Source organism: Aquarana catesbeiana, linkage group LG09 (assembly GCF_042186555.1).
Source record: "Aquarana catesbeiana isolate 2022-GZ linkage group LG09, ASM4218655v1, whole genome shotgun sequence".
Lineage (NCBI taxonomy): Eukaryota > Metazoa > Chordata > Amphibia > Anura > Ranidae > Aquarana > Aquarana catesbeiana.
In genome coordinates, this window is record NC_133332.1 from 235,415,251 (window position 1) to 236,568,683 (window position 1,153,433).

Here is a 1,153,433-nt window from a genome sequence, read left to right on the forward strand (position 1 = left end):
GGAAACAATACAAGTTATTGTAATCTCAATTAAAGCCATTTTTGATGTTAAGTGCTAATTTTTACATTCCTGCTGTGCCTTGTTTTTCATGATGAAGTCATACATGCAGATTGTGGAATCTCCTCCTTTCCGGAGGTATCTGAATGACAGGCAGTGTGTCAGCATCCCTGCTGAACAGCTGCAAAAATAAAGTCAGTGTTTCATTTTACACCTTGAGATGGATTCTTTTTTTGCTGTGTTCATAAACATCCCCAATGGTGGCTGCAAAGCTTAAACTGACAAAGTCCACTTGGGACCATCAAGAGTGGTGTTATCCTTTTTGAACTCTTACCCCTTTCCTTTCCCTTCCACCTTAAGAGGAGGTGGGAGTTTTCTTGCATTACTTTAATATGAAGTGGAAGTTGGGTGAATAACCAGTCTTTGCTCTGAGGAAGGGGGCCAGTTCCCCGAAACGCATCAGCTGGTTCGGTCATCCGGTTGGACCTATGAGGTTGGAGGGCTGATTTCTTCTGGTTTTTGAATTTATGACATGCTACTTTCCCATTTTGGCTTGTGTGTATAATTTGTATCTTTTACCTTTTTAATAAAGTGTTGTGGATAATGCACTAGTTGCTTGCGCTTGTTGTTTGGATAGTTTTAGATTTCCCTATCTGAGGAGGGCGGCATCACCACAATCATCCAGTCGCAGTGCACAGTGGTCATTTCATTTGCATATCCCATGGCAAGCTTCTCTGTGACTTCTTAGCGCTGAGGTGTCAAGTTTCTACTGTTCCTTGCTAAACCAAAGTAGAAGAGCCAAAAGCCTAGTACACGCGGGCTGACTATCGGGTGGAATCGGCCAGTTCAATAGATACCAGCTGACATCTGGTCCGTGTGTACTGCAGCCGGTCCGACAGAAAGTGGCTGGTTTCTGTCGTGGGGGCATGACCGAAAAAGGTCTGCTGAGCTGTGATGTCACCCATAGGCTCCCATGGTCCAGCCATTGTTGATGCTTTCTCCTCTCCCCTGCAGCAGCTCAGAAGCTGCTTCAGATACAGGGGAGCCTGCGAGCCTGGAGCTGCGAGATCACATGACCAGACCTTTTTAAAAAAAAAAAAAACTTTTTTTTCTTCATAAAACAGTTACAAATAACTTACATTTACTATCTATTTCTCTAAATGCCTTCCTCTGCCACTGTTCAAATTGTCACCTGGCTGTATTGACACACTCCCCGTTCTATCGCTCTGCCATGTCCCATATGAGTCTCCTTTATGTGCAATTTCTCACTCTGTACTACAACTCTAAAGCTAGCGGTAGATGGAACGCACTTAGGCCAGTTCAGCAGGGACTGACCACATTTCGATCTACCTATGGCAGAGAGTCAGAGAGAGAGAGTGAGTGTCAGAGAAAGAGAGTCCAACCTAACAATTGGCTTTTCTCAAACGGGATTGTTGGAAAATTTCCACTTGATCAGCTCATGCAGGTAATAGGCTGCAGCTCTGATCAGTGTATTCTAACAGCAGAGGAATTCCCACTGTCAGGATAGAATTACACAGCGGGGAGGATTCCCTTTATCTTTCTGAAATGTGTAGATGGGGGGGGATCCATCTATGGCCAGCTTAAGTGCAGCCATTATGAGCGCAGCACACACAGGCGTCACAAGAGGCATGTAGAGCCTCTGTCAATCACTGCTGGGGGAAGGAGGTGAGGTGTAGATTGTTTGCTCTGTGCTCCTGATGTCCTTGGTGTTCCTGGTGAATCGTCCAAAATGTGCTATGTTGGTGGTTTTCTCACCAACATCTTTCAATTGAAAAATCATAATAGGCAGTTTGAAAATTGTCAGTCCAGTAGCGGCTACATCCAATTAGATGCAACCACTGTTCAGGTATTCTGACAGCTGGTTGCTAGATGTCAGAATACAATAGCTATAGTGGGAGATTCATCATTCTTCTGCATAGCATTAACAGGAATGCTTTCATTCAGCCTGCATGCGATACGAAAGAAATCTAATCATATGGCCAGCTTTACCATGGCTGCCTGGCAACAGAAAAGCACCCAGTCGTCAGCAGATAAACAAACAACAAATTTAGTATACCGTACAATAACATTTTACTTTTTAAACTTTCATTTCCCCTTACTGTGATTTAAAATAACATGTCCCCTTTTCTGATGAAGTGACAGATCAACAGCAAAGAATAGAGGGCAGAGATGATTTTGCAAGAGCCATACAAACAGGAACTGAAATTGGTTTGGCAGCAAATATTAGAACGGTGTTTAACCAAGGACACTTGCTATATTTATATATATTTCCTTGTGCTATACCCTCTGAAGTCATCTGACTTCTGGTTCTTTTTGCTGAGTTCCTAAACCAGCTCAGGGTCAGATTGGGGATGTACATAGAGCAGCAGGAAAGGTACAGGAAGAGAAGTTAGAAGCAGGATGGACCACAGTCTCAAATGGCATTTTGATAACTGTATGCAGTGAATACATGTAATAGTATTTCGGTGTATATAAATACATTAATAATCATAGGTGTGTGCAGGGGGCGTGCCAGGTGTGCCTGGGTACATCCTAATCACTGTGTGTGATGCTGATTCCCCCTACTATCCCTGTGTTCCCCCCACCGCGCAGTGCTGCTGGCTTCCCTTCTCTCCCCCAGACTCCTGCAGGGGATGTTTTAGAATGGAGAGTGGGGGAAGGGGCTAGTAGATATGTTGTTTACCGGCCCCTTCGTTTTCTAAATGAACACAGTAAAAAGACTCGCTCACTGTGTTCATTCATAACGTAGGCATAGTGGGATGTGTTTACTATGCCTCAGTCTGTGAATGAACAGGAAGCCACGCAGCACAGAGCACTATCCCATTCATTCCCTGTCCAGTGTTTTTGAGCTTTGGGGTGTACACTCTAATGCAATAGGCGGAACACACCTATGATGATATGTTTTATTTATTATTAATTTATGTGTTCATTTTATTTCAGATGCCTTTATTTGTATGGTTTCTCCCACACTGACATGCATGCTGACCTGCCTAGCAAAAGTGATGGTCACAGTGGTTGGAATAAACCATAGCACTGTCAAGGGAACTGAGCAGTAGCAGCACCAGTTGTTTAACCACTTCAATACAAGGCACTTACACCCCCTTCCTGACCAGACCAATTTTCAGCTTTCAGCTTCCTTTTTTTCACACAAATAGAGCTTTCTTTTGGTGGTATTTAATCACTAGTGGGTTTTTTATTTTTTGTACTATAAATTAAAAAGACTGTACATTTTGTGAAAAAAAATGCCTTTTTCTTTGTTTCTGTCATAAAATTTTGCTAATTAGTAATTTTTTCTTCATAAATTTTGGCCAAAATTTATACTGCTACAAATTTTTGGTAAAAATAACCCCAATTAGTGTATATTATTTGGTCTTTGTGAAAGTTATGGCCCGTACACACGATCTGAAAATCATACGAAAACGGTCCTCCGAGGAAGGATCGTATGATATTCGGATCGTGTGTACACTACTTTCGGCAGCCGATCACGACCGTTCATCTGATATTATTCGATTGGACATACACGAAAATTTACCTCATACGATTCCAGATCGTACGATTTTCGTTTAGTCAGTATAGTTGTTGTCCGAAAATACAATACAAATACATTACAACACATGACATCACTTCCGATTATTTTTTTTTTTTTTTTGTCTGTCGTACGAGAATTTTCGTGACTTTATTTAGCTATTCAATTTCTACTTGCGACTATTAAGCAAGAACAGTCGTACGATCGGTCGTACGATATTCAGATCATGTCTACGGGCCATTAGAGTCTACAAACTATGGTGCCAATCACTGAAAATTGCTCATATCTGATCAGGCCTTCAGAACATCAGGTGAATCTCATTTCACAAGTCAGGAAAGTACAAATACTCCCCAAATGACCCCTTTTTAGAAAGTAGACATTCCAAGGTATTAAGTAAGTAGCATGGTGAGCTTTTTTAAGTTGTAATTTGTTTCCCACAATTCTTTGCAAAATGAAGATATATATATATATATATAATAATTTTTTTTTTTTTTTTTTTTACAAAATTGTCAAATTATCAGGTTATTTCTCACACACAGCGTATGCATACATCAAATTACACCCCAAAATACATTCTGCTACTCTTCCCGAGTATTGTGATACCACATGTGTGAGACTTTTGCACAGTCTGGCCACATACAAAGGCACAACATTGAAGTAGCACCTTCAGGCGTTCTACGAGCATAAATGACACATCTCATTTCTCAACCACCTATTACACTTTTGAAGGCCCTGGAGCACCAGGACAATGGAATTGCCCACAAAATGACCCCATTTTGAAAAGCAAACACCTCAACATATAATCTATGAGGCATAATGAGTCTTTTGAATGGTTCATTTTTTTTTTTTTTTTTTTTTCCAGAAGTTTTTGGAAAATGTGGGAAAAAAAATAAACGCTTTTTTTTTTTCCATTACACAAAGTTGTCAATTTATAAGATATTTCTAACACCTAGCATGTATATAGCAAAAATTGCACCCCAAAATACATTCTGCTACTCTTCCTGAGTATGGCGATACCACATGTGTGAGACTTTTACACAGCCTGGTCACATACAGAGACTCAAGATTGAAGAAATACCTTCAGGTGTTCTAGGAGCATAAATTACAAATCTCATCTCATTTAATTCCTACCTATCACACTTTTGAAGGTCCTTGAGCACCAGGACAGTGGAAATTCCCACAAAATGACTTGATTTTGGAAAGCAAACACCCCAATGTATATTCTATAAGGCATGGGTTGCAAATGGGTACTCGGGTACTCTGATGAGCTGGTGACAGGTACTCGGGTACTCTGATGGGCTGGTGACAGGTACTCGGGTACTCTGATGGGCTGGTGACAGGTACTCGGGTACTCTGATGGGCTGGTGACAGGTACTCGGGTACTCTGATGGGCTGGTGACAGGTACTCGGGTACTCTGATGGGCTGGTGACAGGTACTCGGGTACTCTGATGGGCTGGTGACAGGTACTCGGGTACTCTGATGGGCTGGTGACAGGTACTCGGGTACTCTGATGGGCTGGTGACAGGTACACGGGTACTCTGATGGGCTGGTGACAGGTACTCGGTTACTCTGATGGGCTGGTGACAGATACTCTGATGGGCTGGTGACAGATACTCTGATGGGCTGGTGACTGGTATTCGGGTACTCTGAAGGGCGGTGACTGTTACTCAGGTACTCGGTACTCATATGGACTGTGACAGGTACTCTGGTACTCATATGGACTGTGACAGGTACTCTGGTACTCATATGGACTGTGACAGGTACTCTGGTACTCATATGGACTGACAGATATCAGATGAACTGTGACAGGTACATTGATGGGTGGTGACAGGTCCTGTTTATTGTGGGGGAGGCAATCAGTGTGTGATTGGTATGTACTGTAAGCGGTAACGAGATGTTACCGCAATCTCCTTCTCACACACGATCAGTGTGTGAGGTGGAGAACCCGGTAACCTCTCGTTACCGCGGTTTGTTGACATTTAGTGATCAGTTGTGAAAGGATCACAGCCGATCACATGGTAAACAGCGCCGGCCAATGGCTATTTACCAGCGTCGGTGACGAGCAGTGTTCCCGGCCACCGACGTGTTCGCGCACGTGCGCTGTGCAAAGTGAGGCGGTACCACCTGTGATCGGCCGTGACTTCATCACGGTCGATCACGTGGTAAACAGCCATGACCAATGGCTGTTCACCCCCCTTGGTGGCGAGCGTTGTCTCCGTGACACGCCGCCACCGAAGGAACAGGGATGCGTGCACAAAATCGCACGCATTCCCTGTTTAAATGGAGAGACGTCATATGACGCCCTCCCAGAACGAGAGCCGCGCCGCCTGGCCGTCATATGACAGCCGGCGGGCGGTAAGCGGTTAAAGAGACCCTGTCACTAACCAAAAATTCCAGAAAAGAGTACAGAAAAATCAATTACTTTAAATGCTCGCTTGCAGTGTTTTTTCCTTTCCATAAACAAGTTTTTAATTACTTGCAATGGACTTTTGTACTTGCTAGCGAAATTGACTACTTTAGAAGCAATCACCAGCAAAGCCCCCATTTTTCTTGCAGCTCATAGCCCTCTTCTCTACTGGGAGTAATGTAATTACTGTCTGCGCTGACGCAACACCTCTACCTCTCCCTTCACCAGATTACTTCACCTTTGTAATAGCCAGAAATGTAGCAAAGGTCAATACTATAGTGTCACTTGAATGATAGCCCTGACACCACAGACAAGATGGCGCTGCTCAGCAGCAGTCTTGGGGCTTTTAGATGTATATAAAAGGAAGGCTTTTACAGGTTAATAACACATGTATAAAATATGTTAAATGCTCATGTACTCCTAAAGCCCCATGCACACCAGGCGTCTTACACCAGTGCATTAGACTCCAACGGGTAGAAGGCACAGGTGCACTGTCCAGCCCCTCTGCCTGCAACTTGAAAAATTCTATGACATGCTGAAAGCTGCTGCAGCTGGACGGTGCACCAAGTGGTACGAACAAGTAGGGCAGTATGTGCCAGGGGATGAATGCCCAGAACACAAGATGTTTGCACTCTGGAAACTCGTTCCTGGGCACATATTGCCCTAAATGTTAGTACCACTCAGTGCACCGTCTGGCTGCAGCAGCTTCCAGCCCCTCATACAATTTTACAAGTTGCCGGTAGAGGGGCTGGATGGTGCGCCTGTGCCTTCCACCTACACCTAAAATCCGGAGTCTCTCGCAACAGAGATAATTGCCCAGTGTGGATTAGGCATAAGGTAAGATTGTTATTGATGTTAATGGTCTGGTGACAGGGTCTCTTTAAAAGCTGCACTGGGAGTGTCGTTCGTCCCAACACTTGTCACTGTCACGTTTTCTGGACAGTTTGGGCTGCATGTAAATATGAAAGGAATGGGACATAAAAAAGGAGATAATATACTGAATGCTATCCTTAAATATATTATTACAGTGGCAAGAAAAAGTATGTGAGCCCCTTGGAATTAACTGGCTTTCTGCAGAAACTGGTGATTAAATGTGATGTAATCTCATCTAAGTTACAACAATAGACAAACACAATATTCTTAAAGTGTTACTAAAGGAATAAAAAAAAAAAACAAAACAAACATGTTATACTCCTGCTCTGTGCACAGAGCAGCCCCAATCCTCCTCTTCTCAGGTCTCCCACTGCCACTCTGGGCTCCTCCCCTCTACTGAATGCCCCCATAGCAAGCTTTTGGGGGCTCTGGATCAGACCTGCACAACGTTCAGGAGGAATTTTTGACCATTCCACTTTGTAAAACTGCTTCAGGTCAGGCATATTTTGAACAGCTCTCTATAGGTCATTTCACAGCATCTCTATGGGGTTAAGGTGTGGGCTCTGACTGGGCCACTCCAAAAGGCAATTTCTTTTTTCTGAAGCCAGTCTGCAGAGGATTTACCTCGATGCTTAGGGTCCTTGTCATGACTCATCACCCAACTTCTAGTAAGCTTCAGATGGCGGCAAACACCATGGCATTGTCTTGTAGGATAGATTGGTAAACTTAGGAATTCATTTTCATGATGACGGCAAGGTGTCAAGTCCCTGAAGCAGTGAAGCAAGCCCAACTCGTGATGTTCCCTCAACCATACTTCACCGTTGGGATGATGATTTAATGTGGGTTAGCCATGCCTTTATTTTATATTTTTTTTTTTTTATTTTTTTGCTATACATAGTGCTGAGTATTCTTCCTGAACAATGCAATTGTTTTGTTTCATCAGTCCACAAAACATTTTCCCAGTAGCGTTGTGGTTTGCCAAGGTGCTCTTTGGCAAACCTCAGGCATGCCACAATGGTTTTTTTTTTTTTTTTTTTTTTTTTTTTTTTTTTTTTGAGAGAATGCTCTTCCTTTGTGGTAGTCTGCCATGGATGCCCTGCATTTTCATAGGCATACATATGGTAGACTCATGAACAGGGATGTCAGTTCCAGTGATGCCTTCAAGCCTTTAGCTGTTACTCAAGGGTTCTTCTTTACCTCATTGAAAACTCTGCATTGTGCCTCATCTTGGCTAGGCACCCACCTCAAGGAAAAGTAGCCATGGTACAAAAATGTCTCCATTTATAGACAATTTGTCTGGCGGTCGTCTGATGGATGCCTAAACACTATGGGGAGATTTACGAAAACTGGTTCACACAGAATCTGGTGCATCTGTGCATAGTAACCAATCAGCCTAAAAATTTAGCTTGGTCAGTTGAGCTTTAACAATAAAACCTAGAAGCCGATTGGTTACTATGCACAGCTGCACCAAATTCTGTGTTCTCCAGTTTTAGTAAATACCCCCCCCCATGAGACAAAGCATTGTATCTCTTTCCAGCCTTATGCAGATCAACTACTCCTGATTGTATGTCTTCAGAGAGCTTCTTTATGCAAGGCATAGTTCACAACAGCTGATGCTTCTTATGAACAGCAGTCATAAAATGTTTGAGTAGCTTTTGTCAATCAAAATAGCTCTAATGCCGCGTACACATGGGCAGACTTTTGTGGACTTTTCGACGGACTTTCGAATGAACGGACTTGCCTACACATGATCAACCAAAGTCCGACGGATTTGTATGTGATGACGTACGACCGGACTAAAATAAGGAAGTTCACAGCTAATAGCTGCCCTAGCGTCGGTTTTTGTCTGTCGGACTAGCATACAGATGAGATTCAACCGGACTCGAGACGGTTGGAAAGATTTGAAACCTGTTTCATTTCTAGGTCCGTCGAACTTTTGGGGAAAAAAAGTCCGCTGGAGTCCACACACGATCGAATTAGTCCGGTTCGTCAGACCAAGTCTGCCGTAAAGTCCGCTCATGTGTACGCGGCATAAACCACACCTCCAAACTCATATCACTAATTGGAATCTAGATGTTTAAGCTAATAAATCCAATTAGCTTTCGTTGACATAATTAGTCTATGGGTTCACTTTTTTCCTTCAGCACTGTGAATGTTAATGGGTGTGGTCAATAAAGACACAAGAAATTAGAATTGTTTGAGTGTCATCAGCTTAAAGGAGAAGTCCAGCCTGAGCTCGTTAGGCTGGGCTTCTCCTAAGGGTCACAGAAGTGCAATTCATTTTGCACTCCTGTGACCCATTTTCAAGTAGAGCAGTCTGAAGTCTGCTGACATCACCAAGATCAATCAAGGCACCGCGTCATCACTAATCTGGGAGTCTGGATCCGCCAGGTGCCTGGACTGATGGGCATCTCAGAGCCTCTCAGTGGCCACTCCTTGCCCCTCCACAGCTCAGAGCTCCAATGAGTGTGGAAGAGCAGAGCAGGAGACTGCTGACTGACAGGCAGCGGCTCTCTGCTCGGGGAGGTAAGAGAACTGATGCCATCTGCGGTGTTCAGTGGCTCGGTTCTCAGTGAAGAGGCGGCGGGGGGACAGATGCAGCATCAGAGCGATGCTGCATCCACCTAGGTAAGTATGATTATGGGATAAAAAAAAATCCCATACTTCTCTTTTAAGCACATTATGTTGGTCTATTGTAACTTAGATGAGGATCAGGTCACATTTTATGGCAAATTACTGCAGAAAACCAATGAATTGCAAGGGGTTCACATACTTTTTGTTTCCACTGTATATGCAGTTATCAGAATGAAGCCCAGAAGCTGTCAGTAGTCTTTAAAGGGTCACTTCAATTAAAATTGATTTCCATTGTAGGTTGTGTCTGGTCAGTGATGTCTCCTGACAGCTTCATATATCGCTTAGTAACTCTATTGACTACCTGCCCTCCTTGGAGTTTTGGATGTTTCTTGCTGCCTTTGGGGTGTTTTAGTTTTTCCTATTATTATTATTATTATTATATCCTCTATCACAGGGTTAGGCAACCCCCCCCCCCCACTGGTGCCGCAAGTGGCACGCGAAGCCTCTTTTGCCGGCACCCGACTCCCTCCCCATCAGCAGAGCAGGGCAGGGAAATGTCAGTGAGACACTAATGCATTCAAATTTAAGAATTCCCCACGCCACACATGCACTGAGGAGGAGGCACTGCACCCCCACACATTGTAAAAGATGGGAAACATTGATTGGTTCTCTAACTTTGCTGTAGCTGCGATCGTCAGCTTTTGTGATGGGGAAGAGATTGGGTGCAGTTCTGCTGGGGGGGGGGGGGGGTGCCTGTTTCCAGGAGGAGGACTGTCATTGGCCACTGCTAACGCCAATCGCAGTCATGCTAGCCCTGTCCACCATCTGGAGGAAGATGACTCCCTTGGTTGCCACTACCAATCTAAGAAAGAAGGGATTTCACTGTGATTGAGAAAACCACAATCGGGTGACAGTTTGTGGAATTACTGTTGAGCTTCTGGGAACTTTGTTGAAATTATTCCTGTACATTGGTGGAGCAGATGAGAAAGTGGGACAGTGGTGGAGCAGCTGGGTTCAGTGTTAGGACAGGTGAGAAGGTGATTAAGTAGTGAGACAGAAGAGCATGGGGATACGGAGGTGGAGCAGATGTGCAGGGAGGTACATTGATGGGGCAGATGAGCAGGGGGGTTACTGTGGTGGGACAAGAGCAAGGGAGTACAGTGGTAGGGCCATGTACAGGAGGTACAGTGGTGGGAGGAATGAGAAGGGGGTTCAGCAGTGGGACAGAAAAGCAGCGGGGTACAGTGGTGGGACATATTTGCAGGGAGGACAGTGATCTGAGACGTGAGAGTGCAGGATGTTAATTTCTCACTACTAAAGTAGTTTACAGCATTTACTTTATAAAAAATCCTTTTCGTGATTGAGAGTGAAGTGAATTTTTTGTGGATTTTGTTATAAATCGGCATGCTCAATTTCTTTGAAAACATTTTTCGCCACACTGTTTAAAAGGTTGCCTACCCCTGGTATATCATATGAAATGCCAACAGGAAAGATGTTTCAATGGGCACCTTGCTAACAAGTGGGTCTCAATGGGGAGCCTTCTCTAGCTATAATTACCACTACATATTGTCCTTAAGAGGTCTCAGGAGCACTGGAAGTAACTGAATATCTGAAGAAATGTGCTGATAGTTTGGCCCTCATTACCACCACGGATATCACCAGACTACAGTTATGATGTGAGTAAACATGCAGTAATCTCTTGATGAGCAGCAAACACTTACCCATCTGCTGTAAATATTTGCCATCTGTACCCACCAACAAGATATAAAACACATGGATCTGTTGAGTGAATTACTAATGGTATTTGATGCATCGGGGAAGAATGGGTGCAGTGGAGGCTTTGAGGTTGACCAGAAGGTCGGTACAATCAACAGTCAACCGATTAGTGTAATCCTTGGCCTGTGTCATTGGTCCTAAGTCTAAACATAATGTGTTGTCTCTATGGCTAGAGAAAGCTTTGTGGTCGTTGGTCAATAGTCCTAAATTTGAACGACCAAGGAAAACAAGATATATGAAACCTTTGTACTTCCATCCACAACTCCATCTCAAAATAGGAGGTGGTATCAAAAAGTTTTGTGACTAGTTTTGTAATGCCAACAAATGGCAGCATAAGGCTGCACGCACAGTCACAGGGAGCACCGACCTTCAGAAGTCAGCGTGCCAAAAGACCTCGTCCTGTGTACATTGAAAGCTGTGTAACTGATGTTGTTCTGACCAGGTGCGTTACTATGTCTGCTAAACTGGCCAAATCTGCCACAGAGACGTTTGACATGATTTTACAAGTTTACAGCGATGATACAATGAGTTATTCGTGTTTTGAGTGGCACGCATGCTTCAAGAGGGGAAGAACATTACTGGAACGAGAGATTAGGAAGACCTTCAAAATGTCAAAACTATTCGGCAACTTTTGCATGAAGATCGTCGATGAACAATTGCGAGTTGCACTCAAAACACCTCAAACGGCTCATTGCAGCATCGCTGTAAACTTGCCGAATCATGTCAAAAGTCTCTTTTCCAGATTTGCCCAAATTCTCGCAGAATTTCACGTTTGCTCTTTGTTCTATCTTGCTGTCCATGATGACCTAGCAGACATGGTAACACACGTTGTCAGAATAGCACCAGATGCACAGCTCCCAATGTACACAGGAAGATGTCTTTTAGTACACTGATTTATGAAAGTTGGTGCTCCCTGTGAATGTGCGTGCTGCCATTTCTTTGGTGTGTTACAAAACTAGCCTCTAAACTTTTTGATACCACCCAAACTATCCTCTGCACTTCTCTCAAGACCATCTGCTCTCTAGCCCCCTCGTCACCTTCTCCCTTGCTCCTTTCCAGGACTTCTCCCGAGCCTTTCCTATCCCCTGAAACTCTCTATCCCAATCTGTCTGGCTATCATCTACTCTGCCTTTAATCCCTGAAAAACTCATCTCTTCAGGGAAGCTTACCCCCACCTCTACAACGAATGCACTTAAACTTTCACCCACTAACTTCTCCTTCAGGGTTGGGTCACACTAGCTTGCATGGCAAACGCAGCATTTTACTGTACGGGAGGCTGTCATTCTAAGCCCCAGCAGGGAGCAAGGCAATGTGGGTTCCTATGCCTCCACACGATTTATTTATTTTCTTTACTATGTAGCGCTGGTAGATTTCTAATCTACCGCTGATAGGTAAATTTAGTGGGTTACTTGTTAGGTGAAGCTCTGCCTCTGTTCCAGCTTGGCTGAGTTGTGTGTAATTTCACACTGTGCCGGTGGGTGTCGTCACCATGGGCCAGTGTTGGAAAGGCAACGCGCTGAAGCGTATGAGTGCTCCTCTGTACCGGAGACAACACGGTGGAGGTGGTCCTCCGAGCTGCATTCTGGGAGGGGGGTATTTATGGGACAGACGCCATGTTTGCGGTTCGTTTTCAGCCACCTGCTGGCCCTCCTGGCCGACAGGTATGCGTTAGGAGTACCACCACGGGGTCCTCCGATCCGGAGGTCCACGCGACTGCAGCGTGTGGGTGGGCCCAGAAACCTGTCTGGGGCCTACCACAGCGGCAGAGGAATGGTCCTGGGCTGTCTATCCCGAGTGAAGAATCTGGACAACTGAGGAGATCCCAGGGGAGGACCCATCATGGAAGGATCATGCAGAGTACTGGTCTGGAGAGGGGCCTGGTGACTCAGTTGGAGGATGTATCCTGAAGTAATCTTACTGCATAGTACTGCCGGGTCGGCTTAAAGGTTCAAGTGCTGTGTCTGATATTCACCGTAAACCAATACATCCCATACATAAGGGTTTACAGCCACTTCAACTTTTGATCCAGTTGTCTGGCATCCTTTGTAACTTTTTATTGGACCACTTAGATACAAGATTATCAAGTCTAAAAAATATATAATCCTATGTGATAGTTGGCTTGTGTATGGGCCCCCTTTAAAAAGAACCCAACAGAAATATGGAAGATGTCATAATAGGGGCTGTCATCCTAATCCTTCTTTCATTCGTTTTGAGAGTCATCTAACATCTGAAAATAAAAAACAACTCAGCAATGGCAGCTTCCATATTTCTCTTGATATGTCCCCCCCCTTAAAAAACCTTCCATAGAAGAAAAACATGGCCTAACATTGCTCACCTTCTTCTTTTAGAACTGTATCACAGACCAGCAGCAAGTATGCAGTCAGTGAAGGCAGATGTGCTGAGCTGCATTTTCTTCCATGATAGGGTGGCTGCCAGGCAACTTTTTTCAGAAGGGGGGGGGGGGGGGGATCCGCAATAGAAGCTTACATTTTTCTCTTATGACAGGTGCTCTATATGATGTCACCAGGTCATGTGATCGATACATAGTGCCATCGCCGCAGAAAACACTGTTGGGTATTACCTTGGTTCCAGGAGGAAGTGGGACTTCGCTGCTCTTCACCAAACTCAGAATTAGCGCAATTACCACCGATATTACTGAGGCCACCAGCAACACCAACAGCGCCACCTGCTTGGAGTCTAGACCCATTATGTTCACTATATTGGATGAGAGAATATCAGAAGTACTTGGGTTAATAAAATAAATAATGCACAAACAATCCTGTATTATTATATAGGTGCTTTACACTGGAACTCTGGCTGACCTTTTTGTTCTGCGCTAAACATCTAGCACCAGGTCATGAAATATATATTTACTTAGGGCTACAGAGAGAAGAGGCAAAAAGATAGGAAGTATGTCAATCACATGGCCCCCTTTCTTTCTGGCTTTGGTGGGGAATGTAGCCACTCCAATTTCCATCCTGCAATAGCAATGGCTTGATGTTCTAAGAACAAGAGTCCCTCTGCACATACTACAGAAAACCTCAATTAGCAGCAGCCAGCAATTCAACAAAATCACTTCATCCTCAAAGTTCACAGCAGAAGCACTGCAGTTATTGAAGTTGATCTCTCCTACCTCACCCTGCTGTTTTATTTATATTAGAGAGTAGAAGGTAGGAAGGTCATTACTGGGAGGGGGGAGAAGAGATAGCTGAGAGATGAGGACAAAAACAACTTAAATGCTTCTGCTATGACATTTCAGGATGAATTGTTCTATAGTACTTGCAGCTACAGTGGTCAGTGAGGCAGGGGCGTACCTACAGGGGTCACGGGGGTCGCAGTTGTTATCTGGCCCCATGATGCAGCCCTCCTGAAGCCTGGATAGGAAGAGTGGCATGAGCGGCTGCATATAGCGGGACCAATCTCTCCATTTTCCTCCTGCAGCTGCTGAATGCCTGTGGGAGGGAGAGAAGGAGAAGCGTGCCTTCAGTGGCTGCAGGAGGAAAATAGAGAGATTGGTTCCTCTATATGTAGCTGCCCCTGCTGAATCCTAATTCTTTCTACTGCACCCTGTATGCTCTCCAGATCTCCTGTGCTCCTTCCTGACCCCCTCATCCTCCATTTGTCAGGATGGAAAGTAGGGAAGAGGCTGGTAAACGTGTGTTCCTTTTCTGGATTGAGAGTCTGTGATCCGTATCGATCACTGACTCTGTCCATTTATAACTGAAACATAGTAAACTGTGTTTACTATGCTTCCGTTTGAACGAGAAGCTTTGTACAGAGCTATTCATGTTCATTCATTCAGCACAGCTGAGGCTGCAGAGCAGAATATTGAGGGCTGTGTCCTCCATGTCTTTTCTCTGTTTTAAAGGTGAAACATCAGAAGTCTGTTTAGACCAGTGTTTCTTAATCTTTTTTTTTCAGTCGAGGCACCCTTTAAATTTATGGACAATCTTGAGGCACCCTCCAAAGTAATGGACAGTCCATTCTAAATGGCACCCCATTCTAAAATGTAAAAACTATTCTAATAGTTTTTACATAATGCAGCAACATCAATACACATAGGACACCCAATGTTAGAGGTGGTTTATTCTTCCAAAGCAAATACACTTGCAACTAGTGCGACTAGTATTTCAGTGTTTCTCTTCTCCCTCAGTTTTTCCTCATCAGCTAACGTGACCCTAAAGCTGATGTAGAAACGCAGGGGAGGGTCAAACAAGGATGATATGCAAGCAGCTGACATCCTCCTTATCAACTGATGATGTCATTGGTTGTTAGGTTGGCAGCTAGAAGGTTGTATTGGTGTACAATGAAAATCTGTGGCTTGGTGTAACTAAAAAGGCAGGCTTCATCCACCCGCCGGCTTGAATACAATTTTGGGGCAATTTTTAGGCATTTTGCCAAGGCACCCTTGAAGAAACCTCAAGGCACCCTGGTTGAAAAAGGCTGGATTGGGCCCCTGATATTTTATCAAAGCCCCCCAACAAGGGCTCCTAAAAAAAAAAAAAAAAAAAAAAAAAAAAAAAAAAAGATAAGCAAATGGTAAAAAAAAAACCCATAAAAATAAAAAAATATATAAAACTACTGACACCAGCGGCGGAACTACCGGGGGGGGGGGGTCACAAAGGTCGCATTTGCGACTAGCCCTGGCTTTCCGCCACCAGGCTTAGGGGGAAGAGCCCCAGCTGGGGGTCAGGGAGGCCCTTCATGGTTTCTTGCACCTGAGCCTTGAAGGTTTTAGTTATACCACTGCAGTGAGAGCTAGTTTTTAAAATTCAATTGTTGCTTGTTTGGAACATGTAAATACTTAAATGTCCACAGTCTGGCTACAGGGTCACTTGAAAATAAACCTAAAGTCCGGTTTATCATGTAGCTAACAGTGGGGGAGTTTAGCCCTAAAGTCAGATTATATGAGACCAGGGGCGTCTTTAATATTGATTGAACCCTGGAAAAAAAAAAGGAATGTGGGCCCCCCCATGCTGTTTCACTCTCCACCTGCTCTGAGACATACAATAAATAGCAGCGAGACTCAAAATCGGTTTATTGAATCAGATCAGGCAGCAATTGTGATTGGTTGCCAGAGGTTACAGTGTCTCATTACCGTTTACTGACTGGTTGCTAGAGGTTACAGCACATGGTTTCTTCTTGTTTGGTTGCTAGAAATTACTGTACATCAATACTGCTCACTAATTGGTTGCTAGAGGTTACTGCACATCATTACTGCTTACTCTTTGGTTGCTAGAGGTTACAGTACATCATCCCCTCACTGCCTGCACACCATGGACTGGGGAGTTGAGGGGACCCATTAATAGACAGAAAATGCCTAAGGAATCCTAGGACTCCCGGGATCAGTGGCAATTCTAGGGGGAGGGGAGGGTGTGATCAGTGGCAATGCTTATTTTTTTTACTGGCTACCAATATAGAGGCGTTTCAGCTCTGGCCACCAATTTAATAGGGGTTACGCTGACCACTAATATAATATAAGCATTCACAGTACTACCAATGTAAGGAGGGATTGACACTGACCACCAATGTAAGGGGGATATTCACACTGGCCACTAGTGTGACTGAAAGGATTGTACACCAAGCCCCAATGTAATGAGCAGATTTACACTGACCACCAATGTAACTGAGACGTTTAGCCTGTGTTCACATTTGTGTGTGTGTGTTCTGGGAACGCATGCAAAATCACTTTCCTGGCACCACAGAAACGCGCTACCCTTTAGCAGATACACAGCAGTGCCATTAATTGTTAATGACACCCTCAGGCATCTGCTGACATGAGCCTTGGCACCGTGTGATTTTGAAAAAGGGTTTGGGACTTTCTTCCACATTTGTAGCACATAGAGCAGCCCATTGAAATGAATGGGCTGCCCTACACATGACCTACTATCTTTATCCACCCTGTCAGTACACCTTTGCATCCTAAAACCCATGCTAACCTCTGCACCCCAAACCACCCCCAACCTCTTCACTCCAATCTCCCTCCCCTTTAACTCTACCTGCCTCCTCTGCTCATCTTTGTACCCATCTTCCTTAATTCTATACATCCCCTTCTTGCGCACCTGTGCACCCCAAACTGTAATTCCCTCTCTGCCTACCTCTGCACACTATCCTCCCCCCACCCCACTAATTTTGCTTACCTTTGCAAAATAGGCTGAGATGGTAGGCTTAATAACCACAGTTGTAGGCAGGACTTTCAATCATGCCCCTTTGTCTCCCCAGTGTGCAGCATTCAGTATAGGCTATGGTGGATATGACCTCATGGGGGCATAATATACATATGAATGCTGCCGGTCTGATGCTATTTACATATGAATGCAGCTGCTATTTACATGTCAATGCTGGTATTTACATGTAAACACAGGGTTTGCAGGTGAGTCATCTGTACACAACAATAGGGCAGAGCTGGGCAGCATTAGTAACAGAACTTCACACTGAGATATCAGGACACAGCACAGGACTAAAACCTTAAGGGACGAGGGAATTTAAACTGGAATAATTGGCAAGTATGAGGCAGCTGATTTGGGCCCCACAAAAATGACGGGGCCCAGGGCAGCTGTCCCTTTTGCCCTGCCTTAAAGATGGCCCTGTGTGAGACTATATCAGAGAAGCATTTTTGCATAATGAAAGCAGGCAAAATGTGGTGCCTGCTGTTAGGAATGCAAATTGACATTTATAAAATGTCAAAATTTGTGCCCCATTACATTCAAAATGTAATGGGGCACAAATTTACTTCAAATGGAATAAAAATGTAATGTAAAGGAGGATTCCTGGTAATTACATATTGCTTAGTTTTAAATATGACTTTTTTTCAGTTGGAATTTTTCCTTAATCGAAGGAAAATTTAATACCATTGATCTCACCACAGAATTTTTCATGCATGTCACTGGAAAGTAATTGTGACGCGAAGAAAGGGATTGGGTTTCCTGTATAGTGAATGCAGTAATCATGCGCACCTAGCGCTAAATGACTCCATCTTCTCAGCGATGTCTGGTCAACATTAAAATAGGGTGGATTGAAAGGCTAAAAGCTTCTATAAGAGACTGTGCAATCTACCAGTCATTAAATTCCAGCTGTTTATAATAGGCTGAGATACTGTCTGACTTGGGTCCCTAAGATTTTACTTTTTTAAGTGCCCATATGGGAACAATTCTCATATCAAGCAACCTACAACAATATGGTAACTTCCAAACACAACCTTAAACTCAATGTCACTCTTCTGTTGTCACATCCACAGCATGAAAATTCCCACCAACCATGAATCAAAAGCATGCATGCCATCACAAAAAATAACCTCCTTTTTACATGAATAGGCTACTTAATCCTTTAAGATTCACATACTGTAAAGACGGCCATAGATTGGGGTTGCAGGAAAGAAAATCGCTCAATTCCCCCATCCACACAGTCAGTGTGGATGGTGTGTGTGTGTGTGGGGGGGGGATCCCTTCCATGGAGCTATTATGTTTTCCCAGTGGGGATGGGAGGGGGGGACATCCCAGCCGGGAGAACACACAGTAATTATTACTAGTGGCTATAGACATTGGTAATAATCGCATGGAAAAATCCACCAGGCTGCAATTTACCTGCTCATGCATGGTTCGTATCTTGGGCGGTCCCTTTAAATCTTCTGGGATTTGAACCCACTATGGCCAGCTTAAGTCGATTGCTAGTAGTGACAATCTATTTGGGAGACAGTTGCATGTTTTGTTCTATTTCTGACCTGTGAAGACAATCCTGGCTGACTGATCTTGGGGAAACTGTTAATTAGCCAGGCTGGACTTTCTCAGCCATTTGTGATTGTGCATTTGGGATAAGGCCAGTGCCATAGAGGTCTACACAGGACATAAGCAAGTAAAATCTGCCAGTATGGGTTTGTGGGTTTACAGAATGATCCTTCCGCAGAATAACTATACAGAGACTACAATCTTGACATATCACTAAGGGCACCATTTAAAGTAGACTGCCATACTTCAGATTTCTGTTCCTGATCACCTGGAGTCTTTGGGTGTCCCTGCCCATCTGTGTGTTCTGGCTTCTCCTATTATCTTTCTGTAATATTAAAACAATATAAATGCAACAGAAAGAGTGGTAACCCCTCATAATGACCACAGTGGTTAAATTGGGGAACTCTGCACGAGATTGCACTGATAAAGTCCTCAAAAGATAGAAGGAACTGTCAGGTGCTTTTAAAGCGGAACTGTACCCTTCGATTCAAGGGTTTCAAAAAGCAGTTACATTCCTGGCATGCCGGCAATGTTAACTGTAACATTTGCTGGTACTCTCAACCAAACTGTCAGACCATCAAAAAGCTGGAAATATAACTGATCACATGTGCAGCACCATGGCAGTTTCAGATCAAACAGAAACTAAAATGGCAGCTACCATCGCTGAAAAGGATAGGAGGATTTTGTTCCGCTTTAATCACTTGACGTCCAGAAGGTTTAACCCCAGGGGTCTTAAACTGTCGACCCTCCAGCTGTTGCGAAACTCTGCCTGTGGGAGTCATGCTTGTAACTGTCACCCTTGCAATGCCTCATAGGACTTGTAGTTTCCCAATAGCTGGAGGGCCGCCAGTTTGAGACCCCTGTTTTACCTTCTTGACGACTTAACATTTTTTGCTATTCAATACTGTGCTATTCTAACTGGCAATTGCTCGGTCATGCAACTCTGTATGCAAATTACATTTTATATCATATGTTTTCACACAAATAGAGCTTTCTTTGGGCAGTGTTTTTTTTTTTTTTTTTTTTTTTTTTTTTTTTAATCTCCATTTTCTACTTTGTTATAAAACATATATAAAAAAAAATCAAATTTCTTTTTAAATTTAGGGCCAAAATGTATTCTGTTATGCCTTTGGTAAAAAAAAAAAAAAAAAACCCAATAAGTGTATACTAATCGGTTTGTGTGACGGTTATAGCATCTACAAACTATAGTGTGTGTGTATATATACTGGAATGTATGCAGCTAGAACACTATACTAGTTATGTCAGTGATCAGCGACTTCTAGCGGGACTTTACTAATTCGTTTTAAAAGTCTAGCTTTAGCAGGATGTGGTGGGACATTTGACACACTTGACCTTTTATAATTTCACTCACAACTGTAAGTTATGCAAACTAATGACTAGAACTTCATAACTATGACTTCTCAATTTACGGAATACCTAAAATTGTTCCAACCAGTGTAACTTAAAGCAGTATTAAACTTGGAACCAAAAATGTATCCTATTCCAGCTCATCAATCCTTAGATGTTGTGACTGCATTCGTTTTTCTTTTTTATGCTTTTTCCACCTCTCACTGGTGATTTGGCCATTAACACACTCCCTGACTTGGGGTACTTAAAGTCTGAAAAAGGGAGCAACAGAGACACCTCTGGACAGCAGCATTATCAGTCCGGGGAGGGGGGGGTGTTAGATGCATTAGCAGATTTAGATGCACTAAGGCCCCTTTCACACTGGGGGCGGTTTGCAGGCGCTATTGCGCTAATAGCGCCTGCAAACCGACCCGAAACAGCCGCTGCTGTGTCTCCAGTGTGAAAGCCCCGAGGGCTTTCACACTGGAGTGGTGCACTAGCAGGACGGGAAAAAAAGTCCTGCTAGCAGCATCTTCGGAGCGGTGTATACACCGCTCCTTCACTGCTCCTGCCCACTGAAATCAATGGGACAGCGCGGCTATACCGCTGGCAAAGCGCCTCTGCAGAGGCACTTTGCAGTGGTTTTTAACCCTTTCTCGGCCGCTAGCGGGGGGTAAAACCGCCCCGCTAGTGGCCGAATACCGACAGTAAAGCACCACTAACAACCGCCCCCGCCCCAGTGTGAAAGGGGCCTAACAAATTGAAACCAAACTCCAGCTCACACTTTTTAAGCAATTACAGTGTTTGGTTTTTTTTTTTTTTTTCTTTTCTTTTGAGATGAAGGTTTTACAAAAATAAGTAAAAGCTGTTCATTGTAAGCACCTCTGTCAGTGTTTAAATTGTTTGTCTTAACTCTCTAATTGCTACATCTGGAGGACAGATTCTTCTGTTGAAAAACAACAGACTTACTGGCCAGATCAGCAGACGAAAATAAAGGAACGAAAGCCTTAAGAAAAAAAAATGAATGCAGCCAACACATCTAGGAAATGTTAAAGTGGTTGTAAAGGCTCAAAATGTTTTACCTTCATGCATTGCATGCATGTAAGTTAAAAACCTTCTGTGTTCAACAGTGCCCGCAGCCCCCACTAATACTTACCTGAGCCCCATCCCGATCAAGCGATGTGCACGAGAGCCTCAGCTCTCCTGGGTCTCTCTCTCCTCATTGGTTAAGACAGCAGAGGTAGCCATTGTCTCCTGCTACTGTCAATCGCAGCCAGTGAGCCAATGAGGAAATGAGCGAGGGTTGGGCTGAGCCACACTTCGTGTGTGAATGGACACACCGAACACTGGTTCGGGAGGGAGCCTGCTCGGGTGCCCCCATAGCAGGCTACTTGCTGTGGGGGCACTCAGCAGGAGGGGGGGAGCTAGGAGAGCCGGCAGGGGACCAGAGAAGAGGAGGATCGGGGCTGCTCTGTGCAAAACCACTACATAGAGCAGGTAAGTATGACTTGTTAAAAAAAAAAAAAACCTTTAATATCACTTTAAGATACTGAATAATGATTGCTTTCGGGTTTATTTAATACTGCTTTTAACTCTAAAGAAGAAACCGCTCCAGCCCACAATGTGGTCTTCATTTTTCAGTCTCTTAGACATCGAAAAGGTAGTTTGTACCCCCTCCCCTCCCCAGAAAGTGGGACTTTAAATTGGCAAAGACACTAATAAATTGGTTAAAAAATAATAGATTTATTAAACAAAAAAGACAGACTATGCTAAAAAATCATCTTCACATGATGATTGATAAAACAAACACTGACAATAGCCCAATTACACATAAAATGATATCTTGCAAATGAAATATAACGGTACACATACAAAGTAGTTTCACTCCAATGTCTGATAGTACTTTCCGGTGTCCAACATTGGGGATAAGTCCTAGCGGTACCCAACGCGTTTCAGGTTCAAAATCCTTTCATCAGGGGTTATTATATAGGAGGATTTATAGTCTAAACGAGGTGAACCGTAATTAAAACAAAAAATAGTAATATTGCAGCAAGAGTAAAAAATGGCGTTGTCAGTGGGTGGTGTGTATGGAGGTTTTAATTCAACCTGCACACCTGGAGTTTTTTTTTGGCCCAGCGGAGGAAGATCAAACAACCTGGTCCTTCCGATGGAAGTTTTAAATAGGTATAGACACAAAGCTTGCAGTCTCAAAACGAGGGGTCTCACAGTACAAATAAATTGAGGATTATAGTCAGAATCCTGCATTGGTAATAAAGCTATGTTAGGGGGGTCCGTGAGGGAGTGCCACAATCGACTTGTGTAGTTCGATAGATCGACTTGGGTACAATGAGCCTGCCCATAGATGGTTAGAATCTCGGCTGATCCCTGCTAAATCGGCCGAGATTTAAACAATCTATGATCAGCTTACGTCTTGTTCTGGCTGACAATATCATGCCAATATATTTTAATGTAGCACCCTGATGTTTAGGCAGGGTTGCTCCTAAATTTACATGCCAGGTATAGTTGCCTTGGACAATTTGTGAGGGATCAGTTGAGTTCACCCTAAGTCTGCAGTTGCTGCACTTCTTTCTTCTGTCACTAGGTGGCCGGGTGCTTGGTGACATAAGATAAGGGCAATGTAAGAACAGATTAGGAGTATATGGGGTATCTCAGCCAATGGGCAGGGGTTTTCTTAAATCCCTTGGCCTGTTGGGAGAGCCTATATATTCGGGTGGAGTCAGGTGATTGGTGTTCTGTGCCACCTGGACAGTTGTCTGGGTGGACGTGTGTTGTGCTGCCCCGGGCTGCTAGGCCAGAGTCTGAGGCCTATCCCGGGGACATCTGGCTGCTAGGCTGTCTGAGGGCCTATCCAGGAGCAAGAGAGCAGCGTAAGGTTGGGACTGCGGCTTGCAGTCCAACCAGAAGTGACGGTTCTGCCGGCCAGAGAACCTGTCGTGGTCAGAGGTAGAAGGGAACCTGTTGCCAGTAAGGGACCCACAACCTTATTACCAGGGACCACAGTGAGTAGCTGAAGCAAGTATCGAAGCAGTATTCTCACCAACCGGGGACGGTGAAGAATTGGATAACTTCAGCAGGTGTCAAGCCAGGGACCCAGCCAGCAGAGGTGCCGCTTGCAGAGCAGCCTTGTGTGCCAAGCCAGGGACCGAGTAGGCCAGTAGGGTGACTCTTGAGGAGTATCTGTGAGTGTCAAGCTAGGGACCCAGCAGGGAAGCAGGGGTTACGCTTGAGGAAGATACTCAGTGAGAAGGTTGGAAGAGCTCAGGAGATTCAGTGGCGATTGGATCTGTAAGTCTAGTGAAAGACTGGGAGCTCCGTGAGTAAAAGTCTACAGTGAGAGACTGTAGTGTAAAAGCAGAACTATTCTGTGTTGCCAATAGTTAAATACAACTTCCGTTAGGGACTGTTACAAGATTGTTGTATTGGAGACAGAGGTCCTACCTATACAGAAGTGGTATCCGGCTGGAGACCTTCCCCTGTATAGCTGTCTACCTATAGAAGTCTCGGATTCTACCAAGTATCATTGCATTTACTCAAGGGTGTCCTGGCCCAACCCTCTCTCCCACCATTCTATTAATCTCTTTTGCATTTAAAAAGTGTCTGGCGCCCATCACTCCATCTCGCATCGCACCCACCAACACTGGTAACCCACTCTACAAAGACGGATGTCAGCTATCCCTGACTCTGGTGGTCACCATTAGGCCTTTTGGAGGTCAGGGACCTTGCTACATATTGGTAACTAAAGTTTTCTTATGTCTCTCCACGACTCTAGTAATTATATATTTGTCCTAGCCTAGGATGTCCAACACTCTTGTGAAAAGAATCCCGGTGTTCTGCCGAGAAAGTTGCCCTCGGCGGATAAGGACCCCTCTCTACTGCACAGGCGCTGCGCCTGCGCAGTAGGAGCCGGCGGAAATAGCCGAAGCCGAATAGTTGGAAATCAGCTGTACACGGCGCTTGTAAGAGCGCCCCTCGCGGGCACGCTTCGCTCGCCACGCTTCGGGCACGGCCTCGCTGCGCTCGCCACTTTTATATTCTCCCTCTAGGTCCACTTGGATGGCGGGGCTTGAACGTGGACCTAGGGCGCAGGCGCTGGGTACAGCTGATTGAAGATTTTCAGCTTCGGCTATCTTTGGCGGCTCCTAGTAGTTCGTACTGTGCAAGCGCTGCGCCTGCGCAGTACAGCGGGGTTCTTATCCGCCGGGGGATCTTTCTCGGCAAGACACCGGCATCCTGACAATTTTCTAGGAGTAAAGTGATGACCAAATCAACCAGTAAAGTTTTAGCTGCCTCCTCTCCTTGAAACTGGACACCTACTCTGATTGACTGCTATGAGCAAAAAAGCATGTCTCTTTACAAACTGTCTCATTTATAAAGTTTGCTCACAGTACAATCCAAGATCTAATAAAAAAAAAAAAAAACAGAATGTTATTCCATGACATAGTAAGATCATGGACATGAGAGAAGAAAGAACTGCACAAAGTGAAATGTATTTAGTGACTGTGATGATTTCACTGTGTGTGTGTACAGTTCAATGTGTGTACAGCTCTGAGGAGGTAAACCAAACAGATCATGGAACCAAAAATAGGAGATCTACCCTCTCTCTTCTACAATTAGTATAAGGTCAGAGTATTGCAGTGCTGCTGGGAGACAAGACAAAGCATCATTTCATCCTTTTGGTGCTCAAACAATTATTATTGTCATTTATTGGAATGACAAATGTCAGCATGACAGTTCATTGGATAATGGGTATGATGATAGGTTCAGTGTACGGTTAGGGAGTTGGCTTACATTTAGGGGTGTATAAAAATTACAGGTTACATATAGGGTTAAGCTGGCCATACACTATACAATTTTCTTATTCAATTTTCTTTAGATTTACCTTCAACTATGTAGTGCAAGGGCCTGCCTGATTGCATACACATTGAAAGTGTTTAGGTTTGACCTCGTATTAAATGGTTTTGGTAAATCTAAAGGAAAGTTGTACAAGAAAATTGTATAATGTATGGCCATCCTTGGGATAGAAGTAATTTTTTTCAAATTCACTTTTTTTTTTTTTTTTTTTCAGGTGAGCTAAATACATGTTTGCGGGTGATAAATATTGGTGTCTGAAAAAATGACTACGTTTTTTTTGTTTTGCCAAAAATGAATGTACTGCTCTAGGTAATGTATATTGCATGAAGACAAAGTAAAGTTGTCACTAAATGGCAATCAAACTTTATCTTTACTTCCCTCCCCCTCTATTTCCTTTCTTTGATCTTTACTTTTTTAGTAATCCCTCCTTCTCTGCTCCCTTCCTACATTCTTTCCTCCTCTTCCCCTCCTCCCCCTTCTCCTCTCCACCTTTTTTTTTTTTTTTTTTTTTTTTCCTCTTCCCCTTTTTTTCCTTTCCTCTTCCCTTTTTTCTTTTCTTTTCCTTTCCTCCTCTCCTCCTTTTCCTCCCTTTCCTCTTCCCTTTTTTTTCCTTTCCTCTTCCCTTTTTTTTTCCTTTTCTCTTCCCTTTTTTCTTTTCTTTTCCTTTCCTCCTCTCCTCCTTTTCCTCTTCTTCTTCTTTTCCCTTCCTCTCTTTTTTTCACCCCTCTCTCTTCTTTTTCTCGCCTCTCTTCCTTTCCTCTTCTCCCTTGCTTTCCTTTTTATTTTTATTATTATTATTTTTTTTTTTCCTCTACCTTCATCCTCCAAGGATACTGCAGGATTTCAGTGCACTTACTATAACCAGAGTGATAGGAAGTCAGCCCCTTGCATATGACAGATCAGATGAATTGTGCTCTATATAGGTATGATGCAATAATCAATGTGAGAGAGCTGCCATCACCATCCACCTGCTGCAATGTTCAGTACGAAGCCCGCAGGGTGGAATTTATTCCTAGAAGATAGCTTGGTTACATAACTTTCAAAAATGATTTTAGGATCAGAGCCTATTTTTAATTTCAAGCTGCATTGTATGCTATTACCTAGACAGCAGTGTGCAGATTTCAAATCTATCTGCAAACATACACACAGTTGGGACCTCTGCTTTTATTTTGGCTTTAGAAGCGAATATGACGTTTTGGATTTTTTTTTTTTTTTTTTTTTTTACTAGCTAAAGCAAGAACTAAAGAATTTAACTATAAACCTTAAGGAATCCCAAATGCAACAATGTTCAGCCTTTCTTAACCTTTTCAACAGAGAGGAACCCTTGAAATAACTTTCCGGTCTCAGGGAACCCCTGCTAGAAATTCCTTTATCTACAGCTCATACATTAGTGTGATGGTCAGTGAGAAGAATGCTCCTTACATTTCTGGATGTTGGGAACAATTCCCCCCTTGCAAATAGCTAAAAGGGTCAATGGTGTCAATGGAAACTTATCTGAGAGGTAGAAATTGCTCATTGCTGAAGAAACTCCTAGCAACCTCTGGAGGAACCCTAGGGTTCCATGTAACCCTAGTTGAGAAACCCTGATCTAAATGAAGACCCTGGATAAGTAAACACTTACATTTTAGATTCCTGTTTGCTCTATAATTTTATGCTTCTCTTCATCTTCCCACTGCTGTGAAATGACAGTAGATTACACACTCCGAAGACTGTACTTTGACAGCAATGACAAGCAGTTTGCAGTTGTGTAGAACATATCTAAATTTTACTGTCCAAAAGAATTCCAAAAGATTAAAATCTTACGTATCTGATTTTTTTTTTTTTTGGTAACTACCACACAGGTATAATACAACAGTTTTAAATTTTTTTTTTTTTTTTATATATTTTGTGGCATATAGAAAATAAAAAATGAAATCTCACCCACAGCAACACTGTCATTCAGTACGTCAGTAAATCAGAACCATAAAATAAAATTAACGATCGTTTTTTATAGGGGGCGTTATTTTAACCGTTGCTCTTTGTTCATTAGAAAACAAAAAGGCACAATGCAAGTTCTTAAAAACCACATATTGTCCAATCAGATTCACAACCCAGGGTGCTGTATTATGCAAATTACAACCACAGCGAGCTTGCATAGTTGAAGTCTCGCAGACCTACTGCACCGTTCTAATAACCTAAGACATAAGGACCCAGTGTGATCATAGGAATGCCAGGGGCCAGAATATAATATTAATATGTAGGCACAGCACACCATGTTTTGGCATTTTAAGGGTGCCATAATAATCAGCAATCCTCTTTCACACAACTATTTTTAATAAACTAAATTCTGAGCTGGTATCAGGATATTCCATTCTTTTATGTTCAGATCCCCAGAAAACTAACAAGACCAGTTTTCAGATTTCCTTACAACATACCTGTATCTTGGCACTGGCTGCTGTGATCTGCTCCTCCTGCGATGCTGAGCAGGCCAGGACAAAAGTGAAAGGCTGCTTCGCCTAAACTCAATTTAAAATCTCTCTTCCCCTCCCACTGACTGTGTACAGAGAGCTCAAACCCTCCTTTACTGCAGCCATACCTAATGCATGCTTCTGGAATCTCACTTAAAGGCTGTTAACCTCTTATTTGCCGCCTATGCCATGATTTATTATGGGCACAAGTAACTGAATATAAGTGCACACCCTTCCCCTTCATAGAGACAGCCTTTCCCAATGATTTTTACAATGCGATCCCCCTTGAAATAACTTTCATGTCTGAGGAAACACCTGCTAATTACTATAATCTATAACTCGTGGTACATTAACGTGATGGACAATGGGAAGAATGTTCCTTACATTGGTGGTCAGTGGGAAGAATGCTCCTTACTTTGGTGGTTAGTGGGAAGAATGCTCCTTACATTTGGTGGTCAGTCCAAAGAATGATCCTTTATATTGGTGGTTAGTGGGAAGAATGGTCCTTACATTGGTGGTCAGTCCAAAGAATGCCCTGTACATTGGTGGTCACTGAGAGGAATTCTTTATACATTGGTGGTCACTAGAAAGAATGCTCCTTACATTGGTGGCCAGTGGGAAGAATTTTCCGTACATTGGTGGTCTCTGGAAAAAATTCTCCATACAATGATGGCCACTGGGAAGATTGCTCCTTGCATTGGTGGCCACTGGGAAGAATGCTCCTTGCATTGGCGGCCACTGGGAAGAATGCTCCTTGCATTGGCGGCCACTGGGAAGAATGCTCCTTGCATTGGCGGCCACTGGGAAGAATGCTCCTTGCATTGGCGGCCACTGGGAAGAATGCTCCTTGCATGGGCGGCCACTGGGAAGAATGTTTCTTATATTGGAGGTCAGTGGAAAGAATTTAAGGCATTGTATGAAAGGGGGCAGTCTTGAGCGAGGGACTTCTTGTGAGTTAATGTGCAGAGGGGAAACTGATTCCCTAGAACCTGAACAGGCCACCTGATCATCACGTCTTTTGTATGTACAGTGCCTTGCAAAAGTATTCACCCCCTTGGCTTTTACCTATTTTGTTACATTATGGCTTTTAGTTCAATGTTTTTTTTTTTTAATCTGAATTATATGTGATGGATCAGAACACAATAGTCTAAGTTGGTGAAGTCAAATTAGAAAAATATATACATAAAACAATTTTTCAGAAATAAAAAACTGATAATTGGCATGTGCATATGTATTCACCCCCTTTGTTATGAAGCCTATAAAAAGCTCTGGTGCAACCAGTTACCTTCAGAAGTCACATAATTAGTGAAATGATGTTCACCTTGTGCAATCTAAGTGTTGCATGATCTGTCATTACATATACACACCTTTTTGAAAGGCCCCAGAGGCTGCAACACCTAAGCAAAAGGCACCAATAACCAAACACTGCAATGAAGACCAAGGAACTCTCCAAACAAGTTAGGGACAATGTTGTTGAGAAGTACAAGTCAGAGTTGGGTTATAAAAAAAAAAAAAAATATCCAAATCTTTGATGATCCCTAGGAGCACCATCAAATCTATCATAACCAAATAGAAAGAACATGGCACAACAGCAAACCTGCCAAGAGACGGCCACACACCAAGACTCGCGAACCGGGCAAGGAGGGCATTAATCAGAGAGGCAGCACAGAGAACTAAGGTAACCCTGGTGGAACTGCAGAGTTCCACAGCAGAGACTGGAGTATCTGTACATAGGACGACAATAAGCCGTATGCTCCATAGAGTTGGGCTTTATGGCAGAGTGGCCAGAAGAAAGCCATTATTTTCAGCAAAAAAACAAAATGGCACGTTTTGAGTTTGCGAAAAGGCACATGGGAGACTCCCAAAATGTATGGAGGAAGGTGCTCTGGTCTGATGAGACTAAAATTGAACTTTTTGGCCATCGAAGAAAACGCTATGTCTGGCACAAACCCAACACATCACATCATCCAAAGAACACCATCCCCACAGTGAAACATGGTGGTGGCAGCATCATGCTGTGGGGATGTTTTTCAGCAGTCTGGACTGGGAAACTGGTCAGCATTGAGGGAAAGATGGATGGTGCTAAATACAGGGATATTCTTGAGCAAAACCTATACTACTCTGTGTGTGATTTGAGGCTAGGACGGAGGTTCACCTTCCAGCAGGACAATGACCCCAAACACACTACTAAAGCAACACTTGAGTGGTTTAAGGGGAAACCTGTAAATGTGTCGGAATGGCCTAGTCAAAGCCCAGACTTCAATCCAATAGAAAATCTGTGGTCAGACTTAAAGATTGTTGTTCACAAGCGCAAACCATCCAACTTGAAGGAGCTGGAGCAGTTTTGCAAGGAGGAATGGGCAAAAATCCCAGTGGTAAGATGTGGCAAGCTCATAGAGACTTATCCAAAGCGACCTGGAGCTGTGATAGCCGCAGAAGGTGGCTCTACCAAGTATTGACTTTAGGGGGTGAATAGTTATGCACATTGACTTTTTCTGTTATTTTGTCCTATTTATTGTTTGCTTCACAATACAAAAATAAAAAAATCTCTTCAAAGTTGTGGGCATGTTCTGTAAATTTAATGATGCAAATCCTCAAACAATCCATGTTAATTCCAGGTTGTGAGGTAACAAAACACGAAAAATGCCAAGGGGGTGAATACTTTTGCAAGGCACTGTACTGTGCAGTGTGGCATTGTGTCAAGCTGGACCCAGTGTCAGTATACAATACAGATCATAAATGGAGGTCCGCTTTAATTTTTGTTCATGTGAATTACACATATCCAGCCCACAGTGCCAACAGAAGGGATACATCTCACTGAGGGACAGCGATTGTCATAAAAACAGTCAGGCTTTAACACTTCCCTACTCTATCCAAAATAGAAATAATTTTGGGATTAGATACACTTAAAGCAGTATTAAAACCAAAAGCAAATATATATATTGTATTGCAGCTTACCAATTCTTAGATGTGATGGCTGTATTAGTTTTCTTTTTTTTTAGGCCTTCTTTCATCGGTGATCCAGCCAGCAAGTTGTTTTATTGTTGTTTTTTCAAAAGCAAAAGCTCTCCAATGTATCAGTTTACATGGATGAGACAAACTACCTACACTGGTGGGTGATTAAAATGGTCAGCTTTTATTTATTCATGCCAAACCTTTTTCCCACAAGGGGAAAAAAAACAGTTTGCTGTAACTGATTATAAACTGTGAGATAAAGTTTGGCTTCAATTTGTTAGGGAATTTAAATCTGCTAAAACATTTAACACTCCCCCTAGACTGACAATGCTGCTATCTACTGTGCCTCCTGTGCTCATTCATCAGGAGTGGTGTTTCACTAACACTGGAGGTGCGTTACTGGCCAGATCACCAGGGGGGAAAAAGCCAAAGAAAGAAAAACAAATGCAGCCACCACATCTAATGATTGGTAAGCTGCAATATAATGCATTTTTGGTTTTGGGTTTAATACTGCTTTTAGTTGCACTAAAGGATCATTTTATATGTGTTAGCTGACTTTTATTATTTTTAAGATGCATATTATACTCTATAGCATGAGTAATGGAAATAAAAAAAAAAAAAAACGCCAAATGCCCTTCACAGAGCATTAGTATGTGGGTACTGACACTTTCTTTCCTGTGTGTCTGTTGTGGTTAACCAGTTTTTCTATGAAATGGCAAGAGCCAATAGTCAATAACAGCTGCACCTCTGTTAACAATGTCATAAAAAAAAAAGGACAAGTGACATTTGGTGCGCCTCCCCCACCACCAACCCACCCACTTCCTGAGCATTTTTATGCATCTTCTTTTATATACCGAACTATTTTTCATCTCTACAGACCACAAAATCAGAGACCGCAACTGAAAAGCTACAAAGAGTCTTCTGACTCCTCTCAACATCGCCTGCATCTACTTTTCTACAGTTCTTTTGCTGACCTCAGCCATAAATGTCCAGAAGATAGAATCAAAATAAGGACAAATCTATCACATTTTGTGTATTTTGAGACTTGGTGCTGCTGCCCTAGGCCCTACCATAGAACTCTATGTAGAGCTTGTCTACTTATTGACCTAGACTAGCAAGGCTTTTGGAACTTGTGGTTCACCAAAAAAAAAACGGTGAACGGTACAGCGTGGCACATTCTGGAATTTTACAATGAAGTCTTCTCCAAGTTCATGTCTTGGAATGTGAGCTCTGCGTGTTATCGCACGTAAAATCCAGCTCATTACTTCTGGCGAGGGGAGCCCCTGACCTCTAACATAATCAGCAGATTCCATACATATATAAATATGCTGTACGATATGGGATTTCTTAGTCAGCCTATTTATTACACTGCTGAAACCATATCATGGCCTGCACTTTGTGAGATGTGACATACAAACAGGATCTTATAATTAATTTCATCAATTTAGTTAGCATTATTACCTACTGTGATGCTAGCTAAAAACGTATTGGAGCTTGAAGCTCCAAAATGCACAACATCCAAAATCCCATGGTCTTCAATTATCCTTCTGCACACCTGAGCGTAGGGTCGCTTGTAACCTCAAAAATTATATGGGCTACAAGCTTCAATTGCTTTTGGCCCCAATAGATGCACATTTTCACTCCCCAGTCACTTTCCATTGGCAAGATTTAATTAAAAAAATAAACATTCAAGCCTCAGATGCTTGCAAAAACACCTGTACAAACGCTCATAAAATAAAAAAAAAACCTATAAAACCACTAGGGACACTTCGCTCAACTGTGAATGCAGCCTAAAGCTGCCCATACATGAACTGAAATTACTGCTGCTGAACCAGCAAAATTTAGATCCATGTGTGGCCACGGCGGTTGAACAGAAGTCAATTTACTAAAGGACTTCTGTTCAACCACCTTAGCAGATAAAAGATGCTCAATCAGCGCTGCAGGCAATAGCCTGCAGCTCTGATCTGTGTATTCTGACAGTGAAGGAGTTGAATGTGTGGATGGGGAATCGGTTCAGCTTTTTTCATTTAGCCCGCTGGCAAAAAGAGAAAAAATGGAACCATGTTTGACAAGATTATTGGTAACCTGCTTAGGTACTTAAATCAGTATTAAACCGAAAAGCGCAAATTATTTTACAGCTTAACAATCATTAGGTGTGGCTGCATTTGTTTTCTTTTCTTTGGCTTTCTTCCTTCTGTTGTCCCCTGGTGATCTGGCCAGTAACACACCTCCTGTATTAGTGAAACACAGGTCAGGATGAATGAGCACAGCAGTCAAGTCAGTTTGGGGCAGGGACGTACAGTCAGGGGAGGTAGGTGAAGCAAAGACTGAGAGATGAGTTCACAGTGCCTCTCACCTCTTGTCAGAGGCACTGAGCTCAATGGACAGCTTGGAGCTTTGGACCGATGGTAAAGCACCATTGGTGCAAGCTGTCCAATAAAAATGCTGCAGTGGCAACACACTGGGTGGCAGGTAGAGCACCTGCATCGCAGAGCTCATGTAATTTAAGCGTTCTACCAATATATCAGTAATGGTTACTGTCCTGCCTTTTTATTTTAGTTAAATTGTGTTGGGGGGGGGCACATAGCGGACCCAACCTGCGAGTTGGGTCTTTGTTGAACTTTATTTAGCTCCACCTATGTTTACCGGTTTATCTGTCACAATTGGAGCAAGCAAGGATTGTTTACTACTCTACCAACTGTTCTTTAATGTTTTACTAAAACAATAAAAACTATTGAAACAGAAAAATGCTGCAGTGGAGGCTGTCCTCTCACTGCTATGTCATAGAAGGGGGCATGCATCTAAAATACACATTCTCCCTTCCGGCCCAGCCCTCTTAACTGGAAGGAAAAAACATGGGTTTATAAGTATTAGATTTAATCATAATCCCATGGTTTTTCTCTCGCAGTTAAGAGGGAGAATGAGAATCTGCTGCTGAAAAGGTACTGTTTTTATCAAGCAAAATCATATATTATTATGCTATATGTTATAACATAATTTACTGTGAAATTACTGGTTTGAAGTTATAACTTCAAACTTCAGTAATTTGTTCGTTAAGCCACCTGCTTGAGTACAGTTTTTGAAAATATAGTAAATTACCTTAAAAACGATATATAATAATTATTTGTATATTGCTTGTGGCAATTTAACCCCTTGCCACCCAGGCCAATTCTGACACTTCATTCCTTCATGTAAAAATCATAATTTTTTGCTAGAAAATTACTCAGAACGCCCAAACATTATATACAGTATCTCACAAAAGTGAGTACACCTCTCATATTTTTGTAATTATTTTATTATATCTTTTCATGTGACAACATTCAAGAAATTACACTTTGCTACAATGTAAAGTGGGGAGTGTACAGCTTTTGTATAACAGTGTAAATTTGCTGTCCCCTCGAAATTACTCAACACACAGCCATTAATGTACAAACCGCTGGCAACAAAAGTGAGTACACCCCTATGTGAAAATGTCCCAATTGGGCCAAATTAGTCATTTTCCCTCCCCGGTGTCATGTGACTTGTTAGTGTTACAAGGTTTCAGGTGTGAATGGGGAGCAGGTTGTTAAATTTGGTGTTCTCACTCTCTCATGCTGGTCATTGGCAGTTCAACATCCTCATGGCAAAGAACTCTCTGAGAATCTGAAAAAAAGAATTGTTGCTCTACATAAAGATGACCTAGGTTATAAGAAGATTGCCAAGACCCTGAAACTGAGCTGCAGCACGGTGTCCAAGACCATACAACAGTTTAAGAGGACAGGTTCCACTCAGAACCGGCTTTGCCATGATCGACCAAAGAATTAGAGTGCATGTGCTCAGCGTCATATCCAGAGGTTATCTTTGGGAAATAGACACATGAGTGCTGCCAGCATTGCTCCAGAGGTTGAAGGGGTGGGGAGTCAGCCTGTCTGTGCTCAGAACATACGCCGCACACTGCATCAAATTGGTCTGCATGGTTGTCGTCCCAGAAGGAAGCCCCTTCTAATGATGATGCACAAGAAAGCCCCCAAACAGTTTGTTGAAGACAAGCAGACTAAGGACATGGATTACTAGAACCATGTCCTGTGGTCTGATGAGACCAAGATAAACTTATTTGGTTCAGATGGCGTCAAGCGGGTGTGAGGTGAAAAATGTAAGGAGAGTGAATACCGCGCTAGAGGTCTAAAATACAGCTGCAAACAAAAACCATCAAATATCTCCTATGGTGAACAACAATACTAAAAAACATATAAGTTGCGCTTGTAACTATAAACACTCGAAGAAATGTCAATTATAGACGTGACGAAGAAAGTTTATTGAGTGATGAAAAATGGAGTCCATACACAAATAAATACAAAAACACTGATAAAAGAAAAATAAGTCCAGAGAAAAGACAAAAATACAGGATTCGTCCACCTTCACAGAAGAAAAAAGGAGGAGAGAAGAGATGTGAAGAAAGTCCCCAGTTACAGCCCTCTGCAGGGACAGATGGATCTCCTGTGTCTCTGGGATCTCCGTATTGGATTCAGACCTCTATGGTGCCCAGAAGGAGGGGAACTGGAACGCCAATCTAATGAATCACTCTTTAGCTCGAAGCCCGTGAGTGTAAAAAATGAAGAATTCCAATAGTGTAATAAAGTCACTAAAAAAACCCTTTTTATTGCTTTGAATTTAGCAAGCGGAAAAAAAACGCAAAATACATTTAAAATTAGCCAGCAAGCTTAAAAACAAACAAACGAACGTCCATGTACCGGGGTCATGTGGGGCATAATGGCGTCAGTTCGTAGCACTGCCCTACATGTTTCATCATACATGATGTCTTCCTGGGGCACGGGTGACACACTGAACCATCACCTTTTATACCGCAGGGCGGCAACCAGACCCCGCTTTCATCTGTGCACCACCAATAACTAAGAAAACAATGCGTAGGAGAACACCAAACCTTGAGCTGATGGATGTAACGCATACAGGGCGCTATAGAGAAGGAAGAAGTCAAACAGATCTGGATGTGTGTGGGGTTACACCACAATACAGACACCCATGTGAATACACAAAAATAAAAATAAAAACTTAAAAAAAATTGGATATATATGGAGAAAAAAGGAATAGTACATATACCAGAAAATTAACCTAAGGTGTCTAAAATACATTTACAAAAAATATAACTATGATTAATTATAAAATCCAATAAAAAACCATATTAATGGCATAAATGATGGAAATTATGTTAGATGACTAACATCATATCTTGGTGGTCTCCAACAACAAGCCAGAAAAAAATAATATGATAAACAGTTAAAACAATAGCACAATTATGCGTTGTCAATAAAAGCATTAATTTCTATATCGACATTCAACCCAAGGGGCCTAAGACATCTGATTTTATAAATCCAGCCCATCTCTAACTTGGAGATGGCATGTCGCTTAGGTCCCCCTCTCCAAGGTAATTTCAGTCTATCAATACCCACAAAAGAAGTACCTTTGGGGTCCTGTTTGTGTGCTTCTAAGTAGTGTCTTGAAACTGGATGCCCTTTGAAGCCTCTCCTGATATTCCCTATGTGTTCATTTAATCTGACCTGTAAAGGTCGAACAGTACGTCCCACGTACTGGAGACCGCAAGGACAGGTCAGCAGGTAAACAACACCGGGAGTGGAACAGGTGAAAAATGACTTTATTGCAAACTCACAAGAGGTGCTAAGGGAAGTGAAGTGTGTGATCTTCTTGTCCTTAATTGCATTATTAGAACATACCACGCAATTTTTACATCTATAGTAGCCCACTAGGTTTTGAAAAAACATTGGTCTATTGACAGGAGGGTCACAGACACTAGAGGCCACAAGTGACTTAATTGAAGGAACCCCTCTAAGGACTACTTGAGGTCTGTCTGGAAGGACTGGTCCAAGCACCCAGTCATTTTTAACAATGTGCCAGTGTTTACGCAACAGTTTTTTAATTGAAAAATGTTGGTGGGAATACCCTGTTATAAAAGGACAGGAGGAAAGACTGTTCTCACGTCCATCTACCTTGATTCTATCAACAAGCAAATGTTCCCGATCCAACTGTTGTACCTCCTCAAGTTTCTGATTCAGGAAAAGGGCATTGTACCCCTTCTCTATAAGTCTATCCGTGAGGATTGTAGATTGAGCCTTGAAATTGTCAATTCTCGAGCAGTTACGTCTCATTCTTATGTATTGACTTTTGGGTACTGAATCAAGTCATGACTTGTGATTACAGCTGTCACGGAGTATAAATGAATTGCAATCTATGGTCTTAAAGTAGGTGGAGGTGAATAAGGAATCGCCTTCACTCCAGGTTTTAAGATCCAAAAAATTGACAGTATGTTGGCTGGCTTCATATTTAAGTTCAATACCCCTGTCGTTGTTGTTCAGGTTCTCAATGAATATATGCAGGGATTCACGGGTACCATTCCATAGGAGGAGGATGTCCTCTATATATCTTGCCCACAAGACCAAATCGGGTCTTGGCTGGGCATGGATGACGTCCTCCTCCCATTTCCCCATGAATAAGTTGGCCAGACTGGGGGCAAATTTTGCCCCCATAGCCACACCCTTCATTTGTAGAAAGAACGGATTACTATGCCAAAAGAAATTGTGGGTGGTGGCATATTCAAGGAGCTGCATAATAAACTTCTTCTGCTTATTTGGTAGAGTGGAGTCTTTATTAAGAAAATATTTGACTGATGCGATTCCCCATTGGTGAGGGATTATAGTACAGGGAGGTCACATCAGCTGTTACCAGCCAGTAACCCTCCCTGTATGCACAATCCTTAAGCAGATTGATCGTATGCCTGCTATCCTTGATATATGCTGGTAAGGATTTCACCAGGGGTTGAAGGAAACCATCAATATACTTCCTTGCCCGAGAAGTAATGAAGTCTATTCCACTAATTATTGGACTACCCGGTGGACGGACCAGATCCTTGTGGATCTTGGGCAGGTAGTATAAGACGGTAATCCGTGAGGATACTGGTACAAGGAACATTTTTCTCTTTTTTATTGATTATACCAGACTCAAAACCATAGTTGACAATATGTTCCAATTCTTTCCTATATCCAAAGCATGGATCGGACTTAAGGGGGCTATAAGTATCACAATCCCCAACGATGTTATTGAGTTCTTGGAGGTAGTCAGCTTTATCGAGAATGACAATACCCCCCCCCCCCCCCCCCCCCGTCAGCTGGCCTAATTACAAGGTCCTTCTGATTGCAGATCTGATCTAATCCCAATTGTAGGTCCTTGAACATTTTAACATTTTTTAATTTTCAAACGGTCAAGGTCTATGAGAATGACATCCCTGAAGACTTTAATCGAGGCCGCCAAACCCCCAGGGGGATTGAATAAGGAGGCATTGGCCAGACCTGAGTGTCTAATGTTAGTGGAATTCGTTCCATCAATGCTTATGGGGTTCAACAGCATATATTTAGCTTTCTCGTATACTTATGGATGTCCATATAGGTCTGGAATTTATTGAGAGATCTTGGAGGAGCAAATTTGAAGCCCTTGACCAAAATGGAGGTCTCAGCCTGTGTAATGATAATTTTACTCCGGTTGAAAATTCTCTCTTTTTCTCTCTTTTTCTCTCTTTTTCTCTCTTTTTCTCTCTTTTTCTCTCTTTTTCTCTTTTCTCTCTTTCCCCTTGGTCTTTGGAGGTTTTGTTCTCCCCTGAGAAAACCCCAATGTTGTGATTGGTGGTGTTCTTCCCATTGTGGATATTGGGAAGTAATTTATATTGGGTGTGTGGTGGCAACCAGGTGAGGAGTACAAAGACAAGTGTGTCTTGCCTACAGTCAAGCATGGGAGTGTCATGGTCTGGGGCCGCATGAGTGCTGTCGGCTGCAGTTCATGAGGGAACCATAAATGCCAACATGTACTGTTACATACTGAAGCAGAGCTACTTTACAGTGTAGCAAAGTGTCATTTCTTCAGTGTTGTCACATGAAAAGATAGAATAACATTTTTACAAAAAATATGAGGGGTGTACTCGCTTTTGTGAGATATATAGATATATATATATATATATATATATATATATATATATATATATATATATGAGTACACCCCTCACATTTTTGTAAAAATTTTACTCTTTTCATGTGACAACACTGAAGAAATGACACTTTGCTACAATGGGCATGGAGTTCACCAGAGGTTCACAGGTTGCCACTGGAGTCCTCTTCCACTCCTCCTTTACAACATCATGGAGCTGATGGATGTTAGAGACCACCTTCCGTTTGAGGATGCCCCACAGATGCTCAATAGGGTTTAGGTCTGGAGACACGCTTGACCAGTCCATCGCCTTTACCCTCAGCTTCTTTAGCAAGGCAGTGGTCATCTTGGAGGTGTGTTTGGGGTCGTTATCGTGTTGGTACACTCCCCTGAGGCCCAGTCTCCAAAGGAAGGGGATCATGCTCTGCTTAAGTTTGTCACAGTACGTTTTGGCATTCATGGTTCGCTCAATGAACTGTAGCTCCCCAGTGCTGGCAGCACTCATGCAGCCCCAGACCATGACACTCCTACCACCATGCTTGACTGTAGGCAAGACAAACTCGTCTTTGTACTCCTCACCTGGTTGCCGCCACACACACTTGACACAATCTGAACCAAATAAGTTTATCTTGGTCTCATCAGCCTACAGGGCATGATTCCAGTAATCCATGTCCTTAGTCTACTTGTCTTCAGCAAACTGTTTACGGGCTTTCTTGTGCGTGATCTTTAGAAGAAGCTTCCTTCTGAGACGACAGCCATGCAATTTGATACAGTGTGTGGTGTATGGTCTGAGCACTGACAGTCTGACCCCACCCCTTCAACCTCTGCAGCAATGCTGGCAGTATTGATACGTCTTTTCCCAAAAGACAACCTCTGGATATGACGCTGAGCACGTGCACTCAACTTCTTTGGTTGACCATGGCCAGGCCTGTTCTGAGTGGAATCTGTCCTGTTAAACCTCTGTATGGTCTTGGCCACAGTGCTGCAGCTCAGTTTCAGGGTCTTGGCAATCTTCTGATAGCCTAGGCCATCTTTATGTAGAGCAACAATTCTTTTTTTCAGATCCTTAGGGAGTTCTTTGCCATGAGGTGCCATGTTGAACTTCCAGTGACCTGCTCCCCATTCACAAAAATTGCGCCCAATTTTGACATTTTCACTTAGGGGTGTACTCTTGTTGCCAGTGGTTTAGACATCAATGGCCGCATGTTGTTATTTTGAGGGGACTACAAATGTACACTGTTCTACAAGCTGTACACTCACTACTTTATATTGTAGCAAAGTGTAATTTCTTCAGTGTTGTCACATGAAAAGTTTTAATAAAATATCTACAAAAAATGTGAGGGGTGTACTCACTTTTGTGTGTGTGTGTATGTATATATATATATGTGTGTATGTATGTGTGTATATGTATGTATGTATGTATGTATGTATGTGTGTGTGTGTGTGTATATATATATATATATATATATATATATATATATATATATATATATATATATATATATATATATATATATATATATATATATATATATATATATATATATATATATATATATTTATATTATACACCCTAGTGAATAAAATGGTGGTCGTTGCAACTTTTTATGCTACATGGTATTTGCGCAGCAATTTTTCAAATGCGTTTTTTTTTTGGGGGGGGGGGGGACTGTTTCATGAACATAAAAAAAAAAAAAAAAAAACACACAAAAGTTGGCCTGATTTTTAATTTTTTTTTTTTGTATACTATAAAAGATGATATTACGCCGAGTAAATAGATACTGAACATGTCACGCTTTAAAATTGTGCACATTCGTGGTATGGCACCAAACTTCAGTACTTAAAAGTCTCCATAGGCGATGCTTTAAATTTTTTTACAGGTTACATAGAGTTACAAAGGAGGTCTAGTGCTAGAATTATTGCTCTCGCTCTAACGTTTGTGGTGTATGTAACCTGTGTGTATCTGGCTCTGATACTAGCCAGTGCCTCACCAGCCACTGACCTCGCTGCACGTCCCTGGTCCGGGGGGGGGGGGGGGGGGGTAAAATGTATTAGCAGATTTAGATACACTAATAAACTGAAGCCCAGCTCACACTTTATAATCAGTTACAGCAAACTTTTTTTCTTTTTGGGATAAAGGTTTTACACAAATAAAAGCTGATTCTTTTAATCACCCCTGCCACTGTTGGGTAGTTTGTCTCATCCATGCAAACTGATATATTCTGCTGGAGAGCTTATGCTTTTGAAAAACAACAGACTTGATTGACGGATGACCAGATGATAACAGAAGAAAGAAAGCCAAAAAAGGAAAGATGGATAGAATTTCTAACAAAACTTCTTAGGAAAAGGCCTATAAAAATTCTCAGAAATTTTAAATGCCGTTCAAAAGATTTTGTTTGCTTTTTTTTTCAGCAAGGAAACACGGGGGGGGGGGGGGCTGGCCCTGTCTGACTTGCTGTAGCTACTAAGCTCACAGTGTGCAGGAAAATTAGAGTAAAGCCGGGTACACACGGGCCGAATGTCGGTCTGTCCGACATAAGCTTGCCGTTTGGCTGGCTTTTGTCAGACAAGCATGCTGGAAAATCAGCATCCGACCATCTCCTAATCAGCACACTCAGCCAATGACGAAGAACGCGGATCGGAGTCTTTTGGCGGGAGCTGGAAAAATAACGAATAGTGTGTACCCGGTTTAAGCACAGGGAGCAGACTGTATGGCTGTAGAAGTCTGAAGGGAAGGCAAAATGAAAGCTGAAGACCGATTTAAAAAGGGAGATGAAATGATTATCCAACTTGTGGGGAAATGAGTGCCTATTAACATTTCCTGAACATTACTGTAATCAAGGCAAAAAAGAGCAGAATAATTGCAAGATATCAACTGCTGTTCAAAGTGCAAAGACGTCAAATGACGGGCGAGTGTATATATATGTGTGTGTGTGTGTGTGTTCTATTTATCTATATCATATATATATATATATATATATATATATATATATATATATATTATTATTATTATATTATATATATTTTTTTTTATTTCAAATAGGAATATAGCATATGAATATTTTTGTATTTTATAAGAAGTCAGCAGGTGGAGTTATAGACGAGCTTTTCAAGCAACCTTAGCCTCCTTTACTGAAAAAATCATGTTATTTACCCAGCTTAAAGTGGTTGTAAAATCTTACATACAGTGCATTGAAAAAGTATCCATACCCCTTGGAATTTTCCATATTTTGTCATGTTACAACAAAAAACATAAATGTATTTTATGGAGAGCATTAATCAGAGAAGCACCCAAAAGGCCCATGGTAACTGGAGAATCTGCAGAGATCCACAGCCTTATGTGGGAGAATCTGTCCACAGGACAACTATTAAACCCCATACACACTCTTATGCCCCGTAGACACAAGCGGAAATTCCACCAGCAAAAGTCCGATGACAGCTTTTGGTGGGAAATTGCGACCATGTGTATGCTCCATCGGACTTTTGCTGGCAGAATTCCAGCCGGCAAAAGATTGTGAGCAGGTTCTCTATTTTTCAGTCGGAAAAAGTTCCTATCCAAAATGCATTTGTCTGTATGCAATTCGGACGTACAAAAAATCACGCATGCTCGAAAACAATTAGACGCATGCTCAGAAGCATTGACCTTCATTTTCTTGGCTCGTCGTAGTGTTGTACATCACCGCGTTCTTGACGGTCGAAAGTTCAGAGAACTTTTGTGTGACCGTGTGTAATGCAAGCTAAGCTTGAGCGGAATTCCGTTTTGGAAAAACCATCCAAGATTTTTCTGACGGAAATTCCGCTCATGTGTACGGGGCATTAGATCTTCTGCAGATTTTTGTCTTCAGATTTTCAAAAAGGTGTGTATACAGTGGGGACAGAAAGTATTCAGACCCCCTTACATTTTTCACTCTGTTATATTGCAGCCATTTGCTAAAATCATTTAAGTTCATTTTTTTTCCTCATTAATGCACACACAGCACCCCATATTGACAGAAAAACACAGAATTGTTGACATTTTTGCAGATTTATTAAAAAAGTAAAAACTGAAATATCACATGGTCCTAAGAAGAGCCCCCTTTGATGTGACACTCCTATATTTAACTCAGGTGCTGTCCATTTCTTCTGATCATCCTTGAAATGGTTCTTCACCTTCATTTGAGTCCAGCTGTGTTTGATTATACTGATTGGACTTAATTAGGAAAGCCACAAACCTGTCTATATAAGACATTACAGCTCACAGTGCATGTCAGAGCAAATGAGATTCACGAGGTCAAAGGAACTGCCTGAAGAGCTCAGAGACAGAATTGTGGCAAGGCACAGATCTGGCCAAGGTTACAAAAAAATGTATGCTGCACTTAAGGTTCCTAAGAGCACAGTGGCCTCCATAATCCTTAAACGGAAGACATTTGGGACGACCAGAACCCTTCCTAGAGCTGGCCGTCCAAACTGAGCTATTGGGGGAGAAGAACCCAAAGATCACTGTGGCTGAGCTCCAGAGATGCAGTCGGGAGATGGGAGAAAGTTGTAGAAAGTCAACCATCACTGCAGCCCTCCACCAGTCAGGGCTTTATGGCAGAGTGGCCCGATGGAAACCTCTCCTCAGTGCAAGACACATGAAAACCCGCATGGAGTTTTCTAAAAAACACCTGAAGGACTCCAAGATGGTGAGAAATAAGATTCTCTGGTCTGATGAGACCAAGATAGAACTTTTTGGCCTTAATTCTAAGCGGTATGTGTGGAGAAAACCAGGCACTGCTCATCACCTGTCCAATACAGTCCCAACAGTGAAGCATGGTGGTGGCAGCATCATGCTGTGGGGGTGTTTTTCAGCTGCAGGGACAGGACAACTGGTTGTAATCGAGGGAAAGATGAATGCAGCCAAGTATAGGGATATTCTGGATGAAAACCTTCTCCAGAGTGCTCAGGACCTCAGACTGGGCCGAAGGTTTACCTTCCAACAAGACAATGACCCTAAGCACACAGCTAAAATAACGAAGGAGTGGCTTCACAACAACTCCGTGACTGTTCTTGAATGGCCCAGCCAGAGCCGTGACTTAAACCCAATTGAGCATCTCTGGAAAGACCTAAAAATGGCTGTCCACAAACGTTTACCATCCAACCTGACAGAACTGGAGAGGATCTGCAAGGAGGAATAGCAGAGGATCCCCAAATCCAGGTGTGAAAAACTTGTTGCATCTTTCCCAAAAAGACTCGTGGCTGTATTAGATCAAAAGGGTGCTTCTACTAAATACTGAGCAAAGGGTCTGAATACTTAGGACCATGTGATATTTCAGTTTTTCTTTTTTAATAAATCTGCAAAAATGTCAACAATAATGTGTTTTTCTGTCAATATGGGGTGCTGTGTGTACATTAATGAGGAAAAAAAATGAACTTAAATGATTTTAGCAAATGGCTGCAATATAACAAAGAGTGAAAAATTTAAGGGGGTCTGAATACTTTCCGTCCCCACTGTAATAGGAGGTCAAACCTTAAGAGTTTCAATTTGTATGCAATCAGGAAGGACCTTACACTACATGGTTTTTGGTGGTGGTAGCATCATGTTGTGGGGATGCTTTTCTTCAGCAGGGACAGGGAAGCTGGTCAGAGTTTTTGGAAAGATGGATGGAGCCAAATACAGGGCAATCTTAGAAGAAAACCTGTTCGAGTCTGCAAGAGACTTGAGCCTGGGGCGGAGGTTCACCTTCCAGCAGAACAACCACCCTAAACATGCAGCCAGAGCTACAATGGAATGGTTTAGATTAAAGCATATTCATGTGTTAGAATGGCCCAGTCAAAGTCCAGACCTAAATCCAATTGAGAATCTGTGGAAAGACTTGAAAATTACTGTTAACAGACACTCCCCATCCAATCTGACAGAGCTTGAGTTATTTTGCAAAGAAGAATGGACAAAAATGACACTCTCTAGATGTGCAAAGCTGGTTGAGACATCCCCAAAAGGTGGTTCTACAAAGTATTGACTCAGAGGGGATGAATAAAAAAGCACGCCAAGCTTTTCAGATATTTATTTGTAAAAACATTTTGAAAACCATTTATCATTTTCCTTCCACTACACAATTATGTGCCACTTTGTGTTGGTCTATCACATAAAATCCCATTAAAAAAACATTTACCGGTAGGTTTTTGGTTGTAACATGACCACATTTAGAAAATTTCAAGGGGATGAATATTTTTTTAAGGCACTGTATACCCAGTGAAGTGACTGTTTCTTAAGTGATACACAGATGAAACAAATAATTCCAACACAAGTTGTACCTTTTTATCTGCAGTCTTCTTTTCTCTACATCCGTTCAAAGTGCAGAATTTACAAAGCTTCTCTGAGCTGTCAGAAAGCAGGGGCTGAAATGACACACTGCAGAGGAGATTTATTGGAAGGAAGGGACACCCCCCTCCACACAGCACACAGGAACAGAGATGAGGCTGTCAATCAGCTGGAGATCCCTCCCCTGCCACCATTTTTCTCTTGCTGTCAGTAAAACTTGTAAGAAGGGTTTCATGCCGATGGCAGAGGAACGAAGCAGCAGAGAGAAATGACACTCAGTGCTCCTTTTTGAGACAAGTACACACTATAGAGGAATATGCATTGTTCATACTTCATGTCTGAGGTTTACAACCACTTTAAGGCCTCACATACAGTTTGAGGTTTAAATAATGCTCTAGCACAAAGCCCTGATGTTTTCCCCACCTGGAGAGCCGCAGGTGGCATACAGCTGGCATGAATGAACAAAGCCATCCACACCTTAGCCTCCAGCTTCATCACTAGCCCAGTCTCAAAATACCAACCTAATTTGTTCTCTTTGTTCCTCTCAAGACCTCCTGCTCTCTAGCTCCCTCGTCACCTCCTCCCATGCTCGCCTTCAGGACTTTTCCAGAGCCTTTCCAATCCTATGGAACTCCTTACCCAAATCTGTCCAATTTATCTCCTACTCTTTTAGCTTTTAGGAGATTCCTGAAAACCCTTCTCTTCAGAGAAGCCTATCCTACCCACACCTAACAGCTGTATTTTAATTTTCTCAGCTCATCCCTAACAGTTACTACCTTTTTGTTTCACTTGACCCTCCCTTCTAGATTGTAAGCTCTAACTAGCAGGGTCCTCTGATTCCTCCTGTATTGAATTGTATTGTAAGTGTACTGCCTGCCCCCATGTTGTAAAGAGCTGCGCAAACTGTTGGCGCTATATAAATCCTGTATAATAATAATATGGCTGTAATCGGGTATACAACAATGCTTTTTTGCATCTGTGTAAAAACCCACATACATGTCTGATGTATTCCCTAAACATGGAAATTCTGCGTTTAGGGAATATGTCATGTAGTTGGTATGCATGAGAGCATCATGTATACCGGAGTATTGCTGCGTACAGCCATTCACTTCTATGGCTGTCTGTGTGCATGAGGCTTAATAGCTTAAGTGCCATTTTACGCCAGCTCGATGTGGAAACCAGCGCGATTCCAGTGCCTGTTCCCGCATCGCATAGAACTCACAGGCAGTCACACTGCGATCCGATTCCAGTGCGGACCAAAAAAAGGGTCCTGCACCATTTTGGTGCGAATGCAATGCAAATTCAGCCATACAATATGTATAGCTGGCTGAATTTGCATCGCACAGACATTGCATGTGATTTGCACAGCAGTGCGGTGCGAATCACATGCGATGTCTAATGATGCGCCAGTGTGAACCCAGCCTAAATTGAAATATACACACACCAGTAAAGGAGGCATTGCACTGACTTCTTTCCCTCTCTTGAGATGGCTGAGCATAGAGATTCAATCAGAGAGAGAGAACATCTGAAAGGTAAACACTTATGTGCTCTATTTTTGTAGATAACTCTGAGAATCCTGCGTTATGGCTGCATTAAATGTGTATTAATAAAATATAAATAGTAGAAAAAATACTAAAAAACAGTTTAAAAAATATAAACTTAATTAAAAGAATGAAACCCCAAACCTAGTTTTTTTTTTTTTTAATACAGTAAACCAAATAATGTTGTTGCCTTTCTTCTTTTTCCCGCATGTGCATTTCATATTTTAGGAATCGCTTCCTTCTTCATTAATTTAATAGAAAGGAAAAGCACAGTCATAGGGAGCATATGAGAACAATGTCAGTGCCGGAGAACACAAGTGTAATTACAAACCACAACACAGCACAAAATATTCCCATTCATCCATCTTAATTAAGTTCTGTCAGGGAAACAATTCCATTCCTGTGTTCTTTGCTTGTACAGATCTTCTAGGTCAGGAACCAGCCAGATGCAGGGAATAAGGTTTCACGGCATGTTGAAATAAAACTGTAGCCAGAAAGGCCATTGCAGCGGTACATGGCCAACTTTTTTTTTTTTTTGTTAATTATTAAGTAAGCAGGCGTAGAAAATCAGCAGTTTTGGTGCCTATGCTGAGCAAAACAGCAGGTTCTCCAAAAGCTGAACTCTGCGTCAAGGTGACTATCCATTTCCCAGCAACAGTCCCCATTATGAGGGGTCTGTAACTGGAAAACGGGTGTAGCGGTACCCCCGTAGGGGCTGCAGAATGTAGTAGTTCCACCTGTCACCCTGCACAGCCCGGCATTCACTTCCAGACACTCCAAGACAATGAACAAGTCCATCATCTTTGTTGTTGTATTTTTATTATGGGATTAGAACTTGTTTGTGTAAAGGAATAAATGGGATGCCCAGAAAATTATTCTTGCATGGTATGGGACAATTCAGATATTCTCCTTCTGCACAACACTTTCTGCAGACTATCGCTCCTACTCCCTCCAGCACAATTCTTCTGGCTCAGCTAGCACATGGTTAGGCCCAACTCCTGGTTTCAGCCAGGCCTTAGCAAAGTTCCTTATTACAGGCAGGGGCCGCGGGCCCCTTTTTAGTGTAGCGACAAAATAGGAAAAGTCTTTAGTGCTAGCTGACCTTGTTGGTGTGGACTACTGATCCCAGTCAGCCCTTTGCAGACCCTGACAACTCTTCCAGCTGCAGCTGCCGGACTTTGCCAGTAACATATTTTTTTTCCCCGCTGGCTCTACATCCATCTCTGACTACATACTCCCAGTTCTCTCTGGCATGTCTCTCCTAGCTCTCCCGATTTTGCCTGCCACTCATCGACACCTGATGGATCCCTCCTGGAGAATTGCCCGGCAGTATTCCTGCTCTTGTTCAGGACACCCCTTAGGTTGTGTAGTGTTCCTTTACAGATCCGAGCCCCTTGCGCCCCCCCCCCCCAAGACTGGGGGGATTCCTCCAAGGCCCTGACAGCCTAATACTTCATCTCCAGTTCTTCCACCCGAACAACCTCTCTCCAGCTGGGCTGACTCTGGGTATTTAAGGAGGCCTGCCCCCTGCCAATCCAGATTGGGGATTGGTCAGGGCTCCTCAGAACACCCCAGACAGCTCCACCTTTCTTACACTCCTTCCTTCTAGAAGCAGAAGGGAGGTAACCGAATAATGAAACTAGCTGTGAGTCACCAGCCTACTCTAAACCACTCCCAGCCACATCTCAACTCTAGCACCTACCTAAGTAGAGGGGGCTACACGAGCATCCCTAGATTTGTTCCTGGGAGCCAAGCAACATAAACTTTAAGCTTGTAGAAACAGGGCCCTTCTAACCCTCCTTGTTTTTAATTGTACTGTTGGTGTATTGTGTCCCTTTTTATATTGTAAAGGGCTGTGCAAACTGTTGGTGCTATATAAATCCTGCATAATAATAATACAATGTACTCATCACTAGGGATGAGCTTCGAGTTCGAGTCGAACTCATGTTCGACTCGAACATTGGCTGTTCGCAAGTTTGCAGAACAGCGAACAATTTGGGGTGTTTGCGGCAAATTCGATGGCCGCGGAACACCCTTTAAAAGTCTACGGGAGAAATCAAAAGTGCTAATTTTAAAGGCTTATATGCAAGTTATTGTCATAAAAAGTGTTTGGGGACCTGGGTCCTGCCCCAGGGGACATGGATCAATGCAAAAAAAAGTTTTAAAAACGGCCGTTTTTTCAGGAGCAGTGATTTTAATAATGCTTAAAGTCAAACAATAAAAGTGTAATATCCCTTTAAATTTTGTAGCTGGGGGGTGTCTATAGTATGCCTGTAAAGGGGCGCATGTTTCCCGTGTTTAGAACAGTCTGACAGCAAAATGACATTTCAAAGGAAAAAACCCATTTAAAACTACTCGCGGCTATTGCATTGCTGACAATACACATAGAAGTTCATTGATAAAAATGGCATTGGAATTCCCCACAGGGGAACCCCGAACCAAAATTAAAAAAAAAAAAGACGTGGGAGTCACCCTAAATTCCATACCAGACCCTTCAGGTCTGGTATGGATTTTAAGGGGAACCCTGCGCCCAAAAAAAAAAAAAAACGGCGTGGGGTCCCCCCAAAAATCCATACCAGACCCTTATCCGAGCACGCAACCTGGCAGGCCGCAGGAAAAGAGGGGGGGACGAGAGTGCGCCCCCCCTCCTGAACCGTACCAGGCCACATGCCCTCAACATTGGGAGGGTGCTTTGGGGTAGCCCCCCAAAACACCTTGTCCCCATGTTGATGAGGACAAGGGCCTCATCCCCACAACCCTGGCCGGTGGTTGTGGGGGTCTGTGGGCGGGGGGCCCCCGCCCCCTCTGACGCACGGGACATGACGGGACTTCCCTGTGGCATTCTCCGTGACGTCACAGGGAAGTCCCGTCAAGTCAACGTGCGTCAGAGGGGGGCGGGGTCACCGGGTGGCCCAGCCCCCCGTTATTTAAGAACCGTCAGACGAGGAGACGCCGTCACACAGCGGGAGCCTCCCTTCATGCCAGCATGGATGCAGAGCGGCCCGGAGAAGAAGAGAAGAAGATGAAGAGAAGAGCGGGAGCCTCCCCCCATGCCATGGGTGCGGAGTGGCCCGAGGAGAAGAGGATAGAAGACGCCGCAGAGGAGATGCTGGATGAGAACGCCGGAGGAAGAACCAGAAGAGCCAGAAGAACCAGAAGAAGAAGATGAAGGAAGATAGAAGAAAGAAGAAGCATTTAAATAAAGGAATTGTCAAAAACTGTCTCTTGTCATTTTTGACAGTTTTTTTAGTGAAATGGTAGGGGTAAGTACCCCCTTACCATTTCACACGGGGGGGGGGCGGGATCTGGTGGTCCCCTTGTTAAAGGGGGCTTCTAGATTCCGATAAGCCCCCCGCCCGCAGACCCCCACAACCACCGGCCAGGGTTGTGGGGATGAGGCCCTTGTCCTCATCAACATGGGGACAAGGTGTTTTGGGGGGCTACCCCAAAGCACCCTCCCAATGTTGAGGGCATGTGGCCTGGTATGGTTCAGGGGGGGCCGCACTCTCGTCCCCCCCCTCTTTTCCTGCGGCCTGCCAGGTTGCGTGCTCGGATAAGGGTCTGGTATGGATTTTTGGGGGGACCCCACGCCGTTTTTTTTTTAAATTTTGGCCGGGGTTCCCCTTAATATCCATACCAGACCTGAGGGGCCTGGTATGGAATTTAGGGGGACTCCCACGTCATTTTTTTTTAAAATTTTGGCCAGGGTTCCCCTTAATATCCATACCAGACCTGAGGGGCCTGGTATGGAATTTAGGGGGACTCCCACGTCTTTTTTTTTTTTTTATTTTGGTTCGGGGTTCCCCTGTGGGGAATTCCCGTGCCGTTTTTATCAACGAACTTCTATGTGTATTGTCGGCAATGCAATAGCCGCGAGTAGTTTTAAATGGGTTTTTTCCTTCGAAATGTCATTTTGCTGTCAGACTGTTCTAAACACGGGAAACATGCGCCCCTTTACAGGCATACTATAGACACCCCCCAGCTACGAAATTTAAAGGGATATTACACTTTTATTGTTTGACTTTAAGCATTAATAAAATCACTACTCCTGAAAAAACGTCAGTTTTTAAAACTTTTTTTTGCATTGATCCATGTCCCCTGGGGCAGGACCCAGGTCCCCAAACACTTTTTATGACAATAACTTGCATATAAGCCTTTAAAATTAGCACTTTTGATTGTTCATGTCCCATAGACTTTAACAGTGTTCGCGTGTTCGAACAAACTTTTTTCCTGTTCGCATGTTCTGGTGCGAACCGAACAGGGGGGTGTTCGGCTCATCCCTACTCATCACATTACACAAGTGTGAGCCATGCTCATTACTCTGCTGCTCTTCCTTTCACTGTCCGGTCACAGGCTATACATACATACAATACATAACTACAATACAATACTTATGTAAAGTAACAATTAATTTGTCCAACAAAACATATCCACCACTTACAAGTAAGGTGAATTCAATATTTAAGAAAGATGATAATAGAATGATGGAATTAAAGGAACTAGTGAAAGATTAACATTGATATTTTGGTATTTTCATTAAGGTTTCTAAAACATTGTCCTTTTTTCCCACAAATAGAGCTTTCTTTTGGTGGTATTTGATCACCTCTGTTTGTTTTTTTGTTTTGTTTTGTTTTTTTGTGCTATAAACAAAAAAAGACAGACAATTTTGAAAAACTTTCTGCTATAAAACATATATGTAAAAAAAAAAAATCAAATTTCTTCATCAACTTAGGCCAATATATATTCTGCTACATGTTTTGGTAAAAAAAAAAATCCCAATAAGCGTATGATTGGTTTGTACAAAAGTTATCACGTCTACAAACTATGGCAAGGATTTATGGACTTTATTTTCTTTAGATTTTTTACTAGTAATGGCAGCAATTAACGATTTTTAGTGGGACTGCAACATTGCAGCAGACAAGTCTGACACTAAGTGATACTTTTTTGGGGACCAGTGACACCAATACAGCGATCAGTGCTAAAAAAAAAAAATGCACTGTCACTGTATAAATGACACTGACAGGGAAGGGGTTAACATCAGGGGTGATCAAAGACTTAAATAGGTGCCTAGGGGTGCTTGCTAACTGTGTGGGGGGTGTTTGACTGGAGGAAGAGAGAGATCCATGTTCATGCTTATCAGAAACACAAGATCTCCCTCTTCCCCACTGACAGAACGGCGATCTGCCTTGTTTACATATGCAGACCGCAGTTCTGCCTCTATATGAACTCCGGACACAGCAGTAACGAGTCGCCGGGGGCACGCGTGCGCGCCTCAGACTCGGAAGAGGCAAACAATGTACAGGATTTGCAAGACCATAGGTTAATTAGGTGGTTGACTAGTTCCCGAGTTATTGGAAAAGGCAGGAAATAGTAACAATTCAGTACTGTCCATTTATACTTTTTTAATTTGCACTAACATCCAATTTTTCAGGACAAGCTTTCGGGGTGTACCCCCTTCTTCAAAGTCCAAGCAGTACTAGTACACAAAGTTTTAGGCAGGCCATAGACGGTGTGAATTTCTTTCTTGCGACCACAGGTTGCAGGAAAGAAATTTGCACAATTTCCCCATCAACACAGACAGTGCTGACAAGAAAATCCCTCCTGCCAAGACATTGTATTCTCCTGGCATGGGTGGTGGGGTTGAGGTGGGATAGAAGACAGCGATTATTGGTAGTGGCTTTAATAGCCGCTAGCGACAATTGCAAGTAAAGGCCGGCTGGTTGTACCCAAGTTGATAGATCGATCAACTTGGTACATTCAAGCAGTAGTAAACCGCTGACCCTGCAAGGCAATAGCATCATGTGCTAGTATGCATTGCATCGCCAACGGGGGCTGACATGTTCCCTCTGCGTTTTCTTCCAGGTACACAGACTCCGGCGCTGTGAGTGGCCGGAGCCGCAATGATGTCACTCCCGTGCCAAACCAAGGGCCACATTTAGTCTATTATCTTTTGTGTCAAATAGAATTATTATTATTATTATAATACAGGATTTATATAGTGCCAACAGTTTACGCAGCGCTTTACAACATGAGGGCAGACAGTACACTTACAATACAAATCAATACAGGAGGGATCAGAGGGCCCTGCTTGTTAGAGCTTACAATCTAGAAGGGAGGGTCAAGTGGAAACAAAAGGTAATCACTGTGGGGGGTGAGCTGATGGAGAAAATGAAAAAACAGTTGTTCTTAGGTGTGGGTAGAAGAGAAGGGTTTTCAGGGATCGTCTAAAAGCTAATAGAGTAGGAGATAAGCGGACAGATTGGGGTAGGGCATTCCATAGGATTGGAGAGGCTTTGGAAAAGTCCTGGAGGCGAGCATGGGAGGAGGTGATGAGAGAGCTAGGGAGCAGAAGGTCTTGAGAGGAACGAATAGAACGAGTAAGTTGGTATTTAGAGACTAGGCTACAGTAGGTGACTGTGATATTGTCTCAATCTCGCCGCTGTTATTGGCGAGATTTGACACCTGCAAGCCCCGTCTCCGGAGCCAGCGCCGAGCTGGCTCGCTCATCGGGAAAGGAAAAATGTGCTTTTTCCTTTCCTGATGAGCGACAAGCATTGCTGACAGGTGTTTGGTATGAAACGTGAGGGGGAACTCCACGCCAAATTTTAAATAAAAAACCAGCATGGGTTCCCCTCCAAGGGCATACCAGGCCCTTAGGCCTAGTATGGAATTGAAGGGGAACCCCCTACGCTGAAAAAATGGCGTGGGGGTCCCCCCAAAATCAATACCAGACCCTTATCCGAGCACGCAGCCCGGTCGGTCAGGAAGGGGGGTGGGGACGAGCGAGTGCCCCCCCCTCCTGAACCATACCAGGCCGCATGCCCTCAACATGGGGGAGGTGGGTGCTTTGGGGAAGGGGTGCGCCCTGTGGCCTCCCCACCCCAAAGAACCTTGTCCTCATGTTGATGAGGACAAGGCCTCTTCCCGACAACCCTGGCCGTTGGTTGTCGGGGTTTGCGGGCAGACGCCTTATCGGAATCCGGGAGCTCCCTTTGATAAGGGGGCCCCCGGATCCCGGCCCCCCCACCCTAAGTGAATGAGTACGAGGTACATCGTACCCCTACCCATTCACCTGGGGGAAAAAAAGTGTCAATAAAAAAACACACTAGACAGGCTTTTACAGTAATTTATTAGGCAGCTCCGGGGGTCTCTTCCAACTTCTCCGCTCTCTCCGGCTTCTTCTCCCGGTGTCCGGTTCTTCTCCTGCTCTCCGGCCTCTTCTCCAGGTCTCCGGTTCTTCTCTTGCTCTCCGGTTCTTCTGCCGGGCTCCTCTGCTATGTTCTGCTCTTTTGACGCTCTTTTTGCAAGCAGTGGCCCTGTCTTCTCCGTCGTCTTGTTCCCTCTTCTCTTCTTCCGATGTTGACACGACACGCTCTCTCCCACTGTAATGCCGTGTGCGAGGTGCGCAAAGACTTATATGGGGTAGGCATGGGGTAGGCATAAGGGGCGGGGTCACCAGGTGATGTCACCCGGTGACTCCGCCTCTTATGACGTCACAGTCCCATCATGCCCCTGGTCTAAATCATTTGGTGGAGGGGGGATTATGGTGTGGGGTTGTTTTTCAGGGGTTGGGCTTGGCCCCTTAGTTCCAGTGAAGAAAACTCTTAAGGCATCTGCAAAGCAAGACATTTTAGACAATTTCATGCTCCCAACTTTGTGGGAACAGTTTGCGGATGGCCGCTTCCTGTTCCAACAGGACTGTGCACCAGTGCACAAAGCAAGATCCATAAAGACGTGGATGAGCAAGTTTGGGGTGGAAGAACTTGACTGGCCTGCACAGAGTCCTGACCTCAACCCGATAGAACACCTTTGGGGTGAATTTGAGTGGAGTCTGCGAGCCAGGCCTTCGTGTCCAACATCAGTGCCTGACCTCACAAATGCGCTTCTGGAAGAAAGGGCAAACATTCCCATAGACGCACTCCTAAACCTTGTGGACAGCCTTCCCATAAGAGTTGAAGCTGTTATAGCTGCAAAGGGTAGACCAACTGAATATTGAACCCTACGGACTAAGACTGGGATGCAATAAAAGCTCATGTGGGTGTAAAGGCAGGCGTCCCAATACTTTTGGTAATATAGTGTAAATGCACCCTAAAACTTAAAGTATGCAGCACTAATAGTAATATTTTTACATTAAGTGCCAAGAATATGTGATATTTCAAAACGGTCCAAAATAAATTTTGTGCATTCGTGATAATGGTTCCGGTCATAGAAACATTAGTGATTCAATTCCACCACGTGATCCATCACCAATGTAAGATGGACTCTTACCAGAGTTGAGGGAGTCAAATGCGCATAGTATAGCCAATTGACGACTGCTTCACGACAATATACGTCGGCAGAATGGCACAACTGCCTAAATGGGTGTACCCGTACGTCCCTCTGTCATCGCAGGCTAGCGGGTCCCACGGACTCTATGTCCGCCGGTGGCCCATGATCGTGTCAAGAAGAGGCAGAACGGGGAGATGCCTATGTAAACAAGGCATTTCCCTGTTCTGCCTAGTGACATGACAGAGATCTACTGCTCCCAGTAATCTCTGTCATCTTCTAGTGAGCCCATCCCCCCTACAGTTAGAACACTTAACCCCTTGATCGCCCCTAGTGTTTAACCCCTTCCCTGCCAGTGACATTTATATTGTAATCAGTGACTATTTTTAGCTCTGATCGCTGTATAAATGTCAATAGTCCCAAAATAGTGTCAAAAGTGTCCGATCTGTCCGCCGAAGTGTCGCAGTTACAATAAAAATCGCAGATCGCCGCCATTACTAATAAAAAAAAAAACAATTGTAATAAAAATGCCATAGATCTATCCCCTATTTTGTAGACGCTATAACTTTTACGCAAACCAATCCATATACGCTTATTGCAAATTATTTTTTTTTCTACAAAAAATATGTAGAATACATATCGGCCTAAACTGAGGAAGAAATCTGTTTTGTTTTTTTTGGGGGGTGGGGGATATTTATTATAGCAAAAAATATAATTTATTTTTTTCAAAATTGTCAGTCTTTCTTTGTTTATAGCGCAAAAAAGAAAAACCGCAGAGGTGATCAAATGCCACCAAAAAAAAGCTCTATTTGTGGGGAAAAAAGAATGTCAATTTTGTTTGGGTGCAATGTTGCACGACCGTGCAATTGTCAGTTAAAGCGACGCAGTGCCGTATCGCAAAAAATGCTCTGGTCATAAAGGGGTAAATTCTTCCGGGGCTGAAGTGGATAGTGTATCCACATATATCAAGAATATAGGAATCGCATGTCATCCAGGAACATCTCAATGATTGATGCCTACGTTGGGCGGAGCTAACGTACATGCCGTCACTACGCCTGTCCTGCTGTTTAGACGATCAGTTTTTTTCCATGCATGGTTTGTGTCCCTTGGATTGATCTATCACGTTTATTGTTTCACTTACTATGTGAGTATTTTTATTCCCTCTACTTAAATAAAGCTCTTTTATGGTTTTAGGGCCCTTTCACATGGTCGGACCGTTCAGGTCCGCCTGTCAGGTTTGACGGCGGACCTGAACGGGCGCTCCATGCTAGTCTATGGAGTGACGGATGTCAGTGGTGACCTGTCCGCTGACATCCAACCCGGTCCGATCCGCTAAAAGCAGACGGATGCCTCTACGTTCAGATCCGTCGCTGGCGGATCAGATCGGGTGAGATGCTGTCCGTTTTCGTCCGATCTCTCCATAGATACCAGCGGCGCTCGACAAGCCCCTCCCTGCTCAGTGAGCAGAGAGGGACCTGTCATCCGACGGCTCAGCGGAGATCAACGGAGAGATCTCCCACTGAGCCGGCGGACTCCGTGGAAGCGCATCCGCCTCATGAGAATGAGGCCTTACACTGTGTGGAGGTCTTCTCTGTTTCATATCCACGATAACCCATTTCATCATACCTACTGAGATGCATAGCTCCCAACTGTCCCTGATTTCGAGGGACTGTCCCTGATTTGAAGCAATGTCCCTCTGTCCCTCATTCCTCCTCATTTGTCCCTCATTTTGGTCTGATCTAAATAGTTGTATATAAAATGCACTTTTTATCTTTTAAAAAGTGTTTATCAGCGCTAAACCTTTCATCTGATTTCTAAATTGCTGCATTTGTAAATTCCAAAAGCCAATATAAAGGAATAATAGTGGTAAAAAAAAGCACTTGTGGGTTTAACCAATCTTGTAATCAGTTGATTTGTGGGTTCAATGAACAGGCTCCTGCAAACTCTTCCTCCATGTCTGTACTGAGTTACAGACTTTCAGTTATGGGGAAGTGTCAGTGGACTAGAAGTGTGATAATCACTGCACTTATGTTCCTTGATAACCTACAAGATCTCTGAAGTAATGACATGTGCAGGTGGAGCCGCACACAGCCGCATAAAATATAAAAAGTGACAGGAGATGCCAGGAAAAAGAACAATGCAATCCTGTAGGGGGGGGGGGAACTGTTTAGGGGTGGGCAGGGGGCAGCTTGGCACCATGCAAAATATAGATGCATCATTTAAGTTGGTATAAAAGATGGACTTGGCCTTTAAGGGGGCTGTATAAGAAGACAGATCCCATCTTGAAGACATTAAACGCTGGCAATGTCGTTCCAGGAGTTTCTGGACAATTTCTTGTCTGATTAGATTTTCTGTTCATTTACACATAACAAGATGTTTTATTGGCCATTGTGTAGCCTAACAACACTGAGAGTATGTTCAGAGGTAATCGGAATCCAGCTCTGGCACCATTCCCTAACTACAAGCCAATAGTAATCTCATTTTTGTTCCATTCCACAGAGTGTGACACTTCCGTATAGTAACACATTGTCCAGCAAAACACATTGGTTACCCATAGAGAAGGGAGACGCTTAGAATTATACACCAGATACTTTCATTCTACCAAATACCAGATCTGTTCAACCAATACGTCCATGCAGTTTTCTCAAGGTGGTCCTATCATTAGATATACAGTATATTTTCATGCTAAGTAATGTGAAGCTTTTAGGTGTCTTACCTGTCAATGCCTTCACCTGCTTTTCTTTCCAGTAGGATTGCACCATCATTGTTTTGCAACATACACCATTTACTTTCTGGACTAAGATGCTGCCTCAAAGGTGACACAATCATGTAAATCCTTTTTCTTGTGCAGTTTTGGCAATGTTCACAAATGTTGGACACATTAGTTTCAGATGCAAGCTCTCACCTTGACTAGTTTTACAATGTTACACTTTGATCACTGAAAGGAGACTGAGAAAATGCTCCTTCCTGCCCGCAGCAGACTGATGACATAATCTAAACTTAGTCAAAGTTACTGAACTGGAGTTTAGGGATTAATTTAAAATGCAAAAAAAAAAAAAAATACATAAATACATTTTTTTTTTTGTTAGCAATTTATGTAGACTTGTAAAATTCAATTTGATTAGGGCAACTGTGTAATATTTGTCGAACAAGTAATTGAGTAAACTTTTCCTAATAGACAACAAAAATTTAGATCATACACGTACCTTGGAATACCTTGCAGGTTTTAAACCTACATGTATAGGACCGCACAGTGGATAACCATATATTCTACCTCTGCCAGGATAGCCCCCCCATATGAAAATTTTTGAAAAAAATCTTATGCAGTTTGTTAGATCTTTGTTAGATCAGGTTAGATCAACCGTTGTTTGCGTTAGATCTCACACAGAAAAAGCAATATTAACAGTTATTTGCTGGGGGGGCTAACCCGTCATCAGCCCCCCCTTATCAAAAAATTGACCAAAAAGTTAGCTATTTTGGAAGCAATTTGTTAGATCCGGTAAGATCAAGTGGTTTTAACGTTAGATCTCACATAATTAGAGACTTATTAAGTGATTAATGAGGGGGGGGGGGGCTGCCCCCCCCCCTTATCAAATTTTCTGGCCAAAAATCATTCAGGCTAATAGATATTCGTTAGATCCGGTAAGATCAAGTGTTTTTACCGTTAGATCTCACATAATTTCAGAGATATTCCACATCAAAATAGAGATATAAGGTGGTACATATGGACGGGCTGGCCCCCCCTTATCAAATTTTCGGGCCAAAAATTATTCAGGCTAATAGATTTTCGTTAGATCCGGTAAGATCAAGTGGTTTTAACGTTAGATCTCACATCATTTCAGAGGTATTCCGCATCATAATAGAGATATTAGGTAGTACATATGGACGGGTTAGCCCCCCCTTATCAAATTTTCTGGCCAAAAATCATTCAGGCTAATAGATTTTCGCTAGATCCGGTAAGATCAAGTGGTTTTAATGTTACATCTCACATCATTTCAGAGATATTCCATAAAAAATAGAGATATTAGGTGGTACAGAAGGTACATCCATCTTCAACCGTCTCTGGAACCTTCTTTGCATGGTTCTTCAGCGGATGTCTGTAGTCTCTCCTCACACCTCCGTTCACCTCCCTGCCTCATGGTGATCTCTCCTCAGACCAACAAGCTTAAGTCTTTAGCTATCCCCCCCTTCTTGCAAAGCAGGCTGGGCTTGGTAGTTCCACCCCCTGTAGAAATCAATGGGGCTGTATTGTGGGCCGTGGTCCTCTGCTGCTGCTTGATTGGCTCCCTCTCCCTGCCAATAGGGACACAGTAAGAGGAGAGCGAGGGGGAGAAATCCCCCACAGGGACTGACAGGCGTGCTCTCCCTCAGTGAGTGCCTGTGTCAGTGTCTATTCAGTCCGGCAGGCGCTGGCAGTAATGGCGGGAGGTGCGGGACCATGGGTGATAGAGTAGCCCCCGCTACACACTCCCCACACCAAAGAACCTTTGGTCCGCCAAAGGAGGTAAAGAGTCTATGACCTGTTACATGCTTTTGATATACACACGGAAAAAAAAACAGGTTAGTGTGCACAGGAAACCATACAATTTACATCTGCATAAAACCCTGGCAGAGGAACATCCCACCAATTAGCATAGGAGGGGAGGTTAACTGGAATGGCCCAGCTAGATGTGCCAGGGGCTGAGTGTCAGAAACCAAGAAATCAGGCCAAGACAGAAGTACAGTTAAATCACACTTGTTTAATAATAAAAGTAAAAAACAAACGTAGTCAAAACATAGCCAAAGTTCAGTAACTGGAACGGATAGTCAGCCAAGCCAGAAGTCAGGGATCAATGTAGTGGAACAGCAAGCAGGATCTGGAGCCAGAAGGGATGTCAGCAAAGCAAGTCTTAAACAGGATCGCAGGAGATTGTTTCTGTGATGTTGACCAAGGCGAAGGCAGAGATCCTCTGGACTGGACGGCTTAAGTAGGCAGGACTGAAGAGCAGGATATCATCAACAGCTGAGTAACTGTGGAGAGATAGGAGCTGGCAATTATCCGACAGCTGAGTGGCCAGCTCAGAGAAGGAAGGGCTGAGCCCAGCCCTGACAGTGAGTTGGGATTGTCCACCACCAAATCTGCGGTGGAAGGGTCAGTTTCTTCAAGAGTCCTTTTTGCAATGAGAACGACCTCCTCAGAGCTTTCACCCAAAGTATCATATGTTAGTCTTTTGGGGGCGGGTGAATAACCCTTCACTCTTGCTGTTCTTTAGGTTCTGGGGTTACAGGCACACTGGTCTCTTCTTCTTCCTGCATATCAGCTTCAGCTTCCTCAGTGAAGGATGGAAAGTCTTAGGAGTCTCTTGTCAGCAGGGAAGATTGAGGGTCTTCCAACTCTTCAAAAGGTGGACTTTGAGGTACAAACTCAGGAGCCTCTGGCCTGAGAGTCACCTCAGTCACCTTGGGAGGAGAAGAAAGAGGGTGGGGGTGGGTGGCAGGCCCTGGCATTTGAGATGGCCACAGACAATCTTTCTCTTCATCCTCGCTGTTTTCATCTTCAGCAGAGTGAGAGTGGTACAGAGTGAGATCTAGTCACTGGCCGGGATCTTTGAGAGGCCGTGGGTGTGGACTGTAAATCTGGCTGTGGTGGCACATGAACTGCTTCTGACAGAGGCAACAGATGATTGTGATGCTAAGTCTTCAGCAGGCCTGTGCTTCCCTCTGGCCGCATTTGATATATTGGGTGTCTGGGCAGATGCTTGCAAATGACATAGGGCTGTGACTTTCAGCGGTTAGCCAACTTGTGCTTTCCAGGGACACCCAGGTTTCTCAGCAGTACCTTGTCATCCGGCTATAGGTCCTGCACTCGTACCCTAAGGTCAAACTTTATTTTGTTTCTCTGTCCCCTGGCATATGAGGCAGCTTGAGCCTTATCAAAGGTGGTTTTCAGACGTCTCTGCAGGCAATCCACATACCCTCTGTGGAAAGTTGCTAAGGTACGGTCGAGGGATGTGCCGAAGGCAGCCGGGCCTACGGTCCGAACATCAAACTATAGGGAGAGTAACCTGTGGCATCATTGGTGGTGCTGTTATAACCATGCACAATAGCCACTATATGCTTGCTCCAGTGCTGCTTTTGTTCTGAACTTAGAGTTCCAAGTATATCCAGGAGGGTTCAGTTGAATCTCTCTGATTGAGGATTTCCTTGAGAATGATATGGGGTGGTTTTAGACTTCCTGATGCCCAACAGGCCTGAAAGTCTCTTGATGAGACTACTCTTGAAATCTCTCAGAGTGGATGCGTTGGGACAGACCGTAGTGCACAAAGAATTTCTCCGCGAAGATCTTGGCCACCATGGATGCTTGTTGGTCCCTCGTGAAAAACGCCTGGGCATACTGAGTGAAATGGTCAGTCACTACCAGGATATTTCCCTGCCCACTCAGATCAGGCTCCAAGCACAGAATGTCAATGCACACCAGCTCCATGGGTCCTTCACTCTGAAGATGGTCCATTGGGGCAACTCATGAGGCAAAGTCTTCCTTTGGATACATCTGATGCAGGAGTGGCAATAGTCCTCAACATCAGCCTGCATGCAGGGCCAGTAGAACCGGTCCCTCACCAGGAGAAAAGTCCTCTTGGGCCCTAGCTGGCCATGGTTGTCATGTAGGTATCAGGGCTGGGCTCAGCCCTTCCTTCTCTGAGCTGGCCGCTCAGCTGTCAGCTAATTGCCAGCTCCCATTTCTCTCCGCAGTTACCCAGCAAGTCGTCCAGCTCACTTGTCCTCTGCCTTCACCTTTGTCAACATCACAGAGTCTTTCTCCTGCGTTCCTGTTGAAGACTTGCTAGGCTGACGTTCCTTCTGGCTCCTGATCCTGCTTCCTGTACTACTACGTTTATCTCTGGCTCTCTGACATTTGCTTGGCTGACTACCTGATCTGGTTACTGAACTCTGGCTTGTTTTGACTACGCTTACTCTGTTTACCTTATTATTATTATTATTATTATTATTATTATTATTATTATTAAACAAGTGTGATTTAACTATACTTCTGTCTCGGTCTGATTCATGGTTCCTGACAGTAGGGCAGTTAATACTGTCTCCGTATGTTTTTAAGGTTGGAAAAGCTGCCATTTTTCTTCAGAATCGTCAGAGGGGCCCCTTCGATAGACCAACCCTCTGTGCACCTGAAACTGATCCCACTCTCGGTGCAGCAGATGGGTTTCCTTCGGGGAGTCAGTGAGGAGCAAGTCAGGGCATTGGCGCTCCAAGGCCTTCAATGCCAAGTTACAGGGAGGGTCCTCCAACTGGTCCCTCCGCAGGTCTTTGACAGCTTGGGCAGACCTTCATCCCCGACTTGGGCAACATTGCAATAACATCTGGGGACACCAATGGCTGACACTCCAACCTCTTCGGTCCTGGATCCTACTCAAGGTTGATGTTCTGCTCCTTGACATAAGGCTCGTACCCTTCAGGTGTCAGTTGGGCCTATTCTTCTGGAGGGTCTCTGGAACAATGGGGCCTTGACAAAGCATCAGCGTCTTGTTTCCTGACCCCAGTCGATACTTCAGGCTGAAAATAAACCCTGATAGAGCAGCCAACCATCTGTGACCAGTGGCGTCCAAGTTGGTGGAAGTGAGGATGTAGGTGAGAGCATTGTTGTAGGTCTTGATCACGAACTCCGCTCCATACAGTTAATCCCTCAGCTTATCCACCCACTTCAAGGCCAGGAACTCAAGTTTGTGCATGGGATAGTTCTTCTCGGCGGGGGCCAAGTTCCTACTCACGTAGGCAACAGGCCGTAGATGGCAGTCATGCTCTTGATATAGCACTCCACCTAACCCATCTCGACTGGCGTCAAAGTGTAGCTCGTATGGCTTGGTTGGATCTTCATAGGCCAAGACTGGAGCGGTTGTGAGGCTTCACTTCAGCTGCCTAAAACCTCTTCACACTTCAGAGTCAGTTGTTCCTGAATGAACTCTCTGGGTTTTCTGGGCCCTCCAGCTGGTCTGACAGGCTTTGCCAGATCAGGGTCAGCGTCTTGGCGAATCCCTTGACAAATCTTCTGTAATAAGAGCAGAATCCCAGAAATGACCTAAGCTCAGTCACGTTGGTAGGCCTCGGCCAGGAGGTCAGTGGCCACTTCATCAGCAGACACAATGTGACAAAGGTAGTTGACCGATAGTTGATAAAACTGGCACTTTTCCAGGGACAGCTTCAACCCCCTCACCATGGAGTCTATTAAGGACCTTCTGCAGAAACTCTTCATGCTCTTCCAGGGTCTTGCTGAAAACGATGATGTCGTCTAAGTACACCAACACCTCGATCAGTTTCATGTCACCCACGGTCTTCTCCGTTAGCCTTTGGAAGGTGGCTGGGGCACCAGACAGGCCTTGATGCATACGGTCAAATCCAAACATCCCCTGCGGGGTAATGAAAATGGTCTTCTCCCGATCCTCAGGGTGCATGGGGATTTGGTAATACCCACTCTTCAAATCCAGCATGCTGAACCACTTCGCTCCTGACAGGCTCTGCAAGGCATCTTATATCCTTGGGGTGGTATACTGGTCGGGAATGGTCCTTCAGTTCAGCGCCGGTAGTCAATACCCAGCCTCAGTGACCCATTCTTCTTCCGTACCACCACTATTGGGGAAGCGTATAGACTCTGGGACTCTCGGATGATACCTGCCCTCTTTAACTCTGCCAGTTGTTCATGCAGATCCTCCAAGTCCCTTAAAGGAATCCATCAAACTCTTTCCCTGAACGGCTTATGCACTCGAAGAGATGGATCTGGTATTAGGCACTTTTTGTACACCCCACATCAAATTCACTCTTGGAGAATGCAGCCTGCCATCTCAGGAGCTGAGTCTTGGCCCTTTCCTTCCATTCAGGCAAAAGGGGAGTATTTTTCGGAAAGAGCTCTTATACAGAGATCCCATCCTTTGCTCCCCCCACCAAATCAGATGGCGGTGACTTCTTTGCAACCCTTTGATTGAAACCACCTCGGGAATTATCTCCACTCCCATGTCATCTGCTTGCTTCCAATTTAGCTTGACAGATGCTCGTAAATAGGCCACTTTACCAGGCTGTAACACTTTCTCACACTTGTCCAAGCGCCAGATCTTTCCCTTCTGTTTTTGTACCAGGTGTACCAGGTGCTGGTAGGCTTGTCTCAACATGGGGTGCAAACTTGTAGTTGAAGTGCCCGGCTCCAGAACAAGAGGTGTCCAACAGCCTTCTGACAAGAACAGTATTGGTCCCTATGAGGAGAGAACTCTTACTGGCCCCTGGTGGGCGAGGACAGACCACTGCCTGATTTTCAAAAGTCTTGGCTTTCCCAGCCATGGAGGGATCGAAGGTCAGCTTGACCGGTAGATAGCCATCATAGGGGAAGTTCTGAGTCACAATGCCCCATATCTGCAACTCACTTAAGGGTCACTTAAGCTCCAGTATCCAGAAGGGCCTTGATGTAGACTCCCTTTACTTGGATGGGAACAACAGGAGAAGGTCCCACCAGCTTGTCAGGGAGCATGGAGGAAGTGGTGGCCCTGGCCTGTTCAGTGGTTTGTATCCGCGCTCCTCTCTGCGAGGTTCTGATTGGGCTTAAGTCTGCGCTAAGTTCTGGGAGTCTGGTGTGCATTGACTCTCCGACACCAGGCAGCATTTGTCAAAAGAAACAGGACACTGGGTTGCTTGGAGGCAACAACGGGGGACCCTCTGCAAAGTTTTGGACTTTCCCTGCTGTCTCTTCGTGTCATTGGTTTTGAGCCAGCTACCGTAGATGGGCACCCAGTTGGCTCCTTCACCAGAGCCCTCCGAAGTTTCCCTCTGGCTTCTGGCACTGTGCTTCAGGCTTCACTGGGCTTGGACACACCTGTTGATAAATGTCCCACATAATTTCAGCATACCTCCGTATGCTCAATGGCACTCTTCACTGGTACACATGAAAATGCTTATCACCGCCTCCAATATAGACACTAGTATGGATATACGTGCATCGCTACCAAATATCCATAATATCCCTGTAATTATGGATAATCAAACATTAAAATCACTTGATCTTATCGGATCTAATGAATATCAATTAGCTGGGGTGATTTTTTGGCCAGAAAATTTGATAAGGAGGGGCCAGCCCATCCATATGTACCACCTAATATCTATTTTGATGTAGAATATCTCTGAAATGATGTGAGATCTAACGTTAAAACCACTTGATCTTACCGGATCTAACGAATATCTATTGGTCTGAATGATTTTTGGCCAGAAAATTTGATAAGGGGGGGCCAGCCCCCCCTCATTAATCACTTAATAAGTCTCTAATTATGTGAGATCTAACGTTAAAACCGCTTGATCTTACCGGATCTAACAAATATCTATTAGCCTGAATGATTTTTGACCAGATAATTTGATAAGGGGGGGGCCAGCCCGTCCATATGTACCACCTAATATCTCTATTTTGATGTGGAATAGCTCTGAAATGATGTGAGATCTAACGTTAAAACCACTTGATCTTACCGGATCTAATGAAAATCTATTAGCTTGAATGATTTTTGGCCAGAAAATTTGATAAGGGGGGGGGCCAGCCCCCCCCTCATTAATCACTTAATAAGTCTTTGTAATTATGTGAGATCTAACGTTAAAACCACTTGATTTTACCAGGTCTAACAAATTGCTTCCAAAATAGCTAACTTTTTGGTCAATTTTTTCATAAGGGGGGGCTGATGATGGGTTAGGCCCCCCAGCAAATAACTGTTAATATTGCTTCTTCTGTGTGAGATCTAACGCAAACAACTGTTGATCTAACCTGATCTAACAAACTGCATAAGATTTTTTCAAAAATTTTGATATGGGGGGGCTAACCCGGCAGAGGTATATATTCTTGGTAATCTTGGATTAAAAATAACTAGGTGACAACACAGAGCATAGGGGCTTTTCTGCAGATAAATCTACAAAAATGTTCTAGTGTATAATAAAGAAACTTGTCTGCATATAAAACTGGTAAACTTCCCTTTGCAATATCCATTATCTGATGCAATTCTTTAGAAAATGTAGTCTTGGTCATCTGTCTCTGCCACAATACTTCCTCTCTTTTTACCCATTCCACCACTTGATATTCTTGAAGCAATCTTCTTTGCTCTTGTAATGGAACACACAGGATGTCCTCTTTTACATCCTCTTTTAAATGTTCATCAGCTTTAATGGTGTTAAATATCTTGGTAAGGTTGAATAAAGACAATAGTCCATCCAGTTCAACCTATTTTGGTGTGTGTTTGTGTAGATACTGTATTTATTGGCATATAACATAAAATTGGGTGCAAATAGTGTGTGCTTGTTATACGCCGATACTGTGATTTGGGCAGCCTAGGAGGGAATGGGGGGGCGGGACGAGCGCCGTCAGATTGCATACAGCGAGAAGCTCTTGTTTACTTGCCTCTGTAATAGAAAGTCCCGTCTCTGGGACAGCATTGGACCAGTGCTCTGTCTATCATAGAAGCCGGTCCAGGAGGTGGAACTTTGTATTAAACAGGCCACCAGGGAAAAAGGAATTTCTCGCTGTATGCATGTCGTCCCGCCCCCCTCCCTGTTACCTCCGAGGCAGCAGTAATCTGAGGTGAGGCTGCAGATGGGCATTGATCAGGCTGCATTGATGGGTAATTGTGAGGCTGCAGATGGGCATTAATCAAGCTGCATTGATAGGCAATTGTAAGGCCGCAGATGGCATTGATCAGGCCGCAGATGGGCAATAGTGAGGCTGCAGATGGGTAATGGTGAGGCTACAGATGGGCAGGGCAATGGTGAGGCTGCATTGATGGGCACTGACCCTTATTTTGTTTCAAAGTTCTTTATTTAAAATTAATTTTTTTTTTTTCCCCCGAAACCTCCCTCTTAAAATGAAGGTGCGTGTTATACGTCTGTGCGTGTTTATATGCCGATAAATATAATTATTTCCCATATCCTTATATAATGTGCTCGATAAGATGCACGTTCAAGAGTCTTTTGAAACTATCAATACTTCCTGTTGACACCACTGATTGTGGAAGAGAATTCCACATCCTTAATGCCCTGACAGTGAAAAACCCCTGCACAGCTTAAGGTTAAACCGCTTCTCTTCCAGTCTCATTGTGTGGCCCTGTGTCCTCTTACACTCCCTAAGACTGAATAGTTTGCTACCTACACAGGGTTTACAATTGAGATATTTGTATATCGCTATCCTATCTCCTCTCAAGCAGGGGTGGCCCATCCATTAAGGGCGCATGGGCGCCACCCCCCCTGTCCATGGCCGCCCCCATAATCAATGCGTCCAGCCCCTTTCAGGACACCGGGCGCATGGATTCCAATGCGGGGTGGGTGGTTGGTTGTTTTTTTTTTTTTTTGTTTTTTTTTTTAAGCACCTGATTAGAGCCATGGCTCGAATAGGCTTCAAAATAGGGTGGGCTTGGGGAGCATAGAATGTGAACGGAGCCTACTCAGGTGTGTTACAAAAGCGAATGAATATTCGCTGTTGTAACACTGATCCTCCTCCTGGCCAATCAAGAATTTTGAGACCTGTCACCCGATTTGGCTGAAAGGATAGGCGATCCTATTGGATGTGTAGGAAGAGGGGAGAAGAAGCACGGCCTCTGAGATGGAGGAGATGCCCGATCCTGTTGCCGATGCCCACTGGCCGATACCTGCCACCTAGATGATTGAGGTGCCGCCAGGCCTTGGGGGGGGGGGGGGTGTCTGTTTGCCTACCCCCCCAAAAAAAAACCCCAGCCGCCACTGCTCTTAAGCGTCTCTTTTCCAGGGAGAATAAATTTAGCGCTTGTAGTCGTTCCTCATATTTGAGGTCCTCCAGGCCCCTTATTATTTTTTTGACCTTCTCTGAACTCTCTCCAGTTCCAGCACATCCTTTCTGAGGATTGGTGACCAGAACTGGACGGAATACTCCAGATGTGGCCGAACCAGAGTTTTATAAAGGGGTAGAATTATCAGATTTTTTTTTTCTCTGGAGTAAATCCCTTTTTTAATGCATGCCAATATTCTGCTAGCTTTTCTTGTTGCAACTTTGACAATGCATGCTATTGCTAAGTTTGTAATTTATTAGGCCCCCCAGATCCTTCTCCATCCTGGAATCCCCCAGAGCTTCACCCCCTAGTAAGTAACATGCCTTTATATTTTTAACCCCCAAGTGCATTACTTTCCATTTTTCAATGTTAAGGCGCCTTTCACACAGACGGTTGTTCTGCCGCAGTTAAAAGCATATAATATGTTTTGTGAAATTCAAGACTCCAGACACTGCGATCAGCTGCATTTGTACAATGAGATTACCTGCGTTTACGTGCGTTTACATGCGGCTGCGTTTAGTTGTGTTTGGAACATTCTTGCCATTTCTGTTGTGCTTCCTGTTGCTTTTCTTTCCTTGTTGCCGCTGCTATCCGCAGGAGAAATAGTTACACTGCGATTACTTGCAGTTATGTGCAGATAGCTGAGCTAAATCGCTCCTGGATGCAGTCAATTCTATTTTTTCTATCCGCACGGAACCGCATGTAACGAAATCGCAGCTAAACGCAGTGTATGAATGGGGCCATAGGAAAGCATTGTGTGCTTTTAGCTGCGGTAGAAAACTAGAAAATCCGCAGCTAAAAGCACCATTCTATCCGTCCGTGTGAAAGGGGCCTAAACCTCATTTGCCATCTAGTTGTCCACTCCATTATATTGAGGTCTTTTTGTAAGGTTTATACATCCTGCTGTGATGTTATTGCCCTACTCATTTTTGTGTCGTCAGCAAACACAGAGAATGAGCAATTTATTTAATTTTCATATCATTTATAAATAAATTAAACAGAATTGGTCCCAGGACAGAGCCTTGGGGTACCTCAATTGCCACTCTAGACCATTCTGAGCACTTCTTATTTAACACCACCCTTTGGACACGCCCCTGTCGCCAGTTTTCTATCCAAGAGCAAACCCCATGGTCCATGCCTACAGACCTCAGTTTGTAGATTAAGTGTTTGTGGGGCACTGTATTGAATGCTTTTGCAAAATTCAGATACACCACATCCACAGACCTACCTTTGTCCAGGTGGCAGCTCACTTCCTCATAGAAGGTTAACAGGTTGGTTTGGCAAGAACAACCTTTTGTAAACCCATGATGATTATTACCAACGGTGTTCTTAGGGTTATAGTCAGCATTATTCTTCCTCCAAACAATGCGAGTCCCCCTCTTCAAGAAGGCACATGTACAGTCATGCCAATGAACATCTAAATGATTCATAGAAGGATTGGGAGAAAGTCCTGTGGTCAGATGAGACCTAAATTGAGCTCTTTGGCATTAACTTGACTCTCTGTGTTTGGAGGAAGAAAAATGCTGACTATGACCCTAAGAACACCATCCCTACAGTCAAGCACGGAGGTGGAAACATGATGCTTTAGGGCTGTTTCTCTGCCAAAGATACAGCCCCGACTTTGCCGCATTGAGGGGCCGTGTATTGTAAAATCTTGGATGAGAACCTTCTTCCCAAATCCAGAACACTTAAGATGGGGCGTGGATGGATCTTTCAGACTTACAATGACCCAAAACATACCGCCGAGGCAACAAAGGAATGTGTCAAGAAAGAAGCACGTTAAGGTCATGGAGTGGCCTAGTAAGTCTCCACACCTTAATTTTATAGAAAATTTATGGAGGGAGCTGAAACTTTGAGTTGTCAAGCAACAGCCAAGAAACCTTAAGGATTTCTAGAAAAACTGTAACGAAGAGTGGGCTAAAAGCCCTCCTGAGATGTGTGTAAACCTGGTCTCCAACTACAAGAAACATCTTACCTCTGTGCTTGACAACATGGGTTTCTCCACTAAAGTACTAAATCATGTTTTGCTTGGGGATCAAATACTTATTTTACACACTGAACTGCAACTTAATTTATGGCATTTGTGTCATGTGTTCTTTATGGATTTTTAGTTGATATTCTGTCTCTATCATTTAAAATACACTTATGATAAAAATGATAGACCCTTTATTTCTTTGCAAGTGGGCAAACTTACAAAATCTGCAGGGGATCAAATAAAAGTTGTCCCCACTGTGTTTGATTACCGCTTACACGACAAAAATCATTAAACATTTTAATAGAAGTATAAAATTGTATACAGTTGTGCTCATAAGTTTACATACCCTGGCAGAATTTATGATTTCTTGGCCATTTTTCAGAGAGTATGAATAACACAAAAACATTTCTTTCATTCATGGTTAGTGTTTGGCTGAAGCCATTTATTATTAATCAACTGTGTTTACCTCTTTTAAATTATAATCACAACAGAAACTACCCAAATGACCCTGATCAAAAGTTTACATACCCTGGTGATTTTGGCCTGATATCATGCACATAAATGTCTAAAAAGGATTGCCGCGCTATCTAAATAACACTGTTTAAACAGCAGTGGATGAATAAAGTGTCAATAGTGGAATATAATACTATAGTGTATAGATTACTCACATGCAAAATCACATAATTCATAAATTTTATATGAACACTGCTTATACAGCAGTGGATAAATAAATTTGACAATAGTGCTATATAATACTCTAGTGTATAAATTACTCAAATGCAAAATCGCATAATTCAAACTGACATCATTGAGATAATCAAAATGCAAACTGACAGGATTAAATCAAAAATTAATTATAGTGAATCCTGAGTAATATAAAGTGACAAATTGTGAAAGTAAAGTGCTATAGTGCAAAAAACGTGATACACTGACCATATGTCTCATGGGTCAGTGCAACATATATATATCATAAAGTCCTTATCAAACCTAAAATAGATCCTTTGTTAAGGTGATCCAAACGTGTTGAAGTGTCCACACTCTGGTGCTCTCCCTCTTAGGTAATAACCGCTCACCTCTGAACGTGTGACCTCACATTTAAGTTCGGTCAAACCACGCATGTGAGCCACCTCTAGGTTCTGTAATGTGAGATCCTAGGCTGCCCAATAGCATTGTCTCCTCATACACTTATAGTATGAAAGTAGGCTAGATAGTGTTATAGCGTTTCTAAAACCACAAATTTATTGAACAAAAAAGCCCCAATGCAGGGTACTCACATGGACCTGGTGCTTCAGTGCACCAGTCTATCAGAAGCATAAACGCTGAAATTGTACTGAGGTCGTAGGTCCCTCCGCTCTGAGACAGACAAGCCTTCTTTCTCACTATATGTGTATGAGGATGATCTATTTTATGTTTGATAAGGACTTTATGATATTTATGTTACACTGACCCATGAGACATATGGTCAGTGTATCACTTTTTTTGCACTATAGCACTTTACTTTCACAATTTGTCACTTTATATTACTTGCTATTCACTTTAATTAATTTTATGATTTAATCCTGTCAGCTTGCATTTTGATAATTCAAACTGACATCATTGAGATAATATGATTTTTGCATTTGAGTAATTTATACACTAGAGTATTATATAGCACTATTGTCAATTTATTTATCCACTGCTGTATAAGCAATGTTCATACCATTTATGAATGATGTGATTTTGCAAGTGAGTAATCTATACACATAGTATTATATTGCACTATTGACACTTTATTCATCCACTGCTGTTTAAACAGTGTTTATATCATTTAGATAGAGCGGCAATCCTTTTTTAGACATGTATGCACTATACACACATGTGTATATGGGACGTGATTATTGCCAGCAGCTGCCCGTATAGTTTTATGTACAAGTGGTAGCTCGCAAGATTTTCTCTAATTTTGATTAACATGCACACAAGTTGACACAAAGGGGTTTGAATGGCTATTAAATGTATCTATCCTCATCTGTGACCTGTTTGCTTCTAATTAGTTAGTGTGTGTGTGTGTGTGTGTATAAAAGGTCAATGAGTTTCTGGACTCCTGACAGACCGTTGCATCTTTTGTCCAGTGCTGCACTGATGTTTCTGGTTTCTGAGTCATGGGGAAAGCAAAAGGATTGTCAAAGGATCTGCGGGAAAAGATAGTTGAACTGTATAAAACAGGAAAGGGATAGGAAAAAATATCCAAGGAATTGAGAATGCCAATCAGCAGTCTTCAAATGCTAATCAAGAAGTGGAAAATGAGGGAGTTCTGTTGAAACCAAACCACGGTCAGGTAGACCAGCTAAAATTTCAGCCACAACTGCCTGGAAAATTGTTTGGGATACAAAGAAAAACCCACAAATAACTTGAGGTGAAATACAGGACTCTCTGAAAACATGTGGTGTGGCTGTTTCAAGATGCACAATAAGGAGGCACTTGAAGAAAGATGGGCTGCATGGTCGAGTCGCCAGAAGAAAGCCATTACTACACAAATGCCACAAAGTATCCCGCTTACAATACGCCCAACAGTACAGAGGCAAGCCTCAAACCTTCTGGCACAAAGTCATTTGGAGTGATGAGACCAAGATTGAGCTTTTTGGCCACAACTATAAAAGCTACATTTGGAGAGTCAACAATGCCTATGATAAATGGTACACCATTCCTACTGTGAGACACGGATGTGGATCGCTGATGTTTTGGGAATGTGTGAGCTACAAAGGCACAGGAAATTTGGTCGAAATTAATGGCAAGGTAAATGCAGGATGTTCTAAAGAAATACTGGAGGAACATTTGCATTCATCAGCCAGGAAGCTGCGCATGGGACGTACTTGGACATTCCAACATGAAAATGATCCAAAACACAAGGCCAAGTTGACCTGTTATTGGCTACAGCAGAATAAAGTGAAGGTTCTGGAGTGGCCATCTCAGTCTCCTGACCTCAATATCATTGAGCCACTCTGGGGAGATCTCAAACCTGCAGTTCATGCAAGACAGCCTAAGAATTTACAGGAACTGGAGGCTTTTTGCCAAGAGGAATGGGCAGCATTACTATCTGAGAAGATAAAGAGCCTCATCCACAAATGCCACAAAAGACTTCAAGCTGTCATTAATGCTAAAGGCGAAAAACATGGTATTAAGAACTGAGGTATGTAAACTTTTGATCAGGGTCATTTGGGGTAGTTTCTGTTGCCATTATGATTTAAAAAGAGTAAACACAGTTGATTGATATTAAATGGCTTCAGCCAAACACTAACCATGAGTGAAAAAAAAGTTTTTGTGTTATCATTCATTATCTCTAAAAAATGGGCAAGAAATCATAAATTCTGCCAGGGTATGTGAACTTATGAGCACAACTGTATAAATCATTAAACATGAGGCTGCTGCATGCCCCATAAAGTGGTTTCACTCCAGCCCTCAGTAAATAATGCAGCAAAAGGTGCTGTGAAACCCACAAACCTTCACTGTACATTAATAATAAAATCCAAAACATATAGTCCAAAGTAGTAAGATCCTCCACAAAATTATCCATGTGTCCCAATAATTCCGTGGAACCAATATCTTCTACGACTGATCACCAGTGCTACTTATGCATACACCTCCCATAAACCATATACGCTCACCTCCAGACTAGACCCTGATGGCTAAACAAAGGTCACATGCGCTTTTGCCTCCTTCCTGCAAATTCACTCCATCACAGATGGCTCCCACTGTTCCATGGATCCTCCGCTCACATAAGAAGCATTATTTCATTCATGAAAGAAGAATAGGGACTGATGGTACTCTCCATACAGTAAAAATATTTATTCAATATTTATTTTCAATAATTTTTATTCAGTTTTTTTGACAGTACAGAATAAAGACCTCGGCATTATTGCAATACAGTGTACAGTTTTTATAGTCCGTCTAACCTATAGTATAGGTAAGAGCAATTACCTCTTACTATCTCAAGGCCATGTATCAATGGTTCTATTATCAACGTTGCCTTATCTGCATTGTTTACATTGATTAATAGCAGACTATACGGTGGATCCTCCACCTTACTCATTAGACCATACTCTGTATCCCTACATCAATTTCTCATGATAGGGCTCAGAGTGCGTCCTCCCCTTCAGGAGACATCCGCCTCTCAACTAACTTCGGGGAGGCCATCCCCCATATCATGGAGGGGCGCAACTCTGACCCCTCTACACCAGGGTCTCAGAGAAGAGAAAAGGACAGTGTGAAAAGAGTAAAGGAAAAGAGGATCAGTGGGACTAGATGGCAAGACTGGGGAGGATGACAGGGGGAGAGAGGACTCCACGCTCCTAATTATGGCACTCAGGAAAGGGCTTGGTTAGTGATTGTCCTGGGATCGTTGGTTAAGTATCTGATCCAAGGATTCCATACTTTATTAAACAGTTTCACTTTATCTTGCACGATTGCTGTTTAATCTTTTGTTTAGCATAAGCCAAGACAGTTTGTGTTTAAGTTGGTCAAATGGTAAAAGTGTACACAAAGTTGTAGACCCTAATCCAAAACCTCCGTACCTTGGGACAAAGCCACCAGATATGGTACGCTGATCCTACCTGGCCACAGTCCCGAAAGCACTCCGGAGTAGCACCGGGCACAAATGTGGCCAGTCTACCCAGTACCATATACCACCTTAATAAAACTTTATAATTTTCTTCAATAATTGAGGTGTTGATAAGAGATTTAGAGGCTGCCATTGCTATTGAGTGCCATTCCTCGAGGTCCAGAGTTTCCTGTAGATCATATTCCCATTGTGTCATGTAGGTCAGTTTTACTGAGACATATGTTAAAATAGTATAGATTGCTGATATGTGACCCCTAAGTTTATCGTATTGTCGACACGTGTTCCATGGGAGTCATTGTCACAAGGTCACCCTTACGTGATAAAGTTTGCAAAAAATTATGTATTTGGGTGAATCTATAAAGTTCAGAACTCGGTAGTTGGTATTTTTCTATCAGCGATCTTTTGGATAGCATGTCTTTTAGGTCACAAAGATCTGCAATCCGTAGAAAGCCTATGTTGGACCACCATTCAAAAGCGGGAGGGGTGAGGCCCAGGGTGAACTGTTTCTCAAGAGGGGTACTAGCGGGTTGTGGGGTGATTTAAATTTGTGAGTCCTCATGAGTCTGTCCCAAATGTCTAGCGAGAAGTAAAGGGGCATAAGATAGTTGGCCTCTCTTTTTTGTTGGTAGCCGCATGATATGCGAGATTGGATTGGGATGACAGGAATACAATTCCATGGTTATCCATAGTGCCTAAGGTTGTTGGGAGTGGAATTTAGTAAATTGGGCCGCATAAAAATATTTCTGTAGATCAGGTAGCCCTAGCCCTCCCTTCTGTTTTAGTGTAAATAGAGTGCGTTTGTTCACCCTGGGCCTCTTGTTTCCCCAAATTTGAAAATCTTTTTCTGAAATGATATCAGGTCAGATCTGACTAATGCCACTGGAAAGGTGCGAAACAAGTATAATATTCTTGGAAGAATATTAATTTTTATCGTGTGAAGTCAAGTGAAGTCTGCCGAACCATGATGGAGGATGGATTTGCTACCTAGCTAGGTCTCTTGACAGGCGTCTGTATAGAGCCAGGTAATTGTGTGCGTATAGGGTGTGTAGGGACGGGGTCAATCGTATTCCTAGGTAAGGTAGGACTTCTGATTCTCATTTAAATTGGTGTGATTGTTTGAGAGCTTCCTGTGTAGAGCTCAGCAATGGGATATTTAGTGCCCTTCATTTGTCGTGGTTAATTTTAAGGCCCGAGATTTCTGAAAATGGTTTTAGTATTGCATATAGTTTGGGGCGGGAGTTGATAGACGAGGACAATGCCAGCAAGAGGTCATCCGCAAATAGTAAGAACTTGTTACACACTCAATACCCCTAACATCTGGACAGGAACGAATCCTTATCACCAGTGGTTCCATTGCTAGAATGAATAGCAGTGGGGTTAAGGGCCATCCCTGCATAGTTTCTCTCCTAATGTCCAGGGAGCGGGAGGCGTACCCCCTAAGCATCAAATATGCCATTGGTGTATTATATAGTGTTCGAAGGAGTGCCAAAAAGCGTCCACCAAAGCAGGATAAAATGTCCAGTAAGTAGTCCCATGATAGGGTATCAAACGCCTTCTGGATGTCTAACAAAAGCAACATGTCCTGTCTAGGTCCCTTGTGGTCCCAGTCTGACTGAATGGCTGAGATAAGATTTATGATTCTGCGGGTCTGATCTGATGCCTGGCAGTTAGGGACAAAGCCCGCCTGGTCCAGATGAATGTATTGAGAAAGAAAAGAGTTTAATCTATATGCGAGTATTTTTGTCATTATTTTTAGATCCACATTAATCAGGGAAATTGGGCGGTAATTGGTGCAATCTCCATGATCTTTCCCCGGTTTTGGTATGACATGTATGTAAGCTGAGTTTTCGTGTCTAGGGATGATGTTTTCCCGTCTCAGGTCATTAAAGTAGGAGCACAGGTGGGGTACTAGGATGTCCTGAAATTTTCTATAATAGTGACTCGAGAAGCCATCCAGGCCCGGGGCCTTAGAGGGATGTGTAGTTTTATGGCCATTCTTATCTCCGATTCTGTGAATTCTTTATCCATAAGTTCTGCATGGGCATGTGAGAGCTGGGGTAGATGGATATCATGAAAGATTTGGCTTTTGTATGAGAGAATTTGTCTGGCGTGTTGTACAGTTTGGCTTAAAATTTGTGGAATTCCTGAATTATCAGTTTGGGGTTCAGTGTGGGGTGTCCCGATGGTAATCGCAATTTGAGCAAAGTGGGCGTGTGTATTTGGGGTACCAGTTTTCTAGCTAGCATTGTGGTTGGTTTGTCTCCCATCGTGTAATACCTATGTTTCGACCATCAAATACTTTTTTCCGCTAGGGTGGTCAGGCTTACATTTAAGTGCCAATCTAGCCTCGTCTATCTTGTGTCTAATATCGACCTAGGAAGACATGCACTGTTCTATCATAAGTTTATCTAGGTCCGCTTCTACATCTTTGATCGTTTGTTCCCTGACTCTCTTGGCCCTGGCTGCTATTTGTATAAGTGTACCCCGTATAGTGGCCTTGTGAGCTGCCCAGTTTATCATGGGGGACGTGGCCAATGATGAGTTGACCCGAAAATAGTTCTGTAACTCTTTTTCGATTTTGGTGCATATTATGGGGTCATTCAGTAGGCCTACATTAAATCTCACCATGAGGAAGGGTGTGTTTTAGTCCAGAGACCCGATAAGGAAAGTTTTATTGGGGAATGGTCTGACCAGGGGGTGGACAGATTGTTTACTGACGTTATGTACGAGAGTAAGGAAGTATGGACCCGAAAATGATCTATACGCGAGTAAGTGTGATGTACCTGTGAAAAAATGTGTATAGTCCCTTGTGGAAGGATTTGTCTCCCGCCAGCCGTTAATCAAGTCGTACAAGTGTAGTAAGCATGCTATTTTATTGCTGCCACTGGGTGGTTGTTTGAGTAGCGTTTTTAGTGGGGTCAGATTTGTCCATTATCAGATCTAACGGAATATTCCTATCACCACCCATGATTGCCTATCCCTGTACTTTGGGCATCAATATTTCTAGCATCTTACCAAAGAACTCTACCTGTCCAGTGTTAAGGGCATAATATGATATAAATGAGACCAGTTGGTCATGGAGGCATCCAACCGTCATGATGTATCGGCCATTTTTGTCCTTGACTATGGTGATGGGTGTGAAGGGTGTTCGCTTAGAGAAGCAGGCTGCCACTCCCCCTTTTTTTTTCTGGACCCGAGGATAGGTAAAATTGCGGGTATTTGGTGTTCAGGTATCTAGGTGCCAAGGTTTTAGAAAAATGCGTTTCCTGTAATAGGAGGACATCGGCTCTCTGTGCGTGATAAAATTGGAAAGCTTTGGTTCTTTTGGTTGGGGAATTAAAGCCGTGTACATTGTGGGTTACTATGTAATAATTAGTGGAATATACCTTAGCCATCATGGTAGGGCAGAGCACTCTTACCTTGCATAATGTAGTATGATGGTGGAGCTTCTGAGTCAAGTCGTGAGATCAGAGCGTGGAGTCCGGACCAGGGGTGGGGGGAGGGAAGGGGGAAGACGGGGAAGAAAAAAGAAAAAGTAAGTAAATGAAAGTAGAACTTTTGGCCTTAGGCCCATGGTAACTCATATAATATACATTATATAGGTATTGTTAATTCGGGTGGAAACCCCAACCGGAAACAATGTCCCGGCACGTATGCGCAAGGGTACCTTCATCGGTAGAGGGAGGTAGTCTCAATAGTGGGGGCATGTATGTCCACCCCGACTCAAAAGTCATAAAAATAGAAAAACAAATAAGAAAAAAATAAACAGATGTATGAACAGGAATTATGCTTTAAGTACTTAAACCTTGTGGAACAACAATTTTTTGAACATATCCCCTGTTCCCATGGCCCAGAGGCCCCGAGCAGGCCAGTGCCATCGCCTGGCATGCTGTGGGCCCGGGGGGGGGGGTCCTATGACCGTGCCCCCAGGAGACAGGCACCATACATTACTGCAGTACAGCAGTGCTAACACTTAAATGCCGTAATCAATCAATAAATCAAACATAACGTTAAACTGTGCGGCTAACGTGCAGCAGGGACAACTGCGATGAATCAACTGTCAGAGACAGGTATCCTCCAGTCCAACTGGGGGGAAACTTTGTCAACCCCTTATGAGGAGAGAGTAGAGTTCAGCTGGATTCAGGCGATTTGGGAGGACGGTCTGGCCGATGTTTTACGATCTTGCCACAATGGGGAGAAAGGGCGATTCACTTGGTGGGAGGGGGAGGCAGTGTGGGAGTCCTGTGTAATGTTCCCCAATTCTACCAATAAATCTTTGCCGTCTTGGAACGTAGAAAAGGAGTGGGATCTGCCCTTGTATGAAAATGATAATTTAAATGGGAATGCCCACCTATAATTTATTTGTCTGTTCATGAGCTGTTGCAGTAAGGGCTTCATATTACTCCGTTTTTGCACTGTGGAAGGGGCTAAGGCCCCTTTCACACTTATACAACTTCAAAGTCGCGCGATTTTACAGCGATTTCGCGGCTGCTATTTTACCGCGATTTTGGAGGAGTACTACTAAATAAAAAAATTGGGTGGGTTCCCCCCAGGAGCATACAAAGCCCTTAGGTCTGGTATGGATTGTAAGGGGAACCCCCCTACGCCGAACAATCAGCGTGGGGGTCCCCCCAAAATCCATACCAGACCCTTATCCGAGCACACAGCCCGGCCGGTCAGAAAAGGGGGGTGGGGACGAGCGAGCGCCCCCCCTCCTGAACCGTACCAGGCCGCATGCCCTCAACATGGGGGGTGGGTGCTTTGGGGTTGGTTGTTGGGGTCTGCGGGCGGGGGGCTTATTGGAATCCGGGAGCCCGCTTTAATAAGTCTTCTTCCGACTTCGGGGGTCTTCTTCTGACTTCTCCGCTCTCTCCGGCCTCATCTTCCAGTGTTCGGCTTCTCCCGGTGTTCGGCCTCTTCTCCCGGTGTCCAGTTCTTCTGCCGCTCTTTTGCTAGCGGTGGCCCGGTCTTCTGCGCTGTCTTGTCTCCGCTTCTCTTCCGATGTTGACGCGACGCTCTCTCCAGCTGGAATACTCTCTGAGCGCTCCGCAATGGACTTATATAGGCGGTGACCCCGCCCCCTTATGAGGTCAAAGTCACTGGGCATGCTGGGACTGTGCCGTCATAAGGGGGCGTGGTCATCGGGTGATGTTGACCACGCCCCTTTATGACGGCACAGTCCCAGCATGCCCCGGGACTGTGACGGCAAAAGGGGGCGGGGTCACCACCTATATAAGTCCATTACGGAGCGCTCAGAGAGCATTCCAGCTGGAGAGAGCGTCGTGTCAACATCGGAAGAAGAGAAGAGGGGACAAGACAGCGCAGAAGACCGGGCCCCCGGTAGCAAAAGAGCGGGAGAAGATAGCAGAGGAGCCGTCAGATCAGGACACCGGGAGGAGACGCCGGAGAGACCCCCGAAGTCGGAAGAAGACCCCCCCGGAGCTGCCTAATAAATTACTTTAAAAACCTGTGTACTGTGTTTTTTCATTGACACTTTTTTCCCTAGGTGAATGGGTAGGGGTACAATGTACCCCATACTCATTCACAAAGGAAGGAGGGCCGGGATCTGGGGGCCCCCTTATTAATGGGGGCTCCCGGATTCCAATAAGCCCCCTGCCCGCAGACCCCGACAACCAATGGCCAGGCTTGTCGGGAAGAGGCCCTTGTCCTCATCAACATGGGGACAAGGTGCTTTGGGGTCACCCCCCTGCCCCAAAGCACCCACCCCCCCCATGTTGAGGACATGCGGCCTGGTACGGTTCAGGAGGGGGGTGCTCGCTCGTCCCCACCCCCTTTCCTGACCGGTCGGGCTGCATGCTCGGATAAGGGTCTGGTATGGATTTTGGGGGGGACCCCCACGCAGATTTTTCGGCGTAGGGGGTTCCCCTTAATATGCATACCAGACCTAAGGGCCTGGTATGCCCCTGGGTGGGAACCCACGGCCTTTTTTTTCATTTAAAACTTGGCGCGGCATTCCCCCTCATGATTCATACCAGACAGCTGTCAGCACTGCCTGTCGCTCATCACGAAAGGAAAAAAAGTTTTCCTTTCCCAATCAGCGAGCCAGCACGACATGCACAGTACCCTGTCGGCGAGAAACACAATCTCGCGGTCAGGTACTGTACATGGCGTGAGGGTTGTGCTTACAAAGTCGTACTGAAATCGTGTCTATATTATTCAGGTACGATTTGCATACTACTTGAGGGCTTAACATTGAGGTCTATGGAGTACAACTCGCATAGAAGTAAGACCAAAGTAGTGCAGGGACTACTTTCAAGTCGGCACGACTTAAAGTTGTGCCAATATGAATGGTAGTCATTGAGAATCATGGAGAATGACTTGTCATATGATTTTGCAGTACAAAATCGTGGGACAAGTCGTATAAGTGTGAAAGGGGCCTAAGTTTGTGAAAAGCTGGATAGGTGCTCCAAGTAGGGATAAATCTGGTCTACTGCGGGCAGCTGACATCAGCTTCTCTTTTATGCAGTAATAGTGTGGTTTTACGATTTATATTGTGTGGTAGGCCATCTGATCTAGGGGCTGTGAGTGCACGATGGATTCTATCGATCTCCATTTGGTGTGCATTTATGTCAGGAATCAGATCCGTCATCATCAGCTCCCTCATGGCTCCTTCTACATCAGTTTGAATTTCAGGAAGTCCCCTTTTGCGCACATTGTATCTGCGGGACCAATTTTCTAAATCCTACGCCTCATCTAATTTGTCCTGGAGATTGGTAATCATATTCGAAATTCTGGTTGACCTTAGTAACAGTGCTGTCCATCTTAGACTCAATCATCTCAACCTGCTCTCCTAGTCCCTGGGTGTCACGTTTAAGGTCTGTGGTGATAATAGAGCAGGCTTTGGATAATTCTTGCTGTAGCATAGCAGAGAGAAATGTGCCAGCAGCACAGCATCCCCAGCATAGTGTGTTGGTTGGGGTGTGGGCAGCTTCCTATCAGGGCTGGGTTGGCTGAGGATTAGGTCATGCAATTCTGCCATGTTTCTGTCCATGGATGACATAGGGGAGTCAACAGGCTCTTGCATGTTCCATCTTAGGTGGAGGTTTCTGACCGGGGGAGGGCCCCGCCGCTCTGTTCTGGTGCTGTTGTTTATACGGCTTTCTTTTGGGCTGTCCCGTTGCCTGCCACTGTATCAGCGGCTCGGGGTGTGAGCCGGTGAGTCTCCGGTGCTCATTCCCGCGGATGGCGCTGTTTATAGTTGCTTTTTGGGCCGGTGGTGTGCGGAGCTCACTCGGACATGTCCGCTCCCGAGTTCCCGCACATGCGCACTTTTATTCAATATTTAAAATGAAACTCACAAGTCAGTGCACAGACAGTGTCTCACCACCTCCACTGCCAACATCAAGATGGACACCGACTGACCCCGCTCCACGCCTATATGAGTTATGCCCAATCAACTGGCTTCCTCAGTAGATATCAGAGTTTACCACCGCTTTAAAGCTCATAGAAGGGCCTCTTTTCAAACCTCTTTAGACAGGCATATCCTGTAATTGGTTACTACCCAAGAAGAGTACATACAGTACATATGACATTGTGTGCACTGTAATGATCACCATACTTCGACTAACAAGGGCTACTCCATTATCCTGATACTTGATCTACTGTCTCTATACTGCCCAAGCAAATTGTTATATTGAGCAGAGATCTTCCTGCCGCACAAAATTTACAATTACGCCAGGTGTAGATGGAGAGAATTTCTTTCCTGCAACCATGAATCCCTCCAACCAGTGGTGGCCTGCCCATAGAGGGCGCAGGGGCGCCGCCCCCCCAACCTACTTTTTTTTTTTTTTAATGAAAAAATAAGTAAATAAAAAAATATTGACACTTTAAGTGTATGTGGGATGCCAGACTCACAGGTGTGTGGGAAGCATGACGTTCTGTAATCATTGAAAAAATAATGGCCCTTTAAGTGTGTGCAGGGCTCGGACACACAGCTGCTATGGGAAGAATGACATGTTTGCAATCACGTGATTGCAAACAAGAAGCTCTATTGGCTTCCTTCAGAAAGTCCTCAGGACGCTGAGCTCTGTGCCCAGAACACTCTCTCTAGTCTATAGCATTGTTCCCTGCTGTGGTGTGTAATTTGGGGGTCCTGTGCCTTCACTTCCAGTTTCTCTAACTCACCCCAGCTGGTCCGAAGGGGGATGGATATGTGTGAGAGCTGTGAGTACGAGGGGGGGGGACATCTAATGTAAAGGAGGACTCTGATGGGGACATCTAATGTAAATGGGGACTGAGTCTGATGGGGACATCTAATGTAAAGGGGGACTCTGATGGGGACATCTAATGTAAAGGAGGACTCTGGTGGAGAGATCTGATGGTGACATATAATGTAAAGGAGGACTCTGATGGGGATATCTGATGTAAAGGAGGACTCTGATGGGGACACATGTTGTAAAGATTACCCTTTGGTGAAGTCACGTGTTCAGTGACCCTACGTGTCAGGGAGGAGCCGGGTGTTGTCACTTCCGGTCGCGGCTGAGACTGGAAGTCCCTTTGTTTGCACGCTGTAACGAGTGTTCTTAAACTGTGAGTTACTACCAGTTTTATAAATACATTTTATTGAATTACTACACTATGGAGCCCCCTTCTTTATTGCATGTATAACTGCACTGGATGAACCCGCAAATTTCCCTTCTTATCGGCATTGGTGTGGATACCTTCGGGAGTTGATCGTTGAGGATACATCTCTCTATCCATACAAGGGCTTGATTTGACCTTTAGGGGTCTTCCTATGAGGTGAGAGGCTGGGGCAAATGAGTGGCGCACAGCGGATGGTGGAATCATTTGGATAAAACTGATTTTCCCGCTGTTTGCACATGCACTTTTTTCTATGAACTGTCTATTTGGATGTCTTTTTAATTGGACACTACTATTGCACTGTTACCACTTTGGAGCATCTGTGCACTTTTTATTTTTGAAGATTTTCTGCACTTTGAAAGATATTATTAGGATGTGATTGCTATTATCCTTTGCACATATTGATGAAATGTTTTTTCTGAATATTGCACTTTATTATTCGTTTATTATAGTTAGCACTGTTACTGAGGTATTTTTTTGAAGTCTGATTATTGTTCTTTCGGATTTATTATTGTTATTGATAGATTTTTTGTTCTTTATTTTTGTTTGAGTTAGCGCCACATTACTATATACCGCGTTGTAAAGAGGGACTCTGATTGGGACACCTGCTGTAAAGGGGGACTCTGGGACATCTGATGTATAGGGGGACTCTGATGAGGACACCTGATGTATAGGGGGATGCTGATTGGGGCACCTGCTGTGACTGATTCCCGCATCTGATGTAAAAAGGGGGCTCTGATGAGGACACCTTATGTTAAGTGGTTTTATTTTATTTTACTTGAAATGTGTATGTGATTGGCCTACTGTGACGGGCGCAGTGAGGCTGCAATTAATGGGCACACTGAGGCTGCAATTGATGGGCACAGTGAGGCTGCATATGAGGGGCACAGTTTAATCAGACAGTAATGATACATAATCACGTAATAAATTTCTATCTACAGTCCTGCATTACTAACCGTTTAATTTTTAAGTTTGTTTGCGCCCCCCAAAAAATTTTGAGCACCAGCCGCCACTGCTTCCAACTGAGCTATTGTGTGGGGGAGCGGTCACACAGTGATTATTGCTAGCGACTATAGCTGCTGGCAATGATCGCATTAAAAAATTCAACAGGCTGGTTGTACCCAAGTTGACTGAACAATCAACTTGGGTACAATCAGCTTGCCCATATACAAGTATGGTTTGAATCTCGGCCGGTCCTTGCTGAACTGGCTGAGATTCAAACCATCTATGACTGGCTTTAGTGCATGATTTGATCAGAACAGCTCAAATTGCCCCAAATTTCCCCTATGTTACCAGGGTTTCACCACTCGGCAACATAATACTGAACTTTACACAAAATAAAGTGCGATCAGTTCTGAAGCCAGTGTGTCTGAAATTTGAAACACCTGTCCCTAATCTATTAGAGAAGCAGGAGTTAAAAAAGAAGTATGGGAATCTTCTTTTTTTTTTTTTAAATCATACTTACCTAGGTGGATGTAGGATCGCTCCAATGCTGCATCAGTCCCCTGATGGCACTAACACTGAGAACCGAGTGATCTAACACCGCTTATTGCTCTGTTCTCAGGGCTCCCTGAGCAGGGAGTTGCTGACTATCAGTCAGCAGCTCTCTGCTCTGCCCCCCCACCCAGCACACTGGAGCCCTGGGCTGTGGAGGGGGCGGGAGCTACCAGCTCAGGCTCTCAGCGGCTCGTCAGAGGCTGAGCCAATTGCCGGTCCTGGCATGTGGGCGGATCCCGACTTCTTTTTTGCAATTTCGCCGGAGCCTAGACTGGCTCTGTGATATCAGCAGAGAGCGGACTTCAGCCCGCTGTCACCTGAAAATGGGTCACAGGAGTGCAAAACAATTCAGCTTTGGCTGTACTTCTCCATTAACCACTTGCCGACTGCCTCACGACGATATATGACGATATATGTCGGCAGAATGGCACGGGCAGGCAAAGTAACGTACAGGTTACCCCCCCCCCCCCCCGGTGCCCGAGGCGGTCGGCATTTCTCCCCCAGCGATCGGAGGTTAGGGGGAGGCCATCCATTCGTGGCCCCCCCCTCCCGATCGCTCCCGGCCAATGAAATCATTCCTCTGCTGCTGTATAGTAAACAGCAGCAGAAGAAATGATGTCATCTCTCCTCGGCTCGGTATTTTCCATTCCGGCGCCGAGGAGAGAAGACATCAATGTGAGTGCACAACACACACACACAGTAGAACATGCCAGGCACACATTACACCCCCATCACCCCCTAATCACCCCCCCCCCCCCGTCACACTGACACCAAGCAGTTTTTTTTTTTTTCTGATTACTGCATTGGTGTCAGTTTGTGACAGTGTGGTAGGGCAGTTAGTGTTAGCCCCCTTTAGGTCTAGGGTACCCCCCTAACCCCCCCTAATAAAGTTTTAACCCCTTGATCACCCCCCCGTCGCCAGTGTCACTAAGCAATCATTTTTCTGATTGCTGTATTATTGTCACTGGTGACACTAGTTAGGGAGGTAAATATATAGGTTCGCCGTCAGCGTTTTATAGCGTCAGGGACCCCCATATACTACCTAATAACCCCTTGATTGCCCCCTAGTTAACCCTTTCACCAGTGATCACCATATAACTGTTATGGGTGACGCTGATTAGTTTATTTTTTATAGTGTCAGGGCACCCGCCGTTTATTACCGAATAAAGGTTTTGCCCCCTGATCGCCCGGCGGTGATATGCGTCGCCCCAGGCAGCGTCAGGTTAGCGCTAGTACCACTAACACCCACACACGCACCATACGCCTCCCTTAGTATAGTATCTGAACGGATCAAAATCTGATCCGATCAGATCTATACTAGCGTCCCCCGCAGTTTAGGGTTCCCAAAAATGCAGTGTTAGCGGGATCAGCCCAGATACCTGCTAGCACCTGCGTTTTGCCCCTCCGCCCGGCCCATCCCACCCAAGTGCAGTATCGATCGATCACTGTCACTTACAAAACACTAAACACATAAATGCAGCGTTCGCAGAGTCAGGCCTGATCCCCACGATCGCTACCAGTTTTTGACCCCGGTCATAGTCAAAACAGCACTGCAGTAACACTTGGTGACGTGGCAAGTCCCATAAGTGCAGTTCAAGCTGGTGAGGTGGCAAGCACAAGTAGTGTCCCGCTGCCACCAAGAAGAAGACAAGCACAGGCCCGTCGTGCCCATAAAGCCCTTCCTGCTGCATTCGCCAATCCTAATAATTGGCCCACCACTTCTGCAGCGCCCATACTTCCCCCATTCACATCCCCACCCAAATGCAGTCGATTGTATGAGAGGCATTTTCTTTATGTCCTCCCGAGTACCCCTACCCAACGAACCCCCCCAAAAAAGATGTTGTGTCTGCAGCAAGCGCGGATATAGGCGTGACACCCACTATTATTGTCTCTCCTGTCCTGACCATCCTGGTCTTTGCATTGGTGAATGTTTTGAACGCTACCATACACTAGTTGAGTATTAGCGTAGCGTACAGCATTGCACAGACTAGGCACACTAAACAGGGTCTCCCAAGATGCCATCGTATTTTGAGAGACCCGAACCTGGAACTGGTTACAGTTATATAAGTTACAGTTACAAAAAAAGTGTAAAAAAAAAAAAAAAACACAAAAAAATATATAAAATAAAAACAATAGTTGTTGTTTTATTGTTCTCTCTCTCTATTCTCTCTCTACTGTTCTGCTCTTTTTTACTGTATTCTATTTTGCAATGTTTTATTGTTATTATGTTTTAACATGTTTGCTTTTCAGGTATGCAATTTTTTATACTTTACCGTTTACTGTGTTTTATTGTTAACCATTTTTTTGTCTTCAGGTACGCCATTCACGACTTTGAGTGGTTATACCAGAATGATGCCTGCAGGTTTAGGTATCATCTTGGTATCATTCTTTTCAGCCTGCGGTTGGCTTTCATGTAAAAGCAATCCTAGTGGCTAGTTAGCCTCTAGACTGCTTTTACAAGCAGTGGGAAGGAATGCCCCCCCACCGTCTTCCGTGTTTTTCTCTGGCTCTCCTGTCTCAACAGGGAACCTGAGAATGCAGCCGGTGATTCAGCCAGCTGACCATAGAGCTGATCAGAGACCAGAGTGGCTCCAAACATCTCTATGGCCTAAGAAACCAGAAGCTACGAGCATTTCATGACTTAGATTTCGCCGGATGGAAACAGCGCCATTGGGAAATTGGGAAAGCATTTTATCACACCGATCTTGGTGTGGTCAGATACTTTGAGGGCAGAGGAGAGATCTAGGGTCTAATAGACCCCAATTTTTTCAAAAAAGAGTACCTGTCACTACCTATTGCTATCATAGGGGATATTTACATTCCCTGGGATAACAATAAAAATGATGAAAAAAAAAAAATTAAAGGAACAGTTTAAAAATAAGATAAAAAAAGCAAAAAAAAAAAAAAGAAAAAAAAAAAAAGCACCCCTGTCCCCCCCTGCTCTCGCGCTAAGGCGAACGCAAGCGTCGGTCTGGCGTCAAATGTAAACAGCAATTGCACCATGCATGTGAGGTATCACCGCGAAGGTCAGATCGAGGGCAGTAATTTTAGCAGTAGACCTCCTCTGTAAATCTAAAGTGGTAACCTGTAAAGGCTATTAAAAATGTACTTAGTTTGTCGCCACTGCACGTTTGTGCGCAATTTTAAAGCATGTCATGTTTGGTATCCATGTACTCGGCCTAAGATCATCTTTTTTATTTTATCAAACATTTGGGCAATATAGTGTGTTTTGGTGCATTAAAATTTTAAGTGTGTTTTTTCCCAAAAAAATGCGTTTGAAAAATCGCTGCGCAAATACTGTGTGAAAAAAAAAAAAATGAAACCCCACCATTTTAATCTGTAGGGCATTTGCTTTAAAAAAATATATAATGTTTGGGGGTGCAAAGTAATTTTCTTGCAAAAAAAAAAATTTTTTTTCATGTAAACAAAAAGTGTCAGAAAGGGCTTTGTCTTCAAGTGGTTAGAAGAGTGGGTGATGTGTGACATAAGCTTCTAAATGTTGTGCATAAAATGCCAGGACAGTTCAAAACCCCCCCAAATGACCCCATTTTGTAAAGTAGACACCTCAAGCTATTTGCTGAGAGTCATGTCGAGTCCATGGAATATTTTATATTGTGACACAAGTTGCGGGAAAAAGACACATTTTTTTTTTTTTTTTTGCACAAAGTTGTCACTAAATGATATATTGCTCAAATGTGCCATGGGAATATATGAAATTACACCATAAAATACATTCTGTTGCTTCTCCTGAGTATGGGGATACCACATGTGTTTGACTTTTTGGGAGCCTAGCCACGTACGGGACCCCAAAAACCAAGCACTGCCTTCAGGCTTACTAAGGGCGTAAAATTTACGCCCTTTTATTTCACTCTTCACTGCCTATCACAGTTTCGGAGGCCATGAAATGCCCAGGTGGCACAAACCCCCCCCCCCCCCCCAAATGACCCTATTTTGGAAAGTAGACACCCCAAGCTATTTGCTGAGAGGTATAGTGAGTATTTTGCAGACCTCACATTTTGTCACAAAGTTTTGAAGATTGAACAAAGAAAAAAAAATGTTTTTTTCTTATTTTTCTTCATTTTCAAAAACAAATGAGAGCTGCAAAATACTCACCATGCCTCTCAGCAAATAGCTTGGGGTGTCTACTTTCCAAAATGGGGTCATTTGGGGGGGGATTGTGCCACTTGGGCATTCCATGGCCTCCGAAACTGTGATAGGCAGTGAAGAGTGAAATCAAAAATTTACGCCCTTAGAAATCCTGAAGGCGGTGATTGGTTTTCGGGGCCCCGTACACGGCTAGGCTCCCAAAAAGTCCCACACATGTGGTATCCCCATACTCAGGAGAAGCAGCTAAATGTATTTTGGGGTGCAATTCCACATATGCCCATGGCCTGTGTGAGCAATATATCATTTAGTGACAACTTTGTGCAAAAAAAAAAAATGTGTCACTTTCCCGCAACTTGTGTCAGAATATAAAATATTCCATGGACTCAACATGCCTCTCAGCAAATAGCTTGGGATGTCTACTTTCCAAAATGGGGCCATTTGGGGGGGGGGGGGGGGGGGTTGTGCCATCTGTGCATTTTATGACCTTCAAAACTGTGATAGATAGTGAGGAGTGAAATCAAAAATTTACGCCCTTAGAAATCCTGAAGGCAGTGATTGGTTTTCGGGGCCCCGTACACGGCTAGGCTCCCAAAAAGTCCCACACATGTGGTATCCCCGTACTCAGGAGAAGCAGCTGAATGTATTTTGGGGTGCAATTCCACATATGCCCATGGCCTGTGTGAGCAATATATCATTTAGTGACAACTTTTTGTAATTTTTTTTTTTTTTTTGTCATTATTCAATCACTTGGGACAAAAAAAATAATATTCAATGAGCTCAACATGCCTCTCAGCAATTTCCTTGGGGTGTCTACTTTCCAAAATGGGGTCATTTGGGGGGTTTTGTACTGCCCTGCCATTTTAGCACCTCAAGAAATGACATAAGCAGTCATAAACTAAAAGCTGTGTAAATTCCAGAAAATGTACCCTAGTTTGTAGATGCTATAACTTTTGCGCAAATCAATAAATATACGCTTACTGACATTCTTTTTTACCAAAGACATGTGGATGAATACATTTTGGCCTAAATGTATGACTAAAATTGAGTTTATTGGATTTTTTTTTTTATAACAAAAAGTAGGAAATATCATTTTTTTTTCAAAATTTTCGGTCTTTTTCCATTTATAGCGCAAAAAATAAAAACCACAGAGGTGATCAAATACCATCAAAAGACAGCTCTATTTGTGGGAAGAAAAGGACGCAAATTTCGTTTGGGTACAGCATTGCATGACCGCGCAATTAGCAGTTAAAGAGACGCAGTGCCAAATTGTAAAAAGTGCTCTGGTCAGGAAGGGGGTAAATCCTTCCGGGGCTGAAGTGGTTAAGAAAAAGAATAGAACAAGATACGTTTGAAAAAAATTGTTGCATCTGAATGGGTATCTACTATCGTGGGAACAATGAAGAAAACAGGGTACGGATACATACGCCCTGTGTGAACAAGGCCGAATACTTAAATGTTATAGGTGGGGGCAGTGACTTACCTTTTTGTACTAATACTTAACTGTCCTGCTGTCTGCACCACCTTTCCATTCTGTATTCATGAAATACTGCTGGCTGAGAAATCTTCAGAATTTGACACTTGCGGAGGTGTCCACACATGGTTCAACTTTTCCCTGCTGATCCCACTACACTAGAGAACAAAAAAATAACAAAGGAGTAGAAAATCAATAGTAGACCAGGCATCCAACACTCCTGGAAATGGAAGATTCTACAGCAAGCAGTATCCTGTGAATACAGAAGAGGTCGGTGGTGCAGGCAACGGGACAGGTTAGTTTTTAAAAACAACTTTACTATACAGCATCATTTGTTATGTTTTTCCAACTTGAGAGGGTCACTTTAAGGAAAATATATAGTTTTTATGCTGCTCAGGGCTAAAAAAAATTTAAATGTTAAAAAATATTGTTAAATAATAGCGCTACCCCAGTAGGAGCCACTAAGTAGTTTTTCTGGATCCTTTTCCCAGTAGTTCCTTTGCAGAGTTGACTGCTCCCCCCTGGCCGGTTCAGAAATGTTCTTTGAATTAGTGGGCAGGAAGAGTCTAATCAGCAGCTGAATATGCATACAGCTTTGGCCAGTCCCTGGGGAGAGGTGCCCAGATGGTGACTGGGAGTCTGTATAAATACCATGGTAACCATGGGAGCATTTTGGTTGGTTTGGTGCATCCAAGGAAAGGGTGTCTTTCCTCAAACGGGACATGGCTATATGGTCCTTCTACACACTCAATAGAGGTAACAGAAGCCATTGGCTTTGCATTAGCTGGTAAAGACATTCATGCAGGGTGTGGGGCACATAGTTCATCCTTTACTGTATGTAAACTTTTTGCTTCATGGGACTTGAACCTAGTGTTGTCAGATCTCCAACATACTTCTTTTGAACCCATGAGTAGCATCTCTCTACCCGATTTTACCAGGAAGGTGATCCATTACTTTGGCCCAATTAGAACTGGCAGAATGTTCCTAAGGTTCTTTTTGTAAGTTTAGTTACATAATCTATTGTAAATGCAATTATCGTTCCCTCTGCCTAAATGATTAATTAAGAAGGATGTTGTTGTGCTTCCCCCTTGGGTGACATTTTTGAAGGGGATCAACCTATTGCTATACAGTATATAAGGGATAATTTTGTATGTGTGTTTTCTTTTTTTTTTAGACCTATATTACCACTAGCTTAATCGTCACACCTAGCATGACTTTGCCCTATTTGGGGTTTATATTCTATCCATGTTACCACTCCGTGGCAGCTGGTGCTTAATATTTTGGGGGGAGACAGACATAAAGCCAACAATCATCAGCACCATCAACCAACCAATCCCCCCCACCCACCCAGTGGGAGAACGGAATGGACAGACATGAAGGCAGCGATCACCAGCACCACCAACCCTCCCTCCGACTGGAGACGGGCGGACAGGAAGGGGGAGGGCCTCCTTACCTTAGGAGGCAGATGACGAGTCCACCCGGGGTGACATGGTAATTTCCCCTCCTCCTCCCTCCACTGTCTGAGCCGGAGTGCTGGATGTGGCTGCGGGTGAGCCGTCCATAGAGACCTTGCTCTGGGGCCAAACAATTTTTTTATCATTTTGTTCCCACAAATAGAGCTTTCTTTTGGTGGTATTTGATCACCTCTGCATTTTTTATTTTTTGCGCAACAAATAAAAAAAGACCGAAAATTTTGAAAAAAAACAAGTTTTTCTTTGTTTCTGTTAAAAATTTTGTAAATAAGTACGTTTTCTTCTTCAATGACGGGCACTGATATGGCTGCACTGATGGGCACTGATACGGCGGCACTGATGGGCACTGATGATGGGCACTGATAGGCGGCAATGATAGATGGCACTGATAGGTGGCACTGGTATGCAGCACTGATGGGCACTCATAGGTGGCACCGATGGGCACTCATAGGCGGCACTGATGGGCATTCATAGGTGGCATTGATGGGTACTTATGGGTGGCACTGTTAGGTGGCATGGATGGGCACTGATAGGTGGGCACTGGGCAAGGATGGGCACTGACAGGTGGCACCAATGGACACTGATGGGTGGCACTGATGACACTGATGCCCCTAAGGTTGGCATTGCTGGGCATCACTGCTATATAATGGTGCCCATTTGTGGACACTGGCACAGATTGGGCACAAGCCCCGGACCTTTTGGCTGCCTAAAGACCAGAGGACTTTTTACAATTTGGCACTGCGCTGCTTTAACTGGTAATTGCGCGGTCATGCAATGTTGTACCCAAACCAAATTTGCGTCCTTTTTATCCCACAAATAGAGCTTTCTTTTGATGGTATTTGATTGCCTCTGCAATTTTTAATTTTTGCGATATAAATGGAAAAAGACTGAAAATTTTGAAAAAAAATGATATTTTCCACTTTTTGTTATAAGAAAAATCCAATAAACTCAATTGTAGTCATACATTTAGGCCAAAATGTATTCAGCCACATGTCTTTGGTAAAAAAAAAAGTCAATAAACATATATTTATTGGTTTGCGCAAAAGTTATAGCGTCTATAAACTAGGGTACATTTTCTGGAATTTACACAGCTTTTAGTTTATGACTGCCTATCTCACTTCTTGAGGTGCTAAAATGGCAGGGCAGTACAACCCCCCCCAAAAAAAAGACCCCATTTTGGAAAGTAGAAAGGAAATTGCTGAGAGGAATGGTTAGCCCATTGAATATTTAAGAAAATTACTTTGAACCCCCAAACATTATATATTTTTTTAAAAAGCAAAGGCCCTACAGATTAAAATGGTGGGTGTTTCATATTTTTTTTTACATTTTTTTGTATTTGCGCAGCGATTTTTCAAACGCATTTTTTGGGGAAAAAAACACAGTTTTTAATTTTAATGCACTAAAACACACTATATTGCCCAAATGTTTGATGAAATAAAAAAGATGATCTTATGCCGAATACGTGGATACCAAACACGACATGCTTTAAAATTGCGCACAAACATGCAGTGGCGACAAACTACATACATTTTTAAAAGCCCTTACAGGTTACCACTTTAGATTTACAGAGGAGTTCCACTGCTAAAATTACTGCCCTTGATCTGACCTTCGCGGTGATACCTCACATGCACGGTGCAATTGCTGTTTACATTTGACGCCAGACTGACGCTTGCGTTTGCCTTTGCGCGAGAGCAAGGGGGGGTGGGGGGACAGAGGTGCTTTTTTTTTTTTTTTTTTTTTATTGTTATCTCAGGGAATGTGAATATCCCCTATGATAGCAATAGAAAGTGACAGGTACTCTTTTTTGAAAAAATTGGGGTCTATTAGACCCTAGATCTCTCCTCTGCCCTCAAAGCATCTGACCACACCAAGATCAGTGTGATCAAATGCTTTCCCAATTTCCCAATGGCGCTGTTTACATCCAGTCATGAAATGCTCGTAGCTTCCAGTTTCTTAGGCCATAGAGATGATTGGAGCCATTCTGATCAGCTCTATGGTCAGCTGGTGGAACCACCAGCTGCATTCTCAGGTTCTCCTGTTGGGACAGGAGAGCCAGAGAAAACCATGAAAGACGGTGGGAGGGGGTCATTCCCTCCCACTGCTTGTAAAAGCAGTCTAGAGGCTAATTAGCTGCTAGGATTGCTTTTACATGAAAGCCGACCGCTGGCTGTAAAGAATGATACCAAGATGATACCTAAACCCGCAGGCATCATTCTGGTATAACCACTCAAAGTCCAGCAACATGCCAGTACGTTGCTGGTCCTTGTTGGGCATATATTGTATTTTTTTTTTTTTTTTTTTTCCATGCAGCCTGTGGGCTGAACGAAAAAAAGAGAGATTGATCGATGGGTATGCCCACCATTAGAATACCTCCCTTCATCCACCCACTTCTAATGATGGGCATACATGCACCATTTTGTTTTTAACTGTGGTGGTGAAATCACCTTCTAAGGTGCTGGAGTCACGGCTTTATGTATCATGGGAGCAAACGCTGTTGCTGTCAAGATAAATAAATCCGCGCTGCAGCTGAATGGCGTACCTGAAAACAAAAAAATGGTTAACAATAAAACACAGTAAAACAGTAAAGTATAAAAAAATTACATACCTGAAAAGCAAACATGATAAAACATAATAACAATAAAATATTGCAGAATAGAATACAGTAAAAAAGAGCAGAACAATAGAGAGAATAGAGAGAGAGAGAGAGAACAATAAAACGAAAACTATTTTTGTTTATTTTATTTTTTTTTGTGTTTTTTTTTTTTTTTTTATAACTGTAACTGTTGTAACTGTAACGGTTCCAGGTTTGGGTCTCTCAAAATGCGATGGCATCTTTGGAGACCCTGTGAAAGTGTGTCCTAGTCTGTGCAGTTCTGTACCCTACGCTAATACTCAACTAGTGTATGGTAGCGTTCAAAACATTCACCAATGCAAAGACCAGGATTGTCAGGACAGGAGGGACAATAATAGCGGGTGTCACGCCTGTATCCACGCTTGCTGCAGACACGACATCTTCTTTGGGGGGCTCGTTGGGTAGGGGTATTCGGGAGGACATAAGGAAAATGCCTCTCATGCAGCCGGCTTACTGCATTTAGATTGGGAAGGTGAGGTTGAGCACCGTCTGGAAACAGAAGGGCTCTGACGATCTCTTCCTAGAATTTAAGAAAGGATCCAGTCAGTCCTGAAGCTCTGTATAGCACATGAGTGTTCAGCAAAGCCAATTGAAATACATAAACAGACACTTTCTTATACCAGCATCTGGCCTTACGGGGAACTAGGTACGGTGCCAACAACTGGTCGTTGAGGTCCACCCCTCCCATATTTTGGTTATATTCGTGGACACAGAGGGGTTTCTTTACAACACTAGTCGCCGTAGGAATTTGGACCGTCGTGTCTGCATGACTTGGTTAAATTGATGATGGGCAACTCCTATCCTCATATTGATTAGTGGTTCCAAATTAATAATAACTACTGCAGTAGGGAACAGACACAAAAGATACGCTCAGCATCTTTCCAAATAACTGTTCTGCTTTAATATGACGCAATTTAAGGTTTTTATACACATGATTACGTAGGTATCACTTTAATATTACAATTGTACGTTTATGGTAACAAGGGGCGTTACATAGGCAGGCTAATTCTAATCAGGACTCAAAAGAATGTAAACATGTACTGAAAACATTATCAGTGCCATGTGTACAGTGAGGGCAGTGTGCGATACATACAAAATAGAATACAATTATATACAGAACTTACAAAATTCCATTACAGTCTCCCCTCTTTTGATCACTATTTTGATCACTAACCATACCTGCTATCACCTTTAACCTGGAACCTCCAACACGCTTAGGTGGAGGTAGTCCTGGCCAAAGAGGCAAAAACTCCATTGAAGAGAAAATAATAGCTGAGCAGCTTTTTTTCATTAATAAATTACTTTTCATTGTGAAAAACAAATGATTGATAAGACATATTTCCAGAGTACTGGCTGTACACTCCTGTGGAAATAATGGCCTTCTAGCTGAATTGTTGGCATGCTGACTTATCAGCACATGTAAACACAGACAATTCTACATATAATGGAAGACGTACAAAAGACAAGTATGACTTCAACATGGCTAAACTACTTTTCATATATATATATCTATATCTATATATATATATATATCTATATCTTACAATTAAAGTAATTGAATCAAAAAGTACCCTAGACTGTGATCGCAAGAGGGAAATAAATCAAACACAGAGATTTCTTTAATTTAGTCATTTTTGCAGTGTCTGATGTGGATCCAGGTGACTTTTCCTTCAAGTTTTGCAAAACTACATAAAATGGATGCTGTAGAGTCTCCAAATATTTCCTTATATATAAATGTTTTTTAATAATCCACAAGTCACCTGGCTTTAGTTTTAGATCCTTCCAAACTTTTAGGATCTAGAATTGGGGAGAAAACACATAAATGAGTTTGTCAAAAACCTTAAAAGATCAGCAACATTCTCTGTGAGATCCGAATGGAGGACTTCAGCTGCTGAGACAAAATATAAGCAAGTGAGTAACACACTCCCAAACCAAATCCCATAGGGAGAGTGTCCAACATCCCCCTTAGGGGCTTGATAAAATATAAGTAAACATTCAGGCAAAAGTTTTCTAGTTTCTTACTCTACTTTGTCCGCTACATTGTAGACAGTAGGGAGTGTAAAAATAAAACCTCAAAACTTCTAGTAAGGACTCTTCTATAAAAATGATTTCCTCTGTTACTCTCTGTACTTTCTGGCACTCTGTACTTACAAACTACTTCTGATAACACTTTTTTACTGTGGCCTTTGCAGTAGCATTTGCCACTGGATATTCAGAAAACATGTCTATACAGACAAAATGCATACTCGTAACATCCTGACTTGGGCATCTGGATATATATATTTTTTGTAATCTCTGGAAGGGATGTTCAGCTTTTGGTAACATCTTTGGTAACAGGTAAAACAAGAAGTGGTATGTTATAAAAACAACTGTGGAGAACCCTGGCTCTATCCCATGCTCATTTACTAAGGCAGCCATAACTGCTTGTGACTGATGACACGGTCCATGTGTCAAGCTGGAGGGAAAAGAGTGGCTGGCAGACATAAATAATCACCTTTTCCAAAGTCCTGTTTCATAAGAAGTTTCCCCCTGTGGACCACTTGTTCTTGTTCTGGGGTCCTTAAAGTTGAATTATTAATCCCAGCTATACTGGGCCAGAACTTGGGTGGAATCTGTGAGCTGCACAGACCCATCAAGTGTCCGGGGCTGTAAATGCATCCTTAGTCGCTTGGTCTGCTTCCATGTGTGAGTTTTAATGTTAGGATTACTACCTCAGCAAGAACCTGGAAGCCTGAAAACAGCCAATCAAATTAACTTGGCATGCTTTATTCTTTACCTGTCGAAGTACAAACAAACTTCTGGCACTTCAAATGGAACCAAAAGCACTCGATATCTCGACTATCTATATAAATAAACATTCTTTTTATAGCTCACAGGCTTTGCTAAAACATGGAGCTCTGCTTCTTAAGCTGGGGAAAAAGGATCCAATGACTTTGAATACAGAGTATCCTTCTGGGTGATAAACTGCATACTTAGTATAAAACCGGGAATAACTCTACAAAAAATGAAATATCTGGGTCTTCAGGGAGTGTGTCCTGCACTGGGCTCACAGCAGCTGATTCCTTCATCATCAATTTAACACATATGTCTTCCTTTGTCTCCAGCCTCCTCCAATAGAGGCAATAAGGTGGCCGGATTCAAATGTACACATTTTTCATTGTTAGATTTGTACATAAACAAACTCATATTTTAAACATTTCATTAGACAAACATTTAGTTAGCTGTATATTTGCTGCGCAGAATGTGGGACCATTAAAAATTAAATATTTGATCAAAATAATGTCTGTAACTTTGTCTAATAGCACCTTTGCATAAAGCTACAGCTCTGATATATCGGGATGAAACCTTCATTACTGGGTCCAGCTTGCATAAATATATTACAATGGCTTGTTTTCTATCGCGCTGTTTGTGTAATAACTCCAGTTTCATGTTTCAAAAGACAACTTTTTCCTGGCAATATTGTAATAAATGATAACAATACCCTGCTCTCATGGAGAGATGCCCATAAAACCAAAATATTCTTCTGCTTATACCACTGTACTTACAAGGAAAAGGGGCACATCATTTCACAATCCACACATTCTGCTTTGGATTTCAAAAATAAAAATAAATAAAAACAAAAGGACCAACAATCTGTATGATGGACCAGAAAGCATCAAAAACTAAAAAACAACTGGCTGCAGGTGGCATCTATCCTAACAGGGTGTGTGGACTTGATGTGATGGGTCTGTTATATTTAAATTTTATTTATTATAACTCTCACATCATGGACCACACATCAAGCTATTATCAAAAACCTTAAAATTTCATTTTTGTAGAAAAACTTCTTATGTATCCCATCCATCTTGGCTTTGTTAAATATTATGGCAGCTGTATTCCAAATAACAACCTATTCTTAATCTTTTTTTTCTCTCAATAAAGGCTTATTGTATAAATGTAAAATTACAAAATTGTTATCTTAAGCTAAACTAATCCCATTCCTTACAAATTTCCCCATTAACCTGGATTTCATTTCCAACCAAAGGTTGTCTAAACCAGTTTCAATATATCTATATTATTAATTGTTAAACTCATATTAGAAATTAATACTCATTATTACTTAATTTTACCTAATTTCCCTTTTTTAAATGCACTGTTTCCACTATCAAAAGATATTCAATTTGTGTAATACACGGTTAAATGTAACCTTCATTTTACCATGTTTGCAAAACAGATTAAAAAATAATTGTGATCACATTGTTTATCATTAGATTCATTAACCCGGCACATTTTGTTATAAATGTTTTGTCTAAAAAACTGGAATTGGCATGGTGTCCTTCCAGCTTATCACTGACCTCTCATCCCAGCCACATTCTTTCATGAGAGCACAAAGGAGGGGGTCACATCTGCGTACATGACACACACAAGGGATAGAACTAAAGGTTCCAGCATGCACACGGATATCTCTCTAAAATCGCTTACATTATTTTGTTCAGATAACCTTTATATCTAGCTTCTATGATCAGACGGGCAGCCAGAGTGCTCATCCCATCTTCCCTCTCTGACAACATATAAAGTATTCTGTTTAAATTCTCATTTCTTTGTTTCTGACTTTACTAGCTGTAGTGCCTAACCCAAATTCATCCCACAACTTAACATGAAAATGTCCCTTTCTGTCTAGTGTTAATGTCACCCTTGATCCATCCTGCTCACATAGATAGCTGTTTCTCTAGCTGTTTACTCTGCATGATTCTTAGTCCCTGTGGACCTTGGTAACCCAGTTACCCAATGTGGATTCCTGTCCACTTTAACCATTAATCTAGGGGCTCAGTATAGGTGGAACCGCACCTTTGGTTCATATATAGCGCTCCTCTTGTGCTGGGCATTTTTGAGGGTCTCTTACCCTTCATTCCCTTACTTAATTTAATGTCCATAATGACTGGCCAGTCTTCTCTACATGTGCCTATACCCTCTTGCCTCTAAACTACTTTATATAGCAGATGTACTACATATACCTGTGAACAGCACTATTCTTCTCTTTCTTATCTATAACACTCTGATGGACAGTAGACAGTGACAACATAACATATAAACACCAATCAATACAGTTCGATTAAGGGGAGTAAAATAGGTACCCTTTGTCCCCAAAAATGCCTTACCGATCAAGGAAGTCTGATAAGCAAAAGGCTTACCTCAGCCGTCTTATCAGAAATTCCCAGATCGTCTCAAGCTCCTCGTTTCAGATACTCAGGGTCACCTGGAAACCCCTCCTAAGGCAAAGCTCGCCACATGACTTGGTTAAATTGATGATGGGCAACTCCTATCCTATCCTATATTGATTAGTGGTTCCAAATTAATAACTACTGCAGTAGGGAACAGACACAAAGGATATGCTCAGCATCTTTCCAAATAACTGTTCTGCTTTAATATGATGCAATTGAAGGTTTTTATACACATGATTACGTAGGTATCATGTTAATATTACAATTGTACGTTTATGGTAACAAGGGGCGTTACATAGGCAGGCTAATTCTAATCAGGACTCGAAAGAATGTAAACATGTACTGAAAACATTATTAGTGCCGTGCGCACAGTGAGGGCAGTGTGCAATACATACAAAATAGAATACAATTATATACAGAACTTACAAAATTCCATTACAGGAGGTAAGAACAAAAACATTCTTATTATCCCTCCACTTCACAGTGAGCAAATTATTACACTTGAAGCAGGCTCTCTCCCCCAGCCTAAGTCTGGAATCTACAAGCCGCTGGAGAAAGCCCCGGCGATTAGGTCACACGGTGCCACATGCTCCAATCTGATGATCAAACAAGTGACTAAAAAGTGGCAATAATTATCCACATACGAAAGGTACCCCTTTCCGAATAAGGGTAACACCAAGTCCCACACAATCTTGTCAGCGCTCCTTATGTAATCTGGGCAGTTCTTCGGCTCTACATGGCTATCAAACTCACAAACCATAATGATGGGGAGTAAACAAGTCTGCAAAACGTTGGTTAAAGTTGTTTTCGAGGGGCCGAATTTTGTAGAGGCGATCGTATCCAGGGTCCCCACGAGGACGACAGAGTTCATTGTTGTTGAAATGCATGAACCGCAAGATCTGCTCGTATTGTGCCCTGGCCATGGAGGCAGAGAACACGGGCATATGGTAAATTGGGTCAGTGGACCGCAACATACTCATTTTAACTATGCCCATGTCGAGGGATAGGCCCAGAAAGATCTTAAATTCGGAAACCGTAATTGGTTTCCAATCTCTGGCAAGGGAGGACTGGGGATTAGCAGTGATGTATTGAACAGTATACAAATTACTTTGGTCCACAATAGATCTATAGAGATCTTCGGTGAAAAACAGCGAATAAAAATCAAGTGACGTAAAATCCACTGTTTCCACCTGAATGCCAGGTTGGCCAGTGAATGGAGGAAGTACGGGTGGTGGGTTCCCAATTAGGATTGGCGAATGCAGCAGGAAGGGCACTATGGGCTCGATGGGCCTGTCTCTGTCGTCTTGGTGGCAGCGGGACACTACTTGTGCTTGCCACCTCACCAGCTTGAACTGCACTTATGGGACTTGCCATGTCACCACGTGTTACTGCAGTGCTGGTTTGACTATGACCAGGGTGTACTAGGCCGCTGGTGCTTGCCAGTTCACCAGAAGGATGAGCGGCACTAGTACTTCTCTGCTCTTTACAAGAGCCCTGTGGTTCTTGCACCTCAACAGCAGAAGATCGGGGTCTGGTACGCCTGACCTGGGCAAGGACCACAACAGGTTCGTATTCTGAGCCTGAATCTGACAGATGAGTAACTTCCTCTTCACTATCTGTCATGCTCAGAAATGTATAGGCCTCTTCACTAGTGTACCTTTGATTTGCCATTTTGGGCTCTAAATTTAGTGGTACACTAGTGAGACTCACAGGTAAAAAAGCTCCTGACTGTTAGCGACTGATTCAAACGCTACCAAAAAAACTGTTAGCGATCGCAGGGATCGGGCCTGACTCTGCAAACGCTGCAGTTATGTGTGTTGTGTTTTGAAAGTGACAGTGATCGATTGATACTGCACTTGGGTGGGCTGGGCTAGGCGGAGGTGCAAAACGCAGGTGCTAGCAGGTATCTGGGCTGATCCCGCTAACACTGCATTTTTGCGTACCCTAAACTGCTGGGGATGCTAGTATAGACCTGATCAGATCAGATATCGATCCGTTCAGATACTATACCAGGGAGGTAGTGAGGGAGGTGTATGCTGCGTGCGTGGGTGTTAGCGGTACTGGTACTAACCTGACGCTGCCTGGGGCGACGCAGACCCTATCTGACCCTAAAACCTAACTGATGTCACCTGCCAGGTGATCAGGGGGTTAAACCTTTATTAGGTAATAAATGGCGGGTGCCCTGACACTATAAAAAACAAACTAACCAGTGTCACCCGTAACAGTTATACGGTGATCACTGGTGAAAGGGTTAACTAGGGGAAAATCAGGAGGTTAAAACCTTTATTAGGTAGTGTATGGGGGTACCTGACACTATAAAAAGCTGACGGTGAACCTAAATACTTACCTGTCTACACAGCATCACCTGTGACACTAATACGGCGATCAGAAAAAAGATCGCTTAGTGACACTGGTGACAGGGGTTAACTGGGGGGGTGATCAAGGGGTTAAACCTTTATTGGGGGGGTTAGGGGGGTTCCCTAGACCTAAAGGGACCTACCGCTAACTGCCCTACAACTTATAACAGTCACAAATGACACCAATGCAGTAATCAGTAAAAAAAAAAAAAAAAACTGCTATTGGTGTCACTGTGCCAGGGGTTGCCAGAGGGTGCAGGGGGGGTGATCGGGGGGGTTTTATGTGCCTATGTGTGCTAGTGCCAGTGTAGTGTTGGTGCAGACTCACAGTAAAAGCCGGAACGAAAAGGCTTTACGAGGAGCGATGACATCACTTCCTCTGCTTCTGCTTACATTACAGAAGCAGAGGAAGCTTCTCATTTGCCAGGAGCGATCGCGAGGGGGTGGCCATGAATCAGTGGCCTCCCACTCAGCACAGATCTCTCCTGGAACCATGCCGACCGACCTCCCATGGGAGGGGAGTAACGTACCCATACATTGCTCTGCCTGCCCGTGCCATTCTGCCGCAGTATATCTGCGTGAGACAGTTGGCAAGTGGTTAAACTTGCTCACAGCTGTAATGCATTACCGGCTCCCGGCAATATAGATGAAAAATCTATGAAAAAAATCGGCGTGGGTTCCCCCCCTAGTCCATATCAGGCTCTTCAGGTCTGGTATGGATTTTAAGGGGAACTCCATGCCAAAATTTAAAAATAAATTGGCGTGGGGTCCCCCCAAAATCTATACCAGACCCTTATTCGAGTAAGCAGCCTGGCTGCAGATGTTGTCCTGGGGATTGCTGAAAGGGTGCTCCGCAGCAGCCTTTGCAACTGTGATGCCAGGTCCATATCCCTGCTGGGACGTCTGAAGTCTGCTATCCCGACCTTGGATCCTGGTGGTGGTTTTGACATGTTCACTCAGGAAGCACAATCCCACCGCTGCCACCAATGTAACGGACCCCCGTACTCAAGAAAAGTCTGTATGCCGTATAAGCTTCCTTTGCCCGGTACCAACACGATCCAAGGTCCCTTAGCCCACCCAGTCACCTGTCGAGACAGCAGTGTAGGGCAAAGAAACATAAGACTGTTTATTCAAACACAGGTACAAAGAGATATACACTCAAGGGACAACCCCCCTTCTTTGCATAATGACACAGGGTGGGGAAAACTTTACTTCCTACAGTAATATGACACACAGGTGTATTCAACTTTCTCATCAGTAGACCAGGAACATCGGGACCATCCCTACTTATCAGCATGGAGGGCTGTTGGAGGAATTCCCCCCCTCCCTCCACCCTGCCCCCGGTCTTCATGCTAGGAACACATATACATCCCATAATAGGTTGCTCCAAAGGCAGATACAAACAATAGAAGAATGGGATACAGCTACACCTCAAATGATTTTAGTAAAGAGTCTACAACAGTTTGAGACCAAGCTCATATAATATTCCAGCAGTTGGAAAGGTGGAATTTATCTTCATATTTTCTTAAAGCATATTGTTCAGCACTATTACTGTCCCAAGTGAAAGAGCCCCTTCATTCTTTCAACACAAACCACACATATAGAACCCAGGATAACAGGGGTAAAAGGAAATGCTGAGTCCGGTGTGGTTGTACGGTAAGTCGGGTTAGTGCAGACCCGAGTGTGGTTCTCGGTCACCCTGTGCCCCTAATAGACACAGGGTTACTTACAGATAGGAGGGGCTGGGGGAGCTGGACAAGGAGTTTCCAGAGCTCTCTAAGGTAAGCTGAGTTCCACAAGCCCCCTGCCCAAAGTGACTTCCGTCACAATATCTCCCAAAAGTGAGTACACCCATCACATTTTTGTAAATATTTTATTATATCTTTTCATGTGACAACACTGAAGAAATTACACTTTGCCACAATGTAAAGTAGTGATTGTACAGCCTGTATAACAGTGTAAATTTGCTGTCCTCTCAAAATAACTCAACACACAGCCATTAATGTCTAAACCACTGGCAACAAAAGTGAGTACACCCCTAAGTGAAAATGTCCAAATTGGGCCCAAAGTATTAATATTTTTTGGGCCACCATTCTTTTCCAGCACTGCCTTAACCCTCTTGGGTAAGGAGTTCACCAGAGCTTCACAGGTTGCCACTGGAGTCCTCTTCCACTCTTCCATGTCGACATCACAGAGCTGGTGGATGTTAGAGCCCTTGTGCTCCTCCACCTTCCGTTTAAGGATGCCCCACAGATGAATAGGGTTTAGGTCTGGAGGCATGCTTGGCTAGTCTATCACCTTTACCCTCAGCTTCTTTAGCAAGGCAGTGGTCATCTTGGAGTTGTGTTTGGGGTTGTTATCATGTTGATATACTGCCCTGCTGCCCAGTCTCCGAAGGAAGGGGATCATGCTCTGCTTCAGTATGTCACAGTACATGTTAGCATTCATGAGTCCCTCGATGAACTGTAGCTCCCCAGTGCCAGCAGCACTCATGCAGCCATGACACTCCCACCACCATGCTTGACTGTAGGCAAGACATACTTGTCTTTGTACTCCTCACCTGGTTACCGCCACGCATGCTTGACACCATCTGTTAAAAATAAGGTTATCTTGGTCTCATCAGACCACAATACATGGTTCCAGTAATCCATGTCCTTAGTCTTTTTGTCTTCAGTAAACTGTTTGTGGGCTTTCTTGTGCATGATCTTTAGAAGAGCCTTCCTTCTGGGATGACAGCCATGCAGACCAATTTGATGCAGTGTGTGGCGCATGGTCTAAGCACTGACAGGTTGACCCCCCACCCCTTCAACCGCTGCAGCAATGCTGGCAGCACTCATACACCTATTTCCCAAAGACAACCTCTGGATATGATGCTGAGCATGTGCACTCAACTTCTTTGGTCGACCATGGCAAGGCCTGTTCTGAGTGGAACCTGTCCTGGTTAACCCTGTATGGTTTTGGCCACCGTGCTGAAGCTCAGTTTCAGGGTCTTGGCAATATTCTTATAGCCTAGGCCATCTTTATGTAGAGCAACAATTTTTTTTTCAGTTCCTCAGAGTTCTTTGCCATGAGGTGCCATGTTACATGAAAAGATATAAATAAAATATTTACAAAAATGTGAGGGGTGTACTCACTTTTATGAGATACTGTATACCCATATCTCACAGATTTCTGTGAAGCAGGTGCTGCTCTCTGTGTGGCTTCCTCTTAGTTTCCTGTCTCTCCAGGTGGTGCCCATAGTTGTTTGGTTGCAAACAGGTTATCCTATACTCCTTTTGTAAGTGACAACTAGAAGTAAACAATATTTGCAACATATATGCTGATGATAGACTGGGGATCTTCTCCATGCGCCTGCATCAATTCTGTGAACGGGAGAACTACAACAACCGATACCCTTTGGGTCTGCTGGCTTGCAGTTCTCAATGAACTACCAGGACGCTCTAGGTAGTTCATTGATGCTCCCTGTCATTGTGCAACTGCCTGCCTGTACAAGTTACGAACAGACAGCTTACACACACACATTCTGCCGGAATCCCATGATCACCTGCAAAAAGATTAAAAATGTGTTTATTTATTTATTTTTTTTGTTGAAGAGGTGAATTTCCACTTTAAATGTCTTAAATAATAAGTGTAGTAGGTGTGTGTGTGTGTGTGTGTGTTTGTGCATATATATATATATATATATATATATATATATATATATATATATATATATATATATATATATATATCCTTCTGAATATGGTGGGTTGTGAGGCACAGTGAGTGCAAGGTAGTTTATTAATTGGCAGACTCGAGACTTCAATGGGAGGTCAGCCATGCAGGGAAAGGCATCCAGCGAGAAGCCACTTCTGCGTGTGCAGGAATGGTGTCTGCTATGGCAACAGTCTTTAACAGCTCCTAACACAAAGTGCAACAGTTCTTTCACTTCCACTACAATCACTCCTTTGTAGTTTTTCAGCCCACTGAGCTCCCGGTCTCTCACCAGAACCGCTGACTCGATGGACCAAATCCCTTGAGCTCCTCCAATCTTAACGGTGGTATCTTCCTCAAGCGTCACCCCCACCTCTCTGCTGGGTCCCTAGCTTAGCACTCAAGATACCTCTCAAGATTCACCCACTCTGGTCTGCTCGGTCCCTAGCTTGACACACAAGGCTGCTCTGCAATCGTCGCCTCCGCTGGCTGGGTCCCTGGCTTGATACCCACTGAAGTTTCCCGATTCTTCACTGTCCACAGTTAGTGAGAATGCTACTCCTGTACTTGCTTCAGTTACTCACTGTGGTCCCTGGTAACAAGGTAGTTGGTCCCTTATTGGCGACAGCTTCCCTTCTACCTCCGACCACGACAGGTTCTCTGGCCGACAGAACCGTCACTTTTAGTTGGAATGCAAGCCGCAGTCCCAACCCTGCACTGTTCTCTCGCTTCTGGATAGGCCCTCAGACAGCCTAGCAGCCAGATGTGCCCAGGATAGGCCCAATCTCTGGCTTAGCAGCCGTCCAGGTGGCACAGAACCCCGATCACCTGTCTCCACCCAAATATATAGGTTCTCCCAGCAGGCCAAGGGGTTTAAGAAAACCCCGGCCCATTGGCTGGGATACCCCAGATACCCATGATCTGACCTTGTATTGCCCGTCTCATATCTAATGCCACCAGTAAGGATGAGCTTTGGCGTGTTCGCACACTCCACATGCCGAGCCTGCCAGGAAGTCAGCACGGCGTTGCACTAATCGCAGGCAGTGAGACCTTTCCCGATCTCTGCAGCCACACATCGGGAAATGTCTCACTGCCTGTGATTAGCGCAGCGCCGTGCCAACTTCCTGACGTTCTCAGCACGAGGAGTGTGCGAACACGCCGGAGCTCATCCTTGGCCACCCGGTACCCGGCCACCTAGCGGCAAAAGAGAGACGTGCAGCAATTACATACTTAGAGTGAAATCAATTGATCCTCAACAATTGGCCAAGATAGCTATACCTGGTAGGTAAATTTAGGAGCAACCCTGCCTAAACACCAGGGTGCTACATCAGTATGTCCATTCATATTTCATTTTTCAAATCATAATATTTCTGACATAACATTTGAATGTGCTATGATAGCAAAGGCTAAAGACAGTTACTTAGCGGCCATTTTTTATAATTTGAGCATGTGTGCTGAAGTGGATTTGCTCAGTGTCTACAAAACAGAAGCAGGTACTAATTTGTAATAAGTTTGTTAAAAATCTTTACAATTTGTATATAATTGACTTGGATGGCATGTATTTTTCCCTAACGAACCTGGACTGTCAGTTTTGGGTAGGGCATAATTAGATTAGGTTACATACTGTTCTGATGAGCATGTGGCTTGTTATTTGTTTCCTGCCACCTGTGGGACTTCTTTCTGTCACTGCAAATACATGCAGTTGTATTCACAAGTGAAGGTTCTTTTTAGACTGAAAGCTGTAACAGAAGGAAGATTTTTGGGTGGTTGAAGTGTGTTAAAAAAAGCGATGAGAAATGTTACTTTTATTTATGGTACCCTCTAGGGATGTACCGATCCCGGTATCGGTGCCGATGCCGAGTATTTTCTTAAGTATTCGTAATCATGAAAATGCTCCCGATACCGGAAACCAATACTTTGCAGTGCAATTTTCGTCTATACAAAATGAATGGGCGCAAATCGCACTGCATAGAATCGCATAGAATGTGGTGCGATTTCTCCCACCGCTCCTGCGTGTGTGTGCATAGAAAGGGAAGCACCATCTAGAGGGCAGTTTACTAAAAATATTTTAACTCACATTAAAGCCCTGTACACACTATAAGAAAATTGGAAGAATAATTTTGCACGAGGCATGATCGTTTAATTTTCGTATAGTGTGTACACAACTTTCGACATCTGATTCCAACTTTGCAAACAAAATTTTCCCAAGGAACAAACTCCAAAATGTATCTTGTACGTAAACAGAACTAATACATTTTGTTTAATGTGTATCGCTTTCGTACGAGAAATATCAGATATGCAAGACTGTGCATGATCAGAAACCACAAATAACAAACAAAAAGCCTTTGCCATACAAGCATTTTCGTACATTATTTCTATCCTCTGTTCCGACTTGTTGTGAAACAAGGACGAAAACCAACCGATCATTTGATTTTCTTATAGTGTGTACTTAAAGGGGTTGTAAACCCTCAGGGGGTTTTTGTGCTGCAGCACCCCCCCCAGAGCACCCCTTTTTCTTACCTGAGCCCGATCATTCCAGTGATGGGGACGAGCACAGCAGCTCCAGCCACTGTCTCTGGTCCTCCTTGGATAGACCGATAGCAGTGGGAGCCATTGGCTCCCGCTGCTGTCAATCAAATCCAGTGAGCCGCGGCGGGGCCAAGTCCTGCTATCTGTGTCATTGGATGCAGCAGCAGGACTCGGGAGCACAGCCACACGAGTGCCCCCTTGGAAAGTGGCTCTCCAAGGGGGCACTCGAGTAGGAGCCAGGAGTGCCAAGGAGGGACCCTAGAAAAGGAGGATCGGGGCCGCTCTGTGCAAAACCCTTGCACAGAGGAGGTAAGTAAGTATAACATGTTTGTTATTTAAAAAAAACAAAGAAAAAAAACAAACCTTTACAATCACTTTAAGTACATATCTGGTCAAAGGCAAAATCTGCATAGTGTTTCCGATAAAATTGTGGCCACCGGAGGTGCTCACAGGGCTGGAGGAAAAGTTCTGGGACCCCTGTGGGTATAGCGCGGAAGTGATGTCAGCTTGGGGGCAGACCACCTATGCATCTCCTTCAGCCCCGTGAGCACCTCCAGCGGCTGTGATTTTATTACATCAGGACACTATGCAGATTTGGCATTTGCCCAGATATGTTTTCAAAGCGGAGTTCCACCGATATAAAAGTCAGCAGCTACAAAAAGTGTAGCTGCTGACTTTTAATAATCGGACACTTGCCTGTCCCAAGGTCCAGAGATGCGGGCGAACAAAGCCCCGCTCCTCTCCCCCTTCTCTCCTCGGTGCCGGCATTGTTACTGTGGGCGCCCGGCTGTGGCTTCACAGCTGGGCACGCACTTTGCATGCACTAGTTGCACTGCGCTCTGTGATTGGCCGGGCAGTCTTCTGGGACCTGTCACGTGTCCCATAAGATTGCACGGAGGGAGGGGGGAGAAGTGAACTTCCTTCCGGCTCTGCCGAGCCCCGTGAGGAAGTGGGAGCTGGATGCCCCTAAAAAGAGGGTATGCGCTCCTCCCCCCACCAAAAAAAGACATGCCAAATGTGGCATGTCAGGGGGTCACCTTCACTTAAAGCGGAAGTTCCATTTTAGATTGAAATCCTGCTTTAATTTGAGTTATAACATTTTTGATAAACTGCAGTGCCCACTAGATGGCACTTCTCTACACACACACACACACACACACACACACACACCTAATGAAAATGTGCCTATGGCAGGCACTGAAACCTCTGTCAAAACATTTGAAACCCAACTTTCAGATAACCTTAACAAAAAAAAAAAAAAACGCCAACAAAACTACAAATCAAGCTCTTTAATCTTTCAATTAACAAATTATGGATTGCAACTGATTAGTGCCCATCAGTGCTGCCTATCAGTGCAGCTCATTTGCGGCATTTATGGGCACTGATGAGGCAGCACTAACACTGATAGGCGGCACCGATGAGCTGCACTGATGGGCACTAATAGGTGACACTGGCACTGATAGGTGGCACCGATGAGCTGCACTGATAGGTGGCACTGACAGGTGGCACCGATGAGCTTCACTGAAGGAATAGAATTCCGAATTTTCATCAGTGAAACTTTGTTTTTTATTTCTTTGTACATTATTGCACCAAAACTGAAAAAAAATGGGGACTTTCTAGGAAGGCACCAATGGATATAAAGTCAACACATACAGTAGATACACTATATTGTCAAAGGTATTGGGACGCCTGCCTTTACATGCACATGATCTTTAATGGCGTCCCAGTCTTGGTCCGTAGGGTTCAATATTGAGTTGGTCCACCCTTTGCAGCTATAACAGCTTCAACTCTTCTGGGAAGGTTGTCAACAAGGTTTGGGAGTGTGTCTATGGGAATGTTTGACCATTCTTCAAGAAGTGCATTTGTGAGGTTAAGGCACTAATATTGGACGAGAAGGCCTGGCTCACATTCTCTGCTCTAATTCATCCCAAAGGTGTTCTATCAGGTTGAGGTCAGGACTCTGCAGGCCAGTCAAGTTCATTTACCCCAAATTTGCTCATCAATGTCTTTATGGACCTTGCTTTGTGCACAGGTGCACAGTCAAGTTGGAACAGGAAGGGGCCATCCCCAAACTGTTCCCACAAAGTTGCAAGCATGAAATTGTCTAAAATGTCTTGGTATGCTGACACCTTAAGAGTTCCCTTCACTGGAACTAAGGGGCCAACCCCAGCCCCTGAAAAACAACACACCACAATCCCCCTCCACCAAATGATTTGGAGGGGTGGCCCAATACTTTTGGCAATATAGTGTGGATGAGAGAATTTGGGGTGGAGAAACTTGACTCGCCTGCACAGAGTCCTGACCTCAACCCGATAGAACACCTTTGGGATGAATTAGACACACTTCTAAACCTTGTGGACAGCCTTTCCAGAAGAGTTGAAGCTGTTATAGCTGCAAAGGGTGGGCCAACTCAATATTGAACCCTACAGACTAAGACTGGGACACCAATAAAGCTCGTGTGCATGTAAAAAAATTCTACTATGCCTCCTGAGTATGGGGATACCACATGTTTTCACAGTCTAGATACAGCATAGAAGGGCCCAAAATCCAAGGAGGGCCTTTGGTCTTTAAGGAGCATAAATTACACATATATTAAGCACCTAATTTCCTGACAACCTAGCACATTTTTGGAGGCCCTGAAGCACCAGGACCGTGGAAATGCCCACAAAATTACCTCCTTTTGAAAAGCAAACACTGCAAGGTATTTTTTAAGAAGCATATTGAGTTTTAAAAATGTGATTTTTATTTATTTTTTGCCACATGTTTTTGGAAAATACAGGAAAATTTTAATTTTATTTGATATTTTTACATAAAGTTGTCAGTTAAAAACACACATCTTAGGCATACTTAAAATGACACCCCACATTCTGCTACTCCTCCCAAGAATAAAGAGATACCACATGTGTGAGACTTTCACAGCCTAGGTACGCAGAGGGGCCTAAAATCCAAGCGCCTTTAGGCTTTCCAGGGGCATCTAACTTCCTGACTACCTATCACATTTTTGGAGGCTTACCAAATTACGGAAATCAAACACCCCAAGGTATTTTTGAAAAAGCATAGTGAGTCTTTTTAGGACTTCATTTTTTTGCCACAAGTTTTTAGAAAATGCGGAATGAAACTAAAAATACCACAAAACACATTCTGCTACTCCTTCAGAGTATGGTGATACCACATGTGTGAGACTTTTTCAATGTTTGGACTGATTATATACCAGACTTTGTATCTTTGTGTATCATACAAATCAACCTATTGTATCAAACTCAATGTACTTGAATGGTCACCTCTAATCGGGTGGTCAGGGAATATAGCTTCGTATAGCACCACCTATAGCAGTCCCTGTTCCTATAAACCAATCAAGACTAGCTCGCTGGTACATGGCTGCCCCCAGGAATGCCATGTTCACTGGCCTGGAAGTACAGGAGGCTTAAAGAGGGAGTCCACCTAAAAAAAAAAAATATTAAAAGCCAGCAGCTACAAATACTGCAGCTGCTGACTCTTAATACATGGCCACTTACCTGTCCCAGGGTCCAGCGATGTCGGCAGCCGACGTCGATAAATCGCTCGACTCTCGGCAGCTGCCGCTGCCATCCTAGGTGAGGGTATCAGGAAGTGAAGCGTTGCGGCTTCACTTCCCGGTTCCCTACTGCGCATGCGCGAGTCGCGCTGCGCGTCGTAACTGGTCCCCGCTATCTCCTGGGACCTGTGTGTTTCCCAGGAGACAGCGCGGTGGGACAGGAATAGGCATAGACTCCCGTGGGAGTCTATGCCGGAAGTGGGTGCAAATACCTGTCTTAGACAGGTATCTGCACCCCCTCCCCCCTGAAAGGTGCCAAATGTGACACCGGAGGGGGGGAGGGTTCCGAAAAGTGGAAGTTCCATTTTTGTGTGGAACTCCGCTTTAAGAGAGGAAGAACAAAAGATTTCCCTTCGTTCCAGGAGTGCAGTTGTCCGCAGGGGATGGCTGGGACTGATGTTTTGCAGGAACGTAGTCAGATGGATCATTTCAGGAACAGACAGAGACATAGTCAGCAAACAAGCAAAAGGATGGGTCCAGGCAACAGGCAGAGACATGTTTAGCAAACAAGCAAAATGATTGGTCCAGGCAACAGGCAGAAATGCTGTTGAAAGGAAATCTACACCCTGTACTCAGGCTGATTGTGATCCAAGGGGTTAAAGAAGTTAGTGAGGAGCCAATACAATGCCTCCTCACTGCCTGTCAAATGCTCTCTGAAAAGAGAGCACTGCACAAGTCCTTCTGGTGATACGTTGACTGCTTTGGCGCGCCGTGATCAGGGACACTGTGATTGCTGTAGTGGTGATCAGAGACACTGTTACTGGTGTTGCGGTGATTAAAGTGGTTGTAAACCCTTTACAACCACTTTATACTACAGGCAAGCCTATAATTAGGCTCGCCTGTAGCTACACTGGATATCTCCTAAACCTGCATGATTTAGGAAATATCCCTGTATTTGCATGTGCCGATGTCATTGGCACATGCGCACTTAAGCAAACTGAAGTACGTGCCGTTGCTTCAGTTGTACTATGCCGTTACCGGCGTGACGTCGGTAAGTGACGTCATCACGGCTCCGGCCAATCACATCGCCGGAGCCACGATACCCCGAAGTAACCCCACGGGGAGACGTCGGCTGCTGGAGCGGTGAACGAGGACCGCTGCAGGGGCTTCGATCTCAGGTAAGTAAGCAATCAGGTTTTTTTTTTTTTCAGTGTGATTGCTTGTTAGTGATGATCACTGTAACAGCAATGATTTTAACTGTCATGAAAGGCTTTCATTCATGACTCTTGCTTTACTCTTGTTTACTATTCTGTTATTATACAGTGGAACCTTGGATTACGAGCACAATCCGTTCCAGGAGAATGCTTGTAATCCAAAGCACTCGCATATCAAAGCGAGTTTCCCCATAGAAGTCAAAGGAAACTAAGATAATTTGTTCCACATTGACTTCTATTGCATGCAATACTGCATGTGGCCAGAGGTGGGGGGGGGGGTTGCCGAAGAGACTCGGAAATACTCATGAACCGCTCAGGTGCACTCGGAAAGGCTTGAAAACACTCGGGAATGGAGTATTTCTGAGTGTTTGCGGGATAGCAAATGATAAAATGAATAAATTACTTCTGTGTACTAAGCTAGGACTCATATCTCTGGAGAGGTTGTTGTATTTTAGTACCTAAGTACTCGGTCTAAGTACGTGCCAATCGGTATGCAATTGCACTGCGTGTTGGCAGATTGCATGATAGTTAGCTATGAGTAAGCACTTGTCGTAAGTGTGAAACGCGTCAGTTGATCTCTCTACACTCCTGCTGTAGTGTCTTGTGCATTCCATGTTCCAGTTTTTATCAATAAAGGCACTTGTATCTTGTCCGGTGTGCGGCCATCCGGTGTGTGGCCATCCAGATTACTTAGCCTACCTTTGCTCGTCTCAGCTTTAGCCAGCACATGGGGCTCTTTTCCTTGGAGGATTTGAATTTGCTCACTCGTTTATCAGCCTAGTCCTGCCTGAGTGGTGGAGTTTTCTTCGAACCAGTGCTAACTATCAGTGCCCATAAGTGCGGCATATCAGTGCCGCCTCATCAGTGCCCATAAGTGCCACCTCATCAGCGCCCATCAGGGAAGGAGAAAAATTGCTTATTTACAAAATTTACTGATAGAAACTAAGAAAAACGCATTTTTTTTTTTCAAAATTTTCAGTCTTATTTTATCCTTAAAAAAAAAATAAAAAAAACGCAGAAGTGATTAAATACCACCAAAAGAAAGCTCTATTTGTGTAACGAAAATGCTAAAAAATTTCACATGGTTACAGTGTAGCACGACCGCGCAATTGTCATTCAAAGTGTGACAGCACTGAAAGCTGAAAAATAGCCTGGGCAGGAAGGGGGGTGTAAGTGCCCTGTATTGAAGTAGTTAAGTAATTAAGTTTCAGCTGGTGTATAACTAAATGCAAACATACCGTACATTTTTGTTTGGTACATTCACTAATAATACGCTTTATAACAGGGGCGGGCTGATGGGATAACCATGTGTTTTTTTTATTACTGGTCACTACAAGCGGCATTCATGCATGAGTATTTTTATGAGATTTCTCCAACTGCATTTACTTCCTCATCCAGTCGGTATCTGTTTCCTATTAGATGGACAGTGGAAAGAAATTTTTCATGACTTGTCTATCCAGGATTTATAGAAAGAGACAGACATGTGACCTTTGTCTTCTGTTAATTAAATGTGTAAGTGACCTCAGGTGTCCCTGGAGAAAGCTGGAATGTGGAGCCCATTACTCTCATGGACAGATTTCTGCACATTCTATATTTCAGGAGTCCTGGGCCCTTTAACTGACTTAGGGACAGTTCACACTGGTGCACTGTCAGAGATTGGATGTGATTCGCACGGCACTGCAGTTAAAAATCACATGCGATCTCTGTGCAATGCGATTTTAGCCATAAAGATCGTATGGCTGAATTCGCATCAAACTCGCACAGGACCCTTTTTTTTGTCCGCGGCAGAATCGGATCGCATGGGTGACTAGAACCAGGTCGGTGCTCCCAGGTACACCCAACTGCAGTGAGGCTGCAATGGTGGGCACAGTGAGGCTGCAATGGTGGGCACAGTGAGGCTGCAATGGTGGGCACAGTGAGGCTGCAATGGTGGGCACAGTGAGGCTGCATTCACAGGCACAGTAAAGCTGCATTTGATGGGCAATTGTGCGTGATTGTGTAGACAGGGCCCCAGTGCACTGTATTGCCCAGGGGCCTATAATTCTTTTAAAATGGTACTGCAGAAAAGCATGTAGGCAGGCTCTGTTATTTCTGCCTTAGCTAGTTAGAGGCTGACCTAGGCTGGAGGGAAAGAGTTAAGTATGTGTGTGCTCAGTTCCCAGGCTTTTTGATCCCAAGTCCCAACCAACCTGTCTGAGATATAAAAAGGGGGAAGGCTGAGGTCCAGGGCTCTCAGCTCGACTTGTGGTCTTGGTCCATGCTGTGAAGGGGGACTGCTGCACCTTGCAGTTCATCAGAGGCACTAGGGCTCTGGAGACCATCCAAGACATGGAGAACACTAGCATGGACAACAACCTCACAGAGTTATACCTGGGCAGCCGCACAGCTATAGTTAGGGGTTGAGGATTGGACGTTGTTCATGTTGGAATCTCTTTTTAGTAAAGTTGTATCAACTGTTCTGAGCCTAGTCTGAAGTTATTAAAGGGGTGCATGTTGGTTCTGGCACATCTAAAGAACCAGGGTATGTAAAGCACAAAGACGTATAAGGTAACACCACTACAAAAGGATTAACTTGGCAAGACAAGGAAAAGGAATGTAGTTGCTATAGGTAACCAAGCACTAGTTCAAGACACAAAGCAACCAGTGGTTAGGTGTGGTCCCGGGTAAAGTTGGAAGGTCCTCTAGTAGTGAATGGGTTATGTTCTGGCTCCCTCCCCAATGGTCGGTTTCCAGTAGCAAATGTAACCGAACCCGTGTTTTAAGGAGCTCCATGACCTGATCACATAGGTACAGAAGTGAAAGAGTTAACAACTAGGGATGAGCCAAACACCCCCCGGTTCGGACCAGAACATACCGAACAGGCAAAAAATTTGGAAGAACACACGAACAACATTAAAGTCTATGGGACACGAACATGAAAAATCAAAAGTGCTAATTTTAAAGGCTTCATATGCAAGCTATTGTCATAAAAAGTGTTTGGGGACCCGGGTCCTGCCCCAGGGGACATGTATCAATGCAAACTTTAAATATTGTACCGGGGGGGGGGGTGTCTATATTATGCCTGTAAAGTGGCGCATTCTTCCCGTGTTTAGAACAATACCACAGCAAAATGGCATTTCTAAAGGAAAAATTGTCATTTAAAACTGATTGCGGCTGTAATGAATTGTCGGGTCTCGGCAATATAGATAAAACTCAATGAAAAAAAGGGCGTGAGTTCCACACCCCCCCCCCCCCCCCCAGTCCATTACCAGGCCCTTTGGGTCTGGTATGAATATTAAGGGGAACCCCGAACTAAAATTAAAAAAAAAAATTGTGTGGGAGTTCCCCTAAAAGCCATACCAGGCCCTTCAGGTCTGATATGAAAATTAAGGGCAACCTTGCGCCAAATTTAAAAAAAAATAGCCTAGAGGTCCCCCCAAAAATCCATACCAGACGTCTGGGATTTTAAGGGGAACCCTGCACCAAAAATTTACAAAAATGGCGTAGGGGTCCCCCCCAAAATCCATACCAGACCCTTATCCGAGCACGCAACCTGGCAGGCCACAGGAAAAGGGCGGGGTGAGAGTGGCCCCCGTCCTAAACCGTACCAGGCCACATGCCCTCAACATGGGGAGGGTGCTTTGGAGTAGCCCCCCAAAGCACGTTGTCCCCATGTTAATGGGGACAAGTGCATCATCCCCACAACCCTTGCCTAGTGGTTGTGGGGGTATGTGGGCAGGGGGATTATCGGAATCTGGAAGCCCCCTTTAACAAGGGGACCCCCAGATCCCAGCATCCCCCCTGTGTGAATTGGTAATGGGGTAAAAGACAAGAGAAAGCTTGGGACAAGTCCTTTATTAAAAAATAAAAAAATAAAAATGTCCAGCAATAATTCACTCCACTGACGGACCGAAAAAAAATAAACTCAACTGTTCCTCCTCCATGGGAGGCTCCCGCCGACTGACGCTTCTTCTGGGTGACAGTCCTTATATAGCTAATGGCGGGACCACCAGGTGACATAAACAGGTGACCCCGCCCCCCTCTGACGCCAGAGGGAAGTCCCCGTGGCGTCAGAGGGTGGTGGGGTCACCCGTTTACGTCACATATAAAAAGCCATAAGATATGCTTATCATATATTCTTTTCTTAACTGGAAATGTGAAAGTCCAACTAGGTAGTTGGACTTAAAGAAGCCAGTGTGATGCACGATGAGGCATTCTAAAAAAATTTTTAGGAGAGTGGGTGGTGCCATACTTATTTGTTCCTATGGGTCCACCTTGCTATAAACTTTTATTGTTACCAGGACCTTATGCTACAGTAGTAGTAGTTTCCAACCCTGTTCCTCAAGTACCCCCCCCCCCAACTGGTCAGGTTTTTAGGTTCTCTTTCATCTTGCACAGGTACTTTTAAATAAATGTCAATGGCTATGACCGCTATTTTAGAAGAGGGAATTTCACAAAACATGGCCTGTTGGGGGTATTTGAGGAATGAGGTTGGGAAACCGTGCACTAAAGTAAACATTGCTTACATGGACTGCACTGATGATGACCCACAATCCTAAATTGTATGTAATCTGGAATCAATTACGTATCTGTAATTTTGGGCTCTATTAGTGCTGTCAAACAGGGGATCTGAATACACAGATGGCCCAGGGGTACACAGGGATCAATTGTACGGTTCTGTGTACTTCCTTAAAATAAATCCCTTATTTAGATTTGTGCTAAAAATTAGACCAGCAGATATTTTTTTTTTTTAAAAAGATTTGACTGTGCCTTGCACATGAGAGTTTGTAGCAGTGAGGTTTTAATTAACCACTGATATGCCGTTCATAGCTAACCCAGTGTATCCTTTGCTGTTAAAGCCAGCATTACATATTTGACAATTGGATTTTGTTTGATTGCCAAGGATTGGGAGATGAGTCATATAGGCTAATGATGCTCAGATCAAATAATGGGTACTTGGTATATTTAAAATAAATGTGAGATATCCCATAGAAACGAATTAGAATTTAACGTAAACTTGTACATAGTCCAGGAGTAACCTTATACCTTATTGACCTATCTTCCTTTCCCCCGATCCATTGCCAAAAAACCCCAAGGCGTCCGTGTAGGTTTCGACTTTTGGTGCTAAATTTCAACTCTGCATTCAACCACAGTTGAATCAATAAATACACTTAAGTAGTCATAAATCACATTGCTTTCTTTAAATATGTTTGTAGCACACTACTCCCTTGGGAGCTGCTGTGTTGTTCATTACCTTTATGTCAATAAATCCCAATCTTCCTTCCCATGCAACTTTAAAACACCAGACAGTCTTTGTACTTTAATAAAACTGTAACTTTATTCTCGAACTCCAATTGAGATAACAAATAAATAGAGGATATGAGACGCCTCCATAAATTCTGGTTCCTGATCTTGTGTACTTCCCATTTATGAACTGACCAGCATTACTCTGAATAACGCCGTGGATAAACGATTACAAAGTCCCAGGCCTCCACCGCCTAATTCTGGACTCTTGTAATCAATCCATGTTAGTTCTGGAAAGTGTCCCTTGCTAGGTCCTTGGACATATAGCAAGTTCACAGATAAGCACTACTGGGTTGTACTCCCTTTGCTCACTCCCAATCAACAGTCCATGTTACTCACAGAAAGTCGATTCCCAGTTTCATCCGTCCCCTTTGCTCCTACTTCTTCCTCCTCATGATGGACCTCTCCTTCTGCTATCCAGCACTGGGGTCTCTGAACCACCCAGGCCTTCAAGCCTCCTCCTGACTCCCGAACTCCTCCTGCCATCCAGCACTGGGGTCTCTGAACCATCCAGACACTCAGGCCTCCTCCTGCTGCACTACATGCTTACAGCTTCTGAATCTCCTTGTACTCTCAGATCCTTCTAGGAAGCATGTGACCCCAGCTTATATGCAAGTCCTGCCCCTGCCAATACAATTTAATGATCGGTCCAGAGTTCTCCATACAAGCTGCCTGCCACTCAAGTCCCAAATCCTGCTTCTTTTCCAGAACAATCCCGCTGGAAGAATGGGGGGACATCCTTGAGCCAGAGTGTAGGTGGCCACACCCCCCTCTATTCTAACACTCACACCCACAAATAAACAATCGGGCCCAAGGAAAAAATGCAAAGCCTTGGCCAAATTTACCTATCACTAATTACAGTAACACACTAAGCACCCACCTGAATGGGGTGAGCGCTACATGTTATTTTAATTAATTACAGATTCTATTAAAAAAAGCACCATATTGACAAGTTTTTAAATAATTGTAGCACTAACTCACGGTGGAGTTGCTGATTTAAAGCGGGCTGTTACCATCACCTTTTTTTACCTGTAATTTCACCAACACCGAACTTAGAGTCCACATTGAACTTATTATCAGACAATGTAGGCACCAGTCACTTGAGTACTTTTCCAATGCTTTAATGGGAGATAACTGGAAGAAGTAGCAGGAAAGAGGTAGAAGGAGAGTTGCAGGGAAGTTCAAATACCTTTTCTTGGTGTAGCACTAAGGAATTGAAATCTCAAGGGTGAATATATCCTCCGTTCAGGATTAAATCTTTGCCCGCCCGGATAGGTCTCTCTCACTAACCTAACAGAACGCAGCACGAACAAAAAGTCTCTGCCACAGACTTGAGTGAAACAAAACTGTACGATCCTCTGCCACAGGATGTAGTAGTTTTCGATGAACAGCAAACATAGTACCAGAACCTTTAAGCCAACCCGGCAGTACTTGTGTGGTAGATTCGTTTAAGATGCGTCCTCCAATCGAGTCACCAGGCCCTTCTTAAGACCAACCTTTCATGGTCCCTTCCAAGATGGGTCCTCCCCTGGATCTTCCCAATTGTCCGGCTTCTTCCCGCAGGACAGACAGCACAGGACCATCCCAGCGATAGCAGGCCCCAGACAGGCTTCTGGGCCTACCCACTGGACTGCCGCAACGCAACCCTCCAGACCGGAGGGCCATGAGGTAGAACTCACTAACACATACCTTTAGGCCAGGAGGGCCACGAGGTAAAGCTCCTAGAAACATGGCGTCTGTCCCATAAATACTCTCTTCCAGAATGCAACCCGGAGGACCACCTCCGGCGAGTTGTCTACGGGACAGAAGAGCACCCATATACTTCAGCTTGTTGCTTTCCAACACCGACCCATGGTGACAACAACACCCACAGGCAGAATGTGGAACTGCACACAACACAGCCAAACTGGAACAGAGGTTAATCTAACAGTAAATTGAATCTGAACTATGTACAGCACAGATGACCCACTAAATTTACATATAAGCGGTAGATTGGAAAATCTACCAGCGCTACATAATTTTTGCATAAATATAACTGAATACAGAAATGGAAAGAAAAGTGTGATTGAATGTAATGCTATACAAAACACAAAAACAATAATGTATTTGACCCCTGTCAAAGGAAGGAGAATTCAAATTTTTACTTTGTCACCAGAACAGAACTGTGAATATTCTACAATAGTGTTACAAAAGCATTCCAGGTTGGTCCACCCTTGCTGCACTACTCCTGGGTGCACGTCCAGCTCATTGCTGAGATGCAGGCTCAAAGGGGTTGTAAAGGCTCGTGTTTTGTTTACCTTCATGCATCCTATGCATGAAGGTGAAAAAACACCTTGCAGTGACCGGCCCCCTAGCCCCCCCGTTTTACTTACCTGAGCCCCAAATTTCCATCAGCGCGTCTAGCCGTCCCTCTCTCCACAGGTTCCCGGCTCTTGATTTGATAGATTGATAGCAGCGCAGCCATTGGCTCCCGCTGCTGTCAATCAAATCCAATGACGTGGGCGTCACGGGGCGGGGCCGAGTCCTGCATTCGGCCTCTATGGACGCCGAATGCTGGACTCGGGAGCACGCCCGCACGGTAACCCCTTCAGGAGCGCGCTTCTCCAAGAGGGTTATCTAATGTGGGGAGGAGCCGCAAGAGCCGCTGAGGGACCCCAGAAATGGATGTTTGGGGCCACTCTGTGTAAAACAAGCTGCACAGTGGAGGTATGACATGTTTGTTATTTTAAAAAAAACAAAAACAAAAACGATCCTTTAGTATCACTTTAAAATAGAACTATAGGCAAAACTTTCTTTTTTTTCCATTTTGGATAGAGTAACCCCTGTCAAATTTTTTTTTTTCTCTGTGTCCCATTGCGAAGATTTCCCTTCACTTCCTGTCCTATAGCCAAAGTGAGTGGAAATCCCTGCAAATTAAGGGAATCCCTTGGGGACCCCCAGGTCATCAGAACTAGTGTCCCCATTTGGAAGATTTTCCCTGTATTACTTTTCTGGGGACAACCCAAAATGTGGGTAATTTATTTTACTTTCACTTTCTGTTTCAATAGTTTTAAAATAGTTTTTTTTATTCAGTTTTCAAAAAGTGGTTATTATGCAAAAGTCCTGCCCACACAGGGGCTAGCATTGAAGTTGGAACAGGTATTAGCTCATAATAAGGGCAAAAAAAAAAAGCGACACAAACAGAAAAAATGAGAGCTAACGCAACAATAGTAAATTTAAGTTTGAATGATGCCGTCAGAATCCAGGGATCTCAGAAGGACTCCCCATAACTACAGGGCACCCCCTAGGCCCATTGAAACCCAAAAGGTGGTGCAAGGTACAGCCAAAACTGAACTAACAAGAATAGAGGAGCAAAAAACAAGAAAATTGGGCAGAAAGGTGAAGCTATAGAGAGGGAGGTCGCTCACCTACCGAGTAGGGAGCTAGAGAAGGGATAGGGGAGTCTAGGAAAGAAAGAGCGGCCAAGAGATGAAGAAAAGGGAAGGGCTCAGGAACATCTGGACCGTCCGTCATATATGACAGCCATGGTTCCCAAATTTTAAGGAACTTGGCATGAGTGTCACCACGGATGCTCGACATCTGTTCATTAAAGGGTAACTCCACTTTCGTGGAGGAAAAAAATGGCAAATAAAAAAAAAAATAATATAGCGTGTACAATTGCGATACAAGTCCTATTGTAATAGAATTTTATTAGAAATGACCTTTCCATTTTAATCTTCAGCCACTGTAATTTTTTTTATAAATGCAATGCAATATGGCTACATGGAGTTGTTCTGTACACAGAATGTATACTGACCACTCCCCAGAAGCAAATTTCGTGCTCACATTTTTTCGTGGCTCACCATTTTTCCCCGAAGTCTGCCTAAGATACAAGTCAGATTTCAGGCATCCCCTGCAACAAAATCTCATTTTTGGTGAGATACTCCCAATAGGAACACGTCTAAAGGGATGCAGGCCCAGCAAATTTCCCCATTAGTGCTCTGCAGGTGAACAGCTGATAGAGAATTATGAAACCACTCCCATTAGACCTCCCTTGCACAGAGGCACAAACACACATGGATTTCTTCAAAATAACAAAAGATAGGAATCTGCAAACAAAGTTTGTTATAATCTTTGCAATGTATATAAATCACCCAGAGGGGAAAGTTTTTTGTTTTTTTTTTACAATAAAAGTGGAGTTACACCTTAAGTATCAACGCGGTCATGCGATCTTTTACCCCCTGAATTTTTCCTTTCACTGTCAATGATAATGGTAAACAGGACATATAGAGAGGATGGGCACAGACCGCAATAAAAATTGACAGGGGGTCTAATACCTCTCCACTGCATCCAAAATTTTTTTTTTTTAAAGTTTTGCCTTTTTAAAAAAGTGTATGACCGCAGTTCCAGTAAATTTTAAAAATACTCCTTTATTTATACAAATCCATAATCAATCCAAATCTATTTCACTCAAAGAAGGCAGAGACCCCTAGTGCAATTTACCCTAAAAAAAAAAAAAAATCTTACTCTTAAAGATGCTGTGAATATCCTCCTGTGACGGATCCCGTCCCACACTCTGAGTGCTTCCGTCAGTACACTGCTTTCTCCAATCTGGACCTTCAGATATCAAATTTTACAGCCGTATATTGTAACCAAGAACCAGACGAGACTAGTTCAGTTACAAAGCTGGAACATGAACCGTTTATTTGAACACAGGTACATAGAGATACACTCAGGGGACAAGCCCCCCTCCTTTGCATAAATAAACAGGGCAGGGTAGACTTTACCTCCACCAGTAACATGACACAGGTGGATTCAAACTTCTCATCAGTAGACGGTCGTTGGGAGGGGTTTCAGGAGAAATCCCTCCCCCCTCTCACCGCTAATCCGCAGAGACATATACATCCCATAATAGGTTCCTCCCAAGGCAGACAGATAGAATAGAACAATGGAATACAGCCGCACCCCAAACGACCCAACACCTAGCACACCATAGTATGAGACAATATATAATATATATACTGTGTGTGTGTGTGATTTTTTTATATATATATATATATATATATATATATATATATATATATAATATACACACACACACACCATTCCACCATTCCAGTGTGGTTGTACAGTGAGTCCAATTAGTACAGATCAGATTGGGGTTCTCTGTCACCCAGTGCCCCAATAGACACAGGGTGACTTAGACATGGGAGGTGCATGGGGAGCTGAAACGAGGGTTTCCCAACCTCCCCAGGGGATTCTGGGTTCCACAGGCCCCCCGCCCAAAGTGACTCCTGTCACACCTCCGATAGGGACACCTATTCTGGTGACGTCTTTTTACAGGTTTGATTTTCACTCCCTTCCTTTAGGTCTATGGACGAGGAAATGAAGGGAATCTCCCCATAGTGACATGAGGAGCAATTAAAACCTCCAGAGGTTCCGAGAATTCTATTTATCTAAAACAAAGATCTATTGGCTGGAGTGCTACTTTAATTATGAACCATATGGATTCTAATTACCGTATATCCATAAACAGCCGTACTTCCTCCGTAGCATTGCCCCAGAGTACAGTAAAAGAGGAAATGGGAATGGATAGAAATGCTTGAATTTCATTCTTTTGTGAAGTGAGATGTATTTGTAGTTGGTGAATTCTTTGCCATGCATATAGTTTAGAAGGTTATATAAACCTAATGGCCCAGGCCCAAATATCACGTCATTGTTTTTCCAGAAGAAGATTATGAAGTGAAAATTCAATATCTGCATACCACACGCACCCTGCCTGGAGTCAAAATATTTGACTACAAATATACTATATGCATGAACACTGCTTGCATGGCACGCTGACCTACTCTCTAGAGTTGCAGCCAATAGATTGTAAATTCTTCTTCCAGCATTTTTGCTTTGGAATGTCACCATTGTCTGTGTTGTATGGGCGTGAAATAAATCTTGGCAAATGTAACAAAATCCCTTTAGTCTATTAATCTGTAAAATTCATGAAGCTCTGTAATCCTTTAAAAAAAATGGCCAGTATGTTATTGTATATCAAGGCCACGTTGTTATTATAAGCATAGAGCTATAAGGTGGTCAGTGATCTGTCATTTTACTATAGATATTGTTGCTTGCTAAATACTTACCTTTTCTTTTTTCATTTGTTGTATTTTATGTACATTATATACAGATTACTTAAAGCGGAGTTCCACCCAAAAGGGGAAGCTCCGCTTGTCTCCCTCCTCCCTTCCCCCCGCCCCCGCTGCCACATTTGGCACCTTTTTGGGGGAGCGGGTAGCTGGTTTTGACAGGTAGCCGCTCCCACTTCTGGCTCAGTTCACCACAGCAAAGTGAGCCAGAAGTTTTTCCCCCACCTCCTTCCCCTGCAGCTGGCCATTCTCAAAGCGCAGCGCAATTCACGCACGCGCAGTAGCAAACCGGCTGTGAAGCCGCAAGGCTTCACTGCCAATTTCCCTTAGCCAAGATGAAGGCCCAAATTCTAGAATCTGCTAGGGTGGGAAAACCGCTGGATGCCTGGACGGGTAACTGCCCTAATAGTAAAAGTCAGCAGCTACAGTGTTTGTAGCTAATGACTTTTAACTCATAATTTTTTTTTATTTTGGGGGGGGGACTTAAAGTGTGACTGGGTTTTCTTCCTTTTATTTTCACCTGTTGATTCTTCCAGTAAGACAATTCCTGTCCTAGGATGACAACAAGATATGACTACAGAAGCCCTCCTCTCTAGGGGAAAAGTTCTGTAGTCCTCAGAGGTAGCTAAGAAATTTCTAAGAGATTTCTGGCAAGATTAACAGATTTATTTGGATATAACAAAAAAGATTTCCACTGGTATTATCTAACAGACCAAAAGGGACCAAATGGGAAAAGTTCATTTTTAGGGTTTACATTCATCCAAAGTGAAACGCTGCAAGACAAAGCAACAAGTTACCTTAAAGTGTGCCTCTTCCCACATCTATAAAACTAGAACAAGCCCTCATTCACCTCTGTAGACATTGTAGAGAAATTCATCTCCACAGTTCACAACAGAGGCACTGAAATCCTAGCTATTTGCTTTGGAGAGCAGAATCTTGGCAGCCCGACAGCTTTTCACTATATGCATTAGGTGCTTGTAAACTGTTAGAAATCAACTGACAGCTTATTTCAGTCTTATTGTTATCTTAAATGATCTTTAACCAGTTCCCTACCGCCGTATAGTAAAATGACGGTGGCAGGAACCCTTCCTCCCTCCGGGTGGGCGTCATATGACGTCCTCGGCTTCCCGGCATTGTGGAGAGCGCGGCGGCGCTCGTGCGTTTACCGCATCACTGGGGACCCGATGCGCATGCCACGATGTCCGCCGGGCACCCACGATTGCTCAACAAAGAACAGTCCTGTCAGGGGCGTGGAGAACAGATGTTCCTTGTACGTCGCATGACCGCACAATTCTCCTTCAAAGTGTGACAGCGCTGAAAGCTGAAAATTGGCCTGGGCAGGAAGGGGGTGAAAATGCCCGGTATTGAAGTAGTTAAGAAGTCTTTACATGAACTGCTGTAGGGGGAAGTTTTGAGAGTGAGGGGGCAAATTACCGTGGATCCCAGCCATCCGTTCAGCTGCCTTCTGGACAGGGTTTTGACAGAAACTCAGGGATACTCTCTAAACGGCATTTAAAATGGTTCATAAGTCAGAAGGTTTTTTTTTTATCTTAATGCATTCTGTGCATTAAGATATAAAACCTTGTGCGTGCAGCAGCCCCCCTCAGCCCCCCTTAATACTTATCTGAGCCCCCCCACGATCCAGCGATGCTGCATGAAAGCCTCGGCTGTCCGGGACTCACTGTAACAAAACCCCGTCGCACTCCACTTGAATGCTTTCGTCAGCGCACAGCCTCCTCTAGTCTGAACATCAGATATCAGATATTACAGATCATTTATTGTAACTAAGAACCAGGTGAGACTAGCTCAGTTACACAGCTTGAACATGGAATGATTTATTGGACAAGTATACAGCCTTTTTATACACTTGAAAAGTATGTCAGTCCCTACATACACAATAACCCAATTATTTACCCAAAACATCACAGAATGGTTTAGCTAACGAAGTAGGGCTGACCCATGGCTAATCCCTTCCACCATGGGTGACTCAGATGTCATATTGCAGACCAGCCTTGCTGACTTGAAGCTAACTGCAGACAATACACATTATCATAAGCATAAATACAGCTAACCTTCAAACAATAGCAGAAGACCTATTTACAATTAACGATACAAACCGTGATCTCCCCCCACCTCAGCCTAGTTGGCAACAGACTATAGCAGGAGTAGACAGTTTGGCTCCTACACAGTTCTAGAGGCCTGTGATCAGCTCTCTCAATTAACATGTTGAGTTCAGAATCAAATAAACCAGGAATAGTCTATCTATATCTATATCTATATATATATATATATATATATATATATATATATATATATATATCTCTATCTATCTATATATATATATATATATATATCTCTCTATCTATCTACATATATATCTCTATCTATATATATATATATATATATATATATATATATATATATATATATATATATATATATATATATATATATAATCTATATCCTGGGAGATATTGTGGATAAATATTACAGTTCCATTTTAAGTGACCACTTTCTCATTGTCCATTAAACAGCTGTCCATTTTTCTCAGTCACCCTGTGCCCCAATAGACACAGGTTGACTTAGACATGGCAGGTGCATGAGGAGCTGAAACAAGGGTTTCCAACCTCTCCAGAAGATTCTGAGTTCCACGGGCCCCCCGCCCAAAGTCTCTCCTCTTTCAGGAGCAGACTAACACAGGAGGAGACCCCAGGCGGGCTTACTCTGAAGTTAGTCTGTAGTTCATGTCCCCAAATGCCTGTACCCCAAACAAATTGTTCCAAACCAAGCTTTTTTTTTTTTTTTTTTTTTTTTTTTTTTTTGAAAAGCCCATGGTGTGTGAAACACACCCAAAAACTCCACCCGGTGCCAAAAAAAGTGCACACACATAAAGAATGAACACAAAAATGTGCAACGGGTGCTACATGGTCCTCCCTAGGAAGGACCTTGCCCTGATCCCCCGGGGCATTAGGCTCCAGACGGGGACTGAGGTACTTCACTTGGGTCCATCTGGCCGAAACCAGACAGACCCCCTTTCTCTGGAACTCGGTGGGACTCCGCCCAAGGGAGACCCCATGAGAGAGGGCGAACCAAGCCAAAAGGCCTATGTCCACCCCTTCCCAAGACTTTCTGGGCAGGCCCAAGGACCCACACCCTACTCATCACACAGTGACAAACATGCAACACTTCAACAAAAAAATACAAAAAAGTGACAAACATGGGGATAAAATAAATGGGAAAGTGGGGAGAAGGAAGTGGGAGAAGTGAAAGAGTGATCATTGTGCAATACAATGGCCAAGCCCTTCGGCCAGGAATAAAAATTTCCCCTGGTCCTAGCCAAAAGGCTCGGCCCTAGAGGCAGGTGTGAAAAAAAGTGTGTTAGTGAAGCGACCATGGTGCCAGAAATCAGACCCTCACTCACAGTGATTATATGGCACCCCTGAACTGCCACTTTAGGGGCACATTCACCACAGCCTTTTCGTCAGAACCCTGACCAACAGCCCAGTCAGTGCAGCCCCCCACCCCAGCCAGGAAGGCCTGAAGTTCGAGGGGGAGAGCCCTTGACCAGAAGGCTCAACCGTCGCTCCCGTCACTCCTACCTAATTACATTCAGGAGATACTAACTGTCACAAATTCTACACGCCCATGGCGACTAGCTAACCGCGACGTGCGTTCCGTGATTGGGGTATATGAGGAACTAAGGGAATAAGGGGGAACTTATACTGCGCATGTAAGACTGGCTGTGGTACTTTCACAGCCTGCACTACCTTTGGCCACCACTAGAGGAAGACTCCACCCCAATCCAGCTAGCTGACCACACACAGGCAGATACGAATCTTGCATACAATCTGGTGCACTCTAAGGGTTGGGGAGCCATCTAGCAATAACTACACACTTCTAGGGTTCCTCCAGCTATCCTGCAAGCTTGAACCCCGGTGTTAATCACTTTTCCCACTGTCCCCACACCCACACACCAGACACACAATAAACGATAGCCTGCCACCACCCAACAGTTTGTCTGCAGACTGGTCTGCTGAGCCACCAAACACACAGATCTCTGTCTGGCAGATCTGTTAGCTTACAATCTGCATGCAATCTGCCAACACACAGTGCAATTGCATACCGATTGGCACGTAACTTAGACCGAGTACTTAGGCACTAAAATACAACAACCTCTCCAGAAGTATGAGTCCTAGCTTAGTACACAAAAGTCACTTATTAATTTTTATCATTTAATATCCTGAAAGTGGGCAGTGCATATAAGATATACAAAGAAAAAGAAGTTATCAAAAAAGATTAAAAAAAAGTACAGAAAGACACACAATTTGGCAGTTTGCTATGAAAATAAAAAGGGATAAAAACAGAAATAAACTTTACTGAAGTCTATCCGTTAGAAGCATACTGGAACATGTGGGAACTCCCCAGTTTCGAACTGGCTTCGTGGAAGAACAATGTCCATATCTCAGGCTACCCAATTTATTGAAATATGGATGTGGGCTGGACTTTAGCATCAGTCCAATCGCAACAGTACCAATCACTGCCTGCCTGCTGCAATCAGGTGCCATATAACGGTTTTGTGTGGTTCTCTAGGATTCCACCTGCTAAACATACAGACTTACATGTACACGTAACCCATCAGGTGTACGATCAAAAGGAATTATTTTCATCTCTCTGACGCTAATATTTTAGCTTTAATGAGAGATAAACTAGGTTCCTTAGATCTGTTGGTATTAATCAAAGTTTACAGACTGTCCAGTGCCTTGCGAATGCCCCCTGCGGATCAATGTAGCCAAAATGACTAGCAGTTTTCTTTGAAGCCTCAGGATGGTGGCAGTTTGTTTACTCTAATGGAAACTTTTATTGGCATCTAGGTGTCGCTTCGATCCTAGAAAAAACTGTCTCTGTCCTTTTCAAATGCTAATGAAAGAACATATGTGCATGACTGACATTGAATATTATATTTTTAATAACCCAGAATTAAACTACATCTACAATTACACTACTTCTACAGATCACACCACATCTTGTTAAGGCAAAACTATCCTATGCTTACATTTTCGTCACACTAACTGCTCCTCCCCCCTGTTAAGGAGGAGCCGGTATTCTCTCCCAAAGATGGGCTTTTTAGTAATTTTGTGTTTTTGTCATTTTGTTTTTTTTAAAATAATTTACAATGTTGCATATTTTTATTTTGGGGAGGAATTAGAAGAAGGGGTGTTGAAGGATGGCTGAAGCTCAGTCTGTTATGATTTTGAAATCCATACAATATCTATATTTATCTTGTGATCAGTGGCTGCCTGTCCATTAGGGGCACCGCCCTCCTAATCCATGCGTCCGGCCCCTAAACTACATGCAGGGCACCGGATGCATGGATTTCAATGTTTTTTTTTTTGAAGCACATGATTAAAGCCAGAGCCCACCCAGTTGTGTGACAATAGCAAATTAATCTTCGCTATTCTCTTACTGCTTCTCCTCCCGGCCAATCAGGAAGCAGGTCGTAAGACCCAAGAGGAGACGCAGGGGATGCAGGTGGCGCTGAGCGGGGATCCTGGCAGCCTTGTATCCCAATTTTTTCCTGGAGCCGTCCTTTCCCTGAACTTCGGGTCCGGGAGGAGGGATCTCCATGTGCAGATCGGGAAGGGACTCCCCCCAGAGTGAGCAGAGGAGGACATCCAGAGGGCTTCAGCCTCCATTGCCATGGGTGGGGACCCGGGGGTGAGAAGCTCCGCTGCCAGTCTTATGAGGGAGCCTACAGTCAGCCCTCTGAGCCTTGCTCAGTACAAATACACTAGATGTGAACCCAACCACTAAAATCTCAAAAAAGCTTCAATATTAAAGTGGTTGTAAACCCTTACATATACCAACTGAAGTGACAAGAGATGAAACAAAGCTTCCTAAGTTGTGCCTGTTTATCTGTGGCCCTCGCTCCTCTACATCCTTCTAAAGCACATGTTATACACAGCATTTCTGAATGCCAGAAGGCAGGGAGCGGGAATCTGATGGAGGGAATCTACATGCAGGGCATTTCAGAGGGAAACATGCACAGCTGAGACTGTCATTTACCTGCTGTGTGCTGGAAAAGGGGGGGGGGGACATCATGCTGGAGTGATTTGTGTAATCATAGACTGGTATAAGTGACTCATGCAAAGGTTGAAGTCAGCAGACAGAAATCACACTGCTTTGGTTTGAGGCAAGTACACACTATAGAAGGATATACTTTTTTGCATTTTTCTTTTCTGAGGTTTACAACCACTTTAATGCCATTTCCCAAGTAAACAGTTCTAAATCAGCAGCTTTCGTTAAATATCACTTAGTGATCCTGCCATGAAGGTCTTCATTCAGGCACCTTCTGTTATAGGGAGACAGCGCTCGGTCCCAGGGGCGTAACTACCACCATAGCGACCCATGCGGGCGCTATGGGGCCCGCAGCCGAGTGGGGCCCAGTGAGGATACGAGCACCGCTGGCACAGTCTCCCAGCCAGGGGAAGAGAGAGGAAAGGAAGAGGCGAGCTGTCTGTATCAGCAGAGAGCTGAATTGCCCGATGTAAGAGCTTTCATTTAGAACTTCCAGTGTTCCCGGGGCTCATGTCACATAGCTCCACCTTTTGGCCCGGTACCTTTGATAGACAGAACGCCGATCCAATGCGGGACATGTGACGTCATCAAAGGCGTTGGGCCAAGAGGTGGGGCTATGTGACGATGAGCCCTGAGAAGACAGGAAATTCAAATGAAAGCTAATACAGCGGGCAATCCCGATCTCTGCTGATCCGGGCGGCTTGCCTCTTCCTCTGCATAGGTGGGGCTGTATGGGGCACAGGCAGACCAGGCTGTATTGGGCACAGGTCACGCTGTATTGGGCACAGGTCACGCTGCATTGGGCACAGGTCACGCTGTATGTGGCACAGGTCACGCTGCATTGACACTAGGGCAGCTGTGGGGGGGGGGCTGTTTGCAGGGGGGCCCCATACGACATTTTGCTATGGGGCCCTGCTATTTCTAGTTACGCCCCTGCTCGGTCCCCATCTCCCAGTTGTGCTACTACTTTGTCACCCTGTTACACAAGCTTCTGACAGAGACCATAGCATACTCCACTGTTGTCACCATCTGGAAACCCTCCCTTAGAAATGGCATACCGTTTTTACTGGAGTACATGCATGTAGACAGGTTAGGAAAGAGGCTGCAGGAGATCAGCTTCACTGAGATGCAACAAAGGATGGGAAAAAGTAAACATAAAGCTGATCATACATGGCTCAAATTTCACAGGAATTGGCTACAATTTTAGCCATGGGTGGCCCTACTTTGACACTATCAGGCCTCACAGACTATGATTAAAAACAAAGGTTCTGGGTGAAAAAAGGTCGCTAACAATTATGACGAAACACGGATATCTGACCCTGCCCTTCTCACCAATTTGTGACAAAGGAATGGCCAGTCTCACACAGCAATGACACTAATGTAACAATGCCACTCTCAGCTGCACCCTGCACAAAGATTTTCCAGCTCGTGGGACCACAGTGTAGGTGTCAGCAGCTTGAGAGCAATTGTAACTCGGTTAAGTTAATCAAGCAATTATCCCTTTAACTGCCACGACTGACTTTTACAGACGAGTCAGAACTTCCACAAGATTAGCAATACCAGCTATTATTTTAGAATAAACGTCTTTAACATACACTGTCACCACAGACTGGTATGTTCAGAGTTGTCCCAATATCACTTCCACTTAAGGACCGGGCCTCTTTTTTAGATTTGTTGTTTACAAGCTAAAAACTGTTTTTTTGCTAGAAAATTACTTAGAACCCCCAAACATTATACATTTTTTTCTAACACCCTAGAGAATAAAATGGCGGTCATTGAAATACTTTCTGTCACACCGTATACAGCGGTCTTACAAGCTCATTTTTTTTGGATAAAATACACTTTTTTGAATTAAAAAATAAGACAATAAGTTAGCCCAATTTTTTTTATATTGTGAAAGATAATGTTACTCCAAGTAAATCGATACCCAACATGTCACGCTTCAAAATCGTGCCTGCTCCTGGAATGGTGACTGTGACAGACCTAGCCAGGACAGAGGCTTTTGGAGGGAACTGAAAGCAAGCCTCTTGCCCACTGATTATGGGCCCTGGCATTTGGGGGAATGGTGCTCTCTGTGAGCTGTATGCCTGGGGACCCTGGGGTTGGTGTTACTTTGGATTCAGATCCATGTCCCCCCGAGACACACAGACTCTGGGAACCCTTTATATGCCGTATTAGAATAGTGACTGATTCATACCAATGGGACTCCTACTGTTAGATGCTAATGTCATCAATTCCAGCTACCTGTCTGTTGTCTGTTGTCTGCTATAATGTGTTTATTGTAAATAAGTCTAGTGTGGCTCTAAGAGTCTTTTCACCCATTGTTGTTTGTGTTAATTAACTCTGTTACTGTGTGAAGCTGGGTGACCACAAGTCTGGCCAAAAGGTCATATCTTAGTCACCTAGGCTGTATAAAGGTAATTATAGATATATAAATAGATAATTAGCTCATGTTAATTAGGTTAGGTTTTAGTCATCCTACTGTATATATTTGTGTGAGATCTCAAATAAAAGATTATTCCTGATGTACTCCAAGACTGGTGTTGTCTGGTTCTTGGGGTTACTATAGCCAGATCCATTGGACTCATGTTCCAGGACTTAGGAAGCGGTATACTGACGGAAGCACTCAAGGGGAGTGTGCAATGTTCCGTTACAGCGACAAACTTTTACCCTTAAAAATCTCCATAGGCGACGTTTAAAAAATAATACAGGTTGCATGTTTTGAGTTGCAGAGAAGATCTAGGGCTAGAATTATTTCTCACGCTCTACCGATCATGGTGATGCCTCACGTGTGGTTTGAACACAGTTTTCATATGCGGGCAACACTCACGTATGCGTTTGCTTCTGCACACGAGCTCGGCGGGACGGGACGCTTTTAAAATTCTTTTTTTTTTCTTATTTATTTTACCTTTTATTTTTACACTGTTTTAAAAAAAAATAAAAATTGTGCCACTTTTATTCCTATTACAAGAAATGTAAACATCCCTTGTGATAGAAAAAAAGCATGACAGGACCTCTTAAATATGAGATCTGAGGTCAAAAAGACCTCAGATCTCATATTTACACTAAAATGCAATAAAAAAAAATATCATTTAAAAAAATGGCCCTTTAAGAGCTATGAGCGGAAGTGATGTTTTGACGTCCCTTCTGCCCTGCAGTGTCACGGAGACGGGTGGGGGCCATCTTCCCCTCACTCGTCTGCATGCACAGCCACAGGAAGGATCTGATTGCCTCCGCTGCTGCCGACGGCTCCGGTAAGCGGCTGAGGGCACCTGGATTGCGGCGGGAGGAGGGGCCCCTCTCCTGATGCTGATAAAAGAGATCTCGCGGTTAATCCACCGCAAAAAACACTTTTATCTTGTAGCCGACCACCGGCCGAACACGGGGATACCGGGGGTTATGGCAGCTAGCTGCTGCCATAACAACGATATCCGTCCTCAAAGTGAGGACATACATAGTCGTGCGGCGGTCGGCAAGTGGTTAAGACTGAGTACAAGTACCAATACTTTTTTTTTTTTTTTTTTAGAGTACTTACCGATACCAATTACCGATACTTTTTTAATGTCATGTGACAGTGGCACTAAAATGCAGCACTGATGACGCATGGACTGTGTCTGTCAGTAGTTTTTTTTACAATTTTTAAATTTTTATTATTTTTTACAATTTTATTTATTTTACAGTGCTTTCTTTTATTTGGGGGGGGGGGGGGGGGGCGACGGTGTCAGTGTTTTATTTTTATTTTTATTATTGTTACAATTTAACCTTTTCAATAATTATTTATTTTTTCTTTTTTTTTATTAGCTCTATTTGGGGGGGGGGGGTGGCTTTGGTGAGATATCAGGGGTCTTAACAGCCCCCTGACATCTCCCTTTTGAGACAGGTAAAGGGACTGAGGACAGATTCCCTAGTCCCTTTCTCTGCAGCCTCAGCTGCACTGAAGATGAATGGAGAGGAGACAGAGGCTCCTCTCCATTCATAAACTGAAGCATTGTAAACACAGTTTACATCTGCCTGCTACAGATGTTCACACACAGGCTGCCACCTGTAGCCCTAGACTCTGAGACCTCCTGTCTTTCTCCTGGAGCCATCTCCTACTGGGACACTCCCAACCTCCTACGCCAGACTTCCTTTCTGCCGGGTGGAGCTGTCTATATTTCTGAGCTCAGAACCTTGGTCTGATAATTATTTAAGGACCAGAACACAGCTGAACCATTAGTGGACTGGCTGTTTTTTAGAGCTGGACCCTGGCAGGGTACCGCCCTGCTACACTTGGTTGATGGTACACGAGAACTGTCACACTGTCCTGGCACCCCTCTTTTCTGTGGGATCAGAGGGGTGTTGACAGAGGCCATCTGACCAATTAAGCGTCTGAGGAGTGACCAACGTGTTTATGACTGTATCATGGCCCTCCCTTAAACACAGTTTTATACTAATATTAATATCTTCCAATATGTGCAGGTTGCATTCTAGAAACCAGTAGATTATTGTTCAGCATTTAATTTTATGTCCAGTGATACCAAACAGTGTACATCAGTTGGGCCTGTCACCCAGGAGGTATCTGACTGCTACGTCACCCTCTGTATGTGCTAGCTTAGTCATGTATGACCTTGATTTGTTTGGGATGATATTCTCCATTCAAATAAATACTTAATATTAATGTGTCTTGGTCCCGTTTGATTTTATAAATTGTGTGTGGATTTTGTTAAGTTGTGATTTGGGCAGAGAACTCAGAGGTCGCCCCCACACCTGACTGCTTCCTAGGTAGGCATTTTATTGCATGCTATGTGTTCCTAGTGCTGTAAATGCCCTACAAACCATGGGTGACAGAACTTAAGGATTTTGTTATAGTTTTACGATCAGTCAGAGGGAGGTGATAATCTGTCGATTTTATTTATTTATTTATTTATTTATTTATTTATGGTCAGCAGAAATTAACAGACATCCTACCATAACTCAATTAGCTGTTTACAGCTCTGCAAAGACCTGTGTGCTGGTGTCTGCTGTTCCTAAGTTGAGATAGCAGGCTCCTTTGAAATGTGAGCTAAATTAAAAAGCTATGGAGGTACATTCCTAAGTATGGAGGTGTGCTTCTTCCTAACCAACCACACCACAAAGCTTCTAATCCACTCCCTGGTAATCTCTCGTCTTGACTACTGCATCTACCTCCTCAGTGGCTTACCTTTAAATAGGCTACCCCCCCTTCAGTCCATCATGAACAATGCTGCCAGGCTCATCCACCTTACAAATCGTTCAGCGTCTGCTACCCCTCTTTGCCAATCCCTCCATTGGCTGCAACTCAACCAAAGATAAAATTCAAGATACTAATCATAACTTACAAAGCTATCCATAACTTGGCCCCCAGCTACAACACTAACCTTGTATCACAATAACAAATTGTTCTCTTAGTTCCTCTCAAATATATATTTTATTATTTTTCAAATAGAAAAAAAAGGGGGCAGAGCCCACAACATATCACAGTGGTATATAACAGAGGGGGTCGCAGCCTCCCGACATTGCATTATAGTAGTACATATAAAACATCAAGGTATGTAGCATATATCTCTGCATTATCGTATCTTTAAATATATATATGGGTATCCTTGTTTCTCTGAATTAGAGTCCCAGTATCTCTTAGTTCCTCTCAAGACCACCTGCTCTCTAGCTCCTTTGTCACCTCATCTCATCCCCGCCTCCAGGACTTCTCCCGAGCCTCTCCCATCTTCTGGAATGCTATACCCCAATCTGTCCGACTATCTCCTACCTTGTCTACTTTCAGACAATCCCTGAAAATACATCTCTTCAGAGAAGCCTATTTGGCCCCCACCTAACAACTGTTCATTTATTTTCTCCATCAGCACATCCCCCACAGTTATTACCTCTTGTATCTCTTGTATCTCTTGTATCTCTTGACCTTCCTTATTAGATTGTAAGCTCTAACGAGCAGAGCTCTTTGATTCCTACTGTTTTAAAGTGTATTGTAGATGTACTGTTTACCCTCCAGTTTACCTGCTCCGTAAACTGTTGGTGCTATGTAAATCCTGTATAATAATAATAAAAGTATTTGCTGCTGCAATATGTAACTGTTCTACAAAACTGTCATGTCCAACCTATGATTCCTGAACAACATGGATGTCGGCTTCAACTTTTCTTGGGCTCAATGTGCACCACCATTACGACAATGACTGCACCCAATAAGCTGCAAATCAGTGTTTGGGTATTCTGACAGCTGTGAATGCTGGCCCTCAGAATACAATAGCTGGCAGTGGAAGATGAGGCCACACTGTTTAGATGGGGTAGTCTGTGGAGAAATCCATTTCATGTATGGCCAACTTAAGTATATTTTAATGGCAATTGTTTATGATACACAGTACACAGAGCAAACCAAATGCCGTTCATATTTTTTTTTACATCTCCTTTAAATCCTCAGAGAACCGAAATCACAATTTTTGCAAAGATAAATCATGCATGGTAGTGCAAACTCTATATTAGCCATGCTTTAGTGAACTGAACCTCATGGCTTTCTTTGGCTAAGTCTGCATGAAAAAAACATTTAGCAAAGACGAGTGATGATGCATCATAGCACGGCACCTCTGCTGGCCACAAGTGGTATTGCATAAGCTGTCCAAGCCTCTGTTTATTCTGAACACCTGGAATATGTTATTTCTTAACAGGTGTTCTGTTCCCTGGTGCACAGCCAAAATATTTAATCTTCTTATATATTTACTTTGGAGAAAGCCGCATACTTCATAGATATGTAGATATCGTAGAAATGCAGTTCAGTGGCTGAAGGCCAAAGCAATTACACAACCTTTCAGAGAAATTAAGGGGAACTCTGGGTGAATGGTAAGGCAGGACACTGCTTACAAATCAGAATCATTTAAAATCCTAAATAAGTCATTTTTTTCTTCCCCCTGCTTGAAATGGGTAAGAAACAAATAACAAATAACATGAAAAGTGTCTGCCCTGCCCTTCTTCCTCTAATATATTTTACTGATTGTCAGCACATTACACAAAGGACATTAAGAGAACTTTGTAGGCCAAATTCATATTTTTGAATCATGTTACTGCAATCACAGTGCTGTGCATTATGTCACTCCTTAACGCCGAACTAAACTGCATCTGAGCATCACAAACCTAAAATGCTTCTCATTTCAATTTGAATATTCGGAGCAAATGCACTAGGTAAGAAATCACTTTTAAAAACACACCCTACCAAGGGCAGATGATTCATGCAGCATTTGCTTCATGGAGTCCATCTGTTCTTAGCTCAGGTATGCATGCGGGAGGGTGTGCTCAGCTGAGAAAGCCCCTCCTGAAAACTGTTGGAATGTGTGACATAATAAGTTTCGCTTTAATCCCTTCCCACCGAACGCACACACATCTCTAGCCTCACAGAAGTGGGCTTTTTTCCGTGGGGCCACATACACTATATTACCAAAAGTATTGTGATGCCTGCCTATACACACATGAACTTTAATGGTATCACAGTCTTATGCCCCGTACACACGGTCAGATTTTCCGACGGAAAATGTGCGATCGGAGCGTGTTGTTAGACATTCCGACTGTGTGTGGGCTCCATCGGACATTTTCCATCGGATTTTCCAACACACAAAGTTTGAGAGCAGGCTATAAAATTTTCTGACAACAAAATCCGATCACGTCAATTCCGACTGTGTGTGGCCAGTTCCGATGCACAAAGTGCCATGCATGCTCAGAAGAAATTCCAAGACGGAACAGCTCGGTCTCGTAAAATGAGCGTTCGGAATGGATACAGCACTTTCGTCACGCTGCAATGTTTTAAATAGTTTAATACAGCGCACTCTGTTCATCTTTATAATGTGAGAAGAATGAAGTAGTTTTGCTGCTCATATTCACACAGACTTCTCACAAACTTATATCTTTATTATTTATCGGGATTCCCTCAATATATTTTGATTTGTCACATCTGACCAATTTTTTTTTTGGTTGTTTTTAATTTTTTAATTTTTTTTTTCAAGACTGTTTATTTTTTTGGGGGGGTTTGTATTTTTTTCAAGGCTGTTTGTTTTTTTTTTTTCTTTTTTTGTTTTTTACTCCAGAATATTTTTGTGCGTGTTTTGTGTGTCAAGTTACCACAACACCATTGATATCTTGTATTATTTAATCTCAATGATATTGTTTGGTGTTGGTGTCCCTTGTTAATTTCACATTGTATTTTGAAATGTACCTGCCTCCTCACCAACAAACTGTTTTTTTTTTTTAAGGAAAACACACATAGGCGAGTATAATTGAAACAAAAATTCCTTTATTAAGGGCTCACAACCAAAGAGGGAGGCAACGCTGGACAAACAGCAGAAATTGGTGAAGCCTTTGGTTCCCAGGGCACACATCAATTATTTTACAGCAAAATTGGTGGCCTGAGGAGTCTACATGTAAGGGAGTACAGTCTGGTCCAGAAGTCCAAGAGATCCTGAAAGCAGAAGATGACATCTGTGTCCCCAGGCTGTGGTCATACAAGAGACTGCATCTTTAGGCAGACCAGACTGAACCCAGGCCATTACTCTGGTCTTCCTTCCACGCTTCCTTCCACGCTGTGGCTGTGGTGGTGGAGTTGTGGTAGCAGGAGGAGGAGCAGGAGGAGGATGGTCCAACTCAATCACATCGGTATTGGGTCACCACTCACCCCCTTAGTTAGGACTTTATAAAGAAGTTTCTCACACATGAGGTGTTGACCCTCCTGCATGCCCTTCAGTTTGGTGGCAGCCATGCAGGCAAAGGCCTCTTCAGGAGTGGGTAAGGCTCTGAGGGACGCAGAAGCCTCCTGAATGAGCCTGAGCGCTGAATCCTGGACGTGACTCCCCTTCCTGGGTCTTTGGTATGGAAGGCAGAGGGGAGGAACCTACGATTCGGTCAGGCTCCGACTGGTCCCAGGCTTGTTACTCTTTATACACACTGCGCATGCGTGTAACTCCGCCTGCCCCTGACGTTTTTTCTAGTCTATTCCCCGCCCCTTTTCGTTCGGCGCAGTGGGGGAAGAGCACATGGCGGAGACACAGCAGGTGCGTGCTAATTACAACGAGCAGCAACGAGGAGGAGGGGGAGGAAAGCCCGGAGCCTGAAGCACCTGGATCCAGAAGGAGACGATTTAAGGCATCAAATATGTCCTTTGGGGAGATGTTGGAGATGGTGGACATCCTGAAGAAGGCCGACTATGACGGGATGTATGGACCTTACCCCAACCCCAATGTCAGAAAGGCCAAGATCATGGCGAAAGTGGTCAAGAGTCTGCACCGGAATTTCGGGGCACGACGATCGAAAGATCAGCTCAGGAAACGGTGGTTGGACCTCAAATTAAGAGAGCATGAGCAGTACAGAAAGATCCGGAGAGTGCTGCAGAAAAGTAAATAGTTGTCCTGTGTTCCGATTCTTTTTATGTTTATTACGTTCGTGCTGCTCCATGTGCTTTTATTAACTGTTATCCATTTCTAAATGTGAACTTTCATGTTCATGGGCACATTATTCGTTCGTATCAAAATTTTTCGTGCGGCCTAGAAAACACCATTGTTTTGGCCATATGCATTTGCCCACATTTTTTAGGGCCTACTTGTCTAAAACTAATTTGGTTTTGTAGATGTGTTTGTTACTAGAATGAAATGCAAAATAGATTCTGTGTAAGGAGAGGACACTCAGCAGCTGGTTACACATCTGGACGCTAGAACACTAGTGCGGGACACAAGAACACCCTTTTTATTAGAGGTCCCACACAGGTGCTCCAGTGGATACTATAGGGGTGTCTCCATCTGTGAAGCTTGTACAAAACAGGTAAAGTATTGAATCTTGACAAAGGACAAAAAAAATGCTGCATCTTGGAACTCTGCCAAAACAGACAATTGTACCCCACTTCCAAGCAGCGTTTCATATTTATAGTTCTGCCATCAAATATCTGTGTGCTAAGTATACCATTTTTTTTTTTACATAGGGGAGAAAAGACTTGGAGGACACCCCTCATCCGAGGAGACCAGAGACCCCCCACCTCTGGAAGAAGGGGAAATCCACTCAAGCAATGCAGAGCAGGAGGAGGAAGACATGGTGGAAATTGGCACCACAACACGTGAGTGTCTGCGACCACAGGCTCGGGTAAGAGATGGATGCCAGCATATTTATAATACATGTTTTTTTTTTGGTTTCTATCTTTTTAGGTGATCGTGATGTTGTGGATCCAGATCCTTTCACCTCGGAAAGTGCACAGATCCTGATCGGGGAGATCATGGGGTGTAATAGGGACTTGGAAAACATTAAGAAAAACATCAATGATGTTATTCAAAAAAATAAGAACATCATTGATGTTTTGGGGAGAGTTTAAAACCCCTCCAAATCCCTTTGTTTTTTGGTGTGCTAAAAACTTTTTGTGTCAAATTGTAGAAAAGCCAAATTTTGAAGAGGCACACAGTGTGTCAACATGTGCTATCTGCCATCACGGGAGATCAATGGACGCATTTTGGGGGTGCAACCCCTTCCTCAATAATAAAGTAGCTGAGAGGAAGGGGTTGCACCCCCAAAACACATCCCTTGATCCCCCCCGTGATGGCAGGTAGCAAATGTTGACATTCGGCTATTTGTGTGCATCTTCAAAATTTGGCTTTTCCGGGGGTGACTTCACCCCATCTGAACGCAATATCAAACACAGTTTCTAAATACTCATGTCTGATATTGCCTTCAAGTTCTACCAAATGTGAACTTTGTAAGTTCAAGATTTGTGTCTTTCTTGTTGGTTTTAAACATGCCTGTTTTATCTTAAATGGACATTTCTACTTTTTCTAATGTGACCCCAAAAATTGTTATACAACAAACATGTTGGTTTGTTTTAAAAACCTTTTCTAAATGCACATGTGATCGTGCAGGTATTAAAAAGATTGATAATCAAAAATGTGTGGATTGTCTCAACGCTCCAACACTTTTGTGGTGCTCTAATTGGTGTTTTCTGTGACAATGGGTGTTATTTCCTAAGGGCAAATCCACTTTGCACTACAAGTGCAGTTTCAAGTGTACTTGTAGTGCAAAGTGTCTTTGCCTTTAGTAAATAACACCCAACAGTGCTTCGTAAGGTTACACAATCACGCCATTTTCAGGACTCGCCACATTTCTGTCAGGGTCAGCTAAAACAAACACAAGCAGTAAATGTCAAAGATTTGCTTATTTTTTTTTTTTTTAATTTGAAAAAGGTTTTACACATTGTCTGGCATATTGATAGCCCCCCTACCCGCAAAGTATTCAAGGTATCTTAGCCGGACATCACGGGCACTCGGGGGGGCAAGCCAGGACGGCCACTTTCAAGCGCCATCAGGGTTGGTTCATTTTGAATTCCGGCCTCAGGCCCAACTGAGCTAGCATAGTTGGCAGAATGTTGCCGTAAAAAGTTGTGTAGAGCACCGCACGCCAGGATAATGTGATTCAGTTTGTACTCGGCCATATGTATGGGTGTAAGAAATAGGCGGAACTGGCTGGCCATGATTCCAAACGTGTTCTCCACCACTCTTCTGGCTCTGGCCAACCGGTAATTAAAAACCCTCTGGTCCGGGTTGAGGGTCCTCATCGGGAATGGGCGCATAAGATGGTCCCCCAGCGCAAAAGCTTCATCCGCAACGAAGACGAATGGGAGTCCTTCCACATTGTCTTCTGGAGGTGACAAGTCCAAGCATTCTGGAGACGCCTGTAGAACACCATCTGGGTGATGACTCCACCATCGGACATCCGGCCATTCTTCCCCACGTCCACATACAGAAATTCATAAGTAGCCGACACCACCGCCAACATCACAATACTATTGAACCCCTTATAATTATAATAGTACGACCCCGAGTTGGGTGGTGGGATGATGTGGACGTGTTTCCCATCAATTGCCCCTCCGCAGTTAGGAAAGTCCCACCGCTGGGCAAAGTGAGAGGCCACAGTCTGCCATTCCTGTGGCGTGGAAGGAAACTGTGGAGTAAAAAAACAAAAAAAAAACAAATTTAGTCTTTTTGCACATAAACATGGAAAGCAGATTAGACACAAACATTCTTGGCCAACATCAAGATACCATTTATTTATGGGAATTTTTAAAGACCAAAGTATAAGGTACACCTATCAGATTCCCCCCCCCCCCCCCTTATGGGCCATTTCTAACATTATAGGGGGGGGAGAACTCTTGGACAGGTAACCCTCTCCACTTCATTGAGAGATTAATGCCTATATAATGTGTATTACTTTGAACAGACCCTCCTTAGTTACACTATTGGCAGCCCACTGGACAGGTAAGAAGTGTCATAATACAAAGATATAAATACACACTGTACACATTTGAGCACATTTGGACATTCTGCTATTACCTAACAAGATAATAATAGGATACCAAAACTTTAAACAGTACCATTTGAAAGTATACAGGCAGGCCCTTGCACTACATGCTTTGGGGAATTCATCCATAAATCTGACCACAAAAGAGGTGGGTATAGTGTGTATGGGTTTGGCAAAGTCAGCAGATAGATGATTGAGGATAGATAGAGAATTGTTATCAGCTAACTTAGCAGTTGGGGGGAGGGAGGGTTCAAAATAATTTGGGGACACCCAAAAAAAGCCTCTGGCCTGAATTTGAAGCACCAATCACATTTCAAAACATTTTAGGGGTGTTTGGGGTAAAGCACTACTATGGAGCTGATAAAATACATTGTTAAGTGACTACATGAGGTGAATATAGGGCAGGAGACCATGCTGGGGAGGTAAGTGAAGGCAAATATGTATGAAGGACAAAAAAAAATAATTACATACAAATCCAGCATGAATGAGGACAAAGGGGACATTCACAGCATATTCCAATCATGGTAATTAGGGAATGAGGAAAGAAATACAATATATTATCAAACATTAAATACAATAAAATGTGATATTAAAGGATAAAAATCTTACCTTCATATACTCCTTCTGCAGGACCTGGATGATGGCAGAACAGGTCTCTGGGATAATGATCCCCAGAGCCTGGGGGGAGATGCTTGTCGAGAACTTCAAGTCCTGCAGACTTCTCCCTGTCGCCAAATACCGCAGGGTGGCGACGAGCCTCTGCTCCGGAGTGATGGCTTGCCTCATGCAAGTATCCTGCCTGCTGATATAAGGGGTCAGCAAAGCCAATAAACGGTGAAATACGGGGTCCGTCATCCGGAGAAAGTTCCTGAAATCATCAGGATTATTCTTACGGATCTCACGGAGCAAAGGCATATGACAGAACTGGTCACGCTGAAGCAACCAATTCTTGGTCCATGAACTCCTCCCCACCCTGTTCATGGACTGGACTTGTGTCAAGGTCAGGACCCCAACACCAAGCCCCTGCACAGCACGAACTCCACGAGGAGTACGTATACGCAACATGGCTAGAAAACGGTCGGCTGCTCAGAACGAAGTAACAGAATGCACTGAAGAACAGCAAGGCCTGTGAAGAGCGACCTGAAAAACAGTAACGAACAAACAAGAACAGAATGACAAGAGTCACGCGTCACTTGCTGCACGCACTGAAGAGCAGATACAAACCCTCAAGCACAAACTGAACAGCAGAAAACGATCTGAAAACCACGAGTCTGAAAAAGCGCGAATCGTCTCTCGCCAAACTTTTACTAACACGAGCTTAGCAAAAGGAGCCCAAAGGGTGCCGCGCTTGGTTCTGAACTGGCCTTTTCTAGTCTCGTCATACGTGGTGTACGTCACTGCGTTCTTGGCGATCGGAAATTCCGACAACTTTGTGCGACCGTGTGTACGCAAAACAAGTTTGAGCCAACATCCGTCGGAAAAAATCCATGGATTTTGTTGTCGGAATGTCCGATCAATGTCCGATCGTGTGTACGGGGCATTAGTCCGTAGGGTTCCTTATTGAGTTGGCCCATCCTTTGCAGCTATAACAGCTTCAACTCTTCTGGGAAGGCTGTCCACAAGGTTTAGGAGTGTGTCTATGGGAATGTTTGACCATTCTTCCAGAAGTGCATTTGTGAGGTCAGGCACTGATGTTGGACGAGAAGGCCTGGCTCGCAGTCTCCGCTCGAATTCATCACAAAGGTGTTCTATCAGTTTGTGGTCAGGACTCTGTGCAGGCCAGTCAAGTTTCTCCACCCCAAACTTGCGCATCCATGTCTTTATGGACCCTGTTTGTGCACTGGTGCGCAATCGGGACCCAAGACTTTTGGTTCCGGTGATCGCTGTGATAGCCTCTGATTGGCAATCACAGTGATCAGTCACTGTGAGCCCATCTCTGGGTTTGCTTCCTCTTCTGAATAAAGAGAAAGATACATTGTTAAAAATAAAAAATAAAGAATAAAAAACAAAGAAAGAAAAGAATAACAAGATCAAGGTTTGTCAGAGTTAGGGTCAATGTCAAAGGTCAAGGTCAGGGTCAGCATATTTTGGGTAGAATTTAAAAAATGTATTTTTTTTAAAATTAGTATCCAAGTCAGTGTCAGAGTCTGTGTTTTTATGCAGGATAAATAAAAAAAAAAAGCAAAATGTGCACTAATGTTTCTGCGCTGTACTACGGGTACAAACAACAACTTACATACACATACAGTGCTGTGAAAAAGTATTTGCACCCTTCCTGATTTTTTTTTTTTTGCATATTTCTCACACTTAAATAATTCAGATCATCAAACTAATTTTAATATCACACAAAGATAACCTGAATAAATCCAAGATGCAGTTTTTAAATTATTTAATTTATTAAGGGAAAAAAGCTGTTCAAACCTGCCTGGCCCTATGTGTTAAAGTAATTGCCCCCTCCCATGCTGAATCATGAATGAACTGTGATTAACCACAGTTTTTTGGAAAGCTGAGTTAAATTTCACTTGCCACACCCAGGCCTGATTACTGCCAGACCTGTTAAAGCGGAGTTCCACACAAAAATTGAACTTTCGCTTTTCGGAACCCTCCCCCCCTCCGGTGTCACATTTGGCACCTTTCAGGGGGGAGGGGGGTGCAGATACCTGTCTAAGACAGGTATTTGCACCCACTTCCAGCATAGACTCCCATGGGAGTCTACGCCTCTTCCCGTCCCCACCGCGCTGTCTCCTGGGAACACACAGCTCCCAGGAGAGAGCGGGGACCACTTGGGACGCGCAGCGCGACTCACGCATGCGCAGTAGGGAACCGGGAAGTGAAGCCGCAACGCTTCACTTCCTGATTCCCTCACCTAGGATGGCGGCGGCAGCTGCCGAGAACCGAGCGGGTTCTCGGCGTCCCCTGCCGACATCGCTGGACCCTGGGACAGGTAAGTGGCCATGTATTAAAAGTCAGCAGCTGCAGTATTTGTAGCTGCTGGCTTTTAATATTTTTTTTTTTTTTTTTGGCGGTGTGGGTGAACCCCCGCTTTAAATCAAGAAATCACATAAATTAGAAGCTGTCTGACAAAGTGAAGCACGCTAACAGATCACAAAAAGCCACATCATGCCACAATCTAAAATAAAAAATCAAGAACAGATTAGAAACAAAGTAATGTTCATGTATCGATCCAGGAAGTGTTTCAAAGCACTTGCTTTGGAACTCCAGTGAACTACGGGAAGAGCCATTATCCACAATATGATTCACCAATAAGAGACTGGGCAAAAATGGCATCCATGGGAGAGTCCCAAGGCCAAAGACACTGCTGACCAAAAAGAACACAAAGGCTCATCTCACATTTACCAAAAATATTCTGTGGACTGATAAGACAAAAATGTAACATTTTGGAAGGTGTGCGTTTAATAAATGAAACCATCATTTAAAAACTGCATTTTGTATTTACTCGGGGTATCTTTGTGTAATAATAAAATTTGTTTGATGATCTGAGTCATTTAAGTCTGACAAATATTCAAAAAAATTTAAAATCATAAAGTGGGCAAATACTTTTTCACAGCATTGTATGTGGTATCACTGCAATCTGGAGCAGGAGAATTTATTTTGGGTTGCTCTTTGGTGGTAAATGATGATAACAGCAAGAAATTCATACAGCTAAATTTAAAAAAAAATATTTTTTTTTTTTACTATTTTGGGCCAGTTTTCCTTTTGATGAAAAAAAAAAAAATCAGGAGATATCCGTTACTATTTACCACCAAAGCCCAATTTGTCCATATCAAAGTTGCAAAATTGTGCTTACCGTATTTTCTGGTGTATACAGTAAAAAAAAAACAGGCAAAAAGCGTGGGTTGTCTTATACGCCAGGTATAAAGCTGGGGTTGTCATATGCCAGCCGCCCGCTGGATGTTAAGCCCTCCGGATGCTCACTGAGTGTGCGGTACATACAGTATACACCACTGACCCAATCCCGGCTAGCGATGTATTCTATTAATGAATACAGTAGCCTGCTCAGATTGGCTGTGAGAGTCTGAAGTGCGGGCTGATGATGTTACAGCCTCTGCCAATACGAGCAGGCATTGTATTCAATAATAGAATGCATAGCTTGCCGTGATTGGCTCAGGGCGGTATACTGTATGTATACTGTGAGACAGCATGTTACCCGGTACCAACGTAGTTTCTGAACATACGGTATTACCGCACAAGGGGGTCGTCTTATACAGTGAGTATAGCACAAAGCAAATGTTTCAAAATGAAAATTAGGGGGTCGTCTTATATGCTCAGGCGCCTTATACGCCGGCAAATACGGTAGGCATTTACATTTGTTTTACCCTTAGGCGTGAAGGGCTTAACCACTTCAATACAGGGCACTTAGACACCTTCCTGCCCAGGCCAATTTACAGCTTTCAGCGCTGTCGCAATTTGAATGACAATTGTGCGGTCATACAACACTGTACCCAAACAAATTTTTTTTATCATTTTGTTCCCACAAATAGAGCTTTATTTTGGTGGTATTTGATCACCTCTGTGGTTTTTATTTTTTGCGCAACAAATAAAAAAAGACCAAAAATTTTGAAAAAAAAAACCCAAGCTTTTCTTTGTTTCTGTTAATTTTTGTAAATAAGTACGTTTTCTTCTTCAATGATGGGCACTGATATGGCTGCACTGATGGGCACTGATAAGGCGGCACTGATGGGCACCGATGAGGTGGCACTGATGATGGCCACTCATAGGCGGCACTGATGGGCACTCGTAGGTGGCATTGTTGGGTACTTATGGGTGGCACTGATGGGTACTGATAGGTGGGCACGGATGGGCACTGACAGGTGGCACCGATGGACACTGGGTGGCACTGATGACACTGATGAGTGGCATTGCTGGGCATCACTGATATATAATGGTGCCAGTCAGTGCCCATTTGTATAGTGGTATAGTGATGAGCACTCCTGTCTTGCAGCACTGGGGTCTTTAATTTTAATCCTGACTGGAATGTTGTCTGGAGTTTGCATGTTCTCCCTGTGATTGCATGGGTTTTCTCCCACACTCCAAGGACATGTTGGTAAGTTAATGGGCTCTGGTCTAAACTGGGCCTGTTATGTTTATGTATGTGTGTGAGAGAGGGACCTTTGGCCCCCATTCTCTCCTCAGCATTTTTTTCATGATTCCCGATGTGTGAAAACACTCAAGATAAAGAATTCCATTGCTCTCAAGGACCTGTTCATACCTAAGCATTGCATCACTTGTCACCTATTGAAGTTCAAAAAACAAAGTTTGCTTCTTTGAGACAAAATCGGGTGTTTGTGATTCCATAGACTATGAAAGTATATTGGGCCGAAAATTAGCAATTCTGCTCCTGTACCACAAATCACGTGTAAAAACTAGGGATGCCCCGATACCTTTTTTTTTTTCTTTTTACGATACCGAAACTATTTTTTTTTTTTTTTTTTTTTTTTTTTTTTAGTAATCGCCGATACCTACCGCAACTGTTTTGTGTACACTTCAGCTGTCAGCAATGGTACAAAGCATTGAAAAGTTATTTACAATTAAAATAATTGTTTTTTAAATTGTGCGCTTTTTCAATGGGAAACGTGTACAAATATGTTGAAGGTGTAAAATATTAGTGAACAAAGCAAACAAAAAACAGTTTTAATTATTATTTAAAATAGAAGCAAACAAAAAAAATCGTCAGGAAAATAATGATTAAATGGAGAAGGAGAATAAGGCGTTAACCACTTAAGGACTGGAAGATTTGCCCCCTTAATGACCAGGCCATTTTTGTGATACGGCACTGCGTCACTTTAACTGACAATTGCGCGGTTGTGCAATGCTGTACCCAAACAAAATTGACATCCTTTTTTTTCCCCACAAATAGAGCTTTCTTTTGGTGGTATTTGATCAACTCTGCTGTTTTTACTTTTTGCGCTATAAACAAAAAAAGAGGGACAATTTAGAAAATAAAACTTTTTGCTATAATAAATATCCCCCCCCCCCCAAAAAAAATTTTTTTTCTTCATTAGGCCAATATGTATTCTACATATTTTTGGTAAAATAACTGCAATAAGTGTATATTGATTGGTTTGCGCAAACGTTTTATAGCGTCTACAAAATAGGGGATATATTAATGGTATTTTTATTATTATTATTTTTTTAATAGTAATGTCGGTGATCAGCAATTTTTAGCGGCACTGCCACATTGCGGCGGACAGATCGGACACTTTTTTGGGACCATTGACTTTTATACAGCGATCAGTGCTAAAAATAGCCACTGATTACTGTATAAATGTCACTGGCAGGGAAGGGGTTAACACTAGGGGGCGATCAAGGGGTTAAGTGTTCCCTAGTGATGTGTTTCTAACTGGGGGGGTAGTGGACTGCCTGGGAATAGAGAGATCGCTGTTCCTGATAACTAGGGACAGATGATCTCTCTCTACTTTCCTGACAGAAAGGGGATCTGTCTGTTTACATTGACAGATCCCCATTCTGGCCGGCTGTTGGCCACGTGCATCAGCTCCGGCGTTGCGCCGCCTAGAACCCTTAAAGCGGCCGCCGTACAGCTATGGCGATTTGCACAGGGAAGCCAACCTGCCTCAGTATAACGATGGCGGCTGGTTGGCAAATAGTTAATTAAGGTAGATTAGCGTAAATTAAGGGTTAATAAGGGGTTAAACAGAGGAACATTTAATAATAAATATACATATATGTGTGTGTGTGTATGTGTGTGTGTGTATGTGTGTATATATATATATATATATATATATATATATATGTGTGTGTGTGTGTGTGTGTGTGTGTGTGTGTGTGTGTGTATATATTATAATTATATATAATTTTTTTTACTTGACTAAACTCATTTCATCTGCAGATCAAAGTTTGTCTCTTTGATCTGTAGATGTATAAACAAATGAAACAATGTTCCTTTTTATCTGTTTCAGCGGCTGAGCAATGTAATTGATAAACATTGAGTGAGATATGTAGGGGGCACTCATAGGGTACAATATAATGTGCAATAGTATTTACATATTCGTATAAAGCAATACATCTACTGTATATTCATTTTAAAGTGCAATGTGCCATAAAATAATAGATATAATCCATATACATAATAATTGTGAGCCAAATAGTGAAAAATTATTAATAAGTTGAGCATAATACACCCAATGTACTCCATATGTGGGTAAGCAGAACCCACATATGGAGCACATTGGGTATATTCCAGTTGGTGATGGACTGTTCACTAATGATCCCACTTAGAAAATAATCAGCACAGAAGAATCTTTTTTTGCTAGGACTTTTTTGCTATCAACTTTTTAGCATTTTTTCACTATTTTATTCACAATATCTATTTTTTATGGCACATTGCACTTTAATATGAATATAGAAATATTGCTTTATAGGAATACATCAATACTATTGCACATTATATTATTATTATTATTATTATTATTATTCAGGATTTATATAGCGCCAACAGTTTACGCAGCACTTTACAATATAAAAGGGAGACAATACAGTTATAATACAATAAAATACAAGAGGATTAGGAGGGCCCTGCTCAGAAGAGCTTACAATCTAATAGAATATTGCACCCTATGAGCGCCCCCTCACATCTCACTCACTATTATCTAAAGTAGATCCACCTACCTCAGCTAGGGGAGCAGCTGTTAATTTATTCTAACTTACTTTGTTATTTTTTTGGCGTGAGGTACCAACTTTCCAATATTGAAAAACATTGCCTGGCTGCTTTTCTCCTTTTTTTTTTTTTTTGACCACTCAAATTGCCGGGACTTTGTTTGCACTTCAGCTGTCAACTGGGGAAACCCACTTACAGCTAAAAGAACTGAGCCTGAAAGTATGGGTTTCAGGTTTTGGAGCATTTGCACGAGTACCGATACTTGTGCAAATGCTTAGTAGCGGCACCGATACTGGTGCAACCCTAGTTAAAACATAGTAAAAGTGTGCGCATACGATTGCACAAAAAAGCCTATAAATTGCCTGGCTAAGCTCAAGTGTGAATGGGGGCTAAGATTGTAATCTTTTTGAGGGCAGTAACTGATGTGAATGTACATGTGAAGTGCTGTGTAAATTGTCAGCATTATATCATATTGTGTAACAGTACCAGGCTCTGCAGGACTGTTGCATAATTTAGTAAAGCCCCAGTGTCCCTCAGATCTAGGCTGTGTCCTTTTTACAATTGTACCCATGCAAAGAAGGTGCATGTTGCTCAGGCAGTGGAACGGACACCTAAGCCTCAGGATGACCAATACCAGAGGCAGCTGCTGACAGAACCCCTGAGGACCCCTGAGAGGAAGCTCAGTGCTTCAAACTGATGGGAGACAGCAGACTCTACTGCTGCATCAACACTTGTAAAGCTTAGGTGTTGTACAGGATGCCAGATATGTTTCCCCATTATTCCCCAATTTTCAGTTTTCTCTTGATTGGTGAGTCCTCATTAGAGACCCAGAAGTTCAAAGAGATTTGGGAGGGAAGAACCTCCAAACCCTGATAACAGGGGCTTTGATCTGGAAGGGGTTTACCCAGGTGCATCAGAGTCCAGCAATGGAAGAAGAAACAGTCAGCACCTGTCTGTCAGGGATAGATCAGAACACATCTGAGTGAGCAATGTGGGCTAGCTTATGGCTGAGACATGGTTGCTGAACTGTGGTAACCTTCTCTTGGACCCCTGGGGCAGATGGGAGCTGGCAAACACCTTGTAAGGGACGAGTGTGACCGGCAGTGATCTGGCTCTTTATTTTTTGCACCAGAAATTGATGGACTATATTTGTTTGTTTGCTAAAGACGAGCTGTTTTTCTGTTTGCCTGTTTTTGTTTTTCTAAAAAGGACTGTTTGCATTTGCCAGTGCGCTTGGCTGATGATCTTGGCCTCCTCAAGGTCACATTATGTGTGTTAGCATGTGTATGGTTAGTGTTTGTGAGTGTACATGTGGTTAGTTAAAGTGAAAAGAATAGTCAGTAAAATAAAAGTGCGCAGTTCTATTGGGGGCATTCAGTTACTCCCTACCGACACTCTCCTGGTGGTATGCCTCTTTAAAATAGCCTGCGCCAAATTCAAAAATAACTGCAGCCCTTTTTGGCAAGTTCATCAACACATTTGGCAGATTTAAATAGTTCTTAATAGCGCTACTTTTACAAGTTACTTTTACTGTTAACCTCTTCTCACCAGCTGTATGCATATATGCAGCCCTATGTAAAATTCTTTCTGTGATGCCCTGCATGCTCCCAACGTAGAGACAGGCGGCTACCAGAAAGCTCCCGATGCATATTTGCATCATACTTGCATTGGATCATGTGACCGCTGGGACAGCCAAGCACAGCGGTCATGTTATTGGAATGCTCCCGGCATTTAGAACCTCTTAAAAGGCCAGAAGGCAGCAGTGGGAATGGGTTAATGCACCAAACTAAAAAAAAAGGTATTTGTGGAACAAACTGGTGTGGCCAGTGGTGGGGGATAGTTTTTCTTTCCAGCTTTCAATCAGATTCCTTAGACAGGACATGCTCTAGTGGTCTCAGGGTTGGCGGCCACCACTGTCTCTCTGTAACACTTTCAGGAGGTAATGGCGCAAGTTGTGTCAGGGTAATGTACCATTTCAAGGACTTTTCCTCTTTATCAAGGCTGAACAGTGGCGGAAATGCTATAATATACAATGCTTTGAAAAAGTATTTGCCCCTTTTCTGATTTTTCTGATTGCACATTTGTCACACTTAAATGACTCAGATCATGAAACAATTTTTTTATTACACAAAGATAACCTAAGTAACTACAAAACGCAGTTTTTAAATGATGGCAAAAAAGCTATCCAAACCTGCCTGGCTTTATGTGAAAAAGTAATTGCCCCCTAAACCTAATAACTGGTTGTGCCACCCTTGGCGGCAACAACTGCAATCAAGCGTTTGCAATAACTGGCAATAAGTCTTTCACATTGCTGTGGAGCAATTTTGGCCCACTCTTCTTTGCAGAATTGTTTTATTTCAGCCACATTGGAGGGTTTACCAGCATGAACGGCCTGTGTAAGGTTATGATACAGCATCTCAATTGAATTTATGTCTGGGCTTTGACTTGGCCACTCCAAAACTGAGATTTTGCTTTGTTTCCAGCATTTGGCGGTGGACTTGCTGTTGTGTTTCGAATCATTGTCCTGCTGCATAACCCAAGTACACTTCAGCTTGAGGTCACGAACTGATGGCCAGACATTCTCCTTTAGGATTTTCTATTAGAGCTCAGAATTCATGGTTCCATCAATTATGGTAAGTCGTCCAGGTCCTGAAGCTGCAAAGCAGCCCCAGACCATCACGCTACCATCACAATGTCTGACTGTTAGTATGATGTTCTTGTTATGAAATGCTGTTTTAGTTTTATGCCAGATGTAACGGGAAGCACACCTTCCAAAAAGTTACATTTTTGTCTCATCAGTCCAAAGAATATTTGTCTAAAAGTCTTGGGGATAATCAAGATGTTTTTTGGTAAATGTGAGATGAGCCTTTGTGTTCTTTTTGGTCAGCAGTGGCTTTGACCTTGGAATGCTCCCATGGATGCCATTTTTGCCCAGTCTTTCTTATTGTTGAATCATGACCACTGATCTTACCTGAGGCAAGTGAGGCCTGCAGTTCTGTAAATGTTGTTCTGGGTTCTTTTATGACCTCCTGGATGAGTCGTCGTCATGCTCTTGGAGTAATTTTTGTAGACCGGCCACTCCTGGGAAGGTTCACCACTGTTCCAAGCTATCTCCATTTGTGGACAATGGCTCTCCCCGTAGTTCACTGGAGTTCCAAAGCCTTAGAAATTGCTTTGAAACCCTTCCTAGACCGATACATGCACATTACTTTGTTTCTAATCTGTTCTTGATTTTTTTTAGATTGTGGCATGATGTGTGGCTTTTTGTGATCTGTTAGCGTGCTTCACTTTGTCACAGCTTTTATTTGTGTGATTTCTTGATTCAACAGGTCTGGCAGGAATCAGGCCTGGACGTGGCAAGTGAAATTTAACTCCGCTTTCCAAAAAAATGTGGTTAATCACAGTTCATTCATGATTCAGCATGGGAGGGGGCAATTACTTTTTTACGTACGGCCAGGCAGGTTTGAACAGCTTTTTTCTCTTAATAAATGAAATAATAATTTAAAAACTGCATCTTGGATTTACTCAGGTTATCTTTGTGTAATATTAAAATTAGTTTGATGATCTGAATCATTTAAGTGTGAGAAATTTGCATTAAAAAAATAAAAATCAGGAAGGGGGCAAATACTTTTTCACAGTATTGTATATAGCGCTGCCTCAGGAAAAAGGACGGAAAGAGACTGGGGAAAGTTGGTTACTATATTGAATTATAAAATCTGTTTATCCCTTTGCATCAATCTAACTATATACATTCTAGTCACGGTCATTATACTTCTTCCTTCTAACTGCTTAAAAATTGTTGCAATGTTTGCACTCATAGTGATAGTGCCACCACCCAGCTCTCAGCACTACTATAGTTGCCTCTTTTTGATTGGCTGAACCAGGAAAGCACTGATGCAAATGGCTGTTAGGGGTTCACTTCACCACAACACAGTGTGCAGGCACCAGAACTACCAGTCTGGGGAATTCTGATTTTCTTACCCTTGACCCCTGCATTCTGTCTTATACACTCCTGACCTCTGAACTATTCATTACATGCTACTGACCTGTGCAGTCTGTAGCTCCTTACCTGAGCACTTCTTGACCAAAACATATAATCTTTTGACTGGTCTAACCCAGCCCAGCCAGCCAGACAGCTTACTTCTCCAGACATGAGAAAAATGTTAATGAAAGTTAATGCCAAGTTTTTTACTGTAGCTAAAAATGTAAAATTTTATATTTTTATAGTGACATTTTTATTATAATATTTTTTTCTTTAATCTCTTCCATGTTGTTTAGGTAGATCTCCAACTTTCCAGGATTGCCTATGTCAACAGTTGATCATTGCTGTGCTGTGTAGTTTGCAACTAATAAAGTTCATCTTTAAGGTAGGCCCATAGACAGTGCTGTCTCTCTTTGTGTATACCGTGTTTCCCCCGAAAATAAGCCCGGGTCTTATATTCATTTTGCAAGAAAAGACCCAGTAGGGCTTATTTTCGGAGTAGGGCTTGTCATGTGCCATCTTCTATCCCCATCTCCCTCCCTGCCTATCAGAAATCCCCAGTGGCCAGTGGAACTGAGTTAAAAGTGCCTGTAAAATCCTAAAATGCACTGCATTACAGTCCTATACAATGTAAACTGTGCATGTATCTGCAATCCCCCTGTGACAAACGCCGCACCTTCCTACAGCGCCGCTCGGCTCTTCCGGGACCTGCCTGATCAGTCTTCCTAGCACTGCAGAGGGAGGGGGGCCTGAGATCCCTCACTGAAAGCTGGCAGAAGAGGAGGAGAGGGGGTCAGCTGAGTGCTGCTCGGCACTTCCCATTACCCGCCTAATCGTTCTATCCCGCTCTGAGCACTGCGGGGGGGGGGGCTGAGATCGCCCACTGACAGCTGGGAGAAGAGGAGAAGATAAGTGGGGGGTCAGCTGAACGCCGAACAACACCACAGCAAAGGTATTCACCTCAAACAGACCACAGAAACAATACACAGTCTAGACCACACAACACTGTAATAAAGGGCATTTTAGGACTTTACAACCCTTTCAAACTGGGACTTATTTTCGGGGTAGGGCTTATATTGCAGCCCTCCCTGAAAATCACAGTAGGGCTTATTTTCGGGGAAAACTGGTGTATACAGTCAGGGCCATAAATATTGGGACATTGACACAGTTCTAATCTTTTTGGCTCTATACACCACTACAATGTATTTGAAATGAAACAAACAAGATGTGCTATAACTGCAGACTTTCAACTTTAATTTGAGGGTATTTACATCCAAGTCAGGTGAACGGTGTAGGAATTACAACAGTTTGTATATGTCCCTCCCACTTTTTAAGGAACCAAAAGTAATGGAACTATTGGCTGCTCAGCTGTTCCATGGCCAGGTGTGTGTTATTCCCCCATTATCCCATTTACAAGGAGCAGATAAAAGGTCTAGAGTTCATTTTGTGTGCTATTGCTATTTGCATTTGGAATCTGTTGCTGTCAACTCTCAATATGAGATCTAAAGAGCTGTCACTATCGGTGAAGCAAACCATGATTAGGCTGAAAAAACAAAACAAACCCATCAGAGAGATAGCAAAAACATTAGGTCTGGCCAAATCAACTGTTTGGAACATCCTTAAAAAGGAAGAATGCACCGGTGAGCTCAGCAACACCAAAAGACCCGGAAGACCATGGAAAACAACTGTGGTGGATGACCGAAGAATTCTTTCCCTGGTGAAGAAAACACCCTTCACAACAGTTGGTCAGATCAAGAACACTCTGCAGGAGGTAGGTGTATGTGTGTCAAAGTCAACAATCAAGAGAAGACTTCACCAGAGTGAATACAGAGGGTTCACCACAAGATGTAAACCACTGGTGAGCCTCAAAAACAGGAAGGCCAGATTAGAGTTTGCCAAACAACATCCTATGGACAGATGAGACTAAGATCAACTTGTACCAGAGTGATGGGAAGAGAAGAGTATGGAGAAGGAAAGGAACTGCTCATGATCCAAAGCATACCACCTCATCAGTGAAGCATGGTGGTGGAAGTGTCATGGCATGGGCATGTATGGCTGCCCATAGAACTGGTTCTCTTGTATTTATTGATGATGTGACTGCTGACAAAAGCAGCAGGATGAATTCTGAAGTGTTTCGGGCAATATTATCTGCTCATATTCAGCAAAATGCTTCAGAACTTCACGGCGCTTCGCAGTGCAGATGGACAATGACCCGAAGCATACTGCGAAAGCAACCAAAGAGTTTTTTAAGGGAAAGAAGTGGAATGTTATGCAATGGCCAAGTCAATCACCTGACCTGAATCCAATTGAGCATGCATTTTACTTGATGAAGACAAAACTGAAGGGAAAATGCCCCAAGAACAAGCAGGAACTGAAGACAGTTGCAGTAGAGGCCTGGCAGAGCATCACCAGGGATGAAACCCAGCGTCTGGTTATGTCTATGCGTTCCAGACTTCCGGCTGTAATTGACTGCAAAGGATTTGCAACCAAGTATTAAAAAGTGAAAGTTTGATGGATGATCGTAATCTGTCCCATTACTTTTGGTCCCTTAAAAAGTGGGAGGCAAATATACAAACTGTTGTAATTCCTACACCGTTCACCTGATTTGGATGTAAATACCCTCAAATTAAAGCTGAAAGTCTGCAGTTAAAGCGCATCTCGTTTCATTTCAAATCCATTGTGATGGTTTATAGAGCCAAAAAGATTAGATATTTATGGACCTGACTGTATATATACTTTTTGTTCCTTTTAGGTTTGTGTAGGCTCTCACTCATAGCACAGTAATTATGGAGTATTTTGTGGGTACGATGACAATGGCCTGTGTACAGTGTATACAATATGTAGGCGCAGACTCTAACCATGATCCTGTAAGCGACGCTTAATATTCAGTGCAATTAGCCCATGCCCATTTTTGACCCATTTTTATCCCCTCAACTACTGCAAAGTGCCCCTTATTTCCAAATTCCAAAGTTGGGAGGTAAGACTATATAAATAACCTATAAATAATAAATACAACTAAAATGTCACATTTGTGTAGAAAGTGACTCATGACTCGTTCTCTTTAATTTGTCTTATATTTGTATGCACTATCCATAAATGTCTATTAAAACCCTTCTGGACTCCGGGGGTTGCTGTGTGACCTGTGTACTTGCTAACATGTTGTATGGATATGGTGTTTACAAGCACTCCCTAAATAAATAAAGGTGTGTGCCAAGTGAGCTCATTCATAAGTTAGGATTGTGGTTTCCCGGTTTCTCGTAATACAGAACAATTGCTTGGCTGTGTTTTACACTAACGTTCCCTGATACATATTATTGATGTTGGACGTTCGTTATGCCCTTGAGGCTCAAGATGTTCTGTTGGAAACTATGTAGAGGGAATCCCAGATTGTGATTAACAGAAGTAAACACAAAGCAAGTCTAAATGATTTAACTGTGTGTGAATGGCTAATAGATAACACACTGCACTTACAGTGGGGAAAATAATTATTTGAACCCCTGCAGATTTTGTAAGTTTACACACTTACAAAGAAATGAAGGGTCTATAGTTGTTATCATAGGTGTATTTTAAATGATAGAGACGCAATATCAACCAAAAATCCAGAAAAAAACCCACATAAAACAAATGCTATAAATTAAGTTGCAGTTCAGTGAGTATAATAAGTATTTGATCCCCAAGCAAAACATGACTTAGTATTGGTGGAGAAACCCGTGTTGGCAAGCATAGAGGTAAGATGTTTCTTGTAGTTTGTGACCAGGTTTGCACACATCTCAGGAGGGATTTTGGTCCACTCCTCTTTACAGATCTTCTCTAAATCTTTAAAGTTTCTTGGCAACTTGAAGTTGCAGCTCCCTCCATACATTTTCTGTAGGATTAAGGTCTAGAGGCTGACTAGACCTTAATATGTTTCTGCTTGAGCCACTCCTTTGTTGCTTTGGTGGCATGTTTTGGGTCATTTTCATTGGGAAGACCTATCCACGACCCATCTTCAATGTTCTGGCTGAGGGAAGAACGTTCTCATCCATGATTTTACAATACATGGACCCATCCATTGGCCCCTCAATGCAACAAAGTCGGACTGTACCTTTAGCAGAGAAACAGCCCCAAAGCATCATGTTTTCACCTCCATGCTTGACTGTAGGGATGGTGTTCTTAGGGTCATAGTCAGCATTTTTCTTCTTCTAAACACGGCAAGTCAAGTTAATGCCAAAGAGCATTTTGGTCTCACCTGACCACAGCACTTTCTCCCAATCCTTCTCTGAATCATTTAGATGTTCACTGGCATGATTGAAAAATGCTGACTATGACCCTATGAACATCATGCCTACAGTCAAGCACGGAGGTGGAAACATTATGCTTTGGAGCTGTTTCTCTGCTAAAGGTACAGACTAACTTTGCTGCCAATGGGGCCAATGGATGGGGCCATGTATTGTAAAATCTTGGATGAGAACCTTCTTCTCTCAGCCAGACCATAAAAGATGGGTCATGGGTGGGTCTTTCAGCAAGACAATGACCCAAAATATACTGCCAAGGCATCAAAGGAATGGCTCAAGAAGAAGCACATTAAGGTCATGAAGTGGTCTATAACCAGTCTTTAGAAAATTTATGCAGGGAGCTGAAACTTTGATTTGCCAAGCAACAGCAAAAAACCTTAAGGATTTAGAGAGGATCTGTAAAAAGAGCGGACCAAAATCCCTCCTGAGATATGTGCAAACCTGGCCACTGACTACAAGAAACGTCTTACCTCTGTGCTTGCCAACAAGGGTTTCTCCACCAAGTACTGTTTTGCTTGGGGAGCAAATGCTTGTTTTACTCACTGAACTGCAACTCAATTTATAAAATTTGTATCCTGTTTTTTCTGGTTGATAGTCAGTCTCTATCATTTAAAATACACCTATAATAAAAATTATAGACCCTTCATTTCTTTGTACTTGGGCAAACTTACAAAATCTGCAAGGGATCAAATAACTATTTTCCCCACTGAATGTATCTACTTGAAGACTGCCAGTAAAAGCAAAGTTCAGTGAGTGAGAACATATTTTGAATTGTTATTACAGCATGTATCTTTTTTTTTTTTTATGTAAATGTAACGTTTTTATAAAATCACTTTTACAAAATCACTTTTACATTTTTGTTGTATTAAGAGCTGGTTCACACCAGGAATTGCACAGGAACATACCCCAGGCTATGTTCACACTGATCCAACATGAAAGTCGTATGACTTACGATCCAACTTTGCCCTGCGACTTCATGTCTGACTTCCATGCGACTTTAATGAACAGGATCCGACTTTGATCCTACCATACAAGGCCCTTTGAGTCCAGTATGAACCTTGAGGGGGGAACCCCACGCGAAAAAAAAAAAAAAAAGATTGCGGGACCCCCCAAAAACCATACCAGATCCTTATCCAAGCATGCAGCCCGGCAGGTCAGGTAAGGGGGGATGAGTGAGCGCCCACCCCCCCATCCTCCTGGACCATACCAGGCCACATGTCCTCAACATGTTGATTGGGACAAGGGCCTCTTCCTGGCAACCCTGGGTGGTGGTTGTGGGGGTCTTCAGGCAGGGGGCTTATCGGAATCTGGAAGCCCCCTTTAACAAGGGGGCCCCAAGATCCTGGCCTCCCCTCATGGGAATAAGTATGGGGTGCATTGTACCCTTACCCATTCACCCCTAAAAAAAAGCAATGTAGTGTAAATAAAAACAAGGACAGTTTTTGACAAGCCCTTTATTAAAAATGAAGAATGTCCCTTGTCGTAGCTCCAACAGCTCTTCTTTCTCCGGTCCTGCCACTGATGTGATCTTCTTCCGGTCTTCTCCCTCCGCTGCTGTCTTCTACCTCTGGTGATGTGTTCTTCCTCCAGTCTTCTCCTGCTGCTGTCTTCTCCGCCGCCGACCCGGTTTTCCACCCACATGCCTGGACTGACACCCAGCTCAGCCTCTCGCCAATCTGCTGTGAGGCTGAGACAGCTGCTTCCACCCCCTCCACAGCCCAGTGCTCCAGTGAGCAACGGGAGGGGCAGAACCTTGCATTCTGGGATTCTTTTCCCAAATACATTGTACACTAGCACACCTGTGCTATTAGATGAGAACTGAGTGGCCCTCTTTTTACATGTTGGTCAGTTTCATGGGCTACTTACTAGCTACAGGTGAAAGATTGTTTCTCGAAACTCTATGAAAAAAGCGAATATTACTTTTGGGTGGGTAATGCTTAAAGTCGAGGAATAAACCTACATATAAGAAGCTTGCTACAGAAGTTGTTTACTTTGCCTGATAATTGATCTATCGGCTGTCAACGTTCAAAACCGAGTTATACAATTCATAGAAGAGTAAACAGACCAAATGATGTAATATATACTGCATATATTAATCATGTTTTCATTCTTTTCTGCTACATTATAACCCCATTGAATTCTTCTCATACACAGGAATAACTTTGCCCTAGGGAGGACCTTTTTGTCATTCTTTCAGTAGACACTTCAATGGGTGTTGCACAACCCCAACCCATACTTAGAACTCCCTGACTCGGTGACAATTTCTGTCACTATGTGATCTAGTCTGCCTGTTTACTTTTGTGACCTGATGATTGATCAGCAGAGCAGTGTAGAACGCTAATATATCATTCAAAAGCATGTTGATTCTGAAGACTGAAAATTATCACTAACTTCTAAATGTACATTCCTTGATTTCTTCTAATCAATTGCTTACAGTTATGCTGGCTCTAATTCATTTATTTTTTTATATAATCTTTGTTTTAGTTAAAAAAAAAAAACATGAAAAGAACATTACATGGAAACCGTGCCATTATTGCCTGGTCAGGAGTCGCATATATCTCAACAACCCCATGTATGCAATCACAAATCTGGTATACAGAAAAGAAGGGGGTGTTATATTCCACATGGCAAAAAGGGAAACTTAGAAAACAAACAAAAAAAAATGGCTCCTAAGAAGCAATTCTAATCATGTAGGGGGAGAGCAGATGTGGGACTTTATACAAGGCACATGGGAGCAGAGGCATGAGTTGGGTAAAAAATGCAATTTATTAATAAGGGAGAATAATTTTACAAAATTCATACAATACATAATTAAACCTGAAAAATACATAAATAGTTTTACAAAAGTTCATACAATACATAATTAGGCTCTTAGCTCTGCATATGTTGGCACTCAGCTCTAAGGTAAAGGTTAAGGTTTTTATTCCATTCACTTCACACTTACTATCCATGTTTATTTTGTTACACAGACACCCAGTGCCTATCCTCCCTCATCAAGGGACCACCCCCCATCTAGACGTCTGTCCTCACACTTTGACCCCACCTGGGGGGTTCGTTGGGTCGGTCTCGCCTGCCGGACTATGCCCCCTCAGCTTCGGGCCCGGGCAGCTATGGTTGGCGTGGCACCTTGGGCCGCGTCGCCTCTGCGCAGACATTACTGTGAGTTCAGAGTTACAATCAACATCATGATATTTATTACTTTTATTTTACCCCTTTTGCATATTCACACCATTCATCACTGCTATTTCCCCAACTCATAGGCACCTCGGTATCGTAACGACGTAGAGCTTCTATCTACCGTTAGGTGTACACTATATGAACCCATATGTATATAACGTTCCTATTTACATGTATTTACTTGTTTATATTTGTCCCTTTTTAATGCGTTAATTTTGATTACTTTTTTGATTACATCTTTAATATTTCATACCTTAGAGCTGAGTGCCAACATATGCAGAGCCAAGTGCCTAATTATGTATTGTATGAACTTTTGTAAAACTATTTATGTATTTTTCAGGTTTAATTATGTATTGTATGAATTTTGTAAAATTATTCTCCCTTATTAATAAATTGCATTTTTTACCCAACTCATGCCTCTGCTCCCATGTGCCTTGTATAAAGTCCCACATCTGCTCTCCCCCTACTCAATTATTCAATAGGGATGGAGGAGGGGTTTTGAACGGCCCCTATATCCTCATGTAAAGTCCCACCCTGTTGCTCAAATTTTCAATTCTAATCATGTTTACTGGCATTACAGGTTCCCTAGCACCAAGGGTGTGGCTTTTATGTACCCTCAATTGAGTGATACTATCTCATACAAAGACAGTGCAACCTCCGCTCAGGCTGTGGATGTGGCAGCAGGGCTGCCCCCCCCCCCCCCGTAGTGACTGGCCATTAAATGTGCCCGCTTGAAAATAGGGAGTCCTTTTCCCAAGGACTGACATTCTTGCAGTTTGGTTGGATGATGTAAGTGTAATGTACCCGCGAGAGAGCTGCTGTATTTTAACTGGTTCTTTTCCAAGTGTGGTGCCGATCGGTGTCTATGCTGCCCTCGGGTTATAAAAAGTGACGAATTTCGCTCCATAAAGAATGGTAGATTTTTTAAAATCCAGAGCTTTATAAATTGCAACACTAGGATTTGATCACTTGTAAAATTTGTGCAATCCAGCATGTGGGTCGCACAACTACGGGACGTGGCTACGGGATCGCCTACATGATCATGTCTATGACATAGAGAAGGAACACTGCACTAATGTTGCTAGACACTTCAATAAATTTTATGGAGGTGACACCACCCTATTACAAATACAGGGAATTGAAAAAGTTGTCACCCCTGGGAGAGGTGGAGATAGCATTAGAATTCTCTGTAAAAGGGAAGTCTTTTGGATATTTTCCCTTCAAACAAGGATTTCAGGAGGTTTAAATTTTGAGTGGGACGTGACTCCCTTTTATGATTAGGATATTTCATGTTTCATTTTTTTCATTTTTTTTATACTATATATATGAACCTGCGGTGACTTTTGCCTTTCCTCCTCTTTTCTTGTGTTTTTTAAGACAGTGAAGTAAAATGGTAATGTAGAGGTTATTGTATACAGTGGGGCAAAAAAGTATTTAGTCAGCCACCAATTGTGTTCCCACTTAAGTTCTCCCACTTAAAAAGATGAGAGAGGCCTTTAATTGTCATCATATACTTCATACCAGGTATACTCAGGTATACCTCAACTATGAGAGACAGAATGTGGAAACAAATCCAGACAACCACATTGTATGATTTTTGAAAGAATTTATTTGCAAATTATGGTGGAAAATAAATAAGTATTTTGTCAATATCAAAAGTTCATCTCAATACTTTGTTATATATGCTTTGTTGGCAACGACAGAGGTCAAACATTTTCTGTAAGTCTTAACAAGGTTGTCACACACTGTTGCTGGTATGTTGGTCCATTCCTCCATGCAGATCTCCTCTAGAGCAGTGATGTTTTGGGGCTGTCGCTGGGCAACACAGACTTTCAACTCTCTCCAAAGGTTTTCTATGGGGTTGAGATCTGGAGACTGCCTAGGCCACTCCAGGACCTTGAAATGCTTCTTACAAAGCCACTCCTTCGTTGCCCGGGCAGTGTGTTTGGGATTATTGTCATGCTGAAAGACCCAGCCACGTTTCATCTTCAATGCCCTTGCTGATGGGAGGAGGTTTGCACTCAAAATCTCACGATACATGGCCCCATTCATTCTTTCATGTACATGGATCGTTCGTCCTGTTCCCTTTGCAGAGAAACAGCCCCAAAGCATGATGTTGCCACCCCCATTCTTCACAAAAGGTATGGTGTTCTTTGGTTGCAACTCAGCATTCTCTCTCCTCCAAACACAACGAGATGACCATATGACATTCTCCCAATCCTCTTCTGGATCATCCAAATGCTCTCTAGCAAACCTCACATGGGCCCGGACATGTACTGGCTTAAGCAGGGGGACACGTCTGGCACTGCAGGATCTAAGTCCCTGGCGGCGTAGTGTGTTACTGATGGTAGCCTTTCTTACGTTGGTCCCAGCTCTCTGCGGGTCATTCACTAGCTCCCCCCGTGTGGTTCTGGGATTTTTGCTCACCGTTCTTATGATCATTTTGACCCCACGGGGTGAGATCTTGCGTGGAGCCCCAGATCAAGGGAGATTATCAGTGGTCTTGTATGTCAAGCTGTATGCCTATTGCAGATTCAGTCTTCTCAGCGTGGTGCAGGTCTACAATTTTGTTTCTGGTGTCCTTCGACAGCTCTTTGGTCTTCACCATAGTGGAGTTTGGAGTGTGACTGTTTGAGGTTGTGGACATGTGTCTTTTATACTGATAAGAAGTTCAAACAGGTGCCATTAATACAGGTAATAAGTGGAGGACAGAGGAGCCTCTTAAAGAAGAAGATACAGATCTGTGAGAGCCAGAAATCTTGCTTGTTTGTAGGTGACCAAATACTTATTTTCCACCATAATTTGCAAATAAATTCTTTCAAAAATCAGACAATGTGATTGTCTGGATTTGTTTCCACATTTTGTCTCTCATAGTTGAGGTATACCTATGATGGCAATTACAGGTCTCTCATCTTTTTAAGTGGCTGACTAAATACTTTTTTGCCCCACTGTATCTTAGGCAGACTTCGGGGAAAATTGGTGAGCCAATCACACAAGCAGGAAATTATGCTTCTGGGGAGTGGTCAGTACACATTCTGTGTACAGAACAACTCCATGTAGCCATATTGCATTGCATTTATAGAAAATTACAGGGGCTGCAGATTGAAATGGAAAGGTAATTTTTAATAAAATTCAATTACAATATGACTTGTATCGCAATTGTACATGCTATATTATTATTTTTTTTAATTTGCTATTTTTTTTCCCCCACGAAAGTGGAGTTACCCTTTAATGAACAGATGTCGAGCATCCATGGTGACACTCATGCCAAGTTCCTCAAAATTTGGGAACCATGGCTGTCATATATGACAGACAGTCCAGATGTTTCTGAGCCCTTCCCTTTTCTCCATCTCTTGGCCTCTCTTTCTTTCCTAGACTCCCCTATCCCTTCTCTAGCTCCCTACTCAGTAGGTGAGCGACCTCCCTCTCTTTAGCTTCACCTTTCTGCCTAATTTTCTTCCGTTTTCTGCTCCTCTATTCTTGTGATTGTCTGGATTTGTTTCCACATTTTGTCTCTCATAGTTGAGGTATATCTATGATGACAATTACAGGCCTCTCTCATCTTTTTAAGTGGGAGAACTTGCACAATTGGTGGCTGACTAAATACTTTTTTGCCCCACGGTATATACTTAACATAGGGATTTTTATTATATATACTTGCATATTGTATATACTTGCATACATTTTTTCGCTGTATTGAATACATAGGGGGCATTGTCTTTATCATCATTTGCTTTGGTGGTGTGTAGGTTCCCAGAGGTGAGACACAATTGTGTTTCTTACCTTTTATTTTGTTTTTTATTTATGTTTGTAAGAACAACAAAATCTTTTATATCTTTTATACATTTTTTGTTTTTGTTTTTTCCCAGATTTTTCTGTTTGTTTATTTCATGGAGGAATGGATTTACTAGAAATGATTTGCTTGTTACTTTCAAATGGGAACAACTGATTGATGTCACTGGACATCACCGCCTCATTATTGACACCAGTGTGATCATGTGATATTTTGTATATATGTGTGTATGGTGGTTGTGTTCGGTATGGTTTTGACAAAGCACGCATTACCCTTTTTTTTCCCCTGCCAACATGCTTTTTGTGGCTGTTTTTATTGATGTTTTTTCCAATAAATAAGCTTTATTTGCATCGCATGGGTGTGCAGCCATCCAAATCTTTTTACTCTATGCCTGCAGCAGTGATAGGGCCTGCACCACATGCAAAAGCTTGATTTCAGACACCACACTAGCGGGTTCACCTGTAGCAGCAGGATTGCTTTTGGTTCTTTCCCAAGTTTAGTGGAGAGGCAGCCAGGCACACAGCAACAGTTCACTCACTCTGGCTCAATAATCAGTCTAGGGGATGTCTTTTTAGGAATTTTATTGCTAAAGAATTTGGATGGGGTGTGGGATGATATGGGATACTCCAGATTCACTGAATATTTGCAGGACCATCAGTGCTGTTTAGACTGGAGGGAATACTTGCCTTGGAGAGAGACTGTCACTGTGGCTCAGGAAGGGAAGTGTTGTGTCAGTGAGGTCTCATCATCATCTGTGCAGCTGCACACTGCTGTCAGTGTCACTGTGAGAGTCAGTTTTATGTGTGTGTGCACCCATTCTAATTTGTTGAGTCCTGTCCCTGAGCTACTTACTTACTATATCGAAAATAAAACAAGAAATATGTTTTCTGCATATTGTATTTGTTTGTAGCCTAAATACTCTACTCTAATTTGCACTTAAAACTGTATTTTTTTTATTTTTGGAAACAGCAGTAAAAACTTGTGCCAGTAAATTTTGGGTGTTGTGTCAGTAAATTTCAAACTGGTAGGTTGGTAACACTGCCCCCTGCAAAGTGCTGCCCTAGGCCTGGGCCTTGTTGGCCTAGGCCAGGATACAGCGTTGATGACAACAGTTACTGGCAATAGCTGGGGTTAGTAATGCCCTTTACATTCAGCAGATACAAGTAAGTTCTGATTCATTCCTGTCAACTTCTTTGGAACTCTTCATATGGGTGTGAAAATGACTTCTGTCAGTTCTGATGACTAAACACTGCTGCGTAATGAAAGGAGAATGCTTTATTTTTTGTATGATTGTTCTGTAGGAAATGTATTTGTTGCTGGTCTTAAGAACACGGGGTGTAAGAGCTACAATAACTGTTGAAAGACAAGCTGTAGCTCTGAGATCATTATTACAGCTGTGGAAAAAAGATTATAGTCTGAAAAAATAAACACATGAACAAGCTGGAAACCACAGCCTGGTAACACTTATCCAGGATCCTTAGAACGGGTCATTTATCTTTTAGCCTAGGATCACACTGACAGTGGGAATGAAATGGTTCAGCTGAACTACCTGCATGTCCGTCCGACTTCGGGAATGATTTCAGAGACATCTGTGCGGGTTCCTGCACAGATGTCTATACAAATCACACCCAAAGTCACCAAAAGTAGTACAGAAACTACTTTTGGGAATCGGTGCGGCACCGCACAGTCTGTGTCGCACCAATTCGGACAGTGCCATTGCTGGCAATAGTTGCGATTTGGCATGCAATTTGACATGTCAAATTACATGCCTAATTGCTTGTAAACTTAGGCTCACTCTGCTATATCCTTCAACCGATATTTAAATATCTGAGAACACATATGTCAGAGACCCATTGTACATGTGTGGCATCTAATAACATGCAAGACTGTGTAATTTTTTTTTTAAAACAATCTTCTTTTTCTTTCTTTTTTTTAATATATATATATTTTATATATATTTTCTATAAAAAGTATTTTTTTTTAAACTATTGGAAAACAGAATCGCTGAGTTGGAAAAAGGATCCACCCCCTCCTAAAAATGACTTTTAAACTCAAATCAGATGAAGCTTATTACCTTCTCAATTGTATACAAAGCCATTTGACTTTCAATTGTGATCAGCTGTGGTCATTTTAATTATCTCAGCATTAAAAGAGCTTTCCTGGAGCATTTCAGTCCTTGTAAAATGCAACTGAAGCAAACAATCAACTATGGTTGGTAAGGCACTGTCAAAAGATCTTCATGATAATGTTGTGGACAGGCACAAGTCCAGAGACTGATACAAAAAAAATCAAAGGTTTTATCAATGCCTAGGCCTAGGACAGTGAAGTCTATTATTAAGAAGTGGAATGTATTTGGTATAACACAGACCCTCTCTGGATCAGGGCGTCACTCCAATCTGGATGAAAGAGCCAGGAGAAAGCTGGTCAGAGAGGCTACCAGGAGGCCTACAGCAACTCTGAAGCAGTTGCAGGAATTTATGACAAAGGGTGGTCATTGTATGCATGTGACCACAATATCACAAATTCTCCACAAATGTAGCTTGTATGGGAGGGTTGCAAGAAAAAAAACACTCTTTAAGGCTGGATTCACACCTATGCAGTTTTAGTGCTTTTTGCATTTTGCAGATTTGCACTACAGTCCATTTAACATGGTTTCCTATGGAACAAGTTCTGTAGTGCAAATCTGCAAAATGCAAAAAGCACTAAAAATGCCTAGGTGTGAATCAGGCCTAACAAAGACCACATGCAGTCATGACTGAGCTTTGCCAAAATGCACCTTGAAGATTCTGAGACCACATGGAAAAAGGTGTTGTGGTCAGATGAGACTAACATTGAATTATTTGGCCTCAACACCAAATGATATGTCTGGCAGAAGTCCAGTACAGTAAAGCATGGAGGTAGTAATATCCTGTTATAGGGAGTGTTTCTCTGCAGCACGGACTAGAGCACCATCACATTTATAAAGAGAAATCTGCTGCTCTCTGCCAGAAAGTTGTCAATGGAAAGAAGGTTTACCGGAGCGAGTTTGTGGTGGAGGAACTTGACTGGCCTGTACAGAGTCCTGACCTCAGTCCGATAGAACACCCTTGGGATGAATTAGAGTGGAGACTGCGAGCCAGGCCTTCTCGTCCACATCAGTGTCTGACCTCACAAATGCGCTTCTGGAAGAATGGTCAAACATTCCCATAGAATGACGGAGAATCAAGTCTCCTGGTACTGTTGGACCTCAGCGCAGCATTTGATACAGTGGACCACAATACTTTACTTGTCCGCCTCTCAGAAGTGGCAGGAGCCACAGGTCCTGCTCTAAAATGGCTTGCATCCTTCCTAGAGAATCGCTCTCAGATAGTGAAACTAGGAACATTCACCTCGGAAACCCGGGCAATCTCCTGCGGAGTTCCTCAGGGCTCACCCCTGTCACCAGTGCTATTTAACAACTACATCCGCCCACTTCTCAATATCATCAGGAAAACGGACCTCTGTTTCCACTCATACGCTGATGACACCCAACTCTACTTTCGCATCACTGGACAAAAAAACCATCATCAACAATTAGAGGAATGCCTCAGTTTAATTGATGACTGGATGACCATCAGCTCCCTCAAACTTAACGGTTCAAAAACAGAACTTCTTCTCCTACACGCCAACAAAAATTCCAAAATTAAGACCCCGTGGACACCTCCCACCATCCTCGGATAGACCATCGTTCCAAGCATCAAAGCCAAGAGTCTCGGAGTCATCTTTGACTCAGGAATGACAATGGATGCACAAATAGGATCAGTGGTGAGCGGATCCCACCATCTCCTCCGCATCCTACATAGACTCATCCCCTTCATCCCAGAAGAAGACAAAGCGGCAGTTGTGGGAACAATCATCAATTCCCGACTCGACTACGCAAATTCGCTCTACATAGGACTACTCCAATATCAGCTTGCGCGCTTACAACTCATTCAAAACACGGCGGCAAGACTGTTAACAGGAAAAAAAACCCTGGGAATCTATTTCACCATCCCTAAAATGCCTACACTGGCTAACCGTAAAGAATCGGATCAAATTCAAGACCCTCTGCCTCACCCACAAATGCATACAAGGAAACGCTCCGCTATATCTCCAGGAGAAATTAAAACACTACACACCCAATCGCAGCCTTCGATCAGCTAACCAAAACCTCCTCATCATTCCCAAATATCGCTACAAAGCAAAGGGAGAAAGAAGATTCGCAGTCCAAGGACCTCGACTATGGAACGCTCTTCCGACCCACATCCGCATGGAAGAAAACCATCAGGCTTTCAGGAAAAAAACTAAAGACCTTCCTTTTCTAAGAAGCTGGCAACAGAGAACGCATTCTAGCGCCTTGAGGCAATTAAGTTCGCATTTGCAGCGCTCTACAAATCCTTCATTCATTCATTCATAGACACACTCCTAAACCTTGTGGACAGCTTTCCCAGAAGAGTTGAAGCTGTTATAGCTGCATAGGGGGGGCAAACTCAATATTGCACCCTACGGACTAAGACTGGGATGCCATTAAAATTCATGTGCCTGTAAAAGCAGGTGTCCCAATACTTTTAACAATATAATGTATGTGGACTCTAAACTCTGGGTCCTTTCCCTGTTTTGTGGCGTGCTGCTGAACTGGAGGCAGTGTGCCCAGTGGCCGTTTCAGTGACTCTTAGTAAATCTGAATCCAGCTCCCCATTTGTTCTTGTATTGAGAAACAGGAGGTTCATATGGTACATATGGTTACTTTTGGTATGCCAGTACTTAAAAATTTTCTTTCGAACATCGTAACTAAGAATTTTTGTTCAAATTTTGCACCATTAGTGGGCCGCAGCAACAACCGATTTTTATGTATTATTTTTAGGTGATTATTCTATATATTTTTTTAATATATTTTTTTTTATGTATTTGCATTTCCATGTTTTTGTTTGTCATGTGTCTTGTCTTACACCTGGGAACCAGATGTAGAGATCAACAACCAGACAGCAGTTTGAAGGAAATAAACTAATAATTTTTGAATACAGCTGTCATTGGTTGGGGGGCTTGTGTTGAGGTCTTGCATAGGGGAGCAGTTGCCTACAGCTGTCAAGTCAATTCAGACCAATGGAGTAATACTTCCAAAATTGCTCTATTCCCGCTTTGCTTCAGTTTTTTTTTTTTTTTTTTTTTTTTTAGAAAACAAAGCTACTGTTCGCTTTAGTCAATGGTTCCATATGTGATGGCCTGCTGTGGGCACCAACGTTTAGGCTGGGCTCACACTAGTGCAAATTGCCATCCAATTTGCATGACAGTATGGAGCCAGTTTACTCACATATCTCCGTGGCGGCTGCAGAGCAGCTTGCACAGGAGTTCTGTACGTCTTTGGCTCCATTTCAGGGCCGAATTCAAGCAAACATTTGGCCCTTATTCCTCCCTGAAATGGGGAACAGGGACGCACTGGACCCCTGCTGCAAGGCCGCATCCGTCTTAGATGTGAACCCAGTCTTAGGGTTACTGCTCGGTTTTTCTCTCCTAAATCAGCATTTGCACAAGAAATCGGCTTATGTGTGTTTTGGTAAACACCTAGGAATTATTTAGGATACTGAAGTTGAAGGGATTGTAAAATGAGTCATGGATGTTTTAAAATACATTTAAACAGTCTATATTAATATAGCTGAGTTATTAATAAAAACCTGACAATTATTACTGTACGATGATAATTAGTGATACAAGAAGTGCTATTTTTAGGGCTCTCAAGGTACAGTAGATTCCAACTCTGTATGACAACTATGCAATAATGTGCGCCTTATGTACCAGATCTTAATCTCCAGAAAATGCATCATACAGAGCACACCTGGCTTTGGTTAACCCTTTCCATTCTGCGGGAGCCTGACGCGTCCCAGTTAAGGAATTCATAATTATTTATGAGCATCAGTCAAAATGTAAACTTGGTCAAAGGAACAACATGCGCATCAAAGTCCTTTTTTCTGGGATGTCCTGAAAGTTGGGTTTCTCACTTAAGAGTGTTGTTGGGGAGAGAAAAGAGAACAAGATATTAAAGGAAACCCATATCAAGAGAAAGCGGCGGCCGGTGCTCATAACTCCCAACTAGCCTTCATTTGAAGGGACTGTCCCTGTTTCTGGAACCAAATCCCTCTTTCCTCATCAGTATGATCTGACGTACAGACCAGTGGTGGCCTGTCTATCAGGGGCGCACTGGCGCCGCCCCCCATCCATCCAAGCATGGATTCCAATGGGGTCTTTTTTTTTCTGAAGCACATAATTAGAACCAGAGGCTCTAATTGCCTTCAAAAAAGGGTGGGCTCTGCAGAGCTCTGCGCCCTGAGCCCACCCATTTGTGTGACAATAGCGAATGAATATTCGCTATTGTCACACTGATTCTCCTCTCGGCCAATCAGGAAGCAGGTCCTGAGACCCGTCACCTGATTGGCTGAAAACAAGTGATCCTATTGGCCGCCTAGGAGGAGGGAGGAGGAGGTAGGAGATGCACGGCCACCGTGAGGAGACGCATGAGAAGCTGTCGCCAGGAGGAAGCACTGCCCGCTTGATGGGGTAAGTGCGGGGCTGACCGGCCGACGGGGGGGCTGTGGGTGCATTGTTTGCCACCCCCCAAAAGTGTTAAACAACATAAATCTTTTCAAGTCAGTATAAAGGAAAAGTAAGTGGTAAACTTTCTGCTTACCAGAAAGGTGTTATCGATAGTAACACTTGGAAATTTTTGAACGTTAAAGACCCTAAAATACCAACTTTTTACGCTCTACCAAAATTGCATAAATCTCTTGAATCGCCGCCCCATTGTATCCGGGTGCCAATGCCTTACCGAAAATGCTAGTGCATTTGTAGATAAATATCTTAGTCCGCATGTTACATCACTCCCCTCGTATGTCAAGGACATGATACATCTCCTTCGTATTCTCGAAGATTTGCAATAGCTTCACAATGTTTGGTTGGTTGCTCTTGACGTAGAGAGCCTTTATAACGCCATTCCCCACAACAAAGGCATTGAGGTGGTCTCTAATTTACTGCAAGAAAGAGGTCCCAAATTTGAAGCATATGGCCAATTTGTTACTGATCTCCTACGGTTTATTTAAACACGAAACCATGTTTTGTTTGGCTCCTCCCACTTCCTCCAGGTACAGGGTGTGGCTATGGGCACTAAATGTGCTCCATCTTACGCCAACCTGTACCTGGGGGGGTGGGAAAGGGATCTGTTTGCCAATCCTGATCTAAGCCATCTACTGTGCCATGTGGTGTCCTGGCACAGATACATAGACGATGTGCTTTTTTTCTGGTCTGGCACTCGGGAACAACTATCCCTATTTGTTGACCTCTTAGCTAGTAACACTTATAACCTGAAATTTACTATGGAATGCAGCCAAACCAAAATTACATTTTTAGATCTGGAGATCCATGTGGATTCCAATGGAAAACTTTTTTCAGCACTTTACCGAAAGGAATCATCTGGAAACCCCATTCTTCATGCAGGTAGTGCACATCCGAAACCATTACTAAACAGCATTCCTTTCAGTCAGTACCTTCGTATCAAACAAAACTGTTCACATGAGACTGATTTTTTCAAAGCCTCCCACGATTTGTATCATAGACTCAAAAACAGAGGATACAGCCATACTTTGCTAAAGCGTGCCTTTAATAGGGTTAAAAAACTTGACAGGAAAAAACTCATCTTTTCCACTAAAAATCGAGATACTGTTCAACCAGTTCGCCTTATTACCCAATTTTCTCAACATCACAACCAAGTGAAAAGTATCCTTAATAGATTTTGGCCATTACTTACGACAGATACCACGATTAAAAAATATATCAAATCTTACCCAGACATAACTTATCGCCGATCATCGTCACTGAGAGATCGTCTAACAACTAGTCACCATTCTCCGAAATCTGTGTCTGCTTTGACTACTTTCGGCACGTTTCCATGTGGAAACTGTGACGTATGTGAATTCATATACGATTCGCGAGAAATTCCGCTTCCTAATGGCCATATCTACAAAATTAAACATACAATCACGTGCCAAACTGTAGGAGTAGTGTATCTAGCCACCTGCCGTTGCGGATGCTTTTATGTCGGAAAAACTAAACGACCGTTTTTTATACACATTAGAGATCATATGAAACCACTCTACAAACAGACTACATCCACCTCCATTAATAGACATGTGGCATTGAAACATAACTACAATCCTCAGGTTATTGACTTCACTGCTCTTGAACATGTCCCCCTACATGTCGGGGGGGGTGACATTGATCAAAAACTACTCCAACTCGAAACCAAGTGGATACACACCCTGGAGGCTACAAAATTTCCAGGGTTAAACGAGTACATCAGCTTTAAATCTTTCCTTTAAATAGCTATCGGGAGATTTTAGAGTAATTATAATTCTCATTCATTTACTTTCTTCATCTCCCATATGCCCCCTCCCCCACTATAGGGTCTTATCATGGATCCGCGGACCTACTGCTTCTCCGCTTTCTTTTTCCTCCTCCTTTTCTCATTCATATTTAAAAAAAAAACTTTTTTCTATGCATCATTGTGTACATGTCTGCAATGTATATATGAACTATCTTTATTACATTCTTGTTATGTTTTCCATATTCTGACAAATTTACATTGTACTGGTATGTGGCTGTCAGACTTGGACTACCGCAGGATTACGACAGGGACTTGGCCCCTGTTTCCCCAAATGGTGTGTGGGGGAATGGTGGTCATGCGTCCCTTGAGTATTCCTGGTTTCTTCTTCCCACATTGCTGGACTACTGGCCTCCTTTACAACTAATTTCCATCCCCTTGTTCCCCTCTGCCGTCCCGAGGTTAACCCCTTTGGCCGTTGACACTCACCCCCTTGGGACACTGGGGGTATGCGTCTGTTAGATCCCTGTTATGGTGATCCTTGGCATTCACTGACACTTTGGCTGCATGGACACCCAAGGGCGGTGCTGCCTACGGCCAGTATCTGCCCGCCCCCAGCCACTGCCTAGAGAGGGTCCTTTTAACATCATTACATCCTCCGGTGGTCTGCGGCTCCGTCACTTTGACAGGCTCCGCAGTCCACTGTGCTCTCCGCTGCGTGTATTACACACGCAGCGTCAGACTCTCCCGCTTAATCCCCTGGACCTTGCAGGCTTACGAGGTTTCTGTCGGGCGCATGCGCAGTGGCGCCTTCTGTCCGCTCACACGTCATGGCGACGTCAGACGCCTGACGTGTGTGCGGGGCATAAGAGGCCAGCGGTCCCGGCCATTCCTTCGCCGGCGTCTCCAGGGCACCCACGCTTATGCTGCACAAATCAAGGTATGCTCATAACTCTGTTGCTATCCGATTCTTCTAGGCTCCTTCACTGTCCACATTTACATTTATTTTATGTCTCTCCTGCAGAGTGATTTCCCAGAGCCAGTTATACCGCTCTCACCAACTTTTATCCTATTAGCTTCTACTACTCCAATAGCATTACCGGAACTACTGGTGAGTTCATCTACTTCCCGGTATACACTTTTGCTTTTATTTTATACTTTTTATTCATTTCGAACCCCTTTACATTGTTTTCTCCAATACACCCTTGCATTTACATGGGTCTTAATTATACCCTCATCCTTCTAATTTTCCAATTTTTCAGTCATCACCCACCTACTACTTCTGCTCAGATTCAAGTCAGCATACTGGGTGCCCTGTTCTTTCTTTTCCCTTTTCTGTTAACTGCACAACTTGTAAGTATCATTGAGGCTATGTTAGCCCTACTTTTTGTTGGTCTGCACACCCAGATTTTTTCTGGGATTTGCCAAAACTTTATTATTTATATCAGACTTTTTCCTTTTCCCAGGTCCTCTTGTTTGCCCCCTGCAGCCTCCTACTGTGCTTTTAGGCCTTGAATTCACCTCGGGGTCTCCTACGCCTGCCCCTTGGGACCCATTGGTAGGTACTTTACCATCGTACATCACTGGGGTTCCTGGGGTACCTGCCGGGTGGAGAGGGTGGTTTTTGGGTGTTGTTGGTTGGCTAGGCCCATGCTCCAGCAACTACTATGTGGGACGATCTGTGGCTATATCTGACGACCACATAACATTTCATCATCACCATGTAAATCTGTAATAATAGTGGGTGTCATTATACTGTTATTTCTTGTCTGATTGTCATTTTTTTGTTATAGAATTTCAAGATAATAATACAGGTATAACCAACTGTCCCTGAGGAAGCCATTTTAGGCGAAACATGTAGGACTTCAAATACCTGTTTACAGTACTTGCCATCACGCCAGAGGCTGGGTTCTGTGAAACTATTGCTTAGTTGGCTTTTTATTATTCCTATTTTTTTGTACTGCTCACACCCCTGATATTATGTTTATACATTTCTTTTAATCATTTGTGAATAAAATATTGCTATTTTACTCCACGTACTTCAATTACTGTCTGGCACCGTGATAATCCCTTGATCTCTCCTTGACCATTGTTATTAATGTTATTGGGATGAGGTACCGTATTGTTACGAAGACTATCCAGTCATCTAACCCCTTAAGTGGTAAACAATAAAATTGCTCTTTTTGGTTTAACCAATTTTTTTTACTTATTAATTCATCATGGTCTGCATAAGGGGGCATGGCAGGGGCGTAACCAATGCCTACCTATGTTCTGCTAAATGGTGTCCCATATTCCATCTACAAAATTGGGAAGTATGCCATTGCTGACCTCCTGAACATGTTGGTCAGGCCCAGACTGGGACAAAAAAATAGGCCTGGGCATTTTAGATTGATCAGCCCATGACATACATTGACAGAGAGAGCATGGGGGAGGGGGCGTAGAGCACAGGGGGAACTCGGAAATCACAGGGGGGGCGTAGAGCACGTGGGGGAACTCAGAAAGCACAGGGGTGGCCAGAGAGCACGGGGGGGGGGGGGGTTGGAGAACACTGGGGGGCTCAATGAGCAGCTCGGCTGCCTGCGACCCCTGTCCACCGGGCAAGAGCCCGGTGTGCCCTATGGCCAGTCCGGGGCCTGATATCAGTCACCTGACTGCCTCTGTCCTCATTTAAGCTATTTACGAAGAATAAGTATTCAGATCAGGAAAGTCATATTGAAGTAAAGCCAGCCATACATGGATTGAAGTTCGGCTGAACTACAACCACCTTGTCGTTTTTTTTCCCCGAATGACAGGGTCGCTGATTATAGCTGGCAACACTGACCATTGTGTTCTGATAATGAGGAAGACTCTCTGTTAGCACAATACCATAGCGGGAGTGATTCCCCCACCAAATGTGTGGATGGGGGAATTGGCACTTTTTTTTTTTCGGCCTTTTTTCTTTAAAGAACTTGGCCAATCACAGATTTGCAGTTTCTCAATTATGATTTGTATTGTATACCAGGAAAAAAAGCTCCTTTTATCACAATCAATTTCTGATTGGTGATCATACTGGGGATCCCAGGTGAGTCCAGGACACAGGAATAGGTGAGCAGACTCAGACAGTACAATAAGTTTTCTTGTCTGTGCCTGTTGAGCCTTAGTGGTTAGAAAACTACCCCTTTGGCTCCATCTAGTGGTGAAAGATGTGAAAAAGAAGGCTAATAAAGTGGAACTTCTGCTTATCTGTCTCCCCCCCCCCCCCCCCCCCTTCCGGTGCCATATTTGGCACCCTTCGGGGGGAGGGGGGAACAGATACCTGTTTTTGACAGGAACCTTGCCCCGTCTCCTGGAAATGCGGCCCCCTCCTCCTACCTCCACCGCCAATTAGAAAATGCAGCATGCTTCGTGCATGTGCAGTAGGGGACTGGCTATGAAGCCGAAAGGCTTCACTGCCATGTTTCCTTAACAGGAACAGTGGCGGCTGTACACGACAGATGATCCGAAGATCGGCTGGGGTGCCGACATCGCGGGCTCCCTGGACAGGTAAGTGTCCTAATATTAAAAGTCAGCAGCTACGGTATTTGTAGCTGCTCACTTGTAATTTTTCCTGGGGAGACTGGAACTTCTCTTTATCTTACTCTGCATCAAGTTTTTGATTCTGACTTTCCGAATCTAAACCCAAAAGCAAAAATTGAACATATCACATCTTACCAATTCATAGATGCGGTTGCTGCATTCGTTTTTTTTTCTTAACCTTTATTTTCACCTGGTGATCTGGCCAGTAAATCTGCTAATTTTCAACTTCCTTTGACACCAAGGTGTCCAGCAAAAATGTCAGAGGGTTGAGACACACTATTTACCACTGACAGGGGTGCGTACAATGGTCCGTTTTCATTTTATGAAAAACCTTTATCCCAAAAGGAAAACTGTAATTACTTATAAAGTGTTACAAAAAACAATGTATTTGTATAATGCATAATGTATAATGCATAATCACTAGCCCCTTTAGCTTTAGGCACATGCTTTCAGTGTATATTAGTATTTTTTATGTGTGTTGTTTCTTACACACATAGTGATAAATACACTGACAGCTGTGCCTCTTTTGTGTGCACGTGTATACACACTTTACATGTGTGGGTGCGATTGTTTACAAGTGTACGGATGTATTTTGTACAAGGAATAAGAATACCCCCCAAGGAAGGTTAATGGAACTTTAACGGCAAGTAATAAAAGAACAATTTTATTAGATACAAATGGAACAATACAAAACAACAAAATTGGTATGTACATAAAAGCAGAAAAGTATATAACAATAGAACGCTAAAATCACTGGTATGCAATGGTAGTGATACTTGTGAAGTCTTCCACGCGGACCTACGCATTTCGAGACTGTGCAAAACGTCCCTTCATCAGGGGAAACTTGTGGAGAAGGATCACACTAGACATATCAGTATTGGAGTCTCATTGCCAAAGTCCTGGCAGCGACGGTGTCAGAAAACCACCCCAAGATCCGAAAGGGGAAGCCGAGGTGTGTGGCTGGCCCCACCTTGTCCACACTGGTCCACCTGAGCGGCACCAATCCAGCAGAGCTCACCCGAAAGGATAATACCCCAGATGAAGGCCAGGATGTGTGTCTCAATCGTAGTGATTACAAAGATAACAAGGGGGAAAGGGGGAGGGGAAGAGAGAGGACGAGGGTGTGTGGCACAGTATAACAATAGTGTGCTTCAAATGTTTTCCTTCACACAGAGAGACTATAGTAGTCCAGGGCTAGTTCCCATATAGTACCGTCCAAACACAACGATCGTCCACTCATCCAGCCATCCGCCGTCTGGAGATGTATTTTGTACCATTCTGTGTTTATATTAACACCCCTTTAGGTCAGTAGTCCTTTCTCTCCTTTCCCTTTCTCTTGATTTCTATGCTTATATGTTTTTTTTCACTTTATTTTCTTTCATTTCTATTCACCATTCATTTTCTATTTTATTGGAGTGGTTGTTCTTCCCCTGTGAGCCTGGTCAGTTGTCTGCCTTTTGTCCTCTATAGTACACCTTCAGTAATATGGCGGAAGGCATCTATCCCTGCTGACTTAGATTCAGCATGACCGCGGGTGCACAGGAAATGACATCAAGTCTCTACTTCCGCTTTCTGGACCGCAAAAAGTAATAACAAACATGGCGTGCGTTCCATCTATAGGTGCTACAGCGCTCCTTTAAGGTAAGGCATCCTACGATGATGCACAGTTTGTTTTGTGATTTTGGGGGATGGGACTCGCTCCCTCAGATGGCTGATCTGATGTGGCTTTTGCTGGGTTGGTGTGGATGCCGGTGTGGGTGCCCTTGCTGTTGGTTGATCTGGTTTGCTTCCTGGTGCCTTCCGTGTGCAGGCCGTTGTGCGTGATCTTTGCACACATTTTGCTTGTGCATGTGGCTGTGTATGTGGGGCGTGGGACTGGGGCCTGTCTGGTGGTCCGTGGTCTTTGGTGTGTCGCATTGTGTGTGGATCTGCTGGTGCGTGTATTATTGTTGCTGTGCTTGTGAGCTGGTTTGGCTGCAGGGGCTTTTTTGGATTGGCTCTTTTGGGTGCATGCGTGTACTTGTGTGGTGTGCACGGGTGCCCTCCACACATTCATATATGTGGGTGTGTATATATGTGTATGCATATACAGATGGTTTCCAAGGTGATGAGCCAAGGTCCGCCTACCTACATGGGAGGGGCACCAGGGTCAGTCTGATTTGTGCCTCCTTGATGAGCACATATATCTAAGTAGCTGTAAGAGATGTACACTGTTGGGCTCTGAAGAAGGTGTAACCTTCGAAATGCGTAAGCCAGCAGCAGTTTGTACGTCCTCTTGCTAGGATCTGGAGACTGCTATCAGTGGACAGACTGTCACAAGTCAAAGACTTTTTTAAGCGTGATTTTTCATCTACATTTGTGAGTAGTTTTATTACGTGTTCTTTTATATAAATTTGTTAAAGGAATAATGCACAAGGCCGGTGCGCCCTCTTTTCTGTTTTCTTGTTTGATTGCTAGGATATCCCTATCCTGGAGGGCAGCAAGGCCAAAAGCTATCGTCCATCCTGAACTTTGAACTGTCGGGCTAACACATTTATGCGCAAGAGTATTTGTTTTGTTGTATTGCATACTCTTTCTCAGAGTCTAATCATCTAAGGGACATTGATTAGGTTTTTAGGCATGTAAGACTTAATTTGCTTAAACCCTGTCTCAAAGGCTAGGCTCATACTATTGAGGGTGCATTTGCACAGTCACAGCAGCCAATTCAGCCAAGGTATTTAGTAAGAGGCATGACAGGTTTTTTGAAGTTGTAATTTTTTGTCAGAATCGCCTGAGAACCATGTCTCTTTCTAGCCCGAGAACCAGGCCCCTTCTTCACCCGAGAACCGGGCCCCTTCTTCACCCGAGAACCGGGCCCCTTCTTCACCCGAGAACCGGGCCCCTTCTTCACCCGAGAACCGGGCCCCTTCTTCACCCGAGAACCGGGCCCCTTCTTCACCCGAGAACCGGGCCCCTTTTTTACCCGAGAACCGGGCCCCTTCTTTACCCGAGAACCGGGCCCCTTCTTTACCCGAGAACCGGGCCCCTTCTTTACCCGAGAACCGGGCCCCTTCTTTACCCGAGAACCGGGCCCCTTCTTCACCCGAGAACCGGGCCCCTTTTTTACCCGAGAACCGGGCCCCTTTTTTACCCGAGAACCGGGCCCCTTTTTTACCCGAGAACCGGGCCCCTTCTTTACCCGAGAACCGGGCCCCTTCTTTATCCGAGAACCGGGCCCCTTCTTTACCCGAGAACCGGGCCCCTTCTTTACCCGAGAACCGGGCCCCTTCTTTACCCGAGAACCGGGCCCCTTCTTTACCCGAGAACCGGGCCCCTTCTTTACCCGAGAACCGGGCCCCTTCTTTACCCGAGAACCGGGCCCCTTCTTTACCCGAGAACTGGGCCCCTTCTTTACCCGAGAACTGGGCCCCTTCTTTACCCGAGAACCGGGCCCCTTCTTCACCCGAGAACCAGGACCCTTCCTCATCCAAGAACCAAGCCCCTTCGTTGCTCCAGATCCGGACCCTTCTTCGCTCGCAGAACTGGGCCCCCTCATCACCCCAGAACCAGGCCCCTTCATGGCTCGAGAGCCGGGCCCCTTCATCGCTCCAGATCCAGACCCTTCTTCACTCCCAGAACTGGCCCATTTGTTGCCACTGAACCAGGCCCCTTCATCTCCCAAGAACTGGGCCCCTTCGTTGCCCCAGATCCGGACCCTTCTTCACTCCCAGACCCGGACCCTTCTTCACTCCCAGACCCAGCCTATTCATCACCTCCAGAACAGAGCCCTTTTATCACCCAAAAACGGGGCAACTCATCACCTGGGAACCGAGCCCCTTGGTTGCCCCAGAACTGTGCCCCTTGGTTGCCCCAGAACCGTGCCCCTTGGTCGGCCCAGAACCGGGCCCCTTGGTCGCCCCGGAGATGGGCCCCTTGGTCGCCCCAGAATCGGCCCCTTGGTCGCCCCAGAACCGGGCCCCTTGGTCGCCCCAGAACCGGGCCCCTTGGTCGCCCCAGAACCGGGCCCCTTGGTCGCCCCAGAACCGGGCCCCTTGGGCGCCCCAGAACCGGGCCCCTTAGTCGCCCCAGAACCGGAACTGGACCCCTTAGTCACCCCAGAACTGGGCACCTTAGTCACCCTAGAACCGGCCCCCTTCATCACCACTGAACAGGGCCCTTTCCTTGCCCCAGAACCAAGGCCCTTCATTGCCCCAGAACTGGGCCCACCTGATCATATATAAAAACAAACAAAAACCCTTATTAGAATCAGGCCCCTTCGTTGCCTAAGACCCAGACCCTGCTTCACCCCTAGAGAAGGACCCCTTCTTCCTCCACGCAGGACTAGGCCCCTTCCTCCCCCCAAGAACCAGGCCCCTTCCTCCCCCCAAGGACCAGGCCCCTTCCTCCCCCCAAGGACCGGGCCCCTTCCTCCCCCCAAGGACCGGGCCCCTTCCTCCCCCCAAGGACCGGGCCCCTTCCTCCCCCCAAGGACCGGGCCCCTTCCTCCCCCCAAGGACCGGGCCCCTTCCTCCCCCCAAGGACCGGGCCCCTTCCTCCACCCAGAACCGGGCTCCTTCCTGGCCTTAGAGCCAGGTCCATTCCTCATAAACAGACATGGGCCGTGCCAGCAGGAGCAGGTGGAAGATGGAGTGCTGAGGAGGCTGTCGGTAGCCCTCAGGGATACCCCGTAGTCTGGGGGGTGGACTTGGGCCAGGGCTTGGGTGCTGGAAGGATTATACCAAAATACACAGAGGAAGCCCTTCCTGGAGGCACGGGAGCAAGGAGAGAGGACAGCAGGAGCAGGTCAACACTACTGGGAAGAACTCCTGAGAGTCAGCCAGGTTTCAAGGAAACATGTATGTTTCCTCGAAAGATCAGAAGAACCAAATGCCCTCCTTACAGACTCCATAGCATCCTGATGCTTTATAATAGTGTACAGCAAACTTAAGTCCACTGTCACTAAAAAACATGGACCAAGGTTAGAAATATGTCCCAAGGTTACAAATATCTCCCAGGATTTGCATTAAATGCTTGGCATCCTTCAAATGTGCCTCCGCAGAGCTGACTACTGGCTGCAATTAAATATCAATATATTGACCAAAGCGTGATGCAAGGGAGTCCACCCCATTTACTATGGGTCTCCCTGGGGGTTTAGTAGAATTCTTATGAATTGTTGGTAAGAAGTAAATCTTGTAAAATATTTTTGTATTCAGCACAATCCCCTCTCCCCTGTCAGATGTTCTTATCTCTTTCTTTTTTCTAATGCCTGAATACCTTTTCTAATAAAAGAAAAAATATTTTTAAAACCTGTAAAAAAAAAAAAAAATATATATTTTTACATACTGTCACCAGTCGGTGTCCCTGGTCACCGCCACACCGGTTATATGATGACACTGTACTGCACTGGTGACCGTATGTAAAAAAAAAAAAAAAAAAGGTAAGGAAAAAAAAATAACATTCCCCTGATTTTCCAAAAAATTGTGACAAAAAAATTACAACTTCAAAAAATGCAAATTCTCTCTTACTAAATACCTCAGACTGTCTAAGTTCCAAAGAGGTCATTTTGTGGGTATTTGTACTGTCCTGGTGTTTTTCAAGTTACAAGAAATTAGATAGACCGTCAGTACATCAGGATTGATAGATTTTCAGATATATAGTATTATATACCATAGTTTGTGGACTCTAACTTTCTTACAGAGTAAATAATATACACTAATTTGGGTTATTTTTACCAGTGAAATGTAGAAGAATACATTTTGGCCTAAATTTATGAAGAAAGATTATTTACTTGAAAAATGTTATAACCGAAACAAAGAATGATAAAAATTTCATATGGGTACAGTGTTGCATGACCGCGCAATTGTCACTCAAAGTGTGACAGAGCTGAAATCTAAAAATTGCTATAGGCAGAAAGGGGTAAAAGTGCCCGGTATTGAAGTGGTTAAGGGACCGCTCCAAGTAGATCAATGGAAATGAGCCTCTCCCCAGAGTTGAAGCAGCAGGTGCTGGCAATGCATATAGCAATAAGGATGAGAGAAGATTCTGGACAGCCGCACTCCAAAAAAATAGCCTTTATTCATAAAAAATTATGATATCAAAAATACATGCCACAGCAGAACACAGGACAGAAGATCTGACGCGTTTCACACTATCAAACAGTGCTTAACCACTTGCCGACCGCCGCACGACTATATACGTCGGCAGAATGGCACGGGCAGGCAAAAGGACGTACAGGTACGTCCTTGCCTGCCCGCGGGTGGGGGGTCCGGTCGGACCCCCCCCCGGTGCCTGCGGCGGTCGGCAAATCTCCCACGGCGATCGGTGGTGAGGGGGAGGCCATCCATTCGTGGCCCCCCCTCGCGATCGCTCCCAGCCAATGGGATCATTTCCCTGCCTCTGTATTGTACACAGAGGCAGAGGAAATGATGTCATCTCTCCTCGGCTCGGCATTTTCCGTTCCGGGCCGAGGAGAGAAGACTGCAATGTGAGTGCACCAACACACTACACACACAGTAGAACATGCCAGGCACACAAAACACCCCGATGCCCCCCGATCCCCCCCCAATCACCCCCCCCCCCCTGTCACAAACTGACACCAAGCTGTTTTTTTTTTTTTTCTGATTACTGTATTGGTGTCAGTTTGTGACAGTTACAGTGTTAGGGCAGTGAGTGTTAGGCCCCCTTTAGGTCTAGGATACCCCCCTAACCCCCCCTAATAAAGTTTTAACCCCTTGATCACCCCCTGTCACCAGTGTCGCTAAGCGATCATTTTTCTGATCGCTGTATTAGTGTCGCTGGTGACGCTAGTTAGTGAGGTAAATATTTAGGTTCGCCGTCAGCGTTTTATAGCGACAGGGACCCCCATATACTACCGAATAAATGTTTTAACCCCTTGATTGCCCCCTAGTTAACCCTTTCACCACTGATCACTGTATAACCATTACGGGTGACGCTGGTTAGTTTGTTTATTTTTTATAGTGTCAGGGCACCCGCCGTTTATTACCGAATAAAGATTTAGCCCCCTGATCGCCCGGCGGTGATATGCGTCGCCCCAGGCAGCGTCAGATTAGCGCCAGTACCGCTAACACCCACGCACGCAGCATACGCCTCCCTTAGTGGTATAGTATCTGTACAGATCAATATCTGATCCGATCAGATCTATACTAGCGTCCCCAGCAGTTTAGGGTTCCCAAAAACGCAGTGTTAGCGGGATCAGCCCAGATACCTGCTAGCACCTGCATTTTGCCCCTCCGCCCGGCTCGGCCCAGCCCACCCAAGTGCAGTATCGATCGATCACTGTCACTTACAAAACACTAAACGCATAACTGCAGCGTTCGCAGAGTCAGGCCTGATCCCTGCGATCGCTAACAGTTTTTTGGTAGCGTTTTGGTGAAATGGCAAGCACCAGCCCCAGGCAGCGTCAGGTTAGTGCCAGTAGCGCTAACACCCACGCACCGTACACCTCCCTTAGTGGTATAGTATCTGAACGCATCAATATCTGATCCGATCAGATCTATACTAGCGTCCCCAGCAGTTTAGGATTCCCAAAAACGCAGTGTTAGCGGGATAAGCCCAGATACCTGCTAGCACCTGCGTTTTGCCCCTCCGCCCGGCCCAGCCCAGCCCACCCAAGTGCAGTATCGATCGATCACTGTCACTTACAAAACACTAAACGCATAACTGCAGCGTTCGCAGAGTCAGGCCTGATCCCTGCAATCGCTAACAGTTTTTTTGGTAGCGTTTTGGTGAACTGGCAAGCACCAGCCCCAGGCAGCGTCAGGTTAGTGCCAGTAGCGCTAACACCCACGCACGCACCGTACACCTCCCTTAGTGGTATAGTATCTGAACTGATCAATATCTGATCTGATCCTATCAGATCTATACTAGCGTCCCCAGCAGTTTAGGATTCCCAAAAACGCAGTGTTAGTGGGATCAGCCCAGATACCTGCTAGCACCTGCGTTTTGCCCCTCCGCCCGGCCCAGCCCAGCCCACCCAAGTGCAGTATCGATCGATCACTGTCACTTACAAAACACTAAACGCATAACTGCAGCGTTCGCAGAGTCAGGCCTGATCCCTGCGATCGCTAACAGTTTTTTTGGTAGCGTTTTGGTGAACTGGCAAGCGCCAGCGGCCTAGTACACCCCGGTCGTAGTCAAACCAGCACTGCAGTAACACTTGGTGACGTGGCGAGTCCCATAAGTGCAGTTCAAGCTGGTGAGGTGGCAAGCACAAATAGTGTCCCGCTGCCACCAAGAAGACAAACACAGGCCCGTCGTGCCCATAATGCCCTTCCTGCTGCATTCGCCAATCCTAATTGGGAACCCACCACTTCTGCAGCGCCCGTACTTCCCCCATTCACATCCCCAACCAAATGCAGTCGGCTGCACGAGAGGCATTTTTATGTCCTCCCGAGTACCCCTACCCAACGAACCCCCCCCAAAAAAGATGTTGTGTCTGCAGCAAGCGCGGATATAGGCGTGACACCCGCTATTATTGTCCCTCCTGTCCTGACAATCCTGGTCTTTGCATTGGTGAATGTTTTGAACGCTACCATTCACTAGTTGAGTATTAGCGTAGGGTACAGCATTGCACAGACTAGGCACACTTTCACAGGGTCTCCCAAGATGCCATCGCATTTTGAGAGACCCGAACCTGGAACCGGTTACAGTTATAAAAGTTACAGTTACAAAAAAAGTGTAAAAAAAAAAAAAAAAAACACAAACAAAAATATAAAATAAAAAATAATAGTTGTCGTTTTATTGTTCTCTCTCTATTCTCTCTCTCTCTCTATTCTTCTGCTCTTTTTTACTGTATTCTATTCTGCAATGTTTTATTGTTATTATGTTTTATCATGTTTGCTTTTCAGGTATGCAATTTTTTATACTTTACCGTTTACTGTGCTTTATTGTTAACCATTTTTTTGTCTTCAGGTACAGCATTCACGACTTTGAGTGGTTATACCAGAATGATGCTTGCAGGTTTAGGTATCATCTTGGTATCATTCTTTTCAGCCAGCGGTCGGCTTTCATGTAAAAGCAATCCTAGCGGCTAATTAGCCTCTAGACTGCTTTTACAAGCAGTGGGAGAGAATGCCCCCCCCCCACCGTCTTCCGTGTTTTTCTCTGGCTCTCCTGTCTCAACAGGGAACCTGAGAATGCAGCCGGTGATTCAGCCAGCTGACCATAGAGCTGATCAGAGACCAGAGTGGCTCCAAACATCTCTATGGCCTAAGAAACCGGAAGCTACGAGCATTTTATGACTTAGATTTCGCCGGATGTAAACAGCGCCATTGGGAAATTGGGGAAGCATTTTATCACACCGATCTTGGTGTGGTCAGATGCTTTGAGGGCAGAGGAGAAATCTAGGGTCTAATAGACCCCAATTTTTTCAAAAAAGAGTACCTGTCACTACCTATTGCTATCATAGGGGATATTTACATTCCCTGAGATAACAATAAAAATGATTAACCACTTGCCGACCGCCGCACGACTATATACGTCGACAGAGCGGCACGGGCAGGCAAAAGGACGTATATGTACGTCCTTGCCTGCCCGCGGGTGGGGGGTCCGATCGGACCCCCCCCCGGTGCCTGCGGCGGTCGGCAAATCTCCCCCGGCGATCGGAGGTGAGGGGGAGGCCATCCATTCGTGGCCCCCCCCTCGCGATCGCTCTCAGCCAATGGGATCATTTCCCTGCCTCTGTATTGTACACAGAAGCAGAGGAAATGATGTCATCTCTCCTCGGCTCGGTATTTTCCGTTCCGGGCCGAGGAGAGAAGACTGCAATGTAAGTGCACCAACACACCACACACAGTAGAACATGCCAGGCACACTAAACACCCCGATCCCCCCCCCGATCGCCCCCCGATCCCCCCCCAATCACCCCCCCCCCCCCTGTCACAAACTGACACCAGCAGGTTTTTTTTTTTTTTTTTTTTTTTTTCTGATTACTGTATTGGTGTCAGTTTGTGACAGTTACAGTGTCAGGGCAGTGAGTGTTAGGCCCCCTGTAGGTCTAGGGTACCCCCCTAACCCCCCCTAATAAAGTTTTAACCCCTTGATCACCCCCTGTCACCAGTGTCGCTAAGCGATCATTTTTCTGATCGCTGTATTAGTGTCGCTGGTGATGCTAGTTAGGGACGTAAATATTTAGGTTCGCCGTCAGAGTTTTATAGCGACAGGGACCCCCATATACTATCTAATAAATGTTTTAACCCCTTGATTGCCCCCTAGTTAACCCTTTCACCACTGATCACTGTATAACCGTTACGGGTGACGCTGGTTAGTTTGTTTATTTTTTATAGTGTCAGGGAACCCGCCGTTTATTACCGAATAAAGATTTAGCCCCCTGATCGCCCGGCGGTGATATGCGTCGCCCCAGGCAGGGTCAGATTAGCGCCAGTACCGCTAACACCCACGCACGCAGCATACGCCTCCCTTAGTGGTATAGTATCTGATCGCATCAATATCTGATCCGATCAGATCTATACTGGCGTCCCCAGCAGTTTAGGGTTCCCAAAAACACAGTGTTAGCGGGATCAGCCCAGATACCTGCTAGCACCTGCGTTTTGCCCCTCCGCCCAGCTCGGCCCAGCCCACCCAAGTGCAGTATCGATCGATCACTGTCACTTACAAAACACTAAACGCATAACTGCAGCGTTCGCTGAGTCAGGCCTGATCCCTGCGATCGCTAACAGTTTTTTTGGTAGCATTTTGGTGAAATGGCAAGCACCAGCCCCAGGCAGCGTCAGGTTAGTGCCAGTAGCGCTAACACCCACGCACGCACTGTACACCTCCCTTAGTGGTATAGTATCTGAACTGATCAATATCTGATCCGATCAGATCTATACTGGCGTCCCCAGCAGTTTAGGGTTCCCAAAAACGCAGTGTTAGCGGGATCAGCCCAGATACCTGCTAGCACCTGTGTTTTGCCCCTCCGCCCGGCCCAGCCCAGCCCACCCAAGTGCAGTATCGATCGATCACTGTCACTTACAAAACACTAAACGCATAACTGCAGCGTTCGCAGAGTCAGGCCTGATCCCTGCGATCGTTAACAGTTTTTTTGGTAGCGTTTTGGTGAACTGGCAAGCGCCAGCGGCCTAGTACACCCCGGTCGTAGTCAAACCAGCACTGCAGTAACACTTGGTGACGTGGCGAGTCCCATAAGTGCAGTTCAAGCTGGTGAGGTGGCAAGCACAAGTAGTGTCCCGCTGCCACCAAAAAGACAAACACAGGCCCATCGTGCCCATAATGCCCTTCCTGCTGCATTCGCCAATCCTAATTGGGAACCCACCACTTCTGCAGCGCCCGTACTTCCCCCATTCACATCCCCAACCAAATGCAGTCGGCTGCATGAGAGGCATTTTTATGTCCTCCCGAGTACCCCTACCCAGCGAACCCCCCCAAAAAAGATGTTGTGTCTGCAGCAAGCGCGGATATAGGCGTGACACCCGCTATTATTGTCCCTCCTGTCCTGACAATCCTGGTCTTTGCATTGGTGAATGTTTTGAACGCTACCATTCACTAGCTGAGTATTAGCGTAGGGTACAGCATTGCACAGACTAGGACACACTTTCACAGGGTCTCCCAAGATGCCATCGCATTTTGAGAGACCCGAACCTGGAACCGGTTACAGTTATAAAAGTTACAGTTACAAAAAAAGTGAAAAAAAAAAAAAAAAAAAAACACAAACAAAAATATAAAATAAAAAATAATAGTTGTCGTTTTATTGTTCTCTCTCTATTCTCTCTCTCTCTATTCTCTCTATTGTTCTGCTCTTTTTTACTGTATTCTATTCTGCAATGTTTTATTGTTATTATGTTTTATCATGTTTGCTTTTCAGGTCTGCAATTTTTTATACTTTACCGTTTACTGTGCTTTATTGTTAACCATATTTTTGTCTGAGTACAGCATTCACGACTTTGAGTGGTTATACCAGAATGATGCTTGCAGGTTTAGGTATCATCTTGGTATCATTCTTTTCAGCCAGCGGTCGGCTTTCATGTAGAAGCAATCCTAGCGGCTAATTAGCCTCTAGACTGCTTTTACAAGCAGTGGGAGAGAATGCCCCCCCCCCCCCACCGTCTTCCGTGTTTTTCTCTGGCTCTCCTGTCTCAACAGGGAACCTGAGAATGCAGCCGGTGATTCAGCCAGCTGACCATAGACCTGATCAGAGACCAGAGTGGCTCCAAACATCTCTATGGCCTAAGAAACCGGAAGCTACGAGCATTTTATGACTTAGATTTCGCCGGATGTAAATAGCGCCATTGGGAAATTGGGGAAGCATTTTATCACACCGATCTTGGTGTGGTCAGATGCTTTGAGGGCAGAGGAGAAATCTAGGGTCTAATAGACCCCAATTTTTTCAAAAAAGAGTACCTGTCACTACCTATTGCTATCATAGGGGATATTTACATTCCCTGAGATAACAATAAAAATGATTAAAAAAAAAAAAAAATGAAAGGAACAGTTTTAAAATAAGATAAAAAAGCAAAAAAATAATAAAGAAAAAAAAAAAAAAAAAAAAAAAAGCACCCCTGTCCCCCCTGCTCTCGTGCTAAGGCGAACGCAAGCGTCGGTCTGGCGTCAAATGTAAACAGCAATTGCACCATGCATGTGAGGTATCACCGCGACGGTCAGATCGAGGGCAGTAATTTTAGCAGTAGACCTCCTCTGTAAATCTAAAGTGGTAACCTGTAAAGGCTTTTAAAGGCTTTTAAAAATGTATTTATTTTGTTGTCACTGCACGTTTGTGCACAGTTGTAAAGCATGTCATGTTTGGTATCCATGTACTCGGCCTAAGATCATCTTTTTTATTTCATCAAACATTTGGGCAATATAGTGTGTTTTAGTGCATTAAAATGTAAAAAAGTGTGTTTTTTCCCCAAAAAATGCGTTTGAAAAATCGCTGCGCAAATACTGTGTGAAAAAAAAAAATTAAACACCCACCATTTTAATCTGTAGGGCATTTGCTTTAAAAAAATATATAATGTGTGGGGGTTCAAAGTAATTTTCTTGCAAAAAAAAATAATTTTTTCATGTAATCAAAAAGTGTCAGAAAGGGCTTTGTCTTCAAGTGGTTAGAAGAGTGGGTGATGTGTGACATAAGCTTCTAAATGTTGTGCATAAAATGCCAGGACAGTTCAAACCCCCCCAAATGACCCCATTTTGGAAAGTAGACACCCCAAGCTATTTGCTGAGAGGCATGTCGAGTCCATGGAATATTTTATATTGTGACACAAGTTGCGGGAAAGAGACAAATTATTATTATTTTTTTTTTTTTTTGCACAAAGTTGTCACTAAATGATATATTGCTCAAACATGCCATGGGAATATGTGAAATTACACCCCAAAATACATTCTGTTGCTTCTCCTGAGTACGGGGATACCACATGTGTGAGACTTTTTGGGAGCCTAGCCACGTATGGGACCCCGAAAACCAAGCACCGCCTTCAGGCTTTCTAAGGGCGTAAATTTTTGATTTCACTCTTCACTGCCTATCACAGTCTCGGAGGCCATGGAATGCCCAGGTGGCACAAACCCCCCCCCAAATGACCCCATTTTGGAAAGTAGACACCCCAAGCTATTTGCTGAGAGGTATAGTGAGTATTTTGCAGACCTCACTTTTTGTCACAAAGTTTTGAAAATTAAAAAAAGAAAAAAAAAATTTTTTTTTTTGTCTTTCTTCATTTTCAAAAACAAATGAGAGCTGCAAAATACTCACCATGCCTCTCAGCAAATAGCTTGGGGTGTCTACTTTCCAAAATGGGGTCATTTGGGGGGGTTTTGTGCCACCTGGGCATTCCATGGCCTCCGAAACTGTGATAGGCAGTGAAGAGTGAAATCAAAAATGTACACCCTTAGAAATCCTGAAGGCGGTGATTGGTTTTCGGGGTCCCGTACGCGGCTAGGCTCCCAAAAAGTCCCACACATGTGGTATCCCCATACTCAGGAGAAGCAGCTAAATGTATTTTGGGGTCCAATTCCACATATGCCCATGACCTGTGTGAGCAATATATCATTTAGTGACAACTTTGTGCAAAAAAAAAAAAAAAATAAAAATAAATTGTCACTTTCCCGCAACTTGTGTCAAAATATAAAATATTCCATGGACTCAACATGCCTCTCAGCAAATAGCTTGGGGTGTCTACTTTCCAAAATGGGGTCATTTGGGGGGGGTTTGTGCCATCTGGGCATTTTATGGCCTTCAAAACTGTGATAGGTAGTGAGGAGTAAAATCAAAAATGTACGCCCTTAGAAATCCTGAAGGCAGTGATTGGTTTTCGGGGCCCCGTATGCGGCTAGGCTCCCAAAAAGTCCCACACATGTGGTATCCCCATACTCAGGAGAAGCAGCTAAATGTATTTTGGGGTGCAATTCCACATAGGCCCATGGCCTGTGTGAGCAATATATCATTTAGTGACAACTTTTTGTAATTTTGTTTTTTTTTTTTTTTTTTTTTCATTATTCAATCACTTGGGACAAAAAAAATGAATATTCAATGGGCTCAACATGCCTCTCAGCAATTTCCTTGGGGTGTCTACTTTCCAAAATGGGGTCATTTGTGGGGGTTTTGTACTGCCCTGTCATTTTAGCACCTCAAGAAATGACATAGGCAGTCATAAATTAAAGACTGTGTAAATTCCAGAAAATGTACCCTAGTTTGTAGGCGCTATAACTTTTGCGCAAACCAATAAATATACACTTATTGACATTTTTTTTACCAAAGACATGTGGCCAAATACATTTTGGCCTAAATGTATGACTAAAATTGAGTTTATTGGATTTTTTTTAGAACAAAAAGTAGAAAATATCATTTTTTTTCAAAATTTTCGGTCTTTTTCCGTGTATAGCGCAAAAAATAAAAACGGCAGAGGTGATCAAATACCATCAAAAGAAAGCTCTATTTGTGGGAAGAAAAGGACGCAAATTTCGTTTGGTTACAGCATTGCATGACCGCGCAATTAGCAGTTAAAGCGACGCAGTGCCAAATTGTAAAAAGTGCTCTGGTCAGGAAGGGGGTAAATCCTTCCGGGGCTGAAGTGGTTAAAAAAAAAAAAAAATGAAAGGAACAGTTTTAAAATAAGATAAAAAAGCAAAAAAATAATAAAGAAAAAAAAAAAAAAGCACCCCTGTCCCCCCTGCTCTCGCGCTAAGGGGAACGCAAGCGTCGGTCTGGCGTCAAATGTAAACAGCAATTGCACCATGCATGTGAGGTATCACCGCGACGGTCAGATCGAGGGCAGTAATTTTAGCAGTAGACCTCCTCTGTAAATCTAAAGTGGTAACCTGTAAAGGCTTTTAAAGGCTTTTAAAAATGTATTTATTTTGGTGCCACTGCACGTTTGTGCGCAATTGTAAAGCATGTCATGTACTCGGCCTAAGATCATCTTTTTTATTTCATCAAACATTTGGGCAATATAGTGTGTTTTAGTGCATTAAAATGTAAAAAAGTGTGTTTTTTCCCCAAAAAATGCGTTTGAAAAATCGCTGCGCAAATACTGTGTGAAAAAAAAAAATTAAACACCCACCATTTTAATCTGTAGGGCATTTGCTTTAAAAATATATATAATGTGTGGGGGTTCAAAGTAATTTTCTTGCAAAAAAAATAATTTTTTCATGTAATCAAAAAGTGTCAGAAAGGGCTTTGTCTTCAAGTGGTTAGAAGAGTGGGTGATGTGTGACATAAGCTTCTAAATGTTGTGCATAAAATGCCAGGACAGTTCAACCCCCCCCCAAATGACCCCATTTTGGAAAGTAGACACCCCAAGCTATTTGCTGAGAGGCATGTCGAGTCCATGGAATATTTTATATTGTGACACAAGTTGCGGGAAAGAGACAAATTTTTTTTTTTTTTTTGCACAAAGTTGTCACTAAATGATATATTGCTCAAACATGCCATGGGAATATGTGAAATTACACCCCAAAATACATTCTGTTGCTTCTCCTGAGTACGGGGATACCACATGTGTGAGACTTTTTGGGAGCCTAGCCGCGTATGGGACCCCGAAAACCAAGCACCGCCTTCAGGCTTTCTAAGGGCGTAAATTTTTGATTTCACTCTTCACTGCCTATCACAGTCTCGGAGGCCATGGAATGCCCAGGTGGCACAAAACCCCCCCAAATGACCCCATTTTGGAAAGTAGACACCCAAAGCTATTTGCTGAGCGGTATAGTGAGTATTTTGCAGACCTCACTTTTTGTCACAAAGTTTTGAAAATTAAAAAAAGAAAAAAAAAATTTTTTTTTTTGTCTTTCTTCATTTTCAAAAACAAATGAGAGCTGCAAAATACTCACCATGCCTCTCAGCAAATAGCTTGGGGTGTCTACTTTCCAAAATGGGGTCATTTGGGGGGGGTTTGTGCCACCTGGGCATTCCATGACCTCCGAAACTGTGATAGGCAGTGAAGAGTGAAATCAAAAATGTACACCCTTAGAAATCCTGAAGGCGGTGATTGGTTTTCGGGGTCCCGTACGTGGCTAGGCTCCTAAAAAGTCCCACACATGTGGTATCCCCGTACTCAAGAGAAGCAGCAGAATGTATTTTGGGGTGCAATTCCACATATGCCCATGACCTGTGTGAGCAATATATCATTTAGTGACAACTTTGTGCAAAAAAAAAAAAAAATAAAAAATAAATTGTCACTTTCCCGCAACTTGTGTCAAAATATAAAATATTCCATGGACTCAACATGCCTCTCAGCAAATAGCTTGGAGTGTCTACTTTCCAAAATAAGGTCATTTGGGGGGGGTTTGTGCCATCTGGGCATTTTATGGCCTTCAAAACTGTGATAGGTAGTGAGGAGTAAAATCAAAAATGTACGCCCTTAGAAATCCTGAAGGCAGTGATTGGTTTTCGGGGCCCCGTATGCGGCTAGGCTCCCAAAAAGTCCCACACATGTGGTATCCCCATACTCAGGAGAAGCAGCTAAATGTATTTTGGGGTGCAATTCCACATATGCCCATGGCCTGTGTGAGCAATATATCATTTAGTGACAACTTTTTGTAATTTTTTTTTTTTTTTGTCATTATTCAATCACTTGGGACAAAAAAAATGAATATTCAATGGGCTCAAAATGCCTCTCAGCAATTTCCTTGGGGTGTCTACTTTCCAAAATGGGGTCATTTGTGGGGGTTTTGTACTGCCCTGCCATTTTAGCACCTCAAGAAACGACATAGGCAGTCATAAATTAAAAGCTGTGTAAATTCCAGAAAATGTACCCTAGTTTGTAGGCGCTATAACTTTTGCGCAAACCAATAAATATACACTTATTGACATTTTTTTTACCAAAGACATGTGGCCAAATACATTTTGGCCTAAATGTATGACTAAAATTGAGTTTATTGGATTTTTTTTAGAACAAAAAGTAGAAAATATCATTTTTTTTCAAAATTTTCGGTCTTTTTCCGTGTATAGCGCAAAAAATAAAAACGGCAGAGGTGATCAAATACCATCAAAAGAAAGCTCTATTTGTGGGAAGAAAAGGACGCAAATTTCGTTTGGTTACAGCATTGCATGACCGCGCAATTAGCAGTTAAAGCGTCGCAGTGCCAAATTGTAAAAAGTGCTCTGGTCAGGAAGGGGGTAAATCCTTCCGGGGCTGAAGTGGTTAATCATAGCTCACTGGTAGTGTGAAACGCGTCAGTTTTCTGTTCTATGTTCTGCTGTGGCATGTATTTTTGATATCATGATATTTTTATGAATAAAGGCTAATTTTTTGGAGTGCGGCTGTCCAGAATCTTCTCTCATTCTTATTGAAGTGGTTAAATAAGTATGGCGTCCCTCATTTACTGAGACTTAACTATTAGGTTTGACTGTATTTTTTTTTTACATTTAATAATAATAAACTTCTGAATGTTGCCATAAATCTCAAATTAAAGTGATTTCTTGATCATACATCACAGGACACAGAGTATTCATTACATAGTGGGTTAGATAGGCACCATCGGTGATTAGACACTGGTTAACCCCAATTAAGGAGAATTCCTCCCCTATATAACCCCTCCTATACGGGGAGGACCTCAGTTTTTTCACCAGTGTCTAAGGTGGTTGTTCACGTAAAAAACATGTGCTGTGAAGAAAGCTCCAGTTTGGTCCCTGCGGGGGCTTAAAGGGCTATGCTGACCGGATCCATATCTCGGGCCGATATTTTGACTCCCAAAATGGTATGGTACCCGGGCCTCGTCATCCGAAGAAGCAAGTTTGGCCTGTAAGTCTCTCTTTGGAGGACTGGGCTCTGAGAAAACCAGGCTTGGTGTACTATTAAAACAGTGGCACGAAAGTTTCTGGCAGAGTCTTTTACAGGTCCAGGTAAGAGGTTTCTGAATAGGAACCCAAAAAACTCTGAAGGTTGGCACAATGCTACCCACCGTGATGGGTGAAGGCTGGAAACTGTCTGTTCTCAGCAGTTCCTGCGGCGGGGACAGGTAAGAGAAGTTAATCCTATATATATATTTATATTACAAATGGATTTTCTTGAATGAGTAGTTGCATGTCTTACCTGATTTCCACCACTAGAGGGAGTAAGGAGCAAACTTACGTGTCTTTCAGATACACACTCAGTGAAGCTGGTGTCCAATCCACTCACTTCCTCCACTGCAGGTGTGCAGACGCAGGTGGCTAATTTAAAAGCCCAGAGCGTTCAGAGCTCTGTAAACAGATGGACACAGAGTGTGGGCAGTGAGCATCCTAAAGTGGTCGGATCCAGGCTAAACCTAAGACACCTACTCAGCATCAGGTTGTGCAGTATTAAGCATATATGTATATTGTGAGACTTTTAGCACAACAGTGATTGCATATGTACTAGTACCTCTGCTTTGTAGCTTGGGACTATGTCTCCTCGTAAGAGGGTCTCGGAGGAGGTAACAAAGGCACAAGAAAGTCACCCCTGTGTCTAGGGGTCCTAAAGATGCCTGCAGATTACCATCCCCCCTGCAAGACTGGAGCCAGCCTCACAGGATGGGTCAGTGCCCCTGTCAGGTTTTGCAGCCTCTCCTAATGTTACAGCCTCAGCGTATGTCACAGAGGATTCCCTTAGGGCTACATTGGAGGGTTTTGAGGGAAGAATTATGAATTTTATTTCAGCTTCCTTAAAAGATAGCAGAAAAAGGAATAGATCCTCTCCCTCTGCTGCACTTTCTCTTTCAGATGATTCTTCTGACAATGAGGAGAGATCCCTATCCAGAGATAGGGATAAAGAGCAGTCTGAGGATTCATAGGAAGAGGGAGAGAGCTTCTTCCTCTCAGGCACTCAAGAAGCAGGTCCAGTAATATACTGAACTAGTGCGTTCCACATTTAAAATGCCCTCTGCTGAGGCCGCTACATCCTCTGTTTCTTCCCTGGGGGTCAGAAGGAACTCACAGACTGCCTTTTCCTTTCCAATTCATCCTTTAATGGATAAATTGTTGTATGAGGACTGGGGACATCCCGATAAACTGTTTACTCCTCCTAAAAGGTTTTCTATGCTTTATTCTCTGGAGGAAAGCTTCACCAAGAAGTGGGAGGTCCCATCCGTGGATGCGGCTGTCTCTTGTGTGAATAAAAACCTGACCTGTCCCTTGGACAATGCTCAGGTGTTTAAAGATCCAACTGATAAAAACCTGGAAACTTTATTAAAAGCCTCCTTCTCCATGGCTGGTGCTGTAGTCCAACCTACAGTCGCAACTGTGGGTTTGTGCCAATTCCTCAAGGAACAGGTTAAGCAGATGCTTGGCCTCCTTCCCAGTGAGGAAGAGGGAACTATGCAGACCTTCCACAGGTGCTGTGTTTTATGATTGATGCCATTCTGGTTTCTGCCCAGCAAGCATCTCGTTTGTCTCTCCTGTTGGTACACATGCGCAGGTCCCTTTGGCTTAAAAGTTGGGCAGCAGAGCTTTCATGCAAAAGATATTTAGCTGGCTTCCCATTCAAAGGGCAACGCCTATTTGGGGATGACCTAGATAATTTTATCCAAAAAATTACAGGTGGTAAATCTACACTTCTACCAGTTAAGAGGTCTCTTTCCCCTTCCCCTGGAACATCAGGCTCTAAGCAGTGGCGACGGCCTTCCCAATCTACTTTCAGAGGAAAGGCCCAGGGTCACACCCATGGGCAGAAAAAGGCTTGGGGACGAAAGCCTTCCAAGCAGAGCCCCAAAAAAACCCTGTGAAGGGGCGCCCCCACTCGGCCGAGTGGGGGGAAGGCTCCTACAGTTTTCAGGAGCCTGGTGGGAAGAGGTTTAAGACAAAATGGGTGGTCTCTTCAGTATCTCTAGGTTACAAAATAGAGTTCCTTAGAGCTTCCACCAGCTCGTTTGCTAAGGTCAAGAGTTCCCAAAGATCCAGTAAAGTGAGAACTGCTACTACTTGCCTTAGATCGCTTACTCTCCCAGGGAGTGATAGTAGAAATGAACCCAAAAGATCAGGGTTCAGGGTTCTACTCGAATCTCTTCATCGTTCCAAAGCCAAATGGAGATGTCAGACCCATCCTAGATCTAAAGGATCTGAATCAGTTTCTACACATTCAATCCTTCCGAATGCAGTCAATTCGTTCAGTGGTCTTCATCCTGCAGGGGGGAGAATTTATGGCATCAATAGATATCAAGGATGCATATCTTCATGTGCCGATTTTTCCCGCTCACCAAAGATATCTAAGGTTCGCGGGAAAGACCAGCGCCATTTCCAGTTTGTGGCCCTTCCTTTTGGTCTTGCTACAGCTCCTCAAATTTTTACAAAAATTCTAGACCCTCTCTTAGCAAATCTAAGAGCTCAGGGCATAACTGTGGTAGCTTATCTAGACGATTTGCTACTCATAGAGCAATCGGCGGCACACCTGAACTGTCTTCAAGACAGTAAGACATTTGGAAAGGCTAGGCTGGATAATCAACCTAGAAAAGTCTTCTTTGCAACCTTCAACAAGGTTGGAGTATCTAAGCATGATCATAGACACCGCTCAAGGCAGGGTGTTTCTACCAGAGCCAAAGGTCAAGGCCGTAAGAGCTCTAGTCCGCTTAGTATTAAGCAAAAAGAGTCCATCCATTCGGCTATGTATGAGACTGTTAGGAAAGATGGTTGCCACTTTCGAGGCTGTTCCATTTGGCCAGTTTCACTCGAGGCCCCTGCAGAGAAGCATTCTTGCAGCTTGGAACAAAAAGACTCATGCCTTGGATCTTCCGATGTGCCTATCCCCAAGGCTACGCAAAAGCCTCAATTGGTGGTTACGAACCAAAAATCTTTTGAAAGGCAAAGCCTTTCTTCCACTACAATGGAAGATCGTAACCACAGATGCCAGTCTGACAGGCTGGGGAGCAGTTCTGGAAGAAACATGCACGCAGGGAAGATGGTCTGCAACCGAGAGACGCTTGCCGATCAATATTCTAGAAATTCGGGCAATTTACTTGGCCCTTATGGACTGGTCTTACAGGCTACAGGGTCATCCTATTCGGATACAATCCGACAATGCCACGGCTGTGGCTTACATCAATCACCAAGGAGGCTTCAGAAGTCTGGATGCCCAAAGGGAGGTGAATCGCATTCTTGCATTGGCAGAAAGCCATGTTCCCTGCCTGTCTGCGGTATTCATCCCAGGAGTGGAAAATGGGCAAGCGGATTTCTTAAGCCGCCGGCAATTATGCCCAGGAGAATGGTCCCTACACTCCGACATATTCCAAACCATATGTCAAAGGTGGGGAACACCAGATGTGGATCTATTCGCGTCCAGATTCAACAGGAAGCTGGACAAATTTGTGTCCAGAACAAGGGATGTACTTGCTCAGGGGTCAGATGCTCTGACAATCCCATGGGATCAGTACAATCTAATGTATGCCTTCCCTTCGAATCCACTTCTTCCGCTGTTCCTGGGAAGGGTCAAAAGGGAAGCAAAGTCGGTGCTTTTAGTAGCCCCGGCTTGGCCCAGATGACCTTGGTATGCAGAGATCGTAAAGATGGCAGTGGGCAGGCCTTTGGGTCCTCCCATTCCGGTCAGATCTGCTCACACAGGGTCCGATTTGTCACCCTGCTTTACGAAGTCTAAATTTGACGGCTTGCCTGCTGAAACTCACATTTTAAAAGACTGTGGGCTTTCAGAGTCAGTCCTTTCCACTCTGGTCAATGCCAGAAAGCCGGCCTCCAGGCTTATTTACTACAAAATCTGGAAGGCATATGTTTCCTGGTGTGAACCCAGGGGATGGCATCCTAGAATGTATATGATTAGCAGAATCTTGACCTTTCTTCAGTCAGGCCTAGAAATGAGATTGGCTTTGAGCACTATCAAAGTCCAAATTTGGGCATTGTCTGTATTTTTTCAGAAGCCAATTGCTTCACATTCCCTTGTCCGGGCCTTTATTCAGGGGGCACTGTGGTTGAATCCGCCAGTCAAACCTCCAGTATGCCCTTGGGATTTGAATTTGGTGTTGTCGGCTTTACAGGGACAACCCTTTGAGCCACTGCACCTGGCTCCTTTAGCGCTTTTGACTAAAAGATTAGTCTTCTTGATAGCCATATCCTCTGCTAGGAGAGTATCAGAATTGGCAGCTTTTTCTTGTAAAGAGCCATATTTAATTATTCACAAGGACAGGATTGTTATGCGTCCTAATCGTTCCTTCTTACCTAAGGTGGTTTCAGGATTCCATTTGAATCAAGATGTAATCCTACCATCCTTTTTTCCAGATCCGGAGGAAGAATCTTTGCACACTCTTGATGTGGTTAGAGCAGTCAGTGTCTATCTGCAGGCAATCAGATACAGAAAACCGATTGTTTAATCTGCCAGCTGGCCATAAGAAAGGCCAAGCAGCGTCAAAATCCACTCTTTCTAGATGGATTAGACAGGTTATTTTTCAGGCTTTTTTTTTTTTAAATTTATTTATTGCCACATCAGCGCGGTATTTTTCCGGGAGTCATCTTTCAATTATTTAAAATTCATATTCATCCCTTCATTTTGTCACATCATAGTGGCAATTTTAATCTGCGTTTTTACAAGACAAGTATAAGACAAACAGATATTTATTACACATGTTTCCCGCTTTAAACCCAGCCCGAGATGTCCTCCCACCCCCCCCCAATCCCTCGACCATACCTCGCTTGTTCCCCCCCCCCCCCCCACACCAGCCTCCTCTTGTCTACGCCAGTATCTGCTCCCCTGACCCCTTTTTCACCACAAAACGAAGACCAGGTCTCTAAGCTAAATAGCCCATATCTCAGCGGCACTTAGTGAGTCCTTAAACTCCACCCATGCCCTCCACTTCGTTTCAAAGGCCGCCATTTTCGTCCCTTCACTGAACCTTAGGTATTCTAGGCTGTGAATATCATTGATTTTGTCCCTCATCGTGGGTCTTCCTTTCTTTTGCCAATACCTAGGTATGAAAATTTTTCAGGCTTATGATATAAAAAGGAGGACTCCTCCTTTTCATGTGAAAGCGCACTCAACTAGGGCTGTTAGTGCTTCTTGGGCAGTGCATCACCAGGCCTCCATGGCTCAGATCTGTAAGGCTGCGACTTGGTCTTCAGTCCATACATTCACCAGATTCTATCAGGTGGATGTAAGAGGGCAAGAGGATACCGCCTTCGGGCGCAGTGTACTGCAGGCTGCAGTTTAGTTCCTCTGGTCCGTTTGCGGTCTATATTTTATGATCTGTGTCTCCCTCCCCTCAAATGAGCATTGCTTTGGGACATCCTAATATGTAATGAATACTCTGTGTCCCGTGATGTATGATCAAGAAAATATGATTTTTAAATACAGCTTACCTGTAAAATCCTTTTCTTGAGAGTACATCACGGGACATAGAGCTCCCACCCTTCTATGGGTTTTACGTGGTTACCTATTGCTTTGCTACAAAACTGAGGTCCTCCCCGTATGGGAGGGGTTATATAGGGGAGGGGTTAACCAGTGTCCAATCACAGATGGTGCCTATCTAACCCACTATGTAATGAATACTCTGTGTCCCGTGATGTACTCTCAAGAAAAGGATTTTACAGGTAAGCTGTATTTAAAAATCCTATTTTTACAGCTTTGTTTAAAAAAAAAAAAAACATAACAAACATGTTATACTTACCTGCTCTGTGCAAGGGTTTTGCACAGAGGGGCCCTGATCCTCCTTTTCTGAGGTCCCCCGGCGACGCTCCCAGTTCCTGCTCTTCTCGAGTACCCCCATGGAGAGCCACTTTCCATGTGGGCACTCATGCGGGCGTGCTTCCGAGTCCTGCTGCTGCGTCCATTGACACCGACAGCAGGACTCTGCCCTGCCCCGGCTCCCGTGTCACTGGATTTGATTGACAGCAGCGGAAGCCAATGGCTACTGCTGCTAGAAATCTATCCAATGGGGACCGAGACAGTGGCTCGAGGGGAGGGGGGTCCTACCTAGATTATGAATGCCCTCTCCTCTTTTTTTGTAACCTCTTCCTTGCTCTTCCCCCTCTCCTCCTCTTCTTCTTTGTGCCCCAATTCTGTTTCCAATGTATCCTCCTCCTGCTCTGCTCTTCCCCTCACTGGGGTTCTTCTCCCTGTTCCTAAAAAATCTTCACTTCATACATCTTCAGTGGTATTTTAGCACCCTCTAGTGTGCTAGAAGCATAGTGCATGTTTTTTAAGAGTAGGTACATTTCCAGTCTTGACTGGCAGCCAAGCCTGGGTGTGTTTTGATCTGGGTTGGGAGTGACTCAGAGTAGAGCTGGATGACTCACAGGCAGCATCACCAAGACCTCCCACTTCTTTCCAGAATGTTCTGTTGTTTTCTGGAAAGAGAGGTGGAGAGGGGAGGTGGAGCTGCTTGAGGTGTTCTTGAAGAGCCTGAGGAGTTGATCGGGTGGAAGATGGAGATAGAAGTGTTAGGCTGTCTAGCCCTTTTGAGGGAGCTCCCCAGTCTGGGGAGGGGTGACCTTGGTCCTGGGCTTGGGTGCAGTCGGAACCCTCCTACAACCCACAGAGGTATTCTTGACCAGGAGGCACAGGAGGAGCAACAGAGGACAGCAGGAGAACACTGCCAGGCAAATCTCCAGCAGTTCCACAGAGGCAGCCAAGAGGGCTGGTGAGTGTTCACACAGTCGGGAGGACTGAGAGACATGCCTGAGAGGACTGGGATGAGCAGTCTGGGATGGGTGCAGAGCCAGTCAGGAGGATTGTGGTGGCACGGGCAGTGGAGAGAGGCAGTTGCAGCCAGGAGGGCTGGCAGTGCCTGAAGAGGTGGTACTGGGAGCAGTAGCCACATGGACAGCTAGCACTAAGGACTACCATATTGTTACACTATAGGGGCCCGCGGTTCCTGCCTGCAAAGGGTATCTGCTTTGGGTCTGGCTGAACTAGTGTTAGGCTTACAAATCAGTGCTAGCTGGTCCAGAGAAGTGCAAGCAAGTGATGTGCTGGAGGTGTTGAGGAGTGATGGTCTGCAAGCAGGTAAAGTGCTGGAGTGATGTGTTGTAGATGTACAGTGCCTTGCAAAAGTATTCACCACCCTTGGCATTTTTTGTGTTTTATTGCCTTTACAACCTGGAATTAACATGGATTCTTTGAGGATTTGCATCATTTAATTTACAGAACATGCCCACAACTTTGAAGATTTTTTTATTGTGAAGCAAACAACAAATAGGACAAAATAACAAAAAAAGTAAATGTGCATAACTATTCACCCCCCTAAAGTCAATACTTTGTAGAGCCACCTTTTGCGGCTATCACAGCTCCAAGTCGCTTTGGCTAAGTCTCTATGAGCTTGCCACATCTTACCACTGGGAGTTTTGCCCATTCCTCCTTGCAAAACTGCTCCAGCTCCTTCAAGATGGATGGTTTGTGCTTGTGAACAGCAATCTTCAAGTCTGACCACAGATTTTCTATTGGATTGAAGTCTGGGCTTTGACTAGGCCATTCCAACACATTTACAGGTTTCCCCTTAAACCACTCAAGTGTTGCTTTAGCAGTGTGTTTGGGGTCATTGTCCTGCTGGAAGGTGAACCTCCGTCCTAGCCTCAAATCACACACAGAGTGGTACAGGTTTAGCTCAAGAATATCCCTGTATTTAGCACTATCCATTTTTCCCTCTGACCAGTTTCCCAGTCTCGACTGCTGAAAAACATTGCCACAGCATGATGCTGCCACCAACATGTTTCACTGTGGGGATGGTGTTCTTTGGGTGATGTGATGTGTTAGGTTTGTGCCAGACATAGCATTTTCTTTGGCCAAAAAGTTCAATTTTAGTCTCATCAGACCAGAGCACCTTCCTCCATACATTTTGGGAGTCTCGCACATGCCTTTTCGCAAACTCAAAACGTGCCACTTTGTTTTTTGCTGAAAGTAATGGCTTTCTTCTGGCCACTCTGCCATAAAGCCCAACTCTATGGAGCGTACGGCTTATTGTCGTCCTATGTACAGATACTCCAGTCTCTGCTGTGGAACTCTGCAGCTCCTCCAGGGTTACCTTAGGTCTCTGTGCTGCCTTTCTGATTAATGCCCTCCTTGCCCGCTCCGTGAGTTTTGGTGTATGGTCGTCTCTTGGCAGGTTTGCTGTTGTGCCATGTTCTTTCCATTTGGTTATCATAGATTTGATGGTGTTCCTAGGGATCATCAAAGATTTGGATATTTTTTTATAACCTAACCCTGACTTGTATTTCTCAACAACATTGTCCCTTACTTGTTTGGAGAGTTCCTTGGTCTTCATGGCAGTGTTTGGTTAGGGGTGCCTCTTGCTTAGGTGTTGCAGCTTCTGGGGCCTTTCAAAAAGGTGTGTATACAGTGGGGACAGAAAGTATTCAGACCGCTTTAAATTTTTCAATCTTTGTTATATTGCAGCCATTTGCTAAGATCATTTAAGTTCATTTTTTTTTTTAACTTAAATGATTTCAGCAAATGGCTGCAATATAACAAAGAGTGAAAAATTTAAGGGGGTCTGAATACTTTCCGTCCCCACTGTATGTAATGACAGATCATTTGACACTTAGATTGGACATCATGTCACTAATTATGTGACTTCTGAAGGTAATTGGTTGCACCAGAGCTTTTTCTGGGCTTTATAACAAAGGGGGTGAATACATACGCACATGCCAATTATCAGTTTTTTATTTCTGAAAAATAGTTTTATGCATATATTTTTCTAATTTACTTCACCAACTTAGACTATTGTGTTCTGGTCATCACATATAATTCAGATTATTATAACATTGAACTAAAGGCTGTAATGTAACAAAATAGGAAAAAGCCAAGGGGGTGAATACTTTTGCAAGGCACTGTATATACCGGAGGTGTATATAATTTGTCCGATGTATTTTTCTGCAATCAGTTTGGCATCTCATAAATATCCCATCCAAATCCAAGTTTATTCCCCTCAATAAAAACACAAAACAAAGTTCAAAGACTGGTTTTCTGCCTGAGGGTTAATGAGAACTGTGTGCCTGGCTGGGCAGGGTGATGGATAGAGCACAGCACTGAGCAACCCTTACGAGTGTACCACTACAGTATCATCCATTCCAAAGGGCACCTGTTGTAAACTGGGATATCTGGCTTGTGCCAATTGTCCCTCTGCTGATGCCTGCATTTGAGAAGAGAGTAAAAAGTGACTTCTGACCCATTTATGAGGTCTTATAAAGAAGTGAGTAAGGTTTATACCTATGACATGAGATGAAGAGTGAAGTTTTTTGAGTTACTATCTACATCGTAAATACTTTGGCCACCTAATGCGAAGAGAGGACTCATTGGAAAAGACCCTGATGCTGGGAAACCTGTTAGGAAAAGAGAAGAGAACGACAGAAAACAAGATGGATAGATAGCATCATTGAAAAACAATAAACATGAAGTTAAGCGAAGAGGCAGTGGAGGACAGAAAAGTCTGGCGCGCTATGATCCATTAAGGTTATGAAGAGTTGGACACTACTAAATGACTGAACAACAATTTAAACCGTGGTGTTTCAGTTGTGTCGCAGTTATTTGGGACTGAATTGACTCTTTGAGTTATGTGGAACTGAATTCATATTTTTAGTGATTCAATAATTGTTTACATTGATGTAGCACCCTGATGGCTAGGCAGGGTTGCTCCTAAATTTATCTGCCAGGTATCATTGTCTTGGCCAATTGTGAGGGATCAATTGATTTCACCCTAAGTCTGGAATTGCTGCATTTCTCTCTTCTGCCACTAGATGGCCAGGTATTTGGTGAAATTAGATAAGACAAGGGCATTTCAAGGACAGATTAAGAATAGACAGGGTATCTCAGCCAATGGGCAGGGATTTTCTTGGGTCCCATGGCCTGCTGGGAGAGCCTATTTATTTGGGTGAGGTCAGGTGATCAGGGTTCTGTGCCACCTGGACAGTTGTCTGGGTGGACTGTGTTGTGCTGCCCGGGCTTCAAGGCCGGAGTTTGAGTCTATCCTGGGCACATCTGGCTGCTAGGCTGTCTGAGGGCCTATCCAGAAGCAAGAGAGCAGCGTAGGGTTGGGATTGCAGCTTGCAGTCCAACCAGAAGCAGCGGTTCTGCCAGCTGGAAAATCCTGTCGTAGTCGGAGGTAGAAGGGAAGCTATCGCCACTAAGGGACCAACCACCTTATTACCAGGGACCACAGTGAGTAGCTGAAGCAGGTACCGGAGCAGTATTCTCACCAACCGGGGACGCTGAAGAATCGGGAAATTTCAGCAGGGACCCAGCCAGTGGGGTGAAGCTTGGGGAGTATCTGCAGTGCCAAGCCAGGGACCCAGCAGAGAAGCGGGTGTGACGCTTGAGGAAGATACTAAAGTAAGAATATTAGAAGAGCTCACGGGATTCATTGGCAGTGAACCAGCAAGTCTAGTGAGAGAGACTGGGAGCTCAGTGGGCTGAGTGTACAAGAGGTGACTGTATAAAAGTAAAGTAGTTCATTACAATCTGTGTTAGGAACTGTTCTAAGACTGTTGCCATAGGAGACAGCGCTCCTACACAAGCAGATGTGGTGTCTTGCTGGATGCCTTTCCCTGCATGGCTGTCTACCTGTAGAAGTCTCAGAGTCTGCTAATTGACATTGCAACTTCCTAAGGGTGTCTTGGCCCTAGCCCTCTCTCCCACTGTTCTGTTCAAGAGAATAAATCTCTTTGCATTCAACAAGTGCTTGGCGCCCATGAATCTACCTTGCATTACACCCACTATGCCTTGCAACCCACTCTATACAGAAGGATGTCAGCTGTCCTGGCTCTGGAGGGTCTCATTAGACTAAAGGAGGCCTGGGACCTTGCTACATTAGTATATGTGCACTATATAAATTATGTATAAGATGTATTGTTGCGCTACAATATTTTTTGGTATATTGCAAAGGAGTGTCAGGGTACCTCATCCCCAATATTGTTCCAGGGCGGCAACTCGGAGAGCATTAAAACCAAAGTTGGGGAACATGCATTCTTTAATGCCACAATGATGGCCTCCATTATCCTTCCAGGACATTCTTCCCATAATGAACTCTTCCTTAGACCTTCTATGCTTTATTTCACTTTGCGCTTGAGTAGCTCAGAAAATGTTTTCTTGCAACTTTATCAGGCTTAGATGTAAAATTTGTTTTTCATAAAACAAATATACATTTAAATCTAGTTCATAAGGGGGAATTTGTAGTCTCCAATATGCGACAACATTTCTCAGTAGAATTATTGCAATGCTTTCCCTAAGCTGAAATTTTTATTGAGCATACCTACTCTACAGGGTCACTCTGCTGCCACCAAGTGTCCAAAGAAGAGGCTGCAGAATGTCTGTAATTTCAGATTTATTCAGCAACCTTGTGCCAGATACTTGATGCTCTTTATTACAACATCAAACTCGTAAAGTCCAGTGTTACTCAAAACCTTTTTTTCTGTTTTGGTGTAGTCTATGGCACCTATTGAAGAAATTGTGTGGGCAGCACAAAGGCTTAATCTTTAGCATTTCTGCCTTGTAACACTAGGTTACCCTAAACGGGTCATATCTGCATGGAGTTTACATGTTCTTCCTGTGCTTGTGTGGGTTCCCTAGACCTAGAGGAGGAAAATTGGGCCATTCGATATGGCGTATACTACCAACGTAACACTGGTGTACACAGAAAGTGTGCATAGTAACCAATTCATTTCTAACTTCAGCATGTTTAGTTAAGCTTTAACAATAAAAACTAGATGCTGAATAGTTACTTTGCACACAGCTGCACCAGTTTTAGTAAATATACCTCACTGTGTTGCACAGTAGTAAGATTGAAAGGCTCTAAGCAATTGAGATGTAGTAAATTTGTTGACTAGATCCAGAGGCGTAACTAGAACATTCAGGGCCCCGGTGCAAGAAACCATGAAGGGCCCCCCTGACCTCTGGCCAGGGCCCTTTCCACTGATCCCAGGGACAGCAGGACCTGGATATGTGGGGCAGTGGGGGCGGCATATGGTGGAACAAATTCCCTCAATTTTCCCCCTGCAGCCACTGAATGCCTATGGGAGGGAGAGAAGGAGAAGCAGGCTTTTAGTGGCTGCAGGAGAAAAATGGAGGGGATTTGTTCCTCTATATGCCCCCCATCCATGTGTACAGGGGCAACATGTGTGCCATTGCAATTGTGACCCCTGTAGTTACGCCCCTGGGATGAGTGGCAGCGGTGGTGGTGGGGGATGGGGATCAGTGGCAGCAGTGGTGGTTAGGTGGGGATGGGATGAGTGGCAGCGGTGAGGGAGAGATGGGATGAGTGGCAGCGGTGGGGGGGTGACAGGATCAGTGGCAGCAGTGGTGGTTGGGGGGGATGGGATCAGTGTCAGTGGTGGGGAGATTGAATAAGTGGCAGTGGTGAGGGGGGATGGGATCAGTGGCAAGGGTGGTGGTTGGGGGGGTGGGATCAGTAGTAGGAGGGATTAAATGGGATGAGTGGCAGAGGTGGCGGGGAGAATGGGATCAGTGGCAAGGGTGGTGGTTGGGGGGAGGGGATGGGATAAGATGAGTGGTAGCGGTGGGGGGGCATTGGATGAAATGAGTGGCAGTGGTGGTGGGAGGATGGGATCAGTGGTGAGGGTGGTGGTTGGGGAGGATGGGATGGGATGAGTGGTAGTGGAAGGGGGGATTAGATGGGATGAGTGGCAGTGGTGGGGGGGTGGGATCAGTGGCAGGGATGGTGGTTGCGGGATGGGATCAGTGGCAGCAGTGGTCGTGGTGGTGTGGGGGGGTGGATCAGTGGCAGCAGTGGTCATGGTGGTGTGGGGGGTGGATCAGTGGCAGCAGTGGTGGTGGTGGTCTGGGGGGTATCAGTGGTTAGGGTGATGGGGGGGTTATCAGTGGCACTAGTGGTGGTGTGAGGGAGAGTCTATCAGTCACACTAGTGGTGGTATGGGGGGATTAGTGGCAGTAGTGGTGGTGATGGGGGTATCAGTGGCAGTAGTGGGGTGGGGGATATCAGTGGCAGTAGTGGGGTGGGGGATATCAGTGGCAGTAGTGGGGTGGGGGGGAATCAGTGGCAGTAGTGGTGGTGTGGGGAGGAATCAGTAGCAGTGTTGATATTGAGGGATGAGATCAGTGCCACTCACTTGCAGATCACTCGCAGATTACTTTGTTCCCCCTCTATGCTAGGTATTGCTTGGGCAAGCAGAGAGGATGGACGGGGCCTGCGAGTACCCCTGAGTGCGGGCGGAGAGGATGGGCAGAGCGGGGGGGACTGTGCAGTGTGCCCGTGAGTGCGGGCGGGGAGGATGGGAGGAGCGGGCGGAGAGGATGGGCAGAGCGGGCGGGGACTTGCAGTGCGCCTGTGAGTGCGGGCAGGGAGGATAGGCAGAGCAGGCGGAGAGGATGGGCGGAGTGGGTGGGGACTGTGCCCGTGAATGAGGACGGAGAGGATGGGCGGAGCCTGTGCAATGTGCCTGTCAGTGTGGGCTGAGAGGATGGGTGGAGCGGGGCGGGGACTGTGTGCCCCTGAATGACCAGTGTACTATCTCCCGGGCGGCGGCAGGCCCCCCTACAGTGGCGGAACTCAAGGGCCCAGTCACAAGTGCGACTGCTGCGACCCTGGTAATTCCGCCACTGACTAGATCTGTCTCCCGTTTCAGAAAGGTTACTGTTTTGTTCAATAGGAATTTATGTTGGAATAAGTTATAGATGCCCTTCTTGGTTGGAAAAAAAGAAGTATAGAACTGCAATGCTTTAGGGTGCATACACACACCGTGTGTAGAGAGTAAATGAGTGATTCAACTGAATGTAAGGTATTCAGTATGTAGCAGCCCATATTCCTCCATTAGTTCTTCTAGGCTTTTTGGTGCATGTCCAGACATTATATCATCAACCATTGTAATACCATAGCGGGTCCAAGTTTTAAACAAAAGTTGTGTGATAATAGACTTGAACACATAACACAGGTATTTGGATATCGCTGATAGGTGAACCTTGAAGTGAGTGACAATGGAGAGCTCTCCATGCTAGTAGCGATGCCTGGGTTGGTAAGGACAAATTTCCTGGCTCCAATGGTTTCCACAAATCTGCTAATAGTGTATGCAGATCTGAGGCAGACATCAAAGCAGATTCTACACCTATCCACAGAACAGTATCTGAAGGCCTAATCCACTGTTTGAGCTCATCCAGTTGGGTTGCCAAGTAGTGGTCCTTACTGTCCACAAATCCTATACCCCCAACCCTCCTATGTTTGACCAGTTGAGCATAAGAGCACCTGATCCTTTTGTTTTACCATATATATTTTTTTACTAAAGAGGTCAAGGAGCAATGGTGGTGGGGATTAAGAGGGACGAGTACAACTGTTATCTCATGTTAATTTGGCACCTGAAAGCAACGCTGTCACTTCCAGGTTTGTCAGATGACTAGATCCCCATTGTGTGTGCTGTAATGATGTAGCTGCCAGCAGTTGGAAATGCAGAATAGAGTGGGGGAACAGGCTTTTATGTTTAATTTGTCATTATATATGTAGGTGCTGGCAGCCATTTTTGGTAATTATACATGCAGGCTTCACTTTTCTGCTTGGTAGTCCTGGATTGTGGCTCTGCTTTGCTGCTTCTTGCTCTCAGTAAAGGTTGGGGTCTGACTTGTCTTTGAAAACAAGATTTTATAGGGCAGAGTTTACGTTAGTCTTTAAATTTAATTGTGCTTATATGCCAGAATTGAGCTATCCTGTTATCCTCTGCAGAGCAGCACTCAGACTGGGAGAAGCACAAGGATTCAATCAGGCTTTGCTGCATGCACATATAGTGAAGAGTAAACATGCTGACGGGAGGGGAGAGCAGAGTCAGTGACTTACAAACATGGTGCTTCATTGTCCAATCAGCAGGTGGGGATGTGTTCTTACCAAAGCATTGCTGTTGCAGTGGCGTTCAAGGGGCTGTATGTGCTGTCTGGCAGGGATGCCAACATGCTTAGCAGAACTACAAATCCTTTGGCAAGTAATACGGTTCCCATACATGTGTTTTTTTTTTTTTTGTTTTTTTTTTTAATTATATTGAGTTCAGCTTTAATGGAAATTGCTGAGTAATAGATAAAAGATTATTAATTGTAATAATATTGTGTGTGTACTGCAGCAGAAGAAACAGGAGCAACAGTAAGAGGGAGAAAAGTTTTTATTACAAAATGACAGTGGGAATACACATCACACTGCCCTGCCATCCCAAAAAAATCCACATGGCTATTTTGCACTTAGGAAAGGTTAAAAACATTTTTTAAAAGGTTTGTTACACTCTACAGAAAGTCCAGGCCTGTTATATTATAAACCTACAGATCGTACCAGTTATCATATATGGTATCAAAATGAAGCAGATTTAACATGGTAATGCAGGAGTTTCAAGATGATATACAGAGTAGTAGCAGAGAAGAGACCTCTAAATTGGCATTAGGCCGGGATGCCAACATTTCCTTTACTATCTCACCATAAATTAGATCCACTCTGAAATATTATTCATGTGATATTCCATGGAGCCCAACACCTGTGTGAGAAGAAAAAGCTGCTACTCCCTAAGGCCCCGTTCACACTTGTCTAGTTGAAACTGCACACAGGTTCTGTGTGCTTTTTGTTATAATTCCACTTGTATTTTTCCTGCACATTTCATTTCTCTTTTTTTAAAAACAAAGCTTGGATATTTCCATTGTTTAGAATATACTAAGATAGGGAAAAGAGCAGGGTTTTTTTTGTTAAAGGGACACTGTCACCTTACTCATTCAAGTGAACAAAATTAAAAGGGCGCCAGTAAACTAGCCCAAACCCTGATGAAGGGGAATGCTTTGGCCCTTGAAACGCGTTGCTTATACTGTCAAGAATAAAGAGATATGGACTCTTGAGAAAATCGTTCGACACTCTGTTCCTTCTATTCACCCAAAACTTTTCAAGTTGGGAGATGATCATCCCCCCCACCTTGTGTTGAGTGGCTAAGGCCTAGTTGGCAAAAGCACCAACTTGCATATGAAGCCATTTTTGGGTCCAGCACCCCTTTTTGTCTGAGTTTGCCACCTTTGGCATGCAGGGCAAAGTGACAGTGTCTCTACAAAGTCCCGCCCATACCTACCTTACCAATTCCTCTTCCTCTGCACATAAATAATGGGTGTCAGTGACCAGAGCGGGAAGTGACATTGCCTCCTTGGTCTTGTGACATTGCTTGGAATTGCTGATTGCTGATAGACCCCAGTGCTGTCACAGGGGAAGAGGTCACATGCTCCACCACACCAGAATGTGCTGGGTATTGTAACCAGCTATAGAGGAAGGAGCACCCATGGAGTGCTGACAAGGAGAGTATAAGGGGTGTGATCAGGTGTGTGATGTGCAGACACCATCACTTTGCCCTGCATAGGCAAAAAGTGACAATGTCTCTTTAAAGTAGAATTCTAGCCAAATATTTTTATTTTAAGACTGTGTGGAAAGGTTGGATTCTCTGCTAAGTTTTTATTACTTTGCCCATTACTGATGATTTTCCTTCCTTTCACTAGAAGAGGAAGTAAGGACCCATTTCCCCAGTGAACAGACAACAGAAAAAGAGTTTGTAACCTTTCCCTGCGCTATTAATTAAAAATGGGATGGAGTTCCACTTTAAATAACCAACAGACTGTTTTAACTAAACTCATCATAAGAGACAAAATGGAGCCCACCATTGATTAGCTAACCCTCTAAAAATGCCAGTTGCCCGGCTGCCTGTCTGACTTTTCTGACTCGCATGTTTGTTCCAGGTCAGCGATTCTAAAAGGTACTAAATCAAGAGGGTTTGGCATAACACTCAGACAACAAGTATTTTCACATATAGGTCAGCAATGACCGATCTAATTGAGAAACGCTGTTATAACATTTTACCGTTTCTGCTAAAAATATTATTACTAATAGTTAGGAAATTATTCATCCACATATCCTGTTTAAAATCCATAGTGACCTACCCTATATGCAAATGGAGCAATCATGTACAAATACTGGTTCATTTGCCTCCTAACAGTCATGCACTTCTGCTTACTGAGCAATATATTCATTTTAAACATTGTTCAACTTTAATCTGTACAAAGGTTCCAGTTAACTTGTCCTGTACAGTTCTTTACATTTCTATACATGTCACTTGCTTCTGTACAGAAAATCCCTTTATTGCAGAATATCTATTACTATCAAATCTTCATTCAGAATATTGTAGATTAAATACCTTATAACATCCACAGGTTAATGACAGAACTTTTCTCAGATTACTTAAGAAGATATAGTTTTCAAAAGCAGCAGTAGAAATCAATAATCAAGTAAGGCCCCTGTCACACCAGTGCCCATTGTCTGCAGTTTGAATGCCCGTGTTTGATACATACAGAATATAAGATAATTTGAACTATAGAATACATTTAGATTAATATTTTCTGCCCCAAGCTATATGTCACGTGCAACCCCCTACTTCTAGCTCAATTTGAACAGCTAGCCTTCATATTACATTAAACAGTCAGTCCACTTAAAATTAAGGTTTTGGTATATGCTGGAAGGGTAGGCAAACTTCGTCCTTCCACAAGTTCTGTGAGGAGTTCTGTGAGACTCTGATAGCCCAGAAGCATTTGCATGATGGAACTTGTGGTTCTGAAACAGCTGAGGGGCCAACATTTGCCTATGCTTGTGTTAGAGAGTTAAACCACCTTATACCGCTAGGGGACGCTATAAGTAAGATTTCTGTACTGAATTCCTGGCTTTGCACACCTGCTGTGCTCAAAATAGGGGTTCCAACCAACCCTGCTGGATTTTGAATTATTTTGTATTATGGAGACTATAACAGGAGGAGCTTGAACACATGAAGGTGGGCAAGGACATCCAAAACTCCCAGGTGGGCAGGAATAGAGTCAGGAATTATGGCAGTTAGGCACCACTGTTAACATACGAGGTGTGTCTATTAAATAACGAGACTGATTAAATAACTCACTTTTATTTATATGTACTACAAATGTAATGCTTGTCTCCTTCAATATATTCGCCATTTGCACTAATACATTGCTGCAGTCTTGTTTTCCACTGGTCGAAGGCATGGAGAAAATCATTTTCTGTTAGCTGTTTCAACACATACGCTGTTTTCGTCTTTACAGCATCAACTTACTCAAAATGTCTCCCTTTAAGCACGGATTTAACTTTTGGGAATTCATTCTCGCATCCCTCTCTGACTCTTTTGTGCCACTCAAACACACGTGCACGAGACAGGCCATCATTCCCATAAGCTGTAGTAAGCATTTGAAAACATTCTGTTGGTGTTTTGTGCAATTTTACTAAAATATTCAAATTGACGCGTTGTTCAACTTTTAAACTTAGCATTATTTTAGCACACTACAGAAAACACAACCAAACTAAACGACGACTCACAATCAACTGAACGTCATAGTGTTGCTGCTTGTTATGCAGGTTCAGACATGTTCAAGGTCACCACGCATGCAGTTATAACCGGTTCTGACTGCTTTGTTTACTAGGTGGGAGCACAGTCTTGTTGTTTAATAGACACACCTAATACAAGAAGCCAAGGGTGGCTCAGCCCACCAGGCTCCACTTGTAACTAAAGTATCCCTCTTGGGTGGAATGACCCTTTAACAAAATCAGATGCCTTAGTCATACAAGACACACCAGGGTTGAGGGTGAAGGACAGTTTGCCCTGGGTGGCTACTTCTAGACCTTTTGCCGTACTTTGCTAGCAGTTTCAAGTCTATTAATCAAGAGCATGGGGAACTGAAAGTATGCAGGACACCACTATGAGAATACACAGGCTGCAAAAAGAATGGGTTAGTGGCTGTGAGCAGCAAAATACGTTGGTGCCTTTGGGCCACCTTAGGTCTCAGCTCATGGGGCATCTGGCCCTGGTCACCCCCCTGGGGTCATTTCAGATAAAAAGAAAAAATAGCACTTAGCAGAGTTACATATTATATATGTGTTACAGATTATTCAAAATAAGTATATACACTGTATCACATGTAATACTTGCTACACCAAACCGACTCCTATATTTGCTTTACATTTCCTCATACAATTCAAAAGTGCCACTCATATATTAACAGTACCTGTAGAAATATGTTTTAGTTATAACCTATAAATACAGAGATGCTTATATGTTTATGTATGGTTTTCTAGTTTATGAAGTGACTACAAAATATTGACTAGGTATAATGGAATGCGTACATGGGGGTGGGATGAATAATGCATTATTGCTTAAATAATACAGAGTCGAATGCAATGTGAGTAGGAATTTTTTTACATAAAAAATCTTAAGGCTCTATTACATAGATGTTCTTTTTCCAGTGTGCATGACCAACTGGAAATTGATGCCACTCTCCTGCAACAAAATCATTTAATTTTACTCTTCCTCAAGCATAATGATATTATGAAACATAAAATGTTAAGTGCAAAAAAATGTGCCTTTTGCGGTAATAAATATTTGCGCACTACCAGCTTACACCCAGTCACATGACCAACGCCTCAGCAGATCCTGGAAGGCCTGACATTCAATGGTATATGTAGACAAATTTGTAATTTTTCAATACAGTAGGTTTGTTTTGCCATCTGTGGCCATTTGGGAGATTTTCTCTTACTTGGTGATGTCACTGTGGGGATACAACTACTTTATATTAAAGTGTACTTTATACTTTATATAGAAAGTGTAAAAAACTTAATAGAGGGGACATCTTCCTATGGGGATACTAGTTCTGGTGACCTGGGGGGGGATTCCCTTCATTTGCAGTTTGGCCATGGGACAGGAAGTGAAGGTAATATTTACCCTATGGGACATCGATGACTAAAAAAAAAACCAAAACTGAGAAAATACCGTACCCTATCCAAAGTGAAAAAAGAAAATGTTTTGCCCATAGTTCTACTTTAATAAGGTGGGGGAAGTTGGGGGTGAAAAAGAAACCACCTAGTGGCTAAAAGATCCCCTCTGCCAGGGAGCTTCAGTTAGTAACAAACAATACAAGAATAGAATATTACAACAAAATAATACTAAGCATGTACTCTCCTATCCTTTACAGCCAAGGAAGCTGCTGTCTTAGCCTCTGTTTGATTTGCAGATTCCATGGTTCTGCACATGTGATCAGATATGACACCAGTTTGATGGCTTGATGGTTGAATTGGGAGCAATAGCAACTGTGACAGTTATCATTCATAGCATCCCTTCAATGTAACTGTTTTGGGAAACCATTAAATCGATGGGTTTAGTTCCATTTAAATCCAAAAATACAGCCAAATTGAAACTAAATCCATCGATTTTAGAGGTTGCTGTAAATGATAACTTGTACTCCCAACTGTCAAGCCATCAAATGGCTGGTGTCACAGCTGATCAAATGTGCAGCACCATTGCAACTGTAGATCAAACAGAGGCTAAAATGTCATCTCCCTTGGCTGTAAAGGAGAAGGTTTAGTTCCCCTTTAATCCATACAGATGCATTATGTTGATTATAGATGCTTAGTAATTAATAACAAAAAAGCTAATTTCTATTGGTCCTGTTGCTTCCCGTTGGAAAATTCTGTTGCTTCTATCACGGTTTGTTACTAACTAAATCTCTCTGGCAGAGGTTGGCTTTTATCTACTAGGTGGTCTGTGTTTTTTTTTTTTTTTTTTTTTTTTTTTTTTTTTTTTTTTTTTTATTGCACCTAGTTTCCTCCTCCTGTAAGTGGTGACTTAAAGCGGTATTAAATCCAAAAACAAAAATTTAGTATATTGCAGCTTAACCGCTTGCGGACCAGCCGCCATCTTTGTACTGCGGCAGGTCTGCACATTCCGACTAACCGCCGTAGCTGTACGTCGGTCCCTTTAAGCAGGGATATGTAGAAGAATACATATCGGCCTAAACTGAGTAAAAAAATTAGCTTTTTTTTAAAAAAATTGGGGATATTTATTATAGCAAAAAGTACAAAACATTGGGTTTTTTTCAAAATTGTCGCTCTTTTTTTGTTATAATAAAAACCGCAGAGATGATCAAATACCACCAAAAGAAAGCTCTATTTGTGGGGAATAAACCCAATTTTGTTTGCATACAGCGTCGCACGACCACGCAATTGTCCGTTAAAGTGATGCAGTGCAAAAAATGGCCTGGTCATTGAGCACCCAAATCTTCCAGGGCTGAAGTGGTTAAAGTGTTTGTAAAGTGAGGTTTTTTATCCTAATGCATTCAATGAAAAAACCTTCTGTGTGAAGCAGCCGCCCTCCAGCATCCCCCAGTACTTACCTGAGCCCCATCTTCCTCCAGTGATGTCCACGAGTTCCTCAGCCGTCTGGGAAGCCAATCAGAGAGAGGGGACAGAAACGGGGCTCCATGTCTGAATGGACACAGGGAGCTGTGACTCGGCTTGGGTGCCCCCATAGCAAGCTACTTGTTGTGGGGGCACTCAACAGGAGGGAGGGGCCAGGAGAGCCAAAGAGGGACCCAAAGAGGATCTTGGCTTTTCTGTGCAAAACCAACTGCACAGAGCAGGTAAGTATAACATGTTTATTATTTTAAGAGAAAAAAACGAGACTTTACAATCACTTTAATTATCAATCATTGGATGTGATGGCTGCATTCGTTTTCTTTGGCTTTTTTCCCTCTGTTTTCACCTGGTGATCTGGTCAGTAACATACCTCCTGTATTAGTGAGACACCACTGTGGATGAATGATCACAGAAGGCACAGCAGACAACAGCACCGTCAGTCTGGGGGGAGGGTAGTGTTAAATGTATTTAGTAGATTTTTTACACTAACAAACTCAAGCAAAATTCCAGCTCATACTTCATAATCAGTTTCAGCAAACAGTTTTTATTTTGGGATAAAGGTTTTACATGAATAAATAAAAGCTGATCATTTAAGCACCTCGGTCAGTGTTAAGTGGTTTGTCTCATCCATATAGACTGATACATTCTGCTGGAGCGGTTGTGCTTTTGAAAAACAAACATGCTGGCTGGATCACCAGAAAATAGAAGAAAGAAAGACGTAAAAATAAAACGAATGTAGCCATCTAAGAATTGGTAAGATGCAATATAATACATGTTTGCTTTTTGGTTTAACCACTTCCCGACGAGCTGCCGCAGTATGGCAGGATGGCACAGCTGCACGAGCCGTCGTAGCTGTTTGTCGGCTCTTTAAGACGCGGTAGCAGGCGCAATGACTGCCGGGCATCCATGACGGAGCGAGAACCGGGATCTGTGCGTGTAAACACACAAATCCCGTTTCTGTCAGGGGAGAGGAGACAGATCGTGTGTTCCTACTAAGTGGGAACAACGATCTCTCTCCTCCTCTAGTCAGCCACATTCCCCCCCAGTTAGAAACACTCATAGTTAACCCCTTGATTGCTCCCTAGTGTTAATCCCTTCGCTGCCAGTGACATTTATACAGTAATTGGTGGCTATTTTTAGCTCTGATCACTGTATAAATGTCACTGGTCTCAAAAAAAGTGTCTGATGTGTCTGTCGCAATGTTGCAGTCCCAATAAAAATTGCAGATCACCGCCATTACTAGTAAAAAAAAAAAATAATACTAAAAATGTCATAAATCTATCCCCTATTTTGTAGACGCTATAACTTTTGCGCTAACCAATCGCTTATTGTGATTTTTTTTTTTTTTTTTCCTTTACCAAAAATCTGTAGAAGAATACATATCGGCCTAAACTGATGGAGATTTTTTTTTTTAATTTCTTTTTTGGACATTTATTATAGCAAAAAGTACAAAATATTGTTTTGTTTTTTTTTCAAAATTGTCGCTCTTTTTTTTTTTTATAGCGCAAAAAATAAAAACCGCCGAGATGATCAAATACCACCAAAAGAAAGCTCTATTTGTGGGAAAAAAAAGGACATCAATTTTGTTTGGGTACAACATCGCATGACTGCGCAATTGTCAGTTAAAGCGACAAAGTGCCGTATCACAAAAAAATGGCCTGGTCAGGAAGGGGGCTAATCCTTCTGGGGCTTAAGTGGTTAATACAGCTTTAAATCCCTATGGCTAATGACTAAAACTGTGTCCCTTAATACAGAAGAAAATGTGTTTATGGTAAAAGAAGAGCATTTTATACAACCCTACTACACCATAAGGGCATTTGAATGTCCAGAATAACACAAGGGGAGATACTGCAGTCAATGTCATAGAATTTAAAAAAATTGCATAAACACAAATTATGGCATCTTAATAATTAATTGATCCCCAGCAGAAATGGAGCCATCAGCATATCAATGTGCTCCTCTCCACTTCCCCCTTCCCCTGGCCCGGTGTTCCTGTAGGCACTGAAATGCATCAAACATTGCGTGCCACAAACATCCCACGGGTCATTAGTCCGGAGACAGAGATATTTTTCATGTGCAGTAATGCAATGCTCCGTTTTATGGAAATGTCATGTTTATCAGTGATAATGAATTTGTACATGATCATCTTTGCCTACAGGTTGGCTTCAGGCAAGACAATATCTGCAACTCAGAAGTCTGTAGATTTAAAAAGGCAGTATATGTTAGTAGGAATTCTCCCCAAGGACAAAGATAGCAAAAAAAAATTAAACTAAGTTTTAACTATTCCCTACTATCCAAAAAACAAAACAAAAAAGGCTTTAGATACAGTAAAAAATGTTATATTACTTATTGAATTTCCTGACATTTTGGAGTCAACCTAGAAGAATAATGGATAAATCTAACCATTTTTTTTGAAAATTCAAATAAGTGTTAAGTGAAATTTGATTTGTCAACTGAAGGATGGTTAAAGGCTGTATTAATAAAAAAAGGTTTAATTTTACTAAATTTGACCTTTCAAAAAGCAAATTATTAATTTGACTAATTTATAAAGTCTCAGTATCACTTGTAGAGCCAGACAGAACAAATGACCTCTAGCTCTGCACCAGAGGAGCTTACAATTAAATTTCTCCACTGCGGCACACAAAAAGCCTACCAATATATATGTATTCCAATGGAGATAGATATAGTGCTTAAGTGTTTAAAGAAATGACAGCTTTTTTGAAAAAGTGGTAAGTTCTACCCTAAGAAAATTGTTTGAAACAGAGTTAAATCTATTTTTTCTTACATTTTCAATTATATTTCTATATACGTTTAGCTCTAATTTGCAGACACAAATGGCAAGGGCATTTAAGTGATCACAATTTAAAGGTTTAAAAGTTTAATCAAGAATCACTCATGCTTTGTTTTCTAATATTTTCTAACAAAAAAATAAAATAATTAAAAAAAAAGTTGGATATGTACACGTATGTCATACTTGCCAAACTTTAAAGTGTGATCAATGCTCTGTTCCTTTTAGACTCATTTTTTTTCCACTTGTATAAAAACACTGGTTAAGGGCATTTTATATCCATAACCAAATTCTAGTCCTTTTTATTCTACATTTACAATAAATTGAACAACCCCACCAGCACTATATTAAAGGCATCAGGTTGGCAGGTAAACATGTTGTGACATTTTATCGTCAAAAACAAGAGAAGCATGTGTTATGTCAAAGACATTTGCATTTAAATTACAATTGCAACGCCCCCCACTGGAGAAATGCAATAACACAAAATGCTCAATATTCAGGGTTTACCTAAAAGCATGAAGAAGCTTATTGATAAAAAGCAACTATCGTTGTCCTGGTTTATGAATCCCTGGCAAACTGTGAAAAAAATCAAGAGAATGTCTTGTGTCAAATTTGGAAAAAACTGGGGGAAAACATAACTGCATACCTCCTTACATTGTTCTAAAAGGTGTCACAGCTTTTCATTCTTTAATAAAAATAGCAATTATGCTGGTGGAGAACAGACTGGACTTTTTATCTCCAAACAAACACAATAATCATGAAGATCTGCTAACAAATCTAGGTAAAATGCACAAAAAAAAGAGAAAAGAAAAAAAAATAGAAAAATAATGCTTAAATAGTTATAAACACACCCTTCCCCAAAAAAGAGAAAAAATCATTATTGAAGCTTTAGGCTCCAGAGTTTTAAGAGATTAATATAAACCACATGCATCTCCAAAATACAGCAAAATAAATATAAGGGTGCGTCTTTTTTATTGCATTGTCACTAGGGAACTCATGGGAGACCCCTGCAATTTATAGCCTAACATTTAGTAAAAATATATTTTCCTTGACTATATGAGATATTTAGAAACCTTTAAAATGCTTTAAATCAACAGAGACATGTCTTATAATATCCTTCATAATTAAGAAAAGCATATTTACAGTATGATGGGGTGTATCATAAAATACAGATTCACTTGCAATATGATTCACTTGCAATGAGTCTAGTTCAAATTAAATCTAGGTTGTAAAGCAGCTGGGTCGTCAATGTGACTTTAACCAATGGAATCACATGTTCTCTGGAGCCTAAACAGTGCCTGCTGGCTCCTAGTTTTTACAATTTATACATTATGTTTTGCTTGCCTGGTTTAGACTACTGATTACCAACATCTGGTCCCAAAGTGTATGGTTGACTGGCCGTTTAAATGAATTGGGTCTCAATATGTCAGGAGGAAAATTTAAATCCAATAAGTATGGTAAGATGTGCAATGCTGATGACATGAATGTGAAATGCAGGTATGTGCTAGCTGATGTCTTTTGATTTTATGACTTGGCCTCTTTCTAACCCAAAATCAAGCAAAGAACTGTGGTCAGAAAGATTTGACTGTTTGAGACAACAAAAAAAAATCTGAACATCTCAGTAATACAATCTTGAAAAAGCAATTATCACCCACCCCACAACATGATTATTCTATAGATACAACAGCCAAAGGTTGCCCCGTGTTCAGGCTGCATCAATACACACACTATATAAAACCAGGCCTCGCCTCTGCAAAAAAAAAAAAACATCCTTCATGGATGCAGACGACCCATACCCCTGGCTTACAGAATGCACTGTTACACAACGAAAAACATACCAAACCTGAGGGTCCCATCAAGAGAAGAGAAAAACCTGACACTCTTCAAAGATGGGCTATACCATCGTTATGGCTAGTCGCCTATAAATGAATTATATATGTAAATATATACCATTTTCCGCTAAGTGTACTGTACATCTAATTCTACTGAAGCCTACTATGTTCGCATTATAATATCAATATATTGCAAGGTGCTAGATGGATGCAGAAGTGTGCAGGGCACAGCGTCCAACAGTAGGGTGGGGTTGCTTGGCGACACTGGCACTATTCAAGACACAATTGGTAACACGAAGCACAGTGTGTGGGACGGGAACTACCGTTGGGTAGGAGAGCAGGGGAACAACACATGATTGCTGGTGATCTAGGTGACTACAAAAGACTGTGTTCTACTGTGTATAGAGTGTCCCGCTCCGTCACAAAACACACTGTGCAGGGTAGCTAAACAACCTCTGCACGTTTATTTATAACAATTAAATACGCTAATTGTTTAAAAAAAAAAAAAAAAAAATTGCACTTGTATCCTAAGTCACCCCACATAAAATTACTATAAACCTCCTAATAAGATATATGTATATATTATATAGATATATCTATATCCATAAATGTATTAATTCTAAATTAGTCCAGCCTTCCTGCTTCTAACGCCAGCTGCACAGCATTTGTGGCGCTTGTTCTTGGCGTTCTTGGTCATCCTCCGCCTGAAGGAAATAAAGGTCACCTGGGTTTGCTACAAAAAAAGTTTGCTGTGGTTTTTGAAGGCTAATCGGGGTCCTTGCTCTCTAGTGCAAGAGTAGTTATTTTTCATAATAAAACCTGAGCTGAAGTCTTACAAGGACCTTTAGGTTAGCGGACCCGATGATTCTTTGTTTTGTTTGTTTTTGCCCTGAATTAATGAAACTCAGTATGAAGACACATTCTCCTCTTTCTCTCCATGCTCTTGTCTTCTGACTTGTCAAGCTTCGGGCCAACACCCGTCCAAGGTAAAACAACCGCTAAAATCGCCAGCGGACTGTGCCTTTCATTTCCATCTTCGCACTCTGGTCCCTGGCTCTCTATAGCGGGAGGTCCCAGCAGACTGACAGCCCCCTGGCAAGCAGCAAAAAAGTTATCCTAAAATTGCTTTTTACTGGGCTCATAAGATGTCGTCGTAATCCAGCAACTTGGAGTGCTGGCGGGTTTTCCAAAGACGATATAATCGAAAGTCAAAATAGGTTTCGATCAATTGCTTTCCTAAAAGAAAGAAAAAAAGGTATACATAAAATTGATAATATTTTAATTTACCGTAAAAGAAGAACATAAAGTAGTCCAACTCTTATGACAATGTTTATATTTTGCGCTCTGTGCCCTCCTATCCCAGTAATAAACCTTCTCCCCATTTATCGTATTTGTGTGAGGATGTGAGGTAAAATCTTGCCAAAGTTGTCACAAACAGAAATAAAAAGCGAAGAAATTTTGCTTAACTCTTTTCCTGGGCTTAATAATTAGGGGTTGATTTACTAAAACTGAGGAGTGCAAAATCTGGCGCAGCTGTGCATGGTAGCCAATCAGGTTCTAAATTCAGCTTGTTCAATGAAAGTGATACTAAAACTAAAAGCATTTTTTACCTTAATGCATTTCTTGCATTAAGGTAAAAAACTTTTCCCATTTCTCTGTTAACCCCCTCCCAGCCAGTGGCATTGATACAGTGACAGTGCATATTTTTTTAGCACTGATTACTATATTAGCGTCACTGGTTTCCAAAAAAGTGTCAAAAGTGTCAGTTCGTGTCCGATTTGTCCGCTGAAATTTTACTATCAATTTCGCTGATCTCCACCATTACTAGTAAAAAAAAAAAATAACAGAAAAAAAACTCCATAAAAATATCACATAGGTTGTAGACGCTATAACCTTTGTGCAAACCAATCAATATATGCTTATTGGGATTTTTTTTTTGCTATAAATGTGTAGCAGAATACATATTGGCCTAAACTGATGAAGAAATTAAATTTTTTTTGTTAGATACTGTATGTTTTATAGCAAAAAGTAAAAAAAAAATAGTATTCTTTTGTTTATAGCACAAAAAATAAAAGCGCAGAGGTGATCAAATGCCACCAAAAAAAAGCTCTATTTGTGGGGGGGGGAAAGGACATACATTTTATTTGGGTACAGTGTTGCACAACCGCGCAATTGTCAGTTAAATTAACGTAGTGCCATATCATAAAAAATGGTCTGGTCATGAAGTGGGGTAAATGTTCCAGAGCTGAAGTGGTTAAGATTTGACAAAAAAACTGGAAGCTGATTGGTTGCTATGCAGAGCTGCACCAGATTTTGCACTCTCCAGTTTTAGTAAATCAACCCCTATGCAGTGGCGGCCCGTTCCATAGGGGGCGCATGGGCGCTGCCCCCCCTCCCCCCTCCAGGCAGCCACAAAAAAAAAATGTAAAAAAAAAAAACAATTTTTTTTATACTGGCCCTTTAAAAAAAACAAACAAACAAAAAAAAAGACACAGCGCGACGCCGGACACAGTGCACTTAGTGGAAGCGCCACGTCTATGCAATCACGAGATTGCAGACGTGGCGCTGCATTTGCGGGCGTTTATCCCGCCTTGTGGCGTTTTCTGAAGCGCCGAGTAGCTTCTGCCCGGCCATAGTAATATACACTACAGGCGCCAGGCGGAAGCTACTCGGCGCTTCAGATTTGATTGACATCTGACCTGAGTTAGATGTCACTTCCTGTTTCTTTCTCCCATTGCGCCCGAGAGAGGAAACAGGAAGTATGTCGCTCCATCGCCGCTGCCAGTGGAAGGAGACGCCGCAGGAGAGGACAACAGCAAGGTAAGTACCGCTGTGCGGAGAACGGGGTGGGGGGGGTTGAAGTGACAGAGGCTGCATGTAATGGGACACAGGCATGCTGCTTTTGGGTTAACAGGCTGCATTTGGGGGGGACAGGGGCTGCATTTGGGGGGGGGAACAGAGGCTGCATTTGGGGGGGGGACAGAGGCTGCATTTGGGGGAACAGAGGCTGCATTTGGGGGGGGGACAGAGGCTGCATTTGGGGGGGGGACAGAGGCTGCATTTTATGTGACAAAGGCTGCATTTGATGTGACACAGTCTGCATGTAAGTAGGGACTCTGCTGGGGGCACCTGATGTAAGGACGGACTCTGCTGGGGGCACCTGATGGCATCTGGTTTTAGGCGACGTGGCTAGTGACACTCAGGGCTCCCACTGATTCTGCATTATGGTGAGTTGAATGATTTAATTTTATATTACAATGTAATAATAGAAATAATGCGCTTCAATCATCCTGACACCATAACAACCATGGTGCCGGGATGATTGAAGTGATAACACCAGGTGTTTGGAGTATCTTTATCTGCTGATTGTTAAACTTTCTAGAATACACATATTTCTATTGTGTAGGATCTGGGGCTGCTTTCCCTCTCCCTCCATCCCTCGTTCATCTCAGACGCTAACCACACATTAGAGCCACTCCCACTATTTTGCTGAAACCACGCCCATTTTTACCAAGTGGGAGGGGTCAAAAAGGAAGGGCGGGGACTGGCGCCCCCCCATCCTAAAACTTCATGAGCCGCCACTGCCCCTATGTCTATTGAACGTACTTTTGGCCAAGCATGAAATACATCAACTCGTAAAAACAGCAATATATTCTATTTTTGTTCTTAGGTTTAGCTTTTTTTTTTTAATGTAAAACATAACTGGACTAAAGGCTGTTTTAATACTTGCATGAAGCTGTATATTAATGATCAAGAATATCAAGAATATGAAATCCCCAGTTTCAACCAATCACATTTTAGTTTTAATCAAGTTATCACATTTTGAACAACAGAAAAAAATATCTTCATTTGGTTGATTTGGGTAAGTGCCCTTTGCATTAAATAATCAAAGGCTGGGAAGACTGTTAATAAGGGAGCAGCTGTGACTTATACTTCCCAAGCCAGGAAGATTGGCTCTTCCACAAATGCTTTTTCTATGACGTCATCTCTTGGTGGGAGGTCAGCAATTACAAGCTAATGCTGCTAAGTTCTGGAATATGTCCAACACCCCATCTTGCAAACAAGATCAGAGTAGAATCTGCCAAGATGGTGACAAACATGGACAGTGTGGCTGATCTAAATTACTCAAGGGAGATTTAATCAAGTCTGTCTAATTATATGAGTGGAAAATTAAAACTCTGAGCAGATGCTCTCCTCAACCCCCGAGATATTACGCCCGTCATGAGACGTGCTGCTTTGGCTTGCATCGGGCATGGAGAGAAGTAATTAATATGCCAGTCATTGCAGCCATGTTGGCAAAGGATTTATGGATATCCTCACAGGCAATGTTCTAAGAACAGGTCAATAAGCCCTTACCTTGTGCAGACAGTTCCAGAGGAGACTTGAAATCAATCCGGTGTGGACTCATTAGATTTTTCAAATTCTGGAAAAGCTTAAAAAGATAGATATTCAAATCAACCCAACTGGAAAAATGAATCAAATGGAAAAGAGATAAAAATACTAAATAAAATATTAGATTTAAAAATCAAGACCACCCAAAACTGATATTTAATACAAATTACAAAAGAAGAACCACAATGGAGAATAAACTCAATTTTTTGTTGCCAACATCCCAATATTTTGTATAGTTAAAAGAAGAGATTACCCCCCGGGGGGGTACCCTCTTCTTTTGGATATTTAAACCAAGAACCTTTCTTTGTCTCTTGGACCTTGTTGGTGAGATATTGGCTCATCTGCTGTAGCCATTATGAGGGGCGCTTGGCATCCATCCCTGCTAAAAAATTTCTAATATTCAAAATGTAACAGGACATCCAGGAATACACAAATCTGGGCATGAAAGGGAAAAACTCCCAGGTAAACAGGAAGTCTAAAATTCAGACAGGGAAGTCTTCATTCATAACTAGAAAGAACTTCTGAGTAAACTAACCTTTTAAAATAACACTCAAGTTTTGTAGAGAACTTAATGAAGATGATGCTTATACTGTGAAGGAAATATTACAAGACCACTTAAAGTGTAAGTAAACCCCCTCATCGTTTTCAGCCATGGAAGCTGCCATCTTTGCCTCTGTTTATTCTACAAATGCTATGATTCTGCACATGTGATCAGTTATGACACCAGCCATTGGAAGTTTTGGCAGTTTGGTTGAGAGCACAACCAATGGGAGTGTTTCATTTCTGGCACGTGCCGGAAATGAAACTGTTTTATGGATGGGTTTACTTCCGCTTTAAGGCAGAAAGACTATTCAAATTTTTTCAGAATTTTAAATAATCACTCATAGAAGCTACTTTCATAAATTTAACAGTATTAAAAAGCCTCTTGTCACATTAGTGCTGTGCAAGCCTTCTTTAACCACTTGCCGACCACCTACCACAGATATACTGCGGCAGGTCAGCTCTATTGTGCGAAACGACGTACCTGTACCTCATTTCGTGCAATAGACACTGGAGGAGGAGACGTGCTGATTGGACAAAGCGAGAGCCAATCAGCGGGTCCGGCGGACCCGATGCCTGCTGGCCTCCCGCGATCGCTCCCCAGAGAGACAGAATGGCGATCTGCCTATATAAACAAGGCAGATCGCCGTTCTGACAGGGAAGAAGATAGAGATCTTGTGTTCATGCTAAGCAGGAACACGGATCTCTGTCTTCATCCAGTCAGACCATCCCCTACACAGTTAGCAAGCACCAACTAGGGACACACTTAACCCTTTGATCGCCCCTGATGTTAATCCCCTCCCTGCCATTGTCATTAGTACAGTAACAGTGCATATTTTTAGCACTGATCACTATAATAATGTCACTGGTTCCCAAAAAAGCATCTGTTAGGTGTCCGATTTGTCCGCCGCCATCCCGCTAAAAATCGCATATCACCGCCATTACTAGTAAAAAAAAAAAAAATGCCATAAAAATATCCTATAGTTTGTAGACTCGATAACTTTTGTGCAAACCGGGTTTATATTTACCAAGAATATGTAGTAGAATACATTTCGGCCTAAATTGATGAAGAAATTCAATTTTTGACACTGGATATGTTTTATAGCAAATCTTTGAATTTTGAAAAAAAAAAATCTCTTTTGTCGCTATTTTGTTTATAGCGCTAAAAAAATAAAAACCAGAAAGATGATCAAATGGCACCAAAAGAAATCTCTATTTGTGGGAAAAAAGGACTTAAATTTTATTTGGGTACAGCGTCGCAGGACCGCGCAATTGTCAGTTAAAGTAACGCAGTGCTGTATAGCAAAAAATAGCCTGGACATTAAAGTGTAAGTAAACCTCCCTATCGTTTTCAGCCAAGGAAGCTGCACATGTAATCATTTATGACACCAACCATTGGATGGTTTGACCCTTTGGTTAAGAGCACAACCAATGGGAGGGTTACATTTCCGGCACGTGACAGAAATTAAACTGTTTTATGGATGGGTTTACTTCTACTTTAAGGGGAGTAAAACCTTCCAGGGCTGAAGTGGTTAAAGCTGAACTCCAGGAATTCAGCCACATTCTAAAATTTGCTGGCTTACTATGGGTTAAGTCCAATGAGGCGCATGCCACCTTGTTGACTTCTCTAAATTTCCAACTAACAATTTTACTGAGCGCTGAGAGTACAGCAATACCTATACTCCCAAAGTTCTGATAGCGGAGACGCAGATTTCTCACATGCCAGCCCGCCCCTGCACGATGCTGCATATTCACAGAAGTCTTTGTATTTTGTGAATAGGTTGACATAATACAACGTACTGTGTGATTGGGTAGAAGGAGGGGAGGGGCGGGCAGAGCTTTTGCATGAGACTCTGCAGCTCCAGGAGCTGAGACCAGAAGGTCCGGCGTTGGAGTACTGAAAGTAGAGTGACAGCTGTACTCCTGTAAATTTTAGAGATAAATACACATGGTGGTAAGCACCTCATTGAATCAAACTCCTAGTAAGCAAGCACATTTTAGAAAGTAGCTAAATTCCTGCTTTAATGCCATGCTGTATAGGAGCAGGACTGTTGTAGACTAAGAAGGGGTAGAGCAAGGAATATGCTAGCTTTCTTTTTTTTTTTTTTTTTTTTTTGCTCAGTCAAATTTAGGATTATTTAGATTCTTCTTATTATACATTTAGGAGTACTCTGTTTAGTATTAATACCTATACCTTAGGTAAGTGCTAGAGTAGTGTTTTTGTGTGTACTACCAGTGCAGGTAAATTTAGGCAGGCCTAGCTGTGCGCTAGGCCTGTTTGTTTTTGATCTGGGGGCAGGGGAGTGGTTTAGTGTAGCAGCAGGTGACTGACATGTGCTTCAGCTCTCTGGTGCCTCCTTTGTTTCCAGTGAGAAGGTTCTGGAAAAGAGGTAGGGCGGAGGGCTGGAGTGACATGGGGTGTATTTGGGAGCCCTGACCAATCCCCAACTAGGATTGACAGGGGGCAGGCCTCCTAGATATACCCATGATCAGCCTGTTGTGGGAGGAGTTGTCGGGTGGAAGAACTGAGATGACAGTGTTAGACTGTCACGGCCTTTGAGGGAATGCCCTTTCTGGTGGGGGTGAACTAATGCCTGTAGCTCAGGAGCTAGGAGGGAGCCTTTCTTTACACGATCATTGAGAGATGTCCTGGAACAGGAGCAGGAGGAGGACAGTTGGGAGCACTGCCGGGAAAGTCATTCAGGAGGGATCCATGCTGGGGTCAGTGAGTGAGAAGCACAGGGAGACATGGCAGGATTGGATGTGGAGCCAGAGGGAGAGACGGTGGTGTTGTTGAAGTCGAGTCACTGCAGCCAGGAGGGTTGGCAGGATTTGCAACAGACTTGCTGGGATCAGTAGTCCACCAAGTAACAGTCAGCACAACTATCTTTTTCATCTAAAATGGTTGCTACCACAGAGGGGACTGCAGACCCCCGCCTGCAAATGGCTACTAGGAAAATGTTAGGACTTATTCAGAGTGAGGCCTAGCCATGTGCTAATGGTGACAGAAATCTAGAATTGGACAGTAGAGGAAAGCAAGTGATCTCAAGTAGCGTGTTGGAGGAAATGTGAAGTAGCAGAGACTGTCAGTTTAGATTCAACTACCTTTATTTCTACTAAGAAAGAATTTGGGCATCCCATGTCCTTTTTCCCCATCCAAGTTTAATCCCCTAATAAAAACAACAAAAACAAGCAAGTGACTGACTGTTCATTGACTGGAGGAAGTGTGCCTAAAATGGATGTCTGACCGAGCAGGGTGATGTGTGGACCTAGAAGACGCAGCGACCCCACGGGGCCACCGCTACATTAGTATGTTTATTATGCCATACCTTTTCACCATTAGGGTTTCCTAAGACGTAGCACCCCATGATATGGATTATATTGGGTTCTGGGTTGGTTTTACTCATCAACCTGCTAAGCTTTCTCCAGAACCTATGAAAGAAAACAAAATTAAATTAGCTATCATTAATAGGATCTGTACTTACATGAAAAGTACGGCATACTTCCAATGATTGCATATTTTAAGTCATTATTGCTGTTTACCTTAATGTGGCTTTCACATAATTAAATGCTTGCTCTTTCATCTAATTGTTTTTTTTTTTTTTATAAAAAATACAAAGATTTGTTGATTTCTCACTTGAGGAAGCAAACACTCAATTCGGAATCACTCTACTTCCCTTTACGGATTGTGGAATAATATATCAGCAACACAGGGAATACATGTACACCGTTTTAATTATATATGTGTGTATATATATTATATACACACACACACACACACACACACACACACACACACACACACACACACACATATATATATATATATATATATATATATATATATATATATATATATATATATATATATATATATATATATATATATATATATATATACAGGGCCTTTTTTTCTTGGAGAATAGGAACTCCCCCCGTCTGAGTCACCCCTTGTCTCTGCCCCTACCCACCTCTGACCACCGTCCCTTGATTCCACCCCCTACCCACCTACCAATACTGCCCCTTTTAGAGAATACAGAACCAAGTATCATTTTGTGGTGCTAAATCATTTGTATGGAACATGTTAATCATAAAAAGAAAAGCGGTAAAATAGATCCCCTGCAGCCAGCAACAACAGAATCCCAGCAATAGACTCCCCCAGCAACAATGGACTCCACCCCAACAACAATAGATTCCCTGCAGCAACAGTGAACCACCCACAACAAAATATCACACCCGGTAACAAAATATCCACTCAAGCAACATTAGACACAAAATCAGATCCCCACCAGTGACAATAGATCCCCAGCAGTCAATATCAATACACCCTTCAGCACACCCCACATCCCATGATATTACATACATTTAGTGCTGGAGGTGCCGGAACTGCGTTCCTCCACGTTCCCGCTGAAAAAAAGCCCTGTGTGTATATATATATATATATATATATATATATATATATATATATATATATATATATATATATATATATATATATATATAATTTTTTTATATATATACACACACAATGGGGACGGAAAGTATTCAGACCCCCTTAAATTTTTCTCTTTGTTATATTGCAGCCATTTGCTAAAATCATTTAAGTTCATTTTTTTTTCCTCATGAACCTCTTCAGATCTGGGCCATTGCAAATGATGGCAACAGCGCGGATCTAAATTGCCGGGACGACGTCTATTGACGTCGTCCCGTGCACGAGCAGCCTGTGCGCCCCCTACAGGGCACGCTCGGTGATCAGCGAGTCTATAAGACTCGCCTGATCACAGATCAGAGTAATGGGTCAGTCCCGACCCCTTACCACATGATCAGCTGTCAGCCAATGACAGCTGATCATGTGATGTAAACAGAGCCGGTAATCGGCTATTTTTCCTCGTGCTGACAGCGTGAGGAGGAAAAAAAACCCTGATCACCGGCGGCCATGATCGGGACATTAGTCCCGATCACGGCGATCATCTATCACATAGCAATAGGCAGCAGTGCCGCCTACCAGTGCCCGCCAGCGTCACCCATCAGTGCCATCCATCAGTGCCCACACTGCCACCCATCAGCGCCCACAACAGTGCTGCACATCAGTGCCACCTACCAGTGCCCATTAGTGTCACCTACCAGTGCCCATAAGTGCCCATCGGTGCCGCCCATCACTGCCCATCAGTGCCCCCCATCAGTGGTACCTATCAGTGCCCATCAGTCCCACCTATCCGTGCCACCCATCAGCGCCCATCAGTGGCCATCAGTGCCGCCTTATCTGTGCCCATCAATGCTGCCTTAACTGTGCCTATCAGTTCCACCTTAACTGTGAATATCAGTGCCGCCTTATCTGTGCCTATCCGTGCCCATCAGTGCAGCCTATCAGTGCCCACCAGTGCCGCCTCATCAGCGCATATCAATGAAGGAGAAAAATTAACTGTTTGCAAAATTTTATAACAAACTATTAAACATGATTTTTTTTTTTTCAAAAATTTCCATCTTTTTTTTTTGTTTACAAAAAAATAAAAATCCCAGCTGTGATTAAATACCACCAAAAGAAAGCTCTATTTGTGGGAAAAAAAATGATAAAAATTTCATTTGGGTACAGTGTTGTATGACCGCGCAATTGTCATTCAAAGTGCGTCAGCGCTGAAAGCTGAAAATTGGTCTGGGCAGTAGGGGGGTTTAAGTGCCCAGTAAGCAAGTGGTTAATGTACACACAGCACCCCATATTGACAGAAAAACACAGAATTGTTGATATTTTTGCCGATTTATTAAAAAAGAAAAACTGAAATATCACATGGTCATAAGTATTAAGACCCTTTGCTGTGACACTCATATATTTAACTCAGGTGCTGTCCATTTCTTCTGATCAACCTTGAGATGGTTCTACACCTTCATTTGAGTCCAGCTGTGTTTGATTATACTGATTGGACTTGATTAGGAAAGTCACACACCTGTCTATATAAGACCTTACAGCTCACAGTGCATGTCAGAGCAAATGAGAATCATGAGGTCAAAGGAACTGAAGAGCTCAGAGACAGAATTGTGGCAAGGCACAGATCTGGCCAAGATTACAAAAAAATTCTGCTGCACTTAGGGTTCCTAAGAGCACAGTGGCCTCCATAATCCTTAAATGGAAGACGTTTGGGACGACCAGAACCCTTCCTAGAGCTGGCCGTCCAAACTGAGCTATCGGGGGAGAAGAGCCTTGGTGAGAGAGGTAAAGAAGAACCCAAAGATCACTGTGGCTGAGCTCCAGAGATGCAGTCGGGAGATGGGAGAAAGTTGTAGAAAGTCAACCATCACTGCAGCCCTCCACCAGTCGGGGCTTTATGGCAGAGTGGCCTGACAGAAGCCTCTCCTTAGTGCAAGACACATGAAAGCCTGCATGGAGTTTGCTAAAAAAAAAACACCCGAAGGACTCCAAGATGGTGAGAAATAAGATTCTTTGGTCTGATGAGACCAAGATAGAACTTTTTGGCCTTAATTCTAAGCGGTATGTGTGGAGAAAACTAGGCACTGGTCATCACCTATCCAATAAAGTCCCAACAGTGAAGCATGGTGGTGGCAGCATCATGCTGTGGGGGTGTTTTTCAGCTGCAGGGACAGGACGACTGGTTGCAATCGAGGGAAGATGAATGCGGCCAAGTGCAGGGATATCCTGCACGAAAACCTTCTCCAGAGTGCTCAGGACCTCAGACTGGGCCAAAGGTTTACCTTCCAACAAGACAACGACCCTAAGCACACAGCTAAAATAACGAAGGAGTAGCTTCACAACAACTCCGTGACTGTTCTTGAATGGCCCAGCCAGAGCCCTGACTTAAACCCAATTGAGCATCTCTGGAAAGACCTAAAAATGGCTGTCCACCAACGTTTACCATCCAACCTGACAGAACTGGAGAGGATCTGCAAGGAGGAATGGCAGAGGATCCCCAAATCCAGGTGTGAAAAACTTGTTGCATCTTTCCCAAAAAGACTCATGGCTGTATTAGATCAAAAGGGTGCTTCTACTAAATACTGAGCAAAGGGTCTGAATACTTAGGACCATGTGATATTTCAGTTTTTCTTTTTTAATAAATCTGCAAAAATGTCAACAATTCTGTGTTTTTCTGTCAATATGGGGTGCTGTGTGTACATTAATGAGGAAAAAAAATGAACTTAAATGATTTTAGCAAATGGCTGCAATATAACAAAGAGTGAAACATTTAAGGGGGTCTGAATACTTTCTGTCCCCACTGTATTTTTTAATGGCAGCTATAGATGCAGGGCGTCATGCCTAAAGGTGGACCCCACTGTATGCTTTGTTTTCCTGAGCATATTTATTTAGTAAATACAGGAACAAGCAGAAAGCTCCCAACACCTGCTTATCATTGGAGCAATAACAAGTGGCTCTATTTTATGGGCACAAGTGGCTGCATTTTATGGGCACAAGTGGCTGCATTTTATGGGCACAAGTGGCTGCATTTGACGAGCACAATGAGGATGCAATTGATGGGGGGGTTCAGTATTTTTCATTTTTTTTGCGCCCCCCCAAAAAAATTTGAGCACCAGCCGCCACTGGTAGCCGACAAGCCTTTGTAATAATGAAAATAAAATTCCTCTGCATTTAAACCCCCCCCCCCACCCGCTGAGTAACATTTAAATCGTCAGACAGATTTCACAGTCTGCTCTTCATACATCAAAGGGTCAGGGTGAGCACAAACCCTTCCGTTCCCTACGTCATTAACCTGCAAACATTTACTCCTGGCTGAGACCACAGCAAGGAGAAAATTAATGAGAAGTGAGAATGCGGAAAGAACTAATTATCCACGGTCCTATTTCATGTGCAAACACTTGGCTGCGCCCGTGCTGTAATAAACCCGTCTGTATACAGACAGACAATATTGGCATATAATGGAACGTTGTACAGGGAAACTTAATTGGGCTTTTGTGGCATTCTGAAGTCATTGGAATACATAAGAAAGGGTATTTCCATAGGGATAGCAGGCAGTGTAATGGGGGTAGGAATATTCAACTTACTGAATAAGATCCTCCTCCTTCTCCACTTTGGCAAAAGTAGCGACTTTATTTTTTAACAGGTAGAGGTAGCCAGGTCCCCCCTGGAAGAAGAGCAGAGGGGGTGAGGAAAGAAACATATAAAAGGGGTATACTTTTTTTTAAATTGGCTTACACAACTCTCCCACAGATTTAACTAAATTAATGTATATTTCTTTTACACTGTGACCTTTGTTGCTGATGTATTGCATACTGCAGCAGTAGAATTTATTATCATCTGTGCCTCTATACTGAGAAATCCTTTAAAGTGGATGTAAACCCAATGTCATCCTTTCTAAACTACTGCCATAGTGGTTATCTATAAGGATATATATGCCTCCTGCATGTATCTTTACCTGTCAAATGTCTCCCCTCTGTCTGTTATTAGACCGGAAAAACTGCATATTCTGTGGGTGGGTCTGTTGTCTGGAGCTCAGTGGGTGGAGTCGTGATGTCAGTAGACTCCCCGCCCACCTCTACACTCCCCTTGTCAATATGCATTTTCTCCTGTGTATTTCTTACACTGAACTTCTGCTATGATCTCTAACATCCAGTGAAAAGACAGGAAAATAACCACATGACTTCAGCATGCCAAATCATGCTGAGGTGTGGAACATCCAATCCTTGCAGAGCTGCTGAAGAAAGGAGTGGGGGAGGGAATTAAAAAATAATGCATGTCTTAGGCTAGTGCACGAGATGTAAATCACCTGTCACTCACAGCAAGGGGGAGGATTTGACATAGTTTTTCTCTGTTTGTCAAGTTTTATCTCACTGAACAATAAAAGAGGATTGCTCAGAGCTGGATTACCTCTTTGTGGCAAGACTGGGCTCAAATGATAGGAAATCGTATACTCTACATTATGACAAAAAAGAAAAAATTTTTTTTTTAAATTTCGGGTTTACATCCACTTTAAATCCTAGGAAATTGGATGAGGGCAGAGAGGAGATTACTGGAGGAACATCTCTAAGCAGAAAATAGTAAATGGAAGAGATGCACAACTCCATCAGACAATATACAGTTTAAAGCTGACGTTTAATCTGATTATATTTTGCCTTTCCCTGGTCCCCCCTTTCCCTGTCATCGAATCTTTTGAATACCTTATTTTAGACCCAGTGATATCATTACTAGATTTCTGTGCTTTTCTATGCAATGCAGGCAGATCATGGCAGATGGGAGGGGCTGGCAGGGTGTTGCACATAGCTTCCTGAAAACATCACAGCATCCACCTCACTACTCCTCTCATAAACCCTCAGCCTTGATGGGTAAGTGTCAGTCGGGAGGAGTGGCTGTTCTCTGGGCAGGCTGTATTTGCATGTAGAGCACCCCAGGTAACACCCACATGCTGAGACTCTATGACTGAAAGAACTGAAACTTGGATACTTTTTTTTTTTTTTTTTTTTACTTCCTAAGAATGAAAAATACAGTAAGGCTGGGGAGGAAAGAGCTAGATAATGCTGGACATCTTCCAGCCTGAAAATGATCTGGGCTCTATCTGACTTGCTGCAGTCTAATGAACACTATGAGAAGAATAATATCTATGCGTACAAGTATAATTCACAATAATAGGTTTTTACAGATTTCTGTGTAATACATAACTTGATCAGATACCTGGCAGAAAATGAGCATCTCTCGGATTTTGCACCCTTTTCTGTATACATTCAGCTTCTTCTCAATCTCCTCTGTGGGGGAAAAAAATTAAAACTGTGAGCCTGTTTTGTGGTCACAGGAAGATAAATGGTGTGACACTTCTGCTTAAAGTGGAACTTCACCCTCCTCTACCACGTTTGGCACATTTATCTTTTTTTCTTCTTGGAAGTGGATACTTATTTTTTTTTTCAGGTACCCACTTCCGCCGGAAGCACCTAGACCAGTGATGGCGATCCTTGGCACCCCAGATGTTTTGGAACTACATTTCCCATGATGGTCAACTACACTGCAGAGTGCATGAGCATCATGGGAAATGTAGTTCCAAAACATCTGGGACGCCAAGGTTCACCATCACTGGCCTAGGTGATTCCACCGCAAGTTCTCCCCAACAACACCCTCACAGGAACCAGGAGGCTGTGGGACCGTTCGACATGCGCAGTGGGAAGCCGGCTGTGAAGCTGCAAGCAGTAACAGCCGCCTTCCCACAGTTAACGCGCCGGGGACCTAAGACGAGCGAAGGACTGGCCCGGGTATGGACCGCACTGGATCCTTTGACAAGTAAGTGTCCTTTTTATTATTAGTCAGCAGCTACAGTATTTGAAGCTGCTAATTATTTTTTTTTTTTTTCAAACAGAATTGAAGATCCGCTAAAACCAACACTTTATGTTAATGGTAGGCCATACACTTTAGGTAATATCCAGTGAATAGGGGTAGCCAATGCTGAAGAAATTAACTATCCAGCAGGTTGAGCTCACTAGACCAGCCACCACTCAAGTATATAGAACGGTTCTAAACATTTGACTGTCTCCCAATAACTGTAGAAATGTTAGAAAAGTGTGTTGAGAACAAAACTAAGAGGATTCTACAGTTTATCAGAACACATTTGAGATATATTAGATTTAGGCATACCTATGTAAAAATGGCAAATATCAATTCAGATATGTAACAAATAGATTCCAATAAACGTCAGAATCATCTTCAAAGTCAAGAGTCCTTCTCAGGCTTTGTTCACACTAGAGTACAGAGCGGCTCACTGTAGGGGTCTGGTTTGTCTCCATTCACCACTTAAGGTCTGATTTCAGCTCATATTTTTTACTGAATTCGGACCTGAAGCGGACCAAAAGATGCACAGGATCCCCGTGCAATTAGCACCAGAGCCGGTCTCTGGAAATGTGTGAACTGGCTCCATAGAGAGCGGGGCACAATCTCCTGCTATGCAAATTGGAAGCAGAGAAAGCCGCATCCAATTCGCAATAGTGTGAACCCAGCCTCACTCGCTTATTATATATTTGGCTTAAAGGATAAGTTCACCTTTTGGAACATGTTATATGTTCCACCTATATTTAGGGTGGAACATGTAACATGTTCCAACAGCCTCTCCCTCTCTCCCCTCCTTCCTAGTGACAGCAGGGAGGCATCTTCTCTGGGCGCCCGCTGTCACTGACAATAACGTGGCTGTTGCAGCTGTCAGCTTGTCGTTTCAATGAACTACCATGACGCTATTCAGCACTCTCGTAGTTCATCGTGTTTTTCTGTCAGTGTGTATCTGCCTGCCCATATGAGATATGAGCAGACTGATACACTAATGCCCTGTACACACGACCGGTTTTCCCGTCGGAATAAACTCTGGAGGTTTTTCCGTCGAAGTTCCGACGGAATTCCGCTCAAGCTGTCTTGCATACACACGGTCACACGAAATTCTGACAGCCCAGAACGCGGTGACGTACAACACCTAGGACGGGACTAGAAAATGGAAGTTTAATAGGCAGTAGCCAATAGCTTCCGTCTCGTACTTGCTTCAGAGCATGCGTCGTTTTTGGTCCGTCGGAACAGCATACAGATGAGCGGTTTTCCCGATAGGAATTGGTTCCTTCGGAAAAATTTAGAACATGTTCTCTTTCTAGGTCCGTCAGAATTTTCGACGTACAAAGTCCAATGGGGCTCACACACGATCGAAATATACGATGAAATGCTCCTGTCAGACTTTTTCTGTCGGACATTCCGCTCGTGTGTACACGGCATAAGAAGTCCTGCATGGCACCCGCGATCTGATCACGGGTGCAATGCTTTCTTGGCTCCAAGTAAAAAAATAATAAATGCACATTTTTACTACCTGCAAAAACATGTGCATTTATGTTTAAATTTTTTTAAAGGGGAACTTATGCTTTAATTCTGACAACATTTCCCTAGGAGACAAATACGTGTTGTTATATCAGAATATTGAAATACAAAAACTCTACTGATGACTAATAGAGTTAATAATCAGAACAAAGCAAAAAAAAAGGCACCCGAGAATACCCAATGCAAAAACAGAAAATAAACCAGATGCAAGGAGGCTGAAGCCACTTACCCAAGATGTCATCAAATGTTGCATGCTCATGGTCCTAAACCGCAAAAGACAATAATAAGGGTGAATAATGATCAGAACACAAACGCTAAAGCAAACTTTGTACAAGGAAGAGAGTGCAGTTTGAGGTGTACAGAAATAGCCACTAGAATGCCATAAAAAAGTGTCTACTAGCAGTACAACTGTTTTCAAGCAAACGTGTCCTGAGACATGTACAATGACTAAAGTCCACCTAAAAGTGTCACCAATCGGGCAGCTTTTGGCTTCAATACTTCCACTGCAAATCAGCCAGGGCTCCTGATCCACATACTTACACCGAATCTGTCATTCACAAAGTACTGAAGCTGTCAGATTGGCTCTAAAGCCAAGCAAATATCAACTTCAGAGGCAGATTATTGACATTATTGATAATTCTTATGACAGAGAAAATCTGAGAAACATGGAGGCTGCCATTGTTGTAATCTTCTTTTAAAAATGCCAAATACCTGACTGTTATGTTGATTCACAAGCTTCAGTAATTTCTGAGTCACTGACCTGAAGCAGGTATCAGGAGTGCTTCATTTCCTCTGATTTAACAATTTGCTTGTTCAGAAATGGTGCAGTATATTTCGCCCATGACAGATTCCCTTTATGGAAAGTGATCTCAAATCATAAAACCCAGTTGTTGAATAAATGTCTGTTTTCTGCCTATTTAAGTACAACATAATGGTGCCTACACTTTTCAATCTGACCATCTTAGGCTTCTTTCACAGGGTGATCTGATCAGGTCCGCATGTCAGTTTTTAGGGGGACCTGATTGGATGGTCCATGTACCCTATGAACCGGCGAGTGTATATGTACTTGTCTGTTTTACAACTGCCTATCTCCAATTTGATCCGTTAAAAAAAAAAAAAAAAAAGGAAGGGGATCTTGTCCCCTCCATCTAGGCAGATCAAAGAGCAGTCAGGTGTAAACAGTAAAGCGGCGGGTCCATTTACACCTAATTGTCTATAGTGCAGAGAGGGCTGTGTCTTGTGTCCACTCTGCATAAACTGAGTGGCTAGGGACATATCATCTGCCTGCTCTGCTTAGCTTAGCAGGGATTCAGTGGTCATTTTTAAAGATTAAATTGAAGAGGGAACAACCAGACGGGCTGAAAACTTTCTGACCGAAACTTTTCTGACCAAATTGTCCACTCTGCATCTCCCAAGACATCTTGTTCTCTAGTTACCTTATTACCTCCTCCCATGCTTGCCTTCATGACTTCTCCAGAACCTCTCCCATCCTCTGGAAATCTACCCCAGTATGTCCTGTTAGCTCTTGCCCTGTTTGTGTTTAGGCCATCATTGAAAACTAATTTATTCACGCAAGCCTACATCACCTCCACCTAAAAACTGTACTTCAGCCACCTCCATCAGACCATTCCCTGCAGCTATTGTCTTTTGTAGCACCTCCACCCCCCCCCCCCCCCTTTTAAATTGTAAGCTCCATGAGCAGGTCCCTCCTATTACTTCTGTATTGTAATTGTATGCTCTGCCTTTATATTGTAAAGCGCTATGCAAACTGTTGGCCCAATATAAATCCTGTATAATAATAATTATTAAACGACACAGAAACCATACACCAGCCAGAAAAAATATATAAGCTATATACAGTCGAATATTCAGATAGTCTTTAAAAGAATCTTTGTAAAATTGATGTGAATGGTCAATGCTGTTGCTCAATCTGCAGTTAATTCAAAGGACTGGTCAAGGGCACATTTAAAAAATTTGTTGACAAGAATTAACCACCCAATCACCTGCTGCCCATGGCATTGAATCCCTTTCCATTATCTAGCCAGCAGTAGAAGTATTGGTGACTAGACTTGCTTTGGGTAATGCTTAACTCTCAGGCAAATATGTATTATAAAACAAGTGGTGTGTTGTGCAAATAGCCCATATACTACAACAGCGATCCAATAAAAACACAAAAATATATACAGTACACATAAATGGGGCTCTATGCAAATATCAATACGAAGTAAAGAATTCTTACATAGAGAATGGGGATGATGGAAGTGTCATCTCTTCGTATTATAGTGGGAATATATTCTGCTTTGGGAACTTTGGATGATATAAGCTGCGGGGAGAATACATGATTGATTATTTTTTGTACTTCCAAGTCTCCAAACATGAAATGCATTTTGTAGAAATACGGTCAGAAAACAAAGGTGATACATACTATGCTACAGCACTTTCAGTTACTTTAGGTGAGTGATATACCTGAATATGTATGTATATATGTGCCTGGAATTAGAATTGATTACCTTTTAAGCATTATGGCCGCCAATAGATAGCAACACTGCAGCATTTTATTCAGAATACTTTGTGCCACTGCCCCACCTCCTGCCTGCTCTCCACACCATCACTAAACATCACTGGTGATACCCACTTCTCTTCCTCTATAAGGACCTCCTCCTGTTGCCCATTAATTGCCAATGTAGGCACTCCCACAGCAAGCCTGATTTCAACCCTTAAGCTGGATACACACTATACAACTTTTGTTGTTTGATTTCCTTTATATTTACCAAAACCATGTAGTGCAAGGGTCTGCCTAACTGCATACAAATTGAAACTGTTAAGGTTTGACCTCATATTATATGGTTTTGGTGAACCTAAAGGAAAGACATCTAAAAAAATTGTATAGTGTGTATCCATTTAGCATACAAGTGCCAACACATTAGAAATACATAAAAAATTAAGTGTGCCTTTGATATAGCTTCATAATGTTCTCCTTATTGAACTTCTCAGCAGTTTGAGAAGGAACCCCATGAAGGGCTATAACTCATTAAAATTACACCCCACCACAACCTATTTTTTAGTTTTGGTTAGCGTATGGAAGAGCTAGAACTTTTTGTTGCTGTAGGTGTCCCCAATGGGGAGATTTCTCCTCACTTTATGGCCCATTTCTCTCTTCCCAAAAGCCTTCTCCAAATATTCCTTGGAAAAATTCACTATGGACTGAGCTACACTATTTATCGCCTTCCTCTGGATCAACTGTGGGTGAAGGATTGTGTATATGGGATTGTATTTATTTATTTTTGGTTGAACTAGATGGACTTGTGTCTTTTTTTCAACCTTTGTAACTATAGTCACAAATGTTTTTCCAGTTTAATTCCCACTAGTAGCACAAACGTTTTTATGTCTGTGTGTTGGCAACGGGTGTAATTTTAATGGTAAGAAGGACCAATTAAGGGGCTAAAATTGTACTTGCCATGATTTTGGGTGGAATAAAATCTTCTCCTTCACAAGACATAATTTCCATTTCTCTCTCGGCCTCCCAGTTCAAATCCTCAGACTCCTCGTTCAGAGCTGTGCAGGAATTTTGCAGGTCATGGCCTGATGAACAAGAGCGCACATATAAGATAGTGAGAAATGCATGTTTTTATGGCCAAGCTGAGCGTGTGACCTGCAAGTTGTATCTGTATATAAAATGATGTCACCAAAACAGTTTTAAAACTTAAAATGAAAGTCAGGTATCAGCCAAAGCTTCTTTTTTTTTTTTTTTATAAAGTTGTTTATTGTCCAAAGCAGCAAGATATGAACAGTGATTCAATCTAAATCCCATATAATACTACTAATAATAATGTAATTATGTTTTATGTCCACGGCCAAAACCTTAACGTTTCTGATAGGACAGGGAAAGGCTGTCACTTCAGGGTTTGTTTTTCTTTTTTTGTTTTGCTGTCTGTGCCATACTAGGGAGATTTCCCTTTATTTCCTGTCCTGGAGACAAAACTGGAAGCGGGATGAAATACTTCTGAAGCCTATAAGATCTGTCCTTTCTTGAACAACTCATTCCCACACAGCGATTACCTTTGTAAGCTCTTACAAAGAGGGCCCTCCTAACCTTCTTGAATTGTATTGTAACTGTATTGCCTCTTTATAATGTAAATCCTGTATAATAATATCCAGTCTTCCTATCCTTTTTGATCACCATGTGCAAGGCATGTCTAAATTGCTTACTTCAGAGGAGAATGGCCTACAGTTAAGGCATTACAGATGTTGGTAGGATGTTGTGAGAAGAGGAGGTTGTAATGCCCCGTACAGTACACACAGTCGGATTTTCCGACGGAAAATGTGGGATAGGACCTTGTTGTCGGAAATTCCGACCGTGTGTAGGCTCCATCACACATTTTCCATCAGATTTTCCGACACACAAAGTTTGAGAGCAGGCTATAAAATTTTCCAACAACAAAATCCGTTGTCGGAAATTCCGATCGTGTGTACACAAATCCGACGGACAAAGTGCCACGCATGCTCAGAATAAATTAAGAAATGAAAGCTATTGGCCACTGCCCCGTTTATAGTCCCGACGTACGTGTTTTAAGTCACCGCGTTTAGAACGATCGGATTTTCCGACAACTTTGTGTGACCGTGTGTATGCAAGACAAGTTTGAGCCAACATCCGTCGGAAAAAATCCTAGGATTTTGTTGTCGGAATGTCCGATCAATGTCCGACCGTGTGTACGGGGCATAAGTGTTGGGGGTTTTAGGTACAGAAGGGAATAGGATGGGCATGTAAAATTATAGGGGTTGGAGTATTAAGTATGAAACAACTAGTTCAAGACTTAAGCTGAGGGTGTTTAAGCTATGCAGTTGACTTAAAAATACTCCAATGCTTACTTTCTTTGGAATCATGGATGGAGTCTGCTTTGACTGGGGTAGGGTCGCTCCAGGACCGGCTGAAGCTCCTTTCTCGGCGGTCAGCAAAAGCTGTATATGGAAAAGAGAGAATTCGTGTAACAATCTGCTTTGCAGAACATATAGATGCTTATTTCATAAGTCATACAGGTACATTGTATATTTACTGTGACTTTATCAGAATTATTTGTTCTCTGGCTTGTGGTTCAAACCAAGAACAAGCACATACTTCATGACAAACTGGTATTTCTGCTTCAATGATTGCTTGTTTTGACAACTAATGAGCTCAACCCCTGAGGAGCCACAGACACTTTTCCTGAAGTTTTTTGCTTGCATTCCCCATGTTAGACTGACAGCATTGTGCAGGGAACAAAGACACTACTGGCTAATCATGCTAGATCTCCTTTATAATTCCCAGTGCTGCTGTGTAGGTAAATACAAGAATCTAATATAAAGACATGTACACATGATTATACCAGTAATAACTCAAACTATTAAAGTCTTAATCAAATTAAATAGTGTTAAATATATAGTCATAAAATATTTAATTAACAGTAAAACTATTTGTACTAATAAGGCCTCATGCACACAGGATGTAAAAATAACGTTATGAAAACGCCAGTATCTTTGCAGTGATTTTTTTAAAACTTTTTTCAGCTTTTTTCAACGTTTTTGCAATAGCATTTTTTTTAGCGTTTATTAGCGGTTTTCCGTGTTAGCGTTTTTAGCGTTTAAAAAAAAAAAAAAAAAAAATTTTTATTTTTTTTCAATGGATCAAAAACGTTAAAAAACGTTGGTGAATGACGTTTTTGAGCGTTTATCAGCGTTGGAGCATTTTTACAGCTGAAAACGTCTCTCAGAACCCACTGGTCCTGGGTTTTTTTTACAGCTTAAAAACGCCTATGCCATTTGCAGCTCAAAAACGCCTAGGTGGGCATGAAGCCATAGACTAACATAGACAGGCCTTTTTAAGCTGCAAAAAACGCTCAAAAAAGCAGCTGTAAAAACGTCCGTGTGCATGAGGCCTAAGACTCAGGCTGTATATCATGTATACCTCAAATTGAAAAAACACTACTAAGAACTCAAGCATTTGAAATAATAGAGTATCACAGAGGGATAATAAGCACTTCTAATCAGGAAGAGTCCTCTTTACTGCGCACAAAGATTTTCCAGTATATTCAAAAAATTTCCTGTGACCAAATCGGCAATGGTTCCACAAAACTGCCTATAACAGCATGTATAATAGCCACGTTCAAACCTTGGCCAATGCAGGGAGAAATGCTCTGCAGAGTTATTAAGTGTAGACCAGTCCTAATGTATATACACTATATTACCAAAAGTATTGGGACACCTGCCTTTACACGCACATGAACTTTAACGGCGTATTAGTCCGTAGGGTTCAACACTGAGTTGGCCCACCCTTTACAGCTATAATAGCTTCAACTTTACTGGAGAGGCTGTTCACAAGGTTTAGGAGTGTGTCTATGGGAATGTTTGACCATTCTTCCAAAAGCGCATTTGCGAGGTCAGGCACTGATGTTGGACGAGAAGGCCTGGCTCGCAGTCTCCACTCTACTTCATCCCAAAGGTGTTTTATCAGGTTGAGGTCAGGACTCTGTGCAGGCCAGTCAAGATCCTCCACCCCAAACTTGTTCATCAATGTTTTTATGAACTTTGCTTTGTGCACTGGTGCGCAGTCATGTTGGAACAGGAAGGGGCCATCCCCAAACTGTTCATACAAAGTTGGGAACATGAAATTGTCCAAAATGTCTTGGTATGCTGAACGCCTTAAGAGTTCCCTTCGCTAGAACTAAGGGGCCAAGCCCAACCCCTGAAAAAAAATAATTAAAAAGTTTATATTTTTCTTTCTTGTGCCAAGTTATCAGTCATAATTTCCCATGTCCCGTCCCCACCCCCATCCATTGCCTCATTATTTGCCAAAAGCCTGCACAGAGCCAGGGGTTAACCTACTGGCAGTCAACGTCATTGGATATGCATCCCTGAAACAATGCACTGGCAGATTAATCATTAATGAGGCAAATGCCAAGGGGCATATTTATGAAGCAGGGAATGTGACTTCCACCAAACATTCACTGGTGGTGAATCAATCACTGGCATTTAAAAACACATGCACCTGGAAGATGCATCTGCATTGAATATTTGTTGAACATCAATTTCTCTGCTTTATAAATATGCCCAAAGAGTGCTGTTTATGTGTGTGTGTGTGTGTGTGTGTGTGTGTGTGTGTGTGTGTGTGTGTGTGTAGGATGCCAGAAGTGCAGTCTTATAATACTTAGGCTGGTTATGTGGTAATACAAAAGTCAGGACCTCCCACTCAGGACTATTGAAGCTTTTTGGCAAGAGCGCTGTTATCGCCTACCTTGTTACCTACAGAGAAAATTTGCTAGCATTGTGCATAGCTAGCACAAGTGAATTTTTTTTTTCTCTCTCTGCAAAAAAGGACTTTCATGGACTTTGTATTGTGTGTGTAGGCAGCAAATTGTTTCTTAGACGGTGTGAATATTACATCACCATAGCCTGTGCTCAGCCTTATGTGTGAACACATAATGATAAACTGAGCCATTGTATACCAGCACACAAGGGAATTCCTATATGAAATACCATAAAAACAGACAAAGGGCCCATCAGAGAGCAATCCTTTTCAACATTCTCCCTTTCTACTTACACTGAGCTTTCATTCTGCGGCTTCCGACCATCCGTAAATGCTTTCGGAAATTCCTGTGGGAGAGAAGAAGAGAACATTTAAAATAGGAAAAGAATGGCGTTATGTATGAACCATTATATTATGCCTTCGAGATGTGATTAAAATCTCAAATTAAACTGGGCAGCTTGGTAAGCACCTGCTCTGGTCACAATGCGATTTGTTTCACAATAAAGGGAACCTGTGATTTGTCCCTACTGGGAAAGTAATACGTTCGCCTTACTTCCACCTTCCTTGCTAATACCTTGCAAATTCCTTTCCCTGCATTCATCAGTAGGAGCAATGTGAGAAAGCTCTGCGCCAGCTTCAATTTACAACTTGAGCTAACAACTCTTTCCCCAGTGCTGAGTAATCAGTGCTGCAACATGGGAGGAAAGGGGATGGGTCACATGCTTCTCCATTCCCAGATGTACCAGTATTTATATGTGCAGCTGGAGAGGGTGACAGTTATGAGAACCAATTGCTTTGCCCTGCAATCTGGTTTGTCTTCCATTAGGACTGTACAGTACATGGGAGCGCTTAGGCCCCTTTCTCATGGGCGCCTTTGCTAAGTGGAATCTGCTTGCTCAGCCAGGGATCTCTCCGCTGATCCCCACTGAGCAGGTGGATATGGTATGCTCTTCTATGCAGAGCAGACACTGACATAGTCCCGTTCTCCTCTATGGGGCAATCAGATGGAAATAAACCGCCTGTCCATTTCCATCCCATGCCATTCGATCCGCTGGACAGATGGGGAACAGGAAAACCATCCATCTGTTTTTGGCGAACCAGATCGGATGGCGGCGCATGTCAGCAGACATGTGGTCGCTGACTTCTGCCGCTTCATAGAAGAGACTGGAGGGTCCAACCAGGTCCGCCTGAAGAACTGACAGGCGGCCCTGATCGGACAGTCTGTGTGAAAGGGGCCTTAGCCTTCTTGAACTTAATTTAGATGTTCAACCCTACAAGAAAAGGGAAAAGTCAAGTGAGTACATTTTATGGAGGTATGTATGTTTTTCCCCAATAAGTGGGTCACATGCCCAAAATATGGGTCACTTGGTCCCTGCCATAGGTGATGCTCATGCAGAGCTATCCATTATGAATTAATGACAGAGACCTATTGACTGCCATAGAAAAAAATAGGTGTCCTGATTCTTCTTAAAGTACAGATTTTGGACTGACCATTGTGGTGTGTGTGAGGACCTCAGAAACCTAAAAACTCAAGGGTGAACTCATATGCAAACCTCTGCAGAGATAGTCCATCTCCCATTCCCCCCTTGCACTTCACTTTAATGGGGCTGCCCATCATAAAGGACAAACTGAGAGGCGTTGGAGGGGGCATGTCTTAGCTAGACCTTGTCTGCAGAAGTCAACATTTGCATACTAGAGTAACTTAGGTTTCTGGCTTCCTGGGGGAGCTGGACCAGCATCTAAAAAAACTTCCAGGTCCATGCTATACAGTTCCACTGTTAGTTTGATTACTGAACATAGTAACAGGTGTACAGATTTATTCAATCTAACAATGGGTTTCAAAAAAACAAAAAACAAAGTCCCATTACATACTGAGCAGAGATTGCTGGGATAACATGTATTTGACTAAAAATCCCTATATTTAATTAATACAGTAATACAGCCTGGCAAGTAATCAGGGGATGTCTGTGGCTGTATTCACAGGAGGGTGTGGATAGTTGTAGCCATCCAGCCTGTAAAAAGTGAGAGATGATAGGCTGAAAGCAACCACAGCTCTTCATCAATGTTTGCTTTTAAATGAATGCACATGGATCCAAGCTGTCTGCATCCAGGGGCGATCATCTGTCCCTAACTGCAGGTGATCGATCAATGTGTGATTACAACTGAACACAGGCAGAAACCTGGGGCTGCTGCCAGCCTGTCATTGCTTTGTGAAGGCAGAGAGGACGCAATTCTGTGCATCCACCTGTACATCTAGGCACCGGAATCTGCTGGATTCTGGCTGAAGTCATCACTAAAATTCCACGTCAAGCAGAAACTAAAAATATGTGCTCACTGAAAATGTACTATAGTTTCATGCTGTGAAAGCTGCAGACATGGACAATTTCAGGAAAGGCTTGTGCCGATACAGATATTACAGACATAAAGAAAATGCTTACTGAGTTGCTGCTTTTCATTTTGAATGGAATTAAAGGCCAAGTCCACTAAAAACTGATATTGCAGTCCTGGTCACCATGATTGGGTTGGGATAACTGTCACTTTGTGTGTCGGAGACCACACAACCAAAATTTTCCAGCACAGGTTTGTGTTTCCTCCAGCAATCACAATCTCCTAAGGCCCCATTCACACCTGGGCGTAGCGTTTTCAGGCAGAAAGTCGTGCAATTTTTACAGCAATTTTGACGCGATTTTGTACAGGTCAAAAGGTCACCAATGCAGAAAAAAGAAAAAAAAACACAGAAAAACGCGCAAATCTGCCTAAAAAAAAGTTCCAGAACTTGTTTGAGCGTCAGGTGTTTTGGGGCTTCAGGCATTTTGGAGTGGAGATGTGAAGCATCTCCATAGAGAATAATTGATTTTTTTTCCCCTCCAGCGTTTTGTAGCTTCAGGTTTCAAGCTACAAAACGCTCAGGTGTGAATGAGGCCTAAAAGTCAACCCGACTAATCTTCTTACCACTGATCAACATAACAGAAGTAACAGTGGGTAATACATTTCACAGCCAACTGATAGTAGGCTGACTCCCCTGCAACTGGATTTTCAATTATTTTATGCCAACTCATCTGCAATCAAAGATTGAAATGTGGCGCCATCATTTGCCTTTGCATCTGGCTGCAGCAGTTGGAATAAACATTAGAAGACCTCACATTATTCTATTGTCAGCAACCAGGAAAACCTACATATCAGTTTTAAGTAGAGTTGGCCTTTAAGCCTGACTCCATGCAAAGCTGTCATTCCCACTGTTGTGTCACAAATGCATTCTCTTGCTACTTGCAAAATACCACATATGACATGATTACAGTTTTTGATATATGGCACTAGTAAACACCTCCTTTCTAGGACTCATGTAAACTTAATTCCATGTATAGAAATTTTTACAGTTACATTGGTCAAGCTTGACCGATGTAACTGTGCATGTACCATACCTGTGGGATCCCCATGGAGGCACTGCTACTACAGTGATCTCCTCAAGCTTCTGGGTCCCAAGCCGAGCAGCTCACCTGCTGTTTTGTGAACTCAAGAGCTGTTCAGAGAAGATGTTGCATTTTTACAAAGTGTTGTCTAGACAAGGTGGAGATTGTGGAGGTAACCTCTCCGCCTCTCCATCATGTCAATGTATCAGAGAACACCTTGCATTCACTGAGAAAATGCAAAGTGTTCCCTCAATGGCACTCGTACCAAGCAAGCAACCTCTTGTGTTCACAATGCAGCAGGTCAGCCGCTTGGCACAGAAACCAGAAGCTAGTGGAGTTCACTGGACCAGTGGTGCCTACTACAGTGATTTCCAGCTTCTAGAGGGATCCCCCAGGTATGGCACATAGTCAGACCAATGTAATTATGTAAAAATTGCCATACCTGGAATTCAGCTTTAAAGAAAGGCAGGATATGCTGGTCATTTTAAAAGCACTTAGAACAACCCTGTTATGTGCAGATGCAGAAGATAATCATTAGCTTCTTGTTGGTTACATTTTGGTCTGGTGGTGCCTGGAAAAAGTGGCAGATCATTTTCTGATTTATCAGAGGGAAAGGGAAGGCTGCTGGGAGACTTTGCAGTCTGTGGAGAGAAGGGAGTCATACAGAGAGCAGCATCATGCGGGCATAAAATCAGACGATTACATAAAGGCCGTTCATTCTGAGTTCACTTTAGAAAATGCACTACGTTGCTTAGAAGATTTAGTGAATGAATGAATGATGCTGACCTGCTTCATCAGATAAAATCTTGAGCTAAAATTGTGAATTCACCCAGTTGCAACTTATATATAGTATAAGTATATACTATATATAGTGTAGAAGATAGTTAATAATAAATTACAGAATTGTAACTCTGAGCTAACATCATTGGTGGTCCAGAGAGCTCAGTATTTTCTTCCTGACAGCCTAACATGGGTTAATACAGCACTTGAAGTCTTAACATTCCAGAACAAATGATACATAAAAATGGACTGACAGGTCCCCTTCGTCAAAATATGGCATTAAGCAGCTGCCATTGTGAGGGCTGCCGTACATTAGCTCCCAGCAGCTCTGTGATTAGGGGCCTGTGCTGTGGGTGTCAGAAATAGTTACATGCAGATTTGATTATACTCAAGAAAACAGCGGGAAGATTTTCCACTTGAACACATCCTTTTGAAAGTGGTGAGAGGAATGACAAGACGATGATCTTGTTGTGCGGTGTGAGACGGTATGTCAAATTTTCCTTTGATACAGAAATAATGTTCCACAGCCGGTGACGGAAATTAAAAGGGGACTATCGGCAAGATGCATAAGACCTTTTATTAATAGCAGCAGAGAGGTAGGGGTGTTGCCTTTATCAACCAAGCAGGTGCTTCCTGTCATCTTTTTCTTAGTTTTGGATGGAGTATAGAATGGTCAGTGTGTTAGGATTGGAACTTTTGAGTTTTTATAAATGTTTGTGCCCTACTGTCCTGATAACACTTAATCCTCCTGCTTCTTGTACAAGCCTTCCAGGAAAGAAATGAGGGGAAATTCCCCCAGTGGGGTCACAAACAAAAATAAAAACCTGGCAGAAATATAGGTTTTAAAAAAATGTTTATATCACAAAGTCTGCTTAACCCAATCCCGCCCATCCCCGATGCCTTCAAGCACAAATTTCTGGATGATGTGTCCACCATCAAGGGCTGTCGCAGTGGCCATATGATCGGGAGCCTGTCCTGTCAGCCCACGATTATGACTAGACACCGAGAGTTGTCTGACAGCTTGGTCACTGTGAACTCACAAGGATCAAGCTCTTAGCACAGAAACCTTGGCCATCCATCACACGTGTTAGTGCCCACCCTCTTTGCCACCACATATATGCATTAGATGGGTGACAAGAAGTTAGTGTATCCCTAAGCAAAACCTGTGCTTTCAGTTTTGGATAAAATGGCTAAGGGTTAAACTCTCAGTCAAGTTTTTATTGCTTCCCCCTCAAGAAGATTCACCCATTATTTGTACTGGTGACTATTGTCCCCGAGAAAGAAATAGGGGAGAATCCAAAATTTTTGATTTGTCCCAGAACAAGATTTAAGGGAAAAGCTTTCTGCTGCATCCCTGAGGCAATAGAAAAACAGGGAAATGTCCCCATTGCAGACAGCAAAAGTCAAGTCAACCTGTATACCAGTTATAATGTTAAGTCCTGTCTAGTAGCAGCCACTAGAAGATGCCTGATCCTCATTTTTTGTAAAAAAAAGTAAACATTTAAAATATTTTTTACCGTTTCTGGAAAGGTTATATCCCTGTCAGGTTAATATTGCTCTCTGTGACCCATATTAGGCGGTTTCCATCACTCCCTGCCTTTTTTGCTCCCATAGCATTTCTATAAGATTTAAATTTTAGTTATTCAAACAGAAGAAACGGCGCACCAAATGATCAGTTCATAAGTCCATAAAACCTTTTATTATTGACAATCATGTAACAAGCAGTAGAAATACGTTAGCCAATGCATTATGAGGGCCAGAAAACCCCCCTTCATCAGGGCTGAAATTTAATTGCTGGGGTCAAAAATTCCCAAAATAGGATGTTGACGATGCCTTCATAGAGCCGTTGTGCTCTGCATGCATGTTCAAAGTATTCATTTAGGGAGTTTTTAATACAGTCCTCATCAGGAACTCCAGCATTCAAATTTTAGCACCTATGAAGGAAGATTTTTCTGGCCCCCAAAAGTGTTGGATACTATATTTCTACTGGTTGTTAGACCACCACCACAGATGAACCGATCATTTGGCACACCGTTTCTCCTGTTTGCATAATTGACACATTTATGTGGGACCATACCCCTCTTTATGTTTTTTGGGCAGCCTAGATTCACCTGACAAAGACCACTATGATTTGTATTTGAAGAAAGCTTAGCATCGAATCCAGCGCCTCTGTTGCATGGTCTTAAATGTTTAGTTGTCACTGATACATGAGGTGAGGCCTGTACTGGTGACAACTGGAAAAGCTGACATTTCCCATCACCTGGGGATATTTTTTTTTTCACTTCATCTTTAATCGGTTTACCTAGTGGGGAAACCAGCAAAAAAAAATGGGGTTTAAACCCTTCTCAAACCCTATATAAAAGAAAATAAAGTGTTACCTGGCCTTCTATTCTTTACCCAATTACATTTTTCATTAAATAGTTCTTGTGCTATGTTAGAAATTCCACCTCTTGCATTGTCAAGGCACATAAAATGGAAGGTCCTGTCTGCACAGCCCTCCATCAATATACATGCAAACTCTGTGATCACCCTACCTCTGAATAACAGCTGCCGAGTCATTCTCTCGCTTCCGTCTCTTCCTCTCGGCATAGCCTCGGAAGGCCCTGAGAAACCGGTTTGTGTCATTAACTAGCCCAGTAAATAGGATACAAGCCAAAACAGTAGTACACTGGGTGAGTGGACGCACCGTGAAAGGAGACAACACTGAGGCAAACCAAAGCTTTTGAACACACACAGGCAGAGAAATGAACACAACACAGACTAACACTGGTCACACACCACCCAACTAAGCAGGTGCTGCGATTTATTCAAGAGTCACTTGGCAACAATTGGGCCATGTAGAATAAAAAAAAAAAGAGTATCTGGTCAGTCTCTGGTGACCAACAGGTAATAGTTCCCTTTGCTATGAAGCAGAAGGAAAGGAGATTTCAAGAAATGAACCTCTTCAATCCATCAGCCAAAGTAGAGGAAGACCTGTGAATCTTTTGTGACTAGACAGATATCTTTCTGCCCATCAGCCACATTTCTGTTGTTTTGAGGCACAGCCAGACCAAAATATAAGGAGCAAGGAGCTATGAATACCAAAAAACAGAGCAGACAAGGTGGTCTACGTAAAATCAGATAACTCCAGGGCTAGGAGATGACTATTTGGTTTTGTGGTAGTAATGGACTTTCTCTAATGGCCTGTTATCCTTTCTTTCTGCTACTATACCCAGGTTGCAGATTACATGCATTGTTTACTTTGTATGTAATGTGGACCTGCAGAAACCCCTGGGATCACAGATGGGTAGGGCCTAGCTTTAGAACGTGGAGCTAGGCATGACGGAGGAGGTGCTTGCAGTGATGCCTTAACAAGGCAGTAAGCAGGAACAGTCCTGTGTAACTTGTAACTGCAGAGGCCATAATCTCTATCTCAATTGAAAAGAAAACATGGTATTGGTGACCTCCTTGTGAAAATTCTAGTTGCCCAGTTATCTATGTGTTTATCATCTAATTACTCTGAGTCAGTGACCCAGGACAAGCATGCAGCTAGTGAAGCCAAAAGAAAACTATTGACCTGCATACTTGCTCCAGATCTCCAATAGGTAAGCAGATGGAGGTTCTAATCTTCCCTTACTCTAATGTGTAAACTGTATTAGGGCCAGCGTGGACAGACTTTTGTTCACTTCTAACACCATTCATGTCTATGGGAATACAAAAGCAGATCCAATTCAGTTCAACTTCATCTGCAATGAATTCTGAATGATCTTAAAAGCATCTCAAAACTGATGTCAAAATATGCTGCATTTGTCCATCAAAGCCAGTTGACACTTGCTTTTCCCAACCCTATAGTTCCAGCAGACTTTAGACTGAAATCAGTATTGCGGCATCTTCCCTAAACCGAAGAGAGTTTACTAGGGGTGTCCATACATATTGGATAATACCCTGGCCGCTCCATAATTCACATTTTACAGCCCCTCTTCTCAGGTCCAAATCAGTGTTCTCTGGGAATAAAGGGTTTGGACAGGTTGAAATGCTCGATCTCCGTTATTTCCAAAATAAGAAGGAGCTGAGACCCTTCATATGATCCCACATCCTAATAACCATAACAGAACACCTAATACATACAGAAAACTTCTGCTGGTAAGATTGTCAAATGGTTGGATCTTGCTTACATTTATAAGCATTCTCTGATGTCTTTGGCCAGCATCATCTAACCAGCAGACAAGGATGTCCACAGGTTCTAGCTTGTCATGACAGTTTGGCATTCTCTGAACACCAAAATGAAGCCATCCCATGGAGTGGGAGAAGCCAAGCTCTTTACACCAAATCTAAAAATAGAGGCAATATTGTAACGTCAATTCATTTATAAAGCTTAGCGGGAGATACAAGTTATCATGTTAGAATATCACCATGCAAGGTCACTTTTCACTATTCTGGAGGCAGTATGTAACTATATTCTTACTAATTAGGGTTGTTATGGTGGGACAGGTAGCATACAGACTGATAGGTAGCCAGGGGGGAGCTAATAATTGACAAGTAGAAAAAACTTGCTTACTGTTCTACATTATTTATTTTCTTTATATTACAAGCAGAATTATTTATATAGGAGGCTGCAAAGTTGGTATGGTAGAATGGCTGTACTGACAGCCTAAAGCAACCAGTTATATTACCATATATTCCCAAGTTATGTCTTTCCAAGCCAAAAGATACATAGAGCGGAATAAGTGTTCATTAATGCTTATTATTGCTTATTTGAAGATGGTAACCTTACTTGTATTAAACAAGTCCGTCCTAGAGAACACTGCTTCCCCACCCTCCCCTCTCATTCTTTTAAACATTTCCATCGTTTCATAAGGTATGACAGCTGTATACATCAACACGGGTGACAGATCAACATAAACATAGCGTGCAGTTCTGTGATAAACCAAATGTGCATGCATAGGGGGCTGTGGGGATGGAGGCAAACAATAGGTTTCACAATGTAGTCTACCATGCACTTTTATTCAAGCAAATACTTACGAAATACTGTTCACATTGAGAGGAAGAGGAGGAGAGAAAAGGTGACATTTAGTTACCCAAATGTCATGTTTGACAGACTGTGAAATGTATCTTTGTATAGTCAGTATCGAAGGAGAACAACATGCTTAAAAAAGAACTCTAGGCAGAAAAATTCTAGTATAAATCCTTAAGCATTGTAACATTTACTTTTTAAATATAGCTAGTATAAATAACTGAACATGTTTTTTAGATTAGCTTCCTCTGATGCCTTGCACAGCAGAACTAAAGCTTGCCATACACCCATAGCTCACAGGCTGAACAAAATAAATCTAAACCTTTTTGGATGCAGGCGCTGCTCAAGCGTCAATTTTCTGTCCGGCTCCTTCAATTTTTCAAGCAATGGATGTCGGGCAGGAGGGTGCAAGCATGACCCAACACTAATTGCAATTCAGCCAGTCATGTATGGGCAGCTCTCTCAATCATCATTGACCCATTTAATTCATATGCTGCTTGCATTAGTAAATAGATAGGAAAGTAGATCAAATTGTTTTAAACTTTTTTTCTTTTTTTTTTCTTTACATTTCTTCAGTTACTTCCTCGTTTCCAGGCCTAGGCAAATAATGTCATACATCCCAGAAGTCTTCAGGGGAGGAGGAGGGGTTTTCTCAGCTAAGCACACCCTCATGCATGCATGTGCTAAGGGCAGATGAATTGAAGGTAAATGATGCATGAATCATCTGCCCTTACATAAGATGGCTACAGCCAGAAATGGCTAGGGGCTGTTTATCAAAGTACTTTTTTTTTTTTAGCAAAATAAAGCATGGAGACATGGGTGGATGAGTGAGTTTGCTTTGAATATTAAAAAAGGAAATAAATAGTGTAGAATAGGGATAAGAATGATACGTGCTTCAGACATAGATGATATGTGAATAAAAGTTCATATATTTCTTCATGTAAAGCCAGCAGGTGAGCGGTAAGCATCTCTATGTAGGTGGCATGGAACTCAATTGGTTAGCCATCAATGTCAGGGCCCATAGCACCAGGCAAATGTGGAAATGGCAGGCTGGACCTCAGTAAGGGTAAGAGGAACCTCTAGTATGAGACCAGAAGAGTTCATAAAGTTTAAATTTGTTTTACTCTTTAAAAGTAGCTTTTCTTTTGGTTCACGTCATGAGGTGGCCAAGCACTTCTTCATAACTTGATGAGGTAATGTAATATTGCTGTAAAAATGTACAAAGAACTCAAGTAACTTTTTTCTCCCATAGGACCCTTCCTGCAGCAAATATTTTGTGTCTTCATCCATCCTTGTCAAGGTATCATATTAGGAGGCTGCCTTGTCTGTGCAGAAAGATGCTGACTAGAGCAGGTTTGTTTCCCGTTTTAAGGCTGGTCTCATTCTGTCAAGATCCATATATCTCTACTTATATAAAACTACCATGTCAGCTCAATGGTTCAAACACAGGTGTGTTTTAAATAATGGTGCCGGCTGACGATGGCCGAGGGCATCTTCCCGACGATGTCAAAAGTATCTTTGACGTTTCAGCACAGCGGATCATCCTGCAAATAGTAACTCTTCATGCCTACAATCCAAAGCTGTCGGCAAAACCTGTACTTAAAATTCTTGTTGTTTCTGCATTGGAATTCATGTATCAAAGAAGCCGTATTTAGGTTTAAATTTTAGATCATAAATATTCATGCTCTAAAAGGGCAACTAAATACCTGACTGAATCCAACATATATAATGACTATTAAAGCAGTTTACTCTGCTGGACTACTTAAAGCAGAATTCCATTAAAAGATAAAAAAAAACAAAACAAAAAATAATAATTTAAGCATCCAAGGTGCTTAAAAATGCAGCTTTTGCCTCCATACTCTCCTCCTATCCAGCGCTGTCCTCCTCAGACTCAATGCGCAGTTCATTCTGCCCTATCATCATTTAGAGCATCAAAAGCATGCCAACCTGACCTAAATGGGTGACTAAACCCCTCTTATGCAAAGTACCTATAGCATTATACTGTTAGAGCTGCCTTTTATGCACAGGACTGTTCACCACATACTACAGCTCTGCCTTGCTATTTTGGCAGCCACTCTCACCAGCAGCCTGATCTGAAATTGTATTAGGGTGCAGAGGATACATAGAAAGGACTTAAACTCCAAAATAAACAAACACGCAGCATCTGAGTCAGAAATGCTGGCAGAGAGATCTCATTATTGGAGCAACCAAGACAATAAAAAGTCAGTGGCTGATATTCTGGTGTTGTGAGCTACAAGTCCTCAAATTAGCAAACAAGGACACCTTTTATGACCATTATGAGGGTCATTTAACACATTTCTACCTGGAGTTCCTCTTTACTTAAGGAGTGTACCTGTAATTATGTAACAGAACACAGTAATGTTTAAAGAACTTGTATTAGAATTAGGTTTGTGTGCGTGGTGGGGTATCTGAGGGGACATTGGATAGCTGTACTTACGCTTGCATAGTTGTGGTGGCCGTCTGAAAGGTGAAGAGATTTTCCTTAGGAAACCAAGTCCGTATAGGAACATCATCTGTGAAAAGAGGCAGATACAGTGAACAAACCTGCCAATACCTTCCAAGTCCAAGTGCCATCTTTATACATTTTGGTTGTTTAGTAACGAATGATTGAACTCTGGAAAACTTATTTTTGGATAATTGCCATGTACCAATAAATCACTTATAATGATGATACCTAAAACTGTAAGTATTTCATTCAGCCCCAATGGTACAGTAAAGGCGGGTACACACGGGTCGAATGTCGGGAGACATCGGCCAGGTAAAAAAAAAAAAAAAAACGGGCAACATTTGGCCCGTGTGTAAATCGGTCTGTCGGACATGCATGCTGGAAAACCAGCAGCCGACCGACTCCCGATCAGCACTCTGTAGCCAATGACAAAGAGCGCTGATCGGAGTGTTCTGGTGGGGGCTGTCCCCCTGTAAGAACACAACAGCTCAGCGGGGGGAGATCGCCGCACAAACCTCACATGGTACTAGAGCAGTCAGGTGCGTGTAAAGGCAGGTGTCCCAATATTTTTGGTAATATAGTTTATATTCTCTGAATACTGTTCTTTGAGTTGGAGTAGACCACGTTTGAGTCTATTAAGGAGGGAAAAATGAAGGACAGTTTAAATCTGGTTTGGAGCTTTAAGAAATTACTTATAACTTTATTATTATTACATCCGTGTTTTTGCATGTTAAAGGCAGCAAGGAGCCTGGGATAGATGCATTTAGGAATTCCTTCTCTGCATCACAAGCAGGGGTTCCTGGGTCACCAAGAAAAGTGGGCAAGGCCCAAACACAGCTCTAACTCCAAGAAGAGGTACCAATTATAAGACGGGCAAGTCACCGTGTGCAACTCTAAGTAATGCATTTGTAACAAACCATATTGTGAAAAAGGTCTATTTGTAACATTACACAGTGAAGGCCTTTGTCTCTCACTCACCAGACACTCTGTCGATACTGTACATGCGTTCCAGCTTTTTCCTACGCCAACCGGATTCGTTGGCTTGGTGCTGCTCCAGATCAAACGAGTGTTGGGCTGGCACCGTAAGCTTGGCACAGTTCGGGCACTCCTTGGAATTCTGCCGGCTGCCTGACCAGCTTTTACAAGGCCTAGTGATATTGTGGGCACTGCCTGAGTTTTGCAGGGGTTGGTGATGATGACTGTAATGATGGGAGTGATGGTGCTCTCTCTCGTCTTGGCCTGGCTTCATCACCACCAGCTCCATGCTATCGCTCTCGTGGTCGGACAACATGGGCCTTTCTCCAGAGATGGTATAAACACGAGGTTTGGGGCCCTCGCTCGGCACCTTCTCTGCGCGTTCCTCAGAAAAACTTCGTTCTAGCTTGCTGTCAGATATGGCTGAAAGACGACGTTTGTTCTGAGACCCTTGGAGCATTTCCGGGGAATCCTCCTGCACAAGGAGATGGTCTGAAGGAAATTAAAAATACAAATGATTAAAGATGACTTTGTAAATCTACATATGTCTATTTTTTTCTTCTTTTAAAAGACCTTGCATTAGGATTGTTAAAAAATACATGAAGCTGAACTCCTGGTAAACCGATAAATACACAGCTGAAATTAATAAATGTTAACATCCCTGCAAAAAAGTTTGTAATGCTAGACCAGCTCCATGACCTTACTTTTCTATGACCGTTAAGTAAGGCAGCTTGGTCACCAATCTGACCACTGCTTACTAAGACAATGAAGGAGCATCAGCAGACTGATGAGGTCATCACTCTGCTCTCTTTCTATCAGTAAATTAGATTGAAAGAATTATACAATCCATTGGTGCCCGATTGGCTCATTGTGTTATCCCTCCCTCTCCCAGTCCTGCTGTGCAAGGGTTGAGAGTAAACTAATAATACTGTCAGTTTTGGGTATACAATTCCTTGTATCAGGTATACAGTTCAGAATATATTTTGTAAACTGCTGTATTCCAATCACCTTTGAAACCTTCCTAACCCCCCTTTGCTTTGTTATTTAATCTTATTTTTGGAATGTATGTGTAACTTCACAATACAGCGATCTCTGAAGGGTAAGAGGAGAAAAAGACAGTCATATATCTTCAGATGTAACCAAGAGTCATGCTTTGAATAGTAACTCCTAAATATATGCCTTATCTAGTTCACTGCATGGCAGCATATGAATCGTATTGATTTATTGCAACCCTAAAAAGGGACTGACGTAAAGGATAAGAGAAAGAAAGGAAAGAAAAAGAGGAAGGAAAACTTGGGAAGGCATTTATATTAGTTTTAAATCTATTTCCATTCTATGTATTTTATGGTAATGACTAAATTGATTCTTTACTTTTTAGTCAGAAAATATGAAATGCGGCACGTGAACAATTTGTATTCTCCTTTTTAGCCAGCAGGTGGCGCTTGAATTTTCACATTATTTTTCCTTGCTTTCATTGTCTGTTTAGCAGAAAAAATGATTGGGTTTAAAGAACTCAATAGTGCAAGCTGAAATTTACACACAACTGAATCAGAGGAATTACACCTTTCCCCTTGATTGTCCCCTAAAGCAGCTCCCTATAATGTTTCAGTTAGAGACAGATAGTTTGAAGGCAAACAGCTTCTACTGTGTTCTCCAACAGAAAACTTAGTGCCCTGGGAATCCTAAGTCGCGGGTGTACCTTGTAATAAATGTGTATTTGCAAACAAAGATTAAAGCAGGCACATTCAGCTCATAACAATTTGAGAATTAACAATTTTAAATCTATAGCATTAGGTTAAAAAAATGTCTAAGACTTAAAGAGATATGCAGGGAAAAGTGACAGTGGCTCTGCAAAGGGCATCCCGGGATACTCTTAAGGCCCTATGCAAATCTCGTGCTAGCAGGAACTAGCATTCCTGCTCGTGATTTTTGAAGCATGATTTACATAAGTTTACGCGTGTCCCACATAGGGCACCCTATTTACATGAATGGGCTGCCCTATGCATGTTTGTTGCCCAAAAGAAGCCACTGCTCCTTTTGGGTGACAAGTTTTGCACGTTTTTGCCACGATACTATCACACGACAATCAAAGCAAAATTGCAGTGCATTTGGGGTGCCATTAAGAATAATGGCACCCAAATGTGCGTCGCACATTTTGCCATGATTTGGAATCATGGGCAGAATCATGGCGATTCTACGCCCACGTTTCCAAATCGCCTAATGTGAATGGAGTTTTATACTTGCCTTACCTGCTATCCCTCCTTGTCCTCTGCAGTTGGTGCTGAAATGGCGGTAGCAGCGACCAGGGGGAGCAGTGACGTCACTGTTAATGTGATAATGCTCTGGCGTACTGAATAGCTGATAGCCCTTGGCACTGATGCAGGGAAGCATGGCATATGCTCCCTAATAAAAGGAAATGCACAAATTGCCATTGCTGATCTTGTTTGTAAAGTACTAGGTTCCTGGCTAGTATTGGTACCAGAACAGGTATACTTGATACTCAACCTTTTGCAATACTCTGTACAGCAAAGCTCAACCTGGGAGATAAGAGAGGCGGACAGTACTTGGAACCAATCCGGTCCAGCTACATGCACATGTGCCCCAATCACAGGCTGGGGAAAGGGAAGAGACCAACCTGCATTTCTCTAACTGTAGTTGGGGAAAGTCAGGTCACTAGCCTGGTTGTGATGCCTGGATAGCAAAGTAGACCTCAAGACTGGATAGACAGAAATACAAATCCTCTGGCAGGTAAAACCTCTCCTGTGTACTGTTTGTATTTCCATTGTGTGTTTAGCGGTTTTCTTGGAGTTCACATCTAACTAATAGTATATTTATCTAAGCTTTGTGATATCCTACAAACAATACTGTTGTATTTTCAAAATGTCAAAGCCAGGATAACTTGTAATTACAGTTGCTGTACTCTGTGATGATAGCATTGCTCAGAATTTTTAATTAGGAGACGAGCATTGGTCTAATAATAGGTGGCACCAATCATGCCGGCACTGCTGTGCTCTCCAAGCAGAAAGCACAACACAATGATTTAATGAATGTTTATGGAGGCACCCAGTGTAGATGCGTTTTGATGTATACATTTATATATCCTTGCCACTTTTTCCTCTGCAGAAAGCAGTCACCCATTCACATCAGTCCTGCCCCTGAAAAAAAAGCTAAAGCTGGGCATAATCGGACCGATTCTTCATGAGACTTGAGCCGTGGGTGGTCTTTTTGGCACTCTCCCACCCAACATCCTTCGATCTGAAAACTGAAGGAGCTGTGTGGGAACCTCTTGACCGAATGGCAGCTGCCTCCAATCAGATGAAGTTCAGCTTTCAGCTGTCAGAATACAATAGCCGCTCCATCCACATTATTTGCGTGGATGGGGGAATCCATAGAGGCTTTTATTTTAAGACAGAAATGGCTTATTGAAGCTTTAAGTATTCTATAAAACAGTAATGTTTTAGAACAATAAATGGCTCACTAAGCAATAACACATTTTTCTGGTTGGCATTATATAATCTTCAGATCAGCTACTAGTAAGTGGCAGTGTAGCTTTTATTTCTGCGCTGCTCTCTTCCATGCCCTTTCATTTGGAGCCAGTTTCTTGGTGTCAGCAGCCAAGAGGTCAGCCGCTTGCAGTGGTACTATATGACAGTGCAGGAAAGCTGAATAAACATGATCCTTGTAGCAGTATTTCAAGTTGGTGCGGAGTTAATTAAAACTCGCGTAGCAATAATTAAAACCAGCTTAGGTGCAATCTCCGCTCACAGCTTTCAGTGCTCTGTAGCATAATAGAGAAGGAAAGGAGCATCCGTAACCAGTACACAAGGGAACATTCACATCGGAGGAGGGGGGGGGGTTTATATGCCACATTTACATCTCTTCGACATACTTTGCAACATACTTTGCACAACTGCATCATTCCCTGTGCCAGGGAGCTTACAATCTAACATCAGAGGCATACAAACTGATGCATGCATTTTAGAACCTGGTTATACAAGTACAAAGTAATTTGAACCCAAGACCTGCTAGGATAAAGCTGAATTCCAGACAAAGATAAGAGGCAAATGAATGCAGCTCTGTAATCAATGATACATCATCAAGGCTTCATTTAGACACACAGAATTCAAGTGCCAAAAAATTCACGGTTCACTCGTATTTTTGCTGCCCGCCAACCACCCACACTTAAAGAGGAGTTCCAGCCTTGGGAAAAATAATAACTAAAAGTCAGCAGCTACAAATACTGTAGCTGCTGGCTTTTAATATAAGGACACTTACCTGTCCAGGGAGCCCGCGATGTCAGCACCCCAAGTCGATCCGTCTATTCGCTTCAGGTGCAGGCACCAGCATCTTCACTAAGGGAAACAGGAAGTGAAGAGCCTGTTTCCTACTGTACATGCGTGAGTCGCGCTGTGCTTTCTGAATGGTCCTGCTGTCTTCTGGGACCTGTGTGTCAGCGGAGGGGAAGGAGGAGGGGCCAGAAGTTTTGTAGATTGCCACACAATGATTGCAGCGATCATACCTGGAAGTGGGAGCGGATACCTGGTTTTACCAGGTATCCGCTCCCCCCCCAAAAGGGGCCAAATGTGGCAGGAAGAAAACAATTGGAGCTTCCCCTTTTGGGTGGAGCTCCGCTTTAAAATGTTACTAAACCCACAACAGTAAAATCAGTGTGTATATGCATTAACGCATGCTTGTTAGACTCACTGTGGAACCTAAGGGGTTAATCCTCTGCATTGTGTAAAAAGGCTGTTTTCTCTGATCCTCCCCTGCTTCCACAGTCCCAAAAGCATCACCTGATAGAACAGAGCCTTGGGGGACAAGCTGAACATGCTCAGTTTGGTGTGTATTGCTATAAAGCTTTTTTTTTTCTTGGAAGAGTGCATGTGATCAGCACAAGGCCAGTCAGCACTGTCAAGACAGAGGGTCAGGGGTCCTGCAGCCTCATAGGTGAGTCCGGGGAGAACGAAAACTCCTCTTACAAGCTTTAACCAGACACTGATAGAAGTCACAATACTGCTCTAACTGCTGATGAGAAAGGGTATTTAGCGGTTTATATTTACTAAAACTATTGCATTTCCATGTTCTGTGTACTGTAGGAGACCAGATATAGTGAATGCAGGGTCCTGGGATTAGTAACACTTTAAGACCCCTTTCACACTGAAGACGTTTTTCAGGCGCTTTAGCGCTAAAAATAGCGCCTGAAAAATGCCTTATCTGCAGTCCCAGTATGAAAGGCCGAGTGCTTTCACACTGGGGCGGTGCGCTTGCAGGACGTCAAAAAAAAGTCCTGCAAGCAGCATCTTTGGAGCGGTTTGTGAGCGATGTATACACCACTCCTCCACCGCCCATGACCATTGGAATGGATGGGCAGCGTTGCCGAAGTGCCTGCATAGCGATTCGGCAGAGGCACTACACGGGAGCTTTCAACCCCCTCTAGGGGGTTAAAAGCGCCCTCTCCCGGCCCAGGAGCAGCGCCAAAGCGCAGCTATAACAGTAACAGTAATACTAGCTATAACACTAATACTAGCGGCGCTTTACCGATACCCAGAATAAACCAGATTTCAAAGAAAACTGCTAACTGTGCAGTTGAAGTACGTCTATGGTCACTGGTTTACCTGTGACCATAGACGTACTTCATAGACGTATTACCAGTTCTGTGCAGCTACTCTTGTGATCCAGACACAAGGGTGAAAGCACTATTCCCTGGTTTGGCTTTGCAGCTTCTTCTGTCACCTCTCTGCCTTTAGACAATCAGCACAGAGGTGATCTAGGAAGCCATAAAGCTGAGCCACTTTTGAGTAATAGGTTAGGAGCACCTAGTACAACAAACTTAGGTCTGGCTTGAAATGTTTAAAATATTTGTTAGGAACATCTGATCCAGCCAACACGTTTCAGTGAAAAGGACTCCCCCTCTTCAGGGCTTGAATGTGCATTGTTACAGGTGAAACATTTAAAAAGTGTGGGTTGGCATGCCAGCCAAACAAGTATCATTTTCAGAAAGAAGCAATGTAATATTTCAGTCATGGGAGGGTTACTGTTAGGCGAAATGTGATCATAGACCCCCTGCTGAGATGCCAGGGGAACTGACAGATGCTGTGTAATCTGACAGTATGGCCAATGGTAAAGTGGAAATAAATCTTGTAGTTCTGTATTGTAACTGCCCTCACCATTTTGCTTTACTGTGTACCTGCGGTAAGGTTACATAACCTGCCGCAAGGCTGTCGAAGATTCCTACACTTTTCTGTGTTAAAAATCTTTTTCTCTTTCACGCAATGTTTGTCCAAAAGAGCCATGAAAATCCTTCAAAGCGTCACAATAAGATTTTCAGCTTCTTTTCTCCTCTCTCTGACACACAGCTGGTGAATGGTAAGAGAAATGTAAATTCTCAGCTGGAGGACCAGTCTACCCAAAAATCAAGTCTTGTTTTATGCTACAACTTCCTCCGGGATACAGAAACATAACAATATGGCCATATCACCTGGGCGCATATCTTTTTTTTTTTTTTTTTCTGCCCAAATCTCTAGCAATCTCTGCAATTTTTTTTTTATCTCAGTAATCATTAGGTATTATCTAGATCCTCACGGAATTAAAGCTGGACTCCGGTCTATACAACTATTGTCTACATACAAGAGGCATGTGTATTATTATATAAATCTCGTATATCTTCCAGATCTGTGCAGTAATCCAGCACTCGTGTACTATATCTCTGTGCTGGAGTTCCCTATAATAAAGACCGGTCAAGGCTGATATCTCTCCTTGTGCAAGGTGACCGGTCTTGTATCCACCCCCTCCTGTAGTTTTCTGTAGGCAGCCTGTATTGGGTGGAACCTGCTGGGTCCCTCCCACAGCTCTGCTCTCAGCACAGACTATGTACCAGATGATTTGAGTTTGGAAATGCATTTGGTGCAAACACATTGGATTTGCTGTATACACTTTGTGGCTATTGAGTAAGGCATATACTGTAAATGAAAAAAATTGTGCCTGCAGTTCAACTTTAAATGTAAAGCCAACATTTTTCTTTTTTCTAGTTTTGGATGGGTAAAAGGGTAAGAACTCTTTTCAGATTTTTACTGCTGTGATGTGCACACTAGGGAGATCTACTCACTATTACGGGTGCAGCGTGGAGGGGAGACAATGGGCTGGTGCAATAAAACCCAGTGGGAAAGCTACCCAGCCTGTTACACTCACAGTTCCAATGGTGTGACCGGAGCAAATTCCAGCCGGAATGACAGCATCTGTTAAGGGGGTGCAGAATGAGGCCTGGCTGTCTAGTTCCCAACCAGCAGAGAGATTGCGACCCTACACTTACCCTCCTCATCAGGAACCTTTTCCAAATGCTAGCCCTGACCCTAACAGATGGGGTATCTGTACCTACTCACTCGCAAAAAGCATGCCAACCTCGGGAGACAGTGCCTTAGATAGGCTCTGGTTGATCCATGATGGCTGCTTGTGCTCGAGTCACATGGGGCGACAGCTTCCAATGGGATTGCTTCTCCTGTGACCCAGGAAAGCTAGTTCCCCCTGGCTTCCTCTCCAACAACAGCGCTGCTGTGGCCAGCGCCCCCTGCTGTGGAGAACATGGACTTCACCTGCCTACATGCTGTCTATTGTCCCTAGTACACACTGTTATGGGAAATTCAAAATTTATGAGCAGTCACAAGAACAGACGAGGAAAAAAAAAAATCTTCAAATAGACACATTGCTCTGATGACAGCTGTCCAAGAAGGAAATTCCTCTCTGTAGGCCTTTCTTTCATTCCCTGATGCATTTCAGGGACAAGAAATTAAAGGAAATCTGCCCAAAGTCTACTCTATCCAAAACCAAAAAAAGCTTAGGTTTTACATTCGCTTTTAAAAATCTCTTTCCTAAGGTCTAGGTTTGTAAATCTGGCATGTTTAGCTAGAATGGAACTTTTTCCAATTTTCCGTTCTCGGGAAGCAACACGTAGAGACGCCAAAATAATTAATTACCTTTAGACATCTTGCCGGTCAGTCATTGTCACTCAAGGTCACAGCAACAATGCACAAAGAGATCCCAAAACACTTTTTTATAATTATAACCGGGAAACAAAGACATCGGTGTAACATTAGACCCGACTATTAAAACATTACGGGACGTGAACAATGGGACATTTTAGGTAGGATCTTGCCTTGGATCCAAAGAACAGGATGTGAAAATAGCAGGTTTTAAGCGGTTGTATACACTTGGACATACTAATGCTTCCCTATTTGGCCTGTAATAAAAAGGGTTTTTGTTCGAGTCTCCTCTCGCTGAGTCTCTGCGGCACACAGAACGCCGTAAGGAACACAAAATTGCAAGTTTGCATCCTGGACGTACACAGAGCCTTTTGTGTGCTCTACAGAATGAGCCAAGGCCAGGAGCAAATTAACTTTTGTAAAGCCTAATTACTCGTTTCAATCAGCAAAGAGAGCATGTTGCAGGGACGGAACCCTGCTGGGGAGCTGGATAATGAGATAAACAGATCAATGTAATTAGTTCCAATAAATGCTTTTTTTTTTTTTTTTTTTTTAATGTACAGATGTTCCCTGTTGGAGTATTGCATGCTGTACGAGCGGGCAAGAGGGCTTGGCAGGCAGTGCCTTTCCAGAACCAGAATGAGCAGCTGCTCTGCCATTTTACATAGATGCTCCCTGAGTTCTTTTTTGCAATTTTTGGGTTTTTGAGGACAACCTTGAACTTTTTCAGCATGTTCACAATACAGTGGGAGACATTCATGAAAACCACAAAAAGGAAAAGACAATGGTAATCAACCATGGAGCCAGTAATATTGTTACTGTTGTTAAAGTATAACTAAAGGCAAAACTTTTTTTTTTTTTTTTAAAGTTTAGACAGAGTAGAGATCTTAAAATAGGCACAGTAGCTCTGGTGACCTTGGGGACAACCAGAGATTTCCCTCACTTTGAAAGGATTGCTTTTCACTTTCGGTTTTGGCTTTAGGACAGGTGAAGGAAAATCTCCCCAATGGGACACATACAACAAAAACATTTTAAAACAATTGCACTAAAATCCACTTCACACCTTTAATTTTCAAACATTGAGGAGGGTGTATGGCCTACGGCATGGGTGCTCAACCTATGGCCCTCCAGCTGTTGCGGAACTACAAGTCCCATGAGTCATTGCAAGGCTGACAGTTACAAGCATGACTCTCAAAGGATGAGGCATGATGGTACTTGTAGTTCTGTTGGAGGGCCACAAGTTGAGCACCCATGGCCTATGGAGACACTGTGTAAATCCAAAGTAGACAAAAGCATCAGCACTCCAAAAATGACAGATCTCGCATAGCTTTGTGCAGCAAATAAGTGTACAACCACTAATGTTTTGAAGTCATTATGGTCCCCTTTGTCACAGTGACAGGGATTATTGTTAGAAATTCTGTATATAGCCCTACAGAACAGACAGTGCACAGTCCACATGGGCTTTGCTGCTTAACTGCAGACAGGAAACAGGAACTTTATTCAGGGAAAAGGCATAGAGTTTATCACAGAGCAGATACAAACTTATAAACACTGCCATCTACTGGTTGAAAAATATGTCTCTATCAAATACCTATGTACAGTATTTGTTGCACAAAATACCCTGTATTCCAACAGTTATAACCCTCTCTTACTGTATATAAAAGGAAAAAAAATGCATAATTCGACTTTAAAAGGAAAAGCCAGTGTGTGAGTGAAGAGGTTCAGACTTCCACACAGGCCTTGGCCTAGGGCAGCAGGGCTACCAGATGTAGCACATCCACATCACGTTATCTGTGTATAATTAAAGGATGCAGACTGCCACCTTGGCTACCAGAACTACCCAGCCAGATCCTCCTTGTTGCTGTCCCCGTGTAGTCCATACATATTTGATGGCTGAACAGTGTTTACTATGTACCTTACAGTTCACCAACTCTGGCTCTGTACACCTGGAAGAGAGCTACAGCTTGCCCACCTCTCCTAGTTCTTAGTTCTAAATGAAATGACAAAGTGGGCAAGTTTCAGGCATATCCACCCCAGACTCTGCTTGCATTGAGTAGCTATGACATCCGATCTTGTTCGTGCAATACCAAGCCTGATATTGACAGGGGTTGCAGCATAAAATAGTGGACTGGGGGCAGAGGGTACAGAGCACATATTTTAGCTTATTATATTAGTATTTTTATATGGCCTCAAGAGGAAACCTGCACTGGGAAATATGAAGGCTGCCACCAGTCTGGTTTAAAGGATAAGTTCACCTTTTGTAACATGTTACACCCATATTATGGGTGTAACATGTTACAGATACGTCAGCTCCCGATCCTCTGTTCTGACAGCTAGTGGGGGATCCCCCCCCCCCCCAACTAGCTGTAAAAATTTTCAAAAAACACGGCCGTGTGGGGCTCTGCCCACCCACCTGTGTCATCCATTCATGGTGTTCTGTGAATGGGAACAATATAAGGTCCTTTGCGGTTATCAGCTTGTAGTTCTCAATGAACTACCAGGGCACTGTTGATCGCTGTTAATCCTCTCACTGTGTAAATGCCTGGTTGTATCTGAGGTACAGCCAGATAGATCTACAGACAGTATGCAGGACCATTGCATTACACCAATGATCTGCTGATTGCTGGTGCAACGCTTTACAGGTCCATTGCAAAAAAAAAAAAAATGTGCATTTATTATTATTTTTTTTGTAAAGGTGAACTTATCCTTTAAAGTTGAATTCCAGACAAAAGTCTAAAAACAGAGTAAATACATATATAAGAACTGTTTTACCTGCAAAAGGATTTGTATTCCTGTCCATCCAGTCCTGAGAATTTTGACAGCTCTACCACATAGCACCACCCAGGAGACCTGTTTTATTTTCTCTGCTGCAGTAAAGTAATATCTGACCCTCCTTTAGATGAAATTGTACAGTGAAAGGCAGCCCAATAAAAAGCTCATCTCTCTGTCATGTTGCTCTCCCCTCCTATAAGCATGCTCCTTGTTAGCACATGAGCGCTGCGGCACAATCGACTGGCTTCCTGTACTGCTTCTCCTTCTTCCAGCCTAAGCTCTGCTATACAGGGATTGAAAGAGGCTGATACCAAGTCACATTCAGGTACTTACACTGCTTGCATTAAAATGAAAAATAATCATAATGATGTATTAATGAATACAGAGCTGTATTGACTCTTGAAATAAGTTTGGCTTTACATGCTTTGGCTATCAATAAGTAGGCTAAGAGTAAAACCGAACACTAAAACAGCATTAATTAATGACTTCATAAATAGTACAATACACCATCATTACATTAATTTTTTAATGCACATACACTGATATTTTTCTTTACACTTTTACCAGTTCACTGATGGCCGCCCTTTTATTAGTACTTGGAAAGAAGAAGAAAGAGGTTTCTTACCTGAGCCGTTCCGGCTGTCGGGATGGGTCTGGGACAGATATTCTCCGAAAGCCCTCGCTGCTCTGCCATGGGGAGAAAAGGAATGGGTTAGTGTAAAAATAAAATCTTAAATTATTATTATTATTATATTTTTTAAAGAAAAAAACAGCCAGCTCTGAAAAATCACTGATCTGGAAAAAGTATCTACAAATCAGCTGCCATATCAACTGATGTGCATGTGCTAATTCTGGGTCAATGACTTACTAAGCAGTGAAACAAAGACATAAGCTGCGAATCTCAAAAAACAAATCAGAAACAGCAGCCAATAACACATTTCCATGCTCACTGGCTCCATTTAAAGTGAAACTCCAACTACCCTCTTTTTTTTTGGTTTTGGATGAAGTGGAGAAGGGTTAGAGTCTCTTGCAGGTTTTGATTGCCATCTCTGCATCCCTACTGGGGAAACAGACAACAATAAAAACCTGTACAGCAAAAGAAGTAATAGAACTTTTGGCTAAGTTTTTATTGCGAACCTTGTGAAAACCACGCCTCCCACTTTTAGTACTGGTGTCACAGGGACAGGAAGTGAAAGGAAACAAGACACTACATACAATACAATGAAAGTGTCAAATGAGCATCCAGGAGTCTCTAAGTTTTTTAATAATAAAATTGATTCAAAGAAAAAAAAATACATTGCATTTAAAGGCCCAACACAACCCCCCTTCATCAGGGCTTAAGAATGTTTAGCTCCTTTGTTGCATTCACTAAAACTGGCTTAATCTGCCCTCCTAAAACTGTTACATGCAGATAGTCCATTTAAGCATATTAAAAATTCTTGAGCCCTGATGAAGGGGGGAGTGTTTGGCTCCTGAAACGCATTGTTTTTTTTTTCTGCCATGAATCAATTTTATTCTTAAAAACCTTGGATTCTTGGATGTTTGTTCAGTGCAGTCATTGGATTGTATATGCACTATATTGTCAAAAGTATTGGGACACCTGCCTGTTACACACACATGAACTTTAATGGAATCCCAGTCTTAGTCCGTAGGGTTCAATATCGAGTTGGCCCACCCTTTGCAGCTATAACAGCTTCAAATCTTCTAGGAAGGCTGTCCACAAGGTTTAGGAGTGTGTCTATGGGAATGTTTGACTATTCTTCCAGAAGCACATTTGTGTGGTCAGGCACTGATGTTGGACAAGAAGGCCTGGCTTGCAGTCTTCACTAATAATTCATCCCAAAGGTGTTCTATTGGGTTGAGGTCAGGACTCTGTGCAGGACAGTGAAGTTCCTCCACCCCAAACTCACTCATCCATGTCTTTATGAACCTTGCTTTGTGCACTGGTCCAAATCATTAGGTGGAGGGGGGATTATGGTGTGGAGTTGTATTTCAGGGGTTGGGCTTGGCCCCTTAGTTCCAGGGAAGGGAACTCTTAAGGCGTCAGCATACCAAGACTTTTAGGACAATTTCATGCTCCCAACTTTGTGGGAACAGTTTGGAGATGGCCTCTTCCTGTTACAATATGACTGCGCACCAGTGCACAAAGCAAAGTCTGTAAAGACATGGATGAGCGAGTTTAGGGTGGATGAACTTGACTGGACTGCACAGAGTCCTGAATTCAAAAATGTGCTTCTGGAAGAATGGTCAAACATTCCCATAGACACAATCCTAAACCTTGTGGGCAGCCTTCCCAGAAGAGTTGACGCTGTTATAGCTGCCTCAATATTGAACCCTACGGACTAAGATTGGGATGCCATTAATGTTCATGTAAAGGCAGGCGTCCCAATACTTTTGACAATATAGTGTATGTGGACTCTAAACTCTGGGTTCTTTCCCTGTCCCTGAGGGTGATTCCTGTTTTGTGTAGTGCTGCTGAACCAGAGCCAGTGTGCCCAGCAAATTTCATTGATTCTTAGTAAATCTGAATCCAGCTCCCCATTTGTTCTTGTGTTGAGAAACAGGAAACTGACAGATGTAGTAGAGAGGCTTTATTAAGAAGAAAGAGTTCTGGCAAGGTTGTGTAAAATTGCTGTGTTCAAGGATTTTGCCTCGATAACAATATGATGCAGGTAGAATACAGATTCAATGCAAATCATATCCCGAAGTCTAACATTTCAATCTTGAATAATTTAGCAGTACTTTGATATATATCGTATCAATACTTGGCCAACACACTTCCCAAACACGGCACAAAGGCAGGGGCAGATGTATTGCACAGGTCACTCCGCCTCTCCATCAATATTTCTGACATTTATTGCACTAGTTAAACCAATACCATTCTATTAAATGAAGCTTGTAAACTATCTGCCCATTAAACACTGGTGGTAACCACAAAGCCGGCCAACATTGCAGGGAAGCTTTTAATCTGTTGTCTGTATTTAGCATTCCGGTGAAAGCTTTCATACGTTTTTTTTTAACGCGGTTATAATGGTCACCACGCTACGAAGTCATAAATCTTGACTACGGCAAGCGTTTGCTACACGTGTACAGATCATGGATCATGGATAAAACTCTTCCTTTGTAATATAAATCCTTTCTTATTTTCCACCTATAAATCTGCTAACGCCATCATTCCATTGCCGAGCAAGCTGATACCCCCTATCCTGCCTAAATAACAGGAAAAATTGGGGCAAACAGCTGTATAGAATAAGCCATGGGTCCCGCTATGATCCACTCAATGGTTTCTTTCATTTTACAGGTCTTTGATCTCTCACAGACATAGACTAAATCTCCTGGGTTAAGCTTGAAGTAAGGAAAGCTGAGGAGACTGCTAATAATAAATAGATACCCAGTATCAGGGTGGATAAAAATCTTTTTTTTAAATCAGATTTGTTTGGATTTTTAGCTAATTTATTTTAATAAAATACTTTTGGCGTAAAAATCTATTTAAAGTTTTCTATTTAAGCTGCAATAATAATTTAGTTTATTGAGCATGAAATGGAGCTTAGTTATGTAGCATGAGGCTGTATATTCTGAAATATTTACATTTTTGGTAAACTCATTCAATGAATCCAAGCTGAGATAACATGCACTGCATTGATGCATTCACACAGTAACCATGAGATAAAACAAAGTTTAGGAATATTCCTTTATCCCATGGTTTTGCAACTCTATGTACACTACAAACTGTATGATTGAATTGGTTCTGATATCGCTGTTTTACTAACATGACAGCTTATTATTCTAAATAGATAACCTTCATTTTGTTTTGCAAATATTAAAGATTCTAACTACCAGAAAAGAATAAGTCCTTACATTTAAAGAGCACCAGTCATTTCATATCCATCATGGCAGCGCCTCTTAGTGGGCATCCACTCACCTGCTGCTGCCACGTCCCTCACTTTGTTGTGTCACCTCCGCATCACCAGGCGTCCCATTAAAGTGAATGGGACGGTTGGTCAGTCAACAGCGGGTCAGAGGAGGAGCCACTGCGAGACAGAGATGACAGATGCCCTTTAAAAATTGTGATTTAAATCGAGTTGATTTTAAACCAAGCCTTTTTACTAGTGATTTTAAATCATGATTTAAAATCGTTCTTTAAATCAGCCTGATTTAAATCAAATCCACCCTGCCCAGTATGTAATGGGCAGGGTGGATTCTTGTTCATTTAAGTAGTATGTTGGTAGTTTTGGTACTTTTTTGCATTGTTCAAAAAAAAAAAAATTATATACACAACATTAAATAGTTATACACCATCAGCCATAACTTTATGACCACTGACAAATAACATTGATTGTCTTGTTACAATGGCATCAGAAAGGCAGTGGGATATATTAGGCATCAATTGAACATGTCGGCCATGAAGTTGATGAGTTCAAAGCAAGAAAAAAATGGGCATCGCAGTTTGTTGTATATGGGGCTGTCTAGCCGCAGACTGGTCAGGGTGCCCATGCTGACCCGTGTCCACAGCCAAAAGCACCTACAATGGTCACGTGACCATCAGAGCTGGACCATGGAGCAATGGAAGAAGATGGCCTGGGTGCATGTGTGTCGCTTACCTGGGGAAGAGATGGCAAGCCAGCAGAGGCAGTGTGATACATTTCAAGAATAGTTAGAGAAACATGAGTTTGAGGTGTTGATTTGGCCTCCAAATTCTCCAGATCTCAATCCAGTTGAGCACTTCTGGGGTGTGCTGGAAAAACAAGTCTGATCCATGGAGGCCCCACCTTGCAACTTTCAGAGCTTAAAGGATCTGCTACTGATGGCTTGGTGCCAGATACCACCGCATACCTTCAGAGGTCTAGTGGAGTCCATGCCTCGACCAGTCAGGGCTGTTTTGGCGACAAAAAAAGGGAACCTCCTCAATATTAGATGGGTGGTCAAAAGGTTATGGCTGATTGGTGTGTATGCGACACTAAATGGAATACAGCAAGGAAAAACAAAGCTAGATGAGGATTTGGTAACTTTGGATAACTGTAAGCTTTACATTGCCACTCAATGCCAAAAAACAGCTGCAAAAGGCCTGTGATATGTAAAATTAGTTTCCATTTCAATACCGGGCACTTTCATCCCCTTCATGCCCAGGCCAATTATCAGCTTTTAGCACTCTGACACTTTGAATCACAATTGCGCGGTCATGCAACACTCTACCCGTATAAAAATGTTATCATTTTTTTTTAAACAGAGCTTTCTTTTGGTGGTATTTATTCATCACTGGTTTTTTTTTTTTGCTAAACAAACAAGACCGAAAATTTAGAAAAATAAAAGTGACTTTCTTGGTTTGTTTTAAAATTTTGCAAATAAATAATTGTTTGTTCTTCATTGATGGGCACTGATGAGAAGGCACTGATAGGTGGCACTGATGATCATTGCCCTGATTATCAGTGTAAACATTATGCTGACAGCCTTGCCAGTTATGGGCTCTCCTTTCCTCAGACACAGCGCATGAGAAAAGGACTGCCAATAACCAGCAAGTCTGTTTACATGTGAGCAGCTGTGATTGGACACAGCTGATCACATAGTAAAGGGTCGCTGTGACTGGTCCTTTACTGAGATCAGCTGTGTCTGAAGAACACAGCGGTTACGTTCCCCAGGGGACACGCAGAGGGCCATGGACACCCTCCCAGAAATAGCTGACTACACTGTAGCCGTCTTTTGGCTATAGCGCGGTCGGGAAGTGGGTATGCTTAGTACAGAATAAGCTTTGGTTAACTACAGTATACATATGGTACACTAATAAGGACGTAGTAGATTTCCAAAGGGTGTAAAATGAGCAGCCATCTATTTCAAGGGGATTAAGTTCTTGTTGGAAAAAGAAAGGTTGGCAAAACCCAGATTTGTTTCACTTTTTGAAGTCCCCCCTGTCCTTTGTACAGTCCACGTGATACACAAATTAATATTAAATCAATATAAAGATTCAGCAGTGTTTTGTATCGCACAAAACACAGAAAGGTTAAGGGTTCTTCAATCAGGGGATACGAAGGATAGGAGACCTATAGCACAGGAAGGAGATCTCTACAGTATGAGCTGTCAATCATTGGCATTCCTTACTACAATAGGTGGCGCTGACGAGATTTATAATGATAATAATAAATTATTTTCTAACATGTAACAATATCCAGAGTTGTAACTAAAGGTTGTAGTTAACTATGATCATTTTTTTTAACCAGGAAATTAAAGTGCCAGCCTTTGGGGTCACTAAGAAATTCTGTACCCAGGGGAGGCGTTAGTTTGCCTTTTTCTAGCGCTTATAAAAACTAAAAAAATGTTAACCCTTATAATATAGCACCAGAATTCTCCGTAAATAGACCCTTTCTATGAGCCAGCTTGTAGTTACGGTTCATTGTTCCTTCAATCCCCAAGCAGATTGATCTGTGGAGTATGAAGTGACCGTATTGCTGGCTGTCTGCAAGAGTCCTCGAGCCGCTAATGAGTGCTGTACAATGAGCGGGGGATGTAGGGGGCTGATTGTTTTAATAAGGATAATGATGTAGACATTAGATGCTGATTAGTCAGGCGGGTAAACTTGAGCCAAATTCCCCTCTCTGCAAGGGAACCCAATCCCAGCCTTTCTGGTCGTCACATAAACTGACTTGTTGGCTTGTCTTCCTCTTGTCCTTTCCATTGCTGAACACCCGTAATCATCTTGTTTTTCAGCCCACGCTGCATCTATAAAAATAACCCTTGCAAGAGCTGCTACCACCCACAGCTAGAGATTTTCTTGAGATGCCCCTGTGAACATTGATGCACACCCCCCCCCCAAAGAGGAATTTCATTTAGATGAAGGTCTTCTGTCATACACTCACTGGTCCTCATATAGTCAGAGGATGTGTCATCAAATTATATTGTGTAACACACAACCAGGGGACCAGAGCTAAGGGACAGAATTTTCCTATATCGGTTTATAAACCTAACTACATAATATGTTTCAATAACATTTCTATATATGTGTTTAATAAGAATTTCAGAGTGGTAGACATTAAAAAAAGAATGTGGTAGAGTAGACAATAATATTTCCCAATGCACAATGAACATTCTGTCCAGATATCCATAAAAAAGAACACCCTTATCTTGTTGTTCCTTCTGCATCACAGTGGCCTTTGTAATGCAGAAATGAATGGGTAAAGCTGGCCATAGATGGAGCAAACGTCAGCCAGTTCCCAGGCCGAAATTCACTCTGTAGGTGGCCACTCTTGGCACCCTCCTCAAAGGGGCCAGTCGGAAAAGTTGGGCAAAAAAGAAAAGTTGGGCAAACAGCACCTGCGTCCAATCAGAAGCAGTCAATGTTTAGGTATTTTGACAGGCAATAGGATAGTTTCACTGGGAGATTCATCCTTTCCTGCCACTTAGCGTGGATGGAGGAGTCGGTTACATTTTTTTTAGTTGTTTGATTTGTTTCGATCTGTGTGTATGGCCAGCTCCAGTTACAATCAGCTATACTATACGTAAGGTCATTTAACGTCTTAACAGCCAACAATATACTGTCTACATCCAGCATGTGAAACCCAAAAAACACTGGAAAAAAAAAAAAACACTCAATAAATCTTCAACGGCGATGTTAGAACTCCAGGCAGATATAAAAGACACAAATGACTGCAGCTCTGTAATAAATATTTATACATCATTAAAGTTATCTTAGGCAAGCAGTGCAAGGATCTAAATTTGGTTTAGTATCTGCCTCCTGCAACCTCTGTACAACAGAGCTCAGGGACAGAGAGGGAGAAGCAGCACAAAGAGGCAATTGGTTGTGCTACGGTGCAAGCAGCATGCTGATAGGAGGAGGAAGAGTGAAAAACAGCTTATCTATTAGCTTAATCCTTTTTACCGTCCAGTCGCTGTTAGACCAGTAGGTGTTAGGCTGGCCATATACAGTTCCAGTCCCAGCCAGTTCAGGAGGAACCGGCCGAGATCCCAACTGTTAATGGGCAGGCTGAATGTACCAAGCTGATTAACTGATCAACTTGGGTACAACCAGCCTGCCGGGTTATCTTGCTATTTATCACTAGCCGTTAGCAATAATCACTACCCCCCGGCGGGGGCGACTTTCCCTGCCTGCCTGAAAAGACAATTGCCGATTCCCCTGTCAACACCATCTGTGTTAATGGGGCAATTGAGCAAATTTCTTTCCTGCAACCTGTGGTTGCAGGAAGGAAATTTACACTGTGTATGGCCAGCCTTAGGCTGCCCATAGATAGGTCATTTTTTTTCAATCAGCCAGAAGGAACAGATGCAAAACAGATAAAGGAATCCTCCACACTGTTCTATTGAATGGAAATGTTCCAACATTTCCACTTGACAGAAGTTGATCATCAGCCATAAATGGATCAAAATTTGACTGGTCTCTGCTGGACTGTCCGAATTTTGATCCATCTATGGCCTGCTTTAAATGAACTGTAACAGATTAAAAAAAACGTCCTGTTAGACAGGACAGTGCTGTGCAAATATCAGGACTGGATGGACATAAATGCAACTCATTTGGCAGGTTAAACAGCTCCTACATGCATTTCATGTGCAGAGGCGTTGCTAGGGGGTGTCTATTGAAGCTATAGCCCCGAGTCTCTAGGGCAGGGGTCGGAACCTGGCCCACCACCCGGCCCGCGGACATTATCACAGGGCTGAATGGGGGCGGGAACCGCAGGAGTTAACTTTTTTCATTAAACAGCAGGTGATTGGTTGCAATCCTAGCAACCAATTACCAGCCTGTTAATGTGAAAAGTTAACTTAAGTATTTCCTGTCCTCCATCCAGGTCTATATATACATATATATATATATATATATATATATATATATATATACACACACACACACGTATATTCTCTACATGTGTATGCCCACCCAAGCGTATGACTTTCTTTACTTCGCTGCTATCGGCTCTAGCCCCGGATCTTTTGTAGACCTAGCAACGCCCCTGTTCATGTGTGTATTTCGCTTTTTTCCTAGTCGAAGCCAGTAAAATAAATAACACTTTAACATCATAAAAAACTGAGACTTGCAATCTCTTATCCCGTGCCATCAAATCTTGTTTGATGTATTTTTTTGCAGAATTATTTTAGCGAGTGACACTGTTATTAATTGGACAAATTACTGGCTCCTCGCCCAATTTAACCCTGGGAAAAGCAGGAGAAACAGAGCGTTCTGACTCGCTTGTCTACACCCTGGCTATTCCTCTCTTTGACAGCCAATGAAGTGGGTGCTGCAATGAGGCAACAAAAGGGTTACAATAGTTTCCCAGCTACCGTATATCTGCAGCCATTCACTGGTAGACCTCGCGGCGTCACTCCAATGCTGCTTCCCGTTAAAATATCAATTCTCAACAATTGTATAGTGTAGAACACAAACTAACTCTGAAATTGTGGTTACATTCTGGAAAATCTCAAACAACCAAGATGTGATTGCTCCGTCTTCTATAGGAAAGAGGAACATTCCCAACCCATGGAAATTCTCATAGCACTGCTTACCGCTCGTCATGTGGTCAAAATCCGAGCTACTTGGTCATACACAATCTATGTTAAAAAAAAATCTAAATTGAGATCAGCTCATCCTTCCTCTCAAGTACTTTAAAGGCTTAACAACCAGCACTGGAAGGAACATGGAACAGCATTTTCCCCAGGAAAGTTTTTTTTTTTTTTTTTTATACCTTTTATTACTGTATTTATCCATGCCAGCAGCCCTGAACACAAAGCATTATGTTGGCATTCTCAGAGCAGGTCTACTGTAATCGGCAGTCAAGGCGTCCATCACGAAAATGTTCTGGTTCCAGGGAAACCAATTTTGGATTTGAGATATGACTGCGATGGGTAACTCTAGGTGTAAGCGGCTGATTGTACCCTTCAGATGGCGATGTACTTACTCTAACATGGGACCAATAGATTCAAATTCTATTCTATCTATATACACTTTTTTGCCTTATCAGCTTGCAGCCACAACACTATCTCAGTGAGCTGCAGTGTAGAGGCCATAGGTGGCGCTGTTCACTCAGATTTGCAGCGTGATTGCTACTCATTTAACCCTTCTATGGACAATAACCTGTTTTCTGCAGGAAATAGAATTTTTAAAACTAGTATTTTATGGGAAGCTGTAAATCTGGAAAAAAAAATGCTGAGTACAAGAAATATATAGGCCTCCCTTTTATATATTATACAGATCATAATTAATATTAAATGTATTTTTTTTTTCAGTTATACTGGCAAACCAGCCACACACGCAGGAATCCAACATAGTTACACCCCGTACACACGGTCAGACATTGATCGGACATTCTGACAACAAAATCCATGGATTTTTTCCGACGGATGTTGGCTCAAACTTGACTTGCATACACACGGTCACACAAAGTTGTCGGAAAATCCGATCGTTCTGAACGCGGTGACATAAAACACGTACGTCGGGACTATAAACGGGGCAGTAGCCAATAGCTTTAGTTTCTTAATTTATTCTGAGCATGCGTGGCACTTTGTGCGTCAGATTTGTGTACACACGATCGGAATTTCCGACAACAGATTTTGTTGTCGGAAAATTTTATAGCCTGCTCTCAAACTTTGCGTGTCGGAAATTCCGATGGAAAATGTGTGATGGAGCCCACACACAATCGGAATTTCCGATAACAAGGTCCTATCACACATTTTCCATCGGAAAATCCGACCGTGTGTACTGGGCATTAGTCAGGTTAAAAAAAGACACAAGTTCATCAAGTTCAACCAAGAAAAAAAAAAAAAAAAAACTACAATCCCATATACCCAATCTTATACCCACAGTTGAGCCAGAGGAAGGCGAAAAACCCCAGCAAAGCATGATCCAATTTGCTACAGCAGGGGACAAAATTCATTCCTGATCCCCCGGGAGGCAATCAGATTTTCCATGGATCAACTTTACCTATAAATGTTAGTACCCAGTTATATTGTGAAGCTGCAGAATACACAGAGATATAAAACCCCGCTAACCCCCACACTGATTGTGCTCCTAGGTGTGGTTGGCATTGGGGCAAAGAAGGTTTGCATCACTAATAAGAGGGCCTGTCGCCGATAACGAGTACGAATGAACATACGTTTTCATAGATCAGATAAAATCAGTAGCATAACAATAGCCATAGCAGCCCACATGGCTGGGGGTAGAGAGCGACCCCATTTTGGAGGTTGTTAAAGAGTAACTAAAGTTCTGCTGTGACAAGCTGCCATTTATTGCAGAAGAGACATGTAATATATCATATATCCACCTACCTGCTATTCTTCCAGCATGTAAATTGAGCTATGCATGCACAGCTTAGTTTACAGTGTCAGCATGGCCCCTATGTGCTAGGATGACTGACACTCCTGCACATGCACAACAATGACATCATCCTGCGCCGGCCACTAAAAATGGCTGAAGACTGGAACCCAGAAGAAGATGCTGGCGATGACAAGGGATGGGGACCATTGGAGAAAAGGCACGTTTTGTTCCCTTTAGTAATGGGATTTACTGCTACAGACTAAAATTATCCCTGTATGGATAAATCTGTCCATACATGTTAAGATTGCTCTTGTTCAGCCCTGTGGCATGGATGGATCTGCAGTGCTGGCTATTGTATTCTGACAGCTGACAGCTGCGGCTCTCAGGATACCCGAACAGTGCCTGCATTTGGTTGGATGCAGGCACTCTTGCACCAAGAATTTTCCGACTGGCTCCTTCAACAAAATTTGATTTAAAAATGGACTTTTGTCAAGTTGGGTGGTGCCAAAAGGATCACCCACAAAACAAATTTCAGCCAACTCAGTAGGAATCAACCAAAACTCGATCCTTGTATGGCCTACCTAATGCAGTCACAAATCCCAGGCCCCATTTATATCTTATGTAGCAGGAATGAGCAGTCATGTTCATGTTTTTTTTAGCGTGATTTACTTGCGATTCCATGTGTCATGCATAGAGCAGCCTATTCACTTGAATGGGCTGCCCTATGTGCATTTGTTGCGCAAAACAAGCTCATAAAACCTTTTTGGGTGACCAGCTTTGCCCAATTTCGTCATGTGCGCTTTGTGTCTGGATTGATGACATACTGTTGACTAGTTCTCTGCAGTGTCTAGGAAAGAAGCACCATGGAAGCTTCCTCAGGTAGGAAGTGCTAAGGCCAGCGGCACCCTCCCTATCCATGGATTCCAATGCAGGATTTTAAGCATGTGATTAGAGCCAGAGGCTCTAATAGGCTTCAAAAAAGGGTGGGCTCGGGCCACAGAGCACTGCGCTCCGAGCCCTCCCAGTTGTGTGACAATAGCAAATGAATAGTCGCTATTGCCACACTGATCCTCCTCCCGCGCCAATCAGGAAGCGGGTCTTCCTGTCACCCTATTGGCTGAAAGGACAGGCGATGCTATTGGGCACCTAGGAGGAGGAGGGAGGAGACGCATGGTGGAAGCCGCCGTGATACAGAAAAGGAGGAGAGGACACAGGAGTCACCCACCCGCAACTTTGATGGGGTAAGTGCCGGCTTGATAAACGACCGGGGGGGGGGCCACCACTGGTTAAAGCACTGTGTGCTCACTCCCCATCCACCCTGCATCAAAAAAAATCTTCACCTGCAAAATAGTCCCCATTCATATGAGCGCCATCTAATACCTGTGTCAACTCCCACTGTAAATGCAGTTTTAAGTAGTAAAGTAAAAACTTGTCGCACACAGACAAATCAAACTGCACCTATGATGTCATAATGTAAAAGAGGATGTCCCTTTCAGAGAAAACTTTCCAATGTATGAGTAGATGCCTAGGCAGCTAAAGTTATATGTAACTCTCAAATCAAGTTGAGCTAGGAATACCCCCCTTTTGCATCCTTCTTGGTCCTTTTGCTGAGAAGGGTGACCTTACTGGCCAGCAGGGAGGGGCGTGCCATGGAAGGGAGTGCTCAGTTCAAATTTGACAGGAAAAGTCAAGATTTGCACAAAACTTTAGCTGCCTAAATCTTTAGATCCATTTAATATTCTGGCTGGTGTGTTTATTATTGAAGGTTCCAGTTTCTGATATTCTCATGATATGTATACATTGCCTAGGGTTATCTTACTTCACATGTAAAAGATACGTTTCATTCTTCAGCTTAAGATCCCTGGATTGTTTTTGTAGTCGATGAGACCTAATTATAGGTGGCTGTCATCCTGTACATATGCTGATAGACTCTAATCCTGTACATTGTGAGGATTATCCCATTCTTTGACATTTTAAGGCCATAAATGCGACAATAGAACAGAAATGTATTCCAGCTGAGCGGTTTGTGATGAATTCCCAGTAATGATTTTTTTCCTTCTGAAAATGCTAGTTTCTTGGCTGTATTTACACAGAATTTGTGACTGCTCTGATCTCTGATCTACTGCATGTTTGTTTCAGGCCAGTGAATCAGAAGCAAAGTCCAAGATGACAGCCAGGCTGCTAGCATTTTCATTCCTCAGTTTTACCATCCCCATTGTGTCTCCTAGTGCAGATTCTAATATCATAATTCAGATGACGGCTGGGCTGTAGTTTGGTTGGCACAGATGGCGGCGTGCCTGCATCCTGCATGCTCACTGTGTGCCTAATTCTAAGTGGATGTTTGCTGGCTGCAGTGATGCAAAGCTGTAAAATGTTTGAAGAAAGCAGACACTCGCTGTAGACACCACTTATATCCTCTCCCCCTTTACTGCGGAATACAAAACTGTCTATGAGTTCTGGGTAGACGCTGCGAACAGCAAATATTTGCCGACCATTATCACAGACTCCACTAACAGGAGAGGCAACTAGTCAATGCACAGAACGCTGCATACCTCATACTGGGAAAAAGTCCCTACAGTTGTGTCTAAAGCCTCAGTCCATCCAGAAGTGACATTGTAGACTTTGGTAGATGCTGCAAGTTAAAATTTGGGTGATTGGAGAGGAGCGTCCCATGTCCAAAAAAAGTCTCACTTGAATTATATAGTTTATTCAAGATAAAAGTAAACCAGTAGATCCAGCGCGTTTCAGGGGAATTGCCTCCCCCTTCTTCAGGGCAGTATTTCTTGTAGAATGGTTAGACTATGAGAGGGTTAAATATATTGGATCGGCGGCTCTGCAGTATGCCAGCATTATGGAGCAGAGACAGCAACATTTTCAGTGTCTCTGCTCCATAATGCCGGCATACTGCAGAGCCGCCGATCCAATATATTTAACCCTCTCAATGGCGGTGTTCTGTCGACTACTGCAGATCGTCGGATAATTCCTCCGACGATCTACGCATGCGCAGTAGTGACGTCACGCCAGCTGATCTGCCGATCAGCTGGCGTGACGTCAAAACTGTGGTCAACACTGCGTATGAGCAGATTATCTGAGGCATTATCCAACGATCAGCAAAGTGCGGAGGCAGAATCTGATCGTCAGATTCGGTCTCGATCTCCAGGCTCCACGCAGTGTACTGTATGGTGTGTTTGGCGGTGGTCACATGTTGCTGCGAGGGAGACTGAGGAGGAGGAGGCGGTGGCTTGGCGGGAGCAGTGGAAGGTTTGCAGGGAAAGGTTGGGGGGGAGAGAGGAAGCCTGCCACACAACTCTGGCAAGTTTGGGAACAGCGGCAAGCACCTTCTCCTCGCCGGGTGGGCTGCGGGGATTTTTCATTGCATCTCAGTGCTGCAGCCTGGCCGGTGTTCTGTCAATTACGGCAGATCTTTGGATAATGCCTCTGATGATCTGCGCATGCACAGTGTTGACCTCACGCCAGCTGATCAGCAGATCAGCTGGAGTGACTTTAGTGCTGCGCATGCGCAGATCGTCTGTGCCCATTATGTGGGATCCCTACTATTCCTGCGGGATTTGTATTTGATATTATAGAGACTGTAACAGCAGGAGCCTAATATGCACATATGACTAGTCTGTAATTACCAGTAATGGTAAAATAAGAGGGATTAAGTAACTCTTTTTAGATCATACTTTTGTACCAAAGGAAATCCTATCCTGCCTCTTTTCAACTAATATTTGTTTCAGGTGGAGTGTACCTTTAAGTAAATATCAAACTACAATCCTGAAAGCTTGGAGTTTACAGTGATCTTAAACCCCAAAACCAAAAATGTAATATATTGCAACTTACGGTGGCTGCATTTGTTTTATTTTTAGGCTTTTTTCCTTTATTTATTTTTACCTGGTGATCAGGCTGGTAACAGACTTCCTGTTTTGCGTTGTCCCCATTCTGGATGGAGGCGCAACGGAGACACTTTAGGACAGCAGTATTGTTAGTCTGGGGGGAAGGGAGTGTTAGACTGGAAGATTTAGATGGACTTGACTAACAAATTAAAGCCAAAAACACTTGTAAGGTAGTTCTAAAGTCTAATGCCCCGTACACACAGTCGGATTTTCCGATGGAAAATGTGTGATATTACCTTGTTGTCGGAAATTCCGACCGTGTGTGGGCTCCATCACACATTTTCCATCAGATTTTCCGACACACAAAGTTTGAGAGCAGGATATAAAATTTTCCGACAACAAAATCCGTTGTCGGAAATTCCGATCGTGTGTACACAAATCCGACGGACAAAGTGCCACGCATGCTCAGAATAAATAAAGAGATGAAAGCTATTGGCTACTGCCCTGTTTATAGTCCCGACGTACGTGTTTTACGTCACCGCGTTCAGAATGATCGGATTTTCTGACAACTTTGTGTGACCGTGTGTATGCAAGTCAAGTTTGAGCCAACATCCGTCGGAAAAAATCCATGGATTTTGTTGTCGGAATGTCCGAATAAAGTCCGACCGTGTGTACAGGGCATTAGTGTTTACATATACCCAGTGAATGGACTGGCCTCAGCTGATACAGAGATGAAACAAATCTCCCTACAAAATGTAACCCCTTGGTGCCGGCTACATGCAAATATGCGGCCACTTGGCGGGTGGGCCTTGGCACCAAGCGGCCGCATATTTGCATGAATTGGTGCAGTTACCGGTGGCTAACAGAAACCGCCAATCACAGCGGTCACATGATCATAAACCCTGTCCAACCTCCTGGCATCCTAAACCTCTTAAAGGGCCGGCCCCAAGAGGTTAAACCTGCAGTCTTCTCTTCTCTACATCCTTTCAAAGTCCAGAGTTTACAAAGCTTGTCTGAGAGCCCAGGAAAAGAGGGAGTGGAGAGCTGAATTAACACTCTGCAGAACTCAGTGAGAAGAGCTCTGAGAGCTGATTGGAGGGAGGGGACACACCCCCCTCCACACAGGAACATAGCTGAGGCTGTCAATCAGCTGGAGGTCCCTCCCCTGTCACCATTTTTCTCTTGGTGTCAGGAAAACTTGCCAGAAGCGATTCATGCTGATAACAGAGGAATGAAGCAGCAGACGGAAATGATACTTAGTGCTCTTAATTGAGACAAGTACACACTATAGAGGGATATGCTTTTGTTAATTTTTCATGTCTTAGGTTTACAACCACTTTGATGCATTCTCTGCATTAAGGCAAAAAATACCCCATTACCTGTTTCCCCCCCCATCCCTAAACACTTTCCTGCTTCCAATTACTGATCCAGCGTTGTCCTGGTTGCCATTTCCTGGTCTCACAGGTGACACAGGCAGCACTGGAAGCCATAAATCAAATCCTGTACGGAAGGAAAGGGTGGGGGGTGTGGCCGAGATACGCGCTGTGTGTGTCCATGGATGCACACAGCTTGGTTTGGGAACCTGCCTGCACAGATCCCCCTCAGCACCCGGATTGTTGAGGGGGCACTCATAGGAAGAAAGAGTGGAAAGCACTGGTGGGGGACTCCAGAAGAGGAGGTAAGGAACTGATCTGTGCAATACCCTTGCACGGAGCAGGTAAGTATAGAAGAACCTGTTACTATCACTTTAACCACTTAAGGAATAGCCTAGTTTTGAGATTTTGGTGTTTACAAGTTTAAAACAGTTTTTTTTTGCTAGAAAATTACTTAGAACCCCCAAACATTATATATTGTTTTTTTTTCTAACACCCTAGAGAATAAAATGGCAGTCATTGCAATACTTTTTTTCACACCGTATTTGCGCAGCGGTCTTACAAGTACACTTTTTTTGGAAAAATGTCACTTTTTTGAATAAAAAAATAAGACAACAGTAAAGTTAGCCCATTTTTTTTATATTGTGAAAGATAATGTTACGCCGAGTAAATTGATACCCAACATGTCACGCTTTAAAATTGCGCCCGCTCGTGGAATGCGTCAAACTTTTACCCTTAAAAATCTCCATAGGCGACATTTAAAAAATTCTACAGGTTACATGTTTTGAGTTACAGAGGAGGTCTAGGGCTAGAATTATTGCTCTTGCTCTAACGATCGCAGCGATACCTCACATGTGGTTTGACCACCGTTTTCATATGTGGGCCCTACTCACGTATGCGCTCGCTTCTGTGCGCAAGCTTGTCGGGACGGGGCGCTTTGAAACATTTTTTTTTTCTTCCTTATTTTACTTGATTTTATTTATTTTTTCACTATTTAAAAAAAAAAAAATTGGGTCACTTTTATTCCTATTACAAGTGTAAATGTAAACATCCCTTGTAATAGAAAAAAAGCATGGCAGGTCCACTTAAATATGAGATCATTTGAAAAAATTACAACAGAAAAATGTGCCTTTAAGACGTATGGGCGGAAGTGACCTTTTGACGTCGCTTCCGCCCTGCTATAGTATGGAGATGGGTGGGGACCATCTTCCCCTCGCTCGTCTCCATTCACAGCCACGGACAGATTCCGATCGCCTCCGCCACTGTGGAGGGGGTGGGAGAGCAGCAGGAGGGGGGTGGCACCTCTCCCGCCGCCGATAACGATGATCTTGCGGCGAATCCGCTGCAGAGACCACCATTATCGTAAACAGAACCGCCGGCTCTATAGATGGATACCTCGGTTGTGGCAGCAGCTGCTGCCATTACCGAGATATCCATCTTCAAACTTCCGACGTATATGTACATGAGCCGGACGGTATTAAGCATTTACAGCAAACTGTTTTTTTCTTCCTTTTGGGATCAAGGTTTTCCATAAATGAATAAAAGCTGATCATTGTAAGCACCCGTGTTAGTGGCAAATGGTTTGTCTCAACACTCTGACATTTCTGCTGGACAGTTTGGTCCATTAAAGGAAGTTGAAAAGTAATAGACTTACTGGTCGGATCACAGGGTGAAAATAAATAAAAAAAAAAAAAAAAAAAGAAGCGTAATAAAAGAAAGCTGCAGCCGCCACTCTGACTATATTACCAATAAAGCTTACCCGCTAAGTCTGCTCATTCTACATTCACCTACACCCCGCACCAAGGGCATTCCATGCAGATACCGGGAAAAGACATCCACACGTTCGGAAGCCTTTGTACTACAAAAAAGAATTCGGACTCCTGCAGCTCCACTTTGAGGATGAGAATGATAATTATAACAGATCCTTTCAGGGTTTTTTTTTTTTGTTTTTTTTTTTCAAAAGCAGCCGCCAGATGGGCGCCGCTAATGAGCAACAGTTTTGCGTAGTGGATTTGGCGAGGGAGGGAAGCAAAATGTAGGGAATTCATAACAAAAAATATCTTCTCTAGTCATGGAAAGAGTACATTACAAAATACAGATCTCGTCTAGAGCAGCTTTTGTCTTGGAGAAAAGTGATCAGTTGGCACTGTTTGAGAAAGGCTGAACTTGATTGGATGTGAGAGTCACATGACTGCCTTATGTCCAATTATTCTTCATCCCAGAAAGCCCCCCAGTTTAGATTCCCCTGGACAGTTACTGTACATTGGATAATTGTTGCGGGGGTGCCCCATCCCCCATGAACAAATCATTTTAAAGTGAATATATACAGCATGAGGTTTTTGGTTTTTCAGATAAAACATGAACAATTGATTATAATCAGATCACGTTTTAAAACTCATTTTCATTTAGGATCTGTATTTATATATTTACATGTGGGCAGCTATATTTGCTCATTGCATACTTCATCTCTGCTTCCTACTTAGCAGCACTACTCAGTAGTTGCTTTTCTGCACCTTCTCACGATGTAAGATTAATCAGTGGAATCATTAAATTCATTTAATATCAACAGTTAGGAGAAAACTGAAAATACTTTTATTGCAAATGCTGTTTGTCTTCAACTGGCCACACGTAAACATTTCTCTCTTTCAGCCCTGTAGGCTGAACAAGAGAATTCACTTGAATGTCCCATCCAGCCTAATCTGCAGTACCAGCTGTCAGAGCAGGGCTGGGACCAGTGGTGGACGGGAGGGGTAGCTGCCCTGGGCGCAATGGTTTACTGTAGGGCTGCGGTACCAGCTGTCAGAGCAGGGCTGGAACAAGGGGTGGGCGGGAGGGGCAGCTGCCCTGGGCGCAATGGCTTACTGTAGGGCTGCAGTACCAGCTGTCAGAGTACCTGAACAGTGCCTGCAACTGATTGGATGCAGGCGCTGTTTCGACAACAATTTCCCGCCCAGCTCCTTCAACAAAAATGTATTGATAAATTGACTTTTGTCAAGCCAGGTGGTGCTGTATTGACCGCTATTTAATAATTGTTAAATAATGGTTATCCATAATTAATCTTATGTCTGCATTAATATAATTTCACCCTTTCTCACGTTGAAGAAGTGCATCTATTGAGTAAAAAGTCAGCTTAAAGGAAGCCTTTGCTGAGAAATAGGCAGGCAGCCCTGCTAGCTTCTTCTGCTAGGTGTTCAACTGTCATACTGATCTTTGAATGATCTCTTGATCTTTCTCGGTCTTCAATACATTCAGAATCACAGTGCCCAGACTGACAGTACCCATCATTCACGTGATCCAGGTTAGGGACCTGGAAAAATTAGAAGCCTCTGTATTAGCCTTTTCTCCACTACGATAGTGTATTCTGCAGCGGAGACTCCCTGCTGATCAGCACTGCAGCCATTGGCTGCAGTGCTGATCAAAAGCTGGTTTTCCAGCAGGACAGTTCGATGGAAGCCGGTCTAATGATCAGCTTCTGTTGAACAGACAGGACTACACACAGATCTAAATTCAGCTGAGACTGAAGCTGTTGAATTTTGATATACCCAGCTTCAGACAGGAAGTGTTACTGGCTGACTTAAAAAAAACAAAAAAAAAACAAATGCAGCTTTTACAATGGGAAGCTGTAATATACTGTAATATGTTTTGGGTCTAATACTGCTTTAATAAACCTCTTGGGTACATGCAGTATATGGAAATAGTTTTGTCAGTCAAAAGATTAAAGTAAGTCAATCGATCTTGTGACCCACCCACTCCTGCTATTCTATACAGCTACAGATCATCAATCTTCACAATTTTCCTCCTCCGTGCCACCGCTCCATCTACTACCTGCATTAGATGTACTATTGAGCATAGCTGTGCTACTGAAGCCCCCAGCCCATGCTCTCACCCTTCTATAAACCTGCCTAATGGCCCGTACACACGATCCGAATATCGTACGACCGATCGTATGACCGTTTTCGCTTAATAGTCGCACGACAGAAAAAAAAATTGGAAGTGATGTCATGTGTTGTAATGTCTTTGTATTGAAATTTTCGGACGACAACTATACTGACTAGCCGAAAATCATACAATCTGGAATCGTACGAGGAAAATTTTCGTGTGTCCGATCGAATAATATCGGATGAACGGTCGTGGTCGGCTGTCGAAAGTAGTGTACACAAGATCCGAAAATCGTACGATCCTTCCTCAGACAACCGTTTTCGTACGATATTCGGATCGTGTGTACGGGCCATAAGTACCTACCAAGCAAATTACAGAGGAGGCTTACTTACTACATAGGTTTTACCCTAACACCACAGATCAATGTTGGAGATGTCAAGGGGAAGGGGAACGTTACTCCATATATTTTGGTCCTGCCCTAAACTTAATCACTTTTGGACGGAAGTCCGGAGGAGTTCACTGGTCATGAGATTCCTGACAATCCAGCTTTTTTCTTAATACAGGTTTTGAAAATTCCAGAGAAAATCTATAAAAAAATAAATAAATTGTACGTCATCTGTTGAATACTGCCAAATCTTGTATCCCCCTGAACTGGAAAAAACAGCAACCCCCAACTATTAGCTGTTGGTTCCGTAAAGTAGAAGAAATCAATAAGAAGGAAGATCTGATCCGGCGCAACATAAACATGAAAAATACACTAAAGCCCCGTACACACGATCGGAAATTCTTAAGAAAAATACAGATTTCAAAGCGATCGTACGATAATCGGATCATTAGTACAGAGCCGATCATGGCAGTTCACCCGATATTATCCGGACATGCACGAAAAAAAAATGTTGTACGATTTTAGTTTAATCAGTACAGCTGTCATTCAAAAATGCATTACAACACATGACATCACTTCCGAATTTTTATTCTGTTGTACGAGAATTTTCGTGTATTTTTAGTAAACTCTTCAGATTTGATCTGAGATCAGCATGCAAAAAAACAAAACAAAAAAACACGATCATTTGTCTGATAGTCTCATTGTGTGTACCGGGCCTAAGAGTTGGAGATTGGGGAATATGTTTGTCCTCTCTGATGAGGGGAAAGCTCTTTTTGGTGCTTAATTCGTCTGGTAAACATTTCATCCTAAAAACCTGTTTTCGGCTGAACTTTTACACCACCTTGGATTACTCCCCATTTTTACCTTTCTCCCCCTCCCCAACAAGTCCCACCCCCCCCTCCTTTTTTTTTCTGTCTTCTTCTTTCTAACTTTTCTATTCTCTTTCACTCTTGTTTTATTATTAAAGTGGAACTTCAGTCATTTTTTTCAACTTTCCATCTATTAAATCTTCTGGCCTTGTTGTTTTAACTTTGGATAGTAAAAAATTTTTTTTCTGCCAGTAAATACCTTTTACAACCCACTTCCTGTTTCTTGTCTGGTCATTAGTCTAGGCTCATGACATCATGCACAGTGCTCTCTCTCTCACTCTCGTGAGTTTGCCAGGAAGGGAGGGGGGAGCCATAAGAGGGCCAATGAGAGCTGCAAAGCTGGAGGTATGCCTCTGTGTGTCTGTGTAAATCCAGGAAGTGAACAGGCAGCCGCTTCAGCTGCCCACAGTTAAAATGGATGCAGCCAGACATAGTGGAGGGAGATTTCTGCAGCATATTTGGCAAGTGCAGAAACACAGTATATGTATAAATAATATGCAAAGTGGTTGGAGAGACGCTTCAGAATGGCAAAGATGTTTTTATTACAAATTATGTGAACAGACTGCAGTTCCTCTTTATAGCGAAAAATATGGAGCCGCCTACTCCCAGTTTTTATTTAGTTAAAGTTTAATTCTTAGTCTTGACACAAAAAGGAAATGCTTTGCAATACTTCCTTGGTGTGTATGATTTTCCTTTTCCAACACTGAATTTTGTAATTGGATGTTCTGCTTATGCCTTATTTGTGTTCTGATGTGGCTCATATACTAGCAATGTGTTTTGGATTTGATATTTCCTGGTGTTTAAATAAATACAATATTTGGGGAAAAAATGACAGAGCAGGCACTCCCACTGCAAGCCTAATTTGAGCTCTCAGCTGGTGTGTGGCAGCTCTCTATTAAGGCACACTTCTGAATACAGTGTGGATGGCAGCAGTGGTTAGTTCTGGGTTTAAATGCCATCATGGGGCATTAGACTGTCATCTGCAGTGGTAGGTCAGAAGCTGACAAACAATAAATCAGTGTGTGCAGTAAACATGTCAGCATGGTATACAGTACATGCAGAAAATGATAATCATCCAAAGCTAGAAACAATGTGACAAATGTCACCATTATGGCATTGCCTCTATCACCAATCACAAGATAAGAAGTTTCCCGGAAATGTTTTTTACAGCTGAACTCCAGGCAGTTATACACAGATGAAATGCACAGAAGTGATCTGTTTTATCTGACAAAAGATTTGTATTACTGAGATTCACACAGCCAGCCTTGTCAATTTAGTACAGAGCAATAAAGCTAGGTCAGCCTATGACTGGATAGTGAAAGCATGGAAGCAGTTCATCCTTCTCTGCACTCTGATCTCTCCTTCTGTCAGCACATGCAGAGACTGCCTGGCCCTTTAGTACTGCCCAATCCTCTCCTAATGCTTGTGTACAAGGGGCTACAACAAGACAAATTCAGGTACACATACTGGCTGCATTTAAAGCAGAACTCCAGGCCCAAAAAACTTTCATTTGAATATATTTCTCAATAGCTATTAAGGATTTAAGTGAACTTTGTATGCACCAAATATCTTTTCAGCCCCAGATATTACCTTGTAAAATTAGCAGTGACATCATCCATATACTGTACATAGTCTGAGCAGAGCTGTGGGAGGGACCCAGCAGGCTCCCCCCTCTACATGCTGTCAGCAGAGGGGGCGGAGACAAGACCCGTCACCCAGTTTAAGAAGAAAGAGCAGCAGTGACCGGTCTTTATTACAGGAAGCTCCTGCTCAGAAGCAAAGCTTCACACTGGGTTTACAGATCTGGAAGAAAAACACAAAGCACACCAAGATTCCAGTAAGAGTACATGCCTCTTGTATGTAGGCAATAATTGATTAGCCCGGAGTTCTGTTTTAGAATGAAAGTCCTTGTTTTTAAAAAAAATATATATAACTGCATGAGAGGAAACCAAAAGCATTGAGGTGAGCAGGTGCCAATACCCAGTCCTTCCACCCCTCTGGTCTGCACCAAGCAGCACATCTCATACTCCAGCCAGAGTCACACCCGCAGCAGTGGTGGAGCAGCCTGATTTACACTGCACTGCTCTTTCATGGCTCTTCACTCTTGGAGTTGGACAAGATCTATCTGTTTACAATTGTGTGACTTCATTTACTTATTTATCTTCATTGCCTTGAAGAACACATCCGCCCAGGGCATCATCTCTTATTCTGAATGTTGCACTACTCGCTGAACTACCAACAACATTTACTAGAAGAAATCAATTCTGTAATGGTTACTAGGTCTCAAACTGTTCATTCCTAGCAGGATTCCCTAAGATTTATTACATCGAATGATGTTTTTTGCCACCTTGACAGTCGCTGCCATAATATGAATAATTTTTAATAAATGCTTGTTTATGCAAATGGTTGCCAACAGACTATAGATCCTTCCCCATCATCAATCATAAACCTTCCAGACAGCAACAACTAGTCCAAAATCTCTCCATATCATAAATCCTCAGTGTAAATGTGACTGTTATTAAACGGTCAGTCCACTCAAAACAGATCTTTCAGTTCTAGGCGTATAATGCCGGGATAAATCACCCCCTGCCTCTTATACCTCTTGGAGACTTCAGCCACAAGATCTACCCAACAAGGTTCCTGTCTCTGTTCTTGTCCATTTTGGAGTTTTAGGTACTCCTGTACACCTTGATGTGTTCCAGCTCCTTCCGTTACGTTGTCCAGAATATAAAATAAAACCCAACAGGAATGGTGGAAACCCCTTATAATGACCAAAACAGGTGTGCAGGCCTGGGACCCTAGCACCAAGATCTCCAAAAAGAAAACCACTGGGGGGGGGGGGGTTACCTTTCCAGTATCTACCAAAAAGGAATATATATCATTTTTAAGTGGGCTGATCCTTTAAGCTTTTTTCAGTTTGCAGTTCCACAGGTCTGTCACCAGCTGCTATGGGGGTCAGTCCACCCAAAACGGATATTTTGGTGTTTGTTTGATGCTGGAGTGTTAAACTTTCTAGACATTCTCTTCGGTGTCCTAGGACCTCTGTTGGTGGGATCTCTGAGCTGGTCTTCACACCTGATGTAGCCATATTATGATGGGTTCCCACTCTTTTTGCTGGATTGTTATTCATTTTATATTATGGAGAGTAAAAAGGATGTGATGGCAAGGAACGGGAATTATCAGACCTTTTACCTGACGGATGATCAAAGCGTATTTGTTCACGTTTAGAAGCAGACGTGATTGTTTCTCACTACAGGTAATCAGTATTGCCGTGACTGTGCATTTCTCAAATACAAATGTCTTCATTTGTTGGTCATACTTATGATACCAAAAATGTTACTTATAATTTGTACAATCAGCACAAACTCATTTTCTAGAAGTAATCTAATTCTGTGTATGACCTGAGACAGGAAACTGTCAAGGTCACAATAGGATGGTTTAAATTTACATGAGACAGACAAGAATCCCGGCGAGAAGGAATGATATGGCGCCCCGTGTGTGTGTAAAATTTATATATATATATATATATATATATATATATATATATATAATTGTGTGATATAGATTATGTATATATATATATATATATAGATATAGAGAGAGAGAGAGATATCTAGCTATATATATATAGATAGATATATTACTTGTACATGCATATGTTTTCTGGTTTGCTTTACCAGCTTGAACATTGCGCTATTGTGCATTGTAACATTGTTCCCGAAATGACATAATAAGTGGTTTTAACATTTCATTTATTCCATTTGTCTCCTGACTTGAAGAAAGGCCACAATGTTTATTGTTTGTATCTCTGATCAAATACATCCTGTTCAATATTATTAGATTGTACACTGCACACATAAAGAGACGTCTACAGTCATTTATCACTCATGAAATGTGTTTTCCAATCTTACAGTAAATGTAAGCAATTCATATCTACTTCACAGTCAATTGGTGGCCAATTGGTGGCCAATTGGTGGCCATACACACCATTCGACAAATGATCAATTTCTTTTCTTATTCATCTCTTCTATTAGGAAAAAAATATTGATCAATAATTGACAACGCATTCGATGAACACACATGGGGAAGTGACATTTGCTGGATAGTTGGAAGATTTGATCGTAAGTTATTGCATCTTTGTTTTCACCGTGCAATCTCATAATCTGATGGAAATACGACTGAATTCATGAACAAAACATCTCGGTGCTGCCAATCAATGCAATGAGATCTATAATTTTCCACCCTGGCTGATCAAATCAATTTGGATCGCATCAGATCTAAATCAATCAGAAGACAAGTTATGCTTATTTAACAGTTTGCTGATTCAATTGTTTTGCTCAATTTGCACATTGGTCGGATAATAGCCACCATATGACTTATCAGAAGTAATATAAAATATGAGGAATATTGATCTCTAGTACATAGAAGCATGAAGCTTGCAAAGATTAGTAACCTGATGTCAGACAGGGGTGGTGTACATATCTGCCGGTATGACATGAAAAGCTCAGCAGAGACTCAAGGCACAGACCACCGTCATACATAGCTCGCCTCTCCTAAGAATTCTAAGAATTTTCTATTATAACATCTAATTCAACTATTTCTGTGAAACTCATTTTCAGCACATCAAAACATCACAACCAGCTACCCACTCAGACGTTTTCCTGATCAGCATTAAACATATGAGCAGGCAACTACATCTGCCTCCCCCAAAATGAAGTGTCACCTTGGACAGCTGCCTCAATTGTCGCACCTGTTCTGACACCCAATACGCCATAAGATGCACATTAATGCCAGCCTTCCTCTATAGCCAAATAGTTGAAATAGTTTACAGATTTTGCACAGCTTCCTTAAATCAAATGACAATAGGCAGCAATATAAAACGTGGGACGCCACTGCGGTTGACCCATCTGATTGGTGACCTTGGGAATATTATTACAGTGGGTAATATAATGGGATATAGCTCTGGCAGTGCCATGATACTCAATGGGTAGAGATATAATGATATTTGGCCTACGGCCACACCACCCTAAATGCGCCCGCTCTCGTCTGATCTCGGAAGCTAAGCAGGGTCGTGCCTGGTTAGTACTTGGATGGGAGATATAATGATATTTGGTGTGTATGGTGGGGATATAATGATATTTTGGTGTTTACGGTGAAGATATGACATTTGGTGTGTACGGTGGAGATATAATGATTGTTGGTGTTTACGGTGAAGATATAATGACTTTTGTGGTGTGTACGGTGGAGATATAATGACATTTGATGTGTACGGTGGAGATATAATGATATTTTGGTGTGTACGGTGGAGATCTGACTTTTGGTGTGTACGGTGGAGGTATAGTGACATTTGGTGTGTATGGTGGGGATAGAATGATATTTTGGTGTGTATGGTGGAGGTATAGTGACATTTGGTGTGTATGGTGGAGGTATAATGACATTTGGTGTGTATAGTGGAGGTATAATGACATTTGGTGTGTATAGTGGAGGTATAATGACATTTGGTGTGTATAGTGGAGGTATAGTGACATTTGGTGTGTATAGTGGAGGTATAGTGACATTTGGTGTGTATAGTGGAGGTATAGTGACATTTGGTGTGTATAGTGGAGGTATAGTGACATTTGGTGTGTATGGTGGAGATATAGTGACATTTGGTGTGTATGGTGGAGGTATAATGACATTTGGTGTGTATAGTGGAGGTATAATGACATTTGGTGTGTATAGTGGAGGTATAATGACATTTGGTGTGTATAGTGGAGGTATAGTGACATTTGGTGTGTATAGTGGAGGTATAGTGACATTTGGTGTGTATAGTGGGGGTATAGTGACATTTGGTGTGTATAGTGGGGGTATAGTGACATTTGGTGTGTATAGTGGGGGTATAGTGACATTTGGTGTGTACGGTGGAGGTATAATGACATTTGGTGTGTATGGTGGGGGTATAATGACATTTGGTGTGTATAGTGGAGGTATAATGACATTTGGTGTGTATAGTGGAGGTATAATGACATTTGGTGTGTATAGTGGAGGTATAGTGACATTTGGTGTGTATGGTGGAGGTATAGTGACATTTGGTGTGTATGGTGGGGGTATAATGACATTTGGTGTGTATAGTGGGGGTATAATGACATTTGGTGTGTATGGTGGAGGTATAATGACATTTGGTGTGTATAGTGGGGGTATAATGACATTTGGTGTGTATGGTGGAGGTATACTGACATTTGGTGTGTATAGTGGGGGTATAGTGACATTTGGTGTGTATGGTGGAGGTATAATGACATTTGGTGTGTATAGTGGAGGTATAATGACATTTGGTGTGTATAGTGGAGGTATAATGACATTTGGTGTGTATAGTGGAGGTATAATGACATTTGGTGTGTATGGTGGGGGTATAGTGACATTTGGTGTGGAGTGGGATGTATGGGGGTGGTTTAGTAGTAATAAAGTGTATGTGTTTGCAGATCATAGCGCTCTGGCGGTGTTTAGACGCGGTCACCATAGAGCCTGTGGTCCCCGGTGTCATGTACCATGGGTGCAGACTATAATTAAGCAGTTTGCTGCCTCTGGGTGAGCCATGTGAGATCCAAATGTGGCAGATCAAAGGATGCCAGCTGGTCTATAAAGGGTGAATATAATGTAGTAATAAAATGACAGGCAGGTCAGGAGGAGATCTCCCCGTACACACAGAGGGGAGGCTGGGCTGTATTATGTAATATGATGGGGCAAGTGACTGAGAGTGTGACAGGCAATGGAATACAATGCAGGAGGCAGCTCTCCTCTCCATATCCAGCACCTGGCAGGCTGAGCCCAAGAACATGCAATCTAAAGCTGCAGCCACAGCTCAGGGTGGATGATGGTCGGTGTGCAGACACACAGTTACTCACCGAACTTTGGCTGCTACATGGGAGATGGTGTCATTCCTCAGCGCCTTCTTCTTGGACACAGCTGTGCCCATCCTCGGTCAGACTGGGGATTAGGGGCCACATCCGCACTGGTCCGGGGTGGGATGGAGGGGTCCCCGGTGGATGCTGCGCTGTGTCCGGCCACGGACTGATCTGTAGACTGGATGCTCGGCTCATTGATTGCTGCAGGAGGGAGGGCAGCGCGGCTCAGCGCAGGAAGACGCTTCCATGTATGGGCAGAGGATGCGCCCCCGCTCCGCCCACTGACTGCCCAGGGTGACAGGAGGGCGGGGCCTGTGACAGGTGACACACACTGGAGGGGAGGATGCTTCACCTCTCAGTGGGCGGGGCCTGTGTGCTGATAGGACTGAGCATCTGATAGTAACGGGCACTGTACTGTGTGCACTGAGAGCAGCCCATAGTGTGCACTGTACTGCACTGAGCGGTTCACATGTAGAAGTGAAATCACAGATCTCCTCTGTGCAGAGTTCTGTGTGTGTGTGTCTGCTGCTGCTGTTCTCTTTGTCTTCCTTTTCCTCCCATCCTCCATACATCACCTCCACCATTGTCTATTGGCATTCCCAAGGATGCTGCAGCCCCCCCCCCCCCCCCCCACAACCCAAACCTAAAGGATCTTCAGGCTGAATGAGAAAGTAAAAGTCAGTAGTTACAAATCCTATAGCTGCTGACTTTTAGCCACTTGACCTCCAGAAGATTTACCCCCTTCCTGACCAGGCCATTTTTTGCGATACGGCACTGCGTTACTTTAACTGACAATTGCGCAGTTGTGCGACTCCCACAAATAGAGCTTTTTTTTGGTGGTGTTTGATCACCTCTGCCATTTTTATTTTTTCAGCGCTATAAACATAAAAAGACCGACAATTTTGGAAAAAAAAAAAAAAAACAATATTTTTTACGTTCTGCCATAAAACATATCCAATAAAAAAATGTAAAACAATCTAATTTCTTCATCAAATTAGCCCAATATGTATTCTGCTACATATTTTTAGCAAAAAAAATCCCAATAAGCATTTATTAATTGATTTGCGCAAAAGTTATCGCATCTACAAACTATTTTTATGGATTTTTTTTTTTTTTTTACTAGTAATGGCAGAAATCAGCCACTGCGACCCTGCAGCGGATAAATCGGACATCTAACTGACACTTTTGACACTTTTTTTGGGAACCAGTGACATTATTATAGTGATCAGTGCTAAAAATTTGCACTGTTACTGTACTAATGACACTGGCAGGGAAGGGTTTAAAATCGGGGGGCGATCAAAGGGTTAAGTGTGTCCCTAGTTGGTGCTTGCTAACTGTGTGGGGGAAGGTCTGACTGGGTGAAAGCAGAGATCCGTGTTCCTTAGCAGGAACACAAGATCTCTGTTCTCCCCTGTAAGAACGGCGATCTGCCTTGCTTGGGAACAATCGCAGGTGGCCGACGGACATCGGGTCCGCCGGACCCACTGATTGGCTCTCCCTCTGTCCAATCAGCACATGACTGCACCCCCAGTGTCTATTGCACAAAATGACATGCAGGTACGTTGTTTCGCGCAAAAGAGACGACCTGCCGCAGTATATCTGCGGCAGGCAGTCGGGAAGAGGTTAAAGTGTTACTAAACCCAGGACCCTGCATTCACTATATCTGCTCTCCCACAGTAATCAAAGATTGAGCTGGCATATGTAAGGCATGAGTGTGTTTCAGTCCATGTAAGTACGGAAATACAAAGAAGAAATTCTCAAGGGACTTTGAGAGACACAACAAACAATAAATAAAAAATATATAAAATTGTATTCAAGCACTAAAAGAATTGTCACACATTTAAAATCCTAGAACATGATTACAGGTACTGTATATGCACATAAATACCCATAGTTACAACATCATATGACTGGTAACACAGGGAGCAGATGCTTAATTATTGTAACTCAACGTGTTTTGCGAGACACTTACTTCCTCAGTAGAAATACATATAGATGTCTGAACTCAGAGACCAGGTTGTTAGAACACAAAAAAATTAAAATATTAAAGAAAAGGGAAAAAGATAGCACTCCTACTTACAATTACAGTATCTCACAAAAGTGAGTACACCCCTCACATTTTTGTAAATATTTTATTATATCTTTTCATGTGACAACACAAGAAATGACACTTTGCTACAATGTAAAGTAGTGAGTGTACAGCTTGTATAACAGTGTAAATTTGCTGTCCCTTCAAAATAACTCAACACACAGCCATTAATGTCTAAACCTCTGGCAACAAAAGTGAGTACACCCCTAAGTGAAAATGTCCAAATTGGGGCCAATTAGCCATTTTCCCTCCCAGGTGTCATGTGACTCGTTAGTGTTACAAGGTCTCAGGTGTGAATGGGGAGCAGGTGTGTTAAATTTGGTGTTATCGCTCTCTCTCTCATACTGGTCACTGGAAGTTCAATATGGCACCTCATGGCAAAAAACTCTCTGAGGATCTGAAAAAAATAATTGTTGCTCCACATAAAGATGGCCTAGGCTATAAGAAGATTGCCAAGACCCTGAAACTGAACTGCAGCATGGTGGCCATACAATGGTTTAACAGGACAGATTCCACTCAGAACAGGCCTCGCCATGGTCAACAAAAGAAGTTGAGTGCACGTGCTCAGCGTCATATCCAGAGGTTGTCTTTGGGAAATAGACATATGAGTGCTGCCAGCATTGCTGCAGAGGTTGAAGGGGTGGGGGGGTCAGCCTGTCAGTGCTCAGACCATACACCGCACGCTGCATCAAATTGGTCTGCATGGCTATCATCCCAGAAGGAAGCCTCTTCTAAAGATGATGCACAGGAAAGCTCACAAACAGTTTGCTGAAGATAAGCAGACTAAGGACATGGATTACTGGAACCATGTCCTGTGGTCTGATGAGACCAAGATAAACTTATTTGGTTCAGATGCTGTCAAGCGTGTGTGGCAGGAACCAGGTGAGGAGTACAAAGACAAGTGTATCTTGCCTACAGTCAGTCATGGTGGTGGGAGTGTCATAGTCTGGGGCAGCATGAGTGCTGCCGGACTGGGGAGCTACAGTTCATTGAGGGAACCATGAATGCCAACATGTACTGTGACATAGTGAAGCTGAGCATGATCCCCTCCCTTCAGAGACTGAGCCGCAGGGCAGAATTCCAACATAACGACCCCAAACACACCACCAAGACGACCACTGCCTTGCTAAAGAAGCTATAATAGTAATAGACTGGCCAAGCATGTCTCCAAACCTAAACAGAAGGGGAATGGAGCGCTGACAGGTGAAGCTGCTGGTGAAGTGATATAGGGCAGTGGTATGGATAAGAGGAGGGAACAAAGGGGTTTCTCATGGGCATTAAGAACAGTTAACTCAGTCCAAACCTATATTATTGGGTTCCGGTGTATGCAAAAACGTCAGCCAGGCCCTAAGAGCAGAAGGGACGCTGTAGCAAGCGAGAAAGAGAAAAAAGAGCAGCGCCGCTCTAAGGGTAGTAAATCCGTAAAAACAAAGCTATAATAAGTTTTAAAAATTGCACCCACATTTGAGTAGTTAAAAACAGGCATAGGATAGTTCTCTTATTCATCTTCGGGTCTCATCCGGTTTCCAGCTGGGCTGCGGTGGGCTTCTTAAAAGAAAGAATATACCACTCCACTTCAGCTCGGGACACCACATACTGCCCAGCCACAACACAGGGTGCAGATCTGTTTTGTGATGGAGATACCGCAAATGATAAGAATGTATGTGTCAAAGTAGGGCTATAGATCAAACAAATAATGTGCAATTCATTGCAATATGAAACAGCAAATAAAGTGCAAAAAGTGCAATATGGAATAGCAAACTATAGGTGCAAATATTTAAACATGCATGTTGCTATAAGAAACAGTAGATAAAGTGCCAGAGAGTGCAATATGGAACAGCATTCAATAAATTGCACATGCATAACTGCCAACATTGTAAAAAAATGTATAGGGACACTTTTTTGTCTGTGGGCGGAGTCTTACTATAATTACTATACTATACTACTTACTATAATTAGAGCGCGGGGCATTCATTTGTAGGTGTGACATAGCAGTGAAAAATGGGCGTGGTTTAAGCTAAATATTAAAGATATTACAAAAATATACAGAATTACAGAAGTAACAGAGGCCGAGGGGGAACAAAATAGAGGGGGAGCTGGCCGGGTGGCCGCAATAGAAATTGAGCTGCGGCGCCACCCAGGTCAGACAGACCAGCGGCGGTGGGTGAGGGTTCTGGACAGTTGGCAAGTATGCAGGTATACTGTACATCCAACACTTAAATAGGCATAAAAATAACAACAAATGTGCAAACAAACACGGTGCATATATAAATGTCCTTATGTCATAATATAAAGGAAATTGTGAAGTCCATATTGAGAACAAAGACCATTAGCATGTGTTCTTCTAACTCGGGTGTAAAGAGACCCACCTCCGGCTAGGAATAATCATCAAGCCTCTTACCAGAAAAGATGGGCCAAAGGTTATAATGGCCAAAAGAGCATAAGATGTTAACACAGGCTGGGTGGTCAGCAAGGAAAACGATGGTCATCACTCCACAGTTAATTCCCAATAAAATGCCAGGAAAAAATACAAATCTCCATCGTGAAGTCCATAATAAACCTTAATGTTTATTGAAAGCTTACAGGGTTCACTGACAAGCTTCACAGCAGAGTGGATCACCAGGCTGATAGTGTAAAGCAGGGAGCATTAGAGGTGCTCAATGACTAATGCAGACGGATGCCAAGAGTCGCCAAACTCCTACGTGTTTTGTCAAAAATGACATCTAACGGGAGGATGGGCCACACACACAATGATAAGAATGGCCGTTATTTGAGGTGTGCGGTCATCTGTTTTTTTCATTTGCACCTTGGTAAGGAGGCATTTTACCACTAACCCCTCAGTTAATTTTTGCAAGGGTTCACTGGTACCTGAAAATTATTTGTTTCTCTGGGGTAAAAAGGTTGAGAAAGGCTGCTCTAGACAGTCTTCTCACACTAGCTCTATGCTCACATACACACTTTGCAGCTCTCTGGTGTACTGGCCCACACTCTGACTTCTGGGCAGTGATGACTTCTCCCCCCCTCCAGGTGCAGTCCTGAATTATTGCAAGTACCCAACTCATTATAGCTCTGCACACCTGCATGATCAGGATGATGGCTACTGGTGTGGAGCCAGAATTGGAGACTTCATCCCTCCCAAGTCCCTATGAAACCTCTGGGCTCCATGACCCATACCAGGACCCATTAATCCTTAAGGATACCAGTTTTATCTGTACGAAACATGCATCCTGTAGCCCAGCCTTTTTAACCAGGGGGCCTTGGGGTTTCTTCAGGGATGCCTTGGCAAAATGCCTAAAATTGACAAAAATTGCATACAAGCCGGCGTGTGGATGAAGCCTGCCTTCATCCACAAAAGCTACAGGATTTTATTGTGCACCATTACAACCTTCTTGCTGTCGGCGTCCTAACGACCAATGACATTATCAGTTGATGAGGAGGATGTCAGTCGACCCACATAGCGTTCTTTGTTTGACCCTCCCCCTGCCCCTTTCCATCAGTGTTGGGGTCATATTAGCTGAGTGAGGGAGAAGAGAAACATTGGAATACTAGTCAGTACCATTTTGCAAAAGTGTATTCCCTTTGAAAGAATAAATCATAAAGCAGAGGTCTTTAGAGGCAGAACCCCCCCCCCCATGATGCCTGTAAACTCACCTAAACACGTGTAGACCCACCTAAGCGCATTTAGCACTTTAGTGTTAATTTAAATAGCCAGAATAAGTTAATATTTTGGCCAATCAAATTAATTAGAGCCCAAGAGCTTAACGCGTCTAAACACATTAAGCGCGTTTAAAGGTGTCAAGTGTTTTTTTCTGCCAAAACACTGCTGCCAGGAGGAAAGTTGTCTAGGAGAGACAGCAAATGTGCATGAGGCCTACTCATTGCCCCCTTTACCCCCATTCCTTCTTATTTCCTTCCTGCTTTTCATATATTGCCACCAAAATCTGCCCAATCATTTCTTCATTGTGTTTCAATTATTTGTAGCCTACTCCTATTAACCTCAAAAATTGTGACGTTTGTAGATTTACTTTGTCAAGATCCCCACACATTTACTTCCTTGAATTCTGTGACATGTAGTCACTATGCCCTGTGAGTAGCATTGCTATGTCACACATTTCACAGAGCCTGTCTTCTGATCTAGGTGCTGAGAGGAGGAGTTTCAGGAGGCGGAGTCAGTACAGGAATCACTGGTTGCAGCCAGCAAGGTACCATGGGACACGTAGTCCTCAGGAATGGAAAGTAAGCAGCAGAGGAGAAGCTCCAAGTTGTGGAAAGAGATGGCTAGCAGCAGTGGCGGCTGGTGCTTAATATTTTGGGAAGGGTGGAAAACCAATGCCCCCCCCCCCCCCCATGGGAGGGGGACAGGAAGGCGGCGATCAGAGGCCTCCTTACCTTAGGAGGCAGATGACAAGGATCTGGGGTAGGGCTGCTGCTCCTCACTCCAGCTACTCCTCACTCCGGGCCCGTTGCTTCTCCTGCCTGCTTCCTGATTGGCTGGGAGGAGAATCAGGACGACAATAGTGAATATTAATTCGCTATTGTCACACAACAAGCAGTGCCCTGCGCCCCGAGCCCACCCTTTTTTAAATCCTAATGGAGCTCTTAGGCTCTAATCACGTGCTTAAAAAAAAAAAAAAAAAAAAAAAACATTGAAATCCATGCATCTGGCACCCTGCATGTAGATTAGGGGCCGGGCGCATGGATTAAGGGGGTGGCGCCCCTGCACCCCGTATGGACAGGCCACCACTGGCCAGTAGACAGGCAGAACTTCCAACATGAAAGGAGATATTTAAAGTAGGCTTATATTGGATTGTCAAATATAATTATTGTTTTGTATTGTTATTACACTGCTGATGTTACAAAATAAATGTGTATGTTGTGACCAGAGAACTCTTTTAAGCCTGTAGTTAGCTCACAGGTCAGTGTTGTGTGCTGTAGTATGGGTGACAGAGTACTTTTAGTCTGCTTTATTAACAAGTAGCAGCCTTTTGAGTATATTGTAACAAGAACTGGAACTAACTTGTCAAAGTATAAAAAGTATTCTACATGTAACAAATAGTACTAAGTATGTAGTACTATAAATAGTGACATCTACAGGCCAGAGGTATGAACACCGCAGTCACTGATTGATTACTGGAAGTAGTTAGGTCTGTTTAGCTGGCACATGTTGTCGCAAATTTGTAAAAGTTTATAAAAGTGCACATTTATTCCCTACAAATGTAAATGTTGTTTCTGGGGTGTCCTTAGAGCTCATTTACAACCGCTGCTTTGCTCGCACAGTGGTGTGCACTGGGAGGGAACAGTACACTCCAGCACTGTTTACTGTTTTTTTTAAATAATACAATATTCAAATGTACCAAGTGACATTTCATTAAGACCCCTTTCACACTGAAAGAAATAGCGCCTGTAAAGCCCCTGAAAACTGCCTCCCATTCATTAGAATGAGTGCTTTCACACTGGAGCAGTGCGCTTGCGGGATGTTTGGAAAAGTCCTGCAAGCAGCATCTTTGGGACGATTTGGGAGCGCTGTAACCACCCCTGCCCATTGCAATGAATAGGCAGCGCTTCAGAAGCGCCAGCAACACGGGAGTTTTGAACCACCTTTTTTTGGGTTAAAATTCGCCCCGCTAGTGGCCAAAAAGCAGTGCAAAAGTGCTGCTTAAACAGCAGTAAAGCACCGCTACTGCGAATGGTGCTTTACCGCTAACAGTCAGAGCTTTCAATGTGAAAGCAGCCTAACTTTTATTCACTACAGCGGCATTGTAATGTGGTGGTTTGTGTCGCAACGCAGTTCTTTTTTCAGCACACACCACCACAATGCTGTGATGTGAACTGATACCATAGGAAACGAGGATCATTGCTTTGCTGGGACTGTGCTGGGCAATAGTTTAACTTGCTTTTGGAGACATGCTTGTGTGTGCCGTTAGCATTTCTTCCTGACTCAGGATTAGATAGTCTGAGTCCAGGGGAGAGTTCAGCAAGCCTGTGTCCCCCCCACCCTCTGTCCCCGGGGAAACTCAGTTCAGTTTTAATAGGGAAATGGTGTCAATTAACACCAAACATCAAATCTGCCATGGCTGGTGCCCAGCATCAGGATCACTAACTAAGCACCCAATGATCCTGCAATCTTGACCACCTCAACAGGAAAAGCAGCCCCACACACAAGCTAGTATTTCTTGATGTATTGTAGATAGGGTTGCCACCTCATCCCTTTAAAACCGAACATATATGAATTACACAGGTTCTGTGACTGATTAAGGTGGTAATTAAATGTACTTGGTGCCTTATCTGCCTTAAATTAGCCTCAGAACCTGTGTAATTTATATGTGTTCGGGTTTAAAGGGATGAGATGGCAACCCTAATTGTAGACTAATGCCGTGTACACGCGGGCAAACTTTCCGACAGACTTTTGACGGACTTCCGTCGGACTTTTGAATGAACGGACTTGCCTACACACGATCACACAAAAGTCCGACGGATTCGTACGTGATGACGTACGACCGCACTAAAATAAGGAAGTTGATAGCCAGTAGCCAATAGCTGCCCTAGCGTGGGTCTTCGTCTGTCGGACTAGCATACAGACGAGTGGATTTTTCGACCAGACTCGAGTCCCTCAGAAAGATTTGAAGCATGTTTCAAATCTAAAGTTCCTCAGATTTTCGACTGGAAAAGTCCGCTGAAGGTCCAATGAAGCCCACACATAATCGGATTGTTCGCCGTCGAAAAAGTCTGCTCGTGTGTACGCGGCATAAGAAGTCCGAATCATATTAAAGCAGACCTTCAGTCATTTTATCAACTTTCCATTATATTAAATATTCTGCCCTTGTTGTTTTAACTTTGGATAGTAAAACATTTTTTTTCTGCCAGTAAATACCTTATACAGCCCACTTCTTGTTAGCCTAGGTTTATGCCATCATGCACAGCTCTCTCTCACTCTGGTGAAAGTTTTCCAGGAGGGGGGGGGGGGGGGGTGAGTCATAAGAGTGCCAATGAGAGCTGCAGAGCTGGAGGTTAAAATGGATGAAGCCAGACTTAGTGGAGGGAGATTTCTGAAGCATATTTGGCAAATACAGAATCACAGTATATATAAAATAATATGCAAAGTGGTTGGAGGGAAGCTTCAGAATGGCAAAGATGTTTTTTTTTACAAATTATGTGTGAGCAGATTGCAGTTCCTCTTTAAGGAAGAAGCCCCATGGTAATGCTGGGACAAAAAATTACCGGAGAACAGCTTTAAAGAATAAATAGCTGCATTCGTTTTTGGCGTTGATACCTCCCTGGATTTCAGATTTTATTATTATTCATAATTATGGTCATATATTAGACTTTGATTTGATAAGGACCGCAATGTCCAATGTGCAATCGTTAATTTGTTTTTGAAGAAATATCTGTAGCCTGTGTGCCATCAGCATCTCTTCCCGACACAGGATCAGATAGTCCGAGACACTGTCTGACTTTCACTTCTAGAGGGCGAGTTCGGCCAGCCTGTGCCCCCACCCTCTGTCTCCAGGGTACTCGGTTCAGTTTTATTAGGGAAACCTTTCTGTTAACACAACCGATTTGTCCACGGCTGCTGCCCAGCATTAAGATCACTTAATAATTATGGGATCACTACCCAGCAACCCTCTCCATTGAGATTTCACTTCTGTATCAGCAAGAAGAACCGATGCAAAGATAACATGAAGGGTTTAGCATATCGCTTAGTATATAATTACTGATGGCACAATAATTATTGTTATTTTATTGCTGCATATGTCTTTGGACATTAAGCCTGGGTTCAAACGATTGTGAACACAGACATCACATGTGATTCACACCGCATTGCTGTGCTGATCACATGCAATGTCTGTGCAATGTGAATTCAGCCATACAGTTGTATGGCTGAACTCGCATTCGATTTGCACGAAAAAGGTGCAGGAACCTTTTTTTCTCCGCACTGGAATCAGACCGCATGAGTGTTCACACCCATGCGATCCGATTCCTGTCCGAATTCACAGTTTGCACTGCAAACCGATCTGGGGGTGTTATTAACTTTGCATTGACACCCGCAGTGGTTCGCCGAAGACAGTGTGAACTGCCTGCGGGAGAGATGTGATATGGGACCCGGCACTGGAATCGCACTGGTTCCCGCATCGCATATGTGTGTGAACCCAGGCTAAAGAGTAATTGCAACATCAGGGAGTGACTTTTTAATGATCTATTAAAGTGGACCTTCCATGGAAAATGGGTCTGCTTTCTTTGCTTGCCTCCTGTACCCTACGGCTCCATGCACACTATAAGCTAAAAAAAATTGCTGATAATAGGTTTTTTGTGCCAGCTTCTAGTAGAATTTTAGCAGCTTTTAGGAGCATTAGCATTTTATTGGCGCTTTTGCAGTACATTCTATGCATTAAAGGGGTTGTAAAGGTTTGTGTTTTTTCACCTTAATAGTAGCGCAGCCATTGGCTCCCGCTGCTGTCAATCAAATCCAATGACGCGGCCGCCAGGGGTCGGGGGCCGAGTCCTGCATTTGGCGTCTATGGATGCCGAATGCTGGACTCAGGAGCGTGTCCGCAAGGTAACCCCCCGGAAGAGCTCTTCTCCCAGGGGGTTATCTGATGTGGGGAGGAGCCGAGAGAGCCGCCGAGGGACCCCAGAAGAGGATGTTCGGGGCCACTCTATGCAAAACGAGCTGCACAGTGGAGGTAAGTATGACATGTTTGTTATTAAAAAAAAAAAAGAACCTTTAGTGTCACTTTAAGGTGAAAAACCTCCTGTGATGCAGATGCCCCCAAGAGCCCCCCTTTTACTTACCTAAACCCGGTCTTTCCAGCAACAAGGTCCTGACTGAATAGATTGATAGCAGCGCAGCCATTGGCTCCCGCTGCTGTCAATCAAATCCAATGACGCGGGGCGGGGCCAAGTCCTGCTGTCTGTGTCAATGGACCCGAGGGAAAGCGGCTCTCCAACGGGCGGAGCCAAGAGCGCCACTGAGCCACTGAGCCAGAAGAGGAGGATCGGGCCACTCTGCAAAACCAACTGTGCAGAGGAAGTAAGTATGACATGTTTGTTTTTTATTTTTTTATTTTTTTAAAACTAACCTTTACATATCCTTTAAAAAAACACTAGTGTGTATGGAGCCCAATACAGATAAAAGCCATTTATATGAAAAAAGCTTGAAACCCCACGGGACTCAGACAACAATACTACAGACTTGTTTTCGCTAGTGATGCACCTTTATTTGCTCATTACGTATGCATGTTTTGCTTTCTGCTTAGCACTGAGAGGATTTCAACAAAATTTCTGTAAAATGAGTTGTGGTGAATTGGAGAAGATAAAACTAAGGTGGCTTTTAGGGGTGCACTGGGCTGCAAATGGCTCCTGGGGTTTACAGAGCCTCCATTCAACTATCCTGGACCTGTTCATGTGCCAAAATCTGTTCTCATTATCTCAATTTAATTTTTTTTATGCTAATGAACAGCAGTAATTGAAATAAACTAAACTATTATAAAGAAGACTTTCACCCTTTACAAAAACTTTTTCATTTCTGGTTCTTACCCTCTCCCCCTCTTACAGGATAAGAAAAGCTTTCACAGTTTTTAGAAAAATTATCACCTTTTCTGTGCGCCAGTGCAGCACGGATTCTGGATTCCTCCTGTGGGTGAGAATTAGGTATGGACGCCCTGCTGCCACCTGGTATTGCCATGTTTTATGTGCACAGATGCTGTGAGTTTCTGCAAGGTCTTGGATACCAGAGACCAATGACATCTGAGCTTGTTAACTCCCTGTGTATGCGCAGACATGCCACAGGGCTCTGACTGGTCCCAAATACCTGGAAAAGACATGCAGCACATCTGCGCACACACGCAGGATATCTAAAGCTGGTGGTGCTGAAGGGAGGCAGTGGGAGGAGAATATTACAGAGGTGAAATACTTCTTTTAATACTTCTGACCCCTGTGCTCTGTGTGTTACTTATGCCAGACCACTGCACTTTGCAATAACTACTCCTGACCCCTGCATGCTGTTCGTTACTTACTCCTGACCCCTGCTCTCTTTGCGTTACTTACTCCTGACCCATGCACACTGCATTAGTTACTGCTGACCCATGCACTCTGTGCACTACTTCCTCCTGACCCCTGCTCTCTGTGCGTTACTTACTCCTGACCCATGCACACTGTGCGTTAGTTACTGCTGACCCATGCACTCTGTGCACTACTTACTCCTGACCCCTGCTCTCTGTGTGTTACTTACTCCTGACCCATGCACACTGTGCGTTAGTTACTGCTGACCCATGCACTCTGTGCACTACTTACTCCTGACCCCTGCTCTCTGCGTGTTACTTACTCCTGCTCTCTGCGTGTTACTTACTCCTGACCCATGACTCTGTGCGTTACTTACTTCTGACCAATGTACACTATAGGGGTTATTTACGAAAGGCAAATCCACTTTGCACTACAAGCTAATCGGCTAATCATGTTAAAGCAAAAATGCTGTTTTTTATTCTCCTTGCATGTCCCCCTCGGATCTACAGCAACTGCACTTCCAAGTGCACTGCAAGTGCACTTTCAAGGGTACTTGTAGTGCAAAGTGATTTTGCCTTTCGTAAATGACTCCCCCTTACTACTGACCCATGCACTCTGTGCGTTAGTTACTGCTGTCCCATGTTCTCTGTTCATTATTTACTCCTGACCCCTGCACTGTACACATTACGCATTCCTCACCACTGCATGCTGTGTGTTTCTTCTGACCCCTTCACTCTGTGCATTACATACTCATGATCCCTGTATTCTGTGCATTACTTATACCTGACCCCTGCACACTGTGTTACTTGGGCACTCGGCATTATTTAATCTTAACTGCTGCAAGTTGTGCATTACTTAGAACTGACCTCTGCTCTGTATGTGCTACCTTATCCTAACCCCTGAATTTTCTATGTAATGCACTCCTGACCCCTGCACTGTGTGCACTACTTACTCTTCCATTCTGTGTGGTACCTCTCCTGTACTCTGCACTTTGTGCAGTATTTACTCCTGACCCCTGCACTCTGTCTTACTTATTCCTAACCCCTGAACTCTGTGCATTTCTGACTTCTCACCCCCGCATTCTGTGCATTACTTCTGACTCCTTCTCTCTGTGCATCACATACTCTTGACCCCTGTATTCTGTGCACTACTTACTCCGGACTGCTGCATTCTGTGCATTACTTATTCCTGACCTTGGCACGTTATGGGTTACTTACTCCTGACCCCTGCTCTCTGTGCATTACTGACTCCTGCATTTGGGGTATAATGCATTCCTGATCCTGCACTGTGTGCACTACTTACTCTTGCACTTTGTGCACGACATACCCCTGACTCCTCCAATTTGTGTTTTACACACTTCTGACCTCTGTTTTTTGCGGTCTTTACTCTTAACTCAAAGAAGAGTAGGCTTAGGTTTTACAGTATTTAAGCAAATGCTTTAGGTCCCTCCCACGGTTACTGCAATTTGGCCACACTCAAAATTCACTGCTGCACACAACCTATTGATCATCTGCCCCTTGTTTCAAATGTTTATGACCAATTGTTTGAGGGTGTGTTAAAATGGCGACACAGTTTTGTGAGTGTGGCTATAAATCGGGACATGATTTTGAGGGTATGGTTAAAAGTGGGTGTGGTCAATAGGACATTCCCCAGATTTTATTTTGAAAATCTGTTAGCCCTAAACTAAGGAGATCTCCCTTTTGGAGTATCCAAGACATATAAGAAGCCGAGGGTTACCGCAGCAAACCAGGCTTGACCCATTTGGGTATGCTGACCCTTTACAGTTTTTATTACTAGCAGACCATCCTGGAGAGTTACAACCCTCAAAATAAGCAGTTAAGGACACCTGTCTCAATCTCTTTTCTTCAGTTTACCCTTTTCATTATTAGAAATGACAAAAAATTTAACAATGAGAAAAAAGCACTGGATAACAAAAAAACGCTTGGGTTATCCATTCATTATGCTGCCCTAGACAAGAGCCTAGTTTGCCTGCAGTATAAAATAGGGTCTTCTGAACCCACTGCTTCAGACACATAACAGATAACTTTCTAACATTTGTCATCCATTCCGGTTTAATACTAATTGATAAATACTGACAGAGGTGTCAAGCTCAATTTTCGTACATTAATGCAAGAATTGTTTTGTTTTGTTGAAGCTCCAGTGATTGATTGTGGCGAGAAATCCAATCTCTCGCTTCGCCGATGCAACATCCATTTATAATCTGTCCATTACCAGATGCAACCAAGATAGATAAATCTTCCAAGCAACACATAGCGGTAGTGCCCTTCTCCATTCTGATATAATAGTAAAGAATACTCCTGAGTCTTGAAGAGCCTGGTAATGACTGCTTCTGTCCACCCTATGATACCCGCATGGAGCTGTCATAAAAGAGGATGACAGATGAGAAGTACACATGAGCTATAGGTAGTTTTGTGGCTTTGAATCAATGTCTTGTCATGTTATTTGATCTCTGTGAAAAGAACCTGCTTTCAGACTGTGTAAGTTGTGACATGCACAGTATGTCAAATTTTTGGGGAGGAGAGGTGGATAGATATGAAGAATAGTCTTAGAATACTTTGAGACCTCTCGTGGTCTAGAATATGCATTCCAGCTCCAGACAACATTTACCCCTTTTACTTTCTGCCCAAACGTTTTCAAGAGGTAATGGGGAGTGGCATTCTGCATATCTAAGTAAACGGACCAGGCAAAAAGTAAAGGTGACTTTTATTTGAATATTAAAGCCCAGACCCTTGGACACTGTTAAGTTCACCTGCATCTCAAATGACCTAGAAGGGAGCAGTGACCAGGTCTACATAATACTGAGCGTAATCCTAGCACTGGCCCACATCTACTATAAATGGGCCCCCAAATCCCAAAGGGCCCTTGTACAGCTACACAACCTGTACAAATTATATGTGCCTGGGAATGCCTGTCATCTCACGGGACAGTCTAAAGAATATATGGTGGAGGAATCTGCAAAATAAAGAAAAGTCTATTGCAAAAAGAGGGCTTTTTATATTTTCAGGGCTTGCTATTAACTGGGAGAAAACCATGCTATTGCTGTTAGATCTTCACCTGCCTCCTTACCATCTATACTGTCCTATCTCAAACTTGTGTCCTCCCTAAAGTATCTGGGCATAAATATGACTGCTTCTCTAACATTTATCTCAGATAATGTTGTCCCATTGCTGTCCAGGTTTCAAGCCCAATATAACATTTTTGGTGCAAGCTACACTTTTCCATGTCTCCAGACCTAAACCCTATTGAGCATCTGTGGGGAATCCTCAAACGGAAGGTGGAGGAGTGCAAGGTCTCTAACATCCACCAGCTCCATGATGTCGTCATGGAGGAGTGGAAGAGGACTCCAGTGGCAACCTGTGAAGCTCTGGTGAACTCCATGCCCAAAAGGGTTAAGGCAGTGCTGGAAAAATATGGTGGCCACACAAAATATTGACATTTTGGGTCCAATTTGGATATCTTCACTTAGGGGTGTACTCACTTTTAATGCCAGCGGTTTAGACATTAATGGCTGTGTGTTGAGTTATTTTGAGGGGACAAGACATTTACATTGTTATACAAGCTGTACACTCACTACTTTAAATTATAGCAAAGTGTAATTTCTTCAGTGCTGTCAATTGAAAAGATAGAATAAAATATTTACAAAAATGTGAGGGGTGTACTCACTTTTGTGAGATACTGTGCATATACTTTTCCACATAAATATTCCAAAATTATATGGATGCCTCAGCTCTTATGCTTTTTACACAGCTCCCCCGTTTGGATACCCCTAAAGATTTTAATTAAACATAATGGCATATTCAGGGACTTAATTTGGCAAAAGAAGGCCCCTCGTATAAAACTGGAATTATTACAGTATCCCAAAGATGCGGGTGGTTTAGCAGCTCCTAACCCACAGCTATATTTCCTTGCAGCTCAAGCACAGCACTTTGTAAGGTGGGACTCCTAATTGTCTCCTAGTTCCTCTTATCACTTATTTTCTTATGTGTTTCAGGGTTGATCACCTCTGCATGCCTAGGAGGGGGCATTGGGATGCGCTACTCTTACCGCTTTGCCCATCCTTTTTATTAATGTGGGACGCTGCCAAGAAATTATTAGGGATTCTCTCCCATACCAAATATACACCTATTTTGGGAAATTATAGGCTCCCTGAGCTTTCTACTCTTTAGGGCTTCAAAAGATGGGAGAGGGCTGGAGTCCGTACTATGAACTAGCATTATATGACAATGGTTCTCTTGAAACCTATGATCAGCTGACTACAGAATTTTCCCTGCATCCCAGGTGGTTTTATCAATTTCTCCAGCTGTGTCATGCCCTATGGGTTTAATTTTCCTCAGCCCCAATTTTATTTTCTTCTACACTTGTCCTGGACAGAATCAGACAAGTCACTTCTACTAAAGGTCTCAACTTGAATAAGTATTCCTCATGCTTTCCGGAGCAAGATGGGAGCATGATGTTGGCCCTATTCCTGGGGTTGTCTAGAAAGAGATTTTCTGGTCTCTCCCCCTGGTTTTCCTTTCCCCATCGCATAGAGTAATTCAGATCTTTATACTCTATAAGGGAATATAGAACCCCCCAATTTCTTTGTGTCATAAGATTGAGACCTGACCCCGCTTGCGCTAGATGTGGTAATCTTGGTTCTCTCATGCATCTTTTGTGGCGATGCTCCAATCTCCAAAGGTATTGGATGGAGGTGGTGGGTACACCTAATAGGCTTGGGGGGTAGATCTTCCCGTTGAACCACTTATATGCTTACTGGGCTACATTGACTTCTTTTTTAAGCCTCTTATGTTGACTACTATTGCATATGCCTTTTTTGTGGCCCATAGACAAATTGCCCTTGATTGGACCTCTCCACACCCTCCTACCTTATCAGACTGGATATCAGACCTCAACAAGTCTATATCCTTTGAAAAACACACATTCTGTCTTAGAAACTCAATGAGGAATGATGCAATTTGGTTTCAATGGGTGAACAAGAAAAAAAATTAACCGCCAAAAGATATTAATGGAGGAATGAGGGATTAAATGGGATTGCTGCCACCTGGCTTCTGGTGAAACACCAAAAAATAGTGAAAAAAAGGAGGAACAAGCAGTGTAGATCTATAATCCAACAACTTAATGCTAAACCCCACTACGTCAAAAGTATATATAGTCTATCACTAAAACATGTGCAGTGTCGTGCACCCAACAATCATATACAGTTGTATGCAATATGTATCAAAAATATATAGATTAATATGTATCAAATTCAACTTTAAAAAATTAAAGTTCATGTAAGATCCCTCAAAACAAAGTCCAAAAGAGGTGATCAGAGATCCAAGCACTGGAAATCCTAATCGTATAGAAAACACCCCGGTGTGCTCCTTTTACCACTCGCCCCAAACTGACTCACCAGAAGGAATGGCTGGTCAAATTATAAACTAGCATAAGTGCTCTATGTTAAACATCAGACAGGTGGACTCCCCACACTGCTGCTCCTGATGTACCCTCTTGTCAATCACTCTTTCAAACCAGACATGGTATTACATGAGGTTTTAAAGTGGTTGTAAACCCTGTTACACCACTTTTACCTACAGGTAAGCCTATAACAAGGCTTACCTGTAGGTACTGTGAATATCTCCTAAACTTGCACAGTTTAGAAGATATTCAGTATATGCGCTGCTGCCGACCTCATTGGCGCATGTGGACTGAAGAAACGTGCTCGCTGGTGCCGTTTCTTCAGGACTCGTGCCATGACTGGTGGCTTCCACACGCATGTGCGGCAGTGACGTCATCGCAGCTTCGGTCAATCACAGCGCACTTATGGGCACAGATGAGACTGCACTTATGGGTTCTGATGAGACCGCACCGATGGGCTCTAATGAGACTGCACTAATATTGAAGCTTATTGAGATTTCCAAACATTAGAGGGTTACACCATTATTGTGGTATTGAGTAGTAAGTTAGCACTGTGCTTTTTTTGTTTTTTTCTCATGCCGACATTTAGTTTACTGATGTAAAGCAGCATGTCCCAGCTATTTCTTGCTGTTTTGCGGACAGGGATGTTCTCATACTGTACACCATACCAGCACTGATTGCTGTTAGAAAGATCTCAAAGCTGCAGGAGGAGGAATATTTCTAATACTGACTTACAGCAGAGTACAGTGTGTATAATATATAATTATGGGATGTGTCTACAGTTCAGTAATGATTACATAAAGCATGTAAGGGCAATATGTTTATCTCCTGTTGTGGCTGGAGGGGGAAAGCACAAACATGGTTTGTATTTATAAGGCTGTAACCTACCTATCCTGCTGTGTGATACTGAGTAGTAGGACTGACTGGCTGCAGAATGAGCGGATGTGATTTATGTTGATGTGGGCTTGTTCACATTTAACATGTACAGGCCTAGTGTACCCTCCTCCATTCACTCTAATTCCTGAAGCATGATGAGAAGTGTAGTTTGATTATGGTGTAAAGAGAGGAAAGGATATGATGTAATCACTGGTGTAACAGATCCTCCTTGGCAGAATACATGATGCATTTTTTTGAACTACAGAGAGCACTTCTTGAAAATTCAATTAGACTTTTTGCCTCTTGCTATATGGGGACTCTACCTCCTCATTGGCTGAGACATCAGTGGGAGCCCATTGGCTCCCACTTCTGTCAATAACAGTCAGTGAGCCAATGAGGAGAGAGGAGGTGGGGCCGAGCTGCGGCTTTATGTGTCCTATGGACGCATAAATCAGCGGCTGGGGAGCGAGCATACAGTGGTGCCTCCAGGGCAGTGGCTTTTTCTGGGGGGAACTGCTCAAAGGGGAGGAGCCAGGAGCGCTGACCGGAGACCAGAAAAGAAGAGGATTGGAGCTGCTCTGTGCAAAACCTCTGCACAGAGCAGATAAGTATAACATGTTTGTATTTATTTTTTTGTTTTTAAACAAAGCTTGAACCACTCCCCGCTGTCAATGAGAGATGATCTCATAGGTTTACATTTGAGATCATCTCTCATTAGACACAGCCAATCACAGATCGTGGTAAATGGTCGCTATGATCTGCATGTCCAATGAGAGATGATCTCAAATGTAAGCCTATGAGATCATCTCTCATTGACGGCTCCCCCTCCTCACACAGAGACCGCGTGTGAGGAGGGAGACCTGTGCTGCAGATCTGTGAGTGAGATCTAATCTCATAACAGTGCCCAAATAGTGCCCGCCGGTGTCATTGTGCCCATTGGTGTCACAGTGCTCATAACTGTTAGTGTTACAGTGCCCATCATTGTCATCAGTGCCATCTGTCATCAGTGTCACATGTCATCAGTGCCTTCTGTCATCAGTGTCACATGTCATCAGTGCCTTCTGTCATCAGTGTCACGTGTTATCAGAGCCTACTGTGCCATCAGTTATCAGTGCCACAGTGTCATAACTGCCATCAGTGTCACAAGTGCCATCAGTGTCACAAGTGCCATCCGTGTTATCAGTGCTGCTTATCACCAACAATGTCTAAAAAATCCTTTTCAGCTGAGGAAGTGTACAATATTAGTGCAGCTGACAAGAGCAATGGGGAGCTCTCTGCTTCAGATTCCTCCTCAAATTTGGATTCTGAGTCTAACGTTATATGTGAGCCAGTCCTACGCAGTGGAATGCTGACAGCCTCAGAGGAGGAAGATAGTCCGCCAGCCAGACAAAGGCATTCTGGTGAGGAGGCAGTGCCATCCACCAGCACCACAGTACCTCGGCAAGAAATGCCAAGTACCAGTGGGGTGTCACCTCAGCCCCAAAGGGTTAGGTCCCATGCCAGCCTTCCCTCTTCCCTTCAGAACCCCTCGTGGCTTCCTCCTAATTCAGGGGAAGCTAACATTCCCCCTTTCACTGCCCAACCAGGAGTCCAGGTGGACACAGAAAACTTTTCCCCGATAATTCCACTTAATTTATAGCAAGTAACCCAACATCCTATTATGCCCATCCCTACGAGTGGAGAACCCTAACAGTGGAGGAGTTTAAGATTCTTTTTGGGCCTCACATTCTCTATGGGACTTACCAAAAAAAATTAATTACGTTCATATTGGTCAACCCACCCCATCCACCACATGCCGATCTTCCCCGCAGTAATGCCCAGAACCAGATATCTCATGTTTATGAGGTTCCTACACTATGATGATAATACCCAGTGCCCTTCCCAAAATGACCCAAATTATGATAAGCTTTATAAAATTCGGCCACTACTAAATTATATTTCTGAAATTTTCCCCCAGTTGTTTGGCCCAGACCAACACATATGCGTGGATGAGTCACTTATCAAATTTACTGGCAGGCTGGGAATCAAGTAATTTATCCCCAGAAAAAGGGCCTGCTATGGGGTGAAGGTGTATAAATTATGTGACTGAGCCACAGGGTATACATATGCCTTCATGGTATACATAGGGAAGGACACCCACCTGCATCCCCCTAATTACCCAGACTACATAGGGTCAAGCGGGAAAGTCATTTGGGAACTCATATACCCACTGGAGAAAGGCTACCACCTGTATGTATGTAGACAACTTCTATACGAGTTTGCCCCTGTTCTGCAACCTTCACAGGAAGAACACTCCAGCATGTGGCACCATAAGAAAGAACAGGAAGGGCTTTCCTCAAAGGCTCGTCAACAAGAAGTTAAGAGGGGAGACGGCTAGTCTGCATAATGAGGAAATTCTGGCTATGAGGTAGAGGGACAGAAGGGATGTCTACATGCTGTCTTCGATCCACAATATTGCCTACGTGAAGATCCCCAGAATGAATGGCCCAATCCAAAAGCTAACATGTATCCACGAATACAATTTGTTCATGGGGGGAGTCGACTTCAATGACCAAATGCTCGAACCCTACCTTGCCACAAGACGAACATGCCATTGGTATAAAAAAGTATCAATTTATTTGTTTCATTTGGCCATTTACAACTCATATAATCTACCGAAAGCCCCCTTGGCTACAAGGAGGAAATCATCACTGCCCTTATATTCCCGAACGTCCCACCAGAAAACATTTGATCCGATGTGATTAGCAGACTCTCCGTACGCCACTTTCCCAATTAAAATCCCTCCCAGACCAACAGGCCAAAAACGTCAGAAAAAATGCCGGGTGTGCTCCAGAGGAGGAGTTAGAAGAGACTCCACTTATTATTGTCCCCAGTATCTTTCCCAACCAGGCCTCTGCATAGGTGACTGTTTCCGTACTACATTATTAGTGAAGTAGGGTAAACATAATCCTCAGTTCCTGCCATTTACTTTCACACACCTTATGCCACTGCTTGCTCCATGTTTTTTGCATGCCTCTTGAACTAATCTTGTACCCTGCTACTGGACTAGAGGGATTCATAACACAGGGTTCTCACATATGTGAGGGGCTCCAGAATTGTTTTTCTGGATTAAGAAAACAATTATTTTTGTTTTCTCATTCCTAGATTAGGGTCTGGAGACTCTGAGGCTTCAAAGAGATTTGGGTGGGAGAAGCCTCTACCCTGTCCCCATTCTGGCCTGAACGAGGCCCTACATCTGCCTGCTGCCTGTAGGACTTCTGCTATCATGCCTCTGCCTGTGGCATGAACTGACCAAACCACATGGACCATGTTCTTGCCTACTACCAGGACCAATATTTTGGCACTGCTGACAATATCTCTGCCTGCACTGACCCTGGACTGTATATGGACAGTATCCCTGCCTGCTGCCTGTACTATGTACAGTATACCTGCCTGGTGCCTGGACCAGTGCCATCCTTCTGTGGACAACTGCGCTACGAAACCACAGGTAATCTTTTGTTTACCCTTTGCTCAGCAGAATGTATTTTGGGGTGTAATTCTTGGTATGTGCATGTCCCTACAACACCTGATGGTGTTCCTTGTATGTTGGGCCTCTGTATATGGCAGGCTGTGTAAAAGTCTCACAGATTTGGTATCGCTATACTCAGGAGGAGTAGCAGAATTTATTTTTGGGTGTCAAGTTTGCTATATACATGCTATGTGTTGGAAATATTTTATAAATGAACACCATATTGTAAAAAAAAAAAAAAAAAAAATGCGTTTTCATTTTTTTCCCACATTTTCAAAAACTTCTGGAAAAAAAAATGAACTGTTAAAAAGACTCATTATGCCTCATAGATTATACGTTGGGGTGTTTGCTTTCCAAAATGGGGTCATTTTGTCAGCAATTCCATTGTTCTGGTGCTCTAGGGCCTTCAAAAGTGTAATAGGTAGACAACAAGTTAGATGTGTATCTTATGCTCCTAGAACACGTGATGGTGCTCCCTGCATGTTGGGCCCCTCCATGTGGCTAGGCTGCGTAAAAGTCTCACACATGTGGTATCGCTATACTCAGGAGGAGTAACAGAATGTATTTTGGGGTGTCATTTGTGGTATGCACATGCCATGTGAGAGATATAACCTATTACAATGACAATTTTGTGAAGAAAAAAAAAAAAAAAAAAATCTTAATTTTGCAAAGAATTGTGGGAAAAATGACAACTTCAAAAAACTCCCCATGCCTCTTACTAAATACCTTGGAATGTCTCTACTTTCCTAAAAGGTGTCATTTGGGGGGTATTTGTACTTTCCTGGCTTGTTAGGGTCTCAAGAGATGAGAGAGGCCACCAGTACATCAGCTGTGATCAATTTTTTATGATTTGCACCATAGCTTTTAGACTCTCTAAGGCCCCTTTCACACGGGACGGATCCGTGTTGATCCGCCCCGTGCTTATCCGCTGCTCAGCGGGGATCGCTCCGCTTTCCCCAGCTGAGCAGGCAGATGACAGGGCGGGACCCGCACACTGTGCAGGGACCGCCCTGTCAGATCTCCGCTCTCCCCTATGGGGGATCGGAGGAACAAGGACCGTCTGTCCGTGTTCCTCCGATCCGCTCTGCAGACGGATAGAAAAATAGGATTTTCTTCCGTCCGCAGAATCGGACGAGAGCGGAGGCGGACGACATCGGGTGTTAGCGGATGTACATCCGCTGACACCCGCTATCCCATAGGGATGCATGTATGTCCGTATTTCATCCGAAAACGGATGGATGAAATACGGACATACTGTCCGCATGTGTGAAAGGGGCCTAACTTTCACACAGACCAAAAAATATCCACTAATTTGGGTTATTTTTACCAAAGATATGTAGCAATATAAATTGTGGCCAAAATGTATGAAGAAAAATTATTAATATGCAAAATTTTATCACAGAAACAAAGAAAAATGCGTTTTTTTTTTCTAAATTTTCATTTTTTTTTTCAGTTATAGTGCAAAAAAAAAAAAAAAAAAACCCAGAGGTGATCAAATACCACCAAAAGTAAGCTCTATTTGTATGAAGAAAAGGACAAAAAATTAATTTGGGTACAGTGTTACATGACTGAGTAATTGTCATTCAAACTGTGAGAGCACTGAAAGCTGAAAATTGGTCTGGGCAGGAGGCCCAGTAGGCAAGTGGTTAATATCTCACTTTATGAATGGATTGTAGACATTAAACCAGGGGTCTCAAACTGGTGGACTCCAGCTTTGGCAGAACTACAAGTTCCATCATGCCTCTGCCTATGGGATTTATGTAACTGTCAGCCTTGCAATGCCTCATGGGAATTGTAGTTCTGCAACAGCTGGAGGGCCACCAGTTTGAGACCCCTGCATTAAACAGTTTGAAAAGACCTACTGGAAAAAAAAAAGAATACTATAACCTTACTCCAGACAATCTGAAGCTGCCCTTCTCCCCTACAAGATGTCCTCAGTCTTCCGGGTTCAATGACATCTACAAAAAAATGATACACTGGCCCCTTTATGTATGGTGATAGACAATCCATCCTTTATATGTATGGTGTTCAGTCTTTCGTCAGCTGTGCAGCAAACTAGATATAGAATAATTAGCTGTCTGACGCATTTTCTGTGCCAAAAAACATACTGTAATATGGAATGTGGAATAATTAATGGCAGCAGATTGTCATCAGCATGCAGCAATGCTGGTAAGGGGAATGTATAACACATTTAAGTAAAATCTTATGGCAGATATTAGTACACTAGCATGTTCCCTACAAGAATGTTATTTTTATTTTTTTTAATCCAACAGTGCAATTATATGAAACCAACCTTCATACTGAGTCACTGCGCACCAGCTGAAAATCAAAATCAGGCTTGAGGTTGAAGTCGCTGATCTGACAGTCAGGAGAGGGAGGCAATTAGATGGACCGATGGGAGGAAATAGCTCAGGGTGGGAATCATCAGAGATGAGATTCTGACTAGGGACAGTGGCTTTATGCCCATAGAACTTTAAGTGGGGATGAGATTATAGGAAAACGACTACCCTTTCCAAATAAATAACACAACTTGTGTGTATTCCTCCAAAAGCCATACATATATGCAAGGCTTTTTGAGTTTAAAAATCTGTGTTTAGTTACTCCTCACCCTGCCAATAACTAGGATTCATTTTTCATATGTAGAGATCTAATCAGTTTTTACGTTAAATGGAGTTCTTCTTTATAATCTGCATTTCTCTATAGTGTTTTTGTTTTTTTTTTGTTTTTTTATAAATAGCAGTTAATCTGTTTGAAGGCACCAGCTTGATGTCTTCTTTGCTTGTGGGGTCCCAGATTTGGTCTAGCTGCAGGCATAGGTACAACCAGTGATATAGAGCAGTCATTGAGCTGGCAGCAGACCGAAAATATTCTTAAGGGTGTCATGAACAATCAGCCTGACAGCTGCCATTGTGTGTGTGGCTTTTTGGCTCCCAGGCTGTACATGCAGGCGTGGGGACCAATTCTGCGTGGTGCTTGACTCCTGAAAACACATATCAAAAGCCAATTTTCCATTGTACTTTCTAGGAGCAGCTAAGTGCAGGCTCTTGCAGTCTTCATAACCACGGCCAGAAGATGATAAAAATCTTTTTTATTGAATTTATAGTGTAGTCATGATGGGAAAGCAGGGACAGAGGCAAGGGTTTAATCTTGTTAAAGACAAGATTTCTCCTCTTCAGTTTGATAGAAGATCGCTATTGTAGTCACCCAAGCTAAAACATGCCCTGAAATGAGATTATTTAAATTAGATTCGGAGTGTGGAGTATTTAGTGAGATGCTCTTTGTTTTATTGCACGGATTGCAGCATTTTTCTCATAGTAAGGAGAATTGAATTTTCCACATTTGCTGAGATGGCGGCGATCAATCTTTATTACATACACATATCTTGATTTAAAGGGAGAATAGAACATTTCTTTTTTTTTTTCATAGTTTATACCCATAGGTTTTACCCCCTTAATGACCAGGCCATTTTTTGTGATACGGCACTGCATTATTTTAACTGACAATTGCACGGTTGTGCGACCCTGTACCAAACTTAAATTTATGTTCTTTTTTTTCTTTTGCTGGTATTTGATCACCTCTGTGGCTTTTATTTTTTGCGCTATAAACAAAAAAAAGAGTGACAATTTAGAAAAAAAGAAAAATATATTTTTTACTTTCTGCTATAAAACACATCCAATAAAAAACGTAAAAATTCACATTTCTTCATCAATTTAGGCCAATATGTATTCTGCTACATATTTTTGGTACAAAAAAATCCCAATAAGCATATATTGAGTGGTTTGCGCAAAAGTTATCGCATCTACAAGCTATGCAATGTTTTTATGGCATTATTTTTTCACTAGTGATGGCGGCGATTAGCGGTTTTTAACGGGACTGCGACATTGCGGTGGACAAATCGGACACCTAACTGACACTTTTTGGGAACCAGTGACATTATTACAGTGATCAGTCCTAAAAACATGCACTGTTACTGTACAAATGACACCGGCAGGGAAGGGGTTAACATCATGGGCGATCAAAGGGTTAACTGTGTGCCTAGCTGGTGCTTGATAATTGTGTGGGGGTTGCTCTGACTGAACAGAGCCTAAAGGGCACACAAATATAAGACTAATCGCATGTTTATGTTTTTTTTCTGTTCTAATCTCATTTTTTTAACAAAGAAATAGCAAATTGTCTTAGTTGAAGGCATGATTTGTAATGTGTGTATAGTGTTTGCACACAACACTCTATTTAGTCACACACAAACCTTTGGTTGTTGTAAAGTGTATGTGTAGTCACCGAACACACTACATTTATTGTGAGTAGAAATGCGCATTCCTTCTACACAAAGTGTGAATGGGGCCTTCGATGCAAGGGATCACTGCCATACTACAATCATGGCAGTCTTAGGGCTTCTTTAAATTAATGGTGTTTTTACCCCCCCCCCTTTAGCTGAAGGGGCAGTGGCTGGGGGAGAACACATGCCACGACTGGGATATTCTACTTCAAAGTTGTGGTGGGAATTATACCTCCGGTTGTGCTTGGTGGGCACTACTGCCTCCCAGACGCAAACCAATTCTAGTGAATGGAGCCACACTGCAATTGCGCATTTAGGGGGTTAAAATAGGTGACAAGGTCATAAACTCCTTATCGCCTGTCAAATGCTCTCTGAAGAGTGATCCAAATGCAGATCACTCTTCAGTCTGCAAAGCAGATATAAATGTGTCATTCCTGTCTTGCAGCATGCCAAAGAATAATGGCTTACTGCAAGACTACAGGGGAAGGTTGGGAGGTTATAAGGAAGGTGTTTTCTCTATATGTGAATTAATCAGATCACAGAGAGCAGGGCTTTGGGAGGGCGGATCTGAGGGATCTGAGTCTCCCTGGTCACACTAGTCGCATATTTAACTGTGTAGGACTGAATTCTAATTGTGATCCATTCAAACCTGCCCAGCAGCTGCCCAGTTAGCTATCAGAACAGGCAGTGTATGAAGGTGTTTCTATTTGAATAATGCTGTGATCAGTGAGGCGGGACTTAGAAGGTTTAGACTCTTCCTGTAGGTGTGATTGGGCGGAATTTCATGCCAATTAGGATGTATTCCATCCCACCCACCATCAGAGCTGTGAAGGAAGTTACATCATTTGCAGAGTCTGAAAGACTACAGAGGGGTATGTTTTAGGCTAGAGATGCAGAAGGAAGTGGCTATGGAAGAGACTCAGTCTACATCAGATTGTCACATGGCACAAAGCCATAACTAAACCCAGAACATCAGAGGATCTGCAGACAACAGAGCAACATGGTACAGAGTATGATCTATGCTGGGAGTGATTATTTCATTCAGTTCTAGTGAAAAGAAAGTTGGAGTTTAGCTTTAAATAATGTGTTTGAGCCAAGAAGGCCCAAACAAACTGTCTACTGCACTTACAGGTGTGTTTGCTGGGCACACTGTATTAACTGTATGAGGCCTCCCACCCCGCTCCTGGAACAAAATAAAGTCAGGCTAAGCGCTGCTCAGCCATTCATGGGAAGCTTTGTATTCTATTCTATTCTACAAGCACAAAGCCTTCTCTGATTGGCTGAGTTGGAGATCATGAGCTGATTTGCCCACCTCTCCGCTTCAGCCAATCAGAGGAAGCTTTGTAGTTATAGACTACAAAGCTTCACATGACTGGCTTAGCAGCACTCAGCCTGACTCTATTTTATTCCGAAAGTGGGACAAGAAATTTGAATCTCACTGTTGGAACACAGCACTGAGCTGAGGCTACATACGCTTAATACAACGTGCCCAGCAAGTGTACCTGTTAGTGCAGTGAATAGTTTGTTTGGTCTAGCTTGGCCCAAACTATTTAAAAAGACATGTAGGAGGCATTCATAACCTATACACCATCAACTTAAAAGTGTTGCTAAACCCACAACAGTAAAATCTGTCTGCAAATACAGTAAAGCATTCTTGTTATACTTACTGTGGAACCTAAGGGGTTAATCCTCTGCATTGTGTAAAAAGGCTGTTTGATCCTGTCTTCTCTGATCCTCCTCTCTATCTACTGACTCCATAACAGTGCCGGATAACACAGAGTCTACGGAGTCAGGCTGCACATGCTCAGTTTGGTGTGTATTGCTAGAGAGTGTTTTTTTTTGTTTTGTTTTGGGGAAAGTGCATGTGATCAGCACAGGGCCATTTAGCACTGTCCAAACACAGGGTCAGGGGTCCTGCAGCCTGATAGGACAATCGTGGGAAAATTAAAACTCCTCCTACAAGCTTTAATCATACACTGATAGAAGTCACAAGACTGCTGATGAGAAAAAGTATTTAGCAGTTAATAGTTACTAAAATTTTTGCATTTCCATGTTCTGAGTACTGTGGGAGACCAGATATAGTGAATACAGGGTCCTGGGTTTAGTAACACTTTAATAAAGACACAGCCGACTTAATAATTTGTGGCAAATATTTTGGCCATAGCACTTTTATTGGTTTACCAGTAAATTGTACTCATTACCAGCTTTATAACAACCTTAAACGTTAACTTAAACCAGTTGCTCAGCCACTAAGAATCAAGCATTAGCACCAAAAGCTGAATAAAATACCAGTTCCCCCTTTTGATTAAAGAGTGACAAACCACATAAATGTGCCAGCGACAATGGAGGGGGGGTGTAGGGGAGCTCGCTGAGGCTATAATGCAGCTGATCTGTGTTTTAGAAATAAATGTTTTTTTTAATTCCTTTATTTTTCAAAAGAAAGGTACAATCAACAGCCAGGGTATGCAATGATAACAGTATAACAGTCAGCTATTACAGAAAGGGTCTCATGAACAGAGTTAAAGAACAAACATGCCCAGCGCTGCACCATATAGTTGGTTGAGGGGGAGGGGAGGGTAAGCTCACTTGCTGGTTGCTGCCTGGCTTACCAGTGCCCATCAATGCTGACCACTAAAAACTGACTCACACTGACACACACTGACCTACCTGACGCACACTGACCTACCTGACACTCACCATTACGCTGATCTACCTGACGCTCACCATTACATTGACCTACCTGACACACACTGACCATTACACTGGCCTACCTGACCACTACACTGACCTACCTGATGCACACTGACCTACCTGACACACACTGACCAACACACTGACCTGCCTGACACACACTGACCATTACACTGACCGCTACACTGACCTAACTGACCATTACACTGACTTACCTGACACTCACCATTACACTGACCAACCTGACACACACTGACTTAACTGATGCACACTGACCATTACACTGACCTACCTGACCACTACTACACTGACCTACCTGACCATTACACTGACCTACCTGTTCCACACTGATCATTACATTGACACACACACTGACCTACCTGACGCATACACTGACCTACCTGACACACACTGACCTACTTGATACACACTGACCCACACAGACCTACCTAACACACACTGACCCACATTAACCTACCTGACATACACTGACATGCACTGACCTAACTGACCATTACTTGTCAGACTTCAGGTGACCGTGACCTCCTCCTGCAGCTCAGCCGTAGTGTGCGGCTCGCTCATCCCAGTAGACAGGCAGAGACCATAGAGGAGAGCTGCCTGCCCGAGCACTGAGCGGGGATCTCATAGTGCAGCCGTTTTGTAATGCCCGCCTTGTGGAGCCTGCAGCGCCTATGATGGACGTCCCGCGGTCCCGGCATTGGACCAGTGGGACGTCCATCATAGGTGCTGCAGGCTCCAGAAGGCAGGACCTGCTATGTCACTTGGTGGCGCTCCCAGTCAGATTGGTCCCCGCTTGGGGCTAATAATAGATTTGTGAAAGCCAGAGACCTGGGGCTTTTTGGGGGCCCACTCGGGGCTCCAGCCCCCCTTAGCCCCCCTCCCGACGCCACTGTCTGTTATGGTTTCGAAGATAGTGGTCAGTGTGTCACGCTGGGGAGCACCGAAAGCAATCATATATGAAAGACCCAAGACATATATGCTTAAATACAAAAACAGTATAATAAGATATAATACAGTGGAGTAACGTAGATTAGAACCTTTTTTTTAAACCTAACAGGAGATAATACTTCCCTATGGCCTGCCTAGCCCAGAAATGGGACAGCATAAAAGGTTAAATGTATACAGAGATGTACACCATAACTGAACAACAGATCTCAGAGAGACGGAGAAGGGAAAGCAGCCAGAGAGGGAAGGGATTTGGGGGTTAGATGTCCCCAAAGCAAAGAAGAGACAGGATACGGGAGGGGGAGAAAGAAGGGATGCAGAGAGGGCCTCTCGCCCAGGAAGTGGAGTAAAGAAATAAATGTTTAATACAGGATGATGCAAGATTCCCAGAGCACTGTGGGTTATTGGTAAAAAGAGAAAACTCCAGAAGCTGTTTGCTTTTGAGCACGCTGTCTCTGATTGAAACCTCTGATTGAGTCATAGGGAGGGTGAGGGAGAAATCATTGCTCTGACATTTACATGTGTGTATAATTTTCAGCTATGGCTTTTAAACTCTAACTCTGAGGGGCCATCTGAAGAATGCTGGAAATGTGTGAAAAAGAGCTCACGGTTCCTTCTGCTGGCTAGGAAATGGGATACAAAATAATTATATGTAAGAGTTCAAATTTAAATGACAAAAAATATATATTGTTTACTTTTTTTTTTTTTTTTAAAGGGGTTGTAAAGTCAGAAGGTTTTTTATCTTAATGCATTTTATGCATTAAAATAAAAAGCCTTCTGTGTGCAGTAGCCCCCTTCGGCCCCCCAAATACTTACCGGAGCCCCATCGCTGTCCAGCGATGTCCACAAGTATCTCAGCTGTCCGGGACTCTCCCTCCTGATTGGCTGAGACACCGCAGCAGCGCCATTAGCTCCCGCTGCTGTCATTCAAAGTCAGTTAGCCAGTCAGGAGAGAGAGGGGGCAGGGCTGAATGCAGCTCCGTGTCTGAATGGACACAAGGAGTTGCAGCTCGGCTCGGGTGCCCCCATAGCAAGCTGCTTGCTGTGGGGGCACTCAACAGGAGGGAGGGGCCAGGAGTACAGAAGAGGGACCCGAGAAGAGGAGGATCCGGGCTGCCTTGTGCAAAACCACAACAACAAAGCAGGTAAGTAGAACATGTTGTTATTTTATTATTAAAAAAAAGCCGAGACTATACAATTACTTTAGGTCTCAACCGTAACAAATAAAAAATGCAGCACCTTTTTAAAGGGTTAGTTCACCTTTTCAGAAAAAATGTAAAGGTGGACTAACAATGTGCCCTTACCCTCAGTCCCCACTCCCTCCATGGGTGCTAGATAGTGGTATGGTGTTACAAAGTGCTATCATCCCAATATAAAATCGTACTTCGAAAACCCTCTAAGTCTCAACCTAAACAAATATATAATGCAGCTCCTTTTAAAGCTTAGTTTGCCTTTTCAGAAAAAATGTACAGGTGAACTAACATCGTACACCCTTCCCAACCCCTAGTCCCTGTTGTACTTACCTCTGTGGGTGATGAGCTGTCAATGCCCAAGCAGCCGGTGGAGGGGGCTGGGGATTTAAGTTCCTTGCTCTTCTGCCTTTTTATTCTGCAATGCTTCTGGAATGGATGAGAAGCTGCGTGGGCACTAACAGGTAGGCACCCAAGAAGGCAAGTACAGTGGAGACATGGGGAGGGGAGGTTGTATACCCGCACAAAATTTTTTAAAAACTTGTAAGGCAAAGGCATAATGAGCTAGCATGCAGCGCATACTAGCTCATTATGAAATACTCACCTTAGAACGAGGCGTCGGCATCTGACCATGATCCACGCTGAGGGAGCTGACATTCTGCCCTCGGTGTTTCCTCCAGAATCGCGTCTCCGGCGCTGTGAGTGGCTGGAGCCATGATTATGTCATTCCTGCGAATGCGCGCGGGAGTCTTCTTTCCAGCAAGGTCCGGCAGCGTATGACGTCAGCGGCTGCATGCAATGGCAAGGGGTGCTGGATTGTGTTACAGTGTCTATCGATGCTGGCTGCTGGGGGATCTATTGTTACTGGAGGTGCTATTTTTTTGCAGGGGTTTATTGTTGCTGGGGAGTCTATTGTTGCTGCTGGGGGACCTATTGTCCCTGGAAGCAATCTATTTTTGCAGGGGGGAGGTCTGTTGTTGCTGGTGGGGGATATATTGTTGCTGGGGGGTCAGTTGTTGTTGGGGGGGATTTACTGTTGAGAGAGCAATCTATTGTAGCTGGCTACTGGAGGGTCTATTGATGATGTCTGTGGGGGGGGGGGGGGATCTGTTGTTTCTGCTGGGGGTCTATCGTTGCTGGAGGGGGGTATTTTTTGCAGGTGGTCCATTGTTGCTGGGGGGGGGGGGGATGGGGTCTATTGGTGGCTGCAGGGGATCTTTTTTACTACTTTTCTTGTTATCTTTAACAAATTCCATACAAATTACTTGGTACCACAAATGTTACTTGGTTCTGTATTTTCTATGTATTTTCTAAAAGGGGCAGTATTGGGAGGTGGATAAGGGGTGGAACCAAGGAACGGTGCTCGGAGGTGGGTAGGAGAAGGGAAGAGGGCTAACTCCGGAAGGCGGCGTTCCTGCACCTATTCTCTGAGAAAAAAGCCCTGCCTACAGATAGGCCTTATTATAGGCTTACCTGCAGGTAAAAAAAAAGTTTACAACCACTTTAAAGAAAGTATTTTAATAAACGAAGGCTAAAAAGTCATAGTCAGTTCAATCGATGACTGTATGGAGCATTGGTTATCTTTTTTTGTTCTGAGAGCCCACATGACAATGGCTCATCATATATACTCAGCTAGAAAATGGGACAGGTGCTATTCCCTATGGTTGGGACTGAACTTTCCACAAGCATTTCAGAGGACATGCAGTGCCAGAGGATATAAATACCACCTAAACCCTTGAAATGCTGGGCAGTGAAAAGTTGGTTGTATGTGCATCTGGCGTCTGTGTTACAATTATTACACTTTATGAGAAGGGAGAAAGGAGGGTTTTTGCCCAAAGTGAACAGTTTTATTAAGATTTATTTATAAATGCATTCATTATTAATTTTACAAGTAAATATTTAAAACTGATCTCCAGGTTTCATTTAACATTAAATAATTTGTTTGGACCAAGCTGATCCAAACAAACAAAATACTTGACTAAAGGTTGCAGCGGCTGGGTGCGCTGTATAAACTGTATGTAGCCTCATATAATATACAGCACTGTGTTCTGGCAGAGAGACCTTCCTGTCCGGCTCCCAGAGCACAATCGAGTTGGGTTTGAGCGCTGCTCAGCCGCTCAGAGAACGTTTTCCATTCTATGAATGAATACAAAGCTTCCTCTGATTGGCTGAGATGGAGAGGTGGTCTGAAAACATCACAAATTGCACTTCAGCCAATCAGAGGAAGCTTTGTATTTATACATAGAACACAAAGCTTGTTGGATGGCCAAATCTCCCACTGCATCTATTGTGTTCTTACAGCTGGCATCGGATTGAATGCAGCCGCTGTTTAGCTGACAATTTTCCATCTGATTTCTTCAATTTTTCAGCCAAAAGATGTTGGGTAGAAGGGTGACAACAAGGCCAAGGCGAATTTCAGCTGGTTCATCACTGCCTGAAATTTACATGTATTGAAAGCTTAGTACTCACAAAAATGCAAGAGTTCATTATCTCTATTCTTGTTTCTGGTAAAGTCATCAGCATGATAGCCAGAAAACTAGCCTTTTCAGGAGAGGACAGCAAAGCAGAATCTATATAGGTCTCAGAACAGGTTCACTTTAAGGTGTAGAACTCCAGATCAGTTATATGCTATATGGACCCATTGATGACAATGTAAAAAAAGCATGCATGTATCATTGGAAAGCAGCTGCAATGCCAGGCCTGAAATCAATGTCTCCATTTCACTTTGCTTGCAGATAGCGCTGTCTGCATTTTAAAGCTTCATATACTGGTCACATCTTTCTCTTCTTTGTTATAGAGCTCCGATAAGGAGGCAGTTTTTGAGATTTATACCTTCGAACAATAGCGAGTGTAAATCTTTTTGCAAGTGGATGCTCTCAGGTCAGATAACATCACCACTGCAAGGATCCTCACATGGTGGTAATGCTGAACCTTTTAAAGACCTAATTAGAGCCATAGCAGCCTATGAGGAGTCCATTCTATCTATATGGGATCCACAAATGCTTGGTTCCAAAAAAAAAACAAACAAAAAAAAACGTGCCCTTCTCATGCCCCCTAACCTTATTCCATGGTAGAAATCCTTCTAATTTCCTATAACAGCAAATTGAGAGCAACAGCAAATTAAAGACCTTCTACTTTCTGACCTGGAAGCACTACTTTCTGTGCATCAATCCAGTTTCCCATAGCAGTTTGGAGACCCTACCAATTTTATCAACAATCTGCTACCAGGCCGCCATCTTAAATGTGATGTAAACAATTTAGCTTAGTGTTGAACCAGTCTAGTGACTGACTGCCACATCACTGATATAGACATTCAAAAAAAGATTTTAGGCAGTTAGATAATGAGGTGACCAGTAAAAAAAGATACATTTTTATTACAAATGGTTAAAAAATATATATAAATCAGTATCATCAATAGTGAATAAAAACAGAAAAAAAATCAACATACAGAAAACGATGTACAATACTATGAGCTCAAATTGGGTTACCCCAGGTAGGTCTCATGTAGCTTGGGACCCGGTTCATACAGGGGTTCACCAAGCGGCTCCCAACATGTTTCGGAAATAAAGCGTAAATTCCTTCATTAAACAACCATACACTGAGTATTGAATGGCTTCCATCCTATTCAGGATATACAGTATCTCACAAAAGTGAGTACACCCCTCACATTTTTGTAAATATTTTATTACATCTTTTCATGTGACATCACTGAAGAAATGATTTTGCTACAAAGTAAAGTAGTGAGTGCACAGCTTGTATAACAGTGTAAATTTGCTGTCCCTTCAAAATAACTCAACATACAGCCATTAATGTAAACTGCTGGCAACAAAAGTGAGTACACCCCTAAGTGGAAATGTCCAAATTGGGCCCAATTAACCTTCTCATACTGGTCACTGGAAGTTCAACATGGCACGTCATGGCAAAGAACTCTCTGAGGATCTGAAAAAAAGAATTTTTGCTCTACATAAAGATGGCCTAGGCTATAAGAAGATTGCCAAGACCCTGAAACAGAGCTGCAGCATGGTGGCCAAGACCATACTGTGGTTTAGGCAGGTTCCACTCAGAACAGGCCTCGCCATGGTCAACAAAAGAAGTTGAGTGCACATGCTCAGCGTCATATCCAGAGGTTTTCTTTGGGAAATAGACATATGAGTGCTGCCAGCATTGCTGCAGAGGTTGAAGGGGTGGGGGGGTCAGCCTTTCAGTGCTCAGACCATACGCTGTCATCCCAGAAGGAAGCTTCTTCTAAAGACGATGCACAAGAAAGCCCGCAAACAGTTTATTGAAGACAAGCAGACTAAAGACATGTATTACTGCAACCATGTCCTGTGGTCTGAAAAGACCAAGATAAACTTAATTGGTTCAGATGGTATCAAGCGTGTGTGGCGGCAACCAGGTGATGAGTACAAAAACAAGTGTGTCTCGCTTACAGTCAAGCATGGTGGTGGGAGTGTCATGGTCTAGGTGCTGCCAGCACTGGGGAGCTACAGTTCATTGAGGATACCATGAATGCCAACATGTACTGTGACATACTGAAGCAGAGCGTGATCTCCGCCATTCGGTGACTGGGCCGCAGGACAGTATTTCAACATAACGACCCCAAACACACCTCCAAGATGACCACTGCCTTGCTAAAGAAGCTGAGGGTAAAGGTGATAGACTGGCCAAGCATGTCTCCAGTCCTAAACCCTATTGAGCATCTGTGGGGCATCCTCAAACGGAAGGTTGAGGAGCACAAGATCTCTAACATCCACCAACTCAGTGATGTCGTCATGGAGAAGTGGAAGAGGTCTCCAGTGGCAACCTGTGAAGATCTGGTGAACTCCATGCCCAAGAGGGCTAAGGCAGTGCTGGAAAATAATGGTGGCCACACAAAATATTACACTTTGGCCTCAATTTGGACATTTTCACTTAGGGGTGGACTCACTTTTGTTGCCACTGGCTTAGACATCAATGGCTGTGTGTTGAGTTATTTTGAGGGGACAGCAAATTTACACTGTTATACAAGCTGTACACTCACTCACTACATTGTAGCAAAGTGTCATTTCTTCAGTGTTGACACATGAAAAGATATAATAAAATATTTACAAAAATGCGAGGAGTGTACTTACTTTTGTGAGATACTGTATCTGTAACTTTGTCATACGCTTTCATATCATGTGTGTGTGTATATGTGTATATATATATATATATATATATATATATATATATATATATATATATATTGCCATGCATATCCCTAGAAGATTGTACTCTGTTTCTATCCTCCCCTGATGAAGGAATAACTACATGAGACCAACCTGGAGTCACCCAATTTGAGCTCATATTATTGTACAGCGTTTTCAGCGTTTTATGTATGGTGATTTATTTTTGTTTTCTGTTTTTATTGACTATCGATGATACTGATTTATATATACTTTTAAACCATTTGTAATAAAATTGGTGTCTTTTTTACTCTGGTCACCGCATTATCGAACTGCCTAAAAAGTCCAATTGGGGGTTCCTCTTTTTGCATGTCTTAAATGTGATGTCAGCAGTTCCAGGAAACCCAGAGTTGTCACGCCATTGATATACTATAGTATTCCCCTTCACTCAATTAATGACTGATACATAAAGGGTTATGTAAAGAGGTGATAGGAGGAGCTGGGCTAGCACAGATAGTAATTGTGCAAGGAAGGAGCAGGCTGTTTTAGGAAATTGATTCTTCCTGGAGTAGTCAAGTGTCTGACAATTTTGTTAGGGGGTACTACATACGCAGATAACATGAGGGGCTCATGCGATTGGAAATCTATCCAATGGAGATGCAGACAAAAATTACTAGCAGGCAGGCTTCCTTTGCAACAGAATTGTGTGTCTCTTCTGTCCCAAAATCATTTTAGCAATTTACTTCCGATTGTACACAGAGCTGTGCATGCGCAGCTCAGTGCACGATCTCAGTGTGTTTTGGGTTTCCTAGTTACATGCACTGGGGATACATCATGATGGGCCGGCCAATCAAAATAGCTGAAGACAATGAGCTTGGAAGAGGACCAGGCAAAGATTTCAATGGGGCAACAGAGTGAGTGACGAGGCAGATCAGACGTTCGATTGCTGGAGGGGGGATCATCGCCTGGGGCCCTGTGGTTTGTAATTACACCCCTCCACTGAACTAGCAATGGCAAAAAGTCTTACCTGAGACAGAGAAATTAGGAAAAATCTCCCCTGCAAGGAAACAGACAGCAATAAAAACCTGACGAGGTTCAAATCCTTCCTCACTGTATCCCAGCCTTGGCTGGAGTTGGACTCTAACCCACTGCACATGTTCCCCTAAAAGTCATGACAACCAAAACAACGTCAGCTTATAATTTTAAATTAACCTTGTGCATTGTATAGGACGGTCCCCAGGACACGGGAAAATAAGGATGTCTGGAAAATAGAGGCGTGCGTTTGTCCAGCGCCACGATATGAGCCTGGTGTGTTTGCACAGCTGCCATGTTTTTCTGTGATATTGCTCTGTCATATAAATCCCCCCAGCTGCCTGACTCAAAGCTGAGCCTTGGCACACATTGCTGCTCAGTCACAGTGATATCACAAGGCAGATAAAAATAACAGCCTTCTTTGGTTGTGTGTGCCTCAGCCTCCTCATGCCACAAGGGATCCAATCTGTTCTATTATGTATGACGATCGCTTAACAAACTCACTATAGAACAACAGGCTGTACAGTCCTTGTCTATGCCAGCATCCTTCACATTACTGGCACCCGACTATTCCTTCCATGCAGTGATCACACCCCGGCTCCATCCTTGCAGTCAGTTTAGAGGAAAATACTCTCTAGGGACTGTAGAGGAGGACCAGGATGGGGACAGGGCTTGGATATAGAATATACATTAAGGCAATGACTGGTTGACATGTGGGAGGAGTTTTCTGTGTGCAGCAAATTTCTTCTGCCCAATAAGAAGGTTGCAGGCAGGAAAAAGAGGGTGGACTTTTGGCTGGCCCTTTAAATCCAAACTATATGTGTGGTAAGTGGCCACCCAAAACCGATACAGTGCTTCAGATGTGGATATGGTTGTGTGTGGCTGGAGCAGCACTGGCTGAGGCTATACACAGCCATATCCACGTCTGAAGCACTGGGTCCATTTTGAGCAGCCCCTTACCACACATACACTATATTGTTAAAAGTATTGGAACGCCTGTCTTTACACACCCATGAACTTTATTGGTATCACAGTCTTAGTCCGTAGGGTTCAATATTGAGTTGGCCCACCCTTTGCAGCTATAACCGCTTCAACTCTTCTGGGAAGGATGTCCACGTGGTTTAGGAGTGTGTCTATGGGAATGTTTGACCATTCTTCCAGAAGAGCATTTGTGAGGTCAGGCACTGATGGACGAGAAGGCCTGGCTTGCAGTCTGCACTCGAATTCATTCATAAGGTGTTCTATCGGGTTGAGGTCAGGACTGTGTGCAGTGCAGTCAAGTTCCTTCACCCCAAACTTGATCATCCATGTCTTTATGGACCTTACTTTGGAGGGGGGATTATGGTGTGGGGTTGTTTTTCAGGGATTGGGCTTGGCCCCTTACTTCCAGTGAAGGGAACTCTTAAGGCGTCAGCATACCAAGAAATTTTGGACAATTTCATGCTCAAAACTTTGTGGGAACATTTTTGAGATGGCCCCTTCCTGTTCCAACATGACTGTGCACCACTGCACAAAACAAGGTCCATAAAGACATGGATGAGTGAGTTTGGGGTGGAGAAACCAGGCTGGCCTGCAGAGAGTCCTGTCCTCAACCCGATAGAACACCTTTGGGATGAAATAGAGCAAATGCTCTTCTGGAAGAATGGTCAAACATTCCCATAGACACACTCCTAAACCTTGTGGACAGCCTTCCCTGAAGAGTTGAAGCTGTTATAGCTGCAAAGGGTGGGCCAACTCAATATGGACTAAGACTGGGATGCCATTAAAGTTAATGTGCGTGTAAAGGCAGGTGTCCCAATACTTTTGACAATATAGTGTATGTCCATGCCTCTGAATTAGTGCCTGATGCCTGCTCCCACTTTCTGATTACCAGTAGGGACACCTGTTATCCTCCAGCTTTGACAGAAGGATGTGTGAATGTTCTGGCCATGGACATTTTGTGGAAGACCGTGGAATGTGATAATGTTTATGAAAAAATAATCAATGCACATACCCAGGGCCGTCTTTAATATTGATTGGACCCCGGGCAAAAATTTTCTTGCCCCTCCCCCCCTCCCCCCCATGCAATTTCGCTCTCCACCTGCTCTGAGACATACAATAAATATCAGGTAGACTTAAAATCAGTTTACTGTATCAGATCAGGCGACGAATGTGATGGGTTGCCAGAGGTTACAGCATATCATTACCACTTACTGACTGGTTGCTAGAGGTTACAGCACACATTAGAGGTTACAGCACATGATTTCTGCATGGTGATTGGTTGCTAGCGATTACTGTACAGTATTACTGCTCACTGATTGGTTGCTAGAGGTTACAGCACATCATCTCCTCACTGCAGAGGGGCATGATATACATATGAATGCCGCCTTTATTTACATATCAATGCCGCCGGCCTCAGTTATTTACATGAAAATGCCGCCGCTATTTACATATGAATGACGGTTATTTACATGTAAACGCAGGGTCTGCAGGTGAGTCATCTGTACACAACAATAGGGCAGAGCTGGGCAGCATTAGTAGCAGCACTTCACACTGAGATATCGGGACACAGCACAGGACTAAAACTTGAAGGGACAAGGGAATTTAAACTGGGGTAGTTGGCAAGTATGAGGCAGCTGTTTTGGGCCCCACAACAATGACCGGGCCCAGGGCAGCTGCCCCTTTTGCCCTGCCTTAAAGACGGCCCTGCACATACCTTAACGTGTATAAAAATGTGCATTTATTTTTTTTTAAAGGAGCCTGCAAAGTATGATGATGTCAGTCTCCTGCAGACACAGCCTACAGCTTTCTGCCTGTACCACGGTATGGGCTTGTCAATGGACTATGAGTGCGCTGATCACTCCCAGTGGTAGATGGGACTTGTAGTTTATTCATTCACAGTGAATGAATGACACAGCTGTGCAGGTGGAGCCCTGTACAGCCACAATGATTTTAAATGTGACCGTGGCTGCAGCTGCATTCTGCCCAACTTTCTGAAATGGGAACAAGGGACAGCTATTAGCAAAAGTATGTAGGCATAGGACACGCCTCTTTAAAAAGTAATTAGTGAAAAGTATTAATATACATTTCTGTTTGTATATACTGTTTTATTCATATGAATATCAAAGATGATCAGTGAAAGAAACTAGTAAAGAAAAACTTTTTTTTTTGGTAACAAAAATGTGCTCCTATTACCCTATTATTATTCCTATAACCCCTATCGGTTGGCATTCACTTCCCTTCTCTCCTTGGCTATTAATTTTCAGTAAACATGTTTTTTAACCACAGATATTTTAACTATTTACTTTGTGTTTAATGTTTTAAAATGTCAAATTAGAAAAATGCACAACATTGGGGAAAAAAAACTTCATTTTTTAACTGACTTTGCAATGTTTTGTACCAGAATCTTAATGTTAATGTCAATATTAAAGAATTCAACTTATACTTTTATCTACTGTAAGGTTAGATTCACATCTCTGTGAAAAATTGCATGTTTTCAGGACACACAGAGAATGTACTGCACTTTAGCAGGTGCACAGGGGGGCCATTAATTCCTAATGGGGCACCCCCACGCATCTGCAGCCATGCCCATTTTTATGCACACCATGCAGTTTTATGTGGCATAAAAGGGTCAGGCAGGACTTTTTCCCCGAGGTAGGGCAGCCCATTGGCTTGGCCCTGCCCCTCCCACATCACAGGATTTGATTGAGAGCAGCAGGAGCCAATTGCTTTTCTGCTGCCTCTCTGTGCTGTGAGGACAGAGAGAGACGCTCCTCTCGGGCACAGCACTGGATCAAGAATGGACACAAGTACAGTGGAACCTTGAATTACGAGCATAATTCGTTCCAGAATAATGCTTGTAATCCAAAGCACTTGTATATCAAAGCGAGTTTCCCCATAGAAGTCAATGGAAACTCAGCTAATTCGTTCCACAGTGACTTCTATGGTACGCAGTACCGCATGTGGCCAGTGTCAGGGGGGCACCGGAGATACTCAGAAACTGCTCGGAGTCACTTGGATGGATTCAGAAACACTTGGAGAGGCTCGGAAACACTCAGTTCCGAACGCTCCGAATGTCATCGGTGCCCCCGCAACTCTGGCTAAATGCGGTACTGCACACCGCAGAGGCTTGAATCTTGCTCGTTTTGCGAGACAACGCTCGCAAATCAAGTCAGGATTTAAAGAAAAAATAATAGCTCGTATTGCGAAACGCTCGTTAACCGCGTTACTCGTAATCCGAGGTATTACTGTATATGGGGGGCTGGGAGAAAACCTGTGCACAGAAGGTTTTTTACCCTAATGCAAAGAATGCATTAACCACTCAAGCCCCGGACCATTTGGCTGGCCAAAGACCAGACCACTTTTTGCGATTCGGCACTGTGTCGCTTTACCTGACAATTGCGCGGTCGTGCGACGTGGCTCCCAAACAAAATTTTTTTTCCCCACAAATAGAGCTTTCTTTTGGCAGTATTCGATCACCTCTGCAGTTTTTATTTTTTATAAACAAAAAAAGAGTGACAATTTTGGAAAACACGCATTATTTTTTACTTTTTGCTATAATAAATATCCCCAAAAAATTTATAAAAAAACATTTTTTTCCCCTCAGTTTAGGCCGATACGTATTCTTCTACATATTTTTGGTTAAAAAAAATCGCAATAAGCGTTTATTGATTGGTTTGCGTAAAAGTTATAGCGTCTACAAAATAGGGGATAGTTTTATGGCATTTTTATTATTTTTTTTTTTACTAGTAATGGCGGCGATCTGTGATGTTTATCGTGACTGCGACATTATGGCAGACAAATCGGACACTTTTGGTACTATTATGGGACCATTCACATTTAAACAGCGATCAGTGCGATTAAAAATGCACTGATTACTGTGTAAATGTGACTGGCAGTGAAGGGGTTAAGTGTGTCCTAGGGTGTGATTCTAACTGTAGGGGGGGATGGGCTACGTGTCACACGACACTGATCACCGCTCCCGATTACAGGGAGCTGTGATCAGTGTCAGTGTCATTAGGCAGAACGGGGAAATGCATGTTTACATCAGCATTTCCCCATTCCTGCTCTCCATTAGACGATCGCGGATATCCCCGCGGACATCGAGTCCGCGGGACCCGCGATCACACTCAGCTTGCGGCAGGGTTGCGTGCGCTGCCGGCAGCGCGCACACGACCACACGGCGGCAAATTTAAAGTGACATACCTGTACGCCCATTTGCCTGTCCGTGCGATTCTGCCGACGTAAATGTTCGTGCGGCAGGCGGCAAGCGGTTAAGGTAAAAAAAAACCTTTACAACCACTTTAACTACTTCAGCCCAGGAAGGATTTACCCCCTTAATGACCAGGCCATTTTTTGCGATACTGAATAATATAAAATTTAAACTCACGCTGAATGGTGAAAAAACAGTGAAAGAGAAAACTAAAGCAGCTACCACACACAAAGTGCTACTCACTAGAAATGTAAAATTATGGAAATGTGGCGCTCGCAAATTTTAATAGACATGTGTGACCAAGTGTAGATTAGTGCAGATGTGAATATACAAAGAAAAAAACATGTACATAAAGTCCAAATGAATGTTCTGATCCGCAATGGGAAAAAAACGTTTGAAGTGCAATGGACCACAGACACTCCAGGACTTTTCAGGTACAGAAACGCCACCCCCACATGTGTCCCCACTCACCAAATGACGATGACCCCCAGCTTTGCAGTCTGGGGGTCACTTCAGGCTTATGTGATGGTATCCAGAGAAGTTCAGGAGTGGAGTTGTGCACAGCAGAATCACCAGGCACCATAAAAGGAAAAAATGGAACTAATAGTGAAAAGTACAGTTTGAAAAGGGATTTATTCCATATACAAATGGGTACTTAGTTGATAAAACCAGGCATGTAAAGGGATTAGAGATGGATCCGGACGCTGCTCACGGCGTGTGTTCCAGAAACCAGGAAGTGCGTTCCAAGGAGCAGGGAATGATGTCAGTGCCACCGGAAATACGTCTGACGTCAATATAAGTGTATATTGATTGGTTTGCGCAAACATTATCGCGTCTACAAACTAATGGATAGATTTATGGACTTTTTTTTTCTTTTACTGTTTTTACTGGTAATGGCGGCGATTTATAGCGGGGCTGCAACATTGTGGCAGGCAAATCTGACCCCAAGTGACACTTTTTTGGGGACCATTGACATTATAACAGTGATCAGTGCTAAAAAAAAAAAAAAATGCACTGATCAATGTATAAATGACACTGGCAGGGAAGGGGTTAACACCAGGTGCGATCAAGGGGTTAACTGTGTTCCCTTGGTGTGTTCTAACTGTGTGGGGGATGGGCTCACTGGGACAACACACAGATCGCTGTTCCTGATCACTAGGAACAGCAGATCGCCATGTTGTCCGCTGTCAGAATGAGGATCCGCCTCGTTTACATAGGCAGATCCCAGTTCTGCCTCTCTGTGCAGAAATTGCGGGTGGCCAATGGACAGGTGCGTTGTTTCGCGCAATATACTGCAGCAGGGCGGCTCTGTGCGATGGGCGATCTTAAAGTGGTTAAATTAATTTTAGTGCACTCAAATACAATACCCAATTTTTTGTTGAAATATAAAAGATGATGTTGCATCGGGTAAATAGATACCAAACATGTCAAGATTTAAAATTACACACACCTGTTAAATGGCGACAAACTACAGAACTACTACCTAAATCTACAGGCGACACTTTAAAAGTCTTTACAGGACATCAGTTTAAAGTTGAACGTGAGCTATGGCACTGGAATTATTAATTTCACCCTAAAAGTCGCAGACATCCCTCTCACATGTAGTGCAATCAACATTTACATATGCGCGCTGGACCTATGTGCACATTTGCATGTGAGCACGCGGTGGAAGGGTACGTGGGGCAGGGTGCTTTAAAATGTTTTTTTATTATTGATTTTATTTAAAGGTATTTGTTAAGAGAAGTACGGACTTTGTAAAAAAGAAAAACACTTGTCCCCCACAGGCCCTGCAGTGAGAACTGAATAATCAAACACTGCTGATTGCTCAATTCTCCCCCTCCGCTCAGCAATGAGCTGGGACTGTCAGTCTCCGGCTTTCTGCTCTGCCCCTCCAGCACTCACTGCGGTGCTGGGCTTTGGAGGGGGCGAGTGGGGCTGGCTCTGGCTCTTGGCAGATTGCTGAGGGGCTGAGCCAGGTGTCAGTCCAGGCTGCCGGGTGGATCCCGACCATATGGTTGATCTTTTCAGAGCCTAGACCAGCTTAGTGACGTCCGCCAACAGCGGGCTTTGGCTTGCTGTCGGCTAAAAACGGGTTACAGGAGTGCAAAACGAATTGCTCTCCTGTGATCCATAGGAGAAGTACAGCCCAATGAGCTTTGGCTGGACTTCTCCTTTAATTAGTGACATAGCTATCTCTAAATAAACAGTGATGTAGAAAAGTAAAAATGTATCTAGTCCATAAGGGGTTATACAGTTATTATAGAGATCTAAACTCAAAAACTAAAATGTAATGTATTGCAGCCTACTAGCCCTAAGATGTGGTGCCTTCATTAGTTTTCTTTTTTTTTTTTTTTCCTCTATTTTTACCTGGAGATCCTGGCAGTACAATACTTATGGGTTTAGAGTGACAACACTCACTCACTATACTTTATCTATGGAAGCATGATCACTCTAGGTTGATCTCCTGAGTTGGACTGCAGACACCTCACCTTCTCTTTATCTTCTTAACGTAGAGGGATGCTGCTTTGTAGCTCACAGAAAATATTTGATAACATTGTTTGAGATTTAATATAAGAAATAAGATAGCGCTGCTACAAATTAAGTGCTGACTGATGATAACACAAAATTGTAATGAACAATGTCAAAAAAAATCATGAAGTGCTGATTGCAAATATCAAAGTCCAAAATGCAATACAAATGCTGAACATGTGATGAAATTAAAAAAAAAAAAAAAAGTTATTGTTGAAGAATCTTCTTATGCCAAACAAGTGCAATTCTAACGTCACTGTAAAAATATGTGCTTTATAAATCAAACGACTCTCCGTGATAAGTGCTCCCTTCACCAGGTGCAATAAACTCTCACCTCCTTTATATACCCTAATAGGGTCAAACACACTCTAAGCTCAAGATGATTCACATCAGCAGACGGCTTCACTTTGATCACCAATGGCTCCTATAAAGACCTTGCAGGGGTCAAACACACTCTACACTCCGTACGCTCCTTTAAAAAAATGCCTCCGAACAGTTCGCCAGCAACGCCAAAAACGACATGAAAATAAAAAATGCTTCCAATAGTGCAGTACCAAATGTTAAATGGAATGAACCTCACCACCCCAGCTTCAATCATTAAACTCACATATATTAAGGTATAAAAACAGCATGTAATAATCCAACAAATCTCACATATATCACCGCCAGCTCTATTTCTACGCGTTACGCCACCATCCTCGTGGCTTCATCTGTAGGGCAAAACTGTTTGAGATTTCAGTTCAGCTCAAGTGACAAGAACACTGAATTTCTGGCAGGATCAACAGGCATTTTCCTATACTTGTAAAAAAAAAAAAATTACTTGGCTTGAAAAAAGAAATTGGTTTACAACACTGGTAACCCCCAGAAAGTAACTGTGGTGCACAGCATAGTTCCCAGAGAAGAGAGACATTTTCCCTCCTTGAACAGGCTGTGTGTGTTGGTACCTCTTAGGTTATGTAAGCTGTCAGCTGTAATTAATATATACTGTATGTGTCCTGCAGAGAACCCTGAACGCCTCTTGCAATATTCAAGATCACGGTGGTGCTCAGCCCTTTGTATTCTGACAACACAATGGTAGATAATCGCAGGAAGGATGGTCCATCTGATTCAGACTGCGAAGGGCCGACGGCTTGCTCCCCGGACAGGCAGTTCATGGGCCGGTCAGAGGGATACGGTTTCTGCGTGTGTCTCTTTTTGGCTGGCCGCAGATTATTGCTTTATCCCTAGGGTGACAATGTTCTATTTTCTTCATACTGGAAGCCCACAGGAACGCACAAGATGACACCATCAAAATGACTTTACTTTCAGTGTTGTAATTCTCTGGTGTTTATCTGCTGGAAGTGTTCGGGAAAAGAGAAATTGTAGCTTATAGATGTTAAAGGTACATTCCAGCCAAAGGCAACAAACTGCTGTTTAAAGAAGACCTGTCATTAAAGCTGCACTCCAGACAGATATAAAAAACAATCAATGCTGTTAATAACCCTTCAACAAAAATACATTTATCTAAAAGTGCAACTAGTTTAAATACCTGAATTTGTCCAATCCCCTGCACTCACATTGGGGTAGAGAGGGCAATGTAAACAGGACACGCAACATGCTCACACTCTTGCTCCCTCCTGGTCAGAAGTTTTGAAACACCTTCATGTTTCCAGTACTCTGAAATTAAACATTTTTAACTCATTAAAATAGTTGTAACAGCTACACCTTTATGCATTCACAACATTAAAATAAAGTCACATTTTTATCCCCTTCCTTACCTGCTGCCTTGTCATGGCCAACACGTCCAGAGTCCATTAGCACTGTCTACTCCCCGAACATCCTGGATCCTCAGCAGACAGAGGGCAGCAAAGCCACAGACATAAGATTAGTGCAGGGGTGCCAAACTCCATTTCATCACGGGCTGCATCAAAGAGCCGACTGTATCCAGGGTGTGCTTTGTACAGAGTGTAGGGTTCAAGAATGCGTTATGTACAGAATGCAGAGTTCAGGGGTGCACTTCGTACAGAGTGTAGGGTTCAGGAATGCGTTATGTGCAGAGTTCAGGGTTCAGGAATTCGTTATGTACAGAGTTCAGGGTTGTGCTTCGTACAGAGTGTAGGGTTCAGGAATGCGCTACATGTAGAGTTCAGGAGTGCGCTACGTACAGAGTATAGGATTCAGGAATGCGTTATGTACAGATTGCAGAGTTCAGGGTTGCGCTTTGCTAGGACATGGCACGACTCCGATCTCTGTAACCATGTGATCGGCTGTGTCCAATCACAGCTGGTCACATGTAAACAAGGAAGTGCCGGTAATTGGCTCTCCTCGCCTCACACTGACAGAGTGTGAGGAGAGGAGAGCCGATCAGCGGCATCTCCTCACAGGGGGATATGTAGAAAAGTAATAGATAACTGATAATAATAGATAACTGATCATCAGTGCCCTGATTACAATAAAGAAAAAAAGTGTCACCAATCAGCGCCCGCCAATGGCAGCAATCAGTGCCCACCACTGCCCACAAGTGCCACCAATCAGTGCCCATTAGTGATTCCAGTCAGCGCTGGCAATCAATGCTGCCCATCAATGCCCATCACTGTTGTCAATCAATGCCCATCAGTGCCCACGTGCCACCTAACAGTGCCCATCAATGCCACATATCAGTGCCACCCATCAGTGCCCATAAGTGTGGCATATTGGTGCCTCATCAGTGCCACCTAATCGATGCTCATAAGTGCCACCTCATCAATGCCGACCAGTTCAGCCTATCAGTGCCCATTAGTGCCGCCTCATCAACGCACATCAGTGAAAGTGAAAAATTACTTAGTTACAAAATTTACTGACAGAAAAAAAGTACCGTATTTATTGGCGTATAACACGCACTTTTTTCCCCTTAAAATCAGGGGAAAATTGTGGGTGCGTGTTATACGCCGATCCCCCGCTGATTGTGAGCGGAGGATCGAGCCGCCGAGATACATAGCAGAGTGTACTTGGCTCGGCTCCGCTCACAGTCACGCCCAGTCCCGCCCTAAGATGGACATAACACAGGGACTGGGTGTGACTGTGAGCAGAGCTGAGTCGAGTATACTCGGCTCCGCTCTGGACTGTGAGAGGACCCGAGAGCCGCCGAGATACACAGGACATCCGGCTCTGTATCTCGGCGGCGCCATTTTTAAACTGGAAGACTGCAATGACAAGTCCGCAATGACAAGTCCGCACTGACAAGGCTGCAAATGACACTGGACAAGGCTGCAGATGTACAGTGATGAGGTTGCATTGATGGGCATTTAAATGTAAGTTTTTTCCTTAAAATTCCCTCTTAAACTTAGGGTGCGTGTTATATGCCGGCGTGTGTTATACGATAAATATGGTAAACGTTTTTTTTCAAAATTTTTGGTCTTTTTTTTTTGTCTGTAAAAAATAAAAAATCCAGCAGTGATTAAATACCACCAAAAGAAACCTTTATTTGTGTGAAGAAAATGATAAAAAATTTGTTTGGATACAGTGTAGCATGACCGCGCAATTGTCATTCAAAGTGCGACAGGGGGTGTAAGTGCCTGGTAGGCAAGTGGTTAAAAAAGTGAGTAATGCTCAAAATCCTTATAATAGCTTTCATTTCTATACACGCAAATGCATTGGGAACACTGCATAGTTTATCCAAAATCAAAACATGAATAAAAAAAAAAAAGTTTCACATTTTTTATTACTTTACAGAAAGTGAAGAAAAAGGAATATTAGGCTTTTCCAAAAAATAGCAGTGTCTGCGTTTTTTTTTATAAGCTCAAACATTTATTGCATAAACTGAAAAATGCTTGAAGATTTAGCTTTCCTGTGAATCACTGAACCAATATTTAGATGTATAACCAGGGTTTCTGAGAACTGCTTCACATCTGTGTTGCATGAAGTCGACCAACTTCTGGCACCTGTGAACGGGTATTCCAGCCCAGGACAATTGCACTACATTCCACAATCCCTCTGCATTTCTTGGTTTTACCTCAGAAACAACATTTTTGATGTCACCCCACAAGTTTTCTATTGGATTAGGGTCTGGGGATTGGGGTGGCCACTCCATACTGTTAATCTTGTTGGTCTGGAACCAAGGTGCTGCTCACTTACTGGTGTGTTTGGGGTCATTGTCTTGGTGAAACACCCATTTCAAGGGCATTTACTCTTCGGCATAAGGCAATATGGCCTCTTTATGTATTTTGATGTATTTAAACTAATCCACGATCCCTGGTATGCAATAAATAGGCCCAACACCATAGTATGAGAAACATCCCCATATCATAATGCTTGCGCCACCATGCTTCACTGTCTTCACAGTGTCTTGTGGCTTGAATTCAGTGTTTGTGGGGTGGTCTGACAAACTGTCTGTAGCCCCTAGACCCAAAAAGAACACTCTTGCTTTCATCAGTCCACAAAATGTTGCGTCATTTCTCTTTAGGCCAGTCAATGTGTTCTTTGTAACCTCTTAAACACATGTTGTTTTTACAACAATGGAACTTTGCCGGGGCTTCTTGCCGATAGCTTGGCCTCACATAGGTGTCTCCTAATTGTTACAGTACTCACAGGAAACTTTAGACCTTCTTTGATCACCCTGGAGCTGATCATTGGCTGAGTCTTTGCCATTTTGGCTATTCTTTGATCCATTCGGATGGTAGTTTTTCGGTTTCTTCCCACATCTTTCTTGTTTTGGTTGCCATTTTAAAGCATTTGAGATCATTTTATCTGAGCAGCCTTTCAGTTTTTGCACTTCTTTGTATGTTTTCCCCTCTCCAATCAGCTGTACGCTGTTCTTCTGAACAATATCTGGAACAGCCCATTTTACTCTGATTTTCAGAGAGAAATGCACAATACCCAGCATGTACGACATTTGCTGCCTTCGTCCTTAAATAAGGGCCACCTGTTTTTTCACAGACTGAATTGTCTCACTAATTGAACTCCACACTGCTATTATTTTGAACACGCCCCTTTCAATTAATAATTCAATTAGGCCTGATTCAAACCTATGCATTTTTTTTTGCGCAAACACTCTACAGTCCATTTAATACGGTTTCCTATGGATGTAGTTTACATCTGCATTTTATGGAAAGGGCCAGGGACTTTTTTTCTGGTTTTTGGTTCCATAGACTTCAATTGATGAAAAGCATGTATTGAAAAACGCAAAATGCACCTGCAATATGCAAACTGCAACCTGCATAAGGGCTCTTTCTCACGGGGCGGATCAGTGATGATCCGCCCCGTGAATATCCGCTTGCTCAGCGGGGATCACTCCGCTGATCCCCGCTGAGCAGGAAGATGACAGGTCCATCGCTGCACGCTGTGCAGCGGCGGACCTGTCAGAGCGCCGCTCTCCCCTATGGGGGGATCGGATGATGACGGACCGTAGTGTCCGTCGTCACCCGATCCGATCCGAAAACGGATGGAAAAGTAGGTTTTTCCTCCGTTACACTTTTCGGATCGGAGCGGGTCGGATGTCAGCGGACATGTCACCGCTGACATCCGACGCTCCATAGAGATTCATGTATGTCCGTTTTTCATCCGAAAACGGAAGGATGAAAAACGGACATACGGATCGTTAGTGTGAAAGAGGCCTAAGTGTGAATCGGGCCTTACACAGAAACAGCAGCATGCATGTTATGACTGTTGGTTCTGTTGGTTTTCTATTACTCTACTACACCTACTAGTAAATTATTTGCCATGTAGAAAATAGGATTTTTATAACAGCTTACCTGTGAAATCCTTTTCTTTTGAAGTACATCATGGGACACAGAGCCATAGTAATTACTATGTGGGTTATAGTTCACCTTCAGGTGCTCGACACTGGCACACCCTAAACAGGAAGTTGCCTCCCTATATAACCCCTCCCACTACTGGGAGTATCTCAGTTTTGTAGCAAAGCAATACACGTGTATACTAGAAAGGGGGACGGGACCTCTGTGTCCCGTGATGTACATCAAAAGAAAAGGATTTCGCAGGTAAGCTGTTATAAAAATCCTATTTTCTTTAATTCTACATCATGGGACACAGAGCCATAGTAATTACTATGTGGGATGTCCCAGAGCAATGCCAACTGAGGGGAGGCTGCCTGCAGCACACTGCACCCAAAGGCGACATCCTCATGTCTTTTAACATCCACCAGATTGAATCTGGTAAATGTATGGATTGAAGACCAAGTTGCGGCCTTGCAGAATTGAGACATGGAGGCTTGGTGATGCACTGCCCACGAAGCACTAACAGCCCTAGAGGAGTGCGCTTTGATTTAAGAGGGTAGAACTACCTCTTTAAACAATAAGCTTGAATGATTACTTGTATAACAATGATTCCGCGCTTAGGAATAAGAGACAAAATGAAGGGACTGCAGCCCCCCTGTAAATGGGGATCACCTAGGTGAAATCCAAAAATGGTTAAAATTCTATGCAAGGGGAAATGGCGCTGTCCGGCTATATGCACATATAAAAGTACTAAAGTAAAAAATGAAGTGAGAAAATATATACAAATATTAGAATGGGTGGTGTGTGAACACAGCGTAAAAAGCGCTAGAGTGTATAAATAAATAATACCCCTAGTGGGTAATAAAATAAAGTGCACCGTGCTCCTAAAAGTGAAGAATGTGCCTAAATCACAATACACAAATGCCCATTATGTGTGTGTCAAGTTCCATATGTAGATGAATAGATGAAAACATATGAATAGATGAAACATATGAAAAAAAATATGAAAAAAATAGATGAAACACATTTTTTTATTTTTTTCATATGTTTCATCTATTTTTATACATTTTTATTTTTTTCATTTTTAATGCTGCCACTGTTTGCTTGTATTATAGAACACTGTCTTGATTATCACCATTGTCCATGCCCTTGTGGGCACATTCCCTCATACACATATGGAACTTGACACACACATAATGGGCATTTGTGTATTGTGATTTAGGCACATTCTTCACTTTTAGGAGCACGGTGCACTTTATTTTATTACCCACTAGGGGTATTATTTATTTATACACTCTAGCGCTTTTTACGCTGTGTTCACACACCACCCATTCTAATATTTGTATATATTTTCTCACTTCATTTTTTACTTTAGTACTTTTGAATGATTACTTGTCAAATCCATTTAGAAATAGTAGATTTTGATGCTGCATGTCCTCTTTTAGGACATTCAGGCAACATGAACAAAGCATCAGTTTTCCGAATCTGAGCAGTCGCCTTTGACTGCTCTCACCACATCAAGAGAATGTAATGATTTTTCTTCCATAGAACAGGGTTCTGGAAAAATGAAGGTAGAACAATATCCTGGTTTAGATAAAAACCCGATATTACATTCAGTAAAAAGTTAGGATGAGGATGCAATACTACCTTATCCTTGAATAATAAAAATATGGCTCTTTACAAGAAAGAGCAGCCAATTCTGATACCCTTCTTGCAGCAGATATGGTTACCAGAAAAAATAGTTTCCTTGTCAAAAAAAGGACCAAGGGAATATGTCGTATCGCCCCAAAAAAAGTCTGTTTTGTAACGCGAACAAAACTAAATTCAAGTCCCAAGGGTTCAGGGGTTACCTAACCGGAGATTAAGCCATGTTACCCCCCTGAATAATGTTACGAACCAAAGAATGTGAAGCAAGTGATCGTTGAAATAATACCGATAAGGCCGAGACCTGTCCTTAGAAAGCACTCAAGGCCAGCTTTATTTCTCACCCCACCTGCAGAAAGTCAAGGATTCTACCTTTGACCTATTTCCTGGGGTGCAACTCCTGGTTTCACACCAGGAGACATAGGTTTCAGAGACTCCATAATATATAATTATGGAGGCTGGCTCCCTTGCATTAACCAGGGTAGAAACTACTGAACCTGACAGCCCACGCTTCTTCAGAGTGTGGGTCTCAATAGCCAGACCGTTAAATTTAGCGTTTGTAAAGTAGGATGGAACACCAGACCTTGCGAGAGAAGGTCTGGCCGTGATGGTAGGGTCCATGGGTCCCCTACTGCCATCTTTACGATCTCTGCATACCAAGATTTCCTGGGCCCCGCTGGGGGCCACAAGAATCAATGGACTTCCCTTCCTGCTTGATCCTGCGAAGAAGTCGTGGACGCAGGCAGAATAGGGGGAATGCATAAATCAGTGAAAACCGATTCCACGGAAATAGCAAGGAATCTGTTCCGCATGCTAGCTGATCCTTTGTTCTTGACACAAAGTTGGTGATTCCTTTGTTGAACCTGGACGCAAACAGATCTATGTCTGGGATCCCCCATTTTTGACATATTGACAGGAAGATATCGGGGTGAAGGAACCATTCTCCCGGGAACAACTGCTGGCGACTCAAGTAGTCTGCCTGCCAATTTTCTATTCCTAGAATGAAGACTGCCGATAGGCAAAGTACATTGTTTCCTGCCTAAGATAGGATATGATTTACCTTTCTCTGGGCCGCACAACTTCCTGTGCCCCCTTGGTGATTAATATAGGCCATTGCTGTGGCATTGTTGGATTGAATCCTGGCATGACAATACCGTAAACTGAACGTTCAGGCCCTCAGGACCAAGAGCTCTGCCTTAATTTCTAAAATGTTAACGGGCAAGGCCATTTCTGATCTGAGCCACTTCTCTTGGACAGTTGCCTCTTCCAGGACTGTTCCCCAACCTAAACAAAAAAGGTTGGCATATGTTGTTACCACTTCCCAGGTAACTAAAGGAAGGATTTTCCCCTTAGTAGATTTTTGGATATTAACCATAAACTGAAGCTCCGGCGCACCCAGCCTACAGCACCTGTTATTTCCAGGTGGTCTCTCATCCGGATACTAACCAGGCCCGACCCTGCTTAGCCTCCAAGATCAGACGAGATCGGGCGCTATCAGGGTGATGTGGCCGTAGGCTTTGGAGTCAGACACATTGGGAATGTAGAGCTTGAACCCTTTGTTGCAAGCCGATAGGATACTGTTTTGCAGCAGTCTCGAATGAAATTGTGCATAAGGAACGGCCTCAAATGAAGCTACCATCTTTCCCAACAACCTCATGCAAAGTTGAATAGAAAGATTTTCATCTTGCTTCGACCACCTAAATCAGTTCCCTTATGGTGCTGATCTTTTGCCTGGGGTAAGAATACCCTTTTCTGGGTGTACCTATGATCGGACCTAAGTATTTTAGCCTTCTTCATGGTTTTAAAGAAGATTTCTCCTAGGTTGATAATCCAACCTAGATATTCCAGGTAGTTAAATGTGGTGACCATACTATCGTCTAAGCGGGCTACCGACTGGTCTATCAAGAACAGATCCACTAGGTAAACCATAATCGTTATACCTTGGGCCCTTAATCTGGCTAGAAGAGGGCCAGAACCTTTTGTAAACACTCAAGGTGCAGTAGCTGGACCCGAAAGCGGAGCTACACACTGAAAATGAAGATTTTTCACCTTGCGCCCCAAGCCCACCCTTTTTTGAAGCCTGTTAAAGCCTCTGGATCTAATCACGTGCTTTAAAAGAAAACAAAAAACCCTCATTAAAATCCATGCGTCTGGCGCCCTGCATGTAGATCAGGGGGCTGGATGCATGGATAGGAGGGGCGGTGCCCATGCGCCCCCTATGGACGGGCCGCCACTGGTATACTTGTAGCTGAAATATAACCAGCGATGCTTGATGTCCACTGTAGTGGACAGATGGTTATTTGTAATTTATTTGTAATTTCCTCCCAAGATAAAATTGATACTAGTAAAATTGAATTACAATATGTTTCTTTAGGCGTTACTTGATGTTCCCATATTTTTTTTTTTTTATCTCCAAGGGTCTTCTTCTATAGAAAGTATTGGCAAGATATTCCTAAGCTGCTCAGCCTTCCTGGATTCCTGTCGCCATCTTGGTTTTGAGAAAAATTTCTTGCACTTACAATGGCTTTCCAGTGGGTGGCAGAGTATAGGGTGACACACTAGTGTCCATTGTAAATTGGTGATATGCAACTATACAATCAGAGCCCATGCATATACAAGAAAACAGCTTTAAATAGCTGTCCACTGTAGTGGACACTATGCATGAAAGGGTTAAACATGGATAGTGATAGTCTGGGGACCCGGAGGTAACTGGTATCCTGTAGCAATGACCCAAAACATAATTAAAGACTATGTTAGAGCTACTTTAAACTATACCTAAAGGCAAAATTTGTTTTTTTCTGGATACAGTCGAGAAGGATTGGAACAGCGTTTTTTTATTGTCATGTCTGCCCCCATTAGGAAAATTCGCCCTCTCTATTTGCCTTGTTTACCATTACTGAAAGTAAAAAAAAAAAAACCCAAATTCTAATAGTAATAGAGGGAAAATCTAGTTGTGAAGACCTAGGGGGCCCCAATGAATTCTCTTAAAGTGGTTAAGCCACTCTGACTAATTTAGATCATCTGTTCTGTATCCTAATCCTGTGTGTGATTTATAAAAAAAAAAATGTTAATTTCCCCAATGGGACTGAGAGGCCAAAAAAAAAAAAAAAAACTGGCAGGGGTTATAACCTTCTCTCACTCTATGCAAAATGAAAAAAAAAAGCCTATAGTTCTACTATAGGCTAAAAAAGGAACAAGGCAGTAGGCTTCAGATTATGGATTGGCCAGGATTCCTACACGTACACCCCATCCGGCTGGGTTGGGATCAACCAGCAACCTTTTAAGTACAACTGATTTCTGGGAATGTCTGCATTAATGTTGGTAAAAACATCCAAACATAATTAGATTTCCAGGAAGAATGGCGTGTGTGTTTTTCAATTATACAACGGGTAAAATAAGTATTGAACATGTCACCATTTTTCTAGGTAAATATATTTCTAAAGGTGCTATTGACATGAAATGTTCACCACTTGTCGGTAACAACCACTGCAATCCATATATACAAAGAAACCAAAGCAAATACGTTCAGAAATTAAGTTATGTGTAAATAAATGAAATGACACAGGGAAAAAGTATTGAACACATGAGGAAAGGGAGGGGCAAAAAGGCATGGAAAGCCAAGACACCAGCTGAAATCTATGACTAACTAGAAAGCAATCCTGCTCCTTGTCAGTGCAAATTAATATCAGCTGGCGTCACAACGGATGGCCTATAAAAAAGGTGTCTCATTAACCACTTGGGCCCCGGACCATTTGGCTGACCAAAGACCAGAGCACTTTTTGTGATTCGGCACTGCGTCGCTTTAACTGACAATTGCGCGGTCGTGTGACGTGGCTCCCAAACAAAATTGATGTCCTTTTTTTCCAACAAATAGAGCTTTCTTTTGGTGGTATTTGATCACCAATAAATTTATAATAAATATCCCCAAAAAATATATAAAAAAAACATTTTTTTCCCTCAGTTTAGGCTGATACGTATTTTTCTACATATTTTTGGTAAAAAAAAAAAAAAAATCGCAATAAGCGTTTATTGATTGGTTTGCTCAAAAGTTATAGCGTTTACAAAATAGGTGATAGTTTTATGACATTTTTATTACTAATTTTTTTATTAGTAATGGCGGCAATCAGCGTTTTTTTAATCGTGACTGCGACATTATGGCGGGCAGATCGGACACTTTTGGCGCGTTTTTGGGACCATTCACATTTATACAGCGATCAGTGCAATTAAAAATGCATTGATTACTGTGTAAATGTGACTGGCAGTGAAGGGGTTAACCACTAGGTGGCGCTGTAGGGGTTAAGTGTGTCCTAGGGAGTGATTCTAACTGTGGGGGGAGGGGCTGTGTGTGACATAACACTGATCACCGCTCCCGATTACAGGGATCGATGATCAGTAACAGTGTCACTAGGCAGAACGGGGACATGCTTGTTTACATTAGCATTTCCCCGTTCCTCCTCTCTGTGAGATGACATAGACATAGAGTCAGCGGGACCCGCGATCATGCTCATGAGGCTCCCGGCGGGCGTGCCCGCAAGCCGCCTTTTAAAGGGCAATGTACAGGTACGTGATTCTGCCTGTACGTGCCCTTCTGCTGCAGTCGGGAAGTGGTTAACAAAGTGTCACACAAGAAACATCTCATGATGGGTAAAAGCAAAGAGCTATCTCAAGAACTGCACAACCTTATTGTTGCAAAACATACTGATGCCATTGGTTACAGAAGGATTTCTAAACTTCTAAATGTTCTAGTGAGCACTGTTGGGGCCATAATCCGGAAGTGGAAAGAACATCATTTCACCATAAACCGGCCACGACCAGGTGCTCCTCTGAAGATTTCTGACAGAGAAGTGAAAAGAATTATCAGAAGAGTTGTCCAAGAGCCAAGGACCACTTGTGGAGAGCTTCAGAAAGACCTGGAATTAGCAGGTACAATTCTTTCAACGAAAACAATAAGTAATGCATCTAACCGCCATGGCCTGTATGCACGATCACCATGCAAGACTCCATTGCTGGAGAAAAAGCATGTTGAAGCGCCTTTAAATTATGCTGCATAACATTTAAACAAGCCTGTGACATACTGGGAGAATATAGTCTGGTCAGATGAGACCAACATTGAACTCTTTGGATGCCATAATAAACACCATGTTTGAAGGTCAAATGGCAACTCACATCAACCCAATACCAACAGTGAAGTTTGGAGGTGGGAACATCATGGTGTTGGGGCTGTTTTTCAGCATACGGTACTGGCAAACTTCATATCATTGAAGGAAGGATGAATGGAAAAATGTACCAAGACATTCTTGATAAAAATCTGCTGCCATCTACCTGGATGATGAAGATGAAAAAAAAGGTGGACATTTCAGGAGGCCAATGATCCCAAACACAAAGCCAAGGAAAGTCTAAGTTGGTTTCAAAGAAAAAAAATAAAGCTGCTAGAATGGCTCAGCAAGTCACCTGACTTGAATTCAATAGAAAATCTATGGAAAGAACTAAAAATCAGAGTTAATAGTTAAGGCCCACAGAACCTTCAAGATTTGAAGACTGATTGGGCGGAAGAATGAGCCAAAATCACACCTGAGCAATGCATGTGACGAGTTTCTCCATACAGGAGGCGTCTTGAAGCTGTCATTACCAACAAAGGATTTTGTATATAGTATTAAATACATTTCAGTTAGCATGCTCAATACTTTTTCCCTGTGTCATTACATTTTATTGCACATAACTTAATTTCTGAAATTATTTGTTTTGGTCTCTTTCTTTGTATGTATGGATTGCATGGGTTGTCACTGACGTGGTGTATATTTCATGTCAATAGCACCTTTAAAAATAGATTTACCCAGAAAAATAATTACATGTTCGATACTTATTTTACCCGCTGTATATGCAAAAGGTGGATACTCTGATGTGTCAAAAATGTATATTACATTTTAATACAAGAATTCTGTGATTTAATTTTATATTAATTTGCTTGTTTTATGCTTTAATTTCATTATACATTATTAAACTGCGTAAATGGCAATTAAAACAGGAAGTGGAGTGTTAAAAAAATGTGTGTGTGTATATGTATATATAATATGTGTGTGTGTGTATACAGTGGGGACGAAAAGTATTCAGACACCCTTAAATTTTTCACTCGTTGTTATATTGCAGCCATTTGCTAAAATCATTTAAGTTCATTTTTTTTCCTCATTAATGTACACACAGCACCCCATATTGACAGAAAAACACAGAATTGTTGACATTTTTGCAGATTTATTAAAAAAGAAAAACTGAAATATCACATGGTCCTAAGTATTCAGACCCTTTGCTCAGTATTTAGTAGAAGCACCCTTTTGATCTAATACAGTCATGAGTCTTTTTGGGAAAGATGCAACAAGTTTTTCACACCTGGATTTGGGGATCCTCTGCCATCCCTCCTTGCAGATCCTCTCCAGTTCTATCAGGTTGGATGGTAAACATTGGTGGACAGCCATTTTTAGGTCTCTCCAGAGATGCTTAATTGGGTTTAAGTAAGGGCTCTGGCTGGGCCATTCAAGAACAGTCACAGAGTTGTTGTGAAGCCACTCCTTCGTTATTTTAGCTGTGTGCTTAGGGTCATTGTCTTGTTGGAAAATAAACCTTCGGCCCAGTCTGCTCTTAGGAACCTTAAGTGCAGCAGAACTTTTTTTGTAACCTTGGCCAGATCTGTGCCTTGCCACAATTCTGTCTCTGAGCTCTTCAGGCAGTTCCTTTGACCTCATGATTCTCATTTGCTCTGACATGCACTGTGAGCTGTAAGGACTTATATAGACAGGTCTGTGGCTTTCCTAATCAAGTCCAGTCAGTATAATCAAACACAGCTGGACTCAAATGAAGGTGTAGAACAGTGATGGTGAACCTTGGCACCCCAGATGTTTTGTGACTACATTTCCCATGATGCTCAACTACACTGCTTAGTGCATGAGCATCATGGGAAATGCAGTTCCAAAACATCTGGGGTGCCAAGGTTCGCCATCACTGGTGTAGAACCATCTCAAGGATGATCAGAAGAAATGGACAGCACCTGAGTTAAATATATGAGTGTCACAGCAAAGGGTCTGAATACTTAGGACCAGGTGATATTTCAGTTTTTCTTTTTTAATAAATCTGCAAAAATGTGAACAATTCTGTGTTTTTCTCTCAATATGGGGTGCTGTGTGTACATTAATGAGGAAAAAAATGAACTTAAATGATTTTAGCAAATGGCTGCAATATAACAAAGAGTGAAAAATTTAAGGGGGTCTGAATAATTTCTGTCCCCACTGTATATATTGAGTGTGTGTGTGTGTGTGTGTATATATATATATATATATATATTCAGCTCTATTACTAAATACAACATAGTAAAAATAGTTTGTTAATCCTTATAGCTTTGTGAAGATTACAGTTTACCAACTGTGTCTGAAACGTGATCTCATCCCTGATTTTTGGACATTCCTCATACTCTGCCTTCATATTGGTTGAACATAATTGTGCTTTATTCCCGACCGACCCATCTAACATATGATGGTGGCACACCAACAATCTTGTCATTTTATTATCATATGGGCTTTTTTTCAGCCAGAATGTGGTGGAACTACATTCTGTTACATCCCACGCTGGTCCTCTGACCACCACTTTCATGAGTAAACACAGAAGCCCTGCTTCTGTATTTACAAGTGACAGCGCACCTCTCCTGGGGGCTCCACACAGACAGGGGAATTAACTAGGCTTCCTGCGCCATTATAATTCTAGAACGGTCAGAAGTGGCTTTTCATTATTTGGGAGCAGCCTCTGCTCCTTTTCTTATGTTTAGAAGAGTGATGCTAGATTTAAAAAAAAAAAAAAAAAAAAAGCATGAAGCTTCAATTTGGTTTTAAGATCTTATAATAATCTGAGGCAAATAATTTACCAATCTGGAGGCGTCAGTCAAACACGCACCCATAGCCGGCAGGGTAAATGTTGTAATACTGCATAAACAGCTATTCCAGGCACAATTGCAGTAAGAAGCCCGGAAATCTGGCTTGGAGTGAGGTTGGCACTAGTTGCTTGGCAAAAAAAAATATTTTTGGGGGGAACATGCCGTACGCTGGCAGCTGCCCATCTAACTCTGTATATTTCCCATTATATTGCAATGACTGCAGAGGGTTTGTGTACCTTGCTGGAGCCAAAAGGAATCAAATGAAATGTACCGTAACATACTTTAGTAGCGTTCCACGTGTGTTGTGTTTGACAATCATTTGAAAGCCGTTCTGCAGGGAATTGTTTTACATGCTTAGATGATTTTTTATTCTCCAGGTCTTTGCAGCGGTAACAAGCTTTTATTACAAGTATTGATAGGAAGAAGCACTAACACAAGGTATCAATAGTTTACGACCTGCACTTTGTTAAATATTGCTTTCTCAGTCTTTATTATATACAACACTTATACACACACAAAATATATACTGTATTACGGCAGTATCAGTGCCAAGATATTGTCAGTGTAAGAAAAGAGAGAAGAACTGTAAGGATTAAGCGTGGGATTATTTCTGCACTGATAACTATGTGGTTTTAGAGACTTTATCTTTTGGTGCATGTACAGTAAAGTCAGTCACAATTCAGCAGGGACCAGACAACTTTCGATCCATGTATGAGCACTGTGTTTGAACAGAAGTCAAACTACTGATCGACTTCTGTTCAACCAGCCAGTTGGAAAATGTCTCCACGATCAGCACTGCTATAGCCTGTAGCACTGATCAGTGTATTGTCAATAGGAGGGAAGTCTCCCCTCTGTTAGAATACAAAGGCACAGCGGGAGGATTACCCCCACCTCAAATGTGTGGATGGGGGATTCGGATCAGTTTTTTTTGTTCAACCCGCTGGTTGAACAAAAAAAAAAAAAAAAAAAACTGACCCATCTATGGGCTGCCTTACTGTGTATCATTATTCCTCTGCCCCAAGTCTTAAGCTGGCCATATATCTTTGTACGAAAATTGTATGAAAATTCCATGGGATGCGATGGTTAATGTCGTTTGAAAGTAGATCAAATAACGTGTGCTTTTAACATTCGATTTTGGAGTGAATGGGCTATCCCTAAGGCTCCTTTCACACTGAGGCGGTTTGCAGTGCTAAAAATAGCGCCTGCAAATTGCCCCGAAAGAGCTGCTCAATGCACTCCAGTGTGAAAGCCCCGAGGGCGCTTGCAGGGCGGTCATAAAAGTCCTGCAAGCCGCATCTTTGGAGCGCATTGGGAGCGGTGTATTTACCGCTCCTAAAGAGCCCCTTCCCATTGAAAACAATGGGGCATCGCTGCAAACCCGCCCGCAAAGCGCTGCTGCAGCGGCGCTTTGCGGGCGGTTTTAACCCTTTTTCGGCACGCCCCGCTAGCACCGCTAAAACGACGGTAAAGCAGCGCTATATTTAGTTTTAGGGACGAATCAGGCCCCAGTTTTTGCCTGAATTCGTATCCCTGTGCAATGTGCTCCGCAGCCGCCCTGGAGGTGTGTGAACCAGCTCCATTGAGAGCCAGTCAAAGGCTCCTGACATGCGAATTGGATCCGCATCCAGTTCGCATCAGTGTTAACCCAGCTTTACATGTAACCAATGCAGCAAGACATAAGATAATGAAGTCACACAACCACTTGTCCTGCCTGGCCCTTGCATACACTGTGCAATCTCTAATCTAATGAAGATTTCACACCCTGCACACAAGTGGAGTTTGAACTGCACAGCTCATCTGCGGGCCCAGCTCGGATGATTTAGATAAGTAGTTGCGTGACTCAAAGTGGAACTCAACCCAAAAGGGGAAGCTCCGCTTGTCTGTCCCCCCCCCCCCCCCAACGCTGCCACATTAGGCACCTTTTGGGGGGGGGGAGGGGGGAGCAGGTACCTGGTTTTGACCAGTTTGGCCCCCTCCTCCTTCCCCAATAAGAGCGCAGCATGCTCTGCGCATGCGCAGTAGGGAGCCACAAGGCTTCACTGCCGGTCTCTCTTAGTGGAGATGGCAGCGGCAGTACCTGATAGGCGATTAAAAAGTCGGCTCGGGTGAAGACACCACTGGATTCCTGGACAGGTAAGTGTCTTAAATGAAAAGTCAGCAGCTACAGTATTTGTATCTGCTGACTTTGATTTTTTTCCGCAGGAGCCTGGAACTCCTCTTTAAGCTGGACATACATGGGTCAGTTTTTTTCTATCAGCCAGCGAGTTGATCGAAAAAGAAATGAGAGGATTACCCCATCCACACAAGTGAGGTGTATGGAGGAATCCTCACCATTGTGCTATTGCCAGCGGGGAGACTTCAGAAAACACGGATCAGTTGCAGTCAACTGGCTGCAGCGCTAATTGAACAAAAAATTTCCAACATGCCCGTTCATGAGAAGTCATCATTAGGGTGACATCTCACAAATGGTAATGACCAAAGGTGGATGGAAATTCAGCTGCTGCCTGCAGAACTGGCCAAATTTCGATCCTTTTTTTGGCCAGTTTTAGGCAACTTCTTGCTGGTTTGGGGACAAATAGGAATAAGGCTGGTGGGGGGACTGGGGGCAATACAAGCTACAATATAAGTTACATGTTAGGGCCTTGTTAGGTTAAAGGCATATATAAAAAGTTTATCCAGTTATATAATCATTTAAAAATCCTTAAAAGGAATTAGAAGAATCAGAAATAGAAATATCTTGATATCAGTCTCCTGTAATGCCCTGCACATCATGCCTGAGAGAGGAAGGGACAACGCTTACTTGGAGCATTACTGCTTTGCACAGTGCTGTCGGACAACAGTTTGACCATGAGTACAGGATGAGAGAGCATAGGTATGACCCTACCAGTGTGCTGCTTCTCTTTCTTTGTCCAATCACAGGCAGGGGGTGGATGACAAGCTTTATCATGTACAGTAGCTTAAAAAAGTATTCATACCCCTTGAAATTTTCCACATTTTGTCATGTTATAACCAAAAACGTAAATGTATTTTATTGGGATTTTATGTAATAGACCAACACAAAGTGGCACATAATTGTGAAGCGGAAGGAAAATGATAAATGATTTTCAACATATTTTACAAATAAATATGTGAAAAGTGTGGCGTGCATTTGTATTCAGCCCCCCTGAGTCAATACTTTGTAGAACCCCCTTTTGCTGCAATTACAGCTGCAAGTCTTTTTTGGGGATGTCTCTACCAGCTTTGCAAATCTAGAGAGTGACATTTTTGCCCATTTTTGTTAGCAAAATAGCTCAAGCTCTGTCAGATTGGATGGAGAGCATCTATGAACAGCAATTTTCAAGTCTTGCCACAGATTCTCAATTGGATTTAGGTCTGGACCATTCTAACACATGAATATGCTTTGATCTAAACCATTCCATTGTAGCTCTGGCTGTATGTTTAGGGTCGTTGTTCTGATGGAAGGTGAACCTCCGCCCCAGTCTCAAATATTTTGCAGACTCTAACAGGTTTTCTTCTAATATTGCCCTGTATTTGGCTCCATCCATCTTCCCATCAGCTCTGACCAGCTTCCCTGTCCCTGCTGAAGAAAAGCATCTCCACAACATGATGCTGCCACCACCATGTTTCATGGTGGGGATGGTGTGTTCAGTGTGATGTGCAGTGTTAGTTTTTGCCACACATAGCGTTTTGCTTTTAGGCCAAAGAGTTCAATTTTTGTCTCAGCTGACCAGAGCACCTTCTTCCACATGTTTGCTGTGTCCCCACATGGCTTCTCGCAAATTGCAAAGGGGACTTCTTATGGCTCTCTCAACAATGGCTTTCTTCTTGCCACTCTTCCATTAAGGCCAGATTTGTGGAGTACACGGCTAATAGTTGTCCTGTGGACAGATTCTCCCACCTGAGCTGTGGATCTCTGCAGCTCGCCCAGAGTTACCATGGGCCTCTTAGCTGCTTCTCTGATTAATGCTCTCCTTGCCCGGCCTGTCAGTTTGGGTGGACGGCCATGTCTTGGTAGGTTTGCAGTTGTGCCATACTCTTTCCATTTTCAGATTATGGATTGAACAGTGCTCTGTGAGATGTTCAAAGCTTGGGATATTTTTTTTATAACCTAATTCTGCTTTAAATTTCTCCACAACTTTATCCCTGACCTGTCTGGTGTGTTCCTTGGCATTCATGATGCGGTTTGTCCACTAAGGCTCTCTAACAAACCTCCTGAGGGCTTCACAGAACAGCTGTATTTATACTGAGATTAAATTACACACAGGTGGACTCTATTTACTAATTAGGTGACTTCTAAAGGCAATTGTTTCCACTAGATTTTAGTTAGGGGTATCAGAGTAAAGGGGATGAATACAAATGCACACCACACTTTTTACATATTTATTTGTAAAAAAAAAATGTGAGGAAAAGGAGCAGAAATGCAGCAGAAAAAAGCAGCAAAGATGCAACGTGGGACTTTATATGAAGCTCATGGTAACAAAATGAATAGAGTGGTGGATAGTAAAATATTTAATAAAACACAGATACATGTTTACATACATTGAATTTCATATACAAAGAAATGCACACTTCCGTGGTGCTAATTTCTAAAACGGTAATATCTGGTAGTAACATATTTATACACATTAATCACATAAGATTAAGGAGTCCACCAATATTCATGATTGGGTATACACAATTGAAAAATAGCATCTGCACGGTCTATGGTCTTTCTGATCCCTGTCACAATAAAACTAGTATACAAGGGCACATGTCTTAGTGGGCGTGTAATTGAACTACACAACATCTGGCAGCTGCCACCCCGCCTGAATAGGGGATGGCAGCGGCGGCCATGGATAGATTCATGCAATGCATGAATCTATCCATTGGGCATAGAGGGGGTGGCTGGAGAGAGGGGGCAGTGCCATACGCCCTTATGAATGCACCGCCACTGCCTACCCCCGATGTAGAGAATGCATTAAGGTAAAAAAAACCTTCAGCCTTTAGAACCACTTTAAAGTTAACACTGCAAAAATAACACAAAAAGTTGTGCTAAAAAGACCCATACTTTCCCTTTTATATTAAAAGATGTTCCATGATACCATTTCCTACTGAAATGATTTTTCTTCTCTGAAGACATAGGGGCAGTACATAATTTTACACGTCAAATTTCAATTATGTGAGTCAAGTAGACCCCATCACCTTCCGGTAAACGATAACTCTCAGAAGCAGAAGGTGTTAAAGGCTTTTAGATGTGACACAGAACAGCCTTTTCCCAAATGCAATGCACAACTCTGTGTTGAGCTATATTGGCAATTAAACCTTGATTGTGGTGTAATCAAAGATATTTAATATATTCAGGAGACTTCACACATGGATCAAAGTGTTCCTGCTCTGCAATGGATTCAACTCGGCATTTATTTTTGGAATAGAATTAGGCACTATTGGTAAATGGTTCAGAGGGAAAGCTGTTTAGAATAAGAATTTAAATGGGAGAATTACTTCTCATTACTCATTCTCAGGCTCCTGCCTGGCTCAGCGTCCTTTATTGAGCCACCAACACAATTTCTGCCCAGAGGTGAGAATCACTAAAACTCCTGAATGCTGAGAAAAAACTTTCTGCCAGAGCCACAGGAAGGAAACCTTTAGGAAGAACTCTGGGATAAAAGAAATCTTCTCTATAGGTACTGATATCAAATATGTTGGTTTTGTTTAAAGAGAACCAGCTAAAGACCAACTCCAGCTAAGTTTTTATTGGCATCTGTAAAGCAGATTATCCCTTCAAAGCGGGGATAAGAAACAAAGAGATTGGTTAGTTAAAGCAGCACATAATACACACGCACGTTGTTAGGCGCACATTTAACCCCCTTGATCACCCTAGATGTTATCCCCTTCCCAACCAGTGTCATTAGTACAGTCACAGTGTATAGTATTAGCATTGATCACCGTATTAGTGTCACTGGCAGTTAGTTCTCCCAGCGTCAGTTAGTGTCAGATTGGCCGCCACACTATCGGAGTCCCATTATAAGTCGCTGATCACTGTCATTACTAGTATGTATGTATGTATGTGTATATATATATATATATATATAATAAAAAAAATTCCAATATAGTTACCAAAGTTCGTAGACGCTATAACTTTCACGCATACCAAGCTATATACACTTAAGATTATTTTTTTAATCAAAGACATGTAGCAGGATACATTTTGGCCAAAATTTGTAAAGAAATTAGATTTTTTTTTTTAAATGTTTATTGGATATGTTGTATAGCAGAAATTAATATAGTTTTTATTCAAAATTTTCATTTTTTTTGTACATATCGCAAAAAATAAAAAATCCCAGTGGTGATCAAATACAACCAAGAGAAAGCAATATTTGTGTAAAAAAAAAAAAAGATACAAATTTTGTTTGGTAATTGCGTGGTCATGCAGCGCTGTACCCAGTTAAAGTAGCGCACTGCTAAAAAGCAAAAAATGGCCTGGTCATGAAGAGGGTAAAATCTTCCAGAGCTCATGTGGTTAAACCCTTGCTGCAGCACTTACCAGGTAAACAAAGAGTAAAAGAAGGTCAGATTTATTACTGTACATGCAGCTTGTAATATAAAATGTGATCACTTCCGCACTACCTCAAAAACGAAATTGTAATATCCTAAATACACACTATTTATATGTGTTATATGTTATATGTGGGAAAAAAGAGGGTGCCACTCACATATGCGTTCAAGCATGAAAATGACAAAATGTATATACGACTATGCAATGCAACTTTTATAGTGAAATCAAAATAAATACAAACGGCACTGTGATTAATATTTAACAATAAACATCTACATTACTGTGCATTCAAATGACATGAAATTATATATCACCAGTCCGCATACTTATATTATCTTGGTCTTCCACATTTCTTTATAAATCCGTAAAATAACATTATTACTAATAACACAATAAGTCCCACAAATTAAATCATCCACTGCGTGCTTAAGTATTAGAAGTATCCTCACCGTCATGCAATGTGTATCCCGTCACCTTCACTCACCTCAACACTTGGACCTTATAGCATATGTGGTTAGGTCTAATGCGCTTTTTGTGCAGCCACTATCCAAACACCTGGCAGCTGTCGGTGTCACCCGGCTCCTCCCACACGTTACATCACTGTCCTTGTGACTTCCTCAGGGAAGGATTATTGATAAGATTGTTATTGGGTCCAAATGTTGAGGTGAGCGCATTTGAGTGGAGGTGATGGGATACACATTGCATGACGGTGAGGATACTTATAATACCTGAGCATGCAGTGGATGATTTCAATTGTGGGACTTATTGTGTTATTAATTCATTATTGTTATTTTCTGGATTTATAATGAAATGTGGAAGACACAGAGATATTATAAGCATGTGGACTGGTGATATATAATTTTGTGACATTTGGATGCACAGTAGTGTAGATGTATATTGTCACATATTGATCACAGTGCCATTTGTATTTATTTATTTAGTATTTATTTTTGATTTCACTATAGACGAGGGCACCTCACAGTTGTGTATATACATTTTTTACATGCAGCTTGGTTACTTTACAATAACAACTCAAGGGGTCAGCTTGGTTTTAAAGTATAAAAATGCTGCCACACTTTTTGAAAGTGGGAGGGCTGCTAATAGACAAATATGATTTTTGACTTGCCTGTAAAGTGCTTTTTAGGGAGTACACTACTGGGCACAGGATCTTATTCTTAGACCATCAGGTGATTAGACACTGAAAAACAAAGTTATAAGGGCAATCTTAGCATAACTCCTCCCACTCCCAGCAAGCCTCCATTTAGTAGCAAGCAATAAGGAGTGAACCATAATAACGGAGGGGAGGGACCTGTGTCGTGCACTGTACTCCACGTAAAGGATTTTACAGGCAAGTCAAAAATGATATTTTCTTAACCACTTCCTGTTTATAGGACGTACCTGTACGTCCCTGGATGGGAAGGGTGATATCTGTCATTGCTGCAGCAATGGTCAAAGGTATAATTTTTTTTCTTTAGATCTGGCAATTCTGCACAAAGTAAAAGCAATCCGAGAGAATATAGAGCCGCTGGACTACTTTTACAGGTGGTGGAAGGGGACCCCTCTCTCTTCCACCGCTGTCTTTACCGGGGAGCCTGGTAAGGATGCGACTGGTAGCATCCGGTTCCTGGGACACAGTGAGAGGAGAGGATGTTGTTTCTCCCACTGTGTGATGTCAGAAAGTGTAAGTGATGGAGATTTTGTCACTTACAGTTTCTGCTTCATGTAAACAAGCCGTTACCGGCATCTGAAAACATCTGATCAAACCGATCTCAACCGATCTTGATTGCTAATAAATGGCTTCAGCCAAACACTAACCATGAGTGAAAGAAAAGTTTTTGTGTTATAATTTATATTCTCTGAAAATGGCCATTAAATCATACATTCTGCCAGGGTATGTAAACTTATGACCCCAACTGTGTGTATGTATGTATGTATGTATGTATGTATGTGTGTGTGTGTGTGTATATATACACACACACACACACACACACAGTGAGGACGGAAAGTATTCAGACCCCCTTAAATTTTTCACTCTGTTATATTGCAGCCATTTGCTAAAATCATTTTTTTTCCTCATTAATGTACACACAGCACCCCATATTGACAGAAAAACACAGAATTGTTGACATTTTTGCAGATTTATTAACAAAGAAAAACTGAAATATCACATGGTCCTAAGTAATCAGACCCTTTGCTGTGACACTCATATATTTAACTCTATGGTGCTGTCCATTTCTTCTGATCATCCTTGAGATGGTTCTACACCTTCGAGTCCAGCTGTGTTTGATTATACTGATTGGACTTGATTACGAAAGCCACACACCTGTCTATATAAGACCTTACAGCTCACAGTGCATGTAAGAGCAAATGAGAATCATGAGGTCGAAAGAACTGCCTGAAGAGCTCAGAGACAGAATTGTGGCAAGGCACAGATCTGGCAAGGCACAGATCTGGCCAAGGTTACAAAAACATTTCTGCTGCACTTAAGGTTCCTAAGAGCACAGTGGCCTTCATAATCCTTAAATGGAAGACGTTTGGGCAACCAGAACCCTTCCTAGAGCTGGCCGTCCGGCCAAATTGAGCTATTGGGGGAGAAGAGCCTTGGTGAGAGAGGTAAAGAAGAACTCAAAGATCACTGTGGCTGAGCTCCAGAGATGCAGTCGGGAGATGGGAGAAAGTTCTAGAAAGTCAACCATCACTGCAGCCCTCCACCAGTCGGGGCTTTATGGCAGAGGGGCCCGATGGAAGCCTCTCCTCAGTGCAAGACACATGAAAGCCCACATGGAGTTTGCTAAGAAAAAAAAACGCCTGAAGGACTCCAAGATGGTGAGAAATAAGATTCTTTGGTCTGATAAGACCAAGAGAGAACATTTTGGCCTTAATTCTAAGCGGTATCTGTGGAGAAAACCAGGGACTGCTCATCACCTGTCCAATACAGTCCCAACCGTGAAGCATGGTGGTGGCAGCATCATGCTGTGGGGGTGTTTTTCAGCTGCAAGGACAGGACGACTGGTTGCAATTGAGGGAAAGATGAACGCGGCCAAGTACAGGGATATCCTGGACGAAAACCTTCTCCAGAGTGCTCAGGACCTCAGACTGGGCAGAAGGTTTACCTTCCAACAAGACAGTGACCCTAAGCACAGAGCTAAAATAATGAAGGAGTGGCTTCACAACAACTCCGTGACTGTTCTTGAATGGCCCAGCCAGAGCCCTGACTTAAACCCAATTGAGCATCTCTGGAGAGACCTAAAAATGGCTGTCCACCAACTTTTACCATCCAACCTGACAGAACTGGAGAGGATCTTCAAGGAGGAATGGCAGAGGATCCCCAAATCCAGGTATGAAAAAATTGTTGCATCTTTCCCAAAAAGACTCATGGCTGTATTAGATCAAATAAAATACTAAATACTGAGCAAAGGGTCTGAATACTTAGGACCATGTGATATTTCAGTTTTTCTTTTTTAATAAATCTGCAAATATGTCAACAATTCTGTGCTTTCCTGTCAATATGGGGTGCTGTGTGTACATTAATTATGAAAAAAAATGAACTTAAATTATTTTTAGCAAATGGCTGCAATATAACAAAGAGTGAAAAATGTAAGGGGGTCTGAATACATATATATATATACACACACATACATACACACACACACACAGTTGTGCTGGTCAAAATTCTTGGCACCCTTAACTTAATATTTGGTTGCACACCCTTTGGAAAAAGTAACTGAAATCAGTCGCTTTCTATAACCATCAATAAGCTTCTTACACCTCTCACCCAGAATTTTGGACCACTCTTACTTTGCAAACTGCTCCAGGTCTCTCTTATTGGAAGGGCGAGCAATTTTAAGATCTCTCCACAGGTGTTCAATGGGATTTAGATCGGGACTCATTGCTGGCCACTTTAGAACTCTCCAGCGCTTTGTTGCCATCCATTTATGGGTGCTGTTTGACGTATGTTTGGGGTCATTGTCCTGCTGGAAGACCCAAGATCTCGGACGCAAACCCAGCTTTCTGACACTGGGCTCTACAGTGCGACCCAAAATCCTTTGGTAATCATCAGATTTCATGATGCCTTGCACACATTCAAGGCACCCAGTGCCAGAGGCAGAAAAACAACCCCAAAACATCATTGAATCTCCACCATATTTCACTGTAGGTACTGTGTTCTTTTCTTTGTAGGCCTCATTCCATTTTTGGCTTACTCAAGTACATTTTGGCAAACTGTAGTCTTGCTTTTTTATGTCTCTGTGTCAGCAGTGGGGTCCTCCTGGGACTCCTGCCATAGTGTTTAATTTTATTTAAATGTTGATGGATAGTCCGCGCTGACACTGATGCTCCCTGAGCTTGCAGGACAGCTTGAATTTCTTTGGAACTAGTTTGGGGCTGCTTATCCACCATCTGGACTATCCTGCGTTGCAACCTTTCATCAATTTTTCTCTTCCGTCCATGCCCAGAGAGATTAGCTACAGTGCCATGGTTTGCAAACTTCTTGATAATGTTGCGCACTGTGGACAAAGGCAAATCTAGATCTCTGGAGATGGACTTGTAACTTTGAGATTGTTGATATTTTTCCACAATTTTGGTTCTCAAGTCCTCAGACCGTTCTCTTCTCCTCTTTCTGTTGTCCATGCTTAGTGTGGCACACACAGACACACAATGCAAAGACTAAGACCCCATTCACACAGGGGCAACACGACTTGCCGGTCGCCTCAGCGAGGCGACCTACAAACGAATGGCCGGGCGACTTGCAAAACGACTTCTGCATAGAAGTCTATGCAAGTCGCCCCAAGTCGCCCCCGAAGTCGTACAGGAACCTTTTTCTAAGTCGGAGCGACTTGCGTCGCTCCCCTTAGAACGGCTCCATAGTACAGAACGGGAGGCGACTTGTCAGGCGACTAGGTCGCCTGACAAGTCGTCCCTGTGTGAATGGGGTCTTAGTGAACTTCTCTCCTCTTTATCTGCCTTCAGGTGTGATTTATATTGCCCACACCTGTTACTTGCCCCAGGTGAGTTTAAAAGAGCATTACATGCTTGAACCATCTTATTTATCCACAATTTTGAAAGGGTGCCAAGAATTTTGACCAGCCCATTTTTAGAATTTTGTGTGACATTATGTCCAATTTGCTTTTTTTCCCTCCCTCTTTTTGTTTTGTTCCAATACACACAAAGGGAATAAACATGTGTATAGCAAAACATGTGTTACTGCAATACTTTTCTGTGAGAAATACTTGATTTTCTGGAAAAATTTCTGGGGTGCCAACAATTTCGGCCACGACTGTGTGTGTGTATATGTATGTATGTATGTATGTATATATATATATATATATATATATATATATATATATACACACACACACACATATACACATACACATATACACACACACATATAAATAATGTGATTTTTACATGTAGGAGAAGAATATCAGAATTAGCCCGGACTGGAACTGGTTAATGATACCTTACAGGATCCTTAGGCCCCTTTCACACAGGGCAGACCTGTTTGACGGACTACGCTTGCTCAGTGGGGATCGCTCCCCTGATCCCTGCTGAGCAGGCAGCTGACAGGTCCATCTCCGCTCACTGTGCAGAGATGGGGACCGGTCAGAGTCCTGCTCTCCTCTATGGGGAGATCGGATGAAAAGGGACCGCTTGACCGTTTTCATCCGATCCACCAGACAGATGGAAAATAGAAAATAAATAGATATAAAATTATAACTCTATAAGAGAAATAATTAAAAACATCAAAGCGGCGCTCCTCTCAGTAAGGCTTATACCGACTGACAGGTAAATACAATGTCTCTGCTATGTACATATAAAAAGGCTTGAGCAAAGCTAAGTATAATACAGTGGACATAGAGTCTCTAAGTGGGTAAATAGAGTGTGTGCAGCAGGTTTGATGAGTACATCATTCGATTTAACATAAAGAACTAAATAAAACAGCGCTGCATAAAATGTGAGTAAACAGCGGCCAACACACCTATAGACCCAAGTAATAGATAAAAGTATAAAAAAGTGTAGTGCTATGAACTCAGAAAATTAAATGAATACATTTAATTCATTCATTTAATTTTCTGAGTTCATAGCGCTACACTTTTTTATACTTTCACCATTCGATTTAACACCTCGTGCTCCACACACCCCCACAAGGGGTTCCAACTCACCAGAACCCGGGGGTTGACAGGCCTTTAACAGCTTCCTATGGTCTGGTCCCTCCTGGAATCCTCATAGGTAAATGTTAGAGCTGCCACCAGGATCCACATATGTAAAAGAGACTCCACATAGCCCAATACCGTTTTCAAACATTTATTTGCAAACTCCAATGTATATAAAAAGTCACATCATATGGCGCAGTGCCAGTCCAATGTTGGCAATGTAGCCCAAAGTCGATAAAGAATGTAAGCTTACATTTGTAACTTTCCCTGGGGTCACGGGAGCGAGGTATGTGCTGGAATGCAGATCGTACTATTCACAGCGTACAAAACTTCCTCCTTCCGATTTGGTGACACCGGCTTGGAGCGCACAGCGTCGTGACGTAGTTCCGGTCGCCGCGGGGATAGCAGCGAGCGTTTCCGCTGACATCCACTGCTAAATAGGGGGAGACTGGATGGTCTGATCAGGTCTGCCTGAAAAACTGACAGGTGGACCTGATCGGACAGCCCGTGTGAAAGGGGCCTTAGTCTTGTCATTGGATATCCAAAAGCAAAGCAACCGAGGGTTGGGCAACACAGAAAACGCCAACAGGTCCATGTAACAAACAGAAGCTAGAAAACTCAGAGGGCAATCTGAAGCAGCTTATACTCAAAACTAGCATCAGAAGAGGCCTGAACATCCATCTGGTAATACTCAAAAGTTTTAACAGAAGACCAGGTGACAGCCATGCAAATCTGGAGAACAGATGCCTCACATGCTGAGAATTCCATGAAGCACTGAAAGATCCTGGTAGCGTGTGTGATAAAAGAAAAGGGAAGAACTTTTATCCTTTAGACTCGAATGATGACTTGTTTAAGCAACCTGACAATAATAAAACAAGAGGCATGATGTCCCCTACAGAGACCCTCAGGAATGACAAGCAGTGAATCTGATTACTTGGTCGGCCTTGTATATCCTTCCTGGTACAGGTATAGTTCCCCGAGGTGCTGCTGCAGAGTCAACTAATTCTGAAAGCTGCAGTGGCTATGAGAAGCTTGATAAAAGAGCCTTAATGCAAAAAATTAGCAAAGAAAAATATTAAATAACATATTAAAAAGGTTTATTTTTCTCAGATTAAAGACATCTGTACAACTAACGGCTGTCCTTACAGCTTTGTTTTCCAGTATCCAATCATCTGAAGGTAGCTGCATGACCGATAGCCTAAAGCCTGGTACACACCAATAGTTGCGTTGAGAACAAAAAACAAAAAGACCGCTTGACATACGCACGGGGGCGAATATTGGCTGTTTTTTATTGAACCGGCCGATGTCTCCTGACCTTCGGCCCTTGTATGTGGGGCTTAAGATGCTGCCTACTGTATTAGTAATTAGGTCATTTGTAGAAATGGACACTGCCAAAATGAATGTTTGGTGAGAGTGTCTTCCTGGGTTTTAATAATAATAATAAACACTGCACTCCAGACTTCCCTTTAGATGTGACAGTATCTAATAAAAGAATGAACATTGCTGAGGTTATGACTTTTTATGCAACAGGCTGCATGCAATATAAACAGAACTCAATATTAAAATATGGAATAACCAATTACATGTAAAATAAACATGTTTGCTTTGATAAATAGGGAAGGGTTAGTCCTATTTTGCTGCCTTTACAGCTGGAAATGACCGCAGTGGTCTAGAAGAAAAAATTCAAAATGACAAAGTTTAATCTCCAAAGGCTTTTTATTTTTATAAAATATGTTAGTACATATATTTTATCCACATTTCCTTCCAAACATCCCTGTAATTATAAATTCCCCCAGCCAGACATGTCACCAGCACTGTGAGCACTGCCTGCTGGATAATCCCATCCTCTATTTGGCCTATGACTGAGTGCTGGATTTGGCAAAAATAAAATCTGAAGAAGGAACCACAATGGCCAGAGAAGCAGCAGAACAGGACCGAAAGCAGCGGTCCATACGAGGCAGGGAAAATCCAGTCTCCCATTAGGTTAAGAAAAACCGTTTCACTCTTGTTTGCTGGCTAAATGAATACTATGCTGCCTCATCAGAGAGCTGCCAAGGGCTTGGGCATGAGCGCTGAATCATATCAGAACCATGGCTGGATGCCCAGTAATTCATACTTGATTCACCTTGATTATGCAAAATTGCATAAGAACTGATGTGTGTGTCTACAGGCAGCCTAGAGCGAACGTTGCTGTATCTGTCTGACTCGCATGCAGAGCACATACAATTGTTACTAAAGCTGACTGCAGGTCTTTATGGCAAATGGATGCTAATGCTCATCTGTACTTTGGGAAAAGTTTAAAATGTGTTCAGAGAACAGCAACATGATAATGGGTAGCTAAGGAATAAACCTTTAAAGTGTGCAGCCTCTAACACTGAATATTTGGGTTCACTGTAGTGCCACTAACTGCCCCACTTTGGTCTTGAGGGAGGCTGTATAATCCATGGTCTTTGGGTAGAGTAGGAAGTACCCCATACCCTGCATGCAAATGGTCTTTTCCTAAGCCAGACTGGTCACGAAAGACCTTGCCAATTAGACAGCTGCTCCAATGTCATGTACCATGCATTGGAGAATGAGCAATCTTTGGCATGCCTGCTTCTCAGATTAAGTAGTCAAGTTGTGGAACTTCCCCACGTACCTCTGTACCAGAACCGGGCGCTCAACATACTGTCGTTCTTCATAGTACTGTATCACCCAGCGAGAAGGCCATTTTGTTGGCGGGTTTTCAGGAGCTCTCCTTTCCCCACTGTTAATAAGCTAGGTGGTTTCCCTGGGTAAGAAATGGGACACTCTCTTGGAGGGGGATAGCTACCATTTAAGTAGAGGCTTCACTTGCTTCTCTACTAACTTTTGTTACAGATAAAGCATCAGCACTTGCACCAATAATTAATTGAGTGCTCATAGAGCCAAAACACAGTGGTATTACTATAAGCCCTAGCTGGATTTTCAGTGGTTCAGTCCTGTTCCTGTGGCTGTATTATTTTTCATTAAATATACCAGCAGGGCACTTACCTGAGATAAGACAGCAGGCACAGAGTGAGATGACTGTAACAAGCAGGCATGGACACCCCTGCTGGACGATATTTCACATTTGGCGGAGGGTTGGTTAAATAACAATAAATATTTCCATCCTATCAAGTTTACGAGTGCAAATTGGCAGGTGAGGGGCTGAGGGTTAGTGCATGACCTGTTATAAGAGAAACATGGGAGCTGCCAGTGATGGAGTAATTCGAGCAAGCAGAGTCAGAGGTTGGAATCCCTCATCTCTGTACTTGTTCAGAGACTCAAATTATACTTGAAAAAGCATCAGCATGAACGCCATGCCACCAGCATTTTAGAAGAGATCAGCCTACATTTTTCTCTTATGGCAGGTTTTCGGTAAGCTGCATTCTCACTTCTAAATCCTAACTACTATGAAATGCAAATTATACAACATACATAAAAGCAGCTTTGGCCTCCAGTTTTAGCTGTTCTGGTGAGATCAAGGATATTTGTCCTTGTTTTATAACGGTGTCCTTTACTGGGAATCTTTAGACTGCTGTAAAAATGACCCTGAAGGTTTATTTGATACTTTCATTAATAGTTTAAACTTGCGTACAGCGTCTGATTCACCAGGACTTAAGTGGCTTTATGTTAGATATTAAAAAGGGGGCGATTGGGCAGTTTTTGTCATGATGCGTTTGGACTGGAAAGCAGTCTGACAAGTTTTGAGCTCTGATGTGGAAATGTATGTCAATACCTTTAGTTATCTTCTGCTGTGCTCATGTTATGAAGTCAGCTGAGGGATCTATAAAGGTTTTCATTTATCCAGGTCATGGCATAGCAGTCACATTCAGCTGGACTTGTTCTGTAATGTTGAAGACATTTCACTTTTTATCCAATCAGCTTCTTCAGATCTGAAGAAGCTTCTTGATTAAAGCGGAACTACACTGCCTCTGAGCACCACTAACCATATTTAATTTATTTTTAATATTTAAAGCAAACTTACCCATCTATTCATGTCTCCATGCTTTATTTGCAGAGAAATCACTTTGAAAAACACCCCCTAGCATTTCTGGCTGTGGCCATCTTGAGTAAGGGCAGATGATTCATGTAGCATTCACTTCTTGAACCCATCTGCCCTTAGCTCAGGCATGTAGGCACAGGGGGTATATTTAGCTGAGAAAACCCCCCTTAAGACTCCAATGATATATGTAATTGCCAAGGCCTGGAAATCAGGAAGTAACTGAAACGTAAAAAAAAAAAAAAAAAAATTCTAAAAACCAGTAAATATGATATACTTTCCTATCTATTTACTAATGCTAGCAGCATAAGGATTAAAAATAGTCAATGTTAAGTGAGAGAGTAAAGTTCAACTTTAAGCAGCAAAATTACAGAAGAAACCCAAATGAATGTGACTGCCTTCCACTAGCCACACTGTTCTGTGTATAGGCTATCTGTTAAGAAATATCGAGTAGGCCAGGGTATGTCCACATTCCATTATCTGCAAATGTTCCTGCAGTCATGGTGGATAAAGTCATATAAAAGGGGTTTTTAATATATGAAGGTCACATCTCAAGCCATCCTCTCACATTTCCCAGACAAGCAATATACATATATTATATCTTTATCTAATAATCAATTGACAATTTATTTTTTTTGAGGTTTCCCCATAACCCTTTTCCCCTTTCATAGTTCCGAAAAACAGACTTCTACTTTAAATAAGGACATTTTAGATCCTCTCAATTTTTTCTCTGCCAAAATGCCTGTTGGAAAGATTTCACTACTTCCTGTCCTGGTGACACCCAAGGCTTCCCTACTCTATATGGTCATATATAGAATTCACTAGGTACTGATGACAGTGTCACTGCTCTGGGTTTCCCTGAGGAAGAAAGTGAGGGAAAATGTGTCCAATGGAGGCACAACAGAGGATCCTAAAATAAAATTAGGATGTTTGGTTGGTATTGTACTTTAAAGGTCTGTCCTGGCAATCAGGAGGGAGAGAGTAGGTAGTATACGTTCTAACCTATTCTGAATATGCTTACCAAGGGCTACTGGGATTTAGACACTGGGCTAGCAATCTAGGCACTTAAACACTGGTATTTATTGGTGTTAAAGGGAAAACGTTGAGAACTCTGCTACTTGCGCTGTATATAATTAAATCTGCAAAGCTAGAATTCTTCCCATAAAGTGTTTTTTACATAGAGCAGGATTGAATTGTCCCTTAACAATGAAGGCTTGTTTTAGGGGTGTCAATGTTGAATGAGCGCGGTCACTGTGTACCAGCAGCGACTAATGGCACCTCAATAAAACAGCTTAATGGTTAAGAGGCACACTGCTTTATACCCTTTATACCCTCTTAGTAAAAGCAGAACATAAGGCAAAATCACCAGTAATGAAAACACACAAACAGTGTCAGCTATCAGATATTATAAATGCCCTATAGCTTTAACAGTTTTGAGCTGAGTAGTTTTTACCAATTAAACTTGTTAAATTATAGATTTTTATAAATAGATTCATTTTTCTCAAACTATTCTCATCTACTAAACATGAAATATATGAAGGAGCTTAAGGCTCAACCGAATGTCATCTAGTAAGCATGAAATGTATGCACTTAAGGCTTTAAAGATTGTTTTTGGTTCTCTCCGACCATGTTATCATGTAATCTGCATTTGCTATTGTCCTCCGGGCCAGGTACCGCATGCTACAGAGAGAGTAACGGTTCAGGTGTAACGCCTGAGACTGCATGGCATGACTCAACGTGAGGGGAGGAGCCGACAGCGAGTTTCCCCAGCTTTTCACGACTCAACTATTCTCCTGGGTCTCGTCAGGTGCTTGCCATCTCACCACCCCTGTGCGCTGACGCACTTCCATCTCTGCATCTTCATCCTGGATTTTTAAAATAATAGGTCTGTCAATTTCACAGTATTTAAGTAAAATATTTAGAATCTTATACAGAATTTTCAATATATTAACCACTTCAATACTGGGCACTTTTGCCCCTTCCTGTCCAGGACAATTTTCAGCGCTGTCACACTTTGAATGACAATTGCGCATACATGCAACACTGTACCCAAATTACATTTTTATCATTTTTTGGGACCGGTAGAGCTTACTTTGGTGGTATTTAATCTCTGCTGGGTTTTTGTTGCTAAACGCAAAAAGACTTTTGAAAAACAAAACTTTTTCTTCATTTCTGAATTTATTTTCTTCATGGATGTGTGCTGATGGGCACTGAGGAGGCTGCACTGATGGGCACTGGTGACGAGGCACTGATGGACTGCATGGATAATCAGGGCACTGATGATCAGTGCCTTAATTATCAGTGTAAATGTCCCCTGTCACAGGTTAGCCGGTTATCGTCTCTCCTTTCTTCACACAGTGACAGTGCTGAGAAAAGGAAATGCCGATAACCGGCATTTATTTACATGTGATGAGCTGTGATTGGATACAGCTGATCACATGGTAAAGGGCCACTGTGATCGGCCCTTTACCTCGATCTGTGATCAGCTGTGTCCAAAGGACTCAGTGATGGGGGGGGGGGGGGTAGGGTTCTGGGAGGACGTCAATAGACCCCCCCCCCCCAGAACTGGATGACTGCGCTGTAGCCGTCTTTCGACTATATCGTGGTTGGTAACTAAAACAATATAGTAGTGATTGTGTAGTGTAATCTGTAACCATTATTATTATTTGTAATGCCAAAGCAACAAAAAAATTGAATTTATGCCCAATATAGCAATCTAAGTAAATCAAGAATGTTGAGATGAAGCCACTTACGCTGTCAGAAGCATCATCACTTTGGTTGCTCAGGATGTTGACATAGTCCTCTCTTTTTAAGTCTGAATTGTCGTCGTCTTCATATTCTGTCTGATAATCTGACTCATCTACAAGACAGGAGGAATAAGAAGGTTAACCTGATAACAGCACATGGCAAATCTTACAAGTAATAGTGAGATAGAAGGAAGACATCAATTGCGTAAATACCAGTTACAGCTCCCATACTTTATTATGTGGTAGTTCACTATTTATTCCAACTGGCTTTTTAGGAGAAAAATGTGACAAGGACATCACTGAAATAGTAAATTGAAGTCTTATTTATCTGTCTAGAACACCACACATTTCATTGCTTTTCTTGCAATTATTGGCTGTTGTCCAATGTAGCATACCGTGAAGATGAAAGGAGAATTTAACAATATGGTTTAATCTAAAGACTATTAGCTCTTGGGATGAGTAATAGACAAAGCGGTAATGACAGATCATTAAATATATCTAGTATCCTTTTCTAGTGAGGAATTATTTTCACAGTGAAAAAAAAAGCAATTATTTATAAAACTAAAAACAATTCCTCTTACAGTCTACATTTTTTTTTTTTAATTTGAGCTATAATCAGATATTTTTGTATGTTAAGTGCATACCTGCTAATTAATTTAAAGTGGTTCCAAAGCCTTAAGGTTTTTTTTTTACCTTAATGCATTCTCTGCAGGTAAAAAACCTTCTGTGTCCAAGATCCTGATTTGGATCCAGCGCTGTGCACAAGAGCAGCGGTTCTCTCTAATCTCTCCTCAATGGGCTGATTGATAGCGCTCCGGTTGCTGTCAATCAAATCCTATGATGAGGAAGCGGGGCAAAACTCTGCTGCCTGTGACTATAGAAGATAGGAGGATCCAGTAGCGCTACAGGCAACCCTGAGAAGAGGAGGATCGGGACTTCTCTGTGCAAAACCACTGCACAGAGCAGGGAAGTATGACTTTTTTTTTTTTTTTTTTTTTATGTAAAGGTTTAAAATTACTTTAAGAGATGTATTTACCTCTTAAAAAAATCACAGTACTCCACTAACAATGTCTATTTTTCTGTCTAGAAGGACAAAGCCATCTTTATTCAGGAATTATTTAGGGTCAGCATCTTCTTTCTGGACTGGGATTCCTGTTCTGATACTTTTCTTATTCCTTTTATGTGTTCACAAATGTCAGACACAGATCAGCTCCTGGTGCAACCTTTCATCTTATAACTTGCTACAAAGTTGCAATGTTAGTCTGAGACTTAGGCCCCTTTCACACTGGGGCAGTGGGGGCGTCGGCGGTAAAACAGCGCTATTTTTAGCGCTGTTTTACCGTCGTTTTTGCGGCTGTATTCGGCTGCTAGCGGTGCGGTTTTAACCCCCGCTGGCGGCCGAAAAAGGGTTAAAACCGCTCGTACAGCGCGGCTATAGCCGCGATATTGCCGCGGTATAGCCGCGCTGTCCCATTGATTTCAATGGGCAGGAGCGGTTTAGGAGCGGTGAACACACCGCTACTTCACCGCTCCAAAGATGCGGCTCGCAGGACTTTTTTTTACCGTCCTGCCAGCGCACCGCTTCAGTGTGAAAGCCCTCAGGCTTTCACACTGAACAAACAGCGGAGGCTGTTTAGGGGCAGTTTGCAGGCGGTATTTTTAGCGCAATAACGCCTGCAAACCGCCCCAGTGTGGGCGGTGGGGGCGTCGGCGGTAAAACAGCGCTATTTTAACGCTGTTTTACCGTCGTTTTTGCGGCGGTATTCGGCCACTAGCGGTGCGGTTTTAACCCCCGCTGGCGGCCGAAAAAGGGTTAAGCCCGCTCGTACAGCGCGGCTATAACCGCGGTATTACCGTGGTATAGCCGCGGTGTCCCATTGATTTCAATGGGAAGGAGCGGTGAACACACCGCTCCTTCACCGCTCCAAAGATGCGGCTCGCAGGACTTTTTTTACCGTCCTGCCAGCGCACCGCTTCAGTGTGAAAGCCCTCTGGCTTTCACACTGAACAAACAGCAGAGGCTGTTTAGGGGCGGTTTGCAGGCGGTATTTTTAGCACAATAACGCCTGCAAACCGCCCCAGTGTGAAAGGGACCTAAGTGAATGCGTGAGAAAATATTGCAATTGTTTAATATCACTGCATAGCAATAGTGTTAAAAAAAAGAAATGTGTCTCTACATGTATGAGAGTAGCGGTTTGTGTATGTGAGCATGTTGTGTGTGTGTGTGTGTGTGTGTGTGTGTGTGTGTGTGTGTGTGTGTGTGTGTATATATATATATATATATATATATATATATATTCACATTTTTGTTAATATTTTAGTATATCTTCATGTGACAACACTGAAGAAATGACACTTTGCTACAATGTAAAGTAGTGAGTGTACAGCTTGTATAACAGTGTAAATTTGCTGTCCCCTCAAAATAACTCAACACACAGCCATTAATGTCTAAACCGCAAAAGTGAGTACACCGTAAGTGAGAATGTCCAAATTGGGTCCAATTAGCCATTTTCTGTCCCCGGTGTTATGTAACTCATTAGTGTTACAAGGTCTCAGGTGTGAATGGGGAGCAAGTGTGTTTAATTTGGTGTTATCGCTCTCACTCTCTCATACTGGTCACTGGTAGTTCAACATGGCACCTCATGGCAAAGAACTCTCTGAGGATCTGAAAAAAAGAATTGTTGCTCTACATATAGATGGCCTAGGCTATAAGAAGATTGCCAAGACCCTGAAACTGAGTTGCAGCACAATGGGCAAGACCATACAGCGGTTTAACAGGGCAGATTCCACTCAGAACAGGCCTCGCCATGGTAGACCAAAGAAGTTGAGTGCACGTGCTCAGCATCATATCCAGAGGTTGTCTTTGGGAAATAGACGTATGAGTGCTGCCAGCATTGCTGCAGAGGTTAAAGGGGTGGGGGGTCAGCCTATCAGTGCTCAGACCATACGCGGCACACTGCATCAAATTGGTCTGCATGGCTGTCGTCCCAGAAGGAAGCCTCTTCTAAAGATGATGCACAAGAAAGCCCCCAAACAGTCTGTTGAAGACAAGCAGACTAAGGACATTGATTACTAGAACTATGTCCCGTGGCCTGATGAGACCAAAATAAACGTATTTGGTTCAGATGGCGTCAAGCGGGTGTGTGGTGGCAACCAGGTAAGGAGTACAAAGACAAGTGTGTTCTGTCTACAGTCAAGCATGATGGTGGGAGTGTCATGGTCTGGGGCTGCATGAGTGCGGCCGGCACTGGGGAGCTACAGTTCATTGAGGGAACCATGAATGCCAACATGTACTGTGACATATTGAAGCAGAGCATGATCCCCTCCCTTTGGAGACTGGGCCGCAGGGCAGTATTCCAACATGATAATGACCTCAAACACACCTCCAAGACGATCACTGCCTTGCTAAAGAAGCTGAGGATAAAGGTGATGGACTGGTCAAGCATGTCTCCATACCTAAACCCTATTGAGCATCTGTGGGGCATCCTCAAATGGAAGGTGGAGGAGCGCAAGGTCTCTAACATCCACCAGCTCTGTGATGTCGTCATGGAGGAGTGGAAGAGGACTCCAGTGGCAACCTGTGAAGCTCTGGTGAACTCCATGCCCAAGAGGGTTAAGGCAGTGCTGGAAAATAATGGTGGCCACATAAAATATTGACACTTTGGGCCCAATTTGGACATTTTCACTTAGGGGTGTACTCACTTTTCAGCGTCTACAGCATCTACAGACTGCCCAGAGCTTCCACCATCCATCAGCCGAGAGAAGATGACCCCCACGGATCCCCTTGATTGCTTTGGGACATTCCTTTTGCCTATAATCTTCTTCCAAAATGTGAGTGCATTACCAGCTGTTGCTGTAATTTTATAATAAATTGTTTTAAAACGTCTGCACCCAGAGGCGCCTCTTTCTCCTTGCTTTATAGTGCTACTGGGATATGGCTTTCACTCCCATTGGAAGGCTGCCCTGAATGTGGATTTTACACTCCATTCCTGCCTCCTTCATCTGCAGTGTTACAACACGGACTAACCTTTTTCATTTATTGTTATGGAATTTCCTTTTCCCTATTGTTTATGCACATTATTGTATAACTAGGATCTGTTTTGTCTTTTTTTTTTTTTGCGCCGACTACTTGCTGTATTCACTTTTGTTGCCAGCGGTTTAGACATTAATGGCTGTGTGTTGAGTTATTTTGAGGGGACAGAAAATTTACACTTCTTATTATCAAAACATGAAGCATTAGCGTTGCTTCAAAATTGAAACCTTTCAACGTCTCCCATTCAAGTCTATGGTAACGCTTTGAAAACGCTCTGGCAGGCATTTGCGGTGTGGTTGCAGGGCATTAAAATGTATTTATGGTATTTCCTGTACTGTTACTTTCGATTTAAAAATAGGCATCCGTGGAGCAGTTTTAACACGTTTTAATGCTCATCAAACGCTTCAAAACTGTGCATAGCATTTGGGAAGTGGTTTTAACTCATCATCATTAACACTTGTAAACCACCAGTCTAACGCCCATACTGATGCTATAGGAGTGTTTGTTCAGCGTTAAAAATTTAGTCAAGTGTGAACAAGTCCTTGTCCAAGTCCAATGAACCCTCTATGAGAAATTTGTTGAATAATATAACTCGATACACAATACAAAATAAAATGTCAGATGCTGGAATGCAACATCACAATCTGAGGTCTGCATTGGAACAATGGACTATTCTCATGGCTGCACATGAAGGAGAATTCTATTTCGGGATAGATGGACTCGAGCCAGCCAGAATAGCACCAGATGTCGGCAGCTTTTTCATACAAACTAATTGACGGTCTTTCTCCAATTGCTTAATGAATATGCTGGCTTAACAGACGTCTGCGTATAATGAGATTTTCCAAGAGCGAGGCAGTGACGCTGGGCCCTGGGGAGCCCTGAGAAACATGAAATACCCAATGACAATCACTGGAGGAAGTACTGGCTGAGAGATCAGATCTGCTGGTAGGACAGCAGAGAATCATGCGGAGGTTGACTCCAATCGATTGTTATTGATAGGAAATGCTGGGAGGGGAAAGTGGTCTCTCTGGACAGCATGCTAGTAAGTCCAACCCTTACTAGAAGATTCAGGGAGTTTCCTGGTCTCGTCAGCCAGTTACATATAAATTCATTACCACCCACACAATCCAGCGCCGCTTGTGTTGAACTAAAAAGGGACCTTTACTGGCTTTTCCCACTGATTAACATTTTGGTGGTATAATGTTTAGGCCACTCTAGCCCTGTGTTAATGCATGTTGCTTGGCTTTTAAAATGCTGGCACCAACAGGTTAGCCACTGAAGTATCAACTTATACTAGGCAAATTCTATTGCTTATACAGTATCTCACAAAAGTGAGTACACCCCTCACATTTTTGTAAATATTTTATTATATCTTTTCATGTAACAACACTGAAGAAATGACACTTTGCTACAATGTAAAGTAGTGAGTGTACAGCTTGTATAACAGTGTAAATTTGCTGTTCCCTCAAAATAACTCAGTACACAGCCATTAATGTCTAAACCGCTGGCAACAAAAGTGAGTACACCCCTAAGTGAAGATGTCCAAATTGGGCCTAACTAACCATTTTCCCTCCCCGATGTCATGTGACTCAGTGTTACAAGGTCTCAGGTGTGAATAGAGAGCAGGTGTGTTAAATTAGGTGTTATTGATCTTACTCTCTCATACTGGTCACTGAAAGTTCAACATGGCACCTCATGGAAAAGAACTCTGAGGATCTGAAAAAAAGAATTGTTGCTCTACATAAAGATGGCCTAGGTTTAAGAAGATTGCCAAGACCCTGAAACTGAGCCGCAGCACAGTGGGCAAGACCATACAGCGGTTTAACAGGACAGGTTCCACTCGGAACAGGCCTCGCCATAGTCGATCAAAGAAGTTGAGTGCATGTGCTCATTGTCATATACAGAGGTTGTCTTTGGGAAACAGACATATGAGTGCTGCCAGCATTGAGCAGAGGTTGATGGGATGGGGGTCAGCCAATCAGTGCTCAGACCATACGCCGCACACTGCATCAAATTGATCTACATGGCTGTCATCCCAGAAGGAGGCCTCTTCTAAAGATGATGCACAAGAGGGCCTGCAAACAGTTTGCTGAAGACAAGCAGACTAAGGACATGGATTACTGGAACCATGCCCTGTGGTCTGATGAGACCAAGATAAACTTATTTGGTTCAGATGGTGTCAAGCGTGTGTAGTGGCAACCAGAGGAGTACAAATACAATTGTGTCTTGCCTACAGGCAAGCATGGTGGTTGGAGTGTCATGGTCTGGGGCTGCATGAGTGCTGCCAGCACTGGGGAGCTACAGTTCATTGAGGGAACCATGAATGCCAACATGTACTGTGACATACTAAAACCGAGCATGATCCCCTCCCTTCAGAGACTGGGCCGCAGGGCAGTATTCCAACACGATAACGACCCCAAACACACCTCCAAGATTACCACTCCCTTGCTAAAGAAGCTGAGGGTAAAGGTGATGGACTGGCCAAGCATGTCTCTAGACCTAAACCCTATTGAGCATCTGTGGGGCATCCTCAAATGGAAGGTGGAGGAGGGCAAGGTCTCTAACATCCACCAGCTCCGTGATGTCGTCATGGAGGAGTGGAAGAGAACTCCAGTGGCAACCTGTGAAGCTCTGGTGAACTCCATGCCCGAGGGTTAAGGCAGTGCTGTAAAATAATGGTAGCCACATAAAATATTGACACTTTGGGCCCAATTTGGACATTTTCACTTAGGGGTGTACTCACTTTTGTTGCCAGCGGTTTAGACATTAATGGCTGTGTGTTGAGTTATTTTGAGGGGACAGAAAATTTACACTGCTATACAAGCTGTACACTCACTACTTTACATTGTAGGAAAGTGTCATTTCTTCAGTGTTGTCACATGCAAAGATATAATAAAATATTTTCAAAAATGTGAGGGGTGTACTTACCTTTGTGAGATACTGTACTTCTATTTAGCCAGCATCCCTGCTGGCATCTCTGAAATGTCACAGACAATTGCCAACAATTCTGAGTTCTGTCCATAACTGTACACCCTATGGCAGGGGTGTCAAACTCAATTTCATTGTGAGCCGCATCAGCGTTACGATTGTCCTCAAAAGGGCTGGTTGTATCTGTAAGATTAGATGTCCAGCACATCCCCTACCCTTACATTAGATGTCAAGAGCCACCCCACCATCAGAAGTTGAGTCCCCTACTCTCCCTAACATCACAGTGCACCCCCTTTTCTTATGCTGCTGCTGGGAAGAAGCTGGATGCATTGCTTGAAAGCAGAAAGTAGGGGTCTGGAGGAGGACCAGAGGAGGGCTGGAGCTCTCCTGCAGCTGCAGGAGAGGTGCGAGGGCCACATGAAATGGCCTGGAGGGCCGGATTCGGCCCACGGGCCTTCTGTTTGACACCTGTGCCCTATGGCATGCCCACCATGCCACAGCAATGCAGTTTCACTATTGAGGCTCCAAGCATTGGTCTGTTGGGAGGCAGGTGACATCTCATATGCCCTGTCATATTTAGGAGCAATAGGATTTTTACAGAGCAATAGAGAGGCAATTAAAATAGTAAAGGGTGTTGAACACAGATATGTGGCCACCTGATTCCTGTCTACATTGTGTTGTTCTCATATATTTTGCCTGAGTACAGTGAATAACAGTTATGTACACAGCAAATCTGCTGCATGTAGGGTTATACCAACTCAATAAGCAGCAGGTGCAGGAGAGGCTAACGGGCTGTTCGGCCACATTGAGCATAGTGTATCAGAGGTGACGTTCAGATGACTTCTTAAACAGATGTCTACACCCATCCTAAACTGTGGTCATATATAGTGGGGGCTGCAATTTCTGACTTGTATTTCATGGTGCAAGCTCTTGACTTTGCTGGTTGCAGGCTTGTTTACACCGGAATGCAGTGGGGGAAGCCCACATTCCATGCATGTTCCTAGCACCATGTTTAAAACGCACTGGGTGTGTGATAGGGGTCGACTGATTATCGGAGCGGCCGATTATCAGGGGCCGATATTCACATTTTTTCAAATTATCGGTTAGAAACTTACCTATATTGCTGATATTGGTCAGACCTCCTCCCCCTTTCCCCGCGCGGCAGTCTCTGCCAATCTCTGTCAGCGGTGCGGCGGGCAGCAGAGATAACATAATCTCTCACTGCCCGCCTCGCATCACCGCTGTGGCAAGTGACAGACTGCATATGGGTGGCAAGTGACACGCTGCATCTGGTGGCAGGTAACGGTGATGTACAAAATATAGGCACCTAATATCGGCTATCGGCCTGAAAGGCGGACAAAAAATCAGTATTGGCCCTGAAAAAAAGATATTGGTCGACCCCTAGTGTGCGTTCTGTTGTGGGTGTCAATATAATCCTAACTACACCCCAAACACAGATTGCAAATTCAGTGCATTTACCTGCACAGGATTTCGATCTGGTGCAGTGCATTTTTGAAACATAAGGCATGCACTCATTTTTGTACGATCCAGTGCAATTTAAGCCTATTCAAATCACGGACCACGTTCCTGTGCAATTCAGGTATGAACCAGCCCGGCATGTGTGTATCAGATCACTAGTCCCTAATTAGTAAAGCCAAAAGTGAGGACGGTGGTACTGAAGCTTGCACTTTTTAAAAGTTGTAAATGATGGCAGCACCTACAGCATACGGCTGATGAAGGACTAGGACCACAGAGCTAGACTACCTGTGCTGCCTAAATCTCCCATATACCTTGTTTATCTTCACCTTTCAGAAAAAGGCTAAAAGCTGTGTAATTGAAAAGTGCCCCAAACACAGAGAAAGTCGAGAACATTTATGAAGTCCATAGGATTGAGTATGCCACACAAATATCAACAATCTCAAAAGATACAACCACCTTTAATCTTTAGCTGCCAAAGCCAATTTTGGGTCTTTTGCGCACGTTAAAAAAAAAAAATAAAAAAAAAATTTAGGCATCAAGTTTAGTTAAAACCCCTCAAACACATATTTTCTAAAAGCAGAGTACCTGGAGAATAAAATAGCGGTAGTTCCAATTTTTTAGGCCACACAATATTTGCGCAATGGCTTATCAAGCAGAAAAGTTCACTAAGAATATATATTTAAGGTAACAAGTAAATAGATCCCTAACATGGCAAGCAATACATTTGTATGTGCCCATAAAACAACAACATACTTTGGTACCCTATATTTTCCATAAGTGATGCTTTAAAAGCCCCTACAGGCCATTAGTTTAGAGTTAACCATAAATTATGGACCTAAAATTATAGCTCTCACTCTAGGCATTCCTAATAGCAAGCAATGACCTTGTACACAGGTGCCCCGACAGGTGCATTTAGGACTCATGCACACGAGACGCTGTTAAACGCGCGTTCAGAGGCAGTTGGACACTTTTTTCAACTGCCCCTGAACTCATTCAATGTTATCCTATGGGGTGGATTTACCAAAGGCAAAAAGACTGTGCACTTTGCAAAGTGCAGTTGCCCTCTGCAAGTGCAGTTGCTCCAGAGTTTAGTAAATGAGGTAAGGCTTCACCTTGCAAAGAGTACCCAATCACGTGCAAGGAAAATAAAAAAACCCAGAATTTTTGCTTGAACATGACTGGATAGTGGACATCAGCAGAGCTTCTACTCATTTACTAAGCTCTGGAGCAAGTGCACTTGCAGAGTGCAACTGCACTTTGGAAAGTGCATAGTCTTTTTCCCTTTAGTAAATCAACCCCTATATGTCCATGTACACAGTCTCGTTTTTTGGCGTTTTTAGGCAGTTGCATTTAACCTCGTTTTTCTAGAAGCAAAAAAATGGGTTCAGACGCAAACGTTTTCCACATTTCAGACGTCAAACGCGGCACCGCGTTTATAACCATTTTTAAAGGTGCCCTATTTTTTTTTACATTAAAAATCTCAAAAATGACAATGGCAAATGATGAAAAACCATTAATAAAATATTTTAAACAATTATAATTGCTTGCAATGATTCATAGACCATTTATATACCATAATGAGCCCTTGATCCAATCCAATACACCACTAGCATTGCTGTTATCTGAAGTATAATTGAAATTTGACCCATATATTGTTAGATTTGAACAAGCAACTTGTGGCAGGTGACGTGGCAAGTGGACAATCCACAATTTGTGGCAGGTGACGTGACAAATGACAATCCAACTTGTGGCAAGTGACGTGGCAAGTGGATAATCCACAACTTGTGGCAGGTGACGTGGCAAGTGACACGCTAAATATAAGTACACTGCTACTCTCTCAGCTGCTGCTACTCACTCTGGTCTCACAAAATGGCTGAAAGAGTTAAATATTACTGTTTTTTGAGCTTGGGGAGGGTCTTATGATATCTTAACTAAACGCTTCTAGATGCAAACGTGGTAAAACGCCGCTAAACACGGCATGCAAACGTAGCAAAATGGGCGTTTCTAAATGCCGGTTTCAGCTTTTAAAAACGTGTTCAGCAGAGTTTGCACCGGCGTCTTGTGTGCATGCGGCCTTAGGGCTTTACAAATGCAAACACACCCTGCCTGCTATAGCAACTGGGGGTGTGTGTAAAACTTATGCCATCAGTGATGTAAGCCCTACTTTGGTGGCAGTGAAAAGGTTAAACAACACAGCCACCTTCTGGCCCTGTAAGTAATAAGATGAGCTTATATATCACTTCTCTCCTCCTGTCAGCAATCAAGGGTTAACACAAGTTCCATTTAAAAATACATTTAAACGTTTCTTTATAAAGACAAATCTGCATTAATTGGTATTTATTTATTACAGGTACTTCTATAGCGCCGTCAATTTATGCAGCGATTTACATATATATTTATACAAAAACGAGAACTTGGTCATGGGACTTTAAATGAGGCTAAACACCTATAAATAGAATAGTATACATGATTACAAATTTATTGCATAATAGTAAAATACATATTAACAATTTGATGGACATAATAAAATACCAACAATAAATAAAAAAGGGATATAGTGAGCTGATCCATAAGTGATGGTAATAAACATAGTAAATTCATAAAAGTTATTAATGTTCATATACATGATCTTTGATGGAGATGCATGATTTTGGCAGATGGAAATGCATGAGTGCAAAATTCATAAAGATCCACAAATTTCTTTACATCCTATAACTCTACGCATTTCGTGGATTAGTTTCCACTTCCTCAGGAGTAGATGCAAAATATTATAGGTCAGCTCCAAAGAAGAGAGGAGAGAGAAAGAGCCTAGCAGTTCTCTGGGTGGGGGAACCAGGGAATGAGTGGTGTAGTGGGTAGCACTCTCACCTAGCAGTAAAAAGGGTCGCCGTTTTCGAATCCCAACCATGACACTACCTGCCTGGAGTTTGCATGTTCTCCCTGTGCCTGTGTGGGTTTCCTCCGGGTACTCCGGTTTCCTCCCACACTCCAAAGACATGCTGGTAGGTTAATTGGCTTCTGTCAAAATTGGCCCTAGTATGAGAATGTGAGTTAGGGACCTTAGATCGTAAGCTCCTTGAGGGTAGGGACCGATGTGAATGTACAATGTATATGTAAAGCGCTGCGTAAATTGACGGCGCTATACAAGTACCTTATATAATAATAATAATGTCTACCCCAGGGGGCTATGGCATGGTGACCAACACGGACCTCAAGGACAAATGGAAAGCAGACCAAGGTTTCAACATAAAGAGAATCCATAGCTTGTGTGTATAGATGATGGCACAATGGGCCAGCAATGTTATGTAAAGATCAATAGTAGGGAAGAAGGTTCAATGCCCCCCCTTCTTTGGAGCTGACCTATCATTTTTTTGCATCTACTCCAGAGGAAGTGGAAACAAATACACGAAACGCATAGCGTTATAGGATGTCAAGAAATTTGTGGATCTTTATGAATTTTGCACTCATGCATTTCCAGCTGCCAAAATCATGCATCTCCATCAAAACATCATGTATACGAACATTAATGACTTTTATGAATTTGCTATGTTTATTATGATTACTTATTATGGATCAGCTCACCATATCCCCTTTTTTGTTTATTGTTGGTATTTTATTATGTCCATCAAATTGTTAATATGTATTTTACTACTATGTAATAAATATGTAATAATGTATACTATTCTGTTTATAAGTGTTTAGCCTCATTTAAAGTCCCATGACCATGTTCTCGTTTTTGTATACATATATATTTAGGGATGGAGGCTCATCACTCATGGTGCCATAGACCATATTCATTTTTTTCTTTACATATATATGGTACATCAGTCCCTGTCCTCAAGGAGCTTACACTCTAAGGTCCCTAACTCATATTAATACATACACATACTAGGGCCAATTTAGACGGGAGCCAATTAAACTACCAGCATGTCTTTGTGTGTGGGAAGAAACTGGAGTACCCGGAGAAAACCTATTATATATGTGTCTGGAGTTAAGCTTTAAAGGAAACTATTACTGAAAGGAAAATAGAGGCTGCTGACCTTAGTCTGAATATATGAGTTACTGGGCTGCCTCCAGCCTCAATGCCTTTTGAACAAGAATAAAAAAAAATAAAAGCCAGAGGAAGGTCAGGACACCTGATCTGTATACATGTCCTGGATCCATGACTCAGACAACTTTTGAAGCCAGTGGATCAACAGCCAGGCAGATGGCAATTTTGCATGCGCAGTTCAGCAATGCCAGCTGACATATTTTTTTAGCACAGGTGAACTTTAGAAAAACTACAATCATGCACAAATGTCACTAACCTATTCCCGGTTGTGTAATAAATATATGCAGTGGCAGGTAGAGTGGGCTTTAATGCCCAGCTGCCACATCTCTGTGCCTATGGTGGTCTGAGGTTGTGTGCTCAGAGTGCTCTCATTGCATGCTCTCAGCACACTCACCAAGCTGTCACTGACAGTTCTTGGTCACAGCTTTTGATCAGGAGCCAGTAGGCAGGCTCTGATCATGTGACTGAATGAGAGCTGATCATGTGATCAAGCTGCTCCATTTAAAGGACTGTGAGGCAATGTGAAGGGATTAGTGTTTGCCCTTGTTGCAACCCTCAATAAAAAGGAAACAAAACAATTCTCTTAGGGCCTGTGTTCACAGAATTTTGTTTGTTTCAAGCTTGTTTTTGCACTCCAAATTCCAATAAAACTTTAAAGGAATGCAAAACTGCTTGAAGCAGGTGAAAGGCAGGTCTGATATAGGTCAACAGCATGCCAAATGCCCTTCAATGAATTCTGAATGATCTCAGAAGCATCTCGCACTGATGTCAAACTGATTACACAGATACAAACCCCAAAGCTTGTTGATACAGGCCTTAATGTTCAGCCGCTATGGTGTTATTATCAGATATTCCTAGTAAGTTATACATTTTGTAATGTGTAAGCACACTGTTCCTCTATGAAGGGGGAGAAGTTTTGCACTTACCATCAACGGCTGTCTTCACAGGTTCAATCCTAGACACGATCTCTGCAAGATCTGTGAAGGAGGCGTTGGGGCAGGTGTTCAGCTGTGGGCCAAGCGTGAAAAAGAAAGGTAAGATTTATATAAGATGAGTTTCTGTATCACATAACTAACCAAAAAACTGGCAAGTATTAGGAAATAATTTTCAAAGTTTTATCCAAACAGGACAAAGCAACAGGTATGCTTTAATGCCTCCCATAACAACTGCATATACTCACCTTCCCTTCACTTGGGAGTAAAAAAATAAATATCTGTTACCTCTGGGTATGGAGAAGCATTTAAATATCTCTATGTGACAGCACTGGTGCTTGGTGATTAATCCCCCACTGAGGTAGCAAGAGTATTCAGCCCTGTATAAGTTCTGATTAGAATGACTTGGAGCTTACATGGGGTTCATCTGTCTCTACAAAGCAGCTGAAGAGTGAGGGTCCAGTACGTAAAAAACCTTATCTGGATGGGATTTTCTTTAGGCATTTCACATATTATCTGGATGGATCCATATAAAATACAATTAATTTGGAACATACGTTTTAAATAGGAAGCAATAAAAAACACAACACAGCACTGCAAATAACATTATGTGATCAAGTAACGTAGCTCATCGCGTTTTGAAATTGTTTTCTTCCTTAGAGGAAATGGGAATTTGTAGATATACAAAATAATATCACATGCAATCAATATATATAGTAAACATAATCAATACCAATGAGCATGACCATAGACTTACAAACCCCAAAATGATCACAGGAACATGCAGCTGTTAAAATCACTGTTGTGTTCAGAGGTCACAAAGCAATCCCCTAGGGCAGTGATGGCAAACTGGCACCCCAGATGTTTTGGAACTACATTTCCCATGATGCTCAACTACACTGCAGAGTGCATGAGCATCATGGGAAATGTAGTTCCAAAACATCTGGGGTGCCAAGGTTCGCCATCACTGCCCTAGAGCAAGTCAAGGATCACCTCCCTCAACAGAGCCTATGGACACCAACCTTGGGGAGAAAAAAGTCACCAAGGTTGGCACCTATAGGTTCTGTTGAACTAAGCGGTCCTTGACCAGCTCTAGGGGATTGCAAGTCTATGATCATGCTCACTGGTATTGATATCTATTATATACTGTATATTGATTACGTGTTATGATATTTTTGTATATCTTCCAGTCTCTACAAATTCTCATTTCCCCTGAGGAAGAAAGCAATTTTGAAGCGCATTGAGATAAGCAGAATTGTGCCCAACATATAATTTTTTTTTTTTTTTTTTAAACAGAATGTTCTTTTATTGAAAAACTGGAGCATGGTACACTTATAAAAATCCACATGTAAAATAACAGTCACTTGATATACAGACATAGGAAGAAAGGAGCGTAGATCGCATAGCTAGCCTTAAAGATCAATAGCAAATACCCCACCATCAATACCCGTTCACAATATCCAATAAGGAGTGTGCCAAAAGAGTGGCTCAACCGTGCACCACACAAAGGGCATCCTTCCCTACGCCGTCCACGACTGCCACACCCGGTCAAATTTTTTAGGGCAATTCCTGCTGATGTATGTCATGTTATACATAGGAAGTGCCACATTTATAGCCTTTTCCCACGAGACTACGGAGGGAGGGGAACGGGAATTCCACTTAAGGACAATCTCTTAGCATTGTACAATTTGTAAAAGATTAGCAGTTTGGTACATTTAAGCCTCTGATCATCATCATTTACCCCTAATAGCAGCAACTCTGGGTTGACAGGAAAGTCCAGTTGGAGACAGAAAATTATAATGTCAATCACCCCACCCCAGAAGCTGGCCACTCTGGACAGGTCCAGAACATGTGCGTATAAGTGCCAACAGCACCCCCACAACGAGTACAATCCTGGGATCTTTGAGGATAGATATGGCGCAGTTTCTGTGGTGTGTAGTACACCCCTGTATAAACTTAATTTGGTTTATACGCCCCCAACGAAGCCCAAACAACATTCTTCAAAAAACTTTTCGAAACCCTAGACCGTTTTAGCTCCCCCCATATGATAGTGGGAGGAGACTTTAATTTAACCGCACATCCCTCTCTAGATAGAAGCAGGGTCACTCTATCCTCTAAGGCCTTCTCCAAATCAATCAATCGCTCACTAAGTAAATTCCAACTGATTGATTCTTGGAGAGCTCACAACACTGGCATAAAAGCTTATACCCATTACTCTCACCCACATGACTGTTATGCCAGACTTGACTATATTTTTAGCACCCCCATTCTTCTGGCTAACTCCTCGAGAGCTCGAATCCACCCTTGTCCATGGTCTGACCATGACATGGTTGCATTTGATACTTCTCATATAGGTCTTACCCCTACACCATTTAACTGGCGCCTGAACGACTCCCTCCTCTCTGATCCATCCACAATTCAAAACATCCATACACACATTGAAGATTATTTTACCAATAACTCAACTGAGGACATATCCCCCACCTTACTCTGGTCAGCGCACAAAGCGGTCCTTAGAGGACACTTGATCAGCATCGCAGCTGCCAAAAATAAAATTAAACTTACAGAAATCAAGACCCTCACTAAAGATCTAGACCTCTTATACATAAAGCTAGGTCAATCTCCCTCTCCCGAGATTACAACTCAAATTCAAGCTAAACGTCAAGCTTTAGACTCTATCCTTTCATCAAACACTGAGAGGTCCCTTAGATTTTCAAAAGCCAAATTTTTACTACATGGCAATTCTATCTCCACCATGTTTGCCAAAAAGCTCAATCAGGAGCACAAACCCCCTCACATATATAAGCTACGTGACCGCACTGGTAACCTGGTTACTCACCCTCGTGCAGTTTTAGATATTTTCTCTACATTTTATAAAGATCTTCTTTCCGGTCCTCAATCTCAACCCCACCATACTTCGCTCAACTGGCTGAATAATATAAATCTACCTACACTTAATGCACAACAAGCCTCCACCCTCAGTGATCCCTGCACAGATCAGGAAATTGCCAATATTATTAAATCACTTAAAACATCGACTGCCCCTGGCCCAGACGGTTTTACTTCATCATATTATAAAAAATTTGCACCTCTTTTAGTACCCAGACTAACCAAACTCTTCAATCATATCCTTATGGGCGGGCAATTCCCTGACGACATGCTGTTAGCGAACTTATCTCTTATCCCCAAACCTCTCAAAGATCACACCCTACCACAAAACTTCTGCCCTATTTCAGTCCTCAATAATGATTTGAAAATCTTCGGCAGACTTCTCGCAGACAGATTAGCATCTGTCATCACATCCCTCATACACATAGATCAAACAGGTTTCATCCCGGGCCGACAGATTACCGATAACATCAGACTGGTTACTAATATTGTCCAAGATGTTAACCTCTTCTCCCGTTCTGTCTGCCTACTCAGCCTAGACATCCACAAGGCATTTGACAGCGTGAATTGGTCATATTTGAACCATTTACTCCCCAAATTTGGTATTTCTGACAAATTTATCCATGGTTTTAACACCCTCTATCACCTCCCCCAAACCAGAATCAAAATCCCAGGCCATAACTCAGAGTTTTTCTCTTTAAGCAGAGGCACTAGACAGGGCTGCCCCCTTTCCCCATTGCTATTCGCATTAGCCATAGAACCCCTAGCACAAGCCATAAGAAACAACACTAACATTAGCGGATACCTTAAAAACTCAAATGAATTCAAATTAAGCCTCTACGCAGATGATGCCTTATTATTTATCACAAACCCACTCATATCTATTCCCAATCTCATCTCCGAACTTAATTCTTTTCGCTCCATATCAGGTTTAGGCATTAACTTGAATAAATGTTCGGCCCTGCCTATCAACCTTTCCCCTGATTTGATCACCAACTTACAACAAAATTTTAAATTTATAGGTGCACCAAGTCATTTAGATATCTTGGTGTTCACATCACACCCCACTACAAATCACTATATAAAACCAATTATTCTCCCCTTCTCTCGCACATCAGCGCACTACTTAAAACATGGTCCACGTATCATATCTCCCTTCTGGGTAGGATCTGCGCTTTCAAAATGACAATTCTCCCCAAAATACTATATTACTTCCGTGCTCTACCCATCAATGTGCCTAAAACCAAAATTGAAGCCCTACAAAGGGAGATTAATAAATTTATTTGGTCAAATAAAAAAAACAAGATGCAGCTATACCCTCATGTTTAGACCTCAAAAGCTAGGTGGACTTGGAATGCCCAATATCTGGCAATACTTCATAGCTACCAAACTTACACAGCTGGCTCGTTGGTTTGCACCCACCCTACACATTCCATGGCTTAAATTTGAAGCATCCTCAATCTCCCCTTACCACCTACAAGGCCTTCCATGGTGCACTCCAAACCTTTACCACAAGATCATTAAACTAAACATCATAGTAGCTCACACTCTACAAACATGGACTAAAATAAATAAATCCATTAAACTTTCTTCAGATACCCCTCCTCTAGCATCATTTTTAGGTGACCCTAGACTATCTCAAAATCTCAACAAAAGTAATCCATTCCCTCATTGGCCTGACAATAACTTGATTACCCTGAAATCGTTGATATTAAACAAGGGGTTCTCTACTTTTTCTGAGCTCCAATCCAAATATAATCTCCCCTCTTCTGAACTTACAAATTATCTACAAATCAAACACTTTTATACAGAACATTATTCACTAAACTACCAACCCCCCACAACCTTACTTGAACATATTTGTATAAACACCGCAAGAGATAAAGGTTTGATTTCACTGCTTTATAGACATATCAACAACAATATGATGCCTGAAAAATCCAAACCAATGTTACAATGGGAATCTGAGTTAGGTTGTACTTTCCCCATAGAAACTTGGAACAAGATGATTGATAACCGCCATAAATGCAATCTAGCAGTCTCGTTTAGGGAAACACCAACAAAACTATTCTCTAGACTATATCTGACCCCCTCTATAATACACTCCTTTTACCCGTCAGCCCCTCCAGGATGTTTCAGAGGTTGTTCTGAATCTGGCACATATCTCCATATCTTCTGGAGTTGTAAGCACCTAGGTCCAGTATGGAACACTGCCTCTTTGAAAATAAATTCAATTGCGAAAAAGGGAATCAGTCTTTCACCTCAAATTTGCATATTATATGCGAATATCCCTGACATACCATCCCCATGTGTTAGATTGATTCACTCCTTATTCAGCTCCATTCAGTGGATGATTGCTCTCAACTGGAAATCTAACAACCTACCATGGTCACAGGTCCTAACTAGGATGGAATTACTCAAATTATCTGAAAGAATTCATCATACTCTACACGATAGTATGCACATTTTTAATGCTAAATGGTTGTATTGGTCTGATAATTAATCATTATAATAATGAGACATATAGATCTCTCACCAACTCCAAAAATACACACAAACCAGAATCCTTTTCTCATCACTAGGTGATTATACTCTACTTATATGTGATAGTCTGCTACATTCGACTTTTATTGGAATTCTCTCTTTCTATTGGTTGTTCAGTATCTCTGCTTATCGAACATCTTTAGGAATATATACATTACTCTAATGCTTATCTCTGTAACCCTATTTTATACTGTACTCGATGTTTTGTAACCTTTTTATTAATCTTCCAAATAAAACTTTTGTAAACAAAAAAAATAAACTTAATTTGGATTATCTTATCCCAGGATGAGATCAACAGTTTGGCACTAGCACCCAAGCAATCCTCCCTGTCAAGGTCGGTTATGTCAGTCTTTCATTTGTCCCAGAGTCTTGTCATCCTGGGAGAGTCTGCACTAAGCATTTCAAAGTATAGGGCAGACAGGGGTTTGGATAGGGACTCCTGGGCTGGTAATTCCTCAATAGGATCCATTTTTAGATTAGGTGGAGAAGAGAATTGGGCATGTATTGCATGCCGCAGCTGGAAGTATCTAAGGAGCATGGACCCTGGTAAATGGAATTTGGCGCTAAGTACTGCGAAGGGTAGTAAAGTGCCCGCTGCCAACACATCTTGCAGTGTCTTTATCCCATACCTAGCCCAAAGTTGAGGGTCAGGAATGGAACGAAAGTTTGGGAGGTTGGGGTTTCGCCATAATGGGGTAACAGGAGATCATCTATCAGGGTGATGGAATCTCCTCCTGGCTATCGTCCATACCTTAAGTGTAGTCCTGGTGGGATGTGGCAGGACAGGGTATGCACGTTGACCATGATAAACCAGGTTGCCCACTTTCCCAAGGGACCCCAGGACAGCCGCCTCAAGACACACCGCCGCGTTAGCCCGGGATTGCATAAACCACCATCGAACAGTTACCAGGACAGCTACCCAGAAGTAAACCCTTAGGTCAGGTAGCGACATACCACCAGAACGCATCGGAAGAGTTAACGTTGACCTTGCCAGTCTGGGAACGGCTCCCTCCCAAATGAAATCCCACATACAGCGCTCCACAGCCTTAAAAAAGAGAGTTGGGCATCCAGGTTGAAATCCCCCATACAGCGCTCCACAGCCTTAAAAAAGAGAGTTGGGCATCCAATTTGGGCGCTTCCCAAAAACAAAGAAACTTGGGGAGGAAAATCATCTTAAGGAGACGAATCCGTCCCAACAGGTTCAACGGCAGAGACCCCCACCCGTGCATTTCTCCCGAAGTTGAGACAGCAGCGGGAGTACACTGAGGTCTGAAAATGTAGCCGGGTCCCTCCTGACCTGGATGCCCAAATATCTAAACTGTTCAGCCCATGTCAACTGGGTAGGTGGGTTGTCCATTCCTCCCCGTGGATCAAGAGGGAAAAGTGTGGATTTATGCAAGTTAATACGTATACCAGAAAATGTACCAAATTCACTAAACAGGGCCAGAGCTGTATTGAGAGAGGGACCTGCGTCTTGTAGATAGAGGAGGGCATCATCTGTGTATAAAGATATCTTCGTGTCCAACATATCTTGATCACATAATGTTATTTGCAGCCCTATGTAGTGTATTTTTATTGCTTCCTTTTTAAGCTTAAGGTGGTTGTAAAGGCAGAAAGGTTTTTTATCTTAATGTGTTTTGTGCATTAAGATAAAAACCCTTCTGTGTGTAGCAGTCCCCTTAACATTTACCTGAACCCCATCTAGATCCAGCGATGTTGCAGGAATGTGTTGGGTGCCTGGAACTCCCCTTCTCATTGCCTAAGAGCAGCGCGGCTTCACTGGCTTCCGCTGCTGTCAATTAAAGTCAGTCAGCCAATGAGTAGAGAAAGGGGGTGTGGTGGGGCAGGTCTGCGGCTCAGTGTCTGAATGATGTAGATACTTGCCAGCACACCAAGGATCAGCACAAGGTGGCATCCAAACGGTTTAGTTTATTGCATGATCACAACACAAAAAGGTGCAACGTTTCAGAGTCACGCAGGACCCCTTCGTCACATGCCTGACGAAGGGGTCCTGCATGACTCTGAAACGTTGCACCTTTTTGTGTTGTGATCATGCAATAAACTAAACCGTTTGGATGCCACCTTGTGCTGATCCTTGGTGTGCTGGCAAGTATCTGCATTGTGACTTGAACCAGTATCCAGCTGGTTGTTGCTGCAGCACTCAAACCTTTAGAGCTTATACCAGGAACGTGTGCGATGGGAATATAAAACATTACATTCCGTGTCTGAATGGACACAGGGAGCTGTGGCTCTGCTCAGGTGTCCCCATAGCAAGCTGCTTGCTGTGGGGGCCCTCAAGAGAGGGAGGGGCCAGGAGCACCGAAGAGAGACCCTAGAAGAGGAGGATCTGGTCTGCGCAAAACCATTTCACAGAGCAGGTAAGTATAACATGTTTGTTATATTTAACTAAAAAAAAAAAAAAAAAAACAAGACTTTACAATCACTTTAAGTTTCAAATAAATTATGTTTTATATGGATGCACAGTATCTCACAAAAGTGAGTACACCCCTCCCATTTTTTAAAATATTTTATTATATCTTTTCATGTAACAACACTGAAGAAATGACACTTTGCTACAATGTAAAGTAGTGAGTGTACAGCTTGTATAACAATGTCAATTTGCTGTCCCCTTCTCCTATGGATCACAGGAGTGTAGTTCGTTCTGCACTCCCGTGATATGTTTTCAGCTGATAGTGGGCTGAAGCCCTCTGATGGCTGAAATCACAGAGCTGGTCCAGGCTCTGAAAAGAACCTGACTATGCTGGCAATCACACAGAAGCCTGGAATGGCAGCGAGCTGATGAGAGCCTGCCCCTCCCTCCCCCTCCACAGCCCAGTGCTCCGGAGAGTTTTGGAGGGGAGAGCAGAGAGCCACTGACAGTCCCGGCTCTCTGCTCAGAACAGAGGGGAAAACTGAGCAATCAGCAAGTATGATCGCTCAGTTCTCATTGCAGAGCCAGCGGGGGACAGATGCGGCATCGGATCGATGGTGCATCCATCTAGGGGAGTATAATCGTTTGTCGTTTTCAAATCCTGAACTGCTCTTTTAACTTAAAATATGTTATATTAGCCAGCTGCTGTTTTAAATCCAAGTGTAATTATTAATACTTACAGTTGTAGGTATATTTGCTCATTATATACTTAGACTCTACTTCCTGCTTAGCAGTGCTACAGTAGGTTTGTGCCTTGCTTATCCTACCAAGCAGTCAGCCTGGTTGCAAACACGTTTCTTTGCTTAATCTAATGACCTGAAAAGTGAACTGTTCTCCAGGCTGCCAGAACCAAGTTATTGGGAGAAGAGTCTTTTCTTTATCGTACATCACGGGACACAGAGCACCATAATAATGACTATGTGGGTTATACGCTTACCTTTACGTGATTGGACACTGGCAACCAATAGTAAGACGGTTCCTCCCATATAACCCCTCCTACACAGGAAGTGCCTCAGTTTTTTCGTCAGTGTCTTGAAGGTGATGGTCATGGCTGTTGAAGCTCTTCAGTTTCTTCAAAAAATGTCCCACTGAGGATGTTATAATCGGATCCATTCGGATGGCTTACTAAGCTAAAGTGGATGGTACCCGAACCTCGGTTCAAGAACGAGGTATTGCTTGTAATGTGTTCTTTTTAGGCGCTGGACTCTTGTTAAAGTTGGTATTCCTGTTTCCCCTGTGTGAAACTACTGGTGTATGCCTTGATCCTATGTCCTGGATTACAGAGGGCCGGTTTGGCGCGCTTTTTAAAAAATTTTGGCGTACGAGTGCGCATGCGCGCTGAGTGTCCACTGCGCGCGCGCCGCCGGTGTGCGCTGCTACTGTCCACATCACAGGTGCGCCGCGTGCGTCAGGACGGCGCATGCGCCATGCGGGTCGCTGATGCACGCGCTTGCTCCCAGGCTAGTGCTTATAGGGAGCTCCTGGCATGCACATGGAGGAAGCAGAGCGAATGGTGGGCACGTGAGCCTGCTGGTCTTGGATACAGCGGTGACAGGTTAAAACTAGTTGTAGTTTGTGGGGAGTACTCCTTTTTATTTTCCTCGTGTGTAAGCAATGTCTTCCAGAAAACGAGGAACAGGGAACAAGGCAAGCACAGGGGTAAGAGTCCCTCCACAAAAGACAGGAGACCAACCCCATGCTGATGCAGCCTCAGTTTCTCCTGAAGGACCTGCAGCTTCTGACCTGGCTGAGCCATTGCACTTGTCAGGCATAGTAGCCACTACCAATGTACCTGCCTCGGCTTATGTTACAAAGGATGATTTGGCATCTGCCTTAGCAGGCCTTGAAGGCAAAATAGCTGGCATGATTGCCTCTGTAACACAGGGGGGAAGGAAGCGTAATAGATATCCCTCCCCGGAGCCTGGGCCAAGTGGAGAGTCACTAGAGCCCCAGGACTCTTATAGCCAGATGGCTCCAGGTGAGCTGGAACCAGAATGGGCAGAGGATCTGGAGGAAATGGTCATAAAAGACCAAGCGGTAGGAGAGGTTGAAGATTCCTTGGCTGAGGACTCTGGCTCTGAAGTGCCAATTTCAGCCTCTCATTCCAGAAATTGTTTATCCAATCTCTAATGGAGATGGTACGAAATGGGTTTAAGTTACCCCCAGTTCAGGAGTCTGCACTCTCCTGTTCTACCCTGGGATCTTTGCGACCTAAACAAATTTCCCTAGCTTTTCCCTTGCATCCGTTACTGGAGCAGTTGGTTTACGCGGACTGGGAGCATCCTGACAGGATATACTTACCTCCAAAAAGGTTTTCTGTCTTATACCCTATGGAGGAGAAGTTCAGAAAAAAATGGAGCACACCTTCGGTGGACGCTGCCATATCTTCTGTGAATAAAAGCTTAACCTGTCCAGGCGATAATGCCCAAGGGTTCAAGGATCCGGCTGATAAAAAGCTAGAGTCCTTATTAAAGGCCTCCTTTTCGGTCAGTTCAGCCAGCTATTGCAGCTATTGGGATTTGTCAGTCCCTAAAGGATCGCTTTAAGAGGCTGGTAAAGAACATACCTTGCCAGGAGGAATCTGCTGAGGAGCTATCAGAGATCCCTCATGCCTTGTGTTTTGCGGTAGACGCTTTAAAAGACTCAATCCAACAGATGTCTCGTTTTGCGTTACTGTCAGTTCATATGCGCAGAGTATTGTGGCTAAAGAACTGGTCTGCTGAGACGCCATGTAAAAGGCTACTTGCTGCTTTTCCATTTCATGGAGAGCGCCTGTTTGGCGAGGATCTGGATAAATATATCCAAAAGATCTCTGGAGGAAAGAGCGCCCTGCTTCCTATTAAGAAGAAGGGGAAGCAACCCTCTTATAAAATTCCTAATACCCCAGGTCCTGGTGCCTCTTTCCCTAAGCGGTATCGATGGCCTCAGCTGTCTGGGTTTAAAAGACCCCAGGGTCAGAAAAAGCCCTGGACCCAAAAGCCACCCAAGCCCAACTCCAAGTCTTCCTTGTGAAGGGGCGCCCCCGCTCTCACGGGTGGGGGGCAGACTTCGGCTGTTTGGGGAGGCCTGGGAAGACCTGGTTCAAGACAGATGGGTCATTTCCACTGTAAAATACGGTTACAGAATAGAGTTCCGGGAGGTCCCCCCGAACCGGTTTCTGTACTCAAGGGTCCCGGCGGATCCAGAGAAGAGAAGATGCCTATTTCTAGCTTTACACCATCTGCTGACGCAGGGAGTAATTTTAAAAGTTCCGCACAAGGAAAAATTCAAAGGGTTTACTCAAACCTATTCACCGTGCCGAAACCAAATGGGGAAGTAAGGCCCATTTTGGACCTCAAGGCTCTCAACTTCTTTGTAGAGGTCCGATCTTTCCGCATGGAGTCAGTTCGTTCGGTAATAAGGTTCCTAAGAAAGGGAGACTATTTAGCGTCCATAGATATCAAGGACGCGTTCCTTCATGTGCCGATCTTCGGTCCACATCAAAATTTCTTACGCGTCAATGTAGAGGGCAGTCATTTCCAGTTTGTGGCACTACCTTTCGGTCTGGCCACGGCCCCCAGGGTCTTCACAAAGATTCTGGCCCCAGTGTTGGCTTCCCTAAGGTCTCAAAGAGTCTCCGTAATAGGATATCTGGACGATCTACTTCTAAGGGAAGGCTCTCGCCCTATACTAGTTCAAAACGTGTCAAGAACAGTACGGGTTTTACAACGCCTAGGTTGGATGCTAAATATGGACAAATCAGCTCTTTGTCCGACCCAAGCCTTGGTATATCTGGGTCTGGTCTTGGACACCGCCCAAGAAAGGGTGTTTCTTCCGCCCTTAAAGGTCGCCTCCATAGTGGAACTTGTACAGAAGGTGAAAAAAGAACTAACACCTTCTGTTCGACTGTGCATAAGGTTACTGGGCTAGATGGTGTCATCCTTCAGCGCAGTGCCATATGCGCAGTTCCACTCCAGAGTGTTCCAGAACAGTATCCTGAAAGCCTGGGACAAGTCTGCTCGAACCTTGGATCAACCTATGGTTCTATCTCCACAGGTTCTATGGAACCTCTCTTGGTGGTTAAGAACTAGCAACTTAAAAAGAGGGAAATCTTTCCCACCAGTAGCCTGGAAAGTGGTAACCACGGACGCCAGTCTTCTTGGCTGGGGAGCAGTCCTAGAGGAAGCGTCTGTTCATGGTCCCAGACAGAAAAGACTCTGCCCACCAATCTACTGGAGATTCGGGCAGCTCATCTGGCCCTGCGATTCTGGACGTCCAGGTTGCGGGGTCTTCCTGTCAGAGTCCAGTCCGACAACTCCACAGTAGTGGCATATATCAACCACGAGGGAGGTACCAGGAGTCGGGCAGCCCAAAGGGAGGTAGATCATATACTGACCTGGGCAGAAAAACATGTGCCATTTCTGTCGGCAGTGTTTATTCCGGGGGTGGACAATTGGCAGGCGGATTGCCTAAGTCACCAAAAATTGTTACCAGGGGAATGGTCCCTGCATCCCAAGGTGTTTCTACAGATCTGCCAATACTGGGGGACCCCAGATGTGGATCTGCTGGCATCCAGATTCAATGCCAAGCTGGACAGGTTTGTATCCAGGACCAAGGATCTGCTTGCTGTCGGGATAGAGGCATTAGTAGTTCCTTGGGATCAGTATTCTCTGATATATGCCTTTCCTCTGATTCAAATTCTGCCGCACTTACTACGCAGAATACGGGAGGAACGGAAGCCGGTGATCTTAGTGGCCCCAGCGTGGCCCAGGAGATCATGGTACTCGGAGATTGTGAAATTGGCAGTAGGGGACACGTTGGTCCTTCCTTGCCGTCCAGACCTGTTGTCTCAAGGGCCCATATTCCATCATTCTTTACGGTTGCTGAATTTGATGGCCTGGCTATTGAGACAGACTATTGAAAGACCGTGGTATTATGGGTTCAGTCTTGTCCACTTTGATAAACGCTAGAAAGTCAGTTTCTAGAGCTATTATAGAGTATGGAAGTCATACATTTCTTGGTGTGAGAAAAGGAAATGGAACCTTCGTAGGTATACGATTGGAAGAGTTCTCGCCTTTCTCCAAACAGGAGTAGACTTGCAGCTCGCTTTAGGGACAATTAAGGGACAGATTTCGGCCTTATCGTTTTTTTTTCCAAAGACCAATTGAATCCCATTCTTTGGTGCGAACCTTTGTCAAGGGAGTAACACACCTGAGGCCACCGCTTAAACCACCTTTATGTCCTTGGGACCTAAATTTGGTACTGTCAGCCTTACAGAGTCAACCCTTTGAACCTATTAGGCATATTCCTTTTGTCCCATTGACCAGTAAATTAGTTTTCCTAGTGGCTATAACATCGGCTAGAAGGGTGTCAGAATTGGCCGCCCTTTCTTGCAAAGAACCTTTTATGATTCTTCATCAGGACAGAGTGGTCATGCGACCTCGTCCGGATTTTCTACCAAAAGTGGTTTCCAAATTTCATTTGAATCAGGATATCATTTTACCTTCCTTTTTTCCAAACCCTAAGACTAGGGAGGAAAGGTCGCTTCACTCACTGGATGTGGTGAGGGCGATAAAAGCTTACTTAGAAATGTCAGCTCCCTTTCGGAAAACTGACTGTTTTTTTTGTCTTGCCTGAGGGTCTTAAAAGAGGACAGCCTGTAACAAGTTCAACTATATCCAGGTGGATTCACCAGACTATTGTCCAGGCGTATGGATTAAAGCGCAGGGTTCCACCCCGGGATTTAAGAGCACACTCCACTAGAGGGGTTAGTGCATCATGGGCAGTACGCCAGCAGGTGTCTATGGCTCAGGTTTGCAAAGCAGCCGTTTGGTCTTCAGTTCATACGTTCACCAGGTTTTACCAGGTGGATCTGAGATCTCAAAATGAGACTGGTTTTGGCCACAGCGTGTTGCAGGCTGCTTTATAATCTCAGATCCGTTGGGTCTAGGGATGATGTGTCCCCCCCCCCCTCAGATGCATTGCTTTAGGACATCCCACAGTCATTATTATGGTGCTCTGTGTCCCGTGATGTACGATAAAGAAAAACAGATTTTTAAAACAGCTTACATGTAAAATCCTTTTCTTGGAGTACATCACGGGACAAAGAGGTCCCTCCATTCTTTCTGGGATCCTCATTGCTTGCTACAAAACTGAGGCACTTCCTGTGTAGGAGGGGTTATATGGGAGGAACAGTCTTACTATTGGTTGCCAATGTCCAATCACCTAAAGGTAAGCGTATAACCCACATAGTCATTATGATGGTGCGCTGTGTCCCCTGATGTACTCCAAGAAAAGGATTTTATAGGTAAGCTGTTTTAAAAATCCGTTTTTTTCTTTTTTTATTACTATTATTTGTAGCAAGAAACATGTATTTTTTTTCCTCCAAATAATAATGTGATTTGGTAATGCTATAAGGACCTATTGATTCTTGTGAAATTAATTTTAGACCCCTTTCACAGTGGAGGCTTTTTCAGGTGCTTTAGCGCTAAAAATAGAGCCTGAAAAAAGCTGCTATCCCAGAGCGGTGCGCTGGCAGGACGGCAAAAAAAAGTCTTGCAAGCAGCTTCTTTGAAGCGCTTTAGGAGCGGTGTATACACCGCTCCTGAAGTGCCCCTGCCCATTGAAATAAATGGGTAGCAGCGCTTTTAACCCTTTATTCGCCCGCTAGCGGGGGTTAAAAGTGCCCCGCTAGCACCCAAAAAGCTCTGCAAAAACTATGGTAAAGCGCTGCTAAAACTTGCGGCGCTTTACCGCCGACGCCCCTGTGTTGGCAGTGTGAAAGGGCTCCTAATGATTAGCCCACTTTAAGAACAAACATGTCTGCCCACCTTCCCTTTTCTGAGGTGGGGTTGTCATTAGGAACTGATAAATGATGTGGAGTTTAAAGGTTGCAGACCTGCTGACCAATGCAGGCTCTATGACTGAACAAGGGCACTCTGTCCTCTATTCCTTGCCCTGAACATGGGAAGTTTTAAAGCACAGTGCTGGGGAAAAGTGCTGCTTGCAGTCTCACAAAGCCTTGTAAACAATCCCCATGTGTGAAAAGGCTTCAATGCCTGGACCACAGCATAAAGATCTATACAAAGCTGACGCCAAGAGGCTGTGGGTGGATGGAGCCGTGACATTTTGCCTTTAAATAAGATTTCTTTTTTCCAGTTTCTCCCCTGTGGGTCGTAGGATCCAGCATCAATAACGCACCTTTTAAACTCGAGCCAAAAAGCATTTACTTTCCATTTACCTGTAAGCCGTTCCTGCATGCAAAACTCAGAATGCCATCTGTTTAATGCAATTAAGTCAATCAGACTGAGTTTAGACCTTGTCCTATAGTACCGGGCTGTGAGCCAGAAGAAAACATTGATCTGCCCCTCAGCTGGAATTGAGGTCCTGGTTTGACATTACGATTGGCATTTACTGTAACCATCGTCACTGCATATAATCATGCCCATCATTCTAAATTATTGGGCCCTGCCTTAAAAGCTCAATCTATCCAAAACTTATACTTCGAGGCAGTCTACAAAAATATTATTTCAGTTCAATGCTATTTTAGTTATTGGTGGAGCCTGGTGGTCAGTCACTGTCCTGTTATATGTATTGAATGATCCCCACAGTTTAATGCTCAGCGTCCACCAAACATCAAACCTGAATTCCATTCAAACATCTATATAAACAGATAAAATACACATCTGAGGGCAGTTTTACCTGCTAAAGAATTATTATTTATGTCCATCCAGTTCTGTAATTTACACAGCTGTGCTCCACAGCAGTGTCCTGTCTAGCAGGGGCGGAGACCTGAGCTTTCCCAGCTGCAGTTTCACTTACGGGTCTCCTTTCCAACACCACCTTGGGCAGTGAAAGGAGTAGTAGCTCACTGATAAGCCCTATTCCCTCTATCATTTGGATCTCTCCTTCTGTCAGCATGGCTCCTAGAACTCCAGCACAACTCACAATAAATGTGTGCCGCTTCGCCCTCCACCTCTCTGGGCTCTGCTGTACAGTAGACTGCAAGACGCCAATATCAAGTCCAGTTTATGTACTTACACTGTTTGCATTAAAAAATACTTAAGATTATATATTGATGATTACAAAGCTTCACTAATTTATGTTTTTCATATATCTGTTTAGAGATGAGCTTTAAAATATGGAGATTGGCTCTTTAAAAGCAAGTCAGCAATGGCAGCTTACAAATTTCAATCTACCAGGTTCCTTTTAAATTAAAGGTGAATAAACTGGGAATTTTTACCTTCATGTATTCTCTGCATTAAGGTAAAAAGCCTTTTAATTGTGGCTCTCCCCCCTCCAACACTTACCTGAATCCATTCTTGATCCAGCGCTGTGCTCGGCTGCAGTCTTCTCTCCTCTCTCGCTCTTCACACAGGGACTGTCAGTCAAATCCTGTGAGTAGAGAGTGGGGGGCGGGGTGAGCCACGTTATGTGTGTCAACAGATGCACACAGCCCAACTCAGGATCGAGCCCGCACATCTGCCCTCAAAGCAAGCAGTTTGTTATGGGGGGGCAATGATTAAGCACACGATACTGTGTGAAACATGTCTGCCTTGATTGTCATTTTTCCTGTGGTGTGTCACTTGGATGGATTAATAAAGGACTCATATTCATCATCTTAGAGTACAGCTGTTTCTTCCTTTTTGCTATGGGGCAGACAGAAGAGGAGGAGCAGACAGTGCCACCGGGGGACCCTAGAAAAGGAGGTTCAGGGCCGCCCTGTGCAAAACCATTGTATAGAGCAGGTAAGTATAACATATTTGTTATAAAAAAAAAAGAAGTTAACCTTTACAATCACTTTACGTTTCTATTACACGGTGCACAGGAAGCAGCCATAACATCTCATACATTCAAATTTCCTTCACACTGTAAAAGATCATATTCTCAAGCCATTTGCACAACTGATTAACCTCTCCAAGCGTACCGCCACAGTACAGACAGCGCTGAATTCTCTTCTGCTGGCAGTCTGAAGACCCTCCCTCATGAGAGAAGAGATAAACAAGGAGATGTAATTATTGTATTCATTGATTCCGGTAACCCCTCACGTACGTGTGTGTATAGCTGTGAGCTGCAAACATCCAGTGTACATAGGTCACTGATGAACTGACTGTTCAGCTCTAAGGAGAACATCCAGCGGGAGACATTCTGAAGGATGCTTTACCTCTGCTCAGGCTTTTCTCAGGACTGTGGGAAGTGGACAGCTACAGAAATCAAGACTGGCAAATGATCAACTATGGATTCACACTGTAGGAGTATTCCATGCCAGATTATTGCTATGGAGATCTTTGTGTGTTCTGTTAAGGAGTAAACCGTTTTCCACATAAACAACAAAGGTATCATGGTGCATGGTAGTAAATCTTTTATTGGTGGGTTCAGCTTGAAGGATAACTAAACCCAAGAACAAAAATGCTATATACTGTATCTCACAAAAAGTGAGTACACCCCTCAAATTTTTGTTAATATTTTATTATATCTTTTCATGTGACACCACTGAAGAAATGACACTTTGCTACAATGTAAAGTAGTGAGTGCACAGCTTGTATAACAGTGTAAATTTGCTGTCCCCTCAAAATAACTCAACACACGGCCATTAATGTCTAAACCGCTGGCAACAAAAGTGAGTACACCCCTAAGTGAAAATGTCCACATTTGGGCCAATTAGCCATTTTACCTCCCCGGTGTCATGTGACTCGTTAGTGTTACAAGGTCTCAGGTGTGAATGGGGAGCAGGTGTGTTAAATTTGGTGTTATCGCTCTCACTCTCTCATACTGGTCACTGGAAGTTCAACATGGCACATCATGACAAAAAAAGTCTGAGGATCTGAAAAAAAGAAATGTTGCTCTACATAAAGATGGCCTACGCTATAAGAAGATTGCCAAGACCCTGAAACTGAGCTGCAGCACGGCGGCCAAGACCATACAGCGGTTTAACAGGACAGGTTCCACTCAGAACAGGCCTCGCCATGGTCGACCAAAGAAGTTGAGTGCACGTGCTCAGCGTCATATCCAGAGGTTGTCTTTGGGAAATAGACATATGGGTGCTGCCAGCATTGCTGCAATGGTTGAAGGGGTGGGGGGCAGCCTGTCAGTGCTCAGACCATACGCCGCACACTGCATCAAATTGGTCTGCATGGCTGTCGTCCCAGAAGGAAGCCTCTTCTAAAGATGATGCACAAGAAAGCCTGGAAACAGTTTGCTGAAGACAAGCAGACTAAGGACATGGATTACTGGAACCATGTCCTGTGGTCTGATGAGACCAAGATAAACCTTAATTGGTTAAGATGGTGTCAAGTGTGTGTGGCGGCAAACAGTCAAGCATGGTGGTTGGAGTGTCATGGTCTGGGGCTGCATGAGTGTTGCCGGCACTGGGGAGCTACAGTTCATTGAAGGAACCATGGATGCCAACATGTAGTGTGACATACTGAAGCAGAGCATGATCCCCTCCCTTCGGAGACTGGCCCGCAGGGCAGTATTCCAGCATGATAACGACCCCAAACACACCTCCAAGATGACCACTGCCTTGCTAAAGAAGCTGAGGGTAAAGGTGATGGACTGGCCAAGCATGCCTCCAGACCTAAACCCTATTGAGCATCTGTGGGGCATCCTCAAACAGAAGGTAGAGGAGCGCAAGGTCTCGAACATCCACCAGCTCCGTGAAGTCATTGTGGAAGAGGACTCCAGTGGCAACCTGTGAAGCTGTGGTGAACTCCTTGCCCAGGAGGGTTAAGGCAGTGCTAGAAAATAATGGTAGCCACACAAAATATTGACATTTTGAGGTCCAATTTAGACATTTTCACTTAGGGGTGTACTCACTTTTGTTGCCAGCGGTTTAGACATTAATGGCTGTGTGTTGAGTTATTTTGAGGGGACAGCAAATTTACACTGTTATACAAGCTGTACACTCATTACTTTACATTGTAGCAAAGTGTCATTTCTTCAGTGTTGTCACATGAAAAGATATGATAAACTATTTACAAAAATGTGAGGGGTGTACTCACTTCTGTGAGATACTGTATCACTGCAGCTTACAGTCCTTTGCGTTAGTTCCTTTTTTTCCCCAAGCTAAGAGCATTTTTAGCAAATATAGAAAATACCTATTAACCTTGCCAGAAATGCATTATCCTTGTCACATCCTCTGACCTGCACCAAAGTTTATCTACCTTCCTAGCCATATTCTGTAAATTAACAATTGCCCTACCCCTTATGTAGTAGAGACAAAGAGATACGTGTTTGTATTCCATATCAGGAGAGCAGCTTAGTGTGACATGCATGGCTGCCTCCATAGATACAGTGAAGTGACATAGCCACCCTAAGACAAGACGCGAGTTATTTGCAGGAAAAAAAAACTTGAAAAAAGAAAACGAATACAGCCATCACACCAAAGACTAGTAAAGCTGCAATATATTATATTTTTTTGTTTTGGGTTAAGATGTTATTTTAAGTATCTTGCTTGGTGCAAGTGCTTGGCGTGGCAAGATTTCTTCAGGGCGCCTCCTGGAGAATGTGCGACTTTACAGAGGGGATTGGAAATCTACAGGGAGATGAACAATGCCTGGCATTGTGGAAGGCCAGGAAAGTGAGCAGAAGAACAGTTTACCTTCAACTACAGGAAAGAAATAAAAGGCACTCCAGTCTCCTTAGAACACCTAGTACTGCCTATTAACCTAAGATCTTGTAAATCTCGTATTTGGCCTTGGCAAGATCCTTTTTTTGCCCAATTATTAGGAGCCATGCTTTAGAAGGGCCTGTTGTTTCATGTAAGGTTTCCATAATGCAAATGGCTTCACAGCACTCATCTAGAAGCTGAAGGTGACAGCTGCACCAAAATAATAACCTAGGACCAATGAAATTCAAGAACTTACATCTGAAGTTTTAGACTTGCACGTTTCTTGGCGGTCCTTCAGCATTTTGTCGATGACGCCACTGCGACTCCACACGTTAAAGACTGTTTTCCCATGCTGGTGCCCCACATCCTGCAAAAAAAAGAGCAGAATGGGTTAATACTGAGTTCAGCATTACGAACTGCATCTAAATGCCATTACTCTGTAATTACTGGTCAATACCTGGCAATCGCTCAGCTATGGAACACAGCTCGGCCTGCACATGTGTGATCAACCTAAACCAAACCTTTTAAAATAGCCAACGGCTACATACTGGATACGCTCTAGGGGTGCTGATGATGATTAACGGTAGTAGCTTTTACAGACAGCAAAGTGGATGGATTATCTGGCGGTAGAGTCTAAATCTCTTCCATAGATCAAATTCATGCAAACTAATTGTGTAGGTGATGAAGAAGGAAAAAGATTTAGCTAGCTACAAGGCTACAGCAGAGGTAAGACATTTATTTATTTATTTATTTCAGGTACTTATATAGCGCCATCAATTTACGCAGCGCTTTACATATATATATTATACATTCACATCAGTCCCTATACCCTCAAGGAGCTTACAATCTAAGGTCCCTAACTCACATTCATACCTATACTAGGGCCAATTTAGACAGGATCCAATTAACCTACCAGCATGTCTTTTGGAGTGACATGATGGAGAATGGGCCTTTAGCTTGGACCTGCTTTGTACTTTTAACTATCATATCGCCTAGATCAGTGGTCTCCAAACTGCAGCCCGGGGGGCGGATGTGGCCCTTTGCTTGCTTTTATTATGGCCCTTGGGGCACTATTTCATTCACTGACACCAATGAAGGGCACAATTCCTCCCAATGACACCAATGATGGGGCACAATTCCTACCAATGACATCAATGATGAGGAATTATTCCTTCCAATGAAACCAACAATGGGGCCCAACTACAACAATGATGGGGCACAATTCCTTCCAGTGCTACCAATGATGGAGCACTATTCCTCCCAAGGACACCAACAATGGGGCCCAATGACAACAATAATGGGGCACAATTCCTCCCAGCGATATCACTGATGGGGACTATTCCTCCCACTTACACCAATGATGGGGGATTGTTCAATCCCACTGATGCTGGGACATTTTGCACTCATGTTGGCCACAGTCCGCCCCCCCTAAATTCTGAAGGAGAGTAAACTGGCCCTTGGTTTAGAAAGGTTGGAGACCTTTGACCTAGATAATATAGAAAAGCAAAATAAGTCAACCTTTATATAAAAACAGAACCCCTCTTGAACTCTAAAGTCCAAAGAAGGAAACCTTTTAACATATAATTGTAACAGGATAGAAGAATAAGATAAAAGAGTCGGGTACTCTGTACACTTCCCTCTTACAGTTAATCTTGTCAGATTGCTATTTCTGTGGGTGCAATTAAGACATGATTGCATCTTTCTGCATAATCTCTTCCCTTCTTCAACACAGCTTGAAGATATACCTAGAAAACGTCCTTATTATTAAAAAGAACAATAGAAAGATAGCCAAGTAGCTTCCAACACTGGAGATTCACTAGTGGTGGATTTATGGTGACGGTCCTTGTAAAAGCTTTGTATATGTGCCTTTGAGATAGAACTCCTCCCAGCACAAAGAACGAGCGGTTTAATTAATCTAGACAGCTCTGCCACAAGCTTTGCCCTGTCGCTTGTGAATTATACCAGTCACGAGGTGCCACCCTGGAGAGCACTGCTGTCACAAGAGAGGAAGGGTGCGGTCACACAAGGACAAAATAACATTTATACTGAATGGGATTTTGAAATAAGAGGAGATATCAGGATACAGTATGGTAATGAAGAGGCCTTAATAAAGGGACCTCTAGTATTAATGATGATAGAACTTTCACTAGGAGTGCAAATACCATACACTTCAGGAAAGTCATTTTATTAAATGCATTGTGGTTTCTAGAGAGTGTGGAAATAGATGGACCTTGAGGTTGAGCTGTTATCACTAATGCATATTGCTCTTCTCTTCTGGTTTTGGATCAATTTTATTTTACTTTTTTTTTTTCTGGTTACAAGGATTCAAATTGTTGTTTAATATCTGTGTATACACTATATAACCAAAAGTATTGGGACACCTGCCTTTACAAGCACAAGAACTTTAATGGCATCCCAGTCTTAGTCCATAGGGTTTATTGAGTTTAATATTGAGTTGGCCCACCCTTTGCAACTATAACAGCATCAACTCTTCTGGGAAGGCTGTCCACAAGGTTTAGGAGTGTGTCTACGGGAATGTTTGACCATTCTTCCAGAAGCGCATTTGTGAGGTCAGGCACTGATGTTGGATGAGAAGGCCTGACTCGCAGTCTCCGCTCGAATTCATCCCAAAGGCGATCTATCGCGTTGAGGTCAGGACACTGTGTAGGCCAGTCAAGTTCCTTCACCCTAAACTCGCTCATCCATGTCTTTATGGAACTTGCTTGTGCACTAGTCCAAATCATTTGGTCGAGGGGGGATTATAGCGAGGGATTGTTTTTCAGGGGCTGGGCCTGGCTCCTTAGTTCCAGTGAAGGGAACTTTTAAGGCGTCAGCATACCAAGGTATTTTGGACAATTTCATGCTCCCAACTTTGTGGGAACAGTTTAGGGACGGACTTTTCCCATTTTAATATGACTGCGCACCAGTGCACAAAGCAAGATCCATAAAGACATTGATGAGCGAGTTTTGGGTGGAGGAACTTGACTGGCCTACACAAAGTCTTGACCTTAACCCAATTAAACACCTTTAGGATGAATTAGAGCAGAGATTGAGAGCCAGGCCTTCTCGTCCACATCAGTGCCTGACCTCACAAATGCACTTCTGGAAGAATGGTCAAACATTCCCATAGACACACTCCTAAACCTTGTGGACAGCCTTCCCAGAAGAGTGGAAGTTGTTATAGCTGCAAAGGGTGGGCCAACTCAATATTGAACCCTACGGACTAAGCCTGTGATGCCATTAAAGTTCATGTTCAGGCAGGCATCCCAATACTTTTGGTATGTTTTACAAATAAACAATACATGCCAAAGGAAGAGCACTATGGGTTGGCTAAACAAACAGCACAGCAGATGGATAAACTCGCTAAATATGTGAAGAGATTAGCATGCCAACCGCTGGCTGGATAGAAGACTGCATAGAAATAATATGCAATATTTCATTATTTAGGTAAAAATAAAAAAAATGAAATGTTCCTTTTTTTTAGCTCCTTACTATATAAATAAAAATATGTTATGGATATATAAAAAACAATATATATTCCCTTCAAATTGGTAACAGTGAAGCCAGCTATGATGGGATGGACCAAATAAAACCTTCTCTTGGGAAGACTGGTCACTGTCCTTAAAGTGCACCTGTCAGGAAAGCTGTGTTTCTCCTGCCATTGCTGGCCTCATTCTGACAATGATTGTTGACTGGTTGTCACAGACTGCAACACTTCTAAGTTACTGGCCTGGAACAAGCATTTAAGACAGGAAAGTAAAAAAGTGCCATCATTCCTATTCCCTATACCTGTTCTGGGTCAGAGACTGTAACAGTATTAAAGGAGAAGTATGGCCAAAGCTCTTTTGGTTCTACTTCTCCTGTGGGAGAAGTACTTAGTTCCGCACTCCTGTAACCCAGATTCAGCTATGCAGGGATCCTGACAATAATGTCGGGATCCACCCATATTCCTGACTGGTAGCTGGCTCAGCCTCTTAACGCGCTGCTGGGAGCCTGAGCCAGCTGCTCCTGTCCCCTTTGCAGCCTGGCACATCCAGCGAGCTCTGTGCTCACAGCAGACCCGAGAACTGAGTGATCAGCGGTCATTGATCGCTCAGTTCTTGGTCTAAGGGTGATGGGGCTCAGCCATTTAGGTATGTTTGCTTGTTTTTTTTTTTTTATTGCGGCACTTTTTAAAAAAACCAATGCATCAACATGATTGGCAGACAATTAGCATGTTTTAGAAAGAGAGAGCAGACCTGACAACCTTCATTTTTCCATCATGAGAGGTGTACTCTAAAGATGATCTCTCATTAAAGGAGATCTGTATTGAGATGAATACTGAGGCCATCATAACTAAAATCCTTTAGAAAAAGCTAACTGCCTGGTTGTTTTTGGCTTCAATACTTTGGGACAGTAATCTGAAACAGACAGATCTGGAAATCCAGAGTCAATTCAAAACTCCTGGTCTGCATATACCGTATGTTCTTAGCTTGTAGCTTAGAAAGTAGTGAAGCCCCTGAATCAGCGTGACAGGCAGGGAAAACGAGCTTTCAGAAGGAAATGTCAGCCTCCATGTTATCTTTGAATAAAAAGGAAAAAAAAAATCAAAAAGGTAGAGTATGACTTTCTGGTATTGGCCACAGTAGGTGGATGGGGGGGGCACAGCAATCTGGGCGATTCAACAATGAATTATTACTTAATAAGTGGACTAGCCTTGGAAGGGGCCACCAGTAATATGCGACCCCAGTGCTGCTTTAGAAGATTACATAATCTTATAAAAGTTACATCTGCTACATCTGTCCCCCCCATATGAATGCAGAGATACGTACACAAATCTCATCAAACTTGCCGAATTCCAACGTGCCATATCTGTCAATTGGTGGTCGAATATACTCGCAGTATTCACTATTCTTCACCATCTCCAGCTGCCGCACACAACATACATATGCCAACCGGGTCTGGATCTCTGCCATATTCAGCACCTTCAGAGGGATGGACAGCATTAATGAGCTTATATACACAAGTGCAACAGAAATGACTTTAGCAAGGAATTGCATACATTTTTTAGACGTCTCAGGCAAATCCTTCCCCATCTCCACATGCACAGCCACAATTCTGTGAAGATGGAATGATCTTCACATTACAGTCATGGATGTGTGTTGCATTATTTCTATTCAGCCCCATAGTGAAGCAGACCACAGGCGGGAGATTTTTTTTTCATTCAGCCAGCAGGCTAAACACAAAAAAATACAAACAGACTCCTCCATCCACACAAGGGAGGCATTGATTGTATTGGCTGCATCCGCTCATCAACAAAAGTTTTCTAACATTTCTGTTTGACAGAAGGCAGTCTAATGATCAAATTCTGTCAGACGTGGATGGCCACACATGGATCGGAATTTGGCTGATTCATGCTGATCTGGCTGAATTTTGATCCATCTATGGCTAGCTTAACCACTTGTCGACCAGCCGCTGCCGCCTTTATACGGCAGTAGGTCGGCTCCCCTGTGCGAATCGTCGCCGCCGACTCACGATCGCCTAGTACACAGTCATCAGGAACAGCAATCTCTGTCATGTCTCTGGCAGATCATCCCCCCTACAGTTAGAACACACTCAGGGAACACACTTAACCCCTTGATTGCCCCCTAGTGTTAACCCCCTTCCCTGCCAGTGTCATTTTTACATTGATCAGTGCATTTTTATATCACTGATTAATGTAATAATGCCACTGGTCCCCAAAAAGTGTTATTTGGGGTCAGATTTGTCCGCCACAATGTCGCAGTCCCGCTAAAAATCGCAGATCGCCGCCATTACTAGTAAAAACAATAAAAAATAAAAGTCCCTAAATCTATCCCATAGTTTGTAGACGAGATAACTTTTGTGCAAACCAATCAATATACGCCTATTGCGATTATTTTTTTTTTTTTTTTACCAAAATATGTGGAAGAATATATATCGGCCTAAACTGATGAATAAATGTGTTTATTTTTCTTTGGTTTGTATTATAGCAAAAAGTAAAAAAAAGATTTTTTTTCAAAATTGTCGCTCTTTGTTTATAGCACAAAAAATAAAAACCACAGAGGTGATGAAATCCCACCAAAAGAAAGCTCTATTTGTGGGAAGAAAAAGGACGTCAATTTTGTTTGGGTACAATGTCGCACAACAGCGCAGATGTCAGTTACAGCGACGCAGTGCTGTATCCCAAAAAAATGGCCTAGTCATTAAGGGGGAAAATCCTTCCAGGGCTGAAGTTAAGGACAGAACAAAAATTCTCAACCCACTTATTTGCTAGAAGCATGATCCATAGTTTCTGAAGCATCTAGCAATTTTACATATCCTTTAAAGGAGTGGAGAGAACAGAGATGACCTGTAAGGATGAGCTCCGGCGTGTTCGCACACTCCATGTGCAGAGCCTGCCAGGAAGTCGGCACGTCGCTGCTCTAATCACAGGCAGTGAGACATTTTCCCGATGTACGGCTGCAGAGATCGGGAAATGTCTCACTGCCTGTGATTAGCGCAGTGACGACTTTCTGGCGGGCTCTGCACGTGGAGTGTGCGAACACGCCGGAGCTCATCCTTAATGACCTCATCTGTGTTTTGCGGCTCCTTCATGGTTCCGTTTGGGAGGCTACGTTTCTGACTAAGCTGATCTGCACTGTAGGTCTAGCACCTGGCTGCCCTGTGTGGTGAGGGGGCATGGCTCACCAGAATAAGTGGACAGAATTCTAAATCTTTTCACATGTTCAAGACAGCTGTGTACTAGACCTGGTGCACTTCAAAAAAAAATACAGAGCTCTGTGGGTTTTCTAAAAAGAAAGCACAGCAAAGTTGTATTCCTTCAGGCTCTCAATGCGAGAAGAGAGCTGTATGAAAAAGCCAGGGGGGGGGGGTAATTTCTTTGACTCGTTGTACATATTTCAGCTTGAGCTACTGAGCTTGGTAAACAGTTTCAAATTTAACAGAGATAAAAAATAGAAAGATAAATATGAAAAGGAGACTAGAGCTATTTCTACTGGTTGAATATTAAATACATATTATTCAGCTGCAATGGTTCATATTTACTAGATCACATGGATAACTAAATCTACTTTAAGCTGTTATATTTTGTATCAACAAGATGTGTAAGAGTAGCAGTTTCCCGCACCAACTGTAATAGATGTAATATGAAATTTTAAGCCCTTTATGTATAAAACAATGGGGCTCCCCATTTAATGAACTGGTAAAAAAAAAAACAACCTTGATTCACTTCCAAAGCGGCTAATGCCTGAACAAGAAAATCTATTCTTGTTTACTCCAGGTGAATGCATGGCTGCTCTGAGCTTTTCGCATCACTTCCCTTGACAGTCACAGCACGAAGTCCGCACATCTCCACTTGGAAGAAACGCCAGTTTGATTACTGCCATCACCCGAGAAAGCTCACCTTGATTTTCTCTGACAGAGGATTCCACCTCTTCCACAGCAACCACCAGCCAGACAGGGCGTCACCGTAATTAGTCAGGTTGGTCTCATCTCTGCTGCCCACATCAATGGCTAAAACCACCTTGGCACCCATGGAACGGGCTACATCGGCTATTGGAATTCCAAAAGAGAATGAGCATGTTACAAGTCATTTTAATGGTAACCTCTCACTTTAGTACTAGAGTTGGGCTATCTGTAGCTTTTCATATTTTGGGGAACCAGAAAGTTCCAGCCTGCCTGAAGCCCCAGATATCAGCTGTGTGGACCACGTTTGACCTAAAACAATAAAGAACTCTGCTCTGCACCAGAGAAGATATAGTACAGTGTTATAGCCATATAAATCTGTTTAATGAAAGGATCTCGTCACTCCCCTTATTGCACTGCACAACACGTCTTAATGAAGACAAAACATACTGACAGTTAATTAGAAGTAAAAGTGACAGAATAATTATTGTAAAAATGCTGTCAACTACAAGGACAGTTTTGAATACTAAAAAAAATGAATTCTCATGTTTAAAGGAAAACTGTAAAGGTTTGTGGTTACCTTTATTTTCATGTTATGTTCAAGTTCACAAACTGATTTAATATGTATCATTTTCACTACTTGTCTGATATCTTTATAACAAATTAGCATTTACTGAACACCACTTCCATGACATTTCGTTTCCAGAGCATGCTCTGTTTTGTACTGAGGAAGCTTGGCGATGCCTCTTTACTAGTTGATTGTCTCTAGGTAAGTAAAATTCAATAGAGCTTGGTATGAGCTAGCAAAGAGTGAGGCATGTGTATCCCTAATCCCTATTTTTTAGCATTGTGTTTTGTGTAAGACCGGAACAGCAAGAGATAATAGTGCACAGGCTATGTAGACTATTCACAGCATCACAATAAATCACTGTGGATAGAACATTGAGGTGGAACCTTTAGACCTGCCATACACGGTTCGAATCTCAGCCGGTTCAGCAAACATTGGCCGAGATTCGAACTGTTAATTGGCAGGCTGGCAATCTATCAACTTGGGTACAACAAGCCTGCCGGATAGTCCTGCGATTGTTGCTAACGGCTGCTACAGCCGCTTGCAATAATCAATGTCTTCTCCCGGCAGGAGTAGCTTTTCTGTTAAATAAAACAACAGACACCAAGTGAAAATAAAGGAAAGAAAGCTTTAAAAAGTAAACTAAGGCAGCCAATCCATCTTTGGGTTTAATACTGCTTTAAAAGACAAAGAAAAGGCATGGAAACATCCAGCAGATCAGTCATACCAGAAAAGAGGGAGCGGCTGTCACCATGGCAGGAAGGTACACACAGAAATAAAAACTAGGTTTATATGTCCTTTAGCCAGAGATACGTGAAGCAGTGGGGTATTAGGTATCATTATTCTGTGTTGTTATTTCATATATGACATTGTTGTACACCATTTTGCTTCTTCAATGTTTATTGATGCCGTGGTTCATGTCTTTTGACTAACTAAATAAAAGATTTGTAAAAAGAAATAAAAACATTGTCAGAAGTTTTAACTCTTCTCAATGCTGCTAGAACTGTGCTCCAGGGCTGTGAAGGTACAGAAGACAATGGATTATCCTGACAGCCAGGGAAGTCGAATTTTCTGAAAGGGGTGTCAGCAATGGCAGTTTTTTTATATGTCCTCAGTACAGGTACCCTTTCCAGTGCACCCAGGAAAACCCAACCACAGGAACCTTTAATTTGCAGTTTCCACAACTAGTTATGTTGAAGGCTCCTCACTTTTCCCATATACTATTGGTCAGTGAAGCTTACCCTCTTAATATGAGCCAACAGCAGGATGTAGAAGAGCATTAAACAGTACAAGAAAGTGTCAAAGCTTTGCGGATTATAGTTGCCAGGTGCCTGGACTTTATGCAGGCTGTCAGTTAGTTAGATGTACTTTAAAGCCTAGGTATAGCTAACAAAAAAAATATAAAAATCAGCACAAGTGACAAACCTTACACTTAGTATGATCTGTCCCTTGTGCTGATTCTACTCCTTTCAGTTGAAATCAGAAGTAGAACAGAAGAACATTTCTACTGAAAGGAGAAGCATTAAGGTTGTTCTAAAGGCAGAAGTTTTTTTTTTTTTTTTTAACTTTAATGCATTCCTTGCATTAAGGTAAAAAAAAAACCTTCTGCATGCAGCTTCCCCCCAGCACCCCCTTATACTTACCAGAGCCCGATTTAGATTCAGCAATGTGAATGAGATCAGCTGTTCCCTCGGCTCTCTCTCACCTTATTGGGTCAGAGACAATAGCGGGAGCCATTGGCTCCTGCTGCTGTCAATCACAGCCAGCGAAGAGGGAGCAGGGGTTGGGTCTGAGCTGCGCTGTGTTAATGGAAACACAGAGCAGGGCTCGGGAGCGAGCACACACAAGTGCCCCCCTCCCCCCCCGAGCAAGAGGCTTGTTATGGGGGCATTTCGCAGGGGGGAGCATGGAGCACAGTTGGGGGACCCAAGAACAGGAGGATCAGAGCTGCTCTGTGCAAAACCATTGCACCGAGCAAGTAAGTAAATCCTGCTTGTTATTTAAAAAAAAAAAATGGCATTTACAATGACTTTAACACAAGGGACACATCATGCTAACTGTACATTATGTGTTTTTATTTTTAACTAAAGCTAGGGCTTAAGAAAACAGAGATAGATTTCATTTAGAAGCACTCCCGCTAACAAACTCTAAACTCTCCCTAAAACTGTGTACCTGGAAGATTGTTGATATATCCCCCATCCATCAGTAGGTGTCCATCCTTGGGGTCGCAAAGAGGTGGCATGTAGCCTGAGAGAGACATGCTAGCACGGACATATCGCCACAGACTCCCTGCAAAGAGAAATCAATAACTTATATTAGTCCAATTACTAGGAATCAGTCTGAAAGGTAATTAGAATGAGAAGGACGTAGAACCCCAAAAAGATTGCACCATCGACTTCTGGTATCAGTCTTAAAGTGTTACTAAACCCACAACAGTAAAATAAGTCTGTATAAGAAGAAGTTAACCCTCTGCATTGTGAAAAAAAACGGTTTGATCTGGTCTCCTCTGATCCTCCCCTACTTCCAGAGTCCCCAAACCATCTCCGGATAGTACAGAGGCTAGGGGACAAGCTGCACATGCTCAGTTTGGTGTGTATTGCTAGAGAGTGTTTTTTTTTTTCTTGGGAGAGTGCATGTGATCAGCACAGGGCCAATCAGCACTGTCCAGACAGAGGGTCACGTTTACATTGTGTTTTGTATATGGTTTAGCGCTGCTACAATTTTTTTCTAGTCTTCTATCAGTGTCTGGTTAAAGCTTGTAGAAGGAGTTTTCATTCTCCCATGATTGTCCTATGAGGCTGCAGGACCCTCACCCTCTGTTTAGCTGTTTATGGTTTAGCGCTACAATTTTTTCTTATCTTATTTAGTGTGTATTTCACTTTTAGTGGCTGCTTACCTTTATTTTTATTTATCTTATTTTATCTTTCTTATATTTCATGTCTTACAGTAGCTTGGTATTTTTCTTACTGATAGAAGGCTGCTATATACTGCTGATTAGAAAAGGTATTTAGCAGTAAATATTTGCTAAAACTATTGCATTTCCATGTTCTGTGAGAGACCAGATATACAGTGCCTTGAAAAGGTATTCAAACCCTTTGACATTTTCCACATTTTGCAACGTTACAAACAAAAATGTAAATGTATTTTATTGGGTTTTATGTTATAGACCAACACAAAGTGGCACATAATTGTGAAGTGGAAGGAAAATGATTAAAGGTTTTCAAAATGTTTTACAAATATGTGAAAAGTGTGGCGTGCATTTGTATTGAGCCCCCCTGAGTCAATACTTTGTAGAACCACCTTTCACTGAAATTACAGCTGCAAGTCTTTTGGGGATGTCTCTACCAGCTTTGCACATCTATAGAGAGACATTTTTGCCCATTCTTCTTGGCAAAATAGCTCAAGCTCTGTTAGATTGGATGGAGAGCGTCTGTGAACAGAAATTTTGCAAGTCTTGCCACAGATTTTCATTTGGCTTTAGGTCTGGACTTTGACTGGGTCATTCTAACACGTGAAAATGCTTTGATCTAAACCATTCCATTGTAGCTCTGACTATATGTTTAGGGTTGTTGTCCTGCTGGAAGGTGAACCTCCGTCCCAGTCTCAAGTCTTTTGCAGACTCTAACAGGTTTTCTTCTAAGATTGCCCTGTATTTGGCTCCATCCATCTTCCCATCAACTCTGACCAGCTTCCCTGTCCCTGCTGAAGAAAAGCATCCCCACAACATGATGCTGCCACCACAATGCTTCATGGTGGGGGTGGTGTGTTCAGGGTGATGTGCAATGTTAGTTTTCCATCACACATAGCGTTTTGTTTTTAGACCAAAAAGTTTTTTGGTCTCATCTGACCAGAGCACCTTCTTCCACATGTTTTTTTGCTCCCCCACATGGCTTCTCACAAACTGCAAATGGGACTTCTTATGGCTTTCTTTTAACAATGGCTTTCTTCTTGCCACACTTCAATAAGATTTGTGGAGTGCACAACTAATAGATTCTCCCACTTGAGCTCTGGATCTCTGCAGCTCCTCCAGAGTTACCATGGACCTCTTGGCTGCTTCTCTGATTAACCACTTTCTGCCCAAGGTACGTCATATGATGTCCTGGACTTTGAGTGAGGATATCTGAATGATGCCCGCAGCTACAGGCATCATCCGGAAATATCATATTTTTCAGCCGGCGATTCTGTGCACCATAAGAACAATCATAACGGCAGTCCAGCCGCTTGATTAGTCTTACAGGCAGCAGAAGGGGATATCCCCCCTCCTGTGCTTCTACTGGCGCGCCCGTGTGATCGGCGAACCGGAGAATGAATCGGTCGCCGCTGGAAGTTGAGCATAGAGATTTCTGATGACCAGATGGTCCCTAGTCATCTCTATGACCCTTGGAGGCCCGGGCGTGACATTATGGCGTCACGTCCGGGCCAGCGGAAGTAAACAATGCCGAGACAGTTTATTTTCGGTTTTTCCAGCCTGAAGGAGAGATGTGGGGACTTATAGTCCCCACATCTCTCCATAAAGAGGACCTGTCATGCACTATTCCTATTAGAAGGGATGTTTACATTCCTTGTAATCGGAATAAATGTAAATAACATTTTTTTTAAAAGAGAAAGTGTAAAAATAAAAATAGAATAAAGAATAAAAAATAAATAAATAATTTAAAGTGCCCCCGTCCCCGTGCACAGAAGCCAATGCATATGTAAGTCGCGCCCACATATGTAAACAACGTTCAAATCACACATGTGAGGTATCGCTATGTGCGTTAGAGCGAGAGCAATAATTCTAGCCCAAGACCTCCTCTGTAACTCTAAACAGGTTACCTGTAAAAAAAAAAAAAAAAAATTAAAGCATTGCTTATGGTGATTTTTAAGTACCAAAGTTTGGCGACATTCCACGAGTGTGCGACATTTTAAAGCGTGACATGTTAGGTATCTATTTACTTGGTGTAACATCATCTTTGACATTATACAAAAAAATTGGTAGGTTTTTTTTTTTTTTTTTTTAATTCATGAAACACCCCCCCTCCCCAAAAAAAACACTTTGAAAAATCGATAGGGTCTCTGCTAAAAAAACATAAATAATGTTTGGGGGTTTGAGTAATTTTCTAGAAAAAAAAAGATGATTTTTCATGTAGGAGCGAAGTGCCAGAATTGGCCTGGATGGGAAGCGGTTAATGCTCTCCTTACCCAGCCTCCTTGCTCTCCTTGCCCAGCCAGTCAGTTTAGGTGGACGGCCATGTCTTGGTAGGTTTGCAGTTGTGCCATACTCTTTCCATTTTCGGATGATGGATTGAGCAGTGCTCTGTGGGATGTTCAAAGCTTGGGCTATTTTTTTATAACCTAACCCTGCTTTAAACTTCTCCACAACTTTATCCCTGACCTGTCTGGTGTTCCTTGGCCTTCATCATGCTGTTTGTTCACTAAGGTTCTCTAACAAACCCCTGAGGGCTTCACAGAACATCTGTATTTATACTAAGATTAAATTACACACATATGGATGCTATTTACTAATTAGGTGACTTCAGAGTAAAGGGGGCTGAATACAAATGCACACCACACTTTTCAGATATTTGTAAAAAATTTGGAAAACCATTTATTATTTTCCTTCCACACAGAATTCTTACAGATAGTCCCAGATAGAAATGGGAAGCCAGCATGTGATTCAGCTTGCTAAAGATCACTCTGCACTGAACATTTTTTTTTTTTTTAATCAAAACTTTTTTGTTTATTTCCGATGCAGAAAATGATCATACAAAGATAATACAGATTATACTAAGGATTAAAGAAATCAAGGTCCATCCATAAAAAGAAAAAAAAAATATACAGTGCAAATTTTCATACATCTGAATAAAAGTTTATACTGCATCTTTGTCCACTATTGAATAATACATAACAGGTGTTTAACGTACCTAACATAAAACTGTAGGGTGTGATCCCCTCCCCCCCCTCCCCTCCATCTGCTGCACATTCTTCATACTAAATTCAAAACAGTCTATCCATCACAAGCTGTGGGGGGGCAAGAGCTGGGTCAGACAACCAAGGCTCCCATACTTTTTCAAATTTATTGCCAGCATTTCTATGACGGTATGCTAATTGTTCCCTGATCAGGAGTGAGTTTACATATGCAATCCATTGCTTCCCCGTTGGTACAGTGTGCACTATCCAGTGTCGAGCTATAAGTTTTCTAGCCAGATACAATAGCCTGGTAAGCATAATGTACATTCCCCTCTGGTACATCTCCTCATCAATCGCGCCTAGTAAACACACCAGAGGAGTGGAGGGCACTGGCACCTGCGCCAACCGGGATACAATCTGTATGACCTCATTCCAGTATCTATTAAGCTTTGGGCACCGCCAGAGCATATGGATGAGGTCACCCTGATGTATTTTACATTTTGGGCACGGGGTGAATCTCTCAGGCCCCAAGCAAACAGTTTAGTAGGCATCCGATAGGTTCTATGCAAAATAAACAGCTGCGACAACCTATGAGAAGCTGAAATGGATATATTAGGGATTGATTCCAGTACCATATCCCATTGATCATCATCGATCTCTCCAATATCTATGACCCATTTAGCTCTGCATTTTAAGGAGGTATGGTCCTGATTGGAGGAGAGCAACACTGAATATATTGTAGATATCAGTCCTTTTCTAACATTCGCATGCAACAGGTCCCTCAGAAGTGGGGATGACGTTACAGACATGGGGATTACCCGACTCTGGGCCTGTAGAGCATGTCGAAGTTGTAGATACTGAAAAAAGCATCTATTGGGTAGTGCAAATTCCGAACATAATTGCGCAAAAGATTTTAATACATTCCCCACATATAACTGTGAGAAAAAACAAATTCCCTTACGCTTCCACAGGGTAAATCCCTCTAATTTATTAAGTTCTGGGTATCTTGGGTTATCCCATAAGGGGGTGCACTCCAAGGGGCCCACAACCTTCAGTGCCCCCGAACTGCGCCCCACACTTTTTTAAGAAGACCCGCCGTAGGTGAATTCAGGGATAAGCCGGGAAGGTCCATTTCTAAATGGGAGCTGGCCTTCAAATCCGGGTCTGTACGTACCACTATACGTACTATGGGATCATCTGAGATATCATCATCCCCCCACCCCATTAACTGCTGCATTTGAGAGGCCAAAAAATATAGTTTGGGGTGTGGTGCCGCTAGACCTCCTCTGTCTTTACAATATTGTAGAGTGTTTAAACTAATTCTAGCGCCCTTCCTTTTCCAAATGAGATCCCGCATCTGTGTATCTATTTTCCTGAACCACTTGTTAGAGATCCACATTGGGGAATTTTGAGTGACATACAATAATTGCGGGGCCCAGATCATTTTTATTAGATTTATCCTCCCCATGACTGATAAGGGAAGTTTACACCAGCTAAGGGATTTCTCTTTTTGTTTCTCCAACAGGGGTTCCAAATTTAATTTAAGGTACTTAGAGGTGTCCGGAGTCACCACCACTCCTAAGTATCGAAATGATTCAGCGATGGTGATTTGCCTTGCCTCCTGGGGCACGGGTTTAATTATGGGGTCTATAGGCATCATAATAGATTTGGACCAGTTTATTGTGAAACCTGAGAATCCTCCAAATTTAATTATAAGTGACATTAGTAGCCTCAAAGAATTATCCGTATCTCCCAGATACAGCAGTGCGTCGTCAGCGTACAGTGAGATCTTTTCCTCTGAGAGGCCTCTACGGAATCCCACTATCTCAGAGGAACTACAGATCATAATAGCCAACGGTTCGACTGCCAAAGCAAACAGCAGGGGTGACAATGGGCACCCCTGCCGAGTGCCTCTGTGTAATGCAAAGGACTGGGAAAGGGAGTTATTAATGCGAAGCCTCGCTCTAGGGGCTGAGTATAGAATCTTCACCCATTTAACAAACCTGTCGCCTAGGCCAAAACGGGCTAGGATCTCCCAGAGGTAGGGCCACTCCACACTATCAAAAGCCTTAGCGGCATCCAAGGATAATATAGCCCTACCTCCAGGATTATCCACTGGGGTCTGCAGGTTCAGAAAGAGGCGTCTAATAATATTAGTTGTAGATCTAGTGGGTACAAACCCAGATTGGTCTTTATGCACCAACTTCCCTATCACCCTGGACAATCTATTCACCAGTACTCGTGCTAAAAGTTTGACGTCTAGGTTTAAGAGGGATATGGGCCTGTATGAATCCGGTAGGAGTTTATCCTTACCCGGTTTAGGGATCACAACTATGAGGGTTTCTTGCATACTATCCGGCAGGGATCCTTCCTCCTCTGCCGCAGAGAAAGCTCGCAGCAGTGGTGGAAGTAAAATATTACTATATCTCCTGTAAACCTCAGCAGGCAATCCATCTGAGCCCGGAGACTTATGCTTCTTAGCCCCCTGGATGGCCTCCGCCAATTCCTCCATAGTTATTGGAGCATCCAACATGCTCCTCTCATTCTCCGAGACCTGAGGGAAGGGACAATTCTGTAGGAATGAATCCAGCTCAAAAGAACTAGATGCAGTTCTAGAGGAATATAAGTCCATATAAAATTGATAAAATATCTGCATAATGTCGGCTGTCCTGGAGCAAGTCTCCCCTGTCCCCGATTTAATGGCTAGAATGGAAGCCGTGTCTCTTTGCTCCCTGGCCAATAAGGCAAGGAGATGACCTGTGTTCTCGCCCTCTTCATAATATTCCTGTTGTAGGAAGAACCTCCTTTTTTCGGCCGCTGATAAGACTACTGAGTTGTATAATGAGTGAGCCTCAATCCATGCCTCCCTATTTTCCTGGGAGGGGTCTGAAATCATTTTCTACTCTCTAGTTTGTAAATCATCTCTAACCCTGGGATTCCCACTCTCCCGATCTCCTTTTCACTCCATTAATTCCTCTGATCAGACATCCTCGCAGGAACGCCTTCAGAGAGTCCCAAACAGCCGCGCTCGCGGATCCTCTGTTGAAACATAGGAAATCCCTCAAGGCATCAGCTATCCCATCCAGTTCTGGGAATAGCTCCAGCCATAATGGGTTAATCCGCCAGAGGGGTTGAACCTCCTGGGTTCCTACTTCTATCCGTACCCAAAAGGGAGAGTGATCAGAGAGTAATCTAGGTTCATAGGCGGAATGCAATACCCTCTGCAAAAGGGAAGTGTTGCCCAGGCCCAGATCTATACGTGAAATACCACCATATGTGCTCGATCTACATGAATAACATTTATCCATTGGATGCTTCTCCCTCCACACATCTCTCAGACCCAATTCAGCAATCATAAGTGCAAATGAGGTAGTACCCGGGGAGCGACCAATTTGTCTGGAGTTCAAGGATATTCTATCTAAGTGTGTATCTAACACATTGTTGTAGTCTCCCAATGCTAGAACAGGAGTATTAGGGTATAAGGCCATGAACTGGGCAAATTTCTTTAAAGGGTCCGAGGAGTATGGGGGAGGAACATACATGGCCGCAACAATACACCTATATCCATTGAGCTTACACAGTAGAAACACAAATCTGCCGTCCCCATCAATCCTCTGCTGCAGACATTCAAAAGATATCCTCCCAGATATCAGTACACTCACCCCCCTAGAGTAGGAGGAGTGCACAGAGTGAAACTGAGTAGGATATCTACGTGATTTCAACAGGTAAATCGAATTGAGCTGCAGGTGTGTCTCCTGAAGACAGACCAGGTGCGGCTGCATCCAAGCTAAATATTTGAACATTGCACTCTGTTTTGTTTTCTCCCCCAGTCCCCTAATATTCCAAGAAAGGAGCATTAACCCCCTAGTACCTCGATTCGCCATTTCCAATCTGTTTTAGAGGCAAAATTGAGGGCTGAGGAGCCACATGCACTTTGTGATACAGTACTATTTTCAAGTAGTAAAACATCCCAGCCTGCCCTAATTACCACAATATTCCTACACATCAATTCCCGCCACTGCTTGGAGGGTATAAGTATGAAGGGAGTTAAACAGTCATATAATCGTCCAACCTGTAGGAGGAAGAGGGTCACACCTGGAGAGGGGAAAAGGAAAAACACACCCTTAAAGGAAACAAAGTGTCTGACCAACATGGCCGCACATAACCATAGTAAACCCCAACGTGGGGAATTCAGTCCTCTCAGGACTCTGTTGGGGCTCTTGCGTAGCTCAAGGGGCATGTATTATTATCAAACCTTGCACCAGCAAAATTAGAACAATATGTTACTAATGCCGAAATATCAGCGTGCAAAAAGGAAAAACTCAAAAATAGAAAAAATATTCTGCAAAAATAAAAAGGGGTGAGAACCAACTCTACCATAAGAGAAAAAGAAGGGATCAAATTTCAACAGAGCACCGCTTGAACAAGGTGCCGTAAAGAAAAGAAAAACCGCACTCATGCAGGACGTTGTGCTAAAGCACGCTCTTCTCTATCCAACCAGTTCATAGCAGCCGTGGGATTTTCAAAGAAATGGGACGTGCCATTAGCAATCACTTTCAACTTTGCCGGATACAACATAAAGTATTGGAGATTCAGGATCCTTAGCCTCTTCTTGATATCGATGAATTTGGATCTTTGCCGCTGCACCTCCGCAGAGAAATCCGGAAATAATGAGACCGTGGCATTGTCCACTTTCAGGATCCCAGCTGTTCTAGCATTACTCAGGATGGCATCCTGATCCTTGTAATTAAGCAGCCGAAAAAGGAAAGGGCGCGGTGGAGCTCCCTGTGGTGGTGGCCTCGAGGGGACTCGGTGGGCCCTCTCAACCGCAAACATAGGAGAAAACACGGTGCTGCCAAATGTGTCCTTCAGCCAAGATTCAATAAAAGCTACTGGGTTTTTGCCCTCAGCTCTTTCCGGAATACCGACCGCCCGCACGTTATTTCTGCGCAGGCGGTTTTCCATATCTTCCGATCAGGCCGCATTCACAGACGCCACTGATGTCGCATGTCGCACATCCCTCTGTAGGGGCTGCCACTCATCCTCCAGTGTACTAAGTCTGCCCTCCAAAGCGGATGTGCGTTCGCGCAGCTTTTGCATATCGTGTCTTATTAAGGAAATCTCCCCCTTCATACCTTTCACTTCCCCAGTTAGTGCAGTTATAGATGTAACTGCAGCAAAGATATCCCGCAGTGTGGGCTCAGGGTCAGTGTCCTGCTGCAGAGATGCGGGGGCCATATTGGAAGAATGTGGGAAAGTACTCACATTTGCAGAAGCTGTGGCATCAGCAAGCTGAGGAGGGATCCCATCCAGGGAGCTCATAACAGCCTCCATCAGCGCTTCCTCGGGATCAGGCATAGGAGCTGCTTAGGGATCCTTCTGGGCAGTGTAGATGCCGAATAGGCGCTGGGCAGCCTCCTTTGCCGTGCGGGGCGGGAGGCCGCCATGATGGCCAGGGGTGTCCAGTGCCGTTGGTCCGCGTCTGGCCATTGTATTTTCGCCGATTTACCCCTCCGAGGATAGCCGAAGTCAGGGGATCACAGTGCACCAAGAGCCGAATCTCTATGCAGCAGGATGGCGGTGATATTGAGAGGATTCGTCAGGATTCCTGGCGGAGCTATGCAGTGTGCGTCTTACTCCATTCCCCGCTCGGCCACGCCCCCCCGCACTGAACATTTTTGGATGTTTGACCGTCTTGATGGTGAGATCCCCCTAATTCAGCCATTACAAAGTCAACAGATCCCCATATAATGAAAAACGAACATCCAGGGAATCCAGCTGTGACTAAGCAACACTTATTATGGTCTTCAGGGAGGGGGTCAGCCATTCAGTCTACTCTAGGGACGGAAATGCTGCCCACCAAAAACTGGAAGCAGTTTTTCACAGTATTGGCTGATAATGTATAAAAAGTGAACATTTCTGAGGACCTAAGAGATTGCTGTAGAGTTCAATAAACTGACACACTGAGTATAGGATTTTGTCATAAAAGGTAGAGCGTTCCTGATTTGGGAACACAATCCCACCAAGTGCAGGTTCTATGGAAATATCTCCCTTATCTGCTCATTCTTGTGCATTCTGTGTAATAATAGGATAGGACTTTTCCTGCTCCTACTAACCACATTAGATCTGTGGGTCTTTTCTGCTCCCGCTAATATCACCGCCAAAGCTTGTCACTCTCCACTTATCATGTGCTGCTAATGTTATCAGTCATTATCCGATTGTAGATACCTCATGGAGACAGCATCGCAGGATGCCACAACAGTTATAGGACATAAATCACTTACAATTTCTTATTTCACGCTTAACCATCATACATTACCTTCTAAAGATTTATAGCCTTTCAAATGATCCATGCCAAGATATGCAGAAAACATATAATGGGATCACCAATTCAGACCCTAATTCTGCTTTTCTATCCTTTTACTGGGAAATGCATACTTTACATGATCACAAATCACACTCCAAACTGACAAGTGGCTCCTAGAAAAGTAATAATGAAGTTTGGAGTCCTAGAACAACACCAAAGCCTGGTACACACTATGAGGTTCTTTTGTTCACCCCAGCCGGTTGAACCAAAAGAAAAAAATGCCGCTGTACTCACTATGTGAAGTTAGTACAGTGATCTCCCCTGCTGAGCTGCTGTGTTGACAGGGGAATGCCCCCCCCGGCCTGTCTCCCGACATTCGGCCCGTGTGTATGGGACTTTAGTGCAAAAGTGATAATAGGGGTCAGACGGAGCTAGTGACACAGTTGGAGTCCTAGAATGATGAAACAATTGGGGGGGTAGTGGAGATTTACGAAAACAGGTGCACACAATCTGGTGCAGCTGTGCAGGGTAGCCAATCCATTTCTAACTTCAGCTTGTTCAATTAAGCGTTGACAAAAAAACTGGAAGCGGATTGGTTACTATGCACCACTGCACCAGATTTTGCATGCTCCAGTTTTAGTAAATCCCCCCCCCATCGGGTCCCAGAACAATGACACACCAGTGGCAAATAGAGTCAGCAAGGGGCCCCTGTGAAAGACCAACTTTTGTACTCGCATTTAACTACTGGTCAATTATAGCTTAACAGCTAGATACAGTGTGCTATATCCAGGTATACAAGATAATGCATGGGGGGGGGGGGAGCTCAAGCAGGGCATGCATTATGCAATTTTCTTCCCGTGGTGGAAAGAAAAATTGCTTGTTTCCCCCATCAACAAACTCAGTGTTGATGGAGGAATCCCTCCTGTAGCACTATTGTGTTCTGCCAGTGGAGAGCACAGGGAGCCTTCCCTGCCGGCAGAACACAATAATCAGCTTATAACCTGCGGCACTAACTGTTCAGGAAAAACCCGACAGGCTGGTTGTACACAAGTTGATTGATGGATTGACTTGTGTACAACCAGGGTACACATACATGGATTGATAGTCAGCTGTTCCCTGCTGAACCAGCCAAATTTCGATCCACGTATGACCGGCTTTAGTGTCAGAGGGCCTTTGTGCAGATGCTCTGCCTCTGACACTTGGGGTCCCAGTATGATGACACACTCACTAATGTATGAAATCTCAAAACAATGGTATACTGACACTTAAGGGGCCCAGACAGTAGCAGCCGCTCATACGGGGGTGCAGCCCTCCAAATCCATGTGCCTGGTTCCTAATCTACATGCAGGGCGCCGGACACATGGATTTCAATGGGTTTTTTTTTTAAGCACATTTTTAAAGCCCGAGGCTCTAATTGGCTTCAAAACGGGTGGGCTGAGCCCACCCAGTTGTGTGACATTAGCCAATTAATATTCGCTAATGTCTTCCTGTTTCTCCTCCCGGTCAATCAGGAAATGGGTCCTTAGACCAGATTGGCCGGGAGTCCTCAGACCCGATTGGCCGCAAGTCCTAAGTCCTGATTTGCTGGAAGGAGAAGAGACTGCCAGGACTCAGGAGGAGTCGCATGGGGGGAAGCCACCAAAGCTGTGACCTGGATGGGGTAAGTGAGGGGCTGGTGGGGTGCCTGGTGGCCGACGGGCGAGCAAAGTGGTGATCGATCGATGGGGGAGGGTGGGGGGAAGCAGCAATCAATCAAGCGCTGGGGGTGGGGGTGGCGGGCTGGGTGGGGGCCACCCCCCCCCCCCCCAAGAAAATTGAGCACCAGCCACCACTGGTCCCAAACAATAACACACTAACACTTGGAGGTCCCAGAACAATAGCATGCTGACAGCTCGGGTCCCAAAACAATAACACACTGACATTTTGGAGACCCAAAACAGACATTTTAGATGTGCTGAAAAAAAGTGTATGTGTGTGTAAACACACATAGTGGAAACTAAACACACACATATACAGTATATGGTCCTGAACATTTATAAAAATTTATTAATTCCTATTTTTATGGGGAAGTTTTTGGTTGCTTAGAATGTTGTAACCATCCTGCTGGGCTCCCTAATTGCAATATTTTCGTGGTATAAAATATACATTTTTCAGGTTCTGTGCACAGACATAAGTAATTAATGAACTGATAACTGTAAGGTGGGAGGTGAAAGGCAGAATTTCCATCTCTGAGTGGGATTTCCTAACCTGTGTAACGCACAGTCAGGAAGCCTGAAGCTAGTCCCTGGGTCTCATTAGGACTGGGATTGTGTGGGTGTGAGGCTACAGAACAGAGGATTAATGGTAAGAGAAATGTCCGCTATCGGTATTAGTCACTTGGAGCGGAGGGAACATGTAATGACATTGCCCAGTGAAGACATAATCCAAGTGTCAGGTAGGAGGTCAGCCTCGATATGGCGGCAGCTAAACAAATACAAGGTACATAAAGCAGGGAATGTTTCATTCATCTTTGAACAATGTGTAGCATCAAAGGATGTCACAATAGCTGCATATCCACTACACCTACTACTGGGGGATCACCAGATTACTCACACAGCCATCTACACAACTATTCATCCAGCTAGATATGTATTTTTAACTGACTCCACATTACAGAATGTATAGATTAAAAAAAACACAGGAGACAATACATATTAAATTCAGGATGTTGGGGTATGTATTTCACAGGTGATCACATCTATGTAAGTAATCATGACTGATCACTAGACGGCGGCAAAATGATCTGAAAAACAGCTTTTCCATAGCTGCTAACATCAGAGATGTCTACATTCCTAAATATAACTTGGCCTGACTTAAAACGTTTCTAAGGTTACAAAATTGCTGAATTGCGATACCACGTAGTGTCTGCAAGTACCTGTGCTCGTCTTTAGACTTGATCCCTGTGAAACCTCCTGATAATAGACGCAGGCTATACATGGAGCTTCGATCTAAAGCAGAACTGCTGTAAATGAATGCTAGTCAAGTAAAAGATAAAGAAAAAAAGAAAAATCTTTCTCTGCAATAATCCCTTTTTCATTGAATGCTGTCCACCGCAGTACCTTTTTCCACCACTAGATGTCCCTTGTTTTCTAGGTGGAACGGCAGTCAGCAGCATTTAACCCATTTGCTGAGAGTGCAGGTTGTCATGGAACCACCCCCAGCCTGTGACTTCTTGAAGGAGAAGCAGTACAATGATAAGCTCATCTCGCTGTCACCCTGTTCACTCTTCATATAAGCATGCTTCTTAGTGCTGCTGTATACTTTCCCCCGCTGAGCTCTAAGCACAGGGACCGCAAGATGCTGATACCATATCAAATTCAGACACTTACACTGCTTTTAGTACAAAAACACATTCAAGGACATATTAAAAGGTGAAGTATAGCCAAACCTATTTTGGCTATACTTCTCCTGTAGATCACAGGTGTGCACTTAGTTCTGCACTCTTGTGACCCGTTTTCAGCCAATAGCAGGCCAAAGCATGCAGTCAGCAGACACCACGGAGCCGGTCCAGGCTCTGAAAAGATCCTGACCATATGGTCAGGATCCACCCAGATGCTTTGAGTGGCAGCTGGCTCCACCTCTCAGCTTTCTGCTGAGAGGTGGAGCCAGCACCTCCTGCCCCCTCCACAGCCTAGCACTCCAGGCTCAGAGCAGAGGGAAGAACTGAGTGATCAGCAGTGTTTGATTGCTCAATTCTCACTGCAGAGTCAGCGCGGGAGGAGGGGGGACGACAGATGCAGCATTTGATCAATGTATTAATACATACAGAACTGGATTCATTTATGTCTTTTACATCTGCCTGGGGATCAGGTTTAAAGCTATTCTGCTATATACTGTAGGTAAAATGTATAAAATGCAAGCGCCTACATGGAAAGAAGAAAGGGAATACATACCTTTCCTGCTGCCTGCGCCACTAAACGCCATTTTGTTTTTTGATGTGAGAAACACTAACTAAAGTCTGCTGAGAACTCGACAATTCAAGGAGTGACGACAATCTTGACTTTTTTTTTTAACCCACATGACAGGGTTGCTCCACTATTTCTTTTTAACAACAGTAGCAAAATGGGGGGACAGAGACGGGACTTTGTATGAGGCATGTGGGTGAATATATTGGGCCAATGATGGGGGTGGGGTATGAAAAAATGAACAAAACATATAAGTTGACAAATGGAGTAAGAGTAAAATGAATAGGGTCAACATAGAAAATAATGAAAGGTAATGATAGTGAAAGAGTTTATTGGCATGGATATTCGAATCAAATACAGTCAATGGAAGAAAGGACACATATAAAATCCTTTATCTGTACCATGCATATGTGTTCTTGTCAATGCACTACCTAGTTATGTTCCTCGCCTGTCCATACATTGTGTATCATGCATATGTGTTCTTGCTAATGCACTACCTAGTTATGTTCCTCGCTTGTCCATACATTGCTGGTAATATGTTTTAGAGTCTAGATCCATTCATGTATACATTGACTGTATAATGTATATATGCCCTTGCAACTGTATTACTATTCATGAACCCTGCTGGTCCATACATTGTTGCGAATATGGTTTATTTTGGTTTTATATGTGTCCTTTCTTCCATTGACTGTATTTGATTCGAATATCCATGCCAATAAACTCTTTCACTATCATTACCTTTCATTATTTTCTATGTTGACCCTATTCATTTTACTCTTACTCCATTTGTCAACTTATATGTTTTGTTCATTTTTTCATACCCCACCCCCATCATTGGCCCAATATATTCACCCACATGCCTCATACAAAGTCCCGTCTCTGTCCCCCCATTTTGCTACATTTATTTGGGATGGAGGCATTTGGGTGTTTCTTTACCAAAATGGTGTGGATTGGTCACAACCCCTTTTGACGTCTTTTTAACAACAATCTTTCCATAATATTTTTTGAACATTTTACATATTTTATGCATGTTAATTACCTTTACAAACTTCCCTTGTGTAGCCATCAAAAGCCCTGAGACTGCCACTCCTATCTTGTATGTGATGTCAGCTGCCCCAAAAATTGTTGCTCAGGTATTCCCTATTGCTCTTTTCCAGGCAGCTACATAAGTATGTGCGGGGGTAAATGGAGGGGTGGAGGAGCTGGGTCAGCACAGAGAGTAATTAGACACTCCCAGAAGAGGAGAGGGTTATGACAAGGCAGAAGGGAGGGGAATCTGAAACGTAATTTATTCTTCCTGGAATGTCTTAATTGCTAGCAAGGTCAAAAGCACATTGCAAGTGAATAAACAAAACTGATTTATGGAAAGGAAAAACACTAAGTATCTAAAACATTTGGTTCTGTGATTTTACCTGCAATTGTGTTACATTAGTGACAGTCTCACTAAACCCTGCAATGCCCCACACAATATAATCTATCTGTGAGCACAAAACTCCTTCTAACACATCATCCCAATGCTTCTTGGGGAACAAATAGATAAGTATTCTTTATCCACCATTAGGCTGGAACCTCTTAGCAATCATGGCAGGAAAAGCCATCACTTCCTCTGCAGCCTGGGTTGCCATCCCGCTGACCCGTTTAATACATCCATATGCAAATCCCAACCAATAGCACGTACGATTTATTGTTTCACAATGAAGTTCCTCAATGCCTTTTGTTTCTGCTGCTGCAATTGTTACAACGCTACCATTTCCTCTGCAAATCAGTAATTACAGGAAAACCAAATAAAGATGGAAATAAAAAAGCAGTATATTATTCTCTCCCTGCCTTCCCTTTTTATTATGGTTGTCTGTTAAATTAAAATACTGAGAAGCAATCAATACCCAGCCCTTTGTATAATAAAAAAGAGTCAGAGGAATAGACAATTGAATAATGTGCGGATCACACACGCACACTGGAGTGATAAATATAAAACAAAGATTAGCTTCATAAACGATGTTTTAAAAGGGAAACCTAGCCAAGACTTTTTTCTCCAGTGTTGGATAAGAACCTCTTACAGGTTTTTACTGCTGTTTGTGTCTGCTGGGAATAGGTTTCCATCACTTCCTTTGCCAGCAACAGATACTGTAGAAAATAAAAAGAGAATCCCCAATGCAGATACTGACAGCAATACAAAACTTTTAGAGGTTTTAATAGCTGTACAATACAGAACTAAAAAAAATAAATTTGGCTATGGTTGAGCTTTTCATTTAAAAGTCTAAAAACAATATCACCTACCATCTGTGTGCACTCTCATGGCTGAAGCTGTGATGTCTGTGGTGATGTTAAAGTAAGGAATCCAAAGATCCTATGAAGGAGACAATGGAGAAGAAATGTTTTTTGTACTGGCTACTAAGGATAGGAATACTTTCAAGCTTAAAGGGTTGTAAAGGCAGAAGGTTTTTTTAATCTTATTACATTCTATGCATTAAGATAAAAAGCTTTCTGTGTGCAGCAGCCCCCCTAACACTTACCTGAGCCCCATTTCAATCCAGCGATTTCCACAAGTCCCTCGGCCATCCGGGATTGGCTGAGACACAGTAGCAGCGCCATTGGCTCCTGCTAATGTCAGTTAGCCAATCAGGAGAGAGAGGGGAAGGGGCCGAACCTCAGCCTAGTGTCTGAATAGACACAGGGAGCTGCAGCTCGGCTCAGGTGCCCCCATAGCAAGCTGCTTGCTGTGGGGCGCACGCAACAGGAGGGAGGGGCCAGGAGCAACTAAGAGGGACCCGAGAAGGGGAGGATCCAGGCTGCCCTGTGCAAATCCACTGCAACAGAGGAGATAAGTATGACATGTTTGTTTTAAAAAAAAATAAACAAGACTTTATAATAACTTCAGGCTAGCCATACATGTTTAGATTTCTCCCATTCAACCCATGGGCAGATCAAAAGAAATCTAAAGGTTTCTCCATCCACGCTAAACAGTGTGGATGGAAAAATCTCCTGACATCTACTGTATTCAGACAGCCAGGAACCATGGCTGTCTGAATCCCCAAACAAAGACTGCACTCACTGTTTGACTGATAATTTTCTGCCCAGCAGTAAAACAAATAGACTTTTTATAGTCTATGCGAAAATATTTGAGGGGTCTTCAAAAATTTTCCGCACTTTTTTTTTTTTACTCTAATAAATATAAATATATATATATATATATATATATATATATATATATATATATATATATATATATATATATATATATATATAAATATATATATATATATATATATATATATATATATATATATATATATATATATACACACACACACACACAAATTCAGGGAATGCTGCACTTAAAAATGTATTCAAGCACATTCACATACAAATTGCATATCGTTACAATTCAACAGTTTCGGGCTGTAAGGCTTGCACCCTTCTTCAGGTAGGAACAAACGTGATCGGGCAAACAGTGACTGCAGTCTTTGGAACAATATGCAATTTGTTTGTATGTGAATAGACTTGAATACATTTTAAAGTGCAGCAATCCCTGGATTAGTTTCTATATATGTCCGTTCATTTTTCAATCGAAGTTTGTGGTACCGGGTGGTGTCTGCTGATTCGCTCAAAAATGAAGCTGCGTATGGAAGGGTTTGGGTACCATCATGTAAGGAAGAATGAACTGTGCCGTACAGTTTATGAGAACACATTGCTCACCTCTATCTGCTTGTCCTTGAAGATGCTGCTGATGCTGCTATTAAAGGCTGCTCCGGAGAACATGGAGGTTATGGGGTACGTCAGGTCCAGAACCTTCTTGAAGACGGATGTCATGTCCTTAGGGGGAGGAAAAAGTAATAATCAATGGCTCAGAAGCAGAGCTCATAGGCCTCCTCAAGAAAGCAAAATGAATAACCTTGGGGGAGTTGGATTTGTATTACTGCTGGAATTAAAGAAGACTGTCCTCCTCAAAGATCTCCATGTCTGGGAAAAAGCATGACACAGATTACAGAATACAGGTAATGCTATGGTGTACTTATTAATCATTAAATGTGCCAGAATTTTTGTTGTCTTAGATCTTACATCTTATAATGGATGTCAAATGGTGTATGTCTGAACCAAGGAACACAAATCTGCACTTAAGATACAACGTGAGCTTTGAATGCTGTGCAGTGTATGAGCTTTGCTGTCAATGGACATGATCTAATGGAAGTGAAAATCCTTTTCTGATAAATTTCAAGTACTTGTCCGCATGCTTCCTGCTGTCTCCTTTCAAAGGATTGCTATTGTAAACACATCCTAGTTGTCATACAAAAAATGTAATTAAAATAAATTGATACATTTTTCTGGGCATGATCATGCTGAAGAATGGCTTTTGGCTAAACACAGAGTTCCCCTTTAAGAATTAAACATTTATAGTTTTATTGGCGTGAAATGATAATAACTCTTACTTATCTGTTATGATTTTCTTTAAAGAGAGGCAGGAAGAGATTTATAGAACATATTAGATCTGGGAGTTTTATTGATCCCCTGTGTCAATGTGTTTCAGTAATAGGATAAACCTGTATGCAGAGTGACAGCCTGTCTACACATCTACTCTGACTGCCAACAGTGCCATACTAACTCTATATTAGTAGCTCTTTTACAAATGACCGAGTTACAGGATAATGTAATTTCAACAACTATGAGAAGAGATATAACAGTGACATCAATGCGTTTCTCTGACACGGCAACACGACACTTTGGGTAGGATGTGACGAATCTCCTTCTGATACACAGTGATTCAGTGTGTGCTGTGGGGAAGGGTGACCTGTAAATTACAGGCTCTTGAAGTCCATTCTGTTAAAACCAGAGTCAAAGTGGCACAAGAGGTTGGTGATTAAAGTAAAAGCGAGTCCTTACCATTCACTAAAAATGATTCAGTATTCAGCAGAAGCGAGCTTGATTTTTTTGATATTTTGTTGGTCAAATGTGATGTGCTTCACTACTTTTTCAGGTATTAAATTAGGCCTACGATTGTTTAAATACAAGAGGCATAAATCTTCCTCGAATCTTTGTTTTGTGTATTTTTTTTTTAGATCTTTGCAGTAATCCAGTGTGCAACTTTACCTCTGTGCAGGAGTTTCCTGTAATAAAGACCAGTCACTGCTGCACTCTCTCCTTGTACAGGGTGACTGGTCTTGTCTCCGCCCCCTCCTGTAGTTTTCTGCAGGCTACCTGCAGTGGGTGGAGCTCTGCTCTCTGCACAGGCTATATGTAGCACAGTGAGGATGTAACACTGCATGGACATTCTGAGAACAGCTGACATCATAAACCAGCTCTGGAATTTTATCTAGAGATAGTATCTGGGACTACTGTCCACTAGGCCACCTGTCCGCCATCTCTGAACACTGTAATGTTGTATAACCCTAAAGGGGTATGTGACCAATAACTTTGTGGGGGTTTTCACTTCAGAGTGCTCAATTGAGGTGAGGAGGGGAATATTTGATCATAAATGACAGCTGGTGACTTAAAGTTGACCTAAGTGTGCCCCCCCCCACTTGATTGAATGAATATGGTAGAATCTTAAGATATGTGAAAGGAAGTGTCTCTACCTGGATGGGTGGGAGTGGGGGGGGGGGGGGATATAAAAGCAATATACAGACGCCCGCTCGGCTCTCTTGATCCCTCAGTGGGATGGGGATGTAAGGTTTTTCTGTGTATCTCCATTACTTTTTGTAAGTTGTCTTAAAATATTGATAGCGTTTTGGATCTCCATTGTAAGATCATTCTTTTTTGTTGTAATACTTACTTTGTAGTTCATTATATTTGATTTGATTAGTGGCTACTTTCTTTTCTGTATAAATAAATTAGATCTTTATTTTTTAGCACAGTTATGCTATTAATTTTATTGGTAATAGCCGTATCGGCATTGGCTAGATTACTATAAAGACAAAAAGGTTGTAATCACTTATTTTATTTATCATTAAGTGAATAAGTGAGGTAAGAGAAATCGGCAGAACAACTGGTGCCCCATTGTGAGGAAAAAGTCTTGAACATCTGGGTGAATGTTACTTGTGTAGAAGACGGAGCACTCTTTGTTTTAATGTCTGTCTGACTGTCTGAAATACCTAGATTAGGAAGCTTTTTTTTTTAACTTCCTTTTTTTACCTTTTGTCTGTACTAATACTCTGATGAGATTGATGTGCACAGTATAATTAAAATAAAATTGTACTGAGAGTGAATGGGAAAACATCCTAACTGCTAATTGCAGGAGGGTGTCAGTGGGAACGACAGGGTTCTGATTGGACTCTTATGCCCCGTACACACGGTCGGATTTTCCGATGGAAAATGTCCGATCAGAGCGTGTTGTCGGAAATTCCGACCGTGTGTGGGCTCCATCGGACATTTTCCATCGGATTTTCCGACACACAAAGTTGGAGAGCAGGAGATAAAATTTTCCGACAACAAAATCCGTTGTCGGAAATTCCGATCGTGTGTACACAAATCCGACGGACAAAGTGCCACGCATGCTCAGAATAAATAAAGAGATGAAAGCTATTGGCCACTGCCCCGTTTATAGTCCCGACGTACGTGTTTTACGTCACCCGCGTTTAAAACGATCGGATTTTCCGACAACTTTGTGTGACCGTGTGTATGCAAGACAAGTTTGAGCCAACATCCGTCTGAAAAAATCCTAGGATTTTGTTGTCGGAATGTCCGAACAAAGTCCGACCGTGTGTACGGGGCATTAGGCTGGGTTCACACTATTGCAAATTGGAACCACATTCAATTCGCAATAGCAGGAGATTCTGACCGGCTCTCTATGGAGCCAGTTCACACATCTCTGCTGCAGCTCCAGTGCAAATTTGCACAGGAGCCCTGTGCGTCTTTTGGTCCATTGCAGGTCTGAATTCAGCCAAAAATTTGGGCTGAAACGGTGAACGGGGACGTACCAGACCCCTGCAGTGATCCGCATGCGAAGATAGTGTGAACCCAGCCTTAGAGGCAGTGACATTAGGATCTGTGCCTTTCTGCCAAAAAGCAGTTCCAGTTGACCCTTGTATGAGATTAGGTCAAGACGCTTCCCAATCTTTTTGACTGAAATGCACCTGTGGGCCTAAATCACACTGAATGATATTGTTGTGTATGAATCTTTCTTCTCTGTAATTCCTAACTGGGGATTGTAAGCTTTGTAGATATGTGAACAATGGCTATTTTGTGGCTTCTGTGAATCATATTGCAAATAGTTGTGCCTCAATTAACTGCCTTCTGTACTCCAAGCATTCATATGTTTTTGATTATCCAAGTTTGCTCTAATCTTTCTTGAGATAGTAAGACTAATAGCCCTACTTTAAGCAATCTTTCAGAATACTTTGGAAAAATCTATGGGAAACATTTAACTGTGGGCCCCTTTCACACGGGCGGCTGTTCTGCCGCTGTTAAAAGCATGTTTTGTTATTTTGAAATTCAGAGAATCCTGGCATAGCGTTCACTTGCAGTTGTACATTGCGATTAGCTGCATTTACATGCGTTTACATGTGGCTGCATTTAGCTGCGTCGGAACATTCTTGCCATTTCTGATGTGCCACCATTTCTGATGTCCACCAAGAAAAGCGCTTCTCCAGCGTGGACACTCGATGCAGGAAGGAGCCATCAGCCCGCTGAGGGACCCCAGAAGAGGAGGATCGGGCCACTCTGTGCAAAACGAACTGCACAGTGGAGGTAAGTATGACTTTTTTTTTTTTACCGCTTCCCGACCAGCGCGCGCCAATTTACATTGGCAGACTGGCACTGGTAGGGAAAAGGGTGTACAGGTACATCCCCTTTAAGAAGGGTCGCGTTCTCCGTGACCGTGGGTCCTGTGGACTCAATGTCTGCCGAGTGCCCCCGATCGTGTCATGGAGAGGTAGAACGGGGAGATGCTTTTGTAAACAAAGCATTTCCCCGTTCTGCCTAGTGACAGGACAGAGATCACTGATCTCTGTCATCCAGAGCATTGATCGCTGTCATGTGTGTTGTAGCCCCTCCCCCCAGTTAGAATCACTCCCTAGGACACACTTAACCCCTTCATCGCCCCCTAGTGGTTAACCCCTTCACTGTCATTTACACAGTAATCAATGCATTTTTATGGCACTGATCGCTGTATAAATGACAATGGTTCTAAAATAGTGTCAAAAATGTCCGATCTGTCCGCCATAATGTCACAGTCCCGATAAAAATCGCAGATCGCCGCCATTACTAATAAAAAAAATCAGTAATAAAAATGCCATAAAACTATCCCCTATTTTGTAGACGCTATAACTTTTGCGCATACCAATCAATATACACTTATTGCGATTTTTTTTTACCAAGAATACATATTGGCCTAAACTGAGGAAAAAAAAAACTTTTTTTATACATTTTTGGGGGATATATTTATTATAGCAAAAAGTAAAAAATAATGCGTTTTTTTTCAAAATTTACACTCTTTTTTTGTTTATAGCGCAAAAAATAAAAAACACAGAGGTGATCAAATACCACCAAAAGAAAGCTCTATTAGTGGGAAAAAAAAAAGGAAGTCAATTTTGTTTGGGTACAACGTCGCATGGCCGCGCAATTGTCAGTTAAACCGATGCAGTGCCGAATCGCAAAAAGTGCTCAGGTCAGGAAGGGGGTAAATCCTTCCGGGGCTGAAGTGGTTAAAGAAGGGTATACAACCCCTTTAAAGTTGGGAAATTTTTTCAGGGTCCGGTATCCATAAGGATGGGTAACAGTATCTACTCAAGGAGGGCGTCTAATGCCGCGTACACACGATCGGACTTTACGGCATACTTGGTCCGGCGTACCGGAGTCCGTCGGACAATTCGATCGTGTGTGGGCTCCAGCGGACTTTGTTTTCTCAAAAGTTTGATGGACTTAGATTTGAAACATGTTTCAAATCTGTCCGACGGACTCGAGTCCGGTCGATAAGTCCGCTCGTCTGTATGCTAGTCCGACAACAAAAACCGACGCTAGGGCAGCTATTGGCTACTGGCTATGAACTTCCTTGTTTTAGTCCGGTCGTACGTCATCACGTACGAATCCATCGGACTTTGGTTGATTGTGTGTAGGCAAGTTCGTTCATTCGGAAAGGCCGTCGTAAAGTCTGTCGAAAAGTATGCCCCGGACAAAGTCTACCGTAAAGTCCGCTCGTGTGTACGCGGCATAAGTGTGGTAAACCCTACCAACTGACCCCAAGGGAAGAGATTATAGATAAATCTTGAACCTTGGATGGTAAAATATATTTTTACTATGGGATTTAAGGAGGAATCATTCCAAACAACAGTTGAATGTAGGGACAAGCAGAAACAGTCACACGAGTCAAAACCCCAAAGTTGTGCTAGTGATAAACAAGGGGATAAGGAGGAATCGTCAGGATTTGAGCCTTATGCAGTTGCCCAGTCCTTGTGAGCAAAGTGCCATGGTGCTGAAATGAACTGTCAAATTTCAGTGGCTGACAAAAAAGGAGAGCCACAAAATAACATAAGATTGATACCCCAGTAAAAACTCCAGGTGAATTACAGGGAGATTGTGAGGCACAGGAAGAGGAAGGTAGAAGCAGCAAGGCAGGGTGAGGCCCTACTGGAATTAAGGGATGAAAATCCCCAGCTACTTTCTGTCGCTTTGACGGAAGAGGATGTGAAATTAAATTTCACTGGAAAAAAGTTGTAGTAAGCGCAGGGGAAAGACTGATCTTTGCTGCCTGTAGGACAGCTAAGCAATATGAACATCTGAAATTGCAAAATGCATCCCTAAAAGAATCTCTAGAAGCAACCAAAAGTAACATCGGTACTTAAAAAGTTTTTCTATGTCAAAATCTGAAGCTAGCCACCAGCACTAATATTAGAAAACAAGAGATTACAGGAAGAAGTTCATCAGTTGGTAACAAGACTGAAGGATGCAGAAAGTGAAGTGAAACGATTATCTGTCAGCTGCCAGGAGCAGCTTGCTCAGTTTTCAGATAGAGTGGATAACAAAGTAATAATATTAAACCATTAAATAACGTAGCTGTGTAGAAACAACTTTGGCATCAGTCCCAAATTTGCATATAAAAGATATCACTAGGGGAAAATGGGGAAGGTAGATGGACGTTTGTGATACCAACAAAGCTATTAAACAATGATACTGATTAAAGTCAAAAGGTATATTAAAATAATTTCTGTGTTTAATACAAACTTCTCATCTGATTAAAAGTAACAGAAGTTGAGATCTCACTTTTCATTCAGCCTTTGTGCATTATAGACTCCTAAGAAAATAGGAGTCTCCTTGCTGACCAAGAACTCTGCTCCTCCTAAGGTTTATATCAGTCAATGACTTCCCTCTCTCACAGGATGGGCCATCAGCCCCCATAATGGGCACTAATCTGTTGTTACATTGTGCTGCTTAGGTTAATGTTTCACAGAAAATACTTTTTTCCCATCAAAACGGCAAATATAATGGAAAAAAAACATCATATTCCAGTGACATATTTATTAAAAATGATTAAATAGATTTTAAACACTACGAAATTAAATTAAACTGAAAAGAACCTAGTGTATATTAAGTACCAATAATAAACTCTGTTCCCTTGGCTTCCAAGATTCTACTCTGTTCTGGTTCTCCTCCTACCAATCACAGCGCTCCTTCAGTGTTGTTATCTACAACTCTGTCTCCTCCCCTCCATTGCCCCTTTCTGTGGGGGTCCCCCGAGGCTCTGTTTTTGGACCCCTTCTATTCTCCATCTACACTTCCTTCCTTGGTCACTTGATAACCGCCCACGGCTTCCAATACCATCTATACGCCAATAATACCCAAATCTATCTGTCTACGCCTCACCAAAGTCCTTCAGTCTCCTCTAGCATTAATAACTTACTAAGTGACATATCAGCATGAATGTTGCACCACTACCTTAAACTAAATCTTTCTAAAACCGAGCTGGTAATATTTCGCCTTCCCCCGCCAGTGCCCTCCTCTATGACTTTTCCATCAAAATCAATAATAAAACCATCAATCCCTCCCCCCTCAAGCCAGGGTACTAGGTATAATCCACCATCCTCTCCAGCAGCAATAATTGGAAATTTCAATGAGTTTGCTCTTTTCATAGAACACTGGCAGTGTATACACTACAGTACACAAGGAGTTGGCTGTTTTGACAGAACACCGGGTAAGGAGGAAAAAAGTTGTCACCGCCTTGGAGGCAGCCATGTTGTTGGTTACTAGCGGCCGGACTAACAATGTCCACTCATATTGTGTACTGTAGTGTATACGCTGCTCCTGTTCTGTCAAAACAGCCAACTCGTCAAAATCTCCAATTATTGCTGCTGGAGAGTCACTGAAAGTGAGGTGGTTTTGGAGAGTTGGAGTTTTCGGCAAAACACCGAAGGAATCCATCGGCGGCTGAAGTACAACCTAAGAGAATACCGCGGACCAGATGGTCCCTGGCAGTCTCTATGACCTTCGGAGGTCCCGGCAACTGTAAACACTGCCGTGTATTCTGCTGAAAAGGCTGAGATTGTTTTTTTTGTTTGATCTCAGTCTTTCCAGGTTAGAGGAGAGATGTGGGGTCCCCAAAGACCTGTCATGCCCTATACCCATTACAAGGGATTTTTACATTCCTTGCAATAGGAATAAAAGTGATTACAAAAAAAATTCAAGGGAAAGTGTAAAAAAAAAAAAAAAAACAATAATAAAAAAATGTATATATATTTTAAGCACCCCGTCCCCAAGTGCTTGCATTCAGAAGCTAATTCATGCCTACGTCGTGCCCACATATGTAAACGGCGTTCAAACCAAACATGTGAGGTATCGCAGAGAATGTTAGAGCAAGAGAAACAATTCTAGCCCAAGACCTCTTCTGTAACTCTAAAGAGGTAACCTGTAAAAAATGTTAAAGTGTCGTCTATGGAAATATTTAAGTACTTTGGTGCCATCCCACAAGTGTGGGCAATTTTAAAGTGTGATATGTTAGGTATTTATTTACTTGGAGTAACATCATCTTTCACATTATAGCAAAAAATTGGTTAACTTTAGTGTTTGGTTTTTTTAAATTCATGAAACAGGTTTTAAAAAAAAAAACGCGTTTGAAAAATTGCTGCGCAAATACTGTGCGACATAAAAAGTTGCAACGACCGCCATTTTATTCCCTAGGGTCTCTGCTAAAAAAACATATATAATGTTTGGGGGTTCTAAGTAATTTTCTAGCAAAAAAATGATGATTTTTACATGTAGGAGAGGAGTGCCAGAATTGGCCTGGATGGCAAGTGGTTAATAAATGCATAGAATGTGAAAACCCATCTCCACACAAGAGCTGAACGATGTTCTATACAGGATGCAACCCTGCTCAGATAGCCAGATGTCCCCAGCAGTGACTTGCACCTCTCAGCAGACTTGTCATTTTGTGACTTCCATTGCAGCTGTATTACATTTGGTTATGCTCTGCACAAGTCGTAATGTAAAGTGGTAAGAGGTGACGATGGAAATCCTGTTTTGGCATACAGCTGCCCCAATTACTTCTGAGTGACCCAGTTAAGGTTAGGTCATACAGAGCATTGACTGAGCCATTAGGACTTATCCGACATTACGGCTGCAAACAAATTTGGCATTACAGACAGTTATGGCAATTTACGGGAGCTGCTCCTCCCCTGCACTTAACACAAAATTACTTATGCCGTAAACGTAAACAGAAAGATATCTGTTTTTAAGTGTTTTTACACAAGATTCACACATTTTTCTAAATGGATTCCACGGAGAAAATGTGTGAATCGTGGACAAAAGTTGTGTGAATTCTGTGTGAAAACATTTGTAAATAACGTAGTGTTGATGAATGCAGAACAGATGAATGCAAGAATTATTCTGAAGGACGGCTGGATTGTAATTGAGCTTGGTTCTTTTTCAAGAGAGGATCAACACAATAATGGCTTCTCTAATTAAGATGCCACCTAATTATGGCTGAGAAGATGTACAGTGCTTGAATCCGAATTGTCTGGTAATAGGCTTAACAAGCAAAAGGTGAACAACTGAACTTAAGTCTACAGCACTAGGAAGATGTGTGGAAGTGTGCTACTTAGAATGGTGCTTCAGCACTAATATTTGACTGATAAGGATCTGTTAAGGGTTTACTGATCCTAACCTGCATATAGTGTTCACAGGGACAGTGCAGGACTATAGACATGTAATTGGTACCGAAAGCCCCAAACACCTAGGGCACATTCTTAGGCCTCCCACCAAGAACAAATGGTCCCAGGCCAGAAGTCACCAACACCGGAGGCACAATAGAAATCTATTACTAGTCAGCTTGGTAATATATTCACTGCCCTGCAGAGGTGTACATGGAAGGAATCTTAAAGTGATTGTAAAGTGTAATTTAAAAAAATAAAATAAATAACAAACAGGTTATACTTAGCTGCTCTGTGCAGTGAATTTGCACAGAGCAGCCCAGATCCTCCTCTTCTCTGGTTCCTCTTCGCTGCTCCTGGCTCCTCCTGCCTGTCCAGTGCCCACACAGCAAGCAGCTTGCTATGGGGACACCCGAGCCAAGCTGCAGCTCCGTGTGTCCATTCAGACACAGAACTGCCATTCGGCCCCGCCCCCTCTGTTTCCTGATTGGCTAACTGATTTTGATTGACAGCTGCGGAAGCCATTGGCACCGCTGCTGTGTCTCAGCCAATCAGGAAGGAGAGAGACTCGTGGACATCACTGGACAGAGAGGGGGCTCAGGTAAGTAATAGGGGGTGCTGGGTTGGCTGCAGAAGGCTTTTTATCTTAGAATGCATTAAGATAAAAAACCTTCTGCCTTTACAACTCCTTTAATTTCTCATACCCAGACCCGATCCTGTGTGCCCATGCAAGCTAATTATGTGACCTGAGATTTCACTTTATTGGGGTATACAGGAGCAGATCTTGGAAGTAATCGCCAGTAGCAATACACCTAGGTCACTTCCCTGAGCAGCTTTGTGGATCAGCAAACAGGCCAATCTCCCAACCAGACAGAAATGCAAGAATTACATGTGTTCCTTAGCTGATATTGCAAAGTCAAGATGGTACCTGTGAATGGTAAAGATGGTACCTGTGAATGCCATTTAGGACCCTAAAAAAGCCTTGAGTACACCATTGTGATTTTAAGATAACATTTTTTCTGTATTTGATAAAAGCATTAAAAAACCAAAGGGCACCTAAAAATTGGAGCACAGACACACAGTTGCTGTGGATCCAATAATACACTGTCCGAGCCTTAGCAATTTTAAGTTGTCCAGTCACTGCCATTGTGCCAGCCTATGCTCTGCATTTTACATCAGCAGTTTGGCGTGAGTTGGTGCCCATACAGTATATTGGGCTCTCCTGAAGTTCAAAGTTCAATACCTGACAACAGGTGAAAGTAATCTGTGAATTACAAACGCAATTCCATAAACACTGCCAATATGCTACTTTAGGAAATTCAATGTGCCTTATTGTGTGTTCTGGGTAATCCTCTGCATCCAGATTTCAGTAAGCATCTCACAGCATGAATAGGAAGGTAGCATGTATTGTCTAATGTTTCCTTTTCTCTGTCTCACCAATAACAAGGAGAGGGGCGCCTCTGAGTATATATCATAAACACATTTTATTAAAACAGCAATATCCACTCACATAAAATGATGATGACGTCACACGTATGCGACGCGTTTCAGAATAGGCTTGCCATTGGACGAATGGCCGCATTCCTTTCTCAAGCAACTTGAGATGCTTGAAAAAGGAATGCGGCTATTTGTCCACCAATGGCAAGCCTATTCTGAAACGCGTTGCATACATGTGAAGTCATCACCGGGCGCCACGCTGTATTTGCTCCCCAAGCCTCGTTTGTGATCCTCTGCACGGCTGGCCGTGTTCCACCTTAGAGGCTTCTCACCATCCAGCGGAGAGCAGCAGCACGGCTGAACGGCTGCTCTGGCGTCCCACACATCTCTCTCTCCCCCCACTTGGAACCCTTATCCCTGTATTCAGGACACCATCAGGCTCCTAGTACAGAAGGATCTGTGTTGGACTGCTAACTGTAAGAGACTGCACCCCGCTGCACCAGTTCATCCTTCCTCCTCTGGATTTGGCATGCCCTGCAGGAACCGCTGTGACCTGTAGTTCCACCGCATCTCTTCAGCCCAGCCAACAGACCCTAATGCAACTCTTCCAACTTTTATGTGAGTGGATATTGCTGTTTTAATAAAATGTGTTTATGATATATACTCAGAGGCGCCCCTCTCCTTGTTGTTGTTTTAGCTTTCTGGACCCCGCTTTTGGCTCCTTTGGTGGTTGCCCTGACTGACCTCTGTTATATACTCCCAGTATACATGCATGAACCTACACATGCATTTTTCCAGCCAATTTTAGTTCCTGGACTAATCGGTTTTACATCTAAGGTAACTGTGCTTTGCGCCTTTTTACTTGTCTGTCTCACCAATGACATTCAAAGTTGCAACTTAACCAATATTTGGAGAGATAATACCAATTACCCCCTAGGATCCCTCCAATTTTGACAGCTCAGCACATGCTTTGTTCAACAGTTCCAAGCCTTCATGAAGTTGGACCCTTTGAACCCCCGAAACATGCTGTACGTTTATGATACAAGAGTCTGAACATGTTCTGTTTTTGAAGCTTTCCTACTCAAGCAAAGAGCGAACCTTCGGCAACCACTTCAGAGATCTGCCTCCACACCACTTAGGACCTAGATGAAAACCTCCTGCTTTAAGAGATCCAGTGCCCTATTCCTTTCTTCTCTCCCAATTGCTCTCCCAAAAAGCAGCAGGCTGTGTGACTGCACCGAACGTAACCACTGGTCAGCAAGCGTGCGTGTGGACGAAGCTTCATAGCCACACCCAACTAGTTTTCATCAAAGAGATGGTGATGTCAGGGGACTGTAGCCCTCCTCATTGGGCAGACTGATAGCAGTATGAGCAATGGGCTCCCGCAGCGGTCAATCAAATCCAGTGACACGGAGCGAGGCCGAGTCCCGCTGTCTGCAACAATGGACACAGCAGCGGGACTTGGGAGCGAGCCCGCACAGGTGCCCCCATGGAAAGCGGTTTTCCGTGGAGGCACCTAATGAAGAGGAGGGGCCTGGAGCATCGGCAGGGGACCCCAGAAGAGGATCGGGGCTACTCTGTAAAACCATTACACAGAGCAGGTAAGTATAACATGTTTGTTATTTTGTTAATAAAATTTTGAATGTTTACTATATTTATATATAGATCTGTATATATATATATATATATATATATATATATATATATATATATAGATATAGATATCTATATCTATATCTATATATATATAAAATATATATTACGATTTGCTTTACCAAATTACATTTTGCTAATGAATCACTTTAGACAACCAAACATTAGATTTTAAAGAGGGGTTCCCATTAAAAAAAAGAAAAAAATGAAAAGTCAGCAGCTACAAATACTGCAGCTGCTGACTTCTAATTGGACACTTACCTGTCCCAGGGTCCAGCGATGCGGGGGGCACCGGCATTTTAACTGTGGGCACCCAAGTGACTGCGCATTTGCGAGCCGCGCGCCGTCACTGGCCCTGCAATCATCTGGGACCGGTCACATGTCCCAGATGATTGACAAGAGGGAAGGTGGAGAGGCGATCTCCCTTCCTGCGCCAAGGGAAGTGACGTCAGGAGCCCAGGCACCGAAGGAGGCAGACTACAAGGGACCCCCTAGCAACAGGCATTTAGAGGTGAGTAAAAAAAAACATTTTCTCCAAATGTTTTTTTTTTTTTATTTTTTTTAAGCACTTTACTATTTTTTTTTTTTGGGTGGAACTCCACTTTAAGTACAGGTTCACCTATAACATTGGCTTTTTTTTTTTTACATCAAGCTATCTGTATGTGAGAGGCAGCAAGTGGCCTTCAGTGAAAGTGTTCCAGCATTGCAAACAGGTGTGTTCCAGGATCCCCAGATTACTAATAAAAGGTAGTGGAATAGACTTGTGCACTACAGCAATGCTTGGGGGAAAAATTGAAGCAGGTTTGCTTGTGGTATCTCAACATTCAAATATCATCGTTCACTGGATTGCATTTAACTGAATACTATTGATTTTTCTTACAAGAGGAAACTAAAGAATTTGCTTACCATAGACCATTCCCGGGCCCTGATCTTCATACGGTTAAAGCTGCGCTCTTCTGCATATAGAGCTCCCATAAAGGATCCAATAGAAGTCCCTCCAACCATGTCGATAGGAATGCCGCTCTCAATCAGGGCCTTGATGACACCTACTTGGGAGCAGCCCCTGTGAGAGAAGAATCAAGGCACAGCATTACATGACTGATTGGATACTCCATTGTAAAATACATTGATTACACACATTCCGTGACTTCCGTGATAATCTGGGACACATGATTTATAAGCAAAAATTTCAACTATTATCACAGACTGTACAAAAACAAGCAAAAAACAAAAAGATATGAACAGATATAGCTTATAAATGCAGGTATATGTGCACATTTATTTTCTATTTAAAATTTGACCCTGATGGTTTCTTCTATTCCAATTGGTATAAGACAGGTTAATAGCACTGGTTCTGTTTTCATTCTGCTTTTTAATCTGTTTTCATTCTGCTTTTTAATCTGTTTTCAGTATGCTTTTTCTAGATTGTACAATGACAAGTAAACAAGCAAACAGAAAAAGAACCAACACTAAACAAATACTAAATTCACTGTGCCCCTATATGACACCCAACACAGGGTGTCTGAGTGGTCAGCCACCACTCTTCATAGCATGTTTCTCTATGCTCCCTGTGGCAAAAAGAAGTGAGGGGTGCAAAGGAAAAGAGATTTTGTGCAGTTGGGGAGGGTGGCGATTAAGTGGACCTGTTGCTTTGCCTCTTGTAGGCAATGCACAGGTTTCGTTTAAAGAAATCTTGTGGCATCAAGTTGGGAAACTGATTGATTGTGCAACATGCATCTCAATGTGCCTAAAAAGGTGCTCTAAACTATATTTTAAAAACCTGACATGCTCTATTATCATAATTCTGATCACAGATTGGATGGTAACCCCACTCACGTTCCTACTGGCCAATGAAGCTGGCCATCTCATTGGCTGAGAATGGGGTAAGAGGTGGGCCAGGGTAGAACCATACAAGTAGTTTAAGGAAAGCATAGACATACATAGATTATGTGCTATACAATCTGGTGGGCTTTCTTACCATCTTTGAAATGGCAAAAGGTACACGTTAAAATTAGGAATAAAGTGGGAGGGGAAAAAAAAAAAAAAGAACTACTACTAGCGCTGTACTATTAATCGTTAAAAGTTTGCGATCTCGATTCAACTCCCCCCCCCCCTCCACAATCTTAATCCAGCATCTCCATGATTCATGTAGAAAGTGCAGCTGGCAATGTTTTTCAACAACATTTCTCAGAGCTGAAAGAGAGACAAAAAGAAACATTGTATCTTTCTGTTTAATCATTTACAGCTCAAATGGATGAACTTCAGTCTGTAAATGATGTCAGTTTAAAGCAACCTTGTCAAGTAAAGAAACTCTTTTTTTTGTTTGTTAAATTGCTCCTCTGTTTAACCCCTTATTAACCCTTAATTAACTCTAATAAGCCTTATTAAAATTCCTTATTCTCCTTCTCCATTTAAATTATTTTTTTCCTGCTGATTCTATTTTCCATTACTCTATTTATAAACTATTGATAATTAAAACTGTTTTTTTGTTTGCTTTGTTCATTAATATTTTTATACCTTTAACATATATTTACATATTTCACATTGAAAAAAAAAGCACAAAATTAAAAAAAAAGAATGTATTTAATTTGTAAAATAACTTTTCAATGCTTGTACCATTGCTGTCAGCTGAAGTGTAAACAAAAAAAGTTGCGGTAGGTATCGATACTTGGTATAGACGAGTACTAAAAAAAAACCTAATGGTAATTTTTCTAAAATTCTTTACACATTACATTATTTTTCATTACATTTCTTTAAATTTCATTGAAGCAAAGAGAATATTGTGTCTTATTTTATTGTCATCTTGTTTGATAACCTAATGTTCAGGGTTTGTAAGTAAAAATGTTCTTCAGAATTGTGATCTTTAGTCTAAGCAAAAAAAATTGTGTAGGTTGTCAGCAAATTCCCTACTTTTCTTTAGTCCGATACAGCAGCTCACCATAGCGAATGGGGAGTATATCCAACATGTATTGTGTATGACTGATGACACGACACCAAGGTCTTTAGAGGGTTCTATTATTCCCAAGTGAATGTTTGGAGTCCCTGATGATTGGGTAGATAAAGCAATACCACCCCCTGCTAGTTTCAGTTAGGGAGTCCTACTTGCAGGTCTCATGCTGATACTATTATTCCACTCCAGATATCATTACTTATCGGTTAATTATAAACGGTATTTTTGGCTCTCCGGCACGAGATGTGCAGATTACATAGTGTCAGCCTGATTTGAGGCTGATTTACATACATCTTACATCTTCTGACCTTGAAGCACATCAAATCCCCCTTTGTGAGATGGATCCAGAAGTCTGAGTAAAAAAAATAATTCTTTACTCTTTAGATTTACCATCTGCACAAGGCGAAATGCAGCGTCTGTCACTAATCCTACACTGTCTATAGGCATTAATATTCCAGGTTATCTAGGAGAACAAGAGTACACAGATACAGACTTATTTACTGGCATGCAATGTCTACTCAAATTGCTAATGTAAAAATAGCAATCAGCTGACAAATTTCTATCATAATAAAAAGGGCTTTGGATATGCAAGAGTATGAAAGATAACAGCCTGTGTTCCCCATAGTAACCTATCATAATTCAGCTGTTAAGAGCTTGTTGCGCCATAGATGTTTTACCCTTCAAATCATACATAAGGCACAGTTTAGATATTCTGAAATCTTGTTGCACCATAGATGTTTTACCATGCAATCACTTTTCATACGCAAGGCGCAGTTAAGATATTCTGATATCTAAGGGCAGGAACAGATAATTGGGCAATTGTGCAACTAAAACTAACAGCTATTAAATGCTTTACTTGGGACACATGGGGCAACAGAATCAGTTACATGAGCAATTTTAGCAATGTGACCAACCAAATAATGGCAGGACAGTAGCGAACCAGTTGCATTGCCGATGTGCTGTACCGAATAATAATTTCAAGAATGGAGTTACTGGAAAGAATTCCTGGTCATGTTTTGCTTTCCACCTCCAGTTTTCCCCTTTTCAGATTGCAGCAACTTGTGCTGACAGCCCCACTGGCACCTAGTGCAGGAAAAGCTCCTGCAGGCTGTCACTCCAGAATGAGGGAGGCTGCTCCTCTCCTGCTCCAGTCACATGACCAAGCAGAGGCAGGGCATCCCTTGCTCTGAATTGCCCTTGTCTGGCAAGTGTGTTTTATAGAGGATGGGGGGTGGGGGGAGCTGTACTGGGGGGGTGGAGGAGCTGTATTGGAGGGAGAAGAGCTGTGCTGTGGAAGGCAATCATATAAACGGGAAGGGGGAGAGATCTGTACTGGTGAATGGAGGCTTTTTGGCTTGGGAAGGGAAGTAATTATTTGTTGGTCTCGGTCAACTGACCTGTGCATCATGCTCTTCTGAACCCTGCACTCTTTGTTACACACTCCTAACCCCTGCACCCTGCGGAGAATTGTGCATGTGATAAGAGTGCATTATATACAATGTGCCGCCTAATTTATTTTCCTCTTGGTTCCCCAAGGCTGACTCCCCTCCTCAGGAAAAAAATATCTACGTCCCTGACGCTTTCTCTTGTCACTTCCTTGACATTATAATAAATAAACTGCTGACAAAGCACACTTGGTAGCAACATCACAGAGGGAATGGATTTGTGGCTAGCTACAAGTCTCTACTTTTAGGGTCAGATCACATTAGGGATTCCATTTGCTGGTGGCAAGTTGGCAGCAATGGTGAAGGAATGCCTCGCTGGTCCAACCAGCAGGGAAACAATGTGGTAAGAGCAGGTGAATTTTTTGTCAGTTCCCTTAGCAATCTTGTTGCTGGCTAGTTGACTTCAAAGACAGAATTGCTAGTGCGGATGGTCTGGAACAGCCTGTACCAGCTATAAATCTTGTTGCCCTTACACAGGTTACTAATTAATGTAGTTGTGCACTTATCTATTCTTAGGGAAAACATGCCCTCTTAGTGAGCCTCAGGAATTGCAGATGAGCACCTGTGGGATAAAGGATATCCTTTTCATCCATATGAGCTTCAAAAACCTTACCAGAGGCCAAAAACGGCCTTTCGCTGGTGTATGTTTCCCTTTTTTTTATCAACAGCCAGTTCTCATGTTTCATCATGTTATATTGATGTGTAGACTCAGTGAGAATGTGATAAAAGTCAGATTCAGCCTAGAATTCTTCACATGCACTAGAGAGGACACACATGACAGATGTCAGATGACATGCATGGGAGCTGCTTCTTGCACATGTCAAACATCCTTACATTAAATGTACACAGAGCTACAAGTTATGTCTGTATTCAGTTTGGTATAAATGTTTTTTTCCATGTCAGCAGCTGATTAGCTAGGAAACGGCTGGTATATGCAGCGGAGTGTAAGTTAAATCCGCTCCAGGGCTTATACTGCCTGACGAGGAGCTATCACAGTACAGAAGAGCTGCCTATCATTAGTCAAACATCCAACGATTGCCTCCATGTGGGCTAAATTAAAGGAAATGTATGGTCTTTTAAATGATTTTTGCTATACGCAAACAGATATCTACTTGGTGTTATATATATCTAAAGCTGTATGTTTTTCTTGAGTAGGGAAGGGTTAAAAACGAATTTCATAGACTTCTCTTCAATTCCTGCCTTGTAGACACAACAGGGAATAAAAAGAAATCGTTTCAGTGACCTAAATCCCCTCTTAGACAGCTGCCACTGGAACAAGTGCTCCATTGGACACATTTTCCTCTATTCACATTCTGGTGACAAACTAAAATTATGGAGATTGCCTCACTTTCAGTCCTGGTGACAGTGGTCACCAAAAAAATAGAAAAGGACACAGACAGCAAAAAAAAAAAAAACTGAGAGGGGTTTAACCTTTCCAATATTCTTTCAAAATTTTAAAAACAAGTTTTGGATTTGAATAAGCTTTTATGTGTTTTAAAACTGTGTTACTATATGTACTACAATTTGTAATCATATGTGTACATATAATTGAGGAAACCAAATTTGCTCATTAAATTAGCTGTTTGTGCTTTCTGCTTTAACAGTCCTCGAAGGTCCTTTGCAATCTAAGGTCCCTACTTCATATGAATACAAACACAGACACGTGAATGCATATACTTTTACTAGGCCCTATTTAGACTGGAGCCAAAATATAACTGGTCAGCATATTTTTGGGGCATAGAAGGAAAATAGAATACTCCATGCAGATATTGTTCTAATTGGGATTTGAACCAAGAGCCCCAATGTTGCAAAGCAGGAGTGCCAACCATTAAGCCATTATTTTTTCTATTTTCTTTATTATGGTCTGAGCTAAAACACTGTATTACGTTTGGTCAGGACAATACTGAATATAAAACATTGCATATCAATATTCTACATCCTCATTTATAACCAGCAGGTGGGACTTTAGCATCCTTTTCGTGTTAAGCTTTGTAGCTTTACTGATACAATGCTGAAAAGGCCTGTTTACAGAACTCTGAGTCATCTGAGCAGTGCCTCAATCCTGCAAGCTCTGGACAAAAATGGACGGCAGAGGGCGAAGGTATAGTCACCAGGAATGGGCTCGGGCACGTTTGGATTCCTAGTCCCAACCCACCTGCCCGATCTTGCCAGAAACCCGACACTGCTGAACACCGGCAGTAGGACATTTCCCAGTCCGCAGCTGCACAGATCAGGAAATGTCTCACTGCCAGTGATTAGCGGTGTGCAGTGTCGGCTTCCTGGCGGGCTCAGGCAGGTGGGTTGGGACTAGGAACCCAAACACACCCAAGCCCATCTCTGACAAGTCACCAGTGCCTTTGGTCTCCCTGTAGCTGTTCTTTCTCCAATACTGACTTACCGTGCTTTGTTCTGCACTGTGCCTCTGTGTAGAAACATCAATTTTGTTAAAGACATGGCTCTGCTTACTAATACTTCCCTGCAGTTTCAGGCTGTGCGAGACTGTTCCACATTTAGACCCTACTTCCGCTATTCAGTGTACAGGAGCGGAGTTTCGCAAAGGCTTTGCTCCATATGCTGTGTCCACAGCTCATTTATATAGCTAGCTAAGGGAAGCTCCTCTTTGACTTCAGTGGTGAGTGAGCTTAAGAGGAGGGAGGAGTCTGTACAAGAGGGAGGGAGGGTGTGTGTATTGAGGGGGGGGCTCTGTACTGGTGGGGAGGGCTTTGTACAGGAGGGAAGGGGTCTCTACTGAAGGGGAGGAAGTGGTCTGTATTAAGAAGGGGCTGGGAGGGTGGTATGCGTTATAGGGGTAGTCTGTACTAAAACAGTTTGGAAAAGGGGGGGTTTGTCTTGTGGGGGTGGTCTGTACTGAACAGGGGCTAGGAGAGTGGACTGTGCCTGAGGAGAGTTAAGGCTCTGGATAAAATTTATACTTGGTGAGGATTTGAAGCAGTGAAGGCAAATCTGTACTAGGGGGATATGAACTTGGAGGAGGGAGGAATTTGAACTGGCTGGGACGCTGGCCTGAGTCCTTGAACTCTGTGCCCTACACAATCCTGAGCCTTGTCAATAGACACTATGTTGTGCATTTGTTGGTGTTTATCACTGTATTCTCTGCAAGAGCTGTTGGGTTGCTGCACTATAAACAGACTGTACTAAGGGTTGTAGCTAGCTGAATACATTATTATTATTATTTTTTATCATACAGGATTTAGATAGCGCCAAGAGTTTGCGTAGCACTACAATGTTTGGGCAGACAATACATTTACAATACAATTCAATACAGAAGGAATCAGAGGGCCCTTCTCATTAGAGATTACAATCTAGGAGGTAGGGTCAAGTGATACAAAAGGGTAAAAAGCTGTGGGGGATGATCTAATGAAGAAAATGAGAGTACAGTTGTTACGTGGAGGCAGGATAGGCTTCTTCGAAGAGAAAAGTTTTCAGGGATCGCATAAAAGTGCATAGCTTTGGAGATATTCTGACAGATTGTGGTAGGGCATTCCAGAGGTTGGGAGAAGTCCTGGAGGTGAATATAGGAAGAGGTGATGAGGGAGGTAGGTCTTGGGAGGAACAAAGAGGATGATTAGGTTGGTATTTTGAGACTAAGCTAATGTTGTAGCTGGGGGCAGAGTTGTGGATGGCTTTGTAAGTTATTGTTAGTAATCTGAATTGAATTTGTTGGGTGAGTGGCAGCCAATAGAGGGATTGGCAGATAGGAGTAGCAGATACTGAACGGTTTGTGAGGTGGATCAGTCTGGCAGCAGCATTTATGATGGACTGAAGGGGAAATAGCCTATTTAGAGGTAAGCCAATGAGGAGGGAGTTGCAGTAGTCAAGGCGAGAGGTAACCAGGGAGTAAATCAGGAGCTTTGTAGTTTCATTGGTTAGGAAGGGATAAGGTTTGGAGATGTTGCGGAGGTTGAGGCGGCAAGCTTTGAAAGGGATTGGACGTGGGGCCAAAAGAAGAGTTCAGAATCCAGGATAACACCTAGCACCCTGGCATGTGGGGATGGGTGGATGATTGTGCCATTGCTCTCGACAGGGAAAATAGGAGTGGTCCAAGAACAGAACCTTGGGAGACCCCGACGGAGAAAGGAGGAGAAGAGGAGGAAGTACAATTGTAAGTGACAGTGACACTGAAGGTGTGGTAGGATGAGAGCCAGTGAAGAACACTGTCGCAGAGACCAAGGGATAAAAGTTTGAGGAGGAGGGGGCGGTCAACCGTATCAAAGGCAGCCGAAAGGTTCAGAAGTAGGAGTACAGAATAGTGTTTGTTGGTTTTTGTGGTTAGTAAGTCATTTGTGAGTTTTAGAACAGCAGTTTCTGTGGAGTGTTGAGGACAAAATCCAGACTGAAGGGGATCAAGGTTATTCTTAATGAGGTGGTCACTCGGTTGGTTGTAGACCAGACGTTAAAGAAGTTTAGATTAAAAGGGGAGCAAGGAGATAGGGCATAGATTGTTAAGATTGGTAGGGCTTTTTAAGTATGGGGGTGACCAGTGCAGGTTTTAGAGCATTGGGGAAGATGCCAGAAGAGAGGGAGAAATTGAAGATGTAGGTCAGAGAGTGTAGGATAGAGTCAGAAGGTATAATGTCCAAGGGACAGGTGGTTAGGTGGGCGTTGGAAAAAAGTTTAGCAACTTTGTCTATAGTAGCAGGTTTGAAAAAGGGGAGTTTTAATTGTATCTGTTGACATGGGGTGTTAAGTGGGGGAGATACCTGTAGAGTGGAGATTTCATCACAAATTGAATCATTCTTATTTTTAAAGTGACTAGCAATCTCCTGGGCAGTGAGTGAGTTAATGGGTGGAAGCAGTGGAGGACGAAGTAGAGAGTTAAAGGTAGAGAAGAGTTGATGGGGACTGGATGAGAAGGTGTGATAAAATAGGTCTGCTTGGCAGTGTGGAGGCAAGAATTGTATTTTTGGAGTGCAGATTTGTATTGGTTGAAGTCTTATCCCACAGACGCTTAACAGCGCGGCTATGGTTTTAGAGACGTCTGGTGTTATCTGTTTGCCAGGGTTGTAGGGGTCGAGGCCTGATTCTGTCAATAGTGAGGGGAGCGAGCTTGTCTTATTGAACAATACCTTATTGGATGTTTCTGTCCTTATATTAAACTTCCAGTGCCAAGTAGGATGCTTATCAAAGCTGCTGCAGGAATATCTGTAAACTACATCCATATGGTCAAACCCACACACCCGTGCCACATTTTGCCCCTTTACAAATTGTCCCTCTGGTCAAGTTTAAAAGTTGGGAGGTATGCTTACTGGTGTAAGAGCCTCCAGCAAGGTGAATAGAGAGCAGCACAGTAGTGACATCATAAAATATCACCCCAAATTTAATTAGAATTAGCAGTCAGAGGCAGCAGTGCCCTTGATTTCACACTTGTACGCTGTACGCATGGGAGTACCTGGGCATCCTAACATGAAGAGCACTATTTTTCAGGCTGGATTCCAGGCCTCCTTCACACAGGGTGTATAATACCGTATGCCTGTGCAGGGCCATGCTTACCTGCACAGGGATACATAGTATTCTGTGCATCCCTGTACAGGGAGTTCTATTAATGTCTATTGGAACGCAGACGATGTGTCCTGATATGAGACATCAGGGTGTGTGCGGGTCCCCAAATGCAACTGCACCCACATACAGTAGATGTCATATTGGGACACAGCGGCTGTGTGTGCAGTCTCTGTGTCCCAATAGAAATCATGGGGTCTGTCTGCATGGGAGTGCATGGAACACCTTTGCATCCATGTGCAGGTAAATACAGTACTGTACGCCCTGAGTGAACAAGGCCAAAAAAGTGCATTTGTAAGGATGCTGCTTAAACACAATTAACATTTATACATTTCCCCTATAACATAGCAAATCGTCATTTTAGGAGTTCAGTTACACTTTAAAAAGAAACCATATTTGCTAGCAAGTTCAGAGGCACTTTATAAGCTAATATAAAAGGAGAAATGCTGGTGCATTTTGCCAGGCCAGGTTTCCTTTAACTGTCCTATATGTATGGCAAGGTGAAACTTCCTTTCCTGTGTGATATGATATTTGAAGGCAACTTTGCATTTTTGTGCTAGATGTAAAAGTCTGCACTAATCATACATTGAATATCCTTATTAACATTATAATACCCAATATTCGTAAATGCTTGTGTTCTAGTCTTGTCTATATTGTTAGTTCAGTGGAAGTATAATAGTACTCTGTAGTTACACAATGATGATAATAAGATATAATTATATTGCCTGTATCCTGATAGCTGTAATCATCTGGCTGACATGTGTCACCCTGGCGGATGACGTTTTCATCATGTGACGTATGAAGACCAGATCACTGACGGAGAAGTATTACACTCTAGTAAAGCAGTTTGAAGAGAAAACAGAAGAAATATGAGAAAATGGGACAGGGTGGCTTTTCCCCAGACAAGCTGGGTGGCGAAGGGAGGGAGGCAATCATCATCCCCCAGGAACGATACTGTACAAGGACATTTGTATAGTGCTTATGCTAGGCAATCAGCCTCTTACGATCTTAAGTGCTCCCTTTGGGTATATCAGACTGTACTCATTATTAATTTATTTATTGAATGTGAGCTAGAAAATGCTGCCTTGGGGGCAAAGAGATAGACATACTAGAACCATCTTTGCTAAAAGAATCCCTTGTACTTGCTTATTCTGACCCAAATTGCACAAATAGATTAAAGCTTTAAATATTAAATCAGCAGGACATTGTTCAACTTTTCTACTGTTCTCACATCACTGTGACCGCTGTTTCATCTTTAAATAAGACATTATTCTTGTCCCTGTCACCAAAGCTGGCAGGCCTTATAATAGCAAATAGCCTATCCTCTAAACCTCATGTCTCAAACACAAGGCCCATGGGCTGAATCCAGTCCGCCAGACCATTTCATGCCACCCTCACACCTCTACTGCAGCCTCCCCCCCTAGTGTCAGCCCCCATCTTGTCTCCACAGTCGTCATCAGAGAGGAGGACAGAACTCCTCCAACAGAGCCTGCGCTTCTCTGTGCAGCTGCAGAACCGCTTTGTCTCTGCCTCCACTGGTCTCAGCATTCAGCAGGCTCCGGCAGCTGACTGCTGCCCTCCTTTGGTCCTCTTCCAGACCACGTCTCAAACATAAGGCCCACGGGCCAATCCACTTTGTCAGGCCATTTCATGTTCCCCTCACACCTCTACTGCAGCTGCCACACCCCCCCAATCAGCAACCTTGTCTCCGCAGTCAGCAGCAGAGTGGACAGAACTCCTCAGACAGAGCCTGTGCTCCTCTTTGTAGCCCCAGCACCTCCTTGTAAGAGGGGTGCACTGTGATGTAAGGGGGGACTTAACTTCTGATGGTGGGGGGGGGGGCTCTTGACATCTGATTTAAGGGGGGGGGGTGCTCTGGACATCTAGTATTACAGATACAATCAGCCCTTTAAGGGCAACCATAATGCTGATGTGGCCCACAATGAAATGGAATTTGACACCCCAGCTCTAAACCAAGCATCCAAAATAATTTGGTGTCTGTAATGGTCTTGCAATAAAATGAAACTGTGCTTGGCCCTTTCAGGGCAAACCAACATATTCACTGTAATGACATGCTCACCAGCAGCACATACACCCCTTTCCTTCACTCCACCGCAACTCTGTTCAGCTGCTGGGAGTAAGGAAAAGAAGCTCTCTAACTGATCACTCCAGTTGGAGCGTACACAAGGATGAGGAAATCCCAGTCCCTCACTGACAATGCTGGGCCAATCAGTGAGCACAAACACCATCACATTAAAGTGATTGTAGGGGTTAGTTTTTTTTTTTTAAATAACAAACATATCATACTTACCTCCACTGTGCAGCTCGTTTTGCACAGAGTGGCCCCCGAACATCCTCTTCTAGGGTCCCCCAGCAGCTCACACGGCTCCTCCCTACATCAGATAACCCCCTAGGAGAATTGCTCTCCCGGGGGATTACCTTGCGGGCGCGCTCCCAAGTCAAGCATTTAACGTCCATAGAGGCTGAATGCAGGACTCGGCCCCGCCCCCCACATCATTGGATTTGATTGACACCAGCGGGAGCCAATGGCTGCGCTGCTATCAATCTATCCAATCAAGAGCCGAGAACCCCGGGCAGAGAGACAGCGTGTGCCCGTGGGTCAAGTTCCAGGGCTCAGGTAAGTAAAACAGGGGGGGGGGGGCTGGGCTGCATTAAGGTGAAAGAACAAATAGGTTTACAACCCCTTTAAGTGGATCACAATGTTCTCCATACCTAGAAGAACCAGGTATCCATTTTAATCCTGGCAGCTAAACAGATTGGCAGGGGTGCAAAAGAAAGGTGTGCAGGGGGGAAGAAGTGAACCTGTTTCTTGACTCTACATGGGCAAAGCACAATTTGCTTTATAGGAAACCTTATTGAAGCCATATGATCTGCATGGCAGTCAGGCAATCAGCAGTTTAAGAAGAAGTTTAATGGTGGAGAGATATACAGTATCTCACAAAAGCGAGTACACCCCTCACATTTTTGTAAATATTTTATTATATGTTTTCATGTGACAACACTGAAGAAATGACACTTTGCTACAACGTAAAGTAGTGAGTGTACAGCTTGTATAACAGTGTAAATTTGTTGTACCCTCAAAATAACTCAACACACAGCCATTAATGTCTAAACCGCTGGCAACAAAAGTGACTACACCCCTAAGTGAAAATGTCCAAATTGGGCCCAGTGTCAATATTTTGTGTGGCCACCATTATTTTCCAGCACTGCCTTAACCATCTTGGGCGTGGAGTTCACCAGAGCTTCACAGGTTACCACTGGAGTCCTCTTCCACTCCTCCATGATGACATCACGGAGCTGGTGGATGTTATAGACCTTGCGCTGCTTCACCTTCCATTTGAGGATGCCCCACAGATGCTCAATAGGGTTTAGGTTTGGGGTTATGCTTAGCCAGTCCATCACCTTTACCCTCAGCTTCTTTAGCAAGGCACTGGTCGTCTTGGAGGTGTGTTTGGGGTCGTTATGTTGGAATACTGCCCTGTGGCCCAGTCTCCGAAGGGAGGGGATCATGCTCTGCTTTAATATGTCACAGTACATGTTGGCATCCATGGTTCCCTCAATGAACTGAAGCTTCCCAGTGCCAGCCGTACTCATGCAGCCCCAGACCATGACACTGCCACCACCATGCTTGACTGTAGGCAAGACACACTTGTCTTTGTACTCCTCACCTGGTTGCCGCCACACATGCTTGACACCATCTGAACCAAATAAGTTTATCTTGGTCTCATCAGACCACAGGACATGGTTCCAGTAATCCATGTCCTTAGTCTGCTTGTCTTCAGCAAACTGTTTGTGGGCTTTCTTGTGCATCATCTTTAGAAGAGGCTTCCTTCTGGGATGACAGTCATGCAGACCAATTTGATGCAGTGTGCGGCATATGGTCTGATCACTGACAGGCTGACCCCTTCAACCTCTGCAGCAATGCTGGCAGCACTCATACGTCTATTTCACAAAGACAACCTCTGGATATGATGCTGAGCACATGAACTCAACTTCTTTGGTCGACCATGATGAGGCCTGTTCTGAGTGGAACCTGTCCTGTTAAACCGCTGTATGGTCTTGGCCACCTTGTTACAGCTCAGTTTCAGGGTCTTCTTATAGCCTAGGCCATCTTTATGTAGAGCAACAATTCTTTTTTTCAGCTCCTCAGAGAGTTCTTTGCCATGAGGTGCCATGTTGAACTTCCAGTGACCAGTATAAAAGAGTGAGAGCGATAACACCAAATTTAACACTAGCGAGTCACATGATACCAGGGAGGGAAAATGGCTAATTGGGCCCAATTTGGACATTTTCACTTTTGTTGCCAGCAGTTTAGACATTAATGGCTGTGTGTTGAGTTATTTTGAGGGCCCAGCAAATTTAGGCTTCATGTACACAAGACGTTTTTACAACCTCTCCTGAACGATTTAACTTGACAGATAATAACTGACGTTTAAAACATCCGTTTTGCCGTGCTTACATGCCGCGTTTAGTCGTGTTTGCGTTTAGAAGCGTTTTTAAAAAAATATTACATTTTTTTTTTCCAAATAGCTAAAAATTAAACGCAGCTAAACGCGAGTTACGGCATATACAAGCTGTTACAGACGGCATTTGGCGTTTCATATTCCTCTGAACATCCGTCCTGAACGTATTTTTTGGGGTTCCAAAAAATGCTTCTAAACTCAACTGCCTAGAAATGACTATAAACAACCCCGTGTACATGTACTGATAAGATAACATAGAGGAGAGTTCAGGGGCAGCTGAGAAAAACGCCCAACTGCTCCTAAACGTCCATTTACCAGCAGCAGTGTACATGAGGCCTAACACTGTTATACAAGCTGTACACTCACTACTTTACATTGTAGCAAAGTGTCATTTCTTCAGTGTTGTCACATGAAAAGATATAATAAAATATTTACAAAAATGTGAGGGGTGTACTCACTTTTGTGAGATACTGTATGTACACATAATCAGGCAGGTATAGTATGTGTGTCCCCATGCTGATGAAACTTAAAGCCTCCTCTACTCCTATCCACACATCCCTTCTATAATGACAGAGTTCATCATGTCTCCTTGTCACATACATTTTTATTTCACTCTCAGTGAAGAAGACAATGTGACGTTTGGCCTTTAAGCGAGAGCCGGGAACAGATGCCGGGCCTACGCACCCAGAAGATATGTGGGGGTGGAATTGTGTTTGGAAGGAATGGAGTTTTATCTATAAGAGCATTTCTGAATCCTCTGTCCTTATATCCCCTGTGGGATGGGAGGATATCAGAGAGCCTGTAATATGGCCTGAGCAGGGTTCCTCAAAATATAAACTGTTTATCCTGTCACATAGGGATACAATATGTTGTATCTCTGCAGAGAATTTACCTGCGGGAATAACAGGGAGGGAACAAAGAGCTTCATTGTAAAGCCCTCTCAGGAAAGAAAGGCCAATTATGATTAATAGTGAAGGGATAAGCACATTGTGTACCAACAGGTGCAGTTGTGTTCTGTGCCAGGAGGTTACTTGACAACTCTGCTCTACCAGAAGGCGATATTTCCATGTCTATACACTGTGTACAATCCTGCACCTGTACCATGCTGTAATGGAAGGTACCGTAATGGGATAAAACTCCCACTTATAGAAACTTAAATAAAACAATAGAAAACAAAGTGCATGTGTTGAATAAGGAATCTTCACTGCTTCTACTGACAGCATGCACTTGCTGTCTGCTTGATCATTTATAGGACCTTCCAGCCTCTGAATTTGAACAGTACAAAACAACAAAGCTCTGTAGTGGTTTATATTTATTTTAACATACTAATAAAAACCTTAGGTTCAGTTAGAAGCTGGGAGACCATGTGTGAGTACAGGCAGTTGACAGGACATTGATGTCTCATTCTAAGTCCTGCCATACACTGATCGAATTTAAGTTAATGCCTGCTGAATTGGCCAAAATCTGAGCCGTGGATGGCCCAGCTAATCAAAAAGTTGTTTTTTCAATCGACTCATCGAAGGAGCCAGGTGGAAATTTGTATGCTTAACAATGACTGCAGCCAATCAGATCAAGCCACTGTTCAGGTATTCTGAAAGCCTCGGGCGCTGGCTGTTAGAATGCAATAGCCAGCAGGGGAGAGTCTTCAATCTATGTTAATTAGCGTGAATGGAGTAATTTAGTGGATTTTTCTTGTTCAGCCCCCAGCCTGCATTAGATAAATCTATAGGTGTATGGCTAGCCTAGTTCTCAGACTGAAGAGTCAGACTAAAGCTGGCCATACACTAGTAGAATTGTGTTCAAAAAGTCTTGTTTTAAAGAATACTTCCAGGCATGGCTATATTACACAGTACATAGTTATGTATACAGTAAACCATACATATGTATATATCTGGCCAATGCCCCTAGGAGCTGGAGATCACTAAAGCTGACACTGCTACCCCAGCGATTTCCGCTTGCTTCTGAGCCCAATGCAGAGAGGCTGCACACCTGCTTACTGAACACAAGAGGTTGGCCGCTCAGCACGGGCTCCATTCAGTGGATGCTTTGCATATTCTGAATGAATGCAAAGCATTCTTTAATTGATGGTGGCGGAGAAGTGATGTCATGCTCTCCATCTTGTCCAATCACAAAACACTCTGCATTCATTCAACGCATTCTCTGAATGGTGCCTGTGCTGAGCGGCCAACCACCTTTGTTCACAATGCATTAGGCCAGCCGCTCTGCATGGGACCTGGAAGCAAATGGAGATCACTGAAGTGGCACTATCTATTTTAATATTTCCAGCTTATAGGGGCAAGCTGGACCAATGCAGCATATAATAAATCCATACCTGGAATTCTTCTTTAACAACATTTATTTGTTTCTAATCATTTTTGGACTCAAATTGATATTCCTTTTCGACCGTAGATAAAGGAATGTTAGAAGAAGCAGCATGGAAAATGTTTCACAAATGAACACATTTCTAACAGTGAAGGTCGTTTTCATTCGGGAAAGTCTATTACTATTACTATTATCTATTCCAAAATCAAATGTTACAAGCAAACATTTTTTTAGTACTTCTGAATGACATTCATCATGTCATTGAATGTACTGATTAGAAATTTTGTTTGAAAATCTACTAGTGTATGGCCCACTTACGTCAAAGCAAGCAATAATAAATGGGGGAGATGGGGTGAGAGGCACACAAAAATAAATAAATTATGTAAAAGTAATAATAATAATAACTACTAATAATTGAACCGCTTACCGACCAGCGCACAATGATGCAATGGCATGGCTGTGCAAATGGGCGTACCTGTAGGTCCCCCTTAAATCGCGGGCAAGTGGGCGCGCGCCCGCTGGTCCCGCGGACTCTATGTCCGCTGGTGGCCTGCGATCATGACACGGAGAGGCAGAATGGGGAGATGCCTATGTAAACAAGGCATTTCCCTGTTCTGCCTAGCAGCATGACAGGGATCTACTGCTCCCAGTGATCGGGAGTGATCAGTGATCTCTGTCATGTTCTAGTGAGCCCATCCGCCCTATTGTTAGAACACAGTGAGGGAACACAGTTAACCCCTTGAGCGCCCCTAGTGTTTAACCCCTTCCCTGCCAGTGTCATTTACAAGGTAATCAGTGCATTTTTACAGCACTGTTCGCTGTATAAATGTCAATGGTCCCAAAGTAGTGTCAAAAGTGTCCGCCACAATGTCGCAGTCATGATAAAAATCGCAGATCGCTGCCATTACTAATAAAAAAATATACGCTTAATGCGTTTTTTTTTTAACCAAAAATATGTAGAAGAATACACATCGGCCTAAACTGAGGAAGAAATTTTTTTTTATATTATTTTTGGGATATTTATTATAGCAAAAAGTAAAAAATATTGTTTTTTTTTTCAAAATTGACACTCATTTTTGTTTATAGCGCAAAAAATAAAAACCACAGAGGTGATCAAATACCACCAAAAGAAAGCTCTATTTGTGGGAATAAAAGGACGTCAATTTTGTTTGGGTACAACGTCACACGACCGCGCAATTGTCAGTTAAAGCGACGCAGTGCCGTATCGCAAAAAGTGCTCTGGTCAGGAAGGGGGTAAATCCTTCTGGGGCTGAAGTGGTTAAAAGAGAAGTATGGGAACTTTTATTTTTTTAATCATACTTATCTAGGTGGATGCAGCATCGGTACAACGCTGCATCTGTTGCCCGCTGGCTCTAAGGCTGAGAGCCGAGCGATTAAACACTGCTGACTGCTTGGTTCTCCCTAAGCAAAGAGGTGGTGACTGTCAGTCACTAGCGCTCTGCTCTCACTGGAGTGCTGGGCTGTGGAGGGGGCGTGAGCAGCCAGCTAAGGCTTAAGCAGCTTGCTGAGAGGCTGAGCCGGGTGACGGTCCAGGCATGTCAGCGGATACCGACCATATGGTCGTGATCTTTCCCGAGCCTGGATCGGTGCTGTGACGTTAGCCCGCTGTCTGCTGAAAACGGGTCACAGGAGTGCACAGGAGAAGTACAGCCAAATGAGCTTTGGCTGTACTTCTCCTTTAAGAATGAATACAGATTTTTGCATAAGACCTGGCATGCTAAATACTCTGTTTTTAGCTACAATTCTGAACATGGTTATGCTGCAATTGTACTACATATTTAGATCTTACCTTGCTCCGCCTCCTCCCAGCACTAACGCTATAGCGTTTCCTGTGAGCACTCTGGCAAGACGAGAAAAATCACAATGGCGGTCCGGGGGTTTCTGAGATACTCTCTCGTACATTTCGATCTGTGCAGAGGCAAGAATATGAACATACAGCTAGTTAACAATTCAGAGCAGATAATTAGAGGACTTCACGCCAATATCTATATATTCACATTACATAGTTTGACAGTAAACACCCTGATATTAACGCTGATCTAAAACAGTATACAGCTCAGTGGAGAGCATCCATTTGGGCTATCCTAGGACGTGAAATCAAGGGCAATTTTATCACTTATTTATTCCTTGTGACCTAGCCAAAAATTCCCTGTTAGGGAACGATAGGAGTTAAAAGTGTTTCCCCTGCATTGGTCCCAGGGAGGCATCCTCCTGTCTACAGTCAAACCTAGCAGTCTCTGGCTTCAGCAATTTTTTTCATTCCTATCCCAATCATGCTGCATGTGAACTAAAAATTAGGTCAGAGGGGGGCGTGGCCAGGCAGCGCATGTAGCAGGACGCACTTCTCCTCAGCTCCGCCGAAAATCCTGACAATAATCCTGTGGATTACCCATCCAGCCCGCTGACACCCCCGATCGGAACCGCACACTATCTGGGCATCAGCCGACCCGTCCAGCCGTTCGATTTGCGGCGGAATAATATGCCAAAACGGGGTAAGGATGGTGGTGGCTTTGCCACAGCGATCACAAAAGGAGAAGTATAAAGAGGCTGCCCAGAAGCTCCTGTTTGGCAATAAAACCTCAAAGGAACTACCATCACCCACATCTGACCTCAGTGAAGAGGAAGGAAGCCAGCTGGAGATGGATAACACCATTCCACTGGAGGATGGCACTGGATCCCCTGCTGACTGGGCAGCAGTGAGTACAGATTCACAGTCATATCAGGGCACTCAGACACCAACCCTGCCCCTAGATAATGCTGAACCCACTCTCAGAGACATACTCTCAGCAGTGACTATATGTAACAGATCCATCTCAACCCTGACAGATGAAGTTAAAGGTGTTAAAGCTGAGATATCCTTTGTGAGACAGGACATGCAAAAGTTAAGAGAGCGCACAGCGGCAATAGAAAGCAGGGTCAGTGTGATTGAAGATGATTTAGTACCCATGCAAAGAGACTTAAAGTATAACTGCCATCTCGCAGATCAGCATGCAGCACGCTTGGATGATTTTGAAAATCGCATGCGTCGCAACAATGTCCGCGCCTTAGGATTTCCGGAAAGGATAGAGGGTAAAGACCCGGTCACCTTCATCGAACAATGGCTTCTCACTACATTTGGAAAAGAAGCCTTCTCTCCGCTATTTGCGGTGGAAAGGGCGCATAGAGTACCATCTCGCCCACTACCCCCTGGCAATCACCCTCGTGCTTTTCTGTTTAAGCTCCTAAACTATAAAGATAGAGATGCCATTCTTGCTAAAGCCAGAACCATGGGAGGCAAGCTGGTTGCTGAAAACTCCAAGATATCCCTGTTTCCGGATTTCTCGGCTGAGCTCCAGAAGCAGCGAGCAAAGTATATGGATGTCAAAAGAAGATTAAGAGACCTTAATCTGCCATATGCGATGTTGTACCCTGCCCGTGTGGTCGCACTCGGGGAAACTCGTTTTTTTGATCGCCCAGATATGGCGGCTCAATGGCTAGATCGTGAAGAGCGGGCCCTTAAAGCTGCCAGACCACAAAGAGATGTCCCTGCTTAAGTGTTAAACCCTGGATATGTAATAGCCTGACGAGCCCCGGCTCTTTCTTCTGGGGTGGATGCCTGGGCCGCGGGGGGGGGGCCTTTGCGATTTAAGATTGCTGATTGATGTGGACAGTTCCTACACTCACATCCGATGTTCAGGCGGCCGAGGAATACTGTTTGTTCGTTTCACCCCCCCCCTTTTTGCTTTTTTCCCCCCATTTTGATTGCAACCAAGGAAGAAATACGTGCCTGCCATAGCTGTAAAACCCCTATAAGAACTAACCTGCTGGTTGACTGGGAGTTTTCAAGGCTTTTTACCCCCCCCCCACACCTGTTGTGTGGGAATAGTTAACGCTACAGCCATTGGTGGTTGTGTGGACTGTTGACTCTTAGAGCTATGCCATACAGAGCAATATACATTAAGATAAAAATTTACCGCCTCCTGTACTTATACGCTAACCTGCTAGAATATTTTTCTTTGCCTCGGAACCTGATTTTATGTCTACAGATACCCAAATATTTTCTGAAAGGAGAAATTAAATATAATATAGGGAGAGGGGGTTTTTCTCCTCTTCCAGATGTTATGTTGATGTGCAACCTGGGAAACCTAATGAGAGATATGCTGGCCTGGTCAATGCTTCTAAAACGGGATGGGGGTGGCTAAATTGACCATTGTGACTTGGAATGTCAGGGGACTGGGAAATCCAGTGAAACGACTGGCAGTTCTTAGACATCTCAAGTCGCTGAATGCGGGGGTAGTCTGCTTACAGGAGACTCACTTCTCCGCAGATCCTCCCCCCAGTCTTGGCCTGCGAATATATATGAACCAGTTTCATGCAACCTACTCCACCTATTCAAGGGGAGCAAGTATACTGATCCGGAAGGATGTTCAATTTAATTGCATTAGAAAACGCATAGACCCGGCTGGCAGATATGTATTCCTTTTATGTACAATTTCAGGCCTAAGATGTATTCTTGCTAGCATTTATATACCCCCACCGTATAACTCGGAGATTATTAGACACCTGGCGAGTTTTATGGCCCAATACCCAGAGGTACCCTTACTGGCAATGGGAGACTATAATAATTTTCTAAACTTCCTCAGGGACAAATTACCTGCACCTGCTGCTAGAGCATGCCAGACAAAAAGTAGCACCCCCTTCGCTAGAATACTGGAAGAAATGGGGCTGATAGATGTGTGGAGGTCTAAGCATCCTGACGACAAAAAATACTCCTGTCATTCAGCCTCATATGATGGGTTATCTAGAATAGATTTGGGCCTTGGGAATGACAAGATGCTCCATCTAATAGAGGAATCAGGATATGCAGATAGGCTTATATCTGACCATTCTGCCTTCTGGGTGACCATCTCACTACCAAGTGGGATCAGACGCCCAATATGGAAACTTAATCCCTTCTGGCTTTCGCTGTTTACTGAACCAGACCCCATACGAGGTGCACTCAAACAGTTTTTACAGGATAATATTGGTACGGCTAAACTGGGGGTGGTCTGGGATGCAGCGAAGGCCTTTTTGAGAGGACAGCCTATCAAAACAATAACACAGATCAAAACTGATACCAAGGCCTGGGAACTATTGGTACGGAATAGGGTCACCGAGACTGAGAACAATTACATTAAAGTGGAGTTCCACCCAAAAGTGGAACTTCCATTCATCAGATTCCTCCCCCCCTCCGGTGACACAGTTGGCACCTTTCAGGGGGGAGGGGGGTACAGATACCTGTATATTACAGGTATCTGTACCCACTTCCGGCATAGATAGCCGCAGAATCTGCGGTTATTTACGCCACTTCCTGCTCCCTCCCCGCTGCCTGCTGGGAAACACACGGGTCCCAGAGGCAGCAGGGACCATCCGTATTGCGCTGCGCGACTCGCGCATGCGCAGTAGGGAACCGGGAAGTAAAGCCGCACGGCTTCACTTCCTGATTCCCTTACCGAAGATGGAGGCGGCAGCACCCGAGGACGGAGAGACGCTTCGGCCTCGGGTGCCGACATCGCGGGCGCCCTGGACAGGTAAGTGTCCATGTTTTAAAAGTCAGCAGCTGCAGTATTTGTAGCTGCTGACTTTTAAAAAATTTTTTTTCGGGGGCGCTCCGCTTTAATGACCCCACAGGAGACACTAAGAGAGCATGGTTGAGTGCACAGACAATGTCCGGGCAGCTGGCATTGCAGCTGGCGGAGAACAAACATTTTTTTCTGCAACAATCACATTTTGAGGAGGGGGAGACGACTGGTCATATGCTTGCTGTAATGGCTAGGTCTCAGCAATCATCCTCTCTCATCTCCGCCATCTGTGATGCACAGGGAACTCTGAAATGCTCTACTCCCGATATCCTGACAGTTTTTGGAGATTTCTATGCTGACCTTTATACTTCTAAAGTTACGCCCACTGACAGTGCAATAGAAGATTTCTTAGGAAGCTGTGAGCTCCCCAGTCTGCCAATAGAAGATAGGACCATGCTTAATGCCCCTTTAACAGCAGAGGAACTAAACATCGCCTTATCTCAAACTAAAAACAACAAATCACCAGGTGTAGATGGTCTCCCGTCAGAGATATACAAACGCTATGCTGACTCCATGCTTCCTACATTACTGAAAGTTTACAATGAGGCACTAGAAGAGGGCTCATTGCCAAACTCGATGAACGAGGCGATCATTATTGTTATATTAAAACCGGGTAAGGATGAGAACTCCCCTGGATCTTATAGGCCCATTTCACTGCTCACATCCGATATTAAGCTGCTGGCTCGGATGTTAGCAAATAGATTAGCCAAAGTAATTCATAAAATAGTACATAGAGACCAATCCGGGTTCATCCCCACGAGATCCACGGCCCAAAATATAAGACGATTATTCCTGAACCTACAACTCCCAGTGGACAATACGGGCAATTTTTTCACTTGACGCAGCTAAGGTCTTCGACAGTGTCGAGTGGCCTTATCTGTGGAAAACGTTACAGAACATGGGACTAGGGGACACTTTTATTCGATGGATACAGCTTCTGTATGCCGCGCCCACTGCCAGGATACGGATTAATGGGGAACTTTCAGAACCTTTTCCATTATTTAGAGGCACCAGGCAGGGGTGCCCATTGTCGCCCCTGCTATTTGCCTTGGCCCTGGAACCCTTAGGAGCAAAAATTAGAGGAGACTCAAGAATAGCAGGCTTCCAAAGGGGTATGAATAAGGATGTAGCATCCATGTACGCAGATGATACCTTGCTTTATTTAGGGGACACAAAAGATACATTACAAACAGTCATGTCCCTCATTAAGGATTTTGGAGAATTATCAGGCTTTTCCATTAATTGGGATAAGTCGGTGTTAATGCCGCTTGATCCTCTGAATACTCCACTGCCCCTAGGTGCAGAGATGATACAACACGTAAGCTCGTTTTGCTACCTGGGGATTCAGGTGACTCCTAATCCAGCCACTTATATTGACCAGAACCTAATACCTCTATTAACTAAATTCCATGAAAAGTGCAGGGCTTGGTGTAAACTCCCCCTATCTGTAGTTGGTAGAATTAATCTTATTAAAATGGTCTGGGCACCACAACTGCTATATATTTTTAATAACTCCCCGGTATGGATACCTAAAAGATGGTTTGATAGGATAGAGACCCAAATTAGAGAGCTAGTGTGGAGGAAAAAAATAGCGAGGATAAAACTATCAACATTACAGCACGGCAAGGAAGAAGGGGGACTTGCAGTCCCTCATCCCAGAATGTACTATTTGGCATCCCAATTGCAACAACTAGGAGGATGGGGCTTGCTGGATCCGAAGGAACCGATTCGTAGACTTATAACACTAGAAGAAAACAATTATTCAGCACTGGCAAACTTGGAGGCGGGATTCTTGCATTTAGACCCGGAAGCTCCTACGATTAAATTGTTGATTTTAATTTGGTCCTATGTCAAGAAACTGCTGGGAATTACAGGCTTTTTATCCAGCACGCCTCTCTGGCGAAACAGACAACTTAAAGAAATACAAAAACTAAAAGGCTTTAAGAACTGGGATGACGCAGGCATCAAATATATCTCACAATTATACCAAGATAACACCCTTAAATCATTTCAGCAGATTCAAACAGAGTTTGGGATCCCACATAGTAATTTCTATAAATATCTCCAACTGCGTCATGCCTTACAAACCCAGAATAGAACTGTTAGGATCCAACAAACAGAACACCCAATCATACAGGATGTTTTTCTGGAGGAAGTTAAAAAGGGTATGATATCTAGATGTTATAACGCTCTTCTCGCAAGAATACAAGACCCCTCTAGACTACCATGCAGACAGCGTTGGGAGGAGGATATTGGATTGATAGACGGAAACAGTTGGGATGTATGCCTTGTAAACGCCCCTCTGGTATCAATATCTGCGTCCCAGAAACTCTCACACCTCTATATACTACATAGGGCATACAGAACCCCCCTTCAACTTTATAAGTGGGGTATTAGAGATTCACCCCTGTGCCCAAAATGTGAACGCGACCATGGGGACTTGCTCCCCATGGTCTGGAAATGGCCAAAGCTGTTCAGATACTGGAAGGAAGTACTGGATACGATCTCGGAAGTATATATGAAACCTCTTGAGAGAAATCCAGTTGTCTGTCTACTGGGGGGAATAGACGAAGAGTTAGCACCCCCACCCACCCGCATAGCGCTTATTCGATTATTATACACGGCGAGGAGACTAATTGCCCAGTGGTGGATTACTCCGCGAGTTCCCACCAGGAGGCAATGGATAGACAGTGTTAACAGGCTTCTAATAAGGGAAAAGGTTGCTTACCAGCATAGGAAGGTCCCGCAAAAGTTCCTATCAATATGGCAGGCGTGGTTAGACGTGCCTGGTTTGGCCCCACACCAATTAAAGATAGGTTACTCTTGGGTTGATGTAGACCATACTACTGTATGGAAATTGAGCACATGCAAAGGAGAGGGAATTATAAGACGAGACATTCCCTGTGGGGTATATGGCAGTATATGTGATATTGTAATGTATGGCAAGGTTTTGCTTTGTTTTGCCTCTATTTTTCCTTTTCTCTTTCTCTTTTCTTTTTTTTCTTCTTTTTCTCATACTTTATCTTCTCCTTTACTGATGAATATTATACTGAGTTAAATATAACGAACTTAAACAAGGTCAATAGAATCATAATGTAGCGGAGTTGATCTCATTGTTATTGTCAAATGCTTGAGGTGGTTTCTATATTTAAACCCTAAGGCTATCATAGATCACTGGAACTCTCAACACATAAGGGTAACATTATTGTAGTTGGTATTTGCTTATACTACACTTCATTTGGATATATACTCCTTGCGAGCTATATTATATATTAGATCTATTATTAATAAAAGATAAAGGTATGATAGGTGTTATTCCTGATAGAATGTAGATAGAACCGTCTTATGATAACCTTAGGTAACTGTTAATTGTATCCATAACATGATGTGAGAGAACTCCGAGATATGTATACGTTATGCACTTTTACCTGTATGTTATACAATTTTGTTTCCTATGCAAAATAAAAACCCTTTTGATTAAAAAAAAAAAAATTAGGTCAGAGGGGTTGGTTTACTAAAACTGGAAAGTGCAAAATCTGGTGCAGCTGTGCATAGTAGCCAATCAGCTCCTAACTTCAGCTTGTTCAATTAAAGTGATTGTAAAGTCTTTTTTTTTTTCTCTAAAAATAACTTACCTGCTCTGTGTAGTGGTTTTGCACAGGGCTGCCCAGATCCTCCTCTTCTCAGGTTCCTCTTAGAATGCATTAAGGTAAAAAACTTTCTGCCTCTACAACTCCTTTAAGCTTTGACAATAAAACCTGGAAGCTAATTGGTTTATTTGCAGAGCTGCACCAGATTTTTCTCTCTTCAGTTTTAGTACATCAACCCCAGAGCTCTTAATCTGGAGATTCTTCCTAGGACAGTGAAATTACTGAAGTGAGTGGATCAACATAACAGTGAGGAAACTAGCATTTTCAGTAGAGTTCCCTGAATGGACAAAGTGCAGGTTCTTTAACCACTTCAGCCCCGGAAGGATTTGCCCCCTTCCTGACCAGAGCACTTTTTGCGATTCGGCACTGCGTCGCTTTAACTGACAATTGCGCGGTTGTGTGACGTTGTACCCAAACAAAATTGACGTCCATTTTTTCCCACAAATAGAACTTTCTTTTGGTGGTATGTGATCACCTCTGCGGTTTTTATTTTTTGCGCTATAAACAAAAAAAAGCGACAATTTTGAAAAAAAAGCAATATTTTTTACTTTGTGCTATAATAAATATCCCCCAAAATATATAAAAAAATATTTTTTTCCTCAGTTTAGGCCGATACGTAGTCTAATTTTTTTTTTTTTTTACCAAAAAAAAGTATCGCAATAAGCGCATATTGATTGGTTTGTGCAAAATGTATAGAGTCTACAAAATAAGGGATAGATTTATGGCATTTTTATTATTAATATTTTTTTATTAGTAATGGCGGCGTTCTGCGATTTTTATCGTGACTGCGACATTATGGCGGACACATTGGAGACGTTTGACACTATTTTGGGACCATAGTCATTTATACAGTGATCAGTGCTATAAAAATGCACTGATTACTGTGTAAATGACACTGGCAGTGAAGGGGTTAACCACTAGGGGGCGATGAAGGGGTTAAGTGTGTCCTAGGGAGTGATTCTAACTGTGGGGGGATGGGCTTCATGTATGACAGCGATCACTGCTCCTAATGACAGAGAGCAGTGATCTCTGTCAAATCACTAGGCAGAACGGGGGAAATGCTTTGTTTACAAAGTCATCTCTTGTCTTACCTCTCCGTGACATGATCGCAGGCACCCGGCGGACATCGAATCCGTGGGACGCGCGGTCACGGTGAATGCGGCGGGCGCCCACAGTGCCGCTTCTTAAAGGGGACGTACCTGTATGCCCTTTTCCCCATCCGTGCCATTCTGCCGCCGTATATCGTTGTGCAGCGGTCGGGAAGCTGTTAAAGCAATGTGCAAGTGTAAGACTTCCAGGTATTTATTCATCTCACAGAGAGCACTGCACTCCCACTGACAATGCCTTCATCTGCTTTTCTTTCCAGAAGATCATCACCATCCTTGTTCAGGCATCGTCCAGAGCCACCATCTACTTCCTCAACCGATATGATGAAGACACAGTTAGAAAAGCTGGAGAAAGAGTGTGCAAGAGACCGACACTGCACCCGTGGTCCACTGATCAGTGGTGCATTACTTTGATCCATGATCCACTGATCGCTGGTGCATTACTTTGATCCGTGATCCACTGATCACTGGTGCATTACTATGATCTATGATCCACTGATCACTGGTGCATTACTATGATCTATGATCCACTGATTACTGGTGCATTACTATGATCTATGATCCACTGATCGCTGGTGCATTACTTTGTACAAAAAAAAAAAAAAATTAAATACACTTTTTTTTTTTACCCGCAGAAAATGTGCATTTATTATTTTTTTGTTAAAGGTGAACTTATCCTTTAAGACCATGTTAGTTTCTGACATACCTTTATTATACTTACCTTTTTTACATAAACTACTCTATAGAATTGTCTAGACAGGGAATAAATCTGTAGCTGAGATTTAAATGTGAATGTTTTGTGATTAAGAGGAACTTATATTGTGTACAAATTGTCCTTTTGATTACATGTCCAATTAAAGCTAACTCTCCTCAAAATCTGTGAAATATTCCCAAACAAGATTTTCACAAAGCCCTTTGTGTCTGCTTCTGGTAATGCATATTTTGATTAGAGCACATACCAGTTGGAGTATACAGGGAGAAGCGGAGGGAAATGGTTTCTATAGTAACTGCAATATTGCATTCATCTGTTTTGAGGTGTCAGCTTACGTTCACGGTGACCCACAAAATGGCTGCCGGGACCTTCTGAGAGGTCACATGCCACTTTGCAGTATTGGTTAGGACCATGAACATAGCCATGTTGCTTTTCTGAGTCCATGTTGTATGCATTTTACCGGGGTATTTTTTAAATTGATCAAAACTGTCACCATAATTATCTGCAAAGTTAAATTATAAGTTTACCTTCCACAACATTTTCCAAAAATATCCCTATGCAATTCCATATCTTGTGAATAGTACATACCAGTACTCCTCCTATTTTAAATGCTGCACCCTCTTCATTACACATGCAATGTGTGGAGATGGCCTATCAGCAAAAGCGTCTGGCTCCTTGATCCCCTCCATTCTGCCATTTGCAAGACGGAAGGAACACTACAATTGTGCACCCCCTAGGACACACTCTGGGCTGTTCAAACTGCGTGTGTGCACTCTCATCTTCTGTAGCTGCAGTGGGTGGCCTCTAGGGGGCGCATAATGGTATGGCTACCCCAGGGGTCAGCAATTCATTTTTCTAAGGGGCCGCATAAGAAATTGGCACTGTTGTGGAGGGCCAAACCTAATTCTTCTCAATATTAATTTTGGACCTGGGAAGGTCTAGAAGTACGTACGAATCATATAGAAAACAAACACCTGACCCCAGGAATATTGAGTACAACTGCTCATGAAACAGGACTGGGCAGTCATGGGTGTGATAAAAACAGGGGGGGGGGGGGCTGAGCCGTGATTTTACCACCCCCAGCTGCCCACCCAAACTGTAAATTAACAGCCAGACAAGGCTGTTCACATGCCATGGAATTTTTAATTTGGGCTGCATAGTTTGGCAGGTAGCACCGCTTGCCAAACTCGCCCTTTGAGTTTCATAGGGTTGCGCTGCAACTGCGTACAATACACGCGATTGCCACATGGTAGTGCAGGGTTAAATCAGGTGGAAAGGAGTGTCCTGTGAAAAGCGCTGTGACTGGAAGAAGAGCCTGAGATCGATAAAGCAGGGATTCCTGGGGTTTGCAGCATGCAATACAGTAAGTACTTGGCCAGGTAGCAGAGTGGCGGGAGATCATCGGGAAGTCTCCTAAGCAACGCTCTAACACCAAAACTGAGCCTCCCCGCTGTAACAATCAGCTCCTGAGGCTCCCACCTTCCAGTTCTTACAGCGCTCCACATGGACATCTGTCAGTGTGCAGCCTGAGCCTGTCAGCTTCCTCAGTGCGGGAGCTGACAGGCTCAGAGAGGCATGCTGACAGTGGAGACATCAAGGGCCAGATCGGGATAGCCAAAAGGCCAGGTGTGGCCCTGGGGGGCAATTTTCCCAGGTCTGGTCTAGCCCGTCCTGCAAATGGAAGGACAGAGTGGGACCAAGGGACAAGTAGTTTGCGCAGAGAGACTGTCCCAGTGCCTGAAATATGTCCTGATACTGCAGGTGCGGGTCTAGAGGAGCCTCGAGCGCTGTGATGGGAGCCTTGAACTGCCACCAGACAGGCACTGGGACAGTCTTCATACTTCAGACAGAACCTAAGATGCTTGGACTTCCTTCCATCTCTCTCCCTTCCCTCTATGAGGAACTGTAAGTAATATTGCACACTGACATCCCCTGCAGGGACTCACTACATATCCTTGTGCCCATCCTCACCTTAAGTGGTCCGAGTGGGATTAAAGACACAGCTATTTGGAAGACTCTCTGCTGGGTTATTTCCAGCTGATATTACAAGCCTGTCTGGGAAAAGGGAGAACCCCACACCTACCATAGGTATTTGATACTAGCCATTCAGACTAGGTCCTAGGTAAATGGTGCTAGCAGGTGTCCACATTGTCTGTGTATTGCCTGTTATAGGCTGATACCACTGTGGTTTCCTGCTATTCCACCTTACCTGGCCTTTTCTTGTATGTTGACTTGTACCTTTGCTATTCATTCAGAGACAGTGTCAGTGTACATGAAGAATGTGTGAGTTTTTAAGTGACAACGTTGTCTCTTAACCCTATTTGTTAGCACTCTATTCAATAAAGTTCTTTCAGTGAGGGTGAGACTGCGGTTGTCTCATTCCCTTCCTCCTTCATGAACTCCTTTGAGGTTCCTCCCCCCTTTTCTGTGTTAGAATCATCAGTGTTTGGGAGTTGAAGGGAGCAGCACCACCAAATATATTGGTGAGCCAGTGCCTCTCTCTTTGTTGATACAACATTGTATCACATATCAGGATAGCTCCGGTGCTTCTTAATTATTTTTCTTTGTGGTAGATGTACTATTTACACAATTCTTTTGCAGGCATATGTTCCTAATATTTTTTTTTTAACAAGGTCACTTAAAGCAATGGCAAAATGAAGTATAACAGGCATTCCCATGTCCAGCACTTGGGATTTAGTATTTGAAGAAAGACTGTGCTGTATTTCTAAAGGTATGCCAGTTTAAGGGAACATATTTTATTACAAGGTTTAGTTAAAGTTTTAAATATAGTTTTAAAAAAATGGTTAAACTGATGTTTTATATCTGTTGATATATGCAGGCCCCACCCACTACAGGCTGCCTGCAGAAAAATACAGGAAGGGCGGAGACCAGACCAATCACCCTGCACAAGCAGATGGAGATGCAGTGACCGGTCTTTGTTACAGGAAGCTCCTACACAGAGACAAGGTTTCTTGCTAAGTAACTGTACAGATCTGGAAGAAATGCACAAAGCACACCAAGATTCAATAAGGAGTACACATTTCTCTTGTATTTAGACAATATCTGCTTAACCTAGAGTGCAGCTTTAAACTTCTTTTAATCCTGGACTCAAATAATAAACGATATAGAAAAACACTATATATTCCTTTTTAAGAGTTAGCAGACATCTAAAAAGGTAGACACAGCATAACTGCCTTATTGCAGTGGTAGAACACAGTTGAGATGGAAGTACAGGGTTCGGGTTGTTATCTTAAAGCAGCCATGCTCGACAGACATGTTATTGTTTTGTTCTTCACATGTCACCCAATAATTGGTGAAAAGCACAATATGGATCTTGGCACAAAATGGAAAAAGCAATACAGGAGACCATTAAAATAATGTGTCCAGGATGCTGGTCAGGCTCATGCACCTGATATCTACTTCTGTGATTAGTTATAAAGGTTTAAAAGGAAATGCTTCCTACACCCAGCTCCTCCTACCCTGGGGCCATCTACTCCCAAGAACTACCCCCATTCGGGTTAGTTCCCCCCCCCCCTTTTCTCTTTAGTTATCCTCTGGAGACCCAGTGATGGGATATGCACCTCAAATATGTAGTATATCCTGGTTCATATCCTGCTTCCATATTGCCCCCATCCCTGGGTTTCCAAGGGGAGTACTATCTCCCGCTACACTACCTGAAAATCCTAAGCTAAGTTACTCCATTCTATTGTATGTTATATACTTTATTTTGGTTCATTCCACTGTTTCATGCATTAAAGCACATAAGCCTTGATCCTCTCTACAAATGTATGACAGACACCCCAGTGTGGTGCACGGAGCACTATCTACACAAATGTATTCGCTATTATGACCATATACTCTGTACAACGCTGGGCCTGTTTCCCGATTTGGCCTTTGACTATTTATCTGTTATTGTTTTGAGATTCTGTAAAAACTGTTTTTTTTGACTGTCACATGTAACTTTCTTTGGCAAATAAAGGAATTACAAAAAAAAACTTGATTGTAAACTTGATGTTTAAGAATCATGACCATTTAACCTTTAAAATAAAAATCTTGTTCCCATGTATAATTTATAATAACATGGGAGTAGATGGGAGCAGCCATATTTGCTCATTACATACACACAATTGTCTTCCAGCTTTTTAGTTCTACACAATGGTTGCTTCGTGTGAGCAAATTAACAGTTTTTTTTTCACTGCATTTTGCAAAAAATCGTTCCATCTATGGCCAACTTAAAACTGGTTCTCTTGTTGGCTTGAGTTTTCTACAGAACACCAGGCAATCTCTAGGCCTTGCAGCCCTCTTTGGACAGGGGAATGCCAAACACTAATGACAGACAGCAAGAAGGGCACCCCAGCCTAGTGCATTACTAAGGACACCATAGATGAGTGTAAGGCTCGTAACATAAAATAGATGGAAATGCCAACTGTAACAGACAATATGGTTCTAGCAGACTAGCACTATACAAGTCAGTCAGTTGATGGGAGGCATTCAGCTTTGAGGTAGAGGGTTTTACCCTCAAAATGCATTGGTGTCTGCTATATATTGGGTTGTCATCTGTGCCAATCCAGGACCACAGGCAGTGGTTATGGTTTGAGTTCCCTTCTATTTTATGTTATAAGCCCTACACTCATCTATTCTTGTGCGTATAAATGTTTACCACTTTTAATAGTGCATTTTTTGTAATGCATTAGGCTGGTATGCCCTTCTTGCTTTCTGACATTTATTGTTTGGGATAACAAAGTGCACAGGGCAGCACTGAATTTATGGCCCTATAAACTTGTCAAACAAATGTAACAAAACATTTTCAATGGTATATTTGACAGATGAAAAGGAAGCAGACAACGGTTGTTAATTGTTGGAGTTTACAAACACTCTCAAGTAGTTCATTTCAGATACAGCAAGGAAAGGTTATAACCCCTGTCAGATTTTTGTCCCATTGCAGAGACTTCCCTTCACTTCCTGTCCCATAACCAAACAGGAAGGAAGTGAGAGAAAATTCCTGCAAATTAAGGGAATTCCTTGGGGGCTCCCAAGTCATCGGAACCCATTGGAAGTCTTTCCCTCTATTACTTTTCTGGGGAAAACCCAAAATTTGTGATCTTCTTTACATTCAATGATAATGGTAAACAGGACAAATAGAGAAAGTGAATCTTCTTAACGGGGGCACAGATAGCAATAAAAACTGACAGGGGTTCTAATCCCTCTCCACTCTATCCAAAACTAAAAAAAAAGTTTTGCCTTTAGTTATACTTTAAGCAGCTTGTTTGAGAATGGACAGATATTTTATTGCATTTCATTCCCAGTCATTAGCAAGTAATCTATTTACCATTCCAATAGAATAAGCAAATTGAAACACTATTTGTATGATCTGCTCCAGTTACTTCCTGCCCAGAAAGAGGGGAATGTTACCAAAATTATACTTGCTGTGAAGTTAGCTTCTCATATGAAAACTTTATAACATAAAACTAAACTATTTTGTAGTGCTGAACTATGACTAATCCCCAACGTCTCAGCAAGATTTAAAAATAAAAGCCCTTCATCAGTTCTTTCACGATTGTCCTACAGCACTGTCAGAAAATCATGACATTCCCTCATTTTATATGAAACAAATGCAATACAAGCAATTTTACATTAAACACACAAAAAAACTCTTTTTGTGTTTGTGCAGATGAGTGTTAGATCAAGAACAGGTTCATAAAAATACACTCAGTTCAATAATAAATGCATTGGGAAATTAAAGTTGAACTCATTGCAGATATAAAAACACCAATGGATGCAGTTACGCATGTTTAATAAATGATTAACTATATTTTAATGTGCAACTAATGGAAGTACCTACATGTATATTAGTATGAGCATCTTTTAATCCCTGCATAACTGAACTCAGAATAGAAAAGAAAGTGGTCAATACTAAGAGCCAATCAGGTGTTCAGCATGCACTTGAGCTGGACAAGAAATATGCTAACCCACTCAGAGATGACCTCATGGGTCTGTTGGCGCTCCTTCACTCTCCAATCACAAGCTGGGTATGTCGAGGTGACCAAGCTGCATTGCTTAGCCTCTCAGCGCTGAGCGCACTCAAATATGCGGCCGGGCCTTGGCTCATATTTGCTTGCAATAGCGCTGACAGTGCTGTGCCGAGAGAGAGCGCGCCTAGCGCTCCGTCACCTCACGGAAAGTTCCTGATTGCCGTTTGCGATCGGGACTTTTCCGATTATGTGACAGCTAATCACAGCGGTCACGTGGCCATAAGCCCAACCTCCTGGCATAGCAAACCCCTTACAGGGCCGGCAGAAGCTGGCGCCAAGGGGTTAAAGTGAAAGTCCAGCCTATTCCTAACTAAGCCTAAACCTGCTCGCACCCCCTTATAAACTATATTCTATTCTACCCTGCGAAAGGAAGATGTGCATACTTACCTATTCAAAGAGTGATCCGGTCCAATCACGCGATCTTCTAAGTGGCTGACTTCAGTGAAGAGATCACCGACAATGGCTGTAGAGCCTGGGTGTCGATGTCACCAATAGGCTTACTATGGTGACTACTTCTTCCTATAGCAGCCACAGCATGAGTAGAAAGATCTGTCCTCTGCCAGAAGTTGCAGAGTGGGACCCTTGCTCCCCGCGTGCAAGCAGTAATCTCTCTGCAGAGGCACAATTACAGTACACTCCCTGAATCAGTCTATAGCTATGCATTCAGTAAAGCCATGCTTGTCACTGATTAGAGAACTCTGTCTTTGACTAAGGCTGGCCATAGAAGGTTAGTAAAAATAGATTCCTTCATCCACACAGACAAGGTGGATGGAGGAATACATCCCCCCTACTGCCCCACACTGGGACCTGCTGCTGTCAGAATACACTGATCATTGTCTGCAGCTGATTGGTTGCAGCTGATGATCTTCCAAAACATTTTCCAACATTTCCCTTCACCAAAAGTCAAATAAATATTTTTTTGTAGAGCGGGCAAGGCCACACACTGATCAAAATTTGCCCAGTCCCTGCTAGCCAGGGTGAATTGCATGGCCACATAATGCAGGGGGCGTGTTGGACCTCTACAAAATAATCACTGCTTACCTACAGGGAGTAAGGGTCCTTCTCTGCAGCATGCTGGCAATTGTGGACTTTTCTAACTCAACCTGTGGCTATTTTTAAATAAAACAAACTGTAATGCAGGCCATTGATGAGTCGAAAAAATGAAAGTTCCGTCATTCAAAAAACAAAAATAGCTTATATGAGCTCACCATCGATTTTTTTTTTTTTTTTAGAAAATTAAAACAAACAACACGTTGGATCAGGCACTTTCGATTGTGGCTCAAAAATAGCATGTCACACCTGGCACACTAATGATGTGAAAATGAATGTTTCGACAATCGACACAAATTTTGTTCATTTTTTTCGACTCGTCTATGGCCTGCAAAAGACTTTACGCTCCTTTTTGGTAATGGAAGAGCTTAGACCTCTAATTACAAGATATTAATTTTGTATCCCTGGTCAAGTACAGTTAGCAACCAGCCCCCCAAGAGACTAGCTGTACACTGTTTTTCATGAATGGGCAGCTGATGAATTATGGGGCGCACTTCTCCCCTCATTCATTATAGTAACCGCAATACTTTCTATTACTTACCAACCATAATGCTGATTTGCAGGGGCATAGTGAGGCTATCATCCAACTGGAAATTTGTTGTTAGAAGTGCAGCAGTTGTGCTTTTATAATAAATATAAGAATGTGTTGATGGTGGAGGGGGCTTGGAGAACAGTAAAATAATAGCTTGTTATTCCAGGACACAGGAAGTGAGAGCACTTTGACTCAAGAACATTTATTGGCAAGGTGCATTACATGGAAGTGTAGACTATAGAGAGCAAAATGGGTGCAAAGTTCTGGGACCGAACTGATTTAAAGGGGTTGTAAAGGCAGAATGTTTTTTTTTTATCTTAATGCATTAAGATAAAAAAGCCTTCTGTGTGCAGCAGCCCCCCTCACACTTACCTGATGTGTCCAGTGATGCCCACAAGTGTCTCAGCCATCCGAGATTCTCCTTCCTGATTGGCTCTGACACAGCAGCGGTGCCATTGGCTCCCGCTACTGTCAATCAAAGTCAGCTAGCCAATCAGGGGAGAGAGGGGGCGGGGCTCCGTGTCTGAATGGACACAGGGAGCTGTGACTCGGCTCGGGTGCCCCCCTCCCCCGTAGCAAGCTGCTTGCTGTGGGGGCACCGAACAGGAAGGAGGGGCCAGGATCACAGAAGAGGGACCCAAGAAGAGAAGGCTCTGGGTTGCTCTGTGCAAATCCACTGCAACAGAGCAGGTAAGTGTAACATGTTTATTTTTATAGGAAAAAAAAAAAGAGCCTTTACAATCACTTTAATATCTCCCGCCCTGACTGTCCCCTAAATCATTTGCATTTACCAATAAATATAGGTAAATATAACCCAGCTATTGTAGATTCAGTCTGGATCACAGCACTGTTCTAGTGCAAGGTCTTACCAGCTTTGGCAGACTCCTCTTGGAGAAGACACGGTGCGGACAGCTCAGGTGGAGATGGCCTGAACACCAGCTCCTCATATTGAGCCATTCAACAGTACGGGAGGGCGGTGGACCATCTTCCTTATGGAGGATAATCAGTTGTTTCTGAGCCCGGACAGCAGTATTCTCAAGCATCTTCTCCAGCTGAAACACAGAACAAATTACGTTATGGAACACAATAAAGCATAATCCACAATTTCTGTAGGACAGAAGACCACCAATGCATGCTCTAAAGAGCTACGTGAGTCTATTTCTACAGTCATATAAAGCATCAAAACACATAAACTAAAGTATAGAGTAGGGAAAAGTTGGATACCTTTGATTTGTTTTTATATACTCCCCACTGTCTTGCTGGTCATTTTTAACAGGACAGAAACTGATTAAAACGCCACTGGAAGTGAGCAGAAATCTTTCAAAAAGGACCACCCATCTAACTCTGACAGTGACAGCGGCAGTTTTGTCCACTTTTCCATGCACAGTGTGGGTAATGTTTATGGGTTTTGTTTTGTTTTTTTTTTTGACTAATGCAGCCAGTAACCCCATATTCTTTCTGAGCCATTCCTTGGTAGATTTGCTAGTGTGCTTTTGGAGAGGTAGCCTCGCATTCAAATCACACTTTGATATGATGCAGAATGTATAGTTGTCTCGATGACTGGGAGCTGCCCAGGCCCTGAAGCAGTAACACAACCTCAAACCATAACATTTCCACCATCATGCTTCACAATAGTTATGAAGTTATTCTCCTAAAATACTGTCTTCAGTTTGCAGCAAACATGTCTAGTGTTACTGTAACCAAACAACTCTATCTTTAAAGCAAAATTTCAGCCTGAATAAGTTTCTTTTTAAATGAAAGGTCTGGCCCACCACCCCTCCGTGCATGTCATTCGCCTAGGCAATTGACTTGCACTTTGCCCCCTTTGCCTTCTGGTATATGAAGGTCATATACCCCAGGAGGCTTAGGCTTAGATTTTCACTGAAAAAAAGAGGATGGGGGGGGGGGGGGGTCCAGGACCCAGCAGCATGTCCTTTGAGAGCAGCTGGCTGAACTCGTGAGAGCCGGTAGCTTCCTAATGACTATACCAAAGAAGATGGGGCGCAGGACTGATTGGGGGCAGAAGAGAAGCGGATCTAAGTAGGACAATACTGGATTTGCCTGGGCAGGAGAGTTCCGTAACTGTGCAGGATTGGCAACAAGGTAAGCGGGGGATGAAGAAAAAAAAAAGCATGGGAGGGAGGACAGAGTAAAGATCCGCTTTAATTAATCAGTCTTCGGCACACTGTTTTAGAAGACCTGGTCTTTCTCTGTAAGTTCAATGAAGAACACTAATCTTGCTTCTTTTTGGACAGTAAATGCTTTTTCTTAGAGTATCACTAAACTAAAAGTAACTTACTTTAAATGTGTCTGTGCCTTTTGTTTAGTTCAAAAATAATTTTTAAAAAAATCAGTTACTGGTACACCATGAAGTCACCAATAGTGTGTGGCATGCGCATGGAGCCTCTGCACCTTTCCCACACACTGCACATGCTCCCCTTCTTCAAAATAAGCAAGCTAGGTCTACACACAACTTACTGTAAAGGACGGGGCTAAGCCAGAACGGGTTACATGTCCTGGTACGTCGCAACAGCTCAGCTGGCACTTTGCAGGCTACTGGAACCAGTAAACATGCTCACTGCATCTCAAATAAGCTCCCAAATCTGCTTCAGTATAACCAATATTAAAACAGAAACAAACAAGCTCCTATTTAAAGGACAAAAATACTTTATACAGTAATCCATCTGCTGAATCCCGCTAAAGCTTGTATTCCAAGCTCCTGAAAAACCTACTAACCCTAAAACAATGGTTTGTCAGGGTGAATGACATTCAAGAGATGGAAGATCTTACTGCATCCCTTAGTGACAGGAGCTCCGTACAAACCCAAAAGTGGTTATACTAGGAGGAATGTAAATGCTCAGCTAAATAAAGAATTCTGATCTTTTTATAGACTTTCTGATCTTTAGGTCAGCATTGAGACCGCTTTACTGGAACTTTCAGTAGTTGTGAAGTTTCCGTTATGCCTCCTTCCGCTCCCTGGGTCACTGGAGGGTGGGGGTTTGAGGGTGAAGGGGGATGGACTCTTTGCTCATCCCCCCCACTCTCATTTGCCTAACCCCTCTTTACTTTACACTTTCCTCGCCCCTTTGCGGCGTCCCCTTTTTTTTTTTCTCCCTGTTTCATTCACCTATTTTAGATCTCCCTGGTCTGGTGTTCCCTTTGGAAGGAGCATATTCCCCCTTACCTCAGGTTCCTTCATCCCCTGACTCTACTTTTTCCCCATCTCTTGTTCAGTCCTAAGATTTTCTCAGGGTGTTTTTCAACTTTCAAAAATAAAATAAAAACTTTAGAGAGGTTTCCAGAATTGTGTATGATGCTTAGCTTGTTCTATACGTCTTGACAGAGTCTCCTGTATCTTCCTGAGGTTTATATCTGAATGTTGCTGACTCTGTGTAATAGTAAGCTGATAGAATATTATTCCATTTTGTTTGTACTGGTGAACATCTCTACTAAATAAAGATGAGATGTATTAGAGCCCCTGACAGGCTTTTATTTACTGCTGTCTGAGTTCCTCGTCAGGGAGATTCACCGTCTCTATTTGTCCAGGTGAATAGAGAAATAGAAGGGAAATTTGTCCCTAGTTCTGTTGTCCCTGATTCCCTGATGACTACCAGGTATTTTCCTCACTTTGGAAGGATATCCTTTCCTATCCTATTCTCACAGATAATAAAACAAAACCCAGACAGGGGTTATAACACTATATTACTCTATAAAACTGTAGGCTAGGGAGTTGTGGTTTCTTTTTTAAAGGAAGCATGTCATAAAAGACATGAAAGAAAATGTTAGATGCCTGGCTGTCTTTCTGATCCCTCAAAATTTCCACTGACTTAGAAACAAGTATGTGGCAAATAGGTCATAACTTTTGGACTGCATGCTCATTCCAGGTCCATAGCTCAAATATTGAAGTCAAAGGATTGGCAAAAAAGAAAAAAAAATAAGGCAACTATCAATCTCAGAAAGTGGCCAATAGCGCCAGCCCAAGCATCTCTTTAGAGTAATGACAGCTTTCCTTTAATTCAAAGATGCATTTATGATGTCTAGTGACTATTCATCCTGATTGAAACCCCTGCGTCACTTGTAGATTCACTAGACTGGTACAGCATATATATGGATTTAAAAACCCTTAGCTGCCTACTGATTGCCAAAAGCCACTGCACGCCTAGGCAGGAAGTCTATTAAAGTGGAAATGAAACCAATGTTTGAGATACACAACTCCAAGGCCATCAATATCAGAGCATGATTGACCGTACAGCTTGTCAAGAGCTCTGCGGCTTGCTTCTGCCACCGTGTCTTCTCGCTGACAGTCAGGTCTACTTATTGTGCTGCTCTGTTTAATTATCTATAAATATGAAGGCTTGCGCTGTAGAGCTACACAGGAGGGAAATAGTAATTACAAACTAAACTAAGTACAAATAGGATTTATTTTCTGGAAATGAATACAGATCCGCAGCTGGGGTCGGTACATGTTCAAGCACAAGAGATGAAATGAGGTGCTACATTACAAGGAAATGAGCCTAATATGTTATTGTAAAAGAGGGATTATTATAACAGTACACCCCCTACATGAATTGCCTGTGGCGCTTCCATTTAAATGATATCTACATCAACGGCTTGTTCTGAACAAGTACTCTCAACCCTGTATCCATTTTTTTAAACTGCTCAACATTATTTATGAAATCCTCACATACTTTCGTGTCATCTTTTGTCTTAAAGTGTATTACCCAAGGATTTTATATATGTCTAAGGGGGTAATGCATTAACCTCAGAGAAATTGAAATTAGAACAAAACTCCTGTCATGTTAAGGAAAAGGAAAACAAGAATCTTATTGGTTTTTCCATTTTGTGCTCATCTTCTTTTTTACCAGATTGAATATATCAGTCTCAAGACCTGTCAGAGATCAATCCCATCTATTTGTGATTGCGGTTACCATCCTTGCTGCTGTGTATCCTGAGAGCTGAAGTGCGGCTGCAGACCTACACAAGGGGTATCGCAGTGGGGGCCCCTTTTGTGTGCTCTGCCCTAGGTCCATCCTATCAGCCTAAGCTTCCGGTTGGAACTTCTGCTGTGGTGGTCCTCCTACAGCGCAATGATCCAGGTGTTATCTGATCCCATCTACTGGCTTATATTTTAGTGCAGGGGTCTTCAAACTACGGCCCTCCAGTTGTTCAGGAACTACAATTCCCATCATGTCTATGAATATCAGAGTTTTACAATGCCTCATGGGATGTGTAGTTCCACAACAGCTAGAGAACCATAGTTTGAAGATTCCTGTTTTAGTGGTTCCTTTCCAGAGGGTACCTACTTTAGTATACAGTGGGGAAAATAATTATTTGATCCCCTGCAGATTTTGTAAGTTTGCCCACTTATAAAGAAATTAAGGGTCTATAATTTTTATCATAGGAGTATTTTAAATGATAGAGACAGAATATCAACCAAAAATCCAGAAAAAAACCACACAAAACAAATGCTATAAATTAAGTTGCAGTTCAGTGAGTAAAATTAGTATTTGATTCCCCAAGCAAAACATGTACAGTACTTGGTGGAGAAACCCTTATTGGCAAGCACAGACGTTTCTTGTAGTTGGCGACTAGGTTTGCACACATCTCAGGAGGGATTTTGGTCCACTTTTCTTTACAGGCCTTCCTCTAAATCCTTCAGGTTTCTTGGCTGTCTCTTGGCAACTCGAAGTTTCAGCTCCCTCTATAAATTTATTATAGGATTAAGATCTGGAGACTGACTAGGCCACTCCACGACCTTTATGTGCTTCTTCTTGAGCCACTCCCTTGTTGCCTTGGCGGTATATTTTGGGTCATTGTCATGCTGGAAAAGCCATCTTCAGTGTTCTGGCTGAGGGAAGAAGGTTTTCAAAGATTTTACGATACATGGCCCCATCCAGTGGCCCCTCAATGCGGCAAAGTCGGCCTGTACCAGAGAAACAGCCCAAATGCTTGTTTCCACCTCCGTGCTTGGCTGTAGGGATGGTGTTCTTTGGGTCATATTCAGAATCTTTTTTCCTCCAAACACTGCGAATCGAGGAAATGCCAAAGAGCTCAATTTTGGTCTCATTTGACCACAGCACTTTCTCCCAATCCTTCTCTAAATCATTTAGATGTTCATTGGCATGACTGTACGTGTGCCTTCTTATGGAGGGGGACTCACCGTGTTTGGAGGAAGAAAAATGCTGACTATGACCCCAAGAACACAATCCCTACAGTCAAGCACAAAGGTGGAAACATTATGCTTTGGGGCTGTTTCTCTGCTAAAGGTACAGACTGACTTTGAGGTGCCAATGGACAGGGGCCATGTATTGTAAAATCTTGGATGAGAACCTTCTTCGCCCAGCCAGAACACTGAAAACGGGTCATGGAAGGGTCTTTCTGGATGATAATGACCCAAAACATATCGCCAAGGCAACAAAGGACTGGCTCAAGAAGAAGCACATTAAGGTCATTGAGTGGCCTAGTCAGTCTTCAGACCTTAATCCTATAAAAAAATGTATGGAGGGAGCTGAAACTTCAAATTGCCAAGGGGACAACAAGGAATTGTTAAGGATTTAGAGAAGATCTGTAAAGAAAGGTGGACCAAAATCCATCTTGAGATTTGTGCAAACCTGGTCACTAACTACAAGAAATATCTTACCTCTGCGTTTGCTAACAAGGGTTTCTCCACAAAGTACTAAGTCATGCTTTGCTTGGGGAACAAATACTTATTCTACTCAATGAACTGCAACTCAATTTACTACATTTGCATCATGGGTTTTTGGTTGATATTCTGTCTCTATCATTTAAAATACACCTATGATAAAAATTATAGACCCTTCAATTTTTTGTAAATGGGCAAACTTACAAAATTTGCAGGGGATCAAATAACTATTTTCCCCACTAATTATACTAAAACCAACCTTAGCTGGCTCCTGATGAAATGGGCGTTGCCCCCACAAAACGAGTAGAGATTATAGCTCAGTTCAACTATAAATCAAATGCCTTAACAATTATGTCAGCATCTTTAATATATACTGGGGATCTGTCTTTTCTGATGAAATATTTGTACTGTACATGTTTTTTATGGAATATATTTTGTATTTTTTTATACTTGATGTATCATTTTTTTTTTTTTTAGTCCCATGGGCAAGTCCTTTGTTTGATATTTTCAGAATACTGGGTACTGAGTGTTGCTTTAATAAGGTCTGAGTACAGGTAGCCTAGTTTCTATGATTCTGCACAGCCCTTGCTAAAGTTTAGCCATAGGTTGAGAACTTCTCCAGAGCAGGAATGAAAACAATGAAAGTGCCAGCAATAGCGCTAGATGTGCATTCTACCTTAGGCTGGCCATAGACAGAGCAAGTTACTTTCCTTCAACCATGCGTTGCAGGAAAGAAATTTGCTCGATTCCCCCATTCACACAGACCGTGTTGATGGGGGAACCACTCCTGCCGATACATTGTCTTCTCCCCACGGGGGAAGCCCTTCCCACTGGCAGAAGATTGTGATTATTGCTAAAGGCTATAACAGCAATAATCTCATTTAAAATCCAGCTGGCTGGTTGTACCTAAGCTGATCGATCGACTTGGGTACAATCAGCCTGACCATATATGGTTAGAGTCTTGGCCAGTCTCTGATGAACCGGCAGAGATTTGAACTGTCTATGCCCGGCTTTACACAACTGGCTGTCTGTAATCACATGTGATAGTAGGTGGGCAGGGCAGGTGCTGTTTTCTAGCAGTTTGCTCTTCAGCAATTACATAAGTGCAAATTGCAGAAAAGTTGAATATAATGATTGCAATGTTTATACTGGCCTAGGCCTGCTGTTTTGGTTCTTGTCAGGTTCATTGTAATAGTTAATGCATATAACAATTTTTTTCTAAAAATGTCTTTCCTTTGGACCTCTTGTATCATAGTGTCATCAATACAACTGCCCACTGACACAAGATGAATGTTTTTTGATCTGGCCATTTTCTTCTGGTTCAGGTGACCAGTTCATGTGTTTTGCACCAATAGATACCTTTTTGGCCCACCAGGAGGGGTGAAACCCTTACCCAGTGAAAAGTGTTCACCCCCCGAATAAACCAGTGATGGATAAATCTCTTACCTCTACAACAGCATAAACATTAAATGCTCTTATAATCTAAGTGTACATGTTTATGCTTAGAATCGGCTAGAAAACCCTCTTTTGACAGCCATATGGCATCTGCTATGCTTTAATCATTGACAATTATGACTACCTTAGTTGAAATTTCCTCACCGCCACCAATTAACCATAAACCTCTCTGAAATTCAAAATTGTAATTGCAGAGCCAGATACTAGTTACTGGCTATATACAGTATTTACCATTTATAAGCTGCCAAGCACATTACAATCTATTTGTGCAACCTCTACGCATACCAACTATGCAGTTCAAGGGCCCACCCACCCAAAGATCCATTTAATGTGCACCTTATGAGGAAAGTCCTTGCACTATACAATGAATAATAAACCAAGGAAAATGCAGCATGTGTGGTCAGTACTAACATCTTTATACATCAGTCCCAGCCAACAATAGACATTAAAGTTTATAGGACCCTCAAGGTGCAGCCTAATGCATTGGAACGAGCCTCTGAAGCAGCTGGCAGAGATTGGCGAAACTGGTTAGGCTATTCCTTAATCCACCTCTGGATGATGACCACCTGACCTTTTCAACACACCCGTATGAGATGGCGATCTTTATGGGACAGGTTTACCGTGCTCTGCACAAGGACACTGGTGCTCCAAGAATCTGATAAGTATATCTATCATTTGGATAGGGATTTACCTCACTATACTGTGTCTCTCTTGCACCTGGATTGCAGTTGGGCCGTTCCTGGCCGGAGATGCTAGCTTGAGTTGTATGAGGAGTTTTTTTGACAGTGAGAGGGAGGCCACCAAGGTTTGGCTATTATTTGCAGTTGATCAGGCGATCAAGACCTCACATATCACTTACAGTAACCCTGGCTATTGCACCTCCTCTGGACCACTGTCATTGCAGTTCTCCTCAGCTATTCTATCATCATTACAGCATTCCACCAATCTGCATTGTTTCACATGTTACTTATTCCTTATATTATTCATTGTGATGTGTTGCTGATAGCATTGTTCTGCGCGAAATCACTTTGTTGTTTATTTATATAGATACCAATAAATGCTTTTCAATTTACAACTAATGCATGATGAGTGGAGTCACAGTTAGTTTACCTTTGGGCTGGTTGAGTATAATCAGGTGTTCTTTGAGTTTTCCCAGCCAACACCTGTGTTCTATAGAGTATAACGTCAGTAGCAAAGCAGCTAGAAAAATATAAGTGTACTGCATAGAATCTCCATTTTAATGGGCACTTACTTCTCCAACAGTGGGTTCCTGCTCTCCCAGCCCGACAATGAGGATACAGTCTGCCTGCCGTATGCAGCGCTGGGTCCACGGTGTGAGGCAGTAGTCAGATTGGTACAGGACAATTCGGTGAATGTCCTCTTGTTGGCCAAGCCAGCTGGATAGTCTGTACTCATGCACACTGCAACACAATTTAAACAGCATTTTCAACACAGGGAATACAAACCAAACTATGTTTTAAGCCACCTGCCATTGCTCCCAAGCTTGTTGCATCCAAAGATAGTTGTAGAGGAAGTGACATTGTCACAGAAACCGTAAGTACATCACCGAAAACTGAAGTTGCGGTGTGGCCATCTTTGAATGGACGTATGATCTTGTCCCATGTATATGTAAGCTTTTTGGAAAATAAATATAGGTTTTTATTTAAAAATACTACACTATTGGAAGCTCTTTTTTATGAGGTGGATTGGTGAATCTGGAGAAGGCAACCATATCAGGTTTGAAATGCAGCCAAATATGTCAATGCATAGTGAAAAGTTAATCAGAAAGTTATACCACCCTTGGCAATGCCCATACACACCAAGTTTTCCCTCATTATTCTCAGTTATTGTGGCTTTGTGAATGGTGGGGATGGATGGAATTACAGTATATGGGCACTGTCAGAGGCAATACGTCTTCCTGACTGATGCCCATGACACAACGTGCACTGTATGTGAGAACAACACTCCCTGTAGTCCAGAGGACCAGCTGGTGTGTCCTTGACAATGGGGGAACTGCTGATGATCCTAACTGATGTTTGGATATCACGTAGTGCTGATGTGCAACAGCTGCCATGCATAAGAGAAAGTTTGCAGACATATCTCGTGGCCACTCATTAAAATTAGAAGATAAGAGGTCTAAGCCTAAATTATGTAGAGGGTTCTTTACTGTAAGAGCGGCAAGGATGAACGGCCACAACATACAGGGATATACAATGTAATACTGACATATAATCACACACATAGGTTGGACTTGATGGACTTGTGTCTTTTTTCAACCTCACCTACTATGTAACTATGTAACATAGCAGAGAGGGGAAAGGGTATTGTTCATATTGTTTAAGAGGGCTGAATTTCTACAATAAGTTCAAGACATAGAACTGGAATGGACATAGATAGGTGAGGCTGTCGTTTTATGATTTGATGACCCATAAAAGGAGATACGAGAATCAAAGAGCAACAGCGACCACATTGAAAGCCGGTGGAGAGGGCACTAGTTAATGCCATCAGCAGGATACCATCATCTGACATATAATGTTTAGAAATGCTATCAATGTAGAAAAGAATGTGAAATATGAAGACAAACTGGGTAAAAGACAAATATTTAGGACTTTTTGGCAACTGTTTTTTTTTTCTGCAGCTGATAAACAGCAGTTACCTCTAGGGTACATAGAATTTTTTTTTTTTTTATGTGCCCGGTTTACACTGCAGCATAGCACAGAAGTGTGGCGCAGTGAGCTGCGGTAAAATGCAGACATTCTGCTGTGCACAAGAAGGCACCACATGCCACTGCACAGCAGCACCACGTGGTGCCATGAATGGTGCCTTCCTGTGCACTGCAGCATGTCTGCATTTTACCACAGCTCACTGCGCCACACTTCTGGGCTATGCTGCAGTGTGAACCGGGCACATAAAAAAAAAAATTATATGTGCCCTAGAGGTAACTCCTGTTTATCCATTGTGGAAAATAATCCTAATAGGATTTAGAAAAGGAAAGAAAAGAAAACGAAACTGTGATTTGCTGAAATGCCCTCACCGCGGCTCACTGCAATTAAAACTGACAGCTGCCTGCATGCTAAACTGGAGTGTTTAGTGTGCGGATAGTGTAAATATGGTCCCTTAGACTGATTCTTGTAATATAGAATGCAACATATTTTTGTTATGTGTGATAAAAATTAAAAACTACGAACCTGTCCAGAGCAGCTGATCCAAGGCGCTGCTTAATATTGTCACTGGTAAGCAACAAAGTGGGCCCTGAGGGGAAAAAAAAAAAAATAAAAAAATCAGAAAATAAAATATATATCCATATATTGCTCATAACAACCACTGGAGGTTAAAGAGACACTGCCTTTAGGAAATGTGTCTCATTTAATAACGAGGACCTAGCATCAAATATTTTTTCGAGGAAAATGCATATATTCCTAAGTAATAAGTAACCGTGTTGCAAGTGTAACGCTTATTTTTGAGAACACAGTACTCCCTCGAATAATGCTTTCTCCTGTCTTTGTCTTAAGAAAGATGGTGCCATCTTTGTTTAGGCATCATCTAGGGCGAGCATCTACTTAATTTAACGAGATGGCGGCTCAGCGATGATTCAATCTTGTCACAGATCAGCCACATGCTGCAGACTCTCATCTTGTTACTTGCTACAAAGTTACCATGTACAGCTTAAGTGATCCCTGTGAGATAGAAGACTAAGGAATTACTTCCTCATATCTTCAACATTTTGATAGTCTCATCTCAGGCTGGGCAAAACTCACTTAACTAGAGCTTGAAGTAGAACTTGGGGAGTGGGTACCTAGTTTTGCCAGGCATCTGCTCGCACTTCACTTAGGCGATTCCACCGGAAAGTATCCCCCCTCCTTGCCCACAACCATCGGGGACATGTCCCACATGCATCAAGTGAGAAGCCGGCTTCCCACACTTAACATGCCATGAAGACTGGCAAAGAACTGGCTCAGGTGAGGATGGCGCTGGATCCCTGGACAGGTGACTGTTTATTAAAAATCAGTTTTTGTAGCTGCTGACTTATTTTTTGAATTTCTGGCTGAAGCTCCTCTTTAAGGACTTCTTTCTAATGATAAAAGGTGTAGCTTTTCAGAAATTACATTATACTGTTGCTGTATATTTTCAGGAATTCGTAGCTTCATAGTCTTTTTTTTTGGATGCAAAATCTTCTTATACGACTGCTATATTACTAGATTTGTGTTTGTTATTCTCAAATGCTAGTAAAACAGGTTAGAAACCATAAAAAAAAAAAAAAAAATAATAAAAAAAAAAAAAATCAGTCAAACTAGTTTTTTTTCCTCCTGCATTCATTGTTCATGATCTGCATAACTAAGCTGTGATGGGCTGTATCCTTTTCTGTGATGCTCAGTGCTAAGAGATATCCCTCTTTTTCAGTCTCAGACAGTGGGGAGGAATGGGAATGTATTTAGGCAGATTTGTAAAGTTACTGAAAGCTTCACTTTAACGAGCAACGTGCAACATGCAGTAGCTTTTGGCAACCCTTAAAATAACTTCTATTAATCTAACTGTGCTAAACAGCTTAAAGCCAAATAGTTGTAAGTACCTGAATATCACTGCTATTCCTGCAATACTATTAAAACAAATGGAAAAAATCCTATCTATTAGAAACCTTTTAAAGAAAAAAATGCAGTAAAAAGTATACAGAATAATTGTCAATTATGACTTTGCAAGTGAACTAAGATGACCTATTTGTTACCAAGGCAATGCTACAGAGATGTTCTGCTTTTTGTAGGGATACATGTCTTAACTCAAGAAACCAATCTGACTCCAGATATAAAAAGGAAATATTTCATTAAAGAAACATGTAGGCCGCCATTGATGGCTTCTGTTTGTCACTGTCATGTTTGTACCTTTGGTTTTGATATTGAGTCACTAACCCAGAAAAACTATATAGAGGTGGGATTCTGATACTTCCTGATCTGAGTATGTGCTATGTCCATAGCTGCAATTATTATTACTAGAAGATAAGCATAAAGTCAAGCAAATAGCATTTTTAGATGAGGGTAATCGGTCTTTGCATTTCTCTTAAAAAAGATTTCATTTATTGTCTCACCTGCTAAAAATAAGCTGGAATTGAAATATGCCTCTAGACCAGGCATCATTAAATGGCAGGACGCGGTCTGCATCCAGACCGAGTCACTGTCCCATTTGGACCCATGGTCGAGCCATTTAGGAAGGGGTGGGGGGGTGGGAATGGGTGGCTGATGTGAAGGGGCGAAAGGACTACTGGGGGGGGGGGGGGGTGATGTGAAGGGGCAGAGATCTCTACTGTGTATGTGTTGGGGGGGATGGGTGGCTAAAGTGAAGGGGCGAAAGGACTACTGGGGGGGGGGTGATGTGAAGGGGCAGAGATCTCTACTGTGTATGTGTTGGGGGGGGGGGATGGGTGGCTGATGTGAAGGGGCGAAAGGACTACTGGGGGGGGTGATGTGAAGGGGCAGAGATTTCCACTGTGTGTATGTTGGGGGGGGGGGATGAGTGGGTGATGTGAAGGGGTGAAAGGACTACTGGGGGGGGGGTGATGTGAAGGGGCAGAGATCTCTACTGTGTGTGTGTTGGGGGGTGGGTTTGTGATGTGAAGGGGCGAAAGGGCTACTGGGGGGGGGGCGTGATGTGAAGGGGCAGAGATCTCTACTGTGTGTGTTGGGGGAGGAGATGTAAAGGGACAGAGCACTGTTGTGGGCAGAGGTGATGTGAAGGGGTGAAAGGACTACTGGGGGGGGGGGGTGATGTGAAGGGGCAGAGATCTCTACTGTGTGTGTGTTGGGGGGTGGGTTTGTGATGTGAAGGGGCGAAAGGGCTACTGGGGGGGGGGGCGTGATGTGAAGGGGCAGAGATCTCTACTGTGTGTGTGTTGGGGGGGGGGGGAGATGTAAAGGGACAGAGCACTGTTGTGGGCAGAGGTGATGTGAAGGAGGCCAGAGGACACAGCTGTAGGGGACAGTGGTATTTGGGTGGGGGGGAGAAAAGATATGATGTGAAGGGAGGCAGAGGACACTGCTGGGGGGGGGGGGGGTCAGAATTCTACTGTTAAGGGGCAGAGCGCACAAATGTAAGAATATAAGAATAGGATTGTGATATAAGAGGAGAGAGGGGCTGTGATGTGAATTACCGGAATCATTGGACAAACATGGGATTCGGACCTCTGCTGGAAGAAAATTGTACTGATTGGACCTCCATGAATTTTAATTCAATACCCCTGCTCTAGACAGAGGAAGGCAACAGATCTGTAGGCAGGACCCATCCTTGCTCAAACACTACTATCTGCTGGTTGCACCATAAACAGGTACACTTGACATTGCCAGTGCCTATATGGAGGGAGGAGGGGCTCAATGCTCGTGGCACTGCTTTCATCAAAAGGGAACAGCAGCAATCCCAGGTTTTTAAACATGTCTGTGAAATGGTTCCCAATAGGGCAACTGCAAGATTAAGACACAGTCCAGGTAAAAGTCTTCAGACTGGCAAATCATAGTATGGCTACAGGTAAATAAAAAGTTAGATGGCTGCACACCCACACAATGCGATGTCGGCTTTAATCAATAGTAAAAAAAATCCTTAAGAACAACCAAGCACAAACAGGCAGGGGGGTACAAGGTTGACGCGTTTCACATGGCATCCATGGTGGTTTTGATAAAGCACAGATTCCGTGTGAAACGTGTCAACCTTGTACCCCCCTGCTTATCTGTGCTTGGTTGTTTTTAAGGATTTTTGTACTACCGGACTTTTGAAGCCGACATTGCATCATGTGGGTGTGCAGCCATCTGATTTTTTATTCATCTTGATCTCTGTAGGCAGTGGCAGGGCATGCACCTCACCGCCTGCAGCCTGTTATGTGGTATTATGGCCAGAGTGTCCCACCTGTGAGCAGTGGTATCTTGCTATATGGCTACAGGTAGTCTGGGACTTCTGCAGACATTCTGTGACCAACCTTTCAAAAGTGAGAAAAACAAACCTTTAAGGCTGGGTTCACACTTACGCGAATTGAATGCGGATTTCTCCACTTCCAATTCGCATAGCAGGAGATTGTGACCGGCTCTCTATGGAGCCAGTTTACACATCTCTGCAGCGGCTCTGGCGCGAATTGCACAGGAGTCCTGTGTGTCTTTTGGTCTGTTTCAGGTCCGAATTCAGCCTAAAATTTGAGCTGAAATCAGACCTGAAATGGTGAATTGAGACGCACCGGACTCCTGCTGTGAGCTGCTGCGTGTTCCAGTGTGAACCCAGCCTAAAGAAATTAGAGAACTTATTCTCTCTTGGCCTGGTGCCAGGGGTGTCTGTTCTGGGTGTAAACATGCACGCCTGGTCAAAAGTATGTGTGCTCATGTTCAAATCATTCTGCAGCAGTTGGATCTTCCCATTGCCATCCAATGTCTATGTGAAGCCTGACAAGCTGTTCTTAGATGGCAATTTGCTTTTCTCCATTTATAAAGAAGCACAATAAGCCACATGCCATTGTGACTTCATTTGGAGGACAACAGCAAGTCGCAGCCTGGGGTCTAAATGCAGCACTGTGGCTGATCTGTGCAGAGTGGCAGGTCTAATGTGCATTTGCAATATTGACGACATTAGAAGAGGAGATTGTGTATCTGCCTGTGTAATCATCTGATGCACACCAGCCTCTCTGATCAGCTTAAGGAAAATGACAATTGCAGTAAATGGAGTTTTTAGTGACGGCAAAACATTATCCGTGACCTACATTTCACCTACAACCCCTTATCCTGAAAATTACTTTTCATCTCTGCCTTGAGAACAGAGGCCCAGTATCCTCTCTTCATATGTCAAGGCAAACCAGAATAGATGTAGCATTGGCTGGAATATTGCAATAGTTAAACCAAAAACACAAGAAATATGGAAAGAAATGTTGGCCATTCTGAGCCATATTTATAAAAAAAATTATAGAAAGCCATTAGGCATCTTTAAAGATCAGTAGGCAAACAGCTAAACTGACAATTAAAATACATAGAGTAAATTTGAACAGTCTTCCTAAGCAAAGAAAGTGTAATTCTTGGTTATCCTATCTAGATATCATTGTCATACAGCATAGTCAGAATTTGATCTTATGTTTCTTTGCTTTAGGTAGAGCAATACACCTTGGTCAAGGACCACCCAGTCTTTTTTTTTCTCCTAAAGGACTATGGTGTTTTATTTGGCTACCATTTTAGGTAAGTGCGGTACTAAGCAAAGCTCTTAAAAGGAACCCTTTCATATGAAAAATACAGAAGATGCCACCTCTTTCTGAGAATTATATCTTGCACATTGATTTTACTGAAGTTTTTCAAATACAAAGAAAGCCCCATTGGGTATTGCAAGTGGACAAAGCCAATAATCTGGAACAATAGTAGTAGGTGGTTCAAGTAAAGTTTTACCAAGGGAGCCAAAAAATGTGCTACAATTTAGTATAAAACAAAAGCATTAAAAACTAAAAAGCACAGATGTCAGTCTTAACTCTTCAGGTGCAGTTGGGATCTGGCTCCTAGAATAATTTTAGCATTTTATGTGTCACTCTATGTAACTTCAAGAAAACTGCTAACAATACTGATAAAATTGATATAAGTCAGTTGGTTGAGCTGTTGTTAAACAATAAACAAGTGAAAAGGACATTCTTTGTGTGTTGGTGATGTCTTCTGACTTGCATACCCCTGCCATCCTGCACAGCCAGATGGGAGAGAATCGTTGAGAATAGAAAAAATCATCAGCACTCCAAAAATGCTGGAAAATGGATCACATGGGTCATATTAGCCTATTATGACCTAAGTGATGCTATGTGACCTTTGCGATCTTCCACCTGGTTTCTGCACAACACCATCCATATGATTCATTATGAGCACCTGCTGGCTACACTGGTTAAAGCGCTGCAAGGAGCGCCGCTAATACAAATTGAATCACAGGTAATAACTGTTATCTCCTAGTTCAGCAATTGTCAGGATCCCATCTGAACCCAGGACTTCTAATGCATATTTGCTGCCTCTGAACACACAGCCAGTGCTGAGGACTTCTAACTGTCCAGATCCATGTGCCAAAGGCACCCTCCAACAGGATTATGCCACAACTATTTTTACTAGCAGCCCTGATGAAGGGGGAGTCTCTAGTCCCCTGAAATGTGCTGGCCTCTTTTTATTGCTGAAACTTCAAACAAAATACAAATTAATTACTTCTTTGATCACTGGGCACTCCTTTATCCTCATTTCTACTAAAGCATCTGGCAGTATCTCTTCTTACTTTGCCTCTAGAAATGCTGGATAGCTCCCTACCTGATCCCTTGGACAACCTAACTTTAAATCTTGTTTCTGGTGAACCTTGAACTCCTAGCTCCCCCCATGAACTTCCTATTTATACCATGTCTCTGCACTTCCTATTTGCCAGATTGCTTTGCTCTGCTTCAGCCAATATCTTGCTCCCTACACTCCTGCTGAAGTCTGTATTTTAACTATCACTTGTTACTGACCTTCGGCTTGTTCTTGGATTACGCTTCTGCTTGATCCCAACCTGTTATATCTGTTACAAGAGCCTGGCTCGCTCACTTCCTAGTACAGTGATCCTGAGGACTACAACCTGCCAGGAGCACACTGCAAATCTCCACCATCAGGAGCTCTGATGAAGATCAGTTAGTGTTTAGACTCCGCACCTTGGGGGAGATCACATCACCTGCCAGGGAGACCCTCCTGCTTGTGTACTTTTGCTGGTTACTGTGTGAACGTTTTTTACTGCTATAGCTACTGCCTCTACCCCCCCCCCCCCCCCCCCCCCCAACTATGACAGAAATGCAGGATACTTTGTCTCCTCTTCACCTCTAGCTGCTTTATTGGGCACTGAATCAACATCATTATCTCTGTAATTAGCAGGGAGGTCAGCCAGGGTGCAGAAATGTTCAGCTTTGCAGAATTTTATTAAATTGATACTAAAATTAAGTTTTTTTTTTTTCTTTAAAAATAACAAATGTCATACTTACCTGTTATGTTGCAGTGGTTTTGCACAGGGCAGCCTGATCCTCCTCTTCTTGGGTCCCTCTTAGGCACTCCTGGCCCCTCCCTCCCGTTGAGTGCCCCACATAGCAAGCAGCTTTCTATGGGGGCATCCAAGGCGAGGCTTCGTGTGTCCATTCAGACACTGAGCCGTGGTTCGCCTGCCCCCTCTCTCTCCTGATTGGCTAACTGACGTTGACTGACAGCAGTGGGAGCCAATGGCGTCGCTGCTGTATCTCAGCCAACCAGGAGGGAGAGTCCCGGATGGCCAAGGTACGCCTGAAACATCGCTGGATAGAGATGCTGCTCAGGTAAGTATTGGCAGGGATGCTACACACAGAAGGTTTTTTTTATCTTATTGAATAGAATGCATTAAGATAAAAAAAAACTTCTGCCTTTACAACCACTTTAATACCAAAACTGGCCTAACAGAATGGCAAATCCTTAGGCAGGTAAACCTACAGTAGATGTATTTCACTGAGGGCTGGATTACTGACAAGATGACTGAAACTGATGGGCTGCAGTTACAATTTTAGGTTGTGGTTTTGTAAGTGCACGCAATTTTGCAGCTAAATATACATAACCTCAAATTTATCAATCAGCAGTCACTCTTATCCAACATCAAAATAGTTTACAGTCTATTAGAGAAAAATAGAAAGCTGCTTTGAATTAAAAAAATTTGAGTGGCATGGTTCTTATATTACTAAAAAATGTGAATAGCGTGCATATGAAAGATGGCTTGTAGACATGGGGGTTCCAAAGCTACAAAGCTATTAGTCTGCCTATTCAGTCCTAATCTTGTTATGATTTCATCTGTGTACTTTATTAACAAACATAATATCCATTTATGCATTAATTTATGTATTTAGACATTTCCTCTGAAGTTTAAAGTGGTTGTAAAGGTTAAAGGCTCTATTCACATCTAAGCGTAGTGATTTACTGGCTTTTTTCAGCTTTTTAAAAGCGTTTTTGCAGCTTCTTACAAGCGTAACAGCGGGCTTCCCCACTGAATGTAAAAGAAAAAAAAAGAAAAAAAAAAAAGAATGGGGGCAATGAGAAGTAAATGGAAAAACGGCTTCGGGCCTGGTATGGTTCAGGAGGGGAGTGGGGGGGGGGGTGGGGTTGCTGCTTGTCCCCCACCCTCCTGGCCTGCATGCCCGGTTAAGGGTCTGGTATGGATTTTGGGGGGGGACCAGACTTTATACCAGACTTAAAGGCCCTGGTATGGATTGGGGGGGGGCTACCCTGTTTTTTCTGTTTATTTTTAGTTGCCGGTAGCCCGCTGACAGCTGATGACTCATCGTTCGATCATTTTTCCACCGATTTGAATTCCAATCATTCAGAAAACTTGGAATTTGTTAGAAAATTATGAAACTAAACTAAATTGAATGAAAACGAAACGAAAACAAATTTTTCCATTCTGCACATTTCTAATTAGGGGTGGAGAGCTGCTGTTTTGCACAGAAAACTAGCGCCAAACCGCTTCTAAAACACTCAGTCACAGGTTTTCAGGCATCTTTATTAAAGTCTATGGGGTCAAAATGCTTGTAATCTGCCAAAAAGAAGCTCATGTACTTATATAAACAACAGGCGTTTTGCTTCAGGCAACAGAACGCTTAGATGTGAACAGGGGATGAAAATCGTTCAGATGTGAACAGGGCCTAAAGGTTTGTTACCTTAATGCATTCTCTGCAATAAGCTAAAAAAAAAATAATGTTCAGCTCCTCTCCCCAACCCCCCCCTGAATACTTACCTGAGCCTGATCTTGATCTAGCGTAGTGCTGCTCTTTTCTCTCCTCACAAGCTCAGACAACTGCTGGAGTGATTATCGCCTGCTGCTACAAGTCAAATTCTGTAAAAAGAGTGCAGGAATGGGGGGGGGGGGGGCATGGTTGGGCTACACTGTTTGTGCCAATAGACATACACAGCTCAGCTTGGGATTGAGCCTCCAAAGGATGCCCCCCCATACCAGTCAGCTTGCTATAGGGGCACTTGGAAGGGAGGAGGAGCTAAGAACACCGGCGTGGGACCCCAAGAGAGGGGGTTAGGGGCCACTGTGTGCAAAACCATTGCAGAGAGTAGGTAAGCATAACATGCTTATTATTTTAATAATAATAAAAAATATAGCTTTGCAATCAATTTAAGGCCTCCGTCACACCAGCCATGTCCATTCCGATCAGCAAGGGATCTGTTCACACATCCCCTGCTGAATCAGAGCAGAACATACTGTTACTTTTGTGACATTCATGTTTGTTTAGTTTTGCCCTGTCAGAGCTCAACAGACCCTTGTTAGGCCTATGAGCAGGTGCATGTAAATAGAATTTATTTACTTCTGACTACCACCAATCCGATCCTGTTTTTTTTAAAAACATAGACATGACGGAAGAGACATAGACCTCTTCCATTTTTTTTTTGGACCTAGATGAACTTGGAGGTAACTGAATGTAAATAAACACACATTTGTTTCCATCCGCCTGGCCATAGGCTAACAGCTAACATGGAGCATCCATTCAAATCTGTCTGAAAAACTCATAGGTGGATTTAATTGGACCGCCTGTGTGAAAGGGACTTAACTTCATTCATACTTTGCAACCTTCTAAAGAAGAGTGTGCACATATAATGTTTTATATAAACATAATACCAGCGTATTTCCAAGCCTTACCCCAGCAGCAAAAAGTCATAGAAGTTTGCAGAGACTTCTCTTGGTTACACGGAGTTTGTAGTGCTGTGACAATGACTCTAAAGGTGCTGTGGTCTTTCAGAGCTCCATGTAAGCAAGCGACACTCTGGATATTCATATAATGGAGGAGTGACACTTCTAGGAACTGAGAGAATGACATTTAACGTGACAATTGTTCTCCTATCGCCACAGATTCTTCAATACACGAGCATTAAATGTCAGTACTGCACACTGTCACATCACCTCTGTGGGAACAATAACAGTGATCTGTATTAGACTCGTCTGGGGGTTCCTTTGGGGTGAAATGGCTGGAATAGGTTACCGAGAACGCAAGGCTGCCTCTATCCACCAACAATGAAAGTGTTAATCATTAAACGCGTCAACATAAGACTCACTGGGAGGTAGATTGCATTAATATTACATGGGCATCTAATTGGATAGAAGCAAATGGACACCTGCCTCATCTTGGGAAGCTGGCACCATTTAGAGAGGCAGGATGTTTTTTCATCAGACATCAGTCATGCTGAGCCACTGGCAGCAATGGTGCCAAGGCTGGCCACAGATGTGGGGCGACAACCACGTGATTTAAAAAAAGAAACAGTGATTGCTTGACTAAAAAGGACCAAGCTGCAGCTAGAATTGGCCCGTTTGATTGGATGGCAGCTGACCACCGCTGACAACAACTGCACCAAAACTGACCACAAATTTTGGGTTGATGACCTTTTGATGGAAAAACAACAACAACAAAAAGATCTCAGTGATCTCTAGGCCACTCTGCAGCTAGAATTGACCAGGGTTATCGGATAGCAACTGACCAGTAACAAAAAAAATACTTTTAAGCAAGTATTTTTTACACATAAGAAGCAGCACCTTATACCAGCCTTAGCAGTCCAAGTGGAGGCACTCGGACAGCTAATGGAAAGTTTAGTGTATTTTCAGCTAGCATTATTGGACATTTCCAGTGTTTATCTTATAAATTATTTTTACATGACTTTCATGTTTTTATATGATTATCATCTTCAAGACTGCAAGTCATTCAGAAAACCCACCTAAAAAAGTCTATTGGAAGTGCTACTAAATTGTCACTTAGGCCTCATGCACACGAGACGCTGGTGCAAACTCTGCTGAACACAGGTTTTTAAAAGCAGAGTTTGCATGCCGCGTTTGCGTTTAGAAGCGTCTGCAGAGCAGAGACTGACATTTTGCGACCCAACTTTGGGGCCCCGCATCTCGGGGCCACTTAGTGCTAGGAACCCCAAATTTGGTGTGCTGACACAGTGGAACTATCACTACAACATATCCTATGTTGTGGGGTTCCTATCACTAAGTGGCCCCGAGATATGGGGCCCCAAAGTCGGGTCGCAAAATGTCAAGCACTTCTGCAGCAGAGAATGGCATTTTGTGGCCCAACTTTGGGGCCCCATATCTTGGGGCCACTTTGTGCTAGGAACCCCACATTTGAATATGTTATATTGTTCATCCAACTGTGTCAGCACTTTTTGGATATGTTATCGTGTTAGTCCAACTGTGTTAGCACTTCAAATTTGGGGTTCCTAGCACTAAGTGACCCCGAGATATGGGGCCCCAAAATCGGGTCGCAAAATGTCAAGCACTTTTCTGCAGCAGAGAATGACATTTTGTTACCCGACTTTGGGGCCCCATATCTTGGGGCCACTTGGTGCTAGGAATCCCTAAATATGTTGTAGTGCTAGTTCCACTGGGTTTGCATATCAAATTTGGGGTTCCTAGCACCAAGTGGCCCCGAGATATGGGGCCCCAAAATTGGGTTGTAAAAAAGCACTTATAAAAACGCAAACGCGGCTAAACACGGTACCTGCGTTTAGCAGCGTTTGGCGTCTGAAACGTGGAAAACTTTTGCGTCTGAACCCATTTTTTTGCTTCTGGAAAAACGAGGTTAAACGCAACTGCCTTAAAACGCCAAAAACGAGACTGTGTACATGGACACATAGGATAACATTGAATGGGTTCAGGGGCAGTTGAAAAAAGTGTCCAACTGCCTCTGAACACGAGTTTAACAGCGTCTCGTGTGCATGAGGCCTTAAAGTGAACTGGTGTCCAAACTTTCAAGTATTTATAACAGCAGTAAATGAGTTTTAAAACAAGCATTTACTGACCTCTGTAGCTGCAGGCACTGAGGAGCGAAGTACTTCTATTGTTTTTTTTTAATTTTTTTATTTGTTTCTTCCTGTCCCAGTGATGCCTATTCCCTTAGTTTCTTGTCCAGGTGTAACCCTTTAAAAAAGCGCTTTATTCCTGTATATAACTGCCTACCTTACAAAGACCAAGATATCAAAGGCTTTTTGTATTGGCTATATACAATATATTACTATGTTCTGTCTATGCTGCACCAAGAGGATAATACTGTATTCAAGAGAACAGCTCTGAGTCATATCAGGAAATAAGCACCGCTGTGAGATGATATAAAGACATGGCAAAAACACAGGGGAATCATAGAAGCAGCAGAAGCAATGTATTAGTAAATTAGTTTTAGTAAAGCGTTTTAGCAAAGCTTGCACAAGACAACAAATTCCATTTTAAAATCAAACTTCAGGGACATAGGAAAATAAAAAAGTTAAGTCCATTTATGGATTAATTAAAAAAGAAACATACTGGAGTATGGAAGCTCAGCACTCTAAACAAATCACCAACAAACTTTATTTCTTTACACAGTGCTGTTGGTCTAAGAAGAGAACAGAGCACAGAGATGAGCTCATTGGTGTGCTGCTGCTCTAGTCACTTAGGCATGGTTTGGCCTTTTGACTGAATCATATTGCTTAAGTGCAGCAAAAAAAAAAGCTAGGCCCCTATCCTGTCCAGCAAAGGTGTCTGGATCACAAGGTGGCCAAGCAGAATTAAACCTTAAGTAGGTAATACTCTTAAAGCTCAACTCTAGGCCAATTTTATTTTTTTCTCGGGTTGCAATACCCACCTCCAGTGGCGTCTCCAGCTTTTATATTTAGGGGGGACAGGGACAAAAGTAGGGGGGCAACTATAAAATGTATATATATATATATATATATATATATATATATATATATATATATATATATATATATATACTGTATATATAAATATATACCAGGGCCCTTTACTACGACCCCACAACGGCCCTTTCACACGTTCTGCAGTGAGCTCCCTTCCTACTGTATTGGGGTCCCCCAGGGTGGCAGAAAACAAGATATATATGTCACCAGCATACCAAGAAAATATAAGGATCCAAAGCAGTGGGAGAACTATCAGGGTTGCAAAGGTTGTCTTGCCTCCGGGCCCTGGTGTTCTGCCACTGTGGGATTTCCCAGCCTCCTCTTGCTGTCCTGCCCCTGCTTTGGACTGCGCTGGTCTGGCATCTCTTGGAATGGGATGGGAGAAATCAGTCTGTTTTTTCAGTAACTGAGAGTCCTGGTGGAGTCCTTCCTGCAACTCGCTCTTCTCCCTGCCAATGAGGATGCAGGGGAAGGAGCAGATGGTGCTGCCGTGGTTGTGTGAGCGCTCGCATTATGCAGTGTCAGCAAGCAGAGGGAGGGGGGAGGAATCACCCGCAGGAGCTGACTGGGGACTCTCTCCCTCTTAGACATTGATTTTTTGTAAAACCCCCCCCAGGGACGCCATTGCCCACCTCATCTCCAGTACCACTTTTTAAGCTCCAAGGCAGTGGTTCTCAAGCTCATTCCTCAAGTACCCCCCAATAGGCCATGTTTTGGGAATTTCTCTTAGATAAAATAGCTGTCCAAAATACCAAGCCATTGACTCTGATTTAAAGCACCTGTGCAAGGTAAAGTAAAACCTGCAAACATGGCCTGTTGAGGGTAGTTGAGAGTACTTGAGGACTGAGGTTAAGAACCACTGCTCCAAGGTGTCCCCCGGTCCTCCAAGTTAATTGATGCCCAGCATTACTTATCCCGGAAGACTGAGAACATACTTTAAATGTCTTCTGGACATTCCCCCTGAGAGGTATTGATCATGGCATTCTGCATGGCATTCTGCACTTTTAATAAACAGACATACACCTGTCCAGGAATCCAGCGCTGTACTCACTCCGGCCGGTTTCTTCACTGGTCTTTGGTCCCTGGTGCTGGCATGTTAACTGTGGGCAGGCAGCTGTGACTCCTTGCAGCTTCACAGCTGGCTGCCCACTGCGCAAACTGCTCTGTGCTTTTTAAATGGCCCCGCAGCCTTTTGGGACCTGTGACGTAGGAGCCTCGGCAATCCTAACAGAAGTGGAAGCTGGTACCTGCCAAAACTAGTTACCAGCTCCCCCACTCAAAAAAATGTTTTCTCCCAAATGTGGAGGTGGGGGGGCAGAACTTCCCCTTTTGAGAGAAGTTTTGCTTTAAGTAGTGAATGTGCATAAATTATTTTTGCTGAATAAGGATATTGTTTAGTGTCACTTTAAAGCAGTGCTCATCCTGGCAACTGGGCTGCCGCCCGAATGCTCCACACACCATGTGCACACCCCTCACTATGTATCTCAGCATAGTGGGTGCTGCCGGGTAGAGAGGAGGGAGGAAAGCGGACACGTTATCCACTCCTCTCTCCTTGTTGTTGACCCAGAAGTGACGTCACTTCCGGGTCCCCGTTGACAGTATCCCAGACCATTAAGGCCAGAAAAGAATGTAATGCAGTGCAATGTGCATTGCATTACATTCAGTGGAGCACAGGGGAGACATCCAGGGTCTTTTAGATCCTGGATGTCTCAATAAAGAGAACCTGATGGGAAAAAAAAAAAAAGTTTTTAGTTCTAAAAAAAATAAAGTTACACCCCATCACATAAACTCCCCCCCCAACCTATAAGCACGTACAAATGTAAATGCGACTAAAATGTCAATTGCGATACACATTGCCAAGCACACTTGAATGATAGCAATATATCTAGCACCAGGCGCTTTTAAAATGTTGGCCATGGAAAATATAGGGTACTGAAGTTTGTCACACAAATAAAAGTGTAGCGCTATAGAGAAGTGGGTTATAGGCCCAAATACATCTAAAAAAATGTGAATACAATTTTCATACAAAGTAACAAAATGAATAAATGCAAAGAATAGTGTCCATATATAAGTGGTACATGTAAGAATATTGATAATGATGTCACCACCAGAAATGATGTAACAAAAACTTCAGTATGTATATCATCCAAGTCTATAAATTTAAAATTGTGGAGTATAACAGCAAAGAGTTCCAATCAAAAAACGTGTCAATCCGTAAAAAAATGAGTGACTGTGATCAAACCACCACCGTGAGTAGAGGAGGCTTACCAGAATGTTTGAACACGCCAGGGCATACGCTCTGTGTGTCAAACAAGCTTGTATTGCGGTGGGTGGATTCTGGTGATGTTGGTTTCTGTAGACCGGAGATACCCTGCTCACAATCCAATGAGGACGCGTGGGAAATAACCTCTCAGAAATCCATAGGAGCAAAGGTGGCAGAGGAAAAAGCAAAGAGGGACCACATAGTGTAATTCCGTAACATACAATAAAATTTTATAAAATTGAAAACACTCACATGATGCTGGACAAAAAAAGCGCGTGTACAAAGTCAATAGGCAGCAGTGGGGACCTTCCTGATGCGTTTAGTCTCCAAGGACATCGTCTGGGGTCATCGCTTTTTTTATCCAGCATCATGTGAGTGTTTTCAATTTTATTGTATGTTACGGAATTACACTATGTGGTCCCTTTGCTTTTCCTCGGCCACCTTTGCTCCTTTGCCATTTATCTAATTTGGTGTGTAAGCTGCTTGCCATTTGGGGTAAAGCGAAATTATTTGCTCTATTTACTGAAGTTTGTTGCCATTGGACGTGCACGCACACAAATTTAAGGTTTTACATGTTGGGTATCTGTTGTCTCTGTGCAATCTTGGCCTTTAATTTATAAAAAAAAAAATTGGTAATTTATTGTTTTTGTGCCCACTAAAATTAACTTCTAAAGTGTTTTTTACTGAAATTGTGCGTTTCCTAGACCTTTGAGGTAATATCGTTTAAAATAAAAAAAATTGGAACTACCACTATTTTATTCTCTATGGTATCTGCTTTCAGAAAATACCGTATTTATCGGCGTATAACACGCACTTTTTTCCCCTTAAAATCAGGGGAAAGTCGTGGGTGCGTGTTATACGCCGATCCCCGCTATCGCTATGTGAATTTCGGCGATCGCCGCCGACATTCACATAGCGAGTAGTTTGAAATATGGCGCCGCGGAGTTCGGAAGGACTCGGCGGTGCTGTACGAGCGCCGCCGAAATCACAGAGCCGAGATACACATAGTCAAGTGTATTCGGCTCTTTCCGGCGCCGCTAACAGTCCCGCCCAGTCCCGCCATTGGACCTGTGTTATGTCCATCATAGGGCGGGACTGGGCGGGACTGTGAGCGGCGCCGGAAAGAGCCGAGAACCCTCGGCTATGTGTATCTCGGCGGCGTTCGTTCACTTCCGCCGGCCCCGAGTCCCTCCGAACTCCGCGGCGCCATATTTAAAAGTACTAGTATGTGTATGGCGGCGGCGGCGGGGACAAGGCTGCAGGGACACGGCTGCTCTGTGGACAAGGCTGCACTGGGGACAAGGCTGCTCTGTGGACAAGGCTGCTCTGGGGACAAGGCTGCACTGGGGACAAGGCTGCACTGGGGACAAGGCTGCACTGGGGACAAGGCTGCACTGGGGACAAGGCTGCACTGGGGACAAGGCTGCACTGACACTGAAAAGGCTGCAATGACACTAACAAGGCTGCAGATGAACACTGATGAGGCTGCATTGATGGGCATTTTAATGTAAGTTTCTTTTCCTTAAACTTCCCTCCTAAAAGTTTTTTTCCTTAAAATTCTCTCCTAAACTTGGGGTGCGTGTTATACGCCGGCGCGTGTTATACGCCGATAAATACGGTATATCATATTTTGGGGGTTTCATGTAATCTTCAGGCCTAAAATGTTTTTTTTAAACTTGTGCAAAAAATGGAAAAACTGGTCAGGCTGTGGAAGGGTTAAAAGATAAGTTGACCTTCGGGAACATGTTACATGTTTCATCTGTAAGCTTTGTTAGTTTAAAAAAACTGGCACCTAACCTTTTTAACTGGCTCCTAAAGCAAATTTGTCATAAGAACACTTTGTCCAGGGACATGATAATACCAGCAGTAATGATAATAAACGGTTTGTACAATGGCAGGTAAGTATGTTGTACGTTAGCTGTGACAGGGTTTGTATGACCAGAGTCTCCTTGGAAACTGCCAAGAATTGGAAGTCTGTCATATTATCACTTTTGTCAAACCACTTGGTCACCTAAAGCAATAAACACAGTGGGTTGAGCAGGGGTGATGAAAACAGTACGAGAGACTGCCAAACCTGTGTCGGGAGTAAGCAGCTGTATTTCTCCTATTGGCAGTCATTGAGAAATCCCACAGAAATCTCACAGCATTAAATCCTAATGAATGCAGCAAACAGATTTTTAAATAGTAAGTGAAAACATTGCTGCTCTGTATTTTAGCTCTAATGAACATATCACTCATCACTCTGCCCTTGAAAGTACTGCACGCTTACATCCCGCTACATATACATCCGTGTATCGATTTCCAGGAGCAAATCTAGTAATAATTCTGCCGCTGCCAAGATTTAATTAAAACTGCTATAATACACTTTATTTTACAAGATGAAATAGTGTGGAAATGGCAATCTAGCAGACCAATATCCCTGCTCTGACTACAAATTAAACTTGGCCCCAGTCCAGCATTCCCTGGGACCTTTCCTTATTATATAAAAGGGGGGTGGTGTGGAGGCATGGGAATACAGCTTAGAGTTGCATTTTTAAAAAAGATAGTTGATGGGATAAAAATGTAAAGGTGAACAGAGCTGCCACTTTCATAGAGAAACTTGAAATCCTCCATACCTACAGCTGTTGCTGACCTTGGGAGAGGAGCTCTAGGAACTTTTGCCTATCAGATGTATTAACGGTGCTGCAAAGAAGCTTCAGGCTACAACTGTGTACAACTGCTTGTCTTTCTTGCACCTTTGTAATCCCATCAAGCCTGCACAACACCTGAAGAAAAATACCCAGCTCTGCTGAGAAGCTAGGGGCCTGGAGTAGGTCCTAACACCCTACTGCTCAACAAGACCAACACTAATAATAAAGCACCAACAGAGGTTTGGAAGAGAGAGGGGCTCAACCTTGACTTTTGGAGGAAAAGCCAAGCTTTGCAAATAACTTTATCCGCTTGTGTTTCTGGATGTAGATTGTTTCAACGTAGGGTTTTCAATGTAAAGTAACCTGCCCACCAGGACCTCTTTCTGTAGAGGAAGACCCAGAGCCCATGTGCTCATCAAATATAAATACAGACACCCAGCATGATTAGGGGCACCTTCCCTTTTAATTGGCTAGGGCGGTCAGCATATTCATGCTTTTAGCTTTCCACCCACTGTCCAGCACCTCCCATAGCTGCTAGATCAGTGTGAAACTTCAAGACAGTATGAGAAGCACCAGAGCATACTCTGCTAAACAATCACAGCCTATGTCAAGCAGACAGCACATAAATGTACCTACTGTTAGGCAGAGAAACCAAAACTATAGTACACTCACTCTAGCACCTACAGTATCTCACAAAAGTGAGTACACCCCTCACATTTTTGTAAATATTTTATTATATCTTTTCATGTGACAACACTGAAGAAATGACACTTTGCTGCAATGTAAAGTAATGAGTGTACAGCTTGTATAACAGTGTAAATTTGCTGTCCCCTCAAAATAACTCAACACACAGCCATTAATATCTAAACCACTGGCAACAAAAGTGAGTAGTAAGTGAAAATGTCCAAATTGGGCCCAATTAGCCATTTTCCCTCCCCGGTGACATGTGACTCATTAGGGTTACAAGGTCTCAGTTGTGAATGGGGAGCAGGTGTGTTAAATTTGGTGTTATCGCTCTCACTCTCTCATACTGGTCACAAAGTTCAACATGGCACCTCATGACAGAGAACTCTCGGAGGATGTGAAAAAAAAAAAAGAATTGTTGCTCTAAAGATGGCCTAGGCTAGAAGATTGCCAAGACCTTGAAACTGAGCTGAAGCACAGTGGCCAAGACCATACAGTGGTTTAACAGGACAGGTTCCACTCAGAATAGGCTTCACCATGGTTGACCAAAGAAGTTGAGTTCACGTGCTCAGCATCATATCCAGAGGTTGTCTTTGAGAAATAGACGTATGAGTGCTGCCAGCACTGCTGCAGAGGTTGAAGGGTGGGGGGTCAGCCTGTCAGTGCTCAGACCATACGCCACACACTGCATCAAATTGGTCTGCATGGCTGTCGTCCCAGAAGAAAGCCTCTTCTAAAGATGATGCACAAGCCCGCAAACAGTTTGCTGAAGACAAGCAGACTAAGCACATGGATTACTGGATCCATGTCCTGTGTTCTGATGAGACCAAGATAAACTTATTTGGTTCAGATGGTGTCAAGCGTGTGTAGCAGCAACCAGGTGAGGAATACAAAAGACAAGTGTATTTTGCCTACAGTCAAGCATGGTTGTGGAAGTGTCATGGTTTGGGGCTGCATGAGTACTGCCGGCACTGGGAAGCTACAGTTCATTGAGGGAACCATGAATGCCAACATGTACTGTGACATACTGAAGCAGAGCATGATCCCCTCCCTTCGGAGACTGGGCCGCGGGGCAGTATTCTAACATGATAACGACCCCAAACACACCTCCAAGATGACCACTGCCTTGCTAAAGAAGCTGAGGGTAAAGGTGATGGACTGGCCAAGCATGTCTCTAGACCTAAACGCTATTGAGCATCTGTGGCGCATCCTCAAATGGAAGGTGGAGGAGTGCAAGGTCTCTAACATCCACCAGCTCCATGATGTCATCATGGAGGAGTGGAAGAGGACTCCAGTGGCAACCTGTGAAGCTCTGGTGAACTCCATGCCCAAGAGGGTTAAGGCAGTGCTGAAAAATAATGGTGGCCACACAAAATATTGACACTTTGGGCCCAATTTGGACATTTTCACTAAGGGGTGTACTCACTTTTGTTGCCAGCAGTTTAGACATTAACGGCTGTGTGTTGAGTTATTTTGAGGGGACAGCAAATTTACTGTTTTACAAGCTGCACACTCACTACTTTACATTGTAGCAAAGTGTCATTTCTTCAGTGTTGTCACATGAAAAGATATAATAAAATATTTACAAAAATGTGAGGGGTGTACTCACTTTTGTGAGATACTGTATAAGCTCTGTGACAGGGCAACAGGCTATACATATAGTTTCCTGGTTTACAAGGGAAAAGATATGAGTGTGGAGCCCCCCCAACTACCCAGACTACATAGGGTGCAGCGGCAAGATTGTTTGGGACTTCGTGTCACCCTTGTTCGGAAAGGGGTACCATTTATACATGGACAATTTTTATACAAGCGTGCCACTTTAGACACCCATTTCGATTAGGAATTGGCGCATGTGGCATCGTGCAATCTAATCGTGTGGCTTCCCCAACGGCTTGTAGATGCCCGACTTAGTCTGGGGGAGAGAGCATGCTTGAGGTCCAATGAATTTGCTTGCCGTGAGATGGAAGGACAAACAGAACGTTTTCGTTCTGTCTTCCATTCACGCAGACACGGCAGTCCAAATTACCATGGCGACTGGTGTTGTTGAAAAGCCCCTCTGTGTCCATGAATACAACCTTAAAATGGGTGGGGTGGACTTCAACGACCAGATGATGGGGCCATACTTAATTGCCCGTAAAGGCCAGACACTGGTATAACAAAGTGTCTGTATACCTATTCCAGTTGGCGCTGTACAATGCTTATGTGCTATCCAAAGCGTCTGGACGAACTGGATCCTAAAATTCCAGGAAGAGATCATCACAGCCCTTCTGTATCCAGGGGTGCTGTGCCCAAATTTCCCAATCCAAATGCAGTGAGCCGGCTGCATGAGAGGCATTTTCCAGATGTCCTTCCTAGTACCCCTACCAAACGATCACCCCAAAGAAGATGTCATGTCTGCGGAAAACGTGGACATAGGCGTGACACCCGCTATTTTTGTCTCTCCTGTTCTTGCCAACCTGGTCTCTGCATCGGGGACGGTTTCCGTCGCTACCACACACTAGTGGAGCATTAGCATAGGGCACAGCACGGCACAGTCCTAGGGCACACTATCACACAGAGTCTCGAAAGATGAGATGGCCAGCGTATTTTGAGAGACCCTATCCTGGAACATTTACAATTACAAATAAAAGTGTAAAAAAAAAAAAATAAAAAAAAAATATATAAAATAAAAAAGCCAAAAATAGTTGTTTTATTGTCCTTCCCTCTTTATTGTTCTCTCTCTATTCTGCTCTGTTTTACTATATTTTATGCTATACTGTAATGTTTTATTATTACTGTGTTTTATTGTGTTTGCTTTGCAGGTATGTCATTCTACTGTTATATTGTACTGTTACTGTGATTTATGCTATAATGTAATGCTTTATCGTTACTGTGTTTTACTGAGTTTGCTTTGCAGGTATGCCCTACTGTTATACTTTACTGTTACTGTTTTCTATTGTTAACCATTATTTGCTTTGCAGGAATTCAGCCATTCAGCTGCAGCACGGGTTTATTTATTTTGACAGCAACAGGGTTTGCTCTCACGATACGTAAATCCGTGACTTCAGCACTGTAGGTGATTTCACCAGCAGTTAAAAAAAAAAGAACATATATGTCGAAGCAAAAGGGGCAGGGGTTGACATAGGAACGTGTCGCCTCTATGCTTCGGCATATATTTTTATATTTATGGTATGCCCATCATTAGAAGTGGGTGGATACAGGACGGTATTCTAATAGTAGGCATACCACCAATCAATCGATGTGAATGGAGAAATCTGATAGGTTCTCTTTTTTCATTCAGCCCACAGACTGCATGAAAAAAACAAAAACATTACAATATATGCCCAACAAGGACCAGCGACGTACTGGTATGTTGCTGGACTTTGAGTGGTTATACTGGGATGATGCCTGCAGTATCAGCATTATATCTATAATTACATTGTACTATAAAATAAAATAGTTCAACTCACCATAATGCAGAATCATTGGGAGCCCTGAGCGTGTCACTTGCCACTATGCCTGCCACCAGATGGGGATGTTACTTGCCACTATGCCTGCCACCAGATGGGAATGCCACTTGCCACTATGCCTGCAACCAGATGGGGATGTCACTTGCCACTATGCCTGCCACCAGATGGGGATGTCACTTGCCACTATGCCTGCCACCAGATGGGGATGTCACTTGCCACTATGCCTGCCACCAGATGGGGATGTCACTTGCCACTATGCCTGACACCAGATGGAGATGTCACTTGCCACGCTGCCTGCTATCAGATGGGGATGTCACTTGCCACGCTAACTGCCACCAGATGGGGATGTCACTTGCCATGCTGCCTGCTACCAGATGGGGATGTCACTTGCCACGCTACCAGATGGGGATGTCACTTGCCACGCTGCCTGCCACCAGATGAAGATGTCACTTGCCACGCTGCCTGCCACCAGATGGGGATGTCACTTGCCACGCTGCCTGCCACCAGATGGGGATGTCACTTGTCACGCTGCCTGCCACCAGATAGGGGTTGTCACTTGCCACGCTGCCTGCCACCAGATGGGGATGTCACTTGCCATGCTGCCTGCTACCAGATGGGGATGTCACTTGCCACGCTACCAGATGGGGATGTCACTTGCCACGCTGCCTGCCACCAGATGGAGATGTCACTTGCCACGCTGCCTGCCACCAGATGGGGATGTCACTTGCCACGCTGCCTGCCACCAGATGGGGATGTCACTTGCCACGCTGCCTGCTACCAGATGGGGATGTCACTTGCCACGCTGCCTGCCACCAGATAGGGGTTGTCACTTGCCACGCTGCCTGCCACCAGATGGAGATGTTACTTGCTACGCTGCCTGCTACCAGATGGGGATGTCACTTGCCACACTGCCTGCCACCAGATGGATATGTCACTTGCCACACTGCCTGCTAGCATCATGAATTAATTTACATGTAAAATCAATCTCCCCCCAGCATTGCAGAGTACTTGCAGCCAGGTACAACGCTGTCAGCCTCTCCTCAGTGCGGATACAGCTGCAGGGGAAACACAGGCACATGCGAGTGAGATGAGAGTGAGGGCGGGCGGTGAGAGATGACGTCATTCTCTCTCTTCTGGGTCGCGGCTGCAGCTCTGTGTAGAGCAGCCTTCGCGGCCCTGTAAGTAAGGGCAGAACAGCGGTGTGGGCAATGAGAGATGATGTCATCTCTCTCCCTCGCCGCCGCACCGCTGACATTACTTGTCTCCTCCGCGGCCCAGCAGCAGAGGCGCCACGGCCCTGTGTTGGGCCGCGGGCCACAGGTTGGAGACCTTTGTCTTACAGGACTGAATTTCCCTTGCTAGGAGTAGATTTCCTCTCACTTCCTGTTGTCTGCCTCCGTTTGTAAGTAGGAGTCGTTTTAAGTCGGATGTTTGTATTTAGGGGACCGCCTGTAATTCTAGCAGAAGACCTCCTCTGTAAATCTAAAGTGGCAACCTGTGAAGGCTTTTAAAGGTTTTTAAAAATGTATGTAGTTTGTCGCCGCTGCACGGGTGTGTGTAATTTTAAAGCATGTCGTATTTGGTATCTATGTACTCAGCGTAAGATCATCTTTTATATTTTACCAAACATTTGGGCAAAATTGTGTGTTTTTGTGCATTAAAATTCAAAAAAAGTGTTTATTTTATATTTTGCCACAAGTTTCAGGAAAATTATAATACTTTTTCTTTTTTTACATAAAGTTGTCACTAAATTATATATTGCTCACACGTGGCATGGGTATATGTGAACTTACACCCCAAAATACATGCTTCTCCTGAGTATGGGGATACCACATGTGAGACTTTGTGGGAGCCTAACCCCGTACAGGATCACGAAGACCAATCACTTCCTTCAGGCTTTCTAAGGGTGTAAAATGGTGATTTTACTCCTCACTACATATCACAGTTTCGGAGGCCCTAAAATGTCAAGATAGCCCACTCCCCCAAATGACCCCATTTTGGAAAGTAGACACCCAAAGCTATTTGCTGAGAGGCATGTTGAGTCCATCGAATATTTTATATTTTGCCACAAGTTTTGGGAAAATTAGAAAATTATAATTTTTTTTTTAAACAAAAAGTTGTCACTTAAATTACATATTGCACAAAAATGCCATGGGTATATATAAAATGACACCCCGCAATACATTCTGCTGCTCCTCCTGAATATGGGTATACCACATGTGTGAGACTTTTTGGCAGTCTAGCTGCGAACAGGACATCAAAAACCATTCATCGCCTTCAGGCTTTCTAAGGGCGTAAATTGCCAAGATAACACAACCCCCCCCCCCCCCCCAAATGACCCCATTTTGGAAAGTAGACATTTGCTGAGAGGCATATTGAGTATTTTGCAGATTTCGCTTTTTGTCACAAAGTTTTGTAAATTGAAAAAAAAAAAAAAAAACATTTTCCTTTTCTTTCTTCATTTTCCAAAACAAATGAGAGCTGCAAAATACTCACCATGCCTCTTAGCAAATACCTTGGGGTGTCTACTTTCCAAATAGTGGTCATTTGGGGATGTTTTGTGCTATCTTGGCATTTCATGGCCTCCGAAACTGATAGGTAGTGAGGAGTGAAATCAACAATTTACGCCCTTAGAAAGCCTGAAGGTGATGAATGGTTTTCGGGGTCCTTTACGCAGCTAGACTGCCAAAAAGTCTCACACATGTGGTATCCCCATACTCAGAATGTATTTTTGGGTGTCATTTTACATATACCCATGGCATTTTTGAGCAATATGTAATTTAAGCATTTATATCTCAAAAAAAATTAAAATCCCAGAGGTGATCAAATACCACCAAAAGAAAGCTCTATTTGTAGGGGAAAAAAAGGACATACATTTAGTTTGGGTACAACATTCCATGACCGTGCAATTACCAGTTAAAGTAGCGCAGTGCCAAATTGCAAAAAGTGCTCTGGTCATGAAGGGGGTAAAACCTTTCGGGGCTTAAGTGGTTAATTCCCTGTGAGTAGCACTGCTGTGTCACACAGAGCCTGCCTTCTGAACTACAGAGGTGCTGAGAGGAGGAGTTTCAGGAGGCAGGGACAGTACAGGAATCACTGCCTGCAGGCAGCAGGGTCCCATGGGATATGTAGTCCTAAGAAATAGAAAATAAACAGCAGAGGAGAAGCCAGGAAGTTGTGGAAAGACATGACCAGCAGTCAGGCAGCACTCACAACATGAAAGGGTGATATTTCTAGTATTGTAGTACTGCTTATCAGCGTTTTTGAACCATAAGCTTTTGTGGGAGTATAGTTTTGCTAAAAAAAAAAAGCTACAGCTAAAAAACGCTGAACGCCGCAAAACTCGTTCTACAGCTACAGTTTTCCACAGCTAACGCTACTGATGTTTTTTATAAGATCCAGTGCGCATGAGGCCTTAGACTTTCATAGCACGTACCACATTGAGACAGTAGAGAGAAATTTCCTTGGGATGTTTTAGGGCAGAACATAAGGAGGGAAGGACAATGTCTTGGTTGAAGTGGAAGGAGGAAACAACCTTAGGGAGAAAAGAGGCTTTAGGCCCCAGTATAACCTTGTCCTTGTGTAACACCAGGAAAAGCTCTTTATGCACATGCCTTAACTAAGGACCCTAGCAAAACACTGAGGTTTGCTGGGGAGTCAGAGGGGTTATACAGGTGATATCCCTGCAGATTTTTTTGCCATTGTCTAATCCCCTGAAGATGGCTTCATGTTAAGATGAAGATCCTATGTGTTGCATGATTAAGATTTTTTTTTCCTTGGCTCTATTATTCTCTAAAGAATCCAGGACCTCCCCCAGTACAGGTCAGCACTGTATGGCAATAATCTGCGTGTGTTTGGCCATCCACAGAGGGAAGAAGAAATTGCAATAATATATCAGTTTATCCTAAAGCTGGCCATAAGAGAACCATTGGGCGTTTCTGCAAAATCCAATGGTCCCAATTACTCCAAGGCCTGCTTCTCTACTAAACAAAAGTATTCTAGCTGCTGAAGTGTTTGGGTTTGGAAAAACTGTGAGAGCCACACAAAGATTCCTGACACACACAGCATTCACATAGGATTTTCTAAAGGTTCTGTTCCTCAGAAACACTTATCTGGGACTATTGTGTACTGCCGTCAAGACATTGGATGCATGCCTGATTGGCCAGATCAGAACAGTGGCTTCTAATGTCCATGGGCACATTAAATGTCTTCATAAGGCTGATGATTTAGTGCCACCTCTCCTTTCTACACCTCACCGCATGTTACTCAGGCTCCAAGACCTTGGAGCCTGAGTAACAGATCAGTTATGAACCCATCTGCATTCTCAATAAGACAAGATACAACCAGCCTAGAGCTGGGGTTCTTGCACTGCGTCTTTACTAAGTTCGCTTGTAAGGTTGTAATATGTAAACAGAACAGATACAATTATGTAGAGGGACCCATTAAAATCCATTCAGCTCTATCAATCTGTAAAGAAGGGATTACTTAAAAAGGCATATTCAGTTCAACGTAGTATGTGACTATTGTTTTCCCATATTCCTGTATATTGTGTATGCTAAGAAACACATCTAAAAGTTTTTAATCACTCTCTGCTGACCCCACTGTGTAAGTGAATTCTACATCCATACCGCCCTAACAGTAACAAACCTCTCACGCAGTTTAACCGGTTCATGACCAGCCGCCGCAGTTTTACTGCGGCAGAATGGCACGGGTGGGCGAAACGACGTTACCTTGTGGCGGCCGCGACTATCGGATTAGTTTCAGAACCGATCAGTCTCCAGGGCCAGGCCAATGATTTCTGGCCTGGACCTGCTGATCGGTTCTGGCGAATGAAATGCTTCCCCTGCCTGTAAGTGTAAACATAGGCAGGGAAAGTGATGTCATCTCCCTCTCTTGCACCAACACTACACTGACACAGTACACATAGGCACACATTTCACCCCCAAATCGTCCCCCCAGTTAACCCCTTCACTCCCTGTCACTGTGTCACCCAGTGCAGTGTTCATATTTTTCTTTGATCACTGTACTGGTGTCTTTTGTGACACCAATCAGCATTAGGGTACTTAATAGTAGGCCCATATAGGTCTAGGGACCCCCCCCCCCAAATAAAGGTTTAACCTCTTGATCACCTACTGTCACCAGTGATCACTGTATTAGTGACACGGGTGACGCTGGTTAGTTATTTTTTTTTTATAGCGTCAGGGCACCCGGCGTACATTACGTAATAAAAGATTTACCCCCTGATCACCCGGCGGGTGATATCAGTTAGGTTTTAAAATCAGTTAGGGTCTGCATCGTCCCTGGCAGCGTCAGATTAGTGTCAGTAGCACTAACACCCCCTTAGTAGTATAGTGTCTGAACGGATCGATATCTTTGATCTGATCAGAACTATATTAGCGTACCCAATAGTTTAGGTTTACCAAAAACACAGCATTAGTGGGATCAGCCCGGACACCTGCTAGCACCTGCGTTTAGCTCCTCCGCCCAGCCCATGAGGAGGCCTATCCCTCCTCATGGGCATAACTAAAAAAAGTGAGTTGCGTTCATATTGGTCCACCGACCCAATTCACCATATGCCCTTGTTCTCTGCCTCCATGACCAGGACACGATACGAGCAGATCTTGCGGTTCATGCATTTCAATGACAATGAACTCTGTCATCCTCGGGGTGACTCTGAATACGATCGGCTCTACAAAATTCAGCCCCTCGTAAACCATTTCAACCAGCAGTTTGCAGCCTTGTTTACTCCCAATCAAGTTGTCTGTGTTGAGGAGTCCCCAATTACGTTTTCTGATTGTTTGTCATTCAAACAGCATCTTCCAAGCAAGCGTGCCAGATATGGGGTCAAGATGTACAAGCTCTGTGACAGGGCAACAGGCTATACACATAGTTTTATGGTTTACGAGGGAAGAGATAGTTACGTAGAGCCAGAGAACTGCCCAGACTACATAGGGAGCGCTGGTAAGACTGTGTGGGACTTGGTGTCACCCTAATTCGGAAAGGGGTACCACTTGTATGTGGACAATTATTACACAAGCGTGCCACTTTTTAGTCACTTGTTTGATCATGGAATTGGCGCATGTGGCACCGTCAGGATCTAATCACCGGGGCTTACCCCAGCGGCTTGTAGATTCCAGTCTTAGGCTGGGGGAGAGAGCCTGCTTGAGATGTAATAATTTGCTTGCTGTGAAGTGGAGGGATAATAAGAATGTTTTCATTCTGTCCTCCCTTCACGTAGACATGATGGTCCAAATTCAAACGACGACTGGTGTTGTGGATTGACCCCACTGTGTCCACGAATACAACCTTAACATGAGAGGGGTGGACCTCACCGACCAGTTGTTGGCACCGTACCTACTTGCCTGTAAGGCCAGACGCTGGTATAAAAAAAGTGTTTGTATATTTATTCCAATTGGCTCTGCTGAATGCTTATGTGCTATACAAAGCTTCAGGACGAACTGGATCCTTCCTTAAATTTCAGGAAGAGATCATAACAGCCCTTCTGTTTCCGGACGGTGCTGTGGCCCAACTTCCCAATCCAAATTCAGTGAGCCGGCTGCATGAGAGGCATTTTCCGTATGTCCTCCCTGGTACCCCTAACCAAAGATGTCATGTCTGCAGAGAACGCGGATATAGGAGTGACACCCGCTTTTATTGTCCGTCCTGTCCTGAACAACCTGGTCTTTGTATTGGTGAATGTTTTGAACCCTACCACACACTAATGGAGTACTAGCGTAGGGTACAGCATTGCACAGTCCTAGGGCACACTTACACAGGGTCTCGAAAGATGAGATGGCCACCACATTTTGAGAGACCCTAATATGGAAAGTTTACAGTTTATATAAAAGTGCAATTAAAAAAAAAAAAAAAAAAAAAAAGCCAAAACTAGTTGTGGTTTTATTTTTCTTCTCCCTCTATTGTTCTCTCTCTTATGTTCGCGCTCTATTGTTCTATATCTATTGTTCTCTATTATTACTGTATTTTAGAACTGTAAAGTTCTATTTTTACTATGTTTTATTGTATTTGCTTTGCAGGTATGGTACGTCTTACTGTTATACTGTAATGTTACTTTGTTTTATTGTTAACCATCATTTGCTTAGCAGGTATTCAGCTGCAGCATGGGTTTATTTATTCTGACAGCAACCGCATTTGCTCCCACGATAAGTAAAGCCGTGACTCCAGCGCTGTAGGAGGTGATTTCACCTCCACAATAAAGAGCATATATGCTGAAGCATGGGGGCAGGGGTGGAGGAGCGATTTTCTCCTAACATTAGGGGCAGATTGCCCCCATGCTTCGGCATATATTTTTTAGGCACAGATTGCGTTAAAAAATCAAGTTGTTTTATTGAGTTAATGTTTTATCGTTACCATTGTTTGCTTTTCAGGTACGCCATTCAGCTGCAATACTGATTTATTTATCTTGACAGCAACAGCGTTTGCTCTCACGATCCGAAAATCAGCGACTCCAGCGCTGTAGGAAGTGATTTCACCACCACAGTTAAAAAAAAAAAATTGTGCATGTATGCCCATCATTAGAAGTGGGTGGATGAAGGGCGGTATTCTAATGGTGGGCATACCCACCGATCAATCTCTTTTTTTCGTTCAGCCCACAGGCTGCATGAAAAAAAGAACATTACAATATATGCCCAACAAGGACCAGCAACGTACTGGTATGTTGCTGGACTTTAAGTGGTTATACCAGAATGATTCCTGCAGTTTTAGGTATCATCTTGGTATCATTCTTTTTAGCCAGCGGTCGGCTTTCATGTACAAGCAATCCTAGCGGCTAATTAGACTGTAGACTGTTTTTACAAGCAGTGGGAGGGAATGTTCCCCCCCCCCCACTGTCTTCCATGGTTTCCTCGGGCTCTTCTGTCCCAACAGGGAACCCGAGAATGCAGCCGGTGGTTCCGCCGGCTGACCATAGAGCTGATCAGAGACCAGAATAGCTCCAATCATCTCTATGGCCTAAGAAACCCAAAGCTACAAGCATTTCATGACCCAGGTTTCGCCGGATATAAAACAGCGCCATTGGGAAATTGGGAAAGCATTTTATCACACCGATCTTGGTGTGGTCACATGCTTTGAGGGCAGAGGAGAGATCTAGGGTCTAAAAGACCCCAATTTAAAAAAAAAAAAAAAAAAAAAAAAGAGTACCTGTCACTACCTATTGCTATCACAGGGGATATGTACATTCCCTGAGATAAAAAAAAAGCAAAATAAATAGTATTAAAAAAAAGCACCCCTGTCCCCCCCATGCTCACACGCAAAGGCGAACGCAAGCGTCGGTCTGATGTCATATGTAAACCACAATTGCACCATGCATGTGAGGTATCACCGTGAAAGTCAGATCGAGGGCAGTAATTTTAGCAGTAGACCTCCTCTGTAAATCTAAAGTGGTAACCTGTAAAGGATTTTAAAGTCTTTTAAAAAGGTATGTAGTTTGTCGCCGCTGCACGTTTGTGCACAATTTTAAAGCATATCATGTTTGGTATCCATGTACTCAGCATAAGATCATCTTTTTTATTTCATCAAACATTTGGGCAATATAGTGTGTTTTAGTGCATTAAAATTAAAAAAGTTTTTTTTCCAAAAAAATGCGTTTGAAAAATCGCTGTGCAAATACTGTGTTAAAAAAAATTGTAACACCCACCATTTTAATCTGTAGGGCCTTTGCTTTAAAAAATATATAATGTTTGGGGGTTCAAAGTAATTTTCTAGCAAAAAAAAAAAAAATATATTTTTTCATGTAAAAAAAAGTGTCAGAAAGGGCTTCGTCTTCAACTGGTTAGAGTGGGTGATGTGTGACAACATGCCTCTCAGAAAATAGCTTGGGGTGTCTACTTTCCAAAATTGGGTCATTTGGGGGGGGGGGGGGGGGTGCGGGGGGTTATGGTATCTGGGCATTTCATGGCCTCCGAAACTGTGATAGGCAGTGGGGAGTGAAATAAAAACTTTACGCCCTTAGAAAGCCTGAAGGTGGCGATTGGTTTTCGGGGTCCTGTACATGGTTAGATTGCCAAAAAGTCTCACACATGTGGTATCCCCATACTCAGGAGAAGCAGCAGAATGTATTTTGGAGTGTAATTCCACATATAACCATGGCATGTGTGGGCAATATATCATTTAGTGACAACTTTGTGTAATTTTTATTTATTTTTTTGTCATTTTTTTAATCATTCGTGACAAAAAAATAAAATATTCAATGGGCTCAACATGCCTCTCAGCAAATTTCCTTGGGGTGTCTACTTTCCAAAATGGGGTCATTGGGGGGGGGGGGTTGTACTGCCCTGCCATTTTAGCACCTCAAGAAATGAGGTAGGCAGTCATAAACTAAAAGCTGGGTAAATTCCAGAAAATTTACCCTACTTTGTAGACGCTATAACTTTTGCGCAAACCAATAAATATACACTTTGACATTTTTTGTACCAAATACATGTGGCCGAATGCATCTTGGCCTAAATGTATGACTAAAATTGAGTTTATTGGATTTTTTTTATAACAAAAAGAAAATATAATTTTTTTTTCAAAATTTTCGGTATTTTTCTGTTTATAGCGCAAATAATAAAAATCGTAGAGGCAATCAAATACCATCAAGAGAAAGCTCTATTTGTGGGAAAAAAAGGACACAAATTTAGTTTGGGTACAGCATTGCATGACTGCGCAATTACCAGTTAAATCAGCACAGTGCCAAATTGTAAACAGTGCTCTGGTCATTGAGCAGCCAAATCTTCCGGGGCTGAATTGGTTAGAACTAAACCCTCCTATCATTTTTAGCCAAAGAAGCTACCATCTTAGCCTCTGTTTGATTTTCAACTGCCATGGTGATGCACATGTGATCAGTTATGACACCAGCCATTTGATAGTTTGACAGTTTGGTTGAGAAAGCACTAGCAATAGTGACAGTTTTTTGACACTGTTAAATCGATGGGTTTAGTTCAGCTTTAAGATTGAACCGTTTTTCATCCAACTTAATTGCGTAGCCACGTGTCTTCTTTAGAGACCTAATATTAAGAAGCTTTCTTCCAATGCTAGAGTCACCATTCAAGGATTTATATAGCTCTATCATATCCCATCTTCAGGCTGCATTCACACCTGAGCATTTCCTGCTTGTAAAACGCTCATCTCAAAAGTTGAAAAAAGCCCAACAAGCAAAATCCCATCAATTTAAATAGTCCCTGTTCACATCTGAGCTTTCTGTCGCTGAAGCAAAACGCTTGAAGCTCAAAAAAGTACACAAGCTTCTTTTTGGGCAGATTACAGGCAGTTTTCTGCTTTTTACATTGGTGACCTTTGTGATCTGTACAAAATCATGCTAAAAATCGCCGTAAATACTTGCGACTTTCCGCCTGAAAATGATACGCTCAGGTGTGAATGCAGCCCAAGTGTTGCTTCTCTGGGGAGAAGTTGTTAAATGTTTGTAGTAGAAGTTTATTGTTTGTATATATTTTGTTATAACGATTCAAAATCTGTTTTATTCATAAGTTAAAAAAAAAAAAGTATAATATCTGGACCCAAAGGGTCCCAAAATGACATTGCTGCAGATGGAGAGTTGCCTGAATTTGGGGCCTCGCATCTCGGGGCCACTTGGTGCTAGGAACCCCAAATTGGGTGTGCAAACCAAGTGGAACTAGCACTATAACATATCCAAAGCTGGGGTTCCTAACACCAAGTGCCCCGAGATACAGGGACCCAAAGTTGGTTCGGAAAATGTCAAGCACTTTTCTGCAGCAGAGAATGACATTTTCCGAACCGACTTTGGGACACCATATCTCGGGGCCACTTGGTGCTAGGAACTATGGAAATATGTTGTAGTGCTAGTTCCACTGGGTTTGCACACCAAATTTTGGGTTCCTCGCACCAAGTGGTCCCGAGATACAGGGCCCCAAATTCGGTTTGGAAAATGTAATTCTTTGCACCAGAAAAGTGATTGACTCGAGTATAATCCGAGGGGGGCACTTTCAGCACAAAAAAATGTGCTGAAAAACTCAGCTTATACTCGAGTATATAAGGTAACCTTTTTAGTGAGCTAAATGCAGTTAGGTCGAGATATATTTGGACACAGGCACAGTTTTCATACTTTTGCCTCTGTATTGCCACCAAAATAAAATTAAAACAAAGCAATTCAAATTAATTTGAAGTGCAGACTTTCAGCTTTAATTCAAAGGGTTGAACATAAATAACTACAAATTTTAGGAACTGTAACCATTATTATACACCCCCCCCCCCCCCATTTTCAGGGGCTCAAATGTAATTGGACAAATGAATATAATATTAAATAAAATGTTTATTTTTAATATTTTGTTGAGAATCCTTTACTGGCAATGACTGCCTGAAGTCTGGAACCCATGGACATTACCAAAGACTGGATTTCCTCCTTTCTGATGCTTTGCCAGGCTCTAACTGCAGCTGTCTTCAGTTGTTCTTTGTCTGTGGGTCTTTCTGCCTTTAGTTTTGCCTTCAGCAAGTCAAATGCATGCTCAATTGGATTTAGATCAGGTGATTGACTCAGCCATTGTAGAATATTCCACTTCTTTTCCTTCAAAAGCTCCTGAGTTGTTTTGGAGTGTGTTTTGGATCATTGTCCATCTGTACTGTGAAAAGCCGTCCAATCAACTTTGCTGCATTTGGCTGAATCTGGGCTGGCAGTATCTCTCTAAACACTGCAGAATTCATCCGGCTGCTTCTGTCTTCTGTCACATCATCAATAAACACCAAGGACCCAGTGCCACTCGAAGCCATGCATGCCCATGCCATCACAGTGCCTCCAGCATGTTCTACAGATGATGTTTTGTGCTTTGGATCATGAGCTGTTCCAAGCCTTCTCCACACTTTTTTCTTCCCATCATTCTAGTAGATTAATCTTAGTTTCATCCGGCCAAAGAATGCTTTTCCAGAACTGGTCTGCCTTTTTTTTTTAGATTTTTTTTGGCAAAGTCTAATCTCTGGCTTTTCTAATTTTTAGGCTTATGAATGGTTTGCACCTTGTAGTGAACCCTCTGTATTTTCTTTTGTGAAGTCTTTTCTTGATTATAGACTTTGACATCGATACGCCCACCTCCTGGAGAATGTCCTTCACCTGTCTGGATGTTGTGGATGGGTTTTTCTTTACCATAGAGAGGATCCTGCAATCATTCACCACTGTTGTCTTACATGGACGTCCAGGCCTATGAGCTCACCAGTGCGTTCTTCAGAATGTACCAAACCGTTGATTTGGCCACTCCTAATATTGCTGCTATCTCTCTACAGGATGTGTTTCATTTTTGAAGCCTTACAAAGGCCTGTTTCACTTGCAATGACAGCTCCTTTAAACGCATTATGTAGGTTCACAGCAGTAGATTCCAAATGCAAATACCACACTTAGAATCAACTCCAGACCTTTTGCCTGATTAATTGATGAAGAAGTAACAAAGGTGTAGCCCACACCTGGCCATGAAACAGCTTTTGATTCAATTGCCCAATTACTTTTGGTCCCTTGAAAAGGGGGGGGTGGTGGCTATTTTTAAGAGCTGTAATTCCTAAACCCTTCCTCTGATATGCATGTGCATACCCTCAAATTAAACCCGAGAGTGTGCACTTTCAGCACAAATCCCCCTATTTAACTACAGAAAATATGTTTTGGTAAATACCTGAAAAAAAAATAAAAAAAAATAAAATTGTGCCTGTGTCCAAATATATATGGAACTACCTGCATAAACATGAATAATGACTAGAAATATTTCACATTTACTACTTGCATTGTGGCACTCAAGGCTACTCTCCTCTACTTCTATCAAGGCTACTCTCCTCTACTTCTATCAAAACTTACATCTGAATCTGTCAGAGAAGGGAACTGCCCCCTTCTGTTATAGGGATTTTCAGTTAGGCAGTTAATCGATGTAAGGAGGCATCGTTGGGTTTTCCTATTAAACAGCTCAGTGTATTTACAAACAATCTACCGTGGAAGCACCTTGTATTAAACTTTTATTTTAAAATAGGTCATTCACCCACTCCTGGCTTGGGATCACCTGGGGCATTTCAGTGGTGAATCTCACATACATTTTATTAAATATATTTGTTTATTAATAGACGTGTCATTTAGGATGCTTTCACACTGAGGCGCTTTACAGGTGCTATAGCGCTAAGAATAGTACCTGTAAAAAGCCTCTCCTCTCATTCCAGTATGAAAGCCCAAGTGTTTTCACACTGGAGCAGTGCGCTGGCAGGACACCAAAAAAAGTCCTGCAAGCCGCATCTTTGCAGTGCTGTAGGAGCGGTGTATAAAATGCTCCTAAAGCGCCCTGCCCATTGAAAACAATAGGCAGCGCCGGCAGTTTTAACCCTTTTTCGGCCGCTAATGGTTGAAAGCGCCCCGTTAGCGGCCGAAAACCTCCGCAAAAACAACGGTGACGCGCCGCTAAAAATAGCAGCCTTTTGAACATATCTGGCACTATATAAATCTTGTATAATAATAATATTTATCACCACACATCTCTTGCTCCTAAACTGGTTATACTATACTCACAACTCTACACTTTAAAGGCCGTCATCCCACTCTTAGGTTTCTAAGTGGGAGAGTGATCTCAACAGTAAAAAGACCACCGATGACTGTAAACAAGTTTGGTCTTCCATCTCTACACGCTCTGTTAAAGGGGTTGTAAAGATAAAAATTTTTTCACCTTAATGCATTCTATGCATTAAGGTGAAAAAACTTTTGACAGTACCGCCGCCCCCAGCCCCCCCGTTTTACTTACCTGACGCCTCGAATCTTCGCTGCTCGTCCTCATTGCAGCTCAGCCTGGTCGCTGATTGGCTGCAGTGGATGGATTGAAAGCAGCGCAGCCATTGGCTCGCGCTGCTGTCAATCACATCCGATGACGCGGCGCGCCGGGGGGCGGGGCCGAGTGATACAGCGAGCGGCTATAGCCGCCGGCTGTATCACGGGAGCGCGCCCGCAAGCACTCACCACCATGCGAGGGAGCTCGCATTAAGGTGGTAAATGCTTGCGGGGAGGAGCTGAAACAGCCGCCGAGGGACCCCAGAAGACCAGGTTCGGGGCCACTCTGTGCAGAACGAGCTGCACAGTGAAGGTAAGTATGATATGTTTGTTATTTAAAAAAAAAAAAAAAAATTACCTTTACAACCCCTTTAATGTACTTGTGACTGAAACAGCATTCATAGTACTTACTGGTATATGGTTCTAACCAGACTAGCACACCTTCGTGTTGACCATTCTAATCAATGCTTTTGGGTGCTTCACACCGAGTGGACCTGTTTTAGGTTACGCATAGGCCTGGTTTTGTCTTTGTTGCAGGGTGGGTTTGGTGTGTTGCAGGGCGGGTTTTGCCTGTGTCTAAGGGCGGGTTGCAACACAGACAAAACCCGCCCTTCAACACACCTACAACCCACCCTGCAACAGCAAGGCACAACCTGACAACTATGGTGTCCCTCCGCTCTTTGCAAAGCTTTCAATTGTGCCAGTGAAATGGTATTTCCTATCGAAAAAACCCTCCTACGATGTGCGCATGCGCTATGATGATAATTTGCTGATCACCTGGAGTGTCCTTCCGTTATGCGCATGCGCAGGCACTTTTCGATGGAGGGCACAAATCGATAGAACACCGGCACAGTGTAAGTGCTTACTTACGCTGTGTTGGCAGGGAAATCAATGTTTCAGGCCATAAATATGTAGACAACATGTAGACACACACACGTGTTTTTGAACTTGAGGGTGAACACCCTAATGCCATAGGCTGTGCACACTTTTGGCTACGAAGATCTGTTGTACAGTGCATCCGGAAAGTATTCACAGAGCTTCACTTTTTCCACATATTGTTATGTTACAGCCTTATTCCAAAATTGATTAAATTCATTATTTTCCTCACAATTCTACAAACAATACCCCATAACGACAACGTGAAAGGAGTTGGTTTAAAATCTTTGCAAATTTATGAAAAATAAAAAACAAAAAAAATTCCATGTACATAAGTATTCCCAGACTTTTCTATGACACTCAAAATTGAGCTCAGGTGCATCCTGTTATCACTGATCATCCTTGAGCTGTTTCTACAACTTGATTGGGGTCCACCTGTGATAAATTGATTGGACATGATTTGGAAAGGCACATATCTGTCTGTACAAAGTCCCACAGTTAACAGTGCATGTCAGAGCACAAACCAAGCCATGAAGTCCAAGGAATTATCTGTAGACCTCCGAGACATGATTGTATTAAGGCACAGATCTGAGAAAGGGTACAGAAAAATTTCTGCAGCTTTAAAGGTCCCAATGAGCACAGTGGCCTCCATCATCTGTGAATGGAAGTAGTTTGGAACCACCAGGGCTCTTCCTAGAGTGGGCCGCCTGGAAAAACTGAGTGATCGGAGAAGGGCCTTAGTCAGGGAAGTGACCAAGAACTGGATGACAGAGCTCCAGCGTTTTTCTGTGGAGAGAAGAGAACCTTCCAGAAGAACAACCATCTCTGCAGGGCTCCACCAATCAGGCCTGTATCGTAGAGTGGCCAGACGGAAGCCACTTCTTAATAAAAGGCACATGACAGCCTGCCTGGAGTTTGCCAAAAGGCACCTGAAGGACTCTCAGACCATGAGAAACAATTCTCTGGTCTGAAGATTGAACTCTTTGGCCTAAATGGCAAGCATCATGTCTGAAAGAATCCAGGCACCGCTCATCACCTGGCCAATACCATCTCTACAGTGAAGCATGGTGATGGCAGCATCATGCTGTGGGGATCTTTTTCAGCAGCAGGAACTGGGAGATGAGTCAGGATCGAGGAAAAGATGAATGCAACAATGTACAGAGACATCCTTGATGAAAACCTGCTCCAGAGCGCTCTGTTCTTCTGGGTTGGGGCTCACTCTGGACTGGGGCGAAGGTTCATCTTACAACAGGACAACAACGCTAAGCACACAGCCAAGATAACAAAAAATAGGTGTGCCAAGCTTGTAGCATGATGCTCAAAACAACTTGAGGCTGTAATTGGTGCAAAAAAGGTGCTTAAACAAAGTATTGCGTAAAGGCTGTGAATACTTATGTACATGTGATGTTGTTCGTTTTTTAATTTTTTTTATAAATATACAAAAATTTCAACAAACTTTTTTGACATTGTTATTATGGGGTATGGTTTGTAGGATTCTTAGGAAAACAATGAATGTATTCCATTTTGGAATAAGACTAACATAACAAAATGTGGAAAAACTGAAGCGCTGTGAATAATTTCCGGATGCACTGTACATAGCAACAGTGTACAAAGTACTCTACAAATTCTTCTCTCTTTTTTTATTCTAAACTTACTGTTGATCGGAATAATACGTACCCCCTGTGCTATATTAATAACCTTTTTTTCAATAAAAATATTGAAAATAAGGCTTTCAAAAGGGTAATGATAAAAAAAATTACAAAGATCAGTTTATAAAACCAAAAAGAAAACAAAAAATAACCCCTACAGTTTACCTTTAGGGTCCACCATTACCTATGCATCAATGTGAAAGTTACCGCAACACACATAAAACACCATACATGCATCGGTAAGTTGCAGGATCATTTTTCGAAGTGAATGCACATGCATTTAATGCCTTGTCGCAAAAATAGTGCATATCTGTATTTCTGTCCAGCCCATTAAAATGACCGTACCGCAGTTGAGTTACAAATGGGCCCAAAATCCAGGATATGCACTTCCCTGGACATTAACACAAAAAAAGCCTCAACATTTGTCTAGCTAGGTTATAATCTTTGGTATGTACTGTATGGTACAAGGGCAAAACTGTACACCTATAAAGGCAACCATTCTGTGGCATGGAGCTGCACGATTCTGGCTAAAATGAGAATCACAATTTTTATGCTTAGAAGATAGATCACGATTCTTGCGGCGTAACATCATCTTTCACATTAAAATGAAAAAAAATTGGGCTAACTTTACAGTTTTTTTTTTTTTGTTTTATTCATTGAAGTGTATTTTTTCCCAAAAAATTGCGTTTGAAAGACTGCTGGGCAAATACAGTGTAACATAAAATATTGCAGCAATTGACATTTTATTCCCTAGAGTCTCTGCTAAAATATATATAATGTTTGGGGGTTCAAAGTAATTTTCTAGCAAAAAATATTGATTTTAACTTAACAAGTGTCAGAAAAAGATTTAGACTTTAAGTGGTTAAACTGCATTTACACCTTGTTTAAAAACTTGGCAGACTCCCTGGATTTATTTTCACACAGAAGTTTATCCCTTTGATCTAAGAAGGAAGAGTTAGTTACAATGTTTCAAGTTAAAAACTTGGCAGACTGCCCAGATGTTTTCTTTTGACAGCTGAGTGAGCAGATAAGTCTCTGCAATAGAGATCGTCAGGGGGGTTTAATCGAGATCACAATTTTTTAACGATTAATTTTGCAGCTCTAATGGACACAGAAAGCAAGTAAATGAAATGTACAAGGATCTTGTCACATCAAAGTACTCTGTGACAACAGTGAACAGTTTCTAGTAACTAGAGTTGTAAATGACGCAGCTCAGAAAATGTCTACCTCCACCTTGCAGGGATGGCAGGTATACATATAAATCAGAGCTCCCTCAAACAACCTTTATTTTCATGATTTGTCTCCATTTGTGCCCTGGCCCAGCTGTCAATACAGACTGATAAAATTGTAACTCCAGTCAAAACTATCCAGTGCTGGATAGCGTAGGGGAGTTAGAATCTGTCAGATTTGTATTGTTTTCTGTTATTCCATTTGGGGAAATCCCTCCTTAATTACTGCCCTGGTGTCACGGTGTTATACAGGGTGTCATTTGTGGCAGGGTGGGGGCTCAAACAGAAATAAGAACCCAGCAGTTCTAATCCTTTCCTCACATGGCTAAAATAAAAAATATAAAAGGCACATGGTAAAAATGTATTTTTGAATGGTTTGGAGGGAAAAAGTGGAAGAAGAAATGACACTAATGCCGCGCACACATGGTCGGACTTTCCGGCAGGAAAAGTCAGACGGAATCTTTTCATCGGACATTCTGATCGTGTGTAGGCCTCATCGGACTTTTTTTTTCCCGAAAATTCTGACAGACCTAGAAATGGAACATGTTTTAATATTTCAGACGGAACCAATTCCTATCGGGAAAACCGATTGTCTGTATGCTGTTCCGACAGACCAAAAACGACGCATGCTCTGAAGCAAGTACAAGACGGAAGCTATTGGCTACTCGCTATTGAACTTTCTTTTTCTAGTCCTGTCATAAGTGTTGTATGTCACCGCGTTCTAGACGGTCAGACTTTGGTGTGTGATCGTGTGTAGGCAAGACGGTTTCAGCAGAACTCCGTCGGAAAAACCTTCAGAGTTTATTCCGACAGAAAAACCTGTCGTGTGTATGCGGCATTAGGCAGGCCATACATGGGTCGAATTTCAAAAGAATTTTCTTTCGATAATCTTATCTAAGAATTTTCGTTTGTATTTCGCACCATTAGTGGGCTGCAGCAACAGCCGATTTTCGTGCCGCAATCAAATTTAAGTAATCGGACATGTTGGAAATTTTTTGAAAAATAATTTTGTAATCAATAATGGAATCAAGCGAGAAATGTAATTGAAAAAGAAACGCGCATATGCAAGAAAAGGAAATGCCCATAAAGAAAAGAAGATTCCCAGCCATGAAAATTCTTTTCTGTAGCAACGTGAGGTGAAATTGAAGGCTTGGTTGGCCGAATTTCGAAATCAGTGGTGGCACCATCGGATCACAAAACGCACACATTTTCTGATTTTCAAAAAAAAATTCTTTTGAAATTTGACCATGCATGGCCAGCCTTAAGCTGGCCATACATGTGGAAATTCGATCATTTACTCTGAATTTTGATTTAATTTCTCATCTAAATAGAAAAAGAATAAAATAATCAATCTCTATTTCAATCCATAAAATTAATTAAAGTAATGGTAGGTTGTCTCCGTCACTTCAATCTGTCAGTTATCAAAAGCTAGTTAAAAGTGGTTGACCCTAAATAAAAATTGCTTTGGGTATGGTCAGACTAGGAGTGTGCTAGTAATATACTTGTTATAGGAGGGTAGCAGTAATCTGCATTGCCCCCAAAGGGTGAGAAGTTCATTGTTTGTGTTGGCTAGACAGGCGAGAAGAAATAAACACTCACCAACTGCACTCAGGGCATGTTTTAACTCCAATGTGAAGGCCGTGAGCGGTACATCCTCGGATACTGGCAGTATGGCTACTGTTGAGAGGTTGCTGGCTGGATTCCCAGAATCCCACTTGTTGCCAGTAGTATGAAGCCCCAGACTGTGACCTGGATAAAAGAATTAGGAAAAGAGTGAAGCCACTAGTAAAGTACTGACAGGGGTGATGTACACAGGTTGCCACTGCAAGTCAAGATTTGCATATTAATTTATCTAGCTCTGGATCAATACATTATGTCACTACATATCTGTTTGAACCGACCTTTTTAAAGAGGAACTGTAGTCTGCTCACATAATTTGTAATAAAAACATCTTTGCCAGTCTGAAGCTTCCCTCCAACCACTTTGCATATTATTTTATATATACTGTGATTCTGTACTTGCCAAATATGCTGCAGAAATCTCCCTCCACTGAGTCTGGCTGCATCTATTTTAACTGTGGGCAGCTGAAGCTGCTGCCTGTTCACTTCCTGGATTTGCACAGACACACAGAGGCCCACCCCCAGCTCTGCAACTCTCATTGGCCCTCTTATGACTCACCCCCCCCCCCCCCCCCCCCTCCCTGGCAAACTCTCACCAGACAAGAAACAGGAAGTGGGCTGTACAAGGTATTTACAGGCAGAAAAAAAATGTTTTTACATCCAAAGTTAAAACAACAAGGGCAGAAGATTTAATAGATGGAAAGATGAAAAAATGACTGAAGGTCCGCTTTAACTTCAGGCTTAAAATAAACATGCATCTAAAACCAAAGATCAAAAATATAATATATATTTGCAGCTTACCTGTCCTTAGATGTGGCGCTTACATTAGTTTTCTTTAATTTAGAAGTTTTTTCATCTAGTGATCCTGCCAGTAACACACTTTTTTGTTGATTTACTAAATCCGGAAAGTGCAAAATCTGGTGTAGCTGTGCATGATAGCCAATCCGCTTCTAACTTCAGTTTGTTCAATTAAGCTTTGACAAAAAAAAAACCTGGAAGCCGATTGGTTTCCATGCAGAGCTGCATCAGACTTTGCACTTACCAGTTTTAGCAAATTAACCCTTTTGGTGTCCTAGGGCAACAATGTCCACTCATTGAACTGCATCTATGAAGGTACAGCATTGTCTCTCTAGGCTGCTCTCCTGATTTGGACTATAAACATCACCTCCGGTCCATCACATGGGGAGCTGTTTTGTAGTTCACAAAGATAGTTTGGGAAGCTGATCATAGGGATGGGCTCAGGCGTGATCACGACTCCACGTGCCCGCACCCTCCAAGAAGCTGACACTCCGCAGCGCTAATCACGGGCGGTGAGACATTTCCTGATCCGTGGCTGCACAGATCGGGAAATGTCTCACTATCTGTGATTAGCGCTGCCCAGTGTCAGCTTCCTGGCGAGCGCGGGCATGTGGAGTTGCAAACACACCTGAGCTCATACTTGGCTACTAAAATGGGTTAAGATTTCAGTTTATTGCACAGAAAGTTAGCAGGCCCACTCAGTTTTCTGGCAAGATCAACAGGAATTTTTCCCTACTTGCAGAGAAAGTACTTTAACGTGGAAACAGAAAACAAATGCAGTCACTACATACAAGGACTTGCAAGCTACAATATATTACTTTTCTGTTCTTAGCTTTAGATATTCTTTAATGTACCAACAACAGAGTTATTACATCAACATATATACACAAACAAAATCATCAAAATTCCTTATGGAGGCTGCCATCGCTGACAGCCCAGTGAACTGCATTTTAGGTCTTTTAAAATGTAAAGTATATTGAAAGACAAAATATTCTTGCTTTTTTTTTTTTTTTTGGACAGAGTAAGGAAGAGCTAGAACCTGTCGGTAGTTTTTAAATTTTTTTTATTACATACCACTTTATAACCAAGTGACAATGCAAAAACTACAGAAATAAAAATGTGACAGGGATTCAATACTCTGTTCATAACACAAAAAAAAAAGTTGGGATTTAGATACACTTTATAGGAACCTGTCATGAAGCACAACCCTTCTGAGAAGACTCAGATGAAACCATTTTGTGATTTATGAACTGCATACTAGTTTCTAGTTTATATGGATAAGCCTGTTAATTGAAAAAAAAATCAACTTTTAAAGGCTGCATGTTAGAGGCCTGTAATATCTATTTTTGGTTTCAATAAATGTTTATTAAGTTTTATAAAATCACAATACAATAGCTGAACACAGCAAAAGACCCGGCGTTGGCCAAGAATTCAACTACAGACCAGAAACTTTACATCCCAAAGTCACGTTAATAATAACATATTATAAGGCCACCCAACTGCCAAGTCATTGTCATATTGGTACCAAAGGGCCTGTGACAACTTTTAACCTATAGCAATGGCGGAAGCAATGCCAGGCTGGTGCAATGCTTTCTGCTTCTGTAGTTCCATTATTTCTGACAGAGGGCAGGTAGGTAGCCATGATATCTGGTGCATGGATTATGACAGCTTGTCTTGTGACTAGCTATCTTTTCTTGCAAACAAAATTCACAGATTGCCATTGTATTTATGACTGAGTGAGTGTACAAAAGGCATTATAATCCTTCAGAAAGGATGAATTAAAACTACAGTTCTCTTCTATTTTAGAGGAAAAACATTTGTGATGTTTGAGCAACAGTGTCAGTGTGTTTTAGGTAGGATAAAAAAAATGCAAATTGCGCACTATTGTTTCTGGGCTGCACTACGGGTACAAACAACAACTAATATACACATATGAATTAATTGGTAGTAAAAAGATGTGACTCATATAACAACTTACTAAATAACAATGTGTATAATCACTTCTCGTAAATCTTGCAATAATCAAACAAAAATATGATAAATTAAGTGATAATAATCAATAAAGTAATAAAATCTTCACAAAGAAAAGGAAGTCCAATAGCCATGATTCAAAAGAAAAAATATAATAAATGTTATCCTTCAAGTGATACTCCACCACGAAACATGTGTGAGAAATGCAAACTCACCGGAGCTAAGATTATAAAAAAACCTTGGAGCAATAGTGGGTTTTTTGTAACCTAAAGCATAGATGAAGAGGGTCCCCTTTATCTTTGGAAATAACTAGGCAATTTTACTCGGAGAAAACAAATAAAAGGATCATAGGGAACAAGCGTTTCAAAAATAAATACAGGTAGGTAAGTGCCCACTTACATTTAAATGTGCTATGCGCTAGCACCAACATGTAGAGCAGGGATATGCAATTAGCGGACCTCCAGCTGTTGCAGAACTACAAGTCCCATGAGGCATACAAGACTCTGACAGCCACAAGCATGACACCCAGAGGCAGAGGCATGATGGGACTTGTAGTTTTGCAACAGCTGGAGGTCCGCTAATTGCATATCCCTGATGTAGAGCTTAGATTGAGTATGTATGGGTATGTTTGGGGGATCGAACGAGTAGAGAGGCATTGGAGGGGGGATAATTACATTAATACGTTACAATAATTAGTACAATAATAACATAATTACTTTAATAAAACCATTAAGTGAGGTCTAAATGGTATAACAAAAGGTTTTATACCATACTTAATGGTTTTTTGGGTACTTGGCAGACACATGAATACCGTATGTTGTGTATTTGATTTGGAAATATAATGTATTTACGGAGTGCCAAGGAGAGCGATCTGTTGCAGCCCATTAATCTAACATAATCTAACCCTGTATTTATAAGGTCAGTTCTATATATGTTTATTATTTAGTTCCTTTTTCCTTCATGGGTTGACATTATCTAATATATTGGTTGTCTTGATCACCTCCTTGATTACTCCTCCCCCACATGTGTGAAAGGTTCTTGCAGGACCACAGCTGATCGCTATCTGGATTAGATACAATTGGTCAGGTGACCACCATATATTATTTTGTTGTGTATAAAAGACAGATTGCGATTGATAGTCCTACAGCTATGATTAAGCGCCATTAATGATGCGAAACGCGTCAGCTATCATCTGGACCTGTGTCTCTGATTGATGTATGGATCAAGCTTTATTCAATAAAGGCATTATTTTGAAGTGCGGCCGTCCTTTTTCCATTTTTTTGGTATTTGACTTTGCTGAGCCGGCACCCTTCATCTCCCATATACTAGGATAGTGTGAACACAAGCAATACCACCTGGAGCGGTAATTACCTTGACTTGGTGTTTTTGGACAAAGCATGGGGCAATCCGCCCCTAATGTTAGGAGCAAATTGCCCCTCCACCCCTGCCCTCATGCTTTGGCATATATGCTCTTTTTTTTAACTGTGGTGCTTAAATCACCTCCTAGAGCACTGGAGTCATGGCTTTACATATCGTGGGAGTAAACGCTGTTGCCATCAGAATAAATAAACCCCTGGATACCTAAATCCTTTTTCATCCACCTGCATCGTGTCAGGGCTGGGCTCAGCCCTTCCTTCTCAGAGCTGGCCGCTCAACTGTCAGATTATTGCCAGCTCCTATCTCTCCACAGGTACTCAGCTGTTGATGATACTGCTCGTCAGTCCTGCTTACTTAAGCCGTTCAGCCCAGTGGATCTCTGCCTTCACCTTGGTCAACATCACAAGAAACTATCTCCTGCGTTCCTGTTTAAAGACTGGCTTTGCCGACAACCCTTCTGGCTTCAGATCCTGCTTGCTGTTCCACTACATTGATCCCTGACTTCTGGCTTAGCTGACTATCTGTTCCGGTTACTGAACTTTGGCTATGTTTCGACTACATTTGTTCTTTTTACTTTTATTATTAAAAAAGTGTGATTTAACTGTACTTCTGTCTCAGTCTGATTTCATGGTTTCTGACACATCGCCTCTTTTATATGGGGTCCCCACAGTCCCCTCGCTACAGATGGTCCACACTGGTGCGCCCGACCTCCCTGGGAGGCCTGGCGTGTCCCGATCTTTATAAATATTTCTTGGCCACCCAGCTAGTCACCACTGCCTGGTGGCTCAATCCAGACATAACTAATCCCACTACCTTAGTCGAGGCAGCAGTGGTGAAATCCCTGAAAGCGCTGAAATTCTTACTATTCCGCGGCCCCATATCCATGGACATCCTCCATGCGCACTACAATGCGTGGGGGGCTGGTCTTAAAATTGAACAATACCCTAAACATGCAATCTCTCCCAGTGCCCTCCTGTGGTTAAACCCCACTCTCGATCATATCTTTAGAATTACCTGAACCCCACGCCTGGACTAAATTTAACATAAAAACAATGGCCCAGGTAGTCTCCAACCAATCCCTGGCCCCGCTCTCCAAATTTATTTCCGATTTTAACGTCCCACAGTCCTACTTTTTCGCTACCTCCAGTTCTCCCATGCCTTCAGCTGCCAATTCCCCCACTCTCCCCCCCAGGTGGTCCAGTCTGCACTAGAGGACCTCCGTAGATCGGACTGCGCGAAGAAGCCCACCTCTCAGCTATACTCTAATTTGGTAATGACCTCCCTTCCTACGCTGGAGAAACTTGGAAGTCAGTGGTTACAAGACATCCCAGCATTTGACAGTGACGATTGGGATGACATATGGGACTTTCCTTTTAGTTCCCGTGTCTCCCTGAGGGATCGATTGATCCAGTTCAAGATGGTCCACTGTGCATATTTTACCCCACACAGACTACACAAAATGAATCCTGATCCCCCCCCGGGTGCTGGCGTTGTGGGGGGACTCCTGGAGACTTTGCCCATATTTTCTGGACTATTGTTGGGTACTGGAAAGAGGTATTGATATTCATAACCCAGGTCACCACCATACAATTACAACCTTCTATGTCAATTTGTATGCTGGGCTTGATAGAACAACTGATCCCCACAGTAGCAGGACGCACTCTAGTTGGGTTCTTTTCTATGCCCACAAAGCCATAGCTCTCAGTTGGTGCAAACCTACCCCCCTTCTCATTGGAAACAACTAGTTAACAACAGCTTACCCCTCTACAAAGATACGTATGCTACCCTTAAAGATACGACAAGGTCTGGTCCAAGTGGCTGGCGGAACCCTCCACAGCATCCGATGTACCCTAAAGTAAACTTTGCATTTAAAGCGGGGGTCCACCTATCTATCGTTTTTTTTTTTTTTTGGAGTTCATTCACAAACTTTTCTTCTCATGATTATCTACTCACATGTTCTGTGTAATAAGTCCGCCTGTGTCTGATTTCGTTGTAAAGAATAACTTATAAAATTCACTGAAGGTGGTTTCCATCTTCATTGTGGGCATTTGAAGCCCACAAGCATGTATTTCCTGGATGCGGTGAATGCTGTGCTCCCAGCATTCACCAAGATGTTGTGATGACGCTGTTGCACAATGCATGCTGGGAAGCCTGAGACTAGCTCCCAGGGGACTGTGGGAGTTCTGGGAGAGGCTAGAAACACGCCTACTCCCATGGGAGGAAAACCAGGAAGTGCTAAGAAGATTAGAAAAAAAAAAGGTAATTACGGCGATTTAAATTTTTTTACACAGCATGTCAGCATCTAGGCAAGGAAGAGAATGCATAGAGATAATGTTCAAAATTTGGGTGGAACCCCGCTTTAAGATACTCCTTACTCAGTGCAAGTCGTATACTGCCGAAAAACGTGATATCTTGTTTCGGTTTATGCATTTAGGGCCTGTGCTGAACTCTCACCTCAGGAGCCAGCCTGTTGCAATTTTTATGGTGACCCATGCTATCTGTTCTATCTTGTATAAATGAATACCAGATAATGTGTCCCTTTCAAGGGCCACCTCTTATACTCTTCATAACCAATGTATGTTGTTCTGCATGTTGTGTTATCAAAACCAATAAACAGATTTAAAAAAAAAACATGCAGAAATACAGCAGGTGCCTAGCACAGTGTTTCTCAGTCAAGGCACCCTTTAAAACTATGGAAAATCTCAAGGCACCCTTTAAAATCATGGACAGGCTCAAGGCACCCCATTCCAAAATGTAAAAAAACGACTTTAATAGTTTTACATAATGTGGCGGCATCAACACACATAGAACACCCAACATTAGAGGTAATTTATTCTTTCAAAGCAAATACACTTTTACACACTAGTACTGACTAGTATTCCAGTGTTTCTCCTATCCCTCAGTTTCTCTCGATCAGTCAGCTAAAGTGACCCCAGTGTTAACGGAGAGGGGCAGGGGAGGGTCAAACAAGGATGCTATGCAGGTGATAAACACTGATGACATTACTGGTTGTTAGTATGCCAGCATCTGGAAAGGTGAAATGGTGCAAAATAAAAACCGTTGTGAAACTAAAAGGTAGGCTTGAGCCACCTGCTGGCTTGTATACATTTTTGGGAAATTTTTAGTTATTTTGCCAAGGCACCCCTGAAGAAACCTCAAGGCACCCTTGTTAAAAAAGGCTGGCCTAGCACAGCGCAAAGGCAGCTGAATATTTCCAGTATGCCCCAGCAATTGTTACAAGCTTTTTGAAAAGGTGCATGTTGCCAGGACACTTACCAGCCAGTCAGCAGAGTAACTAAACACTGTATGAATGCCCCAAGAATGGGTATAATATATATTTTGGAGGTACTGGTGACAATCATAGCCAAAATAAGGAAAATTAAGCATCCTGCCCGGCACTATTGCCCAAAGTCAGTATAGAAAGGTGCATGGACAGCATTTAGGGAGTGCTACCTTCAATTTTCTTCAATTTGGATCTAACTGGTCCCACCATTGGCTGTGCACCCTTCTATACAGACTTTAGGGGATAACACAGGACAGGATGTTGAATGTGGACTTTAATCCTCCCCAGCACTTTCCAAAACTGGAAAAAAAATTTGGATTCACTTACACTTTTAACACAAGAGGCTTGTCACTGATGAATTAGTCAAAGTTCTAGTTAAATCTATGTAGTAAAAACCCCCTTTATTTCATATAAAGTATGTATTCCTTTAAAAGTGCATTTGCGGCTCAGTTAGTATAGTTACCAGAACTGCAGATTCTGGATAGTAACGTCAACCTCTATGTTGTGAATTTAGCACAGCGGGCAGATTCGAACATTATGCACATTACAGTACAAGTCTTTTTGGCAGAGAAACGTGTTCCTGCATATGTGGTTCCACAATGTGTTCAGCTATTTGTCTGTGGTTGCCCTTTAAATCTTTCAATACGGTATTGTCTGCTTTGAAAACTGAAGCAGCGGTGTCTTTATCTGAAGAACCAATCTAGATTTGTGGAGTTGATGGATATCGGGGACTAAATCCTTCACAATATGCTGCGGTTATGCAATGTGTTTATTGTTGGAAGCAGCACGTCCTCAGCCATGAAAAGGCTCGGTGGAGGCTGGGGGCCTGGCCTCTGCTGAGGGACTAGCTCTTTGTACCTCTCCGTTTCTGCTATGTGCCTGCTGGGAATCCTTTCAATAAGATACCTTTACACTTTCGTCAGCAGCACAAGAGAAATTAAAAAAAAAGAAAAAAGAAAACTGTGATTCAGTCTCGGCACATTTGCTTCTCTTGTGAAACAAAACCAGCCCCCTCCATGGGAACCTTCAAAAAGGAAACTGGGATTTGGAGTGACGATAGAAAATAGATGAAAAAAAAATGCTGGATCATGATACAAAGTCAGGATTGTTACAGTTGAATCATTCTGCCAGCGGCTGTAAGACAGCGGAGAGATTTAACTTAATTGAAAAGTCAAAATTCTACAAAACGACTGAAATACAAAGCAGTTTTTAGTCACGTGTAACCAGACAGTGACACTGCTAGTTGATAAAGGGTCACCCCACCTAAAACTGGCTATTCAATGCCTGGCTGGTCCTGGAGTCACTCGTTAAAAGATGGGAAATAGTCATAAGACGGTAAAGAAGAACTCCAGCCAAAAATAAGCTAAAAATGAATAGCTCATTAAAAGATTAAATAAAAAAACATCTTTTCTGCAGTATTTAAAGTGTTACTAAACCTACAACAGTAAAATCAGTCTGTATATACAGTAAAGCTTGTTATACTTGCTGTGGAACCTAAGGGATTAATACTCCGCATTGTGTAAAAATGCTGTTTGATCCTGTCTTCTCTGATCCTCCCCTTCTTCCACTGTCCCCAATCCATCAGCTGATAGAACAGAGCTTTGAATTACTTTGCACGTGCTCACTTTAGTGTGTATTGCTAGAGTTTTTTTTTCTTTTTCTTGGGAGGATGCATGTGATCAGTACAAGGCCAATCAGCACTGTCCAGACAGAGGGTCAGGAGTCATGCAGCCTCATAGGACAGTCAGAGTAGAATGAAAACTCCTCCTACAAGCTTTAACCAGACACTGATAGACGTTTCAAGACTGCTATATACGGCTGATGAGAAAAGGTATTTAGCAGTTTATTTACTAAAATAATTGCATTTCCATGTTCTGTGTACTGTGGGAGACCAGATATAGTGAATGCAGGGTCCTGGGTTTAGTAACACTTTAGGTCAATCAGGAGACTCCCTTGCAGTACTTTCTTCTGCTGCTAGGTGCCTTCAGCTTTATGGTCTCCTATTATTCAGCTCACTACCTCCTCTGAGCCCAGGTCATCCCGGAACCACTCAAGCCTGGAAAGTGAAAAGAGAAGCAGCACAATGATCTGCTCATCTCTCTGCAGCCCATGCTGCTTTTATCAGTATGCTTCCTGTAGCATATGACCGGATTAGCTCCTTGTGCTGTTTCTTCCTCGCACATTCTAGTCATGCTGTACAGGGACTGAAAGAGGCTCATACCAGGTCAAAGTAAGGACCTTGCACTGCTTGCTTTTTAGTATATATTTAATGATGAGATTACAAAGATGCATTCAATTGTGTCTTTCATATTTTAATAAAAACATCCTCACCGTTCTCGTCTCATGGAGGATTTCAAGGGAAGTAATCCCCTGCCTTTTAATCAGCATCAACTTAAACCTGGATTATCACCTTATTCATTAAGAAGCAGCTTACTGTGCAAAATGGAGTGTTGAAATTTTATTATAATGTATGGAGTGGTTGCATTTAACTGTGGGACAAATTACAGATGTAATAATTATACTATCATTTGCCTTCAAAACTGACAAACTCCAGTCTTGTACAAGAAATGTTAATCTATGCAGAAACAGAACAAAGCAAAATAAACAAACAATCGATTTCCGAGTGATCCACAGGCATAAGGCAGATATATCAAAGAACGGCCATTTGATCTGGGCTTTCTGTCCCTCTGATATTCTCCATATGAAGTAAAAGATCTGAGAGTTAGGCTGGCCATACACTGAGCAAATTTTGCTCCATGGGTGGCCCTGTTGGTATCTTCATGCCTGACATCGAACGAAGGAGCAAGGTGGAAAATTGTGAGCCAAACAGCAGCTGCATCAGACACTGTTCAAGTATTTTGGGAATACAATAGCTGGCAGGGAAAATGTGCCCATTTGTGCTGTTCAGCATGAATTTTGTTCATTTTTTTTTCATTCATCCAAAGGCTGAAGTAAAAAAAAAAAAAAAAATCTATGAGGTTGATTTACTAAAGATAAATTGACTGAACTTATGAAGTGTCGTTGCACTCATTTTCAGCAGGGCTTAGTCAATGTAGTGAAGCTTCACTTTGTAAAGAATAGCCAATATGGTGCAAGGAAAATTGAAAAAACTGCGTTTTGCTTGCACATGATTGGATGATGGAAAACAGCAGAGCCTCGCCACATTCACCAAGCTCTGGGGGAAATGAGTTTAACTGGCCTGCAAAGTGCACCATGTATTTGTCTTTAATAAATCAACCCCTATTGGTGTATGGCTAGCTTTACTGTACACAATGCTTTGCCTATCCTGCTCTGTATCCTTGTAGGTTCAGTATTCTTTTGCTCTTTGATGCAATTTTGCAGTTATCTGTATGATGCCATAACTGAAGAAGAAAGCTGAAACCTCTTGAAAGCTAACATTTTAAATCTACTCAATTAACTTTTAATTTACCCAGCTCATCCCTCACATTTATTACCTTGTGTTCCATGTGCCCCTCCCTATTAGATTGTAAGCTCTCAGGAGCAGAGCCTTCTTAACTCTCCTGTATTGAATTGTACTGTAACTGTACGGTCATTGGTATGCACAGCCTATTGCATTAGGGTGTGCACCCCAGAGCACAAACACACATGCGTGTGTATCAGCAGAGCAGTGGACGATGTCAGAGCAAAGATTGGTGTCAGTAAGGCAGTGGACAGTGTCAGTCGATTTTTATGTTTATTTTTTTATTATTATTTTTTACAAAATTATTTTTTCACAATTTTTTCTAGGAGCCCTATTATGGTGCTTTGGTAAAATATCAAGGGTCTAAAGGGACCTCTGATGTCTCACTTTTAAAACAGAGAAAAAAACCGAGGACAGAGATTCCCCAGTCCCTTTCTCTGCAGCCTGCAGTAAACATAGTTTACTATGCTTCAGTTAAAAATGAAGATAGGAGTGATCAGTACAGATCACTCACTGTGTTCATTCAGAAATAGAAGGTGTCGGTTAATGAAATATTTACCAGCCCCTTCCCCACTCCTGAGAGGAGAGAAGCTGGAAGCACTGCAGGGGGAGACAGGAAGAAGGGGGAATTAGCGCTGCATGGGATGATTACAGGATGCCCAGGCACACCGGGCACACACCTATGTGTACTGTCTCCCTTTATAATGTAAAGCACTGTGCAAACTGCTGGCGCCCAAATCTTGTACAATATTAATAATAATTAACAAAAGCTATAGTCTATAATTTTTTCTTTTCTGAAAATTCCTAAGCATTCTCTCTTCTGCTATTGGAAGCTACTGCTAAAAAAAGGTTTTACAGGCTTAGATTACCCATAAACATGACAAGCTGCCATTTTCAGCCAGACTAGGGGACAACCGCATTTCTGTTGTTAATCACCAAGAAGACGGCTATCTGCTGTAGGGGAACAAGAGCAATAAGGCTTGTTCTCCTACAGTAAGCCAGCTTTGGCCCCATGCTTCTTTCTCCCCCACCTCCTACACTGAAATCACTTGTAGGTTTGTTGAGGCAAGTAAAAAAAGAACACACTGTAGGGAGAAAAGTTAAAGTGCATCTCAAGGCATGACTTTTTAGCTTTTGTTTTTAGAGGGGGGAGGATTAGAACCCTTTTTAGGTTTATTGCGGTCTGTGTCCATGCTGGAGAGGTTCACTCTCCCTATTTGTCATGGTGTTCAGATATCTCCACAGCAGATATTTCCCTATTACTGACATAAATTACCTTGTTCTGCACTGTGCCAATGTGCTGAGGCAGCAATCTTGAAAGAGGCAGGGCTATGCTTCCTCATGTCAGAGTCTTCAGCAAAGAGAACAATAAGAAGCACAGCAGTGACTTCGTCATATCGCACTGCAAATCTGGGACTAGCAGGTAGAGGCAGCAGTGGATCTCACAATGCAGATGTACAGCTACAAAGCTGTAGGAACAAGATTGCCTAGACACATTCATATCAGGAAGTGATGCTATACAGTGCCTTGAAAAAGTATTCATACCCCTTGAAATTTTCCACATTTTGTCATGTTACAACCAAAAACGTAAATGTATTTTATTGGGATTTTATGTGACAGACCAACACAAAGTAGCACATAATTGTGAAGTGGAAGGAAAATGATAAATGGTTTTCAACATTTTTTTAAAAAAATATCTGAAAAGTGTGGCGTGCATTTGTATTCTGCCTCCTTTACTCTGATACCCCTAACTAAAATGTAGTGGAACCAATTGCCTTCAGAAGTCACCTAATTCGTAAATACTCCACCTGTGTGTAATTTAATCTCTGTATAAATACAGCTATTCTGTGACGCCCTCAGAGGTTTGTTAGAGAACCTTAGTGAACGAACAGCATCATGAAGGCCAAGGAACACACCAGACAGGTCAGGGATAAAGTTGTGGAGAAGTTTAACCACTTCTCGCCCGCCATACAGCAATATGATGTACGCAAAGTGGTTCTCTTAACCTGACCGGACGTCGTATGACGTGATCAGGATAACCCGCAGGGGCGCGCAGCACGGCGATCATTGATGTGGTGTGTCAGTCTGACACACCGCATCTCTGATCTGGGTAAAGAGCCTCTGACAGAGACCCTTTACCACGTGATCAGCTGTGTCCAATCACAGCTGATCACAGTGTAAACAAGAAGAGCTGTTAACGGCTTTTCCTCCACTCCTGTCTGACAGACGCAAGTAGAGGAGAGCCGATTGGCTTTTCTCCTGACAGGGCGGTCTGCGCTGATTTCCCCCTCCCCCCCGGAGGATGCCCACCCAGGACCACCAGGGATGCCACCCATGGCCACCAGGGATGCTGATCATGGATGCCCATCCAGGGCCACCAGGGATTCCACCCAGGACCACCAGGGATTAATTTTAAAGATGCCAGTCAGTGCCCATTCTAGATGCCAATCAGTGCCCAGCAGTAAAGCCTGCCAGTGCCTCTTCATCAGTGCTGCCTATCAGAGCCATCTATCAGTGTCCATCAGTGCCACCTATCAGTGCCACCTATAAATGCCCATCAGTGCTGCATATGAGTGCCACCTATCAGTGGCGCATCATCAGTGCCCCCATAAGTGCCACATCACCAGTGCCACATCACCAGTGCCCATCAGTGCCGCCTTATCAGTGCCCCTCAGTGCAGCCTCATCAGCGCCCATCAGTGAAGGAGAAAAATTACTTATTTACAAAATAATATAACTAAAACAAGAAAAAACTTTGTTTATTTGTTTAGCAAAAAAAAAAAAAAACAGTGGTGATCAAATACCACCAAACGAAAGCTCTATTTGTGGGAACAAAATGATAAAAATTTTGTTTGGGTACAAGGCAGCATGACCACACATTTGTCAAAGTGTGACAGCGGTGAAAGCGGAAAATTGGTCTGGGCAGGAAGGGGGGAAAGTGCCCAGTATTGAAGTGGTTAAAGCAGGGTTAGGTTATAAAAAACCGAAGCTTTGAACATCTTACTCTTCAATCCATCATCCGGAAATGGAAAGAGTATGGCACAACTGCAAACCTACTAAGACATGGCCGTCCACCTAAACTGACAGGTCCAAGGTAACTCTGGAGGAGCTGCAGAGATCCACAGCTCAGGTGGGAGAATCTGTCCACAGGACAACTATTAGTCGTGCACTCCACAAATCTGGCCTTTATGGAAGAGTGGCAAGAAGAAAGCCATAAGAAGTCCTGTTTGCAGTTTGCGAGAAGCCCTTTGGGGGACACAGCAAACATGTGGAAGAAGGTGCTCTGGTCAGATGAGACCAAAATTGAACTTTTTGGCCTAAAAGCAAAACACTGTGTGGCAGAAAATCAACACTGCACATCAACTTGAACACACCATGAAACATGGTGGTGGCAGCATCATGTTGTGGGGATGCTTTTCTTCAGCAGGGACAGAGAAGCTGGTCAGAGTTGATGGGAAGATGGATGTAGCCAAATACAGGGTAATCTTAGAAGAAAACATGTTAGAGTTTGCAAAAGACTTGAGACTGGGGCAGAGGTTCACCTTCTAGCAGGACAACGACCCTAAACATAGAGCCGGAGCTACAATGGAATTGGTTGTGATCAAAGCATATTCATGTGTTAGAATGGCCCAAAGTCCAGACCTAAATCCAGTTGAAAATCTGTGGCAAGACTATTTATTTAGGTGTAAAAAAATGTTGAAAACGGTTTATCATTTTCCTTCCACTTCACAATGATGTGCCACTTTGTGTTGGTCTATCACATAAAATAAAATTAAATTTTTGGTTGTAACATGACAAAATGTGGAAAATTCCAAGGGGTATGAATACTTTTTCAAGGCACTGTATTTCAGGAGGAATTCCAGACAAAAAGGTAAAACTTTAAAAGTACAGCTTAAGCACAATCAATATTTCTAGATGTTCTATACAACATACCACATGTTTACTTCTTGAATTCAAATGAACTTTAATAGACAAGATGGTTGGAAGATATACTTACTAAAGAAAAAGGAAAGACACGGGGGAGGGGAAGGAGTGCTGCTCACCCCTATTGGTCAAGACAAAAAAAGAGAAAAGAGTTCCCCAGTGGGGTTTTTAGGCAGCACAAAAGGAAGGTGGTAGGCCAATGTATGTAAAAATAAATTTTATTATACAAAAATAGCTTCAACACATTGGTTAAAAAAATGAGCTCCAATACAGAGTGTTTACAATCTCATGACACTCAGCACATGCAATATAGGCACATTTTCATAATAATATTATGTATATATTGACAGTATTAGAGATGTGGACCTGACGCGTTTCGACCTATAAGTTCCAGGTCTTCTTCAAAGGTCAATCTGCTAAAATTGTACAGTAAAGGTGCATATGTCAGAAAAGATTAAATATGTAAATTTCACAACGGATATACCATATATTAACATAACATAATTACCCAATGATGAGTGTCCTATGCGAGAGGCTTTCTGTAAGAGAGGTCCTCTTAAAAACAAAGGATTGCCTGTTCGTTTTCCCCTAGAGATCCCATGACACCACCGCTACAACCTCCAATCCCAGGGGAAGGTCCCAAGGATGTGGCTTACGAGAGATCACACAATGAAGCGCCCCCTATCTGTAGCCCGGACTTCGCGGCCAATTAGGTGGGGAGAGCACCTGCAGCAACAACCCAGGAAGGAAAAGACAATTTGGAAAAATATGCATTATATGCACTCCAAAGTTGAATCCAGAGAATATATCCATATATCAGCCCAGGTTTAGGATATCGTAAATACATGTGTACACCCATTAGGCGAGTCAAAACCTTATTGTGCTGAATGTATGTGTGTGTATAAAATCAACACACATACACATACATGTATGTCCATACATATGTCCATGCATATAATTTATAATTAACTTTTATATGGAAAAAATCTCAAGATATATGCATAAAGTATATCAGGGTAGTGAAGGAAAAAGGAAATTAGTTTTGTAGAAACACCTCAGCCATATAGGTGAGGGGTATGAATAGACTAATCAATGCTGGTGGTGGGGAGTGACAATTAGGTGAAGTGTTAGGAAAAATGTGAGAACAGAAACAAACCGTAGGTCCCTAGTGGGTGCAGCAAAAGTGTGTGGAAGGTGAACACACAGAAAGTGTCATGCAGTGCAGAAATGGGTGATAGGTGAATGCAACAAAAGAATAACTAGTGAAAAAGTGCCCACGTGTAGGGAAGCCGAGTGAATAAAATATATTACCTAATGAACAAGTGAAGATAACATGTAAAAACCGCACTGCGTAGCCCTATGCGCTTGCAATCATTTGTGACCTGACCCGGGATTGGTCACAACTTTGAACTGGGCTCAGTGAACGCCCGTCCAAGTTGACATTTAGCAAGTCTGAAAGTATAAAGTAAAAAGAATTGTATTGTATACATTCAAGCATTTAAAGTGGGTATGGGGTCATTGTAGTAGACCGAGTATTATATCAATATGGACAGCGGCAGTGCGGAAACAAATTATCATAGTGTATACTTACAGAGTGAGACTGCTAGAGAAACCACCAACCAGACGAAAAGATTCGGAATGAGATATGAAGAGTGAGAGGGTATATGTGCCCCAGATGAGGGGCGTGTATCCGACGAGGGTTGATTGGTGACAGGTGCGGCCACCTCCCCATCCGATAGGACCGAAAGGAGAAAGCCGCGCTGAGGGGCATGGCAGCCAAATGGCAGCCTCGTGTGGCCCCCCCGGCGTTCGGGGCGGGTCGAAACTCCGTCAGCTGACGTCATCGCCGTCGCAATCGCGTGACGCCTCCGCATCACGTGGCACGCGCGGGGCCCCGCGCATGCGCAGTGAGCGGAAACGTCCGGGGATGTCCCCGAACGCCGCCGGCAAGGAAGAAATCCCCAACATGGTAGCCAGGACCAGCCTGGGTATCCAATGGGGGAAGGGGGGAGGAGGCACCGGCTATGCCGATAGTCCTCCCTCCCCCCCCACCTTGCCGGGAAGACACATCTGGGGAAAAAGAACCCTGGTGAGAGGGCAGCAGCAGCGGTCATGATGACAGCTCTTGTAAAGGGGGCGAGCAGAGCACAGAGCTCAATTGATATACAAAGTTAAAGGGAAAATACATATGAACTAACGGTCCATCGCATATATGGACACATCATCCCATATTAATACATATATTGATTGGCAGGAAAAATTATAAATTATTAACATGAGGTATCCATATATGTAGAATCAATTCACATGCCTAGGTATCTGAAAAACACATAATAGAATATAGAAAAAAATATATATAAAAAAGGAGGAAAACGTATATTAAAGAATAAAAAATAAAAAATAAAAATTAAATTATATGCAAAAAGAGGGGAGAAATATTTTAAAAGTATATAAATATGATAAATACCATTGGACTGCCAGGGAAAAAGGGGAAAGGGGAGGGAGGCAAATAGAGAATGTTCGGAGATGGAACAAGGGGGGGGGAAGGGGAGCTCATAACAGACAAGATTGCTCTATGTTACCTACAAAGGGCCACAAAGACTTTACTCAGTCTTGCCCGAAACAAACCCTTTTAAGAACGGGGCAAATGAGATGGCCTCATTTAGTCCCGGGGGCGAGGTGGCATTTAATTTAAATATCCACTTCTGTTCATGTTGCAGCAGGATTTTGTTCCAATCACCGCCTCGATTTGGTATATGTACCCGATCGAGAGCGGTGAAGGACACTTTTGGCATTCTATAGTTGTGTACTGACACTACATGTCGGCCTAATGGTAAATAGTAGTTGCCAATCTGCATGTGATAGATGTGCTTAGACATCCGGCGATGGAATTCCAGGAATTCCATCGCCGGATGTCTAAGCACATCTATCACATGCAGATTGGCAACTACTATTTACCATTAGGCCGACATGTAGTGTCAGTACACAACTATAGAATGCCAAAAGTGTCCTTCACCGCTCTCGATCGGGTACATATACCAAATCGAGGCGGTGATTGGAACAAAATCCTGCTGCAACATGAACAGAAGTGGATATTTAAATTAAATGCCACCTCGCCCCCGGGACTAAATGAGGCCACCATATTTGCCCCGTTCTTAAAAGGGTTTGTTTCGGGCAAGACTGAGTAAAGTCTTTGTGGCCCTTTGTAGGTAACATAGAGCAATCTTGTCTGTTATGAGCCCCCCTTCCCCCCCCCCCTTGTTCCATCTCCGAACATTCTCTATTTGCCTCCCTCCCCTTTCCCCTTTTTCCCTGGCAGTCCAATGGTATTTATCATATTTATATACTTTTAAAATATTTCTCCCCTCTTTTTGCATATAATTTAATTTTTATTTTTTATTTTTTATTCTTTAATATACGTTTTCCTCCTTTTTTATATATATTTTTTTCTATATTCTATTATGTGTTTTTCAGATACCTAGGCATGTGAATTGATTCTACATATATGGATACCTCATGTTAATAATTTATAATTTTTCCTGCCAATCAATGTATGTATTAATATGGGATGATGTGTCCATATATGCGATGGACCGTTAGTTCATATGTATTTTCCCTTTAACTTTGTATATCAATTGAGCTCTGTGCTCTGCTCGCCCCCTTTACAAGAGCTGTCATCATGACCGCTGCTGCTGCCCTCTCACCAGGGTTCTTTTTCCCCAGATGTGTCTTCCCGGCAAGGTGGGGGGGGAGGGAGGACTATCGGCATAGCCGGCGCCTCCTCCCCCCTTCCCCCATTGGATACCCAGGCTGGTCCTGGCTACCATGTTGGGGATTTCTTCCTTGCCGGCGGCGTTCGGGGACATCCCCGGACGTTTCCGCTCACTGCGCATGCGCGGGGCCCCGCGCGTGCCACGTGATGCGGAGGCGTCACGCGATTGCGACGGCGATGACGTCAGCTGACGGAGTTTCGACCCGCCCCGAACGCCGGGGGGGCCACACGAGGCTGCCATTTGGCTGCCATGCCCCTCAGCGCGGCTTTCTCCTTTCGGTCCTATCGGATGGGGAGGTGGCCGCACCTGTCACCAATCAACCCTCGTCGGATACACGCCCCTCATCTGGGGCACATATACCCTCTCACTCTTCATATCTCATTCCGAATCTTTTCGTCTGGTTGGTGGTTTCTCTAGCAGTCTCACTCTGTAAGTATACACTATGATAATTTGTTTCCGCACTGCCGCTGTCCATATTGATATAATACTCGGTCTACTACAATGACCCCATACCCACTTTAAATGCTTGAATGTATACAATACAATTCTTTTTACTTTATACTTTCAGACTTGCTAAATGTCAACTTGGACGGGCGTTCACTGAGCCCAGTTCAAAGTTGTGACCAATCCCGGGTCAGGTCACAAATGATTGCAAGCGCATAGGGCTACGCAGTGCGGTTTTTACATGTTATCTTCACTTGTTCATTAGGTAATATATTTTATTCACTCGGCTTCCCTACACGTGGGCACTTTTTCACTAGTTATTCTTTTGTTGCATTCACCTATCACCCATTTCTGCACTGCATGACACTTTCTGTGTGTTCACCTTCCACACACTTTTGCTGCACCCACTAGGGACCTACGGTTTGTTTCTGTTCTCACATTTTTCCTAACACTTCACCTAATTGTCACTCCCCACCACCAGCATTGATTAGTCTATTCATACCCCTCACCTATATGGCTGAGGTGTTTCTACAAAACTAATTTCCTTTTTCCTTCACTACCCTGATATACTTTATGCATATATCTTGAGATTTTTTCCATATAAAAGTTAATTATAAATTATATGCATGGACATATGTATGGACATACATGTATGTGTATGTGTGTTGATTTTATACACACACATACATTCAGCACAATAAGGTTTTGACTCGCCTAATGGGTGTACACATGTATTTACGATATCCTAAACCTGGGCTGATATATGGATATATTCTCTGGATTCAACTTTGGAGTGCATATAATGCATATTTTTCCAAATTGTCTTTTCCTTCCTGGGTTGTTGCTGCAGGTGCTCTCCCCACCTGATTGGCCGCGAAGTCCGGGCTACAGATAGGGGGCGCTTCATTGTGTGATCTCTCGTAAGCCACATCCTTGGGACCTTCCCCTGGGATTGGAGGTTGTAGCGGTGGTGTCATGGGATCTCTAGGGGAAAACGAACAGGCAATCCTTTGTTTTTAAGAGGACCTCTCTTACAGAAAGCCTCTCGCATAGGACACTCATCATTGGGTAATTATGTTATGTTAATATATGGTATATCCGTTGTGAAATTTACATATTTAATCTTTTCTGACATATGCACCTTTACTGTACAATTTTAGCAGATTGACCTTTGAAGAAGACCTGGAACTTATAGGTCGAAACGCGTCAGGTCCACATCTCTAATACTGTCAATATATACATAATATTATTATGAAAATGTGCCTATATTGCATGTGCTGAGTGTCATGAGATTGTAAACACTCTGTATTGGAGCTCATTTTTTTAACCAATGTGTTGAAGCTATTTTTGTATAATAAAATTTATTTTTACATACATTGGCCTACCACCTTCCTTTGTGCTGCCTAAAAACCCCACTGGGGAACTCTTTTCTCTTTTTTTGGAAGATATACTTACTATGAAATAAATTGCAAAAGGAATTTTTTTTTAAATCTCTTTAGTTTTACCAAATAAATGAAATAATTTTATATGCTTAATAAGTACTGCTGAGGGACAATTACCATTTCTCGATGTTCCCTATAACATACCACTTATTAACTTTTTGAATTCAGGTATACTTTATTAGATTAAATAGTTGGGAAAAAAATACTTCCTATTAAAACAGCCAAAATAGAATTTTTGCTTCTGAAATCCCCTTGGAATTACAATAGGATTGTTCTACTCACTGTAAAATCCTTTTATTGGGGTCCAATGAGGGGCACGGGAAGTCTCAAACCTTTCGAGTAATACTGCTGTTTACAGGACGAGACAAGACACTGGTAAACCCAGAATAACTCCTTCCACTGCCAGTATGCCTTAAGCAGCCCATAGATGAGTCTATTTTTCTTTCAAATAACCAGCAGTTTGAACGAGAAAAAAAAAAAAAAAAAAAAAGACTAAATTCCACCACTGACACACTCACTGTGAATGGGGGACTCCTCCCCGCTGAGCTATAGTATTTGTCAGAATACACTAAGCAGTGCTGCGGGCTACTGCCTGGAGTGCTTATCAAGCTGGGAAAATTTGTCAAAACAGTTGTACAGAAGTCGATCTGTATATATTGATTTCTATACAACTTCCCTGCTCAAACACGGATCAAAATTTGGCTGGTCCCTGCTCAACCAGTCAAATTTCGATCCATGTTTGCCTGGCTTTAGACTTGACCTAGCAGGGCATGAAACAATCATTATCCCAGAACTAGGACCTGTATTCCTCAATAGACTCCAAAGGATTTTATAGTGAGTACAAAAGTCTTGTTTTCTTTCTTATGCATTGAGGGACACCGGAAGTCTTTAACCTTTGGAATGTCCAAAAGAAGTTCAAATGGAGCTAGATAGAGGGACAGAAGAAGGATGTCCTGGTTGAGGTGAAAGGCAAAAGGAAGTCACGGGCCTTAAACAACCTTCTCCCTATGCAAAACCAGGAAGGGTTCTATGCAGCATAAAGTGCCAGTTCTCACACTCACCTTGGCTAAAGGAATACCAACTTGTTAGTAACAGTAGAGGGAGAAAAGTGGTTTCTGAAGAGCAGAGACCTCTTGTACCCAAGTCTTAATCAAGGAGTGAGAGGCCAAAAGTCACCGACACAAGAAAGAAAGCAAAAACCTGGCCTTTAATAGTGCTAAGAGCCGGGTCTAGCCCCAGATGCAGGAAGGAGAGGATTTGTCTCCATCAGTTGGGTTGTTAAAGACAGGCACGTCCTCTATCAAAATAGTAAACACCTTGTTAAGGCAACACACGGATCTACAGTGGGAATAGACCACTTCTGCACAAAGCTTTCCCCAAATGGTTATAAGGCCAATAAGCACTTGGGGGATCAAAAAGCTTATCAGGGTGTTCCCGATCTCCATATAGAAATGTTGAAAAAGTGGGTTCAAGGAGAAAAACATTGAGGTCCTAGGAGCTTTAAAGAAGATCTATCATATTTTTTTGCAGTTCTATCCCCTTGTCCCATGTTTCTAAGTGTTTTCCAACCATAGTTATGTGGTCCAACCTATTCCCTACCCCCCCCCAACCCCCCCCCCCCCCCCGCCATGGTCGATCCAACAACAGCTATGAAGGAGATGTCTGTTACATGGCTGCAGCTGGTCTTGGCTGTGATAATTTTCCTGAGAAAAGCAACGGCAAGAGGATTGCAGGCAGGAAGGATGTACCACCACTGCTGCAGTTAATCAGCAAAAACTGGAAACAGCATTGGTAGAAGCAATGGACTATTGCTCTAGTTGTGTGTACTGCATCAATAAGAGCCTAAATGTTCTTCTTAATTTGGGAATAAGAACAGTAGACTACAAAACCTATGGGGCGAGCTCATTAGTCAGGGGCTGGAGCAATTTAGAATCAGACAAAGTATGTGTCAATTCAATTAAGGCAATGTGTAAATCAAATATCTAAGCAGAAGAGAAGGCAAGGGAATACGTTTACAGCTACTGCAGTCACAGTCAGTGAATAACCGGGTGATCTGAGCCATAAAGTCTTGAATGACTCTATTAAAAAACCTCAGCCAAAATGGCTAAGGATCCAGCCACACCAAATGGAGCTAAAGAGGACGCTGAAGATGGGATAGACCCTAGGAGCAGATGGGTTGCAAGCAGTCCTAGAGCCATTAGTAGAGTGTGAGCTGGGGGCAGGTGCCCAAAGGGACTCTCTCTTACCCTGTCTATAATCAGACAAGTTGTGACCACATGGCGGTAAAGCAAAGTAAAGGCTTGGTGTAAGAGGCAAGGTTTCAGGTACTCACAAAATACAGACAGCTGTAGGTGGGGGTCGGGTGGCCAGAGATGACCCAAGTCAGAAACAGCTTGAGGACCTAGGTACCATGCAGCTCTTTGCAAGTGGAAGAAGCATCACAGAGATGCAAACTCGTTGCCGTATGGTGGATAAGAGAGCACACGTATGACACTGCACCCAGCGGATGACATCGGAGCTCAGTTCCACAGCATTAACCCCTTCTATGGTAGAAACTGACTGGAAAGGCATCCATTGACCTGTCATTTGATGTAAGCCCATTGTCATTTTATGTAAATGACGTAGCTCTGGGTGTTCAGCCCAACCAGTCTAATCACTAAGTGAGTGTTTAGAGGCAACACAAGCGCTGAGGCAAGGCCAGTAGCTCTCAACCTGGAAAGCGCTCCACGGCTAAGTTTTACCAAAACAAAGTCTGAAAATTGCCCTACATGGAACCCAGTGACTGAAGATCACTTCCAGGCAGACGTCACGCTGCCCAGTTCAGCAAAGTCTGGATGCAGTACTTCAAGGTCAGTTTGAGGACAACATTGCAAGCTAGCTGCAATCAGAGAGCCAAGCTCTAGCACTGATGAAGACAATTAAAGAATATTAAAAAAAACAGTCCTAGCAAAAATCAGGCTAGTCTTTAGACACCCAGCCTCGTAGGACACTAGCAACAAAGTGAGGCATGCTGGTAGAGAGGTTATCCTGTTTAAGTATAAAGACTTCTTATGGCCCCGGCTGAAAAACAAACAACTTTATATACTGAAAGCTGAAATTTATTCTGCTCAACCATCAACACGCTAATCAAATTTTCAAATAAGACACTTACATGCCTTTATTTTAGAGCCAGTGCTGTTATCGCTGGATCTCTGGGCTATTCTATGCAATGCAGGCTGATCATTGCAGCATCCTGCTTCAGTACTCATCTCACAAACCCTCAGCACTGATGCAAGCGGTGGACTGGCTCTTGATGAGTGGATGTCATTCTGGAGGAGGGAGTATTCCTAGGTAGACTCCATTTGCATGCAGACCACCCTAGGTAACGCCCACATGTCATGCTAAGACTCCATAGTTGAAAAAAACTAAAATCCTATAAAATTAAAGGGTTGAGCTAGGGACAGTAAGGCTGGGAAGGAAAGGGTTAGATGATGCTGGACATCCTTCAGCAAGGAAATGATGCAGGCTCTAACTGATTTGCATCAGCTTCTAATGCACACTTTCAGAGCTCGCAGTGTGTAGTGAAATCAGAGTAAGAAATTAGGTAAAGGAGTGGAGGCTGTACAATTGTGTGCAACTAACGGTAAGGATGAAGTTGAGCTTAAATAAACAGGGCATAATAAGGGGCTAAAAGCAAGAAGCACAGATCAGCTGGGATGCAGACCATACACATTTATGCCCCAACATGCTGGCTAGTTGCGCTTTTCAGCGAGGCAGCAAACGGCGGAGTCTCCGCGGGGTAAGATGAGTCATTGAGTTGTAACCAAGGAAACATCCTGGTCAGGCTGATTACAGCCACTGACCGAGCACTGTCAGCAGGTTATGTGGAAAATCTTCAGCAGCCAAGAAAAGAGCGGCTTTACCCTCCGTAGTACAGAGCTCAGGAGACGCCACGTGAGGTCAAAGAAAGCTGCAGGGTTTGGGTTACGCTAATGATCCCCTGTGCCCAGTTTGTGAACTGCACTCCAGTTCCCTGTGGTGCTCCTATAATCTTTTTTATTACAAATGATTTTTAATATCTTTAGATGCTCATAATAGCTAAACATGCAGCCAGTTTGTTATCAGTCAGCTGTAAAGATCGAAAGCCTAGTAAAAAGAGTGATGCTGCCATATTAAATATACTTATTCTCTAACCTGGATTTGAGCAACCAGGTGATCATGCTGCGTTAACCGAGACAGCTTCTGGGGGCTAATTCTGACATGTTTCTATTTAACAATACACTCCAGACCAGGGGTCCTCAAACTTTTTAAACAGGGGGCCAGTTCATGGTCCATCAGACTGTCGGGGGGCCGCACTATAGTTTAAAAAAATATGAACTAATTCCTATGCACACATCTTATTTGTAGTGCAAAAAAAGCCAGGAAAAAACAGTACAATATTTAAAATAAAGAACAATTTTAATCAATATGAACTTATCAGTATTTCACAGACTCCCCTCATTACAGAACCCCTCCCAATCACAGACCCCCCCTCCCCATCACAGACTCACCCCATAACAAAGCCCCCATGACAGATCCCCCCCAACACAAACTCCTCTCCATCACAAATCCCCAACATCACAGACTCCCCACATCACAGACTCCCCACATCACAGACTCCCCACATCACAGACTCCCCACATCACAGACTCCCCACATCACAGACTCCCCACATCACAGACTCCCCACATCACAGACTTCCCCCATAACAGACTTCCCCCATAACAGACTTCCCCCATAACAGACTTCCCCCATAACAGACTTCCCCCATAACAGACTTCCCCCATAACAGACTTCCCCCATAACAGACTTCCCCCATAACAGACTCCGCCATCACAGATCCCCCCCATAACACTCCCCCATCACAGATCCCCCCATATCACAGATCCCCCCATATCACAGCCCCCCCCCCCATATCACAGATAACAGACTCCCCATCACAGATCCCCCCTATCACAGATCCACCCCCCATAACAGACTCCCCCATCACAGATCCCCCATATCACAGTCCCCCCCATATCACAGATCCACCCCCCATAACAGACTCCCCCATAACAGACTCCCCTATCACAGACTCCCCCATCACAGATCCCCCCATATCACAGATCCCCCATAACAGACTCTGCCATCACAGATCCCCCCCATATCAGACTGCCTCATATCACAGATGCCCCCCATCACAAAGCCCCCATAACAGACTCCCCTCTTCGATATTACATGCCGCCCCTTCTATAATATCACAGCACTCCCCCTCCCCTCTGTTACCTGTATCACACAAGACATGAAGCATGGTAGGTCCGGACAAAGGGCGGGACTTTGCAAGTGAAAGGCAGGTGATTGATTCCTGGGACCGCCCCGATGCCTAGTAACCAATAACCCGCTTCTTAACTCAGAAGGTCCTTTGTCCAGACCTGTCATGTTTCCCATCATGTGTGATAAAAGTAGCAGATGGCAGGGGGAGTGCTGCAATGTTAAAGGGGCAGTCCGTGGGCCGGGTAAAAAACGCTGGTGGGCCGGATTCGGCCTGTGGGCCGTAGTTTGAGGACCCCTGCTCCAGACAAAACAAAAGATAATCAAGCCACAAAATGCATTCAACAAATACAGTACAGACTATCAGACTAAGGTTCCTGCTTTTCATCAAGAATTCCTCGCCCACTGCATCAGTCCACTTCTAAAATCATCCCTGCTGTCAGCAACCTAATGTTCTATGGACATCATCCTGTCCATGATCTGAACTTGTAGCAGATTTTCAGAGTCTGGTGAACTGTATTCATCATCGTGCCAATGACACACACACACAAACCTCTGGTTACACAATCCTAGTCCCTAATTTACACATCTTGTCACCACTAATCCTAATCACGACTTTCCATCTCCTGTCACACAACTAATCCTAATCACGACTTTCAATCTCCTGTCACACAACTAATCCTAATCACGACTTTCTATCTCCTGTCACACAACTAATCCTAGTTTCTACTTTCCATCTCCTGTCACACAACTAATCCTAATCACGACTTTCCATCTCCTGTCACAAAACTAATCCTAGTTTCTACTTTCCATCTCCTGTCACACAACTAATCCTAATCACTACTTTCCATCTCCTGTCACACGACTAATCCTAATCACTACTTTCCATCTCCTGTCACACTACTAATCCTAATCACTACTTTCCATCTCCTGTCACACAACTAATCCTAATCACTACTTTCCATCTCCTGTCACAAAACTAATCCTAATCACTACTTTCCATCTCCTGTCACACAACTAATCCTAGTTTCTACTTTCCATCTCCTGTCACACGACTAATCCTAATCACTACTTTCCATCTCCTGTCACACAACTAATCCTAATCACTACTTTCCATCTCCTGTCACACGACTAATCCTAATCACAACTTTCCATCTCCTGTCACACAACTAATCCTAGTTTCTACTTTCCATCTCCTGTCACACAACTAATCCTAATCACTACTTTCCATCTCCTGTCACACGACTAATCCTAATCACGACTTTACATCTCCTGTCACATGACTAATCCTAATCACTACTTTCCATCTCCTGTCACACGACTAATCCTAATCACTACTTTCCATCTCCTGTCACACAACTAATCCTAATCACTACTTTCCATCTCCTGTCACACGACTAATCCTAATCACGACTTTACATCTCCTGTCACAAAACTAATCCTAATCACTACTTTCCATCTCCTGTCACACGACTAATCCTAATCACGACTTTACATCTCCTGTCACACGACTAATCCTAATCACTACTTTCCATCTCCTGTCACACGACTAATCCTAATCACTACTTTCCATCTCCTGTCACACAACTAATCCTAATCACTACTTTCCATCTCCTGTCACACAACTAATCCTAATCACTACATTCCATCTCCTGTCACACGACTAATCCTAATCACGACTTTACATCTCCTGTCACACAACTAATCCTAGTTTCTACTTTCCATCTCCTGTCACACGACTAATCCTAATCACGACTTTACATCTCCTGTCACACAACTAATCCTAATCACGACTTTACATCTCCTGTCACATGACTAATCCTAATCACGACTTTCCATCTCCTGTCACACAACTAATCCTAATCACTACTTTCCATCTCCTGTCACATGACTAATCCTAATCACGACTTTCCATCTCCTGTCACACAACTAATCCTAATCACTACTTTACATCTCCTGTCACATGACTAATCCTAGTTTCTACTTTCCATCTCCTGTCACACAACTAATCCTAATCACTACTTTCCATCTCCTGTCACACGACTAATCCTAATCACTACTTTCCATCTCCTGTCACACTACTAATCCTAATCACTACTTTCCATCTCCTGTCACACAACTAATCCTAATCACTACTTTCCATCTCCTGTCACAAAACTAATCCTAATCACTACTTTCCATCTCCTGTCACACAACTAATCCTAGTTTCTACTTTCCATCTCCTGTCACACGACTAATCCTAATCACTACTTTCCATCTCCTGTCACACAACTAATCCTAATCACTACTTTCCATCTCCTGTCACACGACTAATCCTAATCACGACTTTCCATCTCCTGTCACACAACTAATCCTAGTTTCTACTTTCCATCTCCTGTCACACAACTAATCCTAATCACTACTTTCCATCTCCTGTCACACGACTAATCCTAATCACGACTTTACATCTCCTGTCACATGACTAATCCTAATCACTACTTTCCATCTCCTGTCACACAACTAATCCTAATCACTACTTTCCATCTCCTGTCACACGACTAATCCTAATCACGACTTTACATCTCCTGTCACAAAACTAATCCTAATCACTACTTTCCATCTCCTGTCACACGACTAATCCTAATCACGACTTTACATCTCCTGTCACACGACTAATCCTAATCACTACTTTCCATCTCCTGTCACACGACTAATCCTAATCACTACTTTCCATCTCCTGTCACACAACTAATCCTAATCACTACTTTCCATCTCCTGTCACACAACTAATCCTAATCACTACATTCCATCTCCTGTCACACGACTAATCCTAATCACGACTTTACATCTCCTGTCACACAACTAATCCTAGTTTCTACTTTCCATCTCCTGTCACACGACTAATCCTAATCACGACTTTACATCACCTGTCACACAACTAATCCTAATCACGACTTTCCATCTCCTGTCACACGACTAATCCTAATCACGACTTTCTATCTCCTGTCACACAACTAATCCTAATCACGACTTTCCATCTCCTGTCACACAACTAATCCTAGTTTCTACTTTCCATCTCCTGTCACACGACTAATCCTAATCACTACTTTCCATCTCCTGTCACACGACTAATCCTAATCACGACTTTCCATCTCCTGTCACACGACTAATCCTAATCACGACTTTCTATCTCCTGTCACACAACTAATCCTAATCACGACTTTCCATCTCCTGTCACACAACTAATCCTAGTTTCTACTTTCCATCTCCTGTCACACGACTAATCCTAATCACTACGACTAATCCTAATCACTACTTTCCATCTCCTGTCACACAACTAATCCTAATCACTACTTTCCATCTCCTGTCACACGACTAATCCTAATCACGACTTTCCATCTCCTGTCACACGACTAATCCTAATCACTACTTTCCATCTCCTGTCACACGACTAATCCTAATCACGACTTTCTATCTCCTGTCACACAACTAATCCTAATCACGACTTTCCATCTCCTGTCACACAACTAATCCTAGTTTCTACTTTCCATCTCCTGTCACACGACTAATCCTAATCACTACTTTCCATCTCCTGTCACACAACTAATCCTAATCACTACTTTCCATCTCCTGTCACACGACTAATCCTAATCACGACTTTACATCTCCTGTCACACGACTAATCCTAATCACTACTTTCCATCTCCTGTCACACGACTAATCCTAATCACGACTTTCTATCTCCTGTCACACAACTAATCCTAATCACGACTTTACATCTCCTGTCACACAACTAATCCAGACATCCCAACCTGCAAAAAACCGTGCTACATATTGCCCGTGACTTAAGTGGGGTGTGGTTTTATAGTCCGAGATGACTTACATAGTGCAGAATGTAGCAATGTTAAATAGGGAATGTACAGTGCAGGAGAGGTGTGCAGAGTGTATGTAGGTGGGTATAATGTGCATGTGAGGAGTGTGGAGTGTACAGCAGTAAGGAGTTTGTGCAGGATGGTGTCAGTAGTTCTTTATTTATTTTAAATTATTTTTTACAATTTATTTTTTATTTTTCACAATGATTGGGGGTGGGAGTAGTGGACAGTGTCAGTAGAGCAGTGTGTCAGTGGTTTTTTGTTTTTATTTTCTTTATTATTTTTTACAATTTTGTGGTTTATTATGTTCTTTAAATCATTTTTTTAAATATTTTTTTCACAGTGCTTCTGGGGAAGGGGTGGGGAGTATGTGGAGGTGATGCTGTCAGTAGGGCAGTGGATGGTGTTTTTATTTTTTTAATTATTTTTACATTTTTTTTTTTTTACAATTTTTTTTTTTTTTTTAATATGCTTTTTGGGGGGAGAGGGTTGGGGAAATGGACAGTGTTGGTAGGGTAGGGGTGTGTTGTCCATCCTGACAGATCCCCACAGCCGGAGGGAGAGGAGGGAAGCCGACTGTGGGGGACGGAGGAGGAGGACAGGGAGCCGGAGAAGAACAGAAGTGGGGGTTAAAGGACCCGGAGGGGAGACATAGAAGAATGGGCGAAGAAGAACAGGGGTGTAGAAGGACACGGAGGGGGGGCTGGAGGATACAGCAGTCGGGGATGATCAGTGCAGCAGGAGGGACAGCTGTTATCACCGATCTCCCTGTATAGCTTTTTAGCCGACAGCCGTGGGAGAGGAGAAGCAGATGTCAGCTATTCAGGGAGATTGGTGTTCACAGCTGTCCCTCCTGCTGCACCGATCATCCCGACTGTGAACCAGGGGGCCATCCAGGATCAGCCCCGCAGCTGGGATATCGGGCAGCACTTGCGGGTATCCGGGAGCCGCCCCCGAAATGTGGGAGGCTCCCGCACCTCACGGGAGACTTGGGATGTCTGCTAATCCTAGTCTCTACTTGCTATCTCCTGTCACACGACTAATCCTCATCATTACTTTACATCTCCTGTCACTGCTAATGCTAGTCTCTACATTCCATCTCCTGTCATACGTTAATCCGAGTCCCCATATTATACCTCCAATCACACGACTAATCCTAGTTCTTACTTTACAACTCCTGTCACTCACCATCCTAGTCCCTACTTTACGATTCCTGTCACACAATTTATCCTAGTTACTAATACTACAACTCCTGTCATACAGCTACTTCTACTCCCTACCTTACACCTTCTGCTACATGTGTAATCCTAGTCTCAACATCACAGCTTATGTCACATGACTAATCCCTGTCCCTACTTTGCACCTTCTGGACATGGTCACTAAACAGTAACAGCATGGTCACAGCAAATAAACTGCTATAAATATGCACTCACTTGTCAGTACATGTGCACGCAAAGGCAGACTAAGGTGGGCATTGCATTAACAAATTACCAGCAATGTCATACTGGACTCCAGGTTTAATTGAGCTGATCCATTTTACCTTGAAGTGAAGAGCAGCTTGCCTTATAACCTAATAAGTGATAGAAATGAAGCAGTCCCGATCCGGAAAGTCGTCATGAGTGATGACATCATCCCATCCTGACTCCTTCCTATGCATTTCATCAAAACGTGACGTGATCAAGGGCTGCTGATGAAGTCAAGCTTTGACTAAATGTGCAGGAAAGAGTCAGGACATGGTAACGTCATAACACATGTTGTCTTTGCAGATCAGGACTACTGCTGTTTTCTGGACAGATAAGCATTATTGATTTGAATTAATGTGACCGATTTTAACATTTTAAAAATTAAAGAAGCATTATCAGTTTAACACTATTGTGGGCATTGTTTTCCATGTATAAACATGGGTGCTATTACAAGAGGGATATCTATTACCGAATGTGCCCAGTGAAGAGTTGCGCAGGATGGTTGGCTTTTCATGATCACTCTAATGGGGGGTCCTGATACTTTTGTAATCGCTTATTTTTCACTTGGGAACCAAGATGTAACAGTCTGGGAGTCATGGAATTTTTGGAGTTTTCACTAACATACTAAGATCTTCAATGATTTTTATATGATCATTACTGGGACTTGTTTTGTCACCTGAATACATGCACAGATCTGATTTTATGTGTTCAGTAAATCTGTTCACCATATATAGGTTTTCATTTATTGTCTAATTTTGAATTTTAGGGGTGTATTCGTGTGTCATTTCACGCATGCATCTAAAATTATTGACACATATTTTTTGGAAACAACGTTATATTTTTTTGTGTCGTGTTATTGATGCACCGGTTATTTACATTAGGAGATTTAGTGCTGCCCATTTAATACATACAGCACAAAGTTACTTGTCTTTTTTTCCCTTCTAGCTTTGCACACCAGTGGGAGCATAGAGAGATAACCGATACAACACATTATCTGAGATGGATTGTGAATCACTCCTGTTCCACTCATGGGGCAGCGATGATGCTTGGTGATGAACCCAGTGTTGTCACACAGGGGTAGGTTGAGAATTCTAAGCTTGTGTTGGCTGCAAGTCATGGTTTAGAGCTTACACGGGTCCTTCGCTCTTCCTTCTTGGGAGGTAAATAGATCGGCAGGGGATCAAAAAGTTTACGGTATATGTGAATATACGCTGCTGGGGAGGGGGGACGTTAGGTGAACCTGTTGCTTTGCTCTATACAATTAGTGCTATTAGATTCAATAGAGGCTGGCTCTTTTCTAGAGAAAAGTAACACATTGTATAAAGGTCTGCCAATCAAATCTGCAGTTTTCTTTGTGAATTGCAAAAGAATTATGTAGATTAAACTTTGTAATTTTTCCCTTGTGTTATGTAATTATGGCTGTTAGTTGCTAACATTGATAATGCATTTACGTATGCTTGTCTTACAATGTGTTCCTTCTATGTTGTGGATACATTGTAAACTTTAAAAATAAAATGACTGGAAAAAAATCCAATATCACAAAACAGACTCTGACACTGGATTTATGAATGGTGAGTGCAGCTCTTAGCTCTGATTCAAAGCAGAAATTTAAGGACCCTTAGGATGATGGAGTCTCCAGGTGCACCAAAACACCTAGTGGCTTTAAAAGGAAAGTAGGTATTTCAATTCAGCACTACTGACAGGCTATGCAGTTAACTATGACATGTGCTCTTTATGACAATAAAGGAAAAGAACCCTACAAGCATATCAAGATTCAGCTTCTGTTTCTAGCATATAGAAACAGAAGATTCTGGACCGCCACAAAGTTAGCCCTGTCCTGTTTGTCACCCATGTAGGTCTGGCAGTTTATGATGTTCATGAACGCCGATAACGAGGGAATGATTCTGACTCAGATGGCATACAGCCACATTCCTAAACAATTAACAAACTGCGAGCCTGCTTAAGCTCAAATTCTCACCTGTAAGGGGCCCATTGACCTGCTGCAGGCTGCCAAGAATCTTCTCTCCAAGCAGATGAATGAGCCGGGTTACCACCTGGATGGGGACAAATCTGTGAATTAATTTCTGGAAGAACTATGCCAATCCACCATATGCTCATCAATCAAGGCACTAATAGCATGGAACTCTTGTGCAAAGCGGCGAGTATTGATTTTCCATGCATTTGGATAATTGGGTTTCTTCTGAAATATCTTTTACAGTACGCTCCTAGAAAGGGTCATGTACAGTAAAATAATATTAACCCTTTACAACTACAAGGCTGTATTCAGACAAAAATAGAGGACAAAGGAAGGCAACGTGTAGCTAGTTTGATCTGTGGTGTAGTTACCTGGTTGTAATAGAAAAAGAAGTCCTGCTTTTTACCCCTGTGCCATGCTAGGACTTGTAGGCCCCTTAAGATGGCCAAACACGCTTTAATGTGATTATACAATTACTTTTACATTCACCAACAAATATGTAGTGGAAGAGCTTACCTGATAGGGTATAACATCAATGGATTGTTTAGGAAAGCTCTCACACTACACTGTTGTTCGGTAAATCTAAAAGTAATTATACAGTGGGATGGCAGTGTGTGTGTGATTGACTTAAAAGCTAACATTTAGCTGGTTTGTGGTCCATTCACTGGGTTTACTTGGTACTTCCTCATGTTCACACCCTTCTTGGTTTGGGTATGTGGGTTCTATCATCTAGTACTTTTACTCTCCACCTGGCCTGTTGACACTATTACATGCCTCTTCAGACTGTAGTCCTTCATTCTGTCCATGTGCAGTTTCTACATACATATATATATATATATATATATATATATATATATACATACATATATATATATATATTTTTTTTTTACACAATCGTCTTTTTCACAGAAATCTGATGGAACTGTCATACAGTCTGTACCGATATTTAATTGTCAACTGGGGACTACACCCCCACTGATGCCTCTTGTATCACTCATTTGTGCCTCAGTGCAGCCATGGATTTGCGGCCACAGCTCCCTGGGGATGTTAGTTTCCCATGGTGCCTTCAGCCATTAACACTACTTCCTGTATATCCAATTTATATGTAGGTAAGAGTGCTTGTAAAATATTCCATCCCTCCTCTGCCCTTCTTCCCCCTTGTGTCCACCATCTGTTCCCTCTGCATTATTTGTCCCACTATAGATCTATTCATTTTGTTATTGCTCCTGATGAGTGGACATCTCCACGAAATGTGTAGAGCCGCAGCCTTATGCTACATCATCACAATCTTGCGATTTTGAGCTTGATCAATATGGATTTTTATCATCAATTATTACCACCAATAACATAATTATGTTCATTATGAATTGGAACAATTTTACTATATTTATGTAATTACCATTATACTGTGAATCATGTTGTCATCATGTACAATAAACTGTTAAGGTGTTACCTTTGTTTATCATGCTATCTTTACTATTCTATGTATATTTGTCGGGAATCTATAAAGACATGATTGCGTATTTAATTCTCTTAGCTGTGCTTCATATAAAGTCCCAAGCAACCCACCCCCCTCTTTTAACAGCTAGCAAGCAACAAATAGTCCATGAAAGGAAATCTGACAAAATTAGCTTCAATTTTTCAATTTTTAACTTTGAAAAAAACAATTAACATTACTATTTAACAAAGCTAATCCCATTATAAATTACTTTTACTGCTTATATTATATTTGTTTTTTTAATTTATGTTGAGTGGCACTGAAACAGTCTTGGTGTCTAGGTTGCCATAGAGACAAAACATGGTCACCAAAGTAAGAATTGTGAGGGCCAGATGCAACAGGATTATATAAGGTTTAAGTGCCGCTCTAGAAAGTATTGTTTTTCCTAGTAGTGATTTACAGGCACAGAGTTAATGAGTACATATAGCCTGAAACAGCATTACTGCGTGATCGGAGTATACGAGAGAAATAGACAGAGGTAGAAAAAGAAAGAAGGAAAAAAGAAAGTAACATGAGAGAGAAAGAGAGAGATAGAAAGAAAGAGCGATAATATAAAGAAAGAGAAAAAGAAAAAAAAAGAGAGAAAGGAAAAAAAGAGAGAAAGAGAAAGGAAAAAAAAGAGAGAGAAAGAGAGACAGAGAGAGACAGAGAGAGAGAGAAAAAAAAAAGACAGAAAAAAAAAAAAGACAGAAAAAAAATAGAGAGAAAGAGAGAGAGATAGAAAGAAAGACAGAAAGACAGAAAGAAAGAACAAAAGAAAGAAAACAAAAAACAAAAGGAAGAAAAACTATGGAAAGGAAAATGAGAAGGAATAAAAAGGAAAGTTAAAGTATATCTAAAGCCAAAACTCGTTTTACCCCATTTTCGAAGCATGGTGCTAAACCCCTGTCAGATTTTTAATTATTGAATGTGTTCCTGCTGGTAGATTTTCACATTCTCTATGTGTCCTATTGTCAGAGGGACTGAGTGATAGCATATTTTCTAGTGGGGACACCAGACTATCAGGTGCATTACCACCACTGTTCTGTGTCCAGCACTGGAAGTGAAGGGAAATGAGACAGAGAAAAAAAAAATCAAGGAAAAAGAAATACAAACAAAAACAAAAAGTAAAAGACAAAGAAATTGAGTATAAACACATAAGTGAAGGCCGGGAGGAGTGAAAAAGGGGGACACAGAACAGCAATAGGCATTTTCAGGTTATGTTATTAAAAAAGGGTTTGTATTAGCAGGGCAGTCAGTATGTTAGAGGTCAACTTGTACAGCCTGTAAAGGAAGATGGATAATATCTGTCTGTAGGCAGGGCCTCCAATCTTTGCTTTGTTTCAAAGCTGTGGCCGCCACCGGTATTTGTGACTTCCAGCTATGTTGGATGCTGCACACCCCGCTGTGCACTTTGTGACTTAGAGGTTGGCAGACGATCAGACATTTGATACACTTGGAAGTGTTGGATACAGTGGTGGACACAGTTTTGCAAGAGAGCCTAAACTTTATTGAAATCAGTGAATTTATTTGAAATGCCATACTTTTTAAATATCTTCTTTATTTTTTCTAAATTCTATATTTATGGGAAATCAGGAATTGGGTTCAGAAAAGAAAGCCAGAGTAAGTTCAGCCTTTAGAATGGCAGTGTAGACACAATTTTTGTACCCTCCTTTCTATTGTTTAACTGAAGCAGAGACAAATGAGGTCACCAAGCTAGCTGTGCTGTCCTGCAGGGCTTTGTAAATCTCACAACTGGATACACAGAACTACATTCATCAGCTAGAATATATTTATTTCATTTGTGCGTTGAGGCATGGCAGGCAGGATATGTAATTACATAGCAAAAGTTGGTATTACAGTAGCAGGGCACTCAGTCAGTAAAATCTGGCAAGCAGGAAATACTCATACATTACTTAGCAGACAGGCATATACAGTATCTCACAAAAGTGAGTACACCCCTCACATTTTTGTAAATATTTTCTTCTATCTTTTCATGTGACAACACTGAAGAAATGACACTTTACTACAATGTAAAGTAGTGAGTGTACAGCTTGTATAACAGTGTAAATTTGCTGTCCCCTCAAAATATGGGGCGGCACAGTGGTGTAGTGGGTAGCACTCTCGCCTAGCAGTAAGAAGGGTCGCTGGTTCAAATCCCAACCATGACACTACCTGCCTGGAGTTTGCATGTTCTCCCTGTGTCTGCGCGGGTTTCCTCCGGGTACTCCGGTTTCCTCCCACACTCCAAAGACATGCTGGTAGGTTAATTGGATCCTGTCTAAAATTGTCCCTAGTATAGGTATGAATATGAGTTAGGGACCTTAGATTGTAAGCTCCTTGAGGGTGTAGGGACTGATGTGAATGTATAATGTATATGTAAAGTGCTGCGTAAATTGACGGCGCTATATAAGTACCTGAAATAAATAAAAACAAAATAAAAAATAACTCAACACACAGCCATTAATGTCTAAACCGCTGGCAACAAAAAGGAGTACACCCCTAAGTTAAAATGTCCAAATTTGACCCAATTAGCCATTTTCCCTCCCCGGTGTCATGTGACTTGTTAGTGTTACAAGGTCTCAGGTGTGAATGGGGAGCAGGTGTGTTACACTTGGTATTAATCGCTCTCAGTCTTTCATACTGGTCACTGGAAGTTCAACATGGCACCTCAAGGCAAAAAAATCTCTCTAAGGATCTGAAAAAAAGAAAGAATTGTTGCTTTACATAAAGATGGCCTAGGCCCTAGGCTATAAGAAGATTGCCAAGACCCTGAAACTGAGCTGTAGCACGATGGCCAAGACCATACAGCGGTTTAACAGGACAGGTTCCACTCAGAACAGGCCTCGCCATGGTCGACCAAAGAAGTTGAGTACACGTGCTCAGCGTCATATCCAGAGGATGTCTTTGGGAAATAGATGTATGAGTGCTGTCAGCATTGCTGCAACGGTTGAAGGGGTGGGGGGTCAGCCTGTCAGTGCTCAGACCATACGCCAAGTGTGTGGGGCGGCAACCAGGTGAGGAGTACAAAGACAAGTGTGTCTTGCCTACAGTCAAGCATGGTGGTGGGAGTGTCATGGTCTGGGGCTGCATGAGTGCTGCCGACACTGGGGAGCTATAGTTCATTGCGAGAACCATGAATTCCAACATGTACTGTGACATACTGAAGCAGAGCATGATCCCCTCACTTCGGAGACTGGGATGCAGGGCAGTATTTCAACATGATAACGACCCCAAACACATCTCCAAGACGACCACTGCCTTGCTAAAGAAGCTGAGGGTAAAGGTTGTGGACTGGCCAAGCATGTCTCCAGACCTAAACCCTATTGAGCATCTGTGGGGCATCCTCAAAACGGAAGGTGGAGGAGCGCAAAGTCTCTAACATCCACCAGCTCCGTGAAGTCATCATGGAGGAGTGGAAGAGGACTCCAGTGGCAACCTGTGAAGCTCTGGTGAACTCCATGCCCAAGAGGGTTAAGGCAGTGCTGATTGTAAGGCTTTTTTTTTTTTCCCTTAAATACCAAACATGTCATACTTACCTCCACTGTGCAGCTCGTTTTGGCCCCGATCCTCGACTTCTGGGGTCCCTCGGCGGCTGTTGCGGCTCCTCCTCTTATTAGATAACCCCCTAGGGGAAGCGCTCTCCGGGGGGGGGGGGGGTTACCTTGTGGGCACACCCCAGATTCCAGCATTTGCATCCATAGACATGAATGCCTGACTCGGCCCAGTCCCCCTGCATCATTGCATTTGATTGACAGCAGCGGGAGCCAATGGCTGCGTTGCTATCAATCTATTCAATTAAGAGCCAGGAGCCCGTGCAGAGAGGGAGAGCACGTCTCCGCCGAGTGAATAAAGGGGCTCAGGTAAGTAAACCGGGGGGCTGGTCACTGGCAGAAGTTTTTTCACATTAAGGTGAAAAAACACAAGGGTTTACAACCCCTTTAATGTCTAAACCGCTGGCAACAAAAGTGAGTACACCCCAAGTGAAAATGTACAAATTGGGCCCAAAATGTCAATATTTTGTGTGGCCACCATTATTCTCCAGCACTGCCTTAACCCTCTTGAGAGCTTCACAGGTTGCCACTGGAGTCCTCTTCCACTCCTCCATGAGGATGTTAAAGACCTTCCATTTGAGGATGCACCACAGAAGCTTAATAGGGTTTAGGTCTGGAGACATGCTTGGCCAGTCCATCACCTTTACCCTCAGCTTCTTTAGCAAGGCAGTGGTCATCTTGGAAGTGTGTTTGGGGTCGTTATGTTGGAATACTGCCCTGCAGCCCAGTCTCCAAAGGGAGGGGGATCATGCTCTGCTTCAGTGTGTCACAGTACATGTTGGCATTCATGGTTCCCTCAATGAACTGTAGCTCCTCAGTGCCGGCAGCACTCATGCACTCTTTGTACTCCTCACCTGGTTACCGCCACACACGCTTGACACCATCTGAACCAAATACGTTTATCTTGGTCTCATCAGACCACAGGACATGGTTCCAGTAATCCATGTCCTTAGTCTGCTTGTCTTCAGCAAACTGTTTGCGGGGTTTCTTGTGCATCATCTTTAGAAGAGGCTTCCTTCTGGAACGACAGCCATGTAGACCAGTTTGATTAAGTCTGCGGCGTATGGTCTGAGCACTGACAGGCTGACCCTCCCACCCCTTCAATCTCTGCAGCAATGCTGGCAGCACTCATACAGTCAGGTCCATAAATATTGGGGCATCAACACAATTCTAATCTTTTTGGCTCTATACACCACCACAATGGATTTGAAATGAAACAAACAAGATGTGCTTTAACTGCAGACTTCCAGCTTTAATTTGAGCATATTTACATCTAAATCAGGTGAACGGTGTAGGAATTACAACAGTTTGTATATTTGCCTCCCACTTTTTAAGGGACCAAAAGTAATGGGACAGATTAACAATCATCCATCAAACTTTCACTTTTTAATACTTGGTTGCAAATCCTTTGCAGTCAATTACAGCCTGAAGTCTGGAATGCATAGACCTCCCCAGACGCTGGGTTTCATCCCTGGTGATGCTCTGCCAGGCCTCTACTGCAACGTTCTTCAGTTCCTACTTGTTCTTGGGGCATTTTCCCTTCAGTTTTGTCTTCAGCAAGTGAAATGCATGCTCAAATCGGATTCAGGTCAGGTGATTGATTTGGCCATTGCATAACATTCCACTTCTTTCCCTTAAAAACTCTTTGGTTGCTTTTGCAGTATGCTTCGGGTCATTGTCCATCTGCACTGTGAAGTGCCGTCCAATGAGTTCTGAAGCATTTTGCTGAATATGAGCAGATAATATTGCCCGAAACACTTCAGAATTCATCCTGCTGTCAGCAGTCACATCATCAATAAATACAAGAGAACCAGTTCCATTGGGAGCCATACATGCCCACGCCAGACACTACCACCACCATGCTTCACTGATGAGGTGGTATGCTTTGAATCATGAGCATTTCCTTTCCTTCTCCATACTCTTCTCTTTACCATCACTCTGGTACAAGTTGATCTTGGTCTCATCTGTCCATAGGATGTTGTTCCAGAACTGTGAAGACTTTTTTAGATGTTGTTTGGCAAACTCTAATATGGCCTTACTGTTTGGGGCTCACCAATGGTTTACATCTTGTGGTGAACCCTGTGTATTCACTTTGGTGAAGTCTTCTCTTGATTGTGGCCACACATACACCTACCTCCTGGAGAGTGTTCTTGATCTGTCCAACTGCTGTGAAGGGGGTTTTCTTCACCAGGGAAAGAATTCTTTGGTCATCCACCACAGTTGCTTTCTGTGGTCTTCTGGGTCTTTTGGTGTTGCTGAGCTCACCAGTGCATTCTTTCTTTTTAAAGATGTTCCAAACAGTTGATTTGGCCACACCTAATGTTTTTGCTATCTCTCTGATGGGTTTGTTTTTTCAGCCCAATGATGGCTTGCTTCACTGATAGTGACAGCTCTTTGGATCTCATATTGAGAGTTGACAGCAACAGATTCCAAATGCCAATAGCACACTTGAAATGAACTCTGGACCTTTTATCTGCTCCTTGTAAATGGGATAATGAGGGAATAACACACACCTGGCCATGGAACAGCTGAGCAGTCAGCTATCCCATGGCCCCTTAAAAAGTGGGAGGTACATATACAAACTGTTGTAATTCCTACATCGTTCACCTGATTTGGATGTAAATACCCTCAGATTAAAGCTGAAAGACTGCAGTTAAAGCACATCTTGTTTGTTTCATTTCAAATCCATTGTGGTGGCGTATAGAGCCAAAAAGATTAGAATTGTGTTGATGTCCCAATATTTATGGACCTGACTAAGTCTATTTCCCAAAGACAACCTCTGGATATGACGCTAAGCACGTACACTCAACCTCTTTGGTCGACCATGGCGAGGCCTGTTCTGAGTGGAACCTGTCCTGTTAAACCGCTGTATGGTCTTGGCCACCGTGCTGCAGCTCAGTTTCAGGGTGTTGGCAATCTTCTTATAGCCTAGGCCATCTTTATGTAGAGCAACAATTCTTTTTTTCAGATCCTCAGAGTTATTTGCCACGAGGTGCATTTTGAACTTCCAGTGACCAGTATGAGAGCGTGAGAGCGAGAACACCAAATTTAACACACCTGCGACCTTGTAACACTAACGAGTCACATGACACCGGGGAGGGAAAATGGCTAATTGGGCCCGATTTGAACATTTTCACTTAGGGGTGTACTCACTTTTGTTGCCAGTGGTTTAGACACAAATGGCTATGTATTGAGTTATTTTGAGGGGACAGCAAACTTACACTGTTATACAAGCTGTACACTCACTACTTTACATTGTAGCAAAGTGTAATTTCTTCAGTGTTGTCACATGAAAACATATAATAAAATATTTACAAAAATGTGAGGGGTGTACTCACTTTTGTGAGATATTATATATATTTTTTTTTTATTAAAAAAAAATGATGCTTGGACCACTTCAAACAAAAGCACTTATTTTGCCCATTTCCTTATATATTCAGCTTATACACTTGACTCATACAGTGAGGAAAAAAAGTATTTAATCCCCTGCTGATTTTGTATGTTAGCCCCCAGACAAAGAAATGATCAGTCTATAATTTTAATAGTAGGTTTATTTTAACATTAAGAGACAAAATAACAAAAAAAAAATCCAGAAAAATGCATTTCAAAAAAGTTATAAATTGATTTGCAGATTAATGAGTGAAATAAGTATTTTATCCCCTATAAGCAAGATTTCTGGCCCCCAGGTGTCCTCTATACAGGTAACGAGCTGAGATTAGGAGCACTCTCCTAAAGGGAGTGCTCCTAATCTCAGCTTGTTACCTGTATAAAAGACACCTGTCCACAGAAGGAATCAGATTCCAATCTCTCCACCATGGCCAAGACCAAAGAGGTGTCCAAGGATGTCAGGGACAAGATTGTAGACCTACACAAGGCTGAAATGGGCTACAAGACCATCGTCAAGCAGCTTGGTGAGTGGGTGACAACAGGTGGTGTGATTATTCGCAAATGGAATAAACACAAAATAACTGTCAATTTCCATCGGTCTGGGGCTCCATACAAAATCTCACCTTGTGGAGTTTCAATGATCATGAGATTGGAGAGGAATCAACCCAGAACTACAGGGGAGAACCTCATCAATGATCTCAAGGCTGCTGGGACCATAGTCACCAAGAAAACAAATGGTCACACACTATGGTGTGAAGGACTGAAATCCTGCAGCGCCCGCAAGGTCCCCCTGCTCAAAAAAGCACATGTACAGGCACATCTGAAGTTTGCTAATGAACATCTGAATGATTCAGAGGAGAACTGGGTGTGGTGTTGTGGTCAGATGAGACCAGAATCAAGCTCTTTTGCATCAATGCAACTCGCCGTGTTTGAAGGAGGGGGAATTCTGCCTATGACCCCAAGAACACCATGCCACTGCCAAACAAGAAGGTGGAAACATTATGCTTTGGGTGTGTTTTCTGCTAAGGGGACAGGAGAACTTCACCACATCAAAAAGATGATGGACCCGGGGCCATGTACCATCAAATCTTGGGCGAGAACCTTCTTCCCTCAGCCAGGGCATTAAAAATGGGTCGTGGATGGGTGTTCCAGCACGACAGTGACCCAAAACACATGGCCAAGGCAACAAAGGAGTAGTTTAAGAAGAAGCACATTAAAGGTCCTGGAGTGGCCTAGCCAGTCTCCAGACCTTAATCCCATAGAATGTATGTGGAGGAAGCTGAAGGTTCGAGTTACGAAACCTCAGCCTCGAAACCTTAATGACTTGGGGAGGATCTGCAAAGAGGACTGGGACAAAATCCCTCCTGAGATGTGTGCAAACCTGGTGGCCAACAACAAGAAACGTATGACCTCTGTGATTGCCACCAAGTACTAAGTCATGTTTTGCGAAGGGATCAAATTCTTATTTCACTCAATAAATTGCAAATCAATTGATAACTTTTTTGGAATGCGTTTTTCTGGATTTTTTTTTCTGTCTCTCACTGTTAAAATAAGCCCACCAATAAAATTATAGACTGATCATTTCTTTGTCAGTGGGCAAACATACAAAATCAGCATGGGGTCAAATACTTTTTTCCCTCACTGTATATGTGCCCTTTCCTTTTCTGCATTTTCCCCAAACTTTTTACAGGAGGTAGCCAGTCAACATAAAAGGGAACATTACAAACTGGTTAGAATGGCAAAATCATTTCAAAGTCTTTGGTGCGAACATTACAGGAAGGGATGACAATAACACTCATGTCAAGAACTAATTATGTGACAAGCTTGAGGTCCTCGCCAACGCAACACATGTTAGCCAGGAGTGTTGATGTGTGACGCCTGAGTCCACAGTCCACAATGACATCCCTCCCATTTCCAGAGACTCACAGCCTGTCAAATACTAAAAAGAGGTAACAATATTATCTGGAATGGATTATTCCAGGAAGCTTTAGGATCAGTCAACAGAATAATATTTCAGTTACAGATGAAGTTTGCTGGGCTGAGTCACCCATTGATATTTTTATAATCTATTTGGGGTTTCCAGCAGGAATAAAACACTAATGCTGTTCATAGCTCTGCTCTTGCACATGCAATACCCAAGGGGTGTTTCCATTCCTCCTATTACATTCTCTAACAAATAGAGTGGACTTCTCACATAATGGCCCCAGCAGGTGTGCAAATCTGGAAACGTGTGCTGCAAACCTCAGTCCCTTATGCCAAAACCTCAGTGTCTAATGCCGCGTACACACGGTCGGACTTTTCGACCGGACTTGTCCGACGGACCAAATCCGGCGGATAATCCAATCGTGTGTGGCCTTCAGCGGACTTTTCCAGTCACAAATCTGACGGACTTTAGATTTGGAACATGCTTCATATCTTTACGTCGTAACTCCGCCGGACCCAGAAATCCGCTCGTCTGTATGCTAGTCCGTCGGACAAAAACCCACGCTAGGGCAGCTATTGGCTACTGGCTATCAACTTCCTTATTTTAGTCCGGTGTACGTCATAACGTACGAATCCGTCGGACTTTGGTGTGATTGTGTGTAGGCAAGTCCGGTCCTTAGAAAGTCTGTTGAAAGTCCGTCGAAGGTCTGTCGGACGGGCTGTCGGACTTTTGTAGCTGAAAAGTCCGACCATGTGTACGCGGCATAACAGTTATACAGTATAAGGGTTGTCCTACAGTAGAAGCTATCAGTCCAACCTTAGAGTGGCCAAAGCACTGATGTTTATAGGAGGCAGTGATGGCCTGTCTGGGACAGCAAAGCCATCTCCACTGGCCTAAATTATAAGAATCATTGACCTACCTTTTAATATATTTTTCCCATGACTGTTATTCTGAATAGTTTATTCTCTTCATTTCCTAGCTTTTCTCTTGGTTTCATGGCTTCCAGTAGTGTTATGCCACGTACACACGATCGGAAATGCCGCCAGCAAAACTCTGATGAGAGCTTTTTGGCGGAAAATGCGACCGTGTGTATGCTCCATCGGTATTTTGCTGGCGGAATTCCAGCCAGCAAAAGATTGAGAGCAGGTTCTCTATTTTTCAGATGGAAACGTTCCTATCCGAAGATGCGTTCGTCTGTATGCAATTCGGACGCGCAAAAAATCACGCATGCTCAGAAACAATGACGCATGCTCGGAAGCATTGAACCTCATTTTCTCGGCTTGTCGTAGTGTTGTACATCACTGCATTCTTGACGGTCAAAAGTTCAGAGAACTTTTGTGTGACCGTGTGTATGCAAGGCAAGCTTGAGCAGAATTCCGTTGGAAAAACCATCCAAGTTTTTTCTGACGTGAAATTCCGATCGTGTGTATGCGGCATTAGAGCTTTTATCCAATCATATTTCAGCCATGATAGTCATCATGCGTTGCCAGGGTCAAAGATATCTGCTATGAGGCCTTCAGAACCAACAGTGCAGGCACCTGAAGCTTACAGTAAATGACAATGAAACCGTAGCTTTAACCAGATTTCCAGCTGCTGAGACAGGGGCCATCTAGCAGGCGTACAATCATATCTACATCCTTTTCTATTTTTCCAGACCTAAATGTGACAGATCAGAGGTAGTCTGATGTAAATGGACACAGCATGCTGCTGTGTGTCCTTACTTATGCAGCCTCCTGGGATATGTGATGGTTTTACATAAATAAATAAAAGCTGATCATTATAAGCACCCGTTAGTGGTAAATGGTTTGTGTCAACCTTGTAAACCGATACATCTGCAAGAGAGCTTGTTCTTTTGAAAAACAACAGACACTGGCTAGATTAAAATAAAAGAATGAAAGTCTAAAAAAGAAAACAAATACAGCCATCACATCTAAGAATGGGTAAGCTGCAATGTAATACGTTTACTTTTGGATTTAATACTGCTTTAAGGAATTCTACTGATTTATAGATAATCCAGGCCTGCTTTTTCCATTCTGAATTTTAAAGGTTACAGCCAAAAATTGCTGGATTAATGTAGGTAGGACGTCGCTAAAGGCCTGGGAATGAAATGCACGACCCGCAACTGATAGGATGTAATAAAACACGTTATTACATGCCTAGAGACCAGTTGTTACCTTCTTAGTCATGCCCATTCTTTTAAGCTTTGCACATTCTAGAAGATGATTTATTAAACCAAGAAAAGAAAACAGGAGAAGCAAAAATATAGACCTGTGATAAAGTATCTGCAATCAACAACTGACTGAAGCCAGAGCACATCCATGAACACATTGTTGCAATACTTGGCGAGGGTAGCTCTTTCTCCATACTGTACTGTAAAAAAGTGGGCAGCAGAGGTTAGGCATGTTAAAATGACTGCTAAAGGTGACCCCTGGTCAGCCAAACCATCAAAGTTCAAATCTCAAGAAAATGTGGACAAGATCCACAAAACAGTACTTTATGTTAGAAGGTTAAAGGTCAAAGAAAAACCCAGGACACGTCAGACAACAAATGATTCCATTCCGAGGAACACCGGGCAATGAAAAAAGCTGCTGCCCGCAGGGTCCAAAAGCTCCAGGACTCCCAAGCAAAGACCGATCAAATGTAAAATGTCATGGGACAATCTTGCGCTGCTTAATGCCAATTCACAAACATTTCTGCAAATGTTTATAACAGGGAATGAAATCGGGCAACCAAAGTTAAAGCAGCAGTAGAAAAATAACACTCCAAGGCATAGATCAGCAGGTACCACTGTCATCAGTTCCTTTAAAAAAGAATGCAGTTTAGTGATGTTGTGGAACAACACTTTTGTTGTTGTGGGAGCCTATTTTAACACCCTTGGCAAATTTGGAGGGATAGCATTGTAAGGACCTTCAAGAAGAATATGTAGAAAAATATCCCCACCAACCATGCATAGTGATGCCAAGAACTAATTCCTCATAAAAAAGTAGAGTAAAGAAACACAGCTAAGCGTAAGAACCATTGTGGCCAAAATATATCAGCTATTGCTGACTTTGCTTCCTACTTTTAGGCATTATTTAAATAAAAGAGTTCTAGCTTCACTTGCTGGAGTCTAGGTACATTGAATCTTTTGGGAAAGGATTAAAAGTCTACAGCCAGTGTAGGCACCTTTGGAGGAACTGATAGTCTAGGACAGATTTTCCTGAGCAATCGCTATAAAACATTTCTACCTAACATAGTGAATATCTACATATAAACATGCATGCTCGGCCAACACAAACATGCATGTTAATGCTTCAGTCATTCTAACAAAAAAATATGCTCTCATATATAAGCACATTTTACATCTAATGGGAGAAAGTTCTCTGTATGTAAGGGATATTTTGTTTTCCAGAAACCATAGAAACAGGATGTTGTCTGAGGCAGGCTCTATCTGCTGGTATGGGTTCAAATCCCAAGAAGCAATATTTTCTCTTCAAAAAAACAATGCAAACAAGAGTTTTCATTTAACAAAAAGAGTAATAGGGCTAATTATATTCATCCATTAGGAGAATATCCTTTGTTCAGATGTATGCTGCAGTTCTTGTGTCAGCAAGTAAACACTACAAGCAAGCAAGTTTCTAATAAAGCTTTTATGAATCATACAGCTCAAGAGCTGTCCAGGAGTAAACTCAGGAACTGATTACAGCTGAATGCACAGGAGAGGTCAGTGGTCTGAGAAATGATCAAGTCAGCACAATGACTGCTCTCTGCTGTAAACAATGGACCGGACTACCAAAATATACAGACTTCTGAATAGAAGCTGCTTCTCGCAAAATGTCCCCACATAAAATGCACGTGTGTTGCTTACCTGTGGATACTTGCGTTTGATAGATGTTAGAGCTCCCTCTGGGAGTTTGGCAAGTTCGGAATCTCGTACAGCGTGGACTGTTGTGGCTCTGGGCTGGTGCGTTAAGGCTTCCACCTATAATCACAGTTGAAAAACATTGCAGGATTGGTATAGAGTTTGTACTGCTTGTGTTAATCATCTTAAAGATTCCACATGGTCAAACAAAATACCGTATTTATCGGCATATAACACGCACAGGCGTATAACACGTACCTTCATTTTAGGAGGGAAGTTTTAGGAAATAAACTTAAATTTTAAAGTAAAAACTTTGAAGCAAAATAAGGGTCAGTGCCCAACAACGCAGCCTCACCATTGCCCATCTGCAGCATGATCAATGCCATCCGCAGCCTCACATTTGCCCTTGATCAATGCCCATCTGCAGCCTCACAATTGCCCATCAATGCAGCCTGATCAATGCCCATCTACAGCCTCACAAATGCCCATCTGCAGCCTCACAGATGCCCATCTGCAGCCTCACAATTGCCCATCATTGCAGCTTAATCAATGTCCATCTGCAGCCTCACCATTGCCATCAATGCAGCCTGATCAATGCCCACATGCAGCCTCACCATTGCCATGAATGAAGCCTGATCAATGCCCATCTGCAGCCTTGGAGGGGACAGGGAGGAGGGTGGGACAAGCGCCGTCAGATTACATACAGCAAGAATCTCCTGTTTACTCGCTGGCCTCTTTAATACAAAGTCCTGCCTCCTGGACCGGCTTCTATGATAGACAGAGCACTGGTCCAATGCTGGCCCAGGAGACAGGATGTATTACAGACATATTACAGAGGCAGCTGAGTAAACAGGAGCTTCATGCTGTATGTAATCTGACGGCGCTCGTTTCGTCCCCCTCCCAGTTCCCTCCTAGGCAGCCCAAATTGCAGTATCGGCATATAACAGTTTGCTAAACACAAGAATAAAACTATATGCCTAATACTGGGGGCTTTATAGACCTTTTAGCATATTAGAGAATACAAGCATTAATGTAACCCTGTCACAAATAGGGAGTAAAACTGACCATTAAGTGTGTTGACAAAAATATGGCAAAACCAATGGGGAAGGCAAAATTAACCACTTCCCGCCTGCAGGACATCATATGACGTCCTGGACTTGAAATGGAGATATCAGGCATCATCCACATATCTTTCTTTGCAGCCGGTGATTCCCTACAATCTAAAAGTCATCCTAGCAGCTGATTAGCCGCTGAACTGCTTTTACAGGCAGCAAGAAGAGATGTCCCGTGTAATCCGAGAGCCCGGGCAGCGATCCTGGTAGGGAGTTATCATCGAGCAGACCGGGTACCATCCTGGAATGATCCTGGAAGGCTCGCAGCAACATCATGTCACTTCCGACTCTGGAAGATATAAACACTGCCATTTTTTTTCCTAGAAAGCAGAGATCAATGTTTTTTTTTTATCTCATGCTTTCCAGTGTAGAGGAGCTATGTGGGGTCTTATAGACCCCCATACCCTCGTACTTGCACACAGAAGCGAGCGCAAGCGTAGGTCGCGTCCGCATATGTAAACGATGTTCGCACCACACATGTGAGGTATCGCCACAAACATTATAGTGAGAACAATAATTCTAGCGCTAGACCTCCTCTAATTCTAAAGTGATAACCTGTAAAAATGTTTAAAGCGTTGCCTGGTGTCATTCCACGAGCATGTGCAATTTTAAAGCGTGACATCTTAGGGATCTATTTACTCGGCGTAGCATCATATTTTATAGTTTAACAAAAAAAATTTGACTATATATTGTGTTTTTTGCATTACACTTAAAAAAACAAAAAAAAAAATCTCTACACAAATACTGTGTGACATAAAAAATTGCAACAACCGCCTGTTTTTTCTCTATGGTCTCTGCTAAATTATATATAGAAAATGTTTGGGGGTTCTGGCTAACTTCTAGCAAAAAATGCAGATTTTTCTTTGTAGGAGAGAAATGTCAGAATTAGCTTGGGTGGGAACTGGTTAAAGCATTTGTGCAGGCATTACCCAAATTTGGTAATACACACTTCTCTCTTTCACTCCGGAGCATGATCCAATATTAATTTTTTCCTTTACCCGGTTCGGCAAGGGAGAAACAGCTTAATTACTCCTGTGACCATCAGGCATCTACAATTCTTGCATAAGCTCAGCCACATAATGATGTCAGCATGCCCTGAGAGTCACATATCCCAGGGGCATTTACCTACACACAATGAGTGGGAAGGCTCTTTGTGTCAAGGCAGAATTTTTTCCCCCCAGAAAATAATAAAATTGGAATGGGACAGGGAGGTGGAAATAGACTGAGTTCTGTATTTCAGAAGGCAGGGCTGACAACACTACTGGGAACTTCAGTGTTGTCAGCCCAAACAGAAAGATAGGTGCATGCGGGTTTTATGGCAAATCAACAGATGCTTTTCTGTACTTGCAGGGCTTTTAAAATGATAAAACATGTGGAAACGTATCAAAAAAATTAACTTAATATATATTTTTTTCCTGACATATACTTTTAGGTAGATTTTAAATTGATTGTAAAGGTTATTTAAATGACAAACATTTTTATGCTTCTTATCTTAATTTTTATTTTTTTTCTGAGACCCTACATTCTTTAAATGGCTTATTATACAGCCAACATTCTGCATTGTCTGACAAACAGCTACTGTTGTTCCTCTTTATGAAACCTAATTATCAAAACAAGACATGACACAAGCAAAAATGAGAAAAATCATAAAATTAACTTTGGGAAATTACTCATCAAAATCATAAAAAATGAAATGGACTTCCCCCGGCATCTGTATGCCTTTTCAGTTTTCTTGTGTGTGAACTGTCAGCTAGCATAACATACTTTTATTTTTATTTATTTAGCTACCACACCTGCCACAACCATGTCTTAAATCTTTAAGTTTGCGTACGACATGTGTAAAGGTAACATTACTGTGTACTTTTTTTTTTTTTTTTAATTTCTCTTTATTGAAAATTTTCCTTTGCAGTACAAAACAGGGCCATTGGGGCATACCCCAGCCAACATCACTGTGTACTTAAAGCAGAATTATGGGAAAAACTTTTTCATTCAATTTGGATAGAGCTAGAAAAGGTTATAACTCCTGTCAGATTTTTTTCCACCATCTGTGCCCCATTGCTGTGATTTCCCTTCACTTCCTGTCCCATAACCCAACAGGAAGTGAGAGAAAATCTGTACAAATTAAGGGAATTCCTTGGGGACCCCCAGATCACCTGAACTAGTTTCCCCATTGGATGATTTCCCCACTATTACTTTTCTGGAGACAACCCAACATTTGGGCCTTTCTTTTACTTTCACTTTCAATGAGAATGGTAAACAGGACAAATAGAGAGGGTGAATCTCCTTAATGGGGGCACAGCCAGCAATAAAAACTGACGGGGGTTCTAATCCCTTTCCACTCTATCCAAAACAAAACAAAAAAATTTTTGCCTTTAGTTATACTTTAAGTTTCCCAATTCTTCTACAATAAATTCTATCTGCAGCTTTAACTATGAAGGTCCAATAATTTTTCAGCAGTTCTCAGATCTGTATTTAGCACGTCACTTAAATACACTGAATAGATCCTCAATAATATCAGAAGCCAGTGTAGTCCCTTAAAGCGGAGTTCCAACCAAAAATGGAACTTCCCCTTTAAGAGAAGGTGACCCCCTGACATGCCACATTTGGCATGTCATTTTTTTGGGGGGGAGCCAGTACCCTCTTTTTAGAGGGATCCAGCTCCCACTTCCTCCCGGAGCACTGCGGCGCCGGAAGCAAGTTAACCTCTCCCCCCTCCCTCTCGGCAATCATCTGGGACACGTCACAGTCACGGCGCGTCGCGCATTCACAGTGCGTACCTGGCTGTGAAGCCACAGTCGGGCGCCCAAAGTGACAATGCCGGCGCCACAGAGAGGAGGGGGAGACAAGCGGGGCTTTGTTCCCCCGCATCGCTGGACAGTGGGACAGGTAAGTGTCCAATTATTAAAAGTCAGCAGCTGCAGTATTTGTAGCTGCTGACTTTTAATTTTTTTTTAAGCGGAACTCCACTTTAAGTATAATCAATTACAACAGGGGTCTCCAAACCCCGGCCCGCGGGCCACATATGGCCTGCTTGTGTCTTTTATCTGGCCCGCAGCTCACCTAGACTCTGCCAACAGCAGCTGCTGTTACCAGCAGTATGCCTGACAGGTCCCAAACAAAGCTGCTCCCCCACACCCTCCTATGCTACACGCTGTGCTTTAGCACCTCCCGGCTACTTGCCCACTGTTTGCATTAAAGATCCTTCCTTGTGTATGTGTGAGGTGGAGTGAACAAAGCGGGAGCAACTAAGGCCTTATGCACACTGAAGCTGATAAACTGACGTTTTGGGGAGTTTGGGCGTTTTTTTAACAGCCCTTAAACTCCCTTCTAAGCTATCCTAGGTCTCCATGCACACATGGACTTTTTTTGAAGTTTATCAGCATGGGAGTTTATGGGCTGTTGTCTGTACGCCCTAAAATCGCATTCAAGAGCAGTTCTTCTGACCACAAAAAATGCTGAACGCTGAAAAACGCTCACAAACAGGCTTTTATCAGCATTTTTTTACATTGCAGAGCTGAATGTAAGCTGGGTGTAATTTTAAAAATGCCCAAAAAGGCGCATAAACGCATTTAAAATGTTAAAACCGTGTTTTTAAAGCAGCGTTTTCCTGCCAGCAATCCGACGTCCAGAAAGACGAAGTATTGTCACATAAAACACAGCTATAGTCAAAGAAACAGATATTCAATCCAATAGACAATGTACTAACAAACTCCAGTTTCCTAGTCATATCATTTTGTGTGTCTAAATAGGTCTGTGCAGAGTTTGATCACACATCTCAGAACATTCTGTAATCTAATAGGGCTGGTCAAAATGCCCCTCCATTTCTCAGTACTTAAAGTCACTGACTCTTATTTATTAAAGGAGTATAGCATGTTCACTTTGCCAGGAAATGTTCCCTTAGCATAGTGAATGAGATGTAGTTCTGCACACTTCAATCATTCAACAACATGCAAGTATTATGTTTTTTTTTTTTTTTGTATGCGATTAAGTATTTTTTTTCCAACATATTCACCAAGCTAAGCTAAAATTCCCCTGCAAAATAAAAATGCAATTTACAATGTAAACATGCGCAACTCCTTTAGTAAATCAGGATCTAGGTAAGAACGCTTGTGATGAGGGGTCTAGGCATTACTCATCTATGCCAACATACAGCACAGGAGTGGGAGTGCAGAAAGCACACTCTACCATTAAACAAAGGGATTTTTATGTATTTTGTTAGAAAATCATAACATATGGTGATAGAAAACTACAGAAGTAAAATCCTTCAGTTGGGCTTTAATTGTACTGACAAGTTTTGCAACATTTATTATATCTTATACTTTTTTTTTTCAGTGTAAATGATGCACTTATGATTTTTGAAATGCAAGACGGAATTTACACGTCACAAATTTTAATCGTAACCAACGTATTTTGTATCTGTGTACTTTTAAGTACAGGACAGACAGATGTAAATAGAGACATGTCTTTATCTGCTGCAGTTGTCAGGGCAGCATCTGACTTAGTAGTTGAACAGGCGGCGTCAAACCTGACCTTCCGGCGCTTCGCTCCTTGGAAACATTACATCAACACGTGTAGCTTTAAATCCCAAGTTTTTTCAACACCAACGCCAATTAGTAGAGATTACAAGTAAAAAAAGTAGAAAACAGCTTACCTAGCAACTACATGCTGTTTCTTACTGTGCACATACGTCAAGTTCTATTTTGGTTTTGCAGACAGAAAAAGTAACAGATAACAGGGTCAGCGCTATATGCAGACACGCAGCCCAGTCCCTGAGGAAAAGCAGTCTGACATACAAAGCTTGGGACTCTCAGCTCTGTGCCCATTCATTACAATGAAGAAGCAGTGCAAGGTGTAGTAAAGATGCTGCTCACTCCTATGAAGGTTCTTTATCTGTATCTCACTTATAGAAAGGGACTCTTCTACTAAAGCCTCCATAGCACCCACTTTCTTTTATTTTGAAACATGTGTTGGGTTTTTATGGGTTGCTATAAGCAACACATACAGTTCCAATTGTAGACAATTTGATAAAAGAGGTCCATACAGCTTTTTGCAGGTTAAAGCCGTTTCTAAGGACTACAATGGCATTTCTGGGGAGAAAAAGAAAAACACTTGGGCCTAGGTTGCATCCTTGTGTTTGAAAACTGCAGGTGGCTATGCACATTTTTCACGTCAGCGATCATTTTGTCAGATGTTCACCTTTTAAAGGGAATCGGCCCTGAGAGAAGTACGAAGTCTGCCACTACCAGCCTCCTTTGGTAAATTCTTAGTTACCTAGCTGGCTTTGACTTTAATACTTTTTAAGCCGCCAACCTGTATACTATAAAGTCTGAACTCCTGATCTACACACTTGCTCCGGATCAGTACCTTAGAAAGTACTGAAGTCACAAAAGCAATGATACAGCCAGGAAACTAAGTCAGCTTCAATATTTCTTTCATGACATTTTTTTTTATATAATAAAGCGGCCTCGAAACCTTGCGCACTAGGAATATCCCATACCACTGGAAATTCCCCTTCGCTCTCTCGGCATCCAACAGGGGACGCTCTGCACTACTCCGCTCACCGGAAGACCTACAGGCGTTTTGTGAACATCTCGATCCCACTCATATTGAGCTTCCAGAATGGTATGCTTTCTACTTCCCCACGAAACCCTGGCTTCTGGCCTCTCTCAATCCGTTGCCTAAAGCCCAACGACACAGGTCTCGCAGACACAGACCTGATTTGGCGTCACCGAACCCCCGCGCATCACGCCGCAACATCTATCATCGCAGCCCTGGCTCGCCACCCTCGCCTTCCTTGAGAAGGGACCGCCCGGAGGTCTAAAGAACTCTGCTGTACCTCACCCATGGTCCACCTGCACTGTGCTGATGTGGGACTTGATGCGTCATGCTACTTTACCCACCAACTTCTCGCCCGCTATTGCCCGCCTTAACGTTCCATACAACTGAAGAGGTGAACCTTCCTTCAAAGAGTATGCGGAGATACACTCCAGCGAAAACTTCATTCCCGCCCGGACGTCTCCCCAACATTGCACAGACTGCACCACGGAACCGTCAGCGCACCTTGTGATCGCACCTGACATTAGACGTCAAGGTAACACTTTCTACGGGCCTTACAATCCGGAGATGGCCTGTTGTCTCGAGCTCCACTCGTGTCATAAAGGAAATTGACACCACTCCGATAGCATGCTAAATCTCTTTGAAGATTCATCCCTACATATACCCCGAAGACATGCTTTTGCAGTCAGGCTGCACTGCCTAAACGTGCTTCGCTCTGCAGAACACTCCCAGATGTCACAATGTCTGCACAAGCCTTATAATCTATATAGCTGTTCAGAATTTGGGACTTCAGAGAAGGGTCAAATATTTAACGGACTCTAATATGTAAACGCCTACTTCACAGCTAGTTTTGGGCAGTAGTTGCTTCTCTTTGACTCAGAGATGAGATATTAAGTGAGTTATCGTCAATATTGTTTAGCACCTTAAGAGCCCGGGATGCATCAGTCCACAATCTGTATGCGGAGTACCATTCCCTCCAAACTGCTGGATATACTCGCAGAACCTAATAACTACTTATTACCTAAAGTAATCTACGTGCTAACACACACATGCAAGCGAATTTATCAATATACGCATGGCATCCCGGGTCCTTGGGTGACTCACCCTGATCATTGTGACCCTTACTATCGGATAGTGGGTTTGACACAACAAGCTCCAGAAAATTTCAAGCCTCCCAGGTTTGTCAGCAACACATGCTGACCATAGCAATATGCTTGCCTTTTTCCACCTCATCTCCCCTTCCCCCCTGTTTACCCTACCCCCCCATTCCCCCCCCCCCCTTTTTTTTTTTTTTAATGTTACAACAGCTACTGAATGTAATGGTGGTCCTTGGCTAAGTTGAACTGATTGTTAAACTGTTACTTACTGTGATATAAGGACCAAGTTTTTGACTGTTTACTTCTTTGTAGGTCTCTCACTATCTTTATCTCTTCACGCTTCCATTTTCGGACCCTGGGTCGTAGCCCCCTGTGGTTTCCGCCCTTCCACTTGTCCCCACACAGCGGTCCTTTTTGGACGACTGCTGACATTCCAGAATCTCTCTTTATAGGTGGTATACATAATATATTACCACCTCTGGAATTTTCTCGCTTCTAATCTTTCTTCCTCCTTTTCTTTTCCAACTTCTCTTTTACTTCTCCTCTCTCTTAGTTCTTTCTTCATCCTTCTTTCTCCCCCCCCCCTCATCTCTCCCTCCTATCTCCTTGCTGGTTGTATCTCCCCCCCCTACTTCTGCTAACCCACATTCATTCCTACTCTCAAAAGTTGTCTTCCTCTTTCATAAGACTCCCCCTCCCTCTCCTATTACTTCCTGACTCAAGCACCTGTCGGTTGTGTGGGTCCGCCCCCGCACCCCCCATTCCACGGATTGATTACTCTCTCCGCCCTCCAGCAACCCTTATAATCAAATTGCATAAAGTTCCTCCAGATACTAAGGCTCCTCATCACCATGCAGAGGAAACCGTCTCACAGCCCATCCCTGACGTTGAAGTGCATATCGCTCAATGCAAAAGGCCTCAATCTACCGGAAAAAAGATCCCAAGTCATGTCGTCACTTACAAAACATAAAGCACATTTCATTTACCTACAGGAAACACACATTCGCTCTAACTCGGTACCTAAACTCTCCAATCACATTTATCGCACCGCAATACATGCCACTAACCCTGAGTCCAAGACCAAAGGGGTATCTATATTAGTCTCTAAACATGCAAACTTATCAGATTCCCTCATCGATCCAGAAGGCAGGTATATTTTTCTTAAAGGATCATATGCTTCAAAACCAATCACACTAGCAAACATATATTGCCCTAATGTCCACCAAGTGACATTTTTCAAGAAAACCTGTGAGTTACTAGCATCCTTTAAGAAGGGTATGGTGCTATTGGGCGGTGACTTTAACGTCCCCCTTAATCCTTTGCTGGACTCCTCTTCAGGCACCTCCACCCTAAAGTACAGGGCTTTACGCCAAATTAAACTACAATTTCAGAAACTAACCCTTCATGATACTTGGCGCACTCTGTTTCCTTCTACTAAAGATTACACTTTTTTTTCGGCCCCTCATCAGAAATATTCTAGGATAGACTATTTCTTCCTTTCCCAGACGGACTTACCCCTACTCCACCAGTCCACTATAGAACCCATGTTTTTATCTGACCACCACCTGATTACAGTCACCTTAACCTTTCCAGAAACGTGTGCTAAAACCAAAATATGGCGTTTGAAACCCTCTTTACTCAAAGATCCCGTAGCGTTAGAGCGTATAGGCAACCGAATCCACCTTTACTTCATAGAAAACTCCTCTTCAGAGGTCTCCCCAATCTCTCTTTGGGAAGCGCATAAATGTGTGATTTGGGGAGAACTGATCTCCCTGGCAGCAACTGCCAAAACACGTTATCAGGAAAACATTAACACCCCGACTAGGAAAATTAAGAACCTAGAAACGTCCCACAAATTGACACAAGCACAGTCTACTCTACAAGACCTACTACATACCCGATCCCTACTCTTAGAGCAATTGGGCAAACAAATGAAAAGACGCTACATCCTTGGCCAGAGGATATTCTATGAACAGGGCAACAAATGCGGGCGTCTTTTAGCCCGCACGATGCAAAACTCTAAGATTTCCTCTACAATACACCATATCCGAAATGCGCAGGGTACCCTTCTGGCCAAGAATGAGGACATAGCAAAAGAATTCGAAAAATTCTACTCAAAATTATATAACCTCCAATCGAACCACAATACCCAAACCTCTACAGATGTACACTTTAAAACCATTAGGAACTATCTTTCCCAATACAGCCCAAAACCGATAACTCCCCAACAGGCGCAAGACTTAGAATGTCCCCTCTCGGCAGAAGAACTGGAGATAGCTATCAAACAAATGAAATTAGGCAAAAGCCTGTGACCGGACGGTTTCACTCTCCAGTACTACAAATCCTTTGCCGATATCCTCTCTCCTAAACTTCTCGCCACTTTTAACACCCTTGCGGGACCCCCAGATTAGGCCAGATAAAATGTTAACTGCAAACATAACTGTTATACCAAAGGAAGGTAAGGACCCATCACAAGACGCCAACTACAGACCTATATCTTTTAAATGTAGATATTAAAATCTATGCAAAGATCCTAGCTAATAGGATGCTCCCCCTTGTGCCTGGCCTCATCTCCTTGGACCAAGTGGGCTTTGTTCCTGGTAGGGAGGCCAGGGCAACACTACCTGCACACTGAACCTACACAATTGGCTTACGACATCTAAAACACAGGGATTTTTTCTGTCTCTAGACGCTGAGAAGGCGTTCGACAGAGGGGCCTGGGACTACATGCGCGAGGTACTCGTGGCTGTCGGCCTTAAGACCCGCATGCTAACACAAATAATGGCTTTCTGCTCTCACCCCTCCGCAGCAGTGAGAGTTAATGGCCACTTGTCGGACGCCTTCTCTATCAGCAATGGCACACGCCAGGGGTGTCCTTTTTCTCCCCTGATCTACATCATGACCCTGGAACCCTTTCTTAATAGGCTGAGAAGCAACCCTGATATTCAGGGAGTGGCTGTGAATGATAGAGAGTTCAAGGTAGCGGCCTTTGCGGACAATGTTTTGCTCTCACTAAAGTCGCCCCACACTACCTTACCGAGCCTCCTCAAAGATATAGAATTGTTTGCCAGCATATCAAATTTAAAAATCAATTATACAAAATCGCATGCCCTGAATGTTTCCCTCCCCCCACAGGAGGTAACTCATTGTCAAGAATCCTTCCCCTTTCGATGGGAAAAAGAGGCAATTACATATCTTGGTGTCCAAATTCCTACCCACCTGTCCGACCTATTTTCGAAAAATTTCCAAACAGCCCTTCTCAAGGTCCAACAACACCGGAAAGACTGGATGGGTCTAAACGTGTCTTGGTTCGGTCGCTCAGCCCTGATCAAAATGATCATCTTACCACACTTACTTTACCTGATACAAGCTGTACCAATTCTTTTGCCATCTTGCTTCTTTGCAACCTATCGGAAGGCCTGTTCTGCTTTCCTTTGGAAAGACTCCCCACCCCGCATTAAATGTTCACGCCTTACATTACCCAAAGCCAAAAGGTGGTATTGGTCTACCGGATTTACACCAGTACTACTTAGCATGCCATCTCACAAGAGTCGCAGACTGGAATATACATGCCTTCAATAAGTCATGGATATTTCTTGAAAATGCCTTTGCGCCGGGACACTTGCATCTAGTCCCTTGGCTACCCCCTAAACACTGGCCTCAGTCTCTCTCATCCCATCCACTCATCAACCCCTCCCTCCTAGCATTTAAAAAGTCTACACGGAAGAGGAAATTTGCCCCCACACCAGGCCCCCTAACAACACTAAGAGGAAACCCAGACTTTCCTCCGGGTGAATCTCACAATTTCTTACAACAGGAATGGCCTCATGAGGAGGTGCTAGCCCTCCACTTTTTCTCCAGTGGAACCCCCACTTCCCTGGAGAAACTGAGAACTATCTCCAAAACTGCCTCTTTCTCCTTTTGGACCTACAGACAACTAATGCCGCGTACACACGGTCGGACTTTTCGTCTACAAAAGTCCGACAGCCTGTCCGACAGACTTCCTGCGGACTTTCGGCGGACTTGCAGCAGACTTTCTAACGAACGGACTTGCCTACACACGACCACACAAAAGTCCGACGGATTCGTACGTGATGACGTACACCGGACTAAAATAAGGAAGTTCATAGCCAGTAGCCAATAGCTGCCCTAGCATGGGTTTTTGTCCGTCGGACTAGCACACAGACGAGCGGATTTCGGGGTCCGTCGTAGTTACGACGTAAAGATTTGAAGCATGTTTCAAATCTAAAGTCCGTCGGATTTGAGGCTGAAAAAGTCCGTTGAAAGTCCGGAGAAGCCCACACACGATCGGATTACCAGCCACCTTTAGTCCGTCAGCGTCCGTTGGACTTTTGTAGACGAAAAGTCCGACCGTGTGTACGCGGCATAAGACATTTTTTTGCAACACACACTCACCAAACAAATTGGACAAGACCACTCAACCTTTGAGTCCCTGTGCCACAACAAAACACCACAGAGACATTTAGCATCTCTACTCTATACCCTTCTCTCAGAAGTCCCTACCCATATTCCTGCTCCTTCACAAGCCTCATGGATTAGGGACCTACAATCCCCACTATCAGAAAAAGATTGGAGCACCATCTATGAATACGCCCATAAAGGTTCGCTGAATGTAGCCATCCAGGAGAATGGATATAAAGTGGTTACTAGATGGTACAGGACTCCCTCACGCCTCCACAAATTTTCCCCTAACACTCCTAATACCCGCTGGAGATGCGGGTTAAAGGAAGGCACCATGCTTCATATATGGTGGGATTGTGAGAGAATTCAACCCTTCTGGAAAGAGGTTCATGACCTTATCACACTCGTTACCACATTTACCTTAGACTACACCCCAGCCCAATTTCTCTTACACCACACTTCCCTAACAAAAAGGGTTTATTACAAATCCCTGGCCACGCATATGGTGAACGCAGCTAGACTCTGTATCCCCAAACACTGGCGTTCCCCATGCACACCAACGATCAGGGAATGGCTCGGGAGAATCTCCAAGATTAAAGACATGGAGGAACTGATCCATATCTCCCAGGACAGAATGCATAAATTTCCATTTACTTGGGCATGCTGGACCCATTTCATAACCACTGATTGATACCGCCAATATGCTCTTTAGAGCTGTATTGTGTATACTGCACTAACCCAGAAAGGATCCAGGGGTGGTGACTGAGGGCGGGGGCGGACCCGCGTGCGAAATCCCAACAGCTGCTTCCTCCCCCCTGCTACTACCCCCTCCATCTCTCTGATACCCCCGTACTGTATCCCCCCCCCCCCTTCTTCAAACCTTCCTCCTCTCTTTCACCTTTCTAGAACTTGCCTTTCTGCCTCTACTATCCCCCCTTTTTATGGTAGTTACATTCTCAGATAGGAAGTTGATCTTCTATACCCCTTACTAGCTATTGAGCTTACACTATCAGGATACATATCACTCTAGGACTCGTTCGGGACCAAATGTTATAAGCATACTCTTACCCTCGAGCAAACTGAGGGGGGAGAAGGGGGGAGGTGAAGAGTGAAACAAGATCCTCCACCCGCTTACGCCAACTGTGGGCCACATATTTTGTTCCTGTCCGTTTCCTACCAACTTGTTCTTCTATGATGTATCCTATAAATAACGCTAACAGTTTAAATTTGTTATGCACTGTTATATTACTATATGACAAATGTCTTTTTTCATTTTTGTATATGCTACTTTTCATATACTAAATAAAAATTTCTTGTGGAAAAAAAATAAAATAAAGCGGCCTCATTGCATGTTACCATTCATTCCTATGTGCCAAAATATGTAAATCCTAATAACTCATCAGATCTATTCATAAAAGAAAACCATGTATAAAAAGGTGGTCTCCCTCCACTGAAAAGGAGGTGTTGTGTGTTGAAAATTCCATCTATTGAGTGTTTAATCAGTGGGATCAGGACCTTGTCAGACACACAGACCGAGAACCAAGCCATATTTAATCTCTGTAGATGTATAGAATCAGCCTGCACGATGAGTGGAACAAAATCAGCATTTTCTTTTCTTTTAGATTATCAGGAGCTGAATGGATGATAGATGATGGAAAAATATATGTTCTAAATATAAACACTTGCGCTAATGGTGTGAAAACATAAAAAAGATAGTGAATGAAGCTGCTATACACAAAGTGCAAAAAACACTTGAAAAAATGTAAATGGATAAATACAGCGCTCACAAACATCATATTAAAAAAAAAAAAAAAAAGTCAGTCGTGCCGGTAATTGCGTATGTAAGTATGCATCCCCATGCGCAATAAAACTTTTTATTTGCTGTACTTCACTATCAGTACATGGTTTTCATTTTGGGTACCTGTTTTACAGCTGAGGATCATCTTAAAGAAGTCTTTTTGATCTGATGACCTGACAATGAATCCGCCATCTCTGGATACCATTATTAAGTCTAAAGTGACCCCTAGACTGAAAAGCTGGGGGTTGTCTTGATCCGGTAAGTGGGGATACATGAGGTGGTGTCGCTGTACACCTGAAAATCTCGAAAGCACTTTGCACTTTCTTCACAGTGGATTTGAGCACTTCAGTCACTTTTAATGGACTTTAGGTTTGCTATATAATAGTATAAAACACTATTCTTTTCTAGTTGACTGGAGTTCCCCTTTAAGGACATACAGTATATGTAGCAGGGACACACATAAGTCACAGTAATTAGAAGCACATCTGTGACTGTATCACCGATGGCCACACCGTATGAGCACAGAGGACAGTGCGGTCACAGATCCAGGCTGAGAATTCTGCTGATTCCAGCTAAAACAACTCGCTATAAATCAGACACTTAACATGCGATTTAAATGGTGGAGGCGACCTCTATTCCTCCTGACACCAAGATGTTTCTAGGGCTGAGAGATTTATGAGCTGTACAATTAAGCAGAGCTGAATTTTAATGCTTTCTAGAAGCAGGGCATCTCCGTGATAGTGCAATTACATGGATAGTTATGTGCCAGAAATGTCACTTCGTCAATGCCGTTGCAAGTGTGATTAAAAGTTACCATCCTACCAGAGTTCTCCAGCAGAGACTGGTGCTGTTTGAATAAATGGAGTTATTAGGGCCATATAGGAATTTAATTATAGAGTAGATGGTAATTTGCAAAGTAAAGAAAAATGCCATTATTTAAGGCCTGTAAGTAGTGATGGGCTTGCCAAGTGCTTGTAATACCAAATACAAGAATTTTTTTTTGTGTTTTGGATAGAGTAGAGAAGACTTTAAGGATAAGTTCACCTTTTAAAAAAAATTATAATAAATGCACATCTTTTTTGCAGGTAAAAAAAAGTGCATTTACTTTTATTTTTTTACTTGGATCCTGTAAAGCATTGCACCTACGACCAGCAGATCACGGGATGCCATGCAGTACTCCTGAAGACTTGTCAGTGTATCTGTCTGCCTGTACATCGTAGGGGCAGGCAGATACACACTGACAGTATGAGACAATGAACTACCTAGAGTGGTCAACAGTGCCGTGGTAGTTCATTGAGAACTACAAGCCAACAACCGCAAAGGTTGTCGGTACTTGTAGTTTCCTATCCACAGAACTCGGTGTATGAATGACGTGGCTGGGCGGGCGGAGCCCTGTACGGCTGCGTTTTTTTTATTTAAATAGTGACAGCAAGGTAAGGGGAGAAGATTCCCTGTCGCTGTCGCTAGAGGCAGAGGAGCAGGCTGCAGAAATGGAAACATGCTACATGTTCCACCCTAAAAAGGAGTTTGAAAGGTGAACTTATCCTTTAAAAGTTTATTTCTATGACCGTATTGTGGAGATTTTCTATCACTTCCTGTCACAGTGACACCTGCACAAGAATTGAAGGGTGTGGGAGTCACAGAGACAGGAAAGCATGGATAACTATAAAAAAAAACATTGTCGGAAGTCCAACTCATTCTACTAATATGCGTTTCTGCTTATGTATGTGTACAAATGAATACATTTGATGTTACCTTTGATTAGATGCAATGCTATGTCTCCTGTAAGGGGAGTGAGCATTACCACATCAGAGACTCTAGAACGCTCAGAGGAGACACCATGCATGATGTCCAGGTGCAGAAAGATTCAGTTGCTACAAAGCAGATAGTCTACAAAGACTTACCCTGAAACTGCCAGCACTAGAATTATAGGTGGCTATAGACAGCTGATATTTCCCTAAGAACTAAAGGGGGGGGGGGGGGGGGGGTGAGATATCTGCCGATTATCAAACAAGTCACCTGGGTGTTGGGATCCACCTTAATCTTCACCCTACAGTAACAGTGGACTGTTTTTGGTATTGTAGTCCTTTCCACCGTTATGGACTTGGAACAAGCTGGAAAATATCCCTGAGTAATAACCAGTACCTCTACCCAGGCACTCATTGATTGTTAGGAATTTAGAAATGGCTCAACAAGTAATCACTCATCCTTGGTTACCCATAGATATGCCAAAGATCTTAAAAGTCATACACAAACTAAAGCCACGAAATTCATTCAAAGCACTCAAATGAAGCACACAATGTGCCTTTATATAAAACAGATAAAAAATTAGCTGGGTTCTGGACTATCTATGCTATGTTTACTCTTTTGACGGCACAGGCAATTGATACCTTTCCCCCTTATGTTTTCAAATGGGTGGGAGAACTGGGAAGGAATATCGCAGTGGATGAATGGGAACCAGTTCTGGCTCAACGCAATGATCCCTTTGGCACTGGAGGCCACTACAAACTCCTCATTCACTCAAGTATATCCTATACCAGGGGCAGTGAATTAAAATTCAAGGAGTTCTGGTCACTAAAAAAAATTTCCGGCCGAGGTCCGAATCACAAGTCTGTGCCATGAAAGATTGTATGCGTCTTCTTTCCTTTTTTGCCGCACTTTGGCACTTTTCTTACTGTTTACTCCACACACTTTGGTAATACTCTGTTAATGTAAATGTCCCCAATAGTGTTCCCTCTTACATCAGGTGCCCCTAGCAGAGTAATTCATTAGATTGGGTGCCCCCATCAGACTACCACCATAAAATAAGTTGCCACCATCAGGGCACCCTCTTATATCAGGTGTCCCCATCAGAGTGCCCCCTTACATCAGATGTCCCCATCACTTCAGGTGTGCCCATCAGAGTGCCCCCTTACATCAGGTGTCCCCATCAGAGTGCCCCTTTACATCAGATGTCCCCATCAGAGTGCCCCTTTACATCAGATGTCCCCATCACATCAGGTGTGCCCATCAGAGTGCCCCCTTACATAAGGTGTCCCCATCACAGTGCCACCTTACATCAGGTATTCCTATCAGGGTGCCTCCTTACATCAGGTATCCCCATCAGAGTGTCCCTTTACATCAGATGTCCTTATCACATCAGGTGTGCCCATCACAATGCCCCTTTACATTAGGTGTCCCCATCACAGTGCCACCATACATCAGGTATTCCTGTCAGGGTGCCCCCTAACATCAGGTATCCCTGTCAGGGTGCCCATTACAATGCCACCATACATCAGGTATCCCCATCAGAGTGCTCCTTTACATGTGTGCCCATCAGAATGCCCCTTTACATCAGGTGTGCCCATCACAGTGCCCCCTTACATCAGGTGTTCCCATCACAGTGCTCCTCTACATCAGGTGTCCCCATCACATAAAATATGCCCATCAGTATACCCCCTAACATAAATAAAGGGACATGTTGATGGGCACATTTTATGTTAAGGGGTGCTCTAATGGGCACAACAAAATGTGCCTATCAGTGTGCCTCTTAAGAGAAAATGTGCTCATCACTGTGCCCCTGTAAATATTACATCCCACATAAGTTGCAGGGGGCGAGAGCTGCGTCGGGAGTCTTGCTGAAGGGGGCCAGGCGCGCATTATACCCCGTGGCCGGCAAGGAGTTAAAGCTGGGAGCAGAATTAGCAGCAGGGGTCGGGCGGGAACGTGACGTCACGCCTTACCTAGCGGATCGGGGGGTGGGGGCGCAAGATAGGCAGCAGCAGGGGGCGGGGCACACATGTAATGTCATTGGCTGCAGGGACGCCCGCGGAGCAGAGGCATTTTACACTGGCCTGACGGTCCGAACAAAAGCATCGATCGGTCTGTGTTCGGACCGCGGGCCGCCATTTGATGAAGACTGTCTTATATGATTTCATCCTACTCTCCCTTATGTTTTCACGGCTGTCAGGCAGAGGGTTATTTTAAGCATATTAAGTGGGGCTGCCTGAAAGTGCAGTGATTTTGGATCAGAGTCTATCAAATGATATATACAGTCAATCCTTTAATAAAATCCTCCAATGAGGTCCTACTTATTAAAGCAACCTGAAGTACTGTATGTACAAAATCCCTATTAAAATTTGTTACACATTATCTTTAATATGGCCAAATAGGTTATTGCCCGAGTGTGGAAAACCCAGTCTGTTACCTTTATGAAAGTCAAGCACCAGGTTTCCCAAGTCATCTTCCCTGAAAAGCTTACTGCACAGCAAAATCACACAATGGAAAAATTCTATTAGGTTTAGGTACCATGGACTTCAATATAGGTTCTTTGACTCTACGAAGGCTACCCCTTTAAGGCTGCTGTTCCCCCACCCCCCCTTCCAAACCTGTGGGGTCCGGAACTGATGTTCCCACTATCCTCTCCCCCGTTGTTCCCTACCTCTTGCAGCTAATTCCCCTATTCCCGGTGCTAGGCCATTGTTCTGTACTTGGTATAGTTTTGTTTTGGTTATGGTTTGTTTGTGACATATGATGTACAATTGTTCACTATTCAATACTGTAATGTTTGCCCACTCTATGTGTAAATACTTTTCTATTTTTCTAAAAAAACAAATCAACAAAAGTATATTGAACAAAAAAAAAACGCCATTATTCTTTTTCTGATTAATGTTCTATATACCAATGTACTTCTCCAATGTGCTTTGATGCCATGGTTCGTGTCTTTTGCCTAATTAAATAAAAGATTTGAAAAAAAAAAAAACGCCATTAGCAACATTCACAAATATATATGGAAATGTTCCCGCAGCTCCACAAAACCTGAGGCATTTAATGATGGTTTAATATTGACTGTGAAACCACGTTCAGCCTACTAGCACTTTTATCAGATAATTATGCTTAAAAAAAACAAACAAAAAATATGTAACATATTATAGTTTACCCGAGCATATAGCTGGTGGCTGCATTTGTTTTCTTGTTTCAGGTTTAGGCACAGAAAAATATCTGTTGATCATGCCAGAAGTTCAGTATTTCATGTAATATGCTTTGTGCTGAACAAAAAAAAAAAAAACCTCAAACAATTCTATCACATCCCCCTATGTAACAGGTGACGTTAGAGTGTGTAATTCAAATCTGGGGAACAGCCTACAGTGGCAACCCTGCTCTAGGACCGGAAGTGTGGTAAAGGATCACCAGGTAAAATTAAAGGAAACAAATACTGAAAAATGAAAACTAACACTGGACCCGCACCTCAGCACAGAAATCAGACATGTATAAAATGGCCCTCTATAGGAGCTGAAAATTATGTGTTATGTCTGGTTTTGAAAATCTGGTGAAACTTGTACACATATGTGGAGGTTTAATGAAAATGGCATAATTTAGGTTTACTCTTCCTTAAAAGAGAAGTATGGCCAAAGCTCATTTGGCCATACTTTTCCTCTGGGTCATAAGAGTGCACATACTTGTGCTTTCCTGTGACTCTAAATCAGCCGACAACAGGCTAAAAGTTTGCTGTCGGCTGACATCACAGAGCTGGTCCAGTCTCTGGAAGGACCACCTACTGTGTATGCCTGACCAGAAACTGGCTCAGGCTCTCAGTGAACTGCTGAGAGCCTAAGCCAGCCACTCCCAACCACTCCCCAGCCCAGCGCTCCAGTAAGTGACTGATAGCCACCACTCTCAGCTAAGAGCGGACTGAGAACTGAGCGATCAGCTGTCATGTGATCGCTCAGTTCTCAGTGTTAGAGCCGATGGGGGAGATGCAGCATCAGGTCGATGCTACAGCAGGGAGTTCAGTATGTATATTTTTCTTTTTTTTTTTTTTTTTTTTTTTTTTTTTTTAGAATCCCACTCTTCTCCTTTTATGTATCATGGGGATGTGGGAACTGGTCATGGCATGAGATACTGTGGTCTAAGATCACAAGGGAAGAATCTTACCACTCCAATCAGGTCTCCTCTGCCATATTCACCCGTCAGCTGCTTCTTTCCATCATCCTTCCTGATGACAGAGCGGAGTCGACCATTAAGCACAATGTAAGTGCAGTCTGATTTATCCCCTTGCCTAAAGAGGAAGAATTGGTGAATGAAAGACATGTTAACACATAGCTCAGAAGAAAAGGCATCAGTATACAGCCCTCAGCCCACAAGCTTAATAAGCTTAAAGGGTTAGTACAAAAGTGATATTTTAGCTATAGGTGGAGACTGGTGCTTGGTCAGGCCCTGGCTTCCCAGAGGTCCTGGTTGCTTCTATAGTTCGATCATCTCTGACATTAGTTCTGGTCATGTTAAAAAAAATGTAAAGCCGTGCGCCATTTCTAATCCTGAATGTAAAAACTTAATTAAGCAAATGGCATAGATACCCCACATGTTCTTCCATCTTACATGGTTAGTCAGCTACTAGGGCTTTTCCTGTCTACCTGGGAGTTGTGTGTGGTCCCACTTACCTCTGAGTGCTTCAACCCCTTAAAAGTGTTTGTGTGCAACTTTTGAATCCCTTAACAAGGGTGCTGTGGAAGTTTGTATAACATACAGTAAAACCTTGGTTTATGAGTAACTTAATTTGAGAACGTTTTGTAAGACAAGCAACATTTTTTTTAATAAATTTTGAGGTAATATACAAGCAATGCCTTGATATACAACTAGTGTCATGTCACACCTGAATATAAAAGAGAAGAGAGGCGCTTCTAAGTGTAGCAATATGGTTAAATTTAATGAAGGCACAACATTTAGAAACTCACATGGTCGATGATTAAAACAGGCACATCTAAGTATACAGGCATACGGGGTAAAGCTGTCCACATAGACGGTCCTCCTCACCGCCATCGACATCATCCCTTCCACTCTGCGCTCCGCAAGTGCTTCAAGCCTCGCTTTTGGATCGCTCTACTGCAGAGTAGTCTTCCTGGTCACTACTGCAGACTGACAGCGGTGAGAGCCGGCGGTGCGGAGGATGGTCTATGTGGACAGCTTTACCCCGGATGTCTGCATACTTAGATGTGCCTCTTAATTATCATCCATGTGAGTTGCAAAATGTTGTACCTTCATTAAATGTAACCATATTGCTACACTTAGAGGCGCCTCTCCTCTTTTATCCTCTTTATCCCCTTGTGGAGGCTTCCATTTGTGGATGGACATTTTATGGTTACGCAACCTATCACATTGCTATAATCTTTTTATATGGACTATAAACTGAAGGACTTATGAATTAATGGTTGTGGAACGAATCATTTGAGTTCCATTATTGCTTATGGGCAGTGGCGTAACTAAAACCTTCAGGGCCCCGATGCAAGAAATCATGAACGGCCCCCCCTGACCCCTGGACAGCGCTTTTCCTAGGGGGATGTCTGATAAGAGGAGGAGCCGCAAGAGCCGTCGAGGGACCCCAGAAGTCGGTGTTCGGGGCCACTCTGTGCAAAACTAACTGCACAATGAAGGTATGACATGTTTGTTATTAAAGCGGGGGTCCACCTATCTATCGTTTTTTTTTTTTTTTGAGTTCATTCACAAACTTTTCTTCTCAGCATTACATACTCACATATTGTGTGTAATATGTCCGCCTGTGTCAGATTTCATCGGAAAGAATAACTTATATTATTCACTGCAGGTGGTTTCCATCTTCATTGTGGGCATTTGAAGCCCACAAGCATTTATTTCCTGGATGTGGTGAATGCTGTGCTCCCAGCATTCACCGCTCGTTCCCGCACGTGCTCAGTGGCATCCTGGGAAGCCTGAGACTAGCTCCCAGGAGTCTGGGAGAGGCTAGAAACACGCCTACTCCCACGGGAGGAGAACCAGGAAGTGCAAAGAATAATAGACAAATAAAAGGTAATTACGGCGATTTAAATTTTTTTAAACAGCATGTCAGCATCTAGGCAAGGAAGAGAATACATACAGATATTGTTCAAAATTTGGGTGGAACCCCGCTTTAAAAAAAAAAAAAAAACCTTTACAATCACTTTAAGGGGTTAAAACAGGTGGTCAGGAGGCAACATATTGCCTCTTTACCGGCTGTCAAATGCCTCTGAAAAGTGATCTGAGCATGGATCGCTTTTCAGAGGAACAGCATTTTGTTGCTGGTACTTTGAACGAGCAAGAAAAAAAAATCAGTCCTGATTGTACACATATAGGGTATCAGGATTAAACCTGCATACATAAAATGTGCATACATACATCTAAACAGTGGCGGCTGGTGCTCAAAATTTTTTGGGGGGGCGCAAACATTTTTTGAAAAATGCAGCCACTGTGCCCATCAAACACTGCCACTGTGCCATCAATTGCAGCCACTGTGCCCATCAAACGCTGCCACTGTGCCATCAAACGCTGCCACTGTGCCATCAAACGCTGTCACTGTGCCATTTAAATGCTGCCAGTGTGCCCAAACGCTGCCACTGTGCCCATCAAACGCTGCCACTGTGCCCATCAAACGCTGCCACTGTGCCATCAAACGCTGCCACTGTGCCATCAAACGCTGCCACTATGCCATCAAACGCTGCCACTGTGCCGCTTAAATGCTGCCAGTGTGCCATCAAACGCAGCCACTGTGCCATCAATTGCAGCCACTGTGCCAAACGCTGCCACTATGCCCATCAAACGTTGCCACTCTGCCCAAGCGCTGCCACTATGCCCATCAAACGCTGCCACTATGCCCATCAAACGCAGCCACTATGCCCATCAAACGCAGCCACTATGCCCATCAAACGCAGCCACTGTGCCCAAACGCAGCCACTGTGCCCAAACGCAGCCAGTGTGCCCATCAAACGCTGCCAGTGTGCCCATTAAATGCTGCCAGTGTGCCCATCAAATGCTGTCACTGTGCCCATCAAATGCTGTCACTGTGCCAAACGCTGCCACTGTGCCCATTAAATGCTGCCAGTGTTCCATCAAACGCAGCCACTGTGCCATCAATTGCAGCCACTGTGCCAAATGCTGCCACTGTGCCCATCAAACGCTGCCACTGTGCCCATCAAACGCTGCCACTGTGCCCATCAAACGCTGCCACTGTGCCCATCAAACGCAGCCACTGTGCCCATCAAATGCTGCCAGTGCGCCCATCAAATGCTGCCAGTGTGCCCATCAAATGCTGTCACTGTGCCATCAAACGCTGCCACTGTGCCCATTAAATGCTGCCAGTGTTCCATCAAACGCAGCCACTGTGCCATCAATTGCAGCCACTGTGCCAAACGCTGCCACTGTGCCCATCAAACGCAGCCACTGTGCCCATCAAACGCTGCCAGTGTGCCCATCAAATGCTGCCACTGTGCCCATCAAATGCTGCCAGTGTGCCCTTGAATGCCCCCAGTGTGACCCCTGACCGCTCACCGGCACTTACCCTGTCTTGGTGGGGCAGCGGGTAACTGCGACGAGTGGGGTCCTCCATGCGTCTCCTGCTGTCCTCATCTCCCGTCCTCTCCTCCTGATAGGCGTCCAATAGCGGCGCCTGTCGTTTCAGCCAATCAGGTGACAGGTAACAGACCCGAGCACCTGATTGGCGGAGAGGCAGTTTAGTGTTAGGAAAGCGAATAGTCATTCGCTTTTCTAACACAGCTGAGTGGCCTGCGAGGTCACCTTTTTTGATGCCTATTAGAGCCTATGGCTCTAATCCGGTGCTTCAAAAAACACCCCCTGCCGCTGTAATTCAGGTTCCCTGCGCCCAAAAAGGGGCTGGGCGCCTGAATAGGGGGTGGCAGCGGCGGCCATAGATAGATTCATGCAATGCATGAATCTATCTATTGGTGATAGAGGGGTGGCTGGAGAGAGGGGGCGGTGCCCGTGCGCCCTTAATGCACGGGCCACCACTGCATCTAAACACACACACATAATATACACACACACACACAAACACATATACATATATAAATACACACATAAACACATGCAAACACATACACATACATGAACACACATATAAACACACATATAAGAACACACACACACACACAGATAGCCTTTTCAAAAACGGCAGTGCTTTACCTTACCTCTTCCTGCCCAGTACTGCACTGTAGGGGGAGACAAAGAGCACAGCACACACTGCTTTCACTTTAGATCAGTGTGACAAGCTAACCGCACAGTGCCGATTACAGTTCGGCTGACGATCGGGAGATCGATCTCAGCTGCTCCTCCTATCAAGATAAACACAGTCGCCATGGCGACCTCAGCGACCCCTATACTTCCGCCACTGCTTATGGGGAAATTCGTTTTGGATTACAAGCATGCTTCCGGTAACGAATTATGCTCGCAATCCAAGGTTGTACTGTATATTATTGTATATGTAGTATATCATATATAAGTATAAGTAGTACTTACCTATAGACAGCACGCCCAGCCTCCACCTCCATCCAGTCCAATGCAAAATCAATCTGTCTGACGAATGGAGACATCCGCTTCACTACTGTGTGAGCTACACCAAGGACTACGCTGGGCTGCTCCCGCATTATTCTGCACAGAAAAAACAGATTTACTCATTTTAAGTAATGCAGGTTCTTAACAGTGATACGTAGTATGAAATCACAGTTTATTCTACAGAATAAAAACATTGTTACTTTTTTGTGTTGTTGAAAATGATGAGCCACTTACCTGCCACATGCTCTAAGAGCACTTTCACACTGGGGCGGGCGTCGGCAGTAAAGTGCTGCTATTTTTAACGGCGCTTTACCGTCGTTTTTGCAGCACTTTTCACTTTTAAACCCCGCTAACGGACGAAAAAGGGTTAAAAGTGCCCGCAAAGCGGTGCTGCCCATTGATTTCAATGGGCAGGGGCACTTTAGCTCCTACAGCGCCTCAAAGATGCTGCTTGCAGGACTTTTTTTAGTGTCCTGCCAGCGCACCGCTCCAGTGTGAAAGCACTTGGGCTTTCACATTGGAGTGACAGGAGAGGCGCTTTACAGTCGCTTTGCAGGCGCTATTTTTAACGATATAGTGCCTGTAAAGCGCCCCAGTGTGAAAGCAGCCTTAATCAGATGCTTTCAGGCAGAGACAGACAGATGGCAGTTTTGCCTAAAGGTTCATATGATATCAACACCCTTTGCTTTGTAATAGACCATGCAACAACCAACTGCCAAAAGGAACCTGGCTTCCAATTATTACAGCAACTAAGATTTTCTGTTTATCACTAATGATTCCCTAAATTGCACAGCTGGAATTTTAATGTAGGAGTAGAAGTAACTTATGGCCCAACTCCCACTAGAATATGTAATTTCATTTTGGATAAGCAGGATGCGGGAAGCTTGGATGTGCAAGGTTTTTATTGAGTCTGATTACTCTTTTGACAACATTTCACTTCATTTTCTGCTAGGAAAGGGAGTGATATAAAATCTCCCCAATGGGGACTAGGATAACTACAAAACACAGTTTTAGTAGAGTGGGGGACGGGTTACCACTTGCAAAATTTTTGCTGTTAATTTATTAATTACAGGTACATATATAGCGCCATCAATTTACGCAGCACTTTACATATTTAGTATACACTGTGTGCACAATTATTAGGCAAGTTGTATTTTTGAGGATTCATTTCATTATTGAACAACTACAGAGCTCTCGGTCAATCTAAAATGTTAATAAACCTCAAACCTGAATATTTAAGAAAGTAAAAAAGTGAGGTTTTGGCTTTCTTAGGAGAATATCTGTGTGCGCAATTATTGGGCAACTATTAGTGTGCAGAATTTTTATGCTACTAAATGAAAAACAAAAATTTTCCCATCTCACTTGTTTATTTTCATCTGTTAAAAAGTGAGAATAATAAATAACAAATCAAAATTTACAAATGAACATTTCTGACATTTAACCACTTAAGGACGGAGCCTCTTTCTGAGATTTGGTGTTTACAAGTTAAAAACTTTTTTTTTTGCTAGAAAATTACTTAGAATCTCCTAACATTATATATTTTTTACATGACGGCGTCCCAGAACGAGAACCGCACCGCCCCACCGTCATTTGACGGTGGGCGAGCGGCAACTAGTTAAAAAGAGCCCACAAGTTCTTAATAGAATTTAGGTCAGTTGATGAGGGGGCCATGTCATTATTCTTTCATCTTTAAGGCCTTTACTGACTAGCCACGCAAAGAAGCACTTTGATGCATGCGATGGAGCATTGTTCTGCATAAATATCATGGTCTTTTTGACAGATGCAGACTTTTTCCTGTACCACTGCTTAAAGAAAGTGTCTTCGAAAAACTGGCAGTAGGTTTGGGAGTTGATTTTGAGTCCATCTTCAACCTGAAAAGGTCCAAATAGCTCACCTTCAATAATACCAGCCCACAATAGTACCCCACCTCGCAGGCGAAGTGGAGTTCTGTGCCCATTACTGATCCAGCCACGCAGGCCCATCCATCTGGTCTGTCAACAGTCACTCATCTCATCAGTTCATAAAACCTTTGAAAAATCTGTCCTCGGATATTTCTTGGTCCAGTCTTGACATTTTAACTTAGGTGTCTTGTTCAGTGGTGGTCGGGTTTCAGCCCTCCTTACCTTGGCCATGTCTCTGAGCACTGAACACCTTTTAATTCGGGGTACTCCAGGTAGGTTGCAGATCTGGAATATGACAGCACTGGAGGATAATAATGGGTTTCTGGTAGCTTCAAGTTTGATTCTTCTCAAATCTTTGGCAGTTAATTTGCGTCTTTTTATCTCAATGCGTTTCTTGCGACCCTGTTGACCATTTGCAACAAAAAGTTTGATGTTTTTGTGATCATGTCCCAATATCTTAGCAATTTCAGGAGTACCACATCCCTCTGAAAGACTTTTTATCATTTTTGGCTTTTCAGAGTCAGTTAAATCTCTTTTTTGGCCCATTTTGCCTGAGGAAAAGCAGCTGCCTAATAATTATGCACACCTTGACATAGGGTGTTGATCGCCCTAGGCCTCACCCTCCCTCATTACACAATTAAACATCACTTGATGATTTGGTCAAAATACTCATTGCCTAATAATTGTGCACACAGTGTACATTTACATCGGTTCCTACCCTCAAGGAGCTTACAATCCAAGGTCCCCAACATACATTTATATATACATATACTAGGGCAAATTTAGACAATATCCAATTAACCCACCAGCATGTCTCTGGAGAGTGGTATGAAACCAGAGTACCCAGAGGAAACCCACAAAGGGAGAGGGAGAACATGCAGACTCCAGGCAGGTAGTGCCGTTGTTGGGATTCAAACTGATGACCCCAGTGCTGCCAGGTGGAGGCGCTAACCACTTAGCCACTTGTTTTTTTTTGTCCCAGTGATAACCAAACCCCCTTCTTTTCATCTTGTATGGACATCACAGGGACAGGAAGTGCAGGTAAATCTCCCAATACAGTCACACAGAAAAAAAAAAACTGACAAACGAATTTTTCTCCTCTCTATCCAAAATAAAAAAAATTCCTAGAATTATGCTTTCATTTAAGAGTTTTGCCTATATAAATATAAACAAACCTCATATGAGGCGATTTGCAGTTTAACCACTTGAGCCCCGGACCATTATGCTGCCTAAGGACCAGAGGTCTTTTTCCAATTTGGCACTGCGTCGCTTTAACTGCTAATTGCGCGGTTATGCAATGCTGTACCCAAACGAAATTTGCGTCCTTTTCTTCCCACAAATAGAGCTTTCTTTTGATGGTATTTGATCACCTCTGCAGTTTTTATTTTTTGCGCTATAAACGGAAAAAGACCGAAAATTTTGAAAAAAAATGATATTTTCTACTTTTTGTTATAAAAAAAATCCAATAAACTCAATTTTAGTCATACATTTAGGCCAAAATGTATTCGGCCACATGTCTTTGGTAAAAAAAATGTCAATAAGCGTATATTTATTGGTTTGCGCAAAAGTTATAGCGTCTACAAACTAGGGTACATTTTCTGGAATTTACACAGCTTTTAGTTTATGACTGCCTATGTCATTTCTTGAGGTGCTAAAATGGCAGGGCAGTACAAACCCCCCCCCAAATGACCCCATTTTGGAAAGTAGACACCCCAAGGAAATTGCTGATAGGCATGTTGAACCCATTGAATATTTATTTTTTTTGTCCCAAGTGATTGAATAATGACAAAAAAAAAAAAAAAAAAAAATATTTACAAAAAGTTGTCACTAAATGATATATTGCTCACACAGGCCATGGGCCTATGTGGAATTGCACCCCAAAATATATTCAGCTACTTCTCCTGAGTACGGGGATACCACATGTGTGGGACTTTTTGGGAGCCTAGCCGCGTATGGGACCCCGAAAACCAATCACCGCCTTCAGGATTTCTAAGGGTGTAACTTTTTGATTTCACTCTTCACTGCCTATCACAGTTTCGGAGGCCATGGAATGCCCAGGTGGCACAACCCCCCCCCAAATGACCCCATTTTGGAAAGTAGACACCCCAAGCTATTTGCTGAGAGGCATATTGAGTCCATGGAATATTTTATATTTTGACACAAGTTGCGGGAAAGTGACACTTTTTTTTTTTTTTTTTTTTGCACAAAGTTGTCACTAAATGATATATTGCTCACACAGGCCATGGGCATATGTGGAATTGCACCCCAAAATACATTTAGCTGCTTCTCCTGAGTATGGGGATACCACATGTGTGGGACTTTTTGGGAGCCTAGCCGCGTACGGGGCCCCGAAAACCAATCACCGCCTTCAGCGTTTTTAAGGGCGTGAATTTTTGATTTTACTCTTCACTGCCTAACACCGTTTCGGAGGCCATGGAATGCCCAGGTGGCACAAAACCCCCCCAAATGACCCCATTTTGGAAAGTAGACACCCCAAGCTATTTGCTGAGAGGCATGGTGAGTATTTTGCAGCTCTCATTTGTTTTTGAAAATGAAGAAAGACAAGAAAAAACTTTTTTTTTTTTCTTTTTTCAAATTTCAAAACTTTGTGACAAAAAGTGAGGTCTGCAAAATACTCACTATACCTCTCAGCAAATAGCTTGGGGTGTCTACTTTCCAAAATGGGGTCATTTGGGGGGGTTTTGTGCCACCTGGGCATTCCATGGCCTCCGAAACTGTGATAGGCAGCGAAGAGTGAAATCAAAAATTCACGCCCCTTAGAAAGCCTGAAGGCGGTGCTTGGTTTTCGGGGTCCCGTACACGGCTAGGCTCCCAAAAAGTCTCACACATGTGGTATCCCCGTACTCAGGAGAAGCAGCAGAATGTATTTTGGGGTGTAATTTCACATATTCCCATGGCATGTTTGAGCAATATATCATTTAGTGACAACTTTGTGCAAAAAAAAAAAAAAAAAAAAAAAAAATTTGTCTCTTTCCCGCAACTTGTGTCGCAATATAAAATATTCCATGGACTCGACATGCCTCTCAGCAAATAGCTTGGGGTGTCTACTTTCCAAAATGGGGTCATTTGGGGGGGTTTTGAACTGTCCTGGCATTTTATGCACAACATTTAGAAGCTTATGTCACACATCACCCACTCTTCTAACCACTTGAAGACAAAGCCCTTTCTGACACTTATTTTTTACATGAAAAAGTTTTTTTTTTTTTGCAAGAAAATTACTTTGAACCCCCAAACATTATATATTTTTTTAAAGCAAATGCCCTACAGATTAAAATGGTGGGTGTTTCATTTTTTTTTTTCACACAGTATTTGCGCAGCGATTTTTCAAACGCATTTTTTGGGGAAAAAACACACTTTTTTAAATTTTAATGCACTAAAACACACTATATTGCCCAAATGTTTGATGAAATAAAAAAGATGATCTTAGACCGAGTACATGGATACCAAACATGACATGCTTTACAATTGCGCACAAACGTGCAGTGGCAACAAAATAAATACATTTTTAAAAGCCTTTAAAAGCCTTTACAGGTTACCACTTTAGATTTGCAGAGGAGGTCTACTGCAAAAATTACTGCCCTCGATCTGACCTTCGCGGCGATACCTCACATGCATGGTGCAATTGCTGTTTACGTTTGACGACAGACCGCCGCTTGCGTTCGCCTTAGCGCAAGAGCAGGGGGCGACAGGGGTGCTTTTTTTTTTTTTTTTTTTTTTTCTTTATTATTTTTTTGCTTTTTTATCTTATTTTTAAACTGTTCCTTTCATTTTTTTTTTTTTAAATCATTTTTATTGTTATCTCGGGGAATGTAAATATCCCCTATGATAGCAATAGGTAGTGACAGGTACTCTTTTTTGAAAAAATTGGGGTCTATTAGACCCTAGATCTCTCCTCTGCCCTCAAAGCATCTGACCACACCAAGATCGGTGTGATAAAATGCTCCCCCAATTTCCCAATGGCGCTGTTTACATCCGGCGAAATCTAAGTCATAAAATGCTCGTAGCTTCCGGTTTCTTAGGCCATAGAGATGTTTGGAGCCACTCTTGTCTCTGATCAGCTCTATGGTCAGCTGGCTGAATCACCGGCTGCATTCTCAGGTTCCCTGTTGAGACAGGAGAGCCAGAGAAAAACACGGAAGACGGTGGGGGGGGCATTCCCTCCCACGGCTTGTAAAGGCAGTCTAGAGGCTAATTAGCCGCTAGGATTGCTTTTACATGAAAGCCGACCGCTGGCTGAAAAGAATGATACCAAGATGATACCTAAACCTGCAGGCATCATTCTGGTATAACCACTCAAAGTTGTGAATGGCGTACCTGAAGACAAAAAAATGGTTAACAATAAAGCACAGTAAACAGTAAAGTATAAATAATTACATACCTGAAAAACAAACATGATAAAACATAATAACAATAACAATAAAACACTGCAGAATAGAATACAGTAAAAAAAGAGCAGAACAATAGAGAGAGAGAATAGAGAGAGAGAACAATAAAACGACAACTATTTTTTTTTATTTTATATATATTTTTTTTTTTTTTTTACACTTTTTTTGTAACTAACTTTTATAACTGTAACCGGTTCCAGGTTCGGGTCTCTCAAAATGCGATGGCATCTTGGGAGACCCTGTGAAAGTGTGCCTAGTCTGTGCAATGCTGTACCCTACGCTAATACTCAACTAGTGTATGGTAGCGTTCAAAACATTCACCAATGCAAAGACCAGGATTGTCAGGACAGGAGGGACAATAATAGCGGGTGTCACGCCTATATCCGCGTTTGCTGCAGACACAACATCTTTTTGGGGGGGTTCGTTGGGTAGGGGTACTCGGGAGCACATAAAAATGCCTCTCATGCAGCCGACTGCATTTGGTTGGGGATGTGAATGGGGGAAGTACGGGCGCTGCAGAAGTGGTGGGTTCCCAATTAGGATTGGCGAATGCAGCAGGAAGGGCACTATGGGCACGACGGGCCTGTGTTTGTCTTTTTGGTGGCAGCGGGACACTACTTGTGCTTGTCACCTCACCAGCTTGAACTGCACTTATGGGACTCGCCACGTCACCAAGTGTTACTGCAGTGCTGGTTTGACTACGACCGGGGTGTACTAGGCCGCTGGTGCTTGCCAGTTCAATAAAAAGCTTCCAAAAAAACTGTTAGCGATCGCAGGGATCAGGCCTGACTCTGCGAACGCTGCAGTTATGCGTTTAGTGTTTTGTAAGTGTCAGTGATCGATCGATACTGCACTTGGGTGGGCTGGACTGGGCCGGGCGGAGGGGCAAAACGCAGGTGCTAGCAGGTATCTGGGTTGATCCCGCTAACACTGCGTTTTTGGGAACCCTAAACTGCTGGGGACGCTAGTATAGATCTGATCTGATCGGATCAGATATTGATCCGTTCAGATACTATACCACTAAGGGAGGCGTATGCTGCGTGCGTGGGTGTTAGTGGTACTGGCGCTAACCTGACGCTGCCTGGGGCCGGTGCTTGCTAGTTCACCAAAATGCTACCAAAAAAACTGTTAGCGATCGCAGGGATCAGGCCTGACTCTGCGAACGCTGCAGTTATGCGTTTAGTGCCTTGTAAGTGTCAGTGATCGATCGATACTGCACTTGGGTGGGCTGGGCTGGGCCGGGCGGAGGGGCACAACGCAGGTGCTAGCAGGTATCTGGGCTGATCCCGCTAACACTGCGTTTTTGGGAACCCTAAACTGCTGGGGACGCTAGTATAGATCTGATCGGATCAGATATTGATCCGATCAGATACTATACCACTAAGGGAGGTGTACGGTGCGTGCGTGGGTGTTAGCGGTACTGGCGCTAACCTGACGCTGCCTGGTGCTTGCTTGCCAGTTCACCAAAATGCTACCAAAAAAACTGTTAGCGATCGCAGGGATCAGGCCTGACTCTGCGAACGCTGCAGTTATGCGTTTAGTGTTTTGTAAGTGACAGTGATCGATCGATACTGCACTTGGGTGGGCTGGGTGGAGGGGCAAAACGCAGGTGCTAGCGGGTATCTGGGCTGATCCCGCTAACACTGTGTTTTTGGGAACCCTAAACTGCTGGGGACGCTAGTATAGATCTGATCAGATCAGATATTGATCCGATCAGATACTATACCACTAAGGGAGGCGCATGCTGCGTGCGTGGGTGTTAGCGGTACTGGCGCTAATCTGACGCTGCCTGGGGCGACGCATATCACCGCCGGGCGATCAGGGGGCTAAACCTTTATTAGGTAATAAACGGCGGGTGCCCTGACACTATAAAAAATAAACGAACTAACCTGCGTCACCCGTAACGGTTATACGGTGATCAGTGGTGAAAGGGTTAACTAGGGGGCAATCAAGGGGTTAAAACATTTATTAGGTAGTATATGGGGGTCCCTGTCACTATAAAACGCTGACGGCGAACCTAAATATTTACCTCACTAACTAGCGTCACCAGGGACACTAATACAGCGATCAGAAAAATGATCGCTTAGCGACACTGGTGACAGGGGGTGATCAAGGGGTTAAAACTTTATTGGGGGGGTTAGGGGGGTACCCTAGACCTAAAGGGGGGTAATACTCACTGTCCCAACACTGTAACTGTCACAAACTGACACTATGCAGTAATCAGAAAAAAAAAAAAAAAAAAAAACCTGCTGGTGTCAGTTTGTGACAAGGGGGGGGGGGTGATTGGGGGGGGATCGGGGGGCGATCGGGGGGGGGGATCGGGGTGTTTTGTATGCCTGGCATGTTCTACTGTGTGTGTGTGTGTTGTGCACTCACATTGATGTCTTCTCCCCTCGGCGCTGGAACGGAAACTACCGAGCCGAGGGGAGATGACATCATTTCCTTTGCTGCTGTTTAGCATACAGCAGCAAAGGAATGTTCCCATTGGCCGGCGGCGATCGCGAGGGGGGGGCCACGAACGGATGGCCTCCCCCTCATCTCGGATCGCCGGGGAACAGAACGGGACCGCTTCGGGCACCGGGGGGGGGGTCCGATCGGACCCCCCACCCGCGAGAGGCAAATCACGTACATGTACGTGATTTTGCCTGCCCGTGCCGCCTTGCCGACGTCTCCTTCAGGCTCTGAGGACCCTAGTCTCATCTCTACAATGCCATCCTCCCCTGAGAGATCTGGGGTGGCTGGTCAGAGTGAGCCAACGGGGCCAAGTGTTGCAACTGTTTCCAACATTGCAGCCCCTGTCTATATTACTGAGGTTTTTTTCCTTAGCTTTGGTGGGATTAGAAGCAAGGTTAGCAGCTTTAATCGCATCTTCCCAGAGTGGGAGAAAACACAACAGTGGGGGGAAGACTTCTGCAGTTTTCAAGGGTCTGGCAGGAGGAGTTTCGAGACAGTTGGGTGATCTCCACAATAGCTCTAGGTTACAAACTAGAGTTCCGAGAGTTCCCATCTCCTCATTTTCTCACATCGAACGTTCCCAAGGATCCAGAGAAAAAGAAGTCTCTCTTTCAAGCATTAGACCATCTTTTGTCTCAAAAAGTGATCATGGTGGTCCCCATGGAAGAGCAGGGGTTGGGGTTTTATTCAAACCTTTTCACAGTGCCAAAACCAAATGGAGATGTCAGACCCATTCTAGATCTCAAGGATCTAAACCGGTTCCTGAATATCCGCTCTTTTTGCATGGAGTCAATCCGATCACTTGTCTCCATCCTACAAGGAGGAGAACTTCTGGCGTCAATCGACATCAAGAATGCATACCTCCATGTGCCTATTTTCCCCACTCACCAGAAATATCTACGCTTCGAGGTAGAAAAATCTTCATTTTCAGTTTGTAGCTCTGCCTTTCGGTCTAGCTACTGCACCTCGGGTGTTTACAAAGGTCCTGGCCCATCCTCTAGCCAAATTAAAGACTCAAGGTATAATGATTTTAGCTTACCTAGACGATCTGCTCTTGATAGACCAGTCGGTAGCCTGCTTAGACCAAAGTATGCTCACCACAGTCAACTACCTGGAAAACCTAGGTTGGATTCTCAACCTAGAGAAATCTTCCTCAAATCCATCAAGGAGATTAGAGTACTTGGGTCTGATCATAGATACAGCCCAGAAAAGGGTTTTCTTGCCCCAGGCAAAGATCAGCGCCATAAAAGAGCTGATTCAGGCGGTCAGAGCAAAGAAGAATCCTTTTATTCAGCTTTGCATGAGGTTATTGGGAAAGATGGTGTCTTCATTTGAAGCCGTTCCTTATGCTCAGTTTCATTCAAGACTGCTGCAAAACAGTATCCAATTGGCTTGGAACAAGAAGGTCCAAGCTCTAGATTTCTCAATGCGTCTGTCTCCAAAGGTGCGCCGGAGCCTCAGTTGGTGGTGGATAACCAAATACTGTATCTGCAGAAGGGAAAATCCATCTTACCAGTCACCTGGAAGGTGGTAAGAAACAGATGCCAGCCTTTCGGGTTGGGGAGCAGTCCTGAAAGAGGCGACTGTCCAAGGGAAATGGTCCAGAACCGAAAGGACCATTCCCATCAACATTCTAGAGATTCGGGCAGCGCGCTTGGCCCTGAAGGCCTGGACATTCAGGTTGCAGAATTGTCCTGTCAGGATCCAATCCGACAATCTCACGGCAGTGGCCTATATCAATCACCAGGGGGGCACAAGAAGTTATGCGGCCCAGAGAGAAGTGAATCATATCCTAACTTGGGCATAAAACCATGTACCTTGCCCATCGGCAGTCTTCATTGCAGGAATAGAAAATTGGCAGGCGGACTACTTGAGTCGCCAGCAGTTGTTCCCAGGAGAATGGTCCCTTCACACAGATATCTTCCTGGCAATATGCCGGAGATGGGGGATCCCGGACGTAGACCTATTTGCGTCCAGGTTCAACAAAAAGATTGACAACTTTGTGTCAAGAACAAAGGATCCGCTAGCATGCGGAACAGATGCCTTGGTGGTCCCGTGGGATCAGTTTTCACTGATTTATGCATTCCCTCCTATTCTGCTGCTTCCACAACTTCTTCGCAGGATCAAGTAGGAAGGGAAGTCAGTGATTTTTGTGGCCCTGGCATGGCCCAGAAGATCTTGGTATGCAGAGATCATAAAGATGGCGGTAGGGGACCCATGGACCTTACCACCATGTCCGGACCTACTCTCGCAAGGTCCAGTATTCCATCCTACCTTACAAATGCTAAATTTAACGGTTTGGCTATTGAGACCCACATTCTGAAGAAGTGTGGGCTGTCAGGATCAGTTGTATCTACCTTGATTAGTGCAAGAAAGCCGGCCTCCAGAGTCATATATTATAGAGTCTGGAAGGCATATGTTTCCTGGTGTGAATCCAGGGGTTGGCATCCCAGAAAGTATGTCATAGGTAGAATCCTTGACTTTCTACAAATGGGATTAGAGATGAAGCTGGCCTTCAGTACTATCAAAGGCCAGGTCTCGGCCTTATCGGTATTGTTTCAACGATCACTTGCTTCGCATTCTTTGGTCCATAGCTTTATACAGAGGACAACGCGGCTTAATCCACCGGTTAGGTCACCCCTGAAGGAAACTAGTTTTTCTGGTAGCCATATCTTCTGCAAGAAGGGTATCAGAGTTGGCTGCTCTTTCTTGTAAAGAGCCATATTTAATTATTCACAAGGATAGGGTATTGCGTCCTCTTCCTAACTTTCTACCAAAGGTAGTGTCAGGTTTTCATCTAAAGCAGGATATTGTTCTACCTTCATTTTTTCCAGAACCCTGTTCTACGGAAGAAAAGTCGCTACATTCTCTTGATGTAGTGAGAGCAGTCAAGGTCTACTTGAAGGCAAATGCTCAGATTTGAAAAACTGATGTTTTGTTTGTGTTGCCTGAAGGTCCTAAAAGAGGACAGGCAGCACAGAAATTTACTATTTCTAAGTGGATTTGGCAAGTAATTGTTCAAGCTTATGGTTTCAGCAGGAAGATTCCACCTTTTCAAATCAAAGCGCACTCCACCAGTGCTTCATGGGCAATGCATCACCAAGCCTCCATGGCTCAAATCTGCAATGCCGCAACTTGGCCTTCAGTCCATACATTTATCAGATTCTATCAGCTGGATGTAAAAAGACATGAGGATATCGCCTTTGGGCACAGTGTGCTGCAGGCAGCATCAGGTCTGATGGCGCCCTGCTTTTGTTTGTGTCTCCCTCCCCTCAGATAGAATTGCTCTGGGACATCCCACATAGTAACTACTACGGCTCTGTGTCCGTGATGTACGATAAAGAAAATAGGATTTTTATAACAGCTTACCTTTAAAATCCTTTTCTTTGAAGTTAATCACGGGACACAGAGGTCCCTCCCCTCTTTTGATACACGTATATTGCTTTGCTACAAAAACTGAGGTACTCCCAGTAATGGGAGGGGTTATATAGGGAGTGAACTTCCTGTCTTAGGGTGTGCCAGTGTCCATCACCTAAAGGTGGCCTATATAACCCACATAGTAACTACTATGGATAGGTGTCCCGTGAGGTACTCCAAGAAAAGGATTTTACAGGTAAGCGGTTATAAAAATCCTATCTTTATCAACAATTTTTTTCAGGTTGCTTAGGATAAGGTAAAATTAGATAAGCGTGCTTACCAATTGATCAAGCAGAGAGGGAAGAGGATATATTCCTCTCATTTATGTTTAATTGTGTATTTTAAATAGCTCCAAACGGCAGGAGATCAACATAGGCTATTCACAGCGCAGTATGAAAGGCAGCTCGGTGAAGAGCTTAAAGGAGTTGTAAAGGCAGAAGGTTTTTTTTATCTTAATGCATTCTATGCATTAAGATAAAAAACCTTCTGTGTGTAGCAGCCGCCTCAGCACCCCCAACTACCTACCTGAGCTCCTTCTCTCTCCAGCGATGTCCACGATCCCCCCATCCAGTACACTCCTCCTGACTAGCTGAGACAGAGCAGCGGTGCTATTGGCTGCCGCAGCTGTCAATTTAAGTCAGTCAGCCAATCGGGGGGAGAGAGGGGTCGGGGCTCCGTGTCTGAATGGATACACAGAGCTCTAACTCAGCTTGGGTAACCCCTGTAGCAAGCTGCTGGCTGAGGGACACTCAAAGGAGGGAGGGACTAGGAGCAGCAAAGAGGGACCCGAGATGAGGAGGATCCAGGCTGCTCTGTGCAAAACCAACTGCACAGAGGTACACTGCACATGTTTGTTATTTAAAAGAAAACAAAAAAAAACAAGCCTTTACAATCACTTTAAGTTGCTCTGCTACCCACAAGTGGTAAATCTTAATCATCACTATGCTATAGTTCAGTGATCTCCAAACTGCAGTCCTTTGCTTGCTTTTATCCAGTCCTTGATTCCTGCCACTGGCATCAACAATGGGGCATAATTCCTCTCACTGACAACAAACATGGGGCACTATTCCTCCCACTGACACCAACTATTTCTTCCCCTAATACCAAATACGACTAATACTCAGGTAGCCACAGAAAGGACAGGAAGTTATGCCCCCACAAACGATCCCGCTTATGGATATGATCACCCACATCAGACTAGGCAGGCCCCTCCCCCTAATACTTATGGCCATAAGAGAAAAAATAATAACACAAAAGGTAACACGAGAGGAAGGGGCAGAGGCAATAATAGGCCCTATAACCATTACGGGACACCGGGTCGTCAGAATGGTTACCCAGCGTATGAAGAAAGTAGGGAGCATTTTGAGAGAGTAGGTTGTGACCCTCCCTATAACAGACCTGTCCCTACGTCTAACCGTTTCGCCCCAATAGCTGACCATACCTCCCAGGATCATAATGGTTTTTTAGGGCAACGGGGGGAACAGAGATACCCCCCGCAACAATCCTATCAACCTCAACAAGGAGAGTCTTGGAGACAGCCGATATCTTACACTCCATCCAACGCCGGCCTTCGCAAGCGAAAAGAAAGAGAGGAAGGAGAGGGGGCAGGAGAGTACAAAAGGCCCAAACCACGGTAGGGAAGGGTATATACAATTTGAGTCAAGTCACTCTCAGTGCTGATGAGATTAAGGTTTTGGACCGAGGTTTGAAATTTGCCCCGATCAAAAACCTTAATAAATTTGACACCTATGTTAATATTCAGAAATATGTTAGGTCTCTTAATATAAAAAAAAATTTTCTAGCCCAATCTCATCAGGGAATTAAACCGTCTAGTACACAACATTCATCTTTACGGAACAAATCCACGTTTAACCCGCAGAATACGGACAATAAGTACTTAGAAGTGTTCAAAAATATGGTTGCTCATGACCTAAATCAGTTGAAGGTTAAGAAAATTTTTGATCCTTCATACATTAAACGGGGGATACAATCGCTTGCTGAGCGGAAAGATATAGTCATCCGCCCCGCCGATAAAGGGGGGGGTCTGGTCATCTTAAGCAGGGACTATTATCAGTTAGAGATGAATCGCCTGCTTTCTGACCAAGACACCTACAGGATCCTCAGCAAAGATCCCATGTTAGTGTATAAAGACGAATTGCATGCAATTATAGAGGATGGTAGGGATAAAAAAATTCTCACTAAGAAAGAAGCAATGTATTTGGATCCTCTATTTTGTAGAACCCCTGTGATTTACTTCCTGCCCAAGATTCATAAAGACATCACCAACCCCCCTGGTCGACCCATTGTTAATGGGATCGACTCAGTGTCGGCACGTCTTGGGCAATACATTGATGTCTTCCTGCAACCATTAGTGACTAAAACCCCTGCTTATCTTAAAGACACTAAGCATGTCATCCAGATCTTGGAAAGTCTAGAGTGCTCATCACCCACTTTTTTGGTTACAGCAGACGTCAGCTCTCTGTATACCATCATCGGTCACAGAGATGCTATGACGTCTGTTGAATGGGCTCTGTCTTCTTCCTCATTATCTGGGAGACATCAGGAATTCTTGTTGAGTTGTTTGAATTTTTGCCTAACCAAAAATTATTTTTGGTATAATAGGGATTTTTATTTGCAGACAAGGGGAGTGGCCATGGGGGCCCGTTTTGCTCCCAGTGTGGCCAATATTTTTATGGCCCACTGGGAGGAAGAGGCAGTTTTTGCCAACAGACCCCCTGAGCTTATTTGTTACCGTCGCTTCATTGACGACCTTATCCTGATATGGAGAGGTAACAGGGATAAACTAGACATGTTTATCAATACTCTCAATAGCAATCATAAAAACATTGTCTTAACTTGGACGATCGACCAGGAAAAGGTTGTGTTTCTTGATTTGATCATTAACATTTCACACAACCATTTCACTATGGCTAATTATTTTAAGCCCACTGACCGCAATTCGTACATCCCCCTGGGAAGTTGCCACCACCATTCATGGCTGTGCAATATTCCCAGGGGGCAGTACATTAGGTTGCGTAGAAATTGTACCTCTGATGAGGATTTTATGACACAATCACATATTCTCACAACCAGGTTTGAACATAAAGGATACGATCGTTCCAAACTTGAGGAGGAGATCACTCGTGTTAAAGGTCTCGATAGAAGTACTTTGGTCTCTGATACTGTCAGGGAGACTGGCGGAAATAATCAAAATTTCAAGATGGTGCTTGATTATAATGTGCAGTATCGCACATTTGAGAAAATAGTACTCAAGAACTGGCCCATCTTGAAACAGGATAAAGTCTTAGGCCCAGTGCTTCCCGACTGGCCTCAGTTTATCTACAAGAAGGCTCCATCATTGAGAGACCGACTGGCCCCTAGTGTTTTGAACCCCCCTGTACCTTCGTCGGATAGGTTATTTTCCTTTCTGAGTGGCTTTTACGCATGCGGTAAATGCATCCCGTGTAAACATGCCAAGGGGAATATAAAGAAAAGGAAACAATTCTTAGCCTCCGTTACGGGTAAGGAGTATGAAATTAAACAGCTTATCACCTGTGAAACGGTGGAGGTCGTGTATATGCTGGAGTGCGGATGCGGGCTCCAGTATATTGGAAGGACATCCAGACCCCTTCATGTGAGGCTCGCTGAGCATGTTAATAACATTAAAAAAGGCCTGAAATCCCACAATGTCTCTAGACACTTCAAATTACACCACCATCAAAATCCCAAAAGTTTACGATTTTGGGGTATAGAAAGGGTCACGAGACACTGGAGAGGGGGGAATTTCATAAGGCAATTGAGTAAAAGAGAATCGTATTGGATCTTTGAAACCAGGGCTCTTTGCCCTGAAGGGTTAAACGTGGATTTTGACACGAATTGCTTTATTTCAGATCGTTAAGTGTCTTCGATTTGATTTTTTATGCATCTGATCTTTTATATGAATCTTTATGTACTTTGGCGGATGACAGTGGCCGCGGATGACTCACATTTTTATTTTTATTTTAAATTAATTGTTGTGTAATTTACACTATTTAAATTAATTTTATATTATATGGAAATAACTTTGATGTTTTATCCCTTTGGCTTGTACACACCCCTGTTTGGGATTAGTGTATTTGCCTTGTTCAGGATCGATCCTTTTTGCAGATGTATATTTGTGACAGTTCCGTTTACTCATTTATCCTCACTTAAGAGTCACATCCGGATTGACTTCCGGGTGAGTCTGAGGTCTTCTACGCTTAGTGTACTGTTGCCTAGGCGACGTACCTAGCATATAACGCGGGTGCCCACGACGTCCCTCATCTGCTGATGAAGTCCCCGCCCACTGGGACGCAACGCGTCCAGAACGAGGAACGTCGTGACGTCACCCGCAGCCACTGCGCATCTGCTAAACTGTGCCAAACTGTGTGAAGGATCGGTGGATTTTTCGTTTTGCTTGTATCAAGCACTATACATGTGAGTGTTTCGATTTTACTTCTTATAATAAAGCTTTTATCAAACGGAGAGCACTATACTTTTGCCATTTATATCTTATATGGTCGAATTGGCGTATTGGAGTTCCTGTACCTGGTCCTTGATTGATGTGCTGCATATCCATTGGTTTATGATTAAGGCGTTTGTGACCCTTCATAATCTAAGGGTCCATTACATCAGATGGTCGTATTGGAGTTCCTGTACCTGGTCCCTGATTGATGTGCTGCATATCCATTGGTTTATGACAAAGGCGTTTGTGACCCTCTATAATCTAAGGGTCCATTACATCAGGTGAGAGGCCAATTGTTACCGTGGTGGTGGGCTCCTGAAATCACCGCTTTCATAAAGCATGCATTTTTCCACATTTTGAAGATCATTGTGGACCGAATATTTGGACTGATTACACATACACTGTGGTGGAATGTATTGTGCTTATAGTCCTCTCATCCCACTTATTTACTAGCGCTGCACTTTCTGTTTTGTTGTGTTTATTGAGGGATTTGAAATTTGACCCTGGTGTTCAGCTGCTGCCCTTATTATTTACCATTTCGCGCTGATTTATTTTTTACTTTTAATACCAAAGATTGCCTATTGTTTACTCCCACTGGGCACAGTCCGCCACCCCTAAAGTCTAAAAGACAGTAAACTGGCCCTTTCTTTAGAAAGTTTGGAGACCCCTGCTATAGTTCTTTTATTTTCTTTGCCTAAAATGTTATGTTTAGTCTTAAAGGAGAACTCCACTTTCATGGGAAAAAAATGGCAAATAAAAAAAAAATAATAATAATATTACAGCTTGCTACACAAGCCATGTTGTAAATTATCTTTCCTTTTAAATCTGCAGCCGCTGTAATTTTCTATACAATTCAATACAATATGGCATTCTGGAGGCCTTCTGTACACAGAGAGTATACAGAATTTCCCCAGAAATGTCATTTCCTGCTTGTAGGATTGGTTCGATGATTTTTTCAGAAGTCTTACTGAGTTACAAAGTAAAATTTTAGGAATCCTCTTCAATAGGAATGAGATATTTGGTGAGATACTCCCTAAGGGTAAAGTCATTCTAAAGGTTGTATTTTTTTTAAAATAACAAACATGTTATACTTACCTGCTCTGTGTAATGGTTTTGCACAGAGCAGTGCGGATCCTCTTCTTTTTTGGGTCCCCCGGCAATGGTCCTGGCTCCTCCGCTCTGCCGAGTGCCCAATAATAAGCCTCTTGCTACGGAGGCACTTGAGCAGGCTCACATCCTGAGATTGGACAGTGTGAACCCCGCTCTCTCTTCACTGGCTCACTGGCTGTGATTAACACCAGGAGCCAATGGCTCCCTCTGCTGTGTCAGCCAATGAGCAGGCAGAGACGCAGGAGAGCTGCTGCTCTCATGCACTAAGCTGGATCAAGACGGGACTCAGGTAAGTATAAGTGGGGCTGGGGGGGGGAGCTGCACCCAGAAGGTTTTTTTACCTTAATGCATGGAATGCATTAAGGTAAAAAAACCTTCTGCCTTAAGAACCGTTTTAATTTTTTCTAAAGGAAAGCAGACACTGCAACTTTCCTCATTAGAAGACTGCAAGTGCATCAGCGGATTATATTGAACACAGACCTCCTCCCCTTCAGGAATCAGTATTCCAAGGGCATAGAAGAATCTACAGCCTTTTTCTTAAAAACAGAAAAAAAAAAGGTAAGTGGAGTTCCTCTTTCCTAAAGAAAACAATCCTAAAAGCATTAAATGTTTCCCTTAAATATTAAGCTGTCTTTAAAGTTCTATGGACTTTGTAAAATTCCAGCACTCCCGCTCACAGCCCTCTATGTAACTTGTTCTTGTCATATAGCTGTCAGCACGATCTGGCCTGCCGACATAATGCAAAATAATAGGATTAGCTGTGTTCCGTCTTTTGATCTAATCAAGGCCTTCTAACAGCAATGTGAAGGGAAAAGGCCAAGGGGGGGAAAGATGGAAGAGGCTGTGGTGGCGCTAACAAGATCTCACTTATTGCTGGCAGAGAGGAGAAAAAGCATTTCTGCCTGGGACAAAGGCAGCTAATTGGTGCAAATTAATAGGTCATGCTCTGCGTGCCATCAAGGTGTCAAATTGAAATATAAGTCTTTCTGGGCACTTTCGGCTTCTAAACACGGTGCCCCACTACTATGCCAAGAGCAGATCTGAAACACAATTGAACCTAAATTCCTTTTTTATAGACTTTAAACTCCAGCCTAGTGCAACATAATTTTTTGCAATACATAACCTCCTCTACTTGCAACTAGAGAGAAGAATATGCAGCCCAGTACCTGATGTGTCTATGCCCAGGGGGTTTGGGGAGTACCTCCAGGTTCAGACACAATCAGCTTACCTTCAGGTTTATGCAATCCTTTAAGGTGCAGTTTTTCATAAATAAAAGATGGTTTTCACAATTTCCTTAATACAGCTTTTTTTGGTTACTCCAATCTCAATGTATACTTTTTTCAGCATGCTGGAGGGCAGGCAACTTGAGCAAAGCAGAGGCCCTTCTGTCTTTAATCCTGAGCTTTTGCCCGCAAGAATACCTTACATTCATAATGTAATTGGTCACATACCAGCAATACATTGCTGTCTCCTGGGTATATTTTAAATATTTAGAAAAGCTTCTGTTGAAGGCCAAAGTAGACTGTTCAATGGCTGCAGATAAAAACAACTGGGCCATTGCGAGAACGTTTTTCTAATGTGCACCTAAATTTCGTACACACTAGTTTTTTTATTTTTCTTTCGTTCAACCCAGCGGGTGCAGTACACCTGGCTGCAAGTCTGCTGGTTTCTACTGAACTGGCCGATGCCGCCTGACATTCAGCCCGTGTGTACTAGGCGTAACACTAACTTGTTGTTGTTGGGACAAGCTTGGGAAGGGTTAGAGGCTGTCAGATCTTTATTGTTGTCTGTGTCCCCTCTAGGGAAATTCACCCTCTGTATTTATCTGGGTGACCACTCTCACTGGGATAGAAAGTCATGGGAAATTCAAAGTGTTACAGTTGTTATACTGTAATGGGGACACCTGTTTCAGTGACAGCTGTCTTAGGGCTTGCTCCCGCTAGCAGTTGAGGAACGATAAAACCTTGCGGTTGAGCTGCATTTTTGCAGCAGGAATTCTACCCCCTGTTACTTTCAAGTGAATGGGGCTGTTCTGCAAGTGCCCTCCAACCACACTAGTGTGGAATTCTGGGGTTGAAGCAGGTGGTGAGGAGCCTTTTAAATGCTCTCTGAAGAGCAATCTGCAAATGGAAAAAAAAATGCACTTAAATGTGCCGCAAAGCACCCCTCTGGTACTTAAGAGACAGAATAAAGGGAAAGAGGTAGGTATTAATAAAAGGCAAGTGCTAATTTTTTTTAGAACAATAAAGTAAAACTGGACAATGGTCCAATAAAATTATAGCATGTGACATACATATACATGAAAAGCCAAGGGGAAAAACAAGATATTCCTTTGTCCGTCAATACCACACTACATGAAGGTATGCCCCAAGGAATTGCCAGCAGGATACTTGGGTCAACTTTGGAGAAACTCTTGAATAAATCTCAACATGTTTCGGACAGTTTCCCTCTTCAAAGGATTTGTTGGGCAGGAGACATATCTAAATGTGCAATATATTATAACTATATTAAGAATGTGATAAATGTAAAGTTATGCACTTGGGGGCTAAGAATATGCATACATCATACATACTAGGGAAGTACAACTGGGGAATCAATGGTGGAGAAGGATCTGGGTGTTTTGGTAGATCATAAGCTTAATAGCATGCAATGCCAAGCTGCAGTTTCCAAAGCGAGCAAAGTCCTTTCTTGTATTAAGAAAGGTATGGACTCCAGAGAGAGAGATACCATTTTGCCCCTGTTCAAATCATTAGCAAGACCTCATCTGGAATATGCAGTTCAGTTTTAGGTACCAGTTCTCAAAAAGTATATCGGGAAACTGGAGAAAGTGCAGAAAAGGGCAACCAAATTGGTAAGAGGCATAGAGGAGCTCGGCTATGGGGAAAGATTGGAGGAACTGAATTTATTCTTTCTTGAGAAGAGGAGATCAAGGAGGGATATGATCAACATGTATAAATACAGACGGGGTCCATGTAGTGAATTTTGTGTTGAGGTATTCACTTTAAGGTCATCACAGAGAACAAGGGGGCACGGATTACGTCTAGAGGAGAAGAGATTTCATCTCCAAATACGGAAAGGTTTCTTCACAGTAAGAGCTGTGAAAATGTGGAATAGACTCCCTTAAGAGCTGGTTTAGGCCAGCTCAGTAGATTGCTTTAAAAAAAAGGACTGGATTCTTTCCCAACTGTACATAATATAACTGGATGCTAACATTTATAAGGAATTGATATAAAAATTACTGCGCTATATAAATAAACAGTAGCAGCCAGCACTACAATCTAACAGAAATTGGGTGAATAATAAAGTGAAAAAGTGCAGCACTAAAATTAAATAATGAATATTGACATATCAACATATTATGATGTATAATGTGAATGGTGACTTCCATGTACAACCAGATGACCAAAGCATCATCATCTGATTATTGACATATATAAAATAAGGTGCACTGTGCAAAAAATTCTTACATACAGTATGAAAACAACATTAGTTGTATAGTCCCATTAGTGATTCAAAACATCAATCCGTTCACATATGTTTGTGAGAAGATATCCAGGGATGTAAGGAGTCACCACGATGTCTGCATCCACCATCCAGGAGAAAAGATTAAATACGCTTACCAGATGGCGGCATAAACTAAGCGTGTAGTGTCAAAAGCCAAGATGGCGGTCACAGGAATGGTATCCATAGGTAAAAGTGGGGCAATTGCTCCTTTGCAGCTGAGCCCCTCATGGTAACATCAACTAAGCTTGTAGTGGTAAGGATCACGATGGTAATCACCAAGGTGGTATCCAAAAGTGATAAGAAAAAATTTCCTCCACAACAGAACTCCAGTCACTGCACTGGAGGCCCCCATAAAATAAAAGAGGCCCTCCTCTCACCACCCATGGGGTATACTCGTGGGGAGAGGAAGGTCTCTTATTTTATGGGGCCTCCAGTGCAGTGCAGTGAAACGGTTCTGTTTTTTTTATACTCTTTATTTTATTATATTATATTATATGAATTATACAAAAATATCCATAAAACCACTGACAATCCTTATTGAAATCACATATTACTCCCCGCCCCCAAAAAAAATTTAATAAATAAATAAAGGGAAAAGAAAACCCCAACCCACCCCCCCCCCCCCCCCACCACCACCACCTCTCTCCCCCCTCTATACTCCATTGATACTTCTCCGTATTCCTAAATTCAAGCCATTTTCGACATATCTTTTGGTATTTCTCCCATGTATCTTCTGTCAGATGTATTGACTTTTCAATAGATCTCACCCAATCCACCCTTACTACCCACGCCTTCATCCTCGGGGCCTCCTGAGTTTACCATAGGCATGGGATCAGGGCTTTAGCTGCATTCAAAAGATATGGGACTATGGTCTTTCTATACTGGGACACCACCTTCCCCGCAACATGAAACATACATACCCAAGGGTTTTTTTAATTCGTTCACCTGTTATATAGAGGATTGTTTCTATAATTTCATCCCAGTAGGATTGTATTTTAATGCACTCCCACCAGAGATGCGCAAAAGTCCCCAGAACATCACAACCCTTTCTCTAGCAAACCTATGTGCCCTCTGGGAGGTCACGTACCACCTCGCCAGCAACTTAAAGCACATTTTGGGATGTCCGAGTATCTCTTGCCGATAGGCAGGGCAGTCTAAGTATCTTATTCCTATGTTCCTCATCTCTAAGGGGGCCTATTTCTCTTTCCCATTTTTCCAGATAGGATGGATATTCATGTTCTGCCTCCCTGTTCAATAGTTTATGTATTTTAGATATGCTTCTAGTTAAGCTTAAGGGGGAGCTCAGCAGTTTCTCTATTGATCTCAATTGTGCCCTACCCCCCAGTGGTTGTGGCAATGACTGTGTAAAGTGCTGTAGTTAAGTATACCTCCATTTGTCTAGTGGTTTGTTTCCCCATTCCCGTGTGATTTCTGCGTAAGTATATAGTCTGTACCCCTTCATCACATCCTGCAGCAATATCACCTCCTTTTTAGCCCACCTAATGAAATATATTTGCTCCTCCTTCCCTGGCTTAAAATAATTTGTGTCTATTAGTGACATTAATGGCGAGTTATAGTCCCAGTGATATCTCCTACTTAATCCATCCCAAATCTTTAATGTGTTCCTCATCAAGGAATCTGTGCTACATCCTAAATCACGAAATTGTGGTGGTATCCATATCATTTTCCCTATATCTGTTCTTTAACCCAACTTTTCTTCTTTCTATTATATATCCAATCTGCCATTCTAGAAATAGAGATCGCATGGTAGTATTTTTTAAAGTCTGGTGCTGCTAATCCCCCCCTGCTCTTTTCCTTTAACAAGTATATCATACACAATCCGGGGGCGCTTACGTGCCCAAATATATTTTAGTACCATAAATTTTAATTTCCTGAAGTAATCTTGGGGGAGTGCTATTGGGATCATTTGCAAGATATAAATTAACATTGGGAGTATAAACATTTTTACTGCATTTATCCTGCCAATCCATGAGAGAGTTTTATATCTCATCATATTCAATTGGTCCTTGATCTTATTGAGCAAAAGGATGTAAATGGCTTTAAACATCTAACCCAGGGCTGGTGTCAATTTTATGCCCAAATACCCCAACTCCTCCTTACACCACACAAAAGGGAACTTAGGTTGGATTGCCTTCTGCTCTTCCATCGATAAAGTTATGTTCAGAATATCAGATTTAGCCATATTTTAAAGTTTGTTAATTTCCCATATCAGTTTAACTCCTTCAGCACTATAGGGAGTGTTGTTTTAGGGCTGGAAATATAACAGAGCAAATCGTCCGCAAACGCGGCTACTCTGTACTCTCTCTCTCCCACCTGAATTCCTTTAATATCAGGGTTTTTGCAGATCGCAGCTAATAGGGGTTCCAATGCTATTATAAACAAAACTGGGGAGAGGGGGCAACCCTGTCTTGTCCCGTTAAATAATTCAAGGGGAGAAGACAGGGTTCCATTTATTCTGATTCTGGCCGTTGGGTGGTGGTAGAGGGACGAGATCCATCTCATCATCGTCTCCCCCAACCCTAGATGTTTCGAACATGAACCCCCATTCGACTTTGTCAAAAGCCTTTTCGGCATCGATTGACATGAGAACTGCCGGAGTGCCTCTCCTAATTACTTCCTGAATCAGAAAAATAGATTTCAGAGAGTTATCTCTCCCTTCCCTTCCAGGCACGAACCCCACTTGATCGTTATGTATCCACCTTGGTAGCCATGATTTCAATCATTCTGCTATGATTTTGGCAAAAATCTTTATATCTTTATATTTGTATTTAGTAGCAATATTGGTCTATAACTGCCTGGGGATGCTGAATCCTTTCCTTCTTTCAGAATAAGAGTGATATGTGCCAATAAGGACTCCTTCCGGAGCATCTCTCCCTCTCCCAGTGCATTCAAATAGTCGCATAATTTAGGAACCAAAAACTTGGAGAACCTTTTATAATATAGAATGGAGTATCCATCAAGGCCCAGGCTCTTTCCCAGGGCTGTATTCTTTATCGCTCTATCCACCTCCATATTTTTGCGGTATTAGGGGCAGAGAATTCTATCCCTCCCCAATCATCCCTGATCTTAGGTATGAAAGCCCTATTCTTTTTTTCTTTTACCCTTCTCGCCATCCATTTTCCTTATTTGTTGCCCCACTGGTATCTTTCCTTATTTATTGAGTGGAAGGCACATTTCCTCTCCTGCTCTAACAGCTCTTCTATCTTTCTTCTTTTTACTGTTAATTCTTGCCTTTCTGGGATCCCTTTAGGTCTTGTTCTTTGTTCGAGTTCCTGAATCTCTCTATATAAGAGGGCCATCTTGTTACTCCTTTCTTTCTTTTTCCCTGCTCCCATCCCAATCAAGATCCCCCTTATAAAGGCTTGTGTATTTTCCAGAGAGTTGCCTTGGATATTTCTGCCTTGTCATTGATCTCAAAAAAGGCCTCCAGTTCCTGCTCTATCCTTTTAATTGATTCCGGGTCCTGAATAAGGGAGTCATTCAATTTCCAATTTTTCCCCGTCAAAGCATCCCCCAGTATTTCCAGTTGGATTTTCATTGGGGCATGGTTGGACAAAGTAATTGCTTTAATTTCTGCTCCCTTAAGGGATGAGACTAATTGATGTTCTATTAGGATATAGTCAATCTTTGAGAATGACCGATGGACGGGAGAATAATAGGTATAATTTTCGCTTCCTTGGGTGGCTAATCCTCCATGCATCCAACAACTAAAAATCCAACAATACTTTTTTAATGCCTTCTGCTTTTGAGCTGTAGATCTAAGAACACCCCCTGATGTAGCCACTCTTGGGTCGATACTCCAGTTTAAGTCACCTGCAATATGTAATTTGCCTTCCTTAAAGACTTCAAGTTTTTTCAGTACTTTCTTTAAGAATTTATCAGGGTCCTTATTCGGAGAGTAGATGTTCGCTATTGTACACATCATATTAAACAGTTTCCCTTTTATAAAGAGGTACCTTCCCTCTGGATCGGCCAGACGCTCCTTATCCACAAACATCATCGTCCTATCAAATCCAATGGCAACACCCCTTGAGTGCAGTGATGTTGTATCTCCATAAAACCACTTACGGAACTGGTGTGATGCCAATACACCTCCCGAAGCATGAGTAATATATGTCTTCTGGAGGCACACCATGTTTGCACCCAGGAACTGCAGCTCGTTGTTTACTTTACTATTGTTTACTTTTGCTGTGTTTAGTCCCCTTACATTATATGTGACCCAATTTACCACCACCATAATTCACCACGTAAGGAGCGTCTGGTCAGGCGGAGGGGACACCCAACAAGAGAAAGAAGAGAGAGAAAGAGAAAGAGGAGAGAGAAAGGAAAAATCAACCCCTGGAACCCCCCCTCCCCGAAAAGGCTGGATTTCCCTTTTTTTGTTCAATTTACGGGCCTGGCTAACATCATCTGATGTCGCCTATCTCCCAGTGGGCTCCCCCCCCCAGTCCCCCAACCCCTCCCCCCACCTCTCCCCTCACCCCACCGCTCCTATTCTTAATTAACTTTCCATCTTCCCTTTTTCCTGGCTCTTTCCCTTTTACACTGAATACTACAGCTATTTAGGGCCTCTTCCCCCTCTCGCACCCCCTCCACCCCCTTTTTTCCATCTCAGATTCCTTTGAGGGAATAATACTGCTTCCTCCTCTCCCCATCCTGGTATGGGAGGAGGTGGTATGTCCAGTTTACTACAGAAGTCCCCCAGATCTTCAGGGAATCTCAGGACTGCAGTTCGGCCATCTTTTTTTCCTATCAGGCAGGCTGGGAACCCCCATTGATAAGATATCTCTGATGCCCTCATCAACTCAGTTAAGGGTTTTAGAAGTCTCCTTCTTGTTAAAGTCTCAGCAGACAAGTCTGAGTAAACCTGTAGTTCCGCTCCTTCAAAGGACATTTCCGGTAAATTCCGCATTTTTTCTATAATTTTAGATTTTTCTTCCACATAGTGAAACCTCACTATCACATCTCTTGGGCTCTCTGTCCTTTGGGTGAAGTAATGTGTAATCCTATGGACTCTATCTACTTTCCGGGCCTCTGTCACTTCTCTCTCCAATAGAAGATTAAATAACTGCTGCATTACTTTTATCAGTTCCTCATTGCTAGGTTTCTCTTGGAGACCTTTGATTCGCAAATTTTTGCATCGGCTCTGATATTCTTGGTCCTCCAATTTGTAGAGGAGACTTCTATTTGCTCTTTGGAGGGAGTTAATTTGTTCCGTAATGTGCTCAGATGTTTGGTCGTGGTCATCCAATCTGCCCTCAATCTCCTCCAATCTTCCTAGGACTTGCCCGATGTCTGCGGCAATGTCCACTTTCAATGATACTTCCATTTTTGTCAGCATCTCTGCTAATATCTCTTTAATTTGTGGGACTCCCTCCTGATTTGGTGATTGCATACAACTTTCCCCCCGATGGTTCGTTCTCCCCCCCCTCTTTTCCTCTGTGCCCCATCTTGGACCTTAAAGCTTCCCTGGGGGTTGTTCCCATCACTTCTTGGCCTCATGGTCTTTACATCATTTACTTTCCCTGCTTTATTCTCCTCTTCCATCACCTTCTGTCTGTTTGACCTTTAGTGCATTGCGGCCCCCAACCTGGGACTGCCCTGCCCTTCTTCTGCTATGCTGGTGTCCACAGACATATAACGCTGAATACCTCCAGGGCTTGGAGCAGGTGGGGCACTTTTACCTGCTTGTTTCCCCCTCGTTTCCGTTAATTTATTCACTTGCTGAAAGTATTGTTTTTTTCAGCCCTGAATTAACATCCAGTAATGCTCAGGTATTGGGGGTAAAGACATTCATAGACAAATCACAGTTCATATAATGCAAGAAACTTCCTCTGGGTCACCGCACACCATTCAGTATCTGTCCCCCAACCTCTAAGTTCCTTTGTTATACCGCGGATATGGGACAGAAGGTCAGTTAGTTTCCCAAGCTAGGCATGTTATCTAGGGTATAAAATAAGCAACATAGTCCCAGATTATACTCCAGACCTTCTGCTGTTCCATTACTTCACCAGAGGTGGGGCATAGAATCCATAATAGTCTTTTTACCAGAATTAAATAGATAACTTTAACTATTTGAAAGCAGAGTTCTCTGTCACTTCCTGGGTGGTCACCAACCCCTTCTCTTCAGAGATCTAAGGCAGTTTCCTCTCCCATAGAAACAATCACTCTCACCTCCTCCACTTTTAGCAGCGAGATCCTGCAGCGGACTCCCCCTTCCAGCCACGACATTCACGCCACAAGCCAGCTAGGTAAGGGAGCTCCATGAAACGTCTCCTCAGCTGCCTGAACCACCAGGCTTCATCCGCTAGGAGGTCGGAGGGCATCCAGGGTCACAGAGAGGTGGAGGGGGCCCAAGCAAGTCCCCCACATTCATCTAATGCTGAGGGCTGTAGTCCACCAAGCGGAGCGGGTGCTGTCATTCAGCGCCAGGAGCTCGGTGTCTCCTCATGTCGGCCACGGGCAAAGTGGGGATCTGGGCGGGGCCGAGGTTTCTGGAGCGTGCCTACGTGTTGGCGCTCCACCCCAACTCCTCATCTCCCCTCGTGAAGCAGTTATGTTGTGGAGGAAATTTTATTTGAACACTTTTGGGATACCACCTTGGCGATTACCATCCTGATCCTTACCACTACATGCTTGGTTGATAATACTATAAGTGGATCAGCTGCAAAGGAGGAATTGCACCGCTTTTACCTGTGAATACAATTCCTTTGACCGCCATCTTGACTTTTGACACTACACGCTTGGTTCATGCTGCCATCTGGTAAGCGTATTTAATCTTCTCTCCTGGGCGGTGGATGCACACATCGTGGTGACTCCTTAAGTTCTACACCCCTTGATATCTTCTCACAAACATATGTGAACGGATTGGTGTTTTGAATCACTAATAGGACTATACAACTAATGTTTTCATATATAAGAATTTTTTGCACAGTGCACCTGATTTCATTAATGTCAAACAGATGAGGCTGCTTTGGTCATCTGGTTGTACATGGAAGTCGCAATTTGCCTTGTACATCATAATATGTTGATATGTCAATATTCAATTTTAGCGCTGTACTTTTTCACTTTAATTACATTTATAGGTAAAGTTGATCCAGAGAATATCAGATTTCCTCTCAGGGGATCAGGAAGGAACTGTTTTCCCCACTGGAGCAAATTAGATCATGCTTGGGGTTTTTTGTTTTCTTCTGAATCAACTGTAGGTATAGGATTGTGTATATGGGATTGTATGATTCTTTTCCCCTTTTATAAGTTGGTCTTTTTTCAATCTAACTACGTAACTATGAATGTGTGGAGTATATAACACAGTGATACAAAGTAATTAACAAAATACTGGATATTAAAGTACATACAGACCATTGTATATGAAGGGACACTTACAATCGATGACTCAGCATGAATAGGATAGGCTCTATTGACAAGGGGCTGATGAAGGCTGGCCCCTTAAACAGTGAGCGAAGAAGGCACAGCGTGGACCCTGGATGACACTGCATTAGTGCCAATGCATAGGGGAAAGAGTATAAAAGCAATGGGAATCCAATTCGAATTAGAACACTATGATAGAACTCTGGGGAGATATAATATACCAGTGTAGCATGAATAATCGCATATAGTGGACCCCTTTTGATCCATCCCTTATTCATGTACTAAGTCATTGGTTAACTACTTTATCCATGCATGAATATTTTTTCTTTATTTCTTTTATACTATTTTATACCAGTCTCCCCAGAGTTCCATCACAGTGTTCTAATTCTAATCGGATTACCACTACTTTCATTTACAGAATACCCTTTCCCCCATCCTGTGGCACTAATTCAGTGTCATCCAGGGTTCCCGTGGACACGCAGGGAGTCCACGCTGTGCCTTCTTCGCCCACTGTTTTGGGGGGCAGCCTTCATCAGTCCTTTCCTGTAAAGCCTATCCTATTCATGTGCTGATTCATCGATTGTAAGTGTCCTTTCATATACAAAGGCCTGTATGTACTTGAATATGGAGTATTTTGTAAATTATTTGTAGCTCTGTGTTATATGCTCCACACATTCTTAATATAATTATAATATATTGCAATTTCAGATATGTCTCATACCCTACAAATTCCTTGAAGAAGGAAACTATAACTAATATACCGTATTTATCGGCGTATAACACGCACATTCATTTTAAAAGGGAAGTTTCAGGGAAAAAAATTAGATTTTAAATAAGGAACTTTGAAGCAAAATAAGGGTCAGTGCCCATCTGCAGCCTCACCATTGCCATCAATGCCCATCTGCAGCCTCACAAGTGCCATCAATGCAACAGCCTCACCATTGCCATCAATGCAGCAGCCTCGCCACTGCCATCAATGCAGCAGCCTCACCATTGCCATCAATGCAGCAGCCTCACCACTGCCATCAATGCAGCAGCCTCACCACTGCCATCAATGCAGCAGCCTCACCACTGCCATCAATGCAGCAGCCTCAGAATTGCCGTCAATGCAGCAGCCTCACCATTGCCATCAGTGCAGCCTGATCGATGCCCATCTGCAGTCTAGAGGAGAGCGGGAGGGGGCAGGACCAGCAGCGACAGATTACATACAGTGAGAACCTCCTATGATAGACAGAACAGTGGTCCAAATATGGCCCAGGGGACGAGATTTCCTTTTACAGAGGCTGCCAAGTAAACAGGAGATTCTCATTGTATGTAATCTGATGGCACTCGTCCCGCCCCCCTCCCTGTCCCCTCCGAGGCAGCTAAAATTGAAGTATTGGCGTATAACATGCACACGCTATTTGCAACCGATTTTCAGGGTGAAAAAGTGCGTGTTATATGCCAACAAATACTATATATATATATATATATATATATATATATATATATATATATATATATATATCTCAAATACTATAATTTTATTGGACCATTGTCCGGTTTTACTTTACTGTTCTAAATACAATTGGCACTTGCCTTTTAATAATATCTACCTCTTTCCACGTATTCTGCTTCTAAAGCCCCAGAGGGGTGCTTTGCTGCACACTGAGTGCATTGGTTTTTTCCAGTTTAGGGATGTTAGCAGAAATTTCACACATCCCATTGAACTCAGCAATATTCTTGTAACCTGAACATGGATCGCTTTTCAGAGACCAACACTAGAGTGAGTGAGCCCTAAAAGTAATGAAAGTGAGATTTCAGCTCATTCTATGTTTCTTCATGACAGATAAATAGGAGAAATCTTACTAATTGATTACAGGATAAAAAAAAAAAAAAAGCTTGACAGGGGTTTCAACCATTCTCTTTTGTCTCCTGCACAAGGGCAAATACACTAAGTACACCACGATTTAAGTAAGAATTCACATGTCTCTTGTATTTATATAAAATATTTGCTAATCCTGAAATTCTGTCCATGTGTTCCCGTGACTCTTTCAGCCATATCATCCATTCAGGGTTCATTAGTTTGTTGTAATTACAGCAGCACAAAAGTATCACTCAGACCTTGATTAAGAGAGCACCTGGCGGCCGGTGTTCCTTGTATTAACGTGGCCTAGTTTCTCACTCTTCACCGTTCCTATGAATAATGCAAAGAGTGTCTGTGCTGATTAGTGACTACATCTATTTTGTGGGCCCTGAAGTGCCGTCACCGGTGACAAATAACCAGCTAACAAACAACAACAGGCACACACTGCAGGCAGGTGGCGTGCCAAGGTGGAAGCAACAGTATATGACACTGCTGACCTAAAACTGCTGTAAATAAGAATCTTGCATGTTCCTTCCTCCAACACGCAAGTAAAGGTCCTTGTACTGTGACATGGCTTGTTGTATCTGCAACTTAATTTACTTGTGCCAGTGAATGCAAAACTTTTCTTCATAATGAATTCTCATGTTTGGTGTAAAAAAATATTCTGACAGCAGCCTATGAAAATGCCAGACTTTAGGATTTTTATGTGGACCTTGCACCTAAATAGCAAGGTCTGCTTATTTAGCAAGGGCCCCTCATCCATCTTAATTTGCTGTACATAATTCTAAAAAAAAAAAAAAAAAAAAATCTGTGTGGGGGTGCGTTAAATAATATACTTACCTTTCCCCAAGCTTCCTACTGTGGCACCTACGTGAGGGTTATATCATCATCCTACCAGCATGATCCTGGGTAATGTTGAGTAACTCAAATCTGGAGAAGAGGATTCAGCACTGTGATGTATTGTCATCTCACAAGATTTCAGGTACTTAGCATTCTTCAGACCCCCTGCAGTATAGAAGCTGAGTAAAAGTAATTATATTAACCTCTTCCTAACCGGATGATACATATACACTATATTATCAAAAGTGTTGGGATGCCTGCTTTTACACGCACATGAACATCAATGGCATCTCAGTCTTAGTCCGTAGGGTTCAATATTGAGTGGCCCACCCTTTGCAGCTATAACAGCTTCAACTCTTCTGGGAAGGCTGTCCACAAGGTTTAAGAGTGTGTCTATGGGAATGTTTGACCATTCTCCAGAAGCTCATTTATGAGGTTAAGCACTGATGTGGACGAGAAGGCCTGGCTCGCAATCTCTGCTCCAATTCATCCCAAAGGTGTGCTAATCAGGTTGAGGTCAGGACTCTGTGTAGACCGGTCAAGTTCCTCCGCCCCAAACATGCTCATCCATGTCTTTATGGACCTTGCTTTGTGCACTGGTCCAAAAAATTTGGTGTAGGGGGGATCATGGCGTGGTTTTTTTTTTGTTTTTTTTTAGGGGTTGAGCCTGGCCCCTTAGTTCCAGTGAAGGGAACACTTAAGGATTTATCATACCAAGACATGTTCAATTTCATGCTCCCAACTTTGTGGGAACAGTTTGGGGATGGACCCTTCCTCTTCCAAAATGACTGTGCACCAGTGCACAAAGCAAAAGTCCATAAAGACATAGATCATCAAGTTTGGGGGCAGAGGGACTTGACTGGCCATGACTAATGTCCGAAACGGGTAGGCTATTTTACAGCATTGTACAGGTCTACTGAATAAAGAAATACTATTTTTTTGGATGTCATCCTGAGTGCCGACGATACCTTTTCTTACTCTGGTACATTGGAGCAGTCAGCAGCCTCAAGGTGTGAGCTCTGGGCAGAGCTTCTAAGTGGGAAGGTTGTAGCGCCTATACACCTGTTTCCCTTGGACTCCCAGAGGAGTCCACTCCATGTGAAAGGGGCCTTACACACAAATCCCAGTGCGCCCATTTATTTCCCTTTTAGGGGATTAAAAGGCCTTTGTCCACCCTGGATAGCCTACTTTGCCTTGGGGCAGATCTGGTCTGGACCTACAAATGGCCTTGAGTACAACTGGGGACAAATCTCAAGCTTGGCTGTTCTGTTTCAAAGACCTTTGGCCTCATACGCCAGTTAAAGCTTTTGTTCAGGGAGTACATCACATCTCCCCCTCCTCTGTTTGTTCACCTGTATCCTTTTGGGATCTCAAATGGATTTTCTTGGCCCTTCAGGAACCTCCCTTTTTACCTATGAGAGTTACTGGTTTGTATGACCTTACTTGTAGGTTGGCCCTTCCTGTGGCTATTGCCATGCAAGGAGCGTCTCTGAGTTAGAAGAACCTTTAGAGATCAGATCAGTTTTGTTATTTGGAGAGTCAAAATGAATCTGATAAGTAGAAAACCCGGTTAAAGAAATTTTAGATCATCTTTGACCCTTCCCTTTTCCCCGTAATACACCTGTACAATCCTTCAGTAATATAGAGCCAAGTCTTCTGGCAGCACCTGCAGGAGGAAAGAATGTAGGACAGGCCTGAGGTGGCCCATCTATATTTAGCCAGCAATAGCCGCATCGGATTAATCAAGGATTACGCCTGGAGACAATGAACAAGCACTGCTCTCATTATGTCATATGTGTCGACCTGCAGCAGACATCTTCTATACAGCAAGAGGGAACATGCACTGACTTTTCTAGGTGGCTCCCAGGGGCCAGGGCCTAATGGATAAAAGGAAGTGAAAGGTGCGACTCTAGTCTAATGAAGCGAATGGTTGGGGACTAACTGGCTCCTCCAGCATCTTGTATTAAAGTAAAATTCTACCTAAAGATTAAAAGAAAAAAAAATGCAGGTAGGATTTTTATGACAGAAGAGACATTATTGATCTCTTATGTCAAACCCTTCTCTCTGCTTGTTAGTGTTTGTGTACACTGAGCCACACATGTGCAGCTCAGCGTACATGTACAGCAAGTCTATGTGCCATGATGATTTGACTTCTGTGCACTTGAGCAGGAGTAACATCATTGTGGCCTAGCCAATCAAGCAGCCAAGTGTCCATATGGAGAAGGAAGACCAGCGGAGGATAAAAACACTGACAGACAGGCACGTTGACGCTGCAGCACTGGGGGGGGGGGGAGGGGAATCTCTTGCCAGATAAGTCTGCCATATATGCTAATATGGCAGAGTTTTAATTCTGTTCCAAGGGAAAATAGAGTATATTTTCAGTGTTTGATTTTCCCTCACTTTCATCCCCAGTGACAAGGTCGTCTGAACTAATACAGAGGGAGAATCTCCCCAACCAGGACACAGTCATCAATCAAAATCACCATGATTCTGAAATCCTCTTTGGGGTGCTCGCCCAACTAACTATAGACTTTAATGATGCCATACTCCTATTATTAACTTTATTGTGGGAGTATTAACATATTCAAGTCAATGAGGTGTTCCAGCACAGGCAGAGAAGATTTTGGGTCAGGGCACAGGATATAAACACCCTGGGAGGCTGCTGTCATCATAGAGAGGTAAGCAAGTATCTGGGAGAGAGGTTCCAGGTTAGATCCGATTAGAGGGCTGGGGAAGGGGGGTGTGTGTGTTTGTGTAAAGCGTAGTTGTTCTTCCAATATTGAATATTCAAATGTGCCATTTGTGAGCAAAGATAGGACCCATTTTAGTCTGCAGAAGTGTTCGAGAACAAGTGCAAAGACAGTACTGGGCTTAATTATTAGAAAGCCTAGAATGTACAACAAACTGAGTAACATGGAAGCACCCTGTAATAAGCATTTCTAAATCAAAATTTTGATTATATAGGAAAAATGCAAAAAGACTTCCAAAATTTGTTTTGTAAACATAAAAAAACCCCTGAAAATACAAAAAAAAATTGTTATAGTTTCCCTCTGAAGGGTGCCTGTCAAGACAGAAATAAAGCAGCATCTATTGCCAGCTTGTTTTTAAACAAGCTGGAGGATCGCACATCCTGACACTTTGCTGGCTGCATGTCCGTTTTAGGTCAGTGCCTTGCTGAGCTACAAAGCAAGGCAAATTAAGGTCTTGAACACAATATAATTTCACCACTCCAGTTTAGAAAATTGCTTCTATAGATGAAGTCCAAATATATTTATCTACATTAATAACAAAGTGTATAAAAAGATAGAATCAGATGAAATAAGGGACTTACTCGTAGAAATGCAACTTGGAGATAGATAAGAAAGCACAGTCACGATTAGCTTTAATGGTGAATATCAGGGGCTCTCCTGTTAAGACGGCCAGCTGTCCCACCAACTCCCCCGGGTGTGTGATAAAAAGACAGGTCTCTTCCTCCCTGTCAATCTTCCTCTGGTAGACATGGAGGAGGCCGGAGATGACAAACCGGATGTTGACATCCTAACAAAAAAACCACAACAGGAATACGGAGTTGTTTCAAACATTTAAATTCAACAAGTCAAACTCTAGTCGAATCTTATTTTATGTTTAGATAGAGCCGGGTGGGTTAGAGCGTCTGCCAGATTTTAATTTTCCTTTATGTCCCTATTGGTGAAATTCATTTCACTTCCTGTCAGGACATGGACAAAAAATGTAAACACATTTTTAATAGTGTAAGGAAGGGTAAGAACTTCTGACAATATTTTCATTGCTGCCCATGTCTCCCTGTCCTTGTAACAAGAGACCACCTTTTTCTAGATGTCATAGGTATAGGAAGTCAGGGAAAATTTACCAGAGGGGTTCCAAACTGATGAAAATAACCTTACAGAAAATGTACCCTTCTCCCAAATATTAGAAAAGTGAGGATTTAAAACTACAAACACAGAGAGGTGTGACACACAAAACCCTAAAATCTTCTTCTACCAAATTTCACCAGCATTATACTACTTACATTCCTATGGACAGGCCTTGTATTCCATGTCCATGTAAGTAGTAGCAGAACCAGGGTGTATATAGCACACTGGAATATACTGTGTATACACTCAGGGCTCCCTTTATCTATCCATTCATTAATGCAACAGCAGTCATGTGGCTGGAACTTAGTCCTTAAATCATGCAGCGATGTCAAGTGGTTCAGTTGCTGCTATACTAAACATTACAAATGGAAGGATGCATAATCTGAGCAGCTTTTACTGGGGATTGATCTTTGACACCAAGTGTAGAGGACACAGCATTTCAGAAATTGCTGACCTCCTGAGAAGTAGAAGCGCTACAATCTCAATAAAGTCTATAGAGAATAGTGTGAAAGAAGACATCCAGTAGTGGAAATGGTGTGGGTGGAAAGACCTTGTTAGTGAGAGATTAGAGGAAAATGAAGAGTCTTGTACAAGAAAGTGTGCAGACGTCCAGCTCTGAACACACAACACCAGGAACCTTGAAGAGAAAGGCCTAAAGCTGCAGAAGACCATGCTGGGTGACACTCCTGTCAGCTAGAAGAGGAAAATGAGGCTGTGTACAGGACACCAAGGATGGGTCCTAAACGGGAGATAGGTTTTCCCATTATTTGGTTTGTAGTCCCTTAAAGGGGGTGACTTGCATGCATTTTTTGAGTAGTCAGGGGTTCTCATCCATGCAGGGTCAGGGGTCTGGGGTAGTCCAGTTGAAGAGAATAGGGCTTACAGTTCTCTCAGGACTGGCAAGTCCTCATTTGGGACCCAGAAGACAGAGGTTCAGAGAGATTCTGGGTAGGAAAGAACCTCCAAAACCCGATTACAGGGACTTTTTGTCCTAACGCTGAAGATGTCAAGCCACATGTCTTGAAGGCAGTCTTGAAAGGCAGCAGGAAGGAAGCACACTTGTCTGTGAGGGAGTGTAAAATGGTTCACAGCTGTGAGGGAGTAAACACCAAACCCTAGTGTGGGGCTGCTATAGTGGTAGTGAGTCATTCTCTTGTTTTTCATTATACCACAGTTATGAACTATTTATGCTTGTTTGCGGAAGAAAGACTATTGCTTTTACAAGTGGTTGGCTGTGATCACATAACACAACTGGTGCTTGAGTGCTGGCAATCCAGTCATACACGCTATCTGAAGTGAAACTGAGACATTTAAAGGGCCAGCACCCATTCTGCATGTCCTGGGTCAGAGCAGCAGAGGCGCTGAACACCTCTGAAGGCATGAAAGATTGTTAGGCAATTAGCGCAGGCCAGAGTCTAAACCCAGATGCGCCACGAGGAGACAATGGTTCTGGCCTGAGGACCAGTGGGTCAGCCTCATTGCCCTGTTCCTATGACCTATTGGCAGCTGATAAGGATTGTAAAAAAAATAAACATGGTAGAGATTTTAGCCCGCCTTGGGGTGACTGTGGCACAAAGAATGCATTGCTGGAGGTATTGTGCTGGTCAGTCATCGCGGTCCCAATTGCAAGACCTGTTGAAGCTGGCCTTCAAGTGGCTACAGCTGGAGAAACTGACGGGACCACAGATCGTGGAACGGGTTGTTGTGGACCACTACCTGTGGGCACTACCTAATAAGCTACAGCATTGGGTCAGCCACAGAGAACCCCAAATGATGGACTATTTGGTGGAAATGGGGGGGGGGGGGTTACACAGTGGTGGGGGACCTGCTAGGACCCCTAAGTCCTGAGGAGCCTTACCAGCACCAAAATAGGTTACCAGCACTCAAGAGAGCCAGGGAATGAGCAACCCCGTGACCCAGAGTTCTGCTCCAGCAGGCAGAAATGAAAGGGTGTTCTGCTGGGGGTGTCACACCAGGGGCCATGTTCAGGCATATTGCCCCCTGCAAGATGTGACCATGAAGAGGCTGTTCTGCTATGCTCGTAGGATCTGTGCTATCCATTTGGATCTGATAGAGGGGCAGTTCAAGTGTGACCTCTGCCTAAACCAATTCAATACCCAAGCACTACTTAGACATTATGGTGATGGTGACTGTGGTTCATACTAGGGTGGTTGGAAACGTGGATCCGTAACAAAAACTGAGAGTGGTATGTATACATACGAATACCAAGGAGTACCCACTGGTGCCAGTGATGCTTACTACGGCTTGTGGCACAGTTACCTAGGAGATCAGGGTGGTGACCAACCTCACACATGACATAATGAGACAAGACAGCCCTTTGTTCGTGGAGCTATGAGACTATGTAAGCAGAGGACTGTCTGGACATTGTGATCATTCTGCTTCCTTTGAAGGGCTGGACAATGTGACTCTAGAAAGTGCTGAGGAGGTTGTATCTGTGGCAGAGGGTCTACAGGCTAGGGAGACCCCTGGGGGGACTCTCCTCCAATGCCGGTCATGGTTGGGGAGAACATAGAGGAAACCTTATATTACAGATTATGCCTGAAGGTTCCTTTGATCCTGTGCATCCTGTTATGTAAGTGTTGAGGGGTGCATTTAGTACCATCCAAAGGTGGGACCCCACATTAAAAAATTCCAGGGAACAGGTCACCGTGACTAATGGGGTATTACAAGTCGCCATGGCCCAAAAAAGGTTTCCCCACTGTTCGGTCAATGATGAGTTGCTATATTGAGTCACTGAAGTCTGGGGTGAGCTGGTCGACCAGTTATTGGTCCCCCCAGGTTTTTAGGTGTATGATACCTGACTTGGCTCATGATGAAGCATTAGGCATTCTAACGTCCTTGACCTGGGGGCCGAGAAACCAGAGGAATGGTTAACGGACCAGTTCTACTGGCTGGGAGTTACTGTTGAGTTGAAAAGGTATTGTGGTTCACATCCTACTTGTCAACTAACTGCTCCAGTGTCGCATTTTAAGAACTCCTTGGTGCCTCTGCAACAAGGTATCCAAAGGCTCTCTGAGGAAGACCTCCTCAAAGTAATAGCTCAGGCTTATCTAACATGTTCACCAGAACTGGGTTCCCTAAAGAAATTCTGACAGACCAAAGCATGTCGAGGGTGATGGCAGACCTTTGCAAGCTATTTCAAATCACACAATTGTGTATGTCTGTCTCTCACCCGCAGAGGTATGAGTTATAGAAAAAAGGGAAGATCAGCCAATAAGGTAATGGTCTTTATCACAAAGGGAATTCTGCCAACATCTCAAATACACTCAAATATAGAATATTGTTACCCCAATTGGGACTTTAAAGGCAGAATAGGAGAGACAGTAGGGATATATGACAACATTTAAAAAGTATACACATTTTTATTTAAATGAATAAAAAAATAATGACCACATGGTCAAAACTGCATCACATTATAAAATCCATTACATGATGACATAATGAATATTTATACATAGAGCACCCCGAGGCTTGGATAACCTGTAACACCATGTTGGCCTTGATCAAGTGAAGGGCCAAAATCCTTGTGGATGTTCACCACGCAGCCCTCTGTGTTTCGGAAATACATGTAATGATGTTATGATGCAATGCAGTTTTGACCATGTGGTCATCATTTTTTTACTAATTTAAATAAAAATTTGTATACTTTTTAAACTTTTTAAAAACTTTTTAAACTAATACTACCGTCTCTCCTATTCTGCCTTTAAAGTCCCAATTGGGGAAACAATATTCTATAGCAGATGGATAAGTTGGTCGAAAGTTTCAATAAGACCATCAAGTCTATGTTTAAGAGGGTGGGATAAAAAAGACAGAAGTGATATACTCAGCTTACTCCCTGCACTCATGTTTACCATCAGAGAAGTTCCTCAAGAGTCCATTGGGTTTTCTGTTTGAATTGGTGTACAAGTGAAGACCAGGGGGGGGGGGGCGGGGGGGGGGTTGCTTGACCTGGTAGAAAGTGAATCTTCTCCACATAGGACGGTGGTGGAACATATAACCCAGATGAGAGAGAGAATTGCCAAGGTGATGCCTTTAGTCAAGGAGGACACCAGAAGCACAGAGAAGGGTGTACAACCAGCCAGCCAAGCAGTTTCAGATTGGGGACCTAGTGGCCATGTAAACCCACAGTTAACAGCAAGTTCCTGGCCAGGTGGCAGGGGCCATTTTGGATTATAACAAAAAGGTTGGGTGGTAAATTATTAAAGTACACTAACCTGAAAAATGAAAGCCATAACAAATATACCACGTCAACTTGTTAAAACCCTGGAAGGACTGAAAGTACATAGTCATCCTGGCTGAGGTTAATTCTAAGCGCCCTGTGGGGGTGGAGGTGAACTTAGTCCCAGTTTCCACCACTCTGTCAAAGCCACAAACCCAGCAGGCAAAAGAGTTTTTACAAAGGAATAGAGATACCTTTTTCAAGACTACCAAGTCTTAAGAAGGTAATTGAGCACAACATTGTTACGGAACCTAAGGTCCCAGTAAAGTCCTATCGCAATTCCAAGGCACATCAGAAAGCAGTGTCTGAGGAAGTTCAGAAAATCCTGGAACTGGATATCAGTGAGTAATTGCAGAGAAATGGTCAAGCCAAATTGTGTTGGTACTGAAGCCAAACGGGGCTCTAAGTTTTTTTATTGATTTCAGAAAACTAAATTAGGTATCAAAGTTCGATGCATATCCAATGCCCCGATTAGACAAATTGAGAGATGGGGGCTACCTTAGACCTCACCAAAGGCTACTGGATACTTTTAACTACAAAAGCCAGGGAACAGATCCACCAGCAATGGAAATACCCCTCAGTCAATTTGGATGAGATTGTCATCTTTAGTTCAGACTGGGAGCCTCATCACCCCAGAGTTTAGGCTGTGTTTGTCTCCCTTAAAAAGGAAGGGTTTACAGTGAACCTGGAAAAGTGTGCCATTGCGATGGAAGAGACCAAGTGCCTGGGGTACATTGTAGGCAGGGTTTGGTGACACCTCAGATAAACAAGACAAAGGCTATTCAGGCTTTGCCTCACCATGTCACAAAAACAGCAAGTCCAGGCTTTTCTGGACATCGTTGAATACTATAGTTTGTTCTCAACTTCACCACTATTGCTGCAGCACTGACTGACCTGACAGAGTAAAAAGTCAGTCATGGTCATATGAAATGATCAGGCTAAAGAAGCTTTTCTGAAGCTTTGAAGCTTTACCTACTACTTGACCTCTGGAAGATTTACCCCCCATCAAGTATAGGCCATTTTTTACGATACGCAATTGCGCAGTTATGCGACACTGTACCCAAAAAAATGTATGTCCTGTTTTTCCCCACAAATTATATAATTATATATATATATATATATATATATATATATATACATATACACACACACACATACATACACACACATTATGCTATAAAACATATCCAATAACAAAATTGAAAAAAAAATCCAATTAATAAATTTAGGTCAATATGTATTCTGTTACATATCTTAGTAACAAAAATCCCAATAAGCGTTTATTGATTGTTTTATGCAAAAGTTATAGCCTCTACAAACTATGGGATATTTTTATATAATTTTTTTTTTGTAAAGGCGGAGATCAGTAAGTTATAGCAGGACTGCGATATTGCAGCAGACATTCTGACACTAGCTGACACTTTTTGGAAACCAGTGACACTAATACAGTGATCAGTGCTAAAAATATGCTGGGAAGGGGTTAAACATCTAGGGCAATCAAAGGGTTAACTGTGTGCCTAGCCAGTGGTTTTGTGTACTGTGTTAGGTGCTTTTACTAAAGCAAGAGATGGATTTTGTTCCCAGCTTTGCAGGAACACAAAATCCATTCCTTACCCTCTGTCAGAACTGAGATCTGCCTTGTTTACATAGACAGATTTCAGTTCTGTGTGTATTACCGACAATCAGCGGGTGCCGGCGGACATCCATTGACCGGCACCCGCAGATCGGCTTCTGCCGTGAATAGTCACAGCAGAAGTGGCCCACCAGCAGCGTGCGTGCGCCCTCTGCAGGTGGAAGTGCAGAATTACATCACGTATATATACGTGATTCTGCACAGGAGAGCTGCCTTGTAGCAGTAAAACTGCTATGGTGCAGATGGCAAGTGGTTAAACAGCTTTGTGCCAGTATCCAGTGCTAGTTGCTCCAGACTTATGTAAGAAATGTATTGTCCAAAACGGATGCTTTCAGCGAGGGGCCTTAGGAGCCATTCTGTTCCAAGAGGTCAATGAAACAGATAGATAACCCATGATAAATCTACGAGCACCACTCCACCTCTACTTTTTGAATATCTATAGGTCATGTTAAAAAAGTCTTGCCTCATGAGCACTAATTTTCATCAATTTGATCTGTGTGTAAAATCAAATCAAAATCAATAATGAAATCATTACTATTGACTGGTGGATTGAAGGTTTCTGTATTCCACACTGACCTGGTCTCCTTGTCTGGACAGGACGGTGCCACCCTTGACTTGATGCAAGGTCACTCTTCCATTCAGCAGTGATGGGTCCTGTGGTGGGAAAAATATCAGCAATTAGGAAGAAACTAAGGAACCTGCTCCTCTGCATGTGCCATATATAACAAATCCACTAAAAATAGGGGAAAAAAACAGTGGTTGGAAGAGCAGACCACCATAATTTTTTTGTAGAAAGACTATGGAAGAAATATGTACAGTTAGACCTTGTTCGCATACTTAACCGTGAGACCGAGGAGGTCCATGTTTAGCAACATGGAGATGCACAGGTGTTCAGTGCATCCCCATGCAGGTAGTCCCATTGCTGCCAATTGAGACGCAGCAGCTGCATAGTCACAGCCACTGTTCCCAATGTGACATTTGTAGAAGTACAGATGCACAGCAACATGTCTGCGTTCGGGGCCATGCATCCGCACAAATGTCAAACTAGAAGTAGCCTTGCAGCCACTGTATACCAACTGACAGATACGGGACTGTCTGCATGGTGATGCACAGGACACATGTGCTACCTTGTGCAGAGAACGAGGCCTAACACTAGGGCTACCACCTCATCCCTTTAAACCCGAACACAAATTGATTACACAGGTTCTGTGGCTGATTAAGGTGATAATTAAACTCACGTGGTGCCTTATCTGCATTTAATTAACCACATTCAAATTCAAAGGTGTTTGGGTTTAAAGGGATGAGGTGGCAACCCTACCTAACACACTAGTGGGGAATGCATATTTATGCCCTGTGCAGATACCTCTGAGGTCAGCTTCATCTTAAGAAGAAAAACAAAAATCAGTCAGCAAACTCAATCCTGGCTGAAATTTGGGCTTTAAGAATTATGCCGCGTACACACGACTGGACTTTCGGGCAAAAAAGGTCCGATGGAATCATTCCATCGGACATTCCAATCATGTGTGGGCCTCATCGGACTTCATCTTTCGAAAATTCTGACGGACCTGGAAATAGAACATGTTTCAAACTTTCCGACGGAATCAGTTCCTATCGGGAAAACCGCTCGTCTGTATGCTGTTCCGACGGACCAAAAACGACGCAAGGGCAGCTATTGGCTACTGGCTATTGAACTTTCTTTTTCTAGTCCCGTCGTACATCATCATGTTCTAAACGATCGGACTTTGGTGTGATCGTGTGTAGGCAAATCTGTTTCAGCGGAACTCCGTCGAAAAAACCGTCAGAGTTTATTCTGACGGAAAAACTGGTCGTGTGTATGCGGCATTAGACGTTTTGTTGTACAAATGTTTATTGAGAAGTAAACCAAGGAAATATCATCAACATTGACATATATCAAACTGATGGGAATATAAGGTGAAGGTCAAAAATATACAAAAGTAACAATGATGTAATAAAAGGTGTACGGTCTCAAATGTGTTAGGTTAAAGGAGAAGCTGCAGAAGTGAGGGGGCGGGTGAGTGCCCAGGTGAGGACTGCACAAGTGAGAACGGATAAAAGAAGAAGAATAATTATTGGTACTTGTTCCCCCAAAAAAACTCAATTACAGGCTAGGGGAAGGGAGCGAACCAGCAGTACTTCATTTTTTCTGTGAAGTTCCACTTTAAGGCCCCTGTTTTAGACAGGATAAAGTTATACATGGAGGAATCTGGAGATAAAGGCTATGGTAGTCTTTCAGGTATAGCTAATTTAGTATACACTATATTATCAAAAGTACCAGCAAGATGGCCGCATTCCACATGCACAGCAATGCCGTGTCAAGTTTGGACGCGTGGACTACTGATCTCTGACCCGCTTACCACTGACCTGTGAGCTCTGCATGACTTACTACTGAAACAAAAAGCAACATCACTTCTGGTATGTGCATTCCACAGTGGTTTTGGAAGTGTGGTGGCCATGTTGCCCCCTCGCTCTACCCTCCTTCTGCAGCTGCTGGCTGGCTTAGCATTGTGGAGCCTGTGACAGGAGCCAGGATACTGCATTGACCAGCCTATCTTAATGCTGAATCTTGTAAGTGTTTTAACCTTATGTGTATTAAACAATTGGAATACTGCACTTAGAAGCACTTACTTGTTACTTTTTATTTTTGGATTACAGTTGCTTCTGCTCACCCAAATGCTGCTCCAGTGTCATTCCAGTCCCCATACATCCTTTTCCATCATGGATCCCTCCCTGCTACACCTCTTTGAAAGTCTTGTTGACAGAACCCCCCTATCCCCTTTCATCGCTTACTGATGACTTCTGCATCAGTTACTACTGAACTTTGAACTCTGTGTCAATTACTACTAAATCCTTGCACTCTGCTTGCCTTTTAACCATGGCCGATATTCAGCCCCCCATCCCCCCCCCCCAAAAAAAAAAACACACACACACAATTTTTGGTGTGTGTGCCCCACTTTTTTCTTGCTCAGGGGGGCCTAACTTATGAGCATGCACACTGACTCATTACTTGCCTAAAATCCTCTGCCAGCTCTTCTACAGAATTTGTTTATCAACACTGGGACTGGAGAAGCCTCAGATACATTTTAGGAGTTTTTGTTGTTGTATCTGAATATGTAATTAGGGATAGAAACTGGGGGGACCCTGAGGACATACAGTGCTCAGTAATAAATGAGTATACCTCAACAGATTTGTCAGAAAACCCTTGCTTTCCTTTCAGAATCAACATTTTCTATGGGACACTATACTACAAAATACTCCCACAAATGCGGGCCATTGATTGCAACCACAAAAAAGTATTTTTCCCTAACAAATTCATTCAAGACCATGTTGCAAAAATGAAAACACCCCAATGAAATGAAAGCTAAATTTTAGACAACAAAATCCTAATTAACAAGAATTCAACTACAGATGAGTCTAATGCCCTATACACACGACCGGTTTTCCTGTCGGAATAAACTCTGAAGGTTTTTCCGGCGGAGTTCCGACGGAATTCCGCTGAAACTGCCTTGCGTACACACAATCACACCAAAGTCCGACCGTCAGGAACGCAATGACGTACAACATGTACAACGGGACTAGAAAAAGGAAGTTCAATAGCCAATAGCTTCCGTCTCGTACTTACTTCAGAGCATGCGTCGTTTTTGGTACGTCAGAACAGCATACAGACGAGCGGTTTTCCCGATAGGAAATGGTTCTGTCAGAAATATTTAGAACATGTTCTCTTTCTAGGTCCATGAGAATTTTCGACATAAAAAGTCCAATGAGGCATACACTTGATCGGAATATATGATGAAAAGCTCCTGTCCGACTTTTCTGTGGGACATTCCGCTCGTGTGTACGGGGCATAATTATTCATTAAACTGGTGTCCGGCAGACAGTTGATTATAAAAGTCTAATGCTTACTTACTTAATTACTAATTACTTAAAGAAAACCCCTTCCCATTTTTATGTGATCAGCAATGGCACCACATGGAAGAGAAATGTCTGAGAAAGAAAATACATTTATTTACACAAGAAAGGTGAAGGCTACAAGATGATCAGCAAAGCTTCACTTATCAGTCAGAATACTGTAGCAAAAGTGATACAAAAATTTAAAAAAGATGGAACTGCAACCATCTCACAGAGACGTCCAGTCCATCCACAAATGTTAACACCTCAACAGGAGCGTCTTCTGATGAGAAGGGTTGAAGAAAATCGCCATGCAAGTTCACTGCAGTTAGCTAATGACGTAGAAAGCCAAATTGGGGTGACTGTTTCCCATGACACAATACAGCGTACACTGCAAAGGAATAGCATTCATGAGTGTCATCCACAAAGAAAGCTTTTCCTAAAGCCCATGCACAAATAAGTCCACCTAGAATTTGCCAGGGCCCACGCTGAAAAAGAAGAAGACTACTGAGACTCTGTACTCTGGAGTGATGAAACCAAGATAAAGGTTTTTGAAACTGATGGCTTCAAAACTGTATGGTGTCGCAAAGGTGAGGAGTACAAGAAGAAAAATGCATGGTGCCCACAGTGAAACATGGTGGTGGCAGTGTCCTTCTGTGGGGCTGCATAAGTGCTGCTGGTGTCAGGGAGCTGCATTTCATTAATGGTATCATGAATTCACAGATGTACTGCTCTATACTGAAAGAGAAGGTGCTACCATCATTCCATGCCTTTGGCCATCGTGCACTTTTCCAACATGACGATGATTCAAAGCACACATCTAATGACATGTTGCATTTCTGAAGAACAGGGTGAAAGTGATTTTGTGGCCAAGTATGTCTACTGATCTGAACCCAATGGAATGCCTTTGAGGAATTCCGAGGAGACAAGTTGAGCATCACTCTCCATCCAGGCTCTTAAAGAGGTCGTTCTTGAAGAATAGAAAAAGCTAGATGTTGCAATATGTCGCCAACTTGTTCATTCAATGCCTAGAAGACTTGGTGCTGTCCTTACAAATCATGGAGGTCAAACAAAATACTAGATGTAGTTTTTGTTGTGGTGTGTATTTATTTTTGCATCAAATTATTTGAGTAAAACTGAAGGTTTTAATGAGCTAAACAAATGTTCTATTAAAACTCAGCTTTGTCAAAATTTTGGAAATTGTTTTGGTGTTCATTGAGATATTGATTAACCACTTGCCGCCCGCCATATAGCAAAATGACGGAGGCAAAGTGGTTTCAATATCCTGACCGGACGTCATATGACGTGATCAGGATATTGAGCCCCCCGGGGGGGGTGCATCGCGGCGATCGTTGTTGCGGTGTGTCAGTTTGACACACCGAAACTCCGATCTAGGTAAAGAGTCTTTGACGGAGACTCTTTACCACGTGATCAGCCATGTCCAATCACAGCTGATCACGATGTAAATAGGAAGAGCCGGTGATTGGCTTTCCTCACTCACGTCTGGCAGATCCGAGCAGAGGAGAGCCGATCGGCTGCTCTCCTGACAGGAGGGTCTGTGCTGATTGTTTATTAGCACAGCCCCCCCCCCTTGGATCCTGCCCAGGACCACCAGGGAAGCTGCCCAGGACCACCAGGATGGCCACCACACTGGACCACCAGGTATGCCCCCTAGACCCCCAGGGAAATACCAATATGTGCCCAGGCAGCTGCCAATCAGTGCCCACTCCAATGCCTACCACTGCCAGTGCCACAAGGGATGCCTATCAGTGCCTCATATCAGTGCCCATCAGTGCCACGTATCAGTGTCCATCAGTGCCCAGTAGTGCCGCCTATCAGTGCCCATCAGTGCTGCCTATCACTGCCACCCTATCAGTTCCCATCAATGCCCAGCAGTGCAGCCTTTCAGTGCCAGTGTCGCCTATCCGTGCCCATCAGTGCCACCCATGAGTGCCCATCAGTGCCGCCTATCAATGCCCATCAGTGCTGCATATCAGTGCCACCCATCAGTGCCGCCTACCAGTGCCCATCAGTGCCGCATACCAGTGCCCGCTCATTGGTGCCGCCGTATCAGTGCCTGTCAGTGCCGCCTTATCAGTGCCCATCAATGAAAGAGAAAACTTACTTATTTACAATTTTTTTTTAACAGAAACAAAAGCAAAACTTTTATTTTTTTCAAAATTTTTGGTCTTTTATTTGTTTAGCAAAAAATAAAAACCGCAGCGGAGATCAAATACCACCAAAAGAAAGCTCTATTTGTGGGAACAAAATGATAAAAATTTAGTTTGGGTACAGTGTAGCATGTCCGCGCAATTGTCATTCAAACTGCGACAGCGCTGAAAGCTGCAAATTGGTCTGGGCAGGAAGGTGTATAAGTGCCCTGAATTGAAGTGGTTAAAATCTTACTTTTCAAAAGGGGTGTACTAATTTAAGCTGAGCACTGTATAACAATTTGGCAAGACACACTTTATCTTGATTGCTTGAACCCTACCGAACCACGATATAAAGGAAACGTTGCCAAGTTTCAGGTAAGGAATTCAACTGTCCAAACAGAGGTAGAAAAGCGGCTTGATAGAGGCATTTGTACAAGGGGGTTTAAGTGATGCCTAAAAAAGGCAAGGTGCTCGACCATTTTAATGGGAAAAAGCTTTGTAAGGTAGCAAGCATTTGCGATAATAAAGTGATGGACATGGCTTTTAACTTAGCTGGTCCTATGCAGACCTGATAGGATAGCGAAGTCATCTAGTACTGAAAAAAATTTGAGAGGGAGAGTGGTAAGGCACATTTGTATGTCACCTGCAAAAAATGTGAGCTTGTGATTAACCTCAGTTGTTTTAACTTCTTTATTAACGATTTAAAGTTGGAGCTCAGCTTTAAAGGTTTTGTAAATCAGATTTAGCACAAATCTAAAAAATTCCCCTGCTTTATGTGAATCGCTCACCCTGCTTCTCATATAACAATTAACATACTGCTGGCCACACATGAATTCGGGAGCATATACAATAGGAAGACACTTAAATTAGGATGGGACAGAACAAGCAGAATAGACAGGGAACAGATAGTGAGTATATTTAGGAGATAATAAGCACTGCTGCCTTGCGCTGACAACGAATAACGTCCCGGCGATGTATATGTAGGAGGGTGCTGCAAGGATATAGCTAAAGGGCTGTGTTGTTTTAACATAATTATCAAGCTCAGAACTGTAATTATTCAAGGCAGATTCAGTTCAGATCAGAGATCTGTATCATGAATCATTTCATAAGCAAGATAATTAAAGAGTTACTTAGAAAAGGATGGACACTGACTCCTGAGATGTTGTCAGGAGACATTAACTGCTGTGTTGCCAAAGTCAAAAATTTTTTAAAACTAGCCCAGTCATGCTACTAAAACCATTAGCGATTAGTTGCTAAACAGGTGGGACATATGGTTCACTATGGTGTAAACTATACAACAGCACAAAGCAGTGATATGTCACACACAAATGAATCATTTGTAAAATTTAAGTAGAGATCCAAGCAAAAGGGGAAGCTCCGCTTGTCTGCTCCAACCCCCGGTTCCACAATTGGCACCTTTGGGGGAGGGGGCGTAGGGGAGAGCGGGTACCTGGTTTTGACGCAGTGGCGAACTGAGCCGGAAGTTTGCCCCCACCTCTACTCCACCGCAGCCAGCCCATTCACAAAGCACAGTTCCTTTAGTAGTAGTAGCCGGTTTAGTAGTAGGCGATGTCACTGCACAGTGGCTGCAGCATTGGGAACAACAGCCATGGCCTGGATCTGTCTGCTGATCAGAGCAGAGCAGACGGATGAAAGGTCCATGTCCGCTGAGTTTATGCATAGCAGACATGGACAGAGCTCGCTCTGCTCTATGGATGGGTTCTCTGGACTCCAAGTTCGCAAGTTATTTTATACCTGCCTGTCCACAAGAATACATGGACACCCTAAGAAAAATATAATAGTGATGGTGTTTGCGCTGTGAGGGAAGGTGAGAGGAGTGTTTGCCAAAAAAATACTGGTAAAAGTTGAAGTGGTAATAGCAACTAAATAAGTGTATATCAAATCCAAGTATGTAAAATAATGACTAGTGCAGTAATCATAAAATATAAGACATATGAAATATATGCCAATCCAGTGTTAACTTATATAAAAATACAAAAAAAAAAATAAGAAGTCCTTGTGATAATAAAGAAAGATGACAAAAGTCCGTGTCAATCAAAAAAGGAACAATCCCACCACCAGGAAGCACGTGTGCCAAATGCAATCTTCAGTGATGACACCTCTGTGTCTGCAAGCAGCTCACCTTACTGCTGTAAGGTGTACAGCATATACTGGTCACAGATCACAGGTAAGGATGGTTGAGAAGATAGAACAATATCCTATGTGTTGCTTGAGCAGTCCCAATATTGGATATATGGGATCATACGGAGAAACATAAAGAGTATATAGCATAATACCGCAACAAACACAGTGGGACAGGGGCAGATCAAACAAAAATGCACTCACTTTTTGAAAAAGGAGCATAGGCGTCAATCCAACGAACGCCGAGTTCGTATGTCCTCAGTGTGGCATCTTCCGTTAGCTCCTGCTTCCCAGTGTTTGAGCTAACTGAAGATGCCACACTGAGGACATATGAATTCGGCGCTCGTTGGATTGACGCCTATGCTCCTTTTTCAAAAAGTGAGTGCATCATTGTTTCATCTGCCCCTGTCCCACTGTCTTTGTTGCGGTATTATGCTATATACTCTTTATGTTTCTCCGTATGATCCCATATATCCATTATTGGGACTGCTCAAGCAACACATAGGATATTGTTCTATCTTCTCATCAACCATCCTTACCTGTGATCTGTGACCAGTATATGCTGTACACCTTACAGCAGTAAGGTGAGCTGCTTGCAGACACAGAGGTGTCATCACTAAAGATTGCATTTGGCACACGTGCTTCCTGGTGGTGGGATTGTTCCTTTTTTGATTGACACAGACTTTTTTCATCTTTCTTTATTATCACAAGGACTTCTTATTTTTTTGTGTTTTTATATAAGTTAACACTGGATTGGCATCCATTTCATATGTCTTATATTTTATGATTACTGCACTAGTCATTATTTTATGTACTTGGATTTGATATACACTTATTTAGTTGCTATTACCACTTCAACTTTTACCAGTATTTTTTTGGCAAACACTCCTCTCACCTTCCCTCACAGCGCAAACACCATCACTATTATATTTTTCCTTTTTTTCTGTTTGGAGCAGAGTCACAGGTATTTGCAGCAGTGCCCCCTTAGTTTTAATTTTAGACAGCGCGGAAGTCTTTTTCATATATATATATATATATGGACACCCTAAGGCCCCTTTCACATAGGCATTCAGTCTAGATGAGTCTGTCAGTTTTTCAGATGGATCTAGACTGAACCACAGTTTGGGGGAGATTTGCCAAAACTGGCGCACATGGAATCTGGTACAACGGTGCATAGTAACCAATCAGCTTCTAGGTTTTATTGTCAAAGCTTAATTGAACAAGCTGAAGTTACAAGCGGATTGGTTACTATGCACAACTGCACCAGATTCTGCTGTGCACGAGTTTTACATAGTTACATAGTTAGCAAGGTTGAATAAAGACACCAGTCCATCCAGTTCAACCAGAGTGAGTGTCTACAATTGTCCCTATCCCTGTACATTGTGACTCATTAAGATGCTTATCTATTATATTATTATTCATTTAAGGTTCCCATATAGCGCCGTCAATTTACACTGAGCTCCACATATACATTCAACATCGGTCCCTACCCTCAAGGAGCCCACAATCTAAGGTCCCCAGAGTTTTAGTAAATCTCCCTTTTATATCTATGGGTAGGAGAATGTAAACTGATGATTATCCATTTACATCAGCCTACATCTGTGTTCATATTTTAAATGGAAGAAGGCTGTGTCTTTTTTCATTCAGATGGATCTGAACGGATGTAAATGAATGCCATCCATTTACATCCATTCTGAATCAGTTTTTTTCTTTGAAAAAACGTGACTGAACAGATGATGCCCATGGGGCCGAATTCATTTGTTCCATCGGTTTAGTGATTATTCTCTGCTCCTAGTGGTAGATTACTAATGATTTTAGAAGCATAACTAAGCTACTAAAAATGATCATGTACTGTACCTCCAGCCATATGCTCAATCCATAATTCTTCAAACTGCATATTGGTAAAGATCAATCTTTCAGTTGATATTTAGTTTAATGGGTTAGTTTTTGGTGGATCTTTTTTGACTCAAAATCCACATTTGAATATAATTTAAAATGCAGGTATAGCCTTAAAATGGTAACTTTTAGTTTCGATGGATTGACTTGGGTACAAACATTCAGCCTGTCCATAGATGGTTCGAATCTCGGCTGGTTAAGCAGGGACCAGCGGAGATCTGAACCATCTGGGGCCGGCTTTACACACTGAACGCTAAACATTTGTTATTAGTATTCCTTATCCCCTGATTGTATCTGTTTGTACACACCTAGCAGGACATGAACCATACTGTGCCACGCTGGATCTACTGTATGTGGATATATGTAGGGGGGATAATTTAATTTATCCTTTGGCTTTTACTTATAGCACAGTAATGACCTAGTACAGTCGGCTCGAAAACTGTGGCCCTTTGCTTTCCTTTATCCGGCCCTCGGGGCACGATTCCTCTCACCGACACTAACAAAGGGCACCATTCCTTCCACTGACAACAGTGGGGACCCATTCCTCGCAATGACAATAACAATGGGGTATTTTTACTTCCCCTGACACAATGATGGGACACTATTCCTTCCACTGACACCAGCAATGGGGCACAATTCCTCCCACTGATATAAACAGTTAGGCACTATTCCTCCCATTAATACCAATGATGAGGCACTATTCCTCCGTCTACTGACTACAGGCACTATGTCATTTTTTTTTTTTTTTTTTTACTCCAACTGACACTGGGGCATTTTCTACTTCCACTGGCCACTCCGGCCCCCCTAAAATCTGAAGGACAGTAAACCAGACCTTGATTACAAAGTTTGGAGACCCCTGGTCTAGTATGTTGTGGCTACTAGGACTGATGACTGTATATAGTGTATACTGTAGGTAGGTTAAGACTATTTATCCATGCCTTTAAGCCGCAACCAATATTCAGAGCAATTTAGCCACCTTTACCTCTCCACCCTTACTCCTTATGGTAAAATGTTGGGAGGTATGCAAAAGGGTCTATTTAACAATTTTAAAGTGGGCACAATGTCAATCTTAGGATGATGAAATGAGGGTGGAGTCGATTTAAATCACTAGTAAAAAGTAAAAAGTCAACTCAATTGAAATCATCATTTTGAAATTTACTGAGCTGAGTGATGTCATCAATCTGTGGTTCCTCCTTTTCTGCTACTAACTTTGCTGTATCAGTTGGAGGAATTGTGCCCCATCAATGGTGTCAGTTGGAGGCATAATGCCCCATTAACTATGTCAGTGGGAGAAATTGTGCCCATCGTTGGTGTCAATGGGAGAAATAGTACCCCATAAATGGTGTCAGCGGGAGTAAGTGTGTCTTATTAATAGTACCAGTAAGAGGTATAGTGCCCCAATATTGACCGAGTGGGAGGAATTATGCTTCGTTTTGTGTAGGTAGAAAGTATAGTGTGTCATTGTTGGTGTCAGTGGGAGAAAAAGCGCCACAAAAGCCAGATAAAGGAAATCAAAGGGATACAGTTTGGGGATAATTGCTATTGTTATCTCAAGGTGAAGTTTGTGCATCTGTTGTGTTCCTGTGTTCCTAATTAACATACATACGTGATTGAAATTTTGTGTGTTAACTAAAAGATCTTTTGTATAAAAAAATATTAATTTCTATAAGCCACTCCATGCATCTGTCATTGCTTCATGCTACAACACATTAACAGATGTTTATACTGAAGAGTGCCATAATTTTCTCTCTGGCTGAACGATAAAACTGTCAGAGCTGCCATGTATGAAGCTAACTTTTAAAAGACGGAAAAATAGAAATGAGATCACTCTTGCTTCACACAATCTTTCATTTAAAGGAAACCTTTTCTTTGCCCATTTCATGCACTTAAAGTAGAACTATGGCCTCCCATTAAACTGGTTGTAAAGACAGAAGTTTTTTTTTTAATCTTAATGAATTTTATGCATTAGGATAAAAAACCTTCTGTGTGCAGCTCCCCCCTCAGCCCCCATAATGTTTACCTTAGCCCCATCGTGATCTTGCACAAGAGACTTGGCTGGCTGAGACTCCCCTCCTGATTGGCTGAGACAGCAGCAGAGCGCCATTGGCTCTCACTGCTGTCAAAGTCAGTGAGCCAATGAGGAGAGAGGGGGGCGGGGCCTTTGCTCTGTATCTGAATGGACACACAGAGGCAGCAGCTAGGCTTGGGTGCCCCCATAGCAAGCGGTTTGCTGTGGGGGCACTAAGCAGGAGGGAGGAGCCGGGAGCACTGGCGAGGGACCCGAGAAGAAGAGGATCCAGGCTGCTCTGTGCAAAACCATTGCACAGAGCAAGTAAGTATGTTTGTTATTATCAAAATAAATAAAACCAAAGATTTAGTATTTAAATAAAATAAATACTTTAATAAAAATGTGTGCTGCTATTCTCTATATGTGGCTTTCTGTGGACCCCCTGCTGAGTCTCACAAATACCTGTTGATTCTGCCAGTAAAGTCCATGTAAGGCAGCTTCCTGTGATGGAGTGATAACAATTTTGCACGGTTCCTGAACTTTCAGAGAGTTACTACTCTCATGTAGGCTGTGCCTTGATTGCGCTACAGTCTGTATCTTGTCAATCAGCACCTTTCTATACCCAGTCCTGCACACTGCTTTCTGGATTGAAAGCACTGCCTATGTTGCCGAAATCCTCCCACTGTTATCTGCAGTGTCTTGGAGAAGGAGCGTGTGAGAAACAAATAAGAAAACAAAAAAGCGTGTGAGAAACAAATAGGGGGGGGGGGGGGGGGCAATCTTAGCCAGGGAAGGTAAAAGGAAGTTTTATTTTACTCTATGAAGCTTGCACACCGGTAATGGGAGCCTTAAGCAGACCATAGATTATGCCACCTTCTTTCCTTTCCTGCAACCTTTGCCGAGAGAACAAAATTATTATTGCCTCCACAACCGGCCCACTTTATCACTCTTATTAACACCCTCTCACGCAGTCCCAGTCAACTCTTTTCTACCTTTAACTCTCTACCTTGTCCTTCATTTCCTCCACTCACTAACTTACTCACTGTCCAGGAGATTTCTAATCACTTCAAAAATAAGATTGATACAATTTGTGACGAGATCTCCACTATACAGATATCTCTCTCACTTTACACTCCTTGTCTACCTGCATAATCAATACTTCCCTCGTTTAACCCAGCTACTATAGGGGAAGTCACTAAACTTTTTTCTAACGCCCACCTAACCACCTTCATCCTGGACCCTGTTCCTTCGCAAATACTACGGTCACCCTCTGGCTCTATTCTACACTCTTTAACTGATATCTTCAATTTCTCCTGCTCTACTGGCATCTTCCCCAACCCTCTAAAACATGCACTATTCACCCCCATATCTAAAAAAGCCTCACTGGACCCCACCAATCTTAACCTAAGACCCATCTGCCTACTCCCTTTTGCCTCCAAACTCCTTGAAAGTCTAGTCCACAACTGTCTGAGCTGCTACCTCATTGAGAATAACCTTCTTGATTCCCTTCAGTCTGGATTTCACCTGCAACGCTCCACAGAAACTTCTCTCATAAAACTCACAAATGACTTATAGCTAAAACCAATGGTGACTATTGTGCACTAATTACTTTTGGACCTCTCTGCTGACTTTAATACAGTTGACCACCCCCTCCTCAAAAAAAAACCTCTATTTCCTTGGACTACGTGACTGTGCTCTCCGTTCGTTCGAATCTTACCTAGCTCACTGCACCTTCAGTGCCACTTACAACTCCTCTCCTAATCCTCCTACAGGGTCTCCCAAGGTTCTGTCCTCCCATTTTCGATCTACTCCTCCCTGGGTCAGCTGATAGCCTCTCATGGCTGCCAATACCTTTTCTATGCTGATGACACCCAAATCTATCTCTCTACCCCTCAGCTCACCACATCAGTTTCGTATCACGGATTTACTAACAGACATATCTGGCTGGATGTCACACCACTTCCTAAAACTCAATCTATCTAAAACCGAGCTCATAATATTTCCTCCCCCACATGACTCTTTCCCCTGACTTCTCTGTCAAGATCAATGGCACAACTATCAGTCCATCCCCACATGCCAGGGTGCTAGGGGTTTACCCTGGACTCTGAACTGTACTTTCAGGCCCACATTCAAACCCTGTCCAAATCTTGATGCCTCAAGTTCTGGAACATCTCCAGAATACTCCCCTTTTTAAACAGGGACACCACTAAGCTAATTCACTCCCTGGTTATCTCTCACCTCGACTACTGCAACACCCTCAACATTGGATTACCTTTAAAGGCTATCCCCCTTTCCGGCCAATCATTGAATGCTGCTACCAGACTCATCCACCTTACCAACTGTTCAGCGTCTAGGGTTCCTCTCTGCCAATCCCTCCTCTGGCTTTCTCTCACCCAAAGAATAAAATTCAGAGTACTAACAAAAATTTACAAAGCCATCCACAACTCTGCCCCCAGCTACATCACTAACCTGGTCTCCAGCACTTCTCCCATCCTTTGGAACTCCCTACCCCAATCGGTCTTACTATCTCCTAATCTATTCATCTTTAGATGATCCCTGAAAACCCTTATCTTTAAAGAAGCCTATCCTGCTAACTAATACATTGTGTTTTTTGCTTTACTTTCTCTGTCAGCTCATCCCCCACAGTTATTGCCTTTTGTATCACTTGACGCTCCCTCCTACATTGTAAGCTCTAACGAGCAAGGCTCTCGGATTCCTCTTGTACCAAATTGTATTGTAACTAATGTCTGCCTTCATTTTGTAAAGTGCTACACAAACTGTTGGCCCTATATAAATCCTGTCTAATAATTATTGATAGTGGCTAGAACTGCTGGCAATAATCTCATGCTAGAAATACGACATGCTGGTTGTACCCAAGACGATCGATGGATCGACTTTGGTACAACCAGCCTGCCCATAGGCAGTTTGAACCATCCATGGCTGGCTTTAGTTGTATTTTAAGTGAAGGGAGGGTAAGGAGAACAGTACTTTCAGATCAGAAGACACTTGCGACTCTGTCCCTGCCTCCGCACAGTCCACATTTTTGTTATCCTGTATGGCCAATTGCCAGGTCCAGGTGCTGTCACATAGGGCAGAAGGAGGAGACTTAACCCAGTATAAACTGCAACTTGATGAGTCAGTGGTGCTTCAGATGAGCCAAGACAAGGAGAAAAAGAGGTATAAAAAGCCAAGCAAGAGATCCTTCTAAGACTAGTATTCAGTTGTACGCATGTGAAATGTACAGCAAAAAGTGTAGTAAGCATATACTCACATTCATAAGATTGCTGAAAACCTGTCCTAGGGCCAAGCAACCTATTTTAACACACAAGAAGAAAACAAGCTGGCCCCACTTAATGCTTGTCAGGGTTTTCCAAAAATTCTTGCAACAAGCAGGTTGCGATCAGGTCCAGTGAACAATTGTAAAAAGAACGAGGCCCCAAAATGGAACCAATGTGTGGTCAGCTGAGGCACCTATTAAATAAAGTGCTTTCAAGTGGATTCTTCAAGAAGGTTGATATTTATGGATCACAAAAACAGGTTAAAACACCAACTAGGGTGGAATTTACACAGCAATATTGCAGAGTTCTGAGGAACAAGTGGAAAGTACATAAAAATTAGGAAAATAATTATTTGATCTCCCTGCAGATTATGTAAGTTTGCCCACTTACAAAGAAATTAAGGGTCTATAATTTTTATCATAGCTGTATTTTAAATAATAGAGACAGAATATTAAACACAAATCCAGAAAAAAAAAACACAATACAAATGTTATAAATTGAGTTACAGTTCATTGAGTAAAATAAAGTATTTGATCCCCTACCAGCCAACAATAATTCTGGCTTCCACAGACTGGCTACAGTATGTGCTCGTGTGGTACACATATTAGTCCTGTCAATTTAAAAAGGTGCTAACGACAACTTGTTATGTATATAAAAGACACCTGTCCACATAATCTCTTTTGTTCAAACATCACCATCACGGGTAAGACCAAAGAGCTGTCAAAAGACATCAGGGACAAGATTGTAGACCTTCACAAGGCTGGAATGTTCTACAAGACCATCAGCAAGAAGCTTGGTGAGAAGGAGACAACTGTTAGAGCGATTATTTGCAAATGGAAGAAATACAAAATAACCACCAATCGCCCTCGGTCTGGCGCTCCCTGCAAGGTTTCCTCTCTTGGGGTAAGGGTGATCATGAGAAAAGTGAGCTCTAAAGTGACCCCTAATACTGTTCCCTAAATGGACATCGCTGAGCTTTAAGCGAACCCTACCAACATTTATACTGTATGCACAGAATAGCAAAAAAGGCAAACAGCAAAAGATGGATTATGAGTGATAAAATAATCCATGTATGAAATGGCTGGCTGATTTACCAACAGCATGCACAAAACACATAATTAATAATGGATTGTCTGAAAAAAGGTTTTATTTGGTCAATGAACTCTATAAGATCTACAGGGTCATATTTTAACCACTTAACAACCGGCCCATAGCCGAATGACGGCTGCAGGGCGGTTGCTTAACTCTGGGAGGACGTCATATGACGTCCTCCCGGAATTCCCCTCTCGCGCGCCCCCTGGGGCGCGCACCCGAGCACATCCGTGACCGCCGGGTCCAGTGACCCGGCGCATCATGGATCCCGGTAAATGGCCGCTGATCGCGGCCATTTACCATGTGATCGCGCCGTCAAATGACGGCGCGATCACATGTAAACAGACCGGCGTCATCTGATGACGCCGGTTCCTCTCCTCCCCTCCTGTGTACCGATCGGTACACTGTGGAGGAGAGGGGGATGGATGGATGGCTGCAGCGCTGTGGGCTGGATGTGTAGTGCCCACAGCGCTGCACAGAGACATCCATCCATCCATGCATGCTCAGCCATCCCTTCTGCTGTGCAATACTCTGCAAAGCCCCTATAATACTCTGCAAAGCCCCACATTACTCTGCAATACCCCCATAATACTCTGCAAAGCCCCACATTACTCTGCAATACCCCCATAATACTCTGCAATACCCCCATAATACTCTGCAAAGCCCCACAATACTCTGCAAAGCCCCACAATACTCTGCAAAGCCCCACAATACTCTGCAAAGCCCCACAATACTCTGCAAAGCCCCACAATACTCTGCAAAGCCCCGCAATACCCCGCCATACCCCGCAATACCCCGCCATACCCCGCAATACCCCGCCATACTCCGCAATACCCCGCCATACTCCGCAATACCCCGCCATACTCCGCAATACCCCGCCATACTCCGCAATACCCCGCCATACTCCGCAATACCCCGCCATACTCCGCAATACCCCGCCATACTCCGCAATACCCCGCCATACTCCACAATACCCCGCCATACTCCACAATACCCCGCCATACTCCACAATACCCCGCCATACTCCACAATACCCCGCCATACCCCGCCATACTCCGCCATACCCCGCCATACTCCACAATACCCCGCCATACTCCACAATACCCCGCCATACTCCACAATACCCCGCCATACTCCGCAATACCCCGCCATACTCCGCAATACCCAGCCATACCCTGCCATGCTGAGCCATGCTTGGCTGTACTCGGCCCCTGTATGTGGCCAAGCTGTGGAAGTCTCACACATGTGGTATCGCCGTACTCAGGAGGAGTAGGAGAATCTATTTCGGGGTGTCATTTTTGGTATGTACATGTAATGTGGTAGAAATATTGTATAAATGGACAACTTTGTGTTAAAAAAAAAAATGTGTTTTAACCACTTCCCGCCCGCCGGCCGTCATACAACATCCTTGACTTTGTGCGGGGATATCTGAATGATGCCTGCAGCTACAGGCATCATTCAGATATCAGCTTTTTCATCCGGCGATTCCCTACACCATAAGAATGATCATAGCGGCTGTTCCACTGCTTGATCATTCTTACGGGAGGCGAGAAGGGATGTCCCCCCCTCCCGCGCTTCTACCGACTCACAGCTACGATCGAAGCCAGGATCGTTTTTTTTTTTTTTTTTTTTTTAATTTCAGGCTTCCCAGCCTAGAGGTGAGATGTGGGGTCTTATTGACCCCATATCTCACTGTAAAGAGGACCTGTCATGCCATATTCCTATTACAAGGATGTTTACATTCCTTGTAATAGGAATAAAAGTGGTCAAAAATTTTTTTTTTGGGAAAAAAGCATCAAACTAAAATAAATAAAGTAAAATGAACAATAAAAAAAAAATAAAAATTTTAAAGCGCCCCTGTCCCTGTGTGCTCGCATGCAGAAGCGAACGCATACGTAAGTCCCGCCCACATATGAAAACGGTGTTCAAACCACACACGTGAGGTATCGCTGCGATCGGTAGAGCGAGAGCAATAATTTTGGCCTTAGACCTCCTCTGTAACTCAAAACATGTAACCAGTAAAAAATTTTAAAGCGTCGCCTATGGGGATTTTTGGCGCCATTCCATTTCAATTTTGAAGGGTGACATGTTGGGTATCTATTTACTCGGCGTAACTTCATCTTTCACATTATGCAAAAACATTGGGCTAACTTTACTGTTTTGGTTTTTGTAAAGCACAAAACAGTTTTTTTTCCAAAAAAAACGCGTTAAAAAAATTGCTGCGCAAATACCGTGCGAGATAAAAAGTTGCAACGACCGCCATTGTATTCTCTAGGGTCTTTGCTAAAAAAAAATATATAATGTTTTGGGGTTCTAAGTAATTTTCTAGCTAATAAATGATGATTTTTACATGTAGGAGAGAAATGTCAGAATTGGCCTGGGTGCTCCAGAACGCCTGAAGGTGCTCCCCTGCATGTTGGGCCTCTGTATGTGGCCACGCTGTGTAAAAGTCTCACACATGTGGTATCGCCGTACTCGGGAGTAATAGCAGAATGTGTTTTGGGGTGTAATTTGTGGTATGCATGTGCGGTCTGTGAGAAATGCCCTGCTAATATGACAATTTTGTGGAAAAAAAAAAAAAGTAAAAAAAAACCCTTGATTTTGCAAAGAATTGTGGGAAAAAATGACAACTTCAAAAAACTCACCATGCATCTTTCTAAATACCTTGGAATGTCTTCTTTCCAAAAAGGGGTCATTTGGGGGGTATTTGTACTTTTCTGGCATGTTAGGGTCTCAAGAAATTAGATAGGCCGTCAGTACTTCAGGTGTGATCAATTTTCAGATATTCGCACCATAGCTTTTGGACTCTATAACTTTCAAAAAGACCAAATAATATCCACCGATTTGGGTTATTTTTACCAAAGATATGTAGCGGCATAAATTTTGGCCAAAATATATGAAGAAAAATTACTAATTTGCAAAATATTATAACAGAAATGGAGAAAAATGTATTTTTTTTACAGATTTTTCGGTCTTTTTTCTTTTACGGAGCAAAAAATAAAGAACCCAGCGGTGATTAAATACCACCAAAAGAAAGCTCTATTTGTGTGAAAAAAAGGACAAAAATTTCATAAAGATACAGTGTTGCATGACTGAGTAATTGTCATTCAAAATGTGAGAGCACCAAAAGCTGAAAATTGGTCTGGTTAGGAAGGGGTTTAAGTGCCCAGTTGTCAAGTGGTTAAAGGACCACTGAGCCTAATAACATCTTTAAATTAAAGGGATTGTTAACCCTCTGCATTTTTCACCTTAATGCATTCTGTGCATTAAGGTGAAAAACCTCCTTTAGTGTAGTAGCCCCCAAGTGCCCCCGTTTTACTTACCTGAACCCTGTCTTTCCAGCGCCGGGAAGGAGCACACCCACTCTCGCCGGTGTCTCGGGTCCTGATTGGATAGATTGATAGCAGCACAGCCATTTGCTCCCACTGCTGTCAATCAAATCCAATGACGCGGTCAATGGACGCAGCAGCGGGATGCTGGAGTTCGCCCGCACAGGGAAGTGCTTCAGGGAGGAACGCCGCTGAGGGACCCCGGAAGAGGAGGATCAGGGCCACTCTGTGCAAAACCCTTGCACAGAAGAGGCAAGTTTGACATGTTTGTTATTTTTTTAAAGAACCTTTAGCGTCCCTTTAAAGTGGACTTACCATATTTTCATGTAAAGTGCATGGATGCTAATTAATGTGCTTGTCCCCGTTACACAGGGTGACATATAGAGGACAGAACAATAACACTTCAAGGCATTTATTAACTCTAATGCCCAGTACACACGGTCGGATTTTCCGATGGAAAATGTCCGATCGGAGCGTGTTGTCGGAAATTCCGACTGTGTGTGGGCTCCATCGGACATTTTCCATTGGATTTTCCGACACACAAAGTTTGAGAGCAGGCTATAAAATTTTCCGACAACAAAATCTGATCGCGTCAATTCCGACCGTGTGTGGCCTGTTCTGACGCACAAAGTGCCACGCATGCTCAGAAGAAATTCCGAGACGGAACAGCTCGGTCTGGTAAACTTAGCGTTCGCAATGGATACAACACTTTCATCACGGTGCAATGTTAAAAATGGTTTAATACAGCGCACTCTCTGCTTCTTTATAATGTGAGAAGAATGAAGTAGTTTTGCTACTCATATTCACACAGACTTCTCACAAACTTATTTCTTTATTATTTATCGGGATTCCCTTAATATATTTTGATTTGTCACATCTGACAAAAATATATTTTTTTTTTTTTAAAAGGCAGATTTTTTTTTTATTTTAGGTTTGTATTTTTTCCAAGGCTGATCTTTGTTTTATTTTAGTTTTACTCCAGAATATTTTTGTGTGTGTTTTGTGTGTCAAGTTACCACAACACCATTATTATCTTGTGTTATTTAATCTCAAGGAGATTGTTTGGTGTTGGTGTCTCTTGTTAATTTCACATTGTATTTTTGAAATGTACCTGAATCCTCACAAACAAACTGTCCTTTTTGAAGAAAAACACACATAGGCAAGTATAATTGAAACCAAAAATCCTTTATTAAGGGCTCAAAACCAAACAAAGAGGGAGGCAACGCTGGAGAAACAGCAGAAATTAGCGAAGCCTTGGACCCCCAGGGCAGACAAAAATTCTTGAACATCAAAATTGGTGGCCTGAGGAGTCCATATGTAAGGGAGTGCAGTCTGGTCCAGAAGTCCCAGAGATCCAGAAAGCAGCAGATGACAACTTTGTCCCCAGGCTGTGGTACCACAAGAGGCTGCATCTTTTGCCAGACCAGACTGGATCCAGGGTCCTCACTTTCTGGTCTTCCTTCCACGCTTCCTTCCTGGCTGTGGCTCTGCTGTTGGAGATGTGGCAGGAGGAGGAGTAGAACCTGGAGGAGGAGGAGGACTAGTAGAACCTGGAGGAGGAGGAGGAGTAGTAGTAGGACCTGGAAGAGGAGGAGGAGGACCATGTGTGAGGTCACAAATGTGGGTCTCAGATGTTATTTGGGCCCTCAACCCCTTATTGAGAGTTCCAACATTAATGACTCACACATGAGTTGTTGGCCCTCCTCCATCCGCTGCATTTTACAGGCAATTATGGCAGCAAAGTCCTCCTTCACGGTGTGTGGTGCTCCCAGGGCCTCTGTAGCCTTCCAAAAGAGGCCTATGGCAGCCTCCTCTAGTGTACTCCTCTTCCTGCCACTTTCTCTTTGCAGGTGTAGGGGAGGGACCTGCATAACAGGCAGCCTGCTCGGCCCGGCCACCTCCTGGCTGCGACTTCCCTGTGTATGAAAAAGGGACATGGTTGTAATGTTTTGCATCATCAATCACAATCATAAATTAGTACTCCAAACTAACATCTATTTAACATCATTGATTGGACAACCAGCAACATTTGGAAGAATGCTATACCTGGCTCAAGCTGGGCTCCTCCACATGTTGCTGCCTGGAAGGCCCAGGTTGGGCGTCAGAAGCCTCAGCTGGGGGGGAAGGAAGCATGGAAGGAAGACTGGAGAGTGCTGGCCTGGGTTCAGTCTGACCTGCCAGAAAATGCAGCCTGTCATAGTACCACATCCTGGGGACATAGATGTCATCTGCTGCTCCTGATCTCTGTGAATCCTGGACTTTCTTGCGCTCCCTTACATATGTGCTCCTCAGGCCACCAATTAGGATCTTCAAATATGTGATGTCTGCCGTGGGGATCACCTGCTTCACAATTTCCAACAATTGATCCAGCGCTGCCTTCCTCTTTGTTTGGTTCCTATAATATGGGTGGTTGATCTCCCACAGACAAGGCAGCTCCCTGAACATGTCAATGAATATTGCCATGAAGTCGGTATCGTTCAAGATATCCATTTTCACTGCAAGACACAACACAAGACAAACCCTAATGTCAGCCAAAACTCTCCTAATCTTGTTACAATATAGGCCTCAATCTACGATGGGCGCCTCCGATGCTCCTTCCTCCGCTCACAGATCGTACGTAATACGCACGCGTGTTAAGCTTTATACACACTGCGCATGCGTGTAACTCCGTCCGCCCCTGACGTTCTTTTTAGTCTATTCCCCGCCCCTTTTCGTTCTGCGCAGTGGGGGAAGAGCACATGGCGGATACACAGCAGGTGCGTGCTAATTACAGGAACGAGGAGGAGGAAAGCCCGGATCCGGACACGTCCCGATCCAGGAGATTTAAGGCCTCAAATATGTCCTTTGGGGAGATGTTAGAGATGGTCGACATCCTGAAGAAGGCCGACTATGACGGAAAGTATGGACCTTACCCCAACCCCAATGTCAGAAAGGCCAAGATCATGGCGAAAGTGGTCAGGAGTCTGCACCGGAATTTCGGGGTACGACGATCGTAGGATCAGCTCAGGAAACGGTGGTTGGACCTCAAATTACGAGAACATGAGCAGTACAGAAAGATCTGGAGAGTGCTGCAAAAAAGTAAGTAGTTGTGCTGTGTTCCTATTCTTTATGTTTATTACGTTCGTGCTGCTCCATGTGCTTTTCTTAAAAGTGTACATTTTAAAATGGCAACTTTCATGTTCATGGGCACATTATTCGTTCGTATCAATTTTTCTTTCGGCCTATAAAACACCATTGTTTTGGCCATATGCATTTGGCCACATTTTTTACGCCCTACTTGTATGAGACTAATTTGGTTGTGTAGATGGCTTTGTTACTAGAATGAAATGCAAACTAGATTCTGTGTAAGGAGAGGACACAGAGCAGTTGTTTTCACATCTGGACACTGGAGCACTAGTGTGGGACACAAGAACACCATTTTTATTAGGGGGGCCCACACAGGTTCTCCAGTGTATACTATAGGGGTGTCTCCATCTGTGAAGCTTGTACCATACAGGTAAAGTATTGCAGCTTGACAAAGGACACTGAAAATGCTACATTTTGGAACTCCAAAATAGACAATTGTACCCCACTTCCAAGCAATGTTTCCTATTTATAGTTCTGCCATCAAATATCTGTATGTTAAGTATAGCATTTTTGTTTTACATAGGGGAGAAAAGACTCGGAGGACACCCCTCATCTGAGGAGACCACAGACCCCCCCCACCTCTGGAAGAAGGGGAACTCCCCCCAACCCAAAAAGTGCAGGAGGAAGAAGACGTGGTGGAAATAGTCACCACAAGAGGTGAGTGTCTGCGACCACAGGCTCAGGTAAGAGATGGATGCCGACATATTTTTGATACCTGTTTTTGGTTTCTCTCTTTTTAGGTGATCGTGATGTTGTGGATCCAGCTCCTTTCACATCAGAAAGTGCCCAGATCCTGATCGGGGAGATCATGGGGTGTAATTTACAATTGGAAAACCTCAAGAAAAAAATCAATGATGTTATTCAAAAAAATAATAACATCATTGATGTTTTGGGGCGAGTTTAAAACCCCTCCAAATCCCTTTGTTTTTTTGTGTGCTACAATGTTAAAAAATGTTTTAGCGATTTTTAGAAAAGCCAAATTTGGAGGATGCACACAGTGTGCCAATATGTACTATCTGCCATCACGGGAGATCAATGGACGTGTTTTGGGGGGTGCAACCTCTTCCTCAATAATAAAGTAGCTGAGAGGAAGAGGTTTCTCCCCCAAAACACGTCCCTTGATCCCCCGTGATGGCAGCTAGCACATGTTGACATTGGGAAATTTGTGTGCATCTTCCAAATTTGGCTTTTCCTGGGGTGACTTCATCCCATCTGAACGCAATATCAAACACAGTTCCTAAATACTCATGTCTGATATTGCCTTCAAGTTCTACCAAATATGAACTTTGTAAGTTCAAGATTTGTGTCTTTCTTGTTTTTTTTTACACATGCCTGTTTTATCTGAAATGGACATTTATATTTTTTATAATGCCCCCCCAAAAATTGTTATACAACAAACATGTTGGTTTGTTTTAAAAACCTTTTCTAAATGCACATGTGATTGTGCAGGTATTAAAAAGATTGTTAATCAAGAATGTGTGGATTATTGTCTCAACGCTACAACACGTTTGTGGTGATGTAATTGCTGCGTTCTGTGAAAATGGGGGTTATTTCCTAAGGAAAAATCCTCTTTGCACTACAAGTGCAGTTTCAAGTGCACTTGTAGCGCAAACTGTCTTTGCCTTTAGTAAATAACACCCAACAGTGCTTTGTATAAGGTTACACAATCACGCCATTTTCAGCACTCCCCACATTTGTCAGGGTCAGCTAAAACAAACACAAGCAGTAAATGTCAACAAAGATTTGCTTTTTTTTTTCTTTTTATTTGATAAAGGCTTATTGATGGCCCCCCTACCTGCAAAGAACTCAAGGTATCTTAACCGGACATCACGGGCACTCAGGGAGGGCAAGCCAGGACGGCCACTTTCAAGCGCCGTCAGGGTTGTTTCATTTAGAATTCCGGCCTCAGGCCCAACTGAGCCAGCATAGTTGGCAGAATGTTGGCGTAAAAAGTTATGTAGAACACAGCACGCCAGGATTATATGATTAAGTTTATACTCCGCCATATGGATGGGTGTCAGAAATAGGCGGAACCGGCTGGCCAGGATTCCAAATGTGTTCTCCACCACTCTTCTGGCTCTGGCCAGCCGGTAATTAAAAACCCTCTGTTCCAGGGTGAGGGTCCTCATCGGGAATGGCTGCATAAGATGGTCCCCCAGCGCAAATGCTTCATCCGCAACGAAGACGAATGGGAGTCCTTCCACATTCTCTTCTGGAGGTGGCAAGTCCAAGCTGCCATTCTGGAGATGCCTGTAAAACTCCGTCTGGGCGATGACTCTACCATCGGACATCCGGCCATTCTTCCCCACGTCCACATACAGGAAGTCGTAATTAGCCGGCACAAACGCCAACATCACAATACTATTGAACCCCTTGTAATTATAATAGTACGACCCCGAGTTGGGTGGTGGGATGATGTGGACGTGTTTCCCATCAATTGCCCCTCCGCAGTTAGGAAAGTCCCACCGCTGGGCAAAGTGGGAGGCCACAGTCTGCCATTCCTGTGGCGTAGAAGGAAACTGTTGAGGAAAACAAAAAAAACTTAGTATTTTTGCACATAAACATGGAAAGCAGATTAGACACAAACCTTCTTGGCCAACATCCAGATAACATTTCTTAAGGGAAATTTTACAACACCAAAGTATAAGGTACACCTATCATATTCCCCCTCCCCCCTCTCATGGGCCATTTCTAACATTATGGGGGAGGGGGGGATCTTGGACAGGTAACCCTCTTCACTTCATTGAGAGATGAATGCCTAAATACAGGGTATTACTTGGAACAGCCCCTCCTTAGTTACACTACTGGCAGCCCACTGGACAGGTAAGAAGTGTCATAATACAAAGATATAAATACACACTGTACACATTTGAGCACATTTGGACATTCTGCTATAACCTATCAAGATAATAATAGGATCCAAAAACTTTAAACAGTACCATTTGAAAACATACAGGCAGGCCCTTGCACTACATGCTTTGGGTAATTCATCCATAAATCTGACCACAAAAGAGGTGGGTATAGTGTGTATGGGTTTGGCAAAGTCAGCAGATAGATGATTGAGGATAGATAGAGAATTGGTATCAGCTGACTTAGCAGTTGGGGGGAGGGAGGGTTAATAAAAATGATTTGGGGACACTACAAAAAAAAGCCTCTGGCACTCTGCCTGAATTTAAAGCACAAATCAGATTTCTAAACATTTTAGGGGGTGTTTGGGGTAAAGCACTACTATGGAGCTGATAAAATACATTTTTAAGTGACTACATGAGGTGAATATAGGGGCAGGAGAGCATGCTGGGGAAGTGAAGGCAAATATGTATGAAGGACAAAAAAAAATCATTACATAAAAATCCAGCATGCATGAGAACAAAGGGGACATTCACAGCATATTACAATCATGGTAATTAGGGAATGAGGAAAGAAATACAATATATTAGCAAACATTAAATACAATAAAATGTGATATTAAAGGATAAAAATCTTACCTTCATATACTCCTTCTGCAGGACCTGGATGATGGCAGAACAGGTCTCTGGGATAATGATCCCCAGAGCCTGGGGGGAGATGCCTGTCGAGAACTTCAAGTCCTGCAGGCTTCTCCCCGTCGCCAAGTACCGCATGGTAGCGACCAGCCTCTGCTCCGGAGTGATGGCTTGCCTCATGCAGGTATCCTGCCTGCTGATATAGGGGGTCAGCGAAGCCAACAAACGGTGAAATACGGGGTCCGTCATCCTGAGAAATTTCCTGAAATCATCAGGATTATTCTCACGGATCTCACGGAGCAAAGGCATATGAGAGAACTGGTCACGCTGAAGCAACCAATTCTTGGTCCATGAACTCCTCCCCACCCTGTTCATGGACTGGACTTGTGTCAAGGTCAGGACCCCAACACCAAGCCCCCGCACAGCACGAACTCTACGAGGAGTACGTATACGCAACATGGCTAGAAAACGGTCGGCTGCTCAGAACGGAGTAACAGAACGCACTGAAGAACAGCAAGGCCTGTGAAGAGCGACCTGAAAAACAGTAACGAACGAACAAGAACACAATGACAAGTCAAGGGTACTCGCTGCACGCACTGAAGAGCAGTTACAAACCCACAAGCACAAACTGAACCGCAGAAAATGATCTGAAAGCCACGAGTCTGAAAAAGCGTGAATCGTCTCTCACCAAACTTTTACTAACACGAGATTAGCAAAAGGAGCCCAAAGGGTGCCGCGCTTGGTTCTTAACTGGCCTTTTCTAGTCTCGTCGTACGTGGTGTACGTGACCGCGTGGTTGGCGATCGGAAATTTCGACAACTTTGTGCGACCGTGTGTACGCAAAACAAGTTTGAGCCAACATCCGTCGGAAAAAATCCTAGGATTTTGTTGTCGGAATGTCCGATCAATGTCCGACCGTGTGTACGGGGCATTAGAGACATTCCCCTTGACAATCTCTTCACATACTTTTTCAACAGAAGGATGGTACCAGCTTTGCATCATCCACTGTAGCCATTTAATTCCTGGATTCAGGTGACAAAATCATATAAATCCAGGCATCTACAGTATACCGTTCTTGTCTGTGTTCATCGATTTCTGAGACAGAGCAGCCCTCTGCTGTAGCCTCCCCCATCATGATACCGGCTACAAGGTTACAATGTTGCAGTCTAACCACTAGATACAAGATAACTAAGACAATGCTTCCTTTTTCCTGCAGAAAACTGCTGACATCTCTATGTAGGAAAAGCATTCTAAAGAAAAAATATTTAGACATCTTTCATTTAATGCCACCACACACCCCATTTAACTTAGTGGCCAATAGAGGCTCTGTTGGAATGTTAAACAGCAGGAAGTGGACTTTGGCTTAAAGCAGAACTTTCCCATAATAACTTCATAAAAAATAAAAAGAATGTTCTTTAGCAAGGAACATACACTCCACATTAATTATGCTACCAAAATTAGTGTGTGCTGTAAATTGCCTCCAGCATTGCTCCTTTTTCTTCTTGCTGGAGGCTGCCATTTTGCTGAAACCCAGAGCCCCTTTAGGATGTCAGCAGATTGGCCTGTAGTGGCTCAGTTTTTCAGCACAACGCCAAAAAATGCCAAAATTGTAGAGCAACTGAATATGTGCAGAGCAGAGTGAGACAGTATAGTACTGGATTTAAAACCGTATAGGCACTTATTTTTAATGTTTCATAGCTATACCTGGAGAAACGACCAGCCTGAAGTGATCTAGCAGGACTAAATTTTCTGACTCTGCTATAGCCAAATATGGCTACCGCACAGTCACCCAGTTCTGGGAGGGCGTCCATGGACGTCCTGCCAGAATCCTCTGCGTGCATCCAGCACTATGTGACCACTGTGTCTTTCAGACACAGCTGATCACAGACTGCGGTAAAGGGCCAGTCACAGCAGCCCTTTCCCATTTGATCAGCTGTGTCCAATCACAGCTGATCACACTTAAACAAACTTGCCATTTATCGGCAGTCTTTTCTTCCCACACCATGTCTGTAGGAGGAGAGAATAGCCATTAACTGGCAAGCCTGTCAGTGCCAATCAGTGCCTCCCATCAGCGCATATCAGTGCAGCCTCATCAACGCACCTCACCGAAGAAGAAAAATTACTTATTTGCAAAATTATATAGCAGAAACTAAGAAAAATGTTTTTTTTCCTTTTTCAAAATTTTCGGTCTTATTTGTTTAACAAAAAATACAAAATCCAGTGGTGATTAAATAAGACCAAAAGAAAGCTCTGTCTAAAAAAAAAAAAAAAATGATAAAAATTTTATTTGGGTACAGTGTTGCATGACCGCGCAATTGTCATTCAAAGTGCAACAGCGCTGAAAGCTGAAAATTGGCCTGGGCAGGAAGGGGGTGAAAGTGCCCGATACTGAAGTGGTTAAAGTCAGAGCAGAAATCAAAGCCAAGCTTGTTAAAGAAATACAGTGCCTTGAAAAAGTATTCATACCCCTTGAAATTTTCCACATTTTGTCATGTTACAAACAAAAAGGTAAATGTATTTTATTGGGATTTTATGTGATAGACCAACACAAAGTGGCACATAATCGGGAAGTGGAAGGAAAATGATAGTTTTCAAATTTTTTTACAAATAAATATCTGAAAAGTGTGGCAAGCATTTGTATTCAGCCCTCCTCAATACTTTGTAGAACCGCCTTTTGCTACAATTACAACTGCAAGTCTTTTTGGAGATGTCTCTACCAGCTTTGAACATCTAGAGGGTGACATTTTTGCCTTTTCTTCTTTGCAAAAAAGCTCAAGCTCTGTCAGATTGGATGGAGAGCGCCCGTGAACAGCAATTTTCAAGTCTTGCCACAGATTCTCAATTGGATTTAGGTCTGGACTTTGACTGGGCCATTCTAACACATTGATATTCTTTGATCTAAACTATTCCATTGTAGTTCTGGCTGTATGTTTAGGGTAGTTGTTCTGCTGGAAGGTGGAGTCTTTTGCAGACTCTTAAAAGGTTTTCTTCTAAGATCGCCCTGTATTTGGCTCCATCCATCTTCCCATCAACTCTGACCAGCTTTGCTGTCCCTGCTGAAGAAAAGCATTACCACAACATGATGCTGCCACCACCATGTTTCACGGTGGGGATGATGTGTTCAGGGTGATGTGCAGTGTTAGTTTTCCACCACACATAGCATTTTGCATTTAGGCCAAAAAGTTCAATTTTGGTCTCATCTGACCAAAACACCTTCTTCCACATGATTGCTGTGTCCCCCACATGGCTTCTCGCAAACGGGACTTCTTATGGCTCTCTTTCAACAAAGGCTTCCTTCTTGCCACTCTTCCACGTCAGATTTGCGAAGTGCATGACTAATAGTTGTCCTGTGGACAGATTCTCCCACCTGAGCTGTGGATCTCTGCAGCTCCTCCGCAGTTACCATGGGCCTCTTGGCTGCTTTTCTGATTAATGCTCTCCTTGCCCGGCCAGTCAGTTTAGGTGGACGGCCATGTCTTGGTAGGTTTGCAGTTGTGCCATACTGTTTCCATTTTTGGATTATGGATTGAACAGTGCTCTGTGAGATGTTCAAAGCTTGGGATATTTTTTCTCTTTTTCATAACCTAACCCTTCTTTAAACTTCTCCACAACTTAATCGCTGACCTGTCTGTTTTGTTCCTTGGCCTTCATTATGTTGTTTGTTCACTAAGGTTCTCTAACAAACCTATGAGGGTTTCACAGAACAGCTGTATTTATACTGAGATTAAATTACACACAGGTGGACTATTTACTAATTTGGTGACTTCTGAAGGCAATTGGTTCCACTAGATTTTAGTTAGGGGTATGAAAGTAAAGGGGGCTGAATACCAATGCACACCACACTTTTCAGATACTTATTTATAATATAAAAAAAATGGAAAACCATTTTTTAATTTTCCTTCCACTTCACAGTTATGTGGCACTTTGTGTTGGTCTCATAAAATCCCAATAAAATACATTTACGCTTTTGGTTGTAACATGACAAAATGTTAAGGGGTATGAATACTTTTTCAAGGCACTGTACAAGTACTGTCTATATTCAAGTCAGGGAGATTTTCCAACCTCGATCACCTTCACAGAGGGAAACCTCCCACTGGGGACACCTCTTCCAGTGGCAACTGGAGATTTCCATCTACAGTGGGGAGCGTTACCCTCCATTCCCATTAGGACACATAACACCAATAAAAACCCTAATGAGCTTTTAACCCTAAAAAAGTCTTAAAAATGCAGCGTAAAGCACCAGGAAATGTATGAAAGTGAAAAAAGGAATTCGAACAATAAGAGCTGACATACACTTGTGTTTTGTAGTGCCTGTGCATCTTTTCAGCTGAACACGGTTTTCTGCTGATTTAACGAAACTCAGCAAGCCATGCAAGTAAGATTCATTGAGCAGCATCAAGAAAGTGCTGGGTGAGGGAAGAGGGGAGCTGTGTCTCAGCATTCACAGTGAGAGCTAAATAAAGGAAAGAGGACCTGTCCTGACTGCCACTAATGAAAAAAATAATTTCTCAGCTGGATGCTGGGACTGACTGCCCCCTAAATCCTTTATTGATTACTGCAGTCCTGCACTAGTATTGATATTTACATCAAAGCACCTGTCTGACATTATCAAATGATACCCATTCCATCAAAGATTAAAAAAAAAACAAAAAAATAAAAACTTTGTTTCCTCTTATAATGTTCATCCTGCAGTGCGTATGAATCAATAGAGATTGATCTGTCTGATACAAGATCCTTAAAACTGTAGCCTGGATAACATTAATCAAAAGCTCACAGTGCCACTTCTTCCTTCGTCTTGCTCTATAGCACGGCAAGTCTGTCTAAATACTGATAAAGTACTAAAGGTGATTTTGCCCAACATGCCTGCACAGTTCTCAATAATTGCAAAGAAAAGGGATTTCAAGTTTTTAAAACCTGTCACCATTGAACAAGAACGCAGTCAGCCAGATACTTTTCCTTCCCCCAAAGAGCAAATAAAGGCATGAATTGGGATAAAATCTTAGGAACAAAGAACACGGAGGAGAGATGGGTTTGCTTTAAGAGCATATTAAATAACGGCATTAGCCAATGAATCCCATTGGGTAATAAATTTAAAAGAGCGAACAAATCACCGGGATGGCTTGCACCCGAGGGTACTTAGGGAACTCAGTCAAGTAATTGCCAGATCATTGTTCCTAATTTTTACTGACAGTCTACTGACTGGAATGGTACCAGCTGCTTGGAGAAAAGCCAATGTAGCACCAATATTTAAAAAGGGCCCAAAATACACCCCTGGGAATTACAGACCAGTTAGCCGAACATCAATAGTATGAAAACTCTTGGAGGGGATGATAAGGGACTAGATACAATATTTTAGTAATGTGATCGGTATCATTAGCAGTAATTGGCATGGATTCATGAAGAATCGTTCTTGCCAAACCAATCTATTAACCTTCTATGAGGAGGCGAGTTGCCATCTAGATAAAGGAAGGCCCGTAGACGTTGTGTATCTGGATTTTGCAAAAGCATTTGACACAGTTCTCCATAAACGTTTACTGTACAAAATAAGGTCCGTTGGTATGGACCATAGGGTTAGTACATGGATTGAAAACTGGCTACAAGGGCGAGTTCAGAGGGTGGTGATAAATGGGGAGTACTCAGAATGGTCAGGGGTGGGTAGTGGAGTCCCCCGGGGTTCTGTGCTGGGACCAATCCTAGTTAATTTGTTCATAAATGACCTGGAGGATGGGGTAAACAGTTCAATCTCTGTATTTGCAGACAATACTAAGCTAAGCAGGGCAATAACTTCTCTGCAGGATGTGGAACCTTGCAAAAAGATCTGAACAAATTAATGGGATGGGCAACCACAAATGAGGTTCAAAGTAGAAAAATGTAAAATAATGCATTTGGTTAGTAAAAATATGAATGCAATCTACTCACTGGGGGGAGAACCTCTGGGGGAATGCAGGATGGAAAAGGACCTGGGGGTCCTAGTAGATGATAGGCTCAGCAATGACATGAAATGCCAAGCTGCTGCTAACAAAGCAAACAGAATATTGACATGCATTAAAAAGGGGATCAAATCCAGAGATAAAACGATAATTTTCCCGCTCTACAAGACTCTGGTCCGGCCGCACCTAGAGTATGCTGTCCAGTTGTGGGCACTAGTCCTCAGGAAGGATGTACTGGAAATGGAGCGAGTACAAAGAAGGGCAACTAAGCTAATAAAGGGTCTGGAGGATATTAGTTATGAGGAAAAGTTGCGAGCACTGAACTTATTCTCTTTGGAGAAGAGACGCTTGAGAGGGGATATGATTTCAATTTACAAATACCGTACTGGTGACCCCACAATAGGGATAAAACTTTTTTGCAGAAGGGAGTTTAACAAAACTTGTGGCCACTCATTAAAATCAGAAGCAAAAAGGTTTAACCTTAAACTACGTAGAGGGTTCCTTACTGTAAGAGCAACAAGGATGTGGAATTCCCTTCCACAAGTGGTGGTCTCAGCATGGGAGCATTGATAGTTTCAAGAAACTATTAGATAAGCATCTGAACGACAGCAACATACAGGAATATACAATGTAATACTGACATATAATCACACACATGGGTTGGACTTGATGGACGTGTGTTCTTTTTCAACCTCACCTACTATGTAAAATACACAGGGGGGATAAAATAACAAACACAATATCAATATAGAGTTACGGAAACACAATTACAAACACGGATATGAAGGGGAGTCACATTGGAAGGCATGTCAGAAAATCAGTAGGTGTTAAATCGGTGTGACACAGCAAGGTGTTGTGTCAATCGGCACTTTACTATGACATGTATAACAATAAGCAAGAACAGTGCTTTGAAAATGACATAACGAATGAACATCAAAAGGAAAAAAAAAATAAAAAATTAAATCTGTCTTAATTACTTCTCCTTATACACTATCCACTTGTGCATCAAATACATCTATTCAACAGAAATACACCCACTGGACACTTTTTGAGGTACACCTTGCTAGTACCGGGTTGGACCCCCTTTTGCCTTCATTCTTCATGGCATAGGTTCAACAAGGTGTTGGAAACATTCCTCAGAGATTTTGGTCCATAGTGACATGATAGCATCCATGATGTGAGTCTCCCATTCCACCACATCCCAAAGGTGCTCTATTGGATTGCGATATGGTGACTGTGGAGGCCATTGGAGTACAGTGATCTCATGGTCATGTTCGATAAACCAGTTTGAGATAATTTGAGCTTTGTGACATGGTGCATTATCCTGCTGGAAGGAGCCATCAGAAGATGGGTACACTGTAGTCATAAAGGGATGGACATGGTCAGCAACAATACTTAGGTAGGCCGTGGCGTTTAAACGATGCGCAATTGGTACTAAGGGGCCCAAAGTGTGCCAAGAAAAATAGGATTTTTTAAAACAGCTTACCTGTAAAATCCTTTTCTTTCGAAGGACATCACGGGACACAGAGCCACAGTAATTACTGATGGGTTATATAGGTATCACTGGTGATTGGACACTGGCACACCCTATCAGGAAGTTCAACCCCCTATATAATCCCTCCCCCTTGCAGGGATACCTCAGTTTTGTAGCCAAGCAATATAGTGTATTAGAAGAGGGGCGGGACCTCTGTGTCCCGTGATGTCCTTTGAAAGAAAAGGATTTTACAGGTAAGCCGTTTTAAAAAATCCTATTTTCTTTCTCGAACATCACGGGACACAGAGCCACAGTAATTACTGATGGGATGTCCCAGAGCAATGCTACCTGAGGGGGGGGAACCACGACCAAGTAGGGTGCAATCAGACCTGAGGACCCTGTACTGCTGCCTGCAGCACACTACGCCCAAAGGCGATATCCTCATGCCTTCTCACATCCACCTGATAGAATCTGGTGAATGTATGAACTGAAGACCAGGTTGCGGCCTTGCAGATTTGAGCCATAGAGGCCCGGTGATGCACTGCCCAAGAAGCACCAATAGCCCTTGTGGAATGTGCCCTGATCTGAAACGGAGGAATCTTCTGTTTCAAACCGTAAGCTTGAATGATCAACTGTCGAATCCATTTAGAAATGGTAGCTTTTGACGCTGCCTGTCCTCTATTGGGACCCTCTGGCAGCACAAACAAAACATCCGTCTTGCGGATCTGAGTAGTTGCCCCTAGATAGGCCTTAACTGCTCTTACTACATCCAACGAATGTAGAGATCTCTCTTCCGGAGAACAGGGATCTGGAAAAAAGGAAGGTAGAACAATGTCTTGGTTTAAATGAACATCAGAAACCACCTTCGGTAAAAAACTAGGATGAGGGCGTAGTACCACTCTATCCTTGTGTATAATCAAATAAGGCTCCTTACAGGAAAGAGCTGCTAATTCTGATACTCTTCTAGCAGAAGAGATGGCCACCAGAAAAATTAATTTCCTTGTCAACAAGACCAAAGGAATCTGACTTATTGGTTCAAAAGACACTGGCGTAAAAACTGAGGTATCCCTGCAAGGGGGAGGGATTATATAGGGGGTTGAACTTCCTGATAGGGTGTGCCAGTGTCCAATCACCAGTGATACCTATATAACCCATCAGTAATTACTGTGGCTCTGTGTCCCGTGATGTTCGAGAAAGAAATATCCACCACACAATTACACCACCACCACCAGCCTGAACTGTTGATACAAGGCGATATGGATCAATGCTTTCATGTTTATGCCAAATTTTGACCCTACAATCCGATGTCGCAGCTGAAATCGAGACTCATCAGACCAGGCAACGTGTTTACAAACTTCTATTGTCAAATTTTGGTGAGCCTGTGCGAATTGTAGCCTCAATTTCCTGTTCTTAGCTAACAGGAGTGGTACCCGGTGGTTTTCTGCTGCTGTAGCTCACCTGCTTCAAGGTTCAATGGTGTGCGTTGCCCGCCCCCCCCCCCCCCCCCCCCAAAATAAAAGGCTCAGCAGAGACGTGAGGGATTATGGACGTCTATATCACATTTGGTGACATATTTTCCCCAGAGTTGGAGCGCATGCAGGTTCCGGGTGTGCAACAGCAGAGGTTCCTTGTACCGACTGCATGTCTGGGCACTTTTATATGCAAGTGCAATAATCAAAAGGGGGAATTTTTTATACTCAAATAAATATTAGTGTGCAATGATGTGTTTTTTGCAGCTTTCTCTACCTCTGCATATGAGTCGGTGAAAGTATAAGGCTGGAATACTGGATCCTGGCGAATCTGAGTTATTGGCAGTGGTCCATGGTCTTTACATCAAAAAGTGTTCTTTGACCTATTTTGGCATAGGGTCACATTTCTCTATTGAGTCTTTATTTTGAAGGGAAGCATGTGGCACTACAGATGGTCTTCGTTGCACATTGGAGCACAGTGGACTGCCTCTCAAGCATGCACACAGTCAAAAATGCACCATAAGTGTTTGGGACTGTTTTGCACACGTCTAGGTCTCTTGAATAGATGTTATCAGGTAAAGAGTGCCGCTTAAATCTGGAGGATAGCAGATGTCCCTACTGGTGTTCAGAGAGTGGGAGCTGTCATCATAACACAAATCCAGAAGTGTAGACATATGCAGGGTAGCGCGCCGCTCAAAACCGACCCGGTGCTTCACATGTGAATATGGCTGTGTGCTGCCTCAGCTAGCGCTGCTCCAGCCAGGCCCTCTAACACGTTTCGCCTCATCCACCAGGGCTTGGTCACAGTGGTGGGGAGGATGAGCAGGACAAAAGTTTTTATGTGCTTCATTGGCCGTGAAGGGAAAAAGGAAAACAGGTATGTGATAAAAGTAAATGGATCAAGATTCAAGAAGGGAAAAACAAGAGGAGTGAGGATAAAACATAAATGAGTAATTAATATTTTTTTTGTTATTGTAGAATAATAGTATAAAGTAAAAAAATAAGAAAGAAAGTATATAAAAGATGATGCAAGTGATTGTGGTAAAAAAAAAAAAAAAAAAAGTAAAATGGATTTCATATCACATTTTTTATTTGTTTTATTTATTTTTCACATTCACTTGCATCTTCTTTCATATACTTTCTTTTTCATTTTTTACTTTATACAATTATTCTACAATAATAATAATAATAATAATAATAATAATAATAATAATAATAAGAAGAAAAAAATCATTACTTATTCATTTAGGTTTTCTCCTCTCTCCTTTTGTTTTTCCCTTCTGGAATCAATTTATTTTCATTGCATACACCCGTTTTTCTTTTTCCCTTCACGGACAATGATGCACATAAAAACCTTTGTCCTGCTCATCTTTCCCACCAGTCTGACCAAGTCCCGGTGGGCGGGGTGAAACACGGCAAAGGGAGTGGCCGGAGCAGCGCTGGCTGAGACCACAATAGCCATGTTTACATTTGAAGTACCGGGTTGGTTTTCAGTGGTGTCCTAACCAGCACTTGAATGGATGTATTTGATGCACAAGTGTTTAGTTTATCAGGAGAAGTAACACATTGACACAGATTTTGTTTTTTTTTTGTTTATGTTCACTCTCTATGTATTTTTCCTAGCGCTGTTCATGCTTATTCTTATACAAATTTGTAAATGCACTTATTGTTGTAGCACGTATTGAGCAGCTTTGTTGTGGAACTAGTTTAGCATATTCACATATCCAGGGCCTGTATTTTTCAGCTCATTCATAAAATGTAGGCCACTGGAGGAGAGCTAGTCAAATGACTTTGACAGATTACCTAGGCTGACCAGCTCTCCCCCCCATTACTACTCTTCCATTTACAAGAATAGCTCCCAACATTATGCGAACTTGTAAAGCACATCGATATGCTTTATAAACACACAGGTTTTATTTTTAAAGCAATGGTATGGGGTGTGGGCCATCTGCATGTTTTTCCAGTATGGCAATTTAGAAAGCACCGATGAGCAAGCCAGTCAGGCAGAAAACATTTTCAGGCTACGTCAGTATCGACAGCCTCTATATTCCACCCAGAACATAAGCTGGCAGTGCTAGCTGCCTGCCTATTATGCATTTAATGGGGTTGATTTACTAAAATTGGAGCATGCAAAATCTGGTGCCGCTGTACATAGAAACCAATCAGCTTCCATGGTTTTTTTTTTGTCAAAGCTTAACCGCTTCAGCCCCGGAAGAATTTACCCCATTCCTGACCAGAGCACTTTTTGCGATTCGCCACTGCGTCGTTTAACTGACAATTGCGCGGTTGTGCGACGTTGTACCCAAACAAAATTGATGTCCTTTTTTTCCCACAAATAGAGCTTTCTTTTGGTGGTATTTGATCGCCTCTGCGGTTTTTATTTTTTGCGCTATAAACAAAAAAAGAGCAACAATTTTGAAAAAAACGCATTATTTTTTACTATAATAAATATCCCCCAAAAATATATAAAAAAACAATTTTTTTTCTTCAGTGTAGGCCGATATGTATTCTTCTACATATTTTTGGTAAAAAAAAAAAAATAAATTAAAAAATCGCAATAAACGTCTATTGATTGGTTTGCGCAAAAGTTATAGCGTCCACGAAAGAGGGGATAGATTTATAGCATTTTTATTTATTTATTTTTACTTTTAATGGCAGCTATCTGCGATTTTTATCATGACTGCGACATTATGGCGGACACATCGGACAATTTTGACACATTTTGGAACCATTGGCATTAATACAGCAATCAGTGCAATTAAAAATGCATTGATTACTGTAAAAATGTCACTGGCAGTGAAGGGGGTTAACACCAGGTGGCGGTGAAGGGGTTAACCATGTTCCCTGGGAGCTGTATCTAACTGAAGGGGGAGGGACTAACTACAGGAAGTGACAGATCGTGGTTCCTAGCTAATAGGAACACAGGATCTGTCACTCCTGTCAGAACACAACAGGGAAGTCTGTGTTTACACACACTCGTCCCTTTTCTGTGTCTCCTGGTGACGATCGCTCGTGGCCGGCGGTCATCACGACAGTCGGCCACGAGCATCAGCACCCCCGCTGTGCAGCAGCGCTCCTGCTATCCGGAACTCACAAGATCACATACAGTAACGTGATTTTACGCAGGGGAGCTAGCCTGCTGCAGTAAAACTGCGACGGCTGGTCCAGAAGCGGTTAATTTAACAAGCTGAAGTTAGAAGCTGATTGGCTACCATGCACAGCTGCACCAGATTTTGCACTCTCCAGTTTTAGTAAATCAACCCCATTGTCTTTGATACCTTCCAGATCACTGGCCTGACGCAGGTAAGTAGGTCAGGAGTTCCAGCTTCACCAGCCAAATACTTGAGGTCCTTAACCACTTGCCGACCGCCGCACGACTATATACGTCGACAGAGCGGCACGGGCAGGCAAAAGGACGTATATGTACGTCCTTGCCTGCCCGCGGGTGGGGGGTCCGATCGGACCCCCCCCCCCCCCGGTGCCTGCGGCGGTCGGCAAATCTCCCCCGGCGATCGGAGGTGAGGGGGAGGCCATCCATTCGTGGCCCCCCCCTCGCGATCGCTCTCAGCCAATGGGATCATTTCCCTGCCTCTGTATTGTACACAGAGGCAGAGGAAATGATGTCATCTCTCCTCGGCTCGGTATTTTCTGTTCCGGGCCGAGGAGAGAAGACTGCAATGTAAGTGCACCAACACACACACATACAGTAGAACATGCCAGGCACACTAAACACCCCGATCCCCCCCCCCGATCCCCCCCCAATCACCCCCCCCCCCCGTCACAAACTGACACCAAGCAGGTTTTTTTTTTTTTTTTTTTTCTGATTACTGTATTGGTGTCAGTTTGTGACAGTTACAGTGTCAGGGCAGTGAGTGTTAGGCCCCCTGTAGGTCTAGGGTACCCCCCTAACCCCCCCTAATAAAGTTTTAACCCCTTGATCACCCCCTGTCACCAGTGTCGCTAAGCGATCATTTTTCTGATCGCTGTATTAGTGTCGCTGGTGATGCTAGTTAGGGACGTAAATATTTAGGTTCGCCGTCAGAGTTTTATAGCGACAGGGACCCCCATATACTATCTAATAAATGTTTTAACCCCTTGATTGCCCCCTAGTTAACCCTTTCACCACTGATCACTGTATAACCGTTACGGGTGACGCTGGTTAGTTTGTTTATTTTTTATAGTGTCAGGGCACCCGCCGTTTATTACCGAATAAAGATTTAGCCCCCTGATCGCCCAGCGGTGATATGCGTCGCCCCAGGCAGCGTCAGATTAGCGCCAGTACCGCTAACACCCACGCATGCAGCATACGCCTCCCTTAGTGGTATAGTATCTGATCGGATCAATATCTGATCCGATCAGATCTATACTAGCGTCCCCAGCAGTTTAGGGTTCCCAAAAACACAGTGTTAGCGGGATCAGCCCAGATACCTACTAGCACCTGCGTTTTGCCCCTCCGCCCAGCTCGGCCCAGCCCACCCAAGTGCAGTATCGATCGATCACTGTCACTTACAAAACACTAAACGCATAACTGCAGCGTTCGCAGAGTCAGGCCTGATCCCTGCGATCGCTAACAGTTTTTTTGGTAGCATTTTGGTGAAATGGCAAGCACCAGCCCCAGGCAGCGTCAGGTTAGTGCCAGTACCGCTAACACCCACGCACCGTACACCTCCCTTAGTGGTATAGTATCTGAACGCATCAATATCTGATCCGATCAGATCTATACTAGCGTCCCCAGCAGTTTAGGATTCCCAAAAACGCAGTGTTAGCGGGATCAACCCAGATACCTGCTAGCAACTGCGTTTTACCCCTCCGCCCGGCCCAGCCCAGCCCACCCAAGTGCAGTATCGATCGATCACTGTCACTTACAAAACACTAAACGCATAACTGCAGCGTTCGCAGAGTCAGGCCTGATCCCTGCGATCGCTAACAGTTTTTTTGTAGCGTTTTGGTGAACTGGCAAGCACCAGCCCCAGGCAGCGTCAGGTTAGTGCCAGTAGCGCTAACACCCACGCACGCACTGTACACCTCCCTTAGTGGTATAGTATCTGAACTGATCAATATCTGATCCGATCAGATCTATACTGGCGTCCCCAGCAGTTTAGGGTTCCCAAAAACGCAGTGTTAGCGGGATCAGCCCAGATACCTGCTAGCACCTGCGTTTTGCCCCTCCGCCCGGCCCAGCCCAGCCCACCCAAGTGCAGTATCGATCGATCACTGTCACTTACAAAACACTAAACGCATAACTGCAGCGTTCGCAGAGTCAGGCCTGATCCCTGCGATCGTTAACAGTTTTTTTGGTAGCATTTTGGTGAACTGGCAAGCGCCAGCGGCCTAGTACACCCCGGTCGTAGTCAAACCAGCACTGCAGTAACACTTGGTGACGTGGCGAGTCCCATAAGTGCAGTTCAAGCTGGTGAGGTGGCAAGCACAAATAGTGTCCCGCTGCCACCAAGAAGACAAACACAGGCCCGTCATGCCCATAGTGCCCTTCCTGCTGCATTCGCCAATCCTAATTGGGAACCCACCACTTCTGCAGCGCCCGTACTTCCCCCATTCACATCCCCAACCAAATGCAGTCGGCTGCATGAGAGGCATTTTTATGTCCTCCCGAGTACCCCTACCCAACGAACCCCCCCCAAAAAAGATGTTATGTCTGCAGCAAGCGCGGATATAGGCGTGACACCCGCTATTATTGTCCCTCCTGTCCTGACAATCCTGGTCTTTGCATTGGTGAATGTTTTGAACGCTACCATTCACTAGTTGAGTATTAGCGTAGGGTACAGCATTGCACAGACTAGGACACACTTTCACAGGGTCTCCCAAGATGCCATCGCATTTTGAGAGACCCGAACCTGGAACCGGTTACAGTTATAAAAGTTACAGTTACAAAAAAAGTGTAAAAAAAAAAAAAAAAAAAAAAAACACAAACAAAAATATAAAATAAAAAATAATAGTTGTCGTTTTATTGTTCTCTCTCTATTCTCTCTCTCTCTATTCTCTCTATTGTTCTGCTCTTTTTTACTGTATTCTATTCTGCAATGTTTTATTGTTATTATGTTTTATCATGTTTGCTTTTCAGGTCTGCAATTTTTTATACTTTACCGTTTACTGTGCTTTATTGTTAACCATATTTTTGTCTTCAGGTACAGCATTCACGACTTTGAGTGGTTATACCAGAATGATGCTTGCAGGTTTAGGTATCATCTTGGTATCATTCTTTTCAGCCAGCGGTCGGCTTTCATGTAGAAGCAATCCTAGCGGCTAATTAGCCTCTAGACTGCTTTTACAAGCAGTGGGAGAGAATGCCCCCCCCACCGTCTTCCGTGTTTTTCTCTGGCTCTCCTGTCTCAACAGGGAACCTGAGAATGCAGCTGGTGATTCAGCCAGCTGACCATAGAGCTGATCAGAGACCAGAGTGGCTCCAAACATCTCTATGGCCTAAGAAACCGGAAGCTACGAGCATTTTATGACTTAGATTTCGCCGGATGTAAATAGCGCCATTGGGAAATTGGGAAAGCATTTTATCATACCGATCTTGGTGTGGTCAGATGCTTTGAGGGCAGAGGAGAAATCTAGGGTCTAATAGACCCCAATTTTTTCAAAAAAGAGTACCTGTCACTACCTATTGCTATCATAGGGGATATTTACATTCCCTGAGATAACAATAAAAATGATTAAAAAAAAAAAAAAATGAAAGGAACAGTTTTAAAATAAGATAAAAAAGCAAAAAAATAATAAAGAAAAAAAAAAAAAAAAAAGCACCCCTGTCCCCCCTGCTCTCGCGCTAAGGCGAACGCAAGCGTCGGTCTGGCGTCAAATGTAAACAGCAATTGCACCATGCATGTGAGGTATCACCGCGACGGTCAGATCGAGGGCAGTAATTTTAGCAGTAGACCTCCTCTGTAAATCTAAAGTGGTAACCTGTAAAGGCTTTTAAAGGCTTTTAAAAATGTATTTATTTTGTTGTCACTGCACGTTTGTGCGCAATTGTAAAGCATGTCATGTTTGGTATCCATGTACTCGGCCTAAGATCATCTTTTTTATTTCATCAAACATTTGGGCAATATAGTGTGTTTTAGTGCATTAAAATGTAAAAAAGTGTGTTTTTTCCCCAAAAAATGCGTTTGAAAAATCGCTGCGCAAATACTGTGTGAAAAAAAAAAATTAAACACTCACCATTTTAATCTGTAGGGCATTTGCTTTAAAAAAATATATAATGTGTGGGGGTTCAAAGTAATTTTCTTGCAAAAAAAAATAATTTTTTCATGTAATCAAAAAGTGGCAGAAAGGGCTTTGTCTTCAAGTGGTTAGAAGAGTGGGTGATGTGTGACATAAGCTTCTAAATGTTGTGCATAAAATGCCAGGACAGTTCAAACCCCCCCAAATGACCCCATTTTGGAAAGTAGACACCCCAAGCTATTTGCTGAGAGGCATGTCGAGTCCATGGAATATTTTATATTGTGACACAAGTTGCGGGAAAGAGACAAATTATTTTTTTTTTTTTTGCACAAAGTTGTCACTAAATGATATATTGCTCAAACATGCCATGGGAGTATGTGAAATTACACCCCAAAATACATTCTGTTGCTTCTCCTGAGTACGGGGATACCACATGTGTGAGACTTTTTGGGAGCCTAGCCACGTATGGGACCCCGAAAACCAAGCACCGCCTTCAGGCTTTCTAAGGGCGTAAATTTTTGATTTCACTCTTCACTGCCTATCACAGTCTCGGAGGCCATGGAATGCCCAGGTGGCACAAACCCCCCCCCAAATGACCCCATTTTGGAAAGTAGACACCCCAAGCTATTTGCTGAGAGGTATAGTGAGTATTTTGCAGACCTCACTTTTTGTCACAAAGTTTTGAAAATTAAAAAAAGAAAAAAAAAATTTTTTTTTTTGTCTTTCTTCATTTTCAAAAACAAATGAGAGCTGCAAAATACTCACCATGCCTCTCACCAAATAGCTTGGGGTGTCTACTTTCCAAAATGGGGTCATTTGGGGGGGGTTTGTGCCACCTGGGCATTCCATGGCCTCCGAAACTGTGATAGGCAGTGAAGAGTGAAATCAAAAATGTACACCCTTAGAAATCCTGAAGGCGGTGATTGGTTTTCGGGGTCCCGTACGCGGCTAGGCTCCTAAAAAGTCCCACACATGTGGTATCCCCGTACTCAAGAGAAGCAGCAGAATGTATTTTGGGGTGCAATTCCACATATACCCATGACCTGTGTGAGCAATATATCATTTAGTGACAACTTTGTGCAAAAAAAAAAAAATAAATTGTCACTTTCCCGCAACTTGTGTCAAAATATAAAATATTCCATGGACTCAACATGCCTCTCAGCAAATAGCTTGGGGTGTCTACTTTCCAAAATGGGGTCATTTGGGGGGGGTTTGTGCCATCTGGGCATTTTATGGCCTTCAAAACTGTGATAGGTAGTGAGGAGTAAAATCAAAAATGTACGCCCTTAGAAATCCTGAAGGCAGTGATTGGTTTTCGGGGCCCCGTATGCGGCTAGGCTCCCAAAAAGTCCCACACATGTGGTATCCCCATAATCAGGAGAAGCAGCTAAATGTATTTTGGGGTGCAATTCCACATAGGCCCATGGCCTGTGTGAGCAATATATCATTTAGTGACAACTTTTTGTAATTTTTTTTTTTTTTTTTTTCATTATTCAATCACTTGGGACAAAAAAAATGAATATTCAATGGGCTCAACATGCCTCTCAGCAATTTCCTTGGGGTGTCTACTTTCCAAAATGGGGTCATTTGTGGGGGTTTTGTACTGCCCTGTCATTTTAGCACCTCAAGAAATGACATAGGCAGTCATAAATTAAAGACTGTGTAAATTCCAGAAAATGTACCCTAGTTTGTAGGCGCTATAACTTTTGCGCAAACCAATAAATATACACTTATTGACATTTTTTTTACCAAAGACATGTGGCCAAATACATTTTGGCCTAAATGTATGACTAAAATTGAGTTTATTGGATTTTTTTTAGAACAAAAAGTAGAAAATATCATTTTTTTTCAAAATTTTCGGTCTTTTTCCGTGTATAGCGCAAAAAATAAAAACGGCAGAGGTGATCAAATACCATCAAAAGAAAGCTCTATTTGTGGGAAGAAAAGGACGCAAATTTCGTTTGGTTACAGCATTGCATGACCGCGCAATTAGCAGTTAAAGCGACGCAGTGCCAAATTGTAAAAAGTGCTCTGGTCAGGAAGGGGGTAAATCCTTCCGGGGCTGAAGTGGTTAAAGCCAAAAGGTCAGCATTGCACCTGGGGGACTAGTAAGTTTAGGTCGCCAATGGTAGCCTACATAGTTCTCTCAGAACAGGTTGCCTTCATTATAAATAGGAGGCCACTCTCAAAGATAACGACATCAAAGGACACACATGAACAAACTGCATTAGCAAACATCCAACATACATTTAGCCCAGGTTCACACCATTAAGAATTGGATGCGGGATCCCCGCAGCAGGTCTGGTGCGTTTTGCAGAAAACCGCTGTGCATCTTTTAGCCCGTTTCAGGTCCGAATTAAGCCCAAAATTTGAGCTGAAATCAGACCTGAAACCGTGAACCAGCATGCACCGGATCCCTGCTGTGAGCCGCATGCGGCTCATATGTGAACCGAACCTTAAAGGCACCAGTAGACCTTACAGGCTCTTAATTCCATAGCTGCTATATGTCACCTAAGTGCAGCCTCCTAAATTCACCCAAATCTGAATTATGACCTCTCTGACCCAATATCAGCAAAAGCTATACAGTGAGAACTTCTCTGGACTAGAGAGTGAGTTGCTATTTAAAAACTGCTTGTATGAAAGGCCAATGCACTTGTCACATGACGCAGTGCCAAAATCTGGATCCCTAAGCAATAGAAAATGTAGCATGGTCACTTTTCTGTGCCTTGGAGGCATGAATATAATATAAAGCTTCATATTGTAGAACAGCTCAGCAGCAACCCCTGCTGGCCTTCCTTTACCACAGCCATGCATATTTCAGAAAGCAATTCTCGGTTGCAAAATAAACTTACCTTTAGCTTTATCAGAGTTGAAAGGTCCTTTTTCGCAGCCTCAAACACTGCATTGAGATGTCTATTGACACTAAACTCTGGGATGAGTAGATCTTCCTCCTTGTAATGATAGACAGCAGAAGGGGTTTCCGTCACGGTCACAGATTTCTTCAGGATAGGCTGCAAGGGTTAAAGACCATTATAAGATTTAGGTTAAGAACTAATTACAATCATTAAGAAAACAAGCCTGCTAGGAGACATCGTACTAAAGTGGACCTCAAAATGGTACTTCAAGCCAAGTATTTTCTTTTCGTTTTTGACAGTGTTAGAAATTCCTTCAGGCTCCTATGGCTGCTTGTGTTCCTGTCGAGGAGATTTTCCTTCACTCCATGACCCAGAGATGCGAGTAGAAAACCTCTCAAATGGGATTACAAATTCCACCTTTGACAGCTGTCATCAGAACAGATGTCCCCTTTTGAAGACTATTCTGATCTGTTGACAACCATAACATTTTGAATTCCCCTTCAATTTTCTTCACAGGGACAATACTTACGAAAAGGGAGATCTGTGTTACAGGGACACAGGCGAAATTAAAAGCCTGACAAACATCATAACCCTTCCCAACACTAAAAAACTAAAATCTAAAAAAACTAAAAAACTAAAACTAGAAAAACCTATGTCAGTTCAAAATAGTTCCTCCAGCTAAAGTGGGATCTTTCAGAAGTTCATGTCTCATTTGCACAGCTAAAGTCAAATCATTTTTTAATTTAGTTTTGGATATAGTGAGCAAGGGTTACAACCTCTGTCAGATTGTTATAGCTGGAAGAAGATTGAAAAGCGAAACTGGAAAAAGCCCAGGATACTTTTTGTCTTAATAGAGGTGAGCCAACACATTTCAGGGGTTATATGGGTCCCCCTTCATCAGGGCTACAAAAATATTAAAATATGTATTCCATACAAATCTCTGGTCTCAAACAATAATAAATCAGGAGTTCATAAAAACATGGAAATGTTTACAGAAAAAAAAAAAATCAAATATTATATAATATATACAATGGAAAAATGTGATAGAAACTCAGTCAAGTCAAGTTTTTACTGCATTGTGTCCTAACTGTGGAAACATTTTCATTCCTGTCCTGTTGACACCTTTTGAGTCAGAATGTCCTCTGAACATGAAGAGAGGGCTAAATCTCCTTCACCGACCACAAAAAAAAAAAAAAAAAAAATTAGGTGTTAACCATTACCCACTTTATCATAACCTAAAAATGTTTGGCTCATGTTGGGCTTAAGAGTCTACATAAACACACAACTTCTACTACATCAGTGAGGCTTATAAATATTCTTTGGAGTGTTTTAGGTGTTCAGTGAAGACTTGCTGAGAAGCTTGCTGCAACGCATACATATTTAGATTGAATCAGCCTCAATATACCCACCTATTATTGAGTTCCTATTTATGCTATTTAAGAACTGAGGCAGACTGCATATCTAGCAAGCAGACTGATCTTTACAGATCAGAAAAAGTCTGGGGTCCCCAGAGATTTTATACCATGTGAATAAGGAAAGGCACAGATGTTACAAATGTGACGCCTGAATTCAGTCGTACGTCATCGGTCCTCCCCAAAGACCCCTCTGTAAGTTGCCAGCTGGAAATATATATTCATTTTCTTTTCTGAACTAATGCAATTAATCAGTTCTTTGACATCAATATACTGTCAGCAAATTCCTTTTATTTCATCACACGGTATGCTTGAAGGTTTGGGCACGGGAGTGTTATTTAAAAGGAAACAATGGAGCACTTCAGTGAGTGAACGGTGTTAATAAATCATTTCATAAAAAGTAATTGTTGACGTAACTTTTCTACTTGCTTAGTCTTCCATATTTTAATGAGGACATTTATTTTACTGGTTTGAAGATTCTCCCTCTAGTGGCCAAACTGCTGCCAAGATAGGCAGCTATGAATAGGAAAACATGGTCTTCAGTCAGCACAAAACTCAGTAATCTGATTGATATCCACTGAGAGAAAAAAAAGAGTTTGGGGCTCATTCACAAGCGCACAGAGGTCCATGTATAGTGCAACAGCAGTTTGTACAAGCTTCTGGAACAGTGTGCAGGCAGCCCATGTTAGTCAACACAGACATACAGACCTTATTGACTCACCCATACAGTACATCTGAGTTTAACAGACATGGAACGACGGGTGCACGGCCCTGAACACAAACTGTTAGCTTTAAGGGAAGTGCACCAGTCCATACATGCCTGTCAGACTTGGATATGATGCTGCAGCTCTTGTGTGGTGTACGGGCCTCTGCACCCGTGTGCTACACTACTAAGCAAGGGACAGAGCCTGTACAGCAAATATGGCTTTCCACATGTGCACACATACAATTAAAAAGCACAAAGAGACGTTTTGTTTTGTTCTTAAAGCGGAATTCCACCCGAAAGTGGAACTTCCACTTAGTCCCCCCCCCCCCCTCTGGTGCCACATTTGGCACCTTTCAGGTGGGGAGGGGGAAACTGGGACCTGTTACGGAGACGGCGCCGCGGCAAAGCTCGGCCCCCCTCCTCCGCCGCTGGGCCAATTAGAAGGCGCAGCGCACATGCGCAGTAGGGAACCGGCTGTGAAGCCGAAAGGCTTCACTGCCGGGTCCCCTTACCGCCTATGGCTGCACCCGACAGCCAATCCGAAGATCGGCTGGAGTATCAACATTGCGGGTTCCCTGGACAGGTAAGTGTCGATATATTAACCACTTCACGTCCAGGCAATAGCCGAATGACGGCTACAGCGCGGACCTCAATTTCCGGGAGGCCGTCATATGGCGGCCTCCTCTTTCCTCGCTCCCAGTGCGCGCTCTTGAGCGCGCATCGGGGAAATTCTGTGCTGGCCATGTCCCTTGGACACAGCCAGTCACAGATCGCTGTAAGTGGCCAATCACAGCGGCCGTTAACAGCGCGATCGGCGTGGCCAATGCGAGATGATCTCAAATGTAAACATATGAGATCATCTCTCATTGCCGGCTCTCTCCTCACACAGAGACCGCATGTGAGGAGAGAGAGAGAGGATATGACAGCGATCTGTGTTCCAGTGAGTGTTAACAGAAATTACAGTGCTAAAACAGTGCACAAACAGTGCCCCATCAGTACAGTGCCTATTTGGGATCTGTGCCCACCTGTGCCCACCTGTGCCATCGGTGATTAGTGTCCATCTGTGCACATCTTTGCAATCAGTGCATATCTGTGCCACCTCATCAGTGCCCACCTGTGCCACCTCATCGGTGCCCACCTGTGCCACCTCATCAGTGCCCACCTGTGCCACCTCATCAGTGCATATCTGTGCAATCAATCTGTGCCCACCTGTGCAGCTTCATCAGTGCCCATCTGTGCCACCTCATCAGTGCACATCTGTGTAATCAGTGCACATCTGTGTAATCAATCAGTGCACATCTGTGCCGCCTCATCGGTGCACATCTGTGAAGCCTCATCGGTGCACATCTGTGAAGCCTCATCGGTGCACATCTGTGCTCATAAGTGCCGCCTCATCAGTGCCCAACAGTGCAGGCTTAGCACACACCTGTGTAGTCGCATCACCACCAGCAGTCAGTCCTCAGTAGTGGAACACTGAGTGACTCAGAGGAGGAAGATATTCTGCCCAAACGAAGGCTTTCTGGTGAGGAGGCAGTGCCATCCACCAGCAGTGCAGGCGTAGCACACACCTGTGTAGTCGCATAACCACCAGCAACCATGTCCAAAAGATGCTTTTCTGCCGAGGAAGCGTACCAAATACTTTCTCAGGCCGATGAGAGCAACGGGGAGCTCTCTTTTTCAGATTCCCTTTCAAACTCAGATTCTGAGTCAGACGTAAATTATGAGCCAGTCCTCAGTAGTGGAACACTGAGTGACTCAGAGGAGAAAGATATTCTGCCAGCCAAACAAAGGCGTTCTGGTGAGGAGGCAGTGGCATCCACCAGCACCGTAGTGCCATCCACCAGCACCGTAGTGCCATCCACCAGCACCGCAGTACCACGGCAAGAAAGGCCAAGGACCCATGCCAGCCTTCCCTATGCCCTTCAGAACCCCTTGTGGCTTCCTCTTAATTCAGGAGAAGCCAACATTCCCCCTCTTTCACGGCCCAGCCAGGAGTCCAGGTGGACACGGAGAATTTTTCCCCAATCAATTTTTTTGATTTAATTTTTACAGAGGACATGCTATCAACAATTGTGGCCCAGTGCAACCTTTATGAACAGCAATTTATTTAAAATAATCCAACGTCCTATTATGCCCGTCCCTACGAGTGGAGAGACCCAACAGTGGGGGAGTTGAAGGTTTTTTTAGGCCTCACATTTTGTATGGGACTCACCAAAAAAAACACTTTGAATTCCTACTGGTCAATCCACCCCATCCACCACATGCCAATCTTCTCCAAGGTAATGCCCAGAACCAGATACCCCATGACAATGAGGTTCCTCCATTTCAATGATAATACCCAGTGGCCTCCCCGAAATGACCCAAATGATGACAGGCTTTTCAAAATTCGGCAACTACTAAATTATTTTTCTGAAGTATTCCCCCAGCGGTTTACCCCGGACCAACACATATGTGTGGATGAGTCCCTTGTTAAATTTAGTGGCAGGCTTAAAATCAAACAATTTATTCCCAGCATAAGGGCCCGCTATGGAGTGAAGGTATACAAATTATGTGACCGAGTCACAGGGTACACATATGCCTTCAAAGTGTACGAAGGGAAGGACACCCAGCTGCAACCCCTTAATTGCCCAGACTACTTGGGATCAGGCGGGAAAATTGTTTGGGACCTCATATACTCCCTACTGGAGAAAGGCTACCATTTATACGTAGACAACTTCTACACATCACTGCCCCTGTTCCACAACCTTCACCGGAAGAAGACGCCAGCATGTGGCACCGTAAAAAAGAATGGGAAGGGCTTTCCTCAAAGTCTTGTCAATAAGTTGAGAAAAGGAGAAACGGCAAGTCTGCGAAACAAGGAGATTTTTGGCAGTGAAGTGGAGGGACAGAAGGGATGTCTACATGTGGTCCTCGATCCACAATGATACTTTCGTGGAAATCCCCAGAAGGAATGGCCCCATCCAAAAACCAAAATGCATCTATGAATATAATTTTTTATGGGGGGAGTCGACTTCAACGACCAAGTGCTCGAACCATACCTTGCCACAAGACGAACATACCATTGGTGTAAAAAAGTCGCAATTTATTTTTTTCAATTGGCCATATACAACTCATATGTCATTTACCGCAACTCCACCCAAAATCCCAAAGGTTTCCTTGGCTACCAGGAGGAAGTTTTCACTGCCCTTATATTCCTGAATGGCCCACCATAAAACATTTGATCAGATGTTCTTAGTCGACTCTCCGAACGCCACTTTCCAGATAAAATCCCTCCCAGACCAACAGGCCAACGACATAAAAAAAAAAATGTAAGGTGTGTACCAGAGCAGGAGTCAGAAGAGACACATCTTATTATTGTGCCCAATGTTCTTCTCAACCAGGCCTCTGCATAGGTGAATGTTTTTCCCATTACTATACTTCAATAAATTATTAGTGAAGTATGGTAAACGTAATCCTCAGTTCCTGCCTTCACACACCTTCACACCCCATATGCCGGTGCCTGCTCTGTAACTGACCCTGGCTTGTTATTCAACCACTCTTCTGTCTGCGATTCTGTACATACCTCTGCCTGACCTGGAACTGACCCTGGACTGTTATTCGACCATGCTTCTGCCTAACGATTCTGTACATACCTCTTCCTGATCTGGACCTGACCTTGGACTGTTTGACCATGTTTTTTGCCTGCCTCATGGACTGATCTTGTACCTTTCTACTGGACTAGTGGGATTCAACACAGGGGTTTCACATATGTGAGGGGCTATGGAATTGTTTTTCTGGATGAAAAAAACAATTTTATTTGTTTTCTCATTCCTAGATTAGGGTCTGGAGACTCGGAGGCTTTAAAGAGATTTGGGTGGGAGAAGCCTCTACCCCTGTCCCCATTCTGTCCTGAACAAGGCCCTACTTCTGCCCGCTGCCTGTAGAACTTACTGCCATTATGTCTCTGCCTGTGGCACTGACAACACCACATGTTCCTGCCTACTACCAGAATATTTTTGGCACTTCTAACAATATCTTTGCCTGCTCTGACCCAGGACTGTATATGGACAGTATCCCTGCCTGCTGCCTGGACAATTGTGTTCGCCGTTGCTGACCAAGTCCCTGCCCACTGCCTGGACCAGTGCTATCCTCCTGTGTACAACTGCGCTACTACAACCACAGGTAATCTTTTGTTTACGCTTTGCTCAGCATAATGTATTTTGGGGTGTAATTCTTGGTATGTGCATGCTATGGTGTCCCTGGAACACCTGACAGTGTTCCTTGCATGTTGGATATCTGTATGTGGCCAGGCTGTGTAGAAGTCTCACACATGTGGTATCACCATACTCAGGAGTAGCAGAATGTATTTTGGGGTGTAATTTTTGCTATCTAAATGCTATGTGTTGGAGATATCTTATAAACGGACAAGTTTGTGTAAAACAAATGCGTTTTCATTTTTTTTTTTCCACATTTTCCAAAAACTTTGGGGAAAAAAATGAACCATTCAAAAGACTCATAATGCCACATAGATTATACGTTGGGGTGTTAGCTTTCCAAAATGGGGTAATTTTGTGGGTGTTTCCATTGTCCTGATGCTCCAGTGCCTTCAAAATTGTAATAGGTGATGTAATAGGTGATGAGAAATGAGATGTGTAATTTATGCTCCTAGAACACCTGATGGTGCTCCCTGCATGTTGGGCTTCTGTATGTGGCCAGGCAGTGAAAAAGTCCCACACATGTGGTATCGCTATACTCAGGAGGAGTAGCAGAATGTATTTTGTGGTGTCATTTGTGGTATGCACATGCCATGTGAGAGAAATAAGCTATCACAATGACAATTTCGAGAAAAAATAAAAAATAAAAATCTTAATTTCGCAAAGAATTGTGGGATAAAATTACAACTTCAAATAACTCACCATGCCTCTTACGAAATACCTTGAAATGTCTACTTTTCAAAAATGGATTATTTGGGGGGCATTTGTACTTTCCTGGGTTGTTAGGGTCTCAAGAAATGAGATAGGCCGTCAGTACATCAGATGCGATACATTTTTTATGATTTGCACCGTAGACTCTAAAACTTTTACACAGACCAAATAATTTCCACTAACTTCGGGTTATTTTTACCAAAGATATGTAGCAGTATAAATGTCACAGAAATTAAGAAAATTTTGTTTTTTTTCAAAATTTTCGTTTTTTTAAATTTGTAGTGCAAAAAATAAAAAACCCAGAGGTGATCAAATACCGCCAAAAGAAAGCTCTATTTGTATGGGGAAAAAAAGGACAAAAAAATCATTTGGGTACAGTGTTGCACGACTGAGTAATTATCATTAAAAATGTGAAAGCACTGAAAGCCGAAAATTGGTCTGGACAGGAGGGGGGTTTAAGTGGCCAGTAAGCAAGTGGTTAAATGGTATTTGTAGCTGTTGACTTTTAATTTTTTGTGCGGTGGGTGGACCTCCGCTTTAAACATTAACAAATATTTAAATTATTTAGAGAATAAGTATTTTACATTTATACTGATATTTTTATACCTACAAAAAAATAGATAAAAAGACTCCCCTTGACAATGAACCGGTTATATCCACATAACTTTTATTTCTAAAATTAGAGTCTAACAGCAGAAGCACTGAGTGCCTGTATAAAAGTAGTGTAAAAGTAGTGTAAAAGTTGAAAAATCCACTCGTGTGACTAGGATTCCCCAGATCTCCAGCATTATACTGTCTAGAGGCAAAACCCCAAACCCAATGAGAGCAACTTAAAGCGTAACTCCACTTTTGTTGAGGAAAAAAAACATTCTCCCTTGAGTGATCTATGTACATTGCAAGGATTTTAACAAACTTTGCTGCAGATTCCTACCTTTTGTTATTTTGAAGAAATCCCTGTCTGTTCCTCTGTGCCCCTGTGCTGAGTAAGTCTAATGGGAGTGGTTTCATAATTATCAACCAGCTGCTGCAAAATCAAAGCTCTAACGAGGAAAGCTGCCAGGCCTACATCCCTTTAGACATGTTCCTATTGGGAGCATCTCACCAAAAATAACATTTTTGTTGCAGGGGATGCATGAAATCTAACTTGCATCTTAGTGCAGACTTCTGGAAAAATCAGTGGGCTAATCACACAAGCAGGAAAAATCAAGTTAGACTTACCGGTAACTTGTTTTCCATGAGTCTTTCAGGACAGCACCTTGAGAGCGTGGCTCCACCCACTTGACAGGAAACACACCTCCACCAAACTTTAAAAGGAGGCTCCTTCCCACTTATCATCAGTAGTAGTAGAGAACCTCCGGCCCAAGCTGGAACACATAATCAGAATATGGTTAGTCACAGCATAGTAATTTAATACAATAAGGGCGGGTTGCTGCTGTCCTGAAAGACTCATGGAAAACAAGTTACCGGTAAGTCTAACTTGATTTTTCCCTTATCGTCTTTCAGGACAGCACCTTGAGAGGATAACAGAGACTTACCCACTTAGGGAGGGACCACAGCCTGCAGGACCTTTCTGCCAAAAGCCTGTTCACTGGCTGACAGAAGATCCAGTCTGTAATGACGGACAAACGTAAGGTAACTTGACCACGTAGCCGCCCTACAAATCTGATCTGGGGTGGCACCAGCCATTTCTGCCCATGTAGAGGCCTGAGCCCTGGTAGAATGTGCTTTAATTCCCAGCGGGGGAGATAGCCCCGACTGAGCGTAGGCTACTAGAATAGCTGATTTAAGCCATCTAGCTATAGACCCCTTAGAAGCTTGTTGGCCCTTCTTTTTACCTGAAAAAAGTATAAATAGAGAATCCGAGGATCTAAAGTTACTTGTTACCTCCAGATACTGTAATAAAGTCCTTCTTACATCCAAATTGTGGAATTTGCCTTCTTTCTCCCCCGAAGGGTTAGAGCAAAAGGTTGGCAGGATGATTTCCTGCGACCTATTGTGTGCTGACGCTACCTTTGGCAAAAAACCTGCATCGGTTTTAAGTATAATCCTATCTGTGTAGATGGTTAAAAAGGGTCTCTTAACAGATAGGGCGTGCAGCTCACCAATTCTCCTTGCTGACGTTATTGCAACTAAGAACAAGGTCTTAAGAGTAAGATTCCTTAGAGAGATTCCTTGTAGTGGTTCAAAAGGTTCCTTTGTAAGGGCTTGCAGGACCACTGATAGATCCCAATTGGGAAAGTGCTTAGCCGGAGCTGGTCTAGATCTGGTAAGTGCCTTGAAAAATCTTATAACCAAGGGCTCAGAAGAGATTGGTCTTTCTAGAAATACTCCCAAAGCAGCTACTTGAACTTTAAGGGTGCTGACTGACAATCCCTTGTCTGCCCCTTCTTGAAGAAATTCCAAAATTGACACTAAATTTTTAACTTTTCTCTTAGTCAAATGACAAAAAGAGTTGAAGACCTTCCAATATTTAGCATAGATTTTTCTGGTCACTATTTTCCTACTGGAAAGTAAGGTAGTTACCAAGGGTTGTGACAGACCTTTGTTTCTTAACAACTGCTCCTCAGAAACCAGGCCGTGAGGCTTAGACTGGCCACTCCCGGATGCTGTATTGGACCCTGTAGGAGCAGGTCCTGCCGGAGAGGCAGCCGCCAAAATGGTTTGACTGCCATCTGTAGAATGGTGGAAAACCATGCCCTTTTTGGCCAAAATGGAGTAATTAGGATTACTTCCACCTTCTCCCTCTGTATCTTCCTTAACACCAACGGGATAAGTTGGAAAGGAGGAAATGCGTAACCCAGATGGAAGTTCCAGGGCTGGATTAACGCATCTGTCCCCTGGGCCTTGTCGTTTCTGTGAATAGAGAAAAATACTGGGAGTTGTGTATTTTCCTGTGATGCAAATAGGTCTATTTGCGGTTGACCCCAGGCCCTGGTAATCATTGCAAAGATTTCCGGATTCAGGCTCCATTCTGATTCCTGAATCCGCCTTCTGCTTAGATAATCTGCCACTACATTTAAGGTGCCTTTGAGGTGGACTGCTGATAAGGACCGAACATGCTTTTCTGCCCAAACCAGGATCTTTGAAGCTAGCAACTGAAGTGTTTTGCTTCTTGTACCCCCCTGTTTGTTTAGGTAGGCTATGGTAGTGGCGTTGTCTGAGAGGACCCGGACATGAGAACCTTGAAGGATGGGAGAGAAGGCATCTAAAGCTAAGGCGACTGCTTTTAGTTCCCTCCAATTTGAGGACCTCCTTGCCTCTGTCCGAGACCACATTCCTTGCGCGAAGTCTTGGTCTAAGTGAGCTCCCCAACCCCATACACTGGCATCTGTCGTTACCACTTTTTCTATTGGAAATGACCAGAGCAGGCCTTCTGACAGATTCTCCTGTCTTCTCCACCACCAAAGTGATCTCTTGACTTTGGTGGGTATCTTTACCTTTGCTTCCAGAGATTCTGACCTGTGATTCCATATTCTCAGGAGAAAGCTCTGGAGAGGCCTGAAATGTAACCTTGCCCATTGAACGGCTGGTATGGTTGCTGTTAGGGTTCCTAGGGATGACATCACCTGTCGGACTGATAATTGCTGGCTTGCCTGCAAGGACGCTACCACCTTCAGGACTTTCCCCTTCTTCTCTTCTGGGAGAAAAATCTTTTGTTCCCTTGAACAAATCTGATACCCCAGGAATAGTATTTTCTGGGCTGGAACGAAATTTGACTTCTGCAGATTTATGATCCAACCCAGGGTTTCTAGATGACCTCGGGTCCTTCCGAGGTTGTCTAGCAGTCTTTCCCTGGAGGGGGCAAAAAGGAGTAGGTCGTCCAAGTACGGAATTACCGCAATCCCCTGCATGCGAAGAGGAGCAAGCGCTTCTGCCATTATTTTTGTGAAAATTCGTGGGGCAGAAGACAGGCCAAAGGGGAGGGCCCTGAATTGCAAGTGCAGAACCTCTTTTCCCAAATTTATCGCCAATCTTAGGAATTTTTGGGACTGCGGGGCTATAGGGATATGCAGATAGGCATCTCGAAGGTCTATTGATGCCATAAAGCATTCCCTCGTCAATAGATTCTTGACCGTGAAGATGGAGTCCATACGAAACCTTTTGTATTGGACTGATCTGTTCAGCGGTTTCAGGTTTAGGATTAACCGAAAATCTCCGGATGGTTTCTTTATCAGGAATATACGGGAATAAAATCCCTGATAAAGCTCCCCCTGAGGGACGTAAGTCATAACCCCCTGATCTATCAGATCCTTTAATAGGCTCTTCATTGCCAGGGATTTTGTTACATCTCTTGGAAGATTTGTCACCAAGTACCTTTCTAGGGGGAGATCTGAAAATTCTATATTGTAACCCTGGGCTAGCATATTCAGGATGTACTGGTTTTCTGTTATGCTTGCCCAATAGGGGAGAAAGTCTTGTAGTCTTCCCCCTACTTGTAACCGACTGTCATTGCGTCTTGCTGGCTGACGCAGGAGGATGGAAAAGGACATTTCCTCTGCCCTTACCCCTCTGCCCTGACCAGCTTTTCTTTTTCTCTTGAGACTTGTTCTGTTCCTGAGCCCTTTGAGGACGAAAAAACCGTTTGACTGGTTGTTTCTTCTTTTTGACAGGAAAAGATTTCTTTTTATCTGCAGTCCTGTCCAGAACTGAATCCAAATCAGGGCCGAACAGTAAGTCTCCTAGAAAAGGGACCCCGCATAATTTGTTTTTAGATGCTGTGTCCCCTTGCCAAGTCTTTAGCCATAAAGCCCGTCTAACCGAATTAGCAAGGGCTGCCGCCTTAGCTGTCATCCTGATAGACTCTGCTGAGGCATCAGAGACATAGGCTACGGCTGCTGAGAGGGTAGAAAAGGAGTCAAGGATTTCTTGTTTAGGGGAATCTGCTATTATATGAGCTTTAAGCTGATTTTCCCAATACTCCAAGTTCCTGGAGATGCAAGTAGTTGCCATTGCTGGCTTAAGGTTGCCCATAATGGATTGCCAAGTCCGCTTGAGCTGTTGATCCATTTTTTTATCCATGGGGTCTTTTAAGATCCCCATGTCCTCAAATGCTAGATCAGTAGATCTTGACACCTGAGAAAAGGCTGCATCAAGTTTTGGAACCTTATTCCAAAGAGCTGCTGGGTCTTCATCAAAAGGGAACCTTCTCTTATGAGCCCTAGAGAAAAATGGTTTCCTATCAGGGTCAGCCCATTCTTTTCTGATTGTTTCAGAAATCACTGCATGGACTGGAAAGGTACGGGACTTAGACTCACTAAGCCCTGCATACATCTTGTCATGTAAAGACATCTCCTTATGCTCTTCCTCAAGGCCTAGAGTAGCATAAATAGCCTTTAAAAGGCCATCCACCTGATCCAAAGACAATTTATACTTGGAAGACATATTTTCCAGCTCATCACTATCCTCATTCGATTCATTAGAATGGGATGGGGAAAGCCCTTCCCGGTTCAGAGGACCCATTTCCGCCTCTACTGCCGGGACTAACAGTGAGCCTTGAGAGGACTGTGAGGTAGTGGGCTGACTTGCAGATGGATAGGTGAGTGAGGATCTGAAGGATTGAATGGTAGCATCCAATTCCTTTTTGGCAGATGCGATTAGATCACTGCATGCGGAAGTGGTTTCTTCCCTCACCAAGGAGTCAATACATGCTTGACATAAAGCCTTTTTCCAGCCTTCATTTAACTTAATTTTGCATGAAGGGCATTTCTTTCTAATCCCAGGGTCAGAGCTCTTGGCCTGCCATGATAAGGGAAAAAAAGAGAGAGAAAAAAGACAAACCATCTTTTAGAGTCAGCCTGATTACTCAAGGTTGCTCACCACAGGTGCACAGTGAGAAAAGCTATCAGACTCATGTGCCCTGACAGGCCCCTCCGCCACCAGGGGGAAAAAATACCCTCAAACTTCACTAACATTTAGAGAGAAGAGGGCTAGAGAGAGACCCCACAGTAAAGCTGAGCAGAAACTACAGTCTGCTCCTTACCTGGGCCTTGCTGGTGCCTGTGCCTGTTCCACTCGCTGCGGTTCCTGAATCCATGCTGAGGCAGCAGCGTGATGCTTGTGGCGAAAACGCCGGTTCCGGACTCCAATAGCACCTGTGCGCCGGACCGGAACCGGCAATAAATAGGCACCAGACCTATTCCTCCCTCCTCCCCCTGCGCTTCCGGCGGAAATGACGCCTGGCGCCTGCTCCATGGATGCCGCCCCACTTCCGGATACCTCACATCCGGCGGATGCAGTCCTCTGACTGCCCTTCCCAAGATGGCGGCGGCGTCAGGGAAAAAACATGTGCAGGCAAGAAAAAAAACAAACAGAAATGCCTGACATGCCCGACGCCTCCGCCTGGGAGCAGCAATACCCGGAGCAGTCCTGGCTCTCCCCGAGCACTGACGAGGGAGAAGGAGCCCATCCACCCGGCACCCGTAAGCCTGTGGAAAATGGGAGGAATCGGCTCTCCTGAGGTAGGTAAAAATAGTGGAGTAGGGAGCCTGTTCTCTCAGGACAGAACCTTGAGAGCTCCAAACTCCCACATGTGTTCCCGCCGGAGGAAACACATAAACTGATGATAAGTGGGAAGGAGCCTCCTTTTAAAGTTTGGTGGAGGTGTGTTTCCTGTCAAGTGGGTGGAGCCACGCTCTCAAGGTGCTGTCCTGAAAGACGATAAGGGAAATTATGTTTCTGGGGGGTGTTCTGTATACATTGTGTACAGAACACCGCCAGGTTAGTCGTATTGCAGTTTCAGAAAATTACAGCAGCTGCAGATTGAAAAGGAAAGGTATTTTTTTAATAACATTCAATTATAATATGACTTGTGGCACAATTGTATACGCTATATTATTTTTTCTTTATTTGCCTTTTTTTTTCCCCCAACAAAAGTGGAGTTACCCTTTATATATTTTGTGCATATTACTCTTAAAAATGTATTCCAAAGCTGTGTGCAAAAGCTTTCTAGAATGCAACTTTTCCTTGTAATAAAATTCCTGGTTGATCCTGCTGTATACATGGACTAGCACCTTGTTAGTGGCCACCCTAAAGCAGTCGATCCTCTGGCTGCAGAGATTGCCACTTTGATTGCTCATGCTCAGCAGCAGTTCCCTGTAAAGCCATTTCTCTCTCCTTTCCCCTAGAAGTCACCCCACGTGACTTTTCGTTAGCTTGAGGGGCGGTTCCAGAAGATTGAATGACAGAAGACTGACACACTGTTCCTTTATTGGCTCCCTCTGTCCCTCCTCTTAGCGCTTTCACCCGCGCCTGTCTCCTCTTTTCCTCCGCTCTTGTGATGCCTGTATTTATCTCTACAGCTGGCGCTCTTCCCTTCTTCTGCTAGTGTGGCGTTTACTGGGTGATAGGCTTGGTTCTGGCAGCAACGCAATGGCAGCAGCTTAAGGGAGAAGGACAGGAGTCATAGCAGTGGCAGCTGTGGGGTGGAAAAGACAGGCAGGGGTAAAAGCATCTGAACAGTGGGCTAAAGAGGGACACAGACAGATGGCTCTCCACCCAACTGTTTGTGTGTGCGTGTGTGTATGTATATAGTCATAAGGGGGAGGAGCAATGCATATATATACACATACACACACATTTTTTTTTTTTAACACATGACCACTGATTAGACTTTCTGCATTGCTCCTCCCCCTTATGACTCTGCGAAGAAAGGGCGGTATGTCACATGACCAGACTTCCTAACATGAAAAAAAAAAAAAAAAAAGAAGATAGTTATTTTTTATGTGGGCTAAACGCTGTTGCTTCCCTTGTAAGACTTGCTATTCACAAATGTGAACTTTTTGAAATAGGTTTAATGACACTTTAACAACCAGTGCTGACAACACTTCAATACATCGGCAGGTGAGCACTGGGTGTGGATCGGGTTAGAGGAGATCAACTCTTGCTCTCCTTTGGTCATATGTGAGCAGCACTGGAGGGAAAAGGCAGAAGTCTTTTTACCAGCAAGAATGTGAACATACTTGTATGTTAATATTTCAGTAGGGGTGCACTTTATGTCATCTTTTTCCATAAGACCAGATTTCTCAACAAAGGATGTGTTCCAGCAAAAGCAGGTTAGGGCTTGCCTTTGTGAAGAATGTGATTTTCCAATCTACATGTATATTGAGCAGACTCTTCTGTACCCCAATTTACACGGTGTTGGCAGCATCACAGCTCCTAATACCATGTGTCCATCTTACAAGTCCAAACTCGACTTTTACATACCTTATTCACTGGGCTGGGAGGAAAGTCATCGGGCGTAAGGCTGACTCTAGCTCTCTCGTATGCCATGTCCATGTCGGAATTAGCTGCTTTGGGGCTCTCTGGAAAATTAGAAATACAGATGTAAAGTACAGGGTAAGACACAGAACTCTTTAAGTGTTACTTATAGAAGTGGTTCTCAACCCTGTCCTCGAGTTCCCCCAACAGGCCATGTTTTGGGAATTTCTCTTAGATAATACAGCTGTCCAAAATACCAAACCATTGACTCTGATTTAAAGCACCTGTGCAAGATAAAGTAAAACCTGCAAACATGGCCTGTTGTGGGTACTTGAGGACAGGGTTGAGAACCAGTGACTTATAGGACCTTTATTTTAGTACCATGCTAATGCATCTCTTACTGCATCCAGGTTGAACACTGTTTAAAGATGACGTTTAGTCCATCCCAAAAACCACTAAAGAAAGAAGAACTTATGTATACTCAAATATCAAAAAAAAATTCTCCCGGGAAACAAATCAGTGATACCATGGGGCACTCATCCTGGAGGGAATACACGTTTTTCAAACCTCCACCCCCTGGATTCATGCTAATCTAGACACACATATTATACAAAACTACTTGGCAGATATGTGGACTAATTTGCACACCAAGAATATTTAACATTCCCCCTATATGGGGGATAAAAACACAATGAACACCTGGATCCATATAACAATCAATGAGGCTACTTTCACACTGGGGTGGTGGGTGCGTCGGCGGTAAAGCGCCGTTATTTTTTTCGGCGCTTTACCATTAATTTTGTGGCGCTATTCGGCCGCTAGAGGGGAGCTTTTACCCCCCCTTCACCGATCCAAAGATGCTGCTTACAGGAGTTTTTTAATGTCCTGCAAGCGCACTGCTCCAGCGTGGAAGCACTCGGGCTTTCACACTGGAGAGACAGGAGAGGCTCTTTACAGGCGCTATTTTTAGTGCTGTAGCGCCTGTAAAGTGCCTCAGTGTGAAAGGGGTCTAATAGAAAGTCTGGCATATTTTCCCCTTGTCACTGCAAGAAAGATTGTTTAAAGAGTAACTCCACTTTTGTTGAGGAAAAAAAAAAAAAACATTGCAAGGATTTTAACAAACTTTGTTATTCTGAATAAATCCCTGTGTATTGGTCGGTGTTCATGTGGAAATCGAATCTAATGGGAGTGGTTTCAGAATTATCAAACAGCTGCTGCACCTGCAGGGCTCCAATGAGGAAAACAGCAGGGTTTGCATCCCTTTAGACGTGTTTTCTTATTGGGAGTTTATCACTAAAAAATACATTTTTTATGCAGGGGATTGCCCAATATCTGACTTGTATCTTAGTGCAGACTTCTGGGAAAATCAGTGAGCCAATCACAAAAGCAGGAAATTAAGTTTCTGGGGGGCATTCTGTACACATTCTGTGTACAGAACACCTTTGGGTAGCCATATTGCATTTTACAGAAAATAACAGAGCTGCAGATTGAACAGGAAAGGTAATTTTAATAACATTCAATTACAATATGACTTGTGTCGCAATTGTATATGCTATATTATTTTTTTTTAATTATTTGCCTTTTTTTTTCTTTAAATAGATGCACCTTGTATGCTATCTTTTGAACTGGGAAAAATTGCCACACTGTATTTATAAAGAAAACATTTCCTCTCAATATGCAGTTATGCTTGTACTGCAATCATTCAACAGCAAAGCCAATCATGAAAACAAGCACCTGTTTCGCTTGATTGAAGATTGAACAAATAGCACCATACCCCCAGGAGATATGCAATCATGATCTTTCCACATACTTACACCAGCTGAGATTGTACAATCAATCTTTCTCCATCCAATTTCTAATAGATGATCACTATTTCATTTAAAAGGTAGGTGCAAGCTACAGTGTGGCATAGAGGTTAACGCCACTGCTAAATATATGCAGATATATAATCAATGTAAAGAAAATTCTTCCATCACAACCATGCACCAAATGCCAGTCCATGTAAGCTGACAGACATCGACAACATGTTTTGTTCCAATCAGGAACTTCCTCAAAATGGAAATCAGGAAATGTGTCAAATGCATCTCTATTTATTGCTTGGAAGTTTAGTATACAGTATATATTTTTGGGGGGATCAGCATCAAACATTTAGATATATGTAATGGTACTGTGTGTAACCCATTACCTGCCGGCTTCTGGTAAAAAATCTTCCGTGCTGTACCCACTTCAGAACCGTTGGATATTGCCCTGAGCGTCTGTCTTCCACCACTGTGGAGGTTTATAGCGCCTCTACTACTGAGAAAAGTTGTGCTGCTTGCCTGCCCTCTCTGCCATTAAAGTAGTAAGGTCAAAGCTAGTTTGATCATACTTCTGCTATGGATCACAGGAGTGCAGTTCGTTCTGCACTACTGTGACCTGTTGTCAGCGGACAGTGGGCCAAAGCCCACTGTTGGCTGATGCCACTCAGCCGGTCCAGGCTCAGGAAAGGTCTTGACCATATGGTCAGGATTCACCCAGCGGCCTGGATTAGCACCTAGCTCAGCCTCTCAGTGATCTGCTGAGAGCCTCTGCCAGCCCCTCCTGCCTCCTCCACAGCACAGATGAGTGCTGGAAGGGAGAGCAGAGAACCGCTGACCAACAGTCATGGCTCTCTGCTCAGAGCAGAGGGAGAGAACTGAGCAATCAGTGGTGTTTGATCGCTCAGTTCCCACTGCAGAGCCGGCGGGGGACAGATGCAGCATTGGATCGATGCTGTATCCACCTAGGCTAGTATAATGGTTTGTTTTTTTTAAGTCCCCAACTTCTTTCTTTAACAGAACTCCTACTATTACTGACCCACAATGCAGTGTGTTCTGTGAATGGACAATGAGGATCCTGCTATTCAACTGCTTCACCTCTATTCACAGAAAATGCTAAATTTTAGCTTTAACTATACATATAGTAATATCTTGTAGAAGTTTTGTCTACCATAAAGGAACTGTTTGTTCACTGTGATTAGGACACACTGGGGGGGATTTATTAAATATGGTGCACTTAGATTTTAGGGCAGCTGTGTATGATAGCCAGTTTCTAACTTCAGCTTTTTCAATCAAGCTTTAATAATAAAACCTGGAAGCCGATTGGTTTCTACGCAGAGCTGCAACATATTTTGCACTCTCCAGTTTTAGTACCCCCCCACTGTTGCAGTTAGGGAGAAAGACAGAAGAAAATGGCCATATATGTAGCAAGAAAGGCATGCTGGGACCTGTGGTTCCACTACAACAATGAGAATGGGGGTGTGTGTTGCATAGCCTAGCCTACATGTATATTATACTAGCAAAGCAGCTTTCTGAGTAAGGAAAATATATTTTCTGTCTATGGAACACAGAACGCTCTACTCACATGCTCTGTGCCAGAGAAGTGCTAATTAATCTAACACAAAGAGATATAAATAGGGGTTTCTAGGGCGGTGAACCAGTGGGTGATGGAAAAATCAGATGCTTTCTAATTAATCACCGTGGGTGGGGGGAGGCGGCTCCATACAGATCAAACGAACGAGGTAGAAAAGTGTAGGTTAATTGACTTTTAAAACTTGTTTATTCCAAGGGATAGCCTGGATACAAAAATGGCAAAGTGCTCCTTCTGCAAACTACACAGAAGGGATGCCAGCCATTTGTGTCCGTCCAGACAGAAATCTAGGAAAGTTTACAGAGCTTTAAAGTCAGAGAAGAAATGGGGTGTACTACATGCCAAAATAATTCTGCTTAGTTGAGAGGGAATCTAATTTTTCACCTCCACATGGGCTCTCTCCCAAGATGGGCTGTATGTGTCCCTAGACACACACAGTATGGTTTGGCCCCCATCCCCTGCTCCCTCCTCTCAGGGTTTGTTTGACAGCAATAGGTGGCAATGGCTTCTGCTGCTGCCTCTGTGCCTTTGAGAGAGAGGGAGAGAGCAGTGATGCTGTTCTTCGGCACAGAGCTGTATTGAAAGAGGAGCCAGGTAAGTATTTAGGGGGGCTGGGGAGCGGATACTGGATGGTTTCTTTACCCTAATGCAAAGAATGCATTAAGGTAAAAAAACCTTTTGCCTTTAGAGCCACTTTAATAAATAAACATTTGTAAATTTTAAAATTTAAAAGTGACCTATGTTAAGTAACGTGTTACGCTGGTTTCACACTTATGCATTATGGTAACGAAGGATCCACAGTGCTGTGCATTTCAGTGCCTTTCATTTTTGAATGGCACCCTAATGCACTTCACCAGCACACCGGTTTCTGAAAATTAAAAGTCAGTAGTTACAAAAACTGTAGCTGTTGACTTTTAATAAACAGGCACTTACCTGTCCCACGATCCAGCACTGTGCCCACCCGAGGGGGCGACGGGAACTGTCTTCGGTCTCCAGTGCCAGCATCTTAAATGTGGGCAGCTGGCTGTGACAACATGCAGCTTCACAGCCAGGTGCCCACTGTGCATGCATGAGCCGCGCTGCGCATTGTGAATGGTCCCGCAGTCTCCTGGGACCTGTGACATGTCCCATAAGACTGCGGGGTGGGAGGGGGGAGGAGAACTTCCCCTCGGTTTGTCTAGTAGACCCAAGCGGAAGTGGGAGCAGATAGTTGTCAAAACCAGGTACCCCCATCCCCAAAATAAAAATTGGCAAATGTCAAAGAGGAGGGGGAGGGAGGAGGATGTTCTACTTTAACATGATGTGCGCTACAGTTCACCACAATGCACAGACGGAATACACTGCCTGTGGTCACGTCTGTTTTTTGTGAGTTGCGGCATGCTGGTATCCAATTCAAAATGAATGGGTTCTCTTATTCAGGGCATAATGACAGAATCCATGAACAGCCTCGGCTCTCTGGGACTCTCCCTCTTGAGTGGCTGCAACAAGTGTGGGAGTCAATCACAGCTGAGCCAATAAGGAGAGGGGGTGGGGCAGGGCCAAGTTGAGGATGTGTGCGATTGGACACGCAGAGCAGCAGCTGAGGAGCAAGTCTACTTGGGTGCCCCATAGCAAGCTGCTTGCTCTGGGGGCATTCGGCAAGAGGGAGGGGCCAGGAGTGCTGGTGGGGGACCCGGGAAGCGGAGGTTCAGGCTGCTCTGTGCAAAGCATTACAAAGAGCAGGTAAGTAAAACATGTTTGTTTTTGTTTTTTTTTAAATTGCCTTTAATATCACTTTAAATTAATGCAATCACATCTTGAATGTAGATGCATACACTTTGATACCAACTCTTATGGGGTTTTTGGGAAACGTATTTTAGCACTAAGCAGACAGCTCTTGGGATAAACTTGCTGGGCAGGCCAGTCCTGGACAAATTAGCAGTTTTTTGAAATCATGCCCCTCCAAGATTTTTTTTCCATACAGTACAATGCTTAATTTCAGATACATTTGACCATCTTTTTAAACTCCTTGCCAGACTCATAGGCATCCACAACTTTCTTTGAGAGCTCTATTAATCTTGCCATGGTGACACCACATATGTCAATGGCAAAGAGAACACCAGAACCTATATATCTAAGGTTTAAAGTGTAAATTCACCTTTACAGAAAATCTGTAAGTTGAACTTACACTAGACCTCCTCCCCATCGCACCCAGTCCCGCTGACCTGGATTCCAGCAATCGCCCATTATGACAGATCGTATAGCCGCTTTACCGATCCGGGGATTTGAAATCCTCGCCTGTGGTGACAGGGTGGGCTACGCAGGTTCCAATTAGAATGCCTCCTATACGTACCTTTACAAAGTACGTTTAGGAGTTTGAGCCACAGGGGATTTCAAATTCCCGGACCGGTGAAGCAGCGACTCGATGTGTCAGTGCTGGTGATCGCCAGACTCCAGGTCAGTGGGAGGGGGTCCTGTGTAAGTTCACCAGATTTTTCTGTAAAGGTGAACTTACCTTTTAAATCTTATTAGAAAGGTACCTAACCTCAAACAATAGATTGGATTTAAAGTGGTGGTAAATGTAGGGATTTTATTTCGTTTTTCATATGACAAATTTGCAGTTTCTTTAATTAAGATTATAAGAAGGAACAAAACATGTCAATTCTATGTGTCATTTGTTCAAGTTTTGTTTCCACATGGCTGTGTGTGCCATATTTACACTCATCAGCCACTTTATTAGGTACACCTGTTCAATTGCTTGGTAACAGAAATTCCTAATCGGCCAATCACATGGCAGCAACTCAATGCATTTAGGCGCCTAGACATGGTGAAGACAACTTACTGAAGTTCAAACCACATGAGAATGGGGAAGAAAGGGGATTTAAGTGACTTTGAACGTGGCATGGTTGTTGGTGCCAGATGGGCTGGTCTGAGTATTTCAAAAACTGCTGATCTACTGGGATTTTCCCACATGACCATCTCTAGGGTTTACAGAGAATGGTCCAAAAAACCGAAAATATCCAGTGAGCGGAAGTTGTGTGGACGAGAATACCTTGTTGTTGTCAGAGGTCAGCGGAGAATGAGCAGACTGGTTTGAGATGATAGAAAGGCAACATTAACTCAAATAACCACTCGTTACAACCAAGATATGAAAAAATAGGATTTTTTAAAACAGCTTACCTGTAAAATCCTTTTCTTTCAAAGGACATCACGGGACACAGAGCCACAGTAATTACTGATGGGTTATATAGGTATCACTGGTGATTGGACACTGGCACACCCTATCAGGAAGTTCAACCCCCTATATAATCCCTCCCCCTTGCAGGGATACCTCAGTTTTGTAGCCAAGCAATATAGTGTATTAGAAGAGGGGCGGGACCTCTGTGTCCCGTGATGTCCTTCGAAAGAAAAGGATTTTACAGGTAAGCTGTTTTAAAAAATCCTATTTTCTTTCTCGAACATCACGGGACACAGAGCCACAGTAATTACTGATGGGATGTCCCAGAGCAATGCTACCTGAGGGGGGGGAACCACGACCAAGTAGGGTGCAATCAGACCTGAGGACCCTGTACCGCTGCCTACAGCACACTACGCCCAAAGGCGATATCCTCATGCCTTCTCACATCCACCTGATAGAATCTGGTGAATGTATGAACTGAAGACCAGGTTGCGGCCTTGCAGATTTGAGCCATAGAGGCCCGGTGACGCACTGCCCAAGAAGCACCAATAGCCCTTGTGGAATGTGCCCTGATCTGAAACGGAGGAATCTTCTGTTTCAAACCGTAAGCTTGAATGATCAACTGTCGAATCCATTTAGAAATGGTAGCTTTTGACGCTGCCTGTCCTCTATTGGGACCCTCTGGCAGCACAAACAAAACATCCGTCTTGCGGATCTGAGTAGTTGCCCCTAGATAGGCCTTAACTGCTCTTACTACATCCAACGAATGTAGAGATCTCTCTTCCGGAGAACAGGGATCTGGAAAAAAGGAAGGTAGAACAATGTCTTGGTTTAAATGAAAATCAGAAACCACCTTCGGTAAAAAACTAGGATGAGGGCGTAGTACCACTCTATCCTTGTGTATAATCAAATAAGGCTCCTTACAGGAAAGAGCTGCTAATTCTGATACTCTTCTAGCAGAAGAGATGGCCACCAGAAAAATTAATTTCCTTGTCAACAAGACCAAAGGAATCTGACTTATTGGTTCAAAAGGCTGTTTCTGTAACACAGCCAGGACCAAATTCAAGTCCAAGGGGTTTAGGGGCGCTTTAACCGGAGGATTAAGACGCATCACCCCCTGCATAAAGTTTCGGACCAAAGAATGCGAAGCAAGTGGCCGCTGAAATAATACTGATAAAGCAGAAACCTGGCCCTTGATGGTACTCAAGGCCAGCTTCATCTCTAATCCCATCTGTAGAAAATCAAGGATTCTACCTATGACATATTTCCTGGGATGCCAACCTCTGGATTCACACCAGGTTATATAAGCCTTCCAGACTCTATGATAAATCATCCTGGAAGCTGGCTTCCTTGCATTAATCAAGGTAGATATGACAGGACCTGAGAGCCCACGACTCTTCAGAACGTGGGTCTCAATAGCCAAACCGTCAAATTTAGCGTTTGTAAGGCAGGATGGAACACTGGACCTTGAGATAACAGGTCTGGGCGTACCGGTAGGGTCCACGGGGAACCCACCGTCATCCTTACTATTTCTGCATACCAAGTCCTTCTGGGCCAAGCGGGGGCCACCAGAAGTACCGACTTCCTTTCCTGCCTGATCCTGCGAAGGAGTCGTGGTAGTAGCAGAATAGGCGGGAATGCGTAAATCAGTGAGAACCGATGCCACGGAATCACCAACGCATCCGTCCCGCATGCAAGAGGATCTTTTGTCCTTGCCACAAATCTGTCTTTTTGTTGAATCGGGATGCAAAGAGATCTACATCTGGAACCCCCCATCTTTGGCATATGGCCCAAAAGACGTTGGGATGCAGAGACCATTCCCCTGGAAGTAACTGCTGGCGACTTAGATAGTCCGCCTGCCAATTTTCTATTCCCGGGATGAAAACTGCCGATATGCATGGCACATGCATCTCTGCCCAGACTAAGATCTGGTTCACCTCTTTTTGAGCAGCTCGGCTCCGGGTGCCTCCCTGATGATTGACATAAGCCACTGCTGTGGCATTGTCGGACTGGATCCTGACCGGACAACCCTGTAGCCTGATAGTCCAGGCTTTTAGAGCTAGATGTATCGCCCGGATCTCCAGAATGTTGATGGGTAAGGTCCTCTCTGTCTTGGACCATACCCCTTGGACCGCAGCCTGTTCCAGAACTGCTCCCCAACCTGACAGACTGGCATCTGTTGTTACCACCGTCCAGGTAACCGGTAGAAAGGATTTCCCCTTCTGCAGGTTTTCGGGTATGAGCCACCAATTGAGGCTCTGACGCACCGCATGCGACAGGTGCATCGGAAAGTCTAATGCCTGAACCTTCTTGTTCCAGGTCGACAGAATACTGTGTTGCAGCATTCTTGAGTGAAACTGAGCATAGGGAACTGCTTCGAATGAAGACACCATCTTCCCTAGTAGCCTCATACAAAGGCGGACTGAGGGACCCTTCTTGGTCCTTACTGTCAGAATCAGCTCTCTCAAAGCAGTGATCTTTGCCTGGGGTAGAAATATCTTCTCCTGGCTTGTATCTATAATCAGACCTAAATACTCCAGTCTTCTTACTGGTTTTAGGAAAGACTTTTCTAAGTTGAGGATCCAACCCAGGTGTTCTAGATACCTGACCGTGGTCCTCAAGTTTCCCTTCAAAGAGGCTACTGACCGGTCTATCAAGAGCAGGTCGTCTAGGTATGCTATGACAGCTATACCCTGAGCCCTTAATCTGGCCAGAGGAGGAGCCAAGATCTTTGTGAACACTCGAGGTGCAGTGGCTATCCCAAAAGGCAGAGCCACAAACTGGAAATGGCGTCCTCCTACCTCGAAGCGCAGAAACTTCTGATGAGCAGGAAAAATGGGCACATGCAGATATGCATCTCTGATGTCTATTGATGCCAGAAATTCTCCTCCCTGCAGGGTGGGAACTACTGTTCGAATTGATTCCATGCGGAAGGATTGAATCCTTAGGAATCGGTTCAGATCCCTTAAGTCCAGAATGGGCCTGACATCCCCATTTGGCTTTTGGACCGTAAAAAGGTTGGAATAGAAGCCCAATCCCTGGTCCTTTGCGGGAACTATCATAATGACCTCCTGCGACAAAAGTCGCTCTAACGCTAGAAGGAGCGACTGCTTCTTCTCTGGGTCTCTGGGAACATTTGATCTGAGGAACCGAGGAGAGGGGAATTCCTGAAACTCCAGCTTGTACCCTAAGGTTACCGTGGAGATTACCCATCTGTCCTGGAAGTCCTCCTGCCAGAGCTCTGAGAACTGTCGCAGTCTTCCCCCCACTCGAGTGAGCGGGGGCGCCCCCTCATGCAGAGGTCTTAGTGTTTTGCCTAGTAGGCTTCTTTCCCCAGGACTTCTTTTGTCCCTGGGGTTGACTCTTGTCTCTGAACCCCGATGGAGGCGGCCGTCGAGACTGCCTGGAGGCTGAAGCCTCCGGTGCTGGGGAAAGAGTCCGTTTGAAAGAGGGACGCTTACTCTTCTTCTTGACAGGTAAGAGAGTGCTTTTCCCACAAGAGATTCTCTTGATATAGTTATCAAAGTCCTCTCCAAACAACCTTGCACCACGAAATGGAAACCCAGCCAGTAGCTTCTTACATGGTGCTTCGGCTGACCAATTTTTCAACCATAGGATTCTACGTATATGCACCAACCCCAGTGAAAGACGGGAGGTTTGCACGATAGAATCTCTAATGGCGTCAACCACAAAGCATAAGGCCGCTGGAAGGTTAGCAAACCCCTGGGCCTGCTGTTCAGGTAATACTTTGATGACCTGCTTAACATGGTCTCTTAAGTATTGACAGACTCCAATCGCTGCTACTGCAGGTTGGGCCACTGATCCTGCTAAGGAGAAAACATCCTTCAATAGGGATTCCATCCTTTTATTTACAGGATCCCTGAGCATCTGAGCATTGTCTACAGGACAAGTCAGGCTATTATTTACGGAGGAAATGGCGGCATCAATAGCCGGTATTCCCCACATTTTAATAAACTTTTCTTCCATTGGATAAAGTGTTGAAAACTTTCTCGGCGGAAAAAATCGTTTGTCTGGGTGATCCCACTCAGAATAAATAAGCTTTTCAACTAAAGTATGAACAGGAAAAGCATATGCTGCTTGGAAAGGTTTCAGTGACCCCAAAGCAGAAGAGGATTGTGACGGGAGTCACTAATGGGGCACAGGGTGAATGAGAACCCCACTATGATCTGTGCTAGTCAAAGACTCAATGCTGTATATATGTGTATATAGAATGTGTATTGTTTGCTTTGCTAGTTTGGGGTGGGGCTGTATTCCAATGTTCTATTGTGTTTGTCTGCCTTGGATCACAGGATGTGTATTGCTGTGAGGAAAGAGGGAGGGGGGATTCCTCCAGCTACCCCACCTGTTAAGACTGTTTACTGATGAGAAGTTAAGCACACCTGACCTGTGTGTCCATTGTCATTGGACAGTTTAACCCGCCCTGTTTTCCAAGGGTGGGGGGGAAATGTTTTGAAGTGGGATCTGTATAACGTGTTTTTTGAATAAAGATTCATTCCTGCTTGGAACCTGAAGACAGAGCTGTGTCTCGTTTTTGGGGTGGATTATTTGTATGGGTTCCTTGTTCGGCTGATTGGAGTGTTCGGTAGCTGCCTTTGTGTTTGGGTTTGAAATGTCCTAAACGACTTTAACCCCTTTCATACTCGGGGTGTCGTTACAAGGATTCTTTAGCAGTTTCAGGTATGGGCAACTTAAATGTGGAGCGGACCAATCCAGTGAGGATCTGCACTAAGACTTTCTCCTCTTGGGAAGTTGCAGAGGGTCCCTCTCCACCTGAATCCTCCGAAGAGGAATCATCCATCCCATCCCGATCCTCTGAAAGGGATTCATCTCCTTTATCCCAGAGCTCCTCTGTCTGAGGGTCTTGGGGAACAGAGGAAAGCCTAGTGCGTTTTCTTCCACTGAGTGAAGATGTAATCACGGCCATTAATCTTTCCTCTAGACCATTAATGGTTGAGGAAAAAACCTCTTGTGTAATATATACAGGGGCTGACGTGCCACAAGCAGGTGTAGCCCCTGACCCCGATGGCTCTCCCTGGCTAGCTGTCCCTGGCCCATCTTTAGGGGGGGAGGATGCTGCCGACAGGGGGCCCTCAGAACCTGAACGAGATCCCCTAGTGTCTCTGGTTCCTGGGGTGCTTGAACCTCTTCTACCCATAGTGCAAAGCAACAAGGTGTGAGGTATACAAATGAACACTGCCCGCTGAGCGATGTAGTCTGGCTAAAAGCCTTGCTATCCAATGCTCTGTCTGGTGTTACTTCAGTAAATGCTGCCTAGGAGAATGCCTGTGTCCCACCTTACATGCGACCGTCAGCTCTGTGTCTCTCAGAAGGCTGTGTGCACCTGTACAGAGTGCCTCTAATAGCCTGCAGCTGGCCTGAGTGGGAGTCTAAGCACCTGTGCTGACGTCCCGCCCCCTCCTCTACCGCCCCCCCCCCTCGAGTTTTGAAAAAAACGAGCGCTTCCCGCGCTGCCGACTCTCCTGTCATGCTTTCGGAGAAAGGCTGGGGATGGGGGGGGGGGGGTTGGGGGGGGGAGGGAGGCTGGTAACAAGATCTGCCTGAACGGCTATCTTGAGAGATGGTGGCCATTAGGCCGCAGAGCCCGGGTGGTATAACCACTTTCTAGACCACTGTGGCCCCTCTCTAGCCTGGGGGGGAACATTCAAACATGAGAAATCCCCCTTTCCACCTTACCTGTTTGCAGCCTGCTTGAGACGCTGGGACATAAACAGCGATTACAACACCTGAGACAGAGTCAGCATGTGTAGGTTTGTGCTCTTGGCAGCCCCCGGTGGTCACAATAGGCATAGCATGCATTTACCTTAAAGGAGAAAAGCCACTAGAACTCAAAAATTCTGTGGAATCTCCTCTTACCTTATCCAGCTGCAGGGTGCGGTTTACACAGACCCAATCTTCACCTCTCACGGTGGGCTCCGTTTGAAAAAACCGTCAGAGACTGGGGCCCCCATCAGTAGGGGGATCCAACAGTTCTGGGACCGTAAAGCACCTCGCCAGAAATTAGGAAGTTTAAAGCCATTTTCTGATCTGCGGGGTCCAGCTCTCTAAAAAGAGAAGCATTACGGGTAAAACCTCGTTTCTTCGGACACGAGGCCCGGGTACCATTCAATTCGGCCATGAAAAGACACTTTGAATGGATCCGGTTCGCCTGGCTTGCCCCAGTATAGGATCTTAGGATATTCCCTTTGGAGCTCAGCACAGGACATCTTTACACGTCCATCACCTAAGACACTGGCGTAAAAACTGAGGTATCCCTGCAAGGGGGAGGGATTATATAGGGGGTTGAACTTCCTGATAGGGTGTGCCAGTGTCCAATCACCAGTGATACCTATATAACCCATCAGTAATTACTGTGGCTCTGTGTCCCGTGATGTTCGAGAAAGAAATACCATCTCTGAATGCAAAACACATTGAACCTTGAAGCAGATGGCCTACAGCAGCAGAAGACCACACTGGGTGCCACTCCTGTCAGCTAAGAACAGGAATTTGCACAGATTCACCAAAATTGGACAATAGGAAAAACATTGCCTGGTCTGAGGAGTCTCAACTTTAGCTGCCACATTCAGATTGTAGGGTCAGAATTTGGCATAAACAACATGAAAGAATGGATCCATGCTGCCTTGTGTCAACGATTCAGGCCGGTGGTGGTGGTGTAATAGTGTGGGGAATATTTACTTGGCACACTTTGGGCCCCTTAGTACCAACTGAGCATCTTTTAAATGCCATGGCCTACCTGAGTATTGTTGCTGACCATGTCCATCCCTTTAGGACTACAGTGTACCCATCTTCTGATGGCTCCTTTCAGCAGGATAATGCACCATATCACAAAGCTCAAATCATCTCATCACTGGTTTCCTGAACATGACAATGAGGTCACTGTACTCCAATGGCCTCCACAGTCACCAGATCTCAATCCAATAGAGCACCTTTGGGTTGCAGTGAAACGGGAGATTTGCATCATGGATGGATGTGCAGCCGACAAATCTGCAGTAACTGCATGATACTATCACGTCATATGGATATATACACACACACATACACACACACATATACTCACACACATACATACACATGGTCTGTTACTTTGTATAAGCTAACTTTTTGTTCATGTGTCTTGGCTCTTTGGAGACTGTGTTTTATGAAAAATACATCATATAAATTAATTACGTGCGATACATATTTTATTTCCATTTTGGAAGTAGGTTCACGGATTCTCAACAGAAGAAGCAATTTTGTGAGCTGGACCAAATCTCCAGCACCGACCATCATCTCCCTAAGGACTAATTCGTTAACGTACTATGCAGCTGCATTCTAATCAACATCAGTCAGTCCTTAATATCCCCACTTTATTTGTGCATAGTCAGAAAGGGCATATTAAAATGAAAATAACCAGACAGAGCTGCTTTTTTAGAAAATAAAGTGCTAGTATTTTCTTATCTACTGGAGATCTAGGAAAGTCAAACAGATCGATTTACTGAAAACCAGATAAGTGACAGTTGGGAACCATCAGAGTGCCAATATATGCCAGATTTAATAATCAGTGGGATAAACAAATCTGCAGGAAGCAGGGGAATGTTTTTTTCTCTCAACAAAAGTGGAGTTACGCTTTAAAGGAAACCTTTTACGAGAGAAACGTGAAGTTTCCCTATACATGCTACAGTAAAACTCCTTTGCTTTCAGGTCTGAAGCCTTTCAGAAAAGGGTTTCATTAGAAAAAAGACCACTACTAATGCCAATATGCACTGTGTAAGCCCATCTCTTTACATTTTCAGCACCTTTGCTTACCTGGGATTTCAGCTAGACTTGAAGATGATCGACTTCTCCGGTGACCAGTACTGGAGCCATCACAGGCTGAGAATTTGCTGGGGTCTGAATGTAGAAAAAGACAAGATTTATCAGTTTTGAGAAATGAAGAATATATACGGTGCATTCATAACGTATTCAGACCCCCTTAACTTTTTTAAGTTTTGTTATGTTGCAGCCTGATACTACAGTTGTTTAAATTCATTTTTTTCTCAATCTACCACACTCAGCACCCCATAAAGACAAAGTGAAAAACAGAATTTTAGAAATGTCTGCGACTTTATTAAAAAAGGAAAAAACTAAAGTATCACATTGGACAAAGTATTCAGACCCTTTGCAACAACACTTGAAATGTCTCTGGATTGTTGCACAGATGTTTCTACACCTTGGAGTCCACCTGTGGTAAATTAAAGTGATTGGACATGATTTGGAGGCAAACCTCTCTATAAAAAGGTCTCACCATACTGTGTCAGAGCCATAAGGTCAAATGAACTACTTACATAGCTTAGAGACAGGATTATCACAAGTCAGAAATCTGGGGAAGGCTACAAAAAAAATGTTCTGCTGCACTGAATGTTCCCAAGAGCACAGTGACCTCCATAATTCTCAAATGGAAGACATTTGGCACAACCTGGACTCTTTCAAGAGCTGGTCGTCCAGCCAAATTAAGTATTTGGGGAAGAAGGGCGTTAGAGAGGTGACCAAGAACCCGATGGTCACTCTGTTTGAGCTCCAAATATCCTGTGTGGAGATGGGACAAAAATTCCAGAAGGACAACCATTACTGCAGCCCTCCACCAATCTAGGCTTTATGGCAGAGTGGCTGCCAGGCTTTATGGCAGAGTTGGCTAGACGGAAGCCTCTCCTTCGTGAAAAACACAATGCCAGGGATTTTGGCTTACCTGTAATTTCGTTATGCTGGAGTACAGGACGAGAGACAGGGCTTGTATTTATAGACCATGTACATGCAAGCTATCTTCAAGTAATTGGACTATGACAAAAAACTTGCTAGGGCAGTATCTAATGCACACTTTTATAGCCACAACCACTCCGTGAGACTCCATTGTTTATGCAAGCAATAAAGAGCGAACACACAAAATAAAGGGGAGGTACTGATGTCCTGTACTGTAACCGAAAATAAAGAATTTACAGGCAAGTCAAAATTCCTATTATCTTATTTGCATAGTAGAGAACACAGGGCTTATTTTCACAGACCATGGGACAACCCAAAGCAATAACCTGAGAGTGGGCAACAGCATAGCAAACAGAATAGGCAATACACCCACAAATAAATGAAGAATAAAAAAGGAAAAAAAACTGCTTTTATAGCATCAAGGACAGTATCAAAAATCTGGAGTCTTACAGAGCAGGTGAGTTTATGATTTAATTCACGCTATGTTACATAGTTACTGTACATAGTAGGTGAGGTTGAAAAAAGACACAAGTCCAACCTATGTGTGTGATTATATGTCAGTATTACATTGTATATCCCTGTATGTTGTGGTCCTTCAGGTGCTTATCTAATTTTAAAACTGTCGAAGTCCCTTGCTGAAACCACCGCCTGTGGAAGGGAATTCCACATCCTTGCCGCTCTTACAGTAAAGAACCCTCTACGTAGTTTAAGGTTAAACCTCTTTTCTTCGAATTTTAATGAGTGGCCACGAGTCTTGTTAAACTCCCTTCCACGAAAACGTTTTATCCCTATTGTGGGGTTACCAGTACGGTATTTATGAATTGAAATCATATCCCCTCTCAAGCGTCTCTTCTCCAGAGAGAATAAGTTCAGTGCTCACAACCTTTTCTCATAACCAATATCCTCCAGACCCTTTATTAGCTTTGTTGCCCTTCTTTGTACTCACTCCTTTTCCAGTACATCCTTCCTGAGGACTGGTGCCCAGAACTGGACAGCAATACTGTGCGGTGCCAGACGGTTTACACCATGGTAAAATCTGTGTTACCGCAGGGACATGCAGGAAACAATGGTTTCCCATTTATCCCATTCACACTGCAACGCAGCCTAGTGCTGCACTAAAATGCAGAATCGCGCACCACACAGCACCCTAGCACAGCCAGAAATGCGAATCGGTGTTCGCTCCAGCTGCTCTGTGATTTGACACTCAGTGTAGTGTAAATTGCTCTATATGTTTACATTAGGGGTGGCCATAGCAAGCTTTTTTGCCAGCATCTAATCACCTGAAGGTAGCCTGCATGTAACCCATAGTCTATCAATCTTTTATCCTGTACTTAACTCTTAACCACTTCAGCCCCGGAAGGATTTACCCCTTAATGACCAGGCATTTTTTTGCAATACAGCACTGCATCGCTTTAACTGACAATTGCGCGGTCGTACCCCGCTGCACCTAAACAAATTTGACATCCTTTTTTTCCACAAATAGAGCTTTCTTTTGGTAGTATTTGATCACCTCTGCGGTTTTTATTTTTTGCACTATAAAACAAAAAAAGAAGAGCGACAATTTTGAAAAAAAAAAGCAATATTTTTTACTTTTTGCTATAAAAATATCCCCCCAAAAAATATAAAAAACAAACAAAAAACAAATTCTTCCTCAGTTTAGGCTGATACATATTCTACACATTTTTGGTAAAAAAAAAAAATCCCAATAAGCGAATGTTAATTGGTTTGCGCATACATTATAGTGTCTACAAAATAGGGGCTATATTTATGTCATTATTATTATTTTTTTTTTTTTTTTTTACTAGTAATGGTGGCGATCTGGGATTTTTAGCGGGTCTGCGACATTGCGGCAGACAGATCTGACAATTTTGACATATGTTTAGGACCAATGACATTTATACAGCTATCAGTGCTATAAAAATGCTGTGTAAATGTCACTGGTAGGGAAGGGGTTAACACTAGGGGGTGATCAAGGGGTTAAATGTGTTCTCTCATGTGTGTTTATAACTATGGGGGATGTGACTGACTAGAGGAGGAGTCAGATCGCTGTTCATAACAAGTAGGAACAGACGATCTGTCTCTCCTCTCCTGACAGAATGGGGATTTGTGTGTTTACACACACACACACGTTCCGGCTCTCGCGCCTGCTGGCCATGCGCATCAGGTCCCCCGCCATGCAGTGGGTGTGTGCGCGCCTGCCATAGCTGTTTAAAGGGCCCGACGTACAGCTACGGCGATTTGTGCAGGAGAGCCGACTTGCCACAGTAGAATGGTCGGCTAGTGGTTAAAGTGATACTAAACACACACACTAATTTACATTGTCCCTTCTATTTCTGTATGTGGAAGATGGCACTGCAATTATTTTAATAAAAAAAAATAAATAAATCTAAGTATCTTTTTCCTAATTGATATACAGCTGTCACATGAGCCAGATTTTCCCCAGCCTGTCTACAGGGAAACAAAAGCAGGAGGAGCTTCTAGTCCTCTGCTGCTGGTTACATGTTCAAAGTAAAAAAACAAAAAAGTCTTTGGAATACAGAGTAAAAATAAATAATTTATATCAACAAACAGTTTTAACCACTTCAGCACCGGAAGCTTTTACCACCTTCCTGACCAGAACACTTTTTAAAATTTGGCACTGCGTTGCTTTAACGGACAATTGCGCGGTCGTGCAATGCTGTACCTAAACGAAATTTGTGTCCTTTTTTTCCTTCAAATAGAGCTTTCTTTTGGGGGTATTTGATCACCTCTGCGGTTTTTATTTTTTGCGCTATAAACAAAAAAAGAGGGACAATTTTGAAAAAAAAAAAAAAACAATATTTTTTAATTTTTGCTATTATATCCCCCCCCAAAAAAATTTCTTCATCAGTTTAGGCCAATATATATTCTTCTACATATTTTTGGTAAAAAAAAAACAAAATCGCAATAAGCGTATATTGATTGGTTTATGGCATTTTTACTAGTAATGGTGGTGATCTGTGATTTTTTTTTTAGCGGTACTGCGACGGACAGATCGGACACTTTTGACATGTATACAACGATCAGTGCTATAAATATGCACTGATTAATGTATAAATGTCACTGGTAGGGAAGAGGTTAACACTAGGGGAAGATCAAGGGGTTAAATGTGTGTTCCCTCAGTGTGTTCCAACTGTGAAGGGATAGGACTGACTGGGGGAGGAGACATATCGCTGTTCCTACTTAGTACACACAAATCCCCGTGCTGGCTCTGATGTATGCGATCGCGCGCGTGCGTGCCCTCTGGCGGCTCTTAATGGGACACCCGTACGGTGTTTCGTGCAGCAGTGCTATTGTGCTGCAGTAAAAGTACGTGAGCCGGTTGGGAACCAGTTAAATTGTCATGCAAATATATATTTGAAATCAAATCTTTATTATTTTTTTTGCAGTAACATGGTGTGGGCGGATTTCTGCTAGTCACAGGCTGTGTCACGCCCCTCCAGCCTGTGTATTAGAATAAGAGGGAGGTGAAGCCTCCATTAATCTACATGTAATATCCCACCCCTATTGTGTTTCTCTGGTTAGTGGGCATGGAGGAGGAGGGAAGGAGTGGGCTGTCATGAACTACTGTGTATACGCCCACATGTGTTACTCTATAATCACATGGGCTGCTCAGATGTTATAGGGAGGAAATGCTCAGTATAGAAACTCACTGAAAACTGAGCATGTGCAGAGCGACCACTACAGCTGCAAAATCCCTAGCTGAACTGGGGACATGAACATAACGTGGAGATAGAGAGCAGCAAGATAAACCAAGTTTTTTGCAGAATACAGAAAACGAATCTCATATTGACTGTGTGAGTATGAACTGTATGTAATACAACATTTACTGAAGGTGGGTTTAGTGACACTTTAAGATAATATATACTTTTCTGGTCCTCAAAAACACACAAAATAGCATATGTTCCTCTTTCTTAAAGAGTTACAATATACCTGTGGGGTTTTTATATTTCTATACCAGGCTATGCACAACCACTCTCTCAGGCGCACACATACACACTGAGCATGCGGCAATAACAATGAACACAGATCCAGTGCCATTCAGTAACACCTAACCTTTCACTTTATCACCTCCTGCAAACCTGCTGCACGCTCTGCGATCACATTTTATACACGTGTGATACCCATTTACTGCAGAAACTATAAATATCTCTCATTGTCACAACAGCTGTTCTTGCTATGCTTTAAAAAGCTACAAAACATTCCATCTTCTTTTATAGGCCTGATAGATACAGATGTGCATCTAAGTCTAGGCGTGACAGATGAGTAAATTTTTCACTGAAAATGGTGGGCACTGAGCGGGCCTTCTGTCCTCCCTGGAACTAACACATTCCTGGCCCTCTTGTTACTTTCTTCCTAAAGTGGCTGAAAGAAGGATGCAGAACACATATGTTGAAAGAGGGCTCCTGCATTCTTTAACTACTTTAAAACAGTAGTAAATCGCGGCTGTTCAAAAAAAAAAAAAACACCTGTAAGGCAATTGCATAATGTGCTAGTATGGATCGCATACTAGCACATGATGAAATACTTACCTTGGAACAAGCATACCCTGGTTTTTCTTCTGGGTTCATGCACACCGACTATGTGATTGGCTGATGCCCTTGGTTCCGGCACAAAGCTCTTAAGGTCTGGCAAGGTTTGCTGGACCTTCAGAGCGCATGCAGCGGTGACATAACTGGCTGCATCCAGGGTGAATATCTCCTAAATGGTGCACGTTTAGGTGCCCTCTTATAGACTTACCTGTATGTAAATAAAAAAATCACCAAGTGGGCTTTATTACCACTTTAAGACCAGTCCTTTTGCTGACATTTGTTGTCTACAAGTAAAAATCTGTATTTTTTTTTGCTAGAAAATTACTTAAAACCCCCAAACATATACATACATATTATATATATATATATATATATATACACACATATATACACACACACACATTTTTTTTTATTATATTTTTTTTTTTTTTTTTTAGCAAAGGCCCTAGAAAATAAAATGGAGGTCGTATTACATATTTTATGTCACACTGTATTTGCACAGCAGTCTTTCAAACGCAATTTTTTTTGGGAAAAAATACACTTGTATAATGTGAAAGATGATGTTATGCCGAGTAAATAGATACCCAACATGTCATGCTTTAAAACTGCGCATGCTCGTGAAATGGCGACAAACTAAGGTACATTAGAAATCTCAATAGGTGACGCTTTAAAAAATTTTAACAGGTTACCTGTTTGGAGTTAGAGGAGGTCTAGTGCTAGAATTATTGCTCTCGCTCTAACCATCGCGGCGATACACATGTGTGGTGTGAACACCGTTTACATATGTGGGTGCGACTTACGTATGCGTTAGCTCCTACGTGCGAGCACGGAGGGATGATGCGCTTTAAATTCTTATTTCTTTATTTTACTTTTTATTTTTACACTGTCCCTTTATTTTTTATTTATTTTATTATCACTTTTATTTAAATTACAAGGAATGTAAACATCCTTTGTAATAGAAATAAGTATGACAGGTCCTCTTTATTGAGAGATCTGGGGTCAAAAAGACTTCAGCTCTCCAATTTACATTTAAAAGCAAAAAAAATAAATAAAAATAAATATATTAATCCAAAAAACATGGTAATGTAATATAGTGCAGCTTACCAATCATTAGATGTGGTGGCTGCATCAGTTTTGATTTCTTAAGTTTTTTCTCCCTCTGCTTTCATCTAGTGATCTGGCCAGTAACACACCTCCAGTATTAGAGCACCTCCACTCTGGATGAAGGAGCACAGGGGCACCTTTGGAAAACAGCACTGCCAGTTTGGGGGGTGGGGAGAGTTCGGTGTACTAGCATGTTTAGATACTCTAACAAATTGAAGCCAAACTCCAGCTCACACTTTTTTAAGCAGTTAACACAACAGTTTTGTTCCCTTTGGGTTGAAGGTTTTACTTAAATTTATTAAAAGCCAATCATTGTAAGCACCCCTGTTACTAGTAAACAGTCTGTCTCAACCCTCTAACAGCTACACCTGCATGACAGCTTGTCCTGTTGAAAAATGACAGACTTACTGGCTGGAACACCGAGTGAAATAAATATATGCTTTTGGGTTTAACACTGATATAAGACTTGTAACCATAGGGTTCTTTCAGCATGGACAAAAAAAAAGTTACAGTGATTCATATTAACATTCACAGAACATATGAAAAAAAAAAAAAAAAACACGCACTTTTCCCATAAACTGAACTAAACTTTATCTAAGCACAAACCAAAATGCCATTTACTTTATTTTTGAAATTCAAAAGTAAACTCAACCATCTATCCATGTCTCAATGCTTTATATTGTTAAGAAACCGCTTTGAAAAACACCCCCCATAGCAATTCTGGTCATGGCCATCTTGAGTAAGGGCAGATGATTCATGTAGCATTTACTTCCTGGAATCCATCTGCTCTTAGGTCAGGCATGCAGACAGAAGGGTGTGCATAGCTGAGAATGCCCCCCTCCCCTCCTCCAGATAAAGAAGAAAAATGCCCATGAAGGCTCCTGGGATGTATGACATCATTTTGGCCTAGGCCAGAAACCAGGAAGCAACTGAAGAAATGTAAAAAAAAAAAAAAAAAAAAGTTTAAAACAAGTAATTATTATATACTTTCCTATATATTTACTAATGTGAAAAGCATAAGGTTTAAAAATAGTTAAAGCATTTTACCCCAACACGCTATATTCCCGATATGTGCTTGTTGTACCATGTACTTGTATGAGAAAGTCTTCTGTTCTTTGTATTGCTTCCTTTATATGAAATCCCTGGAATTTCTGCCAGTCCCTCTGCTTTCCTATTAAAAACTGACCACACTAAGCATGAGAGCACACCGTTGTCAGATCTCTAGCTTTGCTGGGAACTTCGTGTACTCTCCTCCAATAATCAGACTTGTACTGACACCCCCCCGCTGCACAGCCGTTCACTGCTGCTGCTTCTACTCCCTCAGCTCTTATGCAGCTGAGAACATTCACTTATAAAAAAGAGAAAAGTTTTTTTATATTGATACAAAAATGTTTTGCCTTTCATTTCTATTTCAAACTGAATGGGTTGTTTTACAAGGTGATCGTTTACAATCACTTTAATCTTGATTGAGAGAGTTTAGTTCTGTTTAAATTACCATGACTATATCCTATTGTACAACTGATAATACAGTGATAGAATGTGTCACTAATGTAAGAAATCTGGCTCCATCTTGTGACATAATGACAGAGCCGCGTGCCTACAAATGTGCTTACAAAATAATAAAAATAAAAAAAGACAACCCATTCTAACAGAAAACGAATGAATGATCCTTGTTATCAAATCTCTCAACACCTATCTATAAAGCATCTTTTTTATAGGTCTGTACCCCATCCACACTTCCACAAGCAATCGCACTTTAATCAGCTGCACAGAAGATTTCACCTACCCAGCATCCCCACATCTTGATCTGGTTGAGATTCTAAAGGTTTCTCTGCCTTATCGGGTTGGTCTTCTTCCATAGACATAGTAGACATTTGCCGTCTTACTGCTTTGCTGCTCCCTGGCCCAGAGGTCAGACTTGCTACTGAAAGCAAAGGGATTGCCTGGATTTCCTGTGGATCACAAATATTATGGACTAAACCGGGTAAAAATACCATGCAACTGTTACAAAAGCTGGCAAGCGTACTGTATATTAGCAACAAGGTACAAGAAATGAAAGCAAAGACATGTTTTCACTGCAAAGGAGGAGAGAAAGCGCTGAACACTTTGCAGTATATCAGCCTTGTATCATGCTCTGTAAATAGCTCTGTGTACCAGTACAAAGTATTATTGGGCCAAAAGAAAAAAAAAAAAAAAAAAAGACCACTAAACCAAAAAAACAGCAATTTTTTTTTAATAATTATTTTATTTTTTACAAAAAAGATAGAGAAAATAACAATTTCAATAAGTAACATACATTGCAAAGATAACGGCAGCAAAACATCAGGGTAATAAACACATACCTAAAAAATGAACAATTAGACCTAATCTGTCCAATAAGATAATATGTGTGCATCAACAAGGCAAATAAAAATTGCCCCACCTCTGCTATGAATTCCCTCTTTCGGAGATCATAAAATACAACAGTCCGCAAGATAAACCCCAGTGGGTCAGAAAACTCTGAAAAAAAAAAAAAAAAAAAAAAAGAAAAAAAAAAAGGGAATGGCAAGGGAATAGAAAAAAAACCTCTGTAGAACTAGATATTACTAAAGAACTATTTAAAATGAAAGGACATGATAGGCAAATCCAATCAACTAATAGGACTCACATCTATGAGAGCCCTTCCCTCCTCTGAATAGATAAACATGTTCCATAAGGACCAGGTTTTCGATATCTCTTGCTTCTGCTGAGATCGTCAAACCAAAATCTTCCATCTGGTTCAACTCCTCCACCCTCCTGAGCCATGACCCCACTGAAGGAGCCTGTGTCTGTTTCCAGGTAAGGGAAATACAAGATTTGGCTGCATTCAGAAGGTGACAAAGAATAGACTTCCTATAAATGTTTAAAGGAATTTTTAGATACATGTAACAAGAAAAAGGCTGGAATCTTATAATCCGTAAACTTTTGAGTAATCTTCTGGACTTCTTTCCAAAAACCCTTCTTTGCAAAAACCCTCTATTTTCGAACAAGACCAGAAAATATGTATGTCCTGCACTCCTCCTGACATCAGCAACATTTATCCGAAGTATTCGGAAAACACCTATGATGAAAGGACGGAGTCTGATACCACTGAGAGAAGATCTTAATTTTTTTTGTTTCTTGCAATTTCATGCAAATTGAAGTTTTGAATATAAACATATTAGTACGTTGCTCTCTCGTAAAAGCTCTACCCAAATCCACTTCCCTTTTTCACAAGAAAGGTAGCGAACAATCCTCCAGAGGTGTAAATAGCAGAGAATACATTTTCAAAATGGTATGGGTAAATGGACTCCGCTCAACACAGCACTCTTCAAATGGAAACAAGCTGCGATCAAAGATGCCAGAGTCAAGTGAAGTATGAAAAAACTGTCTCAATTGTGCAGCTTGCTAAAAGTCCAGGTGATAGGGGCCTGCAGCCCATGTTTAAAGGGTTTGTAAAGGTAAAATTTTTTTTTTTTTAAATAACAAACATGTTATACTTACCTTCACTGTGCAGCTCGTTCTGCACAGAGTGGCCCCGAACCTGGTCTTCTGGGGTCCCTCGGCGGCTGTTTCAGCTCCTCCCCACAAGCATTAACCACCTTAATGCGAGCTCCCTCGCATGGTGGTTAGTGCTTGCGGGCGCGCTCCCGTGATACAGCTGGCGGCTATAACCGCTCACTGTATCACTCGGCCCCGCCCCCCAGCGCGCCACGTCATTGGATGTGATTGACAGCAGCGCGAGCCAATGGCTGCGCTGCTTCCAATCCATCCACTGTAGCCAATCAGCGGCCAGGGTGAGCGGAGGAATAGATGTCGGGAACGAGAAGCTGACTTTCAAGGCGTCAGGTAAGTAAAACGGGGGGGCTGGGGGCGGCGGTATTGTCAGAAGTATTTTCACCTTAATACATAGAATGCATTAAGGTGAAAAAATTTTTACCTTTACAACCCCTTTAACTGTAACACTTTCTAATACACATAGGTGCAGCTCATAAAATTAGAATATCATCAAAAGTTAATTTATTTCAGTAATTCAATTCAAAAAGTGAAACTCATATTTTTATAGATTCATTACACACAGAGTGATATATTTCACGCATTTCTTTTAATTTTGATGATTATGGCTAATAGCTAGTGAAAACCCAAAATTCAGTATCTCATAAAATTAGAATATTACATAAGACCAATAAAAAAAAAGAATTTTAATACTGAAATGGTGGCTTACTGAAATGTATGTCCATGTACAGTATAGTATGCACTCAATACTTGGTCGGGGCTCCTTTTGCATGAATTACTGCATCAATGTGGTGTGGCATGGAGGCGATCAGCCTGTGGCACTGCTGAGGTGTTATGGAAGCCCAGGTTGCTTTGATAGCGGTCTTCATCTCATCAGCAGTGTTGGGTCTGGTGTCTCGTCTTCCTCTTGACAATACCCCACAGATTTTCTATGGGGTTTAGGTCAGGCAAGTTTGTTGGCCAATCAAGCAGAGTGATATCATGATCATTAAACCAGGTATTGGTACTTTTGGCAGTGTGGGTAGGTGCCAAGTCCTGCTGGAAATTGAAATCAAGATCTCCATAAAGCTGGTCAGCAGAGGGTAGCATGAAATGCTCTAGAATTTCCTGGTAGAGGGCTGCGTTGACTGTGGACTTGATAAAACACAGTAGACCAACAACAGCAGGTGACATGGCTCCCCAAATCATCACTGACTGTGGAAAATGTTGCATTTCATTTGAGTCTTGAGGAAGAGTGGAGAGGCACAGAATCCAAGTTGCATGAGGTCAAATGTGAAATTTTCACAGTCAGTAATGATTTGGAGAGCCATGTCATCTGCTGGTTTGGAGAGATATAGCTCTGACTCAGCAGGTTGTTTGCCAGACCTCTGCAGAGAGACTACTGCTTCCACACAGTGAGCAAGGGTCCTTCTCTGCAGCATGCTGGTGGGGGACAGCATTTCTACTTAGACTGTGGCTGCTTTTAAAGAAAAGGAACAGAAGCTCTTTCTTGCTACTTCTTCACCATTGGATGCTTGATGTGGCTTCCCAGCCATTTATGTCTTCCTATATTGTGTTCTACCTTATCTTATTCTCTTGCTGTTTAGAACAGAACATGGCATCGCAAACCCTGGTCTTCGCCGCATCCCCATTAACCCCCATAATTTGCAAGCCTGAGTTTAAACCAGGGCTTATACTGACCTTGTTTCAGTAGTGACTCAATAACGGCCATTTACAAATTGGGGACTACCTCAATGGCGATAAATCGTACCCTTTACAATATTTTAGGGAGAAACTGCAGATGCCATTCACTGAAACATTTCGGTACAATCAAATAATATATTTAGTAAAATCTAAACTTAACTTGCTAGAAGGACCTTTTGTGCTTATGTCTTTCGAATTGTCTAGTCAGGCTAGGGGTCTCCCGAGAGGACGAATATCTGCGGTGTACACTTCAGTCACTGATTCGAATACTAAACTTCCCTATATGATCCAGTGGGAATGGGACCTTAATCTTACTTTTGACCTTATTAAATGGCAAGACATTGTTACGCTCTGTCTACCATATCCATAAACACTTCACTGATAGACTCTAAATTATAAAACGCTTTTGCAATGATACTTGGTTTCTATAAGGATGGCAAAGATGCATCCTACTGCATCACCCACTTGTTTTCCGCACGTTGGACAAATGGGAACTATGCACCACATCTGGTGGCAATGTCCTATACTATCCAGATTTTGGTAAGCTTAATTGGCAGGTGGGGGAAGCCGCCCCAGCCTGGGAGAAGACTGCTATTATCGCTAGTGGCTACAGCAGCCACTTCTGACAGAAGCAAATCCGGCAGGCTGATTGTACCAAGGTGATTGAGCAACTTGGTACATTCAACCTGCCCATTAATGATTCAAATTTTGGCCGGTTCCTGCTGAACTGGCCAGGATTCGAACCATGTATGGCCGGCCTAAGATTTCAGTATATGATAATTTTCTAGACCGTTCTTCTAAGCAGCACAAATGTATTCTTGTTCTTATGGTTATGACAACCTGAGGAACTCCTGTTCTTATGCACCTTGAGATTTTTTTTTGGGGGGGGGGGGGGGGTGTCAAACAGTGCACCCACCCACAGCCACCCCAACCCCCCCCCGGTCCGAAGCAATTACCCCATCTACGATGGGCAGCACGTCACCCAGCAAAAAGCGGCGAGCATCACGGACGGCTTCCTCTTCTCTCCTCCGCGGGCATCATGGGTGGCGTCCCCTTCTCTCCTCCGTGTGCATCGCGGACATCTTACCCTTCTCTCCTCCGAGGGCATAACAGGCGGCAGGCATCATGGGCGGCTTCCCCTTCTCTCCTCCGCTGGCATCATGGAGGTTTCCGTCTCCTCCCTCCTCCGGCTCCAATCACATGCTTCAAACCTCCCCATTGGAATTCACTGGAATTCATGCATCCGGCATCTCCTCCGCTCTTAATGGACAGACCGCCCCGCTTGAAAGCATTTCATCAATTTAGGCCTTAAAAGGAACCAAACTCTGAAAGCTGTGTCCAAAAAAAGTTAGGCAGAGGACAAAGGGCTAGTCGCTTCAAGTATTGCCTGTTGTCTACTTGCAGACTCTTTCCCCCCATTATTAACTTACAATGTCTTGTTTTCTCACGCTGGAGCCTCCAGCAATAAAAACCATGAGCAGCATAGTAGTGACATTACCAATTCTAACTCCAAATCTTCTGAGACTAGCAGTCATAGGCAGCAGAGAATTAGATCTCACAATGCTGATATACAGATATAGCAAATATTCACTTATGTTCGGGTCTATTTTAAATTTCAATTTGATGTTAAGATTAAAGCATATCTAAAAAGGCAAAACTTTTTTTTTCAGTTTTGGATAGAGTAGGGGAAGGGTTAGGTTAAAACCGCTGTCAGTTCAGTTTTTTTATTCTTTGCCATCGTTGTTTTATTGGGGAGATTTCACTTTATGTCCAGTAGACTTAAAATAGAACTAAAAGGTCTGCTGTTGTTTGAAGTAATGCAATGTCTCTTCTGCAATAAATTAAACTTGCCTGCCTGTTGGCAGCATTCCTCGGCATGCAAGCTTACAGCGGTGGGCCCAACCTCTGTGTGCAGGAATAACAGCCTCCTGCGCATGCACAGGAGTGACGCCATCCTGTGCCAGCCAATGAAGGTGGCTGAAAACCAGCACACAGGAGAAGATGCTGGCGAGGGACAGGACCTTTGGAGAAAAGATAAGTATAAACAGCATTTAGTTGTACTGTAACAGGAAGTGAGAGAATATCTCTCCAATATGAGGAAATGGTAATCTGGACAGTTAGTATCAGGGAGATTTCAAACTGGACCGCTCTATGAACTGAGGGCCGTTAGTAGGTCTCCTTTAGAGAAAGACGGAAGGGTTACCTCCTGAGGGGGATGGAGAGGCACTGGGCTTGGCCGAAGAGCAGAGTGTTCTCGGCCTTCTGGCTAAGATCATGTGTGGTTCCTGTCCTCGTCAGTCTTTTGGGAAAGAGCACGGACTCTCTTTTTCATGGAGGAGGGGTGGTTAGTACTTCCTGAATGTAATTAGGCAGGAATGGTGGGTGCGAGCATTTTCCGCCTGGGTTGAATCTGGCTTCAGCTTGTCCCCAGTTGTAGGTAATGCTCTTCCTAAGCTCTCTAAATTCTCCTGCCTTCCTGGCAGGGATGGGGCTGCATTGGTCTGGCTGGAGGGCCGGGATCAAAAAAGCCCCTTGAGTATGTGCCTCTGGAGTGGCAGTCCAGGTGTGCTGTACTCTCACTGTGATGCGGGTCACTTTGAGCACCAAGGCCACTGCACTTCGCACACTATTTTCAGCATCTGCCCCTAGGGCCGAACCTTTTGGCTAGGACCAGAGGAAATTTTTATTCCCAGCCAAAGGGCCGGCCATTGTTTCACACAATGGCACTTTTTCACTTCCCTTCTCCACTTTCCTTCCCCATTTTATTTATTTTTGTGCGTTTGTCGTGCAACTTTTTCCTTTTTTGTTGATGTACATATTTGCACGTTTGACTGGTGGGGTGTAGGTCCTCGGGCCCACCCTGATCATCTTGGGAGGGGGTGGACATGGCCTTCTGGCTTGATTCGCACTCTGTAATGGGGTCTCCCTTCGGGGGAGCCCCACCTAGTACTTGGGTGCATCTGTTTCGGCAGACCTTCCAAAGAATGGGGTCCGTCTAGTTTCGGCCAGATAGACCTAGTGTAAGTACCTCAGTCCCCGTCTGGAGCCTAATGCCCCGGGGGATCAGGGTCAAGGTCCTTCTCCTTTAGAGGACTATGTGTACACCCTGTGCACATTTTGTGTTGCAAATTTTGTGTCTCACATTTATGTGTGCACTTTTTTTTGGCGTGTGTTCACATACCACGGGCATTAAAAAGAAAAAAAAAAAAAACGGCTAATTTTCAGTACATTTGTATCAGGATTAAGATTTTCTGCTCTGGTGGCAACTCAAAATTTTAAATGTACCTTCACTTTCATTCCTGGTAACATTAGTAGTCAATTAGAGAGAGGGGACACGGATACCAATTAAACTGGACAGTGGTCCAATAGAAACACACAGCCTGTAGCCTAGGATGGCAAAGCACTCTCGTGCTCCTCCGTTTTTCAAGCTAACAGATTAACTGAAGACTGCATTGCCAACTGTCAACTCTTACCTGTGTAGACCAGACATTCAGAGAAGCAGTACTGAGAGGGCAGGAGCCAGAAGCATTCAAGAGTTGTAAACTACAAGTGCTGGGGTAAGAATTTTATCAAATAGTTTACTGGGAAATGCTTTTTTTTGTGCTCAATGTGTTAAGCTAGAAAAAAACACTGAGGGTTTAATACAACTTTAATAAAACGTAACATCTGTGTTTTGAAAAAGTTCAAGTCTCTAAGATCAGAAGCGTTGTCCATCTATAACTAGAAATTTTGTGCGCTAGCAATAATATAATTAGGGAAAGAGTGCCTAGGAGACACAATGTATGTGTGAATCCCAGCAAAAATGATAACAACAACAAGTGCATAAAATCATTACTCAAAGATCAAACAAAATATTAACATATGCTGAAAATAAGTAATCACACATCAAAAAAACTTATAATCAGTCCATGACTGGGTTCAAAAAAATATAGGTAGAAAGAAAAAGTCCACTTGGTATATCTCATCACAAAATCATGAGAAATAATGAGCTGAAGAGACTCTTATCGAATGTACATTGATTGCAGAAAAAGGAGTAATAGATGTACGCTTACCCCAATCGTTGGACCTCCTCTATGGCAAGGTCGTATAGGCTTGCAGATATAACCCTCTGCAGGGACAGAATGTTGATATCCGGGTCTTGTCAGCATGTACCACCGACTCCAATGTGGTCCGGTCAATCCAACTGCTCCAACATCAGAGGGGGGACTCAGGAGTGGAAGAGTCTATGCCTCTCACTGCCTCTGCTGCCCCACGAATGACATTTGATGTTGGAGCAGTTGGATTGACCGGACCACATTGGAGTCGGTGGTACATGCTGACAAGACCCGGATATTAACATTCTGTCCCTGCAGAGGGTTATATCTGCAAGCCTATACGAGCTTGCCATAGAGGAGGTCCAACGATTGGGGTAAGCGTACATCTATTACTCCTTTTTCTGCAATCAATGTACATTCGATAAGAGTCTCTTCAGCTCATTATTTCTCATGATTTTGTGATTAGATATACCAAGTGGACTTTTTCTTTCTACCTATATTATTTTGAGCCCAGTCATGGACTGATTATAAGTTTTTTTGATGTGTGATTACTTATTTTCAGCATATGTTAATATTTTGTTTGATCTTTGAGTAATGATTTTATGCACTTGTTGTTGTTATCATATATTTGGAGTTTTTTTTGCAGCTGCACCTTGTGAATTTTATCTTTTATCACGTTTTGCTCATTAGCGCAGGTTTTTTCCACCATTCCATCTATAACTAGCACAGTTTGTAGAACAATTACCTGCTGTACAAGGTGTAAATTACAACCTTATGGTTCAGTTTAACTGGAAACTACAAAGAACTTTGCTTGATACTAAATGTGTGAAAAATGGTCTCCCTTGTTTATTAGCTGTGGTACAGGTTCTGTGCGGAAGCTGAAATTATAAGACCCATTCAATCAATTGTTTAGCTACCTGAGGCCAGATGCCTCATCTATTTGTGGAGCTGTAATTGGCTGCTATGTCATTTTTAGAGCAAGCACGGGACTGAATGCCAGAAAAGCCACACGCATAAGGCAGAAAAACCCTCTTGTTCTGCAACATTTATTTCTACAACCAACCTGTTAAATCACACTTCTTGTCACAGGCAGGATCATTCAGGGACAATGCAGTTGGTTCACTACAGGTCAGAGATTTATCTTATAGGATGCATAGAAGCTGTCATTTTGCTTCACTCTTCTTCCAAAGATATCAATTGCATGGCTGTCATTCTGAACATGTGGCTTCAATGACCTTGGACAAGTAAGCAGATAAGGACTTCTGATTTTCCAGATCTGCATACTTGCTGAGCCAGGGAATGGAACATTTCTGAAGCAAGTGGATCAGGACGAGAACCAGGATATTAAAACTTTTCATAATAAGGCCACCAATGACCCCATATTTCTTTCATGACATCATGTAATACTTTTAATGTAAGTTCAGCCAAAACATGTTACTTACATCTACTTTTGAATACTGTCCCAATACAAAATATGTAAAAAAAAAAAAAAAAACAAACATACTCACGGAGTTAAACAGCTCTGTGGTCAGACCCAGGTAGTTGTGTAGTGCCAAGAATGTCACTCTCTGCAGCCTGACCATTATAATCTGTAGAACAAAAAGGTACACGTCATTTACTGAATATCAACTAATCTTCAAAAAAACTAAAAACAAAAATGACATATATATATATATATATATATATATATATATATATATATATATATATATATATATATACACATATACATATACATATACATACACACACACACTATATATATATATATATATATATATATATATATATATATATATATATACACACACATATACATATATATATACACACATACACACACATACATACACACACACACACACACACATATATATATCTTGCAATACTTTCTGTCACACCGTATTTGCGCAGCAGTCTTACAAGCGCACTTTTTTGGGAAAAAATACACTTTTTTTAATTAAAAAAATAAGACAACAGTAAAGTTAGTCCAATTTTTTTTTTTATATTGTGAAAGATAATGTTACACCGAGTAAATTGATAGCCATGTCACGCTTCAAAATTGCGCCCACTTGTGGAATGGGGACAAACTTTTACCCTTAAAAATCTCCATAGGTGACGTTTAAAAAATTCTACAGGTTACATGTTTTGAGTTACAGAGGAGGACCAGGGCTAGAAGTACTGCTCTCGCTCACCAGATCGCGGTGATACCTCACATGTGTGGTTTGAACACATGTGGGCGCTACTCACGTATGCGTTCACTTCTGCACGCGAGCTCGGCGGGACGGGGCGAATTTAAAAAAAAAAAAAATTTTCTTATTTATTTTACCTTTTATTTTTACACTGTTCTTTTAAACAAAAAAAAATTGTGTCACTTTTATTCCTATTACAAGGAACGGGGGGGGTCTCCCGCCGCTGATAAAAGTGATCTTGCGGCAAATATGCCACAGAGACCACTTTTATCTTGAAGCGGACCGCCCGCTGAAGAAGAGCATACCGGGGTTATGGCAGCTAGCTGCTGCCATAACAACGATATCCCTCTTCAAAGTAGCGACGTAAAACTGCAGTGGGCGGTCCGTAAGTGGTTAACAAGAAAGTGGAGATGTTACACAGAATACAGCCTATCGATTCGCTGCACATTGGTGACCTCACTGAGAATGCAGTTTATCCAATCACTACAGACTGGTGACATCACAGAGAGTGTAGCCTATTCATTAATTTGAGACTAGTGAAAATGCAGCTTATTCATTCACTAGAAACTGATGACATCACTAAGAATACAGCCTATTTACCAGAAACTGGTGACATAACTGAAAATGCAGCCTATCCAACCTGTGACATCACTGAGCATGCACCCATCCATTCATTAGAGACTGGTGACATCACTGAGAGTGTAGCCTATTTATTCATTTGAAACCAGTGAAAATGCAGCTATTTCATTCATTAGAGACTGGTGACATCACTGAGAAAGCAGCCTATCCAAGTATAGTGAGAATATGGCCTATTTATTCACCCAAAACCAATGCTATCACTGAAAAAGCAGCCCATTCATTCATAAGAGACCAAATCCAATTATTCATTATTAAAGTGTTACTAAAACCCAGTATAATGAAAATAGTACCTCTGTGCCCGCCCCCCCACAGTGCCCACAGCTTATAAGTCTTCTTTTTACAATAAAATACTGCCACTATATACCTTATTTTCTGTATACCACGGTCACGCTGAGTTTTCAGGTAGAAGGAGATTTCCACTACAGCCTGTATACACACCCACATGTGTGATGTCAATATCATGTGACCTGAACAGTTCAACTGAAATAGGACATGTTCTCTACAGCAATACAGACTAAACTGAGCATGTGGAGGGCGGCTACCCTCACTGTATTATATGGCCTTGCCAGGATAGACAGTGCAGGAGGGAAGGATCTGTCCATATAGTGTCAAAGAGCCTTTTTACACAATGCAGAGAATTAACCCCTTAAGTGCCACAGCGAGTATAACAAAGCATGCTATTCTGCATATACAGACATATTTTACGGTTGTGTGTTTAGTAACACTTTAAAACTAACCTGATAAATTTTGCATCCTAAAGAAAAATGTTGCTGACTTTTCTGAAGTGACCCCAACAATCTTATACTTGTATCTACGTACCCAACCACCAACTAACCTAACCAAATGCAACGACATGCAAAAAAAAAAAAAAAAAAAAACCTAATCTGATTATCTTGATTTTATCCGCCATAGTCCTATCCTATGCATATATCTGCAAGCATCCTCTATGTGCACAGTTCTTACCCTACTGAATTCATGGTAACTGTACACGCCCAACTGACAAATGACTAAAAAGAAAAAAAAACGGCTGCTAAAGTTCCAGATCATTAGCTCTATATCCATAGCCTACAACTGGAAAAAGTTATCATTGTGCTTTGCACTCATATAAGCCAGTTCAGACAAGCACCATGCAAAGAAAAACAGCCCCGATTGGCTTATAGTGCTGCTCTCGCTCTCCCAGTTTGAGTGGTGCTATTATCAGGATTACAAGAAGCTAGCGAAGACAAATAAAAGTACAAACATTAGATGTATGTAAAAATTTTTTTTTTTTTTTTTTTTAACAAACACAATGTTAAATATGGCTTCTTCAATATTCTCTGAATTTCACACTGGAGTTAACCCAGATTTTATATCAGTTACCTGCACTACCCTCACAAGGGTCTCAGGGTACTTGGAAAACACATCTTGAAACGCGTTAGCTGGAAGCCTCAAGATGGTGGAAGCTGTGGCGGCTCTTGCTGAAACTGTCTTGTAGGGAGCCGGATGTCCCTAAAGCACAAAATAAGACATAAACAAACAGAGTAAGCAAACTCTACCGTAACCATCACCTTCTATACCCCAGCCATGACTACAAAAGTGGCAGCAACCCAATCCTTTGTTCTTTTGCAAAGCTATAAGTGCTGCTGACATACCCAAAACTCCACTGTGAGCTGTGGTTCCATCAGCTGTCCTCAATGAACACAGGACAGAGTACTGATGTAGCAGCTGTTTGGATAAACCACAATGCACAGCGGCAGACACATTATACAACACACTTGGAAGTATCAGATAACAGCGGTGGACCTAGGTCTGCAACTGGGCAAAGTCTGGACTCCTGCTTGACAGGTAAATATTGCTATTCTTCTCTTACGGTGTAGCACCATTCCAGCATTTTTATACCAGTGACAAGGTCACTTTAATCAAGCTTGGCTCTGCCCCTCCCACCTCCAAAACATCTCTACAGGACCCTCAGTGTGAAGGTTGGCCTCCTTGACCATCAGGGAGGCTTGAAAAACAGGAGGGGATGGGTATGAAGACAACTTTTTCAAGAAAGTTTGAGATTTCAACCTACAGTGGGGACGGAAAGTATTCAGACCTCCTTAAATTTTTCACTCTTTGTTATATTGGAGCCATTTGCTAAAATCATTTGAGTAATTTTTTTTTCCTCATTAAATGTACACACAGCACCCCATATTGACAGAAAAACACAGAATTGTTGACATTTTTGCAGATTTATTAAAAAAGAAAAACTGAAATATCACATGGTCCTAAGTATTCAGACCCTTTGCTGTGATACTCATATATAAAACTAAGGTGCTGTCCATTTCTTCCGATCATCCTTGAGATGGTTCTACACCTTCATCTGAGTCCAGCTGTGTTTCATTATACTGATTGGACTTGATTAGGAAAGCCACACACCTGTCTATATAAGACCTTACAGCTCACAGTACATGTCAGAGGAAATGAGAATCATGAGGTCAAAGGAACTGCCTTAAGAGCTCAGAGACAGAATTGTGGCAAGGCACAGATCTGGCCAAGGTTACAAAAAAAAAAAAATTCTGCTGCACTTAAGGTTCCTAAGAGCACAGTGGCCTCCATAATCCTTAAATGGAAGAGGTTTGGGATGACCAGAACCCTTCCTAGAGCTGGCTGTCCGGCCAAACTGAGCTATCGGGGAGAAGAACCTTGGTGAGAGAGGTAAAGAAGGACCTAAAGATCACTGTGGCTGAGCTCCAGAGATGCAGTCGGGAGATGGGAGAAAGTTGTAGAAAGTCAACCATCACTGCAGCCCTCCACCAGTTGGGGCTTTATGGCAGAGTGGCCCGATGGAAGCCTCTCCTCAGTGCACAACACATGAAAGCCCGCATGGAGTTTGCTAAAAAAAAACACCTTAAGGATTCCAAGATGGTGAGAAATAAGATTCTTTGGTCTGATGAGACCAAGATAGAACTTTTTGGCCTTAATTCTAAGCGGTATGTATGGAGAAAACCAGGCTCATCACCTGTCCAATACAGTCCCAACAGTGAAGCATGGCGGTGGCAGCATCATGCTGTGGGGGTGTTTTTCAGCTGCAGGGACAGGACGACTGGTTGTAATCGAGGGAAAGATGAATGTGGCCAAGTACAGGGATATCCTGGATGAAAACCTTCTCCAGAGTGCTCAGGACTTCAGACTGGGCCGAAGGTTTACCTTCCAACAAGACAATGACCCTAAGCACACAGTTAAAATAATGAAGGAATGGCTTCACAACAACTCCATGACTGTTCTTGAATGGCCCAGCCAGAGCCCTGACTTAAACCCAATTGAGCATCTCTGGAGAGACCTAACAATGGCTGTCCAACAATGTTTACCATCCAACCTGACAGAACTGGAGAGGATCTGCAAGGAGGAATGGCAGAGGATCCCCAAATCCAGGTGTGAAAAACTTGTTGCATCTTTCCCAAAAAGACTCATGGCTGTATTAGATCAAAAGGGTGCTTCTACTAAATACTGAGCAAAGGGTCTGAATACTTAGGCACATGTGATATTTCAGTTTTTCTTTTTTAATAAATCTGCAAAAATGTCAACAATTCTGTGTTTTTCTGTCAATATGGGGTGCTGTGTGTACATTGATGAGGAAAAAATGAACTTAAATGATTTTAGCAAATGGCTGCAATATAACAAAGAGTGAAAAATTTAAGGGGGTCTGAATACTTTCCGTCCCCACTGTATGTCTCATGATTAATTGACTGTGCTGACATTTAGTCTTCATTGATTGAGACCTCGGCCTATTTCATTTTTTTTTAATCACATGCTTACTTTGAATTACCCAGGTTTCTCCCAGGTTTACCCATTTCCTTTTATAAATTTGTCTGAATGGAAACAAAAACACTATGCAAGTCCCAGTCTAACAAGTTAATTTTAAAAGAAAAAAAAAAGCTTGGAAATAATATATGGCTATACCTCCTAAATTTGTCAGAGCTGGGGATTTCTGACCTCCACTCTAACAATATAATAAGAGCTACCCCTATTCTGGATTATATAAACTGTCAAACAGCATAATATAATATACAGGATAGGAAGGTGTGAATATAATTTATTCATTGTGTCAGCTTTTAGACTGTATTAAATAGCTGGTTATTATTACTAATTTTAACTCCAAAGGGCCCCTGTTATAAAAAAAATGGTTTAAAGCACAAATATTTTAAATTGCTTACTTGCAGCAATATTTATTTTCCATAAAATATTTTTTTGTGGGTGGCAATCTTGCTAGAATATGTGACAACTTCTAAAAGAGTTGATTCCCTAGCATATCCCCCTCCCTCCCTGCACATCGTAGCCCTCTCTTTTTTTGGGAGTGCAATTACTGTCTGTGCTGGATCAACCCTTCCACCCCTCAATCTTTTATGTAGCTGCTGGGGTAGGAGAAAAGGGGCATACTGTACAGTCCTGGTGCCCACCCTACAGCCCTTTGACGTTTTCCGTGCGGCCCTCTTAGACCCTACATACATTAATCCATGTTTTCTATTGCCCTGTAATAGCAGTGATTTCTGGTAATCTCATGTATCTCTAGTCTATGACAATTTTCTGAGGCATGTCTCCAGTTTCTTACAACTATTATAGCATGTTCACAAGCTCCAACAATTGCTACAGCATATTAGCAGTTTGTAACTATCTCCTGCTGCATGTCTGCAGTCGTTGACAGCTTTCTGTAGTCTGTATAAACAAACTTGGAGTGCCGTTCTAAGAGCTCACAAACTGCCCCTGTGATCCTCAGCTGTACTGGCACAGCATCTGGATACACATCCAGAATACCAAAACTATGACGAAGTCTAAGGATGCCGCACTCCCATCAGTCAGAATAGTAAGAGGACAGTGAAAAGGACTCCGCCTCGGCCACACCCACTGACGCATTTATTCAATCAAGCCCTGGAGTGGGATGAAATGCGTCAGAGGGGTGGACCTTTCACTGTCCTCTTACTATTCTGACTGATGGGAGTGCGGCGTCCTGTGACCTCCTTATGATATAGATTTTTGTAACATTACATTATTAAATATTATGTGTGGCCCTTTAGGGATGTCAGGGGCCACACTTGAAGCTCCATATCAAGAAAGTTGACCACCGTTTATGTGACAGCTGTGTATGCTGGGGCTGTTGACATCACATCCACATACACTGTACCCAGTAGCAGACTCAGGGCTTTTAAATGGCTACAAAAGGGAGGCTTTTATAGGTAAATAAGGAGTTTAAAATAGGTTAAATGTGCATATAATCTAAAAGGAAAAGGGGGCTCAAGAAACATGGAACTGACATATAATAAAGTTAACAATCTGCCACTAGCAAAATTCCATGCAAACAAGCCCAAAAGGACAAGTAAATTACAGACAAGAAATATAGGAATAAACTCTTACCTATATTTCCACCATGTGCAATATTAAAACTGCAATAATATAACAGAGCCCTCTATAAAATGGAGAAAAATAATTTTCTTAATGTGGAATAAATTGCTGGTTTACTGTTAGTGAGGGGTTTTATTCCTCATGGAATATAAATTTCTGTATAACCAGCAGCCTAGCACAGCGAGAGATGCTAATAACACAGCACTCCCTCTTTCCAATTTCATTTAATATTTCCATGGTGAGAACTCGACTGACAAATATCCCCAGGGCAGAAATAATGAATGAAATTGTGCTGAGTGTAAATAAATTTCTACATTGTGCACAATACGCAGGCTGGTACTGTGACTTGGGCTGTGACAGCTGATCACTCGTATCGGATGAGAGAAGCGTCTGTACCTGACCACAGTGACTAATGAAGAATTCCCTGAACGGCATGTCTGTACAGCAACTTGTACACTGTAAAGTAGGGGCACCAAGCTTTTCTAAAGATACAGCCTTGTATTTAATAAGCAATGCTAGAAGCAAAGAACTAAATTGAAAGGGCATTAACACATAGCAGCCAAGCAGTTTTCACTTTGCTGATGTTAGATAAATTCAGAAATTAATTCTGATTGGACTCTATGGGGTTCTGCATTCGCCACTTAGTGTTTTCAACCTTTCTCTTTTTTTATTTTTATTTTTTTTCTTAAAAGGAACTATGACACAGCGTTAAAAAATGTTTTTTTGAAAAAAGCAAGACTTGACAAAAATAGGATTTAAATTAAAATGTTCCATCTTCCCTTCTTCTGCTTTTCACTCTGTTCAACAGCTAAAGCCGCCCAAAAATTCTTCACATTTGACCACTTTAGGCAGTGTCAGATGCATAAGTACACACCAGACGCTGTGGTTCTCTTTCCGGTGACCCGTAACTATTGTGACCCGTTGTAAAGGGTGTGGGTTCAGTGACCTCATAAGATCCGGCACCTCACCCGTTATATTGGTAAATACAAAGAAAGGGGGTTGGATAGGGATTATAACGGTGTCCAATGTATAGAAGCTACAGTTTTTACTTAAAAAAATATAAATTTTATTACATAAATATACAGCAAACAACAAACATAGGGTGTATAAAACATAAGCAGAGTAATATAAAAACAGCGGTACTGGCCAAAGTATCCATATACATCGGGGGGTCACTGATGCATGTCAAGTCCCTACATGTTTCGCCAAACAGTGGCTTCTTTGGGGGATTATGTAGTCACCAGTGTTCAACAGTGGCTCTGATAATAATAAACACATAATCAATATTACAATATCAAAAAAATGGAAATAACATTATGATCGAGTATCATGGCTCATAGACTCTCCCACCCCCACAAATCCCACCCAACTTACCAAAGAAACTCCCACAATAGGGCACAAAACCAGGCAGCCCAACAATCATGGCAAAGGGAGGTTTTGTTTGTGTGACCACAGGGGGCATACAGGGGCCAGGATACATTAAAATTAAGGAGAAAGAAATAAAAGGAGTGATGTACATTATTGGACATAACGCAGTCCAATATGATGGGCTAACATAGCAACAATTAGTACTTACATATACTCTGCTAAGAAAAAGTATGGGTACAGAGGCGCCAGGAAAGCCAAACAGCACTGTAAAGTTGTAACTTCACCATATATAACCTACTGTAAGTAAAAAGAAGGAAGGAATACCAATAAGGGTAAGGGAATCAAATGTATTTTGATAGAAAAGGGAATATAAAAAAATATATTGAAGACAAATAAAATATAGTGGTGAAGGATATATATTACAGAGACACTAGAATGTGGCCAAGTATACTGAACCCTGCAGGGAAGGGATGTATCCCATTGTAAACCTGCAGTAAATAATCAACTAAGACATCCAATCGCAATATGATGGGTGACGTCAGTATATAATAGTTTTCAATAATAGCCCAACATATGGGAGAAGAGGAGAAAGGAAAGGAAAACAAAGGAAAGGAAAGCATAAACTCAGCACAGTAATACATAAGGATTCCATCAAGCAGCATAAGCCCACAGATGAACACAGCATCTAAGTTTACCTGGCATCAGTATAACTGTCACAATGGTCACGCCTGGGATCTAGCTGATGGAGTGCTGGAATCGCCGGCCCTATATACCCCCACTCGGTCGGAGTCTGCCGTCACCGACCGAGTGCGGATGAAAAAAGGCTACTGCGCATGCGCCGGAGGGCCCGCCATTTGCCTACAAACCCCAGAGTGCTGAGCAGCGCCGAATGGCTATCACGTGACGCAACTGCGTCACATGACGCAGTAAACACATAGACGGCGGTGGGCGGGACCATCCTCCGCATGATAGCCCGCACAGCAGACCGGATTGGGCAGAGCAGGATGGGAGGAAAAAACCCAGGCCAGGCTAGCAGAACTCCAGAGCGGCTGACAGCAACCAAACACAGACGTCTGCCCAAATAGGAGCAGACGCCCGGGGCGTCCGTGCAGCCACACATAATGTCCGCCCAAGGCCACCGTGGACAGCCCGATGTCCGAGCAGAAAAAACGGAGGGCCAAGGCAAGGGGGGGGGGGGGAGAGAGAAACGGGTGGAGAACAAGTCAGAAGATAGGTATTGGTAACCACACCGCTGCACCAACCAGCGTGGACCAATCCCAGCAACATGAACCATGACACGCGATTAATAAAACATGAAAGTAATAATAATTTAAAAAAAAACATAATTGCACATGAGTTTTACAAAATATCAAAAGTAATGACAATTCCAAAGACAACAAATGATTATTAAAGGTCTGTCAAAAAAAAGAGAACGGCTATGTACATCTACTCTAAAATGTATACCTATGCGGTGATGCAAATCACCTAATCCAGGATGGTAAAATGGCTATGGCGATACATAATGTGGGAGAGAGGGAGGCAAGATGGAATAAAAGGTTCATGAGTACTGCTATTATTAACAAGATATCCAGGATTGAACGCACACACTTTATTATAGGCAAAAATAAATAAAGTCTCTACATTACAAAAAAGATTTGAAACAAATATATTCGTTCAAGCTGGGATATCTTGTGGTAGAGCTGCACGATTCTGGCCAAAATGAGAATCATGATTTTTTTGCTTAGAATTAAAAGATCACAATTCTCTCACGATCCTTGCGACGTAAAATCTTTCACATTATACAAAAAAAGATGGGCTAACTTTACTGGTTAGTTTTTTTAAATTAAAGTATTTTTTTTTTTTTTTTAATTGCATTTGAAAGACCGCTGCACAAATACAGTGTGACATAAAATATTGCAACAACCACCATTTTATTCTCTAGGGTGTCTACTAAAAAAATATATATAATGTTTTGGGGTTCTAAGTAATTTTCTAGCAAAAAAAAAAATGATTTTAACTTGAAACAAACAAATGTCAGATAAAGGTTTAGCGTTTAAAGAGGAGGTCCGCTGAAAAAAAAATATTAAAAGCCAGCAGCTACAAATACTGCAGCTGCTGACTTTTAATATATGGACACTTACCTGTCCAGGGAGCCCGTGATGTCGGCAGCCGAAGCCGATCCGTCTCTCGCCTGCTGCCGCCGCCATCCTCGGTAAGGGAATAAGGAAGTGAAGCCGTGCGGCTTCACTTCCTGGTTCCCTACTGCGCATGGGCGAGTCGCGCTGCGCGTCCTCTCAGGTCCCTGCTGTGTTCTGTGTCTCACAGAATACAGCGGGGGGAGGACGGGGTAGGCGCCAGAAGAGGCATAGGTCACCGCAAGCGCCGCGGTGATCTATGCCAGGAAGTGGGAGCAAATACCTGTATTAGACAGGTATCTGCTCCCTCCTCCCCCCTGAAAGGTGCCAAATGTGACACTGGAGGGGGGGGAGGAATCCAAAAGTGGAACTCCACTTTAAGTGGTTAAACTTTTTTCACTTACAGTCTATTCCATTGACAAATTGTTACAATGTTTATACAAAGTTCAACTGATAAAGAATGTTTTGATTCTTAGCAGACTGCCCAGTTCTTCTCTTCCTTTCTTTTGAGGGCTGTGGCTTCAGAAGAGCAGAGAGAATTCTTTGCATAGAATAAATTGTGAAACACTTTAGTCAAGATCGTGATAACGATTCTTGACGATTCAAAATAATACACATTTAAATAAATAATATGTACGGGTGATCCTGCGCAACACCTCTAACATATATAGGCAATAAAAAATATGTGATGTGAAATCTCCAATATTGGTAGTATATAATACATATGTGAAAATAATCTAGATGAAAATATTATGTAAATAAATAAAATCCAATATCCAATAACAAATCAGTGAATAATCAAATAGTCCAATAGTGATAATATAAAGTGAATGAAGTGCTGATAAATCAAGTTCAAATAAGAAGAGAAGCAAACAAAAGTTGATAGATGATCTTGTGACTTTCGTGATAATCACACCACCGCTATGTGCTCCCAGAACTCTCACCTTAGCGGCATATGCCTAAATGTGTCCTCTGGAATGCGGTCCACGTGGCAGGAACAATGATGTTGGTCCGTTATGTTTATGGGGAAAATCCCCTCCCAATGGTTGATGGACTCCACATGCAAAATAATGATTAAGCCTCCAATAGGGTAATAACGTAATAGCAAATTAATTTATTAAAAAATATCCGCTTACACTGCAGTAAAATCGAATGCGCCAAACATAAACAAGGAAACAGTGTGATAACGATACCCAATAAGTCACTTCCGGTCCGCGCTGTGTATTTCCGGTTACGTCCTACGCGTTAGGTCATATCACATGACTTCCTCGGGGAACCGGATTGGTTGGTACATCTGTTTATTTATATGGTTGGGACAGGAAGTGATAAAATCGCCATTTTGTTGTAGACCAACCAGCAGGTAATCTCCTCTCAGGTGCACTGTGCAGGGCTCAGTTAGATGGCTGCAGGTTGGTCGCTCTGGTTTTATCCTATAGCCTTCTCTCCACAGTCCACACACATCTGACTTCTCCCATGACCCCCATCCTGGTGGCACTCCCACTCTTAATTCCTCTCCAGACTCCCCCTCAGAGACTGGCTACTCTTCAACAGCACTGCTGCTACAGGTACTGGTCCCTCAAACCACCAGCTCTTGCAGGCCCACAGTCTTGGATGAACACAGCTTTGGGCTTCTTAAACGCACACAGGCTTCCTTCCCTAGGAAGGAAGGTAGAGTTGGAGCAGTGGCTCCTAGTGTCTGTGTGAAGACAGAAGCTGTGTGCATTGAGGGGCTTGAAGCCTGTGTGCGTTTAAGAAGCCCGAAGCTGTGTGCATCCAAGACTGTGGGCCTGCAAGAACTGGTGGTTTGAGGGACCAGTACCTGCAGCAGCAGTGCTGTTGAAGAGTAGCCAGTCTCTGAGGGGGAGTCTGGAGAGGAATTAAGAGTGGGAGATTTTTTTCACATATGTATTATATACTACCAATATTGGAGATTTCACATCACATATTTTTTATTGCCTATATATGTTAGAGGTGTTGCGCAGGATCACCTGCACATATTATTTAATTAAATGTGTATTATTTTGAGTTTTTTGAGTGGTGTTCACCATTTTGATTTTGCAGCAACATCATCATTTAGCTTTCACTCATTTTATTTCATCATAATATCAGTATAGTAGCACAGAAGTCTTTCTATGGAATTATTATTGATTCTTGACGATTAATTGTGCGGCTCTATCTTGTGGCATCCAAATTATCTATCCACCGGGTTGTAGTAATGTGCAATCTATGCCACCGCCCCTCACATGTAAAAGGTACATGTTCAAGGGCGGTGAACGTTGGGGTCAAAATTATGCTGAAGTCCCACATGTCTGCTGATAGCAGCAGTAATGAAGCGTTTGAAAATGGGAGTGGTGTGGTCCTTTATTCGCTTAGAAAAAGGGCGCTTAGTTTTGCCAACGTAAAAACATCCACACAAGCATTTGGCTAAATATACAACTCCAACTGTATGGCAAGTCACTCTATGCAAAATAGCATGAGTTTGACCATTCGGGAGAGTGGTCTAGTGGCCATTGGAAATAAAGCGACATACATCACATCTCCCACAGGCAAAAGAGACAGTGCTCGTCGGTATGTGATTTCAGGGTACGGTTTGATACATTTTTTAATGGTTGTATCATTGCATATCCACAAAAATGCTTGGCTTGTGGCCATTGATATTGAAAGCCTCTATAAATTCCATCCCACACAATAGAGGGATTGAGATTATTTGTAATCAGTTAAAAGAAAGGGGACCGATGGCAAACTCCTACAGCCAGTTTGTTCTTGACCTACTTGAGTTCATCCTTACTCGTAACATATTCATGGTTGGTTCCTCCCACTTCCACCAGGTGCAGAGGGTAGCCATGGGGACACATTTTGCCCCATCCTATGCCAACCTGTACTTGGGGGGTGGTAGAGGGAACTTTTTGCAAAAGAGGATATGTCTGGTCTTTTGCAACATGTCATTTCTTGGCACAGATATATAGATGATATTCTACTCTTTTGGTCCGGTACGAGGGATGAACTTTCGTGGTTCATGGACAAACTGGCTGTCAACAATTTTAACCGGAAATTTACTATGGAGTGCAGTCAGTGCAGGATTTGTTTTTTGGACTTAGAGATTTATGTTGATGATGATAGCTTTCTTTATTCTTCATTAAATCAAAAGCCATCTGCTGCTAATACAGTTTTACATGCCACCAGTGCACATCCTAGGCCTCTATTAAAAAGCATTCCCTACAGCCAATATATAAGACTAATGCCGCGTACACACGAGCGGACTTTACGGCAGACTTTGCCCGGCGGACTTTGACGGACTTTCCGAATGAACGGACTTGCCTACACACAATCCACCAAAGTCCGTCAAATTCGTACATGATGACGTACGACCGGACTAAAACAAGGAAGTTCATAGCCAGTAGCCAATAGCTGCCCTAGCATGGCTTTTTGTCCGTTGAACTAGCATACAGACGAGCGGACTTTTCGACCGGACTCGAGTTCGACGGATAGATTTAAAACATGTTTCAAATCTAAGTCCGTCCAACTTTTGAGAAAACAAAGTCCGCTGGAGCCCACACACGATCGAATTGTCCGACGAAATCCCATCCGCCGGGCAAAGTCTGCTCGTGTGTACGCGGCATTACAAGAAATTGCACCTTGGACAATGATTTCCAGAGGGCTTCTAAGGAATTATATACAAGATTGGGAAACAGGGGCTACAGCCACACCCTCTTGAAAAAAGCGTATAATAAAGCTCATCAACAAGAGAGGAAGGACCTTATCTTTTCCACCAAGCCTCGTGACAATGCACAAGGGATGTCTTGACCAAATTTTGGCCTCTATTAACGGTTGATACAACCACTAAAAAATGTATCAAACCGCACCCTGAAATCACATACTGACGAACACCATCTCTCAGGGATCGTCTGTTAGGAGCCACTACTCCCCTGTGGCCTGAGACCACACATCCCATACTGGCACTTTTGCCTGTGGGAGATGTGATGTATGTCGCTTTATTTCCAATGGCCACGAGACCACTCTCCTGAATGGTCAAACTCATGCTATTTTGCATAGAGTGACTTGCCTTACAGTTGACGTTGTATATTTAGCCAAATGCCTATGTGGATGTTTTTACGTGGGGAAAATTAAGCGCCCTTTTTCTAAGCGAATAAAGAACCACACCACTCCCATTTTCAAACGCCTCATGACTACTGCTATCAGCAGACATGTGGGACTTCAGCATAAATTTGACCCAAACGTGATCATGTTCACCGCCCTTGAACATGTACCTTTACAGGTGAGGGGCGGTGGCATAGATTGCACATTACTACAATTAGAAACCCGGTGGATACATAATTTGGATGCCACAAGATATCCCGGCTTGAATGAATATATTAGTTTCAAATCTTTTTTGTAATGTAGAGACTTTATTTATTTTTGCCTATATAAAGTGTGTGCATTCAATCCTGGTTATCTTGTTAATAATAGCAGTAGTCATTAAACTTTTATTCCATCTTGCCTCCCTCTCTCCCACATTATGTATCGCCATAGCCATTTTACCATCCTGGATTAGGTGATTTGCATCACCGCATAGTTATACACTTTAGAGTAGATTAATATATGTACATACCCTTTCTCTTTTTTTGACAAATCATTTGTTTTGTTTAAATGGTTATTACTTTCATGTTTTATTGATCGCGTGTCATGGTTCATGTTGCTGGGATTGGTCCACGCTTGTTGGTGCACCGGTGTGGTTACCAATACCTATCTTCTGACCTGTTCTCCACCCGTGCCTTGGTGGCCCTCCGTTTTTCTAGGTGGACATCGGGCTGTCCACAGTGGCCTTGGGCGGACATTATGTGTGGCTGCACGGACGCCCCAAGCGTCTGCTCCTATTTAGGACAGACGCCCATGTTTGGTTGCCGTCAGCTACGCTGGAGTTCTGCTAGCCTGGCCTGGGTTTTTTCCTCCCATCCCGCTCTCTTCAATCCAGTCTGTTGTACGTGCTATAATGCAGAGGACAGTCCCGCCCACCGTCATATAAATTCAGCACTGCTCAGCACTCTGGGGTTTGTAGGAGAATGGAGGGCCCTCCAGCACATGCGCAGTAGCCTTTTTTCGTCCGCACTCGGTCGGTGACATCAGACGCCGACCAAGTAGGGGGTATATAGGGCCGGCGATTCCAGCACTCCATCAGCTGGATCCCAGGGGCGGCCATTGTGTCAGTTATACTGATGCCAGGTAAACTTAGAGGCGGTGTTCATCTCTGGGTTTATGCTGCTTGATGGAATCCTTGTATGCATGTATCCTTGATGGAATCCATGTATTACTGTGCAGAGTTTATCCTTTCCTTTCTTCTCCTTTCTTCTCTTCTCCTATATGTTGGGCTATTATTGAGAACCATTATATACTGACGTCACCCATCAAATTGCGATTGGATGTCTTAGTTGGTTATTACTTACTGCAGGTTTACAATGGGATACATCCCTTCCCTGCAGGGTTCAGTATACTTGGCCACATTCAAGTGTTTCTGTAATATATATCCTTCACCACTACATTTTATTTGTCTTCAATATTTTTTTTATTTTTTATTTTTTTATCAAAATACATTTGATTCCCTTATCCTTATCGGTATTTCTTCTTTCTTTTTACTTACAGTAGGTTATATATGGTGAAGTTACAACTTTACAGTGCTGTTTGGCTTTCCTGGTGCCCCTGTACCCATACTTTTTCTTAGCAGAGTATATGCAAGTACTAATTGATGCTATGTTACACCCATCATATTGGACTGTGTTATGTCCAATAATGTACATCACTCCTTTTATTTCTTTCTCCTTAATTTTAATATAGCCTGGCCCCTGTATGCCATCTGTGGTCGCACAAACAAAACCTCCCTTTGCCATGATTGTTGGGCTGCCTGGTTTTGTGCCCTATTGTGGGAGTGTCTTTGGTAAGTTGGGTGGGATTTGTGGGGGTAGGAGAGTCTATGAGCCATGATACTCGATTTGTGTGTTTTTTTTTTGTAATTTTGTCATACTATATTCATAATATTTCCATTTTTTGATATTGTAATATTGATTATGTGTTTATTATTATCAGAGCCACTGTTGAACACTGGTGACTACATAATACCCTGAAGAAGACATTGTTTGGCGAAACATGTAGGGACTTGACATGCATCAGTGAACATCCCATGTATATGCATACTTTGGCCTGTACCACTGTTTGTATATTACTCCGCTTGTGTTATATGCACCCTATGTTTGTTGTTCGCTGTATATTTATGTAATAAAAGTAATATTCTTTTAAGTTAAAAACTGTAGCGTCTATACATTGGGCACCATTATAATCCCTATCCAACCCCCTTTCTTTGTATTTACTGTGACCCGTAGTGACATGGACAGAACCACAGAACACACTGGGGGTCAGTGGAAGCACAGCAGTAGTGTGCTGAATGTGAAGAGAGCAAAGATTGCAAAAGCAGGCAGCGGGACAGGTGAATATAAACAAACTTCTTTTGCAGGTTGTGCTTTTTGACATTTTTTAATGGTCTGGATTTGGCTGCACCCCTAGCACTGCACACATCATAGAGATGAGATGTGCACCAGTGTCTACAACGTGGGTGCAGCTGGAGGGATGTGCATAGATTTTTTTTTTTTTAAAACATAGCACCGCAGTAACCCTAAATCTGTTTTGGTAAGGTTTAACTGTACTTTCAGAGTTTCTTTGTCTGACTGGGATAAAACCAGGGCACGCAGGGAAGGGGGAGGAGACTCTATAACTCAATAAGAACAGCATGTCAATTTCAGCTTGAGCTATTGAGTTCTGTAAATAATTGCCTCCTTTTACATCAACAAGGCAGATATAGATAGTGTTGGTGCGTGTTCCCTAATATTGTCTCGTGTGCTTTTCCTGTCGTCTACTGTCTAATCTGTTCTCTGCTATTTAGGGGTTTGCCCTCACAACCTTGTGCTACTGCATCCAGTTAGACTGGCTATAGATGGAACAAATGTATTTCTTGTAGGAAAGAAATTTGTTTGATTCCCCCATCAACACAGTGTTGACAGGAGATTTCCTCCCGCTGAGCTATTGTGTTCTCTTGGTGGGGAGTACAGAGAAAAAAAATAAGTGAGCAACAAGTGGGAATATACAGCCATACAATTTGAGCATGAGGAAATGATCTGGTACATGCTCACAGCATGTCTGCTGTATGACAGAAAAGATATAGGAAAAGTACATAGCATCCATATAGCCATATAAACAAATGGAACAATGCAGGTTGTGGTAAACCAAAAAGGGAATAATCTAAAGTGGGTGCCAACAGGTCAGCTGAGGCAACCAGAAAAGGGACAGGTGATATGGGAAGGTAAGAGGAAGGAATGAAAACAAAAAAAATAAAATAAATAAAAGCAAAAAATGGGTAGGAGTGGTAATGAAAGGTATTTGTTTGGTTTGAAATTAGTAGTGCGTCATCTTGTATGCATACAGCAGTCTTGTAACAATGAAAATAGACCATTGATTTCAACAAAAAATCCTCAGATTAGATGTGCATTTAAAAAGAAGTATGGGGTATATACAAAAAACAAAAAAAAAACCCTTATACTCACCTAGGTGGATGCAGCATTGATCCGATGCTGCATCTGTCCCCTGACACCTCCGCACTGAGAACTGATCAATGAATCACCAATGATCGCTCGGTTCTCCCCTCTGCTCTGAGCTGTCAGTCACCAGCTGCTCCCGGGAGGGAGCAGCTGGCTCAATCTCCCAGCGGAGCACCTGGACCTGGCTGTAAAGTCAGGATCATTCCCTACAGCTGAGTAAAACCCGCTCTCTGCTGAAAACAGGACACAGGAGTGCAGAACGAACTGCACTCCTGTGATCCATAGAAGTAGGGCCAAAAAAGCTTTGGCCTTGCTTCTCCTTTAATATATTTTAGCATGTCATTTATATTTAAAAAGTAACTAGAAAGGCCCTTAAACTTCAGCAGGGGGCCACAATCTTTGGTGTAATGTCAGCAACCCCAACAGACTCAGAGCAGTCACTATAGTGACAATCTCTTGTATTCCCTGCGGTTTATCCTCTGGCAGCTACATAAAATGTTATGTAGTTTTATGGGATTGAGGAGCTGGACCAACACAGACAGTATTTAAGCAATCCAAGATGAGAGGGATTTGATGTGCAAGGAGGGAGGTGGCTCTGTTAGAGAATTGACTGGTCAAATTTTCTAGCAAGTTCAAAGGTACATTTAAAAATGTATTATTTTTATTTTTTTCCCTGCAATTTTTACTACTTTAAGCACAAATTGCTTGCATACCAACCAAGCCTTTTCATATTTTACAAGATCCCAGTCTCACCATTTCAGTATACAGCAGGAAAAACTTCCCTGTGCATGTGTCATTATATTGCATGCAAGAACCACATCAGTGCTATGATAAGTAACTCTACCATGATGTTGGAATGCTTCCAGTGTTGTGTAATAAATTTTGTGTGTGGTCTGACGATTCATGCCCTGTGTTCTGAGTATGCTTTTCTTTGGCTGTGCGCAGTTTGTCTGTGGGCTGTGACTGACTGTGAACTTTAAATGTTATTTCTGGAGGGGGGCGTAAGCACAGAGAAAGAGAGCATGCTCAGTTAGGGTGAAAATTGAATAGATGCAAATAAAACTACAAATGTTTGGTGGGAAACAGGGAGTGCTTCTTTCTTTTTATAATAAACTGGATGCCCAATGTCCTTATTTAATAAATTAATTTTTATTACAGGTTGTACACATGACTATTTCCAAAGCATGGTGCCCTCTCTCTCTTTTTTTTGCAGGCTATTGTGAAATGAATATATAAATGATGTTGTTATCACTCTTACCAATCAGTAAATGGAAGGAAATGCGTGCACTAAAGAAGAGAGAGTAATAAACTTACAGTGATGACATCCAGAATACTGAGCAGGCTGTGCACACTGTCTCCAGCTAAAACCTCCTTCACCACCATCTCGTTCCCATCCTGAAAACCAGAAGCATATGAGAAGTCAGTTGTTTTTCACAAATTTTCCATCATTTTAAAACTACTGATAAACTGGACAATTTAAGGTGTACTCTAGACAAAATATTATAATTATTTTTTCGTTTTTTGATAGAGTAGGAAAGCGTTAGACCCTCTGCCAAGTTTTTATTTCAGTCTGTGTCCCCGTTGGAGAGATTCCCCCCCCCCCCTATTTATATGGGTGACCATTGCCATTGAGCAGGAAAGTAAGGGGAAAGCCAAAATTTTAGTTGCCCCTAGAACTTGAGGCAAGGGAAAATTTTCCAATAGGGAAAACTATATAAAAAAGGGGAACTCCCCAGACTTTGGGACATTTTCTCTAACTTACTATTGTGCGTCTGGGACAGGAAATTAGGGTAAATCTCCCTAATAGGACAGTCATAAAAAATAGAATAGCTTTGCTGCGGTTGTAACATTTTCCTATTTTGCCCCAAAAAAATTAAAAGAATGTTCTGGCAAAACATATTTTAACCACTTTCCGTGGCTTTTCATTCTGACTGGACGCCATATGATGTCCTTCAGAACAAGCTGCTTGTGTGTGCCCTGGGGGAGCGCAGTGCTGTGATCGGTGGTGCAGTGTGTCACGCGGAGGCTCCAATCACAGCTGATCACAGTGTAACTAGGAAGTGCCGGTTATCAGCATTCCTCTATTCACACTGACAGTAGAGGGGAGCCGATAAGCAGCTATCCTGACGGGGGGGGGGGGTGTCTGCACTGATAATTTATCAGTGCAATGATTATTAGTACCGCCCCCATGGCGATGCTTGCCAGTGTCCACTAGTGATGCCTGTCTGTGCTTCCTTACAATGAGCCATGGAGGCTTAGTGATGCACTGCCTGATGCACTGCCCAGGAAGTACTAACAGCCCTGGTGGAGTGCGCTTTAATATGAAAAGGTGGAACTTTCCTCTTTAAACCATAAGCTTGAACAATCACTTGTTGAATCCATTTTAGAAATAGTAGATTTCAATGCTGCCTGTCCTCTTTTAGGACCTTCAACCAACACAAACAAAACATCCGTTTTTAGAATCTGAGCATTACTTGAATAGATTTTGACTGCTCCCACCACATCAAGAGAATGTAGTGACTTTTCTTCCGCAGAACGGGGTTCTGGGAAAAATGAAGGTTGAACAATTTCCTGGTTTAAATGAAAACCTGACACTACCTTCAGTAGAAAATTAGGATAGTTTCCTTGTCAAAAGGACCAAGGGAATATGTCGTATCAGCTCAAAAGGCTGTTTCTGTAATGCCAACAGGACTAAATTCAAGTCCCAAGAGTTCAGGGGTGACCTAACCGGAGGATTGAGTCGTGTTACCCCCTGAATAAAGCTACGAACCAAAGAGTGTGAAGCAAGTGGTCCCTGAAATAATACCGATAGGGCCAAAAGCTGGCCCTTGATAGTACTCCAGACCAGCTTTATTTCTAATCCCATCTGTAGAAAGTCAAGGATTCTACCTATGATATAAATCCTGAGGTGCCAACCCTTGGATTCACACCAGGAGATATACGATTTCCAGACTCAATAATATATGACTCTGGAGGCCGGGTTCCTTGCATTAACCAGAGTAGACTCCACTGAAACTGACAGCTAATGCTTCTTCAGAATGTGGGGCTCAATAGCCAAACCATTAGATTTAGCGTTTGTAAAGTAGGATGGAATACCGGACCTTGCGAGAGAAGGTCTGGCCGTGGCAGTAGGGTCCATGGGTCCCCTACTGCCATCTTTACGATCTCTGCATACCAAGATCTCCTGGGCCATGCTGGGGGCCACAAGAACCACCAACTTCCCTTCCTGCTTGATCCTGTGAAGAAGTCGTGGACGCAGGCAGAATAGGAGGGAATGCATAAATCACCGAGAACCAATTCCATGGGAATAGCAAGGCATCTGTTCTGCATGCTAGCGGATCCTTTGTTCTGGACACAAAGTTGTCGATTTCTTTGTTGAACCTGGACGCAAACAGATCTACGTCTGGGATCCCCGATCTTTGACATACTGACAGGAAGATATCGGGGTGAAGGAGCCATTCTCCCAGGAATAACTGCTGGTGACTGCCAATTTTCTATTCCTAGAATGAAGACGACCGATAGGATATGATTCACCTCTCTCTGGGCCGCACATCTTCTTGTGTCCCCTTGGTGATAAATATAGGTCATTGCTGTGGCAATGTCGGATTGAATCCTGGCAGGACAATTCCGTAATCTGAACGTTCAGGCCCTCAGGACCAAGTGCTCTGCCTGAATTTCTAGAATGTTAATGGGCAAGGCCATTTCTGATCTGGGTCACTTCTCTTGGACAGTTGCTTCTTCCAGGACTGCTCCCCAACCCAAAAAAAAGGTTGGCATATGTTATTACCACTTCCCAGGTAAATAAAGGAAGGATTTTCCCCTTTGCAGATTTTTGGTTATTAACCATAAACTGAGGCTTTGGCGCACCTTTGGAGTCAGACACATTGGTAAATCTAGAGCCTGAACCCTTTTGTTCCAAGCCGATAGGATACTGTTTTGCAGCAGTCTCGAATGAAACTGAGCATAAGGAATGGCCTCAAATGAAGCCACCATCTTTCCCAGCAACCTCATGCAAAGCTGAATAGAAGAATTCATCTTGCTTCGACCACCTGAATCAGTACCTTTATGGTGCTGATCTTTGCCTGGGGCAAGAATACCCCTTTCTGGGTGTATCGAAGATCAGACCCAAGTATTTTAGCCTTCTTCATGGTTTTAAGGAACATTTCTTCTAGGGTGAGAATCCAACCTAGGTATTCCAGGTAGTTGAATGTGGTGACCATACTTTGGTCTAAGCGGGCTTCCGACTGGTCTATCAAGAACAGATCGTCTAGATAAACTATAACTGTTAAACCTTGGGCCCTTAATCTGGTTAGAGGAGAGGCCAGAACCATGGTAAACACTCAAGGTGCAGTAGCTAGACCGAAAAGCAGAGCTACACACTGAAAATGAAGATTTTCTACCTTGAAAAGTAGATATTACTGGTGAGCGAGGAAATAGGCACATGGAGGCATGCATCTTTGATATCGATTGACGCCAGAAGTTCTTCTTGTAGGATGGAGACAACTGATTGGATTGACTCCATGCGAAAAAAAGAGCGGTTATATTCAGGAATTGAATTTGATTTTTGAGATCCAGAATGTCCATTCTGTTTTGGCACCGTGAAAAAAGATTTGAACCAAACCCCAACCCCTGCTCTTACATGGGGACCCACCATGATCACTTTTTGACAAAAGATGGTCCAATGCTTGAAAGAAAGTCTTCTTTTACTCTGGATCCTTAGGAACGTTTGGTCTGAGAAAAGGAGGAGACGGGAACTCTTGGAACTCCAGTTTGTACCCTTGAGCTATTGAGGAAGTCCCCCATCTGTCTCGACACTCTTCCTGCCAGATCCTTGAGAACTTCAGAAGTATTCCCCCTAGCCGAGCAAGCGGGGGCACCTCCTCATAAGGAGGCTTTAGTATTTTGTGGGTTTCCTCCCCTAAGACCCTGGGGATTACCTTTTGAACTTGACAGCGGAGGCCGTCGTGACTGCCTGGAGGCTGATGCCCCTGGCACAAAAGAAGGAGCTTGTTAAAATGAAAATACATTTTACTCCTTTTCTTAAATGGAAAAAGGGGTATTTTCCACTAAAATATCTTTGGATGTATTACCCAAATCATCCTCAAATAGCCGTTTCACCGCAAAAAGGAAGACTAGCCAGGAGCTTCTTGCATGGCGCTTAGCGAAGGGCACAAGGCCTTAAGTTTAGAATCTCTCATAGCAACTATTGCAAACATAAAGCTGCTAGTAGCTTGCCAGATCCTGGGCTTGCTGAACAGGATAATCTTGAACACCTATTTAAACTTGTCTCTCAACAATTAACCAATTACTGTCAGCGCAGGCTGAGACACTCAATCTGCCAGAGAAAAAAAGTGTTTGTTTTTATTTTTTAATAGGAATTCCAACTTTTAATCCGTTGGATCCCTAAGCATTTGAGCATTGTCTGCCGGACAAGTCAAACTCTTATTCACAGGGCATATAGCAGCGTTAATTGCTGGTATACCCCACTTTTAGTGAATTTTCTCCTCCATATGATAAAGTGTGAAAAAACTTTTTAGGAGGGAAAAAAATGCTTATCTGAGTGATCCACTCAGATACAAAAAGCTTTTCCAGCAATGAATGGACAGGAAAGGCATGCACAGCTTGGGGAGGCGAACCCAAACATTCAGCAAGAAATTGCACCATCAATCTTACAGATTGTGAAAGCTGATCCCCCCACATTTGATACCTCAGAAGAGGAGTCATCAGCCTCACCACAGTCCCCTGAGGGAATTCATTTTCTCCCGCCCCTAGTTCCTTAGTTTGAGGGTCCTGGGTAATGGAAGAGAACCTGTCGCATTTGGTCCCACACTGGGATGCGATTAAAGCCTCTAATCTTTTTTTTTTTTTTTTTCAATCTTATCGTGGCTGAGGAAAAAATACCTTTTTAGTAACATAAACAGGGGCTTCAGTGTTGAAAACAGTTGCAAACATTTCATGGCCCCGATGCTTACTCTGACCAGCCACCCTCTCTCAGGGGAGGGTGCCATTGTAGAGATGAGTAGGCTTTCCAGAGCTTGAGGGAGACCCTTTTAGCCCTTTTTGGGGTGTTTCAACCACCCCTTCTGACCTTAGCCAGATGCACAAAAGCAGAGGTACTATCAAAAGAAATCGCATACACTGCTTGAGCAATAGTCCAGCCACTGCTGCTGCTATTAACACTCAGCCTGATGCTTTTAGTAAATGTGTCAGGGAATGCCTGTGGTACCAACCTCTTATATGCCCCTTTTTTGCTATTGTGTCCCTCCAACATCTGCAGCAAGCAAAAATGGAGCTTTTAAACCTACTCCCATGCTGGACATTGGAGGACACCAAAACAGCGCTAAGCCCCGCCCCTTCCTTCACATCGCGCCCCCCCCCCCCTTTTTCCAGCACGAGCGCGGGCCTCCGGTCCAACAGGATCGGCGTGCGTGTGGGGGGGGGGGGATTTAAAGCATTCCTTAGAAATCTCCATGTACCTTTCCGGCCGCAGGGTTTTCTGTGGTAAAAACCAACAGACCCAATCTTCACCTCTCACAGTGGGCTCCGTTACAAAACCTTCAGGAACCGCTGACCCTTGGGGAACCCACACTCCTGGACCCGGAAAATACCCCGCCAGAAAAAAACTTTATGGCTGGAAAAACCAAAGCTCTGGATCCCAGGGTCCAGCGTTACAGGCAAAACCTTGTTTCTTCTGCCACGAAGCCCGGATACCATTCAATTCGGCCTAAAAAGACACTTCGAATGGATCCGGCTGCATAGCTGGCCCCAGCAAGGATTGCTCCAGTGGAGCTCAGCACAGTACATCTTTACTTGTGACCAACACCTTAGACACTGGCGAAAAAACTGAGGTAGTGGGAGGGGTTATATAGGGAGTGGACTTCCTGTCTTAGGGTGTGCCAGTGTCTATCACCTGAAGGTGGCTTATAACCCACATAGTAACTACTATGGCTCTGTGTCCCGTGATGTACGATAAGAAATTGGCCTGGGCAGGAAGGGGGTGAAAGTGCCCTGAGGTGGTTAATTGGTATATGTTATATTTGTCTGGAGTCCAGGTTTTTCTTTAATGCTTTTTTTTTGCATTTTAAAGTTGTTGTAAAAGTACAAATGTAAAATTACAACAATTACCCAAAAAAAGAAATTGTACAATGCAGAATAGGGCCTTCCTCCTGTACATACTCTACTACAATATAATAATAAACCTACCCCCAGCCCCTTTCCCCCCTCTGCAGTACAGTCCTCACGAAGAACCCCAGAGGTAAATCTTGGTCCAATACTTGTCAAGATAAAGTTCCTATTTGCATGGAAAGGGCCCTCAGCAGCTGGAGTTAAGCTTTAATGTAGAAATACTTTCATCAAAACATGAAAGTACTCACAAAAGCAGGATTTGTAGATAAACAAAGGAGGTGCAGGAAGTTTACATAATTTAGTGACTGGCAGTACATTTCTGAAAAAAGTACCAAAAGGGGCAAAACAATCTTAAGCTCGGTACACACTGCAAGTTTTTTTTTTTCGTACTGACTGAGATTTTTCGACAGTGTGTACCGAGCTTTAGGCTTGCAGCATTCCCCTGTCTCACCTCATTTTCCACTTTCCTGATTTATTGTAGAAGTGAACTGTTAATTGTCAAAGCAATCTTTTTCTATAAGACATTTTGACATAAAGTATAAAAAATAAATAAATAAATAAACCACCAGTGGTAGTGTTTCTTACACTTTCTTGTATGCAGACCTCCAGCATTCCATCTTGCACTACATATATACTGTTATCCAGCTGTCCTGGCCGGAAGATATATTCGCCTTCATGAAGCTGGACAAATACCATGTGTTTACAGAGCTCAAGGAAAAGAGGCTTTTCAAAGTGCCCTAATACCCTGCAGGACAGGTAAGAAAACACAGAATGGGTTACTCGAAGACAAATGGGGCATAACACATGCATACCTAAAGTCTAGCCCCATCTTTGCACATAAGCAAATGAGAATTGCCTAGATTCTGCTGATCCCAAGAATAAGCACCATTGCCCTCCGTGTTCATTGTGGTATCTGCAGTGTCCAGTGTATCTTCTACTGTGTCAATGAGCAGAGTAGGGCTTAGACTTGGGAATCCAACCACCCATCCTTCCATCGCACCTTTCAGAACATTGGAACAAAGGCAGAAACAAAAATGAAATTAAAGAAAAAAATCTTTCTTTACCCATAGTCCGTTCACCTTACAGATTTTTCTGTAAAAGGTGAACTTAACCTTTAAGGATAACATTACCATATTTTTTTTATAAATTAAGCTAGTAATACTGTTAAATGAAACAAATGTATTACATTTATAGCGCTCTCCCTAGCTACCAGAAGATTGTGGCTGATGTCCAAGAATTATAACGATTAGGGCTAAGTACACATGGGCAATGGATGCTTCAAGAGCTACATTACAGTCAATATAATTCAGGTACATTTTCACCACTGTGCAAAAATTTTAGACACTTGCATCTAATTCGCATAGGTGTGGACCCGGCCTTAAGCTTAAACACTGCATAGCGCTTCTTACAGATCATCAGGTATGAAAAAATGCTGCAAAGAATGCTTTCAGAAAATTTACCTGAAATAAATAAAATAAAAAAATAATAGAAGTGTTAATAGCTTATTTTTATCAATTAACAAAATGGAAATTCAATGAACAGAAGAGAAATCCAAATCAAATCAAGTCAATATTTGGTATGACCGCCCTTTGCCTTCAACACAGTATCAATTCTTCTAGGTACACTTGCACAGTTTTTGAAGGAACTTGGCAGGTAGGTTGTTCCAAACATCTTGTAGAACTAACCACAGATTTTCTGTGGATGTAGGCTGCCTCATATCCTTCTGTCTCCTCATGTAATCCCAGACAGACTCAATGTTGAGATCAGGGCTCTGTGGGAGCCAAACCATCACTTCCAGGATGCCTTGTTCTTTTTTGTGCTGAAAATAAATGTTAATGACATTGGCTGTATGTTTGGGATCATGGTTCTGCCGCACAATAAATTTGGGGACAATCACACTCCTCCTTGTTGGCATGGCATGACAGATAAGTATCTGCCTGTATTTCTCAGCAATGAGGATACCATTGATCCTGACCAAATCTCCAACTCCATTTGCAGAAATACAGCCCCAAACTTGCAAGGAATCTCCACCACGCTTCATTGTTCCTTGCAGACACTTATTATTGTACTGCACTCCAGGCCTTCGGCAAACAAACTGCCCCCTGTTCCAGCTAAATATTTCACATTTTGACTCATCAGTCCAAAGCACCTGCCGTCATTTTTCTGCACCCCAGATGCTAGGTTTTCATGCATAGTTAAGTCGCTTAGTCTTGTTCCCACTTCGAAGGTATAACTTTTTGACAGCAATTCTTCCACGAAGACCATTTCTGGCCAGACTTCTCTGGACAGTAGATGGGTGTACCTGGGTCCCACTGGTTTCCACCAGTCCTGTGCTGATGGCAATACTGGACATCTTCCAATGTCGAAGGAAAGTAAGCATGATGGGGGTTATTTACTAAAACCAGAGAGTGCAAAATCTGGTGCAACTCTTCATAGAAACCAATCAGCTTCCAGGGTTTTTTGTCAAAGTTTAACTGAACAAGCTGAAGTTGGAAGCAGATTGGCCAACATACACAGCTGCACCAGAGTGTTCTTGTTTTAGTAAATCAACCTCAATGTCTCTTATCTGCTGCATGACCATTGCATCTGCGGTCCTCAATGTTGTCCATTTCTTTGTGATTCTTTAAAAGAGCTTGGACAGCACATCTTGAAACCCCAGTCCGTTTCGAAATCTTTGCCCAGCTTAGACCGTGCTGATGCAGTAGAACTAACTACCTTGTGTCGTGTTGCTGTGCTCAGTCTTGTCATGGTGTATGACCGGTGACATGAAACGGTCTTCCATTACCTCACCTTAGTAGCAAAGTTTGGCTGTTCCCTGCCCAGTTTTAAGCCGCCTACACAGCCATTTCTGTTTCAGTTAACAACTGTGTTTCAGCCTACATAGGAAATTGATGATCATTGGCATCTGCTTTGTAGAATTGGTTGATCATACACCTGACTCTAATCCTACAAAATCCCTTACTTTGTGTAAGTGTAAGAATTGGTCTGAAGCCAAAGAGTAGTCACACCCAATGTTGATTTGATTTAGATTTCTGTTTCCTCACTTTGCATTTTGTAAATTGATAGACAAACAATTAATATATATTATTTTTGAAAGCATTCTTACTTTACAGTATTTCTTCCCTAAATCTTTTACACACTACTGTACTGTATATGAATGCAATTCACCAGACATGAAAAAATATATTACAAGTCCCCAATGATGAGAAAAAGACACAGTTTCATGAAGTCATATTACAGAGGCATGGACACTTACCGTACGTTCTTCAACATATAAAGAACTTCTGATGGCAAGTGAGAATTTTTAACATCAAACTCTGTGAGATCTGCTTCTAGTAGTGAGGGGGGCGGCTCTTTCTTTTGTAAGGTTGGGTATTCTTTCTTAAAACGAAGTATTCTGAAACCGCGATACAAAGTAGTAGTTACCACTATAGAACATGACCTTGGACAATAACACAAGTATATGTGTAACATTTGCCTTAAAAGTGGAACTGAACCCACTGATTTAACGGTTTCCCAAAAGAAAGGCTAAGTTAGAAATATTCAATAAATATAATTAAATCCTTAGCCAAACAGAGAAATGTTTTCTACAGTGTTTTCATTAAAGTGGGAGCAAACTCCCATGCATAATTTGTACCTATAGGAAAGCCTATAATAGAATTTTTATAACAGCTTACCTGTAAAATCCTTTTCTTGGAGTACATCATGGGACGCAGAGCCTTAAGTAATTACTTAATGGTTATAGGCCACCTTTAGGTGATGGACACTGGTTATACCCAATCCAGGAAGTTCACTCCCTATATAACCCCTCCTCCTTCCAGGAGCACATCAGTTTTTGTAGAAAAGCAATATACTTAAATCCCAAAAAAGGAGGGGAGGGACCTCTGTGTCCCATGGTGTACTCCAAGAAAAGGATTTTACAGGTAAGCTGTTATAAAAAGCCTATTTTCTTTACCGTACATCATGGGACACAGAGCCTTAAGTAATTACTTAATGGGACGTCCCATAGCAATGCTACTTGAGGACTTATACTGCCGCCTTCAGTACACTGCGCCCGAAGGCGATATACTCATACCTTCTTACATCCAGCTGATAACATTTTGTGAATGTATGCACTGAAGACCAAATTGCGGCCTTAAAGATCTGAGCCATGGAGGCCTGATGACGCACTGCCCAAGAAGCACCAACCGCCCTGGTAGAGTGCGCCTTAACTTGAAAAGGGGGAATCTTACCCCTTAAATCATAAGTTGGAATTATCACTTGCCGAATCCACCTAGCAACAGTGGATTTCGACACTGCCTGTACTTTCTTAGGACCCTCTGGCAGAATAAATAAGACATCAGTCTTACGAATCTGAGCAGTTGCCTTCAAGTAGATTTTCACTGCTCTCACCACATCAAGACAATATAGTGACTTTTCTTCCCTGGAACATGGTTTTGGAAAAAACAATGGCAGGACAATATCTTGGTTCAGGTGAAAACCTGAAACCATTTTTGGCAAAAAGTCTGGACGAGGGCGTAACACCACTCTGTCCTCATGACAAATCAAATATGGCTCTTTACAAGAAAGAGCAGCCAATTCCGAAACCCTCTTTGCTGAGGATATAGCAACCAAAAATACCAACTTCCTTGTCAGAAGGACTAGGGGAATATGTTGTATCGGTTCAAATGGCTGTTTTTGTAATACAGACAAAACTAAATTCAAGTTCCAAGGGTTCAAGGGAGGTTTGACAGGGCAGATTAAGCCGGATTACCCCTTGCATAAAACCCCGGACTAAAGAATGTGTTGCAAGTGGTTTTTGAAATAAGACTGATTAAAGCTGAGACTTGGCCTTAAATAGTACTCAAGGCCAATTTAATTTCTACCCCTAATTGTAGAAAGGCAAGAATTCTGCCTATGATATATCTGTATGCCGTGCATACGCTTTGCTCCAAACCAGCCACCGACTGATCTATTATTAATAGATAGTCTAGGTACGCTACGACTGTTATGCCCTGTGCCCTTAACCTGGCTAGAGGTGGGGCCAGCACTTTTGTGAACACCAGGGGTGCTGTGGCTAGCCTGAAGGGCAGGGCTACAAACTGGAAATGCTGCTGTTCTAATTTGAACTGCAGAAACTTTTGGTGAGCGGGAAATATAGGGACATGCAGATATGCATCCCTGATGTCGATTGATGCCAGAAGTTCTCCTCCTAGAGGGATAGAAACTACTGATGTGATCGTCTCCATATGAAAGGAGTGGATCTTCAGGAACTGATTTAGATTTTTTAGATCTAGAATGGGTCTGACATCCCCATTTGGTTTTGGTACCATAAAAAGATTTGAATAAAACCCCAGACCTTGCTCTTTTGTGGGGATCTGTATGATCATCCCTTGAGATATTAAATCGGTCTAGTGCCTGAAACAGAGATTGTCTTTTCTCTGGATCTTTGGGAACGCTTGACCTCAGGAAGCAAGACAGTGGAAAGTCCCTAAATTCCAGCTTGTACCCCAGCGTTACCATGGAGATGACCCATCTGTCCTGAATTTCCTCTTTCCAGACTTCTGAAAATTGCAGAAGTCTTTTCCCCACCTTGGTGAGGGGGGTTGCCTCTTCGTGATGAGGCTTTAGGATTCTGCTTTGCAGGTTTCCGACCCCAGGACTTCTTTTGAGCCTGGGTCTGACCCTGAGGTGTTCCTCTAGAGTCTGATGGCGGAGGCTGTGGCCACTGCCTAGAGACGGAAGCCCCTGGCACAGGGGAAAGAGCACGTTTAAATGAAGGGTGTTTATACTTCTTTTGACTGGCAAAAGAGTACTTTTTCCACTAGAAATTGTTTGGATATATTTTTTCAAGTCTTCTCCAAATAGTCGCTCCCCATGAAAAGGGAACCCAGTTAGGAGGTTTTTACATGGAGCTTCAGCTGACCAATTTTTTTACCACAGGTTTCTACGCATATGCACAAGCATAAGCGTAAGGCGGGACGCCTAGTGAATAGAATCTTTAATGGCATCTATGGCAAAGCATAATGCTTTTGGTAGTTCAGCCAAATCCCGAGCCTGTTGTGCAGGAAGCTCTCTAAGGGCCTGTTTAAATTGGTCCCTTAGGGATTGACAGACGCATATTGCAGCGACTGCAGGCTGAATAATGACACCTGCCATGGAAAAAGTAGATTTTAACAGGGATTCCAACTTTTTATCTGTTGGATCTTTAAACATTTGTCACACTGGAAATCACAGCGTCAACTGCTGGTACTTTCCATCTTTTGGAGAATTTCTTCTCCAGAGGATAGAGAATTGAAAATCTCTTAGGAGGGAGAAAATGCTTATCCGGATGATCCCATTCAGCAAAAATAAGCTGTTCTAGTAATGCATGTGCAGTAAACGCTTGCAAAGGCTGAGAAGGTTTTAAGAACCCAAGGAAGAAACCAAGCTTTCAGGAGACTGCCTTAGGGGAAGCATGAAAGTGGAACGAACCATCTCTGTAAGAGTTTAGATCAGCAATTTTTCAGATTGTAAGGCTGAAAAAGGTTAATCTACCATTGTTTCCTCCACAGAGGAATTATCGTTTTGTTTTTCTTCCTGATCAACTGAGGTAACAGCTCATCCTGAGCCCACTGTTCTCCTTGTAAAGGTTCTGAAGTACGGGAGGGGGATCTAGTACGCTTCCTATCCATTTGAATGGAGGATGCAATTAAAGCCGCTAATCTTCCTTCCAGACTCTGCAGGGAGGAGGAAAGGACATCTTCAGTTACGTATACAGGGGCTGAGATGTGAGAAGCAGTTGCACCATGGCTCACCCTGGCTTGCCATAACTCACGGCACTGCGCTTAGGCCCCCGAAAAATCCTGCCCCTTTTTACATTTAACAATGTTTCCGCGCTTGTGCGCGGCGTTTTCGCCACAGACCCAACACAGGGGGGGGGGGTGAGGCAGAGCCCCGTCCAGCAGCAGGCAAACAACAGCAAAAACAGCCAACAGTAAAAAAAAAATTACCAGTACTAGCGGGACCTCCGCACCCCCCGCGGCGGGGTTAATGTAAAGGGGGTACAGCGCTGATGTCCCGTAACCCTCTCTCCCCCCTGAAGGGACGAAAGAAAACATTTTTCAGATTTCTTATACCTTGATAAAAATCTCCCTGCACACGCTTCTCAACCACACACAGACTGAGTTTTACAGTGAAGACAACAGATTAAGGTATGTGCATAGACTCCCTCTAGTGGAGAATTAAGGCGTGACAACATTTTTTTCCCTAATGGAAGAAAACATAGGTATTTTTAATACCCAAGTTTCTTCCCTTACCTTATCCCCACTGCAGGATTTGCTGAATTAACAGACAATCCAACCTTCACCCATCACGGCGGGCTGCGTTTAGCCAACCTTCAAGGACCGGGTCCCTAGATATCAGGGTTCCAACTCCCTTGGACTTGTAAAGCACCCCACCAGGAAATCCAGGTAATGTAGCAAAACCAAAGCCCTGGGTTCCTGAGGTCCAGCCCTACAAAGAAAGGTGTTACAGGCAAAACCTCGTTCTTTGGATACGAGGTCCCAGGTACCATCCTTTTAGGCCTTAGTGGCACTTTGGATGGATCTAGTCTTTATGGAGGCTATTTAAATCCAGCATGGATCCCTCCAGTGGAGCTCCTCAGAGCACATCTTCACTCGTGAACAACACCTTAGACACTGGCAAAAAAACTGATGTGCTCCTGGAAGGAGGAGGGGTTATATAAGGAGTGAACTTCTTGGATTGGGTATAACCAGTGTCCATCACCTGAAGGTGGCCTATAACCATTAAGTAATTACTTAAGGCTCTGTGTCCCATGATGTTCCTATAAAGAAAATAAGGCTTACCTATAGGTACTGTTAAATATCTCCGAAACTTGCACCATTTAGGAGATATTTACTTTAGATGCAGCCGGTGACGTCACAGGCACATGCGCTCAGAAGGAACAGCTGCCCGAGCCATTCTTCAGCGTCCTGTGCCATAAACGGCGGCTCCTGCGCACATGCATGGGAGTGACATCCTCGCGGCTCCGGTCAGTCACACAGCCAGAGTCTGCGAACCCGGAAGGAAGACCGGATGAAGATGAAAGCCCTGTCAGCAGTGACAGCACGCAGCTGGAGGGCTTTGTTCTAGGTAAGTTTCACATAATGTGCTAGTATGCAATGCATACTAGCACGTTATGGCTTTACTTCGCAGCTACAAAAAAAAAAAAAACAGTTGTTATCGGTTGTAAATAGAGTTTTGTCAGATGTGCAGTCAATTTGCTTGCAGCTCAATGGGACTTTAATAGAAAGATCTTCCTTTCAAAGTTCCAGGGTCTGTTACCACCTATGCATAGATTGCATGAGATTTAAACTGTAACTGCCCGTCTTCCACTCCCCCCCCCCCCCCCTATATTCAGTGAAATTTAGGCCATGCAGCCTTCTGGGCACTGCACAGACTCTTGTCAAAATCTTCTTTGCCAGGCAAGCTTATGCACCCCACATGCTCCATTAAAATGAATGAAGAATTTGAGCTTGCCATATGATTGGAGACTTCAGGTCATACTTTAAATGGTTGTACTCAGTTTTTGGGCAGACTGACCCTAAATTTTAAGACTTTAAACCATCTTTCAAAAATGCAGTATACCTCTCCAACTTTGCATTATATTCCAGTTCCAGCTCCTCGATACTCTCACTTCATATTACAATAGCTGGGCCCTGCTCTGAGAATTTAGCTGCAAATATTAGCAAGGTTTGTAATTGTTCCATTGGTCGACCAATTTAGAAATCCAGTAAATGACAATCTATAACATGTATGTATAAAAAAAGAAAAAGAAGTAGTAAAAATAAAAGGTGTAAAAATTAAAGTGGTTCTTCGCTCTGTTTGAAGAAAATTAAAAGACAGCAGCTACAACTACTGTAGCTGCTAACTTTTAATAAAAGCACACTCACTTGTCCAGGAATCCAGCACCATCCTCACCCAAAACGATTCTTAGCCGGTCTTCAGGTCCCTGACACTGGTATGTTTACTGTGGGCAGCTGGCTGTGAGGAGGGCAGGAGGGCACAAAGCAGAACTTCACTCTTAGGGTGAAGTTCTGCTTTAAGTGAAAAATAGAATCAAAGAAGGAGGATTCGGCCACCTGTATCAAACAGTTTGAATACAATTCCTATGCATTGTGTGATTTCCATGCAACAGTCCACAAAATCCAAAATATCGGACTTACCTTTTAGCCAGTGTTAAGACTTTCACTCTTTTTCTTGATCGTGGTCTTGAAACTGTATTCCCTACCAAACTGTTGGGCAATGTTGTGACCTACAAAAAAGCATAAAGCATAGAATATACTCTCCAGTAAAAAGCACAAATCAGCAAGTCTTTAAACACAAGTGGTGGCACAATATTAAATCTGAATTCTAGACAGATATAAAAAAAAAGGAAGACACAAATAAGCAGCTTTGTGTTCATTATGTTTTTAAAGCATACGATCACTTAAGATTTCTACTTACCTTCCTTCTAATGCTCCCTCCTCCCTGTAGCCCTTGGCCCATGTGTTTGTGTGTACATGTGTCTGTATGCGTGTGTGCAAATGTGTCTGTATGTGTGTACACATGCTTCTGTGTGTGTGTGTGTGTGTGTGTGTATGAGTGTGTGTGTGTGTGTATGTATGTGCACATGCGTCTGTATGTGCATGTACATGTGCCTGTGTGTGTACGTACATGTGCATGTATTAGAGATGCACTGAAATTTCGGCCGCCAAAACATATCGGCTAAAAATGGTGTTATCGGCAGAAAAGTGCCAATAATGGCGCCGCAAACTATCACGATTTTACTGTGCTTATGGTATGTTTTTCATAGGTCACACGATTCAAAAACTGCATTAAAAATGGAACACAGGTGTGTTATTGATGCATTCTTGATGCGTTTTCAATGGGGAGGTGTGTTTTTGGTGCGGTTGTTTTAACTTACCAAAAATGCAGCAAGCAAGATTTATTAACATCACAATGAAAGCGCAACAGGCCAGTGTGAAGACAAAACATAGAATTTAAAGGGATACATTTTTATTGAGCTTTTCTTGCGCTAAAAATGCGCCAATAATGGCCGAAATACATTTACATTAATTGAAATTCATGATATAAATTAAATAGTTGAATACAATTATATATTATATATATATATATATATATTTTTTTTTTTTTAAACTGTCATTTTCGGTTTCAGTTTACGACCAAGTGCATCCTTCATTTTCGGTACCAAATTTTCTATTCAGTGTACCTCTAGTCTGTATGTGTGTATATGTGTTTGTATGGGTCTGTGTGTTTGTATGCGTGTGTACATGTGTTTGTATGTGTGTGCCTATATACATGTTTGCATGTGTGTGTGTCTGTATACAAGTGTTTGTACGTGTGTATCTGTATACATATGGGTGTACATGTGTGTGTGTGTGTGTTTAGGTGCTGTGAATGTTCAGGATGACAGCAGAGATCAAACTGGGACGTGGAGAAGCAGCATAAGAACCTAATCAGTTGTGCTGTAGTGCAAAAAGCATGTTGATAGGAGGGGATGCAGGGTTGCCGCTTCTCTTTTCACTATCCAGTCGCAGAGAAAAACTGGGTCTTCTCTCAAGACCAGTCAGGGCTGTGCTGCGTGACATAACTGTGTAAAACTGATAACTGGATTGACAGAAAAAAAAAAAAGGCTTCGGCAGGCAAAACAGCCCTATTTATATAACTAGTTGAATATGGGGATAGGGGATTATAACGGTGCTAGGGTCAAAATAATGCAAAGAGAAAGAGAGAGTTTAAAAATGAGAAAATTACAAAAATTGTTTTTATTAGTAGTAATGTTACAAACATGAAAACACATTCAAATGACTGACATTAAAAACAGACTTATATATTGCGTACGACCCAAGATGCAGTAGAGTAGGCCAGATGGAAAAGGCTAACGAAATGGGGGCTCGGTTTTCTTCATGTTTCGCCAAGGCATTGGCTTCCTCAGGGAACAAGAGCTCAAATTAGGTATGGGAAAGTCTGTACATAAGGGTAAAGAAAACGATATATAAACAAAAATATTGAACAATATGATATTAAGTGCACAGCTGAATAATATAATGATAAAATATTGTGGCTGGACAATCACACAGAGAGGTGGCTCCAGTGTCCCCTGTAACGCAAACGTACCTGAGAGACCGACAACCAGGGGGGGCACGAAAAGCGCCACCACAACGGGGAAGGGCAGGCTGCGCCATATATTGTGCCTGCAGGGGGTACGCAGTAAACCTGGGAAGGGAATGCATTGGAAATAGGTGAGTGGATGTTAAATATATATCGAACGTTGCGTTTAAGAAATACTGGGGGTGATGCAGTTATGCATCAATTGCAAAAAACAAAAAGGTTTTTAATGATAAGAAACTCACGCTATAGATTAAAAACAGTTGATTGAAGGAGGGGAGAGGTGCCTGTAGAAAAAGGCGCACACACAGCAGGGCAGTTGGGGGAGTTGGCAATCAATAGGCCTCTATGGAAAAATAAATAAATTTGCTTTACCGATGGGCCTGGTATTAATTACAGGAATGGGGGGGGGGAAAGCACAGGAAAAAGGCTTACCTAATAGGATATGTAGCAAAACAAATAGCTCATTTAGACGTTTTTATAAATTATATGCATAAAACAAGGTCTTTTTTGAAGAGAAAACAGAGGCAGTGAATCCTAAAGGGGAATAGATAAAAAAGGAATGTGTTAAGGAATCAGGAACTGTGCTGAAAGGGACTCATCGGCAGATGAGTTTCTATGGCGCCTTGGGACCTCCCATTCCATGGCGTCATGCCCTCTCATCGGCCACGTGTTGGCCGCAGTGTCTGTGCGTGCGCGTGCGGTGCACGCCGGAACATGTAGTTTCCGGGGCGCCGCACTGCGCACATGCGCAGACGCCCTTCACTTGCGTCCGCACACCTGATCATTATCTGATCAGGTGTGGGGGGTATTTTAGTAACCGGCCAGTCCCTCGGTTTACACGCTGGACGAGGGACGTGCCTGTACTTGTTCTCACACACATGAATCAGGTAACCTGAATTATCATCATACTAATAACACCTTCAACTCCACTCTTAGCCCTGAATTATTCCCCCTTAGGTGCTATCATCTTGGAGCCACCATCCATCTCCCGGGCAATCATTAACATTGACCCCTTTGGAGTTATATACTTTGCTACACGGCCTATCAGGTAAATTATTCCTGGTTTTTCCAACTAGTTTTTCAGTCCCTTTCAGCACAGTTCCTGATTCCTTAACACATTCCTTTTTTATCTATTCCCCTTTAGGATTCACTGCCTCTGTTTTCTCTTCAAAAAAGACCTTGTTTTATGCATATAATTTATAAAAACGTCTAAATGAGCTATTTGTTTTGCTACATATCCTATTAGGTAAGCCTTTTTCCTGTGCTTTTCCCCCCCCCATTCCTGTGATTAATACCAGGCCCATCGGTAAAGCAAATTTATTTATTTTTCCATAGAGGCCTATTGATTGCCATCTCCCCCAACTGCCCTGCTGTGTGTGCGCCTTTTTCTACAGGCACCTCTCCCCTCCCTTCAATCAACTGTTTTTAATCTATAGCGCGAGTTTCTTATCATTAAAAACCTTTTTGTTTTTTGCAATTGATGCATAACTGCATCACCCCCAGTATTTCTTAAACGCAACGTTCGATATATATTTAACATCCACTCACCTATTTCCAATGCATTCCCTTGCCAGGTTTACTGCGTACCCCCTGCAGGCACAATATACGACGCAGCCTGCCCTTCCCCGTTGTGGTGGCGCTTTTCGTGCCCCCCCGGTTGTCGGTCTCTCAGGTACGTTTGCGTTACAGGGGACACTGGAGCCACCTCTCTGTGTGATTGTCCAGCCACAATATTTTATCATTATATTATTCAGCTGTGCACTTAATATCATATTGTTCAATATTTTTGTTTATATATCGTTTTCTTTACCCTTATGTACAGACTTTCCCATACCTAATTTGAGCTCTTGTTCCCTGAGGAAGCCAATGCCTTGGCGAAACATGTAGGAAACCGAGCCCCCATTTCGTTAGCCTTTTCCATCTGACCTACTCTACTGCATCTTGGGTCGTATGCAATATATAAGTCTGTTTTTAATGTCAATCATTTGAATGTGTTTTCATGTTTGTAACATTACTACTAATAAAAACAATTTTTGTAATTTTCTCATTTTAAACTCTCTCTTTCTCTTTGCATTATTTTGACCCTAGCACCGTTATAATCCCCTATCCCCATATTCAACTAGTTATTTAACCATTTTGGGATGAGGTGCTGCATCCAATTGTACCATCTAGCCACAACCATATTTTTCTAGCCCTATTTATATTTATTTAATCTGTGCATTTAGTTGTTTGCAGTTCAGCTTTAAGAATTTCAAAAGTCAGATGCTGAGAATGTGGCAATTCAGAGAGAAGCACACCCAAAACATACTAATGCATGGATAACAGGAGCAAACATAAATCATGAGCCTTTGGCTACCATTGTAGGACACATTGTAGGAGACTGACACACCAGAAAATATGGGTTTCAAACAGACTGAGAGGGATGATTTCTTTTCATTAAAGCAGTGTTCAGTAGTGTGGTCAGCTGGAAAGTGAGTATTTAGTTTCTTCTTTGTAGGAAAACCTTTTATGCTAGCATTTTTGTGACATTGTCACTTTACAATTATTTCCACGTATTTACTGCTGTTTAGAAAACACATTCTAAAAAGCAGAACAATCTGCAAGCACATAGCGATTCCTAATGCTGTACATCAAAGTAAACAGAGCACTTATTTCTCTGTCAGCCAATTCCCAGCAGAATTATGAAAGGCCTTTAAAGTGTCATTATTACTCCTACATGAGTTATAACCATCACCAAGTGGCAGCAGGAAAACACCAGCAGAAATTATGTTTAGCAGATCGATTTCCGATTTGTCTCTGAGCTTCCCCTCCATAAAAGGATCTGACTCCGATGATAAAACATTTATTCAAAGCACTGTGTTCTCCAAAATGGCCTCTGTTGCCCATAAAAGTGACTACTACTTTCCTGGAAGTGGGAAAATCTTTGCTCATTTCGTTAATAAGAGTAAATCTTTGAAATGGGGATGCAGACAGCAACAACAAGCAGACAGAAGTTCTAATCTTCCTTACTCTATCCAATACTAAATAACAAGTTTTGATTGGAATTTCACAGTGGTGTAGTGGGTAGCACTTTCACCTAGCAGTAAGAAGGGTCGCTGGTTCGAATCCCAACCACGACACTACCTGCCTGGAGTTTGCATGTTCTCCCTGTGCCTGCGTGGGTTTCCTCCGGGTACTCCGGTTTCCTCCCACACTCCAAAGACATGCTGGTAGGTTAATTGGATCCTGTTTAAATTGTCCCTAGCAGGTATGAATGTGAGTTAGGGACCTCAGATTGTAAGCTCCTTGAGGGTAGGGACTGATGTGAATGTACAATGTATATGTAAAGCGCTGCGTAAATTGACAGCGCTATATAAGTACCTGAAAATAAATTTCAATTTGGTTTCATTACTTAGTGAGCCACTAACCCAGACCAGACATTTGCATACAGGGGTTGATTTACTAAAACTGGAGAGTGCAAAATCAGATGCAGCTCTGCATAGAAACCAATCAGCTTCCAGGTTTTTTTTTGTCAAAACTGAACAAGCTGAAGTTAGAAGCCGATTGGCTACCATGCACAGATGCACCAGATTTTGCACTCTCCAGTTTTAGTAAACCAACCCCATAATCTCTTCTGTCACCTGATTCAAGCATGCTTGTTCCAAACTGATGATTCACCAAGTGATGACAGAAGAAGCAAAAAAATGGCCCTTGAATATGCATCTTCAAAAACATGTCAGCTTATTTTGGCAGAAGTGACTTACGTATAAAATGAATGTAGTCTGTCACACTTGAGTGACAGCTGCCAAACATCATAGCTCAGGCATATAAACCCCAGCCAGATATGTCCTTCTTACTGCCTCATTATACGTGTTTAGCCCTGACAGGCTTTACACTGTAGAAAAGACCACTTGATATGTAATTCCTGTAACAAAGGAACACTTTTCACACTGAACGATTTTAGCGGTCTTTCAGTCTGTAGTGAAATTGTTGTATTTAGGTCTAAGACATAAAACATTCTGTGTGCAGCAGCCCCCCTCAGCCCCCCTAATACTTACCAGTGGCGGCTGGTGAAGTTTTAGGATGGAGGGGGGCCAGACCCGCCCCTCCTTTTTGACCCCCCCACTTATAAGCCCCACCCCTTACCCTGTATTCCACTTGCTTCCACCCATAGTGTCAGGAGTATACAGCTCAGGACAGCTCATCACAGGACAGAGTATACAGCCCAGAATCACAGCAGAGTATACAGCCCAGAATCACAGCAGAGTATACAGCCCAGAATCACAGCACAGTATAGCATATAGCATTTCTCACAAAGCCTGGTATACAGCATTTCTCACAAAGCCTGGTATACAGCATTTCTCACAAAGCCTGGTATACAGCATTTCTCATTGGTCTCCCCTTCTGCTTGAGTCTGTCGCATGGCTACTTAAAGTGTAAGTTCCCCTTACAGAAAAAAATCTGTAAGATGAACTTACACAGGTCCCCCTCCCATTTGTGCCTACTAGTGCCTTCTCATCTGTGACCACCAGTGCCATCTCATATACAGCTATATATACCCCACCTTCTTTCCTGTATATAAAAGACCTTCCTCCATCATCACTGACTGCAGATATACATAATTTGTCCTGTATACAGCTATATATACAGTAGCAGGACAAACGATGTATATATACAGTCAATGATGATGGAGCAAGGTCTCTATATACAGGAAGGAAGAAGGTGTGGGTATATATAGTTGTATACACTACTACGCAGATAATATACACACATTGTGAGTACATCTGTCCTGGGTAGTGTATAGCTATATACACCTACCTTCTTCCTTCCTGTATACAGGAAAGATGTACTCACAATGTGCGTATATAGTGTAAACAGATATATATACACACACACACACACATGACATCCAGGCACATAGGGGTCTCTTAATATGAGTGCAGTCCCCCTAATCCAAATGACAGGGGCTCCCCCATTGTAAGTACACTGTCCCTGCTCAGGACACACAGCCCCCCCCCCCCCAATTAAATGAAGTAAAGTCCCCACACACACATACAGGGTCTGCTACTCCCCATGTTCCATCACACATGTTGCATTGCTTCACCCGCTCTGCACTCATGTTCACCATTGATAGTAAACAGGGATCAGTGTACACAACTGTGACAAGAGGGGCCACTGGCTCTTACCCCTCTTGCTGCAGCAGACATTTTATGCTCCAGGCTGCACATTGTACTCCCCAGCACAGCCTGGACTTGAGGGGGAGACAGGTGCAGAGCTGAGTGACAGGGCAGCAGACCAATCGCCTTTCAGGCTCCGAGAAGCCTCTCATGCGCTCCTCTCTGAATCCACTGCATGCACGTGCACTCCAGACGACTCCTCCCCCTGTGACCGGGAAACCAGAAGTGATGTTAAAGCACCGCCCACTGTCCTCTCCTCTGGTGTCCTCCTGTCCCAGTTGACTCCACCCCCATAGTACCGCCCACTGTCTTCTCCTCCAGTCCCCGCCTCGCAGTTGCAGCCAATGCTAGCCACTACTAATAGCATACGGACGAATCCCAGGAGAGTGGGAGTGTGTGCGGGTGCACAGCTTGCGCCCTGCACACGCCCTAAACACGGGCAAATCAGCTTCCCATAGACTGCTGCATGTCCGGCGCCCGGTTACTCAAAGTGACATTTAAAAAAAAAAAAAATTTTATTTCAGCTTGGGGGGGGGGGGGGGGGCAGCGCCAGAGCATCCCCCTATGGACGGGTCGCCACTGATACTTACCTGAGCCCCTTTTTCTATCCAGCGATGTTGCACAAAAGACTCGGCTTTCCTGCTCCCTCCTCATTGGCTGATACAGCAGCAAAGCGCCATTGACTCCAGCTGCTGTCAAAGTCAGTGAGCCAATGAGGAGAGAGAGGGAGCGGGGCCAGGCCGTGGCTCCGTGTCTGAATTGACAAAGGGAGCTCCGGCTCAGCTTGGGTGCCCCCATAGCAAGCTGCTTGCTGTGGGGGCACTCAACAGGAGGGGAGAGGCCAGGAGCAACGAAGAGGGACCAGAGAAGAGGAGGATCTAGGCTGCTCTGTGTAAAACCACTACACAGAGCAGGTAAGTATAACATTTTTTTTTTGTTAGAAATAACAAAAACGACACAAAACTTTAGTATCACTTTAAATGTTAAAAGCATTAAATGCACCACAATTAGCTAGCATGGTCTGAAGTTCTATAACCGTATTTTGTCCAGCTCCCTGTAGAACTAACAGGGCCTATTCTTGGTTTAAGCTATTCAAATATTGTACGTCTGTTCCTTTTTTTTTTTTTTTTTATTTTTTTTTTTTTACACAAGGCAGTCTTACCTTTCTCATAATCTTTCGGCCATAAAACATAACTTTGTCTCTTTTTCTAAAACGGTAACGCGGTACCTCCGGCTGTTGCTGTTCTGCAATTAGAAAAGAAGAGCAATGATGTAAATGACTACACGTGGACTCCCACACAACCCAACTATTTTACAGCTACCATATAAATGATAAAAGAGGGGAAAAAAAACAACTGGGGCCCTTTTAACCCAAGTCTTCCATAAGACTCCCTAAAGCCCTTATAATTCATAACTGTATGTGTGACTGTGTTCCACACATATAACCTGAACCACCCTTACTATTTGCAGAATTTAGACCCTGGTTATGCCTACACAAAATAATCCATATGTTATACTGTACAGAAACACATTGCATGCAAAAAGAAAACCATTTCTCTAGTGCCTGATTAGACACCTAAACTGCACTGCAGTGTGACTAAAAAAACTTTTTAAAAAGTCCTTACATGTTTTTGATGTGCCATCATGCATCAAAAAAATTAATAGAAATGTGTACAAATGTTACAATGCATATAAGAGAGTGTAAATCAGATCCCACATTATTACAGGTGTGATATCACTATTTAGGAAATCCGGGGCTAGAGATATTTATATATATTTTATACATAAAATCTATAAAAGGATAAACTCATGAACTGTCAGGGGTGGGCTCAGCCCTTCCTTCTCTGAGCTGGCCGTTCAGCTGTCAGCTAATTGCCAGCTCCTTTCTCTCCACAGTGACTCAGCTGTTGATGATCTGCTTGTCAGTCCTGGCTACTTAAAGCCGTCCAGCTCACTTCATCTCTGCCTTCGCCTTTGGTCGCATCTCAGAGATTTTCTCCTGCGTTCATGTTGAAGACTTGCTCAGCTGACATCCCTTCTGGCTCCTGATCCTGCTTGCTGTACTACTACGTTGATCTCTGGCTCTCTGACATTGGCACTGGCTGACTACCCGATCTGGTTACTGAACTCTGGCTATGTATTGACTAAGCTTACTCTGTTTACCTTTTTATTATTATTATTCAACAGGTGTGATGAACTGTACTTCTGTCTCGGTCTGATTCATGGTTTCTGACAGTAGGCGAAGGCCATGAATTCAGAAGATGCAGTCAGTCCACTTGGTAATATTTTTTCCAGATTGGATGACCATGATCACCGCATGGATCAGTTTGCCTGAGTCACACGGCTCACCTAGAATCTTCTACTATGGCTGCTCCGGTATATCCTGTGTTGCAGGTCGTCCCTGCTGCTGCTCCAGTCTCTGTGCAGGCACCCGCCTCGAGTATTACCTCTATAAGAGGCATGTCTGGTTCCGCTCTGCTTCACTAGCGATTTGGGGACGATCCAGTTCAATGCAGAGGGTTTCTCAACCAGGTTGAGATATACTTTGAGATGCTGCCCCAGGCGTTTCCCACGGACATAAGCAAAGTAGGTTTCATGATATCTTTGCTTTGTGAGAGAGCCTTGGCAAACCTGTAACGAGCCCCTGCTCGCTCGGTTCCACTCTCCTGACACTCCTCTGTGGCTATAGAATCAGATTGCAGATCGCAACATCTGATGGTTCGGTCATCCGATGCTCCGGGATTCAAACTACAGCTATGTGCCGTTCAAATCCAGTTGTGATAGCTCAGAACAAACACCAGGCAGGCTGTATGTAAGTTCAAACAGGAATCTCCCTTTTATTGATGCACACAACACACTTTTATACACAGCTGTTTGAATACCCCACCCCCAACAACCACTTTCCTATTGGTTAATTGTAAAGTACACTCGAGTCTTCACTCAGGACCTCTTGTCCATGCAAATGAGGACTTGAAACAGGGTCAGCAGGGATTTGTCCGATAGCTTGGAGGACTGATATATGTGTAATGACACAGAGAAGCCCCAGGGGGTAATTAAAGTACATAAACAAACAGTCAAACACAGAACAATGCCTTCCTTCCAGACCATGGAGCCATCTGGAGGGGGTTAGCTTTAAAAGAGAGCAGCAGATCCCCCCCCCCCCCCCCCCCCACTGTGTAATAGAATCAAAGGAGAAATACTTCAGTATTCCAAGCTTCATGACAATACTCCCCCCTGGAAAACAGTCCAACAGCCACAGTGGGACCCCGAACGGGTCAACTCGAGAATGTTGGAAAAGTAGTCTTAAGGTTCCAACAGTATGAATCGGTCACACTGCAATATGGCAAATACAATTTCCCAGAGTCTGTGTCTCTTGGGGGGATATGGACCTGAATCCAAAGTAACACCACCTCAAGGGTCCTCAGGCATACAGCTCACAAAGAGCACCGTTCCCCCAAATGCCAGGGCCCACGATCGGTCGGCAAGAGGCTAGCAATCAGTCCCCTCCAAAAGCCTCTGTCCCGGCTAGGTCTGTCACATTTCTCCTTTGTCAGCAGATGAATAACACAGGAGGAGTCGCCAGACAGATTTACTCCGAAGTTAGTCCATAGTTCCAGTCCCCTAATGCCTGTACCCACATAGTACCCCAAACAAACTGTTCCAAACAGAGCATTACCCAGCCAACCTCTGCCTCTCTCAGGAGAACATGCCCGCCACTGGGGACAGGCCTGGACTGCCCCTTCTCCCTGGAGTCTTTTAGCCGCTGGAGAGAAGACAGGGTGACTGGGCTCACTCCGTCATGCTGTTGGGGATCTGGGCCGACTGCCCAGCATCCCTGGAGTATACAAGTGAAGTCCCATCCACTTTTAGTAGGTGAAAATCCCACAGTCCTTGCAAAGCATGGCTGACATCCTCCTGTCTCAGTGTTGCACCATTTTCTGGGGTTGTGTCAGTGGAGACCAAAGTCCCATCCACTACCACAAGAACTACCTCTTCTGTTAGTTGAGGGCAGAGGCTAGCAGCACTCTGCCCTCTTGCCAGCACTTCTGCTGGGGACTCCACACCCTCCGCTCTGGCTAACCGTTGGGGCAGGAGGCTGGCTTCCTCCACTCCCAAACTGTGTAACTGCCATTGGGGAAGTGAGCCGGCTGCTTCCTTTTCCATTCCCTCATCTGGCTGTTGGGACGATATGTCTGTGGTACTGTCTCCCAGGTGCACGGATCTTTGCTGGGGAGGAAAAACCGCTTCCTCCACCCTGGCCAAATGTTGGGGAGGGACGATGAACACCTCCTCTCTTCTCCCCTTGTATCCTGATCTGCTGCTGGGAAGTGACCACCTCCTTCTCACCCTGAGCCTCCATAACCGCCACAGATGTGGGGCAGAGGTCTTGGAACCTCTGTCCGGTAGCCAGCGCTTCAGCTGGGGAAGTTCCTTGTGACTCCACAGATACTGCTGTTAGTGCTGGGCAGAGCACAGTGAAGATTGTCCCTAATAACAGCTCTTCTGCTGGAGGCTCACCAGGTTGTTCTTCCTCAGCAGAAAAGTCTATCAAATCCCCTGTCTCTGCAACTGGTGTCTGGGGATAAAAGATTCACCATCTCCTGTCCCTGGAACCCAGAAGATGCTATCAGTGCTGGGCAGAGGTTAGCAGAGCTCTGCCCCGTTGTCAGCACTTCAGCTTTGGGGATAGCGATCTCCAGATTTTCCACTGCCGATTCTCTGGCATTCTGTTGGACAGGCACATTCCTCCATCCAAGATCATCCAATGCAGAAACAGGTTCATCAAGGTCAGTCAGCACGTGCTCCACCCGCCATAAGACCTCCGTGTCCATAGCTGCGGGGCCAGGTTGGCAAAGCACAATGTTACTCCGCCACATTGTCAACTCTTCAGCCAGGATTTCAGAGTTGTCAACTGGTATTTCCTGATAGTCCCAGGCAAAGGGAGCCCCACCCTGCTGCTGAGCAGAGTCTAGCAGCTGTCTGTAGGCGATCTCCAGCTCCCATTCCTGAACTGCCAGAAATTCCAAATTTTCCTGTGCCCAGTGCACTTCTGAGACATTCAGTCTTCCCTCTCTGTGCTCCGTTATTTCCTCCAAACGCCACTCCCGATCACTCCCAAAGTCAGGGTCCCTGGACAGCCTCCAGTACAACAATCCCAGGCCATCGTAGTCAAAGCCTTCCGTGGGGCTGTCATCCGCTGTCTACAGGCACACTTGGGCTACATACCACTGGAGGGCTCTGTAGCTCGCGTCCAACCGCATTTCTGCCCGGATCAGCCTGCTTAACTCAGCTGTCCACTCCTGGTTCAGTTTTTCCCCCAATAACAGCATTCGCACTTCATACTTCGACCAGTACCTTACATGGATGGAGGGGAGAACTTTTCCCTGGTTTCGCTGCTCACGGGCTAGTGCTTCCTTCCAGAGTTCGCAGCGGATAGAATCAAACCATCCCAGTAGGACCTGCTCTGATACTGGTCCTCTATGCTGTATCTCTCGCAACCTCCTTCTGAATTCCTCTTCCATGGTGGCTGGTATCTGTACCTCTCCTCTCCTGCTATCTGGACCTTGGATCCAGGTGATGGTTTGGATGTGTTCACGGCAAGGAAGCACGATCCCACCGGTCCCTCCCGGCTCTCAAGTAAGTCTTTCAGTGTGGCTCTCCTGCAGGCTGGTTTGGAGTGTCCCAGTAACTGAAGAGCAAATCCCACCGCTGCCAACCAATGTAACGAGCCCCTGCTCGCTCGGTTCCACTCTCCCGACACTCCTCTGCGGCTATAGAATCAGACTGCAGATTGCAACATCTGATGGTTCGGTCATCCGATGCTCCGGGATTCGAACTACAGCTATGTGCCGTTCAAATCCAGTTGTGATAGCTCAGAACAAACACCAGGCAGGCTGTATGTAAGTTCAAACAGGAATCTCCCTTTTATTGATGCATACAACACACTTTTATACACAGCAGTTTGAACACCCCGCCCCCAACAACCACTTTCCTATTGGTCAATTGTAAAGTACACTCGAGTCTTCACTCAGGTCCTCTTGTCCATGCAAATGAGGACTTGAAACAGGGTCAGCAGGGATTGGTCCGATAGCTTGAATAGGAGGACTGATATGTGTAATGACACAGAGAAGCCCCAGGGGGTAATTAAAGTACATAAACAGTCAAACACAGAACAATGCCTTCCTTCCAGACCATGGAGCCGTCTGGAGGGGGTTAGCCTTAAAACAGGGCAGCAGATCCCCCCCACTGTGTAATAGAATCAAAGGAGAAATACTTCAGTATTCCAAGCTTCATGACAAAACCCTTTATGGGAGACGCAAAAACCCGTGGTCCCGAGTTACCCAGAATTTGTGGCTTCCTTCAAAAGGGTATTTGACGTTCCCGCACGCTCCGCTTCTGCTGCCAAGGGCCTCATGTCCATCAGACTACGAGAACTGTTGCCGATTACATCATTGAATTCCGTACTTTGGCAACAGAGGTTGCTTGGAACAATGAGGCACTCGTGGCTGCCTTCTCTCATGGTCTCTCGGATAAAATCAAGGGTGAGATAGCAGCCCGAGATATACCCACTGAGCTGGAGGTTGATCACATTTGCCATCCTCATTGACTCCAGACTCAGAGAAAGACTCTCTTAAGGAGCGCTGGCGCAAGCCTCCGGTACATTTGTCTCTGAGCTTTGCAGTCCCACCCTTGCCTCCCTCACCTCCCATGCCTCCTGGTACCGAGTCAGTCTGTGAAGATGAACCCATGCACTTGGGCTTCACGTGTCTCTCTGCGGATGAGAGAGCCCTTTGGAGGAGGGATAGATTGTGCCTTTATTGTGGCCAGGCTGATCACTTTTAGAAGTATTGTCCTACCCGTCCAGGGAACGCCGAACCTTGAGGTCCTGTCACGGACAGACCTTAGGTGGCGTTTTTTCGTCTCTAGTTTCCCAGAAAGATAAGCCCCTGGTTTTGGTTACCCTGTCTTAGGCTGAGTCATCCATCGAAATACAGGCTCTAATCGACTCTGGGGATGCAGGCCTGTTCATTGATGCTGCCTTTGTATCGAAGCACTCTATTCCTCTGCAGCTACGTGACACTCCACTTGCCATTGAGGCTCTTGATGGGAGACCTCTACAGCTTGCCCATGTGACTCATGTGGCCTTTGTAACGCTCCGGCAGTTTTCCAGGAGTTCATTAACCATGTCCTCCGAGATTTGTTGCTGTTATGTATGGTGGTTTCTCTCAACGATATCCTCATATTTTCCAAGTCCCTGGAGAACCACCACACAGATGTCTGTCGTGTGCTTCAGAGACTAAGAGAGAACAATCTCTACTGTAAATTGGAAAAGTGCGAATTCCATTGTGAACAGGTTAAATTCCTGGGCTAAGTCATTTTCACTGCTGGTTTTTCGATGGACCCAGAGAAACTTTCAGAGGTCCTACAGTGGCCTCGACCTGTGGGTTTATGTCCTCTGCAGCTTTTTCTTAGCTTTGCCAACTATTATCAGAAGTTTATTCGTAACTTCTCGTCTCAAGCCCCTGACTGATATGACCAGGAAAGACGGCAACCCACAGAGTTGGTCTCAGGAGTCCATTAAGGCCTTTGAGAGTCAAGACTGCCTTTGTTTCTGCTCCTGTGTTGGCACACCCTGACCCTACGTTGCCTTTTATTCTAGAAGTTGATGCTTCTGAGACTGGAGTTGGCGCCCTTCTGTCTCAATGTCCTAACTCTGAGTGTGCTATGCATCCGTGTGGCTACTTTTCCAAGAAATTGCACCGGCAGAGTGCAATTACGAGATTGGTGACAGAGTTTCTGGTGATCATTTTAGCCCTGAAAGAATGGAGACATCTCCTTGAAGGTACCACTGTGCCGGTTCTCATTCTTACTGACCATAAGAATCTCACATTCTTGTCTAAGGCTAAGCGCTTCTCTCTCCCAGAAGGGTGCGATAGGCTCTTTTCTTGTCCAGTTTTAATTACATTGCCTCATTCTTACCCGGTACAAAGAATGCAAGGCTGACGCCTTGTCACGACAATTTTCCTCCACTTCCAAGTTGGAGTCGGTTCCGGTTCCTGTGATTCCTCCTGATCGTATTCTGGGTACGGTTCGCACCAGTCTTACTTCTCCTTTGGGTGACAAAATTCTTGCTGCTCAGGTCGATGCTCCTCCTGAGAAACCTTGTGACCGCTGCTTTGTTCCTGAGAGTCTCTGTACTGCTGTGCTCCAGACTTACCATTCTCCCAAGGCTGCTGGCCACCCTGAGAGGAATCAACTCTTTTGGGCCATTTCCCAACAATTCTGGTGGCCTAGTCTACGTGCTGATGTAACCACCTTCGTAGCTGCCTGTTCCATGTGTGCTCAGAGTAAGACTCCACGACACCTTCCAGTGAGCCTCCTACAACCCATACCCAATGGAGAGAGGCCCTGGACCCACCAGGGCAACACAGTTATCCTTATGGTGGTTGACAGGTTCTCGAAAATGTTGCATTGTATTCCACTCAAGAAGTTGCCTACTTCTAAGGAACTGGCTTCTATTTTTGCTCGGGAGATCTTACGCTTACATGGGCTACCCAAGGTGATTGTCTCAGACAGGGGTAGTCAGTTTGTGTCCCGGTTCTGGCTAGCCTTTTGTACACAGTTGGGTATTCGGCTTGCTTTCTCCTTTGGGTATCACCTGCAGTCTAATGGGGCCGCACAACGAGCCAATCAGTCCTTGGAGCAATTCCTATGTTGCTATATTTCTGACGATCATAACAACTGGTCAGACCTCTTACCATGGGCGGAGTTTGCTCACAATAGTGCCTTGAATTCAGCTTCCCGTTTGTCCCCGTTTTTGGTGAACTATGGATTCCAACCTTCCGTGTTACCTGCCTTGTTTGTTCTGCAGAGTATTCTTGCATTAGAGGAGCATCTCCGTGGCCTTCATTCCACTTGGGCACAAGTCCAGAAGGCTTTGCGACATGCTAATGATAGGTACAGACTCCATGCTGACCGCAGACGCCTGCCTGCGCCTTCCTACCAGGTTGGGGACAGAGTCTGGCTGTCGTCTCGCAACCTCCAATTTCATGTTCCTTCTTTGAAGTTCGCACCTCGGTTTATTGGGCCTTTCCGTATCCTTTGCAGGATCAACCCAGTGGCTTACGCGTTAGACCTTCCTCCTAGTATGCACATCACTAATGTGTATCATGTCTCCTTATTGAAACCTTTGGTCTGCAACTGCTTTACCACCTCGGTGCCACGTCCTCACCCTATACAGGTTGAGAACCATGAGGAGTATGAAGTATAATCCATTGTTGATTCCGGAGGTTCCGTGGGCACATACAGTACCTTGTGCATTGGAAGGGGTACGGTCCGGAGGAACGCTCTTGGGTCTCATCTTCAGACGTACATGCCCCTGTCCTCCTCCGTGATTTCCATACACGTTTTCCCCTCAAGCCCAGTGGTCCTCTGAGGGGGAGGGGTCGTGGAGGAGGGGGTACTGTCAGGGCTGGGCTCAGCCTTCCTTCTCTGAGCTGGTCGCTCAGCTGCCAGTTAATTGCCAGCTCCTTTCTCTCCACAGTGACTCAGCTGTTGATGATCTGCTTGTCAGTTCTGGCTACTTGAAGTGAGCTGGACAGCTTTATCTCTGCCTTCGCCTTTGGTCACTTCGCCTTTTGGTCACTTTGGCATTGGCTGACTACCCAATCTGGTTACTGAACTCTGGCTATGTATTGACTACGCTTACTCTGTTTACCTTTTTATTATTATTAAACAAGTGTGATTAACTGTACTTCTGTCTCGGTCTGATTCATGGTTTCTGACATGAACTTTGTGCATTGTAATGAATCATATTTAGTGCATTATTATGCTGTTAAATAGCTACTAAAAGTTGAAGCACCTGATAGAGGATTAAAATGTCTTGTGCAAATCACTGCGTGATTTTATTGAGCTTCCTCAGAAACTAAGAAGCCTTATCAGTCATACAATGTACTAATAATTTACAGCTTCTGGTAGCAGGGAGGTATCACCTATATGTTCTCTTCCAGGAAACAGTACAATCACTTCTGTTTATCCTTCTCTTTGCACAAGAGCTCAGTGTTACATGGTCTACAGATTTATGGACACAGCGGCAACAAGCCGAGAGTCAGCTCTGTGCTGCATTTGCTTATATAAGCATTCTGACCACATTCCTTGGTCTAGTACAAACAAACTGCATTGAATAGGCATTAATAATCTTTTGCTATCAGTTATGTGCGTTCCAGGGTGGGGGCAGAGGTAAAGAAGAACCTGATGTGGTTGGTCACAGTCCCTTCCAATCATTTACCAGATTTCCTGCCCACACCTCCCACTACAGATAGTAGGAACGAAGACCCAGTTTACACTGAAAGATCTGAGTTCCCTCCTGTGATTGGCAAAATAGGGCAATTCTAGGGATGGAAAGTCTCAACACCTGAGTGTACCACTATACAGCATTGTGCTGCCATTTTAACTAGTCCATTGCACAGCATGGTAGCCTGGTTGGTCTGTTCAGGACCATAACGCAATGAAAATGCTTGCTGTTTTGTTGTATGCAATCTGTGCTGCCGGTCATCCTTATATACAGTTGTGCTCATAAGTGTACATACCCTGGCAGAATTTATGATGTCTTGGCAATTTTTCAGACTATGAATGATAACACAAAAACTTTTCTTTCACTCAGGGTTACTGTTTGATAACAAATGGCTTCAGCCAATCAACTGTGTTTACTCTTTTTAAATCATAATGGCAACAAAAACAACCCAAATTACCCTGATCAAAAGTTTACATACCCCCGTTCTTAATACCGTGTATTGCCTCCTTTAACATCAATAACAGCTTGAAATCTTTTGTGGTATTTATGGATGAGGCTCTTTATCTTCTCAGATGGTCACGCTGCCCATTCCTCTTGGCAAAAAGCCTCCAGTTCCTGTAAATTCTTGAGCTGTCTTGCAAAAACTGCACGTTTGAAATCTCCCCAGAGTGGCTCAATGATATTGAGGTCAGGAGACGGAGATGGCCTCTCCAGAACCTTCACTTTATTCTACTGTGTTTTGGATCATTGTCATGTTGAAATGTCCAAGTACATCCCATGCGCAGCTTCCTGGCTGATGACTGCAAATGTTCCTCCAGTATTTTTTGATAACATACTGCATTCATCTTGCCAACAATTTTGACCAAATTTCCTGTGCCTTTGTAGCTCACACATCTCAAAAACATCAGCGATCCACTGCCGTACCTTTCAACGTAGGCCTTGTTGACTCCTCTCCAAATGTAGCGTTTATGGTTGTGGCCAAAAAGCTCAATTTTGGTCTCATCACTCCAAATGACTTTGTGCCAGAAGGTTTGAGGCTTGTCTCTGCCGTTTGGCGTATTGTAAGTGGGATACTTTGTGGCATTTGCGTAGTAATGGCTTTCTTCTGGCGACTCGACCATGCAGCCCATCTTTCTTCAAGTGTCTCCTTATTAGGCATCTTGAAACAGCCACACCACATGTTTTCAGAGAGTCCTGTATTTCACCTTAAGTTATTTGTGGGTTTTTCTTTGCATCCCGAACAATTTTCCTGGCGGTTGTGGCTAAAATATCAGTTGGTCTACCTAACCGTGGTTTGGCTTCAACAGAACCCCTCATTTTCCACTTGATTAGAGTTTGAACACTGCTAATTGGCATTCTCAGTTCCTTCATTTCCTTGGATATCTTTTTATATCCCTTTCCTGCTTTACAGTTCAACTACCTTTTCCCACAGATCCTTTGACAATTCTTTTGCTTTCCCCATGACTCAGAATCCAGAAACGTCAGTGCAGCACTGGATGAAAGATGCAAGGGTCTGTCAGGAGTCCAGAAACGCATTGACCTTTTATACACACACACAAATTACAAGCAAACAGAACACAAGTGAGGATGGTTACCTTTAATATCCATTCAAACCCGTTTTTGTCAACTTGTGTGCATGTTATCAGGCCAAAATTACCAGGGTATGTAAACTTTTGATCGGGATCATTTGGGTAGTTTCTGTTGCCATTATGATTTAAAAAGAGTAAAAAACACAGTTGATTGATAATAAATGGCTTCAGCCAAACACGAACCATGAGTGAAAGAAAAGTTTTTGTGTTATCATTCATATGCTCTGAAAAATGGCCAAGAAATCATAAATTCTGCCAGGGTATGTAAACTTATGAGCACAACTGTAGTAAAGAGGTCAGGCAGAGATAACAGTTTTCAGTATGTTAGAACCTGAATATTAATATTAACTGTATAGGTAAAACCATTTTGCCGTAGACTAATGGCCTGGATATATGGCACTTCAAGCCGCTCCATCTCCAAATAGGATCTAATTATTTTTCCTCCATGTTCCTTTTATGTTGCTGTTTGAGACACAAGGGTCCAGGAATGGCATTGCAAATTTTAACTTATATGAATGGTCACTATTTCTAGCAAAAGCACTGTAGTCTAGAAAGTGGGGCAATTACAAAAATATAAGCACTCCCGGAATGCCCATGCCTGTTTATTACATACTTTCCATGAAGGATTGCCGGAGCCAGGTTTTTGCCACCCAGTCTGTTGGAAATTTTGAGCCAAATGCCGCGTACACACGAGCGGACTTTACGGCAGACTTTGCCCGGCGGACAGGATTTCGTCAGACAATTCGATTGTGTGTGGGCTCCAGCGGACTTTGTTTTCTCAAAAGTTGGACGGACTTAGATTTGAAACATGTTTCAAATCTATCCGACGGACTCGAGTCCGCTCGAAAAGTCCGCTCGTCTGTACGCTAGTTCGACGGACAAAAAGCCACGCTAGGGCAGCTATTGGCTACTGGCTATGAACTTCCTTATTTTAGTCCGGTCGTACATCATCACGTACGAATTCGACAGACTTTGGTTGATTGTGTGTAGGCAAGTCCGTTCATTCAGAAAGTCCGTCGTAAAGTCCGTCGTAAAGTCCGTCGAAAAGTCCGCCGGGCAAAGTCTGCCGGGCAAAGTCCGCCGGGCAAAGTCTGCTGTAAAGTCCGCTCGTGTGTACGCAGCATTACAGCAAGATCAGTCACATAGAACAGAGGCAGCAGGGGATCGGAATGTAACATTAGCACAAAAACAAGGCATGGCTTTACAACTGCACACAACATTATCTTCATATATACGTATCTAATTATTTGTTGTGCCTAGAGTCACGATTTAAAAACATCTTGCAGCTTTTCCATTAGGTTCACTTTAAGGAAGAATTTGTCTATCTAGAGAGGAGCAAGGGGGCTGTCATTGTGGACTTCTTTGTAAAGATGCTAGCTGCTTGGTTAAAGCGGAGTTTCACTTGTTTTTCAGTTTATTAAAAGTCAGCAGCTACAGTGCCTTGCAAAAGTATTCACCCCCCCCCCCCCCCTTGGCATTTTTCGTGTTTGTTGCCTCACAACCTGGAATTAACATGGATTGTTTGAGGATTTGCATCATTTAATTTACAGAACATGCCCACAACTTTGAAGATTTTTTTTTTAATGTGAAGCAAACAAATAGGACAAAATAACAGAAAAAGTCAATGGACATAACTATTCACCCCCCTAAAGTCAATACTTTGTAGAGCCACCTTTTGCGGCTATTGCAGCTCCAAGTCGCTTTGGATAAGTCTCTATGAGCTTGCCACATCTTACCACTGGGATTTTTGCCCATTCCTCCTTGCAAAACTGCTCTAGCTCCTTCAAGTTGGATGGTTTGCGCTTTTGAAAAGCCATCTTTAAGTCTGACCACAGATTTTCTATTGGATTGAGGTCTGGGCTTTCACTAGGCAATACCAACACATTTACATGTTTCCCCTTAAACCACTCAAGTGTTGCTTTAGCAGTGTGTTTGGGGTCATTGTCCTGCTGGAAGGTGAACCTCCGTCCTAGCCTCAAATCACACACAGAGTGGTACAGGTTTTGCTCAAGAATATCCCTGTATTTAGCACCATCCATCTTTCCCTCAACTCTGACCAGTTTCCTAGTCCCGACTGCTGAAAAACATCCCCACAGCATGATGCTGCCACCACCATGTTTCACTGTGGGGATGGTGTTCTTTGGGTAATGTGATGTGTTGGGTTTGCGCCAGTCATAGTGTTTACTTTGATGGCCAAAAAGTTCAATTTTAGTCTCATCAGACCAGAGCACCTTCCTCCATACATTTTGGGAGTCTCCCACATGCCTTTTCGCAAATTCAAACTGTGCCATTTTGTGTTTTGCTGAAAGTAATGGCTTTCTTCTGGCCACTCTGCCAAAAAGCCCAACTCTATGGAGCGTACGGCTTATCGTCGTCCTATGTACAGATACTCCAGTCTCTGCTGTGGAACTCTGCAGCTCTTCCAGGGTTACCTTAGGTCTCTGTGCTGCCTCTCTGATTAATGCCCTCCTTGCCCGGTCCATGAGTTTTGGTGTGCGGCTGTCTCTTGGCAGGTTTGCTGTTGTGCCATGTTCTTTCCATTTGGTTATGATAGATTTGATGGCGCTCCTAGGGATCAGCAAAGATTTGGATAGTTTTTTATAACCTAACCCTGACCTGTACTTCTCAACAACATTGTCCCTTACTTGTTTGGAGAGTTCCTTGTTCTGCATGACAGTGTTTGGTTAGCGGTGCCTCTTGCTTAGGTGTTGCAGCATCTGGGGCCTTTTAAAAAGGTGTGTAAATGTAATGTCAAATCATGCGACACTTAGATTGCACCCTAGTGGACATCATTTCACTAATTATGTGACTTCTGAAGGTAATTGGTTGCCCCAGAGCTTTTTATGGGCTTCATAACAAAGGGGGTGAATACATACGCACATGCCAATTATCAGCTTTTTTATTTCTGAAAAATAGTTTTATGTATATATTTTTCAAATTTTACTTCACAAACTTAGACTTTTGTGTTCTGATCCATCACATTTAATTCAGATTAAAAAAACATTGAACTAAAGGCTGCAATGTAACAAAATAACTAAAAAGCCAAAGGGGGGGTGTGAATGTTTTTGTAAGGCACTGTACAAAAAGTGTAGCTGCTGACATTTAATAAACAGAAACTCACCTGTCCCACGATCCAGCGATGCAGCCGCCCGAAGCCTCGCTCCTCTCCGCAGCGCCGTCATTAAAAGTGTGGGCACCCAGCTGTGACCCACCAACATTAATATATATATATATATATATATATATATATATATATATATATATATATATATATATATATATATATATATATATATATATATTATATTATATATATTTTTTAGCAGATACCCTAGAGAATAAAAATGTCGATCATTACAATATTTTATGTCACACGGATTTGTGCAGCTGTCTTTCGAATGCATTTTTTGGGAAAAAAGACACTTAGCCCAATTTTTTTTGTATGCATGTGAAAGATGATGTTACGCTGAGTAAACAGATGCCTAACATGTCATGCTTTGAAATTGCGCACACTCGTGGAATGGCGACAAACTACGGTACTTAAAAATTTCCATAGGCGACGCTTTAAAAAGGTCTACAGGTTACCGATTTAGAGTTACAGAGGAGGTCTTGTGCTAGAATTATTTCTCTCACTCTAACAATCGCGGTGATATCCCACGTGTGGTTTGAACACCGTTTACATTTGAGGGTGCGAATTACAAATGCGTTTGCTTCTGCGTGTGTGCACGGAGGGATGGGGCGCTTTAATTTATTTATTTTATTCATTTTTTTATTTTTATATGGTCTCTTCCCAAAAAAAAAAATTCTGATCATTTTTATTGCTGTCACAAGGAATGTAAACATCCCTTGTGACATTAAAGGCAGTGACAGGTACTCTTTATGGAGGGATCTATTACGACCCCAAACCCCTCCTCTGGACTTAAAAGTATTAAAAAATGCCAAAATCTGCGTTTTGGAATACTAGGGATTTTTTTAAATCATCGGCATTGGCAGCTGAGTAAACCGGAAGTGATGTCATGACATCGCTTCCAGGTTACTAGATCCGAGACCGATCGAAGCAGATTCCAGCTTCGTTCGGGTCTTTGGCCAGCTGGTGGACGTGTTGGCTGGTCGTTCGGGACTCTTGGGGGTACAGGAGAGCCCGGGAGAGGGGATACGTCCCCTCCCGATGCTTAGGGTAACAGCCGAGTGGCTTTTAGCCACATCAGTTATCATCCCAAGAAAGCCAACCGCTGGCAATAAAGAGAAAAAAAAAAAAAAAAACGGTACCGGGGATGATGCATGTAGCTGCAGGCATCCCCTGGTACAATCCCTTCAAGCCAAGGCCGCATATTTGTGTATGGTTGGCGTGAAGGGGTTAAACAAGCTGACATTAGAAGCTGATTGGCTACCATACACAGCTGCACCAGATTTGGTGTGCAACCGTTTTAGTACATCTCCCCCATAGTTTAGAAACAGAGAGTTAGAATAACAGCCAGGTAACCAGCATTTGAAAAATTAGAAGCAGCAACAGTAGACTCCCAGGTCATCTCTGGAATGGCTTCCTTTAATTAAATACAGGAAGATGGAAAACAAATACTCACTGGACTGCCTATATCTCCTGTAGATGATGAACACAACAATCCCAATAAGGAACAGGGCAACAGCGGCTCCTATTAAGATTCCGGTCCACTGTAATGGGGAGAATAGAGATGAGTCACTTGGTATCATAGTATTCGGTCATAACGTTTTTTTTTTTTCTTCTCATTAGGGGGCTATTTTTTAAAACTGCTGTAAAAGGCAAAAAAAAATACATGTCTTCATTTGAAAACCTCTAATACAAACCAGCAGCTGTAATCTGACAAGCTTTTACTGACAGCACTGCTATTTTCCCATCATGAGATAGGGTCAGTCCAGCTAAACCTGATTTACAGTTTTTGATAAATGCTTGACAGCTATGGTACCTTTCCGATTAAATCTCTTCACTTCCGTTTCTAGGTTAATGCACCTGCCATGCCACTAAGCCAAGGAGGGGGTGTACCCACACTGCAAGGGTTAATAGCACTTTTTGGCCAGGGGAGAGGAGAAACCATTTTACTTAGATGATCCTCTGCTCCCACAATCCAGCAGTGGATTGTCCCCCAGCTATGGCTAAAGCCCTGATCTGGTCTTGATGACATCAGGACCCTAAACCGGAGGAGGGTGGGGGTGCAGAAGCTACGGGTACTGATCTAGCAGTAGGGAGAAGCAGAAAAACTGGTAAGTAAATCTCCTTTTATTTTTCCCCGAGGCATAAACAAGCAATTAACCCTCACACCCCACACTGCAAGGGCTCATTTGTTATTTGCCTGGAGTTTGGCTTTAAAGAAGCAAGCAGGTGACCAGAAGCCACCAGAGACAAAAATATTTCTTTTTTGGTAAACTGGCCCTTTAAATACACACTGCCCACTGCTATTGGCATCTATGTTGTGAAAGACACCTGCAAAGCAAAGAAAAAAGTTTAAATTGATTGAAAAGAAATAAAACAACCAATTTTACAGAATAAAGCTTGAGCCTAAACCTGAATACATGACACTCAGAGATCTTTTACCATTAATGAATAAGGTCACTGATCCATGATATGCAGACTTCATTAGTTTTTTTTGTTATTACATCTGAGACAAAGCAGAACAGTTTCCATTTGTAAAAAATGCAGAACACGGCAGTAAAGGTGATATCTGTAACAAACAAATTTCTTGCTGCATGTTTTTTCCAGGGCAAGTTAGAAAACTCTGGTTGTCGTGAGAAGTTGGTGTGGGCACCAACTTCACTTTCACCCAGGCTGCACCATGCCAGCTGTTGTCTGAACAGCAGACATGACGTGTCAAGGCCTCTTTTCACTCTAATATGCAAAGCTGAGTCTGTAGGCAGACTGCCTTTAGGGTTAAGGTTCAGAAATTATGCAATAAGAATGATAAAAGTGGCCTACACCCAAAAACATGAATTAAAGGATAACTGCAGTTATAAGTCATTTTTAACTTTGCCGTTCATACAGAGATCAACCCCCAAGGCTGCCTATGTCTTAGCGTCTTTGGTGACTATGCCCTCCTTTAACTCTATGTTGCAGGTAATTCACTGTTACTCTAAACACTAAGGGCGGCCATTCACGGAGCAAATTTCTTTCCTGCAACCACGAGTTGCAGGAAAGAAATCTGCTCGATTCCCCCATCAACACAGTGTTAATGCGGGAAATCCTCCTACCAGACCATGGTCTTCTACCTGTGTTGGGGGGCGGGGAGGGCGATTAACTTGGTACATTCAGCCTGCCCATACAGGGTTCGCATCTTGACTGGTTCCTGGTTGAACCGGCCGAGATTCCAACTGTGTATGGCTTGCCCAACTGAATGGTGTTTAGGTTGCCAACACACAGTGCATTATCGTGGTTTTTTTTTTTCATTATTATTTTTTTTTTTTTTTTTACATATATTTTAGGGTTGTTGACCTCTAAAAGCTTCTTTCAGTCACCCCCCATCTACATGTCCTCTCCCCAGCATTGGATACATATTATGGCTCTGGACTTGCTCCCAGACAATGGTGGCCCATGCCTGTTCAGTGTCTGTTGCCACGGCTGCTTGTAGGCTGTTCAAGAGACAGAACAACAACACAGGAGCACAACTGGAAGAGTGTTGCCACTCCATAACAGCAAGTGCCTGGACAAGAACCTTTATGGCAGGATCATCAGAGATCCATCTACTAAAACAGCAGATTTAAAAACAATTAAAGCAAGTTTGACATGGTAAAGCTGATACAATATTTCAAGTGGAAGTCTATGCAAAGACTAAATTCCCTGCATCTATCACTAACCTCTCTATCCCTGTAAAGAAAAAAGGAGTATACATACGTTTTTGGAAGCTGATCTGACCCGCTCCGACCGGATCCCACGCTGAGCTGTCAGCCGCGGCTTCACTGTAGAGGCGGGTGCAGGGGAGACGGATGACAACTGAATCCCCATAGTAACTCTATGGGTGACGTTACTTCCCATTCATTTCACAGCCGTTGTCGGCCTTGTCCTCTGCAGAGCCCGCCGGGTCGAAGCGGGTCAGATCGGCTTCCAAAAAGGTATGTATACTTATTTGTTTTTTTAGAGGGAAAGAGAGGTTGGTGTTAGATCCGTGGTGTTTATAGATGCAGGGATTTTAGTTTTTGTATGGACTTCCACTTTAAGTTACTGGGTTTAAGGCTCCATTCACACCTGAGCGGATTTCTGCTTGAATCTTGTAGCTCTAAAACTCTCCACAAGCCAAACCCCATTAATTTCAATGGCCCCTGTTCACATCTGAATGTTCTGTCGCCCGAAGCAAAACATCCGTCGCTCAAAAAAGTACATGAGCTTCTTTTTGGCAAATTAGGCCCCATAGACTTCATTGGCAATGGGTGAAATTTTTGTGCGACATGAGCATTTTACCACACGTTTTCTGCTTTAAACAGCAGCTCTCCACCCTGTAGTGCTTTCTATTGGCTAAATAAAAAAATGCCTGAAGCTGTAAAACACTTGTAATGCGCTTCTAAAAACACTCACAAACTTTCAAATAAAAACATCGAAAAGTCGCTCTGCTCAGGTGAGGAGCAAAAAATGATTGCAACCCTTGCACCCCCACTGTTGTGATTTCCCTACTATCAGCTTTTTGTTCATAAGCAGTAACATAATCACCTATACAGGTACAGTATGTATAGTACTACAGCGCCTTCGGTTTATACTTTTCTATATTATATAGCAAAAAAACAGGCGGAAAGCCTAGGTCTGGGAACAAGAAATGGCAGCTGTAAGGATGCCAGTGGTTGTCATTTTTGGGGAATGGAGTGTGTGGCTGAGTTTAACATCAAAGTAAAGCCCCGTACACGTGGGAAGAATGTCGGGAGATAATCGGCCAATTAAAAATCATCCGACATTCGGCTCATGTGTATGTCAGCCGATCTGACAAAAGGCGGACATCTGGCTGGCTTGTGTTAGATAAGCATGCTAAAGAAAACAGCAGCTGACCAGCTACTGATCAGTGCTCTCAGCCAATGGTAGAGAGTGCTGACCCAAGTGTTCTGGTGTTCCCCTGTCAGAGCACAACAGCTCAGCGGTGGAGATCTCTGTACTAACATCAGACGGTACAGCGGCTCCAACCGAAGCAGTCAGTTTATTTCCATTCAACCCAAGGGGTTGAACAAAAAAAGACTTAGTGTGTACCAGGCTTTAGGGAAGAGGTGTTGTCACCAGTCTCTGGGGTAGTAGCATTATCAACAAGGGCCTTACCATGGTGGTTTGCATTCTTTCTTCTACAAACTGGAGCAGTCTGGAGTGAAGGTCTATGCTCCCAAGAACGGAAGGCTGTAAAGACAAAGCTCACAAATTACAAAACATACACATAAACAGTATGCACATGTGAGGATTAAAAGCATGCATTAACCTCTGATATACGTGAATTTATGTCCAAATTCTCTTCTGTAAACAGATTGAGGAGCCGGGAAAGACTTGCTCCAGCAGGAACACCTGTCTCTTGGTATAGAACTACGTCCCCCATATGTGCAAACAGTCCCACCGACTCCCTCCACCTTTACCAAAGTCAGCTATTAATTGCAATGGCCGTACTGGAGAAGGATTCTACTCTGCAGCAGAGCTGCCCTGTTTCTGCCCACTATCCTGGCACACTGACCAGTATTTCTGAGTCTGATATCAAACAGCCAACAGCTGCTGGAAGCAGCCGTTATTTGGGTGGGAGGTCACAGGATTAGGATGAGAGGACATCACAATTGCATTAGCATGTGAGTTACACTGTCCTACATGTCCTTTCCCTAGAGGCCTAAATGTAAAAATCAGGATTAAAACTGATCACAATTCTGTGACTTCTCAAAGCACTGCTAATTGGATGATTCTATGTACATTCATATACTGTATGAGCATCATATTTAAGTGCCTTACCTCCAGGCAGCTACTGCTGTTGTCATCACCCATATCTGTGAAGAACAAAGATAATAGGAGTTAATAAATACAAATTATTTTATCATTTGCATTAAAGGTAGTTTGCTCTAAAAGTACAAAGCCTCTTTTATAAAGGAGGTACAGTGGAACATTTCAAGAGTTACTGAATGATAGTCTGCAAGTTTTGGCTGGATTTTAAAATCTCATTTTTCTGTGTGATAGGGAAGTGGGGGGACAATTACATTATTACCGGTTTAAAAAGCTGCTTTCTGCATTCCATAAAAAAGATTTCTATTGTTGGCAAGATTTCCTTTTACCCAAAAATTCTGACAAATTGGCAGTGAAAAGGCTTGTGCATATATATATATTATATGGTTTTTATTACTTGTCCCTACCCCTTTGGTAAGAATCCCTCCATACTTGCTGTGTCACCAGGACAGGAAGCAGTAACGTCTTAAAGCGGACCTCTACCCAAGGGAAAATTCCGCTTTCAGCACTCCTCATTCGATGTAGTTTAACTGTCAATTGTGCGGTCCTGCGACAATGTACCCAAACAAAATCTATGTCCTTTTTTCCCCACAAATAGAGCTTTCTTTTGGTGGTATTTGATCACATCTGTGTTTTTTTAATTTTTTGCACTGCAAACAATACTAAGCATATATTGATTGGTTTGCGCAAAAGTTATAGCGCCTAAAATCTATGGGATATATACTGGATTTTTTTTTTTTTTTACTAGTAATGGCTGCAATCAGCGACTTATAGAGGGACTGCGATATTGCGGAAGACATTCGGACATAAACATTTGACACTTTTTGGGAACCAGTGACAATAATATAGTGATCGGTGCTAAAAATATACACATGCATTGTACTAATAACACTGACTGGGAAGGGATTAAACATCTAGGGCAATCAAAGGGTTAAATGTGTGCCCAACCTGTATTTTGGTGTACTGTGGGGGATGCTTTTACTAGGGGAAGTAATCAATTTTATTCCCTGCTTTGCAGGGAAAGATAATCTATTAAATTACCTGCTGACAGGATAGGGCTCCCCTTTGTTTACATAGGCAGAGCCCTGTCCTGTGTAAATTCACGACGATCGGCGGGTGCCAGTGGTAATTCATTGGCCGGCACCCGCTGATTGCCATCTGCTGGGTCGCTGGCGGCACAAGCGCGTGCCCCCTACCCAGCAGGGTCAGATCATGTATCTAGTGCGTGATCTGGCGCAGCCGAGCCGCCTTGCTGCCGTAGATCCATGTTACAGTATGCAGTCAGCAAGTGGTTAATAAACACAAAAATGACTGGAGCTCTGCTTTAACAGGGGCACCATGGAGCAGTTATGAACATCTATGCCTGCTTCCTCCAGATCTTCTTTTGTATTCTGGGTAGGTAGTAGGGGAAAAGAATATGCCAGCTTAAACTCCCACCATAGATCTCTGTAGCACAGCATTTTCCCTTGTAGAAAACAGATACATTTGGGAAAGATCTCAACAAGATACTGGAAGCTGACTGACCTCCCAAATTAAATTGATTATAAAAAGGAAAAAATGTTCCCAAAAAAAAAAAAAAAACCCACACCACAACAAACATGTCATACTTACATACTTACCTGCTCAGTCTCGGTATAGTGGTTTTGCACAAAGCTGCCCCACTCCTCCTCTTCTCGGGTCCCCTGACAACACTTGCTGTGGGGGCACTCGTGCATGCTCGCTCCTGAGCATCCATAAGACACAGAGAGCACGGCTCAGCACCCCCCCAGCTCCCCCCAGCTCCCGTTGTCTGCGACTGACAGCAGCTGGAGCCAATGGTTCCTGTTGCTGCATCTCAGCCAATCAAGAGGGAGAGACCCAGGAGAGCCTTGGTTCTTGTGCACATTGCTGGATTGGGCTGAAGTTAGTATTAGGGGAGCTGAGGGGGGAGCTGCACAGCACACTGAAGGTTTTTTTTTTACCTTCATGCATAAAATGCATGAAGGTACAAAATCTTCAGCCTTTACAACCACTTTAAACACCACTGCACCTGATCAAACCTCTTCAGCCTTAGGAAGTCTGCCCAGACAATTTATTTCCATTTTAGATTAATCACTTTAAGGCCCCATTAACACTTGCCCGACTTGTCATGCGAATTTGGACCTCAAAGTCGCATGACAAGTCTCACCCCATGTTTCCCTATGATAACCGTTCAGATCTGTGCAACTCCAAGTCACAGCGACTTCAAAGTAGTTCCTGCACTACTTTGGTCCGACTTTCATGCGACTTGAAGTCCATAGACTATGTACCCCATACTCATTCACATGGGAGGGCCAGGATCTGGGGGCTCCCTTGTCAAAGGAGGCTTCCAGATTCCGATAAGCCCGCAGACCCGCACAACACCGGCTAGGGTTGTGGGAAAGAGGCCCTTGACCCCTTCAACATGGGGACAAGGTGCCCGTTTAAGGGCATGTGGCCTGGTATGGTGGGGGAGGGGGGGCAGGGGCGCTCGCTTGCCATCCCTTCCTGATCCGCCAGGCTGCATGCACGGATAAGGGTCTGGTATGGATTTTTTTTTTTTCGGGGGGGGGGGGGGGGGAACGCCACACAGCTTTTTTTTTTTTAAATGTTACATTTATTTTTCATTTCTGGCATGTTTCTTTACATTCAGCTGTCAGTGGAGAAACCGGCTGACAGCTGATGAGTCATCCGTTGTCAAGGAGGAGGTGGCTGATTTCCCTGCCCACTCCTTAACAACCAGCTATTCTTCACACAGAATTCACACTCCTGATTCGACCGATGCAAATTCAAATTGGAATTCGTGAGAAAAAAAAAAAAAAGAAACCAAATGAGACCAAAGGAATTTTTCTGTTCCAATACGTTCCATTCAGTTGGGAAACCAAACAATTTGGAGCATAATATCCTCATAGTCGATGTGCAATCAGAACGGATATAAGGCCTGTTTAGATGATCAATGTTACCACCTTCTTGATGGTGATACATTGGGCGGGAGAAGCCTTGGTATGATCTTCTATATGTTCTGATAACTTATAGAAGTCAGGGATTGGAAGTAACCTTCTTTCAGCTCTACTAAAAATAAAAGTTTGTCCTCTCCATACTGGAAACAAGGAGTCGTTGCTTGGAGATTTTTTGTGTTCTTATGTCTGAACAAAAAATTTATTGTTTTCTATTTTTCCTGAGACTTATGCTTCTTTTATTTTTAACGGTCTACAATTTGGGTGAATGAGAAGATGGTCTAGGTACCACCACATAAGAAGGTAAAAAAGTAGTTAAATTTTTAAGAGCGCTTATAGTCTATATTTTGCTAAACTCAACATTTACATTACAGAAGGAAATTCCTCCACAACTGATTTCTCCCTGCATTTTATACACAATGGTATCTACAGGCAGTGGACCCACAGTGTGCACATGCACTGCTCTAATTTGTAGACTCAAATATGGAGCATCTGATTAGAACATTTTCTGTGGAGATTCTTTCTACTGAGCTTTTGCACACTGGGAGGACGCTGCTTGAAGCTTTCAATAAATGCTATAAGTAAAATGCAGCTGGGGCAGGGGTGGAAATCATGCAGTCCAGGTTTTGGTGACCTCCTAAACAGATGAAAACATAAACCCTTAGCATGCTAACAGAAAGAAAAAAAAAAAAGAAAAAAAAGAGGAACTTGCCAGCTTATTACATAATACTAAATGTAAGCCACAGTAGCAAAAAGAAAAAAACACACTAAGTTACAGAACAAAGAAACAGTCAAGAGTAATAAAACAAGGAACTAATGGTGTCTATTCATGTCTACCTAATTGAGGATACTTTTTTTGCTTTCATATAGAATCACTTTTTGGGATCACATTTCAGAAAAGGTTGGCTTGTTTTCAGTGGAGTTATAGTCCCGATTCACACTTGTGCAATGCGGGAAACCCTGCGATTCAGTGCTGGCTCCCACATTGCTCCTGAATCACACCGTGGTTCACACCGACATCTACGAACCACTGGGGGTGTAAATGTCAAGTTAATGACACCCCCCAGACGGTTTTGAGATTGCAGTGAAAACTGTCAGATGGTGCAGGAATCGGATCGCATGGGTGTGAACACCCATGCGATCCAATTCCAGTATGGATCAAAAAATGGTCCTGCACCATTTTGGTGCGAATGCGATGCAATTTCATCTATACAGTTTGTATGGATGAATGTGCATCGCACAGACATCGCATGTACTGCAATGTGGTACGAATCACATGCAATGTCTGATCGCACAAGTGAGCACCCAGCCATAGTGGCTGTATTGTCAAATTCTCCTGTTAGATATTTCAGCTCATGGGCAGTTAACCACCCATTATTAAGAAAAAAATCATGAGAAATGTATTTATGTGGTTTATTATTTTCAGAATTATATTGCATTGATAGAAGAAAAATTAAAACACAAAAACACACTTTCAAATGTGATAATTATCCAAAAGTATTTAATTCAAAGTTAGTACTCTAAAATGTATGTTCCCTGTGATACCCCACTTTGTATGACATTGTCAAGAGGGTAAATGCTGGTTTATGATTGTACCAAAGAACTCACAACTACAATAACAGGTTCACTTGACTGTATATGAAGCTAAAAAAGGAGTATCACCCAAAAATGTACTTTAAAGAAATCAACAGTATTATTACCCATCATCAGCATTTGGAAAAAAAGACATTTTTTTTTTACCCCCTCCTTCAGCGCTGTTGCTATGGGGTCCCTTGTATTCTCCCACTTCCCCTCCGCTTAAGGTCATTTCCCTTGGCGCCTGTGCTCACTAGTGCTCCTGGGAGATGTGCGTCATCCTTTCCCATGAATCAGTGGGCAGCGCCGAGGGCTAGGTTGCCATAACAACGGGCTAGGCACTTTCCGACGACGACGCCCGTTGTGATGGCAACCAGAGAAGTTTCCACCGCTATGTGTGCATAATGCGCATGTGCGAGATCGGGAGGTGCATGCTGGTTAATTCACCAGCACCGTATTCCACAAGATCATCCTTGTGGGCTTCCCCTGCCCACAAGCAAGATGGGAACGCACAAGAAGAAGAAATATAAGGTTTGTTTATATATAAAATACAAACTATAGCAGCGTAATATAGAAAATGCGTGTCACATTATAATAGTGTTCTTATAATAGGTGGATTTAAAAAAAAAAAAATTGCTATATGTCGGAACGCCGCTTTAAAGCACATGTAACTACTGTACCTTAAACTGCATCTCAACCACTGCAATTCACAGGCATCCCACCAAAAATTTAAAGCAGTAGTAAAAGTCTTGAAACAGAAAAAAAAAAAAATCCGGTCCCAGCAAGTTAAAATAATGTACTAGTATGCATCACATACTAGCACATTATGAAAGACTTACCTTAAAAGGAGAAGTCCAGCCAAAGCTCGTTTGGCTGGACTTCTCCTATGGATCACAGAAGTGCAATTCGCTTTGCACTCCTGTGACCCGTTTTCAGCAGAGAGCTGAGAGCCTGAGACGGCCGCTCCGCCCCTCCACAGCTCAGCGCTCCAATGAGCACGGAGGGAGATGAGCAGAGCTGACTGACAGTCTACAGCTCCCTGCTCACGGAGCCCTGAAAACTGAGCAATCGGCGGTGTGGTTTTCAGTGCAGATGTGCCAGGGGACATATGCAGCATTGGACAGATGCTGCATCCACCGAGGAAAGTATGAATAGGGGAAAAAAAAAAAAAAAATTCAAAACCTATACTTCTCTCTTTTAAAACAAAGCCCTCCAGCGTCACTGCTGACAGGGCTTCCATCTTCACCTGGTTTTCCTTCCGGTTCACGGGCTCCAAACAATTAAATGGCAGAGCTGTGTTGCCGTCACTCGAGCGCAAGCTCACAGGAGCCAAGGCCGCGGCACAGCTCTCTGAAGGGACAGCATAGTCATCACCGGCTGCAGAAATAGGGAAAATCACCTAAACGGTGCACGTTTAGGAGATATTCTTTGTACCTACAGGTAAGCTGTAAGTGACCAAACAGTGCTTTAACTGTAAAGCTGGCCATACCGTAGATAGATCGAAATTCAATTGGTTCAGCAGGGACACAATGAAGAGGATTCTTCTATCTACCTTGCTTGTGTGGATGAGGAAATACATTCAGTTTTCTCAATTAGCCCTCTGGCTGATTGGAAAAAAAAAAAAGCATATCCACGTATGGCTAGCTTTAGCTTCAACTTGTTCAGAAAAGTTGAAACTTAGGCTTGGGCTACACAGGAAACTTATTGGCTCATTCTTGCTTCTAGAATTGGTACTGATGAATCACTAAATGTAGTAAATGATGGCTAACCAAATGCAACAAACTGCTTCCCATGGATTAAGCTCCACCAGTAGCATGTAGTAGTAATCAAACACACACAAAAGCACAATGCTCTAATGCTCTATTCATGTGCAAATGATGGCTACAAGATGCTGTAACGATATCACGTACGGGACATGAAAAGCTGTAGCTAGCTGCCATCTTGTGTGGAAGTAGCCATGACAGTTTGGCTAACCATGTAACCTCACAGAGAACTCTGAACTCCCTCCTCCCTTGTCTTAGGAATTCAAAGCTTTTTAAGTTCAACAGAAAAGGTTATCTCAACAGAGAAAACAGAACCAGGTTAGGTCAGTAGAAAACATTTGTTGTAAGGGCAGTGTTCAGGCCTGTCGTAAAACTGTCACCCTCCCCATTCAGAGACCTAACAGGCCCCGGGTGTAAATTGTCTGAATACACCTCTAACTTATAAGTATGAAATTTCAGCATGTGTCCTAACTTCTGACTTAGTAATAGCACAGCCATAATCTGGACATATTTAGTTTCCTCAGATAATATGGAACGTTTCAAGTCCAGACACCCCTATGTCAGGTCATATGGGAAACCCCTGGGACCACTTATTCCTCCAAAGCAGGCTATACTTTATAGAGATGGCATGTTTAGACTTGTTTTGAAGGAAATCTCAAGTTGAATAATAATATGGATATTTGGAGTCTGTAAACACTATAGATGCAGATATATGAATATGTATTACAAAATCTACCTGGGACGTGGTCATGAGTGTAGACACCTCCCAGCAACCAACCCCTAAACAAGCTGACCAGATGATTGGTTACTGGTCGCTGTCAACACCCCCTTTGATTTGACAGAAAAGAGGAGATGCCAAGACAATGGGCAGTTCTCCTTTTACCATCCAAGAAGAAACATCTGCCAAGTCGAGAACCGAGTACCTAGCTCATCGATCGAACTCTGATCAACCCTCGGACATTAATTGCAAGTATTCTTTCTTCCCAATTCTACCTTATTGCTTTGTGGCTGTATATTGTCTTTATCTTTTTGAAACATCTTTTTTCTGTAAATATTTTATTTGCACCAACTTTGACCTTCTCATAATAAACCCTTATGTTGAAAAGTGTTAACCTTGTCTCTAAAGCTCTTAATGCAAGCTATAGACGAACCTGCCTCTTGAAGGGCGCTACTGTTGTAGAGTAAGACTCTGAGCAGACCTGTCTGTGGTGGCAGTGTGTGTGGCAGACGCTTATTCTAAAATTATAATTGGTATTGCTAAAATTACGAGTCTCCCCCGGCTCGGTCTTTTAAACGGGGGTGGTGGCAGTTAAAGGGTTAATTGTGCAATTAGCCCAGTGACAATCACTGTCAGGTTGCTCGCACCTAGATTGTGGTCCCGCAAGCTGGAAAATCTTTGTGCTGGGCGCAGCTGAGAGTGGCATTGTTACGTAAGTGACAGTGTGGTGTGAGGTTGGCCGGTCCTTCGTTGCAAGTTAGCGAGGAGGGCAGGGATCTGACACCTGCGTTCGTCACAGATGCTACTACACTTGTGCAGCTTACTCTATAGGGAGCCATTTGTTTTATTTGATTTGTGATTAATTGCTACACCTACTGATTTTGGTAGCAGGACTGGGCTGTTAAGAATTTCCAGTGTAGCCTTAGGCCCCTTTCATACTTCTGCAACTTGGGACTGCAAAGTCGCATGACAAGTCGTACCCCATGATTTCCAATGGGTACCATTCATATCTGTGAGACTTCAAGTCGCAACAACTTCAAAGTAGTCTCTGTACTCCTGTGGTTCAACTTGGATGTGAGTTGAAGTCCATAGACCTCAAGTTTACACAGGTATTCCCTGAAATCACATGACTTTCAAGTCGCGGCAGTGTGAAAGGGGCCTGAGTCTATGAGACTGTAATTATACAGTAAAAGATGCAGGACTTGTAGTCAGACCATTGGATGCCCCAAGCAATAAACCAGGGCATGGGCAACAACCCATCAAACAGGCCCACAGAAAACAAGGTTCAACAGACCCCAACCATTCAGATGACAGCTTGAAGCTCCTTGCAGCCCAAACTTTGCATTTGCAGAGGCCTAAACATACACCCGGTAGAACTTTAAGCATGAACAGAGGACCAGGTGACGACCCAGCAAACCTGCGAAACGGATCCTTAAAGCTAAAAAGCCCAAGAAGCACTGACAAATCTGGTGGAACGATCCAACAGGTAAGGAAGGAACTCCCAGTGTGAGGGTTAGGGAGGCACGGGATGTGGGATCTAGACCATGTGATCAATGATGCTGTAGTTAACTGTTGGTCTTGATATATAATAAACATTTTGAGGAGGTAGCCATTTGGGTGTTATAACGTTTCTTCTTTTGTTTTTGTTATAGGTTTTGTTGTTTTCACCTAACCAAGGGAGAACTAGAGCTACTGTTGTACGAGGAGTATTTATATTTTGTAGGGATTTCAGAGACTTGGTTCAACAGCTCTCATGATTGGCTGGCAACCACTCAAGGGTATTCCCTATATCGCAGGGATAGAGAGGGTAAAAAAGAGGGAGGGGTATGCCTGTATATCAAAAATGATGTACAAGTGAATGTGAGAGATGACATCACTAATGGTACAAGGGAGGGGGTGGAATCCTTATGGATAGAGCTACAAAGGGAGGAAACTAAGGGGAACATAATACTGGGTGTATGCTATAGGACCCCTAACCAGAGGGAGTAGGGGGAGGCGGACCTCCTATCACAATTTGAATTAGCGGCAAGGATGGGAAGTGTCATTATTGGGGATTTTAATTATCCAGACATAGACTGGGCGGAAGGAAAGCTCGCCATTTCCTAAATGTCTTGCAGGACAATTTCATGGTCAGATGGTAAATGCACCAACAAGAAATAAAGTGTTACTAGACCTACTGATTACCAATACAGACCTGATCACGGATGTGGAAATACGGGGCAATTTAGGAAACAGCGACCACAGGTCAAATTTTCAAGTTTCAGTATAAATCACACAAATAGGAAACATAAGGGGAATACAAAGTCACTGAATTTCAAAAGAGCCAACTTCCCTAAACTACAATCCTTGCTAGAAGATACTAAAATGGGAAAAAATTTTCGGAAAAAAGAATACAGAGGAAAAATGGGTATGCTTTAAGAGCATATTAAATAAGGGTATTAGCCAGTGCATCCCAATAGGAAATACATTTAAAAGAGCTAATAAAAGTCCTGGGTGGCTTAACGCCAACGTAAAAATGCATATAAAAGCAAAAAGAGAAGGCCTTCAAAAAATACAAGGCTGAGGGATCATCATCAGCATTCTAACTTTACAAAGAATGCAACAAGAAATGTAAGGGTGCAATCAGGACGGCTAAGATAAAACACGAAAGGCAGATAGCGGAAGAGAGTAAAAAAAATCCCAAGAAATTCTTTAAGTATATAAATAGTATGAAAGGGAGGTCAGATCATATTGATCTCATAAAGAATGATGAAGGAAATCTGGTTACTAAGGATGGAGAGATGGCGAAGGTATTGAATTTATTCTTCTCCTCAGGCTTCTTGAGGGAAACGGGGGGGGGGGGGGGTTTAGTAACCAAAACTGCAATGTTTATCCTCATGACACCTCACAGGAAGCACCCTCATGGCTAACAGAGATTAGAAATAGACTTGAAAAACTTAACATTAATAAGTCACCGGGACCAGATGGCTTGCACCCGAGGGTCCTTAAGGAACTCAGGTCAAGTAATTGTCAGACCATTGTTTCTAATTATTATGAACAGTCTACTGACTGGAATGGTACCAGCAGATTGAAGAAAAGCCCAATATTTAAAAAAGGGCCAAGATACAGCTCTGGAAATTACAGACCAGTTAGCCTATCATCAATAGTATGCAAGCTCTTGGAGGGGATAAGGGACTATATACAAGATTTTAATAATGAAAACGGTATCATTAGCAATAATCAGCATGGATTCATGAAGAATCGTTCTTGCCAAACCAACCTTTTAACCTTCTATGAGGAGGTGAGCTGCCATCTAGATAAAGGAAAGACCGTGGATGTGGTGTATCTGGATTTTGCAAAGACATTTGATACAGTTCCCCATAAACGTTTACTGTACAAACTAAGGTCTGTTGGCATGGACCGAGTACATGGATTGAAAACTGGCTACAGGAGTGAATTCAGAAGGTAGTGATAAATGGGAAGTACTTGGAATGGTCCGGTGTGAAAAGCGGGGTCCCCCAAGGTTCTGTCCTGGACTAATACTATTTAATTTATTCATAAATGACCTTGAGGATGGGATAAACAGCTCAATCTCAGTATTTGCAGACGATAGTAAGCTAAGCAAGGCAATAATTTCTCAGCAGAATGTGGAAACCTTGGTAGAAGATTTGAACAAATTAATGTGGTGAGCAACTACATGGCAAATGTAGAAAAATGTAAAATAATGCATTTGGGTGACAAAAATATGAATACAATCTACTCACTAGGGGGAGAACCTCTGGGGGAATCTAGGATGGAAAAAGACCTGGGGGTCCTAGTGGATGATAGGCTTGGCAGTGGCATGCAATGCCAAGCTGTTGCAAGCAAAGCAAACAGAATATTGCATTGCATGCATTAAAAAGGGGATTAACTCCAGAGATAAAACAATAATTCTCCCACTCTACAAGACTCTGGTCCGGCCGCACCTGGAGTATGCCGTCCAGTTCTGGGCACCAGTCCTTAGGAAGGATGTGCTGGAACTGGAGAGAGTCCAGAGAAGGGCAACAAAGCTAATAAAGGGACTGGAGGACCTTAGTTATGAGGAAAGGTTACGAGCACTGAACTTATTCTCTCTGGAGAAGAGACGCTTGAGAGGGGATATGATTTCAAATGTACAAATACCATACTGGTAACCCCACAATAGGTATAAAATTGTTCCGCAAAAAGGAATTTAAAAAAAAAAAAACACGCGGCCATTCACTAAAATTAGAAGAGAAGCGGTTTAACCTTAAACTGCTTAGGGGGTTCTTTACTATAAGAGCGGTAAGGATGTGGAATATCTCTTCCACAGGCAGTGGTTTCAGCGGGGAGCATCGATAATTTCAAAAAACTATTAGGCACCTGAATGACCACAACATACAGGGATATACAATGTAATACTAACATAAAAGCGCACACTAACAGGATGAACTTGTGTCTTTTTTCAACCGCACCTACTATGTAACTATGTAAATTTGTGTATGGTAGCACCACCTCATCTATTTATACTAGTGTTCGGGGCTCCCAAAACCAATTCTGTGTTTTGTAAGGGAGGAACCCTTTCTTGAGAGCATACATTCTGGAAATGAGCTGCCATAGTCACCTAGCTAAGGTTTGCCCTTCAAGGAAGACAAAGAGGAAATCTGTTTTTTCTGAAGCAAGACGTTGAAGCTAGGTAGACCCAAACTGCTCTGACCACATCCTGATTGCTCTGCTCTGACCACATCCAGTCAGTTGATTGAAATAATCTTGGCATACTTCAGGACAGGACATAGGGAAGAGAGGATAAATACAGAAGATCAGGAAGTTCTTCGGATGGATGCTGTCCTGAAGTCCAGTCATTAACAAATCAGGAAGTCTGCTTACTGATTTAAAACCTTTGTTTGTAGATAGCAGATAGAGCTGGAAAGGGTTTCTCCACCCAGGAAAGAATCAGGCTTGCTTCCTTCAGCGCTGCCAGATTTCTGGTACCTCCTTGGTGGTTTTATCTAGGCCACAGTCATGGTAATGTCTGATTGCATCTTGACTGGTTGACAATGTTGGAGAGGGGTCCAAAGTAGGACAGTCAGTATTAAGGCTCTCAGATCAAGAATGTTGATGGATAGCATTGACAATTGAGAGGACCAGGTTCCATGGACATAGGGAATTGTAGATTCTACCCCAGCTTGTAAGGCTTCCATCCATCGTTGCCATCTTTCAGGGGAAAGGGAAGGAGCCATTTCCCAGATTCTAGGGCTGCGCTAGAAATTCACCATGCCAGGAAGACTTTAACCTGGCTGGACAACAGTAGTATTCAATCCAGAGAAAGGATTTGGTTGTTCCACATCATGGAAATGTTGATCTGCAAAGATCTCCCGTGGAACTGAGCAAAAGGGACTACCTCAAAAGAGGCTACAATGAGGCCCAGAACCTGCATGCGGAAGCAAGTTGTGGGATGTCTGGTCAACCGTGGCTAAGGGAACTTAGTAGAAAGTCATCCAAGTACCCCATAATATGGATGCCCTGAGTTCTTAGAGTTAATACTTTTGTGAAGACTCTTGATTCAAAAGTGAAAAAAAGAGGAGAGCCCAAATGGCAGGGCAACAAATTGGAAATCCTAGTCTCCCACAGCATAGTGTAGAAAGTGTTGGTGTGCAAGAAAATTGCAATGTCAAGCATTTTGGATGTCCACGGATGACAGAAATTGCCCTAATCTGATAAAAGTTTTGAAAGATTTTTGCAGACTCCATGTGGGATTTGGTGACCCACAGATATCAGATTATGGATTTTAGGTCCAAAAAGGGGATAAAACAAATTCCAGCAGATGTTCCCCGACCCTGGGGAGTGAGGGTGTCTTTTCATTGTGAAGGCTTGGGGGTTTTGGAGTCTAAGGTTTGGGATCAAAGAATAAACCTGCTTTTGACTTAGAGGAGGAAGTCTGGGTGGAGCAAAATAAATGCTTTTGGTGAATAAAGGTAGTAGCCATGGTAATAGTAGGCTTAGGATGTTGTTTTGTAGGGTCGATTCCTTGATAAATTTATCTAAGGATTCCCCAAACAGGCGTTCACCATCGAAAGGCATGCATAAAAGACACCTTTTCCAAGCAGCTCCAGCTGACTAAACCTTTAACCTCAAACTCAATTTCACTGCGGGTTGCATCAGCATTATGGTCGCTCTCAAAGGGCAGGTTGTATGTCCAGAGCACAACCCCCCCTTACATCAGAGGTCAGGAGCCCCCTTCACTATCAGAAGTCCCCCACCCTTCCTTACATTACAGTGCACCCCCCTAGCCCCTTCCCATGTGCTGTTGCCAGGAAGAAGCTGTTGGCAGAAATGGGAAGCAGAAAGTGTAGGGTCTGGAGGAGGACCAGAGGAGGGCTGGAGTCAGCTGCCCAAGTCTGCTGAATGCTGAGGCCAGGGGAGGCAGAGATGAGGGAGTGCTGCAGCTGCACAGAAATCTGTAGAAGTTCTGTCTTCTGAGCATAGCCACAATGGCCGTTTGTAGGGTAGGACCATCAATGGCTAATTTACCTGTGGAAGGCGTCAATAGAATCCTTAGAAGAGGGAACATCCTAATAAGCAATGAGATGCTTGTTGAGAACAGAAATGGCAGGATCCACTATTGGGACAGGCCATTTTATTTGCAAAATCCTTTTCCATAGGATAGAACTCAGCAAAGAGTTTTGATAAAGGAAAACCTTTTTGCAGGATCTGGCCAATCCTTATGCAAAGCTCAGTTAATTTGTGCGTGCAAGGGAAAAGTCTTACTAAACTCCTCAAAAAATGTTATGCCCATAGGAGCCTGTTTAGGCTGAGGCGGTTCCAGTGTTGCCAGGCAAATGCCAGCACGCACTGCATCAAAAAGTGAGCTTACAGTAGAAAGCATATGACATGAAGCCTTTATTCCTTTATTTGCATCTCATAAAATGCATAAGGGAAAACCCCCCCCCCCCCCCCCCCCCCCCCATCCACCTCTCCCTTCAGAATATCTTAGTTAAAGAGGTTGGGAGGTTTAGAGTCATACGCCTGAATAGATTCAGGTGATGGAAAGGCAGAAAAGTGGTTTTCAGTCTTGGAGACTAAAAGTTCTAGAAGGGCAGAGAGCTTTCCGAAGAAACCAGACATACCTAAGTGAGGGGATGCCTTCTGCGGTACCCACAAAATGAATGCAGACTGAGAGGGTATTTGCATGTTCAGGAAAGAAGCCGTTATAACCCAGGCATCGATGTGCTTTTGCTGTGTATTTGGAAGGAAGGCAGATATGCTGACGTGCTCCTTGCTTCCTCACCAGAAGTGGCAGGTGGAAGTGTGTCAGCTGGTTGGTGAACTACAGCTACCTCACCACTCAAGCAGCAACGCTGTGTGGGAAACCCGCCAAATATAAAAAGGCGAACGTGATAAAAACTTTACTTTTACAGAGGGAATAGCACAATCAGTGAATAACACCCCACATGAAAAAACAGGACCCTGTCATAAATACATGTAAGCCATGGTGTTGATTTACTAAAACTGGAGAGAGCAAAATCCGATGCAGCTGTGTATTGTAGCCAGCTTCTAATTTCGACTTGTTCAATTAAGTTTGACAAAAAAAAAAAAACTGCTAACTTCTATGCAGAATTGCACCAGATTTTGCACTCACTAGTTTTAGTAAATCAACCCTACATATTATCTCATCTATGCAGCAGGTTGCAGAAAAAAAACAAATTTCATGCATCATAGCAGGCATACCCCCGTAGGGGTTTTCAGGGCCTGGGTGCCATAGAAATTGACCTAGAACCTGCATAGCACTCTGCAGCCTAACTACTCTTGTTGCACCTCATGCGAAGGCGAGTGCTGAATGCAGGATCCAATGCTTGAAGCAAACATTATAGGCTGGCCCCGCTGATGCAGATCCAAAGATGTACATCCAGGGTAAATGATTTGTAAACTACTGGTAAGAACTGAGGCAATAAGCAGTTGGCTCTTAATAGAAGTGTCAGTCAAAGTAGTGAAGAAACAAAGAATAGTTTCCAAAGGGGAAGAGGTCCATCACCTAAGGATAAAAGCAAAGAACCGACGTCCCACGGAGTGGCTGGGGCTAAACACGGATTCACTGGGGGTGTTCCCAGCAAAGCTTTTTCCAGTGTCCAAACAAATGAAGGCAGCAGCATATAACCATGGTCTATAAAATAGAAGTCATGTACTGTACGATTAAGACAGCAAAACATAATACAGTATTGTAGTCATTGACACATCTTAAAAGGTATAAAGGCCCATTTAATTCTCTCTGCGACATTAAGGTGTGTTATATTGCCCATTAGCATTACTGAGTTAAGGTAGCCTATTCAAAATGAATGGGCTAAAAACACACCCTAACATGCCTAAAGTTACACAACCTACTTTCTGTAATGCAACGCATAGCAACTCATCACCAAGCATTGTGGCAGATTACAATACAGGTGCACTTATGAATTGCATTTGACTTAGTGTATGCTATGTGCTATCACAACACAAAATTGTGAATTTGGTCTTAATGCTATGAATCGTGAGGATGAATTGCTCCACACTGCCTGCAGTTCCAGAGCTTAGTGAGGGATTGTTTAACAGCTCATTTACAGCTTGTTAAAACTGATCTCCACCTTTTTCTACACTAACAGGTGTGCCCATTGGGAGCGCTGTACAATCTGTATGTAGCCTAATGCCCTGTACACACAGTCGGACATTGATCAGACATTCCGACAACAAAATCCATGGATTTTTCAGACGAACGTTGGCTCAAACTTGTCTTGCATACACATGGTCACACAAAGTTGTCGGAAAATCCGATCGTTCTGAACGCGGTGACGTAAAACACGTACGTCGGGACTATAAACGGGGCAGTAGCCAATAGATTTTGTCTCTTAATTTATTCTGAGCATGCGTGGCACTTTGTGCATCGGATTTGTGTACACACGATCGGAATTTCCGACAACGGATTTTGTTGTCGGAAAATTTTATAGCAACCTCTCAAACTTTGTGTGTCAGAAATTCCTATGGAAAATGTGTGATGGAGCCTACACACGGTCGGAATTTCCAACAACAAGGTCCTATCACACATTTTCCATCAGAAAATCCTATCGTGTGTAGGCTACCATACAGTTTATACAGCACACACCTGTTATTATAGAAAATTGTTAAATGAACAACCATGCACTCTTTAAGAGACAATGACAACACCAGATAGGTCCTCAGACAGAAGGAATGAGCATTCGACCTACCTTGCGTAGGGACGGCATGAGTGGAGAAGGCAGGTCACACATTATAGGAAGGAAAACTCCACAACTATTGGTCGGGATCAATATTAGGGACAGCATTAGAAACAGGAGACAGAAACAAGAGCAGAACAGAAGTTAGAGATGAGGCATGCTAGTTAGTAAAGGAAACAAAAACAGACATTCCCATTATAAAACAGCCATCCTAATATACATACACATCCTTTTCGTACAAAGTGTTATTGAAAGCAATTCCAAGCAAATGGTGAAAGCATTCGAGTCCCCAGTGCTACCCATAAAACTGCAACTGTTAATGTAAATGACCGTTTTCTTAGGTCTGTGTAATTCCCTACAGAAGGGGCCTCCATTCTAAACAAAGGTCCAGTTTACCGTCCTTTAGACTTTAGAGGGGGCGGACTGTGGCCATCGGGAGTAGAAAAAGTCCCAGCATCGGTGAGAGAAAAAATGCCACATCTTTGGTGTCAGTGAGAGGAATTGCGCCCCATTGTTGGGAGTCTTCGGGAGGAATTGTGCCGCTTGGTTGGTGTCATTGGTAGGAATTGTGCCCCATCGTTGGCATCATTGGGAGGAATTGTGTCCCTTCGTTGGTATCAGTGGATGAAATAGTGCCCCAATGCACCGATACCACTTTTTTTAAGACCGAGTACAAGTACCAATACTTTTTTTCAAGTACTTGCCGATACCGATTACTAATACTTTTTTTTATGTCATGTGACAGTACCACTGATGGGCACTGATGAGGCATGGACTGTGTCAGTAGTTTTTTATTTAATTTTTTTTACAATTTTTGTTTTTTTATATAAATTTTTTACAAAATTTATATTTTTTTATTTTTTTTTTTTTTACAATGCTTGAGGTAAACAGTGTCAGTTTTTTTTATTTTATTTTTTATTATTTTTACAATTTTCCTTTTAAATATGTATTAAAATGTTTAATTTTTTTTTTAAATCAACCCTGTTGGGGGGGGGGGGGGGGCTTTGGTGAGATATCAGGGGTTTAAACAGACCCCTGACATCCTCCCTTTGAGACAAGGAAAGTCACTGAGGACACAGCCTCTCCAGTCCCTTTCTCAGCAGCCTCGGCTCCACTAAAGATGAATGGACAATCAGTGATCACTTACCATCCTAACAGATCTGGGACAGGGGGGACTGGAGGAGGACATGGAGGAGGAGCGGAGAAGGACATGAAGGGGGAGCGGAGGAGGAGATGGAGGGGAAGCAGAGGGGGACTGGAGGAGGACATGGCGGGGGACCTTAGGAGCACGGAGGAGGACATGGAGAAGGACACAGGGGACAGTCAGGGGTGATCGGTGCGGCCTGTTACAACCACCGATCTCCTTGTATAGATTTAAATAAAGCATCTGAAAGCCACGGGAGGGAGGAGGAGGAGGAGGTTAGCTGCTTTACTGAAATCTATACAGGGAGATCGGTGCTTGTAACGGCCCCCACTGCTGCACCGATTATCCCTACTGCCCAGGTATCGGCTTAGGCATCGGAGCATTTGTACGAGTACCAGTACTCATGCAAATGCTCGGTATTGGCACCGATACTAGTATCAGTGTCGGTGGGACCCTAGCTGCAACCAGCCCCTGGGCCACAGTTTGGAGACCACTGCCCTAGAGAATAAGCACACACAGCTCCACAGAAGACAGTAGGAAGTGTACTTCCTGAGCAGTACCTTGCAACGTTGCCGTTCTGCTTTGTGAATTATCAAGCTGATTGGCGACTGTGTGAAAATTCTGATAACAAATTTTTACATCAGGGTGTGTGCGTATGAGAGGCAACAAGGCAGGTGATCCAGCATCACCAGCAGTGTGTTCCAGGACCACAAGATTACTGACAGAAGGGAACGGATGGGGTGGACTGGTACAGTACTGCAATATTTGGATTTAAAGCCCAACCTCCCACCCCACCTTTAATTGTTAGGGTAAAAAATATATATTTCAAAGCCCTTTTTACTTCCCTAAAGCTATAGTCACATGACAATCTAGCCCCATGCGTTCTCTTCTATTTAGTTTATGCTTGGGTCCCTCTTTGGGTCACGGCCTGTCCAATATAGACACTTCCTATAGGATGTCCAGTGGCAGGAGCCCTCCCACCTTTCAATATAGGACCGACGTCAGCAGAGGGGAGTGAAGGTCTCGGGTGAAATTGCAGTGCTAGATTAGCGGTACACTGCACCAAGACCAGTGAAGGCAAAAAAAAGCCTGTTAGGATGGGTTAGAGGAGCTAGGAAAAAAAATTGTTTTTGTTCAGTTGGGCTTTAAACATGCAAGTAGACTGTGCTTCTTGTATGCATTTCAATGTTTTATTTTCGTTTTAACTGAAGTGTACCATTAGGGGAAAATATGATCATGTCTTGGACCTAAAACAGCAAACTTGTCTCCGAAGCCACTGACACATGGATCTTTTCCTTCTCTGACATGCCACACTTTTGTTCCAGGTCCATGAAACCAAACTTGTTAAACTTAACTTCATAGGATGCCAGTGTCACAGAAGTAGTATTTGGCTTGTGAGTCAAAGAATTTCAGACTTCCTTTGAATAATAGGTATGCACAGGGCTTTTTCTCAGGGAATGGGTGCAGGCACTACCCCCTTCCAAGTCACCCCTTGCAACTATAAATCCCTTCCAGCACCAATAGATGCTTTGCAGAGATTAGAAACTGACAGATCGCTCCCTCTGTACAGAGCCCTATGTTGATTGTCAACACTGGGCTCTGGGCTGTGATTGGACACAGAATCATTGGCCAGGACTTGCTGACAGACTCCTGCTGTGTACAATCACAGCGGTGTCAGCACGGGGGGCTCACATATGTGCGCCCTAAACACGGAAGCAGGTAGCGAGGTACAGGTACATCATTTTGCCTGCAGGGGCCACCTGTCTGCAGTATATTGCAAGTCGGCAGTCCGCAAGTAGTTAAAAAAAAATAAATAAATGGCCCCCAGTGACCTTCCATGATAACAGAAATACAGGATTGAATATACAGGAGTTACCAAAAAAAAAAATACAAAAACATGCCAGATTTTGATGAAATAATGCAGTCTTAACTTTCTACACATTATTAAGAAAACGTCTGCTGGCAAAGGGACAAATATTGCCTATGCGCCTACAATGGTCATAATTTAGAAAACGCCTGGACAGGAAAACACTACATAAATCCGGGCCAAACATTCACATTGCTGTTTTACGATTCACTAAAAGCTCATAGATTTATGTTCTGATGTAAAAAACAGAAAAAGGTGTGCAGGATATTTAGTAGAGCTGACAGGACCAGACTGACATAATGCCCAGAACTGGCTTACTTCCAGGTACCTCAAGATTACAGTAGCCGTGAAAACTCTGTCAACATTGTTGTGGAGAAGATTGCCAACTGTTACACAACTTCCTTCTGGGAAGGAAAAGTGGTGAGAAAAGGCAAGAGAAAAAAACAACCACCACTGGGCTCAAATTATAATGAAATACATGCAAACAAGGCAAAATAACCTTTCCCCAAAGTATCGATCTTACTTTAGTTACTTCATTACTTACCTGAGCCCCATCCTGATCCAGCAATGTGCATGAGAGCCTCGGCTCTCCAGGAACTCTCCCTCCTCATTGGCTGAGACAGCAGCAGGAGCCATTGGCCTCTGTTGCCGTCAATCACAGCCAGTGAGCCAAATCAGAAAAGAGAGGGGGAGGGGCCACGCAGATCTACGGCTTGGGAGTGAGCCTGCTTGTTTGCTCTGGGGGCACCCGGCAGGAGGGAGGGGCCAGGATCGCCAGCAGGGGACCCGAGAAGAGGAGGCTCGGGGTTGCTCTGTGCAATACTGCTGCACAGAGCAGGTAAGTATAAAAGTATAATGCTTGTTATTTTTTTTTTTTTTTAAAGGGTAAATTTTATTAACAATTTACGGCACATTAGTGACAGCTTCCACATTCTACACATTACACAGCAGTAGTACAGACAAAGTAATAAACTTTTACAAAGATGATCAACATCAAAATATGCTGCAATTTGTACACTGAAAGTCAAATGAATAAAGATATACATCACGAAAGCTAAATTGTGTCGTACTTCACTTAGACCCCTTTCACACTGGGGCGTTTTTCAGGTGCTTTTGAGCTAAAAACCGCCTGTAAAGCGCCTGAAAAGCGCCTCCCCTGCAGCCCCAGTGTGAGAGCCTGTCAGGTCACCTTGAAGCTAGGTGACAGATGCACACATTTGGGATCAGGAGTGCACTGCAAGGCAGTGGACCCCGCAGACTGCTGCGGATGGGAGTCCGGGTGGTAAGGAAGGCAGGGCCGCTGGAACACCAACAGGGATCCCACCGGGGTTAGAGCGTAGGATTCCCTGGGGCGCGGAGTCTAAGAGCCAGCAGGTGTTCACCAGAGCCTCTAGTGGTGAGGATGGACTGGGCTGCCCCTGGCTCCAGGTCGCGACCCCCAGGGTCCCCCAGCTCACACCCACAGTAGGCAACAGGAGGATAAGGAGAGTAAAGGAATAAGCCAAGGACAGGGCCACAAGCAGACAAGGACAACAGAGTTCACGCCAAGGTTCAGGGTCACAGGCAAACAGGGATAGTCGGGGACACGCCAAAGGTCAGGGTCACGAGCAGACAGAAATAGTAGAGAACACGCCAAGGTCGGTAACAGAAACAAACGTAGATCACAAGGCAGGCAGGAACGGGAAGCCAAAACACACAAAGGTTGATCAGCAGGGCTGGCCTGCAGTGCAGAGGTTAATATAGAGTTCTCTGATAGGAGCTGGGGTGGAGCCATGCTGGAGGAGAGATTATAAAAGCAGTCAGGTAAGTGTCAGCTGGTCTTTAGAGATGAACACATGGAGACAGGTAAGCTGACAGACAAACTCTATTGCATAACCATGACAGAGTCTGAGTGCTTTCACACTGGGGTGGTACACATGCAGGACAATAGAAAGTCCTGCGCCTCCACCGCCCCTGCCATTGAGATGAATGGGCACCGCTGCCGAAGTGATTCGGCAGCGGTACTTTGCGGGTGCTTTTAACCCTTTATTCAGCCGCTAGATGGGGTTAAAAGTGCCGCTATTGCAGCAGTAAAGCCCCGCTAAAATAAGCGGCATTTTACCGCTAACCCCCCTCCCCAGTGTGAAAGGGGTCTCGGAAAATGGGTTAACTAAACAAAACTTAAATTAAAACATTAACTAGGCCACAACGATATCTCATGAGTATGATCCATAACATACAGTATATGTACATAGTATGCTCTACATCTCTGTGTCCATTTTTCTGCACATTTTCAACTAGATACACTATATTACCAAAAGTATCGGGATGCCTGCCTTTACACACACATGAACTTTAATGCCATCCCAGTCTTAGTCCGTAAGGTTCAATAAAGACAAGGAGGAGCCAGTTTGTGGTGGAGGAACTTGACTGGCCTACACAGAGTCCTGACCTCAACCCGCTAGAACACCTTTGGGATGAGTTAGAGCGCAGACTATGAGACCGGCCTTCTCGTCCACATCAGTGCCTGACCTCACAAATGCGCTTCTGGAAGAATGGTCAAACATTCCCATAGACACACTCCTAAACCTTGTGGACAGCCTTCCCAGAAGAGTTGAAGCTGTTATAGCTGCAAAGGGTTGGCCAACTCAATATTGAACCCTACGGACCAAGACTGGGATGCCATTAAAGTTCATGTGCGTGTAAAGGTAGGTGTCCCAATACTTTTTGGTAATATAGTGTATGTTTCAAACATCAAACACAGGAAGCAAACAGGGGAAGGGCTCTAGGACCCAGCATCTCTACCAGCACTTATGGCAGGAGAAGGACTTTAGGACCCTACATCTCTTCCAGCAGGTCACATGGGCCTATATAAGGAATTTTGCTAGTGGCTTTAGTTGCTGGTTGATCTTTGGCTTCTCCAGTGTGTTATCTCTGTGATATTCCTGTTCCTGTCTTCTCCTTTTACCAACCCGGCTTGTCCTTGACCTGTCTCCTAATTCCTGTGTTCGACCTCGGCTATCCACCTGACCACGTCTGCTCTGCTATCCACCCGGCTCATGACCTAGGCTTCCTTCTGACCATGCTCCAGTTTATCTAAATCCTGCAACAACTCACGGGCGCCACCTGTTTGTTGATTCTTCGCCAGCACACCAGCTGTACTCTGGAACCTCCTGCATACAGTCCAGCAGGCGGCCCGTGCTACTTTGGGCCTTACCTCTCCTGTCCACCCTCAGGGGGGTCTGGAACTTAGCCGCAAGAGAAGCCCTCTCCCTCTATTGGCCTCTAGCACCAGGTACGTGATAGTATCAATCAGCTAAAATGTCTGAGGCCCAGAGAGGTGCTTCCCCGTTGGATGCCCTATGTCAGCAGATGACGGCTCTTACACAAGCAGTCCAGAGCTTACAAGATGGCAACTTTCAGCTGGATGGACACCTTCACTCCCTCACTACCTTCATGACTCCTGCAGATCCTAACCAAGCTACTAGCTCCACTGTCTCCGCTCCAATGGCCAGTTCTCCTGCTACAGCCACACCTGGTGTGGGATTGCCCCCTCCGGAGCCCAGGGTCCACACTCCTTAGCGTTTTTCAAGTCAACGACGGAAAGGTGGGTTTTGTCATCTCACCTTTATCAGATGAGCCACAGTCCTGGGCTCATAACCTCCTTGAGCAAAAGAACTTAGTACTGGATTCAGTTGCCACCTTCTTTGAAGCTTTGGCTACCCTATATGATGATCCACAGCGGACTGCTACTGCCTAGTCTGGCCTTCATGCTCTAGTACAAGGCAAACGACTGGTGGAGGATTATATTGTGGAGTTTTGCAAGTGGTCAGCTGATACTGGGTGGAATGATGCCACCCTGAAATACCAGTTCCGGCAAGGCTTATCTGAGACTCATGGACGAGTTAGCTAGGATCGAGGCTCCTGCATCGTTAGAGAATCTCATCCAAGTTTCTATCCAACTAGACTGATGGCTGCAGGAGTGATGGTCTGTACACACTCAGAGCTTCCAGCCCACATGGCTAATGCCAAAGGTTCCAGGACCAACAATCCCAGTCTCTGTTCCCCAGTGTACTAATACTTCTGATGGGGAACCCATGAAAATTGGCCTACTCCGCCCTGCTTTAACTCCTGAATAGAGAGCACGCAGATGACAGGGTAACTTGTGTCTCTACTGTCGAGCTTCAGACCACTTCCTTCACAGTTGTCCTGTTCGCCCAAGTAAGTCCAGCCTTCCACACTCCTCGTACCTCCAGTTATCAGGGACTGCATTCACTCATGTAATTCTCTCCATCTCTCTGCAGGTGGCTGGAAAGGAAGTCAAGCCGCGGGCAATATTCGACTCTGGAGACTGTAGTTGTTTCTTGGATATGAACTTCACCAAGAACTTGCTCATACCCCTGAAACTAAAAGGAACAAAGACCTGACGTACATTTAGCAGACGGTATTGCTCCCAGCTCTGGCCCTGTCACTCAGGAGACTATCCCTGTCTTTGCCAGCATGGATGCAGGCCATCAGGAATTTCTCTGCTTTGACGTCATCAGGTCTCCTTATTCCCAACCATCCTAGGGATACCCTGCCTGTGGGCCCACAAACCACAAATCGACTGGCCCAAGGGAGAAATCATCTTCTCATTTCCCTACTGTCACCAACACTGTGGCATCCCCACACCTGTCAACCCTTCAGTGCGTCTCTCCGTTCAACCTACACCAGATCCCTGTCATGCCATCCCTTCGGCCTACCTTGATTTCCTTGATGTCTTTGACAAGAAAGGTGCTGATGCCCTGCCCCATCGGTCCTACGACTGCCCGACTGAGTTGCTACCTGGAACAGAAGTAACCTTCGGGCGAATCTTTCCTCTATCCAAGCTGGAGGCCCTCTGACAATATATAGATAAAAACCTAGCCAAAGGATTCATCCGCCCCTCTTAACCGCTTGCCGACCCAGAGCTCAAAAGCGCCTGAAAAATGCCCCAGTGTGAAAGGGGTCACCTGTTAGATTTTATGAGATGAAGGGGGAAAAAAAAAAAAAAAAAAAAATCAAAATCGGCATCATATATCGGCCATCGGCCGCCGCGATTTCTAAATATTGGCATCGGCCAGAGAAAAACCCATATCGGTCGACCTCTACATGCAACCCGGCAGGTCAGGCAGGAAAAAAAAAAAAAAAAAAGGGGGGGGGGGGGCGACAGGTGAGCCCCCCCTTGCCTGACCTGCATGCTCAGATAAGGGTCTGATATGGATTTTAGGGAGGACCCCACGCTGTTTTTTCTTCAGCATTTTTAACTGCCGCCATGATTTTTTTACATTCAGCTATCAGCAGGGAACCCGCTGACAGCTGATGAGTCATCTGTCGTTAAGGACGTGGCGGCCGGCTTCCCGCCCTGCTCGTTAGCAACCAGCTCAATGCGATAAATTACTGCATTCAATAAAGCGGTAATTACCGCATTCGGTATTTAAAAACACAAAATTCTTAGTGAATTGCACTTTCAAAACTAATTTACCACAAGCATTATTTTAGCTGTTATTTAAATCTTAGTGAATTGACCCCTATGACTAAAACTAAATCGAAATTTGACGTCAAAATTAACGCAGTTGTAAAGGCTTAATGCCTAGAAAATCCCACCGCAATCCTAAACAAACAATAACCTCGATCATCCTCACCCAAAAGCTAAAAATCACTGTTTTTACCTTGTAATACACCACCTCACGCGACTGCCGCCCCCCTGCATTTCTAACCATACGGCGGCTGGTGATGTGCATTCTCTTCTGAGCATGTGATGTGATATGTCACAAGAAGCCGGGACTGAGTGGGGCACGGCAGAATTGGTTGGCTAGGGAGAGCTGGAGCCAACAACAGTAGAGGAGCATGTGACATGCATACATCACAAGGGGGAAATGAGAGGCGGGACTCAAACGAACAGAATTGAACTCACTGGCTGGAGACAGCTGGGACCGACAACCACACACGGAAGCATCAATGAGCAGCCACATTCAGCTGTGCAAACTAGCCGTTGTCGGTCTGGAGAAAGAAGGGCATTTGAATGGCTTGATTAGATATTGTTTTATAAATGGCCAATTAGGAAAAAACTAATACAATTGATATGGATAATACAAAAGTCACTGTCGGTAATCATCGAAACCTTCTGCAGAATATAACTTTTGCCTGGAATTCCACTTTACCTAAAGAAAAGGATGGTTAATCACCTAGCTGTGCTATTATGCCCCAGTCACAAGAATGGCCCAAAAAGAATAAGAAAAATCTTTTGGCAGGCAAGATAGCTGCTGTGTAAATATTTAAACTGAGGTTTCAGCTGCTTGCCACAAAACTGGGTAATTTCACCTTTTAACAACACCCTAGGGCAAAAACAAGGAAGAGGTCTAAAAAGGCAATTTTGCTTTTGTATATATGCATGGCAATGACATATGGCCTAAATTGGATAACAGCAAAGGTGAGGTCACCAACTGACATAAGAGAGCATATGGTTCTCTGGATTAGAGATCTTTTATATTAAGTACCAACTTCAGTACTGCAAAAATAAACAAAAAATTGTTAAAAAAAATACTCTGTTTATTCAAAACAAGAAGAGAGACATAAGAAGAGATGGCTCATAGAACAGAGACTGCAGAAATATTCCAGGTATATAGATCAGTACTTTGGCAATAGAGATAAATAAATTGTTGCTTGTACAACAGGGGCGTTTGATAAATGGTTTTCACATTTTTTTTACAAATAAATATGTGAAAATTGTGGCGTGCATTTATATTCAGCCCCCCTGAGTCAATACTTTGTAGAACCACCTTTCACTGCAATTACAGCTCCAAGTCTTTTTGGGGATGTCTCTACCAGCTTTGCACATCTAGAGAGTGACATTTTTGCCCATTTTTGTTAGCAAAATAGCTCAAGTTCTGTCAGATTGGATAGAGAGCGTCTGTAAACAGCAATTTTCAAGTCTTGCCACAGATTCTCAATTGGATTTAGGTCTGGACTTTGACTGGGCCATTCTAACACATGACTATGCTTTGATCTAAAGTCTAAACCATTCCATTGTAGCTTTGGCTGTATGTTTAGGGTTCTTGTCCTGCTGGAAGGCAAACCTCCGCCCCGTCTAAAGTCTTTTGCAAACTCTAAACAGGTTTTCTTCTAATGCCCTGTACACACGAGCGGACTTTGACTGGACTGGTCCGACGGACCGAATCCGGCGGACAATCCGACTGTGTGTGGGCTTCATTAGACCTTCAGCGGACTGTTTCTGTCGAAAATTTGACAGACTTTAGATTTGGAACATGTTTCAAATCTTTACGTCGGAATTCCGCCGGACCCAGTTCCTATCGAAAAATCCGCTCGTCTGTATGCTAGTCCGACGGACGAAAACCGACGCTAGGGCAACTATTGGCTACTGGCTATGAACTTCCTTATTTTAGTCCGGTCGTATGTCATCACGTATGAATCCGTCGGACTTTGGTGTGATCATGTGTAAGTCCGTTCGTTCGAAAGTCTGTCGGAAGTCTGTCAAAAGGCCGTTGAAAGTCTGTCGGAAAGACTGTCGGACCTTTGTTGCCGAAAAGTCCGCCCGTGTGTACAGGGCATAAGATTGCCCTGTATATGGCTCCATTCATCTTCCCATCAACTCTGCTAAAGAAAAGCATCCCCGCAACATGATGCTGCCACCACCATGTTTCACGGTGGGGCTGGTGTGTTCAGGGTGATGTGCAGTGTTTGTTTTCCGCCACACGCAGCATTTTGGGCTCATCTGAGAAGAGCACCTTCTTCCACATGTTTGCTGTGTCCCCCACATGGCTTACCACGTACCTCTTGGTTGCTTCTCTGATTAATGATAATTAATGATAATTCTTGCCCGGCCTGTCAGTTTAGGTGGACGGCCATGTCTTGGTAGGTTTGCAGTTGTGTTATATTCTTTCCATTTTCAGGTGATGAATTGAACAGTGCTCTGTGAGATGTTCAAAGCTTGGGATATTTTTCTTTATAACCCCACTTTAAACTTCTCCACAACTTTATCCCCGACCTGTCTGGTGTGGTCCTTGGCCTTTATGATGCTCCTTCATGATGCTGTTTGTTCACTAAGGTTCTCTAACAAACCTCTGAGGGCTTCACAGAACCGCTGTATTTATACTGAGATACAATTACACACAGGCGGGCTCTATTTAATAATTAGGTGACTTCTGAAGGCATTTGGTTCCACTAGATTTTAGTTAGGGGTATCAGAGTAAAAGGGGGCTGAATACAAATGCACACCACACTTTTCAGATATTTGTTTTTTTTAGATTCCTACACTTTTCATCTGGCAAACTGTAGCTTGCTCACTGCACTGTATTTGTGTAGACGCACCCTAGGACAGAACCTTCCCTTCTCCTCTCTTCCATAATATAAGAGGCAGTCCTCACAGAGAGTTCGAAACAATGTAATGGATAACAATGCAGCACAAGCTGAAAGCACAGAAAGTGTCATCTCATGGAGTTCCGGGCCAAATAAGAGAAGTTCATTGTTAGACCCCTTTCACACGAGAGATCCGATCGGGTCTGGCTGTCTGTTTTTCAGCCAGACCCGATTGGACCTTCCATTCTCCTCTATGGACATTGGGCAGTAGAATGTAAGAGGACTTGTGTCTAAGTTTATATCCGGCTACCCCCAGGTACGATCCAATCTGGAAAAAAAAAAAACACCACAGAAGGGGATCCATTCCCCTCCGTCTGATCGGATCATAGTTGGGTGTAAATGAACAGCCAGTCAGTTTAAATCCGGCTGCCCATGGAGCAGAGTGGGCTGTGTCCATAGACCTGTCATCCGGCTGCTCAGCAGGATCAGCGGATAGATCCCCTGCTGAGAAAAAACAAGTTTACATACACTTTAAATAGATGAGCGTTAGTTTGTCATTTTCTTCAGACTGCAACAGCTATGAACACAATATAAAATGTGGTTTTACAAATGCTTTTTCACGATCTAAGGGAAACCCTGCCCGTGTTCAATAATCAAGTTGCAGAGCTTAAATCCCAACTCCTGGCAAATTAGAAATTATATCTTGCAGTTGACTGCAAGGATTAACAGCTGGTTTTGTTTAGGGGAAAGGAGAAATCGTCTTCTTCCCCATGATCCAGCGGTGGACTGTCCCTTGGTGTCATCACACCCAGAGCAGGGCTATGGACCCTGGTTTCATCTTGCCAATGTCAGGACCCTAGATCGGTGAAATGTGGGAAGATCAGGTAAGTACTTTTTTTTTTTTTGTTCCCCTAGACAAAAACTATAATTTAAACCTTGCAGTGCGAACACAGCCCCACTGCAAGGGATCATTTCTTTATATGCCTGGAGTTGGGCTTTATTGGTAGTATAGCCAATAGGAAAATGTATTTCACTTCATTGGGCAGTAATGCGTCCAGTCAAGGAGGGATGTCAGTGTCTCATACACATAACAATTTTCCTTCTAAAGAGAACCTGACAGTTTCAAATGATCTGTCACATAGAAGTCTTATTGTGTTTCAAATGGGTGACTCTAGCTCTGTATGAGCTAGTTTAAAAAAGCCATTAGGTTTACTAGACACAAATTGGCTAACAGGTAAAGCAAGCTTAGAGCAGAGTAATTATTCATTTCACACCTCACATTAATCAGTGAGCACAGCCATGCAGTAGCTTTGTCAGCAGCTATTTGTGGCCTAAAGTCTATGCCAAGATGGTTTCATGAGCATTGTGGCCATTTCACTCTGCAGAGTGATACGTGGATCACTAAGGCACAATCAGAAAGAAGAGTCTGCATGTGTAATGAACAAATATGGCTGCCTCCATGTTTATAATATAATCAGAAACTATATATAGAAAAAAATAAATCTTGCATCTGTATTGCACAGACAGACATTACATTTACCTCAAACAAAAACACAGTCAGCTGGAGGCACAAAGCGGGCCATCATAAATAGAGGTCGACCGATATGGGTTTTTCTCTGGCCGATGCCGATATTTAGAAATCGCGGTGGCCGATGGCCGATATATGATGACGATTTTTTTGGGCCAATATATTAGGCCAATTTTTTTTTTTTTTTTTCCCTTCATCTCATAAAATCTAACAGTTAGACCCCTTTCACACTGGGGTGTTTTTCAGGCGCTTTTGGGCTAAAAATAGCGCCTGTAAAGTGCCTGTAAAACGGCTCCCCTGCAGTCTCAGTGTGATATCCCGAGTGCTTTCACACTGAGGCGATGCGCTGGCAGGATGTTAAAAAAAAAGTCCTGCAAGCAGCATCTTTGGAGCGGTGTATACCACCACTCCTGCCCATTGAAATGAATGCGCACCGCTGCCGAAGCGCCTGCAAAGTGTTTCAGCAGCAGCGCTTCAGGGGCGCATTTAACCCCTTCCTCGGCCGCTAGCTGGGTTATAAGCGCCCCGTTAGCAGCCGAATAGCGCCGCTAAAATGACGGTAAAGCGCCGCTAAAACTAACAGCGTTTTACCGTCAATGCCTGCCCGCTCCAGTGTGAAAGCAGCCTTAAAGTGGAGTTCCACCCACTTTTACAACTCTTCAGCATCCCTCACTAAACTGTGCACTGTAAACGAATTGGATATTTTTTTTCTCAGCACCTACTGTATATCTGCTGTATTCATTTTTCACTTCCTCCTCCCTGGCCCATCGCATCATTTCCTGTTTGCAATGCCTTCTGGGAAGGGGCGGCAACTTCCTCTGAAACTGCTGTTGCTATGGAAACCTGACCTGAAACCTATTACACTGTTTTTGCTGCACTGACCATGTGCGAGATCTGCAAGGATGAGATCCAGGAAGAAATACAGTCTGGCTTCAGATGCCCAGACTTAAGATGGCCACGGCCTGCTGTAAGTTTATAAAATAACAAACTACTGCTATAAACAAAACAGACCTTAGTTTACAGACTAACTTTACTAGAATACATTAAGCTCGTGTATTATAGGGGTAATTTTTTTTTTTTACATTTAAACATTTATTAAACAAAACAAACCTCCAATCAGTTCACTTGTATGTATAATTTAGATTAAAAAAAAATAACTATATCTTAAATATTAAATTCACAAAAACAGGTAATCAAAACTTTTGGATAAAAAAATGGGCTAACTTTACTGCTTATTTTTTTTTTTTTTTATTTCATTAGCGTTTTTGTTTTTTTTTAAATTGCGTTTGAAAGACCGCTGCGCAAATACCGTGTGACATAAAATACTGCAACAACCGCTATTTTATTCCCTAGGGTCTCTGCTAAAAAAATATATATAATGTTTGGGGGTTCCAAGTGATTTTCTAGCAGAAAATACAGGAATTTTACTTGTAAGCAAAAAGTGTCAGAAAAAATTTAGTCTTTAACCACTTGAGCCCCAGAAAATTATGCTGCCTAAGGACCAGAGGTCTTTTTCCAATTTGGCACTGCGTCGCTTTAACTGCTAATTGCACGGTCATGCAATGCTGTACCCAAACGAAATTTGCGTCCTTTTCTTCCCACAAATAGAGCTTTCTTTTGATGGTATTTGATCACCTCTGCAGTTTTTATTTTTTGCGCTATAAACGGAAAAAGACCGAAAATTTTGAAAAAAAATGAAATTTTCTACTTTTTGTTATAAAAAAAATCCAATAAACTAAATTTTAGTCATACATTTAGGCCAAAATGTATTCGGCCACATGTCTTTGGTAAAAAAAAGTCAATAAGCATATATTTATTGGTTTGCGCAAAAGTTATAGCATCTACAAACTAGGGTACATTTTCTGTAATTTACACAGCTTTTAGTTTATGACTGCCTATGTAATTTCTTGAGGTGCTAAAATGGCAGGGCAGTACAAAACCCCCCCAAATGACCCCATTTTGGAAAGTAGACACCCCAAGGAAATTGCTGAGAGGCATGTTGAACCCATTGAATATTTATTTTTTTTGTCCCAAGTGATTGAATAATGACAAAAAAAAAAAAAATATAAATCAATATTTACAAAAAGTTGTCACTAAATGATATATTGCTCACACAGGCCATGGGCCTATGTGGAATTGCACCCCAAAATACATTCAGTTGCTTCTCCTGAGTATGGGGATACCACATGTGTGGGACTTTTTGGGAGCCTAGCCGCGTACAGGGCCCCGAAAACCAAGCACCGCCTTCAGGATTTCTAAGGGTGAAAATTTTTGATTTCACTCTTCACTGCCTATCACAGTTTCGGAGGCCATGGAATGCCCAGGTGGCACAACCCCCCCCAAATGACCCCATTTTGGAAAGTAGACACCCCAAGCTATTTGCTGAGAGGCATGGTGAGTATTTTGCAGCTCTCATTTGTTTTTGAAAATGAAGAAAGACAAGAAAAAACTTTTTTTTTTTTCTTTTTTCAATTTTCAAAACTTTGTGACAAAAAGTGAGGTCTGCAAAATACTCACTATACCTCTCAGCAAATAGCTTTGGGTGTCTACTTTCCAAAATGGGGTCATTTGGGGGGGTTTTGTGCCACCTGGGCTTTCCATGGCCTCCGAAACTGTGATAGGCAGTGAAGAGTGAAATCAAAAATTCACGCCCTTAGAAAGCCTGAAGGCGGTGCTTGGTTTTCGGGGTCCCGTACGCGGCTAGGCTCCCAAAAAGTCTCACACATGTGGTATCACCGTACTCAGGAGAAGCAGCAGAATTTATTTTGGGGTGTAATTTCACATATTCCCATGGCATGTTTGAGCAATATATCATTTAGTGACAACTTTGTGCAAAAAAAAAAAAAAAAAAAAAATTTGTCTCTTTCCCGCAACTTGTGTCGCAATATAAAATATTCCATAGACTCGACATGCCTCTCAGCAAATAGCTTGGGGTGTCTACTTTCCAAAATGGGGTAATTTGGGGGGGTTTTGAACTGTCCTGGCATTTTATGCACAACATTTAGAAGCTTATGTCACACATCACCCACTCTTCTAACCACTTGAAGACAAAGCCCTTTCTGACACTCATTGTTTACATGAAAAAGTTATTTTTTTTTTGCAAAAAAATTACTTTGAACCCCCAAACATTATATATTTTTTTAAAGCAAATGCCCTACAGATTAAAATGGTGGGTGTTTCATTTTTTTTTTCACACAGTATTTGCGCAGCGATTTTTCAAACGCATTTTTTGGGGAAAAAACACACTTTTTTAAATTTTAATGCACTAAAACACACTATATTGCCCAAATGTTTGATGAAATAAAAAAGATGATCTTAGGCCGAGTACATGGATACCAAACATGACATGCTTTAAAATTGCGCACAAACGTGCAGTGGCAACAAAATAAGTGCATTTTTAAAAGCCTTTAAAAGCCTTTACAGGTTACCACTTTAGATTTACAGAGGAGGTCTACTGCAAAAATTACTGCCCTCGATCTGACCTTCGCGGCGATACCTCACATGCATGGTGCAATTGCTGTTTACGTTTGACGACAGACCGCCGTTTGCGTTCGCCTTAGCGCGAGAGCAGGGGGCGACAGGGGTGCTTTTTTTTTTTTTTTTTTTTTTCTTTACTATTTTTTTGCTTTTTTATCTTATTTTTAAACTGTTCCTTTCATTTTTTTTTTTTTTAATCATTTTTATTGTTATCTCGGGGAATGTAAATATCCCCTATGATAGCAATAGGTAGTGACAGGTACTCTTTTTTGAAAAAATTGGGGTCTATTAGACCCTAGATCTCTCCTCTGCCCTCAAAGCATCTGACCACACCAAGATCGGTGTGATAAAATGCTTCCCCAATGGCGCTATTTACATCCGGCGAAATCTAAGTCATAAAATGCTCGTAGCTTCCGGTTTCTTAGGCCATAGAGATGTTTGGAGCCACTCTGGTCTCTGATCAGCTCTATGGTCAGCTGGCTGAATCACCGGCTGCATTCTCAGGTTCCCTGTTGAGACAGGAGAGCCAGAGAAAAACACGGAAGACGGTGGGGGGGGGGGGCATTCCCTCCCACGGCTTGTAAAAGCAGTCTAGAGGCTAATTAGCCACTAGGATTGCTTTTACATGAAAGCCGACCGCTGACTGAAAAGAATGATACCAAGATGATACCTAAACCTGCAGGCATCATTCTGGTATAACCATTCAAAGTCGTGAATGGCGTACCTGAAGACAAAAAAATGGTTAACAATAAAGCACAGTAAACGGTAAAGTATAAAAAATTGCATACCTGAAAAGCAAACATGATAAAACATAATAACAATAAAACATTGCAGAATAGAATACAGTAAAAAAGAGCAGAACAAGAGAGAGAGAATAGAGAGAGAGAGAGAGAACAATAAAATGACAACTATTTTTTTTTATTTTATATATTTTTTTTTTTTTTTTTACACTTTTTTTGTAACTAACTTTTATAACGGTAACCGGTTCCAGGTTCGGGTCTCTCAAAATGCGATGGCATCTTGGGAGACCCTGTGAAAGTGTGCCTAGTCTGTGCAATGCTGTACCCTACGCTAATACTCAACTAATGAATGGTAGCGTTCAAAACATTCACCAATGCAAAGACCAGGATTATCAGGACAGGAGGGACAATAATAGCAGGTGTCACGCCTATATCCGCGCTTGCTGCAGACACGACATCTTTTTTGGGGGTTCGTTGGGTAGGGGTACTCGGGAGGACATAAAGAAAATGCCTCTCATGCAGCCGACTGCATTTGGTTGGGGATGTGAATGGGGGAAGTACGGGCGCTGCAGAAGTGGTGGGTTCCCAATTAGGATTGGCGAATGCAGCAGGAAGGGCACTATGGGCACGACGGGCCTGTGTTTGTCTTCTTGGTGGCAGCGGGACACTACTTGTGCTTGCCACCTCACCAGCTTGAACTGCACTTATGGGACTCGCCACATCACCAAGTGTTACTGCAGTGCTGGTTTGACTACGACCGGGGTGTACTAGGCTGCTGGTGCTTGACAGTTCAATAAAAAGCTACCAAAAAAACTGTTAGCGATCGCAGGGATCAGGCCTGACTCTGCGAACGCTGCAGTTATGCGTTAAGTGTTTTGTAAGTGACAGTGATCGATCGATACTGCACTTGGGTGGGCTGGGCCGGGCGGAGGGGCAAAATGCAGGTGCTAGCAGGTATCTGGGCTGATCCCGCTAACACTGCGTTTTTGGGAACCCTAAACTGCTGGGGACGCTAGTATAGATCTGATCGGATCAGATATTGATCCGATCAGATACTATACCACTAAGGGAGTTGTACGGTGCGTGCGTGGGTGTTAGCGGTACTGGCGCTAATCTGACGCTGCCTGGGGCTGGTGCTTGCCAGTTCACCAAAATGCTACCAAAAAAACTGTTAGCGATCGCAGGGATCAGGCCTGACTCTGCGAAAGCTGCAGTTATGCGTTTAGTGTTTTGTAAGTGACAGTGATCGATCGATACTGCATTTGGGTGGGCCGGGCGGAGGGGCAAAACGCAAGTGCTAGCAGGTATCTGGGCTGATCCCGCTAACACTGTGTTTTTGGGAACCCTAAACTGCTGGGGACGCTAGTATAGATCTGATCGGATCAGATATTGATCCGATCAGATACTATACCACTAAGGGAGGCGTATGCTGCGTGCGTGGGTGTTAGCAGTACTGGCGCTAATCTGACGCTGCCTGGGGCGACGCATATCACCGCCGGGCGATCAGGGGGCTAAACCTTTATTCGGTAATAAACGGCGGGTGCCCTGACACTATAAAAAATAAACGAACTAACCAGCGTCACCCGTAACAGTTATACGGTGATCAGTGGTGAAAGGGTTAACTAGGGGGCAATCAAGGGGTTAAAACATTTATTAGATAGTATATGGGGGTCCCTGACGCTATAAAACGCTGACGGCGAACCTAAATATTTACCTCACTAACTAGCGTCACCAGCGACACTAATACAGCGATCAGAAAAATGATCGCTTAGCGACACTGGTGACAGGGGGTGATCAAGGGGTTAAAACTTTATTAGGGGGGGTTAGGGGGGTATCCTAGACCTACAGGGGGGTAATACTCACTGTCCCAACACTGTAACTGTCACAAACTGACACCAATGCAGTAATCAGAAAAAAAAAAAAAAACTGCTGGTGTCAGTTTGTGACAGGGGGGGGGGGGTGAAATCGGGGTGTTTAGTGTGCCTGGCATGTTCTACTGTGTGTGTAGTGTGTTGTGCACTCACATACCTGTCTTCTCTCCTCGGGCCGGAACGGAAATTACCGGGCCGAGGAGAGATGACATCATTTCCTTTGCTGCTGTTTAGCATACAGCAGCAAAGGAATGTTCTCATTGGCCGGCGGCGATCGCGAGGGGGGGGGCCATGAACGGATGGCCTCCCCCTCACCTCCGATCGCCGGGGGACAAAAGACGACCGCCTCGGGCACCGGGGGGGGGGGGGGGGTCCGATCGGACCCCCCACCCGCGGAAGGCAAATCACGTATATGTACGTGATTTTGCCTGTCCGTGCCACCTTGCCGACGTAAATCGGCGTGAGGCGGTCGTCAAGTGGTTAAATGGTTAAACTGAGAACTCCTCCACACAGAGTTCAGTCTAAAAGAACCTGAAGAGATCCAATGCATCTTATCAGATTTGGCAGGCTGCCCAGAGGAGGTGAGAAGTCTTTCCACAGATAACTCAGGCAACTTGCATTGACTTCTATTACAGAAGTCATTTGCAAGTCCTGCTGAAGTTATAATCGTCTTTTTTATCAGCACAATCGGCCCATGCCGATTAAGTAAAAAAAAAAGCCAAATATCGGCCGGCCGATATATCGGTCGACCTCTAATCATAAACCCAATAAACCCATCTTGGATGACCCTTAAAGAGGATGTAAACCCGAATTTTTTTTTGATGTCATAATGTAGAGTATACGATTTCCTATCATTTGAGCCCAGTCTTGCCACACAGAGTTAACCCATCTCTGAGCAATCCTCTTTTAATGTTCAGTGAGATAAATCTTGACAAACAGAGAAAAACTTTGTCAAATCCTCCCCCTTGCTGTGAGTGACAGGTGATTTACATATCTCGTGCCCTAGCCTAAGACATGCATTATTTTTTAATTCCCACCCCCACTCCTTTCTTCTGCTGCTCTGCCAGGATTGGATGTTCCACACCTCAGCATAATTGGGCATGCCAAAGTCATGTGGTTACTTTCCTGTCTTTTCACTGGATGTTAGAGATCACAGCAGAAGTTCAGTGTTAGAAATACACAGGAGAAAATGCATATTGACAAGGGGAGTGTAGAGGTGGGCGGGGAGTCTACTGACATCACGACTCCACCCACCGAGCTCCAGACAACAGACCCGCCCACAGAATCTGCAGTTTTTCGGGTCTAATAACAGACAGAGGGGAGATATTTGACAGGTAAAGATACATGCAGGAGGCATGTATATCCTTATAGATAACCCCTATGGCAGTAGTTTAGAAAGGATGACATTGGGTTTACATCCACTTTAAGCCAGAGCTGATAGTAGTCATAAACTTCCATTAAGGTTTCTATTGCAATTACCGGTATAGTGTAAAATATCTTGTCTTGTATGTGACTCCACAACATCTGGTTTTTGAACTACACAGAGCTTCAAGTTTCAAACAATATGCATAATAAGTGCTATGGGGTCAAATTGGATTCATAAAATATGGCTACACTAACGTATAAGCAAAAAACAAGGAGATAACAAACATGCATATAATCTACAACAGGCAAACTGGTCACATTAAATCTCTTTATATGATATATATCATCTGATTTATATCATGTTTGGACTTTATCAATTCTTCATTTTATTCTGTTCAGCAATATGTTGGTTGCTGAATTATAAAACTGTGTCACCTGGAAAAACAGTTTGAGGAACTGACATTAAAAGGAATGTCTGCTTAATGCCCCGTACACACGATCTGAAAATCGGACGACAGATCATCTGACTTTTTTCACCTACTAGTCACAAGAGAGAAAGAGAAAGAGAGGACTGTGTGTAAATGGACATGCAGAGCCGCGGCTCAGGAGAGAGCTTGCTTGGGTTCCCCCATTGCGAGCTTCTTGCTCTGGGGGAAATTGGCAGGAGAGAGGGGCCAGGAGCGCTGGTGGGGGACCTGAGGAGGAGGATCGGGGCTGCTTTGTGAACATGTTTGTTAAACACAAAATTTACTTTAATATCACTTTCAGTAATAAGAAATACAGAGTTCAGGAGGTCAGCAGTAAGTAATGAAGAGTATAGGGTTCAGAAGTAATTACCTATGAGTTTAGAGGTCAGTAGTATGTAACACAAAGCGTAGGGGTCGACAGAAAGTAAAGTGAAGTGCAGGGGTGAGGAGTATGTAACGCAGAGTGCAGGGGTCAGGAGTAAGCAAGACAGGGTTGAGAGAGTTGGTAGGAACACAGAGATTGCAGGTGTCAGTGGCAAGTAAAGCAGTTTAGAGGTCAGTAGTATGTAATGCACAGTGCAGGTGTCAGGAATAATGAACACAGATTGTAGGGGTCAGGAGTAAGTATTACAGAGTACAAAGGTCAGTTATACATAATACAGTCAGGAGTAAGTAGGGCAGAGTTCATAAGTCAGCAGTATGTAATGCAGAGTTCAGAGGTCAGTAATATGTAAGGTAGAGTTTATTAGTTATAATGTAGGGTTGCACGGATACAGATAACAGTATAGGTAACAATACTAACTCATACTAATGCTTTGATGCCTGAAACCGATAACTTTGCGGTGCGATTTAAGCTCATACAAAATGAATGGGCTCAAAGCGCATGTGATTTAAACAGGAATTCAGTGCGATTCCTGTTCGAATCACATGCAGTTTCCCCCACCGCACCTGTATGAACCCAGGCTTGTCATAGTGACTTCAGCCTGCATTCACACAGAAGCAGTGTGGGAAACCTACCCCCTCCCTTTAGAATGTAAGCTCTACGAGCAAGGCCCTCCTCTACCTTTTGTATTGAACTCTACTGTAATTGTGTTGTCTCCCATATACATTGTAAAGCGCTGCGTAAACTGTTGGCGCTATATAAATCGCATATATTAATAATAATAAAAAAACTGCAAGTGATTCGAGCAAGAATCGCACCACATTCCTGTTTAAATTGCATACAATTCTTTGCAGTGCAATTTAAATCCATTCATTTTGTATGGGCTCCAAACGAATCAAAAATGGTATCGGTGAGCACAAGTATTGGTACACGTATTCGCTGATAAAGAAAAAAAAAAAAAAACAAAAACGTATTGGTCAGCCCTAGTGTAGTGCAAGGGTGAGTATGGGGCACTAAAGGTAGCAGCAGGTTCTCTTGGTCATACATGAGCACAGAGCTGTTGGTGTGGCCCTTGGGGGCACAGTGCTCCTTGCACACCCCTCATCACTCAAAACACTCACCTGCCCCCCTAAGTCACTTTCAGTCACTGAGAGACACCAGCCAGGGAGACATGACAACGGGACAGGAAACTACAAGGCTAGGGTTACATTGAGTTATGTGGTTAGGAAAGGTATCCAGGGACTCAGTAGGCTGGGCAATCAGATTCTGAATGGCTCAGGTCAGGAGCTAGGGACATGGTGGGGTCGCAATTGTCTATTCACATGACCGTAATCAACCAGTTGCTTACCCATGAGTGGCTTTATACAGCAACCACAGACCCTCAATCCAGGCAGAGGTACAGTCCACGGCTGATGTATTTGGAAAGATGCAAACCCTAAACAGGACTGCAGAGCTACACTCTAATGACACACACCCTAACTATCTGTTTGCCCAATTACTGCTCAATTATTAATCTGAAAGCAGGAATTACCAGCCCAATAAAATTTCATAACATATGAACAACATAGTCAGTCCATAATGCTGATTTGCACTAACATTTATATTTTCAAGACAAGCTTTTGGGATGCTCCCTTTTTCTCAGTCCAAACAGTACTGATAAAAGAAATATGTTACCTAAAAAAGGTGAAAAAAAAACATTATTTTTTGTTTTGGATAGAGTGGAGAGGGATTAGAACACCTGCAGCGGATGCACAGACACAGTTGCTGCTGTTAATACAACATCCGTGTGATTGCACAGCCCTGCACCCAGGGTAGGTTCAGGGACACAGCGGCTGTGTCTCAATAGACATGAATAGAACTGCCTGCATGAGGATGCATGGAACACCTGGGCATCTGCGTTCCGGTAAGCATGGTCCTGCATGGGGAACAAATGTAATTGCCCCATGTAAATGAGACCTAATATGAACTTTTAGGCTCTACTCAAACCTAGCATATTTAAAAACAGATATTACATACATTTAATAATTATGCTACCAAAATTAGTGTGTGCTGTAAATTGCCTCCAGCATTCCTCCTGTTTCTTCTTGCTGGAGGCTGCCATTCATACAATTCACTAAATCACTGATTTACAGAATTCAAAAAACAGTTAGGCCCCTTTCACATGGGCGGACCGTTCGGGTCCACCTGTCCGTTTTATAGGCGGACCAGAACGGGTGCTCCATACAGGTCTATGGAGCAACGCATATCAGCGGTGACCACGTCCGCTGACATCCAACACGCTCCGATCCGCTAAAGTGCGACAGAGGAAAACCCTACTTTTCCATCCGTCTGTGGATCGGATGAAAACGGACTCTACGGTCCTTCTTCATCCAATCCCCCATAGAGGAGAGCGGCGCTCTGACAGGTTTGTCCCTGCACAGTGTGCAGAGACAGACCGGTCATCTGCCTGCTCAGCGGGCATCGACAGAGCGATCCCCCACTGAGCAAAGCAGAGCCCGTACACGGACCGTGTGAAAGGGCCCTTAGGCCTTTGGACACAAAGTCACATGACAAGTCACAGCCTATTGATTTCAATGGCACCCGTTCCCATCTATGCGACTTAAAGTTGCAGCGACTTTGGTGCATTTCTTTGATGTGATTTTTGATGCAACTTTGATCCAGAGACTGCAAAAATGGATCAAAGTTGCACTCTAAATCGCGAGACTTTGGGGTTGCAATAGTTAAAACGTAGCCTTACAGTCCTGGAATGCTGGGATTGCTAACTGTCAATTTTGCTTGTGGCCCCAACCAAACTGTCAAACCATCAAATGTCTGGTGTCAAAACTGATCACATGAGAAGCACCATGGCAGTTGAAGAAAGGATAGGAGGAAAATTCAAAGGGGGGAAAAAAGGTCACAAACCTTGGGACTTTTAGGCTCCATGCACACTGGAGCTCATAAACGGCCGTTCTGAACATTGGATTGCTGGCAGGAAAATGCTGCTTTAAAAACGAGATTTTATCAGCGTTTTGCATTGCCGTTAATGCACGTTTAGCAGCGCTAGCTTTTAACCGCGTTTCTCTGCCTCTATTGAAAATCAATGGTTCCCTATGGGAGCCCATTGTTTTGAATAGAAGTCCCAACAGAAGTCGGATCATCATGATCTGCCTTGCACTGCGACTTGTGTGCTGAGGATGAAGGGGACCCCCCGCCAAAATAAAAAAAAATTGGCATGGGGTTTCCCCCTTGGACAATACCAGGTCTTTCGGTCTGGTATGGATTTTAAGGGGAACTCCCCGAAAGGGGGTGGGGATGAGCGAGCACCCTACCGGGCTCCTCCGCCATCTTATGCCCGCTCTTTTGCTAGCGGTTGCCCAGTCTTCCCCGTCGTCGTCTTCCCTCTGCTCTTCTTCCGATGTTGACACAATGCTCTCTCCCGCTGGAATGCTGTGTGCTCAACGACTTATATTGGCATGGGGTGTGGTCACCAGGTGATGTCATCCAGTGACACGCCCCTTATGACGTAACGTCCCATCATGGGGCGGGGTCACTGGATGACATCACCTGGTGACCACGCCCCATGCCAATATAAGTCGTTGCGCACACAGCATTACAGCGGGAGAGAGCATCGCGTCAACATCAAAAGAAGAGCAGAGGGAAGAAGACGATGGAGAAACCGGGCCACCGCTAGCAAAAGAGCAGAAGATAGCAGAGGAGCCCAGCAGGAAGACAACAGAGTGCGGAGAAGAGGCCAGAGAGTGCGGAGAAGGAAGAGACCCCCGGAGCTGCCTAATAAATTACTTTAAAAAACTGTGTAGCACTAGTGTGTTTTATTTTTGACACTTTTTTCCAGGTGAATGGGTAGGGGTACTATGTACCCCATACTCATTCACATAGGTTGGGGGGCCAGGATCTGGGGGCCCCCTTATTAAAGGGGGCTCCCAAGTTCCGATAAGCCCCTCGCCCGCAGACCCCGACAACCAAAGGCCAGGGTTGTTGGGAAGAGGCCCTTGTCCTCATCAACATGGGGACAAGGTGCTTTGGGGTGGGGGGTGCAGCGCCCCCCCTGCCCCGAAGCACCTACCCCCATGTTGAGGGCATACGGCCTGGTAAGGTTCAGGGGGGTGCGCTCACTCGTCCCCACCCCCTTTCCTGACCGGCCGGGCTGCGTGCTCGGATAAGGGTTTGGTATGGATTTTGGGGGGACCCCCACACTGTTTTTTTTGGCGAAGGGGAGTTCCCCTTAAATTCCATACCAGACCGAAGGGCCTGGTATTGTCCAAGGGGGGAACCCCACGCCAATTTTTTTTCATTTTGGCGGGGGTTCCTCTTCATCCTCAGCACACAAGTCCGCCGCAAGTCGGATCATTATGATCCGACTTCTGGTGTGACTCCTATTCAAATCAATGGGCTCCCATAGGGAACCAATGATTTTGAATAGAGGCAAAGAAATTTATTATTTTTATTAAAAAAAACGCCCAAACTCCAAAAAACAGCCGTTTATGAGCTCCAGTGTGCATGGAGCCTTAAGGTGTTGGGTAGGGCCTTAAAACCTTAAAAGTCCTGAGGTTTGTGACCTCTTTTCCCCTCTTCCTTTGAATTTTCAATATACTGGGATGTGGTGTTTACTTTGATTGTGTCTGTCTTATCTTTCAAGAAAAAGGATAGGAGGGTTTAATTCTGCTTTTAGCCACGGTTCACATATATACGATGTGGGAACCAGAGCGATTCCTGCATCGCATCTCCTTTGCGGGCAGTTCACACTGACACCTGCGAACTACTGTGGGTATCAATACAAAGTTATTAACCACTTAACCACTTCAGCCCCAGAAGATTTGGCTGCTCAATGACCAGGCCATTTTTTGTGATACGGCACTGCATCGCTTTAACTGACAATTGCGCGGTCATGCAATGCTGTACCCAAACAAAATTGACGTCCTTTTTTTGTTGTTGCAAAATTGTCGTTGCAATACTTTATGTCACACCGGAAAAAATACACTTTTTTGGATTAAAAAAAACACAACAGTAAAGTTAGCCCAATTTTTTTTTTTATATTGTGAAAGATAATGTTACGCCGATAAATTGATACCCAACATGTCACGCTTCAAAACTGCGCCTGCTCGTGGAATGATGACAAGCTTTTACCCTTAAAAATCTCCATAGGCGACGTTTACAGGTTACCAGTTTTGAGTTACAGAGGAGGTCTAGGGTTAGAATTATTGCTCTCGCTCCAACAATCACAAGTGTGGTTTGAGCACCGTTTTCATATGCGGGCGCGACTTGCGTATGTGTTTGCATCTGCGTGTGAGGTTGGCGGAACGTGGCGCTTTAAAAAGGAAAGGTCTTTTTATTTATTTATTTTTTTGACACTGTCCTTTTTAAAAAAAATAAAAAATATCAGATCTGGGGTCAAAAAGACCTACAATAAAAAAAAAAAAAAAAAAAAAAATTTATAAGAAAAAAATTTCTCCTTTAACCACTTCGCATCCAGGCCAATTCTGACACTTTGCTCCTACATGTAAAAATCATCATTTTTTTGCTAGAAAATTACATAGAACCCCCAAACATTATATATGTTTTTTTTAGACCCTAGAGAATACAATGGCGGTCATTGCAACTTTTTATCTCGCGCGGTATTTGCGCAGCAATTTTTCAAAAGCATTTTTTTGGTTTCATGCTTTAAAAAAAACCAAAACAGTAAAGTTAGCCCAATTTTTTTTGCATAACGTCAAAGATGAAGTTACGCCGAGCAAATAGATACCTAATATGTCACGTATCAAAATTGCACACGCTCGTGGAATGGCGCCAAACTTCGGTACTTAAAAATCCCCATAGGCGACGCTTTAAAAATGTTTACTGGTTACATGTTTAGAGTTACAGAGGAGGACCAGGGCTAGAATTATTGCTCTCACTTTAACGTTTGCGGCGACGGTTTGAACACCGTTTTCATATGTGGGAGGGACTTACATATGCATTCACTTCTGCGTGCGAGCACACGGGGACAGGGGCACTTTAAAAAAAAAAAAAAAATTTTATTGTTAATTTTACTTAAAAAAAATTTATTTTGACACTATTTAAAAAAAAATGTTTTGATCACTTTTATTCCTATTACAAGGAATGTAAACATCCCTTGTAATATGAATATGACATGACAGGACCTCTTTACAGTGAATAAATAATAATCAATAAGACCCCACATCTCACCCTTAGGCTGGGAAGCCTAAAATCAAAAAGAAAAAGGGAAGAAGATCACGGCTTCCCAGCCAAGGCGGCGCCGTTTTTTTTTTAATGCAGAGGCCGGGCGTGATGTCAGAACATCGCGCCCGGCCTCCGACGATCATAGAGACTCCAGTGTCCATATGGTCCGCCAGAAATCTCTATGCTCAACATCCGGTGCCGGTGGAGCCGTTCTCCGACTCGCCGGTCCCAACGATGAGTCAGTAGAAGCACCGAAGGGCGGGGGGAGGGGGGGCTCCCCTTCCGCCGCCCGTAAGAACAATCAAGCGGCGGAACAGCTGCTATGATCGTTCTTATAGTGTAGGGAATTGCCGGCTGAAAATGCCGATATCTGAATGATGCCTATAGCTACACGTCCTATGATGGCCTGCCAACGGCAAATGGTTAAGAGCACTGGGCGTAAGTGACGTTTGACGTCGCTTCTGCCAGTCAATCCTATGGAGTCGAGTGGGGGCCATATTCCCCTCACTTGGCTCCAGGCTGTTCACATGAGAGGACGCGATATTACCGGACCTGCCGATAGCGGCCGAGACTTAGCGGAGACCCCCGGAGCACGGCGGGGGGCCCTCTCCCGTCCCCGATAAAAGTGATCTTGCGGCTAATCTGCCGCAGAGACCACTTTTATCTGAAAGCAGACCGCCCGCTGAAGAAGAGGATACCGGGGTTATGGCGGCTATCTGCTGCCATAACAATGATATCCCTCTTCAAAGAGCTGATGTATAACGACAGCGGGTGGTAAGTGGTTAACACCCCCAGATCGGTTCGCAGATCGCAGTGCAAACTGTGAATTTGGAAAGGAATCGGATCAAATGGGTGTGAACATCCATACAATCCGATTCCAGTGTGGGGTAAAAAAAAAAAAAAAAAAGGCTCCTGCACTATTTTCGTGCGAAACCAATGCGAGTTCAGCCATACAAACTGTTCGCCTGAACTCACATTGCACAGACATCACATGTGATCGGCACAGCAATACGATGTCTGGTATCGCATATGTGTGAACCCAGGCTAAGGCTGTCAGCAGATCTGTCTCTACAAACTCAGCTGTGCCTAAAAATGGAGAGCAACTGAGCATGTGCAGAGCAGGGTGAAACAGTGTATTACTGGATTTTAGACACTTATTAATGTAGTACATAAATATACCTGCAAAAGGGACCAGCCTGAAGTCATCTAGCAGGACTTCATTTTCTGATTAAAAGTTCCACTTTAACTGCTTGCCGACCAGAGCACGACCATATAAGTTGGCACAAAGGCACGGCTGTGCAAATGGGCGTACAGATACGTCCCCTTTAAGACGCTGCATTGTGGGTGGGCGCGCGCCCCCACCACGTACTCTGTGACTATGCCTGTGGGTCCCGCAGACTCAATGTCCGCCGCTGTCCCACGATCGTGTCACGGAGCAGAACGGGGAGATGCCTTTGCAAACAAGGCATTTTCCCATCTGTCATTTGGAGCAGTGATCACTGTTATGTCAGTGGTAGCCCCGCCCCCCCACAGTTAGAATCACTCCCTAAGACACAGTTAACCCCTTGATCACCCCCTAGTGTTTAACCCCTTCACTGCCAGTGTCATTTATACAGTAATCATTTTTATAGCACTGATTGCTGTATAAATGACAATGGTCCCAAAATAGTGTCAAAAGTGTCCAGAGTATCCGCCTTATTGCCGCAGTCACGATTAAAAGAGAATATATGGCAGGCCGCCGCCATTACTAATAACATAAAAAAAAAAATATTATTATTATTATTATTGCCATAAAACTATCCCCTATTTTGTAGACGCCATAACTTTTGCGCAAACCAGTCAATATATGCTTATTACGATTTTTTTTTTTAAACAAAAATATGTAGAAGAATACATAACGGCCTAAACAGAGAAAGAAATTTGTTTTGTTTTTTTATATATTTTGGGGGATATTTATTATAGCAAAAAAAAAAAAAAATAGCTTTTTTCTCTTTTTTTGTTTATAGCGCAAAAAATATAAACAGCAGAGGTGGTCAAATACCACCAAAAGAAAGCTCTATTTGTGGGGAAAAAAATTGACATCAATTTTGTTTGGGTGCAAAGTCGCACGACCGCGCAATTGTCAGTTAAAGCGACGCAGTGCTGAATCGCAAAAAAGTGCTCTGGTCAGGAAGGGGGTAAAATCTTCCGGGGCTGAAGTGGTTAAGGTTGTCACCCCTCACATTACAAAACCAGGGTCCTGTTATCACCTGAGGCCGGGCATATAAAAAAAAAAAAAAAAAAAAAAAAAAAATCTCACTCCATGCAGAATTGTGTGACTACAGAGTGACCCGGCTCCGCCATACTCTCTGTATACAACACCAGCACTGAGCTCTGTTTGTTATAGTGTGTGCAGAGCAACTCCATACTACTACAAAGGTCTATAACTGTGCAGGGGGACCATACAACACAATGTACAATACACACACTTATCCCTGTATGGAGGAACAACAAGCCACAGGACAGAGCTGAGTACAACACACACATGCAGTGTGATATGAGGACGCGCCCCCCTCCCAGCTGTGATAACAGTCCGGTGAGTACACAGAGAGGACACTTACCTGCTGGCACCATATCCCCGGCCTTATGTATATCTACACCTGACAGACTGTCACGTGACTCTCGGCTCTACAAATGGGGCAGCAGCTCCGCCCAATCAGAGCCCAGCACCGAGAAGTGAGCACTTCCTGTTCCTCTGTCACCACGTGACACGCACAGCACAGAGAGCAGGCTGGAGTGGTCGTATAATGTGGAGGGTCTATGATCTGTACACAGGGGCTATGCGGGGGGGGGGGGGGTTAGGAGGCCACACAAGACAGCTGAGTGCAGATTGTTAGTGATGGCGTGTTATCTAGGAGAACATATGTAGGACGTCCAGGCAAACGGAAGAGATTCATTAAATCTGCAGCACACACAATCTGGTGCAGCTGTACGTAGTAACCAATCAGCTTCTAACTTCAGCTTGATTACTTAAGCGTTGACAATAAAAGTTAGAAGCTGATTGGTCATTATGCACATCTGCACCAGACTCTGTATGCACCGGTTTTAGTAAATCTCCCCCCAATGTGTCTGTTCAATGGAGGCCGGGGCATAGCTCCCAACTGTCCCTGATTTGGAGCGATGTCCCTCTGTCCCTCATTTTGGTCTGATCTATATTGATGTATATAAAATGCACTTTGTATCTATCAAAAGCCCCATACACACTATCAGATTTTCTGCTGATTTTTTCCTTCAGATTTACCAAAACCATATAATATGAGGTCAAACCTTAGGAGTTTCAATTTGTATGCAATCAGGCAGGCCCTTGTACTACATGGCTTTGGTAAATCTGAAGACAAAAATCAGCAGAAAATCTGATAGTGTATATGGGGCTAAAAAGTGTTTTCCAGCGCTAAACCTTTCATCTGATTTCTAAATTGCTGCATTTGTGAGCCAATGTAAAGGAATAGTAGTGGTAAAAAAAAAAGCACTTGTGGGTTTAACAAATCTTGTTTTTTTTTTTTTTTAATACAATTCTCCTTTAAGGGGGCATGGCAGGGGGTGTGTCTGCCTGCATACTTTTGCTGATAGGTGTCCCTCATTCCCATCTTAAAAAGTTGGGAGATATGCTGGAGAGGTTTCAGTAAACCTGGTCAGGTAGAAGGGAGCGGTGGTGTCCAGCTTGTCATAGTGAGTAAGGATGAGCTCCGGCGTGTTCGCACAGCCCACGTGCAGAGCCCGCCAGGAAGTCAGTGCTGCACTAATCGCAGGCACTGAGACATTTCCTGATCTCTGCAGCCGCGCATCGGGATAATGTCTCACTGTCTGTGATTAGCGCAGCGCAGTGCTGACTTCCTGGCAGGCTCTGCACATGGGGTGTGCGAACACGCCGGAGCTCATCCTTATTAGGTTGATTTACTAAAACTGGAGAGTGCAAACTGGTGTAGCTGTGCATGGTAGCCAATCTAACTTCAGCTTGTTCAATTTAGCCACCCGTTCACAACAGTGCGACTTGTCATGTGATTTGACAGTATAAAATCGCATGACAAGTCACACCCTATTGTCGGCAATGGAGCCGTTTAAATCGGTGCAACGCCGACTTGACGATGCTGCATTGATATGAAAAAAAAAAAAATTCCTGCACTATTTTTTGCTTTTTCAGTTGTAACTTGCATAGACCTCTGTGCATGAAGTGGCACAGCTGTCAGCCAAGTAGCACCTGAAATCGCACTGACCTGCTACTTTGAAATTGTGCTACTTCAAGAGAAGTGGCACGATCTCAAAGTAGCATCAATGTGAACCAGCACTAAAGGAGTTGTAAAGTCTCAAGGTTTTTCACCTTAATGCATTCTGCTCACGTTCACACTGGGCCGATTTGGCATGCGATTTGACATCTCAAATCACATGTCAAATTGGCACCTATTGCCAGCAATGGCACCACACCGATTCCCAAAAGTAGTTCCTGTACTACTTTTGGCGACTTTGGGGGCAGTTTTGAATAGACATCTGTGCATGAACCCGCGCAGATGTCTGTCAAATCGCCCCCCAAAGTCAGACTGCATTGCCGGTTTGAAATTAACTTGCGAGATTTCAAACCCGCTCTCAATGTGAACCTGAGATAAATGCATTAGACCCCTTTCACACTGCAACGACCCGGCCATTAGCGCTAAAGTGCCGCTCGTTTTTGCGGTGCTATTCGCCCGCTGGCGGGTGGTTTTTACCTTAAGAACAAGGTAAGAAGTCCTGTTTTAAGGCGCTTTGGAAGCATTCTTTGCAATGGGCAAATACAACAAGGAAAGTGGGACTTTAAGATGAAGCACTTGGGTAGTGGAGGTAAAGTAAACCATGTTTGAATGTCATCCTGAAATGTTTATTGGTTATAATAAATAACAGACAATTAAAAAAAAGTGTATTGATTTCATATGCGGTAAAAGGTGTTCATTTCATATACATATAAGAGGCGTGCACATGGCATAAACATGATAAAGTATTACATGTATGGCAACACATAATTGGATGGAAAAAAAATTAGATAGTAAAACATAATTGCTAGCAACAACATGCCTGATACCGCCAACTGTACCCACATGGTAAATGTGCATTTAATAATTAGGAAAAAATGATGTCATTGAGTAAAACGTATAGTATAATATAGATAAATATAATTCCGTATGAGATGTGAGACTTTAAATGAAGCACAATTAAGTGCTTCCATCCCGGTAATTAATTGTGCTTCATTTAAAGTCCCAATTCCCCCATATTTGCATATATATACCGGGATGGAAGCATTTGGGTATATGGGATCGTTAGTGTTCCCCTACCCTCCCTGTGTGAGGTCCACCCCTATTCATAGGGTACTTTACGTCAAGGTTCAATACTCTTGATACTTATAACATACTGTCCTTATTTATTTTCATTAAGTTCAGCTATGTACATGTTATGTATATTTTTTACCCAATTTCAATTCTTATAGGCAGCAATGCATTCCTGTTGCCGATTTTATGCCCCACATGGTTTACTTTCTACATGTATCCCAGGCACATTCTCCGCCTGGCCAGGGTTTGCGGTTTATGTGGTGACTGGGCGTTTCGGTGGTGCTGGGATCTCCTCCCTGCAGGAGCTGCGATGCGCCAGTGGGTCCTCCCCTTTCACTTCGTGAACATGAGAATCGGGCAGACGCCCCTCCGCGTATCGGCACCATGTACCCTACATCGTGCGTGTGACGTCAGCTCTGATGTCATCGCGCCGACGTCCAGCGTTTACATTCCCGGTGCTCCATGGAGGAGTCTTTTTCACGCCGGCTGCCGAGTACACACTCGACTTAGGTGCGGTCCCTCCTCCCTGTTTTCACCCACGTGGCATTGGCGGCATACTTATATACCCCCCATTTGGAGCTAGCTGTGACCATGGCCAGTCTCCTTTTGTTTGGGGGTTACTGCACACCAGCTGTGCGTTCTACGTTTTGTTGGTGGTGCTTGGATGCAACGTTCAGGTGAGGTCCTGTCTCCTTTCCCTTCTCTTTTATTTCCTGTTTTTTCTTGGCCTAGGTCTCTGTATATTTGGTGACCCTGTTTTTTCAACACATATTTATTTTTCTCCAAGCGTCTTCCAGGACAGCCCATGAGACCTTGGACTCCTCCTACCAGGACAGGAAACACGTTACACCCACCAGTTAAAAGGGCAGTCCTCCAGGCCCATGTCAGTTATTTGTGTTTCCTCCAGACGGGGGGGTAACATGTTCCTGGAACCTGATCCCCAGGTCTCATGAGCAGGGGCTCTATAGGGCTATTTGGGGCATTTCACTAACCTCTCCTCTGCCAGTAGCAGCACTACGTTGGAGAGGCTGGCTGTGCTGCAGTCTCCTGTGTCTCAGTGCCTGGAGAGGGCCAGGATCGGCATGGTGTCAGCTCCCATAAGCGCTTTTCTTATGAAAGCAAAGCAGCAGTATCCTCTCCTCACAGGCAGCATGGCTAGTTGTGTGAGGAGAAGCAGGAAGCTGCGGCGCTCGAGTAGGGGGCGGGGCTTCTGCGCTCCAAGCTGGCCCACAGGAAGTACTGAGAACAGGTCACTTCCGGGGCATATGACGCCATCGCCGGGCACCGCAGACGCTGGTTCCAGTCTCCATAAACGGCACGAATAGGAGACACTGGCCGCTGGTGTCTTCTGGTAAAAGCAGCCAGGCTGTGGAAAGCCATAAAGGGGTAAGATGGATCAATCTGCAGTTTCTACACAGGCAGTCGATGCGCCCAACACCAGCACCTCACAGGTAAGCCTGAAATGTTATGTCACTATCTTGCTCTCCCTGTAAGTGTTCCCTCCCCCTCCTCTCTCTGTAGTAGTGGGTTAAGGGGACACATTTCTTCCCTCCTGCACATGGTGGTTCGGAGTGGCGAGGTGGCTGTGAGTCTCATTATGGGTCACTTATCTTTTTGTCTTACAGAAAAAGACCCAAGACAAGACTCAAGCGCAGCCACCTAAAAAGAAATGTGCAGTGTGCACAAACAAATTGAGCTCCTCGTGGAGCAAAGCCGTTTGTCGCAGCTGTATAGATGGCCTTGTAAAGGATGACCCGGTTGCCTCTTGTCAGAAAATGCTAACCTCTGTTAGGGACAAGCTTGCATCCACCTTTAGTTCTTTTAGAACACTAATTTACAAGCTCCAGACCCCAGCAGAGGGTCCGTCCACACAGAGAGCTTCAGTCAGCACTCCGCAGCAGGCAGAGAGTGAAGACTCTGAGGCTGAGGTCAAATCTACCCGTTCTTCCCCTGAAGAATCAGGGTCAGATATAGAGCCCAGGGATAGAGAATCCACTCGAGGCTTGAGATTTAAGTTATCTGTAGAGGATGTAGATGACTTGTTAAAGGCTATCTATACCACCCTTGAATTGAAAGAGGAGGAGGTTCAGTTATCCAAACATGATCTTATGTATAAGGAATTGCATAAGAAAAAACCTAGAGTTTTTCCAGTCCATAGTTCATTGGTTGATACTGTTAAACTGGAATGGGATAACCCAGAGAGAAAAACCGTTCTTCTCTAGTAACCTAAAAAGGAGGTTCCCTTTTGATGAGGACACTGCACAGCCGTGGAATAAAAAAACGAAGCTGGACGCACCTCTTTCAAAGGTTTCAAAAAATTCAAACCTAGCGTTCGATGATATGGGCACACTTAAGGATCCGATGGACAAGAGGGGGGATATCCTTCTCCAAAGAGCCTGGGACTCAGCGGTTGGGAACCTGAAACCAGCTCTAGCCTCCACTTGTGTGGCCAGAAATCTGGAGGTTTGGTTGACTCAGATTCAGTCACACCTGTCAGCGGGTACCTCGGGTGACCAACGGGTACAGGCTGGAGTTTGTTCACCAACCGTCAGAACGATTGTTGGTCACCTTTCCTCCACAAGATCGAGAGAAAGCGAGGGCTCTGGGTCTCCAGATCGGAGACTTATTGGATCAAAAAGACCTTATTCCTGTTCCACAGTCAGAGCAGGGCAAGGGATTCTATTCCCATGTATTTGTGGTCAAAAAGCCATCGGGAAAGTTTCAACTTATCCTGAATCTCCGGACCTTAAACAAGTCCATCAGATACAAGCATTTCCGTATGGAGACGGTTTTTGCAATCAAAAACCTACTATACCCAAACTGCTTTATGGCCACGTTGGACTTAAGGGATGCCTATCTTCATATCCCTATCCATCCAGCCTTCCCAAAGTTTTTGAGATTGGCAGTGAAGAAGAGTATGGGGACCCGATATTTTCAATTTCAGGCCCTCCCTTTCGGTCTTTCCTCAGCCCCACGCATCTTTACAAAGGTGTTGGGGTTAGCACTGGCTCCACTAAGGTTAAAGGCGGTAACTGTTATCCCTTCCTTGGACGACCTCCTGATAGTGGCAAAATCATACCAGAGGCTGTTGGAGGATCTCCAGGCTGTACAGGACTTCTTACAGTCCCTAGGCTGGCTGATAAACAAAGAAAAATCATCCTTGATCCCGGCCCAGAAAGTAACTTATCTGGGTTACGATTTTTTTCTCAGTGAACCAAAGAGTTTTGCTTCCTCGGGAGAAGATTACCAAAGTGTTCCAGACTATGTCAGCATTACAGACCATCCAGTCGGTCTCTCTGAGACAGGTGTCGAGGGCAGTGGGTCTTATGACCTCATGTTTTCCCGCAGTACCATGGGCGAGACTCCGCCAGCGTCCGTTACAAATGTTTCTATTAAGAAACGGGGACGTAAGGTCCCTGGAGTCAAGGATTCGGCTTCCCGCCAGGATAAAAAGAAGCCTGTGGTGGTGGAGAGCTGGCCAGCACCTAGCAGGAGGTCTCCCATGGTCCTTTCCCATATCCCGAAGAATTACCACGGATGCTAGTTCCTGGGGGTGGGGGGCCAACCTCAGCAATTCATTAGCACAGGGAGAGTGGTCCTCGAGGGAGGCAAGGGCCTCATCCAATCAAAGGGAGCTGCTAGCAGTCCAGAGAGCCCTGCAGTCTTTTCAGATGGAGATCAAAGGTCACAACCTCCAAATTTTGTCAGACAATATCGCGACAGTCGCGTATATCAACAAGCAGGGAGGCACAAGAAGCCGGATGCTTCAGTCCATTGCCCAGGAGATCCTTTCATGGGCAGAGGGGAATCTAGCTTCAATTTCGGCTGTACACCTGAAGGGGACAAACAATTGCCTGGCAGATTATCTCAGCCATCACAGGATAGACCGAGACAACTGGTCCCTTCATCCCGAAGTCTTTGCAGACCTCACCAGGAGATGGGGTTATCCCGTAGCGGATTTGTTCACAAACCGAAACAACCGCAAGACGGAGATATTCTTTTCCATGAACCCGGCAGACCAAGCCTTGGGGATCGATGCTCTGGCAAACCTGTGGCCTCCAGGCCTATGCTATGCCTTCCCACCAATCAGACTGATTCCAGAAGTCCTCCGGAAGTTTTTGCTAGAGGAGACGGATCTCATTCTAATTGTCCCATTTTGGCCCAAGAGGCCATGGTTTTCCCTGCTACAATCTCTGGTTTCGGAGACTCCGTGGAGTCTTCCGAAAAGAGAAGACTTATTATTGCAGCGTCCAGTATCACACCCGCAGTCACTAGAGCCATTTATTCCAAAGTTTGGAAAAAGTTTAATTCATGGTTATCTGAAAATGAAAGATTAACTCATGATATTCCGTCTATTTTGGAATTTTTCCAAGAGGGTGTCGACAAAGGCCTTTCAGTTAGTACCTTAAAGGTACAGGCGGCAGCTATTAGTGTGTTCCTCCAGTTTTCTCTCCTGGAAAATCCCACTATAGCCAGATCTTTCAAATCTATCTCTAGGGCCAGACCAGTAGTGGTGAGAAATTGTCCAACTTGGGACCTGTCCCTAGAATTTCCGTTTGAGCCTCTGGGAAGTAGGTCAGTTAAGTTACTTACATTAAAGACTGTGTTCCTTATAGCTGGTACCTCAGCTCGTAGGGTAAGTGAATTGCAGGCCCTATCAGTAAGGGATCCCTTCCTCACGATTTTTGAGGATCGAGTTGTTTTACGAGCCGATCCAGGTTTTTTGCCCAAGGTGGCAAGTACATTCCACCGATCTTAGGACATTGTACTGCCAACCTTTTGTAGTTCGCCACAGGGCGACCTAGAAAGAAAATTTAGTTGATGTAAGAAGGATTCTCTTAGTCTATCTTGAGGTCACCAAGACCTCTAGGAAAACTGATGCCTTGTTTGTCCTCTTTTCTGGAGTTCACAAGGGGAATAGTGCATCTAAAGCCACACTGGCTAGATGGCTAAAGCAAGCCATCTCTGAAGCTTACAAAATTAGGGAGGTTCCTACACCTTTTGTTACTGCGCACTAAACTAGAGCCTTGTCTACGTCTTGGGCAGAGAGGGCTGGTGCCTCACCGGAACAAATTTGCAGGGCTGCCACATGGTCTAGTTACTCGACCTTCATTAAAAATTATCGCCTGGATCTCCTATCAGCTCAGGAGCAGGCGTTTGGTCGTAAGGTCCTTCAGGCAGTTGTCCCTCCCTAGACTGGTAGGTTCTGGCTCATCGTCTCATGGGCTGTCCTGGAAGACGCTTGGAGAAAAACTGAGTTAGACTTACCGGTAACTCCTTTTCTGAGAGTCTTCCAGGACAGCCGGATTCCCACCCGGTTCTGTCTGAAGTTATGTGTATTATGCATATGTTTTGCAGGGTCCTACGGTTCTTGAGAAGACATGGGCCTGGAGGACCGCCCTTTTATCTGGTGGGTGTAACATGTTTCCTGTCCTGGTAGGAGGAGCCCAAGGTCTCATGGGCTGTCCTGGAAGACTCTCAGAAAAGGAGTTACTGGTAAGTCTAACTCAGCTTTTTCATCATTTTTTTCACTCTCCTTTTTTTTTTTTCTTTTTTTTTTTCATTGGCCACTCCTTATGCACATTTGCAGTGAGACTTTTGTCACAACCTCTGCAATCCTCATATTCACTTAAATGCCATTTACTTTTTGGGTATAGATTTCCCAATATATATTTCTTGACTTATGTCGTCACTTGTTTTGGAGCATACTGGGTTTACAATTGATTATTTAATTATTATCATTATTCACAATATACTACTATCACAAACTATATACACATTTCACATTTTGTTCCCAGATACGTTGCTTCAACTTTACAATACCCTTGTTTGTGGGGACACCTCGTCCCACTTTGTACCTTCTACTCTGCCCGATGTTGCATCCCTCCATGTGCCGCCTCTTGGCCCACCCTACGCCCACAGCCACGTACCACAATTGCTGCCTGAGTTGGTGAGTGTGTTTGGTCAACCATCTATACACACTAAATGTTCATTTATTAATTTTTATTCTTTTATATGGACAATATTGTTTATTATATTTTCTATATATATTCCATAGGAATTTTTGGTTGCATCAGCTCCTGATGAGTGGAGAAACATCCACGAAACACGTCGAACTTTGTTTTGATGCCCCTTGTGACATCTCATACGAAATTACATTTATATTATACTGTACGTTTTACTCATTACATCATTTTTTCCTACTTATTAAATGCACATTTACCATGTGGGTACAGTTGTCGGTATCAGGCATGTTGTTGCTAGCAATTATGTTTTACTATCTAATTTTTTTTTTCATCCAATTATGTGTTGCCATACATGTAATACTTTATCATGTTTATGCCATGTGCACGCCTCTTATATGTATATGAAATGAACACTTTTTACCGAATATGAAATGAATACTCTTTTTTTATTGTCTGTTATTTATTATAACCAATAAACATTTCATGATGACATTCAAACATGGTTTACTTTACCTCCACTACCCAAGTGCTTCATCTTAAAGTCCCACTTTCCTTTTTGTATGTACCTATATACCGGGATGGAAGCACTTAATTGTGCTTCATTTAAAGTCCCAATTCCCCCATATTTGCATTGCAATGGGCAGGGTGCGTTTTGGGAGCACTATTTACAGCGCTTTTAAATCGCCCCAAAGATGCTGCTGGCAGGACTTTTCAGAACGTCCCGCCAGCGCATCGCCCCAATGCGAACAGACACTGCAATGAATGGGAGGCGGTTTTCAGAGGTTAATTCTAGTGCTAAAGCGTCTGAAAACCGCCTCAGTGTGAAAGAGATCTTAAAGGTTTTGTAAAGGTTCCTTTGTTATTTAAAAAAAAAAAATGTCATACCTACCTCCACTGTGCAGCTCGTTTTGCACAGAGTGGCCCCGATCCTCATCTTCTGGGGTCCCTCAGCGGCTGTCTCGGCTCCCCCTCACATCAGCTAACCCCCGTTCTGGGAAGCGCTCTCCCAAGGGGGTTAGCTTGCGGCAGTGTTAATGCAGCAAATTTAAATTTAGTTTTAGTCTTAGGACTAAAATGGCATTTTAATTTTAGTCCCATTTTAGTCTTCTGCAATTGTTTTAGTTTTAGTCGTATTTAGTCGACTAAATCTCCAGTACATTTTAGTCGACTAAAACTCATTTTAGTCGTCTAAAATCGAATGGGTGTAATTCAATTGTAATGCATTAGTTAACAATTCTCTACAATTTGCAAACTCATTATATACTGTTGGAGTGAAAAATCGAATATGTTATTTATTATTACATTGAGGTATGAACATGCACTACAGATCAGTGTTAAATTTGAAGTCAAATTTCAATTTAGTTTTAGTCTTAGTCTTTTGACTAAAATGGTATTTTAGTCGTATATTAGTAATTTCAATTGTTTTAGTCGTATTTTAGCCGACTAAAATAATATTCATTTAGTCGACTAAAATGTTTTAGTCGACGAAATTAACACTGGCTTGCGGGCACGCTCCCGTGATACAGTCGGCGGCGATAGCCGCCGACTCTATCACTCGGCCCCACCCCCGACGCGCAGTGTCATTGATTTGATTGACAGCAGCAGAAGCCAATGGCTGCACTGCTATCAATCATCCAATGAATGAGCCGAGAAGCCAGCGCGTTCATGACGCGGGACTTTCGAGGGCTCAGGTAAGTAAACGGGGGCCTGGGGGCCGCTACTCATTGGATGTTTTTTCACCTTAATGCATAGAATGCATTAAGGTGAAAAAACATGTACCGTTACAACCCCTTTAAGGTGAGAATCCTTCTGTGCTGCTGCCCCCTTTATCTTACCATCTTACCTGAACTCGATCGTTCCAGCATCGAGGACGAAACTTTTTTTTATTCTTTTTCACACAAATAGAGCTTTCTTTTGGTTGTATTTAATCACCACTGGGGTTTTTATTTTTATCTATTTTTGCTAAATAAACACAGACCTAAAATTTTGAAAACAAAAAAACCTTTTCATAGTTTGTTAAATTTTGCAAACAGGTAATTTTTATCCTTCAGTGATGTTCGCTGATGAGGCAGCACTGATAGGCTGCACTATAGGCAGCATTGATGGGAACTGGTAAGCAGCACTGATAGGTGACACTGATGAGGAGGCTCCAATTGGCAGCACTGATGGGCACTAATTGGCATCACTGGTGGGCACTGATTGGCAACACTGGTGGACACTGTTGGGACTGCACTGATAATCAGGACACTGATAATCAGTGTTGATGTCCCTTTTACAGAAGCCGGTTATTGGCTCTCTTCTCCCTTCCTCATGCTGTCAGCGTGAGGAAAGGAGTGCCAATAACCGGCTTCTGTTTACATCCGTGATCAGCTGTAATTGGACACAGCTGATCACACGGTAAAGACTCGCTGATTGGTTCTGTACCTCAATCTGTGATCAGCAGTATCTGGAGGACACTGTGATCACAGAGCGCGCTGCCCACACCCCACACCATCATTCGACTATATTACAGTCAGCAAGTGGTTAACCACTTGACCTCCGTAAGATTTACCCCCCTTTATTACCAGGCCATGTTAATTTGACAATTTCACAGTCATGCAACGCTGTACCCAATAAAATGCGTTTTTTTATGTTTTATGCTATACAAAAAAAAAAAAGACTTGACAATTTTGAAAAAAACAACTGTTTTTTTCTATCTGCTATAAAACATATCCAATAAAAAATTGAATTTCTTCATAAAATATGTATTCTGCTACATATTTTTGGTAAAAAAAATCCCAATAAGGGTATATTGATTGGTTTACGCAAAAGCTATAGCATCTACAAACTATGGGATTTTTTTTTTTTTTTTTTTTTACTAGTAATGGTAGCGATCAGCGACTTATAGTGGGACTGTGATATTGGGCCGAACATTCTGACACTAACTGACACTTTGAGGACCAGTAACACTAATACAGTGATCAAAAATATGCACCTTTCACTGCACTAATGACACTGGCTGGGAAGGGGTTAAACATCTAGGGCGATCAAAGGGTTGACTGTGTGCCTAAACAGTGGTTATGTGAACTGTGTGAGAGGTGCTTTTACTAGGGGAAGAGATGGATTTAATTCCCAGCTTTGCAGGTGCACAAACTCCATCCCTTCCCTCCTGTTAGAACAGCGATCTGCCTTGTTTACATAGGCAGTTTGCAGTTCTGTCTCTCTACCCGACAATCGGCAGGTGCCGGCAGATATTGAGTACCTGGCACCCGCCGATCTTCTTCCACTGTGTATAACAGCGGAAGCGAGCCGGCGGCGCGCATGCATGCCCCCTACCCAGAAATGTCAGATCACATACATCATATATATATACAGTGGGGACGGAAAGTATTCAGACCCCCTTAAATTTTTCACTCTGTGTTATATTACAGCCATTTGCTAAAATCATTTAAGTTCATTTTTTTCCTCATTAATGTACACACAGCACCCCATATTGACAGAAAAACACATAATTGTTGACATTTTTGCAGATTTATAAAAAAAAAACAAAAAAAAACAACTGAAATATCACATGGTCCTAAGTATTCAGACCCTTTGCTCGGTATTTAGTAGAAGCACCCTTTTTGATCTAATACAGCCATGAGTCTTTTTGGGAAAGATGCAACAAGTTTTTCACACCTGGATTTGGGGATCCTCTGCCATTCCTCCTTGCAGATCCAGTTCTGTCAGGTTGGATGGTAAACGTTGGTGGACAGCCATTTTTAGGTCTCTCCAGAGATGCTCAATTGGGTTTAAGTCAGGGCTCCGGCTGGGCCATTCAAGAACAGTCAAGGAGTTGTTGTGAAGCTACTCCTTTGTTATTTTAGCTGTGTGCTTAGGCTCATTGTCTTGTTGGAAGGTAAACCTTCAGCCCAGTCTGAGGTTCTGAGCACTCTGGAGAAGGTTTTAATCCAGAATATCCCTGTACTTGGCCGCATTCATCTTTCCCTCGATTGCAACCAGTCGTCCTGTCCCTGCAGCTGAAAAACACCCCCACAGCATGATGCTGCCACCACCATGCTTTACTGTTGGGACTGTATTGGACAGGTGATGAGCAGTGCCTGGTTTTCTCCAAACATACCGCTTAGAATTAAGTTTTTTAGCAAACTCCATGCGGGCTTTCATGTGTCTTGCACTAAGGAGAGGCTTCCATTGGGCCACTCTGCCATAAAGCCCTGACTGGTGGAGGGCTGCAGTGATGGTTGACTTTCTACAACTTTCTCCCATCTCCCAACTGCATCTCTGGAGCTAAGCCACAGTGATCTTTGGGTTCTTCTTTACCTCTCTCACCAAGGCTCTTCTCCCCTGATAGATCAGTTTGGCCGGATGGCCTGCTCTAGGAAGGGTTCTGGTCGTCCCAAACGTCTTCCATTTAAGGATTATGGAGGCCACTGTGCTCTTAGGAACCTTAAATGCAGCAGACATTTTTTTGTAACCTTGGCCAGATCTGTGCCTTGCCACAATTCTGTCTCTGAGCTCTTCAGGCAGTTCCTTTGACCTCATGATTCTCATTTGCTCCGACATGCACTGTGAGCTGTAAGGTCTTATATAGATAGGTGTGTGGCTTTCCTAATCAAGTCCAATCAGTATAATGAAACACAGCTGGACTCAAATGAAGGTATAGAACCATCTCAAGGATGATCAGAAGAAATGGACAGCACCTGAGTTAAATATATGAATGTCACAGCAAAGGGTCTGAATACTTAGGACCATGTGATATTTCAGTTTTTCTTTTTTAATAAATCTGCAAAAATGTCAACAATTCTGTGTTTTTCTGTCAATATGGGGTGCTGTGTGTACATTAATGAGGAAAAAAATGAACTTAAATGATTTTAGCAAATGGCTGCAATATAACAAAGAGTGAAAAATTTAAGGGGGTCTGAATACTTTCCGTCCCCACTGTGTGTGTATATATATATATATATATATATATACATATGTGATCTGGCGCACAGCTGCCGCCCTGTAGCAGTGAAACTGCTATAGAGCGGACCTAAAGTGGTTAAGCTTTGACAAAAAACAAACGGAAAGCTCATTGATTTCTATGTAGTTTTGTTCCAGATTTTGATCTCTACAGTTTAGTAAATCAACCTCAGTGTTTCTGGCTGTACCACTGACTCATTCCCACCACAATTCCCACATCCAGGGTTCAGTTCTTCATGCACGTTTGCATGTATTTACAATGTGTTTGTGGCACATTTGCAGTGCTTTTGAGGTGTTATTTATGATTTTTATGCATTTATGGTGAGTTGTGTTTACATGCAAAAAGAAATGCAGCATGCTATATTTATTTTTTTATTTTTTTTTTAAGGCTCATTGAAATACACTACATTAGTGGCCTGTTCACACCAATTGCAGTATGGAAAACATGCTTTTCCCGCAACGCACAGAAACGCCCTTGTTAGACTCACAAGGTAACTGTTAAAGGCATCCCACACACATCTAGCAAGCGTATTGTGCAGCCATTTGGTAATGCAGAACCACATGTGGTTTGTATAAAAACGTGCACGTGCTGTACTTCTTGTACATCTCCAAGCGTTTGCCAGCCTATTGAAATACATGGGCTGTCAAACATGCGCTGGGCGGGAACACACAAAATCATGTATGTGAGCCTGTCCTAATTCTTCTTACAGATGCGTTTGTACTGCTTCAAAATTGTGTTCATCTGCATCTGGTGTAAATGAGCCCTTAAAGTGTTTGTAATGGTTGACGTTTTTTTACCTTCATGAATTTTATGTGTGCAGCAGTCCCCTCAATACTTACCTGAGCACAATCTTCCTCTAGCAATTTGCACGAGAGCCGCGGCTCTCTGGAGACTCTCCCTCCTCATTGGCTGAGACAGCAGTAGCCAATGAGCCAGTGAGAAGAGGGTGGGGCCAAGCCACAGCTCTCTGTGTGAATGTACACACAGAGCCATGGATTGGAAGACCCCATTAAAAGCTTCTTGCTCTGGGGGCAAGGGTGAGGAGTGCTGGCGGGGGACCAGAGAAGAGGAGGATCGGGGCTGCCCTGCGCAAAACCACTGATTAGAGCAAGTAACTATGGCATGTTTATTATTTTTTTTGTTTTTGACTTCAACCTCCTTCATGACCACGTAATAGCCGAATGATGTCTACAGCACGGTCCCACTTTGCCAGGAGGGTGACATGTGATGTTCTACCGTGATCGTGCTACCCACACACCACCCTGCAGCCAGCTGATCACAGTGTAAACAGGATTTGCCGGTTATCGGCAATCCTTTCCTCGTGCTGACAGCGCGTGAGGAGTGGAGAGCCGGTAACCAGCAAATCTAAAAAAGGTACATCTACACTAATAATCAGGGCAGCCCCAATGGTGCCCACTCATGCTACCAATCAGTGCCCTCCAGTGCTGCCTATCAGTGCAGCCTAATCAGCGCACATCAGTGAAAGAGAAAAATTACTTATTTACAAAATTTTAGAACAGAAATTAAAGCGGAGGTTTGCTGAAAAAAAAAATATTAAAAGCCAGCAGCTACAAATACTGCAGCTGCTGTCTTTTAATATATGGACACTTACCTGTCCAGGGAGCCCGCGATGTCGGCAGCCGAAGCCGATCCGTCCTTTGGCTCTCGGCTGCTGCCGCCACCATCCTCGGTAAGGGAATAAGGAAGTGAAGCCCTGCGGCTTCACTTCCTGGTTCCCTACTGCGCATGCGCGAGTCGCGCTGTGCGTCCTCTTAGCTCCCTGCTGTATTCTGTGTCTCACAGTATACAGCGGTGGAGGAGGACAGAGTAGGCGGCGGAAGTGGCGTAGGTCACCGCAATCACCGCGGTGATCTATGCCAGGAAGTGGGAGCAAATACCTGTATTAGACAGGTATCTGCTCCCTCCTCCCGCCTGAAAGGTGCCAAATGTGACACCGGAGCGGGGGAGGAATCCAAAAAGTGGAAGTTCCATTTTTGGGTGGAACTCCACTTTAAGAAAAACTTTTCTTTTTTGTTTTAATTTTCTATCTTTTTTTGATTGTTTAGCAAAATCTAAAAAAAACCCAGTGGCGATTAATAACCAAAAGAAAGCTCTATCTGTTTTCAAAAAATGCTAAAATTTTCATTTGGGTACAGTGTTTCATGACTGCACAATTGTCATTCAAAATGTGACAGTGCTGAAAGCTAAAAATTGGCCTGGGCAGGAAGGGGGTAGGCAAGTGGTTAATATCACTTTAATGCAGGGGTCTCCAAACTTTCTAAACAAAGACCCTTTATAATCCTTCATACTTCATAGGGGCCAGGGCTGTGGCTATTAGGAGTAGAAAATGTCCTGGCATTAATAATAATGCCCCATTGTTGATGTCAGTGAGAGTGAATAGTGTCCCATCATTGGTGTCAGTGAGAAGAACAGTGCCCCATCATTGGTGTTAGTGGCAGGAATAGTGCCCCATCATTGTTGTCAGTGGCAGGAATTATGTCCCATTTTTAATGTCAGTGGGAAGAATAGTGCTTCAGGGGCCATATAAAGGCAATCAAAGGGCCGCATCTGACCCCCAAGCCACAGTTTGGTTTAATGTATTAGATGTGTGCTCACAAGAATATTATAACATAGCAACCATGCAGCTCCTAGGGCAAGGATCCATATGTGTCTGAAGATGGATGTGCTCTGAATTGAATCATTCACTTCAAACTGGTGACTTCTGTCTGAATTTGTGATTAGCACAGCCCATGACTCTTGTCAGCAGCCAGTAGTTCAGGGAGCTGGTCACCCAACCCCTCAATATAAAAGGGTGATGTTGAGAGTAGCCATAGTGTCAGTGTATAAAAATATCTTGTGCACCAGTGAAAAAAAAAGCAGCAAACAATAAAGTGATAAAAACACCCTAAACTGAAAGGTGGATGTGCTGCACTGCCATAAAATAGATGACATTAATCGATATTTGTGTTATACTCCAAATAGGGTAGAATGTATCAACCTTATGCAAATAATTAAAATTAAATCATTGATACAACACTTATGCCCTGTACACAGGATCGGACATTGATCGGACATTCCGACAACAAAATCCATCGGATGTTGGCTCAAACTTGTCTTGCATACACACGGTCGCACAAAGTTGTCGGAATTTCCTAACGTCAAGAACGCGGTGACGTACAATAAGTACGTCGGGACTATAAAAGGGCAGTTCAATACCAAGTGCGCCACCCTTTGGGCTCCTTTTGCTAATCTCGTGTTAGTAAAAGTTTGGTGAGAGACGATTCGCGCTTTTTCAGACTCGTGGTTTTCAGTTTGTTTTTCTGCTGTTCAGTTTGTGCTTGTGGGTTTGTATCTGGTCTTCAGTGCAGGTAGTGAGTTCGCATTGATTTATCATTGTGTTCTTGTCTGCTCGTTGCTGATTTTCAGGTTGCTCTTCGCAGGCCTTGCTGTTCTTCAGTGCGTTCTGTTACTTCGTTCTGACCAGCCGACCGTTTTGAAGCCATGTTGTGTGTATGTACTCATCGTAGAGTTTATGCTGTGCAGGGGCTTTGTGTTGGGGTTCTTACTTTGACACAAGTCCAGTCCATGAACAGGGTGGGGAGGAGTTCATGGACCAAGAATTGGTTGCTCCAGCGTGACCAATTCTGTCACAAGCCTTAGCTCCGTGAGATCCATGAGAATAATCCTGACGATTTCAGGAACTTTATCAGGATGACGGACCCCGTTTTTCACCATTTGTTGGCTTTGCTGACCCCTTATATCAGCAGGCAGGATACCTGCATGAGGCAAGCCATCACTCCAGAGCAGAGGCTAGTCGCCACGTTGCGGTACTTGGCGACAGGGAGAAGCCTGCAGGACCTCAAGTTCTCGACAGGCATCTCCCCCCAGGCTCTGGGGATCATTATCCCAGAGACCTGTTCTGCCATCATCCAGGTCCTGCAGAAGGACTATATTAAGGTGAGATTTTTATCCTTTAACATCACATTTTATTGTATTTAATGTTTGATAATATATTTTATTTCTTTCCTCATTCCCTAATTACCATGATTGTAATATGCTGTGAATGTCCCCTTTGTCCTCATGCATGCTGGAATGTTTTCACTTTTTTTTCCTTCATGCATATTTGCCTTCACTTACCTTCCAGCATGCTCTACTGGGCCTATATCCACCTCGCCTAGTCACTTGTATTTTGTCAGCTCCATAGTAGTGCTTTACCCTAAACACCCCCTAAATGTGTACAAATCATATTTGTGTCCTTAAATTCTGGCAGAGTGCCAGAGGCTTTTTTTTTGGGTCCCAAACACATTTGGAACCCTCCCTCCCCCCAACCGCTAAGTTAATCCTTTATCTGCTGACTTTTCCAAACCCATACACACTATACCTACCTCTTTTGTGGTCAGATTTCTGTATGAATTCCCCAAAGCATGTAGTGCAAGGGCCTGCCTGAATACTTTCAAATGGTACTGTTTAAAGTTTTTGTATGCTATTATTATCTTAATAGGCAATTGCAGAATGTTACAATTGTGCTCCAATTTGGACAGTGTGTATTTATATTTTTGTATTATGACACTTCTTACCTGTCCAGTGGGCTGCCAATAGTGTAAGGAGGGGCTGGCCAAAGTAATACACATTATTTAGGCATTCATCTCTCAATGAAGTGGAGAGGGTTACCTGTCCAAAACATCCCCCCCCCCCTAAAATTTTAACAGTGGGCCATCAGAGGGGGTGAGGAATCTGATAGGTGGACCTTATACTTTTGTCTTTAAATACTCCCTAAAATAAATGTTATACTGATGTTGGCCAAGAATGTTTGTGTCTAATCTGCTTTCAATGTTTATGTGCAAAATGACTAATTTTTTTATTCTTGTTTGACTCCACAGTTTCCTTCCAACCCACAAGAATGGCAGACTGTGGCCTCCCACTTTGCCCAGCGGTGGGACTTTCCTAACTGTGGAGGGGCAATTGATGGGAAACACATCCACATAGTCCCACCCCCCAACTCGCGGTCATACTATTATAATTACAAGGGGTTCAATAGTATTGTGATGTTGGCGGTGGTGTCGGCTACTTACGAGTTCCTGTATGTGGACATGGGGAAGAATGGCCAGATGTCGGATGGTGGAGTCATCGCCCAGACCGAGTTCTACAGGCGTCTCCAGAATGGCAGCTTGGGCTTGCCACCTCCAGAAGACAATGCGAAAGGACTCCCATTCGTCTTCATTGCGGATGAAGTGTTTGCGCTGGGGGACCATCTTATGCAGCCATTCCCTATGAGGACCCGCACCCTGGACCAGAGGGTTTTTAATTACTGGCTGGCCAGAGCCAGAAGAGTGGTGGAGAATACGTTTGGAATAATGGCCAGCCGGTTCCGACTATTTCTTACACCGATACACATGGCGGAATATAAACTCAATCACATTATCCTGTGTTGCTGAGTTCTCCACAACTTTTTAAGGATAAATTCTTTCAACTATGCTGCCTCAGTTGGACCTGAGGCCGGAAATTCATATTAATGAACCAACCCTGACGGCGCTTGAAACTGGCCATCCTTGCTTGCCCCCCCAGAGTGCCCGCGAGGTCCGTATAAGATACATGGAATACTTTGCAGGTAGGGGGGCCATCGATATGCCAGACAATGTCTGAGACATTTTTAAAATAAAAATATATTTGAAACGGAACAAATATTTACTTTGATTTACTGCTTGGCTTTCTTTTAACTGTCTCCTCGGTTATCTTTTATTAATGTTCTAATTTTTTGGCCTTTTTCTTCAACAGTGCAAACGAAATTCAACAACTATGATTATTATGTTGTGGGTCTGCTACACACATACCTTGTTTTTTTTGTTAATGTATGTAATGCATAACTGACAAAAATATTAATAATTTTCAACACCATGACTGAAATTTGGGGAGTCATGAAAATGGTGTGATTGTGTAAAATTAAAAAGCACTGTTGGGTGTTATTTACTAAAGGAAAATACACTTTGCACTACAAGTGCACTTGAGACTGCACTGAAACTGCACTTGTAGTGCAAAGTGGATTTGCCTTTAGTAAATAACCCACATTGTCACTGAAAACAACAACTTTACTACAAAAAATGTTTTTGAGCATTGAAAGAAGAAGCCACACATTGTTGATTATCAATCTTTTTAATCAAAGCATAATCACATGTGCATTTCTAAAAGGGTTTTTGAACAAACCAACATGTTTGTTGTATAACATTTTTAAAGGTCACATTAAGTAGAAATTGCCTTTTATTAAGGTAAAACAGGCATGTTTAAAACCATAAAACAATACACAACTCTGGAACTTACAAAGTTCAACTTTTATAAAGTTATAATATCAGACATGAGTATGTACAAACTGTGTTTGATATTGCGTTCAGCAGATGGGGTGATATCACCCCTGTAAAAGCCAAATTTAGAAGATGCACACAAATTGCCTAATGTCAACATGTGCTAGCTGCCATCATGGGGGATTAATGGATGTGTTTTGTGGGTGCAACCCCTTCTTCTCAGCTACTTTATTATTGAGGAAGGGGTTGCACCCACAAAACGCATACATTGATCTCCCGTGATGGCAGATCGCACATGTTGACACACTGTGTGCATCTTCTAAATTTGGCTTTTAACATACGTAAAAAATTTTTGTTACAAAAAAGAGAAGAAATTTAGGGATATCTGGGTGTTTTAGATTCTCCCTAAAACATCAACGATGTTCTTCCTTTTGTTTTGAACATCATTGATGTTTTGCTTTATGTTTTCTAAATCTCGATTACACCCCATTATCTCCCTGATGAGGATCTGGGCACTTTCACTGGTGAAATGACATTCCTCTTCCACAACATCCCGATCACCTACAAAAAAACACACCATGTATTGTAAATATGCAGGCATCCATCTCTTACCTGAAGCTGTGGTCGCAGACACTCACCTGTTGTGGTGACAATTTCTACAACGTCTCCCTCCTCCTCCTCTGGTTGGGTTTGGGGGATTTCCCCTTCTTCCTGAGGTGGGGGCTTCCTGGTGTCCTCTGATGAGTGGTGTCCTCTGAGTCTTTTCTCCCCTATGTGAACAAAAATAGGTATACTTAGCACACAGATATCTGATGGCAGAAATAGGAATATGAAACATTGCTTGGAAGTGGGGTACAATTGTCTGTTTTGTCAGAGTTCCAAGCTGAAGAAATTTTTTTGTCCTTTGTAAAGCTTGAGTACTTACCTGTTTTGTGTAAGCTTCACAGATGGAGACACCCCTATAGTATACACTGGAGCACCTGTGTGGGCCCCCTAATAAAAAGGGTGTTCTTTTGTCCCGCACTAGTGCTCCAGCGTCCAGATGTGTAAACAGCTGCTGAGTGTCCTCTCCTTACACAGAATCTAGTTAGCGTTTCATTCTAGTTACAAACCCATCTAGACAACAAACTTTTATTAATAGAAGTAGGCCTTAAAAACCATATTGAACTGCATCTTGCCAAAACATCGTATTTTAGTGGCCGAACGAACAATGTTTCTCACCTCGTCTTTCAGGACAGCACCTGGAGAGAGCGCAGCTCCACCCACTTTCTCAGGAAACACTGCAGTCAGTTTCTTTATAGACCAGACACTTCCACCATGGCCTCGGTTGTAGTGTTTCTTCCGACCATGGTGGAAGCGCTGCAGGGAACCAAGGATGTGCTACGCTCTCTCCAGGTGGAGACAGTATGGGGCATACCTGTGTACTTTCTTTGTTATTTAGGCCAGCCTAGCATCTCCCCTTACGTGTGGGGGATTCTCAGGTGTCTGCTCCCCTTCATACCTGGCGAGGGTTCAGGCTGCAGGGGATCCCGCTCTCATCAGACCGGCGCAGTGGGCTGTAAAGAGGAGAACGTGCTTTACAGTGGTGAGCAGCGTCTCCTCTGTCTGTTCGTCAGCCTCCGTGCTCTTCCAGGTCCCGGGTGGCGAGCGCGTCACTCTGGCTGGGGGCGGGACTTCCGGCGGCGCGGCTTCCGGTTCCGGACGCTGAAACGCAGGGGGAGGAGGCGGCCTCAGCTGGTGATGATTTCCGGTCCTCGCAGTGGCGAAAGGACTGGGAAAATACAAATAAAAGCATTCGGATGCCCTTACAGCCTCAAAGCATGGAAGAGGAACAGATGGCGGTGGCACGAGCAGGAGCCACTAACACCAGCCACACTCAGGTAAGCAGAGACAGCGGTTTCTGTACTTTATCTTGAAGGTCTTGTTGTCCCTCCCTGGCTCCCCTGGGGGGATGCAGGGGAGCCTGCACCACACTCCTTTGTTTTAAACAATACTGAGGAAAAGTGGGTTTATTTGTTTATGGTTACTCAATGGGGGAGAGTTACTGTGAAAGCTGCGGTACAAACAGAGGAGCTAAGATGTTAGCTCTTCTCTTTGGCAGCTGGTTAATGTCTCTGTTAAAATCATTGTCATGTTTTGTATATATATGATTTGATAGAGGGTTTTTTTGTGTTGGTGTATTTCAGGCTAAAGCCAAAGAGAAAATCAAACATTCCTCCCCCCCTTCTAAGAGGAAATGCCCGTCTTGCAAAAATACACTTAGGGAATCATGGGCCAAAGCGTTATGCAAGACCTGTATAGCAGAGTTAGTCAGGGAAGAAACTTCCCCAGCTACATCTGCTGTCCAGCCAGGAGAACTATTAAGCTCCTTCAGGAAAGAACTGGCAGACACGTTTGAGTCATTCCGTTCTTTTTTGGACAAACACCCAGCAACACAGACAAACAGTAGTGGCAATTTGCCATCCTGTTCTCGTCCACGTATTTCTGGTCCCAGAGGGGACAGTGATTCAGAGGACAAAGAGAAAAGTGTTTCCCCAGGTTCTGAGGAAGAGGAGGCTGAAGAAAAAGAAGTTTCTTCTTCTCGCTATAGATTGTCTCTAGACGAAGTGGATGATCTCTTAAAGAACATACATACAACTCTAAACATCAAAGAGGACAAGGCTCAGCTGTCCTTGCATGATAAAATGTTCCAAGGCATGGGGGAAGTTAAACATCGTGTTTTCCCAGTGCATACATTTATTTCCGAAACGGTCAAAAGAGAATGGAAGGACCCAGAGAGGGCGCCTTTTTTCTCGAAATCTCTCAAACGAAGATTCCCTTTTGAGGACGATGGTGATCAGGTCTGGAATAAAAAAACAAAGCTTGATGCGGCCTTCTCCCAGGTGTCAAGGAACACAGACTTGGTCTTCGAGGACATGGGGGTCATGAAAGACCCAATGGACAAGAGAACAGACTCCCTATTAAAAGGCATGGGATTCAACTCTAGCCAATTTAAAACCAGCCATGGCATCAACTGTGGTGGCCAGGAACCTGGAACATTGGCTCGAACAATTAAGAACGCACATTGAAGCAGGAACTTCTCGCAAGGACCTGTTAGACACTCTGCCTGTACTACAGAAAGCCGTAGGGGACATGGCAGATGCATCTGCCGCATCTATTAAGATGTCGGCAAGATCTGCGGCCTTGGTGAACTCAGGTCGCAGAGCCTTATGGGTGAAGACATGGTCAGGGGATACTGCCTTAGAAGTAAAATTATGTGGGTCACCTTTTGAGGAGAACTTGGTTTTTGGTCCTGAACTGGAAGCTGTACTTGATAGAACAGCTGATAAGAAGAAGGCCTTCCCAATAAAAAAGAAGGTAGTTCCACAGGCCAAAAAGAATTTTTGTTCTTTTCGACAAACCGAAGAGAAGAAGGAAACAGGGTATAAAAGACCCTGGAGGTCCCAGAGAGGAAAGGGGAAGTCAGGGGTACTTTTCCGACCTCCTGGTCAAACCACAAAGAATCAATGACAGTCCTCCGATTGTGGGAGGAAGGTTGCAAGCCTTTTTTCCACAGTGGAAGACAGCGACCTCCAGTCCATTCGTCCTCAAAATAATAGCAGAGGGCTACAGACTGGAGTTCTCTCAATCCCCTCCAAATTGCCTTTATGTAGCCCAGGCTAGAAAAATCTCTAGGGATGGCGGCTTTACTGCAGGAACTCATCCAACAGAGGGTTATTATAGCTGTTCCCCCCGAAGAGGAAGGGAAAGGGTGCTATTCGCACATATTCCTGGTAAGGAAGCCATCAGGGAAATTCCGTTTAATCTTAAACCTGAAGGTATTAAACAAGTCAATCAGATACAAGAGGTTCAGAATGGACACGATCGTTTCAGTAAAAAATCTTCTGATGCCAAGATGCTTTTTGGCATCAGTAGATCTGAGAGATGCATACCTGCATGTGCCTATAGCTCCAACATCGCAGAAGTACCTGAGATTAGCGGTCAAGATGGGAGAGTCAAACTCACACTTGCAGTTCAGAGCCCTCCCTTTCGGCCTGTCGTCCTCAACAAGGATATTTACAAAAATTATAGCAGAGGCCCTAGCACCCCTCAGACTAAAGGGGATATCAATAGTGCCATACCTGGACGATCTCTTGCTATTTGCGGATCTATTGGAGAAAGATCTAGAAGAGACAAGAACACACTTGCAGAGTCTCGGATGGATCATCAACAAAGAAAAATCAAATATGATCCCGTCCCAGACAAAAAAGTTTCTGGGTTATACGATCAGTTCCATTCAGGAAAGGATTTTTCTCCCACAGGACAAGATAGAGAAGGTCCAGAAGGCAGTAAAAGGGACTCAGACAAATCTGCCAATTTCAATCAGGGCAGCCATGTCGGTTCTAGGTCTCCTAACGTCCTCAATACCAGCAGTACAATGGGCACATCTCCATGCAAGAGATCTTCAGCAGACAATTCTCAGGAATTGGTCCAATGGAGAACCACTGGAGAAATTAATCAGGATTCCCCCTCGGGTTCAGAGGAAACTATGGTGGTGGAGGAATCAGTCAAATTTGGACAGGGGTCTACTTTGGACTTTTCCCATAGAGCAAAGACTGACAACAGACGCAAGCCTCTGGGGTTGGGGTGCCCATGTGGACGGACAGATGGCCCAAGGAGCATGGACAACCAGAGAGGCCAGGAGATCCTCCAATTGGAGGGAGTTGAGGGCCATTCTCCTGGGACTATGGGCTTTCAGGGACCAAGTTCTGGGTCACCATATTCAGGTGTTGTCAGACAATGCCACAGCAGTGGCCTATATAACAAGGCAGGGAAGCACGAGGAGTAGAGTGTTGCTTACCGCAGCCCTCCAAATTATGTCCTGGGCGGAAGCCAATCTAGCATCCCTGACGGCGGTACACCTAAAGGGGGATCTAAATCGCAGATTTCCTAAGCAGGGAAAGGGTACTGGAATCGGAGTGGAGTCTGAATACAGTTGTATTCCAGAGGATAACAGGAAGATGGGGGACTCCCCAGATAGACCTGTTAGTATCCCACTCCAATGCAACGGTAGAGACCTACTTCTCCCTGAACAGACGAGATCAAGCGGAAGGACTAGACGTGCTAGCGCAACCATGGACCTTCCACCTGTGCTACGCCTTTCCCCCCTTCCAAATGATTCCATTAGTACTAAAAAAGCTACAGAAGGAATCTACAGACATGATCTTAGTAGCCATTTTCTGGCCCAAAAGGACATGGTTTTCAACCATACAGAATATGGCGGTGGAACCCCACTAGTTTCTTCCTTTACAGAGAGACCTTCTGACCCAGGGGCCCCTTCAACACCCCAATATCGAGCACCTAAGACTAGCTGCTTGGTTACTGAGGAGCAGATCTTAAAAAATAAGGGCTTGTCTAATAAATTAGTTTCAACACTACTAGACAGCCAAAAGAAGGTTACTAGAAAGATTTACTTTAAAACCTGGAAATGTTTTAATTCCTGGTGTGTAGGCAAACAGTTTTCACCAAAGGAAGTAGTTTCCGTGTTAGAATTTCTACACGAAGGAATGGAAAAAGGGTTGGTGACTAGCACCCTAAAGGTGCAAGTAGCCGCTCTTTCGGTGTTCCTAGAGAGACAATTATCCCAGGACCCACTTAGATTTTTTAAGGCACTGTCCAGAGCTAGGCCAGTAACTTTTAAGTTTTTACCAAAATGGGACTTATCTCTGGTGTTACAGGGTCTGACTAAAAGACCCTTCGAACCTCTAGAAGAAGCGACAATCAGATTTTGGTTGCTTAAGTTAGCACTTTTAGTTGCAGTTACTTCTGCCAGGAGGGTGAGCGAATTACAAGCCCTGTCCATTATTGAACCTTTCTGTTCTATATTTCCGGACCGGGTAGTGCTGAAAACTGACCCGGGGTTTTTACCTAAGCTCTCAACGGTATTCCATAGGTCGCAAGAGATAGTTCTCCCGACTTTCTGTCCTTCACCATCTGGCACGAGGGAAAGAGACTTTCACAGCCTAGATGTAAGGAGATGTATACTACATTATCTAAAGATCACAAGTGAATTTAGAAAATCAAATTCACTGTTTATACTATTCTCTGGCCCACGTAAGGGATACGGTGCTTCCAAAAGCACCATAGGTAGGTGGCTACGAATGGCCATCAATTAAGCCTATAAAGCTTCAGGGGTAGATCCTCCCGCAGGAGTGGCGGCCCATTCAACCAGGGCAGTAGCAGCATCCTGGGCGGAACGGGCAGGGGCTTCTCCAGGCAGATCTGCAAGGCGTCTACGTGGACAAGCTTCTCCACTTTTACCTGCCACTACAGGTTGGATTTGCTCTCTGCATCAGAGCAGTCCTTTGGCAGAAAAGTCCTACAGGTGATGGTCCCACCCTAGAGTAAGTGCTCTTTTATCATCTCCAGGTGCTGTCCTGAAAGACGAGGTGAGAAAACCTTAGACTTACCGGTAACGGTATTTCTACGAGTCTTTCAGGACAGCACCAATGACCCGTCCTAAGACATTATAAAGTGTTACAAAATGTGGTGTTATTGCTATGTTCTGCTTATCTAATTTCAGCATGGTTGGAGGTACTCTTAAACAACTGAGGCCATGGTGGAAGTGTCATAGAAATACCGTTACCGGTAAGTCTTCCTACGAACGATTAATGTGCCCATGAACATGAAAGTTGCCATTTTAAAATGTACAACAGTAAAGAAAAGCACATGGAGCAGCACGAACATCATAAAAATAAAGAATAGGAACACAGGACAACTACGTACTTTTTTTGCAGCACTCTCCTGATCCTTTTATACTGATCATGCTCCCTTAATTTGAGGTCCGACCACCGTTTCCTCAGTTGATCCTTGGATCGCCGTACCCCAAAATTCTTCTGCAGACTCTTCACAACTTTAGTCATGATCTTGGCCTTTCTCACATTTGGGTTGGGGTAAGGTCCATACTTCCTGTCATAGTCGGCCCTCTTCAATATGTCCACCATCTCCACCATCTCAACAAAGGCCATATTTGAAGCCTTAAATCTCCTCCGGGCTTTCCTCCTCCTCCTCATTACGGCTATTATCATGCACCTGTTGTCTCTCCGCCATGTGCTCTCCCCCACTGCGCCGAAAGAGAAGGGGCGGGGAATAAACTAGAAAGAACGTCAGGGGCAGGTGGAGTTTCACGCATGCGCAGTGTATATAAAGCATAACACGCATGCGGCGTATGTATGATCTGTAAGTGGAGGAAGGAGTATCGGAAGCGCCGATCATGATAACAAAGGTACAAGTTTAACTTGGGCCTATACTGCTTATAGATTGAGGCCTATGTTGGGGCAAGATTAGGAGAGTTTAGCCTGACATTAGGGTTTGTCTTGTGTTGTGTCTTGCAGGGAAAATGGATGGCTTCAATGATCACAACTTCCTTCCCCTGTTCATAGACAAGTACAGGGAGCTGCTCTGTCTGTGGCAGGTCAAACACCCGCATTATAATCATAAACAAAAGAGGCAGGCAGTGCTGGAGAAACTGCTGGTGTTGGTGAAGCCGGTGGTCTCCACGGCAACCATCCCCTATTTAAAAGCCAAAATTGGTGGCCTGAGGAGCACTTATCTTAGGGAGCGCCAGAAGGTCCAGGATTTCCAGAGATCCGGAGCTGCAGCAGATGACGTTTATGTCCCCAGGCTGTGGTACTATGAGAGACTTCGTTTTGTGTCAGAGCAGACTGAAGTCAGGGAATCCCTCTCAACCCTTCCTTCCAGTCTTCCTACCGCCCTATCTTCCACCCCAGCTGAGGCTTCCGATGTCCAACCTGGGACTTGCAGCCAGGAAGAAGTGGAGGAGCCCAGCTTGAGTCAGGTATAGCATTGTTCTACAGATTTCTTGGCAAAACATAAATGATGTTTACTAGATGTTATTATTGATCACTAATTGCTGATTTAATAAAGGCGTTTACATATCAATAGACAGTAGAGGGCAAAAATAATTGTGACAACAATGAAAAATGCTGGGCTCAGAATGATAGTCTTTTCTGTTTATTAACATTCAATTTGCAACAGTCATGAGATGAAAATTGTGTGTGGTTGATGAAGAAAAAACTAAAACTATGTCCCTTTTTCACACACAGGAAGACCTCAGCCAGGAGGAGGCTGTGGAATGTGGCAGCCAGGAGGTTGCCGGGGTTAGTGGCAGCCAGGAGATGGCCGGGGTTAGTGGCAGCCAGGAGGTGGCCAGGGTTAGTGGCAGCCAGGAGGTGGCAGAGCCCAGTAGGAGCCTCACACAATCACAGGTGCCTCCCCATCGCCTTCCAAACAAAAGACCCAGGAAGGGGAGTAACGTGGAGGAGTCAGCATTCAGGCTGATTCAGGAGGCTTCTCCGTCCCTCAGAGCCACCCCCACTCGTGAAGAGGCCTTTGCCTCCATGGCTGCCACAAAACTGCAGGACATGCAGGAGGGGCAACGCCTCATGTGTGAGGAAATAATTTATAAAACATTAAATGAGGGGTTGAGGGGCGAAATCACACCCAATACCCACCTGTGTGAGTTGCATCATCCTCCTCCTGCCACAACTCCAACACCACAGACACAGCCTGGAAGGAAGAGTGGAAGGAAGACAAGAAAGTGATGACCTGGGTTCAGTCTGGTCTGACAAAATATACAGGCTCTTGTATGACCACAGCCTGGGTACATATATGTCATCTGCTGCTGTCCATGATCTCTTGGACTTCTGGACCAGATTGTACTCCCTTAGATAAGGTCTCCTCAGGCCACCAATTTTGCCTGAAAATAGTTCATGTGTGCCCTGGGGGTCAAAGGCTTCGCCAATTTGTGCGTCGGAATTGGCCACACACGGAATTTACGCGAACAGATTTTGTTGTCAGAAAATTTTATATCCTGCTCTCAAACTTTGTGTGTCGGAAATTCCGATGGAAAAAGTCTGATGGAGCCCACACAAAATCGGAATTTCCGACAACAAGCTCCGATCACACATATTCCGTCGGAAAGTCCGACCGTGTGTACAGGGCACTATTATTGTGAGTCCATAAAAAAGGCCATATACAGCTGTGAAGTCCAGTGATGATACCTTCCAAGCAAGTGCAGAAGATGTTTGAAAGTTGAAGCCTCCACCAAAGTGAAGTTTCAAAGTGTTGTGCCCTGTACACATGGTCGGATTTTCCGACAGAAAATGTTCGATGGGAGCTTTTTGTCGGAAATTCTGACCATGTGTAGGCTCCATCGGACATTTTCCATCGGAATTTCTGTCACACAAAATTTGAGAGCTGGTTCTGTTGTTGTAAATTCCGATTGTGTGTACACAATTCCGACACACAAAAGTCCACGCATGCTTGAAATCAAGCAGAATAGCCACACTTGCTATTGAACTTCATTTTTCTCGGCTCATCGTACGTGTTGTATGTCACCGCGTTCTTGACGTTCGGAATTTCCGACAAGATTTGTGTGACCGTGTGTATGCAGGACAAGTTTGAGCCAACATCCATCGGAATTGATTTTGTTGTAGGATTTTGTTGAAGGAATGTCCGATTGTGTGTATAGGGCATTAGTGTGTTGAAGTTGCTTTAGGCAGGGTTCACACCTATGCGAATTGGATGCGGCTTACACCGCATAACCCCCCCCCGCTCATTGGAGGGCTGTTCGATAGCTGCTCGGTCCCGCCCACCTCCGACATCACCGATGAATTCTGACAGCTCCTCTCTCTCCATGCACACAGTTACATTTCAAGACAGAGTCACACACAACGGATCTTACAAGCACCAATATCTGCTCAATGTTATACAGTCTCAGCGCGGGCTACACATTGCTAGATATAGTGATTATGTATATTAATATATGTATGTATATTAATGTATGTATATTAATATATATCTATTATACCATCTGTGTGCAGAATGCCTCCAGTTAGCCATATATTGCATTGCATTTTACAGAAAAAGATAGAGTGGAAGAATGGAAAGGAAAGGTAATTTTTAATAAAATTATATTACAATATGACAATAAGTCACAATTGTATACACTAAATTATTTTTGTTTTTATTTGCTTATTTTTTCCCCACATAAGTGGAGTTACCCTTTAAGCAATCCAATTGTGGTTTGCTGCAAACAAGGGACAATTTTACAGCAATGGACAACTTTTCCTTTCTTCTCTGGAGGAGGATCGACAGTGGCAAATGGAGGAAGACCTCCACCAAGCGGAAGCCAGAGGACACCAGGCCCACAATAGCAGCAACAGCCGAAGTGCAAGCAGCTAGCGCTTTCTGCAATGTAGGTTACAGTATGATAGAGGTGGTGGATTAAAAGGTGGCAAAAGCCACCTGAGCAGGTCTGCTGAACAAAGCAATTGAAGACATCCCTAGACACGCTCAGACCCTCATTTTCAATATTTTCCTAACAGCAAAAATATCCATTGCCAAAGCATCAAAATCAGTATATTAGCGTCCAAAAATCAGATTTCCAGGATTCCTGTTCATGTTTAATGATCCACTGATCCCCAGTGTGCTCTACTTAATTACTGATCCAAGCAAATGTCTGTGTAGCAATGTGGACTACAATTGCAAAGTACAGCGATCCTCCAGTATTTCTATGCATCGTATGTCCCTTTAGTGCCCAGTGTTACCAACTGACATCATATTTGTGAGCCAAACTAAAGGGATTGTGGGATGAGTAGTTCTTCAGACTGCTAATTGCTCCGCATGACTATGCACCTGGAATACATATCCCAGGGATCTTTGCTACCACCAGGGCGATTGCTGGATGTAGCTATAAAAGAAGCCAGAGACCCGCCCTACGATCTCTTCCTCCTGGGCCTGATGCGAGATGGACCTCTCTGTGCATGGAGAGAGAGGTCGCGGCCTACCACGCGCTGTATGACATTTCAACTCAGATGAGAAGGGCCTAGCACTGCTTGCTGTTCGTCAGACATCCATCCAGCACCACCTCGGTCATCCGACAACCTGTGTTTCAAGCTTCGCACTGGGAGATCGATACAGTGGATCCGCTGCACGAACATCGCTACAAGAGCTGCTGTCCGGAAGGCACCGATCAGCCTGGTCGTTGGTGAGAGGGCATTTGCCCACCTTTGCAAATCTTTTTCTAATGTTTCACTGGGACACTGTGCACAGACATCTTTACCTTGGGAATACTTTACTGAACCTATCTTGAACACTGTGCATAGACATCTTTAGCTTATTCCACTTCAAGAAACCCTATTGCTTGCAACTATACCTTATTGGATATAGTTAATGAGCTCCGACTGCCAGTGAAGACCTTCAGATCTGCAACGGGGACATTGCTGTCATTACTGCTATAAGGGCCCACTTACCATTGCTAATAAGTCAAACCTCTCATTAGGGTTAAAGGTTTATAGGCCGGCTGGGGTTCCCCCTTAGAAGTTGACAGTATAACTACTTATTTTCTTGCTTATCCTTTCAGGTGCAAGCAGTACTCTACTGTATATATGTGTATATAGTATCCTGTTTATCTGCCAATATCTTGACTTGTGTTCTTTGGAGGAATTCCTATGCTGAGTTAGCGCTGTTACTTAAAACTCAGCCGATCTATTGCCTCCTTTTTGTGACAATATCCTCTTTGAATTGTTCCAGTAAACATTATTATAACATAAACACACAGAGTTGTTTGACTTATTGCTTTAAGGTGGTGCAAAGATGTCTGAATCCAGAGTGTCAGGGAATGTTCACCAGTTCATGGCGGTGCAGATGAACAGATGAATCAAAGCAGCCTCCAAGGGGGTCGTGCTACATCTGTAAATGTTTTATTGTGAAATGGAAAAGGTGGCAAGGCACACCTAGGTGCTCTGGAGGGGAGAGAAGAATAGTTCTTAAGGAAAGGTGTTTAGAAGAGAAGTATGGGAATTTTTTTTCCCATTGTAGCAATAACTCTCGGTGGAGCTGCTGGTTTAAGCGGGTCTGTTACCTTCACTCTGCTTCCCTCTGTTTCACCGGCACCGGGTCTAGGGTTCCGTTGGAGTACGTTTTCAATGCTTTATTAAACACTTGACTTAGGAAATAGCAGGAAAGAGACGAAAGGGAAACTGCAGAAGAAACTCAAACATTTTCCTTTAGGGTTCTTTTAACAAATGTTCGGGTAGAATTCAGATATTGTATGGAATGTGCTCTCCTCGTGGGACACACTCCTTGCTTGTCTGGATAGGCCTCTCTCACCAGCCTAGCAGCCAGCATGCAGCACGAATCAAAGTCTCTGCCACAGACTTGCTTGGGAAAAAAAGCCGTACGATCCTCTGCCACAGGATGTATCAGATTTTCTGTAATGAATGTCAGTCACAGTGCCTGAACCTTTAAGCCAACCCGGCAACACTATACTGTATATTTACTTTCGGATACGTCCTCCAACCGAGTCACCAGGCCCCTCTATAGACCAGCACGCTGCGTGATCCCTCCAAGACGGGTCCTCCCCTGGGATCTCCTCGGTTGTCTAGCTTCGCCACACAGGACCGACAGCTCAGGACCATTCCTCGGCCGCGGTGGTAGGCCCCAGACAAGCCTCTGGACCCACCCCTGCGCCGTAGTATCAAGGGCCTCCGGAGTGGATGACCACGAGGTAGCTCCTTAACGCATACCTGTCGGCCAGGAGGGCCAGCAGGTGGCTGAAAAACGAACCCCAAAATGTGGCGTCTGTCCCATAAATACCCTCGCCCAGAATGCAACTCGGAGGACCACCTCCACCGAGTTGTCTCCGGGACAGAAGAGTATCCATACGCTTCAACACGTTGCCTTTCCAACACTAACCAGTGATAACAGTGACACCCACCGGTCAGCATGGAAACACACACAACGTCAGCCAAGCTGGAACAGAGGCAAATTTAACCTTCCTAACAAACAAGTTACTAAATTTACCTAACGTGCGGTAGATTGCAAATCTACCAGTGCTACATACTCCCCCACTACAATAGACGTTGTCCCCAACGTCTGTCCAAAAAAACAGTGACAATAACTCCCAAGCCTGAGAGTAAGCATTTGAGTTTCTTATAACTTTGGATAGACAGAGAGAGAGAGAAAAAAGGACAGTAAAAGACACTATAAGACTTATATCTATAAAACATTATGTTTACATCCGCAAACAAAACCACGGTATGATTGTACACAACCTCACTATCTAACTAGCTGAAAAGCCTCCCAGCTTAATATAAGATCCGATGATCCCTGAAAAGAAAACATAGTTACACACACATATGTACGTCCTACACAACATTAGGAGCAAAGCCTCATTTAAAAATGAAACTCTCTTCCTATAACCTATATAAAAAAAAAACTCTGAAACAAAATCCAGCTAGCAAAAGGAAGTCCTTGGATTTAAACACTGAACAGAATATGTAGATCTTGAGCACGCAGATCTCTTTACCCTGACGCTAACTAGCTAGATAACTTCAAAGTTCTTTTGTCCATAGTTACCAGTAAAACCGGGGATCTGGCAAAGTCAGTGTCTTTCCCTCTTTATCCACTGTGGTAATAAAATACACAACATTGTCCTTTCCCAGCCTGCAAATTACCACTTTGTCAGCGTAGATGTGCCGACTGAAATTCCAATGTTCAAAGCATCCGTTAAAACATTCATTCATCTTAACAGAACATCCAATCTTTCTGAAGGGCTTAGGTACAGACAAATAGTCCCAAACAGCTTCACTGTACCAAAGTTCCCGATTATCTTCAATCTCCTGCATGATATCCCGGGGCACATGGGGAACTCCAAACCATACTCCGCCACCACACGCTTGTTCAATTTCCTCTGTAAGCGGGCAAGTTTTGGCAAAGATCTGTCTCTCCCCATACCAGGTGGTATACAGGAATCCAATGATTTGCTCATCATAGACCCAGCCGGTGTCTGCAGTGAACTAGCAACTTTTGGCAAAGTCCCATCAATAGTACTGTGTGGCTCCACACAGGGTGACATCTTCCCAGAACTCAGGGCTGTCCATTCAGGGAAAGTCATAGCGGAAGCAACATCCTCACTTTGCGACCACAATAACTCTTGTGACATAGTCTCAAATAGGTCATCATCACCGGAAAGATCCGATATGGATTCTATTTCCGAATCTCCCAACTCTTCCGGTGGCAAATATTTATTTACAGTCCCGGACACATTCCCCAACAGTGGCTTTCCGTTCCTGACGTGGACTCTGGTAGCTCCGGTCCAGGTAACCTCTGGGGTAGGCCTCGACCACGGCCGCGGGAAGCCTTCACATAGCCCACCTTCCTTTGAGTAGGTACAACAGGAGTGGGCGTAGTGGACGCAGAAACCAAAGTTATGTCCCCTGACGAGACAACAGCAGCAGTGTCTCTGCTTCTGGAACATTGTCAGTAACAACAGGCAAAGTAGCGGCCTGTTGCTCTCTCTCTGTAGTAGTAGCAGCTTCTACTGTGGCGATACCTGCTGCCCAATCCATCTGATAAGCACGGGGCGACGTGGTAGGTTGCTCCACCACAAACAAGTACTCTCCACATTGCGGACATCGGCCAAATGGATGAAGATGCACAGCCAATCCTTCGCATCGATGGCAGATCATGCCCAATCCCTCAACATCTCCTGAGGTATACAGGACAAACCTCCCCTGCGGTTTCAACCGAACTCCAGTACCCGTAAGCAAAGTTCCAGATAGCACAGCATTCATCACGGTGCTTGTAGGGAACACTCTCGGTCCCACAACTGGCTGCATCGCCGGAAAAGACATGGCCACACTCTGATCTTCTTAGCACGATCACGAGGCTTCTCTTTTCCTCTGGCGCCAAACACATACCCGCGTCCCACGTGGTAGCAAGTAGGGTAACTCCTCCCACTTGTTCTTCTAGTCACGTAGCTCTCGGGCCTACGGGCCGTCTACGCACTCAGAAATAAAGTCCTGCAGTTTTACCTTTCCTTTTCCTGAAAGATTCTCTTCTTTTTTTTAAAGTCCAGCTCTCTCCGTAAACTCCCGGTAAAACACTCTACTGGGTTGCGAGAATTGACGGTCAACAAATCCCGGACGACGCCCCCACATGTAGCAATAACTCTCGGTGGAGCTGCTGGTTTAAGCGGGTCTGTTACCTTCACTCTGCTTCCCTCTGTTTCACTGGCACCGGGTCTAGGGTTCCGTTGAGTTTACCTCTGGACGATACATGCACCAACACTGGAGTATGTTTTTAATGCTTTATTAAACACTTGACTTAGCAAATAGCAGGAAAGAGACGAAAGGGAAACTGCAGAAGAAGCTCAAACATCTTCCTTTAGGGTTCTTTTAACAAATGTTCGGGTAGAATTCAGATATTGTATGGAATGTGCTCCCCTCGTGGGACACACTCCTTGCTCGTCTGGATAGGCCTCTCTCACCAGCCTAGCAGAGAGCACGCAGCACGAATCAAAGTCTCTGCCACAGACTTGCTTGGTGAACAAAATCCGTACGATCCTCTGCCACAGGATGTATCAGATTTTCTGTAATGAATGTCAGTCACAGTGCCTGAACCTTTAAGCCAACCCGGCAACACTATGCTGTATATTTACTTTCGGATACGTCCTCCAACCGAGTCACCAGGCCCCTCTATAGACCAGCACGCTGCGTGATTCCTCCAAGACGGGTCCTCCCCTGGGATCTCCTCGGTTGTCTAGCTTCGCCACACAGGACCGACAGCTCAGGACTATTCCTCGGCCGCGGTGGTAGGCCCCAGACAAGCCTCTGGACCCACCCCTGCGCTGTAGTATCGTGGGCCTCCGGAGGGGAGGACCACGAGGTAGCTCCTTAACGCATACCTGTCGGCCAGGAGGGCCAGCAGGTGCCTGAAAAACGAACCCCAAAATATGGCATCTGTCCCATAAATACCCTCGCCCAGAATGCAACTCGGAGGACCACCGCCACGAGTTGTCTCTGGGACAGAAGAGCATCCATACGCTTCAACACGTTGCCTTTCCAACACTAACCAGTGATAACAGCGACACCCACCGGTCAGCATGGAAACACACACGTCAGCCAAGCTGGAACAGAGGCAAACTTAACCTTCCTAACGAACAAGTTACTAAATTTACCTAACGTGCGGTAGATTGCAAATCTACCAGCGCTACACCATAATCATACTTACCTAGGTGGATGCAGCATCGGTCCCCTGCTGCCTCTGCACTTGGAACCGAGCCATCAAACATTGCCGATGGCTCGGTTCTCTCAGCTCCCCGAGCAGAGAGCTGCTGGCTGTCAGTCAGCAGCTCTCCTCTCTGCTCCTCCACGCTCGCTGGAGTGCTGAGCAGTGGAGGGGTGGGGAGCGGCTGTCTCAGCGGCTTACTGAGAGGCTCAGACTGTCATCAGTCCAGGCCCCTGGCGGATCCAGACTTTATTGTCGTGATCACGAGGTGCCTGGACTGATCTGTGTGACGTCAGCAGAGAGCAGACTTTAGACTGCTCTCTGCTGAAAACGGGGCAGTTTTAACCTCCAAAGAGACAAGAGGATTCCCAAGTGTGGCTTTTTTTAATTGTCTCTTCTGCCAGCAGTGCCCTTGTCTGCAGTGGATGAATCGTAATGACTGGCATCCACTTTGGCACTACTTGCATGCAATACTATGAAAAAGTTCACCACAAAGGTTGGTGGGTGTGGTACCCGGGGTGGCAGAGTTTGGTGTGAATTGTATTTGTATGAGTGTAGTAGTGAAGTGAATGTGGATTCTGTGCGGGCGCATATCTTAGACGTGGGTACAGAAGTGTCAAGATACCCAGAACTATGGAGTTTGTGAAGAACTTACAGGTAAAGGTAAAAGAGAAGTTATCAATATTACAGATGAATAGTACATTTAGTTATAAACAGAAGTTTCAGTCTATGGCTGTGGATTTTGAACCAGGGTTGAGAATATTTATGTTTTTTACTGATTTAAAAGAGTCAAAGGAGAAAATAAAAAGCGTACAGTATTTTAAAGAGGTTGAAGATTCAGGAAGTAAAAAAAAAAGAAAAATTATTTGAAAATGCCAGAAGCTGTTCAGGATAATAATTTTAATCCTACTTTAGTAGAGTGTCATCCCCAAATGTCAGTGCTCTGTGGTATCATAGAACAATTAGTGCCAGACCTCAAGGTTCTATGTTCCTTGATAAAATGACACATCCTGAACCCCAAACTTTAGTGGATTTGTAAGGAGGACCGATGGATGGGGAAACCACGACATGTAAGGGGGACTGATGGGGACACCAGATGTAAGGAGGACTGATGGGGACACCACGACATGTAAGGAGGACTGATGGATGGGGACACCACGACATGTAAGGAGGACTGATGGGGACACCACGATATGTAAGGAGGACTGATGGGGACACCACGATATGAAAGGAGGACTGATGGGGACACCACGACATGTAAGGAGGACTGATGGGGACACCAGATGTAAGGAGGACTGATGGGGACACCAGATGTAAGGAGGACTGATGGGGACACAGATGTAGGAAAGACTCTGCTGATGGGGACACCAGATGTAAGGAGGGGCTCCGCTGATGGGGACACCAGATGTTAGGAGGGCTCCGCTGATGGGGACACAGATGTAAGGAGGGCTCCGCTGATGGGGACACAGATGTAAGGAGGACTCCGCTGCTGGGGACACAGATATGAGGAAGGCTCCGCTGATGGGGGCACCTGATGTAAGGAGGGACTCTGCTGGGGGCACCTGATGGCATCTAGTGGCAGGCGACACGCTCAGGGCTCCCACTGATTCTGCATTATGGTGAGTTGAATGATTTCATTTTATATTACAATGTAATATTGGAAATAATGCGCTTCAATCATCCTGATACCATAACAACCATGGTACCGGGATGATTGAATCGCTAACACCAGGTGTTTGGAGTATCTTTATCTGCTAATTGTTAAACTCTGGAATACGCATATTGCTATTGTGGTGTAGGATCTGGGGCTGCTGTCTCTCCATCCCTCTCCCCCCCTTTCCCCCTTTCCCCCTTTCCCTCTCCATCCCTCTCCATCCCTCATTCATATCAGACTCCAACCACCCCCCTTTAAACCATGCCCATTTAAGCCACGCCCACTATTTCACGTAAAGACCACACCTATTTTCCGGCGTTTCGCACGACACATTTTGAATTTTTATATGCCACGCCTACAAAGGCATGCCCCGCCCCTAATTATAATGCAGCTCCGCCTACAGCCAAGAAAGTGTCCCTAAAATTTTTTTTACAATGTTGGCAACTATGAAGTTGTATGGAAATACATGGTTTGGTGTAAATAATAGAGCTTATGGTTGTCAAACAGGTTATGCTATAGTAACAAATGCTAGAGTTATCAAAGTCAAACCATTGCCCAAACATTTTTCGGCACAGGTTGCGGAACTTGTAGCATTGACTAGGGCTTGCGAGCAGGGCTGGACTTACCATTGGGCTTGACTGGGCTCAAGCCTATGGGCCCCGCCAAATAGGGGGCCCCGCGGGCCCCAGCCGGGTGTACTCGGCTATACTTGGCTAGTTCCGCTCACAGTCACGCCTAGTCCTGCCCTATGATGAACATAACACAGGGACTGGGCGTGACTGTGAGTACACTCCGCTATGTATGTATATCGGCGGTGCTCGGCTCTGCTCACAGTCACGCCCAGTCCCGCCATTGGACCTGTGTTATGTCCATCATAGGGCGGGACTGGGCGGGACTGCGAGAGGAGCCGAGAAAAGCCGACAGGAGCCGAGGTATCTGGGCGGCGCCATATTTAAACTGGAGTGAAACTGACAAGTCACTGCAGTTTAACTGCAGCCTGGGCAAGGCTGCAAATGACACGGACAAGGCTGCAGATGGACACTGATAAGGCTGCAGATAGAGGCTGCAAATGACACTGATAAGGCTGTAAATGACACTGACAAGGCTGCAAATGACACTGACAAGGCTGCAAGACTGCAAATGACACTGACAAGGCTGCAAATGACACTGATAAGGCTGCAAGGCTGCAAATGACACTGACAAGGGTGCAAATGACACTGATAAGGCTGCAAGGCTGCAAATGACACTGACAAGGCTGCAAGACTGCAAATGACACTGACAAGGCTGCAAGGCTGCAAATAACACTGATAAGGCTGCAAGGCTGCAAATGACACTGACAAGGCTGCAAATGACACTGACAAGGCTGCATGTCACTGGCAAGGCTGCAATGTCACTGGGCAAGGCTGCAAATGACACTGGACAAGCATGCCGATGGTAGCTGTGCAAGGCTCCATTGAGCATTTAAATGTAAGTTTTTTTCCTTAAATAGTTTTTTTCCTTAAAATTCCTTAAACTCTTATCTTGAGGTTTGCTGATTGGTTATTGGCAGTTACGTAGTGCCTCATTTACTGCCGTTGAGAAAACCTGTCTGCATTGGACAGTGATGTAATGGCGGACAAACGGTATCAGAGTGGCGCACTTAAAAGAAAACTAAAGGTTTAAAGTAACGTATAGAAGATATTTTTTGCAATATGAGGTAATGCCAAATGTAGACTACACAGTCCTTAGAGACATGCAACTTGTAGCACCACTTAGTGAAAATAATTTATGGCAGATGAAGGGGTGTAAACTTGTCAACAATATTTACATGTCTCCAGAAAATAAACCAGCGCTACCCAAGTCCCTATACAGGTATGCTGCAGTATTGACACATGGAGTAACCCATGTGTCAAGCGGAGGGATGGTTGCTATGTTAAATAAAGTTTGAACAACATATGCAAGCAAACTAAGAAAAGCTGTGCAAGAAACAGGGAAGAATTGGATGTATTGCTTACCATTAGCTGTTCTCGGCATGCACGTAACACCTAATAAGGAAGGATTGAGTCCTTTTGAAAAGGATGCATGGTAGGCCATATAAAGTACCCTTATTTCCAGATATATCATCAGGGCAAGAAACAGAACACAGTTTGGCAGAATATATGACTAAATTGTTGAAACAGAAACAAATTAATGATGTTTGTTCATTTCCAGGAGGACCAGTACAGACAAAAATGACACTGACAAGGCTGCATGTCACTGCCAAGGCTGCAATGTCACTGGGCAAGGCTGCAAATGACACTGGACAAGCATGCCGATGGACGCTGTGCAAGGCTGCATTGAGCATTTAAATGTAAGTTTTTTTCCTTAAATTGTTTTTTTTCCTTAAAATTCCTTAAACTCTTATCTTGAGGTTTGCTGATTGGTTATTGGCAGTTACGTAGTGCCTCATTTACTGCCATTAAGAAAACCTGTCTGCATTGGACAGTGATGTAATGGCGGACAAACGGTATCAGAGTGGTGCGCTTAAAAGAAAACTAAAGGTTTAAAGTAACGTATAGAAGGTAGGGCCCGAAAGTGACTCAAGCCCAGGGGCCCCCACCACCCCAAGTCCTGCCCTGCTTACGAGCTCTCAGCAGGAAAATCGGTTACTATTTACACAGACAGCCAATATGCATTATCAATGGTACATGTGTTTGCACAACAATGGAAGAATAGGGGAATGGTGACCTCTAGTGGCAAACCTATTTCACACACTGACTTCATACTAAAATTACTCAATGCAATCCAACTGCCCAGCCAACTTGATAAGCTGCAAATGTCAAGCATACACGACACACACTGACCCAGTATCACAAGGAAACAGAAAGGCAAATGAAGCTGCCAAAACAGCAGCACAACAACAGATATTTTTTGCAATATGAGGTAATGCCAAATGTAGACTACACAGTCCTTAGAGACATGCAACTTGTAGCACCACTTAGTGAAAATAATTTATGGCAGATGAAGGGGTGTAAACTTGTCAACAATATTTACATGTCTCCAGAAAATAAACCAGCGCTACCTAAGTCCCTATACAGGTATGCTGCAGTATTGACACATGGAGTAACCCATGTGTCAAGCGGAGGGATGGTTGCTATGTTAAATAAAGTTTGAACAACATATGCAAGCAAACTAAGAAAAGCTATGCAAGAAACAGGGAAGAATTTGATGTATTGCTTACCATTAGCTGTTCTCGGCATGCATGTAACACCTAATAAGGAAGGATTGAGTCCTTTTGAAATGATGCATGGTAGGCCATATAAAGTACCCTTATTTCCAGATATATCATCAGGGCAAGAAACAGAACACAGTTTGGCAGAATATATGACTAAATTGTTGAAACAGAAACAAATTAATGATGTTTGTTCATTTCCAGGAGGACCAGTACAGACAGATGAGAAAGTTCAAGTAGGAGATTGGGTCTTGATAAAAGTCATAAAGAAAAAACTTTGGCATTCCCCAAGGTGGGAGGACCCTTTTGAAGTCCTTCTAACCACCCCTACGGCAGTAAGGGTTGCAGAAAGGTCTGCCTGGATTCACCAGTCCCATTGTAAAAAGGTCCTACAGGCAGAACAGGGTCAGCAGGCTAGGGAACCCCAGTAAGTCCGGCTACAAAGGGAGGTCTCACACACGTGGGATCTGTCTCAAACCGGTGAAAACTCCCACACCCTGTCCCCTGGAGTTCTGTAGCTAGTTAGTATGAAAGGGATAGTGATTATCTTGGGGATACTGGTGACTCTAGGGTAGACATCTATACGAGGAGGCAGAAGGGGGAAAGTGGAAGAACCTCTAGAGTGGGCAAGTACTGGAAAGGCTTTAAACCTAACATTCATAAAAGGAGTAACCAGTACCATTTTATTTGATTTCTACCAGGTTGTGGACTGTGGAGACATGACCAAAGCTAGTAAACTCTTATAGGAAGACAAATATGTTTGTTATCTCCTAGGGAGAACTGTGTGCTCAACATGGGACCAAGTTCTGTGAACCACGGCCCATCATGGGGGTATAATCTTCCACACATAGGTGGCCTAAAGGAAAGACTGACCATAACTAAAGGAGCCAATTCCCCTTGTACTCATTCAAAAAAATTGCATTCAACTATTGATTACTGTGGTGGAACCCAGGCCAACAGACCAGAGGCTGTATGCTATCGGTGCCTGGATAACGGGTACAGACCCTACGGGTAAATTCTTCTTGGAAGTAGTAAAAAAAAATGACACTCATGAGGCTAGAAATAGACTTGAGGAAACTAAAAAGAGAGAAGAGGGTAACCTAAAGGTAGAACATCTAGGAGAAATTGTCAGATTCACAGTTAAAACCCTAAAAAAGGAAAACTGCTTGGTTTGTGCGGAAGCCAGACCACATTTAGCAATGGTCCCTTTTCCTCTAGATAATAACACAGATCCAGAAGGTTTGAAGTGTATGTTATGGTTATATAACAAGATTTATAAACCAGAAGCAAATTCTACCTGTCACACATTGAATTTGTTGTTCCCCCAGGTGCAGAGACCTCAGATACCTCCGGCGGTCACAGCGTATCCTGGTAACTTTACTTGTTTTGCACTCCCAGGGAATGAGAGAGGGATAGGCTTGGGGTCATTGTCAAATGATTACAGTATGGAGAGGATTAACAAGAGCAATGGTGATTGGGTTGAACATGACACTCAGAGAGCTGATGTCTGATGGATGTGTGGGGATAAGAAGCTGCGAGCTAGAATCACAGCCAATGCCTGAAGGGATTGCCCAGCTAGCTATGCCCCTGAGAGTCCTGTCAGAACACCCATGGAGCAAAAATCACAAACTATACCAAAGGAACACCTCCCCTAAAGGATCATTTGACTCCCAGGTATACATAGACGAGATTGGAGTTCCACGGGGGGTGCCAAATAAGTTTAAGGCCAGGGACCAAGTGGCAGCCGGGTTCTAGGCTCTGTTTTTCTGGTGGGTTACTGCAAATAAAAATGTTCACTGGATTAATTACATTTATTATAACCAACAGTGATTTGTGAATTACACTAGAGATGCAGTAAAAGGCTTACCTGAAAAATTAGCCCCCACGTCACTAATGGCTTTAAACATGGTCCTAGCTGAAAGAGGAGGGGTATGCAAAATGTTTGGTAGTCTGTGCTGTACTTTTATTCCCAACAATACAGCTCCTGGAGGGACCATAACCAGAGCTCTGGAAGGACTAACAGCCCTATCGAATGAATTGGCAGAAAATTCAGGCATCATTGACCCATTCACGGACTGGCTTGAAGGTTGGTTCGGGAAATGGACTGGACTTATCACATCATGTTTGATCTCTATTGCCGTGGCTTTAGCCATCTTGGTGACTTGTGGATGTTGCTGCACTCCCTGTATTTGAGGACTTTCACAAAAAATTGATTGAAACCGCAATCACAAGAACAATGTATCAAGCCCTTCCTGCCTCTGAGGAGACCTGTGTGGACATTGAAGCTCAACTTAATAACATACAGTCTGAATGTGCATAAAACACAGGGACTATCATCGAAATGTGTTGAGATAAAATAGCCACACAAGAGGAGGGAATGTTGGAAAAGTTTTAATGTTTATTGTGTGACTATTGCATCTAAAATGGAGACTGATTTTTAAAATGGCTTCTAAGGACACGTTGCTTTAACTTGTTTTTGTCTTTCGTCTCAACTAATGCCTGTAATAGTAATAAAGTGAATGATAACTGTCTAAGGCAAGAAAACCACAAGCTTTGCTATATAAGGGAATAGATTGTAAAAAGGCACTGCGATTGGCAATAAAGCTGTTATGCATCATGAGCCACCAGTGAACTTTTAGCCAATAAGATTCTGTTTGTTGATCTTATGAAAAGGTCTCACATCCTGCTGTGTGTATGACTTCTGCTTTTCTTCTTGGCATGTAACGATCACCCATTTGTATCGGTACATCTGAAATAAATCATCTTGCTTTCATAATACTCAGAGTTGTGACTGATCTCGGGTGAAGAGTTTTCCTGTCAAGAGGATGGATCTCTAGCAGATTGACAGACTCAGCTCTGTTGCTGTGTGAAGGAGGGAAGAGGCTTGGGGGCTGGCGGTGAAAGATGTACAGACTGTGGGGGATTTTTCAGTCTTTACAAACCCTAGTCATTATTTGTCAGTGGGGTGAGCACTTGGAGAACCAGTTGATACTGAGTGAAAAACAGGATTGTGGGTCCTCAACCAAAGGCAATTTTTTTGTATATGGGGCTGTTCATGCCATACTACCTTATGTAAAGGTCACATATTGCATGTGTTAATAAAGGGAAGCATAATTACTAGGTGGCCTCCCTCTTGGATCCACATTATGAAGCCAAAAGGGAAGATCTCTTCCCACAATCCCAGATAGTGTCCAAAATGTAGCACTTCAAGGATGTCCTTTAAAAAAATGCCTTGCTGTGGCATGGATTCCTCTGTTTACCATCAATTTGCTGCAAGATTTGCATGCAAATGATTTTTATGGATTTGTCATTCTCTGGGCAAATTGAATATGGTCTGATCTACTCTTTGCTATTTAATCACTTCCCGTCTGACCTATGTACAGTGTATAAATAGACAGACAATCATGTACAATGGCTGGCTGCTCTGATATCACTGTATGTCAGTGCAGCCAGCCATTGTCTCTGATCACCGCCATAGCAAATAAATGTCACCAGACCAATGAAGCCAGTCACAGTGTCCCCAATTGCCACCACGCCAGTCATCAAGGTTTCGTTCACATGTGCAATGCTCTCAGAAGAGCGATCTGTATATCTTGATACACAACACATAATGTCCAGTACATAAGCAGTTTACCTTTATTTGAAAAGGTCTCACACATGTGGTATTGCCATGTTCAGGAGGAGTTGCAGCATGTGTTTTGCGGTGAAGTATGCCCGTGCTGTGTATGAAAAATTATCTTTTTAAATTGCCAACTTTATGTAAAAAAATGTTTAAAATTTTCTTTCCACATTTTCCAAAAACTTTTAGCAAAAAAAAATGAAGTCTTCAAAAGACTCAGCATGCTTCTTAAAAATACCCTGTGCTCCAGGGCCTCCAAAAATGCGTTAGGTTGTCAGGAAATTAAATGCTAAATTTCTGCCCCTAGAAGGCCTGAAGGTGTTCCCTGGTTTAGGCTGTTGGGCTTGTGAAACAGTTTCACACATGTGGTATTGTCACACTCGGGAAGAGTAGCAGAATGTGTTTTGGGATGTAATTCTAAGTATGGTGCCAACTCGGCATCCTCCCTATTTGCTAAACGCCTAATGTGTGGCCTATGATGGGATCATTTGGTTATTATTGCCGATGGGGAGGGAGGGCCTTGCACCATGGGAGGGGGTCTCTGGAAGGCCCAGAGGACTATTCAGTGGAGACGCTTATGGAGTCCCAGTGTGATGTATTGCTGTTGGGACGATAGAGAGGTCATGTAACTCTGTTCATGATTGAGGTATGTAACCAGCATGGTGGATACTTCGGATAGCTGTATGTTTTGCCTCATTAGGTGGTTTGATTAAGATTTTTTGTTTGTGTGCATCTTTTTAATTATAGTATTGGTTGGAAGTTTGTTTGAAAAACTTCATGATGAGACTCTCCCTAATTACACCTGCTATTGTGTGATCATCCTATGGAGTTTGATGGTTAGTGGATTCATCCTCTTCTGTTTTCTATTATAAGAAGATTTTTAGTCTATATAGAGAAAATGATACTGAATGTGCTAATTTACATCATTTGTAGGGCCTATTGGTGTGACAGATAAGCTGTGGAAGTGCTAACCTGGGTACTTGCCACCCTAGTGCTAGGTGAGTGACTTATTTTAATGCAGTCAGTTAGGTCTAGGTTTAATGGTCTGATATTTCCTGACTAATATTAATACTATGTTTGAACCTAGCTCCCCATTCGTTTTGATGTGAGATGATTCATCCTGGTTTGGAGGCCCACATGGGTGCTTTCTCCCTTTGGTTGGTTCCTGATTTGCTTCCCCACAGCCTGGATAGATGTGACGGCCTATTTCTCTCCTTTTTTTATTTTCTGCGCTTGTAAATATTTGTCCTGTTTTTTCTTCTTTCTTTCCCCCTTCTGGTATTCTCCCTTTCCCCTGCTGGAGAGATTATTCTTGTTTGGAGCTTTATACGGTATGTCGATTGTATACATACTTATGCATCATTTTAATGTTTTAATTTTTTTGAATTTCTAGAATCAACATAAAGTTTCTTGAGAAAAATGTCATATGTGAACGTGAAGTCCTGAAGAAGCTGCTTTTAAAGCGAAACAGGTTGACGGTGTAACCTAAGACATTAATTCATTGAAGAAGTTTTCTACTATGAATCTGATATGTGATTAATATTGACTGTAAACACTTTTAGTTGGGTATTTTATGCAAATTTTGTAAAACTATGGTATTTTATATTTTGTAGTTCTTATTTGTTACCGATCAGTCATCCTAGACTACCCATCACTTTTTTTACTCATTTTGTAATTCTAAGTATGCCTATGCTTTATTTTAGAAATATCTTATTAATTGACAAATTTGTGTAAAAAAAAAAAAGATTTTTTTTTTTGTTCCGCCTTTTCTAAAAACCTGTAGTAAAAAAAAAAGTCTTCAAAAGACTCACCATACCTCTTAGAAGATACCTTGGATGTTTACTTTCAAAATGTGGTAATTTTTGTGGATGTTTCCACTGTCCTGGTGCTCCAGGGCCTCCAAAATTGTGATAGATAGTCAGGAAACTAGATGTGTAATTCATGCTCCTAGAAAGCCTCAAGGTGCTTCTTGGATTTTGGGCCCCTCTATTTGGCTAGGCTGTAAACAAGTCTTACACATGTGGTATCCCCAAAATTGGTTGGAGTATCAGAATGTAAAAACAATTAATTATCTGTAGTGGGTGGGGCTTTAAAGCGGTTGTTCCCATTGGTGTATTCAAATATATCATAAAATATATATATATATACATTTATATAAAAAAATATTTTATTTATACATATAATATGTCATATCAAAAAACAAATACCAATAAACATACATAGATAAAATAAAATTTCCATGTATCAGATATAATATGGCGTAAGTCATACGGAAGCTGCCTATCAGAATGTGTTTTGAGGTGTAATTCTAAATATGCCTATGCTGAATGTTAGAAATATCCTAATTGACAACATTGTGTAAACAAAATACATTATTTTCTTTCCTGCATTTTACAAAAATGTGTTTAAAAAAATGACATTTTCGAAAGGCTCACTATCCCTTTTAGAAAATACCTTCACATGTTTGCTTTCCAAAATGTGGTCAGTTTGTGGGTGTTTCTCCTGTGCTGGCACTTTAGGGACTCAACTAATATGACAGACAGTCAAGAAATCAGATGTGTAATTTATACTCCTTTAAAGTCCAAAGGTTCTCCTTGGATTTGGGGCCCCTCTGTGCATTTAGGCTGTGAAGAAGTCTCTCACATGGTATCCCTATACTCTGGCAGAGTAACAGAATGTGTTTGGGGGATCGTACACACGATCAGATTTTCCGCGGACAAAAACCTCAGACTTTTGTCCGAAGGCTTGTGCCTGGATTTTGTCTTGCATACAAACGGCAAGGAATTGTTGGCCAACAAACACGACATAGTGACATACTATGTGGTTTTTCAGCTCTTTAGCGCCACCCTTTGGGCTCCTTCTGCTAATTTAGTGTTAGAAGTTTGGTGAGTGTTGATTCGCGCTTTTCATTTCGCGCTTTTCATTTTGTGCTTTTGAGTTCTTTTCTGAACAGCCGTTTGTCAACCAGATATGTTGCGGAATTGGAGGAGATCTTGTGTTATTTATTATTGGCCTTGGAGTTATTGCTTTGACCCAAGTCTAGTCCAGGAACAGGAGAAGGAGGAGTTCTTGGACCAAAAATTGGTTGCTTTATTAATCGTGACCAATTATGTCATATGCCTTTGCTGTGGGAGCTCCAGGAGAATAATCCAGATGATTTTTGGAATTATCTCTGGATGACGGACCCCTGCTTTCACCAACTCTCGGCATTTTTGATTCCCTATATTAAGAAGCAGGACACATGCATGAGACTTATGTTAGCACAAAGCACAACCTGATGCCAGCTGAAGAGTGCTCCACTATATCTGAATCAGATATCCCATCCGATCGGATCTCTGAACTGTTCTCAGATACTTTGTCATGGACTGGAAAGTGGACTGATAGTGAAGAGGAGCAATTGTGTGATTTAGAGGAGGATGACGTTCTTCCTGTGCAAGCTGCTAGTGTTAAAATTTAACTATCTACCAGTACAGCACCACGTCTGTGCCTGACCTTCTCCTTTAAGGAAGACCGTTGGGCAAGTTGGGCTCCCAAGGTTATTATACCTAAGGCAACCCAATTGACTAAGTCTTGTTGCAAACCTGACCTTGTTGCTGGACACCGGGTCCAACGAGTTCCTGACACACAGGTTTTACCTGGATGTGGAGACCCTAAAATGCTGCCTAGGCTGTCCAAGCTACAGCTTATTGTCATCAAGAAGGTGGCCGAGGAGTATGGCTATCTGTACCATTATGTACCTGCTCAGTTAGAAGAAGAGATTCAGGAAAAGAAAGCACAGTGGGTGGATGTTGCCATTAAGAGTTTTCTTAAAATCCCTCTTCACATTGACTTCAAAAAGTTGTCACCGAGGTGTGCTGAAAAGTATACTTCTGTCTCACAAACCTGGGACTATGGTCGTCAAATCAATCCGGATTGTGTGATTATTCATAGGCCTAATAAGAAGGACTTCCAGCATTATATTACCACTGTTGATGCAAGTGGGATATCTCTACAGCTACCAGACCCCAGGTATTACTGGTGAATACTGTTGAACTGTGTTAAGTTACCATTGTCACCCTGGATTACAAATATGTGCTTTGTGGAGTCATGATGCTTTAACGGAAGTTGCTACACCTTCAAAAGAAAGTTTCTGTGGGGACATTCCTGCTTTGGCTGTGCTGCTGGATTGTGTTCTGCCAACAGTTGCAGGGAGTGCCCCAATTGAGTCATACTGGCCTGTGTTCTGGAATTCTCCCTCTGTGTCTCCCTCTGAAAAGTGACATGCTGATTTGCAGTTGAGAGACTTCAGCGTGTCCTGTTCTTCATTAGTGAGGAAAACTACTCTCAGTCCCCGACTGTGTGAGGACAGACTGAGATTCCAAAATGCAAGGGGATCTGTTGATGGACATTACCTTCAAGAATTACAGTCCCGTGTACAATGGCATGGCTAAGTGCTGTCTAAATACAGCTATGCATTCTGTCCCCGGAATCGTCCTTCTGAAGAAGGCAAAACTGCTGGGCAATGTTGTTGCTACGTTACTGCACCTTGAGTAAAAGATTGATGGACTTTGGGGTTCCAAGGACACTGGGGTGTTTAGTTAAATAGGTAGGATAAGCTGTGGCAAAAAGGGCAAGTTCTTACCTTAAACTTGGATAATGGACTGAAAACTGCATAAGGACTGTTTTTTAATATACTGACCACCAGGTGGCGTGAGAGTGCCAGTCTGAGTGAGTCTTCATTTGTATTATACAAATGTTTTGATAGGAATTGCTAAGTGAGTTCTCATCTCTAGAATTGTTATGGAGAAGGGGTGGGGCCCATTTTCAATTATACATGTGTTTAGGTATAGTCATTGCTAACATTTATGTAAATTGAGATATGTCATTGTGTTCATTTACACCACCTTGCAGCTCTCGGCTGAGATTGAATAACATTCACTTACGTATATATTTCACTGTGTTATTGTAGGAATAGGATGTGTTTCTATGCTGTCTATTTCTTCTCTTCCAGGTGTTCTGGCACCCATTGCGTCTTCCTTGGCTAAGGAAAGACGGTGACCTCAGCTTGTATAACAATGCTAAAATGTTCTATTCTTTACAGATGTATGTAGTTAGGATATAAGGCTATTGTTCTGTATTTTCCCTTACTTGTTTGGGTGGTACGCTACATGTAAAACTCTATATATTATGCTATTTATCTGCCCTTGTATGAACTGCCACTTGCCTTTGTATATGTGTGATGTTATTCCTTTCATGACGTACGCCACATGTATTGTTACCATTTCATTTTTCCTGTTACCCCACCTATCCAAGTTTTTGCCAGAACATCCACTCTCAGGCTTAAAAGTACTTTTTTTTTTGTTGCAAACTCCGAGACGTAGTTTCCTTGGCAGGGGGAGGATGTAGCACCCTGGTGTTTAGGCAGGGTTGCTAACAAATTTAGTCTGCCAGGCAGTAAGTATCCTGGCTAATTGTTAGAAGATCCACTAATTCTTCCCTAAATCTGGGTTTGCTGCATTTTTCTCTTCTGTCACTGGGTGGCACTGTTGCTGGTGGCATTGGATTGACAAGGGCATAGCAAAGTCAGACTAAGAGTGGATGGGTTGTCTTAGCCAATTGGCATCGGTTTCTTTAGCCCTTGGCCTGCTGGGAGAGCCTATTTATTTGGGTGGAGGCAGGTGATCTCGGTTTTGTGCCACCTGGACGGCTGTCTGGGTTGATGTATGTTGAGATGTCTCAGGTTGCTAGGCCAGAAGCCTGAGGCCCATCCTAGAAATACCTGGCTGCTAGGGTGCCTGAGGCCTATCCAGGAGCAGGAGAAGCAGCGCAGGGTTGGGACTTCAGGCTTGGAGTCCAACCATGTTGCAGAGGTTCAGCCGGACGGGAAACCAGTCATCGTCAGTGGTAAAGGGGGAAGCAGTCGCCACTAAGGGACCATCATTCCTATTCCCAGAGGCTACATTGAGAAAGCTTGAAGAAGTACCAAAGCAGTCTTCTCACCAGTCGGGAAGGTGAAGAAGTGGGAAAGCTTCAGCAAGTGCCAAGCCAGGGACCCAGTGGGTTAGCGGGGTTGACGCTTGAAGAGAATACAGCCGGTTAGCTGTGGAAGAGCTCAGGGGCTCCATTGAAGACTTGAATCTGGAAGTCTAGTGAGAGACTGGGAGCTCAGTGAGTGAAGATCTACAGTGGGATACTGTGAGATGTGAGAGAAGATCCATTCTGGGTTACTGTAAGTTACGTGTAAAGATCTCTATTGACTGTTACAAGTTCAGTTGCCATAGGAGACAGCCGTTCTATAAATACAGTGGCTGTATCCGGCTTGGAGGCCCTCAACTTATATAGCTGTCTGCCTATTTTGTCTCAGATTATGCCAATTACCATTGCATCTGCCTAAGGGTGTACTGGCCCTAACCCTCTCTCCCCCTGTTCCTGTTAAGAAACAATAAATCTCTTTTGTCTGCATTCAAAAAGTGACTGGAGCCCATGTATTCCATCTTGCATAACACCCACCATGCCTAGTAACCCACTCTGCAAAGAAATATGTCAGCTCTCCCTGACTCTGGAGGTCCCCATTAGGCCTTTGGAGGTCAGTGATGCCTCTACACCATAGTTTGGAGACTCTCAGTGTAAGGGCGGGTACTTTTAATACCTCTTAGAAGGAAACTTCTCTTCTAGTTCTTAATTTTGTGATAGGGTTGCTTTTTGTCTAATGCCGCGTACACACGAGCGGACATTACGGCGGACTTTGCCCGGCGGACTGGATTTCGTCGGACAATTCGATGTGTGTGGGCTCCAGCGGACTTTGTTTTCTCAAAAGTTGGACGGACTTAGATTTGAAACTTGTTTAAAATTTATCCGTTGAAATCGAGTCCGGTCGAAAAGTCCGCCGTCTGTATGCTAGTTCGACGGACAAAAAGCCATGCTAGGGCAGCTATTGGCTACTGGCTATGAACTTCCTTGTTTTAGTCCGGTCGTACGTCATCACGTACGAATTCGACGGACTTTGGTGGATTGTGTGTAGGCAAGTCCGTTCATTCAGAAAGTCCGTCGGAAAGTACATCGAAAAGTCCGCCGGGCAAAGTCCGCCGTAATGTCCGCTCGTGTGTACGCGGCATTACTCTTCCTATTAGAATAAAATGATAATTAAACAAATGCAATTCTCTGTAGGGACCTTGCTATATACACAATGTGGGAATTTTATCAAAACTGGAGCAGACAGAATCTAGAGCAACCTGTTAGGGCCTGGATCTGGAGACCTCTACGTGTCTGGCAGTAACTCTTCTTGCCACCTGAGATGCTGGACAGCTCCTTGTCGGATTGTTTGGACTTTCTTGCTTTGTAGCTTGTTTTTTGCTGAACCTTGAACTCTTTGCTCCTCCCATGAACTTCCTAATTTAAGTCATGTCTTTGTAGTTCCTGTTTGCCAGAATATTGTGCTATCTCCAGCCAATATTTCGCTTTTGCCACTCCTGTTCCTGCTGCTGTCCATATTTAGCTTGTTTGCTGACAACACTTCTGCTTATCCTTACCTGCTATATCTGCTGCTGAACCCCGGCTTGCTTGCCTCCTGGTGGGGTGATGCTGAGAACCGTGACCTGGTACTAACATGCAGCAAAACCCATCTACACCATCAACAGCTCTGGTGAACACCGGTTAGTCCTTCTCAGGAGAGCCCGTGTCAACCACCAGGGTGACCTGATTCTGTACTTATCCAGGTGGTTGGTGGGTGCCTCGCTAATGCTATAGCTACTGGCCTCCGAGCCTCCGAGCCCCACGACACAACCAATCAGCTTCCAACTTTAGCTAATTCAGTTAAGCTTTGAAAATGAAAGATCAAAGCTGATTGGTTGCCATGCACAGCTGCTACAGTTTGAATGAATTCCCATTGATGTGTCTCAATTTTTGTGAACTGCATTGAGCAGTTAAGCTGGCCATACACTGTAAATTTCTCCCATTCAGCCTCACAAAGGAAGTTTATGTATTCCCCCATGTCTGGATGGAGGAGTATCCCCTGCCAGCTATTGTATTCTGACAGCTGGCACTCATGACTGTCAGATTTCCTGAACAGTAGCTGCACCTGATTAGATGCAGCTGCTGCCTAGCTGACAATTTTAACACCAAGCTCCTCCGATTTTCAGTTTGAACATTGGGCTAAAAGTGTCAACAGGGCCACCCACTTCTCGTATTTTGTATGGTTTATCATGATCAGACCGAAATTCACTCTATGTGTGGCCAGCTTTAGGCTACAGCCAGCCTAAATTTTCCCTTATTTCTAAGTGCACCTAGACTAGGGTTGTACTTTGCAGTGGCTGTTAAAGCGGAATTAAACCCAAAAACAAACATTTATTATTTTGCAGCTTACCAATTTTTAGATGTGTTGGCTGCATTTTTTTTTTTTTTTATTAAAGCTTTTTGTTTTAATTTTTTTACACCTGTTGATCCTGCCAGTAAGTCTGTTATTTTTCCAAAGAACAAGCTGTCCAGCAAAGTGGCGGTTATAGGGTTAAGACAAACTATTTAAATGATAAGTTCACTCTTTTAAAAAAAAAAAAACAATGCAATGTCAGGTTTCTGCAGACTCTTAAGCCTCGTACACATGATCGGACTTTCTGACAACAAAACAGTGGACTTTTGTTAGAAGGGTGTTGCTCCAACTTGTCTTGCATACACACGGTCACACAAATGTTGGCCAACAATTAGGAACATAGTGACGTACAAGATGTACGACGAGCTGATAAAAAGGAAGTTCAATAGGCATGCGCCACCCTTTGGGCTCCTTCTGCTAATCTCGGGCTTATCTTGTGTTAGTAGAAGTTTGGTGAGTGACGATTCGCTCTTTTCAGCCTCGTGCTTTTCAGTTCGTTTCTGCTTTTCATGTTGTGCTTGTCAGGTCGTTTCTGTTTTTCAGTGCGTTCTATTTATAGTTCGCTTCTGATTTTCAGTGCATGCTTGTCTGGTCGTTTCTGATTTTCAGGTCATGCTTGTCAGGTCTTTTCTGATTTTCGGTGCTTTCTGTCAGTTCATTCTGAGCAGCCGTTCGTTTACTAGCCATGTGGCATTCTCGTCGGAGAGATCATGTTGTTGTTGGGCTTAGTGTTTTTGCTTTGACCCAAGTTCAGTCCAGGAACAGGGGGAGGAGGAGTTCTTGGACCAAGAATTGGTTGCTTAATCGTGACTAATTCTGTCATATGCCTTTGCTGCGGGAGCTCCAGGAGAAAAATCCTGATGATTTCAGAAATTATCTCCAGATGACGGACCCAGTCTTTCACTGTTTATTGGCTTTGCTGTCCCCTTATATTACTAAGCAGGACACCTGCATGCGGCAAGCCATCTCTCCCGAGCAAAGGCTCGCCACCACCTGGCGATGGGGAGAAGTCTCCAGGACCTCAAGTTCACGACTGGGATCTCCCCCCAGGCTCTGGGAATCATTATTCCAAAGACCTATTCTGTCATCATTCAAGTCCTGCAGAAGGACTATATTCAAGTAAGTTTTATCCTTTAACATCACATTCTATGTATTTAATGTTTGCTAATGTATTGTATTAATTTCTTCGTTCCATAATTACCATGATTGTAATATGCTGTGAATGTCCTCTTTGTCCTCATGCATGCTGTAAGCTTTTAATACTCCTTTTTTGTCCTTCATGCATATTTGCCTTCACTAAGCTCCCCAGCATGCTATCCTGGGCCCATACACACCTAGCCTAGTAACATAACAATGCATTTTGTCAGCTACATTGTAGTGCTTACTCTAAACACCCCCTAAAATGTGTCCAAATGTTATTATTGTCCTTAAATTCAGGCAGAGTGCAAGTGGCTTTTTTTTGGGGCCCAGACTCATTTGGAACCCTCCCTCCCTCCCAACCGCTAAGTCAACTTTTCTGATCCAAAACAGACACCAAAGTGAGCTTTATCAACAAATTGAATGAATGAATGGCTTGTATAGTGCTGCAAATGCGAACTGAATCACCTCAAGGCGCTTGGTCCATCCTGTGGGTCCAGCTTGTTACAAGAGGTAGGTCTTGAGTTTTTTCCTGAAGGCCTGATGGTTTTCTTCCATACGGATGTTGGTCGGTAGAGTGTTCCAAAGCCGTGGTCCTCGGACTGCGAATCTTCGTTCTCCCTTCAATCTGTAGCGGGATTTAGGAACATGGAGGAGGTTTGGTAGGTTGATCGAAGACTGCGATTAGGTACGTAGCGTTTTATTTTCTCGCATAGGTATTGAGGTGCGTTTCCATGTAGGCATTTGTGGGTGAGGCAGAGGGTCTTGAATGTGTTCCGATCCTTTATAGTTAGCCAATGTAGGCTCCTCAGGGATGGGGAAATGGATTCCCAGGGTTTTTTTACTGTTATCAGTCTTGCTGCGGTATTTTGGATGAGTTGTAGGCGTGCAATCTGGTATTTAGGTAGTCCGGTGTAGAGAGAGTTTGCGTAGACGAGTTGGGAGTTAATGATAGTTCCAACTACTGCCGGATGAGTCTGCATAGCAGGCGAAGAAGATGGTGAGATCCGCTGACTACTGATCCAATTTGTGCATCCATTGACATTTCTGAGTCAAAAATGACTCCAAGACTTTTGGCTTTGGTGCTTGGGGCGATGGTCTGTCCAAAGATGGTGGGTGGTGTCCAAGGGTTCTTTTTTTTTGTATTTTGGTTTGCGTGTAGTAGAAGAAGCTCTGTTTTGGATCCGTTGAGTTTGAGGTAGCTGGTGGTCATTGTGCCACCACCTAAAGAAAAACTCTCTTACCAGCTGGCAAGCAAAACCAGGCAGATGGCTTTAGCCCAGCCAAGGCCTTTGCTTGCATAGAAGATCGTCTGGCAAGCTTTGATTGGATGGCTGCATAAGTTCTCCAAACGCTCCTGGTGCCGTATAAATCAGACTTAAAAGCTCAGTACCTCAGCCATGCATAAGGAGAGAAGACCAACCATAGCATAATATTGCCTCAAACAGTATTTATTATAAAATTAGGTATTGCACTTACATTTTAAAAAAGTTAAAATCACGCATAAACAGCAGGGCCGGCCAGCTACTAACAAAACCCGACCTTCTAGCGAGACAGTGTGGTGACGTCAGCACATATCCTCCTCCAGATGCGTTTCATCATATGTAACGTTGTCAATGGGGAACGGGTAGCGTGCTGATCCACCAACTTATAAACAAACACCAGACCTCGTTCTGAGTCCCATAGGCAGAGTCACAAAACGCCATCTTAGATGTGGGCAACCCATCTATAATTGCAAACGATGTGTTGGACAAACAAAAAAGGGAAATTTTGTAATTAGACACTGTTAAATTTGTCTAAATACAAGTGTCACTAATAATGTGATCCAAATCAATTGAGAATTAACTTAATTCCTTATAATTAACCATAGTGAAAAATCATTTGAAAATACACGAGTGATATATTCAAAGCTAACCTATTGTGTATTACGTTAAACATATATAGTAAATTAAACATGAGCATTAATTTATTTGTTATGCCCCGTACACACGATCGGACATTCCGACAACAAAATCCATTGATTTTTTCCGACGCATGTTGGCTCAAACTTGTCTTGCATACACACGGTCACACAAAGTTGACGGAAAATCCGATCGTTCTGAACGCGGTGATGTAAAACACGTACGTCAGGACTGTAAACGGGGCAGTAGCCAATAACTTTCGTCTCTTAATTTATTCTGAGCATGCGTGGCACTTTTTGCGTCGGATTTGTGTACACACGATCGGAAATTCCAACAACGGATTTTGTTGTCGGAAAATTTTATAGCAAGCTCTCAAACTTTGTGTGTCGGAAATTCCGATGGAAAATGCGTGATGGAGCCCACACACGGTCGGAATTTCCGACAACAAGCTCTGATCGCACATTTTCCGTCGGAAAATCCGACCGTGTGTACGGGGCATAAGTGTGAAAACATATATAACGAATTATATATATAGAATTTTACATATAGTCTCAAGGACCCTCTAAAGTCCATGAGTGCATATGAATATGTCCACATCTGGACAAAAACACAAACATTAATGGTGCTACCTAATATTATATATAAAAATTAGGAATAGTACCAAACTGTTATCAATGGTACTAATTATCCAATTTATTGAAACATTCACAAATAACAATTAATTAATAATTAAAATAAAAAAATTATAATAATTAGCAATCATAAACATGTATGCCCAGCACATACTGTTAATTGGCAAACCCCCAATGTTGATAAATTGTATAAACCCACCAGCGTGACCCCGATCGAGTTTACATCAATAGAAGCCTACTAGGAGTTGGCATTTCTATTTTTGGAAAATCCTCATATAATCAAGCTAAAAATCAATACATTTTTCCTTCTATTGATTATAATTGGAAAGAAAATTGTAACAATGTTCAACAGGAATTAACTGGAACACCTTTATTCCTCATAGGGGACGGGCAATGAGACAGCCCTGTCTTTTGTGTAAAGTATACTACCTATACTTTTATGGATATACAGTGGGGACGGAAAGTATTCAGACCCCCTTAAATTTTTCACTCTTTGTTATATTGCAGCCATTTGCTAAAATCATTTAAGTTTATTTTTTTCCTTGCTAATGTACACACAGCACCCCATGTTGACAGAAAAACACAGAATTGTTGAAATTTTTGCAGATTTATTAAAAAATAAAAACTGAAATATCACATGGTCCTAAGTATTCAGACCCTTTGATGTGACACTCATATATTTAACTCAGGTGCTGTCCGTTTCTTCTGATCATCCTTGAGATGGTTCCACACCTTCATTTGAGTCCAGCTGTGTTTGATTATACTGATTGGACTTGATTAGGAAAGCCACACACCTGTCTATATAAGACCTTACAGCTCACAGTGCACGTCAGAGCAAATGAGAATCATGAGGTCAAAGGAACTGCCTGAAGAGCTCAGAGACAGAATTGTGGCAAGGCATAGATCTGGCCAAGGTTACAAAAAAATTTCTGCTGCACTTAAGATTCCTAAGAGCACAGTGGCCTCCATAATCCTTAAATGGAAGACGTTTGGGACAACCAGAACCCTTCCTAGAGCTGGCCGTGCAGAGATGGGAGAAAGTTGTAGAAAGTCAACCATCACTGCAGCCCTCCACCAGTCGGGGCTTTATGGCAGAGTGGCCCGACGGAAGCCTCTCCTCAGTGCAAGACACATGAAAGCCTGCATGGAGTTTGCTAAAAAACACCTGAAGGACTCCAAGATGGTGAGAAATAAGATTCTCTGGTCTGATGAGACCAAGATAGAACATTTTGGCCTTAATTCTAAGTGGTATGTGTGGAGAAAACCAGGCACTGCTCATCACCTGTCCAATACAGTCCCAACAGTGAAGCATGGTGGTGGCAGCATCATGCTGTGGGGGTGTTTTTCAGCTGCAGGGACAGGACGACTGGTTGCAATCGAGGGAAAACCTACAGGGATATCCTGGACGAAAACCTTCTCCAGAGTGCTCAGGACCTCAGACTGAGCCGAAGGTTTACCATCCAACAAGACAATGACCCTAAGCACACAGCTAAAATTACGAAGAAGTGGCTTCACAACAACTCTGTGACTTAAACCCAATTGAGCATCTCTGGAGAGACATAAAAATGGCTGTCCAACAACGTTTACCATCCAACCTGACAGAACTGGAGAGGATCTGCAAGGAGGAATGGCAGAGGATCCCCAAATCCAGGTATGAAAAACTTGTTGCATCTTTCCCAAAAAGACTCATGGCTGTATTAGATTAAAAGGGTGCTTCTACTAAATACTGAGCAAAGGGTCTGAATACTTAGGACCATGTGATATTTCAGTTTTTCTTTTTTAATAAATCTGCAAAAATTTCAACAATTCTGTGTTTTTCTGTCAATATGGGGTGCTGTGTGTACATTAATGAGAAAAAAAATGAACTTAAATGATTTTAGCAAATGGCTGCAATATAACAAAGAGTTTAAAAATGTAAGGGGGTCTGAATACTTTCTGTCCCCACTGTATATATATATATATATATATATATATATATATATATATATATATATATATATATAGAGATAGATAGATAGATAGATATATCTATATATGTCTATCTATCTATCTATCTATCTATCTATCTATCTATCTATCTATCTATCTATCTATCTATCTATCTATCTATCTATCTATCTATATATATCTAGAGATAGATAGATATAGATATATATATATATATATATATATATATATACATACACTAAATATATCTATTTATATATAGCTATCTATTTAAATACTATTTAAATACAATGATGACAGGAATAACCCACCTTATCCAAGCGCTGCAAATAACTCAGCTGCTTGGAGGGTTAGGTATTCCTTTTTTCACTTTGTTCTGAGTTTTGTTATCTACGTTGTCATAACAACGGAGTGGGACCTTCCTCCATCGCCGCCCGTTGTTATGGCAATGTTACAAACAATTGGCGCTATGGCTGCCGTTGAATCGTGCATGCGCGAGATCGAGAGATGCATGCTGGTTACCCAGCATGCACCTCTCCAAAGATATTCCAGGAAGCGATATCGATTGGACTTCACATGCCCACATTAACAATGGAAACGGCCAAAAACGGAGGAATTAAATATTACAGTAAGGAATTTATATATTTCAACCATATATCAAGATCATTGTATACTCTTATTTTAATTACATTAGCAATCATACTAGGATAAAAAAAAAAAAAAAATGTTATCGCCGGAATAAAACAAGAATCTTATTTTTTTTTTCTTTTTTGTCTTTGCAGGTGCAGATTGTTTCAGATTGTTTCTTAAATGTTTGGAATTTTTAGAGATTGACAAAATGATGATCACTGCGGTAGCATTGAACTCCGTATTGAGGAGCATTTGGAACTACTCAGTAAGTATTATTTCCTGATGCCACCATGGCAGCATACTAGTGATAGGCTTCCACTCCCTCAGGGCCAGTGAATAGCATAAATTAAAGGCCTAGTTAGGCCCCACCCCATTCTTTCTTATTTTTTTCCTCATACCTCCATGTACCAGTGAAGAGTAAACAGTACAATGTCCCCACCTCTCCCAATGCGAAGTCCCAGTGCTCGGGCTGCTAAATTGCGCTAAACAGCCTGGGAACCCCTTCTGTGGGTCTTGATGGGGTCAGGCAGTGTTTCCTCATAAGGAACAAAATCTGCCAGTAAGTAAGTGTCTGCGGGCTGAGGCTTGGGGGTGGGGGCAGCTAGTTCATTCATTTCACTCCTTTGGTCCCTTGTATCTCACAGGGCTGCCTATCCCTTTATGTTTTACTTTTCTGTCTCCCTATATGCATAGTTGCCAACATTGCAAAAAAATATGCGGGACATTTTTTGGCTGTATGCGGAGCCGTATAATAATTAGGGGGCGGGGTATGCGTTTGTAGGTGTGGCTTAGCAATTATAAAATAAAACTGCGGTGCGCAAAGCACGCCGCGGCGAAAAATGGGCGTGGTTTACATGAAATAGTGGGTGTGCCTTAAATGGGTGTGGCTCACAGGGGGTGTGGTTAGAGTCTGAGATGAATAAGGAATGGAGAGGGAAAGGGGGAGAGGAATGAAGGGACAGCAGCCCCAGATCCTACACAACAATAGAAATATGTGTATTCTAGAAAGTTTAATAATCAGCAGATAAAGATACTCCAAACACCTGGTGCTTCAATCATCCCGGCACCATGATTGTTATGGTGTCAGGATGATTGAAGCGCATTATTTCTATTATTACATTGTAATATAAAATTAAATCATTCAACTCACCATAATGCCGAATCAGTGGGATCCCTGAGCGTGTCACTTGCCACGTCACCTGCCACCAGCAGAGTCCATCCTTGCATCAGGTGCCCCCAGCAGAGTCCGTCCTTGCATCAGGTGCCCCCAGCAGAGTCTGTCCTTGCATCAGGTGCCCCCAGCAGAGTCTGTCCTTGCATCAGGTGTCCCCAGCAGTGTTTGTCCTTGCATCAGGTGTCCCCAGCAGAGTCTGTCCTTGCATCAGGTGTCCCCAGCAGAGTCTGTCCTCATATCAGGTGCCCCCGGCAGAGTCCCTCCTTGCATCAGGTGCCCCCAGCAGAGTCCATCCTTGCATCAGTTGCCCCCAGCAGAGTCAGTATAGACCCCCTCAGTGCAGACCCCCCTCCATCAGTGCAGACCCCCTCAGTTCAGAGCCCCCCTCAGTGCAGACCCCCCTCAGTGCAGACCCCCCTCCATCAGAGCAGACCCCCCTCCATCAATGCAGGGCAGGTCCGAACCAAGCACGGCACCCTTTGGGCTCCTTTTGCTAATCTCGTGTTAGTAAAAGTTTGGTGAGAGACGATTCACGCTTTTTCAGACTCGTGGCTTTCAGATCGTTTTCTGCTGTTCAGTTTGTGCTTGTGGGTTTGTATCTGCTCTTCAGTGCCTGCAGTGAGTTCGCATTGATTTTTCATTGTGTTCTTGTTCATTCGTTACTGATTTTCAGGTCGCTCTTCACAGGCCTTGGTTCTTCAGTGCGTTCTGTTACTTCGTTCTGAGCAGCCGACCGTTTTCTAGCCATGTTGCGTATATGTACTCCTCGTAGAATTCGTGCTGTGCGGGGGCTTGGTGTTGGGGTCCTTACCAGTCCATGAACAGGGTGGGGAGGAGTTCATGGACCAAGAATTGGTTGCTCCAGCGTGACCAGTTCTGTCATATGCCTTTGCTCCGTGAGATCCGTGAGAATAATCCTGATGATTTCAGGAACTTTCTCCGGATGACGGACCCCGTATTTCACCATTTGTTGGCTTTGCTGACCCCTTATATTAGCAGGCAGGATACCTGCATGAGGCAAGCCATCACTCCGGAGCAGAGGCTCGTCGCCACCCTGCGGTACTTGGCGATGGGGAGAAGCCTGCAGGACTTGAAGTTCTCGACAGGCATCTCCCCCCCAGGGTCTGGGTATCATTATCCCAGAGACCTGTTCTGCCATCATCCAGGTCCTGCAGAAGGAGTATATTAAGGTAGGATTTATCCTTTAACATCACATGTTATTGTATTTAATGTTTGATAATACATTGTATTTCTTTCCTCATTCCCTAATAACCATAATTGCAATATGCTGTGAATGTCCCCTTTGTCCTCATGCATGCTTGATTTTTCTGTATTTTTTTTTGTCCTTCATACATATTTGCCTTCACTTACCTCTCCAGCATGCTCTCCTGGCCCTATATTCACCTCATGTAGTCACTTAACAATGTATTTTATCAGCTCCATAGTAGTGCTTTACCCCAAACACCCCCTAAAATGTTTTAAAATGTGATTTGTGCTTGAAATTCTGGCAGAGTGCCAGAGGCTTTTTTTTGGGGTCCCCAAATCATATGGAACCCTCCCTCCCCCCAACTGCTATGTCAGCTGATACAAATTCTCTATCTATCCTCAATCATCTATCTGCTGACTTTGCCAAACCCATACACACTATACCCATCTCTTTTGTGGTCAGATGTATGGATGAATTCCCCAAAGCATGTAGTGCAAGGGCCTGCCTGAATACTTTCAAATGGTGCTGTTTAAAGTTTTTGTATCCTATTATTATCTTGATAGGTAATAGCAGAATTTCCAGATGTGCTGAAATGTGTACAATGTGTATTTATATCTTTGTATTATGACACTTCTTACCTGTCCAGTGGGCTGTCAATAGTGTAACTAAGGAGGGGCTGGCCAAAATAATACACATTATTTAGGCATTCATCTCTCAATGAAGTGGAGAGGGTTACCTGTCCAAGAGCCCCCCCCCTAAAATGTTAGAAATGGCCCATGAGAGAGGGGGGGGGGGAATCTGATAGGTGTACCTTATACTTTGGTCTTTAAAAACTCCCTCAAATAAATGTTATCTTGATGTTGGCCAAGAATGTTTGTGTCTAATCTGCTTTCCATGTTTATGTGCAAAATGACAATTTTTTTGTTGTTGTTTGACTCCACAGTTTCCTTCCACGCCACAGGAATGGCAGACTGTGGCCTCCCACTTTGCCCAGCGGTGGGACTTTCCTAACTGCGGAGGGGCAATTGATGGGAAACACGTCCACATCGTCCCACCACCCAACTCGGGGTCATACTTTTTCAACTATAAGGGGTTCAATAGTATTGTGATGTTGGCGGTGGTGTCGGCTATTTACGAGTTCCTGTATGTGGACGTGGGGAAGAATGGCTGGTGGGGGAGTCATCGCCCAGACGGAGTTCTACAGGTGTCTCCAGAATGGCAGCTTGGACTTGCCACCTCCAGAAGACAACGTGGAAGGACTCCCATTCGTCTTCGTTGCGGATGAAGCGTTTGCGCTGGGGGACCATCTTATCTTATGTGAGGACCCTCACTCCGGACCAGAGGGTTTTTAATTACTGGCCGGCCAGAACCAGAAAAGTGGTGGAGAACACGTTTGGAATCATGGCCAGCCGGTTCTGCCTATTTCTTACACCCATACACATGGCGGAGTACAAACTGAATCACATCATTCTTGCGTGCTGTGTTCTACACATCTTTTTACCGCAACATTCTGACAACTATGCTGGCTCAGTTGGGCCTGAAGCCGGAATTCTACATGAAACAACCCTGACGGCGCTTGAAAGTGTCCGTACTGGATTGCCCCCCCGGAGTGCCCGTGATGCCCGGCTAAGATACCTTGAATACTTTGCGGGTAGGGGGGCTATCAATATGCCAGACAATGTCTGAAACCTTTTTCAAATAATAAAAAAAAAATAACTACTAAAATCTTTGGTGACATTTACATGCTTGTGTTTCTTTTAGCTGACCCTGACAGAAATGTGGTGAGTCCTAAAAATGGCGTGATTGTGTAACATTACAAAGCACTGTTGGGTGTTAATTACTAAAGGCAAAGACACTTTGCACTACAAGTGCAGTTGAAACTGCACTTGTAGTGCAAAGTGGATTTTCCCTTAGGAAATAACCCCCATTGTCACTGAAAACACCAATTAGAGCACAACAAAAGTTTTGGAGCGTTGAAACAATAATCCACACATTCTTGATTAACAATCTTTTTAATACCAGCACAATCACATGTGCATTTTGAAAAGGTTTTTAAAACAAACCAACATGTTTGTTGTATAACAATTTTTGGGGTCACATTAGAAAAAGTAGCAATGTCCATTTAAGATAAAACAGGCATGTTTAAAACCAACAAGAAAAACACAAATTTACAAAGTTCACATTTGGTAGAACTTGAAGGCAATATCAGACATGAGTATGTTTGATATTGCGTTCAGATGGGGTGAAGTCACCCCAGGAAAAGCCAAATTTTGAAGATGCACACAAATTGCCGAATGTCAACATGTGCTACCTGCCATCATGGGGGATCAAGGGACATGTTTTGGGGGTGCAACCCCTTCCTCACAGCTACTTTATTATTGAGGAAGGGGTTGCACCCCCAAAACGCGTCCATTGATCTCCGGTGTTGACACACTGTGTGCATCTTCAAAATTTGGCTTTTCGCAAAAATGTCAAAAAATGGTATAAATTTTTAGCTCACAAAAAAACAAAGGGATTTAGATTTGTTTTAAACTCTCCCTAAAACATCAATGGTGTTCTTCATTTTTTTTTTAAATCATTGATGTTTTTCTGGATGATCTCCCCGATCAGGATCTGTGCACTTTCAGAGGTGAAATGCCCTGGATCCACAACATCACGATCACCTAAAAAGATAGAAACAAAAACACACCATGTATTATAAATATGCCGGCATCCAACTCTTACCTGAGCCTGTGGTCACAGACACTCACCTGTTGTGGTGACAATTTCCTCCACGTCTTCCTCCTCCTGCTCTGCTTGGCTTGGGTGGATTTCCCCTTCTTCCAGAAGTGGCGGGTCTGTGGTCTCCTCGGATGAGGGGTGTCCTCTGAGTCTTTTATCCCCTATGTAAAAACAAATAGGTATACTTAGCACACAGATATTTGATGGCAGAACTATAAATATGAAACATTGCTTGGAAGTGGGGTACAATTGTCTATTTTGGCTGAGTTCCAAGATGTTGAAATTTTATTGTCCTTTGTCAAGCTTGAATAATTGCTTGTTTAGTACAAGCTTCACAGATGGAGACCCCCTATAGTATACAATGGAGCACCTGTGTGGGGCCCCCTAATAAAAAGGGTGTTCTTGTGTCCCACACTAGTGCTCCAGAGTCCAGATGTGAAAACTGCGGCTGAGTGTCCTCTCCTTATACAGAATCTAGTTTGCATTTCATTCTAGTTACAAACCCATCTACACAACCAAATTATTTTCAGACAAGTAGGCCATAAAAAATGTTTTAAAAAGCATATGGCCAAAACAATGGTGTGTTCTAGGCCGAACGAACAATGTTTCATACGAGCGAATAATGTGCCCATGAACATGAAAGTTGCCATTTTAAACTGGACAACAGTTAAGAAAAGCACATGGAGCAGCACGAACGTAATAAACATAAAGAATAGGAACACAGGACAACTACTTACTTTTTTGCAGTACTCTCCGGATCTTTCTGTGCTGCTCGTGCTCCCTTAATTTCAGGTCCGACCACCGCTTCCTGAGCTGATCTTTCGATCGTCGTACCCCGAAATTCCGGTGCAGACTCTTGACCACTTTCGCCATGATCTTGGCCTTTTGGACATTGGGGTTGGGGTAAGGTCCATACTTCCCGTCATAGTCAACCACCCACATTATAATCATAAACAAAAGAGGCAGACAGCGCTTGAGAAACTGCTGGAGTTGGTGAAGCCGGTGGTCCCCGCGGCAACCATCCCCTATTTAAAAGCCAAAATTGGTGGCCTGAGGAGCACTTATCTTAGGGAGCGCAAGAAGGTCACGGATTCCCAGAGATCCGGAGCTGCAGCAGATGACATTTATGTACCCAGGCTGTTGTACTATGAGAGACTGTGATTTCTGTCAGACCAGACTGGAGTCAGGGAATCCCTCTCCACTCTTCCTTCCACTCTTCCTTCCACCCCAGCTGAGGCTGATGTCCAACCTGGGACTTCCAGCTGGAGTCAGGTATAGCATTCTTCTACAGATTTCTGGGCAATAAATAAATGATGTTTGCTAGATGTTATTATTGATCACTAATTGCTGATTTAATAAAGTGTTTTACATATCAATAGACAGTAGTGGGCAAAATAATTGGGACAAGAATTAAAAATGCTGGGCTCAGAATGATAGTCTGTTATATTTGTTAACATTCAATTTGCAACAGTCATGAGATGAAAATTGTGTGTGATTGATAAATGAAAAACTAAAACTATGTCCCTTTTTCATACACAGGAAAACCTCAGCCAGGAGGAGGCTCTGGATTGTGCCACACAGGAGGAGGCTGTGGAATGTGGCAGCCAGGAGGAGGCGGGGGTTAGTGGCAGCCAGGAGGAGTCGGGGCTAAGTGGGAGCCAGGAGAAGCCAGAGCCCAGTAGGAGCCTGACAGAATCGCAGGTTCCCCCCCCCCGCCTTCCAAACAAAAGACCCAGGAAGGGGAGTCACATGCAGGATTCAGCACTCAGGCTCACTCAGGAGGCTTCTGCGTCCCTCAGAGCCACCCCCACTGCTGAAGAGGCCTTTGCCTGCATGGCTGCCACCAAACTGCAGGGCATGCAGGAGGGCCAACACCTCCTGTGTGAGGACCTTCTTTATAAAGTCTTAACTAAGGGGGTGAGAGGCGAAATCACACCCAATACCCACCTGAGTGAGTTGGACCATCCTCCCCCTCCTCCTCCTCCTGCCACAACTCCACCACCAGAGCCACAGCATGGAAGGAAGCATGGAAGGAAGACCAGAGAGTAATGACCCTGGGTTCAGTCTGGTCTGGCAAAAGATGCAGGTTCTTGCATGACCACAGCCTGGGGACACAGATGTCATCTGCTGCTTTCAGGATCTCTGGGACTTCTGGACCAGACTGCACCCCCTTAGATATGGACTCCTCAGGCCACCAATTTTGCAGTAAAATTATTGATGTGTGCCCTGGGGGCCAAAGGCTTCACCAATTTCTGCTGTTTCTTCAGCGTTGCCTCCCTCTTTCTTTGGTTAGGACCCCTTAATAAAGGATTTTGTGTTTCAATTATACTCACCTATGTGTGTTTTCCTTCAAAAAGAACAGTTTGTTTGTGAGGATTCAGGTACATTTCAAAAATACAATGTGAAATTAACAAGAGACACCAACACCAAGCAATCTCCTTGAGATTAAATAATACAAGATAGTAATGGTGTTGTGGTAACTTGACACACAAAACACACACAAAAATATTCTGGAGTAAAACGAACAAAAAAAAAAAAAAAAAATCATCCTTGAAAAAAATACAAAACAAAAATAAAAAAACCCAAAAAAAAGTTTGTCAGATGTGACAAATCCAAATATATTGAGGGAATCACGATAAATAATAAAGAAAGAAGTTTGTAAGAACTCTGTATGAATATCAGCAACAAAACTACTTCATTCTTCTAGCATTATAAAGAAGAAGAGAATGCGCTGCATTAAACAATTTTTAACATTGCAGCCTGACGAAAGTGCTCTATCCATTCCGAACGCTAATTTTACCAGACCAAGCTTTTCCGTCTTGGAATTTCTTCTGAGCATGCGTGGAACTTTGTGCGTCGGAATTGTCCACACACGGTCGGAATTTGTTGTCGGAAAACTTTATAGCCTGCTCTCAAACTTTGTGTGTTGGAAAATCCGATGGAAAAAGTCCGAAGGAGCCCACACATGGTCGGATTTTCCGACAACACGCTCCGATCGCACATTTTCCGTCGGAAAATCCGACCGTATGTACGTGGCATTAGTATGCCGGGAGGTAATCTGCCAACTCCTCTTTTCGGCTTCCACTAGAGAAAACGGTGGCAGTCAAAGTAGGAGAGCTGAAGAAAGTAATCTCTGCTTGTTTGACCATTTCTCAGTGCTTCAATCTTTGGAGCACAATGTCGTCATACCAATAATCCCTTGGGTGCTCTGACTTCAACAGTTTGAGCTGGGATTCTTAGCACAATAGAGGAAACAGAGTCTGGCGCAGTTTTCAACTGTCACTCAGTATAAGTAGGAGTAAATGGTGGTGGCTGAAGAGGGAGAATCAAATGAAGTTGCCCCGTTAGAACCATTAGACTAGATCACAATTACTATTCATCTCTGCAAGAAACCGTCGGTTCAGTCCAATGGGAGATTTCCAGTCAGGTGGGGTAGTCTTAAATACCCTAGAAATCCAAGCAGCTTCTTTAGCACCTTTCGCCTTACTACACAGAATCAAGGGAAGATTAGTCTCGCTGCAGTTGAACAACATGGCAGCAGCTGCCTATATTCATCACCAAGGAGGAACTTGTGGCAATATGTTATTTAGAGAGGTGAACCCCATGCTTTCGGGGTCAGGAAATCACCTGCAAATTCCGAAAGCAGTTTCCCTCCTAGGGGACTTGAACACACAGACAGACTCACCATCATGCAAACTTTCCAGAGCACGAGTGGGCCCTACACTGTAGGTCTTCTATGAGCTGGTCCACAGGTGGGGCCAACCACAGACAGACTACATTGCTTCTCACAGCAATTTAAAACTTATGAGGATGTCTGAATCAGTTCTGCACCCTAAGGCAGAGAGGAAAAATGCCATGATTTTTTCCATGGATCTGCAATCTAGCCTATATATTTTCCAACAACATTTCTTGTAATGAGAGTCCTCTTAAGGCTGTCGAGAGTGAACGTGGTAGTCATATCCATTCCTCCATTTTGACAATGAGGGCCTTGAGTTTTCGTGGCCATTCATTTCATGAGACAGAAGCCAATTCCCCTTGGTACATACGTAGGCCGTGGCTGCAAACAGGAAGACTGATAGGGGAAGCCTGAGAACCTAGCCTGCTCCAGGATAATCTCTACCTTGTGAAATGTGAGAAGGCACTTTACTAACAATATCTATGCCAAAATCTGGAAAAAATTTGCATTATTTCTCAGCAGGGCGAGATATTGACACTAATGCACCTCCAGTGACAGCTGTTCTGGACTTCTTGTAGACCAGATTAGACATGATCCTTAGCCTATATTCCTTGAGATTGCAATTGTCGACTAGGTTGGCAATAACAAGGCTTAAATGTGCCAGAAATCCTTTTGTTTGCACAAATTTTGAAGAGAGGAGGTTTCGACCACCACGAAGTAGGATCTTTCCCAGTGGAATCTATGGGTGTTGCTGGATTTCAAATCAGTTCGACCATTTGCTCCAACAGAACAGTGTTCAGTTTGACATTATCTACTAGGCAGTATCTATCGCTAGATCTTCAAGCAGAAGAATGTCTGAGATTCTGTCAGGGCTGGCTCAGCCCTTCCTTCTCTGAGCTGGCCGCTCAGCTGTCGGTTAATTGCCAGCTCTCTTCTCTCTTCACAGTTAACCAGCTGTTGTGGATCTGCTCATCAGTCCCGCCTACTTAAAGATCTCCAGCTCACTTCATTCCTGCCTTCGCCTTGGTAACATCACAAGAAAGCATCTCCTGCGTTCCTGTTTAAAGACTGCCTTTGCTGACATTCCTTCTGGCTCCTTATCCTGCTTGCTGTTCCTCTAATTGGATCCCTGACTTCTGGCCTGGCTGATTACCCGATCTGGTTACTGAACTCTGGCCTGGCTGACTACGCGATTCAGTTACTGGACTCTGGCTATGCTTTGACTACACTTACTCTATTTACCTTTTTATTTTTATTAATAAACAAGTGTGATTTTGTAATAAACAAGTGTGAAGTGTAATAAACAACTGTACTTCTGTCTCGGTCTGGTTCATGGTTTCTGACAGATTCAAGCTTCGAGAGCTTCAGAAAAAGATATTATTTTCTTTCCAAAAGGAGTAGTCTTGTATCTGATAGATCATCTTGTATCAAGGGTAGCGACAGCCCTCCATCTAACAGTCATCTGGGCATTGCCTAACTTCCCAGAGGATCACTCAGGAGGGTCACACAAATTGGACGTGTACAGAACTTGAAGTCCCTATCCACAATTGCCCTTTTCAGATCATGTAATAAGCCTTTCATCTTTCCAGCTGGAATTTGTCAGGGAAAAGAGGTTACCTCCTGGACTTAGTAGGTTTGGTTGTGCATATAGGGTGAGGGCTCGTGAACCTCCTTCAGCAGTGGATACATACTCTCCCAGAGCGGTTTCGGTCTCAAGGGCTGCCCATTAGAAGGCATCCATGGAATCCATCTGCGGGAAAGTATCATGGTCACCCCAGGATACCCTTTCAAGCGGTACGATGTAGAACCGGGGGTCTTGCCATTAGTGAACTGCGGAGGAAGGACTGTTCCGTCTTCTGTCCCATTCTGATTAAAAATTGATTCGACAAGTAGAACCCACCCTGTCAGCTAGTTATTTATCACTAGTATGCTGCTATAGTGGCATCAGGAAAACGGAAAATTGTATCAAATACTTACTGTAGTTTTCCTTTTCTGATGCCAAACCATGGCAGCATACGGACCTACCCTTGTACTTTTCAGTATGTAGCTAATCACAAAGAATGGGGTTGGGCCTAACTAGGTCTTTAATTTATGTTATTCACTGGTCCTGAGGGAGTGGAAGAGAAGCAGAGCCTATCACTAGTATGCTGCCATGGTTTGGCGTCAGGAAAGGAAAATTACAGTAAGTGTTTGATACAATTTTCCGTTTTTTTACTCATATCATATGTGATTATTAATGTATAAAATTGTATTATTGATTGATTTGGTGAACAGATTTCCCCTCTGCAGCATAGATTACCTTTGCAGCTTGACCTCCAGGTCTTTTTCTGACACTTTTGTTTACATGTAAAAATCAATATTTTTTGCTAGAAAATTAGGTAGAACCCCCAAATTATTATTATTATTATTATTTTTTTTTTTTTAAAGCAGAGACCCTAGAGAAAAAAATGGTGTGTTTTGCCATTTTTATGTCACACAGTATTTGTGCAGCGGCTTTTTTAAATGTAATATGTTGGGAATAAATACACTTTTTGGAATTTGATGAAAAAAAAAACCACAATACATAACCCATTTTTTTGGCAAAATATAAAATATGATGTTTTGCAGAGTAAATAGATACCAAATATCTCATGCTTTAAAATTGTGCATGCCCGTGTAATGGTGATAAACAACATAGATTTTACTATCTATAGGCGACGCTTTAAAAATCTTTACAGGTTACCACTTTAGATGTACACAGGGAGTCTGGTGCTAGAACTACTGCCCATGATTTGACGTTTGTGGTGATACCTCACATCGGTGGCATGATGCGTGCATGCGGAACCGACACGTGTGTTCGTCTTTGCACGCACGTGTCGGACGGGATAGGCACTCAAAGCTGACATAGGCAAACAAGCTTGCCACTCGTGGAGTTAAGTTTTTTAATATTTTATGTTATGTGAGTACCTTAATTGCTACAATAATAAAAAACACTTACTGTTTAAACTACTACACTATCCGGAATCCCCTTTCTTTTATTACTCCTCTTTGTATCCACTGAGGGACAAAGACAGGTACAGACCCACTCTGGTCCAGGAATACAAGGGAGAAGCAGCCATTGCAAGTGTATATTTATATGCGGTTACCTTATTACCGCAAGGTAAGAGGCCACTTCTCACTAACGTGTGTGTTTGCACGAAGAGGAGATATCTATTCCTCCAGCACCTTATTTTGATACTTGCACATTGGAATGCTCATTTGCACAAAGAGAAGATTCTATTAGATTTCATTCATAGTTTGATTGCATTCTGTACACCTTGGACTTGATTGGACGTTTTATAGCTAAAACCGGCACAATTTTAGATTTGAGTTCATTTTGCACACTTTATTGCATTTTTACACAGGCCATTTGCACTTTGCACAGGAAGGTTTATGTTGCTGATTTTGCACAATCTTGCAATTTTGCACAGTTTATTTTTTGCACATATCATATACCCAGTAGACTTACCTCAGTGTTATTAGCAATTTATTTTTGCACTTTGATATCAGCACCCATTATCGTGTATGTCACAATTTACTTACCGTATATATAGAAGTTTCATCAGGGTGCTATTAGCATTGTATTCATGCACCCTGCACTTTGATGTTTGCAAGTATCATTGATTTATTCTTATTTAATTTATATTTCTACTATTACCTGTAGCAGCATATTCCCTTATTCTGCTGGGAACAGTGCAGCACCAACCCCCACCTATTTTTACTCTCCTATGGGTATGGTCTGACCCATATTCGGTGCCTGCAGCAGTTCCACCCTCATTCTTTCACACATGGTAGCGCAGGAATAACTATACACCTTAATAATTACACTTTGAATAAATGGAGTTTGTTATGCCACTTCTAGGTTAGGGGGATTAATATTTTGCATTTGTTTATGAGAGCATTAGGGAATATTAATAAAAATAATATAATATTTTAAGCACTGCACCATTCTTTACCCAATTTCACTATGGAATGTTTTCACTGGCTGGCGAAGGTGATGCGGGGTGAAGACTTAGGATGGGGGGTTTGTGAAGATTGTAAATGGATGTAAAGGATGAATATGGGGGAGACTGTGAAGGATGAGGATGGGGACTGTGAAGGATGAGGATGGGGAGAAGACTGTGAAGGATGAGGATGGGGAGGAGACTGTGAAGGATGGGGGGAGACTGTGAAGGAGGATGATGGGGAGACTGTAAAGGATGAGGATGGGGGGCTGTGAAGGATGAGGATAGGGGACTGTGAAGGATGAGGATGGGGAGACTGTGAAGGATGAAGATGAGGAGATTGTGAAGGATGAGGATGGGGAAGATTGTGAAGGATGAGGATGGGGGGCTGTGAAGGATTTAGGATAGGGGAGACTGTAAAGGATGAGGATGAGGATGGGGGACTGTTAAGAATGAGGATGGGGAAACTGTAAAGGATGAGGATGGGGACTGTGAGGGATGAGTAATGGGGTGAGACTGTGAAGGATGGGGGGAGATTGTGAAGGATGGGGTTGGGGGGAGACTGTAAAGGATGGGGGGACTGTGAAGGATGAGAATGGGGGAGACTGTGAAGGATGAAGATGGGGAGACTGTGAAGGATGAGAATGGGGTGAGACTGTAAAGGATGAGGTTGGGGAGACTGTGAAGGATGAGGATGGGGAGGAGACTGTGAAGGATGGGGGGAGACTGTGAAGGATGAGGATGGGGAGGAGACTGTGAAGGATGGGGGGAGACTGTGAAGGATGAGGATGGGAGGCTGTAAAGGATGAGGATGGGGGACTGTGAAGGGTGATGATGGGAGAGACTGTGAAGGATGAAGATGAGGAGATTGTGAAGGATGAGGATGGGGAGACTGTGAAGGATGAGGATGGGGGCTGTGAAGGATGAGGATGGGGGACTGTGAAGGATGAGGATGGGTAGACTGTGAAGGATGAAGATGAGAAGATTGTGAAGGATGAGGATGGGGAGACTGTGAAGGATGAGGATGGGGGAGACTTTGAAGGATGAGGATGGGGAAGACTGTGAAGGATGAGGATGGGGAGGAGACTGTGACAAATGAGGGAGACTGTAAAGGATGAGGATGGGGTGAGACTGTAAAGGATGAGGATAGGGAGACTGTGAAGGATGAGGATGGGGGGCTATGAAGGATGAGGAGGGGGAGGAGGCTGTGAAGGATGAGGATGGAGTGATACAGGATTTATATAGCGCAGACAATTTACGCAGCACTTTACAACTTGAGGGTAGACAGTACAAATACAATACGCTTTAATACAGTAGGAATCAGAGGGCCCTGCTCCTTAGAGCTTACAATCTAAGAGGGAGGGTCAGGAGTAGGGATGAGCTTCGAGTTCAAGTCGAACCCATGTTCGACTCGAACATTGGCTGTTCGCCAGTTCGCTGAACAGCAAACAATTTGGGTTGTTCGCGGCAAATTTGAAAGCCGCGGAACACCCTTTAAAAGTCTATGGGAGAAATCAAAAGTGCTAATTTGAAAGGCTTATATGCATGGTATTGTCATAAAAAGTGTTTGGGGACCTGAGTCCTGCCCCAGGAGACATGTATCAATGCAAAAAAAAGTTTTAAAAACGGCTGTTTTTTCGGGAGCAGTGATTTTAATAATTCTTAACCTCCCTGGCGGTATTCCCGAGTCTGGCTCGGGTTGGATTTTTTATACCAAAAGCGGTATCCCCGAGCCAGACTCGGGCTTGCATCGCAGGATCCAGGAAGAGCATACTTACCTTGTCCCCTGGATCCTGCGATGTCTCCCCGCTGTGATTGGCGAGCCGCTGTGTCTCGCTCGATTCACAGTGCCGAGCTCCGTTCCCTGCGAGCGTTGCGACGCACGGGGACGGAGTTCGGCGGTAAATTCAAAAGTGAAACACACAGTATAGATACAGCATACTGTAATCTTACAGATTACATTACTGTATCAAATAATTACAGATCCCCTTTGTCCCTAGTGGTCTGCCCAGTGTCCTGCATGCAGTTTTATATATATAAAACTGTTCTTTCTGCCAGGAAACTGGAGATTGTCCATAGCAACCAAAACTGTCTCTTTACATCAAAAGTGGTTTTAGAGCAGCTAGAAAAAAGCGATAATAAATTAGAATCACTTGCAGAATTGAGCGATAGTGATTTGTGGGGAGATCCGTCATCAAACACTAAAAGTAACGAAAGCTAAAATTCTGCAACTGAGCAAATTTCAGTGTTTTTGATTTGATTACATTATTATATAATTTTTATTATTATTATATTATTATTTGTTATAATTATTTATAGTTATTTATTATATTATAATTTTTTATTTCGTTTTTCAAACTTTATCATACCCGGGATGTCTACTAGACTCTTGTTTGGACAGATTTAAGTGAACTATTCCTAAGAATTACAGGCCTACAATATAAAACGCCAAATTTCTGTGCAAAATAATTGTACCGCTTTCAGCACCTAAAATCAGAAATAATCATACCGCCAGGGAGGTTAAAGTGAAACAATAAAAGTGTAATATTCCTTTAAATTTCGTACCTGGGGGGTGTCTATAGTATGCCTGTAAAGGGGCGCATGTTTCCCGTGTTTAGAACAGTCTGACAGCAAAATGACATTTCAAAGGAAAAAAAGTAATTTAAAACTACTCGCGACTATCAACGAATTGTTGGTCCGACAATACACATAAAAGTTCATTGATAAAAACGGCATGGGATTTCCCCACAGGGGAACCCCGAACCAAAATTAAAAAAAAAAAATGGCGTGGGGGTCCCCCTCAAAATCCATACCAGATCCTTCAGGTCTGGTATGGATTTTAAGGGGAACCCAGCGCCAAAATAAAAAAAAATGGCATGGGTCCCCCCAAAAATACATACCAGACCCTTATCCGAGCACGCAACCTGGCAGGCCGCAGGAAAAGAGGGGGGGTCGAGAGAGCGGCCCCCTCCTGAACCGTACCAGGCCACATGCCCTCAACATTGGGAGGGTACTTTGGGGTAGCGGCCCCCCAAAGCACCTTGTCCCCATGTTGATGAGGACAAGGGCCTCATCCCCACAACCCTTGGCCGGTGGTTGTGGGGGTCTGCGGGCGGGGGGCTTATTGGAATCTGGAAGGGGCGGGGTCACCAGGTTACATAACGGGTGATCCCGCCCCCCTCTGACGTCACGGGGAAACCCATAGGGAAGTCCCCGTCAAGTCCCTGTGTGTCAGAGGGGGGCGGGGTCACCGGTTGGCCCTGCCCTCCGTTATTTAAGAAGTGTCAGAAGAGGAGAAGCATCCCACAGCGGGAGCCTCCCATGGATGTGGAGCGGCCCAAGAACGAAGCGGGGAAGAAGACGCCGCAGAGGAAGATGACGGACGAGAACACTGGAGCAAGATGCAGAGGATCGGAGGAAGAACCAGAGGAAGAAGAAGATGGAGGAAGAAACCAAAGGAAGAAGGAAGAAGACCCAAAGAAGATGGAAAGAAGAAGACTTTAAATAAAGGAATTGTAAAAAACTGTCTCTTGTCATTTTTAACATTTTTGACACTTGTTTTGTGAAATGGTAGGGGTACTTTTGTACCCCATTACCATTTCACACAGGGAGGGCTGGGATCTGGGGGTCCCCTTGTTAAAGGGGGCTTCCAGATTCCGATAAGCCCCCCACCCGCAGACCTCCACAACCACCGGCCAAGGGTTGTGGGGATGAGGCCCTTGTCCTCATCAACATGGGGACAAGGTGCTTTGGGGGGCCGCTACCCCAAAGCACCCTCCCAAAGTTGAGGGCATGTGGCCTGGTACGTTCAGGAGGGGGGGCTCTCTCGCCCCCCTCTTTTCCTGCGGCCTGCCAGGTTGCATGCTTGGATAAGGGTCTGGTATGGATTTTGAGGGGGACGTCCAAGCCATTTTTTAAAAAAAATTGGCGCGGGTTCCCCTTAATATCCATACCAGACCTGAAGGGCCTGGTATGGAATTTAAGGGGACCCCCACGCCATTTTTTTTTTTTAATTTTGGTTCGGGGTTCCCCTGTGGGGAAATCCCATGCCGTTATTATCAATGAACTTTTATGTGTATTGTCGGACCGACAATTCATTAATAAAAAAGGAGTAGTTTTAAATGACTTTTTTTCCTTTGAAATGTAATTTCACTGCTCCTGAAAAAACAGCCGTTTTTAAAACTTTTTTTGCATTGATACATGTCTCCTGGGGCAGGACCCAGGTCCCCAAACACTTTTTATGACAATAACTTGCATATAAGCCTTTAAAATCAGCACTTTTGATTATTCATGTTCGAGTCCCATAGACTTTTAATGGTGTTCGCGTGTTCGAACAAATTTTTTGCCTGTTCGCATGTTCTGGTGCAAACCAAACAGGGGGGTGTTCGGCTCATCCCTAGTCAGGAGATACAAGAGGTAATAACTGTGGGGATGTGCTGATGGAGAAATAAATGTACAGTTGTTAGGTGGCGGCCAGATAGGCTTCTCTGAAGAGATGAGTTTTCAGGGATCATCTGAAGTTGGACAAAGTAGGAGATAGTCGGACAGATTTGTGAGAAGTCTGCTTCTTCTGAGCATTCCAGAGAATGGGAGAGGCTCGGGAGAAGTCCTGAAGGCGAGTATGGGATGAGGTGACAAGGGAGATAGAGAGCAGGAGGTCCTGGGAGTAGCGAAGAGAACTATTTGGTTGGTATTTTGAGACCAGGTTAGTGATGTAGCTGTGGGCCAGGTTGTGGATGGCTTTGTAAGTTATTGTTATTATCTTAGTATTAGTATTAGTTAGTATTATGGATTTGAATTCCCATATGTGCCTCCAAAAGTTATGGACGAGGTGTAGATGCTCAGAGAAGGCTGGTGTGAGGCTGAAATATGGGAGTTTTTACATGTGCCCAAGCCTCACCATCACAGAGGAGCCAAAGGGTTTTGGGAGGAATTCTGTAGTATTAAATGCAACTGTAGCTGGGGCAGATTAATATTTAAGGATTGTGTCCTAATAAACAAATGTGACAGGTCTGACCAAGTAAAGTCTATAAGCATTTGGGGCCCAGATAAACATATGGTCCAGGTCCCTAATCCAGAATTCTACCTGTGAGCCAGGGTAGAACTGGCTACTTCTATCTCATTTTGACTGTGTTGTCATCCAATCGGCTGCCTCTTTGTATTCCAAGTTCTACACATGGTCCACAGCTGTGTGTCCAGCCGCTGTGCTGAGGATTCAGAGAACCCTACAAGTTTTGGGGCCCTACTGTATCCCCTTTTGAAAGGACTGTTCCTGTACTGCCGCGTATACACGATCGGACATTGATCGGACATTCCGACAACAAAATCCATGGATTTTTTCCGACGGATGTTGGCTCAAACTTGTTGTCAGGGAAATGGCCGTGTTGTGGGCAATTCCGCCAGTAACCGTCATGGTGGCAGGCGAGTCTAGTGAGCACGCCCTGATCTTGTAGGCACACCCCTCTGGCCTATTTAAACCTGCCACTGACACTTGCAGTTTGCTGGATTATCAAACAGCTCCTGTGTTCTTGTGCCTTGTATACTCTGAAGACCCCTGCTTGACCTCTGCCCGGCTTGACCTGTGTTCCTGTTTATCTCCTCGCTCTGACCCCGGCTTGGCTGACTACTCTCCGAACTTCTGCCCTCTGTGTATGACCCGGCTTGTTCCTGTACCTCTCTCGGACTGTCTTTTGGTATCTGACCCCTGGCCTGGCTGCGGACCCTGTTCCTGGTTTACCCTGCTGTTACCGTTCAAGACTTCTCTCCGCACGGCTGCCACAACGCACTCTAGCTACTTACAGCCAACCAGCCAACTTGCAGTATTCCTGGCAACCCGGAGGTTATCTGCAACTAACGGATAAGTTACAACACCAGTCAGAGTCACCTGCTCACGAACAAACCTCTGCGGCTCCCTTGATGATGTTCCCGCCTCCAGAACCCCGAGTTCCCGTTCCGGAGCGATTCTTCGGAGACCGTAAAAAGTTCAGATCATTCAAGACTGCCTGTCTATTGTACCTAGCCCTGCAACCCCGGACTTTTGCTTTAGAGACTGTTAAAGTTGGGTTCCTCATCTCTTTGCTGTCCGATGAACCTCAGGCCTGGGCCCATAACTTATGGGAACAAAAGAGTCCAGTCATTTGCACGGTGGATGCATTCCTGGCAGCTATGGCACAGCTTTACGAGGATCCCCAGCGTACTGCCACAGCTGAAGCCGCTCTGCACTCTCTGCAGCAGGGTAGGCGACCAGTAGAGGACTATACCCTGGACTTCCGGCGGTGGTCCGCAGACACAGCCTGGAATGAGGCAGCTTTACTACACCAGTTCCGTCTAGGACTCTCCGAATCCCTCAAGGACGAGTTGGCCAGGATTGAGATTCCCACTACACTCGAGGGTCTCATCCAATTATCCATCCAACTGGATCGACGTTTGCGGGAGAGACAGTCCGAACGATCACGAACCTGCAGACCCGCCAGTACACCCACCTTTGGATCAGTTCCCAAGCAGATTGGCCTGTTACGTTCCGCACTAACTCCTGATGAAAGACGTCGTCGTATCCTAGCCAATCTTTGCCTCTATTGTGGAGGAAATGGACATTTTCTATGCGACTGTCCAGGCCAGGAAGTTCAAGAAGCCACCTACCTACTCTCCAGCATATTTCCAGGTTTCTGGGACTTCTCCCTCACAACTCGTTCTTCCCATTTCACTGCAGTTGGGAGAAGAAGAGATCCGGCTCCAGGCTATAATCGACTCTGGAGCATGCAGTTGCTTCATGGACTTGAACCTGGCAAGGAACCTTAGGTTGCCTCTCCTCCACAAGAAACGGGGTCTGGAAGTCCGTTTAGCAGATGGCACCCTACCTAACTCCGGCCTTGTTACTCAAGAGACTTCTCCTCTCCTTATTACCTCTCCCGATGGCCATCGGGAATTCATACGTTTTGACGTTTTGAGTTCACCTATGTCTCCAATTATCTTGGGTATCCCTTGGCTCCAAGCCCATAACCCCCAGATCGATTGGATCAAGAAGGAAGTCCTGTTCACTTCCCCCTATTGCCAACAACATTGCCTCATCCCTGAATCCAGGGATACCACCAGTTGTCTGACAGTCCAGTCGGTATCCTCCACCAACCAGGATGTACCCCAGGCGTACCATGAATTCCTGGACGTTTTTGATAAGAAAAAGGCAGAGGTTCTACCACCACATCGGCCATATGATTGTCCTATCGAGCTGCTTCCAGGGGCCGAAGTTCCATTTGGGCATATATTCCCCCTCTCTGAAGTGGAATTGGGGACACTACGACAGTACATAGATGAAAATTTGGCAAAGGGCTTCATTCGTCCTTCTTCTTCTCCTGCCGGTGCCGGCATTTTCTTTGTCGAAAAAAAAGATAAGACTCTAAGACCATGTGTGGACTATAGGGAATTAAATAAAATCACCATAAAGAACCGATATCCACTCCCACTGGTCCCCGAACTCTTCCAGAGACTTCGTTCAGCCCAAGTGTTCACCAAACTCGACCTCCGGGGTGCCTACAACCTCGTTCGCATCCGTGAGGGCAATGAGTGGAAGACGGCATTCAGAACGAGGTTCGGGCACTTTGAGTATTTGGTGATGCCGTTTGGGCTCTGTAATGCCCCGGCTACTTTCCAGCACTTCATAAACAACATCTTCTGGGAATATCTTGACTACTTCGTCATCATCTATCTGGATGGCATCCTTATCTTCTCAACCACCTTGGAGCTCCATCGGACTCACGTAAAGACAGTATTACTCACACTAAGAAAACACGGACTTTACGCGAAAGCAGAAAAGTGTGACTTTGAAAAGAAATCCATACAATTCCTAGGGCTCATCATCTCTACCGGTGGTGTAGCTATGGATCCACAGAAAGTGCAGGCAATCCTAGACTGGCCAACTCCGTCAGACAAGAAGGGTGTACAAAGGTTTGTAGGGTTTGCAAACTTCTATAGAAGGTTTATAAGGAACTTTTCTTCCATCATCTCGCCCATAACACAAGTAACCCGCCTACATGTTCGCTTCCTGTGGTCCTCCGAAGCCCAATCTGCCTTTGAGAAACTGAAGTCTTTGTTTACTTCTGCACCAATTCTTCGACACCCCGATCCTGCCCTGCCCTATATTTTAGAGGTCGATGCCTCAGAGGTAGCTACAGGAGCAGTACTTTCACAGCGCCTGGGACCCAAGTCGCTGCTGCACCCTGTGGCCTTCTCCTCCCGGAAAATGAGCCAGCCCGAGAGGAATTACGACGTAGGTGATCGTGAGCTTCTGGCCATTAAGACAGCCTTAGAAGAGTGGAGATACCTTCTTGAGGGAGCCACGCACCCAATAATGATATTTACCGATCACAGAAACCTCGAGTACCTCCGCACTGCCAAACGCCTGAGACCCCGTCAAGCTCGCTGGGCTCTGTTCTTTTCACGATTCAACTTTCACATCACCTACCGCCCTGGCTCCAAGAACGGCAAGGCCGATGCTTTATCCCGAATGTTTCCTGATACCCCAGAAGAAACAACATCCAGTACAATCTTGTCTCCACAGAACTTTCTTTTGATTCAACCTGATCTAAAGTCTTCTCTTGAACAGGCCTCCCGCCAATGCCAGGAACCAGAGACTTCCTCTTTAAGAAGCCAGGGGGGGTATCTCTGGTATCAGGACAAGATCTTTGTCCCACAACAAGCCAGAATCCAGGTCTTACAAACTTTACATGATCATCAACTTGCTGGCCACTTCGGTGTACGGAAAACTATAGATCTTATTCAGCGATCCTTTTGGTGGCCTACCTTGAAAACTGATTGCAAAAAGTATGTAAGCTCCTGCACTACCTGCCAGCGAAACAAGGGGTCCAACATTAAGTCTTGGGGTCTGCTACGTCCTTTGCCGGTACCAGAACAACCATGGAGGAATATATCTATGGACTTCATAGTAGAGCTGCCACCCTCTGAAAGATTCACAACGATTCTAGTTGTTGTAGACCGTCTGTCCAAGATGTCACACTTCGTGCCTATGATAGGTACTCCTTCCGCTGCAGACACAGCAAAGGCCTTCATAAGAGAGATAGTCAGACTTCACGGCCTTCCTGACAGCATTGTGTCTGATAGAGGGGTCCAATTTACTTCCCAATTTTGGAAAGAGCTCTGCAAACTTGTGTCTATTGAAGTTTGCCTATCCTCTGCCTATCATCCCCAGAGCAACGGTCAGACTGAAAGGACTAATCAGACCTTAGAACAATATTTACGCTGTTTTTGCTCCACTTCCCAGGATGACTGGTACTTGATACTCCCCTGTGCGGAGTTCTCATACAATAACTCAGTACACTCAACCACCGATCAATCACCGTTTTGGCCCAACTATGGGTTCCATCCTTCATTTCTACCTAATGTCATTCCAGAGACCTCAGTTCCAGCAGTTCAAGACAGGATAAAATCCATTCAGACTAACTTTCAAACTCTCCGGTTAACCATGCAAAAGGCCCAAGAGGACTACAAGGAACAATATGACAAAAAGAGGGGGGAGAGCCCTAGCTTTAAGGTTGGAGATGAGGTTTGGCTCTCCTCTGCAAATCTTAAACTTCCTTGTCCCTCCCGGAAATTGGGACCAAGATTTATTGGCCCATTCAAGATTAGACGGGAGATCAATCCAGTAGCCTTTGAACTGTCACTCCCGAGTTCTTATAAAGTGCACCCTGTGTTTCATATCTCCTTACTTAAAGCTGTTATCTCTAGTCCTTTTTCAGGAAGGAAAGAAGATCCTCCGCCTCCAGTTTCTGTGGGAGGTGAAACAGAGTATGAAGTTGAGGCCATCCTTGACTGCCGCCGGAGAGGTAGGATCATTCAATTTCTTATAAAGTGGAAGGGTTACCCAGCAGAAGAAAGTTCTTGGGAACCTGCAGCCAATATACATGCTCCTAGACTTTTGCAGAGATTCCGAGTTCGTAACCCCGAAAGATGGGGCCGGTTGGGCATCCGGAGGTTGCCCCTTGGGGGGGGGCAATGTCAGGGAAATGGCCGTGTTGTGGCCAATTCCGCCAGTAACCGTCATGGTGGCAGGCGAGTCTAGTGAGCACGCCCTGATCTTGTAGGCACACCCCTCTGGCCTATTTAAACCTGCCACTGACACTTGCAGTTTGCTGGATTATCAAACAGCTCCTGTGTTCCTTTGCCTTGTATACTCTGAAGACCCCTGCTTGACCTCTGCCCGGCTTGACCTGTGTTCCTGTTTATCTCCTCGCTCTGACCCTGGCTTGGCTGACTACTCTCCGATCTTCTGCCCTCTGTGTATGACCCGGCTTGTTCCTGTACCTCTCTCGGACTGTCTTTTGGTATCTGACCCCTGGCCTGGCTGCGGACTCTGTTCCTGGTTTACCCTGCTGTTACCGTTCAAGACTTCTCTCCGCACGGCTGCCACAACGCACTCTAGCTACTTACAGCCAACCAGCCAACTTGCAGTATTCCTGGCAACCCGTGCACCTCTGTGCATCGCATTCCCTGTACCCAAATCCAGGGACGTGCTGCACTCAGCCGCAAGGGGCGCCCTCTCAGCAACCCGGCCTCACACTACAGACTTGACACTTGTCTTGCATACACATGGTCACACAAAGTTGTCAGAATTTCCGAACGTCAAGAATGCAGTGACGTACAAAACATACGACGGGACTAGAAAAGGGAAGTTCAATTCCAAGTGCGCCACCCTTTGGACTCCTTCTGCTAATCTCGTGTTAGTGGAAGTTTGGTGAGAGACGTGCTTTTCAGACTCATGCTTTACAGTCCGTTACTGCTCTTCAGTTTGTGCTTGTGGGTTGGTATCTGGTTTTCAGTGCGTGTAGTCAGTTCGTATCTGTTTTTTCAGTGCGTTCTTGTCCGCTCATATCTGATTTTCAGCTCGCTCTTCTCAGGCCTTGCTGTTTTTCAGTGCGTTCTGTTCGTTCGTTCTAACCAGTCGACCGTTCTGAAGCCATGTTGCGGTTACGTACTCGTCGTAGAGTTCGTGCTATGCAGGGGCTTGGTGTTGGGGTTCTTACTTTGACCCAAGCCCAGTCAATGAACAGGGCGGGGAAGAGGAGTTTATGGACCAAGAATTGATAACTCCAGCGACACCAATTCTCGCACCTTTGTTGCGGGAGATCCGTGAGAATAATCCTGATGATTTCAGGAATTATCTCTGGATGACGGACCCCGTTTTTCACAGTTTGTTGGCTTTGCTGTCCCCTTATATTACAGAGCAGGACACCTGCGTGCGGCAAGCCATCACTCCCGAGCAGAGGCTAGTCACCATGTTGCGGTACTTGGCGATGGGGAGAAGTCTGCAGGACATAAAGTTCTCAACAGGCATCTCCCCCAGACTCTGGGGATCATTATTCCAGAGACCTGTTCTGCCATCATTCAGGTCCTGCAGAAGGACTATATTAGGGTAAGTTTTATCCTTTAACATCACATTCTATGTATTTAATGTTTGCTAATGTATTGTATTTCTTTCATCATTCCCTAATTACCATGATTGTAATATGCTGTAAATGTCCCCTTTGTCCTCATGCATTCTTGAATTTTTTAAACTTCGTTTCTTGTCCTTCATGCATATTTGCCTTCACTAACCTCCCCAGCATGCTATCCTGGGCCCATACACACCTAGCTTAGTCACTTAACAATGTATTTTGGCAGCTTCATTGTAGTGCTTTACCCTAAACATCCCCTAAAATGTGTCCAAATGTTATTTGTGTGCTTAAATTCATGCAGAGAGCCAGAGGCCTTGTTTGGTGTCCCAAAATAATTTGTAACCCTCCCTCCCCCCAACCGCTAAGTCAACCGATACCAATCCTCTATCTGCTGACTTTGCCAAACCCATACACACTATACCTGCCTCTTTTGTGGTCATATTTATAGATACATTCACCAAAGCATGTAGTGAAAGGGCTTGCCTGAATACTTTCAAATGGTACTGTTTAAAGTTTTGTTCTCCTATTATCTTGATAGGTAATTGCAGAATGTAAAAATGTGCTTCCATTTGTACAGTGTGTATTTTTATTTTTGTATTATGACACTTCTTACCTGTCCAGTGGGCTGCCAATAGTGTAAGTAAGGAGGGGCTGGCCAAAGTAACACACATTATGTATGCATTCGGCTCTGAATGAAGTGGAGAGGATTACCTGTCCAAAACATCTCCCCCCCTCAAATTTTTACAATGGACCATCAGAGGGGGGGGGGGGAAGGAATCTGATAATTGGACCTTATACTTTTGTCTTTAAATACTCCTTCAAATAAATGTTATACTGATGTTGGCCAAGAATCTGCTTGCAATGTTTCTGTGCAAAATTACTCTTTTTTTCTTGTTTGACTCCACAGTTTCCTTTTCCTTCAACGCCACAGGAATGGCAGACTGTGGCATCCCACTTTGCCGATTGTTGGGACTTTCCCAACTGTGGAGGGGCAATTTATGGGAAACACGTCCACATAGTTCCACCCCCCCAACTCGGGGTCATACTATTATAATTATAAGGGGTTTAATAGTGATGTTGGCGGTGGTGTCAGCGACATATGAGTTCCTCTATGTGGAGTTGGGGAAGAATGGTCAGATGGTGGAGTCATCGCCCAGATGGAATTCTACAAGCATCTCCAGAGTGGTGGCTTGGGATTGCCACCTCCGGAAGAGAACATGGAAGGTCTCAACATCTGATGAGGCCATTTCCCATGAGGACCCTCACTCTGGACCAGAGGGTTTTTAATTACCGGCTGGCCAGAGCCAGAAGAGTGGTGGAGAATGCTTTCGGGATAATGGCCAGCCAGCTCCCCCTATATCTGACACCAATCCACATGGCGGAATATAAACTGAACCATATTGTGCTTTCCTGCTGCATTCTGCACAATTTTCTTCAAAAAAACGCAAATAACTATGTAGCCTCAGTTGGGACTGAGGCCGGCTTTCCTGATACTTCAACCCTGACAGCTCTTGAAGCTGGCCGTCCTGGTTGCCCCCCCAAGCGCCCGTAAAGTGAGACAAAAATATCTGGAATACTTTGCGGGTAGGGGGGCCATTGATATGCCAGCAAATGTCTGAGACATTTTTTCAATAAATATTTTTTAGAGTTGAAAATGTTTTTATTGGTATGAAGAAACAAAGAAAATAATACAGTTGACACAAAATATTATACCATAAAAGGACAACCAGCATGCCAAATGGCTATCGCCCACAGCAATACTGGCAGCTATTGAGTAGTAGATCATATAAACAGATTATGTCAAACATCAAGAAGGTGAAATGGAAAGAGGGAAGATGAAAGGGGGAGAACTAAGATAAAAGATAAGAGGAAGAAAAGGGGTGAGAAAAGGGGAGTGAGTAGAAGGGAGGGGGGGGTCTGCTGGCTGGAAACGGAGAGGAAGGACTCTAGTTTATCGGTTGCAAGGATAAATTGGTAAATCAGGGGGCATTCAAATTTATGGAAGAGGTTGGAGTCGGGGTGACAGGGAGCAAAGTAACCAGCGTGTCTGAGGAGGAGAAGCGTCGCCAGACAGACCATAATATTGTGAATTTCTTGTAGGTATCATTGTCTAGCGCCAACATCTCCTCCATACGCATAATATCATTCATAGTGGAGGTCCAAAGGGCTAACATGGGGATAGTCGTTGTCTTCCAAAAAAGAGGTATGAGTTGGTGAGCCGGAGACATGAAGAAGCGTAGGAGACTGCGTTTTTGAGAGGTTATCGATCCTGGCAGGATAGAGAGAAGGGCTATTTCAGGGGTACTAAAGGAAAATCCACTTTGCACTACAAGTGCACTTGAAACTGCATTGAAAGTGCACTAGTAGTGCAAAGTGGATTTGCCTTTAGTAAATAACCCCCATTGGCACTGTAAACACCAACTTACTCCAAAAAATGCTTTTGAGCATTGAAATAAGAAGCCACACATTGATGAGTTTAAAACTCTTTACTCGGGGGGCGTGGCCTGAGGAGCTATGGAGTAGGATGCTTGCAGTGAGTGCTCCGCTTGCCCACACTCCTGTAATAGCCATCCTGCTCTAATCCTACCAATCCTGTCAGAAAACTACACCCCAACAGGCTTATCCCGTCTCCTGCATGGCCCTTGGTGCTGCCTGGCCGCCTAAAGCGCTGCCCGAGGCCGCAAAGACCGGATCGTTCCGCCCTGGGGCTTGCCTGTAGGATAGTCCCCGTCTTTGGCCTAGTGCTTGGAGCGGCGGCCATTTTGCTCCAGCTGGACACACCAAGCTCCCCCGAGACTGATCTCTGCCTGCCTCAGCCCCCGGATTGCCTGTGGCCCCCAGCGCTGAGCCTCTGCACCCTGCACCAGCTTGTAGGACGGCCCGCGGCTCCGGCCTGGTCCTCGGAGCGGCGGCCATCTTGCTACACCCAGCAACGGCCCTATTGCTCCTCCTGGCCTGCCTGGCTCCCTAAAAGACTGACCTTCACCTGCCTGGGCCTCCGGATCTCCTCTAAAAGTGCAGCACCTTATCCAGTGGCAGCCAGTGGGACGGCACGTGGCTCTGGCCTGGTCCTTAGATCGGCGGCCATCTTGCTTCACCCACAGTGGGCTTGTGCGAGTGCTGCTGCAGGTCTCCCTGATCACCTGAGCCCAGTTTCTCCCTTCCACAACCACTGCTCTCACAACTATCCGGCCACACCTTGTAACCTTTACTGGACAGCTCTGGAACTGTGGCAAGAAGAGATTCTTGAAGATTCGGCCTGGTAAGCGGCGGCCATACTTGTTCACCCCAGAGGCCCGCTGGTCATCTTTAGACCATGTCTCCACCGAAAAAGACTTCCGAGGCTGCTGACAAGCTTGCCAAGTACCGCTGCCTTGAGGGAGAGCAACAGGCTAAGGATGGCGCTGGTCCCTCTCTGGACACGGAACATTCTATGGTGGCCACAAACAAGGTACTCGATGCTATTGCCCTTTGCCAGAGCACGCTTACCAGCAAAATCGAGGAAGTCAAAATCGATGTGTCCCTTATCCGACAGGACCTTTCTACCCTGCGGGACCGCGTGGCAGAGACGGAGACACGCATTAGCAGAGCGGAAGACATCTTACACCCCCTACAACATACTACTGATGAGGTGCACCGCCAGCTCCAACAGATTAGTGCAAAACAGGATTTCATGGAAAATCGCCTCCGGAGATGTGATCTCCGATTCATCGGCCTCCCTGAGACTGCTGAGGGCAACAACGCGGCAAGTTTCCTTGAAAACCTCCTGACATCCACCTTCGGCAGAGATGCATTTTCGGTAATGTTTGCGGTGGAAAGAGCTCATCGAATCCCTGCTCGTCCTCCTCCTTCAGGGGCTCCACCGCGTACCCTGATAGCGAAATTCCTCAACTTCAGGGACCGCGACAAGATCCTCCGCCTGACCAGAGAGAAGGGGAATATCCCCCACACCAACACACAGGTGGCTGTATTTCCGGACTTTTCCAATGAGGTACAACGTCAAAGATCCAAGTTCCAGGATGTTAAATGACGCCTCCGAGTACTACACCTCAAATACGCTATGCTATACCCTGCAAAGCTCCGTGTGGAATGTGAGGGCTGAATCCACTTCTTTGAAGACCCTGAGTTAGCATCCACTTGGATTGATCAGAGAGATCGCCGAGACTGAGTGCAACACCTTGCCTATAAGCTGTGAGTACTTTGCTTTTCTCCCCCCTGATCCCCCCCGTACCCACAATATCATCCAATGCTGTACTGCTGAGCCCCTCAGTAGGCACATCGTATGTACATATCCTTTGCTGGAACTGGGGGACGGATTTGCAAATCCTTTTCAGCCCTATACTGGATTTCACAGTGTACCTACCGTCTCCGGGTGACCTCATTGACTCATGATCCCCACTTCCCTTATACCTAAGAAATGCCTGTGGAGAACAGTAGATCGAACGCCACTAATAACTCTGTTACTTTACTTTATCACCCAGATGGCAAGCGGAGCCCCACCCCTACACGGCTGTAATGGCGCTGCACTTCTGTGGCTCCTACACCTCATGCGCTTCTCAGAGAAGAAGTCGCCCCCCTAGTGTTTATGTGAATTTTTTCATTTCCCGTTTGTTTGACTGGTTTCTTTTCCCCCTTGTTGTTTTTTTGTTTTTTTTCTTTTTCATATGGGTATCTATGCTCCTCTGAAATTAAGTTTCTTGCCTCCAACGGGTCCTAAACGTTGGATGTCCCCTGTTGATACCTGGTTATGGGATGCTATGTCTGTGCCAAGTTTGGGTGGCATTGGACTGGGAGGGAGGGAAAATGTTGTGGTTATTATTTTTCTCACACCACCATGTTTGCAACTGTTTACTTATGCTAACGGTACTATGTTATTATCATACATGCACTGTCGATACTATTTATCAATGTGTTTTATGCTATCTGATGTGGCTGTGTCTGCTCTGCCGGTCCTGATCCAGCCGCGGTTCATCATATGCACCCTCTACCCGCCATGAGTTCTCTGAAGTTCCTTACCTGTAATGTTAGAAGCTTGCGCAATAAGATTAAACGCACAGCCGCCCTGACATTCCTTAAATTCCAGCATGCTGACATCATCACCCTAGTTGAGACCCACGTCACGGGCCACTTACAATCCTCTCTCAAAAAACCTTGGATTGGTTGGGCATACCACGCCACCCACACCTCTTACTCCAGGGGTGTATCGGTCCTGATTGCTAAAAGGGTTCCGTTCGACCTAATACTATTCCAGACGGACCGGTAGGGCAGATACGTGTTTATACACGCCGCTATTAACGGCTCCCCTATTCTGATACTTGCCTGCTATATCCCCCCTCCATACAACTCACTTGTGATTAAGAAGGGCCTTGCCTTTATGGCACAACACACCTCTGTACCGGCGGTGTGGATGGGGGACTTTAATATGACCCTCATCCCCACTCTAGACCGAATGGGCGCACCAGACCTCCCTCTAGACCCACCGGCCCATACCAGACTACACCGCATACTGACTGACTTTGCTCTTGTAGACACTTGGCGCCACAAGCACCCACATTCTAAAGTCTTTTCATGTTTCTCAGCCAGCCATAACACAATGTCACAAATTGATTTTATTATAATTTCAAAGACCCTGACACCTAAACTGGAAGATGTGGGCTTTGCTCCGAGAATACTCTCAGATCACGCCCCTTACTAGGTAACGATTCAGCTCCTGAAGGCCTCTCCTGCTCCTCCTTGGCGGTTAAACCCGTTTTGGCTGACTGCCCTGCAGGACCAGGATGACATCCCCACAGAACTGCAATACTATTTTTCATCCAACAGGGAGTCAGCCACACCTGATAGTGTGGGAGACGTTCAAGCTCCACGCCCGCTCCCTGCTCTCCACACGTATTAATAGACTTAAGCGATCATCGAAACTCATTGTCCAACAGGCTACAGAACACCTACAGGTGCTGGAGGAGGCGTTCCACTGAGACCCCTCGCCCAGCACGGCCAACAATCTTAAGATTCAGACGCGACAGGTCTCCCAGTTACATATTGAGAAGGCCAAACAGTGCATCTTTTTCTGTAGGCAAAGGGTATTTGAGTATGGAGAAAGATCAGGTAAACTTCTTGCATACCTTGCTCACTTAGATTCACGTCCCCCTGTGGTGGTATCGTTGACCGATCATCAGGGGAATTACATCACCGATCCGCAACAAGTTGCAGAGGAATTTGCAAGATTCTATCGCGCACTCTACACCTCTCGGGTCACTCACACTCCCCAAGATACCAAAGATTACTTAGCGAAAATTGAATTCCCTAGATTGACTGACGCCCAGCATGAACTCTTAGAAGCTCCCATTACTAAAGAAGATATTTCTGAAGCTATTTCCTGTCTGGCTGCATCTAAGGCCCCAGGATCGGATGGCTTGCCACTTGAATTCTATGCCACCTACTCTGAAATTTTAACCCCTAAACTCCATGATCTATACAAATCCATATTTGATACCGGAATCCTACCCCCCTCTATGAGAGAAGCCCAAATTGTGGTAATCCCTAAGCCTGGTAAGGACCCCAAATACCCAGAATCATATAGACCCATTTCCTTACTACAGGTTGACATTAAAATACTTGCCAAGATTCTGGCCTCCCGCCTTAACCAGGTTATTCTTTCCCTGATCCACCCCGATCAGACAGGCTTTATGCCAGGGAAGAACACTGCTATGAATATTCGCCGTCTATTTATGAAAATCCAGGGGTCCCATGATGCAGTCGGCTCGAGGGTCGTGGTGGCCTTAGACGCCGCCAAGGCCTTCGATTCCGTGGAGTGGAATTATCTATGGGAGTGCCTTTCGAGATTTGGACTTGGCCCCAACTTTATTCGTTGGGTTCAGCTCCTGTATCAATCCCCGAAGGCCAAGGTGTTTGTAAATGGTTGGCTCTCCGATCAATTCCCGCTGGAGAGAGGGACCCGACAAGGCTGCCCCCTTTCCCCCATGCTGTACGCATTGGCTGTGGATCCATTGGCCATCATGGCTCGTGCGGACACCAATATTCAAGGCCTTAAGATAGGGAATCTGGAAGAAAAGATTGGGATGTACACAGATGATACGCTTCTTTACTTGGCCGACTCGGGTCCCTCCCTCGTTGCAGCCCTCCACTCCATAGAGCATATTGGTAGCCACTCGGGCCTAAGCATAAATTGGTCTAAATCCCAGATCCTTCCGATTGACTATTTCCCTCCCTCACTCACATCCCCCCCTCTGACTCTCCCCAGGGTCTCTGTAATTAAGTACCTCGGCGTGCAAGTTACTAGATCGCTTACAGACTACATACTTTTGAACATTGAACCCCTGTACACCCTGATTAAGACTAAGACACAAAATTGGGCTCGACTACCCCTGGGTGTCATGGGACGCATCAGTCTAGTCAAAATGATACTTCTCCCAAAGATACTTTATTTGGTGTGGCATGCTCCCCTGTATATACCACAAAAATTTTTCAAAACAATTGAATATATTCTCAATTCATTCATATGGGGATCCAGCAGACACAAATTATCTTGGAAAATACTTAAAAACCCAGTGACATTGGGAGGAGTTGCTCTTCCAGACTTTCAAGACTATTATCTTGCCTCCCAACTGTCCCACTTCTATCATTTTGACAAGAACGAGCTACCAAGATACCAGCTGCTACTCTGTGAACACCCTGATAACCCAGCTCATACCCCACTTCAATCAGTCCTAAGGGCCCCATTGACAGGACATACCCCCCAACATAAAGCAGGCATGTTGACACATCACCGGAGGGTGTGGCGGTTGGCACTACAAAAACTCGGGATTCCACAGATTCATTCCCACACCCCCCTTTGGTTCAACACATGCCTACCTGAGCTGTTGCCTATCCCAGACCCCGCGTTTTGGATACGTTGCGGGATTTTGTATATACACCAGATCATGATGACTACGGGACTTAAAACATTTCAAATATTAAAAGACGAATTCTCACTTCCCAATCACCTCCTTTTCAGGTACTTACAACTTCGCCATGCTATACAAACTCAGTTTGCTGGCTCCAACCCATCCCTGACAGTCCCCTCCATAGTAGACACGATCACAGGTGCTGAACCAGCCAAACTAATCTCCACTCTTTATTCCACCATCCGTCTTCCCAACTCCATAGCCCTGGCCTATAGCCCGTAATTGGATGCAGGCCCTACCCCCTACAATCGAGTGTTGGAAAAAAGAAATTAATGACACTCTCCCATACAAGAAGCTGATTTATGTACATAGAGGATGCCCGCTTAAATATGAGCAAGTCTGGAACAGATGGCTGGAGGATGGTGAAACATGTACTTGAAATGTTGATATCTTCCTCTCTTTTTCTTCTCTCCTCCTCTCCCTTCTTCTCTACTGTGTACTGGCTTCATGTCCGGTGGATATTTCACCCGATATCATGTAGATAACTTAATGTGCTCATGTATGTATTGCTGCTCTGGCCATGTTGGCTTATATTATTTTTTATGTACCAAGCATATATTTTCTTAATAAAGTTGGTTTTCCAATTAAAAAAAAAAAACTCTTTACTCAAAGCACATCTACATCTGTGTTTATAAAAGGGTTTTTGAACAAAACAACATCTTTGCTGTATAACATTATTTTTTGTCACATTAATTAGAACTAGCCTTTTTTGGTTAAACAGGCATGTTTCAAAGCATAACATACACAACTCAGGAACTTACAAAGGTCAACTTTGATAAAGTGAAGGCAATATCAGACATTAGTATGTCAAAACTGTGTTGATCTTGCCTTCATCAGATGGGGTGATGTCACCCCTGTAAAAGCCAAATTTTGAAGATGCACACAAATTGAGAGTCAAAATGGGGATTTCCCTCCTGATCCCATGCCTAATGTCAACATGTGCTAGCACCCATCATGGGGGATCAATGGACGTGTTTTGGGGGTGCAACCCCTTCCTTTCAGCTACTTTAGTTGGGAGGAAGTGGTTGCACCCACAAAACGTGTACATTGATCTCCCGTGATGGCAGATAGCACATGTTGACACACTGTGTGCATCTTCAAAATTTGGCTTTTAAAATTCTTTATAACTTTTTTCTAAAAGCAAAAATACACAATAAAAAAGTATAACATTTTTGTGTGGTTTAGATTCTCCCTAAAACATCAATGATGTTCTTCTTTTTTTGTTGAACATCATTGATGTTTTGCTTAAGATTTTCTAAATCGCGATTGCACCCCATTATCTTCCCGATGAGGATCTGGGCACTTTCATTTGTGAAATGACATTCTTCTTCCGCAACATCCATATCACCTAAAAAAAAACAAAAAAACACACCATGCATTATAAACATGCAGGCATCCATCTATTACCTGAAGCTGTGGTCTCAGACACTCACCTGTTGTGGTGACAATTCCGCCCACTTCCAAAACGTCTCCCTCCTCCTCATCTGCTTCGGTTTTGGTGACTTCCCCTTCTTTAGGAAGTGGGGGGTCCCTGGTGTCCTCTGATGTCCCAAGTCTTTTCTCCCCTATGTGAATAAAAAATAGGTATGCTTAACACACAGATATTGGAGGACAGAAATAGTAATATGAAACATTGCTTGGAAGTGTTGTACAATTGTCTGTTTTGGCAGAGTTCCAAGCTGAAGACATTTTTATTTCCTTTCCGATGCTGGAATACTTCCCTTTTTTGGACAAGTTTCACACATGGAGACACCCCAAGTATCCACTGGAGCACCTGTGTGGGACACCCTAAAAAGTTTGTTCTGGTGTCCCACACTAGTGCTCCTGCGTCCAGATGTGTAAACAGCTGCTGAGTGTTACAAACCCATCTAGACAACAAACTTCTTTTAATACAAATAGGCCTGAACAAATGTAGTTAACCTGCATGTGCCCAAAACATTCTATTTTAGTGGGTGAACGAATTATGTTTCCTACGACCGATTAATGTGCCCATGACTCTGAAAGTTGCCATTTTAAACTGTACATCAGTAAAGAAAAGCACATGGAGCAGCATGCAAGTAAGGACAACTACTTACTTTTTAGAAGCACTCTCTTGATTCTTCTGTACTGATCGTGCTCCCTCAATTTGAGGTCTGACCATCGTTTCCTCAGTTGAACCTTGGATCGCCGAACCCCAAAATTCTTCTGCAGACTCTTCACAAGTTTAGTCATGATCTTGGCCTTTCTCACATTTGGGTTTAGGTACGGTCCATACTTCCCGTCATAGTCGGCCCTCTTCAAGATGTCCACCATCTCTACAAAGGACATATTTGAGGCTTTCAATCCCCTATGGGATTGGGACGTTCGTGGCTCCGGGCTTTCGTCATCCTCATTGCTGAGATTATCATGCACCTGCTGTGTCTCCGCCATGTGCTCTCTCTCCCCACTGCGCCGAAAGACAAGGGGCGGGGAATAGACTAGAATAGAATAGAATAGAGTTTCACACATGCGCAGTGTAAAGTGTAACAGGTATGCGTCATACGTACGATCTGTGAGTGGAGGACGAATTAACAGAAGCGACGATCGTTCTAACAAAGGTACAATTTTAACTTGGTGCATCACTGGCCCTATACTACTTATAGATTGAGGCCTATATTGGGTCAAGATTAGGAGAGTTTATCCTGACATTAGGGTTTGTCTTGTGTTGTGTCTTGCAGAGAAAATGAATGGGTTCAAAGACCACAGCTTTCTCCCAATCTTCATAGACAAGTACAGGGAGCTGCCCTGTCTGTGTCAGGTGAAACATCCACAATATAATAACAAAATAAAGAGGCAGGCAGCGATGGAGAAACTGCTGGAGTTGGTGAAGCCGCATGTCCCCACGGCAAACATCCCCTATTTAAAAACAAAAATTGGTGGCCTGAGGAGCACATATCTATCAGGAACTATGAATAAGACCGAGACAAAAGTAAAGCTAAATCACACTTGTTTAATAATAATAATAATAAGGTAAACAGAGTAAGCGTAGTCAAAACAATCCAGAGTTCAGTAACCGGATCGGGTAGTCAGCCAAGCAAATGTCAGAGGGCCAGAGATAAACGTAGTAGTACAGAAAGCAGGATCGGGAGCCAGAAGGAATGTCAGCTGTGCAAGTCTTCAACAGGAACGCAGGAGAAAGTTTCTGTGATGTTGACAAAGGCAAAGGCAGAGATCAAGTGAGCTGGACGACTTTAAGTAGGGAGGACTGACGAGCAGAATCAACAACAGCTGGGTAACTATGGAGAGAGATGGGAGCTGGCAATTAGCCAACAGCTGAACGGCCACTCAGAGAAGAAAGGGCTGAGCCCAGCCCTGACAGTACCCCCTCCTCAACGACCCCTCCCCCTCGGAGGACCACCAGGCTTGAGGGGAAAACGTGCCTATGGAAATCACGGAGGAGGACAGGGGCATGTACATCCGAGGACGAGACCCAAGAGCATTCCTCCGGACCGTACCCCTTCCAATGCACCAGGTACTGTATGCACCTACTGAACCTACGGGAGTCAACAATGTATTGTACTTCATACTCCTCATGGTTCTCAACCTGTATAGGGTGAGGACGTGGCTCCGAGGTGGTAAAGCGATTGCAGACCAAAGGTTTCAATAAGGAGACATGAAACACATTTGAGATGCGCATACTAGGAGGAAGGTCCAAGGCGTAAGTCACTGGGTTAATCCTGCGAAGGATACAGAAAGGCCCAATAAAACGAGGTGCGAACTTCAGAGAAGGAACACGGAGTCGGAGGTTGCGAGACGACAGCCAGACTCTGTCCCCAACCTGGTAGGAAGGTGCAGGAAGGTGTCTGCGGTCAGCATGGAGTCTGTACCTATCGTTAGCATGTTGCAAAGCCTCCTGAACTTGTGCCCAAGTGGAACGAAGACCACGGAGATGCTCCTCTAATGCAGCAATACTCTGTGGAATAAACGAGTCAGGCAACATGGAAGGTTGGAAATCATAATTCGCCATAAACGGGGACAATCGGGAAGCAGAATTCAAGGCACTGTTGTGAGCAAACTCTGCCCATGGTAATAGGTCTGACCAGTTGTTATGATGGTCAGAAATATAGCAACGTATAAATTGCTCCAAGGACTGATTGGCTCGTTCTGCGGCCCCATTAGACTGCGGGTGATACGCAGAGGAGAAAGCAAGCTGAATTCCCAACTGTGCACAAAAGGCTCGCCAGAACCGGGAGACAAAATGACTACCCCTGTCCGAGAAAATCACTTTGGGTAGTCCATGTAATCGAAAGATCTCCCCAGCAAAAATGGAAGCCAGTTCCTTAGAAGTGGGCAGCTTCTTAAGTGGAATACAATGACACATCTTTGAGAACCGGTCAACCACCATAAGGATAACAGTGTTGCCTTGGGAGTTGGGTAACTCCACAATGAAATCCATAGACAGTCCATAGACAGGTGGGTCCAGAGCCTCTCTCCATTGGGTATGGGTTGTAGGAGGCCCACTGGAAGGTGTCGTGGAGTCTTACTCTAAGCACACATGGAACAGGCAGCTACAAAGGCAGTTACATCAGCCCGTAGACTAGGCCACCAGAATTGTTGGGAAATGGCCCAAACGAGTTGATTCCTGCCAGGGTGGCCAGCTGCCTTGGGAGAATGGTAAGTCTGGAGCACAGCAGTACGGAGACTCTCTGGGACAAAGCAGCGGTCACAAGGTTTCTCAGGAGGAGCATGGACCTGAGCAGCAAGAACTTTGTCACCCAAAAGAAAAGTAAGACTGGTGCGAACCATAGCCAGGATATGATCAGGAGGAATCACAGGAACCGGAACCGGAACCGGAACCGACTCCATCTTGGAAGTGGAGGAAAATTGACGTGACAAGGCGTCAGCCCTTACATTCTTAGTATCGGGTAAGAATGAGACAATGTAATTAAAACTCGACAAGAAAAGAACCCATCGCGCCCTTCTGGGAGACAGGCACTTAGCCTCAGACAAGAATGTGAGATTCTTATGGTCAGTAAGAATGAGAACCGGCACAGTGGTACCTTCAAGGAGATGTCTCCATTCTTTCAGGGCTAAAATGATCGCCAACAGCTCTCTGTCACCAATCTCGTAATTGCACTCTGCAGGTGACAATTTCTTGGAAAAGTAGCCACGCAGATGCATAGCGCTCTCAGAGTTAGGACGTTGAGACAGAAGGGCGCCAACTCCAGTCTCAGAAGCATCAACTTCTAGGATAAAAGACAACGTAGGATCAGGATGTGCCAACACAGGAGCAGAAACAAAGGCAGCCTTGAGAGTCTCAAAGGCCTTAATGGACTCCGGACACCAACTCTGTGGGTTACCATCCTTTCTGGTCATATCAGTCAGGGGCTTGACCAGAGACGAGAAGTTACGAATAAACTTCCGATAACAGTTGTCAAAGCCCAGGAAACACTGCAGAGGATGTAAACCCACGGGTCGAGGCCACTGTAGGACTGCCGAAAGTTTCTCTGGGTCCATCGAAAAACCAGCAGTGGAAATGACAGGAATTTAACCTGTTCATGATGGAACTCGCACTTCTCTAGTTTACAATAGAGATTGTTCTCTCTTAGTTTCAGAAGCACGTGACAGACATCTGTGTGGTGGCTCTCCAGGGACTTGGAAAATATGAGGATATCATCCAGATAAACCAGCACACATAACTGCAACAAATCTCGGAGGACATCGTTATTAAATTCCTGGAAAACTGCCGGGCCGTTACAAAGGCCAAAAGGCATCACGAGGTACTCATAATGGCCTGTTCTGGTATTAAACGTAGTTTTCCACTCGTCGCCCTCCTTAATCTGCATGAGATTGTATGCCCCTCTCAAATCAAGCTTCGTGAAAACCGTTGCTCCCTTGAGGTGGTCCCATAACTCAACGGAATCGGGTAGGCATTCTTAATCATGAAACGACTGAGACCCCTATAATCAATACAAGGTCTCAGTTCACCGCTCTTCTTCACAAAGAAGAAACCAGCACCAGAAGGAGATAAGGATTTGCGGATGAGACCTCGAGAAAGTGCGTCTGCAACATACTCCTCCATGGTCTTATCCTCCAAGACCGACAAAGGGTAAACCCGGCCACAAGGGGGTATGGCATCAGGTTGAAGGTCAATTGCACAATCAAAAGGCCGGTGTGGAGGGAAACTACTGGCTTGACCTTTGTCAAAGACATTGCTAAAATCGCGGTACTCCTCCAGCAGGGAGGAGAGTGAAGAGGTGCACAGGACCTTGGTTACCTTCTGGAAGCATGTCTCACTGCATTGTGGAGACTAAGAGAGAACCTCAGCACAGAGCCAATCAAAAGAGGGGCTGTGCCTCTGTAGCCAAGGATAACCAATAACCAGCGCAAACCTAGGTGAGGAAATAACTTGGAATTGGATTATCTCATTATTAAGAGCCCCTACGGCCATGGACAATGAAACATTCTCATGAGTCACATGGGCAGGCTGTAGAGGCCTCCCGTCAAGAGCCTCAATGGCAAGTGGAGTGTCACGCAGCTGCAGCGGAATCGAGTGCTACGATACAAAAGCAGCATCAATGAACAGGCCTCAGAAAACAAAGATATCACAAAACCTACTTTGCTTCTGTCCGTGGGAAACGCCTGGGGCAGCATCTCAAAGTAAATCTCAACCTGGTTGAGAAACCCTCTGCATTGAACTGGATCGCCCTCAAATTGCTGGGGAAGCGGAGCGGAACCAGACATACCTCTTATAGAGGTAATACTCGAGGCGGGTCCCTGCACAGAGACTGGTGCAGCAGCAGGAATGGCCCGCAACTCAGGTTGTACAGGGGCAGCCACAGTGGGAGTTTCCAGGTGAGCCGTGTGACTCAAGAGCGTTTGTAACGCTATAGCAAACTGATCCATGCGGTGATCTTGCTCATACAATCTGGAAAAAATATTACCAACAAGTGGATTGACTGTATCTTCTGAATTCATGGCCTTCACCTACTATCAGGAACCATGAATCAGACCGAGACAGAAGTAAAGTTAAATCACACTTGTTTAATAATAATAAGGTAAATAGAGTAAGTCAAAACAAGCCAGAGTTCAGTAACCGGATCGGGTAGTCAGCCAAGCAAATGTCAGAGATAATTGGGTAGCTGTGGAGAGAGATGGGAGCTGGCAATTAGCCGACAGCTGAGCGGCCAACTCAGAGAAGGAAGGGCTGAGCCCAGCCCTAACAATATCTTAGAGAGCGCAAGACGATCTAGGATTCCCAGAGATCAGGAGCAGCAGCAGATGACATTTATGTACCCAGGCTGTGGTACTATGAGAGACTGAATTTTCTGTCAGACCAGACTGAAGTCAGGCAATCACTCTCCACTCTTCCTTCCACCCTTCCTTCCACGCTGCCTTCCACCTCAGCTGAGGCTTCCGATGCCCAACCTGGGCCTTCCAGCCAGGAAGAAGTGGAGGAGCCCAGCTTGAGCCAGGTATAGCATTGTTCAACATATTTCTTGTCAAAAAATGAATGATGTTAACTAGATGTTATTATTGATCACTAATTGATTTAATAAAGTGTTTTACATATCAATAGACAGTAGTGGCCAAAAATGATTGTGACAAGAAGAAAAAATGCTGGGGTCAGAATGATAGTCTTTTCTATTTGTTAACATTCAATTTGCAACAGTCATGAGCTGAAAATTGTGTGTGATTGATGACCAAAAAACTAAAACTATGTCCTTTTTTCATACACAGGAAAGCCTCAGCCAGGAGGAGGGCGTGGAATGTGGCAGCCAGAGGGGGGGGCTGTGTAATGTGGCAGCCAGGAGGAGGCTGTGGAATGCGGCAGCCAGGAGGTGGCAGGGGTTAGTGGCATCCAGGAGGTGGCTGGGCCCAGTAGCCTGACAGAATCACAGGTCCCTCCCCTCCACCTTCCACCAAAAAGGCCCAGGAAGGGGAGGAACGTGGAGAAGTCGGCACTCAGGCTAATTGGGGAGGCTTCTGCTGCCCTCAGAACCACCCCCACTCTTCAAGAGGCCTTTGCCTCCATGGCTGCCTGCAAACTGCGGGAAATGGAGGAGGGCCAATGCCTCTTGTGTGAGGAAATCATGTACCTCACACTAAATAAGGGTTTGAGGGGCAAAATCACCAACAAAACCCACCTGTGTGAGTTGGATAATCCTCCTCCTCCTCCTGCCACACCCCCAACACCTCAGCCACAGCCTGAATGTAAGCCTGGAAGGAAGAGTGGAAGGAAGACAAGAAAGTGATCGCCTGGGTTCAGTCTGGTCTGACAAAAGATGCAGGCTGTGGTATGACCACAACCTGGGGACATATATGTCATCTGCTGCTGTTCCTGATCTCTTGTAGTCTGGGATCGGATTGTGCTCACTATTATAAGTTATAATTGATGTGTGCCCTGGGGTACAAAGGCTTTGCCAATTTCAGGAGTTTCTCCAGCGTTGCCTTCCTCTTTATTTGGTTATGACCCCTAATAAAGGGATTTTTATGTGTGTTTTCCTTCAAAAAGGACAGTTTGTGAGTAGGCAGGTACATTTCAAAAATACAAAGTCTTAACAAGGGACACCAACACCAAACAACCTCCTTGAGGTTAAAAAATACAAGATCTCTCCCAGGATTGCTAGCATGTGGACGTGAGGCGTACGCACGTCTGAGGGGAGTGGCCTGATGCGGCGCCTGTGCGAGCCCATGGAGGAGGTCCCGGTGAACTGCCGAGAGCCGAGCGGGGTGTGAGACCGTGAAACTTCAGCGAATGAGGGCCGTTGGAAGCGCTCGCATCGGCCACATTTAACACAGTGTTTCACATAGCGGGGGGAGGATCGGAGGCAGACTGGCAAGGTGAGCAGCGGATGGGCGTGAAGCATGGCGGTCGCCCTCCGGAGTGGGTCGGCTCCCGCTGTCCTCCCTCCCCCCCTCCCCTCCCCGGCTGCCTCTCCCTGCTCCCCTGCCCGGCGTGGCAGGAGTAAGCATGTAAGAAAAGAACAACGAATTGAGCTGCTCAGGAAGCCATTCAACCTCCTAGAAATCGTTGGGACTGCATGCCGGAAGGAGTTCTCTCATGGGGGTCAGGTAATAATGTCTGAGCTGTGATGTGAAGAAAGAACACAACTCCCAGGTAATAGATTCCCGAACTGTATGGAAACTATATGTGCTGTGTAGATGGAAATTGAACTGTATACATATGGCTAGATGAAGGATATATTCTTGTCTGTTACTGGTCAATATTATAAGAGGGACTAACTCGTAAGCCCTAATTCTTAAAAGCTCTTCCTGCTTTGTTGGTTGGATCTCGGCTGGGAAAAATAATTACCTGAGTATGAACATTTAAAATGATAAGTGCATCTATCTATCCTCCCTATTTTTTTGGCTTGTGCCCCTTACTGGACTGTAGACAAACAGTGAACCGTGAGACATCTTCTGGGGTCAAGGGGAATACTACGTTAGAGAGTACAGGGTAAAGATATATCTCCCCTTGTGCCCTATTAGAAAAACCTTACTTGGGGGAATTGAAACAAGAAGTATGAGAGGGAGGACACAGAGAGCAACTGAACCTAAAAGGCCCAGAGAAAGTCTAAACATGAGTACAATCCAGAATTATTTAAAAGAGAGGAGTCCCCAAAGCCCAGGAGAGGAGAAAAAACAGGTAAATATAAAAGGGAAAAAAGAAAGAAGTGACAAAATCAAAAGGGGCTCAGGGAGATAAATCTAGGGAAGGTACTGGAATTGAAATAGCACAGAATCCAAATACTTCTAAAGAACAAGGTAACATGGCCCAAATGCCAACAAAGTTGGAAATGATGGAAATGTTTGCTAAACTTGAAAATGCCATCAAAAGTGAGATCACCAGTGTAAGAGGGGATATGGGACACCTGTTGAAGAGCATGGAAGAGGCTGAGGAAAAAAGAGATTGGGGAGTTAAAGGCACAAGTAAAAAAAACTGAAAATGGAACATAGAGATCTCCTTTACTAGTTAGAGGACCAAGAGAATCACAACAGACGCCAAAATCTCAGGATACGAGCTCTACCAGAACAGCAGGGGGAATGAAAAGACTCAGAAATGAAAATGAAAAAAAATATTTAACCCGGTATTGGGTAGAGGAGAAGAAGACGAGTTAAAGATAGACCGAGTACATAGGGTAAGGAAACCCCCGGGTTAGCAAGAAGAGATACCCCGAGATGTCATAATAAAATTCCATCAATACGAGGATAAAGCTAAAATATGGAACAACCTGAGAAGAGCACCCCCATTACAATACGAGAGAGTAAACCTCCAGGTGTTCACAGATTTATCAGCTGGAACTTTAGCACGAAGGCGACAACTTAAACCTTTTTTAGAACAATTGAAAGTAGCTAACATCAAGTATAACTGGGGGTTTTCAGCGTCACTTGTAGTACAGAAAGAGGGAAGGACGGTGCGATTAAAATTTCTAGAAGATCTTCAGGACTTCTGTAAAAGACTCGAGATCCCAATTCCAAACCTTCCTGGCAGACAAGAACAAGAAAGAGTGACGGGGGAAGATGGACACTGGCAGAGAGCCTAAATGTTAGCTAAATATTAATAGGTTGAGGTGGTGGGGATCGGGGGGGATGGGGGGATTGGGGTTGGGGTGGGACCCAAAAGTGATGTGGGGAGTCAGAGTGGTCTGAGGTTTACCGGGGTGCTGTGGGTCCTCCCTGTGGGCTCGGTCCGGTCCCTTAACCCCCTCAGAGTGGGGGAGGGGAAGAGGGACACGGACAAAAGGGGCCGCGGTCAGAGTCACACCCTAAATGGTGGGGTTCACTAGAAGAGATTTGAAGGAACCCCTGACTGTGATACCAAGGCCAAAGTGAGGCCAGGGGGAGGGGTGGGGCGGGGCGGGGGGGATGGGGGGGGTATCTATGTGGAAGGTGACACGGGAGGGCTCCTCTGGTATTTTGCAAATAAGTACGTCTAGCCCCGAGAAAGTCAAGTAAAGGATTCCCAACATAGGGAAAATAAGATAGAAGAAATGACAACAATAAACTTTATGACCTACAATTTTAGAGGTTTAAATACTCCTACTAAGAGACATTAGATCTTAAAAGAACTTAAACAATATTGGGCAGGGGTGGTCTTTTTACAAGAGACCCACCTATCCCACGAGTCTAATGTGAAATTGCACTCCAGTAACTTCCCAACATGGTATTACGGGGATACGATCACAAAGAGAGGTAGAGGTGTCGCAATAGGGTTTGCGAAAGGTATCAGATTTGCCCTAGAGGATAGGCTGACAGACCCTGAAGGGATATTCCTCTTCCTAAAAGGTAAACTAGGTGCAATGGAGTGCATGTTGGTAAATATCTATGCCCTGAATAGGAATCCGATTAAGGGCTCTTTCACACGGGGCGGATCAGTGATGATCCGCCCCGTGAACACCCGCTGGCTCAGCGGGGATCGCTCCGCCGATCCCCGCTGAGCAGAAAGATGACAGGTCCATCGCTGCACGCTGTGCAGCTACGGACCTGTCAGAGCGCCGCTCTCCCCTATGGGGGATCGGATGATGACGGACCGTAGTGTCCGTCGTCACCCGATCCGATCCGAAAACGGATGGAAAAGTAGGTTTTTCCTCCGTTACACTTTTCGGATCGGAGCGGCGTCGGATGTCAGCGGACATGTCACCGCTGACATCCGACGCTCCATAGGGATACATGTATGTCCGTTTTTCATCCGAAAACGGAAGGATGAAAAACGGACATACGGATCCCCCGTGTGAAAGAGCCCTTAGTATTTAATGGCTATTTTGGGAAAGTTGATGGAATTTAAGAGCGGGTATGTGATCCTGCTGGGAGATATGAATTTCTGCATGGATCCAAGTCTAGATAGTATGTCCCGGGTGCAGGAGACAAACAACGTACAATTAAAAAGGATAAAACAAAAATTGCATGCGTGTCAACTAGTAGATATCTGGAGGATCCTTAACTCTAAAAAACTAAATTTTACGTTTTTCTCCCCTGTACACAGGACCTACTCAAGGATAGACTATATCTTGGTCGAACATAGAATGATTGAGTGGGTGAAAGACTTCGGTGTAGAAATTTCAACACTATCGGATCACTCCCCAGTAAAAATGAAGATGGTAGACCCTGGTATTCGTAGACAATCATATGCTTGACGCTTAAATGAAGATCTTATTCAGGACGAAGAGACTTCAGAATTCGTGAGAAAGGAATTAGAACAATATTTTGAAATAAACGACACAGGGGAGGTCTCAGGGTCCACCCTGTGGGAGGCGCATAAGGCTTATATAAGGAGGATTCTGATAGAAGTAGGTACAAGGAGAAAAAAAAGAGAGCACTGAGAAAATCAAAAAAACTAACGGAAGAGATTTTTAGAGCAGAGCAGGGGCATAAGAAACATCAGGGTACTCAGACAGAAGTATATCAAAAGTTAGTAATAAAATGCATAGGCGTGCGCAGCCTATTGCATTAGGGTGTGCACCCGAAAGCTCAAGCACACATACATATATATATTGTCAAAGGTATTGGGACGCCTGCCTTTACACGCACATGAACTTTAATGCCGTCTTAGTCCATAGGGTTCAATATTGAGTTGGCCCACCCTTTGCAGCTATAAAAGCTTCAACTCTTCTAGGAAGGCTGTCCACAAGGTTTAGGAGTGTGTCTATGGGAATGTTTGACCATTCTTCCAGAAGGGCATTTGTGGACAAGAAGATCTGGCTCGCAGTCTCCACTCGAATTCATCCCAAAGGTGTTCTATCGGATTGAGGTCAGGACTCTTTGCAGGTCAGTCAAGTTCCTCCACCCCAAACTCGCTCATCCATGTCTTTATGGACCTTGCTTTCTGCACTGGTCCAAATCATTTGATGGAGGGGGGATTATGGTGTGGAGTTTTTTTTCAGGGGTTGGGCTTGGCCCCTTAGTTCCAGTAAAGGGAACTCTTAAGGCGTCAGCATACCAAGACATTTTGGACAATTTCATGCTCTCAACTTTGAGGGAACAGTTTGGGGATGACCCCTTCCAACATGACTGCGCACCAGTGCACAAAGCAAGGTCCATAAAGACATGGACTTAGCAGGGGTGGTGGGAAATTAACTTCAAGTGCAATAATTCACATTATAACTGTAACTAAAACATATACAATTAAGTGTAACACTCTAAAAAATAAAAAATCCAAAGTGCTATAATGGTGTGAACCTTCCAACTAAAAAGTTGTTGCACTCAAAGGTAATTTGTATTGCAATTATCTGTAGAGGGGTTTCCACCATCCCTGCTAAGGCAGCACTGATGGGCACTGATAGGCAGCACTAATGGGCACTAATAGGCTGCACTGATTGGCAGCGTTGATGGGCACTAATTGGTAGCACTGATGTGCACTGATAGGTGGCACTGATAGGCAGCACTGATTGGCACTAATGGGCACTGATTGGCACTGATAGGTGGCACTGATGGGCACTGATATGCATCACTGATGGGCTCTTATTGGTAGCACTTATGGCCACTGATAGGCTCTGATTCACAGCACTGATTGGCAGCACTGATGGACACTGATTGGCACTGATGGGCACTGATAGGCTGCACTGATAGGCAGCACTGATGGGCACTGACTGGCAGCACTGATGGGCACTGGTAGGTGGCACTGATAGGCAGCACTGATGGGCACTAATTGTCAGCACTGATTGGCACTGATAGGCAGCACTGATGGGCACTAATTGTCAGCACTGATTGGCACTGATAGGCTGAACTGATGTGCACTGATATGCAGCACTGATGGGCACTGATATGCAGCACTGATGTGCACTGATTGGCAGCACTGATGGGCAGCACTTATGGGCACTGATAGGCTGCACCGATGGGCACTAATTGTCAGCACTGATTGGCACTGATAGGCAGCACTGATGGGCACTAATTGTCAGCACTGATTGGCACTGATAGGCTGCACTGATATGCAGCACTGATGGGCACTGATATGCAGCACTGATGTGCACTGATTGGCAGCACTGATGGGCAGCACTTATGGGCACTGATTGGCACTGATAGGCAGCACCGATGGGCACTGATATGCAGCACTGATAGGCAGCATTGGTTGGCACTGATTTACAGCATTGGTTGGCACTGATAGGCAGCATTGGTTGGCACTGATAGGCAGCACTGTTTGCACTGATAGGCAGCACTGGTTGGCACTGATAGGCAGAATTGGTTGGCACTGATAAGCAGCACTGGCACAGATAGGCAGTACTGGTTGGCACTGATAGGCAGCATTGGTTGGCACTGATGAGCAGCACTGGCACTGATAGGCAGCATTGGTTGGCACTGATAGGCAGCACTGGTTGGCACTGATAGGCAGCACTGGTTTGCAATGGTTGGCACTGATAGGCAGAATTGGTTGACACTTATAAGCAGCACTGGCACGGATAGGCAGTACTGGTTGGCACTGATTGGCAGCATTGGTTGGCACTGATTGGCAGCATTGGTTGGCACTGATTGGCAGCACTGATGGGCACTGACTGGCAGCACTGATGGGCACTAATTGTCAGCACTGATTGGCACTGATAGGCAGCACTGATGGGCACTGATATGCAGCACTGATGGGCACTGATTGGAAGCACTGATGGGCAGCACTTATGGGCACTGATAGGCAGCACTGATAGGCAGCATTGGTTGGCACTGATTGACAGCATTGGTTGGCACTGATTTACAGCATTGGTTGGCACTGATAGGCAGCATTGGTTGGCACTGATAGGCAGCACTGGTTTGCACTGATAGGCAGCACTGGTTGGCACTGATAGGCAGAATTGGTTGGCACTGATAAGCAGCACTGGCACAGATAGGCAGTACTGGTTGGCATTGATAGGCAACATTGGTTGGCACTGATAAGCAGCACTGGCACTGATAGGTAGCATTGGTTGGCACTGATAAGCAGCACTGGCACTGATAGGCAGCATTGGTTGGCACTGATAGGCGGCACTGGTTTGCACTGATAGGCAGCACTGGTTTACAATGGTTGGCACTAATAGGCAGAATTGGTTGGCACTGATAAGCAGCACTGGCACAGATAGGCAGTACTGGTTGGCACTGATAGGCAGCATTGGTTGGCACTGATTGGCAGCATTGGTTGGCACTGATTGGCAGCATTGGTTGGCACTGATAGACAGCATTGGTTGGCACTGATTGGCAGCATTGGTTGGCACTGATTGGCAGCATTGGTTGGCACTGATAGGCAGCATTGGTTGGCACTGATTGGCATCATTGGTTGGCACTGATAGGCAGCATTGGGTGGCACAGATAGGAGAGAGGGGGAGTTTCACATTCAGGAGATCGTGAGAATTGCCAGAGCTGTTCAGCGTATAAAACTGTCAGATAATGACACTGCATGCAGGGAGAGACACCAGCTGTTAAAAGTCAGCGGTGATGCTGGTGGTGGGCGGGACTGAACAGTTACCAAACACCAGCCAATAGGATGGGTCTGGGCTGGCCGCTACATTTCTCTGGCTCCGCCCCCTCTCTGAAGCAGCCCAATCATTGGCTGGTGTTGGCGCTTGATCCCGCCCACCCCCGACATCGCGGCTGAGTTGTGATGACTTACAACTCAGCCGCGATGTCGGGAGTGGGCGGGACCAAGTGCTATAAACACCAGCCAATGTTTGAGCTGCTTCAGAGAGGGGGCGGGGCCACATAAATGTAGCGGCCCGCCCAGACCCCATCCCATTGGCTGGTATTCGATGGCTGTTCTGTCCCGCCCACCCCCGACATTACCCCGACATTTTGACAGCTGGTGTCTCTCCCTGCATGCAGTGTCATTATCTGACAGTTTCATACACTGAACAGCTCTGGCAATTCTCACAATCTGCTGCCTGTGAAACTGTTTCGCAGACAGCGCGGGCCACACACTCTCTTGGATGCAGCATTTTGGGGCAAATCTCTGGACACAGCACGGGGTGATTAGGGTGTGCCCAGGCACACCCGGCACACCCCGTGCGCACGCCTATGATAAAATGGATGAACTGAAGGATCCTATGGAATACGAAACAACAAGAACACTCAATAGAATAGCTAAAGAAAGATACCAGTGGGGAAATAAGGCTAGTAAACATCTTGCCCGGATGTTGAAAAAGAAAAAATCTATAAACTATATAGAAAAAATTCAAACAAACGGAGGTGAAATGGTCCACTCTATTAAGAGTATAGCGGAAACATTCAAAAATTATTACCAAGATCTGTACTCGGTAGCCTCTGATGGGGGCCAGTCAGGAGATAAAAGAAGCAAAATAAATGACTTCCTTTAAAAGGCCGGTCTATCTAAAATCCCAGAGAACCTGAGAAAAACATTAGAGTCCCCAATAACAGAGGAGGAAATAAATAAAGCCCTCTTGGATTCGGCTCAAGGGAAAAGTCCTGGCCCAGACGGGTTCACAACGTACTATTACAAAAAATATAAAGAGATTCTTATCCCAAGGTTATGCCAATACATGAACGGCTTGGGGGCAGAATATGAAATGGGCGGAGAGGCTCTGTCTGCCATTATTACAGTAATCTTGAAGGATGGGAAAGACGGGACGATGTATTTCAGCTATAGACCAATCTCGCTGCTGAAAGCAGACACAAAATTGTATGCTAAAGTATTGGCAGGCAGGATAAAAGGAGTGAGGACTCTCCTGGTACATCCTGACCAGGTGGGCTTCACTCCTAGAAGGGAGGGAAGGGACAACGGGGTGAGAACACTCCTCCTCCTCCAGAGGATAAAAGAAAGTGGGCCCTCAGGCCTACTCCTGTCAATAGATGCCGAAAAGGCCTTTGACAAGGTAGACTGGGGGCTCATGATACAGACTTTAGAAATTATGGGAATTGGCCCTAGAATGATCCGGTGGATTAAAACATTATACCATCAGCCAACATCAACTATTAGAATAAATGGATCGCAGTCCCTACCCTTTGAGATGAAAAACGAGACAAGGCAGGGGTGTCCTTTATCCCCGCTCTTGTTTGTTCTATCTTTGGAACCATTATTGGCTATGGTACGAAAGAACCCCGACATAAGTGGGTTTAAGATTGGAGAGGAAGAGCATAAACTTGCAGCATTTGCGGATGATGTCTTGTTCTATAGCTCAAACCCGCAGATCACAATGCCTAATTTATTAAATACTTTGAAACATTATGGGGAAATATCCAATTTTAAAATAAACCTAGCAAAGTCAGAAATCCTTAATATAAGCATATGCAAGACAGAAGAACTACTGTTGAAAACGGAATTCAAGTTTTCCTGGAGGAAGCAACTGAATTACTTGGGAATCAAGCTAGCGAATACTATGAATAAGATATATAAAATACATTTTTTATTTGTTAGATGAAACTAGAACTGAATGTAACAGAATATTTGGGAGGCCTATATCATGGATAGGCCGTATTAATATTATAAAGATGGTCCTCCTACCAAAGATTACTTATAAGTTTCAGATGTTGCCACTGTCTCTACCCCAATCACACCTCAGAAAACTAAAATCAATAATTATTAACTCAATATGGAAATATAGAAAACCGAGAGTCTCTTTTGCAATCTTAAGACAGGAAAAGAAAAGAGGAGGGCTAGCGGTTCCAGACATCTATAATTACTATAACGTTGTGTTGTCAAGGGTGGTTGAATGGGCCAAGGAAAAAAATGAAAAAAGATGGGTCAAGATAGAAAAAACACTTAGTAAGGCACAACTAGGAAACATAATTTGGAACCCACCACAGTATAGAACGATTGATGTAAATACACTCGCACTTACACGGAATGTTTTAAAAATTTGGGACAAGATGTATAAACATCTTAATGGGAATTATAATTCTCCACTAATTGCATTAAAAGATAAAAAATTTTTTGCACCAGGGGAAAAGATAATAGGGGAAATTGGATAAAAAAAGACACGACACAGCTAAGAGATATAATTAAAAAAGGAAAAATCCTTTCACTTGAAGAGTTAAAACACAATAATAATTTCTGGTTGATTGATGAGTGGCGGTATCTCCAGCGGTATAACTTTATTCAGAGTCTTCCTCGCCCTATTAGATCAGGGGAAGAATTGACTCAGTTGGAACAGGTGTATATTGTAGATAACTCAAAAAATACGATATCTAAGTTGTATAAACTCTTGCTGAGGGTGGAGGAGGTGACTCAGGGGAAGAATTGACTCAGTTGGAACAGGTGTGTATTGTAGATAACTCAAAAAATACGATATCTAAGTTGTATAAACTCTTGCTGAGGGTGGAGGAGGTAGAGATCCTGCCATATATTAGGAAATGGGAACAGGACTTGGGGTCACATAGGGATAATATCACTATTGAAAAAATAGTGAACTTAACTCATAGTTCAGCGGTTGACACCAAAACTGCGGAAATGAATTATAAATGTTTAACTAGATGGTATGCAACCCCAGACACAGCGGAAACAGAAAGAACTGGTGAGTTCTCTGAAGGAGAATAGTGGAGCATTTAAAGAAAAATATAAGAATGAAGAAAGATTCAGCCAAATGAGAAGAGGAGCCTCTTCCTGCATGGAGGGTGAGGAGACCAGTGAGGAGATGCAGGTACAGACAGCAGAGAGTGAGAAAGTGGGCCCGGAGGATGAGCCCAGCTCTTCAACACCTCAGACATCTGCTGAGCCCTCCATGGTGGAGGCCTCTGTCCCCATCACTCCCCAGCAATGTGGAACATCTGAGCAGGAGGTTGAGGGTTCTGGCATGCTGGATTTTATCAATAAACTTGAATCACCTCCGAATGTGGCTTCCCAGGATGATGAGGAGAAGATGGACACCGTTCCTAGCCCTGTGGAAGAAAGACCTGTGGAGAGACAAGGTGCAGGTACAGTGTGTGTGCTGGATGGTGTGAACTTTAATGACAATGTGCTTGCTGAGGGTTGTAGTTCTGCAGGCAGTCAGCCCAGACCCATAGACAATGTACAGCATGCAATAACATCTGCTAATAACTGTCAGCTTCAGTCTGCAGAGAGGTCCATGGACAATACAGAGACTTTGCCTGGACCAGGCACAGCGGCTGTTCCTGTGAATGGTGGAGGAGATGCTGGGTGCAGTAGTGCTACAACTTTCCAGGAGTCTGCAACAGCCATGACTGTGATTGATCCCAGAAAAGAAACTGTGTGTTCGGGGGAGGGGGAGGGTCCTGCCTCTGCTAATCAGAAGACTGCTGATTCAGACTCTCTGCCAGCAGGTTTGAATGTGTCTAAGGACAAGACTGCAAATGCTGCTGGTGTAAGAAAAACTTATGCTGGTGTTGCTGCTACAGGATCTGGGAAGGGGCAGCAAGCAGGGAAGGAGCATGAAAATGGTTTATCTTTCTCCCTGTTTAAAAGGAGGAATGTTGTTCAGTTAAATGGGAAGGCGGTGGAATCCCCCCACATAGGAGGGCAGTGGTGGATAAAATCCTGCAGATGGGGTTTACACCCACAGATATCTTTGCCCTGATCAGTCCGGCAGGTTCCTATGAGTATGATTTGTCCTTTATCCGTCCGGAGTCTTTGGACATATTTTGGAAGAAGTATGAGCACGTGTGTAGGGGCCTGCCGGACTGGAAAGGGCTCATTCCCAAGCTTGTATCACGCCAACCCCTCATTAAAATGGTCACAATTTTGGTCCGCAGTGAGTCCATACCACAAGGGGATTTAACTGTTTGGTTGAGGAGGTATGGAGATGTCCTGAGCCCCCTAAAAAAGATTGTGGACGATCGGGGAATATGGACGGGGGGATGGTCTGTGCAGCTAAAATTAAAGGTCGTTGATAATGTCGTCCAGCATCTGCCATCCTCAGCTTTCCTGTGGAGGTAAAGGCTGACCATCTTTTATCCAGGCCAGAGCTCTGCAATAAGTGTGGTGATAAAGGGCATCTTGCATCCTCCTGTCCAGTGATGAAGTGCTCTCTGTGTCAGGGTATAGGACATTTGGCGAAGGATTGTAATATCATCAGGTGCAATCTGTGCAATGCAGTGGGACATCCTTACAATCAGTGTCCTGAGTCAATGCACAACAATCCTGAGCTCATGAGAGAGTTTTTCCGCCTGGACATGGAGGATGCTCAGAGCTCAGCAGCTGGGGTGCCTGTGAGTCCATCTGAGTCTGTGCCAATACCTAATGTGTCTCCCCAGTCTGTGGTGCCCCAGTCTGTGCCAATACCTAATGTGTCTGTGTCTCCCCAGTCTGTGCATTTACCTAGTGTGCCCATGTCTTCTGTAGGTAAGGTATCAGTTGCCAAAAATGTGTCCAATCCTTCTGTGTCTGTGTCTTCTAAAATTTCAGCGGCAGCAAGAGGTGCTGAGGCAGGTGCGTCAGGTGTGGTGCCAATCCCCTTCCCCCGATGCTGCAGGGTTTCTATTGAGGATTGTGGGGTGCAGAGGAGTGGGGAAAATGGTAGAGAGGCTGGCCTGGTGGTAGATAAGGGAAGGGGGAGTGGGGGGGGGTGAAGGGGATGATAGGTGTGGGGAGGCTGTTGAGTCTGGTTTGTCTAAGGATGATATGGAGTGGTTGGAGGATAGGAGGAGGAGGGCCAAAAGAAGGAAAAAAAGGGGGTTCAGTTACCTTAAATCCTAAAGTTTTGCCTTTGGAAAATAAGTTTAAGGTCCTGTCTGATGATGCTGATGATGAGTGGGACTTGTTCAGTTCAGCATCCTCTATGGAGGATGAGTGCCAGGGTGCAACGAAGCGCGCTGGTTCTCCAGAAAGAGAGAGAGGTCAGGCTAAGAAACGGCTGCCTCAACTACCCTAATGACAGTTCCCACTCCGTTAAAAGTGGCAACCATTAATGTTGCCAGCTTAAGATCAGTAAGTGCTCGTCATATGGCCTTATTTTTGCTCAGCGAGTTTGATGCTGACATTTTGTTTTTGCAAGAAACCCATCTGAGTAGTCTGGCCGATATACATCTGGCAAAGGAGTGGAGACGTGGTCCCTCATTTTGGTCTCTTGCGGCCGAGCCTTACAGCGGAGTTGCAGTCCTTTTTTCTGGTATGGTAACGTGGCGGCGGGTAATTGAGGTAGTGATAGGGAGATGCATGGTCTTAGACGTCTCTGTGAAGGGGCAGGACTTGCGCCTGATTAACACCTATGGTCCACAGACGAAGTGGGACAGGAAATGCCTCTTTACAAAGATTAAGCCTTTTCTTTTTACGGCCCAGCAGGTTATCTTTGGAGGTGATTTCAACACCATTACTAGGTCTAAAGACAGGAGAGGTTTCAGGGATAAGCTGGGCTATGACACCCTTTTTCTTAATGCGATAGTTAGGGAAGCAGGTCTGGTAGATGCGCACATTAAATGCTGCCCAGACAGCATGGGGTTCACTTTTCAGCGAGGTAATAGTCAGAGTAGGATAGATAGGTTTTTTTTAAAGGGAGACTCCGCTTTTTCGGCACCTGTGTGTCGGGCAGTGGAGTTTTCTGATCACTGTATTCTATCTGTGACTCTGAATGCCCCAGACATGCCACCTAGGGGCAGGGTATCTGGAGATTGAATTCAGCCCTCCTGGAAGACGAGAGAGTAAGACAATCCTTTGAGGATTTTTTTCAAGCACGATCCTAGACTTTTGCAACAGCAAGTCAGAATGGTGGGAGCTTGTTAAACAGCGGACTGTTGGGCTTTTCAAGGCCATAGGAAGAAAGAAGCAGCAAGATAAGTATATCACCTACCAGCGTTTGCGGAGGAAACTTGACCGCCTTGTTTCGAATGGAGGAGATTCTGGGGCAATCTCTGAGGTGAAGCTCCTCCTTAGGAGACATCAATATGACCGGCACACCTCTTTGGTTTAGGAGAGGGATTACGGGAAATACTATTCACCTGACCCTTACCAGAACTGTAAACAGAGCATAGCAGTTAAGACGGTCAATGGCCTGAGCAGGGCTTTTTTTCTCAAACAATAGGTTCTGGAACTCAACCACAAACTCCCAAAACCGCTCCCCTACACACTCCCTCCAAGTCACATCAAATAGTGGGTGTGGTCAGTCAAATTTCACGAACAGTAGGAGGGTCTTAAAGGTCATTAAATACCAGGATTGCATTACACAAAGAGTGCAGAGCTGTCACTTGTAAACACAGAAACCGGACTTTTGTGTTTACAAGTGATAGTGGTGGGCAGAGAGCAGAGGGTCTGAGCCAGAGGTGGTGGAACCGAGTTCCACCAAGTTCCCCCTCAGAAAAAGCCCTAGGCAGGGCTAGGTCAGGGATCCTGGAGGTTGTCAGGTCATACTATGCCAATCTTCTGGGAGGAAGGAACCTTGATCAGACAAGGATGTTGGTTTTTTTGGACTCTACACCAGGACTGGAAAGTAATGTTCCTTTGATGAATTTGACAGATGAAATCACTGCAGATGAGGTAATTCAGGCTATTGATAAACTAGCCATCAAGAAAACGCCAGGGCCAGATGGTTTGAAAGCCGAGTTCTACAAATGTTTTAAGACGATCCTGGCTCCCTACCTTGCGGAGGTTTTTAATGGCTGTTTGAATGAGGGTTCTCTCCCTCCATGAGGCAATCTGCAGTGATCCTTCTGTCAAAGGGTAAAGATCCTTCGATGATTGGTAATTGGCGCCCCATTAGCCTTCTTAATGTCGATAGAAAGATACTGGCAAAGATTTTCTACTGGCGATTATCACCAGTTGCAGGCAGTTTGTTATCCCGCCACCAGCACTGTTCGGTCCAAGGTAGAAGCACTTTCTCAGCGATGTTAGCTGTCCGGGAGGCCTTGGAGCTTTGTAGGGCTGCTGGTTGGGGTAAATTTTTGCTGACATTGGATCAGGCTAAGGCCTTTGATCGGGTTAATCATGAGTACTTCTGGCTCCTTCTTGACAAATATGGCCTGGAGGGGGGTTTCATTGATTGGCTCAAGATTTTGTACAAAGGGGCTGAAAGCTTTCCTCTCGTTAATGGGTGGGTCGGGCAGCCCTTTGCGGTTGGCTTGGGTGTGCGTCAGGGGTGTCCATTGAGTCCTCTGCTATATGTGTTTGCAATCGACCCCTTCATTAGAAGGCTAGAGAGTGGACTTTTGTGTTGGGTACCTTTGGGCATCGCTGGTGAGCCTCCTTTGAAGGTTGTGGCCTATGCTGATGATGTTTCTGTTTTTATCTCTGGGACTGCGGAGGCACAGGAGGTGGTCTCAGTGATAGGGCAGTATGCAGAGGCATCCGGTTCAAAGGTCAACCAGGACAAGTGTGAAGCTTTCTGGATGGGCATGGAAGGTGAGAGCTTTGTTGTCCCGGATGACTTCCCGGAGCCCCAACAAAAAATTTGAGTTCTAGGCATTGAATACGGCCCAGGTGACTATGGTCATGCAAATTGGGTGAACGGGCCGATGCCAAGGTGGCAAGCTGGAAAGGTTGGCAGCTTTCCTTGAGGGAATAGGTTGATCTGATTAAGACTTACCTGATTCCGATTTTTCTGTATGTCAGTTTTGTTTGCATTTTGCCAGTTTCTCTCTATACCAGGATCTACAGCTGTTTCTTCCAGCTGTTATGGGGGAACAGAATAAACCTTGTCAAAAGGAATGTGACTTACCTTCCTAGGCGGGAGGGTGGTCTAGGAATGGTCAACCCTGTAGTCTTTTTCCCTCTGATGTTTGTGAAGAACAATCTTGGTAACATGTTGGCAGAGAGACCGCCTGGGTGGGTTGGTATTTTCCATTCCTGGTTTAGGCCCTTTCTGAGAGACTGGGAAAATGGTGGGCCAGTGAAAAGCCTGAGGGTCAAGCATGATAAGCTCCCGGCTTATGTTGCCCTGTGCTTGAAAATGCTTTGGCAGTGGCAAGTAACAGCAGGAGAAGTCAGATCTCTTCCAAGGAAACTTCTTGAGAAGCGGATCATGAGCTCTGCTTTTTGCGAACCACTGGCCTTGAGGGATTGCCCAAGCCTGGTTTTGGCGGTGGGTTAGCGATTGATTAATTTGGAGAGAATCCCAATCAAGTTTAGGGATCAGGCTTGGCTTGCCTTTCATGGAAAACTATATGTGAAGGGCAACTTGAAGTTTCTTTCCGTGAGTGATCGGGGCTGCCCGAGAGTGGAGTGTGGAGGTGTGGTGGAGTCCATGGATCACTTTCTACTTCAATGCCCTTATTATAGAGGTGTACAAGAGGGTTGGGAGGGCTCTGAGTATACCCTTCCTCCCCCATATGAGTTATGCAGAGTGGGTGTATGGGGCATTCCAGACTCGTCAGGATTATGATTTGGAAATACTTTTTTTAGTTAGTCTAGTAATCCGTTATTTCACGTGGAGTGCACGTTGTCAGGTATCTTTACGGAGTAAAATCCTCCCTGTCGAAGTGGTGGTGCAGGACATTCTGGGTGAGGTTGGGAAGATTCAGGGTCTTGAGAAAGGCAGGTGGCAGCAGGAGGCCTGGATAAGGGGTGGAGGAATATCAGGACTCTGTAGCTGCTGCCTGTTGATCTCGGGGTGTGCGGCTTTTCTTTGTATTCTTGATTCACTCCTCTAGATTTTCAAGATCAGATATATTTTTGATAAAAGGCTACATGCATGGTGACGGTGATGTTCCATAGTCTGGCTCTCCCGTAGGGATTGTGTTGTGCGCAATTTGGTTTGTACCATTTATTATGTTCTTGTTTTGTATAATCATATTCAATTATTTTGTAAATATGTTTTATTTATTTATTATGGTTTTATTGTATATAAGTTGTTGTTTGTAAGATTTTTCAATAAACAAAATTAACCACAGACAAAACCAGTAAATACCAAAAGGATAAATCAGCGGATTGTTGGTGGCAGGGCTCGACAAACCCTGGGCGCCAGGTCCCATTTGCAACTAGAGTTAGCTACCTGGCACCTGGGCGGCACAGCTGGGGTATCCTGTCTCCGTGCGACACCCCCCCTCCGAGCGCGATTGGGTTGGGCCGTGCCGGTAATTGAGGCCGTGGCTTTGCGGCCTTCTGCCGTCCTATGGTTCCTTCTGGAATCGGGAGCCCTCTTATGGTGGCCGTTGGTATGACAAAACAACCACCAGTTCTAATGGAACTTCCCTTGCCTGTTTTCACTGCCCGCCCATCTCCTTCCCTTTACTTAGAACCCCCAAACATTATATATATTTTTTATTCTAACACCCTAGAGAATAAAATGGCGGTTGTTGCAATACTTTCTGTCATACCGTATTTGCGCAGCGGACTTACAAGCGCACTTTTTTGGGAAAACCTTTCATATGCGGGCGCTACTCACATATGCGTTCGCTTCTGCACGCGAGCTCGGCGGGACGGGGCGCGTTTAAAATGATTTTATATTATTTTTTTTCTTATTTATTTTAACTTGTATTTTTTATTTTTTCACTGTTCTTTTAAAAAAAAGTCACTTTTATTCCTATTACAAAGGAATGTAAAAATCCACTGTAATATAAAAAAAGCATGACAGGACCTCTTAAATATGAGATCTGGGGTCAAAAAGACCTCAGATCTGACATTTACACTAAAATGCATTAAAAAAAAATAAAAAACTTGTCATTTGAAAAAAAAAAAAATAATGTCCCTTTAAGAGCTATGGGCGGAAGTGACGCTTTGATGTCGCTTCCGCCATGCAATGACTTGGAGATGGGCGGGGGGCCATCTTCCCCTCACTCGTCTCCATGTCAGGCCAGGGACAGGTCCAGATCGCCTCCGCTGTTATCGACAGCCAGGGTATGACTTAAAGGGCACCGCAGCGCGGTGGTAAGGGGGGCCCTCTCCCGCCACCGATAAAAGTGATCTTGCGGCGAATCCGCTGCAGAGACCACTTTTATCTGAAAGAGAACAGCCGGCTCTTGAAGAGGATACTGAGTTTATGGTAGCTAGTTCTAGTCGTCTTTCTGTGTAAATTTAAGATTGGTTAATTTTTATATTGGAAATAAAGCTTTGTCGGTCGTTTAAAAAAAAAAAAAAACCTGGCTCCTAACTTTTTTAGCTGGCTCCTAGATTCCAAGCAAATTTGTCAAGCCCAAATTTGCAAGGAGGTAGGGACAATGGCACATCTATGGTGGGTATGTCCCAAAATTAAAACATTTTGGAAAAAGATTATTCATTACATAAAAAAAATTACTAAAAAAGAAATAGCGGAGGATCCTAGGGTGGTGTTGCTTCACGGAGTAGAGGGAGATGTTGTGACAGACCTAGCCGGGAGAGAGACTTTTGAAGGGGAATGTATGCTAGCCTCTTGCCGATCGATCGGGGGCCCTTGCATTTGGGAGAACGGTGCTCTTTGTGAGCTGTATGCCTGGGAACTCTTGAGGTGGTATTACTGTGGATTCAGGTCCTGGTCACACAGACTCTGGGGACCCTGGATTTGCCATATTGGAATAGTGGCTGATTCATAATGCTGGCACAGATACTGATGCTGATGTAAATTCCAACACCTGTCTGTCTATTGTCTGCTAAAATGTGTATTGTAAATAAGTCTACTATGGGATCTAAGAGTCATTAGATCCCCATTGTTATTTGTGTTAATTAACTCTGCTATTGTGTGAAGAAGAGTCTATGTTGATTGTGATAATGTTGATTGGATTTTCTGAACTACAAGACGGCCAGTCTGGCCTAACAGTCATGTCTGAATCATCTAGGCTGTCTAAAGGGATTAGTTAATTAGCTCATGTTAATTAGGTTAATTAGGTTACAGCTGTATTGTTAGAGTAATATGAGCAGGAGGTCTGCACCTCCACTCTGAGTGTATAAAAGCCTGTATTTTGTCAATAAAGATAGATTCCTGGTTGAACTTACATACAGCCTGCCTGGTGTTTGTTCTGAGCTATCACAACTGGGTTAGAACGGCACATAGCTGTAATTCTAATCCCGGAGCATTGGATGACCGAGCAATCAGATGGTGCGATCTGCAATCTGATTCAATAGCTGCAGAGGAGTGTTGGGAGAGTGGAACCGAGTGAGCAAAGGGGCTCGTTACATTGGTTGGCAGCCGTGGGATTTGCTCTCCAGTTACTGGGACACTCCAAACCAGCCTGCAGGAGAGCCACGCTGAAAGACTTACTTGAGAGCCGTGGAGGGAATGGTGGGATCGTGCTTCCTCGCCGTGAACATATCCAAACCATCACCTGGATTCAAGGTAGCAGGATAGCAGGAGAGGAGAAATACCAGCCACCATCGATGAGGAATTCAGAAGGAGGTTGCGAGAGGAGATACAGCACAGAGGACCAGTATCAGAGCAGGTCCTGCTAGGATGGTTTGATTCTATCTGCTGTGAACTCTGGAAGGAAGCGCTAGCCCGTGAGCAGCGACACCAGGGAAAAGTTCTCCCCTCCATCCATGTGAGGTACTGGTCGAAGTATGAAGTGCGAATGCTGTTTTTGGGGGAACAGCCGAACCAGGAGTGGACAGCCGAGTTAAGCAGGCTGATCCGGGCAGGAATGCGGTTGGACGAGAGCTACAGAGCCCTCCAGTGGTATGTAGCCCAAGTGTGCCCATGGACAGCGGATGACAGCCCCACGGAAGGCTTTGACTATGATGGCCTGGGATTGTTGTACTGGAAGCTGTCCAGGGACCCTGACTTTGGAAGTGATCAGGAGTGGCGTTTGGAGGAAATAATGGAGCACAGAGAGTGGAGACTGAATGTCTCAGAAGTGCACTGGGCACTGGAAGATTTGGAGTTTCTGGCCGTTCAGGAATGGGAGTTGGAGATCGCCTACAAACAGCTGTTAGACTCTGCTCAGCAGCAGGGTGGTGCTCCCTTTGCCTGGGACTATCATGAAATACCAGTTGACAACTCTGAAATCCTGGCTGAAGAGTTGACAATGTGGCAGAGTAATAGGGCGTACACACGGTCGGACTTTGTTCGGACATTCCGACAACAAAATCCTAGGATTTTTTCCGACGGATGTTGACTCAAACTTGTTTTGTCTACACACGGTCGCACAAAGTTGTCGGAATTTCCGATCGCCAACCACGCGGTCACGTACACCACGTACGACGAGACTAGAAAAGGCCGGTTCAGAACCAAGCGTGGCACCCTTTGGGCTCCTTTTGCTAATCTCGTGTTAGTAAAAGTTTGGTGAGAGACGATTCGCGCTTTTTCAGACTCGTGGCTTTCAGATCGTTTTCTGCAGTTCAGTTTGTGCTTGTGGGTTTGTATCTGCTCTTCAGTGCGTGCAGCAAGTTCCGCGTGACTTTAGGTAGTCATTGTATTCTTGTTCGTTCGTTACTGTTTTTCAGGTCGCTCTTCACAGGCCTTGCTGTTCTTCAGTGCGTTCTGTTACTTCGTTCTGAGCAGCCGACCGTTTTCTAGCCATGTTTCGTATGCGTACTCCTCGTAGAGTTTGTGCTGTGCGGGGGCTTGGTGTTGGGGTCCTGACCTTGACACAAGTCCAGTCCATGAACAGGGTGGGGAGGAGTTCATGGATCAAGAATTGGTTGCTTCAGCGTGACCAGTTCTCTCATATGCCTTTGCTCCGTGAGATCCGTGAGAATAATCCTGATGATTTCAGGAACTTTCTCCGGATGACGGACCCCGTGTTTCACCGTCTGCTGGCTTCGCTGATCCCCTATATCAGCAGGCAGGATACCTGCATGAGGCAAACCATCACTCCGGAGCAGAGGTTGGTCGCTACCCCGCGGTATTTGGCGACAGGGAGAAGCCTGCAGGACTTGAAGTTCTCGACAGGCATCTCCCCCCAGGCTCTGGGGATCATTATCCCAGAGACCTGTTCTGCCATCATACAGGTCCTGCAGAAGGAGTATATGAAGGTAAGATTTTTATCCTTTTATATCACATTTTATTGTATTTAATGTTTGCTAATATATTGTATTTCTTTCCTCATTCCCTAATTACCATGATTGTAATATGCTGTGAATGTCCCCTTTGTCCTCATGCATGCTGGATTTTTATGTAATTATTATTTTAGGTCCTTCATACATATTTGCCCTTCACTAACCTCCCCAGCATGGTGTCTCCTGCCCTATATTCACCTCATGTAGTCACTTAACAATGTATTTTATCAGCTCTATAGTAGTGCTTTACCCCAAACACCCCCTAAAATGTTTGGAAATGTTATTTTAGCTTTAAATTCAGGCAGAGTGGCAGAGGCTTTTTTTTGCGGTGTCCCCAAATAATTTTTAGTAACCCTCCCTCCCCCAACTGCTAAGTCAGCTGATCCCAATTCTCTATCCTGAATCATCTATTTGCTGACTTTGCCAAACCCATACACACTATACCCATCTCTTTACTGGTCAGATGTATGGATGAATTCCCCAAAGCATGTAGTGCAAGGGCCTGCCTGTATACTTTCCAATGGTACTGTTTAAAGTTTTTGTATCCTATTATTATCTTAATAGGTAATAGCAGAATGTCCAAATGTCCTCAAATGTGTACAGTGTGTATTTATATCTTTGTATTATGACACTTCTTACCTGTCCAGTGGTCTGCCAATAGCGTAACTAAGGAGGGTCTGTTCCAAGTAATACCCCTTATTTAGGCATTCATCTCTCAATGAAGTGAAGAGGGTTACCTGTCCAAGATTTCCACACACCCCCTATAATGTTACAAATGGCCCATGAGAGGGGGGGGGGGGGGAATATGATAGGTGTACCTTATACTTTGGCTCTGTTAATTTACCCTTAATAAATGCTATCTGGAGGTTGCCCCATAATGTTTGTGTCTAATCTGCTTGCCATGTTTCAGAGTAAAAATAGTAATGTTTATTGTTTTTTCCTCAACAGTTTCCTTCCACGCCACAGGAATGGCAAACTGTGGCCTCCCACTTTGCCCAGCGGTGGGACTTTCCTAACTGCGGAGGGGCAATTGATGGGAAACACGTCCACATCGTCCCACCACCCAACTCAGGGTCGTACTATTATAATTACAAGTGGTTCAATAGTATAGTGATGTTGGCGGTAGTGTCGGCTAATTACGAGTTCTTGTATGTGGACGTGGGGAAGAATGGCCGGATGTCCGATGGTGGAGTCATCGCCCAGATGGAGTTCTACAGACGTCTCCAGAATGGCAGCTTGGACTTGCCAGCTCCAGAGGACAATGTTGAAGGACTCCCATTTGTGTTCGTTGCTGATGAAGCATTTGCGCTGGGGGACCACCTGATGCAGCCATTCCCAATGAGGACCCTCACCCCGGAACAGAGGGTTTTAAATTACCGGCTGGCCAGAGCCCGAAGAGTGGTGGAGAACACATTTGGAATCCTGGCCAGCCGGTTCCGCCTATTTATGACACCCATCCATATGGTGGAGTATAAACTGAACCATATTATACTTGCGTGCTGTGTTCTCCATAACTTTTTAAGGAAACATTCGGCCAACTATGCTGGCTCAGTTGGGCCTGAGGCCGGAATCCTACATCAAACCACACTGACGGCGCTTGAAAGTGGCCATCCTGGCTTGCCCTGAGTGCCCGTGATGTCCGGTTACGCTACCTGGAGTTCTTTGCGGGTAGGGGGGCTATCAATATGCCAGACAATCTGTGAAGCCTTTTTATAATAAAAAAACCAAAAAAATTCTTTGTGGACATTTACTGCTTGTGTTTGTTTTAGCTGACCCTGACAGAAATGTGTTGAGTGCAGAAAATGGCGTGATTGTATAACCTTATTATACAAAGCACTGTTGGCTGTTATTTAATAAAATGCAAAAACACATTTCACTACAAGTGCACTTGCAACTGCACTGAAACTGCACTTGTAGTGCAAAGTGGATTTGCCCTTAGGAAATAACCCCCATTTTCTCAGAAAACAACAATTACATCACCCCAAAAGTGTTGTAGCGTTGAGACAATAATCCACACATTCTTGATTAAAAATCTTTTTAATACCTGCACAATCACATGTGCATTTACCAAATGTTTTTCAAACAAACCAACATGTTTGTTGTATAACAATTTTTGTGGTGGCATTCTCCAAAATCAAAATGTCCATTTTATAGAAAACAGGCCTGTGTAAAACCAACAAGAAAAGACACAAATCTTGAACTTACAAACGTCACATTTGGTCGAATTTGAAGGCAATATCAGACATGAGTATTTAGGAACTGTGTTTGATATTGCGTTCAGATGGGGTGAAATCACCCCAGGAAAAGCCAAATTTGGAAGATGCACACAAATTTCACAATGTCAACATGTGCTATCTGCCATCAGGGGGGATCAAGGGACGTGTTTTGGGGGAGCAAGCCCTTCCTCTCAGCTACTTTATAATTGAGGAAGGGGTTGCACCCCCAAAACGCGTCCATTGATCTCCCGTGATGGCAGATAGCACATGTTGACACACTGTGTGCATCCTCCAAATTTGGCTTTGGGAAAAATCACAAAAACATTTAGCACATTATAGCACACAAAAGAAGAAAGTGATTTGGAGGGGCTTTAAACTCGCCCCAAAACATCAATGATGTTTTTATATTTTGGAATAATATCATTAATGTTTTGCTTTATGATTTCCAATTGTAAATTACACCCCATGATCTCCCCGATCAGGATCTGGGCACTTTCGGATGTGAAAGGATCTGGATCCACAACCTCACGATCACCTAACAAGAGAGGAACCCCAAAAAAAATTAGGTCTAAAAAATATGCCGCCATCCATCTCTTATCTGAGCCTGTGGTCACAGACACTCACCTGTTGTGGTGACTAGTTCCACCACGTCTTCATCCTCCTGCTCAGCTTGTGTTGGGGGGATTTCACCTTCTTCCAGAGGGGGGGGCTCTGGTCTCCTCGGATGAGGGTTGTCTTCCGAGTCTTTTCTCCCCTCTTTGTGTAAAACAAAAATGGTATAATTAGCACACAGATATTTAACGTCAGAACTATAAATAGGAAACATTGCTTGGAAGTGTGGTACAATTGTCAATTTTAGCAGAGTTCCAAGATGTAGCATTTTTAGTGTCCTTTGTCAACATGCAATACTTTACCTGTTTTGTACAAGCTTCACAGATGGAGACCCCCCTATAGTATACACTGGAGCACCTGTGTGGCCCCCCTAATAAAAATGGTGTTCTTGTGTCCCACACTAGTGCTCCAGTGTCCAGATGTGAAAACAGCTGCTCAGTGTCCTCTCCTTACACACAATCTAGTTTGCATTTCATTCTAGTAACAAAGCCATCTACACAACCCAATTCTTTGAAGACAAGTATAGGGCGTCAAAAAGGGTGGCCAAATGCATATGGGCTAAACAATGGTATTTTATAGTTGGAACGAAAAATGTTGGATCCGAACGAATAATGTGCCCATGAACATGAAAGTTGCCATTTTAAACTGTACAACAGTTCCTAAAAGCACATGGAGCAGCACGAACGTAATAAACACAAAAAGAATAGGAACACAGCAAAACTACTTACTTTTTTGCAGCACTCTCCGGATCTTTCTGTACTGCTCATGTTCTCGTAATTTCAGGTCCAACCACCGCTTCCTGAGCTGATCTTTCGATCGTCGTATTCCGAAATTCCGGTGCAGACTCCTGACCACTTTCGCCATGATCTTGGCCTTTCGGACATTGGGGTTGGGGTAAGGCCCATACTTTCCATCATAGTCGGCCTTCTTCATGATGTCGACCATCTCCAACATCTCCCCAAAGGACATATTTGAGTCCTTAAATCTCCTTCTGGATCGTAACGTTTCAGGCTCCGGCCTTTCCTCCTCCTCCTCCTCCTCGTTGCTACAATTAGCACGATCCTGCTGTGTCTCCGCCATGTGCTCTTCTCCCACTGCGCCGAACGAAAAGGGGCGGGGAATAGACTAGAAAGAACGTTAGGGGCGGGCGAAGTTATACGCATGCGCAGTGTGTATAAAGAGTAACACACGTGCGTATTACGTACGATCTGTGAGCGGAGGAAGGAGCATCGGAGACGCCGATCGTGATAACGAAGGTAAGATCTAAACTTGCGCCTATACTGCTTCGAAATGGAAGCCTATATTGTAACAAGATTAGGGGAGTTTGGCCTGACATTAGGGTTTTTCTTGTGTTGTGTCTTGCAGAGAAAATGGATGGGTTCAACGACCACAATTTCCTGCCCCTGTTCATAGACAAGTACAGGGAGCTGCCCTGTCTGTGGCAAGTGAGACACCCCCACTATATTCACAAACAGAAGAGGCAGGCAGCGCTGGAGAAACTGCTGGAGTTGGTGACGCCAGTGGTCCCCACAGCAACCATCCCCTATTTAAAAGCCAAAATTGGTGGCCTGAGGAGCACTTATCTTAGGGAGCGCAAGAAGGTCACAGATTCCCAGAGGTCCGGAGCTGCAGCAGATGATGTTTATGTCCCCAAGCTGTGGTACTACGAGAGACTGCGATTTCTGTCAGACCACACTGAAGTCAGGGAATCCCTCTCTACTCTTCCTTCCACTCTTCCTTCCACCCAAGCTGAGGCTTCCGATGTCCAACCTGGGCCTTCCAGCCAGGAAGAAGTGGAGGAGCCCAGCTGGAGTCAGGTATAGCATTATTCTACTGATTTCTGGGCAATAAATAAACGATGTTTACTAGATGTTATTATTGATCGCTAATTGCTGATAAAAAAAAGTGTTTTACATATCAATAGACAGTAGTGGGCACCCAAAATTTGGACACAAATGAAAAATGCTGGGCTCAGAAGGATAGTCTGTTATATTTGTTAACATTCAATTTGCAACAGTCAGGAGGTGAAAATTGTGTGTGATTGATAGAAAAAATACTAAAACTATGTCCCTTTTTTATACACAGGAAGACCTCTGCCAGGAGGAGGTTGTGGAATGTGGCAGTCAGGAGGAGGCGGAGATTAGTGGCAGCCAGGAGGAGGCGGGGCTAAGTGTCAGCCAGGAGAAGCCTGGGACAAGTCGCAGCCTGACTGAGTCTCAGGTCCCTCCCCTCCGCCTGCCACATAAACGAGCCAGGAAGGCCACTCCGAGTCCCGTGCAGGATTCAGCGTTCAGGCTGATCCAAGAGTCTTCTGCATCCCTCAGAGCCTTACCAGCTCCTGAAGAGGCCTTTGCCTGCATGGCTGCCACCAAACTGCAGGGCATGCAGGAGGGTCAACGCAGGCTCTGTGAGGACCTTCTGTACAAAGTCCTACGTAAGGGGGTGAGTGGGGAACTAACACCCAAGACGGATGTCATTGAGATGGACGATCCTCCTCCTCCTCCTGCTGCCACAACTCCACCACCAGAGCCACAGCGTGGAAGGAAGCGTGGAAGGAAGACCAAAGAGTGATGGCCCTGGGTTCAGTCTGGTCTGACAGAAGATGCAGTCTCTCGTATGACCACAGCCTGGGGACACAGATGTCATCTGCTGCTTTCCGGATCTCTGGGACTTCTGGACCACACTGCCCTCCCTTAGATAAGGACTCCTCAGGCCACCAATTTTGCTTAAAAAAAGTTGATGTCTGCCCTGGGGGTCCAAGGCTTCACCCACTTCTGCAGTTTCTCCAGCGTTGCCTCCCTCTTTGTTTAGTTGTGACCCCTTCATAAAATTTTTTAGATAAATTCTACTCTCCTGTGTGTGTTTTCATCCAAAAAGGACAGTTTGTTGGTGACGATTCAGGTACATTTCTAACATAAAATGTGAAATTAACAAGAGACAACAACACCAAACAATCTCCTACAGATTAAATAGAACAACATATCAATGGTGTTGTGGGAACTTGACACAAAAAACACACACAAAAATTTTCGGGAGTACAAATCAAAATCGCAAAAAAAATAAAAATAAAATACAAACACAAAAAAAGAATCTACATTAAAGCCAAAAAATATATAAAAAATATACAAAAATATGTTGTTAGATGTGAGAAATCAAAATATATTGAGGGAATCACGATAAATAGTAAAGAAATAAGTTTGTGAGAAGTGTGTGTGAATATGAGCAGCAAAACTACTTAATTCTTGTCACATTATAAAGAAGAAGAGATTGCGCTGTATTAAAGGGGTTGTAAAGGTAACATTTTTTTTTTTTTAAAATAACAAACATGTTATACTTACCTTCACTGTGCAGCTCGTTCTGCACAGAGTGGCCCTGAACCTGGTCTTCTGGGGTCCCTCGGCGGCTGTTTCAGCTCCTCCCCGCAAGCATTAACCACCTTAATGCGAGCTCCCTCGCATGGTGGTTAGTGCTTGCGGGCACGCTCCCGTGATACAGCCGGCGGCTATAGCCGCTCACTGTATCACTCGGCCCTGCCCCCCAGCGCGCCGTGTCATTGGATGTGATTGACATCAGCGCGAGCCAATGGCTGCGCTGCTTCCAATCCATCCACTGTAGCCAATCAGCGGCCAGGGTGAGCGGAGAAATAGATGTCGGGAACGCGAAGCTGACTTTCGAGGCGTCAGGTAAGTAAAACGGGGGGGCTGGGGCGGCGGTATTGTCAGAAGTTTTTTCACCTTAATGCATAGAATGCATTAAGGTGAAAAAATGTTTACCTTTACAACCCCTTTAAACCATTTTTAACATTGCAGCGTGACGAAAGTGCTGTATCCATTGCGAACGCTAAGTTTACCAGAACGAGCTGTTCCGTCTTGGAATTTCTTCTGAGCATGCGTGGCACTTTGTGCGTCGGAACAGGCCACACACGGTCGGAATTGACGCGATCGGATTTTGTTGTCGGAAAATTTTATCTCCTGCTCTCCAACTTTGTGTGTCAGAAAATCCGATGGAAAATGTCCGATGGAGCCCACACACGGTCGGAATTTCCGACAACACGCTCCGATCGGATATTTTCCATCGGAAAATCCGACCGTGTGTACGGGGCATTACGGTGTACTTTGCCAACCTGCCCCCGCAGCTATGGAGGCGGAGGTCTTATGGAGGATGCAGCAAGTGCTGACTGACCTTGATGAACCTGTTTCTGCATTGGATGATCTTGGATGGAGGAATGTGCCTGACCAGCAGAATGCCAGAGAATCGGCAGTGGAAAATCTGAAGATTGCCGTCCCCAAACCTGAAGTGCTGACAACAGGGCAGAGCTCTGCTAACCTCTGCCCAGCACTGATAGCATCTTCTGGGTTCCACGGAGAGGAGATGGTGAACCTTTATCCCCAGACACCAGTTGCAGAGACAGGGGATTTGATAGACTTTTCTGCTGAGGAAGAACAACCTGGTGAGCCTCCAGCAGAAGATGAGCTGTTATTAGGGCCAAACTTCACTATGCTCTGTCCAGCATCAACAGAAGTATCTGTGAAGTTACAAGGAACTTCCCCAGCTGAAGCACTGGCAACCGGACAGAGGGTCCAAGATCTCTGCCCTACACCTGCGTCGGTTCCGGAGGCTCAGGGTGAGAAGGAGGTGGTCACTTCCCAGCAGCAGATCAGGATACAGGGGGAGAAGGGAGAGGAGGTGTTCGTCGTCCCTCCCCAACAGTTAGCCGGAGCAGATGGTGTGTGGTTTCCAGCAGAAGGGCTGGCAACAGGGCCGAGTACTGCTGGACTTTGCCCTCAACTAACAGAGCATGGATGTCCTGTGAAGGTGGATGGAACTTCAGTCTCCACCTGTATACCCCAGGGATGCTGGGCAGTCGGCCCAGATCCCCAACAGCATGACGGAGTGAGCCCAGACACCCTGTCTTCTCTCCAGTGGCAGAAAGGACTCCAGGGAGAAGGGCCAGTCCAGGCCTCTCCCCAGCGGCAGATATGTTCTCTGAGAGAGGCAGAGGTTGGCTGGGTGAGTAATGCTTTGTTTGGAACAATTTGTTTGGGGTACTGTGTGGGTACAGGCATTAGAGGACTGGAACTACTGACTAACTTTGGAGTCAACCCATCTGGGGTCTCTTCCTGTGTTAGTCTCCTGCCAAAAGGGGAGAAATGTGACAGACCTAGCCGGGAGAGAGACTTTTGGAGGGGACTGTATGCTAGCCTCTTGCCGATCGATCGGGGGCCCTTGCATTTGGGAGAACGGTGCTCTTTGTGAGCTGTATGCCTGGGGACTCTTGAGGTGGTATTACTGTGGATTCGGGTCCTGGTCCCCCAGGACACACAGACTCTGGGGACCCTGGATTTGCCATATTGGAATAGTGGCTGATTCATAATGCTGGGACAGATATGGTTAGGAGATGCTGATGTAAATTCCAACACCTGTCTGTCTATTGTCTGCTAAAATGTGTATTGTAAATAAGTCTACTATGGGATCTAAGAGTCATTAGATCCCCATTGTTATTTGTGTCAATTAACTCTGCTATTGTGTGAAGAAGAGTCTATGTTGATTGTGATAATGTTGATTGGATTTTCTGAACTACAAGACGGCCAGTCTGGCCTAACAGTCATGTCTGAATCATCTAGGCTGTCTAAAGGGATTAGTTAATTAGCTCATGTTAATTAGGTTAATTAGGTTACAGCTGTATTGTTAGAGTAATATGAGCAGGAGGTCTGCACCTCCACTCTGAGTGTATAAAAGCCTGTATTTTGTCAATAAAGATAGATTCCTGTTTGAACTTACATACAGCCTGCCTGGTGTTTGTTCTGAGCTATCACAACTGGGTTAGAATGGCACATAGCTGAAGTTCTAATCCCGGAGCATTGGATGACCGAACCATCAGACGTTGCAATCTGATTCTATAGCTGCAGAGGAGTGTCGGGAGAGTGGAACCGAGCGAGCAAGGGGCTCGTTACAGATGTGAAACAATACAAGGAGTCATTGATACCACATCTGTTAAATGCTTCTAAAAAACTCATCCCCAAGAAATGGCAAGAAGAGGAAAGTCCATCAATATGGGAGTGGATTGACTCTGTAGAGGAAACATTTAAAATGGAGTGTTTGAGAACAAACTTCGAAGATAACAATGAAGGGTTTAGAGTGAAGTGGGATTGTTGGAGGGAGTTTAAAAGATTGTGGAGTTATGTTGATGAAGTAAGATTATAGCTCTATTATGGAGTTAGAAGAATTAATTTTTTTTTAGGGTGAATACGCAGAGGTTGGCGGGGAGAGGTGGGTGGGAGGGTGGGTGTAGATTAGGTATTAAGGATTGGTATTACTGGGAAAGCTTGGTTGTATTAACTTTACTAGTGCATATACTAAGCTACTATGATGTGACAAAGAGTTTGGACAATAATGAGCCATAATGGTGATTTAAGCTTCCCAAATAGAGATCGCTGAAGTGGCAAAAAAACAAAAAAAAAAACAAGATAATAATGGTGTTGTGGTAACTTGACACATAAAACCCACCAAAAAAATTAGGGAGATCACCAAAAAAAAATAAAAAAATAAAACAGGATATCTTGATTAAAGAAACAACCCCCCAAAAAAATATTCAATATAAAAACCAAAAAAAAATTCTTCTGGAGATCTGACAAAAATAAAAAAAAAATATATTCATGAAATCACGAGAAATAATAAAGAAATCAGTTTGTGAGAACTCTGTGTGATTATGAGCAGCAAAACAACTTAATTCTTCTAGCATTATAAAGAACAAGAGAATGCGCTGCATTAAAAGATTTTAAAATTTACAGCGTGACGAATGTGCTACCTCCATTATGAACGATAGTTTTACCAGACTGAGCTCTTCCGTCTCATAATTTATTCTGAACATGCGTGGCACTTTGTACGTCGGAATTGAGTACACACGATTGGAATTTGCATGAACGTATTTTGTTGTTGGAATATTGGAGAACCAGATCTCAAATTTTGTGCAACGGAAATTCCGATAGAAACTGTCCGATGGAGCCTACACACGGTCGGAATTTCCGACAACAAGCACCAATCGCACATTTTACATCGTAAAGTCCGACCGTGTGTACGGGGCATTAAAGGACAGAGAGTATCCACATCTGTAGCTGCTGACTTTTAATATTAGGGCACTTACCTGTCCACAAATTCAGCGGCGTCCTCACCCGAGCTGATCGGCTCTTTGGTGCTGCCACCATCATCTCGGCTAATGGAAACCGGCCGTGAATGCCTTGCGGCTTCACAGCCCGTTCCCTACTGTGCATGTGGAAAGCGTGCTGCGCTTTGTGAATGGCCTGGCTGCGGGAGAAGGGGGAGGGGAGCTGAACTTCTGGCTGAGTTCGCTCAGTTCCGCCAGAAGTGGGAGCAGGTACTCATTAAAACCAGGTACCTGCTCCCCTCCGAAAGGTGCCAAATGTGGCAGCGGAGGGGGAGGGGAGGAGGCAGAGAAACAGTTTGCCTTTTTGGGTGGAGCTCCGCTTTTCCTCACTGCAACCCTCTCCTTTTACTATTTGAAGAAGCCTGTATTTTGTTATATGTTTTTCCACCAGCCCACCCCCTGCCTCCATTCTTGCCTAGGCAAAATTGGCTTGTCCCTACTTCTGCAGCCTTGTGGGATGACCCGGTCATATATCCTAGGAGGTTGAAGGATTAGGTTAGTGGTGGGGTAAGTTCTTCTTTAAAACCAGTTAGCAACCTCCCTTTAGCAGATTTACTGCTACAGGGCGGCTGCTGTGCAGGATCACACACACACATATATATATATATATATATATATATATATATATATATATATATATATATATATATACTCATCCCGCACTTCCGGGTAGTGGGCTTGAATGCACATGGCCGCCGGCTCGCTCCTGCTGTGATTTTTCACAGCGGGAGCCGATGGGTGGGTACCACAGACTCTATGTCCACCGGCACCTGCTGATCATTAGGTATAGAGGCAGAATGGCAGTTTGCCTATGTAAACAAGGCAGATTACCATTCTCTCAGGAGGGAAGGCATGTATCCTATGTCTCTGCAAAGTAGGGACATGGATCCATGTCTTTCCCTAGTAAAAGCACCTCCCACACTGTAAAAAAACACTGGCTAGGCACACAGTTAACCCCTTTGATTGCCCCGATGTTAACCACTTCCCAGCTAGTATCATTAGTACAGTGACAGTACATATTTTTAGCACTGATTACTGTATTAGCATCATTGGTCCCCAAAAAAGTGTCAGTTAGTGTCTGATTTGTATGCCCCCCCAGATCCATACAAGGCCCTTTGGGGATGTCACAAGGGGCGGGTTTTTCTGAGTGACACCCCGTGGCTATATAGGAAATGGCAGACAGCAGAGCTGACACAACTGAGGCAGCCAGCGTTGGAGGTTTTTTTTTTCTTTTTAGCGGGTCAGCGGTGGCGGAAGAAGAAGACATCAGCAGAAGACAGCGGAGGGAGAAGACAGCACCAGAGGGAGAAGACAGGAAGAAGGCATCGCTCCCGGAGAAAGAAGACATGTTGGAGCTTCGACGGGGGACATTCTTCATTTTTATTAAAGGATTGGCAAAAACTGTCTTTTTTTGAAAAACTGCACTGCTTTTTTTTTAGGTGAATGGGTAGGGGCACAATGTACCCCATACTCATTCACATGGGGGGGCTGGGATCCGACGGGGCCCTTTTTCTTCAAGGGGACTACCAGATTCCGATAAGCCCCCTGCCCGCAGACCCCCACAACCACCGGCCATGGGGACAAGGTGCTTCGGGGTGCGGGGCACAGAGCCCCCCTGCCCTGAAGCACCCTCCCCCATTTTGAGGGCGCTCGCTCGTCCCCTCCCTTTCCTGACCTGTCGGGCTGCGTGATCGGATAAGGGTCTGGCATGGATTCTGAGGGGGACCCTACGCCATTTTATTTTATTGGCATAAGGAGGTCCCCTCCAAATCCATACCAGACTCCACACTGTTTTTTTTGAGGATTTTCTTTTTTGCCGGCAATTCTTTTTTTTTTACATTCAGCTGTCACCGGGGAACCCTGCTTACAGCTGCTGACTCATCGCTTGTTAAGGATGCGGCAGCCGGCTTCCTGGCCCACACCTTATCAACCAGCTATATACAGTGTGCTTACAGTGTGTTTAACCAGTAAAGGGCCAGCTGCCGCAGTTATACTGTGGTAGGTTGGCTCACCTGGGCGAATCACTGTAGCTCTACATTGGCCGCTTTAAGAGCTCTAGGGGGCATGCGTTATTACGGAGCCGTTGCGCATGCCTGCCGGCCGTGATATCCGCCGGGCACCCACGATCGCTCCTGAGAGAGACAGAACGAGATCTGTCAATGTAAACAGACAGATCTCCGTTCTGTCAGGAGAGAGGAGACAGATCTGCTGTTCATACTGATTATGAACAGCGATCGGTCTCCTCTTCCGGCAGTTCCATACCCCCCACAGTTATAAACACTCCCTAGGACACACATTTAACCCCTTGATCACCCCCTAGTGTTAACCCCTTCCCTGCCAATAACATTTATACAGTAATCAGTGGCTATTTTTAGCTCTGATGGCTGTATGAATGTCAATGGTCCCAAAAAAAGTTTCTGATCTGTCCCCTGCAATGTTGCAGTCCCGCAAAAATTCTCATATTACCGCCATTACTAGTAGAAAAAAAAAAGAATAATAAAAATGCCATAAATCTATCCCCAATTTTGTAGACACTATAACTTTTGCGCAAACTAATCAATATATGCTCATCGCGATTTTTTTTTACCGAAAATATGTAGAAGAATACATATCAGCCTAAACTGAGGAAGAAATTAGTTTTTTTAACTTTTTTTGGATATTTATTATAGCAAAAAGTAAAAAATATTGTTTTTTTGTTTTTTTAAATTGTTGTTTTTTGTTTATAGTGAAAAAAAAAAAAAAAAACGTATCAAACACCACCAAAAGAAAGCTCTATTTGTGGGAAAAAAAGGACATACATTTTGTTTGGGTACAGAGTCACACGACCGCGCAATTGTCAGTTAAAGTGACACAGGGCCATATTGCAAACATTAAGGGTCATTAAGGGAGCAAATCCTTCCAGGCCTTAAGTAGTTAAAGAGAGAAAAAGAAAAAACACAAAAAGCATGAAAACTGCATGCAAAAACACATTAATAACGAGGGTTCAAAAACACAAAATGCCCCGCAAAACGTGCCTGAAAAACACATCAAGCACAGCCCGCATAGTTGTGAACCTAGACTAATTGAGACCACGGCTTTGCGGCCTGCTGGAGCGAGATAGAGCACTATGTTGACTGAATACATTGGCAGAGAAACTGGCACCCTTTTCTGGTGGCGGGGGCAGCGACAAGCAGTCACTGACAGCGCTGAGGGCTTCCACTGCCTGCTCTCACTTCCCACCCACCTCTGACATCTCCTTCCCAAGCCCTCAGCTTGCGCCCTTTCCTTAACGTTGAGTGGACAGGAAGTGTGGGGCAGCTGGTTGGAACGGCTTCGGTTTCATTTACACACACCCTCCCCCAAGAAGATGGAAACAGGTTTTTATCAATTTATTTAGTTTTTTTAATTAAAATTAATTTTTATTCTTTTTTATTCTCTTCAGTTTTGCACTCTCTCCCTGTGATGCCACAGCCACACAGCTGAACGTCCCTGTCACACAGGCTGTCCGATCAGGTCCAGCTGTTTGTTTTTCAGGCGGACCTGATCGGACCCTCCAGTCCCCAGTCTAGAGCGGCGGATGTCAGCTGTCACCCGCCACTATCTGATCAGACGGATGGTGGTCCTATTTTCCATCTGCCTGGTGGATCAAATTAAAATGGACAGGCGATCCACTTTCATCTCATTTCCCCATAGAGGAGAGTGGGACTTTGTCCGTGTCCCCTCTGCATAGCGGATCGGACACTGACCTGTCATCCGCCTGCTCAGCGGGGATCAGCAGAGATATTCTCCGTTGAGCAAGGGGATCCTGCTAGCGGAGGTGCCCGTGTGAAGGGAGCCTAAGATGACATGAGTCACTGGATTTAATATCGCTCCACATGTTTGGTTCCAGTCGTCTTTATTAGGGATGAGCCCCATTTTCCAGTCAAACGTAAGTTCGACTCGAACATTGGGTGTTCGCCTGTTCATCAAATTCCAAACATTCTGGGGCGTTCGTGGGAAATTCGAGAGCCCACGGAATGCACCATAATGAACGGCGAGACCGTCAATGCATTGCGAGATCGCAGTGCATTGGCGGCTGCTGATTGGCCAAAGCATGCACCTGACCTGCATGCTTTGGCCAATCACAGCGCAAATTTGTGTATCAATTTAAGGTTATTTTTGTCATCGAAAATAAAGCTTTGTTAGTTAAAAAAAAAACTGGCTCCTAACTTTTTTGCTGGCTCCTAGATTCCAACCAAAATTGTCAAGCCCTGACCTAAATGTATTCCAATCACGTGTATGAGGAGTCATGTAACAGCTTGTAGAGAGTGTAAAATGTTTTATTGAAAGTACATTATTATATTTAGTAGTTTGTATATAGAAAACACAATTCTTAATATCGGTATAGAAAAACAATCTCAGTGAGGAAATAGGATGAGACCTGCACCCCAATACGCTCTACATACCCCATAAAATACTCTTGCAGACCTATTCAATAAGGCAGTGTATAGAGCAATGAAGACATGCTAGCGGGGCGGTTTTATTAAGGTCACGTGACAACGTGACCTTAAAAAAATCTAAAAAAACCCCATTTTATGGCACTTTTCAAAATGCTTTTAAGGTGTTTCGGAAACACTGCCCATCCTAACTACACCTGGCAGGTAAATTTAGGAGCAACCCTGCCTAAACACCAGGGTGCTACATTCCCAACCTGCCTACTAATCTATGTATTGGAGTTTGCATAAAAAAATGATAATTTAAGCCCTCAAGCCTGAGAGCAAATGTCCCGGCAAAACTGGGATGGGTGGGGAAACAGGGAAAGAATAACAATAACAATAGTATATGTGGCGTACCACATGAAATAAACATAAATATCAGACACATGAAATGGTAGATCATATATGATTTTTATGTAGAGTTTTAAGGGTAGAAATAAGCAACGACCTTGCTTCCTACCTATCTAATATATACAATGATAGGAAGATATAAAAAAAGGTTAGTGTTGTCATCAGGTTAGGTCCCTGTCTCTCCTTATCCAAGGAAGACGTATCGAAGCAGCAACACCTGAAAGAGAAATAAACAGTAATGCAAATGCATCCTATCCTATAATAACATGGTGCAATACAGTATTGCACCATGTTATTATAGGATAGGATGCATTTGCATTACTGTTTATTTCTCCTTCAGGTGCTTCTGCTTGCATTATATACATAATGAAAGCAGGCCCCATTCTCAGCCGAGAATGCCACCCCCTTTCCTAATCAAACATAAACTTTGTTAGGGTTTTGTGACAGACCCCGTACTCAAGATGTCCGCCGTAAATGCTTCCTCTGTCCGGTATCACACAATCCAAGACCCCTTAGCTTTCCCATTCACTAGTCGTAGCTTAGTGTAGGGTAAAACATCAGACCACACCAGTCTTGGAGTACATGAGGAATAGCCTTTTATTTGAGATTTCACACAAATATATACAGCAGGATGACAAACTGCAACCAGAAACCTAATTAACATGAGCTAATTATTTAATCCTTTAGACAGCCTAAGTGACTAAGAGACATAACCTTTAGGACAGACTTGTCGTCTTTTAGCTCAGAAGATACAATTAACATTATCAACACAGAACTCCTTCATACAATAGCAAGGTTAATTAGCACACACAACAATGGGTGAAATACTCTTATGCCGCGTACACACGAGCTGACTTGCCAACAGGCTAAACTCGGTCGGAATTTCCGACAGAAAGATTTAGAACATGTTCTATATCTGAGTCCGTCGGAAATGCTGACAGAAAAAGTCCGATGGGGCATACACACGGTCAGAATGTCCGACCAAAAGCTCCCATCTGACTTTTTCTGTCGGGAAGTCCGGCCGCGTGTACGCAGCATTAGAAGTAGACAACAGGAGACCCAGGGCTTTCCAGATCTCATTAATCAGAATTCCTTTCCCATACACCTGCTATATGAGTCCCAAGCATGCAGAGACCATCATGTCCTCCTTAATAATGTCCTTTTGCATTACATAACAGAATATCTTCCTAAATGCTTGTAGCTTCCTGTCAGAGTATCTAATTGACCAGACTGTGTGGACTGCACAGAGGAGACCAGAAACACATGTAAGTGAAATGGTGTTTATTAACAAGTGAAAAAGGAAAACAGTGCAAAACCCACACAACAACCCACTACAAACAACAATATATATATAAGTAAATGGAGATACCGTAATCGTAAACAAGCCAAGCCAAGGTCATACACAGGGAAGTCAGCAGATGGGGTACAGGGCAGGGATCCAAGGGAGCCAGGAACAGAAGGGACAGGACTAGGAAGGCCTCAGGATAGGGATTGGATCAGATCAGGACAAGGCAGATAGCAGGCTCAAGGTCAAACAGGCAGCAAGGTCAGAACGCAGGGAGAGAGAGAGATACCAAGGCAAGCCTATGAGGGCTTGCCGGGTATTTGTAAGGCTGTGGTAATTGACCTCATGTCACAGCTGAGCGCAGTGTGAGCTGTTTGCTCCACACTGCCAGAGTGCACCCGCTGGTTGACGCCGGTACTACGGCCCGAGGATGCAACAGTGCCACCAGCAGGAAAGACCTCTTACTGCAGGTCCTAGGTGTTGGAAGACACCTGCTGATGGACACTGGTACTGCGATCCAAGAGACCGATAGCGCCACCAACGGGTAGACCTTCTCATGACAGTACCCCCCCCTAAAGGAGCGGCCTCTGGACGCTCCAACAAGGTGCATCTGTTCAAAGTTCATGGCCTCCAACTGAACAGATGAGGGCACATCAGGCCGGGCATCGGGTACATCAACCTGGACAGTGGGTACTGCTGGCATGTCAGAGTCATTAAGCTGGGCAGCAGACGACAGGAACCACTTGAGCTGGGCAGCAGACGACAGGAACCACTTGAGCTGGGCAGCAGACGACAGGAACCACTTGAGCTGGGCAGCAGACGACAGGAAACACTTGAGCTGGGCAGCAGACGACAGGAACCACTTGAGCTGGGCAGCAGACGACAGGAACCACTTGAGCTGGGCAGCAGACGACAGGAACCACTTGAGCTGGGCAGCAGACGACAGGAACCACTTGAGCTGGGCAGCAGACGACAGGAACCACTTGAGCTGGGCAGCAGACGACAGGAACCACTTGAGCTGGGCAGCAGACGACAGGAACCACTTGAGCTGGGCAGCAGACGGCAGGAACCACTTGAGCTGGGCAGCAGACGACAGGAACCACTTGAGCTGGAGGGCAGACACCCGAACATCAGGCTGGAGGGCTGGAACATCAGACTGGAAAGCTGGAACATCCGACTTGGAAGCTGGCACATCAGACTGAGAAGCTGGCACATCAGACTGGGAAGCAATCTTCGAGACATCAGGCTGGAAGGCAAGCTGCAAGACATCAGGCTGGGAAGCTGGTACCGCAAACTGGGAAGCTGGCACATCAATCTGGGAAGCTGGCACATCAATCTGGGAAGCTGGCACATCAATCTGGGAAGCTGGCACATCAATCTGGGAAGCTGGCACATCAGACTGGGAAGCTGGCACATCAGACTGGTAGGTAGGCATCAAGACATCAGGCTGGAAGACAAGCTGCAAGGCATCAGGCTGGGAAGCTGGCACATCAATCTGGGAAGCTGGCACATCAATCTGGGAAGCTGGCACATCAGACTGGGAAGCTGGCACATCAGACTGGGAAGCTGGCACATCAGACTGGGAAGCTGGCACATCAGACTGGTAGGTAGGCATCAAGACATCAGGCTGGAAGACAAGCTGCAAGGCATCAGGCTGGGAAGCTGGTACAGCAAACTGGGAAGCTGGCACATCAATCTGGGAAGCTGGCACATCAATCTGGGAAGCTGGCACATCAGACTGGTAGGTAGGCATCAAGACATCGGGCTGGAAGGCAAGCTGCAAGACATCCGGCTGGAAGGCAGGGACATCGAGCTGGAAGGCCGGCATCGGGACGACAGACTGGGAGGCAGGCACATCAGACTGCAAAGCTGGAACATCAGACTGCAAAGCTGGAACATCAGACTGCAAAGCTGGAACATCAGACTGGAAAGCTGGAACCTCAGACTGGAAAGCTGGAACCTCAGACTGGAGAGCGGGCACAGGCTGAAAAGCAGGCACCGGGACTTCAGGCTGGAAGGCCAGCTTCAAGACATCCGGCTGGAAGGCAGGGACATCGAGCTGGAAGGCAGGCATCGGGACAACAGACTGGGAGGCAGGCACATCAGACTGTAAAGTGGGAGCGGGTTGGGTTACTGGCAAGATGGTGTGGGTCGGGAAGAATTTTTGTTTCTTTTTTGGTTTAGCCCGTGCAGTCTTGTATGTAGGTGCAGGGCTGTAAGAAAAGAAAGTAGCTGGGCAGAAGGAAGACCAAGGAACTGTAGCTAGAGAGGGGTTTTGTGGGACTGTTACAGTTGAAGGAGAAGAGACAGGTGAATTGAAGGCAGGATAGGTGCGACACTTGGAGACTGGGTGGTAGTATTGGGTAGGGAGCTGGTTAAACTGGGTAGTAGCTGAGGTTGCCATGAGTGACGGGGAGATAGATTTTTTGGAAGGTAGATGATTAATGGCAGGGCTGGAATATTGTGGTTTAGCTAAAGACAGGAGATCTGACCATGCCTGCAGCAAAGGTTGAACAAACGCTGATTTACACACAGCCTGACTAACCAAAGATTGTACTGAATAAATGCAATCAGATAACACCTGCTGGGAACAAGCGGAATAATGTTCATCAAAGGAAGCCGGATCATCCTCTAACAACCATATCAGGGATTCAACCTGGTCACAACTGAAAGGAGGGGAGAAATCGTCACTACCTTCGGGAATGCATGACAAAGCTGACTTTGTACATAATTGGATCAAAGGCTGAACATCCTCAAATAACATATGACCTCGATCTACAAGTAAATGGGCGGTTTGTATCGTTTCCAGCAGTTGGTCTCGGGTCCAATCTTTAAGAGTCTGACAACAATATTCATTATCCTCTGCCGCCAGCAGAGAATAATAGACAATTTCATCAAAGTCCATTTTGCGCGCCCACCGTAACAGGACGGTTTCTCAGTGCAGCCACGTCTGGTCAGGGATGGCCTTGGTATACTGTCAGAGTATCTAATTGACCAGACTGTGTGGACTGCACAGAGGAGACCAGAAACACATGTAAGTGAAATGGTGTTTATTAACAAGTGAAAAAGGAAAACAGTGCAAAACCCACACAACAACCCACTACAAACAACAATATATATATAAGTAAATGGAGATACCGTAATCGTAAACAAGCCAAGCCAAGGTCATACACAGGGAAGTCAGCAGATGGGGTACAGGGCAGGGATCCAAGGGAGCCAGGAACAGAAGGGACAGGACTAGGAAGGCCTCAGGATAGGGATTGGATCAGATCAGGACAAGGCAGATAGCAGGCTCAAGGTCAAACAGGCAGCAAGGCCAGAACGCAGGGAGAGAGAGAGATACCAAGGCAAGCCTATGAGGGCTTGCCGGGTATTTGTAAGGCTGTGGTAATTGACCTCATGTCACAGCTGAGCGCAGTGTGAGCTGTTTGCTCCACACTGCCAGAGTGCACCCGCTGGTTGACGCCGGTACTACGGCCCGAGGATGCAACAGTGCCACCAGCAGGAAAGACCTCTTACTGCAGGTCCTAGGTGTTGGAAGACACCTGCTGATGGACACTGGTACTGCGATCCAAGAGACCGATAGCGCCACCAACGGGTAGACCTTCTCATGACACTTCCTCAAATGTCAGTAGGCAGGAGGCTAGCATTCAGTCCCCTCCAAAAGCCTCTGTCCCGGCTAGGTCTGTCACACATCTCCCCTTTCAGCAGGAGGAGACCCCAGACGGGTTGACTCCGAAGTTAGTCCATAGTTCCAGTCCCCTAATGCCTGTACCCACACAGTACCCTAAACAAATTGTCCCAAACATAGCATTACTTACCCAGCCAACCTCTGCCTCTCTCAGAGAACATGCTCGCCACTGGGGACAGGCCTGGACTGGCCCTTCTCCCTGGAGTCCTTTCAGCCGCTGGAGAGAAGACAGGGTGACTGGGCTCACTCCGTCATGCTGTTGGGGATCTGGGCAGACTGCCTGGGGTATACAAGTGGGGACTGAAGTCCCATCCACTTTTAGTAGCTGAAAATCCCCCAGTGCTTGCAAAGCATGGCTGACATCCTCCTGTCTCAGTGCCGCACCATTTTCTGGGGTTGTGTCAATGGAGACCGAAGTCCCATCCACTACCACAGGAACTCCCTCTTCTGTTAGTCCAGCAGCACTCTGCCCAGTTGCCAGCCTTTCTGCTGGGCTGCTGCGAGTGGAGACCGCAGTCCCATCTACCGATATCAGCTCAAGCTACAGTTGTGAGGTGCCGATTGCATTCTCTCCTTGGGTCCTGATCTGCTGCTCGGGAGTGACCACCACCTCCTCACCCTGGGCCTCCAGAACTTCCACAGGTGTGGGGCAGAGGTCTTGGACCCTCTGTCCGGCTGCCAGTGCTTTAGCTGGGTTGGTGTCATCATTCTGGGGCGCTGTCTGCTGCTGAACAGTGAGGCCGATCGCTCCAGCTTCCTAAAGCTGTAGAGACACTGTAGGTGCTAGGCAGAGGCCAGCGGCACTCTGCCCTGTTGCCAGTGATTCAGCTTGGAGTAGAAGCTTTACTACCTCAGCTTGTCAATTGAGAGAGGGGCCAACTGCCCCAGCTCCCTGTAACTCCACAGTTGTTGCCAGTGCTGGGCAGAGGTTGGTAGCACTCTGCCCTGTTGCCAGCACTTCTGCTGGGGACTCCACATCCTCCGCTCCGGCTAACCGTTGGGGCAGGAGGCTGGCTTCCTCCACTCCTAAACTGTGTAGCTGCCATTGGGGAGGTGAGCCGGCTGCTTTCTTTTCCATTCTCTCATCTGGCTGCTGGGACAACATGTCTGTGGTACTTTCTCCCAGGTGCACGGATCTTTGCTGGGGAGAAAAAAACGCTTCCTCCACCCTGGCCAACTGTTGGGGAGGGACGACAAACACCATGACTCACTTCTCCCCCTGTATCCTGATCTGCTGCTGGGAAGTGACCACCACCTTCTCACCCTGAGCCTCCGGAACTGCCACAGATGTATGGCAGAGGCCTTGGACCCTCTGTCCGGTGGCCAGTGCTTCAGCTGGGGAAGTTCCTTGTAACTCCACAGATACTGCTGTTGGTGCTTCACAGAGCACAGTGAAGTTTGGCCCTAATACCAGCTCTTCTGCTGGGTGCTCACCAGGTTGTTCTTTCTCAGCAGAAAAGTCTATCAAATCCCCTGTCTCTGCAACTGGTGTCTGGGGATAGAGGTTCACCATCTGTCCGTGGAACCCAGAAGATGCTATCGCTGCTGGGCAGAGGTTAGCAGAGCTCTGCCTTGTTGTCAGCACTTCAGCCTTGGGGGTGGCAATCTCCAGATTTTCCACTGCCAATTCTCTGGCATGCTGCTGAACAGGCACATTCCTCCATCCAACCTCATCTTGTGCAGAAACAGTTTTGTCAAGGTCAGTCAGCACTTGCTGAATCCCCTATAAGACCTCCACGTCCATAGCTGCGGGGGCAGGTTGGCAAAGCACACTGTTACTCTGCCGCATTGCCGACTCTTCAGCCAGGATTTCAGAGTTGTCAACTGGAATTTCCTGATAGTCCCAGGCAAAGGGAGCCCCACCCTGCTGCTGAGTAGGGATGAGCTTCAAATTCGAGTCGAACTCATGTTTGACTCGAACATTGGCTGTTCGCCAGTTCTCCGAACAGCGAACAATTTGGGGTGTTCGCGGCAAATTCGAAAGCCGCGGAACACCCTTTAAAAGTCTATGGGAGAAATCAAAAGTGCTAATTTTAAAGGCTTATATGCATGGTATTGTCATAAAAAGTGTTTGGGGACCTGGGTCCTGCCCTAGGGGACATGGATCAATGCAAAAAAAGTTTTAAAAATGGCCGTTTTTTCTGAAGCAGTGATTTTAATAATGCTTAAAGTGAAACAAAAAAGTGTAATATTCCTTTAAATTTCGTACCTGGGGGGTGTCTATGGTATGCCTGTAAAGGGGTGCATGTTTCCCGTGTTTAGAACAGTCTGACAGAAAAATGACATTTCAAAGGAAAAAAAGTCATTTAAAACTACTTGCAGCTATTAATGAATTGCCAGTCCGACAATACACATAAAATTTCATTGATAAAAACAGCATGGGAATTCCCCACAGGAGAACCCTGAACCAAAATTTTTTAAAAAAATGACGTGGCGGTCCCCCTAAATTCCATACCAGGCCCTACAGGTCTGGTATGGATATTAAGGGGAACCCCGTGCCAAAATTAAAAAATAAATGGCATGGGTCCCCCCAAAAATCCATACCAGACCCATATCTGAGCACACAAACTTAAAAAAAAATTTTTTTACATTTTGGTAGCACGTTTGATTATTCATGTTCGTGTCCCATAGACTTTAACATTGTTCGCGTGTTCGAACAAATTTTTTGCCTGTTCACATGTTCTGGTACGAACTGAACAGGGGGGTGTTTGGCTCAGCCCTACTGCTGAGCAGAGTCTAGCAGCTGTCTGTAGGCGATCTCCAGCTCCCATTCCTGAATTGCCAGAAACTCCAAATCTTCCTGTGCCCAGAGCACTTCCGAGACATTCAGTCTTTGCTCTCTGTGCTTCATTATTTCCTCCAAACGCCACTCCAGATCACTCCCAAAGTCAGGGTCCCCTGTCAGCTTCACATACAACAGTCCCAGGCCATCATAGTCAAAGCCTTCCGTTGGGCTGTCATCTGCTGTCCATGGGCACACTTGGGCTACATACCACTTGGGGGCTCTGTAGCTCTCGTCCAACCTCATTTCTGCCCAGATCAGCCTGCTTAACTCAGCTGTCCACTCCTGGTTCGGTTGTTCCCCCAATAACAGCATTCATACTTCATACTGCGACCAGTACCTTACATGGATGGAGGGGAGAACTTTTCCCTGGTGTCACTGCTCGAGAGCTAGCGCTTTGTTCCAGAGTTGTAGGTGGACAGAATCATATCATCCCAGCAGGACCTGCACCGATACTGGTCCTCTGTGCTGTATCCGCATCTCTCGCAACCTCCTTTGGAATTCCTCTTCCATGTCGACGTATTTGTACCTCTCCTCTCCTGCTATCTGGATCTTGGATCCAGGTGATGGTTTGGATGTGTTCATGGCAAGGAAGCACAATCCCACTACTGCCAGCCAATTGTGATGGACCCCGTACTCAAGATGTCTGCCGTAAATGCTTCCTCTGTCCGGTACCACACAATATAAGACCCCTTAGCTTTCCCATTCACTAGTCGTAGCTCAGTGTAGGGTAAAACATCAGACCACACCAGTCTTGGAGAACATGAGGAATAGCCTTTTATTTGAGATTTCACACAAATATATACAGCAGGATGACAAACTAACCAGAAACCTAATTAACATGAGCTAATTATCTAATCCTTTAGACAACCTAAGTGACTAAAAGACATGACCTTTAGGACAGACTTGTCGTCTTTTTGCTCAGAAGACACAATCAACATTATCAACACAGAACTCCTTCATACAATAGCAAGGTTAATTAGCACAAACAACAATGGGTGAAATACTCTTAGAAGTAGACAACAGGAGACCCAGGGCTTTCCAGATCTCATTAATCAGCATTCCTTTCCCATACATCTGCTATATGAGTCCCAAGCATGCAGAGACCATCATGGCCTCCTTAATAATGTCCTTTTGAATTACATAACAGAATATCTTCCTAAATGCTTGTAGCTTCCTCAAATGCCAGGGCCCATAGTCGGTAGGCAGGAGGCTAGCATTCAGTCGCCTCCAAAATCCTCTGTCCCGGCTAGGTCTGTCACTGTCACAGGTTTCATCAAGTAACAGTGCTGATGCACGGATGGGTCCATTATTCGAAGAAAGGTAAGAATTTGCCCCTTTTGCCACAGCCTATACTACCTAACTAACTACACACCCAGTGTCCGTGACATGTCACAGTCCATCAATTTCACTCGGGGTGGACAACATTTCCCAGCAGTTTCCCTTCTTCTTTCGGAGACAACTCCAGGGACAAGGAGGCCCAGCTGTATTTCAAATAACAAGCAGCCAGGCCATGATGCAAGGGAACGCACTTAAGGACATAGGTCCCTTTGCAATGACATCCTCATTCTGTCCATTTGACAGCCGGGGACTAAGAAGATTTTCCTCATCATTTGAGGAACAACAACCTTCAAAAGATCACAGGTCACTTTTCAGGGTGGGGCACCCCAACAACTTCAATACTAGCCAATGTGGCTCAGGTGGGCACTCCTTGTATCTGCCAGTAGCATTCAATCCAGCACAATCCTGGCAGTACAGCCCTCTGAAATGTTCTCCGCTAGCAACAACTTGTATGTGAGTGTGAAGTGGCTCTCAGCATAGTGTCCTTGACATTACACCAGACACATTTGTAATCCACAGGGAAAAATAAACGTGCATCTTTATGGCATTTACCAGTAATACCCGGGATCGGGCAAGATCGAAGACTCTCCCTTTGCATTCACCATAGTGACAAAGCGTTTGATGTCCTTCTGGTATGGCCCTCGGATAACTACACTGTCCAGATTATTCTTACGGCCGTAGCCCCCGGTGTGTAGCACAAAGGTCTATCTTTTGGCCACCTTGGGCGACAACTTCAGAAAGTCTATTTGGAGAGGGATCTGGAAGAAACTGCGTACAGCTTCATCCACCCACTGGGTTTCTTTCTCCAAGATTTCCTCTTCCAGGTGAGCGGGTATTTAGGGGTATAGGTACCCGTATTCTTCTGCCACTTTCTTTATTATGATCCGCTGTACCTTGGACAGTTGAGGCAGGATCTTAGGGTCTCCATACCTGGGTAGGACCCGAGTGTCTGGGGCACGCTGAACTGAGCACCCTGCAACAACATCTGGCTTATAATCAGGCATGGTTACAGGCATTGGCTTGGTAGGGTGAACCTTAGGGACCCATCAAGCCCAACGATCCTCCTCAAAGGACCTAGTAATTCTTATCAGAGGAGCCACACTGGCAGATAGCTTAATTTGCACAATAGCGGCAGTAATAGAGGGAACTTCATCCCCCTGAACATCACTCATCCGCTCCTCCTCACTGTCACTCCACTTCCCAGTACAGGATAAAGTATCCGAAAATAGTTCAGATAGACCATCAGACGTAATGTCTGAATCTGTAATGGTAGAACACTCTTCGACCAGAATATAGTTGTGCTTGCCTTAACTGGCACAATTGTGTTATCCCCCTAATGGCCAGACATCACCTCCCCTACAGGCACACTGCTTTCACTAGAGAAGCAAAATGATACCCCAGCTCCACTGCCAGTATGATGTTCTATGAACTGTGATCCGGTGCTCTAGCCAGGATGTTCAGGCCCCAAAATGCAATACTTGAATCAGAAATCAGTTCCAAAGCCTCATAGCCCCCAGCCGAATACAGGGCAGGCTTACCCTTTGGTGTATACCACACTCCGGTGTCCGTCATGACAGGTTTAGCATCGCTTGGACCGAAACAAACACCCGGAGCGTACTTCTTTCTCTCCAACCCACAACCAGGCACACCTGGCAGCACATCCTTATCCTCCTCTGCAGAGCGGGAACTCCTCCCCCTGCCAACGAATTGGTGTAGATACTTTATGGGAACTGTAACGCCCGCCTTCTTCATGCTGTGGAGCGGCAAAACTGTAATGGAGTCTATTTTGGAGTCTATTTTAACCTTCACAGCGCTGGCGGGAAGTGAGACAGGCTGATCCTCTCCCATGAGCAATGAGACTTGTTGGTTATTCCCCATGTTGTTAGTATGCACGACAAAACAGTCTATGAGAAGTACTAATGTCACTTACTACCTTCCCATGGAGCCAGACAAAATCCCAATGAAGCTGTAGCCGGTTGCTAGGGACAACTGCTGCAAGGATAATGCCTTTGCCCCATGTTGGGTGTAAATGGAGCAAGGTCCCAGGCCTCCTCTAGTCTAATGAGAACCTTCAAAGCCAAGAACTGCTGACATTTTTCCATATAGAGTGGGTTGTGAGGCAATGTGGGTGTAATTCAAGATAGATTAATGGGTGCCAGACACTTCTTAAATGCAAAGAGATTTTTTTTCTCTTAAACAGAACTTGGGGATGGAGGCTAGGGCCAGGACACCCTTAAGCAGTTGCAATATCAATTGTCAGACTCTGAGACTTCTACAGGAGGACAGCCATGCAAGGAAAGGCATCCAGCAAGATACCACATAGGCATATGTAGGAATGCTGTCTCCTTATAGCAGTTTCTAACACAAAGTGTAACAGTTCCTTCACTTCCACTACAATCACTTCTTGTAGTTCTTCAATCCACTAAGCTCCCAGTCTCTCTCACTAGACTAGATGATTCACTGCCACTGAATCCCTTGAGCTCCTCCAATCTTCACTGTAGTATCTTCCTCAAGCGTCACCCCCGCTTCTCCGCTGGGTCCCTAGCTTGGCACTCCAGATACTTCTCAAGTTTCACCCCACTGGCCTGCACAGTCCCTGGCTTGACACACAAGGCTGCTCTGCAAGAGTCACCTCTGCTGGCTGGGTCCCTGGCTTGATACCTGCTGAAGTTTCCTGATTCTTCACCATCCCCAGTTGGTGAGAATTCTGCTCCATTACTTGCTTCAGCTACTCACTGTGGTCCCTGGTAATAAGATGGTTGGTCCTTTAGTGGCGACAGCTTCCCTTCTACCTCCCACCATGACAGGTTCTCCGGCCGGCAGAACCTTCAATTCTGGTTGGACTGCAAGCCGCAATCCCAACCCTGCACTGCTCTCTTGCTTCTGGATAGGCCCTCAGACAGACTAGCAGCCAGATGTGCCCAGGATAGGCCCAAACTCTGGCCTAGCAGCCCAGGCAATACAGCACATGTCCACCCAGACAGCTGTCCAAGTGGCACAGAACACTGATCACCTGACTCCTTCCAAATATATAGGTTCTCCCAGCAGGCCAAGGGATCCAAGAAAACCCCTGCCCATTGGCTGAGATACCACATATACTCCTAATCTGTCCTTGCTTTGCCCTTCACATATCTAATACCACCAGGTACCTGGCCACCTAGCGGCAGAAGAGAGGAGTGCAGCAATTCCAGACTTAGGGTGAACTCAATTGATCCCTAACAATGAGCCAAGGTAATTACACCTGGCAGGTACATTTAGGATCAACCCTGCCTAAACACCAAAGTGCAACACCAACAATAAGGCACCATTCCTTCCACTGACCCCACTGATGGGGCAATATTCTTTACACCCACAAGTCTGAAGGAGAGTAAACTGGTCCTTTGTTTAGAAAGTATAGGCACCTTTGCTATAGAGCAGGAATCCTCAAACTTTCTAAACAAAGGACCAGTTTACCATTCTTCAGACTTTAGGGGGGCCGGACTGGGGCCAGTGGGAAAAGATATTATCCTATCCTCAGTAGGAGTAAACAATGCATCTTTGATATTAGGAGGAGGAATAGCGCCCCGTTATTGGTGTCAGTAGAGGGAATAGTGTCCGATTGTTGGTGTCAGTGGGAGGAATAGTGTCCCATCATTGGTGTCAGAGGGAGGAATAGTGCCCCACCCATCATTGGAGCACAGGTGTGTCAGGAGGAAGCTGTCTGGAGCTGCTCCAGGTGATCTGTGTGAGAGGGGACTGGTGAGGAAATCTCTCCCAGCTCTCCTGGCTCCTTTCTGGGGAAGCCATGGAGGCCAGCAGGGCCTCTCCTGCTGGAGGCTCCCAGCCATCTCCTGGGCCATCAGGTGACATGCCTGCCCCTGTGCAAACCATGGCTTGTGATCTCTCTGCCCCTGGTGAGAATGAAGGCTCAGAGGCAATTCAGGAGCGAGTGGTGGCCAGGATTAAGGTCCTGAATAGGGAGAGAGACAAGCTCTATAAACTGAGAGCGGAGGTGAAGCGCTTGAGAAGACAGCGTGAGGGCTTGCATAGCCAGAGACGTGGGTCCATGGATCCGGAGATCCAACTGGCCAAGGTCTGGGTTGAACACCAGGAAACCATTGTGGCCATGATGGAAGGCAGAGATGGGCCCTTTAAGGAAAAATTCTGCAATGACCGAAGGTTTGCCAGGATGACAAAAATGGAGGTGGAGGAGGAGACAACCAGTTCAGACCCCCTGCCCCCTCAGGGAGAGGTAAGCAGCCCCATGCCTTCCCAGGACTCAGGAGGCATGCTCAGGGTAATCCAGGCAATGGAGTCTCCTATGCGGGGTGATCAGTTGGTGTTTCATGAGGAGGACATTGCTGATAATGTGCCTGACAAGGTAAAGCCTGTCAAGCCTCATGTGGTGCATAAAACTGTTTTTGTGAACACTGTGACTGATACTGACAATGTGCCCAGTGACAATCAGGCTGCTAGTCCCATGTGTGGCAATGCTGTACCTGCTGATGCTGCAGTGCAGCAAAAAATGCATTTAAAAAATGACATTCCTACAGAGGAACTACAAGATTCAGCAGAGCCAATTAACCCCCCTTTAGCTGAGTCTAAAGTTGTTTGCCCCACAGCTGCTGAGGACTCTACAGCACAGCTTCAGGAGACAGCTGGTATTACATCAGAAACTGTGACTATTCCTGATGGGAATGTGAATGTTTGTGTGACTAATAAGAATCTTCCCAGCACAAGTGTGATGGACAGTCCTACCAACTCCATTCCAGCAGATAATAATAATAATAGGAATTTACAGACTAATGTTACATCAGTGTGGGGCCTTGGCCCTGATAAGCCTACATTTGCCCAGGTGGTACGCTCTGCTCCTGGTAGCTCCGCCCCCAAGAGGGTTTTCCCCCTGCGACCTACCACCTTGAGCACCCCAGGATCTGGTCTTGGGTCTCTGGTTTCTGCTTGGGGTCCGAGACGAAATGTAGTGATTCTTAAATGGGAAGGTGGTGCAATCCCTCCAGCACGGCGTGTGGTGGTGGACATGATTTTGGAGATGGGTTTTGGGGCAAACGATCTGTATGCCCTAATACCTGTTGCTGGGAGCCGGGAATATACTATTAGTTTCACCAGGTCAGAGGGTCTTGACCTGTTCTGGGAGCGATATGAGGCTCGGTGCAGGTCAAGACCCGAATGGGAAGGTCTGGCCCCAGTGGCGGTTTCACAAAGGTCTACAGTGAAAAAAATCACAATTATTCTCACTAATGAGAGTGTTCCTGCTCGAGATTTAGAGGTCTGGTTAAAGAATTATGGTGAGGTATTGACTAAGCCCAGCAAAATCCTTGATGAGCGTAACATCTGGACTGGGGGTTGGTCGGTTACAGTCAGGTTGGCCAGGGATGGGAATGTTGTCCGTCACCTGCCCTCCTCAGCTTTTATAGGGAGGGATAGGATGACTATTTTCTACCCTGGTCAGAAGCTGTGTCACCGCTGTGGAGAAAAGGGGCATTTGAGTTCCTTCTGTTCAGCCTTGATATGTTCAGTGTGTCGGGGTCAGGGTCATATGGCCAAGGACTGCACCGAGATGATCAGGTGCAACCTGTGCCTGCGCCTTGGCCACCCCTACAGCAGATGTCCTGAAGCCTGGCACAATATGGAGAAGGAGGTAATTGATGACATGTCAAGGCTGGACAGGATGGAGGGTGAGGCCCCTGGTGTACCATCCTCCTCTGCGGTGACTGACTCCCCTGGTCCTGCTCAGGATCCCTCTCCAGTTCCTGTGGCCACCCCTCCTGTATCTGTAAGTATTCCTTCTGTATCTGTATCTGTCTCCCCCCAGCCTACTGTACCCTCTCCTCATGTGTCAGAACCTTCCAAGTCTGTGCCCCCCGAGTCAGTTCCCCGCCAGGAGTCTACCCCTCCTAAGTCTGACTCAAAGGGAGCACCCCCCCCACCAGGAGTGGTAACATGTACTAAAAAGGTTGCTTCTTCCTCTGTAAAGAAGTCTTGTGGAAAGACTTCACAGAAAAAAGTAACAGATGAGGGCATCTCTGAAGCTGACCTGCAGTACCTGGAGGAGAGAAGAAAGGTTGGGAAGCGGAAGAAGCAGGTGGTGAGGGCGGAACAGGCTCCAGTGCCTGTCTCCAACCGTTATAGGTCCTCTAATTGGGATATCTCTTCATCTGGAGCTTCTTCGGAGCGAAGTTCTGATTCCGAAATGGAGTTTGAGGCGGCCTCAAGAAAGAGAGAGGCATCTGGTGATGAGCAGCAGAGGGGAGCTAAGAAGCAATCCACCCAATAACCCAAATGGCGGTTCCCCCTCCATTAAAAGTGGTGACAATAAATGTCGCCAGCATTAAGTCAGTAAGAGCTCGTTCTATGGCCTTCTTTTTGTTCAGCCAATTAGATGCTGAAATTTTATTTTTGCAAGAGACTAGGCTCACCTCCTTGGCAGATATTCATATGGCCAAGAGAGAGTGGAGGTATGGTCCATCTTACTGGTCTCTTGCGGCCGAGCCTTACAGCGGTGTGGCGGTGTTGTTTAAAACCGGCATGGTAACTGTCCGGCGGGTTATTAAGGTGGAGATTGGGAGATGTATGGTCTTAGACGTCCTTGTGGGAGGGCAGGACCTGCGCCTAATTAATGTTTATGGGCCGCACACAAAGTGGGACAGGAAATGCCTTTTTACAAGGATCAAGCCATTTCTTTTTACATCCCGGCAAGTGGTCTTTGGAGGTGACTTTAATACAGTAACTAGGCCCAAGGACAGGAAGGACTTCAAGGACAGGCTGGGATATGATAGCGTTTTTTTAAATAGTATGGTTAGGGATGCTGGTCTTGTGGATGTGCACATTAAGCACCTCCCGGATGACACTGGGTTCACCTTTCATCGAGGTAATAGTCAGAGTAGAATAGATAGGTTTTTTTTGAAGGAGACCTCTGCTTTCTCACCCCCAGTGGTGCAGGCAGTAGAGTTCTCTGATCACTGTATGCTATCTGTGGTCCTGAATGCTTCAGACGCCCCTCAGAGGGGTAAGGGCATCTGGAGATTGAATTCGACTCTACTCAAGGAAGAACATGTTAGACAATCCTTTGAGGAATTCTTTCAGGCACAGGTGACCATCCTGGACTTTTGTAGCAGCAAGGCTGAGTGGTGGGAGCTGACCAAAAAGAGGATTGCTGGATTCTTCAGGGGCCTAGCCAATAGAAAGCAGTTTAATAAATACATGACCTACCAACGTTTACGGAGGAAGCTGGATATTCTTGTCTCGAGAGGAGGAGATCCTGGGGCAATCTCTGAAGTGAAACTCCTTCTCAGGAAGTGTCAATATGACCAGCATGCCTCTTTGGTTCTGGAGAGGGACTATGGGAAGTACCACTCGCCTGACCCTTACCAGAACTGCAAACAAGGTGTAGCTGTTAAAACGGTCGTTGGCCTTAAGGACAGTACAGGTTCCTTGACAAAGTCCAGGTCAGGGATTCTGGAGGTCGTGAGGTCCTTTTATGCTGACCTTCTTGGGAGGAAAGAGCTTGACCGTGACAAGATGGAAAGCTTTTTGGACTCTACTCCAGGTCTAAATGATGAAGATGTCCCATTGATGAATTTGACAGAGGAGATCACAGTTGAAGAGGTGATGAGGGCAATTGAACAGCTTGCCATCAAAAAGTCACCTGGACCAGATGGCTTGATGGCTGAGTTTTACAAAGCTTTTAAGCCTATTCTGGCCCCACATTTGGTAGAGGTTTTTAACAGTTGCCTTGCAGAGGGAGTACTTCCCCCTTCCATGAGGCACTCAGCTGTGATTCTTCTTTCAAAGGGTAAAGATCCTTCGATGATTGAGAATTGGCGCCCCATCAGCCTTCTTAATGTCGATAGAAAGATACTGGCAAAGATCATTTTCTGGCGCCTATCGTCAGTAGCAAAGTCTTTGCTTTCTCGCCATCAGCACTGTTCGGTCCAGGGTAGGTGCACCTTCACAGCAGTTTTAGCTGTCCGGGAGGCCTTGGAGCGATGCAGGGCTGCAGGCTGGGGAAAGTATTTGCTGACATTGGATCAGGCAAAAGCTTTTGATCGTGTTAACCATGAGTACCTGTGGTTGCTCCTTAGTAAGTACGGTCTGCCGGGTGGTTTTGTCAATTGGTTAAAAGTCTTGTATAAGGGGGGAGAAAGCTTTCCTCTTGTTAATGGTTGGGTTGGGCAGTCCTTTGAGGTTGGCTCCGGGGTGCGCCAGGGTTGTCCCCTGAGTCCCCTGCTCTATGTGTTTGCAATCGACCCCTTCATCAGGAGGCTAGAGAGCGGCATGTTGTGTGGGGTGCCAGTGGGGCTCCCAGGTGAGCCGCCTTTGAGGGTTGTTGCCTATGCGGACGATGTGTCCGTGATTGTCACTGGGGCGGATGAAGCAGAGGAGGTGGTCTCTCTGACATCACGGTATTCTGAAGCATCAGGCTCCAAGATCAATCAGGAAAAGACTGAAGTTTTCTGGATGGGAAAGGAAGGTGAGGGTTTTGATCTCCCGGACACCTTTCCAGTGCCCCAGGAAAGAATTAAGATTCTAGGCATTGAATTTGGACCTGGCGATTATGGCCTCAAAAACTGGGAAGGCAGACTGGAAATTGCCAATACTAAGGTGGTCAGCTGGAAGAGATGGAAGTTATCTATGAGGGAAAGGGTTGATCTGATTAAGACTTACCTGATTCCGATCTTCTTGTATGTCAGCTTTGTCTGCATCTTGCCAGTGTCTCTCTATGCTAGGGTCAGTAGTGTGTTCTTCCAGATGTTGTGGGGGAACAGACTGAACCCCATCAAGAGGAATGTCACCTATCTATCCAGGAGGGAGGGTGGCTTAGGTATGGTCAACCCAGTTCTTTTCTTTTCACTGCTTTTTCTCAAGTTTAATATTGGTAATATGCTTTCAGTGGAACCTCCTGGATGGGCAGGCATATTTAGATCTTGGTTTAGGCCTTTTCTACGACTTTGGGAAGAAGGTGGCCAAGTGAAGAATCTCAGGGGTCATCGTGGTCAGCTACCAGCCTATGTCGCTCCGTGCCTGAAGTTACTACGGCAGTGGCGATTGTCGGCTGAAGATCTCAGATCGGTTCCGAGGAAAGTCCTTATGAGCCGAGTATTGAGCGAAGTCTTTCATGACCCATTGGCCTTAAGGGATTGCCCAGGCCCAGTTTTGAGGGCAGGGTTAAGACTTATTAATTTGGACAGAGTACCCCCTAAATTCAGGGATCTGGCCTGGTTGTGCTTCCATGGGAGGCTCTATGTTAGGGGCAATTTGAAATTCCGCAGTGGGGTGGATCGTAGCTGTCCTCGGGAGGAGTGTGCAGGTGAGGAGGAGACTATGGACCATTTTCTGCTTCATTGCCCATTTAACATAGAGGTGTACAAACAGGTGGGGCGGGCCCTCGGTGTCCCTTTCCTCTCCAGGCTGGGTTATGCTGAGTGGGTGTACGGAGCATTCAATACTGGTGGTGGTTTTTGTTTAGATACACTTTTTCTAGTTAGCCTAGTAGTCCGTTATTTCACTTGGAACACACGGTGTCAGGTCAGCATTCGGCATAAAATCCTTCCTGTTGAGGTGGTGGTGTATGACATTCTGCATGAGGTGGAGAAGATTCGGGTACTAGAGAGAGACAAGCGGAGTCAGGGGGCTTGGTTGAAGGCATGGAGGGGTTTCAAGCCTCCCTGACTGCCAGGAGTCTCTTTCCCGGGTGTGGCTGTCTGTCTCTTATCACTCTAGATTATTATTTTTTTTGGGATTAATTTTTGATAAATGGCTGCGTACATAGGTGATGGGTTGTGCCTCTTAGGCCCTCTCTGCTGCTTTATGTAAATAATTTTGGTAGTGGATTATGTATATATTGTATATATTCTGAACATGGATGTGTATTCCTTGGATTTCTGTTGAAGTTTTGTACTATGGTTTTGTTTTTTACTTTTGTATAAAATTGGTTGCTTGATTCTTTTTTAATAAAAGATCAATAGTGCCCCATCATTGGTATAAGAGAGGGGAAATAGCACCTCGTCATTGGTGTCAGTGGTAGGACAAGTGCCCCATCATTGGTATCGGTGGGAGGAGTAGTGTCCCATCATTGGTGTCACCAGGAGAAATAGGGGGTCATTTACTGTAGTGCTGCATGCTAATTACCACTAATTAGGGCTAATCACAGTAGTTAGCGCTAAAACGGTATTCACTATAGCGCTGATGCAAAAAATACTCTCAAAAACGAATTTACTATAGCTCCCTGAAAACAAATAGTGCCCAAACCATGGCTCTTGTTAAGACCACGACTATTGCATATAGAAACAATGATTAGAGCATGGTATAATTGCCTAAATGGTACTGAAATATGCTGTATATTGTTTAAAGATAATCTGCTTTTAAAGTGTGTGAAAAAGTGATTTCTACACTGAAATACCTTTAAAAGTCTGAGAATGAAAATTCCCCGTCTCTTTACAACTAGGTGCTAACACAATTGAGCATGCTCAGACCTGCAAACAACTTTCATTTTAAATCTCATGGCTTTTTTACCAAGAGTTATAGTAAATACCAAAATGAGTGCTGGGTTAAAGAGTGTTTTTATGAGAGTTATGTAGCCCAATGCAAGTTTCAGCCATTGATTCTAATGGTACAATTGTAACTTCCCCAAATAAATCCTTTACATGTTTAGCTGAAATGTATCTTTCTCTCATAGAAATTGTCTTTGCAACAATGTTGCTTCCATTTCATCTATTTTGTTTTTAAGGCCCCTTTCACACGATCGGACCGTTCAGGTCCGCCTGTCAGTTTTGATGGCGGACCTGAACGGGCGATCCATGTTAGCCTATGGAGCGTCGGATGTCAGCGGAGACATGTCCGCTGACATCCGACCCCGTCCGATCCGCTAAAAGCAGACGGATGGCTCTACGTCCAGATCCGTCGCTGGCGGATCGGATCGGGTGAGATCTGACGAAAACGGACACGCTGTCCGTTTTCGTCCGATCCCTCCATAGGCGGCAGCGGCGCCTGACAAGCCCCTCCCCGCTCAGTGAGCAGAGAGGGACCTGTCATCCGCCGGCTCAGCGGAGATCATTGGACAGATCTCCCGCTGAGCCGGCGGACCGAGGCGGGCTCCGTAGAAACGGAGTCCGCCTCATGTGAAAGGGGCTTAAGAATGTTAGAATGTGGAAAGTTTTCATGTTTTGGTAAAATATATTTTTCTCTGTCACTTTCACGTGTTGCTGTCCATCTCACAAAAATATTTACCCAAACTCACACAGGTGTCTTTACAAACCACAAACAATACCATTGCTGATGCAAATTTAACCTCCCTGGCGGTATGATTATTTCAGATTTTTGCGTCTCAAAGCGGTACAATTATTTTGCATAGAAATTTGGCGTTTTATATTGTAGGCCTGTAATTCTTAACAATAACACACTTAAATCTGTCCACCAAGAGTCTGGTAGATATCCCGGGTATGATGAAGTTTGAAACACAAAATCATAAAGTATAATATAATAAATAAATATAAATAATTATAAAAAATAATAATACAATAATAATAAAATACATTTCCCCCACGATTCACTAACGCTAAATTCTGCAAGTGTTCTAATTTACTATCGCTGTTTTCTAGCTGGTCTAAAACCACTTTTGACGTAAAGGGACACTTTTTGGTTGCTATGGACAATCTCCAGTTTCCAGGCAGAAAGAACAGTATATATAATATAAAACTGCATGCAAGGCATTGGACAAAGCACTGGGGACAAAAGGGATGTGAAATGATTTCATACAGTAATGTCATCTGTAAGATTACAGTGTACTGTATGTGTTGTGAATTTTCACTTTTATGAATTTGCCACCAAGCTCCGCCCCCGTGCGTCACGACGCTCACAGGGAATGGAGCCCGGCACACAGGACATCGGGGCGGAGGACAGAGCCCACGGACACAGCGGGGGGACATCGCAGGATCCTGGGGACAAGGTAAGTACACCGCACCAGAATCCTGAGATTTAATCCTGAGTGTGGCTCGGGGTTACCACTAATGGTGCTGAAATTTAACCTTGAGCCACACTCGGGAAAACCGCCAGGGAGGTTAAAATGAGTCAAATTTTGTGTGTTTTTTTATTATTTACAAATAATCATAATTTGAGCCCAAAAAATGTGATATGTGTACCAACATCAGAAATAAAATGTAATTCCCAAAAATCAGAGGGTAACATCACTATTCTACACTCACTCATAGGGATTAGCTGAACACTCCCTCGGTTTGGTGGTTTGCAGCAGAACATGCAAACAGGTAAAAAATTTGTGTGAACATGCGAACACCATTAAAGTCTATGGGACGCGAATGTAAAAAATCAAAAGTGATAATTTTAAAGGCTTTTATGCAAGTTATTGCCATAAAAAAGTGTTTGGGGACCCGGGTCCTGCCCCAGGGGACATGTATTAATGCAAAAAAAGTTTTAAAAACAGCTGTTTTTTCAAGAGCAGTGATTTTAACTGCTTCAGCCCCGGAAGATGTTACCCCCTTCCTGACCAGAGCACTTTTTGTGATTCAGCATTGCGTCGCTTTAACTGACAATTGCGTGGTCGTGCAAAGTCGCACCCATACAAAATTGACGTCCTTTTTTTCTCACAAATAGAGCTTTCTTTTGGTGGTATTTGATCACCTCTGCAGTTTTTATTTTTTGCGCTATAAACAAAAAAGAGCGACAATTTTGAAAATAACGCATTATTTTTTACTTTTTGCTATAATAAATATCCCCTAAAAATATATATAAAAAAATGTTTTTCCTCAGTTTAGGCCAATATGTATTTTTCTACATATTTTTGGTAAAAAAAAAATCGAAATAAGTGTATATTGATTGGTTTGCGCAAAAGTTATAGCGTCTACAAAATAGAGGATAGTTTATGGCATTTTTATTATTATTTTTTTTTATTAGTAATGGCGGTGATCTGTGATTTTTATCGGGACTGCGACATTATGGCAGACACATCGGACACTTTTGACACTATTTTGGGACCTTTGTCATTTATACAGCGATCAGTGCTATAAAAATGCATTGATTACTGTGTAAATGACACTGACAGGGAAGGGGTTAACCACTAGGGGGCAATGAAGGGGTTAAGTGTGTCCTAGGGAGTGATTCTAACTGTGGGGGGATGGGCTTTAACTCACATGACAGCGATCACTGCTCCCGATGACATGACACAAGGCAGAACTGGAAAATGCAGGCACGTCCTCGTTCTGCGGCCCCGTGACACGATTGCTGGGCATAGAGTCCGCCGGTCCCGCAGGCACGGTCACGCTGTACGTGGCGTGCACCTGCTATCCCCGCCTCTTAAAGGGGACATACAGATACGCCCATTTGCCCACCGCTGCCATTGTGCCGACGTATATCAGTGTGCAGTGGTCAGCAAGTGGTTAATAATGCTTAAAGTGAAACAATAAAAATGAATTATTCCTTTAAATATCCCTGGAGGTCTCCTTAGTCTGCCTGTAACGTAACGCATCTTTCCCATGTTTATAACAGTATCACAGCAAAATTATATTTCTAAAGGAAAAAACTGCTTGCAGCTGTAATGTATTGCGGGATCCCAGCAATATAGATAAAAATAATTGAAAAAAAACAGCGTGGGCCCCCCCCAGTCCATTATCAGGCCCTTTGGGTTTGGTATGAATATTTAGGGGAACCCCACCCCAAAAATACCAAAAATAAAATGGCATGGATGTCCCCCCCCCCCCCCCGAAATCCATATCAGGCCCTTCAGGTCTGGTATGGATATTAAGGGAAACCCTGTACCAAAATGAAAAAAAAATGGCGTGTGGTCCCCCAGGCCCCCAGGCACTATATGCTATATGAACAGCAGTATATACACTATATGGCCTGCCCTATATACACTGCTAGTACACAAGCTAGTGGAACAACAGGTGCCAGCCGACCTACAGCAGTAAAGGTAAGACACAGATAAGCTCCGCAGCCGATCTGTGACAGATAGTCAGCATAGGCAGTCTTCAAGGGATCCCAGATCCATAGAAAATTCAATCAGTTACATCAGTATCAGGTGCTTGATAGCTGCTGATCCAAGACTGATTCTTTTTTATGAATGCAAGCCTCTAAATGGAGTCTGTGGACAGGTGCACTCTTTGATCCGTTAAAAACCCTCCAGAAGCACTGAATGTGCATTCAGAAAGCATGCTGGATGCAGGACAGGCCAATAGCTCGATTGCATATTGAGCAAGTTCTGGCCAGTGGTCCATTCTCAAGACCCAGTAACCCAGTGGATGCTCTGTTGAAAAGGTCTGCTCTTGCCCCTAGGTATTCCTGCACCATATAATGCAGACGCTGGTGATGGTTGCTTGAATCTATCTGACCTTGGCAGTGAGGACTGAAAAACTGTTAAAGGCATCGGTCAGCTGGCCACCTTCTCTGCTGCTCTTCCTCTGACTGAACAAAGCCTCAGCAAAACATTGTCCAGCACCAGGAAATTGTAACCTCCAAGGGTCTGGAAATGAGTTACAGAAACCTTTCTTCAAGGCTTCCTGAAGATGTTTTATCCTCTGCTCCCTCTGCAAAGGCAGGATAAGTTCTGCAACTTCACCTTTGTAACGTGGACCAAGAAGGGTTGCCAGCCAGTAATGATCCCTCTCCTTGAAACCAGGAATCCTAGGGTACTTTCACAGACTTTGCAGAATCAGGGAGGCCATGCAGCGTAAGTTTGCAGAGGCATTCGTTTCTGAGTCCTCTGGGTCACTAAAAATCACATTATCTGTAACTACCTCCTCCCAGCCACGTACAACTCCTTGGGTTTCTGGAGACTGAAAACCATCCCTTGAAGACTGCTGCTGAGTCTTATCCTTTACATCCATGCTGACACAATCCTCCTTCTCCTCCTCCTCCTCTTCTTCCTGTGTGTTTGGGGGGCCCGCAGGAATGCTATCCCTGACCCCCCCCAACATTATGCTGTGCCCCCCAATTAAAAAAAAAATTTTTTTTTTTTTTTACAAAAAATCAATGTCTAAGAGGGAGAGAGTCCCCAGTCAGCTCCTGCGGGTGATTCCTCCCCCCTCCCTCTGCTCGCTGACACTGCATAATGTGAGCGCTCACACAACCACGGCCGCCCGATCTGCTCCTTCCCCTGCATCCTCATTGGCAGGGAAAAGAGCGAGTTGCAGGAAGGACTCCACCAGGACTCTTAGTTACTGAAAAAACAGACTGATTTCTCCCATCCTTAGGACAGGAGAACCAGCCTGTAAATTCCAAGAGATGCCAGACCAGCGCTGTCAATAGCAGGGGCAGGACAGCAAGAGGAGGCTAGGGAACCCCACAGTGCCAGAACACCAGGGCCCGGTGGCAAGACAACCTTTGCAACCCTGATAGTTCTCCCACTGCTTTGGATCCTTATATTTTCTTGGTATGCTGGTGACATATATCTCTTGTTTTCTGCCACCCTGGGGAGCCCCAATACAGTAGGAAGGGAGCTCACTGCAGAACATGTGAAAGGGCCATTGTGGGATCGTAGTAAAGGGCCCCAGGATATATATATATATATATATATATAATTGCATTTTATAGTTGCCCCCCTACTTTTGTCCCTGTCCCCCCATGTGCCCCCCCTAAATATGAAAGCTGGAGATGCCACTGATGCTATCTGGATAAAGGGGACCTTGAGAGGAAAGGAAGTCCTCCTCTTCCACCCACTGTTCTGCCTCAAGTGCCCTGTCCATGATTCCACGAAGCATGTGCTCCAGCAGGAAGACTAGAGGAACAGTGTCACTGATGCATACATTGTCCCTGCTCACCATCCTTGTGGCCTCCTCAAATGGTGACAGGAAAGTGCATGCATCCTTGATCAGTAGCCACTGGTGTGGCGAAAAGAAGCCAAGCTCCCCTGTCATTGACCTGGTGCCATACTCGCACAGGTACTCATTGATGGCCCTCTGCTGTGTGTGCAGCCACTGCAGCATTGCCAACGTTGAGCTCCACCTGGTGGACATGTCACAAATTAGGCGGTTGGTGGGCAGGTTGCATTCCCTTTGAATGTCAGCCAGCTGAGCACTGGCATTGTATGACCTGCGGAAATGACCACAGACTTTTCTGGCCTGACTCAGGAGATCTTGTAAGCCTGGGTACCTGGTCAAGAACCACTGCACCACCAAATTCAGGACGTGTGACAAACATGGAACATGGGTCAAGTGTCCGTGTCAAAGGGCGGAGAGAAGGTTGGTGCCATTGTCGCATACAACCATTCCTGGCTGAAGCTGGCGTGGCGTCAACCAACTCTGAGCCTACCCCTGCAGAGCTCACAGAATCTCTGCCCAGTGTGGCTCCTTTCCCCTAGGCAGACCAACTCAAGCACCCCATGGCATCTTTTAGCCTGACTGCTTGCATAGCCCCTTGAACGCTTACAGAGCACTGCTGGTTCAGAGGACAAATCTGCCAAAGAGGCCATAGAGGAAGAAGAAGAGGAGGGATGGCAGTATGCTGCAACTGGGGAAACATGATTGCCAGTTTCTTGTCCTTCTGTGGCACCCCCTCTCTCCAGGCTCACCTTACTACCTTCCTCAATCTGTGAACCAACATCGGAGCCTTCAAATCGCTGCGCATCCACCAGCAGCATATAACCAACACTGTGATCGAATAATTCTGGGGACTCCCCCATGCATGATGGTGGTGCTACAGAAAGAGTGACTGTGGACAAAGAGCCGGTGGAATAGGCCACTTGGCAGCTGCGTTAGAAGGCAAACTACTCTGAGCCTGGGTGACAGAGGATGAGGAGGATGAGGATGGCTTTGTTATCCACTCCACCAACTCTTCTGCATGTTGTGGCTCAATAACACGGGCAGCAGCAGAAAAAAAGGACAAGCATGTCCCTCGGCCACCCGCAGAGGATGCACCATGTCCACGACCTCCGCTGTTGACTGTAGACACAGAGGCTGCTTGCCCTCTTTTAGTGGCCTGTGAGTGTCTACCTCTCCTTGGTGGCCTTCCGAACATAATGTATTTTTTGTTTTGCAACACCACACTATACTGTATTATATACTGTGTACACCGCCTGAAGTGTATTAGAAACTATACACCATCGAGTGTACTTTATATATAGGCTACACTGAATGCAGACTATATATATATATATATATATATATATATATATATATATATATTGTAATATAGGGGATGTCTAGCTCAGTGGTAGATGCGTTTTCAGTGAGTTCTCAGACAACGGGAACTTCAGTTTAAGGGCGTGGTAGCCCACTTTTATTGAAAGTAACAAAAATGAAAGTTCATACACACATGGATTGCCCTCACAGGGGTTCTTCTCCAGCAGAAATACACTAAAGGAAAAGTGCCAATCCACCTGGCACTTAAGGCTCACTCAGCCTTGGGCACAGTACCTTGCTTCACAGGCCCACTCCTGGCATCTAGGAGGGGGCTCTCCTGACGATCCAGGCTTTCACACTCCTCCAAGACTCATGGTCCCCTCTGGTCCCCAGGACTCTCTCTTCCAGTTGTCTCAGCTATGGTCTCCCTGACTCTCTCAGCTTGCCCAACTCTCTCAGTCCACTGACCTGGAACCTCTCCCACATAGAGTGCCATCTCAAGGATATTGCCTGAGTTTTTAAACAGTAGCACACCTCCCTCCTGGCTGCAGAAACTGCTCCAACACCAGCTCCCCTGAGCTATGCTCAGATCTGCCTTAAAATGAGTCTGTGCACCTGGTCACACACACAACCCGCAAAACTTCTGGAAAGCCCAGACACAAGACTAATGCCCCGTACACACGGTCGGATTTTCCTATGGACAATGTCCGATCGGAGCGTGTTGTCGGAAATTCCGACCGTGTGTGGGCACCATCGGACATTTTCCATCGGATTTTCCGACACACAAAGTTGGACAGCAGGAGATAAAATTTTCCGACAACAAAATCCGATCGCGTCAATTCCGACCGTGTGTGGCCTGTTCCAACGCACAAAGTGCCACGCATGCTCAGAAGAAATTCCGACACGGGACAGCTCGTTCTGGTAAACTTAGCGTTCGCAATGGATACAGCACTTTCGTCACGCTGCAATGTAAAAAATGGTTTAATACAGCGCACTCTCTTCTTCTTTATAATGTGACAAGAATTAAGTAGTTTTGATGCTCATATTCACACACACTTCTCACAAAGTTTTATTTGTGTTTTTTTAGTGGGATTCCCTGAATATATTGTTATTAGTTGTCACATCTGACAGTTTTATATTTTTTATGTTTTTTTTTTTTTTTATTTTAAGCCTTTTTTTTTCTTTAATGTTTGGATTTTTTCCAAGGCTGATCTTTGTTCAATGTTATTTTTATTTTTACTCCAGAATATTTTTGTGTGTGTTTTGTGTGTCAAGTTACCCCAACACCATTGATATCTTTTATTATTTAATCTCAAGGAGATTGTTTGTTGTTGGTGACCCTTGTTCATTTCACATTGTATATTTGAAATGTACCTGAATCCTCACAAACCAACTGTCCTTTTTGAAGTAAAACACATAGGAGAGTATAATTCAAAACAAAAATCCTTTATTAAGGGATCAGAACCAAACAAAGAGGAAGGCAACCTTGGATCAACAGCAGAAATTAGTGAAGCCTGGGACCCCCATGGCAGACATCAATTCTTCAACATCAAAATTGGTGGCCTGAGGAGTCCATATGTAAGGGAGGGCAGTCTGGTCCGGGATTCACAGAGACTCGGATAGCAGCAGATGACATCTGTGTCCGCAGGCTGTGGTACCACAAGAGGCTGCATCTTTTGGCCGACCAGACTGGATCCAGGGCAATCACTCTCTGGTCTTCCTTTCACACTTCCTTCCGGGCTGTGGCTGTGCAGTTGGAGATGTGGCAGGAGGAGGAGGAGGACCATTCCAAAGCTGTGTGTGAGGTGTAATTTGGCCCCTCACACCTTTCGCCAGAGCCTCAGATATGAGGGCCTCAAACATGGCTTTTTGGCAATGGCGACCCTAGGGGGGGGCAGAGGGGGCCCTGACCCCCCCAACATTATGCTGTGCCCCCCCATGTGCCCCCCCCCCCCCCCAAAAAAAAAAATTTTTTTTTTTTTACAAAAAATCAATGTTTAAGAGGGAGAGAGTCCCCAGTCAGCTCCTGCGGGTGATTCCTCCCCCCTCCCCTGCTCGCTGACACTGCATAATGCGAGCGTTCACACAACCACGGCCGCCTGATCTGCTCCTTCACCTGCATCCTCATTGGCAGGGTGAAGAGCGAGTTGCAGGAAGGACTCCACCAGGACTTTCAGTTACTGAAAAAACAGACTGATTTCTCCCGTCCTTAGGACAGGAGGACCAGCCTGTAAATTCCAAGAGATGCCAGACCAGAGCTGTCAATAGCAGGGGCAGGACAGCAAGAGGAGGCTGGGGAACCCCACAGTGGCAGAACACCAGGGCCCGGAGGCAAGACAACCTTTGCAACCCTGATAGTTCTCCCACTGCTTTGGATCCTTATATTTTCTTGATATGCTGGTGACATATATCTCTTGTTTTCTGCCACCCTGGGGGACCCCAATACAGTAGGAAGGGAGCTCACTGCAGAACATGTGAAAGGGCCCGTTGTGGGGTCATAGTAAAGGGCCCCAGGATATATATATATATATATATATATATATATATATATATATATATACATTTTATAGTTGCCCCCCTACTTTTGTCCCTGTCCCCCCATGTGCCCCCCCTAAATTTGAAAGCTGGAGACGCCACTGCTTTTTGGCCCTCCTCCATCCTCTGCATTTTATATGCTATGAATGCAGCAATGTTCTCCTGCCTGGTGTGTGGTGCTCCCAGGACCTCTGTAGCCCTACAAAAAAATCTGATAGCCGCCTCCTCTAGGCCACTCCTCCTACTGCCACTTTTTCTTTCCAGGGGGGGTGGAGGGACCTGCAGATCAGCCAGCCGGCTCGGCCCGGCCACCTCCTGGCTGAGACTTCCCTGTGTATGAAAAAGGGACATAGTTGTAATGTTTTGCATCATCAATCACAATCCTTAATTAGTACTCCCAACTAACATATAGTTCACATCATTGATTGGACAAGCAGAAATATTTAGAGGAATGCTATACCTGGCTCAATCTGGGCTCCTCTACATGTGGCCTGGAAGGCCCAGGTTGGGCGTCAGAAGCCTCAGCCGGGGGGGAAGGAAGCGTGGAAGGAAGACTGGAGAGGGATGGCCTGGGTTCAGTCTGGCCTGCCAGAAAGTGCAGCCTGTCGTAGTACAACATCCTGGGGACATAGATGTCACCTGCTGCTCCGGATCTCTGTGAATCCAGGACTTTATTGCGCTCCCTCAGATATGTGCTCCTCAGGCCACCAATGAAAATCTTTAAAAAAGTGATGTCTGCCGTGGGGATCACCTTCTTCACAATTTCACACAATTGCTCCAGTGCTGCCTTCCTCTTTGTTTGGTTCTTGTAATGGGGGTGTTTAATCTCCCACAGACAGGGCAGTTCCCTTAGCATCTCTATGAAGACTGAAATGAAGTCCTTATCTTTCAGGACCATATCCATGTTCACTGCAAGACACAACACAAGACAAAGCCTAATGTCACACCAAACTCTCCTAATCTTGTTACAATATAGGCCTCAATCTAGAAGCAGTATAGGCACAAGTTTGTCTCTTACCTTCGTTCTTACGATCGCCGCGTCCAATGCTCCTTCCTCCGCTCACAGATCAAACGTAATATGCATGCGTGTTACGCTTTATATACACTGCGCATGCGTGTAACTCCGCCCGCCCCTGACGTTCTTTCTAGTGTATTCCCCGCCCCTTTTCATTCGGCGCAGTGGGGGAACAGCATGATGGCGGACATACAGCAGGTGCGGGCTAATTGTAGCAACGAGGAGGAGGAGGAGGAAAGGGCGGATCCAGGCACGTCCCGATCCAGAAGGAGACGTTTTAAGGCCACAAATATGTCGTTTGGGGAGATGTTGGAGATGGTCGACATCATGAGGAAGTCCGACTATGACGGAAAATATGGGCCTTACCCCAACCCGAACATCCGAAAGGCCAAGATCATGGCGAAAGTGGTCAGGAGTCTTGAGCGGAATTTTGGGGTACGAAGGTCTAAAGATCAGCTCAGGAAGCGGTGGTCGGACCTGAAGTTGAGAGAGCCAGAGCAGTACCGAAAGATCCGGAGAGTGCTGCAAAAAAGTAAGTAGTTGTGCTGTGTTCCTATTCTTTCTGTCTTTATTACGTTCGTTCTGCTCCATATGCTTTTATTAGTTGTAACGTTTCAAAAGGTCAGCTTTAATGTTCATGGGCACATTATTCGTTCGTATCAAACATTTTTCTTTCGGCCTCTAGAACACCATTGTTTAGGCCATATGCATTTTCACACATTTTTGGGGGCCTACTTGGATGCCAAATATTTGTTTGTGTAGATGGGTTTGTTACTAGAATGAAATGCAAACTAGATTGTGTGTAAGGAGAGGACACTGAGCAGCTGTTTTCACATCTGGACACTGGAGCACTAGTGTGGGACACAAGAACACCATTTTTATTAGGGGGGGCCACACAGGTGCTCCAGTGTATACTATAGGGGGGGCTACATCTGTGAAGCTTGTACCAAACAGGTAAAGTATTGCAGCTTGACAAAGGGCAATAAAAAATATATATCTTGGAACTCTGCTAAAATAGACAATTGTACCCCACTTCCGAGCAATGTTTCCTATTTCTAGTTCTGCCATCAAATATCTGTGTGCTAAGTATACCATTTTTGTTTTACATAGGGGATAAAAGACTCCGAGGACACCCCTCATCCCAGGAGACCAGAGACCCCACCCTCTGGAAGAAGGGGAAATACCCCCAACCCAAGAAGCTGAGCAGGAGGAAGAAGAAGACGTGGTGGAGATTGGCACCACAACAGGTGAGTGTCTGCGACCACAGGCTCAGGTAAAAGAGATGGATGGTGGCAGATTTTTGAGACCTTTTTTTTTGTTCTTTATCTCTTTTTAGGTGATCGTGATCCAGAACGCTTTACATCTGAAAGTGCCCAGATACTGATCGGGGAGATCATGGGGTGTAATCTCCAATTGCAAAACATCCAGCAACAAATCAGTGATGTTATTAAAAAAAATAATAACATCATTGATGTTTTGGGGCGAATTTAAACCCCACAAAATCACCTGTTTTATCGTACCAAACTTTTTTAAATGTTTAGAAAAGCCAAATTTGGAGGATGCACACAGTGTGGCAACATGTGCTATCTGCCATCACGGGAGATCAATGGACGCGTTTTGGGGGTGCAACCCCTTCCTCAATTATAAAGTAGCGTTGAGGAAGGGCTTGCTCCCCCCAAACACGTCCCTTGATCCCCCCTGATGGCAGATAGCACATGTTGACATTCGTAAATTGGTGTGCATCTTCCAAATTTGGCTTTTCCAGGGGTGATTTCCCCCCATCTGAACGCTATATCAAACCCAGTTCCTAAATACTGATGTCTGATATTGCCTTCAGGTTTTACCTAATGTGAACTTTGTAAGTTCAAGTTTTTTGGCTTTCTTGTTGGTTTTACACAGGCCTGTTTTATCTGAAATGGATATTTTGATTTTTCATAATGCTACTGCAAACATTGTTATACAACAAACATGTTGGTTTGTTTTAAAAACCTTTGGTAAATGCACATGTGATTGTGCAGGTATAAAAAAGTGCCTTACTCAAGAATGTGTGGATTATTGTCTCAACACTACAACACTTTTGGGTGATGTAATTGTTGTTTTATGCAAAAATGGGGGTTATTTCCTAAGGGCAAATCCTCTTTGCACTACAAGTGCAGGTTCAGTGCAGTTGCAAGTGCACTTGTAGTGAAATGTGTTTTTGCATTTAGGAAGTACCAGCCAACACTGTTTTTTATAAGGTTACCCAATCACGACATTTTCTGCACTCAACACATTTCTGTCAGGGTCAGCTAAAACAAACACAAGCAGTAAATGTCCACCAAGAATTTCTTTTGGTTGTTTTTTATTTGAAAAAGGTGTCATAGATTGTCTGACATATTGATAGCCCCCCTACCCGCAAAGAACTCCAGGTAGCGTAACCGGACATCACGGGCATTCAGGGAGGGCAAGCCAGGACGGCCACTTTCAAGCGCCGTCAGTGTTGATGGATTAGGGATTCCGGCCTCAGGCCCAACTGAGCCAGCATAGTTGGCTGAATGTTTTCTTAAAAAATTATGGAGAACACAGCAGGCAAGTATTATATGGTTCAGTTTATACTCCGCCATATGGATGGGTGTCATAAATAATCGGAACCGGCTGGCCAGGATTCCAAATGTGTTCTCCACCACTCTTTGGGCTCTGGCCAGCCGGTAATTAAAAACCCTCTGTTCCGGGGTGAGGGTCCTCATCGGGAATGGCCGCATCAGGTGGTCCCCCGGCGCAAATGCTTTATCAGCAACGAACACAAATGGGAGACCTTCAACATTGTCCTCTGGAGGTGGCAAGTCCAAGCTGCCATTCTGGAGACGCCTGTAGAACTCCATCTGGGCGATCACTCCACCATCGGACATCCGGCCATTCTTCCCCACGTCCACATACAAGAACTCGTAATTAGCCGACACCACCGCCAACATCACTATACTATTAAACCCCTTGTAATTATAATAGTACGACCCCGAGTTGGGTGGTAGGACGATGTGGACGTGTTTCCCATCAATTGCCCCTCCGCAGTTAGGAAAGTCCCACCGCTGGGCAAAGTGGGAGGCCACAGTCTGCCATTCCTGTGGCGTTGAAGGAAACTGTTGAGGAAAAAAAAATAAACCTTACTATTTTTTCACAGAAACATGGCAAGCAGATTAGACACAAACATTATGGGGCAACCTCCAGATAGCATTTACTAAGGGGAATTTAACAAGGCCAAAGTATAAGGTACACCTATCATATTCCCCCTCCCCCCTCTCATGGGCCATTTCTAACATTATAGGGGGGTAACTCTTGGACAGGTAACCCTCTTCACTTCATTGAGAGATGAATGCCTAAATACAGGGTATTACTTGGAACAGCCCCTCCTTAGTTACACTATTGGCAGACCACTGGACAGGTAAGAAGTGTCATAATACAAAGATATAAATACACATTGTACACATTTGAGGACATTTGAACATTCTGCTATTACCTATCAAGATAATAATAGGATACAAAAACTTTAAACAGTACCATTGGAAAGTATACAGGCAGGCCCTTGCACTACATGCTTTGGGGAATTCATCCATAAATCTGACCAGTAAAGAGATGGGTATAGTGTGTATGGGTTTGGCAAAGTCAGCAGATAGATGATTGAGGATAGAGAATTGTGATCAGCTGACTTAGCAGTTGGGGGAGGGGGGGTTACCAAAAATTTGGGGACACCACAAAAAAAGCCTCTGGCACTCTGCCTGAATTTAAATAAAAAATAACATTTCCAAACATTTTAGGGGGTGTTTGGGGTAAAGCACTACTATGGAGCTGATAAAATACATTGTTAAGTGACTACATGAGGTGAATATAGGGCAGGAGACACCATGCTGGGGAGGTTATTGAAGGGCAAATATGTATGAAGGACCTAAAATAATAATGACATAAAAATTCAGCATGCATGAGGACAAAGGGGACATTCACAGCATATTACAATCATGGTAATTAGGGAATGAGGAAAGAAATACAATATATTATCAAACATTCAATACAATAAAATGTGATATAAAAGGATAAAAATCTTACCTTCATATACTCCTTCTGCAGGACCTGGATGATGGCAGAACAGGTCTCTGGGATGATGATACCCAGAGCCTGGGGGGAGATGCCTGTCGAGAACTTCAAGTCCTGCAGACTTCTCCCTGTGGCCAAATACCGCAAGGTAGCGACCAACCTCTGCTCCGGAGTGATGGCTTGCCTCATGCAGGTATCCTGCCTGCTAATATAGGGGGTCAGCGAAGCCAACAAACGGTGAAATACGGGGTCCGTCATCCTGAGAAAGTTCCTGAAATCATCAGGATTATTCTCACGGATCTCACGGAGCAAAGGCATATGACAGAACTGGTCACGCTGAAGCAACCAATTCTTGGTCCATGAAATCCTCCCCACCCTGTTCATGGACTGGACTTGTGTCAAGGTCAGGACCCCAACACCAAGCCCCCGCACAGCACGAACTCTACGAGGAGTATGCATACGAAACATGGCTAGAAAACGGTCGGCTGCTCAGAACGAAGTAACAGAACGCACTGAAGAACAGCAAGGCCTGTGAAGAGCGACCTGAAAAACAGCAACGAGCAGGCAAGATCACACAGAAAACTCCGATACGAACTGACTGCACGCACTGAAGAGCAGATACAAACCCACAAGCACAAACTGAACATCAGAAAACGATCTGAAAGCCACGAGTCTGAAAAAGCGCGAATCGTCTCTCACCAAACTTTTACTAACACGAGATTAGCAAAAGGAGCTCAAAGGGTGCCGCGCTTGGTTCTGAACCGGCCTTTTCTAGTCTCGTCGTACGTGGTGTACGTCACCGCGTTGTTGGCGATCGGAAATTCCGACAACTTTGTGCGACCGTGTGTAGGCAAAACAAGTTTGAGCCAACATCCGTCTGAAAAAATCCTAGGATTTTGTTGTCGGAATGTCCGAACAAAGTCCGACTGTGTGTACGGGGCATAAAGACTCCATCCCTCCCAATGTTCTTTGAAGTCTTCAAGTTTCCAGCCCCCAATCCAGACTGACAAAATCCTGAAGATAAAAGACTTAAAGCATAGTTTTTTCTGCTCACCAATCATCTGCTGGAACTTCTCAAACTGCCTCTTTGAGAGTCCTGTATCCATTTTACACTCTTTTTCACTGAGACAGGGGCTCTCACTCTCACAATATATATATATATATATATATATATATATATATATATATATATATATATATATATATATATATATATACTAGACTGTAGGGATGAGCCGAACACCCCCCGGTTCGGTTCGCACCAGAACCTGTGAACGGACCGAAAATTCACGCAAACTTTAGAACCCCATTGAAGTCTATGGTACTCGAACGTTCGAAATCAAAAGTGCTAATTTTAAAGGCTAATTTACATGGTATTGTCCTAAAAAGGGTTTGGGGACCCGAGCAGTGATTTTAATGATGCTTAAAGTGAAAAAAAAGGTGAAATATTCTTTTAAATATCGTACCTGGGGGGTGTCTATAGTATGCCTGTAAAGTGGCGCGTGTTTCCCGTGCTTAGAATAGTCCCTGCACAAAATGACATTTTTAAAGGAATAAAAGTCATTTTAAAATGGCTTACTGCTTTAATGTATTGTCCGGTCCCGGTAATATGGATTAAAATCAGTGAGACAAATGGCATGGGTACCACCCCCCCAGTCCATTACCAGGCCCTTTGGGTCTTGTATGGATATTAAAGGGACCCCCGCAGCTAAATTAAAAAAAGGAAAGGCGTGGGGCCCTAGGCCCTCTGAAGAGCAGTATACAGGCGGTGCAAACAAGACAGGGACTGTAGGTTTGTTGTTAAGTAGAATCTGTTTGTAATTTTGAACTGGTACATTTTTAAAGTGTAGCTCCAGCCAAAAAAACTATTTTTAAGCTTTTTGGAAAACATAGGGAAGGGTTTTCACCCCTGTAACATTTGTTTTGCTGTCTGTGCACCTCTTCAGAAGACTTCACCTCACTTTCTGTCCCAATGACAAATTTTTTTGGAAAATTTGGGGATTTTAGTGAAACAAGGATTGGTGATAAAGCATCAGTGAAGAGGAGACACGTTTTTCCCATATTAACTCTTACAGGAGAGAATTTCCCTTCCTAGGGGTAGATTTCATCTCACTTCCTGTTGTCTCCTTCCGTTTGCAAGTAGGAGTCGTTTGTAAGTTGGATGTTTGAAAGTAGGGGCCTGCCCTATATACTCTGCAGAAATTGGGGCCTTAGGTGTTGGTGTTGCCACAACACTGTAAGCCCTTACAGTTACTCTTGGTGGGCGCAGGAACGGGCTCTGCTGTGAAATATTAGATCAAGAATTGTAATTACATGCCCCTGTTGAACAGGGTCAGAAAAATTGGGCCTTTGGTGGTGGTGGTGGTGGTGCTGGTGCCACAACACTGTAAGTCCTCACAGTTACTCTTGGTGGGTGCAGAAATGGGCCCTGCTGTGAAATATTAGATCAAGAATTGTAATTACATGTCCCTGTTGAACAGGGGCAGAAAAATTGGGCCCTAGGCACTGGTGCCACAACACTGCAAACCCTCACGGATACTCTAGTTGGAGCGCAGGAATGAGCCCTCCTGTAAAATATTGCAACAAAAATTGTAACTACACGCCCCTGCTAAACAGGGGCTGAAAAATTGGGCCTTAGGCACTGGTGCTGGTGCCACAACACTGCAACCTCTCACAGATACTCTAGTTGGAGCACAGGAACGAGCCCTGCTGCAAGGTATTGCATCAAAAATTGTAATTACACGCCCCTGTTAAACAGGAGTTGAAAAATTGGGCCTTAGGCACTGGTGCTGGTGCCACAACACTGCAACCCCTCACAGATATTCTAGTTGGAGCGCAGGAACAAGCCCTGCTGCAAAGTATTTCATCAAAAATTTGAATTACACGGGCCTTAGGCACTGGTGCTGGTGCCACAACACTGCAACCCCTCACATATACTCTAGTTGAGTGCAGCAACGAACCCACCTTGCAAACTATTGCATCAAAAATTGTAATTACACGCCCCTGTTAAACAGGGGCTGAAAAATTGGGCCTTAGCCACTGGTGGCGGCGCCCAGAACCAAAAATATTCTTACAAGCTATCAGCATGATCATTGAGGAGGAAGAGAATAGTCACTCAGCATAACAGGATAGTCACTCATAGACATGTGCATTCGTTTTCGTCCGAATGCATTTTCGTCCAAATTTCAGGTATTTTCGTTATCGTTTTAATAAATGATAACGAAAGTGCAGAATCCAAAAAATGAAAGATCCGACATAAACAAATGCTTTATTTCCGTTTTCGTTGCTACAACAGTTCGATATAGATAGGAGATTCGACATGATGATGACAATAATAATCTGTGTCCATCAAACCTGTGGTCGAATGTGACTAACCTTATCTCTATTAGTCCAAGATTATTCTACATAGAGAGAAAAGATTCTACATAGAGAGAAAAGATTTGACGCAGGGGAGAAAGATTCAACGTAGGGGAGAAAAGATTCGACATAGGGGAGAAAAGATAAATAAAAATAATGATGATGATGAATGTTATTGGCTGATTGTAACCAAAGAGGAGGAGCAGTAAAATAGCTAGAACTACACACGTACTTTGGCTTATGGTGTCTGTTGAAAGTTCTAAGAAGATTCGACGGAGCAGGTAAACTATACGGCGTCGTACAGTTTAGCTGCTCCGTCGAATCTTCTTTGAACATTCAACAGATACCATAAGCCTTCAATGACAGATTCGACCTTAATTTGGATTATTGGACGAATGCAATTTTTAACGAAAAACAAAATAAATAAAAACAAATTTCAGGAGTAACTAAATAAATTTATTTTTCAGACGAAAACGAAATTCCGAAACGAAATATTTCAGTGTGCACATGTCTAGTCACTCAGCATCAGCATAGGCAGTCTTAAAGGGATCTGACATTTCAAAAAAAATATTCAGTTACATCAGCATCAGGTGCTTGGTAGCTGGTGGTGATCCAAGACTGATTCATTTTTATGAAGATCAGTCGATGGACCGAGTCGGTGGACAGGCGCACCCTGTGACGCCTGACGGTTACAAAACCTCCAGCAGCACTGAATGTGCGTTCTGAAAGAACGCTGGATGCAGGACACGCCAGTAGCTCAATTGCATATTGTGCAAGCTCTGGCCAGTGATCCATCCTCAAGACCCAGTAACCCAGAGGATTTTCGGTGGGAAAGGTGTCCAAGTCAGATCTTGCCCCTAGGTATTCCTGCACCATGTAAAACAGATGCTGGTGATGGTTACTGGAACCGATCATACCTTGGGGCTGCGGACTAAAAAATTGTCTGAACGCATCGGTCAGACAGCCACCTTCTCCACCGCTCCTTCTTTGACTGACCGATGCCTCAGCAACACGTTGTCCAGGAACAGTAGTTTGTAACCTCCCAGTCTCTGGAAACGCGTTGCACAGACCTTTCTGCAAGGCCTACCGAAGATGTTTCATCCTCTGGTCTCTCTGCGACGGCTAGATAAGGTCCGCAACCTTACCCTTGTAACGTGGATCAAGGAAGGTTGCCAGCCAGTATTGATCCCTCTCCTTGATACCACGAATACGAGGATCCTTCCGCAGGCTTTGCAGGAGCAGGGGGGCCATGCAGCGTAGGTTTGCTGAGGCATTCAGTCCGGAGTCCACTGGGTCACTAAGGACGACATGATCCGCAGCCACCTCCTCCCAGCCACGTACAAGTCCATGGGTTTCTTCGGACTGTAAATGGTCCCTTAAAGACTGCTGCTGATGCTGAGTGCCAGGCTCCACCTCCATGCTGACACAATCCTCCTCTTCCTCCTCCTCCTCCTCCTCCTCCTCGTCCTCTTCCTGTGTGATCGGCGGGCACGCAGGAACACTGTCTGGATAAAGGGGACCTTTAGAGCTAAGGAAGTCCTCCTCTTCCTGCCTCTGTTCTGCCTCAAGTGCCCTGTCCATTATTCCACGCAGCGTGTGCTCCAACAGGTGGACAAGGGGGACAGTGTCACTGATGCATGCACTGTCACTGGCTCACCATCCTCGTGGCCTCCTCAAATGGTGACAGGACAGTGCATGCATCCCTGATCATGGCCTACTGGCGTGGGGAAAAAAAACAAGCTCTCCTGACCCTGTCCTGGTGCCATAGTCACACAGGTACTCATTGATGGCCCTCTGCTGCGTGTGCAGCCGCTGCAGCATGGCCAACATTGAGTTCCACCTGGTGGGCATGTCATAGATTAGGCGGTTCTTGGGCAGGGTAAATTCCTTTTGTAGGTCAGCCAGCCAGCCGTGCACTGGCATTATATGACCGGCGGAAATGCACACAGACTTTCCTGGCCTGCCTCAGGACATCCTGTAAGCCTGGGTACCTGCCCAAGAACCACTGCACCACCAAGTTAAGGACGTGAGCCAAACAGGGCACATGGGTCATTTGTCCCTGTCGGAGGGCGGAGAGGAGGTTGGTGCCATTGTTGCAAGCCACCATTCCTGCCTTAAGTTGGCATGGCGTCAACCACCTCTGAACCTGCCCCTGCAGAGCTGACAGAACCTCTGCCCCATGTGGCTCCTGTCTCCCAAGCACACCAGCTCATGCACCGCATGGCATCTTTTGGCCTGCGTAGTTGAGTAGCCCCTTGAACGCCTATGAAGCACCGCTGGTCCTGAGGACAAAGCACAGGAAGAGGCTATGGAGGAAGTAGAGGAGGGGGTGGCAGTAGTAGCATTTTGGAGGCATGGTGGCGGAACAACCTCCAACACTACTACACCTTGTCCTGCATCCTTCCCAGCTGCCAGCAGAGTCACCCAATGTGCCGTGAAACTAAGGTAATGTCCCTGTCCATGCCTGCTGGACCATCAGTCAGCGGTAATATGCACCTTACCACTGAACGCCCTGTCCAGCGAGGCATGGACATTGCCTTCCACATGCCGGTAGAGAGCCGGAATCGCTTTCCATGAGAAAAAGTGGCATTTGGGTACCTGCCACTGAGGAACCGCACATTCCACAAACTCACGGAAGGGGGCAGAGTCTACCAACGGAAAAGGTAGCAGTTGAAGTGCTAGCAATTTTGCCAAGCTAGCATTCAACCGCTGGGCATGTGGATGGCTGGGAGCGAACTTCTTTCGGCGGTGCAGCAGCTGGGGTAGGGAAATTTGCCTGGTACAATCTGACGTCGGTGTACCGATAGCAGGTTGCCCACAAGTACTTGGCTGTGACACACCTAATTCTACACCTTCATTCCTCTCAGTGCAGGTCTCAGAGAGGACTGAAGGTATAGTGGGGTTGGAGATCTCAGCTGATGAGGAGCAAGGAGAGGTCCTCTTTGTTCTTTGGTGTGGGTCTTTTAGGTACACTTGCCAATGATCTGCATGGCAGGTCAACATATGTCTTGTCAAGCATGTGGTGCCCAAGGGGGAGATGTTTTGGCCACTCGAGATACGCTTGAGACATATGTTGCAAATAGCAGCGTTGCGATCTGATGCACTCGTCTCAAAAAAGGCCCACACCAAAGAACTTTTGCAATAACGTGCAGAGACAGCAGCGCCCTGCACATGCGGAGCTTTGTGGTGTGATGCAGTCAGTGTGCTGCCCTTAAGCTGGCCCCTGGAGGGCATCCTGCCTCGTTGGTGATGTGCCTCCTCCTCCTTCTCTCTCCTATCATTATCCCCTCCCTCCTTATCACTGGAGCAAACCTGGCAGTATGCTGCAGCGGGGGCAACATGACTGCTAGATTGCTGTCCTTCTTGGGCACCCCCTCTGTCTGGGCTCACGTTACTGCCTTCCTCTAGCTGAGTTCCATCATCGGAGCCTTCAAAACGCTGGACATCCTCCTGGAGCATGTATCCAACACTGTGGTCCAACACTGTGGTCAAACAGTTCGGGGGATTCCTCCAGAGGACATGGTGGGGCTAGGGAAGGAGTGACTGATTCCATTGAGCCGAGGGAAGAGGCCGGGTTGGCAGCTGCTTTGCCAGACAAAGTACCCTGAGCATGGGTGAGAGAGGATGAGGAGAATGAGGACGGCTTGGTCATCCACTCGACCAAATCTTCCGCATGTTTCGGCTCAACACGGCCAGCTGCCAAAAAAAAGGACAAGCGTGTCCCACGACCACGTGCTGATGAGGATGCACCATGTCCACGACCAGCGCTGTTGCCTCTAGACACAGAGTCTGCTTGCCCTCTTTTATTGGCTTGTGACTGTCTGCCTCTCCTTGTTGGCCTTCCAGACATACTAATGGCCTGCAGTGAGATGTAGCTGCACTAAGCTGGGATCTATATATATATATATATATATATATATATATATATATATATATATATACTGATACTGCAGCTAGCAAAATCAACTGCCTGCCTGTAGTATTATTAGTATGAGAACACCACCAATCTTCTACAGGTAGCTTTAGTTGAACACTGTGCAGAGGTCGCACTACACTAACTTGTAGCTTTAGCTGAACACTGTGCAGAGGTCGCACTACACTAACTCGTAGCTTTAGCTGAACACTGTGCAGAGGACACACTACACTAACATTTAAATAATGTAGCTGCCGGCGGTAGTGATAGGATCAGGAAAACACCACCAACCTTCTACAAGTAGCTTTAGCTGAACACTGTGCAGAGGACGCACTACACTAACATTTAAATAATGTAGCTGCCTGCGGTAGTGATAGGATCAGGAAAACACCACCAACCTTCTACAGGTAGCTTTAGCTGAACACTGTGCAGAGGACATACTACACTAACATTTAAATAATGTAGCTGCCTGCGGAAGTGATGGGATCAGGAAAACACCACCAACCTTCTACAGGTAGCTTTAGCTGAACACTGTGCAGAGGACGCACTACACTAACGTTTAAATAATGTAGCTGCCTGCGGTAGTGATAGGATCAGGAAAACACCACCAACCTTCTACAGGTAGCTTTAGCTGAACACTGTGCAGAGGTCGCACTACACTAACTTGGAGCTTTAGCTGAACACTGTGCAGAGGTCGCACTACACTAACTTGTAGCTTTAGCTGAACACTGTGCAGAGGTCGCACTACACTAACTTGTAGCTTTAGCTGAACACTGTGCAGAGGTCGCACCACACTAACTTGTAGCTTAAGCTGAACACTGTGCAGAGGACGCACTACACTAACTCATAGCTTTAGCTGAACACTGTGCAGAGGACGCACTACACTAACGTTTAAATAATGTAGCTGCCTGCGGTAGTGATAGGATCAGGAAAACACCACCAACCTTCTACAGGTAGCTTTAGCTGAACACTGTGCAGAGGACGCACTACAATAACGTTTAAATAATGTAGCTGCCTGCGGTAGTGATAGGATCAGGAAAACACCACCAACCTTCTACAGGTAGCTTTAGCGGAACACTGTGCAGAGGACATACTCCACTAACATTTAAATAATGTAGCTGCCTGCGGTAGTGATAGGATCAGGAAAACACCACCAACCTTCTACAGGTAGCTTTAGCTGAACACTGCCGAGGACGCACTACACTAACGTTTAAATAATGTAGCTGCCTGCGATAGTGATAGGATCAGGAAAACACCACCAAACTTCTACAGATAGCTTTAGCTTAACACTGTGCAGAGGTCGCACTACACTAACTTGTAGCTTTAGCTGAACACTGTGCAGAGGACACACTACACTAACATTTAAATAATGTAGCTGCCGGCGGTAGTGATAGGATCAGGAAAACACCACCAACCTTCTACAAGTAGCTTTAGCTGAACACTGTGCAGAGGACGCACTACACTAACATTTAAATAATGTAGCTGCCTGCGGTAGTGATAGGATCAGGAAAACACCACCAACCTTCTACAGGTAGCTTTAGCTGAACACTGTGCAGAGGACATACTACACTAACATTTAAATAATGTAGCTGCCTGCGGAAGTGATGGGATCAGGAAAACACCACCAACCTTCTACAGGTAGCTTTAGCTGAACACTGTGCAGAGGACGCACTACACTAACGTTTAAATAATGTAGCTGCCTGCGGTAGTGATAGGATCAGGAAAACACCACCAACCTTCTACAGGTAGCTTTAGCTGAACACTGTGCAGAGGTCGCACTACACTAACTTGTAGCTTTAGCTGAACACTGTGCAGAGGTCGCACTACACTAACTTGTAGCTTTAGCTGAACACTGTGCAGAGGTCGCACTACACTAACTTGTAGCTTTAGCTGAACACTGTGCAGAGGTCGCACCACACTAACTTGTAGCTTAAGCTGAACACTGTGCAGAGGACGCACTACACTAACTCATAGCTTTAGCTGAACACTGTGCAGAGGACGCACTACACTAACGTTTAAATAATGTAGCTGCCTGCGGTAGTGATAGGATCAGGAAAACACCACCAACCTTCTACAGGTAGCTTTAGCTGAACACTGTGCAGAGGACGCACTACACTAACGTTTAAATAATGTAGCTGCCTGCGGTAGTGATAGGATCAGGAAAACACCACCAACCTTCTACAGGTAGCTTTAGCGGAACACTGTGCAGAGGACATACTCCACTAACATTTAAATAATGTAGCTGCCTGCGGTAGTGATAGGATCAGGAAAACACCACCAACCTTCTACAGGTAGCTTTAGCTGAACACTGCCGAGGACGCACTACACTAACGTTTAAATAATGTAGCTGCCTGCGATAGTGATAGGATCAGGAAAACACCACCAAACTTCTACAGATAGCTTTAGCTTAACACTGTGCAGAGGTCGCACTACACTAACTTGTAGCTTTAGCTGAACACTGTGCAGAGGACACACTACACTAACATTTAAATAATGTAGCTGCCGGCGGTAGTGATAGGATCAGGAAAACACCACCAACCTTCTACAAGTAGCTTTAGCTGAACACTGTGCAGAGGACGCACTACACTAACATTTAAATAATGTAGCTGCCTGCGGTAGTGATAGGATCAGGAAAACACCACCAACCTTCTACAGGTAGCTTTAGCTGAACACTGTGCAGAGGACATACTACACTAACATTTAAATAATGTAGCTGCCTGCGGAAGTGATGGGATCAGGAAAACACCACCAACCTTCTACAGGTAGCTTTAGCTGAACACTGTGCAGAGGACGCACTACACTAACGTTTAAATAATGTAGCTGCCTGCGGTAGTGATAGGATCAGGAAAACACCACCAACCTTCTACAGGTAGCTTTAGCTGAACACTGTGCAGAGGTCGCACTACACTAACTTGTAGCTTTAGCTGAACACTGTGCAGAGGTCGCACTACACTAACTTGTAGCTTTAGCTGAACACTGTGCAGAGGTCGCACTACACTAACTTGTAGCTTTAGCTGAACACTGTGCAGAGGTCGCACCACACTAACTTGTAGCTTAAGCTGAACACTGTGCAGAGGACGCACTACACTAACTCATAGCTTTAGCTGAACACTGTGCAGAGGACGCACTACACTAACGTTTAAATAATGTAGCTGCCTGCGGTAGTGATAGGATCAGGAAAACACCACCAACCTTCTACAGGTAGCTTTAGCTGAACACTGTGCAGAGGACGCACTACACTAACGTTTAAATAATGTAGCTGCCTGCGGTAGTGATAGGATCAGGAAAACACCACCAACCTTCTACAGGTAGCTTTAGTGGAACACTGTGCAGAGGACACACTACACTAACATTTAAATAATGTAGCTGCCTGTGGTAGTGATAGGATCAGGAAAACACCACCAACCTTCTACAGGTAGCTTTAGCTGAACACTGCAGAGGACGCACTACACTAACGTTTAAATAATGTAGCTGCCTGTGATAGTGATAGGATCAGGAAAACACCACCAAACTTCTACAGGTAGCTTTAGCTGAACACTGTGCCGAGGTCGCACTACACTAACTTGTAGCTTTAGCTGAGCACTGTGCAGAGGTCGCACTACACTAACTTGTAGCTTTAGCTGAACACTGTGCAGAGGTTGCACTACATTAACTTGTAGCTTTAGCTGAACACTGTGCAGAGGTCGCACTACACTAACTTGTAGCTTTAGCTGAACACTGTGCAGAGGTCGCACTACACTAACTCGTAGCTTTAGCTGAACACTGTGCAGAGGACGCACTACACTAACGTTTAAATAATGTAGCTGCCTGCGGTAGTGATAGGATCAGGAAAACACCACCAACCTTCTACAAGTAGCTTTAGCTGAACACTGTGCAGAGGACGCACTACACTAACGTTTAAATAATGTAGCTGCCTGCGGTAGTGATAGGATCTGGAAAACACCACCAACCTTCTACAGGTAGCTTTAGCTGAACACTGTGCAGAGGACAAACTACACTAACATTTAAATAATGTAGCTGCCTGCGGTAGTGATAGGATCAGGAAATAACAAACCAACCTTCTACAGGTAGCTTTAGCTGAACACTGTGCAGAGGACGCACTACACTAACGTTTAAATAATGTAGTTGCCTGCGGTAGTGATAGGATCAGGAAAACACCACCAACCTTCTACAGGTAGCTTTAGCTGAACACTGTGCAGAGGTCGCACTACACTAACTTGTAGCTTTAACTGAACACTGTGCAGAGGTCGCACTACACTAACTTGTAGTTTTAGCTGAACACTGTGCAGAGGTCGCACTACACTAACTTGTAGCTTTGGCTGAACACTGTGCAGAGGTCGCACTAAACTAACTTGTAGCTTTAGCTGAACACTGTGCAGAGGAAACACTACACTAACTCGTAGCTTTAGCTGAACACTGTGCAGAGGTCGCACTACACTAACTTGTAGCTTTAGCTGAACACTGTGCAGAGGTCGCACTACACTAACTCGTAGCTTTAGCTGAACACTGTGCAGAGGACGCACTACACTAATGTTTAAATAATGTAGCTGCCTGCGGTAGTGATAGGATCAGGAAAACACCACCAACCTTCTACAAGTAGCTTTAGCTGAACACTGTGCAGAGGACGCACTACACCAACGTTTAAATAATGTAGCTGCCTGCGGTAGTGATAGGATCAGGAAAACACCACCAACCTTCTACAGGTAGCTTTAGCTGAACACTGTGCAGAGGTCACACTACACTAACTTGTAGCTTTAGCTGAACACTGTGTAGAGGTGCACTACACTAACTTGTAGCTTTAGCTGAACACTGTGCAGAGGTCGCACTACACTAACTTGTAGCTTTAGCTGAACACTGTGCAGAGGTCGCACTACACTAACTTGTAGCTTTAGCTGAGCACTGTACAGAGGACGCACTACACTAACTCGTAGCTTTAGCTGAACACTGTGCAGAGGACGCACTACACTAACGTTTAAATAATGTAGCTGCCTGCGGTAGTGATAGGATCAGGAAAACACCACCAACCTTCTACAGGTAGCTTTAGCGGAACACTGTGCAGAGGACATACTCCACTAACATTTAAATAATGTAGCTGCCTGCGGTAGTGATAGGATCAGGAAAACACCACCAACCTTCTACAGGTAGCTTTAGCTGAACACTGCCGAGGACGCACTACACTAACGTTTAAATAATGTAGCTGCCTGCGATAGTGATAGGATCAGGAAAACACCACCAAACTTCTACAGATAGCTTTAGCTTAACACTGTGCAGAGGTCGCACTACACTAACTTGTAGCTTTACCTGAGCACTGTGCAGAGGTCGCACTACACTAACTTGTAGCTTTAGCTGAACACTGTGCAGAGGTTGCATTACACTAACTTGTAGCTTTAGCTGAACACTGTGCAGAGGTCGCACTACACTAATTTGTAGCTTTAGCTGAACACTGTGCAGAGGTCGCACTACACTAACTCGTAGCTTTAGCTGAACACTGTGCAGAGGACACACTACACTAACGTTTAAATAATGTATCTGCCTGCGGTAGTGATAGGATCAGGAAAACACCACCAACCATCTACAGGTAGCTTTAGCTGAACACTGTGCAGAGGACGCACTACACTAACGTTTAAATAATGTAGCTGCCTGCGGTAGTGATAGGATCAGGAAAACACCACCAACCTTCTACAGGTAGCTTTAGCTGAACACTGTGCAGAGGACGCACTACACTAACGTTTAAATAATGTAGCTGCCTGCAGTAGTGATAGGATCAGGAAAACACCACCAACCTTCTACAGGTAGCTTTAGCTGAACACTGTGCAGAGGACGCACTTCACTAATTTTTAAATAATGTAGCTGCCTGCGGTAGTGATAGGATCAGGAAAACACAACCAACCTTCTACAGGTAGGTTTAGCTGAACACTGTGCAGAGGTCGCACTACACTAACTTGTAGCTTTAGCTGAACACTGTGCAGAGGTCACACTACACTAACTTGTAGCTTTAGCTGAACACTGTGCAGAGGTCGCACTACACTAACTTGTAGCTTTAGCTGAACACTGTGCAGAGGTCGCACTACACTAACTTGTAGCTTTAGCTGAACATTGTGCAGAGGTCGCACTACACTAACTTGTAGCTTTAGCTGAACACTGTGCAGAGGTCGCACTACACTGACTTATAGCTTTAGCTGAACACTGTGCAGAGGTCGCACTACACTAACTTGTAGCTTTAGCTGAACACTGTGCAGAGGTCGCACTACACTAACTCGTAGCTTTAGCTGAACACTGTGCAGAGGTTGCACTACACTAACTTGTAAATAATGTAGCTGCCTGCAGTAGTGATAGGATCAGAAAAACACCACCAATCTTCTACAGGTAGCTTTAGCTGAACACTGTGCTGAGGACGCACTATGCTAACTGTAAATACTGTAGCTGCCTGACTGTGGTACTAATAGGATCAGAAGAACACCAGCAATTTTCTTCAGGTAGCTGTAAATACTGTAACAACACCTGCCTGCCTGTCAGTAGGAAGAGAATAACAAGAACAGATCTAGCTAAACTGAATACAGTGTATATATATATATATATATATATATATATATATATATATATATATATATATATACAACACCTGGGATGCATATATATATACACAATACACTGTAAGTGCAGCTAACTGATTGACTGTCCTGTCTAATCTATCTAACTTAAATCAAATGACACTGTCTCTCTGTCTCTGTCTCTCAACGCCGGAACACACAACACAGGGCCGACGTGCAGGCGGCCTTATATAGTGTGGGGCGTGTACTAAACCCCCTGAGCCATAATTGGCCAAAACCATCCTGGCTTTGGCCAATTACAGCTCTCTGTACAGATGGCGCTGTGTTTGGCCAAGCATGCTGGTCATAGTGCATGACTTCAGTCCATTAGACTGAAAGGGCGCATGTTAGCGCAGGTGAGATTGATTATAGCCAAATCTCCACCACAGATGGAGGGGCCAGGACCTTAGGAGTGAACAGAACCTCCTTCACAATCAGATCAGTAGGCTGTCTGATGTGTTAGGTAGGTTATGCTTTGCAAAAGAACAATTTTTTCATCTTTTGGCATAATGCTGGGATTTTTATTGTATGTTTGTTATGTGTAAGGAACCATATGTTGTGTAATAAGTTTGTGATGTATATGAGAAATAGAAATGTATGAATTGGGATTATTTGCCTCTGCTATGGGACCGATTTAATGCAACCTGGAATGTGTGTGACTGAGCAGTTTGTAAGTAATTGATGATTGTTTGTAAGTGCCATGAGGTTTAGCGGGGGAGGGGCGACCAGGCATGGCTGTCCCAGCACTTACAATGGGGAAAGTTGGCTACTCCCTGTGGACAATAGTATGGGGGAAGCTCTCTTTGTTTTATGAAAAGATCATGAAAAGATCACTGTGGGTATTTCTGAAATGTCTTGTTCCTATGGGTTGCTGATGCCAGAATAAGTCTGTGAACTTTGGGACAAGAGTGTATGTTTGAGCCGTGTTATTGTGTGTTTTATGTAACGTTGTTGTGTGCCAAGGTCCCTAGTGGTATGTAGCCTAAAATGTTTGTAAGTGTTCATTTGGTGTCTCAAATGTGTCATTTTGTGGGGAGAAGTTTATGTTTCTAGTGAAGAAATCTCGATTTTGGCGGGATCAACAACTACATTTCTTGTGTTAATGGTGCCATTTTGTAACCTGGCTTTCGTCTGCCATTTTCTTTTCTTTTGTTGTTGTCTGCCATGCGGTCCTTTTGTTGCTGGCCATTTTGAGAGGTGCAGTTTAAGGATTTTGTGCTGTTTGGTCTGTGGTTCATCCCAGAGTGGAAGCTGCTCCAATTCCTTTGTGTGTGTGTGTGTGTGTGTGTGTGTGTGTGTGTGTGTGTGTGTAGCCATGCGGTCTGAGCTACCTTTTCTCTAAGCACCATTTTCCTTTTAAGTGAAAATCTCTACTTTGCACTGAATTTACTAGCTTTAACTGAGTTTTTGTACTTTTAGCGGTGTGTGTTATTTTTATTTTTAATGGTTTTGGGTTTTATCACTAGAGCTGAGGTTTATATTGTATAGCCTGCAGTTGGAAAGAAAGGCTTTGGTTGACCTCCTTGAGCCATCTTTTTACAGGAGTTTCAGTTTTTGGCTTTTGTTGCGTTGTTGTGTGGTTTTTTGGTCTCAAAACTTGTGGTTTAACTGTCCAGGAGATATGTGAGTCAAGGGGGATTCCCTCCCATTTGCAATATGGGGGTTTATTCCACCCTTTCCTGGACAAAAGTTTTTTAAATTGTTTGAAGTATATATGATGTTAGCCATAGATTTTTTTTAATGTCTTGATAGACATAATATGAAGCTATTCAAGGCTTCCCCTCCTCCTCCCTCTTCCTGTTCAGGTGTGCAACAGGAAGTTGGTGGGAGGAGCTTGGAGTCTTTTGACTTGTGTTTGGAAGGACGAAATCATTTTGAATTTTAAATTTAATTAGGGTTTATACTGTAATACAGTTTTGGGTAGAGAGCAAACAGGAGGCATCCAAGTTATGGTTGTAACATATAGGTATAGATAGAAGCCATAACAGTGTTTTGAATAGTGGAGGATTTTCATGGTGTTTTGTAGTTTGTCTGACAACACATTTATAGGGCTGCTGATAACCGGTTGTAGAGCATATAAATGTGAGGAGTAGTCCCACTCAGGCCGTGTACAATAATCGGGAAGCGGGGGCCAGTTATAGCGATAAATGCACGAACAATAATCGCCCTGAAAGTAAAGCACAGGGTTCTCTGGATGCAGAGTTCACCAAAAAAGTGATTTGAATCATCATGGGCAATAGGTCGTCCATGCACCACAGTCAGACAGCAGCACAATACATGAAATCTGGGTATGGGGCTAAGGCCATTAGATCCCTTAAAGATTGGCGTATATGGTCAGAGAGTACAGTAAGGTGTATTCCTTTGGAAGGTACTTTTGATGTCTGGAGGTACGAGACCCCAGAATAAAAATACCTTGGAAGTAGTTCAGCTGTGGCTTCAGAAATCTGTAATGATGAGTGAGTTGATGGATGTGTAGTACACGTTTGTGTGATTAAAATTTCTCATGCCTGTTTTTGGACTTTGTGTGGCTGGTCCATGCAAAGATTTAGAGATGCTCTCGTGTCTTTCCCATTGTATTTTTTTTTTTATTACTAAAAGAGTGAAGGTAGCATTCCATCTGGTTGCTTTGTTTTTTCATTTTTGTTTTGGGAACTATGAAATATCTTCCCCACATTTGTATCTAAATGTTTGTCTCATGTTTGTATGTCGTAACAAGAATATGTTTGAACCTACCTCGACAGCCCTCTTATGTGTCGCGGGTAGGAACGTGAAAGTAAGGGTTACTTTAGTTATTGTCGGTTTTGAGGAATGTCAGTGACAATTTACCAATGTACACGAATGTTGTATTGTTTACCATTCTTTGCAGGTTAAATATGAAGGATAGAGTAATAACTTTTGTTTATAAGTATCTTTTCAGGTCCAAGGAGTTTCTGAAAGTTTATGTACATAGAAAGTAGGTGTATAAGAAGGTAAAAGTATCATAGGCTATTTCACTGTATCATTGTTTTTTTTCTGCACCATTCTAAACCCTGCGTGTCTTCCTCCAGTTTGTAATGCGGAGGAAAAGGGGGGGGGGGGGGAGATAGTGGTGAGAATGACACATTTTCAAACCAATAATACTAACTTCTCTAATTCTAGCCAAGTTTGGGACCTAGTAGGAACGACAGGTTCCACAACTTTCTTCCTTTGATGGAATTTGAATCAGCAGTCTGGTGAAGGACGCTCCCATAAGAACCTTTTTGTCAAAGGTTCCAGGTATTACACCCCGGATGGTAAGATGCAGTGACCACAGTCGAGAAGTTCCCACATGTTTGGGTTATTGCCATATGAGGTTTGTTTGGAGGTCAACCAAAACCAGAATTGTAATTTCCTCAGCAGCTATCACCTACATTCTCAGCTGATGGGGTAGGTGCAGTCACTGTAACAAGAACTTCCAAAGGTCCACCACAGGGTTCATAAGTCCCTCCCGGACCCTGACACAATAACCAGTTTACATTTTTTCTAACCAGGTGACTGGGTCGTTGTAAAGAAGCTTGAGGGACGAGACCAGGCCGGCCACTGCAAGAAGCTGCTCAACCACACCAAAGGATGAGGAGTATCTTTGTTTGTTTATATTTTTAAAGTGTATTTTCCAACTAGCTAAGAAAGCGAACAGGATACATGGTTGAGTCTACTCTGAGTCTCCACCGAGCTCTAGTGGCCCAGCGATGATGGCGGTACATGCTATATGTGATGTTTCTTATTGGTATGAGGAGTTTTGACAAGCTAGTGAAATCCAAACAGACACTTGTCAATAGAATTTAACAATACATTTCTAGAGGGTAAAATGAATTATAATTTTAACAATAGCTCTGGTTCTTGCCAGCTTTGGTATCAGGACAACTAGGTAGCCCACAAGTGTGCTTCAACTTTAGTTTGGTAATAATGCGGATCTACAGCTTATAAGCTTATAACCCCTAATGCAAGAGGTTCATGTGTGCTGGCGAAACTCGTCCGAGCATCTTATGTCGCAGCCGATCGTGAGGCTCTGATGGCGTGAGAGAAGGTAAGAATGACAGGGGCAGCTAGATGGAAATTATTCACCAACCTCGACCAGGTCTGGGCATGGTTTCCTGCTTGTACATGGTGGGGGCTTGAGCTTGTGAAACAATTGAACAATTTCTCATCCATTGAGGATGGGATGTTTCATGTAACTGTTGAAGCTACAAGGAAGTTCCCATAGTCAAGTGTAGTTTCTGGGAATTCGTAGGAAAAGATTATTATACCTGGATCAAGGATACTAGTGACAAAGTTCAGGCCCATATGGATAAGGTTTAGATCCCTGCAAGGCAAAACCAGAGCTATAGTTAGACTCCTTTCACACTGGGGTGTTTTTCAGGCGCTTTAGCGTTAAAAAAAGCGCCTGTAAAGCGCCTGAAAGAAGCCTCATCTGCAATCCCAATGTGAAAGCCTGAGTGCTATCACACTGAGACCCCTTTCACAGGTGCTTTAGCATTAAAAAAACGCCTGTAAAAGCCCTGCAAAGAAGCTGCTTGCAGGACTTTTTTTTGACGCCCTGCCAGCGCAGCGCCTCAGTGTGAAAGCACTCGGGCTTTCACATTGGGATTGCAGATGAGGCTTCTTTCAGGCGCTTTACAGGCACTTTTTTAAACGCTAAAGCGCATGCAAAAAAGCCCTCATGTGAAAGGGTTCTCAGTGTGAAAGCACTACACAGCCCCCTGCATCTCTGGACCCCTTTACATTACACAGCCCCCTGCACCACTTTACGTTACACATCAGCCTGCATCTCTGGACCCCTTTACATTACACAGCCCCCTGCGCCTCTGGGCCCCTTTACATTACACAGCCCCCTGCTCCTCTGGGCCCCTTTACATTACACAGCCCCCTGCGCCTCTGGATCCCTTTACATTACACAACACCCTGCACCTCTGGGCCCCTTTACATTACACAGCCCCCTGCACCTCTGGACCCCTTTACATTACACAGCCCCTTGCATCTCTGGATTCCTTTACATTACACAACACCCTGCATCTCTGGACACCTTTATATTACACAGCACCCTGCACCACTTTACATTACACAGCACCCTGCATCTCTGGACCCCTTTACATTACACAGCCCCCTACGCCTCTGGGCCCCTTTACATTACACAACCCCTGCGCCTCTGGATCCCTTTACATTACACAACACCCTGCATCTCTGGACCCCTTTATATTACACAGCACCCTGCAGCTCTGGACCCCCTGCATGTTACACAGACCCCCTCTTTAGTACAGACCCCCCTTCAGTGTAGCCCCCCCGTTCAGTGCAGACCCCCTTCAGTGCAGACGCCTCCTTCAGTGTAGCCCCTCGTTCAGTGCAGACCCCCCTTCAGTGTAGCACCCCCGTTCAGTGCAGATGCCCCCCTTCAGTGTAGCCCCCCATTCAGTGCAGACCCCCCTTCAGTGCAGACGCCTCCTTCAGTGTAGCCCCTCGCTCAGTGCAGACCCCCTTCAGTGTAGCCCCCCCGTTCAGTGCAGACCCCCCTTCAGTGCAGATGCCTCCTTCAGTTTAGCCCCTCGCTCAGTGCAGACCCCCCTTCAGTGCAGACCCCCCTTCAGTGTAGCCCCCCGTTCAGTGCAGACCCCCCTACAGTGCAGACGCCTCCTTCAGTGTAGCCCCTTGCTCAGTGCAGACCCCCTTCAGTGTAGCCCCCCTGTTCAGTGCAGACCCCCCTTCAGTGCAGATGCCTCCTTCAGTGTAGCCCCTCGCTCAGTGCAGACCCCCTTCAGTGTAGCCCCCCACTCAGTGCAGACCCCCCTTCAGTGTAGCCCCCCACTCAGTTCAGACCCCCTTCAGTGTAGCCCCCTGCTCAGTTCAGACCCCCCTTCAGTGTAGCCCCCCCATTCAGTGCAGACACCCCCCTTCAGTGCAGACCCCCCCTTCAGTGTAGCCCCCGTTCAGTGTGCAGACCCCCCCCCCCATTCAGTACCTCAGATCAGCGCGGCGGCACATGCTCAGCAGATCCCCTCTCCCTGTTTACACATAAACAGAGAGGAGGGGGAGGCGGCTTCACCCTGCTGGGCTGTGCCTGTGTGACATCCCGGATCGCACAGACACACAGCCCGCGGCCGCGAGAGGACAGGATGGTAGGTGCAGCGGTGTCACCCTACACCACCCGCACACCCCCTCCTCCTTGCATCACAAAGATCGCATCTTAATGCCTACTGTGCCTGTCACTGCGGCGCTGCCACCGCTTCAATCCCGGAGTGGGGGGCGGCCTGACACCCCTCCCAATGTGTGGTACCTGGGGCGGCCCGCCCCCACTTACCTCTGCACATTCTTTGCAAGCAGGCGCACTGTTGTAGGGGCGGCTGGTGGCAGTTGCTAAGAAAGTTTAACAGCACACTGCCTGCCAGCACTGCGCCCCCTTCCTACATAAAATTGCTCCGCCCAGGGCATCCGTACCTTCCGCCCACCCCTTGTACCGGCCCTGCATATACCCACAACATATGAAACCAAAAACAAAACCACCATGTAGTGGTGGACTGTAAAATGTGAAACTAAAATGAACCCAAAAAGTGTTGTGGGTATGAGTGAAACCATGAGCATTGTTTATGTTGTTTGAACTTTTATAAATGGATGGGTGTTTTTATGTAACTGTACTGCTAATTATGTTGTATTTTATCTTATTTTGTTTAATAACTATATATTCATAATCATAGAACATTGTGTCCTGCATCACAAATTGACACTCTTCACAACGTGATTTGTAATTAATAAATAATTTTATGAAGGATATGAATAAGGTATCCATTCAGTGACACGCCTCACACAAAGTCCCATTCTTTCTCTTTTCTGCTGTTCAATACATATTAGGGATGGAGGCTTGCCAATGCTATAAGCAGGTTATGTCAGGTCACATTCGTATATTGCCAAATATACTAATAAAATATATTGCCAAGTAGGGTAGAAGACACCGACTTTCCCCGTGACCTGCCACACTTTAACAACAATAGTTAACTACTCATCCATGTTTTCATTCCCTTTTTTAATGAGCCACCTGTCTTTAAAACTTTTAAATCGCCATATATATCTATAGTCATACACCCTGGCTTTTATTGCTGGAATAAAGAGGTATTAGACATAGTGTATGGGATACAATATAGTGTACTTCCTTTGGCCCTGGATGAGCCCCCTTGCCGGGGGAGGGGGGTGACCGGCTGGCTTTCTGACTTCAGGGCTGCGATGCATAGTAGTCTCTCCCCTTCCCCCACTATCCCCCTAAACAGGTTGGGGGGCCAGACCTTGCCTCCTATGCATCGGCATCATGATTGGATGCCCTGCTCAGTGCGTCAATATGCCTGAGCATGGAGCAGATTCCCTCTTTCCACCTAGTTGGGGCTGGGACTTGCTGGGTTGCCGCCAACGTAGCCAACGCTTATAGCCATTTCCCGCCTCATTGGCGGGATTTCATGATGTTGGTGTACACCACCAGAAGTATAGTAGAAACTGTGCACACTGTACACACTGTACACACTGTATTAGATACTTTGTGCACCGCCTGCACTGTATTAGAAACTGTACAATGGCCTGCACTGTATTGTATACTGTGTACACCTCCAGAAATCTAGTAGAAACTGTACACACTGTATTAGATACTATGTACACCGCCTGCACTGTATTAGAAACTGTACACACTGTATTATTGTGTACACCGCCTGCACAGTATTAGAAACTGTCCAATAGCTGCACTGTATTGTATACCGTATACACCACCAGAAGTGTAGTGGAAACTGTACCCACTGTATTAGATACTGTGTACACTGCCTGCACTGTATTAGAAACTGTCCAACGGCTGCACTGTATTGTATACTTCACCACCAGAAGCGTAGTGGAAACTGTACACACTGTATTAGATACTGTGTACACTGCCTGCACTGTATTAGAAACTGTACAATGGCTGCACTGTATTTAATACTGTGTACACCACCAGAAGTGTAGTAGGAACTGTACACACTGTATTAGATACTGTGTGCACCTCCTGCACTGTATTAGAAACTGTACATCGTCTTCACTGTATTGTATACTGTGTACACCATCAGAAGTGTAGTAGAAACTGTACACACGGTATTGGATACTGTGTACACCGCCTGAACTGTAGTAGAAACTATACACACTGTATTAGATACTGTGTACACTGCCTGCACTGTATTAGAAACTGTACAATGGCTGCACTGTATTGTATACTGTGTAGACCACCAGAAGTTTAGTAGAAACTGTGCACACTGTAATAGATACTGTGTACACCGCCTGCACTGTATTAGAAACTGTACAACAGCTGCACTGTATTGTATACTGTGTACACCACCAGAAGTGTAGTAGAAACTGTACACACTGTATTAGATACGGTGTACACCGTCTGCACTGTATTAGAAACTGTACACACTGTATTACTGTGTACAATGCCTGCACTGTATTAGAAACTGTACAATGGCTGCACTGTATTGTATGCTGTGTACACCACCAGAAGTGTAGTAGAAACTGTACACACTGTATTAGATACTGTGTACACCACCTGCACTGTATTAGAAACTGTACAACAGCTGCACTGTATTGTATACTGTGTACACCACCAGAAGTGTAGTAGAAACTGTACACACTGTATTAGATATGGTGTACACTGCCTGCACTGTATTAGAAACTGTACACACTGTATTACTGTGTACAACACCTGCACTGTATTAGAAACTGTACAATGTCTGCACTGTATTGTATGCTGTGTAGTAGAAACTGTACACACTGTATTAGATACTGTGTACACCACCTGCACCTGTATTAGAAACTGTACAACAGCTGCACTGTATTGTATACTGTGTACACCACCAGAAGTGTAGTAGAAACTGTACACACTGTATTAGATACTGTGTACACCACCTGCACTGTATTAGAAACTGTCCAACGGCTGCACTGTATTGTATACTACACCACCAGAAGTGTAGTGGAAAATGTACACACTGTATTAGATACTGTGTACACTGCCTGCACTGTATTCGAAACTGTACAATGGCTGCACTGTATTGTATACTGTGTACACCATCAGAAGTGTAGTAGAAACTGTACACACTGTATTAGATACTGTGTACACCACCTGAAGTGTATTAGAAACTGGACACACTGTATTAGATACTTTGTAACACTGCCTGCACTGTATTAGAAACAGTACAATGACTGCACTGTATTGTATACTGTGTACACCACCTGAAGTGTAGAGTTGTATATGTTGTAATATGTTCACCGATTTATGTGGGACATTGTTGTGTGTATGTACACATGCAGTCAATGTTGACCAGGCCAGAATGACAATGGTTGATTTGTCCAACTGAATTTTAACATAGCAAGGGGATAGCTGAAGACTCTTTGATGTGTTAATCTTATGCAAGTCTATTTGAACATTTCAAAGGGTGTTCAGGTGGTATCTGTTAATCTAATCTAATTACACATATCTAAGGGTACATTGTTTAAAGGACCATAGAAGAAGTATTTATTGATGGTAATTAGACTTGAGGGGGGGGTAACAATAAGATCAAAGAGTATTTTGGGTTGACCTAGCAGAAACTCCCTCCTAGTGGACTAGTATTTCATAGAGGACATTCAAGCTGAGTTTTAGTTTTAAGTTAGGCTTGTCTGTGCATGGCTGGGAACACACAGACCTAAGAACATGGGACTTTGAATTATCTACTCTGACGGATTTTTTTGTCATCTGTGGACTTTGGACTTTATTCTGTGTTGGAAGTCAATAAAGTGCATCTCTCTGGAAGAATTGGGTTGCTGCGGAAGAGTACTTACATCATCATTATAATAACCACTAATTAATTATCATACCCAGTATATATTATATCACTACATATATATATATATATTAATATACCCGATCACTACATTGGTGCCGTTCAAGTGACCAGAAGAGCATTTTCGGACTTAGTAACATAAGTCGGTGGTGACAACAATCCTGTGAGGTGGACAGAAGTCTGATGAAGAACCAGGAGCTGTGCTGTGACTCTAATGTCTGGTTGTGACATAAGAGAGTCTGATCTACAAAATTTAACAAGTTGGGAACCCCAGAATTATCCTCTGGAGACTGGAAACAAAAAGACTGTGTCGTGTACCAGAAGACCTGAACTGCAAGCTGAAGGAGTAACTAATGCGGTGAGTAAAATATTTTCTTTTTTTTAAATTATTAGTAATATAGTCAAAATGCTTACTCAGTGTGAAGCTAGTGTCAGTTCTGATAAAGTTAACAGATGGGTATTAAAATGTATTAAGCGCTATGGCGGTCCTTATGAAATTCCAGAAAAATGTAAGCAGACGTGGACGATGATGAAGGAATTTTTAGAGAAAATGTTTTTGACAGCAAAATTTCAGAAAGTAAAAGAAAAGGTTGTATTATACAGGGCTTATTATCTTGCTGTTTAACAATGGAAAGTTCTTTAAAAGGTAAGGTTGAGGAAATTACCCAGTTACAGAAGGCAGTTGATAATAGCAACAATGTTTGTGAGAGGTTACAAAACCAATCAGACACTGAGACAGTAAATTTAAAGTTGCATGCGGTTACCATTGGTGAAGCCTTAATTGAGAAATCTAAACGTTGTGATGAATTATTAGAGGAAAATGAGAGATTAAAATGAAGAATTATGGAATTAGAGAAGAGATCTCAGGAATGCAGATATGCATCAAATCTTGGATTCAGCTATCTGCAGCAAAATACAGACACAGACTCTCTATCAAATGAAACAGAACCTCATATTAAATCTGATAATTCATTACCAGCTGCCCCCACTGTGACTACCACAGTTTATAACAATAATAATAATACAGGTGAAGTTCAGCTTGTAATTAAGCCTTTGAAACCAAAATTATTAGAAGCAATTCTTAAAGAAATAGGAATGGTTCCATACCATGATTTAAACAGATTTTTAAAATGGTTTTGTGACGTGCAGCAAGTCAGAGATATGTACAATCTCAACCCATCTGACTTAGAAAGAGTTTTGCAACATTCTGTAGGAAGTGGTCTTTGGATGAGAATTAAACAAATCTGTATTCAGCCTCTGAGGACAAGGGACATATTACTGGAATTATTATGTGTTTTGTATGGTGTATGTTCTGATGTTACTATTCATGGGAAGATCCAACAAATGCAAAATGAATCTCCCTATGAATTGTCACACAGGATAGCAACTATTATGGAATTATTGGTCGGTAATAATCTTGCATTTGAGCGTGGGGGCTTGATACATATGAGTATGTTTCTAGATGCGTTGCATGAAGATATCAAACAAAATATTTTATTAGTTACCCCAAATCCTCATGATTTAAAAGACATATTGTTGAGAGCAGACCATTTATGGAGAAAGTCAAATGAGCAGGCTGTCAAAATTGATTTAGTCACATTGTTTAGGACAAATACTGAGCATAAAGATCAGAAGATAATATCCTATGATAACACCCAGAGAGGACAAACCGGGTCATACATAGGTGATATTAATATGAAAAACAGAGCTGAACAAAATAATAATAAGAAAAGGTCCAAGACTTGGATACCGTTTTCTCAGTTAAAACAGAAATATGACCACCTGAAGATTGAGTATGACAAGATGAGAGGGGAACGTGATAAATTATTAGAGCAGTTGAAGGGGGTACAGGGTGTCATAAATGCAGAAGATGTACATTCTCCAGATCTGTTTTTGAATGCAAATGACACTTCTCTAGCAGTGGGGGTGAATTAGCTCCAAACTGTAAACGTGTAAATAGTGTTTTGTTTTAACTTCAAACAACGTTTAAGGACCTTGCTAATTAGTTTTGTTGGAGAGTGTCGCGGACACTGGCTGCAAGGACCTTTTTATGTCCACATTCACCCTGTTATTTGGTATTTCTATATTAATCTTTTATTTTTTTGAACTTGCCCAAAGACTATTCTCAGTTGTTTATTCTGAACAATACATGATTCTTGAAAGAGCTGATCACATTAACCTGCAGAGACGAACTGTCTGGTCACCAGGTCTGCCTTAAGTGTTGTGTTAATTAACATGTTAATTATATTATTGTCTTTTAAGTTTTTGCTAGAGGGGGGGGGGGGGGGGGAGTGTCCATGAGTCAGCCCTACCTCGTTATCTAACCCCTTGTGTTAAATGTGTATAAAAAGGCTGTGTTCTGCCCAATAAACCAGTCAAGATTCTACAAGCTATTATCGACTAGACTTGTATTTAATGCAGCTATAATATTATATCTGTCTGATGGTCATATTGGAGGAAGCGGTGTTATTGACGGAGGCACTCAGTGGAGTGTGGAATAGGATTCGTCACAATTGGTGGCAAGCTCTGGGATGCTTCCTCTTGCCTAGGCACACCCAAATCACCACCGGGACCCCCTGCTCCTAACAGCAGATGGAACATCACTACGCCAGACTCAAGCGCAGCACCTTGAAGGATCTCTTGGAAGCCCGTGGAAAAGTCTCCAGCAACAGATCCAAAGCGACTCTCATCATCGAACTAATGGAGATTGACCAGGCCAGCAACCCACCAGCAGACACCTCAGAGGCGACAGAGTTCCAGCGTGACGTCCAGTGGCGACTGGCCTTGTATGGTACTTACCCCCCGCAGGAGGTTATCAGTCAAGTGTTACGAGAGTTGTCCCAGCTGCGAATGGCTGAACTCCAGCGGGACCAAGGAGCGTCAGTTATGTTCAACCGGGAAACTCCAGCGGCCCGCAAAAAGCTACCCTATGCCGCCTTCCGCATGTTTCAAGATGGTGAAGATGAGATGGATGTTTACCTGCAAATATATGAGAGCGTCAATGCGGTCTCCAAGGTGTCAATAAAGCAGATTGGGTCACGCTCCTGGTCAGCCGTCTCACAGGAAGGGCTGCAGAGGCGTACAATAATGTCCCTGATGAGATCAGCCAGGACTATGACCGGGTAAAAGAAAGACTATTGGCTCGCTTCGGCATTACTCCAGAGGCACACCGTTTGAGGTTTTGCAACCTTCGCCGAAAGGAGAGAGAGCCTTACACAGAATGGGCTCATCAAATGACCCGAGCAGCGGAGAGTTGGATGACCGGGCGCCAAGCTGTTACCATGGCAGATGCGCTCCAGCTAATCCTCCTGGAACAATTCTACGATCATACCCCACATGAGGTTAGAGACTGGGTAAAGGATCGGCGGCCAGTCACAGTAGATGAAGCTGCCACCCTAGCTGACCAATACGTGGATTCAAGGCGGACTGTACAACCAGAGCCTAAGACCCCAGCTCGGCCTGTCCCCAACATTCCACGGAGCTTTGCCCCTCCACACCAGCCGTCGATCCCCGGCCCCACTCAGCTACCATCTTCACGAGGAAAAGGGGACCTCTGCTACAGATGCAACCAATCAGGGCATGTTAGGAGGTATTGTCCGCAGAATGTTTCCCAGGACGCGCGGAACAACAGGCCCCTTGGACCTGCCCGGGCTGCTGCACACTGTCTGGAGAGAAATTATGTGACTTACCAAAGTGAGGAGAATATTGGAATTCTACATGAGGCAGACCCTGTGCAAGCTGCCACTACAGATAATCATTTGCACCATCGACAAGCCGTGTGGATTAATGGTCGGGCTGCCCAGGGACTGCGGGACATGGGAGCTACTATTACCCTGATACAGTCCCGAATGATAAACCCGGCAGAGCAGATGGGACAGTCTGTGGCTGTGCGGGTGGCCGGGGGAAATGTTATGCGGGTCCCCACTGCCAGGGTTCACCTTGATTGGGGTTCGGGGGCCAAAGAAGTGGAAGTGGGAATAATGCAGAACTTACCTGCAGAGGTTTTGTTGGGCAACGATTTGGGACGTTTAAATTCAGCCTTCTCCCTGGATGTATCCCCGGAAGCCTATCCTGTTACCACCCGCCAGCAAGCCCGGATGGAGGTGCGCTCCCTCGAGGACGGGACCCAGGTAAGACCTGTCACCCCTGACCTAGACTGTACTACCCCAACTATCCCTACCCCGACTTGGGCTTCTCCCCAAGAATTTGCTCAGGCAACTCTTAGCGACCCTTCCTTAGCTAGCTATAGGGAAAGAGCAGGATTGGACCCTGGGGGGTTGGAGAGGGAGCGAATAGAGTGGGTCCAGGGACTACTCTATCGGGTTACTGAGGGAAAGACAGCCTCCCATCCACCATAGCGGCAGCTGGTTGTGCCGCAGAAATATCGTCATGACCTGCTGCGCATTGGGCATGACATACCCTTAGCCGGAAACCTGGGGATGTCCCGGACCCTCTGACTCAGTCGTTTTTTTGGCCAGGGATTACAGGGGATGTCCGACAGTATTGCCGGACCTGTGACACATGCCAGCGGGTGGGTAAGCATGGGGGCCCGCTGAAAGCTCCCCTACACCATTTACCGATCATTGATGAACCCTTTAGCCGTGTTGCCGTAGACCTGGTTGGACCATTGCCCAGACCTAGTCCTTCTGGGAAGAGATATATCCTTACTGTGGTGGATTATGCCACCCGGTACCCGGAGGCCATTCCCCTGGCAAATATCCATGCAGAAACTGTGGCTGATGCTTTGCTCCGGATCTTTGCCAGGGTGGGTTTCCCTCGGGAAATCATCTCTGACCAGGGGACCCAGTTCACTGCTGAGCTCACTCAGCAGTTATGGAGGCTGTGTGGGATAAAGCCCCTACAGAGCTCTCCCTATCACCCCCAGACCAACGGACTGTGTGAGAGGTTCAATGGAACACTGAAACAGCTGCTTAGGACATTTGCAACCTCTCACAGGGATTGGGAGAGATATCTGCCACACCTTCTCTTCGCTTATCGGGAGGTGCCGCAGGAATCTACCGGGTTCTCCCCATTTGAGTTACTGTATGGGAGGCGGGTGAGGGGGCCCCTAGATCTAGTCAGAGCCCACTGGGAAGGGGGAATTGATCCCCAAGGGTCCTCTATCGTAGCATACATTCTTGAGTTTAGGGACAGACTGAAGGAGCTCACGGACACTGTCCAGGAGAACCTTCGGGCTGCCCAAAGGCGGCAGAAACGATGGTACGATCGTACTGCTCGGAACCGCACTCTGGAGGTTGGGCAGAAGGTTCTTGCCCTCAGACCAACCAAGCAGGACAAGTTACAAGCCACTTGGCAGGGACCTTACCGGGTTGTGGCAAAGCTCTGTGACACAACCTACCTAGTGGCTAAATGTTCGGATGAAAGAGTCCGACGGACCTTTCATGTGAACATGTTGAAAGCATACTGGGAAAGATCAGGAGAGGTAGCCGCTATATGTGCTCCAGCTGTGGATGATTCTGAGAATCTTCCCCTGCTGGTGCTCCCGGAGCTAAATAGAATTACTGCAGGGATAGAGATGATAAAGCTTGACGACCAGCTAGGGCCGCGCAGAGAGAACAAGCTAGACAGGTCCTTAGTCAGAGAAGGGAAATGTTCTCCACAGTCCCCGGGTACACTACTATGGCAGTGCACCGTGTGGAGACCCCGGGACAACTGCCGCTAAGACAGGCGGCTTACCGGATACCTGACGCAGTGATAGAGGGGATGCGTCATGAGATTAAGGAGATGCTTGAATTGGGAGTCATTGGGCCATCCAGCAGCCCCTGGGCTTCTCCGGTGGTCCTTGTACCGAAGCGGGATGGCACAACTCGCTTCTGTGTAGACTACCGCAGATTAAATGAGTGCACCACCACTGATGCTTACCCTATGCCCGGGTCGATGATCTGTTAGATCGCATTGCTCGGGGAAAATTCCTGACAACCCTTGACCTATGCAAAGGATACTGGCAAATTCCTCTGGATGCGGAATCTATTCCGAAATCGGCGTTCATTACGCCATTTGGCTTATACCAGTCTAAAGTAATGCCATTTGGGATGAAGAATGCACCGGCGACTTTCCAGAGGATGGTAGACCAACTCCTCGATGGCCTCCAGGACTATGCTTGTGCATATCTGGACGACATTGCGATCTACAGTGATACCTGGGAGGACCATCTGGTTCACCTGGGTGTCGTGCTAGACCGCATCAAGGCTGCAGGACTAACCCTTAAGCCAGAGAAATGCAGCATAGGGATGTCCGAGGTACAGTACCTTGGACATCGAGTAGGCAGTGGACAACAATGACCTGAGCCTGCTAAGATTGAGGCAGTTGCCAAGTGGCCGACCCACCGTACTAAAACCCAGGTCCTGGCTTTCCTCGGCACAGCTGGGTACTATAGGAAATTTTTCCCGCAATATAGTTCCATCGCTAAGCCCCTGACAGATCTGACTAAGAAGCACCTTCCCTGACAGGTACTGTGGTCCCCTGAGTGTGAAGCTGCCTTCCAACGATTAAAGAATGCACTAACTTCAGCTCCTGTTCTAGCTGCCCCTGACCCAACCAAACGTTTTTGTGTCCACACAGATGCCTCTACATTCGGGCTGGGGGCAGTACTTAGCCAAGTAGGACCTGATGGCGGTGAGCACCCAGTGGCCTACATCAGTCGGAAGCTGCTACCCAGGGAAGTCGGTTATGCAGCCGTGGAGAAGGAGTGTTTGGCGCTGGTGTGGGCTCTCAAGAAATTCCAACCTTATCTCTACGGACGATCTTTTACGGTGCTCACCGACCACAATCCATTAATCTGGCTTAATCGGGTCTCGGGGGATAATGGACGTTTGTTACGATGGAGCTTGGCACTGCAGCCCTACAATTTTACCATACAGTATCGGCCAGGAAAGCAGAATGGGAATGCTGATGGACTTTCCTGGCAAACGGAACTATAAAACTCTCCCGGACAGCCCCAAGCTGACCCGTGGTGGATCTAGTTGGGTCTGCCGGACTACGGGACAGGGGGGGGGGGGCACTGTCACGGACACTGGCTGCAAGGACATTTTTCTGTCCACATTCACCCTGTTATTTGGTATTTCTATATTAATCTTTTATTTTTTTGAACTTGCCCAAAGACTATTCTCAGTTGTTTATTCTGAACAATACATGATTCTTGAAAGAGCTGATCACATTAACCTGCAGAGACGAACTGTCTGGTCACCAGGTCTGCCTTAAGTGTTGTGTTAATTAACATGTTAATTATATTATTGTCTTTTAAGTTTTTGCTAGAGTGGAGGGGGGGGGTGTCCATGAGTCAGCCCTACCTCGTTATCTAACCCCTTGTGTTAAATGTGTATAAAAAGGCTGTGTTCTGCCCAATAAAGCAGTCAAGATTCTACAAGCTATTATCGACTAGACTTGTATTTAATGCAGCTATAATATTATATCTGTCTGATGGTCATACTGGAGGAAGCGGTGTTATTGACGGAGGCACTCAGTGGAGTGTGGAATAGGATCCGTCACAGAGAGTTTTTTTGTCTTTCAGATATTGACATTTAAATGACGGTGAATAGCAGAAGCACAGTCTGAAATTGCTGGCTAGTGGGGGAGAATTATGGAAGAAACGCTGAATAGACAATGTATCTCTATACAAGGAATTATAAAGCATCAAGCAATGGACCTTTTTCCTTTTTCTTCAACACCCTAAGTTTTAATTTTTCTCTCTTTTCCTGATATATTTTGCTTTTTATATTTTATTTTCTTTATGTTTTATTTCTTGAACTTTATCTTAAAGCCAAAGAGAAGCATTTAAACGTAAAATAATTTTCATGACATCTGTACATATTACATAATGCGTATTGATCAATATATTTGACATCTAAGGTGAGATGCTGCACAATGGCTTGGCATAGCATAAATTTTAGTATGTTGGGTGGTTTTCCTAAATTTATGAGAGGGGTGAGTGAAATTCATCACTCTAGTCATGATTTGAAACTTTGTTGATTCAGTTGTTTATAATATGCTAAAGGCTATGACATATATGGATGAAAAAGACCTTTCTACCTTTCATGGTGAAGATACTGGCAAGAATTTCCACTGCCGCTTTGTCTGGATAGAAGATCTGATAAACACTGATGTCAAGCTGATTCTATCTGAACCATCGTGTGGGGTATATGTATATGTTGGTATACCATTCAGGTGTAATTGTGGACTGAATGATCCAAGTAACTGCTCTATTGAAGGCAATGAGGGGTCGGCCTACAGAAAATTACAAAAAAAAGCAAATTGTGGCTGGCAATCAACAAATTCTGGTACTTGACAGGTACACAACCCAGTCATCATTGTTCAAATAGGAAATGAAAAGAAGCAGATGTGAATTGTAAAATGCTTGCAAGATGGACTCATGAATGTCAAGTGCAAGAAAATAGTCTGAAGCACAGTTTTTACTGCCATATCCAAACCTTTTGACCTTGAAAGTGAGTGCTGGTACATTGATAGTTCTTCTTACTATAAAGATGAAAGTAGAGTGTTTGCGTAAAAGCATCTTTAAAAAGGGAAAGCTTGAGCCTGGAGATAAAAAAATCCTGGACTTATGTGGATTGGAGTTCCCAGAGCATACCAAGTTTACTTTCAATGAGATGGCGAGAGATGTGATGAAGTCAGACCAAAGGATGGACTGTGACATCAGCTCGTCTTTGCGCAATATTCAAGATCTTGATGTGATATAAGGCATAACAGCTATATGGGCCACTGATGTTTACCAAATCCTTTTCCAGTCATGGTCTAAAAGTTATATTATCTAATAACTGTTTCATGGGGATATTTTAGAGGCTGGTGAAGAGAGATGTAACCAGTTTCAACTTCATATTTTATATGAGCCATTGTAAAGCATTCAGTACCTTAACCCGTAATGATATTTTTTGTTGTTTGATTTATGGGTCAGTTCTAGTAGTTAGAACCGACCCAAGTGGGGGTATATGTTGTATATGTTGTAATATGTTCACCGATTTATGTGGGACATTGTTGTGTGTATGTACACATGCAGTCAATGTTGACCAGGCCAGAATGACAATGGTTGATTTGTCCAACTGAATTTTAACATAGCAAGGGGACAGCTGAAGACTCTTTGATGTGTTAATCTTATGCAAGTCTATTTGAACATTTCAAAGGGTGTTCAGGTGGTATCTGTTAATCTAATCTAATTACACATATCTAAGGGTACATTGTTTAAAGGACCATAGAAGAAGTATTTATTGATGGTAATTAGACTTGAGGGGGGGGGGTAACAATAAGATCAAAGAGTATTTTGGGTTGACCTAGCAGAAACTCCCTCCTAGTGGACTAGTATTTCATAGAGGACATTCAAGCTGAGTTTTAGCTTTAAGTTAGGCTTGTCTGTGTAAGGCTGGGAACACACAGACCTAAGAACATGGGACTTTGAATTATCTACTCTACTTTATTCTGTGTTGGAAGTCAATAAAGTGCATCTCTCTGGAAGAATTGGGTTGCTGCGGAAGAGTACTTACATCATCATTATAATAACCACTAATTAATTATCATACCCAGTATATATTATATCACTACATATATATATATATATATATATATTATATATATATATATATATATATATATATATATATATATATATATATATATATATATATATATATATATATATATATATATATTAATATACCCGATCACTACATGTATTAGAAACTGTACACACTGTATTAGATACTTTGTACACCGCCTGCACTGTATTAGAAACTGTACAATGGCCTGCCCTGTATTGTATACTGTGTACACCACCAGAAGTGTAGTAGAAACTGTGCACACTGTATTAGATACTATGTACACCGCCTGCACTGTATTAGCAACTGTACAACAGCTGCACTGTATTGTATACCGTGTACACCACCAGAAGTGTAGTAGAAACTGTACACACAGTATTAGATACGGTGTACACCGCCTGCACTGTATTAGAAACTGTACACACTGTATTACTGTGTAAAACGCCTGCACTGTATTAGAAACTGTCCAATGGCTGCACTGTATTGTATACTGTATACACCACCAGAAGTGTAGTGGAAACTGTACCCACTGTATTAGATACTGTGTACACAGCCTGCACTGTATTAGAAACTGTCCAACGGCTGCACTGTATTGTATACTACACCACCAGAAGTGTAGTGGAAACTGTACACACTGTATTAGATACTGTGTACACTGCCTGCACTGTATTAGAAACTGTACAATGGCTGCACTGTATTGTATACTGTGTACACCACCGGAAGTGTAGTAGGAACTGTACACACTGTATTAGATACTGTTTACACCTCCTGCACTGTATTAGAAACTGTACATCAGCTGCAATGTATTGTACACTGTGTACACCATCAGAAGTGTAGTAGAAACTGTACACACTGTATTAGATACTGTGCACACCACATGAAGTGTATTAGAAACTGTACACACTGTATTAGATACTTTGTAACACTGCCTGCACTGTATTAGAAACTGTACAATGACTTCACTGTATTTGTGACAGACCTAGCCGGGAGAGAGACTTTTGAAGGGGATTGAATGCTAGCCTCTTGCCGATCGATCATGGGCCCTGGCATTTGGGGGAACGGTGCTCTTTGTGAGCTGTATGCCTGGGGACCCTTGAGGTGGTATTACTGTGGATTCGGGTCCTGGTCCCCCAGGACACACAGACTCTGGGGACCCTGGACTTGCCATATTAGAAATACTGGCTGATTCATAATGCTGGGACAAATACTGTTAGGAGATGCTGATGTCAATTCCAGCCACCTGTCTGTCTGTTCCCTGCTAGAATGTGTATTGTAAATAAGTCTAGTATGGGATCTAAGAGTCATTAGGTCCCCATTGTTGTTTGTGTTAATTAACTCTGCTATTGTGTGAACAAGAGTTCGGTGTTGATTTGTGATAACGTTGATTGGGTTTTCTGAGCTACAAGACAACCAGTCTGGCCTAAAGGTCATGTCTGAGCCATCTAGGCTGTCTAAAGGGATTAGTTAAATAGCCCATGTCAATTAGATTTCTGGTCACAGGTGTATGTTCAGAGTAGTATTAGCAGGAGGTATACACCTCCTCTTTTACTGTATAAAAGAGCCTGTATTTCTGTCAATAAAGAGAGATCCCTGTTTGAACTTACATACAGCCTATCTGGTGTTTGTTCTGAGCTATCACAACTGGATTAGAACAGCACATAGCTGTAGTTCTAATCCCGGAGCATCGGATGACTGAACCATCAGACGTTGCGATCTGCAATCTGATTCTATAGCAACAGAGGAGTGTCGGGAGAGTGGAACTGAGTGAGCAGAGGCTTGTTACATTGGTTGGCAGCTGTGGGATTTGCTCTTCAGTTACTGGGACACTCCAAACCAGCCTGCAGGAGAGCCACTCTGAAAGACTTACTTGAGAGCCGGGAGGGACTGGTGGGATTGTGCTTCCTTGCCATGAACACATCCAAACCGTCACCTGGATCCAAGGTCCAGATAGCAGGAGAGGAGAGGTACAGATACCAGCCACCATGGAAGAGGAATTCAGAAGGAGGTTGCGAGAGATGCAGATACAGCACAGAGGACCAGTATCAGAGCAGGTCCAGCTAGGATGGTTTGATTCTATCCGCTGCGAACCCTGTAAGGAAGCGCTAGCCCATGAGCAGCGAAACCAGGGAAAAGTTCTCCCCTCCATCCATGTAAGGTACTGGTCGCAGTATGAAGTGCGAATGCTGTTATTGGGGGAACAGCCGAACCAGGAGTGGACAGCTGAGTTAAGCAGGCTGATCCGGGCAGGAATGCGGTTGGACAAGAGCTACAGAGCCCTCCAGTGGTATGTAGCCCAAGTGTGCCCGTGGACAGCGGATGACAGCCCCACGGAAGGATTTGACTACGATGGCCTGGGATTGTTGTACGGGAGGCTGTCCAGGGACCCTGACTTTGGCAGTGATCTGGAGTAGCGTTTGGAGGAAATAATGGAGCACAGAGAGCGAAGACTGAATGTCTCAGAAGTGCACTGGGCACAGGAAGATTTGGAGTTTCTGGCCGTTCAGGAATGGGAGCTGGAGATCGCCTACAGACAGCTGTTAGACTCTGCTCAGAAGCAGGGTGGTGCTCCCTTTGCCTGGGACTATCAGGAAATACCAGTTGACAACTCTGAAATCCTGGCTGAAGAGTTGACAATGTGGCAGAGTAACAGTGTGCTTTGCCAACCTGCCCCCACAGCTAGGGAGGCAGAGGGCTTATGGCGGATGCAGCAAGTGCTGACTGACCTTGATGATCCTGTTTCTGCATGGGATGATCTTGGATGGAGGAATGTGCCTGTCCAGCAGCATGCCAGAGAATCGGCAGTGAAAAATCTGAAGATTGCCGTCCCCAAACCTGAAGTGCTGACAACAGGGCAGAGCTCTGCTAACCTCTGCCCAGCACTGATAGCATCTTCTGGGTTCCACAGAGAGGAGATGGTGAACCTTTATCCCCAGACACCAGTTGCAGAGACAGGGGATTTGATAGACTTTTCTGCTGAGGAAGAACAACCTGGTGAGCCTCCAGCAGAAGAAGAGCTGTTATTAGGGTCAAACTTCACTGTGCTCTGCCCAGCACTGATAGCATCTTCTGGGTTCCACGGAGAGGAGATGGTGAACCTTTATCCCCAGACACCAGTTGCAGAGACAGGGGATTTGATAGACTTTTCTGCTGAAGAAGAACAACCTGGTGAGCCTCCAGCAGAAGAAGAGCTGTTATTAGGGCCAAACTTCACTGTGCTCTGCCCAGCACCAACAGAAGTATCTGTGAAGTTACAAGGAACTTCCCCAGCTGAAGCGCTGGCAACCGGACAGAGGGTCCAAGATCTCTGCCCTACACCTGCGGCGGTTCCGGAGGCTCAGGGTGAGAAGGAGGTAGTCACTTCCCAGCAGCAGATCAGGATACAGGGGGAGAAGGGAGAGGAGGTGTTCGTCGTCCCTCCCCAACAGTTGGCCAGGGTGGAAGAAGTGGTCTTTCCTCCCCAGCAAAGATCCGTGCACCTGGGAGACAGTACCACAGACATATCATCCCAACATCCAGAAGTGGGAATGGAAAAGGAAGCAGCCATCTCACCTCCCCAAAGGCAGCTACACAGTTTGGGAGTGGAGGAAGCCAGCCTCCTGCCCCAACGGTTAGCTGGAGCGGAGGATGCGGAGTCCCCAGCAGAAGTGCTGGCAACAGGGCAGAGTGCTACCAACCTCTGCCCAGCACCGGTAACAACTACAGAGTTCCAGGGAAGTGGGGCAGTTGGCCTCCCTCCCCAACAGTTAGCCGGAGCAGATGGTGTGGGGTTTCCAGCAGGAGGGCTGGCAACAAGGCCGAGTACTGCTGGCCTCTGCCCTCAACTAACAGAGGATGGATTTCCTGTGAAGGTGGATGGGACTTCAGTCTCCACCTGTATACCCCAGGGATGCTGGGCAGTCGGCCCAGATCCCCAACAGCATGATGGAGTGAGCCCAGACACCCTGTCTTTTCTTAAGCGGCAGAAAGGACTCCAGAGAGAAGGGCCAGTCCAGGCCTCTCCCCAGCGGCAGATATGTTCTCTGAGAGAGGCAGAGGTTGGCTGGGTGAGTAATGCTTTGTTTGGAACAATTTGTTTGGAGTACTGTGTGGGTACAGGCATTAGAGGACTGGAACTACTGACTAACTTCGGAGTCAACCATTCTGGGGTCTCCTCCTGTGTTAGTCTCCTGCCGAAAGGGGAGAAATGTGACAGACCTAGCCGGGAGAGAGACTTTTCAAGGGGACTGAATGCTAGCCTCTTGTCAATCGATCGTGGGCCCTGGCATTTGGGGGAACGGTGCTCTTTGTGAGCTGTATGCCTGGGGACCCTTGAGGTGGTATTACTGTGGATTCGGGTCCTGGTCCCCCAGGGCACACAGACTCTGGGGACCCTGGATTTGCCATATTAGAAATACTGGCTGATTCATAATGCTGGGACAAATACTGTTAGGAGATGCTGATGTCAATTTCAGCCACCTGTCTGTCTGTTGCCTGCTAGAATATGTATTGTAAATAAGTCTCTAGTATGGGATCTAAGAGTCATTAGATCCCCATTGTTGTTTGTGTTAATTAACTTTGCTATTTGATAATGTTGATTGGGGGTTCTAAGCTACAAGATGGCTAGTCTGGCCTAAAGGTCATGTCTGAGTCATCTAGGCTGTCTAAAGGCATTAGTTAATTAGCTCATGTTAATTAGTGTAACAAGCCCCTTGCTCGCTCGGTTCCACTCTCCCGACACTCCTCTGCGGCTATAGAATCAGATTTCAGATCGCAGCATCTGATTGTTCGGTCATCCAATGCTCCGGGATTAGAACTACAGCTATGTGCCGTTCTAACCCAGTTGTGATAGCTCAGAACAAACACCAGGCAGGCTGTATGTAAGTTCAACCAGGAATCTCTTTTATTCAAAAATACAGGCTCTTTTATACACTAACAGTGGAGGTGCATACCTCCGGCTCATATTACTCTAACAATACAGCTGTAACCTAATTAACCTAATTAACATGGGCTAATTAACTAATCCCTTTAGACAGCCTAGATGACTCAGACATGACCTTTAGCCAGACTGGCCGTCTTGTAGCTTAGAATCCCCAATCAACATTATCACAATAGCAGAGTTAATTAACACAAACAACAATGGGGATCTAATGACTCTTAGATCCCATACTAGAGACTTATTTACAATACACATTTTAGCAGACAACAGACAGGTAGCTGGAATTGATGACATTAGCATTTAACAGTAGGAGTCCCAACGGTATAAATCAGTCACTATTCCAATATGGCAAATCCTGGGTCCCCAGAGTCTGTGTGTCCTGGGGGACCAGGACCCGAATCCACAGTAATACCACCTCAAGGGTCCCCAGGCATACAGCTCACAAAGAGCACCGTTCCCCCAAATGCCAGGGCCCACGATCGATCGGCAAGAGGCTAGCATACAGTCCCCTCCAAAAGTCTCTCTCCCGGCTAGGTCTGTCACAATTAGGTTTCTGGTCACAGGTGTGTGTTCAAAGTAATATTAGCAGGAGGTATACACCTCCTCTTTTACTGTATAAAAGAGCCTGTATTCCTGTCAATAAAGAGAGATCCCTGTTTGAACTTACATACAGCCTGCCTGGTGTTTGTTCTGAGCTATCACAACTGGATTAGAACGGCACATAGCTGTAGTTCTAATCCCGGAGCATCGGATGACTGAACCATCAGAAGTTGCGATCTGCAATCTGATTCTGTAGCAGCAAAGGAGTGTTGGGAGAGTGGAACCGAGCGAGCAGGGGCTCGTTACCTATACTGTGTACACCACCCAACGTGTAGTAGAAACTGTACACACGGTATTGGATACTGTGTACACCGCCTGAACTGTAGCAGAAACTATACACACTGTATTAGATACTGTGTACACCGCCTGCACTGTATTAGAAACTGTACAATGGCTGCACTGTATTGTACACTGTGTAGACCACCAGAAGTGTAGTAGAAACTGTGCACACTGTAATAGATACTGTGTACACCGCCTGCACTGTATTAAAACTGTACAATGGCTGCACTGCATTGTATACTGTGTATACCACCAGAAGTGTAGTAGGAACTGTACACACTGTATTAGAAACTGTGTACACCGCCTGCACTGTATTAGAAACTGTACAACAGCTGCACTGTATTGTATACTGTGTACACCACCAGAACTGTAGTAGAAACTGTACACACTCTATTAGATACGGTGTACACTGCCTGCACTGTATTAGAAACTGTACACACTGTATTACTGTGTACAACACCTGCACTGTATTAGAAACTGTACAATGGCTGCACTGTATTGTATGCTGTGTACACCACCAGAAGTGTAGTAGAAACTGTACACACTGTATTAGATACTGTGTACACTGCCTGCACTGTATTAGAAACTGTACAACAGCTGCACTGTATTGTATACTGTGTACACCACCAGAAGTGTAGTAGAAACTGTACACACTGTATTAGATACGGTGTACACCGCCTGCACTGTATTAGAAACTGTACACACTGTATTACTGTGTACAACACCTGCACTGTATTAGAAACTGTACAATGTCTGCACTGTATTGTATGCTGCGTACACCATCAGAAGTGTAGTAGAAACTGTACACACTGTGTTACATACTGTGTACACCGCCTACACTGTATTAGAAACTGTCCAATGGCTGCACTGTATTGTATACTGTAAACACCACCAGAAGTGTAGTGGAAACTGTACCCACTGTATTAGATACTGTGTGCACTGCCTGCACTGTATTAGAAACTGTACAATGGCTGCACTGTATTGTATACTGTGTACACCATCAGAAGTGTAGTAGGAACTGTTCACACTGTATTAGATACTGTGTACACCACCTGCACTGTATTAGAAACTGTGCATCGGCTGCACTGTATTGTATACTGTGTACAGCATCAGAAGTGTAGTAGAAATTGTACACACTGTATTAGATACTGTGTACACCACATGAAGTGTATTAGAAACTGTACTCACTGTATTAGATACTTTGTAACACTGCCTGCACTGTATTAGAAACTGTACAATGACTGCACTGTATTGTACACTGTGTACACCACCTGAAGTGTAGTAGAAACTGTACACACTGTATTAGATACTTTGCACACCGCCTGCACTCTATTAAAAACTGTACAATGGCCTGCACTGTATTGTATACTGTGTACACCACCAGAAGTGTAGTAGAAACTGTGCACACTGTATTAGATACTGTGTACACCGCCTGCACTGTATTAGAAACTGTACAATGGCTGCACTGTATTGTATACTGTATACACCACCAGAAGTGTAGTAGGAACTGTACTGTACACACTGTATTAGATACTATGTACACTGCCTGCACTGTATTAGAAACTGTACAACAGCTGCACTGTATTTTATACTGTGTACACCACCAGAAGTGTAGTAGAAACTGTACACACAGTATTAGATACGGTGTACACCACCTGCACTGTGCACAGGCCCGATTATTGACATATTTTCGGCCTGGACTAAATCTGCGTTATAACAAACTAAACGAAGTTTGCTGTAGTCCACTCCTCAAGAAATCATCAACATAGGAAGGATATGCAATGTGCAATTTTCATGTGCATTTGTGCAATCAATGTTTTGAGTAACGAAAATCATTTTATTTCATTCCACGGACGAACACTGGTCCATTGAATCAAATATAACGAATTTTGCTATTTAAAAATCAAAACAGCAATTGCACAGCAGCACATCCACATTGAACATCAAACTTCATTCCGATTCTGGCTCTCACTGACACAGCTCCGCAGTGGGTGTTCCTCTTCACAGCTGCTGCTGAGCTGTGTCAGTGACAGCCATATCCCTGATATTCCATACTGACCCAGGCGTCCCACACGGCATCAGAGGGATGCCCTGGCCGGGTCCCCCTGTGCCCAGGCCCCATAGCGGCCGCATGGGTCGCTCTAGCAATTGTTATGCCACTGCACCTGTGGCTTGTTTGTTTCATTTACTGTATGCAATCCTATGTGGTTTTATATTTAAAAAAACAGTTTGACTTTCTATTGTGATGTGTGATGGTAAAGACAGATTTTTGAGACTTGGCCAGGGCAACCAATCAGCTTCTCTTCACTTTGTTTAGTTAACCTTTGAAAATTAAATCTAGAATTTTGAAGACTTACATGCAAGTTTATTTGACATAAAAAGTCTATGGTTATCCGGGTACGGGTATTGCCCTGCCTTGGGCACATGAATCAATGTTAAAAAGCACTTTAAAAAAAATGTTTTTAAAGGAGCAGTGATTTCAACATCACAAAGTGAAACCATAATAATGAAAAATTTAAACATCATGCCTTGGTGGTCCCCTTTATCTGCCTGTAAAGTGGCGCATCTGTACGATGTATAGAACCACCTGCAGCAACATATTATATTCCTTAAGAAAGATTTCAAGAAAATTATGTTGACCAACATTTTTGGTATAGAATTTTATTTTGTACTTTCTCAGCAGCAGGGATGAATGCTACACATTTTCTTGGTCCTCTTTCTGCGTCCGGACAGTACCCTCGCAAACTGAGGGCAGCAAGGAGAACACCACAATCTTTGTTGCTTGTGGATTATTGTATAAATTTGGCACAATGACCAACAATTGATTGTAAATATTTTTTGGGAATATATTAAAAACTGTGATTGTGGGGAGGGACAGGGACCAACTAAGACCAAATGGCCATTTCTGCTGCAGACAGTCAGTTCAAGGAATGTTCAGAGTTAGGGAGGGGTAACCCAGCTTTGGCAAATTGCTTTTCAAAAATACTAACTGCTCCATTAGCTGGGGGGGACAACTGGGATCTTTGGGGTGACAGGATGTTTCCCGTCACACAAAACACCCGCTCATTCTGGACACTTGTCTGAGGGCAGAACAGTAGCTCCTTTTCTATATCTGCGAGGGCAGGCCACTCCTCGCTCTTCACCTGCCAAAAAACCATCGGATCTGTGGTGGGGTGCACTGGTGGGGCTGACAAATAGGACATGACAACCTCCTTTGCCGATATGGGTTTCTTGGGGCGCACTATGCTGGAGGTTACCATTAGGGTGTCAAGTACCTCAGCCAAGACAGAAGATTCTCCGCTGGCAGGAGCTCTGCTCACTTCACTAGATGATACATGGGAGAGGGGGTGTTCAATATCTTCTTCCTTCTCTTCCTCCTCTCCCAGCTCTAGCAGCCTTTCCATCTGCCTTTCCCTCTGATGCACCCTGTCGATTAGTCTGTCCCGCCACGTTGTCAGAGCACTGCACCGCACAGCCATTTTGCGCTTGATGCGAGGGTCACATATGGCAGCCAGCATCAGTTCTGGCAAGAGGTGGTCAACTCCTGCATGTGCCTGCCCAATTCTATCAGAAATGTGTTTAGCAGAGCCAACACATCAGGTTGAGGGCCACCATCAGGCAAGGGTTCCTCAGCCGACTTGAACCGCTCCAATTTGCTCTGAAGGTGCAGAGCAGGAGCACATGATCAATGCTGGCATCCTCATGACTTAGGTGTTCTGTGACAGAGAGGAAAGGTTTGAGAACTGCCACAATCTTCCCAATTATGGCCCAGTCCTCCCTGTCTAAAGGTCTCTCTATGCCAATGTTATGATCACAGGCCATGGCATGGAGAGCCTTCTGCTGCTCAAGGATGCTTTCCAACATTGCTAGGGTTGAATTCCACCTACCCCCACATCCTGTTTTAGGAAGTGTTCTGGAAGGCCTGCCTTCCTCTGGCTGTCCCTCACACTCTGATGGAAGTGGCCGGCCATCTTCCGACAAGAGTCGACCACTTTGGACAGCCTTCCATCGCCGCCAGAAATAGCCTCCACCAACTGAAAACTGTCAGTTACCACCTGGTGGAGAAGGTGGGCTGAGCAGCGCACACCCACAAAGCTGCCATCCCTTACAGCCTTGACCATGTTGCTGCCTCCATCAGTGACAACATAGCCAATCCAGTAGTTGCTGTCTGCCTATCCAAACCATTGCAACAACATTTTCTGCAGGGCTTACAGGATGTTTTGCGCTGTGTGCTCTTCATCAAGTACCTCAGTGTGCAGGAGGAAGGAACGGTACCTCTGTTTGTCAACTGCTGACGAGGATCCAGATGTTTGAACTACATCATGGGATACCTTGGCCTGCCACCAATGTGCCGTCAGGGACAGGAAGCCGTGCTGGGCACTACACTCCAGTGGTCAGTGGTCAGGTGCACTTTCTGTCCACCTGCTCTTCCAATCTCCTCCTTGAGCACCCCAACACAAGACCTGCATAAGGCTGGCACCACAGTTTGGCTGAAGGTCTTACGTGATGGCACACGTACTGTGGTGCAACAGCCTGCATCAATTGCTTGAAGGGCTCACCTTCCACCATGTTGAAAGGTGCTCCTCCAACTGCAATGAGCTGGCCGATCAGGCATGTTATTTTACATACCTGCGCCCGGGACATACCCATACTCTGAAAGCCACCAAAATCTTCCAGGGTGGCCTGGCTGGTATGGATTGGATGCGGGATGGTAACAACATCCTTCTCTGCCTTATACTGGCTGGTGGTGCTGGCATTCATGGTGGCTGTGGTGGTGCCACTATTGGTTCCCCTTTTTTTGCTTGGAGGAGGGGCCTTAATACTTTACTCCCCTTACAGCACTGCGTGGTGGTGCACACACATGTGCTGGTTCATGCCACTACTACTGAGATGCCCTATGTCTCGGCCCCGGCTGACATCCCTGCCACAGTGATTGCATTTGGCCTTCTGACCAACACCAATTCTTTTAAAATTGCTGCCAAATGCTGGAACGGCAGCCACCACAAGTGACACTGTCTGATGGAATCCCTTCCACTGCAGTGGTCACACTATCTTCCTGAGGTTCGGCAGGAGCAGGAGCAAGAGACCTGAACATCCCAGGTATTTTGGGTGCTGTAATGGATTGCGGCCTAATGGTTGCATTGGCCCATTCTGATGCTGGAGACTTAGAAAGCTCTTGGGCAGGGGACGTTTCAGGAGAGAAAAGTAGTGGGGACTGAGGGGAGATACTTTCTGGGCTGTCGGTGGTGCCAACATGGGTAGAGGGCTGGAAATCAAATTTGTCTACAACAGTGTCAGGAAAGCCTGTTTCCACCTCTTCCACATTGCCAAGGAAACAGTGATCATTAGAAGCAGTAAACTCTGTCTCCTTGCTGATCACTGCCAAGGTCCCTGTAGTGCTGATGGTGATGGCACTGTCAGCAATGGTGGTGGTGGTGACATCATCATGAGCCTCGGCCTCCTGACATGTTTCCTGCTGCATGGCCAGGATCTCCAGCTTTGGCTACACAAATGTATGTGCACTGGGAACCCCTTTGGCCTGCCCTCTTCCATAAAAGGTATCAATGGGCACCTTGCTACCAGCAGCAGTGGCAGAGGTGGTAGCGCCACTTTTGCTATGAACTGTGCTGCTGGTTCTAGGAGGTAAATGCTGGAACAGCTGACGATGTGCAAATGTCTGCTGTTTGCCAGACTCTTTACTACCAGCAGTCTTCACTCCCGTTCGCCTCAGCTTTATGGAAGGTGAGCTGAGCTCAGAGGGCGCAGAGACAGAACGTCCCACCCGATGCTCTCCCTCTCCCAGCAGCACTCTTACTGCTTTTTTGGCCTTGTTTGCTGCTCATTTTTATTTTAAAAGTTAGAAAAATGTAGACAAAAAAAAAAAAATATGATTTTGATTGCAGCAAACTAACACCAAAATCACCAAATGTACAAAAAAAAATATTATAGCAACAGAGAATAACAAAATATTAACTAAATGAATCAATTAAAAAAAATGAAATAAAAAAAAAAACAAAAACAAAAAAAACAAAACAATTATCTCTCAAAACCAACCAAAAAAAACCTAATAAAACCAGAAACGAAACACTAATGCCCCGTACACACGGTCGGATTTTCCGATGGACAATGTCCGATCGGAGCGTGTTGTCGGAAATTCCGACCGTGTGTGGGCGCCATCGGACATTTTCCATCGGATTTTCCGACACACAAAGTTGGACAGCAGGAGATAAAATTTTCCGACAACAAAATCCGATCGCGTCAATTCCGACCGTGTGTGGCCTGTTCCGACGCACAAAGTGCCACGCATGCTCAGAAGAAATTCCGACACGGGACAGCTCGTTCTGGTAAACTTAGCGTTCGCAATGGATACAGCACTTTCGTCACACTGCAATGTTCAAAATGGTTTAATACAGCGCACTCTCTTCTTCTTTATAATGTGACAAGAATTAAGTAGTTTTGCTGCTCATATTCACACACACTTCTCACAAACTTTTATTTGTGTTTTTTTAGTGGGATTCCCTGAATATATTGTTATTAGTTGTCACATCTGACAGTTTTATATTTTTTAATTTTTTTTTATTTTGGATTTTAAGCCTTTTTTTTTCTTTAATGTTTGGATTTTTTCCAAGGCTGATCTTTGTTCAATGTTATTTTTATTTTTACTCCAGAATATTTTTGGGTGTGTTTTGTGTGTGAAGTTACCCCAACACCATTGATATCTTTTATTATTTAATCTCCCGGAGATTGTTTGGTGTTGGTGTCCCTTGTTCATTTCACATTGTATATTTGAAATGTACCTGAATCCTCACAAACCAACTGTCCTTTTTGAAATAAAACACATAGGAGAGTATAATTCAAAACAAAAATCCCTTATTAAGGGATCAGAACCAAACAAAGAGGGAGGCAACACTGGATCAACAAGAGAAATTAGCGAAGCCTGGGACCCCCACGGCAGACATCAATTCTTCAAAATCAAAATTGGTGGCCTGAGGAGTCCATATGTAAGGGAGGGCAGTCTGGTCCAGAATTCGCAGAGATCCGGATAGTAACAGATGACATCTGTGTCCCCAGGCTGTGGTACCACAAGAGGCTGCATCTTTTGGCCGACCAGACTGAACCCAGGACATTCACTGTCTGGTCTTCCTTCCACGCTTCCTTCCGGGCTGTGGCTGTGCTGTTGGAGATGTGGCAGGAGGAGGAGTAGGACCTGGAGGAGGAGGAGGACTGGGAGGACCTGGAGGAGGACTGGGGGGACCTGGAGGAGAGGGAGGAGGAGGAGGAGGACCTGCAGGAGGAGGAGGAGGACCATCCCAAAGATGTGTGTGAGGTGTAATTTGGCCCCTCATACCTTTCTCCAGAGCCTCCGATATGAGGGCCTCACACAAGGCTTTTTGGCCCTCCTCCATCCTCTGCATTTTATAGGCTATGAAGGCAGCAATGTTCTCCTGCATGGTGTGTGGTGCTCCCAGGACCTCTGTAGCCCTCCAAAAGAATGCTATAGCAGCCTCCTCTAGGGTACTCCTCCTACTGCCACTTTCTCTTTTCAGGGGGGGTGGAGGGACCTTGATATCAGCCAGCCGGCTCGGCCCGGCCACCTCCTGGCTGAGACTTCCCTGTGTATGAAAAAGGGACATAGTTTTAGTTTTTGCATCATCAATCACAATCCTAAATTAGTACTCCCAACTAACATCTAGTTAACATCATTGATTGGACAAGCAGAAATATTTAGAGAAATGCTATACCTGGCTCAATCTGGGCTCCTCCACATGTGGCCTGGAAGGCCCAGGTTGGGCGTCAGAAGCCTCAGCCGGGGGGGAAGGAAGCGTGGAAGGAAGACTGGAGAGGGATGGCCTGGGTTCAGTCTGGCCTGCCAGAAAATGCAGCCTGTCGTAGTACAACATCCTGGGGACATAGATATCATCTGCTGCTCCGGATCTCTGTGAATGCAGGACTTTCTTGCGCTCCCTTAGATATGTACTCCTCAGGCCACCAATTAATATCTTTAAATAGGTGATGTCTGCCGTGGGGGTCACCTGCTTCACAATTTCACACAATTGCTCCAGTGCTGCCTTCCTCTTTGCTTGGTTCTTGAAATGGGGGTGTTTAATCTCCCACAGACAGGGCAGCTCACTTAGCATATCTATGAATATTATTATTTATTATTATTATACAGTATTTATATAGCGCCAACAGTTTACGTAGCGCTTTACAACTTGAGGGTAGACAGTACAAATACAATACAATTTGATACAGTAGGAATCAGGGGGCCCTGCTCCTTAGAGCTTACAATCTAAGAGGGAAGGTCAAGAGATACAAGAGGTAATAACTGTGGGTGATGTGCTGATTGAGAAGATAAATGTACAGTTGTTAGGTGGGGGCCAGATAGGCTTCTCTGAAGAGATGAGTTTTCAGGGATCGTCTGAAAGTGGATAAAGTAGGGGAAAATCGGACAGATTGGGGTAGAGCATTCCAGAGGATGGGGGAGGCTCTGGAGAAGTCCTGAAGGCGAGCATGGGATGAGGTGACAAGGGAGTTTGAGAGCAGGAGGTCTTGGGAGGAGCGAAGAGAACGATTAGGTTGGTATTTTGTGACTAGGTTAGAGATGTAGCTGGGGGCCAGGTTGTGGATGGCTTTGTAAGTTATAGTTAGTATCTTGAATTTAATTCGGTGACTGAGTGGCAGCCAATGGAGGGATTGGCAGAGGGGTGTAGCAGACGCTGAGCGGTTTGTGTGGTGGATGAGCCTGGCAGCAGTGTTCATGATGGACTGAAGTGGGGATAGCCTATTTAGAGGTAAACCAATGAGGAGGGAGTTGCAGTAGTCAAGGCGGGAGATGACCAGGGAGTGGATTAGAAGCTTTGTGGTGTCATTGGTTAGGAAGGGGCGTATCTTGGAGATGTTGCGAAGACTGAGGCGGCAAGCTTTGGATAGTGATAGAATGTGGGGTCGAAAGGTTAGTTCAGAGTCCAGGATTACACCTAGGACCTTGGCGTGGGGAGATGGGTTGATAGTTGAGCCGTTGATCTTGACAGGGAGATCAGGGGAAGTGGCACCTGAGGGAGGAAATATCATGAGCTCGGTTTTGGATAGGTTGAATTTGAGAAAGTGATGTGACATCCAGGCTGATATGTCTGCTAGTAAGTTGGTAATGCGTGAGGAGACAGATGGAGCGAGCTGGGGGGTGGAGAGATAGATTTGGGTGTCATCAGCGTAGAGATGATATTTAAAGCCGTGGGAGGCAATCAACTGACCCAAGGAGGTGGTGTAGATTGAGAAAAGGAGAGGTCCAAGAACAGAACCTTGGGGGACCCCAACGGAAAAAGGAAGAGGAGAGGAGGAAGTAGAGTTGTAAGTGACACTGAAGGAGCGGTGGGATAGGTAGGATGAGAACCAGCGAAGAGCGCAGTCACGGAGACCAAAGGAGTGGAGTTTTTTGAGGAGGAGGGGGTGGTCCACTGTGTCAAAGGCAGCAGAGAGATCCAGGAGAAGTAGTACAGAATAGAGTCCATTGGCTTTAGCCATTAGTAGGTCATTTGAGAGTTTAAGGAGAGCAGTTTCCGTGGAGTGTTGAGGGCGAAAACCGGACTGAAGGGGATCAAGAAGTTTATTCATGGTCAGATGGTCGCTTAGTCGGTTGTAGACCATTCTTTCAAGAAGTTTGGAGGAGAAGGAGAGTAAGGAGATGGGACGTAAATTGTTGAGATTGGTGGGATCCAGTGAGGGCTTTTTTAGTATGGGGGTGACTAGCGCATGTTTTAGAGAGTTTGGGAAGATGCCACAGGAGAGGGAGAGGTTGAAAATGTGAGTTAGAGAGCGTAGAATCGAGTCAGAGGGTGAGCGTAGCATTTGCGAGGGAACAGGATCCAGGGGGCAAGTGGTTAGATGAGTGCCAGATAAAAGTTTAGCAACCTCAGTAATAGTAGCAGGGTTGAATGAGGGAAGTAATGATTGTGTCTGTGGACATGGGGTGTTGCATGGGGGAGGTTTTTGCGCATTGGCGATCTCCTCGTGAATTGTATCAATCTTAGTTTTGAAGTGATTGGCAATCTCCTGGGCAGTGAGTGAGTTGGTGGGTGGAGGCAGTGGAGGACAGAGTAGAGTGTTGAAGGTAGAGAAGAGTTGACGTGGACTGGATGAGAAGGTGTTAATGAGTGTGATAAAGTAGGTCTGTTTGGCAGTGTGAAGGCAGGAGTAGTATTTTAGGAGGGCAGATTTATATTGTGTGAAGTCTTCCTGGGTCTTAGTCTTATGCCACAGGCGCTCAAGAGCGCGGCTACGTTTTCTGAGACTTCTGGTGTCATCTGTTTGCCAGGGTTGTAGCAGTCGGGGCCTAATTCTGCGTGTAGTGAGGGGGGCCAGCTTGTCTAGGGAGGAAGACAGTGAGCTGTTGTAGATGAAAGTAGCTAGGTTGGGGCAGGACAGGGGGGAGATTTTGTCATAGAGGTGATCAGTAGCAGAGTAGAGAAGAGAAGGGTTGAGGTGGCGAAGGTTTCTACGTGTAACTGTTAGGTGGTTGGAGGGAGAAGAGGTGGAAGACAAGGAGAGAGCAAAACTAATAAGGTGGTGATCAGAGAGTGGGAGTGGATTGTTGGAAAGGTTGCACGGAGTGCACAGATAGGAGAAGGCAAGGTCAAGGGTGTTGCCATTGGAGTGGGTAGGAGCCTGTATCCATTGCTTCAGGTCAAGCGATGAGGTTAGACTGAGAAGTTTAGAAGTAATAGTAGTGTTAGTGTTGACAGGGATGTTGAAGTCCCCAAGAATAATTGTGGGGATTTCAGAAGAGAGAAAGTAGGGAAGCCAGGCAGAGAAGTCATCAAGAAAGGCTGATGCTGGTCCAGGGGGCCGGTAGATGACAGCAATTCTTAGAGAAATGGGAGAGAAAAGATGAATGCAGTGTGCCTCAAAAGAGGAGAGTGTCAGAGAGGGAGGTGGGTGAAGTACCTGATAGGTGCTGCATGGGGCTAGAAGGATTCCCACTCCACCTCCCTTCCGTCCACTTGGTCTGGGGGAGTGAGTCCAGAGAAGGCCCCCATGGGAGAGGGAAGCAGGAGAAATAGTATCCGATTCATGAAGCCAGGTTTCAGTAATGGCAAGTAGGTTAAAGGAATTTGTGATGAAGAGGTCGTGGAGGGCGGTGAGTTTGTTGCAGACAGAACGTGCATTCCACAGGGCACAGGAAAAGGGGGGGCTGGTTATGGAAAGAGGAATAGAGACCAAGTTCTGTGGGTTGCGGCTCCTGCCAGAGGGTGTAGGGGGATGGGAGCGATGGGCAAAGACAGATGATGGTGGCCCAGGGTTTGGAGATATGTCACCAGAGATTAGGAGAAGCAGGAGGGTGAGGGAGGTAATGTGGGACTGTGATTTATGTGAAGGGGCATGTCTCAGAGTACTGGAGGTTTTATCAGTGTATGGATGTAGAATGAGCGAGAGTTGGTAAGAGCAGTAGTAGGGGGAAGACAGAAGGCAGGGTGATATGTATAAGCAGGCGGGTGGAGAGGGGGGGTGAAGGTAAGAGAGTTTGAGGAGAGAGGAGAGGAATGTCAGAAGCAGTGGTAGAGAGTGCATGTTACAGAGTGGAAGTAGAGCTTATTAGAGAGACGGGTCACCTGCAGTCTGTTAGCTGATTTCCAGTGCAGATTGCTGTATTTGTTTCCTTCGTGCAATCGCTGAAGTGCAGAGAATGAAGTTCATATCACTTGTAGAAAGAATCACTTAGAGATAGAAGCCTTAAGGATAGAAGCCCCATGCAATGTGCTCCCCCCAGCAATGTGCTGACCCCTTAAGGATGCTCAAATTTATACTGTTATAAGGGAGGGGTTGAAGTTCGTTAATTAATCATGAGTGACTATAAGAGTGCCTGGCAATCAAAGTGGACTTTTTGCTTCAAAAGTCAGAATAGCAAGAGGCCAAGATAAGATCAACACATAAAACTTAGGTAAGACAGTCAGAGCAACAAATAATGTCATGGTTGTTCGCACAGGGCAACAGATAGAGAAGGCCACATACCAGAGACACACACACACACACAGAGACAGCAGGCAGATCCCAATTTCAGTTAACGGTGGAAGATGTGGATGAGCTGACACATACCTGTAAAGAGACAGAAGGAATGATCAGGTGAGGCAGAACTTAGTGCAGAGAATGAAGTGCATATCACTTGTAGAAAGAATCACTTAGAGATAGAAGCCTTAAGGATAGAAGCCCCATGCAATGTGCTCCCCCCAGCAATGTGCTGACCCCTTAAGGATGCTCAAATTTATACTGTTATAAGGGAGGGGTTGAAGTTCGTTAATTAATCATGAGTGACTATAAGAGTGCCTGGCAATCAAAGTGGACTTTTTGCTTCAAAAGTCAGAATAGCAAGAGGCCAAGATAAGATCAACACATAAAACTTAGGTAAGACAGTCAGAGCAACAAATAATGTCATGGTTGTTCGCACAGGGCAACAGATAGAGAAGGCCACATACCAGAGACACACACACACACACAGAGACAGCAGGCAGATCCCAATTTCAGTTAACGGTGGAAGATGTGGATGAGCTGACACATACCTGTAAAGAGACAGAAGGAATGATCAGGTGAGGCAGAACTTAGTGCAGAGAATGAAGTGCATATCACTTGTAGAAAGAATCACTTAGAGATAGAAGCCTTAGGATAGAAGCCCCATGCAATGTGCTCCCCCCAGCAATGTGCTGACCCCTTAAGGATGCTCAAATTTATACTGTTATAAGGGAGGGGTTGAAGTTCGTTAATTAATCATGAGTGACTATAAGAGTGCCTGGCAATCAAAGTGGACTTTTTTTTTTTTTTTTCATAAAGATTTTATTGTATAGAAAAAAATATATCACATACAGAAATCGTACATAGAATCTTGTACAATCGTCATTAAGCTTAAAGAACAAACAACATTGGATTTATACATTTTCCAACAAGATGTTAGTAGGAGGTTGATCTGGAGAGAGATTTATGTTCATGTTGGGAGCAAAAACGTGAAACTTCTCAACAGGATGTTATATTCCAGTGACGAACTCCCCCCACTCACATCATCATTTGGCGAGTATTAAGGGGAGAGCCGAGCACCGGGCCAGTCCCGGATAGGGGCTCAGGAAACGTCGAGACCCCTCCGGGCACAAATGTTAAATGTCTCGAAGTTCCCAGATCGACAAATGGGTGCCCTCATCTTAGGGCCTAGTATACATAAGACCACTGTACAATGGTTGCAAATTAGAGAAAGGAGAATAGGATAGTCTAAAAAGTAAAGAGAGGAGGAAAGGAGAAGAGAATAGGAGAAGGGGGTAGAGAGGAAGGGGAAAGAGGGAAGAGGGAGAGAAAAAAGGAAAAGCGGGGAAAGAAGGGATGGGGGAAGTACTCAAGAGAAAAAGGGAGGGGTACTTTGAAGTGAGAGAGTAAAATAGTAAAGAGGGGATAAGATGAAAAAGTGGGTAGACCCCCAGGACTGTAGATGTGGGAGCCTAGAGTGAATCATGGGTTAAAGAGGGTCGTATTAGATAAGAAGGAAAGGGGAAAGGGTTTAGTGCTAGGAGTGAGGTGTATATTAACGAAAAGAGGGGGTAGAGAAGGTTTCGTTTGGAAGTAAGACAAGTGAAATATAGAAGAGGGTGGCTCCGGGGTGTAACCAAGTCCTCCCCCCCAAACCCTGCAGGGGAGGCACCCACAGGGGTGCCTTCCTGAGTGAACACAGTTATGTTTGTGTGGAAGCTCGTGGAAGATATTGGCGGTATCCCTCAGTGGTCGTGAAGTGTATCCAACAGGACCATGTAGCCGTGAACTTCTGAGTCCTATCCTGAGAAACGTGAATGAGTTCTTCCATGTCTTTCGTTTTGGAAATTCTTGCACACCATTCACCGATTGATGGTACCGATGTCGATTGCCAGTGTTTAGGGATGCATAGTCTGGCAGCATTCACCAGATGCATCGCTAGAGATTTGAAGTAGTTTCGTTTGGATAATGAGGTATGGTGTAGAAGGTATTGGGCTGGGGTATAGTCAAGAGTAAATGTGGTAATTTGTGTTATTAATTTGTGGACCTCCTTCCAAAAAGGCTGGAGGATTGCGCAGTCCCACCATATATGGAGCATTGTACCCACTTCCACTCCACATCGCCAACAAGTGTTGGGGATAGTGGATTTAAATTTGTGAAGTCTGGAGGGGGTTCTGTACCACCTGGCGGCTATCTTATATCCGTTTTCTTGTGTAGTTACATTCAGTGAACCTTTGTGTATGTACTCATGGACCTTATTCCATTCCTCACTAGTTAAGGGTGTCGGAAGGTCTCTGTTCCATGCACTCTGAGAAGGTGAGATCGTAGATGTCAAGGGGTCATTTAGCAAAGTGTATAAAAGAGAGATGAGGTGTCTTTGTGGGATTTTACGGTGACACAGGGTTTCAAACTGAGTGAGCTGTTTAATCCCATGGGTTTGATTGGCTTGGGATTCCAGAAAGTGTCTGATTTGCCTGTAAGTCCAGAAGGAAAATGCAGAGGTTTTGGATATTTCTATGAGTTTTTCATGGGGTATGATTTTCCCATCCTGATAGAAGTGCATGATTAGAACGTCTTCATGTGGCCATTCTTTCTGTAAAAAGTTGGCGTGGGAGCCTGGGGGGAAATCAGGATTTCCTCTCAAGGAACTTAAGGGGCCCGGGATTGAGGCTAAGTTCCCTTTAAGTGATGCCTTTTTGAATGCTAATAGGGATGGATAGATTAGTGGGTGTGTCATTATTGATTGTGGCCAGTGCTTAGAGGGTAACCATGGGATTAAATGTAAAGGAAGATGCGACACAGCATTTTCCAGAGGAATCCAGGATTTTTTAAGGGAGTGGATATTCCAATCCGCTATCCTCGTGAGGTGGCTTGCACTATAGTATTTGTTCAGATCCGGCAATCCTATTCCACCCCTGGATTTGGATAAGGTGAGTCTAGAATATTTAATGCGGGGGGGGGAGTCCCTCCATAAAAATGTTGAGCATATTTTTTGATATGTTGTAAAAAAGTTAGTTGGTAGGGCTATTGGTATTGTTTGTATGAGGTAAAGAAGGCGCGGTAAGATAAGCATTTTAATCAAAGCTGCTCGCCCAAACCAGGAAACATTTAGCGTCTTCCATTCCTTAAGGAAATTTTGGGCTTTAAGAAGAGCTACCTGGAAATTCAGTGTGTATAAATTTGATAAAATGGGTGGGATTTGTATTCCTAGGTAGGTGAGGGCGTTTTTTTGCCATTGAAACGGAAAGGATTCCTGGCAGCTTGTCACTTCTTGGGGGGGTAGTAAGATATTCAGGGCCTGTGATTTAGTGTGGTTGATCTTTAAGTTGGATATTTTGTTAAAGAGATCAATTTCCTGTAGAAGATTTGGGAGCGAGACACGGGGTGCTTGTAGTGAGAGCAAAATGTCGTCGGCGAATGCCGCCACCTTGTACTCTCTCCCTTTTACCACAATGCCCCGAATATCAGGATTGCTTCTTAGTTTGTTGAGGAATGGCTCTAAGGTGAGGATATAGAGGAGAGGTGATAGGGGGCATCCCTGACGTGTGCCGTTCTTAACCGAGAAGGCGCCTGACAGTAGGCCGTTGACTCTAACTGCAGCGGAGGGACCAGAATACAGGGCCATAATAGAGGAAAGCATACGGTTTCCGATCCCAATCGCCGAGAGTGTTTCGTGCATGTAGTCCCAGGCCACCCTGTCAAACGCCTTCTCGGCGTCTAGGGAGAGAAGAAAACCCTGGGTTTTAGTGGCCGTAATCCAGTGGTGTAAGTTTAACGTGCGGATTACGTTGTCTCGGGCTTCTCTGCCCGGGACAAACCCTACTTGGTCCAGGGATATAAGGTTTGGTATTAAGGGGAGTAGTCTAGTGGCAAGGATTTTTGCATACAATTTGATGTCTACGTTTAGTAGGGATATTGGCCTATAGTTCGCGACTAATGAAGGGTCTTTACCCTCTTTTGGTATGACCGTGATATGAGCCATTAGCATTCTGGAGGGATCAAATTGGGCATCAGCTAATGTGTTGAATGTAGCTAAGAGTGTAGGGGAAAGGATGTCTGCAAATGTTTTATAGTATTGGAGGGTGTATCCGTCGGGACCAGGGCTTTTGCCAAGTTTCATTTGTTTAATTGCCACAGCAATTTCATTTAAAGATATGGGTTTATCAAGTTCTAGTTTAAGTTGTGGCGATATAGGTTTGGGGCTATATTTGGAAAGGAAGGATTTAATGAGGTCAGAGCGGGTTTTCTGTGCGTTTTGAGACCTTTGATCAGGACCTAAGTTATATAGTTTTGAGTAAAAAGTCTCAAATTCTCTAGCTATTTCCTCGTTCTTGACCAGGAGATCCCCCTTGGAATTGCGTAGATGATGTATTCTGGTAGAGGTTTTAGCAGTTTGGACCGAACGTGCCAGCAAGCGGCCACATTTGTTCCCTTGCTCGTAAAAGATCCTCTGGGAGAGGATGTAGCGTCTATTAGAGCGTCTGTCCAGTTCTATTTTTAAAAGAGAGCGTGCGTGAGATAGTTCTTGTAAAGTGGCGGCTGCCTGTGTCTGTTTGTGTGCTCTTTCCAGGGATTTAATTGTTCCAAAAAGTGAGTTAATAAGTTCTTGGTTTAGTTTTTTGGTTTTAGCTGCCAATGACATCAGCTCCCCCCGGACCACACACTTATGAGCTTCCCATAGGGAGATAGGAGATATTTCAGGTGACGCATTCTCAGCAAAGTAGTTGAGGATGCATGTGCGTATGTGATCCAGGGAGACCGGGTCCCCCAGCAGTGAAGGGTTAAATCGCCATACTTTAGTTCGGGGGTGGATTTCAGGGAAGGTTAGAGTGACCGTGATGGGGTGGTGGTCTGATAAAAACATGGGTTCTATCGTGGACTGATTTAAAAAAGAGAGATCGGATTGGGAGAGGAAAAAATAGTCGATTCTAGAATATTTTTGGTGTGGGGCAGAGAAAAATGTGTAATCTTTTACTGTGGGTGATAGTGTGCGCCATGTGTCATGAAGAGTCAGGTTTTGCAATTGGGTTTTGATCTGGCGTAGGGCCTTGTATGTTAGGGCAGAGGAGCCTGATGATGAATCCAATAGTGGATTTAGGGGTACGTTGAAATCTCCTCCAAGGAGAACTAGTCCTTCCTGGAAGGTTGTCAGTCGGTCGCAGATGTCTCTAAAGAAGGAGACTTGATGTTCATTGGGGCAGTAGACGTTTGCCAATGTTATTGGTTTATTTGCGTATTTCCCTTTAAGGAATATATATCTACCCGCCGGGTCAATTAATGAGTCTGAAAGTAAAAAGTTTGCATGTTTGGAGATTAATATTGAGACACCTTTCGTTTTGGCATCTGGGTTAGTGGCATGGTGAGCTATACGATATGTGTTGTTGGCAAGTTTAGGTATTGTGTCGGAGTGGAAGTGGGTCTCTTGCAGAAAAATAAAATGGGCTTTGTGTTTAGAGAGAGATGTCAAGACCTGGGAGCGTTTCTCAGGAAGGTTAAGACCTTTCACGTTGAGGGATATACATTTTAGTGTTAATGAAAGATCAGGTAATGATTTCGATTGCATGTTTATGCACTTGTTTGCGTCTGGGGGTCAGGCCCCACCAAAGTGCAATTCGGTAAGTAGTGGAGGACAATGTGGGATGGCTGTCAGGGGGGGGGCTGAACGGGATCAGTGAACCCCCGGAGCCAAGGAGCCGAACAAGAGAGAGAGAAGATTAGCAAAGAGAGGGAGAGAAAAAAGGAGGGGGAAGAGAAGAGAAGAGAGGGAGAGGAGGGATGCGGAGAAATAAAGCAGGAGTTGGTTTAGAGTGTAGGGAATAAAGAACGAAGGAAACGAGAAAAGGGAGTGGTAAGGAGAGAAGGAGAGGAAAAAGAGGAGTAAGTAGGGTAAAATAGGGCAAGGGAAAAGGGAGGAATCGAGTAGGGAAGATACACCAGAGGCGAGGTTTAGAAAATCTGCCTCGCCTAGGGGGAGAAAAAAGGAGTTCTGGAGTATCAGCTGGTGTCCTTAGGGACTTGCTGTGTGGGGGAGCGAGAAAAGACGGGGAACCTCGATCGGGTGTGGATCGGGGGACAGATCCGCCTCTCTGCTTAAGTGGAGAAATATAAGTTGAAGGTTTGTAGTTTTGTGTTTATGTGGTTTTAAGGGGGAGCCCACTTAATATTATATTCTACTATAGAACCACCGGTGTCACAGTAAAGTGATCCGTGAATAGAAACATAAGACAATCCTCAGAAAAACATAAACATAATCCTAATACATCATAGTAGAGATAGCCTATAAGTTGTATCCCTTACCGAATCAGCCATGTATTGAGCTTATCCAACATGGAGGAGAAAATAACAGTGTAATTCCCCTAGAACAGATATAAAAATAATAACAAGAAAACTGATAACCGCTATCCAATGAACATTGTGGGAGATATATCAAACATAAGTTTTTCCTGCTAGACGGAAAGCTAATCACTATCTTTAGTGGAGAAAACTAAAATGGCAGTTCACGTGGGGGGGGACAAGGGTGAGGGTGAAGGAGGGGAAGGTTGGATGGGTGGGGGGAGCAGATGCAGGGGGCGTTGGGAAGAAGAGGGAAGGAAGGAAGGAGGGGGGGGGAGGATGGTGGGTGTGGGACAGGGGATACTTTAAAAAGAAAGAAGAAAAATTATTATCCACGTTTGAGCGGTAGGATCATAATGCGCGATAATGAGGTTGTAAGGTTATGGCTTATTAGATACCCCCTTTGGGGAACCCATTCACCTGGTAGAGCGCATTGTATGTGTTCTAGTTCCTGTGATAGGTGGATAGCTCACTGAGGACCAGGGACGTCCGGGTTAGTGAAAACTCTCCTACCCACTACAAGTGTAGGTTGCGTGGGAAGTGGTTAAAATTAAAGTAAAAGGGTGGAGCCCCCCTGAGGGGCTCTTCGGATCGGGTAAGGATCCCGTCCCTGGTGATCAGGATAGCCATGCGTTTACCTTTGCTAAATACATAAAATCGTTTACCTCAATGATATCGCTCTTTAAACATTGTTTTTAACTGTTAATGATATACATGCTTTATCTTCTTTTGTGGATAAGGAAGAAATACTTAACCATATCTTACGGAGGGAGAGGGAGGGCAGACCCCACTCTGTTCTGTGAGAGATTCAAGTTAAGTGATTTTGGATTGTGTACATTTGTGGAAAAGATCGGCAAGGTCCGCTGTTCCTCAACCTCCGGTAAGAATACTCAAGGCCTCAAAAAAAAAAAAAAAAAGGGGGGGGGATTTAAAGATCTGATCTTTTGAGTCCTGAATGTTATTTTCCAGAGGGAGTCTTGACCAGTTTGTGAGATGTGGGGAAGTACCTGTGTGTCATAAGAGGGAAAAGTCGAGTAAGGGCGAATCGGGTGAGGATGAGAAGTGTCAGGGGATAACAAGTGGTTGCATTCCTGATGTATAGCTTAGAGCGCGGTAGGAGATGAGGGGGGAGTGTTCATCGGGGATTAAGTCAGAAACTCACTGCTGCTGCGGCATGGCCGAGCGGGCGACGTCAATCCTCCGGATGATTGCGTTCCGGGGGGGACAACAGGGCACGAGCAGGGCTTCGTTGGTAGAGATCTCGACGAGATGAGTGTGCTTTCGGGGATGCCGATCCTGCCTTGCGTCTGCGTGGTCTCTGGCGCGGTGCTTTCGGAGATGGGTTGAGGGTAACCGGATGCCATGGTTCCGAGGGGAAGAAGAGGTCATACCATTCCGGAAGCTCAATCCGTGGGATATCGAGTTGATCGCAGAAGTTCTTCAGATCCTCTGGTGTGCGGAGAATGGCAGAGCGTCCCCTGGTGGACGCAGTTAGGGCAAAGGGAAATTTCCAGCGATACTGGATGTTCCTAGCGCGTAATGCATCCAATAAAGGTCTTAGGGCTCTTCTGTTTTGTAGCGTAATCTGTGATAAGTCCTGGAAAAGCTTTACTTCGGTCCCATTAAAGATTACTCGGCCTCTTTCCCTGGCTTTCCGTAGGATTTCCTCTTTAAGGGGAAAGTTAACCAGACAACACACAATATCTCTGGGTGGTTCATTCTCCCTGGGCTGGGGGCGTAGAGCACGGTGGGCCCTCTCCATGTCTATGGGTGAGTCTGCAGGTCTTCCTATTAGATCATTGAATAGAGTACACAGGGTTTGCTGTGTTGAATTTGGGTCAATACTTTCAGGTATCCCCCTTACTCTTATGTTATGCCGTCGGCCGCGATTATCGAGGTCCTCGACGTGCCTATGGAGATCGAACATTTGGGAGAGTTGTGTGTCATAGGCAGATTGGACCTGGCGGATGGCTGCTGCGTGAGTCACGGTTGTTTGTTCTACCGTGTCAATGCGGTGTGCAATCGCCTGCATGTCCGACTTTAAGTCAGCGATAGCTGCTGTCACCGTGCTTTTAATGTCCGATGCTACTTTTTCCAGGTCGAACAGGTTTAGCATGTGTGCTCGTCCGGCATCGGTTGTGGGAGTGAGAGTACCCATGGTCTGCATGTCGGACCGTTCAGTAGGAGAGGCCGGTGCCTGGGCCTGTGAGGCCGCGTGTGCGGACAGTCTCTGGGTGCGAAATATGTCAGGGATGTTTCTGCTAAGCTGAGTACCTGGATCTAATGTGATCCGAGACGATGAGGAACTCCGGGTGGATCTGCTCATGCTGAACTCAAGATGTGGGCTCCCCGTCAAGCTAAGATCTGTCCCCGGATCGCGGGAGCTCTTGGCTTATGCTGCCATCTCGGTCTCCGTCCAGGCCATGCCCCCCCAAAGTGGACTTTTTGCTTCAAAAGTCAGAATAGCAAGAGGCCAAGATAAGATCAACACATAAAACTTAGGTAAGACAGTCAGAGCAACAAATAATGTCATGGTTGTTCGCACAGGGCAACAGATAGAGAAGGCCACATACCAGAGACACACACACACACACAGATCCCAATTTCAGTTAACGGTGGAAGATGTGGATGAGCTGACACATACCTGTAAAGAGACAGAAGGAATGATCAGGTGAGGCAGAACTTAGTGCAGAGAATGAAGTGCATATCACTTGTAGAAAGAATCACTTAGAGATAGAAGCCTTAAGGATAGAAGCCCCATGCAATGTGCTCCCCCCAGCAATGTGCTGACCCCTTAAGGATGCTCAAATTTATACTGTTATAAGGGAGGGGTTGAAGTTCGTTAATTAATCATGAGTGACTATAAGAGTGCCTGGCAATCAAAGTGGACTTTTTGCTTCAAAAGTCAGAATAGCAAGAGGCCAAGATAAGATCAACACATAAAACTTAGGTAAGACAGTCAGAGCAACAAATAATGTCATGGTTGTTCGCACAGGGCAACAGATAGAGAAGGCCACATACCAGAGACACACACACACACACAGAGACAGCAGGCAGATCCCAATTTCAGTTAACGGTGGAAGATGTGGATGAGCTGACACATACCTGTAAAGAGACAGAAGGAATGATCAGGTGAGGCAGAACTTAGTGCAGAGAATGAAGTGCATATCACTTGTAGAAAGAATCACTTAGAGATAGAAGCCTTAAGGATAGAAGCCCCATGCAATGTGCTCCCCCCAGCAATGTGCTGACCCCTTAAGGATGCTCAAATTTATACTGTTATAAGGGAGGGGTTGAAGTTCGTTAATTAATCATGAGTGACTATAAGAGTGCCTGGCAATCAAAGTGGACTTTTTGCTTCAAAAGTCAGAATAGCAAGAGGCCAAGATAAGATCAACACATAAAACTTAGGTAAGACAGTCAGAGCAACAAATAATGTCATGGTTGTTCGCACAGGGCAACAGATAGAGAAGGCCACATACCAGAGACACACACACACACACACAGAGACAGCAGGCAGATCCCAATTTCAGTTAACGGTGGAAGATGTGGATGAGCTGACACATACCTGTAAAGAGACAGAAGGAATGATCAGGTGAGGCAGAACTTAGTGCAGAGAATGAAGTGCATATCACTTGTAGAAAGAATCACTTAGAGATAGAAGCCTTAAGGATAGAAGCCCCATGCAATGTGCTCCCCCCAGCAATGTGCTGACCCCTTAAGGATGCTCAAATTTATACTGTTATAAGGGAGGGGTTGAAGTTCGTTAATTAATCATGAGTGACTATAAGAGTGCCTGGCAATCAAAGTGGACTTTTTGCTTCAAAAGTCAGAATAGCAAGAGGCCAAGATAAGATCAACACATAAAACTTAGGTAAGACAGTCAGAGCAACAAATAATGTCATGGTTGTTCGCACAGGGCAACAGATAGAGAAGGCCACATACCAGAGACACACACACACACACAGAGACAGCAGGCAGATCCCAATTTCAGTTAACGGTGGAAGATGTGGATGAGCTGACACATACCTGTAAAGAGACAGAAGGAATGATCAGGTGAGGCAGAACTTAGTGCAGAGAATGAAGTGCATATCACTTGTAGAAAGAATCACTTAGAGATAGAAGCCTTAAGGATAGAAGCCCCATGCAATGTGCTCCCCCCAGCAATGTGCTGACCCCTTAAGGATGCTCAAATTTATACTGTTATAAGGGAGGGGTTGAAGTTCGTTAATTAATCATGAGTGACTATAAGAGTGCCTGGCAATCAAAGTGGACTTTTTGCTTCAAAAGTCAGAATAGCAAGAGGCCAAGATTAGATCAACACATAGAACTTAGGTAAGACAGTCAGAGCAACAAATAATGTCATGGTTGTTCGCACAGGGCAACAGATAGAGAAGGCCACATACCAGAGACACACACACACACACAGAGACAGCAGGCAGATCCCAATTTCAGTTAACGGTGGAAGATGTGGATGAGCTGACACATACCTGTAAAGAGACAGAAGGAATGATCAGGTGAGGCAGAACTTAGTGCAGAGAATGAAGTGCATATCACTTGTAGAAAGAATCACTTAGAGATAGAAGCCTTAAGGATAGAAGCCCCATGCAATGTGCTCCCCCCAGCAATGTGCTGACCCCTTAAGGATGCTCAAATTTATACTGTTATAAGGGAGGGGTTGAAGTTCGTTAATTAATCATGAGTGACTATAAGAGTGCCTGGCAATCAAAGTGGACTTTTTGCTTCAAAAGTCAGAATAGCAAGAGGCCAAGATAAGATCAACACATAAAACTTAGGTAAGACAGTCAGAGCAACAAATAATGTCATGGTTGTTCGCACAGGGCAACAGATAGAGAAGGCCACATACCAGAGACACACACACACACACAGAGACAGCAGGCAGATCCCAATTTCAGTTAACGGTGGAAGATGTGGATGAGTTGACACATACCTGTAAAGAGACAGAAGGAATGATCAGGTGAGGCAGAACTTAGTGCAGAGAATGAAGTGCATATCACTTGTAGAAAGAATCACTTAGAGATAGAAGCCTTAAGGATAGAAGCCCCATGCAATGTGCTCCCCCCAGCAATGTGCTGACCCCTTAAGGATGCTCAAATTTATACTGTTATAAGGGAGGGGTTGAAGTTCGTTAATTAATCATGAGTGACTATAAGAGTGCCTGGCAATCAAAGTGGACTTTTTGCTTCAAAAGTCAGAATAGCAAGAGGCCAAGATAAGATCAACACATAAAACTTAGGTAAGACAGTCAGAGCAACAAATAATGTCATGGTTGTTCGCACAGGGCAACAGATAGAGAAGGCCACATACCAGAGACACACACACACACACACACACAGAGACAGCAGGCAGATCCCAATTTCAGTTAACGGTGGAAGATGTGGATGAGCTGACACATACCTGTAAAGAGACAGAAGGAATGATCAGGTGAGGCAGAACTTAGTGCAGAGAATGAAGTGCATATCACTTGTAGAAAGAATCACTTAGAGATAGAAGCCTTAAGGATAGAAGCCCCATGCAATGTGCTCCCCCCAGCAATGTGCTGACCCCTTAAGGATGCTCAAATTTATACTGTTATAAGGGAGGGGTTGAAGTTCGTTAATTAATCATGAGTGACTATAAGAGTGCCTGGCAATCAAAGTGGACTTTTTGCTTCAAAAGTCAGAATAGCAAGAGGCCAAGATAAGATCAACACATAAAACTTAGGTAAGACAGTCAGAGCAACAAATAATGTCATGGTTGTTCGCACAGGGCAACAGATAGAGAAGGCCACATACCAGAGACACACACACACACACAGAGACAGCAGGCAGATCCCAATTTCAGTTAACGGTGGAAGATGTGGATGAGCTGACACATACCTGTAAAGAGACAGAAGGAATGATCAGGTGAGGCAGAACTTAGTGCAGAGAATGAAGTGCATATCACTTGTAGAAAGAATCACTTAGAGATAGAAGCCTTAAGGATAGAAGCCCCATGCAATGTGCTCCCCCCAGCAATGTGCTGACCCCTTAAGGATGCTCAAATTTATACTGTTATAAGGGAGGGGTTGAAGTTCGTTAATTAATCATGAGTGACTATAAGAGTGCCTGGCAATCAAAGTGGACTTTTTGCTTCAAAAGTCAGAATAGCAAGAGGCCAAGATAAGATCAACACATAAAACTTAGGTAAGACAGTCAGAGCAACAAATAATGTCATGGTTGTTCGCACAGGGCAACAGATAGAGAAGGCCACATACCAGAGACACACACACACACACACAGAGACAGCAGGCAGATCCCAATTTCAGTTAACGGTGGAAGATGTGGATGAGCTGACACATACCTGTAAAGAGACAGAAGGAATGATCAGGTGAGGCAGAACTTAGTGCAGAGAATGAAGTGCATATCACTTGTAGAAAGAATCACTTAGAGATAGAAGCCTTAAGGATAGAAGCCCCATGCAATGTGCTCCCCCCAGCAATGTGCTGACCCCTTAAGGATGCTCAAATTTATACTGTTATAAGGGAGGGGTTGAAGTTCGTTAATTAATCATGAGTGACTATAAGAGTGCCTGGCAATCAAAGTGGACTTTTTGCTTCAAAAGTCAGAATAGCAAGAGGCCAAGATAAGATCAACACATAAAACTTAGGTAAGACAGTCAGAGCAACAAATAATGTCATGGTTGTTCGCACAGGGCAACAGATAGAGAAGGCCACATACCAGAGACACACACACACACACACACACAGAGACAGCAGGCAGATCCCAATTTCAGTTAACGGTGGAAGATGTGGATGAGCTGACACATACCAGAGACAGACACACACACACAGCAGGCAGATCCCAATTTCAGTTAACGGTGGAAGATGTGGATGAGCTGACACATACCTGTAAAGAGACAGAAGGGATGATCAGGTGAGGCAGAACTTAGTGCAGAGAATGAAGTGCATATCACTTGTAGAAAGAATCACTTAGAGATAGAAGCCTTAAGGATAGAAGCCCCATGCAATGTGCTCCCCCCAGCAATGTGCTGACCCCTTAAGGATGCTCAAATTTATACTGTTATAAGGGAGGGGTTGAAGTTCGTTAATTAATCATGAGTGACTCTAAGAGTGCCTGGCAATCAAAGTGGACTTTTTGCTTCAAAAGTCAGAATAGCAAGAGGCCAAGATAAGATCAACACATAAAACTTAGGTAAGACAGTCAGAGCAACAAATAATGTCATGGTTGTTCGCACAGGGCAACAGATAGAGAAGGCCACATACCAGAGACACACACACACACACAGAGACAGCAGGCAGATCCCAATTTCAGTTAACGGTGGAAGATGTGGATGAGCTGACACATACCTGTAAAGAGACAGAAGGAATGATCAGGTGAGGCAGAACTTAGTGCAGAGAATGAAGTGCATATCACTTGTAGAAAGAATCACTTAGAGATAGAAGCCTTAAGGATAGAAGCCCCATGCAATGTGCTCCCCCCAGCAATGTGCTGACCCATTAAGGATGCTCAAATTTATACTGTTATAAGGGAGGGGTTGAAGTTCGTTAATTAATCATGAGTGACTATAAGAGTGCCTGGCAATCAAAGTGGACTTTTTGCTTCAAAAGTCAGAATAGCAAGAGGCCAAGATAAGATCAACACATAAAACTTAGGTAAGACAGTCAGAGCAACAAATAATGTCATGGTTGTTCGCACAGTGCAACAGATAGAGAAGGCCACATACCAGAGACACACACACACACAGAGACAGCAGGCAGATCCCAATTTCAGTTAACGGTGGAAGATGTGGATGAGCTGACACATACCAGAGACAGACACACGCACACAGCAGGCAGATCCCAATTTCAGTTAACGGTGGAAGATGTGGATGAGCTGACACATACCAGAGACAGACACACACACACAGCAGGCAGATCCCAATTTCAGTTAACGGTGGAAGATGTGGATGAGCTGACACATACCTGTAAAGAGACAGAAGGAATGATCAGGTGAGGCAGAACTTAGTGCAGAGAATGAAGTGCATATCACTTGTAGAAAGAATCACTTAGAGATAGAAGCCTTAAGGATAGAAGCCCCATGCAATGTGCTCCCCCCAGCAATGTGCTGACCCCTTAAGGATGCTCAAATTTATACTGTTATAAGGGAGGGGTTGAAGTTCGTTAATTAATCATGAGTGACTATAAGAGTGCCTGGCAATCAAAGTGGACTTTTTGCTTCAAAAGTCAGAATAGCAAGAGGCCAAGATAAGATCAACACATAAAACTTAGGTAAGACAGTCAGAGCAACAAATAATGTCATGGTTGTTCGCACAGGGCAACAGATAGAGAAGGCCACATACCAGAGACACACACACACAGAGACAGCAGGCAGATCCCAATTTCAGTTAACGGTGGAAGATGTGGATGAGCTGACACATACCTGTAAAGAGACAGAAGGAATGATCAGGTGAGGCAGAACTTAGTGCAGAGAATGAAGTGCATATCACTTGTAGAAAGAATCACTTAGAGATAGAAGCCTTAAGGATAGAAGCCCCATGCAATGTGCTCCCCCCAGCAATGTGCTGACCCCTTAAGGATGCTCAAATTTATACTGTTATAAGGGAGGGGTTGAAGTTCGTTAATTAATCATGAGTGACTATAAGAGTGCCTGGCAATCAAAGTGGACTTTTTGCTTCAAAAGTCAGAATAGCAAGAGGCCAAGATAAGATCAACACATAAAACTTAGGTAAGACAGTCAGAGCAACAAATAATGTCATGGTTGTTCGCACAGGGCAACAGATAGAGAAGGCCACATACCAGAGACACACACACACAGAGACAGCAGGCAGATCCCAATTTCAGTTAACGGTGGAAGATGTGGATGAGCTGACACATACCAGAGACAGACACACGCACACAGCAGGCAGATCCCAATTTCAGTTAACGGTGGAAGATGTGGATGAGCTGACACATACCAGAGACAGACACACACACACAGCACGCAGATCCCAATTTCAGTTAACGGTGGAAGATGTGGATGAGCTGACACATACCTGTAAAGAGACAGAAGGAATGATCAGGTGAGGCAGAACTTAGTGCAGAGAATGAAGTGCATATCACTTGTAGAAAGAATCACTTAGAGATAGAAGCCTTAAGGATAGAAGCCCCATGCAATGTGCTCCCCCCAGCAATGTGCTGACCCCTTAAGGATGCTCAAATTTATACTGTTATAAGGGAGGGGTTGAAGTTCGTTAATTAATCATGAGTGACTATAAGAGTGCCTGGCAATCAAAGTGGACTTTTTGCTTCAAAAGTCAGAATAGCAAGAGGCCAAGATAAGATCAACACATAAAACTTAGGTAAGACAGTCAGAGCAACAAATAATGTCATGGTTGTTCGCACAGGGCAACAGATAGAGAAGGCCACATACCAGAGACACACACACACACACAGAGACAGCAGGCAGATCCCAATTTCAGTTAACGGTGGAAGATGTGGATGAGCTGACACATACCTGTAAAGAGACAGAAGGAATGATCAGGTGAGGCAGAACTTAGTGCAGAGAATGAAGTGCATATCACTTGTAGAAAGAATCACTTAGAGATAGAAGCCTTAAGGATAGAAGCCCCATGCAATGTGCTCCCCCCAGCAATGTGCTGACCCCTTAAGGATGCTCAAATTTATACTGTTATAAGGGAGGTGTTGAAGTTCGTTAATTAATCATGAGTGACTATAAGAGTGCCTGGCAATCAAAGTGGACTTTTTGCTTCAAAAGTCAGAATAGCAAGAGGCCAAGATAAGATCAACACATAAAACTTAGGTAAGACAGTCAGAGCAACAAATAATGTCATGGTTGTTCGCACAGGGCAACAGATAGAGAAGGCCACATACCAGAGACACACACACACACACACAGAGACAGCAGGCAGATCCCAATTTCAGTTAACGGTGGAAGATGTGGATGAGCTGACACATACCAGAGACAGACACACACACACAGCAGGCAGATCCCAATTTCAGTTAACGGTGGAAGATGTGGATGAGCTGACACATACCTGTAAAGAGACAGAAGGAATGATCAGGTGAGGCAGAACTTAGTGCAGAGAATGAAGTGCATATCACTTGTAGAAAGAATCACTTAGAGATAGAAGCCTTAAGGATAGAAGCCCCATGCAATGTGCTCCCCCCAGCAATGTGCTGACCCATTAAGGATGCTCAAATTTATACTGTTATAAGGGAGGGGTTGAAGTTCGTTAATTAATCATGAGTGACTATAAGAGTGCCTGGCAATCAAAGTGGACTTTTTGCTTCAAAAGTCAGAATAGCAAGAGGCCAAGATAAGATCAACACATAAAACTTAGGTAAGACAGTCAGAGCAACAAATAATGTCATGGTTGTTCGCACAGGGCAACAGATAGAGAAGGCCACATACCAGAGACACACACACACAGAGACAGCAGGCAGATCCCAATTTCAGTTAACGGTGGAAGATGTGGATGAGCTGACACATACCTGTAAAGAGACAGAAGGAATGATCAGGTGAGGCAGAACTTAGTGCAGAGAATGAAGTGCATATCACTTGTAGAAAGAATCACTTAGAGATAGAAGCCTTAAGGATAGAAGCCCCATGCAATGTGCTCCCCCCAGCAATGTGCTGACCCCTTAAGGATGCTCAAATTTATACTGTTATAAGGGAGGGGTTGAAGTTCGTTAATTAATCATGAGTGACTATAAGAGTGCCTGGCAATCAAAGTGGACTTTTTGCTTCAAAAGTCAGAATAGCAAGAGGCCAAGATAAGATCAACACATAAAACTTAGGTAAGACAGTCAGAGCAACAAATAATGTCATGGTTGTTCGCACAGGGCAACAGATAGAGAAGGCCACATACCAGAGACACACACACACACACAGAGACAGCAGGCAGATCCCAATTTCAGTTAACGGTGGAAGATGTGGATGAGCTGACACATACCTGTAAAGAGACAGAAGGAATGACCAGGTGAGGCAGAACTTAGTGCAGAGAATGAAGTGCATATCACTTGTAGAAAGAATCACTTAGAGATAGAAGCCTTAAGGATAGAAGCCCCATGGAATGTGCTCCCCCCAGCAATGTGCTGACCCCTTAAGGATGCTCAAATTTATACTGTTATAAGGGAGGGGTTGAAGTTCGTTAATTAATCATGAGTGACTATAAGAGTGCCTGGCAATCAAAGTGGACTTTTTGCTTCAAAAGTCAGAATAGCAAGAGGCCAAGATAAGATCAACACATAAAACTTAGGTAAGACAGTCAGAGCAACAAATAATGTCATGGTTGTTCGCACAGGGCAACAGATAGAGAAGGCCACATACCAGAGACACACACACACACACAGAGACAGCAGGCAGATCCCAATTTCAGTTAACGGTGGAAGATGTGGATGAGCTGACACATACCTGTAAAGAGACAGAAGGAATGACCAGGTGAGGCAGAACTTAGTGCAGAGAATGAAGTGCATATCACTTGTAGAAAGAATCACTTAGAGATAGAAGCCTTAAGGATAGAAGCCCCATGCAATGTGCTCCCCCCAGCAATGTGCTGACCCATTAAGGATGCTCAAATTTATACTGTTATAAGGGAGGGGTTGAAGTTCGTTAATTAATCATGAGTGACTATAAGAGTGCCTGGCAATCAAAGTGGACTTTTTGCTTCAAAAGTCAGAATAGCAAGAGGCCAAGATAAGATCAACACATAAAACTTAGGTAAGACAGTCAGAGCAACAAATAATGTCATGGTTGTTCGCACAGTGCAACAGATAGAGAAGGCCACATACCAGAGACACACACACACACAGAGACAGCAGGCAGATCCCAATTTCAGTTAACGGTGGAAGATGTGGATGAGCTGACACATACCTGTAAAGAGACAGAAGGAATGACCAGGTGAGGCAGAACTTAGTGCAGAGAATGAAGTGCATATCACTTGTAGAAAGAATCACTTAGAGATAGAAGCCTTAAGGATAGAAGCCCCATGCAATGTGCTCCCCCCAGCAATGTGCTGACCCCTTAAGGATGCTCAAATTTATACTGTTATAAGGGAGGGGTTGAAGTTCGTTAATTAATCATGAGTGACTATAAGAGTGCCTGGCAATCAAAGTGGACTTTTTGCTTCAAAAGTCAGAATAGCAAGAGGCCAAGATAAGATCAACACATAAAACTTAGGTAAGACAGTCAGAGCAACAAATAATGTCATGGTTGTTCGCACAGGGCAACAGATAGAGAAGGCCACATACCAGAGACACACACACACAGAGACAGCAGGCAGATCCCAATTTCAGTTAACGGTGGAAGATGTGGATGAGCTGACACATACCAGAGACAGACACACACACACAGCAGGCAGATCCCAATTTCAGTTATTGGTGGAAGATGTGGATGAGCTGACACATACCAGAGACAGACACACACACACAGCAGGCAGATCCCAATTTCAGTTAACGGTGGAAGATGTGGATGAGCTGACACATACCAGAGACAGACACACACACACAGCAGGCAGATCCCAATTTCAGTTAACGGTGGAAGATGTGGATGAGCTGACACATACCAGAGACAGACACACACACACAGCAGGCAGATCCCAATTTCAGTTAACGGTGGAAGATGTGGATGAGCTGACATATACCAGAGACAGACACACACACACAGCAGGCAGATCCCAATTTCAGTTAACGGTGGAAGATGTGGATGAGCTGACACATACCAGAGACAGACACACACACACAGCAGGCAGATCCCAATTTCAGTTAACGGTGGAAGATGTGGATGAGCTGACACATACCAGAGACAGACACACACACACAGCAGGCAGATCCCAATTTCAGTTAACGGTGGAAGATGTGGATGAGCTGACACATACCAGAGACAGACACACACACACAGCAGGCAGATCCCAATTTCAGTTAACGGTGGAAGATGTGGATGAGCTGACACATATCAGAGACAGACACACACACACAGCAGGCAGATCCCAATTTCAGTTAACGGTGGAAGATGTGGATGAGCTGACACATACCTGTAAAGAGACAGAAGGAATGATCAGGTGAGGCAGAACTTAGTGCAGAGAATGAAGTGCATATCACTTGTAGAAAGAATCACTTAGAGATAGAAGCCTTAAGGATAGAAGCCCCATGCAATGTGCTCCCCCCAGCAATGTGAATACTGACATGAAGTCATTGTCCTTCATTAAGATATCCATGTTCACAGCAAGACACAACACAAGACAAAGCCTAATGTCAGACAAAACTCTCCTAATCTTGTTACAATATAGGCCTCAATCTAGAAGCAGTATAGGCACAAGTTTGTCTCTTACCTTCGTTCTTACGATCGCCGCGTCCAATGCTCCTTCCTCCCCTCACAGATCGTACGTAATACGCACGCGTGTTACGCTTTATACACACTGCGCATGCGTGTAACTCCGCCCGCCCCTGACGTTCTTTCTAGTGTATTCCCCGCCCCTTTTCGTTCGGCGCAGTGGGTGAAGAGCACATGGCGGAGTTACAGCAGGTGCGTGCTAATTCTAGCAACGAGGAGGAGGAGGAGGAAAGCCCGGATCTAGGCACGTCCCGATCCAGAAGGAGACGTTTTAAGGCCACAAATATGTCGTTTGGGGAGATGTTGGAGATGGTCGACATCATGAGGAAGTCCGACTATGACGGAAAATATGGGCCTTACCCCAACCCCAACATCAGAAAGGCCAAGATCATGGCGAAAGTGGTCAGGAGTCTTGAGAGGAATTTCGGGGTACGAAGATCAAAAGATCACCTCAGGAAGCGGTGGTCGGACCTGAAGTTGAGAGAGCCAGAGCAGTACCGAAAGATCCGGAGAGTGCTGCAAAAAAGTAAGTAGTTGTGCTGTGTTCCTATTCTTTCTGTCTTTATTACGTTCGTTCTGCTCCATATGCTTTTATTAATTGTAACGTTTAAAAAGGTCAACTTTAATGTTCATGGGCCCATTATTCGTTCGTATCAAACATTTTTCTTTCGGCCTCTAGAACACCATTGTTTAGGCCATATGCATTTTCACACATTTTTGGGGGCCTACTTGGATGCCAAATATTTGTTTGTGTAGATGGGTTTGTTACTAGAATGAAATGCAAACTAGATTGTGTGTAAAGAGAGGACACTGAGCAGCTGTTTTCACATCTGGACACTGGAGCACTAGTGTGGGACCCCAGAACACCATTTTTATTAGGGGGGCCACACAGGTACTCCAGTGTATACTATAGGGGGGGCTACATCTGTGAAGCTTGTACTAAACAGGTAAAGTATTGCAGCTTGACAAAGGACACTAAAAAATATACATCTTGGAACTCGGCTAAAATAGACAATTGTACCCCACTTCCAAGCAATGTTTCCTATTTCTAGTTCTGCCTTCAGATATCTGTGTGCTAAGTATACCATTTTTGTTTTACATAGGGGAGAAAAGACTCGGACACCCCTCATCCCAGGAGACCAGAGACCCCCCCCTCTGGAAGAAGGGGAAATACCAACCCAAGAAGCTGAGCAGGAGGAAGAAGAAGACGTGGTGGAGATTGGCACCACAACAGGTGAGTGTCTGCGACCACAGGCTCAGGTAAAAGAGATGGATGGTGGCAGATTTTTGAGACCTTGTTTTTTGTTCTTTATCTCTTTTTAGGTGATCGTGATCCAGAACGCTTTACATCTGAAAGTGCCCAGATACTCATCGGGGAGATCATGGGGTGTAATCTCCAATTGCAAAACATCCAGCAACAAATCAGTGATGTTATTAAAAAAAATAATAACATCATTGATGTTTTGGGGCGAATTTAAACCCCACAAAATCACCTGTTTTATCGTACGAAAATGTTTTCAATGTTTAGAAAAGCCAAATTTGGAGGATGCACACAGTGTGCCAACATGTGCTATCTGCCATCACGGGAGATCAATGGGCGTGTTTTGGGGGTGCAACCCCTTCCTCAATTATAAAGTCGCATTGAGGAAGGGCTTGCTCCCCCAAAACACGTCCCTTGATCCCCCCTGATGGCAGATAGCACATGTTGACATTCGTAAATTGGTGTGCATCTTCCAAATTTGGCTTTTCCAGGGGTGATTTCCCCCCATCTGAACGCTATATCAAACACAGTTCCTAAATACTCATGTCTGATATAGCCTTCAGGTTTTACCATATGTGAACTTTGTAAGTTCAAGTTTTTTGGCTTTCTTGTTGGTTTTACACAGGCCTGTTTTATCTGAAATGGATATTTCGATTTTTGATAATGCTACTGCAAACATTGTTATACAACAAACATGTTGGTTTGTTTTAAAAACCTTTGGGAAATGCACATGTGATTGTGCAGGTATAAAAAAGTGCCTTACTCAAGAATGTGTGGATTATTGTCTCAACACTACAACACTTTTGGGGTGATGTAATTGCTGTTTTATGCAAAAATGGGGGTTATTTCCTAAGGGCAAATCCACTTTGCACTACAAGTGCAGGTTCAGTGCAGTTGCAAGTGCACTTGTAGTGAAATGTGTTTTTGCATTTAGGAAATACCAGCCAACACTGTTTTTTATAAGGTTACCCAATCACGACATTTTCTGCACTCAACACATTTCTGTCAGGGTCAGCTAAAACAAACACAAGCAGTAAATGTCCACAAAGCATTTCTTTTGGTTGTTTTTTATTTGAAAAAGGTGTCACAGATTGTCTGGCATATTGATAGCCCCCCTACCCGCAAAGAACTCCAGGTAGCGTAACCGGACATCACGGGCATTCAGGGAGGGCAAGCCAGGACGGCCACTTTCAAGCGCCGTCAGTGTTGATGGATTAGGGATTCCGGCCTCAGGCCCAACTGAGCCAGCATAGTTGGCTGAATGTTTTCTTAAAAAATTATGGAGAACACAGCAGGCAAGTATTATATGGTTCAGTTTATACTCCGCCATATGGATGGGTGTCAGAAATAATCAGAACCGGCTGGCCAGGATTCCAAATGTGTTCTCCACCACTCTTCGGGCTCTGGCCAGCCGGTAATTAAGAACCCTCTGTTCCGGGGTGAGGGTCCTCATCGGGAATGGCCTCATCAGGTGGTCCCCCAGCGCAAATTCTTCATCAGCAACGAACACAAATGGGAGACCTTCAACATTGTCCTCTGGAGGTGGCAAGTCCAAGCTGCCATTCTGGAGACGCCTGTAGAGCTCCGTCTGGGCGATCACTCCACCATCGGACATCCGGCCATTCTTCCCCACGTCCACATACAAGAACTCGTAATTAGCCGACACCACCGCCAACATCACTATACTATTAAACCCTTTGTAATTATAATAGTACGACCCCGAGTTGGGTGGTGGGACGATGTGGACGTGTTTCCCATCAATTGCCCCTCCGCAGTTAGGAAAGTCCCACCACTGGGCAAAGTGGGAGGCCACAGTCTGCCATTCCTGTGGCGTTGAAGGAAACTGTTGAGGAAAAAACAATAAACATTACTATTTTTTCAAAGATACATGGCAAGCAGATTATACACAAACATTATGGGGCAACCCCCAGATAGCATTTACTAAGGGGAATTTAACAAGGCCAAAGTATAAGGTACACCTATCATATTCCCCCTCCCCCCCTCTCATGGGCCATTTCTAACATTATGGGGGGGGGGAACTCTTGGACAGGTAACCCTCTTCACTTCATTGAGAGATGAATGCCTAAATACAGGGTATTACTTGGAACAGCCCCTCCTTAGTTACACTATTGGCAGACCACTGGACAGGTAAGAAGTGTCATAATACAAAGATATAAATACACACTGTACACATTTGAGGACATTTGAACATTCTGCTATTACCTATCAAGATAATAATAGGATACCAAAACTTTAAACAGTACCATTGGAAAGTATACAGGCAGGCCCTTGCACTACATGCTTTGGGGAATTCATCCATACATCTGACCAGTAAAGAGGTGGGTATAGTGTGTATGGGTTTGGCAAAGTCAGCAGATAGATGATTGAGGATAGAGAATTGGGATCAGCTGACTTAGCAGTTGGGGGGAGGGAGGGTTAAAAAAAATTTGGGGACACCACAAAAAAAAACCCTCTGGCACTCTGCCTGAATTTAAATCAAAAATAACATTTCCAAACATTTTAGGGGGTGTTTGGGGTAAAGTACTACTATGGAGCTGATAAAATACATTGTTAAGTGACTACATGAGGTGAATATAGGCCAGGAAAGACCATGCTGGGGAGGTTATTGAAGGGCAAATATGTATGAAGGACATAAAATAATAATTACCTAAAAATCCAGCATGCATGAGAACAAAGGGGACATTCACAGCATATTACAATCATGGTAATTAGGGAATGAGGGAAGAAATACGATATATTATCAAACATTCAATACAATAAAATGTGATATAAAAAGATAAAAATCTTACCTTCATATACGCCTTCTGCAGAACCTGGATGATGGCAGAACAGGTCTCTGGGATAATGATCCCCAGAGCCTGGGGGGAGATGCCTGTCGAGAACTTGAGGTCCTGCAGGCTTCTCCCTGTGGCCAAATACCGCAAGGTAGCGACCAACCTCTGCTCCGGAGTGATGGCTTGCCTCATGCAGGTATCCTGCCTGCTGATATAGGGGGTCAGCGAAGCCAACAGACGGTGAAACACGGGGTCCGTCATCCTGAGAAAGTTCCTGAAATCATCAGGATTATTCTCACGGATCTCACGGAGCAAAGGCATATGACAGAACTGGTCACGCTGAAGCAACCAATTCTTGGTCCATGAACTCCTCCCCACCCTGTTCATGGACTGGACTTGTGTCAAGGTCAGGACCCCAACACCAAGCCCCCGCACAGCACGAACACGAGGAGTACGCATTACGAAACATGGCTAGAAAACGGTCGGCTGCTCAGAACGAAGTAACAGGACGCACTGAAGAACAGCAAGGCCTGTGAAGAGCGACCTGAAAAACAGCAACGAGCGGGCAAGATCGCACAGAAAACTCTGATACGAACTGACTGCACGCACTGAAGAGCAGATACAAACCCACAAGCACAAACTGAACGGCAGAAAACGATCTGAAAGCCACGAGTCTGAAAAAGCGCGAATCGTCTCTCACCAAACTTTTACTAACACGAGATTAGCAAAAGGAGCCCAAAGGGTGCCGCGCTTGGTTCTGAACCGGCCTTTTCTAGTCTCGTCGTACGTGGTGTACGTCACCGCGTTCTTGGCGATCGGAAATTCCGACAACTTTGTGCGACCGTGTGTAGGCAAAACAAGTTTGAGCCAACATCCGTCGGAAAAAATCCTAGGATTTTGTTGTCGGAATGTCTGAACAAAGTCCGACCGTGTGTACGGGGCATAACAGATGATACACTCGCACACTACAACAGATATAAACTAAAATGAATAACAAAAAACAAAGGATTGCAAAGATATTCGCTCGGATGCACAGACAAATAATCGTGTGATCTGCTCCACTACACTAACTAACCCACAAAGGGAAGTCACATGATCAGGCCTGCCCTGTAATGCAGGCCTCAGCAGCAGAAGAAAACCTCTGACTGGTCAACCAACAGTCACATGTTTCCGTAGTAACTAAATTTGGAACGAAAAGTGAACAAATCTAATGAAAATTCGTATTTCGGATCCAAAATTCTTCAACGGAATTTCGTATTTCGGATAAAAACAAAACTACCAATTGGCATCGACTGCCATATTGAGAAAGGTATATTTTTGCCTTTTAATTCATCATAACGAATGTTCGTAATTGTTAGGAAAAGTTAACAAACCTAACGAAAATTCGTATTTCGTACAAATCGAAATTGAATTTCGGACACGAATCACGAACGGCTAATACGAAACGGAACGAAACAGAACAAATTTATTGACGGCGCACATGTCTATACTGTGTACACCACCTGCACTGTATTAGATACTGTGTACACCGCCTGCACTGTACTAGAAACTGTACAATGGCTGCACTGTATTGTATACTGTGTACACCATCAGAAGTTTAGTAGGAACTGTTCACACTGTATTAGATACTGTGTACACCACCTGCACTGTATTAGAAACTGTCCAACGGCTGCACTGTATTGTATACTGTGTACACCACCAGAAGTGTAGTAGAAACTGTACACACTGTATTAGATACTGTATACACAGATACTGTATACACATACATTGAAACACTGCCTGAAGTGTATTATTTACCTACACCACTGAATGCACTGTATATATACGCTACACTGAATGCAGAGTATTATATATATATATATATATATATATATATATATATATATATATATATATTTTTTTTTTTTTTTTAATTTACTAGACTGTATATATATATATATATATATATATATATATATATATATATATATATATATGTGTGTATATGTGTATATATATATATATATATATATATATATATATATAGAAAAAATGGGAAGTGTCCCCCATGGCAGTTTTTTGGCAGCTAGGCAGATAATGAGAAAATTAGGCATCGAATAAAGAATAAAAAACTTTTTTGGAGGGCAAAGTGGATTATTGAATGAGTGTTAAAATATGAGCTCAGATGGGAATATGCCCATGCCAAATACAGGAAATAGCAAACATAAAAGGTTATTCACAGCATATATTAATGACTATTGCATAACAGTTTCTGATGCGTTTCGACCCATGATATGTGGGGTCTCTTCAGAGGATGAGTTTGCTAAGAAAATAAAGGATTTATAATAATATATCAAATTTGTTTGAAAACAAGGTATAATGTATGCAAAAATGTATGTAGCACATTGCACATGATTACCACTGCATTTGGCGATACATCTCAGTCATAACCTTCCCGCACAGCCATCAGACCATTCTGCGTGCCTCCATGCCACAATGAGACGATGAGAAGAGGACAAGGATCCACTCAATGCGGCTTACAAGGAGTCACACGTAACAAGTGTCCCCCACTGAAGCTCCCCAGAGGTGGTGGGGCCAGAACCTACGGCAATTGTCAGGACGTTAGCTCATAGACAAACCCATATCAATTTATAGTTTGTTCAAGTTATCTACTGAACGGTCAGACAGTGTTATAATGATCTACGATATACTATGGTAATTAGATATATAAGGGGAATAATAATAATATGAGAATCATAGTAGTATTGAATTAGATGGTGATATTAAGGATTTAGGTGACTAGTGTAGATAAGCCAGAGGTGGCCTTGTCATTCATTTCTAGCTGTGAAGTGGTGGATGATGACACAGGGGATAGAAAAGTGATAAGGTGTAAGAAAACAAAATAAACACAAAAATGAAAGTGATGTGAAGAAAAATCTAATTTAATTAAATAAAAACTGGTGTGAGGGTGATTATGTAAAAACCATTGATTGGTGGAAAGTCAATGGGTATATGTGTGATGTGAAGATGGAGTGAGTATGATGTTGACGAGTGTGTAGGCCAAAAGAAAATTACATGAAGAATCCAGAGCTGATAAGCCTAGTAGTGAAGTTTAAGTAAATATAAAGTATTAAGATCAAATGGAATCTACCTAAACACTTACAGAGTTGGTAGATGGATAATTGTAGATTACTCCTGTAATTGAGGAAAAAAGTCTGGCCGTCCACGAGGGATGTGAGGGGATCACAATTTGATCAGCGCTCATCATGAAAATTAAATAGTAGCCTTGATTTAAGGGATACTGAGAGAATTAATAGTAGGTGCCGTTTGCTCCGCCCCCCAAAACGTCTGGCGAGCAGGGGGAGACAATGGTCGCCAATGGCGTGCCTCGTGTGGCTCCCTCGGCATCCCTGAAGGCAAAGCCCCAACCGCTGTCGTCACCTCTGCTGTTAAGTACGTGACGTCATGACGGCGCACACGGAGGGGCCACATGCACGGCATGCAACGTCCAAAGTGATCCATAACACCGGCGGGGTGATCACTCCCACAGGTGGCCGGAGCAATGACGTCTGGAGGTGATCAGGGATGCCGCCGGCAGGGTGATCACTCCCACAGGTGGCCGAAGCAGAAAAAAGGAAACCTAGTGGGTCGAAATGGGAGCACAGATGGCAAGGCTCCCCACCTTGCCGGGAAGACGCATAGGGAAACAGAGTCCCCAACCTGAGGCAACATGCGGGCATGAATGCGTCACAGGGATCCAATGATCCGAAAAGCAAGTGGGGACGCACTGAGCGAGAGGCATATAAATGAGCTCACACGATTATACAATTATAACATACCAGTATCAGTATAAACAGATACGTGTGAATGACCAAGAAATAAATAACCAGTTACTCATTAATCAAATAACGAAGATGTTCTGAGCTGTACAAAAGAAGTACTAATGGTATACTTCAAAGTGGGTGGTTACTCAAACCACCCAAGGTGGCTACATTAATCATTTAAGGAAATTTGTCCAGTAGAAGTACATTTATACATTTGGGAGGTACCACCTAGATGTAACAAGGGGAGGGCAAGGGAAGTGTATACATTTGGGCCAAAGTAAAAAAGTAATGTGGGGTCCGATAGGACCCTCTGTGCTCATAATTGGAGTGGGGTTTTATTCCCATCTCCGTCATGGTCAAGAATGTATGCCCAATCAGGTATGGCAGAAGTATAGACTTTTTATAGGAGCATAACTAGTTTAGTGAGCTCTGGGGGAGAAATATAGTTTCAATTTGATCCCCTTAGTAAAAGTCTGCTAAGTGTCAGGGTTTACAATTGGCACATTCCTTACCCTAAAGACATCCGCTATTAGTGAAATGGAATATATCTATGATTTATACAGAGAAATATACATATAGGAACAAACAGTGCACAGCTCATATCTTAGCTCTCATGTGTCAAAGGGGGAAGGGGTGTTTAACCACCCAAAATTGTATAGCAAAGGGAAGACACACTAAGGAGAGTGCTGCTCACCCCTATATATCTAATTACCATAGTATACCATAGATTATTATAACACTGTCTGACCGTTCAATAGATAACTTGAACAAACTATGAATTGATATGGGTTTGTCTATGAGCTAACGCCCTGACAATTGCCGTTGGTTCTGGCCCCACCACCTCTGCGGAGCTTCGGTGGGGGACACTTGTTACATGTGACTCCTTGTAAGCCGCATTGAGTCGATCCTTGTCCTCTTCTCGGCGTCTCATTGTGGCGTGGAGGCGCGCAGAATGGTCTGATGGCTGTGTGGGGAGGTTATGACTGAGAGTAGGGATGGGCTTTGTGTTCGAGTCGAAACCATGTTCGACTCGAACATCGTCTGTTCGCCTGTTCGCCGAATTGCGAACGATATGGGCCGTTCGCGCCAAATTTGTGTGGCGCGTCACGGCCCATAATTCAGAGAGAGACAGTGTCATTTGATTAAGTTAGATAGATTAGGCAGGACAGTCAGTGAGTTAGCTGCACTTACAGTGTATTGTGTATATATATGCATCCCAGGTGTTGTGTATATATATATATATATATATATATGTATATATATACACTGTATTCAGTTTAGCTAGATCCGTTCCTGTTATCTTGCTACTGACAGGCAGGCTTTTGTTGTTACAGTATTTACAGCTACCTGCTGGTGTTCTTTTGATCCTATTAGTACCACAGTCAGGCAGCTAGACTATTTACAGTTAGTGTAGTGCGTCCTCCTCACAGTGTTCAGTTAAAGCTACAACTTAGTTTAGTGAGACCTCTGCACAGTGTTCAGCTAAAGCAATAAGTTAGTGTAGTGCGTCCTCTGAACAGTGTTCAGCTAAAGCTACAAGTTAGTGTAGTGCACAGTGTTCAGCTAAAGCTACAAGTTAGGGTAGTGCGTCCTCCTCACAGTGTTCAGCTAAAGCTACAAGTTAGTTTAGTGCGTCCTCCTCACAGTGTTCAGCTACAACTACAAGTTAGTGTAGTGCGACCTCTGCAGGGTGTTCAGCTAAAGCTACAAGTTAGTGTAGTGCGTCCTCCTCACAGTGTTCAGCTAAAACTACAAGTTAGTGTAATGCGACCTCTGCACAGTGTTCAGTTAAAGCTACCTGTAGAAGATTGGTGGTGTTTTCCTGATCCTATCACTACCGCAGGCAGCTAAATAAGCTACAAGTTAGTTTTTTGCAAGCTCTGCACAGTATTCAGCTAAAGCTACAAGTTAGTGTAGTGTGTCCTCTGAACAGTGTTCAGCTAAAGCTACAAGTTAGTGTAGTGCACAGTGTTCAGCTAAAGCTACAAGTTAGGATAGTACGTCCTCCTCACAGTGTTCAGCTAAAGCTACAAGATAGTGTAATGCGTCCTCCTCACAATGTTCAGCTAAAACTACAAGTTAGTGTAGTGCAACCTCTGCACAGTGTTCAGCTAAAGCTACAAGTTAGTGTAGTGCGTCCTCCTCACAGTGTTCAGCTAAAACTACAAGTTAGTGTAGTGCGACCTCTGCATAGTGTTCAGCTAAAGCTACAAGTTAGTGTAGTGCATCCTCCTCACAGTGTTCAGCTAAAACTACAAGTTGGTGTAGTGCGACCTCTGCACAGTGTTCAGCTAAAGCTACCTGTAGAAGGCTGGTGGTGTTTTCCTGATCCTATCACTACCGCAGGCAGCTAAATAAGCTACAAGTTAGTTTTTTGCGAGCTCTGCACAGTGTTCAGCTAAAGCTACCTGTAGAAGGTTGGTGGTGTTTTCCTGATCCTATCACTACCGCGGGCAGCTAAATAAGCTACTAGTTAGTGCAGTACGTCCTCCTCACAGTGTTCAACTAAAACTACAAGTTAGTGTAGTGGGACCTCTGCACAGTGTTCAGCTAAAGCTACAAGTTAGTGTAGTACGTCCTCTTCACAGTGTTCAGCTAAAGCTACAAGTTAGTGTAGTGCACAGTGTTCAGCTAAAGCTACAAGTTAGTGTAGTGCGTCCTCTGAACAGTGTTCAGCTAAAGCTACAAGTTAGTGTAGTGCGTCCTCCTCACAGTGTTCAGCTAAAACTACAAGTTAGTGTAGTGCGAGCTCTGCACAGTGTTCAGCTAAAGCTACCTGTAGAAGGTTGATGGTGTTTTCCTGATCCTATCACTACCGCAGGCAGCTAAATAAGCTACAAGTTAGTTTTTTCCGAGCTCTGCACAGTGTTCAGCTAAAGCTACCTGTAAAAGGTTGGTGGTGTTTTCCTGATCCTATCACTACCGCAGGCAGCTAAATAAGCTACAAGTTAGTTTTTTGCGAGCTCTGCACAGTGTTCAGCTAAAGCTACCTATAGAAGGTTGGTGGTGTTTTCCTGATCCTATCACTACCGCAGGCAGCTAAATTATTTACACGTTAGTGTAGTGCGACCTCTGCACAGTGTTCAGCTAAAGCTACCTGTAGAAGGTTGGTGGTGTTCTCATACTACAGGCAGGCAGTTGATTTTGCTAGCTGCAGTATCAGTATATATATATAGCTTAGTGCAGCTACAGGCCATTAGTATGTCTGGAAGGCCAACAAGGAGAGGCAGACAGTCACAAGCCAATAAAAGAGGGCAAGCAGACTCTGTGTCTAGAGGCAACAGTGCTGATAGTGGAGACGGTGCATCCTCATCAGCACATGGCCGTGGGACACGCTTGGCCTTTTTTTCGGCAGCTGGCCGTGTTGAGCCGCAACATGCGGAAGACTTGGTCGAGTGGATGACCAAGCCGTCCTCATCCTCCTCATCCTCTCTCACTAATGCTAAGGGTACTTTGTCTGGCAAAGCAGCTGCCAACGCGGCCTCTTCCATCGGCTCAATGGCATCAGTGACTCCTTCCCTAGCCCCACCATGTCCTTTCTGAGGAGTCCCTCGAACTGTTTGACCACAGTGTTGGGTACATGCTCCAGGAGGATGCCCAGCGTTTAGAAGTCTCTGATGATGATACTGAGTTAGATGAAGGCAGTAACGTGAGCACGGACAGAGGGGGTGCCCAAGAAGGACAACAATTTGGCATTCATGCTCCCCCTGCTACAGCATACTGCCAGGTTTGCTCCAGTGATGAGGAGGGAGGGGATGATGAGGTCACTGACTCAACGTGGGTGCCTGATAGGAGAGAGGAGGAGGAGGCACATCACTAACGAGGCAGGATGCCCTCCAGGGGCCAGCCTAAGGGCAACACACTGACTGCATCACACCGCAAAGCTCCGCATGTGCAGGGCGCTGCTGTCTCTGCGCGTTATTCTAAAAGTTCTTTGGTGTGGGCCTTTTTTGAGACGAGTGCATCAGATCGAACCGCTGCTATTTGCAACATATGTCTCAAGCGTATATCGCGTGGCCAAAACGTCTCCCGCTTGGGCACCACATGCCTGACCAGACATATGTTGACCTGCCATGCAGTTCGTTGGCAAGCGTATCTAAAAGATCCACATCAAAGAACAAAGAGGACCTCTTCTTGCTCCTCATCAGCTGAGATCTCCAACCCCACTATACCTTCAGTCCTCTCCAAGACCTGCACTGAGAGGAATGAAGGTGTAGAATTAGGTGTGTCACAGCCAAGTACTTGTGAGCAATCTGCTTTTGGTACACCGACGTCAGATTGTACCAGGCAAATTTCCCTGCCCCAGCTGCAGCACCGCCAGAAGAATTTCGCTCCCAGCCATCCACATGCCCAGCGGTTGAATGCTAGCTTGGCAAAATTGCTAGCACTTCAACTGCTACCTTTTCAGTTGGTAGACTCTGCCCCCTTCCGTGAGTTTGTGGAATGTGCGGTTCCTCAGTGGCAGGTTCCCAAACGCCACTTTTTCTCACGGAAGGCGATTCCGGCTCTCTACTGGCATGGGCAGGTGCATATTACCACTGACTCATGGTCCAGCAGGCATGGACAGGGACGTTACCTAAGTTTCACGGCGCATTGGGCCACTCTGCTGGCAGCTGGGAAGGATGCAGGACAAGGTACAGTAGTGTTGGAGGTTGTTCCACCACCACGCCTCCAAAATGCCACTACTAATGATTGTGACACACCTCTCTCCTCCTCCCCCTCCTCTTCTTCGTCCTCCATGGTCTCTTCCTGTGCTTTGTCCTCGGAACCAGCGGTGCTCCGTAGGCATTCAAGGGGCTACGCAAGTACGCAGGCCAAAAGATGCCATGCGGTGCTTGAGCTAGTGTGCTTGGGGGACAGGAGCCACGCTGGGGGAGAGGTTCTGTCAGCTCTACAGGGGCAGGTTCAGAGGTGGTTGACGCCACACCAACTTAAGGCAGGAATGGTGGTTTGCGACAATGGCACCAACCTCCTCTCTGCCCTCTGACAGGGACAACTGACCCATGTGCCCTGTTTGGCTCACGTCCTTAACTTGGTGGTGCAGCGGTTCTTGGGCAGGTACCCAGGCTTACAGGATGTCCTGAGGCAGGCCAGGAAAGTCTGTGTGCATTTCCGCCAGTCATATAATGCCAGTGCTCGGCTGGCTGACCTACAAAAGGAGTTTAACCTGCCCAAGAACCGCCTAATCTGTGACATGCCCACCAGGTGGAACTCAACATTAGCCATGCTGCAGCGGCTGCACACACAGCAGAGGGCCATCAATGAGTACCTGTGCGACTATGGCACCAGGACAGGGTCAGGGGAGCTTGTTTTTTTTTCCCCACGCCAGTGGGCCATGATCAGGGATGCATGCACTGTTCTCCCACCATTTGAGGAGGCCACGAGGATGGTGAGCAGTGACAGTGCATGCATCAGTGACACTGTCCCCCTTGTCCACCTGTTGGAGCACACGCTGAGTGGAATAATGGACAGGGCACTTGAGGCAGAACAGAGGGAGGAAGAGGAGGACTTCCTTACCTCTCAAGGTCCCCTTTATCCAGACAGTGCTCCTGCCTGCCCGCTGATCACACAGGAAGAGGAGGAGGAGGAAGAGGAGGAGGATTGTGTCAGTATGGAGGTGGAGCCTGGCACTCAGCATCAGCAGCAGTCTTTAAGGGATCAGTCCCAAGAAACACATGGACTTGTACGTGGCTGGGAGGAGGTGGCTGCGGACCATGTCGTCCTTAGTGACCCAGAGGACTCCGGACCGAATGCCTCAGCAAACCTATGCTGCATGGCCTCCCTGATCCTGCAAAGCCTGCGGAAGGATCCTCGTATTCGTGGTATCAAGGAGAAGGACCAATACTGGCTGGCAACCCTCCTTGATCCACGTTACAAGGGTAAGGTTGCGGACCTTATCTTGCCGTCGCAGAGGGAGCAGAGGAAGAAACATCTTCGGGAGGCCTTGCAGAAAGGTCTGTGCAACGCATTCCCAGAGACTGGGAGGATACAAACTCTTGTTTCTGGACAACGTGTTGCTGAGGCTTCGGTCAGTCAAAGAAGGAGCGGTGAAGAAGGTGGCCGTCTGACCAATGCGCTCAGACAATTTTTTAGTCCGCAGCCCCAAGGTATGATTGGTTCCAGCAACCATCGCCAGCGTCTGTTTTACATGGTGCAGGAATACCTAGGGGCAAGATCTGACTTGGACACCTTTCCCACCGAAAATCCTCTGGGTTACTGGGTCTTGAGGATGGATCACTGGCCAGAGCTTGCACAGTATGCAATTGAGCTACTGGCCTGTCCTGCATCCAGCGTTCTTTCGGAACGCACATTCAGTGCTGCTGGAGGCTTTGTAACCGATCACAGGGTGCGTCTGTCCACTGACTCGGTCGATCGACTGACCTTCATAAAAATGAATCAGTCTTGGATCACCACCAGCTACCAAGCACCTGATGCTTATGTAACCGAATATTTTTTTTTGAAATGTCAGATCCCTTCAAATACTGCCTATGCTGATGCTGAGTGACTATCCTGTTATGCTGAGTAATTATCCTCTTCCTCCTCAATGATCATGCTGATAGCTTGTAAGAACATTTTTGGTTCTGGGCACCGCCACCAGTGCCTCAGGCCCAATTTTTAAGCCCCTGTTTAACAAGGGCATGTAATTACACTTTTTCATGCAATTCTTTGCAGCAGGGCTATTTCCTGCGCTCCAACTAGAGTATCTGTGAGGGGTTGCAGTGTTGTGGCACCAGCACCAGTGCCTAAGGCCCAATTTTTCAGCCCCTGTTTAACAGGGGCGTGTAATTACAATTTTTGATGCAATACTTTGCAGCAGGGCTCGTTCCTGCATTCCAACTAGAGTATCTGTGAGGGGTTGCAGTGTTGTAGCACCAGCACCAGTGCCTAAGGCCCAATTTTTCAGCCCCTGTTTAACAGGGGTGTGTAATTACAATTTTTGATGCAATTCTTTTGCAGCAGGGCTCGTTCCTGCGTTCCAACTAGAGTATCTGTGAGGGGTTGCAGTGTTGTGGCACCAGCACCAGTGCCTAAGGCCCAATTTTTCAGCCCCTGTTTAACAGGGGCGTGTAATTACAATTTTTGATGCAATTACTTTGCAGCAGGGCTCGTTCCTGCGTTCCAACTAGAGTATCTGTGAGGGGTTGCAGTGCTGCGGCACCAGCACCAGTGCCTAAGGCCCAATTTTTTAGCCCCTGTTCAACAGGGACATGTAATTAGAATTCTTGATCTAATATTTCACAGCAGGGCTCGTTTCTGCGCCCACCAAGATTAACTGTGAGGACTTACAGTGTTGTGCCACCAGCACCACCACCACCACCACCAAAGGCCCAATTTTTCTGGCCCTGTTAAACAGGGGCATGTAATTACAATTCTTGATTGAATATTTCACAGCAGGGCACGTTTCTGCGCCCACAAAGATTAACTGTGAGGACTTACAGTGTTATGGCACCAGCACCAACACCACCACCATAGGCCCAATTTTTCAGCCCGTTCAACAGGGGCATGTAATTACAATTCTTGATCTAATATTTCAAAGCAGGGCCCATTCCAGCGCCCACCAAGAGTAACTGTGAGGACTTACAGTGTTGTGGCACCAGCACCACCACCACCATCACCAAAGGTCCAATTTTTCTGGCCCTGTTCAACAGGGACATGTAATTACAATTCTTGATCTAATATTTTACAGCAGGGCCCTGTGAGGGTTTACAGTGTTGAGGCCACAACAACACCCAAGGCCCAAATTTCTGCTGAGTATATAGGGCAGGCCCCTACTTTCAAACATTCAACTTACAAACGACTCCTACTTGCAAACGGAAGGAGACAACAGGAAGTGAGATGAAATCTACCCCGTAGGAAGGGAAATTCTCTCCTGTAAGAGTTAATATGGGAAAAACTTTTGTCCTTTCCACTGATGCTTTATCACCAATCCTTGTTTCACTAAAACCCCCAAATTTGCAAAAAACATTTGTCATTGGGACAAAAAGTGAGGTGAAATCTTCTGAAGAGGAGCACAGACAGCAAAACAAATGTCACAGGGGTAATTACCCTTCCCTATGTTTTCCAAAAAGCTTAAAAACAGATTTTTTGGCTGGAGCTACACTTTAAAAATGTACCAGTTCAAAATTACAAACAGATTCTACTTAACAACAAACCTACAGTCCCTGTCTTGTTTGCACCGCCTGTATACTGCTGTTCAGAGTATAAAGGGCTTGGGGGCCCCACGACTTTCCTTTTTTTAATTTGGGTGCGGGGTTCCCCTTAATATCCATACAGGACCCAAAGGGCCTGGTAATGCACTAGAGGGTACCCATGCCATTTGTTTCACTGATTTTCATCCATATTGCCAGGACCTGACATTACATTAAAGCCGCAAGCAGTTTTAAATGACTTTTTTTCCTTTAAAAATGTCATTTTGTGCAGGGACTGTTCTAAGCACGGGAAACACGTGCCACTTTACAGGCATACTATAGACACCCCTCAGGTACGATATTTCAAGGAATATTTCACTTTTTTTTTTTTACTTTAAGCATCATTAAAATCACTGCTCCCAAAACGGCCCTTTTTAAAAGTTTTTTTTGCATTGATACATGTCCCCTGGGGCAGGACCCGGGTCCCCAAACCCTTTTAAGGACAATACCATGAAAATTACCCTTTAAAATGAGCACTTTTGATTACGAACGTTCGAGTCCAATAGAATTCAATGGGGTTCTAACGTTCGTGCAAATTTTCGGTCCGTTCGCAGGTTCTGGTGCAAAGCGAACCGGGGGGGGTGTTTGGCTCATCCCTAACTGAGAGGTATCTCCAAATGCAGTGGTAATCATGTGCAATGTGTTACATACATTTTTGCATACATTATACCTTGTTTTCAAACAAATTTGATATGTTATTATAAATCCTTTTTTTTCTTAGTAAACTCATCCTCTGAAGAGACCCCACACATCATGGGTCGAAACGCGTCAGGACCTGTTATGCAATATTGTGTATAACCTTTGATGTTTGCCATTTCCTGTATTTGGCATGGGCATATTCCCATCTGAGCTCATATTTTAACACTCATTCAATAATCCACTTGCTCTCCAATTAAGTTTTTTATTCTTTATTCAATGCCTAATTTTCTCATTATCTACCTAGATGCCAACCCATCCCCCCCCCCCGGGGGACCCTTCCCATTTTTTCTGCCTACAATGGGGTGAGCAGCATTCTCCTTAGTGTGTCTTACCTTTGCTATACAATTTTGGGTGGTTAAACACCCCTTCCCCCTTTGACACATGAGAGCTAAGATATGAGCTGTGCACTGTTTGTTCCTATATGTATATTTCTCTGTATAAATCATAGATATATTCCATTTCACTAATAGCGGATGTCTTTAGGGTAAGGAATGTGCCAATTGTAATCCCTGACACTTAGCAGACTTTTACTAAGGGGATCACATTGAAACTATATTTCTCCCCCAGAGCTCACTAAACTAGTTATGCTCCTATAAAAAGTCTATACTTCTGCCATACCCGATTGGGCATACATTCTTGTCCATGACAGAGATGGGATTAAAACCCCACTCCAATTATGAGCAAAGAGGGTCCTATCGGACCCGACATTACTTTTTTACTTTGGCCCAAATGAATACACTTCCCTTGCTCTCCCCTTGTCACATCTAGGTGGTAACTCCCAAATGTATAAATGTACTTCTACCGGACAAATTTCCTTAAATGATTAATGTAGCCACCTTGGGTGGTTTGAGTAACCACCCACTTTGAAGTATACCATTAGTACTTCTTTTGTACAGCTCAGAACATCTTCGTTATTTGATTAATGAGTAACTGGCTAATTATTATTTGGTCATTCACACGTATCTGTTTATACTGATACTGGTATGTTATATTTGTATAATCATGTGAGCTCGTTTATATGCCTTTCGCTCAGTGTGTCCCCGCTTGCTTTTCCGATCAATGGATCCCTGTGACGCATTCATGTCCGCATGTTGCCCCGGGTTGGGGACTCTGTTTCCCTATGCGTCTTCCCGGCAGGGTGGGGAGCCTTGCCATCTGTGCTCCCATTTCGACCCACTAGGTGGCCGTTATTCTGCTTCGGCCACCTGTGGGAGTGATCAACCTGCCGGCGGCATCCCTGATCACCTCCGGACGTCATTGCTCCGGCCACCTGTGGGAGTGATCACCCCACCGGTGTTCTCAGATCACTTAGGACGTTGCATGCCGTGCATGTGGACGGGCCCCTCTGCGTGCGTGTGTGATGTCATGACGTCACGTAGTTTACGGTGGAGGTGATGACAGCAGTCAGGTCTTTGCCTTCAGGGACGCCGAGGGAGCCATACGAGGCACGCCATTGGCGGCCATTGTCTCCCCCTGCTCGCCAGACGTTTTGGGGGGGGCGGAAGAAAACGGCACCTACTATCAATTCTCTGAGTATCCCTTAATCAAGGCTACTATTTAATTTTCATGATGAGTGCAGATCAAATTGCGATCCCCTCACAATTACAGGAGTAATCTACAATTATCCATCTACCAACTCTGTAAGTGTTTAGGTAGATTCCATTTGATCTTAATACTTTATATTCACTTAAACTTCACTACTAGGCTTATCAACTCTGGATTCTTCATGTAATTTTCTTTTGGCCTACACACACTTCAACATCATATTCACTCCATCTTCACATCACACATATACCCATTGACTTTCCACCAATCAATGGTTTTTACATAATCACCCTCACACCAGTTTTTATTTAATTAAATTAGATTTTTCTTCACATCACTTTCATTTTTGTTTTTATTTTGTTTTCTTACACATTATCACTTTTCCATCCCCTGTGTCATCATCCACCACTTCACAGCTAGAATTGAATGACAAGGCCACCTCTGGCTTATCTACACTAGTCACCTAAATCCTTAATATCACCATCTAATTCAATACTACTATGATTCTCATATTATTATAATTCCCCTTATATATCTAATTACCATAGTATACCGTAGATTATTATAACACTGTCTGACCGTTCAGTAGATAACTTGAACAAACTATAAATTGATATGGGTTTGTCTATGAGCTAACAACCTGACAATTGCCGTAGGTTCTGGCCCCACCACCTCTGGGGAGCTTCGGTGGGGGACACTTGTTACGTGTGACTCCTTGTAAGCCGCATTGAGTGGATCCTTGTCCTCTTCTCAGCATCTCATTGTGGCGTGGAGGTGCGCAGAATGGTCTGATGGCTGTGCGGGGAGGTTATGACTGAGAGGTATCTCCAAATGCAGTGGTAATCATGTGCAATGTGTTACATACATTTTTGCATACATTATACCTTGTTTTCAAAATTTCAAATTTGATATGTTAATATAAATCCTTTTTTTTCTTAGCAAACTCATCCTCTGAAGAGACCCCACACATCATGGGTCGAAATGCATCAGGACCTGTTTTGCAATAGTCATTAATATATGCTGTGTATAACCTTTTATGTTTGCTATTTCCTGTATTTAGCATGGGCATATTCCCATCTAAGCTCATATTTTAACACTCATTCAATAATCCACTTTGCCCTCCAATAAAGTTTTTCATTCTTTATTCAATGCCTAATTTTCTCATTATCTACCTAGCTGCCAACCCCCCCCCCCCCCCCCCCCCCGGGGGGACCCTTCCCATTTTTTCTGCCTACAATGGGGTGAACAGCACTCTCCTTAGTGTGTCTTCCCTTTGCTATATATATTGATACACCTACTGAAGTGTATTATTTACAGTACACCGCTGAATGCACTGTATATATACGCTACACTGAATGCAGAGTATGTATATTGTAAAGTTCGGGGAACCAGCTAGATCGCAGGACACAGGCTTTTCACTCAAAAGGAGGTTTATTGAACTTAAATAGCTTTACAGCAGCAAAAACAAAAGAAAGAGATTTCAGTCTCACCGACTTGCAAAGTCCAGAACTGCTATTGCAGTTAAACAGTCCTTGGTTTCTGTTGCAGGTAGCTTCCCCTGCCAGGAGGCTTCCAGGCAGGACACTGCTGTTCACTTTTGTTGCTGCACACAAAAACACCATCCACCACATTCTCCTTTACACTCCTCCACACTCATCTACAACTTCCTGTCTTGTTTTAAACCCACTTCCTGTGACAGGTGAGTTAACCCTTTTTGTTCCCTTAAAGGGACCACAGTCCAAACAGAGGGGAAACATAGCCTTCTTCCAGGACCCAGCCACGGCGTCCTGTACATATCCCCCCGTGCCCCAACGCCAAGGAGGTGGAGGCAACAGTGGAACTCAAACAATGGACTCGGGAGAGGGCATCTGCATTTTGATGCAGTCTCCCGGGCCTATGCTCCACTACAAATTTAAATTCCTGGAGTGCCAGGAACCACCGAGTAACCCTGGCATTAGTCCCTTTACCTTGTCTCAGCCATGTTAAAGGGGCATGGCCAGAAATCAGCCTAAACTTCCTCCCCAAAAGGTAATATCTGAGGGATTTCAGAGCCCACTTAATGGCAAGACACTCTCGTTCAATTATAGCGTAGTTTTTCTCCGCTGGTGTTAACTTCCTACTGAGGAAGACTACCGGGTGCTTCTCACCATGAACCACCTGTGACAACACCGCTCCCAATCCTACATCGGAAGCATCAGTTTGGACAACAAACTCTTTTTAAAAATTGGGTGCTACCAGGACAGGGTGTCGGCACAGTGTAACTTGAGCTCCAAAAAAGCCTTCTCAGCGTCTGCATTCCACTCCACCATGACCAATTTCTGACCCTTAGTCAGATCGGTCAATGGAGCCGCCAACGTGGCAAAGTTGGGTACAAACCTCCTGTAGTATCCCACCATGCCCAGGAATGCACGTACCTGTTTTTTTTTTTGAGGGGCGGGGCCAACTCTGTATAGCCTCTACCTTGCTGACCTGAGGTTTCACCACCCCTCTACCCACGATATAGCCCAGGTATTTCACCTCCTCCATTCCCAAAGCACATATTTCAGAGTTTATTGTAAACACCTCCTTTCAAAGAGAGTCCAGCACTGCCTGGACTTTGGTCAAGTGTGATTCCCAGTCTCTGCTAAAAATGACCCTGTCATCCAAGTACACTGAGGCATACTCCCGGTGAGGTCTCAAAATCCTATCCATTGCTCGCTGGAACGTGGCTGGAGCACTTTGCAATCCAAAAGGCATTCTTTTGTACTGAAAACTCCCCTCTGGGGTAGAAAAAGCAGTTTTCTCTCTAGCAGTCTTAGTCAACGGGATTTGCCGATACCCCTTGGTCTAATGTAGTGAAATACCTGGCTGAACCTAGTCTCTCAATAAGCTCATCTACCCGGGGCATGGGGTAGGCATCAAACCGTGAAAGTTCATTAAGCTTCCGGAAATCATTGCAGAATCGCAGAGTCCCGTTGGGCTTCGGTACCAACACAATCGGGCTCGACCACTCACTCTGCGATTCTTCAATAATTTCCAGGTCTAACATCTTCTTCACTTCCTCTGAAACAGCCTTCCTTTGGGCCTCTGGAATGCGGTAGGGGCGGACAAAAACTTTGACTCCTGGCTCCGTGATAATATCATGCTCTATGACACTAGTGAGCCCTGGCAAGTCTGAAAATTTCTCTTTATTTCTCTGCAATAACTCCTTTTCCTGCTGACTTTGAATTTTAGACAGGGTATTTGCTACTTGGACACTCTCCACCCCAACCCGAGGCTCAAGTCTTGCACTAGCCAGGGAGGTCACTGATTCCCTGTCTGTCCAAGGCTTTAACAAGTTTACACGATATATCTGATAGGGTTTCCTCTTACCTGGTTGGTGGACTCTATAATTTACCTCTCCCACTTTTTCTACAACTTCAAAGGGGCCTTGCCACCTGGCCAAGAATTTACTTTCCACAGTGGGAATCAACACCGCTACTCGATCCCCCACTTGGAAGTTCCTTATTTTAGCAGCCCTATTATAGACCCGTCGTTGAGCCTCCTGGGCTTTTTGCAAATGTTCCTTGACTAGTGGCATCACAGTTCGGATCCTCGCCTGCATTTGGGAGACATATTCAAGAACACTCTTATGCTGAATAGGTTCACTTTCCCATTCCTCTTTAACAAAATCCAGTAGTCCGCGAGGTCTCTGCCCATATACCAACTCAAAGGGCGACAACCCAGTGGAGGCCTGGGGCACTTCCCGGATAGCAAATAGGAGAGCTGGTAACAGGCACTCCCAGTCTTTCCCACCCCTATGTACAACTCTCTTGAGCACAGACTTAAGGGTCTTATTAAAGCGTTCTACCAACCCATTTGTTTGGGGATGGCAGACCGATGTGCGCAGCTGTTTAATCCAGAACAGCTTGCACACATCGGCCATAACCCACAACATAAACGGGTTGCCCTGGTTCGTGAATATTTCCTTGGGAAAACCAGTCCGTGTAAACAACTGGAATAATTCCCGGGCAACAGCCTTAGAGGAGGTATTCTGCAGGGGTAGCGCCTCAGGATATCGAGTGGCATAGTCAAGGGTCACCAGTATGTAGGAGTGACCTTGAGCCGACTTTACCAAAGGACCCACTATATCCATGGCTATCCTCTCAAATGGGACCTCAATTATGGGCAGAGGGATCAAAGTGTTCCAGAAGTGGGTTACCGGAGCCGTCAACTGGCAGGTGGTACAAGAGGTACAGTATCTCCTTACCTCTGCTTTCAGACCTGGCCAGTAAAACTAGTCAGTGATTCATGCTTCCGTCTTTTCAACTCCCAGGTGTTCCCCTAAAGCATCGTCTTGGGCCAGGTCCAGGACCTTGGGGCTATACTGATGGGGTACCAATAATTGTTCTACCACATTTTCTCTCACTTTGGTAACCCGATAAAGCAATTCATTACATATTGCAAAGTGTGGCCATCGCTCATTCGCACCTGGCTCTTGGGGAACCCCAGTTACTACTACAACCTGTTCCTGTGCATGGGCCAAAGTGGGGTCCTGCATCTGGGCAGTACCAAATGCCCCCTGGGGAACACCCAAATCTGGCAGGGCAAGAGTAGTGGCCACTTCCTCCTCCTCTTCCCCCAGCATTACCTGAAGTGGGGAAGGGTCCCCCCTTCAGTGTTCAGGTAGGTCTGTGAACCACACATTTTGACATCCTTAACAGTATCAGCACTACTTTCATCACCGTTAACCAAATCATTAGCATTTTCATCAACTGGGTCCACATTAAGAACATTTGGTATTTCAGGGTTATTCCTCTCAACAGCAGGAACAGAGGGCCCAGTTTCTCCCCAGTCTCTGGACCGTTCATGTAGTTCTCCTTGTCCCCACAGTTTTGCAAATAATGGACAGTCTCGTCCTATGATAACATCATGTACCAAGTTCTTTACCACCCCCACCTCTTGAGTACCAGTGCCACATGCTGTGGAGATGGACACCGAGATGAGAGGGTACTCTCTAGTGTCCCCGTGAATGCACATAACCCGTAAAGTTTTGCTTACTGGACCGATCTTCCCAATGACTCTAGGATGAACCAGGGTTACCATACTTCCGGAGTACAGCAAAGCCCGGGCAGGGAGGTGGTTCACTTAGACTTCACACTCAAATTTCTCTTCTCCAAGGTCAAGATGTGTTGTACACGCTTGGGCATAAAAAGACCCCCTCCGAAGAACCCCGCATTCCATGGGCTCCTCTTGCAGTGGGCAGTGGGCCCGGGTATGGCCCCAGGAATGACATCATCAACATTGTACATCCCCTCCTCTCCGAACAGGAACAGATCACTGAGGAGGTACCAGGAGTGACTCTTGACCTTCCGGGGTGTTGGTTCCAGGGCTCCAGGGGATGTCCTTTTGAAGGGCGGCAGTTGATCAAATAGGCCGTGGCAGACTGGGCCCTTGGCGCTTGGTAGGGCCAAGCAGATCCTCCACCACTGTATATCGTTCCAACATCTTGACAAGGAGGTTTACTGTTTTGGGGTCTCCATGGCTGACCCACCGTTGAAGGTCACATGGCAGTGACCTTAGGTATCGGTCCAGCGCGACCCGCTCCACGATTTGGGGGCCAGACAACACTTCGGGCTACAGCCATTTTTTTACTAGTTGCACCAGGTCATGCATTTGAGACTGTGGTGGACGATCTGGACATTACTTTCATTGGTGCTTTCATTGGTTTTGATAGTCTTTAGCATCATCCGATGGCAGGTCGAAGTAGGCTCTTTGAGGATCTCCGGTTAGGAAAGGAGCTATTAGGCCGGCCCACTGGTCCTGGGGCCACCCTTCTCTCTCTGCCATCCTCTCAAATGTAGCAAGAAATACCTCTACATCATCACTCAGGGACAACTTCTGCAAAAAATGGCTTGCCCTCACAGTCACCTGGTTGCCAGGGGCAACAGCCGCTTGTTCACGGCCCTGAGAAAGCTGCTGCACTCCTTCTTTTAAGGCAGTCAGCTGAGTCTGCATAACCCCTTGCTGGGTCGCTTGCTGGGCTGCCAACTGGGCCACCAACAGGTGAGTATTTTCTTGCTGCAGAGCCAGCGCCTCTTACTGGTGCATTTGTTGTACCTCCAGCTGGGTTACTGATTAGCTTCCTCATGGAGAGTCTGCGTTGCATATTAGCCAGGGACAGCTGTTTAATTAGCGCCTCCATTGCTTCAGCTTTCAGGGTTTGGGAAGCTTTAACCCAGGACATAAATCCACTGTACTGTCCCTTTAAATGTCAGCTTAAGCCAAATCCAAAAAAAAACGCCTGTTACTCTGTCCTGCCCGCATTCGAGCACCACTTGTAAAGTTAGGGGAACCAGCTAGATCACAGGACACAGGCTTTTCACTCAAAAGGAGGTTTATTGAACTTAAATAGCTTTACAGCAGCAAAAACAAAAGAAAGAGATTTCAGTCTCACGACTTGCGAAGTCCATAACTGCTATCGCAGTTAAAGCGGGGGTTCACCCACACCGCCAAAAAAAAAAAAATATTAAAAGCCAGCAGCTACAAATACTGCAGCTTCTGACTTTTAATACATGCCCACTCACCTGTCCCAGGGTCCAGCGATTTCGGCAGGGGACGCCGAGAACCCGCTCGGTTCTCGGCAGCTGCCGCCGCCATCCTAGGTGAGGGAATCAGGAAGTGAAGCGTTGCGGCTTCACTTCCCGGTTCCCTACTGCGCATGCGCGAGTCGCGCTGCGCGTCCCTAGTGGTCCCCGCTCTCTCCTGGGAGCTGTGTGCTCCCAGCAGACAGCGCGGTCGGGACGGGAAGAGGCATAGACTCCCATGGGAGTCTATGCCGGAAGTGGGTGCAAATACCTGTCTTAAACAGGTATCTACACCCCCCTCCCCCCTGAAAGGTGCCAAATGTGACACCGTAGGGGGGGAGGGTTCCGAAAAGCGGAAGTTCCATTTTTGTGTGGAACTCCGCTTTAAACAGTCCTTGGTTTCTGTTGCAGGTAGCTTCCCCTGCCAGGAGGCTTCCAGGCAGGACACTGCTGTTCACTTTTGTTGCTGCACACAAAAACACCATCCACCATCCACATTCTCCTCTACACTCCTCCACACTCATTTACAACTTCTTGTTTTAAACCCACTTCCTGTGACAGGTGAGTAAACCCTTTTTGTTCCCTTAAAGGGACCACAGTCCAAACAGAGGGGAAACATAGCGTCCTTCCAGGACCCAGCCACAGCATCCTGTACAATATATATATATATATATATATATATATATATATATATATATATATATATACAGTATCTCACAAAAGTGAGTACACCCCTCACATTTTTGTAAATATTTTATTATATCTTTTTATGTGACAACACTGAAGAAATGACACTTTGCTACAATGTAAAGTAGTGAGTGTACAGCTTGTAAAACAGTGTAAATTTGCTGTCCCCTCAAAATAACTCAACACATAGCCATTAATGGCTAAACCGCTGGCAAAAAAAGTGAGTACACCCCTAAGTGAAAATGTCCAAATTGGGCCCTATTAGCCATTTTCCCTCCCCCGGTGTCATGTGACTCGTTACAAGGTCTCAGGTGTGAATGGGGAGCAGGTGTGTGAAATTTGATGTTATCGCTCTCACGCTCTCATACCTGTCACTGGAAGTTCAACATGGCACCTCATGGCAAAGAACTCTCTGAGGACCTGAAAAAAAGAATTGTTGATCTACATATAGATGGCCTAGGCTATAAGAAGATTGCCAAGACCCTGAAACTTAGCTGCAGCACGGTGGCCAAGACCATACAGTGGTTTAACAGGACAGGTTCCACTCACAACAGGCCTTGCCACAGTTGACCAAAGAAGTTGAATGCACGTGCTCACGTCATATCCATAGGTTGTCTTTGGGAAATAGACGTATAAGTGCTGCCATAATTGCTGGAGAGGTCGAAGGAGTGGGGGGTCAGCCTGTCAGTGCTCAGACCATACGCTGCACACTGCATCAAATTGGTCTGCATGGCTGTCCTCCAAGAAGGAAGCCTCTTCTAAAGATGATGCACAAGAAAGGCTGCAAACATGCTGAAGACTAGCAGACTAAGGACATGGATTACTGGAACCATATCCTGTGGTCTGATGAGACCAAGATAAACTTATTTGGTTCAGATGGTGTTAAGTGTGGGTCGCGGCAAACAGGTGAGGAGTACAAAGACAAGTGTGTCTTGCCTATAGTCAAGCATGGGGGTGGGAGTGTCATAGTCTGGGGCTGTATGAGTGCTGCCGTCACTGGGGAGCTACAGTTGATTGAGGGAACAATGAATGCCAACATGTACTGTCACTTACTGAAACAGAGCATGATCCCCTCCCATCGGAGTCTGGGCCATCGGACAGTATTCCAACATGATAACGACCCCAAACACGCCTCCAAGATGAATAAATATAAATAAATAATTGCGCTAATATTAACCTCTTAATAATACACCGTGTGCCTTCAAAAATACCAAAAATAAGTGAACTGTCAATAATAGATAAAGTGACTGTAAAATAAATAATTGATTAATTAACAATCCTCCTGTGTAATATACATACACTTAATGAGTGAATATGCCCAAATAAATCATCCACTGATTATGTGACAAAAAAGTCCTTTTGTAGTGAGATGACGGAACCTTATAAGTAAGCTCAGATGGATAGCAGTGAGTTCAATACTATGTAAGCCTAAATGTTATAGCAGCGGGTTTAGTAATACCGTTCCACTGCCGATGGTTTATGGTGGGATTTCCAGCTTTCAGCGGACTTTCACGATATGTAATACAAGAACAAGAAACAAAACCATTGCGCAGAGATCATACCAGAGTGATTTTATATAAGATAATAGTGATCTCACTCACATGTCCCCGTTGGAATGATCGCATAAGAAAAAATGATCAGCTGCATTCAGCTACACGCTGGAGACTCCTCATGCACCACCAGTGTATACACACAGACACTGCTGGAAATGTCACAGGCTCCTCCTCCCGACGCATTGCGTCACCAGACACATGACTTTTTCAAGGGTGCTCATGTGACAGGCCTGAGCGATACTTATAGTGTGTGTACTGGTTGCCACAGTGACCCCGGGAGTCAATGCATCATCATACCATTTAAGCGATCTTTAATTCCTTACAGTACATAGTATATTTAAAAGTTCCTTTAAAATAGCATACACAATAAAATAACATATTAATTCCCTAAAAACTGACACTGGACATATTTACTACTGAGTTTAAAATTCTCTTAAATGAATAAATAAAAAAACGGAATAATATTTGCTAACATAATTATTAACTGGACATCTAGAGTGCAAACAGATATATGGAGCTCCCTCATCAGGGCATGGTGGAAATTACAACCAACCATACATATTTAAAATAAAAAGACAAACAGCGGGAAGAACCATGAATCATGGTTCTTTTTTTAAAATATATACTGAACAATAAAATTAAAATTTGTAGCATAAAAATAACAATGTATAGAATAACTTTTTAAAAATCCGATATAAAACAATTAAGATCAAAATCTTAATCAAAATCTTAAACCCATCGGTGTGAGTGTACACATATTAAATATCCATTTGGATTCTTGTTTGCTTAATTCCCTCACTTTATTGCTACCCCGCCAATGGGGTCTATATTTATCAATTGCCCAAAATTTTAGTAGTGCTGGGTTTTTATCATGATATAAGGAGAAATGGCGTGAGACACTATGCTTTGGATAGCCTTTTATAATGTTTTGTATGTGCTCCCTGATGCGTTTCCACATCGGTCTTTTTGTTCTGCCCACATACTGTAACGAGCACAGGCATTGCAATACATACACCCTCAGTTCTGCATGTCATAAAATCTTTGATCTGATAATCTGTGTTGTTACTAGTGGATTTAAAATTGGTACATTTTTGGCCATTTTGTTTTGTGTTCTTACATGCATAGCACCGCTTACAAGGATAAAAACCTTTCCTCTGGTAAAAAAACTATTCTTGTGATTTTTTCGGGGGGGTCCAAGACATTTTTGGCTATTATGTCTCTCAACGTGGGTGCTCTCCTGTAAGCAAATCGTGTTTTTTCTGGTAATATGTTTCGTAGTTGTTGATCAGCTAAAAGAAGTGGCCAATGTTTTTTGAACATACGTTCAATCTGTCGATGCTGAATATTATAATCCATAATCATCGGAATAACTTGATAATTGTTTGTTCCTTCAGTTTATCTTGAATTAATTCATCCCTTGTAATATCCGAAACCTCTTTAATTTTTTCCTCTATAAAGTGCTTATTATAACCCTTTTGGATGAACTTTTCCCCAACGGCACTAGCCTGTTCCAAAAAGGTGCTTTTCTCTGTACAGTTTCTTCTCAAGTGAATCAATTGCCCTTTTGGGATGTTTATAAGCCAGGGGTCAAAATAACAGCTATCCACAGGTATAAAGGCGTTCCTTTCAACTGGTTTAAAGAAGGTTTTTGTTGAAATTCCGTTAGTCGTCAATTCTATATCTAGATCCAGAAAATGTAGGGATTTATTGCTCAATTCATAGGTCAGCTTTATGTTTTTTCATTTCTATTCAGTTTTTCCAAAAATTCTAGAAGGGGTTTTCTTCTCCATTCCACAGCATTATACAGTCATCTATAAATCTTCTGTACATTATAAGTTGTGGGGGAATATTAAAATATACAGCTTCCTCCTCCATTGGGCCATAAATATGTTTGCTACGCTCGCAGCGTATTTAGCCCCCATACCAAAAATAATTGTGCTCTAAACCAAATGCCAGACATCTTAAAATAAACCTCTTTTGCTTAGAAATTAAGTTGCTGTACTTATTCATAGCCCATTTAGATGCTGCAATAGCATCCTCATGGCCTATGTTAGTGTATAGTGATGATACGTCTGCTGTGATCAGCATATACTTTTGGTCTGGCTGAATCACAATTTTGTTTAATTCCTGAATTAAATGTTTGGTGTCCCTTAGGTAGGCTGGTGTTAATGAAGCTAGTGGTTGTAGGAAATTGTCTACATATTCTCCTAATCTTGAGTTGATAGATTGAATGCCATTTATAATGGGACGTCCAGGAGGTTTTGCTTGGTTTTTGTGAAGCTTAGGCACTGTATAAATAATAGGTACCCTACACGTATCGGGAACAAGATATTTCTCCTCCTTCTTGGTGAGTATATTTTTCATACTTCCTTTCTTTATTAACTCCTGTAGTTCAATTTTATAATCTCTGGTGGGATTCCCTTTCAGTTTTATATAGGTATTCGTATCATTCAATTGTTCTTGGAGTTCATTATTGTAATATTCTCTTGATAAAACCACAATTGCTCCTCCTTTATCGGCCGGTCTTACCACCACTTTTTTGTTTTTTTCCAATTCTTTTATTCCATGTCAGGAACGGTGTCATCTCCGGTTTCACCTGCTGGTGGCACTATTACATTCAGCACCAAAAGGGTGTAATTCCAGTGGCCACTAGCGGGTGTCTCCCTGCCTGGACTTCAGACTTGCCATCAGCACACCTGTCATGGGTCTGCTGGACTATATAAACCCGCCCTGAACTAAGCCTCAGTGCTTCAGAATTCCTCTGCTAGCCCTTGTCCCTGCCAGCACCTGCTCTTGTTCCAGCCTGTTCCTGTTTGTTCCTGTTTGTTCCTGGACCCCGTTTGTGTATCCTGTCCTTGAGCCCTGTTTCCTGTTCCCTGCTCCTTGGTCTGCTTCATTATTCCTGTTTTCTGTTCCCTTGTCGCTTTTACCCATGCCTTATTTTTTATTTCATGTTTGTTTCCTTGCTCGTGTATTATATTAGATAGATAGTTAGGTGGGTTTGGGGGTTTGCTGTGTTTTCACCATTTACTTGTTAATGGTTTGCTGTCTTGATTTCACGTGTGTCTTTATCATTAACAATAAACATACTTTTTTTATTTATTTACTCGTTTGTCCCTGATTCCTTGGTGCAGCCCAGCGATCTGATCACCTGCATTGGATGTTGTGTATAACGTCCCCTGACAGAATTCTGAAGCCATACAATCAGATTGGTTGCACCTGGGAATTGGGGCCTGAGTCCCAGCTATTGTTGAAAGATGGATTTTGAAAGTATTTTGTATTTATCGCTCCTGGCAACTGATGACAGAGACTTTTGTTATCAGACATTGGCTGAATACACTAGGGAACAATTGTTAGAAGGCATCCGCCTAGCTCATGTTTTTATTGATCAAGGCAGTTTTTTGTTTGAAGATGTGCAACCATTAATTAAGATCTGTACTGAGTTGGCCCTGTCTGATGTCGCTGAGGGAGGTGATGACTATACACCCCCTTTTAGTGCAGCTCAGGTTGAATCTTTAGTTTGGCTGTTGGAGGATGACTCAGCATTTTTTTTTTTTAACAATATTCAGCTTGTCCTCAGCAGGTGCTTGCAAAATGCATTGAATCAGTGCAGTCTCTGGTCAGACAAGCTAAGTGCAAACCTGATTCAGTGCAATCATTAATACAGGCCTGGTCAAGTCTGTTGCATTCAGCTTCTGTTAGCTACGAATATACCTTTCTACCAATGAAATACCAGTACCCTGTTTCCTCCTGTTGCACCTACCCTGCCTTTAACTCCCCTGCTGCTTCTCAACTGCCTCCATCAGCTCCACTAAATCTCCCTTCAAAACCTACTCCCTCTGTTTTGCCATCCTTTCACTCTTCGCTTCTACCAGCTGCATTCACTACCTACAGCCCTGTACCCACTTATAGATCCCCAGTGGCTAAAACCAAAAAGAAGCGGAAGTTTTTTCCAACCCATACCATCATGCCAGTATCCAATCCTGCCTCCCCACCAGATGATCTGTTCCAGCCTGATGTGTTCCTGTAGGCCGCCCAGCCTGATGTTCCGATGCCTGCTGTTGTGCCAGTACCTGCTGTTCTGTCTGTTGTACCAGCACCTGCTGTTCTGCCTGATGTGCCAGTGTCTGTGCCCACTGTCCAGTCTGAAGTTCCAGTACCAGCTGCCAGGTTTGAAGTTCCAGTACCTGCTATCCAGTCCGATTTACCTGCTGTTCAGCCTGTTGTGCCAGTACCTGCTGTTCTGCCTGATGTGCCAGCACCTATGCCCACTGTCCAGTCTGAAGTTCCAGTACCAGTTGCCCGGTTTGAAGTTCCAGTACCTGCTATCCAGTCCGATGTACCTGCTGTTCAGCCTGTTGTGCCAGTACCTGCTGTTCTGCCTGATGTGCCAGCACCTGTGCCCACTGTCCAGACTGAAGTTCCATTACCAGCTGACCGGTTTGAAGTTCCAGTACCTGCTATCCAGTCCGATGCACCTGCTGTTCTGCCTGTTGTGCCAGTACCTGCTGTTCTGCCTGACGTGCCAGTGTCTGTGCTTGCTGCCCAGTCTGAAGTTCCAGTACCGGCTGACCGGTTTGAAGTTCCAGTACCTGCTATCCAGTCCAATGTACCTGCTGTTCAGCCTGTTGTGCCAGTACCTGCTGTTCTGCCCAATGTGCCAGCACCTGTGCCCACTGTCCAATCTGAAGTTCCAGTACCGGCTGACCGGTTTGAAGTTCCAGTACCTGCTATCCAGTCCGATGCACCTGCTGTTCTGCCTGTTGTGCCAGTACCTGCTGTTCTGCCTGACGTGCCAGTGTCTGTGCTTGCTGCCCAGTCTGAAGTTCCAGTACCGACTATCCAGTCCGATGCACCTGCTGTTCTGCCTGATGTGCCAGTGCCTGTGCTTGCTGCCCAGTCTGAAGTTCCAGTACCAGCTGCCCAGTCTGAAGTTCCAGTACCTGCTATCCAGTCCAAGGCATCTGCTGTTCAGCCTGTTGTGCCAGCACCTGCTGTTTTGCCTGATGTGCCAGTGCCTGCTGCCCAGTCCAAAGTTCCAGTACCGGCTGCCCAGTTTGAAGTTCCAGTACCTGCTATCTAGTCTGATGTGCCTTCTGTTCAGCTTGTTGTGCCAGCACCTGCTGTTCTGCCTGATGTGCCCACTGCCCAGTCTGAAGTTCCAGTACCTGCTGCCTGGTCTGATGTCTCAGTGCCTGCCCTCCAGCCTGATGTCTCGGTGCCTGCCCTCCAGCCTGATGTCTCAGGGCCAGCCCTCCAGCCTGATGTCTCGGTGCCAGCCCTCCAGCCTGATGTCTCGGTGCCAGCCCTCCAGCCTGATGTCTCGGTGCCAGTGTTCCAGCCGGAAGTACCAGTGCCTGCTCTCCAGCTTGATGAGCCCGCTGCCCAGCTTGACGTGCCCATGCCTGCTGCCCAGCTTGACGTGCCCATGCCTGCTGCCCAGCTTGACGTGCCCATGTCTGCTGCCCAGCTTGATGTGCCCATGCTTGCTGCCCAGCTTGAAGTGCCCATGCCTGCTGCCCAGCTTGAAGTGCCCATGCCTGCTGTCCAGCTCGATGTGCCTTTGCCTACTGCCCAGCTCGATGTGCTTTTGCCCGCTGCCCAGCTCGATGTGCTTTTGCCTGCTGCCCAGCTCGATGCGGAGGTGCCACTACCCAGTGTGATGTACCTCTGTTTTCTGCTCAGCCTGATGACATGGTACCTGCTAAAACTGTTCCTGACTGATGGCCATCTTGCCGCCGTGTCAATCCTGTCTTTCGCCTGGCCTGAATGCAATGCTCCTGTGTGGTCTGCCTCCGATGGTTTCTTTCCCGTTACCCTGCTAATTTTCATCTCCGGATCCAAACTTCCTGACCCGGGTGGTGGGGTGCGTGTCCTATTTTTAAACTCTGATGGCATGTTCCCCAGTGAACTAAAAGACTCTGGCCTTGGAAATGCGAAGAAGTCCGCAGACTCAGTAGGTAAACATTGTAGGGTGTTTCTGCACCCACTCGGACTGTCGTACCCAGGGCTGAATGGAGTGTCCGGAGGCCACTCCTTTAGGGGGGGGAACTGTCAGGAACGGTGTCATCTCCGGTTTCACCTGCTGGTGGCACTATTACATTCAGCACCAAAAGGGTGTAATTCCAGTGGTCACCAGCGGGTGTCTCCCTGCCTGGACTTCAGACTTGCCATCAGCACACCTGTCATGGGTCTGCTGGACTATATAAACCCGCCCTAAACTAAGCCTCAGTGCTTCAGAATTCCTCTGCTAGCCCTTGTCCCTGCCAGTACCTGCTCTTGTTCCAGCCTGTTCCTGCCTGTTCCTGTGTGTTCCTGGACCCCGTTTGTGTATCCTGTCCTTGAGCCCTGTTTCCTGTTCCCTGCTCCTTGGTCTGCTTCATTATTCCTGTTTTCTGTTCCCTTGTCGCTTTTACCCATGCCTTATTTTTTATTTCATGTTTGTTTCCTTGCTTGTGTATTATATTAGTTAGATAGATAGTTAGGTGGGTTTGGGGGTTTGCTGTGTTTTCAGCATTTACTTGTTTTTGGTTTGCTGTCTTGATTTCACGTGTGTCTTTATCATTAACAATAAACATACCTTTTTTTTATTCATTTACTCGTTTGTCCCTGATTCCTTGGTGCAGCCCAGCGATCTGATCACCTGCATTGGATGTTGTTATAAAATCCCCTGACATTCCATTTCTAATAACCTGTGGATCCTTCATTCTTCTGACTTGTAATTTATTAACTTCTTGTGTCACCATTTTGTTAAAAACTTCAATATGTTGATTGTTGTGAACTGGAGGATTAAATAAGGATTTATTCCTTAATTGACTGTGCTCAATTCTTCCAGGTGTGTCAATTAATCCTATATTGTCTGAACTAGTAGCCACTATTTTACTTAACATATATTTTTTGATATTTAACTTTCTTGTGTATTTTTGAATATCCACATATAAGTTGAATTTGTTAAGATTCCGTTTCGGTGTGTACTTCAGGCCTTTGTCCAATAGCGATAATTCATTTTTAGATAAATCCACTCTACTTCTTGCATTGGTTGTTCTGTCTTGCCGAGGGGGAGTTTCGTTCCTGCGTTGATCTAAAAAAGGTATGGATGGGTTGGAATCTCTGTGGTCCCTCAATGCTTCATATCGATTTTGAGGGTGGATGGGACTATTTCTGGGTCCATATTGATATTGGTCATATCGTCCTCGATCACCATCATGTTGGTACTGATATTGGGGGCGCTCTCTCCCGTCTTGTCTATCATTATATTGATAGTAAGAGTTGTCTGAATAGTTGTATTTAGATCTTCCCTGGTTGTCCTGCATCTGATGTCTGTAGCTTGGATGGTTTGAATGCTCATTATTATATTGGCCATTTTGATGATCATATCCCCTACTGTCTGGATAATCATAATGACCGTTTTGGTGATTACAGGGTTTCTTATTATTTCTCCCATTATTTTTCCAAAAGGGTTTTTTTGGGGATTTACTCCATGGTTTAGGGTTAGTGTTTTTATTTTGCCACCATGGTTTAGGTGTTCTGGGTCCATTGTGTTCATATTGTCTAGGTGGCCCATCCGCATTGACTCTATGTTGTCTCTCTATATTATACTCATATTGTCTAATCGGGGATCTGTATCTTTGATCCCCATATTGTCTAATCGGGGATCTATATCTTTGATCCCTATTTGGGGTTACTATCTGTACCTCTCTTTCTGGAGAGGAGGTTGTGGAACCAGTTTTACCTTCTTTCAAGTTCAGTTGCCATTTATAACTTTGCTCTAAGTTATAATCATTTGTATCTCTCAGATATTTCCTTCTTTTCCTTTGTTTAATTTCCATATCCTTCCTTTCCAATACTTTGTTTAATTGGTTCGTGAGTGTAACAAAAAATGGTGTATCTTTATGCGCCTCCAATGCGATTTTACACTCTGCGATTTGTTGATTGATCATCGCAACTTTTCTTTGTTTCCTTTTTACCAGGAACTGTAGTACTTCCATGCCTTTCTCATTAACGAACTTGTACCATTCACTGACTCCATCCTCATCAACAATACCATCATTGATGGGGATGTCCCATCTGAGTCTTCTAGGTACAATATTTTCCTTAATGTACTGTTCATGGGTTATGATATCCCACCATAAGCTTACTTTTTTCTTCATTAAGTGTCAAAACTTTCTGAAGTTAGTATCTAGGTCTCCTGTGTCATTACTAGGGTTAGTAGTAAAGACCTCTTCTAAAACCACCGTGCGATTCTCCATAAAATTAAAAATCTCCATAACTGCTGCTAAAGTTGGATTTAGTGAAACTGATTTAAAAAGGTGAAAATTTTACCAAAGCGCTGAAGTGGAAATAATGAACCAAATTATGTAAGAATATATTAAAAGATGCCAAATAATATAGCTGCAATCGATTATGTGGACTACACAAATAAATTAATAAATATAAATAAATAACTGCACCGTCTCCAGCGTGTAGCTGAATGCAGCTGATCATTTTTTCTTATGCGATCATTCCAACTGGGACATGTGAGTGAGATCACTATTATCTTATATAAAATCACTTTGGTATGATCTCTGAGCAATGGTTTTGTTTCTTGTTCTTGTATTACATATCGTGGAAATCCGCTGAAAGCTGGAAATGCCACCATAAACCATCAGCAGTGGAACGGTATTACTAAACCCGCTGCTGTAACATTTAGGCTTACGTATTATTGAACTCACTGCTATCCATCTGAGCTTACTTATAAGGTTCCGTCATCTCACTACAAAAGGACTTTTTTATCACATAATCAATGGATGATTTATTTGGGCATATTCACTTATTAAGTGTATGTATATTACACAGGAGGATTGTTAATTAATCAATTATTTATTTTACAGTCACTTATCTATTATTGACAGTTCACTTATTTTTGGTATTTTTGAAGGCACACGGTGTATTATTAAGAGGTTAATATTAGAGCAATTATTTATTTATTTTTATTCATTTATTTGTGTAGTCCACATAATCGATTGCAGCTATATTATTTGGGCATCTTTTAATATATTCTCACATAATTTGGTTCACTATTTCCACTTCAGCGCTTTAGTAAATTTTTCACCTTTTTAAATCAGTTTCACTAAATCCAACTTTAGCAGCAGTTATGGAGATTTTTAATTTTATGGAGAATCGCACGGTGGTTTTAGAAGAGGTCTTTACTACTAACCCTAGTAATGACACAGGGGACCTAGATACTAACTTCAGAAAGTTTGGACACTTAATGGAGAAAAAAGTAAGCTTATGGTGGGATATCATAACCCATGAACAGTACATTAAGGAAAATATTGTACCTAGAAGACTCAGATGGGACATCCCCATCAATGATGGTATTGTTGATGAGGATGGAGTCAGTGAATGGTACAAGTTCTTTAACGAGAAAGGCATGGAAGTACTACAGTTCCTGGTAAAAAGGAAACAAAGAAGAGTTGCGATGATCAATCAACAAATCGCAGAGTGTAAAATCGCATTGGAGGCTCATAAAGATACACCATCTTTTGATACACTCACGAACCAATTAAACAAAGTATTGGAAAGGAAGGATATGGAAATTAAACAAAGGAAAAGAAGGAAATATCTGAGAGATACAAATGATTATAAATTAGAGCAAAGTTATAAATGGCAATTGAACTTGAAAGAAGGTAAAACTGGTTCCACAACCTCCTCTCCAGAAAGAGAGGTACAGATAGTAACCCCAAATAGGGATCAAAGATATAGATCCCCGATTAGACAATATGGGGATCAAAGATACAGATCCCCGATTAGACAATATGAGGATAATATAGAGAGACAACATAGAGTCAATGCGGATGTGCCACCTAGACAATATGAACACAATGGACCCAGAACACCTAAACCATGGTGGCAAAATAAAAACACTAACCCTAAACCATGGAGTAAATCCCCAAAAAAACCCTTTTGGAGAAATAATAAAAAAACCATAATCACCATGTAACGAGCCCCTGCTCGCTCGGTTCCACTCTCCCGACACTCCTCTGTGACTATTGAATCAAGTTGCAGATCGCAACGTCTGATGGTTCGGTCATCTGATGCTCCGGGTCTCGAACTACAGCTATATGCCGTTCGAATCCAGTTGTGATAGCTCAGAACAAACACCAGGCAGGCTGTATGTAAGTTCAAACAGGAATCTCACTTTTATTGGATTCACACAACATATTTTTATACACAGCAGTTTGAACACCCCGCCCCCAACAACCACTTTCCTATTGGTCAATTGTAAAGTACCCTCTAGTCCTCAATTAGGTCCTCTTGGCCATGCAAATGAGGCCTTGAAACAGGGTCAGCAGGCATTGGTCCGATAGCTTGAATAGGAGGACTGATATGTGTCATGACACAAAGAAGCCCCAGGGGGTAGTTGAAGTACATAAACAAATGGTCAAACACAGAACAATGCATTCCTTCCAGACCATGGAGCCGTCTGGAGGGGGTTAGCCTTAAGACAGGGAAGAAGACCCCCCCACTGTGTAATAGAATCAAAGGAGAAATACTTCAGTATTCCAAGCTTCATGACACACCAAAACGGTCATTATGATTATCCAGACAGTAGGGGATATGATCATCAAAATGGCCAATATAATAATGAGCATTCAAACCATCCAAGCTACAGACATCAAATGCAGGACAACCAGGGAAGATCTGAATACAACTATTCAGACAACTCTTACTATCAATATAATGATAGACAAGACGGGAGAGAGCGCCCCCAATATCAGTACCAACATGATGGTGATCGAGGACGATATGACCAATATCAATATGGACCCAGAAATAGTCCCATCCACACCCAAAATCGATATGAAGCATTGAGGGACCACAGAGATTTCAACCCATACATACCTTTTTTAGATCAACGCAGGAGCGAAACTCCCCCTCGGCAAGACATAACAACCAATGCAAGAAGTCCAAACGTAAGAGGGGATGCAGAGGAGGACAAAAGAGCCAAAAGAAAAAGAGAGTAGTGGGTGAAGGAATATATAACATCAGTGGAGTGGATTTATCTAAAAATGAATTATCGCTATTGGACAAAGGCCTGAAGTACGCACCAAAACGGAATCTTAACAAATTCAACTTTATGTGGATATTCAAAAATACACAAGAAAGTTAAATATCAAAAAATATATGTTGAGTAAAATAGTGGCTACTAGTTCAGACAATAGGGGATTCATTGACACACCTGGAAGAATTGAGCACAGTCAATTAAGGAATAAATCCTTATTTAATCCTCCAGTTCACAACAATCAACATATTGAAGTTTTTAACAAAATGGTGACACAAGAAGTTGATGAATTACAAGTCAGAAGAATGAAGGATCCACAGGTTGTTAGAAATGGAATAAAAGAATTGGAAAAAAACAAAAAACTGGTGATAAGACCGGCCGATAAAGGAGGAGCAGTTGTGGTTTTATCAAGAGAATATTACAATAATGAACTCCAAGAACAATTGAATGATACGAATACCTATATAAAACTGAAAGGGAATCCCACCAGAGATTATAAAATTGAACTACAGGAGTTAATAAAGAAAGGAAGTATGAAAAATATACTCACCAAGAAGGAGGAGAAATATCTTGTTCCCGTTACGTGTAGGGTACCTTTTATCTATACAGTGCCTAAGCTTCACAAAAACCAAGCAAAACCTCCTGGACGTCCCATTATAAATGGCATTCAATCTATCAACTCAAGATTAGGAGAATATGTAGACAATTTCCTACAACCACTAGCTTCATTAACACCAGCCTACCTAAGGGACACCAAACATTTAATTCAGGAATTAAACAAAATTGTGATTCAGCCAGACCAAAAGTATATGCTGATCACAGCAGAGGTATCATCACTATACATTAACATAGGCCATGAGGATGCTAATGCAGCATCTAAACGGGCTATGAATAAGTACAGCAACCTAATTTCTAAGCAAAAGAGGTTTATTTTAAGATGTCTGGCATTTGGTTTAGAGCACAATTATTTTTGGTTCAATTCTGATTTTTATAGGCAGCTAAATGGTATTGGTATGGGGGCTAAATACGCTGCGAGCGTAGCAAACATATTTATGGCCCAATGGAGGAGGAAGCGGTATATTTTAATACTCCCCCACAACTTATAATGTACAGAAGATTTATAGATGACTGTATAATGCTGTGGAATGGAGAAGAGAAACCCCTTCTAGAATTCTTGGAAAAACTGAATAGAAATGAAAAAACATAAAGCTGACCTATGAATTGAGCAATAAATCCCTACATTTTCTGGATCTAGATATAGAATTGACGACTAACGGAATTTCAACAAAAACCTTCTTTAAACCAGTTGAAAGGAACGCCTTTATACCTGTGGATAGCTGTCATTTTGACCCCTGGCTTATAAACATCCCAAAAGGGCAATTGATTCGCTTGAGAAGAAACTGTACAGAGAAAAGCACCTTTTTGGAACAGGCTAGTGCCGTTGGGGAAAAGTTCGTCCAAAAGGGTTATAATAAGCACTTTATAGAGAAAAAATTTAAAGAGGTTTCTGATTAGGGATGAGCTTCGAGTTCGAGTCGAACTCATGTTCGACTCGAACATTGGCTGTTCGCAAGTTCACCGAACAGCGAACAATTTGGGGTGTTCGCGGCAAATTCGAATGCCGCGGAACACCCTTTAAAAGTCTATGGGAGAAATCAAAAGTGCTAATTTTAAAGGCTAATATGCAAGTTATTGTCATAAAAAGTGTTTGGGGACCTGGGTCCTGCCCCAGGGGACATGGATCAATGCAAAAAAAAGTTTTAAAAACGGCCGTTTTTTCAGGAGCAGTGATTTTAATAATGCTTAAAGTCAATCAATAAAAGTGTAATATCCCTTTAAATTTCGTACCTGGGGGGTGTCTATAGTGTGCCTGTAAAGGGGCGCATGTTTCCTGTGTTTAGAACAGTCTGACAGCAAAATGACATTTTGAAGGAAAAAACTCATTTAAAACTACCCGCGGCTTTTGCATTGCCGACAATACACATAGAAGTTCATTGATAAAAACGGCATGGGAATTCCCCAAAGGGGAACCCCGAACCAAAATTAAAAAAAAAAATGACGTGGGAGTCCCCCTAAATTCCATACCAGGCCCTTCAGGTCTGGTATGGATATTAAGGGGAACCCCGGCCAAAATTAAAAAAAAAAAAATGACGTGGGGTTCCCCCTAAATTCCATACCAGACCCTTCAGGTCTGGTATGGATTTTAAGGGGAACCCCGCGCCAAAAAAAAAAAAAAAAAACGGCGTGGGTCCCCCCAAAAATCCATACCAGACCCTTATCCGAGCACGCAACCTGGCAGGCCGCAGGAAAAGAGGGGGGGACGAGAGTGCGGCCCCCCCTCCCTCCTGAACCGTACCAGGCCACATGCCCTCAACATTGGGAGGGTGCTTTGGGGTAGCCCCCCAAAACACCTTGTCCCCATGTTGATGAGGACAAGGGCCTCATCCCCACAACCCTGGCCGGTGGTTGTGGGGGTCTGCGGGCGGGGGGCTTATCGGAATCTGGAAGCCCCCTTTAACAAGGTGACCCCCAGATCCCGGCCCCCCCCTGTGTGAAATGGTAAGGGGGTACATAAGTACCCCTACCATTTCACGAAAAAAAGTGTCAAAAATGTTAAAAATGACAAGAGACAGTTTTTGACAATTCCTTTATTTAAATGCTTCTTCTTGCTACCCCAAAGCACCCTCCCAATGTTGAGGGCATGTGGCCTGGTACGGTTCAGGAGGGAGGGGGGGCCGCACTCTCGTCCCCCCCTCTTTTCCTGCGGCCTGCCAGGTTGCGTGCTCGGATAAGGGTCTGGCATGGATTCTTGGGGGGACCCCACGCCGTTTTTTTTTTTTTTTTTGGCGCGGGGTTCCCCTTAAAATCCATACCAGACCTGAAGGGTCTGGTATGGAATTTAGGGGGAACCCCACGTCATTTTTTTTTTTTAATTTTGGCCGGGGTTCCCCTTAATATCCATACCAGACCTGAAGGGCCTGGTATGGAATTTAGGAGGACTCCCACGTCATTTTTTTTTTTTAATTTTGGTTCGGGGTTCCCCTTTGGGGAATTCCCATGCCGTTTTTATCAATGAACTTCTATGTGTATTGTCGGCAATGCAATAGCCGCGGGTAGTTTTAAATGAGTTTTTTCCTTCAAAATGTCATTTTGCTGTCAGACTGTTCTAAACACAGGAAACATGCGCCCCTTTACAGGCATACTATAGACACCCCCCAGGTACGAAATTTAAAGGGATATTACACTTTTATTGTTTGACTTTAAGCATTATTAAAATCACTGCTCCTGAAAAAACGGCCATTTTTAAAACTTTTTTTTGCATTGATCCATGTCCCCTGGGGCAGGACCCAGGTCCCCAAACACTTTTTATGACAATAACTTGCATATAAGCCTTTAAAATTAGCACTTTTGATTATTCATGTTCGTGTCCCATAGACTTTAACGGTGTTCGCATGTTCGAACGAACTTTTTTCCTGTTCGCATGTTCTGGTGCGAACCGAACAGGGGGGTGTTCGGCTCATCCCTATTTCTGATATTACAAGGGATGAATTAATTCAAGATAAACCGAAGGAACAAGCACATTATCAAGGTATTCCAATGATTATGGATTATAATATTCAGCATCGACAGATTGAACGTATATTCAAAAAACCTTGGCCACTTCTTTTAGCTGATCAACAACTACGAACCATATTACCAGAAAAACCACAATTTGTTTACAGGAGAGCACCCACGTTGAGAGTCATAATAGCCAAAAATGTCTTGGACACCCCGAAAAAACCACAAGAGTCGTTTTTTTTCCAGAGGAAAGGTTTTTATCCTTGTAAGCGGTGCTATGCACGTAAGAACACAAAACAAAATGGCCAATGTACCAATTTTAAATACACTAGTAACAACACAGATTATCAGATCAAAGATTTTATGACATGCAGAACTGAAGGGGTGGTGTATGTATTGCAATGCCCGTGCTTGTTACAATATGTGGGCAGAACAAAAAGACCAATGTGGAAATGCATCAGGGAGCACATACAAAACATTATAAAAGGCCATCCAAAGCATAGTGTCTCACGCCATTTCTCCTTATGTCATGATAAAAACCCAGCACTACTAAAATTTTGGGCAATTGATAAATATAGACCCCATTGGCGGGGTAGCAATAAAGTGAGGGAATTAAGCAAACAAGAATCCAAATGGATATTTAATATGGTACACGCACGCCGATGGGTTTAAACATAGATTTTGATCATAATTGTTTTATATCGGATTTTTAAAATGTTATTCTATACATTGTTATTTTTATGCTACAAATTTTAATTTTATTGTTCAGTATATATTTAAAAAAAAGAACCATGATTCATGGTTCTTCCTGCTGTTTGTCTTTTTATTTTAAATATGTATGGTTGGTTGTAATTTCCACCATGCCCTGATGAGGGAGCTCTATATATCTGTTTGCACTCTAGATGTCCAGTTAATAATTATGTTAGCAAATATTTTTCCTTTTTTTATTTACCGTATTTATCGGCGTATAACACACGCCGGCGTATAACACGCACCCCAAGTTTAGGAGGGAATTTTAAGGAAAAAAACTTTTAGGAGGGAAGTTTAAGGAAAAAAAACTTACATTTAAATGCCCATCAATGCAGCCTCATCAGTGTTCATCTGCAGCCTTTCCACAGTGTCCAGTGCAGCCTTGTCAGTGCAGCTTTTCCCCAGTGCAGCCTTGTCAGTGCAGCTTTTCCCCAGTGCAGCCTTGTCAGTGCAGCTTTGCCCCAGTGCAGCCTCGTCAGTGCAGCTTTGCCCCAGTGCAGCCTTGTCCCCAGTGCAGCCTTGTCCCCAGTGCAGCCTTGCCCCAGTGCAGCCTTGTCCCCAGTGCAGCTTTGCCCCAGTGCAGCCTTGTCCCCAGTGCAGCTTTGCCCCAGTGCAGCCTTGTCCCCAGTGCAGCTTTGCCCCAGTGCAGCCTTGTCAGTGCAGCTTTGCCCCAGTGCAGCTTTGCCCCCAGTGCAGCTTTTCCCCAGTGCAGCTTTTCCCCAGTGCAGCCTTGTCCCCAGTGCAGCTTTTCCCCAGTGCAGCCTTGTCCCCAGTGCAGCCTTGTCCCCAGTGCAGCTTTTCCCCAGTGCAGCCTTGTCCCCAGTGCAGCCTTTCCCCAGTGCAGCTTTTCCCCAGTGCAGCCTTGTCCCCAGTGCAGCCTTGTCCCCAGTGCAGCCTTGTCCCCAGTGCAGCTTTGCCCCAGTGCAGCCTTGTCCCCAGTGGTCCGTGCAGCCTTGTCGCCGCCGACATACAAACGTTTAGTTTGTATTTTTAAACATGGCGCCGCGGAGTTCGGAGGGACTCGGGGGCGCTCGTTCAGCTGAACGAGCGCCGCCGAGGACATAGTGACTGGGCGGAGCCGAGATACACATATCCGAGGGTTCACGGCTATTCTCGGCGCCGTTCACAGTCACGCCCAGTCCCTATGATTGACATAACACAGGTCCAATGGCGGGACTGGGCGTGACTGTGAACGGCGCCGAGAAAAGCCGAGAACCCTCGGCTATGTGTATCTCGGCTCCGCCCAGTCACTGTGTCCTCGGCGGCGCTCGTTAAGCTGAACGAGCGCCCCCGAGTCCCTCCGAACTCCGCGGCGCCATCTTTAAAAATACAAGCTATGTGAATGTCGGCGGCGATCGCGGCGATCGCTCCGACACATCACAAAATAACGGGGATCGGCGTATAACACGCACCCACGATTTTCCCCTTATTTTAAGGGGAAAAAAGTGCGTGTTATACGCCGATAAATACGGTATTCATTTAAGAGAATTTTAAACTCAGTAGTAAATATGACCAGTGTCAGTTTTTTAGGGAATTAAAATGTTATTTTATTGTGTATGCTATTTTAAAGGAACTTTTAAATATACTATGTATTGTAAGGAATTAAAGATCGCTTAAATGGTATGATGAGTGAGATCACTATTATCTTATATAAAATCACTCTGGCATGATCAATGCACAATGGTTTTGTTTCTTGTTTTTGTATTACATATCGTGGAAGTCCGCTGAAAGCTGGAAATCCCACCATAAACCATCGGCAGTGGAACGGTATTACTAAACCCGCTGCTATAACATTTAGGCTTACATATTATTGAACTCACTGCTATCCATCTGAGGGGGTTCCGTCATCTCACTACAAAAGGACTTTTTTGTCACATAATCAGTGGATGATTTATTTGGGCATATTCACTTATTAAGTGTATGTATATTACACAGGAGGATTGTTAATTAATCAATTATTTATTTTACAGTCACTTTATCTATTATTGACAGTTCACTTATTTTTGGTATTTTTGAAGGCACACGGTGTATTATTAAGAGGTTAATATTAGCGCAATTATTTATTTATATTTATTCATTTATTTGTGTAGTCCACATAATCGATTAATTATATATAAAACACAAAGCGCTGTGATGCTAAATAGCTGATAATTACACATAAAACCAAGTGAGGCTGCTATCAAAAGAGAGTGTTTTCAGAGTCACTTAAAAAGAATAAATAATGATATTTGAAGCGCTTCACAATGTGCATGAAAATGAATATATAAGAATAAATATAAATAGTCAAATAAATCCAGCGGTGAGTAAAAATTCCTAAAAAATCCAGCAATCAAAATAGTGTAAAATTATAAAAAATTAGTGACACCAAATGTGTAAAAAAATTCACATAAAAAATTACATAAAAATAAATATATAGGGATGTATTCAAAAGGTTCAATTATACAGGTGTAGAATCCTGATTGGTATAGAGCTTTTGATCACTAGCAAAGCTGTTTAAAAACACTTGCTTAATTAAGGTGCTCATTGACCTTCATAGTAAAAATGTGTTTTTTGCTTCTATTCACAACCAATGTGAGAATCATAAACAGGCAGATAAGAGAAAAAAACAATCATTGTGCAATAGTTAGGATACCAAGGTACACAGGCAAACTTCAATCCACTCACGTGTGCCTTATAATGATAAGGCATATGCAGGTTTTACTATAGCAGTCAGCCGCCTTAGACAGGAGCAGATTCAGTGCAGTACACTGTGTGATACTGCTGATCTGCACAGAGCGTCCTTGGCTCCTCCCACGCGTTACATCACAGTCACGTGACTTTTTCAAGGATCAACTGATCGACTTTTTCAAGGATCCTTGAAAAAGTCACGTGACTGTGATGTAACGCGTGGGAGGAGCCAAGGACGCTCTGTGCAGATCAGCAGTATCACACAGTGTACTGCACTGAATCTGCTCCTGTCTAAGGCGGCTGACTGCTATAGTAAAACCTGCATATGCCTTAACATTATAAGGCACACGTGAGTGGATTGAAGTTTGCCTGTGTACCTTGGTATCCTAACTATTGCACAATGATTGTTTTTTTCTCTTATCTGCCTGTTTATGATTCTCACATTGGTTGTGAATAGAAGCAAAAAACACATTTTTACTATGAAGGTCAATGAGCACCTTAATTAAGCAAATGTTTTTAAACAGCTTTGCTAGTGATCAAAAGCTCTATACCAATCAGGATTCTACACCTGTATAATTGAACCTTCTGAATACATCCCTATATATTTATTTTTATGTGGATTTTTTATGTGAATTTTTTTACACATTTGGTGTCACTAATTTTTTATAATTTTACACTATTTTGATTGCTGGATTTTTTAGGAATTTTTACTCACCGCTGGATTTATTTGACTATTTATATTTATTCTTATATATTCATTTTCATGCACATTGTGAAGCGCTTCAAATATCACATAATCGATTGCAGCTATATTATTTGGGCATCTTTTAATATATTCTCACATAATTTGGTTCACTATTTCCACTTCAGCGCTTTAGTAAATTTTTCACCTTTTTAAATATGCCTCCAAGATGACCACTACCTAGCTAAAGAAGCTGGGGGTAAAGGTGATGGACTGACCAAGCATGTCTCCAGACCTAAACCCTATTGAGCATCTGTCAGGCATCCTCAAAAATGAAGGTGGAGGAGTGCAAGGTCTCTGACATCCACCAGCTCTTTGATGTCATCATGGAGGAGTGGAAGAGGACTCCAGTGGCAAACTGGCAAGCTCTGGTGAACTTCATGCCCAAGAGGGTTAAGGCAGTGCTGTAAAATAATGGTGGCCACACAAAATATTGACACTTTGAGCCCAATTTGGACATTTTCACTTAGAGGTGTACTCACTTTTTGTTGCCAGTGGTTTAGACATTAGTGGCTGTGTGTTGAGTTATTTTGAGGGGACAGCAAATTTACACTGTTATACAAGCTGTACACTCACTACTTTACATTGTAGCAAAGTGTCATTTCTTCAGTGTTGTCACATGAAAAGATATAATAAAATATTTACAAAAATGTGAGGGGTGTTGTCACGTACCTGGTTGGAGACTGAAATGACGAGGTCGGCCTCTCTTGTATCTCCAGTCCAGGTCCCGCTGGAAGTGGAACAGCAGGAGCCGAGGACCAGGAGGGACACGAGTGCCTGCAGCTGCGGACCCGGAGACTTGTGGTGGGGGATGCAATCTTGGATGAGCAGAGAAACCGTCAGATCAGGATAAGCGGTGCTATGCCAAGGATCAGCTGGGCTTAAGGAGGCACTCCGCAGGAACTGTGGTGCTGGAACGTTAAGCGACGAAAAGTCCCTGGAATACTTGCAGCAGAAAGTCGCAGCAGGTTGCAGGACTGTGATTGCAGGCACTTGCAGGATAACAAGGAGAAACGCCAAAGGCAGGAGCAGAGTCTCAAGGGTAGCCAGGTTCGGTAACAGGCGGGCAGCGGGGTACAAGGCAGCAGGCAGAAACAAAGTCACATGGATAGCCGGGTCTGGTAACAGGCGAGCAGTGCGGTGCAAGGCAGTAGGCATAAACAGAGTCTAATGGGAAGCCAGGATCAGAAACCGGTAGTCAGACCAGAAACAGGATCCAGAAGCAGGGTCAAGGCAAGCCAGGTTCATCAACAGGTAACAAGTAGGTAGTAGCAGGTTTCAGGTATCAGGGTACAGCTGAAGACCAGTCAGCACTGGTCTGAGGGCAGAGCACTTCTTAAATAGGCCGGCTGGCGCCAACCGGCATTGTGGGCGCACTCCTGCGCGTGCACGCCGCCCGTCGCGCATGCGCATTGATGTGCACAGGCATCTGCAGCCATTCGTGTGCATGCGCGCGAGTGCGCACCGAACGGAAACTAGTAGTTCTCTTACATTGCCCCCCCTTACGGGCAGCCTCCGGATGCCCACTAGGGATTTCTTTTCCGGGTGAAGCTGAAGATAAGCCTGAATCAATTGTGGAGCATGTACATTAGAAGAGGGTTCCCACGAATTATCTTCAGGCCCATAGCCCTTCCATTTAATTAAAAACTGGGTCTGGTCTCTTCTCTTCCTGCAGTCCATAACAGCCTCAACCTCAAACTCTTCGTTACCTTCAACAAGCAAGGGTGGAGGAATATGAATAAAAATAGGAATGTAGGTGTGGCGCTGCTCTGATGTGATGCGATTTTTTATGGTTACCTTGTGTGATGACTTAATTGAAAATTACTGGCTACATATGTTATCTTGCAAAATACCAAATAAAAACTACATAAATAAAATAGTGCTTTAAAGAGTGACTTCTTTACGGAAAGCATAACATAAACCCAATAACACTGTTGAAAATTAAAAACTAAAAATTTAAAGTCACACGTGATATGGCCTTAAAGGCCAATTACTGCTTGTTTTTCACTTAGTGCTTGTTTTTCAATTGTGTTACACCCTCTGGTGTATATGTTGTTAGGTTAGAAAATTAGTGTAATGTCCCGTACACACGGTCGGATTTTCCGACGGAAAATGTGTGATAGGACCTTGTTGTCGGAAATTCCGACCGTATGTAGGCTCCATCACACATTTTCCATCGGATTTTCCGACACACAAAGTTTGAGAGCAGGATATAAAATTTTCCGACAACAAAATCCGTTGTCGGAAATTCTGATAGTGTGTACAAAAATCCGACGGACAAAGTGCCACGCATGCTCAGAATAAATAAAGAGATGAAAGCTATTGGCCACTGCCCCGTTTATAGTCCCGACGTACGTGTTTTACGTCACCACGTTTAGAACGATCGGATTTTCCGACAACTTTGTGTGACCGTGTGTATGTAAGACAAGTTTGAGCCAACATCCGTAGGAAAAAATCCTAGGATTTTGTTGTCGGAATGTCCGAACAAAGTCCGACCATGTGTACAGGGCATAAGTTGCTCCTCTACATGTTGTTTGTGGGTGAGAATAGTTAAATATGCAGAAAATAAAAAATAAAATAAAAAATAAAAATACAGATGGATGTCGCATAAGCCAAAACTAAAAAAGGATAACATGTAAATAAAAATTGTTTGGTGATTACACATATGTGAATACTTATAATTAAAGTGCCATGTGCTAGATATAGATTTATAAGTATCGTAATTCTATGTCACATACCATTTAATTTGAGTGCAAAAAAATGCTAGTTTTTGATTGAAAATGTATACTTTATTTTGCAAGAAAATATACAAAAAACAAGTACTTAAACAGGGTACATTCCAATCTGTAGTGCGACGCAGCGCATAAATACACTACATAACAATACATTGCCAAGCATACAAATAAATTACATTCATCCTGCGGTATGATGCCTAATGTGTTTTGCAGAGTAATAATACCCTGAAACATCACATCATGTATGATGCCGCATTACCCTGAAAGCATTATTTCAAAAACGTCACAAAAGTCAGGTCATACAGTCTAATAGCATTCAAATGGGCAACGGGTGTGCTGGGGAGGGTGGAGAAGGTGGGGTAGGGGAGGGAGAAAAGAGTTCACAGGCCCGAAGCTTTATTTGAACTGCCAAAGGATACACGGGGGGGAATCTTCAGACCTCCTCTTCCTCCTTGAAGTCCATCCAGTGGTAGTCTCTGAGCAGACTGTGGACCAGTCTGCGACAGTCCTCGATGGACATCCTCTCCCGCTGGTGGATGAGGCGCTTTCTGGCGCACCATAAAGCGTCCTTAAAGCAACACAGCACCCGCCAGGCACCGTCAATATCCTCCTGTGAATGAATTCCACAGAAGAGTCCGTTCAACACACCAAAGTGTGTGATAGCAGTCTGTGGTACAAAGTCTTTGAGTTCAGGTTCCAAGACCCTCAACAGATCCTGTGCAAAGGGGCACTCCCAGAAAACATGCAGAGCAGTTTCCTCCTGGATGATGCAAAAGGGGCAGTGCCTGTATCTGCACAGGTTTCTGGCATACATGAATGTCCTGAGTGGCAACCCCCCTTGGATTGCCATCCATGCCAGATCTTTGTGCCTGTTGGTGAGTCTCTTTGAAGAAACATTCCTCCAGACCGCTTTACAAGTGGCTGAAGGGAGGCCTGGAACAGTCTCAACAATGTCCGATGCTCTGATCAACTTGTGGATAGTTTTTGGCTTCCACAAGTCGGGCTTCACTCCATGTAGCCCCAGCTCCTTAATAAACTTGAAGGTGTCCAAGTAGTACCAAGGGGTGTCCCAGTTGTAGGGGATAGAGCTGTCCCATTTGTCCCAGCCAAGGGTCCTCCAAAGAGGCAGGAGGAAAAAACGGGACATGGAGTTACCACCAGAGTCCACAGTTCTGTCCACCAATGTCCTGCGGATGCAGTTACAAGCAAAGAACACCCTCAGTAGGGTAGCGATGTCGGGCACGCCCTTACCGCCCTTGAGGGGTTCCTTGAACATAACCGCCCGCTTCACTCTGTCCATTTTGGAGCTCCAGATGAAGTGAAACACCGCCCTGGTGATGGCCTTGCGGGTGTTAACCCAGGGGGGCCAGGCCTGGGCGAGGTACTGCAACACAGGGAGGATCTCGCTGCGGAGTACCAGTGTTTTTCCTTCGATGGTGAGTTCTCTGAGGCTCCCATGTCCAAACTTCTTTCGCATCTTTGACAGTCTTTCCTCCCAGGACTTCAGGGCTGTGCCCTCAGCTCCAAACCAGACCCCAAGGATTTTGATGAAGTCCGTCTTGATGCTGAAAGTAATGGGTGCAGAAGAAGGCAGGAACCACTTTCCGAAGAGCATGACTTCTGACTTCCCGCAGTTGACCTTTGCCCCTGAAGCTTGGCCGAAGTCATCACAGGTCTGGGCGAGTGTGTCGATGGAGCGAAACATGCTAGTTATACTAGATCATAAAGTGACTGGTGCTTAAACTGTAAACCAAGTGATTTGTGCTTCAAAAGCCCAGTACTTGCTGGAAAGGTACTTAATTATGGTGAGAACGTCTTTTAAATGGTTCAAAAAAGTCTTTGTTTAAATTATGATTTGGAAAGGGTTAAATTCTCATTGGAAGGTGGTGTTGTAAAAACCGTTCCTTATTCAAGTGCTGGTCTTGTGATGGTGCTCCTTAGCCGAGGTCTTATTGTGCTTGCACTCATCGAATAGGGACACCCCTGCAGGGGTATGAGCAGTCACAGTGTTTGCCACTGTGTAGCAGCCCTGGATATCTCTGGTCTGTACTGTGAGTGTTGCTATGCCGGCTTGGGATATGTTCACCATAGAAGAGAGGGAATGTCCATACCGTGAACCCGTTTAAAAACTTTTATTGTGCCATATGTCAAGATTATACTCACATTTTTAAAGATACTGGTAAGCTTATAATGAACAGTCCACGGTGGTCGACTTGTACTCGTCTATCTGGAGGTGACGCAAGACGTGGATAAGTCCGGCCCTACGCGTTTCATCATAGGACGTCTGCTGGGGCATCCATCTTGCTACACCTCCCTGGTTTAAATAATATACCGTGTGCTTAGTGCTACTGCGCACTGCTGTTTCTCTGCGGCCATTTTGGGTTGGATATTACAGACCGGAGTCCGGGGGCCTCGGCTCTGAAGCCTGCTTTTAACTGCGGCCCATCAGTTTTCCCCGTATGTTCAATATGAGCTGATATCCGGGACAGTGACAACGTAATTACGTGTAGCATCGGCTTTAGCTTATACTTTTGGGATAATTATGTGTCTATTAAGTAATGAAGATGGTGTTCCCGTTATGTGAATTCCCCTTATGCACAAGATGCATTATTTATATGCAACCTTCTTGAATAGATTATAATCTTTAAAAATAAAAATAATGAAATAAAATATAAAAATAACAATAAAAATAAAAATAAAAGTTAAAAATAGGAATAAAAAAACAGAAATCTTTCATATGGTAATTAACAACAGAGAAATATTATATGCATACATGGATTAAAATTTAAAAATATTTGAGATGTACTGTACTATATTTTTAATAAGTAATTTAAGCGCAATATATTAAAAAATAATGCATAATGTTAGAAATATAAAAAATAGAAAAATGAAAAATATGTGTAAAAACAGAAAAAAGGAAATGGGAAAGGAAGAAAAGTTATTATATTGAAAATAGAATTGTATTAAAAGTGGAGGATATGTCAAAGAGGAGGGGAAATATATACACTTTTCCAACCTTGGGTGTTCAATGGTCTAAATTGCTGAAATAGATGAATAAATGTATATGTCCCAAAACATAATGAGTTTTAGTCTGAAGGATGTGTTTAATTGAAGATATTATGACATAAGTATTTGGGCAAATATTAAAACTGAAATTGTAAAGAATATAAGGGGTGGTTGCTACATCAGGGTATTTTAGTTCTTGATATATAGAAGATCTAGGAGATATTTTTCTTAATTGTTTACGATCATTCTACATCGAACAAAAAGCTTTTGTTTGTTCTTGGTGGTCCTAGAAATTGGTAAGGAAACAGTTCAAATCTACATCGATATTTATTCCTGCTGGTTGGAGGGTCTCTAATAGAAAAATCCATTTTGTCTCATTTTGTGAGATTTTGATTCTTTTGTTGTCTCCTCTCCAGTGTCCATTAATTTTGTCAATGCCATAAAAAGTTAGACATGTTGGATCTTTGTTGTGATAGTTCTTAAAGTGTCTTGAAACGCTGTGTTTATTGAATCCGTTTTTTATGTTAGATACATGTTCTCTAACCCTAATACACAATTGTCTAGTTGTTCTGCCCACATATTGTATGTGGCATGGGCATTCCAAAACGTAAGTTACGTGAGTGCTATTGCAGGTGATGAGTTCTTTTATGTCATATTCTCTCCCATTGGTAGCTGATTTAAATTTCTTTTCAAATATTTTATTGGTAATTTCACATACAACTGTTACATTAAGCTCAATACATAGTACCATACGAATAGTTGACAGTGTATATAATAGTAAGGTAAAAGAACATGAGCATAAAGAAAACTGAATAATATAACAGCGGGTACATTCTTAATCAAGTAACATTCTGGAACAGTGTAACTAGATACATGAATAGCTAAAGGGAGCTTCGTTCCCAATTTTACTACAGTAAAGTGTTGGCCATTCCCCAAAAACAGTGGTGGGGAGGCCACCAAAACTATCACATGTAACAGAGTACATTACCAGTATTTAACATTGGAGGGTAGGTTAGGGTAGAAGAATGAAAGAAGGAAAAGTATCAGTAAAGGGGGAGTCTAAGAGAAGGAGATGTGGATAAGAGAAGCAGAGGGGAGAGAGGTACCGGTCGGTCCACGTGGGCACAAGAACCATTTCAGAGTCTCAAGGTGATATTGAGACCCATCTAAAGTAGCAAGAGGCTTTCGTCAATATCTGCGGGCAAAAAATGTTCAACCCAGGGTTGCCAGGTTCTGGAGTGTTGAGGGACTTTATCAAGAATTCTCGCTTCAATTTTGCTATGTATCATTGCTTGGGTGATCCTATTCTTCATTTCGACTATGTTAAGAGTGGGCGTTTTCCAAGCCTTAGCAATCGTCTGTTTGGCTGCGGTAAATAAGCGAAGAAGGAGACGGAGTTGCGATCTAGTGTAATCTTGCGGGAAATGATTAAGGAGGGCTATTGTTGGGCTAGGAGGTAAGGTAACTTGGTGGAGGGTGGATGCCATCCGGAATACTGTTGCCCAGAAGCACTGCACCAGGGGGCATGTCCACCAGATATGTAGATGTGTGCCCCTGTCTCCACACCCTCTGAAACAGCTTGGAGAGGACTCAGGTAGAAATTTAGCGATTCTAGCTGGGACTAGATACCAGCACATTAACACTTTATAGTTCGCTTCTGAAGCAACAACGTTTTGGGATGAGTTTTTTGTGTTAGACCATATGGTCGTCCAGTCATCCATTTCAAGGCTAATATCTAAGTCCTTTAACCATCGCTGTGCATAGGTGGGGAGACCCGGGGGTGGTAATGTAAGGTGGGAGTATAGACGGGAGATAATACCTGGGGCATGTGGGTCCGAGTCGCACATATGCTCAAATTCAGTTAGAGTATCTAGTCCAGAGTTAGATTTTATGATTGTTTGAGCAAAGTGTTTAATTTGAAGGTAGCGGAAGCATTCTCTGTAGGGGAGCTGTGCTTGCACCTGGATATTTGGAAATGATTTTACAGAGTCTCCACTAATTAGATCGCAAATGCGAGTCAGACCCACCTGGACCCAGGCTTAGAATGAAGCTGGCTCTGTGCGAGCTGGGTAAAATTGGGGGTGGCCTAAATAGGATAGAAGTGGGGAGTGTGGAGAGATTAACTTAAAGGGGGTTTTCAGTCTGTCCCATAGCTTAAGCATATGTTGTGTTAATGGATTAGTTATGGGTCCTCGTGCTGATGTAGGGAGCCATAATAAATTGGTTACATTAATCGGGTGTAAGTCGATGGCCTCGAGGGCAACCCAAAGTGGTATCTCAGTTTTAGCGTGGTATAATATTGACTGGGCCAGACGGGCTGCATGATAGTAATGTGAAAATTTGGGAATGCCTAGGCCGCCACAGAGCTTGTTACGGAGAAGAACCGGTCTCGCCACTCTGGGCCTAATAGGGCCCCAAATGTATTTGAAAACTTTGTTTTGTATGATCCTATGGTAATAGGGTGGGACTGTAATAGGGAGCACTCTGTATAAGTACAGAAGCTTTGGTAATAGGGACATTTTCACAGCTGCGATACGTTCTAACCATGAGACGCATAGAGGTAGCCAAGAATTAAGTAGAGAAGATAGTTGGGTGAGCATTGGGAGATAGTTAGATTGGAACAGGTTGGATGGGTCCTTAGTTAGCTTGATCCCTAAATAGGGAATAGATGAGGAGGACCAGTGGAAGGGAACATTTTTACGCAATATTTCGAGATCAGCTTGTGGCAAAGACACATCAAGGGCCTTGGATTTGATTTGGTTGACTTCAAGTCCAGATATGCGAGAGAATTTATCTAAGGTGCTCATAAGGTTTGGTAATGTAGTGTGGGGTGATGTAATAAACATTAGTGCGTCGTCAGCAAAGAGACACAATTTATGAGAAACTGACGCTTCTTCCAAGCCTCGAATATCAGGGTTAGATCTAATCAGGGCTGCTAAAGGTTCAATTGTGAGTGCGAACAACAGGGGGGATAAGGGGCAGCCCTGTCTAGTTCCCCGTGAGATAGGGAAAGGATCCGACCGAAATCCGGAATAGTGCACATATGCTTGTGGGTGGTTGTAAAGGGCAGTGATCCAACTTAAAAAATTTGGGCCGAAGCCCCAGCGCTGAAGGATATGAAACAGATAAGGCCAGGAGACTGTGTCAAAAGCTTTCCGTATGTCTAGGGAGAGGAGATGCATAGAGATCTTACGGGAGCGGGCCAGGTGTTGTAGGAGAATTACACGTCTGATGTTGTCACTCGCTTGTCGTTTGGGTATAAAACCAACCTGGTCTTTATGTATCAATCCTCCAATGATGGGATTGAGGCGTAGGGCTAGGATTTTGGCTAAGATCTTGATGTCCACGTTGAGAAGTGAAATTGGCCTATAGTTGGACCATAATGTATTGTCAGTATTTGGTTTAGGGATCATTGAGATAAGGGCTGTCAATGTGTCTCTGCCAAAAGAGTGTTGTTTTAGTATGGTATTGAAAGTATTGGTAAGAAGGGGAGATAACTCTGCAGCAAATTTCTTATAATAGAGGCTGGGGAGGCCGTCAGGACCCGGGCGCTTATGAGGTTTGAGGGTTTTGATGGCTGCTAAAACTTCGTCTGTCGTGATCATACTTTCCATGAGCTCGCGACTGGCTTCAGACAGGGTTGGAATTGGCAAATTATGAAACAGCTTCTCCGCTTGGCGCAATGGAAACGCTGTTTTAGAATCATAAGGATTTGCTAGCTGTTTACGGAACTCCGAGAGAACCTTAACAGGATTGCTAGTGATTATGTCTTTAGCCAGTCTGAGTCTAATGGGAATACGAGTACGGTCTGGTCTGCGTAGACGTAAAGCCAGGTAGGTGTCTGGTTTATTTGCTTTGGTGTAGATCGTGTGGTTAGTCCTACAGATAGCCTTATCAGCCGTCTCAGCCAGAAGTAAGTCTAATTCTAGTTTCATTTTTTCTAACGTTAATTTGTGTGTTTCGGTTGGGTTGGCTTGGAATAAAAGGAAAGTATCGTGGTAATCTGATTCAAGTTGGCGCAGTTTGAGTTTCTTATCTCTATTGAGATGCGATGCCACTGAGATGCATGTACCTCGTATCACGGGTTTATGTGCTTCCCAGAGCAGAATGGGGGAGATGTCAGGGGTGGCGTTGTGCGTAAGATAGTCCTTAAGAGCTACCTGGATATCCAGACAGTATGATTGATTGGTTAGTAGAGAATCATTCATGCACCATGACCTGTTGGTAGCTTGTGGAATTAAGGATGACACTGTGGTGATAACAGCACAGTGATCTGTCCATGTGATTGGTTGGATGTGTGAGTGGAGGAGGAGTGGAGCAGATGCTATGGAAATAAATATATGGTCGATCCTGGAAAAAGATTTATGTGGGTGCGAGTAAAATGTATAGTTTTTCTTAGTGGGGTTGAATTCTCTCCATGTGTCTAGGAGGGAGGCCATTTGTATTAATTTACGAAATTGTGTAGAAGGAGTGTAGTGTTCTGGAGCATAGGGCGATTTATCTATGTGTGGTTGTAACACTGAATTGGAGTCTCCGCACAGGAACAAGGTTCCCCTGCAGTGTGTTTTCACAACCTGTAATAAATGCGAAAAAAAAGGGTTCGGATTTGTGTTGGGGGCGTAATAGGAGATGAAGGTTGTAGTTATGTCCTGCAATAGTCCTACGAGAATTAGGTAGCAACCTTCAGGGTCTTTTATATCAGTCAGGGGGGTAAATGGCATAGTGTGGTGGAAAGCTACCAAAACTCCTCTATGTTTTGTGTTTGCTGAAGCAGTAAATACCTGTGGGTATTTAGAGCTAAAAAAGCTTGGGGTTTGGCATGTGGAGAAATGGGTTTCCTGGGGGGCTACTACTTTAGCCTTTAGTGACGCAAATGTTTGAAACGCTTTCACTCGCTTATGTGGTGAGTTTAGTCCCTTAACGTTTAGGGTAAGGATTTCAAGTGGGGCCATTATAGGGTGTATGGGGAGCCAATAGCAGAGAGTACAGGGCCCGCGTGAGCCGACCGGCTAAAAGAAAGTGAGAGAGTAAAGGTATAGAATAGAAGAGGGGGAAGGAAGAAGGAGGGGAGAGGGAGAGCATAGGGTGTCGGGCAAAGTACTGAGTGATCCCCCTGATAAGGAGGCAATAAGTCAGTAGTGCCCGACCAATGTGTGCATCGGCTCTGCGACTGGAAGTCCAGTCAGAGAGTGGGCGCACCGTAAAGAGGGTGAGCATTGACTGCTCCCCGCCGCAAACGGGGATAATAAAGACAATTTAAAGTAGAAAAGAAACAAAAAAGAAAAAATGTAAGTTATTCCCCTTTGCACCCTAACAATGTATATGACAGTAAAGTATCAAAATAAAAATGGAGGGGGGGGGGGAATGTAAGAACGCAGGGTACAATATACTCCAATAACTGATAAGTACGTGTTTGAGTTTTCAGTTAATGTCATTCCCGTGAGGGATAAATTTATTGGGATTACAGGAGAGGATAAGAAGGGAAGGAAGGGGAGGGGAGAGGGGGGAAGGCCATAAGGAAAGAGGAGGAGGGGAGAGATATAGACTGGAGGGAAGGGGGGAATAGGGTGAAGGGGGAGAAAGGGGGGAAAGGGGGGAAGGGGGGAGGGGGGAAAGGGGGAACAAAAAAGGGGGGGGAGAGGAAAGGAGGGGGGGAGGGGGGGAAAGGAGGGAGAGGGGGGAGGGGGGGAAGAGGGGTGAGGAAAAAAAGGGGGGAAAGGGGGAGGAGTGGGGGGAGGAGGGAAGTAGGGAAGGGTGAAATGGAGAGGCATGGGATGTATACTAAGAAGGTATACCTGCCAATAGTAACATATTAGCCAAAGTGCAGAAGTTATATAACTGTTTCATTACCATTACTCGAACACGGATGTGGCAAAATAACGGGGTTAACCTGGCTCACCATGAGCGGGCCAGGTCAAGCGCCCGTTAGGTATGTTCATTGCGCAATTGCGTTTTTGAGATCAGCATGGCAATAGTATCAAACAAAAACTTTAAAACGGTAATAAAAAAAAATAGAACAAAACAACTGAACCTGAACAGGCCTTAAGTGGCCTGTGAGCCCTGAAGAGGAGACATTTTCAGAGCGTAGAGTGTCCGTACTCGACGGAGGTCTTCCAGCAGGTCTCGGTCGCAGGGAGGGTCTCTTGAAATGTTGTGAAGTTAATCACTGCAAGTGCAACCGAGTACCTGTGTGCTCAAAAAAGAGGGGGAGATAAGAAAAAAAAGTCAGTTTCTTTGTCTTCAGCGTGGGGTTCGGGACTTCGGGCTGAGATAGGAATATTCAGATGATCTGGCTGGGGTTCCTTTCCGGATGGATGGTGGACCAGAGTTATTCCGTTTAGGGGTCGTGGTGTATGGTTGAGAAGCAGATCTGGCTGGCGTACGAGGAAGGGATGTATCCGAATGGTCGGTCTGGGGAGACAGGTGGAGCAATTCTTTGAAGTGATTCTGGGGTGGTGTAGGTGTGCTGCTGTCCTTGAAAGGAGAATTGTAATGCGAATGGAAACCGCCACGTGTACTTAAGCTGGTGCTGTATAAGTACCTGCAATTGAGGTTTCATAGCACGGCATTTAGCAATCGTGAGGGGTGCTAAATCAGAGAACAATTGGTACGTGTGGCTCTGGAATTGAAGGGAGTTGTTATTACGGGCGGCTGCCAAGAGCTGTTCTTTCATGCGAAAGAAATGCAGCTTGATGATAATGTCCCTTGGTGGTCCATCCGTCTGGCACCTGGTGAGTGCCCTGTGAATTCTGTCGAACTCAAGGCGCTCAATAGGTATGGAGGGCGCCAGTTCTTGGAATAATGCTGTAGTGAAAGATTGTAAGTCATCAATTGTCTCCGGAATACCTCTGAGGCGTAGGTTAGATCTGCGGGAGCGGTTTTCCGCGTCCTCGAGGCGGGATAAAAGCATGGAGTTCTCCTCTCGGAGGGCAATTTGCTCCTGTGCCTGCTCTTGAAGGGTTAATTCCATGTCATCAACCCTAGTTTCAAGGTCTGCTGTGCGTTGGCCTATTTCGCGGATTTCACGTGTCAGGCTATTGGTAAACTGGTCTGATGTTACTTTAAGGGCCTTGTGAAGCATGGTCTCCATAAGTTTCATAAAGGCAGTTTGTGACATACCTGTGTGTGGAATGGAAGGGGAGCCGCCAAGGTTCTCCTGTATGTCAGTCTCTTCTTCACTGTCAGGCACATCAGAGCGAGCAGGGGAGGATGCTGAGAGTTCAGCCAGGGCCCGGGCCTTCGCCGCCATCTTGGAGGAAGCGCGGGCCAGCGCTTCTTTGATGGGTTTCTGCTTGGATTTACCGCGATGTCCCGTTAGCACCATACCGGATGGGGCACTGATGTGGGGAGATGCGATCCCTGTAATAGCGGCTCCGAAATGCCGGTTCAGTTAGGCGCAAGAGTCCCGAGTGTGCGGCAGGGAGTGCGGAGCTTTACAGAGAAGCGTCTGCCATGAAAAGCCTCGCGCATGCGCCCCCGCTGATTTAAATTTCAATATTTTTCTGTTTGTTTTTTGGCTGACCTTGCACGGTAGGCAGTTTCCACATTTAAAAAAGCCTTTCAGGTGTTTGATTATTTTGATCTTCTTTGGTGGGTCGAGGGCATTATGCACCAGTTTGTTTCTGAGGGATGGGGCTTTCCTGTAGATAAAAATAGGTTTCTTTGGCAGTATAGTGTTTAGGATTCTGTCTGATTGAAGGATAGGCCAATGCTTTTTTAATATAGACTCCATGTCCTTATACTGTCTGTTATATCCTGTTAGGAAGGCCATATCCATTAATAATAATGTTGGCCTGTTCCTCATAGTCACTCAGGCTGCTGCTGCGATGGGGGCCAAGTATGCCCCTAGTGTAGCCAATTTGTTTCTCAATCGATGGGAATAAGAACAAATTTATAGTACACCCAGGCCAAATCTAAAGATGTACCGTCGGTACATAGATAACATTGTCATCGTATGGGGAGGAACGGAAGAAGAACTACAAATGTTCTTCGACTAAATAAATTGTAACATCTATGGCATCACCTTTTCTGGAAATTGGAAAAAACAGAGCATAGATTACCTTGATCTACAGCTATACAAAAATGACGGATATTTAAACACCAGGACATTCTTCAAAGCCACGGACAGAAATGGATATATTCCAACCAGCAGCTACCACCATCTGCAATGGATTGGAAATATCCCCAAGGGACAACTAATGCGGATATATAGAAACTGCAGCAGCCTGAGTGACTATGAGGAACAGGCCAACATTATTATTAACAGATTTGTGGAGAAAGGATATAATAGAAAAGAACTGGAAAACACAAAAGAAAAAGTAAAGAAATTGGATAGGAATACATTAATAGAAGGAAGACCAAACCATAAAAAGAAAGAACAGAACAAGAACATGAATATGGCCTTCCGGGTATAACAGACAGTATAAGAACATGGAGTCTATAATAAAAAAGCATTGGCCTATCCTCCAATCAGACAGAATCCTAAACACTGTACTGCCAAAGAAACCTATTTTTATCTACAGGAAAGCCCCATCCCTCAGAAACAAACTGGTGCACAATGCCCTCAACCCACCAAAGAAGATCAAAATAATCAAATACCTGAAAGGCTTGTTTAAGTGTGGAAACTGCCTACCGTGCAAGGTCAGCCAAAAAACAAACAAAAAAATATTGAAATTTAAATCAACTACCAATGGAAGAGAAGGTAAGTGTGTTCATTCAGAAACCGGTAGTCAGAGCAGAAACAGGATCCAGAAGCAGGGTCAAGGCAAGCCAGGTTCATCAACAGGTAACAAGTAGGTAGTAGCAGGGTTCAGGTATCAGGGTACAGCTGAAGACCAGCCAGCACCTGTCTGAGGACAGAGCACTTCTTAAATAGACCGGCTAGCGCCAACTGGAGTTGTGAGCGTGCTCCTGCGCATGCACGCCGTCCGTCGCGCACGTGCATGCGCATTGATGCGCACAGGCATCTACAGCCGTTCGTGTGCGCGCGCATGCGCGCAAGTGCGCACCAAACGGAAACTAGTAGTTCTCTTACAGATGTACTCACTTTTGTGAGATACTGTATATATATGAATCCCTATGTGGTTTCATATTTGTCTTCTCTATATATAATATACTCTTCAAATGTGCTTTAAAATACATGGTTTTCCCTTTCATAAACAAGAAAATAATGACGTTATGACGTTGGGCTAGTATAATAATGCAATGGGGCTGGTATGACATTTTTTCTAGGACTGATTTTTATTCCCTGTCCGGCCCTGCTACTCACCCACCAAGAACCACCAACTATCACAGAATAAATCGGAGAAAACTGAGTACTGTTCGTGATACTTTTTTTATTTGCACTAACATACAATTTTTCAGGACAAGCTTTTGGGGTTTGTCCCCCTCTTCAAGGTCCAAGCAGTACTGATTCACAAATTTTTAAGCAGAATGTTAAAGAAAAAAAAAAAAAAGAGAGAAAAACAAACACATACAAATCAATAGTAATAAAGATAGCAGCAGAGTTAGTGAGATAAGACAGAGGGAGAGCTATAGAATGGAAGGGGGGGGAATATTAGTCACAGAGGGGGTCGTAAAACTTCAGCATAATGTGTAAGGAAACCAATATCTAAATTCAGGCCATTATTTTTCGTGTCAAAAAGAAGTATCATTCTTAGTTCAAACGTTTTCCTTTCCTGGATAGTTCTGAAATTCCCTTTAAGAACTAAAACATTGAGGTCTTCTATAGTGTGGTCCGGTTGTGAGAAATTATGTCCCACAGTACCTCTAGTCACCACATACAACCCAGCACTTGAAGGGATCAAAAAGATAATCAAGGATTTACAACCCATTGTAACAGAGAATGAAACTCTGAAAGGAGTATTCCAACGACCCCCATTATTGGCTTTCCAACAACCACCCAACCTCAGAGACAAACTAATCAGCAGGAAACTTCACTCTGATTATGAAGTCACAAATAATGGAAGCAAACCCTGCAATAAAAAAGGCTGCAAATTATGCAACCAGATCAATCTATCCAAAAGTGTTACACACACAAATGGGACCTTCAATATCATGGGATCTTACAACTGTACCTCCAGTAATGTTGTGTACCTCGTCCAATGCAAAAGGTGCAGCAAAGGATCTTATGTCGGTGAAACAGGACAGAAGTTGTAAGCGAGGATGAATTAGCACAGACATACCATCAGAGAACATAAAGACAGTTTATGCACACCTGTGGGACATCATTTTTCACAACCGGACCACACTATAGAAGACCTCAATGTTTTAGTTCTTAATGGGAATTTCAGAACTATCCAGGAAAGGAAAACGTTTGAACTAAGAATGATACTTCTTTTTGACACAAAAAATAATGACCTGAATTTAGATATTGGTTTCCTTACACATTATGCTAAAGTTTTACGACCCCCACTGTGACTAATATCCCCCTCCTCCATTCTATAGCTCTCCCTCTGTCTTATCTCACTAACTCTGCTGCTATCTTTATTACCATTGATTTGTTTGTTTTTCTCTCTCTTTTTGTTTTTCCTTTAACATTCTGCTTAAAAATTTGTGAATCAGTACTGCTTGGACCTTGAAGAAGGGGACATACTCTGAAAGCTTGTCCTGAAAAATTGTATGTTAGTGCAAATAAAAAAAGTTCAGGACAGTACTCAATTTTCTCTGTCGCAATTGCACTAATACGGCTACAATCACATCAAGTACAGAATAAATCAAACAGAATAACTCCTGATTAATGTAATTCCACCACCTATATGTCCAAAGAAATGCAATATATGTGTATTTATGTTTAGGAGGGCTCCACATGTGGCAGCTCTGTAGCTTAGAGATCAGACTTTTTGTTTAGCAGCCCTGAGGTTCTAGGTTTGAATCCCAAACATGCCACTTCACGTAGAGAAGTTGTCTCATCTCCCTATGCTGTAAACATAACTACTGAGTCATATCCTAAAATTATGTCTACAGGTAGTATTTATGTGTAGGAGGTTTCCACCACCATCGTAAATCTTGCCAGATACACTATCTAACCAAAAATATTGGGACGCCTGCCTTTATACACACACATGAACTTTAATGGCAGCCCAGTCTTAGTACATAGGGTTAAATTTTTATTTGGCCCACTCTTTGCAGCTATAACAGCTTCTGGGAAGGCTGTCCACAAGGTTTAATGTGTCTATGGGAATGTTTGACCATTCTTCCAGAGGTGCATTTGTGAGGTCAGGCACTGAGTTTGGATGAGAAGGCCTGGCTCACAGTCTCTGCTCTAATTCAGCCAAAAGGTGTTCTATCGGGTTGAGGTCAGGACTCTCTGTGCAGGCCAGTCATGTTGCTCCACCCAAACTCCCTCATCCATGTCTTTATGGACCTTTCTTTGTGCATTGGTGCGCAGTCATGTTGGAACAGGAAGGGGCCATCTCCAAACTGTTCCCACAAAGTTGGGAACATGAAATTGTCCAAAATGTCTTGGTATGCTGACATCTTAAGAGTTCCCTTCACTGGAACTAAGAGGCCAAGAACAACCCCTGAAAAACACCCCACACCATAATCCCCCCTCCACCAAATGATTTGGACCAGTGCACAAAGCAAGGTCCATAAAGACATGGATGAGCGAGTTTGGGGTGGAGGAACTTGACTGGCCTGCACAGTGTCCTGACCTCAACACAACAGAACACCTTAGGGATGAATAAGAGTGGAGACTGTAAGCCAGGCCTTCTCATCCACATCAGTGCCTGACCTCACAAATGCATTTCTGGAAGAATGGTCAAACATTCCCATAGACACACTCTTAAACCTTGTGGACAGCCTTCCCAGAAGCTGTTATAGCTGCAAAGGGTGGGCCAAATCAATTTTGAACCCTACGGACTAAGACTGGGATGCCATTACCGTTCATGTGCATATAAAGGCAGGTGTCCCAATACTTAGGACAATATATTGTATATTGCTTGTGACACTGAGCATGGCTATGGACTTAGGGCTGCTTCACACCACAGAGATGCGGGCTATATGTGTGTGGCTGCCCACTGGCTAAGTGCGTAGTAATTCCATATAGCAGCACTGGGGTTGCTGGTTCAAATCTCCAGCGTGCTAATGCTTGTGTTGAAGTTTATATGTTCTCCATGTGTGGGTTTCTCACCATAATCCAAAGATATGCTGGCACTTTATTTGTCTCCTATCAAAATAGTCCCTAATGTAAGAAAACAAGGCAATAAAAAGGCAATAAACACGCCTACTCCCATGGGAGAAGAGACAGGAAGTACCACAATAAAGTACAATATAAAGGTATGTAGCAATAACTCTCAGGTGGAGCTGCTGGTTTAACGCGGGCCTGTCCTCTTATCTCTTTACCCCTCTTAAATTGTTCAATCCCCTTGGCACAGCTGTAGTGCAGTGTTGTAATGATATGAGTATTGACTTTAACCCACAATATACACTTATATTTATATTTACTTCTACCTGGGTGTCTGTAGCTCCACCTGCAGGAGAAATAACAACACTGCACACAAACTTCAATCATAACCAGAAATAACTTCTTTCTTTGAGTTAGTAGTATATTTATATAAAGGGTTATTACAATGACTACACTATCACACCAACGTGGTGCAATAGTATATTAAATAGTTATGACAATTGGTAATATATAGAAATATACCTAATTGTATATATCTAAACCAGGGCGCTCCCCCTGCTCTAAACTGTAAAGTCACTATACTTAGTAAATAAATGCAGAGCCCTGCAATAAAAAAGATAGTCTTGACGTCTTCAGTCTTCGCTAGCTAAGAACTTGTAATTGTAATCCACAAGCGGTTCCTCTTGGGTGTTGCGCAGTGTAACGTAATACACTAAGGCAGTTATAATCCGGCAGACTGAC

The 1,153,433-nt window shown here is 43.7% G+C and overlaps 3 protein-coding genes and 1 pseudogene across 8 annotated transcripts in view; all 4 read right to left on the bottom strand.

Moving 5' to 3' along the window:
* The window catches only part of LOC141108400 (ectonucleoside triphosphate diphosphohydrolase 8-like), a 71,823-nt gene extending 44,187 nt beyond the window's left edge, over window positions 1-27,636 (bottom strand). The window contains exons 1-3 of one of the 3 annotated variants that reach the window (XM_073599982.1): window positions 27,533-27,598; window positions 26,740-26,793; window positions 13,757-13,890 (exon numbers count right to left, since the gene is read on the bottom strand). In XM_073599982.1, coding sequence (XP_073456083.1) covers window positions 13,757-13,882 — 126 coding nt within the window. In that variant the 5' untranslated portion in view covers window positions 13,883-13,890; window positions 26,740-26,793; window positions 27,533-27,598. Of the gene's footprint in view, window positions 1-13,756; window positions 13,891-26,739; window positions 26,794-27,532 lie in introns of all 3 variants that reach the window. The other 2 variants (XM_073599981.1, XM_073599983.1) reach the window with 2 other exon arrangements.
* Window positions 27,637-210,247: 182,611 nt separating this feature from the next.
* On the bottom strand, window positions 210,248-297,055 carry NSMF (NMDA receptor synaptonuclear signaling and neuronal migration factor). 2 transcript variants are annotated; one of them, XM_073599985.1, is made up of 16 exons: window positions 296,830-297,055; window positions 268,984-269,045; window positions 257,614-258,102; window positions 256,627-256,702; window positions 254,177-254,182; window positions 251,710-251,778; window positions 245,280-245,332; window positions 242,576-242,665; window positions 241,164-241,288; window positions 239,946-240,029; window positions 237,936-237,969; window positions 235,547-235,617; window positions 233,923-234,002; window positions 229,245-229,347; window positions 225,340-225,415; window positions 210,248-222,219 (listed from the first exon to the last, which is right to left on the bottom strand). In XM_073599985.1, the coding sequence occupies exons 1-16, from the start codon at window positions 296,898-296,900 to the stop codon at window positions 222,122-222,124; spliced, it is 1,587 nt and encodes a 528-aa protein (XP_073456086.1). In that variant the 5' UTR covers window positions 296,901-297,055; the 3' UTR covers window positions 210,248-222,121. The 2 variants fall into 2 exon arrangements, with proteins under 2 accessions (XP_073456086.1, XP_073456085.1); XM_073599984.1 differs by lacking the exons at window positions 251,710-251,778; window positions 254,177-254,182.
* Window positions 297,056-350,469: 53,414 nt separating this feature from the next.
* Window positions 350,470-350,588, bottom strand: LOC141109187 (5S ribosomal RNA; annotated as a pseudogene).
* A 20,786-nt stretch (window positions 350,589-371,374) lies between these two features.
* PNPLA7 (patatin like domain 7, lysophospholipase) lies at window positions 371,375-849,951 on the bottom strand. Of its 3 annotated transcripts, none has more exons than XM_073599989.1 (37): window positions 849,834-849,923; window positions 819,912-819,975; window positions 803,702-803,736; window positions 803,036-803,110; window positions 799,359-799,446; window positions 784,055-784,137; window positions 775,789-775,877; window positions 769,860-770,000; window positions 767,189-767,348; window positions 760,793-760,873; window positions 744,397-744,525; window positions 741,715-741,795; window positions 732,763-732,928; window positions 724,393-724,476; window positions 710,031-710,128; window positions 694,804-694,962; window positions 650,064-650,141; window positions 643,074-643,279; window positions 608,357-608,488; window positions 603,992-604,115; window positions 584,100-584,213; window positions 569,914-569,989; window positions 536,902-537,051; window positions 496,281-496,344; window positions 494,345-494,513; window positions 485,864-486,046; window positions 468,102-468,220; window positions 450,480-450,636; window positions 437,110-437,226; window positions 435,691-435,760; window positions 419,446-419,562; window positions 416,704-416,852; window positions 414,113-414,265; window positions 409,558-409,668; window positions 389,845-389,926; window positions 376,434-376,540; window positions 371,375-375,545 (listed from the first exon to the last, which is right to left on the bottom strand). In XM_073599989.1, the coding sequence occupies exons 3-37, from the start codon at window positions 803,732-803,734 to the stop codon at window positions 375,462-375,464; spliced, it is 4,029 nt and encodes a 1,342-aa protein (XP_073456090.1). In that variant the 5' UTR covers window positions 803,735-803,736; window positions 819,912-819,975; window positions 849,834-849,923; the 3' UTR covers window positions 371,375-375,461. The 3 variants fall into 3 exon arrangements, with proteins under 3 accessions (XP_073456090.1, XP_073456088.1, XP_073456089.1); XM_073599987.1 differs by lacking the exon at window positions 819,912-819,975 and adding an exon at window positions 828,825-828,910 and having other exon boundaries at window positions 849,834-849,850; XM_073599988.1 differs by lacking the exon at window positions 819,912-819,975 and having other exon boundaries at window positions 849,834-849,951.
* Window positions 849,952-1,153,433: the final 303,482 nt, after the last annotated feature.

Bases quoted from the DNA above. Each gene is read 5' to 3' on its own strand.
- NSMF (XM_073599985.1), bottom strand. From the start codon at position 296,900: ATGGGCACAGCTGTGTCCAAGAAGAAGGCGCTGAGGAATGACACCATC. The intron at 269,046-296,829 runs GTGAGTAACTGT...TCCCCATGGCAG, and splicing joins CATGTAGCAGCCAAAGTTCG to AGCAGCGAGGGCTTTCGGAG. The intron at 234,003-235,546 runs GTATCTGATCAA...CTCTTCTTCCAG, and splicing joins AGATGCTCATTTTCTGCCAG to GGGGGACCTGGCTACCTCTA.
- PNPLA7 (XM_073599987.1), bottom strand. From the start codon at position 828,882: ATGTGGCTGCTCATTGATGCTTCCGTGTGTGGTTGTCGGTCCCAGCTG. The intron at 732,929-741,714 runs GTGAGTATGTTT...TGTGATCCACAG, and splicing joins CCACAGAGCTGTTTAACTCC to GAAATCCAGGCAATCCCTTT. The intron at 496,345-536,901 runs GTGAGTGTTTAT...TTTTCCCCTCAG, and splicing joins ACATGCCCTGAGTGCAGTTG to GGCCCACTTTGTTGCTTACC.